The sequence below is a fragment of the Gopherus flavomarginatus genome, chromosome 2, assembly GCF_025201925.1.
Source record: "Gopherus flavomarginatus isolate rGopFla2 chromosome 2, rGopFla2.mat.asm, whole genome shotgun sequence".
Lineage (NCBI taxonomy): Eukaryota > Metazoa > Chordata > Testudines > Testudinidae > Gopherus > Gopherus flavomarginatus.
The window spans coordinates 206,461,185-207,614,617 of record NC_066618.1 but is presented as its reverse complement, the minus strand read 5'-3'; the positions used below and the strand labels follow the sequence as shown (position 1 = coordinate 207,614,617).

At 41.8% G+C, this 1,153,433-nt stretch overlaps 14 protein-coding genes across 52 annotated transcripts; 8 read left to right on the top strand and 6 right to left on the bottom strand.

The window, feature by feature from the left end:
* The first annotated feature begins 15,844 nt into the window (after positions 1-15,844).
* GNAL (G protein subunit alpha L) lies at positions 15,845-330,260 on the top strand. 4 transcript variants are annotated; one of them, XM_050942160.1, is made up of 13 exons: positions 16,561-16,656; positions 131,826-132,001; positions 132,282-132,354; positions 133,184-133,238; positions 133,419-133,538; positions 233,047-233,144; positions 300,799-300,853; positions 311,380-311,453; positions 313,226-313,284; positions 313,706-313,826; positions 320,086-320,216; positions 322,381-322,448; positions 328,978-330,260. In XM_050942160.1, the coding sequence occupies exons 2-13, from the start codon at positions 131,863-131,865 to the stop codon at positions 329,122-329,124; spliced, it is 1,140 nt and encodes a 379-aa protein (XP_050798117.1). In that variant the 5' UTR covers positions 16,561-16,656; positions 131,826-131,862; the 3' UTR covers positions 329,125-330,260. The 4 variants fall into 4 exon arrangements, with proteins under 4 accessions (XP_050798115.1, XP_050798117.1, XP_050798116.1 ...); XM_050942158.1 differs by lacking the exon at positions 131,826-132,001 and having other exon boundaries at positions 15,845-16,656; XM_050942159.1 differs by lacking the exon at positions 16,561-16,656 and having other exon boundaries at positions 131,338-132,001.
* A 1,655-nt stretch (positions 330,261-331,915) lies between these two features.
* Positions 331,916-358,837, bottom strand: MPPE1 (metallophosphoesterase 1). 8 transcript variants are annotated; one of them, XM_050942172.1, is made up of 12 exons: positions 358,622-358,837; positions 358,298-358,374; positions 357,420-357,488; positions 353,902-354,291; positions 341,679-341,787; positions 340,527-340,630; positions 338,745-338,825; positions 336,497-336,605; positions 334,961-335,035; positions 334,729-334,851; positions 333,807-333,947; positions 331,916-332,710 (listed from the first exon to the last, which is right to left on the bottom strand). In XM_050942172.1, the coding sequence occupies exons 4-12, from the start codon at positions 354,180-354,182 to the stop codon at positions 332,528-332,530; spliced, it is 1,206 nt and encodes a 401-aa protein (XP_050798129.1). In that variant the 5' UTR covers positions 354,183-354,291; positions 357,420-357,488; positions 358,298-358,374; positions 358,622-358,837; the 3' UTR covers positions 331,916-332,527. The 8 variants fall into 8 exon arrangements, with proteins under 8 accessions (XP_050798129.1, XP_050798128.1, XP_050798127.1 ...); XM_050942171.1 differs by having other exon boundaries at positions 358,298-358,837; XM_050942170.1 differs by lacking the exon at positions 357,420-357,488.
* A 1,438-nt stretch (positions 358,838-360,275) lies between these two features.
* On the bottom strand, positions 360,276-372,474 carry LOC127045725 (centrosomal protein of 290 kDa-like). 6 transcript variants are annotated; one of them, XR_007772803.1, is made up of 8 exons: positions 372,340-372,474; positions 369,929-370,068; positions 368,796-368,882; positions 365,732-365,822; positions 364,660-364,849; positions 363,521-363,618; positions 362,462-362,584; positions 360,558-360,645 (listed from the first exon to the last, which is right to left on the bottom strand). XR_007772803.1 is itself a non-coding variant. In XM_050942185.1 (7 exons), the coding sequence occupies exons 1-7, from the start codon at positions 372,370-372,372 to the stop codon at positions 360,493-360,495; spliced, it is 792 nt and encodes a 263-aa protein (XP_050798142.1). In that variant the 5' UTR covers positions 372,373-372,474; the 3' UTR covers positions 360,276-360,492. The 6 variants fall into 6 exon arrangements, 2 of the variants coding, with proteins under 2 accessions (XP_050798142.1, XP_050798143.1); XR_007772802.1 differs by having other exon boundaries at positions 360,568-360,645; positions 362,395-362,584; XM_050942185.1 differs by lacking the exon at positions 362,462-362,584 and having other exon boundaries at positions 360,276-360,645.
* Positions 372,475-383,173: 10,699 nt separating this feature from the next.
* Positions 383,174-413,660, top strand: IMPA2 (inositol monophosphatase 2). 2 transcript variants are annotated; one of them, XM_050942182.1, is made up of 8 exons: positions 383,174-383,681; positions 391,774-391,907; positions 397,734-397,838; positions 399,868-399,913; positions 402,298-402,406; positions 406,011-406,119; positions 406,307-406,458; positions 408,952-409,497. In XM_050942182.1, the coding sequence occupies exons 1-8, from the start codon at positions 383,580-383,582 to the stop codon at positions 408,954-408,956; spliced, it is 762 nt and encodes a 253-aa protein (XP_050798139.1). In that variant the 5' UTR covers positions 383,174-383,579; the 3' UTR covers positions 408,957-409,497. The 2 variants fall into 2 exon arrangements, with proteins under 2 accessions (XP_050798139.1, XP_050798137.1); XM_050942180.1 differs by lacking the exon at positions 408,952-409,497 and adding an exon at positions 409,722-413,660 and having other exon boundaries at positions 383,176-383,681.
* A 20,305-nt stretch (positions 413,661-433,965) lies between these two features.
* Positions 433,966-447,875, top strand: CIDEA (cell death inducing DFFA like effector a). The gene is made up of 5 exons (XM_050942198.1): positions 433,966-434,073; positions 439,320-439,476; positions 440,167-440,313; positions 443,483-443,664; positions 446,898-447,875. Exons 1-5 carry the CDS (start codon positions 434,036-434,038, stop codon positions 447,025-447,027), a joined length of 654 nt encoding a protein of 217 aa, XP_050798155.1. The 5' UTR covers positions 433,966-434,035; the 3' UTR covers positions 447,028-447,875.
* Positions 447,876-474,683: 26,808 nt separating this feature from the next.
* TUBB6 (tubulin beta 6 class V) lies at positions 474,684-486,800 on the top strand. 2 transcript variants are annotated; one of them, XM_050942165.1, is made up of 4 exons: positions 474,684-474,860; positions 475,685-475,793; positions 478,087-478,197; positions 485,243-486,800. In XM_050942165.1, the coding sequence occupies exons 1-4, from the start codon at positions 474,804-474,806 to the stop codon at positions 486,304-486,306; spliced, it is 1,341 nt and encodes a 446-aa protein (XP_050798122.1). In that variant the 5' UTR covers positions 474,684-474,803; the 3' UTR covers positions 486,307-486,800. The 2 variants fall into 2 exon arrangements, with proteins under 2 accessions (XP_050798122.1, XP_050798123.1); XM_050942166.1 differs by lacking the exons at positions 474,684-474,860; positions 478,087-478,197 and having other exon boundaries at positions 475,695-475,793.
* A 12,498-nt stretch (positions 486,801-499,298) lies between these two features.
* On the bottom strand, positions 499,299-545,708 carry AFG3L2 (AFG3 like matrix AAA peptidase subunit 2). Of its 6 annotated transcripts, none has more exons than XM_050938802.1 (17): positions 545,576-545,708; positions 533,624-533,723; positions 532,609-532,677; positions 531,233-531,357; positions 530,185-530,337; positions 526,612-526,686; positions 523,744-523,868; positions 521,302-521,575; positions 520,462-520,599; positions 515,420-515,573; positions 514,155-514,262; positions 513,856-513,981; positions 512,635-512,745; positions 511,861-511,976; positions 503,587-503,787; positions 501,986-502,180; positions 499,299-500,399 (listed from the first exon to the last, which is right to left on the bottom strand). In XM_050938802.1, the coding sequence occupies exons 1-17, from the start codon at positions 545,693-545,695 to the stop codon at positions 500,157-500,159; spliced, it is 2,433 nt and encodes an 810-aa protein (XP_050794759.1). In that variant the 5' UTR covers positions 545,696-545,708; the 3' UTR covers positions 499,299-500,156. The 6 variants fall into 6 exon arrangements, with proteins under 6 accessions (XP_050794759.1, XP_050794763.1, XP_050794760.1 ...); XM_050938806.1 differs by having other exon boundaries at positions 521,458-521,575; XM_050938803.1 differs by having other exon boundaries at positions 531,233-531,354.
* Positions 545,709-545,939: 231 nt separating this feature from the next.
* Positions 545,940-563,817, top strand: PRELID3A (PRELI domain containing 3A). The gene is given in 7 exon segments (XM_050938868.1): positions 545,940-546,083; positions 551,132-551,300; positions 551,693-551,782; positions 553,410-553,480; positions 553,571-553,673; positions 562,720-562,786; positions 562,789-563,817. Coding segments are annotated over 7 exon segments (630 nt in total). The 5' UTR covers positions 545,940-546,051; the 3' UTR covers positions 562,887-563,817.
* An 8,832-nt stretch (positions 563,818-572,649) lies between these two features.
* Positions 572,650-759,533, bottom strand: SPIRE1 (spire type actin nucleation factor 1). 3 transcript variants are annotated; one of them, XM_050938809.1, is made up of 17 exons: positions 759,215-759,533; positions 740,628-740,662; positions 687,447-687,680; positions 640,805-640,930; positions 627,381-627,464; positions 626,732-626,896; positions 619,162-619,248; positions 618,587-618,716; positions 614,881-614,922; positions 607,600-607,769; positions 599,449-599,539; positions 596,421-596,563; positions 589,881-590,018; positions 587,399-587,469; positions 586,879-586,906; positions 586,650-586,786; positions 572,650-580,835 (listed from the first exon to the last, which is right to left on the bottom strand). In XM_050938809.1, exons 1-17 carry the CDS (start codon positions 759,531-759,533, stop codon positions 580,577-580,579), a joined length of 2,259 nt encoding a protein of 752 aa, XP_050794766.1. In that variant the 3' UTR covers positions 572,650-580,576. The 3 variants fall into 3 exon arrangements, with proteins under 3 accessions (XP_050794766.1, XP_050794768.1, XP_050794767.1); XM_050938811.1 differs by lacking the exon at positions 759,215-759,533 and adding an exon at positions 759,111-759,127; XM_050938810.1 differs by lacking the exon at positions 614,881-614,922.
* Positions 759,534-767,025: 7,492 nt separating this feature from the next.
* Positions 767,026-811,962, bottom strand: CEP76 (centrosomal protein 76). 2 transcript variants are annotated; one of them, XM_050938812.1, is made up of 12 exons: positions 811,794-811,962; positions 803,026-803,181; positions 802,477-802,558; positions 801,823-802,047; positions 800,083-800,268; positions 795,292-795,389; positions 793,714-793,842; positions 791,716-791,907; positions 789,304-789,470; positions 777,408-777,741; positions 769,232-769,449; positions 767,026-767,411 (listed from the first exon to the last, which is right to left on the bottom strand). In XM_050938812.1, the coding sequence occupies exons 1-12, from the start codon at positions 811,854-811,856 to the stop codon at positions 767,273-767,275; spliced, it is 1,989 nt and encodes a 662-aa protein (XP_050794769.1). In that variant the 5' UTR covers positions 811,857-811,962; the 3' UTR covers positions 767,026-767,272. The 2 variants fall into 2 exon arrangements, with proteins under 2 accessions (XP_050794769.1, XP_050794771.1); XM_050938814.1 differs by lacking the exon at positions 811,794-811,962 and having other exon boundaries at positions 801,823-802,009; positions 803,026-803,121.
* Positions 811,963-814,757: 2,795 nt separating this feature from the next.
* PSMG2 (proteasome assembly chaperone 2) lies at positions 814,758-833,390 on the top strand. 4 transcript variants are annotated; one of them, XM_050938861.1, is made up of 7 exons: positions 814,770-814,985; positions 816,244-816,415; positions 822,673-822,731; positions 826,457-826,575; positions 829,020-829,193; positions 831,643-831,763; positions 833,029-833,382. In XM_050938861.1, the coding sequence occupies exons 1-7, from the start codon at positions 814,926-814,928 to the stop codon at positions 833,119-833,121; spliced, it is 798 nt and encodes a 265-aa protein (XP_050794818.1). In that variant the 5' UTR covers positions 814,770-814,925; the 3' UTR covers positions 833,122-833,382. The 4 variants fall into 4 exon arrangements, with proteins under 4 accessions (XP_050794820.1, XP_050794819.1, XP_050794818.1 ...); XM_050938860.1 differs by having other exon boundaries at positions 814,771-814,985; positions 833,026-833,382; XM_050938863.1 differs by lacking the exon at positions 829,020-829,193 and having other exon boundaries at positions 814,758-814,985; positions 833,026-833,390.
* A 5,003-nt stretch (positions 833,391-838,393) lies between these two features.
* PTPN2 (protein tyrosine phosphatase non-receptor type 2) lies at positions 838,394-897,186 on the bottom strand. 5 transcript variants are annotated; one of them, XM_050938837.1, is made up of 10 exons: positions 896,938-897,185; positions 889,764-889,854; positions 874,400-874,500; positions 872,481-872,579; positions 870,135-870,272; positions 856,372-856,581; positions 853,698-853,856; positions 847,376-847,569; positions 843,649-843,750; positions 838,394-838,698 (listed from the first exon to the last, which is right to left on the bottom strand). In XM_050938837.1, the coding sequence occupies exons 1-10, from the start codon at positions 897,004-897,006 to the stop codon at positions 838,677-838,679; spliced, it is 1,185 nt and encodes a 394-aa protein (XP_050794794.1). In that variant the 5' UTR covers positions 897,007-897,185; the 3' UTR covers positions 838,394-838,676. The 5 variants fall into 5 exon arrangements, with proteins under 5 accessions (XP_050794794.1, XP_050794793.1, XP_050794797.1 ...); XM_050938836.1 differs by lacking the exon at positions 838,394-838,698 and having other exon boundaries at positions 842,598-843,750; positions 896,938-897,186; XM_050938840.1 differs by lacking the exons at positions 838,394-838,698; positions 896,938-897,185 and adding an exon at positions 877,638-877,797 and having other exon boundaries at positions 842,598-843,750.
* Positions 897,187-915,164: 17,978 nt separating this feature from the next.
* Positions 915,165-932,288, top strand: SEH1L (SEH1 like nucleoporin). Of its 7 annotated transcripts, none has more exons than XM_050938824.1 (10): positions 915,165-915,401; positions 918,054-918,104; positions 918,772-918,882; positions 920,000-920,146; positions 922,723-922,934; positions 924,999-925,097; positions 926,387-926,527; positions 926,857-927,014; positions 927,830-927,871; positions 929,619-931,083. In XM_050938824.1, exons 1-10 carry the CDS (start codon positions 915,291-915,293, stop codon positions 929,753-929,755), a joined length of 1,209 nt encoding a protein of 402 aa, XP_050794781.1. In that variant the 5' UTR covers positions 915,165-915,290; the 3' UTR covers positions 929,756-931,083. The 7 variants fall into 7 exon arrangements, with proteins under 7 accessions (XP_050794781.1, XP_050794785.1, XP_050794779.1 ...); XM_050938828.1 differs by lacking the exon at positions 929,619-931,083 and adding an exon at positions 928,457-929,519 and having other exon boundaries at positions 915,166-915,401; XM_050938822.1 differs by lacking the exon at positions 929,619-931,083 and adding an exon at positions 928,457-929,519 and having other exon boundaries at positions 915,166-915,401; positions 927,830-927,980.
* A 3,295-nt stretch (positions 932,289-935,583) lies between these two features.
* Positions 935,584-1,122,732, top strand: CEP192 (centrosomal protein 192). The gene is made up of 47 exons (XM_050938869.1): positions 935,584-936,164; positions 939,513-939,590; positions 941,721-941,906; positions 951,404-951,529; positions 959,081-959,238; positions 965,539-965,588; positions 966,687-966,819; positions 975,222-975,379; positions 977,867-978,013; positions 978,291-978,435; positions 985,389-985,579; positions 988,259-988,619; positions 988,987-989,151; positions 992,039-992,103; positions 992,199-992,402; positions 994,093-994,219; positions 1,006,744-1,006,874; positions 1,011,452-1,012,538; positions 1,012,637-1,012,763; positions 1,014,242-1,014,416; positions 1,021,520-1,022,417; positions 1,025,508-1,025,656; positions 1,026,598-1,026,828; positions 1,029,885-1,030,010; positions 1,030,463-1,030,606; positions 1,031,182-1,031,245; positions 1,031,593-1,031,732; positions 1,031,841-1,031,933; positions 1,045,742-1,045,860; positions 1,052,990-1,053,166; positions 1,057,763-1,057,853; positions 1,058,366-1,058,542; positions 1,059,748-1,060,008; positions 1,060,266-1,060,387; positions 1,063,631-1,063,740; positions 1,066,508-1,066,658; positions 1,072,119-1,072,291; positions 1,072,709-1,072,832; positions 1,079,582-1,079,687; positions 1,092,109-1,092,310; positions 1,095,109-1,095,188; positions 1,095,816-1,095,911; positions 1,098,949-1,099,068; positions 1,114,477-1,114,598; positions 1,116,476-1,116,599; positions 1,117,156-1,117,214; positions 1,122,225-1,122,732. Exons 1-47 carry the CDS (start codon positions 936,139-936,141, stop codon positions 1,122,361-1,122,363), a joined length of 8,238 nt encoding a protein of 2,745 aa, XP_050794826.1. The 5' UTR covers positions 935,584-936,138; the 3' UTR covers positions 1,122,364-1,122,732.
* The last annotated feature ends 30,701 nt before the right edge of the window (positions 1,122,733-1,153,433 follow it).

Here is a 1,153,433-nt window from a genome sequence, read left to right as displayed (position 1 = left end):
ACTCATGGACACTGATTTATTTGGAAATTTGGACTTGGTACCCACTTCCTTGGGGTACAATTTGACATTCATAGACTGCTCCAGCAAGTGGAGCTTGAGTAGAGCATCCCACAAATTGTACATCCTGTTTTGGGGGGAGGGGAGTTGTTTGTTTAATTTTTAAAGGAGAGTATCACATTACACCAGTCTTGGATTTGGCATTTGCTCAAACAGAATAATCATCTGTTGTGGTCATCAGTTAGTGGGATCATGCTGTTGCCCATAGTCTTAGGGTCTGTCCTGATGCAGGAGTGCCAAAAGCTAAGCCCTGCTCTGCAAGACATGGTGGTAGGGATCTATGAAGTTATGGCTGTTTATTTGTGTTTTGGTCCAAATTTTACTCACTAGGGCTGGTTTGCAATTTCTTACCAGAAAGATATAAGATTATCTAGGTGAATAATGAACAAATAGGGAGTTTAGTTGAGGCAGCAGACATAGCTGGGTTCCTCATCACTGCTATGGGCAGTAAAAGGTAATTGAGGGAGGGATGCAGCTGCTTAATCCTGTAGGCCCTTGCATGGGAGTATGAGAGGGTACAGAGCATACGTGCAGCCCTGACAGACACTATTCACAAGGCTCCAATCTCACATGGATGATGCTCAGGCACATCTACAGTGGGATTTATACTGAAACATACTCAAAGTAGTGCTTTAATTCTGGAGTTTCCTAACTCTTGAGAGCTTCATTTTGCAACCTTAATGTGATTTTAATATAACTTTGTGTGTGTAATCTCCTAGCTTTTTTAAAAAGAAAACTAAAAAAATAAATAAATCATGTGGTACCTACATTGGAACCTATAGGGCTTGTCTATACAAACACTTAGTATTTTATGGCAACACAATTGCCATACCCCACACTAACCTGCTGCACACTGTGTCTATGTGGACCTTGCTGCCACACACTTGAAATGGGAGTAGATTAAAGTACACTAGAGAACTTTTTGTATGTGGCAGCAGGATCCGGACTGACACTGTGTGGCAGATGAATGCAGGTAGATTTACACCTCAACTTGCCATAAACTAAGTGTTCAAGTAGACAAGCCCATAGTTCAAATGGCAGAGGCCTTTGGCTCTAACAGAGTGACTAACAGCATTAGTAGGCTGACATCCTCTATGTGGACCAGCACTAGAGGGAGATGAGATACACAGGTCTCACAGACCTTGAGAGGCAGGCCAGTCCTCGCTTACAGACAACCCCTCAACTTGAAGCAAATATTCACCAGAAACTACACACCACACCACAGAAGCACCAACCCAGGACCAATCCCTGTAGCAAACCTCATTGCCTACTCTGTCCCCATATCTACTCTGGCGACACCATCAGAGGACCCAACCACATCAGCCACACCATCAAAGGCTTAATTTTTTAAATGTAAAGTAAACCAGAAAAACCACTTTATTTGCATGTGTATAGTGTTGGTATTTGACTCCTAATGAGAGCGCTATTGTGTGACAAAAGACCCATAATAGTTCCTTAATGGTTGCTTGCTTAATATGCAAGCCAGAAACTGCAAGAGAGAGCAGAGAAAAAAACATTCTCTCTGGTTCCTTTTAAAACCAAACTGTTTTTCTCTGCTTAAAAGCCCTAGCAGAGAAAAGAAAAATATAATATTCCTACTGGCTTCTGGATTCTATCTATCCCACCTCTGCCACCATGTCATAACCTATTCCCAGATTTGGACCTTAGCGTCCAAAATATGAGGGTTAGCATGAAAACCTCCAAGCTTAGTTACCGGCTTGGACCTGGTAAAGCTGCCACCACCCAAAAAATTAGAGTGTTTTGGGGCACTCTGGTCCCCCCAAAAACCTTCCCTGGGGACCCCAAGACCCAAATCCCTTGAGTCTCACAACAAAGGGGAATAAACCATTTCCCTTCCCCCCTCCAGGTGTTCCCTCCCTGGGTTCCTGGAGAGATACACAGAAGCAAGCTCCGTGAATCTAAATAGAGGGACGCCACCCTCCCTGTTTCCAGTCCTGGAAACACAAGTACTTCCCTCTTTAACCAGAGGGAATGCAAAGTCAGGCTAGTAAATCTAACACACACAGATTTTCCCCTGACTTCTTCCTCCCACCAATTCCCTGGTGAGCTACAGACTCAATTCCCTGGAGTTCCCCCACTAAAGAAAAACTCCAACAGGTCTTAAAAAGAAAGCTTTATATAAAAAGAAAGAAAAAGTACATTAAAATGGTCTCTCTGTATTAAGGTGACAAATACAGGGTCAATTGCTTAAAAGAAATATGAATAAACAGCCTTATTCAAAAAGAATACAATTTAACACATTCCCGCAACTACACACATGTTAATACAAAAAAACAAACTTATGGTCTTCCTATTTTTGTACTTACAACTTGGAAACAGAAGATTAGAAAGCAGGAGACAGAAATCCTCTCATAGCCGAGAGAGAGACAGGCACAAGACCAGAACAAAGGACTCACACACAAACTTCCCTCCACCCAGATTTGAAAAAGTCTTGTTTCCTGATTGGTCCTCTGGTCAGGTGTTTCAGGTTACTCCTTTCCAGGTGAAAGAGACATTAACCCTTAGCTATTTGTTTATGACAGGCTCATTCACCTGTACGTCTACTAATGTGGTATATGCCATCATGTGCCAGCAATGCCCCTCTGCCACATACATTGGCCAAACTGGACAGTCTCTATGTAAAAAAATAAATGGACACAAAATGGACATCAAGAATGGTAACATACAAAAGCCAGTAGATGAACACTTCAATCTCCCTGGACATTCTATAACAGATTTAAAAGTCACTATTCTTGAACAAAAAATCTTCAGAAACAGACTTCAAAGAGAAACAACAGAACTAAAATTCATTTGCAAATTTAACACCATTAATTTGGGATTAAATAGGGGCTGGGAGTGGCTGGCTCATTACAGAAACAGCTTTGCCTCTCCTGGAATTGACACCTCCTCATCTATTATTGGGAGTGGACTATATCCACCCTGATTGAATTGATCCTCTCAACACTGGTTCTCCACTTGTGAGGTAACTCCCTTCTCTTCATGTGTCATTATATATGCATCTCCATGCATCTGAAGTAGTGAGGTTTTTTACCCATGAAAGTTTATGCCCAAATAAATCTGTTAGTCTTTAAGGTGCCACCGGACTCCTTGTTGTTTTTGTACATTTTGCAAGTGTATTTTGCAAATATTTGTTTACAATGGAGGAACATTGGGGATTTGAGAATCTTGGGTTCCATTGCAGGTTTTGGAGGGAAGTATTATCTAATGGGTACAAAACTTTCCACCTATTTCCCACAAAGATTGACCATTTCTGCCCCATCCCTTCCAAACTGTCCCCGTCCCTGTCCTGTGTCTTCCCTACATCTGGCAATTCCATTCTCCTTGCCTATCCAGTCCCAATCTCCAGTCCTCAGGCTTCTAATTCTGGTCCCAGTCTCCTTGGTAAGACAGTCCTACCCTCCTCTTTTGGGGTATCTGTCCCAATTTCCCTCCACTTCCTGCCTCTCCCCCCACAAACATCCAGTCCCAGACTCTTTGCTGAGCCAGGCCCAGTTCCCCCTCTCAGCTTCTTGTCCAACCTTTCTCCCTCCTTGCTGCCAGCTCCTTGTCCCAGACTCTTTGCCCAAGGAGTCCTAGTTCTCCTCCCCACACTTCAGTTTCTTTCAGATCTGTCTTCCCTGCCCCATACTGACACTTAGTCCCAGTCCTGTTGTCCAGCTAGTCCCAGTTTCTTCCCTCCCACCCCCCCAGCTCCCTGTCTAATCTCAGTGTTCCCCCTTGCCTGGCCACACCATCAAAGGCTTAATTTTTTAAATGTAAAGTAAACCAGAAAAACCACTTTATTTGCATGTGTATAGTGTTGGTATTTGACTCCTAATGAGAGCGCTATTGTGTGACAAAAGACCCATAATAGTTCCTTAATGGTTGCTTGCTTAATATGCAAGCCAGAAACTGCAAGAGAGAGCAGAGAAAAAAACATTCTCTTTGGTTCCTTTTAAAACCAAACTGTTTTTCTCTGCTTAAAAGCCCTAGCAGAGAAAAGAAAAATATAATATTCCTACTGGCTTCTGGATTCTATCTATCCCACCTCTGCCACCATGTCATAACCTATTCCCAGATTTGGACCTTAGCGTCCAAAATATGAGGGTTAGCATGAAAACCTCCAAGCTTAGTTAAACCAGAAAAACCACTTTATTTGCATGTGTATAGTGTTGGTATTTGACTCCTAATGAGAGCGCTATTGTGCGACAAAAGACCCATAATTTTCCCCAATCCCATTTCCCACAATGGCTCCTAGTCTCTTTGCCCAACCAGGCCCAGTTCCAAACTACCCTCACCAGTTCTCAGTCTCACCAAATTCCTTGTTCCAATGTACTCCCAGCCTAGTCCAGCCCACATCCCCACTGCCTTCAAAACATTAGTCTTTTGTAAGAGTGCAAGAAATGATCATGTGTACAAAGAAAGAACTTTGTGGCATTGGGGATCCACCAAACTGCCTATTGGAGTTGCGAGAGAGTCAAGCATCTTAAAACTAACTACTGCAAGGCCAAGGATAGTAACGACACCTCTGGGAACTCCCCTTCTGCCTTTCTCCTCTATGAGCAATTTGGCCAGGTTATGGGCATTTCAGTGAGCACTAGCCTATGGTGGTGCATGACAATCTGCTAAGGAGGGATGGCACTCATATAACCCCCAAGTCATAGGGACCACTGGAAGAGAACCAGCAGCTACTGAATGAAACTGAGTAAGTGACCCTTGTTCCCACAATCAGCTCTGCATAATGTTATAGACGTGTCAGCACAGTTGTGAGATCCAGGTCCAGCAACTGTAAACCCAGGTTTACAATGCAGTGTGGATGCTCAAGCACAGGACTGGAAATCCCAAGTACAGACCTCGGTCCTCCAGGCCATCACTACTATAGGAGGCTCATTGGTGTAGCAACGCTTCCTGCAAACCTTTACACCAGTGTCACTGGGAGCAGAATCTGAGTCATAGTGTGCCATCAAGCTTGAAGCATATTTAACAAATGAGACATTATTCAATAATTATATGGTGGGACAGAACAATATAGGCAAATTATGCAGCCCATTTAGACAAGCAGCATATTTTAAAAATTGATTGAGTCCTACGCACAGACGTAACAAAATTTATTCCAAAAGGCTTGAGTGGTTTCTTATCAAAATATGTTTATATTAATGAAGAATACACAGTATGTCCATCATATAAGGAAAACTGAGCCACACCCTACAGTCTTTTCTTAGGGAAAGTTCCCATTACTTCAATAGAAGTTATGTGTCAGTGAACACTAAGAACTTGAGGATCTGAATCATTGCAAATGTTATTAGCTTATCACCTGTGCTCCTTAGGTATTTTGCTTCCATTTTTTGGCTTTCCTCTTTAATGACCATACCTTGTAGCAACACCCCACTAGGACTTAATGAAATCTTGTGGGGGGAAAAATAAAGGAAATCAGCCAGAGGTATTATATCCATATTGCTTCTAAAGTTAGTTACTATAAGCAAGGAGTAAAATGCCGAATCTTCCTAATCTTTATTCACATTAATAACGCTTACTCACGTGGGCAGCTCCATTGATTACAATTAGGACTGAAATAGGAGTAAGAGTTTATAAGATAAGTCCCAAGAATTTTCTGTTCTAGAACTTCTCTTATACTTTGAAACTCTTGTCCCAGCAAATATCTAGTGGATATTAACTGAATTAAATTGTCTTTGATTTCTATAAACTTAACTTTTCCAGAGTATTCAAATTCCTACAATTTTTTGGCATGCTGTATAGACGTTGATCATAAACATTCATTTCCTGATTAAGCTTCATAAAAATGCCAAAGAAATTACACTCTGTCAAGGACACTGTATGTCACCAAAAATGTTATAAAACAAGTAACAGAATATACATTTTCACCAGACTAAAATGGGTCTATAACTAAGACATGTATATATTTTGTTTGTTTTTAAGTAAAGGCTAAGATAGTAATTATATTTAATATTTAGTGAAGTAAGTAGCGCCATCTTATGGGAATGTCTAGTAACAGCATATTTGGAAAGGGAGCTCTAATTATTCTCTCTTTTAGGATGGGAGAATACATAAGGAAGGGCACAGGAACACATTTTCAAACATGGATGCTTAAAGTTCAGATCCTAACTCCATATTTAGGCATTAACATGAGTGACCAGATTTTTCAGAAGGACTGAGCACACAAAACTTGGAATACAGTCAATGGAAGTTGTGCAAAACTGAGACCCTAAATGTGGATTTAGGTGCCTAACTTAAGAAATTTTGGCAAAAGTGTCCTTTGTTCAGGAAAAGGTCCTCCAGAGAGTATTAGCATCAGGGCTGGCTCTGGCTTTTTCGCCACCCATGCAAAAAAAAACCCAAAAAACTGTGGGGGGGCCGGAGCAGTGAAACACACACACACACACACACGCACACACACAAACAACACCTGCATGGCAGCCGGAGTGGCAAAACAAAAAGAACAAGGAGAAAGAAGGGCGGCCGGAATGCCACCCTTTGGAATCTGCCACCCCAAGCAGGAGCTTGCTCGGCTGGTGCCTGGAGCCAGCCCTGATTAGCATCATAGTGTTACATGCTATTCTTGTGACTTTTTAGGCATAAATTATTGCAAACACCAGTCCACCATGACCTGTAAGTGGTGCTGATGGCGTTGCTTGTGACTATGATGATAACAGAACCTAGGGGATGGGTGTGCTACTTAGTGTAGCAGTGCTTACTTACAGGGGTCATGGATCAGGAAAGGAGAAACTTGCACTGATCATCAGAAACTCAGGTCTTTTTTTGATGGTGTCTTTTCCCACTCTTTCAAAAAGAGAGCTGTTCCTAATCTTGATTTTAATAGGATCACTTGTAAAAAAAGATATTACTCTGATTAGGTCCTTTACATTTAGGACTACAATTAATGGAACTGCATTCTGCAGTGAACAGTAATTCAACATGACTAAATCTGGAAGAATCAGGCTCTTAATTGCTTTCCATTTGTCAGACAACAAATGGAATACATATAAATAATTACTTCAGGGCTTCTTAGCAATGTTCATTACTACATCATGACCAAATTATACTTCATTTCCCAGCTCATGCCAGAGGATTCATTCCAATAAAAGAACAGATTTTTTTTTAAATAAATCTGAAGTGAATCAAAATACATTCCAAAGCCAAAACATATAATTTAAAAAACAACATTTAAGGCTGTGCTAAGGAGCAGCAGTGTAGTTATACATCACATCATTTACAAAACCCCAAGTACTTAAAAATAAAGAAATGAATAGTTAAAGATATCATCAGTTATACAGATATCAGATATACAGTGCCTGCATACTAAACATATATTCTCATTTTAGCTCTATATGCACTGATTTCACTGGGAGTACTCTCATGAGTACAGTTAATTATAAGCACAAGTGCTTGCAGGATCAGGGTCACAGGGCTTGTGACAAATCTATACTGCTTTAACTACACCAGTATAGTTAAGGTGGCACAACCCCTGCATGTGTGGATGCAGTTATACTGGTACAGCTTATTTACCTACAGCAATGGCAGCTTTATTCCAATACACTTGCATTCACACTGATATACAGTACTGATATAACTATTTTGGTGAAAAATCACATTCCTAACTAAAATAATTACACCAGTACAAAATTTGTGTTTTCCAGGAATTAGTGTCATACATAGGCCTTGTCTACACTACAAAGTTGCAGCGCTGGTGAGGGGGTTACAGCGCTGCAACTTAGGATGTGTACACACCTGCAGGGCATTACCAGCGCTGCAACTCCCTGTTTGCAGCGCTGGCCATACACCCGGTCGTGCCTCGGGTGTAGAGGATCCAGCGCTGGATCACCAGCGCTGGTCATCAGGTGTAGACACTCACCAGCGTTTTTGTTGACCTCCGTGGAATAAGCAGGTATCCCCGCGGTGTGCTCTGGCGTTCCCCGACCCGTCCCTCCAAGCAGGTCTCCTTCCCCGCGGTTTGCTCTGGCGTTCCCTGACCTCCCCTCCAAGCAGGTCTCCTTCCCCGCGGTGTGCTCTGGCGTTCCCCGACCCCCCCTCCAAGCAGGTATCCAGCCCCGCGGTTTGCTCTGGCGTTCCCCGACCCCCCCTCCAAGCAGGTCTCCTTCCCCGCGGTTTGCTCTGGCGTTCCCCGACCCCCCCTCCAAGCAGGTATCCAGCCCCGTGGTGTGCTCTGGCGTTCCCCGACCCCCCCTCCAAGCAGGTCTCCTTCCCTGCGGTGTGCAACAGCGCTGCAGCGTGGCCACATCTAACACCACTTGCAGCGCTGGTTGCTGTAAGTGTGGCCACTCTGCAGCGCTGGCCCTATACAGCTGTACTAATACAGCTGTAACAACCAGCGCTGCAAAATTGTAGATGTAGACATACCCCAAGATTAGAACTCTGGAGCCTGAGTCTTTGTATGTCTGCGCACTGGGTGCTGGAACAATTTTTATAGGGGGATGCTGATGATGCAAACCATGCATTTGATGTTTGTTATTATTACTTCAAGCCAGGGGGTGCAGCACCACCCTCAGCACCCCTAGTTCCAACACCACTGGCCCTGCCTCTTCTGCAGTCTTTTACATCAGTGTAAAGTGAGTACAAAATGGATGTAAAACACTACTATTCTGATCTGATGGCAGCTTACAGCCACTTTATGTAAATGACTACACCAGGTGCAGGGCAATGGTGAATGATTTCTCTGGTCTTTTGGTTTTCCAGTAGGTTGCTGACCTACTAGGCCACAGTATGTCTGAGATAACACCTGGAACGTCTCTGTAGCTTACTTGTTCCATCAGAAAATTGTGGTAAATAATGTTTGTCCCTATCTGGGCTCAAAATAAGCAGAGTCAAAACAGAGTATATGGTATGTAATATCAGAAGTATGAATGCTGAAGAATTATCCTTGAAACTAGATGGGCAGACAATATTGAAAATGCGAAGTTTCAAATATCTGAGTTCCAAAATTGGGGAAATTGAGGACAAAATTAGAGCTAGGATAATAGTTACCTGACTCAAATGGAGAGAGATAAGAGGTATAGTATGTGACAAGAAGATACTGGTAAGATTAAAAGGGAAAGTCTATAAAACAGTGGTCCATCCTTAATATATGGTGCTGAGTGTTGCGCAACAAAGAAGAAATGTAAGGAAATGATCTGTTCCAAAGAAATGTGAATGTTGAGATGGATGAGTGACGTAAGCAACAAAGACCATGTGAGGAATGTGTATGTTACAGACATGCTCAAACTAACACTCATAAATAAGGCTGTGACTTTCCGTGACTTCCGTGCTGGCTCAGGGTCTGCCCAAGTCAGGCAGCTCCTGGGCCAGCAGCAGCACTTTAGGTGTGGGGGAGGGGGCTGAGGGCTGGGGCAGGGGGTTAGAGTGCAGGGTGGCGTTTACCTGAGGGGACTCCCTGGCTCCCACTGGCATGTCCCTCCAGCTCCTAGGTGGAGGGATCAGTGGGCTCCATGCACTGCCTATGCCCATAAGCATCACCCTGCAGCTAACATTGGCTGCAGTTCCCGGACAATAGGAGCTGCAGAGCTGGCGATCGTGCCTGGAGCAACACACAGAGCCCCCCTCTCGTAGGAGCTGCAGGGACATGCCAGTTGGAGCCAGGTAGAGAGCCTGCCAGCCATGCCAACGCTCCCCTCCAGCACCAGCAGGGTTCCCAAGCTGCCTTCTTGAGGACCCAACCCCCACAGAACCAGCAGAGGTCCTGCCCCACACAGCACCCTCTGCAGCACTAGCAGGGGTCCCGGACTGCCCCCCCCCAAGCACCCGCGGCCCCCCAGCCCAAGTTTTAGTTAGGGGTATATGGACAAGTCATGGATGTGAATTTTTGTTTACTGTCCGTGACCTGTCCATGACTTTTACTAAAAATACCCGTGACTAAAATGTAGCCATACTCATAAACAGAAAAATGAGGGAGCTCAGGCTCAGATGGTTTGATTTTGTAAAGGGCACTCTTGATGACTGTGTGGGTATGTCATAGCATTCCCTCTCAGATCTGAACCTTAGAATTCAGAAAATGAGATACTAGCACCTGAATCCTCTACGCTTAATTACCAGCTTAGATCTGATAGCACTGCCACCACCCAAAAATATAGTGTTTTGGGACACTCTGACCTCCCCAACCTTCCCTGGGGACTCCAAGAACCCAGATCCCTTGGGTTCCTAAAACAAGGAGAAATAAACCATTCCCCCACCTTTCCCCCTCCCAGATTTTCCCTCCTTGGGCTATCCTGAGAGATACTGATCCAACCTCTTAATTCACCATACAGAGAAGCATCTCCCTTCCCTTCCACAAAGAGGCAAACAGATTCAAGGAAAATAGAGAGAGATTCTATCTCTCCCCCCTCCGGTCTCCCCAACCCGTCCTGGTGAGTTATCCCAATCCCCTGGAATAAAACAAGGGAAACAAAAAAAAATCAATCAGGTTCTCTAAAAGAAATCTTTTAATAAAAGAAAGGAAAAAGTAAAGAATTATCTCTGTAACTTCAAGATGTAAATATTACAGGGTCCTATAGCTTACAGACACCAGAAAGAGACTTTCCCCCCAGTACCAATACAAATCAAAATATTCTCAGCAACTACACATATAAAAGTTAACCAGCCAGATCCACAATTGCAAATAGAGTAAAACAATCAAAAAGCCTAAACCGCCTGTTTTTACTTACTATTTGAAAAGAAACTTAGAGAGCCTGTAGTAATGTCTGGTCTCTCTCAGACCCTCCAGGACAGAACACACAATGGACAAAGAACACACACAAAAGCTTCCCTCCACCCAAATTTAAAAGTATCTTGTCTTCTGATTGGTCTTCAGGTCAGGTGTCCAGTTCCCTGCTTGTAACCCTTTACAGGTAGAAGAGACATTAACCCTTAACAATCTGTTTATGACAGGGTAAGAGAGTCCAACAAATCAAGATTGAAAGAAAAAAAGAGAGCGAGAAAGGCTGAGCCAAGAAGAACTGATGAGATGTCATAAAGCAAGACATGTTAGCATGTGGCTGGATAGAGCATATGGCATTGAACAGAGCACCTTGGAGGGAGAGAATCTGTAGAGTGCACCTCATCTGATGGAATTAATGCAGGAAGAAGAAGAATGTGTGTCCCAATTTGTACATTTCAAAGTGTTTTACTAAGGTGAGGAAACATTATTCTCCCCATTTTATAGTTTATATGAGAGGCACTGGGGTCCACTACCTCAAAACTGTTCTGTTCCTAGTGCAGCCACAGGCTTCCTCTATAACCTTTAGCAAATCATAGAAGATGAGGGTTGGAAGAAGCATCAGGAGGTCATCTAGTCCAACCTCCTGCTCAAAGCCGGACCAACACCAACTAAATATCCCAGCCAGGGCTTTGTCAAGCTGGGCCTTAAAAACCTCTAAGGATGGAAGTTCCACCACCTTCTTAGGTAACCCATTCCAGTGCTTCACCACCCTCCTAGTGAAATAGTGTTTCCTAATATCCACCCTAGATCTCCCCCACTGCAACTTGAGACCACTGCTCCTTGTTCTGTCATCTGCCATCACTGAGAACAGCCTAGCTCCATCCTCTTTGGAACCCCCCTCCAAGTAGCTGAAGGCTGCTCTCAAATTCCCCCTCACTCTTCTCTTCTGCAGACTAAATAAGCACAGTTTCCTCAGCCTCTCCTTATAAGTCACGTGCCCCGGGGCCCTAATCATTTTCATTGCCTTTCACTGGACTGTCTCCAATTTGTCCACATCCTTTCTGTAGTGGGGGTGCCCAAAACTGGATGCAATACTCCAGAAGTGGCCTCACCAGTGCCAAATAGAGGGGAATAATCACTTCCCTCGATCTGTTGGCAATGCTCCTAATAATGCAGCCCAATATGCCATTAGCCTTCTTGGCAACAAGAGCACACCGTTGACTCATATCCAGCTTCTTATCTACTGTAATTCCTAGGTCCTTTTCTGCAGAACTGCTGCTTAGCCAGTTGGTCTCCTGTCTGTAGCAGTGCATGGAATTCTTCCGTCCTAAGTGCAGGACTCCGCACTTGTCCTTGTTGAACCTCATCAGATTTCTTTGAGCCCAATCCTCCAATTTGTCTAGGTCATTCTGGACTCTATCCCTACCCTCCACCATATCTACCTCTTCCCACAGCTTAGTGTCATCCACTAACTTGCTGAGGGTGCAATCCATGCCATCATCTAGATCATTAATGAGGATGTTTAACAAAACCGGCCCCAGGACCGACCCCTGGGGCACGCCCATTGATACTGGCTGCCAGTTAGACAGGGATGTTGATCACTACCTGTTGAGCCTGATGATCTAGCCAATCCATACTACTTTAAAATCCATACTACTTTAACTTGCTGGCAAGAATACTGTGGGAGACCATATAAAAAGTGTTGTTAAAGTCAAGGTATATCATGTCTACTGCTTTCCTCATACCCAGTTATCTCATCATAGAAGGCAATCAGGTTGGTCAGCCATGATTTGCCCTTGGTGAATTCATGTTGACTGTTCCTGATCACCTTCCTCTTCTCCAAGTGTTTCAAAATGGATTCCTTGAGGACCTGCTCCATGATTTTTCCGGGGACTCAGGTGAAGCCAGATTCTCCTTCTTCCCTTTTTTAAAGGTAGGCATTATATTTGCCTTTTTCCAATTGTCCAATCATTTAAATCAGGAGTTCTCAAACTAGGGGTCGGATCCCTCAGGGCGTTGGGAGATTATTACAATGGGGGGGGAGGTCGTGAGCTGTCAGCCTCCACCCCAAAATCTGAGAACCCCTGATTTAAGTGCTCTGATCTTCACTTACTCCACTTAGAAAATGGATCTGCACATATTCATCCTAGGCCAAGAGGACATTTTGGTGGGCAAATGCAAGGAGTAATTTTACCAGACTCTGGAATTTCCTTTCATATTTGAAAAGTAACCCTTTAATCCCACAGATATTTTTGTTTGTACTTAACTTTAAGCATGTAATAGTTATGTCAATTTTAGTGAAGTCAAGAATTGACGAGTGGACCCTCAAATGGCACCTTTCTTCCTTAATTTGGGCCCTTACTTTAAATAGATATAAAAAAGAAATAGTACTTTTTTCTATAAATCCCCTGGTCCATCTTTTGGAGGAGATACAAAACCAATGTATTGGCAAGCTGTGGTCATTGAACATATAATAACACTAGCTAGTATAGGGGTATTTCTCCCAGCTAGCCAGATTCCATATTGGATAATTACATTCTACTCACTGAAATGTCCCCTGTAATTTCAACTTTATGTCCTAAAATGTGGAGTAATCTTATGGACTGTTAAAACACCTACTGATTTCCAGTTTAGATATACTTGCATTTCTGTGATGGGTGAAGTAGTTTCTGTTGTTGATATATAGTTGGTCATGTACTTTTGAAACCAATTGCAAGAAAGAACCATATAATAAATGTAAAATATTAAGAATTTTTAACAGAAACAGAAATGAGTGCACTCCATTCCGAGATGATAAGGCAGATGTTCTCATTTGGTGTAAGGATCAATACTGTGAGTGGGATTACTGCCAAATGTCTACTATGACCCTGATACTATTACTATGGAAGTCAATGGCAAAATTTGGTTTGTATAGTGCAGGATGGAATCCTTCATTCTCAGTCTTACAAGGATCTAGTTCTTTCATGGCAGTGTGTTGTCTTCTCCCAGTGAAAGATAATGCTAGACTATAAATGCTTCCTAAATATATATTGGCAGGGATGTTCATTAAATCGTTGGACATGGAGTTGTATTTATGAAACATCTTTCCCTTTCTCTTATCCAAAAACTAAAAACTGTTGCCAGCTTGGTCTCATCACTAAGGAATATAGAGACACTAGCTTCATGCACTTCTTAATAAAAAAGGCTATAAATAGTGTTGTCTGTTCATATATTATTGGTCAGGGAAAATATTACATGCCAAGAAATTGACATGCTGCTGCAATGTTACTAAAAAGTCTAGAGAAATGTTATTAGCCAGTATAGAGAATCATTACTATCATATTGCAGATATTAACAAATCAAGAGGTCCTATTTAATACTATAAATCGCTCTAAGGTATATTTTTATCGTAAGAATTCTACCTATGCCATTAGTGTTGCAATTTAGAAACATTATTCCTACCCCCACACAAACAGGTCTCTTAACAGGCAGACTGAAAATTTCACTAAATATTACAGGAGAAAATTGAGATGTGGAGGATGCACACAGAGTGGAGGAAGCTGGGGCAAAGCATATCTGACATATTTGTAACATTAAGTGAGAAGATAAAGTAGTCTCTTTGTCCAAGATTTCTTATGTGTATGGCCACCGTTATCTTTCAGTATGACACAGCCTGCCTTTAAGTGCCATCCATCCCTATACAGCAATTGAAGCAGTATGAGTTGTGGTAGAGTACTACAATTAACATTTGGGTACAGAGCAAGAGAGAGAACAAACCTGAATATGTATTTTCTCCATTATTTTCTAGCAACACCAGGTCTGAAGTCCCTTTCCATAACTACTCTGTGTGAAGGGGGAAGCTGAGCATGTATATGATTGGAGGATTTGTTTTAGTGTATGGGAACTTGTGAGTGTGGAGATGGGTGGCTTGTGGCTGTATGAGGGGATTGTTTGAATGAGTGTATGTGGGTGATGATTCTATCTTTTGTTAAGGATAAAATGGTTCATGTCTCAACCAGCCTCTCTAATGGCTTTACCTGATTAGGCAGCTGATGGGGGCAGAGCTCCGTGTGTGGGATGGGAAGTCCTGTTTCTGTGCATGGTGAGGGTTTTGAGGGTACAGGAAGTTGGGAGGCATAGGCAGCTGAGGGAGGTTGTATATATGAGCGGGTGGGGGAAGAAGAGGTTGTGACAAAAGGGCAGCTGATGGCTGTGTGTTTGGATAAGTGAGGAGGTTTGAGGGGGATGTCTGGGTGTGTAAGTGATGAAGGTGGATTGGGGAGGAAGTTTATAGAGGGTGTCGGGGGTAAGAGAAGTGGTGAGGGGTGCGTGTATAAAGGAGGAAGGGGGATCAGTCTGAGGAGGAAGTTTACAGAGCATGTCTGGTGTACGGGAAGTGGTGAGGAGTGCGTGTATAAAGGAGGAAGGTGGATAAGTCTGAGGAGGAAGTTTATGGAGGGTGTCTGGGTGTACGGGAAGGGGTGAGGAGTGAGTGCATAAAGGAGGAAGGGGAGGACGTTTTCAGAGTGTGTCTGGGTGTACGGGAAGGGGTGAGGGGTGCGTGCATAAAGAAGGAAGGAGAGGAAGTTTATGGAGGGTGTCTGGGTGTAAGGGAAGGGGCAAGGGGCGAGTGTATAAAGGAGTAAGGGGGATAAGTCTGAGGAGGAAGTTTAAAGATAGTGTCTGGGTGTACGGGAAGAGGTGAGTGTATAAAGAAGGAAAGAGAGGAAGTTGATGGAGGGTGTCTGGGTGTACGAGAAGGGGTGAGGGGTGCATGTATAAGGAAGGAGAGGAAGTTGATAGAGGGTGTCAGGGTGTACGGGAAGGGGTGACGGGTGCATGTATAAGGAAGGAGAGGAAGTTGATGGAGGGTGTCAGGGTGTATGGAAAGGGGTGGAAGTTGACAGAGGGTGTCTGGGTGTATGGAAAGGGGTGACGGATGCGTGTATGAAGGAGGAAGGGGGCTAAGTCTGAGGAGGATGTTTACAGAGGGTGTGTCTGTCCCAGGCAAGGGAAGGGGGTGGCGGGAGTGTGGGGGGCTGTGTGTGTGAGGGCTGGGCTGTGCGATAACACAGTCGGCGAGGGGAGCTGAGAGGACGGCTCTGAGCACGGAGGAGCGGGCAGTGTGTGTGGGGAGCCGGTGGGGGCTGTGACGTGCGAGGGGATAGCTGTCAGGCTCTGTGGGAGGGGATGGCTGTGAGCCTGTCAGTGTGGGCCGAGGGCCTCCCCTCCCCGCCGCTCTGTGCCTGCGCGGTGGGCTTGCGCTGGGGTATTTACGGTAAGGTGGACGCCGCGGCGGTGGCAGCTCCGTGTCAGGTGATCTGAGCCGAGGAGCCGGAGAGGAAAATGCAAGATGGCCCGACGGGGCCGTGAGGGGCTCCCCGCTGCCCCGTCCCCGCCCGGACCCCGGCTGCGCAGGGCCAGCGGCGAGCGCTGAGTCCAGCTCCGCCGCGCAAGAGCCCGTCCCCAGGAGGGGCTCCGAGCCATGGGGCTCTGCTACAGTCTGCGCCCGCGGCTCTTTGGGGACCCCGGCGGAGGCGGCTCCATCTCCAGCATCGCCTCGGAGCCCGAGCAGCCCGCAGAGCACACGGCTCCCCCCCCGCAGCCGCTCGCGGCCCCGCGAGGAGGCAGCTGCTGCGGGCAGCCGGGGGCCGGGGGCTCGCTCCACCCTACAGACAAGCCCGGGGGAGAGGCGGACGGGCCGCCGCCGCTGCTGCTGCAGAACGGAGGCGGCAACGGGGCGGCCCCGGAGCGGCAGCCGCTCCCCAAGCCCGGCGGTGGCAAACAGCACCGGCAGCCGCCTCAGCCGGCCGCGCTGCAGAGACCCTGGGAGAAGCTGCGCCTGGAGGAGCGGGAGGCGGAGAAGGAGGCGAGGAAAGTCAGCAAGAGCATCGACCGGGCGCTGAAGGAGCAGAAGCGGGAGTACAAGCAAACGCACCGGCTGCTGCTGCTGGGTACGTGTGTGAGGGGGAGCCGGGCCGCCCCCGCGCAGCCCCCGGCCTGCAGGTGCCCAGCCGGGCGCCCAGCCAGCCCTTCTGGCGTCCCCCATAGTCCCTCCTTTGTCTCGTCCTTCTCCTTCCTCTCCCCCTTTCTTCTCTCCACAGCTCTGCTTCCCCCTGTCTCCCTCCCCCCGGTTGCTGGCCCTCTCCCCCCCCCCGCCAGGTTTCCACCTTTTCTTCCCCTTCCCTGTGTCCCACCGCCCAGGATCTGGAAATGGTTTTGCAATGGAGAATTTGATTTGTAACTAGCCCCATAAAAGGCGAGCTGCTCCACCCAGGCAGCAAAGCAGAAGTGATGTGGAGACTGCAACGAGCAGACTTCATTTTCAGCTGGGAGGAGGAGGTGGTGTGCGTGGTATGCGGTGTGTGTGTGTCTGTGTCTGTGTTGTCTAGCCGAAAAGTAAACGGCGCTTGTGCTGGCATCTCAGGAATTCGAAAATCAGATGCATGGAAGATGAAAATGGCTTTGAATAAAGAGTGTGATCTGTCAAAGAGCCTTCTCTCTGCTATTTGTGTGGAACCACTGATGGCTTAATAGGAAGTGGTAGTACGGGCTTGTAGCTCGTAATGGGCTGACTGCTGAAATGCTAGGAAATATGGACTGATTATTTTAGGGAAGGACTAGAGCATATGAGGGCAAGTAATTCGGTATGGGTATGTAAAGTCTCTACCATATACTTGTTCCAAGGATAGTGGTTCACTTACCTATTTTCAAGGGGAAAACAAACCCCAAAACAAAACATACAACCCTGCAAGGTGACTTGTTTTTCAGAAATACTGTGTGCTGCTTACCATTTGCTCTTTACAGATATTAGTTAATAGTCTTCTCTAGAGGCTTAATCCCAGCTAATACCCCTGTGGTTTTTATACTGTAAGTGTATCTAATACAATCTAATGTCTTGCAGGAAATGGAATAGTCATACTGCAGGGTTGTTGTTTTTGTTTTTTAATAGTCTAAGGAAAGGGGTTTGGGTGCCTCCTGAGCATGACCACTAATTTCTGTTAGTGTTGAAATACAGATTTTTTTGGGGAAGGGGATACAAATATGTGTTGTCTTGGATCTCTACATGCATGACAGAGTGCGGATAGGTATATTTATTTATACAGCTGTGCTTTAACTGATTCCTTCATTTGACTTTAGGGGGTGGAGGGAACAAAACAATGTAATATGGCAGTCTCCAAGATACTTCCTTAGGTTAGTTCATGTTTGCCAGAACAGTATCACTGAAATTCTAAAAATAAATTACAGACTTGGTTATTGTCTGGAAGTTTTTGTAATATATAGCAAAGCTGGTAATTATACGGGGAAATTCCTACTGTCTGGAATACAATACTCTATATAAAAATAAAAGTGGCCCCTACCCCACACTTCACCAGTCCAACTTCAATGCTTAAGCTTTAAAATTTATATCCTATTAAGATACATTGATTTTCTTTTTTCCTGATCTGTAAAACAGTGTGATTGATACCAATGTGGACCGAAGAAGCAGTTGTCACTGAACAGTGGCCTGCTTCTAAAGAGCCATTGAACAAAAGATTGCTACCAAATAAGTGAAGTGAGTGTGTGGTCTGTAATGTGGAGGCAATAAAATAGTAGACCAGAGAGACACAAAGCTCTTAAAGAAAGATACAATTTTTTTCTCTTCCCTCACCCACTGAGCTGCTACGCATGCTAAAAATATTAGCTCAGCTCTTCAAAAACCTCAATAGTAATTGCAATCGAATCTGCAACTCTTCCTTTTCTCAAGTTAGGGAAGGGGGGTTGGTGTGTTGCTGTCATAGACCCCAGTTCAACAAAGATTTAAGCATGTGCTTAACTTTATGCACTGTGATGCCCCATTGTAGTCTAGGGGACTACTTGCAGCATGTAAAGTTTATCAGGTATGTAAGTCTCTTAAGATCTGGGCCTAAGAAAGTGGTATTGTCTCATCCCTCATTTGGGACAGGTAAAGCTGCAGGAGCCTTGTGTTACTATCGCTACTGCAGCAAAGAATAAGCGAGAGCAGCTTATATGTCTAAATTAATAATGGAAAAAATCAGCTTTCTAAAAAGTCTCTGTATATCAGAGAAGCAGTAACTGGCAAAAGATTTTTTCAGATATATAAAGTAAATTGTTCGGGCTCTGTCTGATATATTGTAAATTCTTTCCTTGTATATTGTTGTGTGGATAGAAAATCCTTTTTTATAAAAGGACACTATCAACTTGAAATATGACCTACTTTAAAACAACTGTATATTTTTCCTGTCCCTGATGTCCCCTCACCAAGATACTTGCTTTTACATTCACCTTTTCCTATTTAAGAAAATACTCTCTTGTGCCGTGTGAAAGATCAACATAAAAAGGAAATGGCCTATACAAGAGAAACCCTGACAGTGGCTAAATACAAAGTTCTGTCGGATACACACGGGAAACAAACAAAATAGAGAAATATATTCCCCTATTCTTTCATTTATAGTAATCATGTATTGTTTTTTAAAAAGTCTGAAAATTGCTTAAGCCCCTTAGAGAAAATAGGGTTTCTGTTGTTTTTTTTTCTTGATAATTCTGAACAAATGCACTAGGTATCTCATTTTAACATTAATTCCTGAGTCCTTTAATGAGGTCCACACCTGTGAACCCCTTGTTCCTCCATGTAAATGCAAGGGATCATGGAGCTGGAACCAGCTGCAAGATCAGGGTTTAAATTAATGACTTTCTAAAGGGTCACTATCATTCAAAAATGAGAAAAGGTGTGAGATAAAAGTCACTTCTCAAACTGAACTTGAATAAAATAAATAAAAACTGTTTTATATAGCTCTTCCCATATTCAAAACAATACATAGAAAAAAATGTTTATGTACATTTTGCACTAGAGGCATGCAGCCCTATTTTATGCAAAAATCATTAACAGAGAAAAAATTAACTGAAACCAGTCAGACTTCTGTCATTGGATATGTAAATTATGACTACTGAAAGTCTTAAATATGTATGTTTAATTTTTTTTCTAATTGCAAATCTTGTATGTGTTTAACATTTTTATCACGTGAAAAAAATCATGGCCACTTTGAGCCTTTCTGTAGATAAACTCATCATCTTTTTTTAATAGTTGAAAGTGTAATGTATAATTCTGAAACTGTGTTTGGGATTGTGGGGTAGGATCATCTGGGCATATCTCTCCATTGTGGAGGGCACATGCATTGGTGCACCTCAGTTCCTCTTGTTCTTTGCTTGTGGCACATAATAGCTTGTCTCCTGGGGTTTATAAAACTTTGATCTAATTCTGATTGCTGGGTTTACTGCAGGGATGGCTGTGCAAGGTTTAGTGGCCTGTAATGTACCTGAGGTCAGATTTGATTATCTGGTGGTCCATTCTACCTTTAAACTTTGACTCTATGAAGATGTCTTATATACAATTTCAGACACATTATGTGATGTCCATTTTATTTTAAATTAGGCATGTTATGATTGGTAACTGAATAAAGTAACTTATAAATAGAACTTTAAATTTGATTCTTTTATGTACCATTAGTCATTTGTGCATGTTTATTGAGTTATTTAGTCACAGAATCTCTTTTGCTCTCCATTTCTACTTCATTAATGGAGAATTGAAGGCTGTGAGTTCTCACCCACCTCATTGTTCTAAGGGGTTATTGACACATAAAGTTGCACTAAAATAACAGTTGTAATTACACCTCTTGTTTTTTTGCTAAAGTGGATTGATTTAAATCACAGATTTTTTTTTTTTTTTTACTCAAGCTGGAAACATTGATTTAAATTATTGCTTTTAATCTTGTTTTGCATTTGTAGCTTCTAGCTACTAAAGTAATTTACTTCTAAAGTAAGTTCATTCTGTTTGATCGGCATAACGATTAATACATGCTGATTTACAACCAAATTTAGCCTTTACAATAAATATGGTGGTACTTTTTACTTTCCAGGAGAATATATTATATCTATACACATTTATTAAAACAATTATATAGCTTTACATAGATTTATTCAGATGATCAGTTTTTACTTTTTAAAAAAAATGATGAATGGTGCATTGCATATTTACTAGGCAATGATTTTTATGGGTGTTTAAATTTCAATTTCCGTCCAATTAAAAATGTACAAAAGCAGCATTTTAACATGGGATTTTTTAGTTACATAAAACTACCATAAATGTGCTGGATACACAAGAAAACAAAGTTGATCAAAACGCATTTTGTGTTTTAAAACTGATTACACAATAGTATTGACATAGATATTGAATTGATGGACTGTTTCTGGTCACCATGGGCCAGGTTTTCAAAGGTATTTAGGTGCCCAAAGATACAGATAGATGCCTTGTGGGGTTTCAGAAATGCTTAAGTAGCATAGCTGTCTAACACTCAGCAAAATCAATGAGAGTTAGCCATCCAATCTGTATCTTTTGGGCACCTAAATACCTTTATTAAAATCTCATAGACTCATAGATAGATGCAAATCTGTTGATATCTGCTCTTCATCCATGGATATCCAGGGTCAGTGTTTGCAGATCAGGTGCGGATACAGTTTTTGCATCTATGCAGGGCTTTCCTCATAGACTTGAGGGCCGCAAGGGACCATCATGATCATCTAGTCTGACCTCCTGCACATTGCAAACCACAGAACCTCACCCACCCATAAACTGTGGCTAAGTTACTGAAGTCCTCAAATCTTGACTTAAAGACTTCAGGTTGCAGAGAATTCACCACTTTGACCTAGTCTACACTATAAAATTAGGTTGGTATAACTATGTTGCTCAGGAGTGTGGAAAAAATCCACACACCTGAGTGACACAGTTCAACCAACCTAGCCCCCAGTGTAGACAGCGCTAGGTTGACAGGAGAATTCTCTTGTTGACTTTGCTACTGTCTCAGGAAGTGGATTACTTGTGCCAAAGGGGGGGATAGGGTTGCCAGTTTTGGTTGGGCGTATTCCTGGAGGTTTCATCACATGACACAATCTTTAATTTCTGGAGACTCCAGGACAATCCTGAAGGGGTTGGCAACTGTAACCAGAGAACTCTCCCATCCACGTAGGTAGCATCTCTGTAGACAGGCCCTCATTCCAGTTCAGACCAGAAAGTGACCCAGGCCCCATGCCACAGAGAAAGGAAACCCTGACCCTGCCCATCTCGTCTGAGAGAAAATTCCTTCCCGACCCTGAATATGGCAATCAGTTAGACCCCAGCTAATTGACTAGTAACTGTCATCGTCTCTCACCCAGTTTTTAGTCATATACTGGAAGAGCAAAAACAGGGTTCCCTGGTTTTTCAACTCTGAATTCATTCCTCAGCTTTGAAGGAAACTAATCCAAATGAAGAAAATGTTCTCTTTGCACCTGTTAGCTAAACTGAAACCAAGTAATGTGCGGAAAAGCTTTTTCGCGCAACAGAAACTGAAAGCACTTACATTTGGAAAAAATGTAAATACTGGTATTGACTCAGTTGTAAAGACAGAAAATAATATACATATTTATCTAATGCAGTACCTGACATTGTGCTATCTTTATAACTCTTGAGTTAACCTCAGAAGTTAAAGATGTTTCCCCTCAATTCTGTACATAATTAAAAAAGCAGCACTCTTTAACTCATTAAAATTTGGATGGGAGTTTTAGATGCAGCATTTTTTAATTAAATGATTAAAATAAGTTTAGATCTTAACATTGTCATAATTTCAGATTTTTAAACATTTCTTTTTAAAGAGAAAACATGAAATAAAAAATATATATATTTTTAATTAAAAAAAGCTCGGTTTTTAAAATCTGTTAATTGTCCACCCTCTTCTTCAGTGCAAATATAGGTATGGACTCTTATTGTTAAGCCAGAAGTTGGCCCCTCTAGTACATGCCTGCTTAAAAACCTCTGTACTGTATTGTTGTGCCTGTAATAACCTTCTGTACTACTAGAAAGTGATAGCATGTGCTGTAACCAAATTAATTGAAGCATCATATCTGACATTCTGTGGAATATCAGTCACACATTCTTGTTGTCAGAGCACTGAATGTTGTGTTACTAGACCAATTATCTTATTGTGCTGATAGATTCAGGACCATTGTATGTAGGCAGTTATAATATAGACCTGTAAGTACAAGTGTCAGGAACAGAATTTCTTAAGTCTCTGAGTTAAAGGTCTGTTTTATGTGTTTTACCATCCTATTAAAGCAAATGGCTCTTAAAACAACCGAATCTTTCATGTCATTCTGACATCTTTCCAAATGCTGTGCTTTAGGACATTATGCTAAGTGTGATACAAACACAGGAGAAGAGGGAAGAAAAGCTTACAACCTACCTGGAAAAGACACATTTAAGGATTAAAAAAAAAAAAAAAAAAGGCCAATAAGCAGTGTTCTCAGGACAGTGATAGGTGCACATGATTTTAGTTTCTTTGTGTAAAGCTACTGAAACTGATTCTTGATCTAACCATTGTTAGTTTCTCTTTTGCTTTTAGCCACTGATTACTTGTAGTCAAGCCTTGCCTAATTATTAACCTATTTCAAACTTTTTTTTCCTGTTTTTATTTTTTAAAATATTCTATTTTTTTAAAGTCTTCTCCATTCTCAGTGAATGTGGAAGGGAGCTGTAAGTTTTGGAGAATGTGTATCTGCTCTGAAGAGAGACCCTACAATCATCAGACTATACTATCAGACCTCTGCGTAGTAATTTCCTAAAAATATCAAAATAGACATTTGATAGAATTTATAAGTTAGCATGAAAATCTGATGCACTATTGTATTGCTTTTTATATAGTTTTCAGTAGCTAAGACTGTAAAGTGGGTTTAAAATATATAAGGGGGTGTTTTGGGATGTAAATTTACATCAAGCTTACAAGTTATAGAAGAATGATTTAGGAGAAGAGTGCTGATTTTTTTTTAAGGTATGTTTAAAAACTTTCCACTGTCTAATAGAGGCCCTCGTGATATTTCAATCATGCATGTATTTTTCCTTCTAGATGTGTCCAAATAATTGTAATGTTCATAATACTCCATAGTGCCTTTTTCATTCTAGCATCACACTTCATAAATTAAACTGCACCACATTTTTGAGGGGGTTTTACAGAAATTTTATCATACAACTTCTAGACTTAAATTGATATGAAAGATAAGTAAAGTAAGCTTTCAGGGCAATTCTCTGGTGAGAAACTCAGCATCCTGGCCAGCTTGTGGGAAAGAGGAAGTGCTGAAATTTTTATTAGAGTGCTTTCCATGGTTCCTTCTTATCAGCCTCTAGTGATTAGGTATCTGATAAACTTGAACAAAAAATATAATGTAATGTAATGGAATGTAATAACATCAAGGCATGACATTAGGTAATATCTTCCAGTGTAAATGTTTGATAGTGATTTTGAGGTGAAGTTAGAGGAGACGATCAACATAAAATGGTTTTTAAATTCACCAAAAATTCCAGTTATGACCGGAACACTATAAATAACCCATTTTGATTTTGCTTTTTATTTTTTAATTCTAAGCCTTTTTCTCTTAGCATCTGGTTGATGTTTTATAATTTATACATAGGAATGGTGAAGCTGGTTTTTACATAACATTTAAATACACAAAGTAAACAAATTGGGGGGGAAAATAGGGTGTGTTTTGGTAACTTTTCAATTCTAGTTATATCGGGTGTTGAAATTTTATAGCAGATGTGAAACTTTCAGGCAAAAGTTTGAGGATGGTTAAGTTGATAGTGTCTCTCTAAGAAGGAAACATTCTTCTGAGAAACAAATTCAAAATCATTGTCCAACTGGCCTCTTAAAACTGTGAGGAAGGAAAACATTCCATTCATGGTATGGTTTAGTACACACAGTGGAGATAAGCAACAGGCTTGAGAATATACAATAAATCAGAACTTGATTCTCTCTGCATAGCTTTTCCAATGTAACATTCAAAGAGAAGATCTTTGGTAATATATGCGATATATTCCATATTGTTGTACCAATTATACTAGACCAGTAAAAACCAGCAGGATCTTATTAAAGGGGACAAGGCAAAGATGCCACATTTATTATGATAACAATTTATGACTAATAACTAATATCTTAATTCTTATACACACACATTATACCTATTACCTACACACACACACACACATTATACCTAATACCTATATATACACACACACACACACACACACACACACACACACACATTCACATTATACCTATATACACACACACACACACACACACACACATATTCATCAGGTGTTCTGCAGCTGTTGCATAGTTACCAGTCCTGAAGATAGCTTAAGTTCATGGCTTGATTTTGCAGCTTGGGTTCGTAGCTTGTGGCAGCTAACTGGCCGGGAAAGCTGGGCACAAGGCTGAGCTGGATCTCTGTTGAGCAGGCACCGATGTTCTTCCATGTTGGCAGCAGAATGTTACCCAGAGTCTCTCATCTCACCCTTCTTTTTTTATAGGCTTTTAGTTTGGATTCAAAGTCTATAGGTCTTGCTGTGTCACGCTGCCTCTGGGTTTAGATTGATCACCCATCAATTGCAGGCGTGACTTTCAGCCTTGGACCTGGCTTTGATCTTCCTTCTGTTGTTCTGTTGTCCTTTTTTTTTTTTTTTTAGGGTGGATGCTTCTTACTTTGTTTAGGGCTGTTGTCTAGGTCTTCAGCCGTTGGTATTTGAACTTTATCTCATCAGGACAGGCTGGGGCTGGAGGTTGATTCCATCATTCATACATACCTCATTCAGACATCTAAACTAAACTAATAAGATTACAGCAGGGTTTGCAAAAATGAAGGTTGGAGGAAGCTTTTACAAAATGGAGTGAGTGTTTTAAAATGGGGTTTGAATTACAATATGGAACAGAAGTTACAGTATAGGCAAGTGTAGTGAATGGTGAACAGAAGTTACAGTAATAAAGTGAACAATTGAAAACAATTTCATTTATCAGTTCTGCAATATCTCATTTCTGACACATTTTGATAGGATAATAAGGTTTTTCCAGTAGGAAGAATGAAGTCTGTAGATTTCTTTAAGGAAGGTCCGTGAATATCAGATGTGTGGCATTAAGATACTTGCAATGTAAAATAGATTTTTGCAACAGGAGTGCTGACTGCCTAGACTTCAAAAGTGTTCTAGAATATCGCATTCCTACATGTCAGAGGCTTCAAAAATCCACTACACACAATCAGTGAAGAGTGAAGTTGGCTTTTTTTTTTTTTTTTAATGTTGGACATTTGTGCTACAAAATGCAGGCATATGCTGTTGTAAGTGTCTGACTGGAAACTTTGAACCTGCTATGGGCTTGCTATTTCTTGTCCATTTTAAAAATGGGATACCCTTGGCTGTTACTATTGTTCACATCCTTGTGATATGCTTGGAATTATATAAGACAAATGGCAGGGTTTTTTCCTTCATTATCCTCCTGCACCCTCAGGTATATAGTGTCCATTTCAGTCTTGTGCTGGTCAGTTCAAGCTTCTGAGTGTCATGTTGATGGATTTGGCTGCTTTCTCTATTCTTCAGTGTAATGTTTCTCTAGTTTACCCTCTTTTTTTTTTTTTCCTCTTTTTTTTCTGATGGTGTCTATATTAACTCTTCATAGAAGTCATGTTGCATCCTTGTTGTGTTTAGATCTTTTAGTTGTGCACTGTCGACAGTCTGTCTCTTTTTTAACCTTCTTCATTCTCTTTAACTTCATCTTCAATTAGGGTTATGGTCACTGCCCACATCATCTGCTCCAGGAATGGGGATGGTAGACATGAAGGTGGCGTAGCAATCCTGATGTCAGATGAAGCAGAGCAAGCATACTGATTGAGTGGGAATCAGTCAAAGAAAGAATGATTAGAGCTCATTTTCAGACTAGATTGATTATTTTTCCAGACTCTGTCATACAGTGTTATACGCCAAGAAAAAAGCCAGATGAGGAAAAAGATGTGTTTTATGATTTGTTACAGTATATGTCAGCCAAGATCCCAAAATATATCAGAGACTGCGTGATTATTTTTTAACTCAAAGGTTGGAAGTAACAATGATGGGTTGGTGAGGCAGAGGCTTGGACATGAACCAAAACTGTGAACGATTAGTAGAAATTTGCAGATTGAACAACCTAGTGATAAGGTGGAACAGTATTTCCTCAAAGAAATCCATAAAGTGATATGGAATTCCCCAGATGGTACTACCAAAAAAGTTTCCCTTCCCTGAAGAACTTACAACCTAAAAGACCTCATAGAGAAGAGAGGACACACTGACAATATGTAGACAAAGGAATAACTTGTTCATTCATATGTATTTTGTAGATCTGGAACTTTTGGCATCACAGAATATAATATATTTAGTACAGGTACATTGGAAAATGAATTTATTGAGGAAAATTTCACATTTGTAGAAGTGTCTTACTGTTGATGTATTCAGTCAGCAAACTGAATGGAGAAAGTACTTGGACATAAAATGTGTGCAATATTCATGCTCATTAGCTGTGGCTGTCACTATTACATTACTATTGTAATGTGTCTCTCAGAATCATGGATTGACTTCATAACGTAAAATGAAGCAGTACAATGCACTAACTCTAAAAGGAAATAGTGTCAAAATATTGGTTTTAGTAGATACTCTTATTAGCTAAAACTGGAAATTTTCAGTGATTTGTGCAGAGCTTGTTGTATCAGATCCAGTGAAATGTGGGCCTTACTTGTTTTTAAGCTTGGCAGAATTTTAATTCTTTTTAGAATTTTGATGGATAATATAGACTTATTTGTAAACACTTCTTTAATTTCCTCAGTAGCCCAAAATCATGGGTTTTAAGCATTTATTGTATTAGTTTTAATTTTCTCAGTTGTAGAAAACTAAGGTAGGATTCACACAATAATTTAATGACAGATATTGAGAATCAAAAGTTAAAGCTTTATTTTTGTAACAAGCCTAAAACAGTCTAAATCACAGAATTTTGCCCCCTCCCACAGCTAGGATGTTGTGGGCTGAGGGAAGAGAATCTTGGGCTATTTTTTTAATGGGTATTGGAATGCATTATTATTATTTTGCTAGAACCAGGAGAGAATTCCAGATTTTGAAAGCTCTTTAAATTTGAGTTTGTACTTATTGTAGTACAAACCATTGGGCTGCCCAAGTTGGTCTTCGGAGAAGCATGTGCAATGTTTCTTAAACTTTTCTGAACAGACTGATCTTTCCACATTCACTGACATTAATGGCACTACAAGTGCATGTAATGCCACACTGGACAGAGAAGCACACACTGGACAGAGAAGCAATGACTGAGTATCCCTTCTTCAATATTCAAGTGTCATTACACTGCCATTGCATGGTGTGTCCCATATCACATACGAATCAAAATTGTGTGTGAACTCTTCTTGCAAGGGAAAATACACACAATATTTTCGTAGTTGCTAAAATTGTGTGACATCTGAGCCTTGTCAGATGACTCAAACGCTTTATAGTTGGCATAAAGAGATCCTGATCCATAAAGTCTGTCAGGTACATTGCAGGGTATGACTGCCTTCAGTTTGCTTTGAAATTCTGATGCAAAAGGATGCATTCCAAATTAAAGGAACTGCCTTTTGGAGCCTGTTAACTAGAGTTTCGTGTAGTCATTACCGGAGCAGATACTTCTGAGTTCGTGCAAAAGGAAATGCTACAATAGCTTTTACAAAACATACGGTTTCGCTGGTCACTGAGAACAAAGTGCTATGGAACATAGACATCCTTGGTTCCAGCTATCAGTGCAAGCTATAAAATGGGATACTCCCCAACAAGTCTAACAAAGGGAGTTCTGTCAGTATAAGTTTGTCTAAACACACAAGTTGTACCACTTGAATTACATCCGTATAGTAAAATATCACACAGCTAACTGTAATAGATATACTTCTACAAAATCTGTAGACCAGACCTAAGCTGATAGATTTCTATGGTCTTCTTAGCAAGCCTATCATACTAGTCTTGGAAAAAAGTTTCTATACTTGATGTAGTTTAAATTATTTAAACCTTTTTGTTTTTAAAGGTGCTCAAACATAAGAAGTTAAAGAATCAGATTATTGAGCTAGGTTCTAATCTTAAAGATATCTAAAGAGGAAGTTTTTTCAAAGATTCACTGAACAGTTAAATAATTCTGTACCAGTTGACCGTGAAATCTCTTAACTCAGATATTCACACATTATCAAGTAGGACATAAACTCTTCAAAAATATATCCTATTTATTCCTTGTATCCACTGATTCTTCATTGCAGGATTGCCCTTCTCCACTGAGGGTGGTGATGGGACTTGGAAAAGTTGTCACAAATGGGAAACATCACTAAGGACTGCAGAAAAACACACATGGCCATTGGAAGCCTGAGTGCTAATTCTTTTTTTGAGAAGTGAGTGTTAATTGCTCCTTGGTTTAGTTCTTGCTTTCTATGTTTAACTTTTGACTGTGGGGAAAACACTGTGTTCTGTTTGCATTCAGTGAATTTAGCATTCCTGAAAGGTGCTAGCTTGGTAGCTCTGGAAACTGTAGACTTTTGTTTGCATAATGCGTACAGTTGCAGCAGTTCAAGCTCACTAATTGCCTCATCTTTGATACAGGCTTTGTCTTCATTAAGGGAAAAAACGGTGTGTTCTTAATGCAAGTTAGCTACCTCCATGTAGAATTCTAGTGAAGACAGGGCAGGTTGTAGTTTTCACTTGTGTGAAAACTAACCTGCCTTCTCCTCACTAGGATTATATATTGAGTTATGTAACTTGTGTTAAGAACACACTTCCTTTTCTTCCCTCCCTGCTGGTGAAGTCACAGCTACAGAGGGGTCTTCTGATGATAGGACGGTAGTCAGGTTTCATGCAAATCAGTCTTCAGCTTCTCTGCTGGGATGGTCTGAAAGGATGATAATTGTGATTTTTGTAATCTTGAGCACCTGTCAATTGCCAGAAGACTCAAACAATTACTGGTAACTCCTTTCCTACCAACCAGTGAACAGTCCTCAAGTGTTTAAACAGCCATTTCAATACAGAATTTTGCAGGTTGCGTAAGTATTAGGGCACTGGGTCATCTTGGTATGGGTATTGTCCAGAGTGACGTGGGGTATGAGAGTAATCTGGATTTAATTCTGGATAGGGGCAAACTTAGATTTAGGTGATATCCTGCATGAATGAGTTGTAAAAAAATTATGAAGTCGTTGTTACATTTTACAAATATGCCTCTACCGCGATAAAACGCTGTCGTGGGGAGCCAAAAATCCCTACCGCGTTATAGGTTAAACGCCGTTATATCGGGGTAGTGGTGGCAGGGTTGCTGTGGTGATTTAAAGAGCCTGGGGCTCTGGCTGTGGGGTGCCCCAGGCCCTTTAAATTGCTGGCGGAGCCCTGCTGCTGCAGCCCTGGGGTAGCAGCGGCAGGGCTCCAGTGGTGATTTAAAGGGCCTGGGGCTCCCCGCAGCAGCTGGAGCCCCTGGACCCTTTAAAGCACCTCCAGAGCCCCGCTGCTACTGCGCTATATGCGAAGCAGTGTTATATCGGATCACGTTATAGCAGGGTAGAGGTGTATGGTATTTTTTTCAGGGGAGTAGACTCATGCAGGATATCACCTAAAATCTATGTTTTCCTCTACCCATAATTAAATCCAGATTGCTCTCACACCCCACGTCACTCTGGACAATACCCATAGCAAGAGTGTACGGCAAGTTCAGGTAGCGCCCGGAAAGACATATTGTGACTATGGGTGTTCTGGGGCATCATTCAAAGAAGGCAGAGTTAAGGTTGCACCATGATACATAGAGTTGAGTGTTGCGGAACTCGATGTTCTGGAAGGGCACGAGCTACCGCCATGCAACTGTAACTCTGTATTAATGAAGTCTTTCGCTATTTTATTTCCTAGGGTTTCTTTTTGTTTTTTAAACAAACAGAAGTCTTTGTTAGTAGGAGTTAATGGCGATTTATGCAGTTGTAGTTCTTACCTAGATTTGCAGTTGGTGTGCTGTTGTGGCTAGGCAATAATGAGCAGACCTAACTTTTATGTAGTACTTTTCAGCAGTAAATTTCAAAGAACTTTACATTATTATCTGTATTTTACAGATGGGAAAGTGAGGTAGAGAGATTTAAGTGATTTTGTCCAAGGTCAACTAGCAGGCGAGTCTGGCAGAGTTAGGAACAATCCCAGTTCAGTGCTGGGTTTTTGTTTGTTTTCCGCCCCCCCCATGGTTAAGTGATTCCTCAGTTCTCTTGCCCCCACATTTTGTCATAGTGGAATGCGGATAATGGCTGTACTTTGAAATGTTTGCAATATGTAGTGGTTAAAAGAGCCATTAAGAGAAATCTCATCCATGATCTATGTCCCAAAATCTCGACAACTTCTATTATGTAGTGGTTACAGTAATTTTAAGTGGGTGACATGGAGTGGCTTGTTTTAGGTCACCAAGTGAAAAGCCTTGATCTAAATCCATAAATTTTAATCAACTTTTCCATTTACTTCAGTTATTTTCTAAAGAAAAGTGCATTCTCAGTAGTTGATATAATCATTAAAACATGTTGATTTACAAATAAATAGTCTTTACACTAAATTTCATGCATCTTCCTGCTATCTAGCAGGATACTCTATAACTATATACATTTATTTAAACAATATTATTATTGAATATTTTCAAACTCTCTAATCATACATTTTTAGTATGTTAGAAAATGGTGAATAATATATTGCTTATTCCCTAGAAGATTAACTATTTGCTCATGACTTGTCAAGCTGCATTAAAATGGTAACAGAATTTAATTAAACACATGGAACAGCATACAAAATTGTTTTTATTGAACAAAACAAGCCCATAATATAGTATGCGACCTATTGTGCAATATTTATAAAAGATGACCTCAAAAGTTAAATGTTTTTCCCCTAATTTTTTTTTATAGCATAAAGCAGCCTTTAATTCAAAGTTTTTGTAGAGGCTCTTTGATTCAGCATATTTTTTATTTAAATGTTTTAAGAGAATATAGTACATTTTGGCCTTAGCGGAGATTGTATTAAATTCATATTTCATTTTAAACAGCTTTATTCTTTAAAAGAAAAAATTAAGTAACAAAATAAAAATACTATTTCAATCAAAAATCTATTTTTTATTTTTATTTTTTTTAAAATAATTGATTTTTATCTACTCTGGTGGGAGAGAAGATGGCTGTGTCTTCAGTTAGCACTGTAGAGGCCATTAACATGTAAGATGTTGATCCTTGCTGTCTCCTGCCGTCCGCTATGGTATACGCATCAAACAGCAACTTACTGGAGGGTTGACTCGCACACTTTATGTAGTGTGAGCTGAATGCTAAACTGGATCCCTCATTCCCATTAACCTCCTACCAACCTTTATAAATATTGCACAATAGGTCGCATACTATATTATGGGCTTTTTTTGTTCAATAAAAATAATTTTGTATGCTGTTTCATGTGTTTAATTAAATTCTGTTACCATTTTAATGCAGCTTGACAAGTCATGAGCAAACAGTTAATCTTCTAGGGAATAAGCAATATATTATTCACCATTTTCTAACATACTAAAAATGTATGATTAGAGAGTCTGAAAATATTCAATGATAATATTGTTTAAATAAATGTATATAGTTATAGAGTATCCTGCTAGATAGCAGGAAGATGCATGAAATTTAGTGTAAAGACCATTTATTTGTAAATCAACATGTTTTAATGATTATATCAGCTACTGAGAATGCACTTTTCTTTAGAAAGTAACTGAAGTAAATGGAAAAGTTGATTAAAATTTATGATTTAGATCAAGGTTTTTCACTTGGTGATCTACCCTACCTACCTCCTAACCAGCTGGGACTCCTTCCTCTGTTCTTAATTGTGTGGGAGATAAGCTTGTTAATTTTGCTTTACAGTTTCAGAAAGCCTCTGCTGAAGCTCAGATTTATGTGCTCCTTCGAGAAGAACAGCACGGAGCAGCTTTGTGGAGTTTTTCCCTTATGTCTTCATATTTGGAAGGTTTTCTTTGCAACAATAGAACTAGAAATATAATCCTTTTGGAAAAAAGATCTTACTGTGCAGAAATTAAAAGTGATGGTTCCCTCACTTACTATGACTGTCTTCAGTCAAGAGTGTCATAGAATCATAGAAGATTAGGGTTGGAAGAGACCTCAGGAGGTCATCTAGCCCAACCCCCTGCTCAAAGGGTTTTCAAGCTTGACTAGTACTATCCTACAGCCATGCACCAACATGTACAATACCTCTTTTTTTTTTTGCTTTCGAATCATAATGTGCCTAGATATTTCTCCCTTAAAGTTCAGAGATCTCTCATCACAGGATCAATTGGTTACTTGGTGAGACCCTGCTATTGCTTCCAACCAAGGAATTTCAAATCTGATCAGTGCTGTATAATAATATCATTATAGCTTTCTAAAATCTGTGGTAACTGAAATGTAATAAATATTATAAGGAAAATGGTTGTCTAATAAAGGGATGTCCAAAATACAGCTTGTGGGCCATTATCAATTTCATCTTTAATTTGAAAGTGTGGGCTGTAGGCACTCGAGGCCCAGCTTATTACACTCCATGTTGATTTAAATGAAGTAGTGTATTTGAGACTCTGAGGTTGCAAAGAGGCACATTACAAATGTAAACGTAAGAGTTTCTACAATTTTCTGCCCTATGTAAACAGAGTGTGCCCTCGTGTAAAGTTCCACTTACTCCCCTTCCATTAGAGAGATTTGAAATAAATATAGATGCTGGGCAGAGATGGGGATTATAATCTTTTCAGCCCTCTGTATCAGATAATCAATTTAAATATATAATATACCTTATTAATTTAAATATAAGGACTGCTATTAACTTGCCTACTTTCTTCTGGGACTATTTCCCTTTCCTCTATCAGTTTTTTGGTTTGTTTTTTTTAATCTATAAAAAGCATGCCAAGGCATGTTGCTTGCTAAAGTTGAGTGCTCACTTTGTATCCCATCTGAACACATTTGTGGGCAATCGCTTTATGACCTTCTGAACTTGGCTATCCCTGGATGAATTTACTTCCCCTAGTTTCTCCCGTCCCTTCCCCCCTCAGTCTTCCTCCATGGCTAGAGAACTATTGAATGCTGTTTTGTTCTGTGAGAATCTACCACAAAGCAATGATTGGATCCAAAGCATGATATCTCTAAAATAAAATTTTGTTATTCTAAGAAGGAAAGGAAAGAAAAGCATTGAAAGGTAGCACTCTATTAGAAGTTATGGAAAGCTGTATTAGTATGGGTAGGGTAATAACACATCACTAATTGGGCAGGACAGTCCTGAAATGTACCTTTCGAGCCGTGGTCCCAGGCTGAATGACTCCAGGATAGCATTTGTCCCAGTTTCCCTGTGGCATCGCTTCACACCTGCCCTAGGCTCGGGGTGGCACCAGCCTCTTCCCAGCATGGGGGTCTGAGGTGGGTCTTAGCCCCTCTTGCCGTGAGGCCCTGCCCTTGGCCAGGCCAGAAGCTGGAGCCGGGCAGCAGTAAGAGCTGCTCAGGGAGTCCAGGTGGTGAGCACCAGTGCCGCAGTGGGACAGGGACATGGGCCGGGGACTGCGCTTGGGCACTGTGGCCCCCTGCCGATGGTAGGAGGAGAGTCAGGGGCTCCCAACAGCAGCCCCTGCATGTGTCCCATTTTTTAAATTTTAAGTAGGGGTCATGAGACTTTATTTACAGAGGTTAAAGTGTGATGGCTATAGATGTTGCCTGTGGGATGCAGGCTTTTGTTCTTGCTTTATGAAACTCTCAAAATCCACCCATTGTCTTCATTAGAATTAGCAGTCTCTCCATTCCCTTAGCTCAAGCCAGGGTGTGAGGGAGGTTCTTTCTTAAGTGAGTCTCTTCCTTTTTAATAATTCTTTGGGTGACTTTGTATTAAATCCTTGTTAGCATGCTGGGATATTCTCATTCTTCAGTTAGTACGGAATACACAATTATTTTCCAATTCACCATATATTTTAGACCATTGTCCTTTAATTAATAGTCTTTTTCTGTTCTTATTTTAGAGCATATTACTGGACTGTTTGACCCTGTGTGTGGCTGGCAACTTATTTACTACTTCAAAGGGAAGTCCCTCCCTTCATGGGTATCTAAATACTTTTGCAAGAGCTAGGTTTTCTAGCATTCTAATTAATTCTCCACCCCAGGAATCTTCCTCTACAGGAAACCTGCAATTTCTTTACAAAGAGATATTAAAACAGATCCCATGAATTAACCTATTTTTTAAGTTAAAGTTTCCTGTATATTTTATTTGTCACTGTTTTTAATTGACTATTGAATTACACAGATGTGTGAAGCCCTCGATATTTGTTTCTTTAGGTTGCAAATCAATAAATTGTGCATGTGTGCACAAAATACACAGAAGTACAAAACTTCCTAGTTAAACAACCTACACTAAATGTTAAAATTGCAAAGTACGCAACATTTTAAAAATTTCAGAATTAAGGTTGTCAGTCTAGCAGAATTCTTGTTCTAACAGATGCAAAGACTCAGAGAGAATGAGGTAAACGTTTTGAGAAATGTCCACTAATTTTTGGATGCCCCACTTCTGGTTGCTCAACTTGAAATGCCTATGGTCAACTCTTCAGAGGTTTTCAGCAACTCTGAAATCTCCATTGGTTTCATTTTGGAGTTGAATGCTTAGCACTTTGGAGGTCGGGCCATAGGTATCTGAATAGAACACAATTAATGGTTACCTCTGAAAACTTTGATTTTAAATGATTTCCTCAACATTACACAATCTATGGGAGAGACCTTTCCCTGGCATCCCAGGTCAGAGCTTTAACTACAAAACTATCCTTTTTCTTCCTGCATCCCAGCTCTATTACAGTGAATGGTTCTGGGCAGTTTCTGATCTGGTGTACCCGTTTAAACTTATGCCATTCGTTTCTCACTTGTGTTTGCACCTGTTTCTCCAAAGGTGCTCTGGCCGCTTTAAGTAGGTGTCCAGCTACCTGTCAATGAACCTAGTCAGCAGGCATTCAGCGGTGGCCTAGAAGAACTGCATCATGCCACTGAAGATGCCATCGCTTGGCTAGACGACTGTGCAGATGCTAAATAAATAAACTCCATTGTTTTCATGTACTCCCTGTCAGTCTGTATCTCTCCGTTATGTCTTGTCTTTTACTCAGATTGTAAGCTCTTTGGGCCAGGGACTCCCTCTTCATTCTGTTTATACAGTGCCTAACATCCCGTTCCCTCACTGGGGCTTCTAGGTGCTATGATAATATTGATATAAATAATGCCAAAATTGTCAAGTTTCTGCTATGTTTGAGTGCCCAACTCGAGATGCCTACAGCTTCTTTTTTTTTTCTTTAGTACTGATCATTCCTATAGCACTTCATATGTTCAAAGAATAGCTTGCATTGACTTCATTTGCAGTTGTGAGTGCCCAGCACTTCTCCAGGTGTCTCAGGTTGGGCAGAGAGTAGCCACAGTGCAGAGCCATACTTGCATCCACACTGGTTCTGTTGTCATTGTGTAGAGCTCTAGACCTTATGGGACCATATCCTGTGGTTTTTAGCCCAGCACTCATGTGAGCAGTCTGTAAATTCTTTCAGTGTATGGTGGGAGACTTGGCTGGCCACTTGTGCAGAAGCGGTCCTGAGTCCACTGACTCGTTAAAGTATATGCCACTTTTGGCTTTCGTTCTGATGGCAAAACACAGATACAACTGGGAGCAGTGACTTATATTGGCTGTTGGCATTAATTCAACCTCCATTTTGGGAAGAGTAAGAAGATGGTAGGAGACGAGATTGAGGGCTTTTTGGCACTGATCTGTCCCCCTGAGAAAATGGTGACCTGCTTTGCTAATGAGATCACACAAGGTGTATGCACACGTGGAGGAGTGCATACTGTTGATGCAGGTTTTAATAGCTGTGGCTTCATTCCCACTATACTGAACAGTGGTTCAGGGGCAAGGACAGCAAGCATAGAGTGGTGGGACAACATCATACAGACCTAGGATGACCAGAACTTCCGCAAAAGGAAGTCTGTATTGGTAGAGCTGTGTGAGGAACTTGTCCCAGGCCTTCAGTGCCAGCAGACACAGATGAGTGAGTATACATGTGCCCAGAAGTGGGCTGCTACTGCAGTCAGGAATCTGGCTACCCCAGATTGCAGTAGGTTGATGGCTAATCAGTTTGGTGTGGACAACTACACTGTTGGTTTTCATTTTGGCATAGGCTTGCCGTGCAGTTGTTGATGTGGTTGTGAAGGTTGTTAATGTCCTCAAAATAATAGTGAACTTTGAGTGAATGGGTTATGCTCAGGCCATGCATACACAGCACACTCCCCCAGGACACAAGCGTCCTTTTAACTGCCATCCTCCAAGGTGAACATGTTTATGTAAACTGGAAAGGATACCACTCCCTCATTATGCAGGCCTTGATGGACCAGAGAAGGAGGTTAATGGACAGCTGCTTGGGATTCACAGGCAGAGTACATGATTCCAGGATCTTCTGGGAGGTCTGATTCTTGAATTTGGACAGTTTTGAACTTTGTTCCTACCTAGTAGTATGGATGTTAATGGGGTGTCTATGCCCACTGTTAAACTGAGTCTCCCAAAACATCATTTTCTGCTCTGGCTCAGGAAGCCCTACCCAGATATGAAAGCACCTGACTGAAGGTTTAATTACATGCTGAGCAGGTGTAGGATGGTGATGGAATGCACCTTTTGAGTGACTGAAGGTAAGATGACACAGCCTACAAAACTGTTTGGACTGCTGTGCATATAGTACGATTTATATTGTTCAGGTATGCAGTGCACAGTACAATGTGTGCTAGAGTAAAGAGAAATACTTTGGCCAGGAATGAATCCATGATTATGCTGCTTTACAGATTCTGTACAAGCAGCCAGAAAGTGCTCCTCTGATAACTGGGGTTGGGTCTGTGTAAGCAAGGGAAATCAGAGGGATCCCTTTTGTTTTCACATCCTTGCTTTGGAAGGGGAAATAGAACGAGATAATGTGAGTACAACTTTACTATATGGTATCCATTTATTGTGGTATAATCAACTGCATGTATTGTTAGCATTAATGCACTATATCTGTTTGCCATATCTGCTTTATTAAAATACTTGCTTTGAAGTTCTCTTTTTTTCCAAGTACTCACCACAAAGGATTGAACAACAAAATTTAACACAGTTAGCTGTTGCAAATTAGAATGCAAAGAGAATTCAGGTGAAACAATGAAGTACAATGTCGCATGTGTAGAAATGCACATTATCAGTGTGTGTATTGTTCCCACAATATATGCAGTGAGACAGTAATAAGCACTTTATATTTATTAAAAGGAAAAAAATGGCTTTTGTGGGACAGGCCAGGGACAGGAACATTACTATGAATGGTCTTAACATTATTTCAGGCTGTGGTGGCATTGGAAGATGTGAACTTGCTGGAGATTCCTGAGTGGAAAACAGAAGTTATTTCAAGCCTCTGATAGAAATCTCGGTGTCATGGAGCTCTTTCATCTCTTGGTACATGATGGGCAAATTAATGAGGTGCAAGGAGGTCCTGCCCAGCTACCTCATTGAATGTTTGGAGTTCCTGCTGACTTATGCAACACTACCAGGAGTGGACCGAAATTCAAGGTGCTAAACTAGGATGCACCAGCATAGAACCACTGCAAATGTGCCACTGTAGTCCTCTCCCTTTCCCCTTGTGGTAGCCAGATGCTGGACTGGTAGTACTAAGGGACTCTGCAAATGTTCTAGACTTAATACCACCAGAGTTCATGTAGTGAACTTAATATCTAGGCTGCCTCTGAAAACACTGTAATGCTAGAACCAGTGTGAGGAAAAAGCACTGCTATATATTTATACAAATATGCTTGTCTCTGAGTTTGCAGTCGTTGCATGGCTTGTATTAATAATCACTGGCTGCTCTGTATGCAGCAATATGTGCCACAATAAATCACTTTTAACCTTTTTTCTTCCTGCTTGGAATCCATCTTGAATTCCATGTGGTTGGGCTGGAAGGTGGAATAGGGAAAATGGAGGTACATTTGCCCTCAGCTGAAGTTAAAATCATTCACTGTATAGAAAGCCCACCCCCTAGCATGCAATATCCTTCATTACAGTAATAAGATTGTCATAAGTAGGCAAAGGTTGCCCTTATGTTGTAATATTCCCCAGTAACAAAAATGGCAGTTTGCATCTTAACCAGCTGAGGTGCTGATTTCTCCACTGCTTCCTCCCTGGTCTTGTTCTCAGTCCCTTTCCCAGAGAGATCTAAGATTCTGGCCTAAGGTCAGACTGGCAGTGCCTAGAAGTGGACGGTGTCTGCTCCATCTGCTCTGGGTTGGGTATCTAATCCAACTGGTCTAGGTCTTTTGCCCCTGACAAACTACAAACCCTGCCTGAAGAGTCATAGAATCATAGAATATCAGTGTTGGAAGGAACCTCAAGAGGTCATCTAGTCCAGTCCCCTGGTCAAAGCAGGACCAGTCCCCGACTAAATCGTCCTCAACCCATCCAGTGTCTACACAAGTTCCATGTTTGGAGTGCTGCTGGGTACCTGGTACAGCTCTTCATAGAATGCGCATGTTCTCGAGCAGGGAGTCATCACACTAGGCATTGTGGTTCTCTGTGTGCCAGTTCAGATTCTTCAGGGACTTAATATTCTCCCTGCACTGAGATCCTATCTGGTGGATTCCTCCTTCTGCCAACTTCTTGGAGATGGTATTGATATGTGGTGTAAATTTCACGTTCTGCTCCCAAAATCTTACATCCTACTGGCCTGATGCCAGAGGTCCAACAGAAGCCTGATGTCAGCCTCTGGCCAACTGGCAGTATGCTGAGAGGACGATCTCCTGGACTCCATCTGTTGTCAACGTGTGCTGTTGTCCAAGCACCAGTAATGTTGCAAGTACAGCAAGCCACATGTGATTGAGTTTCAGATGCCAAAGTGGGCTATATTAAATGCAAAACATTTCATTAACATAGAGTTAGGGTTGCAAAGTGGTACCTAATGGCCTTCCAAAATGTGAAGTGAGGCTAAACTTAAACCTCTGCAAACCAGGAAATACAAAATTTAGATGCACGCCAACCCTGCATCACAACCGTAACTCTACCCTCTGAAGCTGGCAATAGCCACTGGGAGTGGTTCAATAAGGAAGGTGCCACTGTAGTCAGTAGCCTTGAGGAGGTTCTTAGCGAATCTGCCATTATCTGTATTGTACTTTGAATTGCAGCATTGATCTTCGGGCATACTAACTGCCTTCGCTATGTTTAGGTGTAGCTGTATTAGTGGGAGCAACTTAGCAGGTCTGTTACTGTGATATGACAGGAGGTGCATGTGTACTTCAAAGGATAAACTATGCCTCATATCAGCGCTGAGTTTTGTAGGTTGTATCCTCAAAGGTACATAAGGGTATCTTCTTGCAATGAGGTATGTCAGCAGTTTGGCGGTATAAATGACTGATCTTAGCGCTTACTGATGGGTAAGTGAAGGCAGTGTTTCAGAAGGAATTCTGAGGGCAAGGGTGACGATATAACATTTAGCGAAGCTAGGGTGGTTTGTGTGCAGCAGCCTCAGTGTTTGAGTGTAGGCCACACGTAGGTAGTTTTTGTTTATATCAGACCTAAACCCCAAGTTTTGCTGTAGCAGAGAGGCGGTGCTAGACTTTGTCCTACAGTGCTCATCAGGACTGGCTCCAGGCACCAGTGAAGGAAGTAGGTTCTTGGGGCAGTCAATGGAAAGGGGTGGCACTTCGGCGGCAAGTCCCTCGGTCCCTCTCTTCCTCTTGGAGCTGCCACCAAAGAGGAAGAGAGGGAGCAAGGGATCCACCGCCTAATTGCCACTCAAGAAAATGAAGTGGCGCAATTGAGTTGCCACCCATCGGCTTTATTTATTTCGCTGCTTGAGGTGGCAAAAAGGGTGGAGCCAGCCCTGGTGCTCATGTGCTATATTCCAAGATATTCTGTACCATGGGAGGGTAGAATGCTAGCGTGTGGGGTATTGCTTAGATGGCAGAATTACAGTTGCATTCCAGGGGTGGCATGTACCTTAACTTCATATTTTCTGGGTTTCAGAGGCTTAAGTTTAGCCGCACTCCACATTTTGGAAGGCTGCTAGGCACCACTGGGCAACTTTAATTTGTGTTAAAGCTTTGGGGCATTTAATTTTTTTTATATCAGTGTGATGGGTTCCCCCTGGGCTGCCACCTGGAACTGGGATACCACTGAGATCCCTGACCCACCAGCCTGGTCACTTCTTACACTGTACTGCTGTAACAAGCTGCAAAGCCCTCTAGCCTGCACTTTCATCAACATTCACACAGGTAGGGGGACACAGCTGCAGTTACATGCAGGCTCTCTAACCACCACTTCCCAGCCTGGGACTCCGGAGCAGTACCGTCCTGTCCTGGTCAAATCTGGACAGTATATGGGTTTAATACAGGGGTGGGCAAACTTTTGGGCCCGAGGGCCACATCTCTACCTATGCTACATTGATGACATCTTCATCATCTGGACCCATGGGAAGGAGACTCTCTGGAAAAATTCCACCACGATTTCAACAGCTTACACCCCACCATCAACCTCAGCCTGGACCAATCTACATGGTAAGTCCACTTCCTAGACACCACGGTGCAAATAAGTGATGATCACATTAACACCACCCTATACCGAAAACCTGCCGACTGCTATGCCAACTTCATGCCTCCAGCTTCCATCCTGGGCACACCACACAATCCATTGTCTACAGCCAAGCTCTGAGGTACAACCGCATCTGCTCTAACCCCTCAGACAGAGACCAACACCTACAAAATCTCCACCAAGCATTCTCAAAACTACAATACCTGCATGAGGAAACAAGGAAACAGATCAACAGAGCCAGACGTGTACCCAGAAGCCTCCTACTGCAAAACAAACCCAAGAAAGAAACCAACAGGACTCCATTGGCCATCACATACAGTCCCCAGCTAAAACCCCTCCAACACATCATCAGGGATCTACAACCCATCCTGGACAATGATCCCACACTTTCACAGGCCTTGGGTGGCAGGCCAGTCCTTGCCCACAGACAACCTGCCAACCTGAAGCATATTCTTATCAGTAACTGCACACCGCACCATAGTAACTCTAGCTCAGGAACCAATCCATGCAACAAATCTCGACGCCAACTCTGCCCACATATCTACACCAGTGACACCATCACAGGACCTAACTAGATCAGTCACACCATCACCGGTTCATTCACCAGCATGTCCACCAACGTAATATACGCCATCATGTGCCAGCAATGCCCCTCTGCTATGTACATCAGCCAAACTGGACAGTCTCTACGGAAAAGGATAAATGGACACAAATCAGATATTAGGAAAACCTGTAGGAGAACACTTCAGCCTCCCTGGCCACACTATAGCAGATCTTTAGGTGGCCATCCTGCAGCAAAAAAACTTTAGGACCAGACTTCAACGAAAACAGCTGAGCTTCAGTTCATCTGCAAATTTGACACCATCAGCTCAGGATTAAACAAAGACTGTGAATGGCTTGCCAACTACAAAACCAGTTTCTCCTCCCTTGGCTTTCACACCTCAACTGCTAGAACAGGGCCTCATCCTCCATGATTGAACTAACCTCATTATCTCTAGCTTGCTTCTTGCTTGCATATATATTCCTGCCCCTGGAAATTTCCACTACATGCATCCAACGAAGTGGGTATTCACCCACGAAAGCTCATGCTCCAAAACGTCTGTTAGTCTATAAGGTGCCACAGGAGTCTTTGCTGCTTTTTCAGATCCAGACTAACACGGCTACCCCTCTGATATCTGGGAATAGAAATTGTATGGTGGGCCATGAATGTTCACAAAATTGGGGTTGGGGTGTGGGAGGGGGCAAAGGCTCTGGTTGGGGGTGTGGGCTCTGGGATGGGGCCAGAAATGAGTTCAGGATGTGGGAGGGCTCTGGGCTGGGGCGGGGGGGATGAGGTGCTGGGGGGAAGGGAGAGGGCTCCAGCTGGGGGGCTGGGGCTGGGGAGTTTGGGGTATAGGAGGGTGCTCTGGGCTGGGACTGAGGGGTTTGGAGGGCAGGAGAGGGATCAGGGCTGGGACAGGGGGTTGGGGCATGGGGAGATGCTCAGGGTGCAGGCTTCAGGCAGTGCTTACCTCAAGCAGCTCCCCGAAGCAGCAGCATGTCTCTTCAGCTCCTACACAGAGGTGCAGCCAGGCAGATCTGTATGCTGCCCTGTCTGCAGGCACTGCCCCTGCGCCTCCTATTGGCTGTGATTCCCAGCCAGTGGGAGCTGTGGGGGCAGTGTGCACAGTGGAGCCCTCGGGGTGACCCTATAGGGAGTTTTGTCATCTTGGCAGGGCATGCCTGGTTCCTCAGGCTTCAAAAGCTGCTTCTTCTAGTGAGAGGCTACACTTGTGAGCAGTGGCCATTCTGAAGGTATCTGTTTGGAGGAGTCCCACTCCTCCCAGAAATGTAATTTCTGCCTAGTCTTAAAGTTGAGGGCAAGAAAGATTAAGTTCAGACTGTCAATGATAAGATGCCCATTTCGACTGGTGTCTGGGTCAGCCGAGGAGAATCTGTCTCTGGACAGATCCAGCCCCCACTTCCACCTTGGTGCAGGCATCCCCTAAGAAGGGGAGGTTATTAGAGGCTTCTGAGAGGACTCCCAAAAAAGAGGAGCACAGATCTGATCTGAGGTAGTTTTGCTCTGAAAACACCCAGATCCCCTGTGAGATCTATGGTCTCTGAAGCCTTGACATCCCAACTTGATACTGTTGAGTTGGAGACTCTTCTGGTACTGGTGAAAACAGCCCCTGAGCTCAAGGGAAAGGCATTGCTCTGACAGGATTTCAATACCTTCTACCAGGGACAAGGAAAGTAAGTATAAGCACCCCAGTTTGGTACCATCAGGCTCAGTCCCACCATCATCACCTACCCATTTAGCATCATTGATACCAAGCAAGTGATGACACTAGACTCCATTGGCACTTACATTGGTATGCCTCTGACATGGACAGCACCATCCGCTTCAGCTACTGAGTCCTCTGTTACTGCATAGGTACCAGTTCCCTACTTGGTACTGCAAGAGTTTACATGTACAAGGGATCTGTCCATATTGGATAAGCAAGAACCCTGCTCCTCATGGGTACCGAGCATCTTTCTGTACCAATACATCGATCTCCAGACTGCTATTATCCTCTGGTACTTCAGGATTCTCCTCTATTTTCTGTGGGGGCTCCTCTCTTGGACAGTGTTGAGGAGGATAAATGGCACTTCCAGTCAGTCTCTTCTGTTTCAATCCAGGGTTCCCTATGTACCCATTTTTTTGACAGTCACAGGGAAGATTGCAACTGTTATCAAGGTGGTGGAAGCAATGCTATATGTCACTCCCACTCCTGTATGGGCCTCCCCCAATGGGCCATATTGGGATCCCTGGGTTGCTAACCGACAGCAGTTCTCTATCTCAAAGGCAGACTGGGATTGTTCAGTCCTGTCCTCCCCAACCACTCCTCCCCCCCCCCCCACAGGAGGGGGCATTTGAGGAACAAGAGGCCAGCACAGACGGAAGCCACCCCTCAAACGCCCATCTCATCCTCATCTCAGATGAAGTGGTTATGCCTCCATCACTTCTGTGGCCACCTATTTTTGGCAGTTTCAATACATCATAAAGAGGGTAGCTGACGCTCTCTTCAAATTCCAATCAAAGAGGTAGGGGTTCACAACACAACCTGCTGAGTATCCTACAGTCAGCAACACCCTCCAGGGTGGCATTACCCAGCAATGAGGTGCTCCTGGATCCAGCTAAAACTTTTGTGGCAAACATCTGCTACTATTCCACCAATGTGTAAAAGGTTGGACTATAAGTATTTTGTTCCCCCTAAGGCAGTGTCCCCAATCTTTTCGTCTGGCGGGCGACGGCAAGCGGCGTCATTCAGAGGCGTCCCCGCCGAAATTTGAGGGCGACACCTCTCAATGACATCACTTGTTGGCAACAAGCGTCGTCATCGAGAGGTGTCCCTGCCGAAATGCCGCTGAAATTCTGCGGCATTTTGGCGCGTGCTCTCCTGGGGTCCAGGACGTGGGCGCATTAAGATGCCGCTGCGGGCTCCGCGTTGGGGACCATTGCCCTAAGGACTTCGATTTCTTGTTCTCTCACCCTTCACCTAATTCTCTAGTAGTGTGCGAAAACGAGCTAGGCAGGCAGCACTTCTCCAGGTCTGCTTCACATGATAAGGACCAGAAGAGATTGGATCCATTTGAATGAAAGACCTGTTTGTCAGCAACCCTGCAGTTCAGGATTACAAACTATCAGGCAGTTGTGACCAAATTCAGTTTCACAAGCTATAATATATTGGCGGCCTTCATTGAACAGCAGCCACAAGAACACATGAAGAAATTCCAGTCCATCATTTCAGAGGGCCAGTTGTTGGCCAGGACCACTCTTCAAGCAACGTTAGATGCTACTGTCAGGTCCATCTCCACAGTGATAGTTTATCTACAGGACACCGTGGCTTCAACTCTCAAGGTTTCCAAGAGAGCCACAGAACATCCTTAAAGATCTCCCATTGACAGTTATAGGCTTTTCTCAGAGATCCCGGAGGAATCCTTGTATATACTCTAGAGTTACTTTATGTTCGCTGGGCATATATATATTTACAAATAAGAGACTGTTTATTAGGTCACAAATTGCCCAGAGACTGCATCCTGCTCAGTTCTTTGGAGTCCATAGAACCTCTGAGCGCTCCAGGAAAAGACACACAAGTTTCAGAGAGAGACTGCTGCCCACCCACCCTCCACAACCATTCAACTGTCTTTTAAGCAGAAGTTTTGAGGGGCTGGTTGAGGGTTCGAATCATCCCACATCTCTGGTTTTACAGCTGCACCCATTTTCCCACCACCTTCCCTTTGGGGACCACATTTTCCATTTCCAACATGCCTGGGGGTGGATTACTACAGACAGCTGGGTCAAAGAGGTCATAACTCTTGGCTATACCATCCACTTTGTCACTACCTCCCTTCAGCTCCCCTTCCCTGTTCCTCTTCAGGGACTCGTTGAGCTTTGTTATGACAGGAGGTGAACTCTCTTCTCTGGTTAGGTGCAATTGACCTGATCCCTCCCTCTCACGGGGTAAGGGGTTTTACTCAAAGTATTTCCTCAGACCAAGGAAGGAGAGAAGGTGGAGAATGACCTTAACTCTTAAGACTTTTAAAGAAGTTTGTAAGCTTCATAAGTTCAGGATGCTGACTCTAGTAGCTATAATTCCTTCCCTGGAGAAGGGGGATTGGTTTTCGGCCCTCAACCTACAGGAAGCCTATTTCCATATAATGATACATGCATTAAATAGAAAATATCTGCAATTCACTATAGGCCAGAATCATTCCAATACAGTGTGCTTCCCTTCGATCTCTCCTCTGCCCCAAGTTTGTTCTCCAGGTCCTGGTGGTAGTACCTCTGACAGGAGGTGATTCTGGTCTTCCAGTACCATGATGGTACTGGTTACTCAAAGGCCATTCTTACGAAGCAGTACTATTGTCCATGCAGACAACGCTAGCTCTGTTCCAACAGTTGGATATTCAGGTAAATGTAAGGAAATCTGTGTTAGTGCCTTTAAAGTAGATGCATGTTATATGGGCTTCTTTGGACTCATAGACAGCCTGCCTTTCCTTAGAGAGTCTCATAATCTTGTCAGGTTTGGTTCAGACAATTCAGATGAGTCCTTGGACCCCTATAAGGCTGCTACATGGGCTTCAGTACATACATTTTTCAAAGCACTACACTAATCCATGCCATGAGATCCAATGTGGCTGTGGGTACAGTTGTATTGTTTTCAGTTTTGGATTCAATTCCCAACCTCACTTTGAGGAAACTGCTTGGAAGTCCCCTGAAGTGGTCACTTCTTGAAGAATAAGAAGAGGTTACTCACTTTGTGCAGTAACTGCAATTCTTCGAGATGTGTATCCTTATGGGTGCTCTTCCTTTCCCTCTGCTTCACACTTGTCTCTGTGGCGACATTCAGGTGGAGAAGGAACTGAGGGCAATTCACCTGCATGTCCCTCTATAATCTTGATGCCTAGGAAGAAGAGGCATAGGCCATATGTGGAGGCCAACCGGGAACTGCTAGCAGAAAAATCTGAGGGCTCAAGAGGCATATCTGAAGTGGGGCACACACATCTTGAAGAACTGCAGTTACTGCACAATTGGGTAATCTCTTCTCAGTTTAAAACAAGTTTGGCAATACAAGATTGAGGTGCTCCTGCAGCTAACAGAGTACTAATAGCGATATCAATTGTTCTAGTTTACCAAATGGTCTAAACGGGCATGTGGAACGCTGAGCCAGTGCATTAGGAAGGCTCTTTCGGTCAAAATTTGGTTGCTGTGATAGCACATAAATGTGGCAGAAGCAACTGGGATTGTGTGGAATGAGATAGGTAAAAGTATCTTGGCTGGTTTGAAAAGACCATACTCTGATGTCTGCCCTACTTATTCATGCCTCCTTCCTTCTTTCCTTCCTTGCACCTCTTTGAGGCTCAGTGGGGAAGATCAGAGCATAAGAGAAGAAAATATAAAGTTTGGTCGTAGTAAATGCACATACCCAATTTGTATTATACCTTTGATCCTGATGGTGGCAGCAAATACTAAGGGAAAAGAAACCAAATTTCTAATAGAGATAACTATGTTTTTAATTATTGAAATATAGATAAAAGCTTTCTTATTTATTTTATTTTGGAATGGGAAGGAGGGTTGTTTTGGCTTTTAAATGCAACAGCTTGAAAATGGAAGGTCAACTGCAAAAAATAGTTTGTCATTATCTCAGATATTAACTTTCTGTATTACATATTTACAGTGTTCTGCAAACAGATGTCGATGGCATGAATAAAGTTTTTATTGCTTTGATTAAAATCTTAAATCACAGGAATGGAAGGACCTCAAGTTATGCATTGCATTGATGTCCAAAAGCTGCTTGGTTACTTTTTATTACCATAGAGCCTCGAAACCCTAGTCAAAGACCAGGATCCCACTGTGATAGGCATTGAACAAAGACAAAACAGGAACATGGTCCCTTTCCCTTTTTCCCTTTCCGTACAATTTTAAATGTAAGGTAAAAGATGTATACAGATAGATTTATTACTAGATCCTTGGCCAACTTTGAGCCTGAGCTAATTTTAAAAGGGAGATAATAGTTGCTTACAAGTATGAACACAAACTTAATGGAACATGAAAAATTTGAAGTGATCCAAAGGGACATATAGCTAGCTATAGTAGGATAAAAACAAGCAAAGAAAAGATACACATTCTACCAGCTACTAGGTTGCTACTTAGACAACTGTACGGTCACCCAAGGGAAATGGTGAAGGCCTGCTTCATCATTAAATTGCAAGTGGACTGTGGAAAGCAGCTAAAATCCTATGGTGGGGATCAGTTCTACGTGGCAGGTGCTGGGATAGATGATCTAATAGGCCTTTTCCATTTCTAATGTCAGTAAGTTTTAGGGCAGAAGATCTACACTTAAACACTGCATTGACACAGTTGTACTGATGCAGATACACGGCTCTAGTGCTTAAGTGAGGACGTTCCTATGCCGATTGGAAGAGTTTCTCCTGTGGGTTTGATTAATCTCTCTCCCTGAGAGGCTGTATCTGTCACTGACAGTAGATGCTGTCCTGTTGACATAGCGCTGTCTACACCATGGGTGTGGGGGCACTAGGTCGGTGTAACTGTGTTGTTATGTAATTATGTGAATATAGGTCTATAGCATAGATCTGGCCTTAGAGGCTTTATTTCCTTGTTTAGCTCTTTTTAAAAAAAAATCAGACTAGTTCAGACTAGTTTTTAGATTGATGGGACACTAACAGCCACAAATTAACTGCAGAAGAGGTGCAACATGTGCAATTGCAACTTCCCATTTCTAGGGATGTGATAGTAGTTTTTCCTGTCCATTCATTCAGTGGCCTGTTCTGAGGTCACAGATGGCGCTCATGTTGGTAATGGTGTCTCTTGTCCGAAGGCAGCACACGAGCTGATTTTTCCAGTGGCACTCTCACTGCCTGGGTCCTGGCCACCAGTCTAGGGGGCTCTGCGTTTTAGTTTAATTTTAAATGAAGCTTCTTAAACATTTTAAAAACCTTATTTACTTTACATACAACAATTGTTTAGTTACATGTTATAGACTTAGAGAAAGAGACCTTCTAAAAACATTAACATGTATTACCGGCATGCAAAACCTTACATTAGAGAGAATAATGAAGACTCGGCACACCACGTCTGAAAGGTTGCCGACCCATGTTAGAGTCCTACTGATCCTCAGGAACATCCCTCAGTTTCCTCCATTACTTTTTTGATTTTGAGAGTCATTCACTGGCACGCCATTGAGATTTTCTTTTTTTATGACTGTTACGGAAATCTTTATGAAACAAACTGCTTAAAGTGTTGTTTTATCTTGCTCCCACTGCTCCATTTATAATGTAGTGTCGCTCCATTACTGTCATTTCAGGCTCCTGTTGTGTTTTCCTGACTTCCAAAATAATTACCTGAGAATCAGACCCATTGCCAGGTTGCAGTATTGATATCCCTAGCTGTTCTGTGTTTGCCATGAGCTGAGTAAATTTACAGTACTACATGTACTTTTTAAAAAAAACACATTAAAAGAATGTTAAGTTTGCAAAGTCAAACAATTGAGTTAGGAAATGCTACAATTAATGTTCCTGAGCAACCTTACTTTGGTTCCCTTGCACCATGTGTATAGGGGGTCTCATTTTTGGTTTCAACCCATAAACACCAATAAAACGCCCCATTGCACAAAAAGAAAAAGAAATCAGTGTTTATTGGATAAATGTTGGAAAAATATAGGAAATGTTTACTTTTATCTAAGGGCTTGTCTACATGGAACAGTAGAACTCATACCCTCTTAGTCCACATTTAAAGTACAATCACATGTTGCTTATTAATTGGTCCATGTAGACTCTGCTAGTGTGCAGTAAAGGTTCCCTAGTGTGCTTTATCATAATTCTGTTTGAAACAGTACTACATTAAAGTGCACCAGGGAACCTTACAAAAAAAATACCCTTTTACAGTAAATACAAAGATACTGCCCTGGAACGCCCCAATTTTTTTGGACAGCTACATAAAACTCACGAATTGATAAAAGTAAACCCTGAATGATGAAATTAATAACCTCCCCAACAGAAGTCCTACATATGTTACAATACCATCTTTAGTTACATTATCACATACTATTTTTTCCAGATTCCGCATTCAAGACTTTATTACCCTGCTTACTGATGGTGGGTTATATTAAACTGCACTGAGGTTTGTGTGTATTTTAAGCATATATCGAAGGCACATTCTCAATACGAATATGTACTTCTCTTTAGTATTTATTTAGGTTTTATAGACATGCTATCTGGTCGGTTGGGCCCCTCTTCTGGATACTGCATACTTGGGCCTAAATTTATCTACCCAGTTGTTTCCTTCTGTCTGCTTTTCATTATTCCTTTCAGCAGTTTCCTCCTGTCTCCTACATGTGGTAGCAGTGTACTTGGCAGCACTGCTGTAGGTGCACCGCCTGACTAGAGGGTTCAGTGTCTAACGATGACAACTTTTGGTTGCTCCTGGCAGAGCAGAGCACTACCTTCTTGATCTAGTTTATGGTTTGAAATATGACTGCTTCTCAGTCCCCTTCATGTCAGATAGTCTTCAGAGTTGGAATGCCTCATCTCCATGGCAACTAAAGGCAGATGGGATCTTTTGCTCAGCCTGGGATGAGGACTGCCCCTTAGGAACAATTTCCCAGAATTTTGTTCTTCCAAGCAGTCTGTATGGCAGACCCCAAGTCTCCCTCTGTAGTAGAGATTTCACATGATTCTTAATTTTTTTTTAACTATATGTGCTTGTATTCTCACTGGCTTTGCATTTCCCCCCCTCAAAACTACTAAACTCAGCCAAAACGTATATTTAAAAAACACTTTTTTTTTTCCTGAGGAGGCTTTGAAGGACAGCATCTCTACTCCCCTCCCAGCTCAGAAGTGGTAGACAGGCGGCAGGCCACAGTGAAACCTGACAGACAGGGTGTAGATGAAGGTCCACACCAAGATGGTTGACTAGGATGCAGTGATACGTGGCTTCTGCCGGTGTATAGGCAAGAGCCATGCCAAGACAATTCATCGGACCATATGGAAGCGAAGCTCCCTTCACTGAGACCAGGCCACAATCAGTTACATGGAACCAGGGGTACTCCCTGCTCCTCCCAACGTGCCCCTTCACTTCTCCACAAGTCAAGGGATCCTATTCCCACAGCTTGCAGACCCAACAGAAAAGTTTCACTGGAGCCTCTTGAATCATAGAGGAAAGTAAGGTCATGCCCTCCCCTGGAAATCAGGATGAAGAAATTCCTGCTCTTAGCCAACATATATGAAAGGTCTGTACTGAGATGGTTGAGAAGGCCACAAAGCAATCCCCTCTGCCCACAAGCTGTTTTGCTTGCAAGGCCTCTGCTGCTATAAAATATGCCACCTCCTACCAATGAGTCATTTGTGTACTCATACTCTGAAGATGTTCCCCACTTAGCCCAGGCCCAGCAGCAGGGAGCATAGTGATTCAGATCCCCTTTCCTGTGAGATGGACCTACCTCTTCTCCCTTCCTTGCCTCCAGTGTTCCACAGGAGGCCATAAGGTAGCTGCCATTTCCTTAGGGAGATATGCAGGATACATGATTGCAGGCTGTCCTTTCAGTCTTCTTGGTAATTACTCTGACCCTCCCTCCCTCTCTGAGGTTTGGGCCAGTGAGTAGTGAGGGATATTGCTTACAGTCCTCTCTTAGAGGGGTAGCACAATGTCTTAAAATCTCTCATGAGAGTGTCTCTAATTTACAGAACCTCTAAAGAGAAGGAGAAATCTCTGAAGCTGGGGCTTTGAGTGAGATACCATGGACTCACAACTAAACTTCCCAGAATTAAGCACCAATAGGAGTCTAATTTAACAATACTTATGTTTTTACAACAAAAAATGCCGAATTTTAGAAAGAACTTGCAAAATTGAAGAGCTGTATCATTCTTCCTCACTTGGTTTGAGGGTATACGTAAAAAGAAGTAAGAATTCCCTATTCAGACCTACTTGTACTGAAGGATTAAAAGGTCATTTTTCTCTGCCTAAGGTTAAGCCTGCTGCAAGCTCCTAAGTAAAGAGCAAAGACAATACTAGCTGAGGAAATATTCCTGCCAAACCCAGACAGGAGAATAAGGTCATCAGTCAGCCTAAACTTGAATACAGCAGTCTCAGCCCTGAGTATGTGCTACTGTCTCTTGCTATGGAGGTCTGTGCTCAACTAGGAGATCAATTATGAATGTTGCAAAAAACAAACACAACAACCCAGCTACATAATCTACTTTCATCTAGATTTGCCTGACAGCTTTTTCAGGACTGATGCTTTACCTGTTTCTAGTTTGCTGTATATTCAGAACTTCCAAAGATGGGTTCTGAGGGCAATTATGGCGCTAATTGAAGAAACTGGAATTGCAGCTAAACTCTTGATTTATCCTTCCAAATATTTTGTTGGTAAACTCTTTGGAGAGTATAAAGACAAAGCAGTCACTGTGGCCCACCTCCTCGCTTTCAGTGAAGGTATTTTTGAACTATCAGCAGGTGTTTCCCTTTGAAGCTATTGCTCTGTGGGTTCCAACCTAAGGATTACACATTAGAAAGGGATGCCATTGCTGCTTTTCCAGAGAATTTGAAGACCAAGACTGGGATTTTTTGGAAACCATCCAGTCGCAAAGTGTCTTTCTTATTTTTGGCTTTTCCAAGGAGCACTTTAGGGTGAACCCCCATTTGGGAGTGAACCATATCAGAAAGTTTTAATCCTTTTTCCCTCAAAGTAAACTGACATGTTTAACAAGACCTTTTGTAGCATCAGAAGATTAAGGATGTAATGGTTCATCTCCTACACATCGGAATGACAGAACTAGTTCTGTAGAGAGACTTTTATTTTTAGAAAGGACTCAAGATTCTTTGTGGTACAAAGAGAAGCAATGGCATGCAGCCCATTTTAGATCTCAGAGTTCTCAATAAGTCTGTAAGGAGATCTGTATTCCAGGTAGAAATACTGAAATCCATATTACAATACTTTTAGAATATAAAAATAAATCTCCTGGAGATCTACTGAAGATATGTTCAGGGAGAGGCACACAGATACTTTACGTTCTGCTACAACAAGAAGCATTTTCAACAGAATACCCCCTTTTTGGATTCATAACTTCTACACTGATATTTACAAATGTTATGTCATCCCTCTCTTCAAGTGAAATAAATAATTTTCCCTTGTCTGGACAACTTCCTCATATTATGCATTGCCCACTAGCCATGGCTTAAGTCTTCACAAACGTGGCTTTGAGTGAACAAGTTAAAATGCCCTCACAAAATACCAGCATCTAAATTATCATCCAAAGCTATCTTAATTTCAGAAGAGAGATGGAAAAAGATAGTGTCTGTTTTGCCAAGCATTAGCACACATCTCCCAAAATAATCTCTGATTCAGCTCCTGGGCTAGTTGGCCTTATGATGAATGTCTGGATACCTGGCCCAGTTCTTGCTTTGCTTTTAGCCTGTAGTTGCAGGAAATCAGTAAATAAAAACCTTGGTCCAGATCCAATACCAGCATCTGTTCTTAAATAAGAAGAATAAGTTTACCAGCTACCTGAAGTTGGTCCAGAGAGAAATCCAAAACAGATGCCATGTTGGGGGAACATATTTTGTCAGGGGAGGGGGAGAGAGGATGAGGCAGATGTGGCCCAGGAAGGAAACATGGAATATAACCTGTTTTATGCTATGTACCATCAAGCTCACCCCTCCATTTCCCAGCAGATCTTTTTTCAGAAACATGGTGTGTATATAATTAATAAGGCAGAAAATGTTCAGCACTGCTTAGAGTAGTAGTCTAGTTCATGTCCTGAGTAGAAGCTCCCACTCTTCCTCAGGATTCTACACCTAGAAGGAAAATTGGGGTGCACTGGCTTAGTGAGACATAGTGAGTCCAAAGGAATGCAGACTAGATCAGCTAGCCTGTTGGTGCATCACAGGCCAGGTTGGAAGCCTACTGATGTATCTGTTTGCATCCAATTTTTAGCTGGAAAACCAAGAGGTACTAAGTGAGGAACAGACACTCGAAAGCAGTAGCTGTGGTCTCCTTATCTCAGAAGTGTGTTAAAAGATCTCCTATTCCTTCCCCTCCCCTCCACTGAGCATGAAGATGGTAGATACAATTGTGAAGGAGCAGGATATGGTCATTATAATACCCTTCTCTTTAACCATCTGGTCTTGGGTCTCAGGCCTAATTTAGATGTAACTGGAATCTTCTTTCAGACTCCCAACATGCAACCACAAAACATTGTGCAACAGTGACCTATCTTGAACTAATATTCAGGGCTGCCTAACTAGTCAGCTGGGAAGCTGAGAGGAAGGAACTACAGTTTCTCATTCTAAGAAAGTGATAAAAACCCTCCTAGCATCTCAGAGGAAATTCACATATTATGTCCATGTATCATTTCAGGTTTTAGATGTTGGTGTTACAAGGGACACACATCAGCTGAAGGAAAGGAAAATCTGGTATTTTTGCGAGATGGCCTGAACATGGAGCCCAAGGCCATTTTCTTTGTAAAGACAAGTTAGCATCTGCAGTCATATTGCACTGTGAGAAACCGATGAGAGTCTCTAATCACCATGACATAAAAGTCCATAAAAAAGCATCATCACTCTTATCAGTCCTCTGTCAATATGACGGTTCTTGTCATGATCTTGATCTGTAGACTGCAAATCCTAATAAAACCACCTTTCAGCTTCTCTTCCTCATCATCTTATTAAGAGTATTGCCTGCATACAACCGTCTTTTCTAATAGGGTTTGAGTTTGGCTCTCTGTGAAACTTCAGTCATTCATTCTGTCAAACATGATAATTTGTACAGAGTCAGGGCTCCATCCCCCAAAGTCACCATAATCTTTCTTGTATAAGAGGAAGTAGTATTTTTCCCTTCTGATTGAATCCAACATTGCTAAGGAAGTAGAAGTTAGATGTGAACAGAGTCTACAGAAGAATAAAGATGTTTATAGCAGAGGCATTCAAAGTTTCAGGTACAACTCCTCTCTTTACAATGCACTCTATGAAAAGAGCAACTGATTTTGTGGGAAGAGAAATCACACAGATCTTATGAGGAGCCCTGTAAGGCTTCTACAGGGCCTCCCATACACACTTTATCAAATACTTTAGAATCAGCATCCTCACCCTAATGCAGTATTTGGTAGAAGGTTGTTTCAGAACAAGGTGCCACAGTAACCCTTAAGTCCTTTCTCAATTCTACATAGGTAAACTGAGTCCTCTCTTTCTCTCTCCCTCCCTCCCTAGGGTTTACTTACTGCTTTCAATCTCCTGCTGTGAAGATTGCTTGATATGGAGGGGACTGAGAAAAGGGAAATACTCCCTCTTAATTTTCATTCCTGGAGCCTCCACATCAGACAGTCTGACTCTACTTTGGAGGACTGAATTATGTCCAGGGTATTTTTTTCCTGGCTATTGCTGATTGTTCAGTAGTTTTGAGAGGGGAAAGATGGTACTTCTCCAGGAAATCCCTAACATTTCATGTCAAGGCTGCAAATGGTTTCAGTTGAATAGCACTTTTAAGCTTTTATATAGCTAGTATTTTTAAGCCATGGAAGCCATATGTTTTGAGAATTCTTCCTGAGGGGGATCCTAAGACCAAACTCAAAGAACTCATACCTCCAGTTGCCATGGAGGAGTTGGGGAGTGCTCCCTGTGCATACTGACATGAAGGGTTCTAAAATAAAAATTTACTAGTAAAATAGAATTTTTCCTTTTTCTGTGGACAGAATGGGGGTACCAAGACCTAAAACAGGGGTTCTCAAACTTAATTGCACAAAGACCCCCTTCTGACAACAAAAATTAGTATAGGACCCCAGGAGCAGGGACCAGAGCCTGAGCCCATCCAAGCCCTACCACTGTGGGTGGGCAAAGCCCAAGGCCTTCAGCCCCAGGCAGGGGGCCTGTAACCTGAGCCCTGCCGCCCAGTGCTCATGCCCTTGGGCTTGGACTTTGGCCCTGGGCCCCAGCAAGTCTACGCCAGCCCTGGCGACCCCATTAGAACAGAGTCGTCACCCACTTTGGGGTCCCGACGCACAGTTTCAGAACCACTGACCTAGATGTTCCTGATAGCTCTTGCAATCTCCCATTATTCAAAACAGACTGCATCCAACAGTCCAGACAGACCAGCTACTGAAAGAAATTCCACTGCAAGTTATGCCAGTCTTCTACTATGAACTATTTTAAATGTGATTCGATACCTATTTGATTATATTTGTTGCAGTTGTTGCAGTTTTGTTTTTGAAAACAAGATTTGATTTTGTTTTTGTAATTAATCTTCTTGCATGGTGGTATGGAAACAAAAAAAATTGCTTTTCTTTATACAGGAATTGTAATATGGTCTGAAATAATGAAAGCCTTGCTTCCAATAGCTCAATTTTTGCCATCTCCCCAACATAGCTAAACCAATCCTATGTATCTGAAATTCAACAGGTATGGTTTTGTGGAGCAGATCAGTTTACACATTTGTGCAACATGGATAGTTCACAAGTGAGGTGGTTCTTTGACACTAAGTCATGTCTTCTACACTCCCTTGTAGTTTGGACTATAAAAGTTTGAATAGCAATGCACTGTATTTCCCCCATGTGGAAGAGGACAACATTAATGGTAAATAGGAATCATTTAGTTCACTCCCACCGCATCCATATGGAAGAGTTACAATGCAAATCTTTGGTGCACACTGCTGTTCATAGTCACATACACTGTATTGCGGGGCAGTGTAGACATGCTCTCCGAAAATGATTGATTCATCATAATTCCAAAGCATGTTGACCTAGAAACTGTAAATGTATTCATGAGAAGTGGTGCCATTTATTACTTTGTCGTGATCTAGAAATCAGTCTCTTTCTGGGTGCATTTTGAGCATTGTGGATTTCTTAAACTTGTATGCTGTCATCATATGCATCACCAGGCTGATGTAGGATTCTAAATGCCGCACCAGTGTTGTATGCTAAGCCACATAGCTTCTGAAGTGAACATCCAACTGCTGCAGCCATTTATAAGTTCTTTGTGGTACTTGTATTCCATGCATAGTTTCCCGTAATTAACCATGGACCTAGAAACTTGCATTCAGCTTCCCTGAAAGAAGACAGTTGTTTCTTTTCTTTTCTATTCACATTCACATGGCCTTATAACCTTACACGAATTTGCATAGAGCTTGGAGCCATGAAATCATGATATTCTGTTCCCACTTCTTTCTTAAAATGTGTATGCTAACTCTCCCAGGGGATGCGTCGAGAGAAAATTGCATCAGAGTCTCTTTACTGGCAAAATGTTCTGAAAAGGCTCATTGCCATTGTGAGAATGCTTGCTACCCAAAACCTAGCACTGCGTGGTGCTTCAGTTCAGCTGTATATGCCAAACAATGGAAACTTCCTTAAAATTGTGTAGCTGATGGCTGAGTTTGATGCTGTACTCCAGGAGCATCTAAGAAGAATCACCACCCAAGAAATGTAAACACACCAGTACCTTGGAAAAACAATTCAAAATGAGATCATACAGTTACTAGCAACAAAAGTCAAACAGAAGATTGTGGCAGATCTGAAGTCAGCAAAATATTACTCTGTTATTCTGGACTGCACACCTGACACGGAACAAATGACTTTAATGCTTCGTTTTGTAACAACAACTGAACATAGTGAAAATGTCCCTGCAATGGGGACTGTCAGAGAGCATTTTCTAGAATTTATTGATGTTGATACTACAGGAGCTAGTATGAAAAATGTGCTTCTTAAAAAGTTGGAAGATATGGGAATTGCGATAGATGATATGAGAGGTCAGGGCTACGATAATGGTGCCAACATAAGAGGAAAGACACGGATCTGAGAGTTAAACCCTCGAGCTTTTTTTGTCCCATGTAGTTCTCATTCATTGAACTTGGTGGTCAGTGATGCAGCATTAGCTTCTAGTGAGGCTGCCGAATTTTTGAATGTAATTCAGAGCATCTATGTATTTTTCTCTGCATCAACTCATTGATGGCAAATTTTGAAGCAACATCTGGGAACATCCTCTCTGACACTGAAACCACTGAGTGCCACATGATGGGAAAATCGAGCGGAGGCGATAAAGCCTATCAAACACCAAATTGGGAAGATAGATGATGCCATAGTTGCCATTATGAAGGATAATGCTATCACAGGAACTGTTCGAGGGAGAACAGTGGCAGAGGGAAGTGGAATCACCAGAAACATACATAACTTCAAATTTCTGTGTGGCTTAGCGTTATGGCATGACATACTGCTTCAAATAGATGTTATAAGCAAGAGACGCCAAGGTGTTGACCTTGATGTATCTAGAGAAATGGAATAACTGGACAAAGCAAAGTCATACCTACAGTCTTACTGATAAAAATGAGGGATTTCAAAACGTTCTGAAGAGTGCACAGAAGTTGGCAGAATAACTTCACAGTGAAACTATATTCCCCCCCCCCCCCCCCCCCCCGTTCAGGAATACAAGAGTCACTGAAGAAAAAGAAATTTTGATTACAAGGCACGGGATAATCCCATAAGAGACCCCAACCAACAATTCAATGTTGCATTCTTTAGCCAGGTGCTAGATTGTGCAATACGGTCAGTTGAAGAATGTTTCATGCAGCTCAAGGAACACAGCAGTATATTTGGGATGTTGTATGATATTCCAAAACTCCTCACTTTACCTGAAGAAGACTGTAACAGAGTGCTGGCTTAAGAGGCACTGAACCAGCCCCTGTTAGCTCAGAACCTGCTCGCATAGCTCCAATCAAGGGGAACTGGCTGGAGCTGGCAGAGTGTGCCTCATTAAAGGAACCTGAGAGCAATCACCTGTGAGCCTGCTGAGAGGAAGGCCTATAAAGCTAGCAGGAAGGAAGGGGGCGGGGGGACAGGAAAGTGAGAAGTGAGGGCCTGTTGCCCCCAGCTGCTGTAAGAGCCAGCTGTTCCCTAAGGGGCTACCTGACTGGTATTGTACTGTATATAGCTGTATATACGTGGTGGTGGGAAAATACTGGGAAATAAAAGGGCACTAGTGTGTGAAAGAGTGGTCGCCAGCGAATTTGTACCGCGAGCAATGAAGCGCTCGTCTACAAAGACCTACACCAGCAATGCAGGGCACTAGAGACAGTGCTGACACATGATGAGATGCGCAATATTGATGTGAGTGATTTAGATGATGAACTGAAAGCCCTTTCAAGATGCATTTCAGCAGGATCAACTCCAAAGGCTGTTCTGGAATATAGGTGCAAAAATAAGATGACCACCCTCTTTCAAAATGCTTTTGTTGCTCTGCGCATACTTATAACACTTCCTGTAACAGTTGCCAGTGGAAAACACAGCTTCTCCAAGCTGAAATTAATAAAAACACATTTACGCTCCACAATGGCACAGGAGAGGTTGGTTGGCCTTGCAACCATCTCAATAGAGCATAAGCTGGCTCAGACTGTGTACCTTCAGCAGGAAACAGTTCAATTCTTTGCAACCAAGAAGGAACAGAAAGCACCAAATTGATTATTCAAAGAGATAAAAATGCCAGTGTTTACTATGCAGACAAGAAAAGTTACATTTGCTGTTCAGGCATTTGAAAGTTAAGTGTTACTTAAAATTTTTGAACAAGGCATTTTAAGTTGTTAGTTCTCCATTATTGGAGAACAGTACCATTAGAGAAGTAGAACAAGAAGAAGGCAGAATTGAGACCTTTCAAAGTTTTGGCCCAAGCGAGGGGACATGGGGGTGTCATTTGTGCTCCCAGCCTCAGGTGCCAAAATGTTGTGGGCCAGCCTTGTGTTTTGCCATAGGTTTGTTGATCTTCCTGGTCACCCCAGCCATAGAGTTAACAGATGAAGACTGGAGGGAAGTGACATTTGGACAGCCTGACAATTTCTTGCAATATCCTGAATGAAATTTATTGAATTAAATTCAGCCTTATTGAATTAGGATTAATACCTGGGGGGTACATTGTATTAAAAATGCAATTGTATATGTGATATTGTATGTACCTCCTCTAGTAGGGAGTGGCATGCTAATGGTCTAGCATAATACTTACTCCTGCCTTGAGTGCAGGGGACTGGACTAGAAGACCTCTTGCGGCCCTTCCACTCCTACAATTCTATGATTCTATGTGCTTCCTCCATTTTAAATGCAAACTGGATTCTCCAGGAACCAACAGACACAGAAAAGTTTTTGATAAATAGCTTGATTTTAAACTGGCTAATGACATTCTTCCTGTTCAGCAAATGGACAAGACTCCTTGTCCATGGAGTATCCCAATTCCAAGAGTAGGGTTGGAAGGTCTGGGCCTACCGAGGTCTCGTAACACTGAGTGCTGTGATAAACTTGTGACTATAAAGGATACGCCAGGGATCGGATGCTGAAGGACAGCTCCTTCCAGAGCCAATGTTAGAGTTGGGGTGATTTCTGGTAAGCTTATTTTATTGCCTTGAATATGTTTTTTTCTGCAGTGCTTTTTACCTTAAGAATAAAGTTGGTTTGCATAGAAAATGCTTACCTTATATTTATAGCGATTTAAATCTATTAATCGTCTCTGAAGAGAAAGCAGGCAGGTGTCCTTGGGCAACCTGTCTGTATTGGGAATAACACAGTGAAAGCAGGGAACTCTGCAATCTGGTCAGAAGTGAGAGAGACATGGATCTCTTTCTGTAAGCAGAAAGTCTCTTTCTATGTCTATAATATATAACTAAACTATTGTTTATGTAAAGTAAATAAGGTTTTTTAATTGTTTAAGAAGCTTAATTTAAAATTAAAATGCAGAGCCCCCGGACTGGTGTTTCCACCCAGAAAGGCAATGGCTAGGAAGTTGAAAGCCAGAGAGTAAGTGTCCTTGCTGGGTAACTGAGGGGAAATACAGGTGCAGTTGCCATGAACTGAGACAGTGATCACTTTGTGGGTCTACCTCACAGTTAGGTTCCAGCTATGTCTTTTTCCATGGTTTCCAAAATAATTATTCCCTGGTACATTTTGAAGAGCTTAATTTTTTTTTTCTAATAGATCACAGCGGTAGCCAGATTGGATGTCTGGATACAGATAATTCATGGACTATGCTGTTAATCTCAGTCTGTGCAGTCTATAATGGAAATAAATGTAGTGGGTTAGAGAAATCCTTTTAAGATTAATAGAATTTCTTGTGATTTCTAGATTAATTTCTGTGCTTTTATTTAAAAAAAAGTGTTCTCTGGAGATTTTCTCATGAATCGAGTAATAGGATTGTCCTTTTATTTGTTTTTTTAACCCTTAGCAAAATAAAGATTTTTTTTTCGTTAGAATTAGATTTTTGGGTAGGCCTTCAAAAAGTGTGTGTATGTCTGTCTGTTTTTTGGGGGGCGGGATCAGAAATAATACAATTATTTTCTTGACTGGAAGGGTACATTTAAAAATGTGGTGATTTCAATACCTTTTAAAAATATCTCAATACAAGTCTAGGGTATGCAATATGAGTAAGAACTAAGACTAAAGTAGTTGAAGTCTTTGTATTGCGACTCAGTCTGTCCAAGAAACAGTTATTACTAAATACAGCAACTGCACACTATACAAAAACTAATTGCTTAAGCTTTAGAGATTGCCACTTTAAACTAATTTTTCAGCTTGAAAAGTATGAAATGTACTACAAGAGAAGGCAATGCTTTAATGACACTGGGAGTATTTAGAAGACTAACTGTTATTTGTGTGTAATAGGTGGAGTAAAAAAAATTGGTGCTTCAGAATGGCAACCTTTACTTGCAAAATATACAGAAATATGTTAAATTATACACGGTGTGCTATTTTTTTGATACAGAATATGCTGGCAAGTTAGTTATGTGCAAACCCAATGGATTATCTTTACTGTGTAAGGTTAATATGGACAGCATACTTCATATATCTAGTTATGTCCAAAACTGAATAAATACTTGGATATGTTTTCCTGCTGTTATGTTTACAGAAAATCCTGTCGCAGAACTTCCATTCATTCCTATCTTCTTATGAGAGTTCTGTGAAATAAAAATAGCCATGTAAAAAACTACATTCTTATATAAGGAATTTATCACTAAGGAGAGACTAACTATATTACAGCAATTTGAAATGGCACCTGCAATATAGTTTACACAGTTTATCTAAGTCATCGTCATTGAAAAGAGAAGTTTCAGAGCAAACCACAAGATTTTATCGGTGATATTTTGAAATTATTTATAGAACACACAAAGCCTCTGTGTCCTGAGAAGGATAATTCTTTGGACCTTGAGACAGTGACTCAAGTGGAGGCAATTAAAACATTTCATTAATAATTTTTTCAGAATCAAGGTGTCACTTTATTTTTGTACATAATTGTATTGATATACTGTATACACAACATTTGCAAATATATCAAAAATATACAGAATATAAACATTTAACCAGTTCATAGTAAGCAGTAAAAATCTGTTATCTTGTATATAATAATATGAGAAACGTTAGTATTAAAGATTATCATTTTGGGGATGGGCTATGTCATGGTTACTGAGCTAACTGCACCTCTGACCGCTCCTGGTCTGGTTGAGTACACCTGGTCTCAGTCTCAGGCTTCTAGCTATCACCAGACTTGGGGTGGAATTGCATGATTCTCCCACTCTCAGATCAGGCCCTGTGTTGCTGTCTCTGGTGTATCAACCACAGTTACCTCAGCAAGTCTGACTTTATGTCCAGCCCCTGAGATTCTGTTCTATCTAGGAGCAATGACAATGATAACCACTGACTAGATGGCCTTCCTGAAGCGAAGCATTATTAGATCAAAAACATCTCGGAGAACAAATATTTTTAAAATAATAAACCAGTTTGTACGAGTATCTGCTTTTTCCAAAGGCTTATCATTCCCTGGACCTGGAAAGGCCCAACTTCTTCAGACTCCCTCCTCAATCTCTTCCAGTGTCAACTGATCTTCCTCAAGGGCTTCTGACAGTTGACCTCTCTACTTCAATTAAGAAGGGCTTTTTAACTGTTTAGCGTTCTTTTGATCTCCAGTTTCCCAGCTTTGCCAAAATAAGGCTTACAACTTGTTGCAGACTGGATAAAGGATTCTCAAATCTAACAGCTTGTCTCACTGTCAGTCACGTGTGGCCCTAGATGCTTTTGTGTGAGAAGCCATTGTATTGCCTTAATGCACTCCACTGAATTATAGGCATTTAATAAAAATTCCTCTGCCTCCAGTATGAATTAGATGAATATAGTCAGACAGGAAATTCTAATAGCCCACCATAGTTTCACAGTAACTTAACCTCACTGACCAGGTCACATACAGTATTCATATAATTTATCTCAGTATTCTGTAATAAAGAGTCAGATGGCCTAGTGGTTGGAGCACTTGACTTCCGGCCCCTTGCTTGGTCGAGTGCCTCAGTCTTTAAGGAGGGAGGGAGAGCAGGCTCCAGGTCCTCCCACTGCATTGGATCCTAGCTCAAGGTACTGTGTAAGTCAACCCCTGAGTAGAGGACCTTCCAGCAGGGAGTTTGTCTAGTACCCTGGGCTACTTCCTCCTACTGTTCCTTCAGTGTGGGAGTGGCCCCTATAGTCCAAGTTGCTATGGTGGCTTATCTCTGGTAGCCCCCGCTTGTGGACCTTGGGCAGCATCCTACTGTGGTCCCTGGTTCTTCCAGTGGAGCAGCCATAAGTTTGGCAGAGTCAGATCCACGCAAAGTCTCTGTGCTTCGGTTACCCAGTTATCCCTTAGGCTAGGTGCTTTTAAGCCTCTTCCACAGTCTCCTTTTGGCCAGGGAGATGGTGCTTGTTTCCTGTTGGTTGGCAGGCTAGTTGATCTTTCCCCTCAGGTAGGGAGGTAGCTATCCTACCTCTTCACCAGTCAGCCCCAAACTGAGACAGGTTCTCTCCTTTTTCTCTCCCCTCCAGGCCTGTCATTGGCTGCAGATATAATGAGGCGGGGCTAGCTGGGCCCAAAGGCTCTCTTCAACCCCTTCCATGCTATGAGGTGGTTTCTGTACTTCATCAGTATTCTTAGATTATTACATAGCACGTCCATGCCCATCACAGTCTGGTCATATTACTCATAAGTGTTCAGTTTACTTTCTTTTTTAAAATGGCAGCTGCTTGAAGCTGCTCAGAGGTTTTGAGATTTTTAGAGGGAGGTGGATTAGTTCATAGATTATGAAAAATTTATCACTTGCTAATTCAATTTATCTCCAGCTTAATATGCATACATCACCTCCACAAATATGGGAAGCTGATCATACTCTTTTTTATCATATTATCATGAAGCTGTTGTAGTGCTTTTATAGTTAAGATTGTATTGCTCTTCCATTTAAGCAGAGTTCAAGTCTCTAGAATTTACCTTTTAGATTAATAGAGGAAGGGCATTGGTTTTGGGGGATAGGGTTTGCATGGAATAGCCAAAATGTGAAACTCTGAAGAAGCTGGACAATTTGAATTTTCTAGGTAAACTTTTTTTTCACAAATGTCGCTCTCTTTAAAAACACTTAAAACCACACACCCCCGGAAATTTTCACATGGAGTTCAACTTTTTTTGGATCCCTATAATTTGTGAACACTTGCATAATTCAAACTTCCCACACTTGTCAGTCTTTAATAGAACACCTTCCTAGGGTAGATATTAGATAATTCGAAACATAAAACAGTTTTTATGATTATTTGCTGTAACTGTCTTTGGCTTCACCGGGGAAGCTGATACAGAATGTTTCCCACTTAATAATCCTCTTGCTGTGGAAGTAGGATAATGCTAAAATCCTTTAGGGAATGGTCCAGGATGGGCTGCTAAGAGCAGGGAATGTCAAGTGGAAGTGCTTTGGACCACCTTAGTGCTATGGAAGGCAGGGAAGCACAATGCTTACACCTAACACTGCCATCTTCCCTCCTCTGACTCCCCCATGATTCACCTATAGAGTATTGGGCGGGGACCCCTTTTGCCTTGGTCTCCTATCTTCTCATGGTGTCTGTCTGTTCATCCCTTTTCACTCCAGCCCCTATCGCTACACCCACACTGTCGCCTTTGGAGAGCATGTCCACCCTCCCTCTGAGAACCAGAAGCTGGGAGTGGAAGACACTCCCCCAAAACGCTGCTACTGACCACTGTTGGAGACAGGATACTGGGCTAGATGAATCATGGTCTGATTGGATATGGCAGTTCTTATGTTCTTAATGTCAAGTGGTGGGGTGTCCTTTCTTTCTTCCTCCAGCTCAACTGGGACAGTCTCAGTGCTCTTGGTGGAGGGGCAGTACCAGCTGCCAATCTTTCTCCCCTGTGCCGCACAAGACGAAGTCTGGCTAAGACTAAGAACTGATCCCACTTCTTGTAAATGGAGCCAATAAAGCCCCACTTCCAATAGAAGGGGCTTCACTAGGGTGGGAAATCCACACAGACCACAGGCATGCGTTTTCCAGTACAGGGAAACCCTACCTATTAGGAGGTACGATTTCTCAGATACAGCATTCCTTTTCCCCTCTGCTTCTCTGAGCCTCTTGCTGTCTCCTGCAACCATTGTTCTTATTCCTCTTCCTCCCCCCATAGCATCTTTTGCCACTGTTCCCAGTCTCCCCTATTTCTCCATGAAACACCCACTGCCCCCAATCCTTCGCTTCTTACTATCCCCAATCCAACACTTTCCTGTGTCTCTCCTCATTGTCTCACTTATGCCTCTTGCTACATTGTTCAATGGTCCTCTGCCTCCCTCATTATCCCCAATCTCTTTTTTCATACTCCCTGCTGTCTCCTTTTAACACTATCTCCAAATATTCCCACATCTTCTCTCTCTGCTGAGTCCTTACCTTCCATAATAACCCCCCTTCTTAACACCTCCTCTTGTACCTGATTCCCTTGTGACCTTCCCCACTCACACTAACACTTGCTTTTTGACATTTCTTAAATAGCATAAAAGTTGCCCCTCAAAATTAGTTTGCTAATTAAGGTTGATCTTATGTACTCCCTCAACAGGAAAACTCTAAAGGAGGGAAATCAAAGTTAAGGCAAATATTTACTTTCACTCCCAACGTAATACCAATTTCTAATCATTAGTACATTACCATCATGATACTCAATCACACCAGCACAATAATACCTTCTCTAAAACTCACTTTATACAATCACCATCACTTCACGCACCAAAGAATTGAAAAGTGCATTGCAAAAGCACAACCTCAACTCTAGTTTTCTGATGATACATTCTTTAAATGTTTTCATTATGAACTTGAAACTATCTTGTGTATGTTGCATAGGAAATACTAAGATTGTAGAGAGACCGTATAAAGTAGGTTAGGCATGTGTCTCCTTAATTCCAAGTTTTTGTGGATTTTGAATACTCCTAATACATCATGACTTTGATTCTTTTAATACAATTTAAATGATCATTTTAGGCCTGGATGTGAGGCTAGACTATTAGCAGCAGAAGGTTCTATGTGAAATATTTGCCCTGCTCATATCTTACTGAGTGAGGAGATGAGCCATGTCCTAAACAAAGTTTCCCAAAGTATCTCCAATACTTGTTAAAAGTTGTAGTCTTGTAAAGTATCCTTATTTTTCACTTACCCCCCTCTAAACCCGGTATCTGTTGTCATCACATGCCATTATTGACAAAAGAACCATAACTGCTGCCATTCTTTAAGCTAATGGAAGCCTTTTTCCACTGCAGACTAGTGGTTGTTTCCAGTACTTGCAGGCAAAACTTGTATCTTGGAAACATGACACTCGTCATTCCAGAGATGTGGTAGGGTGTTAGCTAAAAGAACTAATCACTGTCATCGCTGGTAGGGTGAGGTCATCTCTACTCAGAGCATAATGTTCAGGAGAATAACATGTGACTGCATGGACATAACCAGCCTTTGGAGAAAACTAAGTGATTTATAGTCCAACATGGACCTTTTCTTCAAAATCCATTCCAGCTACCCAGCTTTTACTCTCCTGTCAAATATCTGAGCACAAGTATGTATCCAATAACATTGATACAGCTTTAACTGGCATTATGGGAATTCAAGTTGTACACTAGTTTTTCCTCTAGTCTAGATTTAATGAAAGTTAAATGTACTTTCTGGAAATCTTGGCAGTGTTTTACCATAGCTATAGTTTCTGCCCTCCTCCTCCTCCTCCTCCTCCTCCTGTATTCCTGTAGGCTTGGAAGGATTTAGTTTTTTATCCCTAAATGTCAGTAAATGTTGATTTCACCATACATACACAAACCGGTGAAAAAGTATTTTCATCAATAATAACTATAAAATTTGCAGATAGGCACAGTAAGAAAAAATCAGCTTGAGAATGAGTTTGATTTCAGGATATTTACTTTTTGTATATTTTGACATGTGATCTTCACAATTCGTATTTTAACAGTTCTAAAGCTTTAACTTTTTGAATCTGTGCCCACTGTCAATTATAGTCTATTCCACCATTCTCTGACCCCCATAACTTCCCACAGCTGTGAAAATTTAAATAGATAATAAAAAACTTAAAAATAAACATCACGGTTATCTATCAAATAATTTTTTTTAAAAATTGAATTCTGCCAAGCCTAACTGCAATATTACAACTAGTGAAATCCTCATTGCAGCGCAAGGCCTGAAGTCTAGTGTAAAACCCAAATTGCTCCGTGTGTGGCTAGATTGAAGTTGTAAAGATCACAGATTACAGAGATCTTGGTAGTGGGAGGAGTGGGTATAGATGAATTTGTAAAAGGGGGAATGGAAGGAGACAGATGATCCACTATCCCTGGCAGGCTGAAACAGGGGCAGTCTTACTCACTCTTTCCATTACTCCAGGTTTCTCAGGAGAAATCAAGATGAGCCTGAACACTGGGTGGATTTCCATGCTTGGATAATGAATAACTTTTTGACCGCATGTAAGTTACTAGGAAAAAAATAACAGCAGATAGTGCATAGTCTTTAGCTATGTTTTAATGATATAGGAGGGGGGGAAAAGATTTTAGTGACAAATTAAGACATTTCACTCCACTACAAATTCATATTTCAGAACCATATCACCTTTCAAACAACTTTTTGTAGTGGAGTGTTTTGGACAGTGTGAAATAAGGTTAATGCTCTTGAGATGATGATTTCCCTCAGAATAAAATGAGACAGTATTCAGTATAAGCACCAGTGATCTCTAGTGTTGCTAAAATAAATCACTGAGCCGTACTGAGTCACTGGGTGATGTGACAGGAGATTGTTTATGGAGCACACTTTTATGAGGTATAAGTGCTTATAAATGTCATCCTTTGGAATAGTGGCTAGAACCTTTGAAAATGTTTCACTGAAGGTTCCTCACAGGGAGAATAGAGAAAATGAATATTATAGTTACAGCAAGTCTTTGCTTTAACTAAAATTATAACCTGCTCTTAAAGCTCTGTGTAAATATGTAAGGTTTCAGTTGTGACTTTGGTTACGCTTTTAAATAGTTTGTTCTTTTTAATTGATTATGCCCATGGTGCTTTGGCAATGGATGATGCAAATTATGTATTTTAAAACTTTAAGGTACTCGAACTTGGTTCATGTATCAAAATATTTTTTCTACACGGTGAAAGCGTTGTTGTGCATGTGTGTGGATGGGGGAGAATCAAAGGAATGGGCTCTCTTTCAATAAAAGTAAAGGTTAGCTTTCTCCAAGTAGAAACATCTCAATATGCTACCTTGGAAGACAGGTTACCGTTTAGTGTTACAGGTTGTCTCTTAAAAAAAGAGAGAAACAAAAGAAAATGGTGAAATTATGAACATTTTAAAGAATGAACAATTTAAACCTTCAGTGTTTATGGCATTAAGTCTGGGAAAAATACAACCATTGATCCTCCGAATTAATAGCTGGCAATAATGTGTCCTTTAATGAGACTTGATTATTTCTTTCCTTCTTAGGCTGTGAATTCCATGAGGGACTAGTAAAAAGTGAGGAAGGAACATTGGTCTGTGGAACCAAAGGGGGATTTGAGCCATGAACGCTTGAACTTGTGATCTGCTCTTACTTATCCTGGATGGGGAAGATTGTTCCACTTTAATGTTTTTTTTATGCAACTGATTTGGAGTGAAATCAAGTGTTATTTTCTTGAAACATTTTTTTTAAAAGAAAGAAAATAGAAAATAACATTGAACCAACAAATACCTGATATGTATTTTTTATTCCATTCTTTAAGTGGAGTCAGTTTCTAGCAAAGTTTTCTAAAATATAGTTTTCTTTAAAGAGAACATTAGTAATTGTTTTACAGAGTCCACTGAACTCTGAAGGTAAAACATGGGAACTTGGTAGTCATTGGTATTCAGATGTTATCTGACACATCTAAACTCCTTAGTAATTTAATTATTCTGTCTAGACAATTGTGAAGATTCATTGCATAGATTATAATTAATCAATTGTTGTATTGGCTCCTCTTCTGAGGATATTTTAGCAACTGAGTGAAAGACACTGCCAAATTTTGATAGGCTGTTATAAAAATCACACGGCTTTCTCCGTTTCACCTTGTCACAGTTTGGGGGAGCTGCACCTGTGTTCCTCCTCTATGGTCCAGCAAGACTCTAACATCCTGGCTCCTCAGCCATCACCTCTCTTGGGCGGAGACTCCAGACTGCCCAGTCCCCTGCCTACACTGGGTTTAGGCTATCTGACTTGCTGGGAATAAACGACCAATGTGTGCACTTTACTTTCTCTCCCAGAGAAACAGCGTACTTGCCCAGAGTTACAAGCTACCACGCAGTCCTTTCTAAGCACATTTATTCTTAAGGTGAAAACCTATTAAAAACAATAAAAGGACTTACATGAATGCTAGTAAACTTACCAGAGATCAACTCCAACAAGGGCTCTGGTAGGTGGAGAGTCCTTCGAACACCACAAAGGAGTTCATAACAGCTTCAGCTCAGAACCTGCACACCTGAGTAAATTACTCTCTTTTATACATCTTGGACCTTTGATCTTCTGATTGTGGATAATCAGCCTAGTTAACTTTGTCCCAAATGTTCCTTTTTGTCTGGCACACCCTTTAAAATAGTCTGTTGAAGCACATAATACTTCACAAGATTTACATTGGCCACATCTCTCAGCCTAAAAAAGTTGCATTCAATCCCAAAATAACAAATAAGTATTGCATTTAATACAGTGGACTCCAAATATATTTAAGCTTAGGTCAATAAAGTTTTTTTTCAAGGATCTTGCAGGAAATTGCCCTCTCTGTCATTCCCCCATCATCCTACCTCCACCACCAAAAAATCCATTCCTCCTAAAAACAAGAAAATTAACAGGTGAAAATTAATTATTTTGCTAGATGACTTGCCAGTAACCAATTCAGAACATTAGGTTCTTTTGACCAGAAGCATATGATTGTGCTGTCCTAGATTCTCTCTTTTGAGCAGAAATTATATTGAAATGTACAAGAATTCAGCAAGACTCCTGCCCATTTCAAAACCTTGATTAGTCAGGAGATTAGAGCAGACAGGCAGGATATAGAAACAGCAAGGTGTATTGGTTCTAGCACATGCATGAATATGCAAATCAAAACCCAAATGCTGGGTCTAATTTTATGTCTCCTAGATTTGGGTGCTCCTTTAAATAAATTCAGCCACTTCAGGTTGGAGGAAGAGGGAAGAACCTCCTGTCTAACCCTTCTGTGTAACAACTTAGTGTATTTAAGACAATCACTTGTAGGAGCCTTGCCCTTGTCCTCAATGTAGACAAGCACTAAAACAACAATCTGCTTTTAATACTGACTAGAAATTAAGGCTTGATTTATTGAGGCATGCTTTTTTGGGGACAAGTTACAAATTAAGCCTTTAAAGACCAAATAAAATTTTGTTATACTGTGTTTTAGAGAGACAATTAATAAAGTCTGTTTTAAATCATCAAGTTGTTAATGGAAGATACATTTTCAAAATAGTTAAAACTAATAATTCATTCTGAATTATTTTGCATTTGTCCTTGAATTCTGTAGAATTTGCAAAGTAGATATAGAATTTCAGAAATATAAAACTATTGCAAAATTTTAATTTTCTTAAATGTCACCACCAAATATCACACTGGGTATCTGAATGAATACTTACTGTAAAATTGTTATAGAATTTATAATACACTTCCCTGAGTGGCCTATATTTTAGTATAAACTGTGGTTAAGCTTTTAAAAGCAGTTTAGGGTTTTGGGAAGTCTGGCTTTTGTTTCCTCTGCATTCAAATTATGTAGCTTCCTATTCCACACTGCCTGAGCCGAGCAGATGGGGCATTGAGAGCACAGGAGAAACAGTCTCCATGTTCTCCATGCAGGTGCCTAGAACTGGCACAACCCAGGGCTACAATTTCAGGGAAAGTCAAGTCCTGATTGATCCTGGGCTTGTTCTAGCCCAGTGCAAACAAAATCTTTAGGGATGGTTTGCTATGAAGTCTGTACTAAGCATGTGTAAACTGATTCCCTCCCCCCCCCCTTATAACTTAGTCAAATTTTGGTAGATTTTCACAAGGACACTATAAGGCACATCCTGGACACAAAAGCCAAACTTAAGTCCTTGGTGTGTAGCATGGGGCATTAAAGCTTTTAAAGAAAATGTCTCCAACGTTTTTTAACATGGGCAGAACCACTTATTCCCCTCCGAGAAACACAACATTTTGGCTGAAATTTTCTAAACTCCTCCCCCCCCCCCCCAAAAAAAAACCAAACAAACAAACAACCTTCACCCTGAGGCAGACACTCATCGTGGAAAATTGCAGCCCAAATAGTTAAAGTTTAGTAAAGTTTTAAGCAACTGAAAAAAGATATGGGAATCATCAAGCAATCACAATAGGCAGTGCTACCAGTCCTGCCTATAATACATTTGTATTACAAACTTTGTTTTAAGATGCCCACCTTCTTTTTTCGCCTTTAAGGTTTGGTCTTTGTTTATTCTTTGGAATCTTGCTGGTTTAGAACAATCTCTGCTGAAGCAGCAAACTTCCTACTTTAAACCTTCAGCAACAAAGGAAACTGCATCACACTTTGTAGATGTTACACTTCTGAATCTAAACCTGGAACTGAATTTTAAGAGTCTAAGATAATAAAGTTGCAAATTAACCAAAGTTTTCCTCTGTACTAACAAACTTTGTAACCATAATTCACCAAAAATTAAGCTCAGCTGCCTGTAATGAGGGTGAAAGCTGTAGCATAGACTGATATACAGCTTCCACTTTTGGAGTTGCACTAATAGTAAATTATGGCTACAGTGGTTGCTAATGTAGATGTGCCCAAAGAATCATTATTTTTTGTCGTATCATAACAGAAAAAAAGTTTTTGCAACCATGTTACATTTGAGTATAACAAAGGGAGAAAAGCAGGTGGAAATTGTTGAGAGAGCAAGATAACATTTTCTTGTTAATTGCGTTTTAGTGAAAGAAAATGTAAGTTCACAAACTATAATGACCAGCCTGGAAATAAATTGAAAGATAGTACATAGTGTTTTAAACTCTGTCTCTATCTTGTGTGACTTTAGGTGAGTTAGTTAACCTCTCTCCTTTAGTTTACCTTCCGACATACTGATATACTGTCCTGCCTCACAGGTTTGAGACTTAAGTGCTCTTACGTTTTTTAGTAATGAAGTGTGACTAGTTGTCTGGAATGTTGTAAAGGTTTATAGTTATACTCAGATGTACTGTTAATTAGCAATGAAGAGAAAGAAACTACATAATGTTAACTTAGGGAAGTGTTTATATATATTTTTTTACCTTTGGACAATAATACTTAAGCAGAAAACTGTCCATTACAGCTGTCAATAAAAGTATATATGCTACACTCGGCATGTTGTTGCATGTTCAGTGGATTGTCCAATGACAAAAAAGCCCTGGTATTGATAATTGTTTTGTTCACTGCTTTTACATTCTGTTTAAAAACAAAAAATCCTGAAATGGTTTAATGAGTTAGTCTTGAAAGTTATACCATTGGGCAATTCACTGAAGCTTTCAAACTGTTTTTTATAGTTTGATGAATGTTTTTCATTCTGTGCTGCTAGGAAGTCTGGACTTGAGCAATTGAAAAAGTAGAAGTTATGGATTTGGGTTGAAATGTCAGCTGTAACTACTCAGTGGTTGTAACAGCTTGCATATTCTCTTCAGTCCAGAAATTTCATTCAGGGCTGTTTTTAGCCATGGAACTCAAGAGATAATGTATTGCACAACTTCCTGCCTTCAATGGGATTTGGACTTGGTTTACTTTACACATTTGTCATCATTCTACAATTTGCTCTTTTTAAAAATTGTGTCTAAACTTAAGCCCATCAAAACCAAGAAAATTCAAGCTTGTAGGTGGAGTGACACTGGCATATGGGTGTCCCAACAATGGATGTTCTTGCTTCATCATTAAGTGGTTCCATTATGATGTCATATTGTATGAAGTTCAAAGCCTCCTTTGAAAAATTATTTAGACTGCAACTACTGAGTTCAATACAAAACAAAATTTCCATAAAATGCTTCTATTAAAGTGACTTGTTCACCTGTTAACTGTAAATTTTCCACTGTTTTGAAGGTTTGTATGTTTAAGAGAATTCAGCACTCTTGAAAGATACTAAATTGAAATCTCCTTTCTTCACAGTAAAGTAGTTGTGAAAGGACCGAGTACCTACCTTGTATTAACAAGAAGTTTCAAACTCTAAGTTAATGTTCAAGTGAACCCTCTTCTTAGAGCTTGGCTGTATTTTGTAATAGAACATAAATCTCAGCCTAAGTTTCTGTCCTTGGATGTTCCTAAGATTTTTTGCTAGGAACACTTCTGCCTGGTTCTTTCTGTACAGTTAGTCCCACCTCCCTCAACATATTCATTGCGGGGGGGGGAAACGAATCTTACTCCCAGTTCCATGCAACTGATTCTGACCTGGTGTTAGTGAAAGGAGCTTTCATGAAGCCTGATCAACTGTTTTGATGTGGATCTCACCCACAACACTAGCAGAAGCCAGGTTCCTTTGCTGCCTGCTGTCAGCCATTTCTCATGGGGGAGGGAAGGAGAGGTGCTGTCCTTCAAAACCTGGTCAGGAAACTTGTAGCAGGTCTACCTTAAGACTATTTTGAAGTGATTTTAAATGTAGTAGAGGCTAATAAACTTTTGATTTTGCTTTAAATAAGACCATAAATAGAAATAGCCCACCTAACTTTAAGCATGGACAGGATGCGATGAAAATGTGATGATGTAACCAATATTGGTATATTTAACTAAACAATTACTCTATTTATTGGTGGACTTCCCACACACACTATATATACCAAATCCTGAGAGGTTCTGAGCATCAACAGTTATTGACAACATTGGTGGCTTCAGGTGTTTGAGATCTTGCCATAAGTTGGCCTATAGAGCCCTATAGGATACCATCCCAGAATTCCACAAAGGATACAAACTCTTAATTTGTGACCCTTTGTCTTTGGACTACATATTAAAAACACACTGACAAATTTTATTATTCATTGCATATCTAGAAAGTATATTCCATAATCCACTATGAGAAACTTTCAGTTTAAAAAAAAAAAAAGAATTCTGCAGGCTCCCATGTATGTAGGTTCATAGTTAGTTTTATACAAAAATAGTCTGACATGAATGACTTTACATAAATCTATGCTAACGACACATTTACAAAGATTTTTCCTTTTTTGTCATGGATAATGTTGCTATGCTTGTGGATAGCATATTAATTTTTCCAAGTATGCATGCTGGGTTTAATTCTCCTCCCACTCCCACCCACTCTTAAAACACCTTTGACAAAATGCACTCCGCTTTTTTTTCAATCACCTAGTTTGTTTACAAGATATTGTTCAGCTATTGTTAAAGGGCCCAATCCAGCTCCCACTGAAATCAGTGGGAGTCCTTCCATTGACGTCAATGGGAGTTGGAACAGGCCCTAACTTTGTATCACACATAATCACTATCCAGTATTTTGTCTGTCTCTAACCTATGTAAATACTTAATATCAACTGTTTAGTAATCTGCATGCTCATTATATTTTGCCAAGAAACCACAGTTAAATGGCTCTAATGTTAATATTGCCCTTATCAAATACTGATGCAAATATTCTATTTAGTTATTTCCTTTTGAGTAACCATTAACTCTTTATTTTACAGTCCTACTAAAGCCATCCCTAATTCTCCTTTAATTTTCAGTCATTCTAGTATTTGTTAAAAATATCTTAACCGTAGCTATTTAGGCTGTTTTCTTTGAATAACCTCTTCTATATTACCTGCATTACTACTTATGTTCCTTATAGCTTTTCTGTTCACACTTAACAAGCAATTGTTCACTCAGCCACACTGGTTTTAGGTTGAGTTGTGCAAATCTGTATTAATGCCTCCTTTACCACCTCCTTGAACTTCAACCAATTTTTAATCTACACTGTCTCCTCTTAATAATATTTGTTTATTCCACTCAGCTTCCTCATTTCTTCTACCTTCTTGATTTTTTTAAAAAACTTATTTACCTGTGTTTATATCGACCTGTTCCAGATCCTGAAATTTGACAAATATTAAGCAGTCTGGTAAAACTGTAAAAATTTAGTATCCCAGACACACAATCTATTCAGCCACCCTTCTTGATGAAAAAACTGTTAATCGTATATAAAATAGAAATATGGCCAAACAAATAGGATGGGTGAGATAAACAGTCTTGCAAAGATGTAAGTGTGGAATTTATAGTCAGAACGACTTAACGTTGCAACATAGGCCTTTCAGTTCTCATCACTGGAATTTCATATTACTTCACAAGTACTGGAGTAACAAAAACAAATGTGATTATGATAGTTCTTTTTAAAACTACCATTTACAGTGGACACTGCATTGGTGCAGACACTGTACTCTTGGTAAATTGCTATTTGACACTCTTCATAAAATTCTGAGTGAACATTATGGAGAATTGTTTTTTAGATAAATTCACTGGTGAAGCAATATGATTGACTGACCGGAACTAACCATACAAAAAAGATAATTGTAAATTAACACATGCTGTAAATTTTAGTGATGGCAGCCAAAGGAAACATTACTTAAAATCTAATTTATCAGACCTGAAATTTGTTACACATTTATCTCAATAGACTAGAGCAGCATTTGGTGGGAGCTGGGATGAAGGAGGATTGTTTTAGTATAGGAGAACAAATATCTATAGATTAATTTAGCTGAGCAAACATGCCAGTAAGATAAAATTAAATCAACCCATTTCAACTGTTACATTACTAAGCACAGGTGTATATATGGACGAATGGGACAAATAAAGTTTCATTAAATGTTAGCAAGCTTCCATCCTGTTTTATTTGTCATCCCAAGTTCAGCTCCGTTTCCCTATCTAGTTTGTTGGAAATTTGACTGGAGCCTCTACTACTTGTATGCAAATAACCTGCAACTTCACTTATACCCCTTTCAAAATGAATACAAACGCTTATAAAAATAAATGGATAGATGACTGTAGCCTAAAATCTTTGACAAGGTTTTTTTGCCGCAAGATGTTATACCATATTACTGGGGTTTCCAGTTTTAGATTGAAACTACCTTAAAAGCATACCAAGCCAAGCCAAATCGTGAATAGGTTTTTCTAAAATATCCACCTAAAATACACTTCTGTCTGTATTTGCAGTACTGAAGTAATTTTTCAGGCTATCGGACCCTAAAGTTCTCTCTCGCATGCCCACTGAGTAATCCCTAGGAATGTGTGGCTTGGAGGGCGTGGCCGCTGAAGGCACCTTCTAAGGGAAACAATTTTAAAAACATTCTATTTTTTGTCCTAAAATGAGCTATAAACATCACAAATGAGAAAGCCCCAAGTACATGTAGTAATTTTTGTGTGTTCAATCTGTGATATCAAGGCACATGACAAATCTCATGCAAGAACGTATTAAACTACTTACAATAGGGAGCACTTATAGCCCCATCCATTTACATCCCCCACAACGATGAATAACTAGGCGAAAGATATACATTAATTGTACCAAACGCTGAAGATCAGTGAACTGGGGCTCTGGCAGAGTGTCAGAGAGAATGAATTCCACATCTAAACTTCCCACTTACATATCCTATCTCCTCACTTGTAACTTATGTATTTGCAAGAGTGGACTACTTCATTTAGAAACAATATATTTTAAATGTGCAGGGAAAATGTATACATAACAAAATAATCATATGATCCTTTTGGAAACATCCTTCACTTTTCCCCCCTTGTTTGTCAAATGTGTTACTATTCCTGGACCAAAATAAACTTAAGATGGAGTATTATAATGTATATTAGTAACCTAAGGGCAAAAAAGACTCTGGGATATTGTAATTATCCAAAAATCAAGCATTTCAAACCCAGGGAATTCAAAGATATATAAACATGTTACAGCAGAAATTACATAATTTAGACACCCAAATAACATTAATTCTGCTGCTTAGTGACACCATGCAGTAATCATATGATTTATGATTAAGGTATTTTTAGTATTTGTTGTTTTTTGGTATTTGCTGATTTTTAAAAAAAAAGACATTAGATTTTCTCTATATTCTTTTTTCCATCATGGTGTCATTACAGAGCAGAGTTCAGCTTGTTTTGTAGGCAACATCTTGCTAGTGCAACTATTGATCACCTAAAAATAGGTGAAGTGACAACATCACCCTTTAAATAACCAGCAGCTATTACTTCTGTTTTGGCTGCCATTGCTACAATGGCCATAAATCCTTCTGAAACTTAGAGGTTCAGCCACTTCTACAACTTACATGGGAAACATTTGGAGCTCACTCTAGTCCTGTCAATCCAGTTAGGACATCTTAAAGCTGGTAGTGTGTTTAGAGCTTTGTGTTCAAAACAGACTCTGCTATTGTGCTGTTCCTCCCACTGTGCAATTTTAATATACTAGTTTACTATGTAAGAACGGTTTTTAAAAATTATCTTTTTGCCTCTGCGAAGAAAAAATCAGAACCATCTGTATTAAGATGGTTTCCCTTAAGAGCTTTTGTCAATCCATTGATTAGTCCCTTAGTACAGGTTTCACTGTACAGCACTTAGCTTTTAAAGAAATGTTAAACTTTGAACTCCAGATACTTGAAGAATTTTGTTTACAGTAATGCAAGCAAAATATATTCAAAAGTATCTAGCACTATTATTTCAGCAGTAGAAGAAAAAGAATGTGTAGGAAGATTAAATTAATTAGCACATCAAGAAAGATTGCAATAAACTGTTAGATTCAAATACTGACATGTATATATTTGCTAACAAAATTGTAAGGTATGTGTTACCAGTCTAGCCCATCTCTTCTGCCAAATTGTGTAGGTGATGTAATCTAACTTCCTGTTACTTGAAACATGTATATAAACATGCTCTGTTCTGCTCTTTCCACCCCAACACCAGTTGTAGATCACCCTAACCTTCTTCAATGTAATGTTTATAACATACTCTTGTGGACGTGCACACAAACTAAAAAACAACCCCAAATTGAATATTACTCTTATACATAGGCGCTGATTCTGTGCGTGCTCCGAGGCTGGAGCACCCACAGAAAAAAATTAGTGGGTGCTTAACATTCACCAGCACCCAGTTTCCCCCCTCCCCCCAGCACTTCCCACACGCTGTGATCAGCTGTTTCACAGTGTGCAGGAGGCACTGCGGGGTAGGGGAAGGAGTGAGTACAGGGCATGCTCGGGGAGGGGGCAGAACTGGGCGGGAAGAGGCAGGCAGGGGTGGAGTGGGGGCAGGAAGAGCCAGGGCAGGGGTGGGGGCTTGGGAGAAGATATGGGGTGGGGGTGGGGGCAGGGCCTGGGGTAGAGCTGGGGCAGGAAGAGGCAAGATTGGGAGAAAGGGGTCGATGGGAGCAGGACCTGGCGGCGGAGTGGGAGCTTGAGCACCACTGGGGCCCAGAGGAAGCTGGCACCTGTGCTCTTATAGAATTACAAAATACTCTTACAGCAATTCTTCTTTCTACTATTGCTCTTGTGCTATTGAAACACTTGTATATGTGTTTTATTGCATATATTTTTATACAGTGTATATATTGTGCAGTGGTGGTTTCAGTGATGTTCAGTGATGTATTTTTTTACTAACTTAATGTGCTGATTTATGTGCATTTGGTCATTACTTAAAAAATAAGTTAGATTTTTTTTTTAAAGTTCAGTTTCCACCTGAGGCTGTCTTCCAAAACAACATCATGTGGGAATATTTACTTGTTTATAATGGACTCTTTTCTTGTGTGCGAGTCCCCCCACTCTCCTACTGGGTAATTCTCTGTTTTGTTTGTATTGTGGTAGTGCTTGGACACTGTACAACCATATCTGCAAAGAGTTTACAATGCTGTAATAGTAGAGTCAGAGCCAGTCTTCGTACATGAAATCAGAATTTGGATTGCATTTGGGTACTCTGGAACTACACCTCTACCCCGATATAATGCTGTCCTCAGGAGCCAAAAAATCTTACCACGTTATAACTGAAACCGCGTTATATCAAACTTGCTTTGATTCGCCGGAGTGCACAGCCACCCCCGCCCCCCGGAGCACTGCTTTATCGCATTATATCCAAATTTGTGTTATATCGGGTCATGTTACATTGGGGTAGAGATGTAGTTTGCATAAATCTTCCCCTGAAAAGGTTGCAGATGTGATTTGTATGTATGTTGATGCACGTTCCCCAAATTTAGTAGTGTTTTAATAATTATACCAGTAGCCTATTGGAAGAGCTTTTCGGCAGCTACTGATGCTCTGATGGGGAAGAAAAGCACTTCAGAGAACTTGAAATTCTGTCCACTGAAGCAGGCATTTTCTACAAGTCTCCCACTCTATGTTCTGAGAGTGGTGCTGAATGATAAGGCAGTTTCTGCTTTCTACCGAATATATCAAAAAGCATTGCTTTATAATCATTATAATATGCCCAGTACACTAAATATTATTAATATCTTAATTTGGGGCATGCCTTTTTAAGATTGATGTTCATTTGGAAGAATGGGTTATGTGACATTTCAAGTATATTAAAAAGGAGATCACTTAGAGCCACCTTACCTTCTCTGCACAGTTCAAATTTGTTTTCTTAGTTTTGAGTAGGAAGGGTGTATCCCTTGTTTGGCAAAATCCTAAAAATCAAATTGGTAACTTCTAAGATGTTTTTGTGTTTGTGTAGTATTTCACATGTTGGTTTTTCATTTTCAAAATATTGGAAAACTGATACTTCCTTTGCTGTGTTTGTTTGGGTGGAGGGGTCAGAAGAGGGAAAGAAGAATCTGTATTATAATAGTAAAACACTGCATTTTTTCTTCACTTTTTCTACACCATCTTCATCTATTTTTTGTTTTAGAGCTGATACCAATGTGTGTGTACAGATACGTACTTTGATCAATATGTGGTTAAGAGTAAAGTAGTCCATCTTACTACCTTTGGTGAAATGGATCATATTTTTAAAGTACATTAAGAAGTGGCATTTTAATTTTGTTGTGAAATTAATAAAATGTATATATTAAAGAAAACATTTTAGGGGCAAGATCATCCACTTATGACTTGGTAATCTGAGGTCATATTGGCACATCTGGCTGAGACTGGATAAAGTGAAGTTGGACTCCGGGTAGGTTGGACCATACATAAAATCACTTAACCCATCATTAATAGAAACATCTTTAGAAATGCTTCATGACAGATCAGATTAACATTAAATGTCACACAACTCAGCTGAGTGAAGAAATTCTGGTAATATGTAATAATTTATTAATCTATTATCTAACCTGGAATACACTGATTCATTGGGATGGCCTCTGTAGCTTATCCTGGTTCATTCTATCCTTCTAAGGAGACTTTTGTTTTTCAATGGAATTATGCAACATTGAAAGAGCAGGGTGTATGTATGTGAGTAAGAACTGTATTTTGTTTTTGAAAAGAGATGGTGATCAGTTGCAGGCAAGAGCATAAAATAATGGTAGTATGTGCATAGATGTACTTGCTGGGATGTGACTGCAGAGTACTAGTATTTGAGTGGTTGGTTGGTGTGCCTTTTGTGCTTGTCTGCCTTCGTTAATACTGTTCCTACAGTAGAGTAATAACATTGTCCTGTTGTGCCAGACCCAAGAATTAGTGATGGCTTTTACATTTCATAGATAGTTTGGCATATGTTACTAATAAGACATAAAGACTATGTTTCTTATCTATTGTACCTCTCTGTAGGCCAGGGGTGGGTAAACTTTTTGGCCCAAGGGCCACATTGGGGTTGCAAAACTGTGTGGAGGGCCGGGTAGGGAAGACAGTGCCTCCCCAAACAGCCTGGCCCCTGCCCCCTATCTGAACCTCCCACTTCCCACCGCCTGACTGCCCCCCTCAGAACCACTGACCCATCCACCCCCCCCTTGTCCCCTAACCACCTCCACTTGGGACCCCCCACCCCTATCCAACTCACCTGCTCCTAGTCTCCTGACTGCTCTGACCCCTATCCACACCCCTACCCCTTCACAGGCCCCCCGGGACCCCACGCCTATCCAGCTCTCCCTGTTCCCCGTCCCCGACCCCTATCCACACTCCCACCCCCTGACAGGACCCCCGGGACTCCCACGCTTATCCAACCCCATCCCCTGATGGCCCCCCAGAGCCGCTACTCCATTCACCTGCCCTCTGCTCCCTGTCCCTGAGTGCCCCCGGGGCTCCCCACCCCAGACCCCTTTAAAGTGCTGCTGGAGCCCTGCCGCCGTTGCTCCAGTGGCGGCAGGGCTTGGGCGTCAATTTAAACAGTCCAGGGCTTCCTGCAGCTGCCAAAGATCCAGGCCCTTTAAATGCCCACCCAGGCCTGGCTTCTGGAGCTTCAGCAGTGATTTAAAGGGCCCAGGGCTCCCCTCAGTGGCTGCAGCCCTGGATCCTTTAAATCATCACCAGGGAAGCCGGTCCGGCACGGCGTACCGAACTGGACCGGCTTACTTTCACCTCTGAGGTAACCTCAGGTAACTCCCTTCTCTTCATGTGCCAATATATTTATGCCTGTATTTGTAATTTTCACTCCATGCATCTGAAGAAGTGGCGGGGGGCGGGGGGGGGTTTACCCACGAAAGCTTATGCCCAAATAAACCTGTTAGTCTTTAAGGTGCCACTGGGCTCCTCATTTTTATTAATGGTGCAATTTTTACATTGATTGTAAGAATTGTCTCTTAATAAAATATCCTTTCTAATTACAATGATGCTCGTGATTCCGAGCCAACTCTATGAAACTAGTGGGGAAACTGGCATTCTGATTTACTTCTGATCTTACTTACAGTGGTTAAATGAGAAGAGTATAAAGCTACTTTTTATAATGACTTCCAGACTGACTTGACTGTGATGTTCTGGAGATTGATCTAGTCACGTGACCCTTCCAGCTCTGATTCAGGTGGCAGCTTCTTTTTTCTTTTTGACCCTTACCTTTTCTGTCAGATACTGGGATAAAGTTCTGAAGAAAATTATTATTTTTCTTCCTTTTTGCCTTTGGGTTCTATACCACTAAAGAAGCAGAGTAGCTCTTATGTCTGGGCTAGCCTCCCTCTATGCAGCCTGCACTTGTCCTGCTTATTGTGGTTACAAGGTACTCCAGTTACCTTTTTGGGGCCTTTAAAATTGGACTCTGGATAGTTAGACACTGTCTTCTGCAGCCATATTAAAGGAAGGGCAAGCAAAAGTTGAGATGAGCCTTCAACTCCTTTCCTATAAATAAGATAAAATTGGACAAAAAAACAATTAACAACACTTTTATAAGGAATAGGAGTGATAGAGATCTCCCAATCTTTTCCAAAATTCCATCTCTTCTTCCAAGGCATGTGAAATAATGGCTTCCCCATGCTCTTCTCATCAATCCTCAAGACTTTGAGTCTGATGCTATTTAGAGAAGACTAACTTCACACATTTTAATTTTCCAGTTCATTAACCTTTCACACTGAGGGCTCTTCAGTCTAGCAGAGAAAGAGTGTAACACCACGTAGGGGCTGAAAGTTGAAGCTAGACAAATTCAGATTGGAAATAATTTATAAATTTTAAGTGATGGTAATTAACCAGTGGAACAATTTACTGAGGGTTGTGGTGTATTCTCCAACACTAACAATATTTTAATCAAAATTGGATATTTTTTCTAAAAATATGTGCTCCAGGAATTAATTTGGGAAAGTTTTATGGCTTGTGTTACATACAGTGCTTAATTTGTAACAAAGAAGGTACTGGGGGCTCAAGCAATTAGGTGCCAGGGCTCAAACAGGCTTTTTACTGTCATAACTGGTGCAGAAAGCCCAGAGGTGCTGGGGCAATGAACTGCCAAGCGTAGGGGTACCAGGGCTCAGCCCTGGAACAAATTAAGCACTGGTTACATAGGAGGTCACACTAGATGATGACAGTGGTCCCTTCTGGCCTTTGAATCTAAAACAGAGAACAAATCTAAAAAGCCTATTAAAATGGAAAACACACAGTCTGACTGTACATTACTGTAATATTTTGGAAAATTTTGTAGGCTATGAGTAGTAATATCATGAAGGAAAGAGAACCTATAGAGTTTGCCTCAAATTTTATATAAAGACACTAATATGAGACAGTTTTACTTAAGTTCCTAATTAGAAACATTATTTCTCAAATTATTGAAAATTGTTCTCATACAGCATGATGCAGCTCCCAAAGATTCCCAAAGTATTTCCCCAAATAATAGATGTACTAGTGCCAGCTCCTGGTTTGGAGAATATATTGTTTAGATGGTTCACTGTTAAAGGTGTCTTTAAAAAACAAAACAAAACACAAGCTATGAAGCATATCTAGGTTGAATTCCTGAGGTCTGCTCTATACCTAAAACTTAGGTTGACCTAACTATAATGCTCAGGGGTGTGAACAATTTACACTCCTGAGCAAAGTAGTTAAGCTGATATAAACAACATTATAGACACATTAGGTTGATGGACTAATTATTCTGTTAACCTCGCTGCTTGTTCTTGAAGGGTTGGATTAACTGCAGCAATGATCCTGATCAACAGAGGTTTGGTAAATAACCTGAAAATGAGAAATGCTATGCTGTTACCAGAATCCAGAGATTTCTGTTCAGCAAATTCTTCACTTTCTAAGCATCATAGTGTCCCATGCTGACATAGCACACCTGTGTCTTTTCCGTGAGTTACTTTTTTTCCATTGGGACGTATGGATAAATCTTTCCCAGATTGTAACTCTCTTCAAATCTGTTTTTAAGTAATAGAAGTTCCTTTTATCAGGTAAGTCTCTTGAATATTCTTCAGTCAGGATCAGGAATAAATCAGGAGTACCTCCACCACAGAAAAGTACATTCTTACCGTGGGTTAGCTAACCCATATTAAGTAACTCAGGTTAAAATAATAGTGAAGACATGGCAATTATGTTTTTACCTTGGGTTAGCAGCTTGACTTCAATCTCAGGCTGCCTTGTGGGTAGCAGCAGATACTACATGCTAGCATAGACTTCCATCTTGAACAGACCCTTGTGCATCTTCCTTTGGGAAGAGTCAGTGTAAGAGGATTTAGGCTTCTTAAATTCCTCTAAATTGCATCTTCCTACCTCATCCATGGATGGCCTTGTGTTCTACTTTCTTCAACTTCAGCTCTTTAAAGTATATCTGTAAAGTATATCTTCTTCTGCATGTTGGATATGACCCCACGATTGCAGTTATCTTGTTCTCAACTGGTGCAAGATTGCATCTTGCAGGGGTTGTCTAAATATCTCTTCATTTGTGACAAAATGAAACCAGCAGATGTTAAGAATACACCATAACTTTTTCATTTGAAAACTGTTTCAAAGTCCTGTTTCTGCTCCATATAGCAGGATTGTCATCACTATCGTGTTGTACACTTATATCTCAGTTGTCACACAGACATTCTGCCATCAAAACAGAGGCCTTTGAAGATGCTGAAATGCCTTTTAAGCAAGACCGATCCAATTTGTGACTTTGCTTATAGAACCTCCTGCTGTCAGCGTACTACCCAGATAGATAAAATGTTCACCCATTCAATGTCATTGCCATCTACATTCATTCATTTTCATTTTATGGGAGGCATGCATAGCTTTGGTTTTATCACCACTGATTTTAAGTCCCATAGTTTCTGCAGTTTGTTGCAACTCTTCCAGCATTAGCTGTGGTTAGACAGTAAGCTCTCTAAGTAAAACAACATCAAGATCCTCTAAATATGAATCTTTTATATTTCATACCTCCTAGTGGTCTTCAATCAGCATTGTTGTCAGATAATCTATTACAACATTAAACAAAGTAGGTGAGAGAATGCATCTCTGACATGCCCCTTATTCTACTGAAATTGTGGATACTGCTATGCCCATATGGGCTGCCTGAGGACTTAGTGTGCCTGGTGGAGGATACTACGAGGAAATTGAGCTGTGTGAGGGTCAATGGTTGTATTACAGACTGGTTTTCAGTAGACTCAGTGATATGCCAGGTATACCCAATGGATAGATCCTTGTGACTTTTTTTTTTTTAATGCTTGTTTTATTTTACATAGGGGAGGTTGGGTCCTGTCCCTAGAGGTTGGAAGACCCTGGATGGGGAGTGTAGCAGAGTAAGGTGCACCCCTGCTCATATACACGCACGTGCAGTAGTGGCTCCTGTGCTGCAGGAGTAGGCCGGGTGGCTCCCTACACCAGGCATTGTGACCTGATGCATGGTGTTACAGCACCATTCATGACAACGGAGGGACGGCTGGGCCAAATTGAATAAGTGGCGCTTGTGACCCTGTGCGTTGACTCACAATGCTCAGAGTGGGAGCAGGGCCCAGCCCTGCGGGGAGAGTTTTTTTTCTTGTTTTGTTTTGTGTTTGTAAAAACACACTATTCTACCTGTAGGCTTGAACTAAAGCTGCTAATTCAAATTTAAAGATAAATTGCCATATCTTCACTTTCGTTTTGACCTAGGTTATCTAACCTGAGTTAACACACTTTTTGAAGTCTAGTGTATGCTGTGATTGATAGCCCTCACTGTAGGGAAACTGGTGCTTTTAAGTGCTGTTCTACCATAGTATTTGTCTCCTTGTAGTAAAATATACAGTGTCGGTAGGCTGGTGGATTTATTGGAAGTGGCACACACTCTCAGAGTGAAATTGCAAATATATATGAAGGGAATGAGACTGAAATGTGGGTTTTGAAATATTGGCTTATGGCAGTTGTGATGGTGCTTACTGTATAAGGAAAGGCTGCAGGCAATATATCTTGCAATCTTGAGCAGATAATGTTGTCTGAGATTGTTAAACTACTGTATTAATTGGGTATTTTTCTTATCGTTTCCTTTCTTTTGGAAACTTACAAAAGAGTTTGGGGATTTAAGGGGAGGAATAGTCCTTTGTGGTTCACCTTTAGGAATCAAATGTTTGCTAAAGGTTAACTATTCAAAAATGAAAATATTTTTTACTGTTATTTCAACAATTGACTTGTTCACTAAAATGAGCCATTTGGCAGCTCTGGCAAGAATGTTTTAAGTGAAATAATTCAGTGATGTTCAATTAAGTATTTCTTTGAAATGTGATTTTTGCTGATCAAAATTTATTATTTGAATTAGCAATTTTTATGTATTTATTAGTTGATCCTCAAAACAATCTTCCGTAGCCTTCCTTTCTTCGATGTAAATAAATACAAAAATACATTTGAATAAACTCTTAATCCAAATTTGGATTCTTGTCACTCAGGACTTGCGCAATTTACCATGCAGAGACCCACTTGAGAAATTTTTTAGTGGATCATTGACCCAGAAGGCTATAATGGCTGCAGCACAAATGAGCTACTGAGACCTTTTTAGTTCATGAATCATTGATCCACTAGACTGTAATGGCTCTTTTGGATGCAATACTCCTTGTGAGGTCATTGCTGGTATTGCACAAAGATAGTAACTCCATACGATGAAAAGTGCTAATTAAAAGCAAAACAAAAACCCCTCCATTTCATGCAGTGATTCAAGAAACTGGATTAAGGTGATCACATTGGAATATTTATTATTACATATTTTGTATATGTAATTTCCTGTAGGCATACCGTGTCTTAAGTGTGCTGGTTATCTAAATGAACTTCTGTTGACATCAAGAGTGTCACGTTCTGCAAGAGTTGGGAAAGAAGTTGGCAAAAAGACCACCTCAAGAACTGTACAGGGCTATGGGGCTACTTGCTCCTTTTACAGTAGCATAAAAGCTGTTTGGGAACTGGAAACTGTTTCTTTTCTGGAATGTATGGGAAAGAAAGTACAAAAATGCGCTGTAACTGGAGAATATAAAAAAGAGGGTATGGAGTTAAAACTGGCCTCGAGTAGACAAAACAAGATTATCAACCCATATTTTAATTTGGAAACAGAATTTGACTCTATAATAAAGGATTATGGGAGAAAAATACATCATGGGAGAATATAGTGGTTATATTACAGAAGACAGATTTGTTAAAAATGAAACCAATAGGAAGCATAGACTTAATGAAAGGAATCTCCTGAAGCCTTACAGAGATTGAAAGAGATATGTGGACCAGCTGTTGCTTCTAAGCAGCAGCAACAACACCCAAAAGTTCAGTTATCGTCCATCACCATCTCAAGGATGAGAGCTGACATTTTTCCTTACCTGGCTGGGAATCTGTGTTTATGACTGACTGAATTTCATCTGCAACCAGAGGACTTACTGGTTTTTAACAATACATGTTGTTATTATTAAGAATACCAGAACAATTTCAATTATGTAATTGTAGTATTGATGGTCTAGAAAACTTTTATAGTTTAATAGCAAACATCTTTACCGTATTTCATACGTTATGCTATCCCTGATAATAGTCACCCTGTTGTTTGTATCCGGGAAACAACACTGTGGTAAAGCAGCAGGCTAAAGAGTGTGTACATTACTTAGATAGCATGAAGAACATGGTGCTTGTTCACCAGATATTTTTTGTTGTTAGGATTACATTCATGCCCACAGCGTACAAGGTGCTTTCCAAGAGGCTGCTCCTACACCAAAGAACTCAGTCTAAGATGGCAAATAACAAAGGTGGGGTAGGAGAGGAATAGAAAATATAATCTCTTCTTAGATAAATAGTATCTATCCCAATAGATTTTATAGCATTTTATATAGCATTTTTCTTCAATCTTAATTCTTTTTTTTAGCAGTTTTATATTCTCCTGAAACAGATTCTTTTTGGAATTAAATTTTCCATGCTTAGCTCTGACTAGAGATAATTTTTTGGAGCAAGACTGGTTCAACAATTTGAGTTCTGCATATGGAAGACTTTTTTTTTTTTTTAAATGCAGTCCAGTGAAATTTTATGCCGACAGAACTCAAGCTACTGAGTCAATTTAGCTAATATCTGACTTTTTGTAGTGCTTGTTGAAATCTAAGAAATGTCATGTTTGGGAAGGGAGGGAATGTGAGCATTTAAAGTAGGAAATCAGGTTTGTGCGTAGTAGGACTTGTGATTCTGATGTGATTTTAAACAGCTAAAACAGTTCAGAACAGGGGATGCTTGAAGCCATTAAGACATGGATGATCTAAACTCTGGCAGGAGTTTAAGCCAATCTACATTTTGAGATATTCTTAAACAATAAACCACTCTAACCCTTTTTTCCTTTTATTCAACTTGCCAGCAACAAATGCCTTTTCAAATTTGCCTTGTTTTATAGATCTGAAGATTTACAAAATCAAGCAAAACCTTAAGACTGTGTGCTGTAACTTTTTCCATATACCCTTTTATAAAAGAAATTTCCTTTTGTATTGTAAATGTACACACTATATTTTAGGGCATAAATAAAGGGGAGCAGAATTAAGGTTGATTTGAACGCAGAATTACCCAGATTTAGTGTTACAGTAATGCTAGGGGTTTTTTTATATGGAATATATTCATATGGCTCACTATGACGGTCTGTATCCCTATGTTTACCTCTTTTTACAAAACTATAAAATTTGTACAAAATATACCTTGTGAGGTATCATTTGAAATGCATAATTTGCTGATCATTATTGTTCCAGTAAAATATGTGAGGCAATACTGTATGTAAAGTTATAAAATTCTACTGTATATCATAACAGAGACATTCCAAGTTTAGAAAAGCAGGCACAAACCAGTTTCTCTGAGACAAAGGGTATGTCTACATCTACAATTTTGCAGCGCTGGTTGTTACAGTTGTGTTAGTACAGCTGTATAGGGCCAGCGCTGCAGAGTGGCCACACTTACAGCAACCAGCGCTGCAAGTGGTGTTAAATGTGGCCACACTGCAGCGCTGTTGGGAGTGGTGCATTGTGGGCGGCTATCCCACAGAGCACCTTGTCCCATATCGGCGCTGTGGCTTGTGGGAAGGGGAAGGAAGTGTGATTGTCTTTCCGCTTCCTGTTCCTGTTCCAACGCTCCGTGGTGCTTTGGTACACATTCGGAGCAGTGTGGCAGCATTGTGATTGTACAGCGCTTTTTCTGCGATTTTTTTTATAAATGGATCCTGAGCAGCTGACGACCTTATTGATGAAAGTTGCCAGCACATCGCGCTTGGCAGTGGAGCTATTCCTTCAGCTGCAAAATGAGAGTGAGAGTGAGAGCGAGAGCGACAGTGAGAGCGACAGTGAGAGTGAGGAGTCAGACGATGACATTGAATCGCCTCAATGTGAAGACAGTACATTGCTTGTGGCAGTAACAGACGTGCTAAGCTCCGTGGACCGGCGCGTTTGGGCTCGGGAAACCAGCACTCAGTGGTGGGATCAAATCGTCCTGCAATCCTAGGATGATGAGCAGTGGCTGCAGAACTTTCGGATGAGAAAAGCCACTTTCATGGCACTGTGTGCTGAGCTCGCCCCTACCCTGCGGCGCAGGGACACGAGATTTAGAGCTGCCCTGCCTGTGGAGAAGCGGGTGGCTGTTGCAATCTGGAAGCTGGCAACTCCAGACTGCTTCAGATCGGTGGTGAACCAGTTTGGAGTGGGAAAGTCTACCATTGGAATGGTGCTGATGCAAGTTTGCAGGGCCATTAATCGCACCCTGCTAAGAAGAACCGTGACTCTTGGGAACGTGCAGGACATTGTAGATGGCTTTGCAGAAATGGGGTTCCCTAACTGTGGAGGGGCAATAGATGGGACTCATATTCCTATTCTGTCACCACCCCACCTGGCATCAGAGTATGTTAATCGCAAGCGGTATTTCTCCGTGGTTCTGCAAGCGCTTGTGGATCACCGTGGGCGTTTCACTGACATTTACTCAGGATGGCCTGGAAAGGTGCACGATGCACGCATATTTCGGAACAGTGCCCTGTTCAGGAAGCTGCAGGCCGGGACTTTTTTCCCAGACCGCAAGATCACAGTAGGGGACGTGGAAATGCCCACTGTGATCCTTGGAGACCCCGCTTACCCCTTAATGCCATGGCTCATGAAACCATATACAGGGAAGCTTGACAGGAGCAAGGACCGGTTCAACTACAGGCTGAGCCGGTGCAGAATGACTGTGGAGTGTGCTTTTGGCCGTTTGAAAGCTCGCTGGCGCTGTCTTTATGGGAAGCTAGATTTAATGGAAAGCAGCATCACCGCAGTTATATCCGCGTGCTGCACCCTCCATAATATTTGTGAAGGGAAGGGTGAAAGATTCAGTGAGGAATGGACCTCAGAGGTTCGACGCCTGGAGGATGAGTTTGCTCAGCCAGAGAGCAGGGCTAATAGGGAGGCCCAGGAAAGGGCTTCAAGGATTAGGGATGCTTTAAGGGAGCAATTTGATGCTGAGAGCCAACAGTAATGTTTGATGCATTTGATGTGCTTTGCTTTACCTTGCTGTGTAATATTTCCCACTTCCAGCAACAATAAAACGTAGTGAAAGAAATAGAAAGAAAAAACTTTATTCAACAAACAGTACATAACAGGCAAGGGGGTAGGGGTGGTGGACTGTACATTTACAGGTTTTAATATGTCCTATTTTGATCAATATTCCCTGTCTGCTGCACTTCAGCATTACTATGCTGCAGAACAGTGGGGGTGGAGTGAACAGGGTAAGAATTATAGTTATCAGGGCTGGTAGGTGATCTTATAGGTGTTGGGGGCAGCTGGGGATAATATGGAACTGGCTGCTGGAGAAAGCTGTTTTGTGGAAAGACTGGGGAACAAGGAAGAGGTCTTTGGTAGGGCTGTGGGTTACCACGGTACATATTTGTCTGCATGGCTACAAGTGACTCGAAAGACTCAGTTTGGCGAGACAGGAGGCTTATCATCTGCTTTGTGGTTTTTTTGGCAGACAATTCCTTTCTCCTGCTTTCTGTTTGCCTCCATTCATGTACACTCTTTCTCCATTCATGTACAGTCTTTCTCCAGTTCTGTACACTGCTTCTCCATTCATACGTCTTCTCTCTCCATTCCTCTGTATTCCTACTTTCTCTGTTGTAGTGGCTCATAACAGACTTGATCAATTCCTCTTTTGATTTCCTAGGATTCCGTCTCAAGTTCTGCAACCTACGTGAGGCCGGTGATACGGCTGCAGTAGTCAAGGTCCCTAGAAAACAGAGATAGAACCATGTAATACACAGAGGCATCATTGTTTATTATCACAGTTTGAAGGACTTTTGAGACTTTTGGTAGCATCCTTCTCACATACCTCACATAACACAGAGAGGGCAGGCAAGCTAAGTCATGGTGAGAAATAGGGTGAGTGGTTTTGCCCCGATTTCCCCTTGGGAGTGGGAATTGACCACTGGGTCACTGGGGTTTATCAGCAATGGGTACAGGGGGTAGCTGGTGTCCTGAAGAAGGGACAGTAGTGAACAGGAAGGTGGTGAGCTAGCTGCTGGGGAGGGGGGGTGGTTTATTTGGTCCGCGTTCATGCCGTCCTGACGGTGAGGGGGGGGGTGGAAATGCGGTGCTGGATGCCTGCTTGGATGGGGGTCGGGGAACACCAGAGCACACCGCGTGGCTGCCTACATGCTGGGAGGGGGGGTGGGAAACACGGGAGCACACCGCGGGGCTGGATGCCTGCTTGGAGGGGGGTGGGGAACACCAGAGCACACCGCGGGGCTGGGTGCCTGCTTGGATGGGGTTCGGGGAACACCAGAGCACAACGCGGGGAAGGATACCTGCTTGGAGGGGGGGGGTCGGGGAACACCGGAGCACACCGCGGGGCTGGGTGCCTGCTTGGATGGGGGTCGGGGAACACCAGAGCACAACGCGGGGAAAGGTTACCTGCTTGGAGGGGGGGGTCGGGGAACACCAGAGCACACCGCGGGGCTGGGTGCCTGCTTGGAGGGGGGGGGTCGGGGAACACCAGAGCACAACGCGGGGAAGGATAAGGGGCCGGGGAACACCGGAGCACACTGCGTGGCTGGGTGCCTGCTTGGAGGGGGGGGGTCGGGGAACACCAGAGCACACCGCGGGGCTGGGTGCCTGCTTGGAGGGGGGGTCGGGGAACACCAGAGCACACTGCGGGGCTGGGTTCCTGCTTGGAGGGGGGGGTCGGGGAACACCAGAGCACACCGCGGGGCTGGGTGCCTGCTTGGAGGGGGGGGTCGGGGAACACCAGAGCACACCGCGGGGCTGGGTGCCTGCTTGGAGGGGGGGTCGGGGAACACCAGAGCACACTGCGGGGCTGGGTTCCTGCTTGGAGGGGGGGCCGGGGAACACCGGAGCACACCGCATGGCTGCCTACGTGCTGGGAGGGGGGGTGGGAAACACGGGAGCACACCGCGGGGCTGCCTACATGCTGGGAAGGAGGTGGGGGGGAAAACAGAGCACCATGGGCTGGGGAACCGCGAATCTGGCGCCCTGCACTCAATTACCCCTAAACTCTCAACAGGGTTTCCTACTGCCAGACATATCACTGCTGCGTGTTACCTGGGAAGAGAGGGAGGGTCTTCTACAGGAATGTGGATACCGCCCTGGCCCCTATGCAGCTTGCCTGTGTGCAGCCATGGTCCCCCCACCCCTCGCTGCACAGTGGATCGGACGAGTTAGCCTGACCGGGACAGGGACCACGGTGGCTCTCCCGATCAATTTGAGAAAGCAAATTGCAAACGCTCTTGCAGAAACATTTCAAGAGATTACCGAGGCAGATTACAGAGACGCGATAGATCAAATCAATGGGCTATTCCACGTTTAGGCAGGCATGCATGCAGGCAGCCATAACCAAAATCCTCCTCTCCCAAAACATAGAAATCTACTTACTCCGAGCACGATCCTCAGCTTCCTCCTCAACATCAGCTTCCAGCTGCTGCGACTGGCTAGCCTCCTCCGGGCTTGAGAAGAGATCCTGGCTGCATGTGTCCTGGGACTCCGGGGTGTCTCCCTCCACGCCAGTAGCCTCACTGTCTCCGTCCTCTACAACATCCCCGCACTGCTCCCTGCTCTGAACTCTCCATCGTCCTCCTAGGATTCGCAGTGGGGTCACACCCAAGTATGGCATCCAGCTCCTTGTAAAAGCGGCAGGTTGTGGGGGCAGCTCCTGAGCGGCGATTTCCCTCACGGGCTTTGCAGTACGCACTCCTCAGCTCTTTAATTTTTACCCTGCACTGCAAGGCGTCCCGTTCATGGCCCCTTCTCATCAAGGACTGCGATATCTGCCCATACGTATCATAATTTCTCCTTCTGGAGCGCAGCTGTGTTTGCACAGCCTCCTCTCCCCAAACACTAATGAGGTCCTGCAGCTCTGCATTGGTCCATGCTGGGGCTCGTTTGGTGCGTGGAGGCATGGTCGCTGAGTGATTGATAGATTAATTGCACTCCACACCTGGCTGAGCAAACAGGAAGGGGATTTTTAAATTTCCCGGGGCATTTAAAGGAGGGGTCAGGTGAGCACAGGGCAGTGGAGTTTGCTTGATTACCAGAGAGGCTTCTTCAGGTATGCTGGAATACCTGCTTGTGCCACGGAGATCAACAAAAATGCTGGTAAGTGTCTACACCTGATGACCAGCGCTGGTGATCCAGCGCTGGATCCTCTACACCCGAGGCTCGACCGGGTGTACGGCCAGCGCTGCAAACAGGGAGTTGCAGCGCTGGTAGTGCCGTGCAGGTGTGTACACATCCTAAGTTGCAGCGCTGTAACCCCCTCACCAGCGCTGCAACTCTGTAGTGTAGACAAGCCCAAAGGCAGAGTGAAGCCTCAGCCAAGTGTCAACAAAAGCTACATGGAATCATCTATGACCAGGAATGGGGAGAGGCTTAACTTTACATTTTAGTTAAAGGACACTCAGTTAGTGTCCACTCGAATTAGTAACCAGGTTCAGCTTTGCTTAGCTTTAGAGATTTGACAGAAATACTGCCAGAGGTGGTACTGTGCCACATCTGAGTAAAAATATGTTATGGAGTACTAACCTAAGGTACCTTGTGTTCTCAAAGTAAGTTTAAAGATCTGTCTCACAATCCAGTGACGACTGCCATGATAAACTCTTGTTTTCCCCTAAAGCGAGAAAAGGCACCAGCAGCAAGAAGCTGCAGGAGCCATTCCCCACTGCCTTCCCCTTGGGGGACTCTTTTTTTTCCCCTTGCAGTAGGAAAAGACTCTAATAGCAGGGTGGCAGCAGGGCACTACACTGCTAATAACGTCAGTATAGATGGGGAGGCACAGGTTGGGCAAATAGAGAGCCAAGTAGGATAGGCATTCACAATTCATACTTACACGTTTTAGGCATATCTTTACTCTACTTGCCTAAGTTGTGCCCCACTGGCTACACTGCTATTTATACCTGTACTTGGGGGGCTGCATTGGTATGTACTCTACTCACCGCCACAGAAGCATGCAGTGTAGACGTACCCTGAATGGCCCATTACACAAAGTAAAACTATTTCCCCATGTCCCGCCCCCTACATTTCCTTACCTCTCCTTGTCAATTGCTGGAAATGGGCCATTTTCATTACCACTACAAACAGTTCTTTTTCTCTCCTACCGATATTAGCTCACCTTAACTGATCACTCTCCTTATAGTGTGTATGGTAACACCCATTGTTTCATGTTCTCTGTGTGTGTGTATATCTTCCTACTGTATTTTCCACTACATGCATCCAATGAAGTGGGATGTAGCCCATGAAAGCTTATGCTCAAATATATTTGTTAGTCTCTAAGGTGCCACAAGTACTCCTGTTCTTTTTGCGGATACAGACTAACTTGGCTGCTACTCCGAAAGCAGCCTTTCAGAACTGCTCAATGGACTGCAGCACTGTGGTCCAAACACACCCATTCTGCCTTGACGTGCCCCATGCCAGGGCTTTGCCATCCTCGCAAGTCAGCCTTATGGCTATCTTCCACCTTGTCTGTCCTAGGAGAATCCTCTTGCAGGTGGAAGTGTGATATTTAGAGGCCTCTTCTTGCTGCTTCAGTCCTTTTATATAGTGTAAAGGGGCCAGAGTGAGGATGAGGATCTCATCCCTACTTCGGCCTTTTTGAGGTCTCCCTCTGACATTCTTTGAAACCCCAGCTGTTTGTTGTAAATTCTTCAACTTTTATATCTTCTCTTTATTTAAGGAGGTACAGAAACACAATAACAAAAAGCGGGATAGTGGTGGTGTACACAAATTATCAGAAAATGTCACAAACATAAGAAGTGCAATTATGCATTTTGAGTAAATTATCAAATAGAAAAGAAAAATCAGCCTATAAATTGCACTAGTAATGTAAATAAAAGAAAATATTTAAAGCTTATTGCTTTGTCTTATGTATCATTATTGTTGTGAGTCAAAAACTATGATAGAAAACAGAGTAGGTCTAAATGTCTCGTTTTAGCATGGAAAAAGGTATACAGTGGGGTGCCTCAATGTCCAGTATTTAATACATTTATTAACTATCTGGAAAGAGAAGTGAGCGGTAAAAATGAAAAAATTGCAGACCAGACAAAGTATTTCATATATGCAGTGTTGTTGTAGCCATGTTGGTCTCAGGATATTAGAGAGGCAAAGTGCCTGAGGTAATACGTTTTTATTGGACCAACTTTCCCAAACCTTAAGAAGAGCCCTGTGTAAGTGCAAACTCTTATGTCTCTCACCAACAGAAGCTGGTTCAATAAAGATAGTACCTCATCAACCCTGTCTCTCTAAAGCTATTTAAGTTAGTCAAGTCCAGAGAAGACTGTGAGAAACTTCATTTTCCATGAACTTATCTAGCTCTCTTTTGAACCCACAATGAGTTCCACAGCTTAATTGTGCATTATGTAAAAAAGCATTTCCTTTTGTTCGTATTAAATTTGTTGCCTGTTACTCTTATTGGGTGACTCTTGGTTTTTGTATTGTGGGAAAGAGTAAATCCCTTTCCCACAAAGAGACCCACATTTCTAGATTAATTTATTTGTCCAGTTCCCTCTCCCAGTTTTTCCTGTGGGTTCTTTTCCTATCAACGTCTTTTTCAATCAAAATTACATGTATCTTAGAATTTAAGCCTTTTGTTCCAGCTTGCTCCTGGGTCAGCTCCTCAAATATAGCTAAGGGGCTATATAGGGCCCTCTTGTATACAGATTTCACAATAAAATGGTTGACTTGTAAATATGGGGTCTTTGTAGTATTTACATTATTAAATATCTCTTGGGATGATTTCAAATCAGGACCCAGGAACAGTTGTCCAAACTGAATAATTTCAGCTCTTACCCACCACTAATAGTCACTTTGATATTTTCTAGGGATAAATTCCAGATTATTAACAAAACTAACTAAGGGAGAGGGTCTAAGCAACAAGAATTTATTTTTTTCCCCAAAGTTACTAAGGTGCTCCAAATGAATGGGTGATTTTTTATTTTTATTTTTATTTTTTGGTGACCTACATTTCTTTTTAAACCAACAACTTCCATAAATAGCTACACTTTGGATACAGTCTTGTCTGTGTTTTACAGTGTTTGGATGGTGTATTGTTAATCCAGCTGATCGCATCTTTTAATTCTGATGCATAATAATAAAACCAGGGAAAATGAATCCACCCCATTTGTAGGCTTATACAGAACTTTAGAACTCATCCTTTGTCTTTTTTTTCCCATATGAATTTTAATAGTGCATCTTGCCATGTTTTTAGTGTCAGGTCGGGGATACCAATAGGGATGCATTGAAAGAAAAATAACTTTGTGAGGACATTCATTTTTACTGAGGCTACCATACCTACCCAAGAAATTTCCATTCCTTCAAGTCCTTTGTTAGTTTATTCCACAGTGAAGGATAACTTGCCCTTAAAAGATTGTTTCTCCATGATACTTATTCCTAAATATTTTAAAGATTCCTTTACTCATTTAAAGGTGTGTAGCTGACAACAGTTTGGTTTGACTCTTTTGGGAATATTAATGCCTAAAATTTCAGATTTGTCATAATTTATTTTGAAAACTGATACCTGCCCCAATTCTGGTCAATTGTTCTGTAGTTTTTAGTGATGCTTCTGGATCCTGGATAATAAGACATCGTCAGCATAGTTATTTTATCTTCTAATCCAGAAAATGTTTTGATGCCTTTTCTAAGGGACTTTTTCTCACATTTATTGCAAATGGCTCTATTGCCAGAGCAAACAGCAGGGGAAATCAGGGGTAACCCTGTCTCTCACTCCTATACAAATTAAAAGGAGGGGATTGATGACCATTAACCAAACAGAGGGTCATGGATGAGTGTTCAGGTCAATAAGCCCATAGAAAACTCATTTCCCAAACCAAACCTTACCAAACCCTGTCTGAGGTACTCCCAGTCCAGCCAGTTGAAGGCTTTCTCAGCATCCAAAAAAAGCAGCACACAGGAAAAATTGCTATAATTAACATTATAGATGAAATTCAAAGTTCTTCTGATATTATCAGATACATGCATGTCAGCAATGAGTCCCAGCTGGTTAGAGTGAATGCATTTGGGCAAGATGATACTGAATCTGTTTGATAGCATGTTGGCATAAATTTTACCATCCATATTAATTAAAGAAATAGGTCTGCGTGATGCATACTTGGTAAGAACTTTTCCTTCTTTAGGAATGGCCACTATATTTTTGCCTCTTTCCATGAATATGAATCTCATTCCCCTGGATTATACCATTAAAAATTCAGTTAAAATAGGGACAAAAATTTGCTTTAGAGCTTGGTAATACTCCTCAGAAAATCCATAGGGACCTGGATCTTGATTGGATTTTAAATTCTTAATTACAGCTTCAACTTCCTCTGCAGCAATTTGCCTATCAGTGGCTGCCACATCATCCTCTGAGAGCTGAGGTAGAGTCACACGTCTGAAAGCTTTATTTATAAGTTTAGGATTTGGATGTTCTGAAGTGTACAGAGTATGGAAAAAGTTACCAAAGAGATAAGTGTGATACCAGTTACTAAATCTCCCTTGTTATTTCTAATCAGAGGGAAGGCTGATTTATCCTGTTTGTGTTTAAGTTTCTGGCTAAAAGTTTGTCAGCTTTATTGCCCTTTCATAATAGGGTTGTTTTATATATCTAAATATTTGCTCAGCCTTACCTGTGTAACAAGCAAATATTCTCATTTATCTCAATTATTTTCTTATGCAGTCTTTTAGATCCTGTAGATTTTTATCTGCCTCCCAAAAGAGAACTGGAATTAATTTGCAAACTGGACACCATCAAATTACGCCTGAATAAAGACTGGGAGTGGTTGAGTTATTACAAAACCGAAACCTAATTTCCCCCATACTAATTCCCCTCTACTGTTACTCACACCTTCTTGTCAACTGTTTCAATTGAGCCACTCTCATTACCACTACAAAAGTTTTTTTTTCTCCCTTGGTATCCTACTGTTAATTGAATTGTCTCATTAGACTGACCTCACTTGGTAAGGCAACTCCCATCTTTTCATATATTTATACCTGTTCCTGTATTTTCCACTCCATGCCGATGAAGTGGGTTCTAGCCCATGAAAAGTTATGCCCAAATAAATTTGTTAGTCTCTAAGATGCCACAAGGACTTCTCGTTTTTTCCAAAACAGAAAGTTTTTTAAACAAACTCTTCTTCAAGAGCACCCATATTTTTGAGTTATGATGCTTTATTTATAAGAATCCCCCTTATTATCACCTTTCCAGCATTCCAGAGAACACTGTTATTGATCCCTTTCATATTTTTTTCTATATAATTCTGAAAGTTTTCATCCAGCTCTTAAATTCTAAGGGGGTCATACAACAAAGCTCTATTCAACCATCAGGCCCTTTGTTTTTACACTGAGTCCTAGTCTTTTAGTCTAATATATTCAGAAGCAGTATTACTGGAGTCTCCTCAATGTGTTTCCAGAATGTTTTGAAAATACGTTAAAAAGGTGGGAGTGGCACTGAGCAGTCTACACAGTAGTGTAAAAATCTGACTGTTCCAATGACTTTTTTTTGGATCTCCAACTCTTCCTCCTAATCTCCAGCCCCCCATGATTTTGTTGTTCAGTAGTTGAGAACGCACATTAATTTTAGTGTATTAAAATAAAAATCCTTTCTGAATTCAGACTTATTTTGGGAAAATATCTGCCCCACTGGCTTCTGCCTGGAATAGAGTGGTTAGAAAAAACTGTCAGTTGTAAGCTCCAATTAAAATGAAGCTTTTCCAGAAATACAAAGATCTTTAAATTAGATTGCTCAAGAACAATTCCTCACACCAGATAACCGTTTTGAAGAGATTCCAGGATTAAAGCTAGGTTTTTGCAGTATTTAAACGAAAAAAGGGGTTAACTCTTATCTAGCATTAAGCCATCCAGAGGAGTGCAGATAATCCCGAAAAATGGAAGGTGAAAGACAAAAGCTTCCAGATAATGGAACTGCTGATGCAGAGGAGGAAAAAAAAAATGACAGAAGCTTCAGATTTTTTAATAAACAAAATATAAAATGCTTGCAATAGAACTATATATAAAAGCTTCAGCTTTATGGCACATTGGGTTCTTCACTTTAAGTAAGTCATTGGAGTCTAGCTGAAATATTATCAATTTAAATACTCAGTTACAGTGATCAATGTATATTAAAGAGAATATGGTCCTGAACTTTCCTAATCCACCAAGAGAATTCCTGAGAACTATCTTGACCTTGATTTGAGTGCTGTTGATGCAGCAGCTAGGACCTCCTCTGAATCAAAATCAAGAATAGTTAAATATATTGTAACAAGGAATTCATATAGCTCAGGGCAACAACAAAGACTTAATACACCAATTTTAAAAAATACTGTTGTTTCTGGAGGATCAAAAATTACAGAATTATTTTAGAACTAGTTCACTGACAACTGAAAGAACCACTGTAATTTGTCAGCATATTTACCTGTTAAAATTTTTTATTCCATATTCTTATAGTAGTCCAATAGCTTTCCTTATGCTTTCTTCCAGTCAACAAGTGGAGAGAAGAAAATATCTGTTAAAGTAGACCTCTACTAATATACACACCTTATTTGCACAAATTACTTTTCCACATATATTTCATGTAATATTGGGTCTGGTCTCATTAGGGCTAAGACTCCATTTCTACAGAATATACTAATGGATTTTTAGTACACTCTGAATTACTGTCATAACTAAAAGTATTGTTGTCAAATGAACTAAATCAAATGACTATGTTTTTTGTGTGTTCACTTACTCACTTATTAATTCATGATGGATTTCCCAGTCATTGGTATGAATCAGTAAGGTTCAGCTTTTGTTTTTGTTACTGTTGTATCTCTCTTTCCAAGCATCCACTTCAACTTCTGCTTTCTTCATGCCTGTATTAGATCCAGCATCTGCTAGTCTAAACGAGGTCCAGAGAATCTTTCGTTTTCTTTTACGGACACTGTTGCTGGTTTTGGTTTTATTTGCCCATTTAAGCTACCTGTCCTCTGCTATCTATAGTCTGTGATGCTTGTCCATTCCCTCCCATCTCTAAGGGTGGGTGAGCAGATGCTGCTGCTGTTTTGTTGCCTGGTAACAGATGGCTGGGTCATGAGTTGCAGTCCTTCTCTTGTAGTCCAGGCATATTACTTCTGGTATGTGAGATCCACCAGCATGGTAACCATTGTCCCAAGGCTGCAGACAGGAATCTCAGGATATGTCTTCACTGCATTTGGGAATGAATCTCCCAGCCTGGGTTCACAGACTTTTGTGCTAGTGGTCTTGCACTAGAGTGCTAAAAATAGCTGTGTATCTGGTGCTTTGATGTGGCTTGGGCTGGAGGTTGGGCTTTGAAGGGCACCCCTCTCCCCACACACATACCCAGGCTTCAAAGCCTGAGCCAAAACATCTACACGGCTATTTTTAGAGCCCCATTAACACAAGTCTGTGGACCCCGGGCTGGATGTCTTGCTCTCAGGTGTAGTGTAGGCCTACCTGGATTGTTCACACTAGAACTGATGTCTTCTGGTCTTCTGCTAATTGGCTAACTGGCTGTTTTCAGACAAGACTAAACTAAATCTAAATGATTAGAATAGAGGTAACCAAAAAGGATGAGCTTTCTGGGATCTGTTTACAATACATAGTCCAGAGCTGAGGTAGCCTAAGGTCATAACAACAGTTGTGATCCAAGAGTAGTGTTTTATCACAGCTGAAGGGCAAATCCTCATGATTTAACAATGGAGGCCTGTTCTGTTTACACTGGGTTAGTTGTAGTGTGTAAATATATCCCCAAGATACTTAGCGACTTTCAAAGATTCCAGTTACGTCAAAAACTTTACTATTGTTTACTCTGCACAATTCAACCTTAAAACATTTGGATGTTTTGCATGCATCTCACATTACAAAGCAAGGCCTACCCGAGTCTATATTCCAATATCCTGATGATTGGCTATTCCTCATGTGATGCTGGCTAACCAGGTCATGCTAGAGTTTATTCAGGTCAATTCACTTGTGTATTATTGTTAGATCAAAGCAATTAGTGTTTTGGTGTTTAAACTTCATAAAACTAATGGGATGTTACATGCATTGTTTTCACTTATCTGTTCCTGTTATAATGTAATAGCAAACATTTACAGTGCAAAAACCCCTGTAACTAAATAATTCAACAGACATCAAAGAAGCCCTGGGGAATGTTAATGAAGGATTTAATCAGAAAAGGTGCTAATTCCAAAGCAAATGTCCATTGTGGTGGTGACCTGACATCAGAGATTCAAAATGCATTCCTCACCCATTGTCATCAAAGGAAAAGCCCACATGGAGACACAGTCAGCTTGAGTTCTATCAGAAGAAGTTATAAATAAGGGTTCAAGGAAAAATCCTTCAACTCTGGGCTCTAACAGGGCTGAATAAATTGAACGAGATGATGGAGATCCCCAGAGTTATTTTGGGTAGCCCTGAGAGACTTTTGGGAAATCTGCCAGATTAGTACATCTCTGCTATGTTTTGAAATTATAGACTGTGATTCACCTGTATGTATATTTTACCTGCTTTAACCTCTCAGTAATTCACATTTCCTTTTCTTGGTTAATAAATCTTTAGTTTGTTTACTATAGATTTGGCTGCCAGTGTTGTCTTTGGTGTAATGTCTGGAGTACTAGTTGATCTGGGATAAGTGGTTGGTCTCTTGGAACTTGGAGAAACCTGATGTGGTGTGATTTTCGGTTTAAGTAATCTTTTATCACAAAGTTCAGTTTGTCTGGGTGGCAAGATAGTCCCCATAGAATCTCCAGCCTATCTGTGACTTCATGGTAAGACTGGTGTAGTTATCCAGGAGTTCATATTTTGTTACTGGTAGGGTGAAATCTAATTATAGAACATACAACATACAAAGTCTGGGGTGTCTGCTCTTATTTTCTGACAGTCTGCCCTGAGATAGGCACTCACAGCTGTGAGCCACTCCAGACAACATGACACCTCATCTCTCATCACTTGTGCTCATGCATGAAAAATGGTCAACATAAAAATCAGTCTTTTGGGCTAGGGAGCTCAAAGCAGACATCCTTAAGTGGACTTTTGACTTGGAGAAGTTTTCCATCAATGATTTGCACCCCAAGACTGATAACTTGCTAGTCTTCAATTCTTTGTATACTATTGTGGTAAGTTTCTGGGGATACCCAGGTCTGTGAGACACTGTGTTACCCTTGTCAGCCTCATCAAGTGAGAGCTTAACTGCTGCTAAGCTATGTGACAGCTCCCTAACATACCAGCTTGGGTGTCTTGCCAGCAAAATCTTCAGGGCTCTCCCAGCCCAAACCATGCCTACCAGGTAACAAACAGTGAACTTTAGCCTTTGAGCTCCTCAGAGATGTTTCTCTGCAATGTACAGCCTCTTTCACTGTTCATTCACAGAAGATATTTAAAAAAAAAAGAGGAATACTTGTGGCACCTTAGAAACTAACACATTTATTTGGGCATAAGCTTTCATGGGCTAAAACCCACTTCATCAGATGCATAGAGTGGAAAATACAGTAGGCAGGTATAAATATACAGCACATGAAAAGATGAGTTACCTTATCAAGTGGGGGGTCAGTGCTAACAAAGCAATTCAATTAAAGTGGAAGTGGGCTATTCTCAACAGTAGAATACCAAGGGAGGAAAAATCACTTTTGTAGTGGTAATGAGGTCAACGTAATCAGGATGGCCCATTTCAAACAGTTGACAAGAAGGTGTGAGTATCAGCAGGGAGAAATTAGTTTTTGTAGTGACCCATCCACTCCCAGTCTTTATTCAGGCCTAATTTGATGGTGTCCAGTTTGCAAATTAATTCCAGTTCTGCAGTTTCTCGTTGGAGTTTGTTTTTGAAGGTTTTTTTTTTTTTTGAAAAATTACCACTTTAAAGTCTGTTGTTGAGTGTCCAGGGAGACTGAAGTCTTTCTTCGACTGTTGTTTTAATGTTATAATTCTTGACATCTGATTTGTGTCCATTTATTCTTTTTCACTTCTCCTTTTAAAGAGGCTAGAGTTTTTACAAGAGCTTGTTACCTTGATTAGAGTTAACAATCATTTCAGCTCATTTAAAGGAGTGGGTTTGTTTAGATAAAAAGTAAAACAAGTTTATTTGGTTTTAAAAGGAGGTTTTAAGTGAATTCAAGTGTAAGAAGTAAAGATAGAAAGGGTCTAACTCACGAACAAAAGTAAAAATACACTCTGATGGCTAAGGCCTAACTTAATAAGCTACAGTCTTTGTTCAGGGTAGTTTCCTCACCATTCTTCCTTTTCCAGCAGTGGCTGTGACTAGCTTTTAGTCAGGATCCCTATAGTCCAAGGCCCTGATTTTCTTTATCTCCTCAGGTGAAGGATAACTTAGGGGTTTGCTCCTCCCCTCTTAATAGTCCAGTAAACCTTTGAAATTTATTGTTCTGAAATATATCCCCAGATAAAGTTCCTTTTCCCTGCTAGCTGTAAACATCATGCTGTCTGGTGTATACTCCATGCTGCCTTCTCCCTGCTGATGATTTTTACAATGCAAATGAGCTCTTCCTGCAACCTGTAATACAAATGAATAGCCCACTGAATTTGATCACACCTAGTTTGAGGTGTTGATCTCTTTTTTCGTCTGGAGAAAACCTATTTATGAATTCCTCCTGACATGTCTGGTTTAAACATGTCAGGAGGAATTCATAACACATTTAATTATAATTTCAGTATATCTGCATAGTCCTTTGTGGGTTCACTTTACATTTATTATGGAAGAATATTAATGATCAGTAAGTTATAAAATTTCCAGTGGCATATTAAATTACATCATTTAGATATAGATTCTAACAATATTGGTGTGGGTTACTCACTGATGGATACCAGGGAGCCCCTTGCCTCTGACACAGGGATGCTCTTAGGGTCACAACTACCCAGCTTTACCACTGTAATGGACATATTGGCTCTATTTTTTGTGCAAAAGACCTTGAAAGCAAGATTCACCCTTAGCAGTGATGGTATCCATGGCTTTGAACCTCCCTTCACACATTCTATATAGACACCAGTATTGCTTGTCTGTTATGGGGTGGAAGGGTATTTTGATATCTACACTTGCATTAGCTTGCAAGGCTGCACTGATCCTTTCAATTTAACACAGGACTATGTTGGAAGCCTGCCAAATTATTCAGAAAGGTCCCCATTAACTGTGATTCCAGGTGGTGTTATGGAGGGTTGACTGATACAATATATGATCTGCATTATATTGTCATACCCTGATGGCTGACCATTTTTACACCAGCTTTTTGGCGTATAAGTTTTTGTTGTTCTGATGCCTGGAATTGCAAACAATTTCACAACTAGTGATCTGACATGAAATTCAGAGATGTGCCTCTTTACTTCTTTAGATTGTTGAATGGTGAATATGACATCTTTGTTGCCATGCTTTTGAGAGTTGTATAAGTGGGAGAGCGTCTAAGTGATATATCTTAGTAGTTAGTGGAAGTAAGTCTGTTTGTTAGGACTTCGTTACCTTTTCAGTTGAAAAACATGATTGGGAAAATGCCCTTCAAATACATGTATTGTGCAGTGGTGCACATTGAAGGGAAAAACGCAACCGTCCTGTGTGACACAACTTGTTTATTCCTCCACAATTAAATTTTCCCTTTACTTGCCTTCTGAGCTATATTTTTTTTCCTCTATGTATCTAGGACTAGCTTTGTTTTAGTGTTTTTCTCCATAGCTTTTCTGCGTAGTATCGTTTTTTTACACATATTACAAATTGTTTTTTGAGGCTCTCTTATTGTGTTGCCAACACTGACAATCAAGCCCATAGACCATTTATATGCTGTAATGAGTCTCAGACAGTCCTATTTGTTAAACTTTTCTTGCTTGCAAGCACTAAAGTATGACCTATTTGGAAGGCTAAGACCTATTTCACTGCTTTCATGAAGGGAGGACTATACATCAATCTTCTTAATCTCTTCCAACAAACTTTCAGTCAGTTTTCTAGAACTAGAGGAACTTGTTAAAATAGCAGGAGCTGGATAAAGAAGTGTGTATTGCAGAACTAATTTCATTTACAAAAGAGCCCCTTTTAATGAGAGTGAAGTCCTGGTACTAATAGCCAAAAAATCATGTTTTACTGTTTGTTTTTTACTCTTTGGCATGCCCTCAGACAATTTGTTTGTTGTGCTGGATCATCACGGGGTCCATTAGATCATCTAATTGAAAAGAAACGAGTTTGTTGTCTTGGAACTTATCCAGAAGTTGTTTGTGCCACAGCCAAGCCACTCCTCTGCTCTGAGAGATCTGCTCCATAAGTCATCTGTGTTATCTTGATCTTTTCTGCTGACAAGTTTGGAATATAACGTTTTATTCAATATACTGCGTATAAAATATTGTAATTGCACTGCTGTGGTTCGTCACTTAGTCTTCAGGTTCATGTCTTAGTGTCCATGCCGTACTCACCCAGAAATATACTACCTCAGTTTTATTGCTTGCATATTTACCAAGTAGGTGTACTTCTGACTTTTTGTGTCTTATCTTGCCATATTCTGTGTCTTCAAAAGTGTACCTATTTGTGTGGAAAAAATCACAGCACTCTTATTCTGGAACACAACAAAAATCAATCTTGTGACAAAATGTTTGCTTTGGTTTTACTTGTTTTCACATCTGACTTTGTAGACTCAGTGGTTTAGTTTAACAGATATCTAACAACATGGTCACCTCTGTCTAATAGCAACAGACATCCGTGGTCTACTTTTATCACTGTTGAAAATGTTCCAAGTTCTTTTTAAGGCAGCTGTAATTAAATCTATCTTTAAAAAGCATAATCAGCTTTTAGATCACTTAACCAATAACAGGCCTAATTCAAATTTACCCTTTTTTAAAGAAATGTTTAGAAGTGTACTTGTTGTTCAGCTTTCTAAGTACTAGCCTCTGAAAACAACTTGTCTTGAAAATAGAAATCTAGAATTTATACTTTATGTTGTACTACACTGCTTTGACCAAGCAAGAATCTGTCTGTCCTCTTAGAACAAAAAAGGTTCTTTCAGTTGGTTCTCTCTAGCTTTTGCAGGATTACTCATTCACATTTACTGTCACCTACTATAACATGCATCATTGACATCTGGAAGGAGATAAGTACTTTTTTGAAGTCTCCATCCCACAAGTTTGAGAAATAAAAGGGCGACTTATTAAATTACATTGAATTGCCATAAATGCACATACCACTTTACAATACATAAAGGTTTCTCTTTCCTAGAGCAATCATAATCTAGTGTAAATTAGGCATAACACAGCCAGCATTTACAGCTCCAAGGGTGGAGAGGGTTAAAAGAGGACATACTGAGGAAGAGAAAACAGAGAAAAATAGGAGGGAGGCCAAATAAGAGAGAGAGTTGTACCAACGAAAGAGGGATTTAAGAAACAAAAAAAAGCGATCTTAGAATGGCAAATTAGTATGGGAAAGACTCAGAAAGCTAATAAAGAAGAAAAATAGTAGAAAATGGGAAACCCATAGTATCTTTTTTTTTGTTAGAATTGTTTTCAAAAAGTTGACTGATATAATTTCTTAATGTAATTGAAGTGTTACCATGGAGTAATTCTGGAGCAGGTTGAATTTAAACTTTATTATATTAGTAGATTTATCAGTTTTAGTTCAATCTGTTTCAGAGGTTCAACAACTGAAAATTTGACATTTTATTAAATTAAATATACTGTATTCTGTCCATGTTATGTCTAAAGCTTTATTAATTTCAGTGGCTAACATGGGATCAGTTCTAAACAATTTATAATCTGAGGTGGAATTTCTAAGGTCAGAATAAAGTGCAGTTGAGTAAATTATGAAAGGAACAAACATTTTGACATTGATTGAATAGATTTTAGGTGTTGTATCATGAGATTTAGGAGTTATGGGTTAGTGATAGATTTTATATTTGTGTGATCGCTGAACCAGAAATGTGTAACTTCTGAATATCAAGCAGAATGTTGCCCTTACGTGTCTCATAATTTATGATGCTTTTTTAGGAATGACTAAAGCATTTAACGTTCTTTGAAAATCTTGATGTGTTCTTGAGAGCACAGTGCAGGAAGTTATTTAGAGAACACCATGCTGCAAGTATAGATAACCTGATCAAGTGTTTATTTCTCTCCTTTTGCTGGTTTTGGCAGATATACACTGTATTTCACAATATTGTGCAAACTTGTTTATTGTTGAAGTGGATTATGGAGTTCTTGATAAAAGGAAATAATTTAAAAAGCAAATATCAAGAAGCAAAACTCATATTTTATCAATGCCTTCCAAGAATTATAACAACTGAATGAATTGCTAACTTTTGTTAGGCAGCTACAAATAAAGATACAAAGTCAGCCTGTTAACCTCTGTTATTGTTTGTTAACTGAAGGATTTAATCTTTTTTTCACTACCCTTTGTCATACTAACTGCTGAAATGTCTCCCTTAGAAATACAATGTTGCAAAATGTCATTTAGTCCTTTGTATAGTGGAAGTTTAATGCAGCTGTCTTGAAACAAGATTTCAGAATGCTCATCCAGTCTACAATCCATGTGAGTTTTATCACAGGATATAATTTTAAAAATACCTGGTTCTCCTTTCCCATCAAAGCTTTGATCTCTGTCCTGTATATTATTAAAAAGGGATTTATAATGAAAGTTTTCAGAGGTACGTTAAAAGCATGCTGAACATTGCCATACAATTGAGCTTTAGGAACTGTGGCATAGCAGTGGATGCATATGCCAGGTTTTGGGGGTGGGGGTGGGGAATCATGAAAAATTTAAATTAACATCTTATTAAAAAATCACAACAATAACTTTGTATGTTTGTTCTGGCAGAACTAGAAGATAGACTTTTATGCATACTTCTCATTAATATACTTAGATACTACAGTGATAATCTTTATAAAGATCTAGAAAATTAACAATATTAAAGCAAAATGACCACTTTGTGCAGAGTGTGCCTACTTCCCTGTTAAGAGGTAAATACCATGGGAAAATTATTATACCACTTACACACCTGCTCCTATTGGCATCTGGATGTTATTGAGTATGTTTACTTTGATCTGTAAAGCCATAAAGACGTGGGATTCTGAAAGACTGCCTGTTTCCTTATATACTGTCATAGCAGTGAAGATCAGTTGGAGTACTTAAGTACTTAGACTTGTGTGAGGAATGGTGTGGGGTATTCCCAATGAAAGGCCCCTGACTCTTGAAGTTCACTTCTCCAGTTGGTCTGCAGTCATTTGACTTTTAGGACACAATGGAAGGCCCATTTGTTTTTCTCAGGCTTTAATCTGCTGGCAGTGTGGGTATGTAGGTGTTAATTTGATATCCCTCCCATATATATTGTGTAGCATTTGAAAAAAATATATGTGTAGACACATGCTGATGCAGTCAAATATATTGTGATACATAAAAAAACCATACTTTAAGCTGCACAACATTTTTACTCTATGTACAATTTTTAAGGCTCCATTTAACAGCTGAAAGAGGTTGGAAATAGGACATAAACAGAATTTCATGTTGATTTGAACCATAAAATTTACAGCAGTGATACTAGTTATTTTTATATCTGATTGGTATAAAAAGAAATCATTGCTGAATTTCATCAGCTTTGATTTCTTGGTGTACAGTTTCATCCAAACACTTACAAACAAATATTTTAACAATTTTATCATGTAAATCTCCTTGGCTATTCAGGTTGCTTCCATGAAAAATAGCTTGTTAGTAATTGCAGCATTCTACAATTATCTGTTTTTAAAGTTACAAACTAAGTAAACTTGGCTTAGTTTCAGGACCCTGGTTTGGCATGTTGCCAATTTCTTACATACATCTGTGCTCTTTGACTATTCTAGTATTTTGTATTCAGGCACGTTAATAAATCAAATGCTTTCAGTACATATAAATTTTACTATCAAAAAATCATTAACTGAAGACAGCCCTGTGGATGTTTTGTTTTTTAATTTATTGGAATCTAGGATTGAGAAACATTACTAATACTTTCCTATATAGCACCTACTAGTCCAGGATCTCAAGGTATTTTACATACATTCATTAAGCCTCACAAGAGCCCTGCAGAGATTGGTAAATATTATATTAATTTTTAGATGGGGAAACTGAGGCATGGGGTCACCTTAATTTTATTGTGAATAAGTGACATGAGTTGATTGATTTTCCTTTTTCTAAAAAGTGAATGCTGGTGTATTTTACATGGCATACCTTAATTATGAATGATGCTAAGGCTGTCAAAATTCAATAGTTTAAACTTTCATTTTGTAAAAATCTAATTGAAATGGCAGAAGCCTAAACATAAAATGTAAACTTTGAGCACTGGCTGAATTTTTCATGGTGGTTTGATGAAAAATGGATTGATACACAAGGACTAATAAGAGTGCCTCTCTATGCACCCTTTTCATGCTCTGGGATCTGTCTTTTGCCCACATTGCACCTCCTAATGCAGTGGTTCTCAACCAGTGGTCATGGGCCCCCTGGGGGGCCATGAGCAGGTTTCAGAGGGTCCACCAAGCAGGGCTAGTGTTAGACTTGCTGGGGCCCAGGGCAGAAAGCCAAAGCCCCACTGCATGGGGCTGAAGCCCAGGGCTCTGAGCCCTTCCACTTGAGACTGAAGCTGAAGCCTGAGCAACTTAGCTTCATGGAGGCCCCTGTAGTGTGGGGCCCCAGGCAATTGCACTTCTTGCTACCCCCTAATGCCAGTCCTGTTTTTTATATGCAGAAAAACATTTGTTGTGGAACAGGTGGGCCGTGGAGTTTTTATAGCATGTTGGGGGGCTTCAGAAACAAAAAGGTTGGGAACCTCTGTCCTAATGTACTGATTCTGACATCAGCTATACATAGGAAATGTTTGTCTATAGAGCATTTTATAACTTTTTAAACATAACACATAATATGTGCCAAGCCAAACCTCCAGTGCATTTGGTGTTGTAGCTGCTACTACTGATTCTGTTTGGGGAGGAAACGATTGACTGCATGTAGCCTAGGGAAAAGTTTCCTGAGCTTGATAATAGAAGTCAAATCTTTCTTCATCTAACTGCTGTTTATGTTCATTTATATGCACTTCACTACCCGTATTATTATTAACTAGGGACATAAACACCAACCTTAAAATGCAGTGAGGGAGGTGCTGCTGAACACCCCCACTCACCCATTTTTTAAATAAGTTAGCAGAGAGCTTATAGAATGTCACTGCCAGTACAGTCAGGAATAAAATGCAGGTCTGAAATGTGACAAATCCAAACCTTATCCAGTGTTTCAAGTTGACTGATCCAGCTTTGGTTATTGTGACTCTAAACATCATAAATGACACTGTTCATGCAAGAGCCACAGGTAAAATCCAGGATTCCTAATCACTAATATTGTATTGCTAACTAGTAAATAGCTGGGTAACTCACTGGAAACATAAGAACAGCCATACTGGGTCAGACCAAAGGTCGATCTATCCCAGTATCCTGTCTTCCGACAGTAGCCAATGCCAGGTGCTCCAGAGGGAATGAACAGAACATGTAATTATGAAGTGATCCATCCCTTGTCGCTCATTCCCAGATTCTGGCAAACAGAGGCTAGGAACACCATCCCTGCCCATCCTGGCTAATAGCCATTGATGGGCCTATGAACTTATCTAGTTCTTTTTTGAACTCTGTTATAGTCTTGGCCTTCACAACATCCTCTGGAAAAGAGGTCCACAGGTTGAAGGATGAGCAAGACTGTGTGTCAGGTCCTTCCTTAGCAGCTAGCCTATACCAAGTATCCCTGTAGCTATGGTAGTAAAGGTCAGAGCTCAGGATCTGAAGATCAAGAGGTCAAACCCTGACAGTTGAGAGAGATGCTTCAGACTGGCAGCCATGATGAACCCAGAGGAAGAGGGAGTGCAGTAGGCAGAGACCTCCTAGTGGGTTGCCAGCATTGACCTTGCTGCTATAGTCTATTCTGGCTGTTTCCACAAGTCCATGAGAAGCTACAGTGTGCCTCAGGGAATGAGGGATGACACAGACTCCTCCATGCATGTTTTCCCCAGCTGGCAAGTTATGTCATCACTGTTGCATGAGGAGGATTGCTCTTGATAGTGTACGTACTTTCAGGAACTTTTAAAAGGGGATGAAACACTATAGGTTTATAGAATTTACTGAGGTATGTCACAATCTTGCTTATCGTTCAGGAGAATTGACATAATCAGAAGCAGATTCAGCAGCCCAGTTTCTCCATCTGATTCCCAGGAAGGAGCAGTTTCCCTTCTCCCTGATCCTGGGCAACTATGCACTGAGGTGCACCAAAGCTGTATTTAAAAAAACAGAAATACACACATCTAGGAAATTAACAAATATAAACTATGTTTAGTGACACTTAAGGTTGCATCAGGACCCATCCATTCTACCCATGAAGTGAGGTAAGTACTTCTTTTTAGTGTCTGTTGGAGATGGAAGTGAAAGATGTATCAAATGTTGGAGTGAATTGTCACCAACATTGTCGGCAATATGAAGATGGAATGGCATGTAGGCATTTCCTCTTATCTTCGTATTTCTGTGCTTTTAAGGCTTTGTCCTGATGCAACCTTAACTGTCACTAAATGTAGTTTTTGTTTGTACTGGCTGTGTCAATTTTAAGAATGACACTGTTTTTTACATGAAAATTGCTTTTCTCTTGAAGATCTGTGTGCTCAAGGAAGTTTGATCAGAATTTTTTTCCCCAGGATGTAAGAATGCTTTGTAAATACTGGAAAAAAATAAGAAAAATGCTGTAGTTATTATCATAGAAATGTAGGACTGGAAGGGACCTTGATAGTCCTGCCTCAATTCAGGGGACTGGACTAGGGAACCTAAGTATTATCTAGACCATGCCTGACAGATATTTGTCTAACCTATTCCTAAAACCCTCCAACATCAGAGATTCCACCACTTCCCTAGGTAATTTGATTCGGGGCTTAACTACCTTTACAGTTAGGAAAGTTATCCTAATGTCTAACCTAAATCTCCGTTGCTGCAATTTAAGCCCATTGCTTGTCCTGTCCTCAGTGGTTAAGGAGAACAATTTATCACCCCCCACTTTATAACAACCTTTTATGTACTTGAAGACTCTTATCATGTCCTGCCTCAGCTTCTCTTTTCCAGATTAAACAAACCTAATTTTTTCAATCTTTCCTCATAGGTCATGTTTTCTAGGCCTTTAATCATTTTTGTTGCTCTTCTCTGGACATTCTCCAATTTGTCCACATCTTTCCCAAAGTATGGTGCCCAGAAATGGGTCCAGTATTCTAGCTGAGGCCTTACCAGGACTGAATAGAATGGAAAAATTGCTTTTCGTGTCTTGCTTACAACACTTATGTTCAATACTGAAGATTTGTTGACTTTTAGATGTAGAATAGTGATTTCAGTGTTAGATATTTTGTATTTTTCACTATAATGTCCAAGGAGATTTACACCCTGGATTATATGAGTGAGCTATTTATTTGATTCCAATGAAGACATGGAGGGAGGGGCAAACTGTGTTTAGAAGCCACATGCTATAATCTCTATATTAAAAATAAATATTTAATTTAGATTAGGGTTATTTGCTTCATAACCAAAAAAATACAGTTTTATAATTTGAGTTCAATTGTGGCTGTATAGACTGATTATTTTGTTGTTAGTTGGTTGCTACTTGGGTTTTCTGCTACAGATAAATTAGGCATAGTGGCTGATTTTTTCATTTGTCTTAGTTTTTCGATGCCAAACTTGATGCTTTAAAGAGGTCTGATTTTCAGCTGGGCATGCATAGATTTAGAAATCCAGAACCACTGTAGCTTTTGGAAAATTTAGCCCATTGTTACTGGTTTTCAGGGTCATACTTTGGGTACAACTGAAGTTGTATATATTTGTTGGAACATAAGAATGGCCATACTGGGTCATACCAAAGGTCCATCCAACCCAGTATCCTGTCTACCAACAGTGACCAATGCCAGGTGTCCCAGAGGGAGTCAGCCTAACGGGTAATGATCAAGTGATCTCTCTCCTGTCATCCGTCTCCACCCTCTGACAAACAGAGGCTAGGGACACCATTCCTTACCCATTCTTGCTAATAGCCATTAATGGACTTAACCTCCATGAATTTATCTAGTTCTCTTTTAAACCTATTATAGTCCTAGCCTTCACAACCTCCTCAGGCAAAGAGTTCCACAGGTTAACTGTGCGCTGCATGAAGAACTTCCTTTTATTTGTTTTAAACCTGCTGCCCATTAATTTCATTTGGCGGCCCCTAGTTCTTATATTATGGGAACAAGTAAATAACTTTTCCTTATTCACTTTCTCCACACCACTCATGATTTTATATACCTCTATCATATCTCCCCTTAGTCTCCTCTTTTCCAAGCTGAAAAGTCCTAGCTTCTTTAATCTCTCCTCATATGGGACCTGTTCCAAACCCCTAATCATTTTAGTTGCCCTTTTCTGAACCTTTTCTAATGCCAATATATCTTGTTTGAGATGAGGAGACCACATCTGTATGCAGTATTCAAGATGTGGGTGTACCATAGATTTATATAAGGGCAATAAGATATTCTCCATCTTATTCTCTATTCCTTTTTGGATGATTCCTAACATCCTGTTTGCTTTTTTGACTGCTGCTGCGCACTCCATGGATGTCTTCAGAGAACTATCCACGATGACTCCAAGATCTCTTTCCTAATTAGTTGTAGCTAAATTAGCCCCCATCACATTGTATGTATAGTTGGGGTTATTTTTTCCAATGTGCATTACTTTACATTTATGCACATTAAATTTTCTTTGTCATTTTGTTGCCCAAACACTTTGTTTTGTGAGATCTTTTTGAAGTTCTTCACAGTCTGCTTTGCTCTTAACTATCTTGAGCAGTTTAGTATCGTCTGCAAACTTTGCCACCTCATTGTTTCCCCCTTTCTCCAAATCATTTATGAATAAGTTGAATAGGCTTGGTCCTAGGACTTACCGTTGGGGAATACCACTAGTTACCCCTCTCCATTCTGAAAATTTACCATTTATTTCTACCCTTTGTTTCCTGTCTTTTAACCAGTTCTCAATCTATGAAGGATCTTCCCTCTTATCCCATGACAACTTAATTTACATAAGAGCCTTTGGTGAGGGACCTTGTCAAAGGCTTTCTGGAAATCTAAGTACACTATGTCCACTGGATCCCCCCATCCACATGTTTGCTGACCCCTTCAAAGAACTCTTAAGAGATGATTTCCCTTTACAGAAACCATGTTGACTTTTGCCCAACAACGTGTGTGCTTCTATGTGTCTGACAATTTTATTCTTTACTATTGTTTCAACTAATTTGCTCGGTACTGACGTTAGACTTACCGGTCTGTAATTGCCGGGATCACCTGTAGAGCCCTTTTTAAATATTGGCATTATATTAGCTATCTTCCAGTCATTGAGTACAGAAGCTGATTTAAAGGACAGGTTACAAATCATAGTTAATAGTTCCGCAATTTCACATTTGAGTTCTTTCAGAATGCTTGGGTGAATGCCTTCTGGTCCCAGTGACTTGTTACTGTTAAGTTTATCAGTTTAATTCCAAAACCTCCTCTAGTGACACTTCAATCTGTGACAATTCCTCAGATTTGTCACCTACAAAGGATGGCTCAGGTTTGGGAATCTCCCTAACATCCTCAGCCGTGAAGACTGAAGCAAAGAATTCGTTTAGTTTCTCTGCCATTACTTTATCATTAAGTGCTCCTTTTGTATCTAGATCGTCCAGGGGCCCCACTGGTTGTTTAGCAGGCTTCCTGCTTCTGATGTACTTAAAAAACATTTTGTTACCTTTTTTCCCTTCTCTTCTCTCCAATTACTGCAATGGATACTTTTAAACAGTTTCAGTCAGTGATTTGCAAGTCATCACCAGTTATTTTCATTGGCTTTAGTTTCCCCAGTGATCCCTGTATTATATGATTTGTCTTACAGTAGTATGGTATGCTCTACTTAGGATCAGAGCCTCATTTTTCTGGATGCTGTACAAGCGTACAATATATAATATTTCATGCTTCAAATACCTTACAAACTCAGAAATCTTTACAATATTTTGTTTGCCACCTATTGTTTGTTTGCCACCAACTAGTTCACTATAGATCAGCAAGAAAGGTTGCCCTACAACAACAGCAAAAGGAAGTGGTTATTTTCTGGGCTGCTATTCCATAGCAACAAAAAGAAAAGCATTCAAGTAATGTTTCTTCCTTTCTGACATAAATGGTGACTTATCTTGAAGACTCATTTTTCATCTTTATCTTTTTAATTTCTTATGTAAAATTTCATCCCTTTATTATTTCTGAGTTCATGTACAATATAAATAACAACAACAGGTTGATAAATATTCACTCAAATATGGCATGGCTGCACAAACAAAACAAAAAACAGACTAATCCTAAAGTGCTTCCTTACAGCTTTTTACTAATGAAAAATTGAGCCTTAAAATTCTAAGGAGTGGCTACAGTAAAAAGTCAGATCTGAAACAAAATTGAGGCTTTACAAAAGCAAAATAAAAGACTACTGTCTGTGAAACCCACAACACCACAGCATAGAGGGGAAAAAAATACTGGTAAAGTAAGTCTGTACTCGGAAATTAATAATATTTTAAATCTGTTATACAGGGTTCTCACTGGGAGGAAAAGGAAAGTTAAAATGGTTGTGTTCTGCTCACTTTTTTGTCTTAAGCAAGGGCAATAAGATAACTACTTTAGCAAATTATAGTTAAAAGCTAATTTGTATAACTTTATATTGTATACAACATGAGCTAAATAGTGTTTCCACTGATGTGAATATAATAAAATAGTTTTGAGTAATATTCTAAAATGTTAGAAAGTATCTGCATATAAGCAATTAAGATAAATTGTTTATTCGCTTGAATGCTGATAGTGTGGTGACTACTGTGCAGAAGAGACATGCTGTGGTTTACAATTTAAGGCCCCAGTCCTGACCCCTATGCCTGTTGTGGACCCCACTGAAGTGGATGGTGCTCTGTGTGTATGTACTCAGGTTGTCTGCCCACATGAATCTTGTTACAGGATTGGAGTTTGAGACATACAATAGACAACAGTTCAGATACGAAGTACCAAGTGAATAGCAGATGGAACGGTCACATAGTAATTCAGCAGCATTTTTCATTTGGTTTTGTTTTTTAAATAGTAGTGGTACCTTTTCAGTACATAACACTGAAAAGCTTTGTAAAAGAAGTGCATTGAAAAAGATTTGAAAGAGTTATAAAGCCTCAGAAATGAGGCAAAAAGGATGATTTATGACCTCATTCCATCATTAAATGCATTGGAGAATGGGACAGAATAACACAATTAAGTGGAAAAAAACTGGGAGGTGTTAAAAAATGTGTACATTTAAGAAAGAATAAATTATAAGGGGAAATGAGGTATTAAGAAGGAGAGACAGCACAGTGAAATCAAAAATGAAAACTTTTTTCCATAAAAACCCCAAGGTAGGTAGAGAGGGGGAGTTGCTTTTTATTCCAAAATATCTTTTTACATTGTCTGTCTGTAGTATTTCCAAGGCACCTATCCCATTGATATTTAAGTGCATGCAAAATGTAACAGTAGTAGCAGAGTCTATAATACAAATATTTTTTATCCTATCTCAATGACTAGAGAGAAGTATTTTTATGTGTTTGGGGATTTTCAGTACTAGTGAGTGTCTCCTCTGGGTGAAAGTTTTGCTGAAAATTGTGACTTACCTTTGGACCTGTAGAGACAAGGTGAATGAGGAAATATCTTTTATTGGATCAACTTGTGTTGGTGAGAGACACAAGCTTTCGAGCCGCAGAGAGCTGTTCTTCAGGTCTTTGGACCTCTGCACAGTTAGACTTAGGGTCATTATGCTTTAATAGTGTCATTCCTGTCTTGCTTTGGCAATGGAATACTCTCCTTAAGAGATTATTTTTTTGTATCCAACAGCCACTGCAGTAAGTCACAAAAGTACTTGATCAATCAATCTATCCTTATCTTGAATAGCTAGTATGCTAGCAGTTTTAGATATGATCTGATTTTTCCAGATATTTGACTTTTTTCTGTGAAGTCCTGTATTCTTCTTTAAACAGAGCAACATTTATATTGTACAGTGAGATTTTGCTATTTTTTGTTGAGAGTCCCTCTGTCTCAGCCTGGAAGGGAAGTTCCAGACAAACAGCTAGCGTTATGATTCCCCCCCAGGGGAAATAAGGAATAAGGAATAATTTAGTTGAGGTGGTCCTGCTTTGAGCTGGGGGTTCGACTAGATGACCTCCTGAGGTCTCTTCCAACCCTAATCTTCTATGGTTCTATGAAATAATAAAAAGGTGTTAACCTAGGAAGTAGACAACACTCAGCTCCCTCCCTCCCACCCACCCATTTTCTTTGCCTCTTGACATTGGAAACTTGGAGTATTCACCTCAGCCATCCCCTAAACTCTACTCCAGAAACAAAAAATAAGGGCTGTACAAAAAAGCCTCATAAGAATGACATGGGCAACCACCTATCTAATGACTATCAACAGAGCAGGGCATAGGCACTAACTCCGTGGGTGCTCAGGGCTGGAGCACCTACGGGGTAAAAAATGGTGCTCAGCACTCACCAGCAGCCACACTGATCAGTGTCTGCACCTCCCGTTTGCTGGGATCAGCTGTTCAGCAGCGTGCAGGAGAAGGGGGAGAAGGGGCCAGAGCAAGGGCAGGTCATGCTCGGGGTAGGGAAGAGGCGGGGTGGGGGTGGGGTCTTCAGGAAAGGGATGGAGGAGGATGGGGCCTGGGACCGAGCAGGGGCAAGCACCTCCTGGAGAATTAACAAAGTTGGTGCCTCTGAAGCAGGGGACAACTGACTTTGTCTCAGACTTCACATTCCCCTTGCCTCCTTACTCTTGGAGTTTAAGTTCTTGTTTTTTGTTTTTTAAGGAAGGCCTAAAATGATAGAGAGAGAGGCTTTTGTAATAAAAAATATCAAACACTGTGCTGTATATGTTCTGTGTACAGAAAGGGGAATCTGAGATAGAACCCAGTCAGCAAAGAAGCTGGCTGTGGGCACAAACGCTAAAATGGGAGTGAAGTCTCAGCCTGTAGCATGATGGTTCTGACAGGCACAGTGGAAACTGCCAATCTTTTACTTTCCAAAATAACCAAGAATAAGGCTCAGAATAAATGAATTTAGATTTACTAACATATAGTGTTTGTGGTTTGCACTACTGTATTTCCTGCTACTGCAAAGTATTCTTATGTTCCCATTTTACAAAACATTGTGAGGATTGGTTATTAGCCATTTAAGAGCCTACTCCTCCTCACCATAACTTGTGTGAAATTGTCATTGACATTAATGAGAGTTTTTCATAATGCAATCCGGATTTAGTCCTTAGTAGACAAAATGTTATATTCTGCTGTGCATAGTACATTTTTCATTTAATTCTTAAAATGTTTTGTGTTTATATTTGAGATTAAAATTACTCCACTTATGGATAATGTAAATCCAGAAAAAATGTTTGTGTGGTCAGATTCCAAGCAAAGACTAACAAGTCTGATTATAGATTAAGTCTGCCCAGTGATGGTGTACAGCAGCTATTTAGAATATTACGGAATACAGTATTTACATTATTTTGGTACTCTGGGATGCTAATAGAGTAGTTTAGGTCTATTTATATTTACTTTAAGGTTGAGCAACCCTAATAATTCTGGAAAACTACTATGCGTGTCGATGTCAAGAGTACTGTAAATTAGATCTTTTCCTCTTTAATTCTGCTAAAGTGATTTATCTAATAGATGAATATTGGTGTATTGCACACTTTAAAAATATTGTTCTTTAAAATGTAATAGGGTTGTTTAAAAAACAGAACTCTACAATCAGTGTGTTTTAAATCTGCTGTTGGATTTACATGCCTGTCAACATCTGGACTTTTTGACTTGTAAACTAAGCCTTCAAAAACTCTTCCGTGGAAAATATGGAGAAGAAAATGTATTGTATACATTCAGAAAATTCATGGTAACAAAATACTGTCCATGGCCAGTGCAAAATAGAATATCCTGCAAATTGTATATAAGCTCACTGGTACAGACTTAAATAGAAAAAAGATATTTCTATTCTCTCTCTGTAGAAGGGAAACAGTAAAATGTGGTACTTCTGAAAAAAATTACCACAAACGTTGTCAGTATTTGTTAATGTGCTTGGAACTGTGCAGTACACAGAAGACAATGGAGAACTGAGCATCTAAAAGACAGACACATAGGAGATAGATGGGATGCACTTCAAAATCTAGATGTTGGCATGAGTGGTGATTTCCTTTTCTTCTTCACTTTTTTGTAGAAGGACTTACAGAGAATGTTACAGACAGAAAAGCTGATGTCATGAAAAACTGCACCAGGGGAGGGCAGCATGGTAAAATGAATGTGGGATGGTGGGAGAAGGTGAACAGTGTAGTGTGAGTAGAATCAGTGGAATAGTAGACAGGACAAATAGTGAAGGATTTATAGAAAATTCTGATGTAACCTGAGGATATATTAGAAAGAGACTTCAGACATAGTGTTCCATAACATCATAAAATAGGAAATATTATTTTAACAAAAAAAACTTTCTGTGACATACCACAGAGCAACACTCTTGGAGAAATGCTTCCTAGGCTGGTGGTTTACCCCTTTCATCTAAACTCCCATAATGAAGATGTTAGATACAGCAGTCTTAAAACACAACCTAAAACGTATTGTAAGGCATTTTAGCTGCTTATGCCCTCCTGCAGAAGATGGGACAGCTAACATTGCTATCACTTAGATAAAGAGGGGGGGGGGGGGGAATTAACAATGAAGGCAAACTTTTTCTGATTGACAAAACTGCATGAGAAGGGGCAGGCAGTGGGAACGTCTAAGGCCCCTGTTTTCAAAGTCATTATGTACCAAATACACACTCTGATATAGGATAATTTTAATGGAGAAGGCAATGCAAAATCAGTTGCAAAACAAAATACAGCTGCTAAATTTGGTTATGGAGCATGAAAGACACAGCTTTCTTATGTCCCAGTTTACACCAACTTCACTCTTCAGAAATTTACCACTATTGGAATGAATCTCAGTTGCATAGTAAATGAGGCTGTTTGTAGGATCACTGCCTTATATCCTCTGGAAGCTGGAAGACAGAGCAAACAAGACAGTGGGCTGCAGAAAGAGAGAGGGTGGTCTTGTGCATAAGTCAGGTGAATGCTACTGAGGAGAACTTAGTTCTATCTGTGCTTCTGTCACAGAGTTCTTATTTAGATACTGAGCAAGTGACTTAAACCAAAATGTTGGCAGGTAGCAACTAATTGTGTTTCCACATTTTCTGGGTAGTTAGCCTGAGACATCAGTCAGTGGTCTGATATGCAGAAGTGTTGCACACTCGCAACTGAAGTCAATGGGAGCTATGGCTGCTCAGCACCTCTTGTATAAAGGCAGTGTGGTTTGGAAGAATGAGCACAGTATTTGGGAGTCAGGAGGTCCGGAGTTCTAATTCTGGCAGTGCCACTGATTTCACTGGGTGGCCTCCTTCAAGTTTCATTGAGGCTATCTGTAGTGAATATATATATATGTATTAATATTTGTGAGGCACTTGGGTATTATGGCAATGAGTCTTCTTTAAAAAAGACCATATAAAGAAATGAACAATTCTGTATTAATCACAGGTTTTGCATGGTATATATTAAATAAGGCAGAAGACACTAACTGAACGGTAAGGATAAAAATATTGAACAGCTGCCTCATTCCCTGAGCACTGTTCATTCTGTGCACTGAATGAGGCAGAAGTCCTGTGGAAAAAATATGTAACCTAGTAATTAAAAAGCATATGATAATGTATATGTACAAGGGGACTGAATAAATTTTGAACCGGGAATCTTAAATTCTGGCATTTGCTAATTTTAGAATGCTTGATTTTCCAGACTCAGTAATAATCTTTTAACATAGCTTTGGATTTTTCAGATATAATTTACAAAAGAAAGTAAAGAGCATTTCCTAAAATGCCAAATGTCCTATAGCACTGAATATCAAAAGAACTAAAAAAAAAAAAAAAAGTGTGTGTGTGTGTGGGGGGGGGGGAAATACAAAGAGAAGTGTAACTTTGTTTAATGGAAGAACAGACAGAACATCGTTATTTGTATTCTAGTGGTACACATCTTCACAGGTTTGTGTCTCTGGTAAATGTTTTGCAGGTCTAACAGATTCATAGAGGCCTTTCCCTGGAGATGTATGGACAATGTTCTGAGCAATCTAAAGTTTAATAACACAGTCTCTAGCCAAAAGTTATGGAGTTTTTTTAATTAAAATCAAGTGTTCTCAATTAAAGTGCATATATGGAGAATTGGATAAAAGCCTATAATAATTGTAACTCATCTAATGATTCTTTACTAGAAACTTATGATCTGATCTTTATTAGTGGTAATAAATGGGCTCATAGCACTGCTGACAATCCAATGCATTTTATTACAATAGTTTTCATACCTTTACAACAGCATCAGAAATGTAGCTTCTTAAGTTCTGCATATCATTAAAAAAAAAAATCTTCTGGTGGGTCCTTAATTAACGAAAGCACAATCTTGTCAGTGTGTTTAATGATGTTGATAGCATAGTGCTAAAGCTGATCCCAAGCAGAAACAGCTGCTAATAGGTAGATTTCAGGGACTTTCAATGTTGCTGTATCAAATCCCTGTTTACAGGTATTTATAAATCAGATATAAAAATTAACCATCAACTGAATATTGTCATACAGGGTTAACCTTGCAATTTTCTGCATGTCTTTTAGAGTCCCTCTCAAGATTTAAGTTTTTAACAAACTTATTTATTGCCAACCCTAAGCATTCAAAATTGTGAGTCAGGCCCCCCAAAATAATGATATCTGGAATGATAAATACTGGACTCTCACTATTTGCTTTCCAGTTTCTAATGTGCCAGATGTTTCCAGGTTTTTCTTCACAACCATGAGGGACTAGAAACTTATTTTTATTATTCATTTATTTTAACTGAAAGCTGCAATTCTGAGTCACTGGATTCTAAAAAATGTGGTTTTAAGGAAAACACCAAATAGTGTGAAACTTGTGATAAAATCACAAGTGTCAGCAACACTGTACCAATGCCCCCTCTCCCCCAATACACACTTCTTAGAGCAATAACATACTTCTTAAACAGTTATTTGGGCCTCGTCTACACTTAGAAAGCTTAGGTCAACAGAGCTATGATGCTTGGCAGTGTAAAAAACCCATATTCCTGAGCACCGCAGCTATGCCAGCCTAACCTCCGGTGTAGATGCAGTGAGGTTAAAAGAATGCTTCCCTCAACCTAGGTACCTTCGCCTGGGGTATCACTGTAGTTTATGCCTGCACTACTGGGTTACAGAGTTATAGGGTATGGCTACACTTGAAACTTCAAGCGCTTTGAAGTGTGAGTGTGGTCGCAGCGCCAGCGCTGCACGTAAACCACATCCTCTATGGCTCCCAGCACTGCGGCACTGATTACACTGAGGCTTTACAGCGCTGTATCTTGCAGTGCTCAGGGGGGTGTTTTTTCACACCCCTGAGCGCGAAAGTTGCAGCGCTGTAAAGCGCCAGTGTAGCCATGGCCATAGCTATGAGGCTGTAGCTATGCCACTATAGCACCTGTATTGTAGATGTGGCCTTGCATTGTAAGCTTTTTAGGGCAGGGACTATTTTTGTTATTTGTGTACAGTGCTTGTACAATGAAAGCCCAATCCTTGAATGCGTCGAAAGCTTATGCTCAAATTTGTTAGCCTCTAAGGTGCTACAAGTACTCCTGTTCTTTTTGCGGATACAGACTAACACAGCTGCTACTCTGATATGTTGTAATTCTAAATAATAATTTTAAAAAGCCAGTATCCATCCCATCTAATAAAACTAAACATTGGCCTGGCCTGACTTGGCAGCTAAAGGGGCTGCCAGGCCAATTTTCATGCATGATATTGTAAATGTATTTACACGACATAGTGTCAATCTCCTATTCCTGGCACTTTGCAAAATGTAAGATAACAGCTGTTCTCAGACCTACATACAAAGCAAAATTCTCCCTCCTTTCCTCTTCTAAAATCTGATATGACTCAGGGTATGTGTACTCTGTGAAGTTGTTGACAAAACTTTTGTCTTTCATGGGTACTTGAACAGATCGATGACACTATATTGACATGTTATTCAAGAGCTTGAAGAAAAGAAAATACTGAACCAATGGCTGCATCAGCATTTCAACTAAAAAACCAATGTTAAATGTTTTCATTTTTGAAAATATATTAATTCTGATGGGGGCTTATGAAAAGGGTTCCCAGAGAATATTTTAATATCAAAAATATACCAGCGAAAGACAAAAGTTTTGCCGATGCAAGTGCCAGTGTGAACGCGGCTTTGTTAGCCTGAGCACTCTCCTGCAGACAAAGCTAATGCCGCTCCTGGGGCTGGAAGTATTTTGGCTGCAAAAGTGCTGACAAAGTACTGACAAAGAGCATTTACACACGCTGACTTTTAGGGTACGTCCAGACTACCTGCCATATTGGCTGGTAGTGATCGATGTTTAGGGGATCGATACATCGCATCTTGTCTAGACGTCATATATCGATCCCCAAATGCACTCCCGTCGACTCCGGAACTACACCAGAGCGAGCGGCAGTAGCGGAGTCGACACGGGGAGCCGCAGACATCGATCCTGCGCCATGAGGACTCGAGGTAAATCGATCTAGGATACTTTGACTTCAGCTACGCTATTCACATAGCTGAAGTTGCATATCTTAGATCAATATTCCCCCCCCCCAATGTAGACCAGCCCTTAGTGGTGACACAGCCTTGTCGCTAAAAGCTGTGTGGTGTAGACAAGCCCCCTGGGCATGTCTACCTATGTGGTGGGGATATTCAGGAAAGTTAAGGCAAATCAGCTAAAGGTGTAAAGTCAATGCATACAAGTTAAAGCATGTTAAACTCTGTGTGAATGCTCTCATTCAGGAGTAAAGGGGCTTTAATTTGCCTCAAGAGGATTAAGTTACAGTTAACAAAGACCACTTTACTCCTGAATGGGAGCATCCCTGTGGCAATTTAATGTGCTTTAATTAATGCATATTGACTTCAAACCTTAAGTTGATTTGCCTTAACTTTTCTTAGTATTCTCATGTAGACATGGCCTATCACAGCAGAATTATTTGGGCAGAACCGGCCTTTGTATTTTGAGGCACCTTTTTGTTAACTCGCCACTCCACCAAACATACTAGATCCCTATTTATCACACAATGCAGAAAGCTAGTATAAACATTTTGAGAAGGATAGTGAGATCCTTTTCAAGAAACATCACATATGCAATTTTGGTTCATTTTACATAAAAATGAAAATGCAGAGGGATATTCTTTTCCCTATAAGCCTCTTATTCCAGATGTAGAGCTTTCCTTCCTTTTGGTTATTGCTCTTTTTTACTTACTATTTTAACCATCCAGAAATATACTAGGCCCCTCAGAAAACCCAATTCATGGTCACTGTCCTGAGAGCATAAAACTTACATTGCACATAACTCAATGAGTAATGGTCATAAATAGATGCATGAGGTGAGGAGAAGGTAAGATAAAGATGAAAATATCATATGGTTATTCAAGGCCCTGATTTTGTATTTGGATCTGCTAACACAGATCTGGTTTTCGACCAGAAAGCCCAGTCAAAAAGGGACCCTGGCAGCTCTGATCAGCACCACTGACCAGGCCGTTAAAAGTCTGGTCAGCGGTGCTGTAGTGCTAAAGCAGGCTAGTCCCTACCTGTCTTGGCACCACACTATGCCCCAGAAGTGGCCAACGGGTCCAATGCCTAAAGGGGGAGGGGGGCACAGGGCTCCGTGTGCTGCCCCCACCCCAAGCACTGGCTCTGCACTTCCATTGGCTGGAAACACAAGCCAATGGGAGCTGTGGGGGAGGGAGTGTTTGTGGGTGAGAGCAGTGCACAGAGCCTCCTGCCCCAACCTAGGAGCTGGACTGCTGGCTGCTTCCGGGGTGCAGTGTGGAGCCAGGACAGACAGGGAGCCTGCCTTCGCTCCACAGCACTGCTGACCAAGATAAGATCATGCCTGAATCCCAACCTCCTGCCCCAGCCTTGAGCCCCACCCAAACCCGGAACCCCCTCCTGCACCCCAAACCCTTCATCCCTGGCCCCACCTCAGAGCCCACACCCCCAGAGCCTGTACCCCTTCTGCACCCCAAGCCCCTGCCTCAACCTGCAGCCCCTTCCTGCACCCCAACTCCCTGTTCCAGCCCAGAGTCCCCGCCTGCACCCATAACTCCTCATATCTGGCCCCACCTTGCAGCCCACATCCCAACCCCCTGCCCCAGCCCAGTGAAAGTGAGTGAGGGTGGGGGAGAGCGAGACACTGAGGGAGGGGGAATGTAGTAAGCAGGGGCAGGGCAATGGGTGGGGCCTTGAGGAAGGAGTGGGGCTAGTGTGTTTGGTTTTGTGCGATTAGAAAGTTGGCAACCCTCATCTGCAGTAGGGAGTCCTGATGCAAGATCAGGGCCTGAGGCAAATACACAACTTTGTAACTAATTGTTGAAGTCAGCTAATATCGACATCTGTCATGTGATGGATATTAATTTTATGTAAACCTGACTTATATCCAGTCAGTCCAGAAAATAAAGACCATTCCGTTTCCAACATTCCTGTGTGTCACACGGGCATTACGTCACTATGCAGTCATTCAAAAAATGTATAGAATACCTTGATCCATGCAAGAGAAAGGCACATTTTCTTTACAAAAATTAGTGGCCAAGTGAGAACACTGACCGTTGTTACAGGCCTTAGCATTAAAGCTGGTCTATGAATTTGAACAGGTAGTAAGTAGTACATGGTGGAATAATTAGAAACTGAGTATCTGAAAAGTAGGTATTTGCCAGGCTCATGAAAACTGTAATTCCCAAATGAAAGTGTTAGCAAGCAGTAAAATAACTGAAGTGCATCTATTTTAAATGTATACCTTTTATTTTTTTATTTTACCTTGGTAAACAAATCAGAGACCAGATGTGTTTGCAGTAAATATGGAGGCAATCCTAGCCTATCACAAATCTGTCCAGCACAGGGACTGTGGTGTCGAGACATGCAGTAAAGGCAACTTGGAGTGCTGGTTACTGGTGGGTTCAAGAGAACCCTCATTTAAATTCAGGTCCTGGCCCACTATCAATGGGTTGTAAACATATGTGCAGTTGCCATGCTATAACCTGTCTTTATAGAAAAATACCTCCAGTTAAATAAAAGTAGTAACAAGCTGTGAACTCCCTTCTCTACAAGAAATCTAAATTCAGCCCCTGTAGTGCCTGAGGCATGGGGGTAGACATTTCCCCTGGACTTTCTGCAGCAGAGCTAGATAAGGGCCAACATGCCTGAGTGGAAGAGAAGTCTTGCTGCTCAGTAGGACAGGTATCAGTCACATTGCACATATGCCCTTCACTGGATGCCTTTTAACTGAGGTAACCAGAAGACATCTAGTCTGCTACACAGTTTCCTGGATTCCAGTTCCTGATTCCCACATGGCTCTTGCCACTTCCCCCAGGGCCAGTCTGCCTACTGCTTTTATCTGCAAATCTTTCCCTCTTCTTCCTGACCAAACTTGATCTGCAGCCCCCACCCTTGTGAATCCCCTCTTTATGCTCCTTGTTATCCTTCAGTATTAATCTGGAGGCCTTTAATGGAGAGATGAGTGCGCTGTTGAGGACTTCAGAGGGTGGGGCAAAAAGACAGAAAAAGTGAGACATGGTATTACCAAGGGGAGTCCTGATGATTGATGCTGGGGGAAGGAGTAGGGCACAGGAAAGGGGGACATGTAAATTGAGTCATGGAGGTGAAGGGAAGGGAAGCCCATTCATTAATGATTATACCCTTGTACCCTCTCCAAGCTGTCCACCTCAATGAAATTGCTATTTATCCAGCGATTTTAAACAGATTTTAACTTCACATTGGCCATATAAATGCAAATTTAATCTAAACTCAGTTTTTCTTACTCATCCCCTTTCTTCTTTTTTTTTTTTTAGAAGGGAAAACGAAATGCAGACCCCCTCTTTATTAATGCATTGTCAAAGTTACACATTTAAACACAGGAAGATAAAAAGCTAATTTTTTTCAGAACTCACTTTTCCACATGCTTAATTTAGTTCTGTATTTAACAGTCTTGTCATCAAAAATATTATGTGCCAGGTGGTCAGATTAATATTATTATGAGAGCCTTAACTTTGTAGTTCCTGAATTGTATGTCTTTTTAAAGCTGTAACTGTAGCATAATTGCATTGACAGTTTTTTGTGGTTTGATTTTTTTCATTAAGATGTGACTGATTGATGCCTGCATTGGTTAATGGGAGCAGTTCTACCGAATAATTTTCTCTCAGCCAAGAGATAGCCTTTTCTTGACTACCTACCCAGGGTTAGTGTGTTCTTAGGCAGGAGGAATAGCTCAGTGGTTTGAGCACTAGCCTGCTTAAACCTAGAGTTGTGAGCTCAATCCTCGAGGGAGCCATTTGGGGATTGGCCCTGCTTTGACCAGGGGTTTGGACTAGATGATCTCCTGAGGTCCCTTCGAACCCTGTGGTAATCTATGAAGTTAGGAAAGAGAATGGGAGTATGAGGCACCTGAACTACAGTTCACAGGAGACACTGCAGCATTTCTGGCAAAAAAACGATTAATAACAACCTGACCCTAAACAAAATACCCTGTTTCTGTTAGAGTGTTCGTCCCGTTTTTAGGGGGATTAAGAACAATATGTACAGCTGAGAGTTCAATTTACCTGAGTGCGTGTGTGAAGCTGGTAGGTGCATTAGGCGTTCAGCTGAGAGGTGTGTGAGTGATTCCTCTCTGCACAGCGTCCCTCGGATGGCGCAATGCCTAAGCTGGAGGATAGTGGCAGTGCTGAGAGAGAGTTTTGTGAAAGTGAAGGCGTCTTTGCAAGCAGGAAGAGCCTGCCCTGTTTGCTCCAGTCCGGCTTGAGTTTTTATTTATATCCTTTTTTTATTCTTGCTCTTTCTACGAAGTCAGATTGAAATCCACAGCGGTGACTATGCGAAGGAAGGCTGCTGGTGCTGGCTGCCAGGAATCGGCAGCTTTTAGAACCACCTGAAGTTTGCAGAAAAAGCAACGGCAGTACAAGCTGCCGGTGTTACGTTACGCCCGCCTTGGGAGGAGGGAGGAGCCCGAGAGCACTAACCTGGGTCATCTGCGTGTGATTTCTCTATTAATCCTCACCATTTCTTCTTGTTTATAGACACTTTCTCCCTTTCAACATACAAGCGGAATGGGAGTGAAAAAGTGTGCTTTGAGGGGGCTAGTTCTTGTTCTCTTGCGGAGAGAAGCAGTGACTATCACACACACAGTTATTCACAGACACAGCTTCCATCTGAGTGTGTGTCTCAAACATATATGCTTCCTTCTCAGGAGAAACAGGATATAGAGTAGGGAAAGAGTGTGCCTGAGAGAGGGGGACAGCAGGAAATAAATTAGTTGCTCTCTCTTCACTTGAAGGGTGTGTACTGTTTCCTGGTTTCACAGTGAGGCAAACCGAGTTTGTCCGCAGCACAGAGGGAGAAGTTGTATTATGATTGCACTCACACAAACGTATTTCAATGCATAGGTTGAATGTGTAAGTGTCTTTAAAAAAAACAAAACACAACACGTTGTGATCCCATCTCAGGAGGACCAGGCTCTAGAGGAGGTCATGGACAGGGGGAGTAGGAGGTATCTCTCTTCTCTTATATGGGGTTTAGCATTAACCTTGTGAGTGTTTTGTTCTAGTGTCTATTTCTTGGTCTGATATGGAGGCATTGCTGAAATTGGGCAGTCTAAAGAAAGAGATTGGATTATAATCAGATTACTTTCAAAGAATAGATTTATTTCTGTGTGTGCAGGTGTGTCAAAGTTGCGATCTGTCTCCAAAACAATAGGAGACGGTATATTTACTTCTACTTGTAGGGTTCTGTAGTTTGACTGTGATTAGAGAGGCAATACTGAGTTTGTGCAGAGAAAGAGACTGGATTATAATTGCAGTCAAACATTATTCTGTTCTTTCTGTGCACAGGTTTCATATGTGTGTGTTATTCCCAAAGTGATCCCTTTTCAAGAGGAAGTGATCAGGGAGGGTCAAAGGGTTGGGGAAGGACAGAAAGGAAATAAGGAACACTCTCCCCTTTGGAAAAAGGTAAAAGCTGGATCTACCTGGATCCTGACTATTTTTGGCAGAGTCTTTTGTATCATCAAAATAGAGAGCAAGTCTTCCTGATGAGTGCTCCAATAATTCAGACACCAATACATACTGGAACTAGGGGTATTGTAAAACCCCAGATTTGGCAACTGGAACCAGACAACTTTTGGCCCCAAAGTCTCAAATTCCGATGCCTGAATAGAGAACAAGTCTAGTTACTCCTATTGCACCAAAAAAAGCCTGGATCCTGGCACATAATACATAAATGTAACAAAAACCCAGTTCTTGCACATGGATCCTTCCAAATCCATACAGGTTTTGGTCTTCACTCTAAAATTCCATGGCATTAATAGAGAACAGGTGTAGTTACTGCTACTACACCAAAATATTCTGGTTTGTAATGCATCCCCGCATAAGAAAGCCTAAAAAATCCTGCACTTCACTTCATTTGGATCTTGACAGTTTTTTGAGTCCCAAATTTAAACGATCATCTAAATAGAAAACAAATGTTGCTCCTAATTCACCTGAAAAATCTGGATCTGTATGCTTTCTGACTTAACAGCACTGGAAAAGTACTGATCTGGTTCTTGCTAGGCCTTGCCAGTTTTTAACCCTGATCTCCCAAATTCAACCGTCTAAGGAATGGAGGTAAAGTAACAACTTTCAGAATGCAGCAGCCCCTGTAAAGTAGCAGCACTGCAAAAACATTTATCTGGCACCTTTATCCAGCTAACCCTTTTTATTTGTAAATCCCAAACTCAAATGTTCAACAGACTAAATAGAGAAGAGCAGCTTCTCAAGTTCCACTGCAAAACTCCAGACTTTGATACATTCCTGCTCAACTGGATTGCAAAGACATGGACTCGGCACTGGAACCTGCTGGATCCTGCCATTTTTTGGCCCCTCGTTCCCAAATCATACTGTCAAAATATGCAACTCACGTTGCTGCTTCTGCTTGATCCAAAAATTCCAGGCTCTGACATTTCAGTGAAAGAGCAATCCGAAAACCCACATGGGCCTCTTTTTTTGGCCACAGACACCTCCAATCTGCTAAATAAAGACCGAGGGTTAAATCGCTATTGAAGTAAATAGCAAAAATAGTAAGGCCAGGATTTTACCCCAAGTATAGCTGCTCCTACTTCACTGTATCAGAATCTGGTCCCTGATCCATCCTTGCACAAGAGCACTTGAAAAATCTAGTTAAGGACTGTAAATGTAAATGAATGCTGATTTCTTGCTGTCTATCTAGAAATTATAGTTTTGGGAACATATGTGAAAAAATGGGGGTATACCTTGTTGGATCTGGGTCCATGTTCGGATTTTTTTTTTTTTTAAGTGCTGATCTGCCATGATGGCTCAGAGACTTTTTTTTTTTTTTTTTAGTAGACTAAGAGAAGTTATGCTTGGTCACTATGAATAGGCTAGAATTTAGAAGTTTGTGGCCAAAATATTGTTGGATTCTGCAAGACCCAGGTGCTGTTTGTGCACATATTGCTCTTGCACTGAGATGTCGGAGCTGGGTTTTGCTGGCCAACTAGAAGCGGCTACAGGGCATGAGTTGTCTGTTTTGATGATACAATTTGGGGCCAACCCAAAACACTGTTTCACTGGGCTCTAGATGCCGGATATTATGTGTCCTTGCCATGGTACTGGATAGGGAATACACTGGATTCTGCAGTAGAATTAGGACAGCTGCATGTCTTTATTTAGTTAGTAGAATTTTGGGGATTTAAATTTAAATTAAAAAAGAAAGAGAAAGAACAACAAAAGAAAAACTACCTGGATCCAGGTGCTGGATATCTGTTTTTGTGGTGCATCTGTGCCAGTTCACAACAGTCTGAGTTTTGGGCCGCATCAAGAAGCTGCCACATTTTTTTTCTTTATTTAGACAGCAGATCTAGATTGATTATTTATTTATTTATTAGTATTAATTTAAGTAGCAGCCTAAGACTAGAACTCTATTTCTGTGACACAATTTGGGGCTTTTCAAGGTCAAAAATTGGCAGGTTGCAGGACAAATCCAAGACGATCCAGGTACATCCAGCTTTTACGTCTTTCCTTCTCTCTTTCACTTCTGTGGGGTTTGTAGTTTGACTGTTTCGTAGTCTCACAGAAAGAGGCAGTGCTGAGCACAGAAAGACAAAAATAGACCTTTACAGAGAAATATAGGGATTGTGTGTGTGGAGGGGAGGGAGAGAGGAGAGCAGCGTTAGGCTGGTTTCCAGGAGGAGCTCTTCTCGCTTTCGTTGTGTGTTAGACATTTTTGTACAGATTTTTTTTTCATCTTAAAAACGTTTTCCCTCTCCCGGCTGCTGCTTGTACCTCTTTGGGGGAGAAAAAACAAACTGTGTTTGATCAGAAAGCGACCAGAGACCATTTTATTTGAGCGACCGGAGGAAGAAGAACAGAAACCGTCGCAGGGATATAAATACCTATCATCTCTTACATATTTCCTGTAAATAAATCTCTATAGAAAGAGCACAATTTGACATCCATCCTAAGCGGCAGCAATGGGGTGTTTGGGCAACAGCAAAACGGAGGATCAGCGTATCGATGAGAAAGCGCAGCGAGAAGCCAACAAAAAAATAGAGAAGCAGTTGCAGAAAGAGAGACTGGCTTATAAAGCCACACATCGTTTGCTTCTGCTGGGTAAGGGGGTGGGGGGGGGCTGAGGGTGCAGTTGCCTGCGCGCCTCATGGTAGAGGTATAACGGAGAAGCTGTGTGATTAATGTGTGTGTGAGAGAGTGTGTGTTAGATACAAAGAATGCAGGCAATTTTATTAAGCACTATGGAAAAGTGCACAGATTGAGCTGTGTGTGGGAGCCACATGGATACATATATATAAATGCTGTTGGAGGTGGAAGATGCTGTTAACATGTCACCAAAAAAACCGTATATACATGGCAGTGTTCTGTCTTTTTCTTCCAGGAGCTGGTGAGTCAGGAAAAAGCACGATTGTGAAACAAATGAGGATCCTGCATGTCAATGGATTTAATTCAGAGTAAGAATTATTGATACTTTGTGTCTTCTATTTGTAAATATACATTTGAAACATTTTAACACACAACACATTGGGTAATTTCTCTCTTTCCTCCACCCTATATGTGTGTGTGTTGGCAGTTTGACACTGGCTTGCAAAAAAAGAAAAATGCAAGGAATTACTATTATTATATATTTGTATTTTCTGCTCCTGCCCCCTCTACTGTATTTTACGCTGTTGCTACTGCAGCGCTTGACAGGCCCCTGTGTAGCAACAACATGGCGACCACTTTTTGCATAGCAGCAAATAACTAATATTGTATCTGTGTGCAATATAGAGAGAGATATCAATTCGTGCAGAGGTTGACGGGGCTGCTGCGGTTTTTCTGGTGGTGGTTAGCATAAAACTGAAATCAATTTGCATGAATGTAATCATCATGTATTCTTGGGTTACATGAGTTCTCTCTGAAAAACTGATTGCCAGTATTTAATATTAATTGTGTGCTAATTTTAGATATATAAGGTTTTTAACTATACAATATATGTTCTAAATTGTAGGGGAATAGATTTAGCATGCTATAGAAATGAAGGAATGACTTCCAGTCCCACCAGGAAAGCTTTGCAGATGTGGTTATGACTATCTAATGTGACAAAATAGGCAGAGATCTATTTTCACTGTTTTTTTTATAGAATATGAAAAAGTGATGGATGGAAAATAATCTTACTGTTCTTTTCAGTCAGTTTGTCATAAAGGTTAAATAACAAATAAGCAGTCAGTAAAAAATTCTGAATGTAACTTAAATGAATTGGTTTGAGAGAGAAATTAAATCATTAATTCTGTTTTAATTCAGAGAAAAGAAACAGAAAATACTGGATATTCGGAAAAATGTTAAAGATGCGATTGTGGTAAGAACACATTTTATATTATTCTTAAATGGCTCTGTACACTGGAAGCCAAAAGTATTATGCTCTCTAGGATTGTGTAGAGAAATCCCATTTAGCTGATCAGATTGGATTATCTTCTATTGATCCTGTATTTTAGATTAACCAGATTAATGTGTCTGTTTTTGTTTTATCCAATTCTAGACTATAGTTTCAGCAATGGGCACTTTAATACCCCCAGTTCCACTGGCCAATCCAGAAAACCAGTTTCGAATGGACTACATCAAGAGTATAGCTCCACTTTCTGATTTTGACTATACACAGGTAAGAGTAAAAAAAAAAAGTTGTTTTTCCTAATTTTGAAAGAGAACACAAAGCTCCGACTTTGATTTATGAAATGACTTGTTTACCATTTGAAAGGTGTTTGCTAAAACAAGTTTGTCGCAGAATTATCACCAGGTTACCTGATTTAACATTGTATGGTGTTGCATCTGTTTTAATGTTGTTCAGTTGTGCTTTAGTAATGTTTGTTTGGTTTGGTTTTGTTTTTGTTTTTAAAGAGGAAAATGAAATGCAAAGAAATTAAGATTATTTGATATTTCAGCGTCTCAATTTAGCATTGTTGTGAAAGCTATTTTTCTGAGCATAATTTGGTGCAGCAGGACATCAGTCTGAGGAATTACAGTATATACTTAAGAAATAGAAGCACAGAGAATTTCTAATAGTAACAGTATGTAGTTTTAAAAATGTCAACATTTTTTCATTCTTACTAATTTTCATACTAAGAACTTGAAATATCTGATGGCCAGCTAAGGTGTCTTCATCACCTGTGTATTTATTTATGTATTTATTTTAGTCAAATTTTGTATTATGTTGCTGGAATAAACAGTGAACAATGAGAATAGGAAAATATAATTCTTTATTTTAGTTGTGCATGAATGCTGCCATCTTAGGGCTGGGTAGAAATGTAAAAACCTATTGGGCTTTCTATAGTAGTCACTCATTGGTAGTGTAATTCGAAGTATGCTAATTTGCATATGGATACTGCTATTTACATTGGATTATCTTGGTCTTTAGATATTAATTATTGCTTATAGAAACATGCATGGTGTGTTTTGTGTGAAAGCAATTGTCTAGAAGTTTTGAGTATTAGTGGAGTTTTATTGTCTATAATAGGACATTTTAAAATTTATTCTAAAATGTGAATATCAATAGCAGTTTGTTTTGGATACAATGAAAACTGAATAATTTTTTCTAACTTTGGTTGAAAGCTTATGAGTTGTTCCTATTGTCAGTATTGCCAAAGCAGTCATGTACTATAGGGTGTCTTCAGGCTGTTAAAGCTAGTTTAACTTGCAGGTGGAAATGTGTGGAGGGGAAAAATACTTGTTTCTTTAATATATTACTAACACACTCTGGTGTGTGGTTTTGTTGCCTCTGATAAATCTAGTGCTCTGAAGGTTCAATAATAAATAAATAAATAATCAGACATCTTGTAGAGTTACAATTTAACACAGAACTCAGTTGCTGAGAAAGCTGCAACTGCAGGGTACGCCCACGTACGGTATGATTGTTCACTTAGTGGATATGAGTTACTGAAAATGACAGTCCTTTTTTAAATGGAATTTGAGGTTGACTTAAATAGTCTTTGATTTATGTTTGAGTTCTGAAGTTTATTTCAATAACTTTAGTATTTGATGTCTTCTTTAGTTTTTCATTTATTTTTCTTTAATATTGCCCCTTAATAATTTGTATAAAATAAATTAATATACAGCATCCTTTGCGAGTCTTCATAAGTGTATCTATTTTTCCATGTCTTAAAGTGGACTAAAGTGTGGCATTTTTACTTTTATTTGTCTTCAGACTTGTTCTATATTTTTTCTCTGTCTCTCTCTCTCTGTCAGTCACACACTGTATATATCTACATTAATAAAGATAGAAGTGCAAATCTGAGTAATTGTTGACTCTACAAAGTCTTATATATTAGCAAACCTGGCTTACTGGTAGGTTCAACTGGAAATTTTTGTTGGAATAACTAACCTTTGTTAATTTCCATGTGGACTCTAAATCTACTTTGATTTTAAGAAAACTCAAGGAGTGCAGGACAGTTTATTGTTGTTTTTAGATGAAACTGTCTTTTAGAAAGAAACATTTGAAATGGTGTGACACAGCTGTTTAAAAATAAGAATTGTACTCAAAAAAAAAAAAGAAAATTAATACTGATTTAGAGGGAAAGCAAATACATTTTTTAGGTTTTTCCTCGTTTTAGTGCTTTTAACATATCTACATTTTAGCTAGGTAATTCCTTTTATAATTTTAATATGTTTCTGCTTCCAGGTAATTATGTGAGTAAGACTGAGCCCTGGTCTACACTACAGAGTTAGGTCAATGTAAGGCAGTTTACATCGACCTAACTCTGTAAACAGCTAGACTAAAATGTAGTTCCCACTAATGTAACTCACCCACTGCACTGACTTAATAATTCCACCACCATGAGAGATGTAGCACTTAGGTCGATATAGTGTAGTCACTGCATTGCTTGCATCAACTTGCTGCCTTTCAGAAGCCATCCCACAATGCCCTACACTGACAGTTAAATTGGTGCAAGCGCTCCTGGTGAGGAGACATACCGCTGACACGAGTAGCGTAGCGTGAACATGCAAAAGCTACTGTAGTGGCTGTACATCGACGTAACTTAGGTGGACTTAATTTTGTAATGTAGACTTGCTCTGAGATTGAAAAATACATGCTTTAGGGCTTGATTCTACTGTAACATAAGTCAAAGGGAGTTTTGTCATTGATCTCAGTGGAAGCAGGATAAAGGTCCAAAGTTTGTAACTTGGAATAAAATAATGTTTTCTACTGGCATAGCATTTGACCCATTTTTTAAATAAGGACTGATATTAAAATAAGTACTGTACCATGGAGAATATTCAATTTTACATCTTCTGTTAAGTTTTAGTAATTCTGTAATTAACATTAGAAATATGGAATATGGCCTTCTGAAACAGGAAAGCCAATCTAAATATTTGATAAATCAATAAATCAGGTCCACTTAAAACTGCACAAAGAAAAAAAATCACTAAACTCAGTGTTTGGTCAGGTGTTACATTTGCAGTATAATATGTTATCTTCTCAAATATGAGAAAGTAACTCTTTTTAAATGATGGAAATGCCAGTCAAGTTTTTACTAGTGTGGATGTTATAATAGTTAATATATATATAATATTTACTTTATTTCTTTTAATTTCTGAAGTTACTGGGTTAAACCTTGGCCCAACTGAAGTCAATCGGAGTTCTGCCTTTGATTTCAATCAGTATATTTTAAATTTATTAGGACAATAAAAGAAGTCTCAGTAATCACTAAAAACTTACCAAACATTTTTAGATAGTTTTCAATGTCTAGTCTTTGATATAATTTTTTTTCTAGTGTAATATGAATTTCAAATAAATTACATGTAAAATGTGATGAAAGGACTGTACTGTCCTATTCATCTTTAAGAAGTTCCTACTGAAATACAAGGATTTCAGCATAAAAACGGATGGCACAATAGGGCCAAAATTTTTTCGAATAACAACTTAGGTATATTTATGATACACTGGATATACTTGGATATGCTTATTTAAATTACATGAATTAATCGTGGTTCTAATTTTGAAAACTGTTTTCATAAAATAAGTGCATTGAAAACAAATTTATTTTCTCAGTTTGAAATCTTGGTCCCATCGGAAGTCAATGACAAAAATTCCATTGACTTTTATGGGGCCAGGATTTCATCTTCCAACAAAGGACTAGCATGAGGGTGGTTGGGGTTTTTTGTTTTATTTTTTTAATCTACATGTTGTTAAGAGATTTTTCTTTTATTTATCTGTTAAAATAACTACAGAAGATCTAACCTCACTAGTGCTGTAAACATTCTTTTAATTTTAAAGAGTAAATTGCTTTGTACTATCTTTAAATTCCTCAGTGTACCTCCATAGTATTTTTGCAGAAATATATTATCTTCCATGTTAAAATGTTTAATTTTGCTTAGTGAAGTTGTCTTAAGGTTTTTGTTTGCTAATTTATCTTCAATTTTCCATTTTAGTGTTGTCTTTCATTAATTTTGATTAAAATCACGAAGCTATATATATACTTTACTAAATGTTCACACATTTTTACCAAAACAAATTACCTTGGGCTGACAGACAGCATTCAAGAACACATTGCTTCATTATTGTAATCTGTAGGTATATTTTTGCATAACCTTATGAGTATTAATAATATATCTTTGACCATTATATTTTTGCAGGACTTTACATAATCAAAGAAAAGGAAGAAACTGTCAAAATATTTATTTACTTAATGTATATATTATATGTTCAATTTTTTTACAGCTGCATTAAATGAGTCTAATACCATTATTATTATATTGCCGTTAAGTATAGCATCTGCACAGGGATTTTACAACTGAAGTAGAAACATCTTTGATGTATTTAGGAGAGGATTTTTATTTTATTTTTGGCAAAGTGTTGACTGATATTTGTTAAAGTTAACAGGAATTGACTTGTGCCATTTTAAATCCTGTATTGATGTTTTTTTTTTGCCCTTTGTGAAGCGGAGTGAACATATTAAGGGCATATTATGCTACTAGCTGTGGAAAAACATGATGTATTATATAAGCATGTATTTGTTAAAGACTATTGAACTTCAGTGAAATATTTGAATATAATAGGCACTACAAAATTGCTTCCCACAAGTTGCCTTTTTCCTTTGCTTTCCTTAGATCTTTAAAGTAGTTTTAAACTCTTTTTCTAAATATATACACTTGTTTCTATTCCACAGAATGTTTAACTCAACTCTAAGTATGCATATAACAGGTAGAGGAGAAACTGTGTATAGTAATTATAACTGAGTGGTCAAGTGTTTCCTGATGTTACTTTAGTAGCTAATCAGACTGAATCACTGATTAATGTAGAAAACATGTAAACATGAAGGCTGGTGCTATTTAGCAAATTGCTTTTGTTAGGGCTCTCAAAAGAACGTTTTCCTCACTTTTAAAAAATTTCTAATAGTGTTAGAGATATTATGCACTTTTTTAAACAGAAAATTGTTCTTTCTCTCTAAAGAGAAATGTGATGAATTTAGAATGCTAGTCTAAAATACAATTTTAGAACACTAGCTGTGTAATGATCTGTAAACTGTTCTCAAATGCAGTCCTTTAAAAGCAAACTATTAATGAAGATATTGACAGTAAAAATATTTAAAATTATCTGTATTTTTAGTGTATTGCACTTTACTTGGGTATTGTAGTTTGAGGTTTTCACAACATCACTTCAGTTTTTCCCCTAAAAATCAACATTGTATGTTTGATACCTTTTAAAATAAACAGGAAAATATTTGTGGTCAGGTTTAAAAATTACGTAGACATTCTTTAGACATTTTATCATATCATTTAAAATAGCGCTAGTAAACCTTATTCAGAGTTGTAGTAAAGTCTAGCAATTGTTGACAGACACAATATATGTAACAGGTATTGAACTCATTTTGCTTGAGTAAAGAGTGTAGAATTAGGTCCATGTGTAGTAAAAGTTGTATCCCAAATAAGTACCTAAATAAAAATGAAAACCACTATATAAATAAGTCCATAAATGGTTAAAAAAATTGGTGTCACTCAGTTAGTTAACACCCTAATTGGCCTCAAAATGTTTGTTTTTTCCTGTAACTCATGCTTGATCTGACCCCCAAAGGAACTGTGTGATAATACCATCTTATATTTGTGGTTTTTAATATGATTTGCAGTATTTTCATGTTCTTTAGGTATGAGAAAATGTACCACACTATAAGTGAAAAGATCAAAATAGATGGAAAAAATAGTGTGAATATTGGCAAACATGGCTTGGTTTGAGTTTCCTTTGTTACTTCTCTTAATAACTTTAGGGATTTACTTACTATTTTTCATGGGGGTAGAGGGCCATAAGTCTTTATAATTATCTCTGAGCATCACATTAAAAGTACTGCAGCAGTACCAAATCAAAATTTAAAACCTACTTGCTCTTTAAAGTTGAAGAATTATATCTTTTGGGTTTCTTCAAATTCTAAGATCTAGACTGAAACTTTTAACAATAAATTGTTTTAATTTTTTTCTTAAATGTATTATTTCTCAAATATGGAAAGGAAATACTTTAGATTAACGCTTTCAAAACTAGAGGAGGAGAATATTGAAAAGGGACACTTAGGACATGGAAAAATAATATACATATGAATGCAATTGGTAGCAATTATTTTTCTTTTGCACAAAAGTGAACATTGTGAGGAGAACTGGGATGGAAATAAAGTGGATATTGGAAAAAAGTAGCTATGATGTAACAGCATGAGATTTCTTTGTGGTTCCAATAGCACTTGTTTTGTGAGACAGACTAACAATTAATTAGCAACTGACATTGAAGCTGGATTTCTGGTGCTTCCTTTCCTTTAGTACATGTATGCATACAGATTTAGTGTAGATGTGTCTGATTTCCATTAGCTTAATACACTGAGTCTTAGTTGCACTAATTAGTTGATGTATAAGGACACCGAGTGGGCATGTCACATGTATGAGAGCAAGTACATACTTTAATTTTCTTTGTTACTTACTGCTTATTGTAGTATTGTTAGGTGGTCATCAGTGCTTTGGGAGAGAATCAAAAGAAATGTTAGCATATTGTTTTTAATGCAAAATTAAACAAGGATAGTTTATTTGCAAGGCCATATTGAAAATGAAAACCTTGAATGTTACAGTTCTAGTGCACCAGTAATATCCAAATCTGATTTGATTTTTGTAAATGTTTATTGCTTGATGAGGATTCCATTTTTATAGATCAAGGCACCTGAGCATTAAAATTTAACTTGACTATAATATATAGTTCCCTTAATGAACCCCAAGCTTTCTTGTTTACAAATAAATTTCCCTTATTTAATGCTTTTCTTTCCTTTAGATGAAGGCATTATTTATATTATGTTCAAGCTTGGAAAAGTAAACCTGATCTTGGGTTGATTTAGATACTATGCAGAATGGAAATAAAGCAATACATTTCTTCTCTCCTCCAGCCTCATGGAAATTATTCAGAAGAGTTAATACAGCACATTCATTACAGGCCACAGTCTCCAGGCCACAACAGCTAGTAATGGTTATTTTAAAAAAAATAGCATTTTTCTGCTGAAGGAGAGAAATGGCAAACTACTTAGGCCCCCAGTGATTTGCCTGGCTAAAGCTCTGGCAGGGAGCCGTAGACAAACACAGGCATCATCTCTCAGTGGAGTCGCAATTGGTGAGAGGAGAAAGAGGAGTTGGGCAGGGAGGGGTAGAGTTTGATACAGGTTTTGAATTCCGTGTTTGGTTTTGGCATCTTCCCCATCTCAATATTATGAAAAGTAAATACAGCTTTGAATTATTATAATACAGAAAAGATTAGCCTTCCCCTCTTGTCTTCCCATCTATTTATACTATGTTTTTATGCAGCTTTCCAGCATAAGTTGAGAAATTTCTATCCCAAAAAATATTTGTGTATTATTAACAGAAATCATAGAGGGAAAAGTGTCTTTTCAGCCTTAACTTACAGGGTTGGTACTGTGATGCTAAAACAATGAATGCATTGAATTATTTAACTTTTTAAACATCATTCTGTTTAAATTATAGATCCTGATACTTCAATATCTGGACTAATATTTACAGTTTGTCCTCTTTGCCTTATACATCATTATTCTGATGCAGTTTTACAATTTTAATTATCTAGCTGAAAGAATATTTCATAGTAGTGCCTTTTATTACCATGGACTAATGTTTAATAGAACTACATGCTACTGGTGTAATCTACTGAAATTACCTGGCATTAGTTTTGTTTTTGTACCTCTGTTTACAGCCTGTTTTCTAAGAGTCAGGCAAATACCCAACAACATTCCTTAGATTAAAAATAGCCAACTTGATCAGGTTATATTTTCTTGTAAAGTGTTAGTTGACAAAACCATATGAAATAATGCAGTAACACAGTCAGTATTTGGGGGTTTAAATATTTTTATTTGTAGAACTAAAATTCTGGGTAGGGGGCATGGTGGGGGAAACAATGAAAAATGAATTTAGGTAGAAGTGGATGGTTTTTCCAGAAAACAAAAACAGTTCCATCACCAGCTCTATCTTTATAGCATTTTCTGTTATGTGACTTTGCTCAGAGTCTACCCTAATTTTAAGCGATATTTACATATAAATAGGCATTACGGGCTGAATTTTGCTCGTTCAGGACAGTGGGTGTATTTTTCCATTGACTTGAGTGGGACTAGCAGAGGACACTATGGATGACAATGGGACAGAGTTCTCTTAATATGAACATGCTGCCCTCCATTGACCTGGGGCTGTACCTTAAGGAATGTAAGGACCATTCAGTAGCTGGCAGCTACCAGAGTTCTTCTTTCAGCTTAGAGGGCCAGGTTCTATCCTCTGCAAGCAGTGGTATACTGGGAAGAAGTGGTTAGCCTGTCCATAGTTAAGGCTAACTTTTATCCCTTTTGTAACTTTAAGGAAGAATGGGATGGGGAAATCCTCATGCATTCAAAGTTTTAGGATTAAATTACACTGAAATCTAGAAAAGCTTGAATAAATTACTCTTTTGTACTTAAGACAATATATCCTTCCTGAAAATTTTTCAAGATATCTAATTTTTTGTGTCCCTTTGTCTGCAAATGAAATTGAATTTTCATAAAATTAGAAACATAAATAGACTTTGCTTGCTACCTAAGGGGGTAGCATCACTAACAGCCCTGATTTTATGCATCTTGTGAATAATCGGTTATATGAACTATTTTTATCTCTCAATCAGCAAGGTATCAGTGTATGTACTTGAGCAGTGAGCAAAGCAAGATTATAACAGGCACATCATTAAATTTGTTATTATTTGCTATTAGCGCGCTCGTTGAACAATTAATAAATTAGCTTATACATCTTACCTAATGTAATTTTGCGATGTTCAATTTTATGAGCTGTTTAATGTTATGAATTTCTCAAAACCCAATTACTTGATTTTTTTTTTAAAAAAAGGTTCTACTGTAATCCAAATGCAGTGCTCAGGTACAGTCCCACAGTGATAAATGCTTTATAAATGTCGCTAGATTGGATACGTTACGACTTTTGCAATGTGCAGTTTTCATAAATAGTAAAATAAGTAAGAAATTTCCATTACTTGAAAACTAAGCTAGATTCTCCCTCACTAAAACTGACAGAAGAGAAAATCCTGTTGGAATGTATTCTGCAGTCACTAAAGCAAGATATTAGAATGATGTATTGCTCATGTGCAATTGTGCTTTTTTCTACTGCTCTCTTTGGGTACAATCCCAGGCCTATAGAAGTCAATGGGAGGCTCTGACTTCAATGGGTGTTAAATCAGGCCCCAATCCTGCAATTAATAATGCACAATTGGACGAGAGCCCTGCACCTTTGTGCAGGCCTGTTGTAGCCCACGTGTCTTCAGAGGTGCTGCCTGGAGCCCCTGGAGGCTGTGTGGTGCAGGGTGCCAATCCCTGGCTGGCGGCACTCAAGGAAGTGCATCCAGGAGCCACAACTGGGCACTGTAGGCAGGGGCTGCTGCTGCCCCTCCTTCTGCCCCCCCATCTCTGCCCAGGAGACTGTCCTGGCTGCAAAAAAATGCCCTGGTGGCCGCATTTGAGAAACGCTGGTTTAGGGACACATGGAACATGGAATTGCATCCCTGACCATTTTGGCTAATAGCCCACTGATGGATGTTTTACATAACAATTTCAAACTAACTGGGGGACTATGGATGTTCATTTCTAACCACTGTTATCTTGATCATCTCTGGTCACTCCTTTAATTTAATAACCTGCAGATTACTCCATCTCATTTATTTAAAATTTAGAAACTAACTTAATTTTTACCTTTACAAAAGGAAAAATAATTAAAAACACTTGGAAAACAAAAATTTTGTTTCAGGAAGCAGTGAAAGGTTCTAAAATGACAACAGTATACTTACCTATCATATTACTTATAAGACCCACGCACCTAAGAGCAAGGAAATGAATAGTTAATAGCAATTTAAATCTGTCCACATAATAAGCTTATTATTATCAAGTACAAAGAAATGAATGTATAGGCATCTCTTCAAAACAGCTTTAATTCTGAACCATGAGTTATTTTTTAGAACTTGATAAGATTTTAACCTCTTCTTGAAATGGTTCTGAATATTGTCTTTGATACACTTATGCCAAACTTTGTTCAGCACTCGTTCAGCTTCACCCATGGCTGATGTCCATTGTCAGAAATGAGTAATCTTTCTAGTGTAAATGAGGCCTCCGTTGATGAGTGAATTACTATATTATAAACAGAAGACAACACAAGTTGGGAAATAAAGGATGAACCAGCTGAGGAGCAGAGACTGTTTTTCTTGTAAAAATACTTAGTAATTAAAACAAAAGGAAAAATATGTAGGGTGAAATTCTATATAGATTCCCTCCTCCCCCCTAAGTTTCCAAGCAGCTCTTTACAGAAACCTAAATAGGACTTTAGGAACATGTATACAATAAATACATTTTATTTGTATTATAAATAGGTAAATTGCTATTTAAACTAGCCATTGTTAATTGGTTGATTTCTGTATACTTTCAAATCTGCTCACTGTTACTTACATTTTTTGGAAATTAGTCTCCTGTAGCATTGGAGAAGTCCATTGCTAATAACCTTATTCTTTTTAGAGAAATATGATGTTTAAAGATACCATGATGTCACAATTTTTTCTCTTGCATTCCTGTTGTTCTGTATTACTTGAAAAAAATGTTTTGAACTTTTTGATCTCCCTTCGGGAAATGCTGCAAGCAAAAGAACATGTGTTATTTTTATGTCAATTTAGGTCTTAAATGATTCAGAACGTGTGGTTTGTGGGAAAGAGTACTGTAGATTGACAAAAGGAGCAGAAATACGAAAGGGGTTGCTGGTTGAGAACTCCTCTGCTCACTATTAAAATATTCTTGAAATTTGCTTTTCTCCATTGTTTTTTCTCCTCTGTTTATCTATGTCCCCTGTGCCTGTGCTCTGCTAAGTGACCTATGTGCTGTGATGAAAGCTCAAGCAAATCAGTTTCACTTTCTCAAAGCTTTTTCACAGTATGGAGAATTAGAAAGCTGTAAAACACTTCTGAGGGATCTGTCTGTATAAAACAAATCCACTCCCCAAAATTGGCTCACTGCCACATTTAAAACTGCAACAGGAAATAGTGAAGATGAAGAAAGGTTAAATATATTTGTGTGTTATGGTGAGTGAGGAGGAATTTTGTATTGCTGGCAAAGAAATATGATATCAACTAAATACTGTCAGGTTACCTGGTTTGAATTGAAAAATATCCCCATTTTTTTCTGTCTGCCATTTAAAAATGGCAAACTAGTTATTTTTACTCAGAGTAGGTCAGCAAGATCCTTTCTGCTTGAATTGGGGGGGGGGCGGGTTTGCGGGGGCGCTCTGACTCTGGAGGATCCCATCGTGGAAAAGGGGTCAATAACCTGGGATCCATCTCAAGGTTTGAAATGGCCCCCTGACCTTCCCCATTCCTAGGGTCACCTATCTGTCCTCTTACTCACACCAGCCTAACAGCTGTCTGCCTCCTCTATGACCTTCTAGGCATAGGACCTGGAACTAGGAGTGCTGGGTGTGCTGCCACACCCGCTGACTTGAAGTGGTTTCTATTATATACAGGGATTTACAATTTGTTTCAATGGCTCTCAGCACCCTCACTATACAAATTGTTCCAGCTCCCCTGCTTCCAGGAATCTTTCTCTAGTCTGTTATTTAAGGGGGGAAAGTATATATGAATCAGGAAAGGTACCTGTACAGCATGGGCTTTCCCTGCACTTATCCCAAAAAATCAAACAGTGGCAGGACTTTCAAGCACTGGCTCCATAGTTCTAACAGGTGGTTCCCTGGGTTTCTTCATATCCCAATTCTCTAGCCCCATCAGCAGTTCCTGTTCTTTGCTTTCCTGGACAGTGTTTCCAGTAAGGCTTTCATCTGGCCTGGGCGCAGTTCTAAGAACCTTTCCTAAGAGCAAGGTAGCTATTAGCAACCATGTTAAGGAGGAAGGATGACTGGCTGATCTGTGTCAAAACACAGAACAGCAGCTAAGATAATGATTAAGTAGTTCTGCAATTTGTTAAAAAACCATAGGCACACAATAAACAAGGAAAAAAGATGTCTTCTCCTCCTTGGGATTTAGTTGGGAGAACAGTTCATCATTGACTGGTCAGTGTCTTACTAACTGTGGAGATGATAACTGAGGTGCAGTGTCAGGTTCAGTTTTTGCTCTACTTCTGGAAAATTTTGGAATGGAGGTGCCTGTGTGCCTTGGTCTTACTGGCAACAAGGAGCTTAGATCTACTTACCCTGGGGTCCACGCTCTCCCATCAACTCCCCCTACTTTTCTCAATCCTGTGAAGTACAGGAGTCGACAGGAGAGCAGACCCGCTAAATCAACTGCTGATGCATTGATCGCCACAGTGGCGATCTTCCGGTAAATGTAGACAAGCCCTGAACTATTTGATGTCATGGACAGGACAAAATTATTCCAGTTAGCTTGTATGACCATTTTGGAGCACCTAGGACCGAGAATCACCTTGTTACAAGAGGAAGTCTTGTCCATGGTGGCTGGGTGTTAGCTGCACAAGCACTCTGCTTAAGGCTATGCCAGCCCTGTCCTCAACTTTCAAGTTAACAATAGGTGCACCCCAGTCCCCAACTCTCTTTCATTCCCTTGTGATATACAGTCCCTGATGCAGGACACTTATAGAAATCCTAGATCCTCTGCCCCCAAGGTGCAGTGTACCCCAGTTTACAAGTTTTACCTTAAATCCGCCTCTCCTGTATAATACGCAGCACTTGTGAGCACTTGTAAAAAAATGAAAGTAGGTTTGTTTAAGAAAGAAAGGAGAGTTAACTACAAACGAGAGAGTGGTGGAAACAAATAGTTACAAAACAAAATCATAAAATGCAAACTTTGGTCTGTGCTTATTAACAGTAGTTACCTTTCCTATCTAATAAAGTAGGTTTCCCCTGCAAAGTTCAGTCTGTTGCAGAGCTAGCTGGCTTCACAGCAACCTGGATCCAATTTTTCATGAGAACATCCCTACTCCCCAAGATGTCTCATTTAGTGAAAGGATACAAAATGCCTCTCCCTACTCTGTTATACTGAAACAGTCTCTTGTCTCTCTTCATAGAGCAAACACCTGTTTTGTTGTAATGTTCCTTTTTTACCTGGATTGTTTGCAGTTGTCTTGGATGCTTTCCAATTGCTACTCTTGGGTGGGAGAAAGACTGGACAACTGAGCCTTGCACTACATCACTGGCTAAACAGGGAGGGCTGGCTCCTCCCCTCATGTGTGAAAGGGGCCATAACTAAGACTTATTATCCCTTGGTGACCTAACTTTTGCATCAAGACCACAAAGCATACTTTCAATATAATTATTCTTTAAAATATTTCCCTACATATATTTTGTAGTTAAGAGACTTGATAAGTTATGAGCTTTCTGAAGATGCCTTACATGTTACCCCTTGTGGAGAAATATACTGCAAGATGTGTGTGGTGTAGTGAGTTTGTCAGGTCTGAGACGAGTTGTTTGCAAAGAACAGCAGACCCTTTGCCAAGGATCCTCTGTGTCACAGTTTGTAATTTACATACTGATAAAGAGAAACAGTGCAACCAATACGACAAGCAGGACACAATATATTCGGAGGAATGGAAGTTAACTTCCTAGACAGTTCAACTGCAGAAATGTTCAACTATTGGAGGCTAATGGCCTCCAAGAACAAGGAAGTCACCATGCATTCCAGCATGTCCAAGGGTATGTGTACACTGCCATTAGACATCTGCAGCTGGCATGTGCCAGCTGACTCGGACTCGTGGGGCTCAGGCTAAGGGGCTGTTTAATCGCAGTGCAGACATTCAGGCTCAGGCTGGAGCCTGGGATCGAGGACCCTGCAAAGTTGGGGCGGGGGGAGGTTGGGGGCAGAGCTCAGTCTCTACACTACAGTTAAACAGCCCCTTAGCCCGGCGTTCCATGACCCTAAGACAGCTGGTACAAGCCAGCTGCAGTGTATACATACCCTAAGAGACCAGAATAAAACAGGCTGGCAGTACAAGTGGAGGTTCATCCTGTTGTCTTTTCCTGCCTGGCCTGTGATTGCTAGGGACTTGCAGAAAATAGGTAGGTCTCCTGGAACCTGCATTCTGCATAGTTCTGAACTGGCTAAGGAAGCAGTGACGTGCAGAACTGGTAAACATAAATGTACAAAGCCCTGTCAGACTACTTGCCATCAGGACTTGTTGATTCTGGGTCTGTAGAGACTAATGGTTATGCACAACATTTATGTCTCTTGCCTATCCTCTAGAAGGCTGCTTTATGAAGCCTATAGCAAATAACTTCATATTAGTGAATTTAACCCCTCATTTATTTTTGTACCACAATTCTTCTTTACAACTTGTCTATGGAACCCACAAACCTAAAGAAATTGTATGTATTGTGCAAAGTTAGATGTACAGTGCGGCACTCTTGAAAACCCTTTTTTCCACCTGGCGTATTCTGATATTTAGAGAACTCTTCTCCCCTTGCCCCCCATTAATTTAGCAGAGCAGAGTAGATCCTCTCCAGTATACGGAGCTCATCCATTTGCTTCAGACTCGCTTGTACGTTGAGTGCCCAGTAAACTATGCTGAACAGCTAATGTAGTTTCTGGTGCATACTGGATCATTATTTCCTTAGCCATCAGATGTGTTGATTATTGAAAGCTATGGAGAAGTTAGGACTGTAGTCTACACACAGGTGTGTGTGTGTGTGTGTGTGTGTGTGTATAAAAGTAAAATATATCCTTATCTTCATCTGGGACTTGAATTTAGTGCTAATTGTTCTTTGGTCCGTTGAACCTTTTGGGATACTGTCCCTAAACATCCTTTTTTGTCTCACCATTTCTTCTGCTGTCAGGGAAGGGAAGTTTCAGGCCATGTCTAATTAGAAGCTATGTATAATTTTTTTCCACTAAAACAATGTTGTCATCAAAATGCTGCCTGAATTTAGACCTAAAACAATGCTACACTTAATCTGAAGCCCCAGATAACTTTGGCTACACTTTGCCACAATTAGGGTGACCAGATGCCCAATTTTACAGGGACAGTCCTGATATTTGGGGCTTTGTCTTATATAGGTGCCTATTACTCCTCACTCCCTGTCCCTATTTTTCACACTTGGTGTCTGGTCACCCTAGCCACAATTCACTAAGTTGTCTGGATGTTGTCAAGATCCTGCGTATTTTACTTACATGGACAAGAGAGTTTAATTTAGGAACTCATGGAGGCAGTTACTCTTGTGCTATAGGTCCGGAAACGTCAGGGAACTTCCAAATTGACAATCTCCAGATGAATTCAAAAGATGATCAGAGAAGCTTACTTTAGTGTTGGGAAGGAAGTTCTAGAGCACTGACTGGCAACCTTTGGCCCGCAGCCTGCCAGGGTAAGCACCCTGGCGAGCTGGGCCAGTTTGTTTACCTATCATGTCCACAAGTCCGGCCGATCGCAATTCCCACTGGCTGCAGTTCGCCATCCCAGGCCAATAGGGTCTGTGGGAAGCAGCGTAGGCTGAGGGATGTGCTGGCTGCCGCTTCCCGCAGCCCCCATTGGCCTGGGACGGCAAACTGCGGCCAGTGGGAGCTGTGATCAGCCGAACCTGCGAATGTGGCAGGTAAACAAAGTGGCCTGCCTGCCAGGGGGCTTACCCTGGTGGGCCACATGCCAAAGGTTGCCGATCCCTGTTCTAGAGGCTTTTAAAGTACACTCAATCATATCATTGGGGTCTCTGAAAGGAGAAAGGCTTCTCTGGTGGAAATCTGAAGGACAACCAGCTGGGAGACAGTGCATAGCTTCCCAAGCACTGTAGATGTTCAGAAGTGCTGAGCATCTGCCACTTACATTGGTTTAAATGGAATTGTGGGTGCATCACACCTCGGAAAATACTGTCCTACATGTTGGAAGCTAGACCCACAAAATTAGTAAGTACTTCTGAAAATTTGGTTCTTAGCATATTAGTTCACTGTTAGGGATCTCCCAAACATCTGGACCATCCGGACTAGTTTATAGGAGTGAAGAGAGAAGAAATTTTCTTTCCCTTTTTATTTTCTTTCTTTGAAATATAGTGTACCAGTGAATCATTAGTTTTACTCCTGATTTAAAATTAGATTTTAGAATTTGAGAGTTATACAGACTTCAACTTTAGAGTGTTCCTTTTGAAGTTTTCAATGGACATCTCGGAGCTGGCATGCCCTTTATATCTGTATCTTTCTATTGGTAAAGAGGTGACTGACTTCAGTTGCTATCTGGATAGAACTCTGTGTAATTGTCTGGATTGGAATAGAAGATCTCAAAGCAAGTCTGCTACATCTTACTACTTTAGGATTTGATTATTTTTTCCAGCAAGAAGTATATTAAATAGAAAAGAAAAATGGACCTTGACAATGGATTTTAGAAAAAATAGAATGAATTTGATGGCACATCTCATCCGATCATACTTATTTGTGGCATCATCTAATTAAGATACCCCATCCTTTTTTGGTTATGTAATAATTAGGAGAGGTATGCTGCTTATATCATAAATATTACCAAATGCCATAGCTAATACCAATCTTATCTTATGTTTGTACCATAAATATTAATAAATTACATAGATAATGTTATGACTTTGACCTGCTCTGGTGCCATCCACATTTGACAGGTTCTTAGTTTTCCCATGATCTTGGTCATCTTTTTTTTAAAGAGCTTGGAATTCTTATAATTGGATGTTGTTTTTATAATACACATGGATTTTTAGGCTTCCAGACACACAATAGAAATCAAAAAAATTAATTCAGGATGATTTTATGGACTCAGGAGACAGGCCACAGCTCTGGCTGCCGCTGAGAATGCGGGAGGAGTTCCATGCTCTTACTGCTATCCGGAGTGCTGGTTTGCTCTTTGTTTGCTGTACTTATTGACTGAGTGAACTCAGACAATGCTTTCTATTTTTGGGCTGTTTTTCCCAATGTTGTTTGGGTGGGTTCTTGCTGGTAGTTGGTGAAATAGATGCCAAAACATGAGGGCATTGTTTTAGCCAACTGAAAGTCTAACTCATTTACTCTCTTACCAGGTGTGTACATTTCCCAGTGTTTACATTATGTAAAGAGTATCTCCTTCTCCTCTTTCCTACACTCTATCTTTTTCCTGAGTATTTTTTCATGATGACACACATCATCAGTGTGTCAGATGCTGAATCATCTTGCTCATTTGGGCTGAGAATGGGTGAGGGGAATACTTAGATTATAGCCAAACCAAGATTCTTGGAAAGACCAAGACTCAGGGGAAATCCTTCAGTCCCTGACAAAAAGGTGCAAAATATTAACTTTACTATTTTGAGTTTGAAGTCTGGTCTGTGGAGTATGGTTGAGTGATGGAAGTGCAAATATATCTGTTTTATCCCTGCTTCTCCAGAAAGGAAATATTGCTCTATTAGCAGCAGCTATTCCTAAACCAAGCATTAATGTGATCTTTAAATAACACAGAGTTAGTTTAGCATCTTTTAAAAATAGGTCACTTATTAACCTTTATGGGCTACAAAATACAGCATGCCACAGGTCTAGCTGTGCAGATTTTGTATAGCAGAAAACTGTTCTTTGTAGACCTTGCTATATAACTACAGGCTGAAAAGACCTATTACTGTGGAGACCATCAAGCCTGTCCCTCTGAATTGGTATGGTATGTCACCCAACAGAAGACATATTAGATATATACAAACACTACATATATGGTCAGTTATCCATAAAAGAAAAAGATATTCCTCCATACCATATTACAGCTTTTAAACCATTATATAAACCAGTATAATACTGCATTTGTGGATATTGAGTGAGGATAAAGCGTCATTAAATGGCACACTGGGACATTCATCTTGATTTTTTTTTTTTAAATAGACTAACCAACTATATCTCAGCTCCAGCTCTTGTGAAAGTTCATTCTCCTGCACCAGTGAGAGACGCCCTGTAGGTCAAACCATTTCAGTATTCCGGTAGAACGGGGGTAGGCAACCTATGGTATGCATGCCAAAGGCGGCATGCAACCTGATTTTCATTGGCACTCACACTGCCTGGGTCCTGGCCACCGGGCCTGGGGCTCTGCATTTAATTCAATTTTAAATTAAGCTTCTTAAACATTTTAAAGTCCTTATTTACTTTACATACAACAATAGTTTAGTTATATATTATAGACTTAGAGAGAGAGACCTTCTAAAAATGTTAAAATGTATTACTGGCACGCGAAATCTTAAATTAGAATAAATGAAGGCTCGGCAAACTACTTCTGAAAGGTTGCCGACCCCTGCAGTAGAACATAGCTGCTGTTAGAGGGCATATGATACCAGCCTATTCTTACCCAAGAGCATTTAATACTTCTGTTTTCATGAGCTGGGAAAAGGTATTATAGAACATTTATATCTCTTCATGTATTCTTTTAGTGCAGGCTGATCCTAACAGATTTATATTTATTAAAATATATTTACTTGTATTTTAAAAAGTAAAATAGTACTGATATTAGTCTATGTGTCACAAATGTATGAAAAAATTCCTTAGCCTTGATGAGACTGGAATTAAAATATAAAAGTGGCCAATTGAAAAGAACTCAACCAGTGGCAAAATGCAAGTTATCTGAAAATTTTAACATTCCAAAATGAGTTCAGAATAGTCCGTTAGTCATAACCATGGAAGCTGATATTATCTGATTTCTTTTGCAGAAGTGCTTGAAAGAGACACAATCAAATTTGGCTTAACCTGTAGGATTTGTTTAAAAAAAATTACAGATGCTAAAACCAGAAGAAATTCCCTGACAATTTAAAATGTCCTCCTTTTGTTGGAATTTTTAAAGGATTCCATTTCAGTGTTGTCAACCCAAACGTTGCAGTGTTCTGTTAGTTCAGGAGGTCCTAGTTATGCACCTGAGTAGAATTTCTTTTTAAAGAAAGAAATTGATAGTGTTTGTATATTTTGATTAAAACAGTGGCAAAATAATAAGCCAAGTTCATAAATAGTGAAAATAAGATCTCTGTAGGAAGTTGAAAATCTTTTTCAAATATAGGATTTTTAACCTGATAGTCTTATAGTCCTTATAGGTTGAGAATCAAGTTTTTCAAACAGAGGGATACGAAAAATAGTACCAATACACTTTTAAAAACTCATTCCTAAAGTATTTCTAAAATAGTTTTTCTGTGAACCATATGGCATAAAATATGTGATGGATGTGGCATGGTAAATTTTTATTGGCTCTCATTTGAGATTACCTGCATAAACTAGAATTCTTCTTCGAATGCTCGCTCATGTCCATTCCATATTAGGTGTGTGTGCTTGCCACATGCATCAGTGCAGGAAGTTTTGCCCTCAGTGGTATCTGTATGGGACCGGCTCTGGCACTCTCTGGAGTGGCGCCCGCATGGCATGGTATAAGAGGCACTGCCGGCTTCCCCCACCCTCAGTTCCTTCTTGCCGCCAGTGACGGTGCTGGAACATCTGCTGCTTTGGCTAGCGTTGTTTCGTTCTCTGTTCTTGCAAAACTTTTAAAACCTGTAAAATAGTTGTATAGATAGTAGTTTCTTAGTTTCCCCCTTAGTAATTCTCAACTCTTTGTTAGTCCTGAATGGTCCAGTCCCCAGGCTTTAAGCCCAGCAATCGCTGTAAACAGCCTATGCCTGTCAGCAGTCCACGTACCAGCTACCGAAGGTGCTTCGGCGAAAGGCATATAAGTCACAAGTGCCGTATCTGCAAATCCTTTAAACCTAACAGGAAGAAGAAGTGCAAAACTCGTCTAAGGGTGCTCCTAATAGAGTTGGAACTCACTCTGGCACCAGAGCAGCGGTCCAACTCAGCACCGAGCACCATGGTGTCTGTGTGCAGTGCTCCACCGGTGCTGTCCACAAGCCTGCACCGGTCTCCTTCCATGGCTCCGGTCATGAAGCCAAAGAAGAATGTGAAGGGATGATCTCTTACCTCCAGCAAGGGAAAGGAGAGGGCTGGGAGAGAGCCATGACCAGTGCTGAGCAGCTCAATGCCCCTTTCAGGAAGTCGGGCCCCAGCTCAAGTTGAGCAGTAAAGCCCATCTTGTACTTCACCTGCGACTCCAGATAGCGGTGCAGGCCACGACCAGCTTCAGGTGCCATCACCGCCCATAGCTCTTCAAGCAGCTTACGAGATCCTGACACTCCCGGTGCCGCCCATACCAGTTTTAGCAGTACCCCAGTCTTGAGGAAAACCCACTTTGGAACCTATGCATGTTTCCCTGCCTCAGCAGCACCGTTCCCCATCGAGAGGAACGTCCTGCCATCGCTTGCCCATGCAAAGCTATCTCTAAGAGGGCTGAACGCAAGTCTGTGTGCCAGCCAAAGGGCATGAGTACTTACACTCCCACCCAGCCCCTAGTTCCTTTGTGGTTGAGGCGGTTAACCACAAAGAGAGGCAAGGGCAACCTGGGGCCACCCCCAAAAATAAAGACTCAAAGAGGCTAGATCGTAAGGATCTTTGGCCATAAGATTTATTGTCTTCCAGCCTTTAGCTGAGAGCGGCCAACCACCAAGCCCTCCTTGGCTGATATGACTTCAGTTTGTGGCAAGCCATGGCCAAGTTCAAAGGGTTGCTCCCCAAGGCTTCCAAGAAGGTGTTCCGAGCGATCCTTGATGAGGGCACAACCACAGCCAGGGCGGCCCTCCAGGCTGTGTCAGACGCTACTGCTGCCCGCATTATGGCTTCTGCTGTTTCCATGCGGCAAGCCTCCTGGGTGCTCCTCTCTGGTTTGTCCTCAGGCCCAACAGTCAACACAGTTCTTGCCTTCAGTGGCGAAGCTCTATTTTCAAAGCAAATGGACAGCAAGTTGCATGGCCTCAAGGATTCGCACACCACCCTGAAAACCCTGGATCTCTATATCCCAGCCCCGGCGCATAAGTGGTTCAAACCACAGCAGCCTCGGGGCCAGGGGAGCCAGCCCCGGCTGGACTAGTCCCACAAATGAGCCAAGGACTACAAGCGCCACCCGCCTCCACCCTCTGGCCCAGTTAGGCTCAACCCATAACGAAGGGCCAAACGGTCATTTTGAGGGTGTGCCTGAGGGTGACCTACCAGACTATTCCCTGGATCCATCTGTCCCAGTGTTCTCCAACCGTCTTTTCCTTTTCCTCCCTGCTTGAACTGCTATAACCTTGGACCAATGGGTCCTCAGCACAGTGGAACAGAGTTATACCCTCCAGTTCCTTTCTACCTCCCCTTCCCACCTGCCTTCCCTGTTCCTCTTCAGGGACCCCTCTCATGAGAGTCTCCTCGTGCAGGAGGTAAAGGGGTTGCTACAGCTGGGTGCGGTGGGTCCAGATCTACCTGTACCTCGACAACTGGCTCATCAAGGGCAGTTCCAGGTCTCGAGTCTAAAGGGATGTTGTGGTACTACAAGCCACGTGCCACTCTCTGGGCCTTCTGGTAAATGACAAAAAGTTAACATTAGTGCTAGTGCAGAGAATAAGAGTTCACCAGAGCATCTCAACTTGCACCAGAGCATTCCTGCTGTGGGACAGGTTCCACATGCTGATGAACCTCATCATGGAAGTCTCCATGTTCCCTTTGACTACAGCCAGGGTCTGTCTACGCCTTCTGGGCCACATGGCAGCATGCACTTATGCTGCAATGGTGGACCAACCACAGGACAGTCATGGAAGGGCTTTCGTTCAACAACCCCCCTGTGGACGAGGGGGTCCGGGGCTCAACCTTCCCTGGGGAGGAGGGGAGCCACACCGGCCTCCTCTCGTGGTCCGAAGGCCTCTGCCCTCGGGTTCGCAGTCCGCTCCGGCGGTTCAGACCAAACAGCTACACAGTTAAATACTAGGGGCCCAGCCCTTGGTTCGGGCGGGGCACCAAACACAGGTATCAGCTCTGGCCTTTGGAGCAGGGCAGAGCAGTGACACTAGGCGGGAAGAGGGGGAGTATGCCACCTGGTTACGGGTGGCAGGGGGAACGCAGGCCCACCCACTCCTCTGCGTTCCAGCCCGGGGCCCTAGTAGTGGCTGACGCCACTAGTGGCGGTCAGTGGGAAGGTCCTGACCGAAACACACTGACATAGGCGCAGGGCCTTCTGCAGCCTGACTGTAGTCAGCTGCCCCCGGGCTACTTCCAGCCTCCCCCCTGGTTCCTACCTGGTCCGTCGGGGTGTCCAGTACCATGGGCTCCTCCCAGTCCGGGCAGGGCGGTAGGTCCGGGAATACCTCCGGGACGGCGGACCAGGTCTGGTCTAGCTGCTCCTCAGGGCCGTAGTGGGGACGGGGCAGCTCCGGCAGCTCCTCGTCGTAGCGACTGTGGGGCAGCTCCGGCAGCTCCTCGTCGTAGCGACTGCGGGGTAGCTCCCACCGGCCTCGGGCCTCAGCGGCTTCCCGGTGAGGAGGGTCAGCGGGCATGTCTGCTCCTGCCGGCGGCCGGGCCCTGACTGAGGGCTGAGGCCCGGCTTTTATCCTTCCGGGTCGCCGCCTGACCCTTTGAGGGGCGGGACTTCCTCCCAGCGGTTCCGCCCTGGGGAGTGATTGACGGGGCTCAACCCTCCCTGGGGAGGAGGGGAGCCACACCGCCTCGCTACACCCCCTCACTCCATCGACTTGGTGTTGAAAGGCTTGGACCTCTGCTGGGATGTGCATCTCGACGTCCTCCAGACATGGGATGTGGTCCTCTGAGGAGGTGAAGTAACACATAAACATCAAAGAGCTCTGAGCAGGCCAGCTGTGGTGTGGAGTCTTCATGCCGCACCTGTCGGGCAAGGTGGTAAGAGTTTGACAGGCAACACAGCCTTGATGTTCTGCATCAACAGGCAAGGAGGAGCGTGCTCATCGGCTCTCTGTTGAGAGGCGCTCTATCTATGGGATTTCTACATCAGCCACGAAATGCACCTAGAAGCTTGTCACCTTCTCGGCTTCAAGAATACGCGGGTGGACCAGCTCAACAGGGACTTTTCCTCTCACAACGAGTCGTCGCTCCATCCAGAGAGAGCCTGCATGATCCCCCAAAGGTGGGGAACTCCCCAAGTGGACAGAACAGGAAATGTCACCGGTTCTGTTCTCAGCAAGGTCTGAGCAAAGACTCCCTCTCTGATGCCTTTCTCCTGTCATGGTCAAGGAGCCTGATGTATGTGTTCCCTCCAATTCCACTCATCAGCAGGGTCCTGGCGAAGATCAAGAGAGACAAAGTGCAGGTTGTTGTGATCACCCTGGCATGGCCTCACCAACATTGGTTCAGCATGTTTATGTGCTTGACAGCAGCCCCTCCCTGTCCCCTGCCCAACTGACCAGACCTGCTGTCACGGGACCATGGTTGGCTTCTGCACCCCAACCTCGAGTCCGTCCACCTGTCGTCATGGATGCTGTGTGGCTGAACCTGGAGAAATTGACCTGTTCAGAAGGGGTCCAACAGGTCCTCCTGGGAATTAGGAAGCCCACAACCAGACTGACTTACCTGGCCAAGTGGATGAGGTTTTCCCACTGAGAGTTCGAGTGTGGCATCTCTCCTTCATGTTCCTCCATACAGGCTGTCCTGGACTACCTGCAACATTTGAGGAACCAGGGCCTGGATCACTCTTCCATCAGAGTGCATCTTGCAGCCATTTCTGCTTTTCACCTGCCGATCCAAGGACAGATAGTGTTTTCCCATGACATGATGGTCAGATACTTGAGAGGGCTTGAGAGACCCTTCCCGCAGTTATGGGCTCACATCCCACAGCAGGATCTTAACTTGGTCCTCTCTAGGGTCACCAGCCCACTCTTTGAGCCACTGGGTTCCTGCTCCTTTTTCCACCTGTCATGGAAGGTTGCATTGCTGGGGGCGGCAACATCGATGAGACAAGTCTCTGAGATTAGAGCTTTGACTGCCATACAAAGTCTTCTACAAAGATAAGGTTCAGCTGTGGCCCCACCAGGTCTCCCTGCCGAAGGTGGTCTCCACCTGCCATATAAACCAGGACATCTTCCTCCCAGTGTTCTGTCCCAAACCACACAAGACCAGTGAAAAGAGGCATCTTCACGCTCTGGCCATCCAAAGGGCCTTGGCTTTTTACTTAGAACATACCAAGCCTTTCCATAGATCAACTCAACTCTTCATTGCTAGAGCAGATAGGATGAGGGGTCACCCAGTGTCCTCACAGAGGATTTCCAATTAGATCACCTCATGCATAAGAACCTATTACAACCTGGTGGGGGTTCTGCCACTGCCAATTGTCAGAGCCCACTCAGTGAGAGCTCAGGCATCTTCGGCGGCCTTCCTGGTGCACATCCCGATCCAGGACATCTGTAAAGCCGCAACGTCTTATATGCACACGTTTACCGCTCATTATGCCATCGCTCACCAGGCCAAGGATGACGCTGGGTTTGGCAGAGCTGTGTTGCAATCTACACGTCCATGAACTCCTACCCACCTCCAAGGTACTGCTTTGGAATCACCTAATATGGAATGGACATGAGCAAGCACTTGAAGAAGAAAAGATAGTTACCTGTTCTGTAACTGGTGTTCTTCAAGATGAGCTGCTCATGTCCATTCCACAACCCGCCCTCCTTCCCCACTGTCAGAGTTTTTGGCAAGAAGGAACTGAGGGTGGGGGGAGCCGGTGGCACCCCTTATACCACACCATGTGGGCACCACTCCAAAAGACACCAGAGCTGTTCCCCTACGGATGCTAAGAGAAAAACTTCCGTCACTGGTGCATGCGGCAAGCACACACACCTAATATGACATGAGCAACACATCTTGAAGAACACTAGTTATGGTAAAGGTAACTGTCTTTTTTGCAATTTGTAAGTAATATGGTTATCTCAGACTTAAATCAATATGGCTTTTATACCACCCAAACATATTACATCAGTGTACTATTAATATTGAGTATAGAGCTATTGACTGACTGGCTCTCAGGTCAGCAGAAGTAAAATATTTGCTTCCAGTTCAAGCAAATAATTCTTGACATTGCTGCTGTATATTGTCTGAAAGATGTGGGTAATATTTCAGTCTTGGGAATCTATTTAGATTAGAGTAACTTAGTAAAATATATATTGTCTCTAGGCTGTAGTCATTGCAATCAGTACAGTATATTTTTAATAGCTTTACATATTATTTCCTCCTAATTACTACTCTTCAGTGCCAGCAAACTAATTTCCATCCCATTTTTCCCCGCTCTCCATAGTTGATTGCCAGGCTATGGGATCCTCTCCTCCCTACACTCAGTAAGAGGCTTGTAGAAGATGATTGGGGAGGGCTTGAAAAAGGTTTTGAAATGTCTTCCTTTCATTTCTTCCTCTTCCCTCACTGCTCTTGCCCCCACCTTTCCCCTGCTGGCAGAAATTGGAAGGGGGAGTGTCCAGACCTTTTCCCCCCAGCACAAGAACTTTAGGGAATTGCTGGGTTGATCCTGCTCTATTGCAGAAGAGGAGACACCAGGGAGGGCTGAGTTATATTTTTACTTGGCACTAGCTCTCTGATATGCAACAATATGTTGCCCTACATGTGCGTGCTGTTAGGTAGATGAGTTGCTTTTTAGCACATACATTTTCTGTCATACGGTTGAATTTTAACTACTCAGAAAATAGTCAGTTGACTAAATATCCATAGAGAGTAACAAAAATATGTTAATATTGCATGAACAATTTCTTTTGCTGTTAGTTTAGACTTTTTTATTTTTAAGCTAACTGTATAGAGTTAGACCAAGTTATGCTACTTATAGTTAGAAACCTTTTATACAGGCTACATAAAAATAAACCTTTTATAAAATGTATTTACTAAACAATAGAAGTCTTGGTGTGCACTTACCTTTATTCTGATTAATTGTTTAAACAGTTTTAAATGTAGCTATAAACTCATGTGTGCAGTCTCTGTTACTCAGTTTTCACCATCTTCCTTTTTGGTTATTACTTAATGATAGGTCACTGTCACACACATTTCCGTAATACATAGTAAAACTCTGGAATGAAATTAGCCTCATTTTAACATTTGATTAGACAAGATAATGTGTTTCCCCCTGGAATAGTTTATTATTCAAAACAAGCTCTTTAGGGAAGGAAGTACACATCAGTTGGTAACTGTTCCTGTGGATACCAAATAACTCTGTATAGTACACACTACAGTAAATTGTACTGAAGGTCATTTATGAGCTGGATGCATAACAGATGTCTGTGTAAAGCATTATCACAGTGTATCAAAACATAAAGAACTTGGTACAAACAATGATCAAGATAAAAAGACACTTATTTTGTAAGATAAAAATGAATGCTGGAATTTACAGTTCTAGGACTCCCATTAGTTATTCTGGAAATTAAGTTAGTACTAGGGCTGTCGATTAATCGCAGTTAACTCACACGATTAACTAAAAAAAAATGATCATGATTAATTGCAGTTTTAATTGCATTGTTAAAGAATAGAATACTAATTGAAATTTATTAAATATTTTGCATGTTTTTCTACATTTTCAAATATCTCGATTTCAGTTAGAACACAGAATACAAAGTGTACAGTACTTACTATTTTTTATTACACATATTTGCGCTGTAAAAATGATAAACAAAAGAGAGTGTTTTTCAATTAACCTCATGCAAGTACTGTAGTGTGATCTCTTTATCGTGAAAGTGCAACGTAAATGTAGATTTTTTTGGTTACATAACTGCACTCAAAAAAAAAAAAAGTAAAACTTCAGAGACTACAAGCCCATTCAGTCCTACTTCTTCTTAAGCCAATCACTAAGACAAATACTTTTTTTATATTTAGGGAAGATAATGCTGCCCATTACTTAATTGCAATATCTCCTGAAAGTGAGAACAGACATTCACATGGCACTGTTGTAGCCGGTGTCGCAAGATATTTACATGCCAGATGTGCTAAAGGTTCATGCTCTTCATGCTTTGGCCACCATTCCAGAGGACATGCTTCCACGCTGATGATGCTTGTTTAAAAAAATATTAATTAAATTTGTGACTGAACTCCTGGGGGGAGTATTGTATGTCTTCTGCTCTGTTTTACTCTCATTCTGCCATATATTTGATGTTATAGCAGTCTTTGATGATGACCCAGCACATGTTGTTTGTTTTAAGAACACTTTCACTGCAAATTTGACAAAATGCAAAGAAAATACCAATGTGAAATTTCTAAAGATAGCTACAGCACTCGACCCAAGGTTTAAGAATAGGAAGTGCCTTCCAAAATCTGAGCGGGACGAGGCAAGGAACATGCTTTCTGAAGTCTTAAAAGAGCAACACTCTGATGCGGAAACTACAGAACCCGAACCACCAAAAAAGAAAATCAACCTTCTGTTGGTGGCATCTCACTCAGATGGGGGAGGGATAGCTCAGTGGTTTAAGCATTGGCCTGCTAAACCCAGGGTTGTGAGTTCAGCCCTTGAGGGGGCCACTTAGGGATCTGGGGTAAAAATCAATACTTGGTCCTGCTACTGAAGGCAAGGGGGCTGGACTCAATGACCTTTCAAGGTACCTTCCTGTTCTAGGAGATTGGTATATCTCCAATTATTTTTTGAGGGGTGGGATAGCTAGTGGTTTGAGCATTGGTTTGCTTTAAATACAGGGTTGTGAGTTCAATCCTTAAGGGGGCCATTTAGGGAACTGGGGTAAAAATCTGTCTGGGGAGTGGTCCTACTTTGAGCAGGGGGTTGGACTATATGACTTCCTGAGGTCCCTTCTAACCCTTACAGTCTATGGTGAAAATGAACATGCATCAGTCCTTACTGCTTTGGATCATTATCAAGCAGAACCTGTCATCAGCATGGACACATCCTCTGGAATGGTGGTTGAAGCATGAAGGGACATATGAATATTTAGTGCATCTGGTACATAAATATTGTATGACACCAACTACAACAGTGCCATTCAAATGCCCATTCTCACTTTCAGGTGACTTTGTAATTAAGTAGTGGGCAGCATTATCTTCTGCAAATGTAAACAAATTTGTTTGTCTGAGTAATTGGCTGAACACGAAGTATGACTGATTGGACTTGTAGGCTCTAAAGTTTTAAATTGTTTTATTTTTGAATGCAGTCATTTTTGTACATAATTCTACGTTTATAAGTTTGACTTTCATGATAGAGATTGCACTACAGTACTTGTATTAGATGACTTGAAAAATACTATTTCATTTGTTTTTACAGTACAAATATTTGCAATCAAATATATATATAAAGTGAGCACTGTATACTGTGTATTCTCTATTGTAATTGAAATCAATATATTTGAAAATGTAGAAAACATGCAAAAATATTTAAATAAATGGTATTCTATTGTTTAACAGCACAACTAATCACAATTAATTGTGATTAATATTTTTAATTGCTTGACAGCCCTAGTTCAAACCTTTTAGATATCAGTTGGTAGTAGCATGTGGTATTTCACGATAATTGAACTAAAATTTTTAATATAGCCATTTGTTATATTTAGAGTGAATTCATTTTCAAAAGTGAAATGTTAAAGAATATTGTACCCTGAATCCTCTAAATCAGCTGTTTCTAACAATAAAGTTGATGTTCTCATGGGGGGAGGAAAATTCCCTCAAGTTTGGTAAATGCTTGCTGCCATGGAAGCAGTTTTAATACATTTTAAACTGCAGTAAATCTTTTATGGGTGTTCAGTTCAGAGTTCAGTTCCATTATGGGTTTTCATAGATCTTGAATTGTTGCAATGTTTGTTTCTTTGGTTATGGAAGTCCATGGTAAGTGACAACCAGAAAAAACTGCTATGTTCAAGGTTTGGTAGGGTTGCAGACAAAGACAATAGGAATTTGTACCCTATGTTCCACACACAGAATTATTTCCACAGTGGTCATCATCCGAGCTTCATATATTTTGGAAAACCTAAATTGCAAATCTTGCTTACTATATTAAGTAATAATGTTAAAATGTATGATTCATACAAGATCAATATACTTAAAAATATAAGCATAAAAATCAGTTATTTATCATGTGTGTTGCCATCCAGGGGCCGATTAATATTAGGCTATGAGAGAGAGCTTGATCCAGTGGATAGAACACTGAATTGGGTCTATTTCTGGCACTGCCACTGACCTGTTGTGTGATCTTAAGCAAGTCACTTCATGCCTCTGTTTCTCTTTTTATCCTTTGTCTTAATTGTTTAGGCTTTAAGCTGTTTAGGACAGGGACTGTCTCTTACTATGTTTGTACAGTGCCTAGCACCAGGGTGGTCCACAAACTTTTTACCTCATGCCCCTCCTTATCCCTGCAAACAAGTAAGTGCTTTCTGGGTTGTTTTAAAAAATCTTCTTTCTTCCCCATCATTTATAAAAAGAATGAGAAATCAAAATCTAGAAAATAAAACTAAATTATAAAACCCTCAAGTAATACAGCTCAAAGTTTGCACAGTTAAAATAACGATTTCAGGAAATGCAAAAGTTAAAGGTCTAATGAAAAAATCTTTAGGGAACTGATCCTGCAATGTAGCTAGTATTAGTATTATACTAATTATGTAAGTATTAATTTATTCAGGTAAAACTTTCACTAAAGCCACTGGATCTATGTTAGCCTTACCACTTTTACCACATTTTGCAGGAGTGCTGCTTCCTGTTTCTGTTGTTCATTATTAAATATGTAACATACAGGAACGTAACTTGAAAATCACGCTACTGTCTGACTTTTTAACTACTCTTTTACAAGCAATACCTAAGAGTACCATAACCGAAAGGTATGGAAGAAAATATTTTTTCTATTTTCCCCCCCAGTTTTTCTTTGTCCATTTGACAGGAATTGGTGTACTGGCAATTGGTTTTCATTTGTTTTTGTCTTCTGTAACACAGCAACAGGGGAGAGATTCTCAAGGAAAATGTGATTGGTAAAACATAAAAATTGCATGCGGGTTCAGTGGCATGTGTAGCTACATTTAATTTACTCTTTTAAAATACGCTGAATTTATATTTGGTGTCCTTTTTTAATATGTGACTGTCTCTATATCTTTAAATATAATAGATGTACAACATGTCTGAATTAACTGTGATGCTGGAACCTTAGCTTAAATTTCCAGGATTGTGGTTTTAATGTATAGCCTTAATATTTCATAAACACAGTTTATGGGATATATAATTCATATTCATACTGCCACTTAGATACTGTATCTGGCTCTTTGCTTATCAAACTAATCATAAGAAAACCTGTAGCAAAGAAAAGAGGATACTTGTTATGGAAAGTTGTTACAAAGAAACATGGATAAAGTGAGACCTAATGGTTAAAATAACCTTCAGTGGATGTTCTAAATCAAGCATTCAGAGCTTAATTGCTAAACTATTATATTTCAAATTATTTGAAAAATAAATCAGATGATGTCCAAGGACTTGTATAATTCCTCAGCCCATGTCTTTGCAGCAGGAAGGTGCAATCCCTAGAGACTAAGGGTTTAATTCCTGGCCCTTTTGAAGTCAATTTCAAAACACACATTGACTTCATTAAGGTTAAGAGTCCATCCTATAAAACTCCAGTTTGACTTGATTAAGATAAGGATGACTCTTAATTTGCTTCAGTTTATGTAAATAAAGCATAGCCCTCAAACTCTTGGCAATGTGCCTTGAGTTGAATGAAATTTGTGCACCCCTTGGCTTACAATAATTTTAATATACCACTTCATATATAATGAAAAAGAGAATTGCTAGTGGAAGAAAAAAATGTATTTTCAACTTTAGAACTGGCATTTTGATGTTTCTGTATTTTGAATATTCATTTAAAACTTGCTTTTAGTATATCAGTGGAGTTGTTTTAATTTTGTTTGCTCGTTTGTTTTGAGGTAAAACATTAGTTTCCTATATTGTATTATTGCTGGAACCACTGAACAGTGATACAGCTCTATTTTATTTATAGTGAGAAAGCAAGCAGGGTAGAGTTTTTCACGTTATATAGCACTTGATCAAAATGGAAATGAGACTATTCAAATTAGTAGCTAGGCAGCCTCAAAGTATACTTCAGGCTGGTAACTATAATATCTATATAGAACCTGTATGAATGATTGTGTGAATGGATATATATATAAGTAATCCTAGGAATAAGTAGCCAAACAACATTGTTTGCTGTTATCTTTTATTTTATTATGGTATTGACAATAAATGTGGCATCTTTGCCTTGTCCCCTTTAATAAGATCCTGCTGGTTTTTACTAGTCTAATATAATTGGTACAACAATTGGAAAGCATCAGATACACTTAAAATTATGCCATCGAAATTGAGAAACCACTCGCTATAAATATTTTGTGGACAAATGTGAATGTGACTCTAAAATCATCTGCTTAGCTACAAAATTGAAAAGATCTAATAAAGATGTAGCACCGTAATGATTAAAGAACTAAAATACAAAGGAATCTGAAGATAGCTGCTTGCTATTCTTTGTTTATTCAATATTATCATGAATTTGGATAAATTGGGAATTAATCCAACACCTCTTCCTCCCGCCACCTCCATTGTTTCTCAGTACAGATTTCAAAGGTAGGCACTGATTCAGAAACTCAAAGAAAGTAAAAGTTACAGTTATGGAGTCTAAGGCTAGGAAAGACCACCAGATCTCTAGTCCGACCTTCTAGGTGGTAAAGGGAATAAGTGCACTTTTTTATTGATCCGGGCTTTGTACTGTATTAAATTTGTTCTAGCTGATGTCATGAGAACTTTACTATATGTTCTCTCTCTCAAATAAATTTGCACTTAAAGATGTTTCTATTATAGTTATAAAGATATCTATTACTTCTGTTATCAGAAGTTGTGAAGATAGAAATTGGACTGCAAGATTCCATCTTTAATTAGAGAACTTCAGTGATCTTTTTAAAAATTATTTGATTATGAAACAGCTATAAAAATTGTAAATAAAATATATTCTTTGTATAGCCTGTAGTTCGGATGATTTTTAAAAATGCAGAAGGAACATCCAGCCATGGCAACATCCACAGAAAGATTAGAAAAAGTTGAGTTTTATATCTTTTAAATATTGATTAGCTAATTTAGTGTTATAGTATAAATGTAAATGTGTTCTGACTGAATTTGACTGAGTTAATTGTCTTCTGGGATATATAAATTTCAGATGCATATTTGAGCTGGTATTATTGTAAAGTCTTATTTCAATTATCATACTAATTATTTACTATAAATGCAAATATCGGATGTAGTTATTTTTAAGTCAGTCAGACTGTATAGAATCTTTGCTTTCACAATGAACAGCAAATGCTAGGGAATTGTGTAATCTTTTAAAGTGCCTTCTCAAATGTAACTATTTCACAAAATGACAGATGGGATGAATTTAATACTTCAGCTTGGACAGTGACCTGCCTTTTTACTATTCTAAAAGAGAGGTTGAAAGTTCCTGGGAGACATTGTCATCCATGTTAGAGGAAACCAACAAATGTCCTCATTTTGCTGCATCTCCCTTAATGTAATTTTTTAGCAAGTGTATATACAGAATTCACTACTGTAAATATATTTAAGAATCTGGGATTTTTAGAAATGTGTTTTAGCTACAATAGTTTGAGTTGATTTAACTTTTCGAGTTTCATGATTAATATACTTTGTGCAATAATTACTTAGAGTGGTATGCTAGGTAGATTAATAGATCTTTAGTATTTCTAATTTGTATGAAATTACAAATCAGATATGAAATCCTTTACTATAGGTTGCTGAGAAAATACTTTTCAGTTCTTGTCATTTTGCCCACACACTGCTTTTTGGTCCATAAGACAGGCTATTAATGACCTATTTTATTGTTTGCAAATTAACAGGGTTTGCTCACATTGTAAAACTGATAAATAGTTCATAAAGTACATCCCTCTCCAGTTTGTTAATATGTACTAAAGTAAACATTGCAAGAGTCCAAAACATCATATACAAATATATCAATATAGGGTAGACTCTTATAGATAGTAAAAATATAGAATATTTTAGACAATTCATATGACTCTTCTGTCTAAACTGCTTATCCAAAATATTGTCTTTAAATACTCTTATGGTAGACCTCGTGTGTTTTTGCTTTAGTTGTTGACCATTTTTATTTTAGTTCTCAGAAATACGGATATGGATAAAGCCCTTTTCCAATCCATATGTTGACTGGAAATAGTACTGTATACAAAATGAAGCTTCTCTACTTACCTGAAAAATCACATTCTTCCTAAGTATCTTGAATCTTTGACAATTTTATAAAAATTGTCTTGGTTTGGAAATAGTGTACCGAAGAATTTGTGAGTTTTATTGTAAGTGTTGAAAAATAACTTAAAATGGTGGGGTTTTTATTTGATTCTTCTTTACGTATTTAGTTATTAACCCACAGATCACTGAAGACGAGTACATTCCTTCCTTCATCTCTCTCCTTCCACCCTTCCTGTTACTTTTCTTTTTCCCTCCAGGTAAAATTAGACCATTTTCACTTCCTTGTTATTTTCCTGGCCTTCCCACCACTCCAAAATGTCATGAAGTGCCCCCACAACTCCAACAGACCAATGCAATTCCACCCCACTCATTCTGCGACAGGCTTTACTTTCCATTTCTCCACTACTGCCTGCTTCCATGCAAGTTTCTGACTGCTCCTAAACATAACCACCTGATATTGCCCCCCTTAATAAGATAGCAGGTTATTTAAGAAAGTCAGATTGGGTTGGGCAGTTCTGTAGCAGGGAAGGTGAAACAAGTATGGACTCCATATGGAGTCCTGACCATGCCTCCCAATAGGTAAAAATTCATTCTTCCCACCACAGCATGCGCTACTGGTAATCCCACAAAAGTCCTGGCAACTAGCTAGTTAATACCCAATCTTGCTTCCATTGACAGTGTTGCTATTGATCTCAGTTGGGAGCAAGATTATTGATTGTGTGTTAGTCACCTCACAGATGCCTAGTTGTGAAAGGGTTAATATGATTCTTTCCTAGATCTTGCATGGGAGGAAGATGTCAGTTTGAAATGATGATGAAACCCCTGCTAGAGTGAACTATCATACAGATAGTTCTTTGTGCTTGACAGGAAATGGAGTGAAGAAAGAAATAAGAAGGTGATGAAAAGATAATCCTGCTAATGTAATATTGCAATTACAAATGAGAAGTAAATGTGGTTGGTATTCTGTATGTCTATCCAACAGCTCAAAATCAGGTAATTTGCCAAATAGAAACTGTATATTAAAAAAAAATCCTAGATCTCATCCATATATTTCGTGTACATCACTTTCTCATCTTTTTTTTTTTTCTACAATTTTAAAATATCTCTAGTGAGCCAGCTCCACAAGGGGGTTGAGAGAGGAAAGGAAGACAAATATAATATTATACAGTAAGGCTTATGATCAGATTGTAAAGGGTCAGGATGATTGTGGCTTAAGGGGGAGGATCCTGTCTATGAAGAGGGAGACCAGTGGTGCTCCATAGTAGTAATAATTAATAATTCTTTTTGTCCAAGCATCTCTATGTTTTTGAGGGTAAGAAGGTAAGTATCACTATATCCATTTTATAGATGGGGAAACTGAGGCATTGTGACATACTCAAATCCCGCAGAGTCAGTGGCAGAGCTAGGAATAGAACCCAGGTTTTCTGACTTCCATCCCAGTGCCTTAATCATCAGATACCACTTGTGTGTGTGAGTGAGTGAGAGAGAGAGAGAGAGAGAGAGATCCCTCCTTACAGTGTCTCACAATCTGCTGTCCCCCATACCTGAGAGTAACTGACTTGGTATGTAGCATGATGGCTAGCTTCATCTAGTAGGTGTTATTACTGAACTTTATTTGCCAGAGCAAGCTAACTTTTAGCAGACAACAAAATCTCTTCTCTGCCACAGCTTTTCTTTGTGTATTTAAGGTTTTTAGCAGTACTTCTAAGAGTGAGTTTGATAAGAAAATAGACTAATATTTGAAAAATGTTTGAAAATAAGGGAATAGAATATTTCAGCTTCTCTAAAAATCCTGCACATTTATTATTATGGTCTGGGTGTTGTGGAATGCAAATGGTAACAAAAGCAATATTAATTGCATAAAACTTTGGGGAAGTCCTGGGTTACCTGCTCTCTGTCATCTTTCTAGTCTCTGAGTGCACCCCTCAGGTGAAAGCCTCTTGCCCTTGCCTCTGTGGGATGAAAAACAAGATCTACTTCAATTTAGGCTTAAACGGTTTACCTTTTGCCTTTATTTTGGTATGTTTTAAAACAATGCTGTTATCACCTATGAATTACATATTCATGCAAAAAACAGATAAGGCAAGAAAGAAAGTTACCTCTCCTGGGGACAGGGTAACACTTTTTAAATCTGTGGTCTCTGCTATTTTGTTCCCTGTGTCGTCTCCACTCAACTGTTGTCAGTCACCTATCTTTTATCCTCTCTTCTGTAACTGTGCTCAAACTCAGTTACCTCATCTGTGTACCTGTCTAATTAAAACATTCTCATGCATAAATCACCATGACTATTTATTCCTACCCTTTGTTTCCTATCTTTTAACCTGTTACTGATATGAGAGGACCTTCCTCCTTATTCCATGACAGCCTACTTTGCTTAAAAGCCTTTGATGTAGGGCCTTGTCAAAGGCTTTCTTAAAGTCCAAGTACGTTGTTGTGTGAGGTGCAGTATATGTGATATAAATCACGTCATCTCTCTGCTCGTTCTGCTTCATTTTTGTGAGGGTATTAAAGTATGGTGTTGCTGGAATGCTGAAATGCCTGGAGAGCAGAATTCTTCTATTTTGATATCTTGCCCACTTACACAAGAATGCAACAAAAAGATAGTGCAAAGTGTCTACACATAATGTCACAGCTGTTGGTCTAATTTAGGACTAAGAACGTTGACAGTGTCCACTGAAAACCTTAGTCCCATTGTTTTGGCAGTATAGGTATTGCTAGCATCTAGACTGCTGGTTCTTTTTTGAGTGGTCTCTTCATATTTATACTCATAGGATGCACCAATGGTACACTTCTCACAGTGAAAACTTTAGAAAGCAGTGGCCATTGGAGTGGCCCTCTCCTGTACCTCCCCTTGCTGTTCCTGAATTTTCTGAGGGTGAAACTATAAAAGGAAGCATGGCACTCTGGCTGTCTCAGTTCCTTCCAAATGTAGCTGGTGGATAGGAAACCATGCTGGGCCTCTGGCCCAGATCCTGTTTGCTAGTGCCTTTAGATCAGGAGTGGGCAATAATTTTCACAGGGGGCCACTCCACACATTTTGGTAAGTTGTCATGTGCCGCATATTTCTGCTATATTAATGGAGGAAGTGCAGGGTCTGAGAGGAAGTTTGGGTGCAGGAGGGGGGTGCGAGGTGCAGGCTCTGGCTGGGAGGCGCTTACCGCAGGTGGCTCCCAGCCGGCAGCGCAGCAGGAAGCAACTGTGGCCAGCTACTGCTGGCACATCTCTGCACGCCCTTGTGGGGAGGGAGACAGCAGGTCTCGGTGCATTGTCTGTGCCTGCAAGCACCGCCCCTGCAGCTCCCATTGGCTGGTTTCTGTCCAATGAAAGCTGTGAGGATTTTGCTGGGGCCGGGGGCAGCAGAGGGTGCCACCTTGCCCACTTGCCCCCACCAGGGGTGTGCAGAGATATGCCAGCAGCAGCTGCCCCCTTCCAGGAGTTGTGTGGGTCCACCCGTGGTGTGGGTTCTATGCTGCAGCACTTTTAGCAGCGCAGAGTCGGAGATCGCGACTGGGGGCAGAGGACACCAGACAGAAATGTTACTCATGGCGGGCTGGACAGAAATATTAGGCGGGCCGGATCTGACCTGCAGGCCATATTTTCCCCACCCTTGTGTTAGATACCTTTAGCTTTGATTTTAGAGTTAATAATTAGTTCTTAATTGGTTTATTAGTGTTAAGTTTTATTTCTAGAAAATTATTAACTAATTTGTTAACATAGGCAGTTTCAGAACTTTGATTCCTCTCTACTCAGATCCTATGGCACACTTGCACATCAAAAAGCTGGGTTTCAAAAGGTATGCTTCTTGCCCCTTGGTCCTTCTGGCATCTGATGCCCATTTGCAAGATAGGGACGCTCTCCCTCGAGATGCTTGATCAGCAGCACTTTCACCGGGAAGGTACATAATAACTAGCAGAACAGATTCAAGGCAGCGCTTTTTCAGCAGGCTTTGAAAGCCAAGCCCTCTGATCCAGTACTTCACATGAATCCGTGTGTGGGCACAGACCAGCATCAGCCTCTAGTGCTTTCAAGGAAAAGAATCAAAACACCCTAAACTATCAGATCTGAAATAAAAAAGCAGAGGCACCTCTCTGGTGACAGCCTCTGTAAACAGTGGCGATTTGCAGAAGTTCCCCCCATCAGATCCAGGAACTTTGATGCCAGACAAAGACTTGGTTTAGAAAAAGTTCTCTGTGAGCACAGCCAAAATACATTCAGTAGTTACTGGATCCATTTTTCTTTTTCAAACTGTCAGATCCTGAATCAAGACCGATGTCATCCTGGACATCCAGTGATGAAACTGCTTCTGTATGTGACACCTTGGATCCATTCCTCATTTCTGAGTCCAGACGACAATCAGTTATGACAGTGAGAGTGCAAATCCCCCATGCACTCTTGGATGTTGATTTGGCAATCCCAGAAACTGGTGCTTACGGCAACCAACCTGATTGCCCTACACCAAGGCCAGCTCTGCTCCTGCAGGATCACCTAAAAAATGCTTTTGCCCTTTTGTAAAACCAATGGTCCATCTAGCCCCGAATCCTGTCTTCTGACAGTGGTCAATGCCGGATGTTTCAAAGGGAATGAACAGGACAGGCAATCACTGAGTGATCCATCCTCTGCCATCCACTTCTAGCTTCTGGCAGTCAGAGGCTAGGAACACTCAGAGTATGCGGTTGCATCCCTGACCATCCTGGCTAATGTTTAAAACTCAAAACCACTGCACTATCTTCTGCAGTCAAGTTCGGATCTGAGGTCAGATCCTCAGTCAGACTTTGTGTCTTAACAACCCAGCTGATTACCACTTCTTCCATCTCATAAGAAAAAATATTCTGACACACATATGGACCAAAATCCATATCTCAACAGATATGAGGTGGATCTGGGCATGGATTATCGGCCAGATTGGCATCTCTATGGGGTTGATGGCCTTATTGGCTCTCTCCCAAGCATTATTAGGAAGTGCAACACACCCACTGGAGTAAGAAGTCTTCTCCTACTAGAGCTCCAGGAATATTTCATCTGTCTGATCTGATACTACCCTGACTTTGTTTAATATTTTTAGGGGGAGAGAGCAATCCCCAAATATTACCCCAAGCCCACTCTTTTTGAAGAAGAGAAACCCTGTGGTACCAGAAGATTATCAGAAAATGGACCCTGGGCTAGAGGACCAGATTTTCCTGTATGCAAATATGGGAATTATTGATGAATCTTCCCCTTCAAAAGCTGCAGTCATGTTTCACAAACTAGGTCATAAGATGGCAACGACTCTTAAAATCTACTTTGTTAAAGTTGAGTAGATTTCTCATCCTATCTTCAGGTTGCTTGGTTTACCTTCCAAGGAAATAGTTACTCTTCTGATTTTGGAGGGACTCTTGCAACCAACAAAAACAGTATGGTCCACTATTGAGGCAATATTGAAGAAAAAAGATTAATTATACCAGTTGCCTCACTGGAATTTTTTATTTTTTCACATCCATCTGGTGCCAAACCTGCTTGTGGTTGCTGCTTGCAGAGGTCTGGAGGTGGACAGTGCACTCTATATCAGCAGCTCTCAAATTTTATTGGGTTAAGTACCAATTTCTTAAAAAAAATACCACCTACAATTTGTGAACCCCTGCTCTATGCCATCTGATAAAGGAGGCAAAAAATCCCAGTGCGCTAGGCAGATATTTTCATCAGCAACATTGAGCATGTGTGTGTCAAATTATCAAGCCATAATGGCAAGTTATCAGTATCATCTTTGGGAAGAGATGAAAAGACTCTTTCCTGAAGAGCAAAGGAAGTTAGCCAGTGCCCTTATTTCTGAAGAACATCATGTTAAACAGTCTAAGGGCATTGTTTGATTCCTCAACAGCTTTTGGAAGGGTGGTAGCTTTGGTCATTTTTCATAGGTATCGTGCTTGGCTTAGGTTGTGAGATTTCCCTAGCAGGGAAAAATGACAACCTTGCAGATCAGCTGAGTAGGGATTCAACAAATGGTCATTAAAGGTATCAATTATTGAAGAGAGCCTTGTGGGGTCATCTTTATATACACTTCTTTACAAACGAGCAAAATACAAAATATTCCAGATTCTGCTCAAAAACTGAGGGAGAGCATCATTTTCAGACACATACTGGTAGACAGGGGAAAAGTTATCTTTATGCCTTCCCTCCTGTCACAGTTTCAGAGTAACTGTACTTGTATTTCCCCTCAGTCATCCATTCCAGGAGTTCCCAGTAAGGTTTCAGACCTCCAGCCATCACCTATCTCTGGGCAGGGACTTGTGTCCCACTCCCTTCTGACTGAGGGGTTCTAAAGCTGCAAAGCCTCCTGCCATGCACTGTGATATCCCCAGCAAGACAATCTGACGAAAGGCCAGCGCCTGCGCTGTGCCATTTCCCAGGGCTATGACCAGTGTATGCCAATATTTACCAGTTGCCAAACGGTTCTTTCAACATGAGCATGTTTATTTGAAAGACAGAAGTATTACAGATAAAATGTATAAAAATAATAAACAGATTTAAACACATCCTAAACCTGGTGAGTCTAGTTAGGCTAAATTCCTTCCAACCATTCCCTCCAGGTTTGTGGGGACCCCAGCACCAAAGGTCTTACCCGTTTGTTGAATCAAAAGGTAGACCATATGTCAGTGCAAGCTCATCTTTTTATACCAAAAGTCCCTTTTTATTGTTTCTGAGTCTCTGGAGAACCCAGTTTGAACCAGTATATCCAAACCACCCCAGGAGTGGTACCTCTTTGGAGTTATTTACAGTCTCAGTGATTTTCCTTAATCACCCCCACTGTTTTTAGTTCTTGGAGAAACTGTGGTATCCCTCCCCCATGGAGTAGAACACAGTCATACATAAATAAGGCTACATGTCTGTCACGGAAGTCATGGATTCCATGACTTTCCATGACCTCCATGACTTTTGCAGCTGCTGGTGTGGCTGGCTGAGGGGCTGCCTGAACACTTGGGCAGCCCCTGGATCAACAGCAACGGCAGCTTGGGGTGGGAGGGGGCTCAGGCTGGAGCAGGGAGTTGGGGTGTGAAGCAGTGCTTACCGGGGGGGGGGTGGGTGGGAAAGAAGGCTCCTCAGAAGTGGCCAGCATGACCCTGGAACTCCTGACCTGGGAGGAGGGGTCAGGGGGCTCTGCGCACTGTCCCTGCTTGCAGGAATTGCCCCTTCAGCTCCCCCTAGCTGCAGTGCCCAGCCAATGGGAGCTGCAGAACCAGAGTTCAGCAGGGACAGCACGCAGCCCCCCCTCCCTGGCCTTCCCTCCTCCTAGGAGCTGCAGTGCTGGGTAAGGAGCCTACCAGCCCCACTTAACACAATTCCCCGCAGCACCAGCAAGGGTCCGAGGCTGTGCGCCATCGCCCTCCCTCCCAGCACCAGCTGGGGTTCTGGCCACACCCCCAGCACCCATGGTGCCCCCAGACTTTGTCCCCCCCACCCCGAGCACCCACGGGCCCCTGCACAAGTTTTAGTTACGGGTTAATCGTACAAGTCATAGACAGGTCACCGGCCATGAATTTTTGTTCACTGCCCATGACTTGTCCATGACTTTTACTAAAAATGCCCATGACTATAATTTAGCCTTATACATAAATCATTCATAAAAGTCATACAGTGGTCCCCAAAGACAATGCATGGGGTTCAGCTATCTGTCACTCCTCCCTTTACCTTTCACCAGAGGATAATAAGGAAGATAAAACAAGAGAAAGCCAAAGTAATTCTAATTGTTCCAGCATGGCTGAGACAACAGCGGTTTCTGGTCCTACTTCAACTAGTCAAGGGACTTTACTAATCTCTACCACTCACACCAAACCTCTTATCTCAACAAAATGGATAGATTTATCACTGAGACCCTCATTCACAACACCTGACTGCTTGGGCTATAGTAGTCTCATAACAAACTGGGTTAGACTATGCATACTGGAGACCTATATGCTAGCATCCATCCGTCTTCCAAAGGAAATTAGGTACCCTTCTTTTAGACGTGCATTAGACACATTCCCCTTATGGGGATCTGTTGAGCTGTACCCCGAGGAACTCCATAAATAGGTTTACAAAACATTACTTTCTGGACTTAGCATCCATATTGTCTGCTCAGTTTGGCAGAACAGTACTTCAATCCCTGTTTAATTAGGAATCCATGTCCCTCCTTCCTTGAATGGGAGTACTGCTTGTCAAACTGTCCCATGAACCAGAATATGCAGAGGTCATTTGTAGAAAATGAAAGTTACTTTACCTATAACTGAAGTTCTTCAAGGTGGACTCTACATATTCACATTCTCTGCCTAACTTCCTCAAATTCCTAATTGCAATACTGGACTTCAGAAGGTGGTGGAAGGAACTGAGGCAGCCAGAGTGTCATGCCCTGTTTTATAGTCTCACCCGCAGAATCAGGAACTATAGTGAGAAGGCTGGGAGAGTCATGAGAGCGCTCCAGTTGGCACTGCTTTCAATAGGTTCCACCATCAAAGCTGCACCGTCAGCACGTCTCATATGCAGAGTCCATCTCGAAGAACTCTGGTTACAGGTGAGCGATCTTCATTTTTGTTGCATTCGTGGTTAGATAGTACCTGTTTTGGGTACAATATCACAGAATTACACACAAATGTGAGCTGCTGAGTTATTTGTTCAGATATGGGTAACTAAACATTCTTGTGGTTCCTGTGGATATATTGATATATACCTTTTTCCATCTCTCTTCCATTTTGTGCACTGTCTATTCTCTGAACATAAATTCAACTATTAAATGAAAGTCTAGTATACTTTTTAAGTTCATCTACATGATTTGTGAAATTTATCCACTCTGTGAACCTTACTGCAAGTGAGACTCAAAGCTGATTTATATAAAACATTTTACACATTTAACTACATCCTGAAATCTATTGAGCTGTTAGTTGAACTGCTCTTAAATCAGAACTCCCGCATTATAATTAGTTTTGTTAAAGTCCTATGTGGCTCTTTTTTCTGCTATTTAATTTCTTGTTGGCTTCTGTGGTGTACTGATGTTCACTGCCTGTTTCTCTTTTATTCACTATGGAATAAAACAAGACTTGCTTTTCCACATGCTCTTGCTATGCTAAATATAGTTTGAGGTACATGGCAATGCTTATTTCAGTGTAAAGGTATGGACTGTAGTCTTGAAGAGGCATGTTACTATATGCCAGATAATTAAGAATTTTTTTGAAAATCCAAAAAAGTGTAAATTTTCAGACAGTTAAATAATGTAGTAAATGTTAGGAACAGAGAATGATTTCTGGCCCAATATGAAGAAACAAATATAAACTAATAGACTTGCATCTCCTTACTTTTCTGGTTGGTAGCCTACTGAATGTTTTATTGCTATTAATTTAGAAGCCTGTTTCCATTTGTTCTCTTTGCTTCAGAAATAAAATGGTATTTGAGAGGGTTTTTTTTTGTATTTACTTCTTGACTATTAAAGACCTAGTTTTATTTTATGTATTTATTGCCATTCTTATTTTCTCTCTGCGGCTTTTTTTTGCAGTCTCTGCTCTTTGAGGGATAGATTGTTTTGTGTTTCTGTAGTTCTTTTCGTCATTAAAATTATATTGTGAAGTCCTCTTCAAGAGCTGAACGTTAACATTACACACTATTTATAAAGCTATATAACAGGTGACCTGTATAGAAAAAGAAATAATTTACTTCCTCTTGACAAGCATGTTCTCTATTCTGATGTACAGTGTTTCTGGTAATGCGTAAGGAGGAGAAGCTTCATTTTATTTGTTTTTATGAACATTTGAGGGAATTATTGTCTTCCAATATCACCAAATAATATTTCTAAAAGTTTCAGTCCAATGTAATTTTAATAACCCGTAACAATTCTTAAAGGAAATTAAAAGGTGTTAATGTATTTAATTTATTCCTACTATCTATGCTAATACTTGGGAAATGGAAATCTGTCCCCTTATCAATATTTTTTACTTTACATTATGCATACCTTTTTTCTAAATAGTTGAGTAACTTATTACATGGAACCCAAAAAAGTGGAGGTGCATTAGAGTGCAAGTTCTACAAAATTGGTGAGCATCTGCATTTGTTGCTGTTTTATACTACTCTAAGCTTTCGTTTGAAAATTCATAGCTAATTGCTTCCATTGTGGCTGTAGAAATAAGCAGATCATTTGTTTTCTAATGAAATCTTGGATTCTGTAGAAGACAGCATGCATGATGGAGAGAGAAAAATGGTGATAAGAAATATAATTATTCTGTTTAGCTGACTCTGCAAATATCTATCTCCAAACAGAAATCTAACAAAACTGAGCTAGAGTCATAAATATTAGAAAAATAATGTACAGTCTCTTCACTGCAGGGAAAATATACTTGTTCTTGCAGCACTTCTCAACAGAAGGTCTATGAACAGGTCAAATTTTTCCAAGACACAACTGAGGGACTGATCTTGCTGCCACTAACTACATCAGATTCAGGAGTGAACCTAGGCACATAACCTATAGCTCAATATTAAGGGAGGGGGGGAGAAGTACTATATACTTCCAATATAATTTGTTCGGAAGGTGTTCACTCTTTGTCAGTCATCTATGACTTATTAAAAGTTTTTTTTAAGATAAAGGTAGAATTATTTGCTATTTTCCATGCATAAAAAGCTAAAACTTCCTGCACTATTCCACATTATTACATACTGATTTCTATTTGACCTGGATTAAACATTTTCTTTAATCTTTGAAACAGCACTGTTAACAGTTACCATAAGCTGTGTTTATCTGAAAAGATAACTTTAATTATGTTTATACAGTCAAAGGAGAATAACTTTCCTTTACAATGTTTACTTTTAGTTCTGAAAAGTCCAGTTTAACAGTCTGGATGTGTTCAGTAGTTTTTATAGGTCATTCTGTGTTCCAGTGACTATCCAAATCATGCTGTTTTCTTTAATTTAAGAAATGATGCTTGTGTGTGAGGTTAGCTTTTCAGTTTAATTAAAATAGGAAAAACTTTGCATGTTTTTCATTAAAACTGATACACTTTTCATGCCGTTTATTGTTTCCTTTAGCATTTATGGTCGACTTATTTTCAACAGTACTTAATTTAAATTATCTCATGATATATCATGATATTTGGTATATTATTAAAAACTGTAAAATTGTCTTGAGTAGCTGAGCCATTTTCAGTAGTTTCTAGAGTAACACATGTATTCATGTCTGATATGTCTGTCTGAAGCATCCTTTCTTGATTTGGATGTAACATTTGCACTTTACAGACACAATAAATGCTTCAAGAACATGGTTCAAAAAACCCGATAAGTAGCTACCGTGGAATGAAGGACATTTGAACTCTGAACCTGATCTTATTATTGTGGTACTGTTAGCACTGATGAAGCCTTCATAAGAAAATGTGGGTTTATCTCCATATTTGATTACTGAAGAAATATTAACCAGCTACTGGAAATGCTGAGTTAGTTCAGCAGCAGAGTATTCCCTTTACTAGCTGTGGGCCTCAGTTTCTTGTAGCAGCAGCAGCATCTTCAATATGTGTATATTGTTCATTGGAAAGGTATGTGGAGGGTCATGCTCACCTACGACCATCATGAGTGGCAATAGTATGCAGTGAAGAAATAATAAACTATTATCGTGCTCTGCTTTTAATTGAGAGTCCAAGTTTCAGGAGTGGCTTTATGACTGTGCACAGGGCAGAAAGCATTGTAGTAGAATGTGATTGCTATATGCTGGATAAATAAAATATTTATAGAATAAAGATAAAATACTTTTCTTGCATTAATGATGGCACATTCAGAATATATAACATCATAATGTAAAGGAGTTTTTCGTTTTGTGCTTAGTGACTTCCAATTTTAGGCCTGCCTAGTAGTGTTAGCACATTGCACTGCAAGGAGAATTCAGATTTGGGTTTCAAGTTCTTCAGGCCAGCAAGGTGGTGAACACCTACATTTACTCTTAAGAGATATTATCATGATAGTCCATGAAGTACATTGACTGGCCCATAAAAATCCAGGGCTAGTCCTGAGTATGATGGGGTTGCCTGATACAAGCCTCTAGGGGCTAAGGAGAGAAAGTAAATGAAAATAATGAATGTAGATGTCCACCCAACACAAAATGTTCATATAATTTGCAAAGTAACTCATGTTACCTCATAGGCGGACTTTATTTAAAACAAAACAATAACCGGATACTGTATTTAAGTTAAGCTTTTCTAAAGTACCAAACCCCCTTAAAATTTACCCTGCTTATATGTTATTCTGTGGAATAATCCCCACCCTCAACAGTTTCGTAATTGTTTTCTTGCAGACCTGAGGTATTTTCTAGCTCTCTGCTTTAAAATAAGATATCTTCCATAGTTTGCTATATTGTTGTCCCGTGTTGGTTCCAGGATATGAGAGAGACAAGGTAGGTAAGAAAATACCTTTTATTGGACCAGTGTCTGTTCATGTAAAGTACAAGGTTTCAGGCTTCACAGGGCTCTTCTTCAGGTCTGGAGAAGACAACCAGAGTATCTGAGCAAAACAGAAGTTGGGATAGATTGTTAAACATAAGACATTCACACATGATGTAAGACAATCTGTCCTCCTTTCCTCGCCCCCTCACCCCAGGACTGAAGCTGAGAGCCCTGCCCCCCTTCCATCTGAAGCCAGGAGCAACTCAGGGCAGAAGCTGGGAGCCGTGGTGCCCTCCTGGTCTGAAGTCAGGAATGGTGCGGCGTAGGGCTGAAGCCAGGAGCTCCAGTGCTTCCTGCGAGCAGAAGCTCTGAGCCCGTGATCAGAGTTGGGAGGCACACGGGTGTTGCCTCCCCAAACTTCAGTGCCTTACCCAGAGTGGGGCAGTCCCGGGGCAACTCCAGCCCTCCCTCTTTCCCTCAGGACCTGGCCAGGTCCTAGATGGGACGCCAGAGCCAGCCAGTGTGGGGCAGCTGCCTCTCTGGCTAGTGGTGCTATGGACTGGGCAGCCGTGGCATTCCCCATTCTGCTGCTGGTGGTCAAGGTTGTGGCTGCTTCTCAGGTCCCAGCCCCCTTTAACTGCTCACACAACCGGTAAGAGCTGCCTGGGTGAGGGTACCTGGTTCCAGGAAGGCAGAGTCCTCAGGGAGCAGTCACTGCAGGGGGAGCTCTCCCAGCACACAGCCCCTAGCTTCCCCTCTCTCTCTGCACCCTGAGCTACCCCAGGCCTGCACACAGCCCCTAGCTACCCCTCTCCCCCTGAACCCTGACCTACCTCCTAGCCTGCACACAGTCCCTAGCTGCCCTTCTCTCCCTGCACCCTAAGCTACATCCCAGCCTGCACACAGTCCCTAGCTGCTCCTCTCCCCCTGTACCCTGAGCTACCCCTCTGCCCACACACAGCCCCTAGCCACCCCTCTCCTCCTGCATCCTGAGCTACGCCCCTGCCCGCACACAGCCCCTAGCTGCCCCTCTCCCCCTGAATCCTGAGCCACCCCCCAGCCTGCACACAGCCCCTAGTTGCCCCCCTGTCCGCACACAGCCGCTAGCTATCCCTCTCTCCCTGAACCCTGAGTGGTTTTCAAACTTTTTGAGCTGAGTCACCACTTTGAGTTATATATTTTTGGTGGAATCCCCCCATAGCCCAGACAGGCTGGTGGCCTGCTGAGGTGAATCAGGGGATGGAGGTGGCACTCTCTCCCTGGACCTCACTGTGCAATGCTAGCTCAAGCCCTGTTGGCCCTTGACCCCTCACCACCAAAATAGAAGTCAAACTATGCCTATGCCAAGGATTGACCCTGTCCAGCTGGACCATGGACTTTTTATATCATGTTGAGGGGGGCCTCAGAAAGAAAAAGGTTGAGAACTCATGATGTAGGAGACCACTTATTATTAAGTGGCCAATTAAGGGCTTAGCAGGCTGTGGGGGGTGTTACAAATTGTAATTAGCCATAAAGCCAGTGTCTTGGAGTCCATGTTTTTTTAGTATTTTAGCAGAGTTATCAATTTAAGTTTGCAGGCTCATCTTTCGAAAGTGTTGTGTAGGTTTCCTTTGAGAGTAGAGACTCAGAAGTCACACACAGACCACTTTTAAGATTCATGAGTGCCTATCACAACCTGTGGTGTACCTCATTCAGTGCATCAGATGCCCCAACCACTATGTGTTGAAACCAAACAACCGCTATACTCTGGTATGAACTCACACAGAAAAATTATAAAAGACAAAAACACTATCACCTATTGGCAAACACTTTTCACAAAGTTATCATTCCATATCTGACTTCTTAGTCCATGTCTTCAAAGGAAACCTGCACAATACCTTCAAAAGGCAAGCTCTGTGAAGCTTGGAAATTTGAAACTTGCACCAACAGACATGGGTCCAATAAAAGATATTACCTTACATACCTTGTGTGTCTCATTAAAACAAGTGACAATAATAACTCTTCAGTCATTTCAGGCTAAAATAGTGCTTGTCATCATTTTTGATCATGGCACATTGACATTAACCTCATCAGAAATTATGTATTTTGAAATTACAGCAGTAATGACCCATTCAGATCATACTTTCTGAAACAAAGAACTAAAAATATTTGTAACTTAATTTTTTGTAATTTAATTAATGCAACCTTAAAATGTATTTTTATCTTTATTCTAACAATCAACAATTATATTACTAAATATTTGGGGAAGATGGAGACTATTACTTGCAAATAGGTAGATTTACCTATAAATATTATACTCTGTACCTAAACATGGTGACATGACATTTTACTAACTAAGGAGACTGTGAAGGTCAGAGACTTTCCTTCTTATACATATAGCGAACAACGTACATAGGTTTTTATACCCAATAAGTAAAAGTATCTAAACCCTAAAAAAAACAGAACTCTTTAGTCAATATAATCTATATATTTTTATTTCTACATACAAAAAAATAATGTGGTGATGTTGCAAAATTGCATATTGCTTTAACAGAATAAAAAACAAAACATAAGTAGATAAAGCATTCTGCACATCATCTGTTTTACACTTATCAGAACACATTCTCACGCTCAGCTAGTTCCCTTCCAGTATCCATAGCCCACACATCTCTGCCCTCATCCTGAACAATGAATATGAAGCTTTATCTCCAATGATTAATGATTACATGTTCATCTGGGTTGAACATTTATTGTAAATTACATATTACATAGTTCCATACATGGTTTTATATTAGTGTGTATTATTGAGATATGGTATTTACTTGCAAATAATAGCTTCATGATTATTCTAAATTTGGAAATGAGGAAGAGCTCTGTGAAGCTCAAAAGTTGTCCCTTCCATCAACTGAAGTTGCTTCAATCAAAGTTATTACCTCACCTACCTTCTCTCTCTCTAAATTTGGTAGTAATTTTTTTTTATATAGAAATTATAGAATAGAAATCACATATGTGCGTGAATTGCTGTATAATAATTATGGTTACAATTAAGGCTGCATATTGCATGAGATAAGGGTATGTGGCTTTGTGTATTACCCCAAGCACAACCACTACATAAATAAGGCCTCAATTAAACTATGCCAGGTGGAAGAATAAGAAGTTCTATTCCACTTAAAGAATTTGGGGGACAGTATTTTTTTTATCATAGAAACTATTAATTCTCATGGATTGATCATGTCCTGAAGAAGTTTGTTGATTTTAGAAAAATAGAAATTTCCTAAAATCAGGTTTCAATTCCTCTCTGTTGGGCTGAGATTCTGTTAGAGGTTTGTCTCTAATCCCCAAAAGAATGGTTCCAGTCAAGAGCAAGAAAGAATCCAAAAGCTCCTCAGACACATAAAATCAGTCCTTCATGAACCTAGCAGCTTGAGTGTTGCTATTTGCAAATCCTCCTCCTTTCTGCAATTATTCACAGTTGTCTGCTGACATAGGCATACGTGCAATTTATAGAATGCACTTGTGCAAGAATGCAAATTGGATGTGTATGTATACTCATTTGTGTGTGAATGTGCATTGCACAAATGATGGTCATTTTTTGAAACTTTGGCTTTTACTGTTTAAGAAGTGTATATCTTGTCTATAACAGAACAAATCAAAACTCTGCTCAAATTCTTGGCTTCCAAGGACAGTACTATCATGAGATTTCAGCTGCAACTTTTCTTGTCAATTATTTTGTATTAAATAGCTTTTACTTCTGACAATGACAAGGTAATAGAAAAAATATTTTGTGTCTTACATGATTAACAATGTTGATTAATTTTAATTATAATTAACATAAAAATATAAAATAAATTTCTAGTAGTAGTAGTAATGAAGCATAGTGTAACAGTGTTTCTGCTGCTAAGGTTTAGCAACAAATGGAGTATTGTATAATAAGATTGTTATTTCTAGTGTGACAAAAACAATCTGACATCATTTTTCAGTGAATTGATGGAAATTCAAGATGGAGAGTGGGGGGCAGGAATATTCTGAAGCCAGTGAAGGAATACATTTAAAGTAATTACCTCAACCAATTTAACTGTTATACATTTGTATTTCTTAAAATGAAAGAAACATTTTTTTTAAAACTTATTCATCTTCCCTCATTTTTAAGACATGTAGTTTTAAATCGGTTTAGAAATTAAATTGTCCCTGTTGCTGCAAACAGAAATCCTTAAAGCTAGTAAAGCCCACTCTCTAGTTAATTATTCTGCTTTAATAAGGAACTTTTGACATCAGATTATTTGTCTTCATACAGTAAGAGAAGATGGAGCTAAACTGAAGAGTTTAACTGGATGTGGGTTTAGTGAGTACTGATGTGAACTTTTAAACATGTCTTAAGCTAACTGAGGATAAAAGTGAAGTAAAAATGGGGTAGCTGTTCCTGGAACACACACACAGAAACCCTAAGTGTAATAATTAGCAACTGTGCACAGACAGGAGAACATGTATAGGCACAAATCTTTCTCATGATGGTCGTACATACAAGTTTAACAGAGAGGTTCTGTCATAGTTATAGAACAAACTGCACCTTAGACCCTTTTTAGTCCTCTGAAGTATTACCCCATAGGTGACACATCTGGCTTCCTGCACCCCACTCAGAGTAGAAACACAAAGTCCATCTACTCTCAGACTGGATCTCTGGGCTGCAGCCCCTCAGTTGCCTTAATCCAACAGGCCAACTGTATTTGACACCTGTAAACCCACTGAAGACCTGACACCCGCGGGGGCATCTAAATGCGCCCGCGTCCTGGTCAGCAGTCGAGCATCCACCGAAATGCCGCCGAATTTCAGCGGCATTTCAGCAGATGCTCGACCACCGCCACGGTCCTTCGTCTGGCGCCTGCCAGACGAAAAGGTTGGGGACGACTGCTTTAAGGGCAGGAAGGACCATCATGATGATCTAGTCTGACCTCCAGCATGTTGAAGGCCACAGGACCTCACCTACCAATTGTTGTAATAGACCCCTACCCTCTGGCTGAGTTACTGAAGTTCTAAAATCATGATTTAAAGACTCCAAGTTACAAGGAATCCACCATTTACACTAGTTTAAACATTCAAGTGACCTGTACTCAATGCTGCAAAGGAAGGCAACCCAGGGTCTCTGCCAATCTGACCCAGGGGAAAATTCCTTCCCGATCCCAAATGTGGTGATCCTGAACATGTGGGTAAGTCCCACCAATCAGACACCTGGGAAAGAATTCTCTATAGTAATTCATATCCCTCCCCATCAAGTGTCCCATCACTAGCCATTAGAGACATTTGCTGCTAGCAGTTGTAGATCGGCTACATGGAACTGTAGGCAGTCTCATCATACCATCCCCTCCATAAACTTATCAAGTTCAGTCTTGAAGCCAGTTAGGTTTTTTGCCCCCACTGCATCTCTTGTAAGGCTGTTCCAGAATTTCACTCTTCTCATGGTTAGAAACATTAATCTAATCTCAAGCCTAAATTTGTTAATGGCCAATTTATATCCTTTTGGTCTCATGTCCATATTGGCACTTAATTAAATAACTGATCTCCCTTCCTGGTATTTATCCCTCTGATGTATTTATAAAGAGCAGTCACATCTCCACTCAGCCTTCTTTTGGTTAGGCTAAACAAGCCAAACTCTTTGAATCTCCTCTCATAAGGTAGGTTTTCCATACTTAAGATCATCCTAAGTAGCTCTTCTCTACATCTGTTCCAGCTTGAATTCATCTTTCTTAAACATTGGAGACCAAAATTGCACACACTATTCCAATGAAGTGCCACCAGTGCCTTGTATAACAGTACTAACACCTTTCTGTCTCTACTGGAAATGCCTCACCTGATGCATCCTAGGACTGCATTGGCCTTTTTTCACAGTTACATCACATTGGTGGGTCATAGTCATCCTGTTATCAACCAATACACCCAGGTCTTTCTCCTCCTCTGTCACTTCCAAATGATATGTCCCAAGCGTTTAGCAAAAAATTTTGTTGTTTGTTCCTAAATTCATGACCTTGCACTTAAGTTTCCTGTAAGATGTGTGGCTGCTCAGCAGCCTTATTAGGGCCACACAGGCACTCAGGGAACCCGCCCAGGGACCCACTGCAGCCAGGTACTGGCTGGGGAAGCGGTGTCCCTGTCCCAGCCTCAATCTAGCCTGGCCCCCAACCTGTTTACCCCAGGTGTCTTATTTTTGCCATTGGTTTGTTTCCTATTGATTTCTCCCTTAACAGAGTCATTTGATTTGATTCCTTAAAAGTAACTCCTCATGAACAAACACACAGATATGTCCTAATTCATCACGATCTCTACTGAGATTTAAGCAGTAGGAGTGTATAAATTGCTTTTTCACTTTGAGACATCTGGTTCTCTGTATTCAAAGAAGAGCAAGATTCCTGCAGTATAGTGTTTGGGCGAGGTGCTAATGCTGATTTATAGAACAAACATTTAATTTAACGAAGAATGTGAAAAATAATTGGATGTATCAGTCTTTCACTATATTGTCTTCACTTTGGCAACCACAGATTTGCTCATTTCCTTATCAGGGAGTACCTAATTCAGAGTTGCAACATATTGTACCAGGTTAATCAGTCATTCATAAAGTTGCGAAGAAAAAGGAAAGGCAAGATTATCAAAAGATTAAGGATTTTTTTTTCTTAGAATTCTTAGTCCAGAAGACATTTTTAAGTAACTTCATTCACTCTGTGCAGCATTTATTCTGGGTTATTTCCATTTGTCTTTTACTGTTCTTCCTCCCCACTTTGCTTTGCGCTGTTACACTTTGTAAATAATCAAATATTTCAAATGACTGTTTTACTTACATAATTTTTCCCTTAAAAGAACATCATCAGGATATGTTCATTATTTTTCAAATTTATTTATTCACTGTTCTCTAGTCCCTTGAGAGCTGTAAACTGAAATCTATTGCCTTACTAATTTTGGGCCTGATTCAACATAGCATTTAAGCATTCTGAGCAGTCCAGTTGAGTTCAAGTAGGATTTACAGGTTAAAGATAAATATGTATCGCTCCATTCTACTGGATTAGGACCTTTTTTCTCTCCCCTCAGTGATCTGAACATACTAACTTGTTCTGTACTCAGGAGTACTGGATTGCTGCTCTTGGTTGTGTTGAGGGCTTTTTAGCATCAACATTCATGTCAAATAAGGCCTATATATGAAAAACTGCATGAACTTTGCAAATAGAAGTGAAAAGAAAAGAAAAGCAAGTCAGACTTTGGGCCTATCTTCCTAGCATTGTCATATTTAAACATTTGTTTCATTAGATACACTAAATAGTATAGAACTTTCTAAAAATTTGTAATTCTAATATCGGATTATTTTAAGAATATACTGTACTGCTACAATTTTAGAGGAACACTATCAACATTTTAAATCTCAATTTTGCCTATAGTATTGGATTTTATTATTTTTTAAATATACATATATTTCCATATTTCTTTTCCAAAACAAATTCTTCATGTTTTTATCTTTCTCCTTCTATCTCTTTAATATATACAGAAGCAAGTAATTGTTAGTAAGGTGGCAGATTTTGGATCACGTAGAGAACAGCCCCCCTAGTATTCTCTCTCTAGTCACCAATCCAGTATTCATATCCCTCTCAACCTTGGCCCTAACTGAGTACCCTGGGATAGACAACCTAGTAGCTATTGAACCTCCCTTTCAGGGTTTCTTCCAATTTGAGTACTCTTATTTTCAGCCAGCGTCAGGATCTCTTTTTGTAGCTGCTGGCAAGAAGAAATCCAGACAACTAGGGTTTCCCATATCAACACCTAGGGAGAAAGCTTGACCTGTTTGGATGTAAAGTCTACTTGTCAGCCAGCCTTCAGATGAGAGTAGCTCATTCCACTAGACCTCAGGCAGCGTATCCTGCATGAAGAGTGTCCTTATTTCTGAAATTCTCAGGGCTGCTATATAGAGCTGAACTGACACATTTACAAGACATTATTCTTTGACAGGCTTCCAGATGAGATGCCTGTTGTGGTAGGTTTGTCCTGCAATCATTATTTGTTCCCGTCTTATACCCATCTTCAGGCAAAGTAGTCAACAGTAGTGGAATCCACATGGACAGTTACTTGAAGAAGAAAATGCAGTTACTTACCTTATAGTAATTGTGATAGATTTCCATAACCCACCCTCCTTTCAGACTAATATGAAGTCCTCCTCTAGAATTCTGAATTGGCGAAGGAACTGAGGGAAGGTTGGACCCCTTCACCCATTATGTCTTTGGATTGGGGGGATGCAAGGATATCTAGGATGCAGACACGGCCCCAGTGGACACCACTGGCCAAAGAATGTGATTTCTTGTGCATGATGCACATGTGAACAAAGAGTAGAGTCCATGTGGACAACAAGTCTCGAAGAACCACAGTTACTGCAAGGTAAGTAAGTGTTCTTTTAAAAAAAACAACTTTAATTTTTCATAACCATTTTTGTTTCTTTTTAATACTTTGGACAAAATTCTGGCTGGTCTTATGTAGGTGTGTGGCAGAGTGTGGGAGAATGGGCAGAGAGCCTCCAAACTTTATCCTTCCCTTCCCACTTCCCTCTTCTACACATTTGTAGAATGCTTTTTGCTAGTGGTTCTTGAGTGCTTAAGGTCACGCTGCCACAATGTAGCACTGTAGGTGGCCCACTTGGTAGATGGCAGCAGGAGCTTTGGGGAATACATGCTGTACCTTTCTTGAAGTATCACAGAGGGTTATTTAGCACAAGAATGCTCAATTTTTTCCATATCTGGGCCATATATTTATAAAATATAGGAAATTAATTCATGGACACTTCGCTTTCCACTTGAAATCTTAGAATTCACTTACATGGAAAAGAAATATTTGGAAAGAATGTAATGCATTTTTAATGGTCTATTAAAGTAATGAAGCAGCTAGAAAAAAAGGAGCCATGTTCACAGCGTGCTCTTCATACATCAATAGTGGCTGATGTATCCCTGTATGAGAACCCCTGGTTTCGTATATACCTCTTGAGACAAGCTGAATCTTTCGTACACAGTCTGTATAACTTAAGTAGTAACTACTTGACTACTAAGTTCTGCTCCTTCAAGAGTTCCTTAATATGGAAACGCGGAATTAGGTTCAATTCTTCCATTATTGATAGAATATTGTGGGGACGAAAATTGAAATGGATTTACACAACGAATTCTTTTAGTGGTACTTTGTAATTTTCTTACTACACAATTACATCTGACACGTTTAGAGGCAGTGATCCCCATTTGTTGAGAATTTTTGCATGTGTAAGTTGGCAAACATGTAGTAAGAATAGCTGCTGGAGAACTACAGCTGTCAATTCACTCCAGTTAGGAAGGTAACACAGGGACCTAAGATGGTCAATGAATCTAAATTGCAACAAATAGTTGTTTCCAATGAACTCATAAAGTTGCCAATTCTTGTGATATTTGGTGTTTTTCTTAAAACTCCAACTTCTGGAGTCCATGCGATTATGTGAGAATCAAAGCTTTTAATGTTGTTTTTGTTGTTGATGATACTGGTTTTCTTGGGTGGTTTTGGGTTTGTTTTTTTTAATTTTGTTTGTTTTTGTTTTGTTTAAAATAGCTTCTAGCCTTCATGGTTGCAGAGAAAAGCTTTATAATATGACCAAAGGATAAAAATAAACCAGAAGGGAAATAAAACAAAACCTCCAAACCTATAATTTTAAAAATCTCATCATTTTGAATGATTGTTGTTCTCAATACTGGAACCATTAAGTATGCCCTCCATTAACAGAGATTGTTTTTTCCTGCTTGTTTGATGCTGGTTATGCTGCATAGGCTTATGGTAAGATTCTAGGAAGATTGAGCTGCAATTTTTAGATGCATTACCGACGTGTATGAGAGTGTGTATGCATAATAAATCATTATAAAACATATCAAAGAGAAATGATTAGCAAAATTTTTTGAATGTAGAGAAAACATTTGGGTGGTTTTTGCTTGTTATCTTTTTGGTGTGAGTTTTTGTTTTTGCAAATTCTGCAACTTCTGAGCAAATCTCTAACTGCACCTATTATTTCAATTAATAGTGCATTGGAAATGTTTCAAAATCTGTTTTATTAAACAAGTAGAGGAAATTTTAGGTAGTCATAAACAAAAGACCACTCAGAAACTAAAGTAAATTAAGAATGCAGCAGTTTTTTGCCAGCAGCACATTATACCAGTGTTTCATGATCTGCAGTTAATGCTGACAAGTGTCCAGGTGAATTCAAGGTGTTGGCTTTAATCTGTACATTTCCAAATGGGTTAGAATCTGATTACCTATGAGTTTGCCTGTCTCTCTATGCCATACTGCTCCATTGAGATCAGCATAGGCGATATACACAAGTGGTAGTTCCAGGCACAGCTTTCTTCATGAGGGATCCTTGAGTTTGGAATTCTTCTTTTGCAGTCCAAAATATCCCATACCTGTTAGTCTTTCAGGGATGCTGCATCTCTTTTCATAGGTGGTTGTGGAGAGGTTAGCTGAGAACTAGAGGGTCCTTATAGTCTTACCAGTGTGAAGGGACCTTATTTTATGATTGTTTGAAGTATATGTATTTGGTGAGATGTTCAGTCCATTATGATTTTATTTTAAATAAAGTTGTGTATAAGTGCCCAGGATGTTGGGTGGGTGTCCTTTTATATTTTATAAACCTAAATAAACATATTCTAATTTATAATCCAAGATTCTTAGAACAAATCTAGTGGTATTGAGGTCCTTTAATTTAGTTTAGTGAAACAGCTATAGTTTGGTAGTGTCCAAAGATTTTAGAGTTCATATTCTTTTACTATTTAAATAAACCATGTTCTGCATAATCCCTGCAATTGTGGCTTAGTTTATAATGGCAAAACTAAATACATATTATATGAAACTTAAAAAAATTACATTAGAAAGGCAGTAAAAATTATATATTAAATTCAGTGGACTAGTGGAGTTAGAACTTTTGTATACTTTAGTCAGTATTTACGTACAGACAATGAAAATATACAGAATCCTTGTAAATAATGAAACCGTAATTCTGGATTACCTTTCTTAGATAAAGAAGACAGTATGGTACCTCTAGTCCTTTAAATGTTGGTATTAGGTGAACAGCAGACACCAATGATTTGATCAACCTATGTACCCTCTCTACGTATATGTACATCATTTGAAAGCTAATTATGTCTCTTTAAGATGAACTATGATGACGAGTTGTCAAATGGTGTTATTACCATAGAAGCAGGGATAAACAATGATACCATCAACACATTAAAATGACCACTTTATATAGTGCATTTGTTTCTGTTAATTTACTGTCTCCGTGTATTATTTCAAGACATAAAATTGGATTGCTTTCTGACTTCAAAGCAACACAACAACAATCTAAAGGGTAAAATAAACTCTAATAATAAATTTTTACGGATATTATTGAAATGCAATAGTGCTGATGATATTTTTAGTCAACATCATTATCATCATCTTGTTCATCATTAGGATCTCTGTCAAGAGTGCATGGGTTGTCCAGTCTTCATTGCCTTGGCATGTACACAGTTCTGTGGAGGGAAAATTGGTCATGGACAGTGGTGTGATCATTTTGTATGTATTCCTCAACTAAGAATCACCTTCTCTGAATGTCTTCTGAAGGGTGATACTCATTGCTGGCTGAATTGTGCGCCTCTTTATCAACCAAAGGACAAAACCTCCTGCACTAATTGGGGTATAAAGGCAGGTGACCTGTGTAAACTACAATCATTGAGCTTTGGATAATATTCTGGGGCTTTCATTTTGGCTATTTCAGACCAAAGAATTGGAAGTGGTATTATACACAACCACTTGTTCATTTGACAGCTATTCACCAGGTTCACTTACCAGAAGAATATCCACAAAACATTTGAATGACTTAAGTTCCTGGTTCAGATTACTAGCAGCTAGGATAGCCTCAGCTAATGTTATTGCACTGTGTGATGGGATGTCCACACCACACAGGAGTGGAAGGGGTTAAGGGAGGCCCCGGGCTCCTACCATACTCTACCCCAGGAAGTGAAGGTGAGTCCTCCAAATGACAGAGAGATTGCATGGAGTGGAGCCAATCAAGAGAAGCACTTCAGGGAGCAGCCAATCCAGGCTCAGCAGCCCATATAAAAAGAGCTGCAGTGCGGAACAGAGTCAGTTGCTGCTCAGAGCTCATGGAGTGAGGACAATGTCTCTAGCAGGTTGACTCAGTTTCTGCATCTGAGGAAGTAGGGTTTTATGTTTGTAGCAACTTGTACAGGAGAAGAGCCTTCTTGTTGTACAGGGGTCGGCAACCTTTCAGAAGTGGTGTGCCGAGTCTTCATTTATTCACTCTAATTTAAGGTTTTGTGTGCCAGTAATACATTTTAACCTTTTTAGAAGGTCTCTTCATATAAGTCTATAATAAACTAAACTATTATTGTATGTAAAGTAAATAAGGTTTTTTAAATGTTTAAGAAGCTTCACTTAAAATTAAATTAAAATGCAGAGCCCCCCGGACTGGTGGCCAGGACCTGGGCAGTGTGAGTGCCACTGAAAATCAGCTCGTGTGCCATAGGTTGCCTACCCCTGTTGTTGTACATAAGATCATTATTTATCTCTTCAATCAACTGGTAAAATGCAATGTTACGAGGTGAGGGTATTGTTGCAATGTAACTAGACAGTTTTGCTTTAAGATCCCATTTTACTCACACCAGGAAAGCAAGGAAGCTACAGCTAAAATCCCTCATGATGGAGAAGTCTCTGTGCCCAGCATCTGATCCAGGATCACAGACCCCTTTTGGGAACTGATCTCCAGTTGTGGCATCTGACAGTGGTTCTCCACCACCTTCTCAGCGGAAAGAGCATTCCACCAAAAAGGCGATAAAGAAACTGACTCCAAATGCCCCTCCTTGGGAATCCACCAAAAAGAGACATTCTCCAACCTGTCAAACCCCATCGGTACTGACTACACTAAGACTGTCCACTTCTGGGGTAGCGGGACCACCTAGTAGCGTAGGTACCATGCAAGACAAAGACCCTAAGCAGGCTGGCTGGAAAAAGGTGCCACTGGAGCTGCTCAACCATGCAGCACCAAGCAGCTTGGCAGTGGTAGCACATGACCCTTGGCACCCGCAAACGTGGTAAAGGCATTGGTACCGACGACTACATCCTTCTCGGTACCGCAGCAATTTCTTTGTCATAAAGATCTTCTGGTCTCTTCAGCACTGGAATCTCCACTCCTCGGTACCAACTTTACTCCAGCACGCTTGGTACCATGCCAACTTACCATATCTCCCAGTTCAGCTCCTACTTTATCCAGTGACAAGGATGAGGATAAAGATGAAGGAGAAATCTACTCTTGCCATCACTCCTTGCCTATCCACACAGCTACTAGAGCACATCCACCACAGTCCCCATGAATACCACCGAAGACCTGAAACTAGGGTGGAGGGATAGCTCAGTGGTTTGAGCATTGGCCTGCTAAACCCAGGGTTGTGAGTTCAATCCTTGAGGGGGCAATTTAAGGATCTGGGGCAAATTCAGTACTTGGTCCTGCTAGTGAAGGCAGGGGACTGGACTCAATGACCTTCAAGGTCCCTTCCAGTTCTATGAGATAGGTATAACTCATAGATGCTGACACCTATGCCTTTTCCACCACAGTAGCCTTACTTCGATCCATGGGCATAGGCACCGACTCCGTGGGTGCTCCAGGGGTGGAGTACCCACGGGGAAAAATTGGTTGGAGCTGTGCGCCCACTGGCAGCCAAGCTCCCCGTCCCAGCTCACCTCTGCCACCTTCTCCCCTGCGCGTGCCATGTCCCTGCTTCTCCTCCCAGGGATTGCCACTGTGAAACAGCTGTTTCATGGTGTAACAAGCTGTGGGAGGGAGAGGGGAGGAACAGAAACACAGCATGCTCTCAAGGAAGGAGGCAGGGCCAGAGCGGGGATTTGGGGAAGGAGTCCAATAAGGGCGAGGGGGTGGAGTTGGGACAGGGACTTAGGGGAAAGGTTTGGAATGGGGGCAGGGCAGGGGGGAGTGAGCAGCCACTGGCACCAGGAGAAGTTGGCGCCTGTGTCCATGGGCAGCGTACTGCCAACGCTATCCTAAACCTCCCAGTCCACTCAGGGAGAAGTCAAGGCATTCCCATTCACCCTCTGTTCCTGGGCCCTCTGAAGCTCTGGAAGAGGCAGTCAAGCACTTGGAGACTTTAGATCAGGAAATCAAACCAGCTGCCAATTTTTCATCTTCCTCTCCTGATTAAGCTATTCTGCCCCCACCTTCAATGACAGGGGATGACTTTGAACAGTTCCAGGAACCATTTAAGAGGATTGCAGATTCCCTGGAGATACCACTGGGAGAAGTTGCAGAGTTCCAACATAAGTTGCTGGACATCCTTCAAACTTCAGCCTTCTCAAAGATTGCCCTCCCAGTAAATGAGGCTCTCATGGACCCAGCCAAGACCATGTGCAAGACCCCAGCAACAATTTTATCTGCAAACGAGCAGATAAAAAATACTATGTCCCTTCCAAAGGGATAGAATTTCTATTTTCAGACCCCCACACCAAACTCTCTGGTGGTAAAGGCTGTAAATGAGTGGCGTAGACAACCACTCCAGATTCATCCCATATTACCAAGACTAGAAGAGGTTGGACCTTTTGGGGCGCAAAGCTTACTTTTCAGCCACCCTACAGTTCAGGACCACTAACTCTGAAGCACTAATAGCCAAATACAATCACTCCAATTACTCAAAAATATCTGACTTTATTGAACACCTTAAAAAAGGAAAAAGAACTATTGAAAGCATTTATATCCAAGGGTCAGCTCCTAGCTCACACAGATTTACAAGCTTCAGTGGACTTAGACATAGTGGCACATTCCATCGCCATGCCGTAGTAATGGCACATGCTTCCTGTCTGCATAATCAGCTGTCGAGGATCTCCTTTCAAAGGTCCCAACTGTTCGCAGCCAAAACAGATGAGTCCCTTCACACTTTGAAGGACTCCAGGGTGACTCTGAGATTCTTGGGCATACACAGAAATAAAAATGGGAAGTATTACTCAATGCACCCTACACACAACCTGAGAGGCAATATGACCCCCAAAGGTGCAGGCAGAGGCCCGCAAGATGAAAACCACTCCCTTTCCAGCCCTCAACATCCCAACAACCCTCCCTCTAAACAACAATTTTGAGGGTTTGGTCAAGGACCAGAGAGACATCTTTCACTTTTTCTATTGCTGGACCCATCCAATACCATCCATCCATTTGGAGACCATCTGACTCCATTTCATCCAGCATGGTGAAACATCACATCAGACAATTAGAAATCATCAAGACTGGCTATTTCATCCAATTTATCTCCAAATCTCCGCTAACCAGCCTCCCTTCCTCTCTCTCTTCAGGGACCCTTCTCACGAACATCTACTGCAGTAGGAGATGAACCATCTCATACACCTAGGCACAGTAGAACCAGTACCAACAAAACACAGAGGGAAGGGTTTCTACTCCCATTATTTTCTAATCCAGAAAAAAACCTGGAGAATGGAGGCCCATTTAATAAATTCATGAAAACCCTGTGATTCAAGATGGTCACACTAGCAACAATAATTCCAGCACTAGAACAAGGGGACTGGTTCTCAGCTGTCAACCTCCAGGATGCAAATGTCCTCATAACGATACATCCCTCACACAGGAGGTTTCTCAAGTTTGTTCTGGAAACAGATTGTTTCCAGTACAAAGTACTCCCTTTCAGATTATCCACTTCTCCATGGGTAGTCTCAAAGTTCTTGTGGTGGTGGCAGCTTACCTCCACAGACAAGGAGTCATAATATTTCCTGATCTGGACAATTGCTTACTCAAACCGTCGACTTGAGAAGAGGCACTGGAAGCTACCCAAAAGACAGTAGCTCTCTTCACACAGCTAGGTCTACAAATAAACGAACAAAAATCAACATTTACACCTGTGCAGACCCTGGAGTTTATTGGGGCCTATGTTGACTCTTTGAAAGCTAAAGCCTCTCTGCTCTGATACAGATTTACCATTCTATTTAATCTAATAACCATAATGCAGGCCACCCCACAGACGTTGGCCAGGACCTGCCTCCAACTGTTAGGCCATATGTCAGCAACGACATTTGTCATTAAACTTGCCAGACTGCACATGTGATTCCTGCAAGGACAGTATATATTCCACACAGACACAGCATAAACAAATGTCTTATAATGACAGCCAAAATAAAAAATTCTCTACGTTGGTGGACTCAACCACTAACATTTGCACAGGAGTTACCTTTGCACAGACCCTCGTTCGATGATACACTCACTGGATGCTTCTCTGGTTGGTTGGGGGGCACACCTGCACAACTACACAATCCAAGGACACTAGTCCCCATCGGAATCAACATTATACATAAACCTACTGGAGTTGTGGGCAGTCCACGATGCAGGCTCACATTTTCTACCCGTGATCAGGGACAAGGCCATAAAGGTTCTGAGAGACAATATCACTTTTATATTTTATATAAACTGACAAGGGAGGAGCATGGTCACACTCCCTATGCACAGAAGCCATGCTACTATGGAGCTGATGCATCTGCCACAACATAGACATCTCAGCCTCCTTCCTACCAGGATGCCAAAAGACCACTGCAGATGCTCTGAGCAGAAAATTTTCCCAGGACCACGAGTGGGAAATGAACACCGGGGTACTACAGAGCATATTCAAACACTGAGGGTTCCCAACTATAGACCTCTTTGTGACAATCCAGAATGCCGCTACTGCCGCTCATGGAGGCTGGAGTAATTAAGCTGACGGGAGAGCGGCTACACTAGAGAGCTTACAGAAGCATAGCTGCATCAGTGCAGAGCCGCTGTAGGCTTTCTAATGTACCAGTAGCCTGAAACAGTAAAAACTGTAGGCATAGTCATGTTGCAGTGCCTCTGGAAATGTGTAAAAAATGACACTACCACATCATACGTCATCTAAACATACATAAATACGCTTTTAAATGATATATGATGTGGGTGTGTGTAGGGTGGGTACATCAAATGCCAGAAATATGTCTCTTTTTAGAGAATAGCTGTGTGCCTGTGTGTGACTGCCACAGGAGATCTTGAATTGTTTTAGTTGAAGCTGACTATTATTCTTCTCCTTTCCTCAGTATTGTTTCCTTATAGCTCCTTGGAAATTAATCTAGTAATTTCCCATTTTTACTCATTTCCCCTGAAGATAGTCTTAATTTTTCAAGCCTAAAATCTTGATTTAGATGAACAACTTTTCATTTTTAATCAAATTGTCTGTTTTAAAATATGTTTACAAGATTTAGTCACTTCCTTATAGTCCACAGAAATGGAGGACTTAAGTAACCTCTCTCAGTATCACACAACACATACTCATGATATATGGAAGGAACTTAGTCTAAAGTTTTTTTTAACCTATTTTGTTCATGCCTAACCCCTTGAATTTCCTTTGTCTTCCTTTTAATTTTTTAAAAATTTTCTTATAATCCTCAGACATAAGTCTGCTAATTATCTACAAAATGCCATTGTCAAAAACTAAGCTACCAGCAACAGTTCTGAAGCAGGGTGGCATTAAGTCAAACATGCTGTCACTTATACAAAGTTAGGGTAAAATTTCATGGGGGCGGGAAGAGTGTTAGGCCCCAGTTCTGCAACTGGATCTGCTTTGGGATCCCCTTGTGGCTGAGTAGAGCCCCTTTGACTTCAGTGGGAATTTTATGTGGGCATAAGAGACAGCCCACATCAATCCCTTTGCAAAATCAGGGATTTAGTTTATTGCTTTTAAATAAAGAACCTTATGCATTTTGGAAGTAGCGTTCCAGGGCTGGCTTGCCAGTCACAAGGGACATCATAAAAATATTCTTAGTTCTTATTTATTACCATTCAGCAGCAATGAAAAATGAAATGAAAACCAGCATAGCTGCATAGTCGTACATTGCCCCATTCATAGGTACCATGCTATTTAGAACAGGAATTGTTTTGAACGCCTGTCTGGAGAATTATCCAAAGAATTAGGGGCTGAACTGACTTCCCCTGAAAACCATTATTTACACAGGTGTGCACTCTTAGTAACCACATATGTCATCTGTGGCTGATTATTTTTGGACATTAGATTATATATGTATAAGTTTACAAAAATATACCCCGAGCGTTTACTTATTCCTGGCCAATTTACAGGATTTCTGTGGGACTTATCACTTGTTAAATACGCTGTGAAGAAGGCTGTTTTGTGCCTGCTGGGATATATGGAAGATAATGCCAAATATAAAGAGGCAAAAAAGTGAACCCAAAGTGCCACATTGGAGTAGTCCTGTTATTTACAGGGCTGCCGGGGGGCGGGGCGGGGGGCAAGTGTGACAATTTGCTCCGGGCCCTGCAGGGGCCCCACAAGCCCTGACCCAACAGTGGTCCGGGTCTTCGGCAGCATTTCAGCGGCGGGGGGCCCTTCAGTGCTGCTGAAGACGCAGAGCGACTGAAGGGTGCCCCGCCACCGAAATGTCCCACGAGCCCTGGCCTGGTGGCGGTCCGGGTCTTTGGCAGTGGGGGGCCCTTCAGTGCTGACAAAATGCGACAGAAGGGGCCCCCGCCACCGAAATGCTGCCGAAGACCCAGACCACCGCTGGGTGAGTACAAGCGCAGCAGCTCCCCCACTTTGCCCCAGGCCCCCTGAATCCTCTAGGCAGCCCTGGTTATTGATGGCTGTATTTGATTCATACCTAATAAAGGTGTATACTAAAGGTGAAGGAGGTCTGTCTTGCACATCGTTACAGAGAATTCAGTGCATCCACAAATACAGTACATGCTTTGTTTTGTTCCAAGAGCACTGCTGAGAAAGTTATGAGCTGGAAAAGCAGTCAGGGTATTATGCAAATATTCATGCTACGCATTCCCGTGTTGATAAAACTTTGTGGTGGATTATTTTGGCTGGATTTTTTTATTGGCAAAATGAGCCAATAAAATAAAGGAAATGTAAGCTTTTTTGTTGTTTTGGTCAAATCCTTAATGATGTTAAATGGTTTTTTTATGGCTTAATTTCTTTATTGTGCAATTGTTTTTAATAGTGGTGTATGAAGTACTTCTGCACATTTTATATAGTCGTAGTTTGTGATGTAAGTATATGGTTAAATAACTGCTTAAATTTGTTTAATAGTTACTTGATAAACTGCAGCTGTTATTGGTCATGTATGTTTATTTAAACACGTTAGCTGTACAGTGTGGAATTTATAGTTTCCGCTAGTTCCTTCAAATGTTACCTTTCATCTGGCAGTACAGATTTAATATACCTTCTAAGGTATATTAAGATAAGGTATTTTAAATACCTTTTAAGATATTTAAGATATCTTTACCACTCTGATCAGCCCCTGATGTCAGCCTCTATTGCCCACTTGTTAAATTTTCAAACAACCACCTTCATGCTTTCTCCCATGCTGCCCCTCATTCTTGGAAAGACCTCCCTGTAAACATCCACAAAGCTACCTTATTATCCTTCTTCAGAGCCCACCTTAAAACTCTCTCTTGCTATGGTGCCAGAAAAAAATTGACAATGGCAGACCACTGGTGTACTGAGACTACCGTTTAGCATGCTGACCAATATTGTCTCATTGTTACTTTGTACTCTCTCATCCATGTATATCCATCTGTTGTCTTTTGTCTAATACTTAGATTGTATCTTTTTGAGCAGGAACTACCTTTTTTCCCCTGTTTGTACAGCATCTAGCATAGCGGGGTCCTGGTCCATGACTAGGGCACCTACTCAGCACAATATTACTACTAATAATAATAATAATAATACAATTACTATATTACGATATAGCAGTTGATTGCTTATATGTCTTTTATATGTTTTTAAAATATGAATAATTGTATGTGAAGAGACTTTTTGACTTTTATGATTATTTGATTTATAGTGCACTGTATAAAAATGGAGTATTTTTTCTCCATTTGAAGGGCATGTCTTGAACTGTACTCCTTGTTTTTCATAAAGTTTTTGAAGTTCCAATTTGGATTTTCTCAAATTAACTAATTATCAAATGCATAAAGTTTATTATTAGATTAAAATATGTTGATTTTATATTATACTTACAAAGCTTTACATTCCATTTATAATATAGTTTGAAGGGGCAAATTCAGCCAGGTACATTTTTTTTTCTTCACTTGTCTAACATAAAATTGATGAAGGAGTTTGCTAAAAATTAACATTTTAGTTACCTTTTTGTCCATCTTCTGTGTTTTAGTCACATGGAAGCATGATGGTAATAATAATACTTTGCTCCTATCTAGTGCTTTTCATCAACAGAACTCAAAGAACTTCACTGTTTTTAATGTTTTTATACCCACAATACTGCTGTGAGGTAGGGAAGTAATATTATCCCCATTTTACAAAAGGGGAACTGAAGCACAGAGAGGCTAAATGACTTGTCCAAGGTCACACAGGAAGTCTGTGGCAGAGCAGGGAATTAAAAGTGAGTACCAACTTCAGATTCATCAGTGTTCATGAGTGAAACAATAGGAAGTTTGATACCAAATGCTCCACTACAATAATCGTTATAACTTAATTTATTTTGTAAAACCATTGGGGTGCTGATGGTGGGATCCACCATGACAATGAAGAAGTTAAATACCAATATCAAAGTTTTATTACAAAGATTACTTTAACAGAAAGAAATTCTGTAATACCTTATTGCCCTTTACACTTTGGCCAATATTTTGCAAAATTGGGTGTCTAAATTCAGGCACCTAAAATATTTAGGCATCTAAATAAATGTGACCTTGTTTTCAGGTGTGCTGACCTTGTTTTCAGGTGTGCTGACCTTGTGTTGAAGTTAGTGGGAACAGTACTCAGCACTTCTAAAAATAAGGTCATATTTGTTTAGATGGCAAATGTGGAATTGGATACTTAACTTATAGGCACTCAATTTTGAAAATTGGCCTTAATCTTTATGTAGTTTAACACATTTAAGAGAGTTAAGGTATATTCTGGCTGCCAACAGCATATCTAAGTACTAATATTACCCTCCACAATTGCTGCCTTATTTACGTTAGCAGCAGCAGATATGTTTTTATTATTTTATGTTTACCTTGTCACTTGCTTCTAGTGGGAAAACTACTTTTCAGTATTCCCCTGGTAATTCATATTTTTTAATCACTAGCTTGTACCACTAGACATATACCCGATAATGAAGCAGACAATAATTGTGCGTTAAGGGACTGTCAATGTTGACTTGTAAATTAGAAGTGCATAATAAACAAAGATGATCGTAAATCAATTACTGATAATACAGCCAGGCAATTATGTTTTCCTAGACCATTTTAGAATTTGCTATGAATACACTGTACAGTAGCACATATTGTATTTGATATACTTATTTATGATAATCTCTGCAGTTACTACTGAGCAATTTTCAAACTCTGGTTGCCATTTTATTTGTACTGGAAGTACAATGTGAAAATAAAAATAGACATTCCTCCCACCCCCTACCATCATCATCAACGCCAATATAGGAAGAATGTTGACACGAAAGTCCTTTTTAAGAGTAATATTTTTCATTTGTCTTTTCCTGGCCATGCCAGGTACTAAAGGTGACGCAAGTGGGTAGAGGGCGAGTGGAGCCTCCAAAGCGTTGGCCAGAAGAGCTAAACAAGTGCAAGGGAGATATGTAAAACTGCACCCTGAAAAGTGTGCGGTAACTTATTTTCCTCCCAAAGCAAGCGGGAACTAAGGAAGTAATTGTGCCCTTCCCCAGGCCCGCTATTGGTAGCTGCACTGCTCTTCACACAGTGCTAGAAGTCAGGGCCGCCCAGAGGATTCCTGGGGCCGGCAGCAGCAGGCGGCTCCGGTGGACCTCCCGCAGCCGTGCCTGCGGGAGGTCCACCGGAGCCACGGGATCAGCGGACCCTCCGCAGCCACGCCTGCGGGAGGTCCACCGGAGCCACGGGACCAGCAAGCGGCAGGGCGCCCCCCGCGCTGCGAAATGTCTAGAGCCGGCCCTGTTTGGCGGCGGGGGGCCCTTCTGTTCCAGGACCCACCGCCAAAGTGCCCCGAAGACCCGCGGCGGGGGCCCCCCCCGTCGACGAATTACCGCCGAAGTGGGATCCGCCGCCAAAGTGCAGCCCGCTCCTCGACGGTAATTCGGGGGCGGGGGGTCCCTGCCGCAGGTCTTCGGGGCAATTCGGCGGTGGGTCCCGGAACGGAAGGGCCTCCCGCCGCCGAAATTACCGCTGAAGACCGGGTTGCACTTCGGTGGCAGGTCCCGCTTCGGTGGTAATCCGCTGGCAGGGGGTCCTTCCGCCCTGGAGCGGAAAGAACCCCCTGCCAGCGAAGACCGGGAGCAGAAGAAGCTCTGGGGCCCGGCCCCGCAAGAGTTTTCTGGGCCCCCCAGAGTGAGTGAAGGACCCCACTCCAGGGGCCCCAAAAAACTCTCATGGGGGCCCCTGCGGAGCCCCTCTTGCCGCCCCCCCCCCCCCCCCCCGCGGCCCTGCTAGAAGTTAGGTCACAATGTAGCCTTAAATGAAAATAACACACAGGGTGGACATGGCCCGTGTTTTAAGAGTTTATAATCAAATTAACATTGCATGTATGAGGTTTACTAAGCATACTGAGCCCAGAGCTGCTCTGTGTGTGATAGCTGTGTAGCATACAGCATTGAACAGATATTAGTTCAAATGACATTTAGCACTTACATAAACATTAAGAGCAAATATAGCATACTGTAGTGTATATATCATTTGTTAAAACATAGGCATATTCTCTATAGAAATTTCTTAAGGTGGTTATCTGAAAAGCAAAGGAAGTACATGACAGTATTGACACATACTTCTTAAATAATTTTTAATTTATATAGGACAGGGCTTATTTTAGGGATTTGGGCGCAGTTTGGCATGACTTTCCCAGTGCTGACAGTTTCAAAACCATAAGAGCATTCTCCCCTTCAACCAAATATTAAAAGCAATTTCAGGTAAATTATCATATACAGAAAAGGATTTGGTGGGCTGTACTTATTAGTGTTTATTTTAACTATACAGCTTTAAATGTAGCTCCACGGTATGATTTTATGAAAGGAAAGCCCTATAGGGGAATACTTGTTGAACTCAACATGTTAAAAAAAGAGATTGTGTGTTGACCTTGTATGCTGCATGAATACCTAAATGGGTGTACACAAAAGGACTCAGGAACTAAATAGTTTGCAATATACAATAAATGTATAATAGAGGCACAGTTTGAGGACAGAAAAGATTGTATAAGAAGAAAAGACATTTTTACCAGGAATATCATCACTATATGGAATAGTTCAAGGAATAATAATGTCTAGAGCTATAACTACAGAGAAGTAGTGACCAGATGGAATCTTGATCCTTCCCAGTCTACAATATGTTTGTCTTTTCTGAAAAGCAGATAGCTGTTCCTTTGTACTTAAGGTTTACTTTTGTTTGCACAAAGTGTATATGCCCAGATATTATTTGATATGTAATAAACCACGAATCTGAAGTCTCAGCTGACACCATTGAGTCCATTCCTCAACATCCGGTAATAGAACCTCTGACTGACTCTCTCATCTTCTGAGGAAGTTTGGCAAGCCATCAGTCAGACTAGAAACAACAAGGTGCTAGGCCCAGATGGTATCCTTGTGGAGGTATTCAAAGCTGGTGGAATAGCACTCATGCAAAAACTTCATCAACTTCTTGTTGGAATTTGGGTTAATGCGGAAATTCCACCTGATAATATTGTGACTATTTTTAAGAAAAGGGACAAGTCAATGTGCAGGAAGTATTGAAGTATTGCCCTCATCTCCATTTTCGGGAAGATCCTTGCTCTCATCCTCTTGAACCAATCCCTCCTTCTTGCTGAAGATGTCCTTCCAGAATCCCAATGTGGTTTCAGACCATTGGGGGCATCACCAGCATGATTTTTGTTGCACAACAGATCCAAGAGAAGTGTAGAAAACAATACCATCCATTGTTTGACATTTATTGACCTTACTAAAGCTTTCGATTCCATCAGTTGTGAAGAATGGAAGGTGCTGACTATGTTCGGTTGTCCATTGAAGTTACTGTAATTCGTGTTCTCAGGCTACTTCATGATGGGGATGACTGCCACTGTCCTCTGTAATAGGTTGGAGATGGTCCCATTCACCACTTTTTTTTCCATCTAGCTTGCCATAATCTTGATTCGTATTCATGACTGCCTTTCTTCTGAAATTAGGATTGACTATCTCATGGACAGACAGCTCTTCAATCTGAGACACCATCATTCTAAAACTAAAGTCACCAGGACTATTATTACCAACATTCAGTATGATGATGACTTTGCAGTCCTTGCGCACACAGGCTGACTTGCAATCCACCCTAGATCTCTTCTCAGGCGCCTATCATAGCTGGGACATTCCCTCAACATTGGGAAGATGAAGGTACTCCACCAGTCTGCCCAGCACAAGTTGCCCCCATTCTCCCACAAATTGTCATTGCTGGAAAATGTTGAGCATTTCCCTTACCTTGGAAGCCATTTCTCCCAGATAGCCAATCTTGATGTGGAGGATGAACATAGGATCTGTTGTGCCAGCATATCATTCGAGAAGTTGCTCCGTTATGTCTTTATAGACAGAGATCTGCAGATGGAAACTAAGATCCTGGTCTACAATGCAATAGTCATCCCCACTCTTCTTTATGGGTGTGAGACCTGAGTGACATACTAAAGTCATTTTAAGCATATGGAGTGGTACCAACAGTGCTGCCTCAGGAATATTCTCCATATCAGATGGGAAGACCATTGCACCAATGCCAGCATTCTCTTTGCAGCTAACATCACCAGTGTTGAGGCGAAGATTATAAAACATCAGTTTTGCTGGGCTGGCCAGTGTGTGCAGATGGCTGATATCTTCCAAAGCAAGTCCTCTTTTCTCAACTCAGCCCTCGTCCAGACTAACCCGCGGCATCGGCGGGTTAAAATCGATTGCTCGGGGATCGATATATCGCGTCTAGTCTGGACGCGGTGTATCGATCCCCGAGCGCGCTTACATCGATTCCGGAACTCCATCAATCCGAACGGAGTTCCGGAATCGACGCGGAGAGCCGCGGACATCGATGCCGCGCCGTCCAGACTGGTGAGTACCTCGATTTTAGAAATTCGACTTCAGCTACGTTATTCACGTAGCTGAAGTTGCGTATCTAAAATCGATTTTAATTCCTAGTCTGGACGTGGCCTCAGTCATAGAAAGAGGACTTGCAGAGGTCAAAGGAAATGCTACAAGGACACACTGAAAATATATCTTAAGAAGGGAGGCATTGATCCCCTAAATTGGGAAGAGCTGCCTGGCAGTAGACTGCAATGAAGTCACATCATACATCAAGTCTCAGCCTGGTTTGAAGAGAATTGCCCCGCTCAAAATGATGAGAAATGGCAGAGAAGGTAGGAAAGGGTACAGCATCCCAGCCAGCAGTTGTGCTCTCTCCAAGCAACAACCTGTCACATATGTGGAAAAACCTGTAAAGCAGGAATTGGATTCCTCAGCCATCTTAAGTCATGAATGACTTTTACCCTTGGCAGATATCATCTTTATATCAAGGGATAGCCGACGATGACACATCATAAAGGTTGGGACTTTCTATGACTGAGAATACATGAGCTGCTTATTCCTAACTCTGATCATGGAAATGGATGACTTTGTATAGTCCTGAATATTGGTTTGATTTCCACTCCCTCACTGGGGAAATGGAGACATAAATACCCTTGCATTGGGAATTTGACTTGGAAGAAATTACAGCTCCTTTTCCTCCTTACAGAAGGAAAAGAGACTAAATACAGCCATCTCTTTCCATACTGTATTACAAAAGGAATGAGAAAAGACTTAAGAGCAGAAGGGGTTCACCCTGTGTCCCAGAAACCAAGAAGCAGATGAGTGAGGGCCTTCCCCTGCTTTTTTTGTGCTTCTCAGCTTGGAACTTCAGTTTCAAAGATTACTGATGGATTGATTTTTAGTGGTTCTCATTTCAGGATGTTGAGAGAAAGAGAGTTGTGTTTTGTGGCTGTGATTTTTCGACAACCTGGGAACCAATAAAGGCTTTATGAAATGAAGTGAAAAATGAGGGGTGTCTTTACTCTGATTCTGAAAAGCTTCTAGCTCAGAGGAGGGCAAACTACGGCCCGCGGGCCTGTCCTGCCCAGCCCTTGAGCTCCCAGCCAGGGAGGTCAGCCCCTAGCCCCTCTCCCCCGCAGCCACGCCACCGCACAGGCAGGACTCTGGGCAGTGGGGTTGCGTACTCCTGCTGAGCAGAGCGGCAGTATGTCTGGCTCCGGTCAGGCGGCGTGGCTACCAGACATACTGTTCTGTGCAGCATGGTAAGGGGACCGGGGGGTTGGATAAGGGACTGGGGGTCCCAGGGAGTAGGCAGGGGTGGTTGGATGGGGCAGAGGTTCTGGGGGGGCGGTTGGGGGACGGGGTGTTGGATAGGTTTGGGGTCCCGGGAGGCCTGTCAAGGGCGGAGGTGTGGATAGGGGTCAGGGGACTGGGAGCAGGGGGTTGGATAGGGGGTGGGGTCCCAGGGGCGGTTAGGGGAAGAGAGTCCTGGGAGGGGGTGGTCAGAGGACAAGCAGTAGGGGGCTAGATGAGTCGGAGGTCTGAGTGGTGCAGTCAGGTGGTGGGAAATGGGAGGAGGTAGATAGGGGGCGGGGGCCAGGCTGTTTGGGGAGGCACTGCCTTCCCTATCCAGCCCTTCATACAGTTTTGCAACCCCAATGTGGCCCTCGGGCCAAAAAGTTTGCTCACCCCTGCTCTAGCTGCTGTAAATTGTACCCAGCTGCAGTGACTCTCAAACAGATGTTTTAACAGTCAGGCATTGCCACGGTACAGCAGTAGTCCAGCCACACCTCCTTTTCTTGGCCACTCCCTACAGGTCCAGGAGGGGTATGACAGAGCCAGTTAAAACAGCTCTCTGTTGAACACCCATATCTCAAAAATTTAAAGTGATTGCAACTGTATAGTTCTCTCCTTTTTCATTTTAGTTTTGTTTTTTGAGCAAATACCCAAGAACTCTGTAAGAATTTCTTTGCCGTCTTTCATGGCATCTTTTGCAATTTGGAGATCTTAATCTGCAGTTTTCTTCTCAGATCTAAATTCAGTAGAACTGAGTAGGTTCATGTTTTTCTCTGTATGGAAACGTACAGCCATCACTGGTTTGTTTTTTCATCTTCAGCCAACCATCCTGCTTTAATGGTAGGTTCTGCACAATGAGTGCAGTTCAAAAAAATGGAAATAAAAAATTTCAATAACCCTGAATGGAACCTACAACCTCTTGTGTTTTCACAACACTGGTTAGATTTTCTCTGACTTAAAAAGCGGAAGGTGAGCTTCTTAAGTGTATAGAGATTACATTATAAAGTTTGCAGACTATGTCAATCTGGGAGGGGTTGCAAGCACTTTAGAGGACAGGATTATAATTGAAAATGTTCTTGACAAACTGGAGAAATGGTCTGAAATAAACAGGATGAAATTCAATGAGGGAAAATGCAGAGTACTACGTTTAGGAAGGAATAATCAATTGCACAAATACAAAATAGGAAATGACTGCCTAGGAAGGAGTACTGCAGAAAAGAATCTGGGGGTTATAATGGATCACAAACTAAATGAGAGTCAACAGTATAATACTATTGCAGAAAAAACCCCATCATCATTAGGTATTAGCAAGAGTGCTGTAAGCAAGCAGCAAGAAGTAATTCTTCCACTCTACTCAGCACTAAGTATGTAAAAGTGTTATAAAGGAATAGGAAAGTGACAGATTGTGCTCTTTGTCTACTGAGGACAAAAAAAGAAGTAATGGGCTTAAACTGAAGAAAGAGAGATTTAGGTTTGACATTGGGAAAAGTTTCCTAATTCTCCGGGTAGTTAATCATCAGAACAAATTACAGAGTGAGGTTGTGGAATCTCCATCATTGGAGGTTTTTAAGAGCAGGTAAGACAAAGACCTGTCAGGGATGGTCTAGATAATACTTAGTCCTGCAACAGTGCAGGGGACTGGAGTAGATAATTTATTGAGGTCACTTCCAGACCTACATACCTATATTCTGGGGATTGACAATTTTAGGACTCATGGAGGTGTCAATACTGGTGCGTTCAGGATGACATATTGTGACTCTAGGTACATAGTGTGTCCAAGGTATTCAAAAGTGTCTAGTGGTTTTGGATCCTCCAATTTTTGCATCTCCGTCCTGAGGTTATTTAAAGCTCTTTTAATAAAGTACTGATCACCCATCCTCCAAAAATTATGTTCTTTTTGGGTGTATCGTTTTGACTGTACAAAACACAGGTCACTTTTGAGAATATTGGCTACAGTCAGTTCACAGAGAATTAACAGCTCTTAAAGTCAATCACTATACAGTAAAAAGGACAAAAAATAGTTGTTTCTAAAATGTCTTCCTATCCCACCGCTCTTTTTTTAACTTTTGGGATCTGAGTCTGCAACACAAAACTGACTGAACTGAAACTAGTGTTTTCCTTGTATATCAGTAAATGCATCACCACAGATGAGTTAATGTGAGAAGACTTGTGCAGCCTTCTGGCTATTGGTGAAGACAGTACAAAGTGGCACGAATACATGATGAGAAAAATGAGAAACAGAGACAAAAATAGGATTTCTGTTTGGAAGAGTGTGGCAAATTGCTGGTACTGTTATGCTGGGTCTCGTGCTTTCTCTTCTTTGGGGAAGGTTCAGGGCACCATTGCTTGCCTCTGAACCGGTATTTTAATTTCCCCACTAGTGTGTCCTTGAGGAGGGGAGTGGAGAGGAAGGGACCTGGGCCCACCCTCTTCTCCAGGTCCCAACCCAGGGGCCCTGAGGTTTGTGGTGAACCACTTGAACTAGGTTCCTTCCCCTGGGCTACTTCCCTCTCCTGCCCTTCAGCTTGTGAAGGGGCTTCTTGCCCTCCTTCTACACAAGCCAGGTGCCCCTTACCTAGGGTTTCTTTTGGATTTCTCAGCCCACCGCAGCACTCCTCCAAACTTTCCTTTTGTCTCTCTTCAAAACTGTTCTCTTCTCCAACTCCTTCAAACTGCTGTCTGCTCCAACCAAACCTTCCTGCTCCAACTCTCACACTGTCTGACTGAAGCAGGGGGGTTTTATCACATGACTGACTGCTGGTGCTCTAATTGGCTTCAGGTGCTCTAGTTAATCTATAGCAAACCTTCCTTCCCTTGCAGGGAATAAGGCTTCCTGCTAACAGTCTCCTGCTGCCCTCTGGCCATGCTGTATCACAAGAGTCAGAGATTAAGTGGATCCCACAGCAGTGAGCTTGTTACTGTCCCATTACTTTCTGGCTTATTTAAATAGGACAGTTGCTTGAAGCTATAGATTGTGCCTTATGTAGTACATGATGCTGTCAGGCTGTCCTGCGATGGCTCAAGAGCATGGGTTCCAACCTGAGGACAGACTGTTAGGCAACGAGGCACAAACCCCAAATTGGTTGTGAGTTCTATACTTAGATTTCATCAACCAATTATCAAATGTAAACTCCTCATGCACTATAACAATCTTAAAATGGAGTCACAGATAGTTCTTGCCTTTGTGAAGGTGGGCTCTTACACTGAAAATGACGCAACATTCAGGTTACTCCCAGTCCCAAAGAACCAGTCACTTACTCCCGGTCAGTTGCACTTTAGATCTCTCACCGAAGACAGTGCTTGTAGCCAATCCTGTAATGAACTATCTAAAAGTTTATTATATAGGGAATGGAAACAAGAGAGTTATTTACAAGGTTAAAGCTGGTAAACATACACACAAATGAGTTTCAATCTTACGTTTCAAAAGGTAATAGAAACTGCCATAATAAGCAAGCTCTCTATGTCCTCTAGGGTTAACCCAGGGTAAGCACTGGAGATCTTTTGCTTGTGCTTAGTAATCCTTGTTCCTCAAGTTACAGCTACTCAACAATTAAAAACCCACATCTGGCCCATGCCAGGTGACTTGGGCTCACAGGGCTCAATCCAAGAGGCTGTTTAATTGTGATGTAGACATTCAAGCTCAGGCTGGAACCTGAGTTTGGGGACCTTCTGCCCTTATGGGGTCCCAGAGTCCCGGCACCATCCCAGGCCCGAACATCTACACCACAATTAAACAGCCCCTTAGACCGAACCCTGTGATCCCAAGTCAGCCAGCATGGGCCAGCCGCGGGTATGTAATTGCAGTGTAGACATAGCATCAGAGTCCAAGTAGATAAAGATACAGTTCCTCCTTGTTAGGGCTTTTTATTCCTTTCCACTCTTACACTTTGAGTGACAAACTCAGCTGATGGAAGGAATTCACTTGCACGACTCCTCTTTGGGGAAGAAGGGTGAGGAGAGCAATGAAAAAAAGTCTTTTGTCTTCTTTGATGTTCCACAATAGTTCATTTGGTGTCAGTGAGTCTTCCTCGTGGGGCAGGACATACATGTTTATTGGAGATCACCACTTTACACTAATTAATGTCTCTCTCCTGTCTGGTGATTTGCACAGTCCCAGAGGCTTATAATACAAGCACTTAAATATTACCTTACAATATGGGATACAGCTGTGTAAGTAAGATGGGCACATATAGCAACTTACAAGCATTCAATGAAATCTAAACACTAAGTACAACTTTATAATTCTAATACCTATTTTAACACTACTGACACAGAGAAGAGCAGACTGGTTCCAGCTAAGTATTTGTCAGTGTTCCACTGAGGCATGATAGGGTCCTGGCACTGGCACTTGGTCTGCCAGAGTCACAGTTGGTGCAGCCCGACTTGTAAAATTTGCTTCCAAATAATTTCTATAAAAGAAAATGGAGTGCTAAATGTTTCAAACTACTTTTCTACTTCTCTGGAAGGAAATCAACTATAAATATTAAAGTATGTATAAAAGTAAGAGCAAACTTTTTGATATGCAACTTCAAGCACCAAAATTGGGTAAGAAGGGCAATTAAAAATGCTTCATTAATTAATCATTTAAAAATAGTGTTGAATGAAACTCTTTAACATAGACTGAGAATACTGTAATAGTTATTCTAGATTATGTATAGCTTCAACCATTCTTTGAGACTGTCTTTGCTATAAATTAATTTGCATCACTAACATAGAATCATAGAGTCATAGAATATCAGAGTTGGAAGGGACTTCAGGAGGTCATCTAGTCCAACCCCCTGCTCAAAGCAGGACCAATTCCCAACTAAATCATCCCAGCCAGGGCTTTGTCAAGCCTGACCTTAAAAACCTCTAAGGAAGGAGATTCCACCACCTCCCTAGGTAATCCATTCCAGTGTTTCACCACTCTCTGAGTGAAAAAGTTTTTCCTAATATCCAACCTAAACCTCCCCCACTGCAACTTGAGACCATTACTCCTTGTTCTGTCATTGGGTACCACTGAGAACAGTCTAGATCCATCCTCTCTGGAACCCCCTTTCAGGTGGTTGAAAGCTGCTATCAAATGCCCCCTCGTTCTTCTCTTCTGCAGACTAAACAATCCCAGTTCCCTCAGCCTCTCCTCATAAGTCATGTGCTCCAGCCCCCTAATCATTTTTGTTGCCCTCCGCTGGACTCTTTTCAATTTTTCCACATCCTTCTTGTAGTGTGGGGCCCAAAACTGGACACAGATGAGGCCTCACCAATGTCGAATAGAGGGGAATGATCACATCCCTCGATCTGCTGGCAATGCCCCTACTTATAAGCCCAAAATGCCATTAGCCTTCTTGGCAACAAGGGCACACTGTTGACTCATATCCAGCTTCTCGTCCACTGTAACCTCTAGGTCCTTTTCTGCAGAACTGCTTCCTAGCCATTCGATCCGTAGTCTATAACAGTGAATGGGATTCTTCCATCCTAAGTGCAGGACTCTGCACTTGTCCTTGTTGAACCTCATCAGGTTCCTTTTGGCCCAGTCCTCTAATTTGTCTAGGTTCGTCTGTATCCTATCCCTACCCTCCAGCATATCTACCACTCCTCCAAGTTTAGTGTCATCTGCAAACTTGCTGAGAGTGCAGTCCACGCCATCCTCCAGATCATTAATGAAGATATTGAACAAAACCGGCCCCAGGACTGACCCTTGGGGCACTCCACTTGAAACCGGCCGCCAACTAGACATGGAGCCATTGATCACTACCGGTTGAGCCCGACGATCTAGCCAGCTTTCTATCCACCTTATAGTCCATTCATCCAGCCCATACTTTTTTAACTTGCTGGCAAGAATACTGTGGGAGACCGTATCAAAAGTTTTGCTAGAGTCAAGGAATAACACATCCACTGCTTTCCCCTCATCCAGAGACCCAGTTATTTCCTCACAGAAGGCAATTAGGTTAGTCAGGTATGACTTGCCCTTGGTGAATCCATGCTGACTGTTCCTGATCACTTTCCTCTCCTCTAAGTGCTTCAGAATTGATTCCTTGAGGACCTGCTCCATGATTTTTCCAGGGACTGAGGTGAGGCTGATTGGCCTGTAGTTCCCCGGATCCTCCTTCTTCCCTTTTTTAAAGATGGGCACTACAGTAGCCTTTTTCCAGTCATCCAGGACCTCCCCCGTTCGCCATGAGTTTTCAAAGATAATGTCCAATGGCTCTGCAATTACATCTGCCAACTCCTTTAGCACCCTCGGATGCAGCTCATCCGGCCTCATGGACTTGTGCTCGTCCAGTTTTTCTAAATAGTCCCGAACCACTTCTTTCTCCACAGAGGGAGGGCTGGTCACCTTCTCCCCATACTGTGTTGCCCAGTGCAGCTGTCTGAGAGCTGACCTTGTTTGTGAAGACAGAGGCAAAAAAATCATTGAGTACATTAGCTTTTTCCACATCCTCTGTCACTAGGTTGCCTCCCACATTCAGTAGGGGGGCCCACACTTTCCTTGACTTTCTTCTTGTTGCTAACATACCTGAAGAAACCCTTCTTGTTACTCTTAACATCTCTTGCTAGCTGCAACTCCAAGTGTGATTTGGCCTTCCTGATTTCACTCCTGCATGCCTGAGCAATATCTTTATACTCCTCCCTGGTCATTTGTCCAATCTTCCACTTCTTGTAAGCTTCTTTTTTGCGTTTTAGATCAGCAAGGATTTCACTGTTAAGCCAAGCTGGTCTCCTGCCATATTTACTATTCTTCCTACACATTGAGATGTTTTTTTCCTGCAACCTCAATAAGGATTCTTTAAAATACAGCCAGCTCTCCTGGACTCCTTTCCCCCTCATGTTATTTTCCCAGGGGATCCTGCCCATCAGCTCCCTGAGGGAGTCAAAGTCTTCTTTTCTGAAGTTCAGGGTCTGTATTCTGCTGCTCTCCTTTCTTCCTTGCGTCAGGATCCTGAACTCAACCATCTCATGGCCACTGCCTCCCAGGTTCCCATCTACTTTTGCTTCCCCTACTAACTCTTCTCTGTTAGGGAGCAGCAGGTCAAGAAGCGTTCTGCCCTTAGTTGGTTCCTCCAGCACTTGCACCAGGAAATTGTCCCCTACACTTTCCAAAAACTTCCTGGATTGTCTGTGCACCTCTGTATTGCTCTCCCAGTAAATATCAGGGTGATTAAAGTCTCCCATGAGAACCAGGGCCTGTGATCTAGTAATTTCTGCTAGTTGCCGGAAGAAAGCCTCATCCACCTCATCCCCCATGGTCTGGTGGTCTGTAGCAGACTCCCACCATGACATCACCCTTGTTGCTCACACTTCGAAACTTAATCCAGAGACTCTCAGGTTTTTCTGCAGTTTCATACCGGAGCTCTGAGCAGTCATACTGCTCTCTTACATACAATGCAACTCCCTCACCTTTCCTGCCCTGCCTGTCCTTCCTGAACAGTTTATATCCATCCATGACAGTACTCCAGTCATGTGAGTTATCCCACCAAGTCTCTGTTATTCCAGTCACATCATACTTCCTTCACTGTGCCAGGACTTCCAGTTCTCCCTGCTTGTTTCCCATGCTTCTTGCATTTGTGTATAGGCACTTAAGGTAACTCGCTGATTGTCCCGCTTTCTCGGTCTGAGACAGGAGTCCTCCCCTCTTGCACTCTCCTGCTCGTGCTTCCTCCCGGTATCCCATTTCCCCACTTACCTCAGGGCTTTGATCTCCTTCCCCTGGTGAAGCTAGTTTAAAGCCCTCCTCACTAGGTTAGCCAGCCTGCCTGCGAAGATGCTCTTCCCTCTCTTTGTTAGGTGGAGCTCATCTCTGCCTAGCACTCCTCCTTCTTGGAACCCCATCCCATGGTCGAAGAATCCAAAGCCTTCTCTCCGACACCACCTGCGTAGCCATTCGTTGACTTCCACAATTCAACAATCCCTACCCACACCTTTTCCCTGCACAGGGAGGATGGACGAGAACTCCACTTGCGCCTCAGACTCCTTTATCCTTCTTGCCAGAGCCACGTAGTCTGCAGTAATCCACTCAAGATCATTCTTGGCAGTATCATTGGTGCCCATGTGGAGAAGCAGGAAGGGGTAGCGATCCGAGGGCTTGATGAGCAATCCAAGGGCTACATTCCATGTTGACAGGAACAGTCTGCCCCGGATGTGCTGCTGACTCTTCATCTCATTCTCCTGAGCTCTACACTCTGAATTATATTTTTTCTAAACTGAAAAAGTAAAAAAGATTTATATGTAAATGCATATGATATGGATGCAGAACTATCTCTGTTTCATAAATGGGCCATCAGGTGCTCAGATTGTGTAATAAAGAGCACTGTAAAAATCCTTATAAATTTCATAAATTGTTTTTAATCCAGTATGGTAATTCCTTTAATGTCAAGTACATCATATGGCATAGAAAGTAACTGCACAGGGAGGAGTAGTTAATATTTTGAGGCTGTTTAAAGCATAGACAATGGCATAACAAGATCCAATAACTGGCAGGTGAAGCTAGAAAAATTCAAATTAGAAATAAGATGCAACTTTTTAACTGTGAGGATAATCAACCATTGGAATAATTTATCAAGGGAAGACAAAAACTCATCATTACTCAACCTTTAACTTGAGATCAGATGTCTTTCTAAAAGATATGCTTCAGTTCATTCAAAAGTGATTGGGCTACCTGGGTAGGGAAGAATAATTCCATCTGTTGCAATAAGTACTGAGTTGGAATTAATTTGCAAACTGGACACCATTAAATTAGGCTTGAATAAAGACTGAGAATGGATGGGTCATTACACAAAGTAAAAACTATTTTCCCATGCTAATTTTCCCCTACTGTTACTCACACCTTCTTGTCAACTGTTGGAAATGGGCCATCCTGATTATCACTACAAAAGTTTTTTTTTTCTCCTGCTGATAGCAGCCCACCTTCATTGATTAGTCTCATTATAGTTGGTATGGCAATACCCATTTTTTCATGTTCTCTGTGTATATATATCTTCCTACTGTATTTTCCACTGTATGCATTCGATGAAGTGGGTTTTATCCCGCAAAAGCTTATGCCCAAGTAAATTTGTTTAGCCTCTAAGGTGCCACAAGTACTCCTCGTTCTTTTTGAGTGAAATTCTGTGACTTCTAGTACCCAGACCAGACTAGATGATCATAGTAGTAGTCCCTTTTTTACCTGGAAATGTATCAGTTTATTAAAGTATAGAAAGTATAAGTAAGCCCCTTCGCTTTCAATTTAAATCAGTTTTTACCAGAAAAATCCCAGGTTTTACAAAAGGTAGTAGTAGGGTTTTTTTCCAATTTTCGCCCTACTTTGATATCATTCTAATATATAAAAAATAACTTTTTTTTTTAGGAAAATACAATACATTGCATGAGATATATATATTCCAATAATACATTAATCTGCATATATATGCAAAGCTGCCTGATAAAATAAGGCTATATATTACTCTAGAAGATGCACACAGTAAACAAACAGGCCCACACACACGCTCCGAAGTGCGTGCACATCTGAACATACTGATGAATCTCATACCCACCATGTACACATTTCAAGCTGTTAGCGGATAATGATTTAAAGATTTGACACACTAAAATGGGAAGAAAATGAAAATCTGTATCAGAATACGTTTCAGAACACAAGTATTCGAAAGTTTTAGAAAAACAAAATTAGGAGAAAAGGATGAAGTTGAGTGTATGCGCTGCAAATGGTGCAGCCCAGTTATTAAATGTAAATATTTACAGGCAAATAGTTCTTAGTCTGCAACAGTAAGATGTTTATTCAAATGATAAGTTTTATTTGGGGATTAGAGAGAGATTGTTTTCTTAAACTCAGAGGTGGCATTGTGTTTTGAGTTCTGTTTTAGTTCTGCAGCAAACCACATTGAATTCCATTCATCATAGAATAATAGAATATCAAGGTTGGAAGGGACCTCAGGAGCTCATCTAGTCCAACCCCCTGCTCAAAGCAGGACCAATTCCCAACTAAATCATCCCAGCCATGGCTTTGTCAAGCCTGACCTTAAAAACCTCTGAGGAAGGAGATTCCACCACCAAAGCATTAATCTACTGAATACTTTTTTCTCCTGTCATTCCATCCACCAAAATAAATCCCGATATTTATCCAGAAAAAATTAATGTTTTTGCACTGATTTTCCCCTGTTTTTGTTGTTGTGATACTAAACATTGATAAATTCCTGAGAAAAAGTTAATAAAAAATTAAAACGAAGGGCCCTAAATATAAGATCTAGAGCTATGCTACCTGACTATATTGAGAACTTGATTATTTTGACAACACTAGTGAACTGATGATGTTGTCTACAGTGAAATGACAAAAAAAAAACACTACATAATTTATACATTATAATAATACTTTGAACACATATAGCGCCCCTCATCCAAGGATCACAACATGATTTACATATATTAATCAATTAAACTTCACAACACTCTGTGAGGTAGCGAAGTATTATGCTCAATTACAGATGGCTGCATAGAGGCACAGAAGTTGAAGGACCCTGTTGACACAGGTCAGTCACAGAGCCAGGAATAGAACTCAGGAAGCCTGACTTCCTATCCTCTAATCTGATCAGACACCACACACTTTCCACGTTTGCAACACTTTCATAGAGGTGTATTAGACCTTTGACAATCTAAGGCAACGCTATTCAGACATGCCTCTGATGAAGTGGGTATTCACCCACGAAAGCTCATGCTTCAAAACGTCTGTTAGTCTATAAGGTGCCACAGGATTCTTTGCTGCTTTTACAGATCCAGACTAACACGGCTACCCCTCTGATACTATTCATTTTTGTTACTTAAGTATTGCAAAAATGTCACCATTGTGGATAACATCTCTGATTTTTCACATTGCAGCACAGGTTCTATTTCCAGTTTATAGGCTCACCACTCATCTACAGTCTGTATCATCAATGTTTAGATAATAGTGATAACCTACTATCATCAACTAGGTTTTGTGTTCAGAGGTTGAATCTGTATTAAATTTTTCTGTTTGGTCATTGGTATGAAACCTTATTTGTTATTCAAACCCTTGCAGCTTTACCACATCCTGTGTCATTAGCAACTATTTAACTATATTTAACATACCATAGTGCAGATGTCTTTCAGGATTATAAAAATACTTCTATTTTTTTAAATATTGTGTAGAAAAGGTGAAGTATGTAATCAGAATTTTATATATAGAAGTAATATATGTATTACTTAATGTACAGTTCAGGAGAAAAGTTAATTTAAATGTAGTTTTTCCATTAGGAACTATAAGAGTATAATCCATTAGGAAAGGAAGAAACATAGTTATTGACCAAATCCTAGGATGGTGTAGACTATATACAACCTTTTTGTCCTTGGCACAATAATTCATTCAGAAATCATACAATAGCAAGAATCTTTAAGGATCACAGTTTCAACATAGTCTACTAAAATGGTTCTCTCCCTTCCCCCCTCTCCTGTTAGGAGAAACCAGGATGAGAAGTGAAGGAAGCATTTGCAAACTATTTTTTGCATCACTGAGCTGTTCCACTGTGCTGAATCAGCATCAGGAATTGGCAGAGGCCTGAAGCAGAGAGATTGTGAGCTGTTTGTAACCAGTGTATTATCTTATGAATAGTGGCATACTTGTTCCAGGATTAGGCAGAATGGAAAAGTTGAGGATGTTAATTTAACAACCAATGGAACATTCTGACATGAGATGATATACTAAAAAATATTTTAAATCCAAACATTATCCTCTGAAAAAGCTATTTAACTCTTAACTTGAAAGTAAAAGCTGTGAAAAATTCTTCTAAAGTGAAGAAGGGGAAATGTGGATGCACTTGACACTGGAATATAAAATTTCCATTGTCCTAATAAAGAAAATACATGACGAATCCAATGACTAATTTAACTAGCCATTTTCAATATCAGGAAAGTAACCGATTTTCTTTGCTCTTACCTCTGAATGTTTTCATTTTAGCTGAAATTATTATTTTTAGAAGGTATGGTTTGCAGCACAAACATATTTCAGCACACAATTGAGTTGTGCTCATTTGAGTCTATAAACTTGAATAACAAGTGTATTGCAGTCCATGTCAGTTTAGAGGTTTATTTGAATAGCTGTGTGAGGCTTTAAGGAGCTGGACCCAAAAACATTTGAACTGTGGGTGTCCAAAATGCTACTTTTTCTAGTGCTTCCAGTCATATAGCCAGGACTTGCAGTACAAAGTAAAAAAAATACAACAGGTAGTATCTTCCCTATAACCACCAAACTCATCTGAGAAGAGAACATCTCTCACAGTAGTACTCTTTAGGAGATTCCCTAGCTGTTTCTCTCACTTCAGTCTTCCCTTTTTATACAGCTTCTTCCTCCATTAGGACTTCCTCAGGAGTTGTCCCTCTCAATCCTTTCTTTTGCCTTCCTTTTCTTCCCCTTTGCTGTTAGCCTACATACATATTTCTTTATGTGCGAGAACTTAGTTTGCCCTTTCTTCTCTCTAGTACACTTGACATCCTCTTTAATTCCATAGTTCTCTGTACCCTGAACGTCCCAAGTGAGTGATACAGGTTTCTAAAATGCATAATGACAGACTCAAAGTTACTTCTGTGCCAAAAAATTAAAAATTTTGCACACAATATTTTAAAATTCTGCAAAATTCTGGTAATTTTATTTGTCAAAACAACACTGCATAATCTCACCTGTTTCATTTATTTTGGTGATTTATTTCAAAATACCTGTCAGCAAGTATGTCTATAACAATACAAACACACCCAAAAATTCCCCCAGGAGTAGAGAATTAGAGAAACCACTACGATAACCCAGTTCCTGCTTCTCTGACCCTTCCCCCCCAGAGTCCAGCCAGGGCACTAGACACTCACTCACATCCCCAGAGCCTTCCAGGTTGCCCTCCCCGGTGGAGACAGTCACACCCACTCCTCCCCAGAGGCCAGCTGCACCCCGCTCGCCCAGCCCAGACACTCACAGACCCTACCCTCCAGGAACCCAGGAATCCAGAGCTGATGCTGGGTCCTGGACTTACATGGAGGTTCCTGCATGATGACACCTCCTTCCTTCAGGGCGTGCTGGGAACTGCAACTTCTGGGAATGCTCCAGTTCCCTCCCCCCAGCCTTGTCTTATATTTGCAAGCTGGGCTCTGCCAGGTCCAGCGGCACCTAGTAGTGGCCAGCCTTTCTGCAGACCATTTGGGGAGGGTGGGGGAGGAAATTCTGCACACTCAACATTAATTTCTGCAAAATTCTGCATTGCGCAGTGGCGCAGAATTCCCCCAGGAATATAAAATGAAGCATAGAATTAAAATGAAGAGAAGGAAGCTTGAAATGAGAGATTAATTTCTTCAATATGAATAAAGCTTCTAACTTACTGACTTGGGCAAGGCCATCCAGTTCAGGAAGAACAAGGCATTTTTTGAGGAGTGGAAAGAGGACTAAAGTGAGCTGCTCTTTAGAACTAATGTGTCTAAAGTACTACACTAGCTAAATTATGAAGTACTTCCTATATGAAGGCATTAAGTTCTTTAAACATTAAATACCATTGTAATACCATAATTTTCATTTAAAATTTTAGCTGACAATTATCTTGACATTAAATATTTTTTGAGATGGGAAACCGGTCATTAAAGTAGCTGTTTTATTAACCGCTGCTTTGTCCTTCACCCCCTCCTAGAAGACTGTCCTATTTGCAAGACTTTGCCTATGTTCAATTGTGTAGAAATCTTCAAGACTTTAAATACAATCATTTTTTTTGCACTAGTAGGACTTAAAGAATTGTTAGATACTTTCTGTAAAATTGAGAGAGTCCATTTTTACAGATGTAGAACTGAAAAATAAAGCCTTAATATATAGTTCAAACATTACAAATGAAGTCTGTGATCTACTTAGAGAAATTCTGGTGATTTTCATTTTTTTTTAAAGTCACAATTGTGCTTGTTGGAAGAGAGTGGGGGGAAAGGATGAAAAAAGAGCTTATAGTGGCACACACACTGGTTGCAAGCTTAAACATGGAGCCACTATTAAGCAGCTCCATAATTCACAAAATACTCTGTGTATTTACAGTTCTCCTTTTTGGTTAAGTTTTAAACCGTTATTTAAGCACATTTATAGTGCACTTTGTTTCGCTAGGTATTTTCCTTTCAATTCCAGGTACGGAAGGATTCTCTTAGGAGTTGATTAGTTGATTCTGGTCTCTCAGAGCCCTAAGATGCACTGACATAAATGTATTCAATGGGGAACGCTGTTTACAAACCCTCCACGTTAAGACATAGATTAAAGTTATGTTTAGTGAGGGTTCATCCAATTTTTTTGTGATTATTACTTTCTAAAGAAAGTGAAAAGAGGTGTGGTGTGTGAAGAGAAGAATTAGGTTGTGTCTTTTGATTTCTGTTTGACAGGCACCTAGTTAGGTCCTGGAGGACAACTCTGTTGTTAGCACCAAACTGCTGATTTGCCTATTAAAATGTTTTACTAATTAGCAAGGTAATTGCATGATTATTGCACACCCAGAAGTTACAGCAGAAAAATACCCTGCTGGGGGTAGAGGTTATCTTCTCCCCAAGGATTACTGCCTAATTAAGATGACACTAGAGCAGGTGCATAAGGAAGCTCTGAACATAATCATTAAGCAGGTCCCTTGGGTGCAGAGTGGCCATTCCTAAATGGCTTTAATTATTCTTAGGCTATTACTTTGGTGCTAATGAAGGTTTTGATTAGTGTGCTATTGGAAAAATTAAAGGGATCTTCTGTCATGCCCATAATTTTGTTTTTAAATTGTAACCCTCTTTATCTATCTTGCTAGCCTTAGGAGGTTGGGCAGCTGAATTTTGTTTACCAACAGCAAAATAGGCTCCCTCGTTGATCAGATTGATACATAAAGGATTGAGAAATGGAACTGGTAGAGCCATAAGGGACACTCATGTCTCCTAAACAAAAGGTTGATTATCAAGAGACCATGCTTGTTTGTTTGAGAGATAAGTGATCAGACTTCTCTCTTGTGGTTTTACCTGGTGAAACGTTTGAAAAGGTTACCTTGAAAAATCCAAACCAAACATACCCCATGATAAAGTAACTGAACTGTGCAGCTTGTATGTATTAAAATTACCTATTCAACACAGTATAGATTCTTTTTTAAGAATGGTTGTGATGGTATAACAGCCAGTTCACACAAAGATCTCTAGTCTGTCATAATATGTTTATCCTCTTGATTCAAAGAAGGACTCCGTATAATCTGCCCCAACACTTTTGTACCCATCTCCTTAGTATCTAGCTGCCAACACTACCTGCTAGCGTCTATAGTTTATTACCATTTAGCTGTTTGACCATGTCCAAAGTGTTAACCCAGTCATGATTTTGTTAGAACACTGTTTAATCCCATGTACTCTACACATTTTAACTATGTAGTAGCCAGGTCCACTGAGTCGGCTGGTTTTGTAATGCAGGCAGGACTACTGTGATCAACATTTGAGAGGGAGGAATAAAAATGGTGAGAGGATAAACATCAGTGGTACTTGATCTCCTAATTTTACATACTTGTGGAGATTTTTTAAAAAGTGTCAGAACTCTGCCAGAGGGGCGTTAAATCTGGCAAGAATCCTATGTACTGCATATCAGAAAGTGAGTATTAGTATTTATGAATGTTAGTATTCCATAATATGAGCTCAGTTGCATTTTAATTTGTTGTTTTTTTATAGAAAGCATCCAATTTTTGTGCAGATACATGATATTTTTCACAGAAAGGGTCAGATTTTATGGTGAGTCACTGATGTACCTGAAAAATATGTTATTTCAAAGCGACTGATGCCAGATCAAGGGATTTCAGGTTGTTGTTTATAGCACCTACTAATGCTGAGGATTTTTGTATAATTCATTTTGAAGGAATATGGCAAAAATATGGCATTAGAGAAGACTGTAGCACAGTCATTGATTACAGTAAAACATAGGAGGTTTTTGTTCCCAGAATATTGTGCCACAGATATTTTGAAGCCTTTGGATCCTCCTCGCCCTTTGTACCATCCCGTGTTTTTGTTTTTTCCTGTTTTGTAATACAATGTGGGATTAAAACAACCTGATTTAGCATTGTTTGAATATTCTCTCTAATAACAGTCATTTTATGGTAATTTAGGTCTTTGTCAAAGAGTGACTTGCTACATCAGAAATGTAAATGATAATGTCATCGATTTTTAAAGCCAGAAAGGACCATTTTGAAGATCTGATCTGATCTCCTGCATAACATAGGCCCAGTAATTTCTGCCTCAGGCCATAACTTCTGTTTGAGGTCTAGCATATCTTCTTAGAAAGATATCCAGTATTGATGCTATGTTTGGTAGGGTTGCCAGGCATGTGGTTTTCGAACAGAATAGCTGGTTGAAAAGGGACACTGGCAGCTCCAGTTGGCACTGCTGACCAGACCTTTAAAGGTCCAGTCAGCGGCCTGGGGCTAAAGCAGGCTCCCTGCAACTCCGAGAAGCAGCCACCAGGTCCTAGTAGCCCCTAGATGCATGGGCGGCGAGGGATTCACGCACTGCCCCTGCCCCGAGTGCCAGCTCTGCAGCTCCCATTGGCCAGGAACTGTGACCAATAGGAGTTCGGGGGTGGCGCATGCGGGTGCAAGGGCAGCGTATGGACCCACCCATGCGCCTAGGGGTTGCAGGGACCTGGTGGCCACTTCGTTGCCCATAAGTGCTGTTGGGATCCCGAACCCCCACCTGCATCCTAACCCCTTACCCCAGCCCAAAGTCCCCTCCTGCACCCAGACTCACCTCAACCCCCTGCCCCAGCCTTACTCCCCTTGCTGCACCCCAAAACCCTCATCCCTGGCCTCACCCCAGAGCCCACATCCCCTGCCAAAGCCCTCACCCCCCCGCACCCCAACCCCCTGCCCAAGCACAGCGCCCCCTCCTGTACCCTAAACCCCATCCCAGCCCCAGCCAGAGCACCCCAGCCAGAGCTCACACCCCGTCCCCCACTCCAAACCCCGTGGCCCCAGCCATAGCCCCCTCCTGCACCCCAAACTCCTCATCCCTAGACCACTCCAGAGTCTGCACCCCCAGACACAGTGCTCTGTCCCCTGCACTCCAACCCCAGCCCATAGCCATCTCCCAGACCTTCATTTCTGTCCCCAGAGCCTGCACCCCCAGCTGGAGTCAGAATCATAGAAGATTAGGGTTGGAAGAGACCTCAGGCGGTCATCTAGTCCAACCTCCTGCTCAAAGCAGGACCAACACTAACTAAATCATTCCAGCCAGGTCTTAAAAACCTCTAAGGATGGAGATTCCACCACCTCCCTAGGTAACCCGTTCCAGTGCTTCACCACCCTCTTAGTGAAATAGTTTTTCCTAATATCCAACCTAGACCTCCCCCACTGCAGCTTGAGACGATTGCTCCTTGTTTTGTCATCTGCCACCACTGAGAATAGCCGAAACATCCTCTTTATTGAAGGCTGCTATCAAATCCCCCCCTCACTTTTCTCTTCTGCAGACTAACTAAGCACAGTTCTGTCAGCCTCTCCTTGTAAGTCATGTGCTCCAGCCTCCTGATCATTTTTGTTGCCCTCCAGTGGACTCTCTCCAGGTTGTCCACATCCTTTCTGTAGTGGAGGGCCCAAACTGGACGCAGTACTCCAGATGTGGCCTCACCAGAGCCAAATAGAGGGGAATAATCTCTTCCCTCTATCTGCTGACAATGCTTCTACTAATGCAGCCCAGTATGCAACTTCTCATCCACTGTAATCCCAGGTCCTTTTCTGCAGAACTGCTGCTTAGCCAGTCGGTCCCCAGCCTATAGCGGTGCATGGGATTCTTCTGTGCTGTCACTTAGCAGGACTCACACCCTCACATACCCCAACCCCCTGCCCCAGCCCGGAGCCCACTCCTGCACCTCAAGCCCCTCATCCCCGGTCCCACCCCAGAGCCCACATCCCCAGCCGGAACTCCCGCACCCCAATCCCCTGCCCCAGCCCGGTGAAAGTGAATGATGGTGAGTGCGGGGTGATGGAGTGAGCAGAGGCATGGCCTCAGAGAAGGGGTGGGGCCTCATGAAAGGGACGGGGCAGGGGTTTTCAGTTTTGTGCCATTAGAAAGTTGCAAACCCTAATGTATGGTTCTGGTCATCTTGTCTCAAAAAGGATATAGAAGAAATAGATTGGGTTCAGAGGGAGGAGACAAATTATTAGAGCCATGGAAAGACTAACCTATGAGGGGAGTTGTAAAAGTTAGGGACTGTTCAGTTGAGTGAGAATGCTAGTGAGAAGACACAATGGAGTTACAGACACAATTATGAATGGTACAGAGAAGATAAATCAGGAGTTCTTATTTGCTCTGTCTCCTAATACAAAACAATGAAACTGAAAGACAAATTCAAAACGGATAAGAGAACACTATGCATAATAACTAGTAGTTATTGCCACAGGATATTAATGATAGCAAGCACTGAGAAAAGGATTCAACATTTATGAGCTTTCTAAAACATCTGCAGTTACTTTTGATAGTTGTTTTTTAAAATTATAGCTATCAGGCTTCAGGGCACAAGCCAACCACTAACTGCTGCAGGTTCTGAAGAAACTTCCTTTTGGAGCAGGTTGTCTGTAATTGTCCATCATGGGGTTTCTTGTATCTTCCTCTGAGGCACTGGTTACTGTCCATTGTGTGAATTAGAATACCAGACTAGATGAGCCAGTGGTCTTGATCCAGTGTGGCAAATCCCATTTTTCTGTATAAATAGAAGATGACTTTTTGTTAAGGCAGAGCTGACAGCAAAGCCTGTAATTGCAGTTGCCTAACATAAGACCATAAGGAATGGCTATATTGGGTCAGATCAAAGGTCCATCCAGCCCACTATTCTGTCTTCCAACAGTGATCAATGCCAGGTGTCCCAGAGGAGCAAACCTAACAGGTAAAGATCAAGTGATCTCTCTTCTGCCATCCATCTCCATCCTCTGGCAAACAGAGGCTAGGGACACCATTCCTTAACCATCCTGGCTAATAGCCATTAATGGACTTAACCTGCATGAATGTATCTAGTTCTCTTTTGAACCATGTTATAGTCGTAGCCTTCACAACCTCCTCAGGCAAGGAGTTCCACAGGTTGACTGTGCGCTGTGTGAAGAAGAACTTCCTTTTATTTGTTTTAAACTTGCTGCCCGTTAATTTCATTTCATGGCCCTAAGTTCTAATATTATGAGAACAAGTAAATAACTTTTCCTTATTCACTTTCTCCACACCACTCATGATTTTATATACCTCTATCATGTCCCCCCCAGTGTCCTCTTTTCCAAGCTGAAAAGTCCTAGCCTCTTTAATCTCTCCTCATATGGGACCCGTTCCAAACCCCTAATCATTTTGGTTGCTGAGAGTTTCTATTGTAGATGCAGTATTTGGACTGAATTTTTCCGTGCCAGGTGTCAGCTGAAACTTAAAAAAACAAAAATGATTCAGCCATTTCAGAGAATGAGATAAGGGGAAAATACATTGTTTTGCCCATGTTAAAAAAATTCTTCCAACCATTTAGTCGAGAAGCTCTAACATGTTTATGTTTTGGAGCAGGAACTTACTCAGGAAGTTTCATTTTTCTGCCTCTCTGAAAAGCCACCCAAATTTGGCTGCATTATAAGCCTCTGAAAGTCACAATTTGAACATGCACAGTAGAAGTTTCTTAGGATTTGGCAGCTAAATTCTCAAAGGATTGTATCTGCATTAAGCATGCTCCAAGCCTGGACAACTGAAACTAAGCTGGACTTCCCCTGTAATTGCTCCTCCTAGCTGCTAGGGGTTGTGTGGTGCAAGGATTGAGAATAGGGAGACTGTCTCTTCTGTGCTTTCAGTGTCCCCACCTCTGGTGCCCAGGTAGCATGGAGGAGAAAGAAGCAGCAGCTTGACTCATGTAGAGGAGCAAGGAACATAATGGGGAACAGGGACAAGCTAGGCACAATAGAAGAGGGAGAGGGACAGGCTTGGGAAGAACAGTAGCAGAGAAGGATAGCAGCAAGAAGGGCAGGCATGGTGTCAGACATGCTAGAGCAAAGGGTCTGGAACCACTAGAGTATGTGTAATGTTGACAGACCCTGGTCATCGGTGAGCGGTATTGAACCTGGGACCTCTGGAGCGAAGTGCGTGAGCCTCTACTGCATGAGCTAAAAGCCGTATGCCTGTTAGCTAAGGCTGTAGCAGGCTCATTAATCCCTAAGTGGTCTCGGTGCCACTAGAGAGGGACAGAGCACCATACCCAGGAGGTGTGTGGGTTAAAACCACTCTCCTCCAGAACCTGGAATGGAACCCCCCTCACCCTGTGTGTCCCGATATTTTCTTCATCCCATCTGGTCACCCTACACAGGACCCTCCTTCATTCAGTGCACAGGATGGACAGTGCTCAGGTAATGAATCGGGGCTATGTATAAAATGAGGTGGTTTATATGATTCTTGCCTTATTTGCTCTAGAATTTAGGTATGTAGAGAACAAGGCATTTGTAAATATAAATTTTATGTACTGTCTTTCAAAAACAACAAAACAGTTGTTTTTAAGTGAATTGCATAGATTGGTTTAAAACAAGAGCAAAAAAGTAACCACATCAAAGAATAAAATTCAAGACTTTGACTTTCACACCATAGTATAAAACCATAAAAAATATGTACTACTTATATCATTGTAGGACATTTGTCACTTTAGTTCCACATTCTTTAAATGGTTGTCATACCAATCAGACAGATAAATAGATTAAAGCTGTATTTGAATTAAGAAATAAGTTTGGATATCCAAGGGTCAGGAGACTAGGAATATGAATTTTAGTGTGAGGTAGGGGGAAATGACCTGATTTCATATTATCTTGTTGAGGAGTCATGCAAGTTTTACAGTGCATTAACAGAGTAAATACGTAGAAGAGAAAATACTATGTTGTCTTCTGCGTACCAATTTCTAGGAGGGTTAGAGATAGCATCTGACAGCCACAATGTGTGCTTCATCTGGAATGCAAGTGCCTAGAGTCTCATTAGCAAACAAAATGACTGATCTAATATGACCTTTTTTAGTTTGTAAGGCAGTCATCATATAAAGAATTTCATTTCCAACATAGATAAAGATTTTTCCATGAAGATATTTGGCTTTTTAGTCTTCTCTTATATTTCTTGCCTAATTTAGACACTTTAAAATTTTATTCCCTACATGGAAAGTCAAACAATTCCTTTTTTAAGGCACCGTTACAGGTTTTGTAGGCACTGTATGAGTGAGTGTAGGTTTCTCATGCAATGTTTATTTCTTACATAAGGAAACTTAAATTTCAAGAAGGATCATGCTGTAAACTCCTTTAAGCACATTTGAAATAGTGATTTTAATAATGATTTCCTATGAATATTGCTTCACAGTTTCTGTCATTATATGTTTTGTGAAGAAGGAACCTCCCTACATGTTCTCCATCCTACAGAGAAAGTGCTGAAAACTGTTAACTGAGATCCCTTTAAAAAAAATTTTAATCTTTAATTGAAAATTCAGCGCTGATTATAGGCAGTAGCACCAGGAAGCGGAATGTACTTGATATACACTTGTACGTATCTTAAAGTCACTGTGTGTTTTATTGTTGCCCCTTTTTGATATGAGCAGCTAGCCAAATTTCACAGCCCTGGATGTGTTCCAGTTGGAAGCAGAAATTGATGGAGTCTATTTTCTTTGATGCAATCTTGTTTATTTACAAGAAATGCATGAAGTCCTGCTTCTCTGAACACAGGAGGAACCAAGAACAAAAGAAGCAGTTTCTTGTAAGTAAGCCTGGTCTACACCTAAAACTTAGGTCAACCTAGGTACGTCACTCAGAGTTGTGAAAAATTTCATGCCTTGTGCGATGTAGTTAGGTTGACCTAACTCCTATAGTAGACCCAACTATGTCGATGGAAGAATTCTTCCATTGACCTAGCTACCCCTTTTTTCAGGGTCTCACTGTGGCTCCAGGCTCCTATTTGACTTTCTTATTTTCTTCCTCTGCCTCTCTCTCTCTCTCTCTCTCTCTCTCTTTCTGTCTCTCTTCTTCTCTGTGCTCCCTCACACAGCTGCACACAGGCACGCCTAATCAGAATACCCAGTGGAATGGTACTAGTTTCTGGGCAGACTCCGTTACGCTTTGTTTCAGGTATAGCCCCATAATTGTTTCTTACAGCTATCTTGAATGAAAAGTATCATCAGTTTGAATGAGATTTTAACTCAACCCATAGCAAGATTTCACCCAGCTCAAAACAATACTATAGCATGTGTTTGTGTTACTACACCTTTTTAGGTGATGCATGAACCTTTACATTTACAACAAAAAGACAAATGATGTGTAAGTGAATAGAGAGTTCGAAAATGTGTGTCCTTGATTTTGGGTATCTAAGGAAATTGAAAGGGTGTTTTTTTTATTTTCCTTACTCTTTCAGTCAGGTCTGTATTGTTACTAAATATTTAAGGTACTATATTTTGCATCTTGATTGTAATTAAATCAAAAGTGTAGCATTCATGTGGCTTTGACTTTTTCATAACTGAATTTACACTAGCCACTTAAACAGCTAAAGAAATTAAATACCTGTAGCTAATGAGACCTGAAGCATAATCCCTTACTCCTGCAAGCTGGCTCTGATCTTTAATTTAGATCCCAGGTCAAGAAAGATATGATAGGATTGTAAATATTTATGCATTTGTTTATCTATCTAATGAAGAGTTAGGGAAGAAGCAAGTTTGTGCTTTACTTTTTTATGACCCTACTATGAATATTGTATTATTATCTGGACTATTCCTAATAGTATTATCTTATTCCCAGTTTCTCTTTAGGTTCTGTTGTACTAATTATCTCTATGGTAGTAGATTTCGGTGTCTACAATAAATATCAAAGCTCAATTTTATATTTCTTTAGACCAAGATTGTAAAAAGTCACTAGTGATTTGGGAGTGCCTCAATTTTTACATGTCCAGCTTTAGACTTCTTAAAGGGCCTGATTTCAGGAAGTTCTGAGCCCCCAGCCTTGCAAATCAGGCCCCTCTGATATGCCTTAGGTTAGACATCTAAAAACTGGGGCAGCTAAAAGCACTAGTCATTTCTTAAAATCTTTCCAGAAAGCCGAATAAATGCTACCTAATGTCTTAGTGGATGAAGGTAGGAACTAGGCTGGATCTAGACAATTCTCAGGATGTAGGAGGTGAATTTGAGATGTGGGATCTGGTTCACATCTTGGTGTCTTGAGCAGCTAAGAAAGAGATAATATATTAGGGTGCTTATTAGGGTAAGAGACAGGGTTAAAAGTGAGCATGGAAAGTGAATGGTGGTGATGGTTGTCTTGAAATGGTGTAGGATTTTTGTGGAACGGTTTAGTCATCAAGGAAAAAGGATTGTAAATGTAGGTGGGAGGCAATTTGCAGACAAATATGCTCCTCTGCAGTAGCTCAATCCATTTTAAAGAGGCAGGTATATTTGTTCTGTATTATAGGACTTGTGTTAGACTAAGAAATCTGGGAATCATTTTAAACAGTCTGCTGTAAAATAAAATAATCAGGCTAAAATATTTGAGGCATATAATTTCTGCCCAACATATTTGTATGGTCTTAGAGACCAACAATGATTTGTGTAAGGTGTCTGTATCCAAAATGGGGGTAATAGATATGCAGAATTATACTTGTGGAGAAAGAAATGCAAAATTAAATTTGCATCTAATGAAAAACAGATGTAAAACAAAAATAGAAAAGAGAAAATGAAATTTTTAGTGCAAATTAAAAGTACTTTATTTTACCCACTATCAAAACACTGTTTGCCACACCAAAAGCTGCAGTTTTTTTCTATAGAAAGTGAAATATAAATTTTAAAAATAAACACCCAGAAGTCAGAAGTGTTTACCACGTGGAGGTACAAACATAAGTAAAGTAAAAACATAAGTAAAGTAGCAGAAGCCTGTAAGCAGTCTTTGGAAAAGGGCGTGGTTTTATACTAACATCTCCACCTCCTACTCTGACCATATCTTATCACAGGTTGGCTACAAAGATAGATGCCATGAGGGAAGAGAGGGGTTCCAGCTCATCATACTCCAGGAACTAAAGCGCTGGACCCTAAATCTGGGGACCACAGCTGAATTTTCTTCTGGCACCATGCTGCTTCCTCATGTCCTTCCCTTAAATGGTAGTACTCTTGGATCACAATACAGGCCAATCTAAACAGAGAAATCCAATAAAATACAGGATTAAATATTTATGAAACAAATATTTTAATCTAAAGATTGTGCCATTTTTTCTGATTTTTACTTTCCCTTTTGGTTTCTTCCTCTCTCCATGGTGTCAAGTATCAGAGGGGTAGCCGTGTTAGTTTGGATCTGTAAAAGCAGCAAAGAATCCTGTGGCACCTTATAGACTAACAGAGGTTTTGGAGCATGAGCTTTCGTGGATGAATACCCACTTCGCATCCCACGAAAGCTCATGCTCCAAAACCTCTGTTAGTCTATAAGGTGCCACAGGATTCTTTGCTGCTTTTCCTCTCTCCAGTTATTTTATTGATTTTATTTTTTATTTCCTTTCTTATATCTTTCCTTTCTATCTCTCTCTATTAATGCTTTGATTTTTCATTTTTATATTTTATAGCTGCATTCTCTGTTTTATGTTCGCAGTTCTCTCCTTCCTCCACCCTCTTAATTTTTTCTTTCTTTGTTCTCTCGCTTGGTTTCTCTTTCTGCTGTAAGAGGGGAGGGCTTTATGGTGGCTGTAGCATAACTTCAAAAGGTAGAATTTTAATGTTTAAAGTATTACTAGGAATTTTTAGAGACTCTCATATCCTACACAGTTACCAGAATTTTCCCTTTCAAAGTCACTGAATACTTCATTTCCTCTTCAACACAAAAATCAAAAGGAAAAACCCACCCAAGGAAAACTTCTTTTGAATTGTAAGGCTTAGGTTAGTGGGTAGTTCTGGTTGACCCAGATGGGTCTGGCTCCAGAATTTGTGAAGTGAGTAAATCTAAAAAGAATTGAGATTATTATACCATCAAGTTCTCTCTTGAAGTCTGAACAAATTACTTGAGAGAGAGAGAAATGTTTGCTTTTCATTTGATTATAATTTCTTGCATCCAGTTAGCCATCTGGATGCCCTTGTAATAGTCACAACAGAAAGAGAAACAGTAGTTGTGAATTAACACAATGCATAGAGTGTTATGTTTTATTGTTTAACACTTCACTTTCTACAAGGTTTGAAATCCTTCAGGAAAGTGGAAGTCATTTATCTTTATTTGACTGTATCTACATTACATACAGTACATTTGAAAAATAATGGTTTGCTTTTATGGTGTACTATCTCTTCTCAAAATCTTTCCTGCATTTGTACTCTAAGCTGAAAGTTTTGTCAGCATCTGGCAGTCACTTACTGAAGACTAGACGTGCTGTATTACCTTGTGGGTGGTGTTTTTTTGGAGGTGGAGTTTAAGACTGGAGGGTGATTTCAATACTAATGTAATGCATAACAGAAAATTTCTGCTATGAATTTTACTACCACAGAAAAAATTGTTCTTGTTTAAAGGATATAGTAGGGGTTGGAAAACATGCTTTTTCATCCCTTTCTGTAATTTACAGACCATCATTGAGCCTCATAACTGTCCTATGATGTGTATAGTGTTTTTGGACACATTTTTCCATAGTGCTATTGAACCAGATACAAGTTAAGTAATTTGCTGAAAGTCGCATAGCAAGTTAGTAGCTGAGCCAGGAATTACGAAGAGGCAATAACCTTTCCAGAGTTGAGGTTACATCCAGCTTCCATTATAAAGCTACATATTAGCTTGCCCTGTAGCTTTGGCTTGGAAAATTAGATTGTCCTGATCATATCCAGATTTATTCTTCTGACAATGTTACATACTTTTCCTATTAAATTAGATATGCAACATTATTCTCAATAAACAGCAATTTGTGCATTACTAAAAACTTCTACTGCCAATTGATACATGTTAGCTGCTTCCCATTTCACATTATTGTTTAAAAGAAAATACCAAAATTTACTTAGTTACAACAGCAAAAACCCCAATAAAAACCCCAACAATAACAAAGCTTTAAAATTCCATGGGCCAGAGTTAAAGTTTGTTTGTTATAATGAAATGCTTATTTCATCACACTGGATGAGAATAATACATTTGTTTATTTGGGAAGGGTAAGATTTATGATGCTCTTAATTACAAGGACTTGTGTTTGTATAAATGATGTGATAGGTAAATGCCTTGTAATTTAGCAATCTTAACTGTTACTTTTTTTAACAGGGTGGGGGGCGTTGATTTTTTTGTTTTGGTTTGTAATAGAACTAGAGAGTCCTGACCCCCCTGTTCTAACACCACATTCTGGAGTGGGATACAAAAGCTTTTAAACAGCATACAGCAACAGTACACAATAGGTTTTTAGGGCCGGAAGTGAAAGATAATGCCATCTCCAAACAAAACCGCAGTGTGAAATTTAGGTAGACAAAATGTAATTTTGTAAAGTGGGTTTTGTCCAGCTCAGTAGGGCCAGCACATCTATTCTTGTGGTAAGTGCCATGGACTCTTTAATTCACATAAAAGATAAGAGTCTTGGTTTTACATCTCTTCCAGAATGTAATTTCTGACAGCAAAGAGCTACCTTCCGCTATGATGAGAAACTGCTGGTTTATTTTTGTCTCAGAGGGAAGACCATAGGCTTCTGTACATCAACATTTTTTCTCTGGTTTCTGCATGAGCTTCTACAAAAGGTCCAGTCTGTAGTGAATTTACATGAGGGACCTTCCTAATTGTGTTTTTTGCCTTTTTCCCAAACAATGGAGCCAAGGTACCTTCAAGTGCCTCCAAACACAGAGAGAGCATTGCTTGTCTTTTATAGCTGCTCTCTATACTTTTTAGGAACAGGTATGTTGGGTTAGTTTGGTTTCAGGGTGGTCTTCTTAATTATGGCATAGTCCTAGATATAAAGTACTTCCTAGGTTCCCCAGAATCTGAGGCCAGAGTTTTTTGAATAAGGCAGTGGTTCTGAACCAGAAGTATGCAGAGGTCTTCCGGGAGTTACATCAACACATTTAGATATTTGCCTAGTTTGACAACAGGCTACACAAAAAGCATTAGCAAACTAAACAAAATAAAATATCATACAGACAAGGACTTGTTTATACCGTTCCATACACTGTACCAGCGGTTCTCAAACTGTAGGCAAGTCTGTTTTAATGGGGCTGCCAGGGCCAGTGTTAGACTCTATGGGGCCCAGGGCAGAAAGCTTAAGCCTAAGTTTTTAAGTGAGGCGAAACTTGAGGTATGCAAGAAAAATCAGATTCCAGAAAGGAGTACAGTAGTCTGGAAAGGGTTAAGAACCCCTGGAATAAAGGGTCCAATGTCAGGAGTAGCATCTAGAAGCTAATTTTCAGGGCTTTCTTTGCTAGGCTGCTAAATGCAACCAACACACTGTCCATCAAAGCAAAAAAATAAATATTGGTGCTTTAACATTGCCATATTCACACTCCTATGGAGTTGTCTGCTGAGTTGCTTGGTGTTGAGGTTTCCTTACGATTTTAAGAGTCAGTTCCAACTCATCTTTAATTTCTGCTATTCAAATTCCATCGTGTCAGCGAATCTGATTTTTTACTTGGAAATTTGTCTTCTGCCACTGAGATACACCAACCTGGTTTCAACCCTTTTAACATTTCTTCTGGCCACACAGGGAAGCTAGCCTGTTTCAGTTTATTAATTCTTACTTTCCAACTAGACAAGTACTCTTTTGGAAAAGTAGTGAAAGGCTGGATCATATAAAATTCTTGAAACCAACTGATAGGTTGTATGTGAAAGTACTCAACAGTCCAAACTAGTTTTTCTGAGACTTTGACCTCGCTAATAATTCTCCACCTTTTCTTCTTTAAATGTATAATTTTTCATGTTGCAACCATTTTAATACATGAAGATTTGAGGAGGGAGGAACCATTATGTTTCTTTTTAATTAAAACAAAACCTGAGAAATCTCTTATTTGTCACATTTCCAATTTTCAGGAATTCTTTGAACATGCAAAAAAGCTCTGGGATGATGAAGGAGTAAAGGCATGCTTCGAGAGGTCAAACGAATACCAACTGATTGACTGTGCACAGTAGTAAGTGTTTATTTTTGTGTAATTAATACCCAAGAATGTAATGGATTATAATAAGTCTGAAACAGATATTTATATTTGCAAGATTTGGGAGTCTGTGGTGCACCAAACAACATTCTAATTTCTTACATATACAAAACAATCACAGCAAGAGTACTGATGGTTTTACTGTGTTGCTCAGTTACTAGACAGCTACACGTTTTGCTGGTGCTATTTAACTGCTGAGGAAGGCAAAGTAAAAGAAAAAGTGAGTCAAATAATTTTAAGTAATAGCTGTCTGTTTTGAAAAGTACTTACCTAGATCAATTTCAATTACAGTAAGTAATTAAGATTATTTAGAGAGAAAACACTTCTGAATTTTTATTTTGGATTACTCCGTATTTGAACATTTTAAGCATCAAGCCACATAGTAGTGAGATTGCTAATTTTTTTCACATTTATTAAAGATTTTGAGATTTTTATCAAAAACGATGTAAACCTACATTACTGTTGGGTCTCTTCAGTATATTCAACAAGCAAACAATAGCTGACAGTTCTTCTAAAAAACTAGCCCATTTATCTTCTCAAAGGGCTACATCAAGTCAATCAGTAAATGTGTTAACACAAGTAACAATCTCTGAAAGGATTCACTTGATAGGATATGACTTACACAGAGTTCCAGTGGAAATGTCTGTGTGTGAGGATGTGGAGATGAAAATCCCGAGCAGATTATGACACATAGCACACCCCTCTCTTTTAATAAAAAAGGAAATAGTTCACCAATATGCTAAAGCTAAAAACTTGACCTTCACTAGAAATAATAACCCAACTCTGAATTAGACTTTGACCAAAAATATATATTTTAATGTGAATTGCTATTACCAGAAATTGTGCCTTTTGAGTTACTTCATGATTTAGGGTTTTTGAAGAGCAGACTCTGGAGATCAGCCTGACTGATAATTATGGTCAGCAGCAATATCACAGGTCTGTTGCAAAACTGAGAGTCCTGTTTTTCTGTTCTCTCTGCACCCTCTGTTTGGACTCCGGCAGAGAGACAAGAACACAAAGAAAACTCATTCCCTCACTTTTGCTATAAACTGGCAGCTCAGTGCCATTGGGTCATTTCTCCCATAGACACAAACATAGACGCATTTACAAATGACAGTGTGGTGGAATTGTGTGGGTAGAAAGGAGCTCAGTGGGCATAGTTAGCCACAATTTTGGCATTCCTGGTTTACCTCGTGTAATCAGTTCATAGCCAGATTGCCTGGAAATATCCTTAGTTAACTGAAAGTGATGATTCTGAATGATACAACAAACTCTGCAAAAGACCCTAAATTTGTGATTTCTGTCGATTTTTTTCTCTATGGTACAGATTTGATCTGTGCTGATTGAAGTGTCCAGCATACAGACAAAACCTACATACCTTTGCCAGCCCTGTTTGGGAAAAGGGGTAGGATGCAATGGAACGGCATGAAAAAAGTAAATTATTCCATTGTGTAATATTAATGGAAGTATGTTTATGTGAAGGTAAAGAAGCCTCAAATGGAAATTTTGGCATGTGGGAAAAGCCTTATGCTCCAATACTTATGTACAGAAAGGAAATGAAAGTGACAAAATAGGATTGAGGTCAATTCCGACATCCCAAAATGTTAAATTAAACTTTGCATTTTTCTAAAAGAATGTAAAGAATAAGATTTCCTTTTCTGCATGCTCTGTCCCCCATCTCTTCCAACTGATCATTTATTTTTTGAGATACAGACGCTCCCTGGGTTACGCAAGACCAAGACCTGATTTACGCAAATTCACACTTATGGAAAAGGTTCCATAAACCAGAAATAGGATTTTCGAGTTGCGGAAATTTTTGCGTAACGTATGGGTATACGTTTCTGACTTATGCAAAAATCAAGTTACGCAAGGCTTTCCAGAACAGAACAATTGCGTAAATCTGAGGGCATCTGTAGTCACCAAGAGTCTAACAGTCTCAGTTAAAGAGAGAGGACTATGTATTAGTTTATCTGATCCAAATAGTGCTAGACAGAACTATTACTAAATCTGGTAATTTGGGTTCGCTTTATTCGTTACAATTCTGAAAATAGTGCTTAGAATTTATATAATGTTTTCCATCTTCAAACGGCTTTACAAATGCTAATTAATACTTAAAGTACCATGTGAAGCAAGTAGGTTTTTGGTTGAGTAAATGGAAGGAAAGTTGTCAAGTGACTTCCCCGAGGCTGCAAAAGAAGTCAGGGTCAGAGTGGAGACTGGAACTCCTGAATTCTGGTTTCCTAGTTCTGTGCTTAACAGACACACCTTTCTCTCGGGAAAGATTGTGCTGCTGCTTAAAAATAGGTTAACATACTCTTATCTTGGGGGACAGATTGAAAATATTTCTAGCTTTAACCTGCTCCCCAAAACAGTCACTTGTCACTATTACATAGAAGCATTGGTACAATAATGATGGAGTCAATGAATATTGCTTTTGTTTGTTATATATTTAGATGTTATGTATTATGTGATGATAGCAGCTACTTCATGTAAAAATGTGCACCTCCATTCCAGAAGCTAACATAATTTAGAACAGTAGAGTTATCTTGTTCCTTCTAAACTGAAGAATATAATATTAAAAGTAAGTTTGAAATATTACTGGAAAGATGCACATATTTTCCTCTATGCATAGAGAAAAGGCTTTGTACGCAAGTACTAACTTTCTGTCTAAGGAGGACTGAATGGAATTCCGTTTGGAGCACACTATTAGCTTTTCTTTATTTGGCAAAAAAAAGGGTAATGTTGAATGGCAATAGCACTCTTCCACCTCAGTCATCCTCAGGCTCCCAGGGGTTGAGCAAGCCACATTCACCATGTTTTCATCTTGTCCTCACTTGTTGAGCAAGCATCCCAGAGCAATAGTTGAACCCCGATCTTCTAGATGGCAATGCAGACAGTCTATGATCAGCAGGCCACCAATCCTCTCTCCATTTTTAAAAAAGCTTCTTTTGTAAGATAGTTATTAGATTACAAGATGGGTGGGATGTCTTTATAAAAATTGCTGAATGTTATTAAATTAATTATAAATAAAATCCAAGTTAAAAAACTTTAATTTGGCTGCAATTCAGAAGCTTCAGCAAGTTTTAAAATACATTTTAAAAGCTTGGCTTAGTTCTTTGTTGTTGGTTTTTTTTTGGTTAGAAGTATTAACGTTATCCTGCTGGTACCAGAGCCCATAGAAACCAGCATAGACAGCAGGGACCTCATTCTCATTTATATAAATTACATTTCCGTTCACTGTAAGGCTGCTTTGCACTGCCAGACTGGTGTAAAGGGGCCTTAATGTAAATGAATATCAAGCCCTAAGCATCTATTCATTTTAGTTTTTCTCCCATAACTCCCTCTGTTACCTGAACTTCGTTTAAATGACTGTCACTTTAATACATAGCATGGAATTTATGAGAAATGGAAAAACTGTGACCAAGCAGGATATTTCACTTGAGATCTGACAGTTCTAGGTATATCCTAAGCAAAGATTTAAATTTTTCTATCCCTAACTACAAAGTTATACAACACATTTATACCCCGTACTGAGAAAAAGTATTTCACAGCTACAAGACTGGTGTTTTGCGGTTTTTTTAAATAAAATACAGCAAGTTCAGTGTTTTGTTAAATGCACTTCGCAGAGCCAGCAGCATATTCTTTACTCTGGCTTCTATTTTTCTCTTTCTTTCTGGGCTGAAATATTTTATCAACTTTTTTTTAATAAGTAAATCTCCTTAATTTTTATACTCTTCACAAATGTAAGAGGCACTGCACATAAGAGATTAAAATATGGTTTTGAGAGTGAAGAACCTCATTCATTTATTTGTCCTTTAAATTCCACTTCTCTTATCTAGATTTTGACAGTGTCATATACAAAACCAGCCTATTGACAATGAAAGGTTGGGGAATTATAGTACTGGAGATTAAGTGAACACTGAAGTGTGTTTTTGGGTACTCTAATACAGCAGTTCTCAGCTAGGGGATATGTGTACTTCTGGGTGTACGCGGAGGTTTTTCAAGGAGTACATCAACTCTTCTAGATGTTTGGCTAGTTTTACAACAGGCTACACAAAAAGCTCTCGTAAAGTCAGTACAAACTAAAATTTTATACAAACTGTGACTTGTTTATACAACTCTATATACTATACACGGAAATGTAAGTACAATATTTATATTCCAATTGATTTATTTTATAATGATATGGTAAAAATGAGAAAGTAATCAATTTTTCAGAAACAGTGTGCGGTGACACCTTTGTATTTTTGTGTCTGATTTTGTAAGCAAGTAGTTTTAACTGAGGGGTAAATCAGACTCCTGAAAGGGGTACAGTGATCCGGAAAGGTTGAGACCCACTGCTCTAATACTCTGGAAATTTAAATCCCTTGAGAGAAACACATGGCTATGATTTAATGCTGCACAGATGCTGACCTGCCTGGAGCATAGGCAGTTTAGTAGGCAATAATGTTGGTTATTAAAAATTTCAATCCATAGCTGGTCACATGAAACAGACTTTTGAAAAATGATTACAACCACAATTTTAACTATTTTATAAATTGTATTGTCTCTTCATGGTTGTTTATTTTTATGCCATCTCTCAGTAGATGACAAACTTTAACTATGTGCCTGGAAGGGGTTTGTAAAGTATAGTCTTCTGTGAATCCAGAACTCCTCAAAATAAATGATAATCCAGTTATAAAGGGGGGGATAAAACCAAGTCAGATCACAGTTTGTAGAACTGATTAAGTATCCCTAAAAGTTTAGGCGTGTGTTAAAGTAAATGGATTTATGGAAACCATGAGACGTTGAGTTCCCTTTTATTTGTTAAGAGCATACCGTGAGGACAATTAAGACAATGATAATGATTGATTGTTGCTGTTTGTAATGTGCATGTGAAAGCTGTTTGTGGTGAACAAGTGTGCATGTCACAAAGCAACCTGCACCTACACACACCCATCATATTCAGTGCTAATTGGCAGTATTCTTAGCAATCCCAGCAGAGAAACCAATGATTTTAGCAGTCACTGAGACTGAACTGTTCTCTTCACCTTTTAAAAATAGGGTTGAGGTAGGCAGTGTGGAAAGACATAGACTTTGTCTACACTACACAGCTCATCACTAAAAGCCAGGCAGTGCAAACGCGGTTTGTCGGTACTTTTGCCAACAAAATACTTCCACACCCTATGAGCGGAGTTTCACATTGTCCACAGGAGCGACAACGAGCTGTTTACACTGCCACTTGCTGCAGCAAAACTTTTGGCCATGTCTACATCTAAAATTTTGCAGCGCTGGTTGTTACAGCTGTATTAGTACAGCTGTATAGGGCCAGCGCTGCAGAGTGGCCACACTTACAGTAACCAGCGCTGCAAGTGGTGTTAGATGTGGCCACACTGCAGCGCTGTTGGGCGGCTTCAAGGGGTTTCGGGGAACGCGAGAGCAAACCGGGGAAGGAGACCAGCTTCGCCGCGGTTTGCTCTCACGTTCCGCGAACCACCCTGCAAACCGCAGGGAAGGAGACCTGCTTGCTCGGGTTCGGGGAACGCGAGAGCAAACCGGGAAAGGAGACCAGCTTCGCCGCGGTTTGCTCTCGCGTTCCGCGAACCACCGTGCAAACCGCAGGGAAGGAGACCTGCTTGTTCGGGGAACGCGAGAGCAAACCGCGGCGAAGCTGGTCTCCTTCCCCGGTTTGCTCTCGCGTTCCCCGAACCGCCGAGCAAGCAGGTCTCCTTCCCTGCGGTTTGCAGGGTGGTTCGCGGAACGCGAGAGCAAACCGCGGCGAAGCTGGTCTCCTTCCCCGGTTTGCTCTCGCGTTCCCGGAACCACCCTGCAAACCGCAGGGACGGAGACCTGCTTGCTCGGGGTTCGGGGAACGCGAGAGCAAGCCGGGGAAGGAGACCAGCTTGATTACCAGAGGCTTCCTCAGGTATGCTGGGATACCTGCTTATTCCACGGAGGTCAAGAAAAGCGCTGGTAAGTGTCTATACTTGATTACCAGCGCTGGATCACCAGCGCTGGATCCTCTACACCCGAGACAAAACGGGAGTACGGCCAGCGCTGCAAACAGGGAGTTGCAGCGCTGGTGGTGCCCTGCAGATGTGTACACCTCCTAAGTTGCAGCGCTGTAACTCCCTCACCAGCGCTGCAACTTTCTGATGTAGACAAGCCCTTTGTCTTTAGCGGATGGGTGGGTTTTTTAAAGCACCTGTGAAAGACAAAAGTTTTGTCGTTCATTTAGCAGTGTAGACAAAACCTTAGGGCTTGTCTACATCACAAAGTTGCAGCGCTGGTGAGGGGGTTACAGCGCTGCAACTTAGGAGGTGTACACATCTGCAGGGCATCACCAGCGCTGCAACTCCCTGTTTGCAGCACTGGCTGTACTCCCGTTTTGTCTCGGGTGTAGAGGATCCAGCGCTGGTGATCCAGCGCTGGTAATCAAGTGTAGACACTTACCAGCGCTTTTCTTGACCTCCGTGGAATAAGCAGGTATCCCAGCATACCTGAGGAAGCCTCTCTGGTAATCAAGCAGGTCTCCTTCCCCGGTTTGCTCTCGCGTTCCCCGAACCCCCGAGCAAGCAGGTCTCCTTCCCCGCAGTTTGCAGGGCGGTTCGGGGAACGCGAGAGCAAACCGCGGGGAAGCAGGTCTCCTTCCCCGGTTTGCTCTCGCGTTCCCCGAACCCCTGTGCAAGCAGGTCTCCTTCCCTGTGGTTTGCTCTCGCGTTCCCCGAACCCCCGAGCAAGCAGGTCTCCTTCCCCGCGGTTTGCAGGGGGGTTCGGGGAACGCGAGAGCAAACCGCGGGGAAGCAGGTCTCCTTCCCCGGTTTGCTCTCGCGTTCCCCGAACCCCCGTGCAAGCAGGTCTCCTTCCCTGCGGTTTGCTCTCGTGTTCCCCGAACCCCCGAGCAAGCAAGTCTCCTTCCCTGCGGTTTGCAGGGGGGTTCGGGGAACGCGAGAGCAAACCGCGGGGAAGCTGGTCTCCTTCCCCGGTTTGCTCTCGCGTTCCCCGAACCCCCGTGCAAGCAGGTCTCCTTCCCTGCGGTTTGCTCTCGCGTTCCCCGAACCCCCGAGCAAGCAGGTCTCCTTCCCTGCGGTTTGCTCTCGCGTTCCCCAAACCCCCCTTGAAGCCGCCCAACAGCGCTGCAGTGTGGCCACATCTAACACCACTTGCAGCGCTGGTTGCTGTAAGTGTGGCCACTCTGCAGCGCTGGCCCTATACAGCTGTACTAATACAGCTGTAACAACCAGCGCTGCAAAATTGTAGATGTAGACATACCCTTAATTTGATATTACACAAGTTGTACCAGTTCTCTGGGTAAACAAAGGTCTTTAGTGCTGTCAGTGCACACTCTTTTGAAGTACTCAAGCACCAATGAAAAATCTAAAAACATTTTGAAATATGGCTTTATCTTAGTAAAACATTATATATGAGAGCTGAGTGACTAATTCGAGACAAATATTTTACTCCATAAATTTTAACTTTTTATATTTCTGTAACATCCACAAGCAGTATAAAATTTTCTTAAGATTATTCAAAATTACTAATGATTGTGAGATATTTTAATTTTTTGGATTGATCTGAAACCATTTGTTACATGTATTAATTATTCTATATTCAAAACTTGGCTAGGTTGGTTAGTTCTGATTGACTCAGCACTTATTTTCGTGTTACCTGGCTGAGTGAGGTTAAGATGCCATTGGGGCTTTGACTCTCTCAGGGAAACAAAGAAGTGTAGAGAATAGGAAAATAGATAAGCAGGATTAGTCAATTAAAAAGAATAAACTTTTTTTCTTTTTGGGTCACACAGACTTTTACCAAGGCCTCATTCCTAGGAAAATTAAGATTTACTGGATGGTTTCAGTGTTGAAATTTAATTTAGTCTCATTGCATTCTTACAAAATAACTATGTGTAAGTCAGTGGTCTTGGCTGTGGAAGATGCATTCTGGCTCATTTAATTGTCTCTATTCTGGGACTTGGGGAAGATTTAAGGAACACCGTCCCCTGCTTTGTCAACCAGGATTCTGTCCTATATGAAATATGCCACTTCTGGTATACTCAAGTATGCAAGCCTAAAATCAGCTTTCTGCAAATATTTGTGCTTGTAAAGCTTGATTTTTCAAGTGTTCAGAAAAGGAAACACAAGTTTGGCCAGAGCAAATTTATTTTTATATTTGAGCTAATATACATACCCCATTTTTTCTTCACAGTTGCTCTATCTTTGAGAATGGGGTTTCACCAGCCTCCTGAGCTGGCTGTGTTGTCAAAGTTTGCCCCATCTTCTCTCAATACTGTTCTTTTCTGAGATCAGCCTGCTGATACACTTCTTTGCACTGGGAAAGTGTCTCCATCGTGCTTCTCCAAGCATGGCCCACTTGCTTAGGTGAGACTCACTCATCTCCTAAATCTAGCTTCTGAATTCCTGCATTTATCCCAGTACTAGATAGGATAACTAAAGAAAAGTTCTTAGTTGAGTGATTATCCACATGCATTCCACATCATGATTGGATACTTTCAGCCAGCAGTGTCCATTAGTGCTGTGCCTGCACCTTACGTATCCTCATGCCCCCACCACCACCCAAGGGCATATAATCCGGAGGGCCCAGCCATCCTTCAGTTCCTTCTTACTGTCTGTGGCTGTGAAACGGTATCCTTGGCTGTATCAACTTCACTTACACTCTGTGCAGTTGAAATTCTTTTTGTTTGTATATATATAATTAGTTAGTATTGATTAAGTAGTGTAGTTGTGGTTAGCATAGTTTTAGAATTAGTTGTGGCTACTTAAAAAAGAGTCTTCTTAGTGTTAGGGATTTCCCCTGTATCAGGTTTTAGTGCTTGTGGCTAAAGGTGAGTCCCCAGGCTTCAAAACTTGCCCCTCATTTGAGGCAGCTATGAATGATGGGTACTTGAGGTGCTTTTTCAGCCTTGGGAAAGAGCATATCCCTGTTATTTTTTAAAAAAGAACTCAGTATCCTAAGCTCCTGGGCTCATTCATCCAAGAAGGCAACATCTTCTAAGACCAGCTATATCCTCTGCCATCCACTCATATGAAAGGGGTTGGAAAGAACACTGCTTCATCAAGGAGCACAAATCAAGGTCAGCCTCCCAGGAATGGAGTAGAAAGAAGCATAAATAGCCTCAAGTTGCTCAAATAAAGGGTAGGTTACAGTCCATATCATGTCCCTTTGACACCCTAACAGAGATCGGGCACTGACCATCGGTACCGTCTCTAATGGAGCTCAGTATTTTGTCTGGTACCAACACTTTATACTGTTATTAGTTCACCAAGTGCCCATCACCTCAGTACCCACAATGCTGGTACCAAATACTGTGGTGCAGTCACTCTCAGCACCGATTTTCATTTGCACCAAGTTCTTCCTGAGTCATATCTACTTTCTACTGTGAGGGAGACATACACTGTACTATTGACGGTACTGAGTGTCCTGCTGCCTGGAGTGGCTCACAGCTGCTAGCGTCGTACCTTGCACCTTTTCAATGCCGGCAGAGAGAGAGTTTCGCTCACCCTAGGACCCCTGTTAGAGTAGTCCCACCGCTAGGGGAGGAGGAGTCTTTTTCTCCCTCCCCTTCAGAACACAGAGGAGAGGCATCTCCTACCTGCTTATCTCAATCTTGTTCATATGACCAGTGTGTTCAGAGGGGTTGGGTTTTACTCATATTATTTTCTAATCCCATAGAAGGAGGGGACACCCAGTTCTGGATTTCAGAAATCTCAACACCTTTATCTGTCACCTCATATTCTGAATGGTAGCTCTGGCCTCTATAATCCCATCCTTAGATCCTCAAGACTGGTTTACTGTTCTTGACCTACTGGAGGCATACGTTCACATATCAATCCGTCCACCACACAGATTGCTAGTATGAAATTCCCACTGTCGGCACAGAGTCCTGCCCTTCAGTCTTTCAGCAGTGCCAAGAGTATTTGCCATGTACTTGACAGTCATAGTGGCTCACCTGGGAAAGGAAAAGGATGTAGGTATATCTGTACCTTGATGATTGGCTCATTCAATCACTGCATCAGGTGAACATCTCCATTCATATGATCCTACAATTTTTCTCTACTCTGGGACTCCGAGTGATCAGAGATAACATTAGAGCTGACCCAAAAAATAGAGTTTATAGGGCCAGTGCTAGATTCCACAACAGCAAGAGCTTATCTTGCACAGGACAGAGTCAGTACCATGGTAGACCTCATCAACCAGCTGCAGGTTCACCCTCGAACATCTGTAAGACACTGCCTCAGAATTCTTAGTCATGTGGCCTGCTGCACTAATGATACATAGCATGCCAGATTTCACCTATGTTGCATGCAAAGGGAGCTGAAATCTGAATATCTTCCAAACAGATATCACATGGACATGGATATTATAAGGATACAGGTACATTCTCCAGGTAAGCAAAGGGATATCATTTTCTCTGCTTCTTGATAACTGATGGTTCTGCACTCAGCCAGGAAGATCACCTTCAAACTCAAGGCCTACAGACCACGGAAGACATTAACCTTGGTACAAACATCCTGGAGCTGCATCCGACGAAGTGGGTATTCACCCACAAAAGCTCATGCTCCAATACGTCTGTTAGTCTATAAGGTGCCACAGGACTCTTTGCAGCTTTTCCAGACTAACACAGCTACCCCTCTCTGATACTTGACTCCTGGAGCTTAGAGCTATTCAGCTAACCTGCATAGCATTTCTCCCCATTCTAAGTGGACTGACAGTCCAGGTCATGACAGACAACACAACAGCAAAGTTTTAGATCAACAGACAGGGAGGAGACTATTCCTCCCCGCCTTTTGTCAAGATGCTGTTTGCTTACAGAACTGGTCTGTTCATAACCAGATCACAACAGTAGCTCTGCATCTACCAGGCTTGCAGAATGTCCTCGTTTACCAGATCAGCAGGCAATTCACAACTGACTACAAATAGATTATCAGACTCCATCCTGCAGAGCATTTTCCACAGGTGGAGTCACTCAAAAGCAGATCTATTCACCACAGATAAAAATGCAAAGTTTCAGACGTTTTACTCAAGGTCGGAGTCTGAGCCCAGGTTCTCTGTCAGGTGCTTTCCTCGTCTTGTGCACTCCAGAGATAACCTATGCCTTACCACCAATCCCATTAGTACCAAGGGTCCTAAAGAAATGCTGACAGGACTCAGTAGTAATGGACTCAGCTTGGCCCAGACAGTTCTGGACTCCAACCTAATGAACCTGTCAGCACAGCCCATGATAACATTACCTGTCTTTCCAGACATAATCTCCAAGAGAGAAGGGCAGATTGTACATCAGGACTCAGCATCATTGCCCCTCACAGTATGGATGCTGGCTGATAAAATAATACTGAAAGAAGCTAAGGTCTGAATATGTTAGTGTGAAGCGCAAAGGACTCTCCTAGGCTGATTTATGCAGCGAAATGGAAGAGACACTCTGGGCAGCACAACCCAGTCTGTCTCCTCTAGACACTCTGATTTCTGTTATTCTTGATGACCGGTTATCCAGAAAGAACTCATGGCTATCAATCAGCTCTCTGAGGGTGTGCTTAGGAGCAATAACCACTTACCATCATCCCCGATACAGAATCACATCATGTTTTCCCATCCTACAGTTGGTAGTTTCCCCAAAGACTTTATTCATGTGTTTCCCCTAGTCCAGGAGCCCCCTCACTCCTGGACTAGGACTCTTAATATAGTCTTAACTAAGTTAATGCAGTGGTGCCCAAACTTCTGTTGTCCCCCGCCTTACCAGTAATGAATTCTGTCTGTGCCCCTCTCCGTTACTGCAAAGTTGGCTCAGCAGAGGAGTTTGGGTTGAAAATGGAGCTGGGGAAAGAACTGGGAACGGGGGTGGGAAGCTGGGGCTAGAGGCAGATCTGGCCTGAGGGCAGAGAGGGAATGATGGCAGAGCTGGGTTGGGGCAGAGCAGGGGGCAGAGTGGAGTTGCGGCTGGGGGCAGAGCAGGGGTGGGAGTACGGCTGCAGCTGGGGGCAGAATGGAACTGGGTGGCGCTCCTTCTCTCCCCCCCCCCCACAAATGTTCCTCCATGGCCCCCTAGGTGGGTGTGCCCCACAGTTTGGGGACCACTGTATTAATGGATCCTTCCTTTTGAGCCCCTAGCAATGTGCCCACAGTACCATCTATTTATGAAAATGGTCTTTTTATTAGCAATAACAGAAGCCAAAAGGGTAGGGGAAATTCAGGCTCTTATTGCTGGTCCACCTTACACAGTGGTCCATAAGGATAAAGTGACGCTGAGGCATCAACCTGAATTCATAACAAAGGTTGTTTTAGACTTGAGTTTCAGTCAGGTGATTCATCTTTCATACGAATCTCTTAAGTTTTCTCCAACCCCACCTCTTACCTAGGAGATCACATCTTGCAGGTCACCAGAAGTGGAATCCATGTGGACAGTCACTTGAAGAGAGAAACACAGTTCTGTAAGGTAGTAAATGTTCTTTTCTAATTTCCAGTTATAGACATTTTAGCTGTCAAATCCTGAATGTGACAATGTGTGACAAAGACCCCTAATGAGAGAAGCTTCATAAATAGGAGAAAATAATACTTTATTTAGGTTCCTAAAGGAGAATGTGGCATTTGGTTGTAAAGGCCACCATTTGAAACAAAGGCCAGAAGTACTTCTTTTGTTTAATGGAGAGCTGCAGAGTTTTTTGGGAGTCTTACAGATTGAGCCTTGAGTACATACCATTTGTAACTATTTTAAATATGGCTTCTAAATATGACTGTAACAGTCTATGTGCCTAGACTCCATGCAGGTTGCTAACAGTACAGAAACTGGAATAGAACCCTGCTAAGAGGGAACTGGGTAACAAGGTATCTTATAGTCCTAGGTACCCCAAGAACAATCACAGGAACTCAATAACATGGTTTCAGAAACTCATCTATCCTGGAGATCAAAATATGCTAAAATCATGTTTGCAAAAATCTATGTTTGAAAATGATTGTCAAATACAGTTCTGCTTTCATTGTTAACTAGTTACTTTAACACTACTTTAGTGTTCTAGTGTCAACATGGCCAAAGAACTCAGCTGACTGGAGGCTTCAGAATGCTTGTTGATGAGACAGGTGCTCCCAGGAATAGAGCTGCCAAAATTATGTCTCTTTTGTGTGGAGTGTGGGAATTGAGGGAAAGCTGGCAGGAGTGATTACTGGAGGTACACGAGAGAAGAGTCCCTCTGCATACTGGTCAAGGAAACTCTGCTGGAACACTTGAAGTGTGCGTTAGAACATAGTTGTGATTTATATATTTTCAACTGCAATATAATGTGAACATGGTCTGAGTGTCCATAACATTTCTGTTTTTAAAACTATCTTTTCATTAACTTACTGATACCAGAAGTTCTGAGCCAATTACAAACCTTTATTTTGGTTTGCTTTTATCTTTAAAAAAGGTGCTTAAACCATATTTTAGGAGGAAAATTCACCCAAATGAAGACTGTGTATGATACAGTAAATTAAACTGTTGAATTATAAGCCAGGGGGAAAATGTTAATAGAAACAGCAATTCACTCTTAACTTGGTAGCCAGTTATTAAATATAGATCACAAAAATACTTTTTATATCTGAAAGAAGTTACTGATGTATTAATGCAGCAACACTTTATGTTAAAAGCTGGTCTCCTGGTTTCACTAAATTACTGTAAATGATATGTAAAAACTAGAATAACACAGTTTTCTCACCTGCAAGGCACTCTTCTTGTTTTTACATAAGCAAACCACTGTGATGATGACAAAGGTTTTGTTGTTTTTTTTTTTTCACGGCTGGACACATGGTGATAGAGTACTTTTCCAATTATAAAAACTCAGTATGTGGAAGAGAAATAAATCTTGTTTGACCACTTTATGAGCAAATTCTTTCCACTTATCTGTATTTTCAAAACAAAACAGAAACCTTATGACACCAGTAAAACACTGTTTAAAGATGGGAAAATAGAGGTGGATTAGGAATATAGAATAATAACTTCATCCATGCTAATAATTCTTTTGGTACAAAGGGGTTTACTATCACAGTTTCTAGAACAAAAGGATTGGTGTATATTTTTGGCTGTTAACCAACAACTAGACCAGTCTCTTGAAAGACAGCTGATGAGGGAGTTATAAATCAAGTGTGTAGTATTTTCCTGATGATTTTGTTTCATGTCGCTGCAGAGGTTCAGGATCAATTTTAGTTAGATATTAATTTTGCATTTGCTCCACCTAGTAAAAAAGAAGTAACATTTACTTCTTAGGTTTGAAATAATTCAGTTTAACTAATAAAGCAGCTTTTCAATATTTTAAAAATTAATATGAAAAAATATTTTCACTGCTCACCTATTTATGTTTAGAAGGGTTTTTTGGGGGAAGCCTGAAAGCAAAACCACCAAACCCACTGACTCCCAGCCATATTTTCCCTCTGCTTTCTGCATGCACACCTTTCTGCTGCTTGCTGCTTACACTAGCAACAAAAATGTAAAACTTACTAGACACAAAGTAAACTGAAAAAGTAGAAAAATATAAAATATTCTCTAATCTCAATTATATAATTGAAGTCTTATTTATAATAATAGGTTCAAAATTTTAAGATGGTAATGTTATTTTCAAGTTAATTGTGCCCATTTAAAAATGAAAATAAAGATGTGTGTATTTGAATTTAGACTTGTTTCATGCATAGGAGCAAAGTAATTGCTAGTTTTTTCATGAGTTTAAAATGCTAAAATATGTTGCTGTAAAGAAAGTGTGAAGCTTTCTCTTAGCAGTTGAGAGTATTTGGATAATTTTAACCTTACTACTTGTAACAACATTTGGACCCACTTCCCTATCCCTCTATTCCAAAAAAGTTGGCAGAGCAGGTTAAACATGGACTTCCTCTCACAGATGTATTCATGTACTCATGAAGTGAATTTCTTGATTTGTTTAAATATTATTGCTGTTGTGCTGTTCATACTGTTACTAATCCAGATTCATTATTGTCAGAGCTGATTTATTGTCCTGAGATTCATCTAAGGCCATTAACTAAAGAAAATAGTCGTTAAGTATGGATTAGGAGGGTTAATTTTTCTAATCCTAAAGATAAGGATGACATGTAAAACGGCATCCTTAACCTTATTTTAAGGTTGTTTTTAATAACAGTTTGTCATCTTTCTTAAAATTATGGAATCACAGTAGTAACTCCATCATTGAAAGATGATTTCAGTCAAAAGTCATCTCTGATTCTACCTGGGGAAAAAAGCTCTTTTCTGCCTGGTGGAGAATATTTTTTGAAAATGTGAGGTTAATCACAAGAGATGCTTTAAAGTTACAATATCGTAATTATTTTTAAAGCTTTTCACCCATAAAAAACAGCCAAATGTTTAAAATAAAATGTTATTGTATATGCAGTGTAGTACTATATGTGTAATATATGACAGCCCAACCTTACTTAACATCCTGCTATAATAGAGGGCAAAAAGTCTTTCCTTTCCCTCAATGTATGAGCTTCTTACATCTCTGTCTCTGTTGATCACCCTGTCTTACCCAGTTTACCCTTCTGCTGTTGGTCTGAGATTCCCCCCTTCAGGTACAAGCCCGAGATCAACCTTTGCCACATCCATTCAACACATGCAGATTGCAGACCTCCAGCATCCTAAACACACTCCCAGTACTGACGAGCTCCCCTACACTTCATGTGGGACCTGATCCAAAGTTTACTGAAGTTAATAACAGGACTCTTACTGACATTAAGAAGCTTTGCCTCAACCTCAAGCTGTAGGCCTTGAAGGATGGATGCGGGTTATAATAAAAAGCCATCTTTTTGTAATTCATGTGCAAAAGTAAAAAACTTAAATTTATTTCATATTACAACTAGATGAAAGTCTCTTGTAAGGCAAGGGAGTGGGCTACAATAGAGGGGCAGAGTTCAGGCTGGTGTTTAGAATCTTAACTAAGAATTACTAGAATTTGTGATATTTGACTTTTTAAAAATGACAGTGTTCCAATGAGGGCTTATTTGGTTAAAGGTTAAATGTGTAAATATTTAAAAATTTAAATTTACTTTTTGAAGTTTTTTCATTACAGAAATTTAAAGAAACAAGCAATGCCCCTCTCCATTTCAGTGAAAAAATGTTTTCTAAAAAAAATAGTTTAAGGAAATTGTTTAGAATTTTTTTTTATAATTTACTAAAGTAACCGAAAGACGCCTTTTATTTACCCAAGGTTCTGTTCTTTGGCTTAATAGGACACAGACAATTCATGACTACATATGTAAATCATAAAACCTGACAAAACAGCATATTCCTACTATCAGATCAAGGAAAGGTTAACATCTACATGTTAGTTGCAATAAGCATGGAAATTGTTTAGCTCCGGAATTCTTTAATGTGAGTCTCTGGTTTGTAGCAGCATCTTAAAATAGTGGAACAATAAAAATACAGGCTGACTGGAATTGTGTGTTCAAGATTTGTCAAGTGAATTAGAAAAAGACGTAGATCATTCTGTCAACCCAGCAGAAATGTATCCACTTCTGTTTGTCGATATTGTTCTGTAATCAAGTGGAAGAATAGAATGAGATATGACCAAATGAGCTTTACTGTATGTTTTACAGAATTGTAAGAGTCTTTTATGAGCTAGTTAGGTGTATTTATTCAACTTTCTCCACTTTCTGTTGAAATATGGAACTTAATTAAATGCATTGTTTTGAAACTTATTGTTGAGTGTGTGTGTGTGTTTCTCTGTGGAAGAGATTAGTTGGTTGACTAAATAGCTTAACCCATTTGTATGCTATCATTACATAACATAAATATATTTTACATTTTTCTTGTGGATTTTTTTGCCTTGCTCTATAGAAAATGTATTCAATGTTCTGCTATCTCAAGTCTAACATTCCATGGAATATCTGTTTAATTATAATAATTTTAATGTGAATGTTTACAAAATAAAAAACTGTGGGCAAATTGGACATTTAGTGGCAGATTTTAAGGGATACTGTCGTTATTTAAACTTCAAGTTTGACTTTCTTTAAACTTTTAGTGTACTACTTCATTGACAGATGGTCAGTCTTTTTGTTTTCAAATTGATCATTGTGCACCACTGAATAATTTAAAGAACAAAGAGATTTATTTCTTAAGGGACTGCACACTCACCAGACGCTTCATACATGCTATTTTCTGTCCTAACATATGTGCACTGCTTTGTTTATATTTGGGTCTACAAGAAGTCTGGGTTGGTGGTGGTGGTTTTTCTAAATTTATGCTGCATTGACAGATTTGAAAAAAGAAATATGGTGGAATGTGGAAGTTAAGAGATACAAAAATTAAATAAGCTTTATGTGGTATTTGGAAAATGTCAGGGCTAAGCCCCTGTACTTGAAAAAGAAATATTACACCTCAGTCTAAACCAGAGTGGGTTCTTGTTATTTTTCAGCTGAATTGCAATTCTGGTTTTAAGGTAAGTCAGTAAAGGAGTCTAAGCAGTTGGAGAGTGTGCCTAATTAAATTTAAGCTAAATTTGGCTCTCCTAATACAAGAATAATGCTGCCCCCCAAAAAACTTTATTTTAGCTTTAAAGTAACCCATTCAGTTGTTCTCTATTGTATAAGTACTGTTCTTCTTCCATATACTCTTTTCTGATTTAATTATGACTGTTTATATGGACTTTTTATGCAAAGATTAATTTTAGCCTAAATTAGGTTGTAGGAAAAGAAAATAGATATGAAATGTGTCAGGAAACTTCTAGTTTAATTGTCAGAGCAAAAAAGGTGTCCACAGAGAAAGAATTCACTAATATAGTGCTTCAGTGTTTCCATAAATTGGTCCAACAATCCATTCTTACAATTTGTAGAACCAAAATATTGCCTGATTTACATCCCAGTGAATTCCCAGTTAATCATGGGAAGACTTCGTGTGTTTGATTGTGTTTAGATTCTAAAATGTGCAAATTGAATTTTGAACTGAAAAATGGACTTCGTTTCTCTGGCTTTTCTGAAAATAGTGTTTAGTTTTTACTTTCCCTTCATCATCAAAGTTTTTTTTTAATTATTTTTTAAAATTATATCACAATAATTTATGATTAAGTGTCACTTTACACTCAATATTTTATCCTGGTAACTGGTACATTGTGAATACATATCTAGATTCCCATTCCAATTTGTGTGTGTGTGTGCCTGTGTGTGTATATGTGTATGTATGTTTAGGAAAACTTCAGAACCTTACTTACAGCTTGTGAGGACATATTTGAAATTCAGAAAATACTCATTTTGGAAATTGGCATTCTGAATTTCAGATAATATGAATTTTGGAGAATTGTTTATCTTTCTTCCGAGCTTTTTGTCAGGAAAATTAAATATAAATGATTGCCCCAGAAATAATTGCTTATGCTTTATCTACATTTAAAAGTTTTGCCAACTCAGCTATGTCATTTAGGAGTGTGAAAAAAATCACACCCCTAACCAACATAGCCATGCAAGCAGAAGCCATAGTATAGATGAACTTATACCTCCAAAAGAATTCTTTTGCTGGTTTAATCCTCCCACGTCTTCACTAGGAGGGATTGCTGGCATAGCTCTACCAGGAAACCTTTTCTAGTGTAGACAAGGCCTTAGGAAATTCTCTTCTTCGCTAGCACCTCCAGCATACTAACCTTTGTACAAATATATAAGACCCTGCCCTGAAGAATATTCAATCTAAAAGACAAATAGACACAGAATAGACAAAAGTAGATACAAGGATAAATAAAGGTAGCAATTGATCATATCTAGGCCCCAGTTTGCACTGAGAAGTGCATGGTAGAGCAGGTTTAAGGTCCTTGATGATCCAGTGTTGTTCTTTTGTTTTTCTGTAACTTGGGTTATCAACTGTCCCTCATTGCCTCTCTATCTGCCATTTCTAGTCAGTTTCTTGTAGGAATCATGGTAGCAGTAGATCTTCTTGAGGAATTTGAATTCAAAAAAGGTGATGGCCTTTCAGACCAGCTCAGATGTTCTGCTTCAGGAAAAAAGTACTGAGTGATGCTGAATTACCTCTAGTTTTATATACAATGTTAAGCACGCTACTGATGCTTGATAAATAATAATTAGCAATCCACACTGCAGAAATGGAAAAGTTAAGAATCTCCTATTAAACTTATTAATGGAAATGTAGTAATGTCTTTTATAAAACTAACCTCCACACGTCAGACAAGGCACTCAAAGTGAGGGCCAGTATGTTAAAAGGATGATTAAAGTACAATTAAAATTTTCTTTAAAATCTTCTTTAAAAAGTAAAACCATTTTTGAGAACAAGGTAGGGATCGGGGCAAAAGGGGATTGGATGGTGAAAACAATAAATATGAGCCAACAGTGAACATAATAAATAAAACTCATTTTAAGCAAAAGCAATAGATACTCAGGGAAACCAGTTGTTCCATACCCCTGGACACACCACAACAAGAACCTAATATCCTCATGAATGAAGACACAATAACAGACAAGTGGTGTGAGAGTGCAGATTCCTACCAGGATGTGGCTCAAGAAAAAGGAATGAAGAATAGCAAAGAACTACACCATTTAAGGTCTTAAAACCCAATAAAGCCAACTCACTGTAAAGTAAATATGCCACTTCATAGGCAAACATTGTAAAAAGCCCAGGCCAAGCCAATATTCACAAATCAGTAAACATACATGCTGAGGCATTCTGAACAATTTGTATGCCTTGCTAAGAGGCAATTACCATAATCAAACTAGAGTTGCTGTTGTGTGATTGTCATAGGCTAAAGGAGTAAACTGCAAAAATTACACAATTGAGAAGATAATTAAAAAGACAGCAACAACACCACCAACACACAGCCAGTACCTTTCTATGGAAAGAGTGTGTTTGAAAGCACTGCCAATATTTTTAACCTGTCTCCTTGAGTCCCTTCAATAAGTAAAAGGAGTGTTCCCACAGCAGGTACCTACAAAGACTGTTGTGGTTTTTTTCAATCATACCCAGTCACCATTCCAAACAATGGATTTTCCTCTGCTTTAACAGACTTGGAAGAAGGACTAACTCTTTCTATGAGGAGAAAAACTTGACTCTGCCTTTCCAAGAGAGTCCCAGTTTTTGTTTTGCCTTCTGCAGGATATACATGTGGCCTCTAAATCTCTCTCTTCCTTTTTCTATATAGCTCAAAACATTTCATTTTTGCTATTTCTGGCTTGTCCTCTTCCCATTCATCTTGGTCAGTGGGAATTTTATTTTCTAATGCTCTGTACTTCTCTTTATAACTGGGGGAAGTTCTAAGCAGCCCATACTACTCTAAGCTCTCCAAATGGTGAAAAAAGACACCGCCCTGAAAAAAGACAAGCAGAAAAATGTTCCCTATCCACAATCTCCTTTGTCTTCTGTACCTATATGGACACCTGTGCAGTTTTTTAGAAGAAAGGAAGTGTGTCTCACTTTCTTTCCCTAAGCCCTCATGTTAAAAAATTACTGGTACATCACTGGCATTTAGATAACTCAAAACAACTTTTTCTTCAAACTCCAGACTTAGCATAGTTCTCAGATATACTGTGTCTTGCAGATATGGCAAAGTTGTGACTATTTGAAAAGAACATAGTGAACATAGGTAGCAACCTGTTTTCTCCAAAAGTTCATATCTTTTTGTTCCCCAAAAATGTGCATGTGCAAATATATTATGTATAAAGAAGGGTGATGGGAAGCCAGAGAGAAGCAGCTTGAGTTTTCACTAAAAGCTCCTAAAAAATTATACATAAAAGAGAGATGATGAACCAAATCCTGCCATCACATCAGTTTCGAGAAAGGTCAGAGTAAATCTGTTGACGTAAATTACTCCAGTGTAACTGAGACCAGAATTTGATAATGAAATATTAGTTTAAATTGCATTGTGCAAAAGCCAGTGTAGTTAGTGACTTTTCCCAGATAGCCCTTAACACCACCCCATTGCACATCACATGGTAATTTCATGTATGCTCTTGTTTTAAATTAAAAGTGCAATTATTCCTATAATCGTATATCTATAAATATAGTATTGTATATGTATATTTTCCAGTTTTTTACTCCTTTCCTTACCCTCTGCCTTCTCTGCTTTCCCCTGCTTTGTTTGTTCTCTGCAAATTGACTATTAATCAAGATATTTTACATGCTTTAGTTTGTGGTTGAAGCAGATAGGAAGGTAGTGTGTCAGTAGCCTCTATGGATAGTGAGACCAGACCCTGTGCCTTGTTGAACATGTAAGAATAGGTCGTTCCATCTGTTATTTCCTTACTAAATTGTTTTAAGTATTTATTAATGTATATTTTTATAGTATTTCTTTATGGATGCAATTTACATAAGCTGAATCGTTCATAGCCTCCCTGTAGGGTTATTCATGATGAAAGCATTATGTATCTGTAAGGGCTTGTCTTTATCATAACGTTTATTTTATACATTATATTTAAAACTGTCCATTTATAATCTCTATGTGCTTTCAGGTAAATGACTAATGCATTCGATGTTAGGGAGCAGACCATTGCCTGGACTTTGAAAGTAGCGTTAGAGTATTTGGATTATATTCTGCAATGATTTCAGTGTGTTATTCATTAGCATATTGTATTTCTCCTTCATTCCCCTTAAAGCAGAAATCATGCTGCAAGTCTATGTTCCGCATAATTCTTACTGTGGTAATTACATTTTATCACAGACATGTGGTTTGTTGTTTGTTCCTTGTGATGAAGGAAAAAGATATCATGTAGATGTTATGTCTGATAAGTACTAAATTTAGTCCATATATGACAGAGTACTGTTTCCAAAAGGAACCACAAAATGAGAAAAAACGTGAGGAAAGCCCCCTCTATTTTAAAACAAAATCTTGGTACAGCCGTAGATACAGTATAAGATGTGTTCTCAGATGGCTCTGCTTTATAATCAGTTCATCCAAGGAAATATAGCACACAAAAAAAGAGTGATTATGAGAAGGGACAGAGGAATTTGTGGGAATTTGACCCTGAACCCCCAGTCTCTGAGATGAGTGATGGTATCCCCCAGTACACAGAAGCAGTTCCACAATACATACAAAAATGTACTAAATGATAGTGTGCCAGATAGTTGTGGGGGACACAATGAGTTGCCTATTCACAGTACCACACGTCTTTTGCTAATACACCCCTGGTGCTGTGAGGACACTTGGTACTGGCAAAAGCAGCCAAATATGAATGCATTCTACCAGAATAACTTTGTTGGTAGCAGTCTTCTGGAAGAACTTCTGTCATTAAAACTTCCTAGTGTAGACAGGCCTGAGGGGAAAAAGGAGCATTCCTTTCAGAGCAGAGCTTTTCATTTTTCACTAACTCAGCTAAGACTCCATGCTTTTAAATATAGGGAATCATTTCAGAAACTCCTAATGAAATCTGCTGAAAATCCAAAAAGTGTTGTATCCTTGCACATTAAGACTCCAACACTTGACAAATATAAGATTAATTTCAGTGCACTGTTCTACTTTGACTTTGATATAGGCAGATCCTACTAATTTTTAACCTGTTTTTTACAGCTGATGAAAACCTTCCAGGGAGAAAGATAATTAGGGAGTAAATCATGTTCTACAAAAATGAGGTTACTAGCAATATCACCCTTCTGAATGTTTTTAAAAGTCTGAGATGCATGTTGTGCCCTTAGAAATGATCTTCTCCATTGAATGGTCTTGCAGCAATATACCTGCAACATTTATTTTCAAACACAAGAATATCAAGAGGTTGATGTCATTAGGAGGCTCATTTTTTGAGGAATGTAAAGGCTCTTTATTTATCTCTGTCCCCCAAAAGGTTGATATCAGTAAAGGAAAAACAGAGTTGAAATGATTAGGATCTGACTGCATTAAAGTGAACGTAGAATATTGCATTGAAAGTAATCATTCATTTGCCAAGTGCTGGAAGCCAGGAAAGGGAGGGAAACGTTGAACTGTATTAACTTTCAACAGACATAGTAACAAATGAATTTAGCCATCAGTGACTTATAAACTGTCACTATTTTTACATTACAAATCTTTTAAAAAAATCTGCCACTTTATACTCTAGGCATAAAGATATCAAGGATTATTTGAGAGACATTTTGCAGAATTTGAGGTGTAAAGTTTATTAAGAGTATTCCATGTTGTAGTGTCATTTTAGTAAAATCAACTTTAAGATTAATGCATGACCTTTTGTTGTTCAAGATCAATTATAAGCAATTTGGGCCCATGCTATGCTATGTTCTCTTGTTTCTAAACATGGTAATTTCTGCTCTGACAGCGTAAGTTGTCCTATTGTGGCAAAATAATAACAATATTATTTGTTGTTATTAGTATGAGAAATGTTTTTCTATTAGTCACCAGTTTTGAGGCTGGCTTATCCATGCACTCATTCAGTGAAACTATACAGAGATTCTGCAGACCTCTTACTACCATCATCTTACTGTGCTCCATTTAGGGTGTATGTGGGGGCAGGGGGAAATAAAAATTTCTACATCTCTCTGTTTCAGTTTGTCAGTCAGCCCGTCTTGGCTTTCCTACTATCTGCCTGTCTGTTTACAAATCTTTGCCTTTTTGTTTGTTTTTGTTCTAGTTGCCAATCTGAATTTTGTAGTTATCTGTGTTCATCCTCAGGGATCATTCTCAGAGACCAAACAAGGGTAGGCATAGTGATCTGTGTGGTATGTAAGCAGCTGCCCCACAATTCCTTGAGTTAAGGAAGCTGTGGCAGATCAGCAGTCAAAGAAAAAATGTTGTTTAGGACTGGAAATATGAGGAGCTTGATACTCTCCCTTCTCTGCCAAAAAGTAGTAGTATTAATGCGAAGTTAATGTTCCCCAGACTTCTTCCTTACCAACACCTCCTGAAAATGACTTCCTAGTAAACTGATTGAGGAAACACGGGAGCTACTTCTACTGTTTCAGTTTCCTCATACCTCTGATCAGCAGTCAGTACCTTCATTTAGGAGGGTGGCAGACCTACAAAGAGGAAAGAGGTTAAACAACGCTCAGGAAGTAAGTAACACCATGTTGCAACCACCAGTGTTTTTTAACCCACTAATTTTGGTTATTGCTTTAGAAGTAAAGCCTTTTAAAAAGATACTTCATTCTTTCCAGATTTTGGATATAGAGATTCTTTAACTGAGGGGAAGGGGGATGAGTTAGGAACTCAATAGGCAGGTCTCCTTTCAGATGTGAGATAACAAAAATCAGTGTGTGTGATGAGGGTATGTCCACTGGTCTGTTCCATGTGTTTTAGATCCCTTCCTGTCAGTGGACAGAGGCAGCTTATGCTGACAATTGCAGGGCGATCTGTGCACCAGATGGTGGCATGGATGGGGTCACTGTTTCCTGTTTCAGAATGTTCTGCCTCTGTTAAGAGGCTCATTCCATCTGATTAGGAGCTCTGAAGCTTTGTCTTGAGCTAGACAATTACATGGTTTTATTTTTCAGTAATATTCCTATTATTTATCTTGTTCCTTCTACTTTCTTTTCTCCGTTAATAACACCAAAATATTCGTTGCAAAACTATCCATTAGCCTGACTACATTGAGAAAAATGACTTTTTCACTCCCAAATCAGAGACTCAGATGAAATCTAATCTAACTCAGTGGATGAAGTTTGGAATAAGCCTGGTCTCCCTGTCAGTCACTGTTGTCTTGTCCCCATGATCCATGCAGACAAAATCCCTATCCCATGGAGCAGCCAGGCAGAGTTCAGTGCTGACAGCCTCGGGGATTATATACATACACCTCTACCTCGTTATAAGGCTGTACTTTGGAGCCAAAAAATCTTACTGCGTTATAGGTGAAACCGCATTATATCGAACTTGCTTTGATCCGCCAGGGTGCGCAGCCCAGCCGCCCCTCCCCCCCCAAGCACTGCTTTACCACGTTATATCTGAATTCATGTTATATTGGGTCGCGTTGTATCAGGGTAGAGGTGTATATAAATTTAGGGCTGTCAATCACAATGCATACGATTAACACAAAACAAGCAATTTTTTAAAAGTCACAGTTAATTGCAGTTTTAATCACACCATTAAACAATAATAAAATACCAATTTACATTTATTATAAATATTTTTGGATGTTTTTCTACATTTTCAAATATATTGATTTCAATTACAACACAATACAAATTGTACAGTGCTCACTTTATATTATTTTTTATTACAAATATTTGCACTGTAAAAAAGATAGTATTTTTCAGTTTGCCTCACACAAGTCCACTCAGTCCTACTTCTTGTTCACACAATTGCTAAGACAAACAAATTTGCTTACATTTACAAGAGATAATGCTGCTGGCTTCTTATTTACAATGTCACCTGAAAGTGAGAACAAGCATTCACATGGCACTGTTGTAGCCAGCGTAGCAAGATATTTACGTGCCAGATATGCTAAACATTCATATGCCCCTTCATGCTTCGACTTGCAGATTCTAAAATGTTACATTTTTTTGATATTGAGTGTAGTTATGTTTAAAAGAGAAGAGAAATCTTCAGTGAGCTTAAACATAAAAAGAAAGCTTACAAGATGTGGAAACTTGGACAGATGACTAGGGAGGAGTATAAAAATATTGAGCATGCCAGGGTCTTATCAGGAAGGCCAAAGCACAACTGGAGTTGCAGCTAGCAAGGGATGTGAAGGATAACAAGAGGGTTTCTACAGGTACATTAACAACAAGAAGGTCAGGGAAAGTGTGGGACCCATACTGAATGGGGGAGACAACCTAGTGACAGATGATGTTGAAAAAGCTGAAGTACTCAATTCTTTTTTTGCCTCGGTCTTCACAGACAAGGTCAACTCCAAGACTGCTGTACTGGGCAGCACAGTATGGGGAGGAGGTGAGCAGCCCTGAGTGGTGAAAGAGCAGGTTAAGGACTATTTAGAAAAGCTGGACGCATGCTTATAGGGCTGGATACAATGCATCCGAGGGTGCTGAGGGAGTTTGCTGATGTGATTGCAGAGCCATTGGCCATTATCTTATGGCGATCAGGGGAGGTCCCTGATGATTGGAAAAAGGCAAATATAGTGCCCATGTTTTAAAAAGGGAAGAAGTAAAATCCAGGGAACTACAGACTGGTCAACCTCACCTCAGTCCTTGGAAAAATCATGGAGCAGGTCCTCAAGAAATCCATTTTGAAGCACTTGGAGGAGAGGAAGGTGATCAGGAACACCAGGATTCACCAAGGGCAAGTCAAGCCTGACCAAGCTGACTGCCTTCTATGATGAGATTACTGGCTCTGAGGATGTGGGGAAAGCAGTGAACGTGATATATCTTGACTTTAGCAAAGCTTTTAATATGGTCTCCCACAGTATTCTTTCCAGCAAGTTAAAAAAGTATGGATTGGGTGAATGGACTATAAGGTGGATAGAAACCTGGCTAGATCTTCAGGCTCAATGAGTAGTAATCAATGGCTCAATGTCTAGTTGGCAGCCGGTATCAAGCAGAGTGCCCCAGGGGTCTGTCCTGGGGCCGGTTTTATTAAACATCTTCATTAATGATCTGGATAATGGGGCGGATTGCACCTTCAGCAAGTTCGCGGATGAAACTAAGCTGGGGGAAGAGGTAGATATGCTAGAGGGTAAGGATAGGGTCCAGAGTGACTTTGACAAATTGGAGGATTGGGCCAAAAGAAATCTGATGAGGTTCAGCAAGGATAAGTGTAGAGTCCTGCACTTAGGATGGAAGAATCCCATGCACTGCTACAGGCTTGGGACCGACTGGCTAAACGGCAGTTCTGCAGAAAAGGACTTGGGGATTACAGTGGGTGAGAAACTGGCTATGAGTCAACAGTGTGCTCTTGTTGCCAAGAAAGCTAACGGCATATTGGGCTTATTAGTAGGAGCATTGCCAGCAGATAGAGCGAAGTGATTATTCCCCTCTATTCAGCACTGGTGAGGCCACATCTGGAGTATTTCATCCAGTTTTGGGCCCCCCACTGCAGAAAGGGAATGGACAAATTGGAGAGAGTCCAACAGAGGGCAAAGAAAATGATTAGGGGGCTGGGGCACATGACTTATGAGGCGAGGCTGAGGGAAGTGTGATACTGTTGCAAAAAAAGCAAACGTGATTCTGGGATGCATTAACAGGTGTGTTGTAAACAAGACACGAGAAGTCATTCTTCCGCTTTACTCTGCGCTGGTTAGGCCTCAGCTGGAGTATTGTGTCCAGTTCTGGGCACCGCATTTCAAGAAAGATGTGGAGAAACTGGAGAGGGTCCAGAGAAGAGCAACGAGAATGATTAAAGGTCTTGAGAACATGACCTATGAAGGAAGGCTGAAGGAATTGGGTTTGTTTAGTTTGGAAAAGAGAAGACTGAGAGGGGACATGATAGCCGTTTTCAGGTATCTAAAAGAGTGTCATCAGGAGGAGGGAGAAAACTTGTTCACCTTAGCCTCCAATGATAGAACAAGAAGCAATGGGCTTAAACTGCAGCAAGGGAGATTTAGGTTGGACATTAGGAAAAAGTTCCTAACTGTCAGGGTAGTTAAACACTGGAATAGATTGCCTAGGGAAGTTGTGGAATCTCCATCTCTGGAGATATTTAAGAGTAGGTTAGATAAATATCTATCAGGGATGGTCTAGACAGTATTTGGTCCTGCCATGAGGGCAGGGGACTGGACTCGATGACCTCTCGAGGTCCCTTCCAGTCCTAGAGTCTATGAGTCTATGAAATGGGCTAATTTAGTCTGCAGAAGAGAAGAATGAGGGGGGATTTGAGAGAAGCCTTCAGCTACCTGAAGGGAAGTTCCAAAGAGAATGGAGCTCAGCTGTTCTCAGTGGTGGCAGATGACAGAATAAGGAACAATGGTCTCAAGTTGCAGTGGGAGAGGTCTGGACTGGATATTAGGAAAAACTATTTCACTAAGAGGGTGGTGAAGAACTGGAAAAGGCTATCTAGGGAGGTGGTTGAATCTCCATCCATAGAGGTTTTTAAGGCTCAGTGTGACAAAGCCGTGGCTGGGATGATTTAGTTCGTGTTGGCCCTGCTTTGAGCAGGGGGTTGGACTAGATGACCTCTTGAGGTCTCTTCCAACTATAATCTTCTGTGATTCTATGAAAAAAATCTACATTTGTAAGTTGCACTACAATACTTGTATGAGTGAATTGAAAAATACTATTTCTTTTGTTTCTTTTCTACAGTGCAAATATTTGTAATAAAAATAATAATGTTAAGTGTAAAATGTAGAAAAACATCAAAAAATATAGTAAATTTAAATTGATATTTTACTATTGTTTAAAACTGCAATTAATCAGGACTATTTTCTTTAATCTCATGATTAATTATAATTATTTTTAATTGTTTGATGGCCCTGATATATATGTGGACATCTGATACATAGTGCAAGAAAAGCAAGGGATTGAATAGTCTCTAGATACTGCCTTTGAGGTAGAATATATACTTCCCTTGATCTAGCCATAGTGATGAGTCATTTGGTTCCATGCTAGAAAGAGTCTTATGTAAGAAATAGTGAAATGGAACTGAGTTCCTACAGAAAGAACATTGAAATGGACCAGATGCTTTCCAGGAAGTTATGAGGCTGTATAGACACATCCTAGATACAATAATCAGGTATCCTAAAAGCAAAAGCACCATAGAAAGTGTACTGGATGTATTGAATTAGAAGGTTGAGCCTATTGATGGGAAGAAGCAGTAGATGTGATATATCTTGAATTTAGTAAAGTTTTTGACATAGTCCAACATTCTCTTCAGCAAACTAGGAAAATATGAAAACAATGAGGAGTCTGGTGGCACCTTAAAGACTAACAGATTTATCTGGGCCTAAGCTTTCGTGGGTAGAAAACCCCATTTCTTCAAATCATGGAGTGAAAATTACAGATGCAGGTATAAATATACTGACACATGAAGAGAAAGGAGATCTTCATGTGTCAGCGTATTTATGCCTGCATCTGTGTTGGTGACATACCTAATTCTGTTACTTTGTCCTTAAGTGGTCCAACAGGCATAGGTTATTGCAAGATTTGTAGGTCAGTGTTAAATGTTTCTAAAGTTCATTCTGCAATCAATACTCCTAATCAAGAAGGAAAAATTTAATATGGGAAAGGGAACAAAAAAAAAAAAGCTAGGGATGAGGAATGTATCCTCTGAACAAAATCTTGTCATGTCTGTGTGGAGAAAATGCATCATGTTGCTAACTAATATAACGTTAAACACAATTTAATGTGGACATGGGCAGTTGTGTTTTACAATGTGTTAGTTGGTCATAGTTAAACATGGCAATAACCATGACATGCTGACATATTTTTAAACATCACTATCTTTGTCCACACAAAGGACAAGATTGTGTTTAACACTGTGTTAGTTAACACATTTTTCTAACATCATGCATTTTCTCACTATAGAGGAGGTCTGAATTGGTTGTTCCTGGTCATTTGCTTTTGATTTTGTTGCTTTTGTAAAGTTTTTGTCACAACTATAGCAATGCTTAATTCAATTTTTTGTGCATTACTAGTAAAGGAATGGCATGATTAGTGTTCTAAATACAAGTTCTGTGCAAGGAGCTGTGAGCAATATGTAATAAATAAATTGCTGGGTTCAGCAAACTAGTTTTGTTAATTAGCAAACTATTCATTTCTGAAGTAATGGGACCCAGGTACAAGTACAGTATCCAATCTGGTCCTTTTAAATGTAGCCTTTGGCGTGTATAACTGTTTCAGATGGACTATGACCACCTCTGCTGGTGCAAATATGGTCTGCATGGAAAACATGAGAGAGGTAAAGATTTTCCTCTCCTTCAAGGAACCAGTTATAGAATAATTTTATTATGTATAAACTTGTGTGAAAGGTGTATGATACATTTCACATCTTAAGTCCATGAGCAATACTGATGCTTATGGGGATGTCATGGAAAAGAGAAGTGCTTTCCAACAGCAGCTATGCACCTAGATTGCAGAGCATATTGGTTTCAAAAGATTATCCTATAACAACTTGAGACTGCTTATACCACTTTTTATTTCTGGCATGTGATTGTTAAATTTAGAACAAATGCGGGAAGGGCATCTGTTCTTTTAGCAAATTTAGTACAGATGGGCTGAATTTAGTCTTAGAAGTATATTTTTCTGTAAGTCTATGACTATTAAGGCTGTAGTACTTCACTCCCTGCTTCTCTGAATCATATTATAACACAATCTAAATACCTCTCACTTTAATGCACCTTTGATCAGACCTCACCGGCAGCTGGAGGCTCCAGTTCAGCCAAGTACTTAAGCAAATACTTTAAGCTCTGTGTTGGGAGTACTTACATGCTTAAAGTTAAGGATATGCTTAAGCAACTTGGTGAATTGAGGTCTTAGGCCTGGCATATACTTAAAAAGTTTGACCATATAGCTGTCTCTGTTAGAAGTGTGAAAAAAACCTCCCCTCTCTAACCAATGTTTAAAGATGTTTGTTTAGCTCCTCTCTTGAGGTTGCCTTTGCAAGACTTGCATATATTTTTTAGATAAGCATTTTGTATGTAACTGTGCTGATAACAGGTGAAAAACAGAGTTGGTAAAATACTTACTCAGTGGTATGTGCTATCAAACCGCTTAAACATTACAATAATGTATGAAATGTATATAATAAGAGAAACATGGAAGCTTGTAGAACTGGTAACCATAGTTGTTGTTGTAGAGATAGCAGAGAATATCCATGGCAGATAGCCAGCAGAGAATTTTATTCATAGGGGAAACTGAAAAAAAACCCTACCTTTTACTACTACTTTGTGTGGCTGTAGTACAGCATTCTAGAAATGTAGTTATTTAAGCCCTGATTTCATCAGTATATTCGGTATCTTTGGTTCTTTCCTTTGCTTCTCTTATGTTAGTGGTAGCACAGTTGTGAGCACCTTGACAGTAGGGTTTTTTTTACCAATCGCAGCTAAAACACAAAACACTTAATGGCTGTTTACCAATGCAAAACTAAACCAATTTTTTTACATTTTTATTTTCACCATCATGTTTAGTGATAAGATAAGCGATAAAAAATAAAGAAAAAAGATTTCTTTTAAACGTTTCTTACTTTTCCTGGAAAAGCCTAAGTTAGTTTGTCAAGGTGTTTTTCTGTATTGAGTATTGACTATATGCAACACATTTTCCAGGATCTATAGCAGGGCACTGAATATAGCTTATTTTATATAGCACTGTGGATAGAACATTCTGTTAATTAATCTTGCAGACTAGACCCTCAGTATTATATGTAAAGTAGACCTTCAATATTATATGTAAAGATCATTTAAAATACCAGATGTAAAAATTTTATTAAAGCTAATGTTAAAAATATATATATATATAGGTTGGGAAAAGTGTGTCTGTATATCTGGATATAGTGCTTAGATTATCCACAAATACCAAGTTAGTTTTTAAAAGTCATATAATACATGAAGTGCATAATCAGCAATAACCCAAATTTAGGTGAATAGATTTAATAATACATCTTAGATATTGGAATCCAAATACTCAGGTACATCACTTATGAAAAGTTGTACGGAGATTTGGTTGTGGAAAGCAAAATATATCAATGGGTGGAGATTGTCCCTCAGTAATTGAGAATTAGGTTGGTTGTCCATTTAGAAAATACAATCCATGAGGAAAGTATTTCACTTACTTCCCTGACTGCACTTCTTATCAGCACTCCAGCTCATCCTTCCCGGTATTGCCGAAGTCCAGTGATGTGTTCTATGTAGATGTCCCTTGACCACCTGATGGCATCCAACACCATGAGTTGCAGCATCAGCCAAGCATAGTGTTGACCAATTCCACATTCCCTCAGCACTCGCTCGTTACTGGGGTCCCATGCGCCTAATGCTCCGATGATCAGTGCATGTGTCTGGACCTGGAAACACTTAGCTCTCAAGGTTTCAGCTAGAGGGGCATATTTCTCTACCTTTCGATCTCAGGCATCGTGGAAGGCCAGGGTCCTGTTCTCGAATGGCACTGTGACGTCCACAATGATGATCTTCCGGTCCTCGTTGGTGATGACGATCTCCGGTCGCAGTTGACTGTCGATTCTGGGGATGGCAGAGTTTATGGCAACCTTCTCCACAGGTGGTGAGATGGCTCTGGCCAGGCGAACTTGGATGGTGTTGTGTCGCAGCTGCCACGCTCTCGAATGGGGCTTGCAGCTACACAGGACGTGGGGTAGCGACTCGTTGGCATAGCCACACTTCCTGCATCACTTGTCCCGATTCCTGTGGCAGACGGCTCTGTTCAGTGGGACAAAGTTGAGCCGGGCCCTGTGGATGAACCTCTAGTTGGCAAATCAGGTGAAGCTGCACCCATGGAGAAAGTGGTTGCTGGCATCCCACTTGCATGTCACCTCAAGCGCTTTGCCCTGGTCCGGCTTCCATTTCAGGTTTTCCATGTATTGGCAGCTGATGGCATCCTTCAGGGTCCTCTCCAGCATAGTTCTAGCTCTCGGAGTGATGATAGTGTGATCTGTATTCTTTACCTATGGAATCATTGTTGGCCCTCTGGAGAAGAAACATTCACTTCTTCACCACTGCTGGATGGTGTTGTCTGCCTTGTTCAGAGGTACCTTTGCCACGGCAGATCCCCTCAGGATGAATGAGATACGAGGAATCAGGAAGGTGTTCAAGGTGTTGATCTTCTGCCATGGTGCCAGTAGGGAGGAGTCGATCCTGGCCACATCTTGTAGGATCTCTGCGATCCTGGCCACATCTTGTAGGATCTCTGTTAATTAATCTTGCAGACTACAAGAGGATACCATCTTGTAGGATCTCTGCAATGGTATCCTCAGGTGTCTGCTGGACACAGAAACCCGTCGGCGTGTCGAGATGTTGGTATGCCTGTCCGTCCTCAAGGAAGATCACGGGTTCACCCTGGATCTAGAAGAACGTCACCTGGACCGAATCCCTTCTATTGCCATCAATATGCAGGGATGCAGATGTACTGGCATTGAAGCAGAATCCCATCCAATTGGCAGCCTGGCTAGTGATGTCAAGCATTTGTTGGAGACTTTCCGGGTTGTCTGCAATCAGGACCAGATCATCTGCATAAGCCAGGATATTCACTCTATTGTCACATAGATCAAAACCTCCTAGACCGCTGGAGATTGCTCGACTTGATTTTAACTACATAGGTCGAGAAGCAATGTATCCATGTATTTTGTAGTACATTTCTTTAAAAGATGGTGTTAAAAATATAAGCTGAAAGAAAGTTCTGTGCTACTGTATACAAAATAAAGACATTTTCTGTTTGGCTATATTGCAAGAAGAAAATATTCATTCTGTTTTCTTCATAACTGAAGAAAAAAAATTGGAACCTTAAATGTAGTCTGTCCATACTTAATTTCTTCGTGGCCTACAGTTTGTCCTCTGTACTCTTGCAGGTTTTGAACTCAGACATGTGGTGTGGACAGGTGCAGTAAGAATAACTTTAGAAAATTATATTTATTCCTGCCTGCTTGTGGTTAACCATTTTTCACCCCAACATCACAACCACAACACATTGGCCAGGAGTCTGAAAGAAGTAGTCAGCTGAATATTCATGTAGTTAACTTATGTAATTTCTAGCCATCTGCTTTGTTTATTTAGCACTTAGGTAACATTCTGAATTGAAAGGTAAGACTTTGGAAAGAAGTTCTGGATTGTATTACAGCAGCACAATGTACCACATCCATATGCTCTGGGATGTGTGTAGAAATGATCATTTCTCCCCATTCTTCCCCTTTTTAAGTTTAAATCATAAAACATCTTATTTTGTAGTTTTGTTTCACTTTCTGGCAACTACAGTATGAGGCTACAGTACACAGTGCCTCAAACCTTGTCATTATGTCCACTATATGGAGGCAGTGAGCTGGAGGCTGTAAAAACAACAGTGATAAACATTGATTTCAAAGCTATCACAGTGATTTGTGGTTTTGGAGGCAGCCCAACAGTTTTCAGCACATGTTTATCAATTAAAAATATAAACAGAATTTTAAAGTTGTTTAGCTATTCCATCTACAAAAAGACAAACTTTAATATTCAAGACTTTACTTAAACTCTTAAGAGTAAGGAATTTCACAGTTTAAATATAAAATTTAGACCAACACCTCCATTAAGTCAGGCTGTTAATGCACTCTCCTCTCATGTGCATACTCTGTGCCTTGATTTTTAATGTTTTCATTCTGCCCTTAGAGTATCTTTCTTTTTGTGGGTCTAAGATCCTCAGTTTTTGTTGTATAATTTCTTTTTCTCTAGTATATTCTAAAGAATCTGCCTGTCAAGTGTATGGAAGTCATCATTGTGTATTGTATAATTAATATTATCAGTGCAATTACAGACTTTTAAAAATTCATGGTCCATAATGACTTCTCATATAAACACACAAACGTAGATGAATTGTCATTGTTATTTAACCCTATTTCATAAGATGATCTATTGAAGCCAGCACAGACTGATTCCAGGATCTTGTTAGAGATTTTCGATTAATAAACTATAGCATAGCATGAGTTTCATTGGTTGGGTGATCGTTCCTTTTGAGCCACTCCAGTGTAATAAATAATGTCTCTACTTGTGCTACAGTTTAGGTCCTAATCCTGCAATTGATAACTCATGATTGCAAATGAATTGCTGTGCCTTTGTGGAGAACTGTTGACTTCAGTTGAGGGGATCTGCATGGACACAGCAGTCTGCTCATATGCTATCAAAGCCTTCATCTCAAGGTTGTAGAGATTACAGAGATCCAGGACATTGTGGTCTGGGTGAATGCAAGAATGTCTTTGTTTCCTGTTTACACAGGTTCTTACCTCCTTGCTATTTGCCTGCCCTTTTTTTCCCTTTTTATTTATTTATTACATATTATTTCAGGTGACCTATTTATACTCTTTACATGCATTTCAAAACAGCATTGTTCCAACATGTATCTCAGTGCATTACTTAAAATTCACCATTTTAAAAAAAAACAAACCTTGCTTGTGACCACCCTGAATAGTGGTTCTAAACAGTCACAACACCACAGAGATCAGCGGCTTAACTAAAGAGGGACTGCAGTTGCAAATCAAACCTGAATCCAGATTTTCCCCAAGGTAATGGGTTTTTGGCCCATTAAAGAGAAACAAGCCTTAGTTGTAGTTTGGGGATTTGGGATCTGGTACTCCTGTTCATTCCTATTGTATCTCTAAACTGAAAATTTGTTGACTCATGCTATTAAAATCTATTGCATCAATGTGGTTGCCCTGCATATGCCTCGTTTATTTACTTCCAATGAAATTTTCCCTTTAAACTAGTTCCAGAATGCTGATGGTACCACTGTGCATTATGAATGAATGGTCTGCAAAATTTTAGTTTAGAAAATTAAGCTTTTTTTCATCTACAGAAGGGAAGAAAAATTTAAAACTAACTTATTTTGTTAGATTTTATGACTCAAACACCATTTTTTTTTTCAGTTTCAGAACTGTATGTAAAATGTCAGTTTGAGGCAGTTTTTATGATAAACTTATAAACCCCTAAAAGCAGTGATTCATGAAGGGAGGCTTACAAATGACTCTTAGACTACATACTGAAGAAACCTAAACAAGAAATCTAAAAGTTTGTGTTTTGTTTTGTAAAACATACAGCAAAAGAAAGTGGCAAGAATCTCCTCTGAATGAGTGTAGTTATTAGTAAATGTTTATAACTTCAGTTACAAAAGTTACAACACAGCATGTAATTTTATGTTTAGCAGCTGTGATAACGTTCCTAATTAAGAAAATATTTTTTTAATTAAGAAAATAAATAAAATAAAAATAGCACTAAGCTCTTGCGGAAGTCAATACAAACTCCCATTCATTTCAGTGGGGTATTTCCAGGCACTTAGTGAACTAACAGCACATGCCATACAATCGTATGTCGCTCACCCACTAACAGGGGCCTTCTCTGTGAGCTTCTGTAATTAGATGTGGAGCCAAGGCAAGCTGCAGCTATTTTTAGCTGCAGCACCACTGCAGAACAGAAACTGGCTGAGTGTCACATGTGGTCAGACTGAATCAAAGGGAGTATCCCAGCAATGAGCTGTAAACAAAAGAGGTTATTATCAGAAAAGTTTCAGGTATCCAAAACCAAAATCTCGCACTTGAAACAAATGCAATGACTTATAAACCATATTTTTTAGGAACGTCTCTCTCTTCCATAGAAAAATATTCTGAAAGCATGCTCAGTATAAAACAGGAACAGTGTTTATAGTGTTCCATTCCATTGATGCAGTTATTATTGGGAGTACAAAAATTATTTTTTATTCCTGATTTCTTGTCTGTATCTTTGTTGAGTGTAATTGATGCCATAGTGTACATATAACTATAGTGACATCAGATGTGATTTTCTGTGCTGCCCTTACTTAGGGATGCATTTTCTAAGTGAGGGGCAATGAAAACACACATTTTATAACATATGAACCATTATAAAAATAATATAGTTGTTTAAACAGGCCATAAAATATTATTGTATTATTTATACAAAACACATTTAAAGACCAATACAAACACAGACCCCAGTTGGGTAATTGGATTGGCATGGATAGACTCTTAACTTCAGTGGGGCTCTGTTTTGCAGTATCCTAGATTTTAAAGCCAGAAAGGACTTTTATGAAGATCTCATTTGACCTCCTGGCCATGGAATTTCACTCCCCATTTCCTGTATTAAGCCCCTATCATAACCTTAGTCCCAGATTTGGACCTTAGCGTCCAAAATATGGGGGTTAGCATGAAAACCTCCAAGCTTAGTTACCAGCTTGGACCTGGTACCTGCTGCCACCACCCAAAAAATTAGAGTGTTTTGGGGCACTCTGGTCCCCCTGAAAAACCTTCCCTGGGGACCCCAAGACCCAAATCCCTTGAGTCTCACAACAAAGGGAAATAATCCTTTTTCCCTTCCCCCCTCCAGGTGCTCCTGGAGAGATACACAGACACAAGCTCTGTGAAACTACACAGAGAGACTCCCCCCTCTCTGTTCCCAATCCTGGAAACAAAAAGTACTTTCCTATTCCCCCAGAGGGAATGCAAAATCAGGCTAGCAATCCAACACACAGATCTCCCCGATTTCTTCCTCCCACCAATTCCCTGGTGAGTACAGACTCAATTTCCCTGAAGTAAAGAAAACTTCAACAGGTCTTAAAAAAAAGCTTTATATAAAAAGAAAGAAAAATACATACAAATGTGCTCTCTGTATTAAGATGATACAACACAGGGTCAGTTGCTTAAAAGAATATTGAATAAACAGCCTTATTCAAAAAGAATACAAATCAAAGCACTCCAGCACTTATATTCATGCAAATACCAAAGAAAAGAAACCATATAACTTACTATCTGATCTCTTTGTCCTTACACTTAGAAACAGAAGACTAGAAAGTAGAAACTACTTCTCCAAAGCTCAGAGAAAAGCAGGCAGACAGAAAACAAAAACCTCAGACACAAAATTCCCTCCACCCAAAGTTGAAAAAATCCGGTTTCCTGATTGGTCCTCTGGTCAGGTGCTTCAGGTGAAAGAGACATTAACCCTTAGCTATCCCCATGATAGCAACAAATGTTATGGTAGGAATAAGAAAAGGAAAACAAAACACAAACCAAAAACAAGGGGTTACAGCACTAAGATAATGTGGTCAGAATTGTTACGTGCATGTCATTAAATATATGCCTGTAAATATGTGTAGACACTGTGTGAATGTGTTCATAAATTAAACAGGCATTTTCCTTTAGTTTTTTCTTTTAAAACTGTAAAATTTTGAATTATTTTAATATACCCACAAGGCGGATTGCCCCACTCTGTTAAGCGTTCAGTATTTTGTTTTAAATAACAAACTTGCAGCCAACAAATTATTTGGTGTGATTTGATATATGTATAGACTTCCTTTCCCTCTCCCTGCCCCCCCCCCATTTCATCAATTATAAATTAAGGTTGCATTAATTAGTCTTCCCTAGGCAGATCCCAAATCAAGGAAATGTCAGCTAAAACCAGAATCCACAGTCTGCCACTGAACATTACCTATTACTAGGGCCCTACCAAATTCATGGCCATGAAAAACTCATCATGGACTATGAAATCTGATCTCTTGTGTGCTTTTACCCTATACTATACACATTTCACAGGGAGACCAGTGTTTCTTAAATTGGGGGTCCTGATCCAAAAGGGAGTTGCAGGGGGTCGCAGGGTTATTTTAGGAGGTTCATGGTATTGCCACCCTTACTTTGCTGCCTTCAGAACTGGGCAGCTGGAGAGTGGCAGCTGTTGGCTGGGTGCTCAGCTCTGAAGGCAGCGCTGTGGCAGCAGCAGTGCAGAAGTAAGAGTAGCAATACCATATCATGCCATCTTTACTTCTGCATTGCTGCCTTCAGAACTGGGGAGCCAGCTGGCCCAGCTCTGCATGCAGCAGCGCAAAAGTAAGGGTAGCAATACCATACCATGCCATCCTTACTTCTGTGCTACTACTGGCAGCAAGTCTACCTTCAGAGCTGGGCTCTCGACCATCAGCCGCTGCTCTCCAGCTGCCCAGCTCTGAAGGCAGTGCTGCCGTCAGCAGCAGCAGCACAGAAGTAAGAGTAGCAGTACCGCGACCCTGCCTACAATAACCTTGTGACAGCCTCCACCCCACCCCCTGCATACACACACACACTCAGAGTTTTTTGGGTCAGGACCCCAACAATTACAACACTGTGAAATTTCAGATTGAAATAGCTGAAATCATTAAATTTATGACTTTTAAAATCTTATGACCATGAAATCAACCAAAATGGACCATAAATTTGGTAGGGCCCTACCTATTACCATGAATTCCACTGACGACCTTCTGTCTTCCCCCATAATTCAATTCTGAAGAGGTACAATAACTAACTGTCACCTGAACACAAGCGGCTTTCTGCCAGTCCCACTGCTCTGTCTCACACATATGCACCACCGGCTTAATTCCAGTTCCAGTATTCTTTTCCCATTTCCCACAACAATCATAATCTTCCCTGTCACAACCATTGTGGGGAAATATAGACCTCTATACTGTCACTTGAAAAATTAAAATAAATTTTAAAAGTTGAAAAAATATTACTGAAAAAAGTAACAGTATCTCCGACTTACATTTTTAAGCATTTTAAGCCACCTTAGAAGAACAGAATTTATTATGGAAATAAATATAATCAGGACCAGGGAGCCTAGAAACCCATTTGCCATGGACAAATGCAGAAAAACACAAAATTGATGTACTTACAGAGAATCTTTAATTTGTACATTTTGTGAAAAAATAAAAAAATATTAACTATTGACTAAATTTTACTGAAAGTACCAGTGTCACTTATTCAATGCACACAACTTCCCCTTCTTCTGATTGATTTTTGAATGTGCTTTAAATTTACATAGCTAAACATATTTCAGAAAACTGCTTCCAGTGTATAGAGGTTACTCAGTGGCATTTAGGGGTTCATATTTTAACGCATCTCACATTTCACTTTAGCCTCCAGCCGTGAGTAATTAAAGTTATGAAAAGATGCCAAAAACTTTAAAAATCACTCCTAAAGACTATGTCACTGAATTTGGCAAGGACAAATTTCACATTGATGGTAATGTGCTGTTCTGCACTGTACACAGCGAAACTGTAGATTATGTTCAAAGGCAGACAATTGTAGAATACATGGAAAGCACTAAACCTAAACTGAATGAAAAGAAATGAAAACAAGAGCTGAAACAGCAGAGCCATCAGCAACAGTAAAGAAACAATGCACTGTGACTGGATCATTCCAGTTTTACAACTGCCAAAGAACAGCCTCAAAGTGTCACTTCAGATTTTGTTCAAATGTGTATAAAAGCAGACAATTCCTCTGCATAAAATGGATTTACCTGTTGTCAGAGATTTTTTGAGCAAGCATGTTAAGGGAGGCGTGCCATTCCAAAGTCAGATCAGTTGTATTCCCATTACTTACCAACTTCTTTTGAAGAGGGAAAAACAGCACTTTCTCAAAAAGAACAGGAGTACTTGTGGCACCTTAGAGACTAACAAATTTATTTCAGCATGAGCTTTCGTGAGCTACAGCTCAGAAGAAGTGAGCTGTAGCTCATGAAAGCTCATGCTGAAATAAATTTGTTAGTCTCTAAGGTGCCACGAGTACTCCTGTTCTTTTTGCGGATACAGATTAACACGGCTGCTGCTCTGAGCACTTTCTCAGTTACCTGAAGTGACCTGAAAGAAAACGCTATTGTTGTGATCACCGATGAAACAACCAACTTCCAAAATAGACCAGTTTTCAACATTTTATTTCAGGTGCTCAAGGAACATCCTTCTAGGCATGCTGACATAATCATTGCTATGCAAATATAGTTGCTCTGGCTGAAAAAACTTGGTGAGATACCTTTAAGCAAGTGGATCATTTTGTTGCTATGGTGAAGTCACTTTTAGTGAAAGCTCCAGCTTGTCATGCAGAGTTCTTGAGATACCTGAATTAACAGAGTGTTGATTCGCCAACAATTCCACTCGAACCACTTGTGACCAGGTGGCATTCATGGTTCAATTGTGTAAAGTACCATGTACAGTACTACCAGTTCTACCATGGATTCATGGAGCATGAACAAACGTAACATGGAGATACATTTGTTCTGCGGATACCAGCCAGCCTGTTAGTGGTAAAAGACATGCACACTGACCTGAAATACATAGCAGAGCGCTGTGGATGTCTGGTGGCAGTACTGGATGTTTTACAGTCCCACAGACACCAAATACACAAAGAATACAACATTGTCCTGAATTTAATTTCATAACTGGAGCATCTTGCATCATCAGCTCATAATGAGAATGGATCTGCAACTGTTCAAAACACAGCTGATAAACTGAGACAATACAACCTAAAAAATAAACAACCAGCAATTTGCTTGGTATTAAAGAACCGTAAAACAGAGGAGAAAGGAAAGGGATGAGAGTAATCTGTGGGTTCTGGAGGTTGCCACGGAAACAGAAATGCTGCCTCAATCAGTCATAGGTCAACTGATGGGGCCTCTTTGAGTTATGAAACTGTGAAACCGCAATTAAAGCTATCTGGTGAATACAACATGGAATGGCCATTGTATTTAGGGATTGCCAAACGCATTTTGGAGACGTTGAGGATCCCATTTACCTCTGGATGGCCGTTGAAGATCGCATTCCCAAGCTGCCAAAACACGCAGTGGTTCTCCTCCAACTGACTGTACATTCAGCTGATGTGGAAAGAAGTTTCCGCAAACTTGGGGTTCTTTTCTGTACTCAGTGTCAACATTTGAAAGATGAAAATGTGCCTGGAATGCTGCAACTCTATTTCAACAAGCAGGACTGACTCAGAAAGTGAGTAATGTTAATATAAAAGCATTTTTGGCTTTATTTTTTCTACATTTAAAAAAAACAATTTTCTGAAAGTGTAGACTACAGACAGAGAAGTATTCGGTGTATGTAAGAAATACAAATTGCAATTCTGTTTATTTTATTATAATGATTGAAGGCACTGGTAGGCTTCGTACTTGCTTAAAAATTGTAAATGTGTCAATAAAACTCTGTGTTCAGCTGATACCTATATACATTGTGGCTAGAGAAACTAAAGTTCGGCATTTCATTTTAATCAAGGGAAAATGCAGCTTTTTATGGGTTTTTTTTAATCAGAGAATTTTATTTTTTTTAATCACAGAAAACTAGGATCCCTGATCATGACTTTACTAAGTGATAGTGAGCAACAGTGTTTTCACTTTTATAAAATCACTTACTATACCTGCTGTACAAATCTATATCAATTAATTAAAAGGTAGTTATTTCTAAACGTTCATTCCCAAATGTTACAAGAATTCTGCTTACAAGGCAAGTCTTCGTTACAGTACATTTTAGCAATCACATTTCATGCTTCTCTGATGAAAGGAAACAAATCAACAAGTATAAAAACTTACTGAAAAATGTTTTTATAACATGAAAGAGATACCATATATCAGGATGTGTGAATTGGGAAAGGATTTGTACTAGTTAGCTTCTGAGTGGCTTAAAAATGCACAGGTAAAAGAGTCATAGCTGCTGTGAATCTGTTGTCCTATAGGAAAACTTAGACCAGGTATCTCTTGCTGAAATATTGTGAATCTCCCATCTTTGTGCAGGTCAGTAGTGTTCAGGTAAATCAAAAGAACATGCCTGTAAAAAGCCTTAATATCAACAGATGGCACTTTAATTAGAAATGAAGAAAATAAGTGTTCTGGGGAGAACACTCATGTTAGCAACATGACCACTTATGTTAAATTTGGTATATAGGACAGTTACCTAGTAAATTAAATATAAGTAGATCAAAGTTTGTTGCATTATTGCACTCTAATATACCTGCAAATTAATTCAAATGGCATGTTTGGATCAGTAAAAGTTTTTATGAAAATAACATCTATACATTTCTTTTTCTGTAAACTCTTGTGCAATAACTGCTGTGTGAGAGTTAAAAGTTGAGATTCTAATTCTTATTTAGCAGAAGGAAAATATTTTTGCAGTATTCTATAATTTTTAAATGCAAAAATGTCTGAATTGTTTTACTGGTTTTTTTTTTCTGGTTTTGCTAGTTGTTTTTTTCAGGCGCTTCATTAAAATTTTCTTCTTTCTTTTTTATCCAGGGTCTTTTCCCTATCTTGTTTTTCCTTTATTTATTTATTATTTTATTTATTTGCACAAATCTTTCTCTGGGCACTATCTAGATTCTCTCATATACCCCATTTGAGTCTCCGTCCCTTCTTAGCAAAGCTGTACTTTCTTTTTTATTTATCTCATATCAGATACTCTTTTTTCTTCCTTTCTGTTTGCCTGGTGCTTCTTGCAGCATCAATCATATTTATAAGTTAAAATGTACTACCATACTTTTATGAAATGTTTAATATGTTGAGAAAGCCCTCTTTGTTTTTTCATAAATTTGATTTGTATAGTAATGCTTACAAACCTCACTAAGCTTTATAGAATTGCAAACTGGGGACCTGATTCAACTTCATGGAAGACAATGAGAATTTTGCCTTTGATTTCATTTTCAGCAGTGCCAGACCATACATGCATATAAACTTATTTCTGAAAATTTACTTAACAAAACCCTGTAGACACCAATTCTATTATCTTGGCACCTGCCTCATAAATTAAAATATGCAATATAATATAGCATGAAGGACTGCCCATACACCATTAAATATCCACCAAACATCAGCACACAGACCCTGCTCAACAGCTAGAATGGGAAAGAAAGCCATTTGGATCACTTAGCTCAATCCACTACAAAATGCAGACATTTCTTTGTTAGCATGGACATCCGTTATAACAAATGTAACCGTTTTATAGAATCCAGTAAATTGTTTGTATATCTTTGTAATCCCTGATTTAGCTGTGTCTGCGAGCCTCCTTGATGAAAATTTAAGTAGTGTTATGATACATCACCTTTTTTGTGCTGTGTCAGGATGTGAACCAAACCAAAAACTTTATAGTAGTACTTTGATCATGTTACATAGTTTGTGCATCTAAATGCACAGTGCGTTCCTACTGACATATCTTTACACAAATATCAAAAGCAGTTTCTCTGATAATGTCTGTAGTTTGTCAGTTTCACACATACAAATCTTTACTTGTAAAATTTTAATGGTAAGCCTCATTGTAATACTTTGATTGATGGAGGGTTCTAGTGCAAGTGGTGAACTGCTCTTTATTCCTAGGTGACTGTTCTTTATTCAGTGGTTGAGGGAAGCCCCTACTATTAACACTGAGACGTTACATGCACATGAGGAAGAAAGAATGTGCCTAAAATACTACAGTTGGATGCAGGAGACTTCACTTTAAATCCTGGCCCTGCTACAGACTTCCTGTGTAACTTTAAGCAAGTCAGTTAATTACTCTATGTCTCTCAAAATGGGAGGAAGAGTATTTCTTTTCTCCCACCCTTTTTCTGTTTTGTCTCCTGATATTGTGTGTTCTTTCGGAGGTAGGGAGAGCACACTATCTCTTAGTATGGGTTTGTCTAGTGCCTAATGTAATGATGCTTTGAACTTAGGGCCTTCATGCACTAATACAAGTAATTATATTAGTAATAGCAAAAACAGGTGAATTACAGATTAACTTTAGCAGAATATTTAATCAGGTTTCATGTGTTCCATTAGCTTTTACTTCATGGAATAAGAGCTAGGTAGCCAAATATTAGGACGGCAATACCATTTGTTTTGCTCTTGTGGGATTCAGGCAAAACAAACCAGAAGTCTCCTGGATGTATGGAAAATATTTTCAATACATATTTAATTGACTCTCTAGGATGAATTTTCAAATCAGTGTGTGAAGATTTAGCTGTGCCATTTCTGTTCATGTTAGTTGTATGGCTAAATCCCTACTTTGCTTTGCCCTACTTCTCCCCTCTTAGATCTGTTCACAACTCAGCAGGTGATTTTTCTCCACATCGCTATCCAATTCCCACTTCATTCCTGCTTATTAGGAAACAAACTAGGGAGCTCACAAAATATTTGCCATGTTTTGCTGTTCATTTATGCTGCTATTTGTCTCCTCCCATCCACCTTCTGTGTCTCCCTAAGGTCTTCTGTTCAGAGACTGTTTGTAAAGCACCTGGCTAACTGCTGGTGCTAAACAAATAATAAATCCAGGTACGTCTTCTTAGAAGCATATCTCTGTGAGTTGCACATACAGTGAAACCTGCACTAAACCTCCAGTAGGCAACAACTTTCTTAAAGTATAATTTTTAACCTTATTCTTAAGGTTTCCACATTACAGTTTGTTTGTTCTTTAGTTAATGGTCATTTCTATTAGGCAACCAGTTTCTGGATGGTTGCTTTAGACAATTTTATTGCAGCTCATTCTTGGTTACCCAGGCTCACCAAAAGTCTGCTAATGTAACTAGATCCAAGAAACATCAGTTCGCTTTCTCTCCTATGAACAGATTATAAAGCCTGTGTATTAAAAAAAATGTTTTAATAAAGAATGGAAAATGAATAACAATCAGTATAGTGTTGGAGGGCTGGTGGGTGGTGATTGGTAGTCACAAACTAAAAGATGAAGAGCTTTTGTACAGGGTGCTAGAAATGGAAAATCTTCTCTTCCCTTATTGTTTCATTTTCATGCACAAGTTTATGATGATAACCTAACGTCGATAAATTTCTGGGAGCTCAGTGACCATTCATGCTTTTCCTACATTATTGTTTATAATGCAAAAGAAAAAATTTGAAGGCTACCTAAGAGAGAAAATGCCTGTGGATTATAGTAGTTTAATTAGCTTGGTGTTAAAGAACATAGGATGGAAGAGAGAGGAAAGGGATGAGAGGAATCTGTGGATTCTGGAGGTTGCCACGGAAACAGAAATGCTGCCTCAGTCAGTCATAGGTCAACTGATGGGGCCTGTTTGAGAAAAAATAACATAAAATAGAAAAAGCAGGCTGCTTGGAGTTTCACACACGTATAGTCATTTACCCAAGAGTATTGTTCCATTTTCATACTGGTGGCTGTGTTTGTTGCTATACAGCATAAGTAGGAAGGGTTCTGTGCCACAGACATTATATCGGCATAACCAAAAGCAGAAGAGGAGTTGATAGAGTAATTTTATCTGGATTGTCATCAGCAACGTCAGTACAAATTGTGGTCCATATATACTCTTGATCTTTGAGCAAAGCTCTAGTTGATATAAACAAGACGTCCATGCAGAAATAAGGAGTACAGAGTCTCCCTGCACATGGCACATATAGCAGAACTGTGGCAAATTGCAGTGTTTTCAGGACTTGTACCCCTGCACAAAGGGAATAAGGCTTGCTCCTTAGTGTTAGGTAATTCCTGCTCAAATTTTTAAATGAAAATTAAATTGGAATTCCAAGTCAGGAAGGTAGGTTAGAAAAAGTAAAATAAAAATCTAAGAATATTTGTGAGGTCTAAAATCCTCCTTTGGCAGATTCTCCAAGAGACAGCTTGCTCTGTTAAGTCGTTGTTTGCAGAAATTAGTTTTAACCATACATAACTAATTCATCCTCCTCCTACTAAAAAGCATGTGAAATTTGTGTAAGCAGAAAACCCCACTGTCAATGCATTGTTTGAATGAACATAGGGGGATATTCACCCTTCCTGCCCAAATCTGTAACAGGGCTTTGTGTAAGGAGCTGAGCGGAGAGACAAGATGAGATTCACCTTGCCTCTGAGCTGTAGGCAGGATGTTTGACTTTAGCACAGCCCTGCCAACTTCCTGTGCTGGAATTTCTTGCCTCTGGATCCAAGTAAATTAATAACCAGTATTTCAACCCAAGCCTCTCTTCAACCCAGGCTGACCCATACACAGGGTTTCTGTAGATGGCCTTGCTCTGTTCCTCCTTTAATTAATGACTGGCAGAATGTGGCATTCTTTGTCACTTGGTGTCACCAAAACAACAACAAAGTGAAGACTGGGTGCAAAAGTATAAATGTGTATTTGATCGTGGAAACTATTAAAGGACAAACACAGCTGGTCTGAGAATCCTTCCATGCCATTTATAATGTGGAGAAAACCACATTGTTAGTACGTTAAGCAACTTAAAAAATAAAAACAAACTGTCTGAATTTTTAAGGCTCTTATTCTTTTAATAACTAATTTTCACTGCTAGGAAAAAATCTTGCAAAGATTTTTGCAAGCGCTAATTACACTTTCTCCCGTGTTATATAACATGTATTTTGAATCTTGAAGGTTGGGGTTTTTTACTTCTTTTTTTCCAAAAAGGGATTATAAGAAAGTGCACGAGCTTTAGAACAATAGCATTTTAATATAAGACTGTCTAATGTAACTTTGAACTATTTATACTTTGCAGAGAGATAGTGCAGGTACTTGTGTTTTGTGCAATTATGCTTATGTAATCAGCTTTTCTAGGAAGATATCCATTTGACTATTTTATTTTTGGAAATGTACTCCAACAGAGAGCTAGAATGTGTGTATCTGTATAGCTATTTTTATATAATTTTCAACTTCAATTCTAAATCTGTTTTTTGTATCTGTCAAGAGCTCTCACTGTACCTATAAACTCTATGGTGCTAACTTATGACCCATGGCAGACTAGTCTATGAATTGAGCTTTCAGAATCATTTGGCAGTTGTTTGCTCTGCTCTTCTCCCTACCCCCACACCCCAAAAATTCCTGTTTAAATTTAGCTGGTAATTTTTAAAAGGAAAAAAAAATATAGCTTGAATAATTAGAATTTTCTGTATACTATGTAAACAGTAGCTTGTGCTGTGACTTTGATTTTGATCTTTATTTCTAGTCAATTTCCTCCCTTCAGAATTTTCCTGGAATGGCTCAGTTTAGAGATGTACACTGAGATGTTACAATAGATTGTTTGAAAATCTGAATGAAGCTCCTAAACAAATCTGATCACTGACACAAATGTAAATATATGTGAATGTTAGAACATGCAACACAACTGCATGTGGTACAGTCTAGACTCTTTAAATGTAAATTCACAAGTAAAACTAAAGCAATACAAATCTAATTATCAGTCAAAAGGGTTGATGCTAGGTGAAGTAACTGGATTTATATGAGAACTATATTGACAGGATAAGATATCTATTCACAGATTCCTAAAAGTGGTTGCATGCAAGTTTATGTAGATTGGACATGTATTTTATTTCCTACAGTAACATTCACTGTTGCCTTAATTTCCCTGAATCAAATATAGTTTTAAAATAGTACCATGACATTATTGACTATGAAAGTGTTGCAGTCTTATGACATTCCACATAGAATTATGTAGCAATTTTAGATTGTGCATTATGTTATAAATTATGTTATGAACATGGTCATGCTTTCATATTAACAGAAATGGTCACACATGATGCACTGAGCCTTCCAGAAAGATTCACTGCCATTTTCCTGTATTAATGAATTACATCTTGCAAGCATTATCCACATTGACATGTTTTATTCATTTCTGCACCCAGCATCTCCCACAATTCTTGAGGTCTGGGCTGCTCTCCTCTCTGCACCTCATGGAGGTGGATCAGAGTCCTGGAGCCATATGGTCTGGCCGTGCCCCCTTCGCTTCTTGTTGCTTCCAGTTTCTCTGCCTCCATGATAGCATGCAGACAGTGGTTTTACAGCTCCCGCCTTCTTGTCTGCCTACAGGTGGCTTTATTTTTTCAAAATTTGAGGCAGTGGTGAGCAGTGAGCTCCCTCCTGGACTCTCTAGCCCTGCCCTTTCCCCCCCCGCCTCCACACACAAGTTTTTTACCCAGTGTTGGAGAAGCCTCAGCTGCAGTGCCTCCCTGCCAGCTCCTTTGCACCTTCCATGCATGGCAGAGCAGCCTAAAAAGCACTGAATGAACTCCAAATGGATGCACTGCGAGACTGCCCTCTCAGACTTGGCAGATGGCATCCAGCCTTCTGTCCCTTGCTCTCTTAGGTCCCAGGGGTAGGAGTCAGACAGGCATGTGAGATCCCTTACCCACTGGTCATAAATCCTCCCTCAGTCCTAAAATGGGTCCTGAGTGCCCTAGAAAAGAAGCAGGGTTCATAAGCACCCTCCTCCTTGCAAGTTTGGCCCGGAGCACTCTGGAAGCTTTTCCCCTCCCTGGTGGAATGAGATCCAGCAGGTGAGGGTTCAGAAAGATCTTGCAAGAGGACTTCAGGCCCTCAGTGAGCTTACTTGCAAAAGTGGGTCAAAGAGACAGTGACTCTGGGATACACCCATGAGTTAAAGGCTCCACCCCATCTATTTTTCATCCAGTCCTCCATCTTGAATGACTCTGTAAAGCACAATCTAATCCAGAATGAGATTTTGCACCTTCTGGATATGAAAGTATAGAAAATGTTCCCTCCGAAGAAAGATTCTCAGTGTTATACTCCATTTTCTTTATTGTTCAGAAGTATAAAGGAGAATCCAAGCCATTCTAGATCTCAAAAGGCTCAACAAGTGGATAAAGAAAGTGAAGTTCCAGATGGAGATCTTAATCTTTGTAGTGGCATCGCTGTCCCAGGGGGATTTACTGACTTCAGTGGATCTAGCAGATGCATATCCCTCTGCATCCCAATCTGACCATTCCATTACATGTTCCTAAGATTTGCCTATGATAGGAAGCATTATCAATATTGGATGCTCCCATTTGTCTTATCCTGTGCCCCTAGGTCTTTACAAAGATGTTGGTGGTAATGATAGCCAGACTCAGGTCACAGGAGAGCCAATTGTTCCCCTTCCTGGATGACATCTTAATCAGAGTTCCATCTCCAGCAGTGGCACACAGAGCTACATCCCTGACCTTGAATCTCATGCAGACACATGGCTTCATTATCAACATCAAGAAAAGCTCCTTGGTTCCCTCCACCCAAATACCCCACTTGGGGATGGACATAGACACTTGGATTGCAAGCATATGTCTATCTCAATAGAGGTTCCAGAAGATTCAAGACCTCCTCATGTTGTTTTGGAACTGCCCGTTATTGCATTGAACCTTCAACTGCTAGGCCCCCGAATATCATGCATCATTCCATGGGAGCAATCACACATCAGGCTCCTTCAAGGCTTCTTCTTAATAGTATGGGACCTCTCCCTGGAACTCATAAAGGATCAAGTGAGGGTTCCAGCACAGATGATGAACTCCTTAAAATGGTGGTCACTCCAGGTAAGTGTCCACAAGGGCATGACTATATGCCTTCCAGATCCCCTCATATTCACAACCGATGCCAGTCTGGAGGGCTGGGAAGCACACCTGGGATCCCAAAAAGCTCAAAGCATCTGAACCCTGGTGGAAAGGACCCACAGCATAAACCTCCTAGAATTAAGAGCAGTCAGGTAGGTGCTATAAAGATTCCCTCCAGCCTAGAGAGGGAACCAAGTCCTGATTCAGTCAGACTGCATGACCAGAATAGCATATGTGAACAGCGCAGGATCAACAAGCCCAGTGTTATATGCCAAAGCAATGGAAATCATGCAGTGGGTGGAGCTGTTTTTCCTCTCCATCAGGGCAGCTCATCTAAAGGGAGATCTGAACAAGAAGGCAGACCGATTTATCAGCCACAAGGTGAATAACTCCGAGTGCTACCTGAATCAGGAAATCTTCGAGTTAATCATCCAATTGTTCAGCCTGCCCTCAACTGACCTATTTGCAAACCACATGACCCCGAAGACACTAAAGTACTTCACCAGAGAAGTGGACCCTAGATCCATGGGGACAGATGCCCTATCACACAGATGGCCACAGTGCCTCCTCTGAGTTTCCACCTTCCCATTATTAGAGAAGATGGTCCAGAAAATAAAATGAAAACTGGTGACAGTAATATTGGTAACCACACATTGATCAAGGAGACCCTGATTTTTGGACCTGGTAGAGCTGAAATTGGGCTGTCATTATACCTCCCAAAGAGACAAGACATCTTCTCACAAGGTCCTCTGTTTCACCCGGACAGGAATCGGCTGCATCTATCAGCTTAGCTAGTGAAAAGGAAGCACTAGTATCACTGGGCATGTCCTCAAATGTCATAAAAACACTTCTTTCTTGTAGAACAATATTGATCTTGAACGCATACTCCTTTATCTGGACCAGGTTTTGCAGGTGATACCAGGAACACAAAGCAAACCCTAGAATCCAGAAATTCTGGCTATCTTGGATTTTCTCCAAGAAGGCTTCAACAAAGGTCTCCAACCCTACATCATTGCACTCAGGTGTCTGCCCTTAGTAGCATAATATTTTCAGGATCTGCAGATTCCTTGGCAGAGAACCCCCAAGTACCCAGATTCCTAAGGGTGATCCATTTAGCCAAGCCAGCAATTAGACCTCTTTTTCCCAAGTGGGACTTGCCCCTTGTATTGAGAGCCCCAACAAAAAATGCCTTCAAATCACTGATGTCAGTGTCAATATTTTATTTGTCCATCAAAACTTGCTTTCTGATAGCCAACATGTCCACTGGCAAGTCTCAGAGCTGACGGCCCTCTGTAGGCAGGAACCTGACTGTGTGTTCCACGAAGATAAGGTGATGCTCAGAACTCTGGAATCATTTATCTCGTAGGTGAACTCTTCTTTCCATGCTTCCTGAGAGGTGGTTCTACATTCTGTCCAAGGCCACAGCATCCCACCGAAGAGAGATGGCACAACTTAGCTATCAGAAGGGCTCTGAAAATTTATCTCAAAGAGATCAGCTGCCCTGTTTGTATCCTTTAATCCAAAATGCTAAGGATAGAGCTTCCCAGTCTTCTGTTGCTATGTGGATTAGACTATACATTGTGAGAACATGCAAGGCATCAGAAATTCTAGTTCCAGAAGTGATCAGGGCACACCTCGTGCAATCCCTGGCGACCTTGTGGGCAGAAAGAGCTAATGGATCCACATGAAAACTGTGAGGCAGCCAGCTGGTCAAATGCTACCACCTTTATCAAGCATTACAAGATGGATTTCCTGTCCTCTGCTGCAGATGATGGCCTGGAAATGATTTTGCTTTTTGAGCAAGTATTATAGATGGGAGGGATACCATTTTCATTTTTCTGTTCTTTTATCTACATTTGTTCATTGCTCACTTCTTCCTAGGTGTCAGAATTGTGGGAGATGTTGAGCAGCAGAATGGAAAATTTCTTATCAATTATTTATTTTCTCCTAGCAGCATTTGCCACAATTCTCTCTGGATGGATCTTGAATCAAGGGTCAGATATTAAGTGGAATTGTTACCATATGACCATCTTCCTTGGTCTTATGTGCATAGTTATTTTATCATCTCTGGAATATTTGTTATTAATGATGTTATGCAAGTTTCACAGCTTATAATAGCTGAATAACTCATCTGGAAGCAAGGAGGAGCTAAGGGGATGTGGCCAGACCATGTGGCTCCAAAACTCTGATTCACCTCCCTGAGCTTCAAGGTGAGGAGAGCAGCCTAGGCTCCAGACATCAAGAATTGTGCAAGACACTGGTAGCAGAAAGGAAATTACTGGTGAGAAATGTTCCATTTTTTCATACTGGTTAATTGTACTGATTTAACCCACTCATTGCCAAACTTCTAGTGGTATTATCTATATGTAAAAGTTTGTTTTCTGGAGCATTGTACATGAAAAGCCCCTATAATCAACCCACTGGTCCTCCAACTGACATCTTTACCTTCTGCAAATGCAGTTCCTCCTGCCATTCACAGAGAGTGAGCATAAACTTTGGAATTGCCAGTTCAAAAACTACATCAATAGCTTTTAAAAACTAGTTTTAAAAGGTACATAATATAGCTCTTAGGAGTGTGTGTGTTGTGTTGTGAATGTCATAAATAGTTATAAAGGAACAAGCTCCCTTAGTCATCTTCATTTCCTATGGACTTTACTCATTGTTTTGAATTGTTCTTAAACAGTACATATCAGAGGCCTAATTATTATGATTTGGTAGTGGCTTTAAAGGAAGAAAATTAGAGGGGGAGATCCCCAGGAAAGAATTAGATTTGATAAGAGATACTATAATGTATGTGGAATTTATCTGATAGTACTAGTGTGGCAGCGGAGCACAGTTGGCATTAGTGTTTTGCACTTGTGCTTTGAGCATTATGTTCGTTTTTCCATCTGCGTTTAGGTGTAATTCAGTGTGTTGGTCTTGCTTTATAAAAGATCATACCATTTGTGGTCTGTTTACCTTACAGACAAGCTATTATCCTACTCATGAGTGTGGCAGCTGAGATCAACTGATACATTTATTCTGATATCCTCTAGATCAGAGCTCGGCAACCTTTCAGAAGTGGTGTGCCGAGTCTTCATTTATTCACTCTGATTTAAGGTTTTGTGTGCCAGTAATACATTTTAACCTTTTTAGAAGGTCTCTTTCTATAAGTCTATAATATATAACTAAACTATTGTTGTATGTAAAGTAAATAAGGTTTTTTAAATGCGTAAGAAGCTTCATTTAAAATTAAATTAAAATGCAGAGCCCCCCAGACCGGTGGCCAGGACCCAGGCAGTGTGAGTGCCACTGAAAATCAGCTGGTGTGCTGCCTTCAGCATGCATGCCATAGGTTGCCTACCGCTGCTCTAGATATATATACATTTGTTGGGACTTGAGGCAGGGCATTCTCAGCTGAGGGTCATCTAACTGTGTAATTCAGTTCCCTTGAGCAGCCTGGAGTTTTGCTGTCAAAGCACAATGTGCCCTCCACATGACTCTCCAGAACGCACTGTGCCTGGTGCGTCATATCCACAACAATAGAAACAGGAGCTGACCTGTGAGTGTGAGGCAGATTGTGTTTTGTTCCACTTTCTTGAGTGGTTTTTAAATATTCATGTTTAATGTACTTATAGAGTGTTTAGTATATTTAATTTGACTCACTGCATGTTGGGGAGTCACATAGGCTGGTGGTTGGCAAACTGCAATGGCAGTTACAGACACTTCTTAGGGATGCCGAATACCTCTCTTACACCAATTCCTTGGGGACCCGGGTGTCCAAATCCAAAGCAGTTGGATTTTTTAAAAAATATCTATTTACAGGTCACCTTTAATAACAAGATAATTATCACACCAGCATGGTCATGCCTCAGAATAAAACAGGTCTTCTGTAACTGAAGTGCTCAGCATAGTGTCACATGTTGCTGGACTTGGGCCCACTGTGGTCCCAGACTTTTTATTCAGCCTTTGGAAATTATGTTGTAACATGCAAATAGCAGATTCAAGATCTGCAATAAAAGACATTCGTTGAGGCCCCAGTCTCAGCCGTGACTTAGCCATCTGCTTAATTTTAAACATGTGAGTAGCCCCAATGAGTTCAAAAGTCCTATTGAGTCCAGTGTAGCTACTTACATGCTTAAAGTTAAGTTCATGAGCAAGGCTTTATAGAATCATGGTTTTAGTGGGCATCTCATAGATTCTTTAGCCATGTACTGGTTATTTCTGGATGGGGGGGAGAGTGGGTGTCGCGAGAGAAGAATCTGAGGAAAGTTCAGAAGTCTCACATAAGTGCAATATCTCATTGCTTTTTATACAAGCAATATACATTTATTTCTGCATTTATTTATCATTATCTCTTATCTGCAGCATTCTTCTAGCAAAATAAATAGTATTGTGGATTATGATGATGATGTTCGCAGTTTTAAAGAACTGCAGCCTCACAGCAGCAGTTTTTTAAAATATACTTTATTAAAAGTCCTTTAAACTGCTTTAAATGTATTCCAACTATAAGTCCTTTCCAGTTGCTACCGGTTGCCTGTGTTTGCAACTACCACAACCTGTATTGAGGTCCTGCGATGGCAGAGGGCATTTGCAGTGCTTGTAATGAGAGACAGGCCTGATACTCGACTCTCAGGGAGAAAAGATATTAAACAGAAGAATACATCCAAACCAGTTGGGAATGTCCTTTTTTTCCTGGCCTCTGATACTTTTTTTTTTGGTCTGCAGTAGATGTTGTGCTAATGAGTGTCACAAGTGACTGTGGTATTTGTAATGAAGGCAGACAGTCCAGATGAAAGACACAAATCCTGTATTAGATTAAAACGTGATTTTTAAATGTCAATATTTATTTTATTATTTAGTACATATTATTTCTGTTGAATAATAGTCAGTTATAGATATTGTTTCATTAATTAATTCCCTTTTTTTGCTAGACACCTCCAAAGAAGAGAAAACTGCTGCTTCAGTGGTTCTCTTCCTTACTCTCACACACTGCTTCTTTTCCAGCACTTCTGCAGTTGAATCTAGTGAGAAAATATATTTATTTCTTACATATCATACGCACCTCCTACCCTCCTTTGTACTTGCAGGTCCAGAAGCTTTTCCTTCTGTCTCTCTCTCTCCTCTTCCCCCCCCCCCACCTCACCCCCCAGGATTTGTACTGGTTACATTCATAATAAATAATAAAATAAATACTGAAACTAATTTTAAAATACATTGTTTTAAACAGTTTATTTTGTTTGTTTGTTTTGAATATGACTATATTCAAATAATACAAAAATAATTACACTGAGGCCTTTTAGAACAAAACATATTGTTGTCAAATGTGGAAAATATTGATCAGAATAGTTACCCTTTCCTAATTAAAGAATGATCTCTGTTGCCAAAAAGTCATAACAATTACCATGTGAGCACATGATTTAAAATGTACTCTTCTAGATGAATTTTAAGCTTTTGTCAAGTGTGCACTTTTGCAAAGCAAAATTATTATTTTTTTAAAATAAAGTATGATCTTTGGATGCTCTGTAGCCTGATGTGTGAAACCCTAACACAAGATGTATATTCATTGAGGAGATACATCCAGGATGGTGTTTGAATGGGATTATTTGTAATCCATTTAAGATTATTACTAACAATCTAAGGGGATTACAGGATTAAACAATGATAGTAGGAAATGCTGTCTGCCTATTTAGACTAAAACAGACACTGGCAGATTTTGGTGCGACAATGTTTGGGTTCAAAAGTCTCATTTGTTTGAAAGCAGAAAACCAAAACTAGAAAATTAACCTCTAGCTATTAGTGAAAAATCACTCTTGGTTAATTTTTTTTTTACTATTTCTAATTATTAAACTATTTAGTTGCTAACTAATCCATTGCTCTGTTTGCACTGAACTATAATGCACTGCATTATTGAAACCAAATTATAGTTTTGTTAGCTTGGACACTGTACTAATAGAATCGTGGATTAATGATTCCTTCTTGAGGAAGGTCACTGGTACAATAATTCCATATGATATTTCTACACATAACACGGAAGTTGAGGCTCCAAATGATGTTCTCTTTACTAGTATGAGGCCTGATAATGCCAAATGCTGAGCACCTCCTGCAAGTTGTTGAATGCCCTCCTCTAAGTGGGATTAGGGGTGCTCACTACATTGCAGAATTAGGCTATTAGGGCCTGATCCCACTATCATTTAAATTAATGAAAAAGTCTCAGGGTCTGATTCTCATTTGCACTAAGGCCCCTTTACACCACTCTGGCATTATAAGGGTGCTTTAAAGGGGCATAAATTAAATTTGCACCCACTTTAATGCCCTTTATCTGCCAGACCAGTGTCAAGACACTTTCATGTAAACAGAATCAGGCTCGTATTGACTTCCATGAAATCAAAATCAGGTCCTTAGGGAGTATCACAATCGTGATTCTCGGGCCATGTCCACACAATGAGTGCTACAGTGGCACAGCTACAGCACCTTTTGAAGGTGTAGTGCTCGTGGCTGCACTTTCTGCAGTGATGGAAGGGATTTTTCCATTGCTGTGGCTCTCCAGAATCCTCACGCTTTGATAGGTAGGTTGGCAGCAGCAATAGGTAGGTCAACAGCAGCATTCTTCCATCAACCTAGCTGCATCTACAATGAGGTTTTGGTTGGCATAGCTATGGCACGCGGGAGTGTGAAAAATTCACATCGCTGAGCACCATAGCTATGCTGATCTAACTTTTAAGTATAGACTAGGTTTCACTCTTCATGTAGGTACCAGATACACTACTTCTCAGAATATTCCATAGAAACAGAGCCATGAAATGGTACAAACTTCCCCTGCAAAAGCAGATCGTTAGGAATTTTGCTGTCGTAGTTGTCAAGGTTGGAGTGACATGGACAATTATGTGGATGTTAGGATTTTGTAAATCTTGTCCTTCTCTTTAAAAAAAAAAAAGTCTCAATATTTAAATGTGCAGCTTTGGATTTTTGACATTTATACCATGCTTGTAAATTTGTATGCAGCACTGCCCAACACTTTTCACATAAATCTAAATTTTTTCCCACAAGGTGTAGATATAAAAACATTTTAAGAAGAAAGGCAGAATAGAAAGTTAAAATTTCTTCTCTGAGGCTGTTTGCTGGAGCTCCAGAAGTTGTACAGTACAGAATGAGTGTTTCAGAGAGAGTATTTATAATTGGCTTCAGTGGAGTTAGAAAACAGCTTTAATAGCCTTACATCAGAGATCAGTTCAGCAAAACTCCATCCTTGTAGCGATGGCACTTGTGACATTTTATAGAAACTAAGCAACTCACAACATCCCCCTGCCAAGGGAGCAACATCTTCTAAAACGTTCTAACAAAAAGAGCTTTGCTGCACTGCAGTAGTGCTTTGTAATATTGAAAGCTGCAGCTTTTATCATGGTAGCACCATGAAACACATTCTTGAACCTGTCAAGTTGCTGAGCGCTGAAAGTTGCTAATGTAGGTCCCGATCCTGCAATGAGTTGAGCACAAGCAGCTCCACGTGGGCACAGGGGTTCACTTATGAATAGCTCATTGCAGCTACAGTGCCATAATGCTACTTGTTGTCCTGGCCACTCTCTTTCACAGCTTCCCTGCCGCTCTGTATTGGCTCCAGTAGACAGACAGTTACCACAAGCCTCAGTGGGACTGGCAGCATTATTCCTGCAGGGTGGGGGACACCCTGTTCCCAGCTGAGGGGTACCCGTCATACCAGAGTAGGTGTGCACCTTAGTGTGTAAACTAGCTGATGTTCCTCTAACTTTCCCTAAACTAGTGGCTTTGGCCTGCAAAATAGGAGCTGATAACTAGGGATGGGGAAAAGTGATTGATTTTAAAAGCTAATAAAAACAAAATGTCAATTTTTTTTAAAAAAGGAAAGCAGGTGGGAATCTGTTACATAACTACTCCCCACCTAACATAATTATATTACTGTTTTAATAACCGATGCCATGGAGAATATTGCTAACTTTCCCTCCAGAGGTGTCAGTGAGAAGGGGCAGAAAGGGAATGGTGAGGGGAGAAGAGGAACACTCATCGAGGATAGGTCTACACTAGAAGCACTACATCTGCACAGTTGCACCACTGTAGCACATCTGGCAAAAGGAGAGTGCTCTCCTGTTGGCATAATTACTCCACCTCCGAGAGAGTTGGAGAGCATCTCCCGCCGACATAGCGCCAGTGTGGACAGCGCTTAGGTTGCTGTAGCTTGCATTGCTCAGGGGGGTGTCTTTTTCACATCCCTGAGTGACATAAGTTAGATTAACCTTAAGTGGTAGTGTAGACCTGTCCTGTGTGTTCCTCTACCACCCTAGTACCATTTATTAGTAGTGGTATCACAGCCCAGGATAAGAAGCATGTGAGGTACGATTGTGATGCTAATAGTGAGCACTAGATTTTATAAAAGCAGCAAAGAGTCCTGTGGCACCTTATAGACTAACAGCCGTATCGGAGCATGAGCTTTTGTGGGTGAATACCCACTTCGTTGGATGCAACCGATGAAGTGGGTATTCACCCACGAAAGCTCATGCTCCAGTACGTCTGTTAGTCTATAAGGTGCCACAGGATTCTTTGCTGCTTTTACAGATCCAGACTAACACGGCTACCCCTCTGATACTAGATTTTATAGTCTTACTGTGGTTTTAGTTATTTTGACAAGAATTTGAACCGTTAAGAGCAAATAGGGCATGGTCACTGTATTCTGCTTACAGTAGGCACAAAACTGCAGGCTTTGTGTTTCTCAGGTAATGGAAGCTACTTGGTTGCCAGGTTTCTTGCCTTACACTAACTACCTAAGGTATGGAATAATTGCTCAGCAATGCTGTGCATGTCATGACTGACTGCTTAAATACATGCAGTGGTTAAATATATCCTGTTCTAAAATGGGCAAAATTAAACGATTACTGAACAATGAATATTTTTCAACCTGTTTATTTGGAAATGTAAAGACCATTTCGTGACACTTAGTGGTCATTCCTAATGTTTGCATCTCCACTGTTAGATCGGTGCCTCATGGTGCTGGCCATTGTCCTGCTTTCCAGCTGCTAAACTACCTTAAATGACAGCTGAGAATGCTTGAAATATTTTCCTCATATTACTTTTTCAGGTAAGTAATTGCTATAGTTGCGAAGGGATGTTGTGATTGGGGGTGGGAGGGAGATGGTCTGTGCGATCTGGGATAGGGAAGGAAGTGTTCAGTTAAATTCTGGCCAACATTATAAACTGTTGAGCAGAGTTGATGTGCTCCTCCTTTACTTCCCCAAAGAGGGATGGCTGTACTTCAGTGGTGGGTGAAGTGATTCCTTTGTGTAGTCTGGTGAAATGCTTTAGAATACTTTGGGATGAAGGATGTCAGTTCCAGACATTTCCCCTTTCTTTAAGTTTTGAGCCTTTGATCATCTTTGGGGGGATGTTTTCTCACCTTTGTAAATGAGTACCAGTGAGTGGTTTCAGTGTCCTTAGAGAGCCCAAAGGAGCATTCTCCTTTTTGGTGGACTTCACCCACATCCCCAGGAAAAGTTCTCCTTGTTGCTAAACCATATAGTATGCCTGTATGGGAAAGGGTTGCTGGTGGAGTGTACACAAATATCCCTCTGTACAAAACAACTGAGAATAAAAATAGACAGACTATGGGAGCAGAGCATTGGAGGTGGGCCAAGGAAAGGGCCACTGATCCATGCTTACACAGTGCAGAAGGGAAATGGCCACTGTTGCAGCTCAGAGAATAGAATTGTTGTTCGCTGTGTCAAAGTTAGAATCAGGACTTACAATTTGTCAGACCACTTTGTTTATTAGCGCAGCGCTCCGCCAATAACATTCAGAATATGTGAGTGGCCATGCAAGGCCCAAACAGTCTTATTTATACAGATAGAAGAGCGGGAATTAGACAAAGGGACAAAGAAATCAAAACAGTAAAATTCACCTGGGCACAGCATGCATATCCTATTTCCTTACTAACTGTTATCGATCTAAGGCTAATGCTTCGCCAATTGCCCTTAAACGGTGCAATTGTTCTATGTTAATATCTGTATTCCTGACACCTGGTTGCAACATTCCAACCACTTTGCTTAAAGGTACAGACAACATTTCTTTAATCCTTTCTATTCTTATTATATAATTCATTCTACTTTCACAGCTGCCACCTCTCTGATGGCCTGTTTAAGTCTGCCATTCAAGTTTCCTATTTCTTCTTACACACTGGGAGAATTAATTTCACACTTTCTCTGTTCCCACTCTCCAGAAATTTAAAATAATCTTTTTACCTTTCCCATATGGGCAAAACTCCTGCCTTAAAATTACCTGACAGGATAGTAAAAGTTTTCAGTTTGCTTATCTCAGACATAGGTACCAAGATACCATGATAAGCTTTCAAAAGAAAAGTGTAAGCTGGGCTTGTAACATCCCGCAGAGAGAAGTTTTCCTTACTTTTCACCTCCTTCCAGCAACTTTTTGCATTCCCAAACAAGAGTGGGCTGAAGAGTGTTTCTGCTATGTAATTGATGCTTATAAATCAGATGCATCTGACAATGCCAAATGTTAATAAGACTTTCGTCCTTAGTTTGGCTTCCAAGAACGTAAGTGTCAAAGTTCTTTTTGGAAGAAGCAAGCTGCAGGGGTGGGACATAGAACCAAGGTCTTGATTATTTGTTCAGACATATGAAAGACACTGCAGCCAAATTTTAATTGAGTAATTACATTCTGCCTATCTAAATCCCTGTACACTTATGGTATTCTTCACTTCCTGACCTAAGCTGTTTGGCAGCCTTGCTGTATGGTGTTAAACAGTTGTTTCATTCCAACAGTGTGGATGAAGTGATCCCTGTATATCATATATCAGTTTAAGTTTGCAAAGCACTCTAGATATGTAACATGATCTTACTATTTTGATTTATTATCTTTTGACCCTCTATTGAGAGTGGCTATTATTATTGCAGAATGTTCTGTATGTAGCCTTTGTATTTCACAGGAGATAGTTATGATAGTTATCAGGTCTCTGTGTTTGTCATATGGATATACCAGATTATGGGCCTGAATCTCCTCTCTGCCAGTATAAATCACAAATAACCCCACTGAAATCAATAGAATTGCACTGGTGTCATTTAAATGGGAATCGAGTACTGTATGAACAAGTCTAAGCAACATCAGGTAATAGTTTGTGTTTTGAACAGCTCCATCATTTTGACCTTTAGGAATGAATTTGTTACCACCTGATTTAGCAGAAATGATCTTTCTTTCTCCTTTCTCTTTTTGCTCTTCACCCTTTTCCCTCCCTGTTCTCTGGGATCGTGCATGTTAGGACAGCAGATGAATAAGGTTTTCAGTGTGGTTCTGTACTGTAGAGGAATGGGATACAGATCTTAGTCTCAATTCTGCCAGAGCCTCCTAATCCCTGTGTAAATGGCAGTTTTCCAGGTTTAAATCTTAGGCAGTGTTTATGTTAAGAGGGTTAATGATGATCCCCAAAGACCTCTCATTGGTTCACAAAGCAAAAACATCTGTTAGGCTAAAAAGTGGTTAGTTAGGTAAATTAGGAGGAAACGAGGCTTTTCCCAAAATTCACACTGCTATCAATAGGAAATGCTGCATAACAGAGCAAGTGGATAGAGAAGTTATACTGTTTGGGGTGGGTGGGTGGGTGGGTGGGTGTGTGTGTGTGTGTGTGTGTGTGTGTGTCTGTGTTCTTTCAAGTTAAAAAAACCCAAACCATTGTTATTAAATGGAACACAGTTACTAAAACATATCTAAAACATTGATTGTGCTTGAATGTATTGCTTTCATGTCTTTGCTTAGGTTAATGGTTTGGCCAAAAGCTGTGAGGCCTTTTTGCATAGATGGCTTGGAGTACGTTGCTGGGAAAAGGCAATCTGGCAAGTAGTAAGAGGGGTTAAACTGAATGCCTAGTAATGTTTATAAGAAAAAACAAAACCCTGTGTAATAGGAGTTACCCATGTTTTAGGTATTTTTCTTTATCTTCATCAAGCCTATTTCTAAATACCATCTGCCCTTTGATTTGTTGTGGGGTGGGGCCCTTGGATTAGGTTACATATGGGCCCCATTCAATAATAATATGCCACTGCTTTTAACCTTGCTGAATCTGCTTTCGTCTCTGTAAAGAGATGTTAAATAATATGTCTGTACCTCACAGGAATATTGCGAGGTTTAGTTCATTAATGGTGGAAAAGCATTATGAGATTGGTTTAACTTTTTACCCTTTTAATTCAGCCCTACTTGCTTCAGGAGGTGGGGATTGATACTTATAAGATGACAGAGACGACGCATTTTCATGTGCTAGTTAGGACTGTGCAGTGTCATAGCTACCAGAGTCGAGAGAGATTTCATCATCAAGGGATTTCTTTGTGAGGCATTTAAGAAATCTTCTTCCCTTGATGCACATGGACAGGGGTGCTGGAACAATCTATATAGTGGGGGGGGGGGGCTGAGAGCCATTGAACCAAACTGCAAACCCCTGTATATGATGGAAACCACTTCAAGCTAGAGGGTGCAGCAGCACCTCGAGCACCCCTAGTTCCAGCCCCCATGCACAGTGATGCATAACTCCCCATGCATCCCATGTGGTTGATAATTTTGGTAGCAGAAATCCATACACTTTATCACCTTCAAGCTGTACTATTGTAACTCACTCTCTCTGAGGTGAGACAAAAAGTTTGTGAAGAAGCTACAAGTAGGTACATAGCTCAGTAGCCCAATGCTAAGTGGGATGAAATAAAGAGAACCTATCTGCAACCTACACCACTGTTCTTAAACTCTATCCTGTGTTGCTGTTCACTACCAGGTCCAATTCAAGGTTCTGATGCAGATCTGTACAGCCTTACAATCGGATAAGACTCTACCATTGTGGCAGCTACAAAGGTCCAGTGTACTATAAATAAAGCACAAATACAAAATGAGGAGGGTCAGAGCCTTCTCAACAGTAATTCCAGAGCCCTGTAATACCTTCTTATTGGAGGATTACCCTTGCTGTTTTCCAGTCATGTAAAACTCTTCAATAAAGTATTCCCCAAAGAGGAGAGCTGGCAAGATGCTCTGAAGAAAAGGGTTAATGAATGAGATTAGAAAATTGCCTGTCCCTCTGGACAAATCCCACTGTTTTCCTATAGGGAGGCTATGTCCATTTGCTAGTTGCCAAGGTGGGAGAATGAGTCTATTACATCAGCATAATAATGGGAGAATAATAAACCATTTTAAATTGTGCACTTCTGATAAGTTAAGGGCTATTAAATTAAACCCAAGCATTCTGTATTAAAATCTGGTTTAGTTTACTATACATTTTGCACTTTTTTTTCCTGTGTAGGTTGCAGTATGAAACTCCTGCAGTGAGGGTCTGCCCAGGTACAGAAGGGTGTGTGGTTTAGTAAATGCTGCCCTCTACAGGATGTCTCATCTGCTCTTAAAATTCATTGTATACATTCAAAGCTTTCCAAAAGACATTTGCCTTTTTAAAAGTCCAGATTTTCTCTCTCTTCGCTAAGGTATTGTGCTCAGTTGCAACCACCTTCTCAGTCTCTTTTGTATGTGTGTGTGCGTGCGTGTGTGCGGGTGTGTAATGAAATAGATATTTTATACTTCTAGAGTACAAAAATGAAGTACTAGAAATGTGTTTATTCCCAATAGAACTCTTAGACAATACAATAGAAACACGAATGTGTAATTATCAATAACTATGTTTTAAATATTGTATAAATAAATGCAAAAGTTAGTAACATCTATGTCTCTATGAGTTATTTTCTTCTGTGGTTGCTTAAACAGTTGGAACTGTAAAACTATATTCCTTTTTAGCTACAATAAGTGCTGCAGGCTCCAGAATGGATTAAAAACAGATGCTGTTTTACTGCCTCTGCCCAGTTTGAAAGTCTGTTCATTGTTTTATTGATCCCCTTTCCTGCATGGGAAACCACTGCACAACCCTATTGAGGATGGACTGGAATGCTCCAGGAGCACAAGGAAAATTTTAAAACTATGTAATAGCAACACTTTAAACACAAAACAAAAAATCTTATCTGTTTAAATATTAGGCCATCTCTGTTCATGGAAACCCATCAGCAAATCATCTATAAAGTGGGTTTTTTTAATTATTAGTAGTACATCGCCAATCGAATATTTTGCCAAACTCCACTTTGATTATTGGGAAACAAAGTGGAGCGCAGTGAAAGTTTGCTTGAAGCCCATCAGTGAGAACTTGTGGGATTAAGGAAACCAGGGTATTCCCCAAACCAACACACTCTAGTCTTGTGTCTTTAAGAGAGTAGCAGGTGTAAAGGGCATGGACAGCCACACTCTCTGATCAAACAGACATTTTATAATAAAGTTTTACCATCACCAGAATCTTCTCTCATAGCAGCTACCCAAGAGAACTCAGTTTCAGTTCTATAGGTAATTAAGATAGGTAATCTAATCCTAAAATGTCTGCCTGTGGCATGTATACAGGATTAATTGCCCTCTATAAGAGGGCTGAATGTGAGTCCCGCAGTTAGATGACTCTCCTCTCTCTCTTAACAAAGAGTCTCCAAAGCCTTCAGTGACCTATCAAAAGTATAAACAGTTACTGCTCTCCAGCTGCATTACTTGGACTGATGACAGATTTGTGATCCTCCTTTACTTCTGTAGACTTCAATAAATAGAGGCAATTCAGTTCGGAAGATCTGGAGGCCCAGGGATTCCAAAGGCTATGGAATTATTAGTTCTCTCTTTCAGTAGCTATCACCAAAGAATATCTGAGGAAATACTCTTTTTCAGTGGTATAAAATTCCCATTTCTATTTTATAGGATCTCAGGAAAACAGACTTTAACTTGTTGCAGGTGCAGAATTGAATATTGCTCTTCCTGGGCTTCAGAGTATTATAATTTTGAGGAGTGAAGAAAACATTGGGTTCGGTGTTGGTTTCCTGTTCTAAATTGCAGCTGTTTGAAACTTGGGGTTTGGAAAGTTAGGACAAGACCCTGGAAGATGTATTAGTGGGTAGAGTGAAAGTGAATAAGTCAAAGGTACACAGTAAATGCAGTTTATTGCATCTCTTTGCAGTTTATTGTAGTCTTTTAATTCTAATAAGTGTCAAAATACACTTGCACAAACATAGTATGGTTTTCATTTTTTATTTTATTCTTATGACTAAGAATTTCCTTTTATTTTGTTTATTTTAGGATTATCCATATGGAATAATTAGCTAAATGTTTTCCTTTGATAATTCACCTGGTTAGAAAGGGATTTTGATGTATGACTACCTACTGTTACCTGAGTATTTATTAATCCTTTTTTCAAAAATATTTGCCTGGCCACTACAGTTGCTCAAATTACCATGCTTTTTTAGAAGAAATAATACCTATTGACAGTTCCTATCTATGCAGGTCTGAAAACTGGCACTTTTGTATTCACAGCTTGCATGATATAAAATTTAAACATGTCAAACTGTCAGCTGGGTTTCCTAGGAAACTCGCTAAGGATATTTATAAAACTACAGATAGACATATTAATAGAAAGAATAATGTCAGGTGATTATTTTTTTATTTCTCCAGTCCATTTGAACATGCTTTAAGTCAACAGTGAACTAACCCAGTTTACTTACAGAGGCTTGATGATCTTTTCATCAATCTTGCCCCCCCCTCACTTAAATTGCAGATTGTTCCATGTCAGGATATGTAAAAAATGGTCTTACAAAGTACTAGTATACAGAAGAAACTAAATACTGTATTATGCCAGTTATAGATCAGAATTATTCATAAATAAAAAATGGGTTTGTGAATTTATAAATCTAATTGGACTGTGTACGATGTGTTATAGTTTCATTACACACATGAAAGCCTACATGTTTCATTTCAATGCAGATTTATGTAAAACATTTACTGCAGGCTTGACAAGAATATGCACAAATAGAGGATTTGTCAATACCGTAGATACAAAAATACAGTAGAAATTAATTCTGTTTACTTAGCTTTACGTACTATGTAGGTTGTGTATGTGTACCTGTACAAAGAGGAAAAAATGATTATATCATCAACTTTTACCAGTTTTCTGTTGCATTTTCATTATTCAGATATCACTGATATAAGGATTAATAAGAGTGGAATGAATTCTCACATTTTAAACATATCAGATCTGAATTTTGCATCTTGTATCTTTAGTATTCTATAATGTACACCTACAAAATGTAAATTCTGACAAGAAGCAATTAATAGAAGTACTTGGGGGCACATAGAAATTAATATTCTATGGAAAGGAATTTTAGAATAAGAGTTCAAGTTAATGTATTTAATGTTGTAATGGAAGAGGAACCTGTGTGTTTAGTAAGATGATGTCAGCTCCATATCTCCTCATTTCTGAAATCCGTTACTTGTACAAGCAGTGCATTTATTTGGTTGTCAAAGCTATAATCTAATATTGTGATAATTAACCAAGTAGGTAATTTATATGCAGGTTATTCAAGAATTATTTTTCTCTCTACAAAAAATAATATTGGGTGTTTGTCTTGGGTTTTTTTTTTACATTTGAGAAAACCGTACAAATGATCAGTTTTAAAAAACATAAACCATGGGAAATTTGCTAGTATTACACTAAAAGGTTAATGTACTGTGAAGACACTGAAATTATGCCAAACTCTAGTAGTAACAAATATTGACTTATTAGATACTAATTTTATGATTGTTGCTTGATAAAGTAAGATGATGATCACCATACAATGCTGTATTTTTTTCAGTACAGATTCCGTGTAGCTAGTTTCGCTAAAGCATAAACTATACTGCTGTTATTTTTAATATTTTTTATGTACATATCATTTAAAAATAACCTCGTGATCATGGAGTTCCCTGATTATTGTATCTCAGTTATCTGCAGTTATGGCAGTGGAAAACAACAAAAATTACTGCAAGTAATTTTTTATTATATATACACTATATATATATACACACACACACACTGTATCTTTCATTCTCTTTAAATTTGTCTTCATGGCAAAGTACTGTACAAATAGGGTTTGGAGGGATATTTTTGCAACCAGGCAGTGTGTGAGAAGCCATCTGTTTGAGTCACTCTGAAAGTCAAGAGTTCAGCATGTTTTCATATTCCCACTGTAATTAAAAAAATTCCACATGCATACCCATAAAAATTAGAAAAAGGGGGAAAAACTTGCTAATTCAGGGAGAAATCTCGATAACAATAATTTTATACCATGAAGTGGATATACTGAGAGAGGATGTACAAAAACAATCCAGAAATTCAAGACAGATTCTAAGTCATTCAGGCAATCCCTGAAAACAAGCCATCTGGGCTCAAACAAGAAAACAAACAAAAAATTCCAAAAAAACCTGGAGAAGAGACCCACATTTTAATTAATCCTGGGCACATTGAATTTTTTTAAATTTCCTTACTTATGTTATACCAGGGTCGGCAACCTTTCAGAAGTGGTGTGCCGAGTCTTCATTTATTCACTCTAATTTAAGGTTTCGTGTGCCAGTAATACATTTTAACGTTTTTAGAAGGCCTCTTTCTATAAGTCTATAATATATAATTAAACTATTGTTGTATGTAAAGTAAATAAGGTTTTTAAAGTGTTTAAGAAGTGTCATTTAAAATTAAATTAAAATGCAGAGCCCCCCAGACCGGTGGCCAGGACCCAGGCAGTGCAAGTGCCACTGAAAATCAGCTCGCGTGCCGCCTTCGGCACATGTGCCATAGGTTGCCTACCCCTGTGTTATACTAACCCCTTACAGTAGATTATTAAAATGAGTAATATTTTTAAAACAGGTTTTGTTTATCAAACAAAACAAACTCCTCTCCCCATTTTTTTTAACCAAATCCTAAATTTTTGGTTTGAACGACTTGACAATGTTCTTGTTGCATAGATGCATTATCTCATATGAGGAAGTGTGGATTTAAAACAACATTTTATTTAATGCAGTTTTACAAAATTCATATTTACTTTGATCCCATTTGGCTTGTTTGTGGGTATTGCCTGACAGTAAGTATAAAGCATAATATTGCAACATGGACTAGGTAAATGGTGTGTTGTGTACAGAAAATATATACTTGATCAAAGTAAATTGTTAGACTTAGGCCTTAACCTTGAACCCATCTTTTTATAAGTGTTAGAATCTAAAATTGAAAAGATAACAGAGATTGTAGAGTTCACGATTTTCTAAATATGTGTGTGTTTTTTATTCTAGCTTTCTGGAAAGAATTGACAGTGTCAGCATGGTTGACTATACACCCACAGACCAGGTAAGTGAAACTGAAGAGGTAGTGTGTGAACTAGGGTACCTGTTTTTGAAAGATAGTAATTTCTGGTGTAATATAATTTCCTTTAGGGGAAGAAACTAGAAATACATTTACATGAATTCCTTATGTAAACATTACTTTAATCTCAGTTGATTTTGATGTTTCACAGAAATATGGCAAACCACATAATTCTTGAATCCGGTACAGTACTTCAGCCAGCACTCTAAGGAGATAGTGAAATATTGCAGTTCAGAATATGTTAGAGTCCTTCCAGTGGAACCAGCTAGATTAATACAATCAGTGCTGTTGTTGACTCTTATGATCCATCTGTTCTTCCTCCCTACATCCCATTAGGGTGACCAGATGTCCCGATTTTGGGGTCTTTTTCTAAAATAGTTTCCTACCCCCTACCCCGTCCCGATTTTTTACATTTGCTGTCTGATCACCCTACTTCCCATTCTGTCTCCCCCAAACCACAGCATTCGACACTAACTGAGACGTCCCAAGCTTTCCTGGGCAGACCTCCATATGTAAAAGAAATGTTTAATTTCTACTGTGCAGCAGTGGTAGCAAACAGGAGAGAGGGGGTGCACTGGGGACTGTCCCTTCGGCAAGTGGCAGAACCAGAGCTCTGTGGTAGCTACCTACACTAGAGTGTAGGAGAAAGCAACTCTGGTGGAAGCATATCTAATAAGTTTGCACTGCAGATCCACTAGGTCAGGGGTCTCAAACTCCCAGATGGCCCGCAATCCTCCCCAGTGTGGCTCGCAGGGCTCCAGCAGTTTTGGGGCCGGATCTCTCCCTTGGCACCACCTGTCGCCCCCAGGCGCTCCCCTGCTCCAGGGGCCCTGGCAGCACAGCGGAGCTGAGCAGCGTCTGCCTGCTCACTCCAGTGGCTGCCAGCCCCTCCCTGCAGCCCAGAGGTGGAACAGGGTGGGGCTGTGCCTTTGTGCGTTGCCCCTGCCCTGAGCGCCCCTGCGGCAAATGGGATGCTGCAGGGGCGGTGCCTGGGGGCAGAAGCACGCGGAGGCCCCACCTTGGAGCCCCAGGTAAGCACCGCACCCCCAACCCCTTCCCAGAGCCTGCACCCCTACCCCATATACCCTCTCCCGCCCCCAAACTCCCCAGAGCCTGCGCTCCCGCCCCTTCCCACACACCCCCTCTCACCCTCAAACTCCCTCCCAGAACCTGTACCCCCTTCCCCTTCCCACACACCCCCACCCTCAAACTCCCTTCCAGAGCATGCACCCCATCCCCCCCAGCCCCCAGACTCCTTCCCAGAGCCTGCATCAGATCCCCGCATACCCCCAAGCTCCCAAACTCCATCCCAGAGCCTGCACCCCAATCCCCTACCCCAGACCTCCTCCCCCACCCAAACTCCATCCCAGAGCCTTAGGCAGGTGAGAGTGGAGTTTTTTGGGGGTAGAGCTTTTGGGGAGTGGGTTCTGGGCAGCATGAGTAACATTGGCCCACTGGGAGGATTTGAGGACTGGCACTGGCCCTAAGGTAAATTCAATTTGAGACCCCTGCACTAGGCCATAAACATGCTAGAAGGAGAAGGATTTCTATTTTTCTTCCCCTTTTCCTCCAACCAACACCTATTTCCCATAGGCAATGCCTTTTATCTATTGTTTGTGGGACTATAGGTTGACCTCTAGTTTCATGCTGAGACACAGATGCATCATATGGATTTATTATATCATTTATACCACTGTGAAACTAGAACAAATTTGTTGCTTGTTCAATTGGGACTGGGCACTTGGGGTTAAATAACATGTATGTGCATTTAAATTTTTAAACTTTATATTTCAGGATCAGTCTTCAGAGTGACATTCCTTCTCTGTAGCTACTGAAAGTAACGTTAGGCAGGCCACTCTTTTTTCTATTTTTTCTATTGTTTCATTATATTTTGTTATGGCACCCAGAGGCCTTCCAGCAGGGGTACCAAAAATTTGCCTGTCAGTCACATACTCCTCTCTCAGATGCCTTGATGCTATGTCCATTTAGCACTCCTGTGATGTAGGCTAAAGTATTTGTGTTTTTTCATTACTTGTATTATGGTAGCACCTACAAGTCCCAACTGATATGAGGGGCCTCATTGAGATAGGTCTTACATACACATAGTAAAAGAGTGTCCTGCTTTGGAAAGCTCGCAGTGTAAATAGGCATATATGGGGTGAGAGATAGAAAGTATTGTCTCATTTTACAGTTGGGTAACTGAGGCACAGAGAGATTAATGGACTTACCAAAGGTCATACAGGAAGTCTATGGCAGAGCGAGGAATGGAATCCTGGTCGCCTGTGGTTGAGGGCCTTAACCATAAGACTATCCAGATTCTCCAAGAGATATGCGGCTGTGCAAAGGAATTATAACTAAGGCTAAGATTTTGTCATGGTTATTTTTAGTAAAAGTCACGGACAGATCACGGGCAATAAATAAAAATTCATGGAAGTTGTGACCTATCTGTGACTTTAACTGCTGCGGCTCCCTGGTTTCCCCTGCCACTATGGTGGCTGGGAGCTGTGGGGTTCCCCCTCTGCCCGCAGCAACTGGAAGCTGCAGGGTAACCATATTTCCTAAAAAGAAAACGGGATACCCCCAGCTGCTCACCCAAGGCACCCCCCTCCCCTCTGCATGAGATTGTTGCCCATTGCTGAAACTCTGAGGAGGGCTTAGGAGTCTATTTCCTGTCGCTGGAACCTTGCAGGGGGGCCCCCTGTCGCTGTTGTCGCCTGTTACTGGAAACCTGCCAGGGCCACATTGGCTGCTAGTTCCAGAGTCCTGCAGCCCCTGGAGCTGAAGCAGAGAATATCATGTAGGTCTCTGGAAATCATGGATTCTGTGACTTTCATGACCTCTGTGACGTAAACATAGCCCTAATTATAACTATAGTATTTGTAAACAGTATTCACAAGGCAAAAATCATACAGAAGAATGAATACAAAATAGAAATAGAATATGCAAACAACAGGTTACTAAAACTGTCTGAGAAGATGATGACTTTGCAGCTGGAAGGTGGCTTCAGAGCAGGTTAGCCTTCATAAGACTTAAAGACTCATTCCTAGAATCATGACCTGACTTCTGCTTCAAGCTTACTGGTGCAACTGGGGAGACATAGGCAAAGAGGGAGCCTCACTCTTTGGTTTCACCATCTCCTTAGGCCCATTTGTTCCTCTGGAGCCTTTCTGCACACTATGCTGTCATTCTTGATGGCTTTATTATAGCTGGAGTTGGTAAGGACTCCTATGCTTAGGTTGCCTAACGCTTGTTAGTATATATAGTAGAAAGTTATGTTCCGAGGTTTTTTTTATTTGAGCAGTTCTCACACATCCATTGTTTGCAGAAGGTCTTTGAGATTTGGAAGAGAGAAAGGCTTTCTTTGGGCAAGACAAGTGTCTTTATCCCCTAAAATTCCATTCAAGTTTTTCTGAGAGAGAATTTATAAAAATCATCATTTCTCTTCTATTACTTGCATTCCTCAGGAAAATGTTGGCAGCTGGGCTACTGGGAAGTGTCTGATAACTAAGGCTGTGAGTCTGTCACAGAGATCTTTCCGTGACCTCTGTGACTTCTGCAGCGGCTGGTGCTGGCTCAGGGCCTGGCCTGAGGGGTTGGAGGGTGCGGGGGTGGGGGTGCTTACCTCAGGGTGGGGAGCTCCCCAGCTCCCACTGGCATAGCCCTGAAGCTCCTAGGTGGAGGAGGGGCCAGGGGACTGAGTCCTCATGCTGCCTGTGCCCGCAGGCCCTGCCCACAGTGGTTCCTGGCCAATGGGAGCTGCATAGCCAGTGCTTGTGGCGGGAGCAGTACGCAGAGCCTTCTGGCCCCTCCATGGCCTAGGAGCTGCAGGGAAATGCAGAGCCGGGTAGGGAGCCCCTGCCAACCCCCTGCCCCCAGCACCATCGGGGTCCCTGGACCACACACTGCTGCCTGGCCACCTCCCCCAGCACCCATGGCACCTCCAGACTGCCCCACCCCAAGCACCCGCAGCCCCCCGCCCAAGTTTTAGTTAAGGGTATATAGTAAAAGTCATGGACTGGTCATGGGCCATGAATTTTTGTTTTTTTACTAAAAATACTCATAACTAAAACATAACCTTACTGATAACTACTCAGAGCACCTGTAGCGCTGGCTGTTGGAGGGAAGAGAAAGAGACCAGGTTGGGCTCCCCTCCCCAGACTCAGTACACAGCCCTAGTTGCCCATTTCCCTCCCCTCTTCAGCTTGTAGCACTACAAGTGGGCTTGAAGCTCTCTTAACTCATAGGGTGATGGGGAGTGAGAGAACTGGGACAGGCTTGCTCCAACCAGTCCCTGGCCACAGCAGCTCATGCCATCTTCCTAGGGCAGCACATGGTACAGGACTTACCCCGTCTCCTAGGCGGGAAGAAGAGAAAGAGGGAGAGGTAGACCAGGCTTCTTCCCACCTCAGAGAAAACAGCCATCTTCTGCTGCCAGCTACTGTAGTTAATTGTGTAGCTCAAGTCATAGCAGTCTGGGCTGCAGTATTGGAAAGTTCAGGGTTCAAACCCAATGATAAGGATAAGTTTGTACAATTCTTTTTGAGTGCTGTCCCTGTGGGTGCTCCACTTCAGGTGACGGTGCCTCTTGGCACCATTGATTGAAGATTTTCAGTAGCAGTGCCTGGTTGGGCTGCACGTGCGCAGCAGCTGTCTCGCGGCCGTTGGAGTCTTGGTCAGTGTGCACATGGCCCATATCCCTCAGTTCCTTCTCAACCGTCCTCGGCTGAAGATGGAGCTTGGAACAGTGCGATATCTTCTCCTCTTCCTGTAGTTAAATAGATAGAAATACCTGTTAGATATATTCCCAGTTCTAGTGTAATTAAATAGTTGCTAGTAGTGTAAAAAAAAAAAAATTTCAGTTCAGTTCTCCCTTTGTTCACGTCTGCCTCAGGGACACGAACTTTCCTTAGAAATGCCAGGATCCCCTGGCTTCAAGAGATGGGGCTCCTGCCACAAAGTGATGCCAAGATCTGACGGGCACTCTGTGCATGAGGTGCCTTGGTGAAGCACACATACCATCTAAGTGCACTCACTGTAATAACTGCAAGCCCGTCGTGACTGGGATCTCCACCTTATAATGATCCTTATGGAGCAGTCGCTCCAACCAAGTTCTGACGGGGATGACCAAAAGTCCACCACAACCACTGGCACCACAGCAATTCTTAACCCAAAAGGACATTACTGTGGCATCCATGCCACAATCTCCTCTCCTCAGCACTGATGGCTCACCGATTATTACTCAACCCATGTCTCCCACAGCCCGTTGATGTTCACCAACAGCGAGAATGAGGAGCAGGATCACTCCCTCATTCTTCATAGAAAGGGAATGGGGGGGCTCACTAAAACCAAAGAACTGTCACATGTGACCACCTTACCCATGGTTTGGGCAGTTTTGGATGTGCCCTTCCATGGGTTTTCCCATGCAGTGGCTGCTGTGGGACCCATGGACGACATACAAGGCCCACTACACACGAACCTCTTCACCACCCAGGGGAGAATGATGCTCTCCACCAGTGTCTCTGCTATCTACAATATTGGTGGCCCCAGAAGAGACGGCCAAAGAACCACAGGAGGAAACAGGCACCAAGAACTTGTCGCGCGCATATAACTTGTCCTCTTCCCCCCACAAGGCCATCATGCCGCCCCTTCCAACGCTGGCAGATGATTTCAAGCAATTCCAGGAATTGTTTTAAAAGATAGGCATTAGCCAGGACATTCCTCTAGAGGAGGGCCTGGAGAACCAGCACAAGTTGCTGAAGATACTACAGCCATCCTCTACTGCCAAATTCGCCATCCCCATAAGTGAGGCGATCCTAGAGCTGGCGGAGACAGTATGGCAACAGTATGGAGAAACCAGCCACTGCCTCGACCCCCCCCCCCCCCCCCGACGTGCAAAAGAGCAGACAGGAAGTATTATGTGCAGACAGGAAGTATTAAGGAATGGATTTTCTTTTTTCCTACCCTCAACCAAATTCTCTCATGGTGGAAGCTGCAGCTTATAGGGACAAACAAACACAACACAGGTCAACATCCCAGGATAAAGACCACAAATGCCTGAGCCTCAAGTTATACACCTCTTCCACCTTGTAATTTTGTATTGCCACTTACAGCACTCTCCTGGCAAAATATGATCACAATAATTATGCCAAACTCTTCGAATTTACCACTGACCTCCCTGAGGACAAGAACACACAACTCAAGACCATACTTGTTGAAGGACAGCTGGTCTCGAGAACTGTCTTACAAGCAGCCCTGGATATGACCGATATAGCTGCCCGTATCACTGCTGTGGGTATCATCATGTGTAGAGCTTCCTGGCCCTCGTCCTCCGGCGTACCCAAGGAGCTGCAATTGAAGTTAGAGGATCTACCTTTTAATAAGGACAAACTATTCGCCATCAAAACAGATGAAGTTCTACATACTGTGAAGGACTCACATGCGACCTTACACACACTTGGCATATACACTCCACCTCAGGAGAGGAAGAGATACCAGCCCTACCAGTTCCCTAGGGATCATCCATATACCTGCCCTCAACCCAGTCCATATGACTCGGGCAGACAAAGGAACAGACTACCTTGGTGCCAGCAGGCACAACCACAGCAATCAGCACCCCAACCCACTGGAAACAAACTTCAGTTTTGAAGGTTTGGTCGAGGGTTTGAATGACCTTCCCATGACACCAGCGCCTATCTGCCCGTTTGGCCACCGCCCGCTACATTTTTACAGATGTGGGAGCACATCACTCAAGACCATTGAGTCTTAGAAATAGTTCAATCGGGCTATTCCATCGCCTTTACTTCTTGCCCCACTACCCTACCTCCCTCCCTGCCCCTCTTCAGGGACCCCTCTCACAAGCACCTTCTGAGGCTGGAGATAAATCGTCTCTTCCAGCTGGGTGCCATGGAACCAGTACCAACACAATACAGCCTGAAGGGGTTTTATTCACACTATTTCCTGACTCAGAAGAAAAGTGCGGGGTGGCGCCCGATACTAGACCTCAGAAAACTCAACAAATTCACACTCTCCCAAAAATTCAAGATGGTCACCTTAGGCACAATAATCCCAGCACTGGAGCAAGGGGACTGGTTTTCAACCCTCGACCTACAAGATGCATACTTTAATTCACTATACACCCAGCTCACAGATGATTCCTCCAATTCACGATCATTTGCAATACAGAGTGCTCCCATTTGGACTGTCCACCGCACTGAGAGTCTCCAAAACCCTTGCAGTAGTTGCGGCATATCAATTCAAACAAGGGATCATAATTTTCCCATATCTGGACAATTGACTCCTCAAAGGACGCACGTTCACAGAGACAGAAACAAGCACCCATCTCTTCCAGAAACTGGGACTTCAACTCAACGTGCAGAAGTCAACATTAGTACCCACGCAGCAGTTAGACTTCATCGGGGCACACCTTAACTCAGTTCCAGACAAAGCTTTTTATCCCATACCAGATATCAGGCTATGAAACACCTGATAGACAACGTCTCCATATGCCCACGGATTGAGGCGAGGACCTGCTTACAACTATTAGGACACATGGCTGCCACCACATTCATGGTAAAGCATGCCAGACTACATATGCAGTTTCTCCAAGGCTGGCTGAGTTCAGTGTACAGACCCACCAAATACAGCCTGAACAAGCTCATTACGCCACCTCCCAAAGTCCTAGAATCCCTGCAGTAGTGGACCAAACCAGAAAACCTATGTGTGGGTATTCCCTTCCAATAAACACCACCATTGATCATGATCACAACAGATGCCTCCCTACTGGGCTGGGGGGCGCACCAGAATCACCACGCAGTACAAGGCAGGTGGTCACCATCCAAGACACGCCTACACAGAAAGTTACTGGAACTCAGAGTGGTGAGAAAGCCTGCCTTCATTTCCTGTCTCTCATAAGAAATGAATCTATAAGGGTGATAACAGACAACGTAGTGTGCATGTTTTACATTAACAGACAGAGGGGGGCTCGGTCCCATTCCCTCTTCACCGACGCCATGAGACACTACATTGACATCTCAGCTTCCTGTCTCCTGGGATGTTTAAATACCACATCTGACACACTAAGCAGACACTTTTCGCAGGAGCACGAGTGGGAATTGAATCATATGATCTTACAACAGATCTGCTACCAATGGGGATTTCCCTCTGTCGATCTATTTGCCACAGTGCAAAACCACAAATGCCCACAGTTCTGTCCAAGGCGGGACTCAGTCCCTGATCTCTGGGGGATGCTTTCCTAATTAGTTGGGACAAGATACTCACATATGCATTCCCTCCCATACCTCTGATATACAGAGTCCTACACAAAATCAGGGATGATAAGGCCAGGATCATCATGATTGCTCCAGCATGGGCCAGACAGACCTGGTACCCTTACCTTCTGCACATGTCAGTTTGTCCTCCACGGATCCTCCCAATGAAGTCAGACCTCGTGTCACAGGCCAACAGCCACATCATCCATCCGCAACTGGAGAAGCTCCATCTGAAGGTGTGGCTGCTCCATGGTTCCATTTATACAAGTTAACCTGTTCAGAACAAGTCAAACACGTGTTAATGAACCATAGACATGAGTCCACGTGTAAGACCTACCTACAAAAATGGAAACGCTTTTCCACATGGAGTCTTGACAAACACCTCACTCCCTGCACTATGCCCCTACCCATGGTGCTAGACTATTTTCTAGAGCTTAAGAACTCAGACCTATCCCTAAGCTCTATCAAAGTCCATCTCTCGGCAGTTAATACCTTCCATGACAAGATTGATGGGTTCTCGACATTTACACATCCAATCATGAAACACTTCTTAGCTGGCCTCCAGAACCTTTACCCCAAAGTACACTCTCCCACATCCATGTGGGATCTGAACCTAGTCCTCAATGGACTCATGATACCCGCATTCAAACCACTAGCCACCTGCTCCTTACAACACGTCAGTGAAGGTGGCATTCTTAGTGGCCATCACATCCGCTAGAAGAGTTAGCAAGATTAGTGCACTGATGGGCAATCCCACCCTACATGGTCTTCGTCTACCTTCCATATCAACCAATCTATTCATCTCCCTGCATTCTACCCTAAACTGCACAAAACCTATAAGAAGCTTCATTGCACTCCTGGATGTTAGGAGGGCTATAGCCTTCTACTTAAACAGAACAAAACCTTTTCGTAAATCCCTGAGATTGTTCATTTCGATGACAGAATGATCAGAAGGTGCTGCTATATCCAAGCAATGCCTTTCCAACTCAATATGCAATTGCATCTGCCTGTGTTACCAAACACACAACATACAGTTCCCTACTGGGATTAGATCCATTCTACTATGGCCATGGCAACATGCATGGCATTCCATGTGGAAATTTGCAAAACTGCCACATGAACATCAGCGCATACCTTTGCTAACCACTCTGCCATCACTCAAGACTTTAGGGCAGATGCCACACTAGACCTCACAGTCCTCTCTACTTCTACCATTCACATAACTCCAAAGCCCCCCCAACCATAATGGGTACTGCTTTACATTCACCTGAAGTGGAGCACCCACAGGGACAACACTCGAAGAAGAAGAGAAAGTTACTCATCTTGTGCAGTAATTGAGGTTCTTCGAGATGGTGGGTGTGATTGCTCCACTACCCACCTTCCTCCCCTCTACTTTGGAGTTCGTTGTGAGGATTCTACGGTAGAGAAGGAACTGACGGATGTGGGCCGTGAGACAGCTGCTGCACACACGCAGCCCGACCAGGCACTGCTATCAAAAATCTCCGATCAACGGTGCTGGAATGCACCGTCACCTGAAATGGAGTACCCATAGGGACCCACATCTCAAAGAACCTCAGTTACTGCGCAAGGTGAGTTAACTTCTCTTGCACATGGTAGAATTTTAAAATATTTTTCCTTTAAAAAACCCTAGGAAATTACATTAAAAACTATGTTAAGAATATCATTTGTTTTAAAGTTAAGTAGTACTCGAAAGATAGGAAATGCCAGGTTTGCAGCTGTGCATATTACCTTAATTCTGCCCCCTTGTTAGTTATGATACAGTCTTTAATTACATGATCACATACTATTTTTCCCTAGGACTCATCTCATTCAGGGCATAAGAGGGGCAGAATTCAGGTTGTATAAGCAACTGTAAATCTGGCATTCCCTAACTTGTGAGTGCTTGACTTTGCAACCTAACATTTTAAACTTATTTTTATATAATTTAAAATACATTATCCATCTCACATGTGCAACTTTAGACAATCATCAGTAACAGACTTCAATATGTGCTTAGTGGACGAAAACATCCGACATCCCCCTGCTTCTACAAAGTCAAGATCTAGTTATGTTATTTGTATACTGATTGTGTGAATTTGCAGGTAAATGCTTATAAACAAGACAGATTTTACTTTATTTAAAATAAACATCAAGGATTTTCATCTAAAGGAGTATTCCATGCTTTTCAAATCAAAATAAGGGGGTAAAAATGTCATTCATCTGTGTCTATTTTCTTATTTCTAGGATCTATTAAGATGCAGAGTTTTGACATCAGGGATTTTTGAAACAAGATTTCAAGTAGATAAAGTAAATTTTCAGTAAGTGTATTAGCAATAATTTATGGTTATTGTACTCACTTTGAACCACTTGATTCAGATGTCCCTACCTCACATTTTTTATATTGTAGCTATTGTAGGTCTTCCAACCTCTTTGTCTTTATAGGACACAATGTAATTGGCTTTTACTCAAAAAGAAAAGAAAGCTGAAAACTGTAGTAGTGTCCCCTCATGTCTTTCTATCCTAAGGTGTATCTGTGGTGGATGTTGCTTATTATTTCATTTCATAATGTTTGTGTAATCTTGTCAATTTACACAGTACTTTCTTTACTTTCTTTGGCATCTATGCAGACTTCATTGGGAATATTTGCATCAGCAAGGGTTTGAAGAATTAGGCCCAAAGAAATAAGCCTCTTCTTGTTCTGAAGAGCTGTAATCTATGAATTTTGAGGTTTTATATCAGTGGTGGGCAACCTGGAGCCCACAGGCTGCATGTGGCCCATTAGGGTAATCAGATTGCGGGCCACGAGGCCTCCACTTCCCACATCTCCCATTGGCCGGGAATGGTGAACCACGGCGACTGGGAGCTGCGGGGGGCCGTGCCTGCGGACGGTCAACGTCAGCAAAATGTCTCATGGCCCACAATCAGATTACCCTAATGGGCCACATGTGCCCTGCGGGCCGCAGGTTGCCCACCACTGTTTTATATTGTTTCCCTATTAAAGTACACACAATTTTTTTCATATGCCTCATCAGGCTGCTTGTAGTTTTTATTTTTAACCAAAATATTTTATCAATATCATGCCTCTGAATTTTAACTTCCCCACTGAGTGTTGGAAATATTCTGAAACTTGTGCCTGTTAGAGCACAGTGAGTCCAAACATTTTGATGGCAAACCTATAAAAGGGTCTCACACAAAACCTCAGCCACATATAGTTCTAAAGCAGAGGTCTCAAACTCCTGGCCCGCAGGCCATCTGCGGCCTGTGAGCCTCCCCAATGTGGCCCCCGGGGCTCCAGCAGTTTGGGGCCAGATCTCTCCCTTGGCCATACCACCCCCAGGGGCCCCAGCAGCACAGCAGAGCTGAGCGGCGTCTGCCTGCTTGCTCCAGTGGCTACCGGCCCCTCCCTGTGGTCCAGGGGCGGGGCTGTGCCTCCATGTGCTGCCCTACCCTGAGCGCCCCTGTGGCCAATGGGATGCTGCGGGGGCTGTGCCTGGCGCAAGAAGTGCACAGAGGCCCCCCGGCCTGCCTTGTCTTAGATCCCCAGATAAGCGCCACACCCCCACACCCCTCCCAGAGCCTGCACCCACAGCCCCCAAACTCCCTCCCAGAGCCTGCACCCCAGACCCCCTCCCCCACCCAAACTCCCTCCCAGAGCCTGCACCCCAATCCCCTATCTCAGACCTCCTCCCCAACCCAATCTCTGCCCAGAAACTTAGGCAGGTTGGAGTTTTTTGGGGAGCGGGTACTGGGCAGCATGAGTGACATTGGCCCACTGGGAGGATTTGAGGACTTGCACTGGCCCTAAGGTAAATTGAGTTTGAGACCCCTGTCCTAAAGGCTTAAAAATCTATTTATCCTGCAGGAAAAGTGTGTTTCTGTAGAAATTCAGAGGAATTCTCCCAACAGGGCAGGGAAGATAGAATTATTATGTCTGCATGACATGGCAACACAATTTCAGGAACTCTTCTCCTTCAGGCAGTATTTCTTTGCTTTTGCCCTTAGATCTGTCAGACTGAACCCTAACCCTGCATGCTTCATGTGATTTTCCTAGTGCACACAAATGATATAACATCCTATGGCTTTTTAACAGCATGTTTGATGTAGGTGGCCAGAGAGATGAAAGAAGAAAATGGATCCAATGTTTTAATGGTAAGTCTGCACCACATTTTTAGCTTGAATCTCTTCTCTGCTGGGAGAGTTTCTGCTCTTAGAATTTTGGTTTACACTAAATTTAAATAAGCCAGTCTCTTTTTTTCAAAAACATCTGTGAATTTTGTATTATTTTATCAGTTCACTACATCTTCTCTTAAGTTTCTCTTACCAAATGAGGTGTTTACAGCAAAACAGTCTCATTTGAACATAGATTAAAACTGCACATCACCATGTGACATTAATAAAGGAACCCAACATCACATATAATTTCTTCCAACATAAATTAGAGTACACACTGCAGACGGAGTTGCGTGGTGCCTTTGTGTGACTGCATTAAAATATTACAACGTTGAGTTTGTTTGAGGTAAATGAAACATTCTGTTCTCTTTATTTTTTTTCTTTTGTGTGTTCCACCAAGATGTCACTGCTATAATCTTTGTTGTGGCCTGTAGCAGCTACAACATGGTAATAAGGGAAGACAATAACACAAACAGACTACGGGAATCCCTGGATCTCTTCAAAAGCATCTGGAACAATAGGTAAAAATAAATCTCTTTCTGGAGCATTAATGTAGTCAGTAATAATGAAATTAGTATTTAGCACATACATTTTTCTAAGCTTTGTTCAAGTATTAATTACTTAAACATTAGTTAATAATTTTAAAGGCTCAGTCAAGTACTTTTTCTATTTGTTATCTCTGTAGCAACTTATAGAAATTTCAAATAAAATATCTTTCCTTACCGACTGAAAAGAAGTTTGCCAGTTTAAGTTGCCAGTGAACATGTACTTCAGTGCATACAGTGATACCTCACTAGTGAGCAGGCCCCACTGCTATGTATTTAGATTTTTTTTGTTTACAAAATGTCAAGACAGGACCAGAATGTTCCCTGGTAACTGATCTTGAAGCACCACCAACTGCACTAACCCCTCCGCAACACCAGCTATGGCCCTGGAACAGGGCTATTGTACTTACAGTACATTGCTGCTGCTGCAGAGACAAGACTATGTCAGTTTCTTGGTATTCTAACAAGATCATAGAATGGAACAAGAAGCCAACAGTCCAGTTGGCCCACCAGAAGCATACAGATTCAGGCAGGGAGTGAGAAGGACTTTGGAAAGGTCAGCAGCCAGGTCTCAAGAGCTGCCACCACTTCTGTATTTCTGTAGTGCTAAGCTAAGGAAGCGAGTGAAACCCACTTCTGCCATCGCTGTGTTTGAATGGGGAAGATCAGGATGTTCTCATATTTCAGCTCCATCTCCCCCTCAGGTGGGAGCAGATACATTGAGGATGTCCTCTCATCCAGCAGTATGGTAGCAGTAGCAACAACCAACTTCATGCACGTTCACGGCATCAGTCTCAATACCACGAGCATACAGGCAGCGGCTCTCCTAAGAGTCGTCCCCTGAAAACAAGTCCAGTGGGACTGCACCCAGTTATAAGCAAGTAGCCCTCTTTAAGAACTTTAGCCACTGTTTGGGTCAAGGTTAGCGCATGACATGGGGCTTCATGATAGGTCCAGCTGACAGTATGATGTCATATTTCTTGTTCCCATCCCTAATACAACCACAAAATCTTGCAGGGCATCATTTCAAGCAGCTCCAAAATCTGTAGGGAGATTAATGTATGAAATTTGGAGTTTGTCATTTACTAAAGTGTGAAGTTACAAGGTTGTATTGTATGATAAGTATATAATTAGATATTTTAACAGCTACCACAGTTTCTCTCTCTAATCTAATTGTAGCATTCTTTTACATTACACTAATGTTGTAGTCTCTGTAAATGATAGATATGGTAACTAGCTAGCAATTGAATAGATTTCTAGTTGATAATAAGTAAAAATGAAATACAGTGTAAGATCATGAGAAGTTACAAGACTTGATCTATCTGTCTTTATGCTCCCAGGCGTGAGGTGATTGTCAGGGTATGTCTACACTACGGGATTATTCCGATTTTACAGAAACCGGTTTTTTAAAACATATTGTATAAAGTCGAGTGCATGCGGCCACACTAAGCACATTAATTTGGCGATGTGTGTCCATGTACCGAGGCTAGTGTCGATTTCCAGAGTGTTGCACTGTGGGTAGCTATTCCATAGCTATCCCATAGTTCCCACAGTCTCCCCCGCCCATTGGAATTCTGGGTTGAGATCCCAGTGCCTGATGGGGCAAAAAACATTGTCGCGGGTGGTTCTGGGTACAGCCTCACCCCTCCCTCCATGCAAGTAGCAGACAACCGTTTTGCACCTTTTTCCCTGGGTGAACTGGGCAGACGCCATAGCACAGCAAGCATGGACCCTGCTCAGCTCGAGACAGCAATCATGGACGTTGTAAACACCTCACGAATTCTCGTGCAGTCAATGCTTAACCAGGACCTGCAAAAGCAGTCAAGAAGGAGGCGGCTACGGCAGCGCGGCGACGAGAGTGATGAGGACAAGGACACAGAATTCTCTCAAACAGGCGGGCCCCTGCGCTTTGAAGATCATGCTGGTAATGGGGCAGGTTCTAGCCATTGAACACCGATTTTGGGCCCGGGAAACAGGCACAGACTGATGGGACCGCATAGTATTGCAGGTGTGGGACGATTCCCAGTGGCTGCGAAACTTTCGCATGCGTAAGGGCACTTTCATGGAACTTTGTGACTTGCTTTCCCCTGCCCTGAAACGCCAGAATACCAAGATGAGAGCAGCCCTCACAGCTGAGAAGCGAGTGGCGATAGCCCTCTGAAAGCTTGCAATGCCAGACAGCTACCGGTCAGTCGGGAATCAATTTGGAGTCGGCAAATCTACTGTGGGGGCTGCTGTGATGCAAGTAATCATTAAGCTGCTGCTACAAAAGGTTGTGACTCTGGGAAATGTGCAGGTCATAGTGGATGGCTTTGCTGCAATGGGATTCCCTAACTGTGGGGGGGGGGGGCGATAGATGGAACCCATATCCCTATCTTGGCACCGGAGCACCAGGGCACCCAGTGCATAAACCGCAAGGGGTACTTTTCCATGGTGCTGCAAGCACTGATGGATCACAAGGGACGTTTCACCAACATCCATGTGGGATGGCCGGGGAGGGTTCATGACGCTCGCGTCTTCAGGAACACTACTCTGTTTAAACGGCTGCAGCAAGGGAATGACTTCCCAGATCAGAAATTAACAGTTGGGGATGTTGAAATGCCTGTAGTTATCCTGGGGGACCCAGCCTACCCGTTAATGCCATGGCTCATGAAGCCATACACAGGCAGCCTGGACAGTAGTCAGGAGTTGTTCAACTACAGGCTGAGCAAGTGCAGAATGGTGGTAGAGTGTGCATTTGGATGTTTAAAGGCGCGCTGGCGCACATTACGGACTCGCTCAGACCTCAGCCAAACCAGTATCCCCATTGTTACTGCTGCTTGCTGTTTGCTCCACAATCTCTGTGAGAGTAAGAAGGAGACCTTTATGGCAGGGTGGGAGGCTGAGGCAAATCACCTGGCTGCTGATTACGCACAGCCAGACACCAGGGCGATTAGAAGAGCACACCAAGAAGCGGTGCACATCAAAGAAGCTTTGAAAACCAGTTTCATCATGGGCCAGGGTACGGTGTGACTGTTGTGTTTGTTTCTCCTTGATGAAATCCCTCTCCCCCTTGATTGACTCATTCCCTGTAAGCCACTCACCCTCCCCCTTCGATTACTGCTTGCTTCCTAAGGAAATAAAGTCACTCTCATTTAAAAATCATGTATTCTTTATTAATTAATTATAAAAAGAGGGCAAGAACTGACAAGGTAGCCCGGGTGGGGTTTGGGAGGAGGATAGGAAGGAAAAGGCCACTAAAAAATTTTCAAAATAATGACAGACTTTTGGTTGGGCTGTCCTCTGGGCTGGAATGGTCTGGTGCACAGAGCCTCCCCCCAGGCGTTCTTAGTTGTCTGGTGGGTGAGGAGGCAAGGAACATGGTGAGGGGGGAGGGTGTTATACAGGGGCTGCAGCGGCACTCTGTGATCCTGCTGCCAGTCCTGAAGCTCCACCAGACACCGCAGCATGTCTGTTTGATCACACAGCAGCCCCAGAGTTGCATCCCGACGCCTCAGATCTTCCTGCCGCCACCTCTCATCTTGAGCATCTCTCCTCTCCTCACGTTCATCCCTCCTATCTTCACGTTGGTCCCTCCTGTCCTCACGGTCACTGGCATCTTTCCTGTGCTTTGATATCACGTCCTTCCACTCATTCAGATGAGCTCTTTCATTGCGGGTCACTTCCATGATTTCCGAGAACATTTCGTCTTGCGTCTTTTTTTTCCGTCGCCTTATCTGAGATAGCCCTTGGGATGGAGGAGGGAGACTTGAAAAATTTGCAGCTGCATGAGGCAGGGAAAAAAGGGAGAGAAGTATTTAAAAAGATACATTTTACAGAACAATGCTTATACTCTTCCATGGTGAACAACACTATTCACCTTACATAGCACATGTGATCTCACTACAAGGTCGCATTTTGCATCTTAATATTGAGTGCCTGCGGCTCTGGTGTTAGAGATCACAGACGCAGGTCCGGGCATCAGAATTCGGCTTGCATGTGGCCATGGTAAGCCATTGTCTTTCAGCTTCTGCAGCATTCATATATCCAGCGCCCTCCTTTCCCAAATAGCAAGCAAAGCCCATTGACTGCTGCTTCTTTCCTGTTAACGAGCAGCACCAGAACCGCCCCCATCCAATTCTCTGGGTTGATCGCTTTACCCCTCCCCCCACCGCATGGCTGGTATCATGGAAGATCGCTGCTAGCCACCCTCCCCCCCACTGCGTGGCTGGTAGCAGGGAAGATCCCAGCTAGCCAAACGTGAAAAAGCTCAGCACCAATCACACACCGCCCCCCCCCCCCCCCCCCCGGGCTTGGCTAAATGCAGGGAAGGATTTCTTTTAAGCCACAGGCAAACAGCCCAACCATCTCTGTCTCCTTAATTAAATTCCTGAATTTCAACCAGGTTACCATGAACAATATCGCTCTCCTGAGGATAACACAGCAAGATAAAGAACGGATGTTGCTTGAATGCCAGCAAACACTGGGACCATACGCAGCTAGGCTTTGTCATGCAGTGATACCAGATTACTTGCTAAATGCATGGCGTGGTCAAGTGTCCTACCAGGAAAGACGGAATAAGGCTGCCCTGCCCAGAAACTTTCTGCAAAGTCTTTTGGAGTACCTCCAGGAGAGCTTCATGCAGATGTCCCTGGAGGATTTCCGCTCCATCCCCAGACATGTTAACAGACTTTTCCAGTAACTTTATTGGCCGCGAATGCATCCCAAGTTCTCAGGGCAAATTAATCATTAAAAAACGCTTGCTTTTAAACCATGTTTTATATTTACAAAGGTACACTTACCAGAGGTCCCTTGCATGGCTTCATTGTCTGGGATAGTGGCTTGGGAGGGCTGGGAGGGTAATTCCGTCAGGGTGAGAAAAATCTCCTGGCTGTTGGAGAGAACGGAGTGCTGTGTGCTCTCTGCAAGCTCGTCGTCCTCTTCCTCCGCCTCATCTTCCCTGTCCACAGAATCCTCAGCCCTGGCTGAGATTACCCCCCCCCCCCCACCTCGGAATCCACGGACAGCGGTGGGGTAGTGGTGGCAGCTCAGCTTAGAAGTGGCATGTTTTTGGCCCTGCCCCGGACCTTCCGTTTGCTTCTTTGGTTTTCTGGTAGGCTTGTCTGAGCTCCTTAACTTTCACACGGCACTGTACAGAGTCCCTGGTGTGGCCTCTCTCCATCATGGCCTTGGAAATTTTTTCAAATGTTTTTTCATTTTGTCTTTTGGAACGGAGTTCTGTTAGCACAGAATCCTCTCCCCATACAGTGATCAGATCCAGTACCTCCCGTGCATTCCATGCTGGAGCTCTTTTTTGATTCTCAGGAGACTGCATTGTTACCTGTGCTGATGAGCTCTGCGTGATCACCTGTGCTGGTGAGCTCTCCACACTGGCCAAACAGGAAATGAAATTCAAAAGTTCGCGGGGCTTTTCCTGTCTACCTGGCCAGTGCAGCCAAGTTCAGATGGCTTTCCAAAGCGGTCACAATGGTGCACTGTGGGTTACCGCCCGGAGGCCAATACCATCGAATTGCGGCCACACTAACTCTAATCCAACATGGCAATACAGATATCAGCGCTACTCCCCTCGTCGGGGAGGAGTACAGAAATCGGTTTTAAGAGCCTTTCATATCAATATAAAGGGCTTCATTGTGTGGATGGGTGCAGGGTTAAATCAGTTTAATGCTGCTAAATTCGGTATAAACGCGTAGTGTAGACCAGGCCTCAGAGTAGGTCAGGAAGAATTTTTAGCACAAATCCCAGTGGTGTAGTGTCACAATAATAGTCTGGTGCATCATTGTGGCAGAATGGGGTTTACTTCCCCGACTCATCAGGTACTATATAGGATTCTGGTTTGGATGGTCAGTTGGTCGGTTCAGATACAGCAATTTGTATGAAAAATGTGCAAGACAGATAGGTAACCTCCAATATTTCTCTATTGCTTTAGTAGAACCAAGCACATCTTTACATGTTAAGGAGTGCTAGTATTAAGTTTTTAGAAAATGTTAGCGCTCTGGTGCCTAGGGCTAGTGATTTAGTAGCAGAGGGTTAATCTATAAAACAATATATTTTAAACGCTATATCAACCAGTATGGATGTGAATTCAAGATAACTGAAATATTAGTTTAGCTAGGTTGGGGTTTTTTATCAAACAAAATCACACAAAATAAGAATAGGCCATTAGAGATTCCTTTATGAAATGGTTGTCCAGTGGATGTGTTAGAGTTGGCATCAACATCTGGTTTGTTCTTCACAGGTGGTTACGGACCATTTCTATCATTTTGTTCTTGAACAAACAGGATATGCTAGCTGAAAAGGTCTTGGCAGGGAAATCAAAAATTGAAGATTACTTTCCTGAATATGTGCGTTACACTGTACCTGATGATGGTAAGATTTCGTAACTGTAGGGATTAAAGTAACAGGCATAATCCTTGTTCTCACAAGTACTACAAAGCATGCAGATTCTTTCAATCAAAATGATGATACACCACTCTGAAAAGATAGGACACATCCATCTACACACACAAAGGGAAAACTTAACTTGGGAAAGGTCTTTGCCCTATTTTATTTGTAAGCATCTGATCACATATCTTAGTTACATACAAAATTATAATAGAATGGGATGGAATGAAGCAAATTATACCAAGCTTATTTCTTCAATTCATTGCTTATTTCAGGATAAAATGAATTCTGTACCCAAAACAAATAGAGTTGACGTGATCTAGAGGAATGAATTTCCTGTACTGAACAAAAACATTAAAAAATTGACCAATATTGCCCCAATTCAGCAAGATACTTAAGCACATAAGTAGTTCCATTGAGTCAATAGAGACTCCTCACATGCGTAGTTAAGCATATGCTTAAGTACCCTGTTAACTTGGGGATGAAAAAACACCTTATGTACTACTTAATTTACTATATTGCGGAAATTGCGGATCCCGTAATATCAAGCTTCCAGTGCAGTTTTTATTTTAATTAGCTTACTTTGCACAGTTCCCAGTTTTGCTTACATTTTGAGATTTGCAACACACACTTTTTCCCCCATTTATCCATGCTGACAGTGGCAGGGCTCTGCCTGTCAGTCCCAGGCAGCAGCGCTCTGGCTGTCATCCCCGAGGGCGGGCGGGCAGGCTCCCGCTGTCAGCCCCACACATTAACGACTCTAATATAGTTGTAACAAGATGTCTGGTTATCAAAAAAATTAGCAGACATAACATAATATTTAAGTGTTCATATTGTTCTAGCAAATTTTTCTTAAACAAATAGGTCTTCTCTGGGTTTTCCAAATTACCACAATTAATAAAGATCCATTATTACTTTTCTACCGTTTTCCATGTCTTGTCCGCATCTCAGCCACAGTTATTTGACAGTCAGCCTGCATTTCAAGGAGGGCCTGATTTATATAATAAATGGTCTTCAGCATCAAAACTTTGTCAACCGATATGAAAGCAACAGAATGTTTAACTACTGAATTGCTATTTTCACATTTCAGTGTTTTCCTGTTACTAAATGCTAGGGATTGTTAAGAAAATGTACTTTACATTGAAATATTTTCTAATTATAAATAGTTGCTAGTGTGAAAAATATTTACATTGTTTTAAAAAAAGAGAACAACTTTACTTTAAAAGAAAGGTAACATCTTATTATTATTTGTAAAGCCAAATTACTCTATGTAGTAGCTTCATTGTGTTACACACTTGAGGCCATTTTTCAAATCAGCATATGGTACCAAGTTCATCCCAAACACTGATCCATGTGAATAAAGTGATCAATGTGAGTAAGCATTTGCAGAGTCTACAATCCGTTCTAGTGGTTTGTATGACCAAGCAATAAGCCATAAGCAATGTTCCCAATTTATCCAAGGAGCTGTTGCCCATAACAAGCTGTGAAATAGAAGTTTGTTTATTTAAGATGGGTTAAAGCAGCGGTTCTCAAACTTTAGCAACCTGAGGATCCCCATTTTGATTTAAAAAAATTTGTGGACCCCCAAGCCTCCCGCTCAGTCCCAGGCCCTGCCCCCACTCCACCTCTTCCCCTAAGATCCCACCTCACCTCTTCCTGCCCCGCTCCACCGCTACCTCTCCTTTTCCATGGCTCTTTCCACCCCTTCCCCCAAGCACACCTTATTTCTGCTTCTCCCCCTCCCTCCCAGCGCCTGCGGCATGCTGGGTAACAGCTGTTCCACAGCATGCAGGAGGCACTGGAAGGGACGGGGAGCAGTTGATCAGCAGGCTGGTGGCCCTGGACATGATTCTACCCCCTTCCCCCATTCCCCAGCATGCAGGAGGCACTGGGAGGGTGGGGGAGAAGTTGATCAGTGGGGCCTGCAGACCAACTGAAGTGTCCTTGTGGACCAGATCCCCGTTTGAGAAACGCTGGTTTAAAGTGTTCTTTCGTTTTGGAAGAACCAATTGTGAATGTAATGTAGGTATATTGTTTTTTAATTCCTATAGCAAAGAACTATCTCTTATTTATTCCATCTGTTATTAAATATGCAAAATAGTTCTCATTTATTTAATTTATCTGATACAATTTATTTTTAATTAAACAGCAACACCAGATGCTGGAGAAGATCCCAAAGTCACAAGAGCCAAGTTCTTTATCCGGGATGAGTTTTTAGTGAGTAATTTTAAAAACCTGTATATAGTCGTATCATGGAGGTTATGCTCATTAAACACACATGACAATATGGTCACATTTTGCAAAAATAGGATGGGGAAAAAATGCTTAGCTCTTTCATAGCTTTTTTCAGCCATACATTTCACAGCACTGAAAAAAGGTGAAGCCCATTTTATAAATGGTGAAACTAAGGCACAAAGATGCCAAGTGATGCATAGAGAGTCGTTGGCAGAGCCAGGAATAGTCTCCTGAAACCCAGTCTGGTACTTAGTCTACTGTGGCCCCAGACTGCCTTCCTCTTTCCTTTCGTTCGCCATTGTGCACATGGCCACAGCAATAATGGACCACTTCCACTTCTAATTTCTGTGATTTATTTTGAGGATTTATCTATCTATAAAAGCTTATTCTTGTTGCATAGCAGATTTCATTCACATCTCTGTGCTTGCTGTGTGGCCTGTATGGTGTTCACAATCCATTACTGAGGTCAGCTCCTACACTTAGCGACAGGTTTGTTATAGATAGGGCCCCGCCAAATTCACAACCATGAAAACGCATCAAGGACCATGAAATCTGGTCTTTTGTGAGCTTTTACCCTATACTATACAGATTTCACAGAGGAGCCCAGCATTTCTCAAATTGGGGGTCCTAACCCAAAAGGGAGTTTCAGGATGGGGGTAACAAGGTTATTTTAGGGGGTTGCGGTATTGCCACCCTTACTTCTGTGCTGATTTCAGAACTGGGCAGCCAGAGAGCGGTGGCTGTTGGCCAGGCACCTAACTCTGAAGGGGTGGCCGGAGAGTGGCTGCTGCTGCTGCTGCTGGTGGCTCTGCCTTCAGAGCTGGGCTCCCGGCCAGCAGCTGCCGCTCTCCAGCTGCCCAGCTCTGAAGGCAACGCTAGTATAGCAGTGCAGAAGTAAGGGTCGCAGTACCGCAACCCCCCCTACAATAACCCTGTAACCTCCCCACAACTCCTTTTTGGGTCAGGACCCCACAATTACAATACTGTGAAGTTTGAGATTTAAATAGCTGAAATAATGAAATTTATGATTTTTAAAATCCTATGACTGTGAAATTGACCAAAACGGACCGTGAATTTGATAGGGCCCTAGCTATAGACCTGTCTGAATCCTCCCGGTAGACAGTCAACAGTCTGTTGTAATTGGACCAAACCTTTGGATCCTACATGCTTCCAAGCCAGCTGGCTCTGGGCAGCGACAAGTGACTTGTTTCTAACTCTGGGCCTCTGAGGCACCCACCTCCCAGATGCAGCCCTCCCATCCGGGCCCTATTCCTTGGGATGTGGGACCCACAGTTTAGCTGCTCTAGGCCCCTGAACCAATTCTCTGGGTTCCCCAGTCAAATATGCATACTCTCACACCAAAGTCTCCTCCAGCAGCACTCTGGACTATAGTTTAGCTCTTCGGGGACACCTGGCAGGTAAAGTAAGGAACACAGGCTGGCACAGGAGTTTCAGAAAAAACAGTAACTTTTACTCGGAAAGCACACAAGAGTTACAGATCTGGGTTTAAAACAACAAACACCTACACATTCTCTCTCCTGAATCACTTCTAGTGAGTGTTAATGTCCAGCCCGTGTATCAGGCAGGTAGGCCCCTCTTGCAGTTCTTCTGTTTCCTTAGTGATCATAGAATCATAGAATATCAGGATTGGAAGGGACCTCAGGAGGTCATCTAGTCCAACGCCCTGCTCAAAGCAGGACCAATCCCCAACTAAATCATCCCCGCCAGGGCTTTGTCAGGGTTTCTTAAAAACCTCTAAGAAAGGAGATTCCACCACCTCCCTAGGTAACCCATTCCAGTGTTTCACCACTCTCTGAGTGAAAACATTTTTCCTAATATCCAACCTAAACCTCCCCCACTGCAACCTGAGATATTCAGCTGATGAGAGAGATGCATAGATTCCAAGGCCAGAGGGGATCAGTGTAACATCTTGGGGCTCAGGAACCATTTGTAAATCTTGATGACCTGAGAGTCGCCTGATGGCCTGACCCCCTGAGTCACTCCCAGACCTGATGCCCCCATGCCCTCTGAGAGGTCTATCTGGGCAGATGTGAACAGCTGGGAATATGCCCCACTTACAACTGGTGGAAAGGAAAGGGAGGTGAGCCTAGACCATGCCCAAAAACACACAGCCCCTCCCCATGGCCCATGGATGGCAGAAAGTAATGGGGGATTTGGGGCCTGAAGCTGAAGTGGAGCGATCAGGGAACATAGGGTGTAGTGAGGAGGAAGGAGTTAGGAGGTCTAGGGAAGCTGGAGAAGGAATTGGGGGCAGCAGGAGGCTGGGGAAAGGGTATAGGGCAGAGGTGTATGGGGGAGGGGTGGCAGTCCATTGGCTCTCGGAAAACACACGACCCAGGATGGATCAAGTGTAAAGGGGGAATTTGCGGTGCTATGGGTAAATTAGAGGTACTGGGGTGGGGGGTAAGTTGTTCCAATGGGTTAATCACCTTCACAGTTGAAAACTTGCCCCTTATCTCCAGTCTGAATTTGTCTAGCTTCAACTCACAGCCATATGACTGTGTTAGACCTCTGTCTGCTAAATTGAAGAACTCTGTATCAAATATTTGTCCCCCCAGCCAAGCACAGATTTTGCTCTTACATAAGGTTTCAGTCCCCTCTGTTGTGTGACCCATACATCAGCTTCAGCACCGCAGTCACGTGGCTGAAGTGTGAGATTCTCTTCCCAGCTTTGGCCCTGTACCTGGCATAAAAGAGCCAGAATAGCATGAAGGGGGCCTAAATGTCTCCTCTCTGGCCAGAGGAGGATTCCCCTTGTTTAGTCACATCTGAAGACAGCTTTAAGGCTGCCTTCTGAGGTCCACCTGACAAGTCTTGATTAATGGTTGTGCCTGAGGCAGGAGTGTTTTGGGGTGGGAGCAGAGCACATGGTGCTGCAGAGATTCCTGGCAGGCCTGAGTAGCTTCCATAATTTAGACAGGCCCCCAGGGATACCTGGAGCTACCCAGGATTTCAAGGGTGCTAACGTGAGCTTAAACTTCCCCTCCCCATGGAAGCACTGCGCAGAATCTCACCTTGAGTTTATGGCAGGTAATTTTCACACATCTGTTCTTTCCATTATTCAGTGTAAAAGAAAATGGGGGAATTCATACACTATATGGATATTTAAAATGTCAGCCAGCTCAAGTGGAAGTATTTCTAGTAAAAATATTCCTAAGGCGTTGCACTGTGCCACTGCCAATGGCAACAGGCGAGTAAGACTGAAGTAGTTATTTTATTTTACATTTTAAATACTGTTCTGAAGCAAATTAGAAAGAGAAACCTTGAACATTTTATGCTTCAGAGAGTGAAGAAGTTTTTCATCTCACTACCTTTGTTACATTTTTCTTTTCAATTCTTTATGGTCTGTATTTTTTTTTTTTGTTCTGCTCTGTTACATTTCCTGGAAAATCTGCCTTTATTATTTACACATTCTTTATTGTAATTTTGGAAGCCTATAGTCATGTTCATGGGTTTGGCACATCAGCCCCCTGCTACTGCTGCACAAGATGCTTTAGGAATGGTGCTGTGGTAGCCTGTGAAAGTCGTGTCATCTTATAGCCCTCTGCAACTGTACCTGGCACGCTGCAACTCTCAAAACTGTCCCTCTGCTGACCCGGATTGCAGCCACTATTTCTATTTCAGATGATTGTCTTAATTAAACACAGGTTTAACGCAGACTAGTTAAGAAAAGGTGTTTATATTTAAACACACCTCTGACTAATATTGCTAATAAGTTTCAGAAGGTAGACATTTCATTTTCAGTGACTTCAAGTTGCAGGTATTCAGCCCCTGTGCTAACTACGCCATTGGTTTCCAATGTATGAAAGCATTAGCTAGGCATGAAAGGAAGAGTTGTTTGGCTCACCAAGACAAGACTGGCAATACAGCTCTTTGCCTTAGCAAAATGTTTCTTTCCTTGCCAGGTCAGGTCACATGTCTAATTCATGGCAGTGTCTCCTATTTCACGAGGTCTCTGTTTCATAGGAAACTCTCCAGGCTCCTAGTCCTGTGCTTAATCACAAGACTATCCTTCCTCCTCACAATGTTGAACCCAGCATTCATCTATTCTTTACAATTCTCCCAAAACAAATATTGATGTTTTATATACAGGATTCTGCAACTGCTGATGTTTTACTTCAGTACAATGGGTCAGCCCTACAGAAACAGCAGCGGGGCAAAGCTGGTTTATTCTGGTTTTTATTTTGAAAATCTGAATATTTTTTTCTTGGACTTGAAGCAGCTACTGTCTGAATACATTGACCTGCATTCCAAGAATAGTATATTTAGCTCCTTTACTGAGAACACAACAGATTCTTCTGAATCTTGACCTGTTCATAATTATAGGGATCCAACTTCAATATTTTTCTTGTATTCTAGTATAGTAATGGTTCTTCTGCTAAATGTTTTTGTAGAGGTGTGTATTTTTCCTTGAGTTGGCACTCACTTCTCTTAATACAAGTCTAATATGACTCCTCAGAATAAGTTTTGAGTTGAAAATTCAGTAGATGGATGATCTCCTAAAATTATACGGTTGCTTAACTGCTAGGGCACAAAAAATACCACATTTTGAAAACACATATTTTAACATGCTGCTGTAGAGTCTCAAATGTAACTGTGCATCACCAAAACATTGTGGTGAACTAGCTACTTTGTTCTTCGCTTGATGGAATCAGCAATTGGCTGTATATGATAAGCACTGTACTCCTAATAGCTAATGGAGATTCTCTATTGCTCAAATAGCAGGGCCCCGTGCTTTTGAAGTAAGAGGGATGAGTTCTGTTCTTTGTTACTGCCATAAAGCTGTACATGACATGTATGATTCACACAGCAACTCCACAGCAAGCTAATGTTCACACCCCAGCTTGATGCAAACTGTATATTCATGTAGACAAGCTACATTGCTGATTTAAAGCAAAAGTTCACAGTTTTGCCACTTGGTGGCACCAAAAAAAGAAAAATAATTCCTGGGATAGATGCATTATAGAATGCAGTATTTGGTTATTAACAGTACAGGTTATGTACCTATAATATATAACATAGCAGCTCTTACAAGATACCCTTCATGCAGTTATACTGGGTATTTTAATGGTATTTTAACCTTATAATACCGTGCTTAATATTCTGTTAAAACTTCGTTTATATTTTACCTGGTTTACCCAACTCATAAATTGGAAATACTAATTAGGTCTCCTGGTAGTGCACGATTATTTTGCGTATACATTAAAATATACCATGAGTTGAAATGATTATTCTTTAAAGTTACCCTCTGATCTCATTCCTGGGTCTGTTTCCTAGTGCAAAACAAGGGAGTATTTTGGTCTCTAAGGACAGTGGTAGTGGGATGGATTGTGAGCCACTCCCTTCGCTAGTTGTCACAGGGAATGCAAATTTCCCCACACTAGCCTTTTGACATAACTTTTATGGGGGGAAGTGTAGCTTAGTTTTCATGCCCATTCACTCCTTGGTCTCTCTTGCTGAGTGTCAACCAGAGTACCAATGATGATCACAGTCTAGCCCCTAGTAGATGGCCCATACTATAAAACCAACCAATATTGGCTGCAGTTGTTAGCTGGCAGCGAGTTCTATTAACGTCAGACAGGACCAGTTCAGTCATGTAAGCTTTAAAACCAGTCCAGGATTCCTCTGTGTTCATACAGGGCTGATCATAGGGTTGGTGCTTAACAATAATAATTTGAACTATTGACCTAGAAGTGAAAGGTTCTATCTTACATATACATAGATGCTGAAAAGTTTCTAGCATGTCTAAACATAAATGTCCAAGTCAAAAGATCTGTATAATGTAAAACTTCATAAACTATGAGATTTTTCACATGCTCAGTCAGTAAGGCTGTTAAAACAGTAAGGCTGTTAATCCTCTTGGAATCCCATGATTTGCTGCTTCAGAGAATGTAAAGCTACCTAGGCTTGTGGGCAAGAAATGGAGCACTTTTTAAATGATATAATTTCATCTGAAGTGCAAGAGCAAGGTGGTATAGCTTAAAGATACCCAGGCATTGCTGTCTGTCTTCACAGACCACTTATATATCATTTTCTTTGTCTAACCTTGGGTTTTCTATGTCTAATCACTGAATGCCTCTAGATCCACAGGCAAGGCTCCTAAATGGTGATCTAATCTGCTACTGCCTAAAGCAGTTGAAGTGGCCTGGGTTATAAACTTCTCAATATGAGTATCTAAGAATTGAAAGTCAACTTAAATGGGGGCTTTTTCACTAGATTGCCAGCAGCTGACCTGTTAAAGGGCTACTTGTGTTTGTATGCCTACCTACTTAATACATTTCTTTAGTGTGTATCATATGAAAACACGGACATATCTTTGGAAGGCATAGGCACATCCAGGATTTGCATTTGGATAGGCAAACTGGCAGTGCTGAAAACTGGGCTCTTGCTCTTCAGCTAATCTTTTACAACTGGGCACATGTTTGGGATGTAATGAGCTGACAGACCCCTGAGCAATCAGTCTTCAATATGTTCTCTTCCTTTTCTGCAGAGGATAAGTACAGCAAGTGGAGATGGCAGGCATTACTGCTACCCACATTTCACATGTGCAGTGGACACAGAAAACATCCGCAGAGTGTTCAACGATTGTCGAGACATCATTCAGAGAATGCATCTTCGCCAGTATGAACTCTTGTGATTGGGATCACCGTGGAGCCTGTGGTTTTAAATACTTAGCTCCTTACTCTCTTGCTCTCTCTCTCTCTCTCTATACTATGCCACACAGGGTGGAAGAAAATACTACAGAAACATCAGTCTTTTCAGGTTGTTTACCTTAATTATTTCGCCTTTGAGCTGGTTTGCAGCAAGTTTGGGTTTCTTTTCCGCTATGCTTTTTGGGACTATTTGTGTGCTTTATTTTGATATGCCACTTCTTTGTCATTCCACTAAGCCCTTTGGCTACCTCTGTTGCTTTAGGGGTGTTTTGTTTTTTGGGTTTTATTTTTGCTAATTGAACACAACCTGCTAAATTTTTTCCAGCAGGTTATGTTAGTTCAAACTAGTATGTCAGCTGGATGACACTAAAGTCATACCTATCCTTGTGTGGGTCCCTTTTTTAACATGATATTAAGAGTACTTGATGGTTGAAAAAAGAATAATGCACTTTGTATCAGGTTATTAAATACTGTTGAGGAAGTATACACACAATGTAGCAGCACCACAATATTTATTACTGTCACAGTTTTTAGCATTACTGAGTTGCAGGTCAGCTGATAAAGTGACCTCCTCTTTTAAGCCGTTACTGGCACAGGAAGTAGAGTAGATAATGAGAGGCATGGTGAAGATAAGCAATTTTTCTGGGGTTTTGGGGCTAAGTGCCTCCACACACCTCAGGCATTTGAATTACAGCTACTTTTTCAGCCTGTTGCATCTAGGCAGAAAATGTACCACCCTCACTTATGTTATTTGTGCTGTCCACAAATGATCCGTTTAGTTTAGATCATTCTTGGACAACAGTCCTCTTCCTACATATATATATATATTTTTTGTTTTACTGCTGGTTTATTATATTGTACAGACTGTAAAATGTAATATTATTTTGTACAACTTTATTGAAGAAAAATACTTGTAGAAGATCTTTGTGCCTTGATTATGGCTGTACCTGTAAAATGAGCTAAGATGTAAGTATGTTTTTGATTGCGCTGTACAGCTTGATGTCAACCTTACCTGCAGCAGTGACTGGGGGTAAGAACTTTATCTGTAGAGTTTAGGGATTTTTTTTCTGGTTTATATAAAAACACTGCTCTTTAGTATAAAAAATATAAATTATGCAAATTAACCACTTACCTTTTCAAGTAAGGTATTACAGTCACCGGATGTTGCAGCAACCTGCCTTTCTCTTTTGAAATCTCAGCTTTAAAACATTGGAATTCATTCAAGTGTCCAAATTGCAACCTGGTGTTGTTTTAATGGGAATCAAGGATTTTTTTTCCTTTAACTTTAGAAATATGTTTAGTAATTCTTTGGTCATTCATAGTACGTCATAATTGCACAGGCCGATTGTGAATGTGTAAAGCACCATTCTATAGAGCTTGTCAATCTTTGTACCAACAGCAGCTTTCATTGTGCAAGTAAATAGCAAGAAGGGGGGTGGGGGGGGAGGTATAAACCCTTGTGTCTGGCCTAAGAGAATTACAAGATGACATTTTTATTTCTCTTTTAATAAAGAGACATTAGAAAATTGTTTTATTTTAAATATTATAGAATCAAACTGTGTGAATATTTCTCAAACTTGAATAATTTATGCAAATGACATTCTCAAAACAAGTTGTGGTACAGTACAATATATAAAAAGCAAGAATTGCTGTAGCAATAAGGCATGTCCTTTTTAGTAATTATAACACTGCTTTATATTTTATACATAGGTGTTTTATGTCTCTGTGAGTATATACTTTTCCTGTGTCCAAGATAACCTGTACAAATGTCTAAAATTACAGTTGCAATAACAGAAACCTAGAGAAGTGTTAGCCTACATTACTTCATAGATTGTTTAATCACTCCTTGAACTAGCTCCAGCCTTTGTTTTAAATTTTAGGGACAAATTAAGATCTGAATTGTTGTTTTCAGGAACACAATATGAATCAGATTTTTATAAACCCAGTCCTCTTTTACTTAGAGAAATTTAGTAATTTTATTTTAAAATAGGATAATTTTAGAGACAGGACAGTATCTTTGTAAGATTATCCTTCCAAGTGAAACTGCTAGTAGGATGTATAGTCTTGATATTTCTATATTTGCAATTGTTATATATTTCCTATAAAATGAAAGGCAGGGGTTAGCTAGTAATAGGTATAATTCCCTAAATCTACCACTGCTGGTTATGCATAGATTATCACACTTCCCCTTCCAAAATTATTTTAGAAACATGAAAACTTTACCTTTGTAAGGGGGAATGAGTAATAAAAGAAAAAGTAGGCAAAACAAACCACCCCTGTAGGCTAAAAGCCACCTGCTTCTGCAGGAGCACCAAAAAGAAAACTGGCTGCTCCTGTGGACTTTCCTTATGGTTTTTCTTTTAATTGCATTTGTCTATCCTGTCCACATAAAGCAGCAGGGATTCTGGCTTCTAGATTTTTGCAATCTAGCCACCCAGAGGCAGACAGCCTCTCAACTACGCCAGCTCTGAGGATTGCTGTGGCTCCAATGGAGCTCTGCTGCTACAGCTTTCCCTTACAAAGCAATCCCCAAAACTCCATTAAAGTTGACATTACAGCTCAAAGCTGGCTCTGCATCAATATAACCAAGTTTTGTTAACATTCTTTTGGAATCCTACAGGGGCATAATGTGTACAGGGTCCTCCACCATGAAGCGGATGGGAAAATGTTACTGCAGCAGTATCTGACCTCCCTTGTTGAGGAAAACCTCTCCACATTGACCTATAGGGTGCAATAGGGCCCTGTAGTTTAAGATTATCATAGCACATTTTATTAAAAAAGAGCAGCTTGAGAGATTCCACCCCAAATTTTTGGAAGGGCTGAAGTAGACCCTGGAGGGGTGGAAAGACGGGGGATTACAGTCCAAAACTATTAACACAGCAGGGATTTCTCCTGATTTTCTCCCTGTGTGTGACAGCTTAGGAATGCTAAGGAAATCCACTGATGTATCTATCTCCTGCTGACATTAAAAAACAGAAGTATCACATTAGAAGGGCACGTAGCAATAAAACATACAGTGATGGTTCCAGCTTGAAAGACTATGCCTCCTCCCGGGTAGGAAATACTAGTGCAGAGGCTGTAGGATTTACATAATGTACAGTTACAAACTTTTAGTATACATATTTGATACAAAAAATTATAGCAAGGAAATGGACTCATTTGATTGTAGAATACTGTATTTTTGTACAGCATGAAAACAGTTCATTTCAGTTAATTATTTATCCTGTAGTAGTCATATCAACTGTGTAGGATTTCTATGGTATGTGTAAATGCGACCTGCCTTCGGATTAACAATCCAATTAGGTCATTTGCTGGCATGAATATAGTCTGATGTTTGACTGTTCTCAGCTTTGGTATTTCAGTAACTGAATGCAGATGTCTGGCTCTTCATACTGCTTTATGCTTCCTGATTAAGTGCTGAGCAAAATAAAAAGGTGGATTGAAAAGTTGAAGATGAGCTAGTATCAGTACCCCAAGTAGAGCCCCTGCTATACAGTATATAGTAGTAACTCTGCTCTCAAGTGGAAGGAAACACTTGTAGAGGGAGAAGTCGGTTGGTGTTATGCTGCCCTGAAAAAGAAAAGATAGATAGACCATCATGCTGTTGCTAAGAGGTTAGGTATACTCTACATCAAAAACAGCTGTGATGTTTAAGTTCTACATTAGGTTGCAGAACCTGGACTAATATAGTACCAATGCCATGCAGTCAGTCCACACCCTATAGCACTGGAGACTAGACATGCTGCAGAGGTAATGTGCATGGTTTGAGAGCAACCACTTTTAAGGAAAATAGAATAGGCACAAGCACTTGATTGGATAGGTAGCAGCTGGTAAAAGCAGGACTACTTAGCAAAAGAAACATGCCAACTGTTAAATAAAATACATGGATTGAGAAGGGACTTATGTTGTTGTCTATGGACTAAAGAGTGTAAACCAAAGAGTAATGAGATTTGAGTTTCTTTTCAGCATCTTGTGGCATGGGGAAAAGTAAACAAAGTGATTGTAGGTTTTGCTATTTAAAACAGAACTTTTCAAAAACTTGAATTATTGTAGAACTGATTGTTTTCTCCATCTCTATGTGGTACATATTAAACAAGATACTGTACATTGGAACTATCTGATGGAGCTTAACCAACATTCTAAGTGAAATTAGAAAACGTGTGAATTGAAACTAATGAGGCAGATTATGAGAAGACAAATGAAAACTTGCCCTCTCTGAAGTGGTTAGTGGGTGAGTCTGACAGGCAAGAAAGCCATGTAGAAATCTGAGATAGATATGGTCTTATTTTCATAGTAGATAAATCAGCCAAGCAAAACTAGCCTTTCTACTGTTCAGTGCATGGTACTGATTTTTTTTTTTAACAAGTCAATAGTTTACCCTGCACCCTCTTTATAAGAAACTCTGTTACACATGCTTTTTACAAATATACAAACTACACCTTTAATAGCACTTCCTTGTACCACACAACCTGTGTGGCTCTCCTCATGTGCTTTATAAAGTGGATGCAGTGTATTAAGTAAATGTTGGGTTTTGAGGGAGAGTGAGTGGGTGTTCTGCCTTTTTAAACAAAACAAACAGGTAGCAGCAGTTTAATAAATAGCTGATTGCCATGTTGATTTATATTTATGAAAGTTACCTGACAAAAATAAAAATCTTTAAATTTACCATGATGAAACTAGGGTTGTTTCTGTTCCTCCAGCTAAATGATGGGACACTGATTTCTGGAATCTTCCCATTATGCAACACTTCACATGCACTGTGGGTATGGCCGCTCAGAATCAAACGGGGATGAAACCACCATAACAGCTATAGTGGAAACAGTACAAAATTACAAACATGAAAAGTTAATTTGAATTTATGTTTAAAGTCATCACACAGTTTAATATCTAGTTTTGCTTCCAACGGGCTCTCCTTCCATATTACTACTTGGGCTACTATTTTTGCAGAGTATTTTGTGAAATCCTCATGTCTTCCACTAATACAACATTTATATTTTAATAGTAAATCACCCTAGCTGACCTTTGTCACAAAAACAGGGTGGTAGTTTGTAACATTTTACTATAGTAGGTAAATTCCTTATGAATTTGAACAACACTTAGTATCAAGTCTTTAGCACCACAAATAGAAAACCTGGGTCTTAAATGAAGAGTAGCACTGATCTGGAGGTGATCTGCCCTCAGACTTGAGCACATACATTTCTGCTGTAGGAAAAATCTCAGTTGCCCATTTAATTTATTGGGAATGTTCTGTTTATCATCAGTAAGTCAGTGAAAGTAATTTTTTCGAGTGCTGGACAAGATCAGTGACTTTTTCTATTAGTCCTACTAAAAATGGGTTACCCCTATAGTACAAAATGCTACACTGAGCATAAATGCTCTGCAGCAGACTGAGTGTCCCTGGACTTATCATGTAGAGCCCAGCAGGTCTATGAGCAGTCTCCCCCAGGCCTCACTAAACCAGGAGGAGCTGTGTGTTCAGCTTATCTCAGCTAGCATTTGCTTTTTCCAATATTATATACATAATTAAGGATTTCAGGAAGCGCTGTAAAGTTACTGTGATATTAAATAAAGTTGTTAAATTATCAAACCTTTTGTGAAGCCTCTCTAGAAAGGACATCATACTTTTCTTTAAATGGGGTGTTCTTTTCCTCTGGAAGAGCAGAATCTTCTCCGGTACATTCAGCGTCACTTTTTCTGTAAAGAGGGTAATGCTGACAGGGATTCAAAGCAAGTGCCAGTTGTTAGCTAATGCAGCCTTTTATAAAATGTTGATAAATATGCTGAAATGGTGAAATCCTGCCCACCTAATCCCCAACACACCTGTAAAAGGATTGGTTCTGAAGCTGGAAGCTGTTCCACACCGCTGCATCTTTTGTTGGAATGATTCTGTTCCTGCTAATAAAATCAAGCCAGACAAACATAATTGTGTCTGTGCAGCACTAGTTCTGTATTTATTACATGCTTGGAGGGCCAGGACAGAAATGCAAAATTGAAGACCATGTAAGATATTTTCCTCAAAAAAAACACAACACAACAACTAGTATTGTATAAGGATTATTGCAAAGTACTTGTTTACAGTGTCGATCAGAGAAACTAATCATATGAGACCTTACAGAGTAAAATCAGAGGATAGAAATTAAGAGGTATAGGTAAGGGAGAAAAGCTGTATGATGGGATGATTTGAAGAGAGCTGGTGCTGTGTAGGAAGTCTGTTCCAAATGGCAGATGATTCAGAGCACATCTCACAGAGGTCAGATTGTGAAGGGATAGAGAAGAGGATGGAACTACGTGAACTCGCTTCAGGCTTCTGTTCACAAAAAGTGTTTTAAAAATCAAGACTGCCAATTAGAACTGGACTTTAATGAACAAGTTGCTAGTGAAATTTTTTGAGGCCATGGATGCAATTGCACTCTCTCTATATATATCAGAAGATGGCAGCAACACTTTACAGAACATGCTGAACCATAGAGAACTGGAATAGCTACACTGAAGGCAAGAGGATATGAAAGCATGCTTGAAGATTTCAGCAGTTGTGGGAATCAAATTAGTACTATTCAGAGGCAGCGTTGGACGGATAATAGCAACATGCAAGTCTGCAGATCCAGGAGATATGGGATGAATGTAAAATTCACCATCAAGGATGCAAAGGTTTCCATTAAGAAGGGAAAGAGAAAATGGGGTAGTTTGATACGCTTTTTACTTAAGAAAAATTGTATTGATGTAGTGGAAGGAAATTAAGGTAAATTCACAAATTAATTTGGTCAAGATGGAGGAGTGTTTAAAAAGAGTACATTTGAAAAGCCGCATGAGAGCTCAGGTTAGGAGGAGACATGACAGGCAAAAGGTAGATAGAAAAAGGCCCTGTCCATGTAAGAATAATACTTAGATGGCAAAGTGCTTTACAAAGGAGAATAACCATTAACAATTTTACAGATGGGGAAATTGAGATGAAGTGACTTGCAGGTCAGTGGCAAAGTGAGGAACAAAATCCAGGTCTCCAGACTTCCTAGCCATTAGACTATGCAGGCTCCCTTACAAGATCAGAGACCAGCGTAAATGATATTACATGCTGACGGAGAGATAACAGACCAAACAAGATTGAAGACCTGCGCCCCAGTCTTTCTGAAGTTAGCAGAAAGACTGGGGCAGGGGGAGTCAGCAACATGCACACTGAAATCCACTGTGAATATGGAGGTAAGAATGATCAAGGAGACAAGGCCAGAGCACTATGAGAGGAAGGACAAAACACAAACTAGAGAGATCGATTTTTTCGAAGGAGAAGAATCTGACTTCCAGCCTGACTATAACTGCAACTCCAACTCTGCAGTTACAGTGAATGGACTATTGGACTCTTACCTGTTGGGAGCAATTCAGTTTATGAGAAAGCTTCATGAGCTTTGCCTCTGCCCTGCTGCAGATAGTGCACCCATCACCTTCCAGGGCAACACTGTTCACCATGACAAAGCTGGGGGAGAACAGAGAGGGAATAGGGGAAAAGACAACTGTTAGGTCTCCAGGCACTAGTGGTGAGAGATGAAGCCCTTCTTTAAAAAAAAAAAAAAAAAGCAAACAAGTTCGTAATTCAGAAAAAAGTCAGTGTATGAACTAAATTCAATAACGACTGTGCCCAGACCACACACTAGACACTAGGGGTTCTCAAACTTCATTGCACCGCGACCCCCTTCCGCCAACAAAAATTACTTCACGGCCACAGGAGAAGGGACCGAAGCCTGAGCCTGCCCAAGACCCACTGCCCCGGCAAAGCCCAAGACCCACTGCTCTGGACAGGGGGGCCAAAGCTGAAGCTCAAGGGCTTCAGCCCTTCAGGCAGAGGTTCTGCAACCTGAGCCTCACCATGCAGGGCTGAAGCCCTCAGACTTTGGCTTCGGCCGTGGGTGGTGGGGCTCAGGCTTCCACCCTGGACCCCAGGAAGTCTAAGCCAGCCCTGGCAACCCTGGTCACTTTGGGGTCCCAATCCACAGTTGGAGAATGGCTGCACTAGCCGTATCTCTCAAATACTGATACTGCATGCTACCACAGCTTTCCATGATCACCCATTGTTAGACACCAATCTAGTCAGTCAGGTGGCATAGCAAAGTTTAGATGCTGTGATGAATCTGATATCCACGTAATTTGTGAGGCACTGTTTAAAATTATATCCTCTAGCAGTGCAATAATCCATAACATTGAAATATGAAGGTGAGAAGTTGCTTTGGCACTTGTATCTCAGAAGCCAGAGAGACCTTGTGAGCAATGTTAAAGCAAAGCTATACTGCATTTGGCAGCCTCTGCCCAGGGAAGGCCCCACAAATGAACCTGGACCTTGTGTACAGGTTACCAGCAAAGTGCACCGGAGGGGTGTGATCTGTAAAACACTCTTAACATGCCCTGTAGAGGGTGCAAGATGCAGGGCAGTTACAGCACAACACACAGCCTTCTGGCACTGCACAGGCAAGCCCTTAGTTTGATTCACACCTAAAGAGAAGCGTCTCTCACTTAACCATGGGTCTCTGGCAAAGCAGGGTAGAGAAGCTTTCACTGTACTTACCTAACTCTATCTTCGTTGTAGCTTTTAAATAAACTTAATTTTTCTTGCTACTAGGCTCTTACCTGTCACAAGTATAAATAGGCACTTATTTTTATATTAGGCCAGCCTGCTAGCCCACAGAGAAAGGACATTTCACAGCTCAGCATGCAGGAGGAGGGAACAGTCATGTGCTTATATACAAAAGTGAGCTAGATTCCATCACGGAAGGGTTGCTGGCAAAAAGCAGATCTTAAATCGCTGCCAACATTTTTCACTAAATAGCTACTTGGTAAATGTGTTCTAGAACACTAGTACAACAAGCAGTATTAATAAGGCAAACTCATTTCAACGAGCAGATGGTCAACTGAGTACTATACACAGAGTCTGGAGTAAAGAGAGGATGTTAGTCCCTGTTTAATGACTATTTTAAGAATGTTAGCTGAAATGTGTTTAGGGTCACAGACTTGAGTAATACATGGTTGTGTTAAGCTGGGGGTCTATTTTCTCATAAACTTGCATGAAGCACACTTTCTTTCATGGGTGATATAGCACTTCCAGCCTGATTAGAATACTCGCTTAATGTTTAAAAAATTAAGTGATACATTTGTAGCCTTTATTTCCTACATTCTTGTGAATTAATATACGTGGTCAGAATATAAGTCAGAGTGTAGATGAGTACAATGTATTTCCCTTCACTTTATCTGACAAAAAAAATTCTGATGTCTTTCAGACCGGAGCCCCCTCCCACATTCCAAAGCCCTCCTGCATCCCAACCTCCTGCCCCAGCCCAGTGAAAGTGAGTGAAGGTGGGGGAAAGAGAGCAAGGGAGGGAGGGGGAAATAGAGTGAGTGGGGCGGGGCAGATCCTGGGTTCATCTTCAATTCAGAAAGTGATCTTGTGCATAAAAAGATTGGAGACCACAGCTTTACAGTATTTATAAAAAAGTTTCTTGGGAGTAAATAATGTTTTATGTTTAACAAATATTCATGAGAACACACTACAATGGGTTCAGGAAAATAAAAGTTTAAAAAAACAAACAATGAAAAAGCTCAAAATGTTGGCAAAAATTATACTCACTTTACCCCCTTCCGGGTTATTAGCTTTCCTGAGGTGAAGTTGAAAACTTTTGCAAACCGTTTTAACTTGTAAGTAGTCATTCTGTGTTTAAAAGGCAAAAGCAGTATGATGCTCAGAAACTTGCCATTATAAGTAATTTTATATAGTTGTGTTACGAATTTAAATGTCAATTCCCTAACAGGTACTGCTCCATGATCCAGATTAGACCTTAAAACTGAGATTCTCCATGGGATGGATACAGCCTCTCTCAGTCTATTCTGGCCCCAGAGCAAGCATAACCAAGCCAGGGAGTATTGCCCCCAATACAAACACAATGTGAAATACAACAGATGCAAAATTACCCTCTCTGATGCTGAGAGTAGGGAATGGGGCAGAATATCCACAATAGCTTGGCTGCATTTTTGGGTCACTGCAGCACAGCATGAGTTATAGCAGCAGCCTGACCATGATGTGACCTTGAAGCCACCTTTACAGGGCACTCCTAACTCTCACTCTGTGCACATGAGTTACACCCAAGGTCTGGCTCTAAAAATGCAACCCAGCCCATCTTAACTGATGCTTGAAGACAAAAGCCTAAATAATAAAAAAAAGCCTGACTCACATGGAAGCCAACAGTTAGTACTGCCAAATCCTGTGAATTAATGGTGAGTCATGGGATTTTGGAACCTGTAGGAGGTACTCTCACAAAGACCCAAGCAGCCACTCCTTTCACACAATTTTCAGGGCTGGTCACGCAGGCAGAGCTCAAGTGAGAGCCTCTGGAACTGAGAAAAACAGATCTGCCCTTGCCATTGAGCCCTGCCTTCATGTATGGATTGGCACTATCTCAGTGGTAGCAAAGAGAGAGTCCTGGGATAGCAGGACACAGAGAAAGATGTAGGTGGAGGGAAGGAGTCAGGAAAAAGCTACTGTTGAGTCTGGGGCCCAACAGCATTACACCCAACCCCACCCCAGTACTTGCTCTGCTGTGGACCCAGCAGCAGCTTTTCTCCAACTACACACAAACCCATTGCCAGGTCAGTGCTTGAGATGTAGGTGGAGGGAAGAAGTCAGGAAAAAGCTACACAGCAGCCACTCCGGGGGGTCAGAGAACAGGTGCTGCCAGGTCCAGGGCAGACAAATCCAAGGTGAACTTACTGTAAATTATTGGATAATTGATCTATTAATGTAGCTGATCAAAGTTATGCAAACAAAGTCTGATTTTAAAATTATTTTTGAAATGCTTTCAATGTGAATTATTTAAAAAAATAAGGACTGTCTTTATCATTACCGCACTGAGATACAGATAGCTCTGCATGCCGTTTTGCAGTAATTAGCTAGGTGGGAGATGCTGTAAAGACATTAGTACATGTAAAGATCTTTCAGCTCACATAAATCCTTAATAGGAAGACTTGATACATAAGAAGAGTATTTTGTTGTTCTTGGATGTTCATTTTCCAGTTCCAGTGTATAGCCCTCATCCAGCAGGAGAGAAAGTAAGACAGTAATAGAAAATGGATGGCAGTTGCCCTGTCTTAGGGGTTGAGGGAGAGGAAGTGGGAGCTCCATCTGAGCAGCCAGAGAGAAGCGTGTATTAAAGGTTGACTCTTCAACCTGAACGTCTCACACATACTGGCAGAGGAATAGAGAGGCGTTAAAGTCAAAAGTCAGACTAAAAACCAACATTTGACTTTGGGGCCAATCTGATGTTATTCGATCTCTTGAGGCTGGCAATACTGAGTTACTGTTTACATCCTGACATTTCATACCTGACAGTGCACTGAATTTTTCTGAAATACTTACTCATAGTGAAAACCAATGTCATGGTTGCCAACAACCACCATTAGCTCAGTGCGAACTGGATGTCGGAACATTTTCTGAAACCGCCTGACATCATCTGCCCAGGCCTGCAGGAAAATTGTAAAAACTAATGATGTTGAAGACAACTATGAAAGGATTTAGCAGTAGGCTATTACCTTGACATTTTCATGTTGTGTGTGTTTAGGTTGGGGAGAGGAGAAAGAAGCTATTGGAAAAATCAAGTCCTGAGAGAATCACCAAATTTCAGTTTGTAGTCAACCCACTGGAAACCACCACTGCCAAGACGAGAGCAGCATCCATTGTATATCCTCTAAGACTGGAATATGGACAATATTAAAACAGCTATTAGTGTCATTAATATTGCAACAACAATGAACTGGCTTTAGAATTCAGGACACAAATAGAACTTTCTGACCAGCTATCAGGAAGGTCAGAGCCCCAAACACTAATACCCAGTAATGCACAGGCCTGACTGATTCCCTTGTTTATATTTGCAAAATTCATTTGCCAACAGCTTTAATACACTAGGCAATGCACTTCTTTGGGTTTCAGAAGGCCAATAATGCCTTTTAAAGTAAAAGGCTGGGTTAGTCATTCTAAAGTTTGGACTGTTGGCCACTCATGCTAATAGCCTGTCAGTGTTTACACCTAGCATCATAGTGGTGGCCACAAACATTTATAAATGTTATCCCTTTTCCATACTACTCCCCAGATTATCGTTAGGAAGCACCACTCCTAACCTCTTTTCACAGCCTCAGTACTTCATAAGCATGAGGAGGACCCCATTTAACTCGTATCTCCCCAGACATGCACATTCACCTCCTACCTTAACCTTGCACTGTAGGGTGCTGGAGACCAACTCATTGCAAAAGACTATGCTTACTGCCTGATCTTATTTGTGCCCACACATACCCTCCACTCACACTGGAGTGCAACTGCCTTGCAGTGACTATGTCACACTACACTAGAAATTATAGTCACGGCCTACAAATCTGCAATACATCAATTGTGGAAGAGGAAAATCAAAAAAAGCCTGGCTTGCTCTGCATGCCACTTATTTCCAGGAAACCACATTTCTTTTAAAGCAGTTCAGCATTTTCTGACACTAAAAACCAGTAGATGTGGACCTTTTACCTGGGAGGAGCTCCACTTTCCTTCATCAAAGACGTCTCCTAGGATGAAAACAATATCTGGCTCCAGTAACGACAAGGCAGTTTGGAAGGCTCTCTCCATTTGCCATTCCCTAAGAAAGCGAAGCATCAGATCAATAGACTCTCTTAACTGCCTGATCCTTTACTCTGATTAAACAAGGTCTTGCCTGACAGGACAGTGAAGCAGACTCTCAAAGACTGAAAGAGCTACTCTGAAACCCAGCTAGATTTTAAACGTCAGGTTTAACACCAGCTCCTGGGCTACCTCCCTGCTCCCCCTTACCATCAGAAACCATGATCAGCACCAGCTCATGGGAACACCAGACATGAAGTGCTGATACTAACCTTTTATCACGTTAATGGGTTATTATTTTCAAAGTATGTAAAAACTGCTCAGTGGAAGTAAGTTGACTAATCACACACACACTTGACCGACTGCATCTGTTCCTGCAGCAAAAGGTTTTGATTGCTCAGAACAAACCCCCACGCTGGATACTGAAACATCATTACAAATCATCTAACCAGTGACACAAATTAAACCTCCAGATAAGCCAATTTAAAATGAGTAAATTACTATACTGCTATTTGATAGACACAGGTAACAAATTTCCATTTCGTTAAAACTTTATAATGAATTGTGTCAAAATGGTAGTTGATAGAGCTGACACTAGTGTGCATAGGTAAGCCAGCAACTTTGCTATACAAGATCAAGCCACTGTTTTGAGTCCCCTAGGGATGAGCCTTCCTTTAGTACATTTCATCCAGCAGTGATCTGAGCAAGGTTCTGCTGGGACACAGAATAAGCCAGATTCTGCTCTGGATTATAAACGTTAATACCAGTGAATTTGGCAGAAATATTCTAGACTTACACTACTATATCATGTGATCCCTGTCCTATACTGATATGTAATAACTACCTGTATTTAATAGTTCTATTAGTAATAGCTTTTTCCCTAGGCTGAGTGCAGAACTGAAAGTGTTATAAGATGTCTTAATATCACATGAAATTTCCAGTGCTGAAGTAAAATAAATAAGGAAGTCTATCAGTTCATCTAATTAGAGTCATAGGCTTTAAGATCAGAAGGAACCATTATGATCATCTAGTCTGATCTCCTGCACAACCCTGCTCCTGCCCTAAAGGGCTTAAACCAGCCCTGGGAGGGGGCTGTGGCTGGAGAAAGCAGCTCTAAAAGGCTGGGCTGATTGGGGGAAGTGGCTGCAGATGAGGCCATACCCCAAACAGACTCAGCTAGCCCTATAAAGGCAGAGAAGCCGAGTTAGACAACAGTCTCCCTCTGCCTGTAGAGGGAGAAGGGAATGGCTACAAGGAACTAGAGACAGGGTACCTGAGTGAAGCAGGACTGGGGAAAGGCTGAGGAGCTGGGGAGCTCCAGCCTGGAAAGCCCCAGGCTGCGGCCTAGCATAAGGCCAACAGGTACTGGCAGTTGCAGGGGGCAGCCCAGGGGTAGGCCAAGGCAGCAGGTCCAAACCCAACCTTGCCGGTGATGAGTAGGCTGATACTGCAGTCTGCCCCAGGGTGTGGGGCAAGATAATGACTGGCAATAGCCTTATACTAAGGTGAGGTGGGAATAGTGGGTGGGGGTTCCCCAGGGAGGGGAGATCCTAAGACTGAGGAGTTACTGCTAGGGGACAACACCCCAGGTACAAGGGCACCGGGCTCCAGGGAGGGAGACGGGGGCCAGAGGACAGGTGGATCATCGGCCTTTAGAGGGTACTCCTGGCTGGTAAAAGAACTAATTCCCTGAGAGACCAGCAGGAGGTGCCGCAGGGGTGAGTCCGCACATCTACACTCACCCACCCACTCATGCAACAAATCCCTAACCCAGTGGTCCCCAATCTTTTTGTGACACATTCAGAAGAGCGTGGCGGGCGCCAACAATTTTTCAAGCCTTATTTTGTATTTGTACGTTAAATAATACAAAAAAACATATTTAATATAACATAATATATGAATCCAGAGAGAAGCTGGAGAAAAGCCGCGAGGACAGAGAACACCGGTGCTCACAGCCCTGGAGTACTCTGTCTCCAGCAGGCACGGGGCCCCAGATTCTCTTCTCTGCTGGGCACTAGGCGGGCCCCGCACCTTCCGGGGACCGAGAACACGAGCACCTGCATTCCCAGGGTTCTCTGTCCCCGGCAGGCACAGGGCCACGGTTTCTCTCCGGCTTAAGCTGCAGCCTCTGTCATAAACAGATAGTTAAGGGTTAATGTCTCTTTTACCTGTAAAGGGTTAACAAACATGGAACCAAAAACACCTGACCAGAGGACCAATCAGGAAACAAGATACTTTCAAATCTCAGTGGAGGGAAGCCTTTGTTTGTGTTTTTTGGGTTTTGGTTTGTTCTCTCTGGGTCCTGAAAGGGACTAGACGTGCAACCAGGTTTCTTGCCAATCTCCCTGCTACAGTCTCTTATAAATTCAGAATAGTGAGTATTAAGTAGAAAGGCGGTTATAGTCTTTTAATTGTTTTCTGTATTTGCAAATGTGTAGTTTGCTGGAGGCATTTTAAATTGTATTTTTGCTGGGTGGAGGCTTCTCTCTAGTGTCTATAAGCTGAAAGACCCTGTAACTTTTACCATCTAAATTACAGAGACAACTTTTACTTTTTTTCTTTCTATTAAAAGTTTTGCTTTTTAAGACCTGTTTGATTTTTTCCCCTTGTTGAGGCTCAAGGGAATTGAGTCTGTAATTACCGGGAAAGTGGTGGAAGACAGGGAGAAAGAAGGGAGGAGGGAAAGGGGGAATCCCTTTGTTTAGATTCACGGAGCTTGAATCTGTCTCTCTCTCCAGGATAGCCCAGGGAGGGAATGCCTGGGAGGGGGAGAGAAGGGGGGGAAACAAACCTGATTTCTCTGTGTTGTGATTCAAGGAGTTTGAATCACAATAATCTTCCAGGGTAACCCAGGGAGGGGAAGCCTGGGAGAGGCAACGGTGAGGGAAAGGGTTTACTTTCCTTGTGTTAAGATCCAGAGGGTCTGGGTCTTGGGGGTCCCCGGGCAAGGTTTTGGGGGGACCAGAGTGTACCAGGCACTGGAATTCCTGGTTGGTGGCAGCTTATCAGAGCTAAGCTGGTAATAAAGCTTAGAGGAATTCATGCTGGACTCTAAGGTTCAGATTGAGGAATTATACCATGACACCCCACACTTGCCAGGGACCAAGAACACCAGCATCTGCAGCCCGAGTTCTCTGTCCCTGGCAGGCGCAGGGTTGCGGCTTGTCTCCCCTGCTGGGCACTAGGCAGGCCCCGCACCTGCCGGGAACAGAGAACACCGCGCCCGCAGCCTCAGTTCTCTGTCCCTGGCAGGTCCCCTGCTGGGCACGAGGCAGGCACACAAATGCCCCGGCGGGCACCACAGCGCCCGCGGGCACCACGTTGGGGACCACTGCCCTAACCTATGTCTGAGCCACTGAAGTCATCAAATCATGGTTTAAAGACTTCAAGGTGCAGAGAATCCTCCAGCGAGTGACACGTGCCCCACGCTGCAGAGGAAAGCGAAAAACCCCTAGGGCCTCTGCCAATCTGCCCTGAAGGAAAATTCCTTCCCTACCCCAAATATTGTGATCAGCTAAACCCTGAGCATGTGGGCAAGAGTCACCAGTCAGACACCAAGAAAGAATTCTCTGTAGTAACTCAGATCCCATCCCATCACAGGCCATTGGGCATATCTACCGCTAATAGTCAAAGATCAATTAATTGCCAAAATTAGGCTATCCCATCATACCATCCCCTCCATAAACTTATCAAACTTAGTCTTGAAGCCAGATGTCTTTTGCCCCCACTGTTCCCCTTGGAAGGCTGTTCCAGAACTTCACTTGAAACCTTCATCTAATTTCAAGTCTAAACTTCCTGATAGCCAGTTTATATCCATTTGTTCTTGTATCCACATTGATACTGAGCTTAAATAATTCCTCTCCCACCCTGGTATTTATCCCTCTGATATATTTATAGAGAGCAATCATATCTCCCCTCAGCCTTCTTTTGTTTAGACTAAACAAGCCGAGCTCTTTGAATCTCCTTTCATAAGACAGGTTCTTCAAGTGCTTGCTCATATCCATTCCAATTAGGTATGCGCGCGCCGCGTGCACGTTCGTCAGAAGATTTTCTACCCTAGCAATACCTGGTGGGTCGGCTGGGCGCCCCCTGGCATGGTGCCGCTATGGCACCGAATATATACCCCTGCCGACCCGTCCGCTCCTCAGTTCCTTCTTACCGCCCGTATCGGTCGTTGGAACAGTGGAGCGCGGCTTAGCTGATCTCCACTTCCCTAGCTATTCACTCGTTCTAGTACTATTGTGTATATAGTTTTATAGTTGTAGTTAACACTTTTAATAACCTTTTGTAAACCTAGTTAGTGTATATAGTTCAAAGGGTTGGGGATTAGCCCTTTCCCCTCTCCCAGTGCCCAGGCCCATGCCTGGTTTACCGGGCTTCAAACCATGCTCGGCCTGCCGGCGGCCGATGCCAATGGGAGACCCCCACGACTCCTGCCTAAAGTGCGTGGGGGAATCCCATCTTACAGATAAGTGCCGGATTTGCAAGTCCTTCAAGCCACAGACAAAAAAGGAGCGGGACTTTTGTCTTAAGCAGCTCCTAATGGAGGTGGCCCTCACTCCTCCGTCTTCGGCACCGAGTGCCGCACAGTCTGCGCCGGAGAGAAGTGCCTCGCCGGCACCGGAGAGCGCCTGCACCACCAAGATGCCCCGGCACCAGGCCAGCACTGCTCCCTCTCCCCACGCGCCAAAAAGGTGAAAGCTCCTGCGGCTCCAATATCTACACCGCAGTCTGAGCAGCAGCCAAAACCGAGTCGCCCGGCACCAACAACTGCCATGGCACCGGCAATCTCGGCACCGTTGATTCTGGCCAGGCAAGAGCTGTCGAGTTCGGTACATGACAGCTCCCCGGCACATGCCGAGGTCGAGCTTATTGTTCCCACCACACCAGAGACCTTTTCGACGGCAAGGGAACTCATTGCCCTAACGGAGCCCACCCTGCCCCAATCCCCAGCACCACCGGTGCGGGTTATTGCATCAGCAGGGAAGCCTGCCCTAGTCAGGCCACCTTCCATCGACGCCGCAAGCAGGCACCACTCGAGATCGAGGTCTCGCCAGCGCTCCCGATCTTGCCACCGGTCCCGATCTCGACGCCGCTCATAGTCCCAGTACCGATCTCCTTCTCTGCACCAGTCGTACTCGCAGTACCGTACAAGATCCTGCTCTCCGGACCGATACTCCAGACGGTGGTCCAGCTCCCGGCACCGTTCACGCCGCAGTCACTCCCACCGTAGAGCTTCATGATCCCGGTCGACCTCCTGGCACAGCGACAGTCGCAGGTCCCGGTCAATCTCTCAGCACCGGTACGACTCCCGGTACCACTCTCCTGTGAGGCATGACGTACAGTACCCCATGCACAGGGCTCCTCCTCACGTGCACTCTGCTCCGCCATGGCCATCACGGCACCCATCTGAGTCTTCGCACGCTGATAGCGCCACATATGGAGATTCAGAAACGCAGAGCCGGGTCCTCCAGAAGCCTCAGGGCACGGAACAAGCGTCTCAGTGGTCCTTCTGGACGCCTTGGGCTTATCACCAGGCCCAAGGCGAACCCACAGTTCCATCTCATTCCACCCCGTCGGAACATCGGGCACCAGAGGCCACTGTTAGCTGCCCTCCTCCAGCGGGTACAGACGACTCGGCTCTTGCGCCGGATCCTCAGGTGTTCCCGGACCCTGATGTTCCTCCAAACAGAAGTCACTAAATGAGCCAACCGTGCCGGGTCTGTCATCCTCCTCTTCGCCAGACGAGGCAGTAGCCGGTACTTCTACATTGGGCCCACCCCTGATCGACCTCCGAGCCCACCAGGACCTTCTCCGGCGAGTCGCCTTAAATATCAACCTTCAGGTGGAGGAAGTCCCGGAAGTGGAAGACTCTGTCATAGACATACTGTCGGTGGATGCCCCAACTCGCGTGGCTCTGCCATTCATCCATTCCATCCAGGCCAAAGCAGATACCATTTGGCAATCCCCGGCGTCTATCCCTCCCACAGCCAGAGGCATGGAAAGGAAATACATGGTACCCTCTAAAGGGTATGAATACTTATATACCCATCCTCCTCCATGCTCTCTGGTCGTTCAATCTGTGAATGAGCGCGCGCGCCATGGCCAGCAAGCCCCTGCCCCAAAATCGCGGGAGGCTAGAAGGATGGATCTACTGGGGCGTAAAGTTTACTCCGCCGGAGGCCTCCAACTGCGGGGTGGCTAACCAACAGGCCCTACTCAGCAGGTATAATTATAATACCTGGCAATCGGTGGGTAAGTTCGCTGAACTGGTCCCACAGGACTCCTGCCCGGAATTCCAAGCCCTTCTGGAGGAAGGGAAGAAAGTGGCACGGACTTCTCTGCAGGCCTCACTCGACGCTGCTGATTCGGCGGCCAGAACCATGGCCTGAGGGATTACAATGCGGAGAATATTGTGTTTGCAGGTATCAGGCCTACCTCCTGAACTGCAACACACTATTCAGGACTTTCTATTTGATGGACAGGGCCTTTTCTCTCAGAAAACAGACTCTAGACTCCAGAGTCTCAAAGACAATCGCGTCATCATGCGTTCCCTTGGGATGCATACTCCGCAAACCCAGCGGAGGTCCTTCCGTACCCAGCCTCAATGCCCTTACCCCCAGCCCAGGCCACGACAAGACTTTAGCAGGAGGCGTGGTTGCGGGAACCGCAGACGGCAATCGGGTTCCCAAAAGGGCCAGAATAACAGTCCCGCCAAACCATCTGAGGGACCAAAACCGAACTTTTGAAGGTGCGCCTGAGAGCAGAGCACCAGTCCTTCCCCAGGATCCTCTTCAGTTTTCCAACCGCCTTTCCTCCTTCCTCCCTGCGTGGGCCCAATCAACCTCAGATCGTTGGGTCCTACGCACGGTGGAATTTGGACATCACCTCCAATTTATTTCGCCCCCCACCCCCCACCCCGTCCCTCTTCAGGGACCCCTCTCACGAGCAATTCCTCTGGCAAGAGGTTCGTATGCTCCTCTCCATCGAAGCTATAGAGGAGGTGCCGGAGGAGTTCAGGGGCAAGGGATTTTACTCCCGATATTTCCTAATCCCCAAGGTGAAAGGGGGTCTCCGACCCATCCTGGACCTACGCGGTCTCAACGTCTTTCTGAAGAAGCTGAAGTTCCGCATGGTGTCCCTAGGGACCATCATCCCATCCTTGGATCCCGGAGACTGGTACGCTGCTCTCGACATGAAGGACGCATACTTTCACATCGCCATTTACTCTCCGCACAGACGGTACCTACGGTTTATGGTGCGCAACCAACATTTTCAATTTGCGGTCCTCCCGTTTGGCCTCTCTACCGCCCCGCACGTTTACAAAGTGCATGGCTGTAGTGGCCGCCTTCCTCAGTCATCGGCGTATACACGTCTTTCCTTACCTAGACGACTGGCTTACTTGCGGGACCTCCGAGGTTCAAGTCACCAGGCATGTTGCTATCATCACAGACCTATTCGAGCAGTTGGGCCTGATGATCAATCTAGACAAGTCTACTCTAGTGCCCACTCAAAGAATAGAATTCATCGGGGCCATTCTAGACTCCACACTCGCAACAGCCTGCCTTCCACTACCCCGGTTTCGGGCACTAGTTTCGGTCATAGAAAGCCTCCAAACTTTTCCGACGACCTCGGCCCGCACCTGCCTCAGCCTTCTCGGTCACATGGCCGCGTGCACTTTCGTAACCAAGCATGCCAAACTACGCCTGCGTCCCCTTCAAACCTGGCTCGCCTCAGTTTACCGCCCGGGCAGGGACGCCATAGACATGATCGTCACCGTTCCTCAGAGCGTCTTAGGCTCCCTCAGCTGGTGGCTAACACCTTCCCTGGTGTATGCAGGGATGCCGTTCCAACCAAGACAGCCCTCAGTATCCCTAAAGATGGACGCATCGTCTCTCGGCTGGGGGGCACACCTAGGCCATCGTCGCACGCAAGGCCTCTGGTCATCTCAAGAGCTAGCATTGCACATAAACGTCCGGGAGCTGAGAGCTGTTCGCCCCGCATGCCAGACGTTCCAACATCATCTGCAGGGTCATTGTGTTCTAGTACTCACGGACAACACAACAGTAATGCACTACATAAACAAACAAGGAGGGACTCAATCCTCCCCTCTTTGTCAGGAGGCGATCCAACTGTGGGAATTTTGTATAGCCCACTCTATAGACCTTGTAGCGACCTTCCTCCCAGGGGTCCAGAACACTGGCAGACCATCTCAGCAGATCCTCTCTCTCCCACTAGTGGTCACCTCTCTCTCCCACTAGTGGTCACTCCGCCTGGATATTGTACATTCCATCTTCCAGAAGTGGGGCTTTCCCCACATAGACCTATTCGCTTCCCGCAACAGGAAGTGTCAGAGGTTTTGCTCCTTCCAGGGTCTCGCCCCAGGCTCAATATCGGATGCCTTCCTAATCTCTTGGGCGAACCACCTGCTTTACGCCTTTCCATCTTTCCCGATGGTGCACAGGGTTCTCGTAAAGCTTCGCAGGGACAGGGCTCGACTGATCCTGATCGCCCCTGCGTGGCCCTGACAACACTGATACAACACGTTTCTGAACCACTCGATAGCCAACCCAATCCCCCTACCTCTTCATCAGGATCTGATAACGCAGGACCACGGCAGGCTTCTCCACCCAGACCTGCAATCCCTTCATCTAACAGCGTGGCTCCTGCATGGTTAACCCAATCGGAATTATGCTGCTCTGCCCCAGTGCAAGAGATACTCCTGGGTAGCAGGAAACCTTCTACGCCATCTACTTACTTAGCCAAGTGGAAATGGTTTTCTTGCTGGTGTCACATGCAGAATGTTGCACCTGCGGAAGTTCCTATCCCTGCTATTTTGGACTACCTCTGGTACCTAAAACAACAAGGCCTCACTATCTCATCTCTGCGAGTGCACTTGGCGGCTATTTCTACTTTCCACCCCGGAGAAGGTACTTACTCTGTCTTCTCCCACCCTATGGTCTCGAGGTTCCTCAAAGGCCTGGAGCGTCTATACCCCCTAGTATGACGCCCTGCCCCTTCCTGGGACCTCAATTTAGTTCTGACGAGACTAACATCCCCCCCGTTCGAGCCACTGGCAACCTGCTCACTCCTATATTTATCATGGAAAACAGCCTTCCTTGTAGCTATTACATTGGCTAGGAGAGTCTCTGAGCTTCGGGCTCTGATGGTGGACCCACCATAAACGGTGTTCCACAAGGACAAGGTGCAGCTATGCCCACATTTGGCGTTCCTTCCTAAAGTAGTCTCGGCCTTTCATCTCAACCAGGACATATTCCTACCGGTCTTCTTTCCCAAACCTCATACATCTCGTAGGGAGCAGCAGTTATATTCGCTCGACGTCCGTAGGGCGCTCGCCTTCTATATTGACTGTACGAGGCCCTTCCGCAAAACGCCCCAACTCTTTGTTGCAGTGGCAGACCGGATGAAAGGTCAGCCCGTCTCTTCTCAGAGGATTTCGTCCTGGGTAACTCTGTGCATCCGCACTTGCTACGAACTAGCTCATACCTCTCCGGGTCACATTACCGCACATTCTACCAGGGCCCAGGCCTCGTCGGCCGCCTTCTTAGCTCGAGTACCTATTCAGGAGATATGTCAAGCAGCTAGGTGGTCTTCAGTACACACCTTTACTTCCCATTATGCCCTGGTGCAACAATCCAGAGACGATGCAGCCTTCAGCTTAGCAGTTTTGCATTCTGCAGTTTCTCACTCCGACCCCACCGTCTAGGTAAAGCTTGGGATTCACCTCATTGGAATGGATATGAGCAAGCACTTGAAGAAGAAAAGACAGTTACTCACCTTTGTAACTGTTGTTCTTCGAGATGTGTTGCTCATATCCATTCCAAAACCCTCCCTCCTTCCCCACTGTCGGAGTAGCCGGCAAGAAGGAACGGAGGAGCGGATGGGTCGGCAGGGGTATATATTCGGTGCCATAACGGCGCCACGCCAGGGGCTGCCCAGCCGACCCACCAGGTGTTGCTAGGGTAGAAAATCTTCCGACGAACGTGCATGCGGCACGTGCACACCTAATTGGAATGGATATGAGCAACACATCTCGAAGAACAACAGTTACAAAGGTGAGTAACCATCTTTTTTCCATTCCTCGGGTCATCCTAGTAGCCCTTCTCTGTACCTGTTCCAGTTTGAATTCATCCTTCTTAAACACGGGAGACCAGAATGAGGTCTCACCAGTGCCTTGTATAACAGTACTAACACCGGACTTCAAAGAAGGCGATCAGGTTGGTTTGGCATGAGCTACCTTTTGTAAAACCATGTTGTATTTTGTCCCAATTACCATTGTCTTCAATGTCCTTAACTACTTTCTCCTTCAAAAGATTTTCTAAGACCTTGCATACTACAGATGTCAAACTAACAGGCCTGTAGTTACCTGGATCACTTTTTTTTCCTTTCTTAAGAATAGGAACTGTGTTAGCAATTCTCCAGTCATACAGTATAACCTGAGTTTACAAATTCATTAAAAATTCTTGCTAATGGGCTTGCAATTTCATGTGCCAGTTCCTTTAATATTCTTGGATGAAGATTATCTGAGCCCTCTGATTTAGTCCCATTAAGCTGTTTGAGTTTGGCTTCCACCTCAGATGTGGGAAAATCTACCTCCTTATTTGTCATCCTACCATTATCCCTAAGCACCTCATTAGCCTCATTAAAGACTGGGTCAATGTATTTGTTTAGCCATACCTAGATTATCCTTAACCTCCACTCCATCCTCAGTGTTTAGCTTTAAGTCCCACTTCTTCTTTCCTTGTTTTCTTCTTATTTATATGGCTATAGAACCTTTTACTATTGGTTTTAATTCCCTTTGCACGGTCCAACTCTACATGGCTTTTGGCCTCTCTCACTTTTTCCCTACATGTTCTGACCTCAATAAGATAACTTTCCTTGCTGATCCCTCCCATCTTCCATTCTTTGTAGGCTCTCTTTTTTTTAAATCACCTCTCTAAGATGCGTGCTCATCCAGCTTGGTCTACAACTCCTGCCTATGAATTTTTTCCCCTTTCTTGGGATGCAGGCTTCTGATAGTTTCTGCAATGGACAATTGGACAATGCAAGCTCACATAAGAAGGGACACTACATCTAAAAGCATTCACTGTTTCTCCCTCTCAGGAGGGTGGAGCAAGGGGGACTCCCATCTGATTCACCCAAGTCTATTATCAGGGCTTGAACTCACTCTCCCCAATTCTTCCTTTAAGTACAGTTATGGTTATTAAAAGAGAAGAGTGTTCAGTAGAGATTGAGTTTGATGCCACTCAGTTACATAGCTCCTGCCATGGAAAAATGGATACTTTTCTTCAAAGTTCTGCTTCTCTATGGATCACCAGAGGGAAGCAATGTGGTTTAGTGGATTAGGCATGGGGTTGGGAGAGCTTGATTGTAGTCCTGGCTCTGCCACTGGCTCAGGGTACGTCCAGACTACCCACCGTATCAGCGGGTAGCGATCGATTTATCGGGGATCGATATATCGCGTCTCATCTAGACACGATATACTGATCCTCGAACGCGCTCCCCATCGACTCCGGAACTCCACCCGGAGCGAGTGGCGGTAGCGTAGTCGATGGGGGAGCCATGGACATCGATCCTGCGCCGTGAGGACGGGAGGTAAGTCGGAATAGGATACTTCGACTTCAGCTACGGTACTCCCGTAGCTGAAGTTGCATATCGTACATCGACACCTCCCCCCCACTGTAGACCAGGCCTCAGTGTGACACTGGACGAGTTACTATCAATTCCCCCACTCTGCAGACAGGGATACTATTCCTGACTAGCAGGGCTGTTGTGGAGATTAATTACTCCATTTTTGTAAAGCACTGTATAATTTATAAGTTATTATAAACTGAAAAGGATTCTCTGATCCAGACAATGCACTCAGAAGTTTATGGCAGCACAATACAACAGCAATACTAGCTACCAGAGTCTGCCAGACACTGCACTGATTAGGCACAGTCTAATTCCCTAACCCTCCATTATTCTCTTCCCCCAAATTTCAGATAAGCAACTCAGAAGTTGGAGTGGCTGCTTGCCCAAAATGCCACTACATTTACTACTCCTTATACATGGATGCTAAGAAAAGCTTTAAAAAATTGGTTACACCATGTTCCCTAAATTCAGTTCTCACCTTCTTAATTTGTCTAGCCAATGCCCTTTGATTTCACCAAGTAGGTGGGTATCAGATAAAAACATGGCCTTCAAGACAGAAGCTGAAGACTGTCTGCTACTCCTGAGAGCTTCTATTTTAACTTCTGGCCAATGACACTGAAATATCACCACATAATAAACTAAGAATTCACAAAAGATTAACATCAAGACAACCAGACACAAAAGCTTCAGCAGAAAACAGCCTCTCTTCTTCAAGTGAAGGATCTTCATGGTGCCCAAGTCGGATCTCATCATTGACATGTCAGCCTACAGAAGTTGTTCCCCAAGGGCAAAGCACCCTCCTTCATACAACAGGAAATGGTGTGGTCCAATCAGAGGTTCATATGGTCTCCACATTGGTACAGAATCCCTGCAGATGCAATATAAAATAAAAAGATATTTACAAGCCCAGTGTTCCAGTCATTAATAATCAAGTACAGCTCATTTACAAGATGAAAAGTCACATCCCAATTCCTATTAAATTACTACCATTATTTTGAAAGCCTTGGAGCCCTGTAACTAAAAACAAGAATCACAGTGACAAAGTTGTTTTCCCAGATAAAGACCAGGATGGATTTTCAGATTTTCTTTATTACAAGCTCAGGCTACTCAAACCACGCCTCTCCTTCCCCTAATCTTCTAATTGTAAATTGATTCTGAAGAAGAACAGGTGTGTGGTTAAGACTATAGAGGGCTGAGAGCCACAGTTTCTGGCTCTACCACAGGAAAAACTGACCTCAGGAAAAATTTCACTTAAAGTCTCTTTGCCTCAGTAACATACTTCCTCTCTCCCCACAGAGCTGCTCCAAAGCTAAACTCCTCATAAAATTATTGAGATCTTAAAGATTCTATAGAAATCAAAATTAGTAAAATAAAGTGAACCAGTTATTTGCTTGCTACTCTCCAGTACTGAGTTTGGCATAGCGCTCTTCTACACAAACCTCAAACTGCGCCAGCCCACAGTTGTACGTTATATTTCTAATATGGTTTTATTATTTACAGTGTGAATAGGACAACAGAGTTATAAAATCACATTGTGGAACTGGGTTGCAGCCTAGATCATGACATTTTTCCCTAACACCATTCTGTAGCTAAGCTGCCACATGGGCACAGCAAACCAAAGAAAGGCCTAGAACACATACTCTACTATCTGAGTCAGACAACCGTGCACTTCCAGTTACAGGGGCCCAAAGAGAGCACTTATATTGCTCTGAGCCACTCAATGCTGAAACTAGTTTGTGGGCTAGAAGAAGAGAACGGTCCCAGTGGACTGAAGCAAGTTAGCATACCTGTAAGCAAGAGCAGAATGTTATTTCATTTTATTTAACCTTTGCTAGAATAGGCCTGAAAACCAAAAACAAGGAAAGGAAATTTGTCCAGCGAGTGTCCTTGAATTTCATCATGCAAATGGGTACTTTGTTTTGAAGAGGCTATTCTGTCACTTCACTTTCATACTGGCCACAGGCTCCCAGAGGGAAGTCTGCAGCAGGGGCCAAAACCCAGCTGGCCCTGCTGAGGACACATGGTTAGTGAATTGGGATGCTGTGACCAGGGGACCCTGTCTAGCAGTGGGCTGGACTGTGGGATTCCAGAAGTATAGGCCTTGGCCTGTCATTTGGAAGCATTGTCTATGGAGAGACTGAGTGAGGGGGTCAAAGGTACAGCTCACCTCTGAAGCGTAACATATTCTATTACTACTAATAAAATAATAATGATGTATAGGAGGCACTGAGATGGGAAGGGAGAGCAGCCCAATATATTTACATTCAAATAATCCCAGAACACACTATGGCCAGCGTCACTGCTTTCTGGCACAGTCACCAGAATTCAATAGGATTCTAAATTCAATATGATTTGCTGACTTCAATTAATTTCACTGTGTGAAAGCCTAACAGATTAAATGAATTTACCACACCCTCAAAGAAATCTACTAGAGGTTTGCAGTAAGGAGGAACAGATCTCTGGGGGCGACAGTGTTTTTAAAGGGGAATTCAGGAGATTTCAAAGTCTCGGTGACACAAAAAGTCTTTCCTTCTAGAAATTACTTTTTCAAACTGTCTTAACCCTAGTCCAAAACAAATGGATTCTCCATCCCGACAGAGAGATCTGGCAGCATGCAAGACTAACAACAGTAAAGGAAAATCCAAAAAGGCCTGAGAGTGGACCTTTTCCTGGATATCTGGGAGGGAGTCTCTCCTTCTGTTTAGAAGAAGAAATGCCAGTATTTTCAAAATACCACCTCCTCTACAATCATTTGCAGAAAAAAATACTCTCTTTCTGGGGCAAGTGCCTGCAAGAAATAGAAAAAGAAGGGACTGCAGTCCCATGGGAGAGGAAGGCTGCTAGGTTAACCTTAGAGCAAAATGCCTAGTCCTCCAGGTGCAGCCTATCCCCGGATTTCACTTAGGAGACAGCACAACATGCCTGATGCACCTGCTTTTAAGAGACAGCCACTTAGATTGTATTAACTGGGACAGGAGCACAAGTGACAGTGTTTCTCTAAATACTTATTAATGGAAATTTGAATCAATATTAATGGGAAAGCTATAAAAAAATCAAGCACACTTTCTTTTAAAGATGAGAACTGGACATTCATTATTTGCTTTCCTATGCTCTGAAGTATTAGGAGACAACAAATAATGGTAATACTTAGCACTTACATTAAACTTTATCTATAGATATCTAAATATTTTGAAAAAAGGCAGGTCAGCACCATTACCCAGATGCAGAAACAAAGGCATTTCAAATGTATACACTAATTTTGGAATCCTTCATGGCTCGGTCTGACATGCCTGTAGCCATTTTTCAGATGTTTTGGCAGGATTTTATTGGAATTCTGAGTAATCAGTACTTCTGAACACCAGACCATACGTTGGACAACTAAAAAGTAAGCCATTTTTTTGAAAGGGTCAGTGACTTGACCAAAGTCAGTAGAAAGTCAATGACAGAATCAGGACAGAATTCAGCTCTTCCTACTACAAATGCTCTAAAACCAGTGGGCCAGGCAGCCTCTCAATAAGTCCCTGCCTTAAAGAAAATTAACACTGGCAACATGCCACAAGCATCTTACTTTTTCAAGAAAGCCTAAACCTGATCACGAAGTTACCTCTTTTTAAACATGGATTTGTCAATGTTACCAATATTTAGAAAAATTATCTTTTCAAGACAGCAAACAGGCATCAGTCTGGGACAAGAACTACACTTTTTCAATGTCATATAATATGTTAACAGTAATGGGTCAATCTTTGCTATGTGCTTTAGAGAAGTGCAGGAAATAATGCAAAGGCAAAAACCTCAAAATGCAGCAACTGCTCACTCATCAGACAATAGAAAACACTCAAACAGCCACAATAAAGTAATCTGCAAATGCACATTTTCTGTTCATTCAACTACATACGGATAGATTATGAGCAAGAAAATAGCTTCCACATATATGAGACAGCTCCATGCATACCCAAGTACATGCTAAATAGCCTCTTTGTTCTTTTTTGTTGTCACCTCTGGTAAAACTTGATTTTCTCTCTTTCTTCACACTATGAATAGGGTCATTACCTCTCGCAAGTTGTCCTGTGGAACAGCCGCCATATTATGAAGAAAATGCATAGTTATATTATTTGGTTATGATACAAGAACTGTAACAGCAATCCAACATCCTACACCCATATTAAATTTAGGAACCACAGAAATTACAACATTAAGCAAATCAATGGTCAGTCTAATCTGGTACCCTGTGTCTGACAGAGACCAGTACCAGATATTTCAGAAGGAGGAACAAAAAATCTCCCCAATAGAGTGGGGTGGGGGGAAGTCATTCTTTCAGCCTGTCAGGTCTTTCTTCGCATTGCTTACATTTCTCACTGGGGACCCCATCCTGAAAGGTTCTGAGAGCATCATTGCTGGCCTTATTCAGGACATGCCATGTCAGAACCACTGAAACTAAAGATCTGTGAAGAAGTCAATAAAGTATACTTAGATGACTGGAAAAGTAAACTACAATTCCAGAAAAACCTCTAATCTGCTTCAAGAGAAAAAAAAAGCCATTGGCCACTTTACAAACTCACTGAGCTGTGAAGCTACAAATGAGGCTGGGTTACCTTTGTTTCAACATCATTCTTACCTAGCATTTTAATCAAGGTCAGCATTATAAAACCACAGGATCTTGTTTGTATGTTCCATATTGAAAAGACAAGTGTAAAACAGAAACGTTTGTTAGGCAGATACATACCACACAAAGCTTTACCGTGCAAATCGTACCTCTCTCTAATACCAGGGTTCCATCTTTACTTCCTGCTGTACAGATTGTTATGGGGGAACCACAAACTATCAAAGGGCTGCCAAAGTATTATATGACTTAATAGAAAATGTTAGTAAGTTACCTGAGTTGCACCAATGCACGTAAAAGATGGAAGGCAAAAAACTTCAAGACCCTTCACATTCACAAATCCACGCCATCCTTAACAGAAAAAAAGGCAAATAAAACCTAGTTTCATAACCATTATTCAACGGCATTCCGGGAGCCTCTCTCTTCATTAAAAGACTTTTTACAAAACAACTTTCTATAATGCATCTGCACGCAAAGAGCTACGGGGGCGGCGGGTGAAAGAGCCGAGTCCTCAGTCAAACAATAATCCAGGAAAATACAACCAAAAGTCAGGTGGAACTGCCACTGAAAGGACCCCAGCAATAGCAGAAAACAGTACCCCCAACAGACGGGGTGGCGGATCCTCTCTGCAATGCCCCTTGCGCCACTGTTTCTGCTCCTGGCTGCTGCTAGTCTAGGAGCTGTGCTACAGACTTTAGGGCTGCTGCAGTTGTCTGATCCGTGCACACAATTCTGGGTTACGGGTTTGCTGCTACTGAAAGGACATCGCGAGACCAGACGAGCATAATTGGCACCAACAGCCAGGAACGCAACATGACACCTCCTCTTACTAGCCAAATGAAACACTGATTCGGATTGGCTGTTTTACTCTTCAACCCGGAGGTTCTGTCATTGGCTAGCTGCAGCTGAATTCTGGTTGGCTGTTTTCAATCACAGCTGAAATGCTTGTTCACAGCTGTACCTGCTCTCTTTTTCGACTGTAAAAGCTATTTTGAAGAAGACCCATAGTATATTGATCCACAGTAAATCCACACCATGTTTGCAGCCCTGGTTACAGGATAGCTGTTTTCTGCCAGGTAGCATTAGAATGATTTGAAGGTCACAGTTAACACGCAGTTAGACCGATCTCACTGGATGGAGTGGAATTATGATTTAACCATATTGGCACTAGATATCCCAGCGTAGATGATTGTGTTGTTTAGAACTAGACCTTTGATGAAGAATCTAATTAAGGAAAGGTTAAAGGACTTGTGCTTATCCTCATTCTAAAAGAAAGGAGACTGGGATGATGGTTTTGAAAGTTTTAAGACAGCATGATAAAAGGAATAGCAAGGTTTTCACCTTCTTGACCCTTCTTAAATAGCTCAGGCAGAGGCAATGTATTATAAGAAAGATTTCTACATTATTCAGCAGACTTTGCAAACCGCAGGATTCCGCCAGGGATGACAATTTTATTCCTCCTTGCTGTATATTTTTACAATGGTAAAAGATTCATATGGAACATCCTATGAATTTGGGAAAAAAAAGAATTTGACCCCAACATCTCTGCACCTTCTTCCATGTTGCCCTTTACATGGGGGAGCACTCTCCCAAAACTGATATGTAAAGCCACCACCTTCTCCTCCCTCAAATCTGTCCAAGAGTCTCTCTGTAAAACACTCTTGAGAAACCAGCCAATTGATGGACAGATAGTTGCTGTTTTATTTAATTAGGAAAAAACTGTCATGCAAAGAACAAACAAACACATAGAATAAGATAGCAGGTAGGAACATCTGGGTAGAATGTTCAAGGGACCAACTCAAAAGTAGGAATTTGGGGTTACTGGGTCCTCAGTGAATTTACAAATAATAGGCCAGATCCTACGCTGTGTTAGGGCAGCTTTATATCAAAGTGCTAGCACTAAGCAACCCTAAAGCCAGGTCACTAATCCTTCAGAGATTTCGCCTGCTTGGACTGAAGCTCAAGTAGCATAGAGCTACTGGACCACTTCCGACCCTGGATAGTGGGGGGGGCAGGTTGTTTTCTGCTCCCCTGCACCCAAATGATCTGACTGCACAACACCTTACAACCACCTTTGCAATGCCCCTCCTCAGCTGCACTGATCTTTCTTCTACCACAACTGACGACTAAGCCCATGAAGTCTATGATAATAAAATAACAAAGCTGGACAATTAGTTAAATACAAAGATAAGAAGTGCACATTATTTACTCCTGCAACATCCATTTTAAACAAATGAAACAGAACCACTGAATTTTTAAAACAAAATTATAAAAGGACAGTTTATTCAAAAACTATATAGCAAAGGCACAAGGTCAATGTAAAAGATACAGAACACTAAAATTGCATGTTAGAGTCAAGGAAGTCATGATTTTATGTGGAAAATGAAGTGCTAACCTGGCAACCAGCTTGGTCTGTGTTTTGGGGAAAGAATTCAACATTAAAAATCTAAATGGAATGTTTAATTTCTATTAAATTATATGACTATTACTAGTTACAAAAGGTGCGGCAAAAGCAAATCCATATGTTGAACTTATGTGTTTCAAGCACTTTTCATACTGATTATTCAGTTTCATTGATTCTTGCAGAGCATACTTTAAATCTTCTATCTCGTCGAAAAATTCCTAAAAAAGAAAATTCAGTGTTCATCTTTTTTTTGTTCTAGTTACATTTCCCATTAGACATTGGAAGGTTATGGTCATACGTCAAAATTTTCCCCTGCTTCAGCCTACTTCTCAGGGTACAGACACAGCGAGTCTCATAGCCCAAGTCGATAGACTCAAACTTCCACTAACATGCTAAAAAGAGCTGCATAAACATTGCAGCTCGGGCCAGAGCTCAGGCTCTGAAGCCTGGTGAGGGAGGTAGGCTTCAGAGCCTGAGCCAGAACGTCTACACAGCAACATCAAGTTTATCAACTCAGGCTCTGACACTCGCTGCTGTGGGCTGTGTAGACGTACCCTCAGAGTACTCTTCAAGTTATACACATAGGAATCACTTTGGTCACCAGTGAGGCTGCAACCACATCTGAACTGAGATGTAACAGCTAACTGCAATACTGCACAACAGCTTACAATTTTTATATAGCATCTTTCATACAAACAGTTTCAAAATATTTTACAGACAAATAACAAAAGTAAAGTAGAAAATATGATAGCAGCAAGAGAAATTAAGAGAGAAGCAAAGGAGAGAAGAGTCAATGTTGCAGAAAGACAAAAAGGTAGTTCTAAATGGCAAGAAGGATAGGTAGTCACACAAACCCACTGGTGTGGGCAGAGATAGTAAGATGGATTCAAGAGAGAAAACAAAGTCCACAAAGACACAGGAAACAAATCAGTGAAAATTTAAAAAACCAAAGGGATTTCAATGGGATCTCAAAGTGAATCAGGAGCCAAAAGAGGTGTCTGCTAATGGAAACGTAGTTACATTCCCCTGTATTTGCAAAAGCCAGACAGCAGAATTCCACATATCATGAAGTCTGGAGAGCTGAGAGTTAGAAGTTAGTCCATAAAGACTGGAACTGCAATAGTCAAGGAGAGAGGAGACTAAGGTATGGATACGTATTTCAGTAATGGAGGAGTGAAGGCAATGACGTGCACAGGCAATCTTTCAGAGTTTAGGACAGAAAAAGAATAGCATTTTCAAATCACTTACACAGGAAGTTTAGCAATAGTAGGCAGAATGTAATGACCCAGAACTCTAGCTCGAAAGGTGACACAGAATCTACTACTTTCAAAAAAGACTACATGATAAAGATATCCCCAGATTTTACTGTGTTCTTCTCTTGTTTTTACTTTGACTAAGAGCTTTGGAGAAAGGAGTCAATGTTGGTTTTGTAACGTGCCACACACATCTTGTAGTCATCTGTATAATACAATTCCACAATTGTTACTCTGTATGTCACTGTGAAGCCTACAATGTCCATTGAGTCAGCATGAGGAGACAGAAACAGCTACAAGCTTGGCTGAGAGCTCTTTTGTTCAGAATATCACCAGATTCACTGTTTTACTGTCCAATTTTTAAGTTCTCAGCCACTTTAATTTTATGAATTACACCTATGTGGTGTGCAGCTACAGTAGGCATGTATCTATGCCAAACCATGAGTCCTAGTTCATTGCAATATCAGAGGTAATTCAACCAATCACCACCCTTCCTCTACAGCTAATTTGCATGCAACAGTTGTATTGGTTGTATGAGAAAGGCTGCATAGACTGTGGATTATGTGGCCCGACTGCCACACCCATGTGATATCACAGACTTTCAGCTACTAGTATATCAGTAATAAGAACATTAGTGACAAATTATTAGGTCCTCAGATAGATCTCTCATCTGAAATATGAGATTTTCAATCACACAGTAGTGTGAAATCTCACCTCCTAAATAAAACATCAGACTAGGCCATATTGATTCAGTAACAATCCTTAGAAGACAGTCACACACCATAAATCACCAACACCACTTCCTGCTGGATCTGTAAGTACTACCCAGATGAAAACCTGTTGGAGCTGATGAGAACAACAGGACAAGGCAGTACATCCTTCAAGAGGTAGCACTAAGTTAATACTGAAAACAAGTGAAAAGTGATATCAGTATCTGAATTTATTCTTCAACGAACACTCAAAACTATACAATTAGGATTACTCTCTACACACCGAGCGTAAAATTATAAGAGCACCTAACTGGACTGAAGTTCCCAAATCACTTGAATGCCAATGATGCCAGTATGTATTACAAATGTCCCAGTCCAAGAGCCAATGGATTAATGTTTGTCCTCCAATCAAAAGGACCGAGCTGAAATCATTTGATTTTTGTGTTTGCATAAAGGTAAACCCAACTGAAAGGAAATTTACTGCTAAAAATGAAGAAAACTTTCAACTGGATAGTCAAATAACTCAGATGAACAGTAAGATTGGCCCTCCAACTCTTACCATTTCATTTCAAGAATTACCAATACTTCCCACTAACTCACTTCCCCCTTGGTCCAAATGTCTATTTTAACAGCCCAGCAAAGAAGAGTGAAAAGTCTGCCCTACGAGTAATTAACTCCATGGGAGAATAATCCTCCACTCACAAATATTACAGAGCAGCAGTGGATACTTAGTTTGAGACATTTGTTTTTGTTCTTGATGCAATTATCTATCTGTTGGGCAGAACTAAGTCAATCGATTTACACTTCAGTCAGTGTGTCCGTAACACAGAGAAAATAATCTCTCAATTCATCATGAAGGTGGAGGACAAGAGACAGAAGTCGCCCAAGACAAAAGCGTGTTCACAAGAGAATCAAGCAAGTAAAAACAAAAGTTCACCTGAATTCCAATTACTCCTCTTCCTGAACAAGTGTGAATGGAGGAGATTAAATCAAAGACGTTTTAAATGCTAACAAGCAAACACATATTGGAGTCCATTTGTACAACAGCAAGTACTTCTATGGTTAATATACGCTAGGAAGTTAGTTTTATAAATTTGTCTATTATGAAATTTACCCTAAAAGCAAGGTACCTTGTCTAATCCAGGTAATTCATTTCTTTGCATTCTCTTTTCTCTAGACAACTTCTCATTTTTTTTCTTCAGCTTTTGAATCTCAAGCAGCAATAGCTCTACATTCAAATTAAAAATTAATATTTTAATCACTACAATTAACTTCTCATACATCATATTATACTACATCCAATGTGTGTGTTATGAGCAGTAATTTGCATAATAGTATTTTAGAAAAAAAATTATTTACCTTTAAAAATCTGATCCTACCCATTACCAGCAACTCCGAGATCATAGGATATGCCAGTGGGATAGTTTTTCGTACATTTTTATAAAAGCCTATTCTGAGATTTTTGCTTTGCTAGCATTCTATCCAACAATCAGAAACTCTACTCTCACATACGATTTGAGGACTTTGGAATTGCAGTGAGTTCTTGGCTTTAAATAAAAACCTTGATGTCACAGTAGTCTGGGCACTCTATATATAAACTATTCCTCTGATGGGTTCCTCCATTAGTTAGATAAAATCCTGTTCCATTCTGCTCTATTCTAGAAAAGTAACCTTATAAAAATTATACTGTGTGGGATCTAGGTTTGTCTCTTAGCTTCCATAACAAAGGTACCCAGTTTGCTGTAAAAAAAAAGGGGGGGGAGGGAAAGGTTAGATCTGGCTAGGTTCTCCCTCATACATCATCAACAAAAATTAAGATTCTGAAGTCAAAAGTATGAAGCTGCAAACCTGTGCAACAAGACTGCCTCCAATGGGTTTGTACATGTACAGCTGACTATAACATAGTAATAATGTTGATACACAAGATATAGACTACAGCTCCTTTCCCAGAGCTACACTGGCTTTATAGGTCTAAGCAAAAAAAAAAAAAAAAAAGCAGTAAACGTTTTTTGTCACTAAAATAAAAAATATGAGACTAAATCCACGCAACGCAGATCTACTGATCAGATGGGGCCATTTTCATATAGGCCTTATTGTAGTATCTTAAGTGCAATTAAGCTTTGAAAAATGGCTAAATGAAGCACGTGGCCTTGAGTGAGCCCTATGTTTTAGGATGGAACGCATCGTCTTTGATGAGAAATGACATGTATAAAAGCATCAGAGCAGAGAGTCAATGTTTGTTTTGTAAACTGCTGTACATATCTATTACCTAAATATTTGCAAGAACAGGCTCCCTGCTTTTTGCATATGCATCTGTGAGAAAATGTTACTTCTCTCTCTGCTGTTGGAGTCCTTACTCCAGAAACAGCGTTGTCCTTCTGGGAGACCTTTTTACATTCCAGCTGCTCAATTCTTTGCTCTTGTCCTTGAAGTTGATGCTCTAGCTCATGAATTTTAATCTATGTTAAAAAAAAATTGAAAATTTAAAGCAAAAAAGTGTACAAAAAAATCACTCTCAGATTTATGTGATTAGAAATATCTCTTGAGCACCAATTTAAAGACCCCAGTATCTAATTTAGAACAGAATTTACCAGCAAAAGCATGAAGGATAAGAGACAAATCCTGCAAACACCAATTTTTTTCAAAAATCTGTTATAAATACATACAAACAAATAAGAAATACCAACCCTCCTCCCGCAAAAAAATGAAACATTTTACACTGGTCCTGATCTGAACTTACTGATATCAGCCATACAACAACCATGACACTTTACTTTGAAAAATGATTAATCAAAGTACATAAATCTGAAGAGGCACTTATAGAATTTAAATGTATTGGGGAAAATATTAGTTTGAAATATTACATAATATTGTCAGATACAGCATGTCCCACATTTTTTTTTTACTAAATACTAAAATACAACAATTTTCTTTATCTAGTGGCTACATTTACATAACTGGATTTTTAAAATTTGTTTTGTTGTTTAACTATGAAATCTTAATATGAAGTTTTTAAACTAACAATTATGCAACTCTTTATTCTGGTAATAGCAAAAATGTTGTTTATCCCAACACAATGAACACTAACTCCAGTTAGATTGAGCCAGTTCTTACAACTATCTACAAAAATAGCCTAAAGGTAATCAACACTGAAGTCATGGACCAAAGAGAGCAGTGACAGAATTTACTCTTAAAGTCAAAATAAGACCATTCACCTGTGAACTCAACAAGGAAAACAGAGAAATATTCATGACCATTTATACAAATATTAGGAAAGCTCAAAACTCATCCTTAAGTGTCACATTAAATTATTTGAACTAAACTGAACAGTCACTACTTACAGTGAGATTTTTAATTGTTTCACTTTGTTCCTGGTTTATTTTGATTTCTGTGTCATAACGTTTCTGCAGGTTATTATACATCTGAAGTATTCTAACAACAGAAAAAAGTGTATGAATTGCTGAATATAGCATGCAAATTACCATTTTATTCCTTCATACCAGAATCCTTTAAAAAAAGCCTGCTCACATTTGGTAGTTCTCAGTTATACGGAAACCCTTTGGACTGTAGTTATATTTCATATCTCTGAGTCTACATAAATCAGGTCCATAGATTAACTCAGAGGTAGGCAACCTATCGCACAGATGCCGAAGGCGGCACGCGAGCTGATTTTCAGTGGTACTCACACTGCCCGAGTCCTGGCCACTGGTCCGGGGGGGCTCTGCATTTTAATTTCGTTTTAAATGAATCTTCTTAAACATTTTAAAACCTTTATTTTCTTTACATACAATAGTTTAGTTATATATTATAGACATATAGAACGAGACCTTCTAAAAATGTTAAAATATATTACTGGCATGCGAAACCTTAAATTAGAGTGAATAAATGAAGACTCTGCACACCACTTCCAAAAGGTTGCCGACCCCTGGATTAACTAGTGCAGTGTTTTTCAATCCATGGGTCACGACTCGGCATGTAAGGCACTGGGTTGTCTTGCTCTGGTCAGCACCGCCAACCGGGATGTTAAAAGTCCCATTAGCGGTGCCGCCCAGCTAAGGCAGGCTAGTGCCTATCTTTTCCGACACTGCACTGTGCCCCAGCAGCTGTCCGGCTTTTCTTCAACTGGGTCCCCAGAAAAAAAGTTTGAAAACCACTGAACTAGTGAATATGCATGGATGTTTATCCAATTACACCATTAATATGTTCATTAACTCCTTGAAACAGAGCATAGTCTTAGGTAATAACCCAAATTATTGGTATTCTTGTGTATAAGAAATATGCCCATTCAAATACCAACATTCATATGAAATGAATCCAAAACAGATATACAAAAAAAACTGTACACTAGACATCAACAAAGAACAGTAATGTATGGTTCATGCCTGCAACATTAGTCATATGAGTAGACCCAATGACTTCATGGGTTAAGGACTGGACTATTCGAGCCTGACTCAAAGGTCACTGACTTCAGTGGATACTGGATTGGGCTCTTACTGAGAACAAAATGCAACTGACTATGTGAAGAATCCTGTGCTTTCTGAAACAGACACTATGATAAAACCTCCGTTTTCTATAAAGCTATACATACAAACGCTGAAGGTTTCTTATGGATAAAGTTATTTCTCAGTCTCATGAAACAAAGGGTGCTTATACTGAATGTTTGGCATATTGAACTTATTTTATTAACTTTCACAGAAACACCTCATAGCTAGAGTTAGAGGAGAGAGTGAGAAATATTCATGGTGTATAAGATTTTATTTTTTTATATTTTGCCTATAAAGTCAAATATGACTGCATGAGTGTGTTGTATCCTATTTCACCTAACAAGTTTTAATAGTGCAATAAAAAGACAGGAGGACAAACATTACCACACATCAGCGGTTTATTATTGCCTAGGCCGACAAGGTCTAGGCCTAGGCCTAGGCCGGCAAATTTGAGCACCCACGGAGAAGCTCCCCTCCCCGCCCACACCACTCCAGCTCACTTCTGCCTCCTCCACGAGCACACCACCGCATCCCGTTTCTCTCCCCTCCCTCCCAGCGCTTGCGCTGCGAGAACAGCTGTTTCGTGGGGCAGGGAGGGAGGGAGGGGGAACACAGCGCGCTGGGGGAAGAGGCGGGGCCGGGGCAGGGATCCAATAGGGGTAGGGAGGGGGCAGAGTTGGGGCAGGGACTTTGGGGAAAGGGTTGGAATGGGGGCAGGGAAAGGGTGGAATCGGGGCAGGCGGGGCAGCAATTATTTCAGGGCCTATGGGCAGCAAAATCATTAATCCACCACTGTCACACATGCATTACAATTATCTCCTTAATAAGGATAATCATGAACTATTATAGAAAATAGTGATGGGCTAGAAACACTGTAAAAATCAGATTCACTTTAAGTGCTGAAAAAGCAAACCATTTATCAAGATATTGGCTCTGTCTTCTTCCTTCCTGTCAATGGAACTACTGTATATAATTCAGACTTCAGTGAAAGGGATTTTTAATTATGAACATTTGATATTAGCAAAGGTAGGAGAATTCCTACCACTTAGGCAAATTCTTGGTGACTTCCCAATAACTATTGTCCTACAAAATATGTATTCGAATCTTTAATTTGATCCGAAACCTTGACAAGTAAAATGTAAGACTCCAATCCTGCAACTGATAGAGCATGAATAGACTGCTACACCTATATGGAGTCCCAGTGAACTTAATATGGCTCCGTGCAAGCTAAGCAGACCCTGCATGCACTACAAATTGCATGATAACAGCCTTAATGCTCCTTCTGTGAACTGAACTAAAACTGTACCCTTCACATCAAAGCCAGTTATGAGAGTTTACATTCAGAAATAATTCACAAACCCCAATGTAAAATAAATCACTTCTTGTTCAAAGAATAACTAAAGCAATAGGATGATTTAACTGCTATGGTTTTATATTGGACAGTGCACTGTCCAATGAATGACTGCATGATTTAATACTTTTTAATACTTCTAGATTCCTAACCTCAAATTACATTTAATACTTCTAGATTCCTAACCTCAAATTATGTCATTTATCCTTCTCCTCTCCACAAGCTTCTTTACTTCTTTCCATTTTTCCCTAAGCTTCCCCACTTCCCTCTATTTTTCCCAAGTGAGTGTGTTGTGGAGAAAATTTCTACTGAAGCCTTATATATTTTTCTCTACTTTCATTGTCTGAAGCACTATCAAAGCATTCCCTTTCTCAACACTTAAACAAAATGAATTTTCATTTCTATAGCATAATGTAGGAATTTGAATTGACATTTCTTATGAATAATATACTCCATATTCTACCCAAGAGAAGTGAATCACCATATAAATCCCTTAAAGTATGCTAATTCCAGTAAGAAAAGACATGCTTCATTAACCTTGCAAATAAGCAAGTCCCCAGAAGAACTTACCTGGCACTTTCGCTTGCTACTTTCATTTCCTTGTTGTGACTGCCACTTCCCTTGTGCCATAAGTGGGATTCTGTTTGAACCTGAATACTTAATTGAAATAAATGCAACAGCTTAAGGATGGTCTCTCTCCCACTCAACAATGCAAACAGATTTCAGAACTTTGATGGGACATTTTAAAGTAGGAAGGATAAATGAAGATTTTTTTTTCCTTTGACCTCAAAATACAAGCTTACACTTCTCATGTTTTCACTCTGTATGGTAAGTCCTGAAAATACTGCACATAGAACTACACTGAATGCTATCTAGCTACTTTTCAAAGCACCAAAACTTAAAAAAAAAAAAAAAGTCAAAACTTCACTTCCAGATGTTTTTAAGTAACATTATTACTTAAAAGTATTGCACATTACACTCACTAATAGTTTATTTACCATCAAAATATCCTAGAGCACTTTACACTAAGTTGGATACTTGTTGCACACTGAGTAAGCAAATGCAGCAACCACATACATACAGATAGATATTAGAACTTGTTGTACTGACAATGTGAATTTTGTCCAGAGCACCAGGCTTGCCCTCTACTCATTTTTTGAGCCGTGCCCCAAGACTTTTATCATCCCCCATTTTTCCTTGAATGGACAGCCAACAACGATAAGCAGAACAAATTGTGTTTAATGGTTCATCTAAAACAGTGGTTCTCAACCAGGCGTCTGGGGCCCTCTTGGGGGCCACAAGCAGGTTTCAGGGGGTCTGCCAAAGCAGGACCAGCATTAGACTTGCTGGGGCCCAGGGCAGAAGGCCGAAGCCCCACCGCACAGTGCTGAAGTCTGGGGTTCCAAGCCCAGCCATCCAGGGCTGAAGCTGAATCCCGAGCAACTTAGCTTTGCAGGGCTCCCTGTGGCATGGGGCCCCGCGGCAACTGCTCTGCTTGCTACCCCCTAACGCTGGCCCTGGCTTTTATATGCAGAAAAACACCTGGGCCGTGGAGTTTTTATAGCATGCTGGGGCGGCCTCAGAAAGAAAAAGGTTGAGAACCCCTGTTCTAAAAGATGTCATCAGGGGACAAGTACCCAAGTTCTGCATGGCAATGTCATCCCTACTTCAAGACTTTAATCCAGGGAAATAATAATTCTTACTCTCTGCTTGTGACATAGTCACGCATTAACTGATCCAGATGCAGTTTCTCCTGGATCTGAGCCAAATCATTTTCTAGCTGTTGATTTTTTCTATGCAGCCTTTTCAACTTCTTCAGTAGCTGTTCGTTTTCATTATTGAGCTGGAAAGTAGGAGAAAAACATTTTACCAAATGACATTTTCAAATGCTATATTAATGTGGGTTCCTAACATTTCTGATTAATATTCATTTTTATAAACCCCAGTATGTTTACCCTGGGTCACTCATATGCATAAAGCAAGGTACTTCAGAAAGCCATTGGCTTAATATTTTTTATGGAGAATGAACCCGAACACACTTTCCTTAGGATATACACAAAAGATATAATATCCTCTGTACAGTATAGTGAATCAGTACCAAATGCTTCTATTTTCTCAGTGCATCAAGTGAAAAATATGTCTCTGTACACAGAGAGGGAGAATATATGTATGCTGTTGCCAGAGGTTCTCAAACTGTGGGTCGGGACCCCAAGGGCTGGTGTTAGACTTGCTATGGCCAAAGCCAAAGCCTGAGCCCCACCACCCAGGGCCAAAGCCCTAAGGCTTCAGCCCTGGAAAGGCAGGCTAAGGTTACATGCCTCTTGCTCAGGGAGGAAGTCCTTGGCCTGCAGCTCTGGGTACCCCCACAGCTCGGGGCAGCAGGACTGGGGTGGGCTCAGGTTTGGGACCCCCTTTTGGGGTCATGTTGTAATTTTTGTTGTCAGAACGGGGCTCACAATGCAATGAAGTTTGAGAACTATTGTGTTGGACTACACTTTGAAACATAGGCCCCAATTCTGCAGACATACTTGTGCTTATCTTTATACATGATTAGTCCCATTGAAGCTCTTAGTATATAAATAGCTTTAGGATGCAAAGAACTTTATATATTATTTCACCTACGTAGCTTATTCCACTGCTTAACTATCTTTATAGTGAGGAAAAACTTTCCAATATCTAACCCAAATCTCCCTTGCTATAAACTAAAATGATTGCTTCTTTTCCTGGACATGGAGACCAACTGATCACCATCCTCTTTATTGTACCATTTTACACATTTGAAGACTCTCACGTCCATGTCCTCAGTATTCTCTTCTCTAAACCAAATATGCCCAATTCTTTCACTCTTGTATTTTCCAAGTCTTTTTTTTTTTCTCCTCTGGACTCCCTCTAATTTGTTCACACTTTTTAAATGTGGTATCCCAAACTGGACATAGTACTCTGGCTAAGACCTTATCAATGTCAAGCAGAGCAGAATCATTAGCTGCCATCTTACACATGGCACTCTCATTAGAGAAGAATCACCTCCCATGACTTACACATGGCACTCCTGTTAGTCTGTCACTTGCCTTTTTTGTAACAGCATCACACTTTTGACTCATTTTCATTCTGTGATCCACTGTAACCCCAAGATCCTTTTCTGCAGTACTGTTCCCCAGCCAACTATTCTAATATGATTAGGCTTATTTCTGTAAACTCTTATCATTTTGATTACCATTACACTGAAGTCATCTGGAATATCCAAGCAAGTAAAGTTAAGGATGCCGTAAGTGTTTGCAGGATCAGAAAAGTTTTAAAAATAAAAAAGTACACTTCAAATGGGGGTGGTTTTTTACATGAATTAGGATATTGTAAATCCAAATGGTAACTAGATTGGAAGATCTTATGAAGTTTATGTTCAGCTATTATAAATAACAGCAGCTTACACTTCATCTTCTAATAAGAAAAAGAGCAGTTTGAGATGTTGGAAACATGCGAAAGCCAAATAAACACAATGAAAACAACATAAATGGTTACGCTATTTAAACGCCAAGTGGTCACTGTGAACACTTAATGAGTTCATCTCCTTTTATCCTAAAGGTAGTTACAAACTAAGCGCCTAACACTACCAGCTTGCAGTCTGGTTAACTGGGGGAAGGGGCAGATAACACTGGTATGAATTCCGTGGTTTACGTTCGCGGTTTACACTCTCATTTCCCTAGCTTAAGAGGGTTTTTCACCCCCGGCGCGGTGCGAAAGTCCCAAATGGGGGTTACGAATTAGGTGAGACCAAGGCGGGGTGGGAGGAGGGCAGAGAAAGCGCCAATCCACACAGCGCTGCCCAGCGCGGGAAGGGGGCAACCCCCCCGGGGCCCTTCCTTCTTCTCCTTCCGGCCCAGGCAGTCGAGGCACGTGAGACCGTTTCCCGCCAAACTGACACGCGGCTGGTGGCGCTGTTTCGTTCTGCCTGGCGGAGCAGCGGGAGCTCGTCAGCGGCCACGGGGGGGGGGAACAGCACCTCCGCCAGCGCCACCAGGCCAGTATGGCCCCGCCCCGCCGGTTGCTGAGGGGCTGGAGCCGGGAACCATCTGCCCCTCGCAGGCAGCCGCCACCCGAGCCTCCGCGGCTCACTCACTTGGAGACACTTATGGACGGTGGGCAGCTCCATGGGCCCCACAGGAGAGACCACACACCCCCGTGCACGCGCAAGGAGCGGAGACTAAAGCATCCCTCCCCGCGCGCACAACGCGCGTCCTCTCTTTCCAACGGCCTCGCGGCTGCGGCACTGAAAGCCCCCTGGCTAGGTGCCCATTTCGCTGCCTGTCCGCTTTCCTTCCGTGTGTGCATCACCCGGGGCGTGCAGGGACTGGGGGTACCAATGTTTCAATACTGAATGAGGATTTAGAGGCGGAGGCGAGTCCAGCCTCACGGCCGCCTTTCCCAGCTCGAGACAGGCAGTCGTCGGGCACCTAATTACTCGGATGGATGCGACCTCAGAAAGTGGGTGATGTAATTAATCCGCGACTATGCCGCTTCATTGGGTGCTATGGAGACGGAGGGAAAGAGGAGGGGCTAGTTCCTCCTACGGGTCCAACAGGAACTCAGACTAGCAAACCGTCTAAGCTGGTGGTTTTCAAACGTTTTGATTGGGGACCCAGTTGAAGAAAATTGTTGATGCCCGCGACCCAGCGGAGCTGGGGGTGAGGGGTTGGGGGCTCAGGGCTGGGGGTGAGGGTTGGGGGGCGAGGGTTGGGGTGCAGAGGTGAGGGCTACTGGGTGGGACTGGGAATGAGGGGTTCAGGGTGTAGGAGGGGGCTGGGGTGTGGGCTTGGGGTGTTGCCAGGGATGAGGGATTTGGGGTCCAGGAGGGGGCTCTGGGTTGGGGGGGGCTCAGGACTGGGGCAGGGGATTGGGGTGTGGGGTTGAGGCACAGATTTACCTCCAGTGGCTCCCAGTCAGCGGTACAGCTGGGGTGCAGAGGCAGGCTTCCCACCTACCTTGGCACCACGGACCACGCTGCGTGTGAAGCAGCCAGCATCAGGTCCGTCTCCTAGGCGGAGGCGCACAAGTAGCTCTGCACAACTCTCACCTGCAGGCACTGCCCCTCCCCAGCTCCCGTTGGCCGGAATGCAGAGCCAGTGCTCGGGGTTGGGGGGGGCTGAGGCAGCGTGTGGAGCCCCGAGGTCCCCCTGCATAGAAGCTGAACCCTCTGCTAGCCGCTTCCAGGGCACAGCGCAGTGTTGGAACAGATAGGCACTAGCGTCCCTTAGCTGATCAGCACTGCCGATGGGACTTTTAACCTCCCAGTCGGCGGTGCTGACCAGAGCGACCCAGTGCCTGACATGCCACGACCCAATAGTGGGTCGCAACCCAAACTTTGAAAAATGCTGATCTAAGTGATTCTATGGCACAGTCTGTGTGCGCTGTGCTATGTGCCTGTACAGGCCAAGGCTTTTGATTAGATTGCTGGTCTTCTTGCAGTATTTGCTGTGTCCCGCCGGAGTCCTCCTGTACTGATCACATCACGTGCTCCATCTTTTTCAAAGGGGAGCGTCTAGCTTTCAGGCTTGGGAAGAAAAATGTGAAACAAGTTCACTCTAAAGGCACCAAAACCAGAAGACAAATAACAACCCAAAATGTATTACTTTTTAAAAGTCTCTTTATTTTTTTAGCAAGTCATGATTTATTTTTTAAACTGACTCATGATTTTTGAATATTTGGGGCTGACAATTTTGCACAAATACATTGAATGCTTGTGGTTGGCAATATTCTACATATGCACATGTGCATATACATAGATACTGAATACTTGGGGTTGACAGTATTTCACGCAAGCACATGGACAACTGAATGCTTGAGTTTGACCTGCACACAAGTGCACATGTGCACACGTTGAATGGGGTTGGCAATATTGCACACAAGTACATGGACACACGAGCACACATGCATGCACGCACATGTAATGCTTCGGGTTGTCAATACTGCACACAAATGTGCACATGCATACATAGTGAATATTTGGGACAGTATTACATGCAAAAGCACATGCCTACACTGGGGTTGACTTGCACACAAGTGTACATACGCGCACTGAATATTTGGGGTTGGCAATATTGCACACAAGCAAATGCACACACAAACTGTGATCTTTTAGTAAGGCCCCTGATAGCTGCCACTCACCCTCTCTTTGTGAGGTCTCCCTTGTTTACCTCATCCTCAGGATCAGCCACACAACCCTCCAGGAATCACTCTCAGGGCTCATGAGATTGCCCTGTTACTACATGGCATCTCAGGGAATCACTGTACTACCATGACAAACTGATGCTGAATAAAGCAAGAACCCCTGTGCAGTCTTCAAAGAACATGCTTCTTGACACCAGTCACTGGCTCAGTTCACTTAAAGAAGGGCATGTTATTTTCCATATGCCCTTTTATAATTGTAATTATATTTTGCAAATTTGATGTAAAAATATTTTACTTCATTTTTATCTGGATACCCATTTTTAAAATGGCAACGGAAAGCCTTGGTGGGAAGCACTGCAGTAGGGAAAAGTCAGACAAAAGGTATCCCATTATAGAGAGTATGAGCAGGACACTACATTTCCCTGAAATCTGGAAATGTCTCTGTTTATTAATTGTTCATAAATCTAGTAGTTAAAGCCATGTGAGAAGATAACGGCCTGTAGAGGCAAAAGGGGTGGTATTTTCAAGAGCATTTAAACAACTTGGTAAGACTTATGCTTGTAAGCCACTTAGGTTCTTCTGCAGAAGGGTAAGAGGAAGGGGTAAAGGATGGACTTCTCTGGAACTCCCATTGAAAGTGGAAGAGAGAAGGAAGAGGAGCCCACTGAACAACATGCAGAAGGAACAATCAGACATATAAGGGGTATGAGAGAAGATGGTCTATGAAAGGATCTGTCCCAGGTGGTTCACCAAATGAAAAGTCTGAAGATCTCCAGTCCTTCCTTAACTCCTTCTGCAAATATACTAACCATTTCTGGACACAATCTCTATTCCCCAACTCCATAATAATTTATTAATGAGACTTTATAATAATGTAACACTTATATAGAGCTTTTTGGACCCAGAGATCTCAAACATTTTACAGAGATAGCTACCATCCCGATTTTATAGATGGGATACTGAAGCACAGGGGAACTGGGTGACTTGCCCATGTCATATAGCAAGTAAATGACAAAGTCAGGAGGAGAACTCAGTATTCCCAGTCTAAAGTTCTATCCACTGAACTACATGTCCTTGTTCAAGTCTACATCCCCATAGCTGGCATGGCAGAGCAATTAGAGACCTGAGAATTTGGTCAGCAATGTTGCTAGGACCCTGCGGTAAGGATATTACCTTGCACCAAGTCTAGCTTGTTAAGTTTTAGCTACTAGAAAGCATTTTATCATTATTTCTCTTGTAACCATTTCTGACTTTAATACCTTGTACTCTCTTAAACTCTCTCTTTGTAATTAAATAAACTTGATTTTTTTTTTAAATCAAAGCTAATAAAGTGTGTTTAGTGAACTGTTTGGATAGCTCCAGTAAAAGTAGCAAACTGTTGCATACTGACCCTTTACAGGGGCAAAGGACCCCTAATATCTGAACTGCCCAGTAGAGGGCTGAACACTGCAGAAAGTATATTTTGAGAGAAATTTGAGATTGGAAGTTGTGGAGAGGGCACCCCACAAGTAGTAACCAAGTCTGGTGAAAGCCGGAGTGTGACTGACAGGCTGCTGAGATCAGAGCTGCTGGGTCATGGATGTAGTTATACACAGATACCAGGGTGTGGCCTACACGCTGTTAGGCCGTTTGTGAGTGGCCCAGGGTGGGAGCTATAACAGCAAAACATTGCGAGGCACTGAAGGTTCTAGGGAAGGTGGTGACACAATCTCTTACTTGTCTGGACTGTATCCTGGAATGTGACAACTGAATTTTGGGCCTTGTCTGTGGAAGGGGTCCAAATGTGCTTAAACTAGCACTGGTTCTGAGGGCCTAAAAATCCCCCCAAATCCTAGATCTCTTGCAAAAAGCTGGAAGTTAGACAGATATAGCAGGACATTTGTCCCATCACACACACTAAGGTCAAAATTTTCAAAAGTGGCTATTTATTTTGGATAGCTCAGTTTTGGAGTGTCCCAAATGAAGTCGCTGAGAGCTGCAGGTACACACCTCTGAAAATCAGGCCCAAGGTATCTCAACTTGGGCATCCAAAACCAGGGGCACCGAAAATTAGTATAGCCTGTTGAAAATGTTTGCTTATATTAATAAGTTTATGTGCATGCCACAGGTTATAGAAAACTTTGAAAGTCTCATTTTTTTTTTTTTAACTGGACGATTTCCATGTATTTCATGCTGATCTCTGAAAGGATGTTGGCGGTTGGATTCTCCGTGTGATAACTACACCAATAAAGTAAAATTTGTGCAGTTTACAATTACTGTTAAATAGGGACATGATAAATTATTGGCTGAGGAGTAATTAAATCAATTTCAGTTATAGCAGTTTCACCTTTGGGTGACCCTCCTTTCTGTACTGTACAACTGAATAGACTATGATTGCCATCTGAAGTGCACTTAGAGAACATTGGCATTGATTAACACTGCACAACTGTCTAGAACAGGAAACAAAGAATACCACATCTAATTAAGTGACAAATATATCAATTAAGGCTTTACTTCCTGGAAGAGAGAGAGATCTACAATTACAGTCTGTTTTCTACTTAGGTCAGGAATTACAAGTTTTCACTTCACCAGATGTTCATTTTCTAAAAGAAAGAAGCTGCATGACCCTTATGCAACTATGGAGGAAGAGTGACCTGTAAGAGCTGCTAATCTAAGATGATGAGCATTCAGGCAAATAATGAAGTACCTGATAAACAGCAGTATTTCAGATCCAGTCAAAATGAAACTACTTTGCGTTGACATGCTTAAATAAGAGTAATGTGTGTAGACCATAAGAGTTATGTGAGAGGAACTGGCCAGTGTTTAGGAGTTATGAAAGATTAGAAGTTATGAAAGATCTTAGACATTATGAAAGATTGGTTAAGGGCCAAATCCAGCAAGGTGGAGCACACCTTCAGTGCACACCAAAATAAACGGAAGTTGAGGGCACTCAGCACCGCATAGTAGGTGGTGCCTTCCACCTTGCAGGATTGGGCCTTAAGACACATTTGGATAAACTCAGTGTAATCAGCAAAGTAATAATAAAGAACCAGTGAAAATTTCCTGAGGAAAATGGTAGGAAGTTTTCCTATTTGTTTGTAGATATTACAAGAAATACTACAACTTCCACAGAATATTTGTGGGGTTCTTCAAATACTATTTACAGTAACTGATTAGCTTGTTTTTTCGTTTTGTTTCATTTTTATTGTACAGCATGATCTGAACAGATGCATGGCCAGTGTGAATCTGCAAAAAAATGATGGCTTATTCAACTGATACTTCTGCCACTAAAAATATTTACAGAGACAATGTGGGTGAGGTAATATCTTTTATTGGACCAACTTCTGTTGGTGTGAGAGAGAAGCTTTCAAGCCACCTCAAAACAGAAACAGAAGTTGGTTTCATAAAAGATATTACCTCACCCACTTTGTCTCTCTAATATCCTGGGACCAACAAAGCTACAACTACACTACATACCTAAAATCTTTGCAATTCACTGTGCTGGAGGGACTCCCCAGGGCTTAGAAGAGCCTTTTGTTAAAATTCTATCACCATATTGAAGGGAGTAGTATGATAATTTCCCTACCTCTGATGGAGTTACCCCCTCTCTGAATGCTACCGAACCCTCCCTTCTGGAGATGACTTATCCCTAAAGTTCCTAAAAATTCTTGTGAAGAGCATTTTCCCCCTTTCCCATCAACCAGATTTCATCAAGTGTCCAGGATTTTCCAAAATTGTTCTCAGGATACTCCTGAATCAATTTACTAGATTTTCACAAAAACAACAAAGCGCCCTTGTGGCACCTTAGAGACTAATAAATTTATTTGGGTGTAAGTTTTTGTGGGCTAAAATCCACTTCATCAGATGCATGGAGTGAAAAATACAGTAAGCAGAATATATATTACAGCACATGAAAAGATGGGAGTTGCCTTACCAAGTGAGGGGTCAGTGCTAATGAGGCCAATTCAATTAAGATGAAAGTAGCCTATTCCCAACAGTTGACAAGAAGGTGTGAGTATCAACAGAGGGAAAATTACTTTTTGCAGTGACCCATCCGCTCCCCGTCTTTATTCAGGCCTACTGTGATGGTGTCCAGTTTGCAAATTAATTCTGGTTCTGCAGTTTCTCGTTGAAGTCTGTTTTTGAAGTTTTTTTGTTGAAGAATTGCCAGTAGCAGATCTGAGCAGCAAGAAAGGAAATGTTCTGCTTTGTATAAGAGTAATAAATAGATAACTGCTGAATTATAGAAGGAAAGATCCAATGTCTTGTTTTGCTGTTGCCAGTCTACAAGTAACTACAAAAATCTTCTTTCATAAATCACCTGTAAAAAAAGCAGCCTTCTTAATCCTGCTTCAAGTATCCTCTAAGATGAAGCCCCCTATCTTTGTAGATTTGCTTATTATTTGCCACTGTGTAACCTGCCTTTACTAAATACTGCTGGTAAGTATTTTTATCCAGTCTGTCTTTGTGTAGTAACAGAATTAGGGCCAGAACCTTGGGTCTGGTCAAGCTATGTTCAGTACAGAAACCAAGCCAAGGAGCAAAGTGACTTTAAGCCACCTTTTCATCTCCCCAAACCTGATGGCAACTTGTGGCTTGTTCATGCATAAGTCCAAGGAGCCTTAGGACTGTTTAAACTTATGTTGCCACTGCAATAATACTTCTTAGTGGCCACTCTGTTCAAGATCATCAGAAAAAAAGGTGCTTCGGCCACACTCTTCCTGCCCCTTACGTTACCATAGCACTATACCAGCCAGAGGCTCCTTCATGCAAGAGGAGTTTCCAGCTGCTGTTTTAGTACAGCTCTACGTCCACTTTGCACTGACAATCTGACACTTTGAATTTAAAAGACTGTGTGTAAAGATTTGTAAATCATGAATGTCAGTATTTTCATTTCTAAGATCAAGGGGTGAGTGTGTAGTGAAGAAAGACAAAGCGACTTGCTACAAATCCAGCCTCAAATGCTACTTGTTGTTACCGAATCCTCCTGCTCAGAACGATGCCACACTTAATTCCAACAGAAAACTGGTTCCACGCAAAAGATCTGCAAAACAGACTCAGACAGCACAAATGGGGATGTGGCCTGTGGAAACAGCATGAAAATGCAATGGCTACATAGGGTTTAGAGGTGGAATAATCATATTCAGCTACAGCAGATTCACTCTTGCTGAGACTGGTGGTATGTTGATATAACATGTAGAGATAGTAATGAAAGAAAAACAGATAATTCAAGATGATTAAATAAACTTGACAAAGGCTTGTACTCACAGATCATCCTGTTCCAGAAATCTGTAACTAACATATGTGGTCTAAAGGACTGTGGACACAACTGGGAGTCAAAAGATCCATCTTTATTACTTACGCAAAAGGAATTGCTGGGTGCTCAGCACTTTTGAAAATCAGGCCACTTATTTAGCCACCTACGTACTGATTTAAGAGTTTAACTTCAGACATTCAGTTTCACATGGGGTTGCAATGCCACTCAGATTAGGCCTGGTAACCCCTCCATCCAGGTGGAGAGAAAGCTGAGCCACATGGTGTTGTGGCCTAGCACATGAGGAGTCTGTTCCGGTACGGCAGAGCACTGGGGATTCTGCTGATCAACTCCTGGCAGCACCGGCTCATGCACTAGGAGATAGCAAGACTCCCCAGCCAAAGGAGACATGGGTTTCCAGAAGGAGGAAGGAGTGGGGGGGATGAGCGAGGACCAGAATAGGGACCCTGATGGGAGGGGCAGCAGGTACCAGAATTCCTTCCCTTGCCTCCGATAAATATCTGAATTGGCACCAATTATAAAAGGGAGACTAAGGGTATGCGTACACCAGAAATACTACAGCAACGCAGCTGAAGTGCTGCAGCTGCACCACTGTAGCACTGTAGTGTAGACACTACGGAGACAGAATTTTCTTCCATCACTTTAGTAAATCCACCTCTCCAAGAGGTGGTAGCTGGGTCAGTGGAAGAATTTTTCCATTGACCTTGTGGTGTCTACACCAGGGCTTAGGTCAGCTTAATTACATTGCCCAGGGCGTGCAATTTTTCAGAGCCCTGAGCAATGTAGTTAAGCCGACCTAACTTTGTAGTATAGACCAGGCCTAAATTTAGTGATTTACAAATAGTTTTTTAAATGCAAATATGCTCACGACCAGGGATGGCTCCAGGGTTTTTGCCACCCCAAGCAGCAAAAAGAACAACAACAACAACAACAACAACAAAAAGCCATGATCGCGATCTGCAGCTCTACGACCACCGCTTCAGTCTTCCACGGCAATTCGGTGAATGGTCCTTCATTCCGAGAGGGAGTGAGGGACCCGCCACTGAATTGACGCCAAAGACTCGGACATGCTGCCCCTCACTGTTGGCCGCCCCAAGCAGCTGCTTGCTGGGCTGGTGCCTGGAGCCAGTCCTGCTCACGACTCAGGCATTTCTGTAGTAATTTCTATTCCAATTTAAATCAGTGTTTCTGAAAGGTCGTCAAATTGACAATCCTGGAAAATGAAGCCCTTTAACCACAAAACAGGTACATAATGACAATAAAAATGTCCACAACCCTTTTCCAAAAAATATTTTAGTATGATTCCTTCTCTGTGCTCATTCAACCCTTTGGCCATCTTTGATAACATTACCAACACCTTTCCTCTAGGATGTGGTCTGGAACTACCAACTCTTTTCATTTTAGCTGCTGAACAGATATTTTATGGTACTAACTTTTGTTCACAATCAGCTAGACTGAACTGATAACTAAAGGCAAAGGATCTATGTCTCATTACTAATTCCTGGCTCTACTGCGTCTGTTAGGCCTGAATAAAGATATAGCAGACAAAACCAGGTATGCCAACCTGACCTAAGTCAGGCTAACAGAGGTTTTTGGGTAATCCCTGAGTGGAAAAACAAGCAGCTTGTCTCACAAGCACTGGGAAAAAGTGAGATAAGGGAGAGGCTGCATTCCTGGCATAGTACCAGATGTGCTGTGTTAGGAGCAGATCCTTCGAAGAACTGATAAGAACCCTAGCTTCCCAGCCTCCTTGTTTTCACTCCTTGGTTTTGTTCTTTGTTTGTTTTTAACTCCCCTACATTTCTAACTTTAGGCATGCATGTATACTAAAGGTGTTTAGTTTCTAGGTTTTAGAAGAAGGGGGTGGGTTGCTCAAGTGAATAATTTATGATGCGACAGAACTGTCTATATAGGCTTGTACTAAGAAGTAAAGCAGAAGCTGGTTCTCTCTGGAGAGGAGCTGCTCTCTGTTGATGCGTGCACTTGTCAATAAAGAGCTTTTGATTAGACCTTGCTGGTGTTGCCTGTCTCTCTCGCGGTCAGACAACGAACTTTGCCATCTGGGTTAGCATCCCCGACAAGTCCTCCCAAAGAAGTCATTGGAAAGGCCTTATTTTGATGTCTAAAGCAAAAAAATCCAGAATATTTTATTTGAACTTCTTGCTTGACAATGTAAATATTGTAATGAACTGGCTAGTTTATGAGTGTGTATTAGTGTGTGCCACTGTCTTCTACTAAATGGTATCTGAACTACTCATCTGTGAGTCATAGGCCCTCTCATGTTTTTAGCTAACAGAGATTTTCTTTTAGTTTATGTGGTAGAGGCATGAGTTATTGGACCGGTAGGTTTTGAGTTCTGTTCCTCTTGTCACTGAGAAGTTCCAGTGGACTATGTTGTACATCTCCTAATTTTCTGGAATAATTCCCTTTTCTTCTATAGAGTAGTTAATATTATATTACAGCCTAAAACCTGAGCATTTTCTAAACAACTAAAATAATGGCTGTCTACTACTCACTATCTGTCCTTTATCTCTGATTTTTGAGCAAGTGTTACAGTATATAATCCTTAATGTGAAAGGGTATCTCTTTCACAACAGTCAAACCATATAGGCAGAACAGACAGCTGCCTAGTGCAGCAAAATATTTAGGGAGTTTTGATTGTCTAAATTACATACATTCTCCACTTTGTCTAGGGCAGCAAATATCTGGGCACCTGGTAAAACCACAGGAAGGTTGTTTTAAATAGCTTTGCATGTAAAATATAGTAGAATCCCACTAAAGCAAACTGTATATCTAATAAGAGCTGTATACTAAATATATGACTGAATCTAACATATTTGCTGAGGATTTATTATGAAAGACATGTATTTATATATTAAGAACGTCTACAATATGTCCACCAGCAATGTTCTTAGCGGGTTAACATTTAAAAACAATAATTTTATCTTACAATATAGCAAACTCTTAACTCACCTGTCAGGAGGTGATTCAGGAACTCATACCCTCTCAAGAGCCTGGGAAAACAGATAGGTATTGCAGTATGCCCAGAGACCAACGAGGGTGGGGCAAATTAAAGGGTAAGAGCAGGACCAAAAGGAGACTGCTATAATTAATAGACATGAGACCTCATTTCAATTAACAGGGAGCTGGAGATCAACGAGGGGTTCAGATCATCAAGGTTACACTACTGCGTTAAGTGGATATTACTCCTTGGCATGCCCATCCCCGCAACGGGAAGAGCGAGTGTTGCTGTTCGAGCCTGTCTTCAACCTGCACAAAGGGGAGCGATTACGTGCAGCTCGCAAGGTTTATGGGCCAGGAGACAGATCAAAGCAAGTAACCACCACGACTTGCTCTCCGCCACATCCTGTTCTTCACATTACTGAGTCATTGCTGTTGAGCTGCTTACCTCCCCAGCAGCCCCTATAGCTCAAATTAGCAGCCTGCAGGCTTTAAGCTGCAGCCCGCGCCTTGCTCTGCCCAGTACCAGCGTCAGGGGCTTGTCCCTCTTGCCTCCCTCCCTGCCGCAGGCTGTGTCGGCAGGCACAGGCTGCCATTCATTGCAGAGAGGCGGTACTGGGGGAGGGAGTGACAGGGGCAGTCCCTCCCCTGTGCACTGGGGAGAGAAGGAAGAGAAGAGAGAGGAGGAGAGAAACAGGAAAGGCGGGGCAAGGGGGTGGAGGGGCGAGGGGGAAGGCAGGAGCAGCAGCACCACGACAGACACCCCGCAGCTGGAAGCAGCAGCTGGAACTTCCCCGCTCGCCTCCCCGCAGCTACAGCAGCGGCAGGGGAGAAGCCGGAGAAGTTTCCGAGCAGATCTGCTTGGTTCGGGGGCAGCTGGAACACGGCCCCCCACTTGTGCTCCCTGGCAGTGAGGCTGACAGGGACCTGCCTGCCGCGCGGGGTGCGCAGGAGAAGAGGTGGCAGGAGGAGCTGCGATGAAGCCCTGCGAAGAGGAGGGGCCGGGGGCTGCGGCCGGAGGGGACCCCTGGAAGGACTGCATGGAGGCGGCGGTGCAGCTGGCGCGGCGGGCTGGGCAGGTTAGCAGCAGCAAGAGCCCACACTGATACTCTTGTACTTGCCTCGGTCTTCTCCCTTTCCCCAGTCACAGCGTGGGGATAGCATGTGCAGGAGCGAGCTAGAGCCATTCCTTTCCCCTCCCTCCCCTTTCCCCCTTGTCCCTGCCTCTGACCCGTCAGTCACTTCCTCCTGCCAGGGAATGGAGGGTCCGCGCTTGCAACAGCATCTGCTCGGTGTGTCAGTCACGACGTGTGCCGCAGTCCGTAGAGAGTTTTCAGTTTTCTCTCCCTGCTGCGGTCCCCCAAATAAATGCCCCTTTCCGGGGTGAGGAAATCTTGCTTGCAAGGGTTAATAATGCTGCTGGAGTGGTCGGAACTGTTTGCTGCAGGCTACACTTCTGTGCACTCAGCACTCTAACCTGTTGGTGCCTGCGGTGTTAACGAGGGCGGGCGAAGGAACAGGCGGTGGGGGAGAGGTGCAGGAAAAATCTCTGAAGGGGAGGGGATTAGTGTAAGAGGAGGTAAGAGAGCCAACTGGGTCAGGTCAATTGCAGTGACAAAGCTGCCTTACATTTATCCAGATTCTTCGCCGACTTATAAATGACACACTGTATTGTATATATTTTAAATACCTGCAGGAACGTTTTAAACAATTACACTAAGTAGCTGGAAAAGCTTTTTGTAAAGCATATTGGCTCTAAATGTTTTTGTTGAGGTAGAGACCTGCCATTGCATGCTGCACATAATGGGCTGAGTGTTGAATATCAGTGAGGGATTTTGCTTTCATATAAACTGAGCATAGGTGATATTTTTAGCAAACGTAGCAATGAGGCCTTTAGTCTATCATTTTGTTTGTTTGTTGCAGGCTTTAGCAGCGTGAACTGCAAATACTCAAGCCACCAATAATGATCTTTTAGATAAATGGCATCATCATATAGTGTTCTTGAGGAAAAATGAGACTGCACTAGTGATATACCGTCTTAGCAGGGTGTTTAAGGGAAATTCCACCATGGGAGTGTTTTTTTTTTTTTCACATTTCAAAATAATTTCAGAATGTATCTAAAATAATGGTCTATAGTTTGGGTTTTTTGTTTTTGTTTTTTTTTAATTCTCTAATTAGCAGTATGAAGGAAAAGGCTCCAATACACCCTCCAGAAGCAGGCATATTTTGTGACTGGGAGCATTTTTTATATTTAAAAATAAGATTAGAATGATTTGCCAAAGCAAACGTGTTTTAATGTATTTTCTTTCTTAATAAGAAAAAAGCATATACAGTGATGATAATGCTGGATTATGAGGAATTGAGGATACCTCATATCATGATGCATATATCCAGGATATGTTATATTTCCATTTTATAACAGGTAGGGTTTCTCTCTGAGAAAGTGTGTCAAGGATATTTAGCTGAATGACTGATTTCTTACCTGCTATTATCTTCTTGCTTTGCCAGTCTTATCGCAATGGGGCAGATAAGAGTCACTGCAGATTTACAGTGGTGTAAATAAAGAATTATCAACATTTAAAAGTTTTGCCAGCATAGCTATGCCGGTTAGAAGTGTGAAAAAAATCACACCCCTAACCAAAACAGCTATGCCTGGAAAAGCTATAATGTAGATGTAATTATACCAGCCAAAAAGTCCTTTTGCTATTATAACTTACTTTGCACAGGAAAGTGATTTAGGATATCTTAACAAAAGAACTCTTTTGCCAGTATCACCATCTCCATGGAGGAGAGGGAGTATAGCAACAAATCTTTTTTAGTGGCCTTAGGTCAATATCTGTCTCAACCTGAGAGTTGGGGTATCTCTACACTGGATAGTAAACCCAGGTCTGTGGGATCCACACTTGCAGACTTATTCTTTCTAAGCTCATGCTTGAGCATCCACACTCCATTGCAGTTTGAATCTCATGTACGTGCCAGCAGGTACACTCTACAGTATGAAGACCCAAGTCAGACCTTGCTGTTTCTTGGGCATAACTCAGGGTTCTTAGCACCTTTGGTAGCCATGGTTGCTTTAGGGCTTGATTCATAGTGTATTGCAGGGATCGGCAACCTTTGGCACGCGGCTCGCCAGTGTAAGCACTGTGGCAGCCCGGGCCAGTTTGTTTACCTGCTGTGTCTGCAGGTTCAGCCGACCGCGGCTCCCACTGCCCACGGTTTGCCGTCCCAGGCTAATGGGGGCTGCAGGAAGTGGCACGGGCCGAGGGATGTGCTGGCCGCTGCTTCCCACCCTGGCGGGCCACGTGCCAAAGGTTGCCGATCCCTGGTGTATTGTGAGAGAATGTCTGTTCATACCTTCATCCCTTGGGACTTGACCAGAAGTGGTTTGAGCCCGCCAAAGCATCCAGCAGAGCCATTTGGGTCCACATGCTTCTAGCAGCCAGAGTTGTAAACATAGATCACTGCCCAGTGGAAGAACTTCTCCAGATCATGCTTTCACCCCTATTTCGGGAGTCAGCCAAAGCAACTGTGAGAAGTTGGTGGACATTTTGGCAGGGGTATTTGTCTTACCAAAGGCATCTCTTGGAGGGGAGTACTGAAATCCAGATTATGGATTTCTGGTAGAAGTTAATCAGAACTACATCTTCTGGGGCTTCCTGTTTGTTTTGGGGGGTTTTTTGTTTGTTTGGTTTGGTGAAAACCTTAAGAATGAGAATTAAAAGAGGAAATTCATCAGTTTCCATGGAATTGTTTTTTAAAAGGACATGGTATTCTTCTTCTCAAAGATGTTCATCCATGTTTAGCAGAGGACCCCGCAAACATATCCACCAATGGGAATTTTTTTAATACTTTCGGAATAGTGTCTCCAAAAGTCAGAAGGCTGATAAAGAAATAGTTACACGAATGAATATGTGTCATAGTGATGCTGTCTGATCTGGAAATGTACCTGCTCCAAGTCATGGATCTCATGCTTGAACCCATTGTTTAGCTCTGTTTACGCATATTACATATGGGTCTGTGCTGTGCAGTTTGGATCCAGTTACTCAGGAGGGCCATGGCAGCATGGATTCAGTATTTAACTTGGGCCATTTTCTGTGCATAACTGGCCTGAATTGAAATCCCTCCCCATTCACTATACCTGTGGATTTACCATGGACTTTCTCACATCTTTCTTCTGTTGAGTACTCTTTTACCAAATCCTGCTTGCTTTATTCATGTAAGTAAACCTACCAACTTCAGGGTGACTTTTTGCATAAGGTAAGTAAGTGGGATTAGGACCTGTTGTGGGGTTGTAGCTGCACTGTAGCATTCCCTGCTGGCCAAGCATGGCAGAGCAGGAAGTCCCCTGCCTCATTTTCCCTCCCCAGTGTAGATTTTCATGGCTTGCCAGACACCAGTTTGTTCAGGAGAGGTGGTTTAGCCCTCCAACCAAATAACAAACAAAATTTACCCCTTCCAGGGTAAGGAAAGTCCAACTGAATAAGTCCCAACAAACGAAAAGGTTCTTCTGCCCTTCAGAGGCTTCTCTTTAGCCAACTCTCTGGGCCCTGTTCCTAACGCTTTTGTGGGCTAGCTGTGCGAGTCTTTGTGGCTCTGGGATGGAGCATTCAGACCCCAGTCTGATTCCCCCGGAGTACTATTCTCAGACCCACCTGGGCTCTGTTCCTTGTGTCCTTCCCTGCTCTGGTATGGAGCACTGGGGCCCCTAGAGTATTTGGCCTCCTGCAGACTAAAGTTTAAGGCCTTCCACAGGAACCTTCCCACTCATAGTGGCTCCAACTAGATCTGCTAAATCGACCGCCAGTGGATCAATTGCTGCAGCCTTGATGCACGGTAAGCATATGGATCTCTCTCAGTCCTTTCATAAGACCCAGATGTCCATTAAACTGTCACATGAGTGTGGCCCTCCTTAGTCCCACCCCCACAGGCTCAGAAGCAGCTAATTAATAATGACACAGATATGGCTGGCCTCATCTCATATGTTTGATATTACAACAGTACTGGACAATACGGGTCTGATCTACTCTCATTTATGCTGTGTAAATTGGGAGAAACTTCAGTGAAGTCAGTGGAGTTACACCAGTGTAAAACCAGGGGTATGTTGACATTAGAAGCACCACTGTGGCACAGCTGCATTGCTGCAGCTGCGCCACAGTAGTGTGGACACTTACTATAGCGACGAATGGGTTCTTCTGTCACTGTAGATAATCCGTCTCTCCATGAGGTTACTAGCTTGACCTAACAGTATCTACACTGGGGCTTAGGTTGGCTTTATTACATTGCATAGACTGTGAAAGTTTTCACAACTCTGAGCAATGTAGTTAAGCTGACCTACCTTTGTAGTGTAGACCAGCCCCGGATGTGAGGTTCTGAGAGAAAAATTAGGCAATGTATATGTCTAGCATGTTAATCTTTCCATATGTTTTTAAACTGTACAAGGAGAAAGCTGCCCGACAGAATTAGGTGTGAAATCCTAGCCCTAGTGAAGTCAGTGGCAAAACTCCTATTGACTTCAGTAGGGCCAGGATTTCACCTTATGTGTTTCGTCTTTCTGTGACATTTTTAGGGTATCTTGTAGTGAAACACAGGCAGGCTGATTTTAAAGAATAATTTTATTTTGGAGGATTACACTCGTCCAAGCATTCAGTATTTAGGGTTTGATTGTGCCATTAAGGCACAGCCCATTTTGAGGGGCATTCCAGAGCCATGCTGCTGAGAGGGCACAATCCTTCCTGAAGCTCAGGTGTGCCAGGCAAGTGCATACCGTGTACCATCTCTTAGGAGATTATAGCATGATCCCCCCTCCACAGCTTACTGCTCTACTGTGTGGTATGGGGGGAGATGGAGCAATGGCCCCGCCTCCTCTCCATTCCCTTTAGGGTGGCTTGAACCCCCAGAGATGCTAGATGGGAATAGTCTCTGTCATCCCCTACACTAACACCATGATTATGTCAGACTCTTAAGCATGGGCTCCTGGCATCTTCACTTCTCTCTGCCCTTTGTGCAATCACACAGGGGCCAGGCGCAATCTACCTCTTAGTGGTGCAATGAAGCATCGATATATACTTTTATAAATTACTGGGCTGTTAGATCATCAACTAGGTATTATCAGTCCTTCCATATAAAATTAAACAGTTACAATATGGACAAACTGTAATCTAATGAGGATGATTAGTGTAATACTTTTATAGCCAACATATAATTGCTCATCTTGGTTGCCAGTTTCATTACACAATATTGAGGTGGGGGGTAAGCTATTTTTATTTCATTTACACATTTTGTGGTCCCTGAATAGATTTCACTTATCTGTCTAGCTCTTATCATCTTGAAGGACTTTTACGTGACTCCACATCCAATTTGGAAGACTAGCCAAATGCTTTAGGTGATTATATTCGGCCATTTAAAATGTATTTATATCAAGTGTTCTGTAAAGAGTCAAACCTAATGGGATTCTGTTGCACATACTCTGTATTTTTTTCACTATTTGGCCAGATTCTAATAGTTTTACCCAGGTTTGAAGTATTTTACTCCACAAGTAGTCCCACTGACATCAGTGGACTGGTGCAAGGTACTTACTATTCAGCATAAAGAATTTGGCCCAATATGGGATACTTGATAAATTTAATTTTATGAAGAACAAATGCTGTTCTGTTTATAATGCAAAAAATTTAAGCATGGTGAGCTAGGGTATGTCTACGCTTACCGTGCATCAAGGCTGCGGCGATTGATCCACTGGGGGTCGATTTAGCAGATCTAGTGAAAACCTGCTAAAATGACCGCAGATCACTCTCCCGTCGACTCCAGTACTCCGCCGGAACGAGAAGCATAAGGTAAGATGATGCAAGAGTTTCTCCCATCGACGCAACACGGTGTAGACACTGCAATAAGTGAACCTAGGCTACGTTGACTCCAGCTACGTTATTCATGTAGCTGGAGTTGCATAACTTAGGTCGACTTAACCCCATCGTGTAGACCTACCCCTAGTTTCTGACTTGGATTTCAGGTGCAAGTGGGTGAGATGGAGTAAGAACCCCCCTCCTTAGCAATTTATGCAGCTTACACAGACCTTGGATCTGTTGTCCATATAAGAGGAACGGGGGATAGGCAGAAAACTGGCAGAACCAAGGCCACAACCCCATGCGCACACACCCAACCCCTGGCCAGAGTCATTTGAGCCTGTACAGATGGGGTAGTAATTTGCTGTTAGCACATCCCAGGAGCAAGAAGAAATCAGGAAAGGAACTGAGACTCAGAGTTGTGTCTTTAAGTCAGAACACCTCCTGGGGCAGACCAGTTTATGTATTACTTCTCCTTGCTCAGTCTAGCCCTGTGTTAAGAAAAATAAATAAATATTTGATAACATCATACAAATGAGAACTCTTAATTCACTTGGCTACCGTATGACTTTTGGGGGACACCATGAGAGTAGTAACTTAGGCCCTAATCCTGAAAATAGTTACTCATAATGGTAACTTTACACGTGTGAGTGAGCCCATTGAATTTGGAATCGTTCCATGTGCACAATTACTCATGTGTAAAGTTCTTAAAAGGTTGGGGCCTTGATATCGTGCACACACCAGGCACTAAGTTAGCTAAGGAGGTTCAAAACCACCAGGAAAACAGGGCAGTACGTAAGGAAATAAAGGAGTTTTCTGCAGTAAACATTTTGCCATGTAATAATACAGAACCTTTTGTGTACCAACTTCAAAGGTAAAAATATTAATTAATCTTTAAACTCCTTTGTGAGCTAGGGAAATAAGTATAACTTTAATTTTACAGCTGATGAAACTGAGACACAGAGGTCGTGGGATTTTCATACGGCCCCACAGGAAGTCATGGTCCAGATTATGTAAGGACGGTCACTGTAACAGTTAAGAGAGTGAAACCCTTCAAATGTAATATTTTTGCCCATGATAAACAAGTGGTAGAAATGTAGTAGGAATTTGGAATTTCCTGGTTTCTAGTCCCATTCACAGTACTGTAGAACAAACTGCCATTTGAACATAAATGGCTTTTCTTTAGGTAGGTTTAAAATTAATTAATGCCAGAGTTTTAATTGAAGGATTTAAAAAAAAATATTTGCCCTCAGGAGGAGGTTGTTTGGAATATTGGTTTGATATTGCTTTTTATTTTGTATAGTTATATATAAATCCAGCAATTACATTAATTTGTCTTTTCTATCACTGACTGTTTTGATGTCCTTTCTTAGGTACCTCATAATTGTCTTTGGTTATAAAAGTAAGCTAGTTGTTCCTCCCGGAGAAACATTGTCGTCATGCCTCGTTTCATAATGTCTTGCCTTATGAAGTAAGAAACAATAAGAGGTGAAAGTAGGAAGAAGTTTGTCATTCATCATTTTCCCATTTGTGTATCTGCATCATATTTACTTTAGTTTAGTATGGCTTTCAAGTTTTTCAAAAACATAACACCAAGATTTAAAAAAGAAAAACCCAGAGCCCAGAGTTAGACTCCTAAGTCCATCTTTACACACTTAAATAAGTGGCCAGTTTTTGAAAGGTGTTGAGCACCCAGCAACTACCACCAATTTCACAGTGTGCTGAGCATTTTTTAAAATCTGGCCACCTATGTGGACTTAGGACCCTAACACTAGACACCTATGTTTGAAAATCTTGGCCCAAATCTGATATAAGAGGCTTCTTTTGAGAGCCAAACTAGTATGGTTTACATTTTTTTGTCACTTCTTAAAATGTGAGAGGTGGGAGTTTTGTCCTTGTAGTTTATTTTTTTTTAACATTGTATTTCCGATGGAAGGGGAAGGAAAACTCCTAAGCCCTGAGGATCCTCCTTTTTCCTTTGGGTCGCTCCCCTAATTTTTCCAATCCTTAATGTGTCCATCTGCTGCTATCCTTACTGTCTATACTTGTGGCTGCATTTCCTTCCAGAGCTTGTCAATGACTTTCCTAAACTAATTAGAGGGGTTGTTATAGAGAGATGCAAGGTGTGTCCTACCCTCATTGCCTCAGTATTCTCTGCCCCTGAACAAACAAGATGGATTTTGAGTCCCAGAACTGGATCCCTTCTCTTGCCTGGTAGCATACTGATGTGTCAATAGATTTTAGAGACCACAGAGAACCTCATATGTAATATATTTTGTTAGTGTGTAGGGAAGGAATATCAGAAATAAATCTGATTTGTGTACTCCTCTTTCAGATTATTAAGAAAGCTCTTACAGAGGAAAAACATGTGTCTACAAAAACATCTGCAGCAGATCTTGTGACAGAAACTGATAATTTTGTGGAAAATGTGATTATTTCTGCTCTGAAAGAGAAGTTTCCCTCCCACAGGTAAGTACCTCTAGAGAGAGAGCTGCCCAAGACCCTGTCCCCTGCACAGGCCATGAATGTGACCATTATTAAAAGGGAATTTATAAAATTCAGTCCCTAGATGTCAGATGACATCTGTACATAGTAATTCGCCTCCTAATAACTGAATTCAGTGTTAATACCATTTAGATATCACTCTGTTCTGGTCTCCATTGTTAAGAATTAATAAATGTCTTGAATTTAAGCAGATTGGAAAAAAAATTAAGCTTCCTTTCTTTTAAAAAATTCTGTTCCAGATTCACTTTTATGTTGACAATTACTTTGAGAAGGCACACTGTATTTTTCATTATTGGTCACACAGTATTATTGCTCTGGATTAACTTGAATCATCATCTGAGGTTTTTAATATTTTGCAACCTTTTTGGATTTAATTAAATGGTACTATAACACTTTTGTCCCCAGTAAGGGTCTCTAAATTATACTATCAGTCGGAAAGCTTAATTTGTTGACAACTCTGTATCTTTTTTTTCTGCTGTAATATAATGCTAAGAATATTTCATCAAATGGGCATTAGAATCAAGCTGCATTCAGTTATCACTAAGGCCCCAGTCCTGCAAACATTCATGTGAATAATTTTGTTTTACTCACGTGTATGTGTGTGTTCACAGATCTGGACTGAGTATAGCATTAATTCACATTTAGCTCTCCTAGCCTATAGAAAAATAAATGTTCTACAAATTACTGCACAAGATTTAACTGTAGGTCTTAAACATGAATTCAGATATGTGATTCCCCTTGAGCTATTAGGGCCATCTGAGAGTAACCTCTTATAAACAGAAGCCATAAAATGGTAAATTTTAGCATATTCACATTGGAAATAAGCTTTATAAAACATGTCTTAAGATTGGCTTGACGCACACAAAATATATACTTTACAGCTGATTTCCACATTTGACTTTAACCTATGAAGGTAAAATTCAGCCCTCTGCATAGAGCCAATACAAGGCCTGTGTGCCACTTAAATCTACATAATGTGTACTTTAAGTGGTACATAGTGTGACGGGATCCCCCCGGGGTGCAGCCTGGGACCATGGGACTGCTGTGCCCCCTTAACTCTCTCCAGCCTGAGCTGTCTCTCACAATGCCTTGCTAGTGACCAGCAGCAAACCCCTCCAGGCGCTGTGATCACTCAGCACAACAGCATGTGGAGCCCCACACCCATCTAGATTGCATGAATATTGCAGAGGCACTCATGAATCACACAGAGAAAGACACCAGCCAAATCCCTCCCACTCCCCAGCTCCCAGTACTGTATATTCAAGAATATACCATCTAATTTATTAATTGGTTCACCACTTCAACAATGGAAAGTGGACATACATCAGCCTTTGTCAAGCCTGAGCAGATTTTTCCCAACACTTCATACCAGCTCACTGGTAAAGATAAACAGTTAAACAAATGTATTGACTATAAAAGATTTTAAGTGATATTAAGTGATAGGGGAAAAGTCAGTTATCAAAATAAAATAAAATAAAATATAAGCATGCAGTCTAAACTCTCAACCCTATTAGACTGGGCAATATCTCGATTAAGCAGTTTTTCTCACCCCACTGGATATTGCAGTCCTTAATATACAGGTTTGTTCCTTAAACCTGGGCCAATCTCCTCTGTTGGAGTCTTGTCTTCTTCTCAGTGTCTTAGTTGCTTGCAGAGTAGGTGGGGGCAGGAAAAAGGCCCACTATGTGTCCACTCTCTCTGTTTCGTACCCTCACTCCATGTGCTTGGAAAACACAAGTCCAGGCGTGTCTGGGGCCATTGCTGAGTCTCTCCCAGTAAAGTTGAGCAATTCCTCTGCTGTGGCCTCATGCAGGTGAGTCGTTGCATTGTAGCTCCCTTGCTGGACAATGGCTATTGATGGATTGGGCATTGGCTACTTTCCTTGCTGTTGCCTCTGGGGAGCTAATATCTGGCTGATTCCCCAACTTACAGCATGTTTTAGTGACAACCATACAACACAATTCTCATAACTTCACATGCATTAATGATACACAAATATGGATAGAGAAATGACTTTCAGCAGATCGTAATCTTTCCCCTGATGCCTTACAAGGCATGCTTTATATGCAATATCACAATTATATACAGATGAGGAATATGGGGGGTTATAGAGTGCTACCCCAAGGTATAGAACGTCACACATAGGTCTTGCACTAGCCATTTACATAGGGTTGACTTTGTCAGATTCCAAAGAATTCAGCTAAAATGGAACATATTTGAAAAACCTGACCCCATTGGTTATGTTGGTGTAAAGAGCATACTTAATGCAAAAATTACTGAAAAAATTATAGATTAAGTACATCTTTCTAACGATCTGTTATGCAATCCAAAACTCTGGCAGTACTACACAATTTAAGTGTAATATTTGGTTGCAATCCTTAGGCAGTGCTGGGATTTACAAATATATTATTTGAGTAATAATCCATCTAAAGTACTGCTTTCTGTGCTGTTGTTTGTTCTGTAATATGTGAGTTTTCCTTAATGATCTGCCAGAGGAAGTGTAGCATACAAGGCTCATGTAACATGAGCATAAAGTGTTACACACATTCATGCTTTTTAGAATAGGAACAGCAGGTGCAAGGTCAACGTAGACCAGGGTTTCTCAAACAGGGGTCGCTGCTTCTGCAGGGAAAGCCCCGGTGGGCTAGGCTGGTGTGTTACCTGCCCCGTCCGCAGGCCCAGCCAATCGTGGCTCCCACTGGCCATGGATCACTGCTCCGGGCCAATGGGAGCTGCTGGAAGTGACACGGGCCGAGGGACATACTGGCCACCGCTTCCAGCAACTCCCATTGGCCTGGAGCAGCAATCCGCGGCCAGTGGGAGCCGCAATCGGCCAGACCTGCGGACGGGGCATGTAAACACACCGGCCCAGCCCGCCAGGGGGCTTTCCCTACAGAAGCGGCGACCCCTGTTTGAGAAACCCTGACGTAGACCCAGAAATTGAATTCTCCAACATGATGAGAGATTATTAACCCTTTACAGTCAACTTCCATTTTGAATTTGCCCATGCATTTTTCCTAGCTTCTGATTTCATAAGGTAACTAAGTGAACTAAGCTTTCTTTAAGACAGTTCAGTTTCTGTTGTTATGTTTTGGCCAGGGTTCGTATTGACCCAAATGCATATTTCAGTTTACAGAATATAGTCTTCTGTCTGAATATCTTTCTACATACAAGATACAGTAGATAGGTACAAAGAAAAAAATTAAATTTGACTTCAGTACAGGTTTATGTGCTCTGTCTCGCCAGTAATCTGGCTCTCATGAACATCCAACTAAGATTTTAAGATTTTTTTTATTCCCCTTTTCTTAAATTATTTTGGTTCAGGTACTACTTGATTTAAAAAGGAAATTCTAGTAGTGACAAACTTTACCAGAGTTGTCACTGCAATCAGAGGTATTTGTGATGTGGCAGAATGATGCATTCAGTGCATCAGCTAGTAGCAAGAAGATTTCACAGAGGTAACGGGAAAAATAATGGAAAAGTTTGTTAAAAATATATTACGCTGAATGTCCAACTCCCTACTTGGTTAGTGGTGAGAGTCAGCCCATTAATCTGTGCCTCCGTTTTCATTTTTGCTTTACTGATTCTTTAAAAATAAAGAATTTCAGTATTTTATTGCAGTACTTTCGTGGATTTTAATGAGTATTTTCTAGGTGACTGATTTTTTTAACTTTATTTTTCTAATGTATCTTTACGTAGTAACATGGTATGGACTCTTCACAGAATGAAGCACTCATCACATAGTTCTCCATTAATGACATTATTCTTACCACATTATTCTTACCACAAAGCAGTATCTTTCAGTGCTATGGGCTTGTCTACACTACCCACTGGATTGGCGGGCAGCTACCAATCCTCTGAGAGCTCTCCCGTCGACTCCGGTACTCTACCAGAATGAGAAGCATAAGCAGAGTCGACGAGAGAGCGCCAGCTGTCGATTTACTGCAGTGAAGACACCACAGTAAGTATATCTAAGTATGTCAGCTTCAGCTACGCTATTCATGTAACTGAAGTTGCATATCTTAGATTGACCCCCGCACAATAGTGTAGACAAGCCCTATGTTATGCACTATGGGCTTGATCCTGCTCCCATGGAAGTTAATGGGATTGTTATCATTTACTTCCCTGGGTACAGGATCAGACTATATGAGTCTGACCTTGCACCAGTGACGTCAACAAGACTGAGCTTTGCCATTGACTCAGATGGGCACGAGATCAGGCTCTGTTCCTGTACATTTATTTTTACTGTGTAAAATCAATGGTGCCAATAAACTTTTGGTTACAAAGGAACTTTCCTACATTATGAAAGTTTTGACAGTAAATACTACATATAACTGGTCTTATACAGCAAATATGTTTCTTTGCATTCCTTTTCCCCCTCACCATGCTCTCTTCTCCCTATGTCCCACTCTGTCAAAGCCCCGATGGTCCTTTCTCTCCCTGCCATCACTCACTTCACTGCTCCAACCCTCTTTCTAGCCCGCCCACAAGGGTCTGAGTTGCAACCACCATCTTCCCAGCCAAAGAAGACTAGAAGGGACTCACGTCAGAGACAGTCATTGTCTCTCTTTAACATGGTTTACTCTCGAGTACCATGAATCTGTTCCCTCCCTTTCTCTCCACAAGGCAGAATGCCTCTGCCATCACACCATTCCAATCCCCAGGGAGCCCAACGGCAAGAGCTGAACATGCCCTGTCCCAGCAGCTCCTCCCATGCGGCTGTACCGCCTCCAGCCTCGCCCCTGTCCCTTCCACACAGCTGTCTGCGTGACTGCATCTCCTGTCTGGGGTCTGTACAGCCATGATGGAGGACAGGACTGGGGGTGGTACAGCTGCGCCGGGAGAGCTGTCGTCGCAGGACGCTGGCTTCTGGGAGCAGCAGCCCCATGATCTGTTCCTTTCGCCACTGCGGTTCCTGGGAGAGCCCTGCAGTTCTGCGGATACCGATTTACATCTGCGGATATCCGCATCCACGGATATAAATTTATATCCACGCAGAGATCTGCACATATCTAGATGATTTGATGTACCCCCTGGAAGACCTTTGCATACCCCAGGGATACATGTACCCGTGGTTGAGAACCGCTGATCTAGGGAATGGAAAAGATAACTAAGGAAGGCAGGACAGATGCCAGAACAGGATGTACAATTCCTAGGAAAGGGAAAACAGAAAACCTATTGAAATAAATTATGACAGGACAGAAAATCAGCAGCTCAGCATGGATTCAATGTGCTCCTGTAAATTTTGTAATTTTTTTTTAATTCTCTTGAATTACTCTGGGTCTTGCAAAGAGGAAAGTTCAGCTTTGTGAACTTTTTACTTCCTGATCTACTCTGCTATTAAAAATTGTGGTGGGAGTGGGGCTGTATTTTTTCCTGGTTCATTCACCTGCAAAGAATGGGGGGTACATTTGGCAGCCTGCACTACTTCCTCCTAGAAGTGGGCCTGAGCTGCGAAATTGCAATCCAGATCTAAATTTCTTCCAAAGCTGTGGTTTCATTTCAGATCCATCTCTATATGCATTACATGATTTTGAAGTATGTATCATTAACCTATAGGGAGGGGGAACTAAAATGGAATTTTTTTTAATATACTGTATAAAACAATTTTCTGATCTATCTTTTTAGAATTCTTTACAAAGTTTCTGTGAGTTGGTGGGGGTGGGCTTTTTGTTTTGTTTTGTTTTTGGTAACTAAACTTTAAAAATACATGAATGTAACAATAGTCTCCAAAAGCCAAGAAAGAGGAGTTGAGTTTTCTGAGTGTACTTTACTTCATGTCAAATATAGGTTTATTGGAGAAGAGTCCACTGCCGCTGGGTCAAAATGTGTCCTCACTGACAATCCTACCTGGATTATTGATCCCATTGATGGAACCTGCAATTTTGTGCACAGGTAAATTCAGTAACATGGAGAATTGTTAAAATATAGTAACTCCTCAGTTACTCATCAATCCTTCTCTCCCCCCATTACTGAAATATATTTCACTGTGTTAAGTTTGCTCAATTTACACTTACCTACAGCATTATATTTACAAACTGAGGGGGTTTGCCTGAACAAGACCTGCAGGATCTATTCCAGTATCTTTTTATATCTGATATAATATTTGATACTCCTGTGGGAATTCTGCACCACTGCATGTGCAGAATTTATATCGCCCGGAGATTTCTTTCCTTCCCCACAGAAAAATGACTTTCTGACGGGGAAGCAAAGGGAAGGTGGTCCCAAGCTGTATGTTTCGGGTGCCCAGAGCTGGTGGCAGAGAGGTAAATCACTGTGGGGCAAGGGGTGGGACTGGGAAAGACCCAACTGGTGGCTCCTACCCTGCACCGGGCTGAGCTGCTAGTCCTGGCTGGGCTAGGGACGACAATACTTCCTTTTCCACTGCATGGCATCCAGGGCCAGGTCACACCCACCTCCAGATTTCTCCCCCAGCTGCAGGAAGCTCTGCAAACTGCCCCCCCCCCCGCCGCGCCACGCTTCCTGCACCCATCACTCCTCAGCTTCAGGGGGAGAGAGATCTGTACAGGGAGCTTCTCCCTCATCTGCCCAACCCTCATGCATTCAGACCCCCTCATATTCAGACTCTTCCACCAAAGCTCACCCCCCCACACTCAGAACCCCCCCACACACACACTGAGCTCCACTCCCCCTGGACCACCCTGACGAGCCATCCACACCCAGATACCCACCCCACCAAGCCCCAACCGGCTGCACCTGGATCCCTACCCACTGAGCCCCACTTCCCCAGCATCTGGACACCCCCCCACTGAGCCTCCCACACCCAAGCCCCCCTGCCAAGCTCTATCCCCCCAACCACCAGACTCCCCCCACACTGAGCCCCAAGCACCTTCACCTGGGCCCCCCTGCAGAGTCCTATTACCGTTGTACCTTGAACCCCCCAACAAGCCTCTGTGCATCCAGATTCCCCCCGCACCTGGATCCCACACTCTGCTGCCTGCACCCAGATTCCGACACAGATCACCTCTCTCGACTCACTCCTAAGCCCCCCTCCACACTTGGATACTGCCTTGCTGAGCCCGCCTGCCCACGCGTGGTGCACCTACAAAACTACAACTTTAATTCAAAATTTAAATATTTGATTTTTAAAAAAAAACAATGGTTGTTTACTTCACCTGGACAGTCCCACTAAATTTAAAATAATTCTGTATGGTTGGTCTAATAGGCAAAGATTTTTTAAATGATGGGCCTAATTCTGCCTTGGTGCATTGACTTCAATGGAATAATATGTGCTTACACTGTGGCTGACTGGGGCCAGCTTCTGGGGGTTGATGTTTCAGGTGATACAGTGAAATTGTGCCTTCCAGCAATACTTTCTGCTGTTACTCTACAAGTTTTCTACAAGTTTTAAGACATTATTAATTTGTCAGTTCATACTTAAATTTTGGAACAATTAATACCTATGTCAAAAGGAGCAAGTGAAATATGTAGTTATTACTTTGGCAAGAGAGAAGGTAGTATAATAGGTTTCATTTATTGTTGACCTCAGGTACAAAGTTTCTCCCTAATTAATTACTGTCTGCAAAGTGCTCTGAGATCATTGGATGAAACATATAAATGATTTATTACAATATTATTTTAAGATCAGGTTATTTAGTTACACTAAGGGGAAAAAATCATTAAAATTTCAAATATATGTTTAATATACACAGCCTATTTATGTTTTCATAAATTTCTTTTTTAACTTTTTGAAATGTTAGTTTCGATTTAAAAAAAAAAAAGAATTGACAAAGTACAAGGGACAGTCTTGGGTGGAAACAGAGGGAAGGTATAATATAGATGAAGTTTTTAGTTGAGTAAAATTACAGTGCGCTCTGTGGGTTCAGTTGCTGCTGGGAGTTGTGGAATTTGCATGTTCAAAGAGATTATTCATGAATAGTACTTTCTTTCTTATTCTTCACAGGTTTCCAACAGTGGCAGTCAGCATTGGATTTGCTGTTAACCAAGAGGTATAAAATGTGTTCTGTGAGTTGGTAACCTGAGATAAACCTCAGAGCCACGTGGGAACTAAAAAATTAATACAAAGGCTCTTTCCATGCTATTGAAATTTGTTTGGTCACACCACACCAATGTAACACCCTAATCCTGCAAACCGTTACTCCTGCAGGTAGTCCCATCTTAACTGGATTTATATATTATTAAAAAGTGACTACTGATGCAAGAGTTAACAAAATCAGTCAGTAATAAGTTATGTTTAAATTGTGACTAAGCATATCTATATTTATCTTCTACTGTTCTCTTGTTATTATGCTGATTCCTATTGCTTTAAAGCTGTTAGCAATCTCCATGACTCTCGGACAGTTTTTTTTGATGTACAGTATATAGTAGGATTACTTTTTGTGATATGTGCAAAGTTATGGTTTGGATTCCCTTAATCTGCTTTTGTGTGCTTTTGAGGTGCAGTAAATTTAGTATTATTCCACGTACCTTCATAAGAGCCTGTCCATAGAAAAACAAAGAACCTGGCCTTGGGGCTTGGGAAACTGTTATTTTAAAATTTCCTTGTTCTCACAATTCATTTTGAAGGGGTTTGTACAGCTACTGTAGTTTTACAGTTTGATTTATAAAATAAAAGTAGCTATTTTTAAGTAGTTATTCACAGTATTGTAAAATGTGCCTCTTGGGCCTTTGCATTTACATGCATTGACATGCCGTTAGCTCCCATTGAAGCCAACAGGAATTTTATGTGTGCAAGGAATGCAGCATCAAGCAAATTCAGCGATGGCTTAATTCTCAAATGTGATGAGGACTAGCAACTCCCTTTGGTTTGGACAGTATAGTGCTATATGTATATCTAAATTGACTGCAGCTTGTCTTTAAAAACATAGAAACTGTAAAGACACACTTTAGTGCCATTCTAAAGATTATTCCTTCCCAAATGTTTTCAAATATTGCATATAATTACAAAACAGCTTTTTTTAGTGTTTGTTTATTTTCTATAGCACCCATCATGCTTTAGATGCTGCTAAAACAAAAATAAACAATATTAAATTTTACCATCCATTGTAGTAAAAAAACAAGCAAAAGTAAAAAAAAAAAAAAAAAAAAAATCAATAAAGTAGCCAAAATGGGCATAGATGAATAAAAAGATCTAGCATCAAGCTCTGAATACTGCCAAAGAGAGATTTTTGTGGATATCTTCAGATCTGGAGTTCCATACATAGGGACCCTGAATCAAGAAGAGTCTGACTCCAGGTTGGTTTAGATGGGACCTCAGGATGAATATTAAGGAAAATCCATTCCCTCTGAGCTATCTTTGAGGACTGTTGGGTGAGAGGTGGTCACTCAAGTAGTATCGGTCATGGTTGCAGCAAGGGACTGGGAGTCTAGAAGGTCTGAGTCCTATTATTGGCTCTTCTACAAACTTATTCTGTGACCTTGGGCAAGTCACTTCACTTCTCTGTGTCTGTTTCCCTATGAGTAAAATGTAGATAATATTTTATCTCATAGTAATGATGTAAGGATTGATTCATTAATGTCTGTAAAGCATTTTAAGATCTTCTGATGGCAGGTACTGTAGTTGTGCAAAATATTAAGTACTTTGGGCCTGGCTTATTAAAGCTCCAATTGTGAACCCCCTATTCCCATTTGTAAGCAGGAGCTTGTACAAATAGTTCAGTGTTGCCAAATCTCATAATTTTATCATGAGTCTCGTGATATTTGGTGTTTTTCTTCAAGCCCCAACTCCTGGAGTCAGGTGATTTCACAAGAATCTCCGTGTTCATTTAAAAGACCAGTTAGCTTCTAGCCTTCATGATTGCAGAGAAAAACTCAAAGATGACTTGAGTGCACCTCAAGGGCTCAAAAGATAGAAGGCAAGTGAAATGTATTATGACATGCAAACTATGTATTTTTTAAAAAAAAAAGTTGCCTGATTGGCTTACAAATCTCATGTGTTTTGGAGGCCTGAGTCATGAATTTGAGATGCTTGAGGTTGGCAATATTAATAGCCCCAGTGAAGTCAATGAGCCTATTCATGTGAGTGACTGCTCACCAATGGGAGTGAAGTGTTCAGAATCTGTCCCTGGGGGATTTACGTATTCTCAATAACTCCTTGAATTGAATTTCAGAGTAACTTTTTGTTCCATTCTAATAGTGTGCTTAAAAATGAGCTGTGAATAGATGGAATTAATATCTCTCTTTCTAAACTGAATTTTATATGTTGTGTATCTAAAACTTCAATGTAACAGTAAAATTATTTATTAGCAGCAGCATAATCTTTGGTTATCTAGCTAATTAAAACAATTTTGATCTTTCTGCCATTAGTAGTTGTTTATACCTGTGATGAGTAATTTGAGTTGCATTCATTTCTTTCCTTTTCAAAATCTTAAAGCTTGAATTTGGTGTAATTTACCATTGCACTGAAGAACGATTATACACTGGTAGAAGAGGTCAAGGGGCATTTTGTAATGAAAAAAGGCTTCAGGTATCAAAAGAGACAGGTTGGTCTAGATTTTTGTTAGAACTCTAAAAGAAATATGTTGAATTTCAGAGTTGATGCTAATCCTAAATGGAAATAATTTCATTCAGGATAATAATCTTTCCTGCATTATAACTGTGTCTTTCCTGGAAACATAAGGATGTTCTCAAATTTCTGTTTATAATATACAGCTTTATGTGAATTAGTATTAAATGGTCCTAAAATATTTTGTAATTTCCACACAAATTGATCAGTATTGATGCAAAACCACTCCTTTAAGATAAAGAAATAGGATGAAATTCACCACTATACCATGCCTTCTGTATACTAGTGTAACTCTGGGATACAAAGTACAGCTTGAATGATGAATTAGGCCCACATTATTATGGCATCTGTCATTCACTTATTTTCAGATGACTTAATGGTGCCATATACTGCATCTTGTTTGTAAGCACATGTATGCCAGTAGTAAATGGAATTAATGGATGCATACATTCTGTGATGCGTGTGAGAGGTCTGTTTCATCATACAATTAGTTAGAACACTTAGTCTGTACTGTATTGGGATTTATTATTATAAACCTAATAAAGTGATTCTGTATTTGCCTAGTTATAATAGTTAAGTTCAATCAAATGCACATAACGACAAGAAGCTTTCTTTTAACAAATCCAACGCAGAAGATAAGGCAGCATAATTAGCAAACAGAAGCAAGCAGATGTCACAGAGCTGTATCTTTGTACCCCAGAAATGATAAAAATTACAATAGAAAATTGGTTTGGTGCAGACTGAAATCATTGGAAATTAAAGCAATTTAATGTACAGATTAGATATGAGTCCAGACCTACCCTGGATGATGAGAACTTCCCTGATAGTTGGAAAAATTTGGATCCAGATCCAGGCTTTGTGGCTTGGACCAGTCTTTAGTGGGCCACGTTTATTTATCTGGAGAAAGAGCGTACAAGTGGTACGTTTCTCCCCCACAGGAGCAGCTGTGCCTGAGGGAGGACATTTACCCCAAATAGGTGTCCATGGTCCTACCCTAGCCACCCTTCCAAAGGTGTTCTGTCCGGGGAGGGAAGTTTTAAAATACAGCCCATGTTCCACAAGAATCCCCTTAGCAGAGTATGCCTGGGAGGCTTACGGAATCAGGGCATCTCCCAGCTGTCCTGCATCCTTCATAAACTGGCCCCATTCACTTTTATGTCTAAATGGTCCTGGGCCTTCAGCTGAGCAAGGGCTGTGGGATACAGCACCGCTTTCTCCCCATTCCCTATGTACTTTCTGCTAATGTGGGAGTCCAGAACATAAGGGGAGGGTCAGATCCCGTATTGTTTAGATGCTTTATAATTTTTTCTCTTTTGAGATGTACCCATTTGTGTGGGGTGTTTTGAACAGGGAAGATGGAGAATATTTTTATTGATTTGTATGGTGTTTAAATATAGCCCATTTATGGTTGTTCTTGTCCAATAAGGATTTTGACTTCAAAAGAATGAATCACCTCTGGAGTACAAGATGTTTCTCCTCATTCTGACTTCTGGAATTTGTGGCTTTTAGGCTTCTGTGTTACCGCATGCTTTTGTTTCAGGAAATGTATTTTGCATAGAAAATGTTGATGTACAGTATAAAATTAGATTAATGCTAGATATGTTCAGCATTTAACAATTCAGAACTAAAAAGAATCACATTGTGGTGATGACAGAATTTTACAAAGGTTATATCACAGTAAGAAAACAGAGCTGTGGTCTGGGATATCCGCCACTCACAGATTTAAATAATCATAATGAAGGAATATCCCAAAGATATAAAATTCCCTTTGACAAACTTAGTCAAAGTTTAAAGCCAGGCCTGGCCTTAAGTGTGTTGATACCATAAATGGCGTGAGGTTTTTTTTTTTGGTCTCCACTCTGCCCCCTTCAATAGCCAAAAATGTTGGTCCCTAGTCTCTTTTCCTCTCACATTTACCCAGGTCACTGTCATCTCTCTTCTACCAACCCTCCTTGTTTCTCTTCCCCTCATCAGGGTGGAGAACTTGTCTTCTGGTCAGCAGTCTCCTGTAGTTTGAATTCCTGAAGCCACTTTGTGTCTTTCACTAGATGGTCTCTTCCCTAAATTCAGTTCCTCCTTAAGCCCAAAACCTCCTTAAAGCATTTCAGTCTTTAAATCCAATTCCTAAATTAGCATAACTTTTACTTAGTATTAGGAAATGTTTGTTTATTCATCAGGAATATGTTTATAATCATTTTCACAGTTCCATAGAATAGTTATTTTTGTTATGACCAAGGTATACTTTGCATGAATGTATGGTGTTGTTAATAATGTCTGTAGTAAGTCATGCATTCAGTGTGTCATAATTGTAAACATTGAATGTATTATGCAGAAGACCAAAGGCAGATTACTTTCAACCTCCAGAAATTTCCAGTTACGGCAAAGCAGTGCATGCCCTGCATTGTGTCCCAGTAGTTTTAAAGTAGAACTGTGCTTCTATACTTTAATGTAACATTTTAAAAAATGGTTATGAAGTCTATGTTTCTGCAGTTATATTTGTGATATCCGGTGACTGTTTTATTCCAAGTACATGTATATTACTCACCCATTGCTAATCAGCTTACTTGAATCCATAATGCCCTTTTACATTTGTAGGTGGCCAGTACCTGGCATGTCAATTTAATTACAAGATGTCTCAGGCCACATTAATTTGTCTATGAAAATAGCACTCAGTAGCATCACAGCATTTGGTCCACTGTCCCTACTTAAATCATTTGGAAGGAATACTGTGTATACTTCTTAAAATATTACATATATTGTAGGCCTGAATGTGACCTCACTTAAGGCCTGATCTAATACTCGTTGAACTCTGTGTGAATCTTTCCTTTGGCTTTAATTGTCCTTGGCTTTGATTAGGCCCCTATACTGCTGTAAATCAGAAGTTACTGAATTGAACACAATACAAAAGGAAAAACTAATGCCACAAAAATTAGTTCAGAATTAGACCTACTGACTTTTTTTATATGGAATAGATGGTAAATATATTGATACTTGCAGGTTTGTGACTTTTGTAGTCTTTCCAATGTCCAAATGTAAAAGGGGGTAGTTTTTGCAAGATAAATGGAGTTTTTGGTGAATATTTTTAACTGATCTTTACTTATCATACACCTAGCTTTATCTAATTAAAATGAATGGTATAATCCAAGAGATCAAACTTCCCTGTTCAGGAAGCATTCTGCTTTAAAATACAATTCATTTACAGTGGAATGCATAAATCCTATGTCAATTATTTGTAGCTGACTGCTAAAAGTTTGTGAGGTCACCAAAGGCTTGACTGGTCAATGAAGGAAAAATTCCATGGGAACAAAGGAAACTCATAGAAACTGCAGTTTTGTTCTTGTTCTTCCTTCCCTTCTTTTCCCAAACAAGTATTTTTAGATAATCCAACTGTATGAGCAATTTAGTCTTGTTACAGTCATTTAGACAAAAGCAGTTTCTCATCCTGAGAAAGAATATGAAAAGAGGAACAATTTTTGTGTGCATGAGAAATGGTTTTGCTGTGAAAAGCCTCTTCATATTTAATGTGAAGAAATTACTTTGAAAGGTTGTTAAGTTAATAGAAACAACTATCTACGTTGCAGATAAGTCGAAGGCCTTGATCTTAACAGAAATTGGTCCAAAACGTGACCCTGAGACTTTGAAATTGTTCCTCGGTAACATGGAGAGCTTACTCAAAGCCCAAGTACATGGGTAAGGATTTTAAGAAAATTTTTTATGATGTTAAAAATCATAAACATTCTCAACTTTCTAAAATTCCAAGCAGAGTGTTATTCTACTTAAATCAAATGTGATGCATATTGTACCCTGTTAATAAATACCTGGATTGAAATAAAAGCAGTTTTCCCCCTTTCATTCTTTTATACCTCTCTGCTTCTAGGATCCGTGTAATCGGAAGTTCTACCTTGGCTCTGTGCCATCTAGCATCGGGGGCTGCAGATGCATATTACCAGTTTGGTTTACATTGCTGGGACTTGGCAGCAGCTACTGTCATTATTAGAGAGGCAGGTGGTATTGTGATAGATACTTCAGGTGAGTAAAGTATGCTGTTTTGGAGCAGGGACTGTCTCTTCACGTTTGGAAAGCACATAATAGGCACTAAGACAATCTAAATAATTGTCACACAATTTTTTTCAATCACCTTGCATAGTCTCTGAGAAGTGAGGCAGATAAATGTTCAGATGTTTAGCTTTCTAGTTTGGGCTGCATTCTTCTTTTTTTACTTCCCCATCTCTGTCTAATCTATCTGTGTACTTACACGGTCCTCACTGCAATACTATCTGAATATCTCCAAAGTATTCGAAACAGAAATAATCTGTGTCTTCCTTCCCCACTGGTAGGAGAAAAGGCTTGATTTGTATATGGGTGAGAAGGGAAAGGGTTTTGTGTGTGTATGTGAGAAGAAACTGAGGGAAAACTAAGATGAATAATTGGGTTTTGCATTTAGTTCTGCAAGTGGAGGATGAATACTGTCTGGGGCTGATAGGATGGGGTGTGATTTTCTGGCCAGCTGGAGGTAGAGGGTGGTGGGTTTTTCCTACCAGCACTATCAGCTCTGCGAGGCCGAGGACCAACATAAAAACATGAGTGGATATTCTTGAAAGTAGGGATGGTTATAGAGAAAACTAGTTCTACAGAGCAGTTCTGTCTTCCTAGCAGCATCACCCAAGCTTTCCGTGGGTTCAGTTTTTGCTATCTGATCTTCATCCAGAAGGTAATTTCAGTTAGGTATTCAGAATGCTGGTAGATAGTGCTCTGTATGCTTGGTGTAAGGGAACTATGGAGTTGGGTGTTGCCTGCATTTCAGTCTGTGTTATCTTGCCAGTGCTCCCAGTGTTTACTCATAGATGCTGAATAGTATGGGAGAGGAACTGAGTTTGGGCTTATAGGTGAGGAATTAGGACGTAGAGGAACAGTTACCCCTAGTGATCCTCTGGCTTTGTTCTGAGAGGAGGGACCTAAGCCAATTCAAAGCATTTCTGTTCATTCCTTCAGCTCTTGAAGGCAAGACAGGTGTGTTTATCAGTAGTATCAAATGTCTCAGACAAGTCCAGCAGAATGGGCATGGACCAGAGAAGTTAATCCACCGAGCAACAAATGCGGTCTCAGTATTATACTCCATGCCCTTGTGCCTCAGTTAGAGGGATCCATGATTCTGACAGATAACAAGTGGAGTTGGAGATCCCTTTTTGCCAGCTCTCTCTCAGTCTGCTTGGAAAAGGAAGCTTAGATGCTGAGCAGTGACTTCCAAGTTCTCTGGAATTGCGGGATAGTTTTTAAATTCTGGTTGGACTATTGTATGTTTTTGGGAGTGGTTGGTAGAGTCCCTTCAAAAGGAGATGTTAACAGCCTGTTGCCAGGATTCCTTCCCGGTGTTCCCTTTTCTTTACCATCCAGGAATGGCAGGGGAAAGAGTCTCTGAGTGGGGACTGATTGTGGTTGTGTCAGTCTACTATAATTACTACTGGTGTGAATAGGCAGAATTCTTGGAAAGAGGACCCTGTGTTTCTAGCCCTGATCTTAGCTTCTTGTTCTTGATTGCCTCTGAGGGTATTCTGCACAACTGTGATGTAATTCCATGCAGTAGGAGGGGCTGTGTTCTGGGACTGGGTGGAGACATATGGGTGTATGTAGGGATTTACTATCTAGAAAAATTCTGCAAGGTGTGACTTTGCTGTCTCTGTGGTAGAGGAGAGCAGAGAGAAACTCTTTGCCTCCCTTAAAGAAGGATGGGTTTACAGAAATACTTTGCTCCTTAGTCTCCCTGTATTTTCTGCTACCAACACTCCAGTTTTCTTCCTCCTTGCATTTTCTGCCATAGGTTTGCTGAGAACCTTGGCAGTCTATGTGGGCAGTGGGATGAGAGAGAGCCCTTTGGTGCTAGAGTGTCTATAACAGTAATCCATGTGTGATTGTAGTGCCTTGCTGATTCTCCTTTCCCTTTGCCTCTTGGCTGCATAGTTTTCTATGAATAAACTTTGAGTTTGACTCAGTCCAAGGTTATTTTGGGGTGGAGCATGATGGTGCTTCTACTTGCTTTGAACTGGGGAGAGCTTTAATTTCCCCTGCTGCTGTTATAATTACAGCACCTGGCAAGCAATAGGGTGAGACAAGCTGTCTGATCCAAAGGCACTAGCAATGCAACTTCAGTAAGTGAGTCATTAGAGAGACATTCTAATAGATATGCAGCTAACAAACTCTCTTTTCCTATATCAGGATATTGCTTCCATGGACATTTTAACTCCCCCCTCCCCCCCGAATGGAAGGAGTCCTCAGATAGTTCTTCCCATTCCCTGTTGTCCTTTCCAGTTTTCCCGCAATTTTGAGTGACTTTTTTTAACATTGTCCCTGGGTGACTATTTATGGGATGCTTTTATAGCCGCAGTCTGTGTATTCTTTTCTCTTTCCCTCACACCGCCATACAGATCCTTTGCTTATAGTGATAATCCAGTGAAACATCTCGGGTCTGGCCCACTCTGCCCTAGGCTCTGGCTGGCTAATTTCATCACAATTTTGCATTTCTAGTCTAGGGCTTTCCCAGGTCAGAGATGCTGAGGATGAATGTCTGTGTCTTTGAATAAGCCCTTTAAAGTGTTACATTTGAAGTAGACAGCTGGCCCAGAAGAGATTACTGGATATGCTGAGACTCCTAAACAGATTTCAGCAAAGATGAAGCCTTCTTGGGAAGAAAGGGCTGTCAGGGAGACACAAGAGTGTGCATCTGAATATTTATATTTGTACAGCACTTTAAAGATGTAAAGACCCAAAATGTTAAGGATTATTATTTTATTAATTTCTAAAGCATACATCTCCCAAGTAGAGTGCTCTTTAGTAGTCAAGCCCAGTGGTAATCAAAGTGTGCATGACTATGGAAAGATTTGATGTGTTAAAGAACAGTTGCCAGTTGTAGGGTATGTTTAACCCTGAAAACGGGTGATGTTGGTTCCTATTTTATTCCTTACTACCCCTAGTTTTGCAAACAAAACATCTGGTGTTTTGTTTAAGAGAGTAAAATGGAATATATTGTGTTTATTTTCTGTGTTCTGAACAAATAAAACATTCATTGCTTGAGCTGTGTACTTTGGTGTTTGATAAGTTTATGGTTTCTGGAACACTTTGCTTTGCAAGACATCTCTGAATTTGAATTTCTCAACAAGGTATTTCCCCCTCTAAATGTGGCTGTGGCATTGTTTCAGTATGTTTGAAAATCTCTATCTACAACAAGGGTATAATATAATATGCCATACATCACTTCTGTATCTAAACATGGTTCTTCTTTATCCTCTTGTTCTTAGGGGGACCTCTAGATCTCATGTCATGCCGAGTGATTGCTGCCGGCACTAAAGAGATGGCCATGTTCTTAGCTCAGGAAATACAGACTATTCACTACAGACGGGATGATGAGAACTGAGTGACATTAAATACATTTACAAGTAACATGGAGTTTGTCCTTCTAAGCTACTTAACTTCTTCCAGGATGGGTGTCTTAGAGGGTACATGATTTTAACAGCATGCTTTCTGTGCAGGTTTTCTGTGTCAAATGTTTTAAACAGTTTTATTACAATGTGGCTTCCCAACACTGGGGGGTGCGGGGAGGGAGATTTTTAAAACCTCTAAGATTTGTGGCTTCTTTTTAATATGCAGCTATTTCAGCAGTACCTTTTTTATATGATCACCTATAGCACTTGTTGCCAGATTCAAAGTTTCACATCTGTTCAGGCTGAAACTGAGTCTTTTGTAACATATGCAACTAAAAAGAAAACTTTATTTTTACAAAACACAGATCTCAGGTAAATGAGCTTTAGGATTATAGTAGATGATAATTAGTTAAAATGTGTGCCTACTGTACCCATATTCAACAGTACTTGAGAATGCAATAAAAAGTGTTATTACTCCATTTCTCTTTTCTAACTATATCATGGCCATATATATGTATATTTTGGAGATTTACAGTGATTTACAAAGTGAACAGAAGAAGGTGATTTTAGGTATTTGTTTATAGGAAGAATATATATTATCTTTATGGATGCAGTGGGAATTACCTATATAGTTAATAACAGAGCTGCTAAAAAATGGACAATATTTCATGATTTTTTTTTTCTTCAGATTGTCCAACCAACTCTAGATTATAGAGAATGTTAACCAATTGTGGCCAAATCTTACAGTCCTTATTGAACCCTTACTGAGAGCTCAAACCTACAAACATTTACTACCATAGAGTAGCTGTGACTAGTGGGCAGAGTGCTTACTACCATGAGTACTGATGTCTATGGGGACTATTCACAACGGTAAATACTATACATGGTAGTTAGTTCTGGAAAATAGGGCCCTATGTCAAGGAACTATTGACTTGAGTGGAAGTTTCGCCCAAGAAGAAACTGCAGGATTTGGTCATTATGGGTAAATTGCAAAAACGGGCACCTTAGTTGTGCTTGCAAAAAGATAATTGTAAACATAAAGTATTCATTTTGCACATACAATTGTAGTCACCTTCAGAATATATGGAAACCCTGTAAAGTAAATGACTAAATCTAAAAGCACAAAAATTCTGTGCAAGTCTAGTTTTGGGTTTGGTACTTTTTCTTAAATCAAGTTGATACTTTCTATTTTTTTAAAAGAACTCATATCATCTAACGATACTGAACTTCCTAAATGTTAGTGTCCAGAAAAGAATCTGAGATTAAACATGGGGATTTACCTCTAGTTTTTCTATTGATTTTGAGAATTCCAATCTACAATTATTTTTTAATAATACAAAGAAACAAAAAGGCCCCCAAAATACATATAGGTCTAAATTTTCAAAATCAGTTCCTAAATTGCACATGCAGACTATGTAAATATGCATGTAAACTGCCATGAGAAACTGGAAATTGAGTGCACAGTTATCCATTTTGCATGCACAACTAAAGAACACATGGCTAAAAATATTAGCCGTTGTTCATGCCTTTTAATTTTTTTCTGTGAAAAATGTTTTTAATTAAAGTATAACTTGTATACTGTATTTTTTAAAATGAGAAATGCAAAATGCTGGCTGTGGAGAGAATGGCTGAAATATAGGGCCCTGATTTAGCAAAGCATTTAAGCACATGCTTAAGTCTCATTGGCCCTGATTCTCCTCTCCATCAAGGCACACCTGAGACAGAGGACAATGACAGATGCAGGAAGCTGGCTGTGATTCCCTGATCTCTGGCCACTTAGCCATGGTAGAAGACAGAGTGGGACCCCTGCTACTCTAGCTTCTGCCACTGATTGATGTAAGCTCTGTAAATGGAGCTTACACCTGCAGAGAATCAGGTGTAGTGGAGTTCAGTTCCACCATTCCCCCTCTCGGTCCACCAGCCTATCCCAACAAGCCCCCTTCTTTTCCTTATGCCAGAGAGACAGCTGGTTTAGGATGTGTCTGTACCACCTCTAAAAGCTTTCCCTCAGTAGAGATTCCTTCTATGCAAGAAGACTCTCTGGCTGCTTTAAATTCACTCTGCACATGGTGCACTTAATGGATGAAAGAATCCTGCCCACTGATTTTCATGGCATTTGAGCACACTTAAATGCTTTGCTGAATTGGGGCCTCAGTGACGGGGGTGGGAGGGGAATGTCCAGAAATCCAGTCTCAGATTCACCTGTTACTGTCATGGATAAAACATTATTTTTTAAAAATAAATAGAAAGCGTCTGAGAGTTGCTGAGCGCCTCAGACTCCTACTGATGTTAGTGGAGTTACAGATGATCAGTAGCTTCAAAAGGCCCAGAGTTTGCAGTGCCATTGGCCACGGTGATTCCACATCTTACTTAGAATTATTAATTAGCCGACAGTTCTTAGAGATAAATCCTGTACTAGATTTTGACCTTCCCTTCCATCTTTCCTTGCTTGCTAGCTAAAGCTCTCTTTTGTAGGCATATTCCTTACTGTAGACTTTCCATTCTAAGGTTTAAATCAGGAGTTCTCAAACTGGGGGCAGGACCCCTCAGGGAGTTGAGGTTATTACATGGGGGGTCGAGAGCTGTGAGCCTCCACCTCAAACCACACATTGCCTCCAGCATTTATAATGGTGTGAAATATATATAAAAGTGTTTTTAATTTATAAGGGGGGGGGTCGCACTCAGGGGCTTGCTATGTGAAAGGAGTCACCAGTGCAAAAGTTTGAGAACCACTGGTTTAGATTAATACTGTGTGTATAATATTGGGGACAAATCTTTACATGTGTAATTAGGGTTCTTTTTTCCTCAAATAAAATAAGGTTGGTAACTACTCTTTAACCAGCAGTTATAAAATTAGTATTTTTAACACAGTAAGATGTGAAAGGTTACAATCCATTTCACGTGCTTTGAGTTATTTTTAAAACATGTTTCAGGCTTTAGATTATTTTGGAGGCTAGTTTCTGAAAGCAGAGGCAGTATTTAAATATGAACAAAGATAAATTATAAATGTTGAGAACAAGTTTTTCCTATCCTGAATGTCATAACCTGTGCTGGCATTTTTTCCATGTTAGTATCCTAGTGAATGTTGGTGGAGATTGCAGAAGAGAGTAAAGAGAAGCCACGGGCATCTCTGATACACCAAAGGATACTTTTTGTGGCCTCATACTCTTGTGTCCCTACTGTATTCAGGATGAAAAATACTTTGTTTTACAAACACATAATCTAATCATTTTAATTACAGGACAGTCATTTGTAAATTTACTTTAAAATGTACTTTTAGGGGTTGAAGATGCTTGTTTCATTTCCACCCAGAACATTATGTAAATGTATTCAGCTTTTTTTCAAGTTGTCAGAATGTGGCTGCAATTGGATCTATGCAGGCAGATCCTGCACCTTTGCAGAGCCTTATTGAAATCATGAGTTTGCCTGCATGAATCAGGCCTAAGTGTTTTTCAACTGTTGGAAAAAATTTCAAAAATGCTTGTTTTGTGCTTGGACAACTCAAAAACAACTGTTTTAAATCTCCAGTCTTTATAGAATTTAATCTGAAATGAAAACTAGTGCCTTTGCCATATAGAAATAATTTGGGTTTGAAAAAAACAAAATTATGGGCATTTTAAAACAGTATATGGCATGTGCATAGAACACTCAGTTCTATCTGTGGAAACATAAAGGAAGCTAGCATGTGTCAAACGTCTGCAGTTATGAATATCGTTAGACCATGCGTGTGTAACTGGATGACCAAAATGAGTGAAGCTATCTTTATTTACACCGCAAGTGTGTACATGCTCTGAATAGACGGTATCTTTTATTCAAGGGACTGGTGCTCGGTATCCTATTCCTTTACTTTTCAGTCTGTCACCTGCACAATGGTTTAGAACATTTTAAATCTACTGTTTTGGTATAATAATCTGAAATAATAACGTAGAACTCATGTATAAGTGCATTCTGGTATGAACAAACTATGGAAATAACAGTAAACTACAGATAAAGTAAAGTCTTCCATTACATGATCACACAGCATAGGGAAATGTGATATACTGTTCACCAAATATTACGTAACATAGAAAGGAACTCCATCTTTGTCTACAACATGTGGCACGTATAACAATAGCACTATGTATTTCTGTCACGTGGCATACTTCAGTGCATGCCCTAATGCACAGCTTTTACACCTCCCCAGGTTTTGGTCTGTAACATGTTACAAACACCATAGTTTGCATGTACCAGTAATGTCAAGACTCTAATACACTACACCCTATTGAATTGGTTACATATTTTAAATTGTCTATTGCCGTTGTTCTTATAAGGAGGTGGGGCAGAAAAGCAAATAAATGCTCATGTTTTCAATAATATAGCCCTTAAAATCATCCCATCCCAGTCCACTGCAGTCAAGGAATTGCACCTGTTTACAACAGAGCATTTAGCCCTAGAAATACTACCAAGGTAAAACATTCATGGTGCTACATAGGGAGTGTCTCTTATTGCTCAACAATGGCTTTAGATTTAGAGTGTGCAGTGCCCAGTTGACTGTCCACTTCTTAGGAGAGGCAACTGACAGTTGATAGGATCAAGATCATCATTAACAGAAACATATATCAGCAGCCGTTACAAAAATATTGTTCACTTATTTTTCTGCACTCTGTCAGTGTTGTATATAACACTTAATGGGGTAATATAAACCCAGTTGGTAACTCTCAGTTTGAAATTATTTTTAAATGTTTTTGTAACAATCTATTTTTCAATGAGAAAAGGATTATAATCTGCATTAAACATATGGTAGACAGAAATTGAGAGACAGGGTCTGTATTTCTCTGCTTTATGAACTCTACATGCAAAAACTTGGAAATCTAGACATACACACGGTTAAGTGGTTACGGGTGTGGTGTGGGTTGTTTGTTTGTGAATGGCTTTACTGGCAGCCAAATATCGTAGAAAAATTCAAAGAAAGGGATTAGTTATTGGAAAGGAGATAGCACACAGGCTAGGACAAAAATTTATAAGGGCTGTAGACAGATCCTCATGCTTCAAGGTACAAGATGATGACCATGCTGAATGTTAAGAAAGTCAGAATAAAAAAGTATCGAACTTCACAGAGTGAATTTAGGGTGAAGAGTTTACACTTTCCTCCTCTAAAACCTCAAGTATTGTCCACCATCATAGACAAGATATCACAGCATCTGGATCACTGATGTGTTCTTATTTGAGTGAGGGAAAACATTGAATTGTGAACCCCTCTCTGAGTAGCACTTGAGCCCAGGTGCTTCCAACAATGCAGACAAAATCCGTAACCGTACCATTGTCTCTTCTAAATAATCAAAGGTGTTAATAAACCCCCAATCACTGAGGGTAAAATTTTCAAAAGTGCCTTAATGACTCAGGAGTCTAGTCCCAGGGACTTTCAATAGGACTTAGGCACCTAATTGACATGGGCACTTTTGAACATTTTATCCTGAGTGTTTATCTATCTCTTGTTTGTTTAACACAAAAATGTGCATTGGAAAGTGAGCAGGGTTTGACAGAGAATAAAACAAAGCATAATTTCAAGGATCGATTCTGTAGCGAGCACTGACCCAGAGATCTAAAGAAATCTGTTTCACTCATACATCAACATCTTTTACTATTACAGAATTCAGGACACATCAGTTATCCTCTGATCGTAAAAAGGTGGGGAGGAGGGGAAGTAATCAGTATTGTGTATTGGCCTCTAGCCCTCCATCTCTAGAATTTCCAACAATGTGGTGGTATATTAGTTCTGTGCTTCTTAATCTTATGTGCTTTTAAAATAATATTAAAGATTTAAGATAAGTATATCCCTGTGCTCCCCATCATTTAGCCATTGATAGTGCTAATATATTCCCTACTGCCTGAAATACTGACACTGCTCTGGCATGTCAGAAATCCCATTTCTGGAACTCTGCATCTCCTTTAATTACTTCCTGAAGTCAGGACACTTTGAACAGTTTAAAATCATTTTTCAAAGAACTAAAATTCAATCAGAAGATCACATGTCCCTTTTACTTTTAAGCAATGTAGTGAAGAGGTACCATCCATCTCTGTCAAATGTAACAAAATGTATCCTGGATATATCCCTTCCTTTTTTCCACATATTATATATCTGTATATATGCAGTGTGTGTGAGAGGGGGAGAGGGTGAAGGTGTGACATCTGTTGTTGCTACATTAAATGAGACAGTGGTCTTTCTAAGTACTGTAGTATCAATGGTCACTTATAAATCATTAATTTGGAAGACATAATATGAACACTTACATGCTAATTTTTAAATTAATTCAGGTATGATTTGAATGCTGTCAAGAACAAACTGGTGGTAGAAATATCAAATTCAACCCCTTTTGTTTGTCCATTAGAATAAGTAACAAATTGTTCTCCTATAATACAGCTGTTCTGTAGTGCCTAGTGTTGCTCATGTTACTTCCTTGTTAAGCAGCAGCAACAGATTATGCAGGAGTGCCTCAGTTTAGAAACCATGGTCCAAACTCACCCCTGGTATAAGTGGGCCCAACACCATTGATGTCAATGGAGTTTAGCCCCCGGCAGTGAATTTAACCCTAACTCTCCAAAGGCATAAAAATAAGAAATAAGCTTAACAGCTATTGATTTTTAGCTAGCAGACAGTATTGTACATAAATACTTACATTTCCTCTGTCCAGTACAAATAATGGGCAGGCTCTTGGGAGGTGCTGAGTGCTCCTAAATGCTTGTTTCAGATGCTCAACACTTTTCAGAATCATTCCCAAAGCTTCAGACAGTTGATGTGTTAACAAGTTCCTTTGTCGTATGTTTAATAAATACAACAATGAAATTATTTTCTAATATTTTTATGATAGTTTGGCAGCGTAGGCCCAGATCCCCAAGGACATTTAATGGAAGCTAGAAGCTTAAATATTTTTGTGGATCTGGGCCCTGTTGCTGGAGTTTCTCCTGCCTTGCAACTAGTGTAATCATGGACACTTGTGCAAAGTGGATGAAAAATGCTACTAGATTAGGCAGTATTTTGCACCCACTTTGCCTGGACAGAATAATTACAAGAAGTGCAAATGCACTCTAATTACAAATATTTTGGAAATTACCACACTTTGCTGCAGATTATTTGAGCTGCACTGTATTCCTATACTGCTTAATCTATTCATAAGCTCGTAAGGGGGAGAATATGAGTGACTCATGGAAGCCAACAAAAAAAATTAATCATAAAAAGGCCGGATAACATATTCACTACTATAAACACATCCATATTTTAACATAATCTTAGCTGTTCTATTGTAACATTCTCACTACCAAAAAGATGTTTTATAGACTATAGCCATATCTGGATTGCTCTTACCGTTCTTAGTTTTGACTAAAGACGTGTTCATAAATATAACAGCGCTCATCTTTTCACTTTGTAGTTATGGCTATTTTTAAATCATAGGAAGAAATGGTTAGTGTATTAAAAACACAAGCAGGAACTGCAAATCAAGGGCCAAATTAATGCCTGATGTAAGCGTGCAATTTCCGTTGGTTTCATCCCGAGCTCCCCCTACTTATGCCAGGATTGAATTGGGGCCACTGTTTAAAATAGGAAAATGGATTTTGCTTTGAAAATATGTTTATAAAAAATTCAGAAATGTCCATGTATTATTTTTTCTTTTCTAATGTTATGCTCTATATATCAGACGATATCTTTTGTTTTGTACTATACCATATATAACTGTAATTTTTAATTTAAATGATGTTTGTTTTTTTAATAAATAAAAGCTAATGGTCACAAAACTTACTGAATTGACCAATGTGAATATTAGAACTACTCCAAGGAGTGGCGAAACTGTCTGACTTTTTGGGTTAAAATATATATATAAAAGCAAATTAAGTCTGTGTTGCATGTTCAATTTGTAAATATATTTTTCTTCTGTACCAATTTTTTCTTCTCACATTAGGAAATGTCCCATCTGCCAACACATGTTCAGCTGAGGTGTTGTAATCAAATCATTGCTGTATTCAGTTTTGCATTTCATAATAGGGTGGCCTATCGGCTAATCCTTTTAGGATAATAACTTAATATAGAGTAAAACTTTATATGTGAGAGAAATGATTAAATGAAGTACATCCTAATCATACAAGAATCTAGGTTCACTTTTATGAAAATACAGAAACTGCCTGTAAAGTGCATTTTTCCCTGAAAAGTGACTCTCTGAAAAATATTATGGCAAGGTTTCAATATTCATTGTGTCTCACTAATTCTATATTCCATTTGCTCAGTTTGCAGGTAAAAATGGTTTTAACTAACGGCCAGCTCCACAAATGGATCCTTGCCTCTGACAGTCAAATGTCCTTCTCATACATCACCACCAGTAGTAGAGATTCTACAGGCCAAATTACATCTTTTGTGATGTGTGTGTAACTCCATTGTCTTCCTAGTATACCTTCTGTTATGCCTCTGCAACCCCATTATCCTTCAGAAGGTTTGCACAGATGCAACTGAGGTCATAACTTGAATTGTCTCATAACAGAGCTCTGTCTTTAATTATTCCTCAATGAAACCAGTGGCCTATAGCTTTTACTTTAAAAGGGGGAGAAATGTATCAACCCTTGCTGCAAGAATAAGCAGAATTGCAGTGGTGCCAACATATAGGCATCAGCTTCAGACAAGCTTCACTGGGCCTGAGTGTGCAATTTAGCAGTGAGCACCTCAGCAGCAGGTGCAACAAAGTTGGAACATTTTCACCGCCTTGCGGTTTAAAAAGAGCATTCGAACAACATTTAGTTCAGTAGATGTAAATCAATGTGGATTTAGGCTAGATCTACACTAGACACCACTGGTTGTGGTATGTAGTGTATGTATAGCTACATGCTGCTATGAAAAGCAGGCTGCGTCCACACTGCTGTGTAGCTACGCATGTCAGTGAAAGGCTGTGGCAAAGGGGAGGCAGCAGGGAGAGGCTCACTCCTACTAGAGCCTTTCCCCACTGCTGGAGTGTTTCCCTGCTGTGGGGAAGGGCTCTAGCAATGGGGACCTGGCAGAGTCTTTCCTCCTCGCTGCTGGGATTTTAAGTATTTCTTTACACAATGTGCAGTCAACCTGTGGAACTCATTGCCAGGGGATGTTATGAAGGTCAAAATTATACCTGGATTAAAAAAGGGATTAGATACGTTCATGGATGATAAGTCCATCAACAGCTATTAGCCAAGATGGTCAGGGATGCAACCCCATGCGCTGGGTGTCCCTATGCCTCTGACTGAGAGAAGCTGGGACTGGATGACAGGATGGATCACTCAATAAATTGTGCTGTTCTGCTCATTCCCGCGGAAGCCTCTGGCACCAGCTAATGTTGGAAGACAGGATACTGGCTTAGATGCAGGGCCAGTGCAACCATTTAGGTGACTTAGGCGGTCGCCTAGGGTGCTAGGATTTGGGGGGCGCCATTTTCTTCGGCAGCGACCTTGGCGGCCAGATCTTCAGCCACTCCGGTTGCCGCCAGCATTTAGGCGGAGGGAGCTGGGGCAGGGGAGCGCAGGGAGGGCCACCTGCAGCAAGTAAGGGGGTGGCATGCAGGGGAGCTCCTCACCCCTGCCCCGCCTCCTCCCTGAGCACGCCCGTCATTGCTTCACTTCTCCCATCTCCCAGGCTTGCGGCACCTAAGCGGAGATGGGGAGCTGCCACAGGGGAAAGGGGTGTTCCTCAGGGCGGGAGCGCAAGAGGGAGGGGAGGGCACAAGGTGGAAGTTTCGCCTAGAGTGCAAAACCTCCTTGCACCGGCCCCGGTTAGATGGACCATTGGTCTGACCCAGTATGGCCACTCTTATGTTCCCTGTGGTGGGGAAGGGCTCCAGCAGAAGGGAGATGCCAGAGTCTTTCCCTGCAGCTGGGAAATGTTAAAGCAGAGCCTTTCCTCACTGCCTCCCCCTGCCAGATCCTTTCCCCATGGAGAGGAAATGCTCCAGCTGTAGTGTTTCCCTGCAGCAGGGAAGGGCTCCAGTGGTGGGGAGCTGGAAGAGGCTTTCCCCTCTGCTAGAGCCTTTCCCTGCAACAGTATCTAATTCTAAACAGTATCTTATGCCAGCCTCTACATCTTGAATTCTCTTCCTATCCCAGTGTGCCAGGGACCTTCCCCTCTCCTTTCTCTAAACCTATCTAAACTTGCTTCTCCCACAGATGCCCATATCAATAAAAGATACTGTTACCCACTTACAGAAGACCATCAGATCCACATAAAAAAATACTCAGGAACAGCATCTTCCTCTGGTTCATCCAGTATGTTTTACATTGTCTACCTATTTAAACTGTAATCTCTGTGGGGCAGAGTCTTGTACGGGGTGGCATACACTTACAGCACCCAAAAAATAGCAACGGGGGGTGCAGTTAAAAGTGCTTGAGATTTAGCAGTTGCTGTATTTAACACTACTAGGTGAACTCAGTCTTGACATTTAGACAGACAGTTTCAAACAATAGTATATTGTAACGTATTCATGATCTCCTGACTGCAGTTGGATTAGTTTCAAATGCCCATCTGATCTGCAGCCTGCTGAACAACGACAGTAGTGACATTGGGCCTGATACTGTGAGGCGCTAATAAGGATCCAATCTCATTACCACTGAAATCAATGGAAAGAGTTCAATTAATTTCAATGGCAGTTGGAGCAGGCCCTAAAACTCCTGCTACTCGCTTTGTCCTCACTAAACATTGCAGGCACTCACTGATTTCATTTCACAGGAAACAGCCTTTATATAAACAGGATGAATGAAGCTCTAAACAACTACTGCTTGACACAAATAAGATGAACGATGTATGATTTTAAAATCCACTAGAGTTTCTATCAGGTCTGCAGTGACTATTCTTAAAATAACTGGATTTTTCCTGGCAAGATAGAATCATCAGTGCCATAGTTTCTTTCATGCAGGAGATTGTATTTTGTTTTCTTCTCCACTCTTATACATATTACTGCCAAGTAGTAGCCTTCTATTTTCCCCCTATTGGCTTACAAGAAGATTGTTTGAAAGTGTTCCAACTCTGTGTTCACCCAGCTTTAACACACAGCCATCTACTGACAGCCAAGTATATTTAGTTTAATCCTTTGAAGCCAGGATTGGAGGTATCCTGGGAACTATGTTTTCCTGGCTTGAGTCACATGTGTTAATATCATATACGGTTAAAACACAGATTGTAGAAAATACATGAATTGATTTCAACCAGCAGCACCCTTTGTGTCTTCCACACACTGAATTTGGACAGTGGTTTCTGCCAATTCTCTAGTAAGCATTAGCTTACAGCACCCTCTCTGGGCCACTGCGACAAAAAATGTTGGGTGGGAATGAGTTAAAAGTCTGCTTATTGAAAATAAAGCAGTAATCCTCTTTTGTCTTTAGATCTTTGTATCATTATATGGGCATTACACAGCGTTTCTCAGACAATTCCTCAGTGTGCTTTGATCCACCTCACTTTGAAGTGGAACTAGATCAAAGCACATTAAGGAACTGGTAGTGCACACCAGCAGGGTCCACATAGTAGTGCATTGCAAGTGAGTGCAGGGTAGATTCACACCCTCGCTTGCCATGGACTGTTTGTGTAGACAAGCCTCACGTCTCCAGCCAGATTGACCTTGTGCAGCAGTGAGGTGAGCTGCCTAATACCTGGTAAAAAGCACTTGACAGTATTTTAGGACCAGCATCCATGTCACAGAGACTGACTTTGATCCATACCTGGAATGGAAATTTGTTTACGGTTATGGTGTTTACTGCTGTAAAAATAAACTAGTGTGATCCAATGATATCAAGTGGATAATTTTGAAATAGTTACAATATATTATTGAGGGTTGGTATCTCTGTAATTATTTCCTTCTCAGGCTTGTGCGTTGTAGTGTTTGGCCCCACCCTGGTCTCTCTCTGAGTGGATCCCCTCAGGTGATGGCACCTGTGCCCTCGTCTTTTTCAGGATGGAATCCCATGATTCTCCCATTCTTAGATGGCATCCTGGACTACAGCACCCTGTGATTTAACTGTGCTTACCCAGCAGGCCTGCTGGATTCGGCACCTGCACATCTTCTCTTTGAGAGCTTGTGACCAGTGATTAATACAGGTGAGGTGACTAGACCGGTGACTTTCTAAACCCAAGTACTGCTTAATCTTAACAGTAGAAGGAAAGTGTAACATAAGAGAAAAAGGATTTTAAATCAAAGGGATACACATGTTTATCTTAGCGATGTCTTTCTTATTATCCCCTGGGAAGCCTAAGAAGGCCTAACTGCTTCTGACCTTCCAGCAGAGTTGATCTCTGTGTCTGTTCCCCATGAATAGCTCCCTTACAATTCCCCCCTCTTCTCTAGAGAGTTTCTTTTTAACTATTTAAAGATCTTTGATGACTGTTTAAATCTATTGGCTACCAGCACCAGGGAACATGGCTTGTAACTTTGGCTAGAGCCTGGAAGTAGCATCTTTACAGCTAATAGCTCAGACATTGTCTGTTAATGACACTCATTGTGTTTACCAGGAGGTTGCTTATGTAGAGCCATTGTGTTATCTCCCAGCTTGTTTCATAACAGCCATGCTATTAAACTAAACCAACATATGCATATTCTATGCATCCGAAAAAGTGAGCTGTAGCCCACGAAAGCGTATGCTGAAATAAATGTGTTAGTCTCTAAGGTGCCACAAGTACTCCTGTTCTATATGCATACATTAAAGACTCCAATAACCAAATATAGCTATACAGTAACTATCCTAATAACCAGATCTCATACAGTAGTCATAAATTATTACAGATCAGCCCCAGGTCCTTCACAACCCATTTTGCTCATTTTGTAACCATTTCAACCCTGGCAGTCTGATGTCCTAGTTCTCCCTACATGGATCAAGGCTGGTGCTCTAAACATCTAGATTAGCTGAAGTGTCTGACAACTATAGATATACTGAGCATTAACTCCTTCCATCTAATCTATATATCTATCTTTCTGGCAATTAAAGTGTAACCCAAAACAACTGTGTGATTTTTGTACCTACAGTTTAAGATGAAGTACACAAAAACTGCAATACGTGTTTACTCAGGCTACCAGTTCTATTTTTCTGAGTCTTGAAATGTTGCCAGTATGATGAATCCGTATTATTATACATTATGGAGTACACTAGTCTGCCTTCCATATTCTTAATGCAGCAGAAGCTGTGATTCTGTTAGGTGTATATGTGCTGTGTGATGGAGGGTATGTCTTCGCTGCAGAGTTAACTCAAGTTATCTACTCTCATCTTAACTCCTCTTGAGTTAGCCCAGCTCAGTGAGAGTAGCTTCTGAGTGACTATTATCAGCACAGAGTGGCTGTGTTAGCAGCTGACTAAGGCTATGTCTACACTACAGCTGATACAGCAGCACAACTATGGTGTTGCAGCTATGCCACTGTAGCACCATAGTCTAGACACTTCCAACGTCAACGGCAGGGCCGCCCAGAGGATTCAGGGGACCTGGGGCAAAGCAGGGGAACTGCGGTGCTTGTACTCACCTGGCAGTGGTCTGGGTCTTCGGCGACATTTCGGCAGCGGGGGTCTTCAGTCGCTCCGCGTCTTCAGCTGCACTGAAGGGCCCTCCGCTGCTGAAATGCCGCCAAAGATCCGGACCGTCGCCGGGCCAGGGCTCGCGGGGCCACTGTGGGGCCTGGGACAAACTGCCCCACTTGCCTCCCCCCCCCGGCAGCCCTGGTCAATGGAAGGGGTTTTTTGTTGATGTAGTTAATCCACCTCTCCTGGGGGCAGTAACTAGCCTTATGGAAGAAACTTCCCATCAACCTAGCTGTGTCTGCATGAGGGGATAGGTTTACGTAATTGCCATGCTCAGGGCATGAAATGTTTCATAGCCCTGAGCAACATAACTAGGTCAACCTAAGTTTTAGGTGTAGGCCAGGAATAAATCTGCTAACAAGAGCTGTAGTGTATATCCCCTGATAGGCTAGGCATTGTAACTTAAAAGCACTACCACACTCGAACTAAGGGCTTTTGACACAAAGTAATTCTGCAGTAAAGGCATGTCCTGAGTTGTAGGGAAACTAAAGGCTTGTCCACACACAGTTTTTGTGCCACTTTAACTATGTTGGTTTGAAACATAAGCCTGGTCTACACTGGAAGGAGGGGGATCGAACTAAGTTACGCAACTTCCGCTACATAATAACATAGCTGAAGTCAACATACTTAGATCTACTCACTGCGGTGTCCTCACTGTGGTGAGTCGACTGCTGCCACTCTCCCGTCCAGGGCTGGCTTTAGGAAGTGTGGGGCCCAGTTTGAACAGTTTCAACGGGGCCCCGGCAGGGATGACTTTTTAAAAAAAAACAAAAAACAAAAAAAAGCACATGTAAAAAAACACGTGGGGCTTGTACTCACCGGGCAGTGCTCCGAGTCTTTGGCGGCACTTCGGTGGCAGGTCTTTCGCTCGCTCCGGGTCTTTGGCGGCACTGAAGGACCCGCCGCTGATGTGCCACCGAAGACCCGGAGCACCGCCAGGTGAATAAAAATTAAAAAGGCACCTCGAGCCAGGGAAGGGATTTTCACTGGGCATGGGGCCTTCTTAGGCGCGGGGCCTGATTCGGGGGAATTGGTGGAATAGGCCTAAAGCCAGCCCTGCTCCCGTCGAGTCTGACTGTGCCTCTCGCAGCAGCGGAGTCGATGGGAGAGCGCTCGCGGGTAGATTTATCGCATCTAGACTAGAACACAATAAATCTATCCCCACTGGATTGATCACTGCCTCCTAGTTAGGGATGTAAAAGGTTAACCAGTTAACCAGTAAGCATTAGGCTTATGGTTAACCAACCTTAACCGTTAACCCCAGCGGCCCTGCACCAGCCAGAAGGACCCCAGCCCGACCATGCCGGGCCAGCTGAAGCAGCCCTGGCCACGTTGGGCCAGCGGTCAGAGGGACCCCAGCCCCAGTCACACTGGAGCAGCCTCAGCCGTGCCACACCGGCCACAGCAACCACAGCCCCAGTCCCCGCCATGCCAGGCCAGCCAGAGCGACCTCAGTTAACAGTTAATCAGTTAAACAATATAATTTTAGTTGGTTAACTGGTTAACTTTTTTTACCAATATTTACATTCCTACTCCTAGTTTGGTCAGTTATATCAGTATAAAGGTGCTTATACAGATATTATTATCAAACAATGTAGGGACCTTTACAATGGTCTACCTGTGTCCACCCAACGAGTTGTACCAATGTAACTATTTTGGTTTAAAACAAATTACACTCCTAACTGAAATCGTTAAACTGGTCAAAAAACCCAAAAAACTGTGTCTAGACCAGGCATTAGCTGAGGAAAAATCTATAATTAGACATAGGGTCTAATTCAAAGCCCACTGAAGTCAACAGGTGTTTCTCTTGACCTAATAGGCTTTGGATTGAGCCCTAAGAGAAGAAAAAAATCTGGGATGATTGCATACTAATAAAGAAGAGTTAGCAGAGTTAATCCTTTGCCATCTGTCTTTAGTTTGTTCACCAACTCAAGTGGGCCCAGAAACTCTATAACAGACTGAACAGCACACTAAACATCACCAAAACTGCCCCTACTATAGTTAACAGGATCCACAGAAATGTACAATTATTGTCCATATGAGAAATGTCCATATAGCGTTATAATAAACTGGTATGCGAGGAAGAGGCTATATATTCTGCAATCTACTACAGCTATATTATGCTTCTATAAGTTAGCTGTTGCATTAAAATAGCTCAATAACATTGTCTGGATTAAAAAAAAACTTTATGCCTCCTTTCTTAAGAGTCCAGGTTATGGTCTCTTTCTTTACATTTCCTGTGCTATGTTGTTTGTGTGGTGATGGAGCCCAAATGTGTGAATGCTAGGTTTCAGAGTAGCAGCCGTGTTAGTCTGTATCTGCAAAAATGAACAGGAGTACTTGTGGCACCTTAGGGACTAACAAATTTATTTGAATAAATTTGTTAGTCTCTAAGGTGCCAAAAGTTATTTATGGAGGCCAGATCATGTGCTCCTGCCTAAAAACCCCACAAGAAGGCCAAATGAAAGCCAACAATTCCAAAGCTCCTTTCACAAAATTTCTGATGAATCAGCCCTTGAGGAGGCTAGATTAGCAATATTGTGGAAGGAAGGTGGGACCACTGATGACTGTCCCTAGAGGGGACATGACATCTATGACCAGTGAGGATGCTGAGCATGCAAAAGTCACTATACAGCCCTGTGAACCCATTGGCATAGGGCTGGTGGGACACATACCTGTGTGGATAAAGCACTTCAGACATTTTCTGTCATTGCCACAGAGGCAACCAGATGTAGTTACTCATCTCCTGAAGCAGGGCAGACCAGTTTCTATTTCTGACACTTTACCTGGTGATGATGCCATCCAAAAGAGCTATCCCCATCTCCATGCCCTCCATAGACAATCAGACCTACCCAAAAGTCTTGGAGCTCCCACTGGACAGAACTGACCCCAGCTCTGGGGTAATATCCGTCATCTAGAGTAAAAGTACCTTTTATATTAAATGTATTTATTGGAGACAATCATACACCACCACAATGAATTATTAAGCTGATGGGGATAAGTAATAACTACGATCCAGGTATCCAATTTCCCAGACCATCACTGTGGGACAGATTCTGTAAAAACTAGACTTGGCATGGATATAACTAAACCCACACAATGCTTTTGTGAGTGTGATCCAAAAACATGACATATTTTGTCGACCTCCACCCTAGCTTCCTCAGAATCTCAAAGATACAGAGACTCTGTTAAACAAGTTACAATTCTCACCTTCTCAACAGCTTTATTTTGACTAGGACTTATGGCAAAATTCATTCCTGGTCTTCATATGACTTCAGTGAAATGTTACAATGGTTCAATTTGTCTCAATATGTCATATAAATGCAATTTAAATGCCCAAAGGTCAAATAACAATAGTCAGAGTGTAAGTAAATCATGGGACATTAAAACTGCAGGCTTCAGGCCAACAGAAGCTGAGTGGCTCTGGAAGAGGACTCTCACCAGCTATGGGGTGGGAACAGGTGCATATAATAGCACTGCTCTACAGAACCTCATGGAAGCCAACAAAAAAATTGATATTACAGTCTCAAACTATCAGCCTTTTGGTTCCTAGGTTATTGCTATAATGCAGGTACACAGGAAATTCTTAAGGGGAACATGGATAAATATTACAACTAATGTTTCATTATTTTGTTGGTCTTTCTAAGAGGTCTCACTTATTAGATCTGTGACAATAGTGCTATGCTCCTAGCTTCAGTTAAAATTAGAGTGATAGATAAGATAAGAGATTGATCCAGAAGTAAGATAAGCATGTGTCACTGGATGTGATGTAACCTGCTGTGATGTCACCAGAAATGACAATGTGCCTGATATGGGTGTGATCTTATGACCTAAACCCTTTCCCTTTTGAGAACCTTTATGGCACTTGATCCCATCATAACTAAGGAGCAAAACCAATAGGCTTTGATATATGGCTCAGAAACTTAAACCAAGACTGATAAATAGCATGATCTCTAGAAACAATAAAGACCTGCAGCTAAAAGCTTGGGAGGGGGAGTGTAAAAGGAGAGAAAGAGATGTTTAAAAATGTGTGCAAGAGACCTGTTAAAGAAAATGGACATTTATAAATCTAAATATTAACTATAACACCTCAATGCATTTCCCCACATGAATAACTGGAGAAGGGCCTAGACCCAAGCCCCTATGTCCTCCTACACAAAGCCCTTCTTAGCTAAGGAAAGAAACCAATAGCACTTAGTATATGGTCCAGAACCCGTAAATCAATTACTATTATAGGAGCATCACCCACAGAAGTGATCAAGAAACATAGCTACAAACATGAAATAAGCTAAAATGTAAAAAGAGACCTGTAAGGAAAAAGCGGATGTTTGTTAAATTTAAAAAAAAGGGGGGCTGTTGGAATCTTATTTCCATCTTGTGAAAGAATTCTTTGTTTCCTTGTTGTTTGGAGTACTTCCAAATATATTATTACAGTCAAAAACAAAATTATGAGTAAAAAAGTGATTTACAATCAGCCTTTTTAGAAAATGCAAATACACTCAATCTGTGCTTTTAAAAAAATTAATTCACAACTTTTGCTATTTCAAACAAGGCATTGTTTCAGCTCAGACTAAGTACATCAGACTTGGCTCCACTCATAATAAACAGAAGTTAATTATATGATGCATTACCTACAATAATAAAGCCCATAGCCAAAATTCTGCTTGTAATTACTAATGACATAATTCAGCCCTAGATTTAACAAATCAGCTTTCAGCATTCAGGGTCAGCTCCTGCCAATGAACATCCCATGCCACCCATTAACTTCAACAGGGTTGCAGAAGATGTAAACAAAGCCAGGATTTCAGCTTTTGTATTTAATACCTCACTTAACAATGACTGATATAAATTTGAACCTGTCTTGGAACAATCCCAGTGCACTAAAAATGCACATTATTTTTTCATATATGTAATCTGTGCCCCTCAACAATGTCTAGATGTTTTTTTAATACATTTTAAACATCACATGACCTCTTCTCATGAAGTAATTTTTTTTAGAGAACTTCACTATAGGACAGATACTTCACCAGAGCTAAAGGCTGGTCTGTCTGGTCCATCAAAATGGTACTTTTAAATTAATTTCCAGTTTACACGTAAAAAAAATGAAATGGATTTCAGCAGAATTGCACAGGCTTAAATCAGGGCAGAATTTGTTCCAAGATATTTGCAGAGGCACACACAGCTCTGAAAGATCATACTTGGGTGAGGCAAGGAGGAATCCCGATACCACTCACATGTCCAAAGGCTGACAGAAATTACGCTGCCAGGTATTGTAAAGTATTGTTTAAGTATGTGGGATTCAAAACAGTTTCCTTTCTAGTTTCTATGTAAATATTCCAGACAAATTTGCCTATATTAAATATTTGGCATACTCATTCATCCCCCTATCACATCTGCAACATGGCATATGTCAACATACAAAAATGCTCTCAGTAATCCACAGGTAACCATATAACATTTCGAATTAGGTTTTCCTCAAGCAAAAAGAAATGACAACACATCTGTTCTGCAACTTGTCCCTGCACAGATACCATCTGCTCAATACAACACTGTCACTCAAAACAATAGTACTTATTATATGACTGCACGCTACTCTCCAGCTCCCTACATCTGCTCTAAGCCATCCCACCTCTTCACATGAAAAAGGAAAAAGATAAATAGGATGGAGTTAGGCTGTGCAAAGTGGTGACAGATGACAGAACAAGGAGCAATGGTCTCAAGTTGCAGTGGGGGAAGTGTAGGTTGGATATTAGGAAAAATTATTTCACTAGGAGGGTGGTGAAGCACTGGAATGGGTTTCCTAGGGAGGTGGTGGAATCTTCATCCTTGGAGGTTTTGAAGGCCCGAATTGACAAAGCCCTGGCTGGGATGATTTAGTTGGGGTTGGTGCTGCTTTGAGCAGGGGGTTGGACTAATGACCTCCTGAGGTCTCTTCCAACCCTAATCTTCTATGATTCTACGATTCTTTGAAATGAAATACTTATGACACTTGTTTTTTATAAATCTGTTACACTGACAATGTTGTAGCTGGTTTCACTTTGTGTTTGTATAATAAAGCAGATTCTGAAAAAAAAGTCTGTGTATAATCACTACATCAGTCAGACTGCTCTTTCATATCAATATAACAAATCACTCCTCCATAAACTCACTTACTATAGCTAATACAAATAATTAATAAACCATGAGAAAAAGAAATGCATACAAACAGCAAGCGTATAAAGTTCACCATTTTTAGACTATGTAAAGGAACTTTATTGCTGCAGTTGATAATAATTATTGCCATGTCAATGCATCCTTGGATACAGACACCATAAAATCCCTTACCATACAAATTAAATGAATGGGATAATTTAATTACTACATTATTTAACAGATGAGCAACGATTACCAACATAGCAAGAACCAGGGGCAGCTCTAGACACCCGCAAAGCAAACACGTGCTTGGCAATGCCCATTTGCAGCGGCGGCACGGATCCAGCACAGGAGCTGAGAACCAACAGGGGGCCCTGGGAGCTGTAGTTCCTTGGTTAACTCCCTACCTATAGAGCCAGCCCTGGAGCAGGGAAAGAACTACATTTCCCAGCATTCCCTTGGCCATCACCGACAGGAAAGGAAGGGGGAGGGAGGGAGGTAGCTGAGACCTCATGCTGCAGCTTGCTGTGAATGGAGAGCTGCACTGTGAAGGGTAGGGATACCATATTTTAACATTCAAAAAATTGGACACTCCATGGGGAGGGAGGGTAGCCACCCTGCCACCACTGATTCCCTCCAACTGCCCCCCACAGAAACCCCAACCCATCCACCCCCCCTGCTCCTTATTCCCTGATCACCCCCTTCAGGGACCCCTGCCCCTAACTGCCCCCCAGAACCCCACTCCCTATGTAAGTGCTGCTGGTCCTTGTCCCCTGATGCCCCCTCCTGGGACCCCTGCCCCTAACTGCCCCTTGGGACCTCACCCCCTATCTAAGCCTCCCTTCTCCTTGTCCCCAACTTCCCCCTCCTGAGACCCCCCCAACTTCCCCCTTAGGATGCCACCCCCTACCTGTCTCCTGATAAACCCCTGGGACTCCCATGCCTATGCAACCGCTGCTTGTCCCCTGACTGCCCCCCCGAATCCCTGACCCATCTAACCCCCCTTCTCCCTGCCCCTGACTGCCCCCCCAAAACTCCACCCCATCCAACCCCCCCTGCACCCTATCCTTGACTGCCCCCCAGGAACCCACTAGCCCTTCTCCAACCCCCTAGCCCCCTTACTGTGCCACTCAGACCAGCGTGTCTGGCTACACGCAGCACCAGACACACTGCTGCATATATGCTGCCGTGCTCCCCCGCGGAGCCACAGCCCCCTCCCGCCCAGCACCTGCCTTCCAGATTTGAACACCTCAAAACTCAGGAGTGCTCAAGCTCAGTTTGGGCAGCTGTTACTTCATTTCTCCCAAATCAAATATACTGATCCACTGTAACTTGCTGTAGAAAAAGTAGGATAAAATTGAGCAAGAAATGCTTCCTAGTGGTTATTAGGACTGGAATTGCTATTTTCAAAAGCTATTGCTTTTGTTTGTTTGTTTGTTTGTTTGTTTGTTTGTTTGTTTGTTTGTTTAAAAGGAAGTCAGTAATACTGCATTGGCAAATTCCCCATAGAAAGAAAGAGTGGAACAAAAGAATAATAAAGACACCTCAACTTTTCCTCATTTATGTAGGACAGTCTTATAATATGCATCCAGATATCCTCCAATCACACAAGCTGAAAATTGTTCCACTTTACTGCAGTTCTGTAACCATATGGGAACCAATCCTGTCTGTGTTCTAAAATTCCTGCTGAATGACCTGCCCTTGGAGTGAGTTACCAGTGACCCAGGGCTGCAGCGGAAGGAGGGTGCAGGTTGGTGGGGGGGGAGAGCCCAGAGCTGGGGTGGCAGGAGGTGTGGGGGGGGGGTGTGGAGAGCCCAGGGCTGGGGCAGCATGGGGTGTGGTGAGGAGCCCAGGCCTGGGACGGGGGGCAGCCAAAAATGTTTTCCTTGGGGTGGAAAAAAACCTAGAGCTGGCCCTGGCAAGAACCAATTGCACACTGTGCTAAAATAAGAAACAGCCTCCAATGCAAGAGCCAAATTGTTCATAAGGTGTTTCAGGTGCTCCTGCCTCCTCACTGCACTGTATATTGAACATCTCATCTTTGCTTGATGCTTCAGACATTCATGTGCTTTTCCTGGCCACACCATACAAATGTTCAAAAATTTGCCACAATGATAAACTAAGGCTTGTATCACCATTGAGTAGCTCTCCTTTCTGTTACCATAATTCATCTTACTGAGGAGGTGATGTGAACATAGAACGAGCACATATGTTCTATCAATGATCCTGCACAGTTCAGGCACCCCGATTTATTAAACCCTAAGCAATCTCTGTCACATTGGCCACATTGATAATACACACCTGTGCAACAGATCATGTATTGTCACGCCCAACCCCAACATAACAGCACCCAGCCAGTGTGAATGTCTTAACCCCAAACTAGTGCCCAACTAACAGGTATCTATTCAAGGCAGCCTGCTTCCACAGGGTGATTGCCACTTTGATTTCTACAACGATCCTTGTGATTTGTTGCACCAACAATGGGCCTACCTCATGTATAGAGAAGTTTTTATGCAAGTCTTTCATAGGTGAAATCATCAGGCAAAAGCATATTTGAAAGGAACTTTTTTCGTTTTCCAGATGAATTGTCTGTTCAATTTTCCCTACATATCAGCCACTAATGCTCCATTTATGCTACCAAAATAACTGACTAAACTTATCTGAGGAAAATGGTGGTGGCCCCAATATATTATAATGTTTTATTCTTGCCTGTGTGGCTTAAAGAAATCATGTTAGGGAACTATTTTATCACAGATAGGTAGCTAGGCTAAGACATGGTTCCTTAACATAGTTATTTTATGCGTTTCCTATTCACACAGGCAAGAAGAAATCACGTTACAACACATGGTCGAAAAGGGTTAAAACATAATTCTTTTAAGATACACTTTTGCCCTGTGATTTCACCAGTTAACAAGTTCACTGGTATCTCTGATATGTCTGATCTGCTAGAAAAAGAGGACTTTATTTTCCAGCGTTGTCAATCTACCACTTTTTACCATCCTTCTGCTCCTTTTTCACATGCTGTATATTCCCTCTCCCTAATTCATGATACCTGACCCCTCTATAACCACTTGTGTGTATCCTTAGCAAAAATAAAAGAGAAAGCTTTTTAGGCAGATTTGCTTTTAGCTCTGTAGAGGGTAACAGCTGCCTTAACTGACTTGGGTCCTGATTCTACAGTGTCTTGGAAGTGTTTATATTCAGTTTACACCTGGGCAAACGCCACCATTTTAATGTGCTATTCGTTTTATACCCACTTTGTACAGAGGTAAATGAACACACCAGCTGCAGGGGAGTCATGCCATAGTAGTCACATCACTGCTCTATTGATCAGATTATGGCCATCTCAACCTATATCCACCAGAAAACCTCTATAATCCCATCAGAATGTATGTAAGCACAAATATACAAAGACAAACACAACAAAACCAAAAGAAAGCTTTCTATTAAAAAGTAGTGAGGAAAAATTGTGCAAAACCAAAGCAGGGAAAATAAAGTGACAGTAAAGAGACCATCACACTGGTTACCAGGGAATCAGAAACGGTCACCAAGGATACATAGGCAGAGGGGATCAAGCCCCATTTATTCATTAATTATTATGAAGATAAGTAACAGGGATTCCTGGTGCATCCAGCCACCTGCTCTGAGAAACTGCCCGTGTCGTTTGCACTCTCGCAACAGCCAGGGGGCTGCAGCCAGTGCTTCTATATCCTGGGAAATTTCCCCAAATCTGGGATTTTTTGAGTAAAATGTTTGAATGAAAATTCCCAATTTCCCAACTTGAAACATTTTACTCACAAATTTCCAGAGTTGAGGAAATTTCCCAGGATACAGAAGCACTGTAAAAAACCTTATCTGGGAATTTTTCACCAGATTTGGGAAATTTTTAGTGCTAGGTCGGGAAAAGTTGGCATCATGATATAGAAGCACTGGGCAGCCTGCCAATAAGTGTTTTGATTTGGTCCCAGGGCTGCCCAGAGGATTCAGCAATTTCAGGGTCCCCTTCCATAAAAAAAAGTTGCAAAACTATAGAATATTTTATTCTTGTGGGGGCCCCTGTGGGGTCCAGGGCAAATTTCCCCATTTGCCCGCCCTCTGGATGGCCCTGTTCGGTCCCTGAACCTCCAGTCAACCCCACCCACTTCTTCCTCTGGTCCCTTCTCCACCTTTCCTGCTCATCTTCCCTCCCCTACCCCAATACTCACTCTCTGACCCTCCCCCCTACCTTAAGCCTTCTCCTCAGCTCCCCCATTACCCCTCCCCCCTCTGACTCTCACTGCGGCCCCACCCCTCATGCAAACCCCAGCAGGTCCTCACCCCCGCCAGGCAGGCACTAGGAATGGGCGCGGCTGAGCATGGGGGAGGGGGAGAAGGTAGTGGGCGTGACTTCCTAGGAGTGGGCGGGGTTATCTCGGGCGGGGGCGGAGCCATCTGCCGAGATAAGTAGCGGCGGAACCGGGCGTTTCCCAGGCTGGTGGTTATTGGCGCGGCGCTCGGCTCGGCACGGCACGGCACAGTACAGTATGGAGAGCGCTCGGGACTACGCCGGCGCCCTAGTGCGGTGAGTGAGCGCGTGTCCCTGGGGGTGCACCGGCCCGAGACGAGCAAAGCGCAAGGGGGATCTGAGGCTGGATCCAAACGCGGGGGGGCTTCCAGCCTCCCCGCCCATATGGTGCTGCCGCGGCTCAGCCCGCGGGCCGCCGAGCAATCCGCCTCGCCCTCCGCCTGCTCTAATCCCGGGGGATCCCGCAGCCAGGGCTCTCCGGCTCACTCGAAACCTTTCGATAGCTGCTGTTGAAAATGTAACTCGCAGATGTTGCCAGGCATCCTTGGAAGAAACCTAACGCCCGCACCTTCTGGCTTAAAATAAAAGCTGCAGTGCCTTGTAGTGATGACTTCACCTGCTGAAAACCCCGTGCATCCGAACTTGGCTGCTTCTTGCTTTCTCTGAGCCACTCGGTGTTTGAATGAAACAAGAGATGGTTGTGGATTAGCAGTTTCCGTATAAAAAGGAATCGTAACATAGTTGCACGTTCGTTGTACTGAAAAGGAAACTTCCTAGTGTCTCCTTTTATCCACTTCTTTTTTTAAAGAACAAAGATTTGGGTCAAATGTCTCAACAGTGGTCAGACTGTTTTTAGACGGTAGCCATTCCTCTCAGAGAATTGGTGCAACAGCAAGAGTACAGTTAGCTCCTTGGCTTCAGGAGTAGCTGTATACACTGCTATTAAATCTTAAATGTTAGAATATTGAGACTGAAACAAAACAAGAAGATAATCTTAAAGACTAGACAAAATTTTGATTGATCTTGTGTTCTGTAGCATGAAGGTGAAAGAAACTCTGACTGGTTTGATTATAAACCTTGGAATTCTGGAGTTTGATTCAATTCTTAGTTCCCATCTTGATGACTGAGATCTTATAGTAGCAAGTAAACAAGTTACTTTGCTTTAATTAAATACAGGACACTAAATCATGTGTACAATGTTCTGGCAGTAAAACTAGCAAATAGTACATCTACTGCACCACAGTAGATACTAAACCAGTGTTTTTCAATCTGTGGGTCATGACCCAGTACTAGGTCACAGCATGTCAGGCACTGGGTCACCTTGCTCTGGTCAGCACTGCTAACCAAGATGTTACAAGTCCATTGGTGGCGCTGCCCAGCTAATGCAGGCATGTGCCTACCTTTTCTGACACTGTGCTGTGCCCTGGAAGTGGTCAGCAGCAGGTCCAGCTTCTAGGTGGGGGGCCGGGGGGGGGGTCACAAAGCTCCATGTACTGCTCTAAGCACCAGCTCCACCCTGGCCAATGCAAACTGAGGTGGTGCCTCTGGGTGGGAGTTGCATGGAGCTGCTTCCGTGCCTCTGCTTAGGAGCCAGATGTGCTGCTGGCCACTTCCAGGGCGCAGAGCGGTTTGCGGTGCACCCTGGCTGTGCTGCTGACCAGGAGCCACTGGAAGCAAATCTGTGCCCAAACCCCAATCACCTACCCTAGTCCTGAGCCTCCCAAACCCAGAACCCCTTCCTGCAACCCAAGCCCCCGCATCCCTGGCCCCAGCCCAGAGCCTGCACCCTGAGCCCAGATCCCCCTCACTTCTGGCTCCACCCTGCACCCCAACCCTCTGCCTGAGCCCCTCCCACAGCTTGAGCCCCTCACCCCCAGCTCCACTCGGTCATGGGCATCAACAATTTTCTTCAACTAGGTCCCCAGAAAAAAGTTTAAAAGCCATTGTACTAAACTACCAGATATCATGCCAAGAGAGTGTAAAGCTCATGGGTCAGCCATTAAATTTAAGATTTGATTTTAGACTTAAATCTATATTCATGTTGCAGGCAGCTATTCAGTATGTCTAAAAAGACAGTTCTCACTATGGAACAGTCTTAAATTTGTTTAGTTTCTGTCTTCATCTTGTACATTCTAATGAATCTAAATTAGCCATTCCAGTAATTCTTTCTCTAAAGTTCTGTGAAAGATAAAACTCTTAAAATGCATAGTCTGGGGAAATGCTAATAGCACATCCTCCCTGAAACACTAACAGCATCACTTCTAGCTGATTCACTCCCCTGATGCAAAGGATAGCCCTTTTAGTCAATTTACTCTAAAGGTCACAGACAGGCAATAGATTGATGTTGTGCAATTTGTGACTCCTGAGTATGACAGAAGGCTGTTGCACCATGTCACGTAGGCAACCCTGCATGACACCCCGTAGGTTGTCTGCAAGATGTCTCAAGCTTTGCAGCCAACAGTGTGCACAGAGTTCATTGTAAAATACCACCCACTGAAAAGTAGCTGAATTCATGGATCTTACATGTCGCCATTCTAAAAACAAGTGTTTGGAATACTATGTGCAAGTTCCTAGTTCAAAAATGAAGAACTTCTAATGTGGCTCTAACACCAAGTCTGGCAGATTACTAAAGTTTGAGGATGATGGTTGTGTACCTTTGTAGAAAACTCTTCCATGCCCTGGAACTGGTATTGCTGCCTAAACTGGGTAAAATACCTGTACCCTCACTGCCTCCCTAAAACATACCCTTTGCAGTTTAATAATAAAACAGTTGTGGGCCTGTTTAACTTACAAAGTTATTAAATGTAATTAGCATTTCTTGCTATTGTTGTGCTATTACTTTCTTGGCCTTCAGTTTTTCTTTCTACAGTAGATTGTGGGGTACCAAGTCACCCTTGCATCGGGCATCCACTTGTCAGTTTCAAAGGCTGCTTTCTAATTGCTACAATATAAAGCAGCCAGACTGGGTCCAAGAATCTGGATTAATATATCTAAAGGTCTTTGGCTGCAGTCACTATGGACAGGTAAGAATTGGATCTGGTGTCCAAATAGGTAAAAAGACCAGCGGTCACTGATGACTCCTATCACTAAGAGAATCCTGTTTGCTCTACCACTTGGGAGCCCAAAGTTCTCAGCTACCTGAACAGGCAGAAACAGTTTCAGGTTAAATATTACAATGACAGTCTTGCTATAAATGTTGGCAGGTTTATCACAGATGGAAACAGTGACTGATTGGTAGTACTAAAGAGTATGAGAGAACTTTCAATTCTGAACCCATTCAAATCAGCAAGAAAAGCCATTTGAATGAGAATCTTGGATCTTAATGTGATCCTATGGCTTTGTTTACATGTTGGATCCAGAAATGGGCACTACATTTTGATATTACTGGAGGATTTGGGTGCCAAAATTGGACAAATAGCAGCACAAGATGGCAGAAATCAGGTAAACTCAGCTCTTGAGCTGTTTAACCTGAACCAAAGCTCTTACTTGGCTCTGAATCCTAAACCTAAAGCCCACATGATGCTTCCTTGTCCTGTCAGTAACTCTTATTGATACATAATGTATGCCGTAGCCTTGTGCTTTTTTCTTACGCTTTGTCTTCTACCTGCACAAATTACCTTCCTGGCAAAATAAGACTTCACAAGATGTAATTCAGCTTAGTAGTTAGAAAGTAAACTGCAATACTTAATATCCTCAATCCCCAGCTGTTCCACCTGGGCTTGTAGAGCCTTTTTGATTATGATAGACTCTAGTACTGTACTGATAAAGTAACTTTTTTTATGTAAAAGTGATGTATGCTTCCATTGTCTGCAACTTTTTCAGACAGCTCCCTACTATGGAGCCTTAAGCTTGATGATGGGATATGAAACTTCTTAGTTGTATGCTACTGATCCGAATCTAGTCCATATTGCGAGCATTCAAAAGGTAAAAACTGATCACTTGAGGGCTGTGTAACACATTTGTCACTAGGCATAAGATCAAGAGCAAATACCTACATCACAAAAATTTAACTGTACTGTAATTCTTGGCAGAAATTGGTAACTGGGCAAGAAAAATGCCCATTCGCCCCAGGGATAACTTCAAATCAGGGTTGAAGTGCACACTGGTATGGCAGAGAAATGTACAATATTGCATTTTGTACTGTATCTGTGCATCATTATCAGAGATGCCTAGTACCTCGTGCTGAATTTGCTCTTCAGAGGGAAAAACAATCAGAAAGCAATGGCTTCAACTACACATGGAATAAATATTAATCAAAAAAATACTTCTTGAATTAAGTGAATGTCAAACTAAGAATATGTTGCTGATTTATGAAGAACAAAGCCGTATACAGTGAAGGATATGTCTAGTCAGAATTAAACCTGTGACAGACACTTATCAGGAACTAGAACCAAAACGTAACTTGATAGTCAAAACTAGCAATCTCTGACTTTCAAACCAACAAACTTAGTCCATGCATCCTTAGCTGAATTAAATGGGTTGAGGGAAGATTTTATCATGCTCTCTATACCAAATCTAGTTTCAAGCAAATAAATCTAACTTCAGCCAAATAATTGCATCAAATTGAACACTAGTATTCAAAATAGTGATTCCAGTGACTAGGATACCTGAAGCATCTACCTTGGTGCATCACTGACAGACTTTCAAATCTTGACAAAACCAATGCTGCAGAGAAGTAATAGCTCATATCTTAAAATAGCTACTGCTAGCTAGCTTGCCACTTGCAACAGGCATGTAAACTCCCAGTGCTTTGCTCGTGTAATAATGGAAATTATCGAGGTGAATCCCTGCCTTACAACAGGTGGATGCAGAGGCACTGTGTTGATCAGACCCACAGCCATGTATCCATTACAATTTACTAGAATAAAACTGGCTTGTCTTATCTAATAAAGAACTTTCTTTCATACAGCTGTTAGGAGGCATTCAAATGCATCAGCCAAATGAAAGATCAGTTTCCTTTATCTGTAAGATAAACAATGGAGCTGAAGTACACTAAGTTGGAAAGGTAGCTGCTCTAAGCAAGGAGACCCCCCGGGGCATCAGGGATGTGCCATCCACTTCCGGAAGTGGCACGGAGTCAAGGAAGGTAGGAAGCCTGCCTTTGCCCTGCTGCGCTGCTGGATTTTTAGGGTGCATGGAAGGGGAGGAGCTGATCAGCAGGACCTGCAGACCCCTTAGGGTACACTTGGAGACCCCCAGGGGTCCAGAGACCCCAGTTTGAGAAATGCTGCAATATCCTATTAAAGAATATCAAAGTTGTTGTTAGCAGGACTGTGACCAGTGGTAACCTGGCCAAGTTGGTCCCAAATATCTAAACAGGTCTAAAACTGAAAAACCTTATCTTGCCAAGAAGAAAGCAAATACTCCAGTTTTATGGAAACAACTCTGATCACTGAACTTCTTAAACTAGTCTGGTCTCAACTGGCCTGTGAGAACTACATATGAGCATTATATAGTGAATGCATACATCATAATGACTAATCTCAATGCTTGTTTTTATTTAAAATGAAACTGCTTTTTAGATCTCTGGTATCCATGGGAACATCTGTGGGGTCAGTGACAAGACAGACCCTGTTCCCTCCTCTCACGCCTGCAGCCCGACCCTTCCGTGTATCAAATCATGACCGCAGCAGTCGGAAAGGAGTTGTTGCAAGCAGTCTGCAGGAGCTTATTAGCAAGGTATATCAAACACTTGATTGAGACTTGTCAGTAAGAACATAATACCTAGGCCTTCTGGTCTCAACTCTGAGAGCAAAGGTTATTTTATCCTGGCCTAAGTCAAGTGACTGAAATGTAGGCTCTTGTTTTTGAGGCTCTGAAATCTGGTGAATTAGGGTCTAAATATCCCGCATACCGTGGCTTTTTAGAGATGGATTTCTTAATGTCAAATTCAGGATTAAACTTCATTGAAACATAGCCTAGTCCTTCAACAGAAGGAGATACTGGAAATACTATCTCAAAACTAAACTAAAATGGAGTCTTGCTCTGAGACTCAACTAGACTGCTTGTGTAGCTATACTTAATGACCTGTAGTTGGAGTCCTCCTTTTTAAAATACATGATCAAAGCCTGCTTGTATTACCATGAGATCCAGATATTCTGGAAGTTCTGTGCACTTTCACAGCAACTTGATTAGGGGGTGGAAGAAAAAGAGTAACTACTCTGCAGAGTACAGGACCATGTGGTGTCCTATTAGAGGTCACAACTCTTCCTTGGTGTGGAAGTTGGAACTGATCTTTATAGGTAAAACAGAAGCAAATCAGTACCTGTCATTTGGTGTTGAACTACTCTGCAAATGAGTAGTTTTCTGTAGTTAAATGTCAACTAGACAGAAAGCATTCTGAAGTAGATCTACTATTTTTTATTGTAGGCCCTAGATGCCTTGCTGATTACTGCTGGACTGATTACTATAGTTTTGGAGGAAGATGGCACAGTTGTGGATACTGAAGAGTTCTTTCAATCCCTGGGAGACAATACACACTTCATTCTTCTAGAAAAAGGACAGAAGTGGACACAAGTAAAGTGTTAACTGCTTTTTTGTAACTTTGCAGATCATAGAATCATAGATTACTAGGGTTGGAAGGAACCTCAAGAGATCTAGTCCAACCCCCTGCTCAAAGCAGGACCAATCCCCAAATGGCCCCCTCAAGGATTGAACTCACAACTCTTGGCTTAAGGAGAATTGTAGTAGCTAGAAGTAGGGCAAGGGGTGGTAGTGGGGGAGGAATGAGAGGAAAATTGCCTTCAAAGAAGGCTGAGTATCAAAACCAAAACCAGCTTACAATGCTAAGAATGCATAGTCTTTCCAGAGGATTAGAAATAGGGAGTTCTGACCCTCGCTGAACTGACAGAAAACCTCTTACAAAAACCTAGCATAAATTGGAATTAAACATGTAGCAAGCATCTTCAAGGACCAAAAAATCCCTTTTGCTCAGTTCTGTCTCCTATAGTCCTCTTTGACTAGAGAACTAAACACCAACATTTTTTTACATCAAGCAAAACATACTTTATTTTTTTTAAAAAGCATGACTTTTTCCTCTGCAGCTCATCTTAAAGTAAAAGCCAAGGCGTGATTACAGCATAGTCTGAAATAGTATAAAACTCCATATTCTGAGCACAGTGGATATTCAGTGGAGGTTAACTAACTTAGAAAAAAATATTTCTGCATTATTCTGCTTGCAGAATCTTAGGAAAGGGCTAAAGTGTGCCATCAAAACATAATTATGAAATAGAAAAACACGAGTCTAGACCTTTTTTATTGGCATAAGAGCATTTTAAGATGAATGTGCCTGATTCACCTAGTGGTTTTAGGGGGTGTGGTTTTGTGTTGTTTTTTTTGACACACCTTCCCTTGGGCTGCAAATTGGGGGGCCCTTCAGTCACATGTGAGGAATAGTCCAGATCTTATCTCCATAATGCAAATAAGAGACTACGTCATTTCTCTAATGGCCCTTCTGTTAAATGACAACTCTCTGGAAAAATTGCTTGTGCTTGTCAAGTGACCCAGGCTAGCAGTACCACTGTCTCCTCTGAATGCCCATGGATGACATGCCTTAAGTTGTCACCTCTTAGACTAGGACCTAGGTTGCAGGCTCCTGTGTATGCATGATTGCCTCAGTACCCTTGGGTTGCAGACACCGCTTCCAAGGAGCAGAACTGCAGGGACTGGGCAGTAGTCCACAGTGACCAGATGACCTGGTTTTGAAAAGGCTGTTTCTTAACCGAAGGAACATCACATAGCATAAAACAAAAATTTTGAAATTGCCTATACAGGCTCATCTACCTAGAGCTCACCATCCTCTTGATGTTAGCCAGGTAGACCAAATGCATAAATTAATAGAGAAGCCCCACATCTCTAGGAAAAGTGTATGAATTGGAGAGTCCAGAGGAAAGCAATAAAAATAGTGGTTTTTTTCTTTTTGAAAAACACTTGTGAGGAAAGCCTAAAAACTGGGCATATTTAGTGGGGGTGGGGGAGGAAGGGGAAGACTGAAGAGGAACCTAAGTCTTCAGATATGTTCAAGGCTGTTTATAAAGAAGATGAGAGATCAATTATTTTCTGTCTAAGCTCATTACTACTTGTCCTACCTTCCATAATCTGCAGCAAGGGAAATCTAAGCTAGAAAGGGTTTTCTAATATCTATAAGGGTAATTAAGCTCTGTAATAGATTTTCAAGGAAAGTTGTGGAACCCTCATCACTGGAGGTTTTTATGGAGAGGTTAGACAAACCCTTGTCAGGAGTGGTCTGATTTACTTGGTCCTGCCTCCAGCACAGCAAGTTGGACTTGAGTTCTTGAGGTCACTTCTCGCCCTATATTTCAATGATTCAGACTCCACATTGGTCTATGTATAGTTGCAAAATAACTCAAATGAGGAACATGGTTCAGTTATGTGTCATCTGCCAGCATCCTCCAACTTAAAAAGCTACAAACAAGGGCATGGGAGTTAGGTAATGAGCGTGCTGAAAGAGTACTTGTAAAACATCGTTCTGAGTGTATAAAATTCATCCTTGTGAAAGGGAGCCAAACCCTAAGCATTTACTATGGACTGTCACAGCAAAAACAAATGCAGAGCAGTCTAGTGTAAACAGTAGTGAGGCCAAGTGCCCTAGTAATTTGTATCTTAGCCTTTCTTGTACATTGTTTACTAGATAAAATTGCAAAGCTGCTCCAAGCAGTCTGCATTTTTTAAAAATAGTGATAAGTGATGTACAAAGCATTCCAAAAGCACTAATTGGAGTAAAATTTCTCATTGAGTAAGATACAAGATATATCCACTAGGTGTCTCCCTACAGCATTGGACTGCTTCAGACACTTCTGGTGACAATATCTTAAGGGGGGGAGGGCATGAGCAGCTTTTCACTGTCACTTGGTAGATAACCTGGGAGGAGGTCAGGATTTAGCAGTTGAAGGTGCTTGTTCCTCTCCTTTAAGTTTGCTTAAGTACAGCTTAGTGCTGTTCTGTGACTATTCTGAGTCCCATCATAGTGGTTCCTTCCAGTGATTTATTAGATTACTTGGGACTTACTTCAAATCCTAGTTATAAGGACTGGGTCCACAAATCACCAACCACACAATTCCCAGGTGCCATTCCAAGGCCCAGTCACCAGGCAGCTGGGAAAACTCCCCTTTGAAGGCAAACATTGGGCATCTGGACTCCTGATTACTTTAAAATATTATTGGCCTGTTTGCTGCAGCAGTCCACTTAAAGCAATCTCTTCTCAATTAGTGGTTGTTCATGTCCTCACTGGTGTCATTGTGCCAATACCAGCTGGCTTGCTAAATAACTTGTAACAGGTCACTAGTGTTGTAATCCTGACGGAATTTGGCCCTAATAGTTCAAGGAGTCTCGGGTCATCTTGGGACAAGTCTGACTAAAGAAAAGTAATATTTCACATGCAAAAATGATATCTTGAAGGGAGTATCCATTAATATATGAAGGATTAGGTACTTTGGAGAATTCTCTAACAGACCTAATCAGGCCTTAAATGAAGTCATGATGAAAGCTGCAAGTTTGTAGCAAATACCTTGTTACCACTACTTGAATTCATATCCTACACCAATGTAGATTGGAATAACATTTGATACTCTAAAGAATAGCTGCATTATCTAGGGTCATTAAGGTATATTCTCTGTGCTGTCACCTCTACTGGATATAGTATAAAACTAAATGTCTCTTTAATTAGGGAGAAAATTATATCCTCGCTGTACAGCAGACTAAGAAAATGGGGGTAGCCAATATTACTCTGGACTTGTACAAGCTGAATCCAAAGGATTTTATTGGCTGTCTAAACATTAGAGCTACTTTCTATGAAATCTACTCTGTGTCATATGACATCAAATGTATGGGAGCCAAGACTGTGCTGCGGTAAGTGTGCATTCCTATTAGTCAGTGAGGGGAATAAAGTAGATATAAACCAAAACAAGTCTCAAAGGAGCATGAGCTTTAAATGATCCTGCAATGAAGATGCTAACTGGTTACCCATGTAAGCATTAACTAGTAGAGGCAAAGGCATTTTTAGACTGTTTCCTGCACATGACAGAGGGGTGTGTGTTTAAAAAAAAAAAAAAAAACAAACCCAAAAACCTAAGAATGGCTATTACAATGTGACTTTTTAATGCATCTAAAAGCTAAAGTTCTATGGCAGAAATTTAAATTAGAATCTTATCACAAGAGTAAGATACTTCCATTTGTAATAAGCAAGACCAGTCTATGTACATTACCTGGTGGCTGAATGCTGACTTGTTGGGAAAGATGCCAAGTTCTTTCAATGTAGTGAAATGAAGGACTGAATAACAGTAACCTTTAGGCTTTTCCCACATTCTGCATAACAGGATCAGTTTCCCCTTCTGATGGGCATAGAGAAATGGGGATGTGAAGTGAACTTTTTACTATCTCTAGGTGGATTTCACATATCTGAATAAGATTGTGGGATGTCTTGGTTCCCAAGTGAACTGCCTCTGCCTGATACACTTAGCCCAAACTGCTCTGTATCCCTTCAAATACTGAAATGCAGATACTTTTAAATAGCATATATTGACACTCCCTGGTTGAAAATGGAAGCAAATATTCTACCTGCTCTGCCAGTCAGAGTGTAGAAGGCCTATTCATTATAGGTTGAAACTACATGAACCTGAAGATATTTTATTACTTAAGTGAGGATTTCAAAAGACAATGGCTTACTGACTCCAATGAAAGAGTTCTAAAATACTAAATTGCAAACAGCGCACTTTTCTGCATCTGTCTGACAAAGTTCTGACCCCTCAAATCCTATGTAACTTGAGACTAAAGACACTAGCCAAAAATTGGCATAGACTGTAGTCTATCCCTTAATGTCTGGATTCTCAGCCTTGGATTTAAAGGAGGGTCCAGTTATGCCATGTACTATACTCTTGCCCCGCACTGATTTCAGTGGGGCTGGATGGGTAACTGAGTGCAGAACTTTGTTTAACAGAACTAAACACTGTCCCCTTCTGAAAAGTAGGCACTAATGTCTTTTGCCAGTCTAATTCAATTAACAGTTATGAGTTTGGACTCTAACAATGGAACTTGCATTGTTAAAGAGGGAATTTTAAGTGACAGTTCCTCCAGGTTTTTGCCAGTGTGCTGCAGCTGCTGAGAGAAGCTGATACAGGAAGTGCAAAAAACAGCAGGGAGACAGCTGAGGTATCTGGATTCCCACTACAAACATAGCTATATTATAATAAGGCCATTCTAGGGCCACTACAAGCAAGTAAGGTTTCTGCAAAGGGCTAGCTGCAGGGAAGATAAGTAAGAACCTATCCCAAGTGGCTGCAAGCTGAAGACAAACTGCACTGGAATCTCAAGGTAGTTCCTAGAAAAATGTTCTATTGATGCTGAAGTTTCATACTGTGAATGTTCACTTGGCAGGCAGGGATCCCCTTACATGCCATCAAACTTGATGAATTTTCTGTTTCTTATTGTCTTTTCAAAGAAAGGATCAAATGTCCAGACCAACAAATAACAACAATCTCCTCCACAGCTAAAAATGCCACTGGCACCCACGGCCAGTTGTCTCTCATATTGCAGCTGTTGTAAGACTCAGCTGCATGGAGGCCTACGAAGGCTGCACCTGGTTCCATAAAGTCACTTGGCCAGCCCCAGCAGGATAATTGAAAAGAACATACTGAAGCTATATCAAATAGGAGCCTTGCTTATCAGGGAAAAGGGATTGTCTTTAAAGCACTGCCAAGTTCCTGAGAGCTTTATTCAATTTCTGTAGAGTGAATTGCTGACTGCGGTTTTTTGTTTTTGTTAAAGTCTTTCTGTTGAGAGAACAACGAACTTCCTATAGGCAATGGGGGAGGAGTGTAGGAGAAGAGGATCTGCCTTCTGCATTAAACTGGAATCCTAGAAGAGGGCAGTACTAGTAGATCACACCTGCACTGGGCCTTACTCAGGGCTGGGAAAGCTAGGCAGACAAGAGGTGAGGCTTTACTTGGAGGAAGGGAGATGTTGGCCTAGTTCCTATCTTCTAAGGAACTGTGTGGGGGAGGATCTCATTCATAGAGCAGTGATTGAGTTTCAAACTAGCCCTCTGATTATTACTATACTTTGTTCCCTTTTCTGTGTTTTCTGCTTCCTAGTATAATTGGCTTGTAGCTGTGAGTTCAGGTAACTTCCAGGTACTTGAGTCTAGAAGATTCATTTGGGTTTAGAGAGAATGAAAGCAGAATTGTAAATATACAGAGCTGGTACAGAAAGCTGAACTCAGTGTAGGTCCTGGTCTAGATGGCCTGGTTTTCTCATTCTTAGAAAATCACTCTAAGGAGTAACTGGAGGCTGATGTACAGAGTGTATGCACCAAGAGATCACGAATGCTAAGTATTCAGCTTTATCCTCTATACGCCTGGAACTTGCACCAAAACCTGTGGGTCTTGATAATACCTTAGTGCTCACATTGCCTTAGTTTCATGGGTCTTGTATTGGGTCCTGGAGACTGCCTAAAGCTGCATGTTTCAAGCCAGTAACTTACTCTGGAATGTAAGCAGTAATAAGTAATACTCATTAATTGGGAAGACAAAGCTTGAAGATTCTCAGCTCCATTAGTATTACATATGTAAGTTCACTGCAGCCAAACAAGCCAATGTGAGTGCTTAAGTATAAGACCTGGTCAGTACTTTAATAGACATGTCAGTGGTAGTTCTGTAGCTGGCATTCCTCCTTACTTCCCACCTTGTACTGTACTAATAGGTAAAATGGATTAATGCTGCAGGGCTCAAATTGACTTCCCGATTACCTGAAGTCATTAATGGAAACATGGCAATCCCAGTAAGGGTATTTGGAATGTTCTGCTGAAACTCCAATAACTGCTTTGTCTGCATAACTAAAATTTCTCTTGCAGGCCCTAACTCTGCTACATGCAAACAGCTTCCTTCCCACTCAGTGGGAGTTGCTTATGTAGTGGCTGCAGAATCAGGCCCTGGTGTAACACTTGTTGCCAAACAATGGCTAGAAGTGGGTGGAATGTGAGGATTCTTATAAATGTGACTCATCCTAAAAGAGCCCTATGTGTGCTGAAACATGATGCAGCATTCTAAGACTCTTTTAAAAATGACATTAACTTTTTTCTCTTCTAGGAGAATGCTTCGGTTTGTGTCCCATGTGGCACAAATAACTGGGCAGTTTCTTCTCTACACTGGATCTTATGTGTTGCAGCTGATGGGTGAATATGAGGAAGATGGCATGTGTACAAACTCAAAGCGCTAACAAGCCGTCTCACTTCAGTATCAGTTGCACCTTTTCACACCAAACATTCTCCTATCCAATTCTAAAGATGGCTTCATGATCTTAAATTAAAGTAGATGAGAAGTTCACGTTAGTGGACAAACATGAATCTAACCTTTGTCCTTTGGCACAGTTGCAGATCTTTTCATTGTAAGATAATGTGACAATTGTAAATATGATCGGAGTCTTTAGTCTTTTTAATGCAGTGAATAGAAAGGTCTAATGCCTGGGAATTGGGGAAGGAACTTCTGTCCCCTACACTGATATCCAAAATGAAGAAAAGGTATACATGGAAGTCTTTTTGGACCAAGTGGTAGATACCCATGCATGGATCAAGATTTTGTCTTCTGAGTAAACAACAATGCTGCACCTTCTGAATGAATTTGCTGTGACTTTGAAGTTTCTTATGTCCTCAGTACTGTTCACAAGTGTTCACCCCCTTGGTACTCAAATTCCCAGTTAAATTGTTTGACTCTGTATCAATGTAAATTAATAATGGGTTTTTTCAGTACCATAGAATCTGTTGCAGTGAGCTCTTTAATTATTTTAATCAGATAATTAGGTAGTTTTAAGGCTGGCATACAGACTTTTGCATTACAGTGCTAATATGTATAACCATTGCCCTGTAAGTATACTGAAACTATGTCCTTGTAAGTACAGCCGCACAGGTTGATGCACTACTAACTATATGGGCTTCTAAAATGTGAGTTAAAGCAGCACAAACTGTCAAGATTTACATTTTGATCACTTACTTAACTTGCATTTCTTAAATGTGTGGGGTGCATTTACAATTTCCAATTCTGCATTGAATAAACTGGCTTAATGTCTCATGCCTAGAATGCTTACAAGCTTCCTTTCTCATGAATCTCATTGTTTTAAAGTCTCAGCTGAAATTGCAGTTTGTCCCATCTGCTAAGGCACCCTCAAAGGCACATTTACAATTCCTAAATTTGGGAGCATATTTCTTGAGAATTGGACTTGCAGAACATCTTCTCTGTGTGCACAGCTTCTAGCTGTGTTTACACACACTAGCATCTTAAGTAAGTTATGTATATAATTACCATATGAAACAACAAACGAGCCCTTAAAGCTATTGAATTCCTTAAATTGTAATCAGCTGTGACAGCAAACTATTAAGACAGATTTTAGATGTGTCTCTAGCAGTTGTCCTTTCTAATAGCCTCTTTAAGAGATGCTACACATTCCAATATTCAGTCTTTAAGAATGCACATCGGCCACCATGCAAGCACGCACAGACTCATGGAAAGAATCAGTCCCATGAGAGTCACTAACTAATTACTAGCTGGCCTGCAATGTGAAATACTATGTTGGTATTAATGGTCTCAGTAAGACCACATTATACTTAAATTCTTAAACTAATCAATCTTGGTTCATGCCTAGTCCTACCAAAGGTGTACTTGTTACACTCAAGGAGCTGGATGTTGTGGCACTTGTGTCAAAATTATCAAACACATTAGCTGTTCCTCTTGCCTTCGTTGCAGTGGCTCTTCTGTCTGCTGTGGGTTTGCATTACTTAACCTACATCAAGTAGATTGTTATGTCTGTAATCATAGGTGTGCACAGCACATTTCATTAGGGTGTGCACCCAGGGAATTTTATTTATTTTTAAAGCCAAACATCATAAAGGTTGGGGTGTGGGAGGGAGTGTGGTGTGTAGAAAGAGGCTCAGGGCAAGGGATTGGAGTAGGAGGGATGTGGAGTATATGAGAGGGCTCAGGGAAGGGGGTGTGGGGTGCAGCAGGGGGTGTGGGGTGCAGGAGGAATGTGGGGTGCAATGGGGCTCAGGGCAGGGAGTTGGTATGCATGAGGGTAGGGGGTGCAGCAGGGGGATCTGGGCAGGGGGTTGGGGTGCAGGAGGGGTGTGAGGTGCAGGTAGGGGGTTGGGGTGCAAGATACAAGAAGGGGGCTCAGGGGGTTGGGGTGCACAGGGCTCTATGTGCTGCCCTTGCCATGCTTCTAGGTACCTCCCCTGAAGCTCCCATTGGCCATGGTTCCCTGTTCCCGCCAATGGGAGCTGCAGGGAGCAGTGCCTGGAGCAATGTGTGGAGCCCTCTGCTACAGGGACATGGTGCTGGGCAGGCCACTTCTGAGAGCAGTGTGGGGCCTGTGGCACTACAGGGGGGCAAATCCTGCGGGCTGGATCCAACCCACTGGGATTAGGGTGTGCCTGGACACATCCGGCACACCCCGTGCACATGCCTATGTCTGTAATGGAGTAAAACACCCACAGCTGGCCCATGTCAGCTGACTGAAGCTTTGGGGCTGTAAATGAACATTTACACTGGGACGTTACAACCTTGCAGGCTGAGCCCTGCAAATGGAGGTCAGCTGACTTGGCACTGCTGTAGGTGTTTTACTCTATTGTTGACATACCTCCAGTCATGCTGCCTAGTTAATTAAAGTATCAGAGGGGTAGCCGTATTAATCTGGATCTGTAAAAAGCAACAAAGAGTCCAGTGGCACTTTATAGACTAACAGATGTATTAGAGCATGCGCTTTCATGGGTGAATACGTCTGATGAAGTGGGTATTCACCCACAAAAGCTTATGCTCCGATACATCTGTTAATCTATAAGGTGCCACAGGACTCTGTTAGTTAATTAAAGGCATTTTCACTCCGTACTCACTAAGTACTCAAGCCTTTGGACTCAGCTCCTGCTCATATTTTGTAGGCAAAACAAGGCTCCTTAAGAATTAAAATTAAAGCCTTCCTACTGTGATCCAGTATATATCATACCTGGTTCCACTCTATCCTAAGACCATGATGTGCATGTAGTCAAAATTCTATTGGAGGAAAAGACTTCTGCCTGGAGGCAATAGCGTGCAGGGGCTGGAAGAGCAAGTACCCTCTGTCACTTTGAGCGCATACTAGAGAAGAGGTTGAAAACCCTCTTCTGAGGTGGGGATGGGTACAATAAACCAATGGAGACAAGCGGACTTCAGTCCAAGGACTGTTTAGCCTTTTACTACGGAATGTGGAAGGAGGGCACGGAAGATGGGGTGGAGATTAAAATTCTAGGTATGGCCCGAATTGAATACTTAACCACCCTTATTAAAAAGGGTAACATGGAGCCTGGAGCCAGTAGCAGGGTGGCGAATAGAAATAAGGGTATGGAAGTAGATATGAACACATCTGAGGTGGAAGCCAAACTCAAACAGCTTAATGGTACCAAAGGAGGAGGTCCAGATAATCTCCATCTAAGAATATTAAAGGAACTGGCACATGAAATTGGAAGCCCAATAAAAAGAATTGGTAATGAATCCATAAAGTTTAGGGGTCATACCCTGTTACTGGAATTGCAAATATAGTACCTATATTTAAGAAAGGATGAAAAAAGTGAGCCAGCAACTTATAGGCCTATTAGTTTGACCTAAATTGTATGTAAGGTCTTGAAACAAATTTTGAAAGAGGGGAATTAAGGACAGAGAGAGAAAAGGTAATTTGAATAAAATACAACATGGTAGTTTATTCCAGACCAACCTGCTCTCTCTTTGAGAAGATAACTGATTTTCTCAACAAAGGAAATGCAATAGATTTAATCTTCGTGGATTACAGTAAAGCATTTGTTACAGTTCCAGGTGGGAAATTAATTAAATTAGAGAAGATAGGGATTAATGAATTGAAAGGTAAGCAAAGAACTGGTTAAACAGTAGACTACAGCCAGTCATGCAAAAAGGTGAACTGTCAGTCTAGAAGGAAGTTACTAGTGGAGTTCCTCAAGGATTGGTCTTGGGCCCAGTCTTATTTAACATTTTCATTAATGACCCTGATGCACAAAATGCAGAGGTGAAAGTAAGCCGGTATGGTTCGGAGTACCAGCAAAAGCCAGTATGCCGTGTCGGACAGCACCGGCTTCCGTGGCGGGAATTTAAAGGGCTGCCCAGAGCCCTTTAAATCTCGGCCGCAGCTCTGGCAGCCAGGCTGGGGCTGGCATTTAAAGGGCTCAGCTCTCTCTGCAGCTGCGGGCAGCCCAGAGCCCTTTTAATCCCAGCCGCGGCTCCGGCGGCTGGGCTGGGGCCGGGATTTAAAGGGCTCAGGGCTCCCTGCAGCAACATAAGGGGGATAAAGATACTTGTCTCCCTCCAGCTGTATTGAGGTTTACCAAAGCTCAGCTGTAAAGTACTATATAAGTCAGTACTGAATGTGGCAGGAGGGGGGAGGGAGGTGGCTGGGATATCTTGGTTGTGGGTCTCTGCTTCCAAGAAAGGGAGCTAAGATCAGAGGATCCAATCCATTTTATAATAATGGGAAAAATTCCTGTGGTCATTTGCCCCTCACTCAATGACTCTTATTTAATTGCATGGATACACGCATTTTATTGTGGTAAAAGACCCAGACCTGGCTAGCCAAGGACTGACACCAGGCCTTTGTTCTGATTCCCTTGGATATGTTTTTAATTAATCTACCACTATTGTTCCAAATTCTGCAAACCTTAAATGAGCAAAACTGCAGTTGACTTCTGTGGCAGTTTTGTTGGATTAAGGCCTGCAGAAATAGACTATTAGTTTGTGATTCTTATTGGGCCAAGTCTGTCCCCTTGTAGGAGAACCAAAAACCCAATTATTTTCCTATGTTTCTGGCTTTAGGAAAGGTATTAAGGGCCAGATCCACCAAGGGGATTGAGTGTTGCAAAGCTGAGCATCATGGCACCTAAAAAAATCACAGGAACAACACGGCAATCCACAAAGCCTGAGTTAGGCACATAAATTCCCTATACAATGAAGGGGGAGAGATAGGCACCTTAGAATGCAGTCCAGAAAGCCTGAGCAGGAATCCACCTAAACTAACCAACGGGAGATACTGATGACAGATATGTGTCCTAAACCTCACCCCCTCACAGAAATAGGCACCTACCCGCAATCCAGTCTTAAGTTCCTATATCTGTTTAGCAATCCAGGAACAGGATGAGTTATGCACCTGCCCTGCTCTACACAAAATGGGGGTGGAGGGCAGAGGAGGTGATAGTGTCCACCTTATAACTTTTTGCCCAGGGGTTGGAGCACTGACATGGGAGACCCAGGTTCAATTCCCCCCTATGTTAGAAGGAGAGAAAGTATTTGAACAGGATTCTCCCACCTCTGAGGGATGTGCTCTGGGATATTTGGATCTGGGGCTCCCTCAGTCTCTCCTCTTGAAGCGGTTCCACTGTGGATAAATAATGAAAGCATGATTGGAGCAAGAGGACTGGACCCTGGATCTCCCACTTTCTAAGGGGGTGCCCTAATAACTGAACTACAGAGTCATTCTCATTCTCTCTCTGGCCCAATGACTATTTAAATATTTATCCACTGTGCAACAGAGGGGAGAAAGAGAGCAAGTAAACATAGCTCAGTGGTTAGAGCATGCTCCTGAGAGGTGGGAGACCCTTGTTCAGATTCTTTCTCTCATTCCAGCAGAATGCTTTAAACACTGGGCTAAAAGTTATAAGCTGGCACAGCCTCTACTTCCTTTTCTGGCCAGATTTTGAATGGGACCCCATCCAGTAGGTGACCTCTGAGCCTGGCTACTAGATTGCACTCCACACACAAGATAGGCAGTTGAATGCCTATCTTACCCCCCAGTTCATGAATTGTTTTGGGGCTTAGGTGGGAGATACATTTCCGGACATCTAGAATGAGGCAGCAGTGCACATGCCCACAGGCAGAAACTTAGGTGCCTAGGGAACTTTCACCCTGAAAACTTAGGCACTGAGTGAGTTTAGATGCCTAAAGGGTTCGGCGGGAGTTTTGTCTATCATAGTGGAGCCTAAAAGTGGGATTTAGACACGTGAGTAACATAGTGGATTGGGAGCCTAAATGGCACTGCTCAGCACCAAGAAAATAATAAAAACAGAAAGAACAGGCTAGAAAAAAAAACAATCTAAAAAACTAGGCACTAAACAATATAATCAGTCATTGAAATCCATAGTAACTGACTGAGAAGGCTTTCTGAATAGCCCTAGAATCTGGTGTTTGCTGAGACAAACTTCAGCTTTATGTAGACAAAGCCAGGTTGATATATTTTTATCAAAGCTTATGGTACACACTATTTATTGACTAAACATCAAACATGTTTATCTATCTTAAGTATTTTCCAAGGATACTCATCACTCAAAGTTGTGCACAGTAGACTCTGCTCTTAATCTTTACTAGATTAAGCAGCTTTGCTCACAGTTTGTCTGTCTATTTTTGTTTGACAGAGTGTACTGAAATGGTGTTTTTTTCAAATTTGTATAGGGCATCAAACAAAATGTAATTTTATTGAAAATACAACATAGTCTAATAAATTCTGGAGCCAGCATGAAGCACTCTACCTGGTTCCAACATAAAATAAATTAAACAACTACCTAAACTGAAAGGGAAACAAAAGTTTTAATTATTTTAGTAAGTATAAACTGGATAAATCGGTCCTTAATACCTTTTTCAGTATCATTATCAGCATCACAGGTTTGTTGTGAGTCTTAATTAATGTTTATAAAGCACTTTGAATCTTCAGCTGTAAGGTGCTATTCAAATACAAATTATTAAAAAAAATATAGCTTCTTAGTCACTCTGCCTTTAGTGGGGTAGTTGGTTGGTCTTTTTCATTACTGATGAAAGAAATATCAGACATGTAGTGGGCCTTTTATTAATGGTTACAGTCCAGTTTGGTTTAACTATTTCTGACTAGCCTCATTATTCTACTTACTCAATCACTTCTTTGATAGGAATTTTCATGGCTATAGGAAAGTAAAGCAGCTTACATTACAGGAACAAGCTGTTTGGTTTACAAGTTCTTTATTTAGCAATTTGCATTTTAAAATATCTCTTCCCTCTCCTCCTCCAGCCCAAATTTCTAATGTTTGCAACTAAAAGAGAATACATAGGTGCATGCCTTTCTCTGTGGTGAATGAATGAAAGGGACCAGTGACTGGTTATTGTACTGGGCAAGTACAATGTCTGCAGCAATACTTATTGCATTGTGTTCTGTTCTGAAAAATGACTATGGAAATGGCATTGTAGGGTTCCACATCAGAAATGTCTGTATCAAATGTCCTTAATTTACAGAAAAGGCTGTTTTTTTCTGACTGGCGGCCCTGCTGACTGGGGGCTTGATTACACAGGAAAATGGACTGAAATAGCTATTGTGGAAGAAGCTATTCCTGAATAGCTAACTATGTGGACATTCAGAATAAAGGTTCCAGATGAGGCACTATTGCAAAATAGTTATTACAGAATAGCTTATTCCAGAATAGCTACTCCGGTCAATGTTCCCATGTAGACAAGCCCTCAGCCTGGGATCTGAGAGTCAAGCTATCATTCTTAAGCATCATAAACATTTTATTTTTTAAACTCTCCAAGTCAAATTATGGCCATGGTAACTGGGTGGAATTTAGTAAACAATTCTGTTAATACACAAGAAGTAAACTCAGCAGTGCTGGCTCCGCAGTTGTCACAAGAGTACAAAGCAGTAAAAAAATATTGTCACTGAAGTCAGCAGCTCTGACTGAATCTACATAGGGAGCAAATCTGTTGAGTAAGAAGCTTCCATTCTCTATGGTCACCTTTCGGAGCAGATCTTTACTTTAAGCTTCACTTCCCTGGTCATTTTTTCAGCACTTCTCTGTTATTGTCTTGGGGGCCCCCATAGGCCTCTGTCCTTGTCCCCTCCTCTTCTCCATTTTTACTTTTTCTCATCCACTTACACAACTTTATCATATTTACCCAATGATTTCCTGACAGGGTGGATTTGATTTAAATCAAATCATGATTGATTTAAATCACTAGTCAGGAGGACTCAATTTAATAATGGATTTCTACATAAAAATGCATTCTTATTGGTTGTTAGAACCTTAATACATATTCTTCACAACTCAGAGATAGAAGTAGGTTTCATTTTTAGAAGGTACACACTAAATTTTTTAAGTGATTTATTTTGAAAACTTTTGAGGTTAGTTTTACAGCTATATCAGAAAATGAATGATGGTTTGGTTATTTAATTATCCACAGGTAATTGAAGCAGATATTTGTGAAGTCATTGGGATGTGAACTATTTCCAACTCAACAGGTTAATCATTAATATTTGGAGGATTTTCTTGCCATGCTTTATTAGGAGGAGAACATCACCAGACAGACATTTAATTTTTTTTATTTAACTAAAACAACAACGTTATGTATTCTGGATTTTTTTTCTTCAACAGCAAACATAATATTTTAACAAAACAAGTATATGAATTTTTGAATTTAGTTAAACATTTTTTAAAGTTTTTTAAAATCAGGTTTGTTTTTGTTAAAATTGTTTTTAACAAAAATAATTAAATGAAAAAAAAAATTTAAATTAAATCGACTTTGTCAGCCAGGTCAAAGTGCAGCTAACTTAGTAGTCTTCACGTTCATTTTTCTGATTATTCATAATCTGGAAAAGAAAAACAAGCTTTTCTGCTGTTTCAGGTCCCAAACGATTTCTCAGTTTGGAATTAATTTGTCCAAAGGAAGAAAATATTTTTTCCATACAGGCAGAAGAAGCTACTGCTGTTAAAAGTGAGATTATCACTTCAACAGTCTCTGAATCCAAGTGCCTAAGTGATTTCCACCAGTTCACTGGTGTAACTTTCTTTAAAATATCATCAGCAAACATATATTTCTTGAATGGTTCACCTTTAGCTCTGAAGTTTATTACAGTTGGCATTACGGAGGGATGATTGCTCGATGTCCATGTCATAGCTAGCTCCTCTTCTTCAGCAGTTAAGGTTTGACTCTGGTACCGAATATTGAGAATATTTGAAAGAAAATGAGCTGGAGATAGTGCTTGTCCAATTAATTTTTTTAATGCTTGTAATTTAACTTGGTCATTGCATATTTCTCTTTTTAAAATCTCACTCAGTTCCTTCCAAATTGCGACAGCGTCAGCAATAAAACAGCTATTTCTCTGCATTTTGTTCAAGGCTACAGAAATAGGCTTCAGGGTACTCAGCATGTGTTCAACATTTCTCTTAATCCCAAAGTTGAGAACTTTGGCTGTGACAGGGCCATCTATTTTTTTCACAATTTTGTTCACAACCTATCATCAGATTAGACCAGTTCTTGATATAGTGCTCAAAACAGTCCACTGCAGAGTTCCATCGCACGTCTTGTGGGAGAGTTAGCTTGATTCCTCCCACTTTTTTCAGAGCAACTGCTGCAAAGTGGTTGTTACGGAAGTATTTTGCAATTTCAATAACATTAGCCTTTATTTCTGGAACACTGAAGTCTTTGGCTAGGAGGTGCATCAAATGAGCACTGCAACCATATGTTATTAGCTTGGGACTCTCTTCTAAATAATTTCTTCTCATCTTGGATATATTTGCAGCATTGTCTGTGACCAAGCTGCGTACTAGACATTTGAATTTTTTTTCACAGATTGTTATAGCTTTTATTGCTACTTCTTGTAAGTATTCTGCTGTGTGTGCATTTCCTGATGTATCAATTGTTTCTGTAAGGAAGACATTCCCTTCTGTTGTCACACAAACTCATACAACAGGATCATTGTGGACATTGCTCCACCCATCAAGACTCAGGTTAACAATTTTACCCTCTAGACCTTTTGCACACTGCTCAATTTCTCTTTCATACACTTTATTCCGCAATTTGCCTGCGCCATCTGGTCTTTGGGTGGATTGTATCCTGGTCTTAATGACTGAACCATGTTAATGAAGTGTGGGCTCTCAATCATATGGAAAGGAAAGTTTGTTGCATAAACAAATTGGGCAATTTTTTCATCAATTACCTCTTTTTGTAATCTGCTGGTTCTTATCACAAATTTATCTATGGTTGTTTCTGGATGATGGACATTTTTTTGTTGTTTTTTTTTGTTTTGCTACAGATGATATACTGTGGCTATGTAACATACATGATGTAACTGAAACACGGTTGGGGTGTGCTGGCCGCCACTTTCCGCAGCTCCCATTGGCCAGGAATGGTGAACCGCAGCCACTGGGAGCTGTGGGGGGCCATGCCTGCGGACAGTCAACGTCAGCAAAATGTCTTGCGGACCGCAATCAGATTACCCAGTTGCCCACCACTGGCCTAGATCATCTTCAATGCTCATCACTCTGGCCATCCTCCTCCTTTTCCAGTCATTTTGATTGCTCCCCTGTTCAACTGCGTCAAGTTCAGACTCCTGGGCCCAACCTTCAACCTTCAACCTTCATAACTCTGGCCCTCCCCATCTATCCACTCTTGTCTCCCATTGCCTCAGTCACTCCCCACTTTCTCCCCAAGGATGCCAGCTTCAGCCTCTTGCTTGTCCACTCCTCTCAAAACTATCTTTGTGCTTTGTACCATGCCACCGTTTCTACAGAGAAGGCACTCCCTGAGACTATCATGATCTGTGAGGCTACTTCAAATCCATTCTCAAGATGCACTCCTACCATATTCCTACAAGAAATCATCCAAAGTTCAATGGCTAAAATGTGGGGCTGCTGGTGAGAGTCTAATTTTTTTAATGTAATTGCAAAGCTAAAGTCAAGCTTTAAATTTAGCAAATGTATGTAAAAATGTATATCATCATCTCATGCTCTCCCACCCTTTGTGTGATACTCATCTTAGACAGAAGTGCTTCAGAAAGAGACTACCTCTGTATTTACACCACCATGCCTATCACAACAGTGCCCCCATCCTATTTGGGGCCCCTTGGCAGTACTGTAATATAAATACTTAATAAGAAAGGCCAATGTACGGACAACGTATCATGGAGGTCAGGGCTGGCTCCAGGCACAAGCTTATCAAGCAGGTGCTTGGGGCGGCAACGCCGGAGCGGGGTGGCACTTTGAGGTATTCGGAGGCAATTTGGCGGAGGGTACCTCACTCCCGTTCGGAGCAAAGGATCTCCCGCTGAATTGCTGCAGATTGTGATCCCAATCGTGGCTTTTTTTTTTCCCCCTGCTTGGGGCGGCAAAACCCCTGGAGGAGGCCCTGATGGAGGTGATCCACTGTACATCAATTTTAGCTTCTATTCCGTGTAGAGCTGTGGTATTAAAATGAAGTAATTTTACAAAATAAAGCTAAATCTCTCTGGGATTACAATAGCGCTTCCTCCCCACGGCTGCCCTCAAAGCAATGCATTTTGTTGTGTGACAGCATGTAATGTAATCCAGTACCCTCAAGTACTCTGGGTACATTGTTTAAAAAATGGACTGTGAAATGGATTTTTCAGTGTAGGCGGGTAGTGGGATGAACCCTGGATATGGGCTATACTGACTTCTTACATTCTCAGCATTCATAAGCCTTTAATCATCAATATGGCAATAATGCTGATAGTCTGCAGTCTTGTGCAGCCACCACACAGAGAGAGACTTGGCTTCGATACTTAAGGACCTTTTCCAAAAGAAATCGCCTGTCTAGAGTATGATTTGTCCCTTCCCCCCACTCAGATACTTGACTAAAATCTTTCACAGTGTACTGCTCAAAAGGGTAACTCTTCAGCTGTTTTAATGTAATCAATATGAGACTGCATTCCTTCAATGGGCAATACCACCATGCCTGTGACTGCATTTCAGATTGGCATTTTAAAAATAGGCTGGGGGCTGTTGAGTGGCAGTTTCTGCTACACTGTTTGTGCTAAACCTAGATGGGATTGCTAGGAATGATGCTGTTCTCTCTGTGAATGTAATCTGAGAGAATCATTTGTCAAGAAGCCTGGAGGCGGTATGCTGAGTTGTTTTGGACATGGGTGACAGATGAATGGGAGCTGTGTTAGTGAGTGGATGCTATGGGAAGGGCAGGGGATGAGAAGAAATTATCACTGGGTGACAAAGAAAGAAACAAAACTGTGGCCCATTTGTAAAGCTGATGAATCTAGACGTAGCAAAGGTATAACTGATCTTATTTTCCAAACTCCTCATGTAGAATCAAGTCACTCATGGTGAAATGAATCACCTTCATTTCCAAACCAGCATATTTAATCTCAAAAGTACACTTCCTTGACTGACAATTTAGAGAGACTCGAATACTTTGCCATAGAGCATTATTGTTTGCACTTTTGTCAGAGGACACAAAAAGCTGAGAACTATTTTTTGTATAAGCCCCAACCAGAAGAAAGTTCTTGTCAGAAAATAATTTTGTCTCTGATGCTTTTTAGAATGATTCTCTAGTGGCAGCAAAACAATTATTTTCCTCGGTCCTGAGGCCTCCTTCACTCAGAGCACCAAGATTGAATACATAAGATTTACTAATCAGATCTGGACCACACTGGCATCTATTCAGCAATGACTAGACTCTAAAAATCCTATCCCCCCACACACACTGGGCTCCATGTAAATCCTGAGATCTGTCCTTTGGGGTCAGTCTCTTTGCTTGTTCCAAGTTTTGGTCAGAAATATGTATGGACTATCTCCAGGACAGTACAGGTGCAAGGACCTTGCATGTGGAGAAAAAAAGATGACAGTGTGATGTATTTTAATAGTGGTAGCTGGCATGAGAGCATGGATGGTCTAAAGTGGATACGGCCTTGAACTTAGCTATGAAAGAGCTGGGTTCAATTCCCAGATGAGTGACAGGTTTCATGTATGACCGTGGGAAAGTGACTTACTTTACCCAATGCATAAACTCAAATACAAATTTACAACTATAAAGCTGGGGTGTTTTGCTATGAAATTCTGGGTTCAGGCCTGCAAAGCCTCAGCTCCTCGGATCGCGATCAACAAGAGTCCAGCTCCACACTTGTGCTCGATCTAATTGACCATTAAATTGACTCGAGCTATCACTGCAGGACTTATATATATATAATGTGTGTGTGTATGTGTATATGTGTGTGTGAAACTAAAAAGCATATGCTAACTGTTGTATTTTCAATAAATGCTGTGTATTTGCCTTCCTCTATAAAGATCCCATGTGCTTTGCATGAGCACAACAATAGCTTCCAAAAGACTTTATAATTGCATAAACAAATCCTTGTATATATCCATTAAATTTACACGTGCGGGCTATAAGTAGCAGCTGATCAAACAAACAATGTTTAGGTGCCAAACCTTCTTGCCTTATTCCCACAAAATAGTCCCATTGTAGCCATAAGAACTATTCGTGTGAGCAAGGAGAGCAGAAATTGGCCCATTTGCACACATTTTCCAAAAGGTGAAATATGTACTAGTGATCAGCCTGACTTGAATCAACCTAGAATCTCACTCCTTTTTCCTGGTATCAGTCTGCTAGGCCCAGGGGAAAACATTCCAGCACCAACCTGACAGTCATTGAATGTAAACATCCTCATTGCTCCTCTGTCATCCATGTTAATGTTTATTCAGCCTGTAGTCTGGTTAAAGGCAAGTTAGGAGATTCAACCTCCTTTATAACCTGTATCTATCTCAGGTAAATGCACTCCTCCTAAGTTGTTCATAGCTTTGATTCTGGAAGGGGCTGACCACTCCATTCAGCAGAGACCTAAGAAATGTGTTTAAGTACTTGAGTATAGTCTTAATTACTTTAAATTATGCAGGAGCCTAAGGGCCATGTTTTAAGGTGTTTATGTGCAGTGGTGAGCTGGAGCCGGTTCGCGCAAATCAGTTGTTAAATTTTGAAGCAGTTTTAAAACCGATTGTTAACCCGCTTCCCTGCGGGGGGGGCGCTGTGGCTTTGATGGGTTCTGGCCAGGAAGTGATGTAATTCCTCCTCCAGCAGCCAGGAGCACTGCGCATGGGCCCTATTGCTGCTGCTGCTGCTGCTCCCCTGGCCCTGAGGCTCCTGCTGCTGCATGGTGGGTCCCCGGCTGCTCTGCTGGGCTTGGGCTGCGTCCTGCTGCTTGGGCTGCTCCGAGCTGCTCTCCCCATGAGTACCCGCCACCCTGTCTCCAGCCAGCCCCTCTCTGCAGCCATCCCCACAGCCCCTGTCTGCAGCAGCCCTTGCTGCACCCCCCTGCCCTGCCTGCAGCCAGCCCCACACGCCCTGCCCTGCCCACACCAGCCCCTGCCGCACCCCCTGCCCTGCCCACACCAGCCCCATAGCCCCTGCCCTGTCTCCAGCCAACCCCTGCCACAACCCATTGCCCGAAGCCAGCCAGCCCCGCACACCCATCTCCAGCCAGCCCCGCACACCCCCTGCCCTGCCTGCAGCCAGCCCCTACCTCCAGTCAGCCCCTGCCCTGCTTCCAGCCAGACCCACACCCCTGTCTTCAGACAGCCCCTCACCGTCTGCTCTGCCTGCAGCCAGCCCCTGCCCTGTCTCCAGCCTGCTCTGCACCCCCTGCCCTGCCTGCAGCCAGCCCCATACCCCCTGCCTCCAGCTAGCCCTGCCCCACGCCCCTGTCTGCAGCCGGCCCCACATCCACTGGTCCCCTGCAGTTCCCAGGGTAGTAACCCTGCACACCTGCTTCAATGAGGGGGGCAGGGAGCAGCTAGGACCCACACATGTGCACACCCTAGGGTGACCAGACAGCAAGTGTGAAAAATCGGAACAGGGGGTGGAGGGTAATAGGAGCATATAAGAAAAAGACCGAAAAATCGGGATGTCTATAAAATCAGGACATCTGGTCACCCCAGGGAGTGGTGAGGACCCACACATGTGAAATGGAGCTCACTTCTAGTTCAGGCCCCTATTTTTAAAAGAAGAACTTTAGGTAGGGTTAACATATGTCCGTATTTTCCTGGACATGTCAGGCTTTTTGGTTCTTAAATCGCCGTCCGGGGAAAATACGGACGTATGGTAACCCTATTGGTACAAAATATACATAACTGTGGCACATTCCTTAAATCAGAACTTTATATACGGAACCATTTGTTAAGATTTTGGCAGCTCATCACTTATTATGTGCCTAAAGATGCACATAGGTACTTTTGAAAATCTCACTAGCTAACTAATGTGCTTAGGCATTTTTGAAAGTCCTGCTAGGTACCTATCTGCATCTTTTGGCACCTAAATACCTATAAAAATGTGGCCCTAAATGCTTTACAGGATTGAGCCCCAGAAGAACAATCTTTTAACCAGGGATTACTGTATGAACATAATCTTAACTCTCTATTATAGATTTATACCTATTGCAATTTTATCATAATCTCTTTCTCAGCTACCTTATACCTATAATTTAAAGTAATTATAACTAAGGGCTGTGTTTTCCTATTTATGTTATGCCTAAATTGACAATTATAATATGAATTTTATATCTGCTGCATTAAGAGTACAACAGGTCTCTCAATATTTTGTTCTAGCAAAGTCCCCTCAGACATTTCGGAACTGTTTCATACTTTGGCTTCTAATAAAATCGCTGTCCCTTCTTTTTGCAATAGTTATCTGTACACTCAAAGTAAATATAGTAAAAGCTGGTCACATGTCTTATGGCCAGCAGATACAGCCTCTATGCACCTCACAGAGCTGACCCTTTGAACACTCATCTCATATGGCCTACATTCTCAAAAGTATCCCCTCCAGTAAGTATAGGAGCAGGGGATAGGGCTAGTCCATCCCCCTAACATGCAATAGACCATATGTAAAATAAGGAACATGTAATCTCTAGGACATCTGTCTGAATTTGTCTTTTATTGCTGTTTATTAAAAGTCATTAGCTTTAGTTAACATTAAACAGTTCTTTGATGTTCTGATTGGAGATCTCTGTCCATTTTAGAGTAGACAGGCATCTATGTCACAAGCAGGGTTTGGCACCACCATTTGGTGTGATAGACACTTCACAAAATTACTTAGATGGATGTTGGAGGGGTTGAGTTATGTCATTCAGTCATTCACTTTTTTGAAAAATTACCACAGACTTCAAAAATTTTACCATGGACGCTTGTGTCCGTGTACGGACACGTTGCTGACCCCTGCTCACAAGTAGCATCAACAGACACCTTCACTGACAGCCTCAGCAGAGATGTCAGAGATGGAATGAAGAATTAAATACTTTTATGCCTCTAGAGGTGGTCTTACTTCCTCCAAAATGCCACTCCTCTATGGTCAAGGTGTATTGCCAAGAAGGAAAAGCTTGCGCTGCCATTGTCTGTGCTATACTGTACATGTTCTTTGGATAAACCAAAGACTAATATTCCTAGTGCTCTCACTCTGGCACCTTTCACAAAAACTAAAAGTTCACTTTAAGACTAAAATAAATATTGAGACACAAGGGAGAATAAATTCCACAGTGCTGATAAAGTGTCTAGGTCCATGACAAGTTGCTACAGTACACATAAAAGACGTTCCAGTAATAACATCACAGAGTCATCATCTTCTTAGCAGTCAGTATAGTCAGAAAAACCATGTGGAAGTGTTTTTTTACCATCCTCGGAAAACACCACAGTAGTTCTTCCCTATTTAGTTGGTCATGGGACTTGATTGTTAAGCTGTTTCCTGCTTTTCTGGTAATGTATTTGTGTTCAGTGCAATGTTATTGCTGGGAGCGCTCCTATGTATTAGAGGAGTTTGCATAAGCTAATGAGAAGTTAATATTGCAAAAGATCTGTTAACATGATTGCTAGGTGTGGGTGTCCCTAATAATTAAATAAAATAATGATTTTATTTTGATTTGGTTTATAAGAATGTCAGCAAGTGTCCATCACATGCTCTGGGTGATTTTACAACATTTTAAAATTCACAGTATTAAAATAATAATCAAAATTCACATAGTACACTGCACATTTCACTCTAACAGTCAGCTTACCAGCAAGCTTATAAACAAAGCTCACCCTACACTAAAAACTGAACAGGAATGTCTTGTTGAGGGTGTGATTTATTTATTTATTGTTTGTTTATTTGGCAGATTTTAAATTTCCATGTGTTTAAAAAAACAAACAACCCTAGGTTGCATTTAATTAATTAATTTATCCACATGTACAGGGAATGAAAGGCTTTGATTAAATTTTGTACAAGTTTACTCTAATAAATGATGGTTTTGGTATATTTAAAATTAAACAGATATTTAACACAGATAAAAACTATGCACTCATGTATTTGTCACGGGTGTTTTGCATTAAGTCATGTCAGATCATCTGTACTCCCAGGATTATTTCCTTTTTGATTGTGAGCCAGAGAGGAGACAGGCGTGCTTAAGCAGTTTCCAGAACTGAGGGGACGGTGGTGTCCTTAGTGTTTTTCCATTTGACAAAAAAATAATATTTTTCCTCCAGTAATATCGAGAATTTGTGCAGAGCTGCTAATTATGTTTACTAGGCAACTGCTGCTACTGTAGAGACAGGTTTGGTGTATCCAGGGCTGGATTACCCAATAGTCAGACTAAGCACCTGCTTAGGGCACCAGCAAAGCAGAAGGCACCAAAAAAAGAGATTTTTTTTTTTGAAAAAAAAAATACTATTTGATATTTAAAAAAAAAGCCCTGAAGTAGTCATCACGGGAAAAAGCAGAACTTTGTTAGACTTCCTTACACTCCACTACACACTCTTCTCCTGTTTTTCTGTTCTCTTTTTATTACTTATCTCCACCTAAACCAGGGGGGGCATCCTACTAATGTAGGTTGAAATAATGCGAGGAAATCAGATCCTATCATGTATTACAATAAATTTATGTTTTATTATTGATATATTCTTCTGAGTTATATATATTTGATTTGTTTTTTTCTTACACACACACACACACACACACACAAAAATAGTGTACATTGTGTAATTTTTTTTAAATTTTTTTTTTAAGATCAGATAACTGAGATTAGGGGCAGGATGAAACATAACCAACTGAGGCCTGGTCTATACTACACGTTTAAACCGAATTTAGTAGCATTAAACCGATTTAACCCTGCACCCGTCCACACAACGAGGCCCTTAATATAGCTATAAAGGGCTCTTTAAACCGTTTTCTGTACTCCTCCCTGATGAGAGGAGTAGCGCTGAAATTGGTATTGCCATGTCGGATTAGGGTTAGTGTGGCCGCAAATCGACGGTATTGGCCTCCGGGCGGTATCCCACAGTGCACCACTGTGACCGCTCTGGAAAGCAATCTGAACTTGGATGCACTGGCCAAATAGACAGGAAAAGCCCCGCGAACTTTTGAATTGCATTTCCTGTTTGCCCAGCTTGAAGCTCTGATCAGCACAGGTGGCAATGCAGTCCCAAATCCAAAAAGAGCTCCAGCATGGACTGTACGGGAGATACTGGATCTGATCGCTGTATGGGAAGACAAACTTGTTCTATCTGAGCTCCATTACAGAAGATGAAATGTCAAATCATTTGAAAAAAATCTCCAGGCTATGATACAGAGTCCACAGCACAGTGCTGTGTGACAAGCGTAACGGAAAACCAAAGAATCAAATGGACGCTCATGGAGGGAGGGAGGGGGTATTGAGGACTCCAGCTATCCCATAGTCCCCGCAGTCTCCGAAAAGTATTTGCATTCTTGGCTGAGCTCCCAATGCCTGTATGGTCAAACACATTGTCCGGGGTGGTTCAGGGTATATCTCGTCAATTTACCTCTCTCCCCCCCGGTGAAAGAAAAGGGGAAAAAATCGTTTCTTGACTTTTTTCAATGTCACCCTATGTGTACTGCATGCTCCTGGTAGACGGGGTGCTGCAGCACTGAACAGCAGCATCCTCTCCTCTGCTCTCCTCTCCTCGGTGGTAGGTGGTACAGTACAAAAGGACTGATAGCTGACCTCGTCATCATCCCGTGAGTGCTCCTGGCTGGCCTCAGGTGAGGTCCGCTGGGGGACGCCTGGATAAAAATAGGAATGACTCCTGGTTGTTCCCGGCAGATGGTACAGAATGACTGGTAACTGTCTTCATCATAGCAACTGGGGGCGGAGCTCCATCAGCCCCCCCACTTTCATGTCTAAAGAAAAGATTCTGTACTGCCTGGAGTACCACAGCAGTGGGATGCTGGGCTCCTTTTCCCCCCCACCGTTTAATGTTCTGCCTGGACTATCACAGCAGCTGGAGGCTGCCTCCCCCTCATTTTATCTCACTAAAAACTCAGTGTTTCTTAATTCCTGCATTCTTTATTACTTCATCACACAAATGGGGGGACACTGCCACAGTAGCCCAGAAGGGTTGGGGGTGAAGGGAAGCAACGGGTGGGGTTGTTGCAGGGGCACCCCCTAGAATGGCATGCAGCTCATCATTTCTGCAGGATCTGACACAAAGCGGCTGTGCTCTCTGGTTCTCTGATGGACTGGCTCTCTAGTACACTTGCCCCATATTCTAGGCAGGACTGACTCTATTTTTAGATAAAACATAAAGGAGGGAATAACCCGGGGAAGTCATTCCCATTTTTGTCTTTGCGCCCCCGGCCGATCTCAGCAAGGCCAACCAGGAGCACCCATGACAGCAGCAGATGGTACAGAATGACTGGTAATCATGATCTCATCGCCAATTTACAATGGTACAGCAGACAGCACAGAACAACTGGTAACCATCTCTGCTACCTTGCAAAGGCAAATGAATGCTGCTGTGTAGCACTGCAGTACCGCCTCTGTCAGCGGCATCCAGTACACATACAGTGACTGTGACAAGGCAAAACAGGCTCCATGCTTGCCATGCTATGGCGTCTGCCAGGGCAATCCAGGGAAAAAGGGCGCAAAATGATTGTCTGCCGTTGCTTTCACGGAGGAAGGAATGAGTGACGACATTCACCCAGAATCACCAACGACACTGTTTTTGCACCATCATGCATTGGGATCTCATCCCAGAATTTCAATGGGTGGGGGAGACTGCGGGAGCTATGGGATAGCTACAGGATAGGTACCCACAGTGCAACTCTCCAGAAATTGACGCTAGCCTTGGTACCTGGACTCACACCGCCGAATTATTGTGCTTTGTGGGGCCGCGTGCACTCAACTTTATACAATCTGTTTTACAAAACCGGTTTATGTAAAATCGGAATAATTCTGTAGTGTAGACATACCCTGAGTGGAGCCCAGAAATGTAAACTGGAGGAAGAAACAAAACAAACTAATGAAATTTTCCAAAATCTTCCAAAGCTGACATAATTTTTCAAAATGAATCCATCAGAAGCAACTCTTCTCTCAGTAGCACAGACATCGTACCAAAACCTGTAGGTGTTTCAGAGACTGATCCTTCTTCTATTAGTGAAACAAACACCATTCCAGAACATGTGAATGTGTCAGAGACTGTAACTGATCGTCCTACTCCTGGTGGTAAAACAGACATTGTTCTAGAAGGTGTGGATGTGTCAGAGACTGAACCTGCTCATGCTGTAAATAATAGGAGAAAAGATCCTGGTATGTGGGTTGATTTCAGTACTGATGATGTAGCTTACTGGATAGATCGTGGACCAAATGACTGGGCCGTTTGAGAAATCACATCGGACTTTTACCAATGGCAAACAAACAAGATATTGTCCAGAAAAAATATTTTGGGGCATGAAAGTGAATGGTGAGAAATACACTCGAGAATGACTACTGTATTCATCATCAACAGAGTCTGTGTACTGTTTTGTTTGCAAATTTTTGCATATAAACCTTCAACGTCCCGGTTTGCTGCAGATGGATTTCGTGACTGATGGAATACTGTTTTAATTGAACAACATGAAAATAGCACTACTCACAGAGATTCAATGTTGACGTATTTAAATCAAAGACAGGGATTTCGATTGACACAAAAATCAGAAGAACAAATTAAAAGGAGAGCATGACTACAGGCAACATGTCTTGCAGTGTGTTATAGCTGTTATTCAAACATTAGCTGAACATGTTCTGTCTTTCTGGGGATCAAATGACACATTTAGATCATTGCAGAATGGAAATTTCTTGGGATTGTTGGAACTTGTGCCTGAGGTTAACCCATTTTTAGCAGGTCATATCTCAAAATATGGGAATGCTGGAAAAAGTAACCCATCATACTTATCCAAGACAATATGCGATGAACTCATTGGTCTAAGTTCGTTCAGGTATTGTGGATGAAATAAGGACTGCTGGGTACTTCAGTTTATCTGTCAACCCTACATCTGATCTTTCACATATTGATCGATTGAGTATTGTACTAACATTTGCGTCTCCCACAGATGAAAAAACAGTTGAACGATTTATAACATTCCTCAATTTGAAAAGCCACATTGGTGAAGAAATGGCAAATCAAGTACTGCATTATCTGTGCCAAATTTGCAAAATAGATTTCTCAAAGTGCAGAGGTCAATCTTACAACAACACTGCCAGCGTGTCAGGGCATTATCAAGGAATGCAGAAGACATATTTAAAACAGAACAAATATGCCATATTCATACCATGTGCTGCACACACTCTCGATCTTGCTGGCTGCAGTGCTGTTGATTGTTCTCCAGTGGCAGTAAGGTTTTTCTCAACAGTCCAATTACTTTATACATTTTTCTCTGCCTCAACACACTGATGGGCAGTTCTTAAAACATATATGGGAAATGATCGTGTGTTGAAATCTCTTTCTAATACTCGCTGGGAGGCACATCAGTGGCAACAAGTGCAATTCTGGAGTCCTACTCAAAGATTGTGGATGCACTGGAAAGTATAGCTGAAGACCAAGCACAAAAAGGAGAAACTATATGAGAGAAAACATTGCCAACAAGATGCAAGAAGTAGGATTTGTATTCATGTTGACCATGTGGAACGAAATTTTACAACACTTACCACACAAGTCAAGCTCTCCAAGAAAAAGAATTGGATCTGAAAACATGTGCAGACCTTTGTCAATTATTAGCAGACCACTTACACACTTTGAGGAATGATTTAGAAAGATTTGAAGAGGTGTCAAAAGATATCTTGCCTGATACTAACTACAAAGAAGCCCAGTCCTGCAAGCGAATCAGGAAAAAAAAAAGCAATGATGACAGTGCAACAGAAACAGCATTGAATCCTAGAGACAAATTTCGCATATCTACTTACTATGCTATAATTGATACACTTGAAGCTCATATGAAGAGGAGAGGTGAAGTGTACAAAGAAGTATCAAGTAGATTTTCTTTTCTAAATGATATGGATTTATCTGATGAACAATATTCACAAGGTTCCCAAAAGCTAGTTGACTCATACCCTGTTGACTTGAACATGAATCTATGTGGAGAAGTACGGCAGTTCCACTGTTCTATGCGTGCAAAGTTTAATGAAACAGGAAAAATGAAATTCAGTCACATTGATCTTCATGACACAATATTGAAAGATGGAATACAATGTGTATTTCCAAATGTAGAGATCGCACTACATATTTTTCTAACATTGATGATTACTAACTGCTCCACAGAACACTCTTTTTCTGAGCTGAAAAGAATAAAAAACCCTCAGAGAACAACAATGTGTCAGGACAGACTTGATTCACTTTCCCTATTGTGTATGGAAGCGGACATGCTTCGTCAAGTCAGCTTCGATGAACCTATCCAGAATTTTGCAATCACAAAATCTAGAAAGAAGCAATTTTAATTTCAGCATACATGTAAGTTTTGCGTCATTTCAAAAAATACATTTTTATTTTACAGTATAGTATTGTTTTTATTTTGAATTATATATGGGGGGGGGTAGCATAATCTTGTCAGTGCTTAGGAACTGTAAAGGTCTTAATCTGGACCTGGGTGTATCCTATATATATTGTGGCTACATTTTTAACCCAGCAGTTGGATTTATATAAGTAAACAGACTAACCCAGACAAACCTTTCAACAGATTATAAAATGTATGAGTTAGGGAAAATTAGTCGGTTAAACTACCTGGCAGTAGCACAACACAGACTGAGACAAGCAAGGAAATTCAAAATTAAGACAGAAGTTGGTCTCCATTCAGCTTTGGTGCTACTCTATGTGACAGATTTCAGAGTAGCAGCCATGTTAGTCTGAATCCACAAAAAGAACAGGAGTACTTGTGGCACCTTAGAGACTAACAAATTTATTTGAGCATAAGCTTTCATGGGCCCTGTAGGGAGGCGCCCTGGCTCCCAGCTGCGCCTGAGAGGGACAGACTAGAACTGATGCTGGAGTGGGCGGAGCCACCGCCACCTGTCCCCACCCCCCAGAAGTCCAGGGACGGGACAGGAAGTATAAAAGCCCGGCCCCCAGCACTCAGTTAGGTGCAGGCTGCTGGAGAGGACAGATGCTGGTGCTCAAGCTCCCGCCGGGCCCAGCCTGCCCCGGGCTCACTACTCTGAGGAGCACTGGCTGAGCCTGCCCCATGCCCGGTACCCAGAGGAGCGGCCTGAGCTTCCCTACGACCGGTATCCTGAGGAGCCCATGGTCTGGGACCCACCCGACGACGCTGGCGAGAGACATGTACCTAGAGAGGGGGAGATTGGAAGTGGCCCGGGGGTAGCCGACCCCAGTCTGGCTCCAGGGGACCCCGAACCGATGTCAGTGTGTTGCGGCCAGGATCCCCACTGACTACAGCTAGGGCCCTGGGCTGGAACGCAGTGAAGTGGGAGGGCCTGCGTTCCCCCTGCCACCCTTCCAAGGGTGGCAGACTCCCCTTTCCCCCCTGGCCTGAGAAGGCTCCTTTATACTGTTTAACTCGTTCAGCAACTGTCCGAAGGACTGACCCTTACTGGTGTTTGCTGCCCTGCCCTGAGCCAGGACCTGGGGCTTTACAGACTGTTACTGTTTAACTCATTGCTCAGCCCTGCTGAAAGGCCTGAGCTTGAACTGTTTGTTGCCCCGCCCTGCTCCAGGGCCAGGCTTATAGACTCTGTATTTGCTTGGCCCTGCTGAAAGGCCTGAGCCTGAACTGCTTACTGCCCCACCCTGCCCAAGGGCCTGGGCTTATATACTGTGCTTGCTCAGCCCTGCTGAAAGGCCTGAGCCTGACTGCTTACTGTCCCGCCCTGCTTCAGGCTGGGCTTATGGACTCCATGGTTATCCAGCCCCTGCTGAAGGGCTGGGACTCTGCCTTGTTTAGAGACTATTTTTGTTTGCTCAGCTCCTGCTGAGGGGTCTAGGCCCTGGATGGACTGCTGCCTATAGGGAGACGCCCTGGCTCCCCGCCGTGCCTGAGAGGGACGAGCCCCAGCACCGGACCCTTACAGGCCCACTTCATTGGATGCATGCAGTGGAAAATATAGTAGGAAGATATATATACACACACCTCTACCTCAATATAACGCGACCCGCTATAACGCGGTAAAGCAGCACTCGGGGAGGGGGATGGTGTGCGCGCTCTGGCAGATCAAAGCAAGTTCAATATAACGCTGTTTCACCTATAAATGCAGTAAGATTTGTTGGCTCCCGAGGACAGCGTTATATTGGGGTAGAGGTGTATATACAGAGAACATGAAACAATGGGTGTTACCATATACACACACTAACAAGAGTGATCAGTTAAGGTGAGCTATTACCAGCAAGAAAGAAAAAAAAATTGTAGTGATAATCAAAATGGTCCATTTCCAGCAGTTGACAATAATTTTATTGCTCCCCCTACTGTTTTATTGCTCCCCACACCTTCTTGTCAACTGCTGAAAATGGGCCATTTTGATTACCACTACAAATTTTTTTTTCTCTCCTGCTGGTAATAGCTCACCTTAACTGATCACCCTTGTTAGAGTGTGTAAGGTAACACCCATTGTTTCATGTTCTCTGTGTGTATGTGTAAATAATGTGTGTGTGTGTGTGTGTGTGTGTGTGTGTGTGTGTGTGTGTGTATATATATATATATATATATATATATATATATATATATATATATATATATATATATATATATATATATATATATATATATGATCTTCCTACTGTATTTTCCACTGCATGCACCCAATGAAGTGGGTTTTAGCTCAAATAAATATGTTAGTCTCTAAGGTGCCACAAGTACTCCTGTTCTTTCTGTGTGACAGAGACTTTTGAAATCTGATTTGTTTGAGACAGAAAGGTCCTAAATACCACTGAGGATCTGGGCCTAACTTCCATTACTACCTTTGAGGATTTGGGCCAAAGTTCAAAATAAAAATGTTCTAGAAGAAACACAGTGTAATTTCTACAACCCCCTGTGAGCAATACAGTTGCTAAACGACATTCAATCTGGAGATTAATATTAGTTATTATATTAATAATTCGTATTATTACTACATTTTAAAAAAGGTTTGTTTTTAACTTTACAGTGCATTAGTACTACTGACCATGAGGTATTGCTGATTTGCTTGCTGGAAGGTACAGTATGACCTTACAATGAGCTTGCTGTTTTCTTTTTTAAGGGATCCCAGAAGGTGGTGCTTGGGTAACTACTCTCACTCCCCAAATGCTTTCATAAGCAAAGTCCTTCTGGATTCTGTTTTGTCAGTGCTCCTTTTAAATATAAATGTGAAATCGCCATAAGACACTGAGATGTACTGTCATTAATATACAATAGATAGATAGAGCAACATTTCCTTTTAACTGAATCCAGAGTCTGTAGTCACATCACACTTGCCATATCTGTCTGAAATTAGGACTGGAATCAAAGCAACATCAACTCAGCGAAATGGAAGTTATGAATGTTTTGCAGGGGAAGCACTGAGAAAGATGGGCAGCAGCAAGGATGGCTGTAGCACTTTTTTAGCTTTGTTTTTAACATGTTGCATACCAGATCTTCACATTTCTAATCTGTGCACTTATATGGGCCTCACCACCATAGTACAGTAACTTCTCACTTAATGTTGTAATTATGTTCCTGAAAAATGCAACTTTAAGCAAAATGATGTAAAGCAAATCCAATTTCCCCATAAGAATTAATGTAAATGAGGGGGTTAGGTTCCAGGGAAATACTGTTTAGGTTCCAGGAAAAAAAATTTCACCAGACAAAAGACTACACACACACACACACACACACACACACACACACACACACAGAGTATAAGTTTTAAACAAATAACTTAATACTGGTACACAGTGATGATGATTGTGAAGCTTGGTTGAGGCGGAGGAGAGTCAGAGTGTGGGATATTTCCCTTACTGCTAAATGATGAACTAGCAATTGGCTCAGCCCTCGAGGGTTAACTCTCACTCTACGAGGCAGCAGAAATGGAGGGAGGAGGTATGTGTGAAAAATGTGCATTTCCCCTATAAGTACACTGCCTTGTTAATTAGATCAGCTTGCTGAGACCAGCTGCTGCAAGCTCTCTCCGATGTGTCCCCCCTGCTCTATGGAAGATGGGGTAAGCGGAGTGCAGGATCAGTTGCAATGTTATCCTGTAATTATTAGTCCTTAAGTGGTGGTATTATTTGACGGTTATTGTTGCGCTTTCCATTGTTATTTCCTATTTGTCGTCTTGCATTTGGGGATGCCTGCCTTACCTCTGAGGTTGTCAGTGCTGCTAACATGTTTAGCATCAGGCACAATGGATGTTTTCTGATTGTTTCCTGGTCTTTTTAAGATTTTTTATGACCATCTGGACATTTGTGATGGCTTTTACACCTTATCTTTTTCTGATGCATGCATTCCTTATTTACACAAACAATTTTTTACAGAAACCTTTAAAGTTATACAGACTTCAGTATTGTATATTTAGCGGAATGCATTGTAAATTAAGCCCTGCTAATTCTTATAATTAAAACAATTTACATTGGGGCTTCAGGCCCTTAACATTTTTTTAATTTCCTTAATATAGATACAATACAAGATCCTGTCTTTTACTTACTAAAACCTTAAAACAAATAAATGTATATTTAACTAGAGTGCCTAATTTGTAATACATATAGGAAACCATAGCAGACATTACAACTTATCCTAAAACAAAAAGGTGACTATAATTAGTTACAAGGATTGTTTTGGTCTGCCATTCCTTTCTGCTATTCAAAAAGGGTGGCTGACAGGATGAAATTAAATTATACTTTAATTCTTATGAGACATTATAAAATCCTGCTCCTACACTCTCTGGATTAAAGGTGGCCATCATGCTGGCCAATATTGCCTCAAAGTTGCCTTGCACTCACTAATCTATCTGTAGTCTCTTGTCTTAGATTGTTAGCCCTTTTTGTTCTCTTTGTACAGTGCCTAACACAATAGGGTCTTGGTCCATGACTAGGGCTTCTAACCACAACAGTGATATAAAAATAACTATAGATTTGCAAGATTATGATAGTTATAAGTGGTGTTTGGTTGAGCGGTCTGAACACAGGATGTGGTACCAATCCTAGCCCTGATACTTAAGGCCTGATGTTGCAAACCTCTCCTCATGCAAATATCCCCGCGAAGACAATGGTTTCCTTCCATGTAAAACTGGATAGCACTTTTTTCACAGGGGTGTTGTGACACTAACTAACCTGATAGCTGCAAACTATTGTCAAGATTAAAAGCAAAATGTGGGTTTGTGTAGGAGTGAACTGACTCCATGCGAGAAATATTTGGGACTTCTATTGTAAATGTCAAACATGCAGGTATGTGCTAAGATACTAATCACACAATGCAAGAGCAATTAATTATTTCCCTACTTATCTAATGCTAACATTTAAAAAAAGTATTATGAAAATGCAGCCACCAAACTTGGGGGGAAAAAGCTATTTAACCTGCTCTTAGTAAAGTACAGTCGCTTGTGTTCAATTTTGATGTGATGATTATGTCCATAAATTATTGTTACTTTGGTATTTTATTTATCTTGTCTATTATAAATAGACACTTTTGAATATGGAAAATGCAAGCTCCCAAATGGTTAATGTTAGCCTGTTCCACTCTTGGCCTCTTGACATCATTCTGGACCAGAAATGAAAGATGAGATGAAGTGCCATTCACACAGAGCTCCAGCCCCAGTGGAGGCTGGCCAAAGCCAGTTGCTCAGCCTGAGCTGGCTATTTTTGCAGTAAAGTTGCACAGTGAGCTGAGCTGGGAGGGAAGATCACAGTCCAAGAGCCAATAAAACACTCATTGAGCCAGAGACGCACTGCACATAGCTGAACTCTGCAAAGAGTCTGTGAGTGCGAGTGAGAGAGAGACTTGTTAAGTATCACAATGAGGGAAATAGTCCACATCCAGGCTGGCCAGTGTGGAAACCAAATTGGAACTAAGGTAAGAGATCTTTTCCTCCTCTAAATAGTATCCTCACTTATTATTTCCTAAGAACTGCATGTAAGGAAATGTAGTTGTTTTTGAAGATGATGTGTTTTGTTGTACAATGGTACCACAGCTCCTTTTTAAGTCCTTCAGCAGCACAACGAAAAGTTCTGCAAAGCGAGTCATTGCCTTAGGATGTTTTTATCTTGCGAAATTCTGGGATGAGTAGATTTTCCTCTGATATCTATGGCCCTTTAGAGGGAGTGTTTTTCTCACAACAAAAAGTTTGGACTCTGACTTCTCTTGGGGTCAGTGCATACAGACCAGAGAGCTGGAAAACTAGCAAAAGTTGTCTCCTTCATGTGACCATAAAAGGCTTTTGAAAAACTACAAGCAATAGCCAAAAAAAAAAAATTAAATTTAAATTAAAAAAAATGGAGTAGTGGATCAAAGAAAGAAAAGCAGCAACAACCAGTAAAACAGCCCTGCAAACAGTTTGTGATGTTAACCGTTGATTGTGTTTGGTTTTAAATCCTGGGGCAGATCTGCTGCCAGGCTTTTGTCTCTCTCCAACCCCACCCCATCTCCTTTCTGCTGGTCAGGTCAGGGGCAGGGCGGGGCTCAGAGAAGCAGCTCTCAGACATGCCAAGAATCCGGCAGCTGTTAAGGCAAGGCATGCCTCCAAGGGCTTCCCAGTCCCTGCCCAATGTGGGTGGGTTTGGATTATTTTGACGTTGGTAAAAGAAGGAACACAGGGCTGGGGTTTTTTTTGGTGAGAACAGATCTGCTCACGTCTTCCTTTAACCAAGTTTCTCTCTCTTTTTCTGTTCCTCCCTAAGTTTTGGGAAGTGATCAGTGATGAACATGGCATCGACCCAACAGGAGGCTACGCTGGTGACTCAGCACTGCAGCTGGAGAGAATCAATGTCTACTATAATGAATCATCCTGTAAGTGTGCTGCCGCCGCCGGAGGAGGTTAGGAGGGGCGAGGAGAGTGATATTCCCTAACTGGGAGAGGAGGCCTGTTAAAATGATGAAGAAAGCAAAGGTTTACTCATAGCTTCAGCTACAAAACTTGATTAGACATGTATGCATTGTCTTCCAATCAACCACCCATCCCAACTTCTGCTGTGATTCCCTCTCTCTAGGCAGCAGGAAGGAAATGGTGCAAACAGCTCTGAATTTATTTTTTGTTTGCTAGGAGTTTTTGCTTGTGAATATATGATTAAGTCATGTAAACGTGATCATCTGACACCACTAAGCAGTTTATAATATGAGCTTGTCCCCAGAGTACACTGACTATGAGTTAGAAATCTAAGAAAGGTTAGGCCTCAGGAGGTATGGGAAGTGGTGGTGACTCACTTGGGGCTTGTCTACATCAGAAAGTTGCAGCGCTGGTGAGGGAGTTACAGCGCTGCAACTTAGGAGGTGTACACATCTGCAGGGCACCACCAGCGCTGCAACTCCCTGTTTGCAGCGCTGGCCGTACTCCCGTTTTGTCTCGGGTGTAGAGGATCCAGCGCTGGTGATCCAGCGCTGGTAATCAAGTATAGACACTTACCAGCGCTTTTCTTGACCTCCGTGGAATAAGCAGGTATCCCAGCATACCTGAGGAAGCCTCTGGTAATCAAGCTGGTCTCCTTCCCCGGTTTGCTCTCGCGTTCCCCGAACCCCGAGCAAGCAGGTCTCCTTCCCTGCGGTTTGCAGGGTGGTTCGGTGAACGCGAGAGCAAACCGCGGTGAAGCTGGTCTCCTTCCCCGGTTTGCTCTCGCGTTCCCCGAACCCCGAGCAAGCAGGTCTCCTTCCCTGCGGTTTGCAGGGGGGTTCCGGGAACGCGAGAGCAAACCGCGGCGAAGCTGGTCTCCTTCCCCGGTTTGCTCTCGCGTTCCCCGAACAAGCAGGTCTCCTTCCCTGCGGTTTGCAGGGGGGTTCCGGGAACGCGAGAGCAAACCGCGGCGAAGCTGGTCTCCTTTCCCGGTTTGCTCTCGCGTTCCCCGAACCCCCGAGCAAGCAGGTCTCCTTCCCTGCGGTTTGCTGGGTGGTTCGGCGAACGCGAGAGCAAACCGGGGAAGGAGAACAGCTTCGCCGCGGTTTGCTCTCGCGTTCCCCGAACCACCCTGCAAACCGCATGGAAGGAGACCTGCTTGTTCGGGGAACGCGAGAGCAAACCGCGGCGAAGCTGGTCTCCTTTCCCGGTTTGCTCTCGCGTTCGCCGAACCACCCTGCAAACCGCAGGGAAGGAGACCTGCTTGCTCGGGGGTTCGGGGAACGAGAGAGCAAACCGGGAAAGGAGACCAGCTTCCCCGTGGTTTGCTCTCGCGTTCCCCGAACCTCCCTTGAAGCCGCCCAACAGCGCTGCAGTGTGGCCACATCTAACACCACTTGCAGCGCTGGTTGCTGTAAGTGTGGCCACTCTGCAGCGCTGGCCCTATACAGCTGTACTAATACAGCTGTAACAACCAGCGCTGCAAAATTTTAGATGTAGACATGGCCTAAGATGGCAGTGTTCCCCGAATGCTGGGAATCAATACCCCAGTATGGGGTTAGTGGGCACTGTGCTGCTGAAGAGGTTTCCTCCCTATGGGTTGTAAAACCGATATCTGGATCACTTGTGCACATTCAAGATCCCTGGCACTTTTTGCAAATTGTGGGAGCGTATTGTTCTGGACAAATTTCAGATCGGGTAATTCTTTCTACCTAAATTCCCCCTACAGTTACAATTGGGTAAAACATTTTTCACTTCCTGTTATTAACTGTTGTACTGTGTAGTGGTGGTGTGTGCTGTTAAACAGCTGCTGTTTTCCACCTCCCAGAAGTGGCTCCATTTCAGTGGTGGATGCAAGTGGTTCTTTACATTTATAAAATATCTGGGGATTATTTGAATAAAAGATCCTCTACTCATGTAATATATGATAAACTGTTCACCAAGAACATGTAACCTATATTTTCCCAGATAATTGCAAATATGGATATCAACTGGTAGAAGAACAGTTTTTAAAACGTAATTTAGATAGATGAATGGCAAAAAAACAAAGAATTTTAAGTCAGCTGCTAAACCAGAAGTGATTTTTTCCTATAATGTTTGAGACACCTATATAGGAATACAAGTTGTATCAAGATACATGAGCAAGCTAAGAATGTTACATACTATGACATATAATTTGTTCATATATTAAGAAATATAATAGAAGGAACTTAGCCTATTTCAGTATACTAAGGATGTCTTTAATTTTTATTGTAGCACAGAAATATGTACCCAGAGCAGTCTTAGTGGACTTGGAGCCAGGAACCATGGACAGTGTGAGATCTGGTCCGTTTGGTCAACTGTTTCGACCTGATAATTTCATCTTTGGTATGTGGATATCATGTTTTCCTTTTAAAACATGTGCTCAATTACCAAGAAATTAACTGTCAAAATGTACTTTGGGGTAGAGGGGACAGAAGAACTTACATTTTTTAATTTAAACAGCTGTAAGCAGCCGTTAGTAAAAAATAAGTTTGGTAGCTGAACAGTACAGTTCAATTATCCAAATATCAGCTGTCCAAAAAAACCAAACCAAAACAAAAATCCAAAAGAGGGTCAAACATTGCACTATTAATTACATTGACAATTTTCTGAATTACACAAACATACTAAAAGTTTCCCATGACTTTCTGATACTCTAAATTGTGCTACATTAATTGAACTTACAGGGTTCCTATACTTCTATTAAAAGGGAAATTCTGCAGGGGGAAAAAGGGAACTGCTCTCTCTCACAAATTCCACTATTAGTTGGAGCCATAGTTTTATATAAATTCCATGGGCATTAAATTCTTCACTGACCATGGAATTTCTTACTTTTTCAGTAGGTTAGTGAGCAGTATAGTCAGAAATGGAAGAAAAACTGTGTGCAAAGCAGATTACGTGCAACTGCATGCTGGTGTAGTCGTTTTTTTTCTAGTAAAATAAGAAACCATCTCAAAACCAAACAGAACTGTCACTCTGAAAGCAAACAGGGAGATTCCATCGAGTAAGAATGTTTTCAACTTTATATTTCTGTAGCACCTTCCATCCGAGATTCACCAAGCACTTGGAAACACTAGTGAATTAAACCTCACAATACCCCCTTTCAAGTTAAAGAGTATTATCACACCCATTTTACAGATGAGGAAACTCAAGCATCTGTAAGTTAAGAGTCCAGGCAGACCTATCACTAGAACCACTATCTCCTAGTTCTCAGCTCTATGCCTTAACCACAAAACCATTCCCCAAATTATTGTTAGGCTGCAACATACAAATTGGTGTGCTGTGTCAACATACGGAAGGTGTCAAACATAAGCATGGGAAAGATAAATATTAGGCTGGTAGCAGGAAACGAAACAAACCTCCAAACTTTGCAACCGAGCAGGGGAATAAGCTATACACTTTCAAAGACCTTTAAATGTTTAACTGCTTTTGTAACAGTATCCCCATTCCCTTTCCAGACATTAAACTTCCTGGCAATTGAGGTAAAGGGAGTGTGTGTTCCTCTAAAATGCTTTTAAATTATAGTAAGCAGAGGTGGGTCTGAACCAAAACCACAGATCCAAACAACCTGAAACTTTGGAAAACTTTGTTTCTGAACCCAGACTTCACAACTGCTCCCTTTTTCAATAGTGGGCCAAACCAAACCCATGAAAATGAAGTCACCTACACTTCTGAAAAGTCTGAATCAGAACTCTGCGGCTTGGAACCATCTCAAAACACAGCAAAATAAATTAAAAACTTCTTGAACAGCCCTCTACCACATTATACACTCTTCCTGCTAAACTAACAATGAGCTAAAAGCATGTGATTAGTTGGTGTCCCATGCTGGGCCTAATGCCAGCATCAGGCACTGTCCTACAAATCTGGTGAATGGGTGCCTTAGAACGGAAATGGAAAGGGAAAACTACCGTGTCAAAAGTCAATAAAGGCCCCCCCCCCATCTCTTTATTTATTATCTTATATCTCACAAAGGATTCTGTGGCAGAGGCTGGTGATTCTGTATTTGCTGTATCTCAGACCCATGGTTATAGGGAGAGGTTTGTTCCTAAACTCAGCTTTTTGCTTTTTTTTTTTTTTAATCAGAACTTATAGCTGTAGCACATCAAAATGCAAGAGTAGATCAGTTAAAGTGCATCAAATGCCTTAGATTTCTCTGTGCATGTTGGGCCTGATCCTGCATTCCTTGCACACCCAAAATTTCCACTGAAGTCAGTGGGAGTAAAAGTTTACATTAACAAGCTTATTGGCCTAAAATATGAATAAGCACAAGGAAAATAATTCCTCGTTCATATGAGGCAGCAAGTTTGCTGGTTATAGCATTGGACTGGGATGAGAAGACTAATTTCCCTTCCCAGGTTCCTCATCCAATCTCAATCCTCTTCTCTCCAGTAAATCTCTCTCCTTCTCCTTGCTTCAGTCTCTTTGACTAACCATTCCCAGTTCCCTGCCCCCCACACCACCTTGTTGGTAGCTCTTTCTCCTCTCCCCCCGCTGGTTCTTAGTCCCAGTCTCCTTGTCCAGCCAGTCCCGGTCACCGGACCTCCCCCAAGTTCCTTATCTAATCTCAGTGTTATCATCCCCCAGCCAACTAGCCCCCAGCCCTCCCCGCCCCATTTCCCCTCACTGTCTCCTGTCTCCTCACCTCCTTCCCCAGCTCCTGGTCTCCTTCTCAAACTAGTCCTAGCCTCTCTGCCCAACCAGTGTAAATCCCAGTTTAGCCACTCCCCCCAGGTCCCAGTCAGTCCCTCTCTCCCCCCCTCGCAGTCCCAGTTTCAACAGGCTCCTTGTTCCAATCTATTCCTTTCCCTCTCCCTAGTCCAGTGTTAGTCCCCTTCGTGTTTGAATCAGTGTCCTCCTCCAAGCTGCCAGTGGGGGTGTGAGAGTGCACAAGTACCTGCGTGTGCACAGGAGAGACAAGTGCCCTATCAGTTCTGATGCCTGCTCCCACTGTGCCTGGGGGAGTTACAGCACAGGGCTGGAATATGCTCATTACAGGGAGGGTTACACCACAGGGCTGGAACATGCTCATTTGCTCTCTGGAGATGACACATGCACAGTATGGTCAGTACTAGGAGCTGAGAGAGACTTGAGCATGTTCAGTGAGGATGGAATTTTCAGATATTTTAGCTGCTAAAAATTAAATAAATCTCTGAGCATATGCAAACTGACTTTTTTCAAAGGCTTATACCCTGGCCAAATGTGGGCAGAGTTTCATGAGGATAGCAAAAAGTGAAATCCTGAGACAAAGGCCACCCCACAGTCAAAGCATGGGAGCACTAGAGCTGTTCAAAGAAAAGATCACAAGAATTTTTTTTAACATGGGCAAAATAATGTATTTTCCCCTAGCCTCATTCTCAGAAATGGCTGTACAATGTTGGCTGAAATGTTGCAAAAATAATTCAGCCTGGGGCAGACATCCAGTATGGAAAATTTCAGCCCAAACAGTTACAATTTGGCAAAGTTATAAGCAACTGAAAACTGGGTCTTACAGTGGAAATTGTTCCACAACGTTGATAGTAGGCTGTGTTTGACCAGTAGGATCTAACACAATTGTGTTTGGTGGTAAAGTATAGTTTACCACAGTCTGTATGAGTAAACTGATGGGCATCTACTTGAGCCTAATAAACTGCAAATTTTTGCATCGTAGTGTCGTAAGCTATAACAACTTATTGAATCTAATGAAAATGTGAAACTGATCATTCAGAATGTTCAAATACAACAAAATATCTTCTAAAGTCCCCAGATTTAATAATCTATCACAAGAGAGAGCAATTTGTACACTGGTCAACTCCAATGTGTATATATTAAGTAAAACATTAAGTAATGTTTTCTTACAACTTGAGCCTTTTTTGTTTTTCCTTCTGTGATTTAGTACTGTCTTCAGACAATTGCAGGTTAAAAATATACAGCCTTCTGTCAGATGTTTATTTTATAGTAGGTTATGTTTGTTCCCTCTATCCATCCTTTATGAGACCAGTTTTCGTTGCCTTGGATTTGTTTACAGGATTAAAATTACAAAATTAAATGAAAAAATCATGCATTTGTTTGCATTATTTAACTCAAAGCTAAAAAAAAAGTCTCCTATTGGTGAGCAGGATGAGATCATATCTCTGCATTGTTACAGATTTATTGACTCAGTGAGGTAAAATAAGTGTTCCTAAGGTCAAAAGATACCCATAACGATCTACATAAAAGGAGGGAAAATAAGTATAATCTTTGCTACTTAATTTCTTTGTACTGAACAAATCACATGCACCTACCTTTCCTGAGCAATTTGCCTTTTTCTGCTTCATTCCCCATCAATTTATCTACTTGTGTTTTGCTTCCGTTCATGTTTTATCACTATTCCCATCTCTGAGCCATATTCTGCTACCGGGACAATTTTCAGAGAAAGATACTAAACTTAGAATCTTTTGTTAGGATCCGACAAACTACACAGCACAGTAGTATCTGTTTGTTAGATGCTGCCTGATGGGCTGCAGTATGCACAGGGGGTGGTTAGTGCAAGCAGAGCAAGGACAATTTTTATCTTATTCAGTGCTGGGAGGATATTGTTTTGCAGTCTGCACAGCTGGACAGGAAATACAGAACTTCCCACATTCTCAAGAGAGAGGAAGCTATAACAGTGTATAAAACAATGTCTTAGCTAACCAGTAATGGAACAAGGAAACCGAAATTGGTATGGTGAAGTTACAAGATATTTAAACAATACCAAAACCAGCAGTTTAGCTGACCCAATGGTTTGGCAGCGCATCACAGCACATGGACTGGGGCTTAAAACTGGTCATGGACAGTGGATAGATGGTGAAAAGGAGTGGGGCAGAGCTGTGAAAGATGGAAGCTGGGTCTGATTCTGCAGCCATTAGTCGTGCTGAGTAGCATTTAATAATAAAACTAGTCCCACTGAGTTCATGGGACTATTCATTAAAGTAGTAAGAGGAGCATAAACACCTGGTCCTCTGTTAACATCTTTTATTATCCAGTTAATAGAACAACACAGGGAAGGGGCTCCCATAGCATCCATATTGTAATGGGAGGGGACAATGTGGCATGGAGAGAGAAAATATAAGCTGAGGAAAAGTTGGAGGCCCAATCTTATAGGTTGCTGAGCAGCAATGAGAGGTGCTGAATGCCCTCAGCTCCTACTGAAATTAATGAAAATTGAGGGCACTCAGTACCTGCTAGACATTTTCAGTAACTTGCAAGATCAGACCTTTGGCCCCTGTTCACACCAACATCGTGATTCAGGCCAGTCACTTAAGTAAAGACGCATAGTTTTGGTTACATCAAGTTAAATATAGCATTGTATCTTGGCATAAAATCCAGTTTCAGAAGGTCAGCTTCATCCTTGAATGAAATTGTATTCCCTGCTTGAAACCAGCAACCACATGAAACACTAACATACTTTAATTTAAAAGATTTGTGTCTATGATTTGGTGGCGTATGCATCATATTCTTTATAAAAAGCGAGCTTTTAAATGTGAACAGATGCTAGCTTTGTGTTTATGGAATAAACTGGATTAGGGGTATTAAAAGCCTCTAAAGCAAAGAGTCAACTTTATTTCTAGACCCGTTTTGGAGAAGGCAAAATACAGAGACAAAATTCACTGAATAGAAACGAAAGCTACCAGTAACATAAGACAAAATTAAACATTTTAACTCAAATTTTCTTAAAGTAGCTTAACAAAACAAGAAAGTTTCTTCAAAGTGAAGCTCAAACCTCCAGTTCTCTATGAAGTGCTGCAATTTTAAAATCTAGGGCCTAATTCTGCATCTCACACAGTCATTTACACCAGTGTAAAGTGAGAAACCTGTGTGTAAAATACTACCAGATGGTGGTAGAGCCATGTTTTGCAAGCAAGGAGGCAATGTATTGATGAATACACTCCTCTTCTTTGTCCCACCGAGCTGGCACTGACCACCCATAGTGCACCCCCTGCCCTGGCACTGCAACCCTAATCCCTGCGTGGTGCTGCAGAGGGGAGACCCAGAGGAGGGGTGAGGTTTGGACAATCAGTCTGCCCCATGCTCACCCAGCAGCAGTCACTCCTGTCCTGTGAGGCTGGACCTGGCTCCCCACTCCAGGCATTGCCACACGGTGCCTGGGTTGAAGCATCACTCAGGCTTGTCAGGGCTACTCCTCCAGAGGTGCAGCCAAGCCAAATGTGAGAGAATAGCATTGTGACATGGCACTAGGGTTGCCAATTTTGGTTGGACATATTCCTGGAGGTTTCATCACATAACAATCTTTAATGAAAGATTAATTTTTAATTCCTGGAAACTCCAGGGCAATCCTGGAGGATTGTCAACCCTACATGACATATGGGGTCACAGCACCCTGCGACCCCATGTGCCATGTCACAATGCCTGGAATGGGAAGCCAGGCTCAGCCCTGCAGGACAGGAGCCATCGTTGCTGGGTGAGATTGGGGTAGACTCAGTCTCCAGTCCTGTGTGAAAAGGTGCCACACATACGCCTAAAGATCACGAGTGAGGGGTGTCGATCAACTCCCCCATCCCCACTGCCAGATGAGGATAGCTGTGTTTTGCACTCACTTTGCACTGGAGTCAGTGCTGATACAAGATGCAGGCACAAGGCCATGAAAAATAAATTAATGGGCATGGAAACTGAAACACAGTCTCTTATGCCTAGAATTGGGCCGTCCACATCAGGGATGCCTGGATGAGGCACAATGGGCAAAGCAACATGTGAAACTTGCTTTAAAACTGCCCATTGCTACAACTCTTCTGTGGATCTATAGAGAGGTTCGGTTTCTGAGTTTTTTAATCTGGCACCTTTGTGCTAAAGATCACAAAATATACATTAAAATTACAAGATTCACACCAGATTAGGACATTAAAAGGAATTTAGGTTTTAAAGCATTTAGGGAAGTATAAAGCAATGCATTCATTATTATTTTTAAATCTTTCAGTGGAAACAGCTTATTTTTAAAAGAATACCATTCCCTCTGCGGAGGCTACAATTCAAATATTGTTCAGCAATGGGAACTAAAAAGTTGAAATTATTAGACATGACCATGAAACAGACTAGCCAATTTTCACTATCCAAGCTGAGAGAAAGTCAGGAAGTAAATTCAACTAAACTTAGTAACTAAAGATAAAGTTCAGTTAATATTTGGAAAACCTGATTTCCTCTTCAGTGTCTGTCAGAAATCACAGCTAACTTAATTAACAATATGTTTTTGTGTGCTCATTGTCAAAAAAAATCCCACTAGTAATTCTTCTGTACATATTTGTAAGGAAGACCAGAGAGTATGGTTTACTAGCTCACAAATGTAAAACAATTCATTGTATGTGATTTGAGATCATCAAGCCTCCAACCGTCAAACTCTATCAGTAATATTTTCTTCCTTTATCCTACATTATTTCAGGACAAACAGGTGCAGGAAATAACTGGGCCAAAGGACACTATACAGAAGGAGCAGAGCTGGTAGATTCAGTGCTTGATGTTGTAAGAAAAGAATGTGAACACTGTGATTGCTTGCAAGGATTTCAGCTCACTCATTCCCTTGGAGGAGGAACAGGTTCTGGCATGGGAACACTACTCATCAGCAAAATCCGAGAAGAATATCCTGATAGGATAATGAATACATTTAGTGTCATGCCCTCTCCAAAAGTCTCTGACACAGTGGTGGAGCCTTATAATGCTACACTCTCAGTCCACCAGCTGGTTGAAAACACAGATGAAACCTACTGCATTGATAATGAAGCTTTGTATGACATTTGTTTCCGCACCCTGAAGCTCACCACCCCGACGTATGGAGATTTAAACCATTTGGTGTCCGCTACAATGAGTGGAGTAACTACATCATTGCGTTTTCCAGGCCAGCTAAATGCTGACCTTCGAAAACTGGCAGTAAATATGGTGCCATTCCCACGCCTTCACTTTTTCATGCCAGGGTTTGCTCCTTTGACAGCCCGAGGCAGTCAGCAATACCGAGCACTCACTGTTCCAGAGCTCACTCAACAGATGTTTGATGCCAAAAACATGATGGCAGCCTGTGACCCAAGACATGGACGATACTTAACAGTGGCAACAGTATTCCGAGGTCCCATGTCCATGAAAGAGGTTGATGAGCAGATGCTGGCCATCCAAAACAAGAACAGCAGCTACTTTGTGGAATGGATCCCAAATAATGTCAAAGTGGCAGTTTGTGACATCCCACCCCGTGGCCTCAAGATGGCCTCCACCTTCATTGGCAACAGCACAGCTATTCAAGAGCTCTTCAAAAGGATCTCTGAGCAGTTCTCTGCCATGTTCAGGAGAAAGGCTTTCCTCCATTGGTTTACAGGAGAAGGGATGGATGAGATGGAATTTACAGAAGCAGAAAGCAACATGAATGACCTGGTTTCGGAGTACCAGCAGTACCAAGAAGCTACGGCAAATGATGGAGAGGAAACATTTGAAGATGATGAGGAAGAGATCAATGAATAAAGAAATTCTGTCTTACACACACTAATCTACATCAAAATTCTCAAATATGGATTTTTAAAATTAGTCTTGTATATCCATATTTAATCTCCATCCTCCTTTCTTCAAAAAATAGAGAGAGAAAAAAAGTAGCTTGATTCTCAGAGGTGATGAGTTTCCTTCAGCTTCCATTGACTTCAGTGGGAACTGAGGAAGATCAGCACCTCTGAAAATAATGCCACTTTTATATAGGAGGCTAATTTTAGGCATCCAGTTTTAGAATTTTGGCCTAGAAGTTTAAATACAGAGATCACTAGATTTGGTTAAATAAACAAAACTTGTCTTCTATGAAATGTTGTACAAGAGGTAGAATGGGGATGGAAAGTCATTTGAAAATAGGGCTGTCCTGTTTTCATCAACTGTGAACAGTTGCTGCTAACAGCAAAAATCTTATGGGTCTTTGAAGTGTTATTCTGTACTAAATGTATAATACTTACGTGCCGGGAGCAGAATCTATTCATAATAAATAAAAATTTAATCATATTCTTCTCTTTTGTATGGTAAACGTTGACACTGATATTTGACTTCAGACATTTAACAGCAAATCTAAATACAAATGACAAGTATCCTCTTAAGAAGACTGTTTTCAGGAGTCAGTGCTATATTGACATCAAGTGAACTGAGAACCAAAGGTCACTAGCAATGTATTCAGGAATCCTTTACCAATTTGTCCCAGAATGATCACACACAACGTTTATGTGAAATTCATGCACAGCACTGCAGAACTTGTGTAAGCTTATCCATCCTATGATTTGAATATAAAAATATTAAAGATAGTAAAAAGGAAGCATGTGTACAAACTAACTCATATGCCTTACATTCCATAAAACTGATTTATTTCAAGTACTTGGAAGAGCTCCAGGGAAAGGCTAAAAGAAAAAAAAAATCAGAAAACCCAAACTCTAAAAGTTTCAGGAACCTCCTGTTTCTATCCTTCCCTCTCCCAAAATGCTGTTTGAGCCAAAGTACTACTCAGTACTTAAAGAACTTTAGAAATACTCTAGAAAAATTTAATTTTGTCCCAACATCCATCACTTCTAATAAGATTACAATATTTATTAAGTTGATTTCAGGGAGTCAGACTTTAAAAAATTAATTAGACAAATAACTGTACTTATGTTATAAACTAAAATTGTCTACTTAGTTTTATCCATATTAAATCTGTACTAATTTATCTTTAATAAATTAAAAATGCCCTATACAACATAGTGACTCCTTGGACTGAAGAATTCAAGGCAAGGTACTAAGTGACTTAGTGCTGAGAAAGGTGGTGTGTCAGTGCGACCAGTCTGGCTTTGGGCTGCTTGTTGCCTTAGTTCCAGGGCCAATCAGCTGCCCCCCACTCTCCACTACATGTAAGCTGCTGATCTGGAAGCCTCACAGCCATGCCTGCATCTTTTTCAGGGCAGTGTTTTATTTTTCAACATAAAACTTAAGCAAAATATCAAAACAAAAAGCAGTTCCTCTACCCATCATGGGCAATAGCTCCCAGAGGCTTTTCCCCTTGTCCCTCTCAGCCTGAAAGGACATACCCTTCCCTTCAATCTCCCACCTGCAGCTGAGTTCTCAACCAGTTATAGGCATCACCTGACCTCCTTCCCAGCTGGATCTGAAAAATTGAAGAGGACTGGCTAACTCCTAGCCCTTAAAGATGCATGTGGCCCTGTTACAAGTGTATACCCAGATATCCATGGACATTGGATAGGTGTACTTTAAAAGGTCAAGAAAGTGCCAACTGTAGAGCTGGCTATACTCTTTGAAATGATCAATTATGCAAAAGGAAATTAACATTACCTAGCAGGAGATCACAAATTGAGTATACTAGGTTGTATACTGGAATATGGTTTTAACACTATATTGAGTGTTAACTAAGAATTACATAAAATTCTAAACATGCTAATGAGGACTTACCTAATATTACACAAACAAAGAGGGGACTCACAGACAAATGAGTTCACTAACATTGTGGCTGTGATGGCTGTTAGGTTAAAGAAAAAGAGTGGACAAACTTCCTGTGCTCTACAGCCAGAGAGAGTAAGCGCATGCTACTGTACTAACTTGTATGATCTACAGCTACTACTCTTTCTCCTATGTAACTAAGGGTATGTCTGCACTACGGGATTATATCGATTTTACAGAAACCGTTTGTTAAAAAACAGATTATATAAAGTCGAGTGCACGCAGCCACACTAAGCACATTAATTCGGCGGTGTGCATCCATGTACCGAGGCTGGTATCGATTTCTGGAGCATTGCACAGTGGGAAGCTATCCCATAGTTCCCGCAGTCTCCCCCGCCCATAAGAATTCTGGGTTGACATCCCAGTGCCTGATGGGACAAAAGACATTGTTGCGGGTGGTTCTGGGTACAGCCTCACCCCTCCCTCCGTGAAAGCAGCAGACAACCGTTTCGCGCCTTTTTCCCTGGGTGAACTGGGCAAACGCCATAGCACAGCAAGCATGGACCCTGCTCAGATCAAGACAGCAGTCATGGACGTTGTAAACACCTCATGCATTCTCATGCAGTCTATGTTGAACCAGGACCTGCAAAACCAGGTGAGGAGGAGGCGGCTACAGCAGCGCAGCGACGAGAGTGATGAGGACATGGACACAGAAGTCTCTCAAACCGCGGGTCCCTGCGCTTTGGGGATCCTGCTGGTAATGGGGCAGGTTCTAGCCATGGAATGCCGATTTTGGGCCTGGGAAACAAGCACAGACTGATGGGACCGCATAGTATTGCAGGTGTGGGACGATTCCCAGTGGCTGCGAAACTTTCGCATGCGTAAGGGCACTTTCATGGAACTTTGTGACTTGCTTTCCTCTGCCCTGAAACACCAGAATACCAAGATGAGAGCAGCCCTCACAGTTGAGAAGCGAGTGGCGATAGCCCTCTGGAAGCTTGCAATGCCAGACAGCTACCGGTCAGTCAGGAATCAATTTGGAGTGGGAAAATCTACTGTGGGGGCTGCTGTGATGCAAGTAGCCAAAGCAATCATTAAGCTGCTGCTACAAAAGGTTGTGACTCTGGGAAATGTGCAGGTCATAGTGGATGGCTGTGCTGCAATGGGATTCCCTAACTGTGGTGGGGCAACAGATGGAACCCATATCCCTATCTTGGCACCGGAGCACCAGGGCACCCAGTACATAAACTGCAAGGGGTACTTTTCAATGGTGCTGCAAGGACTGGCGGATTACAAGGGACGTTTCACCAACATCCATGTGAGATGGCCGGGGAGGGTTCATGATGCTCACGTCTTCAGGAACACGACTCCGTTTAAATGGCTGCAGCAAGGGAATTACTTTCCAGACCAGAAAATAACAGTTGGGGATGTTGAAATGCCTGTAGTTATCCTGGGGGACCCAGCCTACCCCTTGATGCCATGGCTTATGAAGCCATACACAGGCAGCCTGGACAGTAGTCAGGAGTTGTTCAACTACAGGCTGAGCAAGTGCAGAATGGTGATAGAATGTGTATCTGGTACTTTAAAGGCACACTGGCGCACATTACTGACTCGCTCAGACCTCAGCCAAACCAATATTTAATATTTAATTAACCCTTTGTTATTGCTGCCTGCTGTGTGCTCCACAATATCTGTGAGAGTAAGGGGGAGACCTTTATGGTGGGGTGAGAGGCTGAGGCAAATCACCTGGCTGCTGATTACACACAGCCAGACACCAGGGCAATTAGAAGAGCACACCAGGAAGTGGTGCGCATCAGAGAAGCTTTGAAAACGAGTTTCATCACGGGCCAGGGTCCGGTGTGACTGCTGTGTTTGTTTCCTCTTGATGACACCCCCTCGATTGACTCATTCCCTGTAAACAACCCACCCTCCCCCTTCAACTACAGCTTGCTTAAGGAAATAAAGTCAGTATCGTTTAAAAATCATGTATTCTTTATTAATTCATTATAAAAAGAGGGAGAGAACTGACAAGGTAGCCCGGGTGTGGTTTGGGAGGAGGATAGGAGGGAAGGAAAAGGCCATCAAAAAAAAAAATGACAGCCTTTTGGTTGGGCTGTCCACAGGGGTGGAGTGGGCGGGTGCACGGAGCCTCCTCCCACGTGTTCTTACACGTCTGGTGAGGAGGATGTGGAACATGGTGAGGATGGTTATACAGGGGCTGCAGCAGCACTCTGTGATCCTGCTGCTGTTCCTGAAGCTCCACCAGACGCCGGAGCACATCAGTTTGATCACGCAGCAGCCCCAGAGTTGCATCTCGCCACCGCTGGTCTTCCTGCCGCCACCTCGAGCATCCCTCCTGTCCTCACGTTCACTGGCATCTTTCCTGTAATTTGATATCATGTCCTTCCACTCATTCAGATGAACTCTTTCATTGCAGGTCACTTCTGTGATTTTCGAGAACATTTCCTCTCGCGTCTTTTTTTTCCACCGCCTTATCTGAGATAGCCTTCGGGATGGAGTAGGGAGGCTTGAAAAATTTGCAGCTGCATGAGGGAGGGAAAAAAGGGAGAGAAGTATTTAAAAAGATACATTTTACAGAATAATGGTTATACTTTTTCACGGTGAACAAGACTATTCACCTTACATAGCACATGTGATTTCACTACAAGGTCGCATCTTGCATCTTAATATTGAGTGCCTGCGGCTCTGGTGTTAGAGATCTCACAGATGCAGGTCCAGGCAGCAGAGTTCGGCTTGCATGTGGCCATGGTAAGCCATTGTCTTTCGGCTTCTGCAGCCTTCTTATATCCAGCGCCCTCCTTTACCAAATGGCAAGCAAAGCCTGTTCAGTGCTGCTTCTTTCCTGTTAACATGCAGCAGCAGAAACCACCCCCCCAACGAATTCTCTGGGATGATCGCTTTACCCCTCCTCCCACCCCGTGGCTGGTATCATGGAAGATCACTGCTAAACACCCCCCTCTGCCTCCCACTGTGTGGCTGGTAGCAGGGAAGATCCCTGCTAGCCAAAAGCAAAAAAGCTCCGCCAATCACCCGCCCCTCCTTCCCCCTGCTTGGCTACCTGCAAGGAAGGATTTCTTTTAAGCAACAGGCAAACAGCCCAGTAGGAATGGCCATCTCTGTCCTCTTAATTAAATTCCTGAATTTCAACCAGGTTACCATGAACAATATCACTCTCCTGAGGATAAAACAGTGAGATAAAAAACAGATGTTGCTTGAATGCCAGCAAACACTGGGACCATATGCAGCTAGGCTTTGTCATGCAATGATAGCAGATTACTTGCTACATGCATGGTCTGGTCAAGTGTCCTACCATGGAGGACGGAATAAGGCTGCCTTGCCCAGAAACCTTCTGCAAAGGCTTTTGGAGTACCTCCAGGAGAGCTTCATGGAGATGTCCCTGGAGGATTTCCGCTCCATCCCCAGACATGTTAACAGATTTTTCCAGTAACTGTATTGGCCGCGAATGCATCCCAAGTTCTCAGGGCAAATTAATCATTAAAAAACGCTTGCTTTTAAACCATGTTTTATATTTACAAAGGTACACTCACCAGAGGTCCCTTGCATGGCTTCATTGTCTGGGATAGTGGCTTGGGAGGGTCAGGAGGGTAATTCCGTCAGGGTGAGAAAAAGCTCCTGGCTGTTGGGGAGAATGGAGTGCTGTGTGCTCTCTGCAAGTTCGTCCTCCTCTTCCTCTTCCCCGTCCGCAGAATCCTCAGCCATGGCTGAGATTACCACCCCCACCTCGGAATCCACGGACAGGAGTGGGGTAACGATGGTAGACCCCCCGAGAATTGCATGCCGCTCAGCATAGAAGCGGCATGTTTTTGACCCTTCCCTGGACCTTGCGTTTGCTTCTTCGGTTTTCTGGTAGGCTTGTCTGAGCTCCTTAACTTTCACTCTGCACTGTACTGAGTCCCTGGTGTGGCCTCTCTGCATCATGGCCTTGGAAATTTTTTCAAATGTTTTTTCAGATCCAGTACCTCCTGAGCGGTCCATGCTGGAGCTCTTCTTCGATTCTCAGGAGACTGCATTGTTACCTGTGCTGATGAGCTCTGCGTGATCACCTGTGCTGGTGAGCTCTCCACACTGGCCAAACAGGAAATGAAATTCAAAAGTTCGTGGGGCTTTTCCTGTCTACCTGGCCAGTGCATCCGAGTTCAGATGGCTTTCCAGAGCGGTCACAATGGTGCACTGTGGGATACCACCTGGAGGCCAATACTGTCGAATTGTGGCCACACTAACCCTAATCCGACATGGCAATACCAATTTCAGCACTACTCCCCTCGTCGGGGAGGAGTACAGAAATCGGTTTTAAGAGCCCTTTATATCGATATAAAAGGCTTCGTGTGGACGGGTGCAGGGTTAAATCGGTTTAACTCTGCTAAATTCGGTATAAACGCATAGTGTAGACCAGGCCTAAGACTTCTAGCATGGCTTTTTCTAGCTCACACTACATAAGAGCAAGTTTAAAATGTGCTCAGATATCACAATGATAGGTACCTTAAATAGCTAGGATGGGAATCTCCCAACAGCCTGCTAGCTTAGTTACAGTACATGCAATTGCTTGTGTATTGCAATACAGATTAAATTAAGGAGAGAGCATCAGCCACAGTTGACTCCATTTAAAAACAAATGGCCAGGGACAATTCTTCAAATAAGCCATAAACCTGAGGGCTGCCGGAGGTTTGTGTGCTCATCTGGTGAACTTTAGGCAATTCTATATTGCTGTCTTTATGTGCATATTGAATTAACATTTGGAGTATCAATTCTGAACCTTTGGCGCACCATAGAGTCCTGCAATCCTACACCCCTACCTAATTCACCCTCTCTCAACATGCACTTCTATCTGTAGTTGTTTCCTGGGGAAGGAGAACCTCTACTGTGTACTGAGAAGAGTTCTGTTGAGAACATCTCCAGCTCTCTTTTCCTGAAGGAGGGAAAACCTGGACATCTTCCCTCTTTCTCCCCAAGTCACTTCTCAGTGGGAAAGGGCACAGGGGACCAGTTTGGGTGGAGATAGTCAAGGAGCCATGCATGGGAGTGCATCCATTCCTCCCTCCAAATCACTGTCCCACTTTCAGAATTAAAACTGAGAAGTTTCAGTAATGGGTTTGGAGAAAGGAGTTGCTAATAGTACCACTGTTTCTTTTATTATATTCTCCCAGACCCTTCATTTGATTTTCTACCTTTACCTGCAAGCCTGACAGTTTTTATTTTGAAACCTACCCTGCTCTGAGTCCTATTTTGTTTCTGCTCCTCTTTAATCTTTATATCCTCCACCTGAGTTTTCTGTTTGTCTTTTTTCTCCTCTCATTTTTAGTCTATTCCCCCTTTCACCTTCCTTCCAATTCCCCCCTCACCACATCTGCTGAACTAATTTATTCTGTTGTCTCCCCTGTCCTCAGACAAGCTCCCTAGTCTATGTGCCAGCCACAATGTTGTACTTACCTGAGAGGTAGGCACGGGCGGCATGTGGCTCCAGCATTTGGGAAGTCTGGTGTGAGCGCAGGATATTCCCCTGGCACCCAGATTGTGGCCTCACTCCCTGCTCTGCCCCAAGGCCCAACCTGGCTTGGTCTCCTCCCTGAAGCCCTGCTCACACACCACCCCATTCCGACCCAGGCCTCACTTCTGCTTATCCCTCCCCACCCCCCCGCTGCTCACCATTGCACCTCTCCTCTGCTGCGGAGGAGCAATGTGGTGGTGGGGCCTCATCAGGGGAGGTGGGATGGAAGAGAGAAGCAACTTGGTGAGCAGTGGGTGCCTTGGGGGAGGGGGACTGGAGAGGAATGATGCAGCAGGTGGGGTGTGTGTGGAGGAGAAGAGCAACAGTGAGTGCTGGGGGCCTCAAGGGAGGGTGGAGGAGAAGAGCCACATGGCAGGCACTGGGGACCTTGAGAGGGGGAAGGTGGAAGACAGGAGTGACACAGTGAGCAGCGGCAACCTTGGAGGAGGGAGGGTGGAGGAGAGGAGCAACTGAGTGAGTGATGGGGACATCAGGGAAGGGGCAGAATGAAGGCGGGCCTTGGGGGGGAAAAGAGGAGTGGGGGCAGGAAGAGGAGCAGCGGAGGTGGGACAGTGGCTGTTGGGGGAGGCTCAGCCTACCCCAGCTTATTATACCCACCCACCACGAATGTAGGGGATGCCATACCAAGAAATACCAGTAGGTTCACACCTTGAGTATCACAGTCAAAGCATATCTGCCTGCCAGTATATCTGACTATGTGAGAGGCAGAGGGGTGAGGTGGGGCGGGACGGGGCTGGGCTGGGCTAGGGTAGCAATCTGAGAAGGAATGGTGGGTAGGTTGTTCTCAAGCAGCACATGCTGAGCCAGACTCTGTGAATTCCTCTAGTTTACCCAGCCAGGCTGCTAGTATTTCCAAAAACCAAGACAAAACAGATAAAAGGACACAGTTGGTCATGCACTGAACTACTACAGGTTCCTGGTTCTGGTCCTGCCCCTCAAGTTAGTGATGTCTTGTGTCCCCGCCCCAGCTTTTTACAACAAGGTCGTGTGGGATTTAGGCCAGGCCCTTCTCTGGTCCTCCTAGAGCACCAGGCTGAACAGTACTGAGGGGCCTATGCTTTCCTACCCCATCTTCTTGAAACCATTCTCTTGCTTCACCTGCACTCAGCTAGCAGGGGAAGGGGAGGAGAATGTCAGCCAGAGTCAGCTGGTCACCTCACCCGCAGAGTCCCTGCTGGAAAAGATACCAGCATTCTGACAGATTTTCAGACAGCTTGTGAAACTGCAGCTCTGTCTGGCCACAAGCCATCTATAGCTACTGCATTAGCCTGCACTTGAGTGGGTGGATTCAGAGTCCCCTCCTTCTACCTCACATTTAAAGTTCTGTGATTTTAAGTGTTTGTAAAGGAGCAGGTGGTAAGACAGGGTTGGTTTTGCTTATAAGAATACAATAACGGCCATAGCGGGTCAGACCAATAGTCCATCTAGCCCAGTATCTTATCTTCCAAGAGTGGCTGGAGCCAGATGCTTCTGAGGGAATGAACAGAACAGAGCAATTCTTGAGAGACCCCTCCCCTGTCATCCAGTCCCAGCACCTGGCAGTCAGAGGCACAGGGCACCTAGAGCATGGGGTTGCATCCCTGACCAACCTGGTTAACAGCTATTGATGGACCTATCCTCCATGAACATATCAAATTCTTTTTTGAATCCAGTTATAGCTTTGGCCGTCACAACATCCCCTGGCAACGAGCTCCACAGGTTGATTGTGCATCATAAGTACTTTTTCCACACTTCTATTTTAAAGCTGCTGCCTATTAATTTTCTTGGGTGACCTCTGAGTTGTTGTGTTATGTGAAGGGGAAAATAACATTCAGGTTTAATGTTTTCTGTTTTTGGCTCCAGCTATCTCCAGTTGGGGCCACTCTATGCTACTTTAAGGTGCAATATCTCCAGACTTATCCTAGTGATGCAATAGCAATAGAACTGGGACCATGTGAAAAGCACTACGGCTATAAAGTGGGACATGCAGCACTACATCCACTGCAGTCATTTAAGCAAGGCAGTCTGTGCCCAGAGAAGCTTACAATCTAAATAGGCAAGTCAATTCAATATGCAGTTGGACAGCCAGAGAAAGAATATATGTTAAAAGAAAATCCTTAGTATTCTGGATAGGTGACATCACTTTCACATAGCTGGGATAGCAATTGCTGAAGGCTTGAGGAAGTGGAGAGACATATATATAATCCTTAGAGACTACAAATTGGTGATTCCTAACAGTAATAGTTACTAACCAAGTTAAACAAGGGGAGGGGGAAGGTGCCAGTCCAAACAAAGTATATGGAAAATAGGGCACTAGAGGATGCCCAAAGACAAAGAAGTAAATCCTCCTACCTCCCACACCGTGTCTTACTTTAAGTCAATGTAATAACTTTGTCACTGTAAGACTCTATTAATCCTGAAATTTGGTACACCAATTTTCCTTTTTTATTGCATTAGTTTATTTGAGGTGTTCCCCCACCAACACATGGTTTATTTTGCATGCTACAATAAAAATATATGTTTGAGTTTTTCTGAGGCAATTACTGGAGTATTTAAGCCCCACACAACAGTTATAGAAATAAATGTTTCCTAAATGGCAATATTCTCACAACCTCCCTTGTTTCCAGAATGCATGTATTTCTCCACCACCCTCCCCATTGTATTTCCTCCCCTCTAACTTCCTCCACTGAAGGTTATCCTGGGAAATGCCATTACTTTTCTGCAGTGGTTGCTCAAAGCGAGACACCATCTTCTAATCCTGTTTTGACACCCAGTTTTATCTTGCACAAGGACTCCCCTCACTGAGTTAGTTAGGTGTACCTGTGTACAGGCTGTAGAATGGATCCTCAGATCTGCTGTTTACAGTGTGAGCAGAATAGTTTAAATACCTCTCATTCAGAGATCAGTTCTATGGCATATTATTTATCTCTGAAGAAAAAGCTCAATTTTTAATACTAACCTTGAGTTTGATATAATTTAAAACGTATTTTAATTGTATGTTCCTTATTTAGAAGTGAGAAGGGCATTTTCTTTTAATCCATATAATTTGGTTGCTGATGGCAAAGGGAATTTCTTACACCCAGCACTGATTGACAACATTAGATACTGAAGCCTTTTGTTAGCCACGCACAACGCTGTACAGACTTTTCCCATATCCCATCTGCCAATTAGCTTTACCCACAAAAGTGGAGAATTCTCCAGAATATGGTCAAGAGACAAGATCATAGTTATTTATAAACTTTTGAGTCTTTGGCATTCATGAGGTTGTCAAATGTATAAAGCATTGCCTATTAGCAGAAGTTCAAACAATCAGAGAACAATATTTTATCATGGTCAGTTTGACTCAGTTTGTAAATACCAATTTAAAAGACTTCACATTATGAAGGGAGGGGCAGAAAAGTTACAGGAGACAGGCCTTTCACCTACAGCTCTCTAAGGATCTACACTTATATGCAAGCCACTCATACCATCCTAGACTACATCTCAGAGACTATTACTGGCCATACTCTCTTAAATCAGAATGTATTGCTGGAACCAATTAAATGGTCATTCACTTAAACATGAAGTTTCAGTCACAAGAAAAGAAAGTGTTAATGGATTTCTCATAGACTCATAGACTCTAGGACTGGAAGGGACCTCGAGAGGTCATCGAGTCTAGTCCCCTGCCCTCACGGCAGGACTAAATACTGTCTAGACCATCCCTAATAGACATTTATCTAACCTACTCTTAAATATCTCCAGAGATGGAGATTCCACAACTTCCCTAAGCAATCTATTCCAGTGTTTAACTACCCTGACAGTTAGGAACTTTTTCCTAATGTCCAACCTAAATCTCCCTTGCTGCAGTTTAAGCCCATTGCTTCTTGTTCTATCATTGAAGGTTAAAGTGAACAAGTTTTCTCCCTCCTCCTGATGACACCCTTTTAGATACCTGAAAACTGCTATCATGTCCCCTCTCAGTCTTCTCTTTTCCAAACTAAACAAACCCAATTCCTTCAGCCTTCCTTCATAGGTCATGTTCTCAAGACCTTTAATCATTCTTGTTGCTCTTCTCTGGACCCTCTCCAATTTCTCCACATCTTTCTTGAAATGCGGTGCCCAGAACTGGACACAATACTCCAGTTGAGGCCTAACCGGCGCAGAGTACAGCGGAAGAATGACTTCTCGTGTCTTGTTTACAACACACCTGTTAATGCATCCCAGAATCACGTTTGCTTTTTTTGCAACAGTATCACACTGTTGACTCATACTAAGCTTGTGGTCCACTATGACCCTTAGATCTCTTTCTGCCATACTCCTTCCTAGACAGTTTCTTCCCATTCTGTATGTGTGAAACTGATTTTTCCTTCCTAAGTGGAGCACTTTGCATTTATCTTTATTGAACTTCATCCTGTTTACCTCAGACCATTTCTCCAATTTGTCCAGATCATTTTGAATTTTGACCCTGTCTTCCAAAGCAGATGCAATCCCTCCCAGTTTGGTATCGTCCGCAAACTTAATAAGCGTACTTTCTATGCCAACATCTAAATCGTTGATGAAGATATTGAACAGAGCCGGTCCCAAAACAGACAACTGCGGAACCCCACTTGTTATACCTTTCCAGCAGGATTGGGAGCCATTAATAACTACTCTCTGAGTACGGTTATCCAGCCAGTTATGCACCCACCTTATAGTAGCCCCATCTAAATTGTACTTTCCTAGTTTATCTATAAGAATATCATGCGAGACCGTATCAAATGCCTTACTAAAGTCTAGGTATATCACATCCACCGCTTCTCCCTTATCCACAAGGCTCGTTATCCTATCAAAGAATGCTATCAGATTAGTTTGACACGATTTGTTCTTTACAAATCCATGCTGGCTATTCCCTATCACCTTACCACCTTCCAAGTGTTTGCAGATTTTTTTAATTACTTGCTCCATTATCTTCCCTGGCACAGAAGTTAAACTAACTGGTCTGTAGTTTCCTGGGTTGTTTTTATTTCCCTTTTTATAGATGGGCACTATATTAATGGATTTCTTGACCATCACAAAGGAGACCAGTGGCTCAATTTTCCCAGTCTTCCTCCTCTTAAAGAGACACAAGCTAATCTAGATGGACTCATCTCTTTTCAGTGATGGAGCCTGACAGTGAACTTTTCAAAAAATTAGTATTTCTTAACTGATGTAACCTGTAGTATAGAAAACAGACAAACTGTGTGCTGAACCTGTGCAGATAACTATTGTCTACTTGAGGTTAGAAAAACAACAAACTCAGGATTAAGCGGATTGGACATAAGTGTTCAGATATGAAAGACTGATATATTAAATATTCCACTTACTCCAGCCCTCTACAAACTTTCAAGTGCTTGTACAAAGACAGAAATACAAGGTTACTAGACATTTTACATTTACAAGGAATAATCCTGGTGTACTACTCAGGAAAAGCTTACATTCATGTCAGTAGGAGTTTTGCTAAAATAAAGACCTCTGAGTTGGGCCAAAATTTTCTCATAAGAAATCAACCGAAAATAAATAGCAAGACAGTGTATTCAGAAAAGTACAATGTTCTGATTTTAATAACGTTCAAAAGTAATCTTATTTACACAATGACCACAGTGCATTCACATATTCGATATCTTACAGCTCCCTGTAAAAAAACAAAACAAAACCAACCCACATTTTATTAAAAATTTAGAAGTTGAATTTAGTTTTACACTTTAAGACACTGAACCATGACTAACTGTAAAGCTATTCAGTGGGTCTCCAATTTCATGGTAAATGTACATGGTAGTTCCAATTTGTTCACAGGGTTTTCAAGTTGAGGGGGAAAGAACAAAGAAAAAAATAGAGTAAGATTAAATAGCAGTAGGGTGAAAAAAGCTGATGCTTTGCAGAAACATCAAGTGTTTTCGTAAGCTGACTAGACCATTCGCTAAGCATTTAATAATACATTTTCCCCACACATATTGTTAAAATGATTCACATTTGGGTAGAGGTCACATATACAGACTTTCTAGATCAATACTAATGGAACCTTAATTTGCATCAGCTTAAATAAATTTAGAAATGGACCTGCGACATAGAGTTTGGACTTGGATCCAAACCATTCCAAAATTTGAGGGGGGTTCAGTTCTCAGGTTCTAATGCAGGCCCATCTCTAATTAACATCTCCCTTAATTGACAGCTCAGAAGTGATCATCTTTTTACCTATGAAGTGAGGACAGCTTAAGAGATATCGGAGTATTCTTATCCCTCTGTGTCAACCCCTGCTCTTCTGTTTACCATCACTAAAGATTTATTTGAATACGCAGATGGTTCTTAAGTCAAACTACTGAAGTGTTTTCCAGTCTTTTCAGAATGCAAATCAAAAATATTGTGCAATTTTATATCACAGCATACTTCAAAACTAAAATGGTATCCCTCCTGTTATCTGCCTGGCAATCTGTTCATCTGTGGTCTCTTCCTTCTCTTTTTCACGATCTTTGTTCCAATCTTTAAGGCCTTCTGGGAGTGAAGTATCTTCATCTAGACTGCCTGTGCCTTCAACAAATTCTTCATAAGTAGATTTTTCTGCAAATGGTCTTGGGCCAAGTAGTTCAACCATATCACTTTTATCTATTACCTCCTTCTCCAACAGTCGTAAAGCAACCTGAAAAACAGCAACAAATTATATTACACAAACAGGTACAGGATGTATTTGCTTTTTCACATGAAAGAGGGAGAACATTTAGACAGGCAGTCTGTGTTTCAAAATTCTATGCTGGTAGATTTTAGGCGGAGAGTTGGGATTCTCGGCAAGATTCACTTCATGCTGTAAGACCTTCAATGTGCATGAAAGTAGTTGAGAATTTTGCACTTCTAAAACCCCGCGAGTATCAGGTGCAGTGCCTTGAATACCACTGTTGCTCAAGGATGGCTGCTTCAGAATAATGCTGCTGCTGCTGCTGGAGAACTCTGGAGAATGTTACAGGGATTTAATAATGGATAGAAGGCCAGCTTCTTAGTTGCTCCTGTATCTTTGCTTACCACACCATTAAAAGGCACAATGGGTCTGAGGTTGACTGTTCTGTTCAGAGTATTCGCCAAGCTACAAAACAAAGCTATTACTGGCTAAATTCCACTCTGCAGAACATAGCATGTACATTACCAGAGGAAAGTGGTATAAGACTGTACGTTGCAAGCTTCTTGGGCAAGTGATGTCTTGTACAGCACTCCATGCTTAAATAATAGAAGTGTAGGCTATGACAAGGACAACAGCAGAAGAACACAACACACATTTGTTTGGAATGTACTTAAAAGAATATTTCACCGTGGAAAAAGGAAACATTATGAAGTAGGGAGGGAGAGATTGAGAAGAGAGATTCAATGTTAACAAGGAAAACAAGAAAGCTTACAATGGTTTAATAAATAGGAAATAGAGAAGTGTGATTGACAGACACTTGGCTCCTGTATTCTCATTGTTCATAACACTTAAGATGAAGTTTTGCCAAACTTTATAAAAGTTCCTTTTGATGATGAGACACTACTGCACATTCTGTCTTTCTTGGGGTGGTAGTCAACTATACCACTCTGACAGAAACCAATACAAGTTGTTGTATTTTTGCAGATAAGTCTGTCAGATAATGCACATCCAAGAAAACGGTCTTGTCCTTGGAAAGATCAGTCTGCCTGGAGGAGCTTATGGAGGAGGGGAACCTGAACTGAAGTGGGATCCCCAAGGTGCATTATTTCCAATCTGTGAGCCCTGTTATCTAAACATTTAAAAACATTTCAGAGGGAGGAGAAAAAGAGGAAAGAATTTTACACGTTCATCTTCCATAAGATTAAAGTGAAGTTTTACACCATACTCTTCCAGATACCTACTGTCTGCAGAACCTTGGTGTTTAATTTTATCCCTTTACTGTTTCTTCCCCCTCAACAGCTATAGGCCTTGCAGAAGAGTAATTCTGTCTTCGAATCTGCAAGAAAACTTGCTAACAGAACAACCCTAAGTACAGCTATGAAGATACTGGAATAATAGTGCACAATATGCTTCTTACACATCTTGTTGCATATTGGCAAGTACTCAACTTATTACAAGACATTTGAATGCTTTAGATTGTTGAAGAATTTATTGGTCCAATACTCAACATATTTATGTGAATATCTGTGCATTTTTATCTATGTATTCAGTTCATTCTGGCCATTTAACTAGTAAACTTAACATTGGTGATAAGAGATTTTATTAAAGCCTACCTTCTCCACATATGCTTTCTTCTCCATCAAGAGAGTCACTGTCCTTTCATAGGCACTGTTAATAAGAGTTCGCACTTCTTCATCAATCAGTCTTGCAGTTGCCTCACTGTAAGGTTTCTCCAATACCATGTCCCCTTGACGCGGGAGATCAAAGGAAATCTGCCCTACCTTTTCATTCATGCCAAACTGAACAATCTGAAAGACGAACAGTGCAATGAGTGGAAGACTTAGATTAGTGTAGTACTGGAAAACAGAGCATCAAGGAAAAGTAACCTATTTATAAGTTGAATTAAAATATATGTTTATTAGAATGACAAAATAGCATTTTTTCTACAACACACATAACACTAGTGTTAATTCCCTCTTTTGTAAATCACTAACAGATTCCTTCAAGTAGGAGATTCATAGTTATCTATCTTTGACATTTCAAAAAGATCTGTAAACAGCCAAGATGCATTTAAATGCTCACTATGTTTGAATGTTTCTGAGTTACAAAAGTATCACTGTAGCCATGTCGATCCCCGGATATTAGAGAGACAAGGTGACATGAGTGAGGGGATATCTTTTATTGGACCAACTTCTGATGGTGAGAGAGGGAGAACCTTTCAAGCTACACACAGCTATTCTTCAGGTTTATGTAGCTCGAAAGATTCTCTCTCTCACCAACACAAGTTAGTCCAATCAAAGATATTACCTCACCCGTGTCTCAAAGTATGGTAATTCTGTTCTTTTCAAAAGTTTTCCACAAAGTATTTAAAAATTTTAAACGGCATATAAATGACACTTAGGTGTGTTGAGTCAGGAGTACATTTGAAATTCAGTTCAAGACACTCAGAAGGTAAAAGTATCACCATTCTGTAAATGTACCCTGGAATAGTAGGAAATATCTAGCTGACCCCATATGCTGATTAACTAACTTCTGCACATACCTTAGTGCATAACAAAAATTTATTCTGCACATGGATGAAAAAAAATTAGAGGGAACATTGCTAATGACCTCACTCAGCTGAGTCTTTACATTAATAACACCACAAATCACCACTGAGAAGTCTTATTAAACACTCGAATATTAGCCTTCTTTTCATCCTTAGATTTACAGCATGTGGTGCATTAACCACATGGTTTCCAGCTATTAACTACATACCCATGGATTCAGTCTAGCTGAGCAATCAGGACTCTAAGGTATATAACTACGAGAACGTGTCCACAAAACCAAACTTGTAAACTAAAATATTAAAGCCATTTTCTAAGTGCAAAATATCTTTGCATATTTGAGTGTAGCCATGTCACCTACACATTCCTGCAGAGCATTTGGCTTTGATTTGATCTCTAGGCCATTAATTAATGTACATGATGCAATGATCACAGCCCAGCCATGGATTATTGCTATGGGCGAAAACAGATGCTGAAGACGAAAGTGCCAATATCATGCAACAGATGCATCCCGCATGAAATATAGCCTTGCACAATAAAATATGGTCTAAATTCTGCAACTCAAAAACCTGGCCAGCCAGAGTGTGCTCTTCTTCAAAGTTATTTTGTATTAAACAACAGTTTAGTGGGCAACACAGAAAATAAAATTTCATACTTGAAGTACAAACCTGAGCATATGCACTCTGAGTCACCTTCTTCAAGTCATCTTGGGCTCCAGTTGTAATTCTTCCAAAAAAGATTTGTTCTGACACACGTCCTCCCAGTGTCATGCACATTCTGTCAAGTAACTGCTCTTTGGTGTAAAGGTATTGTTCTCTGGGTAAATACTGGGCATAACCCAATCCTTTGCCACGTGGGATAATAGATACCTTGGTTTAAGAAAAAAAAAAAAAAAAAAGACAGTTACCTTTTCTTTAACTGGTGTTCTTCGAGATGTATTGCTCATGTCCATTCCATATTAGGTGTGTGCGCTTGCCACATGCACCAGTGCGGAAAGTTTTTCCCTTTGCAGTATCCATAGGGGAGTGGCTCTGGCGCCTTCTGGAGTGGCGCCCGCATGACGCCGTATAAGGGGTGCCACGGGCTCTCTCCACCCTCAGTTCCTTCTCGCCCGAAACTCTGACAGGAGGGAAAGAGGGCGGGACATGTGTTCTTCACTGGTCTTGTGTGGTCTGGGACAGAACACCAGGAGGAAGGTGTCCTGGCTCATAAGGAAGGTGGAGACCATCTTCAGCAGGAAGGCCGGGTGGAGCCACAACTGAACCTTATCTTTGTAGAGACCATGTACGGAGGCTCTGAGGTCAAGGCTTTAGCTTCAGTGACCTTCCATGACAGGTGAGAAAAGGAGCAGGAATCCAGTAGCTCAAAAGGGGGGGCCAGTGAGCCTAGAAAGGACCAAGTTAAGATCCCACTGTGGGATGGGAGCTTGTACCTGCAGGAAGAGTCTCTTAAGCCCTCTCAGGAATCTGACCATCATGTCATGGGAAAACATTGTCTGTCCTTGGATAGGTGGGTGAAAAGCATAGATGGCCGCGACATGCACTCTAATGGAAGAGTTTTCCAGGCCCTAGTTCCTCAAATGGAGCAGGCAGTCCAAGACAGTCTGTATGGAAGAATGAGGGGGAGAGGTGCCCCATTCAGATGCCCAGTGGGAAAACCTCATCCACTTGTCCAGGTAAGTCAGTCTGGTTGAGGGCTTCCTACTTTCCAGGAGGACCTGCTGGACCCCTTCCGAACAGGTCCACGCCTGCAGGTTCAGTCACGCAGCATCTATGCTGAGATGGAGGTGTAAAAGCCAACCATGGTCCTGTGACAGCAGGTCTGGTTGGTTGGGCAGGACTCAGGGAGGGGCCGCGGTCCGGTTCATGGGTGTGCCATACCAGTGCGGGCGAGGCCACACCAATCATGATAACCTGCACCCTGTCTCTCTTGATCTTTGCTATGGCTTTCTGTTGAGCAGAATTGGAGGGAACACGTACATCAGGCTCCCTCTCCACAACAGAAGGAAGGCATCAGAGAGGGAGCTCTGGCTCAGACCTTGCCAAGAATAAAACCGGTGGCATTTCCTGTTCTGTCTGGTAGCAAACAGGTTCACTTGGGGAGTTCCCCACCTTTGGAAAATCATGCAGGCTATCTCTGGATGAAGTGACCACTCGTGGTGAGAGGAGAAGCACTTGCTGAGCTGGTCCACCAGCGTATTCCTGAAGCAGGAAGGTGACAAGCTTCCAGGTGGATCTCGTGGCTGATGCAGAAGACCCAGAGACGGCCTCCTGACAGAGAGCCAAAGAGCATGCTCCTCCTTGCCTGTGGACGTAGAACACTGAAGCTGTGCTGTCCGTCAGGACTTGTATCCTTGCCTGACAGGTGGGGCAGGAAGACTCTGCACACCAGTTGGACTGCTTGGAGCTCTTTAACATTTATGTGCAACTGCACCTTCTGCGGGGACCACATCCCGAGTCTGGAAGACACTGAGTTGAGCACCTCAGCTGAGGTCCGAGGCGTCCGACATCAACTCGATAGAGTGAGGAGGGTTGTGAATGGAAGCCCCTCCAGGACTGTCCATAGGTCAGTCCACCATCGCAGCAAGGTAAGTATCACCTGGGGAATGGTAATGATCTTCTCTAGGGGGTTTCAGGACTGGGAAAGGACCGTCCCCAGGCATTGTTGCAGGCCGCATCCAGAGCTTGGCATGGCGGACCACCTAAGTGCACGCTGCCATGTGGCCCAGCAGATGCAGACTGCTGTAGTTAGAGGGAATGCGGAGACTTCCATGAAGAAGTTAATCAATGTCTGAACGTTTTCAGCAGCAGGAACACTCTGGCGCAAGTCGAGTCGAGGACTGCTCCAATGAACTCTATCCTCTGCACTGGCACTAATGTTGACTTTTTGTCATTTACCAGTAGGCCCAGAGAGCGGCACGTAGCTTGAAGTACCGCGACATGCCTTTGGACTTGAGACCTGGAGCTGCCCTTGATGAGTCAGTCAGAGGTACAGGTAGATCTGGATACCCCAGCGACTGAGGTAAGTTGCTACCACCGACAGGCACTTGGTAAACACCCTTGATGCCGTCACCAGGCTGAATGGGAGGACTGCAAACTAGTAGTGGTGGGGCCCCATCGTAAACCGGAGGAAGCATCTGTGTCCTTGCAAGATCCCTATGTGGTAGTATGTGTCCTTCTAGTTGAGAGCGGCATACCAGTCTCCCGGATCCAGGAAGGGAATAACAGAAGCCAGAGAGACTGTGTGGAACTTTAGCTTCCCTAGGTACTTGGTGAGGTCTCGCAAGTCTAAGATGGGCCGCAGACCACCCTTGGCCTTTGGGATTAAAAAGTACTGGGAAGAGAATCCCTTGTTTCTGTAATCGAGAGGAACTTCTTCCACTGCATCCAGCTGTAGCAACCCCTTTACCTCCTCTGCTAGGAGACTCTTGTGAGAGGGGTCCCTGAAGAGGGACAGGGAGGGCAGGTGAGAAGAGGGGGATAGAAAGGAACTGGTGGGTATAACCATGCTCCACTGTGCTGAGGAGCCAGCGGTCCAAGCAGGGAGGAAAAGGGAAAGGTGACTGGAGAACATTGGGACAGATGGATCTGGAGAATGGTCTGGTAGGTCACCTTCAGATGTGCCCTCAAAATGCTTATGCGCCAGGGCTGGGACATAGAAAGTCAGGATTTTCAGAGTGGTGTGGGAGTCATTGAGGCCATGCAACTTGCTGTCTCTTTGATCCGCAAATAGAGCTCGGCTGTCGAAGGTAAAGTCCTGCATTGACTGCTGGGACTCAGTAGACAACCCAGAGAGGAGCAGCCAGGAGGCTCGCGGCATGGAGATAGCGGAAGCCATGGTGCGGGCAGCAGCATCAGATGCCACCTGGAGGGCTGCCCTGGCCATGGTCGTGCCCTCATAGAGGATTGCTCGGAACGCCTTCTTAGAAGTCTCGGGGACCGACCCTTTGAACTCGGTCATGGCTTGCCACATATTGAAGTCGTATCCGCCAAGGAGGGCCTAGTGGTTGGCCACTCTCAGCTGAAGGCTGGAAGATGAATAAACCTTACATCCAAAGAGATCTAGCCTCCTTGAGTCTATTTTTGAGGGTGGCCCCGGGTTGTCCTGGTCTCTCTTTGTGGTTAATCACCTCAACCACAAGGGAATTGGGGGCAGGGTGGGAGTATAAGTACTTGCGTTTGGCCATTTTTGAGATAGGGGCCAGGGAAGAGAGGGAGTCTGCCACAAAGCATTAGTGATTTTGGAAACTCCTTCATGAAGGGACAGACACACCCTGGCAGGAGCCGACAAGCAGAAGGTGTCAAACAGAGTCCAAGGGCTCTTTCAATTCATAGAATATCAGGGTTGGAAGGGAATATCAGGAGGTCATCTAGTCCAATCACCTGCTCAAAGCAGGACCAATCCCCAGACAGATTTTTGCCCCAGATCCTTAAGTGGCCCCCTCAAGGATTGAACCCACAATCCTACGTTTAGCAAACCTGAGCTATCAATTCCTCTGCCCGAAGGCCCAGTTTAGAAGCGACTCTCTTCAAAAGTTCCTGGTGTGCTTGGTGTCATCCCAAGGAACTGAGCGAGGGGGCCCCATGATAGTCTAATCTGGCGATGACGAGGATGATGCTGGTGCCACAGGAACCTCCACGTCCATTGGTGGTCCAGCACCTTGCTCTCCTGGGTCCTCCAGGACCTGTGGGGTCTTATCCCGCAAAGTCTGGAGCACCAGAAGGGAATGGGATTTTGAGGTTGCTGGCCTCTCTGAGGCTCCCAACACCAATTGGGCAGCCTGGGAAGGTTGGGTGAACCCTCAAAGGCTCCACGGGTACCATGGCACCGGCCACTGCACTTGGGGCCATGGGACAGGTTTTGGTGCTGATGATGTAGGCAGTACTGTCGGTACTGGGGCTTGTCCTGCAGTCAGGGAACCTTGCTTGTGCCAGAGATATAAATGGAGCAGTCGGTAACGGGTGACCAGGATCTGGCAGTGACTCTTGTCTGACTGGTGCCGGCCACTGCGTCTCGACGTCAACCTGTCTGAATAAGACCAGCATCTTGGTTGGGATCTCGGGGACCAACAGCGTTCAGCGGACCTGCCTCGGACACCTGTTGATCCATGCCTCACACTACACGAATAGTACCGGGTCACTGAATGAGACAGGGAGCCAATACTGGCCAGTCGCCGTGAGGACCTTCCTGAGTAGGGTGACCTACTGCCTGGAGATGGGCAATAATGGCCTGGTGATATCTCATCCTCGATTGCTCCCAAGATCGGTACCGGGCCCTTAGAAACAGGCGGCTGGTCCAGAAGCTCTTGATGGGGGGTGTGTGCCTCAGAGGGTCTGTGGCAGTCTACCAGCAAGGTAGATCTTGAGTCCCTCGATTGGTGCCCCCCACGCAGAGATCGAAGAGGGCTCCACCAAGCCTGTCTCTGTAGTCCTGAGGCGTGACGGCTTCAGGTGGGCAAGCAATGGTGGGACGTCCCCCTCAATAGAGATCGGTGCCGCTGAGGCGGGGACACACGCATAGGTCTCAACCCAGGTTCTCCCTGAGACTGGGGTACTGCTGGAGCAGGTGTAGGCGGCACCAGGAGCGTCAGGCTCTCCTGAGCTGCTTTAATGGCTTTGGGTGTCAACAGCACCTGAAGCTGGCCAGGGCCTGCAGCGCTACAGAGTCACGGGTGAAGTATGGGATGGGCTGCACAGCTTGACCTGAGCTGGAGCCTGAGTTCCCAATGGGGGCGTTGAGCTGCCCAGCATGGGTTGTGGCTCATGCCCAGCCCTCTCATTTCTCTTACAGGAGGTAGGAGATCTTCTCCTCACACTTTTTTTCAGCTTCTTTACTGGAACTGGCTCATGGACAGTGCTGGCAGAGCACTGGCACGGAGGCCGTGGTGCTCAGTGCAGAGTCAGACCACTGCTCCAGTGCCCGAGTGCCGACTCTATTAGGAGCAATTTCAGATAAATATTGCACTCCTTTGTCCTAGACTTAAAGGACTTGCAGATATGGCACTTGTCACTTATTTGCCCTTTGCCTAAGTGCCTTAGGCAGCTGGTATGTGGATCACTGATGGGCATAGGCTGTTTGCAGCGATCACAGGGCTTAAAGCCTGGAGACTGGGGCATGCCCTGTTCCCTGGCTGAGTCCCGTTTGGGACTAATGAAGAGTTGAGAACTACTACTAATAGTAACTAAGAAACTAGTAACTATATACAATTATATTACAGGTTTTCAAAGTTTGCAAGAACAGAGAACGAAACAACGCTAGCTGAAGCAGCAGATGTTCCAGCATCATCACTGGCGACAAGAAGGAACTGAGGTTTGGGGGAACCAGTAGCGCCCCTTACACTGAGCCATGCGGGCACCACTCAAGAGGGTGCCAGAGCTGGTCTCCTCTGGACACTGTTAAGGAAAATCTTCCGGCACTGGTGCATGTGGCGAGCACACACCTAATATGGAATGGACATGAGCGAGCACTTGAAGAAAACCACAGCCTTCAGATTTAATGGTAAGCTTCGAATTTGTGACAGCGTAAGACTTCAGACATACCCCTTTCAAACTATGAAACAGACTTCTGATGTGGATGATCCTAACCTGGGATATCAACAGCTAAGGAAAGTATCTGGAAAATATTATAATATTTATACCTGGGATACAGCTATTATAATGTGTCCTAATATTTTATTCAGTCAACGAAGATTCAAACATATTTAAATCAAGTAAATTTGATTTGGTGATAGTAAGGAACTTTAAAGTCTTTTTAGTATTAAGTGTCCTGTGACAGGGTGTACAGAACTCTTGACATCCTTTCTCCATTTATTGGCAAGGAGGGTCTCCATGTTTAATAGTCTTCTGCATAAGTTGTAGGAGTTTGGGATGCCTGCAGCTGAAGACAAGTGGATAATTTTAAGAACAGAAAATGATGAGTAGTACAACTCCTTGACACTCAGATAGTTAAAACTGGAATCAGGAGACTGTACTCAGCCATCTGCTTGTCAAGCTTTGCACATCTGTTTAAACTCAGATAATTAGAACAAACCCTAAATCAAATGTTTTTAAAGCTGGATGCCCCCAGAGGATACCTATTCAGTTGAATTTAAAATACACTTTATGTAAACCAAACTATGGACTGGAGACATTAGAAATCCTAAAAGAAATTTAGGAATCTGATACAGATATAGTTCTTAATTCACAAACTGTGAAACATCTCTATTTTACCTTTTAAAAATTAACATAAAGCTTAAGTATTTAACTCCTGAATTATGAACCAAAAAAAGAAAAATATGTTGGGTATATTATGCTGATGAAATGGCATAGTAACAAACAGTAAAAATATCAAAGCAGATACGCACTGCAGAAGTGAGATTTTCATTTTAGGGTCTCAAAGCCATGTCTCCTGACCTCAGCTCCATGATCTTTACCCTCTCTAGATCATCTCAGGACAGTGACATATACTGTCTAAAAAGCTCAATGCCAAGGGCATTACTGCCTACTTGCCTACCACTTTTTCAAATTCTTTTCTCCTGCAAACTAATACCTCAGTCTGTATACGTTAAAATGTTTTTCCCACATGTGCAGCAGCTTCAGCTACCCTGGACTGTGGCTTCAGTAGTATATTCAAAGCAGAGCTCTAGTAGCAGCCATCTTAAAACATAACACTTATCTAGATTGGCCTATTTTTAATTGTGCAATACTTTTTATGTGAAAAAGATTTAACTTCCAGCGCTGTTAATCTAGCACCTTTCATCAAATTTAAACAAACTGATACTTGAGATGCAATCTAGTCTGTACACATATAGCTGGAAGGTTTTGGATTAAATTAACAAGAAGGCTGGAAGAGGTGAGAGAACGATCAACAGAATGGAGGGAATGGGTGGACATGATGTAATCATTACTGAGACTACTAGAAATAATGAAGATTTAGAATATATTTTTCAGCAAGGATGAACAAATCTGAGAAGGGCTCATTACCAATCATAATGTAGAAATGCTTTAGCAATCCTTAAATTGTATGCTGAACTCATGATGTATCTACCTCAGTGGTTCTCAACCTCTTACATGCTGAAACTCATCTGCTCAGGTTGTCAAAGCATAGCTCGGACCTCCCCCTCTCATTTAGCAATATGAGTACAGCGTGGTTGCAACGCCATTATACCTGGTCACGATCACCCCCCCGGTTGAGAACCGACAGTCTTCTCCACCCCTCCTCAGTGTTCCTCAAACCTAGAGGAAAACTCTCTAGGCATTGGATTGAAAATTAAACCTGAATTCCACTCTGTCTTTGGCCTCTCTGCTAATACTGCCAACAAAGTTGCCAATTAGTGTGAACTGCTGTAGTGGTTTTTGTCCTTGAAGGAACTGATGAGTCTCAGTTCAGTCATTTCTCATAAACTGCTGAATAGCTGTCATATGGTTGCAACTGCTTGTCACTATTGAATTGACCCAGATTTGAATCTGATCTAACCAAGGCAGGCTCTAAATCTCACAAACTATCTAGTTCCTAATATTTTGCATTCTTTTTAAACAAACCAGGAGGATGGTAGCTGGATTCATAACGGACACTGAGAAATTATAGTGGACAAGACAATTCCTAATACTGTAACATGGTAATATGGCATCGAGCTATTCAACAGAACATGTTTATTTTGAGCCAGATAGGAGTCCCTTTCACTTTCCAAGAAGGCTCTTAATAGCAGACCCCCATAAAAACTGATCAGAAATAGTTAGATAGAAAAAGCTAGCTGCAAAGGAGAACCAAGAAAGTAGCATCTTAGAAATCACATGGTCTTTCATGAAACTACGATGTAATACCTGATAGGACAGTAACAAATATACCATGTTTTTGTATTTTCTTCCCAAAACAAGGAATAATAAAAAGTGAATTAGTAATCTTATACTTCTAATTCAGTGTCCCTTTTTCTAAACAAGGGAATTTTTTTGTTTTAATTTTACCTTTAAGAGTGGGTCAGCATGTTCCAGAAACCATCCTGCTACTGCATGGCCTGCCTCATGATATGCTACTGTCTTTTTCTCCTCAGGTTGCAGTACCTGCGTTTTCTTTTCCAAACCTTTACAAAGAACACATTAACTTACCAAAAGTTTCAGACACACCCTCTTCCACAAAAACACTTAACATTCCATTTCCTATTGGCATCTCTATGTACTGATATCATGCCTGTCACAGTGATATTTAGGTACCAAGTATGGAATATATTAAGTCAAGAGAAAAGAAAAAAAAAAAGAGATGCAAGACTTTATCTTCAAGATGAATATGGAATTTAAATAAGTTAGTATTTTGCATGTTGTACTTCTATCAAGACTTTCTAATTTGGACATAATAGTTCTTCAGTATATTCTGATGCACTATACTAAAGCTTCCTCTTTAAATCAAACAATACCACTTTATTTTGTATGGTATCTTTCAAACTAAGTGCATCTCAAAAGGCTTTTAAGTGATAAAGAGTTAGCTGTTCTTCCCCTCAGCTTGAGCAAATGAGAAGTTTCCTGATGAGATTTGTAATGGAATGGAGAATCAGTGAGGCAGAGGAACGTTTTAACATGTGATGCCAGTTCTTTTAAAATCTTAAGATACAACATTAACCGTTAGTGCAAAACTAAAGACTTATTTTTCAAAATATCTGAAATAGACCTGAACTACAGCATTTAAATAGAAAACTTCTCCCACTCTTTTCCCTTGTTGACCAATGATCCATTCTATTCTCTCACCTCCTATTACTCGTTCAATCGCTTGCTCAAAGTGCTTTTGGTTTATGGCATCTGAAAGGTGTCTTGCAGCGATCAAAGCAGCTTCATTACAAACATTAGCAATGTCAGCACCTAAAAACCAAGGCAGAGGATGTGCAGTGTCATTTCCAACTACAGAACTGATTTCTTTAGCACTAACAGGATGAAAATAGTCTGGTGCTTGGCTAAGTGACTGAAGCATCCCGATAAAACAAATGTCAGAATAAAGCTTGAGAAAATGGTTTTAATTCCTACAGAAAAATCTGTTTTTAACGGTGACTCATATTAAATATATGTTAAAGAACTAGAGTGCCACTGAATATATTATGCTGTATAAATATATTCAGTAAGATTAATGGACCCAATTCTTTAAAATCGATTATTAAGAGGAATTTATTGTTTGTGAAGTACTCAACTAGTAAGTCCTATATCCTAAAGTCTGTTATCTAGCTACAGACCAGGTACAGAATGGGCAGCAACAGTGAAGCTTTCCCCGTATGGGCCCAATGCATCTCAAACCTTGCTTGGGAATGATCTCTTGTAAGAACATATGGACAGCTCTGGTTTCAAGCCATTCAATCATTGGTATGTCTACAGAGACTCCATATAATGACACAAAACGACGACAACTGTAGTGGTGGTACAGTGTTGAAGACAAATACAGCAACATAGAGACAACGTTTTATATAGACCACCACTGTCAGATGGCAATAACTTTTGGTCAATACAGACTTGGGCTGGATTAGAACAGTGATTAAAATTTGCAAAACCCATTACTAGGAAGCATGCTTCAATATCTGAGAAAAAATCATGACATTTGATTTTAACTAAAAACTTTCTGCTGGGGTACAAAATATAATACATTATGCATGGGTTTTTACCCCACTAACATTTAGAGTCAGAAAAAAGAACATCCAAATGAATGTATTAATTAAAAAAACCAAAAAACCAGTTTCAGTAGTAGTGAGAATTAGGTGACTTTTTTTGGTAGAGGGTGGAGGAAATTGCCATCTGGATCTGTCACAATGATGTAACAGAGGGAGAATTTCATACTGAACCTAAAAATTATTAGCCATTCAGAAAAGTAAAGATGTAGGAGAGTGAGGAAGGAAAGAAAACAGTATAGGCAGTCCCGATAGCTGGTACAGCTGATGTAATGAGCTTATTGTATTTAGGGCAAGTATGGCTTTATAATTCACTTACCCGAAAACCCAGGAGTTAGTGATGCAAGTTTTCTTGCCAGGTTATCTTTATCTATGATGCTTTCTAGTTTCAGGGGCCTGAGGTGAACTTTGAAAATAGATGCTCTTCCCTTTATATCTGGAGGTCCTTTAAGGGGTTAAAAAGAAATTTTTGTATTTAATAGATAACAAACATATGTCTTCCTATTAAAAAAATAAACAGTTAGGCATGGGAATAGTTCTGATGATTTGTGGGAATACTTATGTGCCCAAGTGTTTGTAGGAACACACTCATATAGGCTAAGATATAGATAATCTTACCAATGTAGATCTGTCTATCAAAGCGCCCTGGTCTCATTAGCGCAGGATCTAAGATATCTGGTCTATTGGTGCCTGCCAAAATGACTACATTTGTGGTAGTGTTAAATCCTGTCCAAAAAACAAACACAGAAAAGAACCATGAAGTGGGTAAACAATATTTACTACCACATGATCACCATTCATTAATAAAAAATAATAATCTGATGTAGCAGAAAGTAGTTTAGACTGTCCACTTTACAGAACTACTGCATCTCTGTAAGCCAAAGAGACTCAGTGCATTAGAAAGAAGTATTTTTTAAACCTAACCATTATACCAGTGGCTCTCAAACTGGGGTCCGCAGACCCCAGGGGTCCATGAGGGTACTTCAGGGGGTCTGCAAATCACGTCTGGGACCACCAGCCCCACTGATCAACTCCTCCTCCTCCCTCTCAGTGCCTCCTGCATGCCGCAGAACAGCTGTTCTGCGGCGAGTGGAAGGCGGAGGAGCACGGACAGGGTGCACTTGGGGGAGCAGGAGGAAAGACGTGGGGAAGAGGAAGGGCAGGGGTGGAGTGGAATAGAGGCGAAGCCTGAGGCTGAGTGCCCCTGGGGAAAATTAGAAACTGGCTTAGGGGGTCTGCAAAAATTTTTTAAATCAAAATGGGGGTTCTCAGGTTACTAAAGTTTGAGAACTGCTTCACTATACAGTAATCCACTAAAGGTCTAAGGTAGTGATACTGCAAATACCTTAGAAAATGTCTGGATTCTCACAACTTGTTAAAAAATGGGGAGGTGTCTTGGGTTCTGCCTTGGGTAAGTCACTGTATTAAGATATAGTTTATTCTACATGTTTGACAGTGAATATAATGCTAATGAAATTCTGGGATTAGTAACATTGACTAGAGATGGACTAGTCCTGAGCAAAGACTTTTCCACACAAATCTGCCAAGGAAACAAACCTCAAGTGCAGAATCTCTACTCTATTTCCTGAACACTTTTAAGTGAAGACCTCAGTGTACCCCAAACCAAATGCTCTCTCTTTAATTTAAATAAATGGGGAAAAGCATGTCATTATATTCATTTTACTTATAGCTGACCAGGATTTTAGCTAAGATTTATAGATGTGAACAGCTAATGCATTATTTCATTTTCTCTTCCTTCTGCACCCACATCTATAAAAACATTTTTGTCCATGACCAATATTATATTTATCTCATTCCATTACAAAATAATCAAGATACATCCGTCTTACTCTTATAACCCATTATTAAAACTAAATAGTTACCATCCATTTCTACTAGAAGTTGGTTGAGTGTGTTTTCTTGTTCACTTTGCCCTCCAAAGTTTCCCCGTCCTCTCTTCCTTCCTACTGCATCTATTTCATCAATGAAGAGAATGCAAGGGGCGTTTTTACGGGCCAGAGCAAATAAATCACGGACCTTAAAAAGAGAAGGCAATACCTCAGTTATTTTCAATCATCTAGTCACAAAAATACCCAAGATCAGTGTCATATCACAGTATCACATCACTGGCTTTTAAGATTCCAGCTAATCTCACTGTTAAATGTTCAAAACAAGAGCCTATAGCCCAAATGGCAAGGAATGGAAGACTACAATGAAGCCACAATACTGCAAGACTCAAAGGCAGTAATGCAAGAGGAAACTTGTCTTTCATACATTCTTGGGTTGCAGAGATTGTTTTAGGAAAATGTACCAGACCAGAGAGTTACATTTTTAAATAAAAAGAAAAACAAACGCTGACTGTTGTACTTGCACGATTAAAGTGCTGTTCTATCCTCAACAGTAACTTTAACAATTGCATTGTGGGTACCAATTAAATCTCTCCATGGTTTACAAATCAAAATATTTTTGGTTTACAAGTTGGATAACTGTCCAACCCATACAGAACTCATTGCAGGATAAAGACATAGTTTTCTAAAGTTCAGTCCTACAAACTCAGACTGTAATCTCTCAATACACTATCACTAGTAATAGACATTAGGGCCATGATCATACTTAAACTGTAGCCACGTTAAATTATAATACCTATATTTTAGTCCCACCCTATCCCCATTACATTGTCTAGGAACTGGCCTAGAAGTAAGCAAATATAATGTGAAGCCACAGGAAAATTTTTCTCCAAAAGTTTGAAAATAATTGGTTAGAGTTATAGGTCATTTAAGAAGAAATGGGACATGACATGAAATTTTGAATGTATCATTTTCTGGGTTCCCTCACTTGCAAACACTTTATTCCTACCTCTACCTTTCAGTACATTTCTCTCTTGGAAAACCTATATGCCGGCTATACTTGAAGTTATGGTTTAATTAAGCAAAGGTATTAACTATCATATCCAGTTGGAAAGGTTGTAGCCAATGAGACAGAATGTCATGCTTTTGGATGCTGTGCGGCCCTATGGAGGTATTCTGCTGTCTCACCATACTAATCAGACCCTGAGGGTCTCATTAGAGCCAAGTCAGCAAGAGAAAAAAACCCCAAAAAGACAAAGGGCACTAACAGGGAAGAACAGCAAAGGAGAAGGCATGAGAATAAACCAATCCAAGAGAAAGCTTACACAAGGGTCTATGGAGATCTATTTGCCAATATAGTCCAGCTTCACAGCTTTATTACTCATGTTACTAAAGCTGTAAAATAAAGGCATACCCCAAAAAGGCAAAAGGTGGTGCAATGAGAAATGAGTTTTGGACAAAACAATTGTTTGTTATACACAAAACTATGTTAACATTATGGTTGCAAAGTTAAGCACTCAAAAGTTAGGAAGTGCCAGAATGAAAGTTGAGTGCCTTTGTGCATACATATTATGATATGGTTTTAAATTACATGATCACTTTTTTCTTCCTCCAGTGAACAGGATGGACTTGCTCTGGTGATGAATCAGGGTTGCTTTTATAAAGGAGTCCTGTCTGCAGGACCTCCACCTCATTTGTTGAAGATAACAGATTTGTAATAAGTAAGGCAGGGCATTGCAGAAAGGATGGACTCATTGTGCCCTGGAAAACTGATTTTATCCCTGTCTCTGCCAGAGTTCCTGTGTGATGCTAAGAAAATCATTTAAACCAAACTTCTCCACAAGTGATCACTAATTAATTGTTCCTCATTCTCTAGGTGCCCAACTTGAGACCCTGAGACCTGATTTGCAGAAGTGTTGAAACTGAAATCAACAGGAACTGTACTTGAATATACAAATGTTATATACTGCTGAAGACTGAAAACTTGAGTCCTAGTTGTCTCAAATTTGGCACCCCAGATTACTAGAAACTTGACTAACTCTGTGCCTCAGCTCATCAAGAAAACAGGGATAATACCATTTCCTCTCCTTGCAGGGGTTTTGTGAAGATTAATTAACGTGAAGGCATTCTGATGCCATACATAGGAGCATCATAGAAAAATTGATAAGGAAATTAAATTCTATATTCAAAGCAAGGTTTGAATAGTGTGCAGTAAATAAGGCCTGGGGCCAGATAGAACAACCAGAATAAAATAATATACTGAACAGCTATTCATTAATCAAGCACCTTCCACACAGTGTAACAAATGAGGCAGACATCCTGTGGAAAAAAAACATGCAATCGTGTAATTAAAGATTATATTGTAATGCACATACACAAGGGGGCTGAATTAAGACTATACAGGTAATCTTAATTCTAGTGTTTCTTCATTTAGAGTGCTTGATGTAGCAACCTTAATAATGTTCTTTTAACAATTTTCTTTTTTAATCCATAATTTTGTAGGATTTTAAAAAAGCAAACTGAAAATCAGAAATTCCATCATCTGGCCTCATACTGTCACTCACATGGATCTTCAGCAGGGTTGATACCTTTAGGTGCACAGCACAGACCTCTGCCACTTGAGCCAACAATAACTGTTAGCAGTGGTAAATTGTCATCCTTTATATGAACCAGCACTAGAGGAGGATGAAGCCATTTGTCAGTGGGTTTCACTCAATATTTTCTGACGAGAAGAATGGTGAGACTCTGGAATCTAAGGTTCCATTCCAGGTTCTGGAGAGAAGTGCTCTCTACTAGGAAGACTTCTGCCCATTCCCCCAGTCTTCATCCCTCTTGCTCCGTCCCCTCCAAACTCTCTATGTCTCAGTCCTGTGTCTTCCTCACTTCTGGCTCCTTGTCTTAGTCCCATTTACCCTTGTCCAACCAGATGCTGTTTTCATCCACCCCTACCTTCCTGTACCTAGTATCTTTGCTCTGTCTGTCCTAGCTCCCTCCTACTGTCTTCTCATCCAGCCAGTCTGTTCCTTCCCCAGCACTAGCTCCCAGTCCCACTCTCCCTCAGCAGGCTTGTTGTACAATCTGCTTCTTTCCATCTTTCCCCGACTTAGTCCCAGTCTCTAAGCACAGTTGTCCAAGTTCTCCCTACCCCATCCTAGCTCCTTGTCCAATTTGTGTCTCCTCTGCCCTGCCCCCAATCTCCTCCCTGGTTCCTAGTTCCCATGTCCAGCCAATCCCAATGTCTCCCCAACTCCAGATCCTGTATCAGTGTCATCATCCCCTGCCAAACCAACAGGCTTTCAGTCTCCTTCACACCTCCTTCCTTTAATGGCTTCCAGTACCAGCCTCCCTCAGCACGTGCCCCCTCATCCCAGTCCCCTTGCTCAACCAGTCCCAGTCTACCGTTCCAATTCAGTCCCCTAGCTCCAATCTACTCCTTTCCCTCTTCCAGTCCTGATTTTGTGCCCTCTGCAGTTGAATCAGGCAGCTTTCCTCTCCATGTTGCCTGGATTTTAGCAGGGCTCAGGGGTATAACTGAGAAGACAGAGAAACAGGCCCCTGCTCAGAGTTCTAGTGCCAAGGCTGGAGCGGACATTAAAGGGAATGTCCTTCCGAGCTGCCAAACCCCTGGTCTGGAGCATACTTCATCGCTCTGTGGGGAAAAGTATATACATATTCTCCCTGTGACTGGAGTGTGTGTGGGGGGGACAGAGTATTCTCATTCTGTGTGGATGGCACATGTGCAAGTCTGGTCAGCACTAGCAGCTGAGAGAGGATTAAGCATGCTAAATGTGTATTGAATCTTCAGTTCAGTAGAGATTTAATAGCTAAATTCTCTGAACTGCATTTTTTTTTTGAAGGCTTATATATATTGTCCAAGTTTGGGTGCATTTTTCACAGGGACTTCACAAAAGGCACATCCCAGACTCATAAGACATCTCACTCTGCCAAATTTTATGTCTCTGCTCCAAAGAATGGGAGGATGCTAGGCATTTCCCCAGCCCCCAAAAGAATCAGGAGAAATTTTTCACGTGGGCAAAATTATGTATTCTTCTCTAGTCTTGAAATCAGAAATGGCTGAACTGTTTTGGCTGAAGTTTTCTGTAAGATTTCAGCCAATGCAGACACGCAGCATGAAAAATTTCAGCCTAACTAATTAGAGCTCGATAAAGTTCTAAGACCCTATTCTCAGTCACTTATAATGGGAAGCGTTGAGCAACCTTAACACAGGTGGGGCTGGTAATATTTTTTTTAATCTATTGATACAAGAAAGTAAGCATGTATAGGTCAAAGCTATTAGTCTATATTAAGTTAATGGTCTTAATGCAGTTCTAGTTACCAGGTATCCACCTCACCCAAAAAACTCAACACAAGCAGCACTTCTATCAGTAATACAGCTACAAAATCATGTTAGGGATGAACAAACTTATGTTGCAATTATGTCTGAAAGCTCTATTGAAACTGCTCAAATCTCAGGGTTGGACACTGTCTAATGATGAGCTATACATTAAACTTTTAATCCCAATTCATTGGTTCGTTATGGATGTTTGCAAACTGTAATGTTTTTAACCTTCCGTTAATTTAAAACGGCCAAACAAGTTTAATACACAACTTTTGGACGAAGTCTTTCTAGCTCATTTTTCAGCTAGAAGCAAAATTTTTAAGACCTAGACAAATTTCTGAACAAACAGACAATTAAAAAGGGCCCAAGGTCTCAGAGAAATGATGATAAAAATTTAGAGAGGGAGGAAACATTGCCAAGGCTGCAGTCACAATTTATATGCACATCAGAACAGAATTATGAGAGTTTATTTAGTACCAATTTATGCAAACACAGCAAAGGTAAAAAGTAACAAGCACATGGTGGCCTGCAACTGGAGAATAACTGCACTGTTTTTTTTTGTTTTTTTTTTTAAGTAAGATAACTTTGTGGCTATCATTTAAAGAGAAACCCCTGAAGTAATTAGTAGGATATTGAACAGATGACTAACTTAAGGTATATCAAACTTTTGGCCTACCAACCTTGACAGCGTCTTTTTAACAACTGACGCTGCAACAACAGAGCAAGGCCAAAGACTTACTCTAGCTGGACCCACACCGACAAACATCTCTAAGAACTCGGAGCCATTCACTGTAATGAAAGGAACATTGGCTTCCCCTGCTGTAGCTTTAGCTAGAAGTGTTTTCCCAGTGCCTGGAGGACCCGTCAGAATGGCCCCCTGCAAAAAGGAGCATAATTAGCTTTTTTCAAAGAAAGTATATTTGTTATAACATTTCTATCAGAATATATTCTCCAATTAATGTTATGATACTTAATCAGTCCAATTCAATTCAAGACGTCTAGAATGGGATGAAGAATTAAGTTTAGGAGGCTGTACGCCTGATTCCGATCTCACAAACTCACTGGAATTATACTGGTGTTAAACCAGCATATGAGAGATTAAAACAAATGACAATATGATGCCTGATTTTGAAAACAGATTTAGTGCAAGTAGTAAATTCAAAGCATTTTGGCCAAAATTTTGAAAAATATTAACTTAAATATGCCAGGTGTAAGATTGGGTCTGGGTGAAAAAATAGGCAGCTTTACAACAATGGGTTATATACTATAGTCCGTAAATTCTCTCTCTTGTTCTCTGGTTTTGGCCAACATGAAATTAGAGTATGCCCCTCAGGACAGGGACAGCCTTGTAGCAATGCACACTGTTGGCTCTTCATACTGGCTTTTCTTCAGATTCTTTGTCAGAAGACAAGAGTTGGAAAGCACCATCTACTTTAAAGATTACTATTCTGATTCAAAGTACCTACAGAATAGCTTTGTAGTTGAAATAATTTTAAATGAGGAGAGGAAGAACATTCACAAAGTACTGTTTAAAATAAGTGTTACATCTCCCTCATCTTCTTAGCTATTGTTCCCTTACCTTAGGGATTTTTGCTCCTAGATCCTGATATTGCTTTGGGTTTTTCAGAAAGTTAACAAACTCCATTATTTCTAATTTGGCCTCTTCACAGCCAGCTACATCTTTGAACTTTACATCTATTTCATCCTTTAAGACCTTGGCTGTAGTTTCACCTACGCTGAAGAGTCCACCCATTCCTCGCCCTGTTCGACCCATACCAGCGGGCCCTCGTCTTAACGTGTACAATAAGAAGCCAACTATAAGGACTGTGGGCAGCATGCTCAGAAGAAACGAGCTGAGGAGAGAGAGGAAAAAGTAATCACACATTAGTAAAGAGTTGCTACTGTATATTACAATGCATACAAAAGTTAATTTCCATTATGGATCTTAGAGGTTATTCAGAATTTATGTTCTAGTAATCTGTAGACTAAGTTAAAGGCAGTGCATACAATGCATAACAGGGTTAAAGGGAAATATGGGAACAGATACTAAACTAGAGAATCCATAAACAGATTCGACAGAGCCCCCTTTTCTGTGATCATGATCACAAAGAATCAACATTTAAAGATGTGGATTGAAATGTATTTGAATTAAAGCCCTTAAAAAAAAAAAATCAGACAACTGTCAAACAGCATTTAAACAAACAGTGAAATACTCCTAAGCATCTGATTAGTGACAAGTGTCAGAACTGGAAACTGAAGTCATCTACTTATCCTTGTAACAAGCACAATGGGAAATGACAATATGCCTCAATATTTTATCAGAAGACCACCTAGAAGAGAGAAGCAGCTCAGTGTCCATGCTCATTAAAACTTTCTCTGCTAATGAGTCTGTCAGTTATGATCAACAGTCCTAAAACAACAGCTCCCAACCTTTATGCTGGAATTCCTCTTGCAGGCATCATTTTCCCTTCAAGCCCCCCCCCCCCCCCCCCCCACTCCCGCTCATTTTCTCTAATACTGCTTTTTTGCTCTTGCTGTTATTTCACTGTCTTCTACTCCTTTCTTCCTTCCTCATTCAGTTCCAGTATAACCCTTCCCCATACCCATGCTTCCCATAGTCTGACATACCCCTTCCACCATCACTGTTCATTCTGCCTCAGCACAGTGCTCTGCAAGCTAGGTACCTCTGGTACTTAGATATCCCCATTTCCATAGTATCCTAACAATCTTTAATGCATTTATCTTTACAATATCCCTGGGAAGTACTATTATTTCCATTTCACTGATGAGGATTGAAGCACACAAACATATAAAGCCTTGCATTTTAACTACTAAGAAAAGTGTATTTTTACCTCAGAATAACTAATACGTGTGAGCAATCCCCACTGAAAACACAGTGAAGACAATGTACTGAGTTTTACTGTGAGATTAATTAGGCGAGGTCAACCTCAGGCAGGGGTATAGTGCTGACCTTGTGGTACAATAAAAGTGTCTTGTCCTCACTAAATTTTTACCTGGGAATAGCTCATGCACTAGTTACCCCAAGGTACAAAAAATGCACCATTTTAGCAATGAAAACAAGGGTTAAGTGACTTGGCTCTAAGTCTCACAGGCAGCCTGTGGAGAATCAGCAAATTGAACCCAGGGCTCTGGAGTTCAGGCTAAACACTGGACCATCTTTCCTGTTGCCATAGAGAAAACAAGGAACAACACAGCGTATCACTACCTAGTACAGAGGGAGAAAAAATATGCATACCCAGACAGTGGCACCAGTGACAAACAGACATTGAAAGAACATGCATATATGGAGAGGCAGCAGCGAAGTGCCTGGCAGCAGTGAGCCATCTGCTATCTACAGCTTGTCAAGAGGCCACAACCGGTTTATTTCTCCTCAAGGAGTCAAGAAGCCCCTGGGAGTAGCATACCCCAGGAGATGCAATTCCTGACAGGCCAAACTAATTTTACATAGCTCAACAGCAATCACTCTTTCTATAACTGCTCACCTGGACCAGAATGAAACCAAATTTCTGAGGTAAAAATCCCTATTTACCCATACACCTGAGCCATTCAGAGCCCAGGACACACACCCTTAACAAGGGGAGCAGTTGTGATCTGTGCTAAAGACAGGTCAGAAAAATGAAGCCAGAGAAGATAAACGCAAAGAATGTAATTTCTGTTTTGGAGCCACTCCTCTTTATTTGGGTAACACAGGTGCTGCAAACAAATTAAGTTTGCCTATTTAAGGGGATAAGCGGGGTCACCTGTGGATGCACAGAAACAGATACATATTATATAATGAGAAGCTAAGCTTGGGAAAGCTTACATGAGATGAAGATTTTGAATAAAGTTAAGTAATTAATTGTCATATGTACAGCATATTGAACACAACCAAAGGTCAAAGCAGAGTGAGTGTTTCATAATACTGCCATCTAGTGTGCCATGACATGCATACAGGACAACCCTATTATTCCACTGGGAAAGAAAAGGTTTATCAACATATCTAGTTTAAACAGCTTCTTACCCATCACTTTCTGCTGAGTAGACTACAGGTAATCTGTTCTCCCCTTCTATTCCAAACTCTAGCTGTGCAGTTTCCAGATTCCGCTCAAAAGTGTCCACACTACCAATATTAAACCAGACATATTGCTATAAAAGAACAAAATTATGATCACCACAAGATGAATAATTTGTTTCAGCCTCATCACAATCTATCTAAAGATAAAAAACAGACACGAAAATCAATGGCCTAATCTCAGACTAAAGGACTGATTCACTGTTTCACAACTGAAATGTTTACTTTAGTTTACAAAACTATAATTTATATTTACTGCAGAATAGAATGAGTTTAGATTTAGTAGGTACATTTATGGAAACTCATATCACCCAAATTGTTATTGGAGGACCATTACTTAGGCTTGACTTTGGTCATTACAATCACAGAAGTCATATATGCCAGGATTTTCATGCACTGTAAACGGGCTTAAATTCTGACTTTTTTTTTTTACTTTTTAAAAAGAGGATTAATTCAATGAGCCCAATAGGACAGACATTAAAATCTTCAAAGGGAAATCCAGGGCTGCCTATGAGGCAGAGGGAGAGCAAGAGCCCAGCAAATATACAATGGCCACTTGGTCATATGCAATGGCCACAAATATACAATGGCCACTATTTCTCCTGAAAAGGAACGAGGCTCCTCACTCTCACGTTTGAAAAGAAAAGTTACAAAATTTGGCTTGCTATGGCACCTCAACTGTTCACTTTTATCACAATTCTTAACAGTTAGTGCACCGTTCTTGTTAAAAACACCACACTCAGGTTTGAAACAATGCTGAGACTAGATTTTTTATTTTAAGAAACATGTTTCTATGATTTCTCTTTCACCATGACTAGCCCTGAAAACCCGCTATTGCATAAAATTGTAACCCTAACCATTAACCGGTTAAGAAACCACGGCAAATCATGGTTTATAGGTTAAAGAGTAAGTGTACAAACAAATCTGAGCAGTAAATCACATTAGCTTCACTGATGAAATAACTGTTGCATATTTCATTTTACCCTGGAGGGACTTCCAGACATTGATTCAGCAAAAGCTGATAAGTCTGGAAAAGAAGCTCCTTGGGTACAGTCTAAAAATAGAAGAAGTGACAACCATATAATGTCTTAAAAATATGGAATGATGTTTTAGGGATATGGCCAGTGGTAATGTCATCCAGCTTGCTTAACATTAAGCATGTCTGAAATGATCAGTGCTGTCGTCCAAACCCAAACATTTCAATAGTTATCAACATTCCCTCTAAGTTTTTTTTCTGCTGCATGGGCCACAAACTCCTCTGAGCACTAGATTTTAGTCTTTGGGCAAACTTACCCCCCCTCATGTGGGTGTTGCACATAAGAAACAGATTGAAATGGGGCTGTGGGGGATGTCAGGGATAGGAAGAGGAGTCAGGGTGGGTACATAGGGAGTGGGGGACAGTCGGGGTGTCAGGGATAAGAGGAAGAGACGAGTGAGTGCTCTGCAGTGGGACTGAGGGGAGCAGATGACTCTCAACGGTGGTGGAGGAAACTGGAAAGGGGTCTCAGAAGTTTCTCTCTCTCTCGCAAAGGTGGCTTTCTTGGCCCTCACCAATCACCCCATATCCTACTTGCTCCCTCACCGATCCCAGTCCCTGCTGCAGCCACTACAGCCCCTCCAACTCTCGCCTCTGCTCTTATGAGCCCAGGGGCAGCTCTAGACATTTTGCCGCCCCAAGCACGGAGGGTCCGCTGGTCCCGCGGCTTTGGTGGGTCCACCGAAGCTGCGGGACCAGCGGACCCTTTGCAGGCATGCCTGTGGGAGGTCCACTGAAGCCGCGGGACTAATGGACCCTCCGTAGGCAAGCCGCCGAAGGCACCTTGCCTGCCACCCAGCGGCGACCGGCAGAGTGCCCCCCGCGGCTTGCCGCCCCAGGCACGTGCTTGGAGCGCTATGCCTAGAGCTGCCCCTGTATGAGCCCCAAAGCCCCACCCAGCCTCAGTCATTAGTCCAGCCCCTGCAGCACCTGCCCCAGAGAAATAGGAAGTTGTGAGCGGCACAGTTTGTGGCATGAGTGGTACATGGAAAATTGTTGCGTCACTGCCACAAGTGTGTGTAGTTTACAGGGAATACTGATAGTTATTAGCACTAAGTTTTTTATTTTTATTTATTTATTTATTTATTTAAGTTTCGGGCTTGTCTTTGGGTACTTTACTCTTTGGAGCACTTTAGCCAGGACTTACACACTCATCTTCACCAGGTTACAGTGAAATGTTCCCGGGGAGAACTAGGTAGGGTTTTACCAAACTAAGAACTATGTTTCTTAAGACAATGAAAGAGTCAAAATCCAGACCATCTCTTTAGTTTTCACTTCGCTAGTGGAGACTGGAAAATCATTAAGATACAATTTTTTTTGGTAGGGGCAATCAATGAGTTTATAGATAAATGCATGTACTACTAAAGGATTTTCAATACTAGATGATGCAGCATGTTGTGCACTATTTACAGTAGGAAACTACTAGCTGCTGAAAACAGATTTCTGAAGGCTCCGCATGCAGACTAAGACAGTAGGCATGGGAAGGAAAGAACTACCACCAAACAATTTTTAAATTAGTTTTGTAATGTACCTTCATTGTAGCTATTTATAAGGGTAAAGCATGGATAAACAGAGGCAAAGGACCAGAAGAGACAAAAAAACAAAATAGTCAGAACATGAAAGGTAAATGTCAGAATATTAAAGGTAATCCTATGGAAGTTAAAATAGGGGAGAATGGTAATAGATAGACCAAGTTTTCTGCAGCAACAATTTTGTATTTGAAGTGAAGAGTTCTGCTGCCTTCTGTAATACATTTATCCATATTCAAAACTAAAATTTACCCCCTCCATGGGAGACTTTCCTGGGGTAAAGACCACTCTAACAAAGCGCTTGTTCACTACTTCTAGTCTGTCCACCTGCAAGAGAAAGGGATAAACATTTTTAGAATGCACTACAGATAATTTTATATGTTACAGAAACATTCACCGCTGGTGTAACAATGTGAAATTCCATATCCTCCTTTTAATGTATAGAAGCAGCAAAGTTAAGATTGAAATTATTTTGTAGTTGAGAAGCTACAGTCAAGGCTGAGATGGCCATTCTATCAAAAATAACTTTCAATCACTTAGGCCATGTCTATACCACATCCTTTACAGCAGCACAGTTGTGCCAATGCAGCTGTGCTGCTGTGGTATCTTCACCAGAGGTGTTCTAATCCGACACGAGAGAGCTCTCCCACAAACATAGCATTGTCTACACTGACACTTAAGTCAGTAATTTACATTGCCCAGGGGTGTGGATTATTCAAAACTCCTGAGCGACGTAAGTTATATCGAACTAATTTGTAGTGTAGACATAGCCTTAAATTTCAACATTTTGCCATTTTTCAAACATTTTCATTCCAAAACCTGAATTGAGTTAAAAATCTATTGAGCTGCTTCTGATTTATGCAAGTGAAGCTTCACACTTAAGAAGTTGTACTTCGCCATACCTCTAATTCATAACTCAAATAGCTTTGTTTGAAAGCCTCAAATTGGACATATTCCCAATCCTTTTGAGGAATGTATGGTGTCAAGTTTGACTTCATTATGTTAAAATAGGAAAACACTTCTCTTCAGGAAACAAACACTCTAAGTGCACCATTCTAGTGGGCAACCGATTTGCATTTAGTTGGGAATACGCATATCTAATTGCATTTACTTCAGTGACTGGACATGCAAACAAACAGTGAGAGCTCAATTTTCAAATATAATCATCTAAACAGGGTGCCCAAATCTCATATATTGACAGTCAGCTACACAAGTCTCAATAAATGATCAACAGCAAAAACTACTCTATTATAAAGGAGGTCTGGAGGACCTAATAGGCTTTATCATCACAGAAGAGGTCTAGATGAAATTATATAAGGTAGGTGCAAAACCGTTCGAAAGACTGTATTCAATGAGTAGTCATCAACAGTTCACAGTCAAGGTGGAGATGAGGGAGGGTGGCACACATCTTGTGGGATCCCCTAGAGGTCCGTCCTGGGTCTGGTACTATTCTGTAATTTCATTAATTACTTGGACAGTAGAAAGAAGAGTGTGTGTGAATAAAAATCTGAGTATCACATCAAGGTGAGAGGCACTGCAACCACTTTGGAGGACAGGATTAGAATTCAAAATGACCTTGACAAATCAACAAGATGAAAGTCAATAAAGACAATGGCAAAGTACTACACTTAGGAAGAAAAAAAAAATCAAATGCACAGCTACAAAATGGGTAGTAATTGGGTAGGCGGCACTACTGCTGAAAAGGATCTGAGGGCTACAGTGGATCACAAATTGAATATCAGTCAACAGTGTGATGCAGTTGCAAAAAAGGCTAATACCATTCTGGGGTGTATTAACAGGAATGTTGCATGTAAGATACCGGAGACAGTTGTCCCACTCTACTCAGCACTGGTGAGGCCTCAGCCAGAATACTGTGTCCAGTTCTGGGTGACACATTTTAAGAAAGATATGGACAAACTGGAGAGAATCCAGAGGAGAGTAACAAAAATGATAAAAGGTCTAAAAAAGACAAAAAACCCACCAACATACCTATGAGAAAAAGTTGAAAAACTGGTCATATTTAGTCTTGAGAACAGAAGACTAAGGGGGCACCGGATAACAGTCTTCAAAATATCTTAAGAACTGTTCTAAAAAGGATGGTGATCGATTATTCTCCATGTCCACTGAAGAAAAGACAAGAAGTAATCTGTAGCAAGGGAGATTTAGGTTAGATATTAAGAAAACCTATGTTAAAGGATAGTTAAACACTGGAACAGGGCTTCCAAGAAAGGTTGTGGAATCCCCATCACTGGAGGTTAAGAACAGGTTAGAGAAACACCTTTCAGAGATGGTGTAGGTGTACTTCATCCTGCCTCATAAAAGGGGCTGGACTTGATGACCTCTTGAGGTTCCTTCGAGACCTACACTTCTATGAGATGTCAAAATGAATATCCAAATAGAAGATTAAGACATCCTATTGGAGCACCTTAGTTTGAAAATTAGGCTCAAAACATGATAAAATGTTCAGCTGTACACATGCAAGAACACAGAAATAATTATGTCATTGCATAATTACTGAAACAATTGCTTGTGTGTCAAACATGCATACACTTGTGGGAACTCACAAAATAATCAAATAGGTTTCTCCTCTCACACACTCAAAATGAAATTAAATCCAAAAAACCACAAAGCACATCAGTACAACAGTAAAGTTGAAAGCTTCAACCAAACAAGTTTGGAAGCTTAAAAATTAAGTTACAATAATCTTAATTCTGCCACATTACAGAAAACATATAAAGTCACCTATTTAAATTAGAATCTAAAGTAATACCTGGCCTTGAATCCCAATATGTGCTTTTCCAATCATTTCTCTTAAAACAGGGGTTCTCAAAGCTGGTCTGCCACGTTTTCAGAGAAAGTCCCTGGTGGGCTGGACCAGCGTCTGCAGGTTTGGCCGATTGCGGCTCCCACTGGCTGCAGTTTGCCATCCCAGGCCAATGGGCGCAGTGGGAAGGGCGGCCAGCACATCCCTCAGGCTACACCGCTTCCCGCAGCCCCCATTGGCCTGGAGCGGTGAACTGCCTTCCCTGCATTTTATACCTTCAGCGAACAGTTGTCTCTGTTCACTCATGGCTGGTCCACACTACCATGGAACATGGAAAATTGTTGCACCACTGTAGTAAATTGATCTAAAAGTTATGGTACTTCATGATTAAGTCGACATAGCTAGATCCAGTTACTGCATTGTCTACACTGCGCTGTGTTGACAGGAAATGCTCTCCCGCGGACTTCCCTTATGCTTCTCAGGGAGGTGGAGTACACAGACTGATGGGAGAGCGCTCTCCCATCAATCTAGCATGTCTTCACCAGACCTGCTAAATTGACACCGCTGTATTGCAGTGCTGATTTAGCTGGTAGTTTAGACATGGCCTCAGCCACCAGACAGGAGTGTGGGAGCTGTCCCTGGGCAGGAACTGTTCAGCAGCAGAGTGGCCTTCCCTACAGCTGGGGTCACATCCTCCTCCTTGCAGTCCAGCCCAGGGGTCTCTGCTCATCAGGCCAGGACTTCAGCCTCTCCCACACTTCATGCGGGTGTGTCAGTCATGCAGGGAGCCTCCTGCAGCACCACTGTCAGCACTGCCCTAACCCCAACCCTAGTCTTCCTGTAACTGCAAGTTTTAAAATAGTTAAAAGAAACAAACAAAATCTTAAAAATAGAAATAGATACCAATTGTCAAACTTACAAAATAAGAGTCAAATTCTGCCAAGCCTATTTATTAGTTACTTTGTTACTATGTTTCAGAGTATTTTGTGTAGAAATCTGGCTAATGCTGTTGCCCAATCTAGCCATCTCTCATTTTATGATTCCCCATACCTACTACTCACCATTCCTTTAGAAAGGTAATTATTGACAAAATCCTTCCAAGTGATTTCTCTGCCAGAGTTCCTGAAGAAAAAGTAATATGTAACAGTAGCCCAGAAAATGGAACTGCTCATGAAGTAAAACCGGAACTCTTTGTCATCCCACGGAAAGTCACCCTATGACACGGAAAGAAGAAAAAAACAAAATTTGTTTTTGTCTTTCTAGTGCAGGGAGGGCAAGGTTAAAGAACAGACATCACATGTGCATTTTCTGTTTGTTCCCAGGGTTAAACAAGGAGTGCATCAAGCTAAACTGAATTAAGTTTGCCAAAATATTGTACTTTTTATATTCAAAAGACAAGGCTATGTCATTTCCCCAGCAATGCCTTTTATCAGAGGATCTTAAAAGTACTTCATAAACAGTAAGAGGACACAGTAAATTTGAAAGCTACCAATTAAAAGAGTTTTCAGATATTTACTCCTGTCCCAAGTCCTCCTGACAACTTTTGTGGTTTTACAATCACTTCCCGCACTCCCCCCACCCCATTTTTTTAAACCTCTTTCCACCACTGCTGTGTACAAGACCCACACAAACAAAAGGGGAAGTGACCGACCTACACAGGAGAAAGAAACTGTGATTACACACTAAGTGCTGTCAGACAGACAGAATAAAGAAACTGAAAAGAAAAATATTGTTTCTGCCCTTAATTACTGCAATCATTGGTGTTAGTTTAATGGTGTCAAAAAATTCCACAAAAGCTGTGTTTATGGCAACTGTATTTCTATGGCCAAAATGACTAGTGTTGCCGACATGAATTAAATGTACCAAACTTTATGAAAACTATTATCAGTTTGGTCTATTGATCCATGTAGTGCCTCAAAAAAATTTAAAAAAAATAGTCTCCCTTGACAATAGGAAGTTTTTAAAGCCAACGATATACCCTCAAAGCTTCATTATAAATACATTAAGCACTTCTTCCAAAGAATCAAAATCATATTCTTTCACTGGTTCACCACAGTGTTTACACAAGGTAAGCCAGTACCACAAAACAATGTATTTTAGAGTGAAGACCTTCTGTAATCTGGCCCACCATCCAGTGTCTTCTTTCTTGCCACCTCTTTTTCCACCTCCTCCTCCTCCTCCTCCTCCACCACTGTTGCTCCCAGGAGGTCGCTGGGCATTAGTCTCCTTTGCTTCTACCAAAGAAAAAAAAAAAAAAAAAAAGACATATTAACAACATTTTCAAGTCCTACAGAAACCTCAGACTAACACAGGGATTTTCTGTTAATATAATTAAAGAAAAGCTTTTCTCAAAAACAAAACTAACCCAAAATGCACTGTAGTTTACAAATGCAAAGCATCTCAGAAATCAATTACAAAATATCATCTACTGAAGAATCACATTTTTCTCTTTTTGTTCCCTTCCCCCCCAAACATGAGTCCGCGTAATCCACTCCTTAATCAACAGATGGCCACATCACATGACCATGATCAAAGTAGAGCACCACTATTTGTATTCCACAACTCTTGGGAGCTTCTAAGAATTTAATACACAATTCCCTAGATTTGGTCCCTCCAGAACATGGAGGTGTATTGGCTAGGCAATGTAGGGAAGATTATACTATCTCTGTCCCCATTTTGCAAAAAAAATTGAGCACTCTTCCTGGGCTGTCAATCTGGTACCCATTACCAGCATTAAGCATCATCTGACTAAAACGCCCCTGGATATCTAGGCCTATAGATCATTGTTTACTTCTTTCAAGTTCAGGAAGTGTTTAAAACAGAATCTGGAGTCTGGTTTGACATCCTAGTTGTAAGACAATGGAAAAGAATACGGGGATAGGAGTTCACAATCTCTGCACTGTGCCTTTGTGACTGCTGGTTACTCTCCTCACAACAGGCTCTGATTACTGCCTATTTTCCTGTAATCAGGCCCTTAATACATCACTATGACAACCAAATAGTTGCTATGGCCAATGGTTTCCCCATCTCCTGGCCTACACATACACCTGAGCAAAGGACTCTATGGGACTGACACTGCCAGCCTCTCCTTCAAGCAATAGCCTACACACAACTAGTGCCTGGGGGCCCCACCCTCTGAACAGTGATTCTGTGGTTGCTTCCTGCACACGGAACAGATGTTTTAACTTGCTCTGGGAAAGGCTCAGAGATCTACATATGTACATCACATGATTATGTCCATTAAACATGTCCACTGAACATGTATCCTAGAATACCAGGCTGGGAGGGGCATAAGAGGAAGCAAAAAATGACTCCAAAGCCTATATGCCCTATGAAACTGAAAAGGTTTTAATGTAGTCTGCAGTTTCAGAGCCAACATGGAGCATGGTTTCTGCAAACATCTAATATGACTATATCAGTGACACAATAACAGAATTAATAAGTATCCCAAAGCAAAGCCTGAACTGGGAACAGCCTATTAGTACCTTTCGTTTCTCCAGCTGATCCTTTGGATTCATTAGTTTTCTTTCCATTAGGAAAATACTTTTCAAATCCTATGAAGAGAACACATTAAAAGTGCCTGATATACTTCTAGCCATTGGTACTTTTACGAAGATTAATGGGGATACTCAAATATAATAAGCATAAATATTACGCACTTATCACCCTGCATCATATAAGTTATTAGCTTCATCTCAGTGGTGGCTCTTTCTACAAGAACTCATTGTAATGTTCAGCAGAAAATATCTGGTTTATTTGGACTGAAGATATTTACTTGTAAAAAGAAAAATAAGTGGTTTTTATGCTATTAGTATATTAACATTGAGCCCAAGTCTAATTGCCCTACAAGAAAAGGACAGAAAGGGTGTTTAATAAGGTACTGGAAAAAAGAGAGACCTAGAAAAAGTGTCGGACAAGAATCTTGCCTTTTAACTACCAACCCCTTTTTCAATACTAACCCTCCAAATGAGGGTTGGGGAGGATTGAGGCCTCCAGTGAAAAAGCTAGCCAAAGATTCACCAACAGCATGAACATGTCCCTCTTCCTATCTATCAAGCACCACTTATGTATATATGTCATATTTAAATAATTGCACTAAATTAGATTATACATACTATGTATCTGACAGATCTTTGTGTATAAAGATCCCAACTCATGCAGGCAGAAAAATAAGCATTTATAGCACTATTTTATTAACAATTCAGCAGAGGTTTCTACTCCATACACAAAGTTATAAATCAGGGATATGCAAATTTTGCTTATCTGAGCGATGCACTGGCAACTTGTCAGGAACCTGAAGACCAGTTTAAATTCTGAAAGGTAACTGCAGTTTGCTCCATCTTAAACAGGAGGTGCAGTCTGCTGATCCTAGCATTGCTCCATCTTGCTATCAGTGGCCATTTAATGTTGGAACCTGTTGTCTCTCAGAACAATAGGGCCAAATGAAACATGAGAGTAGTCCTCATTCTTTCACTCACCACCGCTAAGGTTATAAATTACCTTTAGGAGGTTGGGAGAAGAGTCTTCTGTAAGCAGCAATTACGCTTGCCAAGATAGTACTTTTGTTAGTAGTCACTCTAGTGGTAACTTGTTCATGGAGCTGAAAGATGAAGTGCAAACACTATTAGGTAACAAGAAAGTGTTACAGATGTCTTAAATCAATCTCTTGAAAAATCTTTAGATGACACCAGTCATCAGATATTACACAGTATGTCAGAAGATTCTTTTTCCACCCTAATATAGCAAGAATTGCTGTGGATATCAGCACAGAAAGAAAAAAATTAGGAGCAGAAAGGTGGAAATTAGTCGTCATATGGAATAGGCAAGTCTTTATTACCTTTGTTGTACAAATCTAAGATTTTGACACCGATAGTGCAGATTGGGCAACAAGATGAAATGCACAAAACATTTCTTATAAATAATTACATATAGTACACAGTGCAGATATTTAGCTTTACATTTATGCTTCCTGTACAATTTCAGACATAGGATAATTTAAAGTATATTACTAAACGTATTTTTCATATCATCAGCTAATAGGTACTTGAAGTGTGGCACTGAGCCTGGTTAGGCCAGTGAGATCCTCACAGGCATGGTATGAGTTTCTATGAAAAAAAATATCCAGATTCTTTCTGTACAGTAAGGATCTGCTCAGAGGTCCAAGACAGAGGGGCATAATAGACAGCGCTTACACAGATCTGAAAAGCCCATTTGAGAGAAAGAGAATCTTAAAGTAGATATAAAGCTTTCATATACATTAGGATCTATTTACAGCAGATTCACAACAAGTTCATATTATGCTAACTGAAGTACCTTCCTGGTTTGCAGGGCTCTAGATTTTAGAGTTTGGTGGAAAGGATCCATTTTAAACAGTTTTAACTGTTAAAATAAATTAAGCTAAATGACAAGTTAAAACTTAATGTTACCTGAATAATGGTCCTTAAAACTTTTAGAATATACCGAATAAAGTGTAGAATAATCTTACAGTAAGGTAGAGTGCCCTTTTTCTTCCAAAGAGACTATAAATTCTGAATATGATCCAAATTTACCCACTTCCTGGAGTTTACTTAAATTTTATGTTTTTTAGTTATTTAAGCTAAGCTTTTTCCTAAGAATGGCTGCTCAAAGGCTTTCCCCTGAGGAGACAATTATGTCCTAAGTTCCCTCCAAGCTACATGGCTGTGCAGCAGGCTATCAAGGGCCACACAGGGGTGCAGTCACAGGGTGTTGTCAGCTGGGCTACCAGTGTGGTGCTCTGCTCTGTTCAATGTTGATATCACTCGGCTGTGTGCGTGTGTTCCCTCTGTGTGCTGTCCCAGCTCTTCGAAGACAGCTGACACAGCAGACCCAAAGAGAACCCCCAATGACCACAGAGTCTAGTAAGGTAAGAAGGCACTTGGGCCAGGTTTATTGCAGTACTGAGCACAATAATAGTTCTCTAGATTCTTACTCTACAGGACATACTACGAGTATGTGCCCCCGGTCAATGGACTCAGCTCAGACAGTGGCGGGACTTTCCACTGCCCCCTTGGCAGGACAAAGACACTGCCCCAGGGATGCATTCTTATACACAGGTACAAACAAGTTACACATCACTCCTGACGTATGAGGTGCAACCCCTCTACGTAGCAAGGTACAACTCCTCTATGTAGTAAGGTGCCGCCTCTCACCTTGTACATGTTGGTTCGAACAAAACAACTCTATCCATCATATTACCCTTTTGCCCCTGTCATTGGGATGGGTTAGCCTGTTCCTTGTTGTCTGTGTGGCGTGTACAAGTATGCGAATGTTCTCATCTAGTGTCCAGTACTTTTTAGGTAGTCTCTTTCTGCAGCATCAGCCCTTTCCTTGCCAGCTTCTGTGAGCAGGGCCTGCCTCTGGCTCACAGCTTAACTTTACGTTAGCAAAGTCTTGGCCATTACCTTAGTTCAGGCCTTAGGCCTTAAACCAGGCCTCTGATACCAAGGTTTATATCTCAGGGCCTCCTCTTACTACACAGGGGATTGGAGAGGAGAGAGGTAGGGGGCGGGCGGGGGGCAAATTGAAGTAGGGGGAGGGCAGGACTCCCATGGCAGGGAAAGGCGCCTCTCCCCCAACTCCAGCCCTGGAGCTGCTGCAGCGAGAGAGGGCTGGGGAGGTGTCCCTCCCTCCCATCGCAGCCCTGGGGCAGATTGCATTCAAAACTCCTCATCCCTGGCCCCACCCCAGAGCCCACACCCCTAGACAGAGCCCTCCCACCCACACCCCCAACCCCTCATCCCTGATCAGGATGGATAAAAATGATTAAAAAAAAATTGGATTTTTGATAAAATGCTTTTTGAGGGAAAAACCCTATCTAAAGACAGTTTTAATTAAGATACATTATAACTCAAAGTATCAGAGGGGTAGCCGTGTTTGCTGCTTTTACAGATCCAGACTAAGAGTCCTGTGGCACCTTACAGACTAACCGACATATTGGATCATGAGCTTTCGTGGGTGAATACCCACTTCGTTGGATGCATGTCATCCAATGAAGTGGGTATTCACCCACGAAAGCTCATGCTCCAATACGTCGGTTAGTCTATAAGGTGCCACAGGACTCTTTGCTGCTATAACTCAAAGATATCTCATCATGGAATAGGGATTATAAATTCTAATTCTATAGCATGAGAAAATATATTTATGTAATGTTTAAGAAAAATTTTATAAATGAGTTCCAATAGTTCATGATTAGGGACCCAATTTTATGGGATTCCAGGAGTTTCTGTATAGATTATTTAGGCTGATCTTTCTATCTATTCAATGGGACTCAGTGCTCAGTCTAGAAGATACCATCATAGATGCTTTGTTTTGCAGTTCTCAAACTGTGGATTTGTGTCTACAGAGATAACATTTTTGCTGTTAACAGGCATGTTTTTAAATACATACATACATAGAAGTGAGAAATAACAGATCTCAACCATATTGTACCTCTGCAAATTTGTGTACACAGAGTCAATCCCTTACCTCTCTAAAAGTGCAGTTTCGATCAGTACAATGAATACAAGATTGCTGGGGGCAGAATAGATCTGGACAAGGAGAAGAATTCTGGAGATTAATGTGAGAAAGGAGGGACAGGCAATAGAAAAAAAAGTGAAACTGTTTGAGCAGCATATTCCAGAAGTCTTGAGGTCTTTCCAAATGTAGTCTTCACTGATTTAAGATCTACCATGCCATTCCCTCACTAGAAGGGAAAATCTATAACAGCAGCAGGCTGTAAGAGAGACCCAGTTTGGGAATATTTGAATGAAGTTCCTCTACCTGTGGGTAAGATAGGAATGTGTGCAACAGCACAACAAAGAAATGCAAGGCCTCATTGCCCAAATGAAACATCGTGGAGGGAGGGATAGCTCAGTGGTTTGAGCACTGGCCTGCTAAACTCAGAGTTGTGAGTTCGATCCTTGAGGGGGTCATTTAGGGACCTGTGGCAAAAATCTGTCTGAGGAGTGATCCTGCTTTGAGCAGGTGGTTAGACTAGATGACCTCCTGAGGTCCCTTCCAGCTCCGATAGTCTATGATGCTAAGTGTTCCTTCTCATGAGGAAGCTGCGTTGAAGATGGTGACCAGCCCTCTGTGCAGAAAGAAGTGGTTCGGGACTATTTAGAAAAGCTGGATGAGCACAAATCCATGGGGCTGGATGCGCTGCATCCAAGGGTGCTAAAGGAGTTGGCAGATGTGACTGCAGAGCCATTGGCCATGATCTTTGAAAACTCATGGCGATCGGGGAAGGTCCCAGATGACTGGAAAAAGGCTAATGTAGTGCCAATCTTTTAAAAAAGGAAGGAGGAGGATCCAGGTAACTACAGACCAGCCAGCCTTGCCTCAGTCCTCGGAAAAATCAGGGAGCAGGTCCTCAAGGAATCAATTCTGAAGCACTTAGAGGAGAGGAAAGTGATCAGGAACAGTCAGTATGGACTCACCAAGGGCAAGTCATGCCTGACTCACCTAATTGCCTTATATAAGATAAGATAACTGGGTCTGTAGATGAGGGGAAAGTAGTGGATGTGTTATTCCTTGACTTTAGCAAAGCTTTTGATACAGTCTCCCACAGTATTCTTGCCAGCAAGATAAAGAAGTATGGGCTGGATGAATGGACTATAAAGTGGACAGAAAGCTGGCTAGATCATCAGGCTCAATGGGCAGCGATCAATGGCTCCATGCCAGGTTGGCAGCAGGTTTCAAGCGGAGTGCCCCAAGGGTCGGTCCTGGGGCCAGTTTTATTCAATATCTTCATTAATGATCTGGAGGATGGCGTGGACTGCACTTTCAGCAAGTCTGCAGATGACACTGAACTGGGAGGAGTGGTAGATACACTGGAGGGTAGGGACAGGATACAGAGGGACCTAGACAAATTAGAGCAGTGGTCCCCAAGGCGGAGCCCGCGGGCGCCATGGCGCCCACTGGGGCATTTATGTGTGCCTGCCTAGTGCCCAACAGGGGAGAGAAGCCACGGCCCCATGCCTGCCGAGGGCAGAGAACTCCAGGGCTGCAGGTGCCGGTGTTCTCTGTCCCTGGCAGGCGCGGGGCTGCAGCTTAAGCCAGAGAGAAGCTGCGGCCCCGCGCCTGCCAGGGACAGAGAACTCCTGAGCTGCAGACTGCGGGCACCAGTGTTCTCTGTCCCTGGCAGACAAGGGGTCGCAGCTTCTCTCTGGCTTCGAGAAGCCATGACCCCATGCCTGCCGGGGACAGATAACTCCGGGGCTACTTGCAGCAGCAAAAACCCAGGAGCCGGCCCTGGCCAGAGCCCTGCCACTGGAGAGCCAGAGCATCGTCCCTTGGAGCCGAGCCCGGGCTGTGGCAGCGAGAGGGGCTACCGCAGTGTGTAAGGAGCCGGGGAGGGAGGGAAGCGGGACCCGGGAGGGAGGAGGGGTCCTGCTGCTGCCACCGCTACTGCTCTGAGTCTCCCCAGGGTGGCACGACATTTCACAGCCCAAGTGGGCTGTGCAGAGCACGGCAGGGCTGGGAGGGGGGCGTGGATCCCAGCTTGTGTGCTGATGGGGCGAGTGGCTGGGCAGCCCGAGCTGTCAGGGACCTGCCCCCTCCTGCCCCCAGACTCAGCCCGCTGTGCATGTCTCCCGCCTCAGCCCTGCGCTGCTTGCCCCGGGCTCCCACAGTGCCAGGGGCGGGAAGAGGAAGAGGCTGGCTCCAAGCAGAGCAGCCAGGGATACTGCCCCACTGGGGAACCCCCATGGCTCAGGCACCTGGGGTAAGTGTCCATCCTCTCGGCTCTGCCTGCATGGGGTTGTGGAAGCAGTTATCAGCACCTGGCCCTCTTAGCCCTTGCACCCCCAGTCCCACTCACAGCCTCTTCACTTGTACCTCCCCCCATCGCTCCTTCACCAAACCCCTTCCCCTTGTTCTCTCCCTTCACCCGCACCTCTCTACTTGTACCCTCCCCAGGGCTGGGGTGGGGGGCAGCCAAAATTTTTTTTGCTTGGGGCAGCAAAAAACCTAGAGCCAGCCCTGTCCCGGCAGGCGCGGGGCCTGCCTAGTGCCCAGCAGGGGAGAGAAGCCAGTGCCCCGCGCATGCTGGGGACAGAGTACTCCGGGGCTGTGGGTGCCAGTGTTCTCTGTCCTCGCGGCTTCTCTCTGGATTCATATATTATGTAATATTAAATATGACTTTTTGTATTATTTAATGTACAAATACAAAATAAGCCTTGAAAAACTGTTGGCGCCTGCCACACTATTTTGAAAACATGAATGTGCTACTGGCCACAAAAAGGTTGGAGACCACTGAATTAGAGGATTGGGCCAAAAGAAACCAGATGAGGTTCAGCAAGGACAGGTGAAGAGTCCTGCACTTCAGATGGAAGAATCCCATGCACTACTACAGACAGGGACCGAATGGCTAGGCAGCAATTCTGCAGAAAAGGACCGAGGGGTTACAGTGGACGAGAAGTTGGATATGAGCTGACAGCGTGCCCTTGCTGCCAAGAAGGCTAACGGCATTTTGGGTTGTATAAGTAGGGGCACTGCCAGCAGATTTAGGGATGTGATCATTCCCCTCTTTTTTACATTGGTGAGGCCTCATCTGGAGTAGTGTGTCCAGTTTTGGGCTCCACACTTCAAGAAGGATATGGAGAAACTAGAAAAAGAGTCCAGCGGAAGGCAACAAAAATGATTAGGGGGCTGGAACACATGACTTCTGAGGAGAGGCTGAGGGAACTAGGATTGTTTAGTCTGCAGAAGAGAAGAATGAGGGGGATTTGATAGCTGCTTTCAACTACCTGAAAGGGGATTCAGTGGTACCAGAAGACAGAACAAGGAGTAATGGTCTCAAGTTGCAATGGGGAAGGTTTAGGTAGGATATTAGGAAACACTATTTCACTAGGAGGGTGGTGAAGCACTGGAATGGGTTACCTAGGGAGGTGGTGGAATCTTCTTCCTTAGTTGTTTTTAAGGTCAGGCCTGACAAAGCCCTGGCTGGAATGATTTAGTTGGGAATTGGTCCTGCTTTCACCAGGGGGTTGGTCCCTTCTAATCCCTGATATTCTATGATTCTATGAAGATGATGAAAGGAACATGTCTGAACATGCAGGGCCTTTGGGTTGGTAGACTTTTTTATTTCCTACTTCTTCCTTAAGGACTGCCTGTCTTCCTTCTGGACTCTTCTTGTAGTCTCATGTTTGAGCAAAAAATATCGTAGTTACTCTATGGTACTATCATTTTAGATGCAACTGTGATAAAAATAAATAGCTGAAATAGGTAGATCTTCCTTTTACAATTTCAACTTTAAAGTAATACTGATCATCAGTGAATGCAATGCATAATACTAAATGAGCAGTATGATAATAATAATTAAATAACTGCATTGACTTATTTTGTTTAGGAGACTCTATCCTCAACATACAGGATTCTGAAGACTATCCACCTTCAAGACCACCATAATTTTCAATAGTTTCAATTATTCATTTTCTGCTATAGCTGTAAAACTAATCTGAAAAGTTTTCAAAATAAATCACTTTAAAAATCTATAGTGTGTACCTTCTAAAAATGAAACCTACATCTATCTCTGAGTTGTGAAGAATATGTATTAAGGTTATAACAACCAACAAGAATGCACTTTTATGTAGAAAACCATGATTAAATCGAGTCTTCCTGACTTGTGATTTAAATCAAACTTACCATGTTCCTGGTCCCACCCTCGAGCGTACATCCCCAGCCCCTGCACCCCAACCCTCTGCCCTGGCTCTGAGCCCCCTCCCACATGCTGAACGCCACAGCCCCACCCCCCCTCCATATTGGTGCACATAAAATTTATTCCGCACATGGATGTAAAAAATCAGAGGGAACATTGCCTTGCCACTACTTCCCTCTATCTCAAAGGGACATTCAACCCTTTCATGCTCCTGGAGGGAACTGCTAGAAGTGAATTAACCTGACATTGGGTGACTCAGCAGAAATAACTCTGCATCAGGTCTAGCATCTGACATCACCATGAACCAAAACATAAGCTCTGCAAATCTATGCACAGTCCTATTATCTTCACTCTGAGTTTTCCTTCCTAAGTGCAGCAATGTTATTAACATTTAGCAATTATGTTATTCTCAAAATATACTGGCTGTAAAACAGACTTCCTATCCTAAAGGTGAATCTAATATCAAAATGGAAGGAAGAAACTGATATGCTGCTTCACAGAATTCTATCACGCCACCATAAATTGCATTTATAATATTGTCCTTTGAAAGCTGTTGCTTTTTTTTTTGTGATTTTTTTTTAAGGGTTTTAATTAAAGACTTTTTTGAACTAAGTCTGATCCATTCCCACTTTTGGAATTAGGGGAGAATTCATGTGAATGAGCGAATGCTCCTATCTCCTTGTTATTCACTTCTGATATAGAGACAGGCAGGTGAAGGATTCTCAGTCTGCTGATGCCCTCCTTTCCATCTTTATTTTGTGTTGTTATACTTAGGGCCCTATGAATCCATTTTATCATTGTGAATTTTCAGATTTATTATTTTCTGATTTAGTTTTTTTCCATTTAAAAAAGAACTAATTCCATCTCCTCCACCCCTGCGGCCGCAGTGAGGATACATCTTTATTGTTTTGTATAGTGTTGGATTTTATTTTAGCGCTGGATTCCATGTTATTGTTTTGCTTCCGTGATTCTGTCCAAGTTCTGGTTAACACAGATTTTATAAGGCTCTACATACTGCCCTCAGAATAAACCTTAGTATTAAAAATCCAAAAAAACCTTTCACTGAGAAAGTAAAGCATGCCAGGGTAAAACAGATACTTTGTTGAGTAGCTGTTATGTCTAAGGAGCCATCATCCAGCAGGGACAAGTACAAATGTGCAGCTGCAAGGGGCTCTAGGAAGAGGTAAATTTGTATGGCTAACAAAGGGTTTAATGACAATAATCTAAATGCATCTCAGGGACAAGTGGTAAAAGAAGCAACAGTGAAACTCACAAGAAAACTGTGTCTGAGAATTTTGCCTCACCTTCTCTTCTATATTCCCCATCTTCCTGCAACATCAAAAATTAATAAAGGTCTGTCAGGGAGAATATTTACTTTAGTCATGATTCGAATTCAGAGTAACTGAACAAAAAGCAAGAATATTCAGCAGCTTTTGCTCCATCTAATCAGGGAAAACAAGCGTGTTAATAGAGTTTAAGACTGGTTATGGGTGAATCAGGTTATAACCAGCATGAATAGGGCTAAACTGTGTTATGACTTGGTTGATCAGGAATAAGCTATAGCATGGGGACAGACCAGAACAGAAGAGCTAGTACACTGTTGGATTTACCTGTGCAGACTACAAACTGTGCTGCTAAAATGTCTCTAACAGTGCCTCAGGTAAGATGCACAAAAGGAAGAGTTACAAAATACATTTTATAAAGAAGAAAGTAAAAATTATCTTTATGCCACATACATTGAATCCCTAGACTAAGTCTTGATTAACTAAACCCATGTTTACATTGACTATAGACCTATGCCGAAGTTAATTAATTTTAAAAATGCCTACAGTTTCTTTCTCCCCTACCTGCGTAATTTCAACAGTTATTAGAATTCCTATGTGAATTTATCTGCTTAATCTAAAAGCCAAGGCTACTCTATCAAGGAATATTACAGCCAAGATGTTACACGTTCAAGCTAATAACTATAATGTCACGGAAATCCAGTTTTTGCACAGCATGCTGCTGTTCTTAGGTCAGCTGGAGCTGGGAATGCCAGAGTGACCTAAAATGATATGCTTTCAGGGCGTTTTCAAAGGAGAAAAGAAGAAAGAGCAAATGAAGCACACTTTGCCATCATGCTGTCTAAACATTTAGGCCATTTCATGAACCGTATAGGGGAACCCAGCCCAGCCTATCAATCCTGGGGATAAAAGAGTTGCCATGACAAAGGAATTAGAAATAAACAAAAACAGATAAATATTCTTCATTACTCCAATGAACCTTCATCTTAGGGAAAGAGAATGATACCTAATGAGCATTTTTTAACAAAGTTCATAAAACACTCACAAATATAAAATAATCCACAATGGAGAGGTGAAGAGAGCATACAGGTCAGGTTTACACCTAAGTTACATTAAGGCTGTGATGCAGCTCTACTCACTATTTAACAGTGTCAGACAAATACAAGACCCATAGCACTGAATAAATGCTGCCTCATGCTCAGTCTCCTTCAGAATCTTGTGCTGCAAAACAGAATAGCAGCATTGCTGGGTATTTAAAAAAAAAAATCAAAACTTTTTACTTTACAAAAAAGAAAAGATGACAAGCCACTAAATCCTCGTAATTCTAATCCACAGAAAGTTACCAAGAACACAAAAGAAGCACAGAAGATCCCCAATATTTTTGATTACATCAACAGAAAATTAATCTTTTCCCCAAAAATCAAGAGGTTATCAACAAATAAAACACACTAGTACTAGTTATTTACTGCATGGCAAAAGCTTCAAAAACATTGTTTTTAAAATGTCAGAAACTGGTGGTTCCGAACCAGTAGTACATGCAACCCTGGGGATACACAGAGGTCTTCCAGAGGTCAACTCATCTAGATACTTGTCTAGTTTTACGACAGACTACATAAAAAGCACTAGCAAAGTCAGCACAAACTAAAAATTCATATGACTTGTTTATACTGCTCTGTATGCCATATACTAAAATGGAAATACAATATTTATATTCCAATTCATTTATTTTATAATTATATGGGAAAAATTAGAAGGTAAGCAATTTTTCAGTAATAGTGTGCTGTGAAACTTCTGTATTTTTAGGTCTGATTCTTAAGTAGTTTTTAAGTGAAGTGAAACTTGGGGGTATGCAAGACAGTAGTCTGGAAAGGTTGAAAACCACTGAAAACCACTGTCTTAAACTGAACAATGTAAATTGGACCCAGCTGACATCCTTTTAATTATCTGACAACGATCAGCTACTTCATAAGAGTACTTAGGAAAAAAAAGTAGGTTTCTAATAAAGGACTAATCCTTTGAAAATGCAGTATAACTTACTTACATAAAAGGGAGGCACAGCAGATCATTACATATGGTTATCTCCAGTTTACTTCAGTTTCTTGTAAATTATGCTCTCCACTGAAGATACTCTAGTTAAGATATTACATTTCTAATGTTCATCATCATGTATATTCTATCTCCCTAATATAAGAATTCTTAAAAGGAAAACATACTACTTTGAATAAGAATATAACCATTTATAATAGTAAGTGTTCAAATTTCTTAAAGATCAGTGGCATTGCCTACAAGAAGCCATTAAGAAAGATGCCCTGATAAAGTCAAGGCCTCACTAAAATATGCACAGAGAAACTAAGAATTAAAACAAACTATGCCTAGAGATGGAGGAAGTATATACTCAGGCTTTGAGACCTCATGCTGAAGTATCCCAAGCACTTCATAAGTATTCATTTACCTTTGCAGCAACAATGTGAACTATTCCCCCATCACATAGGAAACTGAGGTACAGAGACATTAAGGTCTTGACTTGCCAAAGGTCACATAAGATAGTGGTTTTCAACCAGGAGTACACATACCCCTGGGGGGATGCAGAGGTCTTCCAGGGGATACATCACCTCATCTAGATATTTTCTTAGTTTTACAACAGGCCACATAAAAAGCACTGGTGAATTCAGTACAAACTAAAATGTCATAGACAAGGACTTGCTAATATTACTCTGTATGCTATACACTAAAATGTAAGTACAATATTTATATTCCAATTGATTTATTTTATAATTACAAGGTAAAAGTGAGAAAGTCAGCAATTTTTCAGTAACAATGTGCTGAAACACCTTTGTATTTTTGGGCTAACAGAAGTATTGAAGCATAAGCTTTCGTGGGTGAATACCCACTTCGACAAAGTTAGTCTATAAGGTGCCACTGGACTCTTTGTTGCTTTTTACAAATCCAGACTAACAGGGCTACCCCTCTGATACTTACAAACTAAGACACAAAAACACACAGTGAGGTGAAACTTGGGGTTATGCAAGATACATCAGACTCCTGACACCCCGACTAGCCAGCCCGGGGAGCGCCCAGCGCCCTCCTGGCCTTGCCCTCCCCCCGCCTCGCTTTAACACTGATGCCCTGAGACCGGCCTGCAGCGCCCGCTTGGCAGGGACACGCTGAGGGGCCGGGGCACCCTGCAAAGGCGAGACCCCGCGGCGGGCGCGATTTCAAAGCGAGCCTGGGGGTGCAGCCGGGGCCTGGGGCCCGGCCAGACGTCTGTGGCCGAGGGCGCCAGGGCCTACGAGGCGGGCACCGGGGGACCTGGGTCTCCTCAGGCGCGCTGGCCGGCGAGCAGCCCCCTGCGGAGCCGGCCCCGGCCGCGGGGAACGCGCCCGGGCACGATGGTCACCGGCCGAGCCAGAGCGGGTCACCCCGGCCCCACTCGCAGGCTCGGGAGCGATCGTCCCCCGCGGACACTGACAGCGGCCGCCCTGGCTCCTCCCGCACCGCCCTGTCACTCACCTGCGCCGGCCCCGGCCCAGAGGGGCCCCGGCCCGACAGCAGCTGCTGCAGCGTCAGGAACCTGGGCAGGCCCCGGCGCCGGCAGCAGCCCCGCGACAGCAGCAGGTAGCGGTGCGCCATGGCCAAACGGCCGCCGCGACACTCCGCCCTCCGGCCACAAACCCCGCCCCGCCGCGGCGCGCGAGCGCATCACGTAAGGTCGGGAGGGGAAGGGGGTCACGTGGCCGCAGGGGACTGCAGGCGCTGGCATGACGTATTTAAAAGTGGGGCGGGCTTTTTTTTCTGGTGTCCCGCGCGCCCCTCCCACCCGTGAGGCAATTGGGAGCCTGCCGAGCACACTCTGTTCCCGGCTCGGTGCGTCCCGCCCCCTGCTTGCGTCACGGCCCCGCCCCCGCTGAGCCGGCTCTTTCTTTGCCCTGAGCGAGCGCTTGGGAGGTCGCCATTGGGGCTCGCGCGCCGGGGGCAGCGGCGGAGCTATGAAGATCTGGAGCTCGGAGCACGTGTTCGGGTGAGCGGCGGGAGCAGGCGCCGAGCCTGGGCTGGGGGAGCTTGGGCGCCGGCCCCAGACTTCAGGGCGGGGCGGTGATTCCTGCAGGCCGGGAGCGCGCCGGCCCTGCGGCTCCGGGCTGTGACTCCGTCGTTACCGGGCCAGACGCCGGTCTATGCCCGTGGGGACTCCCGGCCCAGCCGGGGGCTTGGTTTGCAATCCGGGGCTGCAGGCTGGGCCGGTCACGGGGCTGCACGCCACCCGTCGCTGTGATACTCCAGCCCTTGCCCTTCGCCCACGGGCCGGGAAATGTCATTTAGCCCTAGATCATAGCTGAGGAAACTGAGGCACAGAGTGGGGTTTGACTCGTCCGAGGTCACCCCGCAGCTCAGTGGCAGAGCAGGTGACAGCTGGCACCACATAGACCTACAGAGGAAAAAGTGCAAGTGTGGACTATGACCTACCGTTACTGCAGTGGCCTTAACTTTGCTTCTCAGCCTGTGCTGCAACTCTGTATCTTTCTCTGTATCATTGCGTGGGTTGCAGGAAGTGTAATCAGTTCCGCAGTTCCCCTTTCTTCTAATTTTAAGAACTAACTGATCATGAGGTCTTTTTGTAGTTCAAGTTAAGATTGTGCGCAGCTCTCACTGAATGAGGAGTACATTTTGCTGTTCAAAGGGGATGCAGTTGGTGGCAGTGCAGTATGGAGATCCTTGCAAAATTTCCATACCAACGTGAGAGGGGTGACTGAGAGCTTGTCTAATGGGGAAGTTTTACCGGTAATACTGGTGTGACCCCTTGTGGACATTATTAATCCTGTAAAAGAGTGGCTTTTTTCACCTTCGTTTAAACCACTTCACAACCACCGAAGAAGCTCTTAAAATAGAATAAGTGTCTACCAGGGAGTTCTGCTGGTATAACTACATTGGTTTACATTCACCCCCAAATTATGCTGAAACTTTTCTGTATAGACAAGGGCTGAAAGCAGCATGAAAGGTTTCCACATCTGTGATCTGTTTGCCAAGGTATGCAGGAAATAAGACTCTAAAAAGGCAGAGTTATGAAACTAACAAAACTATTACATTATTTGGCATTAAGGCATAGGCTTTCATAATATTAGAGAAAACACAGATATAGTTGATTCTCCTAAAAGGTATGAACAGATTAAAACTGAGTTATTGTAACATTTTGTGTTTGTCCCCACCCCTTTTGTTATGTGTTTTTAAGTAATCCACAAAATACCTTCAATGAGCTGCTAACCTTCAAAGTTAATAACTTACTTTGTCATTTATTTCATGTTGTTCTTCATATAAGTGAAGCATTTAACTGCGAAAATGGTTGTCAGACAAAATGAGAACTGAACAATTGATAGCAAAGTTTGAGAATACTTGTGTGTCAAAGTCTAGCCACATCATACTGGGAAACATTTGCAGATAACAGGCTATGAACTTCGGTGATGATGGCTTGGACATTTCAAAACAGTGGCTTCCTTTTGGTGTTTGTTTATATGTTGTGGCACAGATTCGTATGTATAAGCTTGTAGTGGTTTTTTTTAAAAGTCAATGAAGTCATAGCCTCGCTGTAAAGAAATATAATATAGTCCCTGTTTCCTAGGACGCTACAGTCTAGACTGGATAAACCTAGGAGATACTGGGCAAGGAGGGAGAGGGAAGAGGAGAGTAAGTTCAGAATGTGACTCTGTAGTGCCAGATGAAGCTTGTAGTTGTGTGTGCCGGTTTTTCTTTTCTTTAACTTTTTTTTATTTATTTATTTTTTAATGGACTATAGTGGGAAGGGAGGAGGAAAGAGAAAAGAAACTGGGTGCTTATCACCACCCAGTTCTTCCAAGCTGATGGAAGTGGGTTTTGAGGAGGAATTTAAAAAATGTCTCATTATTGCAAACTCCAGTCTTGCTTTACCAGTGTTAGCAACTTTTGGGAGCCTTAATGTAAGCGTACCATCTGTGTTTAAAGCTCCATGTCATCTAGCCTGGCACAGACCCTCTGTTGATTAGACATGCTATGTCTACACTGCATGGTTGGCCTTTGTCATCTGACTCTAGCTTTGGTTGCAGAGCTATAAAATTGCAGTGTAGGCATTTGTGCTGGAGACTGGGTGCTGGGACCCCATGAAAGGGGAGTGGGGGAGTCTACATTACAATTTTATAGCCCAGCAGTCCAAGCCCCATGACAGAGTCAGCTGACATGGGCCAGCTGTGGGTACTTTATTGCCATGTAGACAGAGTGTTTTAAAATGTCATTGAAAGCCCCCCTATGCTGGGGCTCTCACATTTGCTAACATAGGTGAAGCTAGAATGATGTTAGCAGCAATCTAAAATTTTTGTGAAATTTTCTTAGTATAGGAGTTTGGTACTGGTTTAGCAACTTTTACTTAAATAACTTCAGATAAGCTGGTTTACATTTGGTATGTGGACAAAGATCTAGCCTCAGGGTTTTGGCACCTGAAGTTATCATGTGTAAACCAAAACTTCTAGTGTAAAATTAAAGATTGGTACTAATAAAGGTTTCTCTTCGTGACACAACTTCTGTTTTGAGCAACTGCAGAGCTTGACTTGAAAATCAGTTATCTGTGGAACATAATACTTTCTTGATGCTATGTGAAAATTAGATTACGGAGTGTGAGGCCTGCAAAACGTTTGCTGCAATGTGTGTGAATGTGGTTAGATCAGAGATTAGTAAAAAGTCTTCAAGGACATCTTGCCTTTGTTAATCACCTTTCTGCTTAGTTTTATGTTCATGTTACATTACATAATTCCTGATGATAATATGAAGACCAGTCCATGCATATCTTTTAGTAGAGAGCAGGGTCTAGGAATGGGGGAAGGAACTTTTTGCTGTAAAACAAAATATATATTTCCCCATTTGAAGCTGAAGGACCACTTTGTTTTTCCTGTTCATCCTGGAGATGTTTGCAAAACTCCACTGTGTGTGTGTGTTATAGAGGAATGTCTTGTAGATGCCTTCCTACACGGGGGAGTTAAGCTGTAGTCTAATTCAAAACTGAAACTCTCTTCCATTATTTATCTAATATAGCTCCTATAACAAAGTTTTTGTGTGCGTGTCAAAATGACTCAATATCTTACTCTTCATGAAACCTCACCTATTTAAACATCTCCAATAAAAAAGACAAAATACTGTTTAGTCAGAAGTTTGAATTAAACATCAAATCAAATTCTGGCATTGAGGGGAGTGACGTCAAAAGTTAGAGCCTCTGAGAACACCTTTTTACTGACTTTGAAAAGCTGGGCCTTAGGAGCTGACTTCCAAGACTTCAAAACATGAAATAAGGCTGTTTGCCTCAGAGGTCCTGACTGTGTGCAATGAAAACGGTAGTCAGTTGTATAACATTTACTGTTGCAATGCTTATTCTTCTAAGGGTTTTAACACCTCCACATAGCAACACCTTTTGCCTGGTGCCTACACTTGTCTTTTATTCCCTAACTTTTTTTTTCCACTGCAGAGCCACACTTGCTAACAGCAGTGGAGCTGAAGATGTGTAAGTAATGTGCAAAACTTGAGTGCAGAAAATACCTGAGAGAAACCACTGTAGTTTGTGTTGGTTTAGCTGGACTTGAGCTTGCTCCGTGGAATAACAGATTTATAGAATGAGAGAATCCTACTGCAGACAGTAGCTGTGGGTAGCAGGTGTGTGGATCTCAGCTGTATTTGGCTTTCAGTGTTTGGTTTGCTAGTTTAGACGAAGCAAAACTGTTAAAGAAATTTCAATAAAAGATCTGGTGGAATATGGTGTTTAGTTCAGAGGCTGCTGAGGCCTTAGGGGAAACATATTCTTGACACTGTCACTTTGCTAATGTAGTGGGGGTCCTTCTTTACATGTGAATAGAAAGAGCTGAAGGTAACGTGAGTACCAGTCTCCACAACCCTAGAACATTGAAAGAAGTTTTGGAGGAGGCCAGCTTTAGCATGGAGAACATGACCTCCATAAATCTGTTTGTTTGCTGTTTTAGTCCTAGGATATTAGAGAGACAAGGTGGATGAGGTTGTACCTTTTATTGGGGAGCTTATGCAGTCTTTTTTTCCCAGACCTGAAGAAGAGCTCTATGTAAGTTTGAAAGCTTGTCTCTTTGACCAGTTGAAGTTGGCTCAATGAAAGAGAGTTCCTCATCCACTTTGTCTCTTCTACTCTTAGGTAAAGCTTACATTAACCCCACACTGCTGGAACAAATGTAACTTATCAAGCACCCATTATCTATGACTTTCCCGCCACCCTTCTTACTAGTTCTCAAGTTAGACAATCAATAATCACTTTGGAACAGGTTGCTCATGTATAATATGTATGCAATACAAAGTACACTTGCACAAACTATCAGGTATTCTGTCAACACTGACAGAAGAATTTCCATACTGGATCAAGCCCATGGTCTATCTAGTCCAGTCTTGTCTCTCTTGTATCTGACTGTGGCCAACACCAGAAACTTCAGAGAAGGTGCCAAAACCGCACAGTAGGTGGGTGTGGAATGATCTGCCCCATGTACTAGGTTTCCTCTAGTCCCAAATGGTTAGAGATTGGTTTAGATCCTGAAACATGAGGCTTAATATTGCTTCCAAAATTTGTTAGCATTACCTAGATATTTATTATTCTTTTTTGCCTCCGTATCCTTTGATAGTGAGTTCTTCTATTCATTTACATGTTGCATGGAAAAGAATTTTCTATTAATTGTTCTGAATTTGCCATTTTTTTAGCTTCAGCAAATGTCACCTTGTTCTTGTTAGATCAGGAGCTTCTGTTTTTCCTGTCTCTCTTCACTATAACTTCCTCATTTTATCTACCTTGGTTTCCTTTCCAAGTAAACAAATAAGAGGAGAAGTGACAATCTGTCTTTTTAATCTTTCCATGTAAAAATTCTTCCATGCCCCTAACTATTTTAATAGACCTTCTGAGCCCCCGCCCCAAGTCAGCAGTATTTGTTTTTGAGGCACGAGGTGACCAATACTTCACCCAATACCCCAGATAAGTCTGTACCACTCATTCGATCTTCGTATTTATGCATTTCATTAACAATATTCATCTGTCTTTTTTTCCCCTAGACACCCATGGGATACAGTTATCAAAGCTGCTATGAGAAAATACCCCAATCCCATGAATCCATGTGTAGTAGGAGTAGATGTGATAGACAGAAGCCTCGATAACCAGGGAAGGTTACATAGTCACCGACTTCTCAGCACAGAGTGGGGACTACCAAGTATTGTGAAAGCGGTATGTTTTTATATGTTGAATGAGTACCTGATGATGTAATGCATTACATCACTTCATCCTCTGAGATCTCAACTCTGAATTTATAAGAAATGCCTTTTCCAGAAATCATAGGGAAAATGTAATGATATAGCAGCACATCTCTTGCAATAAATGCATTGCAGTGTTTCCTGAAAATGTTAGTCAAATTTCCATTGTAGTATCTTCCAGGCAAGAACTATGTCACTTTGTGTGATTGCCTAGCACTCAGCGTGTTGAGGTCTTGATCCTGATCAGGGTGTTCATGTACAACCACAACATAAATATGTAAAAGTAGTAGTTTAGAACACAGAAAACCTTTTGTAATTTGTTCTGGTGTCATGTTGAATATTTAAATGGAATGTTTTGTCTTCCAGATTTTGGGAACAAGTAGGACTTTGACATACATTAAAGAACATTCAGTGGTAGATCCAGTAGAAAAGAAAATGGAACTCTGCTCCACCAATGTAAGTGACTAAGGGTATGTCTACATCTACAATTTTGCAGCGCTGGTTGTTACAGCTGTATTAGTACAGCTGTATAGGGCCAGCGCTGCAGAGTGGCCACACTTACAGCAGCCAGCGCTGCAAGTGGTGTTAGATGTGGCCACACTGCAGCGCTGTTGGGTGGCTTCAAGGGGGGTTCGGGGAACGCGAGAGCAAACCGGGGAAGGAGACCAGCTTCACCGCGGTTTGCTCTCGCGTTCCCCGAACCCCCCTGCAAACCGCAGGGAAGGAGACGTGCTTGCACGGGGGTTCGGGGAACGCGAGAGCAAACCGGGGAAGGAGACCAGCTTCGCCGCGGTTTGCTCTCGCGTTCCCCGAACCACCCTGCAAACCGCAGGGAAGGAGACCTGCTTGCTCGCGGTTCGGGGAACGCGAGAGCAAACCGGGGAAGGAGACCAGCTTGATTACCAGAGGCTTCCTCAGGTATGCTGGGATACCTGCGTATTCCACGGAGGTCAAGAAAAGCGCTGGTAAGTGTCTACACTTGATTACCAGCGCTGGATCACCAGCGCTGGATCCTCTACACCCGAGACAAAACGGGAGTACGGCCAGCGCTGCAAACAGGGAGTTGCAGCGCTGGTGATGCCCTGCAGATGTGTACACCTCCTAAGTTGCAGCGCTGTAACCCCCTCGCCAGCGCTGCAACTTTGTGATGTAGACAAGCCCTAAGTGAGGTCAGGAGGCTTTTGGTAATGGCTGTAGGAGAATAGACCAACCGCCTGCTTATTTGCAATGCAAAAGAAAGCAAAGCTTTCAGAAATGCACAAGCTTGCACTTACGGCTGTCAAACAAAGACCGGCATTTTCAATGTGAAGCTTTTCTGGGTTGCTAAATTTTTAAATAACATTTCCTTTTTCAGTCACTGTTGGCTGCTTCTTTGCATAAGTAGGCAACTTCAAATACGTAGGCAATATAAAATATTTGTATGGGTGTAACTTTAACATCAGTGAAACCATCTTCTGAGAAAGCAGAAATGACAGACTTATGTATTGGACAATAAAACATGCTAGCCAAAGAAGTTTCCCTGAGCAACAGAAATACATTTAGAACTATATTGCAAATCTTTAATCTTGTTGAAATTTGCAAACTGTTATGTTGTGTTCTGATGTCCTTCAAACTTATCACGTTTTAAATCTATGATTTCAGTAAGAATCTTATCTTTGTACAGTAAATTTAGAGTTAGGGACTTTTCTAAGTACATGTTTTGTGTGTGATTGGTAAGGCTACTTATTTCCATCAAGAGCCTGGATTGAAAAGCTTGCCACTGCAAACATACTGACGTTCAGACTTGGTTCAACATTCAGAAATGTTACTGGAAAGCTACCTGAATTGTGGCAGACAACATGGAATATAGAGAGACCTAGTGAAAGGCAGAGGTTACCTAGCTGTAATTGGATTGGCAATAGCAGAAGACAAACCACCTCTGAATAATTATTGACAATTATAATTGTGCTGTTACAAAGTACAGTAACTGTCCTGTTTTCTGCTGTTAAGGATAATGAAGCACCAGTTGGTGCTACTGAATTGTTGATAGTGTTCTCCTCTTCGCTGTTTCCTCTGAGGATTTTTGTGGTTTTTTGTTTTTAAGATTACTCTCACAAATTTGGTGTCAGTTGATGAGAGGTTGGTCTACACACCTCATCCTGAAAACCCAGAAAAGTAAGTTGCGGTCGGGGGTCTGTCTGTTTGTGAGAGAGGGTATATTGCTCCTTTTCTGTATCAATTAAGCTTTATTTTCTTTCATTGCAGGACTGTGCTAACTCAAGAAGCAATTATTACTGTAAAAGGCGTTAGCCTGAGTAGTTATTTGGAAAGTTTAATGGCCAACACAATATCCTCCAATGCTAGAAAGGTATGCTTTTGTGACAACAATTCTTGAGCACTTGTACTGCTGAATACCATGCTTAAGGCTCAAACCTGCAGGATTGGACCCTAAGTGTGTACAACTTTTATTTTTAACCATTTAACTTCTTGTTGTTCCTGTAAATGTCACCAGAAGCAGGAAATGCAGTACTTGTTAACTAGTTCTTAAATGCAGGCTAACCTGTCTGTAATGTTCCCATTGTTAGAGACTGTTACCCAAGCAGCTCTTAAACCCTCATGTCGCAGTTCAAATGTCAGGGGGTAGCTGTGTTAGTCTGTATCCACAAAAACAACAAGGAGTCCGGTGGCATCTTAAAGGCTAATAGATTTGTTTGGGCATAATCTTCTGTGGGTAAAAAACCTCACTACTTCAGATGCATCTGAAGAAGTGAGGTTTTTTACCCATGGAAGCTTATGCCCAAACAAATCTATTAGCCTTTAAGGTGCCACAGTTCAAATGGTTAAAAAGGCTACCAGCAAAGATGTCTATAATGACAGAATGGAAAATTAATTCACAAAATTGAACACTGCTCACACTGCAGACTGTGTTCAGCACAATCTAATTTGTTAGAATTCTTATCTGCCCATTGTGCTACATGTGCACCGTCCCTTCGTCTATGACCTGAAATCATCCAGTTTAGTTTTATACAAGCAGCTCTGCACAGAGATTAAATTACCTGATTGTTTTTGATGAGAAGGGGGGGAACCTAGGCCAATTTGTGTACTCCCTGTTGAAGTAAATTCCCCAATTTGTGTCAATCTGCAAGGCATAGAAAAAGAGCTCTGTTCATCCCAAAGTCATACTCAGACACTCCAGGTAGGGCTTTGGGAGTGGTTATTTGCTACTGTTGGGGGCACTCTGTCTTGCTCTCACACTACTAGAAATCCAATGGAGGATCACACCTGTACCTCTCCACTAGCACCTCTGGAGGAAGAGCAGCAGACTGAAATGAATGTCGTGTGACAGAACACAGGTCAGGTGTAAGGATGGGAAGGACAAACAGTGAAGGAGGGAGCAGTGAGACAGATGTGAAGGCGAGTGGGATGTGGTGCACAAATACAAGTGGGATCTGGCCTGGTTGGGTAGTGGCAGTTCAGGTCCAGACTTACTTCCCAATGTCATCCCAGGTAGTATGTGCCTTGGCCAGCCCCTTACCCCTGAAAGTAGGATATCACTAGACAGCAATGCTGCTTCTGTCACTTGATGTCCAGCCTTAGGGTATGTCTACACTACGGGATTATTCCGATTTTACAGAAACTTTTTTTAAAACCGATTGTATAAAGTCGAGTGCACGCGGCTACACTAAGCACATTAATTCAGTGGTGTGCGTCCATGTACCGAGGCTTGCGTCGACTTTGGAAGCATTGCACTGTGGGTAACTATCCCATAGTTCCTGCAGTCTCCCCCACCCATTGGAATTCTGGGTTGAGATCCCAATGCAAAAACAATGTCGCCGGTGATTCTGGGTTAATATCACTCAAGCCTTCCTCCGTGAAAGCAACAGCAGACAATCATTTCGCGCCCTTTTTCCCTGGATTGCCCTGGCAGATGCCATAGCATGGCAACCATGGAGCCCATTCAGCCTCTTGTCACTGTCACCGTATGTGTACTGGATGCTGCTGACAGACACGGTACTGCAGTGTTACACAGCAGCATTGATTTGCCTTTGCAAGGTAGCAGAGATGGTTACCAGCTATAGCACCGCCTGCGATGGTAAATTGGCAATGAGATGACGGTTATCAGTCATTTTGCACCATCTGCTGCTGTCATGGGTGCTCCTGGCTGGCCTCGCTGAGGTCGGCTGGGGCGCATGGACAAAAATGGGAATGACTTCCCAGGTCATTCCCTTCTTTGTTTTTGTCTAAAAATAGTCCTGCCTAGAATATGGGGCAAGTCTATTAGAGAACCAGAGAGCACAGCCGCTCCAGGTCAGAGCCCCAGAGATTCTGCAGAAATGATGAGCTGCATGCCATTCTAGGGGGTGCCTCTGCAACACCACCATTCATTGCTTCCCTCCTCCCCTAACTCTCCTAGGCTACTGTGGCAGTGTCCCCCCATTTGTGTGATGAAGTAATAAAGAATGCAGGAATAAGAAACACTGACTTTTTAGTGAGATAAAATGAGCTGGGGGGGCAGCCTCCCGCTGCTGTGATAGTCCAGGCAGTACAGAATCTTCTTTATACTTGAAAGAGGGAGGGCTGATGGAGCTCAGCCTCCAGCTGCTATGATGAGGACGGTTCCCGAGCATTTTGTACCGTCTGCCGGGAATGACTGGGAGTCATTCCCATTTTTGCCCAGGTGCCCCTGGCCGACCTCACCGAGGCCAGCCAGGAGCACTCACGGGCTGATGATAACAATAGATACCAGTCATTTTGCACCATCTGCCACCGGGGACAAGATGCTGCTGTTCAGCACTGCAGCACCCCACCTATTAGCAGCATGCAGTAGACATAGGGTGACATTGAAAAAAGGCGAGAAACGATTTTTTTTTCCCTTTTCTTTCGGGAAGGCACATTGACGACATACCCTGAAACACCGAAGAAAATGTTTTTGACCCTTCAGGCATTGGGAGCTCAGCCAAGAATGCAAATGCTTTTCAGAGACTGCGGGGACTGTGGAATAGCTGGAGTCCTCAGTACCCCCTCCCTCCCTCCATGAGCGTCCATTTGATTCTTTGGCTTTCCGTTAACGCTTGTCACGCAGCGTTGTGCTGAGTCCCTGCCGCGGCCTCTGTCTATCATAGCCTGGAGACTTTTTCAAATGCTTTGACATTTCGTCTTCTGTAACAGAGCTCTGATAGAACAGATTTGTCTCCCCATACAGCAATCAGATCCAGTATCTCCCGTAGGGTGCATGCTGGAGCTCTTTTTGGATTTGGGACTGCTTTGCCACCTGCGCTGATCAGAGCTCTACGCTGGCCAAACAGGAAATGAAATTCAAAAGTTCGCAGGGCTTTTCCTATCTACCTGGCCAGTGCATCTGAGTTCAGATGGCTTTCCAGAGTGGTCACAATGGTGCACTGTGGGATACCGCCCAGAAGCCAATACCTTCGAATTGCGGCCACAATAACTCTAATCCAACATGGCAATACCGATTTCAGCACTACTCCCTTCATTGGGGAGGAGTACAGAAATCGGTTTTAAGAGCCTTTTATATCAATATAAAGGACTACATTGTGTGGACGGGTGCAGAGTTAATTCTGTTTAACACTGCTAAATTCGGTGTAAACGTGTAGTGTAGACCAGGCCTTAGACTGATGAACATTTAGCCCTTCTTGGCCATAAGGATATCGCATGGGGTGAGGAGAGGAGGGAATCTGAATGTTTGCTTCATCCCTGCAGTGCACTTCCCTGAGGAAATAGTAAAGCGGTGTTAGGGGATAGACTGGCAGAAATAAAGTGTGCTGAGGCTGGGGATTAAGTGGATGAACTGCAGGGTTTGGGGAGAGGGAGGAAAAAGTGGCTAGTTGAATTTCAAGAGTGTAGATTGTATTTTAGTTTAGTGGCCATAAACGTGTCTCCACTTAAAGTTTTTACAATTCTCTCCTCCAATTCCACTTAGAGTAATGGGGTACATACTGTGATCTCACCATCCCCTGACACTCATCACTGCGGTTAAATCTTTGGTTTGCCAGCAGCCCACTTAGAAAATGTCTGACATATGTAGAAAGCCAAATTAGAAAAGGGCCCCTTCCATATAACATTTTTAAACATCTTCGTAGCCAAGTGTCAAATGGTGGAACAGTACCTTCTTGTCCTTTCTAAGACAGCTAAATCCATTCAGAGATGCTTAACTTGGCAGGAATTTGTGTTTCCAGCCCTTTCATTACTAACAAGCAGATGTACCTTGAAGGAGATGGTGACTGTAGAAGCACAAGACTGAGTTTCTGTGCTTTCAGAAGTCTGCTTAGACATGGCAAAAGCTTTGCTGGAAAGTGTTTCCTGCTGTATCTTGAAATGCTGACGTAAATGTTGAATTTTGCTTTGAGGGTTTGAGATTGCAGGCCTGATGCCTGAATACTACAATGATGAAAGATGAATTTTGTGCCATGTGTTAATCTTTTCTGTGTTACTCCAGGGGTGGGATGCTATTGAGTGGATAATTCAAAATTCTGAAAGCGCTCTAAGCTAGCAGTCTATCTCTACATCTGCAGTTTGTACTAACTAGTGGTAACGCCGGCATTCACTATCTCGGTACAGCATTTCAGCTTTCTAGCAAATGTGTGCATGGACTGTTGTGATGTGATTATATTAAAAAAAATAATAATCTGTACATTAGCTTGCATGTATTGTAATATCAGTTACATTCAGGAATGGCAAACTTGTTCTCATAGTACTAGCATCATATGGTTTCTTTTTTTCATCCCAACCTAGAATGGGTCAAGTAGCCCAAATCCACTGTATCAGTGGAAGGGCAGACCTTTAGTTGTTCCTACATGTACTGCAGTGCTTTTGTACCATAGTATTGCTTCTTATACATGTAAATAATAGGTTACTGCAGGTACCTAGGCATGTGAATGTGTCACTCTTTTTAATAGGGGCCCACGCCAGCATGGTCAGTTAAATTTGACAACATAAGAACAGTTATCTAAAGAAATGAACCATAAAATGCTTGGTTAATGGAATCAGCCTTATAAAAATGTGTTTTAGGGTTGATTTTGTCAAAACAGGTGCCTAACAAGCATGTTCTTCAGCACAGAGTTATGGCTACTTGCTTTCTCTTCCCTGACAGGAATTGATCTGGTCTCTTCCTTTTCATTAGACTTTCAAGAGGTAGATGGGATTGGAGGGGGGGACCTTCTGTTGTTGTTTAAAAATTTAGGTGGAAGCTGAACATATTTCACTCTGATTAATTGGTATAGTTGCAATAAGAATCTCATTTAGCATCTTAAATTGCTTTCCTAGCTTGCTGCTGTTACAAATAAATGACCTTCTTTAAACAACATGATTAAGTAAAATTTTAACTTTCAGATGCATTTCAGTTTGTTCATGGTAGGAAGTGCTGCTTTTTTTCCTTTCAGCTCTGAAGTCTGAATATGAGTGGTTACAGTTTTCATAGTTTTTATGCTGGACAGTAAATAGTGCTTTCCACCTTGCCTTCCATTAGCTAGCCTAGCTCAACACTGTCATTCCTGTATTGAAACCACAAACTTCCAATGATAAAATCCTAAAACCTTTTTTTCATAACTCTTCTCTTCTTATAATTTTATTTTGGGATGTGTATGACTTATAAAATCAGCAGATGCTGGCTGTGTGCTTTCAACTTTACTTTTCATGCCACTAAATTCTTGGGTTGGACAAACCATTAAGCTTTGTCTTCTCCAAAAAAACTTCAACTGGAGTAGTCAGTTTGCTATCAATTATCAAAGATATAATAAATCCTTATACTAGTATTTGACCTAATATTGAAAGCATAATTTAGTGCTAACATATGTAATGTGCATGCTTGGTTATGAATGTGCTTGCTTAAGTCTTACATAATGTAGGACTTAAATAACATTGTATTATATATAAAACTCCAGTCCTCTGTCAGATTCTGTTTTTTTTTAACTTTTTACTGAGTAGAATTGCTCAGGTCCTTAATTTTAAAAGAAATTGTAGAGATGAAGCTTTATTAACTTAGATTCCACTGGAGAATTGTTCTGAAATTTATTCAGCATGGTGCATTGATGCTTAAGTTATATGGATTTAAGCAGTTTTTCAAGAGCTGTGAGAAAATACCTCACTGATTTTATTTGTTTTGGAAAACCCACAAACATACTTTGGATGATTGACTGACTGGTTATCACTCTTGGAAGGAATTCTGTGGATCTGAGTCCCACCCAAAAGATGCTGGCTAACTGTTTGGATAGTAAAAGTCTACTGTCTATGATCAGACTTAAACATTCTTAGGAACCAAGTAACACACTTTAAACACTTCCAGTGCTATGTATATTAGTGCCCCTGTAACTAAAAGGACAATAACTTGAAAAATAGCTTTAAAAAGCTTGTACCTGGGGTTATTTCTGCATGGTTTGACTGAACTGTCATATTCACAGAGATTAGAGGAGGGGAAACTGTTTTGCTATTTTATTGGGCACTTATTTCCTGTTGCATGTAGCAACGTGCACTGCTCTGTTGTAGCTCACATGCAAGCTTCCCTATACCCTGCAAGAGAGAGTTTGCCAGCACCAGTACCAGCAAAACAAACTGAAGTTGGCAACTGTGTGCACAGAGGGGAAACTGGCTGATGGGGAGGAGGAGAGTGAGGAGTTTGATGTGGCCCTTGAGGCTACTAAATATCATCAGGGAAGCAGGGGAAAAAAAGATCTGTTAAGAAGAGGTCCTGCTCTGACTAAAATGAATTCAGTTTTAATTAGCCAAACCAAAAATATGCAAGTTGATGTCCCTTTAACATGTTGGTGGCACTCAGTAGAAACAGTAACTTCAGAGCCAATAATTTTTGTAGGAACTGAAATGTCTCATGTTTGGTCTTGGCTCAGGAATGAGAATTTTTGATTCTATGGGTTTTTGTTTTTAAATCTTTTCAGGATGGGGACTGTCTACTAGTGTGTGGGCAGTTCCTAGTGAACACTGCTAACTGTAACATAAATAACTCAATATAGCACTTGAATAACAAAGGGCTTTATTTCTAAACTTGGCATGTTCTTCCTGCTGATTGAAGATGCCTCTTTCTATTTCACAATCAATTTTCTTTCAATGTGGCTAAATGGAAATATCATCGTAAGGTTGTGCAGTCTTTTTTTATTTCTTAACTTGAAAAAGACTGACTGGTTATTGGAATATGCACCCACTCTAGTTCCCTCTGGTTAGGGAAGAGGAGACAGTGGGTTAGGGACTCTTTAAAATATCCTGTAGCAAATATACATACACAGTGCACTCTCTTAAGGGGTAACACCCTCTTTGTTCCTGCATCAGTAAGGTCCCCCAGCTATTCAACTTGTTTGCATGCATTGCAGTTTGTAAAGCTAATGACATAACGACTCAGTCACATAGCGTACATTCTGGTGCTTCTTGCTGAGCTGCCTGTATCACAAGAATTCAGTTCTTACTGAAATATTGTTCTGAGGAATCCTGTCCTCTGATGTCTGCTCAGTTAGGTGCCATCTTGTATTCTGCACTGTTGAATCAAACCTAGTAGTAGCTCTTCTTAGAATGCACTTTAGCATGAACTGAGTACTTTTAATCTAGTGAGGGCAGGGATAGCTCAGTGGTTTGAGCATTGGCCTGCTAAACCCAGGGTTGTGAGTTCAGTCCTTGAGGGGGCCACTTAGGGGATCTGGAGCAGCAAAAATCAGTACTTGGTCCTGCTAGTGAAGGTAGGGGGCTGGACTCAATGACCGTTTGGGTCATTCTGTTAGAGAGGTATATCTCCACATACATAGTTACAGCTGTTTCATTCATTAGGGTATATGTATGGATGGTAAAGTGAAGAGTTAAGAATAGTAAGAACATGACAGCATGTCCACTGAAAACTACTTAATCTCAAGAGGATGCCATTTGTGGTAGTAATGATATATAAGAGGTTAAGGTGAGCTTGATTTTTACTTCTCTCCAAGGGGACTTGATAGTCTTCTGACACTTGCTTGAAGACTAAGCCTAATATGCCAGATGGGAAAGTACCTGTGCCACCATTCCCTCAGATCCAAGCATACTGAATTTCCATCCACCTACCTTAACTCCCCTGGGAAAAAATCACTTCTTCTGCCTTCTTAAATAATAATGGCTCCCTTGTTTGTTCTGCCATTCAAATAAATTAAATTCCATCTCCCCATTATTTGTTCTACCCCAGTCCCTCAACTTTACAGGGTGGTGCTGCTGCTGCCCTCACCGCTTTGCTCTGAAGGAAATGCCTGAGCCCCAGCACCTGCCAAATATTCCTCTCTCCACGTGGGCACTCTGCTAATGGCATCAACCTTTCCTGTTAAAGCAGTAGTGCTTGAGAGCTTTGTGGCTTTCCTTTCCCCTCCCTGCCAGACAGAAGCCAGTGTCTCCCTGGTCTCACTTAACCTATTTACCTGGGCAAAATGTCTACTCACCCTGGGTAAATGAAATTTTAAAGCCCTACACTCCAGTACTTTTGATTAAGGAAAAAAAGTTGTATCTAACTTTAGGCTAGAAATTTCTCATTTTAAAGCTAATCTTCAGTAAGGGTGTGAGACTCGCTACAGTCCAGCAAGGTAAGCGTGTCAAATAAGTCTTACATGAACTCACAAAACTGGGCAGTGCACATTCTATGTGGTCAATTAAAATAAAGGAGTTGCACACTTAAAATACAAGTTCAATTGCACTTAGTCACAGCACTTTGTTTTCTCTGAGGCCTTCTTCAAATATTCTAGGAGTAGGAAGGAACAGGGCAGGGTGACAGAAAATGTAGTTGCAATTTTAAAAACTTAGCCCAGTTATATGCTTAAAAGTGACTCATTTATGAACTTAGAACTCCATGATACCCTCCTACAGTCATTTTCTGATCAAATTTTGTTCTGACAAGTAGAATGTCTGTCTGTGTGGATGGGTGGGTTTGTTTGTCTGTTTTTTCCTTAACTGCTGAGTTAACCTGAAAGTCCAGCTTGGGTCTTTCTGGCTCTCATCTTCAATAATCAAACATTCTCCAAATGTAAATTTCTTAACAATTCTGATGCATGAACTGGACTAGAATCTGTCTTGCTCTCCGTACAAGTGTTGTCTTTACTATGCTAACAGAAAAAGCAAATGGTAAAAACATCCTTATTGCTAAAGTAACCAGTGAGCAGACTTGTTAAATTAGAAGGTAATTGTACATAGACCCCGCTTTTCCCATAACCTCACTTCGGTATGGCACTAACTTTCTGCACATAAGATGAAGGTTATGCAAACTTTCTGATTAATGAAGCTTCAGTAAAAACTTGAAACCTCAACATAAAACCCCAAATAATACAAAACCAGTTTCCTTTAGAGCAGTTCTGAAGTCTGACAAAGGAAAGAAATGGAAGTTTTTTTAATTTTAAGTAGCCTTGTACCCATTTTGATACTAAATTTGTCTTTTTTTCTGACAGGGTCGAGATGCCCTGGAATGGGTGATCGGCAAACTAAACACAGAGTTTGAGGAGTTAACATCATCGACACGAGAGAGCATGAAATCTGGAATGGCAGCGGCATCAGCAGCAGAGAACTGAGGCCGCAGAACACTGAGGAACTGCGACAGAACAACTTTATCCCATGAACTTTATTTCCTTAAATCTCTTCTCTGTCTGATAGTGCCAGTCTTTTGTATGTTCATAGGAACGTCAGAACTCGAGAAAAACATTGTTTTAGATCTCTCTAGCCTCCATATCAACTTATTTGAGCAGTGAAGACTAACATGAGCTCTTATGCTTTTTTATTTAAATAACCCCACGAGCTGTAGCCAATTGAAACACAATCTTTCTAGCAATTCTTAAAAATGCTAAAATGTGCCTTTATAAAAAGGCAGTAACTAATAGGTTTCTTCTACATTATACCATCTGTTTCTTGTGCTCACTTTTTTTAAGTGTGTGTACATATATTTATTAAGAATTTCTTTAAAGAGAGCAGCTGCTGTATTTTATGAAGGGCGGATGGGTATAAAAGCACTGAATCTAGCATTAGTCTTCGCTGCCGAAGTGGAATAGCAAAAAGTGACAAACACTAAAGGGATGAAGATATTTACTCAGCTTATCTGAAAAGCTAGATGTTGCATGGTGGTACTGACTCTTGCATTGTTAAAGGCAGTGTCTGAATGCAATACACAGGTGATTTTTATGTCTTGGTATCCAAACATCCAACAGATGTAGTGAGTATTTAGATGTGAATGTAGATGTTTAGTTACTTTGTGGGGATAGAAATAATTTATTTTTGTAATATTTATTCACTGGCTCTAGTTGTGTGGGTGGTTTTTTTTTTTTTTTTCCCCCCTCCATTTCGGGAAGAGCAACTGATACCTCCATGGAAACCATTGGAAAACTATTGACTTCTAAATGCAACTTTTTACAAGGTGATTTGAATGAAGAGTATCTTTGTTGCTTCAGATTGTAACACTTAACTACTGTGAAAATGATTCTTATGCCACAAAGATATCATGAAGACTCGGCAGCAAACTCGGATCCATTCTGAAGAGTAACAGATGTGGTATTAAAGGGCTTGTCTACATCAGAAAGTTGCAGCGCTGGTGAGGGAGTTACAGCGCTGCAACTTTGAAGGTGTACACATCTGCAGGGCACCACCAGCGCTGCAACTCCCTGTTTGCAGCGCTGGCCGTACTCCCGTTTTGTCTCGGGTGTAGAGGATCCAGCGCTGGTGATCCAGCGCTGGTAATCCAATGTAGACACTTACCAGCGCTTTTCTTGACCTCCGTGGAAGGAGGAAGCCTCTGGTAATCAAGCTGGTCTCCTTTCCCGGTTTGCTCTCTCGTTCCCGGAGCCCAGAGCAAGCAGGTCTCCTTCCCTGCGGTTTGCTGGGTGGCTCCGGGAACGCGAGAGCAAACCGCGGCGAAGCGGGTCTCCTTTCCCGGTTTGCTCTCTCGTTCCCGGAGCCCAGAGCAAGCAGGTCTCCTTCCCTGCGGTTTGCTGGGTGGCTCCGGGAACGAGAGAGCAAACCGCGGCGAAGCGGGTCTCCTTTCCCGGTTTGCTCTCTCGTTCCCGGAGCCCAGAGCAAGCAGGTCTCCTTCCCTGCGGTTTGCTGGGTGGCTCCGGGAACGAGAGAGCAAACCGCGGCGAAGCGGGTCTCCTTTCCCGGTTTGCTCTCGCGTTCCCGGAACCCCCCTTGAAGCCGCCCAACAGCGCTGCAGTGTGGCCACATCTAACACCACTTGCAGCGCTGGTTGCTGTAAGTGTGGCCACTCTGCAGCGCTGGCCCTATACAGCTGTACTAATACAGCTGTAACAACCAGCGCTGCAAAACTTTAGATGTAGACATGGCCAAAGTTTTTAGGAGTGCTTAAAAAAACACACACAAAAAAAGCAGAGTTGGCTTTCTCTAGACTTTTTTTTCCCCCCCTCCAGAGTTTTCCATGAACTTCCAGTGTTTCTTGTATTTGTCTTTTACATTTTTAACAATATTTTTCTTTGGCATGCATAATCCTTTTTCAGCTCATTTAAATGTTTCTGGTCATAGCCCTTTGTCTGTCTGGGAAAACAAGATTGTAAAATCCAGTAACACCTACCGCTTAGAATATTTGCAGGAAAAATGTAAATTGGATTGCTTTCCAAAAAGTGTGAAATCCAAAACTCTTACAGGTACTGATCTTTCTTTGACATGTGAAAGCAGCACAAGTTTCTGATGCAGCCTTAAAAAGTACAGTTGTGATTTGTTGAATTTAAATTAAATCGTTTTTGTGTGCAAAGGCTGAAGAAACAGTCTGTTGCGAAGACTTGATTCCTTGTGCAAACAGAACAAATGGTTTAGAAAACTACTTTTTGAGTGAAAATTTTAAATTATTTTTTAATGGTAAAAATAAATGATTGTTCCATAACTCGCTTTGATTTTGAGTTCTTTAAAATACAATGTTATTTTGGTGGAAAACCCACCAAACACATGCATGATTCAGTTTGATAATTGTAGAAACACTATGCTGATACTAGCATTGTTCTCTTTTAAATTCAGAGGTAGGTCTGTCGCTGTCAAAGTACACTTTACTACCAGGTAAATATTTCTATTTAAAAAAAAAAAAAAAAAAAAAAAAAAATTGGTTGGATGATAGGACTTAACCTTAGCTTTTCAGAAGCCAGTCAGTGGCAGTAAAAATTTACCTTTTTGTCTTTATATGGACCTCAGGTGTTTCCTACATGAAACAGGCACTTACTCCCAGGTCTTAATTCTGAATATGTTTCTTTCTTCAAAGGACAAGGAGAACTTGTAAGTGTTACATGGTGCTCTTTGCTTGGGGGGAGGGAAATGCAGGAAGGAGTCATTGCAAAGAAGTATCAGATACTACCTTGCCATTTCATCCTGGCACAAATGAGTGACATACAATGGGCACACCTGTGCAAATGAGATAAAACAGGTGTGACTCATTGGGGGAAGTTTGTATTACTACAACTTCCCAACTCATGCCTGCGGTGGGAGGTGTTTAAATGCACAGGTGTGGCTATGCTGCAGTAAAACAGCCATGGCTGGCCTGTGCCAGCTGAAGTGGGCTCACAGACCTGTATAATTGTACTGTAGACTTTTATGATGTGAGGAGTGGGAATCCTGGAGCCCAGGCTCTAGTCTGAGGCCACATGTCTACAGTACAGTTTTATACTTCTGCGAGCTTGATTCAACTAAGATGGGCTAGCCGGTGGGTGTTTCTTATTGCAGTGCAGACAATGCCTCTAGGTAGATGCTCTTAGGCCCTTGCAGTTTGTTGATCACCCTTGCATTGTGCCTAACATTGCTGTTATGTTAAGCCTGAATTATTGTTGCTTAGGATAGCCTTAAATCACTGCAGATATTAAAACACAGCTTAACTACCCCTGCAGCATTTGCTACTTGGCTCCTTCCAGTCTTGGATGTGACTGCTTCTGTCCCATCCTACCTCTCCTCAACAACTCTTCTAGAACAGCCAATGGTACTGCCCCTTCCATCTGGTTCAGACACATACTTTGGGCTGCTCCACAATGCTTTATTGGGGTGTGTGTGTGTCGTGGGGGGATGTGTGGGAGGGATAGCTCAGTGGTTTGAGCATTGGCCTACTAAACCCAGGGTTGCAAGCTCAATCCTTGAGGGGGCTACTTAGGGATCTGGGGCAAAAATCAGTACTTGGTCCTGCTAGTGAAGGCAGGGGACTGGACTCAGTGACCATTCTCAGGTCCCTTCCAGTTCTAGGAGACAGGTAGGAATATCTTCCCCCTGGCCTCAGCGGTTCTCCCTGATCACTAGTTGCCCTGGGCTTTTGTTGACCCCCCGCTTTTGGCCTGGAAGGCCATGACTTGGGCTGTAGCTATACTGGGGAAGGAAGTTGATCCTATCTGCTGCTTGGCTTTGCTCCCAAGAGGGCATTAAGAGCTTCTGGGATGTCTGCCCACCTAATGCCCTGTTGGCCTAGGTCACTGCCTCTGTCCTTGCTCTGCCTCCCCCTTAGTCTGACAATCATTCAGGGTAGGGAGGGCCCTCTGCTTTAAGTCCCTTGAAAAGATGCAAGTTGCATCCACACTTCATAATTTTGCTAAGGACAGCCTCTTGCACTGTCCTTTTCTGTAATCTAATACCACCCAGCCTGCGTATGTGCACGCTGGGGACCACCGAGTGATAGATCATACTGCACTTTAGCTGCCTTACCGGAAGTTCATCAGGTGCAATGTTACTTGGGATCTATCTTGACTTCCAGTGAGAAGCTCCTCCTCTTTCATGCCTGACTTTAGAGTTTCTATTTTCCTAGGGCTTGTCAGAACTGTTTTCTGTTTTGCTGGGATTCTCTCTTGAGGAGCTGTGAGAGATAAAGACTTCCTTTAAAAAGTGGAAGTCGAAGCCTAGTGAGGCAAATAGAAAGGAGCACAAACACTGCCAGCTTTAGTGCAAGAGTGTAATAAGAAAAGCCAAAGAGGAGTTTGAAGAACAGCTAGCCCAAAAACTCCAAAGGTAATAACAAAATGTGTAAGTACATTAGCAGGCTTCCTGCTTCTGAACAACCAGTGGGGCCTCTTGAAGATCAAAATACAAAAGGATCGCTTAAAGATGATAGTCATTGCAGAGAAACTAAATTGATTCTTTGCTTCAGTCTTCATGGCTGAGGATGTTAGGGAGATTCCCAAACCTGAGCTGGCTTTTGTAGGTGACAAATCTGAGGAACTGTCACAGATTGAAGTGTCACTAGAGGAGGTTTTGGAATTAATTGATAAACTAACAAGTCACCAGGCCCAGATAGCATTCACCCAAGAATTCTGAAAGAACTCAAATGTGAAGTTGCGGAACTATTAACTAAGGTTTGTAACCTATCCTTTAAATCGGCTTCAGTACCCAATGACTGGAAGTTAGCTAATGTAACGCCAATATTTAAAAAGGGCTCTAGAGGTGATCCCAGCAATTACAGACTGGTAAGTCTAATGTCGGTACCAGGCAAATTAGTTGAAACAATAGTTAAGAATAAAATTGTCAGACACATAGAAAAACAAACTGTTGAGCAATAGTCAATATGGTTCCTGTAAAGGGAAATCGTGTCTTACTAATTGATTAGAGTTCTTTGAAGGGGTCAACAAACATGTGGACAAGGGGGATCCAGTGGACATAGTGTACTTAGATTTCCAGAAAGCCTTTGACAAGGTTCCTCACCAAAGGCTCTTAGGTAAATTAAGCTGTCATGGGATAAAAGGGTAGGTCCTTTCATGGATTGAGAACTGGTTAAAAGACAGGGAACAAAGGGTAGGAATAAATGGTAAATTCTCAAAATGGAGAGGGGTAACTAGTGGTGTTTCCCAAGTCACTCTTAAGACCAATCCTATTCAATTTATTCATAAATGATCTGGAGAAAGGGGTAAACAGTGAGGTGGCAAAGTTTGCAGATGATACTAAACTGCTCAAGATAGTTAAGAGCAAAGCAGACTGTGAAGAACTTCAAAAAGATCTCACAAAACTCAGTGATTGGGCAACAAAATGACAAATGAAATTTAATGTGGATATATGTAAAGTAATGCACATTGGAAAAAATAACCCCAACTATACATACAATATGATGGAGGCTAATTTAGCTACAATGGGTCAGGAAAAAGATCTTGGTGTCAGCGTGGATAGTTCTCGGAAGATGTCCGCACAGAGACAGTCAAAAAAGCAAACAGGATGTTAGGAATCATTAAAGAGGGGATAGAGAATAAGACTGAGAATGTTATTGCCCTTATATAAATCCAGGGTATGCCCACATCTCAAATACTGTGTACAGATGTGGTCTCACCTTAAAAAAGATATTCTAGCACTAGAAAAGGGCAACTAAAATGATTAGGGGTTTGGAGAGGGTCCCATATGAGGAAAGATTAAAGAGGCTAGGCCTCTTCAGCCTGGAAAAGAGACTAAGGGGAGATATGACAGAGGTATATAAAATCATGAGTGATGTAGAAAAAGTGGATAAGGAAAAGTTATTTACTTATTCCCAAAATACAAGAACTAGGGGTCATCAAATGAAAATAGATAGCAGGTTTAAAATAAATAAAAGGAAGTTCTTCGCACAGTCAACTTGTGGAACTCCTTACCTGAGGAGGTTGTGAAGGCTGGGACTATAACAATGTTTAAAAGGGAACTGGATAAATTCATGGTGGCTAAGTCCATAAATGGCTATTGCCAGGAAGGGTAAAGAATGGTGTCCCTAGCCTCTGTTCATCAGAGGATGGAGATGGATGGCAGGAGAGAGATCACTTGATCATTGCCTGTTAGCTTCACTTCCTCTGGGGCACCTGGCATTGGCCACTGTTGGTAGACTGATACTGGGCTAGATGGACCTTTGGTCTGACCTGGTAGGACGATTCTTATGTTCTCTCTTCTGGTGAACAGCACTGCTCCAAGTACAGGTATGGTGCTCTGGGCAGTCTGCCCTTTCATTCTGTTCATGTTCCTCCTGCAGTAGTTCTGTGGAGCCACTGTGCAGACGGGCCGTGGCCCTCTGATGGGGACTACATTTTTCACAAGTTACATCTGCATATTCCCAGGCTTGCACAAGAGTCCCCCCCGGGACCTGTGGCACTCACGTATGCTCCCTCCTCCCCTGCATCTATCCATACAAAGTTCTACAATATCTTCCAACTCTTCGGCTGGAACAGTCTTTCTCTGGTTAGTCGTCTGTGTGTGTATGAAAATCTCTGATGGAGCAGATTTTTTCTAGTCTTGCACTAATCAAAATGCCCTAAAACTGGGACCTTTTAATGTGGTTCTCTCTTGTATGGGACACTTCTAACTCTAATTTCTCAAATGTTGAGGTAGAAAACCCTACATTGCTAGTGTGGGCTGTGGCACTGCAGACAACAGAAACAAGGGAAAATCTTACATCCTAAGGCTGAGTTAAATAAAAAAAAAAAAAAAACAACTAGGACCTAACCGGTGCAGCAACTTTTGGTTCGGCGAGGTGAGGCCAAAAAAGAAAGAAAATCATTTGACTCACTAAAGGGCAGTAGGTGCAGGTTTAGATAGGAATCCTACACTATAGTACTATAAGGGTCGAAAGAAAGGATGGATGGAAGGGGTTTTGGTTGTACTATTGTCAATGCAGATCTTACCTACATGTACATCATTAAACAAGTAAGAGCTGAAGCAGACTTCTAAAGCTGTCTAAATCCCATCTCAGAGTTCCCTTTGTTTCAGAGTAATCTGAGTCTAGGGATTTCTCTCCTTAAAGTAGCTGTTCTGATGTTAGCTGAGACAATTTTGGAAATATCAGTTGTATCTAATATTGATGTCTGTGGACATCATCATCATCATCTGGACCCATGGGAAGGAGACTCTGGAAAAATTCCACCACGATTTCAACAGCTTCCACCCCCACCATCAACCTCAATCTGGACCAATCTACACGGGAGGTCCACTTTCTTGACACCACGGTGCAAATAAGTGATGGTCACATTAACACCACCCTATATCGAAAACCTACCGACCGCTATGCCTACCTTCATGCCTTCAGCTTCCATCCCAGGCACATCACACGATCCATTGTCTACAGCCAAGCACTGAGGTACAACCGCATCTGCTCTAACCCCTCAGACAGAGACCAACACCTACAAAATCTCCACCAAGCATTCTCAAAACTACAATACCCGCACGAGGAAATAAGGAAACAGATCAACAGAGCCAGACGTGTACCCAGAAGCCTCCTACTGCAAGACAAACCCAAGAAAGAAACCAACAGGACTCCACTGGCCATCACATACAGCCCCCAGCTAAAACCCCTCCAACGCATCATCAAGGATCTACAACCCATCCTGGACAATGATCCCACACTTTCACAGGCCTTGGGTGGCAGGCCAGTCCTTGCCCACAGACAACCTGCCAACCTGAAACATATTCTCACCAGTAACTGCACACCGCACCATAATAACTCTAGCTCAGGAACCAATCCATGCAACAAACCTCGATGCCAACTCTGCCCACATATCTACACCAGCGACACCATCACAGGACCTAACCAGATCAGCCACACCATCACTGGTTCATTCACCTGCACATCCATCAATGTAATATACGCCATCATATGCCAGCAATGCCCCTCTGCTATGTACATCGGCCAAACTGGACAGTCTCTACGGAAAAGGATAAATGGACACAAATCAGACATTAGGAATGGCAATATACAAAAACCTGTAGGAGAGCACTTCAACCTCCCTGGCCACACTATAGCAGACCTTAAGGTGGCCATCCTGCAGCAAAAAAACTTCAGGACCAGACTTCAAAGAGAAACTGCTGAGCTTCAGTTCATCTGCAAATTTGACACCATCAGCTGAGGATTGAACAAAGACTGTGAATGGCTTGCCAATTACAGAATCAGTTTCTCCTCTCTTGGTTTTCACACCTCAACTGCTAGAACAGGGACTCATCCTCCCTGATTGAACTGACCTCGTTATCTCTAGCTTGCTTGCTAGCATGTATATACCTGCGCCTGAAATTTCCATTACATGCATCTGAGGAAGTGGGTATTCACCCATGAAAGCTCATGCTCCAAAATGTCTGTTAGTCTATAAGGTGCCACAGGCTTCTTTGCTGCTTTTACAGATCCAGACTAACACGGCTACCCCTCTGATCCTCAAACTGTGACTCTCTGCCCTATCTCTAATGTAAGGTGCCATGCACATCTATGGTGCTAAGTAATTACACACTCTACTGAAGTAACTACTGTGTATTGTTTTCTATGTAGTAAAAACAGGCAAGTATTTGCAGCTTATGGATTCTTCCCCCTCCCCGCCCCAAAAAATATTTGAGCTGGTCTAGCCCAGGGAGTAGGAAACAGCAGTGGTGAAACAAGCAACTAGTATTTCCTTAAAGAGAATGCACAGATACATTCATGTCTTGCTATGATTCAACAGGTGTAAAGTAAACAAGGAGGATGAACAATTCTTGCCTGGTGAATAGTTAAAGCTGAGCTTATTATGGGTTAATGGTTCCTCCCACATGTGTCACTGGCACCATGTGTTTTGACTAGAGGCTGGAAGGAGAATGCTTAACTGTAGCTGAGGTTTCTTAAAAAATAACTCCACATTTTTTGTATATAATAGGTATAGTTTAAGCCTTATTTTTGGAAGGTAAATTACCTCTGACCATCTCAGAGCCCTGTCATAGTTTCTGCACAGAGTTGTGACCGCTAGGCCTTTTACATAACCAAATCACCAGCTAACATTCAGCTGCCACTTTTCAGCAGTGTGAAAAATGTTGGACTGGACATGAAGACAAAGTTAGGCCTTTGGGACTAAGTCAGTGGCATGCTGGAGCAAAATTCACCCTTATAGGGGGTGTGTTTTGGTTTGTTTTTTTTTTTAGTGAAGCCTGAAGTAACACCCAGCAATCCACTCTCACAGGACTACCACAAGGTGAGTTTAAATTCAATGGCGGCAGAATCCAGGTACTAAGAAGTTAAAAGTGCTCTGATCTCTTAAACACAAAGGAGAGTTGTTACAAGGTAAAACAAACCTTAATTTGATATTGCCTGACTTTATAAAAGGACTGTCTCCTAAGGCAAGGGGAGCAGCAGTTGGCATACAAGAGCCATTGTATTAGGTTCTGCAGTACTACAGCAGTGGGATTTTGGACACCATAAATGTGTGAAGAAAGTGTGCAAAGGAGAAACTTAACTGTATGTGTTCCCCTTCCTCCCAGCTCCTGTATTTAATTTTGGGCCTCAAGGCTTGCTAGCTCCCTGACCCTTCGTAATTTCTCCCACTAGTTAAGAGTCTATAACAGCAACTAGTATTTAGGGTACTAAGGCTAAGAACAAAAAACAACAACACGATATAAAAGCCTCTTTTAAAATACTCAAGGTATGTTTTTACCATTCATTATGTTAAGAAAGCTGGAACTAGAGAATGCACCTTTTAAGAGCTTTTTTATTAGTAATGCATAAACAAACTGCATTTCAGTATCACAGCATGAAAACATCCTATTGCCTTTCTTGCATATAAATGATTGACCTTATCTACTGGAAGCCATACAAAAGTACATGCACCATGAGAGCACAGACGAAGAAGGGATTTGAGAAATTAACACTTTGGAGTTTGGTTTCTGCTATAGCCTTAAAGATTGCTTTGAAATACACTCTAAGGTGAAACCTACTGCATGGAATTGGTGGTGCCTGTGCTTAGGCTGTAAGCTCAGTGCAGGTGTCCTTTGTATGTAGTGCAAGGGTGAGCAAATTAATAGGCGCCACCCTAAGTTAATGCCAACTTCCATAGGCCTGGAAAGAATGAAATGACTGCACAGCTTACTGGCAAATGTCGACTCATTTACAGATGAAATACTGACAAATCAATAGGACTAAAGTTCACAAATAAACCTTCAGGTTAAGTTACTTCTGAGGGTGCCTATTACACTGCTACCCTTCATTAAACCCCCTTGCTTGATATGAACCAAATCAAGAAGAGCAGGTGGGTGAGGCATAGGCAAAGACCCAAAAAACCCTCTACTAATGGCTGGCAGCCCTTTACCTGCCATGCAATCTTTTTCATGCACAGGACTATGATGCAGGAGAGCTGGGTTCCAGTCCCACCTTTGACAAAAGCTTCCTGTTGACATTGGGAAGGAGGTGCTGTGATTTCCCCCTTCTATAAACTGTGTATTACCTACCTCACAGAGCTGTACCAAGGCTAAGAAACAAATCCATCTCCTGTAGAGGGGAGTCCAGAGGTGCTATGCAATGCAGAGGTGGAGGGCAGAGGCACACACAGCTGGGCCACTCTCTGTTGCCACATGGATCCTTCTGTCCTCCACCACTGGCTTGGGAGGTGGTGGGGTAGCCCTATGCCAACTTCTCCAGATATTAGTCTGAAATAGGGTCCCTAACGGAGAAGCTCTGTGTCCATTCCATAGCCTACATCTATTCTCAGTGCTTAGCCCAGCTCCTTGGGCCCGGTGCTGGGCACTAGGTTACCTTAGGGGTTGTTAGGCATTTTGAGGAAGGTGTTACAGCAGTACAAAGTACTGTTTCTAACACACAAGCACCCCATGGTTTATGCAGGGGCTGGCCCTATAGACCTATTTCTAGAAACTTTTGAAATCAAAAGTATCAGATTCAAGACTGACCCTCTCAACAACTGGTTTAACACGTTTTCAATGAAAAGCAGTTTACAACAGTCACGTACAGCAGGTGCCAACACCACCTATTTAACCCTACAAAAAGGCCTGGTGGTAGTTCCTAAAAACAGTATGGGCAGGCTTTCTCATTAACTCCTGAAGTGCTAGGCCTCATATACTTGCTGTGCTAATGTCATCCAGTACCATGACACTGTGACCAATGGGAGATTAGGGGGTATCTGGAACATTGACCACACAGCACTTGTGTTCTGCTTGGGCTGACCCAGGTTAATTCTTCATCTGTCATGTAGTTAAAAGAACAGCCTGCTAATGAGAAATTAATATACAGACAAAACAAATACAGCATCAGTTTAATAGTGCACAGGTCCCCTTTTGTGCACTTGCAGGGTGACCATGGACTTGGGGCTTGTCTACACTTGAAAGCTGCTGTGGCACAGCTGCAGCTGTATCACTGCAGCACTTCAGTGTAAACGCTACCTATGCTAAAGAGTTTTCCCATCAGCATAGGTCGGGGTTCTCAAACTGTGGGTTGGGACCCCATTTTAATGGGGTAATCAAAGCTGATGATCGTAAGATTCTCCTACTGTTGGCTGGGCACCAGCGTGGGTCCAGACAGTAGGGTGGGAAAATGCCAGCCGCTGCTCTAGACTGGTGCTAGCCCAATGGTGGGAAAATTTGTGATAATTGTCAGTATACACAAGACCTTGGCAGCATTCATTTTACCTGCCTACATAATGGAAAGTTTGAAAATGGGTTGGGAGCCACCCACAGGAGAAATTGCTAATAATTCTTTAAGTTGCAGAGAGAGAAAGACAGTGATCTTAAAATGCAGTTCTTACAGCAAGCACCTTGAGATACTTCTTGTTATAAAAGCCCAGGTTCTAAAATGCATTTTAGAAAACTGTGGGCCAGATTCTCTGGCCCATTCAAGGTGCTTTGTGCTACTCTAGAACTCAACTGGCCAACAGAAGATTCCCTCTATCTAGTGGAATCCTTTGATGGCATGAGACTGGCAGCAAGGCTCCAACATCATCCTCCCACCACCCAGAACAGGGGCACATCTGGGGGAAAGACAGGATGGGGTCAGGATGTGTCTAAGTCTTGGCAATCCCCCTTCTGGAATGGCCTCTTGGGAGACATGTAAAATGTAATGCTGGTGGCTGGCTCAGGACTGGAAGGCTGCAAAGCTGGTTTAAGACAGACCACTGAAATCTGGCCCTCAAAGTTGCCACAGGGATGGCAGGGGTTCTAGCAGCATCAGCTCATCACCAGTACAAATACTGAAGGAAAGGTTTAACTTCCTTACTTCTCCCAAGTTCAGGTAAATGGGCTCAGGCTGTAATAAGAGTCTGATTGGCTTGTGTTTTGAAGAGATAATGCAGGATCTATGGCTGTTTGGCTGTTTCAGTCGAGTGATCCAGTGACACATACTAGCTGTTTTCGTATTAGGATTTTTTTGTTAAATATTAAGGAAGGTCAAAAGCATATTAGTGAAGTCAGAGGAAAACAAGAGAATGGACTGCATGCCTGTGATTAATATTAACAATTCAGCAGCTCAGTTTTAACAATGTTATATATCAAAGAAAAAACACAGCTTTCAGCCTTCTATATGGAAATGATTTAGAATTTAATGCTAAAATAAGAGGGATGCTGTCGCACAAGACACACAGTTACAGCACCTTTCCGCTACCTACTGTGCAACGTCACTTTCACAAATAAGATTAAAATAATAAAGACATTCCTAAAAGCTGCACAGAACTTCTGGATAAAGTTTAGCATGATTGCTACCTTCATACTTGTCTAAAGTTGGATCTTCCCCCACCTCCCTACCTATAAAACATGCAGCCAATCCTAGAAGGGAGAATCAGAGAACAGACTGGTTTTTGGAAAATAAATTATGATGTATGTGTATTTTATTTTATTATTTTTTCTTGATAGCCTTCCATTTTGGTCTTTGAAAGACTCCTAGTACCTCTCTCACAATGCACAGCAACTACAGGCTCAAAAAAAGATAGGTTGCATGTAGTTATTTCAGATTCTGTAAAAAGTTCAGTGCAATTGATGCATATAGGAAGAGTTAAAATTATATACAGCTCTTCAGCTTGTGATATGAAGGTTTTGGTAGGAATTCATCATACTTTACTTTTCTACTGCTTAGTAGACGCAGTATTTTAATGCAAAAAACATACTTTAATGCTTAGACTCCAGTGGGTCTCACATGCAGTTATACTGCTATTCTAAAGACTATTTTGACCTGTTTCCTGATTTCATGTAGCCCAGTAAGTGCTAAAATCTTACTCATCAACACTGCCTTTGCCAAAAGATACAACCATTTGACTTTTGCAAAATTCTAAAAAGCAGTTAAAATTTGTCTTTATAATAGTTTACACATGAATAACTAATACACACAAAGGCTATGCTCCAAAGGCATTTTATTGTCCTCAGGTTTTGGGATTTTTTTTCCAATAAAGGTCTTAATGAAAAAAACCCATCAGCAATATTGTCATCATGAACATTGAAAGAATGTTTTATACACATAAGAGCTGCCACAAAGCCCTGTTCTCTACCTTTATTGCAGCTGTTAGCAAGGCTGAGCTGGCTTTGAATTCTCAAGACCTGTTTTCATGTATAAAATACAAGACCATTGCATTGCCAACAACAGTTTTTTAACCCCCCCCTTTGGGTCTCCTCTGATGCACTTATACAAGTCTTAGTTTTATTAAACACAGTTAGAAAAAAAAAGATTTTAAACACCTATTGAAATGAGCTCACTGTGCTAGTCCCATGTTCTTTTAAACATAAATTAATTTTAAAATGTCTGTGGAGAGAGGCTCAACTTTAAATCTAATAATATAATCAATAAACATATAAACAAGACTCACTTCCTTTTTAAATCTTCATGGGAAAGTCAATTCCCATTGCTCAATGCATGGCAGCTTTCTAAATATTAATAAATATATTACAGATATTTACAAGCTTTTGTTTTTCTATTCTGACACTGATATGAAATTTAAGTCATAAATAGGACATTGTTGGCAGCTTCATAAGGTACGCAGATAAAGTGGACTGGTCCTTAACAGTTGGAATGGGTTTGGGACACTAGCATGGTGAGGTGGAAAGCTCAAAATAGTCCACTCCATACTGATCCAGAGTGGACGGTGCTGCTTCTCCCTTTGCTTGAGAAAGAGAATTGCATTTCTGACTTTGTTTCCCCTGCCAAATTTAAGGCCATTGTACAAGGGCCAGTTTTCCCTAATATAGATGGAAGCAACCAGCATGGGAAACCCCCTCCAGAGAATGGCAACTTTATGGCAGGATTCCCCTCTCCAGGTACCTCTGGGAGCCTCTGTGTGCTACCATCGCACAGCCCTGGAGGGTCTGAGTCAGGCAGTCAGGAGTAGAACTGGAAGCAGCCAGCCTTTGCACTCTGCTGCCCTCACACACCAGTGGATTCTAAGTTGACAGCCATTCAGTAGTTCACAGGACCATTTTTTGTTCTGTGCCTAGCACAAGATCATGGCGTGTGACTAGGGCTCCTAGGTGTTGCACTAACACAAACGACACACCTTAGTAATGATGCTAGAAGCAGCGTCAGCTCTCCTCTACAGCATCTGTGAGGATGCAATGATATGGGAGAGAAGACCTCACCAAGGAAACCATGCTGAAGGGAGCAAGGATGTTGCACAGAGGAGTAGGCCTTCAGGGATGGCCCAGGATCTGCAGGGCTGGAGTCTGGTTTCACTGCCCATATACTGGATGTGAGGCATTATGAGGCCATGGCTTCTACCACAAACCCCTCCCAACAGAAAGAAAAACATGCCAGATCCTCTGCACCCAAGAGCCTCAAAGACATCAAGGAAGGCGTTTCCTGCTTCTGCAGCTTTTTCCAAGGTGCCATGGAAAGGAGCAGAAAATAGATGTATGGGGTGTAGAGGGGAATGTTTCTCAAGAAAAATTACAAACAGAATGGGGTTTTAAAATAAAAGCCCCACGTGCTTCCCTGGGAGTTGGTCATCTGGTGCGAATACTATGCAAAACAGCAACGGGAAAAGAGGTGGGTGGGTTGGCTGCAGGGATTAATTTCGGCACAGAAACACAAGTGGCAAAAAAGTGCTACCACGATCAAGGGGCTATCATATGACTAACGGGGGATCTTTCTTTATCCATTTCACATGAATTTCACTGTGCTACCCTCGCTATCGTAGGTCCTTAACTCATCAAGATATTGCAATTCCTTTAATGTGAAAGACCCATCGCCCTGAGGTCCCCAGACAGAGGATGTAGCAGCTGCATGGCCCTCTGCAGAAAGGAAAGGGTTAAGAATGGGGACCCACCTATAACTCTGAACTTCCTCTGGTCATCAGTTCAGGCAAACCCTTAACGATATTACCCGATACTTGCTGTGTGCGCAAACTGTCTGTTTATGTAAATACGATTCAAGGAAAATGAGGATGGGCGTGTCCTAGGATGGGTTTAAAGAGCCCTTTGTATAGGCCTTTCAGAACTGCCCAAACACACATTTACCTAATACTAGACTAGCTGCTTTGGAGCTATTACAGTTTAACTTGCAAATATACCTTGAAGGGGGAAATCCTGCACATTTGGGTGGCAGGGAGCCCAGCCTACCGTGGAACTGGGGCAGCTCTACTGCATGGCAGGCGGGGATGGAATTCGGGAAGCCTGTGAAGGTGGTGTCAGTGGGTGGATACTGCCCTCCCACGCAGCAGGGATGGTGCAGCAGCAGTTGCAGAGTGACTCTAATGTTACTCAATGGAATGTGGGAGCCAGACTCTGATCATCAACCCAGATCCTCTCATCAAGTCTAGGATCTGGCGCCTAGTGACTTTTTAAAATGCATAATATTTGGTGCAAGAGATTCTACTTTGTAAATATGTATTTAGAGTTTGAAAACAGATCAACCTTAATTGTATTACGAAAACCCTGTCCTTTGGAGCAGTTCTGAGGTATCTCTCATCAATCTCTAGTACTGAAATGTTAATAAATAGATCTGAATCTTTCCTACTCTGATAGTATATAATACAGCACTGCACTGATATTAAATATCGATCTGGGTATGAAAAATGTTATGAAAAAGTTACTGTGTATGCACAGTAGTTGATTTTCAAGTATTAGTAACTTGGTTGCGTTAACATTTTGAAATACCAAAATGACCTATCTCCATATTATGGACTAAACTCTAATGATGTTTTAACTGCTTTAAAAACATTTGAATATATAAAAAAAAGAGCAAAAAGCATGTGATGTTTGTTAACATTGTAACATTATTGAAACTTAACAGCTAGACTTTTTTCTTCTGTAAGTTTGTTAAAAAGCAAAACAAGCTGCTCCTAATCTGAGACTCTGTTGTCCCAAATTTCATCAGGATCCTAAATTTTACAGCCAAATTATAAACCCTTGAAAAAATGGGATTTATAATGGATATGCTCCCGAACTTTTAATTATAGCAGTGCTTGCATGTTCCACTATAATACAAATATACATATTACCCATACTTCCTCTCTGGGTAACCATGTTACATACTTTACAGGAATTCAGTTAAACTTAGAAGCCTCTCATTTCCCACCCTCCCCATCGAGTGCACAGCTCTATCTACTGCTAAAACTACTACTACCAAATAGAATTATCACAGTACATTCAAGATAAGGAATAAACTACTCCTGCCTGTACAGGAGATACTTATTACACTGGGGGTTAGAAGTACAGCAGCTCAGGGAAAATCACCCCCCATTTGGGCATACAGCCTATTCAGATATTTTGCACTAAAACACAGACATCATCAAGTTCCACAATGAACCATGATCTCAGAGCAGTAACCAGGGGCGGCTCCAGGCACCAGCGCTCCAAGTGCGTGCCTGGGGCGGCAAGCCGCAGGGGGCGGCCTGCCGGTTGCTGTGAGGGCAGCATCAGACAGCCTTTGGCAGTTTTTCTGCAGGAAGTCTGCCGGTTCTGCGGTTTCGGTGGTAATTCAGTGGCGGGTACGCTGAAGGTGCGGGACCAGTGGACCTCCTGCAGAACTGCAGCTGAATCCGCGTGACCAGGGTGGATCTCCCGCAAAACCGCTGCCGAAGGCCGCCTGACTGCTATGCTTGAGGCAGCAAAAAAACAGAGCCGCCCCTGGCAGTCACAACAGTTGAAAGAAAGAATGTTGATAGCACGAGTGAAACCTTTTAGGTTTTGTGCTGTGACACAATGAGACCAACAGCCCACACTAGGTTTTTGGTGTACACCATGGCTCCATGTGCCATATAAACTAGAACATGAACACTATCAGGTTGGTAATGCCAATATGACTTACTGCTTACAATTGTGCTAACATTGACACCTGTGATAGATTTGGTTCTCCTTTAGGAATACAGTTCAACTCTTGTCCTGAAAACAATTCAAGGAATGATAAAAAACTGAATGCAAGTAAAGGCTTTCTATGTGCATAACACGCGTGCACACACAAAGGCAACATTTTCAAACTATTGTTTCCTTCCAGTGCAAATGAGTTATTGGCTGACCTGTTACATATCATTATCTAGAGAGATGAATGTAGAGTCTGTGGAAACCATAGAGTAGCAAAACCTGTGATCTAATGCAAATTCAAGCTCGTAAAATAAAACGAAGGGAAGGACAGTTTCAGTGGTCTTTCTCACGGATGCTGACCTCATGAAGACAAAAGCAAAGAAAAAGGCACAAGACTCAGATCTCATTGATAGTTCTCTCAGAAGGGCAGTATTCAGAGGTGTCTGGTGATGCCGTGTAGAACGACTGTGTTTTCCTTTTTAACCTGGCTCGTTTGTTGGCCAGAGAGAGGCTGCGCCGGCTTGAGCTGATGATTTCTGAAATAAACTTTTTGCAGTCCACACACACCTCCATGGTGCTCCAGTCCTCCATTAACTCTTTGGGAAACTGTAGATCTTCATTTGATTTATCCACAGACTTTGACTTTGTGGACAACCTGAAAAAATAAGAAACCGTCCCTTACTCATTATCATTATTTACATTCAGCACAGCTTTGGACACCAATGGAGACACTTCCCAAAGAGAAAGAATACACTATTCTTGTCCCAAGTCTTGCTGTCCCCCACTTAACGAGGGTGCAAAAAAGCAGTAAGGAAAGGATGGAGATGGGAAGACACATCAGTAAGATTACATGGTTGTTCAGTGAAGGCTAGTGTAAAGCATGATTTGGCAAAGAGAATTGTATGAATGACTACATGGATGTCTTAATTTGGCTAATTTGCATGTAGACACCCTGGCAGAAGTGGGTCTTAAAGACAGACTTGCACACAGAGAGAGGGGTCCATGGATCTACATCCTGACCTGATTCAAATGTTATTTCTGGGATTAGCTTTAATAGCAGCCTGTGTTCAAAATGCAAAACCAAAAAAGACGGTTACTCACCTTTGTAACTGTTGTTCTTCGAGATGTGTTGCTCATATCCATTCCAATTAGGTGTGCGCGTGCCGCGTGCACGCTTGTCGGAAGATTTTTACGCTAGCAACACTCGGTGGGTCGGCTGGGCACCTCCTGGAGTGGCGCCGCTATGGCGCTGGATATATACCCCTGCCGACCCAACGGCCCTTCAGTTCCTTCTTGGTGGCTACTCCGACAGAGAGGAAGGAGGGTGGGTTTGGAATGGAGATGAGCAACACATCTCGAAGAACAACAGTTACAAAGGTGAGTAACCGTCTTTTCTTCTTCGAGTGCTTGTTCATATCGATTCCAATTAGGTGATTCCCAAGCCTTACCTAGGCGGTGGGGTCGGAGTGAGATGTTGCAGAATGCAAAAGTGCTGAGCCAAAGGCTGCATCATCTCTGGACTGTTGAACCAGAGCATAATGGGAGGCAAAGGTGTGGACCGAGGGCCAGGTAGCTGCGCGATATATCTCCTGGATGGGTACGTGGCCAGGAAGGCAGCAGATGAAGCCTGAGCTCTGGTAGAATGAGTGGTGAAGTGGCTCGAGGGAACATGAGCCAAGTCATAACACGTATGGATGCATGCCGTCACCCAAGATGAGATCCTCTGGGAGGAGACAGGTAGGCCCTTCGTTCGGTCTGCCACTGCGACGAAGAGTTGGGGCGTTTTACAAAAGGCTTTTGTGCACTCCATATAAAATGTGAGCGCTCTACAGACGTCTAGGGAGTGCAATTGTTGCTCCCTTCGTGATGAATGTGGCTTCGGGAAGAAGACCGGAAGGAAGATGTCCTGGTTTACATGAAAGGCTGAAACCACTTTAGGAAGGAACGCTGGGTGTGGTCGCAACTGCACCTTGTCCTTGTGAAACACAGTATACAGTGGGTCCACCGTGAGAGCCCGAAGCTCGGAGACTCGTCTGGCCAATGTAATGGCTATGAGGAAAGCTGTCTTCCAGGACAGGTATAGTAGCGAGCAGGTTGCTAACGGCTCGAATGGGGCAGACATGAGTCTGGTTAGAACCAGGTTGAGGTCCCACGTTGGGGCGGGGCGTTGCACTTGGGGGTATAGGCACTCCAAGCCTTTGAGGAACCTAGAAACCATAGGGTGCGAGAACACGGAGCGGCCACTCTCCCCTGGGTGGAAGGTAGAGATGGCCACCTAGTGCACCCTCAATGATGATATCGCTAGGCCCTGCTGTTTGAGGTACAAGAGGTAGTCCAAGATGGTGGGGATCGAGGCCTCAGTGGGAGTGACATTCTGCGTTTCACACCAGCAGGAGAAACACTTCCACTTGGCCAGATACGTTGACCAAGTGGAAGGTTTCCTGCTATCCAGGAGTACCTGTTGTACTGAGGCAGAGCAATGTAACTCGGACTGGTTTAACCACGCAGCAGCCATGTTGTGAGGTGAAGGGACTGCAGGTCTGGGCGGCTAAGTCTGCTGGGGCCCTGAGTTATGAGGTCTGGGCGAAGAGGCAGGGTAATTGGGTTGGCTATCGACAGGTCGAGCAGCATGGTGTACCAGTGCTGCCTGGGCTATGCTGGAGCGATCATGATCAAGTGAGCTCTGTCCCTGCAGAGCTTTATCAGGAACCTATGAACCAGTGGGAATGGTGGAAAGGCATAAAGCAGTTGGCTCGTCCACGGCATCAGGAAAGCGTCCGAGATCGAGCCCGGGGAGAGGCCTTGGAAGGAGCAGAACATCTCGCATTTCCTGTTTTCGCGGGAAGCAAAGAGGTCTATACGGGGAGAGCCCCACTTCCAGAAAACAGAATGAATAATGTCCGGACGAATCGACCACTCGTGAGACAGGAAGGATCTGCTGAGTCGATCCGCCAGAGTGTTCCGAACGCCTGGGAGAATAGACGCTACCAGGTCTATCGAGTGGGCTATACAGAAGTCCCAAAGCTGGATGGCTTCCTGACAAAGGGGGGAGGACCGTGCCCCTCCCTGCTTGTTTATGTAATACATGGCCGTTGTGTTGTCTGTGAACACTGAGACACAGCGGCCTTGTAAGTGCTGTTGAAATGCCTGGCATGCAAGGCGGACTGCTCTCAGCTCTCGGACATTGACGTACAAGGCCAGCTCCTGAGATAACCAAAGGCCTTGAGTGCGAAGATGTCTAAGGTGGGCACCCCAGCCGAGAGATGAGGCGTCCGTCGTCAGGGCCATGGAAGTCTGGGGTGGGTGGAACGGCATCCCTGCACACACCAGGTAGGGTGTCAGCCACCAGTCGAGGGAGCCTAGGATACTCGGGGGAATGGTGACTATCATGTCTATGGCATCTCTGCCCGGGTGGGATACCAAGTTGAGCCAAGATTGGACGGCACAGAGGCGTAGCCTGGCGTGTTTGGTCACGAATGTGCAGGCAGCCCTGTGACCCAACAGACCAAGACAAGTGCGAGCCGAAGTCGTCGGGAAGTTTTGTAGGCTTTGGATAATTGTTACCATTTCCTGAAACTGAGTCGGTGGTAAGCACGCTCTGGCGAGATTGGAGTCCAGGATGGCCCCAATGAAGTCTATCCTCTGTGTGGGAACCAGAGTGGATTTGTCTGTATTGATCATCGGGCCTAGACATATGAATAGGTCCTCGATGATGCCTACATGATGGGTGACTTGTGTCTTGGAGGTCCCTCTGATGAGCCAATCGTCGAGATATGGAAAGACGTGTATCCGGCGGCAGCGGAGGGAGGCGGCGACTGCAGCCATGCACTTTGTGAATACTCTCGGTGCTGCAGAGAGGCCAAACGGTAGGACCGTAAACTGGAAATGCTGACGGTCGGCTACAAATCGGAGGTACCGCCTGTGTGGAGGATAAATGGCGATGTGAAAATACGCGTCCTTCATATCGAGGGCAGCATACCAGTCTCCAGGATCCTATGATAGTCCCCAGGGATACCATGCAGAACTTCAACTTTATCATGAACTTGTTGAGTTCTCGCAGGTCTAGGATAGGTCTGAGACCTCCCTTCGCCTTGGGGATTAGGAAATAGCGGGAGTAGAACCCCTTCCCCCTTTTGTCTTCTGGTACTTCCTCTATGGCTCCCATGGTAAGGAGCATGCGCACCTCCTGTAAGAGGAATTGCTCGTGAGAGGGGTCCCTGAAGAGGGACGAGGGTGGGGGGCGGAAGGGAGGGGGCAAAATAAACTAGAGGTGGTACCCAAGTTCCACTGTGCGTAGGACCCAACAATCTGAAGTTAGCTGGGACCACGCAGGGAGGAAAAAGGAGAGGCGGTTGGAAAAGGGAGGTAAAGGATCCTGGAAAAGAACTGGTATGCTGTCCTCGGGCGCACCTTCAAAAGTTTGGCTTTGGCGCCGTAGGTGGTTTGGAGGAACCTTGATTCTGGCCCCCTTGGGGTCCAGACCGCCGTCTAAGATTGCCTCGGCTGCGTCCTCTGCCGAAGTCCTGTCTCGGTCTAGGCAGGGGATAAGGGCGGTGAGGCTGGGGACGTGGAGGGAATTGTGAGCTCAACCACGGCGTGCGCTGGGGAGCTTTCAGGCTCCGGACTCGACGGCCCTTGCGGGACCGAAATCGACGGTGCCGAAGCTGTCGGAGCCGCGGCAGGTGTCGGTGCCGGGCAGTCCGACTTAGGTGGGTGCTCCAATTGCGGTGCGGGTGGCATGGAAGCCGCAGGAGTCTTATGCTTCTTAACCTGCGGAGAGAGGGAATGGTGCCGAGCAGACAACGGTGCTGGCCACAGTCGGTGCCGGTGACAGTCGGTGCCGAGGGGCCTTAGCAGTACCGGCTCGACCTGGTGCCGAGGAGACGCTTCTGCTTGATACAGACTGTCCAGCGCTCGATGCCGAGGGTGGAGGAGTAAGAGTTGCCTCCATCAGGAGCTGTTTCTGACGAAAGTCCCACTCCTTCTTCGTCCTGGGCTTAAAGGCCTTACAGATCCGGCACTTATCCGAGAGGTGGGATTCCCCGAGGCACTTAAAGCAAGCGTTGTGGGGATCTCCCGTTGGCATCGGCCTGTGGCAGGTCGAGCACGGTTTGAAGCCCGGTGAACCGGGCCCGAGGCCCGGTACTGGGGGTGGGGAAAGGGCTAATCCCCGAACCCCTGTCAACTAAATACACTAACTATAACAAAGAATGAATAAAACTAATTATAACTATAGAATTTACAACTATATATATGAGAATTAATAAAAGAACTACGAGTAGCTAGGGAGGTGGAAATCAGCTAAGCTGCGCTCCACTGTTCCAATGACTGACACAGGCAGTAAGAAGGAACTGAAGGGCCGTTGGGTCGGCAGGGGTATACATCCAGCACCATAGTCGCGCCACTCTAGGGAGTGCCCAGCCGACCCACCGAGTGTTGCTATGCTAAAAATCTTCCGACGAGCGTGCATGCGGTGTGTGCGCACACCTAATTGGAATCGATATGAGCAAGCACTCAAAGAAGAAGATAATTTATTGCCAACGCCAAAATGAAACAAACCTATGACTAGAGAGTAGAAAGAGTCTGACATGTGTACAGGGGTGAAAGTTACTTAAAGGACTTACCAGTACGCCGGAATCCTGAGCAGGGGGCGTGGCCTCAACTAGATGAGGTCGGGCCTTTAAATCTGCAGGTCCTTTAAATCATCCCCAGAGCTACCAGCTGCAGAGGTGGCTGGAGCCCCGGGGCTTAGGGGCGAATTAAAGGGCCCAGGGCTCTGGCCACTGTTACTGCAGCGGCGCGCCGGGTCCTTTAAATCGCCAATGAAGCCCTGCCACTGTTACTCCAGGGCTCCGGCAGCAGGGCTCAGGAGGTGATTTAAAGGGCCCTGGGCCCTTTAAATCACCAGCCTGGGGAAGCTGGTCCGGTCCGACGTACTGGCTCTTGCCGGTAGACCATACTGACTTACTGTCACCTCTGCATGTGTAAGTCATTGTCTAATAAGGGAGAATTTCCCTATTCAGTAACCAAGAACAGACAGATTTTTCTTCTAAGGATCCATCTACACCAGAAAAAAAACGTGAGAATGGTTATCAGCTGTACTGATATTACTATCATTATCAGCTATAGTATAGGCAGAGGACAGAGCACATTTTAAATACTATGTCAGCAAGTCTTATACAAGTAAATATAATTTATATTTACTAAGTAGTGAATGAAAAGTAATCAGGATGGGTTTTGTTCCACTAGAAATGTAAGGAAAACCTTCAATCTTTATCCAATTAAAAATGAAATTGGTAAGGAAAGACATTTATCTCTGGGTCTCTAAAAAGATATGACAAACGTTGGAAAATTAAACTACAAAAACAGAGCCTAGTAGATTATGTCTCATTAGCAACTAAGAGACTGAGAAGAAGATCTTATGAAGAGCTGCGACCAGCAGCACAGCTGAAGTAGGAATGTCTCTTACCTAGGCATGCTCCTAAGTGGCTGGTGGTGACTGGTGGAGGGTTTTTCTGGTCTCATAAAACTGTCTCCTCTCTGCAAAGCAGAAGGTCCCAGAGAGAAGATAGGAAGGGTGGAGTATGGCTTTGATGGCAACCGCATCTGTTACAAGAGCAGGAGAATGACAGTATGAAGTATCGTTACCAAAGAGATAGCCTTTCTGAAAGGAACAAACAGTAGGTTCCTGAACTTACCTTTCTGCAACACTGTGAACATACAGGCCTGTGTAGAAAAGTAAAAGTCTGAATCATTCAGTGGAAAGAAATGTTATTTAAGTAAGACTGTGGGGTGCATAGGGTTCCATATTTACTGCCTTACTGACTATCACCTTAAAGTTTGCTCAGTTTACAAGTAAACATTTTTTCCCCAACAGCCAGTACTACCAACTCAAATGGAATCTGAAATTCTTTGTGCTTTCAAGTTCACGTCACCCCCCAGTAATGAGGATTCTGTAGAATCTCTCTCATTGCCTCATACCCATATGGGCTCTGCTGGGCTAACAGAGGAGCACTGTTACTGTTTTACTCTAAAACCTGAGCCGCTCTGAACCTGAATATATTAAGAGAGCAGATATGTTGAATAAGGAAGAGCCATCTTTACAGTCATTTTTCTGACCATAACTACATTTCAAAACCAAAACCCAATAACACTGTGAATTAAAATAGAAACCAGTGAGGTATGAATCCAAGTATTTCACTCTGAGCAAAAACTCACCTCTTACAAAACTGACAGGTGTAGGACCAGGTGAAGAAAGAAAACCTCCTTGTTCGACAACAGAAGCAGAGCTGAAGAAATTGAAAACAGAAGAGACTGCAACATTAGCAGTACAGTCCTGGAAATCAAATTGCATGCTTCTAACTTGGCCTTCTGTGAAGATGTACAGACTGAAGTTGGGACAGATTTATTTGATGAGTTTAATGTGCAGGAGCCCAGGGGAGGAAAAGGAGACACTGTAATTTTTTTTTAGTGATCTGTAATCTATGGAAGAAAAATACACTGGCAGATGGGTGCTCTGATATTAAATCCCCCTGGGTCACATGATGCAGGATTTCCCAGAAGCTTTTAATTCCTTTTAGCTTGTTACTCATGAGCCTCTGAATGTCATGCCTAAGGCTCAGAAAAAAACGCAAGAGTGTGAGATTAATGCATCCTGCTTATCTTTGGAGGACAATGGAGCCTTACAATAATCCCACTTGCTTTAAAACTCGGAACATACAATTCAGCCAGGCAAAGGGGGCAAAAATTCCTCATCCACTTTATTCTAAATGAATTAGAAGAAATTGTTGACATATCTCATTGTCTCTTTCATATATAAGGGCCTTGGATCTAAACTCTTTATACAGGGAAAGTTTCTGTGACAGACTGGGGGCTCTGGGTCAAGTTGTGAACCCTGTCTTGTTTTGTGGGTACCACTTCGTTTCCAGAGCTCCACTTTATACTGTAATCTTCATGTTGGAGTGCAACCTTCATGTTGCATTGCAATCTCCAGTGTGGATTAGAGAACCCATTTTGTAGTGGGGGCTTCAGACCTAGTATAATGACTATATCTGATAAGTTGGCACAGAGCAATCCAAAGCCAGCAGTGCTGTTTCTTTCTACTGCCAGCCCAACCATAAGAACAAAGATTATCTGCATAGAAGCCGAGACATGGTGGGGGTGGGATGCGGGAAAGGGACAGGACCTAACCATAGGGGTTATTTAAGTGGGAATACTCTATGTGAAGGTACTGCTACACAGGGCTGGCTCCAGGCACCAGCCCAGCAAGCAGCTGCTTGGGGCGGCCAACGGTGAGGGGCGGCACATCCGGATCTTCGGTGGCAATTGGGCAGTGGGTCCTTCACTCCCTCTCAGAGCGAAGGACCAGCCGCCGAATTGCCAGTAGAGCTGCAGAGCATGATTGCAGCTTTTTTTTTTTCTCTTTTTGCTGCTTGGGGTGGCAAAAACCCTGGAGCTGGCCCTGTTGCTACATGCCAGGAGAACACATTAAGGACAGAGAAGGCAGGACCAGCTGCTTGGCCTAGGGATGCTGACCAAACCCTGTATTCACAGGAAGGGTGAGATCAGACTGGGGGCTGTATTCAGGATTTTGTTTTTTCAAACATCTGTAAGTCGCTCATGTGCTTTGTTAAGAGTAAAGTGTATTGTTAAGAGTAAAGAGTAAAGAAATTCCTTTGCTAAGTCTGTGTTCCTTGTTTGCCTGCCATGTTGTCCCTCAAGGGGCAAATCAGGAAGCTCAAAGAACCCAGAGAGAGGTGGAACATATGTAACAATTTGGAACTTGGTAAGGCTGTGTCACTGGTTCTAGGATCCAAATGGGGTCCCAATTCCCAAGAAGGGTAGCAGATATAGGGTCTGCACTTGGGAGCATGCTTGAGAAACCCAGGGCTAGGAACAGTGATCAGACACTATCCAGACCCAAAACACTTAGAAGCATGTGGGAGTCAGCAGCAGGGTCCACTCACAACAGACTGGTGTCCATTCAGAGAAGGGAACTGGACTTCGTTGTGACAGCTTCCACTGATTTCAATGGGAGTTAAAAAAAAAAAAGATATTTTATATTGTAAAACTTTTATTATATCCTATTTCACCTGTAGCTCTGGTCTCTCCAGAAAAAAATATGAAGTAGCATGGCTCTGTGTGTGTGTGTGTGTGTGTCTAGTGGCGCAGGCCGAGCAGCCGCTTCCAGCAGCTCCCATTGGCCTGAACCAACGAACCACGGCCACTGGGAGCTGCGATCGGCCAAACGTGCGGACGCAGCAGGTACAGAAACCAGCCCGGCCCACCAGGGGCCTTCCCTGCACAAGTGGCGGAACAAGTTTGGGAACCACAGGTCTAGGGGAGTGATGAGGGAAGGCTGTTTTAGTAAACTTAAGCTAAAAAAAAGTGAGAGACAGCGTGCAACAACTACTGTAAATGCTACTGCATCTTTATGGAGGGTCAAACACAATTGTGATATTCCAATACTAATTTTTGACGTTTCCATATATAAACCAAGGAAACTGGCCCATCTGTTACTTCATGTAGGGAAAGTTTAGTTTAGTTTCTCCAATATAAATTGAAAGTCAGACTGGTCAATTACTAATGAAAATCTGGCACCTGAATTCTGGTCCCAACTCCTATTCTTTCACTGACTGGAATCTGTGTGATTCACCTCCCTCCCTAACAGCTCTCAGTGGATCAGCTGAAACAAGCATACCTTTCCTTTTTTGAGGGCAGTGTAGATATCTTTATATTGCTGGTACTTTTCCAGCTCTGCTTTCACCAGCACCTGACGAATGTGCATGACTTCCTCCACTGTCAGAGCCAGACATTCCACTGGGTAACAAAATTCCTCCTGAAAGCCAAAAATCTACATTACTATGTAACCCATCATCTTTTCAAGATTTCTGCCCAGAAAGCCAGCCACCTAGTTAGTAACTTCAAAGAAAAGATTTCACAACCCAAAAACGGAATAGCACTGGCTGATCCATGGGCATCACAAGTTTCATACCAACTAAGAGACTGATTACGTGCAATTTTTTCTATGAGCACTTATATCATCTGACACCTGTTTCCATTGATTTGATTTATTATGAATATTTGTTTTAGCCAATTACAATTCAATTTTATAATCTGAAAGGACACAAGATGATTTGATACAGATATTTCTTGGCACTGTTCCTTTGATAGTATGTTTCTTAAAGACGAGCAGCTTCTCTGAGACTTTGTGGTGCCCAGAGTAGCTGAAGAAAGCAGTTAGTAGCCACCTCCAAAAGAATTTTTATTCAATAATACCACACACTGGTAATCATGATTATAATTAGAGCCTGTGAACAAAATCTAGACTAAAACTATAGAAAATGTGTTATATGCAGTTAATACACACAGCCTTCCTTCCCTCCAAGATGATAACACTGTCAATTTAAACTTTATTAAAATAATCTTAAAATATAAAGTTTGAGCAAAACAGTTAATCCATTGTTGTGTTCTTACTAGCAAGGAATTACACCCAGGCCACTAATGATGGAACTACTGCCCATCTGTGAAATGTCCATACACTCTGTGGTAGTGCATTTAAGAGAATAACAATCCTGAGCATATAGCCTCTAACTTCAGTACCACACAATAAAAAGCCTTGCTCCCATTTGTAATCCAGTCCTGAGGTTGACTGCATGGTTCTAACAGAAAGACAGAACTGCTCTGGGAATTCCCATCACTTTTTGCTTAGTGCACCTGTTCACTTAGCCCAGAGGGGCTATGGTGCCGAAGTGACACAGAAATTTAATGTTCTCTGAATAAATATAGGAAATCTCCTCTGTACACACAAAGAAACTGATGACAGCACTCTACAGATAGCTTGGGAATCTAATTTATGAATCAGAGTGCTCAATTTAGATAGATGGTCTTAAAATTCTGTTCTGACTTTCAGTTAGAGAGAAAATATTTTGATCTCTGTTGCAGACCTGGCAAACATTAGCATTTAGGAACCATTATATTTTAAAGAACTGTTGTCTTATCTACCTAGAAAAGGAACATAAAAGAAAATTCACCCTGTTTAAGGTACCCACAAAAAGCTAAACTGAGTTATTTTGGTTTTCGTAGACAAGTCAAATCTCTGGGGTATGTTCTTACTGGTGACACTTAGTTTTCTGGAAAAACCAAACTCTATCAAACCCAAATGTGATTTCTTCTAAGAGGTGTAAAACTCCATGAACATACAAAATACATCATTTCATTAGCAGCAAACTTCCATGTAACCAGCAGCTAGCTGTCAGTATTGTATTTTAGATCCTTATGATGACAGCACTATTAGATATCAAAATGCTTTGGGAGGGATGGAGAGGAAGAATAATGGGTGAGAGAATGTGGGGCAGGCGATGCCAATTTTCTACAGAATGGGATGTCAGGATGGTGTTTGTGGCAAGTGAGATTTACTGAATGCTTTTGATCAATCACAGTTTTCAGTTTTTTAGAAAATTATTTCCTCACAGGAGGGATATTTTTCCTTTAATATAATCAAGTATCATATTTAATTCTTCCCTTAGACAACAAATTTTTCATTATGATGAATATTTAAACACTAATTTGTTGCATATTTAATGACATGCTAGATACACGTTTCACCTTTTAAAGTTTAGCCTCGTTAATATGTTTCTTTAATCTCTTAAGATGCTTTATCAATAAAAATTTGTTTCTCTAGAACTAGTACTTCAGGTGTTTACTAGGTAGCAGAAAAATGATGTGGATCTGTTCTTGCAACCATCAAAATTAATTTTCATTAAAACTTGTGTGAATAGCCTACAGGCAAAAGGGGGAACATGGAAAATGTTCACTTGTTTAAATGCTAATATTTTAATTTCAGCAATTACACAAGGACAACAAAGCTTTAATGCAACAGTAAACAAAAGTTAAATGATATACTGATTTCTGAAGAATGTTTAATTTTTTTTCCTTCTCAGAATAAAAACAAGTACATGCCAAATCTTTAATTTCAACTTTAGCTCAGTCTTTAAATTAAGCTAATCAAATTACACTAACCACTGACTAAAGTTTACAAAAACAGGAACATTTCAGAGTTTTAGCTTTAACTCCTATCCATAATCCTTGTCCATGTCATAGGGGCTGCATATGGTAGTGTGCGTAATGTCCTAAGTCCTCTGCAATACCTACACTCAGCGGAGTGTGGTAAGGACAGAACCTGGCTTCTGAATTTCTTTGTTTTTCTGGATTTGAATCCAATCATCAATTAATATTAAAGACAGTTTAGTGTGGTTATTTTTAAATGGAAAAAATAAGCCATGTTAAAAGATACTATTCTGTACTTAAAAAGTTAATGAACTTGTAAAGAATTTGCTTAATATTTTGACTATGCAGTCACAGCATAACAAGGGCTCAATCAGAGCTATTACAGTGTAAGTGTGGTGAATTTATATCAAGAATAACATGTAGTCTGAATTACATATCCATAATATGAAATAAGTGTTTTTTAGATTATTTTCAATATATCCTCACCTAAGAGCTCTTGCTGATTATGCATAAACAGTACATGTTTCATATGAATGTATTTATTATACCCAATGTGTTGTAAAACTTTGCATTACAAGTTATTACCACGCATTCAAAGTGTCACAGCAAGAAAGTACTGTATATGCAAGTGCTGGGTGAAATACAAAAGTTATGCAATTCAGATTAAGTTAGGTACTCTAAAGTCTATGCCTAACTAGTCTGGAGTACTCAGTTAGTATCTCTAGACTACAGATAGTCTTGCAATATTTTCTGGTTGGGACCAGAAATGGGAGGGGAAAAACCCCATCAGATTTCAGAACCTTAAAAATTTTTGGTCCCCGTTCAGTTCCAAAAATGGTTTGGGGGAATTATTTTCTTCTCAACTGGTTGACCTAACCTGGTGCAAGCCAACTACTGATCATGCTGAATACTTCTGATACTTAAGTGCATCAAAGACTAAAATCATTGTTAGGGTTTTAAGTAATATTTTGCTTAGAAATGCCATTCTATTCCATGATATTGTATGTCCTGTTAAAGCAACAAGCAGATTAATCTTTTCAACACAATCCAAGGATCACAGTGGTTTTGCTTGTGAAGGTCAGTGGATCTTCATGTGCTGTACATTTAAGATTTGGAAAACGTGTCCCACTGATAATATTATGATGTTGCATTTTTAGTTTGCTGTCCTTTCACAATTGATTTCTTTTTGCCATGAGGTGATTGAAGGATCTAAGCACACACAAGTGTTCTACAAACACTGAAATCAATCTCAGTCAGGAGTAGTGTGCCAGCCTAAGCTGTTAATTCTTGCCACATCTTAGGAAAAGCTCCCGCTAGAAGGCATGTGCTTGTAAAGATAGTTTCCAAAGCCAGCATAAAGAGGCAAACCTTTGGGGGTTTCCACCTGCTGGTAAAAGCTCTGTCACACAGATAATACATAGCCCTTGCCACTCCAACCAGGGCTTCTTCAAAGGGATGAGAGCTGAACAGAGAAGCTGTTTGTATGGTTGAGAAAAATGGTCTGAAAGTTGTCCTTGGAAGAAAACTGGTTATCCTAGGAACCTGAACAATAGATAGGAAGCAGAATAGGTAACGCTAAACATGAATGAAATAGTTAGTAGGGATTCTGGATCATGAAAATAAGAAAAATTATGAAGGCTTTCACATGTACACCACAGTACACTGACTGTATCTTACCGATTAGGTACCAAGTTGGGTGACTTTGGTAGGTACACCACAAGGCCAACCCTGGGAAAATGGTGAACTCTCCAGCTGCAGTTTCTGCAACTTCTCATGTACCACTGATATGCTGACATGAAAAAGGGCTATGTTTGGAATTTTTCCAAGTTTGTTTCTCCTCACTCCTCTTACTTTAGCACTAATTGGTATGCTGAGATGTCTGTTCACAAAATCCAAGTTAGTATGCAAAACAGACCAGTTGCCTGCTAATCCTGCTCAGAAACTGTAGCAATGGCCTTTCTTCTTTGGCACTGATGGCTATTTAATGACAAGGTCTTTCACCTTGAAGGGAAATTGCTGTCACTGGAGCAGATAAGAATTTGAAACTCCATCAATCCTGGAGGAAAGGATGAAGAAGTGTGCAGTCAAATGAAAAGTAAAGCATTTTTTGCACTTATCTAGAGGCTTCCACTCAAGGAACTGCAGTATCACAAATGCAGTGTCTGGTTTAGAAAATAAGAGATGCCAGCTTGTATGAGTGATGAAGAATTCCATGTCAGGGTGCAGGAGCTGGTTAGGTCACTGTTAGACTAATAGTGAAAACCTTGCATTGAATTAAAACAAAAAGATCAAGTGATTTATCAGTTACCCACCTCCAGAGGGCACTATTGCAAAGATTAAAAAATATATTTAACAGCTGCACATAAAACAGACTGAATTAAAAGAACATCGTTTCAACATCAATTTTCTTCCTTTTCACTTCATACACAAAAGCATGTTGAACAAGTTGGGTGAGGAATTACAGAGTGTTCTTTGGAGTACATAAACTGTCCCAACATGATCTGAAACACTCATTTATGTGACCCTGCAGGACTCCAATAGATGTTTCCTTACTGCTTTTGCTTGAAGTTTCTGCTGCTTATTTTTGTTGTTGTTTCATTTTGGTAGGCCAATTAGAATTTTTCTCTTTTGGTTTTATTATTATACACACACACCACTTGACAGTTACCAAATACCAATGAATAGCTTATACAGAAGGAAAGATATATTTATGATCATTTGAAATAAATCATGTGAAAAACTTAATCAAGCTACTTAAAACAATGAACTCATATTTAGGCTTTTTTAAGTCACAAGGTTCTCCAAGTTTGCGCTGGATCGATCTCAGAAAGTTGGCTGGATCAATATCACGATGTAATTTGTTTAGAAATACTGAAAGTATAAAACAGCAAACACCTCAAAAAGATACACAGAGCTTCTTTCTTTTGCATATTTCTATCTGTGAATACTTACGTGAAAACAAATCTTGTGGTCCCACATACAACGACTGCTGCACATTGTGGTAATGAAATTCTTTTTACATTGGTCACACCCTCATCCATGAACTCTCCTCTTAAGTGTTACAGGTTCCAAAAGTTACACTCCAAACAAACTCTTGGAGAAAAAATTCTAGTTGTGCTACACTCTGCAGGATTCATTACTGTTCCTTGAAAAATGAGCTAAGACTACTGAATGCCATTCACTCATGACCACAAGCTGTATTCAAGTTAGAAGCATGTGATATAAAGTTAATTTTTTTTCTTGTGGAGAAGTGGGGAAAATATCCTTTGTATCCCTGAAGACTATTGTGTTATTACACTTCAACCTCATCACGCTGAAGGACTTGCCCCACAGCCACCATCTCTTTGGCCAAAGAAAAATAAATAGTACTTCAAAGCCCATCAGTGTCACTTTGTCAAGTGGAGGACTGGTGAGTATTCCTTCCATTGAAGGCTCCTATCAATCTCTCTACACTACCTTAAAGGGACACTTGGAGTCCCTGCTGCTAGAGAAAACAAGAGACCAGGAATTGAACCCAGGTTTCTCACATTAAGTTGCAAAGTACGCTGTGCCAGCACAAAAGAGCCAACATTCTGTCCCCTTTGCCACTTAGGCGCTGTTGGAAAACAGTTCTCAGTTAAAGCTAATTGATCAAATGTACTGTACTTTCTTTTCAAGGAGCAAAACAAGTTTATGCCTCAGTGAACTCAACAATGCAATGCGGTCACACCAAGAGTTGGACTCTTCAAAGATTTTTCTCTCACATTATGACTTTAACCAAACTAGCTCTTTGCGAGGGAGGAAGAGAAAGCCATCCATTCCTTTAGCTGTGAATTAAAATATTCCAATAACAAAGAGAAAATAGATTAGCTGCGTTTCCATTTGAAAGGATGCAACTCCTAATTTGTTATTTAGAAGCTATATTATTTTCTGAAACAGGCTGAAATAAAAACTAGAGATGGGTCCAAGCCACCAAGTTCAGATCAGGAGCCATACTCTTCCAAAGTTCTGGGACATCTGAACCTTGGGTTTTGGTTCAGTACAACATCAGAGAGGCAGAAAATTTGATCTTGATCCAAACTCCTCCAAAAATTCAGGACTGGTTTGAATTTGAGATTTTGTTTTACATCTAGCTCTAATCAAAATGTAACTAAGTTTCAATGTTGTTTAAACTCTTAGAAAGCTTCTGTCTTATCACCACTGTGGAATTATTGAACCTCCTCACACTACAGCCAATGCTTATGATACTTACAAGTGATCTGGAGCTCTGTTTTGAAGGTGGTAGGAACTGTCTCACGTTAGTCGGCGTTTCTTTTTCAATGGAGTGTCGTCTCTGCGGTGGTTGACGCCTCTCTGGCTGTGGCGTGGATGACATTGGCAAAAACTTTGGAGGCACTAAAGATTCAACCAGCAGAAGTTAAACAATGTTATTGAATGGTCATTGGACTATCACTGGGAACAGCCACAGTTTTGGTAGAAAATCTATTGTTAATTTCCAAAGTAACACAAGATAGAATATCTTCATATAGTCTTTAAATGGGCCATATTTTCAAAACCAGCCGATGAATGCATTTTTTTGGGAACATGCACAAGGCACCTACAGTTTCACCCCTATAAAAAAAAAACACTTGTGGGCATGCAGTTACACTACTAATGTGCAAATACCAATCTTTGTGCATAATTCAGGTTTCTGAAGATGCAGTTTGCTGGTATTCACTCAAATTCTGCTCTCGTTGAATATAAATTTTAAAATCAAAGGGCACTGAAGGATGCACTCAACCTACTTTGCCGCTGTTTTCATAGAGAGTGCATAAGAAAAAAATGCTAACAATAATACATAAATGATTTCAGAGAAACCTATGTTTTGGAAACATGAAAATATTTAGAGACACTCTCAAATTAAAAATCATGCTAAGGTCAATCTGTTTTAACTAAATATTATTACAGAGTAACATCTAAGACAACCGTAATTGAAAGAGATGACAGATAAAAAAAAGGTCTCTGTTTTTTCATTTGTTTTACTTGGTGCATTGGCAGCACTTTGTTTATTAGAAACACTAGGTATTTTTAATGTATTTACAACCAACTATTCTCAATGGAATTATGTAAAAAGTTCCAGGATACATTTCTATTTGTCTTAAGTTGCATAAAATTTTCTTTTTATAAAATCTACATTTAGAGCCAACTGTGAGTTGACAGTGATCCTATAAGGGGCCGCCCATATGTATCCCACATATACTGAAAAAAAGTCTGATTCAACAGTATTAGAAGATCATCCGTGTTAAGCAACCAATTTTTGTCAATCCCTTGAGAGGTTGATGATGATAGGTTTCATTGTTCATCAGAATAATATTAAAGCTCTAAGGATAATTCAAAGATCTAAAACAACTACTTGATAAAGAACAGCAACTGCAGCATATACTGCTGTACAGCTGAAATGGTTTAAGACAGTTTATGCCTTTGCAATGACTAAACTGTATCTTATTCCTAAAGGAACTGCACAGTATGCATACACTGACTGGGGAGCTTCTATATGTCTCCTCTTTTCCTGTAATAATATGGAAAGGCAAGGCCAAATCCTGCTCTTAGTTATGCCAGTGTAAAGCCAGAATAACTCAGCTGAAGTCTACATTAAGACCAGAGTGAGAACAGCATTTGTCCATTAGTCTCAAAAATGTATTATCTTCAGACAAAGTCTATTTTGACAATACTAAATAAAACTTTAAAATGCATATTCACTTAGTTTTTTCTTTTGCTCATTATTTGCAAAAAATCTACACTACAAAGCAATTTTTTTTTCATTTTATAATTATAAAAAGGAAATGTACTTTCTTTTGTAGTTCGACTAATATCCCCTTTAAAATTAAAAGGAATATAAGAGCTGTTTATACTTGAAATGCTACAGCAGCTGTGCGGCTGTAGCTGTTCAGTGTAGACCCTCACTACTGTGACAAGAATGGCGCTCCTGTTGTCTAGTTAATCTACCTCTCTGTGACACTCTGTATCTCAAAGTAGCACCCTGCAACTCCCATATTCATTATTATGATAGGATGATGATATATTCTTTAGAAAGTATGCCTTGTGAGAAATCATTTTTAAAAATCTTGATCAGTTGAACATTACTATCCTGTTGGATTGTATGTACTATCATTGTATGTAAAGCTATGAAGTTTTGCTATGTGTGTGTTACCGAAATACGTTGTGAGGTTGGCAGAAGCTCACAGTCAATCTTTCAATTGCAACAAAGGATCAGTCAGTGGCTCATCAACATTCATCCAGGAAAGAATCCACTATCCCAGAGACTTCTCAGAGTCAGCACGTATGCAATGGGGAGTGCCTGATCCCCACATCTCAGCAGAGATCTTTCCAGCAAGCTTGAAGAAAATATAAAAGAGGGAAAGTGACATCATCACTTGGCCTCTCTCCCTCCCCAACTCAACACCTGGAATAACGTCTGTAGGACACACTTTGAACTGAGCCAGCCAGGTTGGTGGGACAGAGGGTTCAGCGGTCCCAGAGTCCAGGTTGGATCCTGGGGACCTCGTCACACTCCCCGAAAGGCAGCAGCTAGGTTGACAGAATTCTTCATTCACCTACCACTGTCTACAGTGGGTGTTAGGTTGGCTTAATTACATCATTAAGAGATGTGGATTTTTCATACCCCTGAGCAACGTAGCTGAGTCAACAGAACTTCTGAATGTAGACCTGGCCTCAGTCACAGAACATATGCAGCAACTCTGCATTCTGAACAGGTTTTGTTGTTGTTGTTGTTTTCCTTTTTAAAGGCACATCACAGTATGTATGCTTCTGAATAAATCTTTTTAGTATTTTAAAAAGGAAAGAAGGGTCACAGTACTTTGCTGGCGATCAATTATTCTAGTAAACTAAATGAGTTAATTCCATTGCATTGTCTTAGTGGAGACCTGTTCATATAGCAAATTCAATTCTAGAAAAAGACTATTTTCCCCATTTAACAATATTTTCGTTCATTTAAAATATGTGTATTTGTTTTACTTGGCTTCAGAACTATGCAGCTTTGTAACTTATATCTGTACAGTATCCAATAGGCCTATGCTTTCATGTCAGTCAAGAGGATATTGAATCAATGTTAACCTATTGAGCAGGTCTCTTTTCTAGGGGTGAGCCCTACATACTTATCCACAAACACTGATCCGCTTACTAATTAGCAAAAAATGCTCATGCAAAATTTGTGTCACAGAAAATGCTAGGAGGTGGGAAAACGAAATAACCACTCTGTTCCCTAGACACGGAACACTTACTCTTTCTACCAGAGGTGGTCTCTTGAAAGGAGTCTTCCATTTGGGAAGGAGAGACACTGCTGCTGCTTGCTGATGTGCGCAGAGACTCCTCCTGGAAGTAAGCAAAATTGGAAGAATTAGAATTCTCCAGAGGCAGTCTCTCTGACTCTCAACCACCCACCCAACCCATATCACACCACAGGTACATTCTATCATTAAATCACTAATCTTCCAACAACACACCTGCAAAAAATATTGAAACTAGGCAAGCCTTGTGAAATAGATTTTTCCAAGTTAATCTTTTGCTACAAACTGGAATATACATACATACTTAAAATATTTAATTATATTATTAAAAACAGAAATAGAAGCTAGGTGACTGTTGTAATCTGCCTTTTCCTTAATAATTACTTCTGGCACTGAAGGCCTAGCAGGAATTTACAAGACAAATTAATACAAGTATGTACCTCATATCAGCAAGAAATTAGGATTCAAGATCCTCCGATCTCCAAAGAAATGAGGCGTGACCCTGGTGAACATGTGACCCACTAAAGAGCAATTAATATAATCACTAATCTTCACAACCCTGTTCTCTAATCCTGGTGCACTTCTCCTTCCCTCTGTGTTTAAAGAAACCTCATTCATTACATAAGTATGTTCTCATCATAGCAGACAAGCACTAACAAATTCTGGGAGATGATGGGTGAGTGAATGTGAGTGAAATGGGCTTTGAACAACACTTTTCAGTTAATGGGTGGCTAAAGAGTCGTGCTTCTTTGAATCAATACCATTGTAGACTGTCCACACCTAAAACCTACAACCTAAATTATCTCATACAAACAAGCTGCAGTATATCATTGGAGCGTAACAAAAGAATACTGGGCTGAAGGAATGTTTATGAATACTGTTGAGTTCTGACATAAATGCTTTTAACAAAAGAGGTTTGCAGAGTTACCTCCTATACTCTTGGGGTTTACAAATCAAACCAGAGATTCACTCTGAAAACAAGCAAGCAACTCAGCCTCTCAGTCTCAGAGACTGTGAGGCCTTGTCTACACTACAGGGCAAATTCAACCTAAGCTACACAATTTGAGTTACGTGAATAGCATACCTCAAATTGATGTAGCTTAGATCTACTTACTGTGGGGTCCACACTACGCTCTCCCATCGACTCCCCCTACTCTTCTTGATCCGGTAGAGTACAGGAGTCAAAGGGAGAGTGATCTGCAGTCAATTTAGCAGGTCTTTACTAGACCCGCTAAACAGATTGCTGATGAATTGATTGCACTTGTTGATCCCCCGGTAAGAGTAGACAAGCTTTTAGTGAGGTAGATGATTCTTAAGAAGGAAAATCTCCAGTAACTGAAAAAGTGCTCCGACTGTTTAAGAAAAATCAGGAGAGAAAAGCTGACAGGAACATCACATTAACAACTGGCATCACCAAGGCCAGAAAGTCACAAATTATGATCAGACGATCAGTATGTAACACTGACAGACCCCAGTCGTCAGCAGGCGGGATTGAACCTGGAACTTAGTGCATGAGCCTCTACTGTTAGCTAAGGCTGTAGAGTAGGCTCGTTCATCTCTAAGTGGTCTTGGTGCCACTAGATGGGACAGAACACCATACTCAGAAGTGTGGATTACAAGTACACTATGCTGAATACAAGAAACCCAAGAAAAACCTGTGAGTTTGCTTTTTAAATTCCATGCAGGCAGCTATCTGGTAACACTTACCAGGTCAAAAGGAGGGTTCCAAAAAGCTCTCTTACAGCTGATAAATATAAACTTTGTGAAGAAGAACTGCTGTTCAAAATGCAACACTGAACTTCTAGATTGGTGAAAACAGCTATTGGTGCAGTTAAAAAAACAAAACCAAACAAAACCCTAGGCTATTACAGTCATAGATATTTTTCATTTATTCTTTCATGGACAGAGGAATGAGCAGCTAAAAAGTTAAGATGAAAAGATAAGAAACCTGCTAGTGCCTTTTTCTAATTAAAAAGCTCCATGCTACCCTTAATTTTTCCGAATGGAGGGGAGCCAATGCCTGTGGGGTAGGCTAGATGAGCAGCAGATAGGGGAAGGCTGGCCCTATGGCCAGGGCCAGCTCCAGGCACCAGCATCCCAAGCAGGTGCTTGGGGCGGCAATCTACAACGGGCGGCAGTCCCTGTGTTTTTGCCCCCAAGCAGCGTGCTGAATTGCTGCCGGACGGTGGGGCAGTCTGTGTGCCGTTAAGGCGGCTCGCATGTTTCCGCAGCAGCGGCAATTTGGCAGCTGCTTCTATGTTTAGCTGTCCGCGGCGGCACAGCTTCTGTCTTCTGGCTGAAGACAGAAGCTGCCGCCGAATTGCCGCCACCGCAGAAACGCGCATGCAGCCCTAACAGCACACGGACTGCCCTCGCCGTCTGCGGCGGCAATTTGGCACGCTGGTTGGGGGCAAAAACAGTAGAGCTGGCCCTGGCGGCCAGCAGTGGAGGCTGCAGAGCCTAGCACAATACCCCTGCCATAGCCAGTTACAAGCGTCCAGCCCGTTGGTGTCTGGGGCCAGGTTCAGAGCCGGCTCCTTCCGAGCCATCCCCAGTGGGCCGAGCAAGGACTGTGGAGAGAGGAGCGCGGACACTCCACATGCACCAGCGCTGGGCTGCAGCTCAGTTGGGAGAGTGCCGGGGTACTGTGTAACTCAGGCAGCACCTGTAGGTGGCCAGCTGGGGCTGACTCACGGCAGCCTCGCAGAGTAACGGGTCAGCCCGGCCCAGGCGCAGCTGGAGGGAGAGGCATCCCCTTGGGCGGCCTGGGCCTGAGGGAGACAAGTGTTTCCCCTGTGTAGCTCCCCCTGGGGGCCGGGTACCACTCCCTGCCCCATTCCAGGCTGGCCCTTTCTGAAGCCGGAACGTTCCTCTCGCGGTTAGGCGTGCTGGTTGGATGAGCTGCAATGGCACCGAGTGGGTGGGGTGGTGGGTTTCTGAGAGTTTGTCGCAAGGAGCTCGATCCTGGCAGGTAAGTGGCATGCGCTGGGATCCGTGTGTTGCCCCACTAAGCACCCTGGCCGGCCTGGGAAAGCGGGGCGTGTAGCTGCAGGGGCAGCTCTAGGTCTTTTGCCACCCCAAGTACGGCAGGCAGGCTGCCTTCGGCGGCTTGCCCGCGGGAGGTCCCCGGTCCCGCGGATTCAGCAGCACACCCGCGGGAGGTCCGCCAAAGCTGTGGGACCAGCGGATCCTCCACTGGCATGCTGCCGAAGGCAACCTGCCTGCTGCCCTTGCGGCAACCAGCAGAGCGCCCCCCCATGGCTTGCCACCCCAGGCACGCGCTTGGCATGCTAGTGCCTGGAGCTGCCCCTGCGCGGGTGGCAGAAGCAGGTCGGGGCCAAGGGGAAAGTAGAGTCGTGCGCATGCTGCCCTAACAGCACACGGACTGCCCTCGCCGTCCGCGGCAGCAATTCGGCGAGCTGCTTGGGGCGGCGAAAACAGTAGAGCCGGCCTTGCCTACGGCATACTCCCTTCACTCCTTCCTGTGCCCCGCTGTGGAACTACAAGGCGTTCCACCTTGAGCTGGACAGAAAATGGGGGTGAGGAACCATGAACATTTTTGACAATTTCAAAGTCATTCTTCTCCACAGGTTTCACAAAGGAATGATTTTTAATTTATTCAAAATGCTTATGAACTTTTTTATTGAACATTTCTGTTTTTAAAATTTTTCAGTTTTTCATTCCCCTTCCTCTCTTCTTCCCTTTCTTCTCTCATCCACTTTTTATTTTTTCTGGAGGGGAGAAGAGAAGAAAAACTGCTCAGAGAAGAAGACTACATTTTTTATTTTCCAACTTCATAAAAACTTTTTTTTAAATGTTAAAAAAAATGAAAATTTCTTGTATACATTTCCAATTTTGTAAAAAAGCTATTTTGGTTGAAAAAAGTGTTCAATTTTTTTAAAAATAATTTCGTGTTTCATTTTTGAAGCCTAGAATGGATTCGGGGGCAGGTCTCAGTCAGATGCTGCCCCATCCAAACCCAAAAGGCTAGGCAGTCTAAATTACAGCAGACAGGTGTGTCAATCCTGTTCCCATTTGTATTTGTGGGAGTTTTGCCATTGAGTTCAGCGGGAGTGAAAATGAGCTCAAATTCTGCAGTTATTTGTGCTACTACTTACTTTTTCAGGGGAGCTTCTGGGGGGCAGCCATGGCAGGGGAAGTATCTGTCCAGGGACCTTACAAAATCAGGCTGAAAAAGGCACACAGCAGCAGGGGAAACAAAGGGCTTCTATAAGTATGCCTACTGCCCCTGCCTCCAGGATCATCACCTTTTTTCCCCCCAGCAAGTGGGGCTGGACCTTCAGCTACTTCTGAGGTGGGACAGAGCTTTCTCAGAACCAATATAAGAATTCAAGGGAAACTCTTTGTTTTGAATAACTTAGGAAAGAATGAGAGTGATGGCTATTTTATATTTCCCACTGTTTATAAATACTAGCTCTGCTTAGATAATACACACTCCATAATTACTATTTTAAATTTTCTCTTCGCCCTATCCTCCTCACATGCACAGAAAATGTGAATTATTCTATTGTACTGTGACTCCAAAGTGGTAAGCTTCCTTGGCAAATTAATATTAGTGAATCATATGCGGTAATTATTCACGATTCTTGAGAGGAATTTGCTTAGGCCATTGTCTGCTGTTGATTTCCAATGCAGGCAATATGAAATCTCACAAGCAGAAGTGGCATGAAATCAAAATCCTGGATCCAGACACGTTTGTACACATTTAGATCCAGTTCCAAACAAGTATAGTCTCCTATCTACTGAGAAAGGCACATCTGCTTAACAAGCACATCTTGAGAGGAGTGCCTAAATGTGTCACCACCAATATAATCAGCTAAGTGTATATATATGGCCTTGTTAGGAGATGATTTCTATAATTAAAATACCCAGGGCTTAGATTGTCACACTCTTATTCAGACATGCAGGGGAGTATGGGTCTCCTTATTCTGACTGTGACTGTAGTGGGGGGATGGGAGAGCAGGCCCTGATTCCTCATACTGATCTTTGCATGTAAATAGAGAGGGGACTCCAGACCTCCCTTCACAGCACTACCCAGCTAGATGGGGACATAATAAGCTGCCTCACAAAAAAGCTGAGGAAATTTACTCCTCCTCAGAACAAAGGAGTAGCAGGTGAAGAATTGGGAGTTGAGTCACAGTTCATTTTCTGGCCTGCGCCTGGGGCAGTGTAGCTATGTGCTACCTCCTCTTCAGAGGAGATTGTAAAGTTATAATCTGGGGACCCCCAGTGAGTAATTCTAAATAGGTTAGCTCAATTCACGCTCTGTACTGTCACAAGCATGGAAATATCTGAGTCACTCACAGACAATTAGAATACAAATCCTCATCATTTATATATGCCACAAACTTAAAAATCAGAAAACAAACATGGGGTATTTCAATATAAATAATGATCTTGCTTGGTTCTCTTTAAATTTTCCTCACAGGTTTTTTTACCCAACTTCTGTCAATCTGTAACTTCCCGCTGTTTAATTTATCTTTTTTATTTCTTTAACACTAAACACAGCACTATGCCTGAGACCTAACCAGCACTGAGCAGGATAGCATGATTATCTTGCTTGTTTCACAAGCTATTCAGTTAATTCAAATCAATATAAGATTTGTCTTTTTTGCAACATCATTGCATGGTCGATTTACTTAATTATTTGCTGAATCCTCCAGAGCATTCCCTATGTGGTATCTCAGTCTATGCTGTAATCCCAATTCATAGTCATACATTTGATTATTCCTTCCTATGAGAATCAATTTACATTTATCTTTATCTTTCTGACTTTTTTTTTACTTAGTTCATTTTTGCAAGTCAAAAATAGTGATGCGTTAGCCTAGCACTAAACTACGGAATCTCAGGTCTTTTACTGACTGCTATTACTATTTTGTTGCCCCTCAGTCTTCTTATTAACAAAGCCTCATCCACTACTATTGTATACCTATTTTACAGATCAGATAAGAGAGGTTACTTCAGGCAAAGCTATGAATAAGACCCAAATCTCATCCACTTTGTCACGCTGCCTTTCAGACTGAACATGCCCAGTTATGTGCTTGCACAACCCATAAAACTGCAGTGATGCTGTGACCCTGTAGCAGCTCTACCACATACAGAATTTTACGACTCTATTTCCTCCATACTAACAGACATTTTTTTTTTAGCATAAATGACAGAGACTCATGCTTTTACCTCCATGTACAGGTGCCGTGTTCAATCCTCACAGTTTACCCAGAACAGGGACACTGTTACACTTGGCTATGCTTTCTGTAATCTCTAGATTACACTCTGCTCCCAGAACCAGGAACAGAAACCACAAATGCTTATGCCCAACATTCTACTAGTGTAACACAAATGGCTGTATAACCCACTTGTAAATTGTGCATTGTTTTCCCCTTTATCAGCTGATTCACACAGGGGATAACAGTATACTTTCCACTACCAAGGCTCCAATAGCTGATTTGGAAGAGATATGGAGTGTGGATTTTTAGGTTCTGGGTTCAAATCCTGTAAAGGAACCACATGGGAGAATACTGTGTGTAAGAGAAAAAATAGGAGTTATTGCTGGATTATTTTGCAAAACATTATATTTAGAAGTTAATTTGGATGTTGTGTTAATATTTGTTTTATTGTTACATTTAGTGTTTGTATTTTGGTTAACGGGAGCTGTTTCTTTAAGAACAGGATGGGGAATTTAATGGAGAGCATATTTAGAGACTGAGCAGTGTGTCTGAGAGTTTGTCGATGCATCCTCTCCAGAGAGGTAAAGACTGCCTATGTAATTTCCCAATAGGTCAGAACTTGATTTCATAAATGTTATTTTCCAGACACTCTTGCAGGTATAATGTTTTTACGGCAGGTCATCAGATCTCTGCTTGAGCTGAGCTAGATTCAACATTATTTCCATCTAAAGCAGTGGTTTTCAAACTGTGGGTCACAACCCAGAACTGGGTCATAGAATGGAAGGAACTTGGTCTCAGTGGCTCTGGTCAGCACCACTGACTGGGCCATTAAAAGTCCCATCAGTGGTGCTGCCCAGCTAAGGCAGGCTATTCCCACCTGTTCCGACACTGCGCTGCGCCCCAGAAGCGGCCGGCAGCAGGTCTGACTCCTAGGCAGAAGGACCACGGTGCTTCGTGTGCTGTCCCCACCCCAAGCACCAGCTCCACACTCCCATTGGCCGAGAACTGGCCAATGGGAGTGGGGGGGAAGGAGGGGGCGCAGTGCCTGCAAGTGGGAGCCACTTGCACGCCTCCTCCTAGGAGCTGGACCTGCTGCTGGCTACTTCTTGGCTGTAGCGTGGTCTGTGTTGCCTTGCTGCGCCCCTGAACAGGAGCCACCAGAGGTAAGCTCGTGCCTCAACCCTGAGCCCCCCCAAACCCAGAGCCCTCTCCTGCACAACAAACCTCTCATCCTCACCCCACCCCAGAGCCTGTACCCCCAGCCCAGAGCCCTGACCCCCTCCCACACCTAAGCCCCCTGCCCACAGCCCCCTCTCACACCCTGAACCCCTCATTCCCGGCCCCACCCTGCAGCCCTCACCTCCGCACCCCAGCCCTGTGCCCCAGTCCTGAGCCCCTCCCACAGCCCAAATCCCTCATCCCCAGCTCCGTTGGGTTGCATCAACAATTTTCTTCAACTGGGTCCCCAGAAAAAAAGCTTGAAAACCACTGATCTAAAGGATATGTGGTTGCCCATAAATGAGATGAGTTTGGTAGGTCCCAGTTTCAGCTCCCACATCACAAACTCACCCCCACGCTTTGTGCTGAATTGAAAACTCCCTGGGGAGACTGTCTCTCACTATGTTTTTGTACAGTGCCTAGCACAACGGGGTCATAGTCACAGTTGGGGCCTTCAGAGAACGCTCCTGCATGGGGACCAAAATTGTGTTACTTGCAATACATTTACAAGACTTGCTCACATTGTAACTATCATGATTATTTAGGATGTGACTTATGATTTTTGAACTTTTTGTGGTTGGCAATGCAGTAAGCCAATCCTCAAATTGTAACTAAGAAACCCCCAGGATTAAATAGTACCTATGAAATTATTGCCCCAGTTTATTAGTTCCATGAATCACTAGAAAGACTAAATTCTGAAATTCAACTGAGGAGAAAGCATGGGCCCCTGTTGTCTTACCTCTGAATCCGAGCTATCCAGTTCAGCCAACGTAGGGGCTTTAAGGAGTCTCTTTCGCTGCATTGTCACTTGGGTAGTGCTAACGCCATTCACCTTTGCTTGTGATGTCAAGCCACCATTTACTACAGAGCTGTCTGCTAATTTTCCTGAGGCCTCTGGTGTGGATACATCTGGCAAAAGAAACAAAATGGTTGTACTTGGACCTTAGAAGGAACAGATATCATGGCAATCAACTTGTGATACCCTTCTCAGCTCTTACTACCAAGGCAGCGTGCACAGAGAAAAACCTCACTATGATAATTACATGTGTAAGGTTATTTTACTTTAGCAACATGTTGCTCAGAAAATTACAAGTCATGGTGTGTGGTACAGACATGATGTGAGAGAATGAGAGCAGTGGAAAAAATAGCAGTGCACTCTGATTTTTTTATACTTTAGCATTAAAAAAAATCCTCATTTAAAGGAGTAAACATCCTGCCACCTAATGATTTGCTACAATTAGCTAAATAATCAGAATCCAAAGAAACAGGGATGCACTGCTAAAACCAGACAGGTGGATCAGTGAATACCAAGACCATTCTACATTGAAATTATGAGTTTTGACACAAAACAAACACAAACTATTCCAGTGAAGGTGCAATTATGCTTTCTTTTCATATACTGATCAGCAATGACAATGAGTTATACATATCTTGTCTAAAATGTGCATAATCCCATGTTTATATTTTAATGCATATTAAAAATGAAAATATATGCATTTGGTCAAGTCTTGCATCATGTAACAATGGAATCATGGGACCTGATTCTATTTACTCCTACACAAATTTTACATGCGTGTAACTTCATTGAGTTCAGAAAAGGCGCTCTGGATAGTCACCAGTATGAGATCAGAATGAGGCACATATAATGTAGGCATGAGGTCTGCTGTGCCATCTAAACCTAGACAATAATCTAGCTTTCGATATTCTGGCTGGAGGGAAAAGGTGAGATTGACATGTCGGTTTTAACCCAGAAAAAAAGAGCAGAGAAAGGGTGAGGTTTCAATATGTTTAAAAATTTTCCTGTGTATTTGGAAGGGGCGGCATTTAGTGGGAATATTTACATCTCTGGTTTGCATATTTGCCTAAGCATCTAGCCTTTCTATCTATGCAGTTATATGATCCCCATCAGTGTAGTGAATGACTACCTCATAATGTATTTGTCCTCACGACACCCTTGTGAGTTAAGGAAGTATTATTCCTTACAGCATTTTACATCTAGAGAACTAAGGCAAAGAGATGCTAAGTGACTTAGCCAAGGTCACACAGGGTCTCTGTGGCAGAGCAGGGAATTAAGTCTCCCATATCCGAGGCTAGCACACTAATCACTGGATCATCCTTTTTAGTCACTTATGTAGCTGCACTGGTGTCAATAGCTACTACAGACATAGTTTATCCTGGTACAGCATAATTTGCCCTGTGGTAAATTGTCTGCATTACAGGAATTGAATAGGTGCAGCTTCACTGGTGGCTAAAATTACCTTGCGTATACAATTTATAGTAATTTGCCTGTTGTACAAGATTCTCATTTAGGTAGATTTTTACTTCAAACAATAATCTGAGTTAAATTAGTTACACATTTTTAAAGGAAATCAGGTAATGGCTAAATGTTGGAAGTAGGAAAACAAAATAGGTGGAGGGCAGAGAGTACAGTGTAATTTCTCAATAAAATTCTACCTGCAACTACAGAAGTGAGAAAAAGGGACTATCTGGATCATGGGACTACTCCAAGCCTGTGAATCTGAATACTACACTATTATTATAGCCTCCAGGTTTTCACGGCCAAGAGTCTTCCATCATAGGCCTCTGAACTTCTCCACTCTTTATTTTTATGTCTTCTAGGGTATTACTAATGGGCCTCTTGAATGGTACAATATTTTCTGGGGCTGAATGGCTTTTTTCCCCTCCTTCCTGATTTTCAAAGGGGACAACATCAGTTGTCTTCCTGATGTGGCCACTGCCCAACACAATTCCAGAAGGTTCTGCCCTCTCACCCCCATCTTGTAGTAGCAGTAGTAAAAAAAACATTCCTGCTGCCTGTGCTGCCTCTTGGGCTGACAAACCTCATGATCACTTGCATACAGTTTCTCGGGAAATCCCCTTAACTGTAGCTAGGGAAATCTTGCACATAATAGCTCATAAGAGCCAAAGAACCAGCAATAGCAGCAAGAACAGGATGGGTCTGTGCAACTTCTCTCCCCTCAAAACCCTTCTTGGGAACACAAGACAGTGATCTCACTGCCTGAAGAATGGGGAGTAGGAGAAAGGACCCGTATGTCCATAGCCTTTGGACTTGTGAGTTGGTAGGTAGTGTATGCAGGTGATTTGCATCCTACAAAAACATCCAAGTAAGGGGTGGCATCCAGATCTTGGAAAAGGGGCTCCTAGCGTCAGGGGAAGAGATGTGGAGAACTGTATATTCAGGACATACATTTTACAGGTCAATGTTTCTTTAACATGGAGGTGCCCTCTATTGTCAAAAGTATGGGACATATGAGACATCTATCATTTGTGTTGCCTATCCATACACACAAAACCTAGAAGAATTCTATTTTTAGACAGGAAGCCCACAACTGAAAGAAGTACTTAAAATGTTTAGAAGTGTTTACTGATTTACTGCAATACCCTGAAATACAAGTGAAACTTCAGGTGAATCTACTAGAACATAATATATCAAATTTGTTTTGAATAGCTCTTAAATACAACATGTCATCCATCATCCCCCTCTACTCTGAGGAAATCCAAAGGGAAAGATTTTCTGAAAAAACACACACACACACAAACTCCAAAAAACCCACACGCATAATTTGCAAAAAAAAGTTTGTGAATAAAAGGGCTGAGTTCAGTTTGCTAGGATTCACGTGGTCAGACTATTAGTTATTTGTGAACATGTGGACAACTGCTGGATAGTTGTGGAAAAAAATGTGAACGCATAAAGTTTCACAGATTTCAGCACAAACAATTTGCCCAAAAATTCTAACAGTGTTGTTTGTTACTCTCTAGTCACATCCGTTATTTTCCTGTTTAAAATGTTTCAGTAATCTAATCAGGAATCAGAAACATTGCCATGTGCTGATTAACCACACCGCTCCTAAAAAAAAAGATTGAATCATCAAGGTGGACAGCTCACAAATAACCAATAAACTGATACTTATTAGTAATGAATGCCCATGAAGAAAATCAGATTTGGTTTGCAAACAATTAGCTGAAACCAAGAGTGGACTAAATTTATAACAAAAAATACCCATAAAATATTTGAATCAGTTCTAGATCATACAAATGATTGTGAACATTTCTGAGGTGATTCAGCTGCTGCCCAGATAAGCATGTGTATCTAGGGGGTCCTGGAGTGAACATTGTATTACAACAGAAATTAAGTTTTGCCAAACAAATAGGGGCAGCAGCATCCGTTAACTGGGTTGCAAGTCACTGATTCCAAGGTAAATACTAGCTGAAGGATAAATACTTTAGGTTTCTCTTAGATTCTCTTAAGCTATCAAATATTTCAGGCCACGTGGAAACAAAAAGCTGTGAGTTTGATAACTTGACTACATAAGCCATATTTTGTTAATTCCTTTTGTGTTGCTACTTTTATGTCTGTGACTAGTCTCTAAGGTATGTGTGTGTGTGTGTGTGTGTGAGAGAGAGCGAAAGACCAAAAAAACTAGGATAAATTGAAATTTGTTTTTATTTACATGTAAGACTACTACTTCTCTTATGAAACAGGGAATTAAGTAGATCACAGATTATATGTTAACTAACCATATGGTGTTTCTGTCCTAAACAGCTTTCATTGACACATGATGGGAACAGAAAACTGGACCTGGTTTCTACTGTAAAATATGCTCCTTTGCCTTAACATTTTTACAGCATGTTAAACTGAAGGCAGAAAAGAAAATGGATTCTCCGGATTAATATAGGTTTGTCCTACATTAGTTACATTGTGAGAATACTGGGAAAAGACTACATGATGAGTAATTGTAGCACAAAGATATGCTCTTCATTATGATAGATGACTTGCATATTTAATTCAGACAAGAAAACTAATTAATCAGTATACTGAAAAAATTATTTTTCTAGGTGTGGGTACCAAGCTCATTACCAGGGTAACTAACCTAACAGATTATCTGCCTTTCCTGAGCATTTTCCTGACATTCAAATGATGTGTGATTCTGCTCAACATCTCTGAGATTTGGGCTTATGAAGAACCACCCCTACTGGAGCCTGGGCACAGCAGCTTTGGAAAACAATGAAAGCATTAACTTTGTAGATATGAAAAACAGCAGTTTCTGCAGCAGTTATTTCATTTTTTGTGTGTTCGATTTAGAAGACAAAATAGGTTGTATATTTATGGTCAGATGCTCCTGTCTTTTGAGCCATATTCAACACAGTCGGTCGAGGGAAGCAAAAGTGGCTTTACGCTATCTTTAAGACTGCTGTGACTTACATCCAGCTACCAATGGCTCTATTCTGCCAGCTGGGAATACGAAAGTCTTGTGCACATCATATTTCCCCTAGAAATGTTCCCTGTGCCAATGGCTGAGAAGAGTGGCACATACCAGCCACAGTGGCTCAACACCCTCAAGTTTCCCTAACACAAGGGGAATCCTTCACTACTCGGCTAAGCCAGCTTTACAGCTACTTTGGAACACGAGAACAGCACAAAGCTGATGTAGCAGGGCCAAGAACATTTCATTTAGCATGAAAAATTGAGAGGAAGGTTCTGCTTTTTAGTGAGAGTTTATTTTTTTATGAGATCTCTTCAGCTGGGCAGACAGCAATGAAAACAAACACCAAGAAAAAATGTGAAAATAATAATTACAAAATGGAAGCAAATTAAAGAAAAAAGCAAAAGTATCAACAAAGCAACAAAATTAAACAAAACCATTTGTCTGCTTTTTATTTACATCCCAAACTAAATAATTTTGTGTTGTCTGATCTGTTGTCTCACTTCTCCTTGTGAGAACGTTTTCATCACCCCTGAATTTGCTTCCAAACGTCATGTATAGGATCATTCAGATAACAAAGCAGTATCACATCTCTGTGTGAATCACATGAGTGTTAAAGCACATTTAGCAAATGGATAAAGAAAACAGGAAGAGTTCTTCAGTGATTAGTCAGAAAGATCAAATCCAAGGCATAGTTTAGTATTGTAGGTTGCTATGAAGTAGTTTGTATTTAACAAAGATGTTATGATAATCAATTAATAAAGGATGGTTAAGCAAAATCATTTTGGATTTAACTAAGTAGGAACATGTCTCAGATCCATGACTGAACAGGAATCCTGAAAAGAGCAAGTTAACTGAAGACAAGAAGAGAATAAGGAAAGAGACACATGTAAAAGGGATAGTGCTGGATATCCTCCCTGTTATGCTGATCAGTAGAGGTACTCTTGCCATGTTCTGTTCTACTCTCCTGCACTATCAGCTCATTCAGCTTTATTTGGAAGTAACAGAAGAGTTGAAAAATAAAAGTTTTGACCGCTTACACTAGTATCTGACCTTACGTGCAAGGAATTTCCAGATCTTAAAAGGACACAGCGTGGCACCTAACATGAGCACTGGCTAGGGGAACATTTTGCCACCATTAGACATGTTATAATACACCATATTAGATGCTCATTCTAAACTCTGCTGCTGGGATTACCAAATTGTTATGCTTCTTTACATCATGGTAATAAACCATTCAAATATGGTCTTTCTAGATGATAAATAGGAAAACATTGGGCCATATTACCTCCTCCTACTGAAAAACCCATGGGAATGAATTGGAGATATGGGGGTGAAGGAGGAGAACTTTGTGAGAGTCCCAGGTTATTCCTTGTGTATGATGGCAAATGAGGAATAAAGAAGGTTTCGCCTCCCCACAGAATGAGGGGATGGATTTTACTCGGAACCTGCTTGTCTTAGGTATCTACTGGAGGAACAGGATCATTCATGTGTAGGTCCCATAACTGCACCAGCTCTGAGTTATGCCTTCCTAGTTGCATGGAAAAGATAAGATCTGAGTGTAGAGATTCTCCTCAGTGCATAGGCCTCAGGGGCTGATGTGGCACATTGGTATGAAGTAAGAAGGAATCTAAATGATTGTGAATGAGGGCGTTTGGCTTCACACCTCCGAGCACACTCCTCTGAGAGTGTTCAGGAGTACTGCAGGCACATTGCAGTCTGTTATTGCTTATACCCTTCCTATAAAATAAAAGGCACTAGAGAAATCTAGCCATCTATTAGGTTCCCATCCCAGCTGTAGGCAGAATACTACAGCAGAGATGGGACCCTTCACTACGTAGAAGGTAGTTTTCCTTCTCGGGGAGTCAGTCTCAGCGATAAGTCTGCATCCTCATTAAAACTTTAAATGCTTCACTAATGATCACTGAGATTTCCTCCTCAAACAGAGGGAATTCACAGAGAATTAGACAGAAGAACATGGGTACATTCAAAATTAATAAAAAATTCCAAGATGGTGGCCTAGGAGTGAGTTCCCCATGAATTTGTTAGAAGCTTTGCACTCTTCTTTTACATTTTAATGCTGCAAAGCTTATTGGAGCGAGCATGTATAACTAACAAAGACTGCAAGCCTTCCAACATAGCTAAGTCACTTGTTCTTCATACGAGTTCCACAGTGCACTGACAAATGAGATTAAGTTATACACACACACACACAATATAGATATATACATAGGAGTTTCTCTGCGCAATGTGTGTGTACGTGAAATGTTAATTTAAAAAATTTCAATGAATGATTTAACAGTTTTTGAATAATCTCAAGAAATAAAATATTGCAGAAGATGGTCAAGTCAAAAAGTGATGCCCTAGACATTTGAGTTTAACACACTACAGTACTTATATTTATTGGTCAAACCAATACTAAAAGACTAAAAGATTTAGCTTAAAAGTAAAGCTTCAGAGGAAAGGGTTGATTTAGGTAATAATAAAATCAGACTTTAAGGTGAACTAGTGTACCAAGCCCTTTCCTAGGGTTTAGGGCTAGCGGTGGACCACCTTATTCTTCACAAAATTCAATTACAGGTGAAATATAGTAGTTCCTCATATGTGTATATCCCTATTTGGTAGCAGAACTACAGATTTAAATAGGAAATCTAGCTGAATCTTTCCTTTCACTGACCATGGCTTAGAAGAATCCCTTCATGTTTTTTTCTTACATGAGGGTTAAACAAACAAATGGATGGAACAAATTTCACAGTAAACACAATAACCACGTCAGGTGTTAAAGCACCTTTTACCTGACAGGTCAAAACTGTAAGACATGCTAAGTGGCCGCATTGCTGAAAAAGGAAACAAAAACAACAAAAAGAAAACAATTCAGCTATTAGGAAGGCAAAGGGGTAACAAAAAGAAAAGATTAGGTCCACTTAAGATATTTTGGATTCTGATGCCCAGGCTAATATAAATCCAAAATGCATCTAAAACATGTTTTTTCTTTACTATGGTAACACTGGAGGTGTAAACACTATAATAGCATCACTGGCACTTGCAAATACAGTACGTGTAAAAAGATATTTTAAAAGATAGATCTGTAGAACACTGGTTTTGGAATACAATAAAACCAGAGGCTAACACAAGAGATAAGCATCTTGAAAAACAGAAAGTAAGGTTTTCACTTAAAATAACATTTATGAAAGAAAAATTATAGCTGACAGAGAACAAAATTAAAAAGTACAGAACCACATTTCACACAAATTTCAGTGAACTGAAACAAAGATTCTTACATTTTTGGAAGCTTAATCTCCCATGATAATAACTAATTAAGAGAGACATTCCAAACACAATCAACATTTGTTATCTTTATGGGAAAAAAAAAATCTGACAGTGTGTGTGGCTGAATCCTATGCCTGGTTCAAAGTTGCCCCTGTTCTGGTTTTCCTCAGTCTTCAAAATGGATCTAGTATCCTGCTGTCTTCTTTTCAGCCCTCTGAACAGTTTGTTCCCATTTGCAGGACAATAAGCAGTCAAAGATTAACTGGGTCTGGAAAGTTTATTTAACTAATATCCCTGTCCCATATATGTATTTATTATTAAACATTTATAGGTGAATTTTATCACTCATGAAAATGAGAGACATGGCTACAAGCAACTGCTGTGGCACAGCTGTTCATTTCAGCTTGGTCAATGCACCTCATTTCTGACAGTGCCTGGACCAATCCTGAACATAAACTGCCAATTGTGTTAAAATTGGTTCACGTTTCAAAAATATCCAATGTCTAGTAGGGATTAGGATAACGTCAGATTCATTCTTACTTGAGACGACTTTAGCAGGTCAATCCCAACAGTAAGAATAAACACAAGGTGGAGAGGGAACTTACTGGATATACAAAATATCTTTATCTATTTGCCTGAATGCTGATTTGCCAGCCTGTACAATGTGCAAGCTTGTATGAATGATCCAGCAGCCACACACCTCCTTACGCTATGTGTTTAGAAAAGGTTGCATAGGGATAAGCCTTGTAAATGGGAATCAGTTACGGTTATGTACAGCAGGTGTCTGACCCAGAACCAAACCTGGGAGAAGAGGTACTTTCCTTTAGAGCAAGAATGGACAATATAAGCCAGAGGCAACAGCAGTTGAAAAAAGAATGGCTAAATATATTAAAATCTCTGTTAAATTACAGCCAGATTTTAAATCCCCCCCCTTATGGCACACCCCTCACTCCTCCTCCTAATGAAATACAGAAGGGAAAAACTGGTTTTCTTCAAGGATACCTTAGCTCTACTTGTTCATACCAGGAAATAAACCCTTTCAACTAAAGGAGATAAACCTTCTATGCTTCTCTTTTTCTTCTATTTTATTCAGACGTCTTATGAGCCTATCAGACACTTACTCATACTGGTCACTCCTCTGTTGCAAATTTCTCTCTGTGTAATTGGTTATTCACAATATGATTACCAAGATTACCATATTCCAAATAAGGTTTCTCTATGCTTTACATAACAGAATAACTCCTGCATATGTATAATATACTCTATGCTTTCATTGATACGCTCCAAAACTTCATTTATTTTCACTGTTGTCAGCTATGTCTGTCCAGATGGTTTAAATGTATTATCCACAATCATTTCCACATCTTTCTCCCATCTGTGTTCTATGTTGGGCTTCCATTTAGATTTAAAATCCTTAAGCCTTATTACCTTACATTTTCACTACACTAAATTACATGCAATACTTATCTATCTGTAAGCCAGGACTATTTATAGCTTTCTGAATGTGGCTGATCTTTTCCCATCCCCAAATCTACCAAAAAGATATAAATTTTGCTCTGAAATTTTTTTTGATGTTTCAGACAACAAATCTATTGTGTCAGTTTCAATACGGAAAAAAAAAGCTAATGTACTTCTAACACAAGAAGCAATACTTTTGAATGAGTCACAAAATATTTTTTTACTTTCTTCAAGCTAATGACAATTAGGTGTTTCCACTAGTGCTCGAGAGAAATTTTTTTTAGTTTACTGTAGTCTGTATAATAAACTCATGAATTCCCCATTCATACCTAAACAAGCTCTAATATTCTATTTTTCGAGCCACATAGCTGAGTGGTGAAAAATCTGACCAGGCTGAAAGAGGACTACCACAAGTTTTAGTCCTGCCTTCAGCGCATGGGACTGGACCTGAAGACCTTTCGTGATCCCTTCTAGTTCTATGATTCTAAGAGAGTTCCCAAATGGAGAACATATTGTATATTAAAGCTGAATTTTTATATACTTAAGTAAAGAAAAGGAATCCAGTCGAGATTCTGCCGAACTTCCACAGTCTTTCATATAAAAAAAGGGTCTGAGCAGGTAAAAAGAAACCAATAGCTGTGGCAGCCATAAATCAAGTCCACAGGAGGCTCCAGATGGTCTGCAAAACAGTCTTCAGAACACTCTACTGCTAAAAAGCATCCAAGTGCCACACAAACACTCCCTCCAAAATTGGCTGAAATAAGAGTGGTAACAATTTTCCCCTACAGACAACGAATAAATACAACCCACTTGAGTTTGGACCACTGCCTTTGAATAAATTCGCCAGGCATAAATATCCTGCCAAGCAGAACAACAGAGAATACAAGTGTATGTTGTTTTTTTTTGCCTCTTCAGCCACAAGACGTCACTCTTTCTCTGCATAAATCCAGTTAACAAAGCTTCTCTGTGACAATTAAATACTTTACACTTAAAGAAGGAAAATGGAAGTAACAGTTTGGAATATTTGCAACATCTTTTGCTTTAGTTCAATGGTTCTGAGGCATAAAGTGGCAACTTGTGAAAAATGTCACACTTACAGAATTTTACAATAAGCAACTGATTGTTTCATATACACTTCAGAAACAAACTGCTTTGCAATATAGATCGGAATCAGTCACTTACTGAAATATGTATGAACGCTTATAGGGGCTTCATAACTTATACAATGAAGCAAAGAGTTACATCCAAAAATGACTGCAATGCTCTCAGCTCAAAAGTTCAGGAAAACTTAAACACAGATAATCCATAAAGGACCATGAGATTAATGGAGCTTAAAGCAGGAAACAAAAGAATAAAATGAATTTAAAAACATCTCTGTGTAACACTTTATATTGCATATTAGGGAAACAAACCTCCATTCCCGTCCATGAGACGATCTAATGTAACTCCCTCTGCACAATAATCAACATTATGTCACTTAAAATCTCCTAATTATGACATCAGAAACCTGACACAATCAGTCTAAATCACACATCTTTTATTTTTAAAACAAGAAAATAATAATTTCAAGGTACTAAATTCTTCTATTCCTGAAGTTACAAGAAAGAGTGCATAGCACTAAGAGAGCCTGCAGGCTCTACCCTCTTTTGAAAAGGTAAGGGTTATTTTATTCTCCATTTTAATTGAGCTCAGTGCAGACATTGCCAATATCCTTATGTGGGGCAGTTTTGTGAAGTACTGCTGCTCAAAACTAGTATAAGCAAAAGTACTCACCTAGCCTGCTACGCCTGATCTCATCGGGTGAGACAGGGCGCAGCTTTCTTTCTGCCTTGATTTCCTCCAGTATCCTTTCATGGAGGCTGCGTGGCCGTGGTGGGGTTGGTTTCAGTTTTCTTGCAGAGGCCTTGGTTATAAAAAGAATGAATATTCATTCTAAGCATTATTCCTGGAAAGTGATTTCACAAGGATTCTTTAAAATAGCAGATTATTCTGAAGTGATTTTACTTTCATTCACTTACAAACACAGTTGAGTACATTCCTCACAGAGATTTTTTTAACAAGAATATTGGAAGTATAATTTTATAAGCAGATAAGACCAACGCAAATTCACAAAGGTATTGGATAACTGCTAAAGATAAGTGTTAAGGTTTCAGGATTTTACAATGATCTTCCTACACAGACCAGAAACATTAAACTGCTCTTATGTGAAACACACAAGAATAAATGCACAGCATACAAACAACAGATATAATCCGTACTACTACACCATTTTAAAAGAAAACACTAAAACACAAACACATTGAAAAAAGCCAGCCTTTCACTGTGAAAAAACATACTGGATTACATACAGGATTTAATGGGGGCCGTGATCGGATGAAATCCAGGATTTTTTCATGGGCACTCTTTTTTAATCGAGGTGGAATATCCCCATTGACCTGAAAGAAAGAAAATGAAATGAGTATTTTTATATTTTCTATTCACATTTTTGCAGTGTAATGAGATCATAATATCCTGAGGAAACCTGTAGAGTTTCACACTTACAATTAAATATATCCTAAAACTGTCATCAGTCTCAAAGAGAGGAATAATCTGTATGCAATAAATAGACAAGAAATGCTGCAGATAAGAGCATCTTGGTTTTACAAATGGAAAATGAGTGCAGATGTACAGACGGAGAATAAGTGCAAGCGCAATAATATTAATTAATAAAATTTAGGATTAATCTTTGATGCAATCAGACATCAGAGCTTCCAGTATGTTTGTGGGAGAACACTGGGTTCGTTACTAGGGAAATTTGTCAATACCGCTCTTTGGAGGACAGTGTGCCAACAGGCCTCAAATGAACAAGTGCTAGAGCCGCAGCTAGGAAAGCAACTCAGGAGCCTGGCAAAACCATTAACTCTTATACTGCCTCTAATATTCTTCTTTCAGGGAAGGCTACTAAGAGGGTCATAATGAGGCAACTTGGGCATTATTGAAGGGCCTGAGATTTCCTTGACCTCTTTTCAGCCTTGTTTCAGACTGGGTACAAGCGCACACACTGTGCTAGTCCCATTGACTGATGATCTGCTTCTGGCAATGGAAAAAGATCAACTGTCCATTCTCATTCTTTCAGATCTAGCAACTGCTATCAACCACAAAGCCCATGTCAGCACACCCTGCCAGGAGTGGCTGCGTTCTGAATTTCCTGGCCTTAGGTCACCTTACAAAGGTTATCAATTTACTCAAGCTTTAAAAATATTTTGAAGTATAAATGGAGCTTGGAAGAGAACTACAGAGTTTGATAGCATATCTAAAATTAATACTTAGTAAAACTAAGCCAGCAAAAAGTATATCCTGCAAAAAGAAAAGGAAAAAAGAGAAATGTCTCTGTGTATGTAAGTGTTTTTCTTGTCTTCAGAGCTACAACATAATTTCTTTCAGATGTCTCAATTTGGAGATAAGGAGAAACATATACTACGCATTGCAGAGAAAAACTCTCAGTAATATATTGTAGATACAGAATATATAATAAAGCAGCTGCTCTCATGCAAGTTGCAACTTGCAGAGCGTGCTCCAGCAAAAGATTGAAGCAGTTTGGCGGGTGGGAGGGACTCAATGGCCAGTCTGAGGCAAATGAATGCAGCAGTGACCTTTTTCTGACTGCATTCTGTGCCTATTCCGTGAAATTCTCTGCTTTACCTATGTCACTCCATGAAGTTCCTAAAAAACAAACAAATAAATATATAAAATTCCATGATTTTCACAAGGCCTGATTTATTAGTCAGCCAGAACACAGTATTCAGAGAAATGGGTTAAAATAACAGACGGACTACATGGTGCGTGTATCATATTGAAACTAAGATTCTCCCATTCCTGGGACAAGAGAGAGGCAGACAGCCTCTGCAGCAGTCTCTCAATATGTCTTCGTAAGAGACTCGTTGCCAGCTGCTGCAGCCTGCTTATCCCCTCCTTCCTTTAAAAACTGATAGTTCAGGGTCATTAACAGTTTAGGGTCTCTTTGTTCCTTGTTCAGGCATGGAGAAAAAGTCTGATGCTTGGCTACAGCCAGGCAGGGGAGCATTTCCCAGTTAATAGTTCCTCCACCATTCCTTTAAACAGCCTTGGTATTTTCACTGGTGTATCTTTTCTCTATTGCAGTTCGATTTCCTGTTTGATTCCTCCTAATAGCTTCCTTTGATTTAATTTTCTGCAATCAGGCGGAATATCAAGAAGGTAAACTAAGGTGCATATATTATTGATAGAAACACAGAACTCTCCGACATCCTCCATATTCACCAAAAACATTAAAGAAGAAAATATTTCAATTACATGGTTTTTACTGACATTTTAAGATGGGGAGACTTTTTTAAAGCAATTATGTTTTCCTCCTTCTTTTTAGAAGAATTGATAGATTTCATAGGCCTGCATAGTTCACATGATTGGTAGTGAGATATGAAGTCTTCTTCCTCCAGGTCACTGGTTCAAGCATTGTCCAAGTTAGTAGTGATTGAAAGTTGTTAACATTTGACAGCTGTTTGGTGAGCTGGTGATCTCAGTCCAGTCCCAACGGGACAGTTGTCTATATCACAATATAAAATAAATAATAAACAACTTTGCAGCTCTATAGTACTTTTGACCTGAGGATCTCAAAGTGCTTTACTCCCTGAATTAACCTTCATATCACCCCTATACAATCAATAAGTACATCACTACCTTGATATAACGCCACCCGATATAACATGAATTTGGATATAACGCAGTAAAGCAGTACTCCAGGGGAGCGGGGCCGTGCATTCCGGTGGATCAAAGCAAGTTCAGTGTAATGCGGTTTCACCTATAACGCGGTAAGATTTTTGGCTCCCAAGGACAGCGTTATATTGAGGTAGAGGTGTATTTGAATCCCTATTTAACTACTGGGAAAGCTGAAGCACCTAATTTGCCCAACTGATTCCCACAAGGTCACAAAGGAAGTGTATGGCAGAGTAACTGGTATTATCAACAGCCTCAGTAGAAATTCCAAGGACTTATGGTCAAAGCTGAGACTCTGCACACTATGGAAAAGCTTTCATTGCCACTGTAAATGCTGTATTTTTTTCTGTAGTCAAACTAACTTCTGTTTCCAAAATGGACACTCTTTCACAAGCATTATTTATTAAAAAGTGATTACAGGAACTGGTGGCTATGAATGCCCTTACAGAAATAAAAGTCTTGGCTATGGATTAAATAGAATAGGTCAGATATGCACAGTATGAGCATATCTGTGCCACTGAGCCAGGCACAGAAAAAAAGTGATTCTGCTCAGATACCAGACTGGAATCAACCACATACTGACGTTTAACCAAACTATCTCAAAGCACTGTCAAAAATATTCCAAATGTTTCTTTTGTAAAAATCAAAATGAAAGAAAAATGCTTACATTTAAAATTCTGAAGAATTTTGTATAAGAGTACATTAAAACTAGTAACATTACCGATTAGAAAAATTGTGGCCTGAGTGTATAAGATCTACCAGAAATGTAAATAACCACATAGCAAAAGCACAGTGAGAAGAAAACACAGTCAAGAAGGCTTCCCACACTTGCTTTCAGCCCACCGCTTTCACATTCAAAAAACAAATGTCATTTGCAGATAAACAGGTTGGCTGCAAATGGCAAGTCTAATTTTGAATGATTATGATACTAAATATCTTGTATTTATAACATGCCTTTGATCCCAAGTGATTGAAAAGCACATTACAAATGACATTCAAAAGAATTGCTCTCCTCACCACTGAAATACCATACCAAGCAACACTTTAGAAAAAGCAAAGTAGAACAATGTATCCAACTGACAATGCAGTAATCAATTGATACTATGTTTTGTATGATCTGGAAAATTTCAGCTAAAATGAAATTGACCACCGGTAAGGTATGCTACATCATTTCTAAAACAGCCATTCTAGCACTCACATAAAAACATATGCACCATGAGAAATACCTACTGTGAAATGCTATACACAAATACTAAAGTAAAGTACAAGTGCACTGGACAGAGAGCTCTGAAAAGTTTACATTTCATCATCTTCTCCTTGTTACTTGCATTATTAATGCAGTATATTCTTTCTGTAAATACAATTAAGCCACAAGATTGTATACATATTTTTGGTGTGTATGCATTATAGGTGACTCAGGCATCAATAAGTATAGTTAAGACTGCCTGAAACTTTCCATTGTAAGACTCCGTATTCAGACTCCCCTTGTGCATATGCATTATGATAGTATGTGATCATGTAGTTAAAGACTATTTTTTTCCCCACAGGACCCCTGCTCTCTGAGTACATAAGAAGGACAGTGCTCTGGGGAGGATTCAGGATTGTACTGTGAAGGCGGCTGTTGTCTCTGTGCTGCCCCATTTACTAAGGTGGTCAGATGTGGGTAAAGGAGGCAGGAACTGCAGGAAAAGAATGATTTCACAATTAAGGCAATTGAATGCCACATAAGAGACCTGCATTCTCTCTCTCCCTTTGTTTGCCACAGAGTTCCTATGTGATGCTGGACAAGATACATAAACCAAAGTTTTCACAGGTAGCTATTAAATGCATGTTCCTTATTTTCTAGGTGTCCTGCTGGAGACACCCAAACTCTGATTTGCAGAAGTGCTGAGCAGTCACAGCTGCAATTCAGGTCACTGGGAGTTCTGCTCTGAACATATAAAGTGCTATCAAACGCTAAGTACTATGAAAAACCAGGTCCTAATCTTCTCATATTGGGCATCCAAAAGTAATTGACATGTCTGATAAATTTGACTTTAATCTGCATGTCTCAATTCTCAATGTATAAAATGGGGATAATACAAACACCTCACCTCTCAGGGTATTATGATAATAAATTAATTAATTCAGAATTAATGCTCATATTTTAAAGGTATTTAGGCATTGCTCAGCTCAGCATTGCAAGGTCTAAATGATTTAGATTGGCTAAGTCCCATTTTCAAAAGTGATTCTGGAGCCTAATTCTATTGACTTCTCACTGTTTAAATTCACTTTAAACACAAGTTCACCATGTGTATGTTTTGACTGATAGGAAGAAAAATAATCTCGTTTCCCCTCGTTGCTTTTCAATTCAGATTTGGGACTCTTGTTTTTGCTTCACCATCTAGAAGGACATAACAGCTTTTTCCATTGAGAATATATATATATTTAGCTATGACCCATGACAGACAGCTAAAATATGCTGTACTCGGGAGAGCAAACTGAACTTGTCAGGATCTGTGAACCCTTCAAGCTTCAGTAAATTTCATTTCCTATCAGACTGCATCCATATTATTATACAATTTTCTGCACAGAAATTCTTTGAGCATGCTCAGCAACAAAACACAAACTACGAGGTGGAAACGTTATAATAAGAAACTAGTTATTTTTCTAGCATGGAGGTACGAGCAAGTTGTAGTCAGACAAAGCTAGCAACAGTGTCACAGACAGTGCCATAGATTTTGTACCTGCAGCAGATTCTAATCTTAATTCACTTTTATGCCCACATGACCAAAAGTGGCTTTAGACAACTTGCCTAGTATTTTTCACATATAAGAGGAGCAGGACAGACATGGATGCCTGCAGGCATATAGTACATAGCTAGCATCTGGATGTCAGAAAGAGCAGCTGTGCCTTCAACACCAACCACACGAAGAAAATCTTTTGAGAAGAGATAGACGCTAACTTGACAGAGGTCAAATTAGAGGCTATGTTGGCAAAAGGTGAACTAGAATATCGCCCAGGGCTCCTAGTCAAACAAAATTTCTATACTGAATCCATGTATTGTGTCAAAAGTAAAGGGCCTCCAGGTTTGTTTTTCCTTTGCTCTGTGATTGATATTTAAAATAACACAGCTCTCCGAACCTTAGCTATAAGATAGATAGCATTACTACCTAGCTATGTACTTATATTGCCCTCATCACCATAGTGTCTCAACAGCAGCATCCATTGCAGGAAAGCTGCTGAAGAGCATATGTCATCTGCTCCCCCCTGGAGAAATGTGGTGACTATCTTTGCTTTGTTTTCCTTTTTAGAAGTCAGGACACTCAGCCTGGGCCCCTCAGACATCTCAGGGAGCTAGGAACCTCAACTGCCCCCCTTTACAGAAACTATTTAACTTTTGCCTTGAAGGGTGAGCGCAGACCGCTTCGTGGGCTGCAGGATTATTTTGTTGGTCTTTTTCATTCAGACTGCTTTTTGCCTGCAGAAGGGGGGAATCCCCCATAAGACTACACAGAGCTACACCTTGAACTCCAAACTGGCTCTACAGCGATGTCCATATCGAAGGAAGGACGTCTGGGATGAGAGAGGTGCCCACCCAAAGATACAACCTATGACCTATATCTGTCACACTCACATGATAGTAGAGCACAACCAGTCACATCAGGAATAACTCTCTCTATTTCCCTATCTGTAAAACAAGGCTAACAACACACTTTGCCTAGCTCACAGGAGAGCTGTGCGGACTGATGAGGTAATGTTTACATATCACTTTGAAACACATGAAGCACCATATAAGTGCTTAGAGTGATTATTATGGAACGTCTATTGGTTCATCAATAGTTTCCAGACTACCATTCATAATCACAATGACTTCTTGTGAGAGGAAGTGGGTGTGGGGATACATTCTATTATAAGGAGTGGATATTTCCATTCTATTCTATGTGCCAATCTATTGGGGGTGGGATAGGGGCAAGAAATCACCAGAAGCCATCCAAGCTCAGTGAAAAATTCTGTGATTCTAGAGCAAGGCACAAGGTGTATCAACAACAGAGCTTGTTAAAAACCTTCCATCAAAATATTTTTGGGTGGGCAAATAGCTTTTTCAACACAACGAAAATCTGGTGAGTTTTTGTCAAGAAACCTAAAATCCTATGGAAACCCCCACCCACCCGTGCAATCAGTAGGCAAAAACAAACCAGGAAACCTCAGGGCAGTTCTCAGTGCTGAGAGCATTGACACTATTCAAATCCATGCAACTACACAGGGATTTCTGAATGTGCTCATCACTGTTAAAAAATCTTCAGTCCTTGGTATCCATTATTAATTGCATTTAAAAAACCATTTTATGAAGCAGGTGCAACAGAAGGTCTGGGAGACTCCAGGACATACTAAGGAGTAGGTGATCCTAATACAGAAAGTGCATCTTCCTGACAGTCACTCCTAAGTTGTACATGAGCGTCTGGAAAGTAATTCACTGATATTTGAAAGCTTGCCTTGATGTCTCAACTTGTTCTCTTGACTCCAAAGGAACACTGCATTGTGCTGAAACAGTCATGCCCAAATCAGAACTTGTGAGCCTTTAATAAAGCTGAAGACTTCAAGAGAAGGTACTGATTTCAATAAGGTATAATTCCTGAGCTTTAGATTGGACTGTCCTACTTCAATAATTTAAGTGCCTATGATGAAGTTTGCAGATACTTTAGGCTTCTCTCTTTTATGACAGTATGAGATGCCATTCTCATGCATTTCATATCTGGAAAAGTATCATGGCCAAGCAGCTCTGATGTAACATATATCTTTATAAAATTATGTTATGATCTGTCAGTAATATACTCCACAGTATGAAGAGCCAACAAAAAATTCACATTGACTGGGAAGTACGGCAAGACTGTTAACTTGAATGTTAGTGTTACTAGCAAGTCAACACAAAATCCATTTGTTCAAGCATATCAAATGTAGGTTTCCTGTCTCCTGAAATATTTTAGTCCTTGTCACCTAAAAGCAAGATGCACAACATTTTGATGGATCCATTTTTTCTTAATTAACATTCAAAATTCAGGAAACAGAAAAAAAAAAAAAAAAAAAAAAGTAAGAATAGCTAACTACATGACTGAAGTAACAATTCTGAGTTTCTTTGAAAAACAAAGTGAAAGTAATGGTGATTGGTGACTGTATAGATTTATCACAATGGTATTCTTAACTCACCATAACCTTCCTTAGGGTATAGCGTTTGGATCTAATGTCATCCATTAGCATTTCATAGGGCGTAAGCTGATATTCTATTGGAAGTGGGTTATACTGACGCTCTTGAACCTTCTTAAGTTTAACACCGTCCCGCAAATCTCGCATCACCTGTACCCAAAAGCGGGCCTGAAGAGCCAAAGGAGACAAATTGGGTTTCAGAACACTTATTATACACTCATTATTACTGAGTACCAATGTGGTTAAGACAAAAACAGCTGACTCGTCACATCAGAGCACCTTTGAATAACTAAATAAGACTAAATTTATTTTTTTACAACAATGAAGTAGGTAGGTAGTACAGTGGGTTTGAAAACCTGGCTCAAAACCCATCTTGAACTAGAAAACAAATCTGGTGGATTATTCTAGTCACTAACAGAAATCCCAAAATCACAATGTAATTCAGTAAATCATTGATGGCAGTGTTGGATTTCATTTGTTTTCCACTTTTTCTATGAGTTATTACTAATTCATACTACAGAAACAAAAAAAACCCTTAAATACTGTTTTTTACAGAAAGCAGGTGACAGTAAACAAGCAGCTTAAGAACATTAGCTTTTTTTCATCAAAATATAACCTGTTGAAAACAAATGGTATATAACTACAGCCTTACCCAGTCAGCATTTTTCAACTCATCAAGGTCTGTGCTGGATTCATCACTCCTTTCTTTGTCCATTTCCTGAATCTTCTTCAGATTCTGTCAATTAATAGCAATATAGTACATAAGTTGTATAAGAACATAAAACTGTATCGAAATAAAGTAGAAAACGTTTAATAGAATATGGTTTCTTCTGCGGCTATTCATCTTTCAAAATTTACATGCTGGATATTCCAAGGAATGTTTTCAGAACACGTACAGCAGATTAGAAATTAGACTTCCAAAATTGTTAATGAAAGGTGCCCTTCTATATATAAAAATGGATTCATAAATGCTTGAGAGGATGTGAAAGAATAGGACTTTTATGCACATATCGTGGGAATAACATAAGAAAATAGTATTTGGGAAGAAAACAAATTGAAATTTCAAGATAGCTAAAGACAGACTACCCACAGTGACGATATTAGGTTACAGCCCAAAGTTGGTTATCGACCTGAGGAAGGACCCATTGATATCACAATTACACCTCTACCCCAATACAACGCCTCGGGAGCCAAAAAAATCTTATAGGTGAAACCTCATTATATCGAACTCGTTTTGATTCGCCAGAGCGAGCAGGCCCGCCCTCCCTGGAGCACTGCTTTACCGTGTTATATCTGAATTTGTGTTATAATCGGGTCGCGTTATATCAGGGTAGAGGTGTAGTACTAGCAATCAGATATGTGATAGCTTGTTTTTGGAAATGGACAGATTTCCCCAGTATTAGTAGTATGGAGAAACCAAGCCTAGGAACTCTTTTCAATGGAAAAAATGAGCGTTTTATATAAAGCACTGTAGCAGGGTGCTTACCCTGCTCCTGCCCTGAAGGGGTGAAAACAGCTCTGGTGGAAGGTTGTGGCTGGGAGCTACTAAGCTGAACTGATTGGGAAGTGGCTGCAGCTGGGCCACGCCCCAATCAGGCCACAGCTGGCCTATATAAAGAGGCTGGGAGCCAGGAGCTCAGAACTCTCTCTCTAGTTATAGAGGGAGATGGGCCTAGCTGCAGGGAACTGGACATAAGGTACCTGAGTGAAGCAGGGCTGGGGAAAAGCAGAGGAGCTGGGGAGCTCTAGCCTGGAAAGCCCCAGACTGCAGCCTAGCATTGGGCTAATAGGTACTGGGGGTTGCAGAGGGCAGCCCAGGGGTAGGCCAAGTGATGAGTAGGCTAATACTGCAGTCTGCCCCAGGGCGTGGGGCTAGATAATGACTGACAGTAGCCATATACTGAGGCAAGGTGGGGATAGAAGGTGAGGGTTCCCCAAGGAGAGGAGACCCTGAGAGGGGGAGGGATAGCTCAGTGGTTTGAGCACTGGCCTGCTAAACCCAGGGTTGTGAGCTCAATCCTTGAGGGGGCCACTTAGGGGATCTGGAGCAGCAAAAATCAATACTTGGTCCTGCTAGTGAAGGCAGGGGGCTGGACTCAATGAACTTTCAAGCTCCCTTCCAGTTCTAGGAGATATACCTATCTCCAATTATTTATTTTTTTATTTAAAAGGGGTTACTGCCAGGGGGCAGCACCCCATGTAAAAGGGCACAGTCCAGGGAGGGACACAGGGGCCAGAGGACAGGCAGATTACCGGCCTGCAGAGGGCACTCCAGAGCTGAATCGAGCTAATTCCTGGAAGACACCAGCAGGAGGCGCCGCAGGGGTGAGTCTGCTCATCTACAAGCAGACTAAAATATATGGTTTTAGGGATTTGAAAAAAATAAATGCACAGATAATGATAAGAACTTGATCAACCACAAAGGGATCTTTTAAAGATAACAAATACAGGTTATTAATAAGATTTCTTAATACTTTTGTGGAAAGTTCATATGTTAATAATGACAAAATAAAAAGTTTAAAAAAGAAAATGTTCCTCCTCAATGTAGGTGAAGCTTACTTAATAAAGAGCCAAATTTTCAGACTTTGACTAGAATAATAACAGTGACTGAATGCTACAGTAGATCACAGAGTGGGTTTATTGGACCACCTAACATTAAAACAAACAAAAATGTGTAATTCAAAACTTAAATAAATGGACTCTTTGCACTTACGGAAATAGTCTCATATATTCACATCATACATAAAAATCACATTTATATAGAATACAACTTTTTGCTTGTAAACTGAATGCCTTTGAAATGGAATCATGGAGACACAAGCATGGAAACTCACTATGCCATGTTTGTAGATAGTTTCAGATTAGAACTGCACTTTAACAGGGTCTTATTTACATTTTTCCAATTGTTTATTCACGCATTTTCATGAAACATAACTGTCTCCAAACTTTTGTTCACTAAACCTTTTGAGTTTATGTTAGGAGATTAAATCAGTAGGTTACAGATCTGGAAACATTTAAATTATTTATGTAGGTAGCACAGAAATATTTGTCCTCCTTCTGAGCTGGCAATGTAATTAAGCCAACATAATACTCTGGTGCTCCCTATAATGGAAGCGATTTTTTTTAACAACATTTATAAAAAGATGTTTAAAAATATAATTTTCTGTTTATTATACATTACACTGAAACTGCTACAGTTTAAATCTTTGCTCTAAGCCTCAGGAGACTCTTTCAGTGAAGCAGTGCAGGTAGCTATTAAAATTGATTTCAGAGATCCTACATGACAGACAGCCATCTCATAGGAGCCCTTGGAATTTTTAAAAATTATTTTGCTACAGAGGATTTGGGGGAGAGTACAGGATAGCAAATGCTTACTACTACCTTTAACGTGACACAACAGCAGACTTACTTTTACATCCAAGTTTTTAGCACCATTATTGGCCTGTTTTGAAATTACATACATTATAGGCAGGCTCTTGATCATACAACTTATATGACATAAAATCTAATGGCCAAGTCCTGAAAATCTGGGATAAGTACAGGGCAGGGGAGGGTTTGGGTAGAAGATAAAATTTAGAAGATATTAGGGTGCTTCTAGTTGTTCTGACAACTCTGATTTCACTCAGTGATCTCATTCATTGGTTCAAATTCAGCTTGCCTCATTCACAGACATTGACTATACCCTAAGACTTTCCAAAGGCATTTGTTTCCTTTTTAGGCTACGTCCAGACTACCCGCCGTATCGGCGGGTTAAAATTGATTGCTCGGGGATCGATATATCGCGTCTCATCTAGATGCGATATATCGATCACCGAGCGCGCTTATATCGATTCCGGAACTCCATCAACCCCAACGGAGTTCCGGAATCGACAGGGAGAGCCGCGAACATCGATCCTGCGCGGTGTGGACGGGTGAGTAATCCGATTTTAGATATTCGACTTCAGCTACGTTATTCACGTAGCTGAAGTTGCGTATCTAAGATCGATTTCCCCCCCGTAGTGTGGACCAGCCCTTAGTTACAACACGCTCTTGCGAAGAATGAAATTTCTTTTCTTTTCTTTTTAACACAGATTTTATCAGTGGGACCCAGCCAGTGCCATTCAAAATAGCTTGTGATTTAAGGACATGAGAGTTAGATACTGCTAACTGTATAACCAACAATTTCTGAAATGATTTATTTTTTTAAAATGACCTCAGACCAGAGTGTAAGTTTTTAGCCTGTAAATAAGCTCTGGTGTGGGCTGAGTATGGCACTTAACAACAGAGTCTTAGCTACTGAGTAATAATTTTAATGGTATAAATAAAAACTACTGCACAGGAAAATATCCTGGCAAATTTAAAGCTTCAAGAAATCCTCCAAGAATAGGCATAATTTTAATGCAATAGTTCTAGGAAAAAGGATTGTGGTTTTGACTCGCCTAATTAGAGACATACGTAAGCAAACATTTAACTATTATACTCTCCCCACTACTCCACATCCAAATAGTTCTTCTAGTTCAATGTATTGCAGGTGTAGCTAAAAGTATGTCCTTTCTTCTCCTCTCTCAGAATGTCTCTAACGGTAGAGACTACAATTAAAGACCCATGGCATGGCCACAACTGGCCTGGGTCAGCTGACTTGGGCTTGCAGGGCTCAGGCTGCAGGGTGTAAAATTGCAGTGCAGACATTCAGGCTCATGCTGGAGTCCGGGCTCTGAGACTGAGCGAGTGGGAAGGGTCTCAGAGACCAGGCTCCAGCCTGTTCCCAAATATCTACACTACAATTTTTAGCCTCACTGCCCAAGCCCGAATCAATTGACCCAGGTTCTGAGACTTGGTGCCACAGGTTTTTTATTGCAGTGCAGATGTACCCTAATAGACTGGCAGTGTGTGTTTGAAACATCCCAGGTGTTAGCAGGTGTTGGCCCTAGTAAGAAAAGGTTAGATTCTTCTGACTCATTGAAACAATTTTACCCTGTCTGGTCACAAAGCAAGGTGGGATTGGATCTCTAGAAAGAGGAGCTGGGCTGAGCAGTCCTGGAATAAGACCTATACAAGCAGCCAATCCTCATGTAAAAGTTTGAGTTGAACTCTACCATCTTATTCTTAAATTTATTTGTAAATAAGGCCACACCCCAGGATTCCACATATCATGTGGACTTGGTTTTAGAGCAGCTTACTCATAGAACCTATGAAGATCTTTGAAATCTTGACACATGCATTCTGAGTACTGTCCATTATAGGTGAATTAACAAGTTTCCATCCACTGCATTATAAAACAGAAGAGAAACAGCCTTAATAAAAACAAAGTTCAAGCATCAGTCCTGGCAGGGTTAAAGAAACTATGACAACAGAACATATTTAAATTACCTCAGTTTCACCACTTCTGGGTCCTAGCTTAGAATCAGAGAAATTTAGAGCTGGAAGGGACCTCAAGAAGTCACCAAATGCAGCCCTTGAGGCAGAACCACTTAAACCTTGACCATCCCTGGCAGGTGTTTCTCCAACCTGTTCTTATTAACCTCCACAAAGTCCTTTGGAAGCCCGTTTTAAGCTTAATTATCTTTCTAGTTAGAAAGATTTTCTTAATATCTAACTAAATCTCCCTTGTTGCACATCAAGCCCATTATTTCTTGTTCTATCTCCAGTGAATACTGATAACAAATGACCACAATCCTTATCAGATCTTTCCTCAGTCTTCTTTTCTCAAAACTAAGCCTGCCCAATTTTATTAACTTTTCCTCACAGATCAGGCTTTCTAAACCTATCATTTTTATTGCTTTTCTCTGGACACTCTGAGTTATCCACATCTTTCCTAAAGTGTGGTGTCCAGAATTAGACACAGCACTCCAGCTGAGGACTCATCAGTGCCAAGCAGAGTGGGACAATTACCTCCTGAGTCTTACATACAAATATTCCTGTTAATACACCTCAGAATACTATTCTTTTTCACAACTGCATCACATTGTTGACTCATGTTCAATTTGTGATCCACCGTAACCTCCAGATTCCTTTCAGCAGTACTACCATCTCGCCATTTATTCCCCATTTTGTAGTTGTACTTATCTTTTTTTCTAAGTGTAGTACTTTGCACTTGTCTTTATTAGATTTTTCCTTCTTGATTTCAGACCAATTTTTCAACGTTATCTTGAATTCTAATCCTGTCCTCCAAAGCGGATGTAACCCTCCCATCTTGAAGTTATCTGCAAATTATATACGAATACACTCCACTCCATTATCCAGGTCATTAATGAAAATATTGAAATGCACTGGATCTAGGACAGACCCCAGTTGGGCACCACCAGATATATCCTCCCAGTTTGATGGCAAATCATGATAACTACCTTGTCCATATGAGGCCTGCTAAATTCTGTTTAAACTTGCATGAAGTCATAATCCCCAAGAGAAAGAGCATGCAGTAGCTTCTCATTCTACACTGTATTTAAGGTAATCCGAGTGAGAGAGAGAGAGAGAGAGAGAGAGAGAGAGTGTGTGTGTGTGTGTGTGTGTGTGTGTAAATGATATATATAACCAATATTGTCTTGTTTCACTGAAAAAATCTGCTAACATACTTTTTAAAACTTTAATTCATGTGCAGAGCCACATTAAAAATACCATAAGACAATCTTTCATAAATTGTTTTCTTTTGAATTAAATTTATTAGGCTTAAGTTAGTACCTGAAAGGATTAACAAAGGTAGGTAAAACAGTGTGCTACTTCAATAACACTTCCTTTACCTCTGTGTTTGAATACTGTTCAAATTACACAGCAAATAAACATAGCAGTCTGAACCTACTTTCTAGTGAATGTCTGTAGGCATCCTTAAACAACCACACAATGTAGTGACAGCTTAGCATTATCTCCACTGGAGCTTTATAGACAACTGAGAAAAATGTGTCTATGGAAACTTGCACATGCTCTGCAACTATCAGTGATATCAGTCTGTTACTTTAAAAACCAAGAAGTCCTTTCTCCAAATGAGGAAATATTACAGAAAAGTCTCATTTACATTCATTTCTGCATTTATATCAGTATTGAAGTCGAAGTATTCATCCTTTTCTCCATCAGATGCAAAGTAGTGATAACGATTTCAGGGTCAGCCTTTGTGAACTGTAAATGCTTTGTTTTCTCTTGAACTGGAAACTTTTGTTGAAGGCCTGCAAAATTATAAAATCATCCTAACTCTTTCTCCTCCTGCTCCTCAGAACCAAGGTTAACTTTGGTGAACAAGCTCACAACAGTCAGACTGCTACTACCTTCAATACACATTTATTTTTAAGGAGTTAACATATTCTAGCTGCTTAACCTTTACTTTGGATGTTGAACAATAACTGCAGCAATTATCCATTTCAGCAACCATTAAAGCTTTCCGTTCCTTAACATATGGTTTGTGGGGCAGGGTTATGCCCAAAGGCAGCAAAACTGGCATAAATGCTAAACATCTCACTATGTTATAAGATTCCAACCTGATTCTCTTTACCACTAAGAATCAGGAGGAGAGAAAAGGTTTGACTAACTGATGGATCATCTTCAAAATAAGGCACCCATCTAATTAGTCCCTGCACAATATAGTAAGAGGGGGAGCTTCTATTTGAGGAAGGCCAAGTCCAGGTATATCACACCATCACAGGGCTGGAGAGCTGTAACAGCAAAGGCCAGCCAGAAAAGATATGCTGTCCTTTCACTCTGGTTGTTAAACAACATCTACTATGGTATTTGAGAGACAAGGTGAATGAGGTGATATCTTGGGACTGAGACAGTTACAACTACACTGCATATCTACTGGTGTGATCATTTTTAAATCAGTACACTCAAATAACTTTCACCCAACAGTCCTAAAAGAGTAGGCTGAGGAGATCTCTGGCCTGCAGATGTTAGTCTTCAATAAATCTTGGAATACCAGAGAAATTTTAGAAAATTGGAAGAGTGCTGATTTTATGTCAATAAAAAAAGACACACCGAATGACCCAGGGTGGCAAATAATGAGGACCAGGTAGTCATACAGAATGATCTTGATCATCTGGTAGGCTGGGCCCATTCAAACAAAACGTGTTTTAATATAGCCAAATGCAAAGTCAGACATTCAGGAACTAAGAATTCAGCCCACACCTACAGACTGGAGGACTGTATCCTGGAAAGCCGTGACTCTGAAAAGGATCAAAAGATCATGGTGGACACAAAACTGAACTTGAGCTCCCAATATGATGCCATGCCATGCCCAAAAAAAAAAAAAAAAAAGCTAGCTTGGACATTGTGATACGCAACTACGATCATCAGGGATATTGTGGCTGTCACTGTGATACGCAACTACGATATCAGGGATATTGTGCTAGGGAGAATCTCCCAGTAACAGAAGGCAAGACACTTTCAGTGGATGGCTATGAACTCCCTTTTACTGAGGATCAGAATGAAGCAGACTTATTGGTTTTAAGTCACAATGGAAAGCAGACCTTCATCCACTAATGGAGCTACAAAATAATCTGCTCTGGCCTCCCAGAAGGCAAACAACAAAACAATATCAAACAAGCTAAATGAGGGAGGAAAAGAGCTGAGGAAGAGATAGCAAGTCTAAATCCTATTGCCAAAATGCTTGAAGGCTACTTAGCACCTAGATATTATGGCAGAATGTACATTAGGAATTAATATATAGAAAGTTTCATGTCATATTAATTGCTCAAAAGATTGAATGTTGCCAGGAGTTGTTTGCAAGGTGTGCTGAAAGACTTGAGTTTCTCAGTGTTTTGAAAAATAATGGAATACTACATAATTTCCTTGTTACAAATTTAAAAGACATTGGAATTTAGCAACATACACAAATGGAAAATGTTCTGACCTTACAAACATTGATTATGAAGGTTTCCTTTAACTCTTCTGTGTATGCTCGGTACTCCTCAGGGGGAACAATTTCTTGTCATGGACATATCATGCCAAGTCCTCTAGACTGAATTAACGGTATCACCTCCCTCCTTAATCAGCCAAGATCAGTGGGGTTAGAAATCAATTTCAGTGACGAATTATGCAAACCAAAACACTTAGAATAAAATGGAGTGTTTATCAGAACTTAATTGAAATCCGAAATCCATATGAAGAACCTCAGCTGCTGCATCCATTTGTGCTTACCCTTGGGAAACAGAACAGAGGAAGCTATTTTTGCTACAATATTAAAATCATAGCCCAGGCAGATTTCCGTTTTAGAGGGGGAAAATACTAAGTGGTTATCTTAGTGGACCTTGAGCCCTCAAACCCACACTACAAATCTCATTCACATGTTATAGACTGAGCATTCGTTCAGAAAAGTAGGAAACAGATTTGTAGGCTACACACCAGAAGTCTGATTATTAAGCATTTCAACACTCTTCATTTTATAACAATGAAAGCATTTGACATTTTTTAAAACGTTGTGTTCTCACACACAATTCTTTAGCAGAGTGTGAGTAAATAAATATATGGACGTCTTTACATTTATTTTTGCATTATTTAAAACAGTAAAATACAATTGTTATTATTGTTAAATGGCCCATATTTGAAAAATAATTTCCTTTGCTCAGTGACAGATGGAAGGTTATGTAATGTACATGTCAGCTCAACAGCAAAGAATCACTTGAATGCAATGGTCTCTAAATGGTCTCTAAATTTTAACATTTCAAGGAGCTTTTCATAAACAGGGGTCTGATTCCTGGCCTTGTCCTTTAGCAGTTTAAAAATGTATCATCATTTCTGTATGTATTCCCATTTCTAGAGGTTGTTTTATTGATGGAAGTGATTCTGACTGATAACTGGGGAACAGATAAAATAGACTTGCACATCTGATCTCTGATGTAAGAATACATAACACGTAAAAGAGGGTGCTGCCCAAGGGTAATAGTTGATCACATACCCATTTATTTAACATCAGACTTAAGCCTTATGGACCTGGTCCTCCAGCCCTTACTCACTTGAGTATCCCTCATTTCAGTCAATTAAATTACTCATGAGAGTAAGGTTTGCAGACTCAGCCACTAAAGTACTTCATGATGCTATAGCACTTTTGAATCTCGTCTCAAAAACATCCGTTTGTAAGACAGTAGGAGTGGGAGTAGAGAAGACATGTCCTAATGTGGAGAGAGGTGGAAAAGGGTTGCTCAGTAGTGATCCCTTACTGATCAATACAACAAATGCACTGACAGACTCCAAACTGAGGTCTTGGATGGATATTAGTGGCTCTTCTTCAGTAACTCACAGAGGGGATCAAGCAGAGAAACATTTGGCAAGGATTTTGAGTTTCTGGATAGTAACTCTAGCAATATTCTATAATATTCATAATTAAAGTATAGCATTATATTGTGCAAATATACTGTTTGATCAAATGTTTATCCTCCAAGGTACATTTTTATGGGCTGCCAGTGTGGGACAGAAGAAATGTTGTTCTTTGGATCTAAGTTTGAGTAAACAACTTAGCTAATTGTTTCACTTACTGTTAATAAAATTGTTATTGAATAATTATAAAAACCCTGCTGGTGGTGTTAATATTGGGTTATGTGCTGCTCTGTTAAAGCAAAGAGAGCGATTCAAGACCATGACCACAAAAAGCTTGTGACTGAAACACATATCATTTTCCACTTTGACAGCCAAATGTAAAGGGAAAATGAAGACTCTGTGTCCAAAAACAGGTGATAAAGAATATAACATATTCCTAATTTTTTAATGTTGCTAGCAAGGGTTAATATCTGCTGGAAAGATTTCCTAAGAGGTATAATTTAAGAGCATGTAGAAATTCCCACTATGCAAGGGTGTTTTAAGCTTTTGCTACAGGTCAGCTGCCCTCATGGCACCAGCTAACTAGGTAAGCCTTACAGGGCAAGACAGGTATCAAACTGGCTAAAGATTTGGGCCCAGATTTTTAAAGGGATTTAGGCATTGCTCTGCTCAGCATCACAATGCCTAATTGATTGAGAAGCCCAAGACTCATTTTTAAAAGTGACTTACCACTGACTTTCCATAAGACTCAGGCTTCTACAGGCCAAAGTCACTTTTGAAAATGAGACTTAGAAATCCATAGCTGGCCTGTACCAGTCAACTCTGGTTTGCAGAGCTCAGGCTGCAGGGCTCTCTCATTTTTTTTTTCCCCGTTTCATCTCTTTATTTTCTCATGAATGTAGCCATATAAAAACATAACTTATGAAAAACAGTCATGATGTGTCAACCGGGAGGGGGTAAAAGGGGGCGGGGGGGGGGGACAGAACCATCAGCAAAACACAAACTGGGAACCCTCCCCATAGCCCCCCCGACCTGCCCCCCAGCTAAAAAACAGGGCTCTCTCATTGCTGTGTACGCTTCCTGCATGGTAGGAGGGTCCCAGAGCTCAGGCTCCAGCCCAGCCTAGAAGTCTACACAGCAATGAAACAGCCCCACAGCCCAAGCCCTGTGAGCCCAAGTCGGCTGCCATGGGCCAGCCATGGGTTTTTCTTTGCTGTGTAGACATACCCTACTAAACTAACTAGGCTCTGCAATGCTGAGTGGAGCAATGCTTAAATACCTTTTAAAAATATGGGCCTTGATGAGCAGAAGCTACAAAATGAGGGATTTCTCTTTTCACCAATTTTATTTCATCACTATTCAGAAATAAGGCCACGGATATTAAAGGGCAGGTCAGAAAGGAAATCAGTTGCGCCCAGTGTGACGCTCCATATGATACCTTGTACCCCAGTTTCACCTCTATTTTATAATTATGATATATTGTGTATAAAGTACGCCCTGTGAGATATCATTTCAAAACTCATAACCTACTGAACATTATTATCCTGGTAAAATATGTGTAGCAACTTTGTATGTAAAGTTACGAGATTCTACTGCATAATAATGATCTTACATTAGCATGTAACAAAATTAGAAAAGCAAGCTCAAACTAGTTTTTCAGAGAGACAAAGACACACTTGCACACCAGCAGGGAGCTACAAAGTCATTACCTGTTTATTGGAGATTCACAGGCAGGGAAATTGTACAAAAAGCTAATTTGCAACTCACTTGAAGGACAGCCTGCACAGCACATACACAATGGAACTGCTGACTCCAGGACCCAGCAAAGACTTTTCCAGTATAAAAAGGAGAGACAGTGACCTACTCCTCATATCTCCTCCCTCATCTCTATTCATGACAGCAAGATCTCTTGAAAGACAATAGGTGCATCACTGAACTGTTTTGTGGGGGCAGGTCCTAGCTGGAAGCTGTTCCAGTTAGTATGAACTGCTCTAAGCTTTTGGGTGAGAAACCTTTTTGTTTTCAAATCTTACATAGGTTGGTAAAATTTAGGAATTAGATTGCGGTTTTATCTTTTAATTCTTTTGTAACCAACTCTGACTTTTATGCCTTTATCACTTATAATCTATCTATCTTTCTCTAGTAAATAAATATGTTTTATTGATTTATCTAAACCAGTGTGTTTTGGTTGAAGTATTTGGGGAATCTGTACTCAGGTTAACGGAGGTTGAGGCACAACCATTTCCTTTGATTAAATGTTGGACATTAATGAGCTTGGTTTGTTCAGTAGTGGGCTCAACAGCACAAAGTGCACATTTCTGGGGTACCAGGCTGGGGCTAAGAATTAGCAGATGTCACCCTGTACATAGCTGATGAGTGGCTGGGAAAGCATTCATGTAATTTTGCTGGGAGCGACTATATGCTAATATCTGTGTGTATGAGCAGAACCTGGAAAGGCTGCATTTCACCAGCAAAGCAGTGTAAGAGGCACCCCAGGCTGAAGAGTTAAGGGGATTCAGCATTTCAGTGGTTCAGCTTGTACCCTGGGGAATGTCACACACAGGGAAGTGGTGAAAATACTATGTACACAATTTTTTGCAGCAATGCAATGAGTTCCAAAGAAAGCACACTATACTCTCTCAAATGAGGCAAAACCCAGAAAAAGTGTATAATACACACTGCACCAGTGCCCACAAAAAAATTTAAGTAAATAATGATACAGAGGATGGAAAGTTTTTGTTTAATGTGTACGCTCCACCACTGTTGAACAGTTAGCCATTTTAACTAGGATGATATTAAGTTTTTATTCATATGATATGCCAACAGCAAAATCTACTGATCCTTGCCAGTCAGACTGAATGGAAGACTAACCTCAAAGGAATTTATTTCACTGGTCAGGAAGAAGGTTCTTTCCTTAATGAATGAGGTTAGGGTACACTAAATCCTACTCTCAGAGCATACATTCTGTGTAGCACTGTATTTTAATAGCTCTTCCGGTCAATGGACTATTAAGGGCAAGTTAGCTGAGGACCTACAGTCTCTATTTGTCTAAATAAATGATCCATTAAACATTGTTCAGAAGAAACACACTCAATAATTACTTAAGATCACTAGATCCCATTATCAGATATAGTCATGAATATACAGATATTATTAACAATATGCTATTTTATTAATTAACCCATTAGAATCTTTACCTAAAATGAAACAGAAGAAAAATAAAGGAGCAAAAGAATAGATTTTCTTTATAATTATTTGCTTAAGTAGAGCTTTACAGAAGCATGTCTTTTCAGATGAAGAGAGACTAAAATATAGAGAGAGATAGAAAAGACTGACTGTGTTCTTTAAAAAGGCAACAAATGAGATAAACTAATGATAAAAATACATAAAATAAAGGCATAAAGAAGACAAATCAGAAGCATCCGTTCTGCTTGCCTCAAAGGAACAAGGGGACAACCCGTGAAATTAAAAGGTGGCAAATTCAAATTCGCTAAAAGGAAACACCTTTTCATACAGTATGCACTTCGACTTGACTTCATTGCCACAGAAATTTCTTCAGGACAAGCACTTAGAAAGATTCAAAAAAGGATTGGTCATTTATATGGCTATCAAGAATAGACAATTAACAATTAATTTTGGAAGGGATACTAAATCACATACTTTAGGGCTTAAGCCACTCTCTAACAATTAGTCATCAGGATAAGACCAAATATGGGGGGCAGAAAGCTGAACTGTAAGGACACTTTATAAAATTTTTTCTTTAGCATCGGATTGTCACTGGAGATCGGAAATAGAAAGTTTTTCACAGTACTCTTCCCTGGTAACCAAATCAGCAACACAGAATTCTCTCCAACTGCTTACCTCTTTTGCACTTTTAATTTTGGCCAGAAATGTGTATAACTCCATTGTTTCAGCAAATAGTGCCCGACATACTGCCTGATAGTGGTTTGGTGCCTCTGATCGGGTTGGCAGATGGGCAGCACACAGCTAGGGAGGAAAATAAAAATTGTTATACATAGACATATACATCACTTCTTTCACTAACACAACACAGCTAGGAACCTATGGTACTTACAGTGTAGCATGCAAATGTTCCCTGTACATATTTATGACAATTTTTTTAACCAATGATAGTTTCTACTATACATTGTTTACAAGATTCTGTAACCTAAAATAGAGATGCAATACAATATTTAGAGGACAGGAAATCCTGTATGTGAGACACTTAACTTCAGGCAGGAATTAAAGTACATTTCTTTACTTTTATGCTGTCTTTTCATTTTTGTAGGAAAAGTTCTATGAGTGAAGGAGAGATTAGGAGACATTCAAAAAGATGCCGTCACTTCCTGGAAAACTTCGAAACACAGTCTACCTGGAGGCAATTTCCCTTTTATATTACTTTTCTTCCCTTCACTTTAAAAAATAAAATACACAGGATATTTAACTGAAAATGGGATTGTTGATCCTCAGACTTTTTCCCCTTCCAAGGTCATAGTTCTTAGTTTATAATATCATAATTGTCTTTATAGCAACACACCGATTGCACAGAGGACTACAACATTACGCAAGCATCAAGACAAGATTATTAAACAAATATTTTGTTCCTATGCAAATGTTCCTAGTAATAAAGCAAGAAGAAAGAAAAACACAATGTATTTTATTTTAACAGAATTGTTTCTAAACAGAATGTTTTTCAGAGTTTATCATCAGATGTCAGGAGCTTTTTAAAGTGAATGCATTCTAACTCAATTGTCAAGAAAAAAAAAGTTCCCTAACAAACAACGTAAAGGGCCAAATATTAAGAAGATTTACATGATAGTCTAATGTAGATTTTGGATGTAAACTGGTCAGAAAACAGAAGATGAAATTCCCAGTAAGCCTATTCCTAATGGTTAAAAGGAGGTTGTGAAAAAGTTGTGTGGCTATGATTTAAGTTAGACTGGCATCACAGCAAACGTCCGCTAACACTCCCAGAAGCACAAACAATTTGATAAAAATAAATAAATAGTAAGCTATGAACAGACAGATTTATCAACTCTGAAACAGGCGGGAAGACCTCTTGAATTACCGAGGGCTAAATTGTGCTTCTAAACTTACATACACAATTACCATCAAGATTAACAGAAAATGACAGGGATTTCCCTAGACCCCTCCAGGAGGGGTTACTCCCCCTGCCCCCTGGTTTTGTGAACTAGTTACATGCAGTGTTGCCAAGTAAGTGATTGTTTGGAAATCTGAATGGAAATTGAAACATTAATACACACTTTAAAAGCATATACAGTGAATGGTAAAATACATGTATCTGAAAAAGTATAATAGATTTGAAAAGTATGAACATAGACTAGCTTCCTTATACAGCTGTTTTTTATGACAATATCAGTGCATTCATTCTGGTGATGGTGGCCAACCTAATAATTTCAAATGATGATTTGTAAGCAAAGTCTAAATGAGCTCTCCCTGACAGCTAGTGATGAGCCGGGGGGAAAGACTTCAGGACCAGATTGTATTTACATTCACACCTAATCTACCTAGGTATCCAGCAAACAGAGCTGTACTGAACAAGTGATAGATTTTGGCTGGGGTTGGGTTACAAATCACTTGAATGCGGGGGGGTGCGTCGGAATTAAACTTTGTTGTTTTTATTGCATGAGTAAAGGGCAGTAGAACTGTACGTAGCCTGTATGGACTGAGGGCATCAAGAGAGAGGGTAGGGACAGGTGTGTGACCTGCCCCTCTCCACTGTTTAAAGACAGAGCCAATTAGGCTCCATAGATAGTCTTTTGTTTTGTTAAGTGACTACTACAGCTGAAATCACTGATAATCAGGTATAAGTGCTTAGACCTGCTGTGGGACTGTGTTTCTGTGGAAGAGATGGCCCAGTCTGCACTAGAAGAGAGGTTCCCCCATTGAGAACTCAGCTGAAATCACTGAGAGCTGGTGGAACCTCAAGAGACCAACTTGCAGAGGTCACAGTGGTTGGTGGCAGCAGAAGGTGACAGTGCAGGGCCATTGGCAAGAGCGATGGAGTGAACAGTGGCGCAACAAACACCAGTGGCCAGACGAACAGTGAGCAGCTGGAGGACCGAGCAAGATGTCTTCTTGCCCCCCATCTGGGAGGTGAACTCACGTGAAAGCACTTCTGAACTGAGTCTCCACTTTCCAAAGACAACACTGGTGAGTGGGGTGTGGCAGAGGGAAAAGTGAGGGGCACGTTAAATAAACATTTGTTTGTTGGACTATATTTTAGTCACTTTGCTCCAGAATGCTAGATTTGTGACTGGGAATGGAAACTAGCAGGCCAAGATTTTAAAAATGCATTATTTGCCAATGTTATTCTCTCACATCGTTGCTATCTTGAGAGGTCATTATGTTGGGGAATTTCTGTACTAAACATTTTTATTTATCACAAATTTTTACATAAGAACGGCCACACTGGGTTGGACCAATGGTCCATATAGCCCGGTATCCTGTCTTCCAGCAGTGGCCATGGCCAGGTGCTTCAGAGGGAATGAAAAGAACAGGTAATCATTGAGTGACCCATCCCGTGTTGCCCAACCCCAGCTTCTGGCAAACAGGCTAAGGACACTCAGAGCATGGTGTTGCATCCCTCCCCATTCTGGCTAATAGCCACTGATGGACATATTCTCCAGGAATTTATCTAGTTCTTTTTTTAATCCTGTTATAGTTTTGGTCTTCACAGCATCCCCTGGCAGAGAGTTCCAGGGGTTGACTTCATGTTGTGTGAAGAAATACTTCCTTTTATTTGTTTTTTAAACCTGCTGCCTATTAATTTCATTGGGTGACTGTTAGTTCTTGTGTTATGTGAAGCATTACATAACATTTCCTCATTCACTTTCTTCACACCAGTCAAGATTTTATAGACCTCTATCATATTCCCCGCCTTAGTCGTCTCTTTTCTAAGCTGAAAAGTCCCAGTCATTTTAATATCTTCTCCTGTTTCATACCCTCTAAATATTTTAGTTGCCCATCTCTGTATCTTTTCCAATTCCAATACATCTTTTTTGAGATGGGGTGACCAGATCTGCACACAGTATTCAAGGTGTGCATGTACCATGGATTTATATAGAGACAATACGATATTTTCTGTCTTATTATCTATCCCTTTCTTAATGATTCCCAACAGTCTCTTTGCTTTTTTGACTGCTGCTGCACACTGAGTGGATATTTTCAGAGAACCACCCACAATGACTCAAACATCTTTCTTGAATGTTAATAGCTAATTTAGACCCCATCATTTTGTATATTTAGATGAGATTATGTTCTCCAATGTGCATTACTTTGCATTTATCAACACTGAATTTCATCTGCCATATTGTTGCCCAGTTACCCAGTTTTGTGAGATCCCTTTGTAACTAACTCTTCGCAGTTAGACTTTGCTATCTTGAATAGTTTTGTATCATCTGCAAATTTTGCCACCTCACCGTTTACCCATTTTTCCAGATCATTTATGAATTTGTTGAACAGTAATGGTCCCAGTACCAATCCCTCAGGGATATCACTATTTCTCTCTTTCCATTCTGAAAACTGATAATTTATTTCTACCCTTTGTTTCCCATCTTTTAACCAGTTACTGATCCATGAGAGGACTTTCCTCTTATCCCATGATGGCTTACTTTTCAAAAGTCAATTTAAATTAAATAAATTTAAAACAAACATATATTTGTTTTAGAAATCTAGAACTGTCATGTGTTTTAATGTAACTTACATTATCCTTATGTTAAATTTGCATTATCCTAAGAAAATATTTAATTTATTCATATCTCTTTTATATGTTCCAGGTTATAGTGAAAATGAAAAGACAAAGAACAATGCAACAATTTTTCCACTCAAAGGCCTCAAAAACCAATCAAAGTGAAGAACACATCAAGAACCAAGAATATAGCAACATGTCATTTGAAGGTTCAAGTGGTGTATCTACATCTGACCAGCCCTAAACACAAATACAGCTACCTACTGAAGAAACAGTGTCTCCAAAATCTTAAGGCAGTTCCTGATGTTTGTCAGTCAAAGTGTTCCCATTTATTGAAGTTACAAAAGATGGTTACTGATGCACCTCTTGCAAAAAAGCTTACAAAGAAGGAAAGCTTTCCAATGCTATAATTGGTAAAAGTGGAGAAGCTTGGTTTGTCAGATGGATCAACAAAGCCAGTGCTGACAAACGACATGAAAACACTGCAAAACACCATGCCTCTGGAGCGCATCAACATGCAGAAAGCCTTAAGCCCACTTTCAAAGCCAATTTTAGAAGTACTTAAGGAGGCTGGAGACACAACACAGTTCATGCAAACAAACATGGCTGTGGCATCATACTTTCTATTTAAGCAAGAGATATCACTACAAACTGGAGGCCAATGTTAAGTTTACTGTCACTTGTTCATCCTGAAGTTGAACACTGGATCTGAAAAAGACCAGGAAATGCTCACTATATCTTTCTGCAAAAAAATCAGCTGACTAGCTAGAAACATGCAGTGCAACAATGAAAGATTCAACAGTTGAAAAAGTGAAGAACTCTCTCACCACATTCAAAAAATTTGCATACATGGCTGATAAATGCACCAATGCAAACGGTCATCAAGTATTAAGTCGTCGCGTACGTTATCTTGATGGCAGTGGTAGGCCAGTAGATGTATTTCGAGATGTTCAAGTTAAAAAAGACACATTAGCTGCATCTGTGACAACCCACATCTTAGAAGAGTTAAATGCTTGTCAATTGGACCCCAGACAGACAGCCGCTTATGCATTTGATGGAGCTGCAAACTAATGAGTATATCAGTTGAAGGAATGGAAGTACCGGACACACGAGAAGCCACCAAAGACCAACACATTGCATTCAAGAAGTTCATTCACAAAGTTGTGCAAAATTATTACAAGAAACCAAGAAGGATGTAGATGTAGTGCTTCAAAGAAGGCTTGAGCAGCCAACTTTATTTTGTGTGATGATTTTAAAACATGGGTTAAATCTAAGAAAATGGTCGTGAAACATAACATTTTTCAGTTTTTACTATGGTGCCATACAGCCCACCTTCACCTTCATGGTCTCACCCCTCATTGGCCCTGACTCCTTCCCCCCTGTAAATTCTAACATTTCACCCCCCCGCCCACACACACACACACACACACACCAATTTCAATTCCTGGGGAAAACACTGGAAACTGAACAAGCCATTCTAAGGAGAAAAAATTTGAAGATGGAAAGTTCTCACAAAACCTTTTATAATGTTTAAGAGAGGCATTACTCTCCTGACTCCCAGTCCTATAAAGTAGCAAAGTAGAGTTTTACGGACGGTTCTGAAGGCGGATAATGAGTTACTTTTGCAGACATTTATAGAGAGCAACTCCAGGCATGACGGCAGCATGGGGAAAAGGCATGAAGGTGCTTGCTCGAAAATTTAGCAACTGAATGGTGGAGGCTGACATCATGGGCCAAGCAAAGGTGGTCATTTCCTCATGTGTAAAACAAGGATATTTACCTTCTTTTGTAAAGGCTTTGAGATCTATTACTAAAATATATTTATTATTGTTATTATTATTAAGGATCCTGCACTCCCCACTCAAACAAAATTCTCATTGAAGTAAATTGGAGTTTTGCCCAAACTGATGAGGATCGCTGTATCAGTCTCTGTGATCCCAATCTTGCAACTGAATCTGTATAGGCAGACCCCTGCTCCCACATAAAGCCTCACTGAAGTCAACTCACACAGTTTCAGTTGCAAGATCTGGACCTAAATGCATTAACCTTTATGAGTAATGCTACTGCATATGGTAAGTTCAGTACTTGTGTAAATAAATGTAATTCCCATGGGTTACACCTTAGTTAAATTTGTTCCAGCATCTTTAATACTACTCCCACCAGGATGTAACTAAACTATTCTTCACAGAAGTCTGCAATAAAGAGACAGAACAAGTATTTGTGAAATAGTGCCTATAATCTGTTCACCATAAAAATACATGTTAAATCATCAAAACAAAATAACCTGAATGAAATATTATTGCACAGACACCCAACCAAAAAACAAATGTAATGCTGGCCTGAAGGCTTCCGATTAGTGGTTTTATACGTAGTTGTTTACTATGCAGACAAAGGTGAGGGAAAAATCACTGGTTATGTTAGAAGCTTTCCAGAGCTAAACCTCTCTTTTGAGACAAAATCTCTTTAGTAGCAGAAGAGGCCTTCATTAGTTTGGTAGTACATTTGTCTAAATCTGTCCTTTACTCTGGTGAACTTTCTGGAAGCAAATGCTCATGATGCAGATACACTCAGGCCCATCATATGTATATAGTATATTTGACTTCTCCCACCCCATCTTCCCACGCAATGTCCAAATTCTGCCACTTCTTCCTCCATAAAATTTCTAAGCTCTAGCTTTTTCCCTCTATCCACACAGCTAAAACTTAGGCCCTCATAATACCTTGTTTTGATTATTACAACCTTCCCCTTCCTGGTCTCTTTGATACCACACTGCTCCATCAAGCTTATCCAAAACACGTCTGCCACGTTGATCTCTCTTGCCTCTGGTTCTTATCCTGACACACTGTCCCTCTGAATATTCCTTCACTGGATCCCTCTTTTCCAACACATCAAATTCAGACTTCTTGTCCTACCCTTCAAGGAAAATTTAACACACTGCTTGCCCTACTATGTTTGTCTGTAGCCAGTTCATGAAGAAGAAATTTAAAACAAATTAAGATTTTTTTTTATGAGGAACACTTATCAAAATAAGACAAAGCTGCTTTTTGATTAAGAGCTTTTAAAATTTATAATCAAACTTACAAGGCCCACAACATTTAAAACTGTTTTAAAGGAAGTTATAAAAATGTGATTCTTTCATTAAACTTTATTGCTGAATATTCACCATGACAAATTCCATAGCAAAACAGAGATTATTAAATTATACGAAGAGATTATCTACCTCAAAGGGGCAGGGGAGTGCCATAGCACATCAATCCAACCCAGACTCCATTAACAACCTGGAGAACACACACAGGAGATATGAAAACTAAATACTTACTGGTCACTGAATGAGAAGGCTAGCACTTCAACGGAAACTGGCCAAATTCTGTCTGCTTTAGAATGGTTAATTTATCCTCTCTTTACTTAATAACTAACTGTCCTCACCTGACCTATCATTTTTTCAGTAGGCCATAGCTATTAATTTTAGCCTCTTCTGTTTGTGGAAATGTTTAGAGTGCAGGTTAAGATTTTATTTTTCTTCAGACCACACACAGTTCTGTATTGACAATACCTTCATACTTTATTTGGAAGTATGTTAGAGACATCTGCATAAAAATATTCAGGCAGCTACTAAAATTCTGTACATGTGATGGGTATCTCTACTACTGAACACAAAGTAGAGCAACCAAAAATTGAATTCAACACTTGCAATTAAAACAGAGAGAAAAGTGATCACACTAAAAGAGAACTGTTTGGTTTGCAGTATCTTTAGAAGGGAGGAATGGGAAATTACACATTGGGGCCTGCAGCTCCCACTGACTTCAACCTTCTGAAAATCAAGCTCTGCATTATCTGTTTTCTCAAGTCTTAAGGATGAATTAATTAAATAATAATAATCAAGTCAGCCTAAAGTAAGGTGGTTTTGCATGAACTTAAATACCCAAGCTGAAACCACATCTCTATTCAGTCCGACTGCACCTACGTATTAACAGGATTTCTAGACAACTGGTGATTTAACACATAGCTGTGTTGCAAAAACTAGGCCCAGTGTGGCAAGTCAAATATGAAATGTCATCCTTAATCCTGACTTTCAGGACATCTATCCATTGTAATCAAACCTTTAAATGTGGTTTTTGTTTTAAAAGGTGTTTTTTTGTAATATACCTAATGCACACCGATCTAGCATTAATATAGTCAATGTATTTTAAGATCCAAAAGAATGAGATAGGCATTAAAAAACCCTTAGAACTTAGCATGCCATAGCAGTCCACAATTATTTCAATCAGATCTTCAAACCTTTACTTCAAATCTTTTCATCCATTCAGAACTCTCCAACTGAAACAGTGATTTTGTACAGCAGCTGGGTAGGGTGCTTTAGTGATTCAGGGGCTTGCCTTTTCTCCCCTCATGCTGCAGTTCAAGCCTATCTTGAGGGGAGTGAATGTTCTCACAGAGTCCTATGTTTAATACAAGGGCTGTTTGTTCTGTTTTCAGGAAACCTACCAAAACGTACACTTAAAAAAATTACCGTGTTTTTGTAAACCAGTAAAATGGTGGAATAATGTATTACTGGTACTGTTCCTTTATTGTGAAGAGTTTCTTCATGAATCTATCTAGAACAAATTGGCTCAAAGCATTCAATTTTTCCTTAGATCGCTAAGAAGATTAGTGTGTTGCAAAGGTCACAGAAAACAGACATTATGTAAATATCAGACCCTTGCCAGATCCTTTCTCAGGGTTCATCCTCAATTCACTAAGAAACAGTGTGCATCATGCCTACTCAGTGTTAAAAGAAAGCACAACCCACGACTCTATTTGAATGCATTCTATCAAAAGCTAAACCAAATTACAACACACATTCACAACTGACTGATCTGTTGGAGTTTGCTTGCCTAGTGCACAAGGTTTTTTTGCCAATAAATATTTGAAATCTGCACCACAACACTGTAGTCTGTCTGGGATCAGAGTTCAATAGAGAAAAAATTGTTTCTACTTTTAATCTTCTGCCAGGTAACTGTATGAATGAACTATCTTTTCTGTAGTGAATAAAAGGATTTTTTCCCCAGGGGACCCAAAGGCAAGCTATCAGTGCTCAAAGTATTCTACAAAATGTGCTATACAGTTTGCATGCACTGGGCTTGTAATGCATTTGCTACAGTCTTAGAGTTCCAACACAATACATACGAGGCACACTTCTGGCAATGTAAAACAGCAACAAGAAATACAGCAAACCAATCAACATTCAATAGGACTATGTTTCAAACAAATCCACAATAGTGTGGAATTGCCACATGTTCTAAGGATACAACTCAGCCTGAGCTATGTTACCTGTATCAGTTATTTTATGGAAGCACTATGATTCTATCTCTGTGCAGATAATCCAGATGTTGTGATGGGACTTTAAAAAAAAAATACTATGAAAATGATCTCTAAGGACACTTCCGCTTCCCTGACATGAAAAAAAAATATCTTGCTGTGACAATAACTGTACATCTGTAAAACTTGACCTAGCCTATAATTTTAATGTACCCCTTGGTATCCTGGAGGCTCAGTAGAATTAAATATGTTAAGGAATGTCCAGTTTCTGAGGAATAAGGTGGTGGTGTGATAGAAAGGTGGAGGGCTTCTGGCTCCTAGGACCTGATTGGAACTCTTGCACAGTGTAAGTCTCGATTTACTTAGCCTCCTCGCCATCTGGCTCCTGGCCTCATCATCAGTTCCTTACAACTCCCAGTCCCTCAAACTGAAGATCATCAGTGGTAAGCGTCCGGAAGGTGGGGCAAGAGCAAAAAGTTTCTGACATGGAGTCCTGACAGGCTCTTTTGTTGAAGTGGGATCAGGGCTGGCTCTAGGTTTTTTGCTGCCTCAAGCAAAAACAACGTTTGGCTGCCCCCAACCCAGCGCTGGGCTCCCCTTGCCCCGCACTCCCCTGCTGCCCCAGCCCTGGGTTCTCCCCACACACACATCCCAGCCACCCCAGCACTGGGTTCCCCCATTTCCCTCCCACCAGTGCCCTCCCCACACCTCTCTGCCACTCCAGCTCTGGGCTCTTCCCCCAACCTGCACCCTCCTGCTGTCACTGGTAACTCGCTCCCAGGACAGGTCATTTAGCAGGAATTTTGGATGTGCACAGAACATAGACAAGATTGGTTCCCATATGGTTACAGAACTGCAGTAAAGTGGGACAATTTTCAGCTTGTGTGATTGGAGGATATCTGCATGCATATTATAAGACTGTCCTACATAAATAAGGAAAAGTTGAGGTGCCTTTATTATTCTTTTGTTCCACTCTTTCCTTCTATGGGGAATTTGCCAATGCAATATCACTGTCTTCCTTTTAAACAAACTAAAAAAAAAAAAAGCAATGGCTGTTGAAAATAGCAATTCCAGTCCTAAAAACCACTGGGAAGCATTTCTTGCTCAATTTTATCCTACTTGTTCTACAGAAAGTTACAGTGGATCAGTATATATGATTTGGGAGAAATTAAGTAACAGCTGCCTGAATTGAGCTTGAGCACTACTGAATTTTGAGGGTGTTCAAATCTGAAAGGCAGGTGCTAGATTCCCTTTCTGAATATTAGCTAAATCTGGAAAGGAAAGTCAATTTTTGCCTCCATGGCTCAGACATGGAAATCCTCCTGTGTGCCTGGTAGTGCATCTAAAGCTGCCCAGGTCCAGAGCCTCTCCTCCCTTACTTTTCATTTTAAATTCTAGTGGGATCCATGCACCTCCCTTGCTAGGCTTCAGATAGAGAGGTGCACTGTCCATTTAGTCCAGCCAATTCCTTCTTTGGGGGCTGCAAGGTGAGGTCACACCAGTATCCCTAATCCAGCCTGGGGAAGTCTTCTGAAGGCGATATCTGGGCCAAAGCCTGCTACTCCTTGGGCACACTTGTTCCCCATTCACAGTGCCACCCCTTTCGACTCACAGCAAGCTGCACCATGACTCAGCTACGTCACTCCCTACCCCTCTTTTTCCTGTTGATAGCTGCCAAGGGATTTCTGGGAAATGTAGTTCTTTCCCTACTCCAGGGCTGGCTCTATAGGCAGGAAGCTATGCAAGGAACTATAGCTCTCAGGGTCCCGTGGGTTCTCAGCTCCCATGCTGGATCCCCAGCTGCTCCGTGGCTCCGCAGCGCCACTTCTGCAGGGTTGTGAAAGGGGAGGAAGTGAGTTAAAAAAAAAAAAAAAAGGATGGCCAAATGCCGCCCCCTGCAAATGTGCTGCCCCAAGCACCTGCTTGTTTTGCTAGTGCCTAGAGCTGGCCCTGAGTGGGATGGGAGCTCAATACTCTCCATACCTACTGAAATGTCATAAAGCAGGGTAACGCGAGGCTTTTGCCAGGGAGAGGGAAAAGAAGGATAACAACAGAATATACACTCAGTTTAGAACCCTAAATTTAGCTATTAAGCTCTATGATAAATAGCCAAAACCCATAGAAAGTAGCATTCAGAAGCTGTGGAACTCTGCTTGCTTATATCTGTGTTTGTAACTGTAATAGGCAGGCCTGAAGATAAACACACATTGAGAATATTCACTCCCCACAAAAGTATCAGATGAAGCTCACATACCCTCAAAAATCCTGTGTGTTCTTAGAAAATTCTGACACATCTTTATAATACATCAATGTTACCAAATGTAAGTTAGGGTTTGTTTTCAAAGTACCACTTATTTTGTTTTACCCAAACTGTTCCTCCATTTCTACAGTTCACTCCCCTAGTTTGGGCTGTCTGCAGGTGCAAGACAGATTTTCCTCGTTGTACTAATTTTCTGTAGTAATCTAGTATGACTTCATATCTTTTAGGATGTTTTGACTAGCTCTTAGGCTTTTGATGCAGAATTTGTAGCAAGCTGCTCTGCTTTTCATGCCTTTGGGGCAAACATGCCATAGGAGCATATGGCCCTTAATACTGTATTCCAGTTTAAACAAGACTAAAATCCAGCAGTTTAAACAATTTTTCCTGAAAATGGCAAATAATTGCTATCTCAGTTTCAGGAAAAGTGTACCCGCATATCCCCCTCCATGGTCCACTCCAGGAGATTTCAGTCAGGTTTCAGATCTCCAGTCAACACCTGTCTTTGGCCAGGGACCCTTATCCCATTCCCTTCTGACCAGGGGTTTTAAGGCTGCCTTATACTACGATATCTCCAGCCATCCCATTTACCCAAAGGCCAACTCTTATGCTTTGCTTTTTCTCTAAGGGCTATGATCTGTGTATCGCTAGCAGTTACAAGTTACCACCCAGCTCTTTGTAAGCAAAAAGATTTATTCTTAGGGTAAAAGTATTACAGCGAAAACAAACAGATTCAGACACACACTAAATGTACTAGAAATCACCCATCAGTCTTATGGGCCCCAAACAGGTCAAAGTCTTTCCAACCCTTCCACAAGCATTGGGCTCTCCCTCCTTGGACAGAAGATCCTGCCAATTTGCTGGATCCGAAAGAGGACCTTGTGTCAGTTCACGTTCATCCTTTTATACCATTTCTTTGTCTTTTAGCCTCTGGAAAACCCACCTTGAACCAATATATGCAAACTACTCCAGGGGTGGTATCTCTCTACAGCAGAGGCGAGCAAACTATGGCCCCTGAGCTCCTGCACCGGGAGGCTAGCCCCTGGCCCCTCCCCCACTGTTCCCTTTCCCCTACTGCCTCAGTGCGCCGTGCCACCGGCACAATGCTCTGGGTGGCTGGGCAGCGCAGCTGCAGAGCCTGGTGCCCTATGCTGTGCAGTGGCATGTTTGGCTGCAGCCGGGTAGAGCAGCTGTAGTGCCACCAGTTACCGGTGCTCCAGGTAGCGCGGTAAGGGGGCAGGGAGTGGGGAGGGGGGTTGGATAGAGGGCAGGGAAGTTCAGGGTGGTGGTCAGGGGTAGGGGTGTGGATAGGGGTTGGGGTGGTCAGAGGACAGGGAACAGGGGGTTGAATGGGTGCAGGAGTACCAGGGGGCAGTCAGGAAGGAGAAGGGGGATTGGATAGGACAGCGGGGGGCAGTAAGGGGCAGGGGTTCCAGGGATGGTGAGGGAGAAGGAGTGCTTGGATGGGGCAAGGGTCCCGGGGTGGGGCAGTCAGAAATGAGAGGAGGGGTTGGATGGGGCAGCAGGGGACAGTCAGAGGTGGGAGTTCTGGGGGAAGTCAGGGACAGGGAGCGCGGAGGGGGGAGGGAGTAGATGGGGCAAGGGTCCGTGGGGGGCCATCAGGGGGCAAGAAGCAGGGGGTGGGGGATAGGGGGGTTGGGCCGAGCCATGTCTGACTGTTTGGGGAGGGACAGCCTCCCCTAACCAGCACTCCATACAACTTCTGAAACCCGATGCGGCCCTCAGGCCAAAAAGTTTGCTCCCCCCTGCTCTAGAGTCTGAGTGTCTCACCTTAATCACCTCCATGTTTTTAGTTCCTGGGGGAGCTGTGGTAAACCTCCCCTATGGAACACGGCACAATCATATAAAAATCTTTCATAGATTTAATATAACATGGTCCTCAAAGATATTGCATGCAATTGCAACAGCTGTCACAAGTGCTTGCCAAATTACTTGTCATAAATACTTTGTCTCCATGCTTATTTAGGCTTTGATTCAGCAAAGCATTTAAACATGTTTTAGTCCATCCCCATTTCAGCAAAACACTTAACCATACACATAAGTAATTTCCTGAATCAAGGCCTTACACGATCTGCTGAGTTTGCAAACAATAATGTTGATAATTATGGTGATTTCTGAGTTGTGGACAACTAAACACTTTCCCTCTAAGAATCTAAAGGCAAAAAGCACCACTATCAAACCCTTGGATCATCCAATTCTCACCTACAGTCTCAAATTTAAACTAATGAACCTGTAGCCATGGGGAAAACCCATTTGTGGGTTCTGAAAGACTGACACCAACCACAGCCCAAGGATGGAGTTGGGGTGACCTCTGATAAGCTTTTTAGCATGCACGTAGGTTCTTTTATTGCTTTTAATATATTTTTTCTGTAATGTCTTAAAATAAATGTGCTTATTTAGAAAGAGCTCTGTGTTAATTTGTGACGGTGGGCCATTACTCTCTCCATAGTTTCTGAAGAGAAAGCAAAGTGCATATACTGGTCTGTCTAGGTACTCTGGTTTGCTGGGAATATTGGAGTGTAGGTACAGAAATGCGGAGCCTGGAAAACCCCAGTCAGGAAAGAGAGACGCAGTTTTCTGTTGAAAAGAGGTAAGGATTGAAGAGCCTAAAAGTGGGTGCCCCGAGGGGCAACAGAAGGGGAATATAGGTGCAGATGGTCTGAACTGGGACACCATGCACATGTCAGTTGTTTTTATAAATAAAAGACACAAAGCTGTCAATCCAGCATTTTTCAGTTTGAAATTAACGCACAAATATTGATGATTTTTTAAAAAAAATCCCACTACAGAGCATTTTTAACCAACCATCATCTAGAAAAACAAATGTCTGCATACATCTTCAGTTTAAAAGAAATTTTTATTGGATTTTTTTTCTCCAAAAAATAAAGGTAAATAAAAAATAAACAACAACAAAACAAAGAGAACAATAATGTAAAGGAATGGACAGGGAGGGAAAACAATGGAAGGAAGGAGGTAGGAAGGGAAAAGGAGAGTTACATCTCAGTTTCCTTCCACTAGGAATTAATCAAAGATATCTAAAAAGTCAGACTAAATCTTTTCAAATTTCTCTTGAGGTCCCTCTTCTCCAGAACGTTGCCTGCTCTTTACTGGCCAGGTTAGCCAAGCCACTATGCAAAGTTTGTATCTCTGGAGGTAGCCTGCTCTTCCATCTAATAAGCTATATGAGTTATTGGGCTATAAGCACAGCTCTAGAGAACCAAAGTTTCTGTGAGCTGGAGAGTTTATAGGATAATGTCCCAAAACACAGTTCTGAGAAGTAATTTTTAAGGCAGTATCCATTGTTATATTAATCCTCCTGCCTACTCCCAAAATATGGGAGACCCACATCTCCAGCAACAGTCTGTTTTAGCAAGGACCACACACACTGTAACCTAAGCAGGAACAAGTGTGAGCGAAATATAATTTTTTCCTGAATCAGCCTTAAACACAGATCAAAAGTATCGATTATAATATTGTGCAAGGCACTTCCCCATTGGCTAAAAAGAAAATATTTTTTAAAAAACAAGAATCTTTTTTTAAACCGAGTTTAAACCACTTTACATCAATGGTAAGCTTAATTTAAGCAAAGATGACAGCATCTTCGCTGAACAAAAGGTAAATGGAACAGACTAACACTTCAAGCTTCATTAGCTCATTTTCAAATCCACATCCATTACATCTCATATGTTTACTCTGTCATAATTAACTCAACACCCTTGGAAAAAAAATCTTATAAATATTAATTTCTGCTACTGTGGTTTTTTTAAAAATTTAGAACTTAAGAAAAACACAGAAGAATATAGTAATAGTTACAGACTACAGCTCAGTTTAAAGCCTAAATCCTCCTCATCCTCCTTATGGATCTGTCATTTTCACTGGACCTAAATCCTAATCTTTCTTAGTTCTGCATTCAGTAAATTATCAAGAATTTAACATTACCAAGTGAAAGCGAGTTTATGTTTTTCTAATGTGAGAAGCTTAAATAATCCCTTTAGACAGACAGTATTAAACGAAGCATTTTAGCATCATTAGTTTTTTACGTCACTATAAATTCTTTTAGGTGCTTGTACAGACTTCTTGGCTAGAATCTGTTCAGTTAAACTCTGATTCCTCCCCACTAATTGCTTAACTATTTTTAGCTGTCAAATATAGGCTGTGCACGCAGATGCTGCTGGAAGACATAGTATATCTGCTAGTACACTGCCCTGGTGCCGTATCACTGCAACAATGAAAATTTTGCTTCTTTAAAGACTGTTTTTCTGACATGTCAACTAAATGAAATTAAAACTGAGTTTGTATGGCCAATGTTGACATTTCAAGGCCAAAGTGAATATGCATTCCCTTTGGATTTCATGAAGGACTGATCCCAAACCCACTAACTTTTGTTAAAACTAGTAAATTCCTCCATGATTCTACCATAAATACACAATAACGACCTGATTCTGCAAACCAGTGCTCCTTTGAGTAGTTCTTATTGGGATCATTCATGAAGAAGGGCAGAATACTACAAATTTTATGTTCTCAACTATTCCATTCTAAATGCCCAAACTTAAAATATTTCTCAAAATCATTAGTCGACCATCAACAAATTGCTGTTTGCCAAAGCTAATGACTATAAGAGTACTGTACTCTACTTATGGTAACAGAAAAACACCAGGTATATAGCATTTTTCATTTCTAATGACTGCAAAGCACAAAACAAATCTAAAATGCATTGAAATGCAACATGTTATCTAGAGGGAACACCTCACCAAATTCTATCTTGGTTTTTTTTGTTCGTTTTGTTTGTTTGTTTGTTTTTAATTTGGAGGGTTTTGTTTTATGTTTTAAACAGAGTTTAAACCAGTCATTCGAGACTGTAGATGTTGGTATTCTTTATATTTTGCCATGCCAAGCATTTTCCCCACTCCTATTTTTACATGCTGAAACTTCATCACATTGAGGCTGTGCATCAGACCCACCATCTTTCCAGTAAAGAGTGTATAGCTAATTAATGGCTAGGAGCATACAGGAATAGCTGACATTTACTTTATTTATGATGATACAAGAGGTGTATATGGACATATAGTAAATAAATATATATATACAGGGGGCCGGCTCTAGCAATTTAGCTGCCCCAAGCACGGTGGCATGCTACAGGGGGCGCTCTGCCGCTCGCCGGTCCCGCGGCTCCCGTGGACCTCCCACAGGCGTTCCTGTGGAGGGTCCGATGGTCCCGCAGCTCTGGTGGAGCTGCCACAGGCATGTCTGCGGGAGGTCCACTGGAGCCGCGGGACCAGCCAACCGTCTGCAGAAACGTCTGCGGCAGGTCTACCGAAGCCGCGGGACCAGCGGACCCTCCACAGGCACGCCTACGGCAGGTCCACCGGAGCCGCCTGCCACCCTCCTAGCAACCGGCAGAGTGCCCCCCGCTTGGTGTGCTGTGGCCTGGAACTGGCCCTGTATATACACAGACATATATACACACACATACAGAGTTCATTTTAAATTATTATAAACAAAATAAGTGACAGCTATTCCAACTTTCCTCTAAACCTTGCCATTAATAATTAGCTGATTTCTTTCAGACACAGTGATAGAGTTGTCCTGAAGAGAGATTTGAAGGATCAGAGGGTACTGTCCTTATGGATCAGTTTGTGAAGAGCATTCCATACAAAGGGGGTGGAATGAAGGAAGGCGTGGAGACGTTTGTACAAGACCCTGACAAACGACAAAGGGTGGCATCATTAACAAGATGGAAATGGCATTGGGAAGACATAAGACAAGACTGGGCAGGTAGGAAGCGTGTATATACTATATGTTAACTGGCTTATTTGGGTGTATGTTTAACCAATATTCCTTAACTAAATTTTGAAACTACTAGCTACTTTGTCTGAGATAGACACAGCCCTGAATGATCAGCAGTAAGGAGCTGCTCCACTCCAATAATATGACATCATTTTAGTTGCAAATGTGTACCCTAGAATCTCTAAACAGCTCTGCTTCCATGGTCCTGAATCCTTCTCTGCCACTCACTGTGTTATTATGGGGTGGTTAGTGTCATAAAGATACTTAGAGCAGTTCTTCTACTCAGGGAAGCACAGGGCTGTTATTGTACCTGGCCACTATACATGGGGCACAGGATGAAGGAGATTTATTGAGCTCTTCTCTCCGTGTGTACACAACAACTAGGCTCAGCTGGGAACTAGTGGTGTATATAACCCATTTAAGGTATTTTAAATCCAAAGCATATTTTTGAAAGGATAGAAAATAGAGAAAATTATACACAAAATAAACATTGAGTAAAATATAGAGGCAGCTAGAGTTATCCCCCCCATACACACACAGCCGCCCCCCCAGTTTTGCAAAAAGCCACCTAAAAATAACCATGACTTTTCTTCAGTGCCCAAAGTCAGAAGCTCTAAAATTAATATTTATGTAAGGGAAAGAGAAAAAAAGAGGGGTAGGTTTTTATACTGGCACTTTAATGTAATGAGTATCATTAATGTAGCATAGTTTTATTAATAAGCTATATTAAATATAACAAACTAAGATATGAGACTCATAATGCACTTCTTACTGGCGGTAGTTTACAGTTCTCTACCATACTGCACAGAGTTAAAATAATCATGGCTGCAGTTAGTGTGTTCTTATGTAAGACACTGAAATTCCCCTTGGTAGACGTAAGAACAATTTGCTTTTATGTTTTGTCCTGAAGCATGATTTTTCACTCCCAGCCAAAAGACAGATTTCTAATTGCATAACCAAACATAAACCATTAACAATCTTCTTAACTTCACTCCCAATGAGTGACCACAGAAATTTCTAACAAACCAAACGGGGCTTATTTTGCTTTTTAGACCTCAGTACGCATGGAGAAATAGGCTCCTGTCATGCTACAACTCCTTATTTACAAACTCTTTGTCAAGGAAGTTCAAATCTTCAACTTTGATTGTATTAATAAGGCCAAAGGAAAAATTCTTGTCTTTTTTAAGGCAGATTTTTTAAATGTCTTTAAAATATCTAAATAGTAAACCTATATTACATCCATTAACGCTATTCAAAAGGTTTCAGTCTAGAGAGACTTTATGGACAAAAATCAATAAAATTAGTTGACTGACAGTTTATTATATCATAATTAAAAATATTAAATACAGCAACGTTGACCCAGACATGCATAATTGCCTTAATCAAGGGAAGCAAAGGGCATGGAACAGTTGTTCTGACATAAACAAATGGAAACCAAGAAATTGGAAGTAAAGGCATTCACTCCATCCTCAAATGACACTGTTACAAGAAAGGAAAGTGATACAAGAAAGTAATAAAATGTCAACTCTGTTTTTTACTTGATTTTGGTTTCTAGTGCCATATTTCTGTGATATGACACACTGCATATGTGTGGGAAGCCTCAGCCACCCCTGAGGAGGGCAAATGGTGTTTGTATTGTCTGGATTCCAGGGAAGGACAGCTGTGAAGGGTGGTTACATTTCCACAGGAGCCTCTTAGCAGTGGCAGTGTTACACTGTATCTCACAGGCACCCCAACCACACCTATATGTTGGTGAGATCTATCCAGGTACTTATATGGTCCACATCGTTATAATATCTGAGCACTTAAACATTAATGAACTACCCTCTGAGCACCCCCATCTCTGCGATGTAGGGAATTATCTCCACTTTACAGACAGGGAACAGAGGCAGAAACCTCAAAGCCTCATCCAAAGCCCACTTGATTCAATAGGATCAAGGCCTAAGTGGTTTACCCAAGATCACACAGGAAGAACTGTGGCATGTTTTTCCTAGTATGTCTGGCATTAATGCCCAGCATATTCCTGATTTGTTGGTCCACTTACACTTCTCTTAGTAATGCCTATGCAATCTTTCAGTAAGCTCTGCCCATATGGAATTCACAGAGTTGCCAACTCTTATTGCCTTAAAGCCCCAGCTTTAAGTCATGTGAATACACAGAATGTCATGTGAATACACAAGAATGTTAGCTCTTATTAAAAAAAAATTCTAGTCCTCATGGTTGTGGAAGAAAGCTTGACTCTAGTATACTCTAAAGGAAAGAAGCCAAAAGACAACCCCAAAATGTATTATTTTGATCTCATGATTTGTTTTGGACCTGACTAATTATTTTTGAATGCTTAGGGTTGGAAATACTGAACTCACTGCAAGATTATGGCCTAAAGTTGCAAACAGTAAACCGCAGCAGAACTGGAGAAATCCTCTCTTCTAAGTGACCTGATATCACATAAATTTCTTCCTTCTCCTAGCTAAGGAGCGCTCTCATTAACAGCAAGCCTGTTTCTTCTAAAATACTGCACTTTTAGCAGGAGTACAGGCCACGTGTGTGACTGCAGTAACAGGTAAAATTGTTGTGCTCATAGATAGAGCTATTGATTTCTTATGATACTGAGCACTCCTTTTTCTTCTCAACTTCTGCCTACTCAAAAAACTAGTTAATCTAAAAACAGGAACACATTAAGTGTTTTATTTCTCCTCCACCGTTCATTACCTTGCCCTTATTCATATCAAATATATTTGATATGATACTTTGGCTGTATCAACACCAAGTCTCACATACATGTGTGACGAAACATCCATATCTTGCAGTTCATGCCTGGATCACTGAAGAATCTAACAGAATGAAGCTGACTCCTCCTGATTTCAGCTCCAGGGAGACAACTGGTTGAGAAGGACTGTTCCTCTTTGCTTCTCCTTTTCAGAAGGAACTTTTTTTCTTTAGTTTAGGAAGAGAAGAGAAAGAAGATTGTCCCAAAAGCTGCACCCCATTTTTCTCCTCATTAGTGTGAGGAAGGACAAATCAGAATGGGAGAGACTGCCATTTCTTCAGGAGGAGATTGTTGGGTGGGATGATCAACCATTCCCTTCTTATCAAGAGTGGAGGGTATTGGCTAGTCCGAGAAAAGCCATCCGCTTCTACTGGCTGAAAGGGGGAAGTTGAGCCATAAAATATCCTGTTTCTCTCCTTCAGTAGGGGACATCAAGTGAAATCCTGATGTTTCATGGTTAAGTAAATGTCCTCACAAGGAGAGGGTGTGTTTGGAACCAAGGGAAGGACAAGCATGTCATAAAATCATCATGAAGGAAAAATGGGACAAAGGAGGATGTCTCACTGCGCAGAGGACAGATCTCCAGTGAGGCGAAGATTGCAAAATTAAAAGATGTCTATAGAGAGAGTGGCCTCTTCATCAAAAATGTATAAGGCTACTGAATCATAGAGAGATAATTAAAAGAATAGAAACTTCAACCCCGTGGGGAGGAAGGTGTGCCAGCAGTGATCTCTTGTGGAGCATCGTCCTGTATATCCTTAGAGAACAATTATTACTGGTATGCAATTCTCTTTTCTCTAAAGATACTCATCACAACATATCCTCACTCATAGGGACTAAAGCTCCTAGGAGGTTGCCTCTACAAAGACAAACAGGAGAAATAGGCTTAAGGACAAGGACAGGCAAAGAAAAATGCCGAGAAGGTCAAACACTGCTATTTTAGATCAGATGAAAGCCTTTTTACACCAAGTTTAGGGGAAGGGCTTAATTGGGATGGCTATGGGGACATTCCAAACATGCTGGCAGAGTGACTAAAAGTGGAACTTCATCAATAACTCTAGAATTAAGTTTAGGATGTACCCATATCACCGTCATATCCTTGAAGAATTTAATATAAAGTGGATTAGTCATTAAGGATTGTAGTTCACTGAGCTGAAGTCACAGTCAACAGGAAAATTACTTTCCATGTAAGAGGCCTGAACTAAATTAGCTCCAATGGAACTTTTATCAGGTAAGTTAAGAAGACATTTTTATTAAAGACCAAATGAGCTGTCAAATGAGTGTCACTGAGGGTTATCTTTAACTGAGTGACTGGTGAAGAAAGCTGTTAAACAATTCTTGTGTGGGACATGTAAGGGGATCAATATAGGCCACTTCCCACCAATCTGTATTAACATTTTCCCCTTACAGTTATTTGTCCTTCTGGTATATGGCTTCCAAGCAACTAGATGGAATTAACACTGTTTGGAGACACCTAAAACCCTCAGGAGCCACGCTTACAGGGTGATGGACCCTGAGTCGAATGCATACAGGTGCCCTGCTTCTAAGTGATCAGTTGGGTCTAGACTTTCAGCCTGAAGGGACTGATCTGTGATAAACCCTAACAGGATCAAGAACCATGTTAATCTCTGACAGCAGTGGCTATTAGGAATGGATAATGGAAGATTTCTCTCTTACACTTTCAAGCTTTTTCAGGACAAATGGTGGGCCCAGGTGCCAAAGGTACCCAGAGTGAACACTACCAAGCCTTGGCAGTGTTTAGATCCAGGGTTCTGGTTTAGGATCTCACTATCGTAAAGGACATGAAGAATATAGATAGATATAGAATTATTCATATTCCAAATAGAGGCTCATTATCTAGGGGTGGGAGATGAGCAGAAAACACTGAAGTACCATTAATGCCATGCAGATTTAATGTTATCTTGGAAGTGCATAGATACTATGATGCTGGGTGCTTTAAAAAACAGGCAGACAGAATTTTTGCTGCTGCAGGATGAAACGTTTACATTCTGGATGTACTGAGCACCCACAATCCAGATCTAGTTGTGAACCTCAGCTTGCATACGAAGACGTGATAAACACAGCCATGCTTATCTGGGAGCATCAATGCCAGAGAAAGCTTAGCGCTATATCACTAACATTTAAGCATTTATCTCAATTAACTGAAGGAATGTGAAATCTAGATAGAAGTTTCTTTTGCCATCTTCTCCCAAGCCACATTTGCCAAGATGCGACAACTCCTCTACCTCCTTCTGTCCATGTGTGAACGTCCTTATCTAGATTGCTTCCATCATTATTTATATTACTGTAGCATGTAAGAGCCCTAGTTATGGGCCAGGACCCCATTGTACTAGGGTCTGTACAAACACAGAACGAATAGACATACAGATAAGCCTTACAGACTGCAGAATAAATGTCAAAGACAGGGTAATCAGCATTGCCAGAATGCTTCCAATTCATGCTCTGCCAGAGGTAATGGTGGCCAGTGCCATCAGAGGCACTGAAGCATAAATCAGATGTTTGCTATTCCCACTGTACCAAAGATTCCAAGCACTGTTGGCACCAGGACAACACTTCAGAGCACAGAAGTTGGTATCAAACCTTTAGCATGTCGGGGGTTGAAGAAACATCAGGTTGTGTCAATAACCTAATCCCAGATTTGGACCTTAGCGTCCAAAATATGGGGGTTAGCATGAAAACCTCCAAGCTTAGTTACCAGCTTGGACCTGGTACTGCTGCCACCACCCAAAAAATTAGAGTGTTTTGGGGCACTCTGGTCCCCCCAAAAACCGTCCCTGGGGACCCCAAGACCCAAATCCCTTGAGTCTCACAACAAAGGGAAATAAACCTTTTCCCTTCCCCCCCCCCCAGGTGCTCCTGGAGAGATACACAGAAGCAAGCTCCGTGAATTTAAGCAGAGGGAGTCCACCCTCTCTAGTTCCAGTCCTGGAACAAAAAGCACTTCCCTCTTCACCCAGAGGGAATGCAAAGTCAGGCTAGTAAATCTAACACACCCAGATTTCCCTCTGACTTCTTCCTCCCACCAATTCCCTGGTGAGTACAGACTCAATTTCCCTGAAGTTCCTCACTAAAGAAAAACTCCAACAGGTCTTGAAAGAAAGCTTTATATAAAAAAAGAAAGAAAAATACATAAAACTGGTCTGTGTATTAAGGTGACAAATACAGGGTCAATTGCTTAAAAGAATATTGAATAAACAGCCTTATTCAAAAAGAATACAAATTAAAGCACTCCAGCAACTATAGACATGTAAATACAAAAGAACATAAAAATCCCCTATCTGATCTTTGGTACTTACAACTGGGAAACAGAAGATTAGAAAGCAGGAAATAGAAAAATCCTCCTCATAGCTGAGAGAGATTCAGGCAGAAGACAAAGAACTCAGACACAAACTTCCCTCCACCCAGAGTTGAAAAAATCCTGTTTCCTGATTGGTCCTTAGGTCAGGTGCTTCAGGTGAAAGAGACGTTAACCCTTAGCTATCTGTTTATGACACGGGGGTTGAAGGAACATCAGGTTGATCAATATTTCCTGCCATCTTTAAAGGTTTTCAAACATTAAAGCAATCGTGGCCGGAGCCCTCAGTGAGCTGCTACCTGGAGTCTAGTGCATAGTAGAATATGCATAAGAGCTGATGGTACTCTGACATGCAGGGCTGGCCTTATGGGTGGGCGAGTGCCAAGGGCATCATGGTCAAGAGTCATCAAGTGGGGCAGGCCTCAGGTGCAAGGCCGTGAAAGGAAGCTCAGGGCAATGGGGGTGGGGGCAGCAGGCGTGAGCGGGGATGGGGTGGGTGCCCCGGGAGGAAGAACGGGCCAGGGCAATGAGGGAGAGCCCAGGGAAGCAATGGGGAAGCAGGCAGGATGACTGGGAGGCTGGGGGAAGCAGAGGGAGCTAGGGGTGATGGGGGGTGGGTGGGGAGCCAGCGGGGGCCAGTGGGACCAAAATACAAGTTCACCCAGGGCACCATTTTCCCTAAACCCAGCCCTGCTGACTTGGATCTAATTTGGCACTTAGAAGAAAGTGATGCCTGCTTGCTTGTTTCTCTTTCATTATTGTAGTTTTATTATGGTAATGCCCCAGAGGTCTGGGGCCCCGTTTGTGCTGGGTGCTGTGCATACACAGAAAAGAAGAGTTTACAGTCTAAGGAGACAAACAGATGAAGGGCAGGGGATGTGGATATAAAATACAAGCAAATGAGGATGGTGAAGTATTGGCACATCCTTCTTCGATACACGTAACGTAGTGCTCCCCACTGCCAAAAGTCAGTATCAAATTCCACCAGAGCAATGCATCAAGATACCAAAAAGATATTGAAATTTTTGATGCACCCCAGCAGAAATTAAGGGACTGGGTCTCATTTACCACCTTGTGAAAAAGTGTTGCTTTTCTGAACATGAGGCTTGTTATTTACACAATAGGACTATTCAATCCCCATTCTTTCCTGCATTTTTATGTGAGAGGCTTGAGGAGGAAAATCTTGTTACGCTAACCAGCCACTGAAGGGTTCTGGGGACGTAGCTGTTTCCATTACAACAAACTGGAATAATCATTCCTGTTTTTCACTCTATCACATTCAAGTGTGAGAAAGGTTAATGTCAAATTTGATATTAATGTTTAAAAATGAGAGAATGTAGTGTTTAATTAAAAAAACCACCCACCACCACATTTGCTTCCAATTACACGGCCTGGAATGAAACATCAGGACAATTGTTCAAGGCATCAGAGTCACATCGCTTTAATTAATGAAACCTGTCCATTAAAATTACTCAGTTAAACACTTGTCACATTCAAAGAAGCTTTAAAATTCCACTAAATGGCATTAGCCAACCTGGTTTTGGATTTTTCCATCAAGTTAAGGTGTAGTAATTCTCAACTTGTTATACAGTGATTTAAAACAAAATAAAAACAAATGTAAGAGAAGATTTACCTCACTGAATATTTGTTTTTACACTTCTAGTATTTGGAAAAAACTCTTTTCTTACTTTGAGCCATTAAAAATCTTTCCACGAAGACATAATTCCACAGTCCAGACATGAAAAGACACAATAAATCATGCTAACACTTTCCTCATCTTCATAGTTCTTGCATTTACTTGTTTATACTGCACACTACCATAAAAAGGAAACAGTAGGGCAACAATTTTCTTAAGTTGAATTTCTATCCACCGTTGCCATATTTTTATACCTACCCCATTTGAGAACAAAATGTAACATGGAGATGTCTAGACTGGAATATTTTAACTACACCCACATAAGTAAGAACATAAGAATGGTCATACTGGGTGTGATAGGTTGAATCACAGAAACTCCCTTGGGAGCTGTCACCTGATGTGCTAAGATTACCTCTGCTCCTGCTTTCCCTGCCAGCTCGGGAACTCAGCACCCTGTCTTGCTGAGCCAGACACTCCCGTCTGTTCCAATGAAACTCAGGGTCTGAATTACTTGCCCCAAAGCTGAAGGTTTACCTGGAAGCAGCTAACAGAAGTGCTCCTGTCTTTAACACTCAGATGCCCAACTTCCATCTAAACCCACATAAATCCGTTTTACCCTGTATAAAGCTTATCCATGGTAAACGCATAAATTGTTCACCCTCTATAACCCTGATAGAGAGAGATGCACAGTTGTTTGCTCCCCCAGGTATTAATACATACTCTGAGTTAATTAATATGTAAAAAGTGACTTTATTAAACACAGAAAGTAGGATTTAAGTGGTTCCAAGTAGTAACAGACAGAACAAAGTAAGTCACCAAGCAAAATGAAATAAAATGTGCAAATCTGTGTCTAATCAAACTGAATACAGATAAGACCCTCACCAGTTCCAGGATGCTCCCTTTCACAGGCTAATCTCCTTTAAGCCTGGGTCCAGCAGTCACTCACACCCCCTGTAGTTACTGTTCTTTGTTCCAGTTTATTTCAAGTATCCTGGGGGGGTGGAGAGGGTCCCTCTTTAGCCAGCTGAAGACCAAATGGAGGGGTCTCCCAGGGGTTTAAATAGACTTTCTCTTGTGGGTGGAGACCCCCTCCTAACTCCTATGCAAAGTCCAGCTCCAAGATGGAGTTTAGGAGTCACTTGGGCAAGTCACATGTCCATGCATGACTCACAGTTTTTACAGGTAGCATCCATTGTTTACATGCTACCTTGAATGTCCTCAAGTAGACTTCTTATGTGGATTGGAGCATTCCAAGATCCATTGTCCTTTAAGTGTTTCTTGATTACGTACTTAATTTCAACATTCCTTTCTCCAGGAACTGACCAAATGCTCTACTAAGGTTATTTAGAAATCAAGCCAGTACACAGCCAACATTCATAACTTCGAATACAAAAACGATACATGCATACAAATAGGATTAATACATTCAGTAGATCATAGCCTTTGAGATATGTTACATGGCATATGTAGCATAAAACACATTCTAAGCATATTTCCATAAAGCCTTATGGGAGGTACCATCACACTGGATCAGACCAAAGGTCCATCCAGCCCAGTATCCTGTCGCCTGACAGTGGCCAATGCCAGGTACCCCAGAGGGAGTGAACCTAACAGGTAATGATCGAGTGATCTCTCTCCTGCCATCCATCTCCACCCTCCAACAAACAGAGGCTAGGAACACCATTCCTTAACCATCCTGGCTAATAGCCATTAATGAACTTAACTGGATAAATTCATGGAGGTTCTCTTTTAAACCCTGTTATAGTCCTAGCCTTCACAACCTCCTCAGGCAAGGAGTTTCACAGGCTGACTGTGAGCTGTGTGAAGAAGAACTTCCTATTTGTTTTAAACCTACTATCCATTAATTTAATTTGGTGGCTCCTAGTTCTTATATTATGGGAACAAGTAAATAACTTTTCTTATTCACTTTCTTCACACCACTAATGATTTTATATACCTCTATCATATCTCCCCTTAGTCTCTTCTTTTCCAAGCCGAAAAGTCCTAACCTCTAATCTCTCCTCATATGGGACCCGTTCCAAACCCCTAATCATTTTAGTTGCCCTTCTCTGAACCTTTTCTAATGCCAGTATATCTCTTTTGAGATGAGACCACATCTGTACTCAGTATTCAAGATGTAGGCGTACCATGGATTTATATAAGAGCAATAAGATATTATTCATCTTATTCTTTATTCCTTTTTGAATGATTCCTAATATCCTGTTTGCTTTATTGACTGCCATTGCACACTGCGTGGACGTCTTCAGAGAACTATCCACGATGACTCCAAGATCTCTTTCCTGATTAGTTGTAGCTAAATTAGCCCTCATCATATTGTATGTATAGTTGGGGTTATTTTTTCCAGTGTGCATTACTTTACATTTATCCACATTAAATTTCATTTGCCATTTTGTTGCCCAATCACTTCGTTTTGTGAGATCTTTTTGAAGTTCTTCACAGTCTGCTTTGGTCTTAACTATCTTGAGCAGTTTAGTATCATCTGCAAACTTTGCCACCTCACTGTTTACCCCCTTTCTCCAGATCATTTGTGAATAAGTTGAATAGGATTGGTCCTAGGACTGACCCTTGTGGAACACCACTAGTTACCCCTCTCCATTCTGAAAATTTACCATTTATTCCTACCCTTTGTTCCCTGTCTTTTAACCAGTTCTCAGTCCATGAAAGTGTCTTCCCTCTTATCCCATGACAGCTTAATTTGTCTAAGAACCTTTGTTGAGGAACCTTGTCAAAGGCTTTCTGGAAATCTAAGTACACTATGTCCACTACATCCCTCTTGTCCACGTTTGCTGACCCCTTCAAAGAACTCTAATAGATTAGTAAGAGATGATTTCCCTTTATAGAAACCATGCTGTCTTTTGCCTAAAAAGTTATATTCTTCTGTGTGTCTGACAATTTTATTCTTTACTATTGTTTCAACTAATTTGCCCAGTACTGAAGTTAGACTTACCGGTCTGTAATTTCCGGGATCACCTCTAGAGCCCTTTGTAAATATTGGCATTACATTAGCTAACTTCCAGTCTTTGGGTACAGAAGCTGATTTAAAGGACAGGTTACAAACCATAGTTAATAGTACATGGATAGAAATGTATGAATATATGTGTAGTATGCGCGCACACACACACACACACACACACACAGAAGGAAGAGTAGATTTAGTGTGGTATAAAGTTTGAACAACATGAGTTTAATATGGCCTCTTTACTCATGAATGGACTTGTTTTCTGTTCTTATGGATAGGATATAGTACATAACACCTTGTACCGTCAAATATGGTTGTCAGCAGCTTCTTAGGTAGATAGTGGCTTTGAGTAGCACTGCACTTCAAATATTCTATTATGGTAGAGTAGTTATTCACCTAAAAGAACCCAGGCAAGCCAAGAAGGGAAAATAAAATAAAACTTCTCTTTGGAGCGCTCCCTTTCCAGCCCCAAATTTTCTTTGTACCAGGGGCAAGGAAAACAAGTATCTTAAATCCCTATCTCTGGGTTAAATTATCAAATGTCTCATGCTTGTCTGGCCTGTTGTCAGGAAATAGAAAACAACAATCCAAAATAATCTTTTTTCAGGTTTTAAATAATATAAGTCAAAATCTCTAGTCTCTTCTTCCTTGAGAAAAGAGGGATAGGAAAATCCTATGCTCTTCTAAAAAGATTTCAAGCAATCAAAAATAGAGGTTTTTCTTTCTTCAGGACACAGAGAGAAAGACACACTACATGCCCTTCCTACCCTAATAAAGCTTTAAAAACAGCGAGACAGTTTCTAGTTCCTCCTTTGAATGTTAAATAAAAACTTAGACTTTCCTATGTGGTGTCACCTCTGTGGGAATCTGACTGTCCTTGGCATGGTTAGTTGCTTGGCTTCTCCAGCCACTCCAAGTCCTTAACAACTAATTTTCTCCTTTATATGCTTCAGGCTGGCTTCCTGGGAGTCTCAACAAGCCCCTGCTGCTTCTGGGGCCTGGGCCCTGCATATTAACCTTACTGACGCTGCCATTCTCCTGAACCTTCCAGGCGCCAAACAGCTCGTATACCTATCACATATAAAGAGCTGTGCCAAATCTAGTACATGTAGAGAGCTGTTCAATCTACCGATGCCAGCTCATTCAGTTGCTCTCCAGTTAACTGAAGGGTTAAGAAGTACACAGGATAAACATGTTTACATAACTGTCCATAACTGAAATGGAAGATACTAACTTCTTTATGTATCACAAAACGTAATCTTTCAGTCTGCATATCCCAGAAGGTTCAAGAAGGCACAAAGTCAAAGAAGCCATCAGAACTACCTGAGAAGTACAGTAATCTCTCTCTCTCACACACACACACACACAACTGCCTTTCATATCTTACTGTTCTATTAAATGAAATTCACAAATAAAAATCAAGATGACAATCAGAGGCATGCATTTATGTGACATTAACAACATGAAAAGTCACACCCCTTTCATGTGAAAGTTTCATTTGTGTCCAATTACAAAGCCATTATGTTGTAATAATGTTACCTCTGTTCCCCAACCCCCAAATACTGTATTCCATGATTTCTTTCACTTGGGAGTATAAAAAGGTGTCCTGTTTGCAGATCAGCTATCAGGATAAATACGATTCTCTAACTTTTGGGTCCAAGGAGGCATCACAATTTAAAGAGAACATGTATGTTGGTTTAAGATAATCAGAAACATGTCTTGCATTGAAATTATCATTTTTCTCCCAGAGCCTCTGTTCAACATACATTTTTTGTCAATTCACAACAATCTTTTGCTAAAAGGAGCTGTTTAGCTTGTGGCAAATGATGTATATCTTCTTCCTAGCATGCGGCATGCTGCTATAAGCTAAGCAATGTAGAAAACAAAACAAAATCATGCCAACAGAATAACCAAGGGAAAATTGAAAAAAATATATGACTAACACACACAGTCGCTCGCTCTCAACCCAGTTCCTAGGCTTCTATTCCTTTCCTTCTATTCCTTTCCTTCGTTCCCGAAATGAAATTTAGGGAAGTATTTTTTTTTTTGGACGAGGGGGAAGGATAGCTCAGTGGTTTGAGCATTGGCCTCCTAAACCCAGGGCTGAGTACAACCCTTGAGGGGGCTATTTAGGGATCTGCGGCAAAAATCCGTCTGTAGATTGGTCCTGCTTTGAGCAGGAGGCTGGACTAGATGACCTCCTGATGTCCCTTCCAATCCTGATATTCTATGAATCTATGATTATTTTGGAGGGTCAGTGGAGTTCTTAAATAAATCTGAATAGCTTCTCTCCAAATGTCTCATTTTCTGTTGATATGGTTACCAACATTGAACTAAATATACCAGATGTAACTAACTTGCCTCAAGCCCAAAGCTCTATTTTGAATAACTAAAGAAGAGGAAGATCACAACTTAATTAAAAGGGCACTTGTTTTGTTTCACATTCCTGACTCTGCCAGCTGCTGTTTTTAGAGAAAAAGTATCCCTCTATAAAGAATCAAATAGTTTTTTCAGCACCTATATTCCTTCAGTGTCTAATATGACATGCATGATTTTTCTTTGATAAAGTGATTACAGCATTCCAAAAGGGTTTCAGATTGGCAATGTTAACAGCTGAAATCCTATTTAATCACAAAGCTGGCACAGTACAATAAACAGCAATGCCAAGCTTCTGAACACTCTCCATTCCAGGCACCAGACCAGGAGTAATGTCTAGGGATTGGAAGGCAATTCCGCTTCCATGACCATTTTGTCCTTGGCTTCTCTCCTGAAAGGGAGAGTTGTTTGTGACCTATGATTAAGGCTGTATGTTAGTCACTATTCTTACAGGAGTCAGATTACGTAATTTATAATAAAACCTATACAGTTTAAAATTTAAGAAAAGTTGTTTAGCATACTGAATACTATCTTTCATGCTGATTACTGGGAGCATTCAGCACATCATGCTACAGTAGAGAGAACTCTGTAAAGGGATTTGTATGTCACTTTTAACTGTTTTGCCTATTGCATACCATGCCAGGTATCTAATGCAAACTCCACAAGCAGTATTGTGTAAGACAGTGGTTTTCAACTAGGGGTCCAGGGGCCCCTGGGGAGCGGCAAGCAAGTTTCAGGGGGTCCGCCCAACAGAGCCAGCACTAGACTTGCTGGGGTCCAAAGCAGAAAGTTTAAGTCCCACTGCCTGGGGCTGAAGCTGAAGCCTGAGCAACAGCTTCACAAGACCCCCTCTGGTGTGGGGCCCCAGGCAGTTGCTCTGCTTGCTATCCCCTAATGCTGGCCCTGGCTTTAATATGCAGAAATACAGCTGCTGTGGCACAGATGGGCCAGGGAATTTTTATAGCATACTGGGGGGGAGGGGAGGGTCTCAGAAAGAAAAGGGTTGAGAATCCCTGGTGCAAGATACTTGGTACATTCCCTTTGAGATGTTGAAGTTACATGTGCTTCAAAGAATACCCAACAGAAGTCATGTATGCAGTGTAGTTGCAGCATTGTTGGTCCCAGGACATTAGAGAGACAAGGTGGGTGAGTTAATGTCTTTTATTGGACCAACTTCTGTTGGTGAGAGATACAAGCTTTCCAGCCACACACAGCTCTTCTTCAGGTCTGGAAAAGGAACTCCCAGCATCACAGCAAAATGCAAAGTGGAACAGATTGTTCAGGATAAGTAGTGAGCACATATTATAAGGGACCATTCAAGGTGGAGTGGAAAGAGGAGGTTAGCGGGTTACAAACTGTTGTAATAAGTCATTAATCCAGTGTCTCTATTCAGTCCATGATTTTTAGTCTCTTACAGAGTAATGAATTTAAGCTCCTAGGCTTGTTTTTTGAAAGTGTTATGCAGGTTTCTTCTGAAGATGAGGACTGATAGGTCAAATACAGAGTGATTGCTCTGTGAAAAGTGTTCACCCACAGCTGATAGGGTGTTTTTGTCTTTGATAATTTTCCTTTGAGTTAATTCAAGAGCATAGTGATGATCTGGTTTCACCCACATAGTTGTTATTGGGGTACTGAGTGTACTCGATGAGGTACATCATATAATATGATAGGCATGAGTAGGATCCATGGACCTTGAAAGGTGCATTGTGTGTGGTGTTGATCATTGTAGCAGTGGTGCTATGTTTGCAGGTTTTGAATCTGATGTTCCGGCCGGGTATGGTGCTGCTTTGAGTTGGTGTGTCCTACTCTGTGGGGAGCTTGCTGGTTCACTTTGCATTTTGCTGTGACACTGAAAATCTCTTTCCCAGACATGAAGAAGAGCTGTGCATGGCTGGAAAGCTTCTCTCTCACCAACAGAAGGTGGTCCAATAAAATATATTACCTCACACACCTTGTCTCTATACTGAAGTCATGGTAATAGTCAGCAGCAGAGAGCTGAATCAGAGTTAATACACCACATTTCTGTGAATTTTTCAAAAGAGGATCTTAAGTCAGTAAAGCTAAAATACTAGTTATAATACCATAAGTATCTAGGACATCCAAGCCTACAGAGATGAAAACTGTGGACAGACATGCTGATTCTCAGCCAAATCCTAAGACAACAAGATCAGTTACTGTCCTGTCCAATTTGTCAGAGTGGATGTACTGCCATCACTATGCTGATAGTGAAACTGAAAAATGCAGCATGCCACGCTGTGCACTTATCAGTTTCAACGTCTGGACAGTGGAGGCGTTTGCGGGATGAACAGACATACACACAGGCAGATCAGTTCAGCTTTGGACAGATCAGTCTGCTTTGTCTGGCTCAGTGCCAACAAAAGTTAACCTACAGGCAGAGGATCTATGGTTCACTTTAGTAATTAGGACCAGCTTTGGTCTTCTTTTACTCTGTTATGGGTCACTATAAACAGTGGCACCCACAGCACACTACATTTGTTGCCATACACTGCTGGCAATGATGAGACGGAGCAGTGCTGGCTGCTCCAGTGCCCACTCAGGTTTGGCCCCATCACCCCTACACCAAGACAGAGGGGCTGTGGTTGTTTGCAATCTCCCCCACTCAGTTTTGGCCCCCCTCTCATCGCAATGGAAAAGCTGAGTAGGCACATTAGGCAATCAGGTGGCCAGCGCTGGCTCTCCCTGCCAATGCTCTGGGGCCAGCTCCTGCACCGGGGCTCCCCCTTCAGGGCCTGCCTGGCCTCACCTCCAGCAGCCATGTCCTCTCTCAAGGCTGGGGAGTGACACTGCACCTGGGCAGGCTGGGCGAGAAGGCGAGGGCTGAGCATTTGATGGCGAGGCTCTGGGGCAAGTGGCTGCAGAGGGGATGGCCCCCCAGGGATTGATGATGCAGACCACTGAAAAAAATGTCTGGGAGGTGCCCCTTAATACAACACTGACCAATCTCCACCTCTGGTTTCCACAGTCATGAGTCACAGCCACAAATTTTTTTTTAAATAATTTGACAATCGTAATATTATCACAATTAATCACAAGATTAAGAAAAATAGTTGTGATTAATCACAGTTAAACAATAATAAAATACCAATTTAAGTTCAGCACAGAAGCATGTCCTCTGGAATGGTGGTCGAAGTATTAAGGAGCATATGAATATTTAGCATATCTGGGACGTAAAAACCTTGCAATGCCAGCTACAACAGCGCCATGCGAATGCATTTTCTCATTTTCAAGTGACATTTTAAATAAGAAACGGGCAGCATTATCTCCTGTAAATGTAAAAAAAAAAAACCTTGTTTGTCTGAGCAATTGGCTGAACAAGAAGTAGGACTCTGGGCTTGTAGGTTCTAAAGTTTCACATTGTTCTGTTTTTGAATGTAAAAAAATAATTCTATATTTGCAAGTTGTACTTTCACAATAAAGAGATTGCACTATAGTATTTGTATGAGATGAATTTAAAAATACTATTTCTTTTGTCTTTTTTACAGTGGAAATATTTGAAATAAAAAATACTAGAAAGTGTGCACTGTACACTTTTTATTCTGTGTTGTAATTGAAATTATATTTGAAAATATAGAACAAATCCAAAAATATTTATAATAAATTTAAGTTGGTATTCTATTATTGTTTAGCAGTATGATTAAAACTGCAATTAATCATAATTTTTTTAAATCTAGTTAATTTGTTTTGCATTAATTGGTTAAAGTGCAATTAATTGACAGCCCTAATAAATTTCAATAGTAATTATTTGACCAAACAGCAAAATTACCTTGTATTACCTGTGTGATCAACCACCACACTAATGTATAGTGGCTTCCATAGTGGAGGATGTGGGTTCCTTTGTAACTCAGGACAAATATCACACACATACACACTTTTTACTGCTAATACACTGCTTTTTTCTGATGTATAAAGGAAGCATGAAAGTTTTGAGGTTTTAAAAAAAAAATCTCTTATTTATATTAAAATTATCAGAATATTAAACTGGTGTTTCCTGTTATTGTTGGATAGCTCCTGGGATACCTCAGATTAGATCTGAATTATTTTAGGGCTGGTCTGCGCTAGAAAAGCTATACAGTATAATGATATCAGTTAAGGGTGTGATTATTTTACTGATATAATTACATAGATACATGGCATTATGTGTGTGACACTGCACCCCACAGTCTTCATAATGAGATGATACGATATGATTATGGTATAATTATGATGCATTTTGTACAAGATGGGTCATGTGAGGTGTCATTGGAAAAGCTATGATTTGCTGAATATGATTATCCTATTTGTATGCATGTATCCGTGATTGGTTTCCCCCAGGGTACCACCTGGAACTGGGGTACTACTGAGCTCCTGACCCACCAGCCTGGGCTCCCTTTCACACTGTACTGCTGCGACAAGCTGGAAACCCCTCCAGCCTCCACTTTCACCAGCATTCACACAGGTAGAGACACTGCCAGCTGCAGTTACACGTAGGCTCTTTAACCACCAGCTTCCCAGCCTAGAACCCCAGAGCAGTACCATCCTGCCCTGGTCAAATCTCGCCAGAATATGGGTTTAACACCCAGTCCGCCTCTCCCTCAGTGTGAAGAGGACCATGCACACTTGTGGTAATCAAGGTGAGATTTTCCCCCGACATCTTAGTCAAATGCACACTGGTTTGGATTAAAACATAAAATAAGTTTATTAGCTACAAAAAGATATGTAAGTGATAGCAAATAGATCACCTAGTAAATAAACAAAAACCACAAACTGAGCTTAACATACTAGATAGGTTGGATATGAATCAGCAAATTCTCACCCTGAGTGACAAACAGGCTGGCAGACTCTTTAGGCATAAGCTGCCTTTGCTTTGCAACTTGGGTTTCCCAGGTTTTCATATACAGGCTAGAAATCCCTTTAGCCTGGGACCATCACTTCTCCCAGTTCAGTCTTTGTTCCTCAAGGTGTTTCCATGAGTCTTCTTCTGGGGAGAGTGAAGAACACCAGATGATGTCACTCCCTCCCTTAAATAGCTTTTGCATATGGTGGGAACCCTTTGTTTCAAAGCGTGGTTTCCAGACCAATCTGTGGAAAAATACTGACATCCCAAGATGGAGTCCAGCATCATGTGATCTGATCACATGTCCTTGTAGAGTTATAGCAGCCATTACTCACAGGCTGTTTGGAGTGTTCTCAGGAAGGCTCATCACCAGGTGGGAGATAAGCTTCTCCTAAGGCCTACTGTTTTTCCCTAATGGCCCATTGCCCTGAATAGGCCCTTCCCCACCAACTATCTAAACTGGAAGCATCTTGTCTAGTGGGCGTTACCCAGGTGTAACTACATTTGAAATACAGATATAGTTAATATTCATAACTTAAGATACAAAATGATACATATATACAAACAGGTCAATCATATTCAGCAAATCATAACTTTTCCAATGACACTTCACATAACTTATCTTGCATAAAATATATAATGTTATTTTCTTGTGTCATAATCACATCATAATAATATCACTGTGAAGAATATGGGGTGTAGTATCACAGTATCATTTTTGTATCTAAAGTTAGGAATATTGACTATGTTATCTGTACTTCAATTGTGCTTACTCTGGGTAACACCCACAACTAGCCTTTCTGGTACAACAATGAAGAAGCCAGAGCTGATGGGCCATCAACAAAGACAATGAACCCTGGAAGAACTTAACCTTCCTGTGAATGTTCCAGACAGCCTGTAAGTAATGGCTGTTATGACTCTGCAAGATATGCAAGTGCATGTGACCAGGCCACATGACTCTGGACTCCATCTTGGGATGTCAGTGTTTTTCCACAAACTTGAGTTTGGGACAAAGGGTTCCCACCATATAGCTAAAGCTAAAGCTATATAAGGCAAGGAGTGACATCGTTGGTTGTTCTTCACTCCCAACACAAGACAACTCCTGGAAACACCTGAAATACAAAGACTGAACTGGGGAAGTACTGGACCCATGGATTTCTAGCCTGTGTATGAAAGACCTGGGGATTCCAGCTTGTACCATCTCTCAGGGTGAGAACTGGCTAATTCATATCCAATCTATCTAGTATGTTAAGCTTAGTTTGTGTTTTTGTTTATTTACTAGGTAATCTGTTTTGATCTGTTTGCTATCGCTTATAATCACTTAAAATCTATCTTCTGTAGTTAATAAACCTGTTTTATGCTTTCAACCCAGTGTGCCTTTAAATGAAGTGTTCGAGGAAAAATCTCAGCTTGGTTTAAACACAGGCTTGTTGTATTTCCTCTTCACATTGAGCAAGGCATGAACTCTATGAGCTTACGCTGTAGAATTCCCTTTGCAGTGCAAGACGGTATAATTTAGGGTTTATGCTCCAGTGGGGGTGCACCCACTGGGAAGATGATGGTTATTTTGGCTGTAACCTCTCTATTGTTGGTTCATGCAGTGGCTGGTCAGACAGCCTGCATGTAACTTCAGCAGGGTGTGTCCCTACCTTTGTGAATGCTGGTGGGAGTGTAGGACCAAGAGCAGGTCTGCAGTTTTTTATAGCAGCACAGTGTAAGAGGGAGCATAGGCTGGTGGGCCAGAGGGCACAGTGGTACTCCAGTTATAGACTCATAGACTTTAAGGTCAGAAGGGACCATTATGATCATCTAATCTGATCTCCTGCACAACACAGGCCACAGAATCTCACCCACCCACTCCTGTAACAACCCCCTAACCTATGTCTGAGTTACTGAACTTCTCAAATCATGGTTTAAAGACCTCAAGATGCAGAGAATCCTTCAGCAAGTGACCCGTGCCCCATGCTGCAGAGGAAGGCGAAATTCCCCTGTGCTGGAGGAAAATTCCTTCCCGACCCCAAATATGGCAATCAGCTAAACCCTAGCATGTGGGCAAGACTCACTAGCCAGCACCCAGGAAAGAATTCTTACCTGTCACAATGTAACTGATGGGTCTGGGTACCAAGGGCATCAAAGAGAAAGTAGGTCACAGCCCGTACAGCCTCTCTTAGTGCAGAGTCTTTGAAGTCCCTAAAACATTGATTGTGCTCAGAGAGTACCAAGCTATGCTTTAGACCTGAACAATGGGTACCATTGAGTTTAGATGTACTTAAGACTTTAGATACATTTGTATCTAGACCCCTTGAAGCCTCAGTGGTACCCTTCATGTGGTGAAAGCTCTCCAGTATGGCAGATCATTAAGCGCCAGCTTCTTTCTAAGCAAGTCTGGAGCTCCTCTTAGAAAAGGACTTTTTCCATATTCCACTCTGGTCCCATTGCCCCCCGTGGATATTAGCTGGTGGCTCCTTCACGGTGCTGTGAGCACAGGCATGTACCTGGCGTGGTTCACCACCTCCCCCAACACTTTACCCTTCTGTGGAGAGGAGGAGACCCTGGTGCCCATTTATAAAGGGTGTGTCAGATTGCAGTCCCTCTTCCAGCTCCTCCAGAACCTCCTCCTGAGGTTCTGGCTGCACTTTTCTCCACACCTCCTGATTTATGTACACTCAGTCCATGACCCCTCTAATCTGTGAGACCACCTCTTCAAGGTGGCCATCCACTATACCAGGAAGAAGAAGCTGGATGGGAAGTTGCTTTGCGACTGTAGGGCCTATTTCTGATCCCTCCTGAAGTCATATCTGCAGGCAGAGTTCCTCTGGGCTGTGTCACTGCCTCCACAGATGCCTTCAAGGAGCAATGGGCACTGGTCCCAGGTTCTCTGCTCAGTGTCCCCTACTGAATCCCTGATTTATCCCTGTGACCTGCACTCCCGATCCTATTTTTTACTATTTCTTGTCCCCCCGTGATTAGTTGATGCCTGGGTCCAGTGGATCCCCTACTCCCCTTAAGCTGGGGAAGGGGGGGCTTACATAATGGGCAGGCCACCCACCCCCAGAGTCTCAAGAGGTGCCTCTCCAACAGAGAAGAAGTGAGTCACCACTCAAGCATGCAGCAACAACCCAAGTGCACTGACTCCAAGGGAGCCTGCAGTGACTCAGCCCTCAGGCATGCAGCAGCAATCCATTCCTGAGCTGAGCCTGGGTCAGATTACCCTCCAGGCTCAGGTATTTATCCAGCCCTGCCAGAGCTGCAGATCAGTAGGTGCAACAGCACTACCCAGACAGAAACCTGCCTGCTGCCTTGCCTTGTATCTGACTCTTGAGACTCCAAGCCTGCTCCTGATCCTGTTCCCGTGCCAGCCTGGCTGACCTCTGTTCCAGTTTTGTCCTTGCCCTACTCTGACCTTATGCCAGTCCTGTTACTTACCTGTTCCAGTCTTGCCTCCACCTCCTGACCCTCCCCGAATCCTTGGACTCAACTACCCGGCTTCGACCTTTGGTATGTATCTGGACCCTGGCTACTACACTGACTTGGCTTGTCCCTGGACTCTGACCACCTGGCTTTGACTCCCTGGGCTTGCACCTGGACCTCGGTTACAGTACTGATTCTGACTCGTCTATAGACTCTGATGACCATTTCTGGGCCCTGGCCTGCTCCTGAATTCTGGCTATGGTACTGTTTCTGGCTTGTCTACGGTCTCTGCAGGGCCATTCTTAGGATTTATGGTGCCCTAGGTGGGATTATTAAACTGGTACCCCTGTGCCTGTCTTGCTCTTAGCAACACAAACATAAGCTTACACCATTGGAAAACTTGCCACATGCATGTTATTCAAACCAGTTTAACTTAATTAAGCACACTGTAATGCTGATGGACTAGCACTAAAGAGGTAGCACTGTAGAAAAAATTCTGATTTGACAGAATGATGCAAATAATATAATTTTTTTTTAATTTGGCAACATTTTATTGGAAATTTCTATGAAGAGGTATTGAAACAAGGATTTTTTTTTTAATGAAAAGCAATCTTTCTGGCTTTTTTTGGCTACAAAATCAGTAATAATGTCATCGTATGACAAAGACAAAGTGATGTCTTGTTCAATTGCAAGAATAGCAAGACCAGTCAAGCGTTCCTGACTCCTTGTAGAGCGGAGATAGTTTTTAATGAGCTTTAGTTTGAGAAACTCCGTTCTCCTGATGCTACTGTTACAAGAATTGTCTGTAGAATACGAGTGGCAATGTACACATTAGGATATATGTCAACAAGTTTGCTGGTATGAGTAAACTGTACAATGTCCATCATCGATTTTGTATGTGGCAACATTGATGACAGTGTATTCTATTCTTCATACAGTTCAAATCCATTTAAATCAAAACGATTGCTGTGCTTCAGGAGGCTCTCTAGGTCAGGGGCCCCCATTGCGGTGCTTGTGGGCGCTATGGTGCCATACTGGCCGGCAGATAAGCATCCGCTGAAATGCCACCAAAATTTGTCGGCATTTCGGCAGCGACACCTCTGGATGACAACACTTGCCGCCGACAAGCTGCGTCATCCAGAGGCATCACCGCTGAAATGCCACCGAATTTCAGTGGCATGTCAGCGGATGCTCACCAACCGCCACGGTCCTTCGTCTGGCACCCGCCATATGAAAAAGGTTGGAGACCACTGCTCTAGGTTCTTGCACTTTGTCATTAGTTGCTCTTGTTTTCCTATTTCATTGAATTTAGTTCCACTCAGCCCACCTACCAGCTGAGTGAATGGAATCCCAGGCCGATAGCAGGTTGAGTGGCTCAGCCGGGGTATCAGCCGCCGGCCTGCTCAGCCTGCTGTCAACCCAGGGTTCCTTGGGGGTCCCCAGGCCAAAAGTGGGTGCTTAGTGAGGCCGAAGGCCAGGACCCCGGGTGGCAATGGGGCAGCAGTTGTTGGAGGGCTCTATTTAGCAGTAACAGGGCTATAGGAAAGTCAGTCAACATTTTTTGTTTCTCTGATGAAAACTGGCCCACTCCCTTCCTCATACCAAACTTGTCACAAATAATTGTCAACTTAATTTTCTGTTTTTTGGCTAAGATATTAATTTTTTTTAAAAAAAATATTGAAATTGAAATCAGGATTGTTAGCAAGCATTTTTGGCAAACAAATTTGTTAAATGACAATCTAAATGGTAACACAGTGCTGCTTTCATGCTTGGCTTACCCCCCAGGCTGCTGGTCCAACAGCTGCAGTAGAGGAGGAGATAGGTGGAAAACTGCAGGACCCCAAAATCCACCTCTTGGGGTGCAGAGTGGCAAGAGCAGCAGCAAACTCTCAGGTCTGATCACACGCCAATGGGCACCACCGTCAGCCCAATAGACCACGGTGAAGTTAGCACAGCATGCAAGGGAGATTTAGATTGGACATTAGGAAAAAGTTCCTAACTGTCAGGGTAGTTAAACACTGGAATAGATTGCCTAGGGAAGTTGTGGAATCTCCATCTCTGCAGATATTTAAGAGTAGGTTAGATAAATGTCTATTAGGGATGGTCTAGACAGTATTTGGTCCTGCCATGAGGGCAGGGGACTGGACTCGATGACCTCTCAAGGTCCCTTCCAGTCCTAGAGTCTATGAGTCTATCTCAGAGACGGGGCACCCATGGAGCCACAGGAGCTCATCCTGCTCTGTGCAGCTCCCCCTGGATGAGATGGATCACTGCCAGCCCGGGGGAGAGAGACGTGCTCCCCAGCTAGGGTGATCAAATCCAGATGTCCTGATTTTATAGAGTCAGTCCTGATATTTGGGGCTTTGTCTTATATAGGTACCAATTACCCCCACCTAGGGTGACCAGACAGCAAGTGTGAAAAATCAGGACGGGGGGTGGGGGAGGAACAGGAGCCTATATAAGAAAAAGACCCCAAAATTGGGACTGTCCCTATAAAAATGGGACATCTAGTCACCCTACAGGTGAGTTTCCTTCCCCTACCCCTTCCCAGAGACCCCCAGCATCCAACTCCTTCCTCAGACTGCACTGCATTCGGCTCTCTCTAGGACCCAGCAGCCCTGTTCTTACATGCTCCACTGCTTCCCGTCTGCCCGGGCTCCCGGCACAGCAGTGCCCCCAGACCTAGTGGTGCCCTAAGCGGCTGCCTGTTCTGCCTATAGCTAAGGACGGCCCTGGGTCTCAGATTTTGGTTCTGACCCCAGCCTGTCCCCAGCTATGGTTTCAGCACTGCCCATGGCCCAGTCCCAATCATTTGTCAGGCTTTGACCTCCAGTCGGACCACTAGGCATGTCTACCAGTAGGCAGTGCCTGACTCCGTCACTAAGAGGGAAAGACTCATGGCAAATCTGGCAATGCTTGAATTCTGGAGATTTAATCATACACCAAGGAAAAGAACTCCTTTGGAAAGGAAAGTTCCCCAGGAAAAAAACCTGAATAAAACTAACAGCAAAAATAAAACTATTAAAGAAACTGTTAAACTAGTCTGCTAGAGCTAGTAACTGACAATTAACTAAACTATAAGAAGAAACTGGGTACCTAGCTAAATAAGCAGGCACCACTGGTCTCAGGCTGATGGCAGTTGAGAAGAAACTGAGGGCAGTTTGTCGATCACAGCTCTATATACTCTCAGTTTGGGGCACAAGGATAGTTAGGGCTCATGTAAGGACCGAACAGGCATTACTGCCAAAAATCTCCAGTTGAAGGCACAAGGGCACATATGCACTCCTGAAATGGAGCACCAATAGGGATGTTACTCAAAGAAGAGCGTCCAAATATCAAACATCTTTGAAGAATTACACCCCAACCTGGCATTCAAATTGGTGAAAAGCTCATGATATTAACTAGCCCATTCTGGGTGAAGTCTTGCAACAGTTTCTAAAGTTTTGGAACTGATAAAAACCTATCTCCCGATTCAGCCTCAAATACAAAATGTAGCCTAAACCAGATCCAAATACTACTTCCTCATCCATCTGTAGTTATGGTACTTAATTAGCATGGAAACTGAGATGCGAGACACTCCTCCTTTTATCTATAAATCAACACAATCCCTGAATGGCTATACTATAATGCTTTCAGACTCCTGGCTATAAATCTGTACTGCTTTCAGACTGCTGGAAAACAAAAAGCATGCAGGTCAGTATCCCCATTGTAAATTTTCAATCATTAACATTCATTCAAAGAAGTTAAAACTATTAAAATTTATGAGCCATCTAATCTCGAATCTAAACTTACTCTAAGGATTGTCTCTTTAAAAAACAGCAATTAAAATCTCTGATGTATGGTGTTTGAAAGCAGCCACAATTTGTTCTGGCTAATGTTTTCTTATGAACAAAGATATACAAGTCACCATTCATACAACATGAAGACCAAGTATCAACAATTGTCTTGTTTACAACCTTTCACACACCATCACTGAGATCACACAATACTGTGAATGATGCATGCATCCCAAAAGAAAATATCAACTTTCACACAAATCAGGAAATTGCCATACTGACATTTTTAAAGTGAGTTTATTGTTCATGAATGGAGCCCGTTTGTCAGAACTGAAAAATTAAGGCCTGCATTTGTCCATAACAGGTAGGAAGCAGCAGTGCCACTCTCCCCACTGTGCCTCAACAGTGACATAGGGAGGGCCACTGGGAAGGATGAGAAAGTAGTTCTTAGTCCATGGTCTTTTGAGTCGTGTGCTTCACTGATGAGGTGGCCAGTGAGGGTGCAAACAGCTGTTTTTGTGAAATGACAATCTGTCCCTAGGAAACAGGCACAGCTCATCAGCACAGAATTCATGAAGCAGCTGTTAGATGCTAATTATTTCTGGCCAACAGACGCCTCAGTCAAGTCTGAACTAGTAATCTAGAAGGGAAAAACTCTACTACACAGTAAGCAATCCCATAAGACATGCAGTTCCCACTGCTGTCATCCCCTCTTCCCATTTGTCCTAGTGCCATTGTGCCTGAAATCTATCAAAACTCATTAGTAATCTGCAGGGCAAACAAAATCTCCTTTGCAAGTGGACCTTTAAATGCTGGAGAGATAATCTGTACAGCAGTTTGGTGTGTGAAAGAGGACATTACTGGACTCAAGAGAGAATATAGCCCAGCGGTTCTCAAACTGTGGGTCAGGATCCCAAAGTGGGTCATGACCCGTTTTAATGGGGTCACCAGGGCTGGCATTACACTTGCTGGGGCTCAGGGCCAAAGCCCAAGCCACACCACCCACGGCCGAAGCCCTTGGGGCTTCAGCTTTGGACCCCTTCTGCAGCCCGGGGCTGGAGCCCTTGGGCTTCTGCTTTGCGTCCCTCCCTCCATCCCCGGCCCAGGGTGGCAGGGCTTGGGTGGGCAAAGGCTTCAGCCTCCCTCCTATGGTCAGGTAGTAATGTTTGTTGTCAGAAGGGTGTTGTGGTGTAATGAAGCTTGAGAACCCCTGATATAGCCAAATGGCTACTAAAGAATACAGAGCAGCTGTATGGAAGTTTCTCCATATTCATTTAAAACACCATCTTTCTCAAAGTGGTTCTTTGTCAGAGATGATTTTGTAAGTACTGTACTCCATTTGTCCTTTTCCCAGCTCTGTGAATAGATACTTGCCAGCTAAAGCAAGGTCACTAGGGACCAGCAGATATTGGGGTTCAAATAACACCATGCCTTTATTCTTGGTCCTAAACAAAGTTTTATTTCAAACTGCCCAGAGAAATAAACTCCCGAGTGTCCCTGGAGTCTGCAACCCTAAGTTTAGATTCTCTAAGGACTTGTCTTCATTGTTAATAAAAGGTGCATTTTTTACCGCCGGATAACCAACAGTGTGAGCTATCTCAAGGTAAAAACACAGTAAAGACAAGATACTTCAGTTTTACTGTGAGGTAGGAACTATACTTCTGCTAAAAGGTCTTGTCTTCACTGTTTTTTTTTTACTGGACGTAACGCATGCAACATGAGTAAGGCTACGATTTAGTCACAGGTACTTTTAGTAAAAGTCACGGGAAATGCCATGATTAAATCTTTGGGGAGGGGTGTGTGCTGGGGAAGGGAGGGGGGCTGTTACTTCCATCATAACAATACCACATATCATCTCTGTCCATCCTCCCAATAGAATTCAACATACTGACACCCAAAGTGACTCATCTCTCAGAAAGAAGACATAAAATAATGGTTTTGGGGACGGCAGTAATGGGTGCACGAATCCATGGGGCTAGGGGTAAATGGGGGACTCCAGCATTGGAGATAGGTGTCGTGGCAGTCGGAAATTGAGGGACCCCCGTATGGGGGAGAATAGGGGTGCATATAGAGTTTCTGGCATGGGGAAAAATACAGGAGACTGATATGTTGGGAGGCAAGAAAGGGGTCACACATAGCCCCTAGCATGGGGGAACAATATGAGGAAAATGGTATGGAGGAAGGAGACCATGGGGGACACAGAGCTCATGGCAGGTGGTGGAGGTCGGAATGGGATGGCATGCAGAACCCCTGCCACGGGGAAAACAGGGGACACACAGAGCTCCAGGCATGTGGTGGGGGGTGGGGAGAGTTGCAGGGAGTCCCTGAAATAGATGGAGATGGGAATGTGGCACACAGGGAGCATGTTGGGGAGAACAGAGGAATACAGTATACGTAATGAGCTTGACCTACAGAAGCTATGAAATGTGTGACCCCTAGTATATAACCGAGGACTATACGGTTAAGGACTTTAAAAATCAATAGGGACAATGTAAAGTCAATCTCCCACTTTACAGGCAGACAATAAAAATTGCAGGGTGGGCAAGACGTAATAGTTGCTCAACTCAGCAAATAAACCTGTGTTAGCATTCTCTACAAGCTGCAAGCAAAGTAGAAAACTTTATTGTACGAGATGCTCACAGGGAACTACAATAATTGAGTCTCACGGTCACAAGACCACATGCTGTTGTGTGGTAGTCACTGGATAAAGGAAGGTGTAGCCTGCACATATTTCACAACTGAAAAAAATACTTTTCTGCCACATCTGACACGTGTGTTTACCCTGGGAAAAGGGTTTTTCCTGTTACCACCCCCAATCAAATTTTACTCCCGTCCAAATCTCCCTGCAGCACTCCTCTCCCTCCCCAATATCTTTGCAGAAGACCAGAAGAGGCCACTTACAATGGGCTTCTGAGTGTATATTGTTTCTGTGGAGTCTGTTAACGGAAACAAACTTTGCCCATTCTGTTCTAATGGGAAATTCATTACTGCTACAACTCTTCCAGCATCCACTTCCACAGCTGCATTCCCATTCTAGGGGCATCCAAGCTAAGATTTTGCCTGAGATGGTGCTTAAACCTGAAAATCCATTTGCACTTAAAGTGAACAACAAACAATGCGCGACCCACATGAGCAATGAAGTGCCACTCTCTAGTCTATACTAAATGCCTCTTCAATACCAATGTAGGAAATAGACTATAGTATTATGAAGACTGCACTATTGAAAATAAAAACAATGTGAAAATGTAGTGTCTGTGTTTATTTCTACCCTCTTCACGACTATAAAAGAGATCATATACAATTCTAAGAGCTCTGTCAAAGGCTCCTCACTGGAAAACAGAGAATTAACCACTTTGAAATGATTGTCAAGAGCAGCAACGTTGACATTAGAAATTGCACTGTACTTAAAATTCATAAGCTGTTACTTCCAAATGTCACTAGTCAGGTTAAAAACTGCCATTACAAACCTTAGAGTGAAATATCAGACCCTGAGTCACTATGTACAAAAGAAATACTCTTAAGAATAGGCATTCCCTTCAGTAGAGAAGGGGGTTGGGGAAGAGGAACATAACTACAGGAACACTGGAGTAATGAGCTGGCACATGTCACTGAAACACCCTCTCTCATTTCAACGTGCATATGAAAGAATTAAGTAGATGTCAGCTAAAAGATTTAACATCCAGTTTCAGGACAAAATCAGAATAGACTAATTAGACTGTCCCAATATCAAGTATCAGGAATGCTAGCTGATCATTTCCTTTCTATTGTTTACTGTCACAGATGAAATACTATGAGTGTATTATATTTGCAAACAAGTAGTACCTAAGGAAACTGAACTACTACACTGGCAGTATCATGTTTGAAGATAGCACAAAACACAGACTTGTTGCCATAGGTCCGGTCTATACTATAAGGTTAGGTCAATTTAAGCTGCCTTGCATTGACCTGGCTGTGGAAGTGACTTAAATTTGGCTCCTGCTGATATAAGTGCCTCTCTATGCCTATTTAGCAACACCAACTCTCCAAGCAGTGTAGAATCACAGCTGATATAATTAGGTTGATGCAGTGTTAGTACAGACACTGCGTTGCTTACATTGACTGTTACTGGCTTTCAGGAGCCGTTGCACAATGCCTCACACTGACAATGCAATTGATACAAGTACTTCTGGTGAGGAGGCACACTGTCAACACAAGGAGCCAAGTGTGCACACACACAAGTAATTTTCCAATTGCAGTGGCTGTATGCCAACATAAAAGTTCACTTGATTAAATTTTGTGACTGTGAAAAGCGTTTTTAACAGCAAAGTGCCATGTAAATTGGCCATTACTGTACCTTCATGACATCTTTATAGGAGTGAATGACCTCAACTTCCTCTTTTTCATCTTCATCTTCCTCCACGCCTTCATCCAGAGCCTCATAGCCTTCATCTTTACTCCCATCTACCTCCACGGTATTGGTCATGTGATCGATAAGCTGCTCCAAGGGAGGACTTAGTTCTCGCTCTTCATTCTCCTTCAAGCCATAGTCCAGAGCTTTATAAATAATAATCCCCAGTGATTCAATAATCTACAAGAAAAAAAGCAACATTATTATTAACATCACTTCAATGAACTAGTAGGCAAGTCTAAGAACACAAACATCCTTGAGTAACGAGTGATAAATTGTCCACTCTACAACCGCTGATTTAAGATTGTTATTATAGGATCATCCAAATTAAAGAGGGCAGTGACCCTCCACATTGCATCACTGCCCTGCAAGTCAACATACATCGCCTAATAGCAAAATATGTCATGCTACATTTTTTTATGTTAAAATTTGACAGGCAAAAACAAAATAATTTAAAAACAAAGTTGGACCATTTTGAATTTTTTTTTCTAAAAGTGTTTCAGCTCAAAATATTTTTTTAGATATGTATAAAAATGTTTGGTATATGCATACACTCTTATCCTCCTTTTGTTTTGTTTCTTAAGAAAGGAACTTAAGAAAAGATACCTCACTCCTTCCACAAGTGGTAGTGACGTGCACCACCTCACTGCCTCCAGGGATGACTGGCCATAGCTATGAGGATCTATTTAACTCAGAACCTAACTGAGCTCTGATCAAACCACTGAGACTGATTACTTGGTGAAGAGACAGAGATCCCTTGTGGGAAAATCTAGTTGTCTTAGTAGTAGTAGTAATTTGGTAGCCCCTTGGGACCTCAACGGAGATCAGGGCACTATTGTTTATACAACGCATACTATTATACAGTCCCTGACCTTCTCAGTCTTTCCTAGTAATGAGAAATTGGCTTGAATGCTCCCAAGTGTCAAGAATACCTTTTCTTTCTTTACATTAATTACTATTTATACCAGAGACAGTGGAGAACCTAGCACTTTAAGGACCTTAAGGGGAAAAAAGTAATACATAAGAGCTGATGGCTACTTTGGTATTATTTAAATCTGGGGTCTCAAACTCAGTTCAACTTAGGGCCAGTGCCAGTCCTCAAATCCTCCCAGCGAGCCAGTAATGTCACTCATGCCACCCAGAACCTGCCCCCACAAACTCCAACCCCCTAAACTCCACCCCCTACCTGCCAAAGGCTCTAGGAGGGAGTTTGGGTGGGGGAGGTGGTCTGGGTTAAGGAATTGGGGTGCAGGCTCTGGGAGGGAGTTTGGGTGGGGGAAGGGGTCTGGCTCAGATGAAGTTTGAGTGCTGGGTGCAGGCTCTGGGCTGGGGCAGGGAGTGGAGGTGCAGGCTCTGGGAGGGAGTTTGGAGGCGAGAGGGGATATTGGGGGGGTGCTGGCTCTGGGAGGGAGTATGGAGATGTAAGAGGTATGTGGGGAGGGGGATGCAGGCTATGGAGGGGGTCGGGGATGCGATGCTTACCTGGGGCTCCAAGGCAAGGCAGGCTGGGGGGTCTCCACGCACTGCTGCCCCCAGGCACAGCCCCCACAGCTTCCCATTGGCCACAGGGGTGCTCAGGGTGGGGGCAGCGCACAGAGGCACAGATGCACACAGAGGCACAGCCCTTCCCTGGGGCTGCAGGGAGGGGCAGCATCCACGTGGACCGAGCAGGCAGGAAGTTGCTCAGCTCCACTGCGCTGCCGATGGTGGGTGGGGCCTGGGCCATTTTAAATCGCCTGGGGGATGTGTTGGGGGGGGAGTGCCTGGGGGTGACAGGTGGGGCCAAGGGAGAGATCCGGCCCCAGAATTGCTGGAGCCCCACAAGCCACATTGGGGAGGTTCTTGGGCCACAGATGGCCTGTGGGCCGGGCGTTTGAGACCCCTGATTTCAATGGCCAGGCTCCAGTGCAGGAGAGCAGCAGCCCTGGAACAGAAGTTAGTTATGGAACTATTTCCAAAAGCAGATATTTTCAAATATTTCAATGCTGATAAATAAATTTCATTCCCCCAATCTGGCATTCCACATAAATCTAGCTAAAAAAACCTTTAAAAAACCCCCAAAAATAGCAATGCTCACATCAAACTTTTTTTAAGGTTTAATTTAAGCAACCTACTTATTTTACTACAGTAAAATATTTCAAAGAGGCCTTACTGTAATGGTTTATAGTTTAGTAGGGGAATTCAAACAGTTTAATCATAATCACATCCAGTCAGAAAATGTAACGCACCAGCAACGGACCAGCAGTTTTACGCTTCATTTCTCTAGTGAGTCATGGGAATGCATTAGTAGAGAGCATCAAATTGTTGGACTGCTATGGGTGCAGAATTTAGTGGTAATTTGTACCATGATTATTAAGTAATCCTTCTTGAAATGCAGAACTTTGCTATTTATTTTTTCCAACAAAACAAAAAATATTCCTCAACATAAAATGCATTGATAAACTGTCCATATTTCACAATGAACAATTAAAACACCAGCACATTAAGGGCAAGAAAAAGACAGATTTATACACCTAATATATTTATTATATTTTCCAATATTTTAACAAATTATATGGAATAACACTGATTTTCCTACATTCTTCCATAGCAGCTTTAAAAAAGATATTTGATACTCTCATGAGCATGTCTGGTTTGGCTTAGAAAACTACAAAGCAAAGCTGTGCATTCCTATTTTGGAATGACTGTTAATGAGATATTCAAAGAAAGATTTTGGGAAACTTTCATAATGAACATATAAAGACTGAAAATGTGAAACAACTGTAATAAAGCAAAGTACATTTTATAAGCATAGCTCCTTTCACTAAGGACCTCCGTATATCCTCAACATGTAATGTGGGGTGGCCAAATTTACTGGCCCTCTGAGTCACATTCAACAAACATAAAATCATAGAATATCAGGGTTCGAAGGGACCTCAGGAGGTCATCTAGTCCAATCCCCTGCTCGAAGCAGGACCAATCCCCAGACAGATTTTTGCCCCAGATCCCTAAATGGCCCCCTCAAGAATTGAACTCACAATCCTGGGTTTAGCAGGCCAATGCTCAAACCACTGAGCTATCCCTCCCCGCTTCTTCAGAAGTTCAAGAGCCTGGGCACACCTGCCAGGAGTCAGGGGCTTCAGCCCTGCTGCTGCTGAAGCCCTGAGCCCTGGCAGGTGTGCCCCACGGGATGAAGCCCCAAGACTCCCCTTCCTCGCTGGGCAGAAGCCCCTACCGCATACCACCCTGCTGCAAGGCAGAGGTCCTGAGCTTCTCTGCCCCACTCCCAGTCTGGTAGGTGAAGAATGGAAGGGCGCAGGGGGCTCCGCGAGCTGCACTTTAATGGTAAAAGAGCCACATGTGGCTCGCAACCTACGGTTTGGCCACCCCTAATGTAATGCTTCAACAGCTGAAAAGCAACAATCTAAGAAGAGTTAAAATCACATTTGGAAGCACCCGTCTATAACATTCAGCAAGTTCAGTTACATCATTAGCAGAACCTCCATAAACATTTTATACTGTCTTAAGTACTTGCTGGACTGCACACAGAAATGCTTTTGATAGAATAGGTTAGTCTTGTTCAACAAATGGAATACAAGTGAAATGAAGAGTAGTGTAACAACTGCTTAAATATTTCTTAAATATCTGATGTGAATGCACAGTATAAATTTTGTCTAGCTTCATCTAAACAAAAATTTAAGAAGTTTTATCTGTTCAATCCTTTTTTCCTGGTCTTAAATTTGATGTAAAAAAAAAGTATTTTTTGTGACAAGTCTTCAGGTCCAGGACCAAATCAGCACTTTTCTTGGAAAACACAACAAAACAGGCTTAAAAGGGAAAGTCCTCTCTCTTCGGTTTGGAACAGGGATTAAGGCCTTCACAAGTACTACAACTAAAATTCAATGACAGCTGCTGCTTTCTTTGATGTACCAATACTGTGCCTGTTTCAGTCCAGTAATATGGCTTCTGCATTATGTGCCAAGCATAGACTTCATAATACGTGCAGAGATGGTCTGACACAAAAGCCTGAACAGAAACTATTCAAAACTACTTTCCTGCCTTTCAAATACTTTATTTTGTCATATTTAGCAACATATCCATTCTGTTTCAGTGTCTCCATTTCAGCTTATGACACAGCAATGAAAATTTTAACTGAGAAACTTTGCATTAACTACTTCGCTGCTGCTCAAAATGTAATAGAAACATGCGACACTTTAACCAATGCTAATTTACCATGGAAGTTATAGAAACACAAATAAGTGCCTGCCATATGACCCAAGCAAAACCACAAAACCTTTCAGATTTTTATATATTCACAAAATAGCCAGTACGGAGACTTCCAACAATTAAGACAGACAGACAGACACAAACAAACAAACCAGTATTAAGTGGGTCAGTACTGGTGTCCTTGAGACATATGTACAGAATGAAAAGCCTAATTTTACCTACCTCAATTGAACTAACCTGATTTTTTTTATATACAGGAGTTGGATTTAAGATTATTGTTTATCTAATATCAGTGTGTTCTATTTGTGTCTCTCTCTCACCCACACACAAACAGACCTGCACACACACACACTCTCTCCACTTGCCTTCACTAATGATCTAATATTTAAGCACAGTACGGAGTACAAGTTCAGCCTGTGGGAACAGCTTCTTTCCTGGTCTGAAGCCATGACTTTCAAAGGAACTTAATGTGACGGTGTAAAGCATTATAATGTAAGCTCCCTAATTTAATTTTATGAAGTTATTCAGCTACTGGTTGACATGCAGAGAGCAAATCCTCTGGTAAAGTTTTGAAACGTCGAGAAATAATAAGTTCTAAAACTCTCAGTACAGGCCACAGAAAACAATGTGAGTTAGGCAAACACATCATTGTTACTGTTGGCACTGGCAATTGTTTCAGTGCAATGTAATTATTTCAGTGCTATCAATTTACAACTGCTTGGTTTAAAATAAAATCTCCAAATGTTAAGGCCATACCCCCTGCCCAGCTCCCCCACCCACAGATACCCTACAGTCCAGCACTCCCTTCACAGTCCCACCATCACAGCTGTACAGTGCTCCATATTCCTGAGGGAATTCTGCATCAAATTCTGTGCATATTTTAAAATTCTGAAATATTTTTTTTAATAATAAATAAATGTGGAAGTTCCACGATGGCAGTGGGGAGCACAGGCCACAAGCTGCATGGAGGTGGGAGAATACCCTGCAGCTTCCCCTAGTATATATACTGATTTAGGACATATCTAAAAGGTTTAACTGAAATGAATATGAACTTAAACATCTATGGTTCTTTATTTTAGGAACCAGATCGCCATTTTTTTTTCAACCTGTTTACTTTTCAGACTTACTGAAACTGATGTGCAAAGAGGCCGAGTCTGCATGCCATTCCCCTATACTCATCTCATGCAAAATGGGGTAATGTCTGCAAACTCACCATCTTCCTGAGGTTTGCTTTTATTTTTAAATAAAGCAACAAATCCCAAAGGGAGGGCTCTGCTTACACACATAAAAGGACTTTCTCTAGCAAAATTCCTGCCCTTCTCTGTAGCTCTCTTTTACTCAGACTAGAGCCACTTGGACTTTTGTATTCCTGAGCTGGAACTAAAGAGGTTCAACTGTTCTCGCTGCCAAGGCAGGTCAGCAGAATAGTTTTGAACCTCTCCACTGTGACCTAAAGACTCACAATCTAGTTACAAAAATATTTGCATTTCTATTGCACCATTCCTCACAAATTTTAACAGCATTTTAGAATTCAGCCTAATGATAAAAATAATACAGAATACTTAATACTTATTTCACCTATGGATCTCAAGTAACTCTGTTCTGATACAATACTGCTCAGCTCTCACAACTGGAGACGCTCTTAAATATATACACACATTTTAAAGTTTAAAATGCAACTGAAAACAGCACAAACTTGCTTAAGAACTTACAGAAGACCAACTGTCTCAGTTTAGATCAGCAATAGAGTTATTTCTTCTATTTATAACATAGTACTATATCTGCTTCTGCAATATCTAATTCTGTATGTCAAATCAGATTACATTTGTTAAAAAGTGTGAACAAACAGTTTTATTATATGGTAATTTGAAGAGCTATCGAAATACAGTTTGGTTACTCACCCCAATGTCCTTCATAATTCTAAGCAGAAATATCTACATTCTTATATAAACCATATTGAAGCACCTCATGTATACTAATGCATTTATTACCACAACACTCCCATGGAAGTAGGGTAGTACGATCCCCATTTTACAGACAGGGATACACCGCTGAAATGGATGCTGTAACCAGGAGCCAACATGCAACATTGGTTGTCGAGCTGGTAAAAAGGAAAATTTTCAACTACTTGCTGCTGGGCAACTAGGATTTGGAACACATATAGTTAATCAAATGAATTACTCATTATGAAACTACCCGGACATATGGATGAAATATTATTTAACTTTGGGGCGTTATGGTTTACCATATGGTTTACCATAGCTGAGATACTAGTTTCTGCAATATATTGCACCTTGCTACTAAATATAACTTCAGTGTTAAAAGAAAAACTAATATGTGCCATGTCTGAGAACATAAAAGGTGAAAAAGATTAAATACACACACCCTACCTTTCCTGTAAGATTCTCTTATGTAACATGAATGGTATTTTGATCTAAAGTATACATACCCTAATTTATGAAAATGTCTTTGTAATATCCAGAGTAGTTCTCTTTCAAAATAATCTTATTGAGTATACCATGATTCATTCATATTGTGCTTGTGCAATCCGTGCATATATTATTTATATATGCTTTATATTATTATTCAGGTATAAAGTGTACAGATTCAGTACAATAGCTCTCAATCAGATTTAAGTGGGTGTAAAAGGGGATCCTTAATCAATCATTTTCAAAGCAAATTAAATATATAAAACCTAAGTCTTTTCAACATCTTTTGACTCATTTGCTTCTAAAAGAGAGAACTACACTGTAATTTACTTATAAATACATTCATGCTCATAAGTAATGTAACCTTCTCCAACCCTTATCCCTGATGCTAACAACAAACATATTATGTTCTGTTGCCTATGTTTTAGCTACAGAGTTTGTGCGGGTGAACATTGTCATTTATTAGTGTAAATGAGAGCAGAAATTGGCTGATTATCTGAATGCATAATTTCCTTGGTCTATAAAAAAAATGAGATTGGAACACAAACTATCATTTTTTGTTATTTTTTTCACACATCATAACCTCAGAGGTTTAGATAATTATTGTTATTTATTTACCATTCCAAGAATATTTCTCCCAAATGACTGTTCATCCCTCAAGAGTAACAAACTTAGTTTCCCTGTCTTAATTGGGCAAACTCCAGTAAGGTCTGAAATTCCTGTAAAGGAATCTTCACTGTTGCAGACTGTCCACAAAGCCAGAATTTGGTCAGAAGTTTTCAAGTACTGTTATTGTTACACACAGATACACATATATTACATTCTTTAAAACCATCAAGAGCCTTGGTCCTGATCCTACTGAAGTCAATGAGCTTGTCTCCACTTATAGAGTGCCTCCCCAAACAGCCAGGGATGGCCCGGCCCCCACCCCCTATCTCCCCCCTGCTTTTTGCCCCCTGATGGCCCCTCCCGGGACTCCTGCCCCATCTAACTCCCCCCCGTTCCCTCATGGTACCCCCAGGACCCCCCCCATCAACACACATCCTCTGTCCTGAACGCCCCCAGAACCCTCACCCAACCCTTCCTCTCATTCCTGAATATCCCCCTCCGGGACCCCTGCCCCATCCAACCACCCCTTCTCCCTGACTGCCTCATTCAACCTCCCCCACTTCCTGACTTCCCCCTGGGTCCCCTGCACCCATTCAACCCTCCCATTCTCCACCCTCTTGACCACCCTGACCCCTAGTCACATCCCCACTCCCTGACCACCACCCCGAATTCCCCTGCCCTCTATCCAGCCCTCCCTGCTCTCCGCCCCCTTACCATGCTACCGGTGGCTGGCAGAACAGCTGTGGCTGGAGCCAGCCATGCCAGCGCGCAGCACAGAGTGCCGGGTCAGGCCAGGTTGTGCAGCTGCGCTGCCTGGCTGCCCAGAGCATTGCGTCAGCAGTGCGGCACGCTGAGGATGTAGGGGAAGGGGAACAGCAGGGGAGGGGCCGGGGACTAGCCTCTAGGGCCAGGAGCTCAAGGGTCAGGCAGAAGGATCCTGTGGGCCATAGTTTGCCCACCTCTGAACTAGAGGCCCTGGGATCTCAAAAATCAAAAGTAAAGGATCTGGATACTCTCATTCTGTTTCTTAAAGGCCATGGTTGTTATAACAAAAAAAAATGATTAATACAGCTTACCTTGTCTATTTAATTGTAGTTTCATCAGACTCTTCATTACCATGAAGCAATTACCTGAATGTTCCCTTCTGGCATTGATAGTCAAGGGCAAATAAAACTATTTTGCATCAGCCATACTTCTATGAGAGATACACAATCCACATACAAAAACTGATTTGTGTGTGTGTGTTTCCAGGCCTCACAGGTCAAGAGATGTCACTGGCTGCTTGGTTTAGCTGTAATTTTTTTGGCACCGGACTAGAATCAAATCTAACAAGCCCTGGCTCTCAGATAGCTAAAAAGACCAGCTACAAAAAACTAAGGAAGCAAACAACTTACAGCAAGGGGTCAGGAAATTGAGAGCATCCCCCAAAGATCAGAGGTGATGGTAAAATGAAACCAAAATATAACTTAGCAGCTCTTTTACAAAAGCTGCATAAATCCACAGAATTCATCAGTTACCAAGGTTGGATGAGACACTTTAGTGCTGATATAATGAGGGAGGAATCTTCTTATGTTGAAACAAACCCAATAAGTGTGGTCTGATCCCTGAAATATTCACTCCAGATCCAAAGGTAAAGTGAAGCTTATAGCCACCGCTTTGGGAGCTATTCAACTCTTTGGATTCTCTGGATTTTATCCACTGTCCAGTTCTTTCAAACCAATATCCGAGGTGAAAGTAAGCTGGTTCGGTCCAGCATACCGGTAAGAGCCAGTATACCGTGTTGGACTGGACTGGCTTCCGTGGTGGTGATTTAAAGGCCCTGGGACTCCTAGTTACAGCCGGATTCCTAAGGCCTTTAAATCTTGAAAGGCCCCACCTCTTCTGGTGGAGGCCACACCTCTTCTAGTTGAGGCCATGCCCCTGCTCAGGACTCCAGCATACCGGTAAGTCCTTTAAGTTACTTTCACCCCTGACCAACATTCATATACAGGTAGTTTATAATTGTGAAACAACCTCACACAATCTCAGAAGAATCAAAGCCTCAACCGTTCTTCTAGAAGAATTTTTTTTAAAAGTCCTAGTTAAAAGCTATTTATGCATTAAACATATAATCTCCAGGACAAGTATAAAATACCTTGTGTATATAGTTCTAGAGCCAGCCAGCTCCCAGAGTCATATTGATCTTCAGAAGATATCCCTAACAGAATAGTGATATCCTTGGATTCAGAATCATCACACACTTCGTTCTTTGCAGTGTCATTGTAGCCGAGTTGGTCCCAGGATATTAGAGATACAAAGTAGGGAAGATAATATCTTTTATTGGATCGACTTCTGATGGTGAAACAGATGAACTTTAGAACTACATGGAGCTCTTCTTCAAGTCTGGGAAAGGTACACAGAGGGTATATCTCTGGGTATTAGACACCCAGACGGTATAAGACACCTGTAGCTGGCCTGTGCTAGCTGCCTTAGTAGAATTTTTTTTTTATTGCGATATAAACGCTAGGGTTTGGGCTGCAGCCTGAGGTCTGGGACCCTCCCACCTCGCAGGGTCCTAGAGCTCAGGCTCCAGCATGATCCCAGATGTCCATACTGCAATTCAAATAGCCCCTTACCCCAAGCCTGCAACCGCAAGTCAGAAGCACTGCCAGCCACAGGTGTCCAACTGCAATGTAGACATACCCAAAGTGTCACAGCTAAACACAAGGTGGAACAATTTGTTTAGCATAAGTAGTTAACACATATTCTAAGAGACAATAGAAGGTGAAGTGGCCCGTTAACACCTCTTCAATCAGAGAACAAAAATGGTGGGTTACAGAATGCTGTAATAAACCATACATCCAGTGTCTTTATCAAAGTCATGATTTTTAGTTTCTAGCAAAGTTGTCTCAGGCTCATCTTTTGAAGGTGTTGTGCGGATTTCTTTGGAGGATGAGGTCTAATAGGTCAGATATAGTGTGACAATTTTGTGAAAACTGTTCACCCACAGGTGATAGGATGCTTTTGTCTTTTAGCATGTTTCTGTGTGAGTTCATTCGAAAGCATAGTGATTATCTGGTTTCACCCACATAGCTGTTACTGGGACATTTAGTGCACCTCTTATTGTGATAGGCACGTGTAGGACCCATAGATCCTGAAAGGTGTGTTGTAGGGGGCTGATCATCATAGCAGCGGAGATATGGCACCCTGCCATAACAAATTTATGCAAAACCTACAGGCAAATCTCCACTGCTACGATTCTGTCACAGAGGTCACGGAAGTCACAGATTCCAGGACCTTCCGGGACATAGCTGGAGCAGCAGCCGGGGTTGGGTCAGCCCCCTGGAGCTGGAGCAGTGGCTGGAGGCCAGTGGTCCCCACACCACCCGCGAGCATCCAGCTCTGGGATGCTGGAGCAGCAGTCCCCAGGTCTCTCTTCCTCCCCCAGGATATTTTTAGTAAAAGTCAGGGACAGGTTATGGGCTTCCATTAATTTTTTTTTTTTTATTGCCCACCACCTGTCCCTGACTTTTACTAAAAACACTCATGATAGAATCTTAACCGTAAAGATGATCAATACCTCCACAACACTTTTCCGCTGCAGTATGGGTGAGCTGTGAAGGTATCGCAGCATGTAGTGGTGGAGGGGCCCGGAATGAGACAAGACACAGAGGATGATTTTCTCAAATAGGTCAGTGCAGGCAGGGGTACCGGAACAATTTGTACAGTGGAGGTGCTGAAAGCCATTGAACCCAAACTGTAAACCCCTGTATATAATGGAAACCACTTCAAGCCAGGGGGTGCAATAGCACCTCCAGCACATATGAGTGCAGGAGCACAGAAAAAAATCCTTTAGGAAATAAAATGTTATTTTTCCAAACTGAACTTCAATATATTGTGAGAGGGATGCCTCAGACCACAGAAGCTCCCTGGACACAGCCAGGTTAATAGCAGCGAAAGAAGTGCAAAGACAATGGTAAGTTAAAAATTCAAAGATGTTTTTCATTTTCTAAAAGCTGCAGAACTGCTTGGATTGGGGGAGAGATAGTGAGAGAGTGTGTGTGTGTGTGTGTGCGTGCACATGTCTCATCAGTGGCTGTGCTACAAAAGCTCTCTCTATCATTCAAGCTTTTCATTTTGGAGGCCATAACAGTTCTTGTGGTGCTCAGTTGGCAAAGGGAGATGTTATTCCTAGCTGCTGGTGGGACACCTGCCATGTATGCAACGAAAGTATTTACTTATAGAAGTGCTGCTCAGTCACTGTATATGTGGACTGGGCTAATCAGCTATTGAGTTGGCCCTGGAAAATACACCCTTTCCTGAAACGTGACTGCCTATCTGGAGTTCCTGCTTCAGGAAAAGTTTGCAGCTATCAGCACCCAAGATTGGGTCAGAATTCACATGGGAATCAACAGGATGATGCGTTAGCTTCCACATAGCTTAGCCTGTTATGGCTGCATGCAAACACACAGAACTCCACAGCCTTCCTCCTTTGTGTCCCCTCCCTTCCCCCATTTCTGGACAAAATTTCAAACCCCAGTCAAATTTGGCAAAAACGATTTTGTCACCTCTGGACTGCACGGACTACGTTTACCTGAAATGGACCAGATTTATAAATGGAAAACATTTCCACCTCCTCTTCACACACAGTTCACGATTTCCAGGCGGGTCATTATACGGCTGAGTGGTTTCAGAGCAGCTTACTTACAAGTATGGCAGTGTAAGGTTGTTATTTTTAAGAAACAGGAATGCCTTAGCAAAAATCTGTGCCTTTCCAGTAAAAATTATCTTTCAGGGTGTTTACTGTTTGCTTTTCCTGGTCACCATTTTGAACTCCAAGTGGTGGGAGGTGTGGAGGAGGAGCAAAGCCACTGCTGACATCCAATCCACCGTTATTGGATACATGCTGCTAGCTGCGGCTTCTAATAATTTTTGCATTGGTTCACAGAACCAATTACTCTCTCATTACACTCTGTGCTAAAGCTCAGTTACGTAAAGTAATGTTAACACTATTTGCGGTGTAGCTCAACAGCACATTGTAGCTCCACACGCTGCCCTCGCCTGCAGGCACTGCCCTCCGCAGCTCCCATTGGCTCACCCAGGGAGCACAGGGACATGGTGCCGATCGCTTCTGGGAGCAGCGCAGGGCTAGGGCAGGAAGGGAGCCCACACTGCAAACCCCACCACGACAACACCCTGCAATGAGCCCCCTGCTGCACCCCTCCTGAACCCCACCCCCCTTCCCTGAGCCCCCTCAAACACCCCACACTGCTTCTGCACCCCAACCCCCTGCCCTGAGCCCTCTCCTGCACACCACACCCCCTCCCTTCACCCCTACCCCCTGACCTGAGCCCCCTCAAACACCCCACACTGCTCCTGTGCCCCAACCCCTTGCCCTGAGCCTTTTCCTGCACACCATACCCTCTCCCACACCCCAACCCTCTGCCCCAGCCCTACATTCATGGCTCTGTTTCAAATTCTCCACCCAGATGTGGCCCTCGGGCCAAAAAGTTTGGCCACCCCGGACTAGGAACTGGGCACTGCACCGAACATGGAGCCACCAGTGGTGTGTGATCACCAAGTTGACCAGGACGGTGCCCTGCTGGCCCCAGAATACAGAATGGGGACTGATGGGAGCCGGCAGCAGGTGCCAAGTGAGGACAGTGAAGTGACTCTGTTGCTGAAATCAGCTCCAGAGGAGGCTTTGCAGCAGGAGCAGAGAAGTTGTTTGATGCCACCCCACCCAGGGGCTGAAGGGGAGCTGCCGGGGGGAGGGGGCGGTGCCTGCAGGCGAGGGCAGAGTGTGGAGCCCTCTGCCCCCCCTCCTTCCCGAGGAATGTGGTGCCAGCTGCTTCCAGGAGTGGCACGAGGCCAGGGCAGGCAGGGAGCCTGCCTTTGCCCCGCAGGACCACGGGGGTGACACTCCTATGGGCCACAGTTTGCCCAACCCCATCTTAGCGTAACGCCTCAAACGGGCATGATGTCACCCAGTTGCCTGACATTGCTGTTGAGCTACACTGCAAATAGTGTTAACATTACTGTATGTAACTAAGCTTTAGAACAGAGTGTAAAACATCACCGTAGAATAATTAGAGCTAGATTTGTACATAAAAGAAAAGCTTGCAACCTTTTTATATAAAATATTCTGTTTAAAAATATTACACATTGTTTTCACGATGCCTTTCCATTATTTCACAGTATACAGTTTATACTGTAATCCTTAGTTTTAGCTATCATTATTGTTTTTTGTCATATAAGTTACACAGACCAAATACATCCGAAATCTAATTAACTCTTAACATATATTTATCAAACTATCAAAGTGAAAGAGCTCACAAAGCAGAACATTTAATATCACAAGCAAGTCCTATTTTTTTTAGTTTTTTTAAAAAAAAACTAAATGAAAATTTAAAATCAAACCTTGTAATGATTTTACCAGCTCCATATCTGCTAAATTAATGTGTATTCTTATGAAAGTGGTGTGCAAAGTTATAATCTTGATGCAAACGCAATTTGTTCCCCTCTCCATCCACAATGAAGCTACTAAGAAATATGCTAGCAGAGTGCATCTAACTTTCTTCTATCCCATAAGGCCCTGTCTCCACAAGGCTTCAAACTGAGTTAATTAATCATGTTTATATTCACTTTAAACACAGCTCCAGCTAAAGCAGTTTGTAAACGTTGTTTGGCTAGTGTATAAAGAGCATATTCTAGCCTAGATTTTATATGAATAAATTCTAGGAAAAATAAATTTTCCTAGACATTGAAACAATAAGCAGTTATCCCCACCACGTGTGGATTACTACTCTCAAAAGCCATGACATCAGGGACAGGTTTCCCACAATTGCAGGTACTTCAATGGTTCCTGTGTGCATAGGAACATTGCACAAATTTCCACTAGCTAAGATGGTTTGTGTGAACACATTCAACAATTACAAGTAAGCAACAATAGTTCAACTGAAATTTTCTACAGAAAACAAGGCTTTAGTATTTTTACTCAATGTATGGTATTTGCCCAAACCTCACAGTCCAATCACCCCAATACATTTAATTTTTCTGGTCCTCATGTTTTCTGCTCCAAGGAAGTCGCACCTCATCTTACTCCACAATATTACTAACTTACAATGACATTTCCAACTTTTCCTACTTTCTGGATACTGTGCCCTTGTTCAAAGTTTTGAAAACTCCGGTTTGTAGTGACACACTGTCGAACTGACTAGGTCATTCTCAACCTTTCCCCAAACATAACATAGGCCACTGATACTACCTGGAAGAAAGAAACTTTTAGAGTACATCAGAGCTATTTGGTTTATCAAACCATCTTACTTTAATTAATTTGGAGAGTGTATCAGGTGTCATTCATTACAGTAACTAAGTCTATGTTGCTACTTAGTTGCATTTAATCTATTACATTCGAGAACTGGCTACAAGTAGCCATACAATCTTTATTGCTTCTCTACACATTTGGCTAATTTTGGAAGAAATTTTTCACAAATGACAGTAGCAAAGTTAACTGTGCAGTGCTGAAGTTAAACTCACATAATCTTTAATATAGTTTTTTTATTTACTGTGCTTGTAGGCTGCATTGTAGTGAATTCACTGCTATAGAATGTGAAGTGACATTTCCATCTTTTATCGCTAGCATTTTCCAGATAGCCAACCAAATTAAATGTTTACATGGGTTTATACAGGAATGTCCACAGTCACCAAAGGATTAATGCAAAGCTCCAAGATTCAACCAAAACAGACTTTTTGTCATTCTTTCTGGAAGAAATGTGGAATTCTTGGCCGAACAGAATTAAATGCATCTCTTTGTTGTGACTGAATGGATTTAAGAATATTCACAACTACAGTTAGAGTTAAACAAACAAACAAACAAACATGACAGAACAAGTACAGTATTTTTAAACAAATATAAAGAGAACAAGAGCAGCTATCTCAGTGAAAATACTATAATAATTTTTAACTCAATGTTTCCAAGGCTGGGTGTAATCTTCACTTATTTTTTGTCCAAATTTAAACCCATAACCAACTGGCTCACCTACAGTATAGCTAAAGCAGCAGCAGCACTAGCAGTATACAGAGGAGAGATGGAAGTTTGGGAAACATCAGTGGAATTCTGCCTCCGAGGACGACGGAGACAGAGCATGCCAGTGTGGTGAAAACTGTAACCAGAAATATATATACCAACAGACGTGCCTTGGGAGGGGAAAAGGTGGTTATATTGTTTTTAAAACAATCCATCATGAACCATCCCAAACAATGGAGAGCAGCAATCTGAGAGCACTAAAGTCTATCCTACACACTTCACCCTTATCAGGTGATGCGTTGAAAGGAAACAAAATTTTCTTTGCCTGTAAACATGGTACATACTTCAGAAGCCACTTAAAAATACTTCATTTCATGCGGAAGTGGGCGTGAAAATACTGACAGTTGTGGGAAGGTGCTTAAAATGAAAAGCACAGCCCTATTGTCCAATCTTTAGGCTGAGAGTTACAAAATTACAAGAGAAGTTACATGCAATTTCAATCAGAATAGTCTGAAATAATGGGATTTCTAACAACACTACAATTTGACACACAGGTGAATAAATGGGACTAATTTTTTTTTAAAAATCAAGTTATTATATTAAAACATATCCAAGATTTAAATTTTCATTAAAACCGAATTTGAAAATTATTTTAGTTTCAGAACATGTTTAGGGCACATTTAACTGAAGACATAGAGGGTGAAATCCTGACCCCACTGAAGTCAAGAGCAAAAGTCAAATTAATTTTAATGGAGCCAGGATTTCACCTACAGTGTTTGAAATTTGAAATTATAGTTAACAAATTATGAACATACAACACTCTATAACACTGGCTCTCAACCTTTCCAGACTACTGTACCCCTTTCAGGAGCCTGATTTGTCTTGCATACCCCCAAGTTTCAAACTACTTGCTTACAAAATCAGACATAAAAATACAAAAGTATCACAGCACACTATTACTGAAAAATGGCCTATTTTCTCATTTTTACCATATCATTATAAAATAAATCAATTAGAATATAAATATTGTACTTACATTTCAGTGTATAGTATATAGAGCAGTATAAACAAGTCATTGTATGAAATTTTAGTTTGCACCGACTTTGCTAGTGCTTTTTACGCAGCCTGTTGTAAAACTAGGCAAATATCTAGATGAGTTGAGGTACCCCCTTGTAGACCTCTGAGTACCCCCTGGTACTTGAACCCTTGGCTGAGAACCATTGCTCTATAAGAATGTTAATGCTATTTCCAGTAATATATATCCCTTTACTCTTACTACTTAGGATGGGCAACCTAAGAGTATTTGAGGTGCCAAGAAGAAACTGATGGCTGAAGTGGGTATTCACCCACGAAAGCTCATGCTCCAAAACGTCTGTTAGTCTATAAGGTGCCACAGGATTCTTTGCTGCTTTTACAGATCCAGACTAGCACGGCTACCCCTCTGATACTGATGGCTGAGGTCATCACAACTCTTAATAGTTATTTAGAAAGAATTACAATCACATATTTCCCTCAGCAATTATCTGTTGCCTATCCCCAACATTCAAGCCATCTGTCACTGTATTTCCAATATCTTTGGGAAAGATGGGTATCTCGGAAGTGAGCAAAGCAGCCACTATGTAAGCAGAAAGGGAATCGGATGCCTCCATATCTAACAGTTGAGTCCAACAGATGCGCGATCTCCTTGCCAGATGGAGTTGGGAGCACAACAACATACTTCATTGTTACTGAAGTTGGGTAGCAGACTAGAATGAAATGGAAGAATATTGGGACAAATGGTTTGGCAAGATTCCATCTCGATTAGCTCAGCAGCCCTTGCGATCAGAATGAAGCTGTGTGGACTAATGATTAGAACAAGGGATTTGGGGAGGGGGATGGGGATCTTGGATTTTCCCCCCAGGATTAAATTACTGATTGTATCTCAAGCAAATCAACCTAGATGGAAAACTTGGGGATAGCAGAGTCTCAATGCAAGTCAGATACATGTGCGCTAAGTTTTCCAGAATTGTTGCTACTCCCCAACAAAGCAAAATAATGGTTTTTAGATACCTAAAGCAACTCATGAAAAGAGGAATGTGAAAACAAATATTAACAAGAAATGCAGTGCTTTATTATTTATTAAAAGATAAAAATATTCCCTCACCAAAAAGCTCTTTAGGTAGGCTATTCTGTCTCTTCTAGAGTGCTTACTCACATGTCAGTGCTTAATATAACCGGGGCCGGTGCACGGATACTTTGCACCCTAGGCAAAACTTCCACCTTGCGCCCCACAACCGCATCCCTCCCCCCAGAGCATCAATTATAAACTTTCAAAAATGAATACTGCATAATATGGCATTGTTCATTAGAATTAATACACATTCGGCTTGAAAATTTATTAATTTCATTATTTAGTCTACATATTTAATGAAAATAAAAGAATAACCTGACAGGGTGTGGGGTGGACTGGCTGGCTTCGGGGAGGGGGATGCGACAGGTGTTGGCTGGAGACAAGGGGCTGCAGAGCTGGCTGCAGGCAGGGCAGGGTGTGCAGCAGGGGTTGGCTGGAGACAGGGGGTGCAGCAGGGGCTGACTGCGAGCAGGGCAGGGGGTGTGGGGCTGGCTGGAGGCAGGGCACGGGGTGCGGCAGGGGCTGGCTGCGGGGAGGGTGGTGAGTACCAGGGCCATCCCTAGATATTCTGGGGCCCTACGCAGTCCCTCGCAGGGGGACCATGGTGCCCCCGGCCTCCGCGGGGGGAGGGTCTTTGGGAGGGGCACCCCAGGCCTCCGTGGGGGGAAGCCTTGGGGGGGGCGGAGCTGGCTTTGAGGGCAAGGGGGAACCACCCCACAGCACTCACTGGTGGCGCGGCTGGGTCTGGGTCTCTGCACTTCCTCCTGCCGGTGATTGCAGGCTGACCCTGCTGCAGAGCTCAGGGGAGTGGGGGCGGGCTGGGCTGAGCAGAGGCGGGGGCCCTGGAGAAGAGCCAGAGCAGTAGGGAGCAGCGCAGTGCCCCCAGTGGCCGAAGGAGGAATGACATCACTTCCCAGACAGCTGGAGCTGATCAAAGCCGCAGCACCAGGTGAGCATCCCAGACATTTTGGGCACCGCTTTTTAGCGCCCTCAAATCTTGGCTCCCTAGGCAGCCGCCTTGTTTGCCTAATGGTTGCACCGGCCCTGAATATAACATAACTACTTCAAGGCAACATTTTCTCTCAGATTTCATTTGATACTATGTAACGAATAATAAAGATATTTTTACACCCCATCTCAGTCTTTGATATAAATTCAACATGCTTTTCTGTTATCAGTTTCTTTAAGCATTTTAAGAGATGATAAAAAAATCTTTGGTGACCCGAAATGGGTTTAAAAATATGTACACATATGCACAAAACCAATTCATTGCCATCTGTGGTCTGAAAAGCAAATTGTGAAAGGCAGTGGAATTCCTACTGCGTGTAGTGTTCTAAGCAACTTTATCCACAGAGATCATTGTCAAAAGAACACTTTTCAAAGAAGAAAAGATAACATCTTGATAAAGCTGCATTTGTCCAATATTGCTTTGATTAGCCTGTCAGACTATTCCTACACTAAAAGAAACCAACAAGGGCTCCAGTGAGGACCTGGCTTACAAAGCAGTATTGATATACAAAACTAGTTTTCAAGTAGCCAATTCTGGCTGATGCACAATGCCCAGATTATTAGATAAAATCTCAGGTGCTCAACACCTGTTCTTCAGGACTTTGGATTGTCAAGGTCAGACATCCTAGGATGGTTTAACTTGAAATCTGCCACTATTCAGATAAGTGCAGTTTACTGGAAAAGAGAAAGGCTTACTATCTCTTGAGTATCCTATTCCAACAGAGGGAAAAGGAAAAAAAGAGGAAAGTCTGCTTTAGTATTGGGCTCTTTGATATTCTTTTTCATACACACTGAGTTCTAGTTAGCCCTTGTTAAATGCTTAATTTCAATTACACATATCAAAGATATCCCTCCTGCAGCGCTTTCAAATTAAACCAAGTGGAGACCAGGAGGTTTTCCAAAAATTTTGAGAAGGGCAGGAAAATCTTGTTGAGTTTCTTGCATTATCACTGTTAATTAGATAACAGAAAGCAACATACACAAAGTGATCTTTCTGCAGAATGCAAAGCACTAAGGGGGTGAAGAAAGTCAGTCAATCATGCAGAATATAAAGGGAAGGAACAGTTTCAATATTGTTACTAACGGGCATCTGATCAGCCTAGTACAGTGCACCTTAGACAAATGCTAAATATTGTGACAGAAAAGGGAACGGAGCATGTTCAAAAAAGACAGACATGAAAACAAAAGATACTAGGAATTGGCCCACATACGCAAATAATATACTTCCTTCTTATCTAACAAGTCTGTAATTGTGAATGCATTACACACACAAGAACTAAGTTAAAAGAACGCTAACTTTGCAAAGTCAAGCACTCCAAAGTTAGCAAATGCCAGAATTAAGATTCCCTATGCATAATCACATACTATTTCTTGCCATGTAATTAAAGACTGCAGAAGCTGCTAAAAGAGTTTTTGAGGGAGTTTAAAGAGGGAGTGTGAGAGGCTTTCCTTGCAGGTCCAGCTCTACATGTGATTTCAAGATGGCCAGCAATGGAACAGTGATGGTAACCTCCAACAGATGTGCCATAATTTCTTTCCTGCCTGAAAGCAGAAATGTGCAAGGAAATTACACTGTGTGTGAAGTGCAAGTTAGGTGACTATGCTGGAGGAAAAGATTCTTGATTGGAGGGACAAGAAGAGAGGCTATGAAGAATCAAGGAAGTTGAAGATTTGCTAGACATCCAGATCTGGAAAACACCAGTACCTCAGGTTTAATGAAGAAAGAAGATGGACAGAAAGGAAGTCAGACGGGGCAGTTTGTAACCACCACAGGCAAGAGGTCACAATGGCATTCTACACGGCTGGAGAAGGATGCAGATGGGCTGTCTGTGGTGACCAGAGAGAAGAGGACTAAGAGGAAATCCACATAAATAGAAGTTTTCAGTCAATACCAGGTCATCAATGTGGAAACTGTAGAAGATATCTCTCAAGATTCAACTGGTCCAAGAAAATGGAGAGATACACAGGACATACCAGTGGATGGCAGCTCAGCCCAACCTGTAAGTAAATCAAGTTTGTCCACAAAGAGATCTCCAACAGTCCGCGGAACACAGATGATCCTTGCTGGGATTCAATAGTCAAAGGATTGAAAGAATATTCTGCAAGAGACAGGTGGACAAACAGGAGGGTGTGCTGTCTTCCTGGAGCCAAGACATCAGATGTGACTCTAAGATTGGACAGTCTTCTGAATGGATCAAGAATCCACTGATGATGGTTCATGTTGGCACTAATAACTCTGCATTGAAGGATCTCTCACAGGTAGCAGATGACTTCAGAGAACTCAGAAGTGTGCTGAAGAATAAGAATAAGAATAATCAAGATCCTTCCTGTCCCTCAAGTGAAGGAAGACAGAAAGCACAAGATTCTGGAAATGAACTGTTGGCTAGGTAAGTGGTGTAAGGGTTTTGGTTTTGGTGAACACTGGTCCACCTTCTATGGGGAGAGGGGAACGTATAGTTTGGATAGCCTCCATCTCAGCAGAAGGGGAACCAATCTCCTCAGGGTCAGGCTAGCTACAGTAGTCAGGGAGCATTCAATTAATAACAAAAGGGGAGGAGGATAAAAAAGGGGAAGAGATGACTGCTCATTTAGCACAAAATCTAGATTTTGAAAACAAAATTAATCAATCAAAAGGACATGAAGAATAATTATTTAACTGACTGTACACCAATGCGAGGATCCTTTGTAACAAACAGAGAAACATAGATTTATTAGCATAAATTCGAGGTAGTTAGTATTTCTGGAACCTAGTGGGATGATTTGCATGATTGGAACATAAAAAAAATCAATAGTTATGACTTGTTTAGGAAGGACAGAGTGAGCAAGAAAGGATGGAAAGTGGCACTCTATGTCTAAAATGTCTACCTCTTTCTGAGTCACTGATAACTCAGAAGAAAATAATCTTGAACTGCTTATGGGTCAATGTCCTAACAGATGATGCACAAGACTGAGATATTACGTGGAGTCTGCTACAGACCATTAAAACACATTAGGGAACAGGATGACTGGCTCATTATGCACCTATCTATGATGTGTAGGAGGAAAAACGTAAAATCACAAGGGACTTCAATTTGAGCGGTCTCATGCTGCCAGTACTAAAACACTTTTGGAAATTCATTGTTGTCAGGATGATAATTTCCTAATTTAAAAAATATAGCATTAAACACAGGAAAATTCTATACTGATCCTGGACAAATAAAGAGGAACTAATCACAGATCTAAAACTTAATGGGAGCTGAGGTACCAAGTGATCATGACTTGATTACATTTATAATGTGCAAATAGAATGAAATCCAGACCAATATTACGTATACTTGGTGTTTTAAGGGGCCAATTTTACAAAGCTGAAAACAATTATAAACCAAATCAGCTGAGAGGAAGAATTTAACCAGAAAAATTTGAATGATAATTGGAAATTTTTTAAGAACACTTTATTATAGGTCCAAAAATCCATGAGGAATGTTAAAAAAAAAACCAAACACACGTGATTTAGAGGGAAAGTGAAGTAGCTATAAAAATAAAATAATATGAAAAAAAGGGGAAGTTGAAAGTTACAAATATAAATCAGAAGCTAGGAATTGTAGAAAATAGGTAAAGGAATCAATAGAATGCAAGGAGTAATTTATGGCTAGAAGAGTTTAGGACAAAGAGGGAGTTTTTAAAAGCATGTTAGGAACAAAAAGAATCCTAACAATAGTATTGGTTTATTGCTAAACGGTAGAATTATCAATAGTAATGCAGAAAACGCAGAAGAGTTCAATAAATATTTCAGTTCTGTATTTGGGGAAAAAAACACATAATGTAGTCAATATCATATGAGAACACTCTTTCTATTTTACTAGTATCTTAAGAGAGAGTGTTACACAGCAGCAACTAAAGTTAGACATTTTTAAATCAGCAGGTCCAGATAATTTGCAACCAAGGGTTTAAAAAGAGCTAGTTGATCAGCTCTCTTGACCACTAAATGTTGATTTTTCAATAGGTCTTGGAAAACTGGGGAAGAAAGTTGACATTGTACTAACCTTTAAAAAGGGTAAGCCAGGTGACCCGGAAATTACAGACCTACCAGTCTATTGATCCTGAGTAAGACAATGGAGCAACTGATATGGGACTTGATTAATAAAGAATTAAAATAATGAATGCTGAACACATGGGTTTATAAAAAACAGATCCTGTCAAACTAATCTTTTTTTTACTACTAGTTTGATTGATAATGGTAATTGTGTTGATATAAGACTTCTGTAAGGCATTTGACTTGGTACCATATGACATTTTCATTAAAAAGCTAGACCAATATAAAATTAAGATAGCACACTTTCAATGGAATAAAAACTTGATAACTGATAGATCTCAAAAGATAACTGCAAATAGGGAATTGTCATTGAGCAGGGGTGTTTCCAGGGGGAGCCCCACAGGGATAAATTCTTGGCCTGATGCTTTTTAACATTTTTATCAGCGACCTAGAAGAAAACTAAAATCATCACTGATAAAGTTGGTAAATAACACAATAATTTGCTGTTGGTAAATAACAAAGAGGACAGGTCACTGATACGGAGAGAGCTGGACTGCTTGATAAGCTGGGCACAAGCAAACCGTATGCATTTTAAAATGGCTAAATGTAAATAAAGAATGTAGGCCAGACTTGCAGGATAGGGGACTCTATCCTGGGAAACAGTGACTGAAAATGATTTGGGGGTTGGGGTGAATTATAAACTGAACACGAGCTCTTGATGCGACACTGTGACCAAAGGGCTGGTTTTGTGGGGAGGGAAGGGGTTGTAACCTCTCTCTGTAGCAGGAACCACTTCCCGTTGCCACTTTGAAGCTAACATAAGAACAGCCATACGAGGTCAGACCAAAGGTCCATCTAGCCCAGTATCCTGTCTTTGGACAGTGGCCAGTGCCAGGTGCCCCAGAGGAAATCAACAGAACAGGTAATGCTCCAATACGTCTGTTAGTCTATAAGGTGCCACAGGACTCTTTGCTGCTTTTAGGTAATCATCAAGTGGTCCATCCTCTGTCGCCCATTCCCAGCTTCTGGCAAACAGAGGCTAGGGACACCATCCCTGACCATCCTGGCTAATAGCCCTTGATGGACCTATCCTCTATGAATTTATCTAATTGTTTTTTGAATCATGCTATAGTCTTGGCCTTCACAAATATCCTCTGGCAAAGAGTTCCACGGGCTGACTATGGGGTGTTGTGTGAAAAAAATACTTCCTTTTGTTTGTTTTAAACCTCTGCCTATTAATTTCATTTGGTGTCCCCAAATGAGTTCTTGTGTTATGAGAAGGAGTAAATAACACTTCATTATTTACTTTCTTCACTCCAGTCATAATTTTATAGACTTCATCATATCCCCCCTTAGTCGTCTCTATTCCAAGCTGAAAAGTTCCAATCTTATGAATCTCTTTTCAGATGGAAGCAGCTCCATACCACTAAGCATTTTTGTTGCCCCTTTTTTGAACCTTTTCTAATTTCAATAACACTTCTTTGAGATGGGGCAACTACATCTGCATGCAGTATTCAACATGTGGGCGTACCATGGATTAATATAGAGGCAACATGATATTTTCTGTCTTATCACCTATCCCTTTCCTAATGATTCCCAACATTCTGTTAGCATTTTTGAGTGCTGCTGCACATTGAGTGGATGTTTTCAGAGAACTATCCACGACTCCAAGATCTCTTTCTTGAGTAGTAGCAGCTAATTTAGATCCCCTCGTTTTATATGTATAGTTGGGATTAAGTTTTACAATGTGCATTACTTTGCATTTATCAACATTGAATTTCATCTGCCATTTTGTTGCCCAGTCACCCAGTTTTGTGAAATCTCTTTGTAACTCTTGTAATAATAATGCATATTAATGAAGAGTTGAACCTAGTCTATTTATTCCAGGATTATACTGTTGGGACCCATTTTGACAGCATAGCTGCTTGAGGAATATTCATTGAAAAGACTGGTTTTGCACTGTGACATGAAGTCTGCAAGACCTGTATTCAGCCTGATTTCTGGTGGCTCCTTTGAGTTCAGACCTGTGCTTTACAGCTGTAGTGTTCCTGTGCAGCAGAGAGGCTCTCTGAGACAACTTGGTCTGAGCCCATTTAGGGCTTTGCACATAAATATCACAACTTAGAAATGCACCCAAGATTGGACTGGCAGTCAATGTACAAAGCTGAGTAAAGGTATTAGGCACTCATCAGTAGGCTCCATGTAGCTGATTGTCAACACAGCAGGTCATAAGTAGTTTGTAGGTACCCTTTTGGGTCATGTCAAGTTATAATCTGTTAGAGTACTCCAGACTTGCAAAAGAATCTGAGTAACTATAGCTAGCTTTGCATCCAGGTTCCTGATCAACTAAAGGTATGTTTGATCATTGCTGCTGTTTGGTCATCCAAGAGTAGTGAAGATGCCATTAGGATCCCTCTATAAAGGTCACATTTTCTGATAGATTTAAACATATTTTGAAATTTATACTATACTTAGAGTGGCACGCTTTATAACAGTTTGTTCCTGTTCTAGTTCTAGCAATATCTCCCATTTTACTTCCCATGTCAACAGAAATGAGAAGCCATCCACTAGAGCAACAAGTTTTGTTTCTGTACATGCCCTGGCCTGAAACCTGATCAAGAGGGACCCAGGGTATGGATAGCTGACAAATGTTAATGGAGTGTTTTTGATACTACTAGTCTACTTCACACAGGCACTAAACAGCTATCGGATGGTAACTTTCACTGACTACCAGCCTAATTCAAATGAAAACCAGAAACTTAAAATAAAAGAATTTTACGTCTCATCTCCTAAACCACCAATGGCTGCTGGTAATTCCCACCAACTTCAATCTGGGTTGGAGTCACGCAGCATCTCTGAAAAAAAAATCAGACCATTTCTCTTTTGGTAAAGGTATTAGGCACTCATCAGTATTAGGTATTAGGCACTTAAGTTTTGCCAACCTTCTCTGCAAATTCTCTCTAAAGTGGCTAAACAAAATATTTTTTAAAAATTAAAATATTTCATAATTCGAATAAAATATAACTAAGTTAAATCATAATTTTATAATGTTAAAAGTATTTTGTGAAACGAACTGGAAGAGCAGTAGTCATTTAATATTTTATCTAATTAAATCTGAAACACTATTTTAGCCCATTCTTATTCAATATACGACTGTCTGGTGCTTTAAATGAAGCGTGATAAAACCTGTAAAAAGATTGAGCCTTAATAATCCTATGACTCATTTCAAATTAATGAGCAGGAAGTGATTCTATACAGGGAACAAAAGAACAACTATTTCTGGACATTTAACAGACTTAAAGATTTTAAATTCAGCTCTTAAGATCATGCATGGTACCTGGGCACTTACTACATCTCTTCAAAGATGGATCAAGAGAGACATAATATTTCAGAGTATGCTACCACTACTGAGAGCAGAGACTTAAAAGGATAGAAAAAGAGTAGCTTTGGCTCTTACATACACTTTTATTGTGGAAACAAAATGCATACACCAAATATTTTAAGTTAACTGTGTGGTTCAATATGGCCACTATTGTAACACGCACCTGAGCAACAGCTAGAAAAAATGAAAGAATAATAGCATAGTCTCTCTTGGACATATTCCACATGGCTCAATTTAAAAAGGAATTCTATTTAACTTTGTGCTATTATAGTGCACTAAGGCGAAGAAAAGTAATTTCAAATACATGCAAGAGTCCGGGGTACTGAAGTCTAAGAGAGAGAATTAAATAGCGAGAGAATGTCAATTTCCTGACTGACAATTTTAAAAGTGTGGAAGAGAGTGATCACCAAAAGAGGTCTCTGGATGACATTCAAGTGTAAAGCTTTAAAAAAGACCACTCGTCAAGAAAAAATAGAAATTTTTCCGGAAGGGAAAGAAGACCAACCCGTGGACTGCTAGTTCTTTGTAGAGGAGAAGAGGAAGAGGGCAGATAGGCTGGAGCCACAATTATTTTTCACAGGAAGGAAGGTACAGGCAGAGAGCACAGCAGGCTCAACCTGCTGGAAGGAAGAAGTGAGGAGCACAGGTCTCCAAACCACTGTCCCTTTAATGGGGTGGAAACTGAGAAGCAGATGGCACAAGTGCAGGAGGAGGAGTGGTGGGGGATCAGAAGGGTTCTTGCATGCCAGAAGGGCAGCAGGGCCAAGGGCAGTAGTGAGGTCTGGCAGGAGGTAGGGCCCTGTCATTACTTAGCTGGACGAGAGGATTAGACCCTCTTCTCACCCAATTAAAAGCAAAGTATAAAAAGAAACAAAATGAACTCAACCTACAGCAGCACCTCCCATTCCACTGGGCTGTGCCTGGCTCCCTACTCTGGGCATTGCAGTGCAAGGGATTATAGCACCAGGATTTGGCCTGGACATCCCCCAGTTAGGGCCATGGTTCTCGTAATTGTCCTAAGCCTCAAGCAAGAAAAAGAACTGAACACAGTAAGGAACTCAACTCTACTAAGGCTCAGGAGTGGTGCCAGAGTTTTTGGCGCCCTAGGTGCAGGGCCGGCTCGCCGGTCCCACGGCTCCAGTGGACCTCCCGCAGGTGTCCCCGCGGACGGTCCGCTGGTCCCGCGGCTCCGGTGGACCTGCAGCAGGCGTGCCTGCGGATGCTCCACCGGAGCCGCGGGACCAGCGGACCATCCGCAGGCACGCCTGCGGGAGGTCCACCAGAACAGTCTGCCGCCTTCCCAAATCCTGGTGCCCTAGGCGACCGCCTAGGTTGCCTAAATGGAAGCACCAGCCCTGCTAAGGCTATGTCTACACTGCACGCCTTACAACGGCGCAGCTCTGCTGCTGCAGCTGCACCATCGTAAGGTGTGCTGTGGGGCCACACTTTATTGCCAGGAGAGCTCTCCTGGCAACAAAATAAAACCACCTCAACGAGGGGTGGTAGCTTCATTGACGGGAGTGAGTCTCCTGCCAGCAAAGTGCTGTCCACGGGGTGCTTTTCATCGCTAAAACTTGTGTCATTCAAGGAGCATTTTTTTCACACCCCTGAGGGGTTTTAGTGATGAAAGTGCTAGTGTAGACACAGTTAAAGTCAGTGAGAACCAAAAACCATTCATGACAAAGTGACTCTTGTGATTTGTCTGGCTAAGCTGCCTAGTGACACAATGCCACGTGTTAATGAGCCAAGCTCACTTCCAAGCTCTTGGTCTGTCAGGGGACAAAAGGGGTGTGGAGGCAAACAAGCTAAACCTATGGATGGGCAGGGGGGTGCCACGATGTTTGAAGGACAGAGGCTAAGGGTAAACTGGAGAAATTGGGGACAGGAATGAGAAGATCCTTGCAAATCCAAGAGAGCCTCAAGGTGATCTGCACAATAAATTGCATACAAAATCGGAAAAATCCACTGTCAATCTGATTAATGGGCTTCCTTTAGCACACAGGCGGCACTTAAGTATTCCAGTTTTAACTGAATGATAAGAAAGCTTTGGTTGGACAACCCTGATCTCCAACACTATGTGGATGCACATTCTAAAACTAAATAGACCTTCCCTTTCAAGTAATCACGGAATACATCACATGTTATGAGGCACAAGTACATTAAGTCCGAACTTTTTTTTCCAAGGACATAAGAGCAAGTCTGCCCAGATTCTTTACTTCAGCATCACAAGGAATTTGTATATGCTGAAAGCAGAAATTACACCAGCAGGTTTTGATTTTGCACTGCTCTGTTACATTAGACTAAGGATTCGGACTGGAAATGAGACAAATATTTTGTTTTTAAAATATGATATTTTAATACTAAATATTCATGTTTATTATAGCATGAACAAGCTACATCTGGTCACGCTAGTTGTCTAACAACGTACATACAATATTGTTACTCCACTCGGTATAATTTTTTTAATATTAGAAGATATATGATCATTTGTTTTTCCATCATAATGTCAAGCGCAGAAGCTGCACTAGATGAGAATAATATGGCTTAAGGCAAACATTGCCCTGGCTGCCAACTTCTATGCTGCTTGGTTTTCCTCCCCTGCCCTTCACCACACTGACTGAATGCCTGGCTGTTTTTGCTTCACTGATTGGCTGCATCCCTCTTCCCTCTCTCCCCCTCCCCTGCCCCTACAGTGAGGAAGCACCAAAAACAGTCTCTGTCCTGGTCAGCAAAATGCCTACAGCTACTCCTGCACATACTGCTTGCTTTGTGGAAAAAGCTTGGCTTTTACTAAAGCCTCTTTAAAAAGATGAAGCCTTATACTCATCGGGTCTTGGTTAAGAAATCTGATGAGATCTATGGCCCAGAATGCATAGACAACTATCCTTGTCCTTGAAAGAATGTACTCATTCATTACATTTATTCAGTTACTTTTGGACTAACTCATGATTTTATCGCAAATCTTATGCTATATGGCATTTCTCTTAAAGCAGTGGCTCCAGAGTCATCTGATTTAAAAAAATAAAACACTGAGATTCCAGTGCAAAGTAAACTTACTATTCCTTGTGGTTGTGGAAAAAAGCTTAAAAACACAAACTCTAAAATGTTCAAAACCCAGAAGGCAAATAAAAATATCCAAAATTGTTTTATAATGTCTCATGATTTTTAGGGCCCAAGTCATAATTCATGTGCTTGGGGTTAGCAATACTGCTTTTGTATTCTTCTTGTAGTTTTTACTTTCCTTTAGTATTTATACAAATGATAGATCTCGTCTGTGTTTACATTTTCTGGGTGTGGTATGCATCCTATTGAGACATACAGATTGACAACTCTGTCCGAGGTACTATAAAAAATTTATACTCACTATGTTACACAGGATAAGCCAAGCAACCCCATATTATCCCATCCCTAAAGTATTCTTTACCCCATCATAGAAATAACATTTTTAGTTACAAAGAGAACACAACTTAAAATCATATCAATTGTTCTGGGGGTGGGGAAAGAGGGGAGAGACACCATCAATAATCCTGGCCACTACACTATATTTCCCAGCATGTAACAAGCTGATGTCAAAGTAATATTTATTTATAAACCCCAAGCTTCCTACCAAACCCTCCCACAGACAGGAGGACACCCACGTAAGTCACAGGCTTTCCAGCTTTAGCTAGCTCTGTTGTTGCATAAACTAAAAACAAAAGACAAAGACGAAACTTAAAAGACAGAACATATCTTTCTTTAAAGAATGCTAATCATTTATGAGATTCTTTACATCAAACCTTAACTGGGTTTCTACACTAATTACTTAATGTGATTACCATCTCCTCAGACAAAGAATAGAGAAAACAACCCTATACAGCAGCTAAAAGGCAAAAGCCAAAAAGAAACTGGAGCCTTGTACAATACTTAAAAAAACTGTATTCACAATGCAGGGTACAAACTTGCAGCGTCAGTCTAATTCAAAGACATGAAATAAAACAACAAACAGTATGTGTACACTACAAGCATTACAGCAGCACAGCTGTAGCCCTGCAGCTACACGACTGTAGTGTAGACATTTGGTACAGTGATAGAAAGGGTTTTTCTGTAAGTGTAATTGATCCACCCTCTCGAAAGGAAGTAGCTAAGTCAACTGAAACATAGGTTGGCTTGACTACTTCGTTCACAGATGTGAATAATTTTCAGACCTCTGAGCAACATGGCTAGATTGACCTAAGTTTTAGGTGTAGATCAGGCCAAAGATTACCTGGTGCGCAGCAAGAGAAAAGACTGCTTTTACTCTCCTTCGTACCATTTCCTACTACATGCAATATTGCTTTTATATACGGGAAAGAAACAACTACATTCCTAAGATATAACCAAGTAAGTGAATGAGGCAATTAAATAGCCAGAGGCACCAAAGCCACCTGCAATGAGTATGTAGAATGTCCTAAGCCTTAGGAACTATAATGTCTCTATTGTTCTAACTAAACTCTAATATTATGTCTGTAACATTTATTTTCATTACTCTTTCTGAAGTGTGGGCACACTGTGTTCTCTTGCTCTCCTAGAAGGAGAGGATCACATGATACTATAGGTTTACAGAATTTTTCCAAACAGTTTGAAAATAATACTACTGCTAATGAAGAATGAAGCTTGTTAGTCAGTCACTCATACACAGTATGCCTTGCTTTCAGTGTGTATTGTTAAAAAGCTACTCCAACCATTTACACTTTTATAAAGGATTTCTATTTCAAGACTGTTTCTGTCTACTACTGATTTGGTTCCTCCTTTTGTAAAGTGTATTTGGATTATTGTAGACCGGGGATCAGCAACCTTTGGCACGTGGCTCACCAGGATAAGCACCCTGGTGGGCTGGGCCACTTTGTTTACCTGCCACATCCACAGGCTCGGCCGATTGCAGCTCCGACTGGCTGCAGTTCGCCGCCCCAAGCCAATGGGGGTGGCAGGGAGCGGCGGCCAGTACATCCCTTGGTCCACACAGCTTCCCATCGCACCCATTGGCCTGGGACGGCAAACCACAGCCAGTTGAAGCCGCGATCGGCTGAACTTGCAGATGTGGCAGGAAAACAAACCGGCACAGCCTGCCAGGGTGCTTACTCTGGCGAGCCACATGCCAAAGGTTGCCAATCCCTGTTCTATCCATTAAGTTTAGATACAGGTGCTTTTATCCCTTCTAACAACCATCTGAGTGGGGGAATGCTTAGATCAAGTTTATACTGAAATCACCAGTATAAACTGTTTAAATTCTTCTTCTTACTAGTACTGAGGATCCTTTGCAATAGCAAAAAAAAAAAAATCAACTGATGTATCATCCAAAAAAGCTTGTTTAAACAGAAATCAAGTGCTTCCCACTCCTTTTGAATTCTTGCACCTTGAGGATTTTCTCAAATCATTCAGGGAAGCCATTATGATTTGGCTTAATAATTATACAGTAGTAATAACAAACAGCAGCAGCAAGTACTCCATCTACTCTATCTCCTTGCCAGAAAGCGTGATTCAGAGCTCTAGAAAAAGGAGCAGTTTTGACTTCTTTACTTTTGAGAGTTCTAATGCTGTAACCAGAAGGTTCTATGTTTTGAGTTTGGGAACAGGAGAGTAAATCTATCTTGCAGACAACTGACTATCAGAACAATTAATCCTTCTCCAGGTACTGAAACTATAAAAGTAACTGTTGGACAAATATTAGAAACTGTACCCTGTATCTATTACTGTGATAAATACAGTCATGAACTCTTTTTTCCTCTTAACTATTTTTTTCTTTTATCACCTGGGGTTTTGTTTAAAACTGCAGAGAACACTAGAGACAAATGTTTCCCTCTTTCCCTTTAAAAAAATTATGATTTGAATAAGAGGTACTTATACTGGCGAGATGGAGTTGGGTATAATTATTAGCACTCTGTGAGCCCAACTGGCTGATGATTTTGGCTCTAATGAAATCTTAATGCACACTAATAATCAGAGCGAAACTTGGATTCAGTTTATCATTATTATTATTTACATAGCACCCCAACCGATGTGTGCAAGGGAACTTTTCACAAACCCCTCCCCCATACCACTTACAAGGTAACTATATTAGAAAATGCATCCAGGCTTTACCTGAAAAATTCCTTTCAGGGATTAGTGGAGTTCACAGATCAATGACATTGAGGTCTCTGCTATATGCAGCCTTGGAAGCTCACCAGATCTTTCAATCTGTGGTAGGGGAGGTGGGGTTTCACCTCTGAGAAACCACTAGTTTAAACTCTCTCATAGCCTAGGAAACCTCTAGACACTCTTGTCATAAACAGATGGTTAAAGGTTAATGTCTCTTTTACCTGTAAAGGGTTAACTAGCTCAGTAAACCTGGAACACCTGACCAGAGGACCAATCAGGAGACAAGATACTTTCAAATCTCGGTGGATGGAAGCCTTTGTTTATGCTTTTTGGGTTTTTTCTTTGTTCTCTCTGGGTTCTGAGAAGGGCCAGACATGTAAGCAGATTTCTCCTATCTTTCTGAAAAGTCTCTTCTGTTCAATTTAGTAAGGTTTAGTCTTTTTGTTTGTTTTCTTTATTTGCAAATGTGTATTTTGCTGGAAGGATTGTATCTCTGTGGCTGCAACTTGTATTTGTGCTGGAGGGAGGATTCTCTCTAGTGTCTGTAAGCTGAAAGACCCTGTAACATTTTCCATCTTGATTTTACAGAGACAATTTTTACTTTTTTTCCTTTCTTTTATTAAAAATTTTCCTTTTTAAGAACCTGATTGATCTTTTGGTTATCTTGTGTAAGACCCAAGGGGAGGGAGTCTGCACTCACCAGGGAATTGGTTGGAGAAAGGAAAAGCCTGGTTTCTCTCTGTGTTAGGATTACTGTCTCTCTCTCAGGGAGAGTCTGGGAGGGGGAGAGAAACAGGGGGAGGTAAATTTCCTCTCTGTTTTAAGATTCAAGGAGTTTTATCACAGGGATCTCCCAGTGTTACCCAAGGAGGGGAGAATCTGGGAGGAAGAAAGGAGGGGAATGGTTTATTTCCCTTTGTTTTGAGATCCAAGGGGTTTGGGTCTTGGGGTCCCCAGGGAAGGGTTTGGGGGCCAGAAAGTGCCCCAAAACACTACATTTTTGGGTGGTGGCAGCTCTACCATTTCTAAGCTAGTAATTAAGCTTAGGGGGGTTCATATAGGTACCCTATCTTTTGGACGCTAAGGTTCAGAGTGGGGTTCATACCTTGACAACTCTATATCAATAAGGACAATTAAGCATTAGCACTGAATTCCACTCTCTGCAGGAGGACAGTTCCATTTAATGAATACCAAACACTGCGCAAGTAACAGCCCATTAAGAGTGGATTGAATCTGGGAACCTCATTACTTCAAGAAAGGAAATTTTCAAGTAAGGCACAGATACACTTTGCTATTCGTATTTAAGTGAAGTCCAAAGAACCAAACCACTGAGATTTTCATAGCAGTGCCCACTGGAGTGGGGAGAGAAGAGGAGGGAACTGTCTGTATACACTTATGGACAGATGCTGGAAAAGGTAACCCTTTCCTAATAGTTTCAGGGATACTACAGCCTGGAGCACTTTTCAGTCAAAGGCGGCAGGTGACGATTGGCTGTCCAGCTTGTAGAATATGGAGACATTATGAACAGATGACCAGGAGACTGTCTTCTTGATTTTCTCATATAAGGCACGTGACCATTCTGCCCCTGAAATTGACACAGCTCTGAGGGAGTGAGCTTTGATTTTGGAAGATGAAGTTACAACCTTTGACTTGTATGCTTCTGAGATACAGCATTTTAGTCACCTGGAAATAGTAAGATTTTGAAGCCTCCTTTCTCTTTGACAATGCACACACAAAAGCTTCTGAATGGAGCTGGATAGTGAACACATACTTAAAGAGTTCTGCAGACATCCAAAGAATGTCAATTTTCTTTTGGGTGTGATGGAGCTGGGCAGAAGTATAATTAGAGCCCTGCATGGATACCCACTTTATATCCACAGATGCGGACATAAAGCAGATATCTGAGGAGCTGCAGGGCTCTACCAGGAACAACAGTAGCGAAAGGAGCCACATGTCGGGCCGCAACCTGCAGCAGCCACCACCCCGCATGGACAGCTCCTCTGGCATGGCTGTATCACCCCCCAGGCCCGCCCACTGGGGCAGGCACCAGACTCAGCAGCTTGCATGCTCCTGGATTAGTGTGACCAGAGACAACTGCCACAACCTATGTTCCCTCCATGTGAGGGGAAAGCAAGGAGGGAGGCACCAGCGGTGGCAGGCCTGGAGGATTTTGTGGCTGAAGTACTGCCACTGCTTCCTGAAAGCTCTCCAGCTTGGATAAGGAAGCTGCAGGAAACTCAGTCCTGGCCAGAGCACTTGAGGGGATTGTACGTCTCCACACAGCAGGCACAGCTCTCCATCCAGTCAAACAAACAGCCTGGAGATGCAGAAGTCACAGTGTCCGGCTTTCCATCTCTTCTTAGCCTTCTCTGCCACGCCACATGCCATGTGTGTGGGCAGGGGGACACAGAAAGTCCAAGTGACTATGAAGAGAAAAGGAATCCCCTCTACTGTTAATGGCCGCCCCCAAGAGCGCGATGTAACTTGTGAAAGACATGCGAAAAGGTAAAAGCAAGGAGTAGCCTTGTCCAAAAACCTGCAGGCACAACATGGGTTGCTGATGCACATACAATTCAAACAGTGACTCCGGCGCTGGTATACTCAATTGCTGAAAATTGAGCTCCAGTCTGGGCAGACAGCTCACAAACCAAATCTCTGGAGGTGCATTTTAAGGCCACAAAGAGAATCTTAAGAGGAACATTGAAATCTACACATATTCAGTGGCCCATTCCAGCACATATACCCCCACTCAAAATCTGGAGGGAGACACATACAGCTATGAGTATACACTACTCAAACCATAGACAACTTGAACTTGACAATTCATGAGTACCTCCAGAGTCTTCCGAAGACATGCCTGAAACCTCACAAACCTTTTTTAGGATCGGGCTAAAGCTATTAAAGCATTTTCATTCAAACCTGAGGCACACTGGAAAGAATTCTGCAAAGTTGCTACTGTCCCAACAAATGCCTGAGGCTGACCCAACAAAAGAACTTCCAGACTTCAAGCTACCCTGGAAACAATGACACGCTGAACCATCTCAGAACATTACATGGCAGATGATGTCATCGCTTACACATCTGAAAGATGAGGCCCAATATAACTGTGGACACCAATCACAAACTAGGGACTTCATTATAAAAGAGCGTCTACATCGATCATTTGCTGGTGCCATCTCAGATTTCCACCAAGCCACTTGCAAAGTTACTCACTGGCTCAGTAATCTGGACTTGGTGATTTGAATTTTGATACTCACCTCTCTTGCCATATGGAAGACGAACAACAGCCTGGAGATTTTAAGCCTTTCCTCCTCCCTCCACCCCATTTTGCTCTAGAGTGCACAGGAGCTGGTATACCTCCCCTGCCTACAGCTGAAGAGCGAGACAATAAACCGGCAGTTTCTCAGTAGTGGAGCCACATGTCCCCTGCCACTGATTGACGGGTCTGGTCAGCCTCCAAGGTTGCATCAAGCAGATGCCAACATCATGGATTGTGGACCTCGATACAAATAAGAAGTCATCCCTATAAAAAATTATTTCTTAAGAGTCAGTAGAACTGCTTTTTCTTTAAGGAGACTGATAAAGGAGATGTGCATACAATCATTCTCCTTCTTTAAGAACCCAGCTGGCTGAGTGGAAATTGGTTCTGAGGAAAAAATAATTATTTTGAGTACATCATTGGAGAACTACACAAAGTGTTAAACCTTCATTCCCCTTTCCTTTTTAAAATGTTACTTTGCCTGAAAATCACCAAAAAACGTTTTGGGGAAAATACTCCCTTAGTAGAAAAGAAATTGTGATATGTTTTCGTATGAGTCAGAAAAGACAAAGTTGAGGGACGAGTGTCTCAACCAAAGAGCACCAAAATTCTTTCCTGCTTGAGTTCATCTTCACTAGGAAAAAAGGTGTTCGCTAACATGTAGTAATTAACACAAGGTAAAATACTAGTGAAAACAAAGCTGTCTATATTTTTAACATGAATTAGTGGGTTGAGGTAAACCCTAGGCTCCCTAGTCTTTACCTCAACCTTCTTGTGTTAAAACTACAACTTCTTTGTCTTCACTCAGATTTTACCTCATTTTAGTTATCATGAGTTAGGGACACACTCTTTTTCCTAGAGAAAACAAGGCTTTGTGATCAAATTAAAGATAAGGCTGTAAGAAAGATGTGATGTTTTGGTTAAAGAGTTGTGGCAATGGTTTGTTAAAGTTGTGGTTCAAGGCACATGGCCTACCTTCCAAAGCAGGGCAGCAACACAGAAGCAATGCCACGTGTCCTGCTTGGTTCTCAAAAGCAAGCAATGACAGAGAGGCAGGTGAGACAAATTTGAGTGGTGTTATGACCATGTGCACCAGGTCACAACACTACTCACTCAAATTTGTGGCAACTATAAAAAGTTATAGGGTATATTAAAAGTTGTGATTTCCGCAACAAAATTGCAGCCTGCTTTTCTAACAGCCTTAGTTAGTTAAACAGCAATGCAGATGTCCAGAATGAGGTTACACGGTGCAATATACAGAAATTTATCTCAACTTTGAAAACTGTTTTGTCAGAGAGCTATATTTACGTATATATCTGGCCGAGATTTTCATGCTCTGTAGTACCTGAGCACAGAGAGTAACTTTACTTTCGGGAAAGAAAATGCTGATGAATTTCCTGCTTTGATATTTTACTTATAGCAATTACTGCAGGTCAGTGGTTTGGTTACAAATCCATGAGTTTAAGTCTAACATGATATAGACAATACCATTCACAAATTCACCAACAGTACCAAACAAGAAAGTCTCTCTCTGAAAGCCAGACATTACTAGGTGCTATAGTAACTCTTGAAAACAAATAAGCACCATAAAAGTTAGTGGCTGGCATATGATGTTATCCTCCAATTCACTATTACGAGTTTCTACTAAAAAAAATTACTTTTACTGGCATGAACTTCTCCAATGTACATGTGAGCAGTGCCTATTTTGTGCCATGACTTTTCTGCTGCTCTCATTGATACATAAACTGCATCATGGCTCAAATATTAACTTATCATCCCACATTGTAAATAAGGACACTTATTGAGTCAGCTGGTAAAGACACTTCAGATCAATGCAATCCCTTTGTCCCCTGCTTGAAACCCTAATGCATTATACCTGGGACAACTCACCTCCATATGCTAGGGCACTGAGTTCCAAAGTCATTCATGATTTCAAGTCTCCCGTGCATAGGCTCTCTCTCTAGAACTTTGTAACATCTACTGATTGCTTTTCATCAAGCATTTGGAAAGACAGAGAAGACAAATAGCAGATATATAGCTTAACAATATGTCTATTTTGAACTCATGGCAGATAAGCATTGATTCCATGATCAGTGCTGATACAGAGGAGAGATCTAACTAGACAGATTTGTGTCCCTTCCAATAGAATTTTTTTTAAATATAAAAAAAAACTGTTTACATCTGACGTTTTAAGAAAAATAACCAAAACTACAATAGAAGAACATTACTAATTCACAGGTATTTATATTTGACTATTTTAGGGTCTCATTTTATAGCTCTGAATTAGCTATCTAGAGTCCCACTTCAATGTGTATAAAGCATTAGTTTCATAAAACAAACAGCTGCTTGTTACAGATCAGCTGTACTTCTGAAAATATTTTGTATTTTTCATTAGTTAAGTAAACACTATTTGAACAAACCACTTCAAAGCACACCCTATTACAATGTACTTAGCAAACAGAGGAAAAAGTCTCATTTGAAAACGTATTGCATATGAAAAAAATTATGCAACAAAAGTTATATATGATGTACAGAGTTCTTAGTTTATGTAAGGACTGTCCAATCTCATATGTTTGGAAAGCACCCAGCACATTACAGACTCTACCACAAATAAATAAGAATAATATAATATAAACCAGGAAAGGGAATAGATTAGACAATTGCTAGTGATGTCAAGTAGGCATAGGTTTTATTTAAGAACTTTCAGTTAATTCTGAAACAGGCTTAATACAATTTGTGATTGAATAAAAGCCACGAGATCTATTTAATGAACGTAATAAATGTGGTTTTATTTTACGTAACACTAGCTTCAATGGTTCGTAGTTTCTTATAAACTTGTGATCAGTCACAAGGCCCCATATCTTTTGAAATAATCATTTCATTTCAAGGGAAGAATTCCCCCCCCCCCGAATAAACATATTGGCACATGCTCAAACAGCATCCTTTCCTGGAAAGGCACAACATTTTTCATCATTTCCTTCCTGTATAGCGTTTACAGATTACTGCTGTAACATTTTTACAAATTTCAGTGTTTGTTTGTTTGTTAAAGGAGGCACAGGAGTATTTGCTGCTCTTGCTTCCCTATCTGCTACTGCTTCACTCTATGACAGGCTTTTTTATACAAAGCCTTTCACCTCAGAAAATCCCAGTGCGCTTTTCAAATGATACATTTAAAAGTTCACTCATTCACCACTGAAATGCAACTGCCTCTGGGGTGGAACACATGAATCCATTTACCAGCACACAGAAAAAATACATACATTTAAAGGCAGAAAATGAAGAATATCATATGCTACCAAAGCTGCCGTAGAGATTTAGGTACTAGGGCAAAAGTAATCATTCAAATAGGAATTTGGCAATCCTATGTGTGTATAGGATTTACTATAAGAATATAAACTACTTTATTTTCAAATTCTATTCAAATCTTGTAACTAAGGACTGTGTGTTGTTAAGCCAACAATTTCTCCTAAGGTTCACTGTGTCAGCAATACAAAGGAAACCTGCCACTACAAAGTTTGATGTTCTTTGTTACTACAATTTATAAATGGGAAATGATAAAATGTCTAACACACACTTTTTCCTCTTATACTGTATCTGGAAAACTTTTTTTTAAAACTTGTCACCACATTAATTTTATAAAAATGTAATTATATTTGTCAAAAAGAAAAGATTAAAACAAAATATCAACCATCCAAATGTAAACAATCAATTCAGTTGTATATCACAGTATACACTAAAATACAAATGCAAAAGAAATCTTTTACTAACCTATATCATTCATGTCTCAGGAATAAGATAGGAAAGGTATGCCGAAATGTTGCCTGTTTTATTTCCCTTTTCTGCACCGTGTTTGGTAAAAAAAAAAAAGACTTATTTGAAAAATGAGGACCTACACAAACATGTAAGCTGCCTCTTCTTTTAAAACAAAGAACACAGAAGGGATTTACCACTGAGAAGAAGCAGTATAAAAATCTCACAGGACATTTTATACTTCAATATGACACTTTGAAGAATGAGTGAAGTACAGAAATGCCACTTATTCTGAAGAAACGCTGTGCAGAGTTGTAAATTTATAGTAAGGCAAATGCTACTTTAAATAAATCTATCCCAGTTCATGTTATGTTTGCTGAAAACAAATGGATTATGATTTTAGTTCTAACATATTCCTCTTTATCTACTTTAGCCTCAACATTTTAGTATAATTTATTTCTATTTCTAGGTCCAGTATTTCATTAACAAATAGCCCCCGCTCCTTTTTTTATTTTTCATTCTCTGTATAGTTATATCACCACCTTTCAGGGTTAAATGCAATACATTTTCTATTCTTTTAATCAAACTCCATTTCAAAAACATTTTATTTCACTGCCTTTCCAGTTCTGCAGCAATACAAAAGCCACCTTTGTTTCTTTAGTCCACTCTAGTCTTCATGCCTTCTGTTCCTTATGCCTGGAACTGCCTCTACCTCTTCTCATACCCCAAATGACTTCACTCTTTCTTAAAATCCCTCCTTAATGCACCCTTTCTTCTGTGAAGCCTTTCAGTTATGATCTTTCCTAGCCATTTCTAACATTTCAGTCCTGCACCCGTCAGCAGCTGGTTTGTGTCAGAACAAGAATTTGGGGACTTTGGGGTAGAGGTGTCTCATGTGTAGAAGCAATACTATGCATAATGTCAGTACACAAATAATAATAAAAAATATTTTTGTCTGTGCACTAGCATTGTGACATGTATGATGTTCACATGAAAGTGCACAGCCACAGTGAAGAGGCCATTTACTTGTTAATTGACAAACTTATTTCTCCTTTATAAGGAAAATGCATTTGAGCAGCTGCGCAGCAGAAAGGATAGTCTAGGCAGGCACCACATTCATTGTATTTTGGTACAATCACATTGAAAGAGATTATGTTTTCTTAGCAACAAAATGATGGAATTCTTTTAAGATTGTGTTTAGAATTCAAATAAGCAAGGTTGGTTTTGTAATTAAGACACTGGACTGGGACTAAAAAAAACTAGATGAAAACTTCTGCCTCTGCCACATACATCTTACATCACACTGGGAAGTCACTTAATCATTCTGTGCTTCAGATCCCCATTCGGAAAGTGGGGATAATAATACTTCCTTTCTCCCACCTTTTGTCTGTCCTGCCTGTTAGGCTCTGATCCATTCAAGTCATTGGGACTGTTCACAGTGCATAAAATCAAGCACATGCATAAGTAATTGTAAGAATGGGGTCTTCAATTGTAAATTCTTTGGGATAAGAGACTCTTTTCTTACTCTTATGTATTATGTACAGCTTTGAGCAAAACAGAACACCAAAATCAACTAGTGCCTCTTGGTGCTGCCCATGTAAATAAAAAAACTTTATTTGATTAAAGTAAGACAGGCTTTCATTCACTTTCAACCAATAGTTTTACTTCAGTAAGGCAATTAACTACTCCTTTAATTTATAAAAATATTTTACAACTTCTTAAATCAGCACACTCAAATTGAATCCCAAATTTTTTCTTAGAGGAGTTGAGCAATTTCTCCCTTTTTCCCCTATAATTGCATCCACCTAAAATCTGTTCAGTCTTCAAGGAAGAGCACCCAATAATGATCCTGAAGCAGTGAAAAAAAATTGTATTATAATATCTTTCCCTAGCTACAAAGCTTTAAATATTATAAGTATTTCCACAAAACACTGCATTGTGAATTTTTAATAGGCAGTACCAGTTTTACTTATATAATGTCATTTTCTGCCAATCTGTCCACTTGTCTGCATCTTAAGTATTACAGAAGCATGACAAAAGTGAATTCCAGAATTATGTGAAAAACATTTTACATGAAATATACATTTCTATATTTTAAATAAAAGCACATTGAAAAAGTTCTTAGCCAATTTGAGTTGAATTACAAAAAAATAACGGAATGGTGGGATACTAAGTTTCACGTCCTACAACTACTGTAATGGTGTGATAACATTTATTTGCAAGCATTTGATTATTATAAACCATGCTACCATTAGCTTGTCAATTAAAAATAAAGAGTGCTTCCCAGCACTCAATACGGGTTAATTTCCAATTCAACTCCAGACTCCATTACCATATGACACACACGTGTAAATTACACAGGGCCTTTTTATCCCCCCCCAAAAATTACAGGGTAAAAAGAGGCCTCACAGGAAGCCACAAGTGGGTTCATGTTGTTCATACATAAATGAGAGAATTTCCTGTTGTGTTAACTTTGTGAAAGGGGAAAGAGCAGCGGAAGAAATGTCCTTGAAAGGTCTGGGAGCTCTAGTTTCTGAAGTGAGAACAACATATGTCCACAAAACATACCTATGCATTGGCAGACCTACCAAGTAGCATCTGATTTGCCATTCTACAAAATGTCCATTCAAACATAAACCACTGACACATGAACACCATGGCTGCAGTGAAGGAGTTAAGACACTTCTAAACCCATGTAAATCTAAACACATTTTTCTAATGTTTGGTCCTTGAAATGTATTTTCTTAATGGCTTTGGTCTATACAACACAGAACAATAAAGAGCAAATACACCACAGAATTCTAAGTGGTGTATAGTCCTAATCTAAATGTTTCTCAGAAACAGATGGAGTTTTAGAAGTTTTTGAAGGCCAAAAGGGAGGGAATTTTGTTTACTTCAATTGAGAGTCTCTTCCAGGCATATGGGTAGTATGAAAGGCAACACTAATTTGGGTGTGTGGTCAAGAGTACAGAGTAGAAGAGCACATAGGAACCCCAGGGAGAGATGAAGGCAGGGAAAAGATAGGGAGAACTTTGAAAGAATAGTTTGAACATAATGTGAAAAAATGGGGAGGAAATGGCAAGCGGACAAAAAACTAAAAATGTGGGCTAACGTCTTGGCAGTGGGGATGCACAGGCAAGGGTCAATTGCTGCAAATGCTAAATAAGCATTTGGGAAGCATCTGGATGCAAAGGGAGTCTAAGATAAGACCAGTATTGTGAGCCCAGATATCAAGAAAGAAAAAGATACCGATTACTAAGATGAGGAAAATGAAATTGAGGTAGTGGCACAAAATCCAAGGGGAAAGAGACTAGTAGAGATGCTGGAATGGACAAAGGGGGAATATATTCACTACGGAGACATAATTGGGAGCCATCAGCATAGACATTGGCAATAAATGACCCCACAGGAAAAGATGATTACCCAGTGAGAAAGTTATACAACGATGAAAAATGGAGCGAATGAATGAATCAAAATGGATTTTGACAGAGGGTGGGAGGGGAGAACCCTTCAAAGACATGATATAAATCATGATAAGAAAAGGTGAGAGAGGAGAACCCAAAGACTGGATGTCTTGAAGTCTAGAGAGCAAGAGGATGTGTCACATTTAACTACAGTATCTCTCTACTCCTTAACCCAACCTATAACTAATCTACTAAGTGTAAACAGCAGAGTTGTTCTAGTTAATTATTTAACATTACCTTCCTTCTGAAGGTGAATTACTCAAGGTGCTACATAATTAATGCTGGTTAATAGAAGAGAGGAATGTGACAGAGTGCACCTGTGTCCAGGCTGTAACAGGAATCTCAAAATAATCTTTGCTTTATTTGTAAGATCAGCCCTGAATAAAGATATCTTTAAAAAAAACAAAAACATTTTTCTTCTCAGTGGACATAATGCTGCACACAAAGGCAATAATGACAATCCGTAACAGTTCAGCATTGAATGACTTTATGTTCTTGGATCCATGTTATTATTGAAATGTAACCTCTTTGCCTCAGCAGGCCCCAACCCTAACCCTAGCCCTAAGCAAATTCAAACTCTTTCCTCACCAAAGAACAGAAAGTATTCAGTGTTGCCAACTCGCAAATTTATGGAGAGTTCTACAATATCTGATGTTTTTCTTAATGTATCAGGTCCTGAAGTGAAGCGTTTATGTGAACATCTCATCTTTTATTTAAAAGAAAAAGTTCTAGCCTCCACGATTGTGAAGAAAAACTTGAAATGTCACTTGAGTGTGTCCCAAATGCTCAAAACCCAGAGGCTAAATAAAAAGAATTCTAAATGAATTATTTTAAAAATCTAATGATTTTTAAGCCAATCTCAAGATTTATTGAAGTCTGACTCATAATATATATACACCTGGGGTTGGCAATTCTGAGTATTTCTGAAATAGCCAACCTGATGACCTACTTCGGGTTGCTACCCTACTGTTAATGCACATCTGACATTAAAATTCCACCTAATTTTCACACTAGATGCATATCATCACAGGTAATCTTTGTGAATTTTATGACAATATCAAAAACTTCCCCCACTCATTGGAGAGGCTAGAATGTATTTAAATCAGCAATTACCAAATTCCATTCCACAGACCACAGACAGCTAAAAATACACACACACTTTCATGCCGTGTTCCCATGTAAGAACTGCCATACCTTCCACAGGGATGTTCTGCAACTGTGAATGGGAGCGGGCAATTTGAGAACTTTTTTTTTTTTTAGATGAACTGGAGGCAGGGCTCAAAGTGAGGGAAAATTGTGTGCACTCGGAGGATTTATCTAATGCTGTAATGTAGGTCAGAACTAAAGAGAAGAGCACAGGTGTTATAAAGCAAAGTAGGTATGAGCACTGCAGATACAGTATACAGACACAGATGAATAATACTCTCATTTTAATACTTACTCTTTTGTTTTAAAATTTAAATATCCTTATTAGTTTCATATTTTCAATCTCTGCACCATTTTCCTTTTGGTTCAAGTGAAAATGACAACATCGGCATTTATTCATTCAACTTCAGGAAAATGGCTGGTTCTGAGCTCCTGTGGTGGAAAGTGCAAACACTCAGCTCCCTCCCAGGCTCCTGTTTACTTTGAATTCTGACTGAAAGCAAAAGCCTGGTAAGTAGAAAAATACATTAAAACAAGGCTCACTTAGTATTTTCATGTCATGCTCCTTGGTGTACAAATACATACAAGGGCAGGTTAGCCATTCACGTGACAGCATATGTGAGTCTCAAAACCCACTCAGTCAGAAATGAGTGAAACTAGAGATGAACTAAGTCCACTTAAAGAAAAATAGTATATTAAGCAATTTCTCTCTTAAAAGGCTTAAACCTCAACATTTACTAACATAGCCCAATAGAGTTATAAAAACTATCAAAACGGACATCAATTTCTCCCTCACAAGAGACCAGTCACTCCCAGTTTAGTCAGAGGAAGTTACTCATATCCTGCAGTGGGAGAACTGCGTTAATACGAGTCCAAAAGAATATCTGGAAGGAGCAAAAGTCACATGACATTGATGCACTACCATATTCAGATACTTAATAGCCAGCTCATCAAGTATGCCTTACTTCCCCAAACATTATGTAGTAAGGTTTGCTGTGGTTGCCATGAGGGGTGGAAGGTGCGGAGGGTTGTTTTTTGTTTGTGATTTCCCATTAAGTTGCTGTTCTAGCTATGGAAGAATTTGAGCAGGTCCAATACTTTCACTTGCACATTATATCACTGAATTCAAAGAAAGACTGTTTTGGAAGAGCCTTTGGTGCACTCGAAAATCTTAGAGGCTAGGAGCGGCTACAAGCATCAGAAGGACATTCTCAGGCTTCAGGGAAAAGACTTTTAGCTAAATTATGCTAGCTGTCTGTTCCCGGCCCTACTTGTCATCAGCACAATGGAGGAAGATAATGGAGAATTGTATAGAGAACACAGTTTTTTAAAAATGGGAGAGAAGAAGCAAAAAAATAGGATTTTTGTTTGTTTTTTTTTGCTTTCTTACAGGACAAATGAAGAAATGAATGAAAACCCAAAGCCTCATTGTTCAACCAAACATCTTAAGATGGCTGCAGAGATGAAAAAGCACCATTCAGTTGCACTTAGGCAAGAGAAAATGAGCCTGATTATTTTTACCATTCCACAGAGGGGCAAAAATGACAGTTTACGGAAACAAGTGGAAAAAGGGAGCTTGGTCAAATGTTCTGCAACTGGGGTTTGGCACAAGACTAGGCCTTGAGACTACATTTCCTTTCTTTGCTCCATGACCTTTCTCGAGTTACTTAAGATTTGCACACTCTAGTCCACCTACATGTAAATCTTTTGTGCGCTTTGATATCGCCAGATGTGGGAGCAAAAAATATAAACAAAGTACTGAAAATGTTGAAGAAGAACAGGAGGAAGAGGATGTCCTTGCTTTTTCCTTGGGCCAAAAAGTCAACATCATATCATTGGATAGAGACTGTCAGGCAAGCGTTTCTAATGGAACTAACCATATTCAGAGTGCTAGAGGGGTTTCTAGTGCATCTTACTTCCTTCACAAATATATGCAGCCTTAGGTAAACTCAGACAATGGCATCAAAGACCTGTCCCTAAGCTCTCTCCCTCAAAGAGCATTCAGCTTCTGTTCATGCAACAAAGAAAATATGGTATCTAAAAAAAATCTACTACTTTTTTAATCATCAATCATTGCATGAAGCTTTTATCTCATTTCTTGTAAGTCTGCTCATGGAGGTCAATCAGTTTCAACTATTAATAACAGACTCTTGTCCAGGATTAAGTAGAACAAGAACCATCATTCTGTGGAAAAGCATCCAGTATCTTATTTGTCAAACTCAAAAAGGAAAAATAAATAAATAAATAAAAAGATCTGAAATGCTGTAACTGCAAAGTAATAAAATTTGAGTCCCTATTTCTCAGTTCCGAATTCTGTAGTATCAAATACTCTGAAATTAAAAAAAAAAAAAAAAAAGTAGGCCACACCAAATAGAAATATGGACAAAATACCTATTTCATGACAGCAAAATGCTGGCATACTCTGGAAAAAGTAACCCTAAAATACTACTTGGCATATCTTCATGAGGATGGAAAATCAGAAATTTCAGAACTGCTAGTTATGCCTTAACCCTGCATTTTGAAATCCAACCCTTTTAATTATTTTTTTAAATTTTTTACATGTATTACACTTCATATATTTAAAATATCAGTAAGAATGTGAAAATACTGGCTTCAAACTCCCAGCATTTTTTATTCAGAATTGTCTGTTACCAGCACCAAAATACAACTGGAGCAAAATCCAAGTACGCAAGGCAACTGACCTGACTTCTTTTGTTCAAGAAGCGTAATTTTTGTCCCTTACAATCAAGTTTCTTAATTCTCCAACTGCCCTGTTCTCCAAATTATTTTCTATGTTGGCTATTTTACAATCGTGCTCTTTTAGAGTATGCCAGCACAGCAATAAAAGACCCAATTCAGCTGACTGAGGCACACAGGGCTTGAGCTGTGGGGCTATAAAATTGCAGTGTAGATGTTCAGGCTCCGATGGGAGCCCAAGCTCCGACAACCTGCAAGGGGAGGTTGTCTCAGAATGCAGGCTCCCACCTCAGCACAAATGTCTACACTGTATTTTTACCCCAGCAGCCCTAGCCTGAGCCAATTCACCTGGGCTCTGAGGATTTCTTTTATTGCAGTATAGATGTACCCTTAGTCACTGCCATAGATCTTCATATACAGGAGGCACTGTACCGACTTCTGTTGCTCAATATACTCAGCAGATTTTTCAGAAACACCAATAGTGCCATCTGTTCCCATCAAAAACCTTACAGCTATTTGTCATACAAAAAAATTTTAGATTAAACTTACTTGTACATAGCAAAACCAAATCCTAAATGCATAAAACAAAATAATCAAACATGACAGCCATTAATCTCATACTGATGTTCCAAGTATGTTTTAATATGAGACAGCAGAGAAAGCTTGGGATATACCAGGGACCATCAAGTTGTACACAGGCTGTCAACACCCTAGGACCAAAACACATAGTTTATCCTTGCAACCTAACTGTGCAATCAGACTGTAGCCAAGTCAACTCAGCCATGCAATTGTTGCCATTGGCACATAGCTATTAATGCTATGCATCTCAGAACAAAGCAAAGTGCAATTTCAGTCATAACATATAAACCAAAACAATACATGAAGGACCCTGTATAAAAATAAAGACAATTCAAAATAACTATCACTTTCTCAGAATGAGACAATTCTGTAAAGTCCCATGGACTAAATTCATTCCTTTTATTTAACTTCCACATTTAACAGAGTATGAAAACTGTGTAAATTTACTGGCTCTTCCTGGCATCTTTGTAAGCAAAGAACTGTGCTGTGCGCGTACTTAAAAAATGCACAAATCAAAATGTATTCCTGTTCATGTTTTTCACAAACTAAATGCCTCATGGATGAATTTATTGGAGTCAAAAATTATGGCACTTTGACCATCTAGGAACTGAAATGCTGTCAGAAGACCCAGGGTGAAATTCTGGCCCTTCTGAACCCACTAGAAGTTTTACCACTCATTTCAATGGAGGCAGGATTTCACCCTAGATCTTGTGTTATTTCAGGCCTTGTAGACTTTATAAAACTTGAAAGATGTATACTAGCAACTGTGTCATAGAGAAGACACTACAAAGGAATTAACCTAGAACACAACCAGCCACATTCTTCTACTCTTAAAGCTTCTGGACATAGAGTAGGCTGCAATTATCACCGGATCAACTTAGTCAAAAGCGTTATGGTTCTGCAACCGTATTTACTGTTTATCTTAATGAAATTGTTGGCTGGAGAGGGTGAAGCAACACGCTTATGGTGATTAAAGAATGTGGAAACCCATTTTACTCTAGAAAGTCTGTCCCTCCTGATAGGTAGTGTAAACACATCCAAATTAAGAAAAAAAAACATCCCTGTCTGAAAGATAAGCTCATTTGCATAGCAAACAAATCAAAGATAAATCCTCTTATGTTCTGCATTTGTTTGTTACTCCAGTATTTGTATATAACTGTCATGTGATTATGAAGTAATTTGAGAGGAGTTTGGAGGTCAGGATATTGAGTGTCACAAAAGTATTGTATTAATGCAAGATCAATATTTATCCTGAAGTATTAACCTGAAATACATGACCATTAGAGAATGAAAGTAAATGTTCTCTATTGGCACAATACCACAAACTTAAGCATGCTTGATACTTCATAGGATTGAGCCTTATATGAACTGGGACACAACTAACAGCATTACTCACATTGCTGTATGCAGTGCTGTTGTAGCCATGTAGGTCCAGGAAATTAGTAAATTTAGTCAATTCTATTTTTAGCATCTTCCCAGACCTGAAGAAGAGCTCTGTGTAGCTTGAAAGTTTGTCTCTCTCAGAGGGTGACCAGAAAGCAAGTGTGAAAAATCAGGACAGGGTGGGGAGGGTTAATGGCGCCTATAGAAGACAAAGCCTAGAATATTAGGACCGTCCCTATAAATTCAAAACATCTGGTCACCCTACTCTCTCACCAACAGAAGTTGGTACAATAAAAGATGTTACCTCATCCACCTTGTAGCGATAAAAATTTGAAATATCAAAAAAAATGCAGAACAAAAAGATCAAAAACATTTCAGATTCAGAAATATCAAATGTTTTCTTTCAAAATTTTAATTTGAAACAACAACATTTTTCAATTTGAGAATGTCAGAATGTTTTGCCTGCGACACAGGATGCTCAACCACAGAGAGAGAAAAAAGTTGCATTCTGGAAGATCTGGGTTGGCCATGGAGCAGGGTCCATAGGGAAGAATGAGGGCATCATGGAACAAAGAACCACAACTCTCATGAAACACAATGGCAGCTCAGGCAGATGCAGAGATTAACATTGCCAGACAGAAACAAGCGTTTAATTACAGGCTGACCTAATGCAACACATTTCAATTAGATTTTCCCAACAGAAATTTCAATTACAAAAAAAAATTTCATTTTCCAATGGGAAAATGTTTCTTCTGAAATGTTTTGACCAGTCCTGCTTATTAAAAACAATACCATATGTGCACTTGCCAAAACAGGAATTATAATATAAAAACAGAATGGAAATTTAACAAAAACTTAATTTGGGAATATGAATAGCATGTACTCTACATCATTAATTCTGAGTTTCTATATAATCCAACACTCATCTTCAAAAGGTGATGCTGAGATTGATCACAACTGTCTGGGCAGACTCTAAAAAAGGAAACTAAAAATTAAGAAGGACGGAGACCACTACATTTTCTGTGGCTGTAGAAAATCTTCCCAATAGGAACCAAATGTAGGGTTGTCTTTTAAAGCACAGAAACAGACTGAAATAAGAGCTCTGGTGTGGAAAATATGTAAGGTCCTATTTTTAAATGTATTTGAAGGCTTCACAAAGAGTTTAGCACCAAAACACCACAGGGACCTGTTTGCCATAGGTTAAAGACGGCTATGATATAAGCATGAAGGGCAAACAGCAGCAATCACTACAGATGGATGACAGTGGTAGGATACAGCCATACTTAAAAAATGTAATTTAGCAGTTAACACCACAAACTGTGACTCAGTTTAATGTTTTGATTTAGGGACAAAGGAATTCCCATATTGGATCAGACCCATAGTCTATCTAGTCTAGCATTTTACTTTTTACCATATATATGCTCTAATTTTGTTTCCTTGCTTATAAAACTACTTTAACATTGTAGGAGGATTTTCTATCATTTCCATGTATGTTATTGATAGAAATACAGAAAACTAATTAAAACTTAGGCATTGCCTCTACACATAGGCAAAGTTTTAGGTACTGACAGTAAAGCCAGCATGCTCAGTTAGACAACGGTGCAAGTTTAAAAGAAAATTAAAATGGAATCAGAGCAGACAGGCCCAAATGATACCCCCTTGGTCTAACGTCCCTCCCCAAAAAAAATTTTTCATCAAATTTGAAGACAAATCATCATCGCCATGAACATAGAAACAAGTGAAAGGCAGATGACAGAAGCAGAGGGGTAAACTCAAACACAGGCAAAGCTTTGCAGACTTTGGGATGACGAACAGACTGCTCTGTAATTTCCAAATTTATTTTCCTGGAACATGTACAATTTCTCAAAATCATGACACAACACATTTTCTGAGACCATTTGGAAAGAACAAGAAGTCTGAAAAGGTTGTTTACAAAAAATAATGTCTTGATGGTCACCTAAGGAATGTCTACGCAGCAAAACAAAAACAAAAAATAAACAAAAAACCCTTCCAAACCTGTGGCAGCAAGCCTCAGGGCCATAGTCTACAGCAGAGGTAGGCAACCTATGGCACGGGTGCTGAAGGCAGCAAGCGAGCTGTTTTTCAGTGGCACTCACACTGCCTGGGTCCTGGCCATCCGTCCAGGGGGCTCTGCATTTCAGTTTAATTGTAAATGAAGCTTCTTAAACATTTTAAAAACCTTATTTACTTTACATACAACAGTTTAGTTATATATTACAGACTTATAGAAAGAGACCTTCTAAAAAGGTTAAAATGTATTACTGGCACGCGAAACCTTAAATTAGGGTGAATAAATGAAGACTCGGCACACCACTTCGGAAAGGTTGCCAACTCCGGGTCTACAGACTTAGTTATTTTTAGCACTGGAGTGCAAGCCTATGTAGATGTTCCAGTTCGGGCTGGAGCTCAGATTCTGAAGCCGAGGAAAGGCGGTGGGTTTCAGAGCCCAATCTAGAATCTCTACATAGCTATTTTTAGCACTGTAGTGTGAGCCCAGAGAGCCTGAGTTTATAGACATAGGCTCTGAGACTCACTGCTATGGGTGTTTTTTTGCAATGCAGACATATCCTTAGAGATGTGACTGTCATAGCAACTGTAATCATTTCAAAAGAAGACTATTTTTTTAAAAGGGAAAATGTATTATTTAGTCTGCAAATTTTAATTAATTTGGGAATTTTTAATCTGTGTGTAAACTCAGACTGTTAGCAGCTGATGTCAAGCAACAACTGGTCGAACAGTAGTACAGAACAGTATTAAGTAAGGTCTCGCAATTAACCTATGAATGTGATGAGATGATAATTTGAACATAAGAATACTCATACTTTGGAGGGAAAGCTGATTATTAAAGATACAGGGCAAATTCTCTCCTGTGTCAAGATACACTTGTGGTATCAAAGAAACTGCCCTCGATTTTCAATCTGCCCCAGCCAAAATGTAAATTAGAGAAGGCTGAGAGCTGTTATCATCTACCTACAGCAGCTGGCTATGGACCCTAAAAACCACGCACCAGCTACGAATTGCTGTAGGGGAGCAGCACTCCATCCTGTTCCCACCCCACCTCTCCCCACCTCCATTATGCCCTAATACTAGAAGGAAGAGTGGAGTTTGGCATAGGAGAGTTCTGCTGTCTTTACGTCAATTGAGAATTTCCCTCTGTTGGGGGAAATCCCAACTGGCCACCTATAGCCATATTACATGTGTATAGGAACTAGGGCTAAGAATCTGCTCCACGGTATTTATGTACTCAAAAGATTATGGTAAATTAAAAAATAAATATCAGAGGGGTAGCCGTGTTAGGGTATGGCTACATCTGGAATTTCAAAGCGCTGCCCCGGCAGCGCTTTGAAGTGTGAGTGTAGTCAGAGCAGCAGCGCTGGGAGAGAGCTCTCCCAGCGCTGCATGTAAACCACATCCCTTACGGGTGTAGCGTGCAGCGCTGGGAGCCATGCTCCCAGCGCTGCTGCCCTGATCACACTGACGCTTTACAGCGCTGTATCTTGCAGCGCCCAGGGGGGTGTTTTTTCACACCCCAGTTGCAGCGCTGTAAAGTGTGAGTGTAGCCAAGGCCTTAGTCTGGATCTGTAAAAGCAGCAAAGAGTCCTGTGGCACCTAACAGACGTTTTGGAGCATGAGCATGCATGTCATCCGACAAAGTGGGTATTCACCCACGAAAGCTCATGCTCCAAAACGTCTGTTAGTCTATAAGGTGCCACAGGACTCTTTGCTGCTTTTAAAAAATAAATGTAATGAATGTACACAAAGTACATCTGTTTTGGTAAGTGGTAGGAGAGTCTTGTTCTTTAGCATATTTTAATATAATTGAGAATATTTACATCTATTTTGATCATGTACTGAATATTTTTAAAGCAACCTTTAAATGCATTTTATTTATTTTGTTGTTTGACACTGATCACAGATATCAATTGAATATATGCTAAGCAAGTATTTAGAAAATTATATTTGCCGTTACTCAACACGGTGTTTACTTCATAGAGAGAAACGCTCTACATGGTTTAACAATATTAATCACCTTCATATCCAGCTTTAAGTGTGGTAGAAGAATTATGTATTATTTCATGAAAGGCAGCAGACAAACGCTTGTTTGTTTATTTCTAATCTCCTAAACATGCCTTTATAATGAAAATTCATAACCCTTGTTGACATTCATCTGAAAGAACAAGTGGTTCTACAATCTATCTCAGCAGTCACAAGTCAGCAAAACGATTACACACAAATCCACTGATACATTGACCAAAATAAACTTGTTGCAACTTATATGGGCCATGAAGATACTAAAATATCTGTCTATTTACCAGCACTATCACTAATATCAGTGCAGCCCTTGCCAGTTTCCTAATATAGTACAGCCATCAGACAGCACAGAATAAGATATTTTCAAGCCAGACTAAGAAGTGCTCATTTTCTGCAAAGTTTTTCTTTGCTTCTTGGCTCTGGAAAGGGAAATTTTAACAAGAACATTACAAATCATGAAGACTTTGCTCACACAAATATGATGATCTTGCAGTAGTCTGATTATTTTGCTCCCAACTCTTGATAAACTGAGTGTAAAGAATCATCAGGCATCTTGAATTGCTTCAGATCATGCAGTAAGTATACAAATCATTACCATCTTTGAGCCAGCTAAAGTGTATTGGGAAATGGTTTCTATGAAAGAAGCTATACAAAATAAGATAATGTCTGTATTATGCAACACATAAATTAGCTGAAAATTGAACCAATTTGTGCTGCCTGCATAAACTTTCCCACTTTCTTTCTTCCCTTTATGAATGTAGTATTCCTTTATTATGTAGCTATTAACACAAGCCATACATATCTTTTGTATTTTATAGAAGAACTTGGTAATGATAAATGTAGGATAAAAATATACAGCAATTTCACTTATGAGAAATTTGTAGCAAGAGGTGTGCTAATTAATAAACACCAACAGGAAATTTGAGATATTTCTCTTACCTCTGTTTCTGTGCAGTGTGAACATCCTGATTTACCTGCAGGAAAAAATTAAAGTTATATTCAGATGGTTTAAAGTAAAAGACAACAGCCAGCTCAAAATGAAACTCTTATTTAAGTTCCATAAAACCACACATTGCTATATCCAGTACAGATCCATTTGAACGGACTCAGTTGATCTTAAGGAACCCAGATGAATTAAACTCTTAACACATGATGGACTATGGTACAGGGAATTCACTATATGTTCTCCTTTTTGCTGTGGTAAACACACTCAAATAGGACCACAAATCATGAAGAGAAGAAGTTGCCAGCTTCTGCAGAATGCCTCACGGCAGGAAGAAACCTCTGCAAGGTCCCCATTACAGTTTTCCTTAATTTGTTCCACTGGGGAGAGAGGTGATGGGATTTGCTCCTCTGCACAACAAAGAAGGATTTCACTTCCAGAATCACTGATTTCAGGGGATCTGCAGAAGGTCAGGGTCACTCAGGCAGAGAGGCATTGTGCCTCCACACTAACTCTGTAGCCCTCTGGCATTTCCTAACTTCTGAGTGCTTGATTTTGCAACCTTAATAATTTTAATTTAACATACTTTTGTAGGTGTACATTCCGAGATTTTTTAAAAAGCAAAGTAAAAAAAACAGAAATTCCATCATGTGGGATCACATTTGACACCCACATGGTTCATCAGCATTGCAGGAACCTTTAGATCTATCACACAGACCTCTGCCGCTTAAGCTAACAGAACAGCTGATACTAGTAGTATGTAGTTATCCTCTGTGTGGAGCAGTACTAGAGGGGAATGAGACACTATGTCAATGGGTTCACGGACATTTGCAACAGGGGAATGGTGAGACTCAGGGTTCTTCGGTTGCATTCCAGGCTCTGGACAGGAGTGTGCTCTAGTGGGTCTGTGACGGGATGTTAGATGGGTTGGGATTTGAGTTACTATAGAGAATTCTTTCCTGGGTGCTGGCTGGTGAGTCTTGCCCACATGCTCAGGGTTTAACCGATTGCCATATTTGGCGTTGGGAAGGAATTTTCCTCCAGTGCAGATTGGCAGAGGCCCTGGAGGTTTTTCACCTTCCTCTGCAGCATGGGGCACAGGTCACTTGCTGGAAGATTCTCTGCAGCTTGAGGTCTTCAAACCACAATTTGAGAACTTCAATAACTCAGACATAGGTTAGGGGTTTGTTACAGGCGTGGGTGGGTGAGATTCTGTGGCCTGCATTGTGCAGGAGGTCAGACTAGATGACCATAATGGTCCCTTCTGACCTTAAAGTCTATGAGTCTATGGGTCCTGACTCTTCTGCCCATTCCCCTCAAGTATGAGCCCTTCTGACCCATTTACTAGCACTTTTGTTCAGTCCTTAGGGACTCTGCCATCTAGTTCACCAGCTTTCCCCTTAGAAAGTGGATGAGAAATGTTGAAAACATATTGGCAAAGTTGCAAGGACCAAAGCTGCATAGAAAACTAGGAGTATTATTTAGTGTATTTCCTGCCAAGCTGGGAGAAAGAACATGCAGCTCAACCAACTGATTAGCATCATATCATCACATAGACAAGATCAAGCTGACTTGATGTGTGAAATTTAAATGGCATACAAAGCTGCCTGGATACTAAGAAGATTCACCACGCATTCAGATAAAATCAAGGTTCAGAAAAGGGCAACTAAAATGATTAGGGGTTTGGAGAGGGTCCCATATGACGAAAGATTAAAGAGGCTAGGCCTCTTCAGCTTGGAAAAGAGGAGACTAAGGGGGGATATGATAGAGGTAAGATCATGAGTGATGTGGAGAAAGTGGATAAGAAAAAGTTATTTACTTATTCCCATAATACAAGAACTAGGGGTCACCAAATGAAATTAATAGGTAGCAGGTTTAAAACAAATAAAAGGAAGTTCTTCTTCACATAGAGCACAGTCAACTTGTGGAACTCCTTACCTGAGGAGGTTGTGAAGGCTGGAACTATAACAATGTTTGAAAGGGAACTGGATAAATTCATGGTGGCTAAGTCCATAAATGGCTATTAGCCAGGAAGGGTAAAGAATGGTGTCCCTACCCTCTGTTCATTAGAGGATGGAGATGGATGGCAGGAGAGAGATCACTTGATCGTTGCCTATTAGCTTCACTCCCTCTGGGGCACCTGGCATTGGCCACTGTCGGTAGACAGATACTGGGCTAGATGGACCTTTGGTCTGATCCGGTACGGCCATTCTTATGTTCAATTTTTATTTCTGAGCTAGTCACTTTTCATATTGAATGGGTTGTTAAACATACCCTTAGTGGGCATGAGACAGCTAGCTCGCAAAAATTAAAGTCATTCACCTTCACCTTGAATTGTTGCCAACACAAACTGAATGCTTAGCACTGTTTTCCTATATTAGCAGGCAGAACTCAAAAAAGTGTCTTTTAAAGACTGCTTTTAATTTTTTTTAAGACCATTATGATTCCAACTGAATCACGGAGGACCTACATATATATACACACACAGACACATTTTTGGTGTTTATGTAAGATGTATATGACTGTTACATTTAATAAATAGGGCACAGTCACTAAAAATTGTAAATACAATTCAAGTATTTTCTTAAGCAGATGAATTTATTGATAATGCTGTTCCAAAAACATAAGGAGGTATTCTTCCAAAGCCCAAATAATAAATATCTCAAACAAACATACACCCCAAACGTTAGGATACGTGTTTTGTAAAAAGTAATTTTTAAAGTGTATAGCATAGACTCAAACTTTAGGGTCAGAAGGGACCAACATGATCATCTAGTCTGACCTCCTGCACAAAGCAGGCCACAGAACCCTACCCATCCACTTCTATAACAAACCCCTAACCTATGTCCGAGTTATTGAAGTCTTCAAATTGTGGTTTCAAGACCTCAAGCTGCAGAGAATCCACCAGCAAGTGACCCGTGCCGCACGCTGCAGAGGAAGGCGAAAAACCTCCAGGGCCTCTGCCAAGGCCGGAGGAAAATTCCTTCCCGACCCCAAATATGGCGATCAGCTAAACCCTGAGCATGTGGGCAAGACTCACCAGCCAGCACTCAGGAAAGAATTCTCTGCAGTAACTCAGATCCCATCCCATCCAACATCCCATCACAGACCACTGGGCATACTTATCTGCTGATAATCAAAGATCAATTGCCAAAATTAAGCTATCCCATCATACCATCCCTTCCATAAACATATCAAGCTTAGTCTTGAAGCCAGATATGTCTTTTGACCCCACTACTCCCCTTGGAAGGCTGTTCCAGAACTTCACTCCTCTAATGGTTAGAAACCTTCATCTAATTTAAAGTCTAAACTTCCGTGTCCAGTTTATACCCATTTGTTCTTGTGTCTACATTGGTACTAAGCTTAAATAATTCTTCTCCCTCCCTAATATTAATCCCTCTGATATATTTACAAAGAGCAAGCATATCCCCCCTCAGCCTTCTTTTGGCTAGGCTAAACAAGCCAAGCTCTTTCAGTCTCCTTTCATAAGGCACCTTCTCCATTCCTCGGATCATCCTAGTAGCCCGTCTCTGACCCTGTTCCAGTTTGAATTCATCCTTCTTAAACATGGGAGACCAGAACTGCACACAGTATTCCAGGTGAGGTCTCACTAGTGCCTTTCATAACGGTACTAACACCTCCTTATCTTTGCTGGAAATACCTCACCTGATGCATTCTAAAACCGCATTAGCTTTTTTAACGGCCATATCACATTGGCGGCTCATAGTCATCCTGTGATCAACCAATACTCCAAAGTCCTTCTCCTCCTCTGTTGCTTCCAACTGATGTGTCCCCAATGTATATCTAAAATTCTTATTATTAATCCCTAAGTGCATGACCTTGCACTTTTCACTATTAAATTTCATCCTATTACTATGACTCCAGTTTACAAGGTCATCCAGATCTTCCTGTATGATATCCTGGTCCTTCTCCGTGTTAGCAATACCCCCCAGCTTTGTGTCATCCGCAAACTTTATTAGCACATTCCCGCTTTTTGTGCCAAGATCAGTAATAAAAAGGTTAAATAAGATTGGTCCCAAAACTGATCCTTGAGGAACTCCACTAGTAACCTCCTTCCAGCCTGACAGTTCACCCTTCAGTACGACCCGCTGTAGTCTCCCCTTTAACCAGTTCCTTATCCACCTTTCAATTTTCATATTGATCCCCATCTTTTCCAATTTAACTAATAATTCCCCATGTGGAACCGTGTCAAATGCCTTACTGAAATCAAGGTAAATTAGATCTACTGCATTTCCTTTGTCTAAATAATCTGTCACCTTCTCAAAGAAGGAGATCAGGTCGGTTTGGCACGATCTACCTTTAGTAAAACCATGTTGTAACTTGTCCCAATTACCATTGACCTCAATGTCCTTAACTACTTTCTCCTTCAAAATTTTTTCCAAGACCTTACATACTACAGATGTCAAACTAACAGGCCTATAGTTACCCGGATCACTTCTTTTCCCTTTCTTAAAGATAGGAACTATGTTAGCAATTCTCCAGTCGTACGGTACAACCCCTCAGTTTATCGATTCATTAAAAATTCTTGCTAATGGGCTTGCAATTTCATGTGCCTGTTCCTTTAATATTCTTGGATGAAGATTATCTGGGCCCTCCGATATTGTCCCATTAAGCTGTTCAAGTTTGGTTTCTACCTCAGATGTGGTAATATCCACCTCCATATCCTCATTCCCGTTTGTCATCCTTCCATTATCCCTAAGCTCCTCATTAGCCTTATTAAAGGCTGAGGCAAAGTACTTATTTAGATACTGGGCCATGCCTAGGTTATCCTTAACCTCCATTTCATCCTCAATGTTTAGCAGTCCCACTTCTTCTTTCTTTGTTTTCTTCTTATTTATATGGCTATAGAACCTTTTACTATTGGTTTTAATTCCCTTTGCAAGGTCCAACTCTACATGGCTTTTAGCCTTTCTTACTTTATCCCTACATGTTCTGACCTCACTAAGGTAGCTTTCCTTGCTAATCCCACCCTTCTTCCACTCCTTGTAGGCTTTCAGCTTTTTCTTAATCACCTCTCTGAGATGCTTGCTCATTCAGCTTGGTCTACAACTCCTGCCTATGTTTTTTTTTTACCCTTTCTTGGGATGCAGGCTTCTGATAGTTTCTGCAGCTGTGACTTAAAGTAATTCCAGGCCTTCACCGCATTTAGATCCATAAGTTCTTTAGTCCAATCCACTTCCCTAACTAATTTCCTTAATTATTTAAAGTTATCCCTTGAGAAGTCAAAAATCCTAGTCCCAGATCAATTTTTGTTTATCCTTCCATCTAGTTTGAACTGAATTAGCTCATGATCACTCGAACCAAGGTTGTCCCCTACAACCATTTCTTCTATGAGGTCCTCACTGCTCACCAAAACCAAATCTAAAATGGCATCCCCTCTTGTTGGTTCTTCAACTACTTGGTGAAGAAATCCATCAGCTATCACATCCAGAAAAATCTGAGCCCTATTATTCTTGCTAGCACTTGTCCTCCAGTCTATATCTGGGAAGTTAAAGTCTCCCATGATCACACATTTCCCATCAGTGTTTACTTCATCAAAACATTAAAGAGGTCTCTATCCATATCTAAATCAGATCCCGGCGGTCTGTAGCACACCCCAAGCACTATCTCAGGGGAGGCTCTAGTAGCTTTCTCTCCCGGTGTGATTTTTGCCCAGACAGACTCTGTCTTGTCCATTCCGTCACTTCTTATTTCTTTACAGTTAACCTCCTCATTGATGTACGATGCTACTCCACCACCTTTGCCTTTATTTCTGTCTTTCCTAAACAGCACATAGCCTTCAATACCTGTACTCCAGTCATGACTACTATTCCACCATGTTTCTGTTACCCCTATAATATCCGGTTTCACTTCCAGCACCATTAGCTCTAGTTCCTCCATTTTGTTACCTAGGCTCCTCGCATTAGTGTACAGACATCTTAATTTTTGCCATTTGGCTTCACTGACATTCTTTACCCTGTTAGGCACAGACATTCTACCACCAGCATCACCAGTTAGTCTGGTATCTACACTACCCTTCCTCCTTATGTCAATTCTTCTGTCCACGGCTGTATCCCCTCTTACTTTGCATCTTTTTACTGACTCCACCTTCTTTATCACATAACACATAAGCTACTTGTCTTCACTTTCCAAGCCATTAATGATCTATCCACACCCTACCTATCATCTCTAATTCACTATTGAGAAGTCAATGCCCACCTCCAATCAGTCCATGATGCCAGCCTCCATCATGCATTTGTTACATGTTCAAACAAGCACCTTCATGCTTTCTCCCATGCCGCTCCGCATGCTGGGTTAAAAGAAGTTGTACAATGCATACCCACATCTATGTGAATTGCTGAGCACCCTCAAATGAGGATCAGTATTACACAGGACTGAGTCTTATATTCTTCCATCATAAACTCCCATTTGTAACAAACCTCCGCCCCACCCCACCGCCAACAAAAATGTCACTTCCCCTTCAATGGGGAAGGAACAATAATTGCTGCCATGACAACAATAAAACAACGCTCCATTTCTTTACCATAAAGAAAATCTGAAGACTTGTTTGAGCATTACTACCAAATTAATTTCATATATTTTAGAAAATATAATTTAACAAGATGCCTTGAAGATATGTTGCTACTTGACAATATGCAGAAAGAATCTGAAGCTTTTATTTTCATATTTGTGAGGAGGAACATATCAGCATAGATGAGAACTGAATTTTATGCTTACAAAAATTATAAACAGTGGACATGAGTGGTACAGTACATTAACACATTTACATTTCACTGTGCACCACACAACAGCAGATAACAGTTTGTGTTTCAGCTGACTATGCTCAGGAGATGCTGAGTACAACTAATTAGGAGCATACCCTGCATGTGCAGCAAATAACATACCCCATATAATCTGTACAAATTTAAACTGACCATGTGACTAACAAAAATAAATTGCTTACTAGAGGTCTTTATTAGGAAGGTAGAGCAAACCTGTACTCGGTTCTCTTTGGGATATTCTCTGATGGGTTAAAGACAAGTGATTACCCATAAGGGTGATCTCTCACACAGGTTTCACTGTATGAGGATGCAGTGCTAACTTGCTCCAGAGACTTGTAGAACTGTTACTGTTGGGGAGCAAGGGGAAATATGATTGTGCTCTTCTGCATTTCACTTACTCATGTATTAACCAACAGAACAGCTTTCACTATCCCTGAAAGTGAAAAGGAACTGAATACGAGTATTTTTCGTTTGGCCAGAATTGCAGAATCTGGACTACAGTAATGTGATGCTATCAAGACACCTACAACACTAACAAAGACATAATTTACAGTCAGTCTAGTTCATGTGATCATTCCTCACTTCCCTTCCCCCCCTCAATTATGTTTGCAGCATTCACATTGGAACCATACAGGATATCATTAACAACTACAACCCATAGTCAATGTGGACCATATCCTGAAAGATTTTTTCCCAGACAACCCTCCAACCTCATCATCAGAAGCGCTCAACAGACCAGGACCCACCAACTCAAAGCAGCAACAGACCCTGCCGTGACAACACATGCAAAACCTGAAGACACATCTCCACTGCTACAATGATAAACACCCTCCATTCAAAGCACACCTTTCAAGTATCCATGGGTACTACACAAGCCTATTACAACATGTGATGTACCTCGTCCAGCGCACTAAATTCCCTGATAACAAGTATGATGGCGAAACCAGACAATCATGATCTCGAATGAACTCACACAGCAAAATGAGAAGAGACAAAAACACTATCACCTGTAGGCAAACACTTTTCATAAAATGATCACTCCATATCTGATCTCACAGTTCTCAGCCTCAGAGGAAACATGCACAACACCTTCAAAAGACGAGCTTGGGATCTTAAATTCATAACTTTGCTAGACATTAAAACTCATGGGTTTAGGCCTAGAACATTTCATCAGTTTAACTACATCAGTCAGGACTGCCAAAAATCCACATGTTCGAGTGGCACTGTTAAGATGATCTAAATCCCTGTATACACAGTGCTGAGGTCGATGGAAGAATTCTCCTGTTGACCAAGCTACCACCTCTCAGGGAGATGGATTGCCCCTACGCCAACCGGAGGACCCCACCATCGGTCTGAAGAGGTAAAACAAATAATCATTTTCATATTTGATCTCTTTAAGTGATGCACCTAACACAAGAGAGAAGTTGGTCCAATAAAAGATCTCTCTCCCACCTTGTCTCTCTAATATCCTGGGATCAACATGGCTACAACCACACTACATACCCCTAATACAATGCCTTTTTAAAATGAACCCAATTCATCAATAGTCCACGCTTCCTTACAGAACAATGTGTAGGTCACTCCAGGGGCTAACAGTTCATGTTTCAAAAAGTTCCTCTGTAATTAATACCTGATGTGGTTTTAGAAAACCTCTAAGACACACACAAAATAATTACTGTAGGTGAGACAACTCTATGCCTAGCAATACATCTGAAACACATTTTAGGTGCAACATTAACAAGCTCATACGTACTATGCCTGCTTTCTTACAGTATAAAATAACTGTATACCTAGAGTAGATAATCATATTCAGAAAGGATCAACGTGGGGAAAAAAGTATTCTGCAATCAATAAGGTGGAACCAGCAGAGCATGTAGCATGATGTGAAATTATCTGCCTAACATGCAAGTCTGATTAACTGGTGAGAGTAACTCAGCAACATTCTAGAGGAGAGATGAAGTTAGAGGTCAAGAAAAATCTACCTTCAGTGTTTCTCAGGTGCCACTCAAGAATTTTTTTTTTTTTAAATCAGACACTCCAGTGATATTAAGTGCTGGCTGAAGATGACCTCTGATTAACTAAATACAAAGAGAAAAATACATATTTAGTCTAACTGATTAATAAATTCTCATGAATTTTTGCCCTCATTCTCTGTGGCCACCATCTCCCACTACCACCAATAGGGCTTCAGCCCAGTTTGTCCTCACTGTAGTTGACTGCCGTTTCCTTCCCATTCTGCATGTGGGAGTGAGGCTGTCCCATAGTAAAGATGGGAAACAATTCCCACAGTTTCTAGTATGGCTGAAGCCAGGCTGCCCTCAAGCAAGATGGCCACACCAGGTAGTCGGAATGTGCACGAGGCCAGAGAGAGGGAAGAGGAGTGCTGAGGAATTTACTAGTCAGGGAACAGACTCGGTATTATTAACCCCAAGTGTTTAGAAACTGTGAGTCAGGCCCCAAAATATAGTGAGATTTTAGAAATATAATATTTAGTTTGCTTTAGATTTTTGAGCATTTAGGATGCACACTGGTCACATTTTCAAGCTTCTCTCTGAAACATGAAGGACAGGAAATTTCCTTTTTTAAACTGAATTTGAGATTATGATGTAATCACTTGATTCCAGGAGCTGGAGCATTAAGAACACCAAATATTGAGAGACTTTTGATAAAACTGTGGGAGCTGGTAACACCAAGACTTGAGAGCATTGCAGGGCAATGTGGAGAGGTAGGAAAAGAGACTACAGGTGCTGGGCAATATCAGGGAGCGGAGGAACATGTTGAGGACAGGAATAAAAATGAAATGGGGTGACAGGCAAATATGGAGGAAGCAAGGAGGAGTCTAGGATGTGGCAGCAGATGTAGGGACAGAAGGTAAACTAGAAGGGGAAAAGGAATGTGAAGTCTGAGAGGAGACATTTATTGGAAGAAATCCTAATTCCACTCAAGTCAATAGGAGTTCTGCCATTGTTTTCAATGGAGCCAGGATTTCACCGAGGCTATTTACCACCATTCTAGTTTGATAATCCTGCAGCATATAATTGTATTTACCTTTCTTGTCAATTAATTATTTTTGCCCAGTCTAACAGTCTTTTTCACCTCTTATGCCTCCATTTTAAAAGTTTATCATCTTATTAATGCCATTTTTTGTTTGTTCTCAACCTTGGCTTTAGTTTTTGCATACTCTTAATTGCACTGTTTATCTGTCTGGCTTCTGTTCCTTTGCAAATGTATTGTGCTAAAATTCAATATATCATTCTCAATCATATTTTAATTATCTACATTTGCCAATAAGACTAACCTGAGACTATATTTGAAGTGGGACTGTATTTATTAAGCATTATAAAAGTATTTTTATAAGCATTACTAAGCTATCAATCGTGCTGCGTTAACTCATGAATTCATCTAAAAGTAAAAGAGGAATGTCCTCCATCCCAGTTCTTTTGTACCACAAAATAAAAAAAGCCTTCTTGTGCTATGTTCCCAAATTTGTAGGATTAATCCTTCATAATTTATGCCCAGGGTGTTAGATATCTTCTATTTCCCTCATCATGTAATGTCTCAATTACTGCAACATCCTTTTCTCTGGCCTTGACAAATGCTATCTTGCTCCCTTTATATTAATTCATAATGCTACTGCAAAGATCAATTTCCGTGCCCATCATTTTGACCATGTCACCCTTCTTTTTGCATCTCTCCACAGGCTCTCCTTTTCTATAACCTCAAATATAAGCTACCTGTCTTCATTTTCAAGGTCCTTCACAATCAATCCTCACTCTAACTATCATCTCTCATTCACTACTGAGATGGCAACTCCCACCTTCAGCTGGCCCACACTTCAAGCCTCCACCACCCATTTGTTAAGTTTTCAAACAAGCCCCTTCATGCTTTCTCCCATGATTCCCCTCATGCATGGGAGGAGCTCCCAGAAAACCTCCAAAGAAAGCCCTCCTTATCCTCCTTCAACCCCCCTCTTAAAACTCTACATTTCTGTGATGCCTACAAAAAACTTGACTGCTGGTTAGGCTGCTGACTACCCAGCTGACCAATATGGCTCTAGTTTCCTGGTATTCCCCCATCTGTCTGTAATCATCTGGAGTTTCTTGTTTATACTTCAATTGTGAGCTTTTGGAGCAGGGACTTAGATATCTGCTCAGGACTAATTTTTAAACCCAACCAAGACCTGAACCAGACCCAAGCCCATCCAACTCAAGACGGTTGAGGTGTTTTCCTACCCAACCGTTCCCTCAGAACCTCAGTCAGCACTCCCACTACCTCCTGCCCTTGGTGTCAGTGCAGCAGTGGCCGTGTCCTGAACCCCCGCCAGACACAGCCCCCTGCTGCACCAGGCCGACCCCACAGGTAGGAGGAAGAGAGCCGATCCAAGCATGAGAGAGTCAGGTCGTTTTCCAACTCAAACCTATACTTGTAGTCAGGTCCCGCTGGTCTCAGATTGAGCAGTAAGACTCTACAGGGAAAGTATTGTTGTTCTTGGTTTATATATTACTTAGCACAGTTGGGTCCTGATATAGGACTAGGGCTCCTAAATGCCACGGTAATTCAAGTAATATATAATAACTATTCCATAAGAACATAAGAATGGCCATGCTGGCTCAGACCAAAGGTCCATCTGCCCAGTATCCTGTCTTCTGACAGCGGCTAATGCCAGGTGCCCCAGAGGGAATGAATAGAATGGGTAATCACCAAGTGACCCATCCCCTGTCACCCAATCCCAGCTTCTGGCAAACAAAGGCTAGAGACACCAATTTGGCTTTTCTTGTCTCAGAAATTTTATCTCATCATTGTTCCCTTTGATCTGGCATTCATATCAAAATCCTATTAATTTACCCTTTTTATTATCTTTAAGTCACGATGAACCTACAATGTCTGAACCCTACAATTCTGCCAATAGTTCCTATAGCAGTAGATTACATTTAGGCTAAATTACAGTAGGTTATATTTAAGGCTGTTCCTTGCTTTTATATTTTCCTTTGATCTTGCCTAAAATCTCAATAATTCATTATTTATTCCTCATTCCCTCACTGGTTTGTCAACCTACCACATTTTGGTTATATTCCCTTGTGTGTGTACCTTAGTGTTACCCTTTAGTTCTGTCAGGCTTCTTGCATAAGTAATGTGTAGACACATTACAAGGTTTCTTTTGGCAATACACTTCTTCCTTACCATTAAGTTTTTTGTCCTTTGCTTATTTGTCATCTCCCTCTCCAGTCTTGTCTACACTAGAGTTTTTAGCCATCAGTGTAGGTGCACTGGTGTGAACTCTTAGTGCACAGGGTGCATCCATGTAAACCACGATTAGAATTAATGGAGTTTACTAGTATAGCTACACTAATGGCAAAAGCCAGTGTACCAAGGCCTAAGGTTCATGGTACCTCTTTCACAGCTTAACACAAGAAGTGGGCAGGAAGAAATATTAACTGTTTTTCTCTTCCTTTCTAGTAAAGGTGTCTCTTCCACTTCCACTTCCACTTCCACCTCCACCCTACCTCATTAGTTGATTTATGCCTGCCAATCTTATCTGGCCACTCTATCAATGTACTGAGGACTACAAGTAACTGTGAAGCTTTAGGATACCAAACTTTACTATCATTAAATAGCAGTAAGTTACATTTCTGGATATGTTAAAATAAAAACTCAAAGTAGGAGATAATTAAATATTAATTTAAGGTTATAAGGAGTACTAATTTGTCAAAGCATACATACTTTCAAATATTAAAAGCAACAAATGTTAAAACCAAAACAGAGAATTCATGGCTATTCTGATGCATTTGTCACAGTTTAGGGCAACTGTGCCTCTACTCCACCTCTATGGTTCCACAAGGGCACCCCATCTAGGTTTTCAGCTTTCCAGCCATCATCTCTCTTGGATGGAGATCAGCATCTCTCCCCCTTCTGACCGAGATACTTCCAGGCTGAACAATTCCTTGCCTTCTCTGGGTTATTTCCAGCAAAAGACAGTCTTCCTGAGCAGGCATGCTTCGCCTCTCTCCTCGGAGACAGTATACAATATAATTATCCCAGTTATAAATTACCACACTGTTCTAAGTAAGCAAATTTTCTCTTAATGTAAAAGCAATACATAGAAAACTATTAAAAATTATAAAAGGACCTGCACACATGCTAATAAGCTTACCAGAGATCACCCCTGTAACTCCAGCATGGGCTCTGGTAGGTAAGCATCCTTCAAAACCCCACATACCGATGTTCCTGTCGTTTCGCATTCATAATACTCTTGCCTGGCCAGAACAGTAAGCACACATGAATATGTGAATCACTCATTCATCCGGTTAGGTTCTTTTAAGAGAACCTGAATATGTAATCAGCCAGACAACAAGTCTCTGCTCAACTCTACAGCTTCAAACGGACAGATTCCAGGTGTTTAGTTTGCATTTCCTTTATATCAATATTTCCTAGGAAATCTACTTCATACGTATTGTCTCAAAAAGTCCTTTGGGAGATATTAGGAACTTCAAAGATTGCATTAATCCTCTCTTTCTCCTAAAAAAGTTCCAATACCACAACAGTACATAAACATTTGCATTTTTAACATAGTGGGCTCCTAAAATACTTAAGCTTAATTCAGTAAAGTTTAACTAAATTCACGAAGGGTTGTCCATAATATTGCAGGAAATTGCCATCTATCACACCATTTTCTTTCAAAGGGTAAATACTACTAGAAGTATAATGCCTTTTACATACATTTTCCTTTCTTTAAAAATAACCTATACATATTTTTCTAAACAACGTTTTTTGAAAGACCAGTGGGAAAAAAGCATCTCTTGCCATGTATGAACTAGATCTGAAGTTAATAGGCCCCATATACTCCTTTCCAATACAGAGGCACACAAAAGGTGCAAGAAGGGCATGAAAGGCCCTACACAACTCACAGAACAGCAGAAACCATTCTTCTACAGTATGCTGTACCCCCACCCTGGGAGTTCGTGAAAACCACTCTGTAGTCAACACTCTGCAAATCTTTTTTGGGCAGAGGCAAGGAGCACACATCAACTAGTGGAAGATTTTGAGAATTAAATGTGCATTATAATTAATGCTGGTCAAACGAGCAGTAATTCTCCACTTTGACTTCTATCCGTGGGCATGTGAGGTGGTGGATGGTGGAAAAGAACAGCCACTGACACCATCATTCTCTGGGAAGCCACATTCTCAATAGAGAATGGGAAGGGTGCACTGTGGATGTGCCAGCCTTCATGACTGACAGCTGGAGACTGGACTTGTGAGATTTTCGAATCACCTCTTGCCCCCTCCACAATTCCTCAAAGCCATCCCTTCTCTTTAGGAGCTCAATACAATCCCCACTGAAGTTAACAGAAACCTGAATACTGACTTTATACTGGTATTGGATCTGGCCCTAAGGGAGTACGTAAAGGAAGCTGAGATTTCTGAGTATATTTTCCCATCCCAAAGATTTTCTCACATGTAAGGAACATTTAAACTAGAGCTTTTAATAACTAAAATTTGGCAGATAGATCACTTACAGCCACCACCTTATTTCTGAGAAGTAACCTTATATTTGTTCAACTCTAACACTGCTGAATACATTGCTAAGGATTTAATATCAGTTTTTATAGTCATGTAACTGTAACCTCCACTATATGCTTGAGGTTCAAATAATATATAAGAAATGCTTATTCACAATAGCATTTATATAATGAAACCACATCTCTACACCAAAATGTTCTAACTCAGTGTTTTTCAATGACCAGTTGCCGGTCCCTGAGATCTCCCTGACACAGTTTAGGAAGGCAGCAAGCCAGCCCCTGTTACCAAAAAGATTGAGAAACACTGATCTAACTTATACAGAGGATTTGTTTTTATCTGCTCTGGCATTTTATCAAATGTTGCTGTAAATTTATTTTTCATAAAACATAAGTAACAAAGAACAAGTCAGTTGAGTTAAACATATTTTGCACCTTTCTTGGTTTCTGCAATTTTATATAAGAACCCACATTTCTGTAGTGTTTACATACCAGACAAAGTAATTAGAATTCACACTAAGGTGATCATAATGGATTCAGCACTTCATTTCTGCTAGATCAATCTATTTATACTTATTACATTTTTAACGTTTATTTCTTCCCCGTCTTCAGCTCTAGCAAAATGATGAGATTTGCAATATACTCTGAAGAGAGTCAGGTACTTTATAGGCATCCCTAAAGCAAATTTTGTAATACTGCTTTATCTCCGCATTTGCTGTTCTATTAGCATATGCTATACTGACAGGCATCCTCAACAAAGCCTTAATGTTCACTACACCAAGATACCATTCTCGGGGGACTCCTTTATTTGCCCGTACACACAGGATTCCATTGTATACGAAAATAGCAACCAACATCCAATATTTGCTTCTTCTGATAAATTAAACCTGTACATTAAACCTAGAATCAAATGTGCTTATGTGCATTACTACAGAAAAATAAAGCTTGATGCAAGAGACTAGCTTTTGTGCTCCACATGCCCTGCAGGAAGAATAAAGATAAGTAGAATGGATTAGCACCTAAATTCGGAATATCTTTGCTTTTATTCACTAGAAATGAAATAAACAGAAAAAAATATTTTAAAGGTTAAAAAATGTAGGATCCTAATCATTACCATAATGCACAGATAACTAAAACAAAGTATTTAAGAATCATTTTCTCTTGTACATACCTCATAGGACCCAACTTCAGGATTATTTCTTCTGTACAAACTGATGACATTACAGACATACACAGCTCTTTATGGTATGTAACCCTGGTCCTGATCCAAAACCAATTTAAGTCAATGGAAAAGCTACAATTCATTTCACTGAGCTTTGGATCAGGCCCTTTATGCTTATCTGAACTAGCTGTGATGCCATCAATTTCTGCAGGAGGAACAGAACAATGCTGTGTTTCTTTGTTTTATATGATGAAACTGACTAGACCTATTTTAATAATTTATTTATTTGTAAAATTCAAAAATAGTTGTGTATTCCCCTAATGATGTAAGGCAGGGTTTGAAAAATCCACTTGCAGGAAGCTGTTCTGGAAAAATGCCATCAATTTCTGCAGAATCTGTTTTTTAATTTAAATAGTAATAGCTTTTATGTTTGTGGAGATAACTTTGGTTTAATTTTCCAAACACAAACTAGTGCAATGCTGTCTTCCTAAGTCTACAGACAGCCGCAGTGCCTGTGCTACTGCTCATTGCTTCTGAAGCTACAGCAAAATGAAACTATGATTCTTGTTAATTTTCATTGCTACTAACCAGAAGATTGTGAGTAGCAATGAAAAGCTAGAACCAAGTTGATTTCATGCTATTGCTGCTCATGAAAGCCATGGGCCAGAAGCATTACACCTACCCAGTGCAGAAGAGGACCTGGAAACAGAGGCTGAGAGAATAGTACTAAAGAATACACACCCTCAGCACACTTTGGCAGAATCCAGAAAGCTTAGGAAAAGGTATATTTTGCAAAACCACTCCCAAAAAATTACAGCTGTCAGGAGGATGTAGGGTGGGAGGGAGGAACACAGAGAACGTTGGTCCCTTTCAGCAGCCATGGATGGTGTTGAGTGGAGGATTCAAATTTATCAGACACCTACCAGCTGGAGGCTGACACAAAAGATGGAGTCAGTGAGCAGGGTCTAGGGACAGCTCCATGGTAGGAATCCCAGCATCTTTCCTTTTCCCAATATATGGGGAGGGGGAAGCATTGTCCCTTGGCCACCTCCTCCACCCAATCTTTTATATCAATCTTTGGCTAACGGGTTTGGTCCTCTATCTCTTCGGTGTATAGTAAGATTTTCAAGACCTAAACATGAGTAGGTAATATGAATAGATGTGTGAGGGTGACACACAAAATACAGGGAAAAGACAGGGAATAAAACGTAAGAAAAGAGAGAAAATTATATAAGAGGTTGGAGGGAAAAACAGAAAAGAAAAAAACTAGACCTTGTCTATACTAGAATTTAAAGTATGATATTAGTTAAAAGATACATTTTAGAAGTCTAGTGTAGACAAGGCACATGACATTTAACATGAGATAAACTGGTCAAGTTAAAGCCTAATGAGGAGCCTGAACTTTACATCACACTTTAATCCTTGCTTAGACAGTGCCTTATTGAAGACAACTAAGAAAAAGATGCATCATGATCTGTTATAAGAAAGAAAATAGGAAGTGGAGTGAAGACAGGAAAAGAAAGGCGGTATAAACAAAAGCAAGAGAGATGAAATAAGTTAATACATTTTCTGAAAAACGTCTGATTGAAAACATTAGAAGTATAATGTGCTTCTGCAGTGCACAATTCTCTTCCCGTGTCCCTGCAAAATGCAGGAGCTGGTTGTGCAGATTTTGTCCCACTGGTTAGTAGGAGTTGTGTACATTTTTCAATCGTACTTTCGTATCAGACTTTTTTTATTATTATTATTTAAAAAGCATTCCAGATCAATTTCAAATTGGAATTTTCGTTAGACTTATCTAAATCATATCACAAGATTATGTCTTATTTTTCACCCTATGTATTTTGATATTTGTATGCACTCTCACTAGTTCCAGACAGGATTACTGTAATTCTCTGCCACTGTTTGTCCAGACAGACATCTTTTAAAAGACTTAAATTAATTCATAATACCAGATTAATATTAATGTTCTAAATGCTTAATTTATGTTACTCCCTGTATGTTCTTCTCTGGATATCGAAAGTGCATACAAATAAGCTTTTATTATATATGTTACAGTATTACTCCCTAACCACTATATGCCTCTGTTAATTTGGTATTCTCCAGAAAAATTTACTACCATTATTTCTTTTTAGCTGCCAAACGGCACAAACAATGGCACAAAAGAAGGCACACATCGTTAATATCTCCTCCTCCCCCTCAACATTCAGTCCTCCGAACACTGTGCACAGTCGCTCTGACAGCTGCTCTCTTTGTTTTGCTTTGCTTTGCAGCGCCTTCCCCCTCCTCATGCTGACCTACATGGGCAGCTTTCTTTGATTTCCCTTCTCCGGGCTCCCTCTCCCACCAGCAGCAGGATTCTGACTGAAGGAGCCGCCGGAGCTCTCCAGATCAACACGCACACCCTCGTGTACCTGGGGCACTGTTAGTCAGTCCAGCTTGGGCGAGCCAGTGCAGCATTACACTAGACCGATTTTCCCTGACCTCTTCTAAAGTGCAGCACAGCCGCCCCCGCTGGGGGCCCCGCCTCCCCGGGCGGTCCGGCTATAATTCTCTGCCATTCTACGGGCTGAGCCGGGCTCCGTGCTGCTTGTCTCCGCATGAACCACGATGGGGAGAGGGGGACAAGAGGTACAGTAGGGCCCAACATGGGAGACCCCAAACCCAAGTTCAATACAGCCATTTACAGCAGGGATGGGGAAATGTGCCATTCGTACACGGCGGGATCACAACCTGGGCGAACCAGGAACAGAATCGCCGTGGCCCCAGGCGGACGGGTCCTGGGGAAGGGGATTTACACACAGTGTGAACGGGAAAGGATTACGCCGGGGGCGGGACACACACCAGATTCGGTGCGGTGCGGCTGGAGAGTGGGAAGCCGGGGCAGTGGGGAAGGGGCGCAGGCTGGAGGCAGCCCGGAGCCCCGCAGAAGAGACCGGCCGGATAACAAGAGGGACTGGAACAGCCCCAGGTCGATGGCCATCGGGAAAGGGAGACGCCCCGGGCCGGGCTCAGACTCACCCGCAGGGCTTCGGGGGTGGGCGCCGGGAGGGAACCGAGCCCCTGACCCGGGGTCCCGGGGTGGGGAGCAGCCTGTACCCGCAGAGCGCCCCTGGCCGCCTCACCTGCTGCCGGAGGGGAAGCCCCGCTGGGCGGCTCCAGGGTGACGGCTCCGTCCTTCCAGATGCGGACGTGGGAGGCCGCCTCCGCCCTGGCGGCGGGGGTGTCGCGGCGGCGGGCCCGGGCCCGCAGGGAGCCGCAGCACTGGTAGCACACGGCCCACGCCTGCTCCTCGTTGATGGGCTGGTTGTAGAGCCTCAGGATCTGCTCCAGGGAGAGCGCGTCCCGCGCCTCGTCCTCCCTGCGGCAGGAGACGTCTCCTGCCGCCGCCTCCCGGGGCCAGTCTCCGGGCGGCGCCTCCCCCGCAGGCCCGGCGCGAGCCATCGCCGCTCCGCTGCTACCTGCAGCGCCTCACCGCAGGGAGCTGTGTTGCAGGGCCCCGCTGCGCCCCGTCCGCGCTGGCCTCATACTCCCCCTGCAGCCCCAGCCCGCGCCGCCGGATACGCGGCGAGCACCGACCCGCTGCAGCTCCCCAGCTGTCAGCGGCAGCGCGGCCGCCCGCTCATAGCAACGCAACGGCGTCCCCTCCCCGCCAGATCTCCGCGGGGCCGCACCGCCTCCTGCCGGCGGGAGAGCGGGGCCGGGGAAGCGCCGGGCCGCCGCTCAGTGGCTGGGAGGCGCTGGCACGAGACCCAGATTTAGCCGCCCCTCCTAAAGCCAGCCGAAGCCCCTCCTCGGCCAGCGTCCTTGCTACAGCGCTTGCGGACCGCTACACAGCACCTCCGCGCAGGGACACGCGCGACACAGACTTGCACATAGGGGCTCAGAGTCGGGTAGCAGAAGCCACATAAGGGAGCTGGGAGAAACAAAGCGCAGGCCAAAGCAAAGAGGGGCTTCTGTGCACTCAAGGTTTCTACTCCAACATCCAGCTGCCATAGCAACCTGCGAGCAGCCCAGGAATTAATACTAAGACGAGATGGATAGACGTATAGTAAAACCCCCAAACACTGTGGGAATCATCATAATGGAACGTCTAAACACTTGAAAGAGGGTCTCTGTCTTTTATATGTGATCCTGCATTGATCATATTTAATATGTGCAAGCAGAATAAAATCCAGCCTACTAATATATATATACTTGCTGCTTTAAAAGGGCCAGTTTCACATAGCTGAAAATAATTATGACCCAACTCAGGAGAATGAATTTAATCAGATAATTTTAAATTATGAGGAATAATTTTAAATTATCATAGTAGGTTCCCATAAAGCCACAATTTCACAAAGGAGGAAGAAGGGTACCATGGTTAAAATAAACTACCTAATCTAAAGGGAAACTGAAGCCAGATATAAAAATAAAATTATATATACAACAAATTAAAGAAAGGGGAGGTCAATCATAAGGAATATAAATCAGAAGCTAAGAATTGTAAAAAATAGATAAGAGAATGCAGGAGGCAGAAAGAGAAATCTAAGGCCAGCAGAGTTAAGGACAATAAGTTTTAAAAATACCATTACAAGAATAAATTACAGTTTATAAGTACCTATGTGGTGAACAAATATTTAATAAAGGCACTTCAATCTTGCAGAGAAAGTATAACACAATCTAATGGCTGGAAGTTGAAACTAGACATATCCAGACTGGAAATAAGGTAATTTTTTAACAGTGAGCGGTATTAACTATTAGAACAATTTACCAAGGGTCATAGCGGACTCTCCCTCACTGACCATTTTTAAATCAAGATTGGATTTTTTTTTCCTAAAAGATAAACTCTAGGAATTATTTTGGGGAAGTTCTATGGCCTGTGCTATACAGGTGATCAGGGATCAGCAGCCTTTGGAACGCAGCCCATCAGGGAAATCCATTGGTGGGCTGGGACGGTTTGTTTACCTGCAGCATCCACAGCTTTGGCTGATCCCACTGGCCACAGTTCGCTGTTCCAGGCCAATGGGGACTACGGGAAGCGGCACGGGCCGAGGGATGTACTGGTAAACAAACCAGCCTGGCTCGCCAGCGGATTTCCCTGACGAGCCGCATTCCAAAGGTTGCCAATCCTTATCAGTTGCAATCATAATTATTGCGAGACGGATTCTGTGTAGAATTTTTGTAAAAAAACCCACAACCAGGCAAAACTGTCTTGAAAGTGAAATAAAAATCTGGGACAAGTTTAGAGAGTTTCACAAACCATTTCAACACTAGGTGTTTTATGACTACATTGGAAACCAATGGCAACAATTAGAAAGCATGTCTGTGTACCTAGAGGTCTTCCTTTGTAACATGCAGAAACAATGCATGAGGGGATCACGTGCCCCCCATCCCAGCTCTCTGTTTGGCCTTCTGATGAGGGCAGGGGAGAGGGTGAAGGAGCAGCAGGACAGACCACTCTCCTGCAGGTAACTGGTGGGGTGGGGAGAGCACAGTGGCCCTGACCTGGACTCAGGGAGTTCCTAGGAAAAGGAAACGTGGGGTGGTCATGTGTTCTCCCATTTAGATTGTGTCCTCCAGTATAGGAAGGCATGAATCGTTTATGGCATGGCATGAAAAACACTACATTCTAAAAAAAACTTTTAATTCAACAATGCCATGATACAGAGATCATGAGGCCTTTATGCAATAAAATGTGCAACAATGCTTTCCCTTTGCAACTTCAGGAAACACTGTGCTATACGTTTGGAACTCTAATTATTCTGCACATTAAGCTGGCAGGATTCAGTATAGAGCCATGAAAACTGAATTGCTTGCCAAATAGTAGGATGACTAGCAAACTTTGATTTTCCTAGGTCTCACATTCCAGTACAATGTAGGTGACAGTCTGTACATGTCCTGTGATATTACCATTTGTGAAGGCCTCTCCTAGAGTCAAATAATGTTTAATTTCCCAAATATCCTAGAAATAACCCTCTTGCAGCAGAGGTTGAGTTTAGTTCATCATGGCACTAGGAGCTGCTACTTTTTTAATGAGAAAAATGCTCTAAAATTTAAGCTTTACTTCTTTTAAAAAGTCCTAATCATTATGATTACAATAAAAACCTTTAAGATACGAACTGCATGTAACTCAAGGTACTGATGTCTTCTCTACAAACAGCACAAAACAATATCTGTAAGTGGTGTAGAATGCTCCCATTCATCTTGATGGGACATTTACTACTCAATTTAAAATAGTTAACTATGCTGCCATTTAATTGCTCAGTAAAGCATACAAAGAGTGGCAGTTGTTGTGCACATCTACACAATGTACTAGGCACCACAGGAGGGCAGGACTTGATTTGAAAATATATATTTGAAGAACTGCCACCCCCCAATCCATTTTGCATATATTTCTCACTACGCAAAAGAGATGCATACTCTGTAACAGGGCCAATGAGTAAGTATTATGGATGTTAGAAATAGAAAAAACTCCTTCACTCATCACCCAGCCTAAGTCACTGCCAGTGGAGGATTGTTCCCTGTAGAACAGGGGTCAGCCACCTTTCAGAAGTGGTGGGTCGAGTCTTCATTTATTCATTCTCATTTAAGGTTTTGCATGTTAATAACACATTTTAAGGTTTCTTTCTATAAGTCTATAATATATAATTAAACTATTTTTATATGTAAAGTAAATAAGATTTTTAAAATGTTTAAGAAGCTTCATTTAAAATTACATTAAAATGCAGAGCCCCCGGACCAGTGGCCAAGAGCCAGGCAGTGTGAGTGCCACTGAAAATCAGCTCACATGCCGCCTTTGGCACACGTGCCATAGGTTGCCTACCCCTGCTGTAGAACATGCAAGTAGCAGGCTTTGAGTATAGAAAGTTCTTCTCTTGAAAATTTAAGATATTCTCTCCCCAACTTGGGAGGCAGAAGAGGCTATTATATTGGTGACTATATGTAATTTAAATGTAAAGAAAATTTTACTTATAGTACTTATATACTGGAAGGTTTATACAAATGTAGATTAGTGGGTATAATGTGAAGATTTCTATACTGTTACAGACTTGCACTTTGGATTCACTCACAACCATTTCTGATCAAATTTCTCTCACTCCTATCTGGTTAGATGAGAGGTTTCTCTTCTGATTTACTTACATTGTAGTTTCTTCAGGGCAGGGACTGTCTTTTTGTTAACTCTTTATACAGTGTCTAGCACAAAAGGGGCCCTGATCAGGCCCCTATGCACTCCTTCAGACAATTACTCCACTGGTATACTGGACCTCTGGTTTTCAGAGGCCTGAATATCTACATAAGTCACTTTCTCCTACAATTGCTCTCCTTACTTTAATGACTACCAAAGTAAGAGTTCAATAAGGTATGTTTAAAAGATTTTTAAAAAAATTGGAATGAAACAAACTAAAAATTAGGTTGAGTCTTTCTTCTGTCGTCAAGACCGATAGGTAGTGTTATCTGATAACATCATTTATGAATTTGGTTTTCAAGATCATATGGGAATCTATCTATATTCTGCAGTGTGGTTTTAATTCTCTCTAATCTAGTTTGTTCTGTTATGTCCTCCTTTCTGTGACATTGATTCATTCATGGCTTTCATTAAAGCTTCATCTATGGGTGAGATGCTTCAAAATATTTTTTCCACATTTAAAAAAATAAGATAATATATTTTAAATTAGAAGTTTTTAGCTTTTTATCAGAACATCTAAAAGTAAAAGTAGCCAAAATTCATTTTACATTACGCAACAGTACAAATAAATTAATGCTGCAGTGAGGTATCAATTTATACTATAAAACATCTTTTAGTGTTTGAGTTATTACTCAGCATTTCTCTTTCCACCATTTTATTTTAAATATCTGAGGGGAAAAGTGTATGTTGGATGCAAAGAGAACATGTATGTAAACTGTTACAACGGACAAACTCCAATATTAAATTTTACAGAGTGACCTCTTCTGTATACAGACGTACTACAGGTTTAAGAGGCCAAAAAAAATTATATTCAAAAGACTCATGCCACAAGACTACAACCTACATTTTCTGAATAGTTTACACTTGGCAATATATTGTTTTTAATGTAACTGCAGTGGATTTAGGTAAGTTTCTACATTTACAGATATAGACATATATACATACATACTAGAGTCAATTAATTATTTTAATAAAAATGTATTGGTTTAATTTACCTATATCCACCCAGTAAAGTGACTTCAATCTTTCAAGTTAAGTTAAGTAAAAATGGACAAATGCTGGGGAAATAGCGTTGTCTAACGTTTTGATCAGATTGGCTCATTGTGGGACACTGAGCAAAATCAAAATCTCTTGTACCTCAGTCTCACAACTACAAAATGTGGATAAATACTAAGCTACCTTTGTAAGGCACTTTAAGATATTGTATATGAACTCAAGTCTATAACTCAATGTATAATTAAAACCTAGGTGCTGCAGGAGCCAGTACTTTGTTACTATGAGGCAGTACTTTAATAATACCTAAATAGTGTCCCAAGATTGGTGTTATGTAGAATCATGCTGCTGAAGATATCTTTTGTCTGAGACATAAGTAGAGAAGTTCTGACTATTTGTTGCTATTGTATATCTCAGGGCACTTTCCAGAGTTAGGCGTGTTACCTATGGTGTCAACCACAGTTACTATTAACAGAAGCACTTGAGCTAGATCTCTCTTGGGCTACAGAAGGTGTCAGGGAGTAATTTTCCTCATTATATGTCCCTCTTTATCCATGGTACTCAAAGACAATCTGGGACAAGCAACATATATAGTAAGCAGGACATTGAGTCTTACTTTATTGTGCTGCTTGCAAGATTTTGAGGCTGTGCTGAACAAGCAGAGACCCTGGAGCTAATGCAGGGACCGTAAAGCAACTAACATGCAGCCAGTGCCTTCTGTGACTGAGATAATCATTGCTAGGAAGCCAGAGACAGTGAAGGAGCAGAACTGGGTCTGTGATGCATGGTGATGCTGAGAAATTATTTTTTAATACAACAGGTAAATTAAATGCCCCAAAACTTCATTAGCACAAGTTAAGGTTGCCCGAAGTGTCCTGTGCCATTCCAGTTGTAGAGTATGGCTAAACTTAAGCCTCTAAAAACCAGGACATAAAAAGTTAAGGCACATGCCACTCTTACACCACCTTAACTGCCCATACCCCAGCACATACATACATACATACATACATACTAGTACTCTACACTGACGTGCTACAGAACACTTTGAAAACAAAGCATGTGAGCACTACAGAACAAAGAAACCTCATCTTTGCTAAGGCAAAGCTTGGGTTTAGGTTAGGTGTAGCAAACAGGAGCTACCTACGCCAGACTATGCTCACCCAGTCTACTACATTAAAACTACTCCAGACTTCCTGAATGTTATACACACGTATCCCCAATCATACTTGCCAAAAGAGTTCCTTCTACACATGCAAGTTATTCCAGAAGAAGATCACAGGGGAATTTAAAATTTGAAATAGAATTTAAAATGTGGAATAAGTGTCCACACATGGTGCTATTCAGAAATCATTATTCCTGAACAATTTCATGTCTAGACAAGCCGTAAATCCTGGAGGCTACTGCCACATTTGCCACCAGATTGCACACAATTCCCCTGGAAGATGATATCCCTGTGCACCTCCATGGACACAACCTATACAATTCAGTGCGGAAAGGAAGCATACTTGATCTCTTTAAGTACACAAGCACTTCATATCAGTCACAGCTCTGACAAGCTGCTCCAACTAATCCCTCCAACATTCAATACAGCTACTCTTAACACAGTTAACGCAGCTACAATGTATGTAGATAAATGCTGGGAATTCAGATATGTGGAACATTCTCTTTATCTCTCCTCATGTCTATTTATTGCAGGTTCATAGAGTTAGAGGCTACAATAAACCAAAAAATTGTCTAGTCTAACTTGAATAACACACGCCGGAGCATTTCACCCACTTACTACTCTATTGAGCCTAATAACTTGTGAATGACTAAAGCATCTTCCAACAAGGCAGCCATAATCTTGATTTGAAGACATCACAAGATGGAGAATCCACCTCTCTTGGTAGTTGGTTAAATCTTTGCACCTCCCTTACTGAACTATTCCCAGTGGCTACTACCAGCACCAGGAGTCGGGTGGAGCGGGAAAGAGTTTAGTCTGCACTGAGGGCGGTGGTATGTATCTTTATTTTGTGTTTCTTGGTTTTCAGAGGGGTTAATTTATCACTCTCCACATTCTGAAAGGGCATGAGGCACCAACTCTGCATTAATGAAGTTTCTGGGTATTTAATAAAATGTGGAGACTATTTCATTGTCATTGTAGCAACCACTGATGTTGACACCTCAGCCCTTACTACATCTCACACACTCCAGACACTGGTAACCTCCTTGACCTCAATAAAGAGGACAGAATGCCATTTGACCAAAAGACCTAACTGCAGGATCCAGTGGAAGTAGGTTAACACAGGTTGTGGAAGCGTTTAGCTAGTGAAGGACAGCTCTGACAAAAAATGAGAGAAAGTGATAGGAACTCTAAGTGCCTGTAGCCTGGTGTTAAAGAACCTCAGAAGGAAGAATTTAGGACTTTTCCTAACCAATCAGGAAGCTATACAATTAGATATCCCTAGGACTCTATCCTACGATTGCTTCCTAAGTGCTGTCAAAAGATGCCTAGACCAGTATCTAACTGAGACAGGGATAAAAGTGTATCCCCTCCTAACAGAGAGACTATTGGCATATTGGTGAAAATCTTTGGTGCAAATCAGAAACCAAAAAGGGTGATAAAGTGAAAGGGTCCCCCAAGAATAAACAAACAAAGGAAACACCAGTGGACTTGGGTATAAGGTACAAAAAGGATGCTTACTTTTGATAAATCCTTCCACAATCTGGAACTGTGAAAAAGAAGTAGATATTTGCATACATGTTTTAATGCAAGCAGATCTTTACCACTAAGAATGTAAATAAAGCAACTTTTATTAAAATAAAAATATACACTTTATATAAATACACTCATTACAGTATATACACAAGTATTTTTGCCTTAATTTTGTTTTAAATACACACATTAAAAATATTTACAAATCATCACAGTGGTGTTTACCCAAAGTGAAACATTAAATGTTGTAATTAATATGATTTTTAATAATAATGTTCCTTTGTACTAACACTTCAAGGCTCTAAGAAGTATACGTGATTTTTTTTTTTAAAGTACAGAGCGGTATTTACAAGCAAACATGATCCAAACAGCACACGCAGATTCAGGATATGTAAACACTCGCACACGAACTGCAAGCCGCACTTGGTCTCCCCTACAACAGATTATTTCTTCACAGAAAGGAGACCTATTTGGCAGAAAGGAAACATGAATTATATGGTTTAAATATTGCAATTAGTTATGAGTGACTAAATAACTATTAAAATTTTAGGTAAAAAAAAAAATGTACAAGTATTAGTTATGATTGAAGTGACAGACATATTTCCAGGACATCACTATGCCAAGAATCTGGCTTTTTGATGCTATGACAGAGTAACATCGTTACCCTATTAGTAGGGCCCTACCAATTTCACAGCGTGAAAACCGGCAGCCCTCTCTCTGTGAAATCTCATCTCCTCTGCTGCTGGGAGCCTGGGGAGGAACAGGACTTGTCCTTCTCCTGCCTGTCTGCTCTTGGTGAGGTGATCAGATCCACCTCCAGAGGTGGCACAGAAATGAGAGTGGTACACCCTCACTTCTGCGCTGCAGCAGCCTAGGAGCTGGGCTCCGGGCTTCTATCTCCTCCCCCGCAGTTCTTGCCGCAGCTCTGGGTGTCGAGCTCCTGGCTTCCCCTTCCTCCCCTAACAGCTCCTGCTGGGTTGGGGGCTTCTGCTCCCATCGGCTGCAGCCAGGGCAGATTGGGCTTGGGGACTCCCCAACCCCTGCTCCAGCCTAGGCTGGGGACTTCTGCTGCCTGTTCCTCCAGCCAGAGCTCAGGGCACCCCCGCCACTCCAGTCTGGGCTCGGGGCTTCCACACCGTAACCTCCTGCCAGCCAGGGCAACCCAGGCTTGGGGCTTAGGCACCTCCCCCCTGCCAGAGTGGCTCAGGACTTCCACCCCACAGCTAGGGCTCAGGGTAGCCCAGGCTCAAGGATTCAGTCCCACAGCTGGGGCTTAGGGCGCCCAGGCTTGAGGCTTCTTCCCTCAGGGCTCCTGCCAGGGCTCAGGGTGACCCATTTGGGGTTTCTATCCTAGGGCTTCTTCTGGGGTTGGGGCACTCATCTTTCTAGGGCTCTCTGCCTTAATCTGTCACTGGCCTGGACTAGCTCCTAGGTGCATGGGGGATATCCTACCTACCTCCACCTCCCAGAACCTCCTCTAACTGCAGGAAGCTTGGAGGCTACTAGCTAGGCAGCACAGAAGTGAGGGTGGCAATCTTGGGGGGAAAAAAAAAAACACAACAACTTTGCAATCCCATGATCCCATTTTGGGTCAGGAACCCCATGGTTACAGCACCATAAAATTTGAGATATAAACATCTGAAATAGTGAAATTGACCAAGTTGAAAGTCCTTTGGCCATGAAATTGACCAGAATAGACCCTGAATTTGGTAGGGCCCTATCTATTAGTATTGAAAAGTCAATAACCTGAATGAAACCAAGCACGGACCTCTTCTGTATATCACCTCACTAAACTTTTCCAACAACAAGATGCTGGGTTATATAGTGCTACTTTTCATTTACTGTCCTTAAGCAAGTTTTCAATCCATGGGGCAGTGATCATAGGAAAAATAATTTGAATTTGCTTGATAATATGAAGTGTCTCAAGTGTTTTAATAAATCTAACTGTATTACAGCCTTGACCTCTCAGCTAATACTGCCAATAATTCTACTGATTGTAGTTACTGTGATATTCCATTAGATACTGGGCTGAGACAAATCATTTATTTTGCATAGGCTACTAAATAGTTACTACCAATCTGAACCAGATTTAGATTAGCTACCTAGACGGGAAAAGCTGTTCCCCATTTCTAGTTCATTATGCCATTCTGATTTCTTGCTAAACCCCTTATGCATAAAAGATGATGATATAATTTAGAATTATTTCATCTTCATCAATTATGAAAACTTACAACCTATTACATGTTTATAAAACCTAATACTACTAGATTTACATCTTGATCTTACCGAAGGCATGTAGAAAATGCTCTCCTTGCATTTCTGTAAACAAAATGGATGGGGAATCCTTTAAATGTGTGACCATCAGGTACTGCTCTCCTTATAGCATCTTGAAACTCTTCATTTCCTGCAGAGATGCTTGTTGTACGTTCAAGCTCATAGGCTGCCAAGGCTGGTGACAAGAGATAGGATAACTGGTCATCCCAAACAGTAGTAAGGCCTAGATCCTGTAGGATGAATCACGGAACAGAGTATAGTACAGAATGATTGGTCTCAAGGCAATTAAAAAAAAAAAGTTTAACATACGGTAGATTAAAACATCTATTACATATGTGTGCTGAGATCACAGCCTATCATGCTGACCAATATTGTCTCATTGTTTCCTTATACTCCAGGATAGAACATCTGCTATCTTGTGTTCAATTTAAATTGTAAGCTCTTCGGGGCAGGGTCTTTTTGTTCTGTGTTTGTAAGGAACCAAGTGCAATGGGGTCCTGCTCCATGACTACGGCTCCTAGGCCCTACAATATTACAAACAAACAAATAAATAAATCTTTCATCAATCAGTCAATGTTGGAAACGAAAAGTGAAAAAGGTCAGTACTGCCTACCAACTACTATTACAAAAACGTGCCTTTGGCAGGAATTACATTGATACACAGAAGATTTAGCTCAGGATGAGCTGCAAGTGGGATAACTTTGTACTCAAAGGGAAATCTGTTTTAGAGGCAATGATGGGAGGCCTATAGTTTTTGTGGTTCTACAGCAATTATGAGACATGAATCCATGGCAACGACTGACTTAAAATTTTGTATGTTCTGTTTTTTCCTAGCTCTGAACTGTGAATTAGCAAAAATTAAAGTAAAGTCAGAGTACAAGTCAAAAAAAAAAGAAAAGCAGGCTAAAAATAAATACAAATGACCTAATTACAAAGTAATTTTTGCATAAAGCCAAGAGCCACTTTATTAGTACGTGTGTAAAAAAAGAGCAAGGCAAATCCCAAAGCGAGATTCACTTACAAATAATATTTCTATTGTCCCACTAAAAATAATTTCCAAAAGACAAAGGACTGCATAACCGGACTTTAAAAAATAAACAAATACATAAATCACTACAAAATTGAGCATTGTGCAAGATCTTTATTTGCTCTATATAATGTAGTATCGTTTGTCCAATCTACTGTTAAAAAATTCCTGTTTAGGAAATTAAGGAGTGTTTGGTTTCAGATAAGCCCAATAACTCTTTCTTCCACAGCAAGTATTGACAGTCTTGAAGCATGAATAATCAATCTCAAGATTTATATAAAATAAAAAGCATGGATAAGGATACAGCTAATCAACTTGGTTTGTGATCATGTCAGATAAGCTTTGTGGGTTGGGTCTGTTTAGTACAAGAATGAGACAATGCCAAAAATCCGCCATGCCCCCCAGAGATTCTAGAGAAAGTGGCTCCAAAGCATTCCTCTCTGAGTCATACAAGGAAAAAATGGTCCAATATACTGCTTGGGGATACCATTACAATGAGATGTAATATGCAGATCATGATCAACTTCTACTAGAGGTACTGTGTGCTCTTTAAGAATGTGGTTGTTATTCCTGATATGGCTAAACTGCAATTAAACTAACTACATTAGTCAACCCAAATTCCTCTTCTGGTTTATACTGAATAAATAATTCAGTTCTTGTCCTAAAATTGTGTGTTGTGTCAGTAGTAGGTAGTTTGACCAGAAAGCAAGTGTGAAAAACTGGGACACATTGGGTTTTTTAGGGAGGTGGTGTAGTTGTGTATGTAAGACCAAGCCCCTCATATTGGGACCTTTGCTCACCCTAGTGGTAGGTGAAGTACGAAAGCACATTTGTATCTGGCTCTTTTTGATGAAAGACACTGTATTAAAATGAGTATTACTGTACATGGCTAGATAGTTTATATGAAGTGAGGTAGTCAGTTAATGGGGCAGGGGAGAAAGAGGATTAAAGCAGGGCTTACAATTTTGGAATCAGTCTTCAGAAACAGAGGAAAATGTCATGACAATGTATTCACTGAAACCAGTCAGGAAAGTATCTTCGTAATTAGGTCAGAGAGGCAGATAAGAAATTTAGTATTAAGAGTTAAAGGAATTTAGGAATTTCTGAAAAATGAGAGATCAAAGACTTGTCCACGTTTCTTCTTATCTATCTGTTACACCAAGTCAGAAGATTCAGTCTGAACCTTAGGCTTTTGCTACAGCCCACAGGCTCCCTGGGAAAAATCTAGCTTTTTCCCAGTGCAGTTTTGGACATATGGGAATTTGAGAAACAAGATGCTGAAAGCCGCAAGAGATACTGACCAGTTTGCTTACAGCCACTGTGGAAGAAATGGTTACTTGCTGTAACTGTGGTTCTTTGTGGTCTGATTCAGATGTGTATTCCACTTAGGTGCATGAGTACCCATCACTCTGGAGCCAGAGAATTTTGCCTAGCAGTACCAGTAGAGAGTGAGTGCTTATGCCTTGTGGGTATAGCTCCTCCCCTGAGGCAGAATCGCCCCAACCCCTCAGTTCCTTTGCACCAAATGCCCAGAAATTAGACACTGATGCAGAGGGCACAGAGGGTGGCCATGGAAAACACATCTGCAACACATTTCGAAGAAAAGACAGTTACCTGTTCCATAACTGATGTTCTTTGAGATGTGTTGTTCATGTCCATTCCATATTACGTGTGTGGGCTCGCCACATGTGCCGTTGCCGGAAGTTTTTCCTTCAGTTCTATCAGTAGGGGACTGGCTCTGGTGCTCTTTGGAGTGGCGTGCACATGCTGTGGTATAAGGGGCACCGCTCACTCCCTCCATCCTCAGTTTCTTCTTGCTGGAAACTCTGACAGTGGAGAGACAGAGGCCTAGTCTACACTAAGCGTTTAAACCGAATTTAGCAGCATTAAACCGATTTAACTCTGCACCCGTCCTCACAACGAGGCCCTTAATATCGATATAAAGGGCTCTGTAAACCGGTTTCTGTACTCCTCCCTGACGAGAGGAGTAGCGCTGAAATTGGTATTGCCATGTTGGTGTGGCCGCAAATCGACGGTATTGGCCTCCAGGTGCTATCCCACAGTGCACCATTGCTTTCCAGAGCAGTCACAATCTGAACTCGGATGCATTGGCCAGGTAGACAAGAAAAGCCCCGCAAACTTTTAAATTGCATTTCCTGTTTGCCCAGCGTGGAGCTCTGATCAGCATGGATGGCAATGCAGTCCCCAATCCAAAAGGAGCTCCAGCATGGACCGTATGGGAGATACTAGATCTGATCGCTGTATGGGGGAGACAAATCTGTTCTATCACAGCTCCGTTACAGAAGACGAAATGCCAAAAGCATTTGAAAAAAATTCTCCAGGTTATGATACAGAGTCCACAGCACAGTGCTGCGTGACAAGCGTAACAGAAAGCCAAAGAATCAAATGGACGCTCATGGAGGAAGGGAGAGGAGACTGAGGACTCCAGCTATTCCACAGTCCCCGCAGGCTCTGAAAAGTATTTGCATTCTTGGCTGAGCTCCCAATGCCTGTATGGTCAAACACAGTGTCCGGGGTAGTTCAGGGTATATCTCGTCAATTTTCCCCCCCACTCACCCACCCCATGAAAGAAAAGGGAAAAAATCGTTTCTTGACTTTTCTCAATGTCACCCTATGTGTACTGCATGCTGCTGGTAGACGGGGTGCTGCGGCACTGAACAGTAGCATCCTCTCCTCTCCCCTCCCCCCCAGTGGCAGATGGTACAGTACAAAAGGACTGATAGCCGTCCTCGTCATCATCCCGTGAGTGCTCCTGGCTGGCCTCAGGTGAGGTCGGCTGGAGGAACCTGGGTAAAAATAGGAATGACTCCCAGTCATTCCCGGCAGATGGTACAGAACGGCTGGTACCCGTCCTCATCATAGCAACTGGGGGCTGAGCTCCATCAGCCCCCCCCGCCTTTCATGTCTAAAGAAAAGATTCTGTACTGTCTGGACTATCATAGCAGCGGGATGCTGGGCTCCTTTCTCCCCACCATTTAATGTCCTGCCTGGACTATCATAGCAGCTGGAGGCTGCCTCTCCCTCATTTTATCTCACTAAAAACTCAGTGTTTCTTATTCCTGCATTCTTTATTACTTCATCACACAAATGCGGTGGACACTGCAATGGTAGCCCAGGAGGGTTGGGGGAGAAGGGAAGCAACGGGTGGGGTTGTTGCAAGGGCACCCCCTAGAATGGCATGCAGCTCATCATTTCTGCGGGATCTGACACGGAGCGACTGTACTCTCTGGTTCTCTGATACACTGGCTCTCTAGTACACTTGCCCCATATTCTAGGCAGGACTGACTATTTTTAGATAAAACAAAGGAGGGAATGACCTGGGAAGTCATTCCCACTTTTGTCTTTGCGCCCCCGGCCGACCTCAGCGAAGGCCAGCCAGGAGCACCCATGACAGCAGCAGACGGTACAGAACGACTGATAACCGTCATCTCATCGCCAATTTACAATGGCACAGCAGACGGTACAGAGCGACTGGTAATCGTCTCTGCTACCTTGCAAAGACAAATGAATGCTGCTGTGTAGCGCTGCAGTGTAGCGCTGCAGTACCGCCTCTCTCAGCGGCATCTAGTACACATATGGTGACAGTGACAAGAGGCAAAACAGGCTCCATGGTTGCCATGCTATGGTATCTGCCAGGGCAATTCAGGGAAAAAGGGCGCAAAATGATTGCCTGCCGTTGCTTTCACGGAGGAAGGAATGAGTGACGACACTCACCCAGAATCACCCGCGACACTGTTTTTGCATCATCATGCTTTGGGATCTCAACCCACAATTCCAATGGGCGGAGGAGACTGCGGGAACTATGGGATAGCTACGGGATAGCTACCCACAGTGCAACGCTCTAGAAATTGACGCTAGCCTCGGTACATGGACGCACACCGCCGAATTATTGTGCTTTGTGTGGCCGCATGCACTCGACCTTATACAATCTGTTTTACAAAACCGCTTTACGTAAAATCGGAACAATCCTGTAGTGTAGACGTACCCAGAGGGCGGATCACAAAATGGACCTGAGCAACACATCTCGAGAAACCAGTTACGGAACAGGTAGCTATCTTTTCTTCAAGTGCTTGCTCACATCCATTCCATGTTAGATGGCTCCCAAGCAGTACCAATGGAGGCAGGTATGAGTTCATAGACGTGTAGACTGCAGCACAGCTCTGCCAAACCCAGTGTCATCTCTGGCCTGCGTGATTGCACAATGCGCAATGAACATGTGAACCAAAGACCACGTTGCTGCTTTGCAATTGTCCTGGATCAGAACGTGCACCAGAAAGGCTGCAGAGGATGCCTGGGCTCTGGTCGAATAGGCCCTCACGATCAGCAGCAGTGGGACTTGTGCCAGCTCATAACAGGTCCAGATGCAGGAGCTGATCCAGTTGGAAATCCTCTGCAAGGATGCCAGAAGGCCCTTCATCCTGTCCACTGTCGCAACGAAGAGTTGGGTAGACCTGCGGAAGGGCTTGGTATGCTCCAGGTAAAACACCTGGGCACGTCTGACGTCTGGGGTGTGCAGCCTCCTTTCCTCACTAGTGGTATGCGGCCTGGAAAAAACACCAGAAGAAAGATGTCCTGGTTGACATGGAAGGAAGACACCACCTTCACAGAAAGGCCGGATGGGGTCGCAGTTGAACTTTGTACTTGTAGAACACAGTGTATGGTGGCTCCGATGTCAGGGCTTTAATCTCCGACGCTCATCTCACTGGATGTTATCGGCACAAGGAAAGCGACCTTCCATGACGGGGGGAAGGGAGCAGGAGCCCAGAAGCTCAAAGGGCGGGCCCATGAGCCTAGAAAGAATCAAGTTAAGGTCCCATTGTGGGACAGGAGCCAGGACCCGCCGGAAAAGCCTTTTGAGGCCTTTCAGGAATGTGACTGACATGTCATGCGAGACCACCGTCGGACCTTGGATCAGTGGGTGGAAAGCGGAGATGGCTGTGAGGTGCACCCTGATGGAAGAGAGTGCCAGTCCCTTGTTCTTAAGATGAAGCAGGTAATCTAAGATAGATTGCAAGGAGGAGCATGACAGAGATGCTACGCTCAGATGCCCAGTGGGAGAACCTCTTCCACTTGGCCAGGTAGGTCGCTCTGGTGGAAAGCATCCGGCTTTCCAGGAGGACTTGCTGGACCTCGTTAGAGCAGGCCTACTCCTCTGGGTTCAACCATACAGCATCCACGCCATGAGGTGGAGGGAGGCAAGGTTGGGGTATAAGAGGCACCTGTGATCTTGTGAAATCAGATCCTGTCAGTAGGGGCCAGGGAGTGGTTGCCACTATGCCCATCAGCATGCCGAACCAATGTTGTCGCGGCCACGCCGGGGCAATTATGATGACTTGGGCCTTGTCTCTCTTGATCTTTTACAGGACTCTGCTGATGAGTGGTATCAGTGGCAACAAGTACATCCCCCTCCGCCCCTTCCCCCCCCGAAACCATGACAGGAAGAAGGTGTTGCAGAGAGTCCTTGCCCAGACCCTGCAGGGAACAGAACTGATGATGACATTTCCTATTCTGTCTCATGGCAAACAGGTCCACTTGGGGAGTTCCCCACCTCTGGAAGAGCATTCAGGCTACTTCCGTATGGAACGATCACTCATGGTGAGAGAAAAAGGACCTGCTGAGGCAATCTGCCAGCATGTTCCTGATGTTGGGGAGGTGACAGGCCTCCAGACTGATCGCATGCTTGATGTAGAAATCCCACAACTGGAGAGCCTCTTGACAGAGAGCCAACGAGCATGCTCCCCTTTGCCTGTTGATGTAGAACATAAAGGCCATATTGTCCCATCAACACTCTCACCACCTTGCCTGACAGATGTGGTAGGAAGACCCCACAGGCCAAACGTATCACCCTGAGCTCCTTGATGTTTATGTGCAATGTCATCTCCACTGGGGACCATGTCCGCTAGGTCTGTAGCTCACCTAGATGTGCTCTTCAGCCGACATCTGAAGCGTCCAATATTAGTTCAACCGAATGGTGCAGGCTGTCGAATGGAACCCCTTCCAGGACAGCCTGGGGTCTGTCCCCATTGCAATGAGGTGAGTATCCCCGGTGAGATGGCAACGACTTTATCTGGGTGATCGCTGGACTGGGACTAGACTGTCGCCAGTCACTGATGCAAGGGATACTTTCTGAGCCTTGCACGGTGGACAAGGCACATACATGCTGCCATGTGGCCCAGCAAACACAGATATATCCGAGCTGTGGTTAGAGGGAATACAGAGACCCCCTGCAATGAGATCCACTATCATCTGTAACCTCTCCTGTGGCAGGAAAGGTCTGGCACAGGTGGAGTCGAGCACCACTCCGATAAATTCTATCCTTTGCACTGGAATGAACATTGTCTTCTTGTCATTCACCAACTGGCCCAGGGACCAGCACGTGACCTGTAGCACCGCCATGTCCTGTTGGAGTTGAGATCTGGAACAGCCTTTGACCAGTCAGTTGTTAAGAAACGAGTATCGCCGAATACCTCAAGGCCTGAGGTAAGCTGCTACCATCGACATGCACTTGGTAAACACACTAAGTAACACTGTTTTAAAATTAAGAAAGAGATGAGCCTAAGAGGGACTTAAATCCAGGAATGCTATATCCAGGAGGTTATATGTGGAACAAGTTGTAATTTTTTAAATAAGTATTAGCCAAATCTTACAGAAATTAACGTGAAGATTTAACAGGTATATCATAAAGATTAATCCCAAGTCTTTAGCAGATGTTTAAAGATTAACCTATTTAACTAGCATTTCTTCAAAAATATATTGCATTTGCTTTTAAAAGGGCTTCTTTACACCCAATGCAGAAAGAATCAACCGCAGCACATTACTGCACTATAAGAAATCAGTTAAACAGGAGAAGGGACAATTCCAACCTTGGAAGGTACGAGATATTTTTGAACTTGTAAAGTACTCAGACATTAGTGTGATTAAAACAAATACAAATTTTGAAATTGCTTGATGCAATCTTCTCCAATAGTTTCTTTGAGTCACATACACTAAACAGTGGTGCAAGGGTTACTGCTGGAAGCATGTATTGTAAACCAAAAAGCCAAACCAAAACGCCCCCCTCCAAATTTTATACAAGTAGATACTAAAAGCTCGATACTCCATTTATTTGGCATACCAATGAAAAACATTAAAGAACACTACCTTTCTGTGTTCTGACACCAGTATTCTCAGCTGTAATTCTATCTCATTGCTTATTACCGCAGCATCTATTGTGGAAGCACAAAGAGGGGGAAAAGGAGGAAGAGAAGTTGTGGCCCCTGGAGAACACACAGATTTGATTGCTTCTCCACTCATTGGTTTCCATTTAGATTCATCATGCAGGTCAAACACACAGACTTCCACTGCATCGGAGGGCTGGCAATTCCCCAAGAACTTCTGATGATTGAAGACACATCCTACTGTTCGATAAGGGTACACTGGCTTGGGTTGTTCAACAAGTGGAGGGTCATCAGGATTGATAGGACTGTGGATATATCTGAAGATCAAAAAGATGTGCTATTATATTAAGAATATTTTAAAGTAAAAAATATTTACTTCATTGGGAGATGGTTACAAGATATAAGTATCTAGCTGGCATAGAAATATAGTGAGATTGTTTCACCATGAAAGAACCTTGCATCACAAATTCCTTTTCTTATTATACGGTAATTTAAATTGCCTTTTCTTTTTTTCCATTTACAGAAAAAGTTATTCTGATCAAATTAACATTTTTCTTTTAATCTAGAGAAGCAGCTTGTTTTGAAGCTTAAAAATCAGGCATGATTACTCAGTCAACTACTCAACTGATGGCAATTAAAATCAACTTTTCAACTGTTTCAAGAAAGAATGAATAGGAACAATTACTTCCCTCTTCCCATTAGATTTTCAGGGAAACACAGTTTCACATTATAAAACATCCCATTGTGTATTTATCAACAGAAAATAGCAATGCAGAATTGCAAAGTCATTTTCAAAGCTGGACAGTAATCAGTCCCTTTCACAAAATCAAAAGTCCTTATTCTTCAAATTCATGATCATGTAGTTATTCATGTATCACCTTTCATTTCAACAAAACCACCATAATTTGAAATGACATTGCATAAAATATAAAATATTTAATATTCTTCTTTAAGCAGTACTTTTCAGCGGAAACTCTTAGCTAACAGATAACATTGTTATCTTTGAAAAGTCTTTTTATCACTCCCATAGTCAAAGCTAAGAACTCAAAGTCATTACAGTATTACAGTCATTACAGTTCGCCTTTTACAGTTCTCCTCTGATGCACTTTATATATTTCAGATTAATAGTTAGGCTGAACACCTGGACTAAACACCCATCATTCACAAGTTGTCCATTATACATTTAGAATGTTTTGCTTAAAGAGGTCCACTTAAATAGTTTAGGACCAGCAGCTGGCCTACTTTGCAAGTAGTATCTAGTTAGGAAAAAAAGTCTTCCAAATTCTCAAGATTCATTTAGAAAACAAACTCATAGCACTTCTTGCTCAGAATGCTTTTTTTTTTTTTTTAAAAAAGACAACATTCCCCTCCAAAACCCCCAACAATATGGAGTGTGATGAGGTGTGCCCCCTCCTCACACCAGGCCTGAATGGGCTAATGTGGGTCTGGGATGCCTATTAGGTTACCTGGCTGCACCAGGGACAGCCAAGCTTAACAGATCATGAAGCCCAGCTGGGCAGGAGGTAGGCTGAAGAAAGGAAGTTTGTAGCACAAGAGGGCTGCAGGGGAAGAGTCTGCAGTCACTCTCAGGAACAGAGAGGTGGTGAGGAGGAAGCTTGGGAACAGAAGCAGCCCTGAGATCCTAGCCATGAAAGAAGGATCAACCTAGAGAAGTTGCAGGGCAGAAAAAGTCTAGGTAGGAAGTCATGCAGGGAAAAAACAGCAAAGAGAGGCTGCTGCTGGTTATAGGGTCCCTGCGTTGGAACTCCATGTAGTGGGAGAGCCTGGGTTCCCCTCCAGTCACTGGAAAGTGGCATGAGCTTGGAGTTGGGGCCAAAGACCCTCTTGTTAGGATATCATACAATTTTACGTCTGACTCTGTTACTCTGAAAGGGAAGGACTAAATTGTGACCTGGCCAGAGGACAGAATTACTGAAGAAAAACCACCACGATGACAGAGTGATCATCAGCAGGGAGTGCCATACAGGGAGAGAGCTGCTACATCATGAAGACATGCTCCTGTGATAATATGAACCCCTTTGCAGGGGGCTACCAAAAGAAAATGTGAATGCTCCCCTCTTGGCTCTGCAAAGGTGTTACTATGAACCATTCCAGCAGTTGTGCACATTCCTAACTATGTACTGTAATGATGTATTACAAAAATGTGTTTTCTGGGCTATTTTCCATTAGATACATTTTCCGTTTTTTAAAAACATGCATTATCCAATAGTGTAGGGCAATAGTCCCCAACCTTTTTGTCTGGTGGGCACCAGACGAAGGACCGTGGCGACGGTCAAGCATCCACAGGCGAGGACGTGGGCACGTTGGGGACCCCTGATGTAAGGGTTGGGAGTGAGCTAACAACCCGTTCCCATAAAAAACAGACATTGTTACAGTTGCTACACTATTGGTTAGTTCAACAAACTCAATCCAACTCAGTTCAATTCTAACAGACCTAGAAGGGAAATCATGACTTGAAGAGGGCAATCCCACAAGGAAGCTACATGCTGATGAGTTTGCTCTTTCCTAAATCCATAACCGAAATTGGTACATGGACAGTTCGGACGCTACATGAGCCTAATGAAATGATCCAAGTAACAAAAGAAATGGACAGATATAAACTACATAAACTAGGCCTAAATAAAATGAGAAGGCTAATGTCAGGACAAATAACTCTGTCAAGTGAGAACATTCTACTATATCTTGGGCTATTGAATGACACCAGTGACATATACAGAGATGGCATGGGTTTGAAACTATTAAGGAAGGCAGCCAAAAGCCTGACAGAATGGGCACCAATTTCAAAGTCTTATAACACTTTTACATCAATATTCCAGAAATTGTCTATTATTCAATGTTCTGCTCCAACAAATCAAGCTAGTCAGGAAAGAAAAATAAAAAAAATTTTTTTTCTATGAGCAGCTGCAGAACATAATACACAAAGTCCTGAAAAGATATGTTCTAGTAACTGGAAATGTGAACACTAAGGCCTAGTCTACACTACGGGTTTATACCGAATTTAGCAGCGTTAAACCAAATTAACCCTGCACCTGTCCACACAATGAAGCCCTTTATATCGATATAAACGGCTCTTAATATCAATATCTGTACTCCTCCCCGCTGAGGGGAGTAGAGCTCAAATCGGTATTGCCATTTTGGAATGGGGTTAGTGTGGCTGCAATTCGACGGTATTGGCCTCCGGGAGCTATCCCATAGTGCACCATTGTGACCGCTCTGGATAGCATTCTGGAGTCGGATGCACTGGCCAGGTAGACAGGAAAAACCCTGCAAACTTTTGAATTTCATTTCCTGTTTGGCCAGCGTGGAGAGCTGATCAGCACAGGTAACAATGCAGTCTCCTGAGAATCGAAAAAGTGCTCCAGCATGGACCGCACGGGAGGTACTGGATCTGATCGCTAAATAGGGAGAGGATTCCGTGCTAACAGAACTCCGTTCCAAAAGACGAAACGAAAAAAACATTTGAAAAAATTTCCGAGGCCATGATGGAGAGAGGTCACACTAGGGACTCAGTACAGTGCCGTGTGAAAGTTAAGGAGCTCAGACAAGCCTATCAGAAAACCAAAGAAGCAAACGGAAGGTCCGGAGCAGGGCTGAAAACATGCCGCTTCTATGCTGAGCTGCATGCAATTCTAGAGGGATCAGTCACCACTACCCCACCCCGTCCGTGGATTCCGAAGTGGGGGTAATCTTAGCCATGGCTGAGGATTCTGCTGACGCGGAAGATGAGGAGAAGGAAGAGGACAACGAGCTTGCAGAGAGCACACAGCACTCCGTTCTCCTCAACAGCCAGGAACTTTTTCTCAGCCTGACAGAAGTACCCTCCCACCCTTCCCAAGCCACTATCCCAGACAATGAAGCCATGGAAGGGACCTCTGGTGAGTGTACCTTTGTAAATATAAAACATGGTTTAACAGCAAGCGTTTTTTAATGGTTAATTTGCCCTGAGCACTTGGGATGCATTTGCTGTTACTGGAAAAGTCTGTTAACATGTCAGGGGATGGTGTGGAAATCCTCCAGGGACATCTCCATGAAGCTCTCCTGGAGGTACTCCAAAAGCCTTTGCAGAAGGTTTCTGGGCAGGGCAGCCTTATTCCGTCCTCCATGGTAGGACACTTGACCACGCTATGCATGTAGCAAGTAATCTGGTATCATTGCATGATAAGCCTAGCTGCGTATGGTCCTGGTGTTCACTGGCATTCAAGCAACATCCGTTCTTTATCTCGCTGTGTTATCCTCAGGAGAATGATATCGTTCATGGTAACCTGGCTGAAATACGGGAATTTAATTAAGGGGAGGGACAGAGATGGTTGGGCTGTTTGCCTGTTGCTTAAAAGAAATCCTTCCCTGCATTTAGCCAAGCAGGCGGGGGAGTGGGGGGGAGGGTGATTGGCGCTGCGCTTTTTCACATTTGGCTAGCTGGGATCTTCCCTGCTACCAGCCATGCGGTGGGGTGGAGGGTGGCCAGCAGCAATCTTCCATCATACCAGCTACACGGTGGGGGGAGGGGTAAAGCGATCATCCCAGAGAATTGGAAGGTGGCAGTTCTGGTGCTGCACGTTAATAGGAAAGAAGCAGCACTCAACAGGCTTTGCTTGCTGTTTGGTAAAGGAGGGAGCTGGATATATGAAGGCTACAGAAGTCGAAAGACAATGGCTTACCATGGCCACATGCAAGCCGAATTCTGATGCCCGGACCTGCGTCTGTGATCTCTAACACCAAAGCCACAGGCACTCAATACTGAGATGCAAAATGCGGCCTTGTAGTGAGATCACATGTGCTATGTAAGGTGAATAGTGTTGTTCACCATGAAAGAGTATAACCATTGTTCTGTAAAATATATCTTTTTAAATACTTCTCTCCCTTTTTTCCCTCCCTCCTGCAACTGCAAATTTTCCAGTCTCCCTCCTCCATCCTGAAGGCTAGCTCAGAAAGGGCGGCAGAAAGAAAAGACGCAAGAGGAAATGTTCTCGGAAATCATGGAAGTGACCCGCAATGAAAGAGCTCATCTGAATGAGTGGAAGGACGTGGTATCAAAGTACAGGAAAGATGCCAGTGAACATGAGGAGAGGAGAGACGCTCGAGATGAGAGGTGTCGGCAGGCAGATCAGAGGTGTCGGCAGGAAGATCAGCCGTGGCGGGATACAATTCTGTGGCTGCTGGGTGATCAAACTGACATGCTCTGGCATCTGGTGGAGCTTCAGGAATGGCAGCAGGATCACAGAGTGCCAGTGCAGCCCCTGTATAATCATCCTCCCCCCTCACCATGTTCCTTAGCCTCGTCACCCAAAAGACGACTAAGAACACGTGAGGGGAGGCTCCGTGCACCCGCCCATTCCACCCCAGTGGACAGCCCAACCAAAAGGCTGTCATTATTTTGAAATTTTTTAGTGGTCTTTTCTTTCTCTCCTACCCTCCTCCCAAACCCCACCTGGGCTACCTTGTCAGTTCTCTCCCTCTTTTTATAATTAATTAATAAAGAGCATGATTTTTAAATGAGAGTGACTTTATTTCCTTAGGAGGCAAGCGGTAATCGAAGGGGGAGGGAGGGTGACTTACAGGGAATGAGTCAATCAAGGCGGGGCGGGGGAGGAGGGGAGTTCATCACGGAGAAACAAACACAACAGTCACACCGTACCCCGGCCCGTGATGAAACTGGTTTTCAAAGCCTCTCTGATGCGCACCACTTCCTGGTGTGCTCTTCTAATCACCCTGGTGTCTGGCTGCATGTAATCAGCGGCCAGGTGATTTGCCTCAGCCTCCCACCCCACCATAAAGGTCTCCCCCTTACTCTCACAGAGATGTGGAGCACACAGCAAGCAGCAATAACAAAGGGGACACTGGTTTGGCTGAGGTCTGAGTGAGTCAGTAATGTGCGCCAGCGCGCCTTTAAACGGCCAAATGCACATTCTACCACTATTGTGCACTTGCTCAGCCTGTAGTTGAACAACTCCTGACTACTGTTCAGGCTGCCTGTGTATGGCTTCATGAGCCATGGCATCAAGGTGTAGGCTGGGTCCCCCAGGATAACTACAGGCATTTCAACATCCCCAACTGTTAATTTCTGGTCTGGGAAGTAATTCCCTTGCTGCAGCCGTTTAAACAGAGTAGAGTTCCTGAAGATGCGAGCGTCATGAACCCTTCCCGGCCATCCCACGTGGATGTTGGTGAAACGTCCCTTGCGATCCACCAGTGCTTACAGCACCATTGAAAAGTACCCCTTGCGGTTTATGTACTGGGTGCCCTGGTGCCAAGATAGGGATACGAGTTCCATCTATCGCCCCACCACAGTTAGGGAATCCCATTGCAGCACAGCCATCCACTATGACCTGCACATTTCCCAGAGTCACAACTTTTTCTGGCTGCAGCTTAATGATTACTTTGGCTACTTGCATCACAGCAGCCCCCACAGTAGATTTGACCACTCCCAGTTGATTCCCGACTGATTGGTAGCTCTCTGGCGTTGCAAGCTTCCAGAAGGCTATCGCCACTCGCTTCTGAACTGTGAGGGCTGCTCTCATCTTGGTAATCTGGCGTTTCAGGGCAGGGGAAAGCAAGTCACAAAGTTCCATGAAAGTGCCCTTACATATGCGAAAGTTTCACAGCCACTGGGAATCGTCCCACACCTTCAACACTATGCGGTCCCACCAGTCTGTACTTGTTTCCCGGGCCCAAAATCGGCGTTCCACGGCTAGAACCTGCCCCATTACCAGCAGGATCCCCAAAGCGCAGGGGCCCGCGGTTTGAGAGAATTGTGTCCATGTCCTTATCACTCTCGTCGCTGCGCTGCCGTAGCCACCTCCTTCTCGCTTCGTTTTACAAGTCCTGGTTCAGCATAGACTGCACGAAAATGCGTGGTGTTTACAATGTCCATGACTGCTGTCTTGAGCTCAGCAGGCTCCATGCTTGCCATGCTATGGCGTCTGCACAGTTCACCCAGGGAAAAAGGCGCCAAATGGTTGTCTGCTACTTGAACGGAGGGAGGGGTGAGGCTGTACCCAGAACCACCCGCGACAATGTTTTTTGCCCCATCAGGCACTGGGATCTCAAACCAGAATTCCAATGGGAGACGGAGACTGTGGGAACTATGGGTTAGCTATTGGATAGCTACCCACAATGCAACGCTCCAGAAATCAACACTAGCCTTGGTACATGGACGCACACCGTCAAATTAATGTGCTTAGTGTGGCCGAGTGCACTCGACTTTATACAATCTGTTTTAAAAAACGGTTTCTGTAAAAATCAGAATAATCCTGTAGCGTAGACATACCCTAAAGTAAGGAACAACAGTGGCAGGGAAGTAATTATGGGGAAACAAGACTTTGGTGAAGTTAACGAAAATGATGAAATGTTTGCTGATTTTTGTGGAATGAATGATTTCGTCATTGGAGGAATTATCTTCTTACACCATATAATTCATAAGTTGGAGGTTACGAGACCACAGAACAGGGAAACAAACTGATCATGTTACAATTTGGCACAAATGAAGAAGTTTAGAATGCAGCAGGAAGGGGGCAGATCTGGGAATGCACTGCACACTAGTGATAGCTAAATTGATAACACAAATAAGAACAAAGAAAAAAAATCTGAATACCAGGTGTCTATATCACACCACCACCAAACTAAAACAGATGACAACACAAAAAGCTAGCAAACAGATACGAGGTACTTGAAGATTAAGATAACGAAACAGCAGAAAGCAAATGAAAAAAGGAGGTAAAGTAAACTTTCACTAAAACTTGTGAAGGAGTGCTGACATTCAGGGAGAAACATCACAACAAAATGGTTATCTGAGGATATATGGTAGAAAACAGAAGATGCAAAATTAAATAAACTAAAATCTAGCAAGAACAAGAACACAAGATGCGATGACTCCAGGAGAAATATGCTGTAAAGAACAAAAAAAGAGGCCAAAAAGGGTGCTAGGAAAGGCAAATGAAATTTTATAGATAAAATGGCAGATGCATGGACTACTCCAGCCCAAAATGACATGAAGACACTGTACAACATCATTAGACAGTTGTCAGAAAGAAAAACAAATACCAACCCATCTGTTCAAGACAGTGAGGGCAACTTAACAACAAATATGCCCAAAGAACTAAATACATGGAGGAAGTACTTGAGTCAACAGTTGACTGGCAAGCCAGTGGCCAATTTCCCAAGGACAGAAGAAGAAGAAATGGATGATGAGCTAGGATCTAACAGGAGAACTGAAGTAGAGAAAGTAGTCAATCAGTTAAAAAGTGGAAAGGCACGAGAGCCGGATAACATTCCAACTGAGGTCCTTAAGGTAGACTTGAACACAGTAGACATTTTGATGGGCTGATTAAAAAATAAAAAAAAAAAAGGGTCACATATTGAAGCTTTCAAAGAAAGGAGATCTCAGTCAGCGTAAAAACTAGAAGGGCATTCAACTACTGTCTATCCCAGGTAAGGTATTTACCATTCTCTTTATTCTGGCTAGAATAATATGTGTAGATTCAAGGTTATAAGAAGAAGAGACAATGATTCAGACAGGAAAAACCATGTATTATCATACAGTGAACCTATGCATCATCATAGAACTGTTGACCAAATGACAGTCACTGGTTTATATGAATTTTACTGATTTCCAAACCCTTTGATACAGTAACAGAACAGTGTGATATAAATTGCTATGCCACTATGGAATCACTCAAAAATTTATGAACACAGTTCAGATCATCTAATAAAATTGGAAATGCCAAGTACTAATGACTAAAGCGTTCAAGATTACTGCAAGCTTCTGGCAAGGATGTCTTTTGTCATCCATGATCTTTTTACTGGCAGTGATTGGTTAATGACAAAAATCATAGAATACCCAAGTGGCAAACAATAGATTCTCACATAGAGGTTAGAGGACCTTAACTTTGCAGATGCAAAGGCCAATGCACCATTAGCAGGATTGAAAATCACCACAGAGAAAGTTAATACCACAAGAATTAATATACAAGAAAAATCAATAATATTTTCTGGGACTGACTTAGAGATCCGACATTTCACATATCTTGGCAGCATTGTAAGTATAACATGTGGAGTAATCAAAAACCTTAAAGCTAAAATAGCAAAAGCCAGACATGCCTTTCTATCTCTACAGATAATTTGGAGAAATATAACTCTTGCCTTTCAAACTAAACTTTGAATATTTAACACCATTGTGCAGTCAGTCTTATTATATGGTGCTGACACTTGGAAACTTAACTTTACTATCTAAATTCCAGTTTTCTGTGAACAGCTGCCTTAGACAAATGCTCAATACCAGGCAGACACAAAAAAATTAAAAGAAAGAATCACAAAGAATGTAGAGGAGAATGAAACAGAATGAAAATGGAGATTGCTGTGACATAAATGAAGAAAAGAACCAAAGAAGATAGGTGTTGGACTGGAACAGCAAACAGGGAAGGCAGCGGTGAAGGCCCTATGTTCCACACAAAAAAGGAGAGGGAAAGAGAATATCTCTCTCTTAAAAGAACAATGCCAAATTAACTACTTTTAAAAAGCAAATGCAGTAAGTGCAGATGAGGGGAAAGCCAGTGCTCAGAGTGCTGCCTAGTTATTTTTTTCTTTTTATTTTGCACATGTATCTTTCTGCTCTGTAGGTATTATTACTTGAACAATGCAATATCACATAACAATTGGACAAGAAAGATAACCTACATACTCTAAAATACAGAGCATTCTATGCTCCTCCAAAATGACTGAAGAGATAGAATGGCATAGCAACATTAATTCACTGACTGAGCTCTTTGAAGCTTTAAGAGAAGCAGTCGCTCATCAGCTGACTGCACTACATAATATGAACTAAACAAATGATATATTTCGTGCAAGTATGAATAAATGGATTGTTACCCAGACTGGAAGTTTATGTAAGAACGTTCCGTGAAGGTGAAGTGGGGGCAACAGTGTAGGATTTCATGTGATCTCATGCTAGTTTTAAACACCTTCCATCTGCAGAGCAGTAGTGATATCTTGGCACATCACCAGCTGGTGAAGTAGGTCACTATCTCAAACTCTGAGATAGTGATATTCCAAACATCTCAGGTATGAAGAGCAGAGCATTTGTGCCAGGTAACTGGTGGCCAGTGGACAGAGTGAGCTGCTCAGTAAGTGGGCCGAAGAATCAAAGATCAGTCTGGAGCCAGACCAGACCAAAGTCAGAGTCCATCACCAAACTGAAAGCACAGGAGAGAACCAGGGTTAGGATGGGACAGAATCTTGCACCGGGGTCAGCAAGGGTCCTAAGCTGAAGACAGTAAACCAAGATCAGGATCAGGAGCCAGACCAAGGTAAAGAGCTAAGAGTCTGGAATCCAAGCAAGTCACAGTGAGCAGCAGTGAGGTGTGGGTCTAGGACAAAAGCACACTAGAGTTCTGCGTTGCTAAGACAACTCCCAGAAATGGCCTCCTAGTTTATATGGAGAGTGCCAGCCAATCAGGTAATCATGGATGGCTGTCACTCATTGCCCTTTGGGCAGGACTTCCTGCAGGGCTTAGATTCTCATTACTTCTTGGTGGCAACTCCTCCTGGGCTCCTGGCTGTGATAAGAAAATGGCACTTGCCTCAGACCCGGCAGCTCCTTGTTCTAGTGTGATGGGTTTTTACACAGAGACCCAAAAGATGGGTGTGACGTTGCACTCTATATGATTTTATCAAAGTATGCTGATGAGTGCGAGTATAATGTAACTAAAATATGCTTCATGCAAAAGACCTCTTGTAAGGTATCATTACAAAGTGTATAATCTACTGAGTGTGATCATCCTATTTGTATAAATGTAACACTCTTGTATCTGAAACTAGAAATATGAAATATAGCTGTGAGGGCCTATTGTAATTATGTAAAGTGTGGGCCATTAATGGTAGTTTGGAACCTTGATGGCTCCCATTAACCAGGACAATTGACTGTGGATGGCTGTTTGCAGGCAGGCCTTCCTGTGAGTCAGGCTGGGAGGAATGAAGGCTTGGGAATCATGTCACCTGAACTGGAATCCATCTTTAACCTGGTGTTTTTCTGTTCGGAAGGAAGGGTAGCAACCCAGAGGGACAAAGGATTACCATCTTATGCAAAAGATATATAAGTGGGTGGAACAGAACAAAGGTGGGAGCCATCATGAGAAATCCCCTAGCTACCACCTGAGTTGGAGCAAGGGCTGTACAGGGGAAAGGACTGTGCCCAAACTAGGAAGGCATCCAGTCTGTGAAAGAAACATCTCTGAGGGTGAGATTTTATCTGTATTCAGTTTTATTACTGTATTAGGCTTAGATTTGTGGGTTTTTTTATTTTATTTTACTTGGTAATTCACTTAGTTCTGTCTGTTACTACTTGGAACCAATTAAATTCTACATTATGTATTTAATAAAATTACTTTTACTTATTAAATAAGCCAGAGTATGTATTAATACCTGGGGAGCGGGGGCGAGGGCCAACAGCTGTACATATCTCTATCAATGTTATAGAGAGTGAACAATTTATGAGTTTACCCTGTATAAGCTTCATACAGGGTAAAACCGATTTATTTGGGGTTTGGACCCCATTGGGAGTTGGGCATCTGAGTGTTAAAGACAGGAACACTTCTGTAAGCTGTTTTCAGTTAAGTCTGCAGCTTTGGGGCACGTGGTTCAGACCCTGGTCTGTGTTGGAGCAGACTGGCATGTCTGGCTCAACAAGACGGGGTGCTGGAGTCCCAGGCTGGCAGGGAAAGAAGGGGCAGAAGTAGACTTGGCACATAGGTTGGCAGCCCCAAGCGGGTTTCTGTAATCCAACCTGTTACAATGGGAACCTGTAGTAACATCACCTATGTTTGGAAAATACATTATCTTAATTGCCCTAATTTCATTTTACTCACCTGTGTCCTGTTAAACTCTCCCAAAAAGTGATGGTTCCATCAGTCCCACAAGTCATTACCCATGTGTGAGGGACTCCTTTTGCTTTTGTTCCTACACAAACAAAGGCTTCCAATCCATATCCAAGGAGAAGGCTGCACAGAAGGTTAGCATGATCTTCACAGTCACCCTAGATAGCAAATATATTTATTAACTGCGTGAACACAAATTGCAGTAATTTTTAGGGCTTCTAATCATGATGCACCAAGCCTTTTTTAAAAATAATTTATCTACAAAAAGAGCACAGTAGAACAATAGTAGGGTATTTTTAAAAATGAGAAATGTGTGTGTTATCAAGTATCTTAAAATTCTTTTGTGAATATATTACTCATGGAAGATGGCAGGTCTGACAACCATGGAGACTGTACTACCCAGAAGACAAGTACAGCAGAGAAACAGTAAGAAACAATCCATACATACAATAAATACTCTAAGGCAAGTTCATGCATTAACCTGCCAGTGTGCCTCAGCTGCATTCCAGAAGCAATATTTCTAAGGGGCATGAGATATGTGCCACTTTCCATCTCCGTTACATTTTCATCCTCTCAGAGGAGACTAACAGTTTTATTTGTGGTGGTTTCATCATGTGGACACCTGACCACTAGGAACTAGACTGAGATCTCCAACTCACTTCACAGACAAACTTATTATTCTAGTCTGGTGGCCTGTTAAATCTCTCCACCTGACAAGTCTTTTAGTTCTCTGTGACATTGCTTCATTTCCTCTAAGAGTGACTAAAAAACGCCCCCAAAAATAAAAACAAAATTTCATTTTGAACTGAATCAGTGTGATGCAATTTTTAAGAAAACTTTTGTTCTGTATCTTGCATCACACTTAGGATATGAGTATTATTTGAGAATATTTCTACTTATTTTATTTTGGAGTGACTTTAAACCGAAACAGGAGCTGGAAGAACATCAACACAGGAAGCAGCCCTCTGAAATAGTACAGGTACATAAATCAGGCAAGTATCTGTTGGAAATATAAAAGCTCTATTGAATTATCACACCCAAAGGGTAATAATTAAGCCAATTTACAAAACAGTTTGAAAAAAATAGAGAAAAAAGTTTTAAATTTTATTTTTCCAAGGTTGTTGTTTTTTTTAAGACCACCATTAAGCAATTACATTTAAAAAAATTCTTTAGAATAGTTAAAAGAAAATTAATGCAGCTAAATACAACTCTCAACTACAAAAGAACATCTTCTTTAAGAAGTTGTAAAGCAATTCTTTGAAATACATACCTGATAATTCAGAGAAGGAATTACCGTAAATACTGAAAGTGATCTCAGATATCCCGAAGTCAGCTGAGATTTTACAAAACAGTGTCTCAAATATTAGATGTCAGAGTTTTGCATTTCTCAAACATATGGTTTCCAAGTTTTTACAAAGAAGATCAGAAGTTGTCTTCCTTAAAATACATGCTCTATTCTCTACTTTCACCTCTAAGAAACAGTTTTCCAAAAGTCCTGCATAACACTCCAGTGTAGACAATGAGTCTTTTCAGGAAAGTTAAATATTGCATTCCTGAATTATTCTCATGATGTTGTATGTTTTCCTAAATTTATTATTTTATACCCTGACAAGTTTTCAATGCTCATGTAACCCCCCCCGCCCAAAAAAAGCACTTACTGAAAGCAGTGTGGGTGAATCCATAGGGCCCCCACCTGATGTTAGGAGTCATTATGATGTTGAAGGATAATAAATTAAACCAAGATTCTATCCATCTGTGCTCATTAAAGATCCCATGGACCTTTCACAGGAATCGTGTTAATATTTTAACTAAATTTTAATTTGGGAAACTGCATTCTGCCTGTAGTTTCAGTTGGCTATGGTATTCTGCACTTCCTATGATAAACATACAGGTGAAATTATTTTTTATGGTTTAACACTTCAGAGGTGGCAGAACTTCAGCGGGGGGGCGTTCAGAAGATTCTTGCTTCCCTCTGTGTTGCATTCTGGGATTATTTGTGATGAAAGAAGATATTTATTCAGATATACAGTAGATGCAATCCATGATAACCTGTACAGTCCCTACTAGTCTAATGTACATTGTGAAAATTGAATACAAAGATTTGTTTCCCATCTGTTTATAGCATATCCCCCCTCAAAAAAAGAGAGAGGCTTGTAAGAGACTTTTCACCTTTCTTTGGATCATTCAAAACACTCCTTGCCCATTGTTTAACGTATATGTCATGATATGAAAAATACAAGATAGGCACAGGTTATTTGTAATTTAGAACATATGCCCTTTGAAATAGAGTTAAGTGTGTATATTTTTCAACATATAAAATATTAGTCACTTTAAATAATTAAAAATATAGCACGGCAGTTATAACAACCATATTGTTTTACACAAAGGACTATCCCATTATACCTTATTTCTACACAGAAAAGCTAGAAGGGTGCACCACTGTTCTTGTTTACCACCACCTCCTCCAATAACGGGGGCTCTTTCATAACCAAGGACGTTAACAAATCTTGCAGCTTGCCTGGGTGTGTCCAGCAACCGGCCTGCTCGAAGTGGTCTGACATATGAACATACAGGATGGTTTATCCCATTTTCATCCTGAACAACAAAAAAATTGCGATGAATGGGGATTAATTAAAGTTCCATGTGAAAACAAAATCCCATCAATCTTTTCTGGGAATGAACTGCTGCATAGCAAGATGAAACTTGTGTATAGCTAACTCATCTTTTGCTTTAAAAGTCGAAGTCATTTAAAAAAATTGTTTCTTTGATTCGCTTCTGTTTTGTTTTTAATGCCCTTTTAGAAGCAAACTAAAAAATATTAAAGGAAAATTTTAAATTAAGTTAATTTAGTGTTGGTTAAGAAGTGTCAGATTGACAACAGACAGTCCTTGAATCCACAGAAAAGACAACAAGGCAGTAACAGTACTAGCTTCCACTTCATCCTCCCCTTCTAGGAACGAGAAGTCGCTCAGCCAATCTTTGACAGCTCTACTGAGATTGGTGACAAGGGTGTTAATTTTATTTATGAAGTGAACCTACTCCAGAGTAACTCAGGGTGCCACGCAGGCAACTGCAATCAAATTATAAAATATTTTCATTAAAACATATTATGTAAAATGGAAAGAGACAAAAATATTAAAACTAAAGAGATGAGTAGTATTAGTCAAAAGTTCCTGCATAAAAGTCAAGTAAGGTCCTGACAGTAAACATTCACCAGCTCATTTTAAAGACCTATTTAACATTGTCACATGGCAGTAACCTAAAGGTTTATTGCCAACCAGGGCTGAATTTGAGCTACTGAGATACTCTACATCCCAATTCCAATACCTTCTCACAATATTACAAGGTAAAATATACCGTATAATCATTATTTTTATGCATATTGGGGTTATTTTAATTCATACAAACTCAAGTAGATGCTAATAATTCTTAGATCTTCCTCAACATCTCCAAGAAATCAGAATGAGAAGAAGATTCTGAAAGATCTCCTAACAGATTATGAGGAATGCCTGCAGCAACAGCTTCTTCATAATTTTAAGAAGTTTCAAGCAGTATAAAAGTTCACTTTTACCACTGCAAAATCACATGGTCAAGCAAAACCAATAGTAAATTATACAGGTCATGCTAATAAAACCTTTTAACATACATATTCTATATTACGTATGAACCACATAGATTATTGAAAGTGTTTTCTAGGAATAGAAGCTTTTAGTTTCTTTTATTTAGGCTTGCAGCTTCAGGAGATAATGGACTTCAAAGATGTGAGATGTTTGTGTTCAGGCTTTGGTCAGATGTAACTTTGGGGAGGGAAATCCGTATTTGGGTGGCCAGAGGAATATTTTCTCCTCATATTGGTTTAAGAGAAGTGGCAGCTGTTTGAAGCTCATCAGAATTCTGAAGGAGATGGAATAGTAAGCAGAGGGCAGGCAGCCATAATTCAGCCATGACTTCCATTTATATACTTGTGTTAAATATGTGGAGGTGGTAACCATGTGATAAATAAATTTACCATACAACTTTGACTCTCTCTACTGGGATTTATTCTAACATTATTAAACTCTGAGCAGCTTCAATAAAACAGTCCCATGATAATTTTTAAAACTCTAAAATATTCTTAAAAGTTGTTTTGTAATGTATCTGGCATATATAGATTACATGATGTTTTAGTGTGGCATAAGAACTTGTTTGGAATGACCTGCATAAATCACTTTAGGTTTTTGCCACTTGTAAGTATTGCAGAATTCCCAAATTCATTAGGATGAAAGTTTATATCACATCGAAACATGTATTCTGTACCTATAAATATATACTCTTATGCAAAACAGGTTACTTATACCTGTAGTCTATACATACAATTAGGTGTAGAGCAGATATTTCAATCTTTTAGAAGAATTCACAAACCTGTGCAAAGATCTTTACCAGCCTTGTGTTGTGTGAAGGCCTTATCTGCAAGTATTCTCTCCACCATTGCTTAGCATACACGAGAAACAAACGCTCTTTTTCTGCTGTTTTCTGGCGTTCTAAGGCAAGCTACCGTAAAAATAAATTTATTTAACTTTAATATTCCTGATATACATTAACGCTATGAAGAAAAAATTCTAAACTGTAAATGGTCACCACAGTAAGCAGTGGCAGCATCAATTCTTTCCATTCTTTAAAAATAAAATAAATAAATAAAAATAGGCAGCAGTTTAGTATTTAAAATAATAATTATGTAAGTGCTGAAAGTAATCTTATTTAGTGTTTGAAATATTTCCTAACAAGTAATGAAACCTTAGTGTTATACTTCTTATTTGGATGCTAAAACACCAAAGAGCTAGTAGATTTGTCATCAGCATTATGTGCCTTATTAATGAAAGTGGAGGACAACCTCTCTATGTCTTCATGTTAATATTTACTGGTTTTCATCATGAGGGGAAAGGTAGTAAGTAAGTATACGTCCTGTATACAAGAAAAAGAAGTGTGCTGAAGCTACCTTATTTTTCTGCTTAAAGGTGATTAAAATTAGGTTTAAAGGATAAAACGTACATGGTGATGTAACTTGAAATAAAAAAAAATCCATCACAATTTTAAATACAAAGGAGAACAGCTGCTTATATGGAATTTTTAGATTAATATCATTGTTCAACATGAATACTCTTTAAGACAATTTAAAAATCCAATGTCAGAGAAGAATACTTTGTACACTTGTAGTGAAAGACTCAAGGAGCTCAGTCTATTTAGTTTAACAAAAAGAAGGTTAAGGAGTGATTTGATTACAGTCTATATGTACCTACAGAGAGAACAAATATTAGATAATAGGCTCCTCAGTTTAACAGAGGAAGACATAACCCAACTCAATGGTTAGAAATGGAAGCTAGACAAATTCAAACTGGAAATAAGGGGTACATTTTTAACAGCAATGGTAAGTAACCATTGCAACAGTTTTCCAAGGGTCACGGTGAAGTCTCCATCACTGGAAATTTTTAAATCAAGACTGTATGTTTTTCAAAAAGACATGCTCTAGGAATTATTTTGGGGAAGCTCTCTAGCCACTGTTACACAGAAAGTCAGATTACATGATAACAATGGTCCCTCCTGGCCTTGGAATCTATGCCCTGGTCTACCCTGGGGCAGGAAATCAATCTAAGTTACGCTGCGTGAATAACTTCGCTGAGGTTGACGCACTTAGATTGACTTACCATGGTGTCTTCACCATGGTGAGTCAACTGCTGCCGCTCCCCCATCCACTCTGCTTGCACCTCTCGCAGCACTGCAGTACAGGAGTTGACAGGAGAGGGATTGGGGGGAGGAGGGGAAGGTGTCGATTTATCGCATTTAGATTAGAAGCGATAAATCGATCCCCACTGGATCAATCGCTGCCCGACGATCCGGCAAGTAGTGTAGACATACCCTTAGTATCAACACGTCTGAAATTTGACAGCTGGGTGAATTTAAAAATACAAAAAACACTCTCCATACAAATTATGAATTACTTACTTGAGTATTAACTATTTCCTGGGACAGTGTCTTATTTAGCTGTGGGTACATCTCAAGTTTGATATTTAGGACTCCAACAGAAACCTTTGATTCTGTACCTTTGAACCAAAATATTGCTTGATCAATTCACTGAGTATTTCAGAGGCATCTATGACATATAGATCAGTCAACCAAGAATGAACACAAAAAAAATTAAAAAAAAAAAAAAGTATCTGTCCCTTTTAATTCTGAAAAGAAAGGAAGAAAGAAAGATGCAAGTTTTTCTTATGATCATATTAGATTGATGCTTAAATATGTGTGTGTGTGTACTTTATTATATGTATGACAGCTGTACCTTGAGGCCTCATTCAAGGATAAGTGACCCACTATATCAGGGATAGGCAACCTGTGGCACGCAAGCTGATTTTCAAGTGGCACTCACACTACCCAGGTCCTGGCCACCAGTCCGGGGGTGTCTGCATTTTAATTGAATTTTAAATGAAGCTTCTTAAACATTTTAAAACCTTATTTACATTACATACAGCAATTGTTTAGTTATATATTATAGACTTATAGAAAGAGACCTTCTAAAAACATTAAAATGTATCACTGGCACACAAAACCTTAAATTAGAGTGAATAAATGAAGACTCGGCACACCGCTTCTGAAAGGTTGGCGACCCCTGCACTACATTATGTATTGTACAAAAAGATTTAACCCCCCCACACCCCAAAGAGACAGTCATTGCCCCAGTGATCTCACAATTTAGGATTATAACCTGATGTTAACAGGTGTAAGAAACAAAAAACAAAAAGGTTTAGAAGAGGATGAGGCAACAGTGAAATTAGCAACAGTGTCAGCTAGCTATTTGTTTAGCTCAGGGGTTCTCAAACTGGGGATCGTGACCCCTTGGAGGTCACGAGGTTATTACATGGGGGTCGCAAACCTCACTTCACCTCCAGCATTTATAATAGTGTTAAATATAAAAAATGTGGTTTTAATGGTGCGGGGGAAGGGTCACACTCAGAGGCTTGCTATGTGAAAGGGGTCATCAGTACAAAAAAGCTTGAGAACCACTGGTCTAGCTACATCAAATGGCAGCATCTACAAAATACATCACGTGCCTCAAAACACAGGTAAGACGTAAGGCGAGTTTGAAGGAGGACAAAATAGTGGTTTTATGGATTTTAATGCTTTAATTGAGCGAACAAGTAAAAAAATGACAGGAGTTTTTTCCATTAATAACTAAAAAATCAATCAAATCCTTATGCTCAAATTTTTTTGTGTACTTTTCAGACCCTCTTCTACCTAAGTCTGTGGTTTTGTGTTAAATTTCTTTAATAATTTTATTTTGTCAGTGAGCTATTTGGTTCTTTTTATTTAATTTTAAAAAATCCACAAAAAAGTATTGAAGGTAATATAAAACAATGCTGTGGTCATAGGAGGGTTGTTTTTCCTTAAACAAGCTTCTTCTCAGGGTTTTACTCCTTGTACATCAACACTGGACTAATCCATCAATTAGCATTTATGTAATACCTAAAATGTACAAATAGTAATGATTTAATCCTCACAACAATATTCTAAAATACGTAGGCAAGTTGTTCCTGTTTTACAGATGTAACAGCTGTGACAGAAAACACTCAAGTAACCTACCCAAGAGTACAAAGCAAGTCTTTTGCAGAGCTAGGACTAGAAGTCAAGATCTTCTTCTCCTATCTTAAGTTCATGTCTGGTCCATTAAACTATAGTGCCTCAAGACTTAAAAATTTGGAAAAAAAATCATATTAAAGCTACACTTAAAACTGAACTACTATCTTAGCAACAACATGCTTTAGTCAATCACGGTAACCTGTAGAACTGAGAGCACAACACAGTGCTCTCTGTGGCTGGTTTTAAAACTGCTATTCAGAACTCTGAAGAGGAATGAAATTGTGAGTCAAGTCACTTTCACACCAGTGATACTCTGGAGGGCTCTGAGCAGAAGAGGCAGACAGGGAAATATTCACTCATAAAAAGAGAGCAAACACAGAGGTTGACAGGTGGAGTCCAGAAACTTCTTTCCTCCTAAACCTCTATCTACCCCCCTTGCAACAGTCAAAAGAGCCGAGTACCGAAAACCTTTCACTCGTGCAGCAGCCAGGAAGCTCTAGAGCAGGTAAACAGAAAGAGCCTTTTCCCTTCCATTTGCTGTGGTAGTTGGAATTTCAGATCTGACATTGCTACTAGCTATAGGCTGACAAAATATGAAGCCCCTATCTAGGGTTCAAAGACAGCACCTAAGGCCTGGTCTACACTACACGTTTAAACCGATTTTAGCAGCGTTAAACCGATTTAACGCTGCACCCGTCCTCACAACGAGGCCCTTAATATTGATATAAAGGGCTCTTTAAACCAGTTTCTGTAATCCTCCCCAACGAGAGGAGTAGTGCTGAAATCAGTATTACCATATCGGATTAGGATTAGTGTGGCCGCAAATCGACGGTATTGGCCTCCAGGCGGTATCCCACAGTACACCATTGTGACCGCTCTGGACAGCAATCCGAACTCAGATGCACTGGCTAGGTAAACAGGAAAAGCCCCGCGAACATTTGAATTGCATTTCCTGTTTGGCCAGCCTGGAGCTCTGATCAGCACGGGTGGCGATGCAGTCCCAAATCCAAAAAGAGCTCCAGCATGGACCGTACGGGAGATACTGGATCTGATCGCTGTATGGGGAGACAAATCTTTTCTATCAGAGCTCCGTTCCAGAAGACGAAACACCAAAGCATTTGAAAAAAATCTCCAGGTCATGATACAGACAGTGCTGCGTGACAAGCGTAACGGAAAACCAAAGAATCAAATGGACACTTATGGAGGGAGGGAGGGGGTACTGAGGACTCCAGCTATCCCACAGTCCCCAGAAGTCTCCGAAAAGTATTTGCATTCTTGGCTGAGCTCCCAATGCCTGTACAGTCAAACACATTGTCAGGGGTGGTTCAGGGTATATCTCATCAATGTACCCCCTCCCCGTGAAAGAAAAGAGAAAAAAATCGTTTCTTGACTTTTTTCTATGTCACCCTACGTCTGCTGAATGCTGCTGGTAGACGGGTGCTGCGGCAGTGAAGAGCAGTATCCACTCCCCTCCCCTTCCCGGTGGCAGATGGTACAATATGACTGCTATCAGTCATCATCATCAGCCCGTGAGTGCTCCTGGCTGGCCTCAGGTGAGGCTGGCTGGGGGCGCCTGGGTAAAAATAGGAATGATTCCCAGTCATTCCCAATAGATGGTACAGAATGGCTGGTAACGGTCCTCATCATAGCAACTGGGGGCTGAGCTCCATCAGCCCCCTCCCTTTCATGTGTAAAGAAAAGATTCTGTACTGCCTGGACTATCATAGCAGCGGGATGCTGGGCTCCTCTCCCTCGAACCGCTTAATGTCCTGCCTGGACTATCATAGCAGCTGGAGGCTGCCTCTCTCTCATTTTATCTCAGTAACAAGTCAGTAGTGTTTCTTATTCCTGCATTCTTCATTACTTCATCCCACAAATGGGGGGGACACTGCCACGGTAGCCCAGGAAGGTTTGGGGAGGAGGGAAGCAACGAGTGGGGTTGTTGCAGGGACACCTCCTAGAATGGCATGCAGCTCATCATTTCTGCGGGATCTGACATGGAGCAGCTGTGCTCTCTGGTTCTCTGATACACTGGCTCTCTAGTACACTTACCCCATATTTTAGGCAGGACTGACTATTTTTAGATACCATAAAGGAGGGATTGACTCGGGGAGCCATTCCCATTTTTGTCTTTGCGCCCTCGGCCGACCTCAGCCAGGGGCACCCATGACAGCAGTAGACAGTACAGTACGACAGATAACTGTCATCTCATTGCCAATTTAGAAGGGCGCAGCAGACCGTTCAGAACGACTGATAACCGTCTCTGCTACCATGCAAAGGCAAATGAATGCTGCTGTGTGGCGCTGCAGTATTGCCTCTGTCAGCGGCATCCAGTACACATACGGTGACAGTAAAAAAAAAAAAAAGCTGAATGGGCTCCATGGTTGCCGGGCTACGGCATCTGCCAGGGCAATCCAGGGAAAAAGGGAGCGAAATGATTGTCTGCCGTTGCTTTCACGGAGGAAGGAATGACTGACGACATTTACCCAGAACCATCCGCGACAATAATTTTTGCCCCATCAGGCACTGGGATCTCAACCCAGAATTCCATGGGGCGGGGGAGACTGCAGGAACTATGGGATAGCTACGAAATAGCTACCCACAGTGCAACGCTCCAGAAATCGACGGTAACCTCGGACCATGGATGCACACCACTGAATTAATGTGCTTAGTGTGGCCGCACTCGACTTTATACAATCTGTTTTACAAAACCGGTTCAGGTAAAATCGGAATAATTCCGTAGTGTAGACATACCCTTAGTAAAAATCCAGCACCCTCCCCTTTCACAGTAAGTGGAAATGAGCTTCTCTGCAGGCTGACCCTAGAACTCCTGGTGATGGATCAGCCTCATCTTTTGGATCTGTCTGGCTAGGTAGTCTTGTCTCGTTATTTATTTAAGCTCTGCAGAACACAAATGGAGGGGAGGTCCCACCTCACAATTTCTCCAGTCAAAGAAGTTAATTTGGAATGTTATATTTTCCTCTATCAGATGACAGTAAAGAAGAATCTGATTACAGGTATCCCATGTAATTTATTAGGAGATATTATTCTATGTTAGTTAGCCTAACCATGATGAAACCATATTGTAAATACTGGTTTCAGCCACAAGCAATTTTTATACAATTTTTAGTTTGCCATTATAGCTGAAATGTTTAATCTTACCTACACCCAGAAGTTCTACAGCAACACTTGTTACTCTGTTCTCTGCACCAAGGACTGATCGCCATTCCAAGAAATAAGATGCCACTAATGTGGTCTCACCAAACGTGTCAGTTTTGATCAGAACCATATGCACTGGATCACATATTGATAACATAGTGGTTGCATCCACCATTTTACTTCCGTCACCTGCCATTATTAGACCAATACAAAACAACAAGCACATTACAGATACATTACTTCAACAACAATATTGCAATAGAAATTCTCCCCACTAAAATTGCTTTAAGAGAACCCACAATTACAGCCTCAAACTTTGCTTTTTAATTTGCGCAGCAATTTAAAAAAAATAAAAATAAAAAAAAAAAAATCAGTTCTGGCCACTCATGTCCCACAATCTCAAAAGAGGACATAGGAGAAATAGAAGGGGTTCAGAAACAAAATTATGACAGAGGCATGGAAAGACTTCCATATGAGGAAAGACTGAAAATATTAGGGTTGTTTAGCTTATGAAGGTGACAAATGGAAGGGGTCAAGATGCACATACAAAGAAAAATGACCATTAGAGAGAAAGTAAACTTGGGCACTCTTATTTGGCCTTTCTAATAATACAAGAACAATGAGACATTCAGTTAATTGAAAAAGGTAACAAATTTAAAAAACTGATAAAGGGAAGCATTTGGGGGATTTTTTAAACCACAAAGCATACTTAACCTGTAGAACTCATTGCCACAAGACATATTTGAGGAAAGCTCTTAATACCTATCTTAAAAAATTTATTGAGAATATCCTCAATTACATTAGCTGGGATACTTTAAAAAATAAATAATATAACCCATCATGCTTCAGGGCACAAGCCAACTACTAACTGACAGCAGTTAGAAAGAAACTGCCCCTGTGGTCAGGTTATTCCATAATAATCTTGTATGGGCTTTCTAATACCTTCTTTTGAAGCATCTAATAACATAGGTGAACCACTGATCTGATGTGGTACAACTCTTATGTTCCTATGTTTTCATTTATACCACTGTATGCATGAATGTGGACTCTTCATCTGCTGTTTTACTATCTGACTATTTTAACAAAAGAATTGTACGTTATTTTGATACACTATAAAATTAATGATAGGGCCTTCTAATATTTTCAATAGGACAATGGAATATGTCTAGTCCGAGTAGTTACAAAGCTTCTAGCCTTGAACTATGCAATCAAGGTACAGCAATATTCCAGCACAACATACATCCTGTTTCATCTTGTTATTTCAATTAAAACATTTTGGAGGTTTACAACATGGTAATAATCTTGCCCATTAAACTCCTTTTTCAACATATTTTGACTGTTTTTCCTAAGTTAACAGATTCTTTCTGCATCCCTTTAGGAAAAGAATTGACATTACTGTACCAAAGCCTGCAGCCAACAATAGATGTGGCAGTAGCCACCATCTGTATTGACAGGCTAATATTATTAATTTAGCTACCTCTAATGTGATCTAATCCATCTAGCATGTTTTAATTCTGATATCATAGATACTCAAAAATTATTGCAATGGTCACAATCAATCCTCACATTTCCAACTAAATCATGATTAGGTGAATGTAGTTTTGAAAAAATAAAGTATCAGAAATGAACACTGTCACTTGTATTTGCTATATTATTGATCAAAATAACATCAAATAATCTGAAACAACTCCATAAGGTTAGCACAATACATGACATTATTTTCAGACTTACGGTGTTCCTTACCTAGGCTATCCTTGTGTACTTCAAGTAAAAAACCATCATGAAAATCTGGTTCACAGGCACATGGGACAGGTTTAGAGCGGAAACGTTGGTTTCGAAAGTGCAAACACAGAGTGAAGGTAGAACAAATTTGACCAGGTAAAGGTTCAGGTTCTTGCAGATGTTCCAGAAAAGCTTTTCCACCCAAAACCTGAAGGTAAAGATACCTCCGTGTTGGGTCAATGTTAGCTGCAAAGTGTAGCAATAAATGTGAAGAAACTGCCCACAGGTCTTAAGAAATGTTTTTAAAACATCACTAAACTAATAAAAGAGATCACAAGATATACTTCCACAGGAAGTGTTTGAAAGAACGGATAAAACTGGTTCTTAAAATATTTAGCAAACATTTCAATTTATACTAAAATGTGTGATTTGTTGTTATTGTTGCTGCTGCTGCTTACATGGCATGTCTTTCTTCTATTTACACTGTTTTATTTACTTTTAATAAAAACAGGAAAACCTCTTGCTTTCTGTACATTATGGTAATTATTTTAACTGAATTCCTAAAACACAGTCAAAAACTTCATTAAGTTCCAATAGTTAACCTTACATCTTGTAAGTAAAATCTCATATTTCTTATGGAATTATGAACAAGATATTAAATTAACAAAAACATACTTTTTTGCAGTACTGGAGGTTGTCTGTCAACAAAATGTGTAGAAGGTTTTGGAGTTGAAGCCATCTCTCTGTCATTCATATCCTAGAATTATAGTTAAAATACATTTTTAAAGAGTCAAGGAAGGAAATGCAGCAGAGTCCTGTGGCACCTTATAGACTAACAGATGTATTGGAGCATGAGTTTTCGTGGGTGAATACCCACTTCGTCGGATGCACAGCGCTCTTGAAACCCTGAGAATCCCTCACTCCCAACCCTACAATGCCTCCAACACCGCCCTTCTCATGGGTGGCTAGGACCTTCCATCCAACTGGATAGTTTAATACTGTACACATCACTCTTCAACTGATTTTAAGAAACAATAGTTTCATTCAATGATGTCAGAGTAAACGTTAAACTGATTTGCTAACAATCTGGTAGCAATTATTAAAGCTAATGTAAGTAACATTTGAGTGCATTGAGCTTTCACTCTCTAGTGAAAGAATTTCCACAGTGCTAAGATGATGATATTTTCACTGATTCACATATTTTCTTTTTCAAAAGTTACTCACGGTTACAAATGTAAGTTCTTTCATAACATCATCAATGATTCCTCGTCGTCTTAGGGCTTTCATCAGATCTTCTGCGGATAACTGTTGATGCTCGGGTGCTAATTCTTCGCGTATAGTCTCAGCAAGTACTTCTCGGATTCTTCCATGGACATCCATCTAAACAGAACACTTCATTACTCCTGGGAGAATTCTGCGCTACTGCGCACGTGAACAATTAATGAGCCCTGCAGATTTTTGCATAAAAAAAAAGCTTCTGCCAAAATGTTGCTGCAGTCTACCTTTTGCCCACAAGAGGGTACTGTGGTGCAAAAACAGCAGCAGCTCCCAGCTATGCGGAAACAGATAGGGTAGGGTTGGGGGCGGGGGTGGTCAGATAGGGGCTCATAAGGGTTAGTAGGGGAGGATAGACTGGGGCAAGGGCTGAATGAGAGTGGAGCACAAGGACTCAAGGGGCAGTGACACACGGGGACAGGGACAGAGGGTGACTGGGTGAGGGCACAGAGAAACATGGCAATGGTGGAGGGGCGCAGACCTAAACAGGGACAGGGGAGTAGCTGGGTGGGGACACAGACATGGGGATGGGGGGAGTGGGAACAGGGATACAGGGTGGGTGGGTAGGAGCACAGAGACACATGGAGATGAAAAAGGGGGTGCAAAGCTACAAAGGATAGGGGAGTGGCTGGATGAGGGCACAGAGACACACAGGGACAGGGGCAGATGTGCCTGACTGAATGGGAGAGGCTAGGGGTCATCCACGGTCTGCATGGGGGAAGCTCCCCAAAAATCCCTCCCTACCTCCTCCCCCCGAAAAAAACCTGTTCCATACCTTTTCCCATGCATACCCAACAACCATCCAAGTTCACACCCAGGCTCCTCCCCAGCAATTTACTTCCCGCTCCCTCAGCTCCTCCATTACCCTTGACTCTCCCAAGCCTTTGCATTTATTCTGAGGTGTGCAGGAAATATGATTCTGTATTTTAGTTTAAATGAATTATTACTCACAGTACTGTATTAATATGCCTAGTAAGGAATCTATTTGTCAAAAAACATTTCCTGAATCTTTTGTGTTTTCTGTACTGTTACAGACATACTTGCTGACAGGTATTTTGAAACAAAATGACCAAAAATAATTGAAACTGGTGTGATTATATTGTAATATTTTGACAAACAAAATATGTAGAATTTTAAAATATTGTGCACAAAATTTTTCATTTTTTGGCACAGAATTCCACCAGGAGTAACTTTATATTACATCCTTTACACCAGTCTAACCAATCTCTGACAGGATCTAAAAACACTACTTTTTGATACTCCTATAATATTTAAATAAGCCATATCCCTCAATGAAAATATAGTGCTCTTAGAACTATACGCTTCTCAACAGCATAGTAGTGGATTAAAATTAACAATCCTGCAAACACACAGTAGTCCAGATGAAACAGTAATACAGTACACAATGCATTTTCCATTTTGACTATGGGGAGAACGGTCATCACCAGTTTCCAAAAATAGGAGAAATCCCAAAATACTCCCCTACATTACACTGGTAATTTTGCAGCTACCTTTAACCTTCACTTCCAAATTGTATATATAATGATTTTCATTTGATGATAATTTGTCAGCAGTCATTAAAACCAACAAACAACACTTGAGTGTACTGAGCTTCCTCTCTCTATTGAAAGCACTTTTACATTCCCAATAATAATGGAGGATTTCAGCTAACTCCATACGGACTGGGTACATCACAGGACGAGATGCAGATATACAATTTCTAGACACCATTAAGGACTGTTTCTTGGAGCAGCTAGTCTTGGAACCCACAAGGGGAGAGACAATTCTTGATTTAGTCCTAGGCAAGGCGATCCCTAGGAGGATGCGGGTCCCGGGACAAATCAGCCTCCCCACTAGTCTACTCTCCTCATCGGCCGACCATCTGTCGCTTGCCTCCTCACACATACACCCTACTGCCCTTCTCCCCGCAATCCCACCACTCGCCTCCTCGCCGTCCGTCCGGCACACTCCGCGGTCCACCCACCCCACCGCTCCCCCGCTAGTCTCGTCGTCATCTGTCCAGCGTGCCCCCCCATCCGCCGCTCTCCTCGCCATCTGCCTGCCTCCCCATTCACCTCCTCACCCCAATTATCTGCTGTCAAGGTATTTCTCGCCCAGTTTGAACTTCAGCGTCCAAAAGTGGGGACCTGCATGGACACTTCTAAGCTTAATTCCTAGCTGAGATCTGACAGAGCCACCACCAGCCAAAATATAGTGTTTGGCACACTTTCTGTTCCCCCAAAACCTTCCCTGGGGAACTCAAGACCCAAACCCCTTGGGTCTTAAAACAAGGAGAAATAAACCATTCCCCCTCCTTTCCCCCTCCCAGGGCTACCCTGAGAGGCTCCACTGATCCAAACTCCTTGGATCTTAAAACACAGAGGAATCAACCTTTCCTCCCCTCTTCTTTCCCCCTACCAATCCCTGGTGAGTTCAGACTCAATCCCCTTGGGTCTTAAACAAGGAAAAACAAATCAATCAGGTTCTTAAAAAAGAAAGCTTTAATTAAAGAAAGAAAAAGTAAAAATTATCTCTGTAAAATTAGGATGGAAAATGTTTACAGGGTAGTCAGATTTATATAGCCTAGAGGGACTCCCTCCTGCCCCGCCTGATCTTCCAAGTTACAGCAAACAGAGGTAAAACTCCTTCCAGGAAAAACACACATTTGCAAGTTAAGAAAACAAACATAAGACTAATTCACCTTTTCTAGCTAGTACTTACTATTTTGAACATGAGAGACTGTTTTGGAAAGATTGGAGAAACGTCTGGTCCCTCTTAGCCCCAAGGGCGAACGAACCAAAAAAAAACAAAAAAAAAACAAAAAAACAAACAGCACAAACAAAGACTTCCCTCCACCAAGATTTGAAAGTATCTTGTCCCCCGATTGGTCCTCTGGTCAGGTGTCAGCCAGGTTTACTAAGCTTCTTAACCCTTTACAGGTAAAAGAGACATTAACCCTTAACTATCTGTTTATGACACGCCACTCTCCTTGCTGTCTGCCTGCCTCCTCATTCACCTCGTCACCCCAATTATCTGCCTGCCTCCTCATTCACCTCATCACCCCAATTATCTGCCTATCTAAATATCAAAACAAATGACGTCCAAATCCTACTTCAGTCGGGATGCAGGACAAAGGGCTAAATATCAGGACAGTCCCGATTTTATCAAAGCGTGGGACACCCCCCCCCCAAGCGCAGGGCCCAGGGCAGTTGCCCCTATTCGCCCTACTCAAGGGACAGGTCTGGTCCTAGATGGATAATAGGATCTGACCCAAGAGGCGAATAAAAGCTGAACCACTCAGTAATAGTGACTGTAATGTAATTAAAAATGTAACATCCTGGTGGGGGGAGAGAAATCTGAAAGAAAACCACAAAAGTGTAATTTAACTTCAAAAAAGCGGAACAAAAAAAATTAGAAAGCTAATTAAATGGAAATTAAAAGAAACAGTCACAAAAGTGAAATGCCTGCAAGCTGCATGGGAACAATTTAAAAACATGGTAACTGAAATTCAAACTAAATACATATTTAAACAAAAAAAAAAAACACAGTAAGAGAACCAAAAAAATGGCACCATGGCTAAACAGAGTAAGAGAAGCAGTTAGAGACAGAAAGGCACCCTTTAAACATTTGAAGTCAAATCCTACCAAGGAAAATAGAAAGGAGCATAAACCCTGGCAAGTCAACTGTAAAAAGTATAATTATACAGGCCAAAAAAGAAAAGCAACTGGCAAAAGACCCAAAAACTCAAGCAAAAATATTTAAAGTATATCAGAAGCAGGAAGCCTGCCAATCAGTGAGAAAAATGCTAGTGGTGATTTCTCTCTCTACCAGCTGCCTGAACCAACCTGCCTGCACTGCTGGGGAGGGGCACAGGATCACTCATGGGTTTCCCCTCTGCTTCCCCATCAGATTTTTTTTCTGCAGAGAAGCAAAGAAATCTGCGGGAGACATGAATTCTGTGCATGCGCAGTGATGCGGAATTCCCCCAGAAGTAGTGGAGGAAGAGTCAACACAGCTTTTGTAAAGGGCAAACATGCCTCATCAATCTATTTGAATTTTCTGAGGGCATCAACAAGCATGCAGATAAGAGTGATCAGAATGCTGTAATGTAGCTGGACTTTCACAAAGCCTTTGACAAGGTTCCTTACCTAAGGCTCATATGAATAGTAAGCAGTCATGGGATAAGAGTAAAGTTCTCAAGGATCAGTAACTGGTTAAAATATAATCTGCGAAGAATAGGAACAAATGGTCAGTTTTTACAATGGAGACAGGCAAATAAAGGGGTCCCCCAAGGATCTGTACTGAAACCTGTGCTGTTGAACATATTCATAAGTGACTTAGAAAAGGGGGTAAAAAGTGAGGTGGCAAAGTTTTCAGATGATACAAAATTAATCAAGATAGGCAAGTCCAAAGCTGACTGAAAAGAGTTACAAGGGGATCTTACAAAACTGAGTGACTGCGCAAGAAAATGGAAGATGAAATTCAATGTTGATAAGCGCAAAGTAATCAACGTTGGAAAATATAATCCTAAATATACATAGAAAATGATGGGGTCTAAATTAGCTGTTATCACTCAAGAAAGAGATCATCGTCATCGTGGATAGTTCTCTGCAAACATCTGCTCAGTGTGCAGCAAGAGTCAAAAAAGCTAATACAATATTAGGAACCATTAGGAAATGGAAAGATAAAAATGCAGAAAAGATCATAATTCCACTATATAAATCCCTGGTACACCCACACCTTGGATACTGCATGCAGTTCTGTCTCTCCTATTTCAAAAAAAGACATACTAAATTGGAAAAGTTACAGAGGAGGGCAACAAAAATTATTAAGGGTATGGAACAGCCTCTGTATGAGGAGAACTTAAAAAGACTGGGACTGTTCGTATTAGAAAAGAAAAGACTTAGAGGGGATATGATAGAGGTCTATAAAACCAGGAATGCTGTGGAAAGAGTGAATAGGGAAGTGTTATTTACCCCTTCACATAACACAGGAACTAGAAAGTTAGTGAAATTACTAAGCAGTACATTTAAACAAACATAAGGAAATACTTCTTCATACAATGCACAGCCAACTAGTGGAACTTGCTACCAGGGGATGTTGAAAGACAAAAGTATTAATGGGTTCAAAAATAATTAAATAAGTTCATGGAGGATAAGTTCATCAATAGGTATTAACCAAGATGGTCAGGGATGCAACCCCATGTTCTGGATCTCCCTAGAGTCTGATTGCCAGAAGCTGGGAATGGATCACTCAAAAATTGTCTATTCTGTTCATTCCCTCTGAAGCACCTGGCGTTGGACACTGTCAGAAGATAGGATACTGGGCTAGATGGACCACTGTTCTGACCTAGTATGGCCATATTAACGACTATTAACGGGAGTTTAACGACTCTCCTCTGTTCACCCTCTCCACCTTAAGTTAACATGCAGCTTCCTCTGTATTTCTTTTAGATGACTGTTTCAAGACAGAAGTACTTCTTCTGGACAAAAGCAGTATCTTCAGACTCACCTCTATTCCCCACCTTGACTCAGGAATCAATTAAACTAGCATAGTTAAAGCTTTATTACCCCCTAGTGAGGCAGCAGTTCTACCAGTAAAAAGATGCTAAATACTGTTATAGTTATTCCTATTCAGGTAAGGAAGTAACTATACTGGTTTAATACACCTTTACACTTGCATAACTGCATATAAAATAAGGCCTTTAACAGTGTAAGTTTTTTTGTTTGTTTTTTACTGAAAACAAAGAAAAAAAAACAAACAAACCTCATTCCCTTTCTAAAATAGCTATACTGGTAAAACTCAAGTGTAAACCAAGCCTCAACTATTCGGCTTCCCTGTCCATTATCTTGACAGCATTCCAGCTCTTCAACTCTCCTCCTCCCAAATATCTACAAATCTGACCATTATGAAATCTTATCCATGCTTTTGTATCATTGTGTGTCTCAAACTCCAGAGTTCTGCCCACACATTGTGTCTAGTATACCCTCGTCCCTACAAGGACGGTTTTGTGTTCAAGGGACTAGGCTGGGATTCATGAGATCTGGGTTCTGTTGCTGGTTCCATCACAGACTTCCTGTGTGACCATATGGAAGTTACTTAATCTCTGTATTTTAGTTCCTGAACTGTAAAGTTGGGATAAATATACTTCCCAATCTCTCAGGTACAGTGTAAGGCTAAATTAATTAGTGTAGGTAGGTACTCTGATTCTCTGGTGCTAAGTACCACAGAAACACCTACAAATAAGATTCACACAGTTTTCATCTGTTCCAACATCCAGTTCAAACTTTATCATCTTTAAAAGAAAAAATGAAGCCCTCCATTAATGTTCTCCAATTTACCTCAAAGACCTTGTCTTTTCCTACTCCCAATCCCTTTCACTTGTCTACCACTAGCCTCCTCTGTCCTGTTACACAATTTGGCTGCGGATGGTGCAAGAGTCTTCTCTTAAGGTCCTGCCTTTTGCAGCAACCTCCCTTTCTCTCTCCACCTTACCCACTCTGTCTCACTTCACATAACTGAAATCACAGCTTTTCTCTATGGCCTATGACCTTTCCAGCTCTCCCAAAGATTGAGAAGAGAGAAAAACAGACTAAGGGGTCTGAGCTTGGTATTTTTTGTTATATATTAAGAGAGACAGACAGATGGAGCAAGCCCAGGAAAAGACTAATCATAGCAGAGAGGAGAACAGAAACAAGATGAAGGAATAATAAACAGATGTTGGAAGGGGGGAATAATTAGGCAAGCAGATACTTGCCCTAACAAAGGGGGAATAGAAAGAAAAACTTCACTTTTAAAACAAATCCTGAGGCAAGAAACATATTGGGAGGTTGTTTATTTGAAATCACTCAGTGACCAGAGCCATTGCTTTTCTGACCAGGTGATCCCACAAGGTTCAGTCACCAATTTGATTACATTCATTGTGTTTATGCATTACAGAGCAAATTGCACAAAGGCTGTCATCTGCTCCTCAGCACCTTCATCTTTTTCTGTCCTCTACACAATAGATTAAGTGGACAAGGGTCTTTCCAACACTAAGTTCAGGAAAGCACCAGGAATGGACAAAATATATCCAGAATTTCTGAAAAAACTTGGTAGGAAGGTGGCTGGCAGTCTTCTTCAGCAACATCCACTCTTCCGGTATAATATCAAAAGAGTGGAAAGGGCGCTAAGATCATAGTCATTCTGAAGCCCAGAAAAGAGGCCACTGACCCAAAAAGCCAGCAGCACTTAGCAGTTGCTATAAAATGTTGGAGCAGCTCCTACTTCAAAGGTTACAGCAGATACTGCAGCAACTGGTGCTCAAAGAGCAGGCTGGATTTAGAAATGGTCACAATGAGTGTGACCGGGTGCTGGTCTTAACTAACTACATAAAACCCAGCTATCAGTATTAATTAAAGGCAGCAGCATTCATTGATCTGTCTTCTGCATACAATACTGTATGGCACAAACATCTTCTGTTGAAGCTTTCTCATGCCAATCAACCATCAAACTCATCACCGAGATGCTGAGTAACCCAAGATTCACTGTACTTCTTGGTAAATCTGCCAGCAAATCACCAAGATCTGTCTGCACTATTCAATTTCTACACCAGTGAGAATCTGGTCACATCATCCCTTAAATTCAGCCATGCAAATAATATTGCCCTAGCAATGCAAGTGTCTCTCTAAAGGCCACAGAAAAGGTGATGAGCAATGACCTCCAGACAGTTGAGACTATTTCAAAACTTGGCAACTGAAACCCAATGCTCTGCCTTCTATGTGAACAAACATACCAAAGTGCCACTGAAAGTGGACTTTTGTGGTCTGCCTCCAACACATGACTACAATCCAGGGTACCTTAGAGTTACCCTCAAGTAGATGCTGAACTATCGTCAATACCTTGATAACACCAATGAGAAGATAAAGACAAGGGCTATCATCATCCAAAAGCTCACTGGCACATCTTGGGGATGATATGCACACATCCTTTGAACATCAGTACAAGCTCTGGTCTTGGCAACAGCAGAGTATTGCGTGCCAGTTTGCATGCAAGAGCTTCCACACCAATCTTGTTGACACTGAAATCAATGTCACACTCAGGATTGTTAGTGGTTCTCTCAAATCAATACCAACCAATACTAGGGGCTCTCCATTTTGGAAAGCATTGTGCCAGTCAACATCACATGAGATGCTGCTGTGATCCAACAAGATCCTGGCTACTCTGGAACGACTCATATACCTAGACCTCAAATCACTCCCTCTCTCCCAACTCAAATCCAGGAAGCCTTTCCAGATACACGTCAAGAATACAGGCCAATGGAAAAGCTGCCAGCACTCACTGGCTCAAGTCATGAACTGCTTGCAATATTCCTATCGAAGACCTGATTGAAGACACAATGAAAAAGTCCAGGCACATTGTCTTCCCCTGGGCAGCGGGCAGCACTTAACCCCATTTGGGCAAGGCACAGAAAGTGCAGATAACTCCTCCACAGAACCACCAAATTGTGGCTGTGGTGAGGGACAAACCACGTGACACACTGGCTCCCTTCGTGGTTGCACGTGGCTACCCCCCCAACGGCGTTAGAACGGCTGTGTACACACACCCACACAGTGAAGATGGCAGCGGCACGAGCCCCCCCATACGCGCAGAGCAAAGCCCTGACATCAGCTGACCCAGCACGCGCGCTTCCAACAGCGGAGGGGGAGGCTATTCACCGCTCTCCCCCCGCCCCTCACCCTGGTCAGCTGCTGCCGGATGATCTGCTTCAGCTCCGAGACTTTCTCCGGGGGCAGCGCCATGGCGAACCCCAAGCACGGTAGGGCCTACGGGACACACGCCCTGCCTGGGACCCAAACCCGACCCGTCCTCTCTCATGAACCCTCCTCGCGCTGCCGCCTCTCGCCCAGCCCCGCCCACCAGGCTGGGCGGCCGCGCCCCCAGCAACCGCTTTTCGAACTGGCGCACAACGAGGGCGGGAGGCTGGCGCACTCAAACGCCTGATGGAAACGAGACTCGCCCCCCGTTGCCGGCGTAGGAAACTCCTCCCTGTAGCAATGTGCTACCGGCCGCAGTCACTGGTGGGCAGTGGAGTGTACGAAACTGCTACTGTAAAAAAACAACTGCCCCCTGCTGTAGCAAATGCCTACACATGGCAGCTTGTCCCCTGCCCTCATGGCAGGACACAGTAGTCTCGACTGCCTGACACATGTAAATCCAGCCTGCTCTTAAAAATCTCTGATGAGGGAGAGTCCCTTCCCTAGGCAATTTATTCCAGTGCTTAACCACGCTGACAGGAAGCTTTTCCTAATGTCCAACCTAAACCTCCCTGGCTGCAATTTAAGCCCATTGCGTCTTGTCCTATCCTCAGAGGTTAATGAGAACAATTCTTCTCCCTCCTCCTTGTAACAACCTTTTATGTACTTGAAAACGATTATCACGTTTCAGGCTTCCCTCATAGGTCATGTTGTCTAGACCTTTAATTATTTTTGTTGCTTTTCTCTGGACTTTCTCCAGTTTGTCCACATCTTTCCTGAAATGTGGTGCCCAGAAATGGACACAATACTCCAGTTGAGGCCTAATCAACGTAGAATAGAGCAGAACAATTATTTCTCATTTCTTGTTTGTGACACTCCTGCTAATATATCCCAGAATTATGTTCCCTTTTTTTTTGCAGCAGTGTTACACTGTTGACTCATATTTAGCTTGTGTCCCACTATTAACCCCAGATCCCTTTCCACAGTACATCTTCCTAGGAAGTCATTTCCTATTTTGTATGTGTGCAACTGATTGTTCCCTCCTAAATGGAGTACTTTGCATTTCTCCGTATTGAATATCATCCTATTTACTTCAGACCATTTCTCCAGTTTGTCCAGATTATTTTAAATGTTAACTCTATCCTCCACAGCACTTCCAACCCCTCCCGGCTTGGTATCACCCACAAACTTTATAAGTGTACTCTCTATGCCATTATCTAAACCACTGATGAAGATATTGAACAGAAATTTATTCAGAACTGACCCCTGCAGGACCCCACTCATTATGAGCTGCCAAAATCTTAACTGGTTCCCTACCAGGTCTTTGGCAGCATTTTGGTGGCGGGTCCTTCAGCGCTGCCGAAGACCTGGAGCGAGTGAAGGCAGGGCCAACTTTAGGAAGTGCGAGGCCCAATTTGAACAGTTTCAACAGGGCCCCAGCAGGGAAGACAAAAAAAACACATAAAAAAAACACGTGGGGCTTCTACTCACCGGACGAGTCTTCGGAGGCACTTCAGTAGCGGGTCCTTCACTCGCTCCAGATCTTCGGTGGCACTGATGGACCTGCCGCTGAAGGGCACACAAAGACCCAGAACAAGCGAAGGACCCACCGCCAAAGTGCTGCCAAAGACTCGGAGCACCACCCAGTGAGTACAAGCCCCACGTGTTTTTTCACGTTTTTTTTTGGTCATCCCTGCTGGGGCCCCGTCTAAACTGTTTGAATCGGGCTCTGCACTTCCTAAAGCCGGCCCTGCACATCAGGGTTGCAAAATTGTATTGGGGGCTGGGTAGGGAAAGCTGTGCCTCCCAAAACAGCCTGTCCTCACGTCGACCCCCACCCATGTCCTGCCCGACTGCCCTCCTCAGAACTCGCAAGAGCCACATGCAATCCATCAACACCCCCCCCGCCTCCTTCCAACCCTGATATTCTGTGAAACAACTTAACCAGGATGACTATAAGTGAGGAGTTACTGTAACTAATTGACCACTGGAGCGGGTATTGGGAAATTTGGTGGAGTGTACAGACCTTGGGGGCGAAGGTGTAAGGAAGGCCGGATTTCACTGATTTAAGTCTCCTGCTGCAGCACCTCAGTAGGTTACATCAAAGAGGAGCTGCAGAGACTAGGCATTGGAATGCCTGTGCCTTTAAGAACCCAGCCCTGGGAAGCCCCTGCTGAGACATGCTGTCTGTGAGAGGGGAAATAAAAAAGTCCCTTGGTTTCCCCCACCCCCGTTTTTTGCCACACACTGGGGTCTCAGACCACCGGGGTAACTGTTACTCCCTCTGTCCCTGCATGTGTTGGGGGTTTGCCATCTGTCACGCTCTGGCAAAGCCTCACCCCTTACCAGGGCTGCTCAGAGGATTCAGGGAATCTGGGGTTTTCGGCGGTGGAGGTCCTTCCACTCCGGGTCTTCAGGGCATTTTGGCTGCGGGTCTCAGTGTGAGTGAAGGACCCGCCGCCGAACTGCCGCCAAAGACCCGGAGCGGAAGGAACCCTTGCTGCTGAATTGCCGCCAAAGACCGGGAGCAGAAGCAGCGGGTCCATCACCACTTGATCTGTGTGTGTTCGGTGGCACTGAAGGACCTGCTGCAGAAAACCCACCAAAAACTCTCTTGTGGGGGCCCCTGCGGCAAATTGCCCAACCCCAGGATGCCCTGCGCCTAAGCTTAACTCTGGTTCCTTCCCCCCATCCCTGATTTTGTCCTTCATCCCCTGTCCTAACCCTGCCCCCAGCTGCTCTCCTTGACCAGACCATGGCCACCCCCTCCGCCGATTTGCCCCCTTTGCCCCTTTTTAATCTCTCTGGAAAGCCCTCAGCAGAACCTTATGCCTCCTAAAGGCAGGGTGAAGGGCAGTGGCTTCAGCAGAGGTTACTGAGCATGCTCAGTTTGTGTGAGCCTGGAGCACACCCTCAGTAGCACGTTCCTAGAGAGAGCAGTTTCCCACACCCACACACATTTGCAGGAGCCCTACGGGAGGCGGGACAGGCGATTACAGAGGGCGCCTAACTCCTCTCTCTGCCTCGCCCAGACGTCAGGCAAATGCGCCGCGGAGCGGAAGGGCCCCGCCGAAGGACGGACGCACACGCACAGCACCAGTCCCTCCCGGCGCGATGTTTGTACCCTGCGGCAGTTCCGCTCCTCCGGACTTTGAAGGCTTCACGCTCCTGCTGGTAACAAGTTCCCCGACCCCACCAGCTTTCCCGTGTCCCAGCCAAGGCCGAGCGCCGGGGCCTCCCTATCCGCGCGCGGTCCCGGGAAGGGAAACTTCTCCCCACCCATCCCCGGGGCAAGCGGGTCATGCGGACCGGCGCGGCCGAGCCCCGGGTTCCAGCCGGCGCGCCGCGTTGGCTCTCGCTGCCCGGCGGCGGGTGTCGGGAGGCGGCCGAGGAGTGACCCGGCCGCCGCGCTCGCTGTCGGCTGCCCCCGCTGAGCTGGGTAACAATCGGCTGTGCCGTGACTCTGTAGTAACCTGGGGGGAGGCGGGTGTCGCTGGTTACCCCTTCTCCCCCTCCTGCGCACAGTACACGGGCTTAACTGTAGGGATGCGAGTCATGTTAAGCACCGTGTACCTGTTTGCAGGATGGGGGCCATGGTAGGTGCTATATATTCAAATACCCTTTCGTCGCTTTCGGGAGTGCCACATACCCTTTCCAAAGCCATCCGTAGCTGAGTTTGGTGGAGTTTTCTTAATTAAGCTTTTATTTCTACTAGCAAAACCATTGTTCATTGTTTGCCATGCTAAGGCTAATCTTTATGGGTAATAGAGGCAGTATGTTGTTTTTTTTCAGTAGTGCACATCTTGTAATGCAGTACTGATCTATTAGCATAGGAATGAAATATGGAAGATACCTGCCTTCCAATATGTAAAAGGAAGCTTCAGCTTTTCATATCCCATTTTTAAAATATTGGGTAAGAGGGTAGTAATTTGAGCATACACTTAAATATTTAAGTTGTGTTTTATTTTATTAATTTGACTACTACACATGGTTGTGTCATCTCAGAAGTCACAATTGAATGTATAAAAACTGTAATTTCAAAATAGCCAATAGATGTCACAAGGTGTTAATAATTTCTTTATTAGGTCTTAAATAATATTTTCATGATCTGTCTAGCAAAAAATTAAGGCCTCAAATTTGTTAACACTTATCAACATGCTTAATTTTATATTGAAATGGGACTATTCTCAGATGTGAAGTTAAGTATAAGTGGTTGCAGGATCTAAACTAAAGTTTGCATTAGTAAAGCTGTTCACAAATTAGCTTTTTTTTAAAATCTAATGGCAAGGGCTTACTCTTCAGTGTTTGTGATTAGTCTAATTAGGAGAAGAATTCAGATAACTTCATTTCTGAATTCAAATTTTTTTACTGTAATTCAGGATATAGAACACAAATGTGTTGTTTTAATGCTAAGAATCTTCTGTTCTTTCAGCCAGCTGTATCAGTTGGGAATGTTGGCCAGCTGGCGGTAGATCTAGTTATTTTTACCCTTGACATGCCTAAAGTTGGTTATTTCTATACTGATTGCTTGGTGCCAATGGTTGGGAATAATCCATATGCAACAGCAGAAGAAAACTCAACCGAGTTGAGTATAAATGCTGAAGGTATGTACTAAAAGTGTATTTCCAGTGTTCCAAAACTATGTCTCAAATGTTCAGTTGTTCGTTGCATGTTTGGGGCCCTATACAGAGAGACTCCAGTGGAAATGGAGCTCCATGTGGGTGAAGGGGGTACACTAATGTTATGTTCACTGTAGGATTGGGATTGTAGTTTCCTTTTAAAGCTAGCTTGTGCTGAAACAGAAAACTACATTGTTGAAATGATATAGTATGTGCCTTTTTATTTAGCTAAATCCACTTTCCAGACCAAAATAGCCACATTCCCATTCTTAATTTGCTTAAGTGAACCACTTTAAATGAGGAGCTGTACAAGAACTCTTATGACTTATCACTAGGTCTGCAGGTTTATCAGGCAAGGCAGCAATGTTTACCTAAAAATATATTGCTCAGTGATAATTCTAAGGAAGTTAGCCTTGACATGAAGGACTGAAACATTCATCCAAGTCCTCATCAGTGTTGTCTCTCTCCACCGATGGGTATACTGTGATGCAGACAAGTATGAGCATGACACTTCCACATCTCTGTACAAAGCAGGCTGCTGGCCAAACCTTTGCAAGATGGTGAGCATCTGACCTTTGCAGACAAGCATTTGCGTAGTTAAAGGATAGATCAAGTGTGCATAGTATTTCTCACACATCTGGTACAATCAATCCATCCTATAAGGCTTGTCTAGGCCCAATAGGAGAGGATAGTTGTGGATGTGCTTGATCATCCCAGAGCCATTCCATTACTTATCAAGAGGGAAAATTGTTAGCAGGTATAAATGCAGTCCTTGTTGGTGGCAATTTTTCTCCGTTTGTCTGCTTCGTGGAAAACATCCCCCATTTGAAGACCAACATTAAGTAATTTTGGTCTTCAAATGGTAAATGTGGCATATGAACACCTCCAGTGTATTTGACCTCATCAGTGACTCTCTCAGCTGTTCTGAGAACCTACAGAAGGAAGAAGGAGTTCTTCAGAAGCTGAATTAAATGCCTTCCAGTAAGATAAAGTGGTTTTTCCAGCCAACCTTCAAGTAGTGTCACATCCTGAAAGAGTGGGAACCTGACAGTGTGGCAGCTTTTAATGGTCCGAGTGAGAGAAAGATATATCTCTGAGGAATATAGAAGAATTGTGTTCCCTAGCAGCAGGCACAAAAAAACAGAATTTTGTGGATTAGTTGGGCAGTCTCTCTCAGAGAGAACATTTGTTTTGTGCAAAAATCCATAGTTTAATAGCATCTCTTTTTGTGGCACTGCTGGCGTGCAAGATAATTTTAGTGTCAGCTTCCTCATGGGAACTATAAAGAAAAGCCTCAGAACAGTGCCAGACGGCAGTTTCACTACACCGTATAATGATGATTTTTTGAGCAATTCTTTGCCTGCTGGAGCGTTTTAACTGCAAGGCACGCAGTTAACTCATCCTTTGTTTGAATATGAGATGATAGCTTCTTCAGCTTGATGTTGGAGATGATTTATGTACTGGATAGGTGCAATACCTTGGAGCCTTCTCTATCTGGAAATATTTTTAATTGATTTATCTGCATATGTGTCAAACACAAGGTGGACTTGGTCATAGGTCAAGAATTTTCTCTGTAACCTCATAATGAAGTGTTAAGCCAAATCTCATCAGGTATTAATGGTTTCTGGTTTGTCAAGAGCTTATATATTAGCCAAACCATCTCTGATTGCTATTCTGAAAGGCCTCTGCTGGCAAAAGGTACTGGTCACATTTTCAGGTGCTGGGTGAGGAACAACATGAAGAATGCACATTAGTTTGCTTTTTGCGTGGCACATATGCATTGTTCCATCACGTTCAAACATTGATTGTGGTACCATGGGTAACTTTATCAGCTGCACTAGGAATTTGTTATGGATTTTGGAATTAATTGTTAAACCAACAGCCACTTGTAGTGATAACTGTGCAGCATATGCATGATCTGTCATGTATATGTTGGAAACCTGCCTGTAGACATGCAGAGTCACCCCTTCGGCGCCTCCCGCTGGTGACTTCTGGGAATTAGCTCTTTTCCAGCCAGGAGCACCCTCTGCAGGCCGGTGATCTGCCTGTCCTCTTGGCCCCTGTGTCCCTCCCTGGACCCGGCTGCCCTTTTAATTGGGGTGCTGCTTCCTGGCTGTCCCCCACCAAGCTGGGTCTCTCCTCCCAGGGGAACCCCCAACCCACTATCCCCGCTTTGCCTCAGTTTTGGCTACAGCCCAGTCTCCATCTAGCCCCAATTCACTGGGGCAGACTGCAGTATCAACCACTCATCATAGGCAAAAGGGTTTGGACCTGCTGCCTTTGCCTATCTCTTGGGCTTCCCGCTGCACCCCCAGGTACCTCTTGGCCTTATGCTAGGCCACAGCCTGGGGCTTTCCAGGCGGGAGCTCCCCTGCTTCGATGCCTTTCTCCAGCCCTGCTCACTCAGATACCCTGTGTCTAGCTCCCTGCAGCCAGGCCCTTCTCCCTCTACAGGCAGAGGGAGACTGCCTGGGCCTCTGGCTCACAGCCTTTTATAGGGGCCAGCTGAGCCTGATTGGAGCATGGCCACAGCTGAGCCTACTTTCCCCAATCAGCCCAGGCTTCTTGCCCCAGCCACAGCCCTCTCCTGGGCTGTTTCAAGCCCCGCAGAGCAGGAGCAGGTAATCACTCAGCTACACTGCCTTTCACTCAAGCACTCCTACGTGAGTCTTTGTGATAAAATGGCAGCCTTGTGCCCCACTTGCTTACTGTAATACTTCGTGGTGCTGAAGTCACTGCAACCACCAGTGCACTACTTAAAGTAACAATACAGGTCTTGGAATATTATTTTTTTTTGTTAGCAGCAGTTTTGGATTCTTGAAACACCCACATACTGCAGGACAAAATGCTTTTCTTTAAAAATGTAGCAGTTGCAGACCGTCTTCACATTACTGTTGACATCAGTGCTTTCTTTTGCTTTGGATAGTTCCATGTCTTTGGCAGCTTTGAAGGATATGCGCTATGATTTATTTCTGTGGACAGGATTGCTAAAAACTGCATCCATATCCCACAGTTCCACTTCAGTAAGTGGTTTAAGAGCCTTTTTGAGTAACATTTGTTCCTCTTCAATCATGTTTGAAGCACGTTTCTCTGTAATTAGTCTCTGCAGCGACCATCACTAACATCTTCCCACTCATAAAAGCAATGGTTTCCAAACCATGGATTGCACCCCAAAATGGAGTCGCACCATCAGCAGATGAGTTATGGGTCCAGTTGGCCATGCTGTCTGCCCCCAGTGTTTCCATACCTGGTCCACAAATGCTGCACCAGGAGGCTGTCACTTACATACAAAATGGCAGCCTCCTCATGGCATGACCTTCAACATATGGTGCTTGTGAGGTCACGTTATGTGGAGGCCGCCATTTGGTAGATCAAAACAGCCTCCTGGTGTTTGTGGAGCAGATACAGACAGGTTGGCTGTGCAGATGACAATTGGGCCATTTGCATCATCCAGCTATGCAAGCATCCAGCTCAGGGATCTGAATGCAGAAGATCCTTACCTGTGTGCAGCAGCCTTATCAACAGAGCTCCTCTGTGCATGAGCTGGTGGGAGCCTATGCTAGCCTTTCCTGTGATAGGATTCTGCAGTGGCTTGTAAAGTCCATAAGGTAGGGCCCATATCTTCCTTTATGGCAACCTGAGTACTCCATTGGCACTCAATAAAGAATCATTGTAAGTCACTGTTTCTCTATTGCCCTAGGATCACCACGCAGGGCCTTCTTACGTCCTGGCTGCCTTTGCTTAACAGTGAATTCCTCTTTGATTTGTCATAAGAGGCACAATGGACTCATTTTTACACTGAACACCTGCCTCAGCCTCAAGCAGTGACTCTGGTGTTACTGTTATGAACAAAAAACAGGAATTCAAGAAATGTGCTTGCAAATATGATGTGGCTTTCTTTGATTTGATTATAGCTTCACCAGAATTTTGGTCAAGAACAAAGAAAGGCCAAAATGTCTGCTATGTTACACAGTGTTATCTAGTGAAAGCATGACACCTAATAAAGTTAAATTACACTTGGAAACTCTTCACTAAGAGCATATAAGAAAACGAAGGTAACTTTTCTAGTGCTGGAAAAAAGAACTTTTGCGTCAGCAAGTGCAATTCAAGAGAGCCATGTCCGTCTCTGAGCAAGCTCAGAAAGCACCATTTGAGGTGAATTACCATATCTCTCAGTCCAAGAAGCCTCACAAAATTGGGTAGTTTTGATTTTTCCCAACTGCAATCAATATGGTGAACATATGTTGGGAAACTACAAATAAACTCAAAGCCATACCACTCTCCAACAACACAGTGAAGTGAAGGATTGAGGTGATAGCAGCAGATCAGGAAAACACACTGGTCAAGCATCTGAAAAACATGGATGCTTTTGCTCTTCAAGTGATGTGAGCACTGAGGGCTGTGATGCACATTTCTTGATTTTAGTGAAATACACATGGGAAGGTGCAATTCTCTAAGTCACTGTGTTCTGTCTCCCTCTTTCCAGTCATGAGATGGCACAAGGAATGTTCAAGTGTCCTGTGGGGCTACATGTAAGACAAAAATACACTGTGTGATTACAGTGTGGGCTTTTGCACAGATGGAGCTTTGTCTATGGCAGAACACACAGCAGGTCTGCATACCTTGATAAAGTTACACAGTCTGCTGTATGGAGTCATTGCAGGAGTCTCAGAGAACAAGTGGTATCTACAACTCTGAGTCCAGAGCTATATGATGTTTTGCAGCTGATCTCCTTTGTTATGAAGAAGAGAGATCACTTGACCATTTCCTGTTAGTTTCACTCCCTCTGGGGCACCTGGCATTGGCCACTGTCAGAAGACAGGATACTGGGCTAGGTGGACCTTCGGTCTGACCCAGTACAGCCGTTCTTATGAACTACATCAAGACTCAGTCTGTTTGCAAAACTTGGTGAAGAAATGGGGTCTGATTATGATGCAGTCTTATTCTACAGTGAAGCTCTTTGGCTGTCATAAGAACATAAGAACCTAACAGGCAGTGATCAAGTGATCTCTCTCTCCTGCCATCCGTCTCCATCCTCTGACAGAGACTAGGGACACCATTCCTTACCCATCCAGTTCTCTTTTACAGGCTGTTATAGTCCTAGCCTTCACTACCTCCTCAGGTAAGGAGTTCTACAAGTTGACTGTGTGCTGCGTGAAGAACTTCCTTGTATTTGTTTTAAACCTGGTGCCTATTAATTTCATTTGGTGACTCCTAGTTTTTGTATTATGGGAACAAGTAAATAATGTTTCCTTATCCACTTTCTCTACATCACTCATGATTTTATATACCTCTATCATATCCCCCCTTGTGTCCTCTTTTCCAAGCTGAAGAGGCCTAGCCTCTTTAATCTCTCCTCATATGGGACCCATTCCAAACTAATAATCATTTTACTTGCACTTTTCTGAACCTTTTCTAGTGCCAGTATATCTTTTTCGAGATGAGGAGACCACATCTGTACACAGTATTCGAGATCTGGGCATACCATAGATTTATATATGGGCAATAATTTATTCTGTCTTATTTTCTATCCCCTCTTTAATGATTCCTAATGATTTAATGTCAAGAGGAAAAGTACTTGGATGATTTTTTTTTTAACAGAGAGAGCTGTGTATCTGTGCAATAGACTGCAAAAAGGATAAATTTAGCTTCCTGTGTGACCAAAGGAAGATGTGCTTATATCACCAACATATTAAGGGAAACTAAATGAATTGAATACAGGTCTGCAAGGAAAAAACACCCACATCCTTCATCTGAATGATGTGAATCACAGGATTCATGAGAAAATTGTTGCCTGGAAGAATAATCTATTGAAGACAACCTATGAATCCTTCCTGCAGCTTTGCCCCTTGGAAGAGGCTGCTGGTGTCAAAAGCTCTCTTACCATTTCACCAAACTCTGGTTCCAAATGCTTAGCTAGTAACTTCCACCAGTTCAGTGGTTTGATTTTCTTTAAAACTTCAGCGCCAAACGTATTGAATTTATTTTAATAAATTATTGCATATTTTTATTTAGTTTAAATGATAATTATACTAAAGTTAGGCCTTAGCAATGATTATAATGATTTTAAATACCTTTTTCTATTTCAAAGTCTATTTAATTTAAATCAAATCTGATTTAAATTAATTTTTATTTAGAATATCCTTTTTTTTATCCACTGGTATAAATCATATTAATCTGAACATGTCTAACCCTACATTATGCACTTGTTTTCTCTTTACACAACTTTTTGTTTTTTGCAGTGTATTCTTTACCCTCTAAGAAGCTTGTGGTTCTCCAGATCAGATCACCGTTTGTAAAGGTATGTATGTTATTGGTTGTTCCCACTGAATCTGTTGAGAGCTGAATAAGAAAATGTTCGTATCCAAATTCTTTAGCAGTCAAGATTCATGTTAACCATCTTATGAAATAAACCCAAAAGTAACTCCAGCTGGAGAAAGTTTCCAGTACAGAAAATCACTTCTTTAAAACAACTCTAAAAATTGTTTCTGGCAAGGCTTCTATCCAGCAAATATATAAAATAATGGGAAATAAGCTGGAATCAAAATCTTTCTAAACTGTTGTAACTAGTAAGATGCTTAACAAATACAGTTGAAAATTGCCATTAATTACCTAATTGTTTATCTACTGTTTGAATTAAACTCTGGTTGTGGACTGCTGAGAAAACACAAATTGGACTTAATCATACGATAGGTGCATGATGTATATTATTTAGTTATTGTCACTAGGATAGTGGCAGTATTTAATCCATTTATTTTTGGAAAATATCTCCTTATAATTAAGGCTACGTTTTAGTGACGGGTATTTTTAGTAAAAATCAGACAGGCCATGGGCAGGAAACAATAATTCGTGGCCTGTGACCCATCCATTATTTGTACTATATACCCCCTGACTAAATCTGCAAGGCAGGAGGGTACTGGCAGGCTCCCTACTTGGCTCCGTGCCTCCCTGGAAGCAGCAACATCCTCCTCCCTCTGCTCTTAAGCAGAGGCATGGCCAGGCAGCTCTATGTGCTGCCTCTGCCCTGAGCACCAACTCCGCAGCGCCCATTGGCCGGGAACTGCAGCGAATGGGAGCTATGGAGGTAGCGCGCAGAGCCCCCTGGCCTTACCTCCACCTAGGAGCTGAGGGCTGTCATCGCTTTCAGGGAGCACCCCTCAAGGTAAGGACTGCCCAGAGCCCTCACCTCCTCCTGTGCCCCAGCCCTGAGCCCTCCTCCAACACCCAAACTCCTGCTGCTGGTGGGTGTGGTGGCCCGAGACTGCCCCAGCAGGGGCTGGTGCAGCTGGCCCTGGGATTGCCTTAGCTGCTCAGGCGGCCTCCAGGGCAGCTGCACCGGCTGCTGCAGAAGTCCTGGAAAGTCCCAGAACCTGTGACCTCTGTGACAAACTTGCAGCCTTACTTGTAATTAGTGCATACTTGTGCTGTTTATCTCTAAAATAAATTTATTTCTGTCGTCAAAATGATTGAGCTGTTTCTCAGGATTCTTCATCTACCTCAGAACTGAGGTTATAATGTGAAATGAGGAATTCATATTGTTGTATACTTGCTATGTAGAGAAAGTGATTGCCATTAATGCCAGCATTTACCATACCAGAGTAACTGAGCACAATTTTTGGCAAGTTCAAGTGTATGGGTTCTTAAAAACCTTCAAAATTTACAGTCTCGCTGTAGTAGATTTAGGATGGGTTGGACCCCCTTTTGGGATGCCACCTTATGTAATGGGGTTTCACTGAGCTGCTCCTGCTCCACTATCCTGGATTCCCTCTCCGTTTGGTGAATTAGGCTCTCCGGTTTCTTGCAGCACACACACAGGTAGGGCTACACCCAGCTGCAGACAGACAGAAGTCAGCTTTGTGTGAGAGGATTCACCCAGCACTCACATGCACCCCCCTTTTGTGGAATAAACTCAAAATAATACTGTCTTGTGCTGTATAGAAAAATCTGCACAGCACCCTCTCCCTCAGTGTGAAGAGAGAGGTGCACAACTTCTTGCCCTACCCCCCCCCCCCGCTTAGAAATTGCACAAACTGGGTTTAATAATAAACAAATTTATTAACTATAAAAGGCAGCTTTTAAGTGATTGTAAGGGACAGCAAACCAAACAAAGCAGATTACTGAGCAAATAAAACAAAACGCCCATACTAAGCTTAAGATCGTAAAGAGACTGGTTTCAATAAGTAATTTCTCACCCTAAATGGTATTTTAAGCTATTAGTAGAGTTTCTCTAGCTTAGAGTTCCAGTTATTTATTCTTACAGACTGGACCCTTCTCAGTTAGGACTCACCCCTGCCTTTCCCCTCAAGTTAGTTCCTTTGTCCCTTCATGAGTGACAGAGTTAGGTTACCAGTCTGCCTGGGGTGTCATGTGATTAGGCTGAGGCTGCAGAATTTTTAGGGAGGAGATGACAGAGCACACCAAGTGTTTGAGTTATAAAGCTTTATTGATAAAATAATAGCGGAGAGTGATGAGGGCTCCCCATGTCACTCAGAGGAAGGAAGAAAGCGTTAATGGCCCAAGCCCTAGCCCACTTTTATACTCTCTCATGCTCTACCCAAGGCTGGCCACGCCTGGGTGTAATGTAAGAAGATGGGGGAAGGGCAGATGGGCCCAGATTGGTTAAGGTCCACTGTTTGATTTCCAAATTGCTCCAGCTCTCAGGAGAGTTTTTTGGGGGTGTTCCGTTCTGAGACCGCTGTTCCTGATGCTTTTTGTACCAGTCCAAACCAGCTTTCTGTGGCTTTTTTTTTCCACCTTCCCAAAACACACTGGCTCCAGGGATGCAAAGCTCTGCGTTCCGCCATCCCCCACCTGCCTCCTCCCCCAGTCATCTCACCTGTGTTTTCCATCTCTGCAGCCCTGGTTCAGTGGACTTTTTCTGTTCCTGTGGCTGGGTGAAAGATAAACACCACTGCAGACTTTTTGTCTAGCGCTGTGATCTTGGACTGGGACCAGCGTTGTCTTGTTGGACTGAGCTTGCTAGCTACAGTGTTGAGTTAACCCATTCTGCTCTCTTCCTTCTTCCCCCTTTGGCCTCTTGCAGCCTCCAAAGGAATCTTTCATTCCACACTCTCACATTCGATCCTTCCCAAAATGCCCTGCAATGCTTGCAACAGAGTTAGTAATATACAATGCATATGCAATGCTGATTTGCCTTCCCATGGGACCCTTTGAAGGAGGGAGTCTTTGGGCCTGTGACATGTAATTTTAGCAGTCTTTCTTCTGGGGTAGGAAATGGAGGAGTGTCTAGATTAACCTCCTCCCTAGCCTTAAAAGGGATTTACCTAAGGCAGGAAACCTTTGTTTGATCCCCATCCTCCTACAGAGGAAAAGAGCCAGCAGCGTCCAACATGGTATTTTCTATCAGGTGACAGTACCACTTGACCTGGTAGTGGCACAGCTACGTCCCAGAATGCTTCTCAGGAAGGAGAGAAATTAGCATCTTCATGGTCTTATTGTTTCTTCCTAATGGCCCATCAAGACTGTGATGGCTAGTTGTCTCCCAAATACACACACAGTTGTAATAGTTAATGTTCCTATGTAACAAAAGTTTTAGATACAGAAATTATACATGCATACAAATTGGAAAATCACATTCAGTAAATCATAACCTTTCCAGTGATGTACTTTATGCAAGATGACTCATGTAAGATCTCTTAGTTATACCATATTCATACCATAACCATATTTCTATGAAGAATATGGGGTGTAATGTCACAAGATTTACCACTAGGAGGTGGATGAGGCTTTTAGATACTAGTGTAGGAAAATAGCTGGTAAATGTTGACTTGATTCATAATCATAAGCAGTGTAGTTAAGCTTGGTTCCATCCTTAATCTTCCATTTAAAAACTGTATTCTAAAATAAAGACTTAAGCATAAGGAAAATATAGTTTTAGTTAAGTGAACATGATCTTGCATCATCCCAAAACATTAAAAGCATTACAAACAATAACAATTGTAGCTTTGTCATTTCTTAAATACCTAATCTATCATTCTGCTTTTTCTCCTCCATCTTGATATAAAGAACAAATATAGGTCATTTTGTCAAACACTGCTTTCTTGGGTGAAAAGCAGTAGATGTGCCAAAGTCATTCTTCTATCAAGCAGCCATGCATATCAGTGTGATGATCAGCAGCTTCATGGGTATGTTCATATGCATGCTTTAAGAAATTTAATATTCCTGTTCTTTTCCATAAAGTTAACTGACATGTTTTCCATTTAGCATAGGGTCTATTATTTTAAGTACAGTTGATATGGTTCCTTTTGCTTAGCTCTGTGTGTATATGTTGTGCAAACTTATTAGGGCTGTCAAGTGATTAAAAAAATTAATTGTGATATTAATCACAGTTGCACTCAAACTGTTAAACAATATTAGAATACCATTTAAATAATTTTGGGGTTTTCTATATTTTCAAATATAGGGTCAGGGCTAGGGGTTCTGGGTTTCAGCCCTGCTATGGGCTTTAGCCCCCCTTATGGGGTGAGGGCTTCAGCCCCAGGCTTCAAGCTGCTTCCCCCCCCATCCCCCCCGCCCCCCCCCCCCAGGGTTTCAGCGCAGTGCAGGACTCAGGGCTTCAGTCCCCTCTTGAGGCGTGGGGCTGGGGCTGCTCCAGGCCCTAGCTGTTGCCTGGGAAGCTGCAGATGATGCTTCAGCCCCCCACTACTGATGCCTCCTACCCCATCCACAGGTATGCGATGAACACATTAAAGAAATTAATGGGTTAATTTTGCTTTCAGTTAATTGCAGGCATTAACTGAAATTAATTGCCCACCTTATTTAATATGTATGAATTAGAACTGTAAAGGGATGCTTTTAGGTTATAGTTAAAACTGAATTTTAGTTTGCATCTCAGTTTATCCTGGCTGTTTATTTTTTTCACATTACAGCTTGGATAATAGATGACTCAGATTAATCCTCAGTTACTGTTAACTTTTGATCAGTTTAAGCTTCTGCTGTTTTACATTAGCAGGACATTGCAATGTTAAGCTTACAAATAATCCAGGGTAATGTTAATTCTCTTAAAAATAAGCATTTTTCAGGGATTGAGGGCATCACAATCTACGATTAAAAAATGTGACACTGTTTTTGCAGAAGACCTACTGTTATTTCAGTTAAACAAGACTTCAGTGTCTCAAAAGAGTCTTGAGGTCTATAAATATTTCAGTATGATGCGGGTAGTCTGCCCCTTAAGGGTACTAGGTGCTATGGGTTCAGCCCATCCCCTCATAGTGTGGCCCTTCAAAATTGTGAAAGGTTCTATATCTGTATATAATTGAGAAAAAAGGCTGAGGAGATATAGATAGAGAGGAAGCGTGTGAGGGAATGAGTGGTGTTTGGGAGGAAGTCCTGTCACTGTCTTTAAGAGCCTGGGGCCTGGAGATTTCACAGAGTGGGTGGGTCAAGGTTGCTATAGTCTTACCCAACTGCTGCCTCCTCCCTCATAGCAGGGAGACAGCAGCAGGAAAAGACTGGCCTGTTGAACCTTCTGAGTTGAAGAACTAATTGAGGAGAAGGAGCCAGTTGAAGGAGAAGCTGGTTGAGGCCCTCCTAGGAGGAAAGCCGAGGACTCCTGACCTAAGGAGTGCTGTAATAACTGCCTGAATTACCCAGCTCCAAGAGGAGCGTATGGGGCTCCTGCCACAAGGGGAGAAACTACCACTGTTTGTTTGTTTGTATATATGCTGTTCCATGAGGAGAGCAAGGGGCCCTGAGTTTTGGGAGAGACAGAGGGATTGGCTACCTTACAATGCCAGGTCTAAGAAGGTGACTGAGCAGGACCTGTCTTCTGAACCAGGGCAAGAGCTGATTGGGACTCTTAAATGGACCCAAAGTGGGGTGAAAGTGGCACAACGAGTTACTTTGTGGAAAGACTTAATAAATCAGACCCCCCAAAGGGAATACATGTTTTGAAGTAGGTTAATCAGGGAGTCTGATTTAAAGAAACTGGGACAGGCAAGTGCTGAGTGCAATTACCCAGCAGGTCAGAGATGATGCAGGGGTAGAGTTGGTCAGTGAACATTTAAGTGCCAACCCTGCCTCTAAAGTGTAGGCTTGGGAATCACCTGATTGGAATTGACATGAGCAATCACTTGAACAAGAAAAAACTGTTACTAACCTTCTCCTATCTTCTCTTTGAGATGTTGCTCATGTCCATTTCAATACCCACTTGCCTAACACTCTGTCAGAGTAGCTGGCAAGAAGGAACTGAGGGGGTGGCAGGTTGACACCTATATGAACAGCCATGAAGGTGTGACCCCAGGGGGCACCCAGGCTGACCCAAAGGATACTGTTAGGGGAAAATTTTTCTGGCTGCTGATCATGCGGCTTGCACACACCTGATTGGAATTGACATGAGCAATCACTAGAAGAAGAATATTTACTTCCAAAATGTGCCATTGTATGTTGCAGATTGCTGATCAGCTTATCTTTTGCAACCTCAGATTAGCCTGTGGGTTTGACTTATGGAAGAAAGCAATTCCTGTTCTCTTTCATTTCCAGGTTGAGGCCTTAGAAGATTAGTTACCCTTTCACACAAGTAACCTATATTACTATTTACAGTATTCTTGCATTTTATGATTTATTCCAGTACGCCACTACGATACTTACTCTCACCTGCTATTCAAAAAACAGCTGGAGAGCTAATGCAGAGGCTAAACTGGAAAGAGATGGAAAAAGTCGCTGCTTACCCAGGAGTAAATGATACAGACATGGTACTACGTATTCCTGGAGGTGGCATCACAACATTATTATTCAGTGAGAGGTGGGTGAGCTGGCTGATGTTAAAGGGAACCATAGTAAGATGTCAGAAGTCCCTGTTTTTATTACCCAGCTACAATCTACTTTTGGCTGTTTAGTCAGATCCTATGAAAAATGACCATTCATTGTCTTTTCGTGGGATGCTGTGTATATTAGTAATGGTATTCTTCAGAAAAACCTGTAGGAGTAGAACAGGAGATGGTCATCCCCAGAACAAACCCATGATTGAGAGAAGATTTACATGATGTATAAAAACGCTAGCAAAATAGAGCTGCAGCACAGTAGCTAACAGTCTGCCTTTCATATCTTTTTGAGGGGGCTGGAGGGGAGAAGAAGGAAGGCAGCAATCAAGATCATAACTGAAACACTTGCCTATTTGATAATTAAGACCAATCTTCTACCATACATACTTTAACATATTTAAGCGCCAAATTAATGCAGAAATTATATCAAAATAAGATCCAGAAAACTTTACTTGTTTGAGTTTGGTCCATAACAGAGAGACAGGTTGAGCTAAACAGCTTCTGTAAAGATACTTGCTTTCATGATGATTGAAATCGTTCCCAATGATATGCTGTCTTTAGAGAATAAAATTCTAAAACTTGATTTTTTTGAGTCTTTGGCTTCAGGGCCAGCAGATGTTTTTTAAAACAAAGAATGCATTTGGGTAAAAGATGCTAAAAGCAAGTCTGAGTTTCAAGAATTTGACCATATAACTCACTCAGCATGGTAAGCTTAACAACTTTTGCAATGAGGTGTCTTAAATTATTTTGTGCCAAGTACAAGAATTTACTACTTTCTTAGCAAATGTTGCCTTTCAGCCCATCTGAACTTTAGCCTTGACAAGGGTTAAAAATCTTGGCCTGTTCATTGATGAATGTATTATTTGGATCATGGAAGCACAGAGGAGCACCTATCAAGATTTAGACCCTATTTCACTAGGTGCTGAATAAACACAAAGTAAGAGACAATCCCTGCCTTAAAGCTTACGATCTAAATTTGATGCCACAAGGGAGGAGATGAGAAAGGAAATGGGTATCGAGAGGGTATGTGATTTGACCTAGTTCACGCAGCCAGTCAGTGGGAGAGCTGGGCCTAGCATCCAAACTTGTTGACTTCCAGTTTACAGGTCTGTGTACACCTTGCTGCCTGTCAAAGACAGTCTGACATTTTATGCACCACATACTCTGTATCACATGCTTCACAAAGCTTAGGCTGAAGATTCAGTGCCTCTGCTTTTATCAGGCTATTATTTTTAATGACCTTCTCAATCTTGAAACCTAATTTGGGTTTAAGCTATTTGTTTTTGTGTTTTTCTTTTTTCGGGGATGGGGAAAAGGGTGAATTTTATTTATTTAGGATCAACTTTCATATCTCTTAAAATTTGCCATTTCAAATGGGAAATTCATTTGAACAGTGTCTTCAGTTGTTCAAATACACATTTCACTGAGTATCTCATTCTTCCTTCATGGTGTTTAAGAAAGTAAGATAGTTGTTCTTCTACCCCATGACTAGAAGGTCACTGTCTGCCAGTTCTGAAACATTTTGTTACAATAAAACTTGGGTTAGAAAACAGTGTAATTCCAGGTTGGAAATATTTATTGTATTTGTAATGAATCACTCATTAGAAATGATTGCTCTTTGAATTACTAATATTTCAGTACAAGCTCCCCGTATGGTGGGTGTTTTCCCTCTGCAGGCATGAGGCACACCTTTGTTCATGTTGAAACTGCAGTGAAACTCCTAGGCTAAATATTGAGAGACAGCTTCCAAACTGGACTATAATTAGAATTTTTCTACTTTTCCCCCTCAGGTTTCTATCAGATGGAGCTCTATCCTGGTCCCCAATATCAAGCTACATCCATCCCAAGAATGTGTATTTGTTAACTCAGTAGTTATACTCCCATCGGCCTTTCCTTAATTAGCCAGATCTGATCCTCTTCCTTATCTTCTTCTGTCCCTCTTGAGATTTCCTTTCTATGCCCTTCCTGTTATCTTCAATAAATTATCCTCCACCTATATTTATCTGGTCCCAGCAGCTATTCCCTGATTTAGCTGCCCATGTTTAAGTCCTACCTTCTTTCATAGTGTGGGGCCACTGGTTTTGCAATGTGCATATAACCGGTCCACTTTTCAGCATTTGTAGTACATGAAGAGATTCAGGGTCAATATCAAAGGAATCTGTATGAATGCCCAAGTAGTATTACCAAAATAGCAAAGTAGCTGTGTAGCAGTTCATAAGCAGTACTCCCACAGCACAGGATTTGTGCCCCCAAAAAAGTTAAGGCCAGTTGGTTGGCTTTCAGAAGGCAAACAAAAAACCTGGATTTTTTTAAATCAGTGGACTGCTCCTTTTTATGTCTGACTAAAAACTGATAAATTAATCACGGGGGGGGGGGGGGGGGGGGGGAGAGTTTTGTGCCAATTGAAAATCTGACCAATGTTTGTTCCAGTTGTTCAAATGGAATTCAAATGGCAGTTCTGTTGAAATTCTGCTCAGAGGGGGACAACATCCCTGATGCACTGGCTCTCGTTAACTACCTTAATGAATGGCTCCAGTTAGTTAAAAGTGAAGTAAGTACTCTTTCAGCTTAAGTTTTTGTTTTTAGCTCTTACTGTTTTCATTGCAGTAGCTCAAAATTAGACTCCTTCCCCTTCGTGAACTTGACAAACTTGTCAGTTGCGGTTGCATGCCAGAGTAGGTGTTCTTTTGTTCCAAGGTTTAGTGGAAGCAAACTCAAACCCAATATATATAGGGCCCTACCAAATTCATCATCCAGTTTGGTCAATTTCATGGCCATAGGATTTAAAAAATTGTAAGTGTTATAATTTCAGCTATTTCAATTTGAAACTTCACAATGTTGTAATTATAGGGGTCCTAACCCATAAAGGAGTTGTGGGCGGGGGGGGGGGGGTGGCAGCAATACAGCTGTTGGCAGTACTGCCTTCAGAGCTGGGGGCAGCAGCAGCAGCAGCACTACAAAAGTAAGGGTGGCATGGTATGGGATTGACACCCTTGCATCTGCATGGCTGCTAGCTGGGGCACTGCCTTCAGAGTTGGGCACCCAGCCAAAAGCTGCTGCGCTCTGGCTGCCTAGTTCTGAAGGCAGCACAGTAGTAAGGGTGGCAATATCATGACCTCCCCCACAACTAACCTTGCAATGCCCCTGGAACTCGCTTTTCGTTCAGGGCCCTCATTTTGAGAAATGTTGGTCTCCCTTGAGAAATCTGTATAGTGTAGGGTAAAAGCACACCAAACCAGGGTTATGAGTTAAATCCTTTAGGTGGCCATTTAGGGATTGGGGGCAAAAATCTGGCTGGGGATTGGTCCTGCGTGAAGCAGGGAGTTCAACTAAATGACCTCCTGAGGCTCCCCTCCAACCCTGATGATATTCTAAGACCAGATTTCACAGTCTGACATTTCATGCTTGAAAAGAACATTACTGTGGTAGCAGCACAGAATCCTGTGGCACCTTATAGACTAACAGACGTTTTGGAGCATGAGCTTTCGTGGGTGAATACCCACTTCCTCAGATGCATGCATGTATTCACCCACGAAAGCTCATGCTCCAAAACGTCTGTTAGTCTATAAGGTGCCACAGGATTCTTTGCTGCTTTTACAGATCCAGACTAACACGGCTACCCTCTGATACATTACTGTGGTAGTATGGAGTTATGCTCCTGTTTGTCTTACAGGTATGTAAAATGCTGCAGTCTAGTACAGTTCTGTTACTAAATATCCCCCCCCCCCCCCCCCCCGGAAAATGGGAAAAGCAGACTTGCTATCTGTACTGAATGTAAATCCAAAATTTGTAAATGTATTGTTCTTTAATCAGCAGAACAGCACTGCCCCAGCTACTCCTTCACAATGGAAAATACCACATTCTTGGAGATTACTCTTTGGAAGTGGCCTTCCACCTGCACTCTTCTGATTAATCTGGTGTTATATAAAATCTGTAACCTCCCTCTAAAAATGAACAGACTATGTTGTTGCTTGTCATTCACTAACATGTGACTTGAATATCCTCTGTTTATGCAAACATTTCCTTTGATACAACATGAATATCACAATTAATGTAGGTCTCACTCTAACCAAAGAAGTGTATGGTATGTATAGAAGTTTCTTTAGGATCTTGTAGTGACTTTTTTCCTAATAAAATATTGTTTAAAAAAAAGTTAATTTTCCTTGAGAGGGCTAACAACACCATTTAGTATCCTGCTCACCCACCGTTGCCATGAAGGTAACAAACTTTGATCCCTAGGAATTGCTATGTGTGAGTCTAGCCTGAAGCCAGAGACCCTTTCCCCCCCCATCTTCCTGGCAGTCTGAGAGCAAGCTGCAAGTGCAGTGGTCCCCAACCTGTGTGGCCAGTAGCACATTCATCTTTTCAAAAGAGGGGGGTGAGTGCGAACAATTTTTCAAGGCTTGTTTTGTATTTGTACATTAAATACAAAAAAATTATATAATATGAATCAATAAGGTAAAGGGTAATTTTTTATGTAAAAAGTATTATTCAGCAATTACTCTTCTACCTCTAAGAAAAATTGAGTTTACAAAATAGTTGATTTTAAAAAAGTAAAACAAACATTCTTAAACTGCTGGTCCAAATATTTATTATTCTTACTTCAACATTAAATGAAGCCTGTAGCCCTAGATTTCTGTCCCCAGCAGGCATGGGGCCATGGGTTCTCTCCCGCTTCAAAGCCAGGGAGAAGCCATGGCCCTGCACTGGCCAGGGACAGAGAACACCAGTACCTACAGCCTGCTACATGTAGAGTAATACAAGCATGAAAGAAAACTGCTACTGGTGTTAAGTGGCAAATTATTGGTTTCATTTACTATAAGATAGCTGCAGTGTTTAAACAACTGATGCCTTTAAAAACAATGAGATTTGTACAGTAATGTCTGAAGATTTAAGCTAGTTCACTTTTCTCAGTGTTTTTAGAAATATCTAGAAATCAGTCTACAAATAAATGTTCCATAAGGGAGATGGCTCAGGGCTTAAGAGGAGGGTAGCCATCACCTTCAGCCCCCAACTAAAACCTCTCGAGCACATCCAAGATCTACAGCTTATCCTGAAAGATGATTCCTCACTCTCACAGATCTTGGGAGACAGACTGTTCCTAGCTTACAGACAGTCCCCCAACCTGAAGCAAATACTCATCAGCAACCACACACCACGGAACAAACACACTAACCCAGGAACCTATCCTTGCAACAAAGCCTGATGCCCCCTGTCCACATATCTATTCAAGTAACACCATCATAGGACCTAATCACATCAACCACACCATCAGGAGCTCGTTCACCTGCACTTCTACCAATGTGATGTGCCAGCAATGGTCCTCTGCCATGTACATTGGCCAAACCAGTCTCTTCGCAAAAGAATAATTGGACACAAAATTGGACATCAGGAATCATAACATTCAGGAATCAGTAGAACACTTCAGCCTCTCTGGCCACACAGTAACAGATTTAAAAGTGGCAATTTTGCAACAGAAAAGCTTCAAAAACAGACTCCAACGAGAAACTGCTGAACTTGAATTAATATGCAAACTAGATACTATCAACTTAATCTTCAATAGAGACTGGGAATGACTGAGCCATTACACACATTGAATCTATTTCTTTATGTTAAGTATCCTCACACCCTGTCAAACTGTCATAAATGGGCTATCACTACAAAAGTTTTTCCTCCTCCTGCTGACAATAGCTCATCTTAATTAACGTCTTAGAGTGGGTAGGGCAACTCCCACCTTTTCAAAGTTCTCTGTATGTATATATATATTTCCTCACTATATGTTCCATTCTATGCATCCGATGAAGTGGGCTGTAGCCCATGAAAGCTTATACTCAAATAAATTTGTTGGCATCTTAGACACTACCAGTTGTTTATACTAACCATGTAGTGATCCTTCAGGAAGAAAAGCACTATCTATAACTTTTGTAGGGAGCAGCTCATCCATAGCTGAACATTATGCAAGTTTAAGGACTTATCTGTGTAAAGGTGGGATAGGGGTACAACTTGAGTATTTAGCAATCTACTTAACTGAAGGCACAAACATAGTCCCATTTAAAATAAGCAGTACTCACAAACTTAAGAACTTCGTTGGATCTTAGTCTGAGGGCTCACCCCTTGCAGGGCTGAATTGAAAATCAAAGTAAAAAATGCTGAGCTAGATTAGAGACCTGGTTCCTGTGGTTGGGACCTGGAGTAACTTGAATAAAGATAGTGGAGGCACCTCAGATTTACACCAAGCTGCAAGACTTTAGGGAACCAGAATGCTTAATTGGGAATTTGGACAAGACCTAAGGCTTAACACTCTTCAAATTAAGAAAACAGTTACAGTCTTCAATCACTGCAAGAGCTACTTGTGGTGAGTGAGTTGCGGAAAGAGCTTTAGTGAGGTCCTTTAGTACCACAAGCTGTTACCCTGACCTGCTTCTGAAAAGCTCTTCAGGAAGGACCTGATCCTGTACATTTACTCATGAATAGTCCCACTGCAGTCAGTAAGTTTGCAGCTGTACATCTACCTCCTTTCAGATCTCTTAAAGCTGAAAAACCAAATCTTACAAATTGCAAACTGAAGTTCACAGCTATCTACTAGTTAACCTTCACTACTTCCTTCATATTTATTACACCCCTGCTCCTGCCATCAGGTAGTAGGCAATGTTTTACTAGGTATTTGTAAAGCACAAAGCCTCTCCTTGACTGGGGCCTACTACTCATACAAATACAGTAGAGTGCCCTTTGAAGTTAGTGGGTATGACGTGGATTTGAGGGATAGCAATGGACCTTTCAAAACAGGCATTTGAAGATCGCAGAATAATTGTTAGCTTGTTTTTGTGAAAAAATATTTTATTACCTCAGGCCTTTTCCAGCTCTGTGGGCCTTGTACAATGCAGTTTCATTTTGACCTTTTTTAAAAAAAATTGTTCCCATAAGCTCTCTATTTGCCTGGGCCTAGTGAGTAGTTTCAGCTGTTGGGAATCAAAGTGATTGCTTTGAGGCCCTGCAGCAACAATCATTCCCAGCAGATGGGAGAGAGTGAGCGTTAAAGAGATTACTCAATTCCGTATGAGGGATAGTTTTCCAAGACATGTCTCCACTAGCCTCAGCCTGATTTTGTATACAATATTTAGTTTCGTGTGCACACATCCCCCGCCAAAAAAAGTATGAAAATCCTTTAGTTTCCTTTTTAGATAACTCAAAACATGTAAGCTACATTTTATCAATTTCCAAAACAAATTCACTCTTAAGCTGAGGCAGAAAAAAAAGGTCATGAGTTTTAAGTCAGCATTCACTACTTAAGTACTGCATTAAGTACTTAAAAGAAAATACTTCACTTATTGTAGGATTCAGACCACCGCATTTTAACGGGTTGTATCCAAAATACCACACACAAAAAAGCAGCTAGCTGCATCTCTGTCATTGGTAAAGTATTATGAATATTTATAGTAGCATAATAAAGAAACTATGAAAAACAAGTGCAGATTTTCAGATCTGTAGGCTTACAAGAATCCTACCTTATAATGTTTACTTCATTATCCAATTCATTAATTTAACCTCCTGTTTTTGAAAGCACAATTAATATGAAGTTACGGGATTCAAAGGCATGAAAGTCATGGGGGTTACACACAGAAATATGTAAAGAGATATAAATATGGCCCTATATAGTTCACAGCCATGGAATATGCTGCAAAAAATTGTGCTCTAGAATCTTGAGTTTTCATTTTAACAAGTATTTCTAGCCTCCTGGGTGCAAAGCAAGCCTTGAAAATATAAGTGAAGTGTAAACTGAGGTAACTAAGTCTCCACACAGCCTGAAACAATAGCTGTGAGGCATGAACTATTCATCTCCATGATTAATAGTAATCTCAAAAGATATTAAGCCTAAAACCAAAGTTATAATTTAAGCCCCAATTCAGAAAAGCATCCCTAATTCAGGGCAATTAAACATTCTTTAGTGCTATCTTGAGTAGGAATGCTTTCCTGAATTGGGGGCTCAAAACCCAACAGTAAGTATTTCTCTACTGCTCATTTCAACAGAAACATTAAACTAGATATGCTTACCTCAAAATACCTTACATGCTTCCTCACTTAAGACCCAGTTCCAACACTACCTCCTCACCTCTGACTGCTTCCGAAGTGCACTTAGATACTGTCAATACAGAAACCTGCTACAACCTAAAAACAAAGTATGGACAGTAGAAAAGAAATTGAGTATCAAAATAATTTACAAAGCATTTCTCTATTGATGTGTAGACTTTCCTTTTTAATTCACAAAATCCTCAATTTTTAAGTTCACCTGAGCTGCCACAGCATTTCCTAAGGACTGCAGAATCCTGGTCCAGTTTGCCACACAACATACAGGGCCTTGGATTAGTGCTAAAACAATCAAGATCAGTACATGGGTTTGAGGGAGTCAGTTAAATTGATTTAATTGATTCTGAGTGGCTGGAAGAGAAGGGTGCATGAAGAACAGCAACTAATGAGAGGGTATAGGTATCGAAGCACCTACTTTGAATTTACACTTCTGGTCCTTCAGTATGCATGCTATTCCAACATAAACCATTACAACCATTTTTGTTGAGGTTCTTTGAGCTCTAATAGACTCACTTCGCTACCTCTGAATTTGGCATATGAAACTCAGTTCTGTCCCCTACAGTGATTGTTAACTGCACAAATATTAAGGTGTAAATTCAGCAGTATACATAGAATATTAATGTAAAGGCATGAACCCACTGAAGCTATAGAGAAACGCCCACTGGCAGTAATTGGCATAGTGCAACAGTTATTCTTGTGGGAAATAGAAGTTTGAGATTTTAAATGGACAAATAAGGAAATCCAACCGTAACATCATACGGCAGCTTTCTTGCACTGGATTTGCAGAGTATCTTGTGCATAAGATTAGAACAGACATGGAAAGAGTTACTTAACCAAGTATTCAAGTATCCTTGTTTTCATTATGACCCGAATGTTTCGAAAACAGGCAGAGTTCCTAGTGGAGGCTCTCTCAATACTCAGCATCAAATTTGTAGTTTTCCAGTTGGGTAAGAAAAAGAAAGCCTTGAGATAAATGCCAGTTTTCTTGAAATACTGTTTAATAGTTTTTCCCTAACATAATGCGCACACAACAGTATGTTGTCAATTTAAAAAAATATTTTAATGCTGCCAAAACCGTATAAAAATACAATAAAAATGGCAGTACAAAGTATTTTCTAGTTTATTTCTTTTACATCTTTCTACAATTAATACAGGCATTATAAAAAACACAGAAGACAGCAAGTTATTTTGTTTTGCAAAGTAGCATGCTGGTGGTGTTCTTCATCCCCTGGATGTAGTTTACGTTGTAAACAGATAATTATGAGGCCTTCTTGGTATTTATCAGACCTCACTTTTGTTCCCGGAGAGGGGCTCATATCTTGCCTGGCATGTCAATAGTTTGCATTTATAGATGCAGAATATTCACAAGTCTTGGAGGTTTAGATGTCAGTCAGTCTCAGCCTACGACATACAACGCAAAACAAAGTCACCGATTCAGTAAAGACAAAATCAATACAGACTAAGGGCTTGGAAGTCACTTTAATTGTAAGGCAAACCCCCGAACTGATAATTTGTTCCAATTTTTCACATTCATTTCTCAGACTAATTACTCCATTACTATCCATAGTAAAACTGTTTGAAATGCCAAATCTTTTTTAGAAGAGAGATACTATAGATAAGGCAAATGCAGGTTGGAGATCCCCAGTCCAGCAGGTCACTAAAGCCCATGCCAAACTTTAAGCATGTGAGTAGTTCCATTGACTGCAGTGGGACTCCATGAGTATTTTGCTGGATCAGAGCCTAATAACTGCTTTTTGAAATCTGAATGCCAGTCCTGTTTTAGAAGTTACAGTTCAAAGCAAAGTGACATTCCAAGTCTAAATTCTCTTGTCCAAATGAGGGAATTCCAAACTAACATTTTTAATAAAGCAAATCCTGTATGACCAGAAACAAATTAAAAGAACCAAGATTCGTAAACCCACATTGATTTCTTCCAGAGCACAGTAATTTTTTCTTAACGTTAATTGACAGCATGTTAAAAACATTTTTCCACATATCAGGCCTTTTAATGCAAATAAAGACTCAGACAGATGCAATATTTTGAACACATTTATTTTTAGTACACAGAAGAGAGAGACTGAGCTGAAGCCAATTAAAAAACAGCTTTAAAAGGCAGGAAGACTATCACACGGTTATAACTTTGCCAAATTCCACCCTGTAGTTTAAATTACCTGACCACAATGACAATTTTCCCCATGAGTTATCTCAAACAATTTACATAAGTTTCTTGTGCAGTCATCCAAAAATCTGACATTTAAGTCTAATAAATGAAAAGGTGCATTAATGTTGGCCTCTATTATACTTCAAGGCTTTTTCATACCCACCCCAATCACACACACCTGCCTTTTTTTTTTTTAATTGTCCATTTGCACTATACTGTATATTTTGAAAATACTATATAAAAATTAAAATACATCAGTTAATGAAATGGAACATGTAATGTTCCAAAAGTTTAATTAAGTTAAGTTTCATTTGCAAATTAAATTTCCCTAAAACGCAGTTTCTCCAAATCTGTACTTTGACTATATTTAATTATTGCTAGTGGATAACTCCTGCTCAACAAGTAGTGGGGAAAATATTTAAAAGATCGAGGGACATTCAACACAGTAAGTGGTGCCATTGCAAACAACAGATTTCCCCTGCCAGAAAAAAGTAATCGAATAGAAAATAAAAAGGACTAATTCCAATCCTTATAAAACTAGAATGTGCTACATATAACGGAGATTCAGGTGTTTGTTACTTGGTAAAAGGTGAATGAGATTTGTATGAAGCTAATCATCTGAATGTCAGCTTTAAAGTGATCCAATTAAGTTCTACTATGCTCCAATTATATGTAATTATTCTGGAAAACAAATACATGCAGGGGAAAGGATCACAGTCAAGATTTGAATCAGAAGCTCAACAGCATTTCAGAACTAGTGCGCCAATCAGGATTTAATATCTCAGAAGTGAAGACTTTTGTCTCATGTTCTCTTTTGACTTAATTGCCATAAAAACAGCAAAGTATGCATAGCCCAGATTTTGTAACCACCACCTTCCTGTAAAGTGTTACAAACTGAAGACAAAAGAGGAAATCCTAACCCCACTAAAAAGTCAGTGGGCATTTTGCCATTGATTTTAAACGGAAGTAGGATTTTACACAAAGTTCCTTCCTGGAATGTGGTAAAAGGCTTAATTCTTTAAGCTTCTTTCCCAACCTTATACTGCAGCAGATCAGAGTTTAAAATATTTTTGCCTGACACTGGTGTGATCCTTAACAATTGTTAAAGATGTTTTCACAGCCTGCTTGTTAATGATGCAGCCAAGCCATCAAACACAGCTTACCCATGAATTACCAAATTCATTTACAAATGCTACTCTGTGGTGTGAAAAGTAGTGAACACAATGTGAGCATACATGAACATTCCCAAGAGACCAAGAAAGTCTTCTTGGGGTCTGGGCAATGTACGAGACAGTTTAGATGGAGTCAGGTAAAATAATTCAAATTACGGTGTTCAAAGATGCATTTAGAGCTTGTCATCAGAGGGAAGCAGAAAATGCCTGGAAAAATCCTGCTGCTGAGTCAAGAAATAAATGGAGACTAGCAATTTCAGAGAAAGGGATATCATCTATCTTGGAGATTTTTTTTTCTTAATCGTTTTCCTTTAAGCACTTTAGGATATGAAGATCTTGTTTCACTTTTATAATAGTACTTCATGGCACAACATACATTTTCCTATAAATAAAACCCAGATGTTTGTAAGACACTTTACAACAGAAAAGAAATATGGGAAGATTAAGAAGATATATGATGGAAAGACTAATGCACTGCCTTTAGGCTGGGGGTTGATTAGCATTAGAACAGCTGAAGGTTAAAAAAAAAGATATATTTGTTGGGACAAGACCTTCATAAACACAAAATCTGCACTCTCCCCCCTATTGCTTATGGTCTTGAATTTAGCATTACTCAACTTTGTTGTACTAGCCTTAAAATACTACCTACTTACAAGTAACCAAACTTATTATATGTGCCAAAGCAATTACTAAACCTTGTCTCTGCTATGGTTCCAGTACAAGTTGCCATTTTGTTTTACTGGCAGTCTTAGGGCTGGTCTACACTGGGGGAGGCGGGGGGAAATCGATTTAAGATACGCAACTTCAGCTACGTGAATAGTGTAGCTGAAGTCGAAGTATCTTTGATCGAGTTACCTACCGTCCTCACGGCTTGGGATCGATGTCTGTGGCTCCCCGTCGACTCCGCTACCGCCATTCGTGTTGGAGGAGTTCCGGAGTTGACAGGAGCACGTTCGGGTATCGATATATCGCGTCTAGATGAGACGTGATATATCAATCCCCAAGAAATCAATTGGTACCCACCGATACGGCCGGTAGTGAAGATGTACCCTTACAGAAAAACAGCTCTGAGTACTGTAAGACTATCACCTGAAGTCTCATTCTTCTACTAACACCAGGAGAATTACACATTTTACTCCTATTCATGCTGTCTGGAGTTACCTATGGAAATCTATTAACGTCCATGAGACACTCCTCAGAAGTGTATGTTCTTCAGTCATCTAGTTGCACTACAAAGAAATAGCAACTCAGCTTAGGTCTCATGTTTAAATTCTCGCTACTGAGCTTGCAGGTGGCTGGAGACCTCCTTAATAAAGCACTTTTGAGAGATCACAGTATCATTATCCCCATTTTACACATTTGGAAACTGAGACAGTGAGGTACTGTGATCTGTCCAAGGTCACCCAGCAGTCCACTGGCAGAGCCATGAATAGAACTCAAGTCTCCTGAATTCTTATCCACTGCTCTATTCACTAAGCCACATGGCCTTACTCCTTAGATGAGAATGATCTGGACAGTAACATACAGACTCCATTGTATAAACTTCCTTTCCCCTAAAGGAACCTAACAATGGAGCTAGGAAAAGAGCTATTAGATACACTTTTTTGTATAAACAGTGAAAAAAGTTTATGATTCATCTCAAACTGATCCAAAGGTAAATAAGTACTTCCTTCATCTACTATTCCTGATGAAGTGGCTAACTATTGTGTTTACTATGGTGAGAGGCAAACTAACAAGTACCTTAAATAGATCTGGCATCCTTAAGACTTTGTCACAGTTAATAAAATGTTATCAAATAGTTGACAATATTCATCTATATTGTGTAGCTAATGCTTTCCATTAGTTTTGAAACAAGTTTTTCACGAAGTTAAATCAGTTTTAAGTTGCCTTCAATGTGCCATTATTGATGGGTGATAGATTTTTATTATTAAATGGAATAAAACAAAAAAAAAAAAGATGACACAAAATATCATTTCATATTTAATGGAATGTCAGAACTTGAACAAAACTAGAGGTTCAGACAGTAGCTTAAGTCTTAATACAACTTCCATTAATCAGTTTAACAATTTGCCTCTAGGTCTAGGGCTAGCAAACAGCTTTATTAAAAAAGAAAAAAAAGGCATTTTAAAGCTTCTTTAAATAAGGAAACCGCAAAAACAAACAAAAATAAATAAATAAGAGGAATGCAGCATACAGAGTAGAAACTGAAATGTGCTTCATCAGAACCCTAGCTGCTCATATGGCAAGTCTCAAAATCTTGAAATGTGGGGAATGAATGCATTGTGCACAAATTATCCTTTACATTTAGTTCCAAAATCAATTTTTTTTTTGGTCAAATAAATTTGTACACACTAAGTTTTTAAAGGTACAGTTAGCTACAAAAAGTAAGATTAAATATGCAGTTATAAAATATATTTATCCTGGGTCATAAGAATATAAAATGTTGATGCCTATGTTAATAGTACATTACACACATTTAAGGATAACTTCTTTGCATTAATAATGTAAATGATAACACACTGTTTATTGCTTAAGTCAGGCATGTAAATTAAACCCCAGACAGCCGCGATAGTTATGTTTCATGGCTCAAGGTCTATCTATCTAGATTCAGTGGAATACCATTTTTAAAAGTATATAAATACACTTACACAAAGTTTGTACCTGTTTATTTAAAACAAACAAACAACTTTATTCTGGGTAGCAATTTGCCGTTTGGTGTCAGAAGTACCTGCTGTGAAAGTCCTGAGATGCTGACTGATCAGTTTACATCACTTATCTAGTTTGTGTCTAAACTACTGCACCGATTTTAGGTGTTAAGGAGTTTGCTGCTGAAAGTCAAACTCCCTAGTGATTGACTTGCAGTAAGATTAGCTGCTGCCGTAGACAGGCTCACAGTGCAAATAAGTTTTTACTTACAAGGAATGTTCTTGAAAATACAGTTTCCAGCAAGAATAAGCTCCAACTAAAATGACTGTACCAAACCCAATCTTAGTGAGAAAAGGTTTCCAATATAACCACCTTTTTCTTTTTCTTTCAGTCTCACTTAGCTTCTGTTTCATCTGGTGCACCTTCTGGGCTGTGTGAGCCTTTCTATCCTCTCGCAGCCGTTTCCGAACAGTACTAAAAGAGAAAAAAAAAGTAGGTTGTGAAATAGAAGTAATTCCTCAAGAGATTAGGATAAAACACCCATAACCCACAGAACAGTTAACCAATTTGTGCCGTTTAGGACTAGAACAGTAAAGAAGGGAATATTGACAAGAATGGTCTTCATTCTGTGCTACTCTAATTATCTTAACAGTTTCATTAAATACCCATGCTGTTTTAACATTATGAAGGCTGCCAAGTCAAACATCAGAAACTTAAGAAACACCAGAGTTGCAACCTTAATTCTGCCCCCTCTTGCCTGCACATGATAATCTTAATTGCATGATCACATCCCCCTCCCCCCCCCCACCAAAACAAAAAAAACCCTCTGGCTTCATTCTGTACCTGAGGTTTTTCTGTATTTTGTATATGTATTTTTCTATATTAATATAGAATATATAGAATGTACAAAAAAGCGCACATTGAGGACATCTTCAGTGAAGATGTAACTCAGGCTCTTTCTTGATTGTTGCCTGCAACTCTCCTATCCACACATGCAAAACCCTCTCATGAGTTTAGTGCAGTGGTTCCCAAACTGGGGTTCAAGGTTTGTGAAATGTTACAGGGGGTTCTCTGGAAAAAATTCTCTAATGGTGGACAGAGCTGTCCCTAGGGACCCCAGGCAGCATAGGGCCAGCAGCCTGGAGCCCCTGGACTTCCAAGAGCTAAGCAAATCAAAGCAAGCATATCTATCACACTGAGGAGATTTAAATTTCAAGCCTCCTTATAAGAAATGGAAAGGGAAGTGGAATTTTTTTTTGCTGTTTTTAAAATTAAAATAGGCAGCCAGTATTGTTTTTTAAATTACTATGAAGAACAAGTTTAATCTTGGTTGTAACGTGTGTTGTTTGCCTGGACTGTTTAAGACCTGAATGGTTGTTTACGAGGAACTCTTTGAGTTGACTTCTTAAATACCTCCCTGCTGTTTCACATTGATACTCATTGATGAAACATATAAGACAAGGCTCCTAACAGGCTTATTCAAAGTGATACAAGCTACGAAAGTGAGATCTTGAAAGACTGTTGCTGTTTTCATATTGTAATAAAAATATTGTGATAAATAATAATTAATAATAGTGTGTCATAAAAACACATTTCATATTCCCAAGATCACTGCTTTTATAATTTATACTCAGGTAAAGGAGAAAAAATCCCTGGAAATTTTCATTTTTCATAGGGGGTTTGCGAGACTTGACATTTTAGTGAAAGGGATTCACAGGTTGTTAAAATTTGGAAACCACTGGTTTGGTGGTACTTTCAATCTGGACTGGCTGACACATCTGAGGCTGCAGGCTAAAACCAGAGTGACGCTTTCCCTCAGACTGATAACCCACACACTTTCCAGTGAGGACACAGGCTAAATCACTTGATGCCGATAGTCCTCCAGTGTCTTCACAATTCCCCAGGTACCTAAAACAACGAACAAGTTCTTCCACAACTCACTGGGAAAGATCAGAGCAGCTCAGTTTATTGCAACAGAAAGAACCATGGAACATGATCCCACAGGTCCCAGCAATACACAGTACTGAGTGCAGAACCAGTGAGGACACAGTAACTCAAGTATGACTGTTCTGTGGCCGCTCACACCAGAAGTAAGCTAACCAGGGTGCTCAGCCTCAGGTTTTGATCACTTGAGTTAAGGATACAGTGAAAACATACCCATACACTACTTGTACCTTCAATCCACAGCAAAAACTTCCTACTGATAACAATGGGAAGTTGGTACAAAGATGAAGGATAAAATATGGCCCTTGCTTAGTCCAGTTTTCAGAGGTACTGAGCACCAACAGCTCCCACTGACTACAGCTGGGCATATTGGTGTGTACTACTTCTGAAACTCATACCATAAACATTTATTTAGAGAAGTTAGCACTGCATTTACTGCTGTGGTGAAAAACTGATGCCATGTACTTGTAGGACCACTACTATTTCTGCCCTTTGCAAGCCAAGCAGTCACCTGATTTGAGCATCTGATTGTGATGAAACCTCCAGGAATACATCCAACCAAAACTAGCAACCCTATGGCCAAACTGCAGTTTGTACTGGCATAGTAAAACCTCCCCCAATAAATGAAACAAGCTATCCTGATATAAATGCAATTTTGCTAGTATAGCTGTATCTACATTAGAAACTTCTGCCAATACAGATACACTGGTTAGGGAATCACACGTTTTTTTCCACACCCGTGGCCAACACTACTATTCTAGCAGAAGTCTGTATCTTGTATGTCGCTATAAGGGCGACAATGGCATGCCTGCAGTGCTACAACTATGCTGCTGTAGCACTTGTACCACAGACACTTAAGCCTAGACTACACCTGAAACCTAAAACTCAGGTCAACCTAGCTACATCACCCAAGGCTGTGAAAAATGTCACGCTCTGTATGAAGTAGTTAGGTTAACCTAACCCCTTCTATCAACCTAGCTACTGCCTCTCAGGTCTACACTAAACCCTTACTACAGTGACAGAAGGATTTTTTCTCATTGCCATAGTAAATCTATCCCCTCCCCACCCCAAGAGGTGGTAGCTAGGTCAGCAGTGACCCAGCTGCATCTATAGCATGGGTTACATTGACCTAACTACTTCACAGTGCATGAAATTTCTCACAGCCCAGAGCAATGTGACTACGTCGACCTAAATTTCAAGTAAAAAAATGCTGGTCTAAGGCCTGGTCATCTGAAAGTTTGAAGCCTTAATGAACAGTAAGCTCCAAAGTTAACAACTCAATGAGATGGAAGGAGTAGTTCAGTCCTTTCAACTGTTGTTCTAGAGTGTTTGAAGAATGACACTTTAAACCTTGTGCTGTAAGCCTTTCCGTTCCCAGCCATCTTGTTATTTTCTTTTTTTTTCTTAAAGCCTACTTATTTAAAAGTACTGAACAGGGAATAACTAAAGTGTTATCAAAGACTGAATAAAACCATGTCTAACAACCGTCCCAGTTTTGTTGGGAGTCTCCTGGAATCAGGCTCTATCTCCCTGAGGCTACCGAAGTCAAACTGGGAGCTGCCAGAGGTAAGCACTACCTGGCCGGAGCCTAAACTCATCATTTTCTGCCTCAGCCCTGTTCCCTCTCCCAGAGCCAGCACCCCAAACTCCCTTCCACACCCCAATCCCTTGCCCCAGGCCTGATCCCCCTCCCAAACCCAAACTCCTTCCTAGAGTCTGTACCCCGCACGCCCTCCTCCATCCCAACCCCCTAGCCCAGCCCTAAGCCCCTTCCAGCACACAAACTCCCTCCCAGAGTGTGCACTCTACACCCACTCCTGCACCCCAACCCTCTGCCCCAAGGTCAGCCCAGATCCCCCTCACACTCTGAATCTCTTGGCCCCAGCTCAGAGCCCCCTCTCCCCACACACACCCCCAACCCCTTGTCCCAGCTTGGTGAAAGTGAGTGAGGGTGGAGGAGAGCAAGCCAGCCATGGAGGAAGGGGGATGAAGTGAGTTGGGCAATGCCTCAGAGGAGGGGCAGGACAGGGCAAGGGCATTTGGGTTTGTGTGATTAGACAATTGGCAAACCCACTCCAGTATAAGAGGACTTGTATTAAAAAAAAAAAATAATGAAAAAACAACATACTCCCAAGTAATTTTCCATGTTGCTTACCTTTCAATGCTTCCATCCATAGTATCTTGTACCTTAATGGACAGTTCAGTATTTGTTTTCTCCCCCATTTGCTCCTGTTTTTCTACACCCACACTATTGCCATTGTACTTCTCTGTATTTATTCTGGTTGGGTGTGGAGGAGACTGCTCAGAACTTGGAGCTTGGTCCTCCTTAGAAAGTTCCTTCCACCGTTTCTAAGAGAATAAGAAAACACATTTTTGAATAACATTTCTCAAGATTGTGAAAGTTGTATCTTTGAATAAAGAAGTCTTCCACAGAATGATCATATACATAAAAATGTAAATTAAAAAATTATATAAAAATTAATTTCTAGATAACAAAGATGTAAGCCACACAGTGATACCCTTATTTACACTGAACAGAGAGCAAGTACACCCATCAGTCTTGCTTCAGATAACACAAAAATCAAGACTAATTTGAGGGAAATTCAGTTGTTCGACAAAGTATACAGCATAGAAATCTGTCCAGGATTAACAAAAATCTGCAAGTGAAAGTTATGGCTATAAACTGATGTCAATAAAAAAGGTAAAGCTCTTCGGCATGACAGAATACCTGCAGAGACCTATAAAAGTGGATCTGATTAAACAGATAACCATTGCCTTCTCTGTAATACCCAAGAGCAAGAAACAATACTACAACAATTTAAAAAAAAAAGTGTTAAATCATTATTCAAGAAAAAGTATTTAAAAAAGTGACAGTGGTGTAACTAGCTATCTACCATTTGCAGGAGACAAAATATTGACAAGCGTTCTTCGCAAGAGATGGCAGATGTGAAAAGTGTTTTTTGATTAAGATAGTTTCTGATAATAGCGTTGCTGCTCTACAACTCCATGTAAATCCAAAGCTTTTGTTATCAGCCACCTTGGTCATAAACCTGTGTAAAATCCAGAGAACTGGATAAAATGTCCAAGATGATCTGAAAACTACAACAAAGTACAGCTGTACACATCCATAGAAACACACAGTTCCTTTGGAATTTCCAATAGTTTTAAATAAGGATACTTTTTTTTTTTTCTGAATTCCTTTAATGAACTGGTATGCCTTGCTCCTGGGACTACAGATTAGATTTCATTCAGGAAAACAAAATCTTTTATTTGTGCGTATCAGATGGGTCAGAAGTGGGAGCCCTTATTAGAAAAAACTACATATTGCAATCAGCATTCATAATCCTGCAGATTATGAAGTGATTAGAAAATTAACTGTGTATTGGTAACATTGCTATGGATTGTTGCCTAATGAGCTCAAAAGTGGATACTAAATGACTCCAGGAAAGCTAAGATTCCATTTAAACAAGTGTTTCCCTAAGCGACCTGTGTTTTATTTGCAGAGATAGAGGTCAAAATGCAACCAGTTTGCCAGGGAGTCTTGTCATTGGAAAGGAGAATTTATCCACCAAGAGTGAAGTTACTATTCAGGCAAACTTTTACTAAATTGAAATACATAAGTGATGGTCACCGGTTAGAAACCTATATTAAAACAATTTCCTCCTCCTCCTCCTCCTCCTCCTCCCCCCGCCCCCCTCCCAAAAAAAGCTTGAGAACACTGTGGATGTCAAAAATAGAGTTTATTGGATTCGATGGTGGAAATGCTTTCCTGCTCCACTGCCCCACTCCCTGAAAAGGTCAGATGCTAGCCCCACTTCTAAAACCTCAAAAAAGTGCTCACATCCTGTGGACCCAAAGTGATATGCAGGTGGTGGGCTGGCACAGTGCTTAAATATTTAAATAAAATACAGTTACAGGTGATAGTATGGTCTTATATAAACATTGCAAGACAGGGACAAGGAAGGTGCCAGCAGATTAAAGGTGGAAAGTATTTTATTAAGTCAAGTTCCCCAATCCACATTATGCATCTTCAGCAGGGTTTGAAACCTGAACCTTCAGCACTGCAGCACACAGACTGCTACCACTTCAGCTACAGGACTAACTACATAAGCAGGTAGCAGCTAGCACCATGTGCTGAATCCAGGAGATGGTCATGGGGAGTATGGCACCCAGGCTCTTCAACCTACCTCCCCAAAAGGCCCTGCTCCGCATGGAGCCCGCAAGGGAGTGGAGAGGAGATGGGATGCTGAGGCCATGTGCCACCTCTTCCCACCCTTCCTCACTACCCTGGCAGCTTCCAGTACACTTTGTAAATACCCATGTGCTGTGTTGGCATCACCAATCTCTTTACAATGTTCATGCCAGTTTCCTTGAGGGTCAAAAGCAAGAGAAGGGAAATAGGAATTGAACAGTTCATATTTCAGCCAAACTTAAATGCAATTTCATGGGACGAAGAAAAAGCACTTCTCTAGCCAAAGGGTTTTCTCCCTAGTGAATTTCAAAGGCCTCCTGTAAACAGAAACGTTACAGCTTTCCAGAAAAAGAGTCAGGCAACTACACAGAGAGACTGAGACTGGCTACCCCTGTCATAAACAGATAGTAGGAGTTAATAGAACAGAAGTACTTTATATCTCTTTTGCCTGAAAAGAGTTAACAAAATCAGTGAGCCTGGCTGTCACCTGACCAGAGGTCCAATCAGGGGACAGGATACTTTCAAATCTTGAGGGAGGGAAGTTTTTGTGTGTGCTGTTACTGTTTGGTTGTTGTTCTCTCTGGATTCTGAGAGTGACCAGACATGCAACCAGGTTTCTCTCCAATCTCCCTGATACATGCTCTTATAAGTTCAGAATAGTGAGTACTAGATAGATAAGGCAAGTTAGGCTTATGTTTTGTTTTCTTTATTTGCAAATGTGTATTTGGCTGGAAGGAGTTCAAATTTGTATTTTGCTGAAAGGATTTTAATTTGTACTTGTATACTTAGGCTGGGAGGGTATTCCCAGTGTCTATAGCTGAAAGACCCTGTAACATATTCCTTATTAAATTTACAAAGAATTTTTACTGTTTTTCCTTCTTTAATTAAAAGCTTTTCTTGTTTAAGAACCTGATTGTTTTTTATTCTGGTGAGACCCCAGGGGACTGGGTCTGGATTCACCAGGGCATTGGTGGGGAGAAAGGAGGAGAGAAAGGTTAATTTTCTCTCTGTGTTAGGATTACTTTCTCTCTCAGGGAGAGTCTGGGAGGGGGAGAGAGAAGGAGGGGGGAAGGTGCATTTTCCTCTCTGTTTAAGATTCAAGGAGTTCGAATCACAGTGATCTTCCAAAGTAACCCAGGGAGGGGAAGCCTGGGAGAGGCAACGGTGGGGGAAAAGGGTTTACTTCCCTTGTGGTAGGATCCAGAGGGTCTGGGTCTTGGGGTTCCCCGGGCAAAGTCTTGGGGGGACCAGAGCATACCAGGCACTGGAATTCCTGGTTGGTGGCAGCGCTACAGGTTTTAAGCTGGTAATTGAGCTTAGAGGAATTCATGCTGGTACCCCATCTTTTGGACGCTAAGGTTCAGAGTGGGGAATTATACCATGACAAACCCTATACTCATATTTACTGGAAGAATGCTTACACAGTACACTGTGTAATTATATCTACATCGGCAGCCCCTTGAGACTTCATGATTACAAGTTTTGAGCATAAGACCTCAAAAACTGGAGATGTTAACACAAGAGAAGTGGAGTTTGTCTTAACCTTCGCTACAATTATGTCTACTAGACCACTTATGTTGGTATAAACATATACTGCTCAGGGGCTTGCCACCCCGTGAACAACGTAAGTTACGTCAACCTAAAGGTCGACATGGACAGTACTATGTCAGCAGGAGAGCTTCTCACGGCGACATTGCTACCGCTGGCTGCTGGGGATGGATTAATGAAGTCAATGGGAGAGCTCTCTCCTGTCATCTTAGAGAAGCTACATGACAGAAATTTGTAAGCTCTCGTGTAGCCATAGCCCAAGTTATTTCTCGCTGGCCCCAGAAAGGCAGTCTACACTAAAATGTTCAAGGTTTTTTATGTACTGTTCCAAATAATACCTAACCTGATTAGAGAAAAGTTATCTAATCCTTTCCATTTTACATTTTCAGTTTAATATATGCATTTGACAGCACTTTGTAAATAACCAGTTTCACTGCTGATGCAACATGCCCTATCCCAGCAACATCAAAGCTGAAACTGAAACTAAATGGACAGCACAGGCAGCAAGCAGGCCCATACATAGAGAGAAAAGAACTAGGAAGAAAGAAACAGCCTGAGCACACATTCAGTGCTGTTACTCTTAAGCCTACCCAGAGATCCTTCTAAACAAATGAGAGCAGAAAAATCCATCCATTTTTTTCAGTAGATACCAAAAATCCAAACACAATTCATGCTTGGGTATTTAAAGGGCATTTTAAATAAAGTTTCTGGATGTCAATTAAAACAATTCAAGTTGACATGGCATTTCAATTTTTAAAAAAAATCTTGAACAGAAGAAAAATCAAAATTTACTATTTGATAAGTTACACATCAAACCAAAGTATGTATATCTGTATAGGACAAAATCAATGTCCATATTTCTGTTCTATTGTGCAAGTAACTTAAATCCAATAAATCAAGTAACAATTTTCTCCTGTGCTATAGTTAAACTAAACAAATATTTTTAAATAAATTGTGAAGAGCAGCAAGGAAAATTCAAATTAAAGCTGACATCTTTGTTTACCCAGAAGTTCAGGAAGTTCTTAAATGCAATGGGATCAATTATGTACCAGCATATTTTGCAATCACATTGTGACATATCAAGGATGTGATATCACATCCTTAACATTTCATTTTTCCTTTCTGAACATTTCATTCATTCCAAAACTGACAAAAAAAATCAATACTTGTTAAGAACCGTACACTTTTGAAAAGTCTTACTTCCATTTTTCCTAAGATGTGGGAGCTAAGTTGCATACAACTGATAACCAAGAATAATTTAAAAAAAATACTAATATCCAATAGTTATTCTAAATTTTGAAAGTTATTCTAAATTTTATAACAGAATGAAATCTTGAGATTTAAAAAAAAAGTCACCCAAAAATATTCTCCAAAAGTTACATAAAGCTTGCTCCAAAATTCACATATCATTTCAAAAGAAGATGGTAAAAAGTATGTATTGCTGCAAAAAAATATTTTGAGAAATTAATACAATAGTCCATACATTTCTCAGGGCCTCAGGAAATGCACATGCTAAAAAGGGCGAATTTATATGTCAGTTAAAAAAAAAAAGTCTCTCAGACTATTCAGTAATTTGACTGTGACATTACTGAAAAGTGACGTAGGGCCTTTGGTATGCAAAGCAGCAAGACGTTCAGGAAGTGAACTCCAAGTTATGCCAAAAGCAGCCTGCAGTAAATGACTGCTACTCCTAAGTGCGTCTCTTGGCTAAAATCACTAATGGTGTAAACAGTTAAGTATAGTCCTAACGCTGGTCATAAGGCTGTGTCAGAATACAACCACCTAGTTCTTACATAGCGTAAGTGTGTACCTTGCACCTATTTGGTGTTTAGCGGTTGTGTAAAAATATTTATTTACAAACAAACAGAATGCGTGTAGGATGGAAACATTTGACAAGACAGACAGCTGGAGCACAGATGTAATAAACATGCTTTAAGTTGTCTATATCTCCATCCACAACTTTTCCATTAAATACCCAATCGGTGAAAGCTACATTGAATTTGGCATCCTATTTCTGAAAGCGGAGTAGATCTGTCAAGTTAACGTACTGTAGACAAGTGTAAATTGTTTTTTTTCCCCTCTCTTGCTGAAAAAACAACATGATCTACCATACAGAAAGAGTTCTGTGTCTCCTTGACAAGACATCCTTGAGCGGCTGAAGCTATTGTGTTATTATCGGAAGGCACATTGAAAACAAAGTTTAGAACTAGTGACTGATAAAATTTGAACCTTATGAACTGCATTAAATAAATCCAATTAATCTCATCTAGCTGGTTATACTGACTATAGCTGGTTAATGAAATAACAGTAAGAAAAATGTTACCTGATAGCAAACTTTAATCTTCAGCAGCAGAATATTTTATTAACAGACAAAGTACAAATAATTCAGGGAGAAAAGATCCTTGTTCAGTTTCACTTGGAAACATGACCTTTGTTTTTTTAAAAAAGCTGAAGATACTGATTTAATCTTCCTTATATTAGTACAGAGTATGCCTGCCATATATCACAGAGCAGGGTACTAAAGTATAGGATTAAAAAATTAGCTGAAATGCAAAGCTGTTTAGGTATCTTCAAGACACCCTTCAATGTTTAATTAAGAGACAAGTTTATCTGCTTAACCAATGCAGAAATGACATGTTTTAAAATACCTAAGAGAATATCAAATTGAATCACCCATTGATATAAACACTGCAAATTTGGATTTTTACAGTAGATTCAGTTTATTCTAAACATTTACCTGTATAGTTGAATCCCCCATGATAAATTTTGCTCCTTCTATTACAGCCATATATGAGAATCTTAGCTGGTCAGGCGTCTGAATAAGTCCCATGCGGTATTTTCTCATATCCAATAATACCTGCTTAATGTCCACAGAAGAAAGGTCTTTTTTTTCCATCTGTTTAAAAAAAAAAACAAAAAAAAAAAACACAAAGAGAGAGTCTGGTTAATTATACTAAGAGTTTTGACTTCATTTGTGAAAGTGGAACAATTGTTTTTTAAAAGTACCAAAAAAAAAAAAAAAAAAAAAAAAAAAAGGAATTTAATATATATGAGTCATACAATTTCTACTGAGTATACACATTCACCTTTCTACCACATTGTGTTATAACGGTATGAGAAATTAAAATCTGCAACTGATTTCTAAGTTTATTTCTCAAGAGATAAATCACTTAAAATACTTGTATATAACAGCAGCAAAGAGTCCTGTGGCACCTTATAGACTAACAGATGTTTTGGAGCATGAGCTTTTGTGGGTGAATACCCACTTCGTCGGATGCATGTAGTGGAAATTTCCAGGTGCAGGTGTGTATATATAAGCAAGAAGCAGGCTAGAGATAATGAAGTTAGTTCAATCAGGGAGAATAAGGCCCTGTTCTAGCAGTTGAGGTGTGAAAACTAAGGGAGGAGAAACTGGTTTTGTAGTTGGCAAGCCATTCACAGCTTTTGTTTAATCCTGAGCCGATGATGTCAAATTTGCAGATGAACTAAAATTCAGCAGTTTCTCTTTGAAGTCTGGTCTTGAAGTTTTTTTGCTGTAGGAAGGCTACCTTAAGATCTGCTATTGTGTGGCCAGGGAGGTTGAAGTGTTCTCCTACAGGTTTTTGTATATTGCCATTCCTAATACCTGAGTTGACTGAACTAACCTCATTATCTCTAGCCTGCTTCTTGCTTGCATATGTTGTGACAAAGTTCCTCCTCTACCTTGGTGCGTCCTGCGCTTATGGGCAGATTTGCTCACCTCAGTGATCTTCCCCACAGTTTGGATCAACACCTCCTGTGTCTGATCAGGAGTTGGGAGGTTTGGGGGGAACCCGGGCCCGCCCTCTACTCCGGGTTCCAGCCCAGGGCCCTGTGGATTGCAGCTGTCTATAGTGCCTCTCTTGTAACAGCTGCATGACAGCTACAACTCCCTGGGCTACTTCCCCATGGCCTCCTCCAAACACCTTCTTTATCCTTACCACAGGACCTTCCTCCTGGTGTCTGATAACGCTTGTACTCCTTAGTCCTCCAGCAGCACACCCTCTCACTCCCAGCTCCTCACACGCACTCTCTCCTCTGGCTCCTCCCTGCCTGACTGGAGTGAGCTCCTTTTTAAACCCAGGTGCCTTGATTAGCCTGCCCTGATTGGCTGCTGGTGATCTCATCAGCCTGTCTGCCTTAATTGGTTCTAGCAGGTTCCTGATTACTCTAGGGCAGCCCCTGCTCTGGTCACTCAAGGAACAGAAAACTACTCATCCAGTGACCAGTATATTTGTCCTCTACCGGACTCCTGTACCCCACCGGCCTGGGTTGTCACATAATATACACACCTGCCCCTGGAAATTTCCACTACATGCGTCCAACAAAGTGGGTATTCACCCACAAAAGCTCATGCTCCAAAACGTCTGTTAGTCTATAAGGTGCCACAGGACTCTTTGCTGCTTTTACAGATCCAGACTAACACGGCTACCCCGACACCTTTTTGTGTTATATAAAAGTAAGTTAAAATACAACTGGAGGTTAGTTGAAACCACAAACGCCCATATGCTAGTAATAATTAAAACCTTGAGTCTTAATACACTTCCACATGCCTAACTTTACTCATGAATGTGTTTAAATTGCAGGATTGGGGCATAGTAGTTCAGAGTACAAGAATTTGGTGCTTAGTTGAAAAGACACAGACAATAGGATGATGGGCTAATGTGGGCAGAAGAATGAGTGGACCAAACCATTTGCAAATTTGGGGCATAACACAGACCGGCTAATACCATTATAAACATACTTTGAACAACAGTGCAGTATGTATTACTTGCTATATGTCCAGTAATTGAACTAATGAGTATGTCCTATTAAAAGTAATTTCCCCCAAAAGAGTCAGGAACACTAAATCTGATAGACAATGTTTTGCAATAGCTATAGTGGCTTTTCTCTCAGAGTGTTTAGCTTTACATAAACACTTCAGATTTAATTTATTTTTTTTTTAAGTTACAGGAATACTAGAAGAACCAAAAAACTCAACAAGCTTCATTCTGTTGCACAATTTTTCTATCTATAATGCTGTTTCCTTTAAGTTTTGTAAAATGAGAAAGCAGACCTTGATCAAAACAAGTTTCAGGTAACAGTGAAGAGCTAACGGCAAAGTTACAAATCTCTGAAAATAAGGTCTATAAAGACTAAGACACATTAAGATCACCAGTTTGAAAACAGGTCTATATTGTGAAGAACTTCTACTTATCTCACATTTGTGGAAAAATATAAATTTTCATACATTTATTTAAGCCATCAGAATAAGTGTTAGAGAAACGAAGTAGCTTCCACAGGGTCTTCATTTACCTTCACAAATGTGTGGCTTATTAACAGATACCTGATTTTTAAGCAATTCTCACCAAAAAGCACAAATATAACCCAAAAGCCACCACAGAAACACTTACCAGGACAAGACAGGTGTCTACTAATGAAAATGTGCCAGAGCGTCCTATCCCTGCACTACAGTGAATTACAGCAGGTCCGTGTTCAGGACTCAGCGAACCAGATTCTCTGACTTTAAACAAGAAGTTGAGGAACGAAGCTGGGGACTCAGGGACTCCAAAATCTGGCCACGTAGTATAATGATAATGAGATATCATCCTGGACTCACCACTCTAAAAATGAAAAATATTACAAAAAAAAAAAATGAACAAAAAGGGTACCTCTGCTTTTGGATAATTATTTTTTTTTGAGACTCGTCCATCAGTCTAGGCCAAGAGATACTCAATATTTTAAACCTCTTGGTCAGGTTGACACAAACTGCTTGCTTAAAATTTGCACCCTTAGACTGTTCCCAACAAAAATTTGGCACTATAACACTTCTTCAAGCACCAGGTCGCTATTTGTGACCAACACCTTAGTTACATTTTGTTTTTCATTTTAAAAGCCATACTAAGATACCTACTGGGCTCCCATTCCCCCACACCTTAACATTACTAAAATTCTAACATTAGTACTTTCCCCCTAAAATTTCCCTCTAACTACTACTAGTGCAGCTCAACTGATGCCAACAGCGAGAGCACCAGTATGGACGGGGCTGGCTCCAGCAGACCGCCAACATTTTAAGCTGCATGTTGATTATCCCTGCTCTGAGCAGGGGTGGGCAACACTGTGCTTAAATTGCCAGTAGCTGCTGGAACATTGTCCACACTAGCACTGCCACTGATGGTAGCAACAGTGGGAAATCTTATGAGAATATCCTACTGTAGGCAGGGCTTAAAGAGGCCCATATGTCAGAAAACCCTAGACATCACTTCTGGTGGAAACAGTCAACCCTGTTCCATAGATAACTGGATGGAAAGGCTATTGGGATTATGCAACGTTTTCCTCCTTCCTTGGAAATGCTCTATGCCAACACCTCCCAACTGCATTAACCCCAGAGAGCTTCAGAAACCAGCTTTGACTACATGTCCACTAGACTCACTAAGACCCAGCTGTTCAAGCTACAAGGTTTGTTTACTTTGAGGCGGTTTGGTTATGGATATTTAGGATTTTGGAATCTCAAGAAATCCATCTCAGTACCAAGCATCCGTTTTTCCAATACTTTTCTCTAAACTTCCCCAATGTTACCATCTTATTTCTCTGTTTTCTTACGACAGCTAGAGCTCTATACATAAAGTGAATAGTTAAAAAGATTTAATAAGATTCCATTAAGTATTTTTCTTTAGGTCAATTACAAAATAAATAGTTTCCATTTTGCAGAATACTAGAGAAATCCTCTCCTGGTTAGTCCATTGCAAGTTTTTATGAAGTGCAGATTTACTCAAAGTGACTTGAAACAGCATTATTCAGTTCATGTTTATTGTGTCGCAACATTTCTTCTGGAAACAAGTTCTTCCACAGTTACAGCTTTTGCTTTTCCCCTCACTGAGGGCCAAATGCTGCAAGGTTCTGAGTACCCTCAAGTTCTGGAGAAGAAAGTGTACACTGAGCATGCCAAGTACTATAGAAGTGCAACTCAACCATCTTGTAATACACATTGAAGGGGACAACAGAATCTGATTCTTTGTAGTTTGTTACTAAACAATTTATACATTGACATATATTCTCTTGATGCACAAGTTAGAGTAAATAGAAAAATCCTATCGGTACAGCAAAGCCAACACAAGCTCCAGCTCCTTCTCCCGAACTTGTATTGGCTTTGCTGTATCCAAAGGAATACATAATAGTAAAAATTAGTCTTTGTTCAAACAGATTTGATTTTCAGTACACACTGAGTATATCTACTGAGTAAGGTGCCATTTTTATACTGCCACTTTTCAGAGCAGAACTATAATCCAATACCCCCACTTAAATCACTGGTAAGTAACAAAACTGCAGGTTAGAGGACTTCGATTCCTTCACAAGAAGCCCTTTTTGAGGCAAACAATCAAAGTTTGCATTGAGTAAGTATGTGCCACATAGGACTACATTTTTGAAACCTGAAATAGGTTTTCCTTTTGTAGGAATATAGTGAGATTTTCTTTATCAATATTTGTCTAAGGCAAAGGCTTAATACTGGTTTTACTTTTATTTAAAAAAAAAAATAAAATAAAAAAAATAAAGCAAGCACTTTTACCAGTGAATTATCCCCAGTATTTTGTATTTACACAATGTCCAAGGAGAAACAAAGCAATTGTTTTTCCTGTTAATTTCTTATTTTTATATTATACATACACATACACACAATTTGACAAGAGTCACTCAAAACAAGACAAAACATTTGCACATTTCCATTACACAATTACAAATCGTTTTAGCTACCCAGGGAAACATTTGAGGGTAACCATTGGATACTTGGAGAAAAGATAATACATTTTTACAATTTTAAAAGGTAATACATTTTGAGTTTAATTATTACCTCTTATTAGTATGCTGGTGTAGCATTCCACATCAGCTGTGAGACCTAGCTGTTGTCTTCTAGTCTTTTCATTCCTACCAACCTCTTTCCTAGAATCAAGGTATATCCCTTAGCTTCAGGTAACAGCTTATCAAATGAGGCTATGCCCTGGCTAGTGTTGTTTGCTTTTGTGCGTGCCGCCAAAATCTGGATGAGGTATTACGCTTCCTCTTCGCCCAGTTCTTTATATGATTTTAACAGTCCATCAGAGCAACATTAATGCTCCAGTTTTATTCTGGGGTTGTACAGATTGTGCTGAGCTATCCTCCAAAATCCCCAGAGGTAAAATGGATTTATGGTTCATCCAAAAATTCTCCTTAGATTGTTACGTGGCTCAGTCTTTAAACACTTCCTCTAGATAGCTTGACTGTACAACCTGCTGAATGACCTCTCTTTGTCACAACAGTTTCATGCAAGGCAAAACTGGCTCAACTATAGTCCTCATCACTTTGCAACCCCAAACTTCTCAAGACTATGTAAGATGCACACTTGTTCTCACCTAACCTGTTCACAATCATCTTGTGTTATACGTTACTATGTATGGGAGGGCAGAGATCTAGTCAAGGAAAACATTGTATTTTATAATCCAGTTTCTAATCTGCAGAGAGTTTAAGATTCCTCATCAGCGTCAACAGATGACTGCACAGAAATACTGCCAGTCCTGTAAGTTTTCTATCTGATTAAGAGGTACATCTCTACTCTACAATTAATAAAACCAACAAACAAAAAAAACTGTTCATCATGCAATCAGCCAGCCAATATATTTACACACAAGGTTTAAACTCATCTCTTTAATTCGTCCTCATGATTCTAAGGAATGGTAGGAGGGAGGACAGCAAAATAAAGAATGGATTTCAAGAAGGCAGACTTCAGCAAACTCAGGGAGTTGGTAGGTAAGATCCCATGGGAAGCAAGTCTAAGGGGAAAAACAACTGAAGACAGTTGGCAATTTTTTAAAGAGACATGAAAAGGCACATGAGCAAATTATCCCACCACGTAGGAAAAAATAGGAAGTATGGCAAGAGACCAACCTGGCTTAACCAGTAGATCTTCAATCATCTAAAAAAAAAAAAAAAATCAAAAAAGAGGCCTACAAAAAGTGGAAACTAGGTCAAATTACAAAGGATGAATATAAAACAAACAACACAAGTTTGTAGGGACAAAATCAGAAAGGCCAAGGCACAAAATGAGATCAAACTAGCTAGAGACATAAAAGGTAACAAGAAAACATTCTACAAATATATTAGAAGCAAGAGGAAGACCAAAGACAGATAGGCCCATTATTCAGAGGAGGATGAGGGGGGATAGAAAACGTGGAAATAGCAGAGGTGCTTCATGACTTCTGTTTCGGTTTTCACCAAGAAGGTTGATGGTGATTGGAAATCTAACATAGTGAATACCAGTGAAAATGAGATAGGATCAAAAGAGAATAAAATAGAGAAAGAATAAGTTAAGAATGACTTAGACAAAGTAGATGTCTGTAAGTCACCAGGCCTGATGAATACTCAAGGAGCTGACCGAGGAGATATCTGGGCCATTAGCTATTATCTTTGGAAAGTCATGGAAGATGGGAGAAATTCCAGGGGACTGGAAAAGGGCAAATATAGTGCCAATCTATAAAAAAGGAAATAAGGACAACCCAGATCAGTTAGCTTAACTTCTTGACCTTGAAAGATAATGGAGCAAATAAATAAACAATCCATTTGCAACTATCTAGAAGATAATCAGGTGGTAAGAAACAGTCAGCATGGATTTGTCAAGAGCAAATTATGTCAAACCAAACTGATAGCTTTCTCTGACAGGGTAACAAGCCTTGTGGATAGGAAGGAAGCAGCAGACATCCTATATCTTGACTGAAAAGACGGTTATTCACCTTTGTAACTGTTCGAGATGTGTTGCTCATATCCATTCCAATTAGGTGTGCGCGCACCGCGTGCACGTTCGTTGGAAGATTTTTACCCTAGCAACACTCGGCGGGTCGGCTGGGCACCCCCTAACGTGGCGCCTCTATGGCACAGAATATATACCCCTGCCGACCCGTCCACTCCTCAGTTCCTTCTTGCCGGCGACTCCGACAATGGGGAAGGAGCGCAGGTTTTGGAATGGATATGAGCAACACATCTCGAAGAACAACAAAGGTGAGTAACCGTCTTTTCTTCGAGTGCTTGCTCATATCCATTCCAATTAGGTGAATCCCAAGCCTTACCTAGGCGGTGGGGCTGGAGTGAGAAACTGCAGAATGCAAAACTGCTAAGCTGAAGGCTGCATCGTCTCTGGATTGTTGCACCAGGGCATAATGGGAAGTAAAGGTGTGTACCGAAGACCATGTAGCTGCTTGACATATCTCCTGAATAGGAACTCGAGCTAAGAAGGTGGCCGACGAGGCCTGTCCCCTGGTAGAATGTGCAGTAATATGACCCGGAGAGGCATGAGCTAGAATGTAGCAAGTCCGGATGCACGCTTATACCCAGGACGAAATCCTCCAAGACGAGACGGGCTGGCCTTTCATCCGGTCCGCCACTGCAATAAAGAGTTGGAGGAGGATGGGTATATAAATATTCATACCCTTTAGAGGGTACCATGTATTTCCTTTCCACGCCTCTGGCCACAGGAGGGATAGATGCCGGAGATTGCCAAATGGTGTCCGCTTTGGCTTGGATGGACCGGATGAATGGCAGAGCCACGCAAGTTGGGGCATCCGCCGACAGTATGTCTATGACTGGGTCTTCCATCTCCGGGACCTCCTCCACCTGGAGGTTGATATTTAAGGCGACTCGCCGGAGAAGATCCTGGTGGGCTCGGAGGTCGATCGGGGGCGGGCCCGATGACAAAGTACCGGCTACTGCCTTGTCTGGTGAAGAGGACAACGAAAGACCTGGCAAGGATGGCTCATTTAGTGACTCCTGTTCCAGAAGAGCATCAGGGTCCGGGAACACCTGAGGGTCCAGCGCCAGAGCGAATGGTCTGTACCTGCTGGAGGAGGGCGGCTAACAGTGGCCTCTGGTGCATGATGTTCCAACGGGGCGGAACGAGATGGAACTGTGGGTTCGCCTTGGGCCTGGTGATATGCCCAAGGCATCCAGAAGGACCACTGAGGCGCTTGTTCCATGCCCTGAGCCTCCTGGAGGACATGGCTCTGCGGTTCTGAATCCCCATATGCGGTGCTATCAGTGTGCGAAGACTCAGATGGCTGTCGTGATGGACAAGGCAGAGCAGAGAGCACGTGAGGAGGAGCCCTGTGCCTAGGGTACCGTACGTCGTGCCGCACCAGAGAGCGGTACCAGGAGTCGTTCCGGTGCCGAGAGGTTGACCGGGACCTGCGACCAGCGTGGTTCCGGGATCGTGAAGCTCTATGGTGAGAGCTGCTGCGACGTGAACGGTGCCAGGAGCTGGATCACCGTCTGGAGTATTGGTACACAGAGCAGGATCTTGAGCGGTGGCGCGAGTACGACCGGTACCGAGAATGAGATCAGCACCGGGACTGCGAGCGGTGCCTAGATCGGGACCGGCAGCGAGATTGGGAACGCTGGCGAGACCTTGATCTCAAGTGGTGCCTGCCTGCGGCGGCGATGGAAGGTGGCCTGACCAGGGCAGGCTTCCCTGTTGACGCAACAACCCACACCAGCGGTGCCAGGGGCTGAGGCAGGGTGGGCTCTGTTAGGGCAATGAGTTCCCTCGCCGTCGAAAAGGTCTCTGGCGTGGTGGGAACGATAAGCTCTACCAAGGCGGGTGCCAGGGAGCTGTCATGCACCAGAATCGACGGCTCTTGCCTGGCCAGAATCAACGGTGCCGAGATTGCCGGTGCCACGGCAGTTGTTGGTGCTGGGCAACTCGGTTGTGGCTGATGCTCAGACTGCGGTGTAGATATTGGAGTCACAGGAGCTTTGACCTTCTTGACACGCGGGGAGAGGGAGCGGTGCCAGGCTGGCTTCTGGGCCGGTGACAGCTGGTGCCGGGGCATCTTGGTGGTGCCAGCGCTCTCCGGTGCCGACGAGGCACTTCTCGCCGGCGCGGACTGTGTGGCACTCGGTGCTGAAGACGGAGGAGTGAGGGGGCTGCCTCCATTAGGAGCTGCTTAAGACGAAAGTCTCGCTCCTTTTTTGTCCGCGGCTTAAATAACTTGCAAATCCGGCACTTATCTGTAAAATGGGATTCCCATAGGCACTTTAGGCAGGAGTCGTGGGGGTCTCCCATTGGCATCGGCCGCCAGCAGGCCGAGCACGGTTTGAAGCCCGGTGAACCAGGCATGGGCCTGGGCACTGGGAGAAGGGAAGGGGCTAATCCCCAACCCTCTGAACTATATACACTAACTATGTTAACAAAAGGTTAATAAAAAAGTATTAACTACAACTATATACACAATAAGTACTAGAACGAGTGAATAGCTAGGGAAGTGGAGATCAGCTAAGCCGCGCTTCACTGTTCCAACGACCAACACGGGCGGTAAGAAGGAACTGAGAAGCGAACAGGTCAGCAGGGATATATATTCGGTGCCATAGCGGCGCCACGCCAGGGGGCGCCCAGCCGACCCGCCGGGTGTTGCTAGGGTAAAAATCTTCCGACGAATGTGCACGTGGCGTGAGCACACCTAATTGGAATGGATATGAGCAAGCACTCGAAGAAGTAAGGCTTTTGATATTGTCTCACATGCCCTTCTGACAAATAAACTAAAGAAAGGCAACCTAGATGGAGCTATTATAAGGTGGGTGCAAAACTGGTTGGAAAACCGTTCCCAGAGACTAGTTATCAGCAGTTCAGTCACACTGGAAGGACATAATGAATGAGGTCCCGCAGGGATCAGTTCTGGGTCCGGTTCTGTTCAGTATCTTCATCAGTGATTTAGATAATGGCATACAGAGTACACTTACAAAGTTTGAGGACGCGCTACCAAGCTGGGAGGGGTTGCAAGTGCTTTGGAGGATAGGATTAAAACTCAAAATGATCTGGACAAACTGGAGAAATGGTCTGAAGTAAACAGGATGAAATTCAATAAGGACAAATGCAAAGTAGTCCACTTAGGAAGGAACAAATCGGTTGCACACATACAAAATGGGAAATGAGTGCCTAAGAAGGAGTACTGTGGAAAGGGATCTTGGGGTCACCGTGGACAACAAGCTAAATATGAGTCAACAGTGTAATGCTTTTTTTGCAACAGCCAACACCATTCTGGGATGTATTAGCAGGAGTGTTGTAAGCAACACACGAGAGGTATTCTTCTGCTCTACTCTGTACTGATTAGGCTTCAACTGGAGTATTGTGTACAGTTCTGGGCACCACATTTCAGGAAGGATGTGGACATACTGGAGGAAATCCACAGAAGAGTAAAAAAAATGATTCAAGGTCTAGAAAATGACCTATGAGGGAAGATCAAAAAAACTGGATTTGTTTAGTCTGGAAAAGAGAAGACTGAGGCGGGACATGATAACAGTTTTCAAGTACATAAAAGGTTGGTACAAGGAGGAGCGAGAAGAAATGTTCTTCTTACCCTCCGAGGACAGGACAAGAAGCAATGGGCTTAAATTGCAGCAAGGGAGGTTTAGGTTGGACATTAGGAAAAACTTCTTACCTGTTAGGGTGGTTAAGCACTGGAATAAATTGTCTAGGGAGGTTGTGGAATCTCCATCATTGGAGATTTAAGAGGAGGTTAGACAAACACCTGTTTAAACAACTTAGTCCTGCCATGAGGCAGAGGACTGGACTAGATGACCTCTCAAGTTCCCTTTCAGTCCCATGATTCTATAACATGCACAATAGTACAGAAGGGTTTAAATATTTTTTAAGTCTCTATTTGAGGTGGAGAGAGTAATCATGTTACCTTTTTTTCAAACTCTTTGTTAAATAGCATTTCAGTGAAAAGCCTTCCTAGCTTTACCAAGAGGAAAGAAACTGCAGGGAAGAGACCAAGAAACTACAGAGAAACGTTCCACAAAGATAAGTGCATCAAAACAAAGACCTTCTCTTAAGTCCTGAGTTACTTGTAAATACTCATTCCTCTGATGCTTTCTTGGAAGACTGCTACAGGACATCAGTATACTAGTAAAATATATTTTTAACCAACCTATGGTTAATATGCCATGTCAATTCCCCACCCCCACCAGCAGTATTGTAGAAATGCCATCTCTACTTCCTCTTTATGTGCACAAGCAGGTAGCATCACACTCATGGACTGCTTTGAAGACATGTACTCTTTTCCTTGTACTGCTTAAAGAATACTAAATAAAAAGGGCTGCTTTTATGGCTCCATAAATCTAACCACCAGGGATCTAGCCTTATCTCCCTTCCAGTGGATACCATGCTCTGGCCTTATACCTAGGGCCCTGCCAAATTCACAATCCCTTTTGGTGAATTTCAGTCATAGGAATTAAACAATCATAAATTTCATGTTTTCAGCTATTTAAATTTGAAATTTCATGGTGTTGTAGTTGCAGGGGGTCCTGAGCCAAAAAGGAGTTGTGGGGGGGTATGGGAGGGGAGGGGCGAGTGGATTGCAAGGTTATTGTAGGGGAGGCTGCAGTACTGCTACCCTTACTCCTGCATTGCTGCTGGCAGCGACACTGCCGTCAGAACTGGGCAGCACTGCGGATGGGATTTTTAACAGCCTGATTGGCAGCGCTGACCAGAGCCACCGCGACCCAATACTGAGTTGCAACCTGAAATTTGAGAACCATTGATCTAGGGTGACCACCTGTCCCTAATTGGGCAGGACAATCCCAAAATGGGGGGAGGGATAGCTCAGTGGTTTGAGCATTGGCCTGCTAAACCAAGGGTTGTGAGTTCAATCCTTGAGGGGGCCACCTAGGGATCTGAGGCAAAAATCAGTACTTGGTCCTGCTAGTGGAGGCAGGGGGCTGGACTCTATGACCTTTCAAGGTCCCTTCCAGTTCTAGGATAGGATATTCTCCATTAATTAATTTCGAGTCCTGGTCCCAGGCTGAATGACTCCAAGGCAGGATTTGTCCCAGATTCCCAACATCAGCCTCTTCCTGGTGTGGGGGCTGAGGTGGGCCTTAGCCCCCACTTCTCCCCACCAGCCATCATGAAGCTTTGCCTCCTGCTCCTCCTCCTTCTCCTCCCACCCCCTCAAGTCCCTGCCCCTAGCCAGGCCAGAAGCCAAAGCAGGGCAGTAGTAAGAGCAGCCCACAGAGCCCAGGCCACGGTGGGGAGCCTGACCCTCCAGCTGCCCTGGGCAGCGTGCCTGGGGATGTGTGGGGCCATGGGCAGCTCATGCCCCTGGCCCAGGGCAGATGGAGAGTTTGGGGATTCCCAGAGCAGCCCAGGCTCCTTGGCCGGCTCTTACCACTGCCCAGCTCTGGCTTGGCCAGGCCTCAGGGGGAACAGGAGCAAGGGTGGGGCACAGAGAGACAGGTGTCCTGCATGTGTCTCATTTTTGCATTTTGAAAAAATCATCCTCAGCATTTGTATCCTCTGCACTTGAGTCAGGCTGCATCATTTTCCACACTGCCTGGGTGCAAGTAGGAAGAGCACAGAAGAGTCTTCTTGCTCTCAGTTCTGTTGCCCAGTGTCATAACTGTCTACAGCAGCCAAGAAGAACAGTTGCAAGAGCATATTCAGTGCAGATGGACTCTTACAAATTTAGCTGTCACTCTAACACAGGGGTAGACAACCTACGGCACATGTGCCAAAGGCGGCACGCGAGCTGATTTTCAGTGGCACTCACACTGCCCGGGTCCTGGCCACTGGTCCAGGGGATTCTGCATTTTAGTTTAATTGTAAATGAAGCTTCTTAAACATTTTAAAAACCATATTTACTTTACATACAACAATAGTTTAGTTATATATTATAGACTTATAGAAAGAGACCTTCTAAAAACATTAAAATGCATTACTGGCACACAAAACCTTAAATTAGAGTGAGTAAATGAAGGCTCGGCACATCACTTCCGAAAATGCTCTAACATCTCTGCTTTGCATATGCAAATAAATTTCTCAAAGACTTGTAACTTGGCCAAATTTGAGTGGCTTTTCACAGGATCAATGTCTGTGACACAAATGCCACCCCACAACGTTTCAAGCCTTTCCTTTGAAGTATGGAGGTGCTAGAGCTTCTCAATGAAACATTTATGAACATTTCCCCATAATTTAATTTAATTCTTGGAAACAGCTGAACTGTTTTTGCTAACACTTTCAAAACAATTCAGCCTGAGGCAGACAACAGCCAGTGTGGAAAATTTCAGCTCAGACAGTTAAGTTTTGGCTAAGTTATAAGCAACTGGAAACAGGATCTTATAATGGAATGCATCAGTCAACTTTAGTAGAGATGGTAGTACCAGCACTATCTAGAATTAAGACTAAGATTTAATCATGGGTATTTTTAGTAAAAGTCACGGACAGGTCCCTGGCAAAAAACAAAACAAAAAAATCATGTCCTGTGACCTCTCCATCACGTATACCCTAAATACCCCGACTGAATCGGGGGAGCGGCAAGGGGAGCAGCGAGGAAATGGATGCATGGCACCAGCTTGGGGGGTGGGGGGGGAGAGAAGAGAAGAGGCCTGAGATGCACCAGCTGGGGGTAGGGGGAGAGAAGGGGGCCTGCTGCCGTTCCGGGCACTGGCGGGGATGCGGAGAGAAGGGAAACCCTAGGTGCCAGCGACTGCTCTGGCTGCGGCGGGGGGGGACGCCTGGGACCAGTTGCTGCTCTGGCCACCCTGGGATCACTGCCAAAAGCCCCTGAAAAGTGGTTGCTCCTGCCACCCCAGAACTGCTGCTCAGGTGGGGTCCCTGGGGCCAGCTGCATCGGCTGCTGCCCAGGGCCGCCAGAATGGCAGTCGGCGCAGCTAGCTCTGGGGCCATGCGAGTGGCTGGCTGCAGAGCTGCTCCAAATGCCGCTGTCCCGGGCCAGCTGCTCAGGCAGCCACGGGGTAAGTCACACCAGCTGCTGCAGAAGTCCACGACCTCCCTGACAAACATGGAACCTTATCTATAAAACAAGAAAAATGAGAGAGGGGAATGGAGGACACACTAGTGAAGTCCTTGTGAAAAGGAAGAATCAGATTTGCATATTCTGAAAAGGAGCATGTGTTAGTTAAGCAAAAAAGAGAGGAAACTGTGTAACATTATCTGCAATGCATGGTGTATTATTTTATTTAACTCTTATTGGGATCTTTCCAAACACTCTTCCCCTTCTCCAAAAATCATATACTCTATGACACTGACCACAAAGGCAACTATAAACATTTGCATGAAACAGAACAGAAACCAATTAAGGTGTCAAATACCATGCCTTATACTACTTTGCAGATAAATGCATTTCTGATAATCACTTTTCAACCAAAAAAACAAGTATATCCAGAAGTTTTAATTTTTTCAGTAGCCCTGTACAACAGTGGTCCCCAACATTTTCATCTGGCGGGCGCCAGTCGAAGGACCATGGCAGCGGAGCATCCGCCAAAATGCCGTCGAATTTCTGCGGCATTTCGGCGGCAACGCCTCTCAATGACACCACTTGCCACCGACAAGAGACGTCATCGAAAGGCGTTGCCGCCGAAATGCCGCAGAAATTCAGCGGCATTTCTGCGGATGCTCCATCGCCAGCCAGGACGCAGATGCATTTAGATGCCCCCGAGGGCGCCATGGCACCTGCGGGCACCGCGTTGGGGACCCCTGCTGCAAAATATCCCTCTTTTTAGAATTCTTCATTCATATATTTTGGTGACACACTGCAGAAATTTGCTGTTGCACCATAAGCAATGTACTGTTGAAGAGTCTGAAAGGATTTTACAAATTCAGTAATCCTAGTTTTCCCAGATCTTAAGGAAATGTCAGGGTGTATTAGCTCTTCAGATAAAGTTGTATTCTTGATCTTCTTTTGCTCCAGATCTAAAGTTCACACATTTTTCAGTAAATGTATTTGGTATGTTATGAATCAACTAACTGCATAAAATTTGGAGTAAGCTGCAAAAGAGGCAGGCGAGCGTCACACATTTAGGACTAAACAGGAATACTGAATTCTTGAGAATTTTTATAGCACACTTATCACAAGTAGAATCAAATACAATCAGTGGTTAGTAGCCACTATGTAAAAGCTTAATGGTTAGAGAGGGAAAGTAATAATTTCAACAGTTAGATGTAATTCTTTTGTGAATTAAGTACTGTTTTGTAAAACGTTCACATGATTTCTGTTAAAAATGTTATTGTATACACGAAAGGCTTATAAGAGGACCAGTGCATTTAAATAACAGTCCCTTATTACCTTATTCCACTCTTCTGAAATGAGCCAACTTCACATATAAGGCTCTATCTAGAGCACATACGGGCCTGCTCCAGAGGACTAAAAAACCCAAAGCCTTAAATGATGAGCAACAGTGAAGTAAGAAGCAAACTGAGGGTATAGGAGAGCTTATGTAATTGATAACTTCTGCACTCCACGCTACCTGAACCTTAGGACAATATCAGCCCAAGTCCAAATACTTCATGGGAGTTACTGCAAGCATTAGAGCTGGAGTAACTCTTGGGAGTGGGAAGAGAGAGAGATGAGGACTGTCTATTCCAGGCCCCTAAAGACAAAAGCCCCAAAACAACAGTGTAGTATTTGGGAAGACTGCTGCCCCAAGTTGACAAAAGCACTGGCGGGCTTCGTTTCCTCAACCCCAGCCCTTAAGGCACCATTCCTCCCTTCTTCACCTCTCCCACTAATATGAAAAAAACCAAAAGGGAACAGCTGAGTGGGGAGAACCTAAGTCACAAGGACACAGCTGTGTAAAGTTCTATCTTGTCTCACTTTTATGACCAGTTGTAGAACGTTGATGTGAAGAAGCTCATGGACGAGGTTTCAAATTCACTTTCTTTCTAAGTATCTTGCGCAAAGCTTCTTTAATGGCATTATAGATTCAAACAATATCCAAAAAAGCAAACATTTTGCAGAATGAAGACATTGAAGAAATAGACTATACTGCCAGCTTCTCTCCCACAATGCTACTGACCAAACTAGGTTACAATTATAATCTTAAAAACCCCACTACTCTGCCATTGCCAATTAAAATTAAACATGGAGTTGGGATACTTTGTTTTCCAATTTAGAAAAATTAAAAAGATTCAAAATTTCAGCACTTTGAATGGTGGCCTATTAATTTACACACACATACTAACTCATACACTTGTATGATTGTGTCTTTTGCACATATTAAAAGCAAAATAAATGTTAGAACCTTTTATGCAAAAATTAGTCTAAGTATGAAATGGTAGTTTGCTACACATATTTCCAACAATATTTATTACATATTTAATCCTATGAATATGATGTACACATGTATGGAGAAAAATGCTTACACTGATGTTTTCTAATTGTAGTAGGTGTACTGTATAATAGGATTTTATATCCTCTGATACTAGCCTCACACAGAATCCCGTTTCCTTGAACATCATGACTTCCTCTTCTTCTGTTGGCCAGTACTGTGCACATTTTACCTAAATTAAAAAAAGGTAAGTAAATATTTGCCCACTGAGACAAATGACAGAAATGAGCTATGCGGGATCACAGATTCTACATGGGGTGGGGGATACAGATGCATTATGACAGCTTCTCTCTTCATCCTGAATAAGGAGATAAATGGTAACTATCATTAAGCTAAAATATGTTAACTAAAACTGTCTTTTCAAAGATATACAGCATCCATTTATTAGCCACATGTATAGTTGAATTTAACACAGAGTTTAAGATAATTTTCACAAATGATATACATTGAAGAAAAAAAAGTATTAATGCTAACTTGTGGACATGTTTCCAAAGAACCGAAGCACCATTAAATTAGAGTATTTAGGGCTCAATTCTCCACTACTGAGCACTTCCCACTGCTATTTACAACAGTGCAAACAAAACCTAAAATTTATATTTAGTAGCATTTTACACTCACTTAGTACAGATGTAAATGACTACACCAAGTTCCCAAGCTTTGCAATTTTAGGGCAAGCCGCTGGTCTACCTATTTCAGTATGCTAGTCAATAGCCACTACTAAATTCCTCAAAAGGAAAAGAAAGAGCCACAATTGGACAAGATTTTGCATGGGGGAGAGGGATAGAGAAGATTCCTCTCTGACCCCTATCATGAGTCTATGCTCTGAAAGAAGCTCTGAATAATGCTTAGACTATGCAGGCTGAGAAAGTTATCCACTTCTTTTAAAACAAACAAAAAAAAGCCATCTATAATATTGTCTTGATCCCTGGTAGCAGTGAATTCCACAGGATTACTATACACTACATAAAATATAGTGTTTTTCTTTATAAATTGTAGCTGTATTGTCAGTTTGAGATTCTTTGTAAAATTTGAGGGCTTGCATAGCTGGTTCTATGTGCTTATAACTATGTCCTTCATAATTATAAATCTCAGTTCTGTCCTGTTAAAATCCTAGTTTTCACATTCTCATCACTTGCAAGTAGTGTTAAACGCTCTAGCCATATTCACTACCCTTCTCTTGCCCTTTCCCTAGTTCTGATACATCTTGACGTGCACCCAAACACCGTACTTGCTTTAAGTATCTCTACAATCGACAGACACCTTTACTGAGCTCGTCTAATGACCCTTTTCACCCTTCAGAGCATTCTGCAAGTTCAGTGCCCACCCAGCACATAAACTTCTTTTTTTTTTTTTAAAACAATATGTATTACTTTACATTTATAGAGGTTACATGTTACTTGCCACCGTGCAGCATCATCCCCAAGGTATTTAAATTAATGCATGATTTATCAGACTCCTTTAGTGCTTACTCACCTATCTGAGTTTGTGCTTAGAAGTGAATGGGACTTCTGCATTTCCTTTGCTTGCATAACTCGATCCCAAAGCTCCAGGCCTAGTACATTAGGCCATCAAACTTCTCTAGCCAAGAATTTTTGAATGACCAGAACTTTATTGCATTTATAGCTAAGAACAACTGCTAATATCTAGATATTTAACGAGTCAGTCACAGAAGCTGGCAAAAAAAGCACTCTCAAGTGATTCATAATCTGTAAATTCTCACTGACTTGTAAGGAAGTGAAAAAACAGACTAGTTTTATTTCTGCTGGTAGCACGAAATCAGGCTTTCATTATCAACAGTGGTCTATTAACAAAACATTGCTACTGTTACAAAAAAATCTCTCAATGAAGTTAAACTTAAGGTAAGTTTCCTACCCTTTACATCTCATCTTGGAACCCACCTAAGCCCTAACTCCTACTCCCATCTTAGTTCTTCTGCTTTTACATTCCCCTGCCTCAGGAATTTTATTTCATCTTTCTAGACCTGTACTTACTGGAGACTGTTCTTACTGAAATGAATTTCACCTCTTACCTTTATTAAATGAGGTAGTGGAACTATCTTAGCCCGGTACAATTGGAGAAGAGTCTGTAAATGCTCTCACTTATCCCCTCAAAACTACTTTAAAAAGTTATTTCTGGTCCTGCTTGTAGAATTAGTATCTCAATTGTCACAATAATCAAATGTGCCAGAACAGCCAGCAAGATTAGTGTTCCCATACTGTTATTTTAGCTTCCAGCAACAACAAAAACGAATGTATTAGCTCTTCACAACAGGACATTCTTAACAATTAAGAAACAACTTTAATATCCCAATTAAGTGTGGTTTGATAGCATTACAAGTATGTTGCTTATGTATAAGTTGCATTAAATAGTCATTACTTACTGACTCTTTTTCAACAATTCTGTTCAGCATGACAACAGCTCTGGTCTTTTGTTGCCATACCATTAGCCAAAAATGACAACAAGTATTAGGAAGTGGACCCTGTGCGAGTAAGGAAAGAAAGAGGGAAAACATTCACTTAGTGCTCAAAACAAGAATCATAATTCAATTATATCTGAAAAATTGTCTTCAAAAGAGAACAGTGTAAGACAGGAAACTTAAGTCAATTGCACAGCTTATACACAAATGCAGAATATAAACATTGAGTTTTCTGGAATACAACAGTGAGGCATTCCCATTAGTTAGCCTACAACAAAATATTCTGACAGATTCATAATTAAAGTGATCAATTTATGAACAGCTTCAGAAAGAAAGTTAATTTATATAAATGGAGATACACTATATTTGTCATCAATGACAGCTGTTAAAAGTACATTTTATGGATAGGATGTCAGTATCAGAGAGAATTGTGCTTTCAGGCATTATCAGAGCAGAATCTGATGGATACCAGTAGTTCTGGTGATAGCTTTTTAAATGGTGAAGACCTGTTTCTCAAATGTAACACTTTTATTGCAGCATTCCATCACCTTACATAATCAGGAACATGATTACTTAAACAGCTGTGAACATCCAAGAATTTCAACATCATTAAGTTTTATAACTAGCACGGTGGTTCTCAACCTGTGGGTCAGAACCCCAAAGTGGGTCTTGACCATGTTTTATGGGGTTGCCAGGGCTGCTGTAAAACTTGTTGGAGCCTGAGGCTGAAGCCCAAGTCCAAGCCCCACTATCCAGGGCTGAAGCCCTCAAGCTACAGCACCTCCCAAGATGAGTGGGCTTGGGCTTCAGTCTCTCCTCCTGGAGTCAGGCTACTCTGGAGGGGTGAGGGAAAATAAAAATTCTCCCTTCTCTCAGTAAGGAATTATAGCTTCAAACTCATCTATGGCTATTAGCCAGAACTTGACATGAAAAAGGAAACTCCCCAACCACTAAATTCCAGTACCCTTCCCCTTCCTTGAAGCTGGGGTTCTAAGAGAGTTCAGATTTCTTACCAAGACATTTCTTCTGGACCTTCTTGGTTAGACTTCCCTAAAGTCCTCTTTAAGAGGTTTAGTCTTCCAGCTACTAAGTATTGGGCAATTTTTTCAAGCTATATAAATTATAATGAATTTCTTGGAGTTATATTTACAAAGGATACAAGGCAAATTTGTGAGTATGTTAAATTGAAGGAAAGTTGTATATTATTTGGGAACTAATAGCAAATCTCAAGCTTTCCTCTACTACTCGAGTAGACCTGAGTGTGCTCATTATACCAGGGACACTGCTGCATCTATACATTTAAGTTATGCAGTATTTTACCTCATGTGGAAATATGAAAAGTCTGCCTTAGGAAAGTGTAAGCTAACACTTACTACAAAGCTGTACGTGACCTGCATGAAGACAACTATAGCACACTGAAGATCAAAATAATAAAGGAAAAGAGGTTAACGAAGAAACCAAAGACTCTCCTCTGGACTTTTTGTCAATTCTTACAAATGTGTATGTTGGTACCATTCATGCATGTGTTTTTGTTTAAAGGGAGAGGGAGAAGGAGAAGAGTCATGTTTAAAAGGAAGAGAGTACAACAACAGATAAAGTAACCATTTGGATATTTTCATATTAGTTGAAAAGAAAAATCTGTTTTAGAAACGTTTGAAAACTTTAATATATAGATTGCTATGAAATAATGCTTACCCTGAAAATATATCTTTTAAAAACTAGAGGAACATCCTTGTAATCAGATCACATATACTGGCTATGTGTTTCATTTACTGACTGAGGAGAGCAGCAAAGATGGCTTCATTCCCATGCAAGGCTATGCTATGCCATAATGTCCATGTTCTCCATCCCCTATAACAATTTAATATCTGGTTATTACTTACCTGTGTTAAAATATAGTTTCTTTGGGCTTCTTCTATGACTACTAAACTGGCATTGATATAATCATTCTCTGTGTTTTGCAGTTTTACACGACTATGGTCATCTAACAATAGAAAAAGTTAAAATTAAGACATATATGACAAACATATGGAAGTGAAACTCCTGTGATAAATTCATTTCACATATTTCCAGAATTTATCATTATATGGTGTGATATCAAGGCATAACTGGCATTCATTTGATCTAAATGCAAAATTCACTCCTAGCTTAGTTATGAATGACTAACATCACCATTCTTAACTTTTGCAAATAAAAATTTAAATATATAAAATATTTTATACACATTCAAAAAATCCCATTATCCAAATAGCTTTGGAAACATCCATATCCTCTGTATAATCAGAATTTTGGACAATTATTCAAAAGTTCTGATAGAAACAGAAGAAATCAGAAGCCAAAAGGTGATTTTTGGATAACCTGGGCTTTTTTATATATATTTAAAATGGAACTCCCATTTTAAGACCCAACTCTGCAGCCAGAGCTGAAGCCCCTATGCCCATGCACAGTTCTGCTCACTTCAAATGCACACAATTTTAATTAGGTTTTCTGACTCCTAACAGATTATCACAAATGTAATGCAAATATAAGAACGTAGCACATTAACAGATGAGAAAACTGAAACAGAGGTCAAGTGACTTGACCAAAGTCACCCAGCAGGCCAATGACAGAATGGGAATTTACTATTTATGGGTCCAATCCTCTCAGTATGCACCCAAAACTCCAGGTTTACTTCAGTGATAATTTTGAGATTGCAAATCTTGTTAGGATCAGGCCCTATATAAATAATCGATTGTGAAACAAAGGAAATGCAACACAACTGAGGAAAAAGTTAAAACTGGAAACTGGAGCATATATTCTTAACACTGCATTAATAGATTTTTACACTTAATTGTTTGATCACCTTGTGGCAGATGACACCCTTGTGCTAATTTCCACCCTAATGCTTCAGCAAGTAAGTGAGAATGCAGAAGAAAATCACTAGCCTACAACCATATTGTCGTCACACACTGTTCCCACATTATCAATATTCAACATATCTACTTGAAAACAATTTAAAATATGAAAAAAAACAAAGATTGTCAATGCAGTAACAAGGCTGAAATTTTAATCAAGGATCAGGAGATTCAGTCAAGATTCCCACAACCATCTTAACTCTCCCCTCTTGCATACTGTAATTGTCGCAAACTCAAGCATTTGAACAGGTAAATTTTATACTATCTACATCTTTAAAATATTTTATTTATTTAGTATATGGAAATGCATCTCTCACCACAACACAACTATCTTAACTCTGATCCATGGATTGTTGAGAATTTTATTTATTTTGCATTATATTTGTTAACTCGATTTCATGATTCACAAGTGTAGATGACTACACTAGGTGCAAAGCACTGGAGAATTCAACTCCTAACATCCAACTGGGCTACCCACTCAGTAGAAGAGACTCCCATTCAAACCAATGAGGGAAGACTGAGTCTACAACTACCTACAACAAATCCTTAATAATTTGCCTAAGTATAATCTATTTCTCTAAGACAGCTAGTGCACAAGTTTTCAAAGAGATTTAACCACTCAGAAAATGAGCTAGAGGTAAGCAAAGAATAAAACTGAAGTAAAATATTTCAAAACCACAGTGATTTTTAAGTGAACTTTTAACAAGAACAATTTCATTTTTTTCCCCAAATTTTTTTAGAAATATCCTCCTTTGTCTTCAGAGTTAATAATTTTCAAAGTATAAGGCTGTACAAAGGAAGCTGACTGAAATAACTCTGGAGAGATTACTCCCTTTCCAAAATATACAAGAGGAGAGTCAGGACTAATGCAGAACCTTAATTTTGTAACTTTGATGTCCTCCAGGTGGATTATTTTTTAATGAGAAAGAGGGAAATGACTCAATGGCACACATTTTATGAAGGGCCTCCAAGCATTGGGCTTTTCTCCCCTCTCCCTCTGTGCAACAGCCTACATCCACTGACCCTTGAGAGCACAGTGCAAGCTCTTGGGGAAGAGAGATGCACTGGTGGTTGGGACAATTTTGGTTTTTTCTCTTTTTTGGCTTTGGCAAAGTTACTGGTTTAACTATGTTTGCATTAGTATTTCCAGTATATGGCAAAAAGGACCTGGAGCTGTCGGTAGGCTTTTTTTTTTTTTTTTTTTTTTTAAATTGTATACCTCTATATGGAGGCTAACACACACGTAAATTAGAGAGATTCAAAGAGATACTATGTATGTTTTAAGCAAAATATATCTTCTTACATTATATTGCCTGGAAATGAAAGTGTTAATAGGTTTTCTTTTCCTGCACTGCTTTGTTTTATCTCAAATATTTCTACTGGACAGAAACCAAGATCTTTGTCAATATTACATGTCATTTGCCAACAGGAAAAACTTAAGATCTTGTTATAGTAAATCACTCATACAGATGCTAGTGTTCTCGGAAAGATGATGTCAGTAAGCACTGTTAACAGTTTAATCACTCTGCAACTGCTGTATCATTTTCCAAATAGGGGATAAAAGATCCCAAAGAGGTTTCACACAGTAACATGCACACACAAGGTATTCAGCCTTACTTTTTAAAACCACTACAAGAGACAATGAATACATTTAAAATTCCTCTCTGTAGGACATGGTGAAGAGTATCTTGGGGTTGAGGTAGTGGGAAACGATACCAAAATTTAAGTGCTATCCTAGGAACCAGCCTGTAATCCATCAGATAGAAATACATGCAGTACAAGGATGCATTGATCCTCTCCCTTCCATCAAAAAGAAGGCTCCTTGAAGACACTAGGACCTAGACAACTCATGTGTCTCCTGGCTTGCTCTACTGAAACCCATCAAGCCAATTTTTGAGTGTTAATGATAATGTTTCCAGTCTGTAAATAATTTCCAGTTATTATTCATTCAATACTTCAACTGATTATATAAATAACAGAACTTCTTCAGATGAAATTTAGTTTAAAGAACCCCACTTAGCTAAAAAATTTTTGTTCGCCATGCCAACAGAAACAGCTATGATGTAGGATCTCTCAAAATTTCTAACAAATTTTCCACTTCAACAGAATGTACAATCAGAACAAGAAGTGGAAATCTCGAAAAATGCTTCTTATGTTCGTTCCCCTACTAAGAAGGCTTCTATACCAAGAAAAACATCTGAAATTAGCAACCGCTTCAGTTACTCACTTGACTTGTAGACTTCAGTATGCCAGGATTTCACCCAAACATCATTGCTTTTGATGGGGTCAGAATTTCATGTTTCACCTCCTTGTCCACTCTCACATACATCAAATTGTTTACATGTATTGAACAGCCAGGTGGAGGACCTTTGGTACGTGGCCTGCTGCTGTTCTTACAACCAATTAATAGGAGAGAGATTTATTTGAAAATAAGTTATGTTTCCAGAAATGAAAGCACAATGAGACTTAAAATTTGGTAAAGTTTACTGAGTATGATTTGTTTCCTAAACATGGCATTATTAATTGCCAGAAGGGTAAAATACTATTTACTGGATTAAAGAAAAAAATTAAAAGAAAATGTGGGTGAAAAAGCCCTGAATCATCCCAATGGCCCAGTCTGAGGCACCCTTGCAGACAGCAAACCCTCCTCCCTCACACAGGGAAATCTAAACCTGATTATTCCTAGCTAAGCCATTCAACTCCAATATATTCTAAAATACAGTGCTGACAAATAAGATTCAGAGACTGCATAAAATAAAGGGAAGGCCGAGTTGTTTTCCTCCTTTGCACCACATTACCACTTGCTGTAATAATCAATGCTGACGTTCCATAAATCAAGGTCTAGCCCATAGTTTCAGTATAACCACTGCACAGAGTTCTGATTATATCATGCTATGCTTTCACAGCATGATTTTCCAAATACTCTAAGCATCTGCAGCTCTAACTGATTTCACTGTAATTTGTGGGTGTCATTTCAGAAAAGTCAGGCCACTAATTTCAAATCAGAATTTTTATCAGCTGTTACATGTTTTGTTTGTTACTTTCTGATGCATCTTTTAGTTTATTCCTAAAATGCTTATCATGGTAAACTATAAATATTAAATCATAAAAATCAGAATTTGTATATATTGTTAAAATCTACATCCACAGGATCCATCTCTAGCCAGAGTGGATTTGATTTAAATCACTAGTCAGGAAGACTATTTAATCATGATTTTCTACATAAAAGTGCATTCTTGTTAACTGTTGTAACTGTAATATATATTTTTCACAACTCAGATGTACTGTGTACCTTCTAAAAATGAAATCTACATTTTTAAATAGTGATTTATTTTGAAAAAAACTTTTCAGGATAGTTTTACAGCTATATCAGAAAATGAATGATTGTTTGGTTACTTCATTTACCAGAGGTAACTAAAGCAGATATTTATGAAGTCATTGGGAGGTGAACTATCATTAATATTTGGGGGATTTTCTTGCCATGCTGTATTAGGAAGACATCACTAAACAGACATTTAAATTGTTCTATTTAACTAAAACAACACATTGAAGTATTTTGGATTTTTTTCTTCAATAGCAAACACAATATTTTAACAAAACAAGCGTATGTCCCTAGCTTCTTACATTTGTTTCCAGACTTCTTCTCCTTGTCCAGATCTATTATACTCCCAACAATTTTCTATTCATTCAACTTTTTGAAACTTTGCACTTTTAGAGAGGTAAGGGATTGACTCTGTGTACGCAAATTTGCAGAGGGACAACAGAGTTGAGGTCTGGTATTTCTCACCTCTCTATATTATTTATTTAACAACATTTTTGCTGTTAACAAGCATGTTACCTCTGGAGACACAAATCCACAGTTTGAGAACTATAAAAGCAAGCATCTTTGATGGTATCTTCTAGACCAGGGGTAGGCAACCTATGGCACACATGCCAAAAGCAGCACATGAGCTGATTTTCAGTGGCACTCAAACTGCCTGGGTCCTGGCCACCAGTCTTGCGAGGCTCAACATTTTAATTTATTTTTAAATGAAGCTTCTTAAACATTTTAAAAACCTTATTTATTTTACATACAACAATAGGTTAGTTATATATTACAGACTTCTAGAAAGAGACCTTCTAAAAATGTTTAAATGTATTACTAGCACGTAAAATCTTAGAGTGAATAAATGAAGGCTCACCACACCACTTCTGAAAGGTTAATCGACCCCTGTTCTAGACTGAGCACTGAGTCCCACCAGGTACATAGAAAAATTAACCTAAATCATCCACAGAAGCCTGTGGAACCCCAAAAGACTGGGTCCCTAATCCATGAACTATTGGAAGTCACTTACGAAAAACTTTTCTTAAGCATTACAATATATTGTCTCATACTATAGAATTAGAATTTATAATCTCTATTCCATGAGATATCTTTGAGCTATAATTTATCTTAATTAAAACTAACCTTTAGATAGGTATTTTCCTCAAAAAGCATTTTATCAAAAACCCAGTTTCAATACAAAAATCTCATTTTTTTTAAATCATTAATTTTTAATCCACTCTGTCTCTAGCTCAATTTCTAATACTGATGGCACAGTGTAAGTGCAATATGCCTATTTTTAGCATGACATCTTCCTACTCTAACAATTAAGAATTGTGAAGGTGCTAACAGTAAATCTGAAATACAAAACTAGAAATCACACTATAGAGGAACAATCCGATGACTCCGACAGGACAGATAAGAATTTGAAGGCCATTCTTGTAAGGATTATAGCCCCAAAAGTTGTTTTCCTTTTAACAATGTGTTTTCTGAGAAACGGTTTCATCTGTCAGGAAATGACTAGCTCTCAAACTGAACCCAGTGACATTTCAGATTAGCTTCCTCTTTCACTACCACCACACAGTTAAACTGCCCCTTTCTCCACTCTAGAGTAATTTGTACTACCAATCAAATGTCAGAGTACATTTTTTCCTATTACCCTCAGCATAAATGAGTTATTTTTATAGCCTTTTCAAAGACAAGTTATTTATCCACCACAATTAGATGCACAATAAAAAATAAATAAGCTAAAATATTTATGAAACTGTAGACTGTATAAAAATGAACTCTTAAATATGTTACAGCTTTGTCATTCAATAATTCAGATGGAGCTCAGCAGCTCTCTTGTCCCATAAGTGAGTCACATTTTTTAAGGATCACCATCTTGAAGGAATAAATGATAAAATTTTCAACTCGGAATGATTCGTCCCTCCCTAATTAACTAGTTAGATAACATCTAGAGAGCTATCAGCAAGCACAGGCAACTACTATTACCACCACTACATTTAAACTAAGTTAAAAGTATATTAAAGTTGCAAAGTCTAGGACTCAAAAGTTACGACGTACCAAGATTAAGGATGCCATACTACCTTAATTCAGCATTCTTGTATGTATGTATTATGATCAGGTTCTGCGTACCCCATGAGACTAAATTCCACAGTAGCAAGCCCTAAATGCTATGGAATTTAGTGTTTACTGTTACGGAAATGTTCACTTATCACAATCTCATGAAATACCCTTTATTGCCCCCACACATACATGACTACCCATCTCTTATTTGAAGATGTACTCAAATTTATTAAAACTTGTAAATACCATTTTAAATATTAATTGAGTTTATGATAATTGTATGGTATACATGAGGGCAATAGAAGTGTACATCTGAGAAAAAATAGAGGGTAGGCTAAGGGAAGTGATGTTTCCCTAAGATTTTTCTTAAAGCATTGTCCTTTATTTTCCCATGTGGTTTTCCCTTATTTTCCATCCAACAAAGGTGGTCATCTTTGCACGTGCATACACACACACACCCACACACACACCCACCCACCCCTCATTGCTGATATCTGAAAATACTCATGATATAAAATTCAACAATGATTATTTTCAAGGACAATTCATTTCATTATGCCCTCCTGGTGGCCTGGCACCGGCATTGTACAGGTGGCCCAGCTCAGAACCTCCTTCTTTCCTTGTGTACTAAAGAAGGGAGGAGCTTGTGGCTGCCTGCAGCAGCTCATCTCCTGGGCCTCAGTTGCTGCGCTGTTCTCCAGACAGACAGCTTGCTAGCCTATATTTACCTCTCTCCCTACTCCCAGCTGGGAACTCAACCCTGATTCCCAGCTGTTGCCTGGTTCCATGGAATAGTGCCACGTAATCCAGCTAATACCCTCATGGGAAAACTGGATCGTAAGAGGCAGATGGAAGCAGGTCCTGCCAAGACAGGAAGAAAGAAAACAAGTTCTAAGATGACATGTAGCAAAATAAATTCTGTGGCAAAAGTGCTGAATTCTATAGTATCTCAGAAGAAATTCCAATCATGAAATCAGAGTTCAAGGGGCCTCAACAGATGAATACAGCAGATGACACCACTCAAAAATACTGTTGCAGGCTCTCTAAATACAACTGTATTGGTCTGCACTCAATATTTTTGCTGTTCTCTTTGCACCAATCAGAGCTACACATATTTTAAAATTAAAGCTCAAATTCTGGAGCAAAGTTCTGCAATGAGACGTGAATTCCCTGGGAAAAGGGGAACACATGGGCCCTTTGACAGACTCTCACCCAGTACTATACATGGGTTCTATGGCAAAGTGAGGAATATAACTCAGCTGTCATGAGTTCAAGCCTACTGCCTGAACTACAAGAGAACATCAACTCTTCTTACAACCTTGTCTCATTCACCATCAATCTGGTGTGCAAAATGAAGCAGTGCTCTGTAGAACAAATACTCTGTGCTAATGTAATTGAACACAATCATAATGCACACACACAAGAGGGCCATCTCAAGGGCATGATGACTGAAGTCAATGGAAACCAAGAATTTTTGCTATAAGCTGGGGACTTGTAAGTGACAGAGGAGAAGAAAGACCTGAGTGTACTTGTTGATCATAGGATGACTATGAGCCAGCAGCGTGATGCAGCTGTGAAAAAGGCGAATGCATTCCTAGGATGCATCAGGCAAGATATTTCCCGTAGAGACAAGGAAGAGTTCGTACTAGGGATGTCAAGCATTTTAAAAAAATTAATCGCGATTAATCACACTGTTTAATAACAGAACACCATTTATATAAGCATTTTTGGATGTTTTCCACATTTTCAAGTATATTGATTTCAATTACAACACAGAATACAAAGTGTACAATGTGCACTTTATATTTATTATAAATTTGTACTGTAAAAATAAAATAGTATTAAGTGAATTGAAAAATATAAGTACCGTAATGCAGTCTTGATCATGAAAGTTGAACTTAGAAATGTAGAGTTACGTACAAAAAATAACTGCACTCAAAAACAAGACAACGTAAAACTTTAGAGCCTACAAGTCCACTCAGTCCTGATTCTTGTTTGTCTGAGCTTTTGGCTGAACAAGTTTGTTTACATTTGCAGGAGATAATGCAGCCCGCTTCTTGTTTACAATGTCATCTGAAAGTGAGAACAGGCGTTCTCATGGGACTGTTGTAGCAGGCATTGCAAGATATTTATGTGCCAGAAGTGCTAAAGATTTGGATGTCCCTTCCTGCTTCAATCACCATTCCCGAACACAAGATGGATTCTGCTCGATAACGATCCAAAGCAGTGCAGACCACGCATGTTCATTTTCATCATCTCAGGCCTTGGCTACACTGGTACTTTACAGCGCTGCAACTTTCTCGCCCAGGGTGTGAAAAAACACCCCCCTGAGAGCTGCAAGATACATCGCAGTAAAGCGCCAGTGTAAACAGTGCCACAGCGCTGGGAGCACGGCTCTCAGCGCTGCAAACTAAACCCCATGAGGATATGGAGTACGTGCAGCGCTGGGACAGCTCTCTCCCGGTGCTGGCACTGCAACCACACTTGCACTTCAAAGCGCTGCCGCGGCAGCACTTTGAAGTTTCAAGTGTAGCCATACCCTGAGTCAGATGCCACCAGCATTTTTTTGATGGTTCAGGTTCTCTAGTTTCCGCATTCAAGTGTTGCTCTGATACCCTGCTCCACACCTCATGCCTCTCAGACTGTGGAAAGCACTTCAGATTCTTAAACTTTGGGTCGAGTGCTGTAGCTATCTTGAAAAGTCTTACACTGGTACTTCTGCGTTTTGTCAAATCTGCCATGAAAGTGTTGTCCATTTTAAGAACATGTGCTGGGTCATCAGAGATTGCTACAACATGAAATACATGGCAGAAAGCAGATAAAACACAGAGCAGGGAACATACAATTCTCCTTCAAGGAGTTCAGTCACAAAATTTAATTAACTAATTTTTTTTTGTTTTTTTTTTTTTTTAAAAACAAGCGTCATCAGCATGAAAGTATGTCCTCTGGAATGGTGGCCTAAGCATAAAGGGGCACATGAATGTTTAGCATATCTGGCACATAAAACCAACTTGCAATGCCAGCTACATAACTGCCATGTGAACGCCTGTTCTCACTTTCAGGTGACTGTAAACAAGAAACAGGCAGTATTATCTCCTGTAAACGTAAACAAACTGGTTTCACTTAGCAATTGGCTGCACAAGAAGTAGGACTGAGTGGACTTGTAGGCTCTGGAGGAGTTTTATATTGTTTTGTTTTTGAGTGCAGTTATATAACAAAAAAAAAAATCTACATTTTTAAGTTGCACTTTCACGATAAAGAAATTGCACAACAGCATTTGTATGAGGTGAACTTAAAAATACTTTTTCTTTTATCATTTTGATAATGCAAATATTTATTAAAAAATAGTATAAAGTAAGCACTGTACACTTTCTATTCCGTGTTGTAATTGAAATCAATATATTTTAAAATGTGGAAAAACATCCAAAATATTTAATAAACGTCAACTGGTATTCTATTATTTAACAGTGCGATTATGCATGATTCATTTTTTTTGAGTTAATCAAAAAGCATTTGTAAGTTAACTGTAATTAATCAACAGCCCTAGTTAGTACCATTATACTGCTGAGACCTCATCTGGACCTGTGCGCGCAATTCTGGTTTCCCATGTTTAAGAAAAATTAATTCAAACTGGAACAGGTGATGCGACGGGCTACTAGGATAATTCAAAGTATGGAAAACCTTCCATATGAGAGGAGACTCAAAGACTATGGCTTATTTAGCCTAACCAAAAGAAGGCTGAGGAGAGATGTGATTGTTCTGTATAAACACATCAGAGAGATAAATACTAGGGAGGGAGGGGAGCTATTTAGGTTATTCGCCAATGTGGACATAAGAACAAACAGATACAAAACTGCCTATCAACAAGTTTAGGCTCGATATTAGGTGAAGGTTTCAAACCATCAGAGGAATGAAGTTCTGGAACAGCCTTCCAAGGGGAGCAGTGGGGGCAAAAAGTCTAACTACCTTCAAGACTGAGCTTGATAAGTTTATGGAGAGGACTATATAATGGGACTGTCTACAATGGCATGTGGCCCATCGGGAACTGCCAGTAGCAAAAATCCCTAACAGCTGGAAACAGGATACTAGGTGGGGAGGGCTCTGAATTACTACAGAGAATTCTTCCCCAGGTACCTGCCCACATGTTCAGGGTCTGATTGCCATATTTGGGGTTGGGAAGGAATTTTTCCCCAGGTCAGACTGGCAAGACAGTGGTGGTTTTTCACCTTCCGCTGCGGCATGACGCAGGGTCACTTGCAGGTTTAAACTTGTGTAAATGGTGAATTCTCTGTAACATGACATCTTTAAGCCATGATTTGGGGATTTCAGTAACTTGGTCAGAGGTTAGGGGTCTATTTCAGGAGTGGATGGGTGAGAGTTACTCGTAATTAATAAAGCATACCGAGTAGACATGGGTCTGGGGACTTTATGAAGCATTTCCAAGATTCTTTCCTGGGTGTCTGGCTGGTGAGTCTTGCTCACATGCTCAGGGTTTAGCTGATCACCATATTTGCGGTCGGGAAGGAATTTTCCTCCAGGGCAGATTGGCAGAGGCCCTGCGAGTTTTTTGCCTTGCTCTGCAGTGTGGGGCATGGGTCACTTGCTGGAAGATTCTCGGCATCTTTAAGTTCTTAAACCATGATCTGAGGACTTCAATGGCTCAGATACAGGAGTGGCTGGGTGAGATTCTGTGGTCTGTGATGTGCAGGAGGTCAGACTAGATGACCATAATGGTCCCTTCTGACCTTAAAGTATGAGTCTATGAGGTTCTGTGGCCTGCATGTGCAGGAGGTCAGATTAGATTATCACCATGGTCCTTATCTATGAAAGATCCCCTTTGATACCAACGGGCTTTGGATCAGGCACTAAGGTTGCACAGGCAACTTTAATGCTAGCATTTCCTTATTTTTTGAGTGCTTGACTTTATGGTCTTAATACTACATTTTTTAATCTAGTTTTTGCAGATAATTAGTTACAAAAATTGAAAAACAAGTTCTATTGTGCAGAACCATACTGTTCTACCTCCCAATGGTCATCAGCAGGGTTTAAATCCAGGATTTCCAGAGCCACAGCACAGACCTCTACTGCTTCAGTTAAAAAAGCAACTGATAGAAGTAGTAGGTTTATCCTCTGCGGAGCAGCTACGGAAGAAGTATGAACATATGTGGCCAGCAGCTCACACACTATTTCCTAGACAGTAGTGGAATGCTGGGACTCAGAACTCCTCAGTTCTATTCCTGGCTCTGGAGGATCTAATTGCTACAAACTGCACTATCTAACGCAGAGTTAGCCCATTCATTCTGCAGTGGTGGCTGAGACTTGAGTCTGGTATACCAGTTCTATCTGCTCTACTTGTGCCATCTCCCAGTTAGACCATCTGTAAAACAGGAAAAGGGAACAATATATGCCTTCCTCCTCAGGAAACTGTATTGAGCTTTGCTCAGTAAGGAGGTCTAAAACCACAGTACTAATACCATTCTCACCCTGAGTTCTATCTCAGCACTTGTTTGCCAACGCCAAAGGGATAGATGTTACCTCTCTCTGAAGCTCTAGTTCTGTAGGGCACAGAAACATGCCCACAGCAGATGGAGAGTGAATGAGACCCAAGAGAGTGCTCAGTCAGTCAGAATGCAGGAATGTCTATGGGGTCTAGCAGGATCTTCAGTTCAGATGCAATGTTCACAGACTTTTAGCAGCAAGCTTCTAACAGGCTCTGTGGGGCATAACCAAATAATTTTCAAAGGCTTGTAACTTGGCCAAAGCTTGGTGGATTTTCACAGCTACAGTAAAAGGCATTTCTGACTTCAGAACCAAATCTCTGATTAATTTTGAATTCCTACTCCAATCCACGGAGGTGCTGAAGCTTTTTATAGAAAGGGACACGACGCACAAAAACCACACACTACTCCTCCTCAGTTCATCTTTCCAAGTCGTTAAGTTAGGTTGCTGATGCTTACCAGAAAAATTCAGCATAAGACAGAGACCAAGCATAGAACAGTTAAAGTTAATAGTCAAAGTTTGGCAAAGTTATAAGTAACTAAAACCAGAAGCTTACTACTACTAGCTCCATAAAGATGAATGTTTTTTATTAGTATTTTACACTTGTATACACTTTTCATCCAGATATTTCAAAGCACAAAAGAAAAATATCCTCATTTTTACAGACTGAGAAACTGAGAACGAGATATTTACCAAATTTATCTTCACAGCCACTGATTTTGGTTGCCTACATTTAAGATATTTTGGGCCTAATTTTGAGACATGTCAACAACTTGCCGTTACCACTCACTTCAATTGGAAATGCAGGTACTCAGAGCTTCTCAAAAATAAGACCCCAAGTATGTCAGACTGAGCTCTCAAAATCAGTTTTGGCTCAAGTGACTTATTCACTATGTGGCTTTGGCTAAGTGGCAGAACTGGAAACAGAACATGAGTTTCTAGATCTACAGGTTCATGCTCCAGTCACTAGCCATGGTGCCTTTTGAGTCGTCTTCATCATGTAGGAGAAACCTAAAATTAAAGAAGAGGGGTCATAAACCATTAACCTATTTTGTCTATAATATTAAGAGAGCTTCTAGACCCAGATTCCCAAAGAAGTAGCATTAAGACTTGTCTTGTTCCTTCTGAACAAGAGTTATGATAGTGGACTCAGATTAGGTAACAAGTTTTGATTAAATCATCCATATTTTTATATAGCAGATAGACATAAGACAAGGGCACTCAAGCTGATATGGCATGGAAAACACTATCTGAAAAAGTTCTGTAAATTCTTTAGAAGAGATGTCATGCCAAACCCTTAAATATAGACAATTCATAAAAAAAAAAACGCAAAAACAAACAAACAAACAAACAAAAATAAGGCCACTAATTCTGACAGATGATGACAACATGTATTTTAAATGTTGTTAAAAGACTGATCAACACTAATTCAAATAGTGCTACAACAAAGTTACCAGAGGAAATTCCCTAAAAATATCTTAGCAAGCAACACATGACACACATACCAAAATAAGAATGGATAAATATGAAGGGGGGGGACGCACGAGAGAGGTTCAGATTTAAATCAAATTTGAGGCCTAAACTTAGCATACGCTATTAAAATCATTTAAAATTAAATAAATAAAAAACTAATGTTCAAGTGCTGCCAAAGGTTTAAAGAAAGTCAAAACACTGACTGGTGGAAGTCATTGGCCAAGTACCTGGAACGAGTTTGTTGAAGTGCAAAACCAGCTTTAGACAGCAGTAGCCTCTTCTGCAGAGGCAAAGATAATATTTTCTATATTTCAGTTTATCCAACTAGTTCAGTTCAACTACTAGTTCATATAACACTGAGAAACTGACTGGGAGCTGGAAGAGGAGGAAAACTTATTTTTCTCTTCCAATTTATGAATAAATACTAGGTGGGAGAGGATGAGATCTACTAGTCCTAAAGTCTTGAAAGATATTGTGACCAGAAACAATCAGTTCAATTCACTATCTACAGACCGGAATTCCTTTGCTTAATAAATCAGTTTTAATTTATCAATACACGTTTTCCATTTAATTTTTTTCTTACATATCCAGCACAGTTAAGGTAGTTTCATTTAACTAATAAAAATTAATTTTAAAACGCTGGTTTTATGCATTTTAATTTAACTCCAATTTCCCTCCAAATGCAGCTTGACAATTCATAAGTAACAAAACGAATCATCTAGTAATTAAGAAACATCATTCACTATTTTCTAACATAATAAAAAGTGTAAAAATATAAGAATCCGTAACACACCTTTATAAAATCCATAAAAGTATTTAAATAAAGGGCCACAGCTATGGCGCATCCTCAAAATTAGAGCAAAGTAGTGGCCAGCCAGAGATTCCAGCCAATAAAAGCAGAAGCAGCCAAAGCAAGGACTCCTGTATTGGGATGAGGGGGTAATATGGGGCACAGCCAGGGTCACCTTTTTCCCAGCATTCCCTTGGACCCAGAACTGTACAAGAGATAGCACCCTGACTCTCTTGGCACTCAGAGCAGAGGTGATACTGTGCCTTGCCCCCACCCTATGTGATCTAACCTTCAGGGAAACTACAGAGAGAGACTCCAGCAAGTAAGAGCAGAAGCAGCCAAATCAGGGATTTCTGGAGATTCAGAGACATTTCTACATACGGCTGGACTTTCTCCACCCTGTGCTGACTGGGTGCTTGATCCAACCCCCACCCGCCCCCAGTCTCTTTACTCAGCCTTTTTCTCCTGCCCTGTTCCCCTCAGTCCCTTTCTCTTTAACTAATCCCCTCCTAAGCACCCATCTGACACATACCCCGCCCCCCAAAAGAGAATCTTGGCACTAACACGACATTTGCCAACATAACATTGTTTACTCTGCTGGTCTGTTCTACCCCTTCACCCACCCTCTGCCTGTCTTGTCTATAGAGATTGTAAGCACTTTGGGGACAGGGACAACTCTGTACAGTGCCTATCACAATGGGACTCCATTCTCGGTTGGTCCTTAAGTACTACTGTATTAAACATGATTAATTATAGAAACCAGTGAAAAATCAACCTCTCTTTAGGAAAATAAATACAAATGCAAAACAAGATGGAAATTGGTTATGTAAATCAAGGTTGCCTGCCTGTTCATTTAAATCATGATTAAAATCAGTGATTTAAAATTAGTCCACCTTGCTTGCTCACAAACATTTATATATTTGTACACAGTGTCTATAACTACCAATAATCACTGTAACAGTGTGTTATAACAGCCACTGGTTTGTTTCTCCCCAAAAACATACATATTTTAATTATGCAAGCCAGTTTACAAGGACCAATATGTCTATTGTTAAAAAAACAAAACAAAACCAGATACATCTCAAAAGCAAATCATTTTAGGTTATACATAAAGGGTTCATAAGAATCTCTTTGAAAAGGAAAAAATGAGCAACAACTCTAGAGACAAAATCTGTTTTCATTATGCATTTAATTACACTGAGCAAAGGAGATATACTTACATGGGCTGACATCTCTGTATCTATTTCGATTTCTGTTTTCTGGATATTTTGCAACTCTATGAGGATAGTCATTGGCTTTATGCCGAATTTCCTTAAAAGTACAAAAACATACAATTTAATAATAAAATCCTCAACTCACTCTGAGTAACATTCTGCACAGCAAAAAAGAGCATCTTCAAGCCAATTAATTAACATTTTAATATAATCATATTTTAGTTCATCCAGGTTCACCTTTGCTCATTTGTGCTTAGCATTTAACTTGACTATTGAATATTTGCATTTAGAACTATCAGCTTCTTACACTTGTCTAGTCAGTTAACGCTGCACAAACAGCATAGAAACAATTTGGTGAGTATTTCACATGGCATGAAACAAGGGAGGATGAAGGATTTGGCATGGCTATGCTCTTTCCATATGGCCTCGTATGGTGTCTCTCATGCCAAAAATGGGACTTAGATAGGACTAGTACTGTTTTACAGATATCCCCTCTGCACCATGAAGTGCCTGTGAAATCCAGTACAGCTCCTCTCTATTGTCAAGACTGATAGTGCATGGCGATTTCAGTATCATACCGATAACTCTGAGATAGCTCTTGATTTGTAGCTGTGGTAACAACAATGGGACTATTCCAGTTGTCTGACAACTCACACAGGTGACCACATTCAGGGTCTGTTTGGAACGGAACATCAGAGAGAGGTCATGACACACCATCCCCAGGACAGCTAGGGAAGTATTTTGAGGGTCTGCTCTCAGAAGTTCCTAGAACATGTACATTTCGAGTGTTCTGAGAAACAATTCTATTTAACAGACCAGAAGAACGGGGAAGTAGATTGTGTGAAGGGATGGAGAAGGGGTTTTAGCAATTGACCCTTGACTAATGACAGTGGCCTCAAAATACAGAATTTCAGAAATATAGGGCTGGAAGAGACCTTGAGGGGCCATTCAGTATACCTAAATCATCTCTGACAGGTGTTTGTCTAACCTGTTCTTAAAATTCTTCAACGATGGGGATTCCACAGTCTCCCTTGGTAACCTATTCCAGGACTTAACTTTCCTTAAAAGTTAGATATTAGGAACAACTTACTAACCTACATCTCCCTTGTTGCAAATTAAGCTTATTACTTCTTGTCCTACCGTCAGTGGACATGGAGAACAATTTATCCTCATCTTCTCTCTAACAGCCCTTAACATATTGGAGACTTATCAGGTCACCCCTACAGTTTTCTTCTCCCACCCCCAGGAGAAACATGCTCACTTGTCCAAACCTTTCCTCATAGATCACATTTTCTAAATCTTTTATCATTTCTGTTGCTCTCTAATTTGTCTCTCTTAAAGTGAAGTGTCCAAAACTAGATACACGATTCCAGCAGAGGCCTTACCAGTGCCGAGTACAATGGGACAAATACCTCCCATAACTTCCACACAATACTCCAGTTAATATACCCCAGAAAAGTGCATCACATTGTTGGCTCATATTCAATTTGTGATCCAGTATAACCCCAGATCCTTTTCAGCAATACTATCACCTAGCCAGCCAGTCACTCCTGATTTTGTAGTTGTGCATTTGACCTTTCCTTTCGAAGTGTAGTATGTTCCACTTGTCTTTTCCCAATTTCATCTTGCGGATTTCAGACCAATTCTCTAATTTATCCAAGTCATTTTGAATTCTAACCCTGTTCTCCAAAGTGCTAGCAACTTCTCCCATCTTAGTGCCAACTGCATATCTTATAAGCATACTCTCCACTACATTATCCAAGTCATTAATGAAAAAGTAGAACAAGTACCTGGCCAATGACAGAGCTCTGTGGGACCCCACTGAATATATCCTCCCAGTATGCTAGTGATCCATTGATAACTACTTTGAGTACAGTCTTTCAACCAGATATACACCCATCTTATAATAATTTCAGCTAGAACCATTTCCCTAGTTTGCTTATAAGAATGTCATGGAACACCAATGTCAAAAGTCTTACTAAAACCAAGATACATCATGTATACTGCCCCCCCCCTCCAAATCCACTAAGCCAGGAATCATGACAAAGAAGGAAATTAAGTTGATTTAGCATGATTTATCCTTGAAATCCATGCTGGCTATTTCTTTTAATGGTATTATCCTGCAGGTGCTTACAAACATTGTTTAACAATTTGTTCCAGGTATGGAAGTCAGGGAACAAAGAGGACCTGGGGTATAGACCAGTCAGCCTTTTTAAAAAGAACAGTACTATATTTGCCCTTCTCCAGTCCTCCAGAACCTCCCCTGTCCTCCATGAATTCTCAAAGACAACTGCTAACAGTTCCAAGATTCCTTTAAGTACACTTGGATGAACTCTGTCAGGCCTCCCAACTTGAACACATCTAACATTCTTCAATCTGTTCTTTCCGTATTCTGGCTTGTATTCTTTCCACTTTGTTGTTAATGTTAACTGCGTTAAGCATCTGGTCACAACTAATCTTTAAATGAAGTCTGTAGCAAAATGGGTATTAAACTTCTCAGGCCTTCTTGATATCTGTTATCAGACCCACTAAAGAGTGGACTACACTTTCCTTCATCCTTTTCTCGCTCCTCGGTATGAAGAGAGTCTGTCAATGTGTCTTTCATGTCCCTTACAAGGTGTAACTCAATTTTGTGCCTTAGCCTTTCTGATTTTGTCCCTATATGCTTGTCCTATTCATCCTTAGCAATTTGTCTATTCTTCTTTTTTACTCCTGAGGGAATTCTGCATCCCTGTGCAATGCAGCATTTGCACAGCATTCCATGTTTCCACTACAGAATTGGGGCTGTAGAGCTGCTGGCAGCCATTAGGGGCTGCTGCACTCTGCAGAGCCCAGCTCTCCAGCTCACAGTGACTGAAGTACCCAGTCCGGCGGGGATGGAGGTTCTGCAGCCAGAGTTCTGCACACTCTGGCTGCCCAGCTTGATCCTCATCCACCCAGGGACAGAAGAGAGCCCAGGAGACCCAGTTCTCGCAAAGGGTGAAGAAGGGCAGGGCAGCACCACACCACATCCCACAGCACAACAGTAAAGAAGCTGGGAAGAGTAAAGACTCTGAGGAGAGGTAGGACCGTGTCTGAGCTCTGAGGATGCCCTGCAGCTGAGCTCTGATAGGAGAGGGTACCCAACAGCTGGTCTCAGGAGGGAGCAGGTGCGGGTGTCTGGGTTGGAGGGTGCCCTGTCGCTGGGCTCAGGATTGTCATAGCGTTTTTTCTTAAACTCTTTACTCCTGAGAGAATTTTTTTCTTTTTAAATTGGTATTGTTGGCATACTTGACATATTTTGAAATAAATTACGAAAACTGAAACTGGAGTGATTATGTGTATAATTTGGCAAAAACTATGCAGAATTTTAAAACATTGTATGCATAAATTTTAGGCGCAGAATTCCCCCCAGAGTAACTTCCGTAGTTTTCCCTTTGATTTTTAGATGATTAAAGAGATCTTGATGGAGCCATATTGGCCTCTTACTATTCTTCCCATCTTTTCTTCTCTTTTGATTAGTCTCCTATTACGCCTTTAATATCTTTAAGTGCCAACTCTCCTGACTTTTTTTCCCCTTAGATGTTCTTCCCAGGAATTTACCTACCAGTTTTCAGAGTTTGCTGAAGTCTGCCTTTTTGAAATCTCTTGTCCTTATTCTGCTACTCTCATTCCTCCCTCTCCTCAGCAATCTTGATTCTATCACTTTCACCCAAATTGCCTTCTACCTTCAGATTCACATCCAATTTCTCCTTGTTGGTCAGAATCAAGTCTAAAAGGCTCCCTTGCTTACTTCCTCCACCATCTGAAACAAAAAATTCTACCAACATGTTCCAAGACCTATTATACATTGTATTTGTGCCCTTCCCCACATTCATCTAATTCAGGCAAATAGAAAAGATGGCTAGAGTGCCAGGCGTCTGCTGAGCCTAAGGGTGACAGAGACTTTTTGTAGTCTTTCTGTAGTTATATCTGAGGAGATAAATAAAGTTTTTTTTAAACTTTACAATACACCTTGTCAAATCTTCTCTCCTTCCTTCATATCAGTGATGCTGCTACTTCTGACAGTAAGGTCCTACATCACTAAAAAAAATTTTATCTCTCCAGTAAAGCCATTGCAGGGGTCTTGACTACTCTTTGTCTTGACTATTGTAATCTCCTTATGGGCTTCCTTCCATCTACCTTCTGCATCATCCTCACTGCAAAAAAGCCCCACTCTCCTTAAATCTCCTCATTGTCGTCTTCACTGTTCTTCCTGAACACAGGCATAATCAGAGAGGATTTCTATGGAACTATAACCTAAAATGAACTTGGATGTCAGATATGAATATTGCAACTTTTATTGAAATATCATTACATATAAACAATTGTGCATTAAAAATCTGCGTGATGCGTGTTGTGTAGTTTTCCATAAAAATAAATATTCTTATTTTTAAAAAGTCTCTCTTAAAAAGGTTAGTGCACATTTACTGACAATTTTGGAGTAGATCAATCTACTAGAGATACAAGAGCTAAAAACAACCAGAGTATTCAAAAGAAACTTCTGATCAGAATGCACTATTTTAAGCTCTTTTCTCTCAATATGCATGTTTACATACCAACCCCTCTGATTTGCCACAGAAGTTAAATTAGCAGAGGATACCATTACAATGACCCAAAAATCTGTTGGAAAATTACCCCAACCACCCCCCAAATTCTCACTCCAATATCATAAAAGCTCCCACTTTTGAACTGGGCTCCACAACTGGGAGGGACATGATCAAGGAGCAGCATCATCTCACAGCAAATCCACACAGACAAATGGGGACAAATGCTAATCAGAGAGTCATCATTGCATGGACCTCAGGGCGTAGCACAAAGAAACCAGTCTTACTATAGTATCAGAGGGGTAGCCATGTTAGTCTGGATCTATAAAAGCAGCAAAGAATCCTGTGGCACCTTATAGACTAACAGATGTTTTGGAGCATGAGCTTTCGTGGGTGAATATGTACTTGTTCAGACATGCATCTGAAGAAGTGGGTATTCACCCACGAAAGCTCATGCTCCAAAACGTCTGTTAGTCTATAAGGTGCCACAGGATTCTTTGCTAGTCTTACTATAGAAATTCCTAATCTCTCCCCAGAGATGCATGGAATTTCTCCACAATGTCAAATCCATGGAACTGGAGGGCTCATTCTACAAGGAAGGAAATCCCACCTTCTTTCACTTATTGAATTTTTCCTTGCAAACTCCCTGAGCATAATTCACAGTTTCGCTTGCCTCCAGTATTTATTATCCATCTATACGGGGAGGCTTGGGACACAGGAGGAGGGGGTAGGAAAGTAAGTAATACTTCAGCACATATGAAATTACTTTCACCATTGACATATCTTATATATGAACAGAAATACTTGCATAAAAATTTTTGCCTCTGTCACAAAAAACCATGTCTCTGGTTTTATATTTATATAATAAAATTCTAGAAATATTACAAACAAAACCAAACATTTTAAGGAGCAGAGATAAATTAAAAATTGCTCAAGAGATTACTGAAAACACTTCACAGTGTACAATACCAGAATAGCAGAATTTGGAAATATCTACAAAATATAGCTGAATTCAGAACAGAAAATCTGTAACTAACTGAAAAGCCTTCCAGAGCTTTTGCTATTAACATTTTCATGTGAATTTATTCCATCAGGTTTATTTTAATAAAATTAAGGTGATTTAGGAAAGATAATTTACACACCATGGACATATACCATGCAATATTCTGTATACATTTTGCTAGTAGTGGTGGGCAATATTGGTTACAGAACTACTACTAGTACACTTCGCCATCTGTGAAATTTTGCTTAATAATTTATTATCGCCTGCCCTGTTAAATGTATATCTTCATATTATTTCACTGTTTCAGATACTGTATGTTATTTGCATATATTTAAAAATATAAAGTTTATGAATAAAATACACTGAGATTTTAGTTTAACAGAATGAAAGCACAGCATAATGGGATAAGAAGTAAGCAGGTTTGCTATTTGACTTTTACGTATGTCTTAATGGCTGTGCAGTCACAGCACCAGTGCTGTACAAAAAACACCCCCAGGAGGGAAGTAGTTCCCAACACTGTCTACACTGGCATTTTACAGCACTGAAACTTGCAGCACCCAGGAGGGGGAGGAGGGGAAGGGTCACACCTCTAAGTGAGTAAATTGCAGGGCTGTAAAGTAGCAGAGTAGACAAGGCCTTCACAAGTCACATTCACTTAGTGCTGCTTATTCTTCATTTGTAAAACACGCCTAATATCTAATACCTCTGTGGGATGTGATGCGAGCTAGATCAGAATGTTTGTAAAGTTATTTTATAAAATCTTAACTCAAAGGAGAATGTAAATTATTATTAATCACTACTATTTTTGCAAAAATAGGACACAGTTGCTCTGATTCAGGTGACCCAGAACATTAAAAGGCAGTTACTACATATCATGCAATTTCTAGTAACATGAAAACGTGTTATGTGGTCCAAGGTATACACGGACTGTGCCATTAAATCGTTACAAGCAATTAACGCTGCCAGAATATTGGCGCTATGCTGTAAACCAAGGGACTAGCATGAATGCCCCAGACCCACTGAAAAGCTGGCAGCCCCCCGCTAACTCGGGAGTATTTCACAGATATTGCTCTATACCACCGCAGACCGAAACCCAGGACGAGAGGGGTCAGCAGCGTGCGAAGGGCAGAGGAGAGCCCGGCAGAGCAGCCTGACAAGCACATCGAGGCACTGCTTCAGCAGGCAGAGCCCGGGAGGCCAGTCTAGGAAGTGGGGGCGTCAGGAGGCGAAAACTCATCGCTGCGCGTGCGCATGTCAATTCTACTCCGTCCGCTGGAGCATGCGCACTTCAGCCACACACTCGTAATACGCTCACCCCCTCCTAATTGACACATGCGTGATCACATCAGCCCTGTGCACCTCCTCCGGTCTCCTCATGGAGCATGCGCACTTCCACGGCGCTCTTCTCCCCCCGCCGCCCGCCCCTTCTTGAAACATGCGCAGTGTCGTCACACAGCTTGGTGCTGGCGCTGCCGCGCGCACCTGAAACCAAGCCGTGGCCCAACGACTTCCGCTTCCCAGTACAGGAGAAGAGCCGGGCGTGCCGGCCAGAGCTGCCTGTCTCTTCCTCCCCTCCCCCGCCCCCGATAAAGGGAGTCCCTCGTTCACTCACAAGGTAGCGAGCCTGCCAGTCGTTAGCACTGTCGATCTCCTGGAACTCCTGCTCTATGGAAGATGCCATGGCGGCGGCCGGAGCGAGCGTGGCCGCTGGAGTCCTGCAGGTTCATAACCTCTCACTCGCTCGCTACGCCCAGAGCACGAGCGGCGGCGAGCGCAAGTCCCAGCTCGCCGCGCGCTCCGTCTTTGACTGCCTCACAGTTCGCCGCGGCGAGCGCAAGTCCCCGCCGCTGTCATGCGCATGCGCGCTCCCAGCCAACCAGCCTCCGCCTACCCGGGGCAGTCGAAACCCCGCCCCAGGGAAAGCACCTGGGCTGACGTCACGATCCGTTCTGGGCCGGGATGGGAGAACGCACAGGTGGGGAGGGGGCGGGAGAGACAGTGCGCTCCCTGCCCGCTCCGCTGTGAGTTGGGGAGAACGGCGGCGGCGGCGGCGGCAGGACCAGAGCCCCGCTCGTGTCGCGCGGGGGTCCCCGCCAATCCCCAGCGCGCTGGGCTCGGAGGCCTGAGAGGCGTGAGTGGCTGCGAAGGCGGAGCGGCGGCTTCCCGAGCGACGCGCGGGACGACGCTCAAACGCCGGAGCGTGCCTAGCGACCGGCGCCTGAGTCACCTTAACTCTGCCCTGTGGGAGCGCTGCCCAAGCCCAGCCCCATGTGTGCCCGCTGCCTTTGCCAGCAGGGCGTGTTCCCTGGGGAGCACAGCAAGGGGCTGTTGGCATAGACTCAAACACCTCTTTGCTGGGCTGGGAGCTGTTTGAGTGAGCTGCATTGACCAGGAGCGGCCTGCACCCGCCCTACATTCAAACACTTAGCCCAGTCTGCAGAAATGCCCGTGTGCCCTGTCATTTTAGTCTCTTTACACACAAAATGCCATCTGATCTTTTTTTTCACTTACCCATCACTGCAGTTGCAGGTAGCTCTCATATCTCCCCTCTGTGCTGACAGTTCCTGTGGCAAGATCATCCCTGTACACAAGTTCTGATATAATCTTAAGAAGCCAGTACTGAAATGAGGCAATATCTCAAAGTACAGGTGCACATCTTTCCTTAGACCACACATGCTGAGAAGGCAGGGAGTGGGTATCAAATTCTCTAAGGGAGGCAGGACTCCCAATCACAGATATGCCAAGTTATTCCAATTAATCCCTTCATTCAATACAGCTACACCTAATACAGCTGGAGTGTATGCAGCTAATTTCCAGTGGCTATAATCAGCTCCAGAGGGCTAGAGCAGGGGTAGGCAAACTTTTTGGCCCAAGGACCACATCTGGGTATAGAAATTGTATGGCAGGCCATGAATGTTTATGAAATTTGGGTCAAGGTGCAGGAGGGGTTGAAGGCTCTGGCTGGGAGTGCAGGCCCTGAGGTGGGGCCAGAAATAAGGAGTTCAGGAGTCTCTGGGTGGGATGAGGGCCCCAGCTGGTGGTGAGAACTTTGGGGTGGGACTGAGGATGAGGGTTTAGGGTACAGGAGGGTGCTCTGGGCTGGGACTGAGGGCTTTGGAAGGAGGGGGATCAGGCCTGGGGCAGAGGGTAAGGTTGTGGGGAGGGGGATCAGGGGTGCAGGCTCCAGGTGGCACTTATCTCAAGCAGCTCTCAGAAGCAGCAGCATATCCTCCCTCTGGCGCCTACATGGAGGTGCAGCCAGGTGGCTCTGTTGTGTGCTGCTCTGTCTGCAGGTGCTGCCCCTGCAGCTCCTATTGGCCGCAGTTCCCAGCCAATGGGAGCTGAGGAGGCGGCACTTGGGATGGGGGAAGGATGCAGAGTGGAGCCCCCTGGCTGCCCCTACACGTAGGAGCTGGAGGGGGGACATTCCACTGCTTCTGGAAGCCGCATGGTGCAGCCCTTGACCCTGCTCCCCATCTGGTGCACCAGAGTGGGGCAAGCCCCAGACCTCACTCCCTAGCAGGAGCTCGGGGACCAAATTAAAACAGGTGGTGGGCCAGATCCAGCCCAGGGGCCATAGTTTGCCCACCCCGGGCTAGAGTTAAGGTTATGTTGGTATGTCCCTTCACTCTGTATTTCCTGGTTTTCAGAAGCTGAAGTTTGATTACCTAAGCCAGTGTTTTGCAAACCATGGGTTGCAACCCACTACTGGGTTGTGGCATGTAAGGCACTGGGTCACCTTGCCGTAGTCAGCACCGTCAACTGGGATGTTAAAAGTCCCATTGGCAGTGCTGCCCAGCTAAGGCAGGCTAGTGCCTACCTTTTCTGACACCACGCTGTGCCCCAGAAGCAGCCAGCAGAAGGTCCGGCTTCTAGGCAGGGAGGCCACAGGACTCCATGCACTGTCCCAGCACCGGCTCTGCACTCCCATTGGCTGGCAACGGGTCAATGGGAACTGCGGGGTGGGGGACGATGTCTGCAGGCAAGAGTCATGCAGAGCCGCTTGTGCTCCTCCGTCTAGGAACCAGACCTGCCGCTGCTCCACCCTGTGCCCCAATCCCCTGTCCAGCCCTGAGGTCCCCCAAACCTGGAGCCCCTTCCTGCACCCCAAACCTCTCAGCCCCAGACCACAGCCCTGACCCCCTCCCTCACCCAATCCCCTGCCCCAGTCCTGAGCCCCCCCAACCCAGAGCCCCTCCTGCACCCCAAACCCTTCATCCCCAGCCCAGAGCTCAGACCCCCTCTGCACCCCAACCCTCTGCTCCAGCCTTGAGCCCCCCCAAACCCGGAACCCCTTCTTGCACCCCAAACGCCTCATCCCTGGTCCCAGCCCAGAGCCTGCACCCCAGTCTAGAGCCCAGCCCCACTCCTTCCCCCTCAATCCCCCTGCCCCAGCCCAGAGCCCTCTCTCACACCTTGAACCCCTCATTCCCAGCCCCACTCCACAGCCTTCACCCCTGCACCCCAACCCTCTGCCCCAGCCCTGAGCCCTCCCACACCCCTCATCCCCAGCTCTGTTGGGTTGCGAGCATTAACGATTTTCTTCAACTGGGTCCCCAGAAAACAAGTTCGAAAACCTAAGCTATTTCAGAGGTTTGAGTGTTCTGGGAGGGTACAAGATAGCACAGGCAGGGCAGGCTCCAGGGTTTTAGTTGCCCCAAGCAGCAGGAAGAAAAAAAAAAGCCACGATCATGATTGGCGTCAGTTCCACTGCACCGCTTTCTTCTTTGGTAGCAATTCAGCTGCAGGTCCTTCCCTCCGATAGGGACTCGCCACCGAAGAGCCTGATGTCCCACCCTTCCCCTTGGCCGCCCCAAGCACCTGCTTGCTGAGCTGGTGCCTGGAGCCGGCCCTGAGCACAGGGCAACCTTTACTCTGCCGTTTTTATGTTGGTGGGTTTCCTATTTTGTGTATACTCTCTCTCTCTCTCTCTCTCTCTCTCTCTCTCTCTCTCTCTCTCTCTCTCTCTCTGTTATTTTGCAATGGTGATCAAGGTCATGCTTCAAATTTTTGTGAAGAATTGAGGTTCCTTGACAGAGCAGGGAGACAAAACACAGACATGATTTATTTCACCATGTATAGACATTTTTGTTCCATTCAAATAGGTTTGTAGAAAGTGTAAGCTCATGTACGGAGACTGGTGTATCTGTCAGTATAAGGGATGGGGTATAGATAGTCTGACGTAGGATCACAGTTGGGCTGGTGTGTCCACAAGTCAAGTAGTTAACAAGCAGGGATCTATAGAACCAGGATCAATAGGCCAGAGTCAGGCTAGGGTCAGAGACCAGAGATTCACGCTGGAATCATAAGGCAAGAGAGAGGGTCATAGGCTGGAGATCAGAAAGCAAGGTTGCCCAGCAAACTTCTTACACCACCATCCAGAATTAAATAGTGACCGTGGGCCTATCAGAAGACCACAGGGTGCTGTTGCTCTGGATCATTTGGGCAGTACTTACTGTGGCACATAATCTTCCTTGGATGTGGCTCTTCATAGTCTGCTGCTGGCAGTGTGGGAATGTGAGCTGTCCCAAGCTCTGCAAACCTAAATTCTAGCCTCATGGATCCTTACAGTCTACTTCTCAGCTATCCTCTGCAGTTTATAGCACCACCACCGCCACCACCACCATTCCTTACTAATCTGCCTTTCACAACCAAGGAAAGTATTAGCTGTCTAAAAAAAATTTCCTGCTCTCTTGCACCCTCTGCTGCTGCATACACATATTACAGACAATAGCTTAGTAGAAGGTCCCACATTTTCTTGTAAAAACAAGGAGTACTTGTGGCACTTTAGAGACTAACCAATTTATTTGGGCATAAGCTTTCATGTGTAGGTCAAAGTATAAACCCAGTGAGGTCCCCACTCCCCAAGCAGGGTCTTCACCTCAATTCTGGCCAGCTCCCCTAGCTGAGTCTCTTGGATTGCTGATCCAGCCATCCCACACCCTACTTGCATGACCCTCACTGGCATTCCATCCTGTTCCTCCTCACCTGGGCCCCTTGCCCTGACTCCATCCATCCCCCACCCAGGCAGCTCCATTGCCCACATTCCAGACAGCTCCTCCCCCTCAGATGTGGTTTTTGTCCCCCTCAGTGGTCTGAACCACCCACCAGTCTGGTAAGCCACCCTCTCAAACTGTGTCTGGCTCCACTACCATGCAATTTGTCTGGCCCCTCCTCAGCCTCTCGACACTGTCTGCCCCTCTCCAACCAGGTCCCTGACCCTTTGACTCCTCACAGATGGGCTTCCATTTTCACACAGTGGTCATACTGCAGAACCAGAAACATGCTGCTTTCTAGTGCCTCCATGTGTATTCTGTTACAGTGGATTATTTTATTGTAGCTTCCCCCATGCACACACCCCACTTACCTCACTGTACAAAATTTAGTGTTTGATTTCATGTCATTTTCCTACTCTAGCTTTAGTTACAACACTTATTTCCCCTCCTTTCCTCTCCCCTTACCCCCCTCAACTGAAGTGTCTGGTAGCCGGTGTTGCAGTACAGGGCAACTGCACCTTTATTCTCCCTCCGTAATCCTCGATATCACCTGCTCTAAGCTTCCAACTTCTCAACCATCACCCTCTCTTGGGCAGAGACTGCACCTCTCTCCCTCGTGTCCAGGATTTTCTAAGCTGTACAGTTCCCTGTACGCTGTAATATCCCCAGCAAGCCAGACAGCCTAAATTGCCAGCATCTGCACTTTGCTTTCCCTCCAGAGACTTTGAACAGCATAATTGCCAGGATTATAAATTATCACACAGCTCCTTATGAACAAGTACATTTATTTTTACGGGGAAACCATTATAGAGAAAATATATTTAAACAATCAGAGATCCTTCATTCATGCTAAAAAGCTTACCGGAGATCATCCCAACTCCAACTTTGGTCTCTGATAGATGTCAGTCCTTTAAAACACACAGCAGTTTTGAATTTTGTGGTGCTTTGGATCCCTTGGGGATTGTTCTGTATACTGTGCAGTACTGTCTCAGTGCAGGAGTAATACCTGGTGATTATTGCTGTAAGAGTAAAGAGGAGAAAGGTGTATCTTTAAAGAATGTTTGTGCAATGATGTTGGTATAACAATTAACCATAGTACTATTATGGAACTGATTATGTATATGTCCCTCCAGATTTACATTTTTTGATCATTTGCTGGAATTAGCATCAGGAAAGTTGGTTGCCCCCAGAGGATATGATTGCTGTCATCTGCTCATTTCACGATGGCATGATGCCCACGGTGATGGAGCGTGGTGACTCATCAGAAGCCTTCCCTGTCACCAATGGCACCAAACAAGGATGCATAATGGGACTCTTTTCCATTGTCTTTTCAGCCACACTCTTGTTCACATTCCAGAGGCGTACACATCCAGTTCAGATGGATGGTGGGTCTATTTAATCTACAGCAACTCAGGGCCCACTCCGAGGTACTTGAACAGCTATTTAAAAAGCTCGTTTGCTGACGACTGTGCCTTCATTACACACACACACTCAAGGACATTCAGCTTAGCATGGATTGCTTTGCTTATGCCTCAAAATGCTCTGGTTTCATAATCAGTCTGAAAAAGACAGAGGTCATGTACCAGCTAGTACCAGACCACCAGAATCACAAGTACCATGATCCCATCATCACAATTGACAACACATCCCTCAACTCAGTTAGGAAATTCAGGTACCTGGGTAGCATACTTTCCAGCAATGCCATGTTGGATGATATCACACAGCTCCTGGCAAAGGCCAGCTTGGCATTTGACAGGCTCACCCACAGGCTTTGAAGGGAGCATGAAGTCTGCCTCAGAACCAAAATAAACATCTATTCCACTGTTGTACTCACTTCACTCCTCTACTGCTGCGAGACATGGACGCTCTACGAATACCACATCAAATAGTTGGAGAGATTCCACCTTTGCTGCCTATGATCCATCTGCAGTATCAAGTAGCAGGACAGGATCCCCAACACTGAAATCCTTGAGAGGTGCCAAATCCGTGGCATTGAGAGCATGCTAATCAGAGGTCAACTTTGCTGGGTCAGACACGTGGGCTGCAGAGAGGTTTCCTGTATACTGAAAGCAGTGCTGTACAACCAGCTGAATATGGGAGGGTTCAACCCATCCTCAGATATAAAGACACCTTGAAGGCCAACCTCAAAGTATGCAAAATAGACATTACAACCTGGAAACTGTTGCATTGGACAGACCCAGATAGAAAGGTCTGTGCCATGAGGCCCTGTCCACTTTTGAGGAGTGGCATGTGAGGTCTTTGCAGGAGAAGAGAGCACATCATAAGTCTTCAAACCCTCCTCCCAAAGACAACACTTGCAAGACATTCAACTGCATATGCAAATCCAGGATTGGACTCGCTTCCCATGTGAGAACCCATATAAAACAAATAAACCCAGGACTCAAGTCAGCACTAGCTGAACACTCATCCATCATAACTATTTGGAAGTGTAAAAGCAGCAGAGTCCTGTGGCACCTTATAGACTAACAGACGCATTGGAGCATGAGCTTTCGTGGGTGAATACCCACTTAGTTGGATGCATGTCTATAGGTGCCACAGGACTCTTTGCAGCTTTTACAGATCCAGACTAACACGGCTACTCCTGTGATATTTGGAAGTGGTCTTTTTTGTGGTACTTTTCTGTGAAATGAGTATTGGAATTCGGACTAGATAAAGAAATTTCTCCCTGAGACAATTGTATTCATAAATACACGTCATTTCAGTATTGACTATGAGGAATCAAGCTAGGGTAGATTGATCTAAATCAAAATAATTTAAATCACGGATTTTAATCATGGCTGAAATCAGCAAGCAGGAAATCTTGATTTAACCAATCAATTGTATTTTTGTTTTGCATTTATACTTTTTAGTTATTTTCCTTAAAAAAAGGTTGATTATCATTATTGCTAACCATTACAATGTTGATTTGCAACTAAATATAGCCTTTACACTAAGTTTGGTACTTCTTATTGCTCATCTGGAGGATACGCTCTATCTATACATATTTAAGCAATTCTATACCTCAACAGATACCTGTTCAGATTCTTAATTTTACATTTTTGTCTTATGTTAGAAAATGGTGAATGATATGTCTATTTGTTATATGATTAAATTTTTACTTGTGATTTGTGTCAAGATGCATTTGGAGGAAAATTTGAATTCAATTAAAAATACACTTAAACAGCATTTTAAAATTGTTTTTACTAGTTAAATAAAATGACCTTAAATGTACTGGATACATAAGAAAAAAAGAGTAGGTTTAATAAGACATATTTTGCATTTTAAACAAACGTATTTATTCAACAAAGGAAATGTTATGTGTAGTTAGTGAATTGAACAGATTGTGTCTGGTCACCATGTCCTTCAAGATTTTAGAACAAACAGAGCTCATACTCTCTCACCTAGTTCTATTCATCGATTGGAAGAGGAAAACAAGCTCTTCTGCTTTTCCAACTCCCAGTCATTTTCTCAGCTTTGAATTAACTAGCTAAATAAACGGCAATGAAGAAAATATTATCTTTGCCCCTGCAGTAGAGGCTACTGCTGTCAAAAGTTGGTCTAGTGCACTCCAGCAAACTCTGGTTCCAGGTGTTTGGATCAGTACTTCACCAGTTCAGTGATCTAACTTTCTTTAAAACTTTGGCAGCAAACCCCTGCAGCTGTGAACTGTTGTCAGTAGCTACCAGTGTGGTGCTCTGCTCTTGTTCAATGATGATAACAGTCAGCTGCGTCCATGTTCCCTGTGTGTGCTGCCCCAGCTCTGCGCAGATAGCTGACCCAGCAAACCCCAATAAAATCCCCCCAAAACACAGACTCTAGTAAGGTACGAAGGAACCCAAGCCAGGTTTATTGTCAAACGAAGCACAGTAATAGTTTCCTATAGACTCTACAGGACATACTACGAATATGTGCCCCCTGGCAATGGACACAGCTCAGTCAGCGGCAGGACACTCCACTGCCCCCTAGGCTGGACAAAGATGCGCACTGCGGGACCTACTTTTATACAGTTATAGGACGGACTATTCATCTCTACTGACTTCTTGAAGTACAGCCCCGTGACGCATTAGGGTATTGTCTCCCCCTTTGATCATGTTGTTTCAGACAAACAGAGCTATCCATCATGCTGTCCTTTTGATCCTGTCTTTAAGATGCACCTGCCTGTTCCTTGTTATGTCTGTGGAGTGTCCTGATGTCATCTTGGCACAAGTTCCTCTTTTTAGCACTTATGTGTGAATGCACCTGCTTCTAACAACTCTCTTCTCACCAACTTCTGTGAGTGGGCCCTGCCTCTGGCTCACAGCCCAGCTTTTGCTTAGCAGTGCCTGGAAGTACTTTGGTTCAGGTTTCAGGCTTCAGACTGGGCCTCTGACACAAGAGGATATGTTTCAGGGCCTCATCTTACTACATGAACCACTCCCTCCAGGCCTGGGTAGGGGAAGAAGGGGACCCCACTGTACTCTCATGCCTGAGGAAAGAGAGATGAAGAACTTCAGGATCTGCAGAAGGAGCAGAGTGTGAGTAGGGAGGGGGTCAGAACTGATGTGGAGACTGAAGAAGAGGAACTGATGTGAGGGCAGAATTTATGTGGGTTTAGGGGGTGCAGTACTGATGTGGAGGCTGAGGAGCAGAACTAGTGTGGGTGCAGAATTAAATTAGTGGTTTGTGAGGCTGATGTTGGGGGTGGGACAAAGAATTAATTATGGTGTTTGGAGAGAAGCTGGAAGCTCCACACAATCAGGCATCTAATAAAAGCTCCTGCAGCAGGGCCCAAAATTACTTTCTGAATTTGAGCAAGTTTGCAACAGTAATTGTTTCACATACATGCAGGGGTTGGGCAGGGAGAACTCAACAGTAAAAACACAGAGTATGATTTCCCCCAAAAATCATGAGGTTTTTTTTTTAAATCTCACTATTTTGTGGAGTCTGACCTCATGAGTTGTTAACTTTTGAGGTTGGTGATGCTGGAATACCAACATTTCTGCAATGCACACATGTGGAAAACCTCTCAGTAAGATCAAAGGAGATATCACACATATGTATAGTACAAAAGAATGGCCATACTGGTTCAGACCAATGGTTCATCTAGCCCAGGGGTGGGCAAACTGTGGTCCACGGGCCAGATCTGGCCCCTCAGGGTTTTGGATCCGGCTCACGGGATTGCCCCCTGCGCTGCCGTGGGCCCTGCGCCGCTCTCAGAAGCAGCTGTCACCAGGGGTGGCTCCAGGCACCAGAACGCCAAGCGCATGCCTGGGGCAGCAAGCCACAGGGGGTGCTCTGCCGGTCACTGCGAGCGCGGCAGGCAGGTTGCCTTCAGCGGCTCGCCTGTGGAGGGTCTGCTGGTCCTGCCAGTGATTTTCCTACACCCCCCCGAATTTCCCCAACACTCTCCCCCCCCCCACAGTTTTGTGAGTTAGTTACATACCAATTTAGTGACTGTTTGGAAATCTGAATTTAAACTGAAACATTAATACATACTTTAAAAACTTATACAATGTATGATAAAATATGTGTATCTGAAAAAGTATAATAGATTTGAAAAGTATGAACATAGACTAGCTTCCTTGCTTCCTTATACAGCTGTTGTTTTTTATGTTGTCAGTGCATTCATTTCGGTGATGTTGGCCAACCTAATAATTTCAAATGATGATTTGTAAGCAAAGTCTAAATGAGCTCTCCCTGACAGCTAGTGATGAGCTGGGGCTGCGAGAAAAGGCTTCAGGGCCAGATTATATTTACATTCACACCTAATCTACCTAGGTATCCAGCAAACAGAGCTGTGTTGTCCAAGTGATAGATTTTGGCTGGGGTTGGGTTACAAACCAGTTGAATGTGGGGGAAATAGGGGATGAAATGTTGTTCTTATTGTATGAATAAAGGGCAGTAGAACTGTATTTAGTCTGTGATGATTTGAAGGCATCAAGAGAGAGGGTGGGGACCTGTCCCTCTCCACTGTTTAAAGACAGAGCTGATTAGACTCCATAGATAGTCTTTTGTTCTGTTAAGTGACCACTGCAGCTGAAATCTCTGACAATCAGGTCTAAGTGCTTAGTCCTGTTGTGGGAACAGTGTTCCTGTGGGTACAATGTTTTTGTGTAAGAGACAGGCCAGACTGCGCTAGCAGTGAGGTTCCCCCACTGAGAGCTCAGCTGAAATCACTGAGAGCTGGTGGAACCTCAAGAGACCAACTCGCAGAGGTCACGTTGGCAGGTGACAGCAGAAGGTGACTGCGCAGGGCCATTGGCAACAAAGCGGTGGAGTGAACGGTGGCACAATGAACAGCCGTGGCCAGAGCGAACAGTGAGCAGCTGGAGGAACAAGTAAGGTGCCTTCTTGTCCTCCACATGGAAGGTGTACTCACGTGAAAGCACCTCTGAACTCTGAGTCTCCACTGACCAAAGACAACACCAGTGAGCGGGATGCAATGGAGGGAAAAGTGAGGGGCACGTTAAATAAACATTTGTTTGTTGGACTATATTTTAGTCACTTTGCTCCAGAATGCTAGATTTGTGACTGGGAATGGAAACTTATATAAATATGTTTCCTAGTAGGCCAAGATTTTTAAAATGCATTATTTGCCAAGGTTGTTATCTCACATTGTTGCTATCTTGAGAGGTCATTATGTTGGGGAGTTTCTGTACTAAACATTTTTATTATTATAATTATTTTTTACATAAGAATGGTCATACTGGGTCAGACCAATGGTCCATATAGCCCAGTATCCTGTCTTCCAACAGTGGTCAAGGCCAGGTGCTTCAGAGTGAATGAACGGAACAAGTAATCATCAAGTGACCACAGCCTGTTGCCCATTCCCAGCTTCTGGCAAAGAGGCTAGGGACACTCAGAGCATGGTGTTGCATCCCTCCCATCCTGGCTAATAGCCACTGACGGACCTATTCTCCAGGAATGTATCTATTTCTTTTTTAAATCCTGTTATACTTTTGGTCTTCACACCATCCTCTGGCAAAGAGTTCCCTGGGTTGACTTTATATTGTGTGAAGAAGTACTTCCTTTTGTTTTTTTAAAACCTGCTGCCTATTAATTTCATTGGGTGACTGCTAGTTCTTGTGTTATGTGAAGGATTAAATAACATTTCCTTATTCACTTTCTTCGCACCAGTCAAGATTTTATAGACCTTTATCATATCCCCCTTAGTCATCTCTTTTCTAAGCTGAAAATTCCCAGTCATTTTAATCTCTCCTCCTGTTTCATACCCCAATCATTTTAGTTGCCGATCTCTGTACCTTTTCCAATTCCAATATATCTCTTTAGGGATGGGGTGACCAGATCTGCATACACTATTCAAGGTGTACACATACCATGGATTTATATAGAGGCGATATTATGTTTTCTGTCTTATTATCTATCCCTTTCTTAATGATTCCCAACATTCTGTTAGCTTTTGTCATAAACAGATAGTTAAGGGTTAATGCCTCTTTTACCTGTAAATGGTTAAGAAGTTCACCTAGCCTAGCTGACACCTGACCAGAGGAACCAATGGGGGAACAAGATGTTTCAAAAGGAAGGAGGGAAGTTTTCCTTTGTTTAGAGTCTCATCTTCAGCCGGAGTGAAAAAGATCAAGGAATCAACCTCTTATCAGAGTAGTAAGTTTTAGAAAGGGATAAATAGGTTTATGTTTATTTTCTTTGTAACTTGTCTTGTCATCATTAAGGGAATTATCAAAATTGGGTATTTGGGTATTTTTTTGTGTAACTAAATTTGTTCCCAGGGGAACATCATCTGTGTTTTAAATCTGCTGTCTGTGAGAGTAGCTGGTATGCTAATCTCTCCCAGAGGGTTTTCTTTTACCTTTCTTTTCTTGAATTAAAAGCCTTTTTCTTAATACCTGATAGATTTTTCCATGTTTTTCAGATCCAAGGGGATTAGATCTGAATCCACCAGGAGTTGGTGGGAGAAAGGAGGGGGGATGGTTAATTTCTCCTTGTTTTAAGATCCAAGGGGTTTGGATCTGTGTTCACCAGGGAATTGGTGAAGTCCCTCAAGGCTACCCAGGGAAAAAGGTAGTACTTGGGGCTGGTGGCAGTGATACCAGATCTAAGCTAGTAATTAAGTTTAGAAGTGTCCATGCAGGTCCCCACATCTGTACCCTAAAGTTCAGAGTGGGGAAGGAACCTTGACAGCTTTTTTGACTGCTGCTGCACATTGAGTGGATGTTTTCAGAGAACTATCCACAATGACTCCAAGATCTCTTTCTTGAGTGGTAACAGCTAATTGAGATGCCATCATTTTGCATGTATAGTTGAGATTGTTTTCCAATGTGCATTACTTTGCATTTATCAACATTGAATTTTATTTGTCATTTTGTTGCCCAGTCACCCAGTTTTGTGGGATCCCTTTGTAACTCTTCACAGTTTGCCTGGGACTTAACTATCTTGAATAGTTTTGTATCCAGGGCCATCCTTAGGATTTACGGTGCACTAGGCTGGATTATTAAACTGGTGCCCTTGTGCCTGTCTTGCTCTGAGCAACACAAACATAAGCTTATACTATTGGAAAACTTGCCACATGCATGTTATTCAAACCAGTTTAACGTAGTTAAGCACACGGTAATGCTGATGGACGAGCAATAAAGAAGTAGCACTATAGAAAAAATTCTGATTTGACAGAATGATGCAAATAATATCATTTTTTTAATTCGTCAACATTTTATTGGAAATTTATATGAAGAGGTAGTGAAACAAGGATTTGTTTTTAATTAAAAGCAATCTTTCTGGCTTTTTGGGCTGCAAAATCAGTAATAATGTCATTGTATACAAAGACAAAGTGATGTATTGTTTGATTGCAAGAATAGCAAGACTAATCAAGTGTTCCTGACTCATTGTAGAGCGGAGATAGTTTTTAATGAGCTTTAGTTTTGAGAAATTCCGTTTTCCTGATGCTACTGTTACAGGAATTGTCAGTAGAATATGAGTGGCAATGTACACATTAGGATATATCTCAACAAGTTTGCTGGTATGAGTAAACTGTACAATGTCCATCATCGATTTTGTATGTGGCAACATTCATGACAGTGTACTCAATTCTTCATACAGTTCAAGTCCATTTAAATCAAAATGATCACCGTGCTTCAGGATCGCCATAATAGTGTTTTTTGCTTTTTAGAAACCTCGCTCTCTCCGCAGTCACAAATGCAGCTTGATGATCACCTTGCCGAAGTGAAATGAGACATGTCTGTTCTGGTCTGTCTTTATTTCAATGGTAATGGTGTCGATGTGGTGTTTACTAACAGGAACGTAATGAGGTTTATCATAGGTGATGGTAACAAACTCATTGTTCCTTCCTTGGACAGGGACGCAGCGTAACAGGGGAACAGAAAAGTCCCCCACAAACTGGTGTTCTACAATATCCGTGTACAGATACAAGGAGTTAAAACCCCCTGTAATGTCTGCCGAGAAGGAAAATTTTTGGACGTTGCGTTTTGGGCCCAAACCCAAAATGTTAGCTAGCTCCCCGCCAGTGGAAAACCCATAGTTAAAATTGGTAGATTTAAGTCTCACTTTTCAACCTACAGGGTCATAGTTCGTGACCATCTCAGGCGGTCCTTGGTGACGAGCCATGGTGCTGTTCATATGCTCCAGTAATTCGGGTATGGTCGAGTAATAACCTCGTCGTAGGATGAAATTCCATGTCGTATCTCCAAAGGTAATTTCAAAAGGGGTATCTTCATTGATAGTATTCCAGCTGTGCAGGTATTGTATTTCCACTAACCCCACCTCCCAGGCACTCGGGAGATCCAAGGGCTTAATTAGCCGTATTGTAAAGTTCAAGATGGTGTTTTGGGGAAAAACTGCAGAACTGGCATTGCTGGGCAAAGTGATGTAAAACCCGCCATCGCTCATTATTATTTTTTCTTCTATCTGTCTTTGCAGGAGGAATTGGTTTGGTTTTTTTTTCTCTTTGGTTTGTGTCTAAATGTCACAGAGTTGAGAAGCTTCCACCCTGCTGTTAAACTTATCACGCCAACCCAACCATTTTACCAATAGCTGTTTTTTTCTCCCTTTTCCTTTCTCCACTAGAATTTTTTCAACCCTGTAAATCCTGTCTTGTTTGGGGTTTACTTTTTGTAATTCTTCAGGGTAAAAAGATCCAGTAACTGCCTCACCCTCATAATCTTTTAATCGGTATACAGGTCTTTGGCCCCTGGTTAAGGCTTCATCCACTATGAATATCTCATTGGTAAACATCTGTTCATAACCTTTTTTAAAAGCGCCTTTGGTTTTAGATAGTCTCACGTGGTCACCTTTTCTAAAAGGGGGAACAACCTGTTTTATTTTAAAACTATCTCCATAAACCGTTTTCCACACCTTCAGAGAATTTGAAGGGTTAACATCAATGGGTCTGGTACGTATAGTTCTGTGAAAGCTCTGGTTATAACTCTTTATAAAGTCAGGTAAGACATCAATGTAGCGAAAGGTGTTATGGGCTGTAAAATATCTCCACATCCTAGTTTTTAAAGTTCTGTTAAATCGCTCCACAGCCCCTGCTTTGACTTCATTATTAGTAACAAAATGGTGAACCCCGTGCCGCTTTAACAATCCACTTAAAGGTTTGTTTAAAAATTCTTTCCCCTGATCAGTTTGTAATTTTTGAGGCACGCGACCTTCGCTGAAAATAGCTTTAAAGGCCTTGGATACCTCACCACTTGTCTTTTCTTTTAGGCCTAAGGCCCAGGCATATTTGGATAAAATGTCTATCACTGTTAAGATGTACTTAAAGCCGCTGTTGTGTTTGGAGAACCGATGCATATCCACTAAATCTGCCTGCCACTGTGCATCCACATCTGAAACAATAGTCTTGTTTCTTTTAAAATGTATTCGAGCTGGTTTGTGTAAAGTGTAAGCATCCTGGTCTGAAAGCCAAGCTGTTACCTGTCTTCTATTTAAAGTTTTACTATGCTTTCTGGCCACTTGAAAAAGAGGGTTCACTCCACCAAAGCTCCCAGCTTCCCTGGGATTGTAATATATTTTCTTTAACAGAGACGTCGGTGTAGACATGACTGTTACTGGTACCGTCTTTTACTACCTCAAATATAAAAGGGGACACACTCATATTGACACATTTAAATACATTTTATTAATTGCTGGTTTAACATGATCTTTTACAGCCGCCTGTAAAATGGACGCCATAACCGCTACCATAAGGGAGTCTGAGCTGATTCGATTCTTCAATTTTGTCATTTTCAGCTTGAGATCTGTCTCTCGAACATGAGCAAAAACAGCTGATGCGCAAGTTCTTAAAGGCTTCTAGAAAGGCATCGTCGAGCTGCTGAAAAATTTTCAGAAAAAGAAACAGTGTAAGCACCCCAGCTGCTTGTTTTTAATTTACACCCTCCCCCCGGTTCCTAGCCTCATTACCCCCACCTCCTCCTCTACTGCCGTTTCTTAATCGTTCATTTACCTGAGCGCCATCTTTTCCATTTGCCTTGTCCACCGGTGACTCTCCCAAGTGGCGATCTGAGGGGGTGGACAAAGAAAGGCCATCAGGCTCCTCAGGGTGCCTCACAAGGGTTTCGTGGTCGGGTTCAGACGTATCCATCAACTGGTTGGCCAACGGGCTCCCCTCAGTCATTCTCTCCTCGTCCTCAGAACTGTCACTGGTGTAGTGCCTGCGCCACATAAGTATGGTGCTCGGGTCTAAAACAAAGTCCGAAGTTCTAATGGGGGTGGTAAAGGAGTCCATGTTTCCTCTCATCAGCCTTTCCACGCTTTCTAAAACACATGTCCTTGGTAAGAAATGGCCTCCTCTGTTCGGCGCTGGTACTTATGGGGTATTGGTGCTGCACTTGGGTTGGCGGAGGGCCTTGGGAGGAGTTCTTAGAGGGGTCACACCGATTGGTCAAAATCTCCTCTCGGGGTAGTCCTTTCGGGAGGAAACCCCTCCTGATTGGTAGAGGGTGGTGGGAGGAGTTGTTAGAGGGGTCACATGACCCACTTCTAGATGGGCTCACCCGCCCCCGGAAGTCACCCTGATTGGTCAAATCTCCTCTCAGGCTGGTCCTTTCGGGACGAAAGCTCTCCTGATTGGTAGAGGGTGGTGGGAGGAGTTGTTAGAGGGGTCACATGACCCACTTCTAGACAGGTCACCCACCCCAGAAGTCACCCTGATTGGTCAAATCTCCTCTCGGGGGTGGTCCTTTCGGGAGGAACCCCCTCCTGATTGGTAGAGGGTGGTGGGAGGAGTTCTTAGAGGGGTCACATGACCCACTTTGCTTCCGGTCATGTGGCCATCTTGACTCCGGAAGTAATACCCCCATAGGGTGGGACTTCTGGTGACAGGTGGGAGGGACTATAGGGGTCAAGGGGCGGGGTTAGGGTTTGATTGATGGTGTATAAGGTTTCACTTTATTATGATTATATTATCATCAATTTCAAAGTGACCAGTTTAGTACTGCTTAGGCAGTATGATCATTTTCTATCAGTGCTGAGGTGGGTTCCCAGCATCAAAACCCATTGTTCCTAGTGTGTGCATCACAAGTGCCATCTGAATTAACTAGTGTACCGGTAGAGTGCCATTTTTAACTGCAGCTAGAGATACACGTAGATTAGTTATGAGTCCATTTCTGTTTAACAATTCATTAACTAGGATCTTTCTATTTTTGGATTTCAGGGCCAGATCCTCAGCTGATGTAAGCTGGCCTATCTCCAGACTCCATGGGCTGAGAATCTGGCCATAGGTCTTTAAAAATGTATTATATTGATATTCTGGACTTAAAAAGTTCATTATATTTTAAATCGGACAGAAATTATATATTCACTAGTTCTTTGAGATTTTTAAACCTTGATTAAATCACTGAATCATACAAGCGGCAAAAGAATGGATTGTTTGAGAGATGACTCACTCTGTATGACTGGAAACAATTCTGGAAAAAATGAAGCACTATTCTTTATAATCAACAGAGTATGGTACAAGAAAGTCATCTTTCATCAAAAAGCAAACAAAAAACCCCGTTCAGAAACACTACCGTGAAATAGAGAACTTATAAGCAGCATTATCTCACAAAAAATGACTAACCAACAAATGTTTGAAAGAACCAATAAATAATTGAAATTTTATTATATAAAATGGCCATAAACATATTTTAAGGAAGGATACACTATTTTATTTCTGAGTAGCAATGACTGGATGGTCCTAGATGAGGGCATGGGTATTGTATCACTTTTTTTCTGTAATATTATAAAGTAAAATCACTTTGTGTTTCAAATGTCTGTGGTTTTATTATACCATCCCAACAAATAATATGAATACAATTTTTAATTACAGCATTGAAAACACCAAGTGTGACCAACTTTACTTGCTTTCATGTATTTCATTCCTTTTACTTAATCTACTATAAATTAACCTCCAGAGTTTTTAAAAATGCTTGAAAGTAAGTAAAGTGCCTTCAATGGCATGTGATGGTTATACCCCTGCAAATCAGTCTGGTGTTCTTAAAGAGTGATTCTTGCAATGTAGCTCTCATTAGCTGCTCAAGTTCTTCTTCTTTATGGAACACAGTGCAGCTCTAAGCCCCGCCCTTCCAGCACCCCACACCCGCTAAAAATCTCTTGCTGGCACTGCAAACTGGAGCCTACCACCTTACGTGCACTCCTGGTTACAGCCCACAAAACGCTTAATTCCAAAGAAACGTGCTAGTCTCTACAAAGCCTCCTCCCTGTTTTCATACGGGAAAGGCTCACGCCAGAGAAGACCCGCGCAACCGCAGTAGGAGGCGGCGCCACGCTGCGCTCGCGCAGATTCCCGAGTGCTAGGAAACAGCCTTCCCTGCGCTGCGCGTGACGCCTCGGGTCGCCCTCTGATGGAGCGCGAGGGACGCTCCCTAGTACGCACGCGCTCCGAGCAGATTCACGCGCGAGCCCCCCTCGCTCTGTCCCGGGGCTGAGAGCGAGGCGCGGGGAAGCCGTAGCGGCGCGCTCGGAGGGAGGCGGAGCCGGTGGCTGCCCAGGCTGAGGGATGTTCGTGGCGCGCCCCATCGCGGCCGATCACCGCGACCTCATCCACGATGTCTCCTTCGACTTCCACGGGCGGCGCATGGCGACCTGCTCTAGCGACCAGAGTGTCAAGGTGCGGGGCCCCCACCGCCGTGTTCCGGCCGGGCGCCAGGACGTCCCAGCCGCTCAGTGCCGGGGAGGGCGGGAAGCGGGGCCCGGGGGCGCTGCAAGAGCTCTGTCCTTCTGTGGGGGAGGCCAGCCTTGGGCTCGGCCCGCTTTGCCCAGGGCGGCTGAGGTGACGCCCAGCTGCCCCGTGAGCCCGGCCCCAGGCCCAGCCGGACAGTGAGAGCTCCCTCGTCTCTGCCGCCCTGGGCCGGGCCTGCAGCTCCCCAAGCCCCGCGGCGGCCTCCGCGGAGAAGTGCCCAGCGTTGGTGTTTTGTTCATCTCCTGGCAGGTCCCTCAGAACCACGGTGGGGGCGGCAGCCAGCAGCCTTTCACCCCTGCCACGTGTGTCGGGCACCAGCTAACTAACTAGCGAGCCCGTAGTACCGGTCAGAGTCTCCAAGGGTGCAGGTGTGAGAGTCTGCGAGCAAAAGAAACGTAGTGTCCGAGCACCTTACTGGGTTATTACCAGGACAGTGAGGAGGAAGCCACAGTGAGGAAGGTCGGAGTGTTGTTATAATTAATAAGTAAACGTAGGAATTAACAACACATTAAAACTGAGAAATCAAACAGACGAGTCAAGAATTGCCAAATACTCAGAGTTCTCCTGCCCAGGTTTAACCCCAGTGCACTATGACGCTGTATTCTGCTTCTTGGTTTTCTACCTTGCCTTAGTATATTATAAATGATACATATTTTTATACATACCATAAAATATAAAAAGGCTACATTTTACACTTTGCAGAGAAAACAAGAATAGAAAATATTTTGCATGTGGTTATGTTCATATTGCTTTTTGGAACTGTCAACTTTTGGTATTTCCTGATTTGCAAATAGGTGGTTTTTCAGTCTTTCTTTTATATAGCTAACATTAACATATTGCATTTAACTTTATTCTTTTTAAAGAAAAGAAAATGTTAATAGGTTCCTGTAGAGGATCGATGTGACAGTAAACTTAACTTTTCTATATTGTTTGGAAGATTTAATTGCATTATGTAATTTAAAATTAAGCGGAGGTAACATACAATAATGAGTTAAATGTTCTATCATGTATTCCCAGACAAGTACTTTTGTAATTTCCACACTTCTAAAAATACTCAACTCGTTCATATTTAATTTGCTCTCTTCTGCCTCAGTGAGGATTAAAATCATGGGAAATGTATAGTATGAGTTGCTTTTAAGTTACGTACAGTTAATGGAATGCTGGTCAAAGCCTTGAAGTCATATGTTTTTGATGCTTTCCTGTAACTCAAAAAAAGCTTGACCAATTTACCTCAAACTTAAAAAAAAACACCACCTTTGATCTGAGAACAAGTTTAACTTCTGCCTGAAGAAAACGTGCTTTCGAAAGTTATGGGTGATTGTTAAAAGGGGGAAAATATACTTTAGAATATAAGATTTAGCTCTAGAGTTCATTGCGTGAACACTACAATATTACTTTCCATTTATAATAGTACCTTTTTATCAGAGAACCGTGAAAAGATTTACAGTCATTATGTATCACAGTGCTCCTGTAAATTACGTATTGATAATTTGTTAGTCCTGTCTGCTTTACAAATAGGGTACAAATCTAGGAAATTGTTTGTAACTATGGTTGTGCACTAAACTGGTTACAACCAGGGTTGTATCAGAGGGCCATAAAGTGGGGCCTGGAGGCAACATGATTTATGTAAGATGACACAGTGAACGAGAGGAAGAGTTGGGAATAGAGTCCAGATCCAGTGTACTCATTTATCTGCACTAACCAGTAACTACCTCCATGGCTTATTTTAAAACACAGTAAAGGGTAAGGATTGTCTTTTTTCTTTTTTTTTCATGTGGGGTAACTGAGGCAGAGAGAGGTTGTGATATGTCCAAGATCATACTGAAGTTAGAGGAGCGGGGAATAAGAAATTCAACCTTCAGCCTCATGTCCTGTTTACTAGCCCACAGTAGCCCACAAAGGGGGAGGAGTCATCAGTTGCATCAAAGTTTTACTCTTAAAAGTATTTTATTAAAAATGGTTGGGTTGCGTGTATATATACTGATATAATATTTGTTTAAAAACATCACTACATAAGAGTTGAAAAATTATTCACATAAACAAAGTTAAACTACAACTTTCAGCCACCATATTGGGAATGCTGAGTTTTTACCATTTTAAAGTTTTGTTTCCAGTTATACAGTTATCTTTCTGCTCGGACATAGTGGAACATTCTGGATTTTTCTTTGCACAAAGTAGCCTTACAGTAATAACCTTTATAATATAATTTACACACATGTAGGCAGTCATAATTTCACATCTTAGTTATTATAGGCTTTTACCTTGAGTGTAACAGGGTATGAAACGAAGACTTTTTTTGAAATTCTTGTGCTATTTTCAGATTAAGATGAAACAAGCAGGATATGTCCCTTTATTAATAAATTCTTTTATACAAAAATGAATAAGGCACTTGTTTTTCAAATGGCTTGCATGAGTTGACCTTACAACCTAGTCCTGTAACTGCCTCTGTGTAGATGCAAGGGTATGTAGGGTTTTCAAGGGGAAAAGGTTGTGTGGATTGTGCCTCATACCTTTCATTTCTTGCAGGAAGAATAGGCTTAGATCAACGAAGTATATGATTGCATTTTGGTTTCTTAATAGGTTTGGGACAAAAGTGAAAATGGGGATTGGCATTGTACTGCCAGCTGGAAGGTAAGCATTATTATTTCAGTATAACTATGAATGGTTGTGCCAGGGACTCCCCAGTATTTTGTGAGTAAATAATTTTACTGAAGTATTTGCTGGCTCATATAGTTTTGTACAGTAGAAACTCCTGGATTATCATTTTGCTAATCTGCAAATCCAATTATTCTCATTTTAAAAAGTCTGTCAGTCTCACCCCACTTCTCAAAGTTTAAAGAGTAGGCTATAGTGAAGTTTTTTACTTAGACTTCATTACATTTACAGATTGTTTAGTAAATATACAGTAACTTCAGTAGCCAGAACAGACAAAATACAATAGAGAGTTTTGGTCATTGTTGCTCAGACTTTGCAGTGTATCATTGGGATTATTTTCTAGTCTAGGGGTGGGCAAACTACAACCTGCGGGCTGGATCTGGCCCATTAGGGCTTTGGATCCAGCCCGCAGGATTGCCATCCCTGTTGCGCAGCAGGGCTAAGGTAGGCTCCCTGCCTGCCCTGGACCCGTGCCGCACCTGGAAGCATCTGGCACCATGTCTCTGCGGCCCCTGCAGGTGCAGAGTGCTCCGTCCCCCGCAGGTCCCATTGGTTGGGAACAGGGAACTGGCGCCAATGGGAGCTTTGTGGGAAATACCCACAGGCCAGTGCAGCACGCAGCGCCGTCTGTCCTCCTCCCCAGGGGTTGCAGGGACGTGGTGTTGACTGCTTCTGGGAGCAGCGCAGGGCCATGGCAGGCAGGGAGCCTGCCTTAGCCCCACTGTGTGCCGCTGCCATCTCGGAGCCGCTCAAGGTAAGCAGCACCGGGCCAGAGCCCACACCCTAAACCCCTCCTGCACCCCAGCCTGCTGCCCTGAGCCCCCACCCCCTGCTGCACCCTGCACCCCTTCTGCATCCCAGCCCCCTCCTGCACCCTGCACTCCCTCCCATACGTCAACACCTTACCCCAGCTCTTCATGCAATTTCCCCACCCAGATGTGACCCTCAGGCCAAAAAGTTTGCCCACCTCTGTTCTTGTCTCATTATGGGACATGAAAATGTAAGTGGCAAAAAGTCATTTTAATCGACTGTTATAGGTAGAGAGCTCTGTGGAGATACCAAATTTGTATCCGTGTCTGATCTGCAAAAGTCGTCCATGGGTATCTGCAGATGTAAAGCAGATATCCATGGATTTGAAGGGGTCTAGTATTAGAACATGACTTTTCCATAATTTTTTCTGAGAAGAGCTTTTCAATGAGGCCAATGTGCATAGTTACACAAGAGAACTGAGGTGGTCAATTCTGGAGTTGTTTTGCAGTTTATATAACGGGAATTAGCGTATCAAAATCTTGTAATTCTAAAGTTGGAAATCCAGGTGAAGCTTTTGGAGTCCTTTCCTCTAGGAAAAGAAGTAGACAGACAGACTTGAAAAAGAGCATCAGGCAGGAAGGAAAATCAACTGTGTTCCATATGGACTTTGGAGAAGTGTCCATGAAGCCGGAGATGATGGCAGCAGCATATATCAGTTTAAAATATAGCTTTAATTTCAATGTCAAGACCCATTTTTTAACTTCTTAACCACTTCTCCAAATTTAGGGTTGCAGTAGTAATGTCTAAACTTGAGAAATAAACCCATATGCTATATTAGTTAACTTGTAGTTGATCTTTCCAGTGATTATGGAATTTTGAACATGGTTTTCAATAAGTAATATAGCTGATGTAGAATTTGGAGCCTCATAAGTGAGGATTCATTTCGAAGTAGTACTTCAAAAGCCTTTTAGATTCGTTACTCTTTGCTTTTACAGCTGTAATTCCTTGCCTCCCTAGAAAACTTGATACTACTTAAACATAAGATCTTAACTTGCAATTTCCCATGATTCCAAGTGAAATACGCATTCTGCAGACTGCAATTTTTTTTTTTTATTTCCCAGACACACAGTGGGTCCGTATGGCGTGTGACATGGGCTCATCCTGAGTTTGGACAGGTCCTGGCTTCCTGTTCTTTTGACAGAACTGCTGTAGTGTGGGAAGAAATAGTGGGAGAGTCGAATGATAAACTTCGAGGGCAGAGTCACTGGGTGAGATTTGAAATATTGTTAGTTTTGACACACACTTTAATTCTCCTATATTTTATGTCTCATCTATTGATCAGTATTAAAGACCACAGATTTCAGCTGCTAAAACTCCAGAATTAAATAGAGGACCAGGGTGTATTTGATTTAAAAAATCACTATTCAGGAAGACTCGATTTAATCATGGATTTCTGCATAAAAGTACATTCTTGTTGGTTGTTATAACCTTAATGCATATTCTTCACAACTCAGAGAGAGATGAGACCCAGACTGGGTCTCTCTTACGGCCTGCTGCCATTATAGGTTTTCCCTTCTAGTGAGAGAATGGTATGGTAGATCTCAAATCAATGAAGGCTACACTCAGAAAGACCTCAAGACCTCCGGAATATGCTGCCCAAACAGTTTCACTTTTGTTTCTACTGCCTGTTCCTCCTTTCTCACATTTATCTCCAGACTTCTCCTTGTCCAGATCTATTCTGCCCCCAATGATCTTCTATTCATTGAACTTTTTGAAACTTTGCACTTTTAGAGAGAGGTAAACGACTGACTCTGTGTACACAAATTTGCAGAGGAGCAATAGGGTTGAGGTCTGTTATTTCTCACCTTTATTTATTTATTTATTTATTTACATTTTTGCTGTTAACAAGCATGTTATCTCTGGAGACACAAATCCACAGTTTGAGAACTGCAAAACTAAGCATCTCGGATGTATTTTCTAGACTGAGCCCCATTGGGTAGATAGAAAGATTAACCTAAATCATCTATACAGAAGTCCCTGGAACCCCATAAGATTGGGGTCCCTAATCCATGAACTATTGGAACTCATTTACAAAACTTTTCTTTAACATTACATGAATATATTGTCTCATACTATAGAATTAGAATTTATAATCCCTATTCCATGATGAGATATCTTTGAGCTATAATGTATCTTAATTAAAACTATCTTTAGATGGGATTTTTTTGATAAAATGCTTTTTGAGGAAAAAACATTTAAATAAAAATCTGATTTATGTTTTTTTTAAATCATTGATTTTTATTCCTCCTGTAGAGGAGTGAACTTGGCTAAATTAGAAATTGTTCCAAACTGCAAGTTATGGTAACTTGGTGTGAGTTCTCTTTTCTTCAACCCATTTTCTAGTCTCAAGTAGAGCTAGAGAGAGTCCTTTTCCATGAAGCTTTTCAGTTAATATAAAATAATAGTCGTTTATTTGACAATTGCGCTTGTTAATTTAGGATTGTGCTTCGTCTAGGCTCGTTTTAAATGACTGGCATGGTTTTCAGCATGCAACTTGACAAATAGATGTCACTATTAAGAAGTATTTCCTAACATCAAACTAAACTGTTTCCTTTTCTCAACTTCATTATAGAGAATTTTGCAACATTTTTATATTATACATTTTACTTTGGTATCCCCTCTCCCTCTGTTCAAAAAATATCCACTGAGGAAAAAATGTACACCTCAAAATTCTAATGTTCTGTGTTGCACATTAGACCCTTCCTATGCAGCAGGAATCCCAGAATTATGTAGGACTGCTCCCACCTACCCCACACTCAATGCACCATGTAACAATAAGTATGGTATCCTTTATTTTGATATTCAGCTCATTTGAGGCTGCTACCAAATTTTAACGTGCAAAGATTTTGGTATTGAAAATATATAATTACACTAAATATGATGAGTAGGTGAAAAGTTAAAGGTTTGACTTCTGCGCAGAGGATACTTACGGCTTTTGGCACCCAAAAATAGGTGTGGAAGCTGATTTTGGTCGTCTTTTAGGGCACAGGAAACAGGCTTTGATACAGGTGAGGAAATGTATCTCTGCGTGCATGCACAATGTATCTCTGTGTACACGGATGCGCGCTCTCTCACTTTTTTGGCTAGAGGGGTGATTAGGGGGGAAGGGATTGAAATTTCTCATCCCAATAAACCTTAACACATTTTCTGGCCCACTGTAGCTATCTGAAATTATCTTCAAGAACAAAGAAGTATATTATCTTGATGTTTGTTCTAAAATGATCAACAGTGAAATAGTTAACAATATTGATATTTGAAAGCATCATCATTAGGCCTCACAGTCAACATCGCAATTTATATGAACAGAGCATTTCACATATCTCAGACATATAGTTTCAAGATTGCTCAAAATTCAGGCAGATATACATGTCAGTGCACGTTTGTTCCAGATTTTCAAGATTGTTTCCAAACTTAGAGCTTGATATTATTTGCTGGCCTACATACATCGTTTGTGTGCTGCTTTAACTATTTGGTTAGAAACTGGTTTTGGTAAACTTACCGAATCAAGCTATATGAATATTAACACTTTTATATGGATATAACTCTGCCCACAATAGATTGGACTAATTTAACTGTATGTGGTTCTTAACCAGTATAGTTACACTGGTGCTGAAAGTGTCTGTAGGCAAGCCCTTAGGGATTTTTAAGATGAAACTCTAGACCCTGGAGCACTAGTACATGACAATTTATATGGCCGCATAACTGCACCATAAACTGGTGACTAAATAATTGAGGGAAGCTCAGAAGCATTTTTTTCTTAAATGATTACTGCTTTTACTTTCAGGTAAAAAGGACCACTCTGGTAGACAGTAGGACATCTGTTACAGATGTGAAGTTTGCTCCCAAGCATATGGGTCTTATGTTAGCAACCTGTTCAGCAGATGGAGTAGTGAGGATATATGAAGCTCCAGATGTTATGAATCTCAGTCAATGGTCACTACAGCATGAAATCTCATGTAAGCTAAGCTGCAGTTGCATTTCTTGGAATCCGTCAAGGTAAGTTATAAAGCATCACTTAGACAGGTTTAAAGAATGAATGGAAGAAAAGTCCAAAGATTAGTTTGTCTAAAACTTATTATTAATGCAGTAAAAATCCAAAAGATTTTGTCAGGTCTAGAAGAAAACTTTACTAAAGACTTTGACCTAGTTTGGTTGGATCAAATCATAAGTGAGCGTTTGAGAATGAATGATAATTGTGGGGGTAGGGGAGTAGTGACGTCTACATTAAGCTTGCCTAACTTTGTTATAAAGGATTCTTGAGACCTTTCTTTGAGAAGCTCTCCTCTATTGTTTTCAGCAGGCCTTTTGTTTCATGAAACAGCATTCAGATTTGCCTGAGAGGTGGTGTTAAATATTGTCATTTCCTTTCTGTCACTTTTATATTCAGGAAAATGTTATTAGACTGCCCAAGTCACTGAACATTATGAGGCCAGGCTGATGCCACTGCTAAAGCAGTAACGCATGCTGAACAGGGAATACCCAGTGACCTGTCAAAGTGGCTTTTGGGGAAGAAGAGGGGACTTAAAAGAGAGGTGGTCTGGACTCACTCTGTAAACCCTACATGGCCCCATGGGACAAGTGCTCCTCCTTCTCTTGGGGAGGGATGGAGTGAGAGACAGGATGGTCCCTACAAGGCCAGGATGGTCCCTAGATGGTCCCTAGACCCAGTGCATGACACCAGTCTCCTCTCTGGTGGGGAAACACTTGGGACAAGATGTCCCGCAACACCAGGGATTGGGGTAGGAGGAGCCAGACAGGGCTACACTTGCTTGGATTTTTCACCTCTAGACTTGGTAACCCACCTCTTCTTTTGGGAAAATAGCCTTCTTCTGGAGCCAACTAATATGTTCAGCTGTGTAGCTCACATAGTAGTAATTTGTGCTTCAGTACTGAAGGTTCAGGTTCAGACACTCCTGATTCATTATGTGAGGTGGAAGTTGTTAAAGTTACACGCAGTTTACTTTACCTTTTACTTTACTTAAAAACAAATTCAAAACCCTAAGAAATTACACATCACATTAGTAGTTAAAAATGTTATTTAGGTTGCAAAGACAAACACTTGCAAGTTAGGAAATGACTAGTTTATGATTACAACCCCAATTCTATCTCCATGTGTGTATGCATTAAATCAGAGGTGGGCAAACATCCGGTCTGAGGGACTGTCCTACCTAGCCCTTGAGCTCCCAGCCGGGGTGGCTAGCCCCCAGTCCCTCCCACGCTGCCAAGCGGGCAGCACACTGGGTGGCGGGACTGCAAGCTCCTATAGGGCAGTGCAGCAGCATGTCTGACTCTGGCCGAACGGTGTGGCTGCCAGACATACTTCTCTGAGCAGCATGGTAAGGGGGCCAGGGGATTGGATACGGGGCAGGGTGTCCTGGGGAGCACTCAGGGACAGGGAGTGGGGGGGGGTTGGATGGGGTGGAGGTTTGGGGGGGCAGTCGGGATGGGGAACCGGGGGGGGGGTTGGATAAGCGTGGGAGTCCTGGGGGGCCTGTCGGGGGTGTGTGTGGTGATAGGGGTTGGGGCAGTCAAGGGACAAGGAGCAGGGGGGCTTGGATAGGGGGTGGGGTCCTGGGAGAGCAGTTAGGGTTGGAGGGGGTCCCAGGAGGTGGCTGTCAGGGGACAAGGGGGGGGAGGTTGGAGGGGTCAGGGGTTCTGAGGGAGATGGGAAGTGGGAGGGGTTGGGGGCCAGGCTGTTTGGGGGGGCACAGTCTTCCCTACTCGGCCCTCCATACAGTTTTGCAACCCCAATGTGGCCCTCAGGCCAAAAAGTTTGCCCACTGCTGAATTAGAATTGAATTGAATTGAGAGTCTTCAATTACATGCTGCTTTTTCCACAGGGCCCTAGTCTCATTCGCGGCGGAGGATGGTCATTCTAGGGACCAGAATTATGGTTGCACAGCCAGCTAAAAATCTGCCATTTCTTAACTTTTGAGTGCTTGACTTTGAAATCTGATTAACATTTTTAATTTTTTAAATCCGTAATACTTAAAATAGTTTAACTTGTGTTACACATGATAGTAATTTGTAAATGTAATGGCACTTATTTTTCACTTGTAGCTCTCGAGCTCATTCTCCGATGATAGCTGTAGGAAGTGATGACAACAGTTCAAATACACTGGCGAAGGTTCAGATTTATGAATACAATGAAAACACCAGGTAAACTAAGGAATTAACCAGTACAGTAGAATTTCAGAGTTACGAATACCAGAGTTACGAACTGACCAGTCAACCACACCTGTTGTTTGGAACCAGAAGTACACAATCAGGCAGTAGTAGAAGAAAAAAAAAAAAGCAAATATAGTACTGTTAAATGTAAACTAATAATAAAATGGAAAGCATTTTTCTTCTGCGTAGTAGAGTTTCAAAGCTGTATTAAGTTAATGTTCAGTTGTAAACTTTTGAAAGAATGACCAGAACACTTTGTTCAGAGTTAGAACACAGTTATGAATAGCCTCCATTCCCAAGGTGTTCATAACTCTGAGGTTGTACTGTATAATCTTTATAATGGGTTTAGAATGGCTATTTACTGGTTTATAACAACATAGGGATTAAATAATACTCACTGTTGTGTATGGATAAAAGTACAAAATATACTTTTGAGTAATAAAACATGTACATTGTGAGAAGTGTGAAATGATGTATGAAATACTGCCTCATTGTAGTTGCTGCATATATTTTTATCATGGAACAGGTAGAAGGAGAAGAATCTCGGAACGTTGGCTGATGTTGCACATCATGGTCATAAACCATATCTAGTGCTGCCATTCCGAACACAAAAACCCCATGAATGTCACTAGGATTTTCAAACAAAGATCTGAGGTCCCAATCCTGCAAAGATTTACTTAAGGTGCTTAAAGTTAAGCAGATACATAACTCTTAGCAGGATTGGGGCCAAGGTTGATACAAGTGATGGTAGAAAATCCTGTGAATCATCAGCATTCTTTGAAATCCATTAAGAAAGCATTTGATTTGTTAAATTAATCTCTCTAGTAAGAAAATGCACAGATGTGAAACCTTAATTTTACGATAAATTATTTAATTACGAGATCACATATTAGAATCCTGCCTCATTCAGTGTGCCTGTTGAATAGTGCATGAGGCAAGAGAATCCTGAGGATTCATACCTCATTCTGGGCCAGATTCTGTATGCAGTGACAGTAGAGAAAATCTAATATAATTTACTCTGATAAAGCAGAATTTGGCCTTAGTACAAAAGATGCTCATTATATAGCAAATGAGGCATACAGAAGCCAGTCGTTGAACACAGATTACACAAATTAAAATATATTAATTTGCAACTATAATGTTAATGATTCGTCTTTTTAATTTATATTTGATTGCTGGACCCTTCTCTGTACAGTAATTCCCTCTGTCTACTCCATGTTTGCATCAGTGGCTATGTTGTCAGCACTCATCAAATGAGTAACCTGTCTGTTGCTCCTCAGGAAGTATGCAAAAGCAGAAACTCTTATGACAGTCACTGATCCTGTACACGATATTGCATTTGCTCCGAACCTGGGAAGATCCTTCCATATTTTAGCTGTAGCTACCAAAGATGTCCGAATTTTCACACTGAAACCTGTAAGGTGAGCTTTTAAACCGGATTTCTTAACATGAAAGCATATAGTTGTGTAGTCTTATGCTAATAATACTTAAGCCTATCCAGAAAGAGTTGCTCTTAGCAGTCTATTAAAGGCAAACAATGAACTAGCAAACAAAATTTTCTTTCAACATCATTTACTATTACTTGTTTGAAGAAAATATCATCACAAACCTTCTTGGAGAAAACAGCTCCCTTTTGTTGTTGCACATTCAAGACAATTAGTATTTTCTTTGGTTAGAATTAGTAACGTTTATCGTCTTAAAATACGGATGCATGTACTGTAGAATTTTTACCCGCTTTTTTTCTTAACAGGAAAGAATTGACTTCTTCTGGAGGACTAACAAAATTTGAAATTCAGATAGTAGCTCAGTTTGATAATCACAATTCCCAGGTCTGGCGAGTGAGCTGGAACATTACAGGCACAGTGCTTGCATCATCTGGTGATGATGGCTGTGTTAGACTATGGAAAGGTAAGAGTTCTGCAGGGCACACATTAAGGTATTTTAGATTGCTTTGTCCAATGCTGAAAGATTAAAGATTGACCTGTGGGAAAACTTAATTGTTTCTGGAATGCAAATTTCTCTGAATTTGTTTGTGAACTGTAAGACTTTCTATTGCTGCATGCATGTGGAAAAGAAAAGAAAATCTCTTATTTGCTAGACCTCAGAGGACACTTGCTTTGTTTGATTTATAATACGATAATAGCCAACAGAACTTGTTTTCTGAATTGTTCGGTTTGTTCTAACTAAAGTAGTAGACATTAATGTGACCTTTTATCTCATGAACATGTCTGCTGCAGTCAGGAATAAATGTGAGATGTATACAAAACTCTAAAATATCCAAGTTAAAATTTCTGTAGCTGTCTTCTCCTGATGGAAGAAGATTGAAAAATATATATTCCCCAGATCCTGCTCAGGGAACAATACAGATACTTAATCTTTAACATGTCCAACTAATACTTTGTAATTTTATCGGTACTAACATTTTTGTATGTCATTACTTAAAGGTAGGTTGAACTTTACCGCTTGTATTTTACTGATTTACTGAACAGTGAAGTTTTCAAGCTTAATTAAGAGGAAATTGAAAAAAATAGTGTGGGAAGAGAATGTCAAACACTTAAAAGAGCTAGATCCTCAGCTGTCTTAAATTAATATAGCTCCTCTGACTTCAGTCGTACTTCACCAACTTACACCAGCTGAGAATCTGGCCAAAATGTTGTAACCTTACCAAATGTTCTTGGAGATTAGGGATGGAAATAAAAATAATTTTTTTGATGATTTTGCAGCTAATTACATGGACAACTGGAAGTGCACTGGTATACTGAAAGGTAATGGGAGTCCAGTCAATGGTAGTTCTCAGCAGGGAATGTTTAATGCTCCTCTAGGTTCAGCCAATACAAGCCTACAGAATTCATTAAATGGATCAACTGCTGGCAGGTAGGCTAATTTATACATAGACTCTAGAATTTTTTAATACACTATCTTTTGTGTACCTACTTCACTCTTAGTTTCACTCAATTCTGATGTCTCTTTTACGGTTAGTAGGTCTGGTAATAATGCTTATGTTTTTTATTATTGTACTAGTGGTTTTTCCTGTTATACTAACATTTAAAAAAGTGCTGACTAAATTCTTTAATTTTGCATTTGTAAGGCAATCATAGATTCCAGCATATAGCAGGCACCCTTTTTCAGGGCTCTGTGTACTCTGCAGCACAATGGGACCAGATTCCACAGCAGAATTTTCCAAATTCTGCAGCAAACATTTGATACTATCACTGTGAAATATCCTTCATTTCCATTCTTAGGCAAATGCAACTGTGGTTCATAATTCAAAATATTCATTCACATAAAATTCAGTGATTATTTTTATGGCGATTATTTTTGAGGATGAGTATCTTTCCTATGCTCTCCAGGTGGCCTGGCCCCACATCCCAAGCCTTGGCTCCCGTGATGTTGTCCAGGAGGCCCAGCTCAGAAGCTCCTTCCCTTGTGTGTGCTAGGGAAGGGGGAAGCTTGTAGCCGGCTTCAGCGGGTTATCTCCCTGATTTCCCAAGTGTCGGCTGCTACTCTGCTATCCTGGCAGCCCAGCTGGCCAGCCTGTGCTTCTGGCTCCTCCTTCTCTTGGCTGTAAGCTGAACTCCAGCTCTGGCCCTCAATGGAACAGTGCAGGGATCATGCACTATAATCTAATTAACTCTCCTTTGTGGGGAAAGCTAGAGAGCCAAGAGGCAGCTGCAGACCAAATTCCAGGAGGACAGGAAGACAAAAGTCAGCTGGTTGCAGCAAAAATGTTGAACTCCATATCATCTTGCAAAAATGCTGTGTTCTACAGCTGTGGAATTGTAGACTCCACAGGGCCCTGACTGTGATGGATGGGACAGTTTACACCTCTTAGAGCTGTTGTTTCAGGCTCTTGGCAGACTCGGGCAGCCACCACTCCATTGGTGTATGTTTCCAAGGTTATCTCCACAGTTCTAAGGACTAGAAACATACTTTTTAAAAAAGAGAAATGAAAGATTCTTGTTCACAATTCTGCAGCAGGGGTGAATTCCACTGTGACGTCTACAGCCATGGAATCTCTGACTATACTGGGTCCTGTCCTTTATGATAGAGCCTTACTGTGTGAGAAAGTATTTACCTACCTGTTTTGCTTTGTGACTACATTGGGTTGAAAGTTAGTGTAAAAATCATATCTATAATGTGCTTTAGTGGTTTTTAAGTTTAATAAAAACAAAGCATATATTAACTATTGACCAAATTGGATTGCTTTTAGACTGTCTCCAGGCCCTGACTTTCAATGCATTGTACATTTAAACAGCTAAGGGGCAGTTAAACTATAATAAGATTTCAATCTTTGGAAAATCAAATTGATCAGAATAAGTACATCATACCACTTATGCTTTCCAAACTGTGGGTTAGTGATAAAAATAGTTTTGGAATGATCTGAAACATGAAAATAAATTACTAGAAAACCCACACTCAGTAGTGCTGTGTTGTTATTGTGCTGATAACCACATGTGCCTAGATTTGTGATGCATTTTCCCTTCTCCATTTGTATTATGTCCTTTTTAACAGAAAACAGAGCTGATATCAACCTAACTGGAGTAACTTTGCTGTTTTGCTGCTTGTTGCATGCACACAGGAATGGAAAGAGAACTTCTTTTTCCCCTCCCCAACGCCGTTTGACCTCTCCCAAGACACCAGCAGCCTGATAACTACTAAACGCAATTCAAAAGGCCTTTCTAAAAATACACTGTATACCTTTTTGTACTAGCCATTGCAGTTTGACACTGTTGGAACTTTTGAAAGAGAGATAATTGGAGAGGGTTCTTGTTGAGACAGATTTCCACCACAAATAGGTCCGTCCATCCCGTTATCCCCCCCCCCCCCACCGAAAGCTCATGAAAATTACGGACTAGTGAATGAGTTAGGAGGATTTGTTGTCCTTAGCTGGGGTCTGAGGAGGGAAAAGACTGCTTAATGGCCATTAAAGTCAGCTAATTTTCATTGAAATTGTTTTGAGTGTTGATTTGTTTTACATTTTGCAGTGTTCAAATATATAATTGATTCCTAAACATTACAGCTTTGTAATTACTTTGTAATATACTGAAACTGTTAGTCTTAAAGGAATAAGAGAACAGTGTGATTTGACAACTGTACAGATAAAAGCTTAATATAGTGTAGCATTGCTTCATTTATAAATTGGAACTACTTCAAAGAAATGTTTTGTAAATGCTGTCATACTTTCTTCAGGCTCACTAAAAATACTTTTTTCTGATTCGTGTTTGTATGTTCCTGTGGTGTGATTCCAGAGAGTAATTATGATTCCCTCTGAGCACAACATTTTGAAATTTACAGTAATGTAGTAAACATCTAAAGTCAAATTAATGTGCATCTTTAAATGTGGATTTTATTAATTACTTGGCCATGCATTCTGTAAATATTCTCAGAGCAAAAAACAAGCCAGATAATGTCTTCAAATATTTTAGTAGTTATATTAAAGTGCATAAATGTTACGGGTAAGTCATAATAGAAGTTGGCAAAAGAATGACATGAAATGGCATTCTCTAAGCATTGTGTTGATCAGAAATCTTTAGCTTGTTCTGAGGTTTCTGAAGAAATATGTAAATACATACAAAGATTGTATTTAATTGAAAAGAGTAATCCTTCCTTGTAAATGTATATTGTGATATCTAAGTATTGTAAAAACAATCTCATGTTTTTACATCTGTTCTAGAAACTTGCAGTAAAATTGATCAGAGTTGGATGCAAATGCAGCATGTGTACTTACATAATATTCAATGTCTGCCTGGTGTTGCAAATGAAGTATTATTAAAGTCTCTGTTAATAAGTTGCATGAATTCTAGGAGAACCATGTGCATCAAAGATGTTGATAGCTGTGTTAGAAAATCCTTTTAATTTACAAAGTAACTTTTTTCTTTGTAAAATGAATATTAGGAATGTATTTACAATATTCTTTTTTCTGAGGCTTTCAGTGGAAAAGAGTATACTTTTTTTTTCTTTTAAAGAACAGTTTCCAGACTGGATCGATCCATCTTGTTTTGAATGAGTGCCTTGATTTCTGCTGTTATGTTTCATTGGTTTTGGCATGGATATACTAAAGCTTTTTTTTTTTTTTCCAGCATGTCTTTTCTCCCCTTTGTTTCTCCTTGTATTTACTACTCTTCTCTTTTTCTTCTGTTTCTTTTTTGTTTTGGTGTTTTTGTTCCTGTCTTAATTGTTTCAGGTATTTCTTTCCCCCTCTGGATTCCCCACGGGCTGGATCAAGATGGTCCAGTTATGCCCAGCTCCTACCACCTCCTCCTCTGATAGAGCACTCTTGCGATGCTGACACTGCCAACCTCCAGTATCCTCACCCAAGCAGACGATATAGCTATCAGCCTCTTAACCTTTTACCTGAGAATGAAGGGGTTTAATATACATACTCAAAATAAATCTGAAAGGGCCTTATTCAGATGCTTGTAAATGCTTCAGTTCTTGGCTGCTTTTATTTTTCAGTTTTCCTCCAAAAATTTTTCAAAAATCGGTTTTCTTACATGTTTTGCAAACACTGCATGGGGGGAGGGATAGGTCAGTGGTTTGAGCATTGGCCTGCTAAACTCAGGGTTGTGAGCTCAATCCTTGAGGGGGCCATTTAGGGATCTGGCGTGCACAGAAAAAAACAAACCCACACCCTCAGGGACAGCACTTGGTCCTGCCAGTGAAGGCAGGGGACTGGACTCAATGACCTTTCAAGGTCCCTTCCAGTTCTATGAGATAGGTGTATTTCCATATATTTTTTATATGTTTGGAACCTAATGTTTGTGCTTGTGCATCAAAGGGATATTAGCTCTATTGTTTAGTACCCTTTTGATGAACTATGACTACACACAAGCAGCATTAACTGTGAGCTATATGGCAAGAGTAGTTGACTTCAAAGTGCCTATCTAATAGTTGGGGAGTTTTTGTACTTGGTTTATTGTGGTCTTGAGTTTCTTATGTTATACAGTAGATCACATCCATAAATGTGAAATGTGTCATCAAAGTTCAACATGCCTTCAAGAAACTGCTAGAGCTCTAAAAGATAATTAGAATTGACATGTAAAATAAAAGAAACCATTCCTGTATATACTACAATAGAATTTTAATTAATCATGTTCGATCACTTTTAGAATTTTCCACCTTGTTCCATAAAATAAAGTTTATAATTATTAGGTAAGGCAATTAAACTTATGTTAAAGGGTTTGTATTAGTTTGCTCTTTTTTTCATCAAACGGAATACTATTAATATAATAGAAGAGCCTTTCTAATGCAGATATCCAATCTAACACACTTACAGTTGGGTATATGTGAGCAAATTAAGCAAGTTCTTCAGAAGGCTTAAAACTCAAATTTCATGTGTTTGTTTCTTTTAAATACTTTTAAACAAGATTTGGCTGTTAGTATGTAAGATATATAACAGCTTGCTGATTCTGACTACTATAGAGAGTGACCATCAAAAGTCATGTTTAGTACACTTTTTTTACTGGTTTATACACCTCTACCCCGATATAACGCTGTCCTTGGGAGCCAAAAAATCTTACCACCTTGTAAGTGAAACCACATTGTATCGAACTTCCTTTGATCCGCCAGAGTGTGCAGCTCTGCCCCCCTCCCCGCCTCCGGAGTGCTGCTTTACCACGTTATATCCAAATTCGTGTCATATCGGGTCGCATTATATCGGGGTAGACGTGTATATAAAGAATTCAAAGTAAGTTTTATTTTTTTTCCTTCATTCTTAAAGTAGAAATTCAGGTTTTGTGTGAAATTTCATGAAAAGGAGCCAAATGTGTGAAAGGCAAGGAAGTGAGAGGGGAACTATTTTTAAATGCTTATCACTGACGTTTGTAAAGTCAGTAATAAGCATTTTACATAACGGATGTCTTTAAAGATCCAATGCCTCCTGCCATTTCAGTTGAGGTGCAAGGCACTGATACACATCTTCAGAGCCCCAGCACTCCTCAAGAGCAAAAAACAGCGGAGCCTGGCGTTAATATTCTCAATATCTAAGATTTTTTTTTTTATAAGGAGAGCAAAAGTTAGATCTTTGTCCTAAGTACTAAAAATGGCCCAAACCCAAGTGCTCAAAAATCAATAATAGATTCTCTTTAAGACTACAAAACAGTTGCTGTTCTACTCCTTGTTTTAACATACTACAACTTTACACAAGCCTTGGATTGAAATTTCCCAATATTCTGCAACACTCAAACACAAGCTTTAACATTGTGTGACAGTATTCCCATTCACTTCAGAGGGTCTGCTCCCATTTGTTAAGTTAGCCATGTGCAGAAGTGTTGGTAGAACTGAGAACTGCTTGAAGTTGTCTGTTTTTTGTTCTATTTTAAGTTACAGCTCCTGCTCCCTGTCCTGAGAATGGGGAGTAAAAAGCTTGTGCAGTGTGTAGTTGGGAAAAACAAACGAAACCAAAAAACATTTTCAGTTTGCTTACCAGTACTCAGTGTACTTCTTCCTCATAATAAAAATGCCGGAATTTCAGAGTTTAAAATTGTGGTATGCAAGTTAACCTTTATAAGTAGGGCACTAGCTAATTATTTAAAAAATAAGGTATAAACATTTGAAAATGCAAGACTAAAAATGTGCACTAGTGTAACATCTTCTATTATCTATACACTGAAAGAATGATGTGTATGCACAGGTGCTTGTGCAGCAATTTGGTATCCTGAATTTACAAGCTCAGCTGCTGAGGCAAGAGAAGATTGTTCCACAGACGTGGTTTTTTTTGGGGTGGTGGGGGGCGGGAGAGGCAGTATGGGGGTTCTCCATAAACAAATGTAGAATAACTAGTGAAAGAGTGCATCCACATGATTTGTTTGTTCCGGCCTAAGCAACGGTGGTTGAGGATCATTGCATTTACGCAACTTGGGGCAGATATCCCACAGTGCAGTGGCTCCAATCCAAATGCACTTATGAGGAAGGGCACTTCTGACCCCCATGCGGCAGCAGGAAGCCATATTGTAGCAGGACAATACCCTCAAGTGCAAGGTTTATGCCTGGGGGAATTTTGTGCCCCAAAATTAACAATTCTGCACATGATATTTTAAAATTTTGCATATTTTATTAAATTAACACACTATAATCATGCTTGCTTCAATTATTTTGGGAATTTATTTCAAAATACTTGTCAGCAAGTATGTAACAATGCAGACAAAAAAAGTCAACGAATGTTTTCTGTCAAATAAGGTTTCTTACTAGGTATATTAATACAGAACTGAGTAATAATTCATTTAAAGTACAATACAGAAACTTATTTCCTGCACCCCTCAGATGCAGTGCAAAGGCTTGGGGGAGTTGGGGATAATGGAGGAGCTGAGGAAGAGGGAAGTAATTTGCTAGGAAGGAGCCTGGGAGTGAACCTAGAGGGTGGTTGGGTGTGGATAGGAGAAGCAGGGAACTTTTTTCTGGGGGAGAAGGATTGTTAGGGAGTGGGGGAGTTTCCCCTATGCAACCCCTGCCTGACCTAGCCTCTTCCATCTAGCCAGGCGCATCTGCCCCATCCCAATGTGTTCCTGCACCTCCCTTTCCCCATGTGTCTATGTACCCTCACTAACCCATCCTCCCCCAATCTCATGTGTTGCTGAACCCCCCTACACACACTCGCCATCTCTTTGTCCTTGCACCCATACACCCTGGCTTAGTGCTGTCACCCCATTGGCTGCTGTGCCCCCAGCCTAGTCTGCGACCAGCCAGCAGCCCTGTTTGTCCTGTCTTTCTGGTAACCCATGCCTCCTTACCTGGCCCCACAAGCAGGGCGCTGTGAGGAAAGCAGCCTCTCCATGGCTGGCTGCTCTGGCCCAAAGCTGAATGCCGTCTTTTTTGGCACCACAGTGGCCCATTGTTGTCGAAAAGTGTAATTGCAGCACATTCTAGGCAGGATGTATGCGGGGGCAGGGGGAGGAGGGCTTAATTCTCTGCGTGTGCAGTGGCACAGAATTCCCCCAGGAGTAAAGTTGCTACTGCTGTCAACGCTGGTGGACCCACCGCATCATCTCAGTGCTACGGTGTGGGAGTGTGGCTATGGCCTATAGCAGGGGTGGGACAACTTTTTGGCCCAAGGGCCCCATCTGGATATGGAAATTTTATGGCAGGCCATGAATGCTCATTAAATTGGGGTTGGGGTACAGGAGGGGTGAGGGCACTGGGGACGAGGGGTTGGGAGAGCAGGAGGGTGCTCTGGGCTGAGACAGGGGTTTGGAGGGCAGGAGTGGGATCAGGGCAGGGGCAGGAGGTTAGGGTGTGGGAAGGGGCCAGGAATGCAGGCTTGGGGTGGTGCTTACCTCTAGCAGCTCCTAGAAGCAGTGGCATGTCCCTGATCTGGCTTCTCCACGGAGACACATCCAGGCAGCTCTGCGCGCTGCCCTGTCCACAGGTGCTTTCCCTACAGCTCCCATTGGCAGTGGTTCCTGGCCAATGTGAGCTGTGGGAGCGGTGCTTGGGGTGGGGGCAGCATGTGGAGCCCCCTTTGTGCCCCTATGCATAGGAGCCAGAGGAGGGACATGCTGCTGCTTCCAGGAACTGCATGGAGCGAGGCAAGCCCTCAACCCCACTCCCCAATGAGAGCTCGAGGGCTGGATTAAGATGTCTGGAGGGCCGGATGTAGTTTGCCCACTTCTGGCCTATAGTGTGTAAGAGCAGAAGGGGTGAGTGTGAGTAAGGTGGTCGATAGTGGGAACTGTGCTCTCCCAAAACTATAGTAACTTCCAAGATTGAGCTTTTTTCTCTGTTGTCCTAAATAGTATTTTGCGTGCTCTTCGTACATAATGCTGCTCCTTATATTCATTGCACCTTCTCTTCTCAGTTCCCTTAGTGTTGCTTAATTTTTGATGGGTTTTGTATTATTTAGTCCTAAAAATATAATCAGGTTACTAATCTAGTCCAAGAAGCACTTTCCATGCTACACAGAAAGCTGGCTGCTCATAGGTGCTGGTTCTTGTTTTCAGCTCAGAGAAATTAAAGTGGAAGGAGGGAGAAATGAAATGTTGACCAAAAGTAAACCGTGAGGTTTATTTTCTTAAAAAAAAAAAAAAAGACAAAACACATGGAACTAAGACAAATAAAAATACGGTAAGTACTTTTGAAATATTATTTTCCTATGTAATTGCTGTAGCAGCCAGACAAATGTTACGTGCTTATAAAGAGGGGGGCAAAAATGTCAGGGAATGGAAAACTAGAGCCAAAAGGTCCTTGAAAAAAATTGATCTAGTAACATAGGACACGCATTATGAAAAAGTTGGGGGAACTCGATTAATAGCATCTACCTACCTATCAGCTCCTAGATTTATTCTAGTATAGATTCTCAACCTGCTCCAGACTGTAACTCCAACAAGAACCTTTGGGATTACACTCCCTTCTAGCTCTCAAGAAAAGAAAAGGAAGGTGAATGGGACATCCCATGCCCCCAGTCCAGTTTTGAAAATGTGTTCTTGTATCTTTGTACTATTACTGCCCAGTTCTGGAGGGAATGCCAGGCTTACGATTGTACAGTTATGTTGCCCATTAAAGTGTGTAGCCTATGGAAGATAAGCTCTAACTCAGGGGTAGGCAACCTATGGCATGTGTGCCAAAGATGGCACGCGAGCTGATTTTGAGTGGCCCTGGCCACCGGTCCGAGGGGCTCTGCATTTTAATTTAATTTTAAATAAACCTTCTTAAACATTTTAAAAACCTTATTTACTTTATATATAACAATAGTTTAGTTATGTATTATAGACATAGTAAGAGAGCTTCTAAAAACATTAAAATGTATTACTGGCACGTGAAACCTTAAATTAGAGTGAATAAATGAAGACTTGGCACACCATTTCTGAAAGGTTGCCGACCCCTGCTCTAACTACAGTACTACAGCAAAAACATAAATCAGTCATGGCAAAATAGGTGCTCAGAGGAACCTACAAAACAGAATTCAAAACCTAACATGAATTTTTCCTTTAAAATATAGCTTTGGGAAGAGAAAAACCTTAATGTAAAACAGGAACTCTAAAGGAAAGACTGCTACTAGCATTTTTTGTCAAAAAATGCTAACGTGTTGACTAATGTATTGTGGTTTTGGGATTCACTACCTATGTATGGTATCCACTGAACAAATAGCAATTTTTAATTATCTTGGGTATTTTTTAGAGCTTCTACTGTTTTAGTTAGACACTTGTGCAAAAGTCATCTTATTTTCCTACCTAGCTGAGGAAGTACTGCTATTGGGTATCTTCCATTAACAATACCCCAGTCACACTTATTCCTCAAAAGAAGTTGTACTATTTATAGCTCTCCAGCATATGAGTTACTTTATCCAATGAATAATATATGTTAGAAATATCTCCTTTAAAAATCTGGGATGTTTAATATCTGTATTTTGATAGTTTGTAAATGTTTATGTGCATACAATAGATACAATAAGATATCTGAAACATTTACCCTATAACTTTTTTTACTATTAATTAAATTTTAATGTTAATACAAAATAAACTTACTGCAGGCTCAGGGTCGCAGGTAAGATGTTTTTGCTTGCTTGTTCTATGCATACTGTTGAATTGTGTGTGGAAATTTTGTTGTTTTAGCTTTTAGATCACGATCAGCTATGCAGGTTGGCCATCTGCAATGTGTGTTAATTCTGGATTGTTTCATGATTCAGACGGTATCTATGGCATCCCAAAACAGCTATTTCACACAACTGGGTCACTAATGCAAGCAGATGCCGCTAGACAGCTCTAGAAGTGTATTTAATCAAGTACCATGTGTCATAACAACTGCTCCCAGCAGGAACTCAGAAGTTGTAGATAGGACAACCTGACTTAAGCTTCACATGCTGGGCTCTCAGGGAGCACAGAAAGGGTAGGGCCCCTGCTTGACCTCAGCCTCACATGAAGGCTCACATTGCTTCTCAGGAGCCCTTGAGGGGCTGGGCATGTTCTGCAGTCATGTGGTCTCAGGACTGGGCAGCAAAAGGCTCTCAGTGAAAGTCAGCAGGAGCTTAGATTGCACCTTAGCCCACCAGCTCCCTGACTTGCTCTTGAGCATTAGCGTGCTAAACCCAGGGTTTTGAGGTCCTTGAGGGGCCCATTTAGGGATCTGGGGCAAAAATCTGTCTGGGGATTGGCCCTGCTTTGAGCAGGCAGTTCAACTAGATGATCTCCTGAGGTCCCTTCCAAACCTGATAGAGTATGATGCTATGAACATTGCTGTAGCTGTCCCCTCCACCCATTAGCAAAGCGGTGTGGGCTCAGGTCGCATCCTCCCCATCCCCGACAGGGGCTGGGTTGGTGTCACTCACAGCAGCTGAGGGCGGGACTCAGTTACGTCATGCCTCGTCACCCAATCAGAAACCTAGTCTATGCTTTTCTTTTTAACCTGAGCTGCCCAATGCCAATTGCCAGCTCCCGCTTTTTTTCTTCGGTTCCTTTGGCCCAGCCCCCGGACCAGCACGGGCAGCCTTGCGCGGCGAATGCGGCGCCGCCGGAAGGGAGAGAAATAGTCGCAGGGCCTGGTGGGAGCATCCGCGCGTACGTCCGCGCGCCCTGGGGGGAGGGTCTCGCGCTACAGCCGCGGGCGGCGCTGGGCATCTCGCGCACAAATCCGGTGGAGCGGCTGCAGCGCGCGCTTTGTGCGCCGGGGCTGGTGAGCGAGCGCGGCGCCTGCGGAGGGAAGCTCAGCGACGGTTTGAAGTTGTGGCGGTTGGGTGGCCGGGCGGGGAGGTACCGGTGTCGGGTCCCGGCTGCTGCTGCTGCTTTTCCCCCTCGCCGTGTGGGCTCCCCCGCCCCAGGTGCACGCGGCAGGGTCGGTCAGTCAGGTGTGTGGGGGCTGTAGGTACCAGGGGCGTAGGGCTCGCTTTCTGCCCTGCTCCCCCAGCTGTCCTAGGGAAGCTGCCCCCTGGACCCTGCGAGCGAATAGTACCCCCGCACGGCGGCTCCTGCCCCAGCTCCCTGGGACTCTCCTGTCCCTGACCCGCTGCCCGCGGCCGTCTCGGGGGCTGGGGGTGTGCTGGAAGGTCGGACTCTGATGTAGCCTGTGGTTAACTATTGAATGGGCAAAGTGATGCGAGCTAACCCAGGAAAGGGCATCCTTATTCCGGAGTGAGCGTGTCCACACTCGGAGCGGAACCGGTGTGAGCCCACTGGGGTCATTGGGCTGTGCAGATGAGCCCTCGCTCTAACTGCTTCCTTGCTCCATAACTTGTGCCGTTCCCTGTGCGGGGAGTCAGTAAGGCCAAGGGGTGTGAAACCCGCTCCTTGTGGTGCCTCTGAGATCCCCTGCTATGGACCAGACAGGAGGGAGGAATGTGTTGTGGGAGAGCTGCATTTGTAGGTGCCCATCGCTGGAGTCATCCTGGACGTTTGCCTCTGATTCAGCAGGTTTAATGTTTAATGAAGTGATGCTTTACATGGTTTGGTTTTTTTTTTTTGTTTTTTTTTTTTTTTTAAGAATCCTTCGGGTGCTTGAGGCCTGTAGAAACAGAGGAAGATGCTGTCCGCTGCAAGCAACTTTACAAGCTAAATACAGGTTAGGCACCTGAGGGCTCTAACCTGCAGGAGTTAATGTTTTGTTTTTGATTTTTTTTGGTTTTTTTTAAATGCCTTGCTCAAAAGACTTTAAGGAAGAAGTTTAAATAAGTTTGTAGATACAGTTGTGATTATATCAGTAAAGGATATGGCCAGTGTATTGTCTAGCTTTTTTTAAATCGGAAACAAACAGGGAGCGGCAACAATTTACTTAAGTTATTGTAAATGCAGTTGATTTGCTCTTATATTCAGATGTTGCTTAATCAGGATGTGTTCTGCTTTCAAACAGTCTCTTCTGTGGTACCTGTCACAGTCTAGTACAGTGGTCCCCAACTTCTTTTGTCTGATGGGTGCTGGATGACGAGCCGCCAAGGACCATGACTGGCTGACAAGCAAGCATCTGCTGAAATGCTGCAGAGAAGCTTCAATGTCAAGAGGCGTCGCCGCCGAAATGCGGCTCATTTTTGGAGGCATTTTGACGGCAACACCTCTTGATGCTGCTTTTCAGAGACATTTCAGCGGATGCTTGTCTGCTGGTCAGTACGCGGGTGCAGATAGATGCCCCAGTGGGCGCCATGGTGCCCGCAGGCACCGCGTTAGAGACCGCTGGTTTAGTAAATTAACTATCAGTTGCTGTTGGCATTTTGAGATTATCCTACTTAGAAAGTCCAAACTGACTACTTCTTGTCCCACTGTGCTGCATTTTGGTAGTAGTAAAACTGATCTTTAGTGGCTTCCCAGTTAAACTTCAGTACCTCTTCCTGTGCCAAAATGTGATCCTGTTGGATGATTGTTATTTAAGGTAAGAAAATAACTGAGGCTGATTTTGTAGCTTTAACTGAGTACACAACTCAAGGTGTCTTTTGTGCACCTTGAAAAAATCACTAGTCTTACAATCTTTTATTGATTTTTTTTTTAAAGACTTTATTAATATGATGATAAAGATCTTGGATTGAGTGCACTGAACAGTGAAGAGGATAGAAGCACAAGGAAACTAGCTTTTTACTTTGATTGAGTACTCTAAAGGTTTTATTTTAGTGGATGTGAATTTGAAAATTTTTTAAATTGAGTTAAATCTCCCAAACACTTATTTGATAAGGCACCCTTTAAATAACATACCTGAAACTTTAAAGTGAATGTTTTCTGCTCCCTTGTTGAAATCTTAAGAGGGCCTTTTCCACATAGGTAACATTGGCTATAAAAAGTAATGATGAAACTGATTATATTCAAAGCTGTCAAATGCATGTTTTCACTAGCATTCTGTAACTCCTTTCAGTTCTGACAATGTTGTGTATTAACTACAGTAGGTATAAAATTTAAAAATGACTTTTTAAAAACAATGGTTTTATTTGGACTTTGAAGAACATTGGCTTGAAGACTAACACATGGATCAAGTGTCCACTGCTTTTTTTGGTGAAACTTGGTCTAGCCAAAGGAAGCATACCATCAGGTTTCTTAGACTTTTCTGATTTTACTTTGGGTGAGCGTTAGTACTATTCTGGACTTAACCACTGGTTTAAAGAATACATTTTCTGCCATACATGCAATATTTTAGCCAACTGTATACCTATGCTAGTGTTTTTTTTAAATATATGAAGAGTACCGTTGCTGTTGGTAGTCAGCAAAACCACCTTTAGACCTTGTGTGTCCTGGTGACTTTAGGGAAATCTAGCACTGCTTCAGCTCCATTGGTGCTAGTAATAGTGTAATCTGGTCACCAGTGATTTTGTTGTTTAACTTTGTGATCTAGATCATATTTTGGAGTAACACTGCCGACTTGATAAGTTTAAGCTAATGCTGTTAAAGTAACTACTGTTAGTAGTGCCGGTGAAGCTTCAGTGCTAGTACAATGGAGGTAGAGCACTCTCTAAAATTGAACTTTTTTTAGGCCATGGATAGTTAAGAATTGTAGTACATAATTCAGAATCAGGACTACTTTTGTGAAAGTTGTGTAACTGGACTTGGAGTCCTTACATCCTGGTCTGTGAAAATAAAATCTTTCCACATCTGCAGCATGAAGAGTCTGGCTATGTTGCTTTCAATGGGAGTTTACATGACTTTATTGACAATTCTTTGAGTATCATCTTGTTTGTTATGCTGAACTGACTTATTCCAATTCATTTTTAAACAGTGTGCTATTGTATGGCAGGATGGAAGACTTCAGAAATATTGCGGATGAGACGTTTCCAAGCTTTTTGGCTAACTCACTGAACAGTAATACCAGTGGGATTTTGGAGAATGTCACCATTTCATCAAACCTTGGCTTACCTGTTGCAGCTTCAACTGTTGCCAGGACTAAAACAGGTTGTGACAACAGGTAAGACTGTCCTCCTAATAGTCTTTCATAACCTAAAATACACTTGCGTTATGGGGAAGGATAAAGGGGTCTGATCTCCTCCAGAAGGATTCCTTGCATACTGTCTGCTCAGAAAGCTGAAATTGGTTATTTGGATACTTCTGTAACATAGTGTGAATTCATGAAGTGCTGAAAAATGTCAGTGTGTTGCTGAATGAACTTCTGATGGTTGCTGCAAAATGAGTGGTAAGGTAGGTGAGGTAATACTTTTTATTGGACCAACTTCTGATGTGGAAGAGACAAGCTTTAAAGCTACATAGAGCTCTTCTTGGGTCTGGGAAAGGTATTCAGAGCATCAAGTGAGCAGTTAACACCTCTGCAGCCATAGGACAAAAAAAAAAAGGGGAGAGAGGCTTTAAAGTTACAGATTGTTGAAATAATAAGCCATACTTCTGGTGTCCTTAAGACCAGTGTTAATAGTCTCTAGCAAAGTTATGAATTTAAGCTCCTTAACTTGTCCTTTGAAGGTGTTGTGTACTTTTCCCAGATTTAAGAGCTCTTTGTATCCCAAAAGCTTGTCTCTTTCACAACAGAAGTCGGTTCTGTAAAAGATATTACCTCATCTACCATGTAGCAGTCTTACTTCCTGGATATTAGAGGCACAACACTGCATGCTATAAAATAAGGCATTTTGTCAAATAAAACTTAAGTTGTTGTGCTTCATTACAAAATGTCAACCTGGTTTTTAGACTGGTATTTTAAGTGTATACCGAGTTAACATCCTTTAACCTGAACAGGTTTCAGAGTAGCAGCCATGTTAGTCTTTTTGAAGTGATAATTGAGATGACCCATAGGTGTGAGGATACTTAACATGGGGAAATAGATTCAATTGGTGTAATGGCCAAACCATTTAACCTGAACAGTAATCTAACTCTGGAGCAACCTGTATTGCTTGTCAATAGTTATTAATTTTAGTAATTATTCCGAGAAGAATGGTTCTGTAGTACTTTTCTTGAAACCAGAAAGATTAATTATGTACAATTAACGTACAGTAGTTTGAGCCGATACTATAGTGGGAAAACAATTAGGAAACACTTAAGCTACTGCTGTATTTTTGGTCACAATTATTTTTTGTTCAAGGTGACTATTACACTATACTGACTCGGGTCAAACAAATTTTGGTACCAAAGTTAAAACCTGTATAGTAGTGAGTAAAGCATATGATCTATCCTTAAAATTTAGCGAAATGACACATAGTATCTGTTGCCTCCTCAATGGATGCAACATGTCAGGCTGAGTTTGAGATCATTGGGCATTACCGCTTCCAGGAGAGTAAGATGCAGAGTTTACAGAAATAAATTGTTGTGTAGTTCTCTTGTCCAGGAGTCTGTGTTGGCCTAGAATATTGTTCTCCAGCCCAGTCTTGTTTGGCTCTTAGTTTCTGGCACCATCTTTTTTTTTTTAACCTGTGGGTTTATCTGAGATGTCAGACATTTGAGCTACATTACATTCCTCGCAACTATATGTGATAGCTTATGGGCAGAGTGCAAGTTCCTGTAGTATATTGACCGATTCCACCAGCTATTTCTTGGTTGTGTAGCTGGCCATAACGATGGAGTATAAGAATTGCTAGTCTAGTGACTGAGAATTATCTGTAACGGGTTAACTGACTCCTGTACTAGCCAGACATCTAGACTTACTCAAGAAAGTTGTTTGAAAACACTTCTATCCCACTTTTGTGTTCTCCTCTCTAAACTGCCAGAGTTGATCAGGGTTGCTCATAGTGAACAGTTCTTTGGTGAACATTACCAGCCAATAACAGTCTAATAAAAGTATTTTTTAAATTAAATTTATAAAATGCAAAAATACAAACTGAAAGGCTACACAACATAAATTATGAATGGACTTGTATTAAATGAAAGCACTTGTTGTTCTTGCCAAACAAGTACTCCGAGGAAATCAGAGCAGCCATTTAGCCTGATGAACCCCTGACTAAGCTGGGAATAAAGATGAAACTAGGTACTTTGCCATCCCTTTTTATATGAGGTTAGATTCTTATAATCCTTTTGTGGTGCTAAAGTAGTATTTAGATACTCTATAAGAAACAGAATGCAACTTGACATACATCATGTTTAAAATTATTTTCTTATATAGAGTTATTGAGTACCTTCTTCATCAGTGTATCCAGAAAATATTTAAATATTTTTACACCACCAACATTGGCTGCTGTCCTGTCTCTAGTCTTGTTTCTGCTTTCCTCTCCACACTGTACCTAGGCTTCAGTAGTTTGACAGCACACTGTTGATAACTCATGCTGCCTCTCTACTCTGCCATGAAATTTAAGCCATGCTAGAAAAGAGCTCTTAAGATGAGGAAGGGAAACTGTTGTCCCACAGAATGCTGTGTATCTTAAAATCCATAACTAAAGCAGTAAGAACTAATGGAAACCAACCTAATGGAGCAAGGAAGGGATGCTTTGAGTCCTGAGTACTGTTTGCTGATGGTCCAGTTGAACACCACAGTAATCCAATTTGAGGAACAAAAGATGGAGAATGCTTTATCAGATTGGGATAATGGGAAAAAGTGTTTCATGCACTTCATAAATACATCTGAAGAATGGGAGGAAACAAAAACATTTAGAACTGAATTAGACAAAACTGTAGTGACTGGTAAGAATCTTGAAACTAAATTTTACAGCTTTCAAATGAGTGATTAACCAAAAAAAAAAAAGGTTTAATCAAGGATGACAAGCCTTCAGGCTGACATAACTGCAGTCTCTCTCAGAACTTTCCCAAAGTAGTAGCTTCCTCAGAATGACCCCTTTGCATTTGGAAGGTTAGTCTCTTACAACCTGGAACTACCAAATCAAGCCTCTGTGCTAAAGGCTTGCCAAAAATAACTTCTTGTAGGTTATGTAGATCATATCAGCCTAGCTATATTCATCTTTTTGTGCGTATACCTCACGTACATAGCAGCATACAGTAACTCCTCTCTTAAAGTTGTCATGGTTAATGTTTCATTGTCAATTAGGGAACATGCTCATTTAAGAGCAGCCCATTGCAGCTAGCTGATGGGGGCTTAGAACCAGGGTGGACTGGCAGCTCCCCATCAGCTCCCTGCTCCCTTAAGTTCCCTGTGCTGCAACCACCCAGCAGGCTATCAATCAGCAGTTCAGCTGTCCCTCCCCCCACTGCCATGTGCTGCTCCTGCCCTCTGCCTTGGAGCTGCCCCCAGAGACTCCTGCTTGCTGTGGATGGGGGGGGGAAGGAAGGTGGGGGGCTAATGTCAGGGTGTCCCCCTGCTCCTGTACCCTGCTTACCCCTTCTCCATATAGAGCAGGGAGGGGACAGGACAGAGAGAGACAGAGCTTGGGGCAGCAGCAGCTGCTGTCTCAACTTCCTGATCCACTTAAAAAGACAATGCACTTAAGTGGGTCAACTTACTTAAAGGGGCAATGTGCATCTGTCTCCCTCTCTCTCTTCCCTACACAAGGTGTGTGTCTGTCTCTGTCTGCTATGCTGTCTCCCCTCCCTCCTGTTCATGTTACCTTGGTGAGAGGCTACATTAACAATGTGTTTACCCTTGAGGGCTCAGCCGAGTATTAGTTCATCATTTAGCAGCAAGGCATTCCCTGCGAAATATCCCTCTCTCTTCCAGCCTCTAACTTCACTACCTCAGCCAAGCTTCACAATCATCATAGCTGTGAACAGCATTAAATTGTTGTTTAAAACGTATACTGTGTGTATATCTATATAATATATAGTTTTTTATCTGGTGAAAAAAAATCCACTGGAACCTACCCTCCCACCCCCATTTACATTTAATTCTTATGGGGAAATTGGATTTGCTTAACATCGTTTCGCTTAAAGTCTCATTTTTCAGACATAACTACAGTGTTAAGCAGGAGTTACTGTATTCCCTAAAGTCACACTTAGTCTACTTCTGTGGAGCTTGTCAGATGGCTGTATATAGGGATTGCTGACTGATTTACAGAAGAAAGTAAAGATGGAGATTTGCTGGCCAGAAGTTGGTGGAAAGAAAGGAATTGTACTCAGACACCAGATGAGTCTTGTCTTTTATCAGGGCCCGGTTATTCCCTGAGCTAGGCGTGCTTAACTTCCATTTGCTTCAGTGGGAGCTATATGCATACAAATAACAAGATGAGCAGGTCTCATAGGTATTAAGTGCATGAATAGTGTACAGAATCAGGAGGAAGGGAAGGAGAGAGCCTCTGAAATAGCACTCCTCTGTTCCACCAAGAAAAAAAAAAGATCTTTAATCCATTCACTATTCTTGAAAGATGAAATCTAGTGGTCACAAATGGGTTTGGAGAAACAAGGAACTCGCACTCTCCCTTGGAGAAGCTCTGCTCTCACAAGTCCCCTAAACATAAATAGCTGTTAGCAAGAAATGAGCCATGTCCTTCTGTCATCTGAATCTCATCCTCCAAGATCATTTTCCATTTCAAATGAGAGAAATCAAATCAGCCACCTCAGAGTGAGATGGCAACACTTAATAATTTCAGAATTGATTTTCATTAATAAAGTTCAAATGATTCTAGTAGGCACTTAAAGTACAAAGGGCATGTCACAGGAACAGGATGAACTGCCTGATGAAGGGGTTTTAGACCATGAAAGCTTATGCTCAGATAAATTTGTTAGTCTCTGGTATTCCTCATTATTTTTGCTGATACAGGCTAACACGGCTACCACTCTGAGGGTATGGCTACACTTACAGCTGTACAGCGCTGGGAGTTACATCTGTCTTCGTACAGCTGTGTAGGGAAAGCTCTGCAGTGTGGCCACACTGACAGCTACCAGAGCTGCAGTGTGGCCACATTTGCAGCACTGTTGGGAGTGGTGCATTATGGGCAGCTATCCCACAGAGCACCTCGTCCCATTTTGGCGCCGTGGGTTGTGGGAAGGGGACGGAAGGGTGTGGGTCATTCTGCTTCCTGTCCCAACGCCCCGTGATGCATCGCTTCACATCCCAGCAGTCACTGTTTTTCCGTCCACGTTTGGCGCCATTGAGAGTCTCCCAACGGTTTCTGTGCAGTGCGATTTTCTGTGGGAATGGAGCCCGAGCTGCTGAGGACTTTGCTGATGAGTGTCGCCAGCACATCCCGTTTGGCAGTTGAGCTATTCCTTCAGCTCCAAAGTGACAATGGGGAGTCTGATGATGTTGAGTCGCCTGACATGTATGACACTAATTGGTTGTGGCATTCACGGAAATGCCCAGCACCGTGGAACGCCGCTTTTGGGGTCGGGAAACAAGCACTGAGTGGTGGGATCACATCATCATGGAAGTCTGGGATGACAATCAGTGGCTGCAGAACTTTTGGATGAGAAAAGCCACTTTCATGGGACTGTGTGCTGAGCTCGCCCCCACCCTGCGGCGCAAGGACACGAGATTGAGAGCTGCCCTGCCGGTGGAGAAGCGGATGGCTATTGCAGTCTGGAAGCTGGCAACTCCAGACAGCTACCGATGGGTCGCGAACCAGTTTGGAGTGGGAAAGTCGACCGTTGGAATTGTGTTGATGCAAGTTTGCTAAGACGAACCGTGACTCTGGGGAACGTGCAGGACATTCTGGATGGCTTTGCACAAATGGGTTTCCCTAACTGTGGAGGGGCGATAGATGGGACGCATATTCCTATTCTCGCACCACCCCACCTAGCATCCAAGTACATTAATTGGAAGGGGTATTTCTCTATGGTTCTCCAGGCGCTTGTGGATCACCGTGGGCGTTTCATTGACATTAACACAGGCTGGCCTGGAAAGATGCATGATGCACACATCTTTCGGAACTGTGGCCTGTTCAGGGAGCTGCAGGCCGGGACTTTTTTCCCAGACCACAAGATCACAGTAGGGGATGTCGAAATGCCCATTGTGATCCTTGGAGATCCCGCTTACCCGTTAATGTCTTGGCTCATGAAACCGTATACAGGGAAGCTTGACAGCAGCAAGGACCAGTTCAACTACAGGCTGAGCCAGTGCTAAATGACTGTGGAGTGTGCTTTTGGCCGTTTTAAAAGGGTGCTGGAGGTCTCTGTATGGGAAGCTAGACTTGAGGGAAAGCAGCATCCCTGCAGTTATATCCACGTGCTTTACCCTCCATAATATTTGTGAAGGGAAGGGTGAAACATTCAGTCAGGAATGGACATCTGTGGTTCAACGCCTGGAGGCTGAATTTGCATGGCCAGAGAGCAGGGCTACTAGAGAGGCCCAGCACAGGGCTACAAGGATTAGGGATGCCTTGAGGGAGGAATTTGAGGCTGAAAACCAACAGTAATGTTTGGTGCCTTGCACGGGAGTGAAGTGCAGTGGTTACAACGTTAGTAGGAATCTGTTTTTCCTGAAATTGCAGTGCCTGTTTCTTTCCTGGGCTACGGTATCGTTCACTTACTGCAATAATAAAGACTGTTTTCAAAGCCAAGAATTCATTTATTGAAAAGAAAATAACTTCCTTGACAGACACACAACATTTTGGGAACCTAAAAGGGCAAGGGGGTGGGGTGGGGAACTGTACAGTCACAGGTTTGAGTATATCTTGTTTGGAGTGGTGTGCAGTGACTGCTGCACTTCAGGATGCCTTTACTGTATGGTGATGGGGGTTGAGTGCAGAGAGTAAGGGTCATAGTTCTCAGGGCTGGTTGGTGAATGTACAGGTGTTGGGGGCGGCTGGTGGTGGTAAGAACGTAGATGCTGGGGAAGGGGGTTTGGAGCTGACATTTGGGGCACAAGGGAAAGAGCTTTGGGATGGGGGGGGCGGGGGCGGCACTGTAGTGCTCTGCCTGCATGGCTACGAGTGACTGGATAGAGTCCGCTTGGCGTGCCAGGATGCTTATGAGCTGTTTTGTGCTTTTCTTCTTAGCCGCTGCGTTTCTCTGGCGGAGCCTGCTTTCCCTTTCTCTCCAGTCCTGGAGTTTTTTCCTCCAGTCCTGCAGTTTTTTACTCTCTCTGGCAGAGTGATCCATAACTGCTTTCAGCACGTCTTCTTTGCTTTTTCACGGTTTCTTCCTGAGGTTTTCTAGCCTCTGAGCAGTGGATGATACGGGCAGTCGAGTAGTCAAGGACACTTTTCGAAAGGCAAAATGGCAACAGTTAACAGAGGCTGCATTTATAATCTCGCCCAGAAAGTTATTCCCACACAATGAAGGAGTCTACAGTCTTCACTTTAGCATACTTTTCCCATACCAAACAGAGCGAACATAACCCATAGGAGCCATGAAATGATAAGGGGGACTGATTGCTTCAGGGATGTGCAGGGGTTTCTGTGTGTTGGGGAAAGCAAACTGCTTCAGGGGGCATCTACACTGAACAGTCTCCCAACATTTTCCACAGGAGTTAATCCTGGGAGCTATCTCACTGCTGCGGGTCACCTGGGAAGAGCGGGAGGGTCTTCTACAGCAATGCGGATTCTGCCCTGGCCCCTATGCAGCTTGCCTGTGTGCAGCAGTGGTCCCCCCCACCCCTCGCGGCACAGTGGCGCGAACACGTTAGCCTGACTGAGACAAGGACCACAGTGGCTCTCCCTATAAACTTGTGCAAGCGCATTGCCCGCACTCTGGCTGAAACTTTTGAAGAGATTACGGAGGCCGATTACTGCGACGTGATAGACCACATCAATGGGCTGCATGCATGCAGCCTTAACCCCACCTCCCCCCCGAAACATTTCCATCCTGAAAATAAAAGCTGCTTACCGGGAACCCGCTCCTCTGCTTGTCCTTCACCAAGTACTGGCTGCTGCGACTGGCTACCTTCCTCTTGGCTTGAGAAAAGCTCCTGGCTGCATGCTTCCTGGGACTCCGGGGTGTCTCCCTCCACCCCAGTACCCTCACTCTCTGTTTCCTCCCCCTTCTCCTCTCCTCCTCCCTCCTCCCCCCCTCGCTCTGAGGTGGCCGTCGTGGCCGTCGGATTGGCAGTGGGGTCACCCCCAAGTATCGCGTCCAACTCCTTGTAAAAACAGCAGGTCGTGGGGGCAGCACCGGAGCGGCAGTTTCCCTCGCGGGCTTTGCAATAGGCACTCCGCAGCTCCTTCACTTTAACCCTGCACTGCATCGCGTCCCGGTCATGGCCCCTTTCCAGCATGGCCCTTGGGATCTGCCCATAGGTATCATAATTCCTACAGCTGGAGCGCAGCTGTGACTGCACAGCTTCCTCACCCCAAACACTGATGAGGTCCAGCAACTTGCCATTGCTCCATGCTGGGGCTCGTTTGGCACGTGGAGGCATAGTCACCTGCAAAGGTTCTGATTGCACTCCACACCTGGCTGAGCAAACAGGAAGGGGATTTTTAAAATTCCTGGGGCATTTAAAGGGCAGGTCACCTGAGGCCAGGGAAGTAGAGTGCGAACTGATGAGCAGAGTGGCTGAACAGGTTTTCTGGGATACCTCAGAATACTCTGGAGGCCACTTACAGTGCTTTTGGTGGCCACACTGGCGGAGCAGCGCTGCGTCACCAGCGCTGCAATCGTTATTCCCCAGGCAGAGCAGGAGTACAGCCAGCACTGCAGCCAGGGAGATGACCGCTGTATGTGCCTTGCAAGTGTGGACGGTGAGTAGGTTGCGGCGTTGTAAACGCACCACCAGCGCTGCAACTCTCCAGTGTAGCCATACCCTGAGAGTTTGAGTGCATCCCGCAGGTGACAGGCCTGCTGTGTTGCATTGTGTGGTTCCACACACTCTTAAACTGGATTTATGCTTCCAGACCCATGGTTCCCAACATTTAGTGACGCAGGCCCAATTTGTTTTGGCACCTGTAAGAGTTTCCCTTTGAGAGCATGTGACTGTATATGTTTGCAGTAACACAGAAACAGCTTTTTCAAAGCATTATTCATTCCTCAACGGTACAAAGGACATGGAGCAAAGAGTTAAAAAACCCAAAACAATAAAATGCCTACACTCATGGGTCAGTCTTGCACCTTCAACTTTCCTTTCCTGCTCACTGCATCTGTCTTCCTGTCTTTGTGTATCTCCTTGCCAGCTTGTTGGCTTTCACTGATACCCTAAGAAGTTTCTGGCCACTCTCTGAATCCTTCCTTCCTTTTCTAGGTTCTTTGTGGTTTTTGATCTTAGGCTCAGTCTTGGGAAAAGTGCACCATTCTAGCTTGGAAAGAGCCAGACAGGACAGTCACCAATTGATAACTCACCTCTCCACCCCCATTGTTTCCTCAAGAAGCCGCACCTTTGCCTTGCTTTGTTTCTGGTGTTTTTCCCCTCTTTACAGCCTCCTTTGATTTACCTTTGGCATTCAGGCAGCTTAATATCAAACAGGTAACCTGAAAGACATATGGTATTTATAAAGGAGAAAAAAAAACTATACAGCTCCCTCATTCACCACCTAATATATACTTGCAAAACTAGATATACCAATTAAAAATCAGTTTTCAGTTATTCAGGATCATCTACTTAGAGTAGATGAGGTATGCATACTTGTCAGGTTTATTTTTGTCAACTCTTTCAAGAATTGAAAAGATGCAAATTTGAACAGTTAAAATTATGGGTTTTTTTCCCAACAGGCTTTCTGATATTCAAGCTTCTTATCTAGAAGAAGGGAGATTTTCACTGCCATCAGCATCTTCTCATAGTGATCAGTCTGCTTTGGAGCCAAGGGGGAAGTTAGCTCTCAGCTTTCAGGGTGACTTGTAAGTGATATTGCTGTTTATTCCTTTTAAAAAAGATTGGAAAAATTACTTATAGCAAATTCTGTTATAATTGTAAATATCAATGACTTTACTCTGAATTGTTTTTTCTTTATGAAACAACAGTATTGGCTGCAGTTAAATGCTTTATTTTGCTCTTACCTACACCTCTACCTCGATATAATGCTGTCCTCGGGATCCAAAAATCTTACCGTGTTATAGGTGAAACAGCGTTCTATCGAGCTTGCTTTGATCCACCGGAGTGTGCAGCCCCACCCCCCTGGAGCACTGCTTTGCCGTGTTGTATCCGAATTCGTGTTATATTGGGTCGCTTTATATTGAGGTAGAGGTAGTGGCAATGCAATTTATAGAGTCTTTCATGATTCCTTAAAATTTGTTGGTTAAATCCAACATCTGAGGAATATATTTGCTTTAAAAGGCATGTCTGAAGACAGTGAAGTTATTAGAGCTTAATTCTAGTTCAGTGGTTCTTAAATTTTTTTTTCATTTGCTGGATAACTTCATAAAACTGAAGAATTTCTTTTTTTCCTTATTACTTGTGCCCATTTCAAAACAGTTTTTCCTCTGGAGATATTACCTTCATTATAGTTTGTGCAAATATTTCAATTAATTCTCTGTAGTCTTGCTACAGGATTCTGTAAGCTTTCTAGGTAGAGCTCCACTGTCATGCATGTGAGGTTCATAGAGTAGTTTGTGAATGGATAATCACAATTAAGTCATAAGTTCAAGCAAATATAACTTTTACAGGTTTTCAAACTGTGTGAAGTGACTTCAGAAGAAATAGCTTTTGAATATCTTGTCTAGCAGTCAATATTCTGCAGAAGGTGAAGTGGGAAATCACTGCTTCTTGGTATCTTAACAAGAACTTAAATGGGTTGTGAGCAGATTATGAAAGCCTCAGTAGCAACTCCATGGTTGAGATGGAGTTTTTGCACTTAAAGCAGGGATTCAACCTTTTAAGTATGAAGCGTGTAATTTTGAAGAGAATACTTAATTTACTTTGAATACAGAATACATTTTCTGAGAATTCCAAGTAAATCTCTTATTTAGTTTAAGAAATAAAATTAAAAATAGGCCTCTTGAGAAATTTGGTACCCTGTGTCAGACCTCTTTTTGCCCCTAATCATTGCAGTAACAGAATAATATAAATGCTATAGCAGCACAGATGTAATGTACACACTTTTCACAGCAATGCAAGAGGTTTTTCCGTCGCCATAATTAATCCACTCCTCCAACAGATGGTAGCTAGGTCGGCTCTACCACTTCTGACAGATGTGAAAAATTCACGTCTCTGAGCAATGGAGCTAGGTCAACCTAAATTTTAGGTGTAGACGAGGCATGAATGCTCTGAAATCCATATGGTTACTCAGATTGCCTTGAAATTTGGTGTGTCTCATGGGGAGGTAGGGGTTGATTAATGACCCAAATTTGGAGCTATTTGATCAAGGGGTTCCTGAGAGACAGCTCCTGAGGGGGGGAAAACACAGAGCTTTTCTTTAAAGTTGACATATTTTGGCAACTCGTGTATACACAGGGATCACACCAGGGTCTCAGTTGCTCGAGAGTTACCCCACCACTGGCTCTTTGAGGGAAATCGGACTGAAATATTGTTAGCAAGAGAGTTTGGTCCCCTAGTCCTAAAGCTCTTACCCTGGAAGGCAATGTCCCCCCATATATGGGGCATCTGATCACCTCTCCTTATCTTACATGTGGCAGGATTTGTAGAGGCTCCTGCCCATCTATAGGGGTCTGACCTCCTGCCCCCTCACATGAGCTGGCAACTGGGTCCTTACCTGCCATATGTGCCTGGGTCAGAGGAAGCCCTGCCATCTGGGTGTGAAGCAGAGAACTGGCATAAGTACCAAGAACACTGCTGACACCTGAGGCAACGAGTTGAGAATGGGCATGCTTGATCCATATCACAGGCTCTCCAGCACTGGTGAGGAGGGGATGGGAACGCTCACTGACATGAATAGAACACTTCACACATATTAGGACTGTTGTTTCAAGTGTATCCATCTCCATCCGATGGTCTCACTCAGCTGAGAGAATCTTATTGAGATGAATGGGCCACTTGACACCACTCAGAGCTTCTTATATTTTCAGGATTATCCTTTGCTGGGGAATCTGCACACAGCAAAGCAGTTATTAATGATTGATTTTAATATGTTATGGCTAAGGCTCTACTTAATTTGTGATATCGTGGAAATTACTGATCCTGTAATATTAAGCATCCACTAGAATGTTGTCAGCTGGGTTGCTGGTGACCCGAGTCCTGCTGCTGGACCTGGGCGGCTGGTGTCGTGAATCCTGCTGCCGTCTCCGGGCGTTAATGACTGTAATATTGTTGCAGCAAAATGTCTGGGTATCAAAAAAATAAATGAATAGCAGGTATAACATAATACTCGAGTGTTTAAATTGTTCCAGCAAGTTTTTCTTAAACAAACAGGTCTTCTCTGGCTTTTCCAAATTACTGCAATTGCAGTAGAACCTCAGAATTATGAACACTTCAGGACAGTTCCTAACTCTGAAATGTTTGTAACTGAACAAAATGTTATGGTTGTTCTTTCAGAAGTTTACAACTGAACACTGACTTAATAGAGCTTTGAAACTTTACTATGCAGAAGAATAAAGCTGCTTTTAACCATCTTAATTTAAATGAAACAGGCACAGAAACAGTTTCTTTACCATGTTAAATCTTTTTTTAAACTTTCCCTTTATTTTTTTTAGTTTGTTTAACAAAGTGTTTTACTGTATCTGCTTTTTGGGGTGGGGTTGGGGGTCTCTGCTGCTGCTGCTTGATTGCCTACTTCCAGTTCCAAATTAAGTGTGTGGTTGACTGGTCAGTTCGTAACACTGGTATTCGTAACTCTGAAGTTCTACTGTAATAAATGTTATTACTTTTCCATGATTTTCTGTGTCTTGTCCACAACTCAGCTGCAATTATTTGACAATTATCTCACGATTCAGATAGGGCCATAGTTACGGTGGAATTCCAGCTCTGCTAGACTTAAGATTGAGAAGTTTTTTTCTGTATAAAGGACAATGTTTCTAAATATTCCAAAACTCTAAGATATATCAGAGTTGTCTTGAAATTTGCTGTGCCTTTTTGAAGATGCAGGGTATAGTTAGTGATGCAAATTTGGGATCATTTGTGCAAGAGGTTCCTGAGATGCAGGACGCAACAAAAACTGTGTGGTGTTTTTGTTTGTTTGTTTTAAGTTCACAGATTCTCCAGACTTGCTTTGTGAATACCTGGCTTCTAAAATGCTAATTACTTAATGGGACAGGAACAGGAGGATGAGCTGGAAATGTCAGTGGTGTGTGTGTGTGTGTGTGTGTGTGTTTTGAGGAAAATAGGGGGAGGAGAGAGACCAGTCTTCTTTCATATACTTAGTTACTGTAACCACCAGGTAATAGAACTGTCCAGTTATTTATAGACCATGTCTGAGACTTCTCTTATTGGCTCTGTTAGCAGTTAGACTCCAAAGGTTTTAAAGCAAGACCATTATCTGCATTTCAGTACAACAGAGCATACAGAGGTAGGGGGTACACTTAGGAATCACATAACAGGGTGGCCTACTGTAGAGAACAATCCAAGAAACTTGGGCTCTATTCTTGGCTCTGCCGCTGTGCTTCTGGGTAACTTTGGCCAAGTCACTTCACCTTTCTGTGCCTCAGTTTCTCCATCTCTATAAGGGGAAAGTTTTCCTTTTTGGGATCTACTGATGAGACTGCATAGTCAGAACTAGATATTATCATTACTTGGCCACAGGACCATCTGAACTGCACACCTGGATTATAATTATAACTGCAAAGATTACCACCAACTACTACCAGTAACACTTCTTCGTTTTTTATTTGTTTGCTTATTTTTTTAAATAACCATACCTTGTTAATTCACCAGTATGGTTGCCTGGTGATAGCTCATTCCCTTCCAGAACATCAAATTCAGCAAGACTCAAAAGTTGTGAAAACCAGGGAATACAAAGTTAACGTATGCTCCCAGAGAACTTTAACTGTGCCTTCTTTTGATTAATGTCCTAGTATGTCTAACACATACTTGCTCTCTGCCTTTGCTCTCACCTGAGCAGGAGCTCCTTGCACTCATACACTTAGCCTCCTCCCTGCAGACATACACATCTATTACATTTTAGAATTCCATAGATCCCTCTTACAACCCCTTCAGCCTTGTCGACACAATGCCATCAAACACTGAACTAGTATTGAACCTTCACTTAACTAAGACCACACTCATTTCCCATCTAACTATGGACAATCCTCATGGCAAGAAGACCACTATGCCCTGCTACTGACAGAGCCTACACACTGCAGCAATTAAATGAGGCATACTTCATCTCCCATGGTACACATGCTCTTATTTTCTTTGATCACACACAGGGATAAGGGAGATGGGCACTCTCTCCTCCAGAGGGCCACAACCTCCCATCACTTCAGGTTAGCTTTCAAGCTGCTCTATCTTATTCCTCCACTATTCAATGCAGCTACACCTACCTAACACAATGAATGCAGCTGGATTGCATGCATATGATTCCCAGGGCTATTGCTAGTTCCAGGGGGGCACAGTTAAGGGTACCTGTGCATGTTCTGTAATTCTGTATTTCATGGTTTTCACAAGTTTATTTTACTGAACTCTGCAAAGAGCACAATCTATCACCAGTCAACTTTAACTTGGCATTCACAAAGGTTTTTGCCATTTCATAAAAACTTGCTCAAATCTTGTGCACAGGTTACGTTTGAGTAGTTTTCGACAAGGTTTTAATGGTCATTTTCTATCCAGCCCCCCGCATAATTCTTCAGTAAAAAACTTAACTCTGTTCTTTAGTGACACCGTGCCAAAACATATGATGATGATGATGATTAAAGCATTTTAGTGTTTGTGGACTCAAAATAGATGAAATAGATTTTTAAAGCCAAAGCAGATACCAACATTTTTTGATTCATGGTATCGCGATACATCAGAATTAAACCTTTGGCTGAAAGAAAAAAGACCATTAATCCTTATAAAGGAAAAAAAAATTAAATGTATCCTATGCATAGGATTTTAGAGAGTTTTAAGTGTATATGGGAAGCTTGGAGAACCTGTGATGGGGTGGAGTTTTGGGTGCCCTAATTGCATTTTCATACATTAACATGTTTGGATTTCTTTTAAGTTTCCTGATTTTTGTAATGATTTGCTTTGTGATAATTACGACTTCCTGTTTATGTAACATCACATAAATTATTAAGTCTCCAACCTTAACTCCATTTTAGCAATGTTTGACTGAGGCTATTAATAGTACTTTAAATAAAGTCACAAACGTAAGCGTGGTATAAACAGAGTTGTACCAATTTAACTAAACTTGTATGTTAAGCTAGTTCAGAATCTTGCATTGGCTTCTTTTGGTTTAGCTCCCATTGGTTCAGAGTTAAACTGCTGTAAGTCAGGCTCACACTGGTAGGTGGATTTGCACTAGTTTAAAAGCTGTTTTAGTTAATCCTAGTGCAACTTCTATATGTAGAGAAGGCCACACGTTGATACAATTTTCAGTTGCATTGTAAATATAGTTAATTGCCTAGGAAGTACCACAAATAGGTTTTTCTACACTCTGACAAAAATAATGCCTATAATGTTTCATCAGTACAACAGGTGTAGTGCCGTTTCTGGTAGAAATAGCGGAAGCAATAGCATAGGTGGGTATCGTATACATACCAACTCATTTTATAATCTTGCTCAAAGTATTGTTAAATACAACTGTGGTAAAAATGGCAGAGACCAATCTGTGCTACAGCTACTACCATTTACTCCTAGGGGGATTCTGAGTGACTGTGTGCCCACAGAATATGCCCTCCTCCCTTGCAGAATTACTGTGTTTCTGTGCAGAAAATGGCAGGGAACCAAAGGGAAACCGTGTGGGTGGGGGGAAGAGAAGGATGACTATGGGCAGTTTTTTTTGGGGGGGATTGCTCCCCCTAACAGAGGTGAGGCATGGGGGGAGGGCACACAGGGTTATGTGCCGCTGGCCTCCCATCCCCCATTTCTGCAAGTGCAGGGCTTCACAGCTGAGGGAGGCTGTGTCTGGGTTCTGCAGCTGAACGCCGCCTCCTGAGTCCTAGTGCCAGTCTTGCTCCCCTTCTGTGTGCTGGGAGCCTTCCTGTTTTCTGTGCAAAAGTGGGTGCCCGCAGTGGAGCTGGGTAAGGAGAAATGAGGGAAGAGGCAGTGGGGAAGGAAGTGGGGTGGAACAGGGCATGGAGAGGAGAATGTGGGAGTGAAGGAGGATGATGGAAACAAAGGGAATAGGGGAATGATGGGTCCTCCGAGCATCCCACACCAAGACCCCTATCCCACTGATCCCCAACCAGCTGCACCTGGACTCCCACTCCTCAAGCCCCACTTCCCCAGCACATGGACCCCCTATTGAGCCCCCCAACTCATAGATCCCTTGCTGAGCCCATCTTCCCGCACCCAGATCCCCTTGCTAATCCCCAACCGGTTCACCTGGATCCCCTGCCGAGTCCCATTGCTCCTGCACAGGGGCTCATTGGAGTTTCTGGGTGCATCCAGATCTCCCACTGAACCACCTGCACCCAGATTGCCCCACACAGAAACCTCTCTCTCCACACCTGGCTTCCCCCCACACCAAGCCCCTCCACACTTGGATCCCACCCATGCCTGGTGTAGAGGGGCAGGGCTCTGGCGTTTTTCTGGGGCAGGCCGAGCCCATTCACTGTGTCGGGTTCAGGTGCCACATCACTACCAAGTCCCTGTACCGGAGGAAAGTGGGGGCTTCAGGGTGATCTTCCACATCAATGCAGCCAGTGGCCCGTGCTCCCCACTGCCATGATGGAGCCACGTTTATTTGACAAAATTTGCAGAATTTTAAATATTGTGCACATAATTTTTTGGCACATAATTTTTTGATGCAGAATTCCTTCAGTAGTAACCGTTGATGCCACTGATGGAGCTGCAACAGTGGTTTCTGTGCACTTTGACTGGTGTAGACAAGACTTAGGCCTAAAGACTTCTACCTGACAACCAGAAGCAAGAGGGTAATTTGAAATTGGGATAGGGCAATGTTATATAACCCTTAAATTAAAACCTAATACTATATCTGAAAGACTAAAGGAATGAATACCTCTTTATTTTAATTATTTTGAGCGTTTAACAGTGTTTTGTGTAGCCAGTCTGTTTTCCACACAGCAACAGCGAAGAGAGACACTTGTAATACATTTTCGTATTTGTTAAAACCACAAATTGTTAGCAGGGATTCAGTGACAAGTAGTACCTTGAACTACTACTTTGCAAGTGACTAGATTTTTCAAGTTCAGTGTTCTTTTAATAAGTAGCAGATATTTTTTGCCATTTTATAATCATCTTTAAATCTATCTAGTCTAGGTTACACAGCAGTATTTGTACTCTGGGTTATAAAGAGAATAAAGACACACTTATATGTCCACAAAGTAAGAGAGACTCTATACTGATTGTGATAAAATTTTGGCTTAAAGTGTTACTAAATTTTTTTTTTTTCCTAGGGGAGTTACTACACTAATTACAGAAGCTCAACCCGTTTCTGATGGTTTGAAAGAGTCAAACTTAGTACAGAGAGGGCACAACCAGGATGTGATCGCTGAGTGTTCAAGTCTCAGTCAAGATACCTTGTTTGACATATTACCAATTGAACACTTGGAAGGTATTTATCTTTTAGAAATCCTTGCACTTAGTGGTCCAATGTACTTACACTATAACAAAGATGTATCTTATTTTGTTATAAAATAAATATAAGTATAAATAGGAAGAGCTCTTCTCAACTGGAAATTTTTACTTCAGTTTCCATTCTCTACGAATCAATTTGTCTTTGGTTTGAAACTTGTTATATTAAGTTTAAATCTGTGGTAAAAAAGCAAAGCAAGACTAGGGGTCCATTGACAAATCTAAGGTCTGATGTCTTACAAATGACGAACTGGAAACTAATCCTGAACACTACTGGAAAATTGTGGGTTTCAGTATTCCAGGGGTATACGTCACTTATTTATCAGGTGTGAAACCACAAAATCATATTTTTATTAGCGCTTTTCCTTTTTCCTCTTCCGCTCTGATCAATTCAGTGACCATTACCTTCAGTTGCACTGACTTCTAGATCTTGCTTTATATTGCCTAAAAGCATTTAGTCTAGTTTTCAAATGATATGATCCATTAATACCTAATTCCAGTAGTTTGGAATTCCAGCTGCTAAAATCATGCTGCAATGAAATAAGAACAGAGAGTTAAGGGGAAGCAAGATAGTAATAAGTAACCTGATCGTAAAAAAAAGTCAGTATTTTATTAAACTAGCTTTCTAATATTTGAGTGCAAATATTAGGAAACCCCAGGGACTCCATAAAATGCTCTGTTTGCACTTTGGTTACATCCATTTTTCAAAACATAGTATAAAAGAAATTGGCACAAAAGTTGAAGCAAATGGTTTAAAAAACAGACTTTTTTGAATTTATATAAACTCTTTTAGAGCTTGTTCTTGAGGACAGCAAGAAGAAAACTCCTGCAATTTCTTTAACCAGTCTGAATGTTTTACATCGTAACTAGAATATACACAGATATTGTTAGATTTTCAATAGGGCTGTCAAATGATTAAAAAATTAATTGCATTGTAAACAATATTAATGTTTTAAATAAATAATATTTTATGCGTCAATAGTGAGGTCTCTCTCCTATATTCCTGTTTCTCCAATAAATGGGAAATACTAACTAGTTAGAAAAGATATCAGACTAGAAAAGGTGCATCCACTTTACTGGCCTAATGAAATTAGAAAATAGTTCCTTTTGAACATAAAACAGATATCTTGAAATTTCAACAGTAGCCTTGGACTAAAATACCTGTCCCTATTTTATAGGAAGAAGTAACCGTTACAAAAATGCCAAGACAAACTTCAGGTGTTTTTTTTTTTTTTGTTTTTTTGGAACTGGGAAGCTTGCAAAGTTAACTGTCCAGTATTCCAGAATTATATTAGGTGACACCAATGCCTTTCAGTAACATCTTGTGGTCCACTTGGGCTTGAAACAGTTCTGTAGACCAACAAGAATAAGTTCTCGATTAGTGAATTTTTCAAGACAGTAGTTCATGCCAAGTTGTTGTTGGTTTCCCCCCCCCACCCCCCCCCCGCATTGCACTGGTACCTAGAGATCCTCAAGGGGTTCAGAGCCCTAGTGTGCTAGGTACTGTACAAAGACAAAAAGAAAGGACCCTCTGCTCACGAAGAGCTTAAAATACAATAATTGAAACCATGTGTGGGTAATGTATGGAGGGAACACAAGGTAATTGTAAGTGATGAAAGAAACAGTGTGATGCAGTGGCTAGAACATAGTACAGAGGGCATGTCTATACTTACCTCCGGAGTGATCGATTCAGCAGGGTCAATTTATCACATCTAGCAAAGACGCGATAAATTGACCGCCAAGCGCTGTCCTGTCAACTCCGGTACTCCATTGGAGCGAGAAGCATAGGAGGAGTCAACAGAGGAGCAGCAGCAGTCGACCTACCGCAGTGAAGACACTGTGTTAAGTAGCTCTGAGTATGTCGATTTCAGCTAAGCTATTTTCATACCAACTAATAACCCCCCCTACTCCCCATATGTAGACCAGGCCTGAGACTCAAAAGACCTGTTATTTCAGTGTCTGCCACTGACTGTCTCTGATCTTCAGCAAGTCACTTCAACCCTCTATTTCCCCTCCCATCCTATCTTGTCTAAGTAGATTCTAAGACCTTGGAGTAAACATTGTCTTGTTCAGTTTGTGCACTGCCAATCACCATGAAGCCCCAATTTCTATTGGGTATCTTGATATTAGTGTAATAAGAATAATCAGAAATACATAATCCCAGAAATGTGGATTTTGTCATAAGGTAACTTATTTTATGGTACCATAAAGTGTGCATAATACTTGACAAACTAAATAATAAGTCCTTGCCCCAAGAAGCTTAGTTTATTGTAGTTATAATTATTCCTTGTTCACAAGGGAAGTGTGTCATAAACAGATAGCTAAGGGTTAATGTCTCTTTCACCTGAAGCACCTGACCAGAGGACCAATCAGGAAACCGGATTTTTTCAACTCTGGGTGGAGGGAAGTTTGTGTCTGAGTCTTTTGTCTGTCTGCCTGCTTTCTCTGAGCTTTGGAGAAGTAGTTTCTGCTTTCTACTCTTCTGTTTCTAAGTGTAAGGACAAAGAGATCAGATAGTAAGTTATATGGTTTCTTTTCTTTGGTATTTGCATGAATATAAGTGCTGGAGTGCTTTGATTGGTATTCTTTTTGAATAAGGCTGTTTATTCAATATTCTTTTAAGCAATTGACCCTGTATTTTGTCACCTTAATACAGAGAGACCATTTGTATGTATTTTTCCTTTCTTTTTTTATATAAAGCTTTCTTTTAAGACCTGTTGGAGTTTTCTTTTCTGGGAAATTTCAGGGAAATTGAGTCTGTACTCACCAGGGAATTGGTGGGAGGAAGAAATCAGGGGGAGATCTGTGTGTGTTGAATTTGCTAGCCTGATTTTGCATTTCCTCTAAAGTGCTTTTGTTTCCAGGACTGGGAACGGAGAGGGGGAGTCACTCTGTTTGGATTCACAGAGCTTGTGTCTGTGTATCTCTCCAGGAGCACCTGGAGGGGGGAAGGGAGAAAGGATTATTTCCCTTTGTTGTGAGACTCAAGGGATTTGGGTCTTGGGGTCCCCAGGGAAGGTTTTTCAGGGGGACCAGAGTGCCCCAAAACACTCTAATTTTTTGGGTGGTGGCAGCAACTACCAGGTCCAAGCTGGTAGCTAAGCTTGGAGGTTTTTATGCTAACCCCCATATTTTGGACGCTAAGGTCCAAATCTGGGACTAAGGTTATGATATGAGTAGCAGCGGTTGGGATATAGACAAAATCCAGAAGCCAGTAGGAATATTATTTTTTTCTCTTCTCTGCTAAGGGCTTTTTAGCAGAGAGAAACAGTTTGGGTTTAAAAGAGGATTTTTTTTTTCTGCTCTCTCTGGCAGTTTGTGGCTTGCATAAATAGCAAGAGACCATTAAGCTGTGACAAAGAATCTTTTGTGACAATAGCACTCCCATTGAGAGTCATTACCAGCACTATATATATGCAAATAAAGTGGTTTTTCAGGTTTACTTAACATTGAAGATTAGCTAAAGGCACTGTTGCTAGGCAGACTTCAGGAGGCAACAGAGAACCTGCAGTTCAGAAGATAAACACCGGAGGGCACCCCAACACAAGAGAACAGGAATCATGACTTCTAAGGCAAAAATTGAGGCCGAAGAGCAATTCAAAGAAGCTGAACACAGGAGACAAATGGAGATGAAAAAAAGAGAAGAACAAATCAAAGAGGCAGCACACAAAAGAAAATTAGAAGAAGAAGAGGTGGCCTACCGAAGGAAACAAGCAGAAGAAGAGTTGGCCCACAGAAGGAAGCAAGAAGAAGAAGAGGCGGCCCACCGCCGAGACATGGAAAAACAACAAAAAGAGAATGAAGAGAAGGAAAAACAGAGAAAACATGAACTGGACTTGGCAAAAGCTGGGCTGCATGTGCCAGCCAACCCTAACAACCCGGCACCAATTATTGCTCCACAGCACAGGAAATTTCCCACCTACAAGGCAGGGGATGACACCGAGGCCTTCTTGGAAAATTTTGAAAGAGCCTGTCTTGGGTACAGCATCCCCGAAGACCAGTACATGGTAGAATTAAGGTCACAGCTCAGTGGACCTTTAGCAGAGGTGGCAGCTGAAATCCTAAGCAGCAAATGAATGACTATAAACTTTTTCAAACCAAGGCCAGATACAGAATGGGGATAACCCCAGATCATGCCTGTCGGCGCTTCAGAACCCAAAAGTGGAAACCAGATGTGTCATTTCCCAAACACACCTACTACGTTGCAAAAAACTATGAGGCCTGGATAACAGGACACAACATTCAAACCTTGGAAGAACTCATACAAATGGAGCAGTTCTTGGATGGTGTTCCTGAAGACATCACCCGGTACATACAAGATGGAAAACCCAAAGATCTCACTGAGGCGGGGGAGATTGGAGCCAAATGGATGGAAGTGGCAGAAAGCAAGAAAGCTACTGTCAAGGGGAACGATTACCCCAGGGGGCACACAGACCATAAACCCTACAACCGAGGACAGCCAAAGACCCCACATACCACCCAAGTAAAGCCACAGACACCCTACTCTTCCACCTCACCAGTCTCCAGTAACTCACCTCGGCCCAGTGACCCATCAGATGGAAGATGCTTTAAGTGTAATGAACTGGGACATATCAAGGCCAACTGTCCAAAGAACACCATGCGAGTGCAATTCATTACACCACCATCACACCAAAGATCCCCAGGCCCAGATGCCTCTCAAATACCCTTGGAGCGAAGGGAAAATTTGAGAGTGGGCGGAAAGAAGGTTACTGCGTGGAGAGACACGGGGGCACAAGTGTCAGCTATCCACCAATCCTTCGTTGACCCCAAATTCATCAACCCAAAGGCCAAAGTTACAATTTACCCCTTCATGTCACAAGCTGTAGACTTGCCTACAGCTCAACTGCCTGTCCAGTACAAAGGCTGGTCAGGAATGTGGACTTTTGCAGTCTATGACAATTATCCTATCCCCATGCTACTGGGGGAAGACTTGGCCAACCAAGTGAGGCGGGCCAAGAGAGTGGGAATGGTTACACGTAGCCAAACCAGGCAAGCTTCCAGACCCATTCCTGTTCCTGAGCCGTCCACAGAGGCCCCGTCTGTGTTACCAGAGACCCAGACAGAGGTAGTGGACCCGGATTCCATGCCAACCACTGAAACAGCCACAACACCTCCAGTCCCAGGCCTGGAACTGGAACAACAACCAGCACCAGCAAGTGCAACCCCATCTTCAAACTCAACGCCAGAGGGCGCCAGCGAGCCAAAACTGGCAGAAGCAACAGACAGCCATACCCAAAAGGCTCATCCAGAGCCTGAAATAACCTCAGGTGCACCAGCGGAGAGCGGTTCACCAGCAACGGAAACAACTCCATCACCTACATTGCTTCCAGAGGGACCAAGCCCAAGTCCACAGTCTGAGGAAGAACTGGTGACCCCAGCCTCAAGAGAACAGTTCCAGACTGAGCAGGAAGCGGATGACAGCCTTCAGGAAGCTTGGGCGGCGGCACGGAGCACCCCACCGCCTCTCAGCTCTTCTAATCGATCCCGGTTTGTTATAGACCAAGGACTTTTATACAAGGAAATTCTTTCTGGTGGACACCGGGAAGAATGGCAGCCGCAAAAACAGTTGGTGGTTCCAACTAAGTACCGGGGGAAGCTCTTAAGCTTAGCCCATGATCATCCCAGTGGCCATGCTGGGGTGAACAGAACCAAGGACCGGTTGGGGAAGTCCTTCCACTGGGAGGGGATGGGCAAGGACGTTGCCAAGTATGTCCGGTCTTGTGAGGTATGCCAAAGAGTGGGAAAGCCTCAAGACCAGGTCAAGGCCCCTCTCCAGCCACTCCCCATAATTGAGGTCCCATTTCAGCGAGTAGCTGTGGATATTCTGGGCCCTTTCCCAAAAAAGACGCCCAGAGGAAAGCAGTACGTACTGACTTTAGTGGACTTTGCTACCCGATGGCCAGAAGCAGTAGCTCTAGGCAACACCAGGGCTAACACTGTGTGCCTGGCCCTAACAGACATCTTTGCCAGGGTAGGTTGGCCCTCTGACATCCTTACAGATTCAGGGTCTAATTTCCTGGCAGGGACCATGGAAAAACTGTGGGAAACTCATGGGGTGAATCACTTGGTTTTCACCCCGTACCACCATCAAACCAATGGCCTGGTGGAAAGGTTCAATGGAACTTTGGGGGCCATGATACGAAAATTCATCAACGAATTCTCCAATAATGGTTATGATAAAGTGTGAATATACAAATTTAGTATTGTAATATAGGAACAAATTCAAGGTGCTGTTAAATAACACTCTTTTTTGTTACAGATTTGTCCATTGGAATATGTTCATTACCACAAAGTAAAAAGGAAAACCAGGTAAATCTGTTCCATGTGCTGGGAAACTAAAGAACTCCTTTTTAAACAAGAAAAACTGTATTAACATAAATAAGGGGATACGTTTTCTGTAGAAAGAAACAAACCTTACTGGCTCAGTTTATCATCTTCTGTGTCCCTTAAATTTGTAACATCATCCACTTTGCAACATAATTTACAGTAATAAAGGCAGAAATAACTTGCTACTGATGTTTTGCAGCTTTGCCAAATAATGGCTTGATGGCTTTCCCTTTAACTTCAATACTTTACTTCTGGAAAAGGGATATTGATCTTGCAATGAGTCACCCAGATAATTTGAATTGTGCTATGTAGTTTAATCCCTCATTTTAGAGGGGACCACTAATTGCCTTTAAACTCTTAAAAATTGATTCCTTATTCATAAGGCCTTACTTGAATCACATCCAAGAAGTTCTGTCATTTCTGTAAGTTCAGTGTTTGTTGATAGTCTTACAAGTGGAATTGGAATGAATCATCTGCTTGTTTATGGTGTTGGTATGATATAAATGTGTATAAGTGCATGTAGATCTCAAAGGTATGGAATTTTTAAAATACTTCATTTTTAGTTAACTAGATTCAGCTGAAGCAAAATTTCAAAACTAACTTTTCAATAATTGCGTGACTTTCCATGCAACAATTTCAATTGGGTTGGTGTATGAGGCCCACAGGGGGTGGAGTTTTGCTTTAACAGGTCATGAACCTTGCTCAAGCAAATCCTTCTGCATGCTTCAATGTAGAATATAGGAGTAATGGCTCTTTTCCACATGGAAAACTTCAAGTGCTTAGTTTTCCATCTAGAAATCTTTAAACATTTAATATAGTTAAGAGTCAGCCTTTTCCTCTCTACTTTCCAAGTTCCTGTCTTCCTTGTACCTGTCTTTATTACTCTTTCTGGGAACGGCTGCAAGGAGAACACAAGGTGCATCACAACCAGAACTCATGGTGAGAGAATGCAAAGAGAGGGAAGAGTCGTGGTTAGATTACTAAAGAAAGTGACTAACACGTGAAGAAGCTGTTTAAACTACTGATTTATACAGTAGTTGAGAACACTTAAGCACTTACATGCTTTAATTTCGTTCATAGATTGGTGCACCTGATCCTGGAGAAAAAATTTCACCTTCCACCAACTTAAGTGACCATTTCAGCACAAGTCTTTCAGGTTTCTTAGAAAATGAGAAACTGCTGTCTCTTGCAAGCCTAGAAGGAAACTCAGTTGGTACAGTATATTATAATTTAACTTGTAGCATCTTTTCATGTATATTGGTTCCAACAGATAACTTCTTTTTTAATGACATGAATCCATTCTTGCTACTAATCCTGCATGAGAGGTTCATAAATGTTGATGAGAAGAAAGTACCTCTAAAATTTAAGGCTAGATTTTTTTTTTGAACTTATGCTTAAAACGAGTAAGTAAACTTGTACAATTAAAGGTACCTACAATTAAAGGCATCCTGTGGTTGTTACAATATTGGTGCATAGAGAATTCATTGCGGAACTTGGTATTAACTGACATGATTTTAGCTAGCTAGAAATTAAAAGGTGAACTGTGCTCTGTTGGTGCTGTGAATCAAAAGTTTAAGGAGAAGAGCAGTCAATTTACATAGAGACTAGCAACTCTGGGTAGTGAATACAACTCTAATTAGTTGTCTGTTGTGACAGAACAACCGAGTCCTAGACTTAGAAGTGCACACTTGAAACCTTCTCATTCTTTATTTCCGTTTGCAAGACTTTTAACCTTACTTGTATATTTCATACAAAAAAAGTTAAAAGAAACTTACTTAAATTGCAGTGTCAAGAGACTGAAATTTGCCAAAGTTCAGTCAACCTTAATTCTGTCTCTTAGAGCACGTGCGTTATGATAGTATGCAATTAAAGACTTTCTTGATCTCAGCATCTCCCACAGTTCTTGAGGTGTGGGCCGCTCTCCTCTCTTTCTGAAGTTCTTGGAGGCAAATCAGAGTTTGGGATTCTCATAGTCTGGTCACAGCTCCTGCTTTCTTCCAATGTCTCTGTGGCAGTGTGTGGATGGTGATTTTTACAGCTTTCATCTTCACACCTGCTTAAGGTTTTTCTGGTCAAAATTTAGGTAGTAGTAAGCAGTGACTTCCCTTCTCCTAATGTGCCAGTTTTTTAGCTGGATGTTGGAACTCACCCCCAGAACCTCAGCTGCAGTGCCTCCCTGCTGTCTCCTCTGCACTTCCAGGTATGGCACAGCACTCTAAAAAGTACTAAGTGAAATCCAAACAGTGCTCCATTTGTGAGACTGCCCTCCCGGACTTGGCAGATGGTGAGTTGTGCCCAGCCTGCACCCAGCCTTCTGTCCCTCGCTGTGTTAAGTCCCTTGGCTATTATTCAGACTGGCACGTGGGATCCTGTATGCGCAGAAGCAGCCACAGAGCCAACACAGGAAAAATGGACCAGAAGTCTAGAGCCTCTCCGTGCTCTGGCCAAGGATGAGGAGGACCCTGGTCAGCCAACTCAAGGCGAAAGTTCCAAGGGGCCCCTGGAGAACACAGATGGCAGACTTGAGGGGTCACAATCCTCCTCCTCCTCCCCTTTCTCCGCTCCCCTCCGTCCTAAAATGGCTCCTGAGCGCTTTTGGAAAAGCAGGGTTTATCAGCACTCCCCTCCTTCCCAATTTGGCCAGGAGGGTTCTGGAAGTGTTTCCCTCCCTCCCTAGGAAATTAATCCTAGCAGGTGATGACTCACTAGAGATCCTGCAAGAGGACTTCAGGCCCTTAGCAAGGCTAGCTGCAAAAGGCTGCAAAGGAGCTCGTACACTCTCTAAGCAAGCTAAAAAATCAAAGGGGAAAAGCATAAAAGATCTAGGAGGAATGAATCGTCTTCCTCTTCTCCCTCCTCTATAGAGGATGATGAATTGTTGGGCTGGGACTCTGATCAGGACCAGGGAAAGACTCAGCAAAGGTTATGTGCAACAAGGTTGTGTGCACTATTCAGATTGAATCTGAGCAAAATCCTGAGAATAAACCTCTGAGCAAATTTTTCCTCTCAAAATCCTACTTTGAGGACATGATTCTCCTGCACTCCTCCTTCAAAATAGTAACCAGGATGAATGGGGTAAGCCAGATAAGGGAAAGCACATGAACAAAAATGAAGGTTTGGTTTCTGAATCCTGTAGCACCTAAGTCCCAGTTACTGAGATATGAAGATTGCTGCTACTGTAGCTTCCCTTAACAAAGATATGATTATCCCCTCAGAAGAGGAATTGCTGCATAAGAATTCCATGGATAGAAAAATGGGGTCCACTCTCAAAAAAGACTCTGAGACCTCCTCACTCAGGACATACCTAGCAGTTGCTTGCTTTGCTAGGGCATCTCTCTCTTAGTTCTCTGAACTCTCAAGGATAGACATCACCCTGATATTGGCTCTACATTAAAGAAAGTTTCTCTGGCAACAGCATTAGTTGCTCATTCCAAGAGTGACTATATTTCCCAAAGGGAAAATGAGACCCAGTTCAGGGCTCCCCTGACCCCCTCCTCCCTGTGCACAGCTGGCCCGAGCTGCTCCTTCAAACATTCCTCTGTGCCACCCTTGAGGCACACCCCACTTTTTGCCAAATCTGGGATTTTCAAGAGCAAATAGGACAAATGCCCAGTTTTGCCAAAAAAATTGGGATGTCTAGGACTGTCCCAGCCAAAACAGGACGTGTGATCACCCTACTCATGTCTCAATGAATGTGATGAGATTCTCAGTCAAAGCTGTGTCCTCCAGCTCAGTAACCAGGCACCACCAATAGCTTCGCCCTGGAAGGTGGATGGCCATTCAAAGCAGGTGCTGTGCTTGCCAGATTTACAAAAGCCACCTTTTCGATGAGAAGCTAGACAAGATAGTGGTGGACATTGCTATAAAATCTAAATAGTTTCCCTCCGATGCCACACCATGCTATTTTTTGACAGGATGCTCAAGGATGTTGTACTGGTTTCCGGATCCTGTTTCTTCTTTGCCTACGGACTGCTTGTCCCACTTCAGCTGGGTCTGGACCCATATCACTACAGACTGTTGTGTACTGAACACAGTGGAAGTGAGATCTCCCTCCAGTTCAGTTCTACCCCTCCATCACACCCTCTCTCTCTGTCCCTCCTCAGAGACCCCTCTCATGAGCAACTTCTGGCCTAGGAAGTTTAGTTGTTCCTTTGAGTGGGAGTCGTGGAAGAGGTTCCATAGGATTTAAGGGACAAAGGATTTTACTCCCATTATTTCCTAATTCCAAAAGTCAAGAGTGGTCTCAGATCTGTTCTAGACCTGTGCCAGCTCATCAGTTACCTTAGGAAGCTGAAGTTCCTTTTGGTCTCCTTGGCTTCCATTATCCCCTCCCTGGATCCAGGGGACTGGTACACCACCCTCGGTTAGAGTCACGTTTACTTTCACATATTGATCTTTCAAGGACACAAAAGGTTCCTCAGGTTTATCATGAACCCCACACACTACCAATTTGCAGTCGTCTGTTTGTCCTGTCAGCATCCCAGTGAGTGTTTCCAAGGTGCATGGCCGGAGTTGCAGCCTAACCGAAGGGACAAGGGGTGCAAGTCTACCCATATCTGGATGACTGGCTGGTCAGGGATCAGGTGGAGTCCAGCATCCACCTTATCCCGTCAACTGTCAAGGCCCTAGGCCTGCTAATAAACATTCTGAAATCCACCCTCACTCCAGTGCAGAGGATAGAGTTTATTGGAGTAGTGCTCGACTCTACCCAGGCCAGAGCCTTCCTCCTAGAAGATATATTTCAGACAATCAAGTCCCTGATTCTGCGTCTCAAGGACCACCTGATTACAACAGCCTGGAGTGGTTTGAGGCTTTTGGGCCACATGACTGCATGTATGTACATAGTGCAGTACATAAGACTATGCCTCAGGTTCCTCCAGGCATGGTTGACTTCATTGTACTTGTCAAACCACCACCATCTGGACTTGGTTATCATAGTACTTCCACCAGTTTATCTCCTCCCTCAACTGGTGGCTGGATCTGCTGGTGGTTGGCGTAGGTGTTCTGACAGATGGGTTTTGGAAATGATCTCTCATGGATATTCGATTCACTTCACCTTCCTTCTCCCCACCTCTGTCTTGTCAGAAGGGTCCCTGAAGAGGGAGACTACTGAGAGTTCACCTCCTCACCTAAGAGCCATGGAACCCATCCCACTACATCTCGAAGGCCAAGTGTTTGTTTTACTCTAGATATTTTCTGTTCCCCAAGAAAAAGGGACGATGTAGATCCATACTGGATCTCAGAGCACTGAACAAACACATAAAGGCTCAAAAATGCAAGACGGTCACACTAGCTGCAATTATTTCATCGCTGCAACGGGGAGATGGATTCTTGACCTCCAGGATGCATGGTTCCACATATCAATCCTGCCATCTCACAGATGTTTCTCCAATATACTCTGGGTCAGGACCATTGGCAGTACAGAGTACTCCCTTTTGGCCTCTCACTGGCTTCCAAAGTATTCAACAAGGTCCTCTCCATAGTGGTGGCCCACCTATGTACCCAGGGGATCATGATCTAGCCATATTTAGATGACTGTCTTCTCAGGGCCCACTCCTTCGAAGAAGCCCTGTGGCCACCTACAGAATTATGGATGTATTCACAAAACTGGGCATACTAATTAACATCCAAAAATCAACCCTAGCTCTGGTACAATGCTTTGAATATATAGGGGCAAACAAGAGCTCTCCTTCCACAGCACAGATTTCACAGCCTGTCTGTGCTTATAGAGACAGTGGAAACCAGGCCTGAAATGTCAGCCAGACATTGTCTCCAGCTTCTGGGACACATGGCAGCAGGCACGTTGGTAATATCTCATGCCAGACTTCATGTAAGGGGCCTGCAGATGTGGTTCAGCTTGGTTCACAGGCCAATGACAGGTTAGACAAACCTCTCTCGATGCCTTCCTGGGCCAAACACTCCTTAGACTGGTGAAAAGATCCAACAAACGTTTGCACAGGTGTCCCGTTCACACAGCCACCACATCAGTACTTCTCACTATGGATCCATCCCTCAGAGGTTGAAGTGCCTATCTCAACCATCTCATGACTCAGGGCAAATGGTTGCCTGTGGAGGATACTCGCTACATCAACCTCCTTGAACTCAAAGTGGTCATGAGTACTTGCACTCACTCTCTTCCACTGATCAGAGGTACACACACACAAATCATGACAGACAACCATTGTGTGCATGTACTACATAAATTATTGGGGGCGCCAGGTCATCCGCCCTCTGCGCAGGAGCGCTAAAGCTCTGGAACAGGTGCATTTCCCACATTTTTCTAATATCAGTGACCTATCTACCAGGAGTGCAGAACACAAAAACGGACCGTCTGAGTCGCAGGTTCTCACATGACCACAAGTGGGACCCAGCAGTACTTGACAACCTATTTTGTCAATGGAGGATACAGACAATAGGCCACTTTTCTGAACAAGAAATGCGTATGCTATTGTTCCACGGCAGGCCCTTGACAGCACTCATTTGGGATGCTCTCCTCCTTCCATGGAACAAGGGCCTTCTACATGCCTTTTTCCCGTTCCCTCTGCTATTGAAGGTCCTGTTAAAAATAGAAAAATTAAATGTCATATTGATTGCTCCTACCTGGCCAAGACAGATGTACCTGTACCTGGCGGTGTTCATGGATCTCTCTTCAACCCACTCCTTACCTCCTCTCACAGAACAAAGGACGCACTCTCCATTGCAATCTGAGGATACTCTGGCTCAAGGCGTGGTTACTTCATGATTCCAACACACAGAGAGCTCCAACTCTGTAGAGGTACAAGAAGTGTTACTGCACAGTAGGAAATCAGCTACCTGTCAAATTTACCCACAAAAGTGGACCAGGTTTCAAGTTTGATGAAATTCCAGGCACATTACCTTGGCATCTTCTACTCCCCCATGGTTTTAGATGACAATCCTGATTTCTTGAGTCAGTTTATCTGTCATTTCACTCAATGTACACTTGGCAGCCATCAACAAATAAAGGGATACTCAGTTTTCTCACACTCAACTACAAAGAGGTTGCTCAAGAGCATAGCAAACCTTTTTACTGAGCCCAGACATCCAATCCCATGTGGCAGTAGGAACTTAATTTTAAAGAGCCTGACTAGACCACCCTTTGAACCTATGACCACTTGTTCGTTCATTCACACACCTGTCAATGAAAACGGCATTTCTGGTCGCCATCACCTTGGCGAGGAGAATAGGGGAAATAGTGACATTTATTGTGCACCCCAGTTTTACGGTTTTCTTTAACGACAGGGTTACTCTTGGGCCACACCCAGAGTTCATACACTAGATGACCTCATCTTTTCACATGAACCAACCAGTTCACCTCCTGACCTTTTATCTAAACTTTACCATGATAACAGAGGCCATACTACACATGCTAGGTGTTAGGAGACCCCTGACCTTCTACCTGGATAGGACAAAGGCTTTTAGGAAATCTCCTCCTAAGCTCTTCCTTTCCACTGCAGATCAGTCTAAAGGTGCGGCAGTATCAGCCAAAGGCTCTCCAAATGGGTCTCTTACTGTATCAAACGCTGCTATCAGGTTCGCAGTGTAATAGCTCCATCTGGAACTGCCCACACTCCACAAGGTTTGTTGCCTCCTCGGTTGCCTTCCTCAAGAATGTTGCAACTTGGAAATCTGCAGAGCAGCCACTTGGGTATCCATGCATACTTTTGCAGAACACAATGCAATTACTGGGAACTCTGCTTCTGACACTAGCTTTAGTTGTGCAGTATTATCCATTAAAAAGCTTAACGCTGAAGCCCCAACCTTCTATCTGGGTACTGCTCAAGAGTCACCCACACTGGAGCACCCACAGGGACGCTACTCAAGAAGAGGAAGTTACTCACCTTGTGCAGTAACAATGGTTCTTCAAGATGTGCCCCCATATCGGTGCTCCACAACCTGCCCTCCTCCTCTCTGCTTTGGAGTTCTTGATAAGGACTCTGTGGTAGAGAAGGAACTGAGGGTAGCTCGCCTGCACAGCACTAATTAGCCTTGAGGCAGAACATAAGGTGGGGGAATGCATGCGCAAGCTGAATGGACACTGCTACTAAAGATCTCCGATCAGAAGCACATGAACGCAGATACACCTATAGTAAAACACTGATAGGGGGACACATCTCGAAGAACCATTGTTCTGCGCAAGGTGAGTAACTTCATCTTCTCATTTGGTGCACAGGATGTATTATATTTAGGGAATGATGCAGTTACCAGATATTTTTTATCTTCATTCAAAATGTGGCCCGATCTCTTAATGTATTTTATAAAAATACTAAGTGTTGTAGCACAATATTACTGAAAAGTTGTTTACCTTCTCTTTTTTGCCATATAATTATAAATCATTTGGAATATAAATATTGTGTTTACATTTCAGTGTATAGTGTAGAGAGCAGTATAAACAAGTCATTGCCTGTATGAAATTTTAGTTTGTACTGACTTCATTAGTGTTTTTTACGTAGCTTGTTGTAAAACTGGGCAAATATCTAGACTGCAATTAAACAACTCCTTAGCGTGAGTCTCACTATCCTGAGTCAACAGGCACAGACCAGCACGGGTGTCTGAGAGTAGACAGATGCATAGTGGTAGCTACCACTTCAGTTAAATATGTACTGAAACAGTGGTGGGTGTTTCTAAAAGCACTATCAAATTCATCTTCAGCATGGTTACAAAAATGTAACTAAAAGTGTAAGTAAATGTTTCAACTGACATGAGTGGAAAAAATATTTGGGCTTTTTGGTTTGAGAGCATTCAAAATTTCAATTTTCCATCCTGATTCAGGAATAGGAAGAATTTCCAAAATTTTTATGGGATGTGAAAAGAATTTATCTTAGATTGACTGACAGATTGCATACCTGTTGATCAACTTAATAACTAGGTTTCAATTTTAACCATTTTTATTTTAAAAGGGCTTTGTACTATAATTAGCTTTACGTTCAAAATGCTTGATGCATCCGATAAAGTGGGTATTCACCCACGAAAGGTCATGCTTCTATATGTCTGTTAGTCTACAAGGTGCCACAGGACTCTTTGCTGCTTTTACAGATCCAGACTTAACACGGCTACCCTTCTGATATTCAAAATACTGTAAAAGTTTAATTCATTTTGTTTAGAAAATGTCAAATGTTTAGAAAATGTCAAAACATCTTGTTTAACATCTTTTTTCAAATTTGAGTTGAGAAACTGATGAAAACCAATCCCTTCCTGCAAAATTTTTGTTTTGAGTAATTGGCATTTTTCAGTAAAAAGACATTTTATATTAAAAAAACAAAGAAATCCCTATTAGCTGTACTTTGCAGATCCAGGTCCAATTGCTTGCTTTACCACAGTTTTCTTGTGTAACATTGGGTAAGTCATAGTTTCTTTGTCTCAGTTCTCTGTTGATAGCATGGGGACAATAGTATTTCCTTGCCTCATAAGGGTGTTGCGATGTTCAGTACATTGAATATTATGACATGCACTGATGCTATGGTAATAGGGGTCATTTTTATCCATATATATATATATATATATATATATATATATATATATATATATATATATATATATATATATAATTTATACATCTCTAGCAATACATACTTTTAATTCATTTCTGTATATCAGTAGATGACAATATTGATGATGAAGAGTTCTATGACAACCAACTGGAAGCCTATTTCAAACAGCTGGTGTCACCAGAAGTGCCAAGAGGTGATTGTGAAAGACAGGAACTTTCAGAATGTAGTACAGCATTGAAGCTGCCTGAAAATGGATTAAAACAGGTAGGTCTAAAAATAATGGGTTCAGGCCAACAGCTTAATGGAACTAAATCAGGGGGCCCAGATAATCTTCACCCAAGAATATTAAAGGAACTGGCACATGAAATTGCAAGCCCATTAGCAAGAATTTTTTAATGAATCTGTAAACTCAGGGGTTGTACCATATGATTGGAGAATTGCTAACATAGTTGCTGTTTTTGAGAAAGGGGGGAAAATGATCTGGGTAACTACAGGCCTGTCAGTTTAACATCTGTAGTATGCAAGGTCTTGGAAAAAAATTTGAATGAGAAAGTTGTTAAGGACGTTGAGGTCAATGGTAATTGGGACAAAATACAACATGGTTTTACAAAAGGTTGCTCATGCCAAACCAACCTGATCTCCTTCTTTGAGAAGATAACAGATTTTTTTAGATAAAGGAAACACAGTGGATCTAGTTTCCTCAATTTCAGTAAGGCATTTGATATGGTTCCACATGGGGAATTATTAGTTTAATTGGAAAAGACGGGGGGTCAATATGAAAATTGAAAGGAGGATAAGAAACTGGTTAAAGGGGAGATTACAGTGGGTCAGGCTAGAAGGAGGTTACTAGTGCAGTTCCTCAGAGATGGCTTTTGGGACCAATCTTTTTCTTTTTATTACTGACCTTGGCACAAAAAGTGGGAGTGTGCTAATAAAGCTTGCGGATGATGCAAAGCTGGGAGATACTGCTAACACAAAGAAGCACTGGGATATCATACAGGAAGATCTGGATGACCTTGTAAATTGGAGTAATAGTAATAGGATGAAATTTAATAGTGAAAAGTGCAAGGTCATGCATTTAGGGATTAATAACAAGAATTTTTGTTATAAATTGGGGACTCATCAACTAGATGTAACAAAGGAGGAGAAGGACCTCAGAGTTAGGGGTTGACCATAGGATAACTGTGAGCCGCCAATGGGATAGGGCTGTGAAAAAAGCTAATACAGTCTTGGGATGTGTTAGGCGAGGTATTTCCAGTAAAAAATAAGGAGGTGTTAGTACTGTTATACAAGGTACTGGTGAGACCTCATGTGGAATATTGTGTGCAGTTCTGGTCTCCCATGTTTAAGAAGGATGAATTCAAACTGGAACAGATACATAGAAGGGCTACTAGGGTGATCCGAGGAATGGAAAACCTGTCTTATGAAAGGAGACTCAAAGAGCTTGGCTTGTTTAGCCTAAGCAAAAGAAGGCTGAGGGGAGGTATGATTGCTCTCTCTAAATCTATCAGAGGGATAAATATTAGGGAGGGAGAGGAATTATTTAAGCCTAGTACCAATGTGGACACAAGAACAAATGGCTATAAACTGGCCATCAGGAAGTTTAGACTTGAAATGAGATCAAAGTTTCTAACCATCAGAGGAGTGAAGTTCTGGAGCAGCTTTCCAAGGGGAGCAGTGGAAGCATATCTGGCTTCAAGACTAAGTTTGATAAGTTTATGGAAGGGATGGTATGATGGGATAGCCTAATTTTAGCAATTAATTGTTTTTTGACTATTAGTGGTAAATATGCTCGATGGGATGTTAGATGGGGTGGCATCCTTCCTCTGGAACTGTACCTATTACACATAAACTGCTTGCCTTTGTGACCTTAGTTTTGAATTTAACAGCCCCTACAAGGTCTTAGTAGTGGTTAAGCCTATTTACTATTCTTTTCATTTTCACCTTGGACAAAGTCTCTCATTCCATTTTTCCACTTGATCTGTAAAAGTGGTAAACAGCATTTACCTTGACTTGATATTTAAAGGTCTTTTGAAATAACTTAAGGAATTTTTCGTATTCTAAAGGGCTTTGAAATTTTTTTTTTCAGTATATTGGGGGCCATGAGAATGTCATTACAGTCTCCAAGTGCACATGCTCATGTTTAAGACAGTATTTTGGTGGTCTGTACCCTCAGAAGGAGAAATCCCTTCTTGGGGGAATTAAAGGCTGCTCCAGGGACCACATCTGGGAATGGTGTGCACATTACCTTACAGTAACTACAGAGCAGTGAGGTGGCCGTATTTCACATGTTTCATTATATTGAATGTTGCTGCACTTGCTGATTCAGCATTTCGAATTACATTAATGTTAAATAGTTTTTAGAGTTCTATGTGGATGGAATGGGAGTATTATTTGAAGAAACTTAATTAACAGACAAGCAAAAACCTTCCTGATCTATCACTGCGTTTCTGAAGTTTAAGGAAATGCATGGTATGTGGTTTGTTTGGGTTTTTTTGCACAGTATTTTCATAATATTTACTATGTTAATCTGCAAGACCCTTGGCTAAAATATCTTGTAATATTTGTCTGCAGAAACTATTGTAGCTGTAATATCAGATTAACATCGGGATTATAACATGAAAGTGAACAGTGTACTTCTGGTCAAAGGAGGTACTTTGCTTCACACAATTCAATATTATGGAGGCAGTGACTGTTTAAGAATAATCAAATGTTGTTACTGTAGCTGAATTGTAAATGTTAATGCATTAGGAGGATTTCCAAATGCCTCATATTCACCAAGCTGCCACAGGAATGGATTCTGCAACTGCTAGTTATGAAGATTCACATGAATTGGAGAAAGCTGGACATAATGTACAAACAGAACCATTCTTCTTGCCAAAAATGGTAAGACAACTGGTACGTAGGACTATTTGACGACTAAATCTTATTAAACTGTCTTCTTCATTATCTAAATAATCTTCCTTGGAACAGAAGCATGAAAGTAAGTTTGAAAGCTGGTAAGTGACTAAGCTAACAGGGACAGTACTGTTCCTCATCAGAAAGTTTATTAAAATTGAATAACTCTTAATCTTAAATCTTTGCACTACAAGTGTTGTTTTGTAAATGGTTTACTGTTAACTTGAACAACTCTGTAGATGTAGCTATTGTAGCTCTGCACCTATTTCTTCAACAGATACGCGAAACTGACAAGCCAAGTTTTAGACCTGGACTAGAAGGCAATAGTTCTGATGAGACTTCTGTTGGAACAGTAGCCAATAATTCCAAAATAGAATACAGTCAGTCTGCAGAGCATCAGGTTATTGGTCTATCAGTAACAGGTATGTGTGTTTGGCAGTTGTGTACTTTCTTTTGGTAAGTTTAGAGCTTCTGTTCATAAATTGCTAATGCGCACTACTTGAAAACTTTATCACAGGGAAGACACTAAAATGTAGTTGAGATTACACTTCCTTTTCAGCCCCCTTAAAAAAATGGCTAGGCAACTTTCCCCCTGAAAATGAATACAGAAAATTAGTGTGACTATCTAAATAAAAATAAAAATGGATTGATGTCGTTGTTACTCCAAGTCTCTTGTAACTTAGAATCTTCCCAGAATGGTATTTTTACTAATTTAAAATGATAAACAATTATGGTTCCCGAACTTGCTTGGTGACTCGTTACTCAACTGTGTCCATCCACTCTTTGAGGCTGGGGAAAACAAAGCCCACAATGAGTAAACTTAGCAAACAGGGACTGTGCTAGAGCAGTCTTAAAGGTTGTTCATCCAAGAAGTCAAGATTTATAGAAGGTTTTGGAATTCAGTTGGTGTTTGGGTGTTCTTGCTGGGAAGGAGGTAGGGGTAAAAAAGTACAAAATGTACATATTTTCTTAAGGTTAGCTTTCAGTATTTCCGTTCCTATCCCTCACCTTAATCTTGTCTGGCAAAGTTGTTAGTTAGCAGTTTAAGAACATTCAGATTCTGAATCTGAGGAACTATATATCCCTTCTATACTCTTGTTTTAGGGCCTGATTCAAAACACTCCTGTTGACTTAATAGGCTTTGGATCAGAACAGAGTCCATTCATGGGTGGAGCAGCCATTTCTGCTGAGCTAATCCACTAAATCATTTTGAATGCCTGGTAAGTGAAGGACTACTTGGCTGATCTGATGAAGGATACAGTTTTCTTCTGGCCAAAGATGTCAGGTTTGATGCTGCTGTCAAGAGCGTGGACTGATTTTTTGGGGGGATCATTTCCCTTTCTCCATCCTTTTGGCATTTCCTTTCTTTTTTTGTGGCTGCACAGATTGCAGTTACGATTGACCAATGGGTCTTGGAAGTTACCTAGAAGGGACATGCAAGTCAACTCCTCTGCCATCTTCTGTCTCTCTTCAGGGACCCCTCTCAGAATTGCCTATTGCATTCAGAGAGACTCTTCTTCTGTTGGATACAGTGGAGATGATGCCTCGAGTTCTGCAGCAAGGGATTCTGTTCTCTTTACTTCCTTATTCAGAAGAAGAAAAGAGGATGTGATCCTCTTCATTTGTCACTTCAGGTGTCAAATGCTCGTCCTTTTTTCTGTAATCCCCGCTTTAGATCCCATGAATTATTTCATGAGTCAGTTTATAGATGCTTCCATGTGTGCATTTGTTCAGCTAACAAGTGTCTGTGCTTCATGGTCAATGACCTTCGCTATCAGTTCAGAATCTGACCATTTGGACTGTCAACAGCTGCAAGAGTTTTTACCAAATTTCTTTTTTCGTGGTAGCTTCTCACCTGAGGAGACAAGGGCTTTACTTGTACCTGTATCTTGATAACAGGTTGATTCGGGGGTCACTGATCACAGCAGGCCATGGAGGTTCAGATAATTTTCCATCTATGCTCCTGGCTAGGCTTGAGGCTTACTACAGGCAAAATCCACCCTCACCCCTATCCATTTTATAGTTTATATGAGCAGTGGTGGTACCTTTCTCAAGGAAAGTCTTGCGCAATGTGTCATTTCACTTCACACCTCTTCTCTGCCAGAAATTTCAGTGTGAAGAGTCTGGTTCAGTTTGCTGTGACACATACTGTGACACTTGTTTTTGTGACTCAAAGTGCAAGGTTGAGTCTCTTCCCTCTTTAAGGATGGGTGAAATCTGTTTACCAACTGATTAGACACAGCATGGACTTATCTGTAGAGGTCCCACGGAAGTGCTGGAATCTCTGCTGTGGTGGACAGACTTTTAAAACATCTTGTGTGGTGTAATGTTTTAATTCTCTCTCCCCAGCCCCTCAAACCTTCGTTACAGACTTATCCAAAGAGGGCTGAAGCATCTGGGCAACCTTTAAGTACGGGTCCTGTGGTCCAGGGTGGAGCACATTGCACATAATACTAGAATTCAGGGCTATCCATCTAGCCTGCAAGGAGTTTCCACCCCTCCTGCAGGGCATCACAACCCAAATCCTCATGAACAGTATGACACCAGTGTGTTACAGGAACAGATGGAGTGAGATTGTCTCCCTTAAATTAGGAAGTGGAATCGATCCATTCTTCATCGGCTCAACCTAATGGACTTTCACTTACCCGGTATCCAAAATGATCTAGTGGATTAGCTCAGCAGAAATGGCTGCACGACCTATAAATGGAGTCCTGGACTCCGTTCTTGATCAGAACATCCTAGAATGGTGGGTCCCCCCCCCGCCACCATAGACCTCTTTGTATTGGCTTTGGTAGCATAGTGTTCTATTTAGTTTTTGCTTGTGGGGAGGAGTCTGAGTTCTCTGGCAAATATATCCTGATTCAGTTGGAAGGGAACTCCTGTATATTTCCTCCCAGCTTGTTAAATCCCAGAATCCTGAGGAAGGTACGACAGGAGGGGGCCAGCTGGTAGTTCTGGCATTGGTGCGTCAGTTCTGATACTCCAATGGGATGCACCTGACTCTCTCTCTCTCTCTCTCTCTCCCACTTCCAGACTTCCTAAGCATCATTTCTCAGAATCAAAGTCTTGGGTTGTATCTGGACCAGGCAACTCTATAACTAACAGCATGAAGGCTAGCTGGCTGGCTGTTGACAGGAGCTGTTCCAAGGCAGTACAGGACATTTTGACTCAGAACAGGAAGATTTTTAAAAGACTGACATACAGAGATAAGTGAAGGTGTTTTTCAGTATGATCCATTAAAAGATCTCTTCAACCCATGGACTCCTCTGTTTGTTACCTTGGACTATCTACTGTCTTTGAAGCCCTCAGGTCTGTCTGTTAGCCCTGTTGCAGTGTACTTAACTGCTGTCGCCACTTCATTCACCTTTTGAGAGTCATTCAGTTATTCCCGCCACACTGTACTAGGGTTTCAGGTGGGCCTGCTTCATATGTTTCCACCAGTCAATGAGCTTTTTCTTATCTAAGACTTGAATGTGGTGCTTCTATCGTTGATATAACCTCTTTATTTAACCTATGTCACGTTCATTCTACCACCTTTCCATTAAGACAGTGTTTTTGGTAGCTATTACTTTGGCCCACTGTGTGTGAAATCCAGCTGTTGGTAGCAGGCCCTGTATACACCATATTTCCCACGTACCGTGTTATTCTTATACTGCATCTGAAACTTTTACCAAAAGTGTTTCAGATTCTCTTATTAAGCAATGTATACACTTACCTGTGTTTTGCTCCTGATTCTCATAGTTCTTCTGCATTGGCTATGTTCATACACTGAATGTTCTTAGATTGTCTTTAACTGTGAACAGCACAGCCGTTTTGTAAATAGTTTAGGCTCTTTGTAACTTCTGAAGATCAATCTGAAACAAACTGTTACCTCTCAGATTCTTGAAGTGGGTATCATAGTAGTAAGGTCTTCAATGTGTTGAACAAACAACCACCTCTCTCTTAGGTTAGGACATCGTCTGTGAAAGGTCAGATAACATCAGTAGTAGCATGCTTCCATGGGAGTCCCTCTTTCAGAAATTTATAGGTCAGCTACTTGGAGTTTTGTCATACATTTACTAATCATTTAGTTCATTGTTAAGCCTGTAGATGAGACCCAGTTTGGCAAGCTGCCCTACAGTTATTTATCACTTGCCCCCACTAGGAGGTAAATTGATGGGAACCATGTAGCAAATACTAGAATTATTATTTACCTCATAGCAACTGTTCCTTCAAGATGCTTTTGGCCAGATAGATCCCACAGCCTAGCCTCCTCCTCTATTGATACAGAGCATGGTATAGTTTTGGAGAGGGTCCAGGAGATTTCTCATAGACTTGTGGACATTCTGAGTTCAGCAGGGCCTTCTAGCATAGTTCTGCCTAATAGTGACAACATACTAGAGCCTGCCAAATCCTTGTAGCAGATGCCATCCTCTTTGCCTCTGACAGCTAAAAGAACGGAGAGAATGTACCATGTCTGTTTTCAAATATATGAACATTTACATACCCATCCTTCTCAAGGTTCTGTAGTTGTCTCAGCAATGAATGAAAGAGTGCATCAGGGTTGTCCCTCTTCTGCCTCAAAGGACAAGAAGATAAAGAAGTTAGACTTGTTTGGTAGAAAAATTTATTCTGCATCTTGTCTACAATTCCACATTACTAATCCACAAGCATTATTGGATAGATACATCATCTCCCTCTTGGGCAATATGCTTAAGTTCTCAGACAAGTTGCCAGAGGATGCCGGACAGGAATTCCAGGCTCAGTTAGGCGAGGGCAAGATGATTGCTCACACTCTCTGCAATCATTTTTAGGTGAGGCAGATTCGGGGACCAGAGTCGTGGCATCTGCGATATGTACAGATGTTCATGGCTTCACTCCTTGGGCCTTCAGCAGGAAGTCCAGCAGACTATGCAGGATCTCTTTTTTGAAGGTCCTATCTCTTCTCGCAGAAGTAGGCTGAAATGTTCCACGGTCTCAAAGATTCGAAAGCTATGTTGAAATTGTTGGGAATTGACACGTCTTTCCCTAAAAGAAAGCAATTCTGCCTTAATCTCTGTAGAAATACCTACCTTTTCCACTGGGACAGCCTGATCAACATAGAAAACAAGGCAAAATAGGAGAAGACTAACTCTTTCACTTCAGCTGGTTTAACTGTACAGCCTTAGTATGCTCCTCATGGAGTTGTTGGTGTGGTTATAAACATGACTACAAAAATTTACCCTACACCTACTAGCCCAAGTAATAAGCCTGCTTGCCATGTCAAAGTATGTGGATGCTTTTGAGTTACATCCCTTGTGCTTAGTCTTTTGTTGACTAGGTTGGGCCTAAAAAGTAGTCTCCTGGAAGCTGAAGTCTCAAACCATCCCCTCATTACTGTTGCCCCCTCCATATACGAATCAGTTAATAGTGGGCCACCCTAATAACATACCCCCAGCCTGCCCAAATACAGGGAGCAGCAGACTGAGGAGCAGAATCCACAACCATCCAGAAACCAGCAGTGGTGGGTGCCCTCCCTTTCATTGTAGCAGGGCACTCTTTTCTAGGGAGTTGGCCCTGTTAACAGCACCCTAACAGTCAGCAGGCTCTTAACGTTTAAGAGAGTTCCTGCCACACTAGCAAAGATTTCTGCATGTGGGGGCCACCCAAGCAGAGGTCTCTGAGCAGGGGTGGCTCTAGACATTTCGCTGCCCCAAGAACGGCAGCATGCCGCAGGGGTGCTCTGCTGGTCGCCAGGAGGGCAGCAGGCGGCTCTGGTGGACCTCCCGCAGGCATGCCTGCGGAGGGTCTGCTGGTCCTGCGTTCCGCAGGTCCCGTGGCTTTGGTGGAGCGCCTGCGGGAGGTCCACTGGAGCCACCTGCCACCCTTCTGGCGACTGGCAGAGCGCCCCCCGCGGCATGCCGCCCCAAGCACACCCTTGGCGTGCCGGGGCCTGGAACTGCCCCTGGCTCTGAGGGAGGCAGAAGTAAGTGCAGCAAGACAGAGCCATCTGCTGGCACGGTGGTGTGTCATTAAGGAGGTCCCACACTCACAGAGCTTGGATGGGGTAGGTTGGATCCCCAAGGCCCTCTATTACAATGGTGAACATCCACCTAATACACTGTACTCTGACTGCTCTACCCTTATCTCCCCTAATAGTGGCAGTGCTGGCTGTCTCTGCATACTTAGTAAGACATTACTGCATTAGTTACATTCAGTACATGTTTGGTAAGTTCTCTTCAACCATAACAGCATAAAGCTTAAGCAGTTTTTATTTAATAAATTGAACTGCAGAAGGTGATGACAGCCTGGCAAAAATTTCTACTTGCCAGTTCTGCTTATAATGCATGCTTTAGACTTATTTACATACTGTAAATTTTAATAGAATCACTTAGTGTTTTGCACCTGCAAATAGTTGTTTGAGCAACTTGCCTAGTAACCTAACCTTCAAAAATCATAGTATTGCAAATAGTTCAAACTTCAGGATTATTTCCTCAGTAGAACAGAATGGACAAAGAAACGGCAACCATCATTCAGACTGAGACTCAAAAGCAGCAAACTAAAAGGCAAATTGCCTTTCTATATTCATATTCAAATAGCACTGAAACAGATAAGTTATGGTATACAAAAGGAAAATAGGAAATCAGATTTTCAGGATACTCTAGATTGATGCTTCTAAACCTTTTCCATACTGGGACCACGTTACACCAGAGTTTGTGGATACATCTGGTCACTAAACAAAGGTAGCCCTTGAAACCTGTTTGTAATCCTTATGTTTTGATCCTTTGCCCTAAATGACTGCATGTTAAACTACTGTGGAACACATGTGACCACCTCATGTCTTTGGGTCAAGCCAGGGAATTGCCAAGTGTCTGAACTTCATCTGTTGTTTAAAACAAACATGTTATTACTGACCCAACAAGCTACCCTCTCAGTTTTGACCTGCTATGCAGACTTTGGACCACATTGAGCTTTTATGTTTTGCTTAGCAACATAAGAAATAACACTCCAATTCAGATTAAACCACTGGTTCTCAAACTTTTGTCCTGGTGACCCCTTTCACATATCAGGCCTCTTGAGTCTGACGCTCCACTATAAATTGAACACTTTTTTTTATAGATTTAACACCATTATAAATGCTGGAGACAAAGCGAGGTTTGGGGTGGAGGCTGACAGCTCGTGACCCCCTCATGTAATAATCTCGCAACCCCATGAGGGGTCCCGACCCCCAGGTTGAGAACCCCTGGATTAGACAACTCAAAGATCAGTTTTTAAGATCATTGGATGTTAGTGAGTTACAAGAGAGCCAAAATTACCTCATGGTAAGTGTTTCCAAAGTGAACCACTTTGTGGGTGTTCTCACAGCAGAAAACTTAAATTAATACTAGCAAACCACTTTATTTCTCTTGTGCTGCAGGAAATGGTTGTGGCCCTGGAGATCTTGGTAGTGGAAGTGAAGGAACAGCTTTGGTACCACTATTTCCCCCTAACATACAGTGTTTTGATACAGGGGGAATTGGAAGAAACATAACTGGAGAAGAAAATGAAGTCTTAGTCCAGGCTTCTTCCAAATATATGACTCTTGATGATATTCCTACTCACAATGAGGTACAAGCAATTCCTCAAACTTTTGTTACAACAAAGAAAAAAAATCCATTTTTTTTTGTGGTTGAATGCTTCTGTATTAAAGTATTGTCTTAATTTTCTGAGGACTTATGTGTTATCAATGTGGGGTCCTTGGCAATGTGTCTGCAACTCCAGGTGTCAATAAACATCCTATTTGGCTCTATAGTGGGAGTGAAGCAGAAGGGATATTGCTCCTCTAGCGATGAGCAGGGAGTAGATCTATACCTAGTCTATACAATCTCATCCTCTCTCCCCCTCTTCCAAGACAGTGCTGAATGGGCTGATGTGTACTGGAACTGTACTTCTGAGTCAGCCCTTAGAGCAGAGGGAAGACTCCAGAAGAGAGGAAGCAGAGTTAGTTCACATGGGTCCTCTTTAGGTGGCCATATAATAAAGACTAGTATCTCCTACTCCTGAGGGCGTTCTATGCCAAAAATTTAAATCTGCACACACAAAAATAAAAATTCTGCACATACAATTTGCAGAATTTTAAAATATTTGTCAAATAAATGTGGAGGCTTCAGCATGGCATTGTGGAGCACAAGCCACTGCCTTCACAGAGGTGGAAGATGACTGTGCAGTTCCCCATGGCACATGAACTCAGTGGTGAGGCTGCACCCAACCCTGACACGCTGCAATAAATGATTCTGCCCCAGAAACACCCAGCACCTTGCCCCTCTGTGCCAGGTGCACCAGGGGTGGGCAGGCAGGTTCAGCAAGGAAAGATCCCAGTGTGGAGGGGCTTAGTGTGGGGGGGGATCCAGGTGTGGGTTGAGAGGATTCTGTGTGGGGCAGTTTGGGTGCGTGCAGCTCAGTGGGGATCTGGGTGAGTGCTGGGGCGGGGGGGTTGGATGCATGGAGACTTGTTGTGGGGTTCTAGGTTCAATGGTAATGGGACTCTTCAGAGGGGTCTGGGTGAAGGTGGTTGGGGCTCAGTGGGAGGAGGGGGAATCTGGGTGTGTGGGAGGATAGATCTCTGTGGGGGGATTGGATGTGGGGGCTCATTTGGGGTGGGTACAGATTCTGGGGGAGTGGGGCTCAATGGGGTGGAGATCCAGGTGCAGCTGGTTGGGGCTTGGTGGGGTAGAGTGGGGATCTGGGTGCGGGTGGCTTGGCGAGGTGATCCAGGTGCAGGGAGAATGCAGCTCATTGAGGGGGAGGTTGAGTGTGTGTGGGGAGGTGAGACTCAGCGGGAGGGTCTCATTATGAGGGGGTTTGGGATGCCTGGGGGTTGGGTGGATGGGGGAGCAGCTCCCTGTACAGGGATCCTTCCCCCTGAAGTTGAGGAGCAATGGGTGCAGGAAACTGGGGCGGGGGAGGGCGGGAAGGACGGATATGTGTTTGTTTTGCAGAGCTTCCTTCAGCTGAAGGAGAAATCTAGGGGTGGGTCTGACTTGACCCTGGGTATCATGCAGGGGAAGAGGAAGTCCCATCCTCCAGAGCCCGGCTGGGACTAGCAGTTGAGCCCATCACATGGTAGGAGCCACCAGCTGGGTCTTCCCTAGTCCCACCCCCTGCCCCACAGGGATTTACCTCTCTGCCGGCTGCCCTGGGCACCTGAAACATACTGCTGGGAAGGGTCGTATGACCATTCTTGCAGTTTCGTTTTGCTTCCCCAGCAGAAAGTCATTTTTCTGCAGAGAAGAAAAGAAATCTGCAGGGGACATAAATTCTGGGCGTGCTCAGTGGTGCAGAATTCCCTCAGGAGTAATCTCTGGACTGTTTCAGGGCGGTTTTAAAATAGCTTTCCTAAAAAGATAGTTGTCTCTTGTATACAAGTATCACTGTATTTGGTCACTACAAATGTTCAGGTCTCTTTCCTTGTGACCCCGTCCTTCCTGATTCCTTAAATTTGTGGCATTGGCTTAGGAGATCTGGGATGTAATTTTCAGGCTTTCCTGAGACTGTTCATTGAATCCTGCTTAATGTATCCCTTCTTATTTATCTTAAATGCAGCTTCAGCATAATATTAATAACCTTGCTGCTTAATACCCCACGAGGGGAAGAGAATATGAAAAAAACTAATGTGGGGCCACAAACATTAGAACTGTCTTAATCATAATTGTATGACATCACTACAGGGCACAGGTGATATTGTTTCTGTCTTACTATGTATTTCCATAGTTTGGCTTGTTTTGATTTGTTATTTGTAATCCTAACTATAAAGTTCCAGTGTTTGTAATGCTTGGTTTGGGAATAATTACATCCTTGTAATGTAAGTTTCTCATACAATCTGTTCAAGTTGAGAGTATGTAATGTAGTTTGGGTATTTTGGCTGGGAATAAGTTAAGTTTGAGTATATGTTGAGGTCTTCATTTTACTCGATTATAGCCAGCCTTAAGAATATAGCGTGGATCCAATTGGAAATGGTGATAGAATGACTTCAGCGTCATCAAATGGTATCATAACATAAGAGAGAGTCTAATAAGACTGCATGTTAATGTTAGTAGTTCCTAATTTAAGTAATTACTAAAAATTAGTCCAAATTATTTTAATTTTAGTTTAAATGTGCATTCTATATTCAGCTGCTACTTAAAACAATCATCTAATCTGTGTAAACTGGACAAGATGGCTTAAGGCCAAATCTAACTAGAAACACTTACTAGTTTGGTGTGTGTACAGATAATGTGCGAACTACTTTAATTTTTTTTTATTCTTAAGGATGCCATTAATGGTGAAGATGTACTAAATTCCATCAGCGTTGCTGAATTCAAACTAGATTCATTATATCTTCAGCACATGAGTGTCAATAAGACTGTGGTTGATCTCTCCGATGCTATTTTAGAGCAGAGAACACAATTCTCTAACTTGTGTCATGCCTTTTCATCTGATGCTGAAGAAGTATTGCCCTTGACAGATGGGGTATTTGTGTGTGACACAGCTCCTCAAAGTCCTGTCAATGAAAATGCAGCTGTGACTGATATAAATCTAGTTGATGAGTGTGGACTTGGTCTGGCTGATACTTACCTATCTCCAACTGCTGGTGGTAGAGCAAATGAATATCAAGATGCAGCAGAAGAAGGTTAGTTGCTGTAAAAATAGCCCATTAGGGCAAATGACACAAGATTGGTTTGTATAGTGAGGGAACTAAAATTGCAAGGTAAGCTTTTTCCTAAATATACCAGAAGTTTATAAGAAAAGATCTAAGCCTAACTTAACTAGAAGAAATATCTAGTTCAATTCTGAATACCATTGTTTTATTGATGATATTTAATAGATTAAATCGCATAGTAAAACTTGAATTGTGGCGTGTCGTACAGTTCATAAAAATGTTATTTCAGTGACATTAACTAATATAAATTACAAGTTAGAAAATGTAACTACCAGCAAATAAATTGCTAGAATTTAAGAGACTACTTTGTTTTGTACCCCTGTATCTTGCTCTAAAGTAAATTCAGCATTTTATGACCTGGATGACCCACCACACAGTGTTGTCTATCAAAATGAAGAGGGAAAATGGGTGACTGATCTGGCATATTATACCTCATTTGATAAAGAGCAAGACTTAAATCTGCATACAGACAATAAAATAAGTGAGGACTTCATAACTGCATGTAAGTAACCTTTTTTTCTTGTTCTACTGACTACTTGGTTGCATATAATTAAGACTGCTTTCTTTCCAATACATGATCATAGTAATGATTGGTGCTACCACAGTCTTTAGTGTCAAGTATAAGTCTCTGGTCCTGGAATCTGTGGATTTCCCAAGACTGGATCATATGGCTAAGGCTATGTTTATGTCACTGAGGTCATGGAAGCCACGGAATCCATGACTTCCAGAGATCTTCGTGATATTCTCTGCTTTAGCCCCAGGGGCTGCAGGACTGTGGAGGTGACAGCCAGTGGGATCCTGCCAGGGTTCCGGCGACAGCAGCGACAATTGACTGGGGTGCTGCAAAGTTCCAGCGACAGGTGACAGGCTCCTGAGTGGGGGGTACTCAGGGTTCCAGTGATGGGTGACAGCCTCGTGGGGAGAGGGGAATGCCTCAAGCAAGCAGCTGGGGTATCCCATTTTCTCTTTGGGAAATATAGTCACCCTACAGCTCTCAGCTGCTGTGGGTGGAGGGAGAACCCCAGTGCTCCCAGCCACCACGATGGTGAGAGAAACCATGGAGCTGCAGCAGCGAAAGTCACAGACAGGTCACAGCTTCCGTGAATTCTTGTTTATTGCCCATGAACTGTCCATGACTTTTCTACTAAAAATAACCATGACAAAATCTTAGCCTTACATACGGCTAAATGGTTTCTTTCCCATGTCTTCTTCCATCCTCCAGTGAGGATTGTAGTTTAAAGGATCTGATGACTCTCACACAGACGTGTCTGATTGCTGTTGTGTAAGTGAACTGGCTGTCCAAATGGTATAGAAATGTAGAACAAAATTGCTTTTGGAAATTAGTCACTACCACCCTATAATCCCACAGAGAGGCTATTATAATAATTCTGTATCACCCAATGTATGTGGAAGAGTCCCAAAACTTCTGGAAACTCCCTAGCAAAATGTTTTTTCTCTCCTTTAACATCTGTAGTTCCATGGAATGCTACATTTTCTGAGCTGTATATATTCTAATTACATACTAAATACGTGAAGATTGCAAAGTCAATTCCTAAGTTAGGAAAAAACCTTAAATCTGTATTATGCACCTTAATTTCTTTCCGTGTGTGTGTGTGTGTGTGTGTGTGTGTGCGCGCGCACGCACCTGCATTATGATGGTCTTAGTTCTATGAGTCCTTTTCCACAGGACACAACCCTCACTCGCTGGGATATATGGTGCTCAGTGAATGAGGCTGCCATTCACTGCTGCATACTTATTCAGAGTATGGGCCCATGTCATATTTACTACATGCCAGTCAAACGTTGCACTGAATGTGGAAAATTTTATTTCTGCATGGGCTTTCTTATTTTGGTCACCACCAGAGTGAATGCCTCACAGACAATTTATTTTTTATCATCACCTTGGTAAATAATAGAAGTAATATCCCTATTTTACAGCCGGGAACTGAAGTGCAAACAGACTTGGACAGAAATGTAAACTTTCATTAACTTTGGGTGCACAACTTGAGACCTCTAGGGCAGGGATTCTCAAACTGACGGTTGTGACGCCTCAGGGGGTCATGTGGTTTACCTGGGGGGGTCGCGAGTGGTCAGCCTCCACCCCAAGCCTCACTTCACCACCAGCATTTATAATAGCGTTAAATATAAAAAAGGTGTTTTTAATTTATAAGATGGGTTGCACTCAGAGGCTTGCTGTGTGAAAGGGGTCACTACTACAAAAGTTTGAGAACCACTGCTCTAGTGGATGCATTTTCCAAAGGTACTGAGCATTTGCAGCCCCTATAAACTTCAGGTATGAGTGCTTAGCATTTCTGAAAGCTAGGTTCTCGGCATCTCAAGTGATGTGCGCAGAATTGTAGGAACACAAAACTAATCAAAATCTTCAGGAGTAGCTGCTATAGTGACTTAATAATTTTTAGAAGTCTTTGGCAGAGCAAGGATAGGAGTTATCCTAGTTGCCAGTTGAAGTGCTTAACCATCAGATCATCTTCCCCCACATATGACCTGGTGCACCCCTTCATTTACTGAACACCTTCCAACTTCTGCTTCAGATGAGTCAAAGGTCATGTGGAAAACAGCCTTACTTCGCAACACAACCCTGTAACATTCTCAGTTCATCCTGTACACTGAATGAACAGGGTTGCTACATTGTGTGATCATAGAATTAAAGACTGTATCATAATGCACATGTACAAGGACACAAGTAAGCTTGCATGGCAACCTTATGATAGACCTATGTTCTCAATCACAACTGCTCATTGTAGGGACCAAAGCATTTATTATTTTGTGTATGCTAGTAATGTAGTTGCAATTCAAGCATGTACATCTAAAACATAAAAGATGTGTTAAATTTACCATATTGGTTATTGTGTATGGATATTGCAAAAACTAGTACACTACAACTCTGAAATGCTGTAATTTGAGGGAGGCATTTTGAAACTTTGAAGATAATTTTTCATAGAGGATACATGGGTTTGAAAGTCAAAAACGGGTTCAGAGTTGTGTTTGAGATAGGCCCTACAGTGTTGAAGACTATTGCTACAGACACTGTACCAAAAAAGTATTGACAGTTTTGGCTGTTTTTAATGCCAGGAGGACTAAATTACATCTAAAAGGAAAGCTTAATTTTTTTTACTCCTAAAGAGTAGAGGCTAGATTTACGAAGATATTCAAAGCAGGGGCTTTAGTAAATTCCCCACTTGCATCTTTGTATGTGTATATACCTTTGTAAATCTGGCCATTGCTGCCTTGTATGCATAATTACACATAGTTTAGTAGAAAGAATTTGTCATTGACTTGGAAGAATGCTGCAAACTTATGAAATTTTAAGTTCAAATCAGTTTTATATCAATGGCTATGTTGTAGTTAATTATTTTCATTTTTTAAAGCTGAAGCAATAGCTAAGATCGCACAAGATCAAGAAGAATTTGAGAGAGATCACAGATTTTTGCAGGTTAGTGACTTTATAAAAAGTTAACTATCTGAGAACTGCAGAAGGATGATTTCACTTATTTTGTGCAACTTTCAAAATGATTTTTTCATTCACAGGAAGAAAAAATAGACACACACAATACATCTGAAGTAGAGGATACATCATGGAAATCTGCCAATAGCTATAACCTGCTGAAGGCATCCCAAACAACATCTGATCTTAGTAAAGACGCTAGCTACTTACGTTTGTCTTTGGGGGAGTTCTTTGGTCAGAGATCGGAAGCTCTTGGCTGTCTTGGCGGAGGCAGTGATGTGAGAAGGGTAGGTGGCTGATAAACATTTTAATGCAAAGAACTGGACTTCAATGCAAAGAAGAAAAGGATAAGAGGAACATAGCTGGAACTCTGTTCTTCTATTTCATTTGTAACTGATGCTTCCAGAAGAGTCTTAGGTTGCTGACCCCTGGTCTAGAAGATTTCTGAGGTGGTGTGCCAAGTCTTCATTTAGTCACTCTAATTTAAAGTTTTGCGTTCCAGTAATATATGTTAACGTTTTTAGAAGGTCTCTTTCTATAAGTCTATCATATATAACTAAACTATTGTTGTACATAAAGTAAATAAGGTTTTTAAAATGTTTAAAAAGCTTCATTTAAAATTAACTTAAAATGCAGAGCCCCCTGGATCAGTGGCCAAGACCCGGGCAGCGTGAGTACCACCGAAAATCAGCTCATGTGCTGCCTTTGGCACGCGTGCTATAGGTTGCCTACCCCTGTTCTAGACTAATCTAGTTGCCAATAATTCTCTGCTCTAGCATGTGAGAGATATTGGATTAGTTTTGTTCTCAGGCTGAGAGTTATTAGAGAGCGGGTATAGAGCATGCCTTGTGTTATTTAAGGGGCCACTTTGACTACCAGTAGGTTTCAAATTCCACCTTTTGATGAAGTAATATTGTACATTGGGCTATAGCAGGGGTGCGCAAAATACGGCCCTCGGGCTGGATTCAGCCCATCTAACATTTCTGTCTGGTCTCCTCTTCCTCCTCGAGATCTCAGAGTCCAGGCTGCTAAAAGTCTCTCTGCACAGCGGGGCGCTCAGGCAGGCTGCCTGCCTGCTGTGGCCTCACACTGCTTCTGGAAGCGGCCGGCTGCTGCTGGCCCATCTCTACGCGTCCATGGTGGTTGGGGAGGTGGCCCCTGTGCACTGCCGCTGCACCCAGCACTGTCCTCAAAGCTTCCATTGGCCAGAAAACAGCCAATGGGAGCTGCGGGGGCCAGTGCTTGCAGGCGTGGGCGGTGCACAGACACCCACTGTCCCCCTCCCCCCAAGAGGTGCGCAAGCAGCAGCCGGCCACAGCTGCTTCTGGGTGTGGCGTGGGGCCATGGTATGCAGGCAGACTGCCTGAACCCTGCTGTGCTGCCAGCCAGGAGCTGCCTGTGGTAAGCGCCTTCCAGACAGAGCCTACACCTTGCACCCTCTCCTGCACCCCTCCCCCAGGTCAGAACACCCTCCTGCACCCAAACTCCCTCCCAGACACTGCACCCCTTCCTGCATCCCAATCCCCAGCCCAGACCCCCCTCCTGCACCAAACTCGCAGAACTCACACCTCTCACCCTCTCCAGCACCCCAACACTGTGTACCAGCCTGGAGCTCCCTCCTGCACCCAACTCCCTCCCAGACCCTGCACCCCCTCCATTAATATAGTAGAAATGTGCAGCCTGTGACAACTTACCAAAATTTGTGGAGTGGCCCTCCTGCAACAATTATTGCCCACCCCTGGGCTATAGTATATAGTAAAAGTAGGCCAGATACAGGAGGATCATTGGTGATCTGTGGAGATTATCCTCTTACGTGATAGAGTGAGAAAAATCTGTTCAACTAAACAGAAATGTTTTAACAGTGAAAACAGTTAGGTATGTTTTTTTGTATGTGCTATCTAAACTCTCTACAGACAATTTTTAGGATGTTATAAAACTACTTGAGGAAAAAATCACTAACTGACTTATTTTTTACAGCCATCTTTTGGTTATCATATTACATCTCCAGAGAAAAGGCAACCTGTAGCTTTGTTAAGGCAGTCTGATGCATCAAGAGGCAACTCTGAGCAAGAGAGTTCACAAATTTCTGATACGTTTTTTCCAGGTACTATAAAATGGGTAAAGTAGCAGGATCAATTTGTGAACTGTTTGCTATATGTGAATATTCCTAACCACTAAAATTAGAATTTGTGAAGACTATTATGAATAAACTCTTAAAGGGGGCAATCACTGAAAAATTTTTCACCAGTAGTTATTTTCTAAGTTTAAAGAACACAAAATATTTGAGGACAGCATGAAGTCCTAGTGCTGGAGAGAGACTTGAATTGTTCTGGCCATCTCAGCATCTGTAAGGAACACTGGAAAATTGCAGGAAATTACATTTTCAAGTCTTGTGGATCACTTTGGGACACTTAACATTTATTTAGCTTGTTACTAGTTAAATACTATTTATGCAACATCATCTACAGGTCTACTCTTGTACAAGAACACAAGACTAGGTCCCTACCTGGAGAGACAGTAGACATTGGGTGGGCAAGGCAAGGGCGAGGGTCATAACCTAGAACGTTCAGTAATTTATTTTATTGAATTGTTTTGAAGTGGTGGGAAAAACAAGCTTTTGTTTCTGAGCAGAGGGTAAATGTTATTGGGGTGGAACATTTCTCTGACCCTAGTCTGGACATCCCTTTTAAAGGAAAAAATCCCATAGTTCACTTATCGAATAGAATAGATAATTGTTGCCTGGGGAGTGGAGAGGGGAGTCAAGCATCCTCAGGTTCCCTCCTCGTTGCAGAATTAAGGTCCCAGAGATGTACGCTTTTATAGCTTAGGAGAGGAAAAGCCTCAGAATCTTAAATGTTTCATACTTTCTTCCTTGTCAGGGTCCAGCACTCAAACTTCCTCTTAATACTTCCCTATCCAGCCTCTTTCCCCAGGAGCAGCACAATGTCAGCCAAAAACATGTCTCCTCTCAGGAAGACAATACCCTTTTGGAATCACGCCATAAAGGTGAGGAACCCAATAAACAACACACCCACACTCTCTGAAATTGATTGAGAAAATGACCAGGAGAATCATAGTAGCTATTGAAATCATCATGAAAGTGAATCAAAACTAAAGAAAAGTGTCTCCTATTTTAAAACTATTGTAGACTTTATTATTCCCTTTCATGCCTCATTGGAATAAGTCTTACAAGAAGAGAGGAAAATTCTAAGTGAAGGAAAGAGACTGCCAAGAAGCTCTGAAATTTGAACGCATCCAGGAATAAACTGCATGTTGTTGGTGGCATCTGTTTTTGTCATTGACAAGACATGGCAATCTCCCCTGCAGCAGTTAGCAACCCAAAGAACCTCTGACCAAAAGATCAAGAGCGCACTATAAGAGGACTTTAAAGCATCCTATGCCTTTCTCAAAGCAATGCTGGCTATAATAAACTTTGGGAGGTCCACAAATAGGACCTCTGTTCCGGTGCATTGACCTCAAAACCCACAGACGGGTGCACCAATGAGAAGATCGAATATCAGACTTTTTTCTGCAACACAAATTTTTTTGATGATGTTTCTAAAGATGTCATGCTCTTTGCAACAAGAATTGTGGCCCCCAGTGCCATCAAGTGACAGCTCTGGCTGCCATCTTGGAGAGCAATCAACTATTCTAAACTAATTCTGTACCTCATATAGGAGGGCTGTTTGAGGGGAAAACTGGCAAAAGTACACATTTAGTCTCCACCAGTTGGAATTAATAAATTTCAACTTCCCTAAATTATCAGGTTCAGAAACCCATCACTGACTTCTTTCAAGTGCCCTGATGGGGATTTAGTGTGTGTTATAATGAAGTAACCTTTGTAGCAATTAGGCCTACTTTATGACAACACACTCTGTTACTTGCTGTTTAGGGATTTGAAATAGATTAAGTACCATATGTTAATATTTCTATGCCCAAGCAACTCTGATTTCCTCTTAATCCACAATGCCTTATACTATGAGCTGTCCACAAGTGAACGCGAGAAATAATACGATTCACTAATCTAAAACCTTCATCCGTTTTCTTTTTTCAGTGACACTTACTTTCTATTGCACAGCTTCTCTCCTCATTCATTCATTGTGCTAGTGCTGTGACCTGTGGAATTGTAGTTCAGTGTTGTTGCTGGAGGCTTCAGGACTAAATTCTGCCCTTCAGTTTAGGGCACCAGATTTTCTGCTTCTGGCAGTGGAACAAGTTGGTCAGTTTCTCCTGACCATTTTGTTTTAAAATTTTTATTTTTATTTGTTTCATGAAGTTGCGATTTTAAAATCTTCCTTCTCCTCCTCCTTTTCTGGATTGGATAAATAGTAGCATGGTTTTACAACCACCTGGATCTGCTGCTGCAGCACCTCCCTGCTGGACTCTTCTGTGTTCACTCAGGCATGGCAGAGCTGTCCTGCAAACACCTGGCTTAAGTTCAAGTGGTGTTCCCTTTGTGAAACAGCACTTACAGACTCTACAATGGGTGAATTATGCCCTGCCTGTTCCCTGCCAGCCAGCACTGGTACAGGGCTCAGTTGGACTGGTATGTTGCGGCCCCGTCCTTGCCTGAAGAACTGCAACTCCAACACAAAAAAGGTGTTGCCAGATTGAATCAAGTTCTTTTTTCAAGTTCTACAGGTACAGTGTAGAGAACTATGAGGAGGACTTGAACTCCCTCTTTTTTGGATCCTTTATGTGTACTGTCTTGAAAGTTAATCTTCTCTGCCCAGGACTTTATTTCCCATGTCACAGGAAAGTTTTTACTCGCTATTTCCTGCTTTTGGAAGGGATATAAATGCTTAAGCCTCAATTATAAGCCTATCTCCAATGGAAGATAGAAGGAGACTTCCTCTATGAGTATTGTAATTTCTCACTATGTGATTTCTTGCACCTTCTACTGATGCAGTTGGTACTGATCACTGTCAAACAGAACAACGGACTTGATGGACCACTGGCCGTGTGTGGGTTTTGCTTTTAATTTTGTTAATTGAGAGATTGATGTGTTGAAATGAACTAAAATGATGTATACTATGAATCTGAGCCTCTGACTTTTCAGGAGTTAGTGAGGCAGGTTGTGCCCTCTTTTTCCTCCTTTCTTCTTGATGGCAGGAGAGGAAGTTGTGATACACGCCTTCTCTATCAAAGGACTTTTGAGTCAGATGTCAACACTTCCTTAAACATCAATACAGAAAATGATTGAAGCCCCAACTGGCTACTTCCCAGAAGGCTCTTCAACAACAGGAAAAGGCAGCTAAAAATCCCACTCTTTTCAAATGCAAGGCCTAAAACCAACCTGCCTTTTCTCCAGGACAGTAGCAGGATTTTTAGTGTGCTTTTGTGGCGATACTTCTAGGTTAAAGGAACATCTGGAAGATCTGATAAGACAAAGCTCATGGTACATTAATAGCTTTTAACTTGAATGTCTTTTTTAATTTTCTGCTTGTCTTGGTTTCAATGCCTCCAGTCTGGCTGCCAGTTCTACCAGATGACTTTGCTTTTACAAGCAATTTTTTCTATGCTTTGATCAGAAACCATTGTAGTGGCATGCACAGTGATTTGAAGTTAGGCTTTGAGTCACCTTAGGAAGTTCAAGATAATTCTTTTGCAGAGTTAAAAGCTTTCAACAAAAAAATCTTGAAGTGCAAGTTTTTATTGCAAATGTTCTGTTGGTTTCCATAGTTCCTTTCATTTGGGGTTTTACTCAGTTTGGTTGTCTTTCAATGCTGTTTCAAGCATGTCCTAATATTGGCTGTTCAGTCGGAGCTGTACCAGTCTCTCTCGAGTGCATGGTTCTTCCATCTTTACTACTTAGTTCTCTGAAGAGACATTTTTGAATTCTCTTTTTGTGAACCAGCACCTTTTGGGATACAGACTTGGAAACCAAGTAACTGCCTTTGAGCTGTTAGCTAATAGAAGGGTTTAAAAAACTGTATTCTTAGAGCAGAGGTTTGAGAAGGGATTTGAAGGTAGATAACGTAGCTTTGTGGATGTTTATAGGATGTGCCTCCAAGTGTGTGGGGTAGCATGGGAGAAAGCAGGAAGTTGCTTGTTTGTAGGAGGCTGCATCATGGACTGATCAGAAGCGAACACTGACGGTTTGACAGCGAATGAGAGAGGTGCGGTGGGGATTGACTGTGAAAGGCCTAGAAATTGATTACAAGTAGCTTATGTTTCATGTGATATAGAAATGGGGAAAGGGAGTGTAGGGATTCAAAAGAGGGGTGAAATGGTCAAAGTACCAAGTTAGGAAAATGATCTTTGCTGCAGTATTCTGAATGGATATGAGATGGGTAAAAATTTATTTGTCATGTTCATGGACAAGGACATTGCAGTAATCAAGATGCAAGATAAGAATTTGGATAAGAGCTTTTTAGCTGTGTAGATAGAGAAGGCCATGTCTAAAGGATTTTACTCAGAATTGGCAAGATACAGACAGGACACAGGACCTAGAGAGAAGTCAGTTGAAGATGGTAATGTCTGAGTAATAGGTAGGATGATGATGGTGTCCACAATGATAGAGAAAATAGGTAACAGGGAGGGCTTTGGGGACGAGATTAGGAGCTAAGTTTTATTCATGTTGAGCTTAGACTGACAGCTAGGAATCCATGAGGAGATGTCTGAGGCCTGGTCTACAATATGATTTTAGGTCAAATTTAGCAGCGTTACCTCGGTTTAAGCCTGGGCCCATCCACACGATGAAGCCCTTTTTTTTTTTTTTTTTTTTTTTTTTTTTTTTTTTTGACTTAAAGGGCTCTTTAAATCGATTTCTTTACTCCACCTCCGAGGGGATGAGTGCTGAAATCGGCCTTCCTGGGTCAAATTTGGGGTAGTGTGGACGCAATTCGGCGGTATTGGCCTCCGGGAGCTATCGCAGAGTGCTCCATTGTGACTGCTCTGGACAGCGTTCTCAACTCAGATGCACTGGCCAGGTAGACAGGAGAAGGCCCACAAACTTTTGAATTTCATTTCCTGTTTGGCCAGTGTGTTTGCAGAGCTCATGCAGAGTTCATCAGCATGTTGTGCACATTGCTGGGGCACATTGCCTGGCCTGTACTTTGTGAGAAGTCTATGACCATGTCCCTCTCATCACCATGCTGCGGTCGCCTCCTCGCCTGGTTTTGCGCAAAACAATTGTCAGCTGTTGCTCTGACATAGGGAGGAGTGACTGATGACATGGCTTACAGGGAATTAAAATCAACAGAAGAGGTGGCTTTGCATCAAGGAGAAACACAAACAACTGTCGCACAGAGTGGCCCCCTCAAGGATTGAACTCAAAACCCTGGATTTAGCAGGCCGTTGGTTTCACACAACAAATCCGGTCAATTTCTTGTTTTGATCCATCTACCTTTTACATCTTAGCCTGGCAGCAGACGGTGCAGTACGACTGCAAGCCATCGTCAGCTCCTGGGTGCTTGGCAGAAGATGCTGCATTATGATTGCTAGCCATCATCATCTCCTGGAAGTTCGCCAGAAGATGGTGCAGTATGAGTGCTAGCCACGGTCATCTCCTGGGTGCTTGGCAGAAGATGGGAATGACCTGGCTGAGTCACTCCCATGTCTGCCCAGGTGCCCCTGACCGTTCTCACCGAAGTTGGCTAAAAGAGCACCCAGGAATATGACGATGATGGCTACCAATCGTAATGCACCGTCTGCTGCCAAAAGGCAGTGAGCTGCTGCTGTGTAGCAATGCAGTCCGTCTGCCAGCACCCAGGAGATGTACGGTGATGGTGAGCTGAGCAGGTTCTGTGCTTGCCGTGGTATGGCGTCTGCTCAGGTAACCCACGAAAAAAGGCTTGAAATGATTGTCTGCCATTGCTTTCACGGAGGGAAGAGAGGGAGAGGGGGGCCTGACAACATGTACCCAGAACCACCCACGACACTGTTTTTGCCCCATCAGGCACTGGGATCTCAATGCAGAATCTCAGTGGGCAGTGGAGACTGTAGCAACTCACAGCTACCCACAGTACAACGTTCCAGAAGTTAACGCTAGCCTTGGTACTGTGGACGCAGTCTGCCGTCTTAATGCACTTAAAGCATTTTGTGTGGGGGGACACACAATTGACTGTATAAAAACGATTTCTAAAAAACCAACTTCTATAAATTTGACCTAATTTCGTAGTGTAGACATACCCTGAGAGGCCAAGAATTGATATTGTGCAGAAGATGACAGATCTGAAGCAGTGATGCAGATCAGTGAATTGTCCACACAGAAATGGTAATTGAACTTGTGGTTGCAAATATCACTCAAAGGTAAGGTGTAGAGGGAGAAGAGAAGGTAACTAAGGACAGAGCCCTGTGAAACCTCCAAAAAAAAGATGGAGCATGAGGAGGGTCATCCAAAACAGATGCTAAGGAGTGATTGAAGAGAGGGAGAACCAGGAGAGGACAAAGATTTCAAGAAGAGTATGATTAGTGGTGTTGGAGACAGCTGAGAGGTCAATGAGGATGAAGAACTGATTCTGAGCTTTAGCTGGGAAGAGGTCATTAGTGATTTTTGGCAAGGGGTTTCTGTGGAGTGCAGGAGGTGGAGGCTGGATTGCTGCAGGAGAGCAGCTTCAGATAGTGGTTGTAGACTGCGTGTTAAGTGAGCTTGGATATCAAAGGAAGATGTGGTGGTAGTTGGAGAGGCAAGTGGAGTCCAAGGTGGGTTTTGAAGATGAGACAGACTAGAACATGCCTGTCTTATGAGGGGAAAGAGTCAGAGAAAAACAAGAGCTTAAGGAGAAGAGTAAGGGAGAGGATGAGAGTAGGCACAAGGGAGATCAAGAGATGAGATGGGATCACTGCAGCAATTGAAGGGGTAGGGTAGAAGAGCAGACTGACTTCTGCATCCATGATGGGAGAACAGAGAGTTATAGGAGAAGGGAAGGCAAGCTGAGGAGGGTGTGTGTGAAGGGGGATGTTTTGTCAGTTTTCTTTTGGAAGATACATGTGAGATCCTGTTAGGGGAGAGAGTGCAAGCAGGAGGAGTAGAGGGTCTGAGGAGGGAGTCAAAATGTGGCGGGTTGTGCTGTTTCTCAGGGTATCCAAGAGTGTGATTGACTTTGTTGCTGCCTGCCTACATTGTTAGGTGTTACCTCCCTAACTTAACCAGACTGTCAGCCACTCAAGCACTCTTCTTTGGGCTATGCCAGCCGTGCCCTTACCCTGCAGATTAACAATAGATGCACCCTTGTGGATGCTACTTTAGTGTCCCCCTCTGATATTCAGCCCCGATCACTGGATAGCCACAGAAATCCCAGATCTTCCATTCCCAAAGGAGCCATGCATCCCAATTTTACTTTAGTCCAGTGCTGCTGTGTCTCTAACACCACTTGAGTTCAATTATAGTAAAACAAAAGGACAGTTACTTGAGAGAGAATAGAGATTTGAGTGGAAGCAAGTGTGAAACAGTTATGTACAATACAAAATCATAAAACTAGGGCCTATACTTTATTAATAGTTACCTTTCTTATCTAATAAAGTAGATTCTCACCCCCAAAGTTCAGTCTTTTGCAACATTTGCTAGCTCAAAGGAGCTAGGAGCACTGCTTCTTTCATGAAGCACCCTGGCTTTAGCAAGATACCTTCTCAATGAGTGGATCCAGGGGGTCGGTCTTCACCCTATGGTATACTGAATCAGTATTCTCTCTTCATTCACAGACAGGGCAATCCCCTTGCTGTCATATCACTTCCATGTCATTTTCACTTCTTTATGGTTTCTTTGGTGGTTTTCCATTGACTTTACCTTTTCACCAATCGAGAAAACAATTGAACAACATATTATGTAATCAGCTAGTCAGGGAGGCTCAACTCCCTCCTACCTGAATGGGCCCTCAACAAGACACATTATTCCCTGATGACTTACTTTAATTCCAAGATCATAGGACATAACTTTCAACATAGTTACCTTATTCCTTAAATATTGCCTGTATACGCATCTCACAATGATGAGTATCAGTAAGTTACAAGACTTCAGTAGAGAACTCACATGCTGCCCTTTATTGATGAATACTATGAAAGTGGTCCTTTGGGTGTAGTGAGTTTGTCAGGTCTGAGATAGGAGTTGCTTCTATAGAACAGTGAACCCTTGCCAGTTGGCACCAGTGGGCCTCTGTGCCAGACTGGTATTGTGTAATGAGATTCAATTAAATTGGAGAAATAATTGTTTAGCAAGGAAGATAGCAGAACTGAAGGAGAAGAGAACACATTTTTAGTGCAAGTCAGCAGGATGTTGGGATGCTCTGCAGTGAGAGAGCAGGGTCATAGGAAGATGTTGGGAGTGAGCCAAGATTGGGGAGTTGACAGTTTTGCATCTTGTGATGGGAGAGAGGGGAAAGAGTCAAGGGTAGAGGAGTGAAGCACGCAGAGACTCAACAATCCTGCTAAGGAAGGAGAAAGCTGAGAGCAGACACAAGGAAGTAATCAATACTGGTGGATGGGAAATCATGGAAAAGCTGAGTGACAGGTTGTGAGGAGGGGTTGAGCATTGCTGAATGAGACCAAGTGATAGATAGGGTAAATTCTATAGCAGCGAGAGAACACAGTGGTTCGTGAAGAACCAGCAAAGTGAACAGCCCTCTTAGTGAGTGTGAGAATTGAATAAGGGAGGATTGCAGGTCAAATGAAGAGTTGAGGGTGAGGAAGTGAGTAGCTAAGGGGGTCGAATGGAAGTTGGTGTTCCTGAGGGTTACTGTGGGAGATTGACACTTGGCTCTTTCTTCCTCTCCAATCAGAGGAAGGATGATGTGGAAAAGTTGGATGGATGGTAGGTGAGAGCAACATGGAGGGTGAGAGGAGAGAAAAGTGGTTCTTTTTCAAAAGAGGAGAAAGAATGAGAAGGGAAAGGAGTAGCGGCGGGGAGTTGTTGATCTTTGGATTGGAAGTTGTGGGACTCGAAGAGAAGCTCAACACCCTCGCCACAGCCTGAGCTGGTGGGAGGGTGGGAGAAATGTGTGATGCTTGCTTGGAGTATCTAGGGTTGTGAGGCATCTCGCCGCCGGCCACAGGCAACACAAGCACCCCCCTAGGTCTATGCAGGCCATGCACATGTGCGCACGCTCTCGCGCGCTCTCTCTCTCCCCCCATCCCTTCCCCCCCCCAGGTTAGTGATAGGCACACTCCATCCACCAAGCTCTCCAAGTGTCTCCCTAGAGTGTCTGGCCCCTATTCCACGGGATACTCTCAATATTTACCAATTCACTGCTCCCAAAGAAGCAGTAAAAGCTTACAAGTTAGACCTCAAATCACAGCTCCATTAAACACATAACACTTTGATATGTTTGTAGTGAAAACAAATAAGCTTATTAACAAAGTATAGAGATTCCTGTGATGGTAAGTAGAAGTATTGGAAACAAAGGGTTACATGTAAAATGACTTTTAGACCTGAGAGTATCTTGTTGTTGAGTATTGCTCACCAGTGCTTTCCAGCCAGGCAGGCTGTGATATCCCTTGTTTTATGAAACAAGGCATAGAATCAGAAAAGTAGGACTGGAAGGGACCTCAATAGGTCATCTAGTCCGACTCCCTGCACTGAAAGCAGGACTACATAATAACTAGACCATTCCTGACAGGTGTTTGTCTAACCTGTTCTTAAAAAAAACCCCAGTGACGGAGATCCTACAACCTCCCTAGGCAATTTTGTTCCACTTCTTAAGTACTCTTACAGTTAGGAAGCTTTTCCTAATGTTCAACCTAACCCTTGCTGCTGCAATATAAGACCATTGCTTCTTGCTCTGTCTTCAGAAGTTAACAAGAACTATTTTTCACCCTCCGTCTTGTAACAGCCTTTTATATACTTGAAAACTGTTATCGTGTCCTCAGTCTTCTCTTCTCCAGACTAAACCCTTTTTTTTTTTTTCCAGTCTTTCCTCATATGTCATGTTTTCTAGACCTTTAACTTTTTTTGTTGCTCTCCTTTGGGCTCTGTCCAATTTTTCCACATCTTTCCTGAATTGTAGCACCCAGAACTGGACACAACACTCTTGTTGAGGCTTTATCAGCACAGAGTAGAGCAAAAGAATTACTTATCTTGTCTTGCTTACAACAGTCCTGCTAATACATCCCAGAATGATATTCGCTTATTTTGCAACAGTTGACTCATATTTAGCTTGTGGTGTAGTATGGCCCCCCCAGATCCCTTTCCTCAGTGCTCCTTTGTAGGCAGTCGTTTCCCATTTTGTATGTGTGCAATGGACTGTTCCTTCCTAAGTGAAGTACTTTGCATTTCTCCTTAGTAAATTTCATCCTATTTACTTCAGACCATTTCTTTAATTTGTCCAGATCATTTTGAATTTTAATGCTATCCTCCAAAGCACTTGCAACCCCTCCCCGCTTGGTATTGTCCGCAAACTTGATAAATATACTCTCTCTGCCATTATCTGAATCATTTATTAAGATATTGAACAGAACCAGGCCTGTTCCCAGTGGGACTGCACTTGATATGTCCTTCTAGCTTGAGTGTGAACCACTGATAACTACTCTCTGGAAATGGTTTTCCAACCAGTTATGCACCCACTTTTATAGTAGCTCCATCTAGGCTATATTTCCCTAGTTTATGAGAAGGTCATGCAAGACAGTATCAAAAGCCTTACTAAAGTCAAGGTATACCTCATCTACCACTTCCCTGCCATCTAAAAGGCTTGTTACTCTGTCAAAAAAAGCTACTAGGGTTGATTTGACATTTTTTCTTGATAAATCCATGTTGACTGTTACTTATCTTCTTATCTTTAGGTGTTTGCAAATTGATTGCTTGATTATTTGCTCCATTATCTTTCTAGGGAGTACTGAAGTTAAGTTGACTGGTCTGTAATTCCCTGGGTTATCCGTATTCCTCTTATGATAGATAGGCACTGTATTTGCCCTCTTCTAGTCCTCTAGAATCTCTTCTGTACTCCATGCGTTTTTGAAGATAATTGCTAATGGCTCAGATAATCTCCTCAATCAGCGCCTTGAGTATACTAGGATGTATTTCATCAGGCCTTGCTGACTTGAAGACATCTAACTTGTCTAGGTAATTTTTAACTTATTCTTTCCTTATTTTAGCCTCAGATCCTACCTCATTTTCACTAGCGTTCAGTAGGTTACTAACCTTTTGGTGAAAACTGAAACAAAAAAGTCATTTAGCATTTCTGCCATTTCCACATTTTCTGTTATTTTTTCCTCTTCCCATTGAGTAAATGGCCTGCCCTGTCCTTGGTTTTCCTCTTGCTGTTTCTAGAATGTTTTCTTGTTACCCTTTGTCTTTAGCAAATTTAATCTCATTTTTTGCCTTGGCCTTTCTAATTTTGTTCCTTCATGCGTGTGGTGTTTGTTTATATTCATCCTTCGTAATTTGATGTAGCTTCCACTTTCTGTTTGACTTTCTTTTGAGTTTCAGATTGAAGATCTCCTGGTTAAGCCAGGGTGGTCTCTTGCCATACTTCCTATCTTTCGTACACAGTGGGATAGTTTGCTCTTGTGCCGTTAATAATGTCTCTCTAAAAAACTGCTCTTGAGCTGTGTTTCCCCTTAGACTTGCTTTTCATGTGGTCTTACCTACCAACTCCCCGAGTTTGCTGAAGTCTGCCTTCTTGAAATCCATTATCTGTATTTTTCTGTTTTCCTTCTTACCGTTTCTTAGAATCATGAACTCTCTCATTTCATGATCACTTTGACCCAAGCTGTCTTCCACTTTCATATTCTCAACCAGTTCCTCCTATTTGTCAGAATCAAATCTAAAACAGCCTCCCCACTTAATTGCTTTCTACACCTTCTGAAATAATTTTTTTTCCCAGTGCATTCCAAGAACTTGTAGGATAATCTGTGTCCCACTGTCAGCTTGTTTCCTAGGTGAAGGAAGTGGTGTTTTCTTGTGTTATCTGATAGACCAGACCAATCCTTTTGATCTTAGCCATAAAGAGGATACCCTTGTGCTGATTATTTTCCTATAGGTTTCCGTATAGATTTTGCAATCTTACGCCTGGTATCTGGCTTGGTGTGCAAATAAGTATCTATTGTATGTCATACAATACACACATGACCAGACAGATAACTGCAAGAGAAGTGTAGAGGGATGGGTGTGAAGCTAGGGATGGTGACACTGTACGGGTGGAAGTTCTGGTGGGAATGGGAGTGGTAGGGGGACAGGTTGGGGATGGAGGGAAGGGCAGGGTTGGGACAAATGGCTCCAAAGGTGAGGAGAAGGCAGAAGAGGAGGGTGGATGTAGGCTCTGGATTAATGCTGGTGGGAGGAAGGGTTGATGCTATGGGAGGAGTGGTAGATGGGTGAGAGAAAAAATAAATTTGATAAATGCTGTGGAAGTAATGCTTTTCTAGCCCCCCTCAGGAAGCTGGGGTTCCTTGCCTTTCCCTTCTGAGGAGGTGGAAAAGTGAGCAGCAGAGTTCTGGCCCTGGTACATTGTAGGCAGAGGGGACCCAGGATTTAATCATCTCATCAGGTGTCCTTCCCCCCCCACCCCAAATGAAGCTGGAGTTTAAAAGGCTGTGGCCTCACTGTTTGGATTTTCAAAGGAGGACATGTGGTCCTAATGATCACTACTTTCAGCAGAACTTGAGGGGTGGGATGGATACATCCCAAGAAAATGGGTATTTAAAAATCTGTTTATCAGTAACTACTACTTATCCTCTTTTTCTCTGTTTTTATAGAAGTCATAAAAGTACATGCAAGGGAATATCCAGACTCTGTGTCAGACACGTTCACTGTCGATGAAATGGAGACTACAGCAGGAATAAGTAAAGGCATAAATACGCAAACTGCTACTGAAAGTAAAATAGAGGTATCTCCATGTATTTATAATGTAAAAGTATAGGGAAAACTCATAATTCATCTGAGCTGTGACTATTAATAAGATATCAAATGTGAACTTTCACAATGAGCCATTGCTTTTTTTCCTTCTGTAAAGTAGATCATGTCAAATGATGCTTATCTGCTCTAGAGCAGCACAATCTCTGACTCTGTTTAGGATCCTTTCATACTAAAAAAGCTGCCTCTTGATCACCATCTTATTTCTCTCCCATGCCCCAACTGTCTGTGAGGCTTCTTAGTATGACTCATTGCTGTCTACCTGTGTCAGATGGGGAATCAGTCTTTAGTCTCCACTATCTAGAGCTTGAGTGTTAAAATTAAAAGGCATGTCTTGCCTCAGACACACTTTCTAAAGAGCTTTGGTCATTAGCAGCTCAGCAAAGCTGTTTTGGCATTTGGCAGTACAAAACCAAAATAAGTTTGATCTTGAAAATAGCTAATGTTGGATTTGCTAATCTCAGGGCTCTTACCTTTTAATGTGGTGAGGCAAGATCTATCCCCCCCCCCCCCTGTACATAGAAACGGTCACCTGATGGAATTGGTGTATAAGGAATTGAATCATCCTGTTGGCAGCTTATCTTCCAAGAGTTCAGAATCTGTTGGCGGATGCTTTCAGTAGGCATTTCACTATTGATCATGAGTGGGAGCTGCATGATTTGGTAGTGAGCGGTATCTTTGATCAGTAGGGACTTCCCTTCTGGGTTCTGTTAGTCTCCCAAATGAACAACATCTATTGTTCCAGGGGAACTCTAGGTCTAGGTCTATACCCTCAAGGCAGTGCTTTCCTTCTTCCTTGGTCAGGACAGTTGAAATAGGCCTCTCTTCCCTTACTTCTCCTACTGTGAGTCCTATAGAAATTTGACATAACAGGGACAAGTCATCCTCATCGTCCCCAATTGTCCCTGACAATTTTGATTTCCAAATCTCCTTTTAATATCATTTCATCTTTCAATCAGCATCCAGTCCTTTTGCAATCTCTTGATGGAGGGGGAAGGCAGGATCAAGCATCCTGACCCTTAAACATTTAATCTCATGGCTTGGTTTTTGAATGGGTATCAATCTTAGAATATTCCTGCTCTGAAAAGATTCTAATAGGAAATGCTATTCAGCCAAGTGTAAGTGGGCACAGCTGAAACATATATCTCCTGAGTCAGCAGATAGCACAAAGTAAGGTGAATATCTTCTTTCTCTCATCCATTCCTGTTAATTTGGCTGAAGACACACAATTTGGTTTAATACACAGCGTTGAGATGGCTTTGTAATGAAAGAAAATAAATTTATTAACAAAGAACGTAAGTTTAAGTGATTGCAAGGAAGAGTTATAGAGGGAGGAAAGGTTACAAGTAAAACAAACCATTTTGGGGGGAGTAAATGTTAATTCTAGCTATTTACAATACTTGCCTAATCAGTTTTCTTACTCATATTATCAGCATCCCTCCTACTCAAGACCAAGGGACCCAACTTTCATTGATTTAAAGGATGCTGCACCCTTCATCCCCTCAATGATGGATGACAAAATGGCTTTTTGCCTCTGCTGGTATCTTCCCAGTTCATTGACCCTGTTTCAAGAGATAAGAAGGCTTCCTGGGGGTGCAGTCTCCATCCCCCATTGATATTAAGTGGTCATCTTCCCCCACTTGCTTACCTGATGGCTTTGTTGACCTTGCATGTAAATATGTGTTTCATAGTCTCTGGTCACACTTTGCTTAATTTACATTGGAGACAGTCAAACCTGCAAAACAACATTCTTTCTTTTGTCTAGGATAAGTTAGGCTTAGGCATTATCAAACACTGTTTTAGGAACATATTTCCAGTAGACAGCTATAATTCTTTATACGCCGCCCATATATACATAACACAATATTAATAATGACCAGCATATTACCAGTTTGCATATGAAACACTATATGACACCTTTTTAGATACAAATTATGACAGCAGTGAGTTGGGGCAATGAGTGTATCAGGTCTGCTGCAAGTTATGGTGTGAGGTGCCCTTTGCCAGTTGGCAAAGGGGCTCCCTGGGTCACATACTTATCAATAAAAGTTGCATTCCTTGTGGCCATCGCCTCAGCCAGAAGTGTAGATGAGTTTGGAACCCTAATGATGGATTCTCTATACATTCCATTCCATTCGAACAAAGTCTCATTAAGACTACATCTGAATTTCACTCCCAAGGTACTTTTGGAGTTCTACTTAAACCAGTCAATCCGCTTACCTGTGTATTTTGTAAAACCCCACTGCATCTGAGGAGGAGACTTCCATTTCCTCCTCCAATATGTAATGAGCATTGGCTTTTTACCTACAAAGGTCGGAAAGAATCAGAAAATCACCTAGGCCAGAGGTGGGCAAACTACGGCCCGTGGGCAACATCCTGCCTGCGGGATCGTCCTGCTTGGCCCCTGAGCTCCTAGCTGGTCAGCTAGCCCCTAACCCCTCCCCTACTGTCCCCCCTGCCAGGCTTATGCAGGGCAGTGCAGCAGTGTGTTTGGCTCTGGCCGGGAGGCATGGCTCCAGACATGCCGCTCTGAGCAGCATGGTAAGGGGGCTCGGGCCAGGGGGTTGGCTATAGGGCAGGAGGTCCTGGGGGGCAGTCAGGGGACAGGGGGCAGTTGGATGGGGCAGAGGTTTGGGGGGAGGGTAGGGGATGGGGAACAAGGCGGATTGGATGGGGTCGGGGTCCTGGGGGGTCTGTCGGGGCGGGCGTGTGGATAGGGGTCAGGGCAGTCAGGAGACAGGGAGCAGGAGGGCCGGCCAGGGGGTGGTGTCTCAGATGGGGTCGGTCAGGGGACAAGGAGCAGGGGGGGTTGGATGGGTCAAGGGTTCTGAGTGGGGCAGTCGGGGTGGATAGGGGGCAAGGGCCAGGCTGTTGGGCAAGCACAGCCTTCCCTACCCAGCCCTCAGTACAGTTTTGCCCCCCAGTGTGGCCCTCCCCTTACCTAGACTGTTTTGTGCCATAGCAGAATGACTCTGAGGTCAAGTTGTATCTTTCCAGAGGCTCTTTAATTGAATCTCTGGCAATTTCCTACTTTGCTACCGGCAGTAATATCTTTCTCTCCCTTATCCAGTAAGGGCTCATTCTGCAAGAGGAGAAGCAACATCAGGGGTATTGCTTCAGGCTGTAGCTTTACTTAATGTTTCCAGGGCAGCTACGTGGAGTTTCATCCACACATTCACAAGACATTATGCTCTAGTACAGGACTTCTCTACTGACTCATCCTTTGGGACAGTGGTCTGTCAAAAAGTTTTGTTGCCTGCATCCTGCCACCCTCCTCCTACTTTAGTACTGCTTCAGCCATCCACAGTGTAATTATACATAGGAAACAGCACTCAAAGAAGAGAAAGTTACTTACCTTATAGTAACTGGTGATTCTTCGAGATGTGTGGTCCTTGTCTGTATTCCACTACCCACCCTCCTTCCCCTCTGTCTCCAGTCATTTCTGAATTCACTGTAGAGAAGGGACTGGAGAGGCAGTCCATCTACTCTGCCCTTTATATTGCCAGTTTGAGGCATGAGGAGAGCAGGGGTGCACTTGTGGGCCAGTGGACACTGCTTGCAAGAATTCTCCGATTCCAGGGACATGAAGTGAATATGTGCCTGCAGTGGAATACAGACAGTGACCCCCCCATCTCCCAAGAACCTCCAGTTACTATAAGGTAAGTAACTTTCTCTCAGGCAGGAAAAGAAAGTATAAAGAAGTCTGCCGGTGAGTAGTATGTATTCAGAAATTGGCTTCAGTTGTGGCTTGCTTTATCCAGAGATTCTCTCTTTATCGTATCTGAAGCCTCTCCCCTCTTTCTTGTAAACTGGCATGTTTCTGTTCCAGTCTCCATTATCTTAGTCCTGGTTTCTTAAGTTGAATTCATAGGAGGCGTGGAGAGGACTTTCTTTAACTGTTATTTGCTCCCAGGATGCCTTCTGTACTAATTCTTATAAAACTTGCCAGGTTGTTGCTTTCATTAGATCTTTTCTAGACACTTTCTGAAACTCTTCTGACTTCTTATGGTACTGATTTTTTTTATAAACAAACTAAATAATGTTTATGCCTTATAAAATATTCCAAGGCGTTTACAAGTAACTCACAAAATTTATAACACTCCTGTAGGCAGACATGTCAAACCCACAAAAAAACCTGTAGAAATTGGGCTTGTTTTTGGCTTACTTGGCTTGTGAGTTGCTTGTTGGCTAGTTTTTGGCTTGTAGCTTGTTGCTTGTTTGGCCTATAGCTGGGAGTTGATAAAAAAGTAGCAACAAGCTGCAACGGGGGGCAAGCAGGGACAAGGAGGGGTGAAGAATTGGGCCCACCACAATCCCAGACTGCATGCCAGGGGGATCTAATCACATAGTGTTGGGTTTCTTAGGGATTGGCTTGTTTTGGCCTTGTTTTGAAATGAAATTAACTTGATTTTTGGCTTATTGTGAAAATCAGGGTGCTTATTTATCATGTGAAAGTTAGTGACTCAGCCTGTAGGAGGCTAAGGCTGAATTACTAAGTTACTTTTAAGTAAAATTAGGGTTAAGCTTATGTCTAACTTTATTTCATTTTAGGAAAGACTTGATAAAAGCAAATTTGAAGACAAGCTGCCTGATTTCATAGATCCTATCCTGAGCATAAGCACAATTGCTTCAGCTATTGCTAATGCATCTGCTAGTGCTGATCCTTCTCAATTAGCTGCTATGATAATGGCTCTTTCAAATAAAAGTAGAGAGAAACCCTTCCTTCCTAAAGCTGATAAAGATACAGACCTCTCCTTCATTAATCAGCTTTTATCCAGCAAAAAAGAAAAGCATAATGCTTTTAATATGGAGAAATATCTTAAAAAGACTGAAGAGGCTGGGCATGAAAGTGAGCCTGAAAACTTTACAAGATCTGATGTATCTGCCCATGATCTTATTTGGGATAGTTCTTTACCATATAAACATAAAAGTCAAGATACTCAGGCAGCAGACTTGCTAAATAGTAATCTTATGAAGCAAGGAGGAGGGAAATGGCTTCTGGACTGTGCAGAAAACTTTTATGAAGAAAATGGCACCCAGAATTCCTCTTGTCCATCTGACTTCTGTGAGAATAGAAAGAAAACTGTAAACAAGGCTAAGCATTCAGAAAAATCATCTGATTTGATAACTGGTAAACAGCCACAGCCCAAGAGAACTAGCCTTACTTTAAATGTACTAGATACAGAAAAGACATGCAGTGAAAATGAGAGACAAGGATTTTTGAGTGTGCCTGCAACAAAAAAGGAGATGGTGTGTATAGGCAAGTGTACTTCAATAAAGCAATTTGCTAGCCAAACCAATAGCCTCACAAGCTCACATATTAACGATTCCAATGAAAATAAAGAAACAACTCATCAGGTGATGAACAAAATTGTTTCTAGATCAAGTAATGACTCAATGAAGAGAGCAACTACAGAAAGCACAGTGTCAACCAACAGCTTAAAACTTGTCCAGCAGTCTAGTATTCCATTACCTATAAGTCCCACCAACATAAAACCTACACAGAAACTGAGCAAAGCTGAGAAGAGACAAGGTGGAAAAATGCAAAAAGGAATCAAGGAGGCTCATGCTACTTGCAATAATTTTGTAAAACACGTGACTTTTGAGAAGCCTTCTGTGACTTCCCCAAGAAGTATCGGTAAGTAAATGTATAGTCTCGATCCATTTCCTAAATGGCCCATTTTGAAAACAGTCTTGTTACTTTCATTGTGCTTAAAGGGATTATTCTGTCAACAGATCACAAACCCACATCTTCTGAATGTGACTTACAGTCGTCAGAGGATGAACAATATAGCTTCAGACCCTCAACTTCACCATTAATTCATTCTTCTCCCAGCGAAGCTTCTGGAACAACTCTTTCAGGGTAAACTCTTTTGATGGGGGCATGAGGAACTAACATTTCTGTATACCCCTATTTATGGTGTATTTTGAGATGCCTACCTGAAAAGGTAATGCCAGAACTCAATTTTATTGAAGAATCTTGTTTCAGTAATGTATGACTCTTAGTGTCCGTCAGTGATAAGAATTGGTAGGTTTTTTTATTTTTTCCCAAAAATGCAAGTGACAGGAGCCTTGAGAAATAGTTGGCTTTCTGTATTTCCCTGCTGGTTTGAGCAGAAGATCTCCACTTCAGATATCAGCTTTGTTTTGTGGCATTGAGATGAATATGGCAGTTCACACTTCTCAGAGGTATTTTTTTCCAGGCTAACTCAAGCAGACATCACTGGATTGGTTGCAATTTGTGGGCTTTTAAAGTTTTATTTGCAACCATAAGGGCTGGAAGCTTTCTATTTTTCTTTTCTTTCACAATTCAGGTTCTAAGAATTGCAAAATTTAATTGGGATTGTAGGCCTGGAGCTGTAATACTGATGTTTAATTTAGCCCTGGTCAATATATAGTCCTAAATTAATGTACTGACCATAGCTAATGATGATAAATGAAACACAGCCCCCTCAACAAAACAAGTTTGATAGCCTTACCCTAATTTTCATGTTTCAAGTTATTGTTAAACAGTAACTTTTTGTTTAGAATTAAAACGTTAATACTGTGTTGTACATAGTGTTAATTTTCAGAATTTTGGGGCATGCAGCTTTTTCCCAGAAGTTAATACACAATCTATTTTATGCTGCTTATGTATTACAAGATGTGAAATATATAGCTTTGGGGTATCTTGATAAATAATAGTATGATGATATTATATGTGACTCCTTTATATGAAAGCTTTCATAGTTGCCCCTCCCTTGCACTCTGGAAAGGGGTTCTCCATGCAGAAAATGTACATTGTAGGTGTTAAGTAAAAAGAGATGTTTGATGCTCTTGGGGAAAAATATCTACTCCTGTTGATCTGGATGTTAAGGAACGCCATATGGTGTTAAACATAATGCGAGAAATACAAACTTGCTTGTAGTGAAGGCCTCTTTGTGCCATAGCAGTTTACTTGTTAGTTTTAGAGTCTTAGACCATTTCCATAACCATAGTATCAGTGTGCCCAGGCTTCAGTTTTATGGCTCAAGATGTGCCCTTGGCAACCCAAATGTAGATCTTATTGAAACTGGGGATTTGTGCATACATATCCAAGGGCAGAATTGTGACTGGTACACAGATCATAAGAAACAGATGTTTTTATTATTCAGAATCCTAGTGTTGACTTACGTATCTTTTGGTGGTTGACCTATCCAGTTATTTTTCAACAGTAAATAGTCTACAGATTGAATTGAACAATGCAGCTACTTAAGATAATTAAATACCTAAAATGTGGTTTCTAACATTTAAATTTTGATTTTGGGGGGGATGAGGGGAACGTACAAGTCAATATTGACAAACTTTGCATTTCCTCCTTAGATCTGAAGCTGATTCTCCTTGCACAGCACCTTATTTTCAGAGTTCTGCCTGCAATGACAGTACCTTAATTGAGTCAGTATGTTCAAGTCCTAGCATGAGTCAACTGACATATGTCTCTGCAACTGACAATACCCTTAAGAATATAGCCATGATACCTAGTGCAGTGAGACGTGAGGTAAGATAGTTTTGATCTCTAGTTTAACCATCTATGTACAAGTATTTTTTTTAATTCATTAAATTGTCTTTGAAATACTGAACATTTTAATGATTTTACCTACAGTTTAACTTTTGACAGGGGGCTTTAAAATATAACTTGAATGAAAAGTTTGTGGCAATTTTTATTTAAGTGAATAGTTACCATCTTTTACTGAATCAATTTGTCTTTAAAATTGACTTATTGAAAGAGAGTTGCCCTTTTTTGCCTCTACAGTCATTAAAGGAAGTGTGGAGCTTTTCCAGTTTGTTTTTTTACAATGGGGAAATATTGGGACTTGACTTACCTGGTGAGTGCCCTTCTGAAAGTGGAAAACAAAAGACTAAAACCTGAGGAAATAAATGCAGAAGGTATTTTAGTTATTGTCTGAAATTGTTCTTCGAGTGATTGCTCATGTGTGTTCCACAATAGGTGTGTGTGTTCGCCATATGCCCCGTTGCCAGCAGTTTTTCCCCTAGCAGTATCCGTAGGAGAGCATCCCTAGCGACCCCAGGAGTGGCGCCTCCATGGCGCAGTGTAAGGGGCACTGTGCGCTCCCTCCATCCTCAGTTCCTTCTTGCCGCTTGTGCTTTGGAACTGCTCTGCTCCAGCTTGTCTGCAACTTTCCTTTAGAACTTTTGTTCGTTCAGTGTAGTACCACCTGTAGTTGAAGTAGTTGGTGTAACTTAGTTTAGTTTATTACGCCCAGGCCAGGCGTGCCCCGGGTTTTAAGTCATATGACACTTGAAGGCGACTGATGCCAGTGAGTGATCCGCACATCGACTGTTTACGCTGTCTGGGTGAAACTTATCTCAGTGTTTGCTGGAGATTTGCAGATCTTTCAAGACTCAGACCGAGAGAGAGAGACATTTGGTTCTGGGCTATCCTGATGGAGTCAGCACCGCTCTGAGTCGGTACTGGGTATCGTGGTGTTGATACACAGTGACCCTTGATGCTATCTACCAGTTGGTGCCGCTCTCCGTCCGCGAGGCACACCAAGAGGGCTAAGAAGAGGCCTTCGTCACTGCAACACCGGAGCTAGACTGGGGGAGGGGCTAGATCCATGTTGGGCAGTCCCCAGTCCCCATTGGCCTCCAGCTCAGGTTGAGGGGAGCAGGCTTCCCTGGATGTCCTCCACACTAGAGGCCCTGCATGTCCATTCGGAGCAGGCTTCCCTGGGTGTCCTCCGCACTAGAGGCCCTGCAAGCAGCTCGGTACATTATGTTCATGCCAGTACCAGGAGCACCACCAATGCTGGCTCCATGGTCCAGAGGCAAGCTACCACTGGGATCTCCGCAGTCTCCCCCGGCTCAGTACTGTTTGCGGTTGAGGAAATCTTCCTGATGCTGTTTACTGCTCAGCGACCGTTGCGTGTGTAGTGCACGCTGGTCACCATCGACCCTCACCAGGTTGTCTGGTTGGGTTCTGACTTACAGGGGCTCCAGGCACCGCTCCACCTCAAGGAGCAGGCACCATTGAGAGAGAGGACACTGAAGGTCTTTGTCTCCGAGGGGCTACCGTAGCTGGTCGCAACACTAATGTCGACTCCATTCTCCTTCGTCATCTCGCTCCAGGATCCTGCCATGGCACTGCTGCCACAGTTCTGGGTGTCAATTGCTGGTGCTTGGCTGGCGCGGATCCGCCCGCTGGAGCCGATCATGGAGCAGCTGCTACTGGCAGTACCGTTCCTCCACATCGGAATCGTGGTCTCGTGGTTGGTACCATTCCCGCTGCCGCCGCTGCTCCCAGCCCAGGGATGGCGGCAGGTCATACACCAGCCCAGTCTCCCTTCATAGTCATCGATCGATGGGACAGACCAGTCAGGCTGAACAGCCTGCTCCTCCGGTGCCACAGCAGGTGCCAATGTGCCCCATGACCCCGACACAGCCCCTGGTGGGGGCTCGCTCAGTTACTGGAGGCTAGGAATGGCCGTTGGCCTCCCTGTCCTAGCCTCCGAGAAGGGAGTCAGTGGGACTTGCATCTTCAGTGCCTTGCCTGGAGTGGGACCAAGTGGTGAGTCCTCTGGTACCCACAGACACGTAAAGTACCACGCCTGCCTCCTCAGCCTCCCCTGATGAGGCGATTATGGCCCCTCCTTCCTCTATTCCGCAGGAGGACTCTAAAACCCACCAGGAACTATTGAAAAGGATGACATCAAGCCTCAGCCTTCAGAGGAGCCCTCAGATCTCTCTTCAACATTCTATCTGCCTTGGTACCAGGCAGGGTGGCTCTTCCACTCCAAGAAGAGGTGGCAAAAATTTCAAACACCTTGTGGCAAACCCCGGCTTCTTTGCCCTCCCCCCCCCCCCCCGCATCTAAGAGGGCCGGAAGTACTTTGTGCATGCCAGAGGGCATGAATACTTGTACATCTACCCTGCCCCCAACTCCCTGGTTGTTGAGTCCCTGAATCAGAGGGAACAGTAGGGCCAACTAGCCCCTAATCCAAAAAATAAAGACTCGAGGCTGGACTCATTTGGGAGAAGGGTTTATTCGTCCTCAAGTTTCCAGTTAAGAGTGATGAACCATCAGACTCTCCTAGGTCGGTCTAAGTTCAGTTTGTAGGGCTCTCTTCCCAGATTTGAGGATTCCCTCCAGGAGCGTGACAGGAAGGAGTTCAAAGCTCTGGTGGAGGAAGGTAAAGCAGCTGCCAGGGCAACCCTGTAGGCAGCATCATATGCGTCAGAGACGGCTGCACAGTCCATGGGCCTCTGTGGTGTCCATGAGGAGGGCATTGTGGCTCCTGCTATCTGGACTGTCCAGTGAGGCACAGAACTCCTGCAGGACCTCCTGTTTGATGGCAAGGCTCTATTTGCAGAATAGACAGACATAAAGCTGCACGGCCTGAAAGATTCCTGCACTATGCTTAAGACACTTGGTCTCTCTGTTCCAGCTCCGGCTAGACCTAAGTTTAAGCTGCAGCAGGCTCCCACTCAGGCCACCCACTCTAAATATGAGCCCCCTTATAAAAAGTCACAGGATTATAAGAAACGCCCACAGAGGCAGTCACGGTCTGCCCAGCAGCCTAGGTCCTCCAAGGGCAAAAAGGCCGGGAAATGGCGGTTTTGATGGGACGCCTGGGGGTGACCTACCGTTCACATCAGGGATTCACCCACAATCAAGCTTCACTTCTCCAACCGGTTGTGTGCTTTTCTCCCAGAGTGGTCGCGATGAGTCCTCAACACTGTCTCTTGGGGCTACACTCTCCAATTTACATCTACCCTGCCCAACCACCCACTGCTGCTGTCCCTCTGGGGACTCCTATCACGAGGCCCTGCTTGAGCAGGAGGTGGGGCGGCTCCTTGGCTTAAGAGCAGTGGAAGTGATGCCAGCAGAGTTCAAACACAAGGGGTACTACTACCACTATTTCCTTATCCTGAAGGCCAAAGGGGGGATCAGGCCCATCCTGGACCTGTGAGGCCTGAACCAGTACATGGTAAAGCTCAAGTTCCACGTGGTCTCTCTGGCCTCCATCATCCCTTCCCTGGGTCCCGGGTACTGGTACGCAACCCTCGTTCTGCAAGACACATCCATGTATTCAAGGGGCATAGATTCTTTGTCCATTTCACGGTTGGGCAGGAACACTACCAATTTACACTTCTCCTGTTTGGCCTGTCCACTGCTCCGAGGGTATTCACAAAGAGCATGTCTGTGGTTGCAGCCTACCTCAGATGTTGTGGGGTCCAGATCTTCCCCTATCTGTATGACTGACTGGTCAAGGGCAGCTCCTGGTTGCAGGTGCAGGATCACGTGGTGCTCCTTCTGTCCACGTGCGCTACCCTGGGCCTAGGTGAACGACACTAAGTCCACATTAGCCCTGGTACAGTGCATAGTTTATTGGTGCAGTCCTGTATGCCACATTGGCCAGAGCCTTCTTCCCACTGGACGGATTTGAGACCCTGAAAGAGTCATTGACGCAGTCGCAAGATTTCTCATGATGACAGCCAAAGTGTGTCTCCAACTCCTGGGTCACATGTCAGCATGCACATATGTGGTTGGCCACTCCAGACACAGGATGAGGCCCCTCCAGCTCTGCTTGGCCTCAGTGTTCTTCCAGGCCAGAGATAAGATGGAAAAGGTCTTCACTGTGCCTGAGCTGATTATTGTCTCCCTACAATGGTGGTCCTCCCTGGGGAACATGCTCCGCAGGGTCCCGTTCAGGGACAGGCCCCAGTTGGTGAAGCTGGTGTCTGACGCTTCAGACGTGGGATGGGGAGCCCATGTGGGGGACGTTCAGACCCAAGGTCTGTGGTCTGTGCAGGACCTTGCCCTGAATATAAACGTCAAGGAACTCATGGCGGTCTGGCTCACGTGCATCGCCTTCCTCTCGTACCTGGAGGGCAGAGTGGTCAGGGTACTCACAAACAACACGGCCTCAAAGTTTTACATCAACAAGCAAGGCGGGGCCCACTCCTCTGCCAGGAAACCCTCAGGCTGTGGGACTTCTGTATAGCCCATGACATTTGCCTGCAGGCCTACCACCTACCGGGCACCCGGAACTCGCAGGCAGATCGCCTGAGCCGAGACTTCTCCTCTCCACACAAGTGGTCTCTACACCCAGAGGTGTTGCATAGACTTTTCCAAGAGGGGGGAACTCCCCAAGTGGATCTGTTCGCGACTTGGCAGAACCACCGGTATCCCTGGTTCTGCTCAGAGGGGCTGGGAGTAGGCACTATTTCGGATGCCATCCTTTCGGATGTCAGGCCAGTTTCCCTATGCCTTCCCCTCGATCCTGTTGATCGTCAAGGTCCTGGAAAAGATAAACATAGACAGGGCCCAGGTCCTCCTGATTGCCCTGGCGTGGCCCAGGCAACATTGGTAAGTTTCGCCCAGACAGCGTAATGTGCTGTCTTAATCTTCCTCCTATCCAGATGAAGCAGTTTTCTCAGGGGTATCTTCATCCCCTATTGATGACTACAGGGCTCACCAGGTACTCTTAAAAGGGTATCTTTGGCCTTGGACATTCAGGTAGAGTTGGTTAAGGAATCTTCTTGCCACCTTGTTGATGATCTGGCCTTGGGTGGTGGTGCCAATTAATGAGGCTATTTGAGAACTTACTAAGGCTCTCTGGTAAATTCCTCCTTACTCCCTCCCATATCTGTGCAAACAAAGTGTAGATATTATGTGCCTCATGAGTTTTGAGAACTTTTATTCCCACCCTCCTCCATGGTCACTAGTTGTTGTCTCTCTTGCCAACAAGAGGGAGAGCCAGGGCCAACAGGTGTCTACCCCTAAGTCAAGGGACAAAAAAGCTAGACTTGTTTGGTAGAAAAGTGTATTCTGTGGCAGGGTTACAGCTTAGAATTGCCAGTCAGCAGGCTTTATTAGGGCTACATGACTTTAATATCTAGGTTGTTATTCTAAAATGTAAAGACAAATTGCCTGAGGATGCTAAGCAGAAGTACCTTTCACTGGTAGATGAAGGGAAGCTGGTGGCGAGAATGTGATTCAGCTGCTAGGACCATGGCCTCTACCATCACCCTGTGCAGGTACCCATGGCTGCAAACTGCATGGTTGCCCCAAGAGGTTCAGCAGACAGTGCAGGACTTGCTACTTGAACGGACATCCCTCTTTTCCTCTTGGAGGATAAACTTCATAGCTTAAGCAGCAAAGAATCCTGTGGCACCTTGTAGACTAACAGACATTTTGGAGCATGAGCTTTCATGGGTGAATACCCACTTGGTCGGATGCATGTAGTGGAAATTTCCAGGGGCAGGTATATATATGCAAGCCAGAAGCAAGCTAGAGATAATGAGGTTAGTTCAATCAGGGAGGATGAGGCCCTGTTCTAGCAGTTGAGGTGTGAAAAGCAAGGGAGGAGAAACTGGTTTTGTAGTTGGCAAGCCATTCAGTCTTTGTTTAATCCTGAGCTGATGGTGTCAAATTCGCAGATAAACTGAAGCTCAGCAGTTTCTCTTCGAAGTCTGGTCCTGAAGTTTTTTTGCTGCAGTATGGCCACCGTAAGATCTGCTATTGTGTGGCCAGGGAGGTTGAAGTGTTCTCCTACATGTTTTTGTATATTGCTATTCCTAATATGTATATACAAAAACCTGTAGGAGAACACTTCAACTTTTCATATGCTGTAATATATATACTGCTTAATGTATTTTTCACTCCATGCATCTGATGAGGAGGGTTTTAGCCCACGAAAGCTTATGCCCAAATAAATTTTAGTCTCTAAGGTGCCACAAGGACTCCTCATTTTTGCTGATACAGACTAACACGGCTGCCACTCTGACTTTTTTAAAAATTCAGGTTTATTTAGTTAGGGGAATCTATCCTTTGCTCTGTAGAAGAAGAAACTTGGGCTTATTTATTTTTTATTTATTTATTTAGAAATGCAGTTAGCACAATATGTACTTTAGGAAAGTGAAATGGAGTTACACTAGCCATGGAAGCTGACTTAACTGGTGGGAATTTGAGGAAATGGGGCATTCCTCAGCAACTTACAGGTCTAGTTCTGTCCCCAAGTTCCAGGCAGGTGGAAGCACCTACTGCAATTTATCTGTGGACCTTATTACTAGAAGAAAGGGAAGTTTCAGAAATTTGGTTAAACTTTATTATGCCAAGTGGCCCTGTAGATACTTCCAAGCCAGGATTCCTGTTCCACTTTTTGGTACGTACCAATGTAAACCCTAATATTTTTCCTATAATTAGGTGAGGCAGAATTCAATGTTTTACTTTCTATAATTTTGATAGATAATATTAATGATTATTTTAAGCTTTCCCCCTACCCCCCAATTTTTATCTATTTTTAAGTTTTCATAGTGGCAGAAAAGTATGGTGAGGTCAGGCAATTATTTAATGACAGTAGATATCAATATTCAAAAATTCAGAGCTTTATAACTGTTAAAACAGTGTCAATATCGTATGTCAAATACAAAGTAAATATCCTTATACTCTAGTTCTCAAGCAGAATTTTACTTTTTCTATCTGTAAATTTTGATTAGGGATGGAAATATTTTTTTCATCAGTTTATTTACAGTGAAATTGATGTTTACTGACCTTTACCAATAAAAATCTCATTCTTTCAAGCCTACCTATAACTTGTAATATTAATGTGTGATATTTAACAACTTCTGTTCTAGAGTAATAATGCTAGTGAGTTGAGCACAACAATAATTCGATCCAGTCCAACTCCATTAGTAGAGCAGACTACTGAAAAACCCGCAGACTTCTCATGGCAAAGAAATAGAGGAACATCACTCAACACTAGTCAAAAGAATGTGAATGAGAAACCAGAAGCAAGTGAGTCTACAGGTCCTAGCAACAAACTTGAAGATTCAGTACCTAACTATAAATTGTGTTTACCAAGAAGTGAAAATGAGTTTACATCTAGTCTTCCAAACACAACATCCAGTCAGAACAAAATGGGACATGTTAATCCAGCTTTACCAAGCAAGTCATGTGTCCTTCAGCCATTGTCTATTAATGTTGATACACCTGTAGCTTGTCAGGATCATACAAACAAAACAAAGAAGCCAGGATTGTCCTCTTTAAATATGGTACCCACATACAGTGCATTAGGTGTTTATATTCCATTAAATCAAAACACGTGTGGTGAACAGTATATTCCTATTTCAAGCTTCAAATCCCATGGATCTGCCTCTGAGACTCAGACAGTGTCTTCTGCAATTCCCACGCTACTTACTGGACGTTCACTTGCAACAACAGCATTTGCTCAACAATATCTGGGAAACATGCAATCCAGTGGAAATATTGCTTTGTCTCAATGTGGTAGCAGCTGCACCGCTTGTTGTCTTCCAGCAGGACTTCCTTTTTCTAGCATCCCAGCAGGACACATTCAGAATTCAGTTACAGTAGGAATTCCTTTAGGTCCAAGTGTTGGGCCTGGATTGTTGGGTACATCTTCACTTTGTAATCCATACTCTGGTTCCTGGAATACGAATATTTTAAGCACAGAATCGTACATTGGGCAGTCTGCTGGCCCTAGTGGAAGTCAACAGTGGGAGCCATCTGGGCTTGGTAAGTTGTTTCTTTTCTAAACGTCATCATTTTATTTAAAATACTGTTACTGATCAAACAGTTTAAAATGGTAAATCGTAAACTTAATTTACCTCACGAAATAGAAACTTTGTGTTTCATTGATCTATAGCTCCAGCTGTCATCTGGTTTGTTTCATATACACTGGTTTTATTCTTTTCCTCTTTATTTAAATTTTGTGTTAAATCAACATTTACTTAAATAGTATCAGTCTCTAAAATACTATTTTAGTTATTAGAAATACTAGGTCCTGGCATTTTTCTTCCTAGAGGATTTAGTAGGATTGGTAGGGAACGTGAGTGGTGACATCATGGAAGAAACCTGCCCTGTAGTTCTTCCTGTTTCCAGTTGAGTGAGTAGGAGATGGTAAGTCACACTCCACCTAAAATCCAAGACTCTGCATCCTGTTCTCCTCCCACAGGACACTAAAAGTGCTGTATCCCTTGCTGTCACTGCTCAGCCAAATACTTTCCTCTCCCTCAGGCAAAAAATACTTAAGTCCTGACTTCCCTTTCTGAAGGGGGAAAAATAACTTTTGTCTTTCACTGTACTCTTCTCCTTTCCTATTGAGAGCAGGAAATGGGAGCTCCTGACTTCACTTTTGCATACCTTCTGTTATTTTTTGTCTGTTACGTTGCTGATCAATTAGAGACCATGTTTGTTCGAAGTTGCGCGGTGCTCCCTTATAACACTATATGTTTGGCATTCGCCTGCTTTATCCACTGCTTGCAGAAAGAGCAGCCTGTTGGAGCTAGCTGGTGGGGGCTTGGAACCACAGTGGACTGGTAGCTCCCCTATCAGCTCCCCGCTCTCCTAAGTTTCCTGTGCAGCAGCTGCCCAGCAAGCTAACAATTGCCAGGCAGTTCAGCTGTCCCTCCCCCCACTGCTGTGTGCTGCTCCTGTCCTCTGCCTTGGAGCTGCTCCTGGGAGCCTCCTGCTTGCTGTGCCGGGGGGGGGGGGGAAAGAGGGGTGCTAATATCAGGGTGTTTTCCTCCCTCCTGCTCCTGTACCCCCATCTCCAAAGAGCGGGGCGGGGGATTGAAGTGGAACAGGGCCCAGGATGGAGAGAGCTTGCTGGCAACAGCTGCTATCTCAACTTGCTGATCTATTTAAAAAGGCAATGTACTTAGAGGGTCAGCGTATTTAAAGGGGCAATGCCCATCTCCCCCTCTCTCTCACACAGTATGTCTGTCTTTCTCTGCCATGCTGTCTCCCCTCCCTCCATTTGTGCTGCCTTGTAGAGTGTGGGGCTATATTAACAACAATGTGTTAACCTGGAGGGCTTAGCCGAGTGCTAGTTCATCATTTAGCACAAAGGCATTCCCTGGGAAATATCCCACCCTCTGACTTCACCACTCAACCAAGCTTCACAATCATTATTGCTGTGTACAGTATTAAATTGTTTATTTATAACGTGTGCGTGCGTGCATACACACACAGAGTTTTTGGCGAAGAAATTTCCCTGGAAACTAACCCGTCCCATTTACATTAATTCTTATGGGGAAATTAGATTCACTTAACATCTTTTCACTTAAAGTAGCATTTTTCAGAAACACAACTACCATGTTAAGCGAGAAGTTACTCTATCTTAACTGAGTTTATTCACAATGCCTTGGTCATCGTCCTGAATAGTTAATTAAACTTACTAGCCTTTGATGTGACTAGTTCAGTTTGTTCCTTTCAAAGTCCATTATGTAAATCTTAGGCTGGAAAACAGAACGCCTACACTTAGTGCATCAGATTCCTGGCATTGTGAGACTCTTCTAAAGGTATTCCATCTCTGCTAGGGAATTGGCTCACCTAAATTTTGTCCTTAGTAAGTTTTAACATCTCCGTAGTCACACCTTTTTCCGATGCTGTGAATTCATTTATACTGGGCTTAGTACAGATCTCTACCTTAATGTTACATTAATGGTGCTCATTTAATTTAATTTTCCTTTTAAGAGTGGGAGAATAAGGATAGATAGCTTCTAAATATAAGCATGTATTTCAGCTAAGGCAGCCCTAAAATAAAATTATGGTGGTTGCAGGCATACAAAAAAAGGGGATTTTCAAACAATTTCAAATCTACTGAACTCTTAAACAGCTTCAGTGTTAAGTTCTGTTGTAATAGAGGTTTTTCAATTTAATGACACAAACCAGTGTCTAATTTATGTAGTGTTCTAGAACAGAGGTCCGCAGCCACTGGCACGCGGCTTGCGAGGGTGCTTACCCCGGCGGGTGAACTGGTTTGTTAACCTGCTGCATCCGCAGGTTCGGCCAATAACGGCTCCCACTGGCCACGGTTCGCTGCTCCAGGCCAATGGGGGCGGCAGGAAGCGGCGTGGGCCGAGGGATGTGCTGGCCACGAATTCCCACCGCCCTCATTGGCCTGGAGCGGCGAACCGTGGCCAGTGGGAGCCACGATCGGCCAAACCTGCCGACGCAGCAGGTAAACAAACTGACCTGGCCCACCAGGGTGCTTATTCTGGCAGGCTGTGCGCCAAAGTTTGCCGACGCCTGTTCTAGAACTTAGTTTAAAGAGTAGAAACCTAAAGTCGGCAGTCAGTTTTGTATAACTTACCACTTTAAGTACAGTAAATGAGCCTCATCAGTATTGTGGTGCTGGATGCTTACATAAACACGTAATTTCCTGTAAGGTGTACATAATGAACCCTTCAGTTACTATTCCATTTGATGTGAAACCTTAAGCTGCAGTACTGGTTTGGGTCTTTTGTTTTTTGTTTGTTTTGGGGGGGGCGTTTTGTGGGCTGGGGGAGGTTGGCTTTAGTAACTGCATTTGGCACACTTTTCTTAAACATCCTCATTTTTAAGCACACGAGAATCTTGAACACTTAACTAGTATCCTTGAGTTCATGGGGAAACATTCCCAGGAAATCTCAGACCAGTGTTAGTAATGCTTGGAATGAGGGTGTATTTGTTAAGCCAGGTTATGAACTATTTTAACTCCAGACTATCAAATTGGTCATAGTTTATTTACCTTTATCAGGGTGTTCATGATAGCAATTGTAGATACTTATACTTGTAAATATACAGATACTGGTAATTAATAGAGATGGTTTTCTTTCCTAGGACGCGTGAGAGTACCAGAAGAGCTGAAGTTTCCCAATGCTTGTTGTATAGGAATTGCATCACAAACTAGTCTTGGTATTTTTAATCCAACTGAAAGATGGTTGCAGGTCAGCATTGGAATTGTCAGTATTTCAATTAATGGAGAAAAGGTAAGCTCTTTCTGTATAGCTTTTAATGTACAGTATAATGTTTCAAGTACTAGGGACAATGACTATAGAGTCCTATGAATTCTTAAATTCTTTCTGAACTCGTTCCCTCCTGCAGTTTTAATGCATTAAAAACTTAAACTCCATTCCTGCTATTATGACACAAAGTCCAGTGGGAAAAAGTTCTCTAGTTGGCTCCTTCCAGACTAGTTGGTGCTGATTTCCCCCACCCCACCCCTCAGCATTGTAGCATGTAGCCTCTACTACACTAGTAGCTTTTTATCAGCTATGAACTTCTGATCTCAGCTTAAATCCCTGTATGGTAGGTGGTGCAAACATCTACTACCAAGCTGGCTTATACTTAGTATTGCTTTAACATTTGAAACCAGAACTGGTAAAAACTATTTATGTTGAGTTTTATGTAGCAGCTTACTCTTCTTGTGTACTCTGTTCTGGAACAGCCTTAAGTTTTGTTACAGTGTAAGCTGTAGTTCTTCATTTTGTAAACCTAGTTCTTCATATACAATGTCTATAGGAATAGTGGAAGACAAACACAAATATATTCATGTTACAGGAAGCTTAGGATGTAAAACATTCCTTATTCTACTTGTTCTATACAGTCTTATGTATATTACAATAAGCTACAGGACTTGAGCAGGCCAGTGATCTTGATGCTGTACAAACTGGGAGAGGGATTTTTCCAAAAACTGAAAATATAAAATTCAAACGATGCAACAGTTGGATGAGACAGACACATGGAGAAAGGGGCAGGAGAAGGTAACATTGAAACCATTAAGCAAAAACATGATCAACAAGTATCAGCTGACCACCTACCGAGCCTTTGTTAGATACCTTTGTGGGCGTAATCTTAGAGGTAAGTCTTAAGGGTGGAATACGTTGCATTTTTTTACTTTTGCAGAAACTAATAAGGCTTATTTTTTTAGATGGATCCTCTGAAATGTCAGTGTCTAGTGTTCAAGAACAAAACCATCATAGGACCTCATTCTTCAGAAGAGCTGAAAATACTTTTCTTACCTTGTCATCCTGGAATCTTCCAGTGTGTCTTCAGTATTTCATCTTGGCCGGTTTCTGCAGATGCTGAGACAATAGTCCAGGCAGAAGCTTTGGCAACTAGGGTAGTTTTGACAGCAGTTGCTGAAAATCCTAATCTCGAGGTAAGCAGTTTGTTATATTGAACCAATATATTCTTATGTATTTGCTTTTTCTAAATACTTTAAAACTATTTGGAGAGCTCAAGATTACTTTATTTCGAAAAGAGATGAGAATAGTTTATGTAAATGCAAATGCACCAGAAGTATAAACTTTAACACAAGATACTTAGCAAAATTTATTTGCAGAAGGGCCCCTATATGGGGCATTGGAGACTTCTGCTTCATGAGTAATCGACATTTTGCCTATGCTAAGGTGTGGTGCATAGCTTCTCATTTCATTCAGTCTTAATAGTTGGGTGGCTAAAATATGTGGAATAAGTAAGTTTTTTCTTCTTTGAGTAATTGTCCACAGGGATCCTCCTTCTGGTGCACATACTCCGTGTTTGTGAGATTGGATATGTTTTGGCCAACTGTGTCTGTGTGTGAGCCATTCCTGTGCTGTAGATGCTCATATGTTCTTCCCTAACCTGGGCACTTTGCCCTTCATCAAGCTGGTGGGTGGTTTCTACTAACTCGTGAAGAAAACTCTTGGTCTAATTATTCATTCCTGTCAATGCTGGTTAAAACAAGGAGGCAAGCCTCGTTATGAAAACAGAAAAACCTATTCTAGAGTCTCAATTGTGGCAAATTCTTGCTGTCTCGGGAGCTGATCAGTCTGTCCTTGGTCTACCCTGTCATTGAAGAGTTCCTGTTGGAGCCTTTGTGAATTTGAGAGAACAAATAAGTTCCTTGAGCCAGTTAAACCTGTCACAAAATGCGTGACATGTCTGGTTCTGTGATTCCCGTCATAATGCCACGGGCATGCTTTCAGATACAGCTGCTCCAGCTTTATTTACTTGCCTGCTGGTCATGCTGTTCTAAGCTCTCTTGCCTGTCTCTGGAGTTACTAATTCTCTTTTTCTCACCTGTCACTTTCAGGGTAAGTTTGTCAGCAGGAATAGTCTTTGGTTGCCACCATCACTCAGATTGGAGAGTAGTCATGACTAATTTGTTGCTTGGGGGACAATTGCATTGAAACCACCATGTGGCATAAGTATGCTGATCAGGAGAATGTTCTGCTGCTGACTAGGAGTCAATTATTAGTATACAACTTGCATCTTAAACCAGGAAGAAGCCGAACACTGTCATCACTGTGTAATATATTAATCAGGAACCAAAGAGCAGGAGATAGTGACAGAGGCTTATTTAGTACTTTGTAAGCAAAGATATGTGTTATGTTTCGCTGAGCCAGCTTTTCTGCCAAGGTTTTGAAATCCAGGATACAAGCAGATGAGCTGTGGCTAGTACCGTCTGGAAAAATATAAGAGACAACTTCAGCACTCTTCGGTATTTCTACAGTGGGGAACTTTGAAGTGGATAAAAGCTTTCAAGTAAAATGTAGAGGATGGAGTGAGAGTGAGAGCCAAGCTGCAGACTTTACTGGGCCCTGAAAAACCTCTGATTCGCTCCTTGACTTTGACTTCCTTTGTTTGCCTTCAAAGAAAGTCTGAATACAATCATCCTGTGATAGCCCTAAATATCCACAAAGGCCTTGGTTTGCTGGAAATACTAAATCTCTACCAATACAAACTTTTCCTTTCCTGTCTTCCCATTCTCCTCGGCTATACCTTTTTATGTCATCAACAGATAGCAATCACTTAAGCAAAAAGATAATTCTTCAGTGAGCATATGTGGAAAAAGGTTGAGCAGGTTTTTACTGTACTCATAGATAGGAAATCTAAATCTGCGTATTGGATTCTTGGTAACTTTCAGAATCTGGTGAATAGATTCAAATACCACATTTAAGATTCTTGTTTTACAGGATTGTATGGATGAAGGCTGAGGGTCCAAGTGGCAATGCAAAGGACCTGAAGCAGAGCTTTATGTTCTGAGTCCTCATACAGAAGTGACTTATCTTGCAAAGTGTATACTCTGGTCTCCTTTGGTCTATGCAGTCTAGTCATCTAGTTCTTAAATCATCCTGTCGTGTTCTCTTTGAACTCTTGAAAGATTCTCTAATATCTGCTTCATTCATGTCTATTTGCTTAACCAGGGTAGAGAGTTTCAAACACTCTGCCTATTTCATCAAGGTGGGGATATGTTTAATCACTATTTCATTTCCAAGGTAGTATTTTTCAAAATATTCACAAATGTGAGCATTGTCAGTCTCATTCATAAGAGAGCTTTTCTTTATCCTGTCTGCACTTGCTGATTGGAAGACTTCCTACCATGATCTGAACTGCACAGGATGACTCTAAGGAATTCTGTTGAAACAGCAATTATTTCTTATGTATCTCTTCAGCCTCTCAAAGATTGATAGCATCTCTTTATTGAAATAAAGGTTTTAAGATCACTAATGGGTAGCTATTCAAAATTTAAGTGTACATTAAGTTAATAAAAATGAAAATTTGCTCTGCTGGGAGTACCTCAGTGCAGCATGTAATTTTGGTTCGGTTCTTGATATTACCAACATGTGAACATAATAAGTATCCTTTTGTTCCTATTTAAAATCTTTTTAGCAGCTTCTGAACAAACATTCTTAGGGTAGTTCTCAGAAGGTTCAATTTTTGTTTTTTCCTTAAAACTGTTGTCCTGAGATCTCAACTGTAAATTAAATGAGTCTTGAAGAAAGGATAATACAAAGTTTTTGATTAATTAAGCTGATTTCATGAAGTGTTTATATCAGACAAAACACACTTCTAAAATGAAACATCAGGTTTGTGTTCTCTCTGAGCTTTGAAATATGGATTTTTGTGAATTCTGCATTTTTACTGAACTACTTCCACAATGCTGCAGTTAAATTCCTATGTCCTGATACCCAGCCTGTTCCACTACTGCTGGCCTTGTGTGCTTGCTTTACCCTGCCTATCCCATAGAAATAGATTCAGGCTCAAAGTGTGGGAGACAGTCAATGGGATGGTGCTGCTTGTTGGTGTCAAAGCCAGCTTCTCACTTCTTCCACTTCTAACAGCAAGGGAACTGCACTGTATTGCTGGGTGCAGGGAAGGAGAGAGGCAATATGTGGAAAAACATGGTCCTTCCCTCACATTTATAAAGGCTGTATCTATGTCTAATGTCAGGTGGAAACAGGAAAGACAGATGGTCTAGATTTTGGTGACCTATCATCTGGCAGTTGGAAGGCTCTTCCACTAAAACTAATCAACAAGACCCATGCTTCCGTGCCCATCAGACTTATTATCAAAGCAGTAAGTACATTAAGTTATTTATTTATTTATTTATTAAAGGTGGTATCAGAGGACTGTAAAGTACCTTGAGAGGTCATCTAGTCCAGTCCCCTGCACTCATGACAAGACTAAATATTATCTAGACTATCCCTGACAGATGTTCTTTAATCTGGTATTAAAAATCTCCAGTGATGGAATAAACTTTTCTGTAATAGTAATTCTAGTAATCAGTGTTGATAGGGGTGAACTTGTCATGAAAGAAGCATATTTTATATGTATCTGTTATGGCTGCTTTGTTGTATTGCTAGGATCTGTTTCCACAGAAGGATAATTTTGAATTATCAGTTCTGTGGCATCCTCAAAGGCTATACCCATACCTAGAGAAGTATCCTCAAAACTTCCATGTCTATATATTACTTTTGAAAATGTGGATCTTAATATTTTATTTTTAAAAAGCCATTTCATTATGACAGAATGCTGTAGCGTGGCGTTGCTTCACGTTTTCCAAGGAACCAGTTAATACTTCTATTGAATGTGCACCTCAGACTGATGCAGTCTCTCAGCTAGCAGCCCCATCAGTTGTGAACCATGTGATACACGCAAGTTATGATGGACAAGTAAGTAGTTCATAACAATATTAGTTTTTGAAATTGTTCCTTTAAAATTATTCTAGTTACAGATAACTGAATCCACACTAACTGTATGAAGGGTAGTGATGTGATAAATATTGTTTTCTTGTTTTGAGTTCATTTTGGTTTTCTGGTTGTGGGAGTGATCAGGCAATAGTTTAACTGTAAGAGTGTTTTTGGGTGGTGGAGAGTGTAGGTAACTTATCTTCATAATTTAAAATATTAACTAAAAATCAAACTACTTTGATTTTCCAAGAAAGTAGATTCATGATTATTCAGAGCTTTTACTTTACTGTTTAATTCCCTCTTACACTCTGGATAACTTCTCTGTATATTAGCTCACTTAAACTAAGAAGCTATTTTTTGTACCTATAAAAGGAGTGTTCATAGTAAAACGTTCTTCGGTGTTGTTTTGTCTTAGAAACACTGCTTTTCCAGATTTGAGTCTAGACATCTAATTCTTCAATATAATGAATGTCTTGGTCACACTGTCTATTGGACAGTTTAAAAGTTGAAGTTTTCAGTAGATGTCTGTAAAGTATCAAATATATTCCCTTTTTCAGGATCCTGAAGTCTTAGTAGTGTGGGTCTTGTTCCGCGCGCCAAAGAAACAAATCTCTCTTTCAGGTATAGTAGTTTGACTTCCATTTTAACTACTTTTGTGTGTTACAAGTTTGCTTTAGGACTAAAAGCGTAAGTCCCTAATGTAGATGAAACATTTCAGTAACTTTTTTGCTCTGGTGCCCTAATCTGTGTACGTCCATCCTGGCATTGACAGATCCATTTTAATACTTGAGATTAAATAATATCCAAAATAAAAGTACAGTTATAAGTAATTAAGGTCTCCATTACCATATTAACCACTTCAAAGTAAAATATTGAGCTTCAAGTTGGTTATAGTTCAGGCATCAAATTTTAAGAATTTTGCAGGTAAAAAATGCTTGACTCTTTTGTTGAATTTAAAATCCTTCTAGATATCTTGGGTCCAGCAGATGAGTTCTTAGCAAGAGTTGATGTAGAGGTTGACAGTCCAGGGCCTACTAGTGTGATAAAAAGTATTCCCCTCAGAGCAAGAGCTGGAACAGCTAGGATACATGCTCCAAAGGACTTACAGGTATTCTACCAAAAAAAATTATAAATTAAGTGTACTTTAGCTTCTTTGCTGATGGTAGTTCTGCATTCTTTGTTGTAAAATACAACCACTTTTTTTTTTTTTTTTAAGGCCATGTGTCTGTCTGCTAGTGTGGGTTCTTCAGCCAAGCAGCAGCTGCCTTTAAAGAATGCTGGAAATATTGAAGTCTATTTAAAAATTAAGGTAGGGAGACATCTTAATTTTCTAAATAGTAGTCTTAAAATCATTGGTTTTGTGCTCCCACATTGCACTGAAATTAGAGCTGACCTCTGGAAGCCCCACAAACCTTGCAGTCTGGTTTTTCCCTCTGGCTTTCTGGCGGGGACTGTAGCTGGCACAGGTGTCCTCCATATTATTTTTTTTTAAGTAAAGTTTCCTGACGCTTTGTTAGAAGAGAAGCCTTGAAAATTAAATCAGTCACTAGGGTTGGAAGTTTATTGTAGTGGTTTTTGTTCCCTGAAAGTCATAGGCTATTCAGTCACTTTTATAATTGCGTATGCTTGGTTTGTGAGTATGTCAGTATTAAATAGCTAATTTTGTGAGTTTGCAGCTGTAGGTAGTACCACTTGTCACAGAGGCTCTGCGTGTCCAGTGCAAGGTTGATACACTGCATCACACAGTTGTCAGGACTATGTGCTGGGCCAGACGGCCACAATCAGGGACTTTGGCCCTCTGGTTGAAGCGGAGCAAATGAACAGTCTGTAGCTCTTAGCCTCCTGACTGAGGCTGACAATAACAGTCTGGGGTTTTGGCCCTCGGGCAAGGCAGAGCAAACAAACAACTTATATCAGTGATCCCTGACAGTAATGCATAGTGGCAAGTGCAGGATGGAGATAAAGGCAGGGCAACCTGGTCCCACCCTACTCCACTGGATTCCAACCCAGGGCCCTAAGAAGCCAATGATCAACTTATTAAGGGTCAAGTGGCTGCTTCCAATGCGTTCCCTGCATCACTTCCAACCCTTGAGTCTCCTGCAGGCTTGTTGTCCATAGGCCATGGCTTGGCATCTCTGTTTGCCTCCGTTAATGGGGGATCTCCCTTAGTGTAGTCACGGATACCCTCCTTTGCAGTCAGGAGATCTGACGGTACTTCAGAAGGAGTCAGCAGCGCATGTCCATCCTTCTCCTCAGCCAGCTCAGACTGGAGTGAACTGCTTCCTTTTATCCGCTCCCTCCAGCAGAAGCATGTGCAGCAATGTTGAGGTTCATGGCCGCCTGGGCCCACTTTGAGTGACGAACTCCTACTTGCCCAGTCCGGGGTTGATACACCCCATCACATCACTCGGACTATGCTTCAAGTTTCTTCCTCAGTTAGTTTCTGCAAGCGAGTCTGCTTTTTTTGCTCAGCATCCAGTATTGTGTCTCAGTGTAGAAGGTGGGTTATCTACAGTAGTTGCATGAAAGTGTGGAGTAAATGTGGGATTGAGGAAAGGTTTCCTTCATTCTAATTCGTACTCAGATAGTCACTTCCTTATGGCTTTAATCAAATCACTTAGGTTTTCTCTATCTCAAGTACAAGGGATAATAGCTTTATTGGAGAGTTATTTGGATGACTAGTTAATGTGCAGTGGATATCTCACTGGAGATGAGAGAGCTTGGGGGGAAACCATAAGAGCAGAACAAAAGTGGAATCAGGAAAGGAACAACAGTAATACTAGAGCAAGCATAGAGTTGGACCACCTAGTATGGTACGTATATGAAAGAATAAGGGAATGGGGATGTTGATCTAAAAGATAGAAGCAATAGGCAATGGAACAGTGACATAGAGGCAGAATGAGTGACGTGGAAGAGAGAGAATTAAAAAAAATAAAATTGTTTGTGGTAGATGTCCTAGATCTCCTCTCTGAAAGAAAGGGGTGGAATGGCTATCTTGAGCACACTACACCTCTACCCTGATATAATGCTGTTCTTAGGAGCCAAAAAATCTTACCGCATTATATCGAACTTGCTTTGATTTGCTGGAGCGCTCAGCCCTGCCTCCCTGGAGCTCTGCTTTACCGTGTTATATCTGAATTCATGTTATATTGGGTCACGTTATATCAGGGTAGAGGTGTACTATTTTTATTTCAGTTTATGTACAGTAACACAAAAATACTTGAATATCCCAAGGTATTATTATAGCGAGAGATGGCTACCTTCATGTGAGTTGTAGATCCAAAGATTATCAGACCTCTTTAAAGCTGATGTGTGCACCAAGTAATCTTTCAGGCTCAACAGAAGGATTGAATAAGACCCCTTTTTGTAGTAAGAATAGCTATATGCTATGGAGCTACCACTCTAGGCACTAGGCAACATAGCAGGTCAGAGCTAAGCCATGTGGAGTGAATGGTTTTCTGTTAGACACTGGCTAGGAGATTTAGTTGCACTGCATATGTGTTGGAGTCAGAAAAGCATGTAGGAGTAGTTGAGCATGATCCTGAGAGCAATTAATGAGAGAGAGAGAACTTTGTGGATGCAGAGCTCCCTGGAGCGGTAGACTTGGATTACTGAGCAAGAAAACTGCCTGCTAGGTTTTTTTTCTCCTACTTCATTGAAGGAGACCAAACTTTATATATTTTTTGTAAATAAGCAAGATAGCAGTAAGAATATATCTGTCTCATATCACTGATTTCTTCTTATAATGGAAATAACCCTAAATATTAGATTAGCCAGCTTTATGAGTCAAAAAGGCAACATTGTACTAGACTGTTAAATTAGTTGTCATGTTAAAATTGTTACTATTACTAGCTACTCAGGAGTATAGTTATACTACAGAAAGACTTGATAAATAACCCTGCACACATCCCTCCAGAAAGCAGGACTTCTGTGGCCCTCAGACTGAGCTTTCTTGGAGTATTACCCTTTGAAATGCTTTCAGCATTTTGGCAATTATCTGTAAAGCTGTAGGGTTCCAATTCTGCACTATACCTGGTGTCAGCAAAAAGTCTGTCTTCCCTTCTTTCCTGTTCTGAGTCAGTTGTTGATGCATTTGGATGTACCTCAAATAATTCAGATTTTTTTACTAAAATCCTGAGGCAGTCCTGGACAGGAGTTGGTGATTTTCTGTGGGGAAAGTTGTTTATAGACCAGTCCTATATATCAAGACCACTGGACCTGGTAGAAATGCTGCTGTGATACAGGTTTTTAGTGTTCCCAGCACGCTAAAGCCCAGGCTGAAGAAGGTTACAAACAAAGCCTCGTGTACTCTGTAGTAACTACGGGGAGATTCTTAGACTCTGTGACAGGGTTTTGCAGAAGACAGAAAATTTTCATTTAATTGAAAGAAAAATAGTAAATATGTTACCTGAGTAATCATTCTCCTATTTGTTATTGCTTTCATATGAACAGTCCTTTGAGATTAATGGAGTAGGTTCATGTCTTTTACAGCTATTTTTTCAGGCTGTCTACAAACTCAAGAAGATAGCACTGCATTAATTTAAATTTGGCTCAGGTTTTCTTCAGCAATGGTTAGAAACATTTTTTTTCCTTTTAACTAGAAACATGATTTCCGGAGCACAGCTCTGTGAGGAGTAGGTTCCCTGGCAAATTCTGTGGCCCTGGAACTTCAGAATGCATGGGTCTCTTATTAGAACACTTGCTGTCAACTGTTGATAAAGAACTTTTAAAACAAATCTGCCAAGAAATAGAAAACTTGATCAGTTAATATACTGACAAATCTAGATAAGAAAGTTAAAATGAAGGCCCAGAAAAACTAATCACTATTTAACTTTACATTTCTAACTTCTTGTTATTCTGCCAACTCAGTACAATTGAGTTGCCTCTGGTATACACTGGAGGCAGCTGAAAATGTATCTATGGGGGTTATGAGTTTGGCTGTGCCTTGAACAGTTTCAGACCATGTTCCCTCCCTCCAGCCAGCTAAACAAAGCAGTATCTCTGCTCTTGCACTATTCCTGGCTCTTAAAGCCATTCTAAAGCTGTAGTAATGAATCCTGTTCTCTTCTCCCAGCCCTCCTTCTCTTTGTTCACTGGAAACCAATTTAAAACAACAAACCAAGATCTTTCCCAGAATAAGACATCTATTATGTTCTGTGTTTTTCGTGCTTTCCTATCCTGTGGCAGAGCTAATCAAATAGAGCAGGCAAATGGCCAGAGGATTCTCTCCATCTGATAAAGATCTGTTGAGTAGCCACAAAAGGGGAGCTCTTCCACATCTGCTCCCAGCCTGTGGACCCTGGCTCTGCCAGGTGAAGGGTTTAGCACCTGTACAATTTTGGGGGCTCCTACATTTCCCCATATTGGTGGTTCCTGAGGGACCTCTGCAAGGATAAATTGGTTCTTCTCAACAGGCAGCCAGGACCATGTTTCTAAATTAAGGTTTCATCAGAGGTGAATCTTCCTCTTCTCTGCACAGTACTGGCTTCATCACGTACAAGGGTTCCTTGTCAAAGCTTGGAGAGTAATAGTCTCTTGACAAAAAGACTAGAATCCTCGCTGGTGCCCATTCGTCCCAGAGGATGGTTTGGACTCCCTCGGGGATGTGCTCCTTGCGTGTGATTTTTTTTTTTTTGTAGGAAAACTCATCAGACAAGGAGTATAGGTATTTGAGGCCTCTCACACAGGCTAAAACACGAAAATAGCACTATCTAGGAAGGGGGACTGAATCTCAGATGGGGGACAGAATCTTCCCTTTGATTTTCAGCCTTATGTAAGTTAAAAAGGGAAGAGGTATTTCAGATCTTCATCCTCTCTAATTAGCTCCAGTTCTTACCCAAAAACGTTTTCATATTACAATAACCCTAAAGCAAAGAAGTAGGAGAGGTTCTTCTTCGAGGGATTGTTCATGTCAATTCCAGTTAGAGGGGTGTGTGTGTGTGTGTGTTGCGTGCATGGCAGCTGGAAAGTTTTTCCCCTAGCAGTACCCGTCAGGTCCATCCGGGTGCCCCCTGGGGTCATAGAATCATAGAATATCAGGGTTGGAAGGGGCCTCAGGAGTTCATCTAGTCTAACCCCCTGCTCAAAGCAGGACTAATTCCCAACTAAATCATCCCAGTCAGGGCTTTGTCAAGCCTGACCATAAAAACCTCTGAGATTCCACCGTCTCCCTAGGTAACCCATTCCAGTGTGTTACCACCCTCCTAGTGAAAAAGTTTTTCCTAATATTCAACCTAAACCTTCCCCACTGCAACTTGAGACCATACTCCTTGTTCTGTCATCTGGTACCACTGAGGACAGTCTAGATCCATCCTCTTTGGAACCCCCTTTTAGGTAGTCGAAAACAGCTATCGGATCTCCCTCATCTTCTCTTCTGCAGACTAAACAATCCCAGTTCCCTCAGCCTCTCCTCTTAAGTCATGTGTTCCAGCCCCCAACCATTTTTGTTGCCCTCCACTGGACTCTTTTCCAATTTTTCCACATCCTTCTTGTAGTGTGGGGCCCAAAATTGGACACAATAGTCCAAATGAGGCCTCACCAATGCCGAATAGAGGGGAATGATAATGTCCCTCAATCTGCTGGCAATGCCCCTATTTATACAGCCCAAAATGCTGTTAGCCTTCTTGGCAACAAGGGCACACTGTTGACACACCTTCATGACGCTGAATATAGGGCCCTGCTGACCCGCCACCACTTCAGTTTCTTCTGACAGCCTGTGACAGTTAGCCAAAATGCTCATAGCTCTTGCTTTGTAAGTGCAACTTCTCTAGTAGTTTGAACTTTTGTCCTGTAAATAGGTAGGTTTATAGTAGTATAGTTTAATATAGTGCTAGTAAAGTTTCAGTTGAGGGTAGCCCCCCTCTTTTACTCTGCCTTTTCCCCAGTACCAAGGAATGCCTTGATCCCTGGGGTTTAAACCCTGCACAGTGTGTGTGGCAAGTATATACCAAGAAGTGACCCCCACACTTCTGGCTGAAGTGTTTTGTGTGGGAAAGCCACCAGAAAGCACTCTGCAAGATCTATAGGGGATTTCCTCTGAGGACTCAGAGGAATCAGCACCTCAAAATCCTGGTAATGGTGAATCAGCACCTCAAAATCCTGGTAATGGTGGCTGCTCTACATCCTCACTCAGACCCTGTCTTAATGGAGCCGACGTCATGCACAGACAATACATGAGTCGGCGCTGAGGAAGGATTCTGCCAGAGACCCTCGGCTCTATCAGGGTTCCACACAGGGAAGTGGACAGCACCATTCTCAATCCCCTGTGCCTCACAGGAAGAGGAGACCCGAAAGAGACTGCTCCTCCATTCCCAGACTGGTGCAGGAGCCCACCACTGTGCGACCCGCATCGGGCCACAGGTGTTCAGCTCCACCGATTAGGGTCATGTCTACTTCTGCCTCAGCACAGGAACAGTCGAGTCCAGGTCCCCAGCACTGGTCAATCTGGATGGACCACGATCTCCAGTTGCCGTTCATGCCGGAGGCATTCGAGGCCACCAACGACCGCATCCACCTCTAAACTTTCCCTTCTGACCTGAGACAGGACACTGAGCTCGGTTTCAGCGGCACCCGTGAGACCCTCTGTGCCATCCGGAGGCAAACCTTCCATGGTACTGCACCAGTTGCCATCTCCTTGGTACCAGTTGCCTGTACAATCCACCAGTGGACCCATAGAGGAGTGGCACTGGTCTCGGAGTTCCAGACATTGCTCCTCCCTGATCCTTGTATAGTGAATGCTCAGAGTTGGAAGCAGAGTCCCACAGATCCAGGAGAAGCAGACGATTCAGATCTGACAGAGGCTGGCACAGCAGACTCATCAAGTGCCATGGCCTGTTCAGTGGCAGTCCCCCACCCAATGACCATTCTGGACCCCCTGGGCATTCTGCCTTGGCTGGTGCCAGAGGTCCTACTCTAGGTCAGCATCTGTGGTGTTAGCTTCATATGTGTCTCCAACACCTCACCAGGGGCAGGACCTAGCATTGGCTACACTGCCGGCACCAACATTGCTGGCACCCACTGCACCGCTACTGACATGAACTGCGCTGGAATACCAGGTACTGCATGATCCCATTGGTGACAAGGGCAGGGAACAGGACCCATTTCCAGCTAAGGCCTTGTCCTCGCCTGATGAGGTGGTGACGGGAACGTCAACGGCCTCCATCCTGGAAGAGAGTAGAATGCGCCAGTAGAATGAGAGTAGAATGCAGCTGCTGAGGAGGGTGGCACAGAATCTGGGGATCCAGGCGGAGGAGGTGGTCGAGACATCAGACTCCATGGTGGACATTCTCACCCCTTCTGGTCCCTCCTGTATTGCCTTGCCATTTATCAAAACAAGTCAAGGTACTACCAGGGCGCTGTGGCAAACCCTTGCTTCTTTACCACCAATAGCAAAGAGGAACAAACAGAAATACTTCTTTCCCTCTAAGTGTTTTGAGCACCTTTTCACACCTCCCCCACTAGACAGTGGCTAATGAATGGGAGCACCAAGGCTATCAGAGACCCTCACTGAAAAACCGTGAGGCCGAAAAGCTGGACCTCTTCGGAAGAAAACTCTGTTTCACGTGGGGACTCCAGCTCTGAATTTCTAATCAGCAGGCTGTCCTCAGTAGATACAGCTTCAACTCCTGCAGAGCGATGGCAAAATTTATGGAGCTGTTGCCATAAAGACTCCAGGGTAGAGTTCTCCCTTCTTGGTAGAGGAGGATAAGCTCATTGCCTGGACTTCGCTGCAGGTAGCCCTCCACATGGCAGATTCATCCACTCACACTGTGGCCTCTGGGGTAGCTATGAGAAGGAACTCCTGGCTACAGGTCTCAGGTCTACCATTTGAGATCCAACAAACCATCCAAGACCTCCATTTTGAGGGCTTGACCCTCTTCTCAGGAAAAAAAAAATGGACTTGCAGCTTCATAGCCTCAAGGATTCGAGGGCCACCCTCAAATCCCTTTGCCTGCACGCTCCCGCTACTCAACAAAGGCATTTCAAGCCACAGCCACTGCCTTGTATCAGAGGGGTAGCTGTGTTAGTCTGGATCTGTAAAAGCAGCAAAGAGTCCTGTGGCACCTTATAGACTAACAGACGTTTTGGAGCATGAGCTTTTGTGGGTGAATACCTACTTCGTCGGATGCATTACCATCTTCAAAACAGGCAGGACTTTTCTCGGAGAGAGAATGGACATAACAGGAAAAGACCTCACACTTCCTCAGCCCAGGGCTCTGGACAGGTGAGACAATCCTCTGGCCAGGAGCAGAAATTTTGAAGGTGTGCCTGCGGACGATGCACCAGTCTGAACCGCAGATCTATCCCACCTTAACTTTTCATGCCGACTGTCCCATTTTCACCTGACATGGGCCCATATTACATCCGATTGCTGGGTACTTCGCACGGTAGAAAGAGAATACTCCCTCCAGTTCTCGCTCTCTTCCAACCCCTTCCCCATCCCTCTTCAGGGACCCTTCTCATGAGCAATAGCTTGCGCAGGAGATGCACTTGATTGTAACACTGGAGGCAGTGGAAAAGGCTCCCCGGGAGCTGAAGGGCAAAGGTTTCTATTCACGGTATTTCCTAATACCGAAAGTCAAAGGCAGCCTCAGGCCCATCCTAGACCAGTGAAATCTCAACAAGTTCATGAAGGAACTGAAGTTCCGCATGGTCTCTTTAGCCTCTATTATCCCTTTCTTGGATCTGGAGGACTGGTATGCTGACCTTGATTTGAAGGATGCTTGCTTTCATATTTTGATATCGGCATCCCATGGAAGGTACCTCAGGTTCATGGTGAACCACAATTATCAGTTCCTTGTCCTCTTGTTTGGCTTGTCAGCAGCTCCTCAACTGTTTACCAAGTGCATGGAAGTTGTGGCTGTGTTCCTACGCAAGCACCAGGAGCAGGTGTTCCCGTACCTCGACAACTGGCTAATCAAGGCCTGCTCCAGGGTGCAAGTGGAGACACAAGTGAGCATCATAGGGCTACTTTTGATAATCTGGGCCTTCTACTGAATTTACAGAAGTCAACTGAATGTACGGAAGTCCTCCATTCAGTGGATAGTTTATAGGGGTGGTATTGGACTCTAAACAGGTGAGGGTGTACCTCCGGAGTCGCGTTTCCAGTCCCTGTGCAACATACGAAGTCTCAGTCAGTTCCCTACTACCACAGCAAGGAATTACCTAAAGTTTCTGGGACACTCGACTGCTTGTTCCTATGTAATACAACATGCCAGACTGAGACTCCGACCTCTACAGGTATGGCTGCTTTTGGTGTATCAGCTGATTCAGGACTATCTAGACAAGATCATCACTCTTCCTTGTCCGGTCCTTGACTCCCTCCTATGGTAGCTTGACCCACAGGTGGTGTGTGCAGGTGTTTCTTTTGCCAGCCCACAGCTGTCCCTCTCACTGGTGATGGACGCGTCAGCATTGGAGTGGGGTGCACACCTGGGAGACCTCAGAACTCAGGGCGTCTGGTCCCAAGTGGAGATCTCACTTCACATTGACATCAGAGAGCTGAGAAGTGTCTGTCTGGCATGCCAGACATTCCAAGTTCATTTGGAAGGGAAATGTATTGTCTGTCATGACGATACACAACAGTGATGTTTTATATAAACAGACGAGGGTGCTCCTCTCCCCTGTGCATGCTCCTCTCCCTTGTGCCAGGAAAGCCCTTAGACCATGGGACTTTTGCATAGCTCACTCAATACACCTGGAGGTGTCGTACCTCTCTGGAGTACAGAACAAGTTGGTGGACTGTCTCAGCAGGTCTTTTCATGGCCACAAGTGGTCCCTATGCCCAGATATCGCAAATACCATCTTCCAACAGTGGGAGTTTTCTCCAATAGACCTGTTCACCACGCATCACAGCAGGAAGTGCCTGAAGTTCTGCTCCTTCCTGAATCACAGACCAGATTCCATCGCAGACGCATTCCTCCTTCTCTGGAAGGGACACCTCTTGTACGCATTTTCTCCCATACCGCTTGTTCACAAGATACTCCTCAAGATTTGAAGTGACGAGTCTTCTGTGTTGTTGATAGCTCCAGCCTGGCCTCTCCAGCACTGGTACGCATCCCTTCTGCAAATGTCCGTGGAAACCTCAATCATCTTACCATTGCTTCCAGATCTGATAACTCAAGATTACGGCCACTTCCAGCACACGAACCTCTAATTGCTTCACCTCACGGCATGGAAGCTGCATGATTGAACCCAATGGAGCTTGCCTGTTCAGGACCGGTCAGAAAAATCCTCCTTGGCAGTAGGAAACATTCCGCTAGGGCTACCTACCTGGCCAAATGAAAGAGATTCACGATTTAGTCTTTACAATACCTCCTATCTGCAACACTTATGTCCATATCAGTCACACTGGACCACCTTCTTCACCTCAAACAGCAAGGGCTTTCCGTGTCGTCAATAAAGGTTCACTTGGCCGCCATTTTTGCCTTCCATCCAGGTGTGCTGGGCTGATCGGTCTTTGCCAACCACATGGTCAGTTGTTTCCTAAAAGGCCTCGATAGACTGAACTCTTACGTTCTACAGCTGGTCCCGCCCTGGGACCTTTAATCTGGTCCTTTCCAGACTAATGAGGCACACTTTCGAATTGCTGGCAACATATTCTTTGCTGTACCTCTCGTATAAGGTGACGTTTCTGGTAGCAATCACATTGGCCAGGAGGGTGTCTGAGCTCAAGGCCCTAATGTCCAAGCCTCCTTACACGGTGTTCTGTAAGGACAAAGTTCAGCTCAGACTGCATCCGGCTTTTCTCCCTAATGTTGTCTCCGAGTTTCATGTTAACCAGGATATCTTTCTCCTAGTTTTCTACCTTTAAGCCACATTCAAGCAGCAGAGAGCAAAAACTTCACTCATTGGACATTTGCCGGGTGTTAGCATTCTATATCGAGCAAACAAAACCGTTCTGGAAGTCCATTCAACTGTTTATCATGGTAACAGACAGAAGGAAAGGGCATCCAGTCTCCTTCCAAAGGATTTAGTCATGGATCGTGTCTGGATCTAGTGAAGGTACTGTCCCCTATGCTGACAGCGTATTCCACCAGGGCACAGGCATCTTCATCGGCATTCCTTGCTTATGTTCTGATGCAGGAGATCTGCAGAGCTGTGTCTTGGTTGTCTATAGATACTTCTATCTCATTATGTTATTACCCAGCAGGCTAGAGGCAATGCAGCCTTTGGTAGGGCGGTGCTTCAGTCTGCGAACCTTTGAGCTCTGACCCTGCCTCCAAAATTTGGGCTTGGTAATCACCTAATTGGGAATTGACGTGAGCAATCACTCAAGGAAGAAAAATGGTTACATATCTTTTTGTAACTGTTATTCTTCAAGATGTGTTGGTCATGTCCATTCCAATACCCACCTGCCTACCTCTGTTGGAGCAATCCAGCAAGAAGGAACTAAAGTGGCAGTGGGTCAGTAGGGCCCTATATTCAGCGCCATGAAGGCACAGTCCCAGAGAGCGTCCAGACCAAGATGATGGTACTGCTAGGGGGAAAACCTTCTGGTTGCACGCATACCTAATTGGAATGGACATGAGCAATACATCTCAAAGAGCAACAATTACAGTAGGTAACCATTTTTGTCTCCTCCAGGCATGTTTTAAATAGAGGGTAAAGGCCAGTGACCATCAAGATTCAACCAGGTAAGGAGAATAAACATATAACCTCTCCTCCAAACAAGACAGAATTTGCAGTCTCATTCATTGCTTCAAGTAAGACATTAGGGAAGAACAGGGAACTGTGCATAATTGGGTGATTTGGCAAGTCATGAAATTCTGAGCCAAGCATACTCTCTCTGCTCCAAAGTATTGGTGGCATTGGCATACCTGCTTAAGGAGAGGGCTTTTTCCTACAGATAGGAAGATGTAAGCCACTTTCAAAAGGGATGTTGAAACTTTGTCAATGCCTGGCAGATACTCCTTAGAAATTACATGTTTTTCCAAGGCCATAGAATCTTGAGAGAAGGATTTGTTGTGACTTATTTGCTGTCCAGCTTCAGCCTCCTCAGAATATTGACCATCTTAAGTCATGATTGAAAAAAGTGTCTTTGATCATTGTTTATCAGATCTGTGAGGCTGTTGGTGAAAGCTATGGTGGTAGATTTAGTGGCTAGTTTTAAATCAAATCCTTGGCAGAGCATAATTGAAACAAATCTGTCTGAGAAAGTTGTAGGCAAAGCGTATTAGTGGGGAAATTACATAGGGAGTAGTTGAAAGTATGGACAAGACAAAGTATTTGCTTGCTACTCCCAACAAGCGTAAAAATTAGAAGTCCTCATACAGGAGAGCGGAAGATTAATACTCATAGCAATAGGTATGTGAGAGATGAGATGTAAGCATGGAACTCCAGAGGGAAACACATCATGAAATGAGCCCTAACTTTCCAGTAAGTGTATACAGTCAGTTTAACCGCAGTCAAGCTTGCCTCCACCCAGAAATATATCTAGCCTACAATTCATAGACAGACTGTACCAGACTCAGCAAGTAGGTACAGGAGAGTGTAGTGAGATTATTCTGGAGTTTCAGGCTCATCCACATCTGATCTTAATTTCCCCTCCAAATTTGAGGCATTCAGAGAAGCATCAAACTATTGTGAAATAAGTTACACGCCACCTGCAATGAGGGAAATACAGACTGCCCTTCAATGTGAAAGATACTCAGGATTGTTTCACTAGCATTACCAAAAACCTCAGTTGGAATTTGGCCCCATATACTGAAAAAGCACCAGAAAGAGACAGTCTGTGATTTACTACCAGAAGTTACTTCAGTTTGTCTTTGGAAGTAGCTACTAGCAATACAAAATGCTGTTCTTCAGCCTGTCAGCTTCCCTCTTTTCCCTCAGCGTTGATAAAGGTATTGGTAATAGACAGGCTGAAGAGTACAGAGCATTCTAAATGCTCCTTCCTATCTTACATTCTTATCAAGCATCATTAGAAATGTTAGATGGGGTGACTTGAAAAACCTTCTCTGTGCTTTAGCAACAAGGGATTATGGTGAATTTTTTAAAAGATACAGAGCAAATCATACTTAGCAGATAAAACAGAGGGAGGGTCAATCTTCCTGAAACAGAGAAATTAAAGATCTGGACACTAATCTCCATGATGTCTGTCCTCCATCCAGTCCTGACTATAGTTCGGAGGTAACTTCTGCAAGATTATTCCATGGATAGATAGTTCTTGAAGGCTCAGATCTGCCCTGTAAAAGATGCTGAAGAAAGAGAGGGCAACTTCCATTATCTAGTCAGTTGGTTTGTTGAAGCATGAAGCGAACATTATAATAGATCTTCCCTTCACAGATTGGATTCAAAAAAATGCTGACCGTAAATGTTCAGTTTTCTGGATAGGAAATACACTTGGTGCACCATAAGTTACAAGGAATGTGATCAGGGTCAGAGATTTCAGCGCACTGCAGTCGGAGATGAGAGCAGTCAGACTGGCTTTTCTGGTCTTTCAGGATCACCTGAGAGGATTATGATTCTGGTCCAACTGGGAAAACCAATTGGCAAGAAGCTCAAGCCTAAATATCAGAGCAATTCATTCTCTCCTAGCTTCTCTCAGGGTAATCCATATTAAAATGCCACTGAAAATGAGAGCAGACTAGTTGAGCTTTCAGACACTTTAGAATGGTCCCAGGAGTTTATTCTGGCTGGTATCCCAGGAACTAAGCTACCCTACGTGAGCCTGTCTACGATCAATCAATGTTCACCTTTCCCCCCTACTAATGTTTCCATATTGCTTGCTACGTTCCAATCCTATCTCAGTGGGCAAAAGTCTGAATCCGTAAAGTAAAACTTACCTGATCTCCTTTTGTGGAGTTACTTCTTCCCAGTTGACTCCACCCAAAATGTTCTCTAGATTCTTCTACATGTCCTCATTGTCAGTGTAAGTCATTAGCATAGTTGAATAAGAAGTATCTATTTAAGAAGTTTATATTTAGTTTGCTAGAGTAGGGTTTCTGCAGAATGTTGGAACTATTTACTTGGTGCAGGATTGTTGGCTGTTTTGGGAATTTCCCATGTATGTGTCTAGGCTGCCTCTGATGTATGTACTGAAAGAGAGGCATAACACATTGAAGCAGACTGGAGGAGAGTACTCCTAAAAAAGTAAATGTGTTTTTGTGTCTTCAGACATCAGGTCAAGATGACTGCATTTCTGTTGAACCTGAGGATCTTTTCCTTATGCCTGGAGAAGAACAAGAAGTGACAGTCCTATTTTCTCCAAAAGATTTAAAAACCAGTAGTGAAAGGTAAGGTATAACTGACCATCAAGCAGATTATTTAAAACAGAGAATCTCAATCTGTGGGTTGTGAACAGATGTTAAAGGGTCCTACATAATTTCATATAATTCAGAGTAAGGGTTTTTTGTCAGGATGTGCCAGCCGCCCAAGTATCATGTATTTGTTTCAATTTTTTTTTAATTTAGTTCTTTGGCATTCAGGGATTGATGCTAAGCATCTTAAATATGTCTACTAGACTGGGAGCAGAGGGTGGGGGAGAAATAGTGTGATCCTCTCTTCCCTTGGTTTTATTTCCTGAAGGCAGAGATCTTTGCTCTCGAGTTAGTTCTCCAGTTCCTTTGGAAAGTCTGATTCATAGTAATTTTTCTGCAAGTGTCCACTGCATATTCCAACTGTTGGGTATGTCAACTGGTGCAGTGTGGATGGTGGAACCTTCTGGTGGCAGTGCTTGTTAGAGCGTTCATGCACCCCTTCCACTCTTTCCTGTCAGCTGTGTAGCATGTTTTGAGGACATGGCCAAAGAAGGGGGCATGGCACCGGTTGCCTCCTTGGTGACTTCCAGTCACCACAGCAAAAGAAAATGTACCCCTCCAAATCATGAGTATTGGTAGCTAAAAGTAGTGCCTTCTATTTTTGTAGATTAGTTTTAGGATGTTAGTTTAGCTAAGCAAGACAGACAGTTACATATTTACCTGGTATAATATCATGGCAGACTGAATTGAAAAAGCCTGGATTTAAAGGTGTACGTCATGCTCAGTGGTCTTCTTAGCATCTAATGCTCATGTCCAGTGCCTGAAATCTTAGGAGAAAAACATTCTTCTTCACATTATGCTATTTGCAGCATATTTCCTTCTCGGGCCCGTAAAAAGACAGAAAATACTTCATTTGCTTTTGTTGTAAGAGGCTTTGTCAGCCAAACCTCTGGGGCTGTATATAGTTATACTACAAAGATATGAGGGAAAGGATAGGACATTTAAATCAGCTCATAGTGTTTCCAGATCCCAGGAGGCTTAGTGAAGGTTCCAGCCTTGGCACCAAACTCCAGTTCCAAGTCAACTGAGCTTGCAGGAGCCAAATATGTTCAGATATTCAGAAAGGCAGATTTAAGCAGACTCAGAGAAATAGTAGGCAAGGTCCCATGGAAAGACCAATTAGGACAGTGGTGCCAAAACTTTTCCTGTTGCCTGTCCTCCCTTCCCACCAGTAGTAGTCTGTCCATGGTGCCTTCCCACCCCATTTACTACACAGTTGGCTCAGCAGAGGAGCTTAGGCTGAAGTCAGAGCTGGGGGCAGAACTGGGGATGGGGGTGGAGCTGGGGCCGGAGCGGAGCTGCAGCTGGGGCCGGAGCAGAACTGGGTGGCAATCCCTCCCCACTCCTGTTCCTCCACACCCCATAGTTTGGGAACCACTGAATTAGGAAGAAAAGGAGTCAAAGGGTGCTGGCAGTTCTTAAAAAAAATGTAAAACAAGAGGCTCAACATCAAGCTGTTCTAACACAGACAAACAATAAGAGCCACAGGAGGCCAGTGTGGCAGCTAAAAAGTCCCTTTTGCAATCTTAAAAACCAAACGGGATACATATAGAAAATGGAAGAAAGGGGATGTCTCCAAGGAACTATACATGGGAATAGCGCAAGACTGTAGGGATAAAATCAGGAAAGCCAAGGCAAAAATTGTTACAGCTTGGAAGAAATACTAAAGACAACAGGAACGGGTTCTTCAAATATGTCAGACAAAAAAAGAAAGATCAAGGTTGTGGGTCCACTACTCAATGGAGGTGAGCTGGTAATGGAAGATGATAGTAAGGCAGAGCTGCTCAATGAATGCCTACTTTGCTTCAGTCTTCTCAAAAAAATGTCACCAGATGTTACCTTAGACAGTAAAGGGGAAGGGATGCAGATTGAGATAAGTAAAGAACACGTCAGAGATCTTCTGACCAATTTGAATGAATTCAGATCAGTGGGGCCAGATGCTATTCACCTGAGGGTACTGAAGGTATTAGTTGAAGAAATCTTGGAGCCACTGGTAATAACATTTACAAACTCGTGCAGGACAGAAGTCCCAGAAGATGAGAAGTGCTAAAGTAGTGTCCATCTTTTAAAAGGGGAAAAAGGAGGAGCCGGGAAATTACAGTGAAACCACGCTGTAACACGATGATTGGGGTCCAAAAAATTCAATTCTGATAAATGCGAGGTTTACCCTTTCAAGCCAGTCAGTTTCAAGCCGGTCAATTTCTCTTGGGCAGAAAACGACTTGCGTTTGCGAACTGCCCATAACGGTAACTGAAAGGGTGCAGCTCCGGTAGCAGGGGCTCTCAGGCATGCAACAGGAGAGGGAAACACTTGGGGAGATGTGCAAGTGACAGAGAGAGAGCGAGGAGGAGCTGGAGAGGAGAAAGAAGAAGCGGGGGGAGGGGAAGAGGCAGTGGGAAAAGCACATTCCATTTTTTTTCCCCCCCTTCGGTGGCACTCCAACCTTTTTTTTTTGCACTTCCCACAGCACTCCAGCCGCTTTTTTTGTTTGTTTGCGGCTGTCAGAGCCACCTTATGATCACGTTATATCCAAATTCATGTTATTGCAGGGTGCGTTATAGCGGGGTTTCCCTGTATAAGTCAACCTGACTTCGATACCTGGGAAGTTACTAGAGCAATGTTTCTATCTTAATCCACACCAGTAGGAAAAACTAGGGTATTCTTTGAAGCTTAATGGACTTTCAAAATGTGCTTAAACATAGAAGAAACAGTCCAGGGAATGGATTCCCTTCTTGTTCTCTTCCAAGATTAGAAGAGACCTCAGGAAGTCCAGATGAAACCCATTTATGGGCAAATGGATCAGGTTCTTAAAAGGCTGGAGAAGATCTCTCTCCAATAAGATTTAAAGCTAATTCCCTTCAAACCATGGGCTAGAGAAAGGGAGGTATCTGTGGCCAAATTAGCAAAGCTGCTTTCTGGCACTTATTGTACATGAGTGTGCCCTTTGACTGCAGAGTGCTCAGGGCTTTTGTGAGATGCTTTCTCTTCAGGACAGTGTGTGCAGGGGTCAGGGATTCCTGTTTCCCATAGCTCTCCTTTAGCCACTCACTTTGATGTCAGTTTCAAGTCTTTTCCCGTAGATTGATAGATTCTAAAGCCAGATAGGACAATTGTGATAAGCTAATCTGACATCCTATATAATATGGGCCATAGAACTTCTTCAAAATAATTCCTTTTGAACCAGAGCGTATCTTGAATTAAAAATTGCCAGTGATGAAGAATCCACCAAGACCCTTGGTAACTTGTTCCAATGGTTAATTACTGTTAAAAATTTACATCTTATTTCTAGTCATAATTTGTCTCACCTCAACTAAATTTTGCATATGCATGGTGCTTACTTAATAAGCAGCTGTTGAGTATTTCTCTCATGATTGTTTAGTGTGTCTCTCTCTTACTTACTGCACACTATTCAAACCTTGCTCCGAAGACAGAATTAATTTCCTCACGGGCTTTTCTGTGGTGCTCCTCAGTATAATATTCAAGTGCATGAAAATATGAATTTATTTTCACAACATAACTTGGATATTACAGGGGAATTATCCTCATTTTACAAGATTAGAAGTGAGAGATTCAAGTCAAAAGTAGTCACTAATTTTGGTGTCCAATTTGAGACATTTAAGACCTGATTCAACACACAGCTTAGACTGAATTTAATTGCAGTTACGAGTGCTCACCCCTTCTGCAAATGAGACCCCAGGGTCTCAAGTCAGGGACTTATAAAATGAGGAATATAATTAGTGTCCCTCTCTGAGAAGTTTAGTTTAATTAAGTGATGCTTCCAGTGCTGTGAGGCTCTTCACTACTATCTGCCTATAGCATGAGGAAACCTTGTCTGAGCGTGCCAGGGGTCAGCTCCCTGATGCCACAGGCTACACAAATACTCCCCTCTCACCTGCACAGTCTTAGCTGTCCCTCAGCAGTAGGATGACCAATTTCCCAAAGTGAACACTGTGTGCAGCTGGCCTGAGGGGCCCCCCCCCCCCCAAAGCAAGGCTGACAACAAGGGTCGCCCCGTTCCCTCCTCCTACCCCTGCAGGGCTGGCTGGAGGGGGCTCTACCCTGGCACTGCTGAACACCCCACCCCATCCCCGAACTTTCCTCCATGTTCCCTTGGAGGGGTGCTCCCAACTTTTTTGGCAAAACTGGTCCTTGATTATCAGTTGGCAAGCGCAAACCAGACAAATGCCCAGTTTTGCCAAAAAACTCGGGATACCCAGGACAGGGCATGAAAAGGTGACTGTTCTGGCCATAATGAGACATATGTAAACCTACTCAGCAGGTAAGCAATAGGTATGCTCCAATCTGAGTGCTTTGAGCTTTCTCCTGGTGTGTCTAGCTGCTGTTACACCAGACACTTGCAGAATTCACAGATAAGATGTTCCCAGAAGAAAAGTGCACTTCAGTTTACCAGTTACGTCTCAGGTTCACCACTCTGCCCAACTTTCAGCATTTAGATATGTTTATGGTGAAAACAAATATAAGTTTATTTAACAAAGATTTGAAAAAAAGCAAGTAGAATTGATGAAAACAAATGTCTATTTATAAAATAAAATCATAGCCTGCTTTTTAGAGCTTAAACTTAACTAACAAGGCATTTTTCTGTCTTTTAAAGGTTACCTCACCAAGAATCTTTCTCCCAGCTTTAAATAGGCAAACCAGCTGTCATCCTCTGTTTGTAAAACAGACCTGCTGGCAGCTTGTCCCCCAGGTGAAAGATACCCAGATTTACCTTTGTAGCTTCAGATATAGTTTCAACAATCCATCATCTTCACTAATGACAGGATATCTCTTGCTGCTTGTTTTTCCTGTTGAGAATCTCCCCTAGAGACTTCACAAATTTTAGCATTTTGCTCAGCTGGTCAATAGGCATCCACTGAAGTATACAATACTTAATTTACATATAGCTAGACACAAAAGTAATCATCTCTTGCCTGAAGAAACTTAGTTATCACATTTTGGTGACCACCCCGACTCTGACTTTTAAGAGCATATTTTTTAGTATGTATACATAACTCTTCACATATTATGCATACATACATTTCACAGTGGTTGATATTCACTGGAACATAAGCTTTCATTAAAGATCCTCCATGACACCTTTTGACAAACTATTATGTAGGGTCCAAACCCAAGGGATCCCTCTAAACCCTCTGTCCCCTGTGTAGTTTGCTAGTTGGCACCAAGAGGTCCCTGGATCACAATGGCTTGCTTTGTATGACCTAAGAAATCAGTGGCAGAGGCAGGTATACAAAACTTCTTCAATGGAGAATTCAGCTGTCTGAACCCTAAAACCCTCCTTTCTCTTTCTACACTTTGCTTCCTTGTTTACTACACACCTTCCAGTTTCAGCAATAAATGAGGCAGGTGTCCTATGGACAACTGCTTGTTTCACAACACAGTCTTCATTTCATCCCTGGACTACTGTTCATCCTGTTCATAGAATGATCCGGGAGGGAAGGGGGGAAGTATGTGGTCATAGAATTAGATTGTATCATAATGCGTATGCACAAGAGAACTGAAATAGGTTGAATAGACAGCCTTAATTTTAACACTTCCTAAGTGTTTGTCTTTGCAACTTTACAGTTCTTTGAATGTAGCTTTGTGTGTAATTTCCATGGTTTTTAAAAAAGCAAACAGAAAAAACAAATTCCATCTTGTGGTATATTGAGATCCATATGGTTCATCAGCGGGTTGGATTTAGATCCCTGCTACAGACTCCTGCCACTTGAGCTAATGGAATAAATGAGAGCAATAGTAAATTGTCATTTTCTGTGGACCAACACTAGAAGGAAAAGGGACACTGTGTCAGTGTGTTTCCCAGATGCTATTTGCTGACAGCAGAGGAATAGTGAGGCTAGGGAATCTTTGGTTTCATTCCAGGCTTCAGATGGCAGTGTGCTCTAGTAGTCAGACACCTTCTGCCTGTTCTTTGCCCCCCAAAGCTTGACCCTTCTGCCCATGTCCTTCAGTGTGTCCCTGATCCAGTCCTGTCTGTTCCCTACCTCTGGCTTTTCATACTAGTCTCAACTAAGGCTTCTTACCCAGTAATTCCTAGTCTCACACCTCTGGACTCCCCGCTAGTCTCCCCGTCCACCAGCTCCTTGTTCCCAGGATTGGTTAGAGTTTGGAGGGGGAGAACTGGGATTGCTCCTCTCTTTGTGTAATCTGTCCTCCCTCGACCCTACCAACTGGTTCCTAGTTCCAGTCTATTTGCCCAGCTAGTCCAAGGCTTCTCTTAGCTCCTTATCAGATGTCTTCCCTCCATGTCTCCCACTCCTTGTTTCCTTGTCCAGCTAATTCTAGTTCCTTCACCCCAGCTCCCAGTTTCACAAACTCCTCCCTTCAGTCTCAGGTCCTTATCCCAATCTACTACCCCTGCTGTGCTCAGCCCAAAGTCCAGGTCTTGTCCTTTTTACATTCAAATAAGGCAGTTTTCTCCTCCATGCTCCCTGGGCCGAAGTAGGTGAACGGTTAGTAAGAGCACAGGAGAGAGAGGGTCTCAGTCTTAGTGCTTTGGCTCACAGCAGTTGAAGCTGTAATTGCTGGGAAGGTCCTGCTCAGCCCCAGGCTGGAGCTTTCTGAGCATGGACAGAATTTTAGGGAAATTTAACTATGGAGCTCTAGCAAGTCTTTACTGGGTGTGTGCAAATTGAAGTTTGTTTGGTTTTTTGAAGGCTTGTAAGTTGGCCGAATTTGAGTAGATTTTCATGTGGATGACAAAAATCATATCCCTGACATTCTGTACACCCACTTGATAAATTTGAAGTCCCTAATTCAAAACAAGGGTTACTAGGGTCTCTAAAAGAAAAGGTTGCCAAAATTTTGAGATGTGCAAAGTTGTATTTTCCTCAGCATTGTTCTTGGAAATGGCACAATTGTTGTCTGAATTTTTCCGTGATGAGCGTCTGCCTCAAACAGTTCAAAGTTTGGCAACTGAAAATATGGTCTTGCATTAGGAGTGGTTACCCAACACTTTTTGGATGGAGCAAGTTGCCTTGCCTAAAATAAATACTGTGGGTAATGTTATATACAACTAATTTACATGACAGTTTGCATGATGAAATCCCTTGCTTATCAGATGACTTTCAGGATTTTCTACTTGTAGTATCTTGAAAATCCTTGTGTTGCCATCTGGACCTCAGTATGAAGTGGTGGTAAAAGGTGAGGTGAATATTTTGGGAAACAGACCACTGGCAACGACTTCCTGCTACTCAGACATTCCACCCATTCTCTCCAACAAGCAGTTCATGGCATGGGGAGGGGTTACACTTGGAAGAACAGTGTAAGTACCAGAAGTTCAGTTCTTCATGTATAATGTCCCATTAATATTATAATGCACTTCTATGTAGTATACATTTTTTGCTATGCTTGCATTTAGCCTGAAAATAGAGCCTTAAAATGCAATGATAGACTGGTTTTATTAAATGTCTTCCTAAGTTCATGTACCTAACATTGAGCATATATTACATATATAAACCTTTTACTTTTTATGTACGAAGTCTTTAGAGACTCAAACTGTAAACTTGCTTTAGCTTTTGACTTTGCTTAACTTTCTGATGGCAGTGGCAGGAAAAATATATCCTGAACTAGTTTTAGAGAAAAGGAAACTAGTTCAAACAGTTCTATAGTATTAGGAACACGTCCAAAGTATCGTGTTGAAAAATTGTGAATGTATAAGTTGTTTTGATACCAAGCAGCCACTAAGAGTTAATAATTTGCTATAAATATGGATCACTTTAAAAGCCCTGTTTTTTAGATTTTAAGACCAGAAGGGACTGTTGTGAATGTCTAGTATGATCTGTATGACACAGGCTACAGGAACTAATGTGAATCAATTCCAATCTTGTCTTTAAAATTTGTATTGATAGTGAATCCATCACAACCTGTAGAAAGTTGTTCCAATTACTCTTATTGTTAAAAACTTGTACCTTATTTCTTATTTGAATTTGTGTAGCTTCAACTTCCAGACGTTAGATCTTGTTATACCTGTGACCACTAGTTTTGAAGAGCCTTTGGTTATCAAATTTCTGTTCCCCACTTAGATACTGGTAGACTGTGATCAAATCACACCATGATATTCTGTTTAAGCTTGTTGGGTGAGAAATGAGATCTACTCCAATTTAGGCGTAAACATTTCTTTTAGCTTTTATTATGCTTATTTTAAGACAATGCTATTATCACCTATTAATTATACATACATGCAATAATAGAATCAGCAAGAAAAGTAAATGATCAAGTTACTTTCCTCAGGGACAGGGCAACTTTTTTTCACGTCTCTGATGGCTGCAATGTTCAGTTATTCTTCTCCTATATCTTCTCCACTCTTATTGTCAGTCCTCTACCTTTTATCCTTTGTTCTGTAACTTTGTACAGCTACCTCATCTGTGTTCTAATGAAAACATTTTCATGCATAAATTCCAATAACTAACCTAACCTAATACATTTTTACTTATCCTGCTAAATCTTACTTTGTTCTTTCTGGTTCCCAACTCATCTGTTCCTTGCTATTGCCCCCATTGACTCCATCCAGTTCTTATTTTACAGTAGTTATTCTTTCTGGTCTGTTTTTGTGGCCTGGGGTTTTTACTTGTTAGCTTGTCTTGTTGAGAAGGTGTGTGTGCATCTGATTTATTGCAAAGCTGATAGCTCCTTCTTGACTCTCTGCTTTACCCTGCTATCTGCATAATCAAGATTTTACAGATAAGGCACACAAACCAGTTTTCTGATTTATAAACACTCTTAGAAAAATCTGAAGTGCTATATCAGTAGAAACATACAAAAAGCAAAAAAATCTGTTTCTTATATATAAATATTCATTTCTCTAACATTTAGTACATATTTGACCAACATGATTGACTACACAGTTCTGTAACAAGCTAATAAGATTTATAGTAACAGACTCAAGGACATCAGGCTTGTTTTCCGATCCTTTAATCAGTCTCATGGCTCTTCTCTGAGCTCTCCCTCTAGTTTTTTGATACCCTTGAATTGTGAACACCAGTGCTGAATACAAAAGTAATATAACTTTCCTATTAGATATTGCCTTGTTAATACATCCCTATAGCCACAGCATCACACTGGGAACTCATGATCAGCTGATTGTCCACCATGACCCCCAGCTTCTCTTCAGTGCCACCACTTGCTAGGATATTCTCCAAATGTGTAAGTATGGCCTATGTTCTTTGTTCCTAGATGCATGACTACATTTGGCTATAGTGAAGAACATATTGCTTCCCTGCTTATCAAGCAGTCCAAATCATTCTATATCAACGACTTGTCCTTTTCATTATTTACTATTCCCACAGTCTGTATAAGCTGCAAAGTTTATATGTGACTTTTGTTTTCTTCCAGGTCAAATGATAAAAATGTTAAGCAGTATAGGACCAAGAACTAGTGCCTCCAGGATCACACTAGAAACATCCACTTGATTTCCATTTCCAATTATGTTTTGAGACCCATCAGGCAATTTTTAATCCATGTAATATGTGCCAGGTTGATTTTGTATCATTGTGGTTTTCTTAATCAAAATGTTGGTGCAGTGTCAAGTCAGATAATTTAGAGGTCGAAGTATATTACATAACCATATTTGTAATCTCATTTAAAAAAAAGTCAAGTTAATTTGTTAAGATCTGTTTTCCATAAAGTCATGCTGGATTGGCATAATGTTAGCTCTTTTAATTCTTTATTAATATAGAGTCATGTATCAGCTGATGCTTTGTTTTGCATGGGATCGATGTCAGGCCTACAATTTCCCGTATCATCCCATTTACTCTTTTTTAATATTCCAGTCCTGTGGAATTTTCCCAGTATTACCAGACTGATTGAAAATCGACGTTAATGGTCCAGCTAGCTCTTTTAAAACTCTTGGATGAAAGTTATCCACACCTGATGATTGTAAAAATGTTTTTTCGAATAGCTGATGTTCAATATCATCCCAAATTGTCGTTCAAATGGAAAGTATTTCATCATATGATATGAAAACATCTTTTTTCCAAATATAGAACTAAAACTTACCTAACTCTTACGTCTTTTTTGAATTATTGACAATTCTGCAATTTCCATCTAGACCAGCATCATTGTTCAGATTCCTTTTGTTCCTAATACTCTTAAATTCTTGTTGGCCAAAGATTTCTCAATGTGTCCTTTGGCTTCCCTTATCATTTTTCTATATTTCCTAGCTTCTAGTTTATATTCATTGCCATCAATTTCCTTTTTTCTATTTTTTTAATATATTGCTTTTTAAAACTTTTTTAGCTGCTTTCACTATCCTTCTAAATGGATTAACCAGTGTAGCACTTTCTCTATTGTGGGATTGTAGCTTTATGATCATCTAGTAAAATGTTCTTAAACAATTTCTAACTATCATTGTAAAGTGATCCATATATATTGCAAAATATTAATGCTGATGGGTTTTTTCCTAGAAGAAATCTTTTATTTTGCTTTTTTGTTTTAATTTCCAATTAGAGTAACTTTTTAATATTTTAGTTGGTGAAGATGTATATTTCTTTTAGAAAAGTGTGTTTTCAGGTACAGCATTGCCGATGTTTATACACACGCACTCTAAATTATACTGCATTACCCAGATGTGAATCAAGTCAGAAACTTCATTTAGAAGTCTTAATAAAATGAGCTTTATGAAAGGAGTCATCTGGTTGGCTATCAAATATTGCAATTGTGCAGGTATCTAGTGCTGATTCACAGGCTAGAAATATAGTTTACCATTTAAAGCTTTATAACTGCCTCTTTCAAATATTAGAGACTAATATGGTGATCCTTATATAAAATGTTTCATTAGATGAAAGGTAAAACTAGTGAAGAGCTCTTTTGAAATGTTTATAACAGCATTTACATGTTAGCATATGTTTTACGCGCTCTTCTCATAAAACAACTTAAAAAGCAACTCTTCTCATATTTCTTCTTGAAATTTGTTTTTTTGGCAATGTGTAGTTTAGGATTTAATACATGTGTGATGTTGATATGTATTGGGATGGAGATAGCCTTGTAACATAGGTCTTGTATCCTACTCAAGGCAAGTTCTTGAACGGACACCGTTGTTTTCAACAGCTCTAAACTTCATTTTCTGGGAAATATCACAAATCCCGTGAAAAAATATCACAAATGCAATGGACATGTTAAGAACATAGTGGCTGTACTGGGTCAGACCAATGGCTCACTTAGCCCAGTGTCCTGTAGTCTAACAGTGGTGCATGCCAACTTCTTGTGAGGGAATGAACAGAACAGGGCAGATATTGAATGATCCATCCCCGATCATCCAGTTCCAGCTTCTGGGAGTCTCAGGTTTTAGGGACACCCAGAGCAAGGAGTTGCATCCCTGACCATCTTGGCTAAGAGCCACTGATGGGTCGTTCCTCCAATGTTAACTACAGATTGTGTAATCTGAGGCCTTTAAAAAGCTGCACCAGGTCAATTTAAATTGCTGGTTTAACTGGTGCATAGAATGTGTGTTTTAAGTAGTCTTATTTTGGTTTAGCCTAAATTACTTAAGCCTGGTTTAAGGTGAAAGTGTCTGTTCATCCTCTTGTACCCCATTTCACTTGAATCTGTTTAAATAACACCTTTTGTTAAAGAGGTACACAGACTCCAGCCCCGGATCTTGCCCTTTGGAGAGGGAAGCAGTAATGTAACGACTTGAACCAAAAGAATGTATCAGGGTATAAATAAGAAGTCTAACAGATAGGAATGCAATTTGCATCTAATTGGCATACAAATAGCAGTCACTTATGCAGCAGGTAGAACTTCAGTCCCTCTTGCTTGATATGAGGGGTGAGGGTCAGAACCACTATTATCCCTTTAACATTAATAAATCATGTGTTTAAATAAATCCTGTGTAACTGAAACTATCCTAAATATTTTTCAGTCAACAGAAACTAACTCTGCGAAATAACTCTCCATCTGCAACTCAGCATTTACGACTTTTGATAAGAGGTCAAGATCAGAACTGCTTTCAGGTTAGCAGAATGCAAACTTCTGTAACACTTCTAACCAACGTTATAAAAAAAGTCTTTGTTTTAGTAAAACTCCAAAACTCTGCTTGTCTAATATTTAAGTTTGATATGGTATTTTATCTAAAAATGTTTGCTCACACAGGTAGCCTCCATTAGAGAATCTTAATTTACATTAAGGGATCATATTCCAAGGGTCATATGTGAATCAGTTTCAGTACAAACAGTAAAATTCTTGAGTTCATTCTAAAACAGCAGGACAGTCCATATCCATTTTAGAGGATGGGTTAAGTCATTTCAAACCAGTCTCCTTGGTGCCTGTCTCTCTCTGAAATAGCCAGTTTGAAATAGTGTAAAACAGGTATTAGAGGCTGCAATCTCAAGTGTCTGCCTTCCACTGTCAATTTCAGGTTTAGTTAGTTTGAAGCTCAGTTTATAAAGTTAAATTTGTTTGAATTAACAGTGAAATGTTGTTGCTGGTTTTTATTGTACTCAATCATATTTTATTTTTTTTATAGTTGAGAAATACATTTGGTACAGAAGAGCGGTTGACTAGTAATCAGGAGGTCAAAATCCGCCCAAGAGAAGATACCAATATCTTCTTGATGTTTGCACCCACTCATGTAGCTTGCATGTTAGCAAAACTTGAAATCAAACAGTTGGGGATTCAGTCGCAACCAGGAGTCAAGTTTACTGTAAGAATTCTGACTTAATTTTGTAATATTTCTAGTGAGTGAGCTCCTGGCTTCTCCCCTCCTGGGGTGGGGCAGAGGGTGGCAGGCAGCAGCAGTGGGTTTGTGGGAGGCTTGTGTGCAGGAGTGCTCTAGGGAGGCCTGGGAGGTGGGTGGGCTCCTGTCACCTCTTCCCCATCTCTCAGGGAGTGTAACAAGCCTCACCCACCCTTCCAGGTGAACCCCTGAAAGGGTGAAGGTGCGGGCAAGCACTTTTCCCAGCAGGTGTGTGGGGAGACAGCATGGAGCTAGCAAGAGCTGGTGTAGAAAAGGGAGAGTGGGTGGGAGAGGCTGCGTGGGGGTGGGGGAGACTGAATGCTGAAAGGAAGGGTGCATGGCCAAAGGGAGTGTGTGTGTGGGGAGGAGAGTTAGGGTGACTTGCTTCTTGTCTCCCCAAACCATGGGATGGATCTAGATGAAGTAGTGTTTTTTTTATTTTATCAGCTGGAGCCCGGGCTCTAGAACCCCGCAGAATCTGGGATCGTCCCATCCTGCAGGGTCCTTGAGCTAGTCTCTAGCCCAAGCCCAGAGGTCTACACAGCAATGAAACATCCTCGCAAGCCTGAGTCAGCTGGCCAGCCACAGGTTTTTCTTTGATGTGTAGACATATCCTTAAGGCCTGAGACCTCACAATATACAACTGCAAGGGCGATGCGTGTTGACCCCACTTATCTACGTGGTAGGGTCACATGCAGTATAAGGGTGTCATTTCTGAAGCACGCTAATGTGTTGTGTCCTGGTGCACCTTAAAAGTTCTTTAATGGATACATATTAAAATGCACTAGGAAACATAGTTTTTAGCAGGGTTTGCACAGACAAACTGATGTGCTTTACACAGGTTTATATTGTACAAACATGTTAGTGCACTTCAGAAATCACATCCCCATACTGCACATTGCCCCACCATGTAGACAAGCCCTCAGATATTCTTGCAACTGTTAGAAGGATGTTAACAGAATTTTAAACCGTCTTGAGGTAAAATACAATACAATTAATTTACACTTAATGTCACTTTGAAAAGGTCTATTTTCAGTGTATCACATTTAAAGCTTTTTCATGGGTTCCTCCCTTAACCATTTGGATTCTTTGTAAACCTTAGTAGCTTTCATAACGCTGTTTTGTTGGAGACATTCTTAAAATGTTGGCTGAATTACTATTTTTATTTTCAGATACCTTTGTCTGGATATGGGGGAACAAGCAATGTAATTTTAGAAAACGTTAAAAAACTCTCTGACAGTTACATGGTAACACTGAATGGCTTATTGCCTGATAAATTTAGAGAAGTTACTTTCCGCATAAGAAATATGGGCTTTCGAGCTGCCTATGTTAAAGCGCTGTGCTTTAGGGACCTTCAGTCAAAAGCTGTCATGGATCCTAAAGTGGTAGTTGTTTCTCCAGAGAAATTTGTACTTAAGGAAGGAACACAAGAGGTAAGTGTAAAAGCACAATTCAACACAAGTTGTATTAATTTAATTGAAGCTGACATATCCAGCTAATATACATAACCTGTAAAATGTGTGTAAATTCCCCAGTTGAACTGTATTCAAGTTTATGAAATCCAGAAGACTAAACTAACTTGGCGTTACAGTACATTTCATTGATGCTGACTTTATTTTACCAAACTTAATACTAATTTAAAGGAAAAAACTTTGAAAATTCAAATATTTAAAGACTTTATTTCTACCAGATGGTCACAGTAACATGTAATCTAGTGGAAAGAGAAGAAATGTTACATAAAACAAATACATCAATATTATCTACAATATGCTTCTTTTGTGGAGATGAAGTTTCCAGGCAACAGTATCGCAGGTAGGGTTGAATTTACTACTCTGAAATAGTCAGCTGTTTTATTACAAGTATGTTAAAAGTCAAATGTCAAGTACTACTTATGTGGTTTCTGCAGTGTCTCTAAGGATACATTAATATCCTTGTTGATATTATGAAGCCTCATTAAGTCGTTCACTAGCATACTTTGGTTTTGTGTGACTCTAGAATCAGAAGAGAGATTCTACCTTTTTATTCCTAGTATGCTTTGCTCTTAACTTTATAAGCCTTGACTTAAATTCAAAAAAATTAAGAACTCTTGAGAGGAAGAATGTAGATCTTCAATTTTTTTATATTAGTCTTCAGTGAGATCCTCACCTTGGCTTGCTGATCTGTACTCTTATGTGTGGAGAGGGTTAGGGACGTGTGTGTATGCACAAATGAAATCCTCTAGAATATTTTGACTTTCATGCTTCAGAGGTTATTCAAGTTATTCAAGTGTGCACAATGGATCTAAGATATAAATATTTAATTGTAATAAGATGAAAAATTAACCAGCCACTCTACTTTTAGTAAGCCTAGTTTAAGGAGCACTTTTGCTGTATCTGGAACAGTCAATCTGATCATATATTGAAGTTGCAAAATAAGTATCAAAACACCAAACCATTTATCACTCAGAAAATTCAGACCAAGTTTCCCAAAAATGGATTCCAAAATTAGTGAGTACAGACATCTTATGGAGGAATTGGATAGGCTTTTAGGTTGACTGGCTGATATCCACCCAGACTTTGCAAAGTTCTGGTAGACATGTGGCTCATTGAAATAAATGATCCTTAAGTAAATCAACTTTGTTTCAAAAGCTAAGTTTTCCAGTTTGTGCACCAGCTATTGGAGGACTTCAGGGCAGTTCTATGGAACATCACTACATAGGTTAGAGTTGCTGCTTACATTTACCCCAGGACTCATCCGGTCTGGGACCCTGACCTGTAGGGAGGAAATATACAAAGCAAACAGTTTTTCCAGTTTTTATATTTTATTAATGAAACTAAGTAAACAACATCATAAAATAAAATACATATAAACTTGTATTTAGTTTATATCAAACCAATTTATCAAACTGATTAAACCATACCAAATAAACCCACAGTTCCTTGTAAGTTTCTGTGTAATAACTTAGCTAAACAAGACTGCCCCCAAAGTAACAGGGTATAATCAGTCTCACTGCCACTCAATTATATTTAGGTTCCAACCAAATAGTTGATAGTCAGTCATAGAGCATCAAACCACTTCCAGGTTGAAGCTAATGTTGAGACTACAGCTCGGATGCCAATTAATGTAGCCGTCTCAAATTATATAGACGATTAGGTAACGGCCAGTATCTTCACTCCATTGCCCAAACGTAGAGGGTTACGTGCAATATTCCAGTACATTTCAAAATGACACAGCAGATTATATTTGAAATTCAAATAAATTTTAGGTGAAAACATGATTTTTCCTGATTAAATATACACCACCTAACGCATGAAATACATGCATGTGTGATCTTTTAGACAGCAAGGCAGTTTAACTTAGGAACTATTCGATAGGCACGCTTCTCAGATGAATTCTGTTGGTTCTAGCCATCCACCTGTGCTCACTACCAGCCATCTGCAAGAGTTAAAAACAAGTGCAGGAATGTTGAGGTAGAGGCATTCCTCTACTAATACCTGGAAAACAAAATATAGTTGAAAAGTTGATACATAGGAAGGATTTTTTTTTTTACTCTAGTGCCTACATTTGGCTTCAGGAAACTGGTACGTGGTTGAAAAGATTAGTTGGCACTTTCATTGGCTTAGGTGTATGGACTTACTGGCTAGCAAGCTGGAGGCTACTTGTTTGTAGATGTCAAACCTCAAATGTTGCCCGTTGATTGAGTCTTATCCATCAGTAGCCAGCAGGGTGGAGGAAGCACAGGGTCTCTGTCGGACATGATAGCATTGTTTAGCCAGAGGCCCGAAGTCAGTGACTATAGCAGTAGCCACTGGAGGCATGTAAGCAAGCCAACAAGTAAAGTTGTCTTCCTTTCATTCAGTTTTTGAAGATGGTGGCCTAACTTGTTTCTCATGCTTGGAGCTACTCCTCAGGAGTCCTGTAATGAATCAGAATGGGGGACTCCCTTGAGATCATTGACATAGGGACTAATTCACCTGCATGTGAACGAACTTTCCCATTCCAGTAATTTCACACTCAAAGTCCATGAATCCAAAAATATATCCAGTCAGCAGAGCTTTAGGTTTTTGTGATGTTTGAGTTGTAGGTCAAGCAACCTACCAAAGATCTGAATTAAAATAATTAAAAAAATGCAAAACTGGCAAAAATTCCTAAGCTATGCTCATAAAAAGTACATTTACTAGTCTATAGACTGATGTTTATAACTTCCCCATGTGTTTTGGTACTCAATGACTCAACTTGAAATAACATTTTTGACACACAAAGGTTGGGTGAAAGGTAAGACTTGTAACACAGAGCAAAATGTCTCTTCTTCCTAAAAATCACAATTTTGGGGTTCAGTGTTTATATGCAAGCCTAAATCCGTATTGATATCCCTAAGTAACTTAAATAGGTGGCCTAACTTTTAAAAATAACTTCAAAAAGATTTGTTAGCACTTGTCAAAATCAGATCCAATCGGTTAAGCCTCATGACTACAGCATTTGCCAATGAAGGACTGTCATTGGAAACAAGCTCAGAGAATGGGATGATAAATGGCCACACCACACTAACATTACATCTATGTTGAAGATACCATTTGTGAAACTCTGACTTTGTAGAAATCCAGAAAAAAATTAACATTTTAGAATAGGCTTCCCGATTCCTGAAGGCCCAGATTATAACAACCATGTGAATCCCCTCAGATTTCAGTTCTTTGGAGTGCTAGCATCATACTCACTTTGAAGATGGAAACGTTATGTGGTACCACACACTACTTATTTAAAATTAAAGCAGTGTGAGAGTGGGCAAGTTCTTCAGAAATTCATTTAACTGAACTAGCAGTGAAAAAAAATATCAAACTGTCTCAGTTCGCTAGTTCCTATATCATGGAGCAGTAGAACAGATATTTCTTGAATTAGGTACGCTCATAAAAACTGTCACATCACTGAAGAAAGTTACAGGTTTGGTGTATTCAAGAAATAGAGTAAAGGTTGTTTTGGTGGTAGACTTTTCCTTCCCACTGAGATGTACGATTGTCTTAGCCTAAGTAGTAAAAATGAGTGGGGATCCCAAATATGTTTTTCTGATATTTCTAACAGAGCTGTGCTGTATAAACCAGAGGCAGCAAAACACATACTCCCTGAAAACAGCATGCTGAGAAACATTACCTTTGATGAAGAATTTCAAGGGGAACAGCTAGTGATGGAAGGTAAACATGTAACTTCTGAAAAAGTACCATTACAAATATTTATTCCTGAAATGTTTATTCTCGACATAACTCCTAATAAAACTATTTGTGCAGTATTTGGTAAATACAGAATAGAAATCCTGATTGGCACAAAATTTACCTCCTCTTATTCCCTACCCAGACCTGCTTATTTTTGCCTACCTGTTATGTGGGGTTTTTTTGGTTGTAAGTTCTTTGTGGCAAGGACTGCCATTTGCTAAGCTTGTGCAGTAGGCTCATGGCAAAACAGGACTCTGACCTCTAGGCAGTATTGCATTATAAATGTTAAATGATGGTTTCAATAGCTTCTTCCTCTCATTGCTGCTTCAGAAATACTATATTTGGACACTTCTCCAATGCAAATTTGTCACTGTTAATTTATTCTGATCTTTGTAAAATTATCTTTAAGAAGTGACCATTTTTTACTTTCTAAGGAACATTTTTTAAAAGTAGTGCAAAAATTACTTATCCCAAAAAAGTATTTCAAGCAGTGCCTTTTCTTCCTCTCCTTTGTACCATGAAGGAATTTATTATCCAGATTAAGACAGTCTACTTCTGCCTCTGAGGGTGTCCTTTTATTGTGAGTTGGTGAAAACCCTCAATATCTCATTTGAACAAAAACAAATTTTATATTGAATGCTAACAACTTATTTATTTATTGAGCACCAAAAGTGTTGAATAGTATTCAGGGACACACAGAAATTATGTTGCTTAAGGATATACAGGTGAATATAATCTAGACTGATTCTTTCCCTATGTATTCTTTTCTATTAAATGTTTGCCTCTTTACAAAAACAAAAGATGTGAAGCTTGAAAGTTTCTCTCTCTTACCAACTAAAGTTGGTCCAGTAACAGGTATTACCTCACCCACCATATCTGTCTCATATCCTGGGACCTACAAGCCAAAAACTATGTAATATTGGTGAAGCATTCTTGGTATGTTGAGCACCACTGAAAAATTGATGAGGAAATAAATTATTATTAGGACTGTTAAGCGATTTAAAAAAATTAATTGTGATTAATTGCATGATTTTAAAAATTAATCACGATTAATCACGCTGTTAATAGAATACCATTTAATTAAATATTTGTGTATGTTTTCTACATTTTCAAATATATTGGTTTCAATTACAACACAGAGTACCAAGTGTATAGTGCTCACTTTGTATTTATTTTTGATTACAAGTATTTGCACTGTAAAAAAACAAAATAAATAGTATTTTTCAATTCACCTAACACAAGTTCTGTAGTGCAATCTCTTTATCATGAAAGTTGAACTTACAGATGTAGAATTACATACACAAAAACTGCATTGAAAAATAAAACAATGTAAAATTTTAGAGCCTGCAAGTCCACTCTGTCCTCCTACTTATTCAGCCAATCGCTCAGACAAACAAGTTTGTTTACATTTGCAGGAGATAATGCTGCCCGCTTCTTGTTTACAATGTCACCTGAAAGTGTGAACAGTCGTTCACATGGCACTGTTGTAGCCAGTATTGCAAGATATTTACGTACCAGCTGTGCTAAATATTCATATGTGCCTTCATGCTTCAACCACCATTCCAGAGGACATGCACCCATGCTGATGATGGGTTCTGCTCAATAACAATCCAAAGCAGTGTAGATCACACTTTCATTTTCATTATCTGAGTCAGATGCCACCAGCAGAAGTTTGATTTTCTCTTTCAGTGGTTCGAGTTCTGTAGTTTCCACCTCAGATTGTTGCTCTTTTAAGACTACTGAACACATGCTCCACACCTCGTCCCTCTCAATTTGGAAGGCACGTCAGATTCTTAAACCTTGGGTCAAGTGCTGTAGCTATCTTTAGAAATCTCACATTGGTACCTTCTTTGCGTTTTGTGAAATCTGCAGGGAAAGCATGTGCTCGGTCATCATCTGAGACTACTATAACATGAAATATGTGGCAGAATGTGGGTAAAACAGAGCAGGGAACATACAATTCTCTCCCAAGGAGTTCAGTCACAAATTTAATTAACGCATTATTTTTTTAATGAGTGTCATCAGCATGGAAGCATGTTCTCTGGAATGGCAGCCGAATCATGAAGAGGCATACAAATGTTCAGCATATGTTGCACATAAATACCTTGCAATACCGGCTACAAAAGTGCCATGCAAATGCCTCTTCTTACTTCCTGGTGACATTGTAAATAAGAAGAGGGCAACATTATCTCCTGTAAATGTAAACACACTTGTTTGTCTTAACAATTGGCTGAACAAGAAGTAGGACTGAATGAACTTGTAGGCGCTAAAGTTATACATTTTGTTTTTGAGTGCTGTTATGTAACAAAAAAAGATCTACATTTGTAAGTTGCACTTTCATGACAGATTGCACTACAGTACTATACTTGTATGAGGTGAATTGAAAAATACTATTCCTTTTATCATTTTTACGGTGCAAATATTGGTAATAAAAATAATATACACATTGATTTCAATTACAACATAGAATACAAGCTATTTGAAAATGTAGAAAAAACTTCCAAAATATTTAACTAATTTCAATTGGTATTCTATTGTTTAACAGCACAATTAAAACTGCATGGAGTCTGAGTCTATTTTAGGTTCAGTAATGCAAACTCTATTAGGTTACACAGTACATTTATTAGTTTATTATGAGTATCTTTTCTAAAACGTCTAGCTTAACAATTCATAGTTACAATGCATAATTGTTATATGTTATCCTTTTTAGATTTTTTTCCTTTTAATCCTTCAAAATATTTTTTCTTAGTATATGACTTACCACAAAGGACAAATGACATCGAGCTTTTTTATGGAAATATGCGTAAAGTTATTCTTTCTGTGGTTGGAGATGCTAGAGATTCCAGTTTTAAGAGGGATTGTCTTCAGCAGTCTCAAGGACATAGCTTGGAATCAGACAGGTGAAGTGAACATTAGACTTAATACATATAAAAATCATTATGATTTACTGCTCATTGGGGGAGTCATGTTACTTTTCACATTAAAAGCTTAATAAAGCTTTTTAGAGGTAGTGGTGTATTGAGTAATCAAACACTGTCGGTGACAAAAACTAGATCAAAAAGTTCTGCTCCTTTTTTCTTTATATTTCCACTCCCTCATTTCTCCACGGATTAGAAAGAGTTTTGGCAGTACCCTGAAAATGTTTTCTGAGTTGAATATTGCAGTGGATCTTGTATTTGCATTTTGATGTACGTTCTGATAGAATTGTGATAACTAACTAAAATTTTAAACTAATAAAAAGCTGATGATGCGCCCCTGCCTGCAATTTATGGTTATCTCTTCTGCTGCATTCTGTCAGCTGGCAAAGAGAATGTATTTTTTCAAAATAAATTATGCCCCTGATTTGAGAGATTAAGGCTTGTTTGGGGGTAGGTGGGAGAAGCTAGCTGAAGTTTTGATGCTTCTGTGAGGAGAATAAACTTATTATGGGGAACTGATCAGCTATTACACTGACTTATCCACCAGACGAAACCCTCAAAATTGTGGAACCCGCATTGCTTCCCTAAAGGAATAATATCAATCCAGAAATCAGCTTTCCCTCAAACTGCCAGTGTTCCAGTTGAAGGATCAGTTCTGTGAGGACTATGGAGCAGTTCTGTGGAACACTATTAGATACGTCAAAGTACATTTGTCCCTGTTTTTTTTTCTTCTGGTGCCCAACAGTTAGCTACTGACAAACATTATGATACCACCTACCAGAAGCAATGAAGCAAAATATTTATCAGTTAACTCTGATGTATGTGTCAGTGTGTTCTTTCTTCTCTTCCTCCTAACCTGGAAGCATAACATGCTACCTAATACTTCAGTTCTCAGCTATTGTTCTGTCCTTCCTAACTTCCTATTCCTCCTTCTGAACTTAATAGGGAAGAAAAGGGAAAACCCAGTGAGTGTAGGAAATGTCTGCTGCTGAGATCTGTTTGAAAGCTCTCTAGCCAGACAGAAGCCCTACAGGAAAGGGCAAAACATCATCCACTCTCTTCCTCCCTGTCTTCCCCACCAGTCTTCCTCAAAGGCTCTGAACCCCTGGGGACTGAATGCTCTTAAGATTCAGCTCTGTCTCCAAGAAGTAATGCTTGTCTTGTCTTCATGGCCTGGCAGCCAACTTTATAGCTCCTTGTCCAGGTAAAGCTTAGCTTTTCGGGAGTCTCAGTCCAAATGACAGACCCCTGGCAGGCTGCATTATCACCAGGATAAACCCAATTGTGCAGACCTTTCTTTACTTTCAGAAACTTTGTGCTTCATTGACCTGGGCTGATCTTATTGGGTAAAATCTCCACCCTTCTTCTGATAGTATGTTTTTTTTTACTCTCGTCCCCTCTCCCCTCCCACATAGTATCAGCACTGGAACTGGCTGCTGCATACTCCAGATGCTCTCTCCATTTCTCTGCAGATCAGTTCCCTCTAGGGCTCCTGCTGTCTAATATAATTCTGAAGCAGATTCTCCCTGCATGTATGATATGCCGCCTGCTACTGAAGTGCTATCTCTCTACCTCTGAGGATTCTGGGAAGAGTGCTTCCTCTTTCTCAGACTTGTCAGGTCCTTGCTTTACCAATGATACCCATAAATCAAGTTGCAGAATGGCTGCTTTTTTCCTGGCCTAAAGTAGTTATTCCTTTATATAATTGAGTAATGAAACAAAAGTTTGTCCCTGGTGGGGAGGGTCCTGCACCTGGCTGCAACTTTAGCCTCTGGGTATAAACTAGGTAGAATTTAAATTCTGCACTCCTCAGAATTGCTGAGGTGGTCTTTTTCCCACTTGCTGCTAATTGCTCTCCCAGATCAGGGCACATTTTATACCTTCTAGACCCTTCTCCCTACTTTGTCTTCTGTGTAGAGTCCTAAAGCATCCAGCACAGCCCTGGGGATTTAAACCCTCCCAATCCAAATCAATAAAGATTACTAGGTTGTCTGCCATCTTCGATCGATCGATCTATCTATCTATCTATCTATCTATCTATCGGCAACATACTGGAGCTGTGGCCCCTATCTTCAATAACAGTACAGAGTCCTCCATTAGTGCTGTCTCTTTGAAATGTATCCCAGGCCCTGGTAACCCTGTTGTTACAAGGAGTCCTCCTCCATTCCAAAGCCTCGTTGCTGGTTTCCTGAGTGTAATCTCTGCTTCTTTGAGTGTTGGTCCCTAAGTGTATTTCATTGTGGGTATGCATGTGCTCCATGTGCTTGAGACTGGAAGACTTCTGCTAATGATGTCTGTTTGTCCACGGTTGCAACCTCTCATAGTGTGAATTGAGGATTTAAGGAGTGGTACAGACCAAGTGCCTCTCCAGTTCTCTACCGCTGCATAGTCTGAGAGGGAACCTTCCATTGTCCACAGAGCTGACCTTGTAACTTCAAACCTGTAAAGATTGCTAGAGAAATTTTATTACTTAATTATTAGTTGTGATTAGTTTTGATGATTTTTTAGGGACATCGTCTACTCTAGGTCTGCCCCAGCCCAGATGGGACTCATGTTATGCCCAGGATCCCAGGCTTGGTGATGCATCTGGGGCAGGAGACAGTTCTTGGTCAGCAACAACCATGAAAGGTGCCTGTACTGCCTTAGAGAAGCTTATATTTTGACTGGGTGCAGTATCTGCCACTCTTCCTAGTGGAACCTGGCATGCATGGAAATTCAAACTTAGGATGAAGGAATATTTTTTTTATGAGGCCTCAGTCTGATCCAAAGCGGGCAGACCCCCTCTGCTCATCATGCAGAGGTGTTAATGAATGTTCCGTCTAGCACTGTCACCTCTGACACATGGGTGAACAAAGTTAGAGCTAAGAAGCCCTTTTTCCCAAGCTCACCAGAAAGCCCTCTTAAAAAGCCTAAAGAAAAACCCCGTTTCAGAACCACCTAAATGAAAAGGGGGTACTTCCCTGATATCCTTCTCAGTCAGGTGACTCTTCATGCTCTAGGTTCAAGAGCCTATAAAGGATATAGTACCAACCCACAGGTTGTGAGGAGTCAGAGCCTCATGGGCACCATTGACAGAGGAAGGACTGTCGATTCTATGAATGAAGTGTAATAAACCAAGACCAGCACCACCACCAGTACCATCAAAGGATACATGAGAACTTCATGGACTGTTGATACTGACATGAGTGAATAAGGAAACACCAGTGTCCAAGAACAGACACGTATACCACTCCTGAGGATATTTTTTGTAATTCTCAACCCAGAATCCCCCCTTCTAATGGACCTGGTCCTTACAAGGATAATTTTAACACTAGCCGTCTACAAACACTGTAAGAGAAACTGATTCTTCATTCTATCTACTAGTTGCATTAGTGCTACATAGACGGTATCAAGGGCACCACAAATGGAACTGGAACTCTCATTTTCTTCAGGAGAATCTGACATGGAGATGGGACTGCCATCAGCCCACCAAGCCCAGACAGAGAAGTTAGGATATCCTGGGCTCTGCCACAGCTTCATAATATGGGGTTCTCTCCCCTCACTCCAGGGCTGTTGGTTTCCTCTATGCCAGGGGTTCTCAAACTTCATTGCAATGCGACCCCCTTCTTAAAACAAAAATTATTTCATTACCCCAGGATGGGGTACCGAAGCCTGAGACTGCCCAAGTCCCACTGCTCTGGGTGGGGGGCCAAAGCCCAAGCCCCAACGCTCCAGGCAGGGAGGTCAAAGCTGAAGCTCAAGGGCTTCAACCCGGGCAGGAGGCCTACAACCTGAGTCCTGCCGCCCAGGGCTGAAGCCCTTAGGTTTTGGCTTTGGCCCTGGGCAGTGGGGTTTAGGCTTCAGTACTGAGCCCAGCAAGTCTAAGTGAGTCCTAGCAACCCCATTCAAGGTCCCAATCCACAGTTTGAGAACTGCTGCTCTATGCCTTGTGGCCCTTATCAACTTATGTTGGATCCCTCTCATTGGCCATGCTGGCCACCGTGGATAATATTTTGTATTATCCGGAATTGGTACGGCATTGAGGAAAAGACAGAGCCAGATCTAGTGGTACTGCCAGTTCCAACAGGAATATCTTCATGTCCTGATGAGGCACTTGCTCTGGCCTCGTCATCTCTGCCAGTTGACCATAAACGGTTTCAAGATTTATTGAAGAGAGTTGCAGATGAGCTCTAGATTCCTCTGGATGAAATTGAGGAGACACCCCACAAACTCCTGGATGTGTTGTAGATTATGGGACCTAGTAGAGTCGTACTCTGTTAACAATTCCTTACATAGTGGGAGAATTTGCTTATTGCTATTTCTCCTTTTTCCCCTCGTCTAGCCCATTCTTTGGAGTAAATTAGAAAAAGAATCAAAGGTGAGTTTGGAGTTTTGTGTTAACTAGTCTGTTCTATCTCCAGTGTCACCATCTTTTGTTGTATCAGAGAAGGAATCTTTTTGGGAATCAAGTGAACTATCTCACAGAAAGATTTAGAGTTGTGGGTTTTTTTAAAGATCATAAGAAGGGACAGATGACAGTCAAATCCAGAATGACTGTGTGGATTAAAAATTGCATCGAAAAGCAAACTAATCAGCTGCATCCAAAATTGTTATACCTTTTTGTAATAGGCATGACAACTTTCTAGGATCAAAGGGTTGAAGTATCTCTTTTTAGAAATTTATACGGTAGCCACTTGATTACTTCCAGACATCTTCATCTGGCAATGCCAACTAGATTTTTTTTTTTGTAAACTTCTCTGCTGATATTTGTTGCCCATGCTCCAAGCACAACTGTGAAGTAAGCCCAACTCATCTGGCTCAATGCTTTTGACTTCTGCTATCAGAAATTGTTTCTGGGTGGGAAGTAAGATACATCAAGGGAAAATTACTTGCAAGCATTTGTTTGTAGTTGTCCTCTTCTATCCTCTCTCCTGCCTTCCATCAGAGTGTTGCTTGGAGTTGTGACCTCATTATATAATAATTTGCTCCAGAAATGTCAAACTGGGGGTGGGGAGAAAAAGTAGTAAGTTCAAAAGTAGGCTTGCTTCTGGTAGGAAGAGCTAATAAGCTGTCAACAATTGCTGTTGCTGGGTTGCATGTCAGGAGACTACTATGAAATTTGAATTACCAACAAGTAATTTTCCCTCACCAGTTCCTGAAATGCAGCCTTCTCAAAGAATATCATTTGCTACTTTTCAAATTTTATGTAAACTAAACTGCCCATTGTCCTACGTCAACTATATATGGCTACTGAATTTCAATAATTTCTTATTAATGGAAACTTCAGTTGAAATTGAGGCCCTAGTAAACTGAGCATATGTATTAGTTTCAGATGCTAAAATCATAAAATCAAACTAGTGCTCAAAAGAAAAACAGAATGTTACCATAGCTAACTAACTTTGCATAAAGAAATTACTTCTGTCTGCAGTAAAAGGTCTTTCTTATTTCATGATTTCATTTTAGACTTGGAAGCACTGATACTCATACCAATACAACTTTGGATGTTCTTCCAGTTAAAGGACCTCAAGGTCCCCCATTATCTTTAAATACTGATGACCCTGTTCAGAATAAATTGATTTCTCGAGAGACATGGGCCATTCAGCCTGAACATTTAATTTTGACATCTCCTTCTATTAGTGAGTATTTTTTTTAAGTTTGGATAAGTAAAATAACTGGTCTAACTAATGAATGTTCCTAACCTACTGTAGTATTTAAGTTTGGCTTTGGTGATACCTTTACTACAGTTCTATTGAATTTCCTCATCAAATAGTTTGAGCTGTGGTTTTGGTTTGTCAATTGAAGTTGCTTTCAAAATACCTTGAGTTGCCAGAATGTGTCCTGAAACAGAGACTGTGAGATTGATTGATTAATTTCTAAAATGTAACTCCATTGCCAGCAAGAAGAACCACCAAGGTACGAAACATGACAAAGGGATGTTAAATAGCAAACAGTTTCCTTCTTAATCAATGGTGCTGTCAGTTTTTGATCTGCTGTAATTTTATTCATGTAAAGTTTTATAGCTGAACTAAAACTTTTTTTGTATTGTACAATAGGTGGAACAGCAGAAACTGGACATATACAAATAATCAACAATTGTAATAGGTCATTGAAATTTGAACTTTCTTGGCCAGCTCATTGTCTTACTATAACACCTCAACATGGAGTTATTGAGCCAGAGTAAGTCTCTTTTCATTGTTCTTTTTCTACTATGAAAGGTATTTTCTTGCTGTTCAGATTACTTTGACCATTGAATCTGGTAAAAGTTTGAGCTTTCATGAATATACATACCACATAGGTCCTAATATATTAGATATTTTACTTTTTTTTTTGGTGTTTCAACAATTAATTATAATTGCAAATTAAAATGGGATATGATTTATCTAAAAGTCTTTGAGATCAGTTGTATCATTTCTCACTAAGCACGTACCACTATAGCTATGCCAGTATAACTCCACATGTGAACACACTTCTAGCATACATGTGATTTTATTTCCAGTATAATTGTATGGAGTAATTATACTGGAGTGAAGTCACGTATTCCAGAAAAGTGTCCACACAATAAGTTACAGTCACATAAATACATTGGTATATTATATTGCTATAGTTCTGCTGGTCAGTTTTTCCAGTGTAGAAAGCCTCTCCTGAAGAATCTTATCACTGGGTAGGATTAGGGAAGAGGGGTACCTACTCATTAATGAGGCCATTCTGGACCCAACTAGAACCACTTGGCAAATCCCAGCATGGGTGACATCTACTTTTTTTTTTTTAATATGGAGATATACCTGTCTCATAGAACTGGAAGGGACCCTGAAAGGTCATCAAGTCCAGCCTCCTGCCTTCACTAGCAGGACCAAGTACTGATTTTGCCTCAGATCCCTTGGCAGCCCCCTCAAGGATTGAACTCTCAACCCTGGGTTTAGCAGGCCAATGCTCAAGCCCCTGAGCTATCCCTCCCCCCAGAAGTGGATGGACAAAAAATATTATGTCCCAGCATGGGAGACTGATCATCTTCTCCCGCCTCCCAGCCAACTCCACCATGGTGGATACTGTTAATTCCTGTGGCCAACAACACCAGATGAGGTCCACTCCCTAGAATAAAGATTAGAAGCCTTTGGACCATTTCAGGAGGAAGGCCACACTTGAGCTTCAGATTGCCAACTACCAAGCCCGGATGGCTAAATACGACTATGTAAACTATTTGAAACTGAGCGATTTTATTAAGAAGCCTCCTGAATCATATTGCGATCAATTTAAGGCCATTGTTCAGGAGAGACAGTTAGTAGCAAATAACGCTACAGTTTGCCCTCTACACAGCAGCCACGTCCATCTCCGGCGGTGGTGATGCGACATACATCATGGTTCCATTTCTTGGGCTTCCCGAAGGAGGTATAGTCAATCATCAAAGACCTTCCCTTTGAAAGTACTAAACTCTTTGTGGAAAAGACTGATGCCTCTCTGCATGTGCTGAAAGATTCTCAAACCACTCTGTTCTCTTGGCATCTATAAACTGAGACAAAAGAGGAAGTTTAGTCCACAGCCCCAGCACAAACCATGCACCTCTCAATATCTAGCTCAATGCTACTATGACCCACAGGGGAAGAAGAAATTTTTGAGACATAAACTTTCTGGCCTGCAACCTTCCTCATCCCAGCTATCCATGTCCAAACACTGATTTTGATGTGTTGGTTGAGATATTGATAGACCACTCCCCCCATTTGCTGCATCCAACCACTGCCATCCACCCGTTTGGCCACCAGACAGTAGAATTCTATGGCAGAATTCCGCAGCACTTGTGAACACATAAAATGACACCAATGGGTCCTAGCAATCATTTGTACTGGGTACTGTATCCATTTTACCTCTCTGACCCCTCCATAACAAGCTTCCCCGTCCCTCTTCAGGGACTTTCTCATGAAAATTTACTATGGCAAGAGGTAGGTAGTCTCCTCCAGCTAAGGAGCTATAGGACCACTATCTCAACATCTGTGGTGCAAAAGGTTCTACTCGCTGTTTCCTAATACACAAGAGGAAAGGAGGTTGGAGACCCATACTAGACCTCAGAGCTCTCAAGTTTGTCAAAGCTCAAAAATTCAAGATGGTCACTAGCAACAATTGTTCCAGCATTAGAATAGGGAGACTGGTTTTCATCCTTCAACCTTCAAGACACCTACTTTCATATCTCAGTGCTACTGACTCTCAGACGATTTCTCAGATTTGCTCTGGGACAAGACAATTACCAGTACTCCCCTTAGGGCTATCATTGGCTCCTAGAGTATTTTCAAGGTTCTTTCAGTAGTGGACACACACTTTTATGCTCTCAAGGGATCATGATTTACCCTGTCTGGATGATTGCCTCCTCAGAGCCTGGTCTCTGCAAGAGACTCACTGAGTCATCAAAGCTGCAGTGTACTTGTTTACAGACCTGGGCTTACAGATCAACACCTAAAAATCAACCCTCGTTCCAGTGCAACACCTGGAATTCATAGGGGCCACCCTCGACTAGTTACAGGCCAGAGCTCTCCTACCTCAACACAGATTTCTCTCCATGCCACACTCATAGAGACCATTCAAAGTAGCCCGCAAACATCAACCAGACAGTGCCTCCTACTCTTGGGGCATATGGCAGCAAGCACAGCAATAATACCACATGCCAGGCTTCACATGTGATGCCTCCAGATGTGGTTCAGCTCAGTTTACAGTCCAAAGAGGGACAGACTAGACAAACCTCTGTCACTACCCACCAGAATCAAGAACTCCTTAGATTGGTGGAAAGGCCCAGCCAACGTTTGCAAGGGGATCCCCTTCTCCCAAACTCCCCTGTTGCTTGTCTGATAGAGTAGAATGCACATCTAAACAACCTCATGACAGAAGGCAAGTGGTCACCCACAGGCATATCTCTTCACATCAACCTCCTCAAGCTAAGAGCATCAGGAATGCCTGCGGTCACTTCCTCCTATTGGCCAAAGAATCACACACAACAGTTCTAAAGACAACGTAGCCTCTATGTACTATATGCACTTAGCTGAACAAGAAACGTCCACACTGGTGCTCCAGAGCAGAAATAGGACAACACTGCCTGAGCGATGCTCTTGTCGCCACTGGGACAGAAACCTTCTCTATACCTTTCCTCCATTTCCCCTACTATTGAAATCCTGCTGAAAATAAAAAGAGATGGGGCACGTCTTGTACCTTTACCTCTCACAGCTCGCGACATGCCTGCCAGTCCCTCTCCAAGCCACTCCGTACTCCTCTTGCAGAATAAATGACGTGCTCTACATCCCAACCTGAGGATTCTCTGCCTCAAAGCATGGCTCCTTCTTAGTTTCCAACATCTAGAAAGCTCCTGTTTGAAGGAGGTACAAGAGGTGTTACTACACAGTAGAAAGTCCTCAACATGACATACTTACTGCAAAAATGGTCCAGGTTTTGGACTTGGTATACTTCCCAACAAATCTCCCTGACATCTGCAACTCTTCCACATATCTTCGATTATGCACTGACCCTAAAAAGATTGGGGCTCTGAGTCCACCTACCAGCTATAGCAGCCTTCCACCAACCAGTAGAGGGATACTCAGTGCTGTCACACCCAACCACTAAAAGGTTCCTCAAGGGTATAAAACCCTTTGCCACAACCTCGATTTCCTTCTCCCACATGGGACCTAAACCTGGTATTAAAAAGACTGATTAGGCCTCCCTTCAAACCCATGGCCACATGTTCACTTACATACATCTCAATGAAAATGGCCTTATAGCAATCACCTCAGCAAGGAGAATAGGAGAAATAGTAGCTCTGATGGCACATTCCCTCCTCCTCTCCTTCTCCCCCCTCCCCCCCCCCAGTTCTTTTGGGACAAGGTTACACTCAGGCCACATCCAAAATTCATTCCTAAGGCAACCTCCCCGTTCCAAATGAACCAATTGATTCACTTTCCAATCATCTACCCAAAGCCTTGCCGTGACAACAGGGAGGCTATATTACAGACAATAGATGTCAGGAGAGCCCTAGCCTTTTACTTGGATAGGTGAAGGCTTTCTGGAAGTCACTGAAGCTTTTCCTTTTTGTTGCAGAAGATCAAAGGGCTAAGCAACATCACTCCAGAGGCTCTCCAAATGGGTCTCAAACTACATTAAAGAATGTTATCACAACATGGCCCCTCCAGATAGTATTTGCACACACTCTCCGAGGTTGATCTCTTGATATGTTTCCTTCTTCAAGAATGTCTCTATCTCAGAAATCGATAGAACAGTGACATGGGCATCAGCCCACACCTTTGCAGAACAGTGTGCGGTCACTGGGGACTCTGCCTCCATGCCATATTTGGCTCCACTGTACTGTTTATCTGTAACTGACCTGACTTCAAAGTCCCAGCCCTCCGATGGGCATGCTGCTCAAGAGTCGCCTACTGTGGAGAGCCCATAGGGATACTACTTGAAGGCGTTACTCACCTTGTGCAATAACCATGGTTCTTTGAAATGTGTCCCTCTATGGATGCTCTGCAGCCCACATCTCTCCCCTCTACTTCAGAGTTCTTATCAATGACTCTGCGATAAAGAAAGAACTGAGGCGGGTTAGCCTGTATGCCCTGACTCGCCTTGTGGCGAGGCATGCGGGGAGGCAGCACATGTGTGGGCCTAGCAGACGCTGCTACTGAAGTTCTTCAATCTGCAGCACAGGGACACAAGCACTCCTAGAGTGGAGCAATCATAGGCGAAACATCTCTAAGAACCATTGTTTCTGCATAAGGTGAATAACTTCTTCATCTTACAGAGATAGATGAAAAGATACACGTAGTAGAAAATAATATACTGACGTTAATGGGAGGCAACCAGAGGGTAGACTATGTGTACATGGAAGAAATGAGGGAAAAGATAAACTTAGAACTTTTGTTGGAGAAAGGCATGTTTGAGCTGGGCGTGACATAAGAATGGAAAAAGAATGGCCAGCAAGAAAGGATGTGGAAGATTGAGGATATGATGGAAAGACTCTGCCAAGAGAAGTTTGAAAAGAAAAAGACTGGAACTCATGCCATGAACTGGAAGTGACAAAGAATCACAGGCACCTCAACTCCCTGTAAAGAGAAAAAGGAGTTGAGAAGTGAAGTACCTTTTGAGTTGAAGTTTCTCACGTAAGATCAAATTGTGGCAGACTTGAGTTTTAACTTTTAGACTCACCTGACTGATTTGTTTCTATACTAACTTCTTCAAACATGAAGCACTGCTAGAGATGCATCCCAAATTAATTCCTGTGGGTGGGGCTTGGGGTTGTCTCAAAATGAACCATCCTGCCAGTTTTTTTGTTAGTTCCATTCTTATCCCAACAAAGGCTTGCTCTACAAACTAGATGTCAAAGATCACTAGACCCAAACCAGTTAGACTTTAGACTGCCCACCCAGCTCTTTAGCTTAATACCAACAAAATCTGTCTCCAAGACAGATTGTATTTTTCATTGTTTGTTTGTATTCTGGCAGGGAAGTAGCTCCAAGATCAGACGTCTCATGCAGGATATTTGTAAAACAGCCACAAGTAATTCTCCACATTCATTAATCTTGCATTTTGGCATTTGCTTGGGTCTTTTATTCTGGTGTGTGTGATATTTCTGAATTACAAAATGTAGTCAATTTCTTCAACATCTTGGGAGGAAGGAAGACCAGCCACTCAGGCTCACCCATTTAATTCTGTTCTGCTGCATTGACATTGCTTGAAATTGTCTGCTGTTTAATTCTCCTCGGAGTCAGCCACCAGATATGAGGGGTGCCTATCTGCAAATGTCTCCTGTACACCTAAGATAGGTGAGACTGCCTCCAACATCCCCCTTGAGACGTTCTATAAAGATTTCCATAAGTCCAAATCAAGACCAGCCTGGAGGGTTTCAAAGGGTAAACTCTAACAGTAATGGCCTGATTTCACTGTGGCTACTGAGTCCCAAAGCTCTGTCAGCACTGCAAGCATTGGAGCAAACCCAGAATTCCCGGTGTAATTTCACCTCCAAAATGCCTGATACACTCATGCTCAAAGTAGAAAGGTTCCTCAGATTCCAAATGCACTTGAAGTCTCAGCACTTTGTCAGTATTACAAAGTTCTGGCACATCTGATGAGGTGGAGTCTTTCAAAGAAGAGGTCAAGACTCAAAAGTGAAAAAGTGAGCACTTCTGGCATATCGGTGCTCCTAACTTCCTGCAGCTTTGTAAGAAGATCTTTTTAATTCCAGTGTACTCCCTTTGTACCCATGTTCATTGCATAGAAAGTTAAATCAGAGTATTAGTGTGCTCTGATTTAGCCAAACTTTGTGTTCTAAGACCGTGAAGTCCTCAATGGACTTCAAGGCATCCCTCTGGCCCTCCATTAGGTTTGGTGGGAACCTTCAGTGCAATTGGAATGCTTTTATTTTCACCAAAATCAGTGGCAACTGCAAGGAGAAGAGGAGGAAAGCTGGCTTTTATGTTGACTGGTTTAAAGGGTGCCTTAAATATTCCTTACCCAAGTCACGTTGCCCCGACAGTACAAACTAGAGCCCGCAAGTCCTTAAGTCCTATTTTCAATGAGCACAACAAAACTATATTTTCTAGGGGTTTTGGAACATATAGCAACTTCCTGCTTTCTCCAAGGCAGACGAGGACAACTTTTACAACCATTGGCACTTAAATTTAAGTGGAGTGTACATATATGCACTTACTCTCAAGGTTTTGAAACATACAGGGACCACAAATTGCATTAATACATAAGATATAAATTTAATACTAGGAATAACTTTACCCACTGCATTAAGATCTAGAACTTTAAAGTAATATATCTAACGTTCGCTCTTACAGTGTTCAGTGATGTTTATATGTCATGAGTTATGACGTGCAAAGAGAATGAAAGTATAGATATTCAGTTTTGTACGTAGATACTATAGTTTTTACTGCCTTTTTTCGTTGTTTCTTTAGGACCAGTATCTTAATCCTTGTGAGTCCTAATCCATCACTTGCCACAAAGCCCTCAGTATTTCCTTGGAGTGGTCTAATTTATGTACATTGTGACAATGGACAAAAGGTAGAAGTGATTTTCTTAAAGTTTCCATGAAGTCTTAAGATAATTATTGGTTACCATACTGCTAAAAGTCGGTTTAATTTTGGGACACTAATTCTTTACTTTACCATTCCACTAAAATTACTTTTCCCATGAAAGTCTGTTCTGTAAACCTGTAAAGATAATATTAAAACCCATTGGGGATAAAACCATTCAAGCAGGGGGTTATTTAAATGTAAAGATAGATTACGGACACTTAATGGGGAATATTTCATTTAACTGAATAGGTTAAGGCTGTTGTTTTGGGATCCAATGGTTCTTGATTTGATAGAGGTTGTCAGTCTTTGAAGAAGAATGATGGGCTCCTTAAATTAACTGAGTTATAGCTAAAATGGCCACACACCTGTTAAGCACTTACTTGCTAAATTAAAGTACAAAGCGTATGAGATACTAAAATACAAAGAACTATAGTAGTTTGTTGCTACACAAGGGTGGTGAGCACTTGCTTGTTTTGGGCCTGATTCAGCAAAAAGTACCTAGCTTTCTAGATTCTGCAGAACTGTAAAAAGCAATAGACTAGGTCTGTGGCAAGAAGGATGGGCAAGAGAAAAGTACAATTTTAGAGACCTTTTGGGAAGAGAAGAAAGGCCGATAATGGGATAAGATGAGGAAGTGAGGAAATGGGGTACCGCAGAAATCAGCTCAAGATGTACTATGCTTTATTGTAGAAAAAACGGGGGTGAAGACAGAGAAGGTATAACAGAAACAATGGATGTAGCAAATAGGATTTGATCAAATTGTACTTGTCCATTCAACTAACTTTAACTATATGTAAATTTGTTAATTTGCTTAAACACTATTTTATGGTGTTTGACCTGGCAAACATGATTAAGCGAATAAATAATAGATTAATGCTTGTGGAATTCAAATATAGTTCATGAATACTTTTTATTTGACCAGCACTTACTACTATAGTAGCCCCGTTTAAAGTTCATTCCAATTTTAGAGGTATCACCATTTTCAGCTGTATTCCCCATTTTAAGTGTAGAGAATATCACTGTAATCAATAGTAGCTCTAACCAGACTATACTTGAAGAATATTCAACAGGCTGCATTGTTTGTTTGTTTTAAAAAAACAACTGTTGGTTAGAGGAAGGGGCACAGCCTCTTTTAAGTGCATAATGTCACAGTATTTTTCATCTTGCCTGTTAAGCTTAGTTCTCAGGCTAGTAGGTTCTTCTTTGAGTGCTTGCTCATATCCATTCCAGTTAGGTGTGCGCACGCGCCGTGTTCACGTTCATCGGAAGATTTTTACCCTAGCAACACTCGGTGGGTCGGCTGGGTTGCCCCCTGGAGTGGCGCCACCATGGCGCCAGATATATACCCCTGCCGACCCAACCGCTCCTCAGTTCCTTCTTACCGCCTGTGTCGGTCATTGGAACAGTGGAGCGCGGCTTAGCTGTCCTCCACTTGCCTAGCTAGTCGTAGTTTCTTCGATATCTTTGTTGTATATAGTTGGAATTTATATAATTACAATTTGATAGTTCTTTAGATAGTTAGTGTATATAGTTAGGCGGGGTTTGGGCATTAGCCCCTTCCCCGCTCCCAGTGCTGGGGCCCATGCTCGGTTCACCAGGATTCAAACCTTGCTCGGCCTGCCGCAAGCCGATGCCTACAGGAGATCCCCATGACTCCTGTCTCAAGTGCCTCGAGGAATCGCACATTACAGATAAGTGCCGTATTTGCAAGGCATTTAAGCCGAGGACGAAGAAAGAGAGAGACTTTCGCCTAAAGAATCTCCTCATGGAGGCAGCTCTGAATCCTCGGCACCGAGTGCTGAGCACTCTGCTAGAAGCTCTCCTCCGGCACCGGACTGTGCCGGCATTGCTAAGACGCAGTGGCACCGGCCATGTCCGGCGCAGGGACCTGCTTGGCACCGATCTCTCTCCCCGAAACTGGGGAGGTCGAAGTCCTCCACTACCTCTGTGCCCTCTGCACTGCAGACGCAGCCTCATGCGGACCGCCCGGCACCTACACCTGCCGCGGCACCGACTGCTGCGGTACTGTTGGCTCTGGTCCTGTGGGGGCTGTCGAGTCCGGTCTCTGAGAGCTCCTCACCGAGGCCTGTGGTTGAGCTTATGGTCCCCTCTACACCGGAGACATTCTCCGCAGCCAGGGACCTCATAGCTATGACGGAGTCTGTCCTGCCTCAACCGCTGGTGCGGGTATTACACTCGATAGGCAAGCCAGCCCTAATGAGACCACCTTCACTCGACCCGGCAGATCGGTACCGATCACGATCCAGGTCCTGGTGCCGTTCGCAGTCCCATCGACAATCACGGTCCCGACGCTGCTCGCAGTCCCGGCACCAATTGCCTCTTCGGTACCGGTTGTACTCACGGCGTAGATCAATGTCTTGGCCTCCAGCTCGGTACTCTTGGTACCGCTCCAGCTCCCGGCACCGCTCCCTGCACCAGGACTCTCGCAGCTGTTCCCGACGCAGACCTTCGAGATCCAGGTCGACCTCCTGGCACTGTGCAGGTCGCAGGTCCCGATCTCAGTACCGGTATGGCTCCAGGTACCGATCCCCGGTGCCGAGGAGATCAGCAACGGCGAGAGAGAAGGACTCTTACCAGAGTCTTTCAGCTCCTCCCTGGCCGTCCTGGCACCCGTCCATGTCTTCGCAGGCGGACAGTTCGTACGCCCAGGACACAGACTCCGATGTGCCCGCCAGGATATTCCACGAGCCCCAGGCCCAAGATCATGGCCCTCACCAGTGGGCATTCTGGACACCTTGGGCATATCATCAGGCCCAAGGTGCACATCCAGGCCCATCTCGCTCTGCCACATCGGAGCACCGGGTGCGGAAGCCACTATAAGCCGTCCTCCTCCTCCTACTTCGGAGGAAGTGCTGGTCCAGCCACAAGACTCCAGATCCCAACGGAGACAAAGGCTGGCCACCAAGAAGAGGCCTCAACTGACCCGCTTGTCCCTGGTCTCCCCTCATCCTCCTCCCCTGACGAGGCAGTAGCCAGAACATCATCCATAAGCCCTCGGCCAATTGACCTGAGGGCCCACCAGGACCTCCTCAGGTGTGTGGCACTAAATATGAATAGACTCATAGACTTTAGGGTCAGAAGGGACCAATATGATCATCTAGTCTGACTTCCTGCACAAAGCAGGCCACAGAACCCTACCCATCCACTTCTATAACAAACCCCTAACTGTGTCTGAGTTACTGAAGTCTTCAAATTGTCGTTTGAAGACCTCAAGCTGCAGAGAATCCATCAGCAAGTGACCCATGCCCCACGCTGCAGAGGAAGGAGAAAAACCTCCAGGGCATCTGCCAGTCTGCCCCGGAGGAAAATTCCTTCTCGACCCCAAATATGGCGATCAGCTAAACCCTGAGCATGTGGGCAAGACTCACCAGCCAGCACTCAGGAAAGAATTCTCTGCAGTAACTCAGATCCCATCCCGTCTAACATCCCATCATAGACCACTCGGCATACTTACCTGCTGATGATCAAGATCAATTGCCAAAATTAAGCTATCCCATCATACCATCCCTTCCATAAACTTATCAAGCTTAGTCTTAAAGCCAGATATGTCTTTTGCCCCCACTACTCCCTTTGGAAGGCTGTTCCAGACCTTCACTCCTCTAATGGTTAGAAACCTTTGTCTAATTTCAAGTCTAAACTTCCTAGTGTCCAGTTTATACCCATTTGTTCTTGTCTCTACATTGGTACTAAGCTTAAATAATTCCTCTCCCTCCCTAATATTAATCTCTCTGATATATTTATAAAGAGCAAGCATATCCCCCCTCAGCCTTCTTTTGGTTAGGCTAAACAAGCCAAGTTCTCTGAGTCTCCTTTCATAAGTCAGGTTTTCCATTCCTCGAATCATCCTAGTAGCCCGTCTGTGAACCTATTCCAGTTTGAATTCATCCTTCTTAAACATGGGAGACCAGAACTGCACACAGTATTCCAGATGAGGTCTCACCAGTGCCTTATATAACGGTACTAACACCTCCTTATCTTTGCTGGAAATACCTCGCCTGATGCATCCTAAAACCACATTAGCTTTTTTAACGGCCATATCACATTGGCGGCTCATAGTCATCCTGTGATCAACCAATACTCCAAGGTCCTTCTCCTCCTCTGGTGCTTCCAACTGATGCGTCCCCAATGTATAAATAAAATTCTTATTATTAATCCCTAAATGCATGACCTTGCACTTTTCACTATTAAATTTCATCCTATTACTATTACTCCAGTTTACAAGGTCATCCAGATCTTCCTGTATGATATCCCAGTCCTTCTCTGTGTTAGCAATATCTCCCAGCTTTGTGTCATCCGCAAACTTTATTAGCACATTCCCGCTTTTTGTGCCAAGGTCAGTAATAAAAAGGTTAAATAAGATTGGTCCCAAAACTGATCCTTGAGGAACTCCACTAGTAACCTCCTTCCAGCCTGACAGTTCACCCTTCAGTATGACCCGTTGTAGTCTCCGCTTTAACCAGTTCCTTATCCACCTTTCAATTTTAATATTGATCCCCGTCTTTTTCAATTTAACTAATAATTCCCCATGTGGAACCGTGTCAGATGCCTTACTAAAATCGAGGTAAATTAGATCTACTGTATTTCCTTGAACTTGCAAGTCGAGGAGGTCCCGGAGGTAGAGGACCCAGTGGAGGACATGTTATCATCTGATGCTCCGACTAGAGTGGCCCTCCCCTTTATCTGGACGATCCAGGCCAATACCAACACGATCTGGCAGTCTCCGGCCTCTATCCCACCTGCTGCCCGGGGAGTGGAACGTAAATATATGGTGCCCTCAAAGGCCTACAAATACTTATACGTCCATCCTTCTCCTCCCTGCTCCCTCGTTGTCCAGTCGGTCAATGAGAGAGAACGCCATGGCCAGCAGGCCCCAGCCCCGAAATCAAAGGACGCGAGGCGCATGGACTTGCTGGGGCACAAAGTCTACTCTGCAGGGGTGCTCCAACTCTGCGTGGCTAATCAGCAAGCCCTCCTTAGCCGCTGTAAATATAATACCTGGGCGGCGGTGGACGAGGAGTTGCTCCCACACGACTCCCAGCAGGAATTTACGGCCTCCTGGATTGAAGGAAAAATGGTGACTAGAACTTCCCTCCAGGCTTCCTTGGATGCAGCGGACTCTGCAGCCAGGACCCTAGCCTCCGGAGTTACTATGAGACGTATCTCATGGCTGCAAGTCTCAGGCCTTTCCGTGGAGCTCCAGCATACAATCCAGGACCTCCCCTTTGAAGGGCAAGGCCTCTTCTCCGAAAAGACAGACCCTAGGCTGCAAAGCCTAAAAGATAACAGGGTCATTATGCGCTCACTAGGCATGCACATGCCAGTGACTCAGTGCAGGCCCTTCCGCCCCCAGCCACACCACTCTTACCCTCAGCCCAGACAGAGACAAGACTTTGCCAGAAGGCGGGGTAGAACTGGTCATCGGAGGCAGTCAGGCACCCAAGGGGGCCAGAACCAAGGTCCCTCCAAACCACCCACAGGGCCAAAACCCACCTTTTTGAAGGTGCGCCGGAGGATGATGTACCAGTTTCGTTAAAGGCTCCATTCCCTCCTTTTTCCAACTGCCTCTCCCTTTTCCTCCCTGCATGGTCCCAGCTAAGTCAGATTGCTGGGTCTTACTCACACTGGAATTTGGGTGCCACCCCCTTTATTTCACGCACCACCTATCACCCCCCTTCCTCGTCCCTCTTCAGGGACCCCTCTCACGAGCAATTCCTCCTTCAGGAGGTGCAGACGCTCCTTGCCAAAGGAGCCATAGAGGAGGTACCAAAACATGAAAGGGGCCCGGGGTTTTACTCCTGCTGCTTCCTAATCCCCAAGGCAAAGGGGCGTCTCAGAGCTATCCTGGATCTGCGGGAACTCAACAAATTCATGATAAAGTTGAAGTTCCGCATGGTATCCCTGGGGACCATCATCCCATCCCTGGATCCCGGAGACTGGTGTGCCACCCTCGACATGAAAGATGCGTATTTTCACATAGCCATCTACCCTCCTCACAGGAGGTACTTCCGGTTTGTAGCCCACCGCCAACATTTTCAGTTCGCGGTCCTACCGTTTAGCCTCTCTACAGCCCCAAGAGTATTTACAAAATGCATGGCTGTAGTTGCCGCCCACCTCCACGGCCGTCGGATACACGTTTTTCCGTATCTAGACGACTGGCTCATCCGAGGGACCTCCGAGGCACAAGTCACCCATCACGTCAGCATTGTCAAGGACCTTTTCCTACATCTAGGCCTGATGATCAATGTGGAAAAATCCACTCTGATTCCCACTCAGAGGATAGACTTTATTGGCACCACCCTGGACTCCAATCTCGCCAGAGCCTGCTTACCGCTGCCCCGGTTCCAGGAAATGGTGGCCATCATCCAGAGCCTGGAAGCTGTTCCATTTACTTTGGTTCGCACTTGCCTCGGTCTCCTGGGTCACATGGCGGCCTGCACGTTTGTGACGAAACACGCCAGACTGTGCCTCCGTCCCCTCCAGTCATGGCTCAACTCACTATACCGACCAGGCAGAGATGCCATAGACATGATAGTCACCATTCCTCCGAGCATCCTAGATGCCTTCGAATGGTGGCTGACTCCCTCCTTGGTGTGGGCAGGGCTGCTGTTCCATCTGCCCCAGCCCTCTATGCCCCTGACGACGGACGCGTCATCTCTCGGCTGGGGTGCTCACCTCGGACATCTGTGCACTCAAGGCCTTTGGTCATCTCAGGAGCTGGCCTTGCACATCAATGTCTAGGAGTTGAGAGCAGTCTGCCTTGCGTGCCAGGCGTTTCAGCAGCACTTGCAAGGCCGTTGTGTGTCAGTATTCACAGACAACACAACAGCCATGTACTATATAAACAAACAGGGCGGGACAAGGTCCTCGACTCTTTGTCAGGAAGCCATACGACTCTGGGACTTTTGTATAGCCCACTCTATAGACCTCATAGCATCCTTTCTCCCGGGGGTTCGAAACACTCTGGCGGATCGCCTCAGCAGATCCTTCCTTTCTCACGAGTGGTCACTTCGCCTGGACGTTATTCTTTCGGTCTTCCGGAAGTGGGGATTTCCCCTTGTAGACCTCTTCGCGTCCTACGAGAACAGGAAATGCCAGATATTCTGTTCCTTTCAAGGCCTCTCCTAGGGTTCGCTAGCGGACGCTTTCCTGATACCATGGATGACTCACCTACTCTATGCTTTTCCACCGTTCCCGCCTGTCCACAGGGTCCTGCTGAAAGTATCTATTGGGTGTCTGGGAAGTGGGCGGGCAAAGCCCGCCCACTGCTAAAGGATCCTCCCCCAGCCGAAGGGGAGGATCCACAGGGCCACAGAACCCACTGAGTTCAGGGGACAACTAATAAAAGAACAGGGACAGGAGTGAGGTCAAAGGGTCATAAGAAGGGAACCTGATGGGGTCACCGAGCAGAGAACCCCAGACAGTGCCCACTGCTCCTCGAAAGTGTCAAGGGAGCCAGTGGACGCCGCCCAGAGGAACTCTGCCTGGATGCGTGAACGGACCATGGATCGGAAACAAGCCCCACAGTCACCGGAGTCTCCATCGGCCAACCTCCTCTCCCTGGTCGCGTAGATGGCCTTCTTAGCCAGGGCGAGGAGGAGGTTGACCAGGAGGTCCCGGGACTTCGTGGGGCCACGGATAGGGAGTGCGTACAGAAGGAGGTGAGGGGAAAAGTGCAACCAGAAACGTAATAGCATGGTAGTGAGGAGCCGGTGTAGGGGCCTGCTGAAAGTACGCAGGGACAGAGCCTGCTTGATCATGATCGCTCCGGCGTGGCCCAGGCAGCACTGGTACACCATGTTGCTCGACCTGTCAGTAGCCAACCCCTCTACCTCTTCACTCGGACCTGATAACTCAGGACCATAGCCAACTTCACCACCCAGACCTACAGTCGCTCCATCTCGCTGCATGGCTCCTAAGTGGTTGACCAAGTCTGAGTTGCGTTGCTCTGCCCCAGTGCAACAAGTTCTCTTGGGTAGCAGAAAGCCTTCCACTAGATTAACATATCTGGCCAAGTGGAAGCATTTCTCATGCTGGTGCGGAGAGCAGAACATTCTTCCCACCGAGGTCTCGATCCCCACCATCTTGGACTACCTCTGGTCTCTTAAACAGCAGGGCCTAGCGGTATCATCATTGAGGGTACACTTGGCGGCCATCTCTACCTTCCACCCGGGGAGAATAGCCGCTCAGTGTTTTCACATCCTATGGTATCTCTATTTCTCAAGGGCGTGGAGCGCCCATACCCCCAGGTACGCTGCCCTGCCCCAACCTGGAACCTCAGCCTGGTTCTTACCAGACTTATGTCGGCCTCGTTCAAGCCATTAGCAACTTGCTCGCTTCTGTACCTGTTCTGGAAAACTGCTTTCCTCGTGGCCATCACATCGGCAAGACGAGCTTCTGAGCTTCGGGCTCTCACAGCGGACTCTCCATATACTGTGTTCCACAAGGACAAGGTGCAGTTGCGACCACATCCGGCCTTTCTCCCCAAAGTGGTATCGGCCTTCTATGTTAGCCAGGAGATCTTCCTTCCGGTCTTCTTCCCGAAGTGACATTCATTGCGCAGGGAGCAACAATTGCACTTCCTAGACGTCCGTAGAGCACTCGCTTTTTATATCGAGCGGACAAAGCCCTTCCGCAGAACACCCCAACTCTTCGTCGCAGTGGCAGAGCGTATGAAGGGCCTACCCGTTTCCTCACAAAGGATTTCATTCTGGGTGATATCGTGCATCCGCACCTGTTACGACTTGGCTCATGTCCCCTCGAGCCACGTCACTGCACACTCTACCAGGGCTCATGCTTCATTTGCTGCCTTCCTGGCTTACGTGCCCATCCACGAGATATGTCGCGCAGCTACCTGGTCCTCAGTCCATACCTTCGCCTCTCACTATGCCCTGGTTCAGCAGTCCAGGGATGACGCAGTCTTTGGCTCCGCAGTATTACACTCTGCGACATCTCACTCCGACCACACTGCCTGGGTAAGGCTTGGGAATCACCTAACTGGAATGGATATGAGCAAGCACTCGAAGAAGAAAAGACGGTTACTCACCTTTGTAACTGTTGTTCTTCGAGATGTGTTGCTCATATCCATTCCAAACCTGCCCTCCTTCCCCACTGTCAGAGTAGCTGGCAAGAAGGAGGTGAGGAGTGGTTTGGTCGGCAGGGGTATATATCTGGTACCATGGTGGCACCACTCCAGGGGGCGACCCAGCCAACCCACCGAGTGTTGCTAGGGTAAAAATCTTCCGACGAACGTGCGCGCGGCGCGCGCACACCTAACTGGAATGGATATGAGCAACACATCTCGAAGAACAACAGTTACAAAGGTGAGTAACCTTTTTTTTTTTTGGGTAAATGCTTCCATCCTTGTTTGCAAAACATTGTTTACAATGCATACGCTATTTTAAACTTTAAAAATGAGACCACATATCTTCAAAATTGTTTACGACCATCTGAAAGTGTTTGTCTCTCAAGTGAAAGTGTCATAACTACTTTTAAGGGAGGAAGAATAAAATCTGGTAAACTACGTAGGGAGCCACTTGACTGAAAGTACTAGTATTTTGACACTATAGTGGAGTCATTTGTTTTCTAATATAAACCCTTTTACAGTCAAAAAAGCAAATACACATTAGAATTATCTTTCCTTCAAACTATTTTTCTTTAATGATTTACTTAAAGATTTATGAAACCAAGGATAAACAATAGGATGGCGTATTCACTGACATGGGAAATATAAAATCAAATTAACCAGATTAAAAAAGATATAGTACTATGTCGAGAGAGAGAGAGGAAGAACAATGTCACTAAAAAGCTTTCTAAAGTTATAATATTCTGCACTTGTGACCATGCTCACACAAGAATTTTCAGCTGAGAGTTTCATACTGGGACAATTTTAGTCCCTAAATTAGTAGAAGAAACGTAGTGATTCTGTGAGTGCTTGCATGTGTGCATTACGTAGTAGGTGTGTGTGTCTCATGCATCAATGGAGGAGAGTTTTTTCCTTAATGATATCCATAGGGACAACTCTACTCTGTCGCCTCTTGCTCTGTACCAAGTGCATAAAGGGTGGAGTCATCGCACCCCAACTTCAGTTCTTTCTTACTGCTTTTGGTGTGTAGTTAGGGTTCTGGGTCTACAGGTTGTTTAAGAACTAAGTATCTTTCCTAATGGTTAGCTGGTCCTTTGGACATATATTTTTATTTTATTTCTTAGAAATCTCTTATTTTTGTTTTGCTTAGAGTTTAGGCTCAGTTGGTCCTCTGGAACTTACTGGGTACCAGCTGACTCTAAGTCACAGTCCCTCAACTTTAACCTCATTCTCTTGCTGGAAACCCAGGTCATCAATGACATTAATTCATGCTTTCTGAAATGCTTAGCTGAGGAGCGCATTTGAGGCAAGTGTTCCATCTGCAGGGGCATTAAAACTAGAACAAAGAAATAGATAGAAATGACTCCAGTGTCTCATCATGGGAGCCGTCTTAAGGCTGGCATCTGAGCCCCCTCATTCTTTAGAAGGGGCTTTGAAGAGTTTTTCCCAAGCGCTACCCTTACTTTGTCCACCACGGGAGGTAGGAACTCACCATTGCTGGATCTTTCTGAGAGACCCAGTGCTTCAGAGCAGTCTCACTCAGAAAAGGAAGTCGGCATCAGGTTCGTCAATGTCTCAAAGAATGCACTCCTCTGAAAGCCATTCCAGTATCTATGCTAAAGTGCATCCTTCAGACTGCTCCCCAGTTCTGGCTGATATGGTCTCTCCTAACCATGAGCCATTAACTCCATTGCTCTCTCAGGGGACTACCAAGGCTGGGTCTTTCTGCAGCTAAGGCACTGGGCTGATCTTGGCAGAACCACTACAGTTCTCGGTACTGTCTGTGCTGTGGTTAGAAATCTCTCTCACTCAGTGGCAGTCCAGGGTGTCCTACTTAATAGCAGGAAGCCTTTTACAAAGGTTACTTGCATGAGTAAGTGGAAACAGTTCTCTTTCTAGGCAGCTTCCTGGAATCTGTCACCTTCCCTACATTGACTTAAGACATTTTAGATACACTCTCTCACATGAATCAATCTGTTCAATCCTTCCTCTGTCTTAAAGTTCCTTTGGCCACAATTTCAGCATTTCATCGTAATATCAGTGGTAAAACTGAGTTCACCAATCCTGTCACGGCCAGATTACTTAACAGTCTAGATAATTATTCCTGTTTGTGACCCAGTGCCCATTAGGGACTTCAAATTTAGTATTGTCTGCTCTTTTGAGTCCTCCATTTTAAACCCTCTGCATCTCTCACTGAAGTAGGCTTCCTGGTGGTCATCACTTCAGCCAGGAGAGAGAGGGAATTGCAGGCACTTGTCATGGATCTCCAGAACTGTTTTTATATGGACAAGTTCAGCTCAGATCTCATCCAAAATTTGTCAGATGGTTTCAGATTTCCACCTTAATCTCTATCCTTACCTGTTCTCTCCTCCCCCTCCCCCCGCCACATCTTCACGAGGGAGAAGAAAAGCTGTATCCCCTAGATGTGCATTGAGCTTTTGTCATTTTACCTGGACAGAACAAACCTTTCAAGGTCTATACCTAGTTGCTTGTTTCCTGTGGAGAACATATGAAGGGGCACCCAATTATGATTCAGACTCTCAAAATGGATTATCAGTTGAATCTCTTATGTTGCAATGGGCAGGATGCTACCTGAAAAGTTGATAGCATGCACTACCAGGACATATGCAGCCTTGGCAGCATTAGTAGTGCATGTCCCTATTATGGATATTTGGAGACCAGTGGTGTCGTCTTCTGGCCACACATTTATTGCTTAGCACTGCATCAGGAAGTGACACAGAGGTGGGAAAAGCAGTCTTGAAGTCCTTCCAATGAGCCTCTGAAACACAACACATTTGATAAAAGCTTCATAATCACCTACAATGTAATGGACATAACCAACACTCGAAGAAGTAGCGTTTACTCACCTTCTCATAATTGTTGCTTATGTCCATTACGTGACCCACTCTCCTTCCCCAACACATTGGAGTTTATCTTCGGTTTTTGGCGAAGGGAGAGGTATGATAACGTCACCCTTTATACCCTGGACATGGTGCACAAGGAGATAAGAGAGGACAAAACCACCCTAACAGATACTGCTAGGGAATACTCTCCATTGATGCATGAGATGCACCCACACCTGCAGTGTAATGGACATGTGCAACATGTATCTCTAAGAAGAACAGTTCTGAGAAGATGAGTAACCATTTTTTTCTATTTGTTAAAGCCATTGATACATGGTTACTGCTTTTGTACCACTGAGGCATGAGTAGAGCTTGTTGTTGGAATGTGTGTGGCTCAAAGTAAATAAGAACTAGCCATTTGGATTGACTTGTAATATACCATTGTTCTTTTTGCGCAAAAGTTCATTAAAGTTCAGATTCGAGAAGACATTGCCCAGGATATATCTTCAACAGGCTCAGCATCTAAAAAGCTTGATGTCCTTACACCACCAACTGAGTCTGTCACTCATATGATAAAACCACTTCCAAAGCTACCTTCAGCAAAAGTTGAAATAAAGAACAGAGCTATTATTTTTCCTGAAACAAGATTTGGTGAAAGCTCAGGTAATATCAATTATTCATAAAATTACCATGTCTGCTAGCGTTAAATGTTCAGCATTTAAGTTTACTACATTGCAAGATTGAAAATAACTTATTCATCATTTTTATTCCTTTAGTGACTAGCATGACGAGCCAAACCCACTCTTTTGATTTAATCTCATGTAATGAAAGTTGTATGTCTGCAGAGCTCTTAATTTTTTTGAACACAATGTAGCCACATAAATTTCAGATAGATTGTGTACAAATACCTCAGTGTTGAGAAGTTTCATGTTTCTCGAAGAGGACATTCGTGATAAATGAAGGGAGTGGAGGTAGCTCCCTTTTATGGACACCCAGACAGCCAGTTAGGTATACATTTCCTCTTAGTAGCTGTTCTCTTCTTGCTTTACCTGTAAAGGTTAACAAGCCCACAGGTAAAAGGAAAGTAGTGGTCACCTGACCAAAAGAACCAATGGAAGGGCTAGAACTTGTTAAAATTGGGAAAAAGCTTCCTTTTGTCTGTGTGTTGTGATTCTCCGAGGACTTGGGGATCAGGGCAGCAGTTATGCTGTGAGAAGCTTTAAGCCAGGTATAAAAAAACAATCAGATCATACGTAGAGATTGCTTCTTGAAACCCCAGATATGTAAGTAAATTAGGGAATGTCTAGGAAGACGCGATTAGGTTTATTTCTACTTATTTCTTATTGCTTGTGAACTCCTTTGTGCTAACCCCAAATGCTTTTTGTTTTGCTTGTAAACTTTAAGCTGGACTTCAAGAAGGTTATTCTTGATGTTTAATTTTTGTAAGTAGATTTTTTTAAATCTAGCAAAAGCCTAAGTTCCAGATATATTTTCTTTCTTTTTGTTTTTAATAAAATTTACCTTTTTTAATAACAGGATTGGATTTTTGATGTCTTAAGAGGTTTGGGCATATGTTGTTTAATTAGCTTGTGGCAACAGCTGATTTCCTTTATTTTCTTTCTCAGCTCTTCCCCAGGGGGATGGGGTGAAAGGGCTTGAGGGTACTCTACAGGGAGGAATTCCCAAGTGTGCCTTCCTGGGTCTTTTTTTTTTTTTTTTTTTGCGCTTGGGTGGTGGCAGCATCTCATCCAAGGTGAAAGAGAACTGTGACCTTGGGAGTTTAATACCAGCCTGGAGTGGCCCTTGCAAGCCCCCACCTTCTGCACTCAAAGTGCCAGAGTGGGGAATCAGCCTTCACAGCATTGTTGGTAATAAAGTAGATCTGTGAACCTTCAGTCTGTTTCTGTAAGTCTAAGAATGCTCAAAACTACTGTATTAAATTGCCTTGCCACTAGGTAACTATTGAATTTTCACCAATATCAGCCAGTAGTTACAGCTAATAAATCAGGAGTTACATAGTGATATAGTGGCATTATAGTTTACTGAATCATAACACTCCAAGAATTTTCTAGGCTTATTTGATCAATTCATTTTTTCCTCTTCTGTTGTTTTGAGGGAAATCTATGTTGTTTGTGAAACTGAGATGGATGTTCTCTTCCCATTCCTCCTGCTTGTAAATATCTGCCTAGTTTAATATAAGCAGCTCAACTCCTTAAAATGCTACCTCAGGGAGATCTGATTTTGAAGGTACTGTTATGAGTACTGGCTTTATTTGCCTGGGAAAGATTCATGATACTTCAAGGTATGAAATGTGTTCCAAGATGTAACTTTGACTCATCATCTTCTGAGAATACCATCAGGTGATTATTCTTGGCCTCCTTCAGGTCGAAGTTAATGTTACTGTTTCATGGTCCACATTGAGTTTTCACCATGTTTGGAGTTAAGGCTGTGTTGGAGACTTGCATACAGGTTTCCCTCAAATAGCCCCGCAGTGAAGCTTCAACAGCCACTATGTGCGGTGAACATCAGAGCTTCAATTGCTAAAATGCCAGTGCTGGAAGCTTTGCTTCTGTTTTTCCCATAGTCTGGAGTTGAAGGAAGAGGCATCAGATGTCCAGGAGTAAATAGTAGGGTCAGACCTGACAAAGATGTAGAGAACGAGTTTGTAATATTTATTGCCAACTATGGCAGTCATACCTTGGACAGTCAAATACCATTATTTAGGAAGGGATCAGAAGTGCGTCTCTAGTTATAGGTTTTTTGGATCAGTTTATCCAGTAATACATGGAGACATTTGCCCAGTCTCAATCACTGAGTTTGGATTGTCTACATCTTGGTGAGCTGATAAACCTAGCTGCGATTCACCATCCTGTATTCTGTCTATAGCTACAGGTTTTCTAGCACAAACTAGCCATTGACCTACTTAGCAGCAGCCAAGCCTTGCATTAACCAAGGTGCAAAGTTTGTAGATATGCCAGATCTTATTCACCTGAAGAGCTAGATGCTTGAGTTGTCCCTTGCCAATGATTTATACTCTTTTTGAAGATAGAGTTCATCAATTTACCATGAGAGGGTAGCTTGTACCATTCAAATTCAATTGAGAAACGACAGCGATTTAAAGGACAACGTTAGTTTGAGGCTTTAGGTCTTGTAGATGTGTCCATATGCTTCTTCATTAGATGATGAAGAGTAATAGGCTTAAATCCACATTCCAGGTTAAACACAGCTGACTGTTCAACTCCCAAGAGTTTTGTAATAGAGGTTGATAAAATGTATACAGCAAGTTATTTGGCAGTCTGAGACATGAAGGTTGTTCATGAGTTGTTACTACTCTTGTCAGCAACACAAATATTTATTCTTCATCACTCTTTATTTAAAGATATAAAGACTCAAAAAAAGTTATAAAACACATGTACTAAATTTCTCACTTCATGTTTACTAATATGAGGCTTTTTTTTTAGAAAACTACCTAGAGATGGAAAATAATGGGAATGAAGATGTGAAGTGGCACTTGTCATCTTTTGCCCCACCCTATGTCAAGGTGAGTTAACATTTTGTGTTAAATTTTCAACAGGCATTTTTAAAAGAGGTTATACTTATTAACTTAATCTTTTCAGATAATATTTCTCCTAGTTTAAAAATCTCCCTGCGTTAGGAAATATTTGTACTTGGGTAGCTAGATGACTTGTTCATTGTTGTTCTCCTCTAGTTCAGTGGTCCCCAAACTCTGTGTGTGGTTAGAGGACAACAAGTTGTCCATGAGGCACTGCTGGATTTGTAGAGAGCTGGATGGTCACATGATGTTGACTCTCAAGAAATCAAACATATGTTATTTTCCTAATATTTTCTATGGTCAATCGCTGCGGATGTGAGGGGTAACATTTGATTGTCAGTGGGTGGGGGCTAGGCCAATGCAATCATGAACTGGAGAGTAGGTGGTCCATGAGACAACCTTAGATGTGACCCACACTATGAAAATGCTTGAGAACCCCTGCTTATAGCTAATGTACTACTTTTTCTATTACAAGTCATTAGACCACAGTAGTTTTGTAAATGTTATAGAATATTCTTTGTTTGCTTGCTAACTCAGTGGATGTTTCTAGAACAGTTTTTTTATGAAGCAGATTATTGTATTTGGTTTATCAAAACTTAATTACCTCATTTGTAGGGAATAGATGAAAGTGGAGATGTTTACAGGGCTACCTACACAGCTTTCAGATGTTCCCGTGTTTCTGGTACACTTGGAGCTCATGGAAAAGAAAAAGTAAGCTTTTTTAGTGTTATGATGAATTTAAGCAGATGAATGTTGTGTCTTAACTGTAATGTAACTACTTACATGAAGCATATGCACTCTATGAAATATGACCTTGTTTCAGCTGGACTTCTTCAAACCTGGAAATAGTTTAACATGCGTCTAAACATCTATTTAAATGGTAGTGATAAAACACTGGGCATCCAAAATAGGACCAGATGTACTCCATTTTCAGATGTATCAGAAAGGTCATTAGCATCACTCATCGATATGTCTCTTCATGTAAACTCAATTGACAATACTAGAAAAATCCCTACAATACATACATTATATTTTGCATCTATGAAGCTATTTTCTTAGGCGAGCAACTCCTTTTTTTAACAATGCTTTTGAAGATGAATCACTGAATATTTGAGTTTTTTTAGCTTTAGAGCTTCTCCCACTTTCACCGCATTATGTCTCCTATTCATCAGTTGTAGTTCGTGAAGGTTTTTTTGAATAACATGTGCAGTGATGCAGTTTTATAAAGCCTATGCTAAAAACCATTTTGATCTTTAATGTTGCATCTGTTAATACAGTGAAACAGAGCAGTGGTTCTCAACCAGGGCGCCGGAACCCCCCTCGGGAGCTGTGAGCAGGTTTCAGAGGGTCCGCCATGCATGGCCAATATTAAACTCACTAAGACCCAGGGCAGAAAGCCAGAGCCCTGCTGCGGAGGACTGCAACCCGGGGCCCCAAGCCCACCACCCGAGCTAAAATCAAAGCCTGAGCAGCATAACTTCGCAATGCCCTCTGTGGCATAGAGCCCTGAGTAGTAGCCCTGCTTACTACCCCCTAATACTGATCCTAGCTTTTCTGTGCAGAAAAACAGTTGTGGCACACTGGGCCATGGGGTTCTTATAGCATGTTTGGGAGGACCTCAGAAAAGAAAAAAATTGAGAACCCCTGAAATAGAAAATGCTTTCAGGCTTTCTGATGTAAGCTACTGCAAATGTATGTGGTGAACTTAAAAGAATATATGCTTTATACTGCTGCAAAGCTTATTGCTAGTCTGCTAGCGCTGAAAGCCAACGTTTCAGATGAATACCCTTCTAAATGCAGAAGTTACACCAATTCGGCCTGAGGCTTCATTTTAAGTAGTCTTCGTAAAACTTTTGCAGAAAGCATTGTGGACGCTTGCTTCAGTTAAACCAGACTTATTTTGATTTTACTTAAGTTGAATTGGCTTGTGCACCAGTTTAACAAATTTACGTTAAAGTGATTAAGTCAAACCGGTTCACTTTTGACCTTGTCTTCACACAAACTTGCACCAATTTAGTTAAACCAAAATGAGTGTCCACACAGGTATTTACAATTTAAATGTCTTATTTTGGTTTAGCTTTAACCTGTTTGACTTAAGCTAAGGTAAATTAAAACAAGTCAGTCTTACAGTGCACTAGGAACTTCTAGTTCTCAGTAGGCGAGTCTATGCAGTCTGTTAGTATGAGCAGGCTAGTGTATTTTATCTTCATACCCAAGTTTGCTGTGTACTCAAACTTTTAGGCTACAAGTACTCATACAGGGGTTTGCACCAGGTTAACTGAGTCTGTTTAAATTAATGCTTTAGTGAAACTGATGCACCCTTCCATAAAGACAAGCCCTTTCTCATGTAGACAAGACCTAAGGCTGTTCAAATGAAGTTGACTCGTAGCCAGTTCATTGTAATACATATCTAAATCACCTCTAACAAGTGCAGCACATTTGCTCACAAGCACGTTTGGAACTTAGGGAACTGTAACTTGGTGTGACAGGGTCCCCAGGGTGCAAACTGGACTGCTGAGTCCTCTGTCCCACCAGCCTGGGGTATCCCTCTCACACTGTGATGCTATGGCAAGCTGCAAATCTCTGATAGGTACTGCACTTACACAGACATCCACAGGTAGGGATACACCCTACTGCATTACATGAATGCTTTCCCAGCCTTGCATGAATCCTCAATAGCTCCAGCCAATTTTCTCCAGCTCCCCAGTCTTGCACCCCAGAACTGTGCCATATTGCACTGGTCAGAAGCCTGGCCAGTTAAAATTCATTACCCAGTCCACCCTTGCCTCCTTGTGGCGTGGACACATTCTAGCCTTTGTAAACTGAGCTGAGATTTCCCAAGCTCTTCAGCCAAAACACACTGTTTTAGGTTAAATATAAAACAGATTTGTTAACTACAGAAACCAAGATTTTAAGTGATTATAAGTAGCAGGCATAGAGATCAGAGTTGGTTACTTAAACAAAAATAAATTCACAGTTTAAATTCTACAAACTAAACAGGATTTGAATCGAGAAATGTCTCACCCTGCAGATGGTACAAACAGGTCACAGATCCTCAATACACAGGCTGAGATTCTCTCAGCCTGGGACCACCATCCCCCAGTTCAAAGTCTTTGTCCTCCAGATGTGTTTCCAGGTGTTGAGTTGTGGCAGGGAGAGAGTCTGAGTGATGTCACTTCCCATCTTTTATAGTTTCTTCCAGCTTGCTGGAAAGATCTTTGCTGTGAGGTGGGTAATCCACCGCCATTGGTCAAGCAGTCTCCATTGTCTGTGTTCTCTGTGAGAACTCTCCATTGTATACAGTTTCTGGACTAGTGGATTCTTTCCTTGGTGGGTGTTGATGAATCATTAACTGCTGTCTGGCTACTCCATTGTTGTATCTGAAAAGCTAGTTGTGGGTGTTCCCAACCTCACAACATATTTCAGTAACATGCAGATAGCAAAACTTCATAATTTTACATAAAATGATAGCACATACGCTCCAACAGGATAGTAATGCTCAACAGATCAAGACTTTTAAAATTATACAAGGCATACTTTGTACAAAACATATAATAATTATATGACAGGGGTGAGTATGGGGGTTCCAGGGTGCTGCTTTGAGGTACAATGTCACACTCAGTTTGTGAATTTAAACTGATGTAGTTAAAGCAGTACAAAATACTGTAAATTTTTCATGTAGACAAGGTTGTAGTGGTATATAAAAGTCTAAGGAAACTTTCACTAACACTTTACCCTATCCTGGTAGGTTGCTATCACCTTTTTACCTAGGGATAGAGGAGACTATGCTCAATTTTGGGACCTGGAGTGTCATCCACTTGCAGAACCTCACATGAAACATAAAATAAGATTTCAACTTTCTGGAGTGGTAAGTATATGAACACCATAAGCTAATGTTCAGTATTTGTCTACATCACTTGCTAAAGTGGGATTAAAATATAAACATATATATAATCACTTCAAGACTGTATGCTATTTGTCCAAAACATGTTAAGAACATAATTAAATTGTAGAGTAAATCTTTAATTGCAGGTAGTCTCAATTCTTTTTTTCATAATCATTATTTTTAAAAGATATAACACACTTTTTGCTCAACATAGCAATTTGAAGGTTTATATAACTAAAGTGATTGATTACCTTACCCTAACTCAAGCATCTTGTTTTGCATTTACTGTTTTGAAGAGAATTATAAAATACTTATCCCTTTTGGTAACTACTGGTTTGGTGACAGATTTACCTCTCTTGTGGGGCATTAAATCCATGGGCTTGTATCAAATCACTCACAACTTCTGCAAAATAATGAGAGTCTAAAAAAAGTAATGATACATGTAAAAAACTATATTAATGCAATATTACGGTTAATATTTAAAGATCCTAAGATCAGGAAAATGTATGGTAAGCTAGTGCACTATACATTCACACCCCAGTTTTCTCCACCTTTTTTGAATGCATGCTTTGCTGTCTGTGATAATCTCCTTAACATTAGGCAACATGACAACATAGATTCTTAACAAATTTTCCAGCTACAGTATTATAGCTGTGGAAGAAGAGTTAGGAGTATGTGCTAAATGCATCATACAGTCGGATCATAAACTTAATTTGAAGTTCTTAGAGTGCTTGCTCATATCCATTCCAGTGAGGTGTGCACACGCCGCGTGCACGTTCGTCGGAAGATTTTTACCCTAGCAACACTCGGTGGGTCGGCTGGGCGCCCCCTGGAGTAGCACCGCTATGGCACCGGATATATACCCCGGCCGACCCAGCCACCCTTCAGTTCCTTCTTACCGCCCATGTCGGTCGTTAGAACAGTGGAGCGCGGCTTAGCTGATCTTCCCTTCCCTAGCTACTCGTAGTTCTTGTGTATATAGTTATGTAGTTATAATCCTTTTATATATATATTTGTATAGTTATACGTTTTTCTTTACTAACATAGTTAGTTTAGTAATAGTTAGCGGGGTTCAGGAAGTAGCCCCTTCCCCACACCTGGTACCGGAGCCCATGCCCGGCTCACCGGGTTTTAATACGGGCTCGGCCTGCCAGAAGCCAATACCGACGGGAGATCCGCACAACTCCTGTTTTGAAGTGCCTCGAGGAATCACACTTGACAGCTAAGTGCCCCATTTGCAAGGCTTTTAAGCCGAGAACAAAAAGGAGCTGGACTTTCACTTACCCCTCCACCTTTGGCACCAAGCGATGATCAAGCGGCGGGCAGAAGCGCCTCCTCGGCACCGGACCCTGCCGGTACTGCCAAGGCCTTTTGACACCGGCTGTCGCTGACACCGAAGTCGACTCGGCACCGCTCCCTCTCTCCGAGGTCGAGAAAGCCTATGACTCCTGCTGGTGCCTGACGGCTCCCCGGCACACGCCGTGGTTGAGCTCCCTGCTCCTGCTGCTTCCGTGCCACCTGCACCGCAGCCAGAGAGCTCGTCTAAGTCAGATTGCCCGGCACCGACGCTTGCAGAGGCACCGATGACGTCGGCACCGTCGATTCCAGTCCCACAGGGCCGTAGAATCCAGTGCCTGACAGCTCCCCGGCACGTGCCGTGGTTGAGCTTACTGCTCCTGCTGCTTCCATGCCAACTGCGCCACAGCCAGAGAGCTTGTCTTAAGTCGGATCGTTCGGCACCGACACCTGCCGAGGCACCGACGATGTCGGCACCGTCGATCCCGGTCCCACGAGGGCCGTCGAATCCGGTGCCTGACAGGTCCCCAGTATGCACTGTGGTTGAGCGTACTGTTCCCTCCACACTGGAGACATTCCCAACGGCGAGGGATCTCATTGCCATGACAGAGTCGATGCTGCCTGAACCCTCGGCACCGCCGGTGCGGGTAATACAGTCTCTTGGCAAGCCTCCGTTGATATGACCACCCTCTGTCGGCACAGCAGAGCTGCACCGTTCGTGATCACGGTCCCGCAGACGCTCCAGGTTCCGTCGGCACACCTGACACCACTTGCAGTCCCAGTGCTGTTCTCCTCGGTACCAGTCGCACTCGCCTCACCGGTCGGTAATCCCATTTGCCGACCCGCTACTATCGGCACCGTTCCAACTCCCGGCACCGCTACAGGTACCGTGACTCCCGTAGCCTCTCCCGAGCTCAAGCCTCGAGATCTCGGTCTACCTCCCGGCACCGCTCTGGTTGCAGGTCTGGATCTCGTTCCAGGTACTGGTACGCCTCCTGGTACCGGTCCTCGGTGCCGAGATGGGCAAGGTCCCATAGAGTCAGAGACTCTGCCCATGCTTTTTTAGCACCTCCATGGCCATCCAGACACGCATCCGTGTCATCCCACGCGCGCAGATCTTATGCTCAGGACCGCGATTCTGATGTGCCCACCAACAACCTGAGAGCCCATCAGGACCTCCTAAGGAGGGCACCACGCCATATGGACCTCCAGGTGGAGGAGGTCCCGGAGGTAGAGGACCCGGTATGGTGCCCTCTAAGGGGTATGACTACTTGTCTGTCCGTCCTCCTCTCTGCTCACTAGTCGTTCAGTCCATTAAGGAGAGAGAATGGCATGGCCAGCAGGCGCCAGCCCCGAAATCGAAGGAGGCTAGGCGAATGAACCTACTCAGCCGCCAGGTGTACTCTGCAGAGGCCTTACAGCTCTGGGTGGCAAAGCAACAAGCCTTGCTTAGCCACTATAATTATAACACCTGGGTGGCGGTAGTTTAGTTTATGAAGCTTCTCCCTCAAAACTCCCACCAAGAATTCGCTGCCCTCTTGGAGGAAGGGAAAAAGGTGCCCAGAGCGTCCCTCCAGGCCTCGTTGGACGCAGCAGACTCAGCAGCCAGGACTTTGGCCTCGGGTATTGCCATGAGGCGCATCTCATGGCTTCAGGTTTCAAACCTCCAGCCGGAGCTGCAGTATGCCATTCAGGACTTACCATTTGATAGTAAAGGCCTCTTCGCGGCAAAGACAGCCCCAGGCTGCAAAGCCTGAAGGACAGCAGGGTCCTAATGCTCTCTCTCATCGTGCATACGCCAGCGACCAAATGCAGGCCTTTCCGTCCCCGGCCACACCGCCGTACTCTGTGCCTAGCCAGAGACAGGGCTTTGGCAGACGGCATGGCCGAGATGGTCGCAGACAAACGTCAGGACCCCTAGAGGGTCAAGGTCCCTCACAATCACCACCGGGACCAAAAACGAACCTTCCAAGGTGCACCTGAGGGTGGTGTACCAGTCACAGGCCGGGATCCCACTCCTACTTTCTCCTGGTGTGGCCCCTGTTAACTTCAGATTGCTGGGTCCTGTGCACGGTGGAGCATGGGTACCACCTCCAATTTGTTCCAACCCTGTCCCCCTTCAGGGACCCCTCTCACGAGCAATTCCTCTTACAAGAGGTGCAGACGCCGATGGACGAAGGGGGCAAGGGGTTTTAGTCCCGTTAAGCCCTAGTCCCCCACTCGAATGGAGATCTCAGACCTTCCTAAACCTGCGAGGACTCAACCAGTTTATGATAAGGTTGAAGTTCCGCATGGTATCCCTGGGAACCATTATCCCGTCCTTGGATCCTGGAGACTGGTATGCCACCCTCGATATGAAGGACGCATACTTTCACATCGCCATCTTCCCTCCGCACAGGAGATACTTCCGCTTTCTAGCCAACCGTCAGTACTTCTGGTTTACGGTCCTGCTGTTTGGCCTTTCTGCAGCCCCACAGGTATTGTCCAAGTGTATGGCCGTAGTCGCCGCCTACCTTCGCCAATGTCAGATATGCGTTTTTCCATGTCTGGACAATTGGCTTATCTGAGGAGACTCCGAGACACAAATCACTCAGCACGTGGGCATCGTCACGGACCTATTCACACGTCTAGGCCTGATGATTACTATAGAGCAATCCCCTCTGGTTCCCACGTAGAGCTTGGACTTCCTAGGGGCTATCCTGGTCTCCGACCTAGCCGGAGCCTGCTTACCACAGCCGCGGTTTCAGGCGATGGCAACAATCATCCGAGGTCTGCAGACTTTCCCAACGACCTCGGCTCGCACTTGTCTCGGTCTCCTGGGTCCATGGCTGCCTGCAAGTTTGTAACCAAACACGCCAAGCTCCACCTCCGTCCTCTCCAAGTCTGGCACACCTCGGCGTACTGCCCGGACAGGGACCCAATGGTCATGATAGTCACCGTTCCCTCGAGCACCCTAGGCTCCCTAGAATGGTGGCTAACTCCCTCCCTGGTGTGGGCAGGGATGCCTTTCCATCCGCCCCAGCCCTCACTGCCCCTGACGACGGACGCGTCATCTCTCGGCTTGGGTGCTCACCTCGGTCACCTTCGAGCTTAAGGCCTTTGGTCTTCTTGGGAGCTGGCATTCCACATCAATGCCCAAAAATGAGAGCAGTCCGCCTGGCGTTCCAGGAGTTCCAGCAGCAGCTGCGAGGCCGTGGTGTCTGTGTTTACAGCCAACACAACGGCTATGTGCTACATAAACAACCAGAGAGGGACATGGTCCTCCCCCTTTTGTCAGGAGACCATCCATTTCTGGGACTTTTGCATGGCCCACTCGATGAATCTGGTAGCATCCTTTCTCCCAGGTGTTCGGAACGCTTTGACTCAGCAGGTCTTTCCTGTCTCACGAGTGGTCGCTCTGCCCCTATGTGATGCATTCTGTTTTCCAGAAGTGGAGACTTTTCCTCACATAGACCTGTTCGCTTACCGCGAGAGCAGGAAGTGCCAGATGTTCTGCTCCTTCCAAGGTCTCTCCTTGGGATCGATCTTGGACGCATTCCTGATGCTGTGGAAGAGCCAACTCCTTTTTGCCTTCCCACTGTTCCCACTTGTTAATTAGGTCCTGCTCAAACTCCGCAGGGGCAGAGCGCACATCATCATGATCACTCCAGCATGGTCCAGGCAGCACTGATACACCACGTTGCTCGACCTGTCAATAACCAACCCAATTACCCTGCCACTCCTCCCAGACCTCATAACTCAGGGCCACGGCAGGCTTCGTCACCAGGACCTGCAGTCTCTTCACCTCACAGTGTGGCTGCTGCGTGACTAAACCGGAGTGGCAGGAAGCCTTCCACCTGGTCAACATACCTGGCAGAGTGGAAGCGTTTCTCCTACAGGTGCGAAACGCTCGATCTTACTCCTACTGAGGTCTTGATCCCCTTTATTTGGCCTACCTCTGGCCTTCAACAGCAGGACCTAGCGGTGTCATCGCTGAGGGTACACTTGGCAGCCATCTCTATCTTCCACCTAGGCTAAGGTGGTCATTCCGTGTTCTCACACTCTATGGGTTCGAGATCCCTCAAGGGCTTGGAGCGTTTACACCCTCAAGTACACCGCCCAGCCCCAGCCTGGGACCTCAACCTAGTTTTAACCAGACTTATGTCTCCCCCATTTGAGCCGTTAGCAACCTGCTCGCTGCTATACCTGTCTTGGAAGACAGCTTTCCTCGTAGCCGTTACATCGGCCAGATGAGTCTCCGAGCTCAGGGCTCTTACAGTGGTTCCGCCATACACTATGTTTCACAAAGACAAGGTGCAGTTACGACCACACCCAGCTTTCCTCCCTAAGGTGGTTTCAGCCTTTCATGTTACCCACACTCAACGCAATGGGCGCAACAATTGCACTCCCTGGACGTCTGTAGAGCGCTCGCATTTATATTGCTCGGACAGAATCATTTCGTAAAACGCCCCAACTCTCTGTCGCGGTAGCAGACCGAAGGAAAGGCCTACCTGTTTCCTCTCAGAGGATCTCATCTTGGGTGATGGCGGGCATCCGCACTTGTTATGATTTGGCTCATATTTCCCCAATCCACATCCCCGTGCATTCTACCAAGGCTCAGGCTTCATCTGCCGCCTTGCTGGCTCATGTACCTACCCACGAGATCTGTCTCGCAGCTCCATGGTCCTCGGTCCATACCTTTGCTTTGCATTATGCTCTGGTTTAACAGTCAAGAGATGCTGTAGCCTCTGGCTCAGCAGTTTTCATTCTGCCACATTTCACTCCGACTCCACGCCTACGTAAGGCTTGGGAATCACCAAACTGGAATGGATATGAGCAAGCACTCGAAGAAGAAAAGACGGTTACTCACCTTTGTAACTGTTGTTCTTCGAGATGTGTTGCTCATATCCATTCCAAACCCACCCTCTTTCCCCTCTGTCAGAGTAGCCGGCAAGAAGGAACTGAAAGGTGGCTGGGTCGGCAGGGGTATATATCCGGTGCCATAGCGGCGCCACTCCAGGGGGCGCCCAGCCAACCCACCGAGTGTTGCTGGGGTAAAAATCTTCCGACGAACGTGCACGCGGTGCGCACACCTAACTGGAATGGATATGAGCAACACATCTCAAAGAACAACAGTTACGAAGGTGAGTAACCGTCTTTTTCATAATTTTCTGTAGCTCCCACTCTAGGCTTGGTACTCTGTTCTTGTTAGTCTTGGAAACATACCAAAGCAGTAAAATATTTAGTGGCACTTGCCTGTTGACCAATGGATCCAAATATTCTAACTCAGATTTACAATTCTACCATCATATTCTTCCACCTGCCTGTGAAGTGAGTCATGGACTAGTTCATCTGTCAGCATTTTTGGCAAATTTGGTTTATTTAAAATGTGTTTAAATTATTTTAATTTCAGACCTGTTTGGTCTATTTCCAATATGAATGGTATGGAGGGGGTCAGGATTTAAGAGATGTACAGTCTGTGACAATAGGCTATAGATCTTACTATATGTATGGAAATTTAATAATTTCCCTTAACAATAGTGTCTGGATCTGAGGGTCACCTATCTGACCCCAACTACAGGGCAAGCCTTTCATATTGGAGGCTGCTTTGTTCTTCTGTGAGAAGATGGAGAATCATCAGCTCAACTTCTTTCTGGAACCGAATATTTCTCTGAGCTATAGACCCAATTCTTTGGTAGTGTATGGTGTAAGTTAGAGCTATTGCTCAATTCTAACTTATGCCAGGATTCGGTCAGTGTGAGATCAGGAAGCTGCAACCAGCATTCTTATGGCCAGTCCAGCTCACACTTTGAGCTCATTCCACTGCATCCTATTGGACTTTGGGTAGGGTGGAGGATCCTACTCTGTGAGTTCAGTTGCAAAGGAAAAGAGTGTAGCAAGAGAACAACTTGATTTATATGTGACATGTTTAAAGTATGTACTATCAGCTATTGTACTTAAAAGGTTCCATGCTTTGAACCTTTTCTAGGATGTGTATACAAAGTTTCGGGACCTGCCTTTTAAGTGACAGGTCTGTTTCAGTGCTAAGATTCCGTTCCTAGAGAAAGTTATGGCAATGCAAACAAGGTCGGCAATCTAGATTTCTCCTAGCTCATGTTAAACGGTGGACCCTTTTAATTCCAGAGGAATGCAGTTCAGCCTTGTCATAAACAAATAGCTAAGGGTTAATGTCTCTTTCACCTGTAAAGGGTTAACAAATAGTGACCTGAAACACCTGACCAAAGAACCAATCAGGAGACAAAATACTTTCAAATCTGGGTGGAGGAAGTTTTGGGTGTAAGTCCTTTGTTCTTGTTCTGTTCTCTTTCTGGGCTCTGAGAGTGACCACACGAATCTCCAGGCTCTTTAATCTTCTGTTTCCAATTGTAAGTACAGCGGTAGAAAGACAATATAGGCTTTTACATTGTTTTTCTGTATTTGCAAATGTGTAGTCTGCTGGAAATAGTTCAAATTGTATTTTTTCTGAATAAGGCTGTTTATCCATTTTCTATAAGCTAAAAGACCCTGTAACTGTTTACCATCTAAATTGCAGAGATAAACCTTTTACTTTTTTCTTTCTTTTTTTAGTAAAAGCTTTGCTTTAAGACCTGTTTGATTTTGTTCTTCTAGTTAAGGCTCAAAGGATCTGAGTCTGTGTACACCAGGGAATTGGTTGGGAGAAGGGAAAGAGGGGGGGAGGGAGGATAAGTTTCTTCTTTGTGCAACATTCAAGGAGCTTGAATCTGTATTGCCTGAGGGAGGGAAAGGTAAATTTCCTCTTTGTGTTAGATTCATGGAGTTGAATCACGCAGATCTCCTAGTGTACCCAGGGCGGGAAAGATCTGGGAGGAGGTAAAGAGGGGGGAGGGAATGGTTTATTTCCTTTTGTTGTGAGACTCAAGGAATCTGGGTCTTGGGGGTCCCCAGGGAAGGGTTTGGGGACACCAGAGTCTATCAGGCGCTCTACTTAAGTCCTGATTGGTGGCAGCCTATCAGATCTAAGCTGAATCTAAGGTAATTAAACTTAGAGGAATTCATGCTAGTACCCATATTTTGGACGCTAAGGTATAATTCCCAAATCTGGACTATGACAAGCCTAATACTCCTTTATGCTGAAAAGATACCGAGATTCATTCACCATAAAAGAATTTTATTTTCTTGAATTATTAAGTGCCTTAGACTTTTTTCCCTAAAGTACTCATGGACTGATCCAGAGCTCTCAACCTTCAAGATATCCAAATTGTGAGAGAGTAGAACCAAGATGGGTGCCTACCTTTGTCAATGCAAGGACTTGATGGCTGACTTAACTGGATCTCATGGATTTTAACAAAACTGCAGCTATCATAACCAGTGTTCATAGTCTAGAGCTACTATCTGGACTTAGTACGTTTGTTCATAAAGGCCCCTAATTTGTTCATTGGGATCTTTCGTGTTTTCTGTTTCCTTCTGAAATATCGGTGTCTCAAGTGGACAAGTTAAACTTCATTTTTCAGGCCACATGAGCTGACTTTAGGATGTGACTTTAGGCTCAAAGGGTAATTCAGCTTTTTCTTCAAGATAAATCTGCATTTACAAATTTATATCATGATTGTCATACATCACCAAGAAAATGCAGTCAAGAATTGTTTTAGAATACCAATGTGATGATGTATATACGTACCACTATTTCTTGTGCAAGGCATAAGACAAAGCAGAGTGTCTTTGGTAAGCAGGTATTGTCCAGCTGTTCATTCTAAATATACTAGCTGTTCCCCAAGCAGTTTGGGAAACACTGATGCAACGGCCGATTCTATCAATCATTTGAGGAATTCCGTTCATATGGTGCCCCCCCCCAAGTTCTGTGATATAAAGATGCCATTATAGAATAATAAAAAATAAACTAAATACAATCTAGTTCAAAGCTTATAGAAATCGAGAATCCAAACTCTGTAACAGTGATCTAGAGCCTTGAGCAATTCCTTCAACTTACAGAACTTCATTAGTGGTCAAAGCTGTTAACCTTTATGAGCAACATAGTGGCCATATATTACTACTGCTTATAAAGCAGTAAGATGGGACTTGTTCCCCTTATTTTTCAAAGCAATGTGCCTCTTGGAAATAGTGTATTCACAACCAGATCTTTCCAATAACTCTCCACCTCTCTAGGAAAAAACATTCTTAGCAGAAAATATGAGATGTGTCAAGATCACTTTTTGAAAAGATCTATGAAAGAGCTTAAAGTGGAGCGTCTGTTTAATCAAATAGGGTCATTAGCCATACATCTGTCTGCAACAAGGTCAACACAATTTCTTCTTCAGCTATTGAAGATCTTCCGTTTCCAGCAGATGCTTTAATTAGGAAGAGAAGGCAAATGCAAGGTCATATCTAGGAAAAAAGAACATAAGTCACTTTTAAGATGAGGACTGTATCCTGATATACAGTGACTCTGAGTAGGACTTAGGGGCAATGGTAGATATACAGCTAAATGTCAGTTCACAGCACAGTGCAATGACCAAGAGAGCTAAAGCGATCCTTGGATATATAAAGTGGGGAACAGAGGGTGGGAGTACAGAGTACATCTCTGCATAGGGCATTGGTGAGACCATTACGGGAAGTGTGTTCAGTTCTGATATCAGCACTTAAAAAATGTTGAAAAAAAGATATATAAATGTTGGAAAAAACATGTCTTTTATACCCATTCTTGGACAACATCCCAATCAGAGCCCTGTCCGTCTGGAAATGCTTCAAATGTGATGGTATTCAAGAACAAGAGCTATCTGACCCCAACCCAGAGAAGAACCCCAGAAATGCAGTTGGCACAGTTCTGGCCAGATTTTTCCCAGTATTAAACATTCGTAATTTATTGTCTTTGGTTTCTGGATGTCCTGTATCCATCTCATTCCCTGACTGCAATGTCACTTCTCCAAAAATTCCTAGTGAAGATGTGGAAAGCTTCCACCATGTAATTCAGAATTGAGTATCTGTTTTGGATTAGGTCTGAATGTCTGTTCACAGGCAAATGCATTTTTAATTCCAGCATATTACTAACAAGCTATGAAAGCAAGTGCTATAGGATTTAAAAATAAGATGACCAGCAATTATGTGCCTTCAATAAAAAGGAAGATAAAATCTTGAAAAATCACTTGTGGATACAGTGGCTGGCTTTAACAATATATCTGGTCATGTCTGCGGAGGGTAACAAATACTCAATACTACTCTCAGAAGCAGTGGAAATTTTTTTTCTGACCAGAAAAGAAACTGGTGCCTTTTCAATGTGCCCTTTACATGAACCTCTTTGAAATGTGTGGTGGTCAACTTCCTGGGCCCTCATGGCCTACCCCAGAGATGGTTTTTGGACCAGCTAGAGCTAGCAAAGGATCCTTCACTGCACCTGCAAAATAGAAAAGACCTGTTGAAGCACAGGATCCTTTTTAATCTCAACTGAGGCCACCTGTGATTATGCAGCCTCGACATTGAAAAGTGCCAGGGATTTTCTGTTGGGATCATTGATAATTGAACACCTAGATTCTTCTAGAACAAAGATTGTATGTATACCTTTATTTATATGCCAGGCCATCAATGTACATGGTGGTTTTAAAAATACATTAAACAAGTTAAGACATGTTCCTTGCCCCAAACACCTTACAATGTAAACTGACTATGCGAACATACAGAAATTAACTCACAAGGGAGTGGAGAAAGGAGGTGAGAATTCAGACATTAAACCTTCTCCCCCAACACAGAGAAAAGGTGTGCAGCCATTAAGATGCCTGCTGCCTACCTAGCTTAAGTGCATGAAAAATATTTTCTTTCTTTTTAGTTTGCCATGTGTTCATGTAATATCATTTTTCTCTTCTTTAGTTACTGTTAAATGTGAATAGTAATATTCACATTTAAATGTTACGCTAATATTGCTAAAAATAGTAATGTACTTCTTTCCATTTTTTAAAACTCCATTTCAATATTTTGCATTTTTGAGATAAAATAACTCAGTTAAGTAACATGTTTATTGTAACTAGGTATAAGTACTGAAGACTATTGGGGACTGTAAAGTCTTTTTTTTTAATTACTCTTTTCCTAATAAATTCGTACTTTAAAATATTTGACCAGTCAATTGACCAATTATTTTTTTAGATCCATCAGAGGTAAGCTCTGTGGGGCAGGGACAGTGCCTTGGTTCATTTGGTCAAGTTTTCATTTCTGATTGGAGGGTAAATAAAAATCCCAAAGATTAGTGATCTCAGCTATACTAGAGTTTCTCTAGGATAGTTTGGAGGGACAGTCTTATAACTAAGCACCCCAAAAAAATAGTTACCAGCCTCTAGTGACACTAGTTATGCAGATACATTAGATTTCTTGACGGTCTGTCCCCAAGATTTAGCAGAATGCCTGGATTAGACAAACCTGTGGTGAATCCTATACCTCCTTGCAATTATATTTACTGTTAGGGGACTTATTCCTTCACCCTCTCACTTCCCTGGTCCTTCTCGCATGAACAGAGAGCAACAATACCCGAAGTCCAAAGGCGCAAACAATTCAATGTTTATTGGGGTGAACTTCCAGCAACCATGATTCCAGTTTCCTTTCTAAGTGTCCCCCTTCCTAGCTCTGACACCACAGAGCCTTGCCTGTGTCCCTGTTCCTGTTCCTGTTCCCATTTCCCCCTTTAGCAAAACATGATCCCAATTCCCCCAGTCCCTGTTCCTATTCCTGCCCCCCTTTCTGATTGACTGCAGACTATATAGTAAAACCTGTGTTTTGCTTGGCTATTCCTTAACCAATCATTTTGCTGAAATTTAACTGACCAATCCTAATATACTGTAACATGGTTATTTAACCAATTATATTCCACCACCTTCTTTGGTTTACACCTAACAAAATTAATTATACAGCAGACAGAAACAATCACAGAACCAGACAGAGACCATGCAAATAAACATACAAAACAATGCAGAAGTGAGTATTTTACAACTACATCTATACAGAGGTAAGGGTTTTCCAGCTGTGTCTATTGATAAGTGAGTTCTTGCCAGACAGGATGCTATTAAATTAAGTTTCCTTTTACATCTTCTAGGCTCTTCCCTTTCTCTGCAGGTGATAGGAATATCAGGACAGGATTGTATTCCTAATAGCACAATAGCACCTTATTTCAATGTGACTAGTTTGGAATGTGAGGACGTGACCATACACTTCCCAGCTTATGGCTGCCTAACTACATCTTAGCTGAAGGCCTTAGCCTGTCACAGTAAGAGAAGGCCATTACACAGACAGTGATTTTGATTCTTTCTTTTATACCTCTATAACTAGCTAAGTGATAAGAATACACTTACATTCTTAAAGTATAGGCCTTTGCAGACGGGCCTGAATATCTATATCCTAACATTTACCAGTGCCTTTGTGGCACATTGCAAAATAACTGCACATAATTCTTTTTTTTATTTGTTCGTCAAGTCCTGCTTTTCTGGTAATTACTTCTGGAAGACCAATGAGCAACTATATTAATAGAAGTCAGTTGTGCTCCTACGAAGACAATTTTGTCCTCACATCTTGAGAAACACTGCTGCCAAAAGTGTATGCATCTTTTTAATCTTCCCAGGAGATCAATACTATCATTTTGTCTATCTTCAGCATCCTTTGGAAAATCATCATAACAGGATGTTCGTAGAACTCGAGAAGACATATTGAGCATATGGAGTACATGCATCTATCATACTACTCCTGGGGGAATTCTGCACCACTGTGCATGCACAGAATTTATCCTGTGCAGATTTTTTTGCTTCCCTGCAGAAAAACAACCTTCTGACAGGGAAGCAAAGGGAAACCGCAAGAGCCATCATGTGACCCTCCACAGCAGTGTTTTGGGTGCCCATGGTAGCCAGCACAGAGGTAGATCACTGTGGGGCAGGGGACGGGGCTGGGGAAGACCCAGCTGGTGGCTCCTACCCTGTGCTGGGCTCAGCTACTAGTCCTGGCTGGGCTGAGGAAGATGGTACTTCCTCTTCCCCTGCACTGCATTCAGGGTCAGATCCCTCTCAGATTTCTCCCCCAGCTTCAAGAAGCTCTGCAAACTCCCTCTCCTCCCCCCTTCCCCCCCTGCACCCATCACTTCTTAGCTGCAGGGGAAGGGATTCCTGGTCAGGGAGCTGCTCCCCCATCCATCCAGACCCCCTCATATCCAGATCCTCCTGCTGAGCCTCAACCCTCCCCCCTGCACTCAGAACTCCCCTGATAAGCCCCCCCGGCACTCAGAACCCCCCTGATAAGTCCTCCTGCACCCAGATCCCCACCCCACCAAGCCCCAACCAGCTGCACCTGGATCTCCACTCCGCTGAGCCCCACTCCACCAGAATCTGGATCCCTCCACTGAGCGTCCCACACCCTGACTCCACCTGCCAAGCTCTATCCCACACACCCAGGCTCCCCGTGCTGTGCCCCAACCACATTCACCTGGACCGCCCGCAGAGTCCCATTACTGTTGCAGCCAGAACCCCCCAACATGCCCCTGTACATCCAGATTCCCATGCACCCTAATCCACCACTGAGGTGCCTGCACCCAGATTGCCCCACACAGAACCCTCTCAACTCACACCTGAATCCCTCCACACTAAGCCCCTCTACATTGGATCCTGCCTTGCTGAGCCTGCTAGGTGCTCCAGGTGTAGGCAAACACAGAGGGGCAGGGGCCTGGGGTGTTTCTGGGGCAGGCCCGGTCCTTGTGCTGTGTCAGGGTTGAGTGCAGCCTCACTGACAAGTAAGTGTTCCAACAGGCAACTGCACAGCAATCTCCCATCTCTCTGCTCCCCAAAGCCATGCTGGAGCCTCTACATTTATTTAACAAATAAAATTTTCAGAATTTTAAAATATGTGCAGAATTTTTATTTTTTTTTGGTGTGGAATGCCCCTAGCAGTAGAATCATATCTTTTGTATCCATTGTATCCAGAATGATAGGGCCTCAGAGTACCTGCTGACAAGCTGTATGCCAAGCAATGCAGAACTTAACACCTGGAAAACTATTCCTTTAAGGAAGTCTAGGCTCCATGTGCAAGGTCCCAGGAGGAATTGTGGGCTGGAAACATTTTTATGTTGGAGAATTTTTGCATAACCATGCCATGATCCTCATACAGTTCTTTATCAAACTCTGCAAAGTAGGTTTCTGTTCCTCTATAGATACCTCCTCTTACTGGAAAATGCTGTATCGTTATGGCTTGCTTTCCAAATTAGAAATCTCTCACATTATGTAAGAATGCATATTTCTATCTATCCTACTGTAATAGTGTTGGTTTTATCCTTTCCATCCCGACTACTTTGTTTCATTGCTCACTGTTTGCCATTTGTTGAGTATGAGAGGAGAAACTGTATGGCAGAATAGAAAATTCTTAGCACAATCTTTTCTATTAGCAGCTTCACTCTTCATTCTAACCACGCAGGTGGCTTGTTGCAGGACCAGAATGATAACTTGTAACATTTTGAAATTTTTTCTCTAATGCAACGTGTATAATTTGCCCTTCAATTTTAATACAATTTCAGATTCTTGTTTTTGTATTAACCAGCTGTTCTTCCAAAGGTGTAAAGACAGTAACTTTTTCTGGTGGCCAAACGTGAGGGGTGGGACTTCAAGGAACAGCTTCTGAATTACATAGGGAAAAGTCATAGCCTGCTTGTAGAGAATGAGGGAAGAAGTTGCTCACAAAGAATTAATGTTAAGAAATCCATTCATTTACCGCAATCCTCATTTGCCTGGAGAGGTAAAATTTCAGGTTATGGCTGAGATGCTAAATAGTTCATCAAGAGGCTGAAGCCACTTAAGAAATAATCTCATTTGTACTCCATGGTGAGAAATTCCAAAGGGAAACCTACTGTCCAAATGGATCCGTTGCCAGCAATCTTGGAATAGTTTACTGCTGTGAAGTGGTTTCAGAGGCATGCAAGGATGGAGTATGATTCCTGCAGAGGCAATGTATTTCAAAGAACAATAAGAAAATTCCCTTATTCCAGAATATTGTAAAATTGTGGCACAAACCATGAGCTAATATTGTTAATAAAGCAAAAACACTATTCAGGTTGAGCCATATATGTTGTCACTTAATGTTTAATTTTACTCCAAATATTAATTGTAGGGTTTTTCTTACCAATAGGGTGCTAAAACAGAAAATGAAGCTGTAAATGCAAAAGTTTCAACATGTGCCCTAATAAAAACTGAAATTCCAGTTATGCCAAGAAGAAGAGCTGGCTCCGAAGCTTCTACACTTAATACTGGGTATGTAGATTTTTAGTTTAAAAAAAAAAAGAGGGGGGGAAATAGTTGAGAACACTTGTGTGACAGACTTCTTCTATGATTCTTAGCCTTTCACCATAAGCAAACTTGCCATATATTCATTAGTTCAAAGCTAGTTATGTGTGTGATTGTGATTTGCTACTATGAGACAACTGGTGCAGGCACAGAACCACTTTGAAGTGTGAAACCTTTTAAAGATGGTACTGGCTAAGAGTGTGTTATCTAGTGATTTCTAATAAGATGAGTTTTCGCAATATTTGTCTAGCTTTCTCCTTTTTCTTTCCCTTTCTGCCAGTCAGGGCTTGTCTACACGTACATTAATTCTCACTAGATGGGTGTAAATTATAGTGGGCACTAATGTGTTGCACGCTAATTGGCTTGTCTGGGCCCCGTTGGCACACACTGAATTTTCCCTAGTGCACATTAGCGTTCTACTGTTTGAAATGGACCACATGGGCCAGTTAGCTCACAACATGCTAGTGCATGCTACCATTTATATCCCTCTAGTTTGGATTAATTCACCATGTTGATTAGCACTCAGTGTTTTTTCTCCCACTTTAGTTTTCCCATGCTCTTGGAACTATTTTTATTCCTTTTCTCATCTGGAGTTAGTTACAAGAGCCCAAGATGTTTCCAAAACACTTCACGTATTTAGATAAGTGCAAATCTTCACCAGCGGAATCCAGTTGCCCTCGGTTTGCTATTCCAGAGCAGTCCCTCCATTTGTGATCTGCATGTCTGGTTTGAGCTTGGTGTAGTTTTGCTGCTCTTCTCAGTCAATTACGCAGAATTGAAAGTAGCATTTGACTCCTAACTGGGTTTAAGGCCTGGACCTGGTTTGCACATAGGCCTTTCCCTCAAAAATATGATTTTCCTCAAGATCATTGTACTAATTTTTCCCTGTCATCCTCCAACCTTCAAAGATTGAAATGGTGGATGTGAAACACAATGAAACATGCACTTCCTTTTTATGGGTGTGAACTGATCCCTGCTGCACATACAGAAATGCTCATCTCCTAGGTCTCCATTAAAACATATGGGCACGACTCATGGCTGTGGAAGTATAGAGTAAATTATTCTGATTACAACTTCACCACAGTACTCCTCTAAATTATAATCTCTTAATTAACTGAATGTGCCAAATAGTAGCCGTAAAAGCCCTTAGAGTAGCTTTGTACTGCTTTAAAATTGACAGCATCTTACAGCCCAATATCTTATAAGGAGCAAATTACTTTTGACTTTTCAGTGATTCTGAATGTACACCTCTACCTTGATATAACACTGTCCTTGAGAGCCAAAACATCTTACTGCATTATAGGTGAAACTATGTTATATTGAACTTGCTTTGATCCACCAGAGTGCGCAGCCCCGCCTCCCAGAGCACTGCTTTACTGCGTTATGTCCAAATTTGTGTTATATCAAGGCATTCTATTGAGGTAGCGGTGTGTTTCTGTTTTGGAACTGCTTTTCAAACCATTTGATGTGAACAGAGGCGGCTCCAGGCACCAGCTCAGCAAGGCACTAGCTCAGCAAGTGGGGGGCGGCCTGCCAGTCACTATGAGGGCAGCAGGCAGGTGGCTTTCGGCAGCGCGCCTGCGGGCAGTCCGCCAGTTCTGCAGCTTCAGCGGCAGGGACACTGAATCCACGTGACTGGCGGACTGCCCACAGGTACACCGCCGAATCCACGTGACCGGCAGACTGCCCACAGGTGCACCGCCGAAAGCCGCCTGCTTGCCGTGCTTGGGGCGGAAAAAAACATAGAACCGCCCCTAGATGGGAAACTATTGGTACATCCAGATCATGTAATATAAATAGGGAACTTAATGATTTAAACCTTTTTTTTTTTTTTTTAAAAACAGGCTAAATGAAGTCATTCGAGGAGTGTATGCCCAAGAAGATCATTATACATTTCTACCAACCAGAGTTGGGGAATCAAGCACTTTAAAAGTCAATTTACGGAATAATACTTTTATTACTCATATGGTAAGTTTTTGACACTTTAATTCAAAACATTTAAAATCACACTTAATTGCCTGAACAATATCTAACCATTTTCTTTTCTGATATTTTCATTAACCTTTGATACTAAGAATTTTAAAATGTTCTAATGCTCAGTGCATTGGTAGAAACTTTTGGTTCCAAACTTCATACTTTAAATGTTTATATAGTTAAAGAAAGTTCACTTTTATAGGCTTCTTAACAACTTTAGTTTTTCTTTTGCTTCTTGACTTTTAAGTATCAAGAGTTTTCTGAATAGCATACTTAAACTATCACCTCTTTCAGCTGTCATACACTGATTATAGGCTTGTTGTCGGAGTATAATTTTTAAAACTAATTTAATGTCTTGAGTAAGTTAAAAATCACACTGCAGGACTTACTATGTATAAAGCTGGGCATGTTCCATTCTTAAATCTTGGCTTTTTATTTGAAGTTATATCTAAGTCTGTAGTTGGAAGCTTCATGAGTTGTATTGAAGTGTGTGCTAAAATAGTTACAGAAGTGCTTGCCTGTTTTTAAAGTGTTTCATATTAAATTGCAGCTGAAGTTTGTAAATCCCAGAGAGCCTTTCCACATCAGGCACTTGAAATATTCTTTGAGGTGAGTTAAGTATGTACTAAAATTTTACTAAAAAACATTAAAGAAGTTTCAAAACAAATCTGATCTATTTTGTAAAGTAAAGCTCTATAATTAGTAAGGCTATATCATGCTGAAATATAGACTTAAGGGCCACTTCTGGCCTTCTAATTAAAATGTATATTTTTTGCACAAATTGTAACCAGTCTCCCCATCTTAGAGATGGGAAAGGTGAGGCATAAAGCAACATCACACTGGGTGGTGGAACAGCCAGGATTAAACTCAGGTCTCCTGACTCCCAGTCCAACATCCTGTCCTCTGATCCATGCTATAACACCAAATTGTACAGCACCTGGGTGTTTTTCTTGGAGGTCTTTTATCAAAATAGTGGCCAGGACCAAACCTGTATAGCTAATGAGATATGACAAGCTCAGTCTGAAGTGGTAAAACTCCAGGCAAAAAACAAGATGACTTAATAGCTCTTCAGAAAGACGACCATGACGATATCGGAGATCTACTTAAGTGTCTCAGAAACACTGTAAAGTATGTTGTATTTTCTGTGATACACTGAGGATCAGATGCACTCTTACTTAAAGCAAAGACATGATCTTTAAAGATGCTAGGAAAAATTCTCTCTCATGAAGTGCATTTGTTTTACTCTTTTGTTTAATAAGAAGCTTAGTTTTCCTACCAGTTTTGATACCTTTCCATTTGCAAATATTTACTTTTTTGTCTACGTCTCTAGTTTTTCTTATTTACAGCATAAATTAGCATAGCTTTTAGAAGAACTCTGCAATTTCTGAGCACAAAGCATTGCAGAACTTATCCTGGCTTAAATGGATGCCTTTTAAAAAAAAAAATTTGTAAGAAATTCCTTATTTTATCAGAGTAAGCTACTTTTAAGATTGTCCCATAAGCCTTTTTTTAATAGAAAGCAGCTAATATTTTATTTAGTGTTGGCTTATATGTTTTAATTGCTTCTATATGGAAGCTAGTCAATTAAATTAGATTACCTCCCAGTGCCATATGCAATTAATGTTAAAAGGTAATTTTATAGCAGATGGCATTTGCTGAAAGTGGGACTGCAAGACTTGATTAAGAAAATAAAATTGAATATGTTTTCTTACATCTACTCTTTAGACCAAGAAATGTCACACAGTGAAACAATCATACCTTATAGTGGCTTGATTTTGTTTTTTAAAGAACAATTTATAGAAGCAACAGTGTATCCTGTGTGAAAAGTCTTTCAGATGTTAAATATGGCAAAATTTCAGGGTTTTGTTTACCGTACCAGTGACTGATTTTCAAAAACGGTGCAGTTGTGACCTTGATTTTCTTCAACTGGCTATGTGTGTACACATAGAAAAAGTTCAGCTGTGCTGATTCTTTACTACACTCAGTCTAAGTTAGGTACCAATGTAATCCAAATGCAAAATCTTGGTATAAAACTGCAATGAGAAGAGAGGCGATTTTTATTCTTTTCACCCAAACAAGGCAGAGCACGTTTTTTGTTTTTGTTTTTTTATATTGACTGTAGGGTATTCATTTGGCTAATAGAGGATGTAAGTATTGATAAGGAAAGGAAGGAGGAACGTCTGACGAGAACTTAAATTCATAAAAACAACTTTCAGGAAGGGGCTCACAAATATCATAGTTCAACGCTTCAAAGTGAATAGTTTGAAGATCCCTTTGAGGTCACCTTGTTAAACATTTTGGATAGCACAGTAAAGCATTAACTTGACTCCTGTTGTTGATTAGATCATTCGCAAGTGTAAAATAACAAAGATCTTTTAATTGTCCATGATTTTCACATTTGACCATTGTATTTAAATTTTATTTCTAGAGGTACGGATTATGATGGTTGATAGGAGAGGAAGACACGAAGACGATTAAATCTATATCAAATAGAATCTGCCAGCCAATCAAATTGCTGGGCAATAGACACACTTTTAATAGGAGAAACCAACTTATCCTCATGAACTAGTTTAATCCTTTATTTTTGTATTCCAATATTGCTTACTGTGAAAGGTATATTATCAGTTATCACAGCTTCAACAACACTGCATAATTATCGCGCCTGGTATTCTGAGCAGAGTGCCACTCTACCTTGCCAGGTGTGGCATAGCAGCTGTTTTTCACTCTGTCACCCCCTGCTGACAGTCTCTCTGGAGCTGTGGTGGTCTCTCTCTTCCATAACTCAGCCCTCTGGCAAGGTCACAATATTTATATCTGTCCCTTTCAGCGTAAGAAGGTTCAACAAACCAAAGTCCAACAGATAATTCCAAAACTTTGTGTCAGATCTGTGGCACCTGATTCTGGGTTCGTGCCACTTTGCCAGTGGCCCTCCCTACACGCTGGGTTCCAGCCCAGTGACCCATTGAGCATTGAGATCCATCCCAGATCTGAGATCAACTGATTTGTCACAAAATAAACTCCAAGTGATATCTGACTAATTCTACCTCTGGAGAAAAGTTGTGTGTGCAGGACCTCAAGGATGCTTGCGTTCATTATGGTGCAGTAGTAGTAGTATACCTGAACTTCATCAGACTTGCACTCTGACCAGAAAAAAAACTTAACATGACATTGACCTTGGCAGAGTTAAGGCAGAATAACTTTCCAGATGCATGGAATATGTGACAGGTTTGCTTATAACTGATTTAAAAGCATGAGATGTTACTATTAAGTTTTTTGAGTTAGGGTATGAGTTTGAAGTTGGGGTATCTATTGCTTTTGGATATCTGGAGATGAAAGTTAAACCCTTGTGGAAGTTTGTAGTGTGTTACTGATAGTGTTGTAGGCAATGTGAAGGTGGAAAGAAATGCACCAGTCTTTCTCTTTATTTTCAGCCTTTTAAGGTTTTGTGTGTATGGAGTGTTTCCAACTGCAGTATCAATTGTCACTAAATGTAGCTGTCAAGGTATTTTTCCCCCAGTTTGAACTTTAGCGTCCAAAAGTGGGGACCTGCATGGACACTTCTAAGCTTAATTCCTAGCTTAGATCTGACAGCGCCACCACCAGCCAAAATATAGTGTTTGGCACACTTTCTGTTCCCCCAAAACCTTCCCTGGGGAACCTAAGACCCAAATGGTTTGGGTCTTAAAACCAGGAGAAATAAACCATCCCTCCTCCTTTTCCCCTCCCAGACTTTCCCCTCCCTGGGCTACCCTGAGAGGCTCCACTGATCCAAACTCCATGGATCTTAAAACAGAGAGGAATTAACCTTCCCCCCCCCCATTTCCCCCCACCAATCCCTGGTGATTTCAGACCCAATCCCCTTGGGTCTTAAACAAGGGGAAAAAATCAATCAGGTTCTTAAAAAAGAAAGCTTTTAATTAAAGAAAGAAAAAGTAAAAATTATCTCTGTAAAGTTAGGATGGAAAATGTTTACAGTGTAGTCAGATTTATATAGCCTAGAGGGACTCCCTCCCCCCAGCCTGAGATTCAAAGTTACAGCAAACAGAGGTAAAACTCCTTCCAGCAAAATACACATTTGCAAGTTAAGAAAACAAACATCAGACTAATCCGCCTTTTCCAGCTAGTACTTACTATTTTGAAACATGAGACACTGATTCAGAAAGATTGGAGAAACCTGGGGTGCACATCTGGTCCCTCTTAGCCCCAAGAGCGAACAACGAACAAAACAAACAGCACAAACAAAGACTTTCCTCCATTGAAAGTATCTTGTCCCCCGATTGGTCCTCTGGTCAGGTGTCAGCCAGGTTCACTGAGTTTCTTAACCCTTTACAGGTAAAATAGACATTAACCCTTAACTATCTGTTTATGACAGTAGCACTGGTTGGCTAACATAAGACTAAATCACAGCTGCAAGAAGTAATACATAGTGCTAATAGTCTCTGTAGAACTATCCTGCTAGGTGGTGACTTTGAATTTAATCTTTTCAGAGATTTTACATCACACTGTTACATTCGAGTTCTGATTCCTCTTTTTTTCCCCTCAAGATCCCCATTGCTTTGCTTATATTATGTAGTAAATCAGGTCTTGATGATGCTACAGAATGTCTAATTCTGTGAATTGCTTCTACGTGATTCCTTTTCAATTAAATTTTCTGTTTCAGTGATCAGTTGATGTACATTTGAAGTTTTATTTGCAAAATTCTTTCTAAACTAAAAGCAGGCAATATTACTACTTTTTAATAAGGCTTCCAAACTGTCAATATTATAGCAGAGGTACAGAACACAGTTTCTTCAGATGAGCCAGCAACAGTAGCTATCCAAGTATTGTAAAAAGAACAGATGTACTTGTGGCACCTTAGAGAGTAACAAATTTATTTGAGCATCAGCTTTCGTAGGATAAAACCCACTTCATTGGATGCATGCAATGGAAAATACAGTAGGAAGGTGGGGTGTTTGTGTGTGTGCGCACGCACACGCGCACGCACACACACACACACACACACACACACACACACACACACACCATGAAACTATAGGTGTTACCATACACACTATACTGAGAGTGATCAGTTAAGGTGAGCTATTACCAGCAAGAGAGGAGAAAACTTTCTGTAGTGGTAATCAAAATGGCCCATTTCCAGCAGTTGACAAGAAGGTGTGAGGAACCGGAGAGGGGGCGAAATAAACAAACATGTGGAAATAGTTTTGCTTTGTGTAATGACCCATCCACCCCCAGTCTTCATTCAGGCCTAATTTAATGGAGTCCAGTTTGCAAATTAATTCCAATTCAGCAGTCTCTCGGAGTCTGTTTTTGAAGTTTTTTTGTTGTAATGTTGCAACTTTTAGGTCTGAAATTGAGTGACCCTTTTTGTGGATACAGACTAACACGGCTGCTACTCTGAAACCGTGTATTGTACTAATTTGTCTGGCTGATAGGACAGAAGCAACTTCATATTTTTAACACTGAACACCAGTTATGTGAACTTTAAAAAAGATAACTCAAGGCTATCTCTGGGTATCTTCTCAGAAAGCATAATAAACTGGAAAAATATTTGTATGCCTAGCAAGATTTAGTTATTAATGTCACTAATGCTGCAAACCGACTGTCTCCTTTTTACAGATCCCAGCATTATATCAACCTGCCAGTCCAGTTCAAGCCAAAGTCAGCAGGCAAATTCGAAGGTCTGTTGATTGTGCACATAGACAAATATGGCAGTCTTGGTATTCGATTACTTGGTGAAGCTCATGCAAAAGAGTAATTGGAGAGCAGCTTTATTAATAATCCAAACTAAATTATTGAAGTATTGGTGTTATATTTTCCTTACTAACTTAGTAATTTTTTGTACATTATGATGCTACTTTTATGTAAAATCTTTTGTAAGTTAAATTGAGGTGATTGTGAAAGCAAAGATTCATTTGTTAAACGTTCTAAAATGAGGATAAATCACTTTGTATGCTTAAAATTATCATGTTCTAGCTTATATTTCTGCACCTTTTTATAAGGGAGAAAAGTATTCTATTTCTTCATTGATTATGATTTGCTAAATACAGATTATTTTAAATTTAGTTCAGAAATAAATTTGTAATTTGTAATTCACATTTTTTAATAAATGTATTTTTCATGTGAATGTCTTGAGTTTTTAAAGTGCACTGTATTTTCCAAATATTATATAGCTTAAATTCAAAATTGTCGTTAATCCCCACAGCAATTTTACTTATATTGATATTTGATCCTTCATAGGATACTTACACAAACATGCAAAATCTCAGAAATTCAGGGTGTCTCCCATCTATATGCAGTTTAAGGACTAGCAATTATCAACAATTGAGGACTAAAAATTTGGAATATGAAAAAAAAAAAAAAAAAAAGCCTCTGAATATATCTAGTACAGTGCCCCTTAACAGCTCTAGTAAAATTATGTCCCAGGTATGCGGTTCCCTTAAGCATCATAAAGATATTATTAAACCTAAATACCCCTGCTGGGCTATACAGGATCAATTACATGGCATTCAGACTCAGGAATAGAAATCTGTCAAAAGTTTTGATATACTGTCCTGGGAGCTATACTATAAAATCTAGGGGGAAGCCAAAAAACACATTACTTGTTATGAAGGCTAGATTATTTTTTCCTAACCTGGTAGTGAGTCACCATACAGCAATGTAATACTTCAGTTCCTTAGAACATTTACATAAAAGTACATCAAAACAATCTGTTCATATGTTTTATAAGGTTCCGGCTAAGAGATTTACAAATAAATAATGCCTTGCTGCTTAGGTGCAATTTGTTTTTCTATTGAGGCAAAATTGGCACGCTATAGAATGAAGTTCTCTAGCCCCACAAATAGCATGATGTGCAGTAATGAGTTCAAGTTTCTTCATGCTGCCCTTCAACCGTGCCTCAACCTTGAGCTGAAAGTAATTACCTCTTAAAGGCTTTGTTTACACATTTTTTCCTCATAGAATTTCCCAGCACTGCTACAACTGATTCAGCTCTGCCAATGGGCATTTGAAGATAGGCATGGTAGCCACTGGTAACTTAATAGGGTTGAACAACAATGCTTAAAATGCCAGTAGGCTCTTGGAGCCCTGTTTATATAAGCAGTGGTCTGGAAAAGATAGTAACTGTTTCTCCAGCAGTTCTCGCATCGCTGTGGTGGTGGACCGATCTTGAGAATGTCCTGGAAGGAGTCCCGTTCGACAGTTCCACTCCATCAGTTGAGCTAGTGTCTGATGCTTCGGACCTCAGTTGGGGAGGCGCACCTCAGACATCTCCAGACCAGGGGATGTGGACCCCAGAGGAGACAACGTTAAACATAAATGTCAAGGCTGACACGGTCTGGCTGACGTAGGGTCTTCCTGCCGTGCCTGTTGGACAAAGTGGGGAGAGTCCTGACGGACAATTCAGCCTCAATATTCTACATCAACAGGCAAGGAGGAGCATGCTCATCAGCTCTCTGCCAAGAGGCACTCCATCTCTGGGACTTCTGCATCGCCACAGCATCCATCTGGAAGCTGGTCGCCTCCCCGGCATCAGGAATGCCCGAGCAGATCACCTCAGCAGGGACTTCTCCTTCTCCTTCTCCTCTCACCATGTGTGGTCACTCCACCCAGAGGTGGCCTGCATGATCTTCCAGGGTGGGGAACTCCTTAGGTAGATGTTTTTGCCACCAAGCGAAACAGAAAGTGCCATTGGTTTTGCTCCCAGGGCCTGAGCAAGGATTCCCTCTCCGATGCCTTCCTCATGTCGTGGGCCGAGGATCTGATGTACGTGTTCCCTCCAATCCCTCTGGTTAGTCAGGTCCTAGTAAAGATAAGGAGGGACAAGGTACACGTTAGCGTAATCACCCAAATGGCCTCACCAGCACTGATTCAGCACGCTCATGAACATGATGCCCCTCTCTGGCCCCTTCCCTACCACCCGGACCTGCTATCATAGGATCATTGTTGGCTCCTATACCCCAACTTTGAGTCTCTACACCTCCCAGCATGAATGCTCTGTAGTTGAACCTGGAGGAGCGTAACTTCTTGGAGACGGTCCAGCAGATCCTCAGAAGTCGGAAGCCATCCCCAAGGCTAACTTGCCTGGCCAACTGGTCGAGGTTTTCCCGCTGGATGTGGGAGCGTGGCATTTCTCCCTCGCTTTCTTCAGTGCAGTCCATCTTGGACTACTTACTCCGACTCAGGACCCAGGATCTGGCACATTCTTCTGTTAGAATGCACCTTGCGGCCATCTCTGCTTTCCACCAGCCAATCCGAGGTCAGATGGTCTTTTCTCGTGACATGACTGTCAGGTTCCTGAGAGGCCTCGAGGCTTTACCCGTGGGTACAGGCCCCTGTCCTGCAATGGGACCTTAACCTGGTCCTCTCCAGGTTCACCAGCCCGCCTTTCGAGCTGCTGTGCTCCTACTGTCGTTCCTACTTGTCCTGGAAGGTCGCTTTCCTGGTTGCGGTGACATTGGTGAGATGGATCTCAGAGATTAAGGCCTTGACGTCGGACCTGCCTTACACAATGTTTTGTAAGGACAAGGTCCAGCTGCGGCCCCACCCAGCCTTCCTATCGAAGGTGGTATCTTCCTTCCACATGAGCAAGGACATATTCCTGCCTGTGTTCAAGCTGCACAAGACTGCTGAGGAAAGGCATCTGCACACACTGGACTTCCGGAGGGCCTTGGCTTTTTTACTTGGAGCATACTAAACTTTTCCATAAATCGACCCAGCTCTTCATCGCTACGGTGGATAGGATGAGGGCCTTCTGGTTTTTTCATAGAGGATTTCCAACTAGATCGCCTCTTCCATGAAGACCTGTTATGAGCTAGCAAAGGTCCTGCTGCCGCCGATCATCAGGGCCCATTCGACCAGAGCACAGCATCTCCAGCAGCCTTTCTGGTGCACATTCCCATCCAGGACATTTGTAGAGCCGCAACATGGTCCTCATTCCACACAGTCACGTCTCGTTATGCCATCGCTCAGCAGGCCAGAAAGGACACTGTATTCGGCAGAGCTGTATTACAATCTGCGCAGCCTTGAACTCCTACCCTTTTCCATGGGAAAGACTGGGAGTCACTGAATGTGGAATGGACATGAGCAAGCACTCAAAGAAGAAAAGACAGTTACCTTTTCCATAACTGGTGTTCTTTGAGATGTGTTTCTCATGTCCATTCCACAACTCGTCCTTCTCCCCACTGTCAGACTTTCCAGCAAGAAGGAACTGAGGGTGGGAGGAGCCGATGGTTCCCTTATACCATGCCATGCGGGCACCACTGCCCTACGGATACTGCTGAGGGAAAATCTTCCAGCACCAGTGCATGTGGTGAGCACACCCACCTAATGTGGGATGGACATGAGCAACACATCTTGAAGATCACCAGTTATTGAAAGGTAACTGTCTTTTTCTGGTGGAAAAGGGTCAGACATTTGATAAAGAGTCAGAGTTGTTCCTGGAACCTTAACTGAATATCCTGGTTTTCAAAAACAGCTATGTTGTTTTAAAGTTTAAAATTCAGAGTAATAAGGGAGAGCAGAGTTCATGGCCTACTTACTCCTTGGTCTGTGTAAATACACTGTGTGTCTTTAAATCTTTATGTAAGATGCTGAATATTTGGGAGTACTGCCCATTTGCTTATGGTGATGTCTAATATGTTTGGTGTAAAGTGCTGGTGAGGCAACAGTAAGTGACTAAAAATCTCGTTGTGGAGGTCAGTGCTTGTCTTGCTGACTTCCAAAAAAACATTTGCAAGTTCACAAGTGAAGCTGTGTTTGTTCCAGTTACTAGCCGGTAAACTCAGTTTGGGATTGAAAAGTAGATCTGGGTTCTTCCAAGCTTTCACATCATCTTAATAAAGATTCTGATATCAAAAAATAGCAACAAATCTGTTGATGCATGATCCACAACAGATTGCAGTTCGCTATTCCATAGCAAAGTTGGCTGTATAGTACTAACAAACATATATATTAAAAAGTACATATTACTTGCAGTTTGCAGTAGGACTGCATAGAGTTATAAGGAGAGAAAAGGTAGGTGAGGTAATATTTTATTGGACCAACTTCTGTTGGAAGGTACAAGCTTTCAAACCTGAAAGAGCTCTCCTTCAGGTCTGGGCCAGGAAATCCGTGTGTCTAAGAACTAGTCTACGTTTGGAACACTACAGTGATACAGTTTCAGCTGCACCGCTGTTGCTCTTCAGTGTAGACACTACCAAACCAATGGGAGGAGTTCTTTCCTCAGTATAGGTAATCCACCTTCCTGAGAGGCAGTAGCTAGGTTGATTGGAGGAAAATTCACCAACCTAACACTCTCTGAGCAGGAATTTAGATTGGCTTTTTCACACCCCTGAATGAAGTAGCTGAGTTGATTTAATTTTCTAGTGTAGACCAACCATAAAATAAATACAAGTTGGGGCACATAGTTGAACACCAGAGGTTTACAGTGCTGTAAGAGACCGGTAAAAAAGGAGTGGGCAGTTAAGGATGAGCTGGCAGTGTGGTGAGTTACAAATCATTGTAACAAGCCATAAAAGCAAGTTTCTAAGTCAAGTCCATGGTTTTTAGCTTCTAGCAGAGTTATGAAGGTAAGTTCCCAGGCTTGTCTTCTGAAGGTGTTATGCAGATGTCCATTGAGAATGAAGTGCATTTTTACACAGCCATCTTTTATTTTAACTATTAAGGATTTCACAAGCTTAATGTAATGCCATGTTGAATTCCGTAATACTATCTTAACACCTTCAGTATTGCCAACTGCAAATATTCAAAATTCATGAGTCAGACTCATCAAAAATCATGAGATCGGCTTTAAAATCATGAGATTATGTAAACATCATCATTTGGTGTTCTTTTTATTAGTCTTGTGTTTAAGATGCACTCGTGTCACATTTCGAAGCTTTCTCCACAACCATGAGAGCTAGAAATTTACTTTCTTTAAGAATGAAGGCTGAAATCATCACATATCCACTTGACTCTAGGACTTGGGGCTTTAAGGAAAACAATTATGAGACCCATGACAAAATCATGAGAGTTGACAACACTCCACTTTACATGCAATAGATGTATTTCAATAATATACAGTAAAACCTCAGTTAGGAACTGACCAGTCAACCACACACCTCATTTGGAACCAGAAGTATGCAATTAGGCAGCAGCAGATACCCCGCAAAAAAGCAAATACTGTACAGTACTGTGTTAAACATAAACAACTTTCTTTTTCTCAAAAAAAGGAAAGTTTAAACAAAAATATTTGACAAAGTAAGGAAACTTTCTGTGCTTGTTTCATTTAAATTAAGATAGTTAAAAGTAGCATTTTTCTTCTGCCTTGTAAAGTTTCAAAGCTGTATTAAGTCAATGTTAAGTCAAAGTCCCAGTGGTAGGTAGGGAAACCCAGGCCTGCTCTCTACTCTGGGTTCCAGCCCAGGGATCCTAAAACATGCAGCCAAGGTCTGCTTAGTCCCCCACCCCCAACCTTGCTGCTTACTCACTTGGCTGCTTCTTACCCTTGCACTCCCCCCTCTCTGGGGTTTGGTGGCCTCTGTACTGCCTCTTCCCAGGGAGCAACCATGGTCTACTTCTCTCTGTAGCCCTCAACACCTCCCTTCTCCCAGGCAGTGACTGCAGACTACCTCTTTGCAGCCCCCTTCCTATTATCAGCTCTCTGGCTTTGTAGAAGACCCTGCTATTCCCGCACAGGTGGGCTTCCCCTAATTGGGGCTTTCCTCTCAGTCTTCAGCCTGAGGTTAATTGGCTCATCCGCCTCCATTAACCCCTTCAGGGCAAGTATGGGGTGGGCACACCATTACAGGGGCAGAGACAACAAAAACATGGGATTTTTTTTTTTAAATGAACCTGTCTGGCTTCTGCTATTCATCCCACAGTGCAGAGCAAGTAAAAGGCCAGAATGCACACTGCTTGACAGTGAAGCGAAGGACCATAGGATACTCTTTGTGAATACCACATGCTTAGTACGCAGCAAACCTCTGCCATGTGTACATAATGATATAAATTGAAAGAGGTACAGTTATCCCTTGTGCGTGCTATTAGTGTGGCTTATGTACTGCGAGTTAAATAATGTGCTTCTAATCAATCCAGTTTAAACCCACACGTAAAAAAGCCCTTACTCACTTTTACTCTCTACAGGCTAGATTGTGATATGCTTACTCATGTTGCATAACACCTTACTCCACCTGTACTCCTGCTGATTTCAAGGAGACTTCTTGTGAAGTAAGTAGCTATGCAACATGAGTAAGGGTATAAGTCTATCATTTCAGTAGTACCTTACTCCATCAGTAGTCCCAACCAGTGGGACTATTAATGGAGTAAGGCACTACTCAAAGTGAGTAAGGCTGGCAGAATCTGGCTTATAGCTTGTTTCTCAGTATTTTTTTTCCTCTCAAGATCTAATTTGAAGAAAAACTTTTCAAAGAAGCTTTCATAAGATGTGACTCAGTGTAGCACTAATATTCTTCTGGGGTTTTATAATCGTTCCTAACACATTCCTGGCAGTACATTTAAACTTTCTGAAAAGAGTTGTATTCCACTGTAAATGGTTATCTGGTATTCACAACACAAAATAAGCATTTGAATATTTATTGTGAGCAGGTTGCATTTTGCAGAGAACACACAAAGATCTCTTACCACAATTATCTTGTTCCAGCTTTAATCTATTAGCTGTCACCTCTTTAATGGATCTTGTGAGAAAGGAAAGTTTCTTTCTTTTACTCTTTTTCCCCCCTGAACGCAATTACCACCTCATTCACAGCTCTTTGTGTCCACCTAATCTCTCTGATTATGTCTCTGACACCATCACAATACTACATGACTGACATACCTGACAGCTCTGACTAGTGACAAAATACTCACAATGAAAAACTGCTCTATGCAGGATGAGTATTACCTACCGCTAGCCTTGCAGAACAAACATGGAAGGAAGGTAAAAAAGGGGTGGAGGCATTTCAAGACTAGTCTAACCCCTACTGATTTTTTTCCCTTTTAATATTAGAGCCAAACAGCATTGAAGAGAACAGTCTCTTTGTACATACCTAGCTAATGAACAAATTGTTGAATGAACACAAAGAATGACCATTAGTGTTTTAATTTTGAATTCATAGAGTGGAAAATGCATGTTTGGAGATCTGACGTACAAATAGGCCTTGATGAACCATTTTGTCTTCCCCTGGCCCTTTTACGTTCCTACATGACGACTCCCAGCTGGAGCTCAACTGCCAGGTTTAGGCAGGTGGTAGCACATTACAGCCTATAAAGAATGCTGCACCTGAATACACCATTCTGAAATAGCAAACTGTCCTTTTCAACCGAAACTTCATGGCAGAACTGTTTCAGAATGTGGCTAATCTCAGCCAAAAATAAATATAAAGTGCCTGCAATAAAGAACTCGCTAACAAAGTCACACACATTAATGAGGAACAAATATAAAGACACAAAGCACAAAACACTTTGTAAAATATTCTAAACAAGTTTTATCCATTCTAATCCATCCACCGCTTGTGCCAGTAAAAGAAATTTAAACAAATCTGACTTAGTCAATGGTCAAAATTTTCAAATGTGAATTTCTAAAGGTTAGTCTCCTACACCTATATTTAGGGCTCCAGGATTTAGAGATTCTCAGCACCTTTTAAAATCATACTATGCCTCTAGATGCCTAAATATAAATTTAAATGCCTAACTTTAGACTCCCACATATAATAATTTACATACATTTAAGAACTCCTCAGGACACCAAAAACAAAAGAAAATCCACAACCTTTTAAAAAACAAAAAAAAATCCTGATGACTACTCTTTTGTGACTGAAATGTTAGCTACTGACAGCTCTGCTGCTCATTTGTTACAGTAGAACCTCAGAGTTACGAATACCTGGGGAATGGATTACACTGAAAAGGGGGAACGCTTAATGACCTGGCCAGAGGGCTGAGTCATGAAGAGGATGCTGCAGTTCCTGGAGTGAGAGACGGTTGCAGACCAGAAGGAGAGAGGGAGTGAGGGCATGGGAAGAGGCGGTGACCTCGCAGATCTAATCCCTAGAGCTGCCAGGAGGAGGCACCAGACTAGCAGTGAGTGGAGCACTGACAAAGCCCCAGGCTTCCTCTCTGGGCAGGCTAGCACCATTTGCAAATTGCTGCCAACCAACATGGATGCAACAATCCTCCATGCCACTGGGCTGGCAACTGAAAATACACAGGCTTTTTGGGCTGTATTTTATCCCTCAAAGCCGGTCAATTTGGTTTTGGACTTTGCCTGCTGACCAGACAGTGTGGCAACAAAAGTAGCTCTTCCAGCAGCAGAAGGGTCTTCAGCCATGGGGCTGGAGCACATACAGAAAAATACCGAGCAACTCTTACATTGGTATTCCCCCCTCTCTGGGGTTTGCTGGCCTCTGTACACCATCTTCCCACGTGCTGGCAGCCAGCTCCTCTCCCCCCCCCCCCCCCCCGCCCCAGTGCCTCCTGTCTGCCAGTGACCCCGCTGATCAACTCTGCTCCCTCCCTCCCTCCTAGCAGCTCCTGCCCACCGCAGATCAGATGTTCCACGGATCAGACATTCCAAGGTGGGCAGGAGGTGCTGGGGAGAGGTGGAGGAGTGGGGATGGGGCACAGTGGGGGTAGGGGGTGGGAAGAGGAGGAGGGGTGGGGACTTGGGGGAAGGGGTGCAGTTGAGGTGGGGACTTGGGGTTGAGCACCCCTGGGGCAAGGAGGAAGCCGGCACCTATGTCTGCAGCAGTAGCAGAGGAAGTGGAACAAGGATAGGTAAGAGGATGCTGAGAAGCTCATAGTAGAACAACTGTCCTGCATCCCAGCATCTCCAACAGTTCTTGACATCTGGACTGCTTTCCTCACCCTGCAGCTTACAAAGATGGATCAGCATTTTGGTGTCATGGCTCTGGCCATAACTTCTCTGCTCCTCTTTTGCAGACAAATTCTCTGCCTCCAGACCAGCGTATGGTCACTTGCTCTATTGCTTGTCTACCTCTGTTTCCAATGTGAGTTTTTGTTTTGCTTTGTTTTTTTAAACTAAATTTGGGGGCAACAGTGAGCAATGTTCTCTTCTCTAGCCTGATCTTGCTCACTTGGTTGGTTTTCAGTCTAGTGACTGAACCCACCTAGAGCTTCCATTGCAGTTGCCTTCCTGCTGGTTCTGTACCTTTTCTGGATAGCAGAGCAGCCTGAAAAGCACCTTATTCTAATCGGTGCTTCATCTGTGATGCTGCTTTACCAGGCTTGGCAGTTGTGCCCAGCCTGCACACAGCCTTCAATCCCTCCCTCTGTAAGGTTTCAGGGCTATGGGTTGGACAGGCCTGTGGGATCCCCTATACACCAGATCAGCTGCAATTTCAGCATGGAAAAAATGGACCAGGAGTCTGAACAAAGAAGGATGAGGCTCCAAAGATGAGAAGGACCCCAGCCAACCAACTACAGGGACACAAATCCCCTGCCCCCAAAAGTCTTAAAGTGGGTCCAGGTTGCACTGGAAAAAGAAGTAGGGCTCATTAACTGCCTCGCTTCTTCACAGTTTGGGCAGGAGCGCTCTGGCAGCATATCCTTTCGCGTTTCCTGGGAGAATGGGACCTAGCAGGCAAGTACTCAGAGAGATCTCATGAGAGGACTTCGGGCCCTAAGGAAGGATAGCCACAAAAACCCTCACGGGAACACCTATGCTCTCAAAGTATGCTGAAAGGGAACAAAAAAGCACAGACAATTCAGGAGGTATGAGTCCTCTGACTTCTTTTCCTCTCCCTCCTCCTCTGGGAATGGTGAATTATCGGACTCTGAAAAACAGGGACCAGGGAAAAAACTAAACAAAGGTCGCGTGCTCTCTCTCACTCACACACACACACATTTGAGGCCATGTGTGCAGCCAGGTGTTGTCTCCACTATTCAGATTCAACCCAAACAGACTCGTGAAAGTAAGCCCTAGACTAAATTCCTTCCCTCAAGATTCTTTCCAGAGGCTGCGATTCCCCTACACTCCTCCTTTCAAGGAAGTGATCAGGAATGAACAGGTTAAGCCTGTCATAACTGTCCGACTCAGATCTGAACCTTAGAGTCCAGAACATGAGAAGCTAGCATGAAACCTCCAAACTTAATTACCAGCTTGGATCTGATACCGCTGCCACCAGCTAGAAAATTCCAGTGTCTGGCTCACTCTGGTCTCCCCAAAACCTTCCCTGGGGGACCCCAAGACTCAGATGCCCTGAGTCTCACCACAAAGGGAAATAACCCACTTCCCTTCCCCCTCTTTACCTCCTCCCAGATTTCCCCGCCCTGGGTACTCTAGGATATTCCCTGCTTCAAGTCCTTGAAACACAAGTACCAAGAGATCAAATCTCTCTCTCCCATCACCCAGAGGGTATGCAAAGTCAGGCTTAGTAAATCTAACACAAAGAGATTTTCCCCCTCCCTTCGTTTCTTAGTATTAACCAGTGAAAAAACTTAAACAGGTCTTAAAAAGAAAGAAAAAGACATAAAAATGGTCTCTGTATTAAGGTGACAATATACAGGGTCAGTTGCTTAAAAGAAAAAATGAATAAACAGCCTTATCCAAAAAGAATACAATTTTAAACATTCCAGCAACTACACACATGTAAATACAAAAAAACAATATAAACCTATTGTTTTACTATCCTTGTACTTACAACTTGGAAACAGAAGATTAGAAAGCCTGGAGATAGAGAGATCACTCTCAGTGCCGAGAGGGCCACCGAACCAAGACAAAGAACACCCACCCAAAAACTTCCCTCCCTTGACATTTGAAAAATCTTGTTTTTGATGGGTCCTCTGGTCAGGTATTTGGTTCCCTTTGTTAACCCTTTACAGGTAAAAGAACATTAACCCTTAGCTATCTGTTTATGACAAAACCCAACAAGGGCAAGTACGTTAGTAAAATTACTTTAAAGGCTTCATCTTAAAGGTATGCAACCACACCCTGGAACACAGCAATGATCAAGTAGAGGTCCCAGCACAGATGCTCAGGTCCTTAAAATGGTGGTCAGTCCAGAGCAATGTCGTCAAAGGTATGCCCTTTACCTTCCAGATCCTCTAGTTCTCACAAGTGATGCCAGCCTGGAGGGCTAGGGAGCACTGTTGGGGCTCAGAGAAAAGGGCCCACATAATAAACTTCCTAGAGTGAGGAGCGGTCAGGCTGGTGCTATAAAGGTTCTAGTCCAGCCTAGAAGGGACAACACAACTGAGATCACATACGTGAAGAACCAAGGGGGACCAAGTAGCCCACCACTACACACCAAAGCAATGGAAATGGTGCGATGGGCAGAGCACTTTCTCTTATATCTCAGATCAATTCGTATGAAAGGAGACCTGAACCAAAGGCATGCTAGCTCAGCAGGTGCAAGGTCAACAACTCAGCATGGTGCCTTGTGACAGGGCTAACTTCTCTGACTTTTGGGCACCACAACAAGCTGGACACTTTCCAGATTTATAAGAAGCAGTGGTGTTCATTAGGTCCACTCTTCCAGTTCATCAGTACAGCCTTGTGCAGCAACATTCTTGTGAATATAAACTTCACCCTTAACCTGCTCTCTGGGGAGGGAGAGGGAAAGATCACCTCATCCTGAGACTTTCCCCTGGTCCCAGCCAGCCTCCTCATTGCACTTTCTTCCTGACTTTTAACTGTTCCCAGCTGATGTGCTGAATGTTCTCATTAGCTGATCTGTCCCCTGCCGAATTAAGCCATTGAGCACCCATCTCCCAATGAATTCCACTCCACGGGGGGGCAGGAGGGGTTGTACCTTAGAGAACAGAGTGCTGGGTCAGCTCCTCAGGCTCTATCACATGCCTGAATCAGGAAGTCTTTGAGTTAATCATTCAAATGTTTGGCCTTCCCTCGACTGATGTATTTACAAACCAAATGAATGCAAAGAGACCAAAATACTTCACCAAGGAGGTGAACCCCAGATCCATGGGGGCAGATGCCCTATCACATAAAGGGCCACAGGGACTATTCTGCATTTCCACCCTTCCCATTATTGGGAAGGTGGTCCCAGAAAATAAAATGAGAAGATGTGGCAGTAATATTGATAATTGGTTGAAGAGACCCTGGTTTTCAGACCAGATAAAGCTGAAAATAGGACCTCTGCTACACCTCCAAAGGCGAAAGGACATTTTCTTGCAAAGTCCATCATCTGGACCTGAACTGACTGCATCTAACAGCCTGGCTATGGCAAGGGAAGCACTACTAGTGCTGAGTCTGTTCTCCAAAGTCATCAAGATACCACCTTCCTGTAGAAGAGCATAAACATTAAAAGACTACTCCTCTCTCTAGGCTGAGTTCTGCTGCTGGTGCCAGGAGCACAGGGTGAATCCAGGAATTGCAATTATATCGGGTTATCTCCAAGAAGTCTTTGACAAAGGTCTCCAACCCAAAACCACTGCACATCAGGTGTCTGCTCTTAGAGTGTTGTTCGCAAGATCTGTGGGTTCCCTGTCAGAGAACCCCCAAATAGCCAGATTTCTTGGAGGCATCCAGTTAGCTAAGATGACAGTCAGGCTTTTCTTTCCAAAGTGGGATCTACTGCTCTTGTTCAGAGCCCTGACAAGCCATTCCTTTGAGCCACTGATGTCAATGTCAACATCCTATTTGTCCATTAAAACTTGCTTTCTGATAGCCATCACATCTGCAAGATGTGCCTGGGAGCTGGCGGGCTTCTGTGTGCAAAACTTTACTCTGTGTTCCATGAGGACAAGGTAGTGCTCAGAACTCAGGAATCATTTATTCCAAAGGTGAGCTCTTCCTTTCATGCTTCACAAGAAGTGATTCACCCTTCATTCTCTCCAACAACATCCCACCAAGGGTTGGCAAATCTTAGATGTCAGAAGAACTGTGGAAGAACTACCTCAAACATACAGAATCAATGAGGAAATCGAATGCCCTGTTTGTATGCTTTCACCTAAAATGCCAAAAACTCAGACTTCCAAGTCCTCCGTTGATTGTGGAGGCATACAAATGGTGGTGATTCCAGAAAGGGTCAGGACACACTCCATGCAATCCCACCTGACTTCGTGGACAGAAAGAGCTAATGTAGCCACATTGGAAATTTGCAAGGTGGCCCCCTAGTCAACAGCAATTACCTTTTTATCATGCACTAACAAGTTTTAAAGGGGAGGGGACATCTGGTCAACCTGACACCCGAGGCGTGGATAAGCAGACTGGTCAGTAACAGTCACCCACAAAGCAGTGTGGGAGAGCAGTTGGAGAACTGTTGAAGTAGCATGAAGTGGTATTAGGGGCACAAGTACAATAGACCAAACTAACTCAATTTGCATCAAACCCTGCTACAAGCCTTGGTGCCAACTCTGTCCACATATCTATTCAAGGGACACCATCATAGAACCTAACCACATCAGCCACACCATCCGGGGGCTCCGTCACCTGCACATCTACCAATGTGATATATGCCATCATGTGCCAGCAGTGTCCCTCTGCCATGTACATTGGCCAAACCAGACAGTCTCTATGCAAAAGAATAAATGGACACAAATCTGACATCAGGAATCATAACATTCAAAAAACAGTATAACACTTCAATCTCTCTGGTCACTCAATAACAGACCTAAAAGTGGCAATTCTTCAACAAAAAAAAGTCAAAAACAGACTCCAACATGAAGCTGCAGAACTGGAATTAATTTGCAAACTGGATACCATCAGATTAGGCTTGAATAAAGACTAGGAGTGGTTGGGCCATTACAAAACCTAAACTTAATTTCCCCTTACTGTTACTCACACCTTGTTGTCAACTGTCTATAATGGACCACTCTTACCACTTCAGAAGTTATTTTTCCTCTTGTTATCCTGCTGTTAATTGATTTATCTCGTTAGACTAACCTCACAATTGGTAAAGCAACCCCCATCCTTTCATGTATTTATACCTGCTACTGTGTTTTTCACTTCATGCATCTGATGAAGTGGGTTCTAGCCCACAAAAACTTATGCCCAAATAAATTTGTTGGTCTCTGAGGTGCCAGAAGGACTCCATTTTTTTTTTGCTGAAAGAGGATTCCAGAGTTTATGATAAATACAGAATTAGTATGCTATAATGAATTATCATGTGTACACAAACATTTTCAAACCTGTTAAACTTGACTTAGGGCAATTAAAATGATTAGGGGGCTGGGGCATATGACTTATGAGGAGAGGCTGAGGGAAATGGGCTTATTTAGTCTGCAAAAGAGAAGAGTGAAGGTGGATTTGATAGCAGCCTTCAACTATCTGAAGAGGGGTTCCAAAAAAGATGCAGCTAGGCTGTTCTCAGTGGTGCCAGATCACAGAACAAGGAGCAATGGTCTCAAGTTGCAGCGGGGGAGGTCTGGATTGACTATTAGGAAGAACTATTTCACTAGGAGGGTGGTGAAGCACTGGAATGGGTTACCTAGTGAGGTGTTGGAATCTGGCTGGGATGGTTTAGTTGGGGTTGGTCCTGCTCTGAGCAGGGGGTTGGACTAGATCAGGAGTCCTCAACGTGGTGCCTGCGGGCACCATGGTGCCCACCGGGAAATCTATGTGCACCCGCCTACTGGCTGCCGGGCAAGCAGCCGCCAAAATGCAGCCTAGAAGCGGCAACATCAAGCGCTGCTGCCAAAATGCCACTGATTTTCGGCGGCGACACCTCTTGATGATGCCGCTTCTCGGCGGCATTTTGGCAGCTGCTTGTCCGGTGATCACGGTTGGCGGCTAGTTGTCTAGCGCCTGCCACGCAAAAAGATTGGGGACCACTGGACTAGATGATCTCCTGATGTCTTTTCCAACTCTAATCTTCTATGATTCTATATCGGAGTGGGCAAATTGTGGCCCGTGAGCCACATCCAGCCCACAGGACCATGCTGCCCAGCCCCCAAGCTCCTGGCCCAGGAGGCTAGCCCCCAGCCCCTGTGCTACTGTTTCCCCTCCCCCGCAGCCTCAACTCGCTTGCTCCACTGCTGGTGCAATCCTCTGGGTGGTGGGGCTGTGAACTCCTGGGGCAGCGCAGCTGCAGAGCCCAGCCTGACCCAGTGCTCTGTGCTGCGTAGTGGCGGCTGCAGCAGTGTGGCCTGGCTCCAGCCAGGAGGCGTGGCTGTAGCGCCGCCAGCCACTGGTGCTCCAGGCAGCACAGTAAGGGGGCAGGGAGATGGGGGGGTTGGATAGAAGGCAGAGGAGTTTGGGGTGGTGGTGGTCAGAGGGCGGGGGTGTGAATGGTGATTGTGGGGGAAACAGGATTGAATGAGGGCAGGGGTCCCAGGGTGCAGTCAGGAAGGGGGGGTTTGGATGGGGTGGGGGGGCGGTCAGGGAGAAGGGATGGGGCAGGGGCCCATCAGGAATGAGAGGAGGGGTTGGATGGAGTGATGGGGGTCCAGGACCCTCAGGGACCGGGGGGTTGGATGGAACAGGAGTCAAGGGGGGGCAGATAGGAGGTGGGGGTCAGGCCATGACGCTCTCCCCTAACCGGCCCTCCATACAATTTACAAAACCCAATGCAGCCCTCAGACCATAAAGTTAGCCCACCCCTATTCTATATTTACATGTAAACCACTCCAGCAGCAGCATGGCTGCGCAGCTGTAGTGCTTCAGTGAAAACACTGCCTACACTGACGGAGGGTTCTCCCATCAGCATAGGTCATCTGTCTCTCCAAGAGGCAGTAGCTAGGTCGACAGGAGAATGCTCCTGTCGACCTAGCACTGTTTATGCCATGGGTTATGTCAGTTTAACTGCATCGCTCAGATGTGTGGATTTTTCATACCCCTGAGCAATGTAGTTATACCAATCTAATTTCCTAATGTAGACAAGGCCTTAGTTTGGTTTAACCCTGCCCTGTGCAGACAAGCCTTAGGTGAGAATCTATCCCTAAACATGTACTGTATCTCTTGTGCCCCATTTGCCACTGGAAAACATTAATGAGCCAAATTCATCCCTGTTCAAATTCCATTAGCCTCAGTGGAGTTACTCAGAGATAAATTTTGCCCAGTGCCTTACTAAGATTTTAATACTGGCTCAAGCAAAAACAAAATAAAGACCCAATGCTGCAGTTTGGGCAATCTTGCAGAGTAAAGGCTTTTACTCAAGCTCCCATTGGCGTTGATGGGCGCTTTAGGTGCACAACAATGCAAATTGAGGCCCTGACATTTCATACCTTTGTCTTTTCTAAGCAACTTTTAAAAATTCCCTTTCTCCTCTCACTCCTTATTCTCAAAATTCTGATTGGTATTCTTTCCAATGTAAAACAGGAGGTCAGGGCTAGCAACGTCAGGTTTTAATATTAACAATGCCTCCTGACTATGTTTCACGTATAAGAGAACATTTTGGGTATTTTCTTTTCAGGTTTCTCTGAATATGAATGGCTGAAGTAGTACTGGTCCATATCTTCTACCTTCTCTTAGCTATACTGATTGATGCTGAAATGGTGTGAGAAATATCTCCTCAAAGGCAGAGTGAGAGATTTGACAGATTGCTATTGTGATGATCGTGTAAGCATTTTTTAGACAGCTGAGCCACCATGTGTTGACTTGATTGATTGACCAGTTTGATCCTTTGATACAGGTAAAAGCATTTTGATGCAGATTAATTCATGCTGTGTTTACAGAGGTTACCCTTCCCTTTTCTGAAGCTGCTCAGTGTGGTTTTATAAAAAACACAAAACAAAGCCATGTTCCCGGCTATTCACAAAATCGTTTTTTCTTCTAAACTGAACCTTTGGGCACATTGAAGCTTGACAAATTCAGTTTCTTACATTTTCATCACAAAACCTTATCAGTCTTTTAAAAGTTTTCTTCTTTATTTTTGAAGTGGCATTTAAAAAAAAAGTTTCTGGTGACTAGAGCCATGTGAGCTTCAAAACCACACACAGTTTCAATGGAGCTGTGTGAACCTGCTTCAAAATCTGTTCAAGTTTTCCAAGCTTTTATGCTCTCGTATGGATTACAGACAAAAACCTACAGGGGTCCCATTTAAAGACTCCTAGCAGCTAAAAGATAGGGGGGAAATGGCTTTTTCTAAACTGAAGTACCCTCTTATGAGTGCTTTAAAAGCAATTTTATTTACTTTCCATTTTCAAAATGCTTCAAGCAGCCAAAGGCGCCATGTTAGAAAATGACTCATGGGCACTAGAGAGAAACTGATTCTTTGAAAATCTGTTCATAGTGTAGGATGATGGCCAGACAAGTGGGACTTCAATGTTCAGAGAGAAATCTTTGTGTCCTCAGACTGAAGATTTTTCTTCTATTTATTCAATAATCTGTTGAGATGTTCTCCAACTCTTCCTTGAAGGTTGTTTTCAGCAAAGGCGTGAAAACACTGTAAAAATCAATTGAGAGTCTCAATATGTTTGCTCATATGGATACTGTCAGAGTGAGGAGACAACAAGGGCCCCCAAGGAAAGGAGAGAGAGAGAAGGGGAGTCAGCGGGGATCAGATCTAATCAACCATTGTGTCTAAGTTCCAAAGGATGTAATGGCCTTTTCTCTCTCTTCAGATAACCACTATGTCTGCTGTTTGTTATTCTCTGCAGAGCACAGGTGCCTTTGGGCTGAGCACACTCCAAACCCTGCAATTTTGTGGCTTTCTTTAATTTTTTTAAAATTGATTTCAGTATCTAAATATATTGGACTGGTTCTTCAGCTCCAGATGAGGAACATTTGGTGTAAGATGGATTCTTTTCTTTGTGTGCATTCCTAGTTCCAGGCAGTTTCTAAAAACAAAACATGATTGTTAGAGGCTCAAAACATAACCCTGGGTCCAAACATTCCTGAACTTTAGAAAAGCTCGAATCCTATTAGAGGAGGAGCAGCTACCAGTGCAGAGTAGCATCAGAATCAGCTGAATGCAAAGGGTACCTTCCTGTCCCTTACTTGCATGGAATCTTTGCAGAGTCCACCATCCTGGTTCCAGGCATCCATGTAAAAATACATAGATGTTGAGGGCAGGACCAAGCATCACTATGGCAAATTAGGGTGGTCAGTACAGTTCTTCTTCGAGTGATTGTTCATATGCATTACAAGCAGGTGTGTGCGGGCCACGTGCACGCCAGCCAGAAGATTTTCCTTTAGTAGCGTCCATAGGGTTGACCCTGGCGCCCCCTGGAGTGGCGCCTCTATGGCGCTCTATATAGGTGTCCGCCAACCCTCCACCCCCTCAGCTCCTTCTTACCACCGGTGACGGCTAGCTGGAACTTTGCTCGCTCTTTCAGCAAGGCTAGCAGTGTCTCATCTAAGTGTATATAGTTGTTTCCTCTCTCATAGTTTAGAGCTAGTGTTAGTTGTAGATAGTAAATAATTGTTGGGCGGCTTCCCCCCCCCCAGCGTACTTGTCGCCCCGCTGGGTCATGCCCAGGTCCCCAGGGTTTAAACTCTGCATGGACTGCAGGAAGTTTATGCCGAAGAGTGACCCACACTCATCCTGCTTGAGGTGCCTCAGGGAGAGCCACCAAAGAGATCAATGCAGTATCTGCAGGGGAGAGCAGAGACTGAGCGCTCCTGATGGAGGCAGCCTAACAGCCACACTCAGATCCTGAGCCTGCCGATCCAGCACCCAGCACCTCATCCTCAGTGCGCAGCGCTCCGGCACTGCTAACACGACAGGAGGCCCAGTCTAAGACCTCTAAGTCCCAGCACTGGAGAGAATAGGGACATAGAAAATCGACTTCTGTGTGGCACTGATCACCATCTCTGGTTCCTGTGAAAAAGAAGAGGCCTGTGAGGGACGATCACCCCACCAGGACCTTAAAAGGCCGGTCCAGCGTCCACGACTGCAGCGGGACAAGCTGAGCCACAACTGCATCCTCCCAAGGTTCCATTGACTCCCATCTAGGGGGTATGATCAAGTCCGGACTGGTCTAGATCCCTGGACCTCAGTGAGGATGTGCATCTCCCATCGACGCCGTAGGCGTTTGAGGTGGCCTCTGACTTATTAAGCCTCCCTGTGCCGACCTCCCCGCACCGGTGGAAAGAGCCACCAGACACGGCTCGACCCCCGATCCAATCAAGGGGCAAGCCGACCATGATGTTGCCCTAGTCCCCGCCCCATGCCACTCCAGAGGCACCGGCGCAGAGAGACCGCTGCCCGGCCTCGTGACATCGCTCTCCGACAACAGTGAGTACTGCTCCCCCTCGGTCCTCCTATCAGAGACCTCAGACTCGGAATCCTACCACTCTAATAGATTGAGGAGCAGGAGGTTGGCTTCTCAGTCAAGCCAACGACCATACCTGGTGCATTGGCAGCAACAATGGCAACCGCCTTCCCAGTGGCCGTTCTGGACTCCCTGGGCCTACCATCAGTCCCTGGGACAGGCGCATGGCCCATGCTCCAGGTCTGCTTCGGTCTCCTCGACATGAGTAGCTCTGGCACAAATGCCTCCAGCACCGCTGTTTGACAGGAGTGTGCCACAACAGAACCCAGCACTGCCTAGTCAGACACCGGTACCAATGGGGACCATGTTTCCGATGCCGCAGGCACCGCCCAGCACGCCTCATCGTTCAGCATCGACTCCGGTACTGGCCACGGTGCCACATCCTACATCCGCACCAGCCATGCAACCAGAGTACCGTGTGCCACAGAACATGAAAAGAGAGTTAAAAGGACTGTTAGTTTTAGTATGTATTCTGTGTTGTAGCCATGTCAGTTCCAGGATATTAGCGAGACAAGGTGGATGAAGTAGTATCTTTAATTGGACCAATTTATGTGAGACACACAAGCTTTTGAGCTTATACCACCCACAACACACCTTTCAGGATTCCTGGGTCCTACACATGACTATCACAACATGTGGTGTACCCCATCCAGTGCACTAACTGCCCTAATAGCAACTAGGTAGGTGAAACCAGACAATCTCTGCGCTCTTGAATGAACTCTCACAGGAACATGATAAAAGACAAAAACACCCTATCACATGTAGGTGAACACTTTTTTTCACAAAGTGATGACTCTGCATGACCTATTAGTCCTCATCCTCAAAGGAAACCTGCACAACACTTTCAAAAGACAAGCCTCAGAGCTTAAATTCATAACTTTGGTAGACAAGAAATATCATGAAATGAACAGGCACACTGGGTTTATGACTTATTACAACAGCGTATAACCCGCTAACAACTCCTCCCCAGCTGCTTCCCCCACACTTTCCTCCCTATGACTGTAGGAGTGTTAGTGCGACACTTCACTTGAATGGTCCCTTGAAATATATGTTAACTTCTTATGCTAAACAATCTGTTTCACCTTGGGTTTAGCTGTGACACTCTGCTAAGTTTCCCAGACCTGAAGTAGAGCTCTGTGTAAGTTTTTGTGTTAAGTTTTGTCCAAGTTTTATTGGACCAACAGAAGTTGGTCCAATAAAAGAGAGATTATCTCACTCACCTTGTCTCTCTGTCAGTTTTGGTGTAAGGGAGAGTGAGACAGACGCAGGTAAGAGAGTTGAGAGGGTTACTAAGACTCTGTCTACACCAGGTTTCCTCAAACAAGAGTCGCCGCTTGTGTAGGGAAAGCCTCTGGCGGGCCAGGCCAGTGTGTTTACCTGCCCTGTCCACAGGTCCCAGTGGCAGCCGTGATCGGTCAGACCTGCGGATGGGGCAAGTAAACACACCAGCCCGGCCCGCCAGGGGCTTTCCCTACGCAAGCGGTGACCTCTGTTTGAGAAACCCTGGTCTACACCAGCACTTTCGTCTGTCGGGGGTATGAAAAAAAACACATACACAACCAACATAAGTTTCACCAATAGAAGCACCAGTGTGGACAATGCTACGTCAGTGGGAGACCATCTCCTGCCAACATAGCTTCCGTAACTCGTTGGTATGTCAGTGGGAGAGCTCTCCCACTCGTATAAAGTGGCTACACAGGAGACCTTACAGTGGTGCAGCTGTGGTGGCACTGCTGTGCTCTGTAAGGTCTGTAGCATAGACATAGCCTAGGTCTTCATCATGCACTGTGAGAGTCCAAGTATCTTTTGAAAGAAAAAGGAATTTGGGAGGATATTTTGCATACTTGTACTTCTTGGACAGGGCAGGGAGAGTGATGGTGGTGGATTAAGCAGAAGATGCTTCCCTTGTTCCTTCCACTTCTCAGTAGATGGCGTTAGAAGCACAGATATATAATTATACTAATACAGTTTTCTTAATGAGTTCTACACATTGCAGAAAATAACCTCTCTTTGATCATATTAAGGCCTTGACTACACAAGAAAGCTATAGCAAAAGGTGTGATTTTTAAACTAATTTAGTTAAACTGGTGCAAACACGCTGTGTAGACTCTTTTATTTCAGTTTAGCTTCAGTGGATTAGAAATCTGTTTCAGACAAACCTAAATAAGCCACTCTGAAACTGAATTTAACTTAGTCATGAATGACATTGTGATTATTAAATGGATTAAAAACTAGTTTACTAGTAGATTCTGAAAATAATTGTAAATGGGACTTCTCAGCCAATGTGGGAGTTTCTAGTGGAGTTCTTTAGGCCCAGTGTTCAATATCTTTATCAATAATCTGGAAGAAAATTTGCAGATGACATAAAAATTGATGGAGTAGCAAATCTGTATTGCTTGAAAAGTGGGTTCATTTGAATACTATGCACTTTCATACAGCCAAATGGAAGTCGTTAAGCTAGCAACAAAATATGTAGGTCATACTTATAAGATTGGGAGATTTGCTGGGGAATGACTGCAGCCTGGAAAGCAGTGATTCTGAAACTGATTTGGGGGATGGGGTCACAGTAGATAACCAATTGGCCATGAGCTCCCCAGGCAATGCTGTAGCTAGGAAGGCAAAATCTTTGCTGTATAAGCAGGGGAATATCAAGTAGAAGTAGGAAGGTGGTGTTATTTCTTTATACATAATTAATGAGACCATTACTGGAATACCGTGACCACACAAGTGTCTACATTTCAAAAAGGATTTTGACAAAATGAAAAGAGTTCAGAAAAGAGCTACAAGGACAATTAATGATCTGTAAAATATAAAGACTGAAGAAGCTCAATCTATCTAGTTATCCAAGAGAACATTAAGAGGCGATTTGATCTTGGTCTACAAGCTCCTCTGGGGGAAAGAGTTTTCTGATAGTAATCTTTCTCTTTAATCTAGTAACAAAAGGCATAACAATACCCAACAACTGGAAGTGGAAACTAGACAAATTCATACTAGAAATAAGGTATCATTTTTAACAGTGAGGATAATTAACCACTGGAACATTTTTAGCTAAGGATGTGGTGGATTCTCCATCACTTTTTTTTAAATCAACACTGGATATCTTTTTAAAAGCTATGCTATAGCTTCAACAAATTTTGGGCTTAATGCAGAAATTTATTGGAGGAAGTTCTATGACCTGTGTTATGCAGAAGGTCAGACTAAATGATCATCATGATCATCCCTTCTGGCCTTAAAATCTATGAAGTTAAAGTGACCACACAACGGTTTGTGCCAATTTAACTCAGTTTAAAATCACACATTTGACTGATGCAGCTTTCTCATGTAGATCAGCCCTGAGTTCTGTGTATCACAATGATAGCTCACAGGTATATATTTTTCTCTTTGCCCGCTCCTGGCTGGCTAGTCGCAGTCACTTTTGCTCACAGAGTTTATACCATAGAAATGAACCATGAACAGAATGCCTAGATGGAAAAATCTGAGTGTTCTATCTGACCTGGTCTTCTGTAAGATGGAAAAAGACTAATGGCCTAATTCTGCATTTGGTTACACATGCATGGAGCTTTAACTAGCGTCACTGAGTGTGTGTTATAGGCACAAGGAATGCAGGATTTCCAGTGTTAGTAACTCACTGACAGAATATGGTGGTGCAGTTTACACAGTGATGTAGGTTAATTCAGGTTTCCTGAATTTCAGGCTCTCAAAGCACTGAAGGTAACCACTATATTATAGGTTGCTGTTGTGATGATGATTCTGTTTTTAAAATGGTTCAGATTGTTAATCTCAGTCCAAGAATATCTGGATATCAATTTAGAACCAGTGGATGGAGAAAACTTCCTCTCTCTGCTGTATCTCATCTACTTATCTGCTCGTCCAATGTTCATTTCTATGGGTCAAATTCTAGGAGGAAAAGTGGCTGGAACGAGTATTTAAAAAAAAAACTATATTAGGCAATTAGTCTAAATAGCTCCATATATTGTACCTCTTTTTCAGACCCTACTGAAAAGAACACAACAGGAGGCTCAAACACAAGCCTTTAGTATATACAATAAAGGAGATTTTGCTTAGCTGCATTTCTATTTGTGCCCAGAGACAATGAAGTCTGCAGTCTGTTTTTGAGAGGGAGTTCTGGGAGCCCATGGAAGGCAAGGAGTAGGTTACCTGGCTTTAGAGGTTCCTGCAGGGTTGTGCCTGGGGGATGGTTGACTGTTGTCCACGCAGTCTGTTCAGCACTGTGCTAGTGCTGATTTTTCTTTCTCTCTCATTATTTGGGGTTCAGTTAGCTCATCCCCTTCCTTTTTTCTATTGTTGAAGCAATTTAAAAAACATCTTTTTTGACTCTTCAGATCCACTTTCTGGAGTGACGTTCTTCCTCAGCTGAGGCAGTGCAAAGCTCCAGCCTCCCTCCGACGATTAATGGGATAATTTTGTCAGAATGAGGTCATGTTTTTGCTCAAAATAATGGAGACTTTTCATGAACAAAGAGAGCTTTATTTCAATCATTTAAAATAAAGTATTATTTTACATAGTGGAGCCGGGTGCTTGCTCATATTTGGGCAGGCACAGATGAGACAGGAAGGAGAATTCAGGCAATATATAGGAGCAGGGAGAGCTCTTACGATGTCTGTCAAAACAGGGTAAGCAAAACCTCCTGCTGACTGCCCTGAGGATCGTCCATTGATTTATCAGGCAAATTTGAATTTACACAAATCTAATATCCTCTAGAAATCAAGAAGTTTCAGTGCATTATTTACTAGTAACACACAATGCCAGATCCTACTTTCCCAACTCCCATGGGAGTTTCACCTAGGTAGAGTTTTCATGTACAGTTCAAGCTGTACGTATGGCCAGCCCTGTACTTTGCAAGCCTACTTCTAGTCCTAGATAAATTGTAATATACAAATGATAAGCAGATAGCAACTTGAAAGTGTTATTCTTTGGAATATGTTTGCACAGAGAGAGAGTGTAATGACAGTATGGCAAACTTGTTCAAGAGACACACTCTTTTGGGGCATTCATCCACTTCATGTTTTCCATCTGCAGACCATTTTTACCTTAAGTGAAGGTTGATGCCAACCTGTATTAGTCTGACACTGCGTCCTGCTTGTGCAAACCGTATTCTTATTTTTTAATGATACTCCTGTGCAATGCACAGCGGGACCTGACCATTGAAAGACAAATTAATCCTACACCCATTGGGTCAGATCCAGTCTAGGGTCTGTAGCATCTTTCATGCTAGAGAAGAGATAGAACTATAGTGAATACAAAAGGGATTCTTATTCTGGCTGCAGAACATAGATACAATTCTGTAGTTCTCTCTGGTGCTGTTATGCTAACTAAACACAGCCTGTGCTGCCCAGGCTCTTAAGTCCTGGTCTCAGCTAAGCAGTCATGGTAGGGGCAGCTGACTACATTACAGTGTCTGTGCTGGTTTCTGGTAGACCTTGGCAGTGGCCTTTTGGTGGCATCATGTCTGCTCACTATTGCTAGAACCTCTACTGTGTCAGGGAGGGCCCTGAGGCTAGCGCTGCCTCTGTTGGTGGGTGGTTCGGATACACTGCTCTCTGGCAGAAGGTGTGCAGCCATTGGCTGGATACCCCATGCAACTGTTGAAGGGTTCTAAGCTATATTACTTCATGCTAAGATTTCCATGTGGTTGTCTGGGTGCAATGCCAGGAATAGCTCTGTGGAGAGCAGTCCCTTCCTTGCTCAACCCCTTCTTGCCCCCAGTTCCCAGTTGGGAGGGGCTGATGTGTAGGGGTGTGCCTTGGAAATAACTCTTGCCCACTTCCCCAGTGAAACTCTGAGGTCCCTGTAGGAAGAGCTTTACTGCATGTGGAATGATCCAGGATTTGATATTCCTGCCTCTCATTGTTTCAGGATAATAAACAACTATGCATCCAATGGCAAACCAATAAGTGAGCTTCAGTATAAAAACAAAAGGATCAGGAAAATAAGGAATAAGAAGTTAGGTACGATAGAAGACAAAAGCAGGAACATCTCACTTCACTATGCTGCGACTGCTTAGTTTGGAATAGAACAGTTTGAGATGGATGTGTGAGAGAGGGTTGGAAGTAGTGTAGCTACCAATACATTTAAATACATTTCTATTAAGGATCTTCGCTCAACTTCCATTCGTGGTTTGAAGTATTGCTGAAAGTTTTAGGAACAGAAGTGTTATTTTCACACGTCTGATGTCATGCCCAAGAGGTGTATCTTGAAAAACAAGTAAAATTTAATAGAATTAATAGAAATTCATTGGTGTAAAATATATATATATGGAAAATGTGTATGGTTTATGTGGACAGTCTGTATGACACACTCTGTATAGATGCACAGTCATACCTGAATAACCAGTTTTTAAGTATTTCTCTCAAAAGCCACACAAATAAAAATGTTGATTTTTTGAGCCCATGTGATCAAGTGCATATAGCATAGCACCAGGAGTCAGCTGATATGGACCTGTTGATCTACAACAAATGAGTCACAGATCCTACAGTTTCGTTCACTACACATTCCTAGTTGGTCCACAGAGTGGTCCATCCTCTCCACTGAATGAAGCTGGGGTCCTGTGGAAAAAACAGTGCATGATCATGTAATTAGAGACTGTTATAATTCATAGGCACAAGCGGACCAAATTAAGAATGTACAGAAAAGCATCATTTCCAGGAGTTCTTAACTTTTGATTGCTCAGTTTTGCAACCTTAAAATTCTTGTAACCTATTTTTTGTGTATAATATATACGTACTTTAGACCATTGGGCAGCTGGTTATGAATTCATAGCAATCTTTATCAGCAAATTTCTGACAATATTTAAGACTTTGTATCTGTTTAAACGGAGCAAGTTTTTATGGGCAGGAGTTTGTTCCTTCATTCTGATGCCGTATAGTTTTACATTCATTTTGCAAAGCTGTAGTAGAATCAAACCCATTGTAGACCTATAGTTAGAAAAGTCCATTTTTCTGCAATGAAAGATTCAAACATTCCTTTGCCCTCCCCACAAAAAAAAAATAACAAAAAAAAAAAAGGCCCTGTCTTATCCTAGGAAAAATTAGACCTAATGTGGGTGGGTGTGAGAGAGAGAGAGAGTGCCGAAAACAAAAGAAAAACATTCTCTGTCATCTTTTAATAGTGTTATGCTGAGGGATAGTTTAAATAATTTGTGCATGATAGAATAAGGAAACAAAAAGAAATTAAAGCCTCGACTGCTGATTCTCTTGCTTGTTGTATGGCTAGTGGCATTACAGATTTCCTGAATGTATGAAGAATTCCTTGAGCTACATGATGCTGCCGACATTGTTTTCAGCTCACAGGAATGCAGTGGATCTTAAAACTGAAATACTATCTGGCATTATTATCTATTCCACAGAGTGTCTCACAACCTGAGGTGACCAGATTCTCTTCATTTGATCACTGTATTGCACCAATGAATAATATACTAACTTCCAAATAGTTGCAGAAAACAGCCCTTGAACTAAACAGCACAGACCTTCATTCCTCAGTTTTCAGAGGTAAATACATTTTTTCTGACATCTCATTAGAATAAGCTTCTGAATCAGGATCTGCAACTGCCAACATGACAGGGCACATCTAGTGCTTCACTAGAGGTATGTTTGGATGACCTGCTAAAGCACACGCCATGCAGTATTTACAATATTAGAACACGTCTCAAAAACATCTGCTTTGACAATTTTTGAATATATCTTTCTAATAATCATGTCATGTTTGAAGTGATCCAGCTGCCAGTGGAATGTTGTTAGGGGTGTCAGCCAAATGAGAGAATGGTGAACGTGCTGACAGGAAAAGAAGGAAGTAAAAAATTACCACTTTTACGAATGACATGTCCTTAAAACTTGTAATATTGATCTCAAAATAATTGGGGGGAAGAGGTTTTTTTTTTTAATATGTTGTCTTCCATATTGCCGTTTGTTCTTGTATTATGTAAATCATTTGTATGCAAGATCAACTGATAATATTGGAGCTCTTGTAATACAGCATCACAGATGACTATCAAAGATTATGACCTTTTTCCTTTTATGTTTTTTTTTTTTTAATCCTGCTTGTGTTCTATTTAGAGCATGTTACTGGGAACATCAGTTTTGTTCATAGCTCTGCCACTCATTCACAGTGTAATATGGGGTGAATAATTCAGCCTCGTCTGTATTTTAGCTTCCCCGTCTCTAAAATAAGGATAATGCTTTCCAACCTCTGAGGGTGGTTGTGAGGATTAATTGGTTCATGTTGGTAAAATGCTTTGAGATCTTTTAAAGGAAGGCATTACACAACTGTGCAATATTTAGAATATTCCATATTAAAAAAAAACATTAAAGATGACCAGCACACAAGGGTGGGGGAGGTGATTAAAAGGCTCCTAGGACAGCACCGCTGGGGGTGGGAGGGGAAGCAGTAAGAAAGGAATTCAGGATGAGTCAGCAAGAAAGAAATAACATGATAGTTTTGTTTTGAGGAGCTGTCTGAGCAACAGCAGAAACTCTTTTTCAGCCATGGAATATATTTGGTTACAGCAACAATGACTCAAACAGAACAGCAGCCAGATTCTTTTGCTTACATCTGTAGACACTAGAGCAGCTGCCACATGCGGTCGTGGGCTGCGTTTAGGCCTGGTGGTGCCCAAAGTTGGCTCTTAGACAGGAAAGGAAGTCAGCCACTATTTGTGAGGTAACGTATGTAACTAGAACCCTCTTGTTGGTAGTGTAATGTATCCAACCTCTTCCTCTCAATTTTAATTGTCTCCCTTGTAACAGCCTTGAATCTGGACTGTTCAGTTAAAGCAAAGGAAATAATTAAAAAGACTTGGTCTGGAAATAAAAAAAAAACAAGAAGGGATGGGTCACTGGGCACTTTCTAGCTTTCTCTTTTGGCAGACCTTTGTGGCAGGACTCTGGAGAATTTCTTGAGATTTATGCTTCTTTAGATTACAATGGTTATTTATTTTTTCAGTACTGGTATGTGATCTATATTGCACAAGATACACAATAAAGATGATCTTTACCTTGAACAATTTACATTCTGGTGAACAGAAATGGAGAAGAGGGGGAAAGCATTGTGAAACCTGGAAATATAACAGATTAGCTTTAAAAAGAAAAAAAGATTGGAGAAGCAAGTCATTAGGAGGGGTTTGGTAGCAGGAAAGGTGGCCTACTGAACTGATCTCCTTGAGTAGAAGGCATCATGGGAAAAAGAGCACAAGGGAACAATAATCTTCTTGTTTGAGACACACCTCTATTATATACCCTCCAAGATGTTTCACTCTTTTCATATGTAACTTTAGTGCCCTCATGGCTAGGCTCATGTCTGTTCTGAAGCCAGCTCCGGCCAAGAAAAGGTGTGTGCAGGAACGCAGCAGGGAAACTCCCTTCCACCCTAGGGGCACCTGTTCCAAACCCCCTGGAGTGAACACATAGACACTGGGCAAGTACAATGAAAGGGAAATATTTATTTACAGAGGGATGAATGGAGAAAAACAACAGAGGAGAAGATGGGGGAGCGGTAAAACAGGATTACATTGAACACAAGGCCCCACAGGCCCCATGGTACCACAGTCTAAGGGCAGACAGAGCAATATGTCTGCAGTCAGAATTCAGGAATCCTGGGCAAAGTTTCAGTCTGGTGGTGAGTTTTGGGTGCTCCTGATTGTCTTTAGCGCCAGTGAACTTTCCCCACAAACCCCTCCGGTGCCCTCTTCTGCCGCTCTCTGCAAAGGCGCACATAGAGATAGCCTCCTCACTTAGCTAGCTAACAGCCTCCCTCTTATTCCCAATGCAAAATCACAGTCCCCAGCACACATGGCCCCATACAGCACGGGGCAGTCATCATACTGGGTCCAGCTCTGGTTAGTCCTTCTTGGGCGATTCCTCCTTGGCACAATGCTGCTCCTTGTTTCTGTCTTGGGGAGCCCCTGGTCAGCCACTCTGTCCCTCCCTGGCTTTAGGCAGGTTCTCAGCTGCTTCACTATGTGAGGGCCTTCTCCAAAACAGCACTTCCTGTTCTGGAACAATCAGCACGTCCTCTCTTTAGGACAAATATTTGAAGGGGCCATGTTCTCTAAACCCCATAAAGATTAGATGTAAGATTATCATAACAGTTATGGACTCATGGCTTAATTTATGTGGCAATAAGGGTAAAAATAATGCCTTTTATTAAATAATGTCTACAGATAGATGGAAGAAAGGAATTTTGTTTTGTAAAATAGGCCTGATCTTGGAAGTTTTGTCATGGATTTAGTAGAAGTAGGATCAGGCCCAACGCTACTTATATCAATTTTCATCTTCAAAGTGCTTTACAAGCATTAATTAATTCTTTCCTCTGCACTCAAGTTAAGACTGCATGGCAGAATTTGTAACTAAGGAAGTACTTCTGGCCAGCTCTTTTATAGTTCAATACTTTATGGAGTATAGTGATTTATAGTTTAACACTTTAAATGTTTAAAATAAAAACCTGAAAAATAACAAGCAACCCTGAATCTTCTGACATGCATGAATTATATGAACATTAAACTTAATTACATGAACTATTTTCTTGTCAGGTCACTTAATCATTAAAAATAACCAAGAGTTGCCTCTCTGACCAGATGACATTTACATTCCTGGCTGGACACAGTGGCACTGTAATCCTTCATAATAGTATCACAGTGGTGTCCCTGGATACATAATCATACACTGGGAGCTCTGTGCATTGCTCAGCTATTGCTGCCACATCTTGAATGGAAAGTACTTAGAGGCATTTTTGGGACTGTTTTAATCTTCTAGTTTAATGTCAAAGCGCCATAAATATCAGAGGGAATGCTCCAGAACACAGCAATTATTTGAACATTAATAGCGAGATATAGAGAAACAATCTTATTTATAGACTGACTGTGTGTGCTAATATTTGATGATTAATTTTAAGAATGCCCAACTTTGCACAATAGATAAGATGGAAGCCTAACTGATAGCAGTGACAACAGCTTCTGTGTGGTCCCATGGATCGACCACTGGGGTAGGAACTAGGAGAATTGGCTTAAATTCCTAGCTCTGTCCCCTGATATGCAGTGTACCGTCAGGCAAGTCACATAATCTCTTTGTGATTCAGTTCCTTGTTTGTCATATGGAGACAATAATATTTACTGCCTACCTAAAGCAATGTGAGATCCTTGGATGAAAAGCAGTATATAATATTTTAAAAATTCTAAAATCTTGACTCTTTTACAGCAGAGGAAACCAAATTTGCTGCTTTTTTTTTTTTTGTGCAGAACTGAAAGCAAGGCCATGAGCAAAACAGAGTAACTGTAATTCTATGTTGCTATATGAAATCAGTAAGACAGAGTCCAAAGCCTTGGCTTAATGTAAAAGGTTTAGGAACAACATTTTATCATCATTATTTAAAATAGGTAATGGCCTAAAAAGAAACAACTGTTGTGAGTGTATTTTGTTAATCAGAAAGACTATGTTGTCTATTATTATACAAAATGGACTATATCCTGTCCTGGTCAACTCTCTTTCATGTGCATTTCCCAAAGCTGACAGTAGATTCTTAGAGAGAGAAAGTAGGTGAGGTAATATCTTTTATTGGACCAACTTCTGATTCTTACCTATTTTGCAAAGTGGGATCTTTTTTCCGTACTGCAATGCAAAGTTTGCTGTCTAGTTTGTAAACTAGGGAACCACTTGTTGGAATATCCTGGAGGATATTGGTGGTGACCTTTTCTTTTTAATCCAGTAGTAT

Coding starts and splice junctions, on each gene's coding strand:
- GNAL (XM_050942158.1), top strand. CDS start 16,188: ATGGGGCTCTGCTACAGTCTGCGCCCGCGGCTCTTTGGGGACCCCGGC. Junction 16,657..132,281: donor GCACCGGCTGCTGCTGCTGG/GTACGTGTGTGA, acceptor TTTTTCTTCCAG/GAGCTGGTGAGTCAGGAAAA. Junction 300,854..311,379: donor ACTATACACCCACAGACCAG/GTAAGTGAAACT, acceptor TCTTATTTCTAG/GATCTATTAAGATGCAGAGT.
- MPPE1 (XM_050942171.1), bottom strand. CDS start 354,182: ATGTCAATGATGAGATCCGACTTGGGCACCATGAAGATCCTTCACTTG. Junction 335,036..336,496: donor AACTGAATTGCTCCCAACAG/GTAAGAGTCCAA, acceptor TGATTTTATTAG/CAGGAACAGAATCATTCCAA. Junction 332,711..333,806: donor ACAACCCTAGTTTCATCATG/GTAAATTTAAAG, acceptor TTTCTTTTTCAG/GGCAGCATAACACCAACCGA.
- LOC127045725 (XM_050942185.1), bottom strand. CDS start 372,372: ATGGAGCTGCCCACCGTCCATAAGTGTCTCCAA. Junction 368,883..369,928: donor GACTATGTCACAAGCAGAGA/GTAAGAATTATT, acceptor ATTTCAATTAAG/TATTCAGGTTCAAACAGAAT. Junction 360,646..363,520: donor AATTACCTGGATTAGACAAG/GTACCTTGCTTT, acceptor TTTCTTTTTTAG/GAATTTTTCGACGAGATAGA.
- IMPA2 (XM_050942180.1), top strand. CDS start 383,580: ATGAAGCCCTGCGAAGAGGAGGGGCCGGGGGCTGCGGCCGGAGGGGAC. Junction 402,407..406,010: donor TCAGGTATCAAAAGAGACAG/GTTGGTCTAGAT, acceptor TCTACGTTGCAG/ATAAGTCGAAGGCCTTGATC. Junction 406,120..406,306: donor CTCAAAGCCCAAGTACATGG/GTAAGGATTTTA, acceptor CTCTGCTTCTAG/GATCCGTGTAATCGGAAGTT.
- CIDEA (XM_050942198.1), top strand. CDS start 434,036: ATGGAGAGCGCTCGGGACTACGCCGGCGCCCTAGTGCG. Junction 434,074..439,319: donor TACGCCGGCGCCCTAGTGCG/GTGAGTGAGCGC, acceptor ACTGCTTTTTAG/ATCTCTGGTATCCATGGGAA. Junction 440,314..443,482: donor AAGGACAGAAGTGGACACAA/GTAAAGTGTTAA, acceptor CTCTTTAATTAG/GGAGAAAATTATATCCTCGC.
- TUBB6 (XM_050942165.1), top strand. CDS start 474,804: ATGAGGGAAATAGTCCACATCCAGGCTGGCCAGTGTGGAAACCAAATT. Junction 474,861..475,684: donor GAAACCAAATTGGAACTAAG/GTAAGAGATCTT, acceptor TTCCTCCCTAAG/TTTTGGGAAGTGATCAGTGA. Junction 475,794..478,086: donor CTACTATAATGAATCATCCT/GTAAGTGTGCTG, acceptor TTTTTATTGTAG/CACAGAAATATGTACCCAGA.
- AFG3L2 (XM_050938802.1), bottom strand. CDS start 545,695: ATGGCGCACCGCTACCTGCTGCTGTCGCGGGGCTGCTGCCGGCGCCGG. Junction 523,869..526,611: donor GAAAGTCTCCCATGGAGGGG/GTAAATTTTAGT, acceptor GTTCTTTTATAG/CAATATGTCTGGTTTAATAT. Junction 513,982..514,154: donor TGATAGACAGATCTACATTG/GTAAGATTATCT, acceptor AACCCCTTAAAG/GACCTCCAGATATAAAGGGA.
- SPIRE1 (XM_050938809.1), bottom strand. CDS start 759,533: ATGGCTCGCGCCGGGCCTGCGGGGGAGGCGCCGCCCGGAGACTGGCCC. Junction 740,663..759,214: donor GGCTTCCCCTCCGGCAGCAG/GTGAGGCGGCCA, acceptor TTTTTCCTGCAG/GTAAATCAGGATGTTCACAC. Junction 626,897..627,380: donor AGTTGAAAAATGCTGACTGG/GTAAGGCTGTAG, acceptor TTGGCTCTTCAG/GCCCGCTTTTGGGTACAGGT.
- CEP76 (XM_050938812.1), bottom strand. CDS start 811,856: ATGGCGCTGCCCCCGGAGAAAGTCTCGGAGCTGAAGCAGATCATCCGG. Junction 791,908..793,713: donor TGGTAAAGATCTTTGCACAG/GTTTGTGAATTC, acceptor TTTGTTGTTCAG/GATGAAAATGGGATAAACCA. Junction 789,471..791,715: donor CTTTTCTGTGTAGAAATAAG/GTATAATGGGAT, acceptor TTTGCTATCTAG/GGTGACTGTGAAGATCATGC.
- PSMG2 (XM_050938860.1), top strand. CDS start 814,926: ATGTTTGTACCCTGCGGCAGTTCCGCTCCTCCGGACTTTGAAGGCTTC. Junction 814,986..816,243: donor AAGGCTTCACGCTCCTGCTG/GTAACAAGTTCC, acceptor CTGTTCTTTCAG/CCAGCTGTATCAGTTGGGAA. Junction 829,194..831,642: donor ACATTATTATTCAGTGAGAG/GTGGGTGAGCTG, acceptor TGTTTGTTCCAG/TTGTTCAAATGGAATTCAAA.
- PTPN2 (XM_050938836.1), bottom strand. CDS start 897,006: ATGGCATCTTCCATAGAGCAGGAGTTCCAGGAGATCGACAGTGCTAAC. Junction 872,580..874,399: donor GAAACTATATTTTAACACAG/GTAAGTAATAAC, acceptor TTACTCGCACAG/GGTCCACTTCCTAATACTTG. Junction 847,570..853,697: donor TGGGGGATTCAACTATACAG/GTAAATGTTTAG, acceptor TTATTCTCTTAG/AAACGGTGGAAGGAACTTTC.
- SEH1L (XM_050938821.1), top strand. CDS start 915,291: ATGTTCGTGGCGCGCCCCATCGCGGCCGATCACCGCGACCTCATCCAC. Junction 925,098..926,386: donor GAATACAATGAAAACACCAG/GTAAACTAAGGA, acceptor GTTGCTCCTCAG/GAAGTATGCAAAAGCAGAAA. Junction 927,015..927,829: donor CTGTGTTAGACTATGGAAAG/GTAAGAGTTCTG, acceptor ATGATTTTGCAG/CTAATTACATGGACAACTGG.
- CEP192 (XM_050938869.1), top strand. CDS start 936,139: ATGGAACTAAGACAAATAAAAATACG. Junction 978,436..985,388: donor TATTGGTCTATCAGTAACAG/GTATGTGTGTTT, acceptor CTTGTGCTGCAG/GAAATGGTTGTGGCCCTGGA. Junction 985,580..988,258: donor ATATTCCTACTCACAATGAG/GTACAAGCAATT, acceptor TTTATTCTTAAG/GATGCCATTAATGGTGAAGA.